We start from the raw sequence: 1,153,433 nt of genomic DNA, 5'->3' as shown, positions 1-1,153,433 counted from the left end.
TGACTGCTCTGAAGATCACCACTTCAATATTAATTGATTCCAATAAGAATGAACTGAGTAAAATACCAGACAATTGACTTGAAAAATGTAGAGGCGGATGTACAACCAAATCAAAGAAGACATGAATAAACTAAATGGATTTGAGAGTGCAAGCGGTTAAATGAAAGAAAAGAATTCAATATGTGATATGAAAAGGAAATTAAAGAGAAAATACTGAAAATTGAAACTTTGGAAACAAAAAGTTTAATTAATCAAAAATAGTGGAAAGTCTTTACCAATAAAATTGGTCAAGTAGAGGACAGAATATCAGAACTTGAGGACAAGGTGGATGAGTTTAAACATGGAGATAACTATTAACAGGAGTATGGACAGAACTTGAAAGATCTGTGAGACATCATTAAAAAGCCAAGTTTATGAGTCATGGGCATAGAAAAAGTGCAAGCTAAAAGCACAGAAAACATATTCAATTCAGATAATTTCCTAAGTTTAGGAAAGAGATGGCTGTCCAGATTTAGGAGGCCTTGAGAGTATCAAGCAGATGGGATCAGAAGAGAAACTACACCTCCAGTGCCATGCCTGTCTGTCTACTGCCATGCTCCCTGCCAGGATGGTTATGGACTTTAACCATCTGAAACTGCAAGCCCCAAATAAACTCTTTCTTCTATAAGTTGCCTTTGTCACGATATCTTATCAAAGCATTAGAAAAGTAACTAAGACATTTTGTCTGCTCTGCATACTTAACACTTTAACCTTAAAATAATCTGAGAAGTTTCTGTTCTGATCCTGTCTATTTGATGAGGCAGAAAGATGGAAATGGCCTGGGCTTTTGAAACCTCAAAGACTGCTCTCGGTGACACACCACCTCCAACAAGGCCAGGTCTCCTAACCCTTCCCAAACAGTTCCACCAACTGGGGCCCAAGTATTCAAATATACCAGCCTATGGAGGCCATTCTAATTCAGGTCAATACAGAAAAAAATACTGAGGTTGGAGAGATGGTTCAGCAGCTAAGAGCACTGGCTACTCTTCCAGAGGTCCTGAGTTCAATTCCTAGTACCCACATGGCAACTCACAACCTGATGCCTACTTCTGGTCTGCAGGCAATATATATATATATATATATATATATATATATATATATATATATGAGAAAGAATATTGGAAGTTGCAAGAGAGAAGCACCCTGAAACCCCATTGCCAACTCGAATTACTGCACCCAGAAAAGCTATTCTTTAAAATTGAAGGAGTGTGCCAACTAGGTTTATGTCAACTTAATACAAACTCGAGTCATGTTAAAGGAGGAACCTCAATTGAGAATACGCCTCCATAAAATCAAGCTATAGGGCATTTTCTTAATTGGTGACTGATGGGGGAGTCTATCCCATTATGTGTGTGCCACCCCTGGGCTGGTGGTCCTGGGTTCTATGAGGATTCAGACCAATCAAGCCATGATGAGCAATCCAGTAAGAAACAGCCCATCCATGACCTCTGTATCAGCTCCTGTCTCCAAGTTCCTGCCTTGTTTGAGTTCCTGTCCTGACTTCCTCCAATGATGGACTATGGATGTGGAAGCATAAGCTGAATAAACCTTTTCCTTTCCAATTTGTTTTTGTCATGATGCTTCATTGTAGCAATAATAACCCAAACTAAGATAGAAATTATTACCAAGAGTGGGGTATTGCTATGATAGACACAATCATACTGTTTTGGGGAAGGATTATTGAAGGACTTTTGAGCTTTGGGCTACAAAAGCCATTTAGTGTTGAGAACTCAGTGGGCTGTTCTTTAGGAATTTAAAGATAAGAGTGTTGATAGCAAAGCAGATGATAGAGGTCTGGCTTGTAAAGTTTAAGAGGGAAGCAAAGACTCTACTGGGCCATTTGTGTGAAGAATCTGTGGTTGTCTGCTCATCTGGAGCTGAAGAATTGGCTGTGATTCCCAAGAGACCAAAACCACTAAAGTAAAACCTTTGTTTTGCTGGGGCAAAGGATGCCGGTCAACAGGGACTGAAGAATCAGTCATGATTAAGAAGATGGCAGCGTCATTAAGGTGAAACATCCTGGAAAGTGTTTCCTCTCACAGAGTCCTCACATACAAGCTGTGCTCACAGAGTCCTCACACACAAGCTGTGCTCACAGAGTCCTCACATACAAGCTATGCTCAAAGGTGGCCAAGGTTGTACCTTGGGCTGTACAAAGCCAAACTTGGTCCTGTGTGAAGGTCTCTCAGGTGGTGCTGGTTTTGAAGGCACGAAGAGGTCACGGAGAGCAACTGAGGCTTGGCACTGTGAGAAGCCAGGCGAGGCCATTGGTAAAGGCACAGCCAGAGTAGCAGTGGAAAGTCTGGGATTGGAAGGGTCATGGAGAAAAGTTGAGGCTTTGTACCATGAAGAGAGCACACAAAAGACTATTGGGGAAAATGCAGCCCAGTTGTAGTAGAAGACCAGAATTTTGGAGAAGCCGTCACCCTGGGAGGACAACCAAGAACAGCAGCAGTGGTAGAATGAAGACAGCTGGAGCTTAGAAGACAAGGTGTGATGCCGGGCATTGGTGACACACGCCTTTAATCCCAGCACTTGGGAGGCAGAGGCAGGCGGATCTCTGTGAGTTCAAGGCCAGCCTGGTCTACAGAGAGAGTGCCAGAATAGGCTCCAAAGCTACACAGAGAAACCCTGTCTCGAAAAAAGAAAAGAAAAGAAAAAACAGAAGAAGACAAGGTGTGTGTGCTGCAGAGGGCAGAGTCAGAAAAGTGACCAAAGTCCCTTGGAGAATCCCAGAAGGTCGTTAGTGATCCCAGACATTGGACACTGAGTGACTTACACTGTTGGGGTATGGCTTTGTTTTATTCAGATTGAGACTCTGCTTTGGTTCTTCCCTCTTGAAGTAAGAATATTTTTAGTTTATTTTTAAAGGAACCCACAGTTGAGAGAGTTCAAACTTTTAAAGAAATTTTGGGATTTTTAAAGACTGGATTTTTAAAGAGACTGAATTTTTAAATGTTTGAATTTTTAAAGACTGGGTAGTATTTTTAAAATTTGGAGTGTTTATAATGTAAGGTTATGACTTAACAGTGAAATGTTGGTGTGTCAATCTGAAAAAGGGTCAATTGTAGTGGCTAGTTTTATTTCAACTTGACACAAGCTAGAGTCATCTGAAAAGAAGTAACCTCAGTTGAGAAAAAGGCTACAGTGCCAAATAATCCCTTTCCTCCACAACTTGATTTTGGTCATGGTATTTATCATAGCAATTAATAACCCAAACTAAGACAAAAAGAAAGAAAAAATTTCATGTTACAAATTAAAGGAATCCATGACCAATGAGCAAGTACAATAGAAGATACTTCAAAGACGTCTACTTACTGAGAAGAGAGAGAAACTCATCCATGAGGTCATAGGAATGACTAAACTACTCTAGAACAGTAGGTAAGTAAGTGGAGATTATGAAAATATCAAACATTATAGAAAGAACAAAATGAGGGGTATTAACACATATCTTTCAATAGCAAATAACTCTAGGCCCAGTGAGATGGTTCAGCAGGTATTGGGCATTTACAACCAAGCCTGGTGACCTGAGTTTGACCTCCAGCACACATTAAGGAAGGAATGAACCAACACTCAGAAATTATCCTCTGACTTCCACATGCATACCAAGGCACATATGCAACAACACCATAATGCGCGCGCGCGCACACACACACACACACACACACACACACACACACACACACTATTAAAATATTAAAATTACAAATTATAATTATAAAATTAAAAATATTTAAAAATTCTGAATGCTTACAGTCTTAATTGTCCAATCAAAAGACACAGGCTATCTAGTTAGACTAAAAACATATTGAACCCTTTGTTGCCTGTAAGAAACATACCTCACAAGCAAAGACACGCATGGCTTATGGGAAAATGATGGGAAAAGGCTTCTAAGCAAAATGAACTCTAAAAGAAGCAGGTGTGTTGAAATAATACAAATTAGAATTTGAACCAAAATGAGCCAAAATAGATTTTTTAAAAAGAAGAGCTCACTTTATATGAATTAAAGGAGCAATCCATCACGATGATATATCAACTGTAAACATATGCATTGAACGTCAGAAGCATCTAGCTTCATAAAACAAACACTACTGGATATGAAGGCTCAGGCTGACCTCAACACACTAATGTTGTATGACTTCAGCATGTCACTCTTTCTATAGACAAATAATCCAGACAAAAATTAAATAAAAAACACAAAAGTTATATGACACTACAGATCAAATGGGCTTAACAGTCATCTACAGAATTTTCTATTAAGACTGTGGAATACACATTCTTCTCATAAACGATGAAACATTCTCTAAAATAGACCTTATTCAAAAACTGGTTTAAGCAAATCTTAGCATATATAAGAAATAATAGTTAATCATAGTGGTTAAAACTAGAAATAACAGCAAACTTAAAAAATATACAAACTCAAAGACAGCACAACACACTGTTGGAACAATGAGTGGGCCATTAAAGAAATTAGAAGAGGGATTTTAAGTTCCTAGGGTTGAATAGTGAAAATACAACATGCAAGGACCTGTGAGATGGAATGAAAGCTATTCTAAGATGGAAAATTATAACGATAAATGTTTTCATTCAAAAAAAATGAGTGAGGCCCCCCAAACCTGCCAGAAGCCACACTCATGGCAGTTGTTGATGAGTCCCACTCGGTCCCTTGATATGTGCTGCCCCTCCCCCCAACTCAGGCCCAACAAAAGCCCACATTTTGAAGCGTCCTTGGTGTGTCCTCTGAGTCTCCTACCAACATGTCACCTTCACACACTGACTCAGGCAGGCCCAGAAAAGAGCCACACTTGTTAGCCTGAGTCTTTTTAGTCCCCCTCTCTGAACCTTGTACTAGCAGCCATCAATGAGGCTTTTTGGTAAGTCCCATTTATCTCCCCATCCCTAAACCTTGCCCAAACACTGACCCTGTACCACTCCTATCCCAGGACCTCACCCAAGCAATCACACACTGCCACTGAGATCACAGTGACACTGCTGAACTGGAATCACCTCTATAATAAGAAATAAACACTGAGTATCTAAAGCTTCTGTACCTAATCTGAAACCAACCCAGGTTTGGATAATAGCAAAAACAGGCACAATCTCCCTCTCAGCATAGGTGAATAAGAAACTTCTATCAGATACACAACCAGTGGTCTAACTCCACATGCCCAGGTCCCATTGCAAAAACACAAATAAATGAAAGACCAAGTCAATATGCCCTCCCACCCCTAGTAATCCCAGTCCTATAAAAATGTTCTTCATGGAAATTACCAAAATGAACCTTGGGACACAGAATTTTTTAAAAGAGCAGTTATGGGCTGGGTGTGGTTGCACACATCTTTAATCCATTACTCTGAAGGAAGACAGAGTTCTCAGGTCAACTGGCGCTACATTGTGAGACCGTCTTCAACCAAAATCAAATGAAAGAACCATTACAAACATGATCAAATAATTCAAAGAATTTAAAGAGGACATAAATACCTGAGTGAACTTAAAGAGGATGGGAATAAACTCCTGATTGAAATCCAAAGAAACAGATGGCTGTAGCAGGCTTTTTTCTTTTAGGCCACGAACCAGCTCCCAAATCATGACACAGAGACTTATTAGTTATGAATGCTTGGCCTTAGCTTTTTTAACTTTAACTTAAATAACCCATTTCTCGTCATCTACATTTTGCCTCAACGCTTTTTATCTTTTCTTTCTGCATGCCTTACTCTGTCTAGCTGGCTGGAAGCTGCCTGCTTGGCTGGCCTTGGGCATCTCTCTCTTTCCCCCTCATTCTCTTCTTCTCTTTCTCTAGATTTCTCCTATTTATTCTCTCTGCCTGCCAGCCCTGCCTATCCCTTTCCTGCTTAGCTATTGGCTGTTCAGCTTTTTATTAGACCAATCAGGTGCCTTAGGCAGGCAAAGTGAAACAAATGCAACCCATCTTTACTTAATTAAACAAATGCAGCACAACCAAATGTAATACACATTTCCATAGTTAACAAAGGCAGCAGAAGCAAATGTAACACACCTTCACATAGTTAAAGTAATATTCTGCAGCATAAGCAAATGTAACACATCTTTACATCATTAAATATTCCACAACAGATGGCTGAACAAAACAATGAAGACAATCAGGATTTTAAAAAGTGAATTCAATAAAGAGAAACTGTGAAGAAAACTCAAGGTGAAGTGAAGACGGAGAAGGAAAGCTCAATAATCCAATTAAAAATGTCCAGTGGAAACCTTTCCAATTGGAGTAGATCAAGGAGAACACAGAATATCAGGACTCGAGGACAAAAGTGGCCTGCACAGTCAAAGAAAATGGTGATTTAAAAAATGGATGGAAAGAAAATGCAGGAACTCCTGGACATCATGAAAAGACAAATTAATGAGTTTAAGTCACAGAAAAAGGAGAAGAATCCCAAGTCAACGGAATAGACTAGATCTCAATAGACTCAAAGAAAATCTCCTCACTAAGAAATGACACACCCATTCATCCACAGAACACAAAACAGAGAGAACCAGGAAATAATACACATAAGGTAATAAATAAATTGAACAATTACTTTCCACAACCCACATCTCCTCCCACATTCTCCTTATGGGACAAAGTCCTCTGAGGACTCTGGTCATTTGTTTTAAGTTCCCAATACAGCTATCTCCTCTGGCATAGATGGCTGGCTCTCTTTGAGAATCTTCTGGCACTGTGACCTCTGTCTACTCCCTTGGGGACACCAGCACTTTGGTTGTGCGAACTCCAGCATTATGAATTGTGCTTCTCTGTGAGAGATGGATTGGATGGGGAACAGTCACACACCAGGTGGCTCCATGCTCACCACCAGTAGCCCTGTGCCAAAACTGGCCCCAGAAAATCATGTCACTATACCGATGTTACCTTGTGCTGCTCAGCCCCCAGCTGTAGGTCATAGCATAGGCTGATGGCCAGACTGAAGGCAGCCAGTAACGACTCATGTACACGTGTTTGGGCTTTATATTGTGTCTGAGTTTCTTGCTACAAAGACGTTCTCTGTCTGGTGAAGAATCAGCCTCTCTGTGCTCAGAGGCCAGTGTCCTTTGGGTGGGCTCAACACTGACAACGTGGAGGACAACTGCAAGGCTCATCTGAATCCTCCTTCCCTGCTGTCCACCCCCACCCCCATGCAAGCATGCCCAGTGCTGAGTCATCAACCAGAGGATTCTTTGGGTTTGATGTGTTCCATTTTTTCCAAACTTACCTGCTTTCAGGGCCTTTGTTTTCTTCTGTGTGCTTGTGTGAGCTGTGTGTGTGTGTTCACAGGAGTGTGGGTACATGTGTGCATGTGTGATCTGAAGTTGATGTCTGGTGTCTTCCTCAATTGCTCTCCACTTTATTTACTGAGGCATGGTCCCTAGCTGAACGCAGAGCTCATCAATTCTGGCTAGTCTTGACAACCAGCTTGCTCTGGGGATCATCTATTTCTTCCTCCTAAGTGTTTTCATTACAGGCTCCTATCACCCTCAGTCCCCACAGCAACTGTGTCCCTGGTCCAGTTCCCCAGCCAGCCTCTGGTTCTCCTGTCAGCCCTCCTGTCTGTCCCTCTCTGTTGCAGCCCCGTCCCTTCTTGCCTGAGCACTCCCAACAGACTCATAACATTTGCAGCCTGGGGCCCTGTGTATTTCAGCCCTATCCAGATGTAGACTGGACCCCTCCAATCACCAAAATCTTAGATACAGCTGGTCAGCTCCCTGGGCTAAAATGAGCTCCACTACACACCCCTGAAAGCCCAGCTTGTCTTCCGATCCAGCCTGCATAGCACAGATTTTCTTGGGTAGGCTCTCCAGCCATCAGCCTCCAAGGATCTTCCTCTCCTCCCCATGCTTCCAAGAATCTTCTTGAAACACACTCTGCAAAGCACCCAGATCCTACCATGTTGTTCTATCAGGTGTGTGAGCATGTTTGTCATCATCTGAGCACCACCTGTGCTCCTGGACTCTCTTCTTACGCTACACTCCCATCTTCCATACAGGGAACCAACTACCCACAAAGGCTAGGATTAATCATGGGGTTTTCAATGCTAAAATGAAGGTGGCCCCAATAGAGAAGAGATAAATTATATCCCTGTGCCCCTGATCTGTGTACATCATTGCCTTCTCAGCATCAATAGTCCATTTTTGACTCAAAGATGACCCACCCATTCCAAGTTCCCCTTAAAGAGCCTGTTGAGCCTTCACAAAAAATTGCCATGTGCTCTCTTTTAATTAATGTCCTTACCTGCTCACTAAACTACAGTAAGCTTGGCTCCTACAGAGGGACTACAGACTTGAAGGCTGCATCTCCTATCCAGTTGATGGCTGCACTTTCTATCCAGTTGATGGCTGTATCTCCTATCCAGTAGGAGCTTATGTTCCAGGAAGATATCCACATTTCCAATAAGCATGAAAGGTGGACTTTCTGTTTCCAACCACACACTATTTCTCTCTTGGGGCAGGAAAAGCATGAAAAAGAGGCTCAGAGGGAGACCTATAGAAGAATGTCTACCCACCCACAGACCCAAGAGAGCTGAGGACAGGAGAGAAATCCCGAAGCTCTAAATCCCTGAGGATGGTGTGGGGACAAGCATTCTGTATGATGCACACACAGAAAATGACAGGCCAGCTGCTTCTCTAGGGATCCCACAGCACTTGGTGACATCACTCCATGATGGCATCTAGAACTCCAGGAGGTGTGAGAGGGAGCTCTCATCTATTTACATAAACAATCCAGAGTGGAACTTGTCCTCTGTCCTGCCCTTAGCCATGCTGCTGACAGGTCTGAATGGAAGCTACAGTCAGGGTAAGGACCCTTAACTGCTGCAGGAAGCAAGCACATACTATAGATTCTGCAGTCAGTCCTTCAGCACCAGTCACCAACTTAGTCCACATTAGTGCTCCATGGGAGGGGCTGCCTCCCGAAGCCAAGCAGTAAGCGTCAGTGAGGAGAACAAAGGAAGACATAGGTGGCCTGTTAATAGGATATTAAGATATGTTATATTTGTTTATGCTGTGAAACATTTGTTTAATGATGCAAAGATGTGTTGCATTCTTTTATGTTGTATTTGTTTAACTCTGTGAAGCTGCATTACTTTGTCTAAAACACTTAATTGGTCTAATAAAGAACTGAACAACCAATAGGAGGGCAGGAGAAAGGATAGGCAGGGCAGGGCAGGCAGGCAGGGAGAATCAATAAAAGGAGAAAAAGGGAAAAAGATAAAGAAGCAAAAGGAGGACAAAAGGACATCAGGGGTCAGCCACCCAGTTGCACAGCAAGTTATGGAGAAAGAAGTAAAGAAAGACATACAGAAATAGAGAAAGGTAAAAAGCCCAGAAGCAAAAAATAGATGGGGTAATTTAAGAAATCGTGGCTAGAAACAAGGCAAGCTAAGGCCAGACATACATAAGAAAGAATAAGACTCCATGTGATTTATTTGGGAGCTAGGTGGCAGCCCTCCCCCACCAACAAAGAGTCAAAGAGTAAAAACCAACCAACTGTATAGTGGCCGGTGAGCCTTGTGGGACCACAGAGCTGACCATGGACTCTGTGAGCAAGAAGAACACACAATGTCATTCAGATGATTGTAGGGCATGGTAAGACTCATTGGCTGAGGCCATGAACGGCTCACCAGGTCATGAGTGTAGCAATACTCTTGACTACTGAATGCCAGCCAAACCACAAAGACATTACACACACAGGAAGTAAGAGGGAGGGTGCAGGCCCATCCGAGAGAAGGTGGTGTTCTCATGTAGAGAGAACGGGAGGCACTCAAGTAGAGCAGCCAGGAGCAGGTTACACTGTGGACCTTAGAGTCCACAAACAAGAGTCCAAACCCTATAATGAGCAGAGCTGCCGCCCTGGCTTTCATGGCCACACAGAAGATGGAAACAAGCCCAGCCCGAGATGCAGTATCTGCCCAGATGAGCGGCTGCCCTGTCTGCAGGGCCCTTCCAGCCCCAGCTGGTACCTCTCTATGTCTTCTGTTCTATGGACTTGGTGAGCCTCGGAGGTAAGGTGGGAGAAACTGATATGGCCAGGGTCTTGCCCAGGAAACCCAGGTGAGGGGAGGCTACCCTTGGTCCCTCGAGCCACAACCATGCTATCCTGCCTGCACATTCTTGTTGCCTGCTGTCACTACCTGCCGCTCTGAGGAACATGCAGCCAGGAAGGCCAACGTGGACCTGGTGGTCAGCATTTGTGGGATGAACAAAAAGCAAGGATGAGCACACCTACAGACTTCCTATTCCATTCCAAAGATGTCAAAGACTTTCTTCTGTTTTGTTTTCATCACTGGCTGGGCAGTGTCGAGCATCATCAGAGCCACACTGATCACAGTTCCCCAGAGGAACTGAGCCAATAGGAGATGTATATGTGTATTCAAATTTTAGGAGATGCATATTAAAATTTGTATTGTTGGAACTTCTCACATGTTGATAGGGGCAGAAAAGTCTGCAGACTGAACACCTAGGGCAGTAGGCGGCACAGGGTCAGCAGCAGGACAGCTGATGTTATCTCGTAAATCTTAGTCCCTAGGCAGAAGAGCTATGCTGAGGCCCAAGTGGCCAGGATGCGAGACAATTCCCTTCCCTCTTCTTCTCTAAGGAGGCCCTCGACAGATTGCAGGGGCCTTGCTGAAACCCCTCACAGACAAATTCACAACACTGGTGAACCTAAGTGTCACATGGTGCAATGCTGTTGGCATGGACAGTCAACCACCTCAGTGTTACACCTCATGCTTGGTCTCATCTGCATTGATCAGGTTAGCTGCTGAGACTGGCCACCCCCTTATCAGGTCCACTAAGGCCCAAAAGACCCTCACCCATGGAGGGTGAGCACAGCCCCTCATATTCCTGGCTCACAGGGCCCTGAGTGGACAGGCTGAAGAAGACAAGACTCACAACTAGCAAGAGAGAAACTGAGACTTAAACCCAGCGTCAGTAGCCTCAAAGCTCCCAGCCACTAGCTGCAGGCTCTCTGGGGGAACTCATCTATAGCTCCATTGCCTTCTGACATGGACAAGGACAGCACCATGCTTGGTATACTCAGTCCTGAAACAGACCACACATCCTAGGGGGCTCTAACACGCCTGCTGGAACCCTGCAGTGAAGGGTTTATATTTATACCCTCATTTATCTGGAAGAATTTGTGGCAATTCACAACATAACACAAGCACAACTGAATACCCTCGCAGCAGCTAGTCAGTGATGGTTGGTCTACAGAACGGTATCACACCAGTACTCGGAGGGTTGTGAGTGTCTAACACACACACACACACACACACACACACACACACACACACACACACACACACAGTCCACTCAGACTGCTACACAGAAGGGAGAGTCTTAGGCAAGTGGTGTCGGCGTCCACCTCACTTTACAGTTGGAGACTGGATTTTATGGGAAGGCTGAGGAAGACAGCAGCATCGGGCTCAATGATTTCTTAAGGACGAGTCTCTAAATGATTTAATCTCTTCCTGAGACACTGCCCATGAATTGATGACCTTTGCTTTCCTCTCTCTTGTCTGATGAGCAATGGCTCTTCTGACAAGCCAGTAAATTTTTCCAATTGCTTCTGCTAAGATTTTTTTTTAAGATGATGAAGTGAAAGTGCTTTATTGGAAGCACTCTGCACCCACCCCCTCACTGAGCTGCTGGGGAAGGAAGGACAGGCTGGTGGTGATGACTGGGGCTGAATGGGACACTGTTAAATTCAAGAAATGCAGGTATACTCCAGATGGTGACTCATGCGCAAACGAGGCTGGAGTCAGGAGAGAGAGCTGGTCACCTTCGTAAGCTTTGTGAGGCTCTGCAGTGATGGGGCTAGAAGCAGGGCCCCTACCCCAAACACTCCTAATTGGCCATCTAGAGGGCAATCCCAGAAGGCTTTGTAGAAACCTGGGTGAGATCTAACCATCTGTTGAACAGCCGCAACCACCTACTGTGGCTCTGCAGACCAGGCACACAGCAAACACACACCTGCCAGGCTCCTGCCTAGGACATCTGGGACACTCAACAGATATTATTGTGCTGTAGAAACCAATGACTAACGACAGCAGCCATTGGTGGTGGTGACAGGACAGGTGCAACATCAGAGGGACTGTGACAGGGGCAAATAAACCTAAGGGGACAGCAAAGAGGGTGAAGGACATGGTGGGTGGTAGGTTTTAGGGAACCCGAGGGGTCGTCATTGGCTGCTGAAGTCTCCTGGCCATGCATGCAAGCCCACCCTTTGTGGATTCTGCAGCTGCATGACACCCCCTGCTGGCATACTCCTCCTGCTCCCCCATCCTCAGTTCAACCAGTAGGCACAGGATGCTGACCTTGGCAGTGCAGGATGCTGGTGCCCCAAGCTCTTCACATCTAGAATAAAGCAGTCTGAATGAGAATGAAGCACAGTACAGCATCCAGGTGCTGGCCACAAATGCATGAGGCACGCCCCCAAGACCACTCCCATCTAGGTCTGACAGCACCAAGGGTGGCCTCTCAATCTGAGTGGGGTGCCAAGATGACACTGTGAGTGTATCCTTCTTGGCATGGCTTCGTGGTCACCCGTGCAAGGGAAACAGGGTCACCCCTCTTCCTTTAGAATTATCATAACCTCAGCAGGCACTGCCACACCCTATCATTGTTTACTCAATATGCTGAAATCTATTGTTTTATTTACATTGATATGTGTGTGTGTGTGTGTGTGAGAGAGAGAGAGAGAGAGAGAGAGAGAGAGAGAGAGAGAGAGAGAGAGAGAGACATATGGCAGTCAAAGAACAACTTTCAGAAGCTGGTGGTTTTCAACTCCTATGACCACCAGGAGTCAGCTGACCAGGCTTGTTGGGAAGTGCCATTGCCCACCGAGCCATCTTAATAGCCATGTCTACTTGTTCTTTATGTCCAGCTTCTCTCCAGAAATGATGTCCTGAAATTGTCAGTCATGGTGTACAAAAATTGAACAAAAGGCTCCTTCAATGAAAATCCAAGAGCGAACATAGGTTACCACAAATGGAACAAATCTGGAACTGGCCTAAAACAATCTTGAGCTTCCTAGATGCCAAAGCAAAAAGGAAATCCATGACCTGCAGCCACAGTCACATGCTGAGAAAAGCTGCTGCTACCTAACCCTGCCAGGGTACATTATCGTTGTTGGAGCTTGGGAAGACATATTATGTGACCTCATCATTCTGACCTCATCAAAACCCCATGTTAAGTTCTGGTTCACTGACACATTTTATTACTTAGTAGCTAACTCCAGCTTAAGTTTTGTCAGAAATGTATAAAGTCACCATCACAACTGGTGGTTCCCCAGGCCAGGGTTAGCTTTCATCCCATGATGGGCACAGACAGGAGGTAGGAGTGTGGCAAGAAATGAAGGCAGTTAGCAGCTCCCCTTCCCTGTAAGAGGGGGTGGTGATGTCCACTGCCTGCTCAAATGTCCACATTCTGTGCAAAGACACAAAGGATACAGGCAGGTGGCAAAGAGGAAGAGGGTCACCAGCCTTGAAAACTCCCTTGTGAGCCATCAGCCAGAGGCATGGCTGAACACAGATCTCAAGGTGTTCACTCTGTCCTTCACCAACTCCCTATCTTTGTCTCCTGGGACAAGGCATCTGGAGCAGGCGACCCAGCATGGACTACTGCATCCTGAAGCTAAGCTACCCTCCAGTTACCCAGGGTTAATGGAGCCTAAGTGGCAAGATCATCCTAGGGGCCCAGCGATAGGTAAAAGGTCTAGATACAAAAAGCTCAGGGGTGGCTGTGTTTCCTAGTTGCTTAGGTTGAATCTTAACCTGCCCTTCCTCCCAGGCCTGGAGTCTCCAAAGCATTCATCAGAAAAGCCTAAGAAGTGAGACTCAGAGGGACTGTTGAGAGGGTAGGTTGGAGAAAACTAGTAGGGACGTGGACAGTACATTTTATGATCCTACACACACACACACACACACACACACACACACACACACACACACACAATCTTCACCATTTCCTCTGCCAAACTGCCCATCATGTGAGCAGCAGATAATCGGTGTGGTCAGAGTCTGGGACCATGGGATGGGATTCTGCTGAGACCAGTGAGCATAAGCCCCAAGAAGGCCTGCAGGGACCAGAGGACATCCATGGGCATCCTCTTGTCTTTGCTGTACTCATAAGAGCCCACAGGGAAACATCAGGTAGCATAGGCAGTAAAGAGGCCCAAGCTTTCCTGTCCAGCCCCTCCAGAGGGAGGAACACTGTAAGCAGATGGCACAGTGACCACACCCAGCCACTAGGATGTAGATGGAGAAGCATCATTGTCTCTAAGGTCCTTCTGCTGTCTTCTGTGTGGTACTGCCAGTGCCTCTCTGCTCCTCTCTCCCAGGGCCTGCCTGCAGGAGATGATTTGAGGACCAACTTCCATCAGTCTTGCTGGGAAAACTTAGACTCACACTCTGGCAGCTGTCAGCACTGCTCCTTTGCCCTGCTGAGTTGTCCATCTGTCCCTCTGCCTGCTGTTGCAAATGAAGCTGTCATTTCTAAGGTCAGTCGGGAGCCGACTGGGTCCTGGGTGGAGAAACTTGAGAAGCAGGTGTCCCTTCACTCATCCCCTGGAATGCTCCTGCCTCCCCCACTTGCTCCCACCTGCTTTTGCTGCCTCTTGCTGCCCTGGACAATCCTGGGGAGAAATCCTGGGAATTAACGCAACCCTCAGAGTCTAGTTACGGCTCATTACCCTAATGGAGAGAATTTCTGGACATTTCCCAAGTTTCTTCTCTTAAAATGTTCCATTAAGGACCTAACCTTAATAGAAAATGACCACTTTCTGGAGAATTCTCCAAAGTACTGATTCTTGTTCAGTGGTGTGTGTGTGTGTGTGTGTGTGTGTGTGTGTGTGTGTGTGTGTGTGTGTGTGTGTGTGTGTTCCTAAACTGATGAAACTCAATCATTCCAAATAAAAACAGAGCCAAAGAAGAGAGGTGAACAGACAAGCAAGACTGGTGGAGGCAGCCTGGGCTCTTCCCATCTTGTATCCAGCTGGTCCCTGGAGGTGCTGGGCTTCCTGTCCAGAGAAAAGCTGTGAGCACAGAGAAGTGTGCACGCCCTGGGAGCCGGCCAGGCTGCCAGCAAGGCAGCTGAAGTCTTGAGAAAACTTCCTGATTGCATTAACAAGGTCACACCACCAGGACCTAATCAAATCCCCCTAGAGAAGGCGGCTTCTGGAAAGGCTGCTGCTCACACATGGCAGAACAAGGGGCCACCAGGGCCAGACAAAACAGGAGGACCTGTCCTGGGACCCACGGTAGAAAGGCACAAGTCTTACTGCCTCACGCAGGCTGAAGGGGTACACAACCCAGGAGGTGGTGTGGGTTTGGTGGGCCAGGACCTTCCCCTCCCAGAGGGTATGTGGGGTCACTTGTTAAGCCAGGTCCCCAGTGACCATGTCCTAGGCCCTCCTGTACAGATCGGGGTGGGGGGTGGGGGGTGTTGAAAAGCTATGGGGCTGCAGAGGGCAGGATCTGAGACTGGCCTGCAGCAGCTCCTGCCCAGCCACACTTGTCCTGTTTAGGAAGAGCACCATCTAGAACAGCAGTTCTCAATGTGGGTCGCAACACCAACATGGGTTGAACACCAGACACCCTGCATATGAGATATTTACATTACGATTCATAACAGTAGCAAAATGACAGTTACAAAGTAGCCATGAAATAATGTTATGGTTGGGGGTCACTGCAACATGAAGAACTGTATTAGAGGGGTACAGTGTTAGGAAGTTGAGAACCATTGGGCTAGGACCCTTGTCTTAGCCTGAGGCCATCTGCACCTCCACCCAACAGAAGAAAGGCTGTGAGAACCCATGAGGCATCCACCTTGCTTCTCTTGGGCTCCGTTCCTTTAGCTGTGAAATGAACAAAATGTTGATGTTCAAAATAAAGGGCCTGTCAATCGAACCTTCAGCTAGTACAAAAAAAGCTTCAGGAGGTGATAGGAGGCACCTGAACTCAATTAGCACCGAAGAGAACAACCAATCGGCTTTTACCCTTTGCAGAACCAGAATACTTGAGAATGACTCCTACTAACCCATTCCACAAGACCAAGGGACAAACCCAAGGTATATCCCGTACTAATCCATCTATGTTTCTTCTCTAAGAACTTTTTTTTCTGAAAAGTTCCCAGGAGACTGTTTATCTTAGGCACCCACTGTATACAGGAAATGTATTAGTGACAGTACGAATACGGGGCGAATGCAGACACAGCGGATTGGTTGCTCTCTAATGCTCTTGAGGTCAGCTTGTTGTGGGCCCCCAGCAGACTCCCTCAGCTAGGCCTGAGCTGGGACCTTAGCTTTGCTAGTTCATGCCATGCTCCACTGGATTTTTCTGCCTCTTGGGACTCCTGGAATCCTTCATTGGCAGGCAGCGCCTTGTTGCCTTGAAGGTCTGGGCCTATTTCCCTTCCCCAAACCGGTGTTGCGTGGCCCTTTGTGTCCAGGAAAGGGTTCCAGTGGCTGCTTTGCCTATGCATCCCTCTTTCCTGGTTCAGGTCCTGAGACCTTAGGCCAGCAGCAGTTCACCCTTCTGTGTCCACTACCCCAGCTTCCTGTGACTGGCTCAAATTAACTGCCTTACAAAATGTGCTGAGAATTGAATCCAGGGCCTGACATACGCCATGCAAGTGCTGTCCCACTGAGCTACTCTCTTCATTGTTCATTAATGTATTTATTTATCTCACTTACAATTTTAATCTACATGGGTTTATTTTAAGACATAGCACAGAGTGTGACACTGGGACTCTTTAGTGGAGCACTGTAGCTAGTCTCAGCACTAGTTGTCGAACACCAGTGTTTCCTGTCTTCGGGATACCATGGACCAGAACATGGTCATGTGTTTGACTGGTGATCCAGCCCCACTTCCAGGGTTCAATCCTACAGTGGCCTCTTCCCAAAGGAAGGACCTCCACCCAGAAACCCAGCTGCCCTCTCTGAGGCGAAACCCTCTCTGTGCCTCTGGTTCCTGCTTTGTCTGCTTTCTCCAGCTCAGCTGTGCTTCCCTCTCCCTCCCCCAAAGCATGGGATGAAGCCCCCTCTCTCCCTGCCTTGCACCCCCAAAACAGGACCCTTAGGCTGCATCTAGGAGGAGCCTTCTGTCCTTGACAAACAAATTCGTTTTCTACCACCTTCAGTGTATTTTCTCTCAACTCTTCAACGCGCTCTCCCTCCTTCCCTTCATCCCTCCCCACTCCCAGCATTAACCTACATTGCAAGCACCGGGACCAAAGGCAACTTGGGGAGAAAAGAGTCATTTTACTCATCCTTCCACGTCACTGTCCATCATAGAAGCCAGGGCAGGACCCCAAGCAGGGCAGGAACCTGGAAGCAGGAGCTGAAGCAGAACCATGGAGGAAAACAGCTCACTGGCTTGTTCCTCGTGGTTTTCTCAGCCTGCTTTTTTTTTTTTTTTTTTTTTTTTTTTTTTTTTTTTTGGTTTTTGGTTTTTCAAGACATGGTTTGTCCTGGAACTCACTCTGGAGACCAGGCTGGTCTTGAACTCACAGAGATCTGCCTGTCTCTGCCTCCTGAGTGCTGGGACTAAAGGCTTGTGCCACCAGAGCCCTTCCTCTGCCTGCTTTCTTAAACTACAAGGGACCACACTCAGGGTCAACACTGCCTGCAGCAAGCTGGTCCAATCCACATCAACTGTTAATCAAAACGCACTACATTCTTGTCTACAGGCAGATCTTATGGGCATCCCTCTCCCGAGTGATTCTACCTTGTGTCAGGTTGCCATAAAACTAACCGGGACACTCCCACTCAGATACACACGTGTGCAGAGATGCAGACACACACATGCATCCCCACAGGCATTAGTGCACATGATAGTACTCAGATACACACATGTGCAGAGATGCAGACACACACATGCATCCCCACAGGCATGAGTGCACATGATAGCACTCAGATACACACGTGTGCAGAGATGCAGACACACACATGCATTCCCCACAGGCATGAGTGCACATGATAGCACTCAGATACACACGTGTGCAGAGATGCAGACACACACATGCATTCCCCACAGGCATGAGTGCACATGATAGCACTCAGATACACACCTGTGCAGAGATGCAGACACACACATGCATTCCCCACAGGCATGAGTGCACATGATAGCACTCAGATACACACATGTGCAGAGATGCAGACACACACATGCATTCCCACAGCATAGGTGCACACATGATACCCATGCGTACTCATGCACATTTATGCTAAAATTGATTTTATATGAAAGACTATACATGATAGACTCAAAGATGTCCAAAGTCACATAGCTACTGACTGGCAACATTAAATGCTTCTGTACTTTTAGCTCAACACTGGATGTTTTAAATGATACTCTTTCTTTCTTAAACAGCAACAAACAAAGAAGCAAACATGCAAAGTTCCAGATTAAAAATGAGCAAACTCATGTTATGCAGTCAGCCCTGGGAATATAAGCACTAAATAATTTTAAGTGCTCCAACTAGCAATTATTCTTGTGGTCACTGCTCATTGTAGGCGTGGGTCAGCCTCCCAGGGCTGGCTGCAACCATCAGCTTTCAGTCTAAGGGGGCATCTGAGGCTGAAGCGCCCCTCCCGGCCCTCTCGGTCAGGCTGTTCTTCCTCTTGCAGCACTTGCCTATGGCGCCACCTCGTGGCCGCTGCCGTAACTCCCAACGAAGAGGCCCTGATGGGGGTTTCTTAGACTGAGTGGAAAGAGCAGCATGTGGCCTCTCTAGAACCACAGCAGCTGCAGACAATCTCCCATGGAGCAGGGAAGGGGACTCGCGCTCATTCCTTAATCCTCTAGGATCATAGAGGGGAGGAAAGTCCTCTGAGTGTGTTTACAGCTGTACACATACAATGCGGCACACACACACACACACACACACACACACACACACACACACACACACACACGTCACTCCTTCCCTCCCACTCACCCCCAGTGGAAGTACAGTGGCTCACATGGGGAATCGATGCTGCTTCCAGTCACAAAGGCAGATTTCGGAGCCACAGCGTATCCCTGGCTCAGAGTATCATACAGATAGGAAAACCGAGGCTCCTCCGTGTGCATGCCTAGCACCCGCTGTCCTGCATGGCCTTCGTGGAGGGCCCTGGGTGAGCTCCAGGCCTGGAAAGCCAACCCAAGGGAACAGTCACCATCTCTGCTCTCAGTAGCCTGGCGGCAGCAGAGCCTCAGAAGGTACCCTACCACAGCAGGTCAGCCTTCCGGTCCTGGAATGTTTCAGCAAACAGATGTAAATAAAGTTATGGGATGGCATGGAGGCCCAGGGAACAGACAGACTCAGGAGCCAGGACCAGAGCAAGGAACTCCCAAGTAGAGGTGAATCTAAAGCAGTGCAGGACAAGTTGGGCACAGAACCAAGAGAGATGCTAGGACTATACAGGAAAGGCGGGGCAGCTGTCAAAATGCTCCTGGAAGACAGTAGGTAAGATTGGGTTCTGAGGACAAACTTAGCTCACTTCCTACCTTCCCACAAACACCACAGGAATATTAATTTTACAGTTTTTATGGTCTTACTATATGCCAGTTCCCAATCTTTTAGCATCCTGGATGCTGACATCCTAACTGCTCCAGAGGAATTTTTTACCCAGAAGCCCTCAAAAGTATTTGGGTACACATCAGCCCTTGTGGCCCATGAGTCTCATTGAGAGGGATTCTCACAAACCCATCCCTTCTTGTAGACATGGAGGGGGAGCACTTACCTACTCAAATTTTTAGACTTTCATAAAGTCTCCAGACTAGGCCAACTGCTCACAGCCTGTAGCAAACCTGCCAGTTCACTCTAGCAGTGGTTTCACTGAAAGAAGAAGGAAGAAGGAAGAAAGAAAGAGAGAAGAAGAAGAAGAAGAAGAAGAAGAAGAAGAAGAAGAAGAAGAAGAAGAAGAAGAAGAAGAAGAAGACGACGACCAGCTCAGAAACCCAGAAAATATATTTAAGATGATAGTGTATATAAGTAACCCCCAAAACTCTACCAGGGAACTCCTACAGCTGGTAAACATCTTTAGTCAAGTGGCTGGATACAAAATTAACTTTAAAAAAATCAATAGCCTTCCTATAAACAAACAATGAACAGGCTGAGAAAGAAATCAGAGAATCAACACCCTTTACAATAACCTTAAATAATATAAAATATCTTGGTGTAATTCTAACCAAACAAGTGTCTTTAAAAAAAGAAATTGAAGAAGATATCGGAAGATGGAATGCTCTGCCATGCTCATGGATCTGTAGGATTAACACAGTAAAAAAATAGCCATCCTACAAAAACCAACCTACAGATAAATGAAATCACCATTAAAATCCTAACAAATTCTTTACAAACCTTGAAAGAACAAAATTCAACTTCATATGGAAAAAAAAAAAAGCATAGCTCAAATAATCCTGTACAATAGAAAAACTTCCAGAGGTAACACCATCCCCGATTTCAAGTTTTACTACAGCTATAATAAAAACAGATAGGTGGATCAATGGAATCAAATCATAAATTCACATACCTTTAGACACCCGATTTTCCACAAAGAATCCAAAATTATACAATGGAAAAAAGAAAACATCCTCAACAAATGGTGCTGGTCTAACTGTATGTCAGCATGTAGAAGAATGCAAATTGATCCCTATCTATCACCCTGCACAAAACTCAAGTCCAAGTGGACCAAAGACCTAAACATAAATACAGATACACTGAACCTGAAAGAAGAGAAAGTAGGAAATAATCTCAAATGCACTGGCACAGGAGACAGCCTCCTGAGCAGAACACCAATAGCATAGGCACTAAGACCAACAATAAATGGGACCTCAAGAAATTGAAGTTTCTGTAAGGCAAAGGACACTGTCAATAGGACAAAACTGCAGCCTACAAAATGGGAAAAGATCTTCACCAACCCACATCTGACAAGAGGGATGACTCTTAAAAATACATAAAGAACTCAAGAAATCAACAAACCAAATAATTCAATTTATAAAGGGGGTACAGATCTAAACAGAGAATTCTCAACAGAAGAATCTCAAATGGCAGATAAACCCATAAAGAGATGTTCAACATCCTTAGCCTTCAGGGAAATGAAAATCAAAACAACTCTCGAGTTTCCACCTTACACCTGACAGAATGGCTAAGATCAAAGACACAGCAACAGCTCATGCTGGAGAGGATGTGGAGCAAGGGAACACTCCTCCATTGATGATGGGAGTGAAAACTTGTACAGCCACTTTGAAGTTAGTGTAGTGGTTTCTCAGAAAACTGGAAATCAATCTACCACAAGACCCAGCTATACCACTCCTGGGCATATACCCAAAGGATGCTCGCTCATCCCACAAGGACGCTCGCTCAACAATGTTCATAGCAGCATTACCTGTAATAGCCAGAACGTGGACACAACCTCAACTGAGGAATGGATAAAGAAAATGTGGTACATTCACACAATGGAGTGTTACTCAGCTGCTAAAAACAAGGACCCCAGGAAATTTGAAGGCAAATAGAACTAGAAAGAAAAAAAAAATCATCCTGAGTGAGGTAACCCAGACCTAAAAAGACAAACATGATATGTACTCACTCCTAAGTACATATTAGCTACAATCTAAAGGATAACTATGCTACAGTCCACAGACCCAGAGAGACCAGGTAACAAGGACAGTTCCTGAGGGAACACCCAGATCTCCCAGGGAAAGAGAAATAGAAGAGATTTCGTGAATGGACCAAGGGCAGGTAAGGATGGGAACATGAGTGGCCAGGTTGGGTGGGAGAGTACTGAAAGACATTACTGGAAGGGGAGGGTGCATCTTGGAGTCAGGTAAAAACCTGGCACAAGGGAATATCCCAGGAATCTACAAGGAAGACCCCAGCTAAGACTCCTAGCAACAATGGATATGAATGTAGCCTGAACTGGCCATCTCCTATGACCAGACTGATGCCTAGCCCAATTGTCATCAGAGGTGTCATCTAGCAACTGGTGGAAAAAGATGCAGAGATCCACAGCCAAACATTAGGCGGAATTTGGGGAATCCTGCAGAAGAGCAGAAAAGACAGTAGGAGCCAGAGGAATCAAGGACACCACAAGAAAACTCACAGAATCAACTAACCTGGGCTCATAGGGTCTCACAGAGACCCAACTGACAACCAGGTAGCTCACATGGGACTGACTTAGGCCCTCTGCATATATGCTATAGTTGTGTAGCTTGGTCCTCCTTTGGGATGCTAACAGTGAGAACAGGGGTTGTATCCTACTCTTTTACAGGCTTTTAGGACCCTACTCCTCATACTGGGCCACCATGCCCAGCCTTAATACACGGGGAGGTGCTTAGACTTACTACAACCTGATATATCATGTTTTGTTGATACTTGCAGGAGATCTGCCCTTTCCTAAACAGAAACAGAGGAGGAGAGGGCTGGGAGGTGGAAACAGAGAGGGACAGGGAAGAGGAAGTAGAAGAGGAGGGAGGGAGAAGAAACTGCAGCAGGAATGTAAAATAAAATAAATTTATTTTTTTTTAAAAAGAGCCAAATATATATAGTCAAGTATAATGCATGAGGATCATCCAAGCCAGGACCGCAGTCCCCTGGTTTAAAGATTTTTAAAAGCATTTACTTTAGGCCAAGCATGGTGGCGCCAACCTTTAATCCCAGTTCTCAGGACGCAGAGGCAGGTGGTGGATCTCTGTGAGTTCAAGGATGGCCTGGTCTTCACAGTGACTTCCAGGACAACCAGAGCTACACAGAGAGACTCTGTCTCAAAAACAAAACAAAAGGAACTTACTTTACCTAGTCATTGTATTAATCCCTGAAATATATGAAATAAGACATGAAATACCCACTAGGAACAGTGATGAAAGAGTTTAAAAGAAATCAAGAAAAGACTGTTACAACAATGCACCCTTCACACAAAAATCCAAAAGCTTGATTTAATATGTTTTTTCTTCCTGGGAACCTCATGAGACAGTAGACTTAAGTATTTATTTATTATGTATACATTGCTCTGCCTGCTTGTATGCTTGCATGCCAGCAGAGGGCACCAGATCTCATTATAGATGGTTGTGAGCCACCATGTGGTTGCTGGGAATTGAACTCAGGACCTCTGGAAGAGCAGTCAGTGCTCTTAACCTCTGAGCCTCCTCTCCAGTCCCAAAAGCAGTTATTTATAAGCACACCATCACATATTTACCCCCAAATAAATCACTAAACCAAAATTAATGGGAAAATAGTTTAATACTTTTATATCACAAAATAAACTGAGACAGGGAGAAGCAATGAGCTGTTCCTCAAACCCTCGGTCACCCTGTCATGACCCGTCTCATCTGAGAACAAGCACACATTCCAGTGGGTTCTACAGTTCCTCCTCAAGGCACAGTCTGGAGAACACATCCCAGTCTCCTCAGGCTCTCACCCTGACATGTCATAAGCACTGCAGCCACGTGGCTGCAGCTCTAGAGGCCGGCCCCTCTGTTCTGGAGACACGTCAGCTCTCCTTAGACCCTCTCAGACTGGACTTCTGACTTCGTTTCTCCTTCTGACCCTGGATCCGGAAGAGCTTCTTCCTCAGGTCCTTCTGCCGCTTCAGCTTCTCCTCCTCCTCCTTCTGCTTCATCTTCACGTGTTCCTTGTTGTGCAGGTGTCTCTGCTCTTTGGCCTTTTTCATTTTATGACTGTGTATTGTGCTCAGAGCATCTAGCAGAGCCAGGACCTGACAAGACAAAAGGTGGTGAGCACAACAAGCCAGCTGGAGCCCGACTGTCACCTACACCTACGTAATCAGGACCTCAGCAGACCGACTGCTGTATCAAATGAAATTCAATACCAAGCGGAAATTAATTGAGTGAAAATTCACCACAATCTGCATGGGGATGAGGTCTGTGTGCATTTCACCTTTATGTTAAAACCACCCACACTGATCACTGGAACCATACACAGCTAGCCAAGTGGTTCACCAGACAGGTGTCCCTTACACCCTATTCAGACATAGGTGGAAAATGGCTAACCAAGGTCGTCAAACAGCCTCTGGTTTTTCCTCCAATTTCCAATTCAAGGGCCCTGCACAAGTCTGGCCCTTATGCTTTCCTAGTGAAGTCTCAGAATACAGCAGAAATGACAGTGTGCTACTGAAAGTACTATTTTCACATCTAAATGCAATGAGAAATAAGCCACACACAGACAGTACCTTCCTCTCATGAGGTTCACGTATGACAGCCGGTCTCTGTCTATCCCTTGGCACTTTGCCTGCCTTTGCTTGGGTCTTGGGTTTGTTCTTAAATGGCAGAGCCTTCTGCAAGGCTTTTGGAATGTGCAGTGAATTGAAATGTTTCTTTTGTCTCAGGATTGGCTGAAAAGGAAAAAATAAAAGAAAGATTATATTTAAAGTAAAACCTATATGTACTTAAAACTATTAGATAAGATCATTGACTTTTCGACAAACTCAGTCACACTAGCATCTGCTAACTACCAGAAATCAGAATTCAATCACCCATGCAATGCGGTGATCTACACAGCAAGGCAAAGCGAAGAGTGCATACCTAACATTCACGGTCTTCTGGAAAATCAGCTGGGCCTACTTGAACAGAAGAGGTTCAAAGTATCTCGGTAGAGAACTTGGGTTTCTCTAGGACTCTGAGTGGTCGTCTTCTAGCATAACAAGGATAATCTAGCGTCTCATTGACTTGTCAACCTCTCTTCCTCAGCAGTCAAAGTTTAATTCTGATTCTGACTAAGATTTAGCCAGCACATACAGCACAATCCAGACACCGAATTCTATGTTCAAATTAAATAGTCTGACCTGGATATTAACCACAGCAGAGATTTCTGTAAACAGAGTTCTGCAGGAGCCAACCAAAGATGAGAAGCAAGTGCATGGAGAACGTCTCTGCGAGCTTCTATTTCTCCCAAGACATCGCCCACAGTGTCTTTCAGAATCTTGGTTAGAGTTCAGATAAAAATCTTCCAAAAAGGAGGCAGAGCCTCACTGGAAGTGGGTCACTGGAGACAGGTCTTGAGGGCCTATAGCTTGGCCCCACTTTCTATACACTCTGCTTCCTGACTGTGGATACAATGTGATGAGCCATCTCTTGGTCTTACGACCAAGTCCTCCCCAGCATGATGACTCCATCTCTTCTTAAAATGTGAACAAGCCCAACCCTTCCCCCCTAAGCTGTTTCTTATCAGGTATGTGGTCACAGTAATGAGTTAAGTAAATAATGGACTCTGCTAATAACTTCAGGACACACTAGGGATCCTACACTAGAACTGAGTACATGTGCAACCTGGAGACCACACTGTACCTGTCCAACTTTACAACATTCCAGGTACCCAAAAAAGAAACAAATTAAAACAAACAAACAAACAAACAAAAAACAAATGGGAGATTAAAAAGCAGTTAACAAAAATAGCAGAAAACAAATCTTCCTTTAATGTACACAGAGTAGCTAAGTGAATTTTTAAAAAGACAGATCCTATTACATGCTGCCTATCAGAAATACAATTTGTTGCTAAGAACACCTAAGTTAAAAATGAAGGGACAGAAGATATTCAATGCCATGAGTAACACAAAACTAACAAAACCCATACTCCTTCCAGGCTCCGGACCCATTATCTACAGCCTGACCAATAAACAAGATAATTTAAAAAATAGGAAACAAGAAAAACTCTCCCATTTACCTCATCTCTGCTCATTTCTTATAGGCTTCCACTCAAAAGAACTGGGTGTCGAAGCCACTAATACATCCTGAGCCATCACCTGAGCCCCTTTAATTACATTAGTCACTGCATCCCTAGTAGCTGTCTACAACACCTACATTATCTTTTATCTGCTTACATCACAGAGAACAAATTAAGTCAAAAACTATTACAAGAGGGCTGGAGAGATGGCTCAATGGATAAGAGCACTTGCTGCTTTTCAAAAAGACCCGGGTTCAGTTACCAACTACAACAACCTATAACTCCAGTTCCAGGAAGTTCATTGTCCTCTTCTGGCCTCTGCAGGCATGCATAGGCAAAACACCATACACACAAAAATAATAAAGTAATTTTAAAGGAAAAAAAACTGTTACAAGAGACAAAGATATGAATGATAAAAGTGCAACTGACTGCGATGGCATAACTGTAAACATACATATGCATCCCACATATATGTACTTAAATGCATGCATGCGTTACAGACAATAAAGATGGGGCAAAGTTCTTAGCCTAACACCTGAAACTCTGAAGCAGCTACAGGGAAGCAGCAGGAGGATCTTCAACACACTGGCACAGGCAAGTTAGTCAGGAAATAAGAACAGTAACTGACAAGTGGACCTTATGAGATTCAAAGAAAACTGCTAACCAAATGAAAAGACAGGCTATAGAATGGAAGAAAATCTTTGCCATCTATACACCTGGCAGATGACTAAATAAAGAATAAAGAAGCCCAAAAACACTAAACAAGAAAGCAAACAACCCCACCCAATGAAAAGAAGCTGAATATAGACTCCTCAAAGAAAGAAATACAATGGCTAATAAATTATTTTTAAAACTATTCAACATCCTTGACTATCAGGGAAATGCAAATTAAAACTACTCTGAGATTCCATCCCACCCCATTCAGAATGCTATTATCAGGATGACAAATGACAGCAAAAGATGGAAAGTGTATGTAGAAAGAGGAAGATTTATTTACTCATGACAGAGTGTAAACTTTTCTGCCATTATAGAAATCAGTGTGAAATATTTCAAAAAGTTAAAAAATAGGTATTCCATATATATGACCCAACTGTACCATTCAAGGACAAATACTCAAAGAGATCTACATCAAACTACAAAGGTACTTGTGTTCATGTTTACTGTAGATCTCTTCAGAACAGAAGAAACGAAAACCATAGGAAAACTTCTATGATGAAAACATAGGACATCATCTATGATGGACACTGATATGAATTCTCACAAGTATTAGAGGAATTGGCATCCAAACTAAAAAGAATTTATCCCTAGAATGCAAGGAAAATCAAACAGATACAAATCAATTAATATGATTGGTTTTGTTTCCTCTTAGAGTGATTTTTTTTTTAAGCTACTTATAGAAAAAACTTTATTTGGCTCCAAATTATTGTGGGGATAGCAAGGTGGTAGGAACTTCAAAGAGCCACTACCCAGTCAAAAGCAGAGAGCAATGCAATACAGTACAGTGTTCAGCTGGCTTTTCCCATTCTATTCAGGAAGCCCGATCCATGGAAAGGTACCAGCCACAGTGGGCAGCTCTTTCAACCAAATCAACATAAACGAGACATATCCCACAGGCCAGCCTGACCTAGGCAATTCTTCACTGAGACTCTTCCCAGGCAACTCTGAGATCATGTCAGGCTGACAATTAAAACTGACTACCACAGTGGCATACAGCATTAACAAAATATAAGGTAAATATCATATGGCCACCTCAACTAATCAAAACAAACCTGACCAAGTCTAGCACCCTTTCTTAATAAGAACTTTAAACAATTTAGATACAGAACAAAGTTCTTCAGTGTAACACATACTATATAAATATATAACATCATGATCAACAGTGAGAAATTTGAAGTTTTGCCTTTAATATTCAGTTTTAGGCAAGGATACTGGCTATTGTATTCAATATAATACTGGAGGTACTTGTAAAAGTAACCAGATACAAAAACAAAAAACATCTGAATTAGAAAAAATAAAATATTCTCTATTTTTGGATAGGATTCACTGTAGAAAACCTCAAAGATTTTCCTCCCTCTAAAATAGAATAAAATTAATATTGCATAATACAAAAAACCCAGCATATAAAAATACACAGTATTTGTAAAGGACCATACTGAAATTAAAACAATCCTATATATGATGCCACAAAAAAAAAAAAGCCACATATACACACTTAGGAATAAACTTGCCAAAGTGATAGTATAAACCACTGTAGAAGAAACTGAAGACATGTGAAAGATAATCTTGCCAATGAGTTGGGAGAATACTGTTATATGTGCACCTAAAGCAATTTACAGATTTGATGCAAAGCCTATCAAAATTTCATAATATAAAAACAACCCAAAAATGTATATGTAAATATAAAAAACAAAACAATAACAAAAACCAAATACCCAAGGCAATATTAAGGAAAGTAGAAAAAGGTTAAAGATATCACATTTCCTGATCTAGGGAGGAGCACTGTGAAATGTATCTTCTGGACTCATGAGCCTACAGTGGCTGTGGTCATCTGCACAGACCTGCACAGGAGCAAGCCAGTCAACATCCCAGCACTGGGGGTGGGGGAGGGAGATGACAAGAGGCCCCACCTCAGCTGAGGAGCTACTGGTATTCCATGACTACTGGAGAGAGAAAGTAATTGTTCTGGGGGTACAGCCTATTGCCTAGACCCACATGGATTCAGTAGGTTGTTCTTTAAAAATAAAGAGGCCAGGGGTTGGTGGTGCACGCCTTTAACCCCAGCACTCAGGAGGCAGAGGCAGGCGGATCTCTGTGAGTTTGAGGCCAGCCTGGTCTCCAGAGCGAGTGCCAGGATAGGCTCCAAAGCTACACAGAGAAACCCTGTCTCGAAAAAAATAAACAGAAAAAAGGAAGGAAGGAAGGGAGGGAGGGAGGGAGGGGAGGAGGGAGGGAGGGAGGGAGGGAAGGAAGGAAGGAAGGAAGGAAGGAAGGAAGGAAGGAAGGAAGGAAGGAAGGGGACATGAAGGTGTAAGGGGGAACTCAGAGGAAGTCCAGGGGTATCTGGAGATGGATATGACCAAGATACACACATACACATATATGCATACTGTTGAGGAATATTTAACTATGCAAAGATATGTTGCAGTTCTTTAGCTATGTAAAGATGTGTTGCTGTTTTACCTTGCTTGCCTAAGGCACCTGATTGGCCTAATAAAAAGCTGAACAACAAATCACAAGTGAGGAGGTATAGGTGGGACTTCCAGGCAGGGAGAGTAAGTAGGAAGAGAAATTTAGGCTTGGGGAAGAAAGAAAAAGAGATGCCAGGGAGATGCCAGGAACCAGTCAGCCAGACTTGTAGGAAGCAGGAAAGTAGGACATACAGAATGAAAGAAAGGTAAAATGCCTCACAGCAAAACATAGATGAATAAAAAAAAAAAAAAAAAAGGTTACACTAAGTTAAAAGAGCTAATAGGAGAAGCCTAAGCTAAGGCCAAGCATTCATAATTAGTAATAAATCTGAGTCTTTTTGTTTGTTTGTTTGTTTGTTTGTTTGTTTGTTTGTTTGTTTTTTGAGACAGGGTTTCTCTGTGGCTTTGGAGCCTGTCCTGGAACTAGCTCTTGTAGACCAGGCTGGTCTTGAACTCACAGAGATCCGCCTGCCTCTGCCTCCCGAGTGCTGGGATTAAAGGCGTGCGCCACCAACACCTGCAATAAGTCTGTGTCTTAAGAAAACAATATGAGTGATGAGAACAGGGAGATGGAGGTCAAAAGATAACTGAATGGCAGAAATGCAGGATGAGTGTGACAATACCCAGAGAAAAGAACTGTAATTTATATTAATGTCTTGTGTCTGGGATTTTTTAAGTAGATTTTTGAGTGAGGGGTTGAAATGGCAGAAACGCTCATCTGCTTCACCCACAGTATGTAACCACCTTGCCAAATCCATATCTCACAATGTCATTAGTAATTCTCAAATAAAATACTATGATTTTACAAAATGTTTTAACTTCATTTCCAATTCTGAGAAAACCACTGCCACTATTTTTGTATTCCTTCTCCAAAACAGCAAACAAATATACAACTGTGCAAATTGAATTTACCATCAGACTTTATACTTGAAAATACAAGTCATAAGTAAGACATTACAAGGTTGGTTACCTCAGAGGTAGAGCACTTGCTTAACATATGCAAAGCACTGGGTTTGAACTCTAGTGCCATAATAACTAAAAATATTACAAATCCATGTGATGCTGTCTATAAACACAGACACACAAGACCTTTACCTTATACAAGGAGTCCTTGTTTGGCTTTAGTTTGATGCCATGGGCAAGCCTCAGTTGATGTGTTGTCCGCATTCCTGACCAGGTATCTTTTTCTCCCACTGGTTTCAACAAAGATGTTACGGGGTTATAGAAGGCCGGGATGGAGACAGGATACCAAGTTCTTATGAAAACAATATCTACAAGAGGAGGTTTCAAAAGGAGGTTTGTATCCATCTCAAGCAACACACACGTTTGCACACCCCAAGTCACCCTTGGAAAAAGAACTTAACCAATTAACTACTGCTAACTATCACAAAGCTCTGGGTGTGAGCCCAGCAGGTACAAACACAGTGTGAATCAGTGAAGTACAGATTACTCCACTGGACAGAGCTGGAGCTGACCTTCCTTCTGAAGACCAAAACTCCTAATCAACAACAGCTAGAACCAGTAACAAACGGTAGCACAGTGTTCTCAACACACACAAAGGATTCTTACCACTCATGAGCAACTTGTCCTCAAAGGTGGCCCTGAATGCTCCTTCTGGAGCCCGGAGTGCTTTCTTGATTTGTCCCCTTATTCCACTGACAGTTCGAATGACAGCACCTTCAAATTTGGCTACTTCCAAGGCAGAAGTAAACATTCCCTACAGGCAACAAAACAAAACACTCCCATACATACCTTGCCACTTACAGCATAGGTTAAAAAACAAAAAGCAACTTCACTAGAAGTGAAATTACTAACATCAAAAGTATACCACTCAACTTTACTTTCACTGAAATAACTTTACAATGGCAAAGAGGTATTTATGGGTGTGAACTGGCCTAGACAGCTCTGGCATCCTCATTTTTGCAGTGCTGAGACCAACTGTAGGCTTTGTAAGCACTCTATTGCTAATACCTTACCTCTGTATACAAGCACTCTATTACTAAGTACTTCCCTCCAAATACAAGGCTTACTCTATTACTAAGTACTAAGCACCTCCCATACAAGCACTCTATCAGGGAGTTCCACCTCCTGTCCTTATGATCTTAGCTCTGTGTCTTTAATAGAGACTCCTTCCCAAATGAAACTTTCAAACTACCCTCTCTAAACACTGTGAAGCTGAGTGTACAGTCTGCTGAAATGTTGTTTACTGCAAACTGCATTGTCTACTTTCTACTCAACAATCAGACAAATTTAGGATTTTTTTCCTTACCAACATAGCTTTAAAGCAGTAAAACCAGTGGGTAAGTCTGTGTTGACTCTGGGACAGACTTACACAGAAGTCATAGCTGTAGTTACTAAGTACAGTACAAATCAATATAAATACTTTTCTAAAAATTCTAAACTTGTACTTTAGAAGTACAGGAAAATCTGCTCTCTAACCCCATTTGATGATTCCCAGTCAAAAGAAAGGCACACTTGGAACACTGTGTAACAAGACCTTCATGTGTAGTAATCTAACAAATAAAGCTTGTCTGAAAATCAGAATGCAGAGCTAAGCCAATAGTTAACAACATACCTAGTTAAGAGCTAAGCCACTAGCTAGCTACACACATACCTAAGCCACTAATTAGCCGTAGAGGTCAGGCAGTGGTAGCCACACCTTTAATCCCAGCAGCTACACTAGCTAGCCACAGAAGCCGGGTAGTGGTGGTACACGCCTTCAATCCCAGCACTAGGGTGGCGGCAAGAGTGCAGGGTATTCAGTCTGCAGTCTCGGTGCAGTCAGGAGCAGCTGAGGTTCGTGGATCGCCCCTAAGGTCTGAGCACTGGTAGAGGTAAAAACTTTCCAGTGGCTGGCTGGTCTGCTTCTCTGATCTTCAGCTTTAACCCCAATATCTGTCTCTGGGTTTTCATTATTTGTGCTACATCATGCTTGTGGATAATGTGTATATGACACACAGATGAACTTGTGGTTGGACTTAAGTTTCCTTTCCAAAGATAGCCCTTTGCAAACATAAAAATATTTCAAAACCTGAGATGAAAATCCACACTGGGAATATTGTTAGCTCTAAACATTTCCTTAACAATATATAATTTATAACATATGAATATATGGATATACAGACCTTAATAAATGAAGTATTCTTGAATATTTTAAAAGGAAAGCCAGTTAGCTTTAATTTCTTCACAATTTTTATAGATTTATCCAGGTCAAGAACAACTCCAGTGGCAGCAATCCGAAATTCAGGCTGAAAGGAACCACCAAAATTTGAAAATAATAATAGCAGAAAAGAAAAGTGACAATTTTCTGTGACATAATAATGCCAAAATTCCATTCACTTAAACAGTTAGCTACAAAAGACAGAAGTTCATTTCTGTCTAGGTGCTTCCTTAAGAGTTTTGTTTGCTTGAGAAATGGTGTAATGTAGCCTGGCTCACAGACTAGGCGGCAGAGGATGTCCCAGAGCTCTGCCTCCACCTTCCTGGTTGTAAACCAGGATTTTAAATTTACTAAGCCACTGCTGCTGACTGGAACATTCTCCTGAGAGTCATTTCCTGGTAACAGGTTCACAACAACGATCAATTCAGAACCAAAGGAAAAGGAAAAGGCAATTGCAACATTTAAACATGAGATTTTTGGACCTCTATTTATTATTCTTCTTTCTCATGTTATGTAGAGCCAATAAATGAAGCTTGCTCTGCCCAGTCAAAGACAACTGTGAACATACTTTGCCTAAAGAATGTATCACTAAAGGGTTATGTATCACTCCTAAAGAATGTATCATCTAAAGGGTTATGACAGTACTATGATAATTAGCATCAAGTGAAGGCTGATTAAATACTATTTAAGTAAGTCCAAACAAGGCACAAAAATATACAACATCATCAGTGCCATTGTAATTCTCCTCACACACTACTCTGGGAAGCCAGGCAGGAATTCTGACATTCAGATGGCTGAGGCAGGAAGATTGTGAGTTCTAGGCCAGCCTGGGTTACACACATCAAAACCTTGTTAGAAAAAAAAAAGGGGGTGGGGAGGAAGGCAGGAAGGCAGGAAGGCAGGAAGGCAGACAGGCAGGCAGGCAGGCAGGCAGGAAGGAAACAGAGGTGGGGGGGGGACAGGCAAAGGCTGCAGGAAGATACAAAGCAAGGAGAAACTAAGTATTACATATTCAAAGTAGCTGATTTTCAACTTAGCTTCATGAATTCAATTCAGTCTCTAATTCATTTGAATAATTGATAAAGAATGTATCTCTGATTTTTACCATTACACCACTGACAGACTGTATCGCCAAAAATCCAGTTCCTTGTGGGGTGATCGGACCTTAAAGAAAACAAAAAAGAAAAAATAGTAAACCACATTATTTTACTCCAACCCTCTTTCTCAAAGGAACAAATATTTAAGTTGGGGTTTCATGGCAGGAAAAGAACAAAACTATAATGATATAAGCCTAAATGGTATAAACTGATCTTATAATTATTATAATCACAATTTACCCCAAAAAGTTGCTCCACAATGCATGTGCTGTGGGGTGTACTTTAGAAGCCTTTGTCGGCCATTGTGGTCTTCAATATAATACAGTGGAATGGTCTGAAATCTCCTCCATCCTACAGAAAAAATAATTGGGTCTCGAGACTTGAGGATTTTCTTATACCAACGATGTTTCTTGAGGCGCATCTGGAGACATAAACATTCGATAAAACAGAGTGTACAACCAAATGACCTGTCTCCAAGCATGCAGCAAAGGGTACCTACCTGCACATATCCCACAGTGCCCTCACTATTGCCCAAACCACCCAGAATAATTGGGTAGTGTGGGTCAAAGTTCTGCACAAATTCACAGGGGATGTTTTCAATCTCGATTCGGACATACATTCCAGGTCGAAAACCCTCATACTCAACTCTGGCTTCATCATCTTCATCTCCAAATTCAGCATGGTTAAGCTACAGAAGAGACAGGGGGACAAAAACAGAAGCACAATAAACCCACACCACCAGTATTCTCAATATTAAAATTAAGTTAAAAAAATACAAAGGATCCATGGACACCACAATTTAGGTTTTATTGTAATAAAGGTATATCCACTTAACCTCTACACTTTAAGACATGTACCAACTGTGTTTTCTGTTGCTCAGGTCACAGCCACTGCCTCCAAAGGGATCTCTGAATGCTGCTCAGCAATGCTTCCCTGGCTATACACTAACTCTCCCAACTCTGTCAATCATTTTATGTAACTCTGCTCATTATCGGTTGTAGACCAGCCAATCCATCCTGCTTTATCCTCACTCCTGGCTGATAGCTGTTTCTCCCTCCAGTCAGTTGTGTTCTGGTCTTTGTACCCACACAGCCCTTTACTATAGCTCTGCACTGTGGATAAGGACAAGTAGCTACTTGGTAAAAACGTTTTTTGGACACAAGATCTATGTAACCCAGGCTAGCCTTGAGCTTCGAATCTTCCTGCCTCAGTCTCATGAGTGCATGAGTCACAGTTACATGCCACCATGCCAACCATAAATTCAGATTAAATAACATTTACAATACAGCTTTTCGGGCTGGAGAGATGTCTCAGGTGTTAAAGGCTAGGCTCACAACAATACAGCTCTTCAGTTGCACTTGTATGTGGCAGGTGGCTGTGATGCTGGACACCACAAGAGGCAATCTACAGACTACTTAACCACACCTCTATTCAATGCCAAACTTTTGGCTCCCCAAAAAAGTAACCCTTCTGTTACTTTTCTCATCTTTTCAAAACCTTTTGAGTCTGTTTCTTCACCAACTACCGTTCCCTTTCTGCTTCACTCTGATCACACCTCCAGTCTCTAGACCATCAGCTGCTTGTCTCACCTGCTATTGCGTGGAAGCGCTTGCCGGTCACCGCAGACCTTCACCATGCCTTAGTCCAGTGGTTGTTACCTCCCCTAGCATAGCTCCTATAGCAGGAAGGGCTGAAGGATATCCTAACTGCGGGTTTCTGGCACACCTGCTCTTTAAAATGTCTGTCTCGTGGCCACTCTTGGCCCTACTCCCCACCTCTACTCACACACATATTCCTGTTCTCCCTCTCTGCTACCTTATGGCTTCAAGGAGCCTAACCCTGCGCACCAAGGCCCTGATCAAACTTTTAACAATACTTGTCTGAGTATCATCACTAACCTAACCAGCTCAAACAAAGCTACACTACCTAGAGCTTTCCTACCCTACCATAACTGACGACCCTTTCACACTCTACCCCTACATATAGTCCACCAGAAAACCTACTGATCCATCCTTTGAAAAGAAAATTACATCTAGACCTCACCTATACTGCCACCTCCACCCCACCTGAGCTACCTTATTAATCTCCACATCACTTACAGGAAAACATGAACTTTCCACAAGATTTTAAATTTTAAATGGCTTGAAATAGAGATTACAAAGATTACCTCTGTGTTTTTAGTCACTCCTGTCAAAAGTCAATACAGACTGGAAGCCACTAATTCATGACTACTCAGAGACACTTCTTCACACTGGAGCCATGCTGACCTCTATCCTTCCAGTCTTAGCATGTGCTGAGGCCAGCAAAGGAGACACTTCTGACTGCATGAAGGTCTAGTCGAGCAAAGCTTGCCAACCACATTTTCAAGTTCAAAGGAATTCTCAGTGCTTCCACCAGCAGAGTGCAACCCAAACCCTCCCCATCCACTGTGTATGCAGCTTTGTATCTGCTTCTGGTGAAATCGTCACCTCAGGCAGGAGCGCCCCCCCCCCATCTCCTGCACACTCCTTACCCATCTGCATCTGACTTTGCATGTAACCCCTGTCTGAACAACCAAGATGTGTCAAAACTCTCCTGGAAAGAACTTTGTGCACATAAGCCACACGAGCCATGCAGCAACTCTACTCATTCAAAGCAGCAAGTGATCAGAATTTGAATTTACACTTGTACTGGCTCAAATCAATGTCAGTGCCAAGAGATGCAGCCCAGCATTGCTGCTAGTAGCCATTCCTTTTTAAGGGTTAAGCCAGACCATTAAGAACTTGAGGGCAATTAGAGAGAGGTTAAGTTAAAGAGTTTATTAGCTATTAAGAGAGATAAGCAGTGTGCAGCCACAAGTCAGGGTGTAGACTTGTTGAGTGAGTCCTATTTAGCTATCCTTATAATGGTAGATAACTTTCTGAATCTTTGTAAGTTACATTTGTTTTTCAAAGTATGTAATTTACAAAGTAGCAAGATTAAAAACTAAAGTTTATTTAAGTGAAAATATATACAAGCTGGTTTACTTATCTATAAGCTCCTTCTATAGTGGGCTGGGGAAATGGCTCAGTAAGAGTGCTTGCTATGCAGCCATGAGGACCTCAGTTTGGACCCCCAGAAAACACATAAAAGTAAGGAATGGCCACGCATGCTACAACCTCAACTCTGTGGAGGGTGGAGAAGGGAGGATTGATGGGACTTGGGGGACAGCAGCAGAGCTTCAGCAGGGTTCAGCAAGAGATGGGTCTCAAAGGACTACGGCAGACAGTAACAGAGGATGGCAGATGTTCTCTTCCAGCTGTGCACATGCACACACATGTGATCAATTGCATGCACATACACAGAAAACAATTTTCCTTTGTGAATAAAATTTTAAGGTGGTTTTAAGTGATGTGCTGTTTAAATAGGTATGAGCTCAGAGGGGAGTGCTAACACATCTAAACTCAAGGCCAAAACATTCTGGCCTGAAATAAACATAGTTTGAGGATTTTTAACATTCTTGAGGCGTTATCTACGTAGGCAATTCTGATTTTTTTCCATTGTGTTGATGTTTCTTGATTCATACAAGATGTAAACTAGATCCCAGGACAAGGGACTTCTCTTCCCACATTCCCTTAACTTTTCTGTGTTTCTATCATGTCCTATCATGCAAGGTCTGAAGAATCCCACCACACATTGTCAACCTGGGCAGGCAAAGGCAAACGGGGAGCAGGCCAGCAGGTGGCGCTGCCTCGGCAGGCAGGTGGTCAAGAACTGCTTTCTTACCTGCGCCTGTCTCTGCATTTCACCCTTAAGATCATCAAAATATGTGCTTTCTCCTTCTCCTCCATCGTACTCTGCGTCAAATAGCTCCTTCAACTTTCTCTTCTTATTCAGATGTTTGGTCTTGGCACTTTCCTCTTCAGTTGGGTCAGTTTCTTCCTTAATGTCTTCTTCTGTATCTTCAATCTTAAATTTCCAGAATAAAAAAATATTAAGAAGCAGATTTTCACAGTGTTTGAGTGTAAAAATTCTTTGTTACAATTATCATGAACAGACAGACTTTGGTACTACACCACTTCTTCATCTGTCTGAGTGTGGCAAGATGCACGAAGCAAGTGTCTCCTAGCTAGATGCTCCAAGACACTGTTCAAAGTACTGTCAGGAAGACTAAGGAATCTTTTTTTATGGTGTTTTTAAATTTCATCATTGAATGTTGGCAAAAGAAAGACAAATAAAAAGCATGAACTTGACAAATGACTACAGGAGGAAGGGAGGGAGGGTAGGTAACATCCATAAGCTGTACAAATGAACCGTTTGTTCATCTGCTGCCACTCTTAAGGAAGCTATCTGTCCAGGGACGTCAAGAGCTCCATTTCCCAAAGCAGATGTCTCAGGATCAAGCTGGCAGAGCAACATCAAAGCCATACCTGAGTATCCGGGTCCGGTTTTCCCTTGTGCACATCCCCTGTTTCAAGGTCTTCAAAGTCACCATAGAGCTCCTCTGAAAAAGAGCATTTACATGTCTGATCTATGACACTAGCACTGCCCAGCCTGGCTGACCCTGTGCTCTGCATTCATCTCTGTTGTTTCCATCACTATACATGCCAAGAGTCCTAAACTTACATAGCTTTAAAAAAAAAAAAAAAAAAAAAAAAAGCATTTCACTATTTGCTTAGGAAAAGTAAATGAACCCAAGACTTGAAACCTCACTATCTTTCACATCTAAATAATGGACACTGTATAAACGACACAAAGCAGCCTTAAAGGTCAAGTCCAAAACAACATTTCAAAGGATAAGTGAAAAGCCACAGCCTGACAACAGCCCACATAAAGTGTCAACACAACACATTGTGTACTGTGCCTTGGGGAAAGCTAAGACTATATAAGTATAGAACCTGGAACAAAATTAGGGCTCAAAACAATGCTGAGCTCATAGGAAGAGTTCATTAATTCATCTACTTGTTCATTGTTAGAGCTCTGGGTTCAGTTACAGGCGGTCCTCTTTAAAATAGACAAGAATGGCTTTGGGATGGCAACACTTACTATAATTAAGATATATTCATATAACAAACAGGAAGCTCTTATTTATAATAAAAACTATAAAATTAAGTATATAACTAGAACTGTTGGAAATTTACACACTAAAAAATAAATAAATAAAATATAACAGAGCTAGTGACACAGCTCAGTAAGTAGAGGGGCCTGCTGCCAAGCCTGAGGACCTGAGGTCAATTTCCAGGACCCACCAACTCCTGCAGGCTGTCTTCTGTCCTCCACACACATGCTAGCCATGCAGGAGCTTTATTTATGTTACGAGGGGGATAACAAGGGACATCATCGGACACTGCTTTCATAACAGCATTCTGTAACACCAGGTCCAGAGCATCTGACATACTCTACTGGCCTGCAGCGGAACCCAGCACACACATGGTACACATATATACATGCAGGCAAAGTATGTATACAAGGAAAACTAAAAATACATTTACAAAAATTGTTAAATAAAACCTAAACCCCAACCCAAAGCTTATACATAATACTCAATGCTGAATGAAAGCAATAAAGTCGATGCTAAGTCCCCCTGCTTATGAGCACACACACAAAATAACCTTCAGAAAAAAAAAAAAAAAAAAAAACTTGGTAATTGTGAACTACAAAAGGTGATCCAAGAGTTATCAGAAAGTCGTGTGTTGTGTGTGTGTGTGTGTGTGTGTGTGTGTGTGTGTGTGTGTGTGTGTGTGTGTGTGTGTGCGCATTCGTGCATTATACCAGGAATGAACTCAAGGCCCCTGTATATGTTAGATGAGTACTCTATTGCTGAGATGCATTCCTTCTACATAACAGTGCTCTGTAACACAGACAAAATACAAAATTGCTTAAGAGGTATCGTATCCAGCTAATAAAAACAAAATCTTTGAAGCAAATTAACGCTATATTTAAAAATATGATTACAGGTATCCTGACTAATTTTGTAAACTTGACACAAGCTTAGAGTCATTTTGGAAAAGGGAAGGAACCTCAATTGAGAAACTGTCCCACTAGATTGGCCTGTGGGCGAGCACATGAAGCATTTTCCTGATTGATAATTGTTGTGGGACTTATCAGCTCACTGTGGCAGTAGCACCTGTAGGCAAGTGGTCCTGGATGCTATAATAAAGAAGGCTGAGCAAGCTAGTAAGCAGCACTCCTCCATGGCCTCTGCATTTCCTGTCTCCAGGTCCCTGACTTGAGTTCCTGCCCTGACTTCCCTGGATGATGGACTACAAGCTGTAAGCTAAAATGAACCCTTTCCTCCCTAAGCTGCTTTTTGGTCATGGTGTTTCATCCCAGCAGGGGAACCCTAAGACAACAAAACTTCATACACACAGTTTTAAATGAGTAGGAGGAAAGACCTCAAAATGTTACAGGTCTTCTATGTGTAGTAGAATTTTAGTATTATATGTACTTTCTAAAATTTCCTGCTATTGATATGTATCTTTTATTTTAAATCTTCCATGACTATTACTTTTACACATGTTGAAGACAGCCCCCACCCCCACACATACAATATCTATTTACAACAAAACCTATAGGTTTCTCACTTTCCTTTAAAGTCCCTATATAGCAAATAGGTCAGCCAAGGACAGAAAACAGGATATTATCTGTCAATTCCCCCCAGCATTCACAACTGACCAATCTTCAACCTGACTGTAAGACAGTAAAGAAAATATGAAGGGTATGAGAATGTCTGTTAGTAAAGTGCTTGTACTTGCAAGCTCAAAGACCTAAGTTTTCTCCCTAGAATTCAGGTAAACAAGAGCTAAGTGGGTTACAATCCCGATTAGGGAGGTGGATCCCTGGGTCTTGCTGGGCAACCAGCCTACCATACTCAGTGAGATCAGGGAAATAAGAGATCAGGCCAAAAATTTTAAAAAATGGATAGGCAGTGTCTAAGGAAGGAATATCACTTGAGAAATGATACCTAGGCTGTCTGTCCCTTGCTTCCAGAGGCATGTGCGCACTCAAACACACAAAGAAAATATGTAGTCCTTACTTACCATCTTCTGCTAAGACCTTGGCTGCATCTTTATCATCTTCCCACTTCCCCGTCACAAAGCAATCTCTGATACTGTTCATAACCTTACACAGAAAATCCAACACTTAGTTTATTTACACAAAACAACTATTTCTGAGAAATGTTTGCAGACAACAATTTGCTTCTAAATATTTCTCAGAACACTTCAAACTGTCTCTGTAATCCTAGCATGCAACTATCATCCTAGTGCTAGGTTTGTTGAGGCAGGAAAATATTGAAGTTCAGTCTGGACCACACAGTGAGCTCTTGGCAACCTCAGAATACATAAGAGACTGTAACAAACATTTAGTAAGAAAGTAAACACACACCTCTGTGGATACATTCATTCCACCTAAGTGTGTGAGATAATTCCTACAGAATTGCAGAAAAATATCTGCAAATCATGTATAGAACAGACATGTACCCAGACTTTATAAACTGATAAGGGACATGTTCTCAGAAAATATAAACAACTCTTATAACTAAATGTCCACATTTTTAAAATAGGAGAACAGTATGAGCAGGTATATAGACAAATAGATAGCAAGTACCTGAAACGATGCTTGACAACATTAGCTATCTGAGAAATACAAATCAACATCACAATATAACATATTTCACACCTTCTAGTATAGATAAAATGAAAAAAGATACACAAAAATAACTCTTGAAGATGTAAATAAACTAGAACCCACAAATACTGCTGGTGGGAGTGAAAAATTGCACAGAGAAAAAAATACAAGTCACATATACAGGAAAATCCTTCAGAGTTAATACCTGATTTCCCAGGAATGATTTCTCAGAAATGACTTCTCATTTCTTGGGTAAAAACACTCTAAATCCTAAAGCCACACTACCAACCTAGCCTACCATACTCAAGCAAACTATCTGCTACAGTAAAGAAAGAAAAAGATTTTCCATGATCCAAACAACCTAAAATATTTCACTTCCAACAACAACAAAATGCTCAACAGAATAATGGATGCAATCCTCCAAACTGAAGGAACAAACACAGCCAAGAGACTTAGGAAGAAAACAAAGCTAAAATTTAATGAAATGCAAAGCACAACAAAGAACACAAATTAGCAGGAAAAATAAAGCAATAAATTGACTGCAAGTTATACACACCTTTTTTAAAAAAAGATTTTTACTTATTTATTATGTATACAGTCTTGTGCCTGCAATGCCAGCAGAGGGCACCAGATCTCATTCAAGGTGGTTGTGAGCCACCATGTGGTTGCTGGGAATTGAACTCAGGGCCTCTGGAACAATAGTCAGTGCTCTTAACCGCTGAGCCAGCCATCTCTCCAGCCCCTATATACACACCTTTTTTTTATAATAACTCTATTCAATTTCTTGAACTCTCCAACCAAGACATATGTTAGCTGAAAGCATTAAGAAACAAAACCTGCCAGGCAGTGGTAGCGCACTCCTTTAATCCTAGCACTTTGGAGGCAGAGGCAGGCGGATCTCAGTGAGTTCAAGGCCAGCCTGGTCTTCAAAGAGAGTTAAGTTCTAGGACAGCCAGGACTGTTACACAGTAAAACCATGTCTTGAAAAACAAAACAAAACAAAATAAAACAAAACCCAGGGGGCTGGAGAGATGCTTCATTGGTTAAGAGCACTGGCTACTCCTCTAGAGGACCTGGATTCAATTTTCAGCATCCATATGGCAGCTCACAGCTGTCTCTGTCTCTAGTTCCAGGGCATCTGACACCCTCACCCAGACATACATGCAGGCAAAACATTAATGCACATAAAATAACGTTAAAAAAAAAAAGAAAACAAAATCCATTATCTATCATCTACAAGAAACTCATCTTAGCTTTAAAGACAACCACCTTGAAGTGAAAGAATGGAAAGAAATATTCCAAGAAAATGGGATCAAAAAGCAAATAGGCACGGCCATCCTAATATCTGACAAAATAGAAGTCAAACTAGTCAGAATAGACAAAGAACAGTACTTCATTCTCATCAAGGGATCAGTTAATCAGGAAAGTATCACATGCACCAAACTCTGCTGCGCCCAATTTGGCTCAGCAGCCGAAGTGACAAGCATTGACTGGTCTTCTAGAGGACCTGGGTTCGATTCCTAACACCCACATTGTGCCTCACAACTGTCTGTAACTCCAGTCTCATGGGATCTGATGTCTGCTCCACGGGCAACACACACACACACACACACACACACACACACACACACACACACACACACACACGGACAAAACATCCACACATACAATTTTTTTAAGTCTTAAAGGAAAAAAAACACACTAATGGACACAGATTAACACAAATCCAATTATTGTAGGTGATTTCAACACCCCACTTTCTCTCATAGACCAAAAAAAAAGAGAGAGAGAGAGAAACCTCAGAATTAAATGACATCAAACACATCTAACAGATATACAGAATGTTCCACCCAAATACCAAACACACACTCTACCCAGCAGCACACAGAAGCATTTCTACAAGAGACCACATACTTGTCACAAAACAGACCTTAACAAAAATACATAAAAACTGAAGTAACTCTATGTATCCTATCCAATATTATACGATAAAAGTTGATAGCAAAGAAAACTCCAGTAAATGTATAAATTCTAAAGTCATGGAGATTAAACAACCCACCACTGAATGATGGATATGTCAAAGAAGAAACCAAGAAAGAAACAAAAACATTTATGGAACAGAATGAAAATGAAAAAACAACACAACAAAACCTCTGGGACACATTAAAAGCAGCTCTAAGAGCAAAGTTTAGAGCCCTGAGAACCCATTATGTCAGAAAGAGCACAAATAAATGACTTAATGATGTAACTCAAGAAAAACAAACCAAACCCAAACCCAGCAGATGGCAGGCAAGAAATAATAAAAATCAAAGTAGCAATTAGTGAAATGGAAACAAAGAAAACAACACAAAGGATCAATGGCCCTAAGTCTGGTTCTCTGAGAAAAGCAAGGACAACATATTCTTGGCCCAACTAACCAAAGGAAAGAAAAATGAGACCCAAACTAACAAAATTAGAGATAAACAGCGAAACACTACAACAGACAACAAACAAATTTAGAATATTCTAAGGGAGTACTTTAAAAATCTGTGCTGTTAAGATGGAAAACTTGAAAGAAATGGATGACATTCTTGATCCATCCAAAGGATCAAAGTTAAATCAAAAGGAGGGAAACAAAGAAAAAGTATAATCAGTCCTTACTTAGCAATCTTAAATTCTTAAAAAATGAAAACAGAATGATCACTCCCAAACTCATTCTAAGATGCCAACAGTATCACTCTAGTATCAAAACAAGGCAAATGCCAGATGGTAGTGGTGCACGCCTTTAATCCTAGCACTGAGAGGCCAGCCTTGTCTACAAAGCCAGTTCCAGGATAGATAGCCAGCAATGTTACACAGAGAAACACTGTCTCAAAAAATCAAAAACAACAACAACAACAAAACCAAACAGGCAAAGACAACAAAACTACAGACCAATATCCCCGATATACATAGATGTAAACATCCTCAATAAAATACTATCAAAACTAAATCTAAGGTGAAAAACAGTGAGATCTAATCAGGTTTAAGAAAATTTCATCGATCATAAATTAATCGTATAAAATACTCTTTTCTTCTTAGAAGTGATGTGTTTTATGATATCTGTGCAAAGCCACTTTACATCCTCTCAATGATTCCTTAAGATGCAGTCTGGGTATTGCAACTCAACAGTGACCCAGTCCAGCTGGTGAAGACTCAGTTAAGGGACTACAATGCTTATCCAATGTTCAACACAGCTCTCATAAGGAGTAATACTACTTTATGTTCAAAAGGCTCACATTATGGAGAGTTTTAAAAAAGAATAGCCTATAAATTATGACTGTACTGATTTGAGATCAAGCCAGTAGAGGCTAGATTTTAAAATGTACTGTATTCTATAACTCATTCCCTGTTAATTTGTGTACCACAAAATTATAAGTCAGGCAGCCAAAATGCCAGTGTGAATGATGGAGAGGCCAAAATACAGCATCCTTTGCTGAGTCACTATTTGCAGTTTGTGGCTGCTATGAGAGGAAGGGTCCATTTTCTTCAGGAGTGGAGCCCCTCTGCATAGACAGTGGCCTATCCATGGGTGTATAATAGTATTAATTGGACTTAGTTATTAAAATAAAGGAAACATGAATTTTGAATGGGGACATTGTTGAGGGAGAATCTTAGTGCTTGAAGAAGTTGGGGACTTAAGTTGGTTATAATTAAGATACATTGTATACATGTATATAATTTTCAAAGAATAAATAAAAATATATTTGAAAATTAAAAAAATACTAGCAAAACAAATAAAAGCACATAAGAAGATCATCTACCATGATCAACTAAGTTAGCTTTACCCCAGAAATGCAGGTAAGTCAGTAAATAAAATCATATAAATGGACTTAAAGACAAAAATCACATGATCATCAATAGATGCAGAAAAGGAGGCCTCTGGCAAAATCCAGCATGCTTTCATGATAAAAGTCCTAGAGAGGAGGACTGGAGGGACACATCTCAACATAATAAAGGTCAAAAACAAACCCACAGCCAACACTATCCTAAGGGGAGAAAAACTTGAAGCAATTCTATTAAAATCAGGAATGAGACAGAGCTGCCTGTTCAGTTGAAACCCCTGTTGGCCCCTGCACAAGCTGGGAAACCCCGTCTGCCCTACTTCCCCCAACCTCCCTGTACTGAAAAAAACTCTGAACAAAGTAGTCAATCACCAAAAGCCCAAATGCAACCCGCCTTTCTGACATGGCCAGCCCAGCCAAGTGCAGCCCAGGGGCTTAGCTTTTGACCATACTTGGTCATAGTCCCAGCACGTCATCACCCCTCACCTAAGGTCTATAAAACCTCACTGATCTAGGCTGGGTGCCACTTGTCTGGCCCCATTCTTTCGGACCATCCAACAAATTCAATTTGTTGTATTTATCTGTTTTCAATCTAGCCTGCTCTGGCCTTTTGCCTTGGCAGAAACCTATCACTGCCCACCAGCCCCACTCCTCTTCAATATGGTACCTAAAGCACTAGCCGGAGCTGTAAAACAGGAGGAGGAAATTAAAGGGTACAAATAGGAAAAAAAAGCCAAAAGATGCTTATTTGCAAATGACATGAGATCCCAAAAATTCCACCAGAAAACTTCTAGAAACAACAATTTCAGCAAAGTGGAAGAGCAGAAAAAAAAAAAAAAAAAAAAAAAAAAAAGAATCAGAAGTCTGTCTATACACCACCAACAAACACACTGACAAAGACATGGTCACACTCCCATTAACCATAGCATCAGAGATAATAAAATATCTTGGAATAAATAAACCTAACCAAGGAGACAAAAGACCTCTACAATGAAAACTTCAAATCTCTGAAGAAAGAGACTAGAAAGTGAAAAGACACCACATGTTATGAATTCAATGAATTAATACTGTGAAAATGGCCATCCTACCAAAGGCTATTCACAGATTCAATGAAAGAAATTCCAATGAAAATAAATACAACATTCTTCACAGAAATAGAACTAAAATGTTAAAATTCATATGGAACCAAAGAGGATCCCAGGGAGTCAAAGCAATCCTGAGCTTAAAAAAAAAGGGCAGTGATGCTTTCACACCAGTTGCTGAGAACTGAGTATTTGCTTTCCACCACAACACACCTACGGAGTCCAGTTAAATTCGGCACTTGTTACTGCTTATGTGCCAGAAACACTGATAGGGGAAAATGATCCGTTACAGAAATAAGAAGCCAGTGACGAATAGGCAACACTGAATCACAACATGTTCTTTAATTACTTGACGGCACTGAATGTGTGTGTGAGGGACGTGAGGTGTGGTAGGGACTGGATGTCTACAGGCTAGGTGAGCACTCTGCCACTTGTATACTTCCAGCCCCAATTCTTCCCAAAGCAAACACTCAGCATTACCTCCTCTAAATCCCAATCGTGAGGAGCCTCCACAAGAAACCTAGAACAGTCCAGAGAGTCAGCCTTGTGCTTACACTCTCTATCCGGCTGGCTGACACGGAACAGTCCTCCAAGCTCTTCTCCGGTGTCTCCATCTTCATCTTCATTATCCTCTGTCACTAAAGAGACCACCATAAAAGAAAGGTGAAAATAAAACTTCAATCCTAGAAAACCCCTTGCCCTGAACTAGTTAAACCACACATCTTAGAACTGAAGAACTGTGGGGTTCCTGCTCATTATAGACCACAAAGAGCCAAAAGGCCAAAAAGCTACCACTTAATGTGTCTGAAGATGTATCCTCTTGCAAAGCAGCAGCAAGAGAACTGGGGAGTGAAATACTGGAGGTTGGGGAAGGGAAGGCATTTAAAGGAAAAGATCTTAAAGAACTATGCAAAGTTCCCTTAGAACTTCCTGTCACTAAAAATCTGGAGGCAAAATCTAAATGAAAATCAATTTTCTTATCACAAGCAACTTATTTCTGCATTCTCCCAAAAAGAACTGATAAACAAGTTTAATAAACTATAAAAATTAATGAACCTGGGCAAAGAGAACACAGGGCTCTCATTCTCACAAGGGGGGAGGCAACTTTCATAGGCAGAAATATACTCCTAACATTAAATTTAACAAAACAAATCTCATGAAGAACTTTGTAAAATGATATAATGGACAATATTCTCATTAAAACTTTCATGACAACTGAGCAATATAAGACCAATTTATGGCTGGGTGGTGGTGGTGCATGCCTTTAATCCCAGCACTCGGGAGGCAGGGGTAGGAGGATCTCCATGAGTTCAAAAGCCAGCCTGGTCTACAGAGCAAGTTCCAGGACAGTCAGGGCTACACAGAGAAGCCCTAGCTTGAAAAACAACAACAACAAAAGGACAATTTATGGTCCTTATGACATGATTATAAACTTCTGCCAAGGCCAGCAAAAGCTTGGCGGGTGAAGATGCTTGACATGCAAGTCTGGTGACCTGAGGAAACCCATAAAAGGGTGGAAAGAGAAAACCAACTCCACCCATTTGTCCTCTAACCTCCATACATATCCTTGGCATCAGTACTCCCCCATACCATAAATGTACACACACACAGAGTAAGTACATTTAAAATCTGTTTTCAAAATGTCTGATAAATACAAAAAAGCTGATAGCCAGAAATGATGGGTGTCAAAAGTATAGCCCCAATCTTTTTGTCAATCTCATTTCTTTTTCAGGAAACAATCTAAGAACCAAAAACATGTTGAGTTCTTTACCTGTTCCATAAATCAGCTTTCGAAGATTTGGAGCTGCTTGCTGCTGCCTCAGAAACGCCTCTGCTGCCTTCCGGGAAAGGTCTTCCTTCCACTTGAGGGCACCTAAAAGACCAACACCCAGTAACACCTGCTCACTGGCTTCTGCCTCAAACTCCAAAGTTCACGCATCCGAAAACATACTCATGACATACAAATCCAGAGAGCAAACTCAAAAATGTAAACATCCTATTGATAATAGTTTGAGGATGCCTGGCATTTCTGTGACATATTTACCTGACGTTTCCATGGAGCTGCTATTCTCTTCCTTGTGATCTTCATCCTCTTTGAGTAAGTTTTCAATGTCACTGGTCTCATCAACCTCATTCTCTGACTCAAGTTTCTGCCCACTGCCCCCCTGAGGACTTGTGAGCTTTCCCCTGCCAGCCCCTCTGTGTTCTGAGTCTCCCTCCTCTGAACTGAGCTCGCAGTCTTCAGACTCATCTTCAGATGGAAACGCCTCTTCGGCGGTACAGTGACCAGAATCAGAAGTGGTGAGGGCTGCTTTCCTCACTGGGGAAGGCTTCTCTACATCCAGACGGTCCTTCCACTGATGAGCTGCTGACAGTCTTGGCCCACTGTCTCTCTCTCCTGCAGTACACTCGCCATCTTCACTGCTTTCCTCTGCTTCCTCTGCCTCCTCCTCTTCACCAGAGCTCCTCTCAAGATCGTCATCGCTATCAGCAAACGCTGGCAAGTCCGCCTCACTGTCTTCTTCCTGCTCCTCGAGTTTTGGTCGTTTGCTTCCCCTCACAGTCATGTATTTACAGCTGGTGGTTTTAGCGCCTTCCTCTTCCTCTTCGGCCTCCTCATCACTAGAGTCATTTTCCATTCCGTCACCTTCAGACATTTCTTCATCATCTTCAGAGTCTTCATCTCCAGACTCATCCTCTGTGTCTTCAAAGACAGCTTTCCGACGTACTCGACCAGTGTTCACGTCCACTTGCTTCTCCTCTTTCGGCATCCACAGCCTGTATTTCAAATAAATAAAAACGAATTCAAACTGTACAGGACTTAGCTCTTCTAGAAATGTCAACCCACTATGCAAAGAAATGGGAGGCTGAGTAAGGAGCTCTCAGTAAGGTAAGATTACATGGGCAGCATCCTGCGCCCAAATAGAAATTTAAAGAAAAATGGATTGGGGTAGAGTTTGTTAGTAGAACTCTGGCCCAACCTGGGCAGAGTCTTGTGTTCACTCCTTAGCATTACTAAAGAAACAGCACCATTACAAAATGACAGCACAAAAGAATGATGACAAACAAATAATTAATAAGCAAACTCATACAGCTACCTAATGACACGCTTGCAAAGCACTAACAGAACAAACAAAACAATTTATATTTTAGGAAAACTATTCAAAGGGTGAGTTAGTATTTAGTACATCTTCAAAACCTGACTTCAGGTCCAAAGGACAACGTCAACCTGGGACACCCTATTGTGTCAGAAAACACCAGGCCTATGCTCACAGATGAATGGGGGTGTGCCTTGAAAACACGACACTCAACACTGAGGGTCTCACCTGGGACTATGCAGGCATCAGAGTAAAACGACAGTAATGGGATGGCAACACACAAAATAAAACCAAAGTCCAGACTAAGCAGTGACACAGAAAGCAAATCGGGAGGGGGAAGCTCATGGTGACAGAACACCAGCTGGTCAGAGTCCTTTCTCAACAGCGCTCTATGAGTGGGCTGACTCATTTTTTGGGTGTTGCTGAGTTTGTAGAGTAGAATGACATGGGCTGAGGAGATGCCTCAGCAATTCAGAGCACTCACTGATCTTAGAGAAGACCTGGGTTCCATTAATTGGCACAGAATTATTGAGATGGTAAAGCTAAAATTAAAACTAAATAAAGCTACTCAATGTAGTACTACATATGAAACTGTGAAACCATGAATTACAAAAAACTATAGTATACCGTAAAACAGTTCCTAAGTCAGAAACACAAACTAAAAAAAAAAAAAATGGCTATATAAAGAAAATGCTCGGGATATTTAAATTATAAAGTTATTAATTATGTGTATGTATGTGTGTGCCTATAGAGTTTATGTGTACAATGAGCAAGTAGGTACCAAGGCAGTCAGAGTCCCTGGAACTGGAGTCACAGGCATTTGTGAAGCAATAGATGTAGGTGCTAGGCACTGACCCAGAGTCCTCTACGGAAGTAGGATATGCTCTTAACCACTGAGCAATCTCTCAAGCCCCAGGAATAATGACTCTTAAATAAACCCTTTAATTTGTCAAGTCACCATGCTAAGCAGTAATGTACTACCTAATAAATAATACTGTACATAATCTATCATTTTTGGAATGATGATGAGTAAAACAAAAACCAATGTTTAGCAAGCACCCACTAAGTACAATGGCACCTAAGTAGACAAGTTCCAATCCAGCTGAAACATGAGCCACGTTACTGGAATCTACCATGGTAAGAAATCACACAGGGCAGACTTTCAGAGACAAGGTGTGTGCCTTGGGACAGGACCTCAATAAGCAGCTACACACTATTCCAGAATTTTGGTCACTAGAAAACATCCAAATGGCCTCCTAAATAACTGAAAGCAGTACACAGAAAAGTTTATGTAGTATTTGGGCAATATTCTGAATACTTCTGTTGAAAGCAAGACTTGTATTTACTGTGAGAAAATTCCATGCTATGTACTGTGACATAAGTGAAAAACCGTCAAGAACCACATAGACACAATAAACCAAAAAACCTGGAGTCAATTTCTTATCAAAATAAAAACTGTGATGGTAGAATGGTAGGTAATATAATTTTTACTTTAACTTTTTAAAATTAAAAATTAGGAAAGAGCCAGTAACATGGGTCACTGGATAAAGGCGTTCACCGCCAAGCCTGACTTTCTGAGTTCAATTCCTAGAACTGACACAGTGACCAAAGAGCCAATTCTAACAATCTATATGCACACACGCATACACAAGAACACACAAAATAAATGTAAAAAAAAAAAATTAAAAAAATTAAATAAGAAACTTAGAAAATGGTAGACTTACCCTTGATTATCTATATCTTCTGACCCCAGAGGTTTGGAATCAGAAAAAAGTGTCACTCTGCTTGAAGCCATCTTGGCATCGATACTGGCATGGGTGGAGATGAGGCTCTGGACCAGTTCGTGTGTGGGGCCTGTTTCCTCCTGTCAAGGCCAGGAAAAGATGTGCAAGTGAGGAAAGCACGATGATTCTGGAGACATGCTGGTTTCATCATTTCTCAAAGCACCCTAAACACAGATGGGCTAGAGACAGCTCAGCAGTTCTGACTGCTCTGCTCTCGCAGAAGACCCATGAAGTCAGTTTCCAGCACAGCGCCCACACCAGGAGGCTCACAGCTGCCTCTAACCCCAACACCATAAAGATCTGACATCTCTGCTTCTGTGCCCACCTGGACACACACACGCATGCATGTATTCAGACGGACAGACAGACACACACAAGTAATAAAAACTTTTAAAAATTACCTTATAATTCTAAAAACCTTTCTCAATGTCGCAAGAAAGAGAGAAGAAACTTCTTGCAACATAGCTTAGACCTGACTCCCAACCCTGTAAACACCTCTCAATTCACACAGTCCATCAGTCTGTTAGCCCAAGCCCTTAGCTAGGAAAACGCCAGGTCTCAGCACTACAGTCAAGAATGATTTTAACCTAGTAAGATTACATTTCAAAAAACGAACAAAAATCTAAGTCCCAACACTGCCAAGGCTCAGGGAACACCCTGGAATATCAGGGAAAGAACATAAGCAAGAGAACAGGAATAATGCTCTGTAACTCTGTCCTCTGCGTGCGGCATGGCCACTGTACTCATGAACTGACAGCAGGTGTGCTGAGATCACAGGGGAGTATGTCAACATTCGCACCTCGGTCGGGGAGGGGTTCATGAGGCTCCATCCCTCCCTGAGGAGCAACTGATAGTTAATGGCTGCTGAGGGGGATTTGTTGTTGCCGTGTTTTAACGTGTAGCATGTAAGGGTGTTTTGCCTGCATACCCTCATCTGTGCACCACTTGCATACCTTTATGCCTGCAGAGGCCACAAGAGGGTGTCAGTTTCCCTGGAAGTAGAGGAAAAGTCAGTTGTGAGCCACCATGTAGGTGCTGGAAAGGTCCCAGGTCCTCAGGAAGAGCAGGTAATGCTCTTAACCTCTGTAATACGCATCCAGTAAATAACTCCAAACCTACTGTCATGTAAAGACCCTAATTAAACTCAGTGGGTCATTATAAAAATGACATACATGCTGAGAAGAGCTTCAGCAGGAAGGGAGGAGAGGGGAAACAAGAGGGGGAAGCAAGTGTGAAAACTGCTAAATGTTGGAACTAGTTTGAAGGGAAGACTTCCTGAGGTGTCCAGTAGGAGCATGAAGGAATGAGAGGGTAACCAGGGTTGACAATGACCAAAACATAATATACACATATATAAAACTGCCAAAGACAGTTTTCAAAATAATAAAAGTACCTTAAATTTCTTACACTTGAACACACACCTGGCTCTAGCCGAGGTAAGAGAAAGTTCAACAGGAAAAGGAGGGAAGACAAATAACACAGAATTTTTAATAAAACCTCAAGAAATCATTTTTTTATATTTACATAAAATTATATAATACATACAAGTACATGTGTACATACCTTATACACACACACACACACACACGCACGCACGCACGCACGCGCGCGCACACGCGCGCGCGCGGTGAAAGATCTTAAATGAAGTTTGCCACTTAGACCGACAATGTTCTTCACAAGAGCCACAGAGTAACAAAAACCCCAGCACCCAGTATGAAAAACTTCCCTGTGAGTGTGGTTCGTCAGGGGAGTCCAGGTGACTCCCAAACAATCCAAGCTATTGCTGTTGTCCTTGGTTGCCTCTCAGAGGTTGAAGTGTTTTGTTTTGTTTTTTAACATTTTTAGGTTTATTTGTTTATTATGTATACAGCATCTGTTTGTATGCCTGCAGGCCAGAAGAGGGCACCAGATCTCATTACAGATGGTTGTGAGCCACCATGTGGTTGCTGGGAATTGAACTCAGGTCCTCCTGGAAGAACAGCCAATGCTCATAACCTTTAGCCATCTCTCCAGCCCATGAAGGAACGTTCTTATGGCTGAAGACACCACTACTTAGGACACAGAACCTAGAGGATTCAAATTAGATCCCACCTGGAAGCTCCTTCCTGAGGTCTAGCCATCACAGTATTAGAAAACACTAAGCAAGCCACTGAGGGAAAGAAACAATGAATAGTCCGACCCAGCTGTGATGCCTATGAACCACACTGACTGTGGATGACTATGAACAAAGACTGCCATGGCAAGATGTTCCTAAAGGTATAATACTGGCACTCATATCTGGGTGATAACCAACAGCTGTCTAATTTTACTTAAGGCCTGATCAGCAGGAAGGTAACCATCCTTAGTATTGGAAAGCCAACCAACTAGGGGCTAGTGAAGTCATGGATCTTAGGGGACTTACTACCCCCACTTTACTAGACCAGCATAATTCCCAACTGCACTCCAAACATATCCATATAGCCACAGATAAGTGTAGCTGTCACCCCTCATTGAAGGAGCTTCTCTTTCTAGCAAACAGAGACCATTACAGGAAACCACACCTGGTCACAATGCAGAGATCAACAGATGGTGGGGAGCCCAGTCTCGATGGAGAAAGACAGCCACAACTCCTGACGTAAGGTTCAGAAAACATCAAAGAGGGGGCAGAAAGACTGTGAGAGCCAGAGGAGCAGGAGTTCTGTGGTTAAGATTATGTTTACTAGAAATGACAGGGAAACTACACTCCTGATACCTCAACAGTATGGCTACCTAAACAAGACTTAAACAATGACATCACGGATAGTCATGCCAATTGGATAGGGGAAACTTCACAAGATCCCAAAGGAACTGCAGACAAATAATGACTGCTGAGGGAAAGAGAATTAGACTTCCCCAGGGATGAGTCCCCTGATGAATTATCCAATACAGTGGTCAGCCCTGAAATTAAATATATACAAATACCATCAAATAGACTCACAGTTATATATTTATATTTACACACATGAATATACTTATAAATAACAATAATAAAGAAAAAGAGGCCATCAACTTGAGGGGGAGTCATAGAAGGGGTTGAAGGAAAGGGGAAATGTGATTTAATTAATTTTGATTTTAGATGTTGTAAATTAGAATAAAAATAACACCAATTACACACACACACACACCAGCCAGGGCTATGTAGACAGATTGTCTCAAAAAAAGAAAGAAAGAAAGAAAGAAAGGAAGGAAGGAAGGAAGGAAGGAAGGAAGGAAGGAAGGAAGGGAAGGAAGGAAGACATTCTAGACCTAGAAAACATTAGTTTTCTAGAAAATGAGCAGGCAGTGGTGCTAACAACTGGGAACTTCATATCTGAAGAGTATGAAAGATAGTATTTTGATTTTCAGCTTGATACAATGAAAAGCATCCTTTATGATCAATTCTTTTTATCACAACTTGGATTAAAGGGAAAAAGCTTTAATAACTGGAAGATGAGCATGATACCTGACAAAGATTTGCAAAGAGTAATTCAGAAGAGACCCCTTCTTACCATTGCCTGAAAGCCATGGCTACCACCGAGGTCGACATAGACAGCATCTTTGTCATACAGCACACCCCCAACTCCAGAGAGAGGTGCATAGACCAGCTTCTCCTTCTCATTCAAACAGCGCTTCTTTTGCTGTTCCGGAAGAGCACAGGGGTCGGGGAGAAAACTGACATCGCTGACAACAAAATCTCCTACGCCTAGAACACAGAACACAGGAAGTCAAGCATTCACAAAACAAGTGTCAACTGTTGGAAAAAACATTCCTGCATCTGAAGGCTTAGGGCATGACGCGGAAAGGCACCACAGATAGCTAGACAGTATCTGCAGCCACTCAACACTTTTGGCAGATGATACATAACTGGGTTATTTCTAAAACCTACAAAACATGGCTCTGCCTTGTTTGGTAATTTTTTAATGCCGCAGAGGAACAAAAACATCTCAAGAGGTCAATAAATACAGCTTGCTTTACAGTAAGAGAATACCTGGCATGTGAATCTGACTGTTATTTTTCAAGTAGGCTCCTCGTAAATAACCATATAGAGACACCTTTCGGTCACACTTGACATTTGTGCGGATGTCCTCGGGGTTTGTCAGATCTTCCATCCTAGAAAAATAAAATACAATCACATGGCAGGAAGGAATATAAAAAGTACTTCCACTGCTTGTCATGTGGTGACCACTCTTGTCCATGGGCTGGGAGCTCAGTCTCAGGCACCACAAGAACAAGACGTGCTCCTTAAGCACAACATTTATAAAAGTATGAAAAACAGAAATAAGGAAGCATGGTTCACCGTGTTCCAGGGGACACTGAGCAAAACCATGACTGCTTCCAACTGGCTCCATAGGAAAATACACTCCACAAGAAGGGAAATGATATCCTTTTTGGGTCAGGAAAGAGCACAAAACATGAGTTAAGATTAACCTCCTGGCTGAGCTTCTCTGGTTTAGCCTAGATTCCTCTAAGGAAGGTATTCTAGGCTGAGAAAACAAAACACAAGTAAAACAAAGGTATTGAGTGACTGGTTCTCTGGGCACAAGAACATCACCTCTGATACCTCAAAATTTTTCCATTTTTCTGTTATCCAGTTAGTTTGGTTTTGTTATTGTTTGTTATTTCTGTTTTTTGAGACAGGGTCTTTCTGTGTGTAACTCTAGTTGTCCTGAATTCACTCTGTAGACCAGGTGGCTTCGAACTCAGAACTCAAGAGATCCACCCGCCTCTGCCTTCTGAGTGCTGGGATTAAAGGTGTGTGCCACCAACACCTGGCTTTGTTTTGTTTATAAAAAAATAAGAAGTAAGGAAAGGAGGGAAGGAGGGAGGGAGGAAAAGAGAGGGGGAGGGAGGGGTAGAGAGGGAGGAAGGGAGGGAGGGAGGGAGGGAGGGAGGAAGGAAGGAAGGAAGGAAGGAAGGAAGGAAGGAAGTCAGGCACTGGTGATGCAAGCCTTTAATCCCTGAGCTCCAACACAGATGTAGGTGGATCTGAGTTCATGGCCAGGCAGGTCTACAGAAAGAGTTTCAGGATAGCCAGAGCTAAACAGAAACCCTGTCTCCAAAAACAAACAAACAAACAAACAAAAAAGAAAGAAAAGAAAATGCTGGGAATCAGTCAGAGGCTTTGTGCAAGCCCTCTATGCACTGAGCTATACCCTAGCCCTTAGCTTCACTGTAAATATTTTATAATTATTCACCCTGGAAAGCACAGCATCTTCCAGTGACTATACATAATAGGCACTATCACTGATCTTTCTCAAACCTAAAACATTTGAAAAGAAATACACAGACCAGGAAGAAAAGACTCTCACACTTATATTTTACCTGTCTGCCAGGATGTAAGGATGAGAAGTTTGCCATGTGAGAGGCCTAAACTTCATAACTGTAATAAATCGGCCCAAGTTATGAATCTCTTGGTTCTGATACTCTCCATGTACCATTCCAGAAAGGTAGAACAGCTTGGCACCCTAAACATCAAAAAGAAAAAAAGTAAAAGTCAACATCAATTAAACACCTGGCTGCCTTCATCAAGACTTGTCATGTGAGGGTCTCACCAAGGCAAAACCCCTCTCAGTTAACACTGGCATCTGTGGATCCTGAGCAGAGAAAGGACTTTATGACCAATGGGCCACAGCAGTACCAGAAGGAGAAACAGCAGGCCCTGGACTAGCAGAAAATTCTGAGGCATTAAACCATGACCAACAGAGGGTACACTGTCTCAAATATGTGTACAGAAGCAAATAAGATACACCAAGAGACCCAGATAAAGCCCAGATGGAGGAAACAGGCCAAGGACTAGAACACATGCATACAGGAAAACCCTAGAGATGTAATGAAGAGCTCTTCATTCTGGCTACATTAAAGGATTACAAGTAACAGGACTCAATAATAATTTTTCTTCCTACCGGGTATACTTCAGTCCAGAATCTATGCTTTAACCGCTTCTTTGTCTTCTTGAGTTGCTTGTTATGCTTGAAGGAGTCTAGATGAGTGAGAACTCCCATAATTTTAGGAAAGCCATGTACTTGACAGATGTTTAGAAACTCAAATGTCTCCATTTCAAACCCAAAGCTGGCATCTATAAGCATTAGCACCTAAAAACAGAACACAATTTCTCACAGAAGGCATGAAAATACTCCACCCAGACCAAGAGTAAGCAAGTTATGGCCCATGGGTCAAATCAAGACACACACATTTGCTTAAATATTCAAAAGAATGCCACACACATCTCCATTAATATTCATGCTCTCAAAACTACAAAACCATTAGTATTTCAGTCATTTTAAAAACATAAGGCTTAGCAAGCTTATATTAAGTTGTACTAAAAGTAATACTTCATTAATAAGCCCCAAATTTAACAATATGTCTTTAATATCAGTAATATTAATATCAGTAATATAAGTTTGTTGGGACTACAGAGAGAGATGGCTCAACAGTTGGAGCACTTGTCCTTGCAGAGGACCCAGGTTAAATTCCCAGCACCACATGGTAGCTCACAACCATCTATAACTCCAGTTCTGGGTATCAGACAACCTCTTCTGACTTCCGCAGGCACAAGCATGCACATGGTACACAGACTCATTCATATGCAAGCAAACCATTCGTTTACATATGCTAAAACAGATAAATCTTTAAAAAAATGTAATCAGGACAGGCTGATAACTTTTATATCTTTGGATTGTTTCTGGTCCAAAGGACAAAAATCTGTAGCTCTTTGACATCTAGTTAAATTAAATACACACACAGACAGACACATAATCCAGGATATCTGTTATCCAGTCATGCTAGGTTAAGAGACAGCTAAAAAAAAAAAAAAAAAAAAAAAAAAAAAAGTAATGACCACCACCAGTTCCCAAACTCAATTCAGGCTCCATGTTTTTCTTGTGCTTAGTACTATATAGGTTACCATGGACAAACCCTGACCGCTTCACCTATCATAATGATGAAGAATGGAATTTTGTGAAATTTACAAACTGCTTGGAATGGGAGGGGTCATCAAGTGTCTTACCCAGCTATGAACCCCACGAGCCACAAGGACGACCTGCCAGTCAAGTTATGTTCACCACTCAAATGACCATTACAGTGGTAACCAACTGCTTTCTGATTGAATCAGAGGCTTGTTCCACAGAACTCCTGCCTAACATTGTAAACCTGGTCAAGAGCCTGTGGCTGGGGAGGTCATAGCTCTAAAGGAATCTACTACTGGCGTTTTGCTAAAAGAAGTGTCAGACTGCCTTCCTTCTAAATGATTATGTTTAGCCAGGCATGGTAATGAACACCTTTAATCCAAGACCTGGGAGACAGAGACTGGCAGATCTCTGAGTTTGAGGCTAGACTGGTTTACACAGGCTAGCACACAGGGCTCATAGTGAGACCCTGTATCAGAAGTCAAAAACAAAACAAATTCTTGAGATTCTTTTTGCAATGGGTGGTAGTTATTACAGATTCACTGCTAGTCAAAGTGCTAAGAATAATGACTGTAGAGTGCTTGGCCCTAAACAGGACATTGGTACCACTGTATGACCCTCTCCATGACTCGGCAATACTGCAGAAGACAGGGTGAAATGAATGTCAAAAGCCAGAAGACGGGGAAGAGTGCACTCAAGAGCTCACTGTATCTGTGACTACCCGGACAAGATTGAGTCTATCACCATTCTCTCATGCATGGGGTTCCACCCCACACTGAGGCTCTGCAGTTAATGGATACTGGGAGGGGCATCAGTGATAAATTGCCAGTGTTCCAATATATAATCAAACTCACATAAGCAGTCATAATTAAACACAGTGAGTCAAATAAATCACTAACTAGATAAATATAAGGACATCAGCCAAGCATGGTAGAGCACACCTTTAATCCTAGCACTCAGGACACACACAGGCAGGTGGATTTCTGAGTTTAAGGCCAAGTTGGTGTACAGGGAGAGTTTCAGGACAGCCAGAGCTACATAGAGAAATCTTGTCTCAGAGAGAGAGAGAGAGAGAGAGAGACAGAGAGAGACAGAGAGAGAGAGAGAGAGAGAGAGAGTGAGAGTGAGTGAGTTCACTCCAAGATAAATGAGTTAGCTGATGGGAATCTCGATTTCATCTTATGTAAAGTACACGTAATACCTGAATGAGCACATTGGTGGTTATGTGAGCTAAACTCAGAAAAAGCTACTTATGTATAGTGCCTAGAAAGACTTCAAGAAATGGCAGGCATTGTGCAAGCAAACATGCATATGCATGCATGTATTGATATAATCATGCAGTGTGTATTCATATATTAATTTTGTCCATTATTTTCTCGACCCTATGGTTTTATCTAGGTTTTACAATGTGCTCATCATGCACATTCATTTTTAGGATGCTAACAGTATCATCATTTCAACCACTTCTACTCTATCTTTCCTTAATAATCACAGTGTTTCCCTGCAAGTGAAATAAACAACCCATCCCACCGTCACACTCTCACTCTCCATTGTGACCCCAGGCCACCCTCACTACTTACCAGATCTGCTACTTTAGCTAGATCAATCATTACATTGATGTCACAACCACATTCAATAATGGTAAGTCTGCGCTTTTTACCTGTAAGTACAAAGATGAAAATTTTACCTTTTAAAAATCTTGAAAATGCTCTATTGTTAACTCTGTAATGATCATGTTTTTACCTTCACTCATACACCTCTATAAAAATGTAACAGTTCAAATTTTTGTGGCCTAAACTATCAAACTAGTATCAATTCCATCCTGGTTTCCTTGCATTGGTCTCTCCTAAATTTTAAAATACACCAACTGCACCCAGATAAATAAGTGTGTTAAAAAATGTACAATCCTAGATGGAATTTATAATGACCATGATCCCGCTGAGCCACAAGCCACTCTCTTTATCTCCATCAAATTGTTCTATACTCTCAATACGGCTAAAACATCATCAAACCTCATCATCAAACAGGATGTTCATGGGATAGTCATATGTTTACTACTATAAACATTAATAAACCAAAATGTTCGTGGAACAGTAACTTTCCCAGTTAAGGATAAGGATAATGGTTAAGGATATCCCAAAAATAAAGCAATGTCCTACCCCATCACTATTGTAACAGGGCCCTTCCATCTCTACCATTACCATTTGGGGAACTGACTTTATTTTCCCTCACTTAAGCACAGAAATCCTAATCCCAGCACTCAGGAGCCGGAGACAGGTGCATCTCTTTGAGTTCAAGGTCAGCCTGGCCTATATAGCATGTTCCAGGGGAGCCAGGGGTATACAGAGAGACCCTGCTTCAAAAACAGAAACAAAACGTACAAATTCTCCTAAGAGTAGCTTAGAGAAGAAAAGCAGATGTGCGTGGTACACGGGAGCTAACTTACTGTGAAATGAATGTGCTCACAATGACGAGACCAGTGCTAAGCCATTCCAAGAAACACACTTGGCAAAGTCAACCAGTCAGACTAAGGTGGTATACATCAACATTGTTATGTCTAAGAAGTTACCTTTGAAGTTACAGGCAACTCAGTAAAAGCAATTATAATTGGCAATACAATGAAACATGTTGGTATTATATTTTCTGTTTGAGCAAACAAAACTCAGGTATGTTATCCTTCAGGCGACAATACTTGACAAACCAGCTCCAAGGCAGCACTCCTTACCTGACACAATTGTCACAGGGCCTCTGATCTCAGTCAACTTCTGTCTGGTAAAATTCCGAATGAGGCACCTTATCAAAGTGCTCTTTCCAACTTTTGGAGGCCCCATCACCACCACCACTATTGGTGGGGGTTCTAGCGGAGTTCGATCAACCACTGGGATGTGATGCTTTTTTGTCTTTAAATCCTGAGTCCTATTTAAAAAAAAAAAAAGTTTACTTCCAGAACACAAAAGACCTTAACATATTAAAGTTAGATTTTATAGAGAATAGTTAATACAAGGATACAATTAACTTTAATTGGTTAACTTCTAACTGCCCCCTAGTCCAAAATCTATTCTTCAGTAAAGATAAAACAGATGACTAAAAAATAAAGCTGTTAATCAAACACATCATAAATCAAACTGATTTGACCTTAAGAGAATAAAAAACAAAGATACAGACAGTATATAATACAGGTAGAGGTATAGACAATAAAGTAAATGTTCTATCAATCAACTGGCTATTTAATTTGTGCCTTGGACCTGTTTTCTTATCCACAGAATTGGATAAGAATAACTCCTAACCTCCCAATGCTGTTGAAAGAATTTAATTCAAACTGGGCAATGGTAGCACACGCCTTTATTCCCAGCACTTGGGAAATGGGCAGGTGAATCGCTGTGAGTTTGAGGTCAGCCTGGACTACATAGTGGGTTCCAAGAAAGTCAGGACTACACAGAGAAACCCTGTCTTGAAAGCAAAACAAACAAAAAACTTAATTCAGTAATATTTAAAGGAAACTGCTGGATAGATAAAATGTCTCCCTAAATACAGCTATTTTAGCACTTTACATTAAATGAGGAATATGGGGGCACCACCACACATACTGCCCTGGAGATATTTAAAATTTACACATTTTTTTCTGTGAACTGATATAAATTCTTTTCCCTTGGGGAGGAGGGGGACAAACAAAGGGCAGATTTTGGAGGCAAAATCCTTCTTTGGCTGGAGTTCTAAAATGTTAGGAAAAGCACTATGGCACGCCTAGGTCCTTCAGATCTGAATTAGACTCACAAAACCAAATGCCATCTGAGAGAGGCTCCTACCACTCAACAAAACGGAAGAACCACCAACCCCAGCTAACCACACCTGTGAAAGGACCGAGCCATCCGCACAGCAGACTGCACTGCAAAAGCTTTAGGGTTTCTCTTTCGGGCATCCTCTTCATCTCCGCGCTGTAGATCCTGCAGGTAGCGTTTCTTTTTCTTCTCAGCTTTAGGCCCACTGTGCTTCTTTCTGTGTTTCTTGTGGTCCTTGGCTTCCATGGTGGCTATTTATCGACTATAAATAAGTCTTAACCTATATGGAACAGGGTGGCATGGCGTGGGAAATATTATAATCGGGGCAACATGGGGGGGCAGTAAATTTCATTTGTTTATGAAGTAATGATATCTTTGCTCTCTGTATAGAGGTAGAAGCTGCTTAACCATCTTCTTCAAATTCATTTCCTTCTTATGCCATAAAGTAGAAGAGTTACCGGCAACGATATTATCCTTTTTATTATGTTTTATGTATCTTAAAACCATCGGCAGTGTTCACTTTTGTGATGACTGAAATATACCCTATCTATGGTTCTCAATACAGTAATCATCAACTACACGTGGTTACAGAGAAATTCAAACGCACCTTGAGAAACTGAAAAGCAACCTTAAATTTTAATTAATTTTTAAACAGTCATATGTGGCAAGTGCCTACTATTCCGAACAACTCAAGCCTAGCCATTCACTGAACTAAGTGGCTTTCTAATTTAAACGAAAACGAATATAAAAGTTTAAAGCACCACGACAGTGCTGGACAGACCCGTCTCGCAGCAACCGGAGGAAGCACATTTTTTCCCCTCACTTGTGCTCTCCTCTTTTTGCTCGGAAAAGCAAACCCAACAACAGAGCAGGGTAGGACCTAGGTCTCCTGCTGGGAGGACCCCTCCCGCCACATCTCCTCCGGGTCCGGCACGCCCCGCACTCCCCCGAGCACCTCTCCGGCGGCCGGGAAACTTGCCTTCCAGCCCAGATGCGCGGCTGGGGAACTGCCTGCCAGAGGCTTGAGCACCGACCTCGCGGGGAACCAGACTGACGGCGGAGGACCGCGGTGCTAGCAGGGTCGCCAAACCCCACAGCCACAACTGCTCCGGCCGGCAAGCACGACACCGGAAGCGGAAGCTGTCCTTTGCACACACTCGCCGGAGGGAAACAAACAGAAGAGAAAGAGAGATCCGCAGAGGGACGACTTTCAGGGGAAAGCCGGAAATAGGCTCTTGATTGGCTGAGGGTGTGCGCAGGTGCAGCTGCAGGTTTCGCGCTGGCTCCGCGCTCCTACAAGTTTCTCGGGTAAATCTTCCCCGCTCCTGCCGCAGATAGTGTCGAACCCGGATCCTCACCCGGAGCGACCCAGCTGCAGGACTCTGGCAGAGGAGAGCTGCGCACGCTGACTCACGCCAGGGGTCCGGGCGGCTTGAGAACTAGAGGAAAGCCAGAGGGCCCTGGACTCACCGCCAGTCCCAACTTGAAAGCTCAGATCCCCACTGCCCAGGGCTGGTCCAACAGGCTAGGGCTCAGTTATAAAATCAGCACTGAGCGTGCTTAGATTCCTCAGCTCTCTAGTGCTCTGGCGTGCCAAGACCGACCAGGAACAAACCGTGCTTCTCCATGCTCCTGGACAGGGCTTTTTATAAAGAAACACAGCCTTTTTTTTTACATTCTCTTTGTGCCCAGCCTTGTAATCCCAGGACACCTTCCAGCCCCCCTGAAGAAAAGCCCATGAACCCCCCAGTCGCAGGTAATTACTATAACTATGCCGGACCCAAAACGCAGCTCCTATCTCAAGAAGAATAAGAAATACTGCGCCAAGCATGAGTGGCTGTGGCCTGGGAATATTGATTTAGGTCCCCAACAAATAACATGTCCACACAAAACACAGCTCTCACCTCAAGGGCAACAAGAGCTTATTGCTCAACCGAATAGTGACAATGGGCTACGAACATGGATTCAAGTTGCCTCAAAATACCACGTTTTTGTACCTTTACATAGCATTAGCAACACAAAACATACTTAAAGGTTCATATGGAAATCATGAAACAAAATCAAAGATTTAACGATTTACAGTCTGTAAGGTTTGCACTTTCTGATCCTTTGACCACTATCAAGCAGCAATGCCCCGATTTCAGCAGGAAGTAGTTATAGGAAAGATTCTCTTGAGTTCCAGATCAGCCTGGTCCACAGAGCAAGTTCAGGACAGCCAGGGCTACATAAAGAAATCCTGTCTCGAAAAACCAAAAACCAAACAAACAAAAAGAGCAAAACAAACAAAAAACCTCTGGACACTTTATCTTCTCGTTTTGCAAATCCTTTTAAAAGTCATTGTGCACTAAAAATTATGACTTATCCATACTCTTCCCAGGACTTTTTTTTTTTTTAATCATGAATAGACTTTAGATTTTGTCAAAGGCTTTTTTGGTATCAGCCAAGACAATCGTGTTATTTCTGTCTTTGGGAACATTTATGTGGGGTATTACATTATCAGTTTGTGTATAGTGAACCGTCTCAGCGTCAGCCAAATAAAACCAACTTGTTGATAGTGAATGATCTGGTTTGGGGAGGTGGTCTGTGTCTGTGTAACTTTTGGTGATTTCCTATTTGTATACAATGTACTCTGATTATGTACACCAACCCCGTGATGTTCTAATGCCCCCTTCCCCTCCTACTGAATCCTTTCTTCCTCACAACCCCTCCTCCTTTTATGCTGTGTTTTTGCAGGACCTACAAAGGTGGTCACAGTTTCCATGCATTTATCCTTCTCTTTGGTCCATTGTATTCCTTCCCATATCTTCTGTAGGAACCGCTGCTGATTATATGATTAAAGCAGTGGAGGAAGGTTCATCCCAAGCTGGCAGCCAATCCTCCTCCCGTACTTTGGAGGCATGAAGGGTGCAATGGTGGCAAGGCTGTGGATTCTTGCTCTAGAGGAGCCACTCAGGTGAGGCAATGCGTGGCAGAGTTAAGACTCCCTGCAAGGGGCACTGAGAGACCACTGCGTGAAGGAGGTAAAGCTGGATCACAGTGGAGACTCCAAGATGGGACATGTCAAAGCACAGAGGCATCTGCCAAGGAGAACAGGAAATGCAGCCAGCCCAAGAGAAAGAGATAATGTTGAAAGCAACAAAGCAAGAGTGGCAAAGCTATCCGAATCCTTTAAAATTGAAGTCCCAGATACTGGACACACAGAGCTATAGGATTTGGGGTTTGCCCTACTTGTTTTGGTTTTGCTTCAGTCTAGTATTTCCTCATTATGTGCCCATTTCTCACTTCTGAAAGGGAATGTATATTCTGTGTCATTATAGGTTGGAAGTATGGGATTTGGTCTGTTTTAGTTTTTAATCTATAGGGCGGTCACACATAAGAGATTGCCTTAAGTCTCAAAAGAAACTTTGCCTATTTGAATCGTGTGGTTGTTAAAGACTATGGGGTCTTTTGAAATTAGACAGAATGCATTTTGTAACATCATGAAATAGCCAAATGCCTATAGGATCTAAGAGCCAAACATGCTCATGTGTTTGAACAGTTGGTCCACAGTTGGTTCAGTTTGGGTTGTCCAGGCACAGAAAATGAAACACCATGTTCTCTCCTATGTGGGCCATAGCTTCAAAACTTCTGTTATATGTATTTAATTTGAAGTATATGTTGTGGTGATAAATTGTTTATGGTTTAATAAAGCTACTGAAGATCAGAGAAGCAAAGCAGCAAGCCACTAGCTCTTACCTCTGCCTCGGGCCGAAAAGGCTGCCCTGTCCCCAGTGTGGCTAGAGAATAAATCTCTGAGACTGAATACTTGAATGCCCCACTACTGCCTTATATACCTCTCTAGAGCTGGGACTAAAGGAGTGGGATGCCAAGTGCTGAGATCTCTTTTGTGTGAGCTCTGTTTTAAGATTGATTCACTCCAATGCAACCCTGAGTGGCTCTGAACTCCTCACAGAATCCATATGACTTTGTCTCCTGAATCCTGGGATTAAAGCTGTGTGCCACCACTGCCCAGCTTTTATAGCTAGTGTGGCTGGTGGAATTAAAAGTGTGTATCACCATTGCCTGGCTTTATGGCTGTGGCTAGCTTTGCATTTTGATCTCTAGTGGCTTTGATAAATCATAAACAATATATCACTACAACACATGAAAGCCAGGAATCTACTCATAGGCCATAGTAAGATTAGATCCTTAATGTACAGGGGGTACATAGATGTATTACTTAATATATGTATAATAGCTATACTACTTAATTTTCTATTGTTATGCTGAAATTCCATGACCAGAGGCAACTTAAAAAGATTTTACTTTGGCTTGTAGCTGCAGGAGACTAGGATCCACAGTAACCAGGAAATCATGCTGGTAGGAACAGTGGTTAAGAGATCACATCTTCTGCACACAGGAAACAAAGACCAGTTAGTGGGGCACTGTAGTAAGTCTTTCTCTGTACCGCCAGCTGTAGGAAGCCGGTTCCTGCATTATCCATTACTATAATAGGTGCCGGAAGACACCAAGTTGTAAATTACTTCACAGGCGCTGGGTAATCTCCTTTCCTTTGATCTCTGCCTATCCCGTGGCTCATTTTTGCCTGAGGAGCTGAAGCCATTCATAGGGTAACACGTCCCAGGCGGCTGGTCAGCCTTTATAAGGGATGGTTTTCTTGGTTTTAGTGTCTCCGCTCAGTCTCTGCTCTGGGAAGCTTATGCTCTCCTCTCAAGATGCATTAAAGCTTGTCTGCAGAAGGATCCGAGTGTCCCGTGCATGATTTCTTGCTGGCGAGAAATACAGAGCATGCGCGGGACATATGGTGCCGAAACCCGGGAACATATGAACATCTCCAGCACCGCGGAGATTACCCAGCGCCTGTGAAGTAATTTACAACTTGGTGTCTTCCGGCACCTATTATAGTAATGGATAATGCAGGAACCGGCTTCCTACATATCCCCCTTTTTTTATTAATTAATGAAAAGGCTTTATATTATAACAAGCAAATAGGTCACCCATATGTTGAGGGATAGAGGCAGGGGTTGTACCTTCCCAAAATCAAACATTAAGACTGTGTACGGGAGTCACCATCAGGCTGTTAGCTTGACCCGAAGTACTCTCGACCTGTCCTCTGCCGTTTTTCTGGGAAAGGGATTCTCGGGGCAGGTAACCCTTATGCAGGTCAACGTACCTCCCAGAGAAGCCTGCATAATAGGCAACTCTGTGCGATGCCTTTGCTCAGCATCCCTCATTGGGGCTGCACAAACCAGACACTCTACCCTGTGCAATGAGCCTAGGCTCCGGGTGTGCAAGAGCTGTCTGGCCGGCGGCCTATTGCTTAGCCAAAATATAAGCGCTTGGGTGATCTCTTGGTTTGAGCCCTGGAGCTTACATGCCAGTCAAAAGTAACAGCAATCCACAAGCGGCTGCATCAAACAATTTCACCCCCACCCCTTTTCTCACAGACCAGCCAAAAATAACAGCAATCCGCAAACGGCTGCATCAAACAATAACACCCCCACCCCTTAAGCAGTGACAATCTCTCCGCCAAGGGCAGGAGTTAATCTGGATAACAATAGCGGCTCTCAATTCCCGGGGGGAGGGTGGAGTTCCGACTTTTGAAGGTCCCAAGAGGCTCTTCAGGTTGAGTCTTTCTGGGATCCACAGGGGATTTTCTTCATCCTGTGAGAAAACACAATATCGCTCCCCTGGATCTTATGAGAATAGGATACGGGCCTTTCCAAAGATCAGTTAAGATATCTTTCCATTTTACCATTTTCTTTTGGCCTTTTAGTTTTTGAGGTGAGACGCTTGGCCTCGGTATGGCCCCCAGCGTTAATGTTAATGAGGCTTTAAAGCCCCAGGCATTCCAGGCCTTTAAGAAGTGTTGAATAGCAGGCATGGCCTTTTCCCCTATCAAAGACTGGGAAAGCCATCTGTAATTTTCTCCGCTCCTCTGATGGTAAAAAGGAGTCGGTACCAAATAGTGGGGGTGCTGATGGAAGCACACCCGCTGGCATTTTTGGCAGCCGATATCTATCGGGGTGGTATCGAGCTGCTTTTTTCTCTAGCTCTGCTTCCTTGCTAGAGTCTAAAATCTCAGGAGCTGCTCAGCTCCAAGGCTTCCAGTTTCGTTGCAGGGCAGAGGCTAGGTTTTGAGTCCTCATCTCTCCTAAATTTACCGGGGTGTGACCGGTTATCTCCTATTTTCTCTCCCTCCATTTTTGTTTCTTTTTCATCTAGCTGAGCTGTTTCCTCTAAAACTTTATCTCTTGAGCTTTTTGTTGTAGTTTCTCTTCTTATATACACTCCCTTGTCACTAGACACCCCGGGAGGTCCTTTTTTCTTATACGTTGCAGTTTCTCTTCTTACACACACTCCCATGTCACTAGACATCCCGGGAGGTCCTTTTTTCTTATATTTTATTGTTAGGCGCGCCCCATCTCTCACCACATTCGGTTTCTGATATGTAATTCTGGACTTCTTTAAGATTGCTACAACAGTGAGAAAAGTTAAAATAGCTCCTAGCAAAAGCATAGAAGCCTCTATATTAACCTCCCACAATAGAAAAGTCAAAATAGCTCCTAGTCCTCTATATTAACCTCCCACAATAGCAACATTCCTAAGCCAAAGTCCAGAAAAAACATACCTCTCCGAATTTACCATCCTGCAGTTCTGAATCCGCCTTGTAGCCAAGGGGTCTCCGCGGTGCTGGAGATGTTCATATGTTCCCGGGTTTCGGCACCATATGTCCCGCGCATGCTCTGTATTTCTCGCCAGCAAGAAATCATGCACGGGACACTCGGATCCTTCTGCAGACAAGCTTTAATGCATCTTGAGAGGAGAGCATAAGCTTCCCAGAGCAGAGACTGAGCGGAGACACTAAAACCAAGAAAACCATCCCTTATAAAGGCTGACCAGCCGCCTGGGACGTGTTACCCTATGAATGGCTTCAGCTCCTCAGGCAAAAATGAGCCACGGGATAGGCAGAGATCAAAGGAAAGGAGATTACCCAGCGCCTGTGAAGTAATTTACAACTTGGTGTCTTCCGGCACCTATTATAGTAATGGATAATGCAGGAACCGGCTTCCTACAGCCAGCCAGCTCCAAAATAATGACACACAGACTTACTATTTATGAAAACTCAGTCTATAGCTAAGGCTTCTCCCTAACTAGGTCTTATAATTTAAATCAATCCATTTATAACAGTCCACATTCTATCACGTAGTGTCTCCTCTCATTCATCTTTGCCTCCTCGTTGCTCTCTTTTGTTTCTCTCGGCTCTCCTACATTCTTCTTCCCAGCCAGGCATTGGTGGCGCTCGCCTTTAATCCCAGCATTTGGGAGGCAGAGGCTCCAAACTCTGTGAGTTCAAAGCCAGCCTGGTCTACAGAGTGAGTTCCCCGACCGGCTCCAAAGCTACACAGAGAAACCCTGTCTCGAAAAAACAAAAACAAAAACAAAAAATCATTCTTCCCAAAGTTCTCTCTATCCCCAGAAACCCCGCCTAACCTCTTCCTGCCTGGCTATTGGCCATTCTGCTCTTTATTAAACCAATCAGAAGGTGCCTTGGCAAAGACACATCTTCACAGTGTAAACAAGTATTCTGAAACATTTCCCCGTTTTTGTCTAAATAAAAAGGAAAGGGTTTTACTCTAACACAGTAAAACAATATACAATAAGAAAAATTATCAGGTAAGAATTATATTTACAATATCTAATCCATTTGTACCTGGCAAATTCAGAGAAATTGCTTCGTTATCAATCCTATTTTAGTGAGTCCAAAGTTTTATACTTAAATCATTTTCTATCATAACATGTTCTACTATCCTAAAAATATCTTTTTGGACCTAAAAACATCTTTTTAGATAAACAGCTTAAGGTTTTATGTTTCTAAACCTTATGCACTTTATATATCTTATTTAAGTTTCTTTTCTGAATTTGGTAACAATGAAACTGTAATTATAACTGTCTAGTCTTCAACCCTATCACTGATCCAAGAAGGATAAGCTATTACCTGAGTAAACAGAAGTGAAGAGCAAGCAACTTCTAAAACTAAGAAATGACAGAGAATCTGGCTGCCTGGACAGTCACCCCAAGGTTCCATTGCAACATTGGGATATCCATCCTTGGCCCATGGAACTAGAATTTCTGACAGACATTTTTGTGAAGCAGGAATTTTGAAGGACTGTCCTACTTTGCCCTGGCGAAGTTTGGCAGTTGCTTTCTTTTGTATCCTGCTTGTACAATTTGGACAGGTCAGCAGTTGAGGCAAGGGCAGTTTCTTTGCCCAGTAGATAACCTTACCACAAATGAAAGCAAATTTCATAGGGAGGTTCTTCAATGCCCATCATTTTCTTTTGAAGTAAATTGATGCTGCCAGAAGCAGATGAGTCTCACTGTCATGAAAAGCGTAATGCTATTAGAACATCTTAAATGTCATATTCTGTAGGTCTCTGAAGTGTTTGAAGACCATCTATCTACCTAAAATAAGTCTTTGTTTGACCTTGAAAACATACCTAACATGACTACTGAAAGGGGAAAACTAAACTAAAAGGCTTCACTTCTAGGAATGGAGGGACCAGACCCTCACTCAGCCCCTGCTGTAGCAGCCATGACAGGCTACAGAAAAGACACATAGGCCTCTGACACAAGGAAACTCCAGATCCTCTGCCCTCCAGGAGCCTAGGGCCAAAACTGAATACAAACTCCAGACACACACACACACACCAGCCTCCTAGGCACTTGGTTCCTGGGAACTGTTTGGCAGCAAAAGAAACTCCAGGGGAGACCAAAGCCTCCCCTATAGTCTTCAGGATACAGTTCTGAAAACTGTTGTGTCTATGAACAACAGGCCACCTGCAAGTAACAAGACAAAGCCATAGAAACCACAGAATGTTCCCTCTCAGCACTGACAAATGAGAATACCTGGTACACAGGTATTTCATGCCAAAATATGACTTGAGAAATTTTCCTGATTGTTCCCAAATGTCAACCAATCAGAAACCAGCCTTACCTACTGATGTAATCCTGTAAGTTTTGTCTTTAAAACCTAGCAGTAGACAGGAAACTTCACCCCCTCTAGAGGCTGCTGCATCAGCTTGCTAGACCGGGTCCCTCCCGAAAAGGATAGACAATTTAATAAACCTTGTGTATTTGCATCGGTGGTCTGTCTCCCTGGGGTCTCTTTGGGGATCTTTGTAACTCAGGCACAACAACTACAAATCGGATTATCATAAACAACTAACTCCTAATCTGCATTTTTAATTATTCTAAATAGTTTATAATAATAGCTTTCAAAGACTATCATTTTATATTACATTTTAAATGAACTGCATAGATACAATAGCTTATAATATAAAAATAACCTTAAATTTGTATCAATATCCAAAAATACCTTAAACAAAAGTAGAAACATATATACAGTATTGTGGGAAGCTGTCTTTTTGGGGCTGCAGTCTGAGCCAGCCAGGCAGCCCACAGTTAGTACCTGAGAGGGCGAGTGTGGACTGAAGAAAGGCTAGCTAAAGACATTAAAGGAAAGACAGAGACTCAGGAGGGCAAATCAGTCAATAATGAAATGCCACGAGTTTATTTTTCACCACTCTTATATACCTTAACCAAAAAGGGGAACATGCTATTATGTATACTGAGCAAACAGACTTTTCTTCCTCATATCTCCAAGGATTCAGTAACCACAATTTAGATTCAACTTCACTGGGGGGTGGGATTTTCTGAATTATAGTCATGCCCTATTGTGGAATATTTGTTTACACTGTGAAGATGTATCTTAACCATGACACCTTCCGATTGGTTTAATAAAGAGCCAATAGCTAGGCAAGAAGAGGTTAGGCAGGGTTTCTGGGGATAGAGAGGACTTTGGGAAGAAGTGTATGTGTTTTGTCATCTTTGTCAAATACCAGATATCTGTACTTAAGTATACTTGTATCTGTGTCTTCTATTTTGTTCCGTTGGTTTACATGTCTGTTTTGTGCCAGTTCCATAATTTTTGTATTACTACAGCTCTGTAATATATCTTGAAATCTGGGGTAGTAATCCTTCCAGTGTTGTGCTTTTCCTCAGAATTCCTTTGGTTATGTAGGTTGGGTCTTTTCTGCTTCCATGTGAATTTTAGGATTTTTTTTCCTCCATTTTTTTGAAGAATGCTGTGGGAATTTTGATTGGAATTCTACTGAATCCGTAAATTGTTTTTGGTAGGATGATCATTTTATATTATTATATATAATTATTAATTACTCAAAATATTAATTATACCAATCCATGAACATGGGAGGCTTTTCATGTAGTGTCTTACTCAATCTCTTCACAGACTTCAAGTTTTCATTATAAAGGACTTTTACCTACTTGGCTAGATTTTATTTTCTTTGAGGCTGCTATAAATATCTCTTTCTCTGCATGTCTGTTGTTGGTATATAGAAAGGATATTGATTTTTATAAGTTTATTATAATCCAACACTTTGCTGAAGTTGTTGACCATTTCTAGAAGTTTCCAGGTGGAAATTTTGTAACCTTTTCTGTAAATCATATCATCCAGAATTAGGGAAAAGTTATTTCCTTTTTTTCTGTTTGTATTCTTTAGTTTCCTTCTCTTTCCTTGTTCACCCGGATAGTGCTTCAAGCCAAATATTGAAAAGATGTGGGGATAGAAGACAGCCCTGCCTTCCTCCTGATTCTAATGAGATTGCTTTTCATTTCCCCTCACTTAGGATGACTTTGGCTGTGGATTTCTCATATATAGCCTTTAGTATGTTGAGGTATGTTCACTCTAGTACTACTGTCTAGGACTTTTATCATGAGGCATGTTGGATTTCATCAAAGGCTTTTTCTGCATCCACTGAGATGATTATGTCATTTTGTAGGTCTATTTATTTGATGTATTACATTTATTGGCATGTATGTCAACCATCCGTGCATTCTAGAACAAAACCAATCTGTTTGCAAATGTTTTTCTTTATTTTTAACATAATTTTTATTGATTCTTTGGGAATTTTACATCATGTACTCCAATCCCACTCATTTCCCAATCCTTCCATGTCTGCCTTCCACCCTTGTAGCCTCCCCGAAAAAAGAAAGAAAAAGAAAAAAATGTCGCTTCTCCATCTTTCTCACCTCTCCATCATATATTCTTTTGTCACAGTGACATCAGGAGCTGTGGTGTGTCATGCAGTATACCCTTTTGCCCAAACAGCTTTACTTGCAAAAGTTCTTTGCAATTAGTTGTTGGTCTGGTTCAAGGCCCCTGACTTCTGGTACACCATCAATACTAGCGACTCACTGAAACTTCTCTTGGGTATCCTGCTGTTGCCCCAGTCATAGAGATCCTGTGGTTATGGTTCCTCAGGACCAGTCCTTCACATGATCCAGCAGGTGGGCCAACTCAAAGCTCTGGATGTGGCTGAGTTGGTTGGTTTGGGGATACACCAGGACCACCCCCTCACCCCGACCCCCGCCTCAAGCAAGGGTCAGAGCCGGCTCTCCCTCTTGCATGCAACAGGAGTCAGCTCTGAGTATGGGGCTAGTTCTCACATTGCAGCTGCCTGCAGGGGCGGGGGAGGGGGGTAGTTCTCCTAGGTCTGTAAAAGTTTTGGGCCAGCTCTCCTGTGTCTACATCACTGGGACCAGCTTAGGGAAGGGGGGTCAGCTATCTCACTGAGGTGACCAGTGAGGGGCAGGGCTACTGGGTCCAGCTCTGCCATGGCCCCCAGTGGTAACATGGGCCATAGACATCAACACAGGCCCAGTCTGTGGTAGACCATGGACCCAGACATCACCATGGCCCTGGGTGGCTGCACAGGTCATCAGATCAATATGGCCACCGGTGACAGCCTGGACCTCAGAAACCAACGTGACCTCAGGTGGCAGTCCAGACCCTGGACATTCACATGGCATTTGGCGCTAACACAGTCCAGGAACATCAACAAGGCCATGGAACCAGACATGGCACAGGGGCATCACACACCCAGACATCACATGGCCCCTGGAGGCAGCATAGGCCACCTATATCAGCCTGTTTCTTCTCTCCACAGTGAAGAACCACTCTGCTTCTCCTTCTCTCCCATTTCTCCACCATATACCTATTAGTCATGGTGGTACCCACCAGGCTGGGCATATAGCTATCTTCCTGCCCACCTGGGCTCATGGAGCACCTGGCAGTCCTCTCTGTTTGAAAGTATTTTATTGAAGATTTTAGAATTCACGATTTTCAGGGATATTGGCCTTAGTTTTTCTTTTTGTTTGTATCTTTTCCTTGTTTGGGGTATTAGAGTAATACTGGCTTCATAGAATGAATTTGGGGATGCTCCTTCTATTTCTGCTTTTTTAAAAATAATATACTTAATTAAGTGTTAGCTATAGATCTTCCAAGAAAGTCTGGCAGAGTTCTAGTGTGAAGCCATTTTAGGCCTGGGATTCTTTTACTCAGAAGGCCTCCCATTACTGTTTCAGTCTCATTGTATTCTGGGGTCTGTTGAGGTTGTTGATCACCTCTTGGGTTACCTTTGGTGGTTTTGATGAACCTAGAAATTTATCGGTTTCTTTTAGATGTTCCAATATAATGGAGTACACATTTTCCTAGTGTTAATTTATGATACGATGAATTTCTTTGGAGTCTGTTGTAATGTTTCCCTATTCTTTTCTGATTGTTAATTTGGGTCATCTCTTTCTTTTGGTTAAAACAGTCAAAATTCTATTGATCTTGTTCATCATCTCAATGAACCAGCTCTTGAACTTGTTAATTCTTTGTATTTGGAGATGGGTTTGAGAAAGGGTTTCTCTGTGCAGAACTAAAGCTGTTCTGAAACTTGCTCTGTAGACTAAGCTGGCCTCTAGCCCACAGAGATCTGCCTGCCTCTGCCTCCTGAGTGCTGAGTGCACCACCACTACCCAGCAATTCTTCATATGTTTTGTTTCTTTTTCATTAACTTCTGCATTTAAAAAATATGGTCTCACTATGTAACACTGACTGGCCTTAGAACCCTCAATGTGGACCAAGTTTTCCTCAAAATCACAGAGATCTGCCTGTCTCTGCCTTCCAAGTGCTGGGATTAAAGTTGTGTACCACCATGTCTGGCTCTGCTCTGATTTTTATTATTGGTCTTGCTGTCTACTGAATTTGGGTTTGTTCTTGTTTTTCAAATCTTTTGAGTGTATCATTAAATCACTTGTTTGATTTGTTCTCTTTCTGAATTCTTAATATAGGCACTTTGAGCAATAAATTTCCCTTGCAGGACTGTTTTTAATGTGTCCCAGAGGTTTTGTTGCATTTTGTTCTTACTTTCATCTAGTTCCATTGTTCTCTTTTTTTTTGGGGGGGGGGGTTCGAGACAGGGTTTCTCTGTGTAGCTTTGGAGCCTATATTGGCAGTCACTCTGTAGTCCAGGCTAGCCTCGAACTCACAGAGATCTGCCTGCCTCTGCCTCTGCCTCCCAAGTGCTGGGATTAAAGGCATGCTCCACCAATGCCCGGCTCCATTGTTCTTATTTCTTAATTTCTTTTTCACTCCATTCACCATTCAATAGAGTTGTTTAATCTCCATGGAGATTTGTTTGCTGTAAATTTTAAGCGTTACTGCATTATGGACATAGAGGATGCATGAAGTTACTTCAAATTTTCTGAATTTGCTAACCTTTATTTTGTATTTCATAATGTTGTCCATTTTAAAGAGGCTTCCATGGGCTTCTCAGTGGAATACATATTATTTGGTATTTGGGAGGAATATTCTGTAGATGTCTGTTAAGTCCATTTGACACATAACGCCATTTAGTTCTGATGTTTCTATGTTTATATTTTATCCAGATATTCTGCCTATTGGAGAAAGTGGGGGTTCTGAAATCACTTACTACTAATGGGTTAAGGTTACCTACTTTTCCTCATCCTTCAATGAAGCCTTTTCAATGAGGTTCATTTCTTTTTCCCAAGATCAAAACATCCTTCTCATAACTCTTCCTATTTTAATTTTTCTTTAACATTTGAAATCAACATATCCTTTGGTTTTATATTGCATGTGTGGAGAGCTGACTTTGAGTAGACCGAAGTACAAAAGCATTTTCTTGACACAACTCGTGGAAGAAACACCATAAACTGTCTGATCCACTGAGACCACTCCAAGGCTTCTATGTTCTAACTGGGTTACTTTGGAATAAACGATCACTCTAATGCTTCCAGTTGTGAGAAAGGCCTACTCTGTGATCACAGGGATAGAATCTGTTAGTGTTCAGGCATCTGTACTAGCCTACCCTTGGGGTTCTAACATGATGAGCCCTCAGCTGCAGCCACTAACAGAAACACCTGGGCATGTTCACTATGTTCTCCTTTAGAAGGGTCCTGACCACATCCCATCCTGCTCTCTTTCCCTCTCTGTTTCTCTCTCTCTGCCTCTTTTTCCACTCTCCCACTGCTCCTGTTCCTGGAGGCCAGTTTCTCCCATCCCCTTTCCCCTTTTTATGATCCCCCCCAATAAAACCCATCCACTTGACCTCTGTGGCATGGCATCTTTCTCACTCTGCTTTTCTTAAATTCCGACAGAATCTATAACTAATGTGCTAATTATTTGGAGGGTTGGACAACTTGATAAAAGCTAGAGTAATCTGGGAAGAGAGAACTTCAACTGAGAAAATGCCTCCATCAAACGATAGGGAAGTCTGTGGGGCATTTTCTTGGTTAATGATTGATGTGGGAGGGTCCAGCCCACTGTGAGTGATGCCAAGCCTAGTTATACGGCCCAGGGGTATATAAGAAAGCATGCTGAGAAAGCCATGGAGAGCAAGCCAGTAATCAGCATCCCTCCTCTATGGCCTCTGCTTTAGTTCCTGCCTCAACTTCCTGATCTGACTTCCCTTGTCCAAGTAATTGGACTTTGAGTCAAACAAACCCTTTCCTACCCAAAATGCTTCTTGTCATAGTATTTTATCACAGCAATAGAAAGCAAACAAGGACAAAGATGTTGAAAAGTTGCATTGAACATAAAAAAGCAATAGCAACAACACATTATGTCTGAGAACATGACGACGATGCGATAGCTAACCCAAAAGAAAAAGGGTGAATTAGTTAAAAAGTGCAGAGATATATCACCGATTTATAGGGGAAAATGCAAAGGGACTTGCTTACGCAGCCTATAACAATCGAAGAGATATTGTAAATAATGAACTTTAACATAAATATATGCTTCGGATGTGTCAAAAGACAGGCATACCTGCTATAGAACTCAATTTTCCAAAGGAATTTATTCATTTTTAACTTTACTCATATGAAAGCACAACACAAGAGAAAATAACTCTTTCAGTTAGTACAGTAAGTTTATTCACAATACTAAAGCTTAGGAATTTACAGAAACGAAAACCACTAAGCTGCTTATTCTACATTTTTGCTACCTAGACTCTCCCTCCACCTTCTCTGGGCTCCCCTGCAGTTGCACTTGGTTAGATCCTTCAAAATAAGGTGCTTAAAATTTGGTGCTGTAATTTTGGTAGTGACAGTTTCTTCCCAATGACATCAGCTTGAACTGGGATATGCTAACCTAATTTACATCTTTGTCAGAATGAAAATGGCTCCCTGTAGGCACTAGTCTCTGTGTGTTTCCACATCCCTTGTTCCTGACCACATTACTTGTGTTAGTCTACCATTAAAACCTTTTTATTTGAGGCATTCTGTTTTCCACCAGAAAGAACTGTAGCTTGAAAAAGCATCCATCCCTACATCAAACTATTAAAAAGGAATTTTCCCCACAAACCACTGTATGGAATGCCAGCACTTGGAAAAGTGATCTGTTATTAGCTGGGATGCCCTAATAATCAGCAAGTAACAAAGTCCCAGAAGAAGGTAGCATAGAGGGCTAAACAGCTCAGTGACATCATACCTGAGTCAGCTTTTTGTACTGTGTGCACTGTCATCTTCGGGTCATTGCCCTTCCGGCCCACAGACTATATGTCAGCATCATATACAGGTGTCAATAATTGCATCTAATGAAGGAAGCCAAATGGGGTCACATTTGGTTTATTAACAGACAAATCAGAATCAAGTACCACACTTACAGAACGAAGCTGCTGCCGCTACGAGTCCAGTGTAGCCGACTCATACACTGTCACTGTTTCCTCTGCTGTTCGTTCCAAAAGGGGATGAGAACTAATCCTCCAGCCACACAAGCTCCTGTGGCTCACTGTCAGCTTGCCTACACCCAAGAGAGCGTCCTTCACCTCGCCCTTTTACTGGGGTATTTGGGTCACATACCCTCTACTGAAAACTCCGCCCTTAGGGCCAAGCCACTCCTTATCATTGGCTAACAGACTGATGACAAAATTCCTGCAACACAAATCCCAAAAGTTATGATCTCTTTTCATGTCTCTATGTTGTCTCTTGCTATGACAACTTCACAACTAAGATCTATCCCAGTATTACATAGCATTCTCTAACTTCAACAAAATTGTCAGAATGGAGTTGCCATGATTTACTTTGACAAATCTGGACTCATTCCCCAAACAATCTGGGGAAGAGAAGAAAGATAAAACTTAACTCAGCAAAGGTGACCAGCATCTTTTAAACTAATAATCAGTGTGTTTCCAGGAGGTATTGGGAATAGAACAAGGAGGTAGAGACACTATGCAGGTATATAGTTACAGAAAGACACAGAACTATGGTTACATGCAACCATGCCTAAATAGATACACAATGAAATACCAAGGGTATAAAATGAACATTTTATTATACACTACCATATTTAATTTTCAGAGTGCAGTATTTCCATTTACAACTCATGTTAAGTCATGTAAATACCATTTTTTTTTATTAACAGCATTTATATGATTGACACAGAGGTAGCTAAAAAAAAACCCTCAGAAATATAGTTTGGTTTCTTCACCAAATGGGTAGTTTGGTAATAATGGCCATACTTATTCACAGTCTGAAACAGTGAAAAGTATGTGATAATGTTTTGTGTGTGTGAAGTAATCTCATGTAAAACATGTACTGGCCAACCTGTCAAGAGAATTACCTGTAGTGTTTAGAACTGGATAATTCTGAGGAAATTAAAAGGCTCTAAACATCTTTTGGCTTCTTTACTATAGAGGCAGTTTGTAATGATGGATATAGCCATTTGTTTGTTTTAGGAATAGAAAGAAAGATGGTGGTTTATACTTTAAATCTATCTGCCATGTGGTTCATATACACACAGCTTCTCTGAGAAAGACGCATGGACTGTCAGTTCCACCGTGTAAATCCTCTAAGACCAGGCTGCTACCAACATGAGAGTAAGGATGGCATGTGGTGGAGTCTGGAAGAGATATACAACAGTACCCCATCCTACAGCACTCTCAGTATGTAGACCAATGGTATGCAGCAACGGCTAACAGTGAAAGACAGGAAAATGATAGGAATGATGAGTGCTATTTATTTCCTTTGCTCTCAATACAATTTAATTGTAACTTCATGTAACTGTAAACAATTGATTCACAAAGTTCCTGAAATTTTACAATTATCAGCACTTTGAAGTTGGTGTGAGCTGCCTTTTTATGACATCACCATTTGAGTATAGGTGACGGGGGATGTCCTTCTGTAAGCTGTGAATATATGCTTCTCTTACTGGTTGATGAATAAAGCTGTTTTGGCCAATGGACAGGCAGGATGTAGCCAGTCAGGAAGTATAGGCTAGGCTTCCAGACTAGAAGGCTGGGAAGAGGAATGCAGGGAGTGAGTCAAGGGAGAGACGCCAGGTAGCTGCAAGGAAGCAAGAGACTTGGGCATTCTCTGGTAAACCAAGACCACATGGAAATACAGAGATTAATAGAAATGGGTTAATAATTAAGAGAGAGCTAGCCATTAAGAAGCCTAAGCCAAGCCAGGCATTGGTGGCACATGCCTTTAATCCCAGCACTTGGGAGGCAGAGGCAGGCGGATCTCTGTGAGTTCCAGGCCAGCCTGGTCTACTGAGTGAGTTCCAGGATAGGCTCCAAAGCCACAGAGAAACCCTGTCTTGAAAAAACAAAACAAAACAAAACAAAAAAAAGAAGCCTAACCCATTGGCCAAAGATTTTATAATTAATATATGCCTTTGTGTGTTTATTAGGGACTAAATGGAAACAGGACCAGGTGGGACAGAAATTTGGTCCACATGTGGAGCCCAACGTGAGGCAAGAATTTCCACATGAAATATAGGTTCATGCATATAAATATATTTACATATACACACATACAGGCCCACATTCACACATATGCTCATAAACATACATAATCTTATCAGCCTACAATGACACTGGTGGTACTTAGTATGGAAAGTATACCATAACAGTTATTACACTAGTTCATATTTTTTTCCTCACATCCTTATTGGGTTCCAATACATAAATCAAACACTTCCTAAATGACATAAATATTACATTTATACTCACACAAGGTCTTAAAATGTCACATGTCCTTTACACATATGTTTAATGCTATTGTCACTCGCCCTTATGAATACAAGAAAAATTAATGTTATCCATTCTATTTAAAATAAAATTTTGAAACACATTTGGAAGACATTACACAATTTAAACTCTATAGGCTTTTTTAAAAAACCATATTGTTTATATGAATGATTTCCCTTCAATACAATCTTTCTTAATCAAGGTTTTTATTTTCTTGAAAGCTTTCATGTATTTCAACAAAATGGCATTTTCTAGTACTCTGTGGTATTCTTTGGCAGTCTCTAAGCTCATTTTTAAAACTGTACAACCAACTTGGCAGGCATAAGAAAGGTGAAGAACATTCAGGATGCTGCAAGGGCCTTCATCCTTGCGTGAATTCTCTGGTGTTTGGTGAGCACTGACCGCTGACTGAAGGTCTTCCCACACACATTACACTCGTAGGGCTTCTCCCCGGTGTGAGTCCTCTGGTGTTTAGTAAGAGCTGATTTCTCACAGAAGGTTTTCCCACATTCGTTACACTTGTAGGGTTTCTCCCCTGTGTGAGTTCGCTGATGCACAATCAGGTTTGACTTCACACAAAATGACTTCCCACACTCACCGCATATAAACGGTTTCTCCCCTGTGTGTGTTCTCTGGTGGACAGTGAGGGCTGACCTGTGGCAGAAGGATTTCCTACACGCATTACATTCATAGGGTTTCTCCCCCGTGTGTGTTCTCTGATGTTCGGTAAGGTTGGATTTGACACAGAACGTTTTTCCGCACTGCTTGCATTCATAGGGTTTTTCTCCTGTGTGTGTTCGTTGGTGGTTGGTAAGGTGTGGTTTCTGGCAAAAGGCTTTCCCACACTCGCTACATTCATAGGGTTTCTCTCCTGTGTGTGTTCTCTGGTGCTGGGTGAGGTTTGATTTCTCCCAAAACATTTTACCACACTCACCACATTCAAAGGTTTTCTCTCCCAAGTGAGCTCTTCGAGACTGGGTGGGATGTGATTTCTTGCTGAAAATTTTCCCATTTTCATGGTATTCATAGGGTTTCCCTGCCATCTGTACTATCTGGTGTTTAAAGAGAGCTGACTTTCCCCAAGTTTTGCTACTCGCTTTATATTCTTGGGCAATCTTTCTTGTGTAAGCTTCCTGATGAACAATGAAAGCTGAACCATCACAGAAGATTTTCTCATATTCACTACGCTCATAAGGACTGTTTCCTGGAAGAGCTCTCTGATGTCCAAACTGTAAATCCACATAAAGGGACTTTCTACAAATACTGCATTCATGTGGCTCCATATGCAAATGAGTTTTCTGAGACACACTGAGCTTCATAGTGTCAACGAAAGTTCTTCCACAGCCAGTATGTTTATAGAGCATCTCCCTGAGCTCAGAGTACTGATTCGGACAAAGAGCCACTTCCTCGTGGATGCCTTGTCCGTTTTCATTATACTCCAAGGGCTGATAAGAAATTGGCTGAGTGAGATCCTGGCAAAGGCTGAGGCCACCCCTTTTCTCATTATATTTACATGATTTTGCTCCTATAGGAATTTTCTCATGTCGACTATTAGGGAGTGGTTTCTCACCTATATTAAACTCATTAAGCTTCTTTCTGGAACAGTTCTTTTTACTAATAATTACACCTGAAATATTCTTTAAATTCATGTCACACGAGTCACATATTTTGAGCAGCAAACTTCTTGAAACGGGGTCCATTTCTAGACTGGAAGTTTTTCTTGTGCTACCGCCACCCTCTACATGTATGATCTTGTTGGTGAGCATGAATTGCCAAAAATGTTCATCTTGGTTTTCCTGGCTGCTCTCCAACAGGTCATCCGCTTTCCATTTGCTTTCTACAAATGAGAAAAACAGATCACCACACCCTATGAATCTCAATACTTGTCTTCCTTTTAAGAAAGTTTTTTACAAGGGATGAGGAAACACAGAGAAAAAGGCCCTCCCCAGAGCGGAGGAGGGACTTGGGAAGCTAAAACACCTTAAAACATTTCTAACGCATGTGGGAACTTTTACAGAAATTCTCCACTCTGTGGTTAATGCTTTGGTTTTAGATTCAGTTTCCTGGTACAAACTGAATCCAACATATTCCCTTTAGCCTCCTGGTTTGAGGAGAAAAAAAAGTATGCAGCTGTAGAAGCAGGAATGGGGAACTGGTTATAATATTTAAAACATTATAAACTTCAAAAGTAGACACAAAATGATGGGGAAAAATAAAATTCTTAGGAAACTGAAGAGGCTAATTGAGAAGTCACAATATTCAAAATGGTAAGGTGAGCCCAACAAACAATGAAAACCAGCACAGTGGCAGCAAAGATCAACAGCCAAGAGGTTTTAGAGGGTGAACTGCACCCGGTGGGAACACAACACAGCGAGCCTCATGCCTCACACACAGCCCTGGAGGGGGTCCCCATCAGACGCCATGCTTTCCTGTACTATACATGATACACACATTAGAGTTCTGGAAACACCTGCTTCTTCAGGTGAAACGACAGTATGCAAGTCCAGGCCTAGAGGTTCTTTTCTTTACCTTTATTTGCAGGAATAGTTTTCTGAAATGCTACTAGAAAAGGTCCAAACCCGGTCTATACCAAGCGCATCTTATATTCTGCCTCATACTCTACCTGTTCACATCCTGGTTACTCTGAAACCCTCATTAGTTTTCTATACTGGGTGTTTGAGCCTCTAGGTTTTCATTTCCATGTAACATCTAGCGTCACCTGTGTTTTATTTACATGCGGGACCCCTAACCATCTGTATCTGTTACTGAAACTTTCAGTACACTTAATCATAAAAACCTTGGCTATCCTTAACTGTTGGTACTCAATGCAAGAATGTTAATCCTATGCTTAATTTTTAAAAACCTGTAGTGTCAGTCTACTGTCCTAAAGACCAACAAAGTTATAGTCCTAGCAAAAATAATTCAAAGCAAAATAAGCAAATGAATAAAACTTTGTCAATGGACTCACATTAAATGTTTAAATCAACATTCAACACACCCATTAAAAATATGTCCATGGAGGGATGAAAAACAAGCTCTCTGCAGTGCTAGCTCCATAGCAGACACGTAACTGCTCATCACCAGCCATGTTCCTCCCCCAGCTAAGTTCACTTCAGCCCTGGTTCTCCTAGAACCTACACAGCTTTCAATAAAATGCTTTTAGTTGAAAAGTGATGAAAAACAACATGCACAATACCATCTAAAATTGATGCCTTCAAATAGATACATCTAGGGATGGAGAGATGGCTCATCAGCTAAGAGCACCAGCTTCTTTTTTCAAAGGTCCTGAGTTCAATTCCCAGCAACCACATGGTGGCTCACAACCATCCGTTATGAGATCTGGCGCCCTCTGCTGGCATAAAGTTGTACATGCAGATAGAGCATGTATATTCATAAAATACATAAATAAATCTTTTTTTAAAAAAGGAAAAAATAGATTCATTTAGTTCCAGCGTCAGCTAGGCATTCCATTCTTGGATAACTCCAACCTTAAAGTGAACTCACAGGCCAGATTTGAACAGTTACCTCCAACTTTTCCCATTTAAAACTGAATTTGTAATGATCCCTTCCCAATCGTGTTTGTTCTGTGTTTTCTGTTTCAGCAAGTGGCTTCCTAACTTGTCTAGTTGCTTGAGATAAAGAATTCAAGTCATGTTTGACTCCTCTTGTACTCTTCATCCAACAGCTATCTTTGTGGCTCTATCTTCAAGATATCTGTACAAACCCAGCACTTCTCAGTGCCTCTGAGATGGTCTTGGCTAATACCCTTTCTTCTGGAATACATAGGAGTTTCTTAGCTGGTGCCCCTTCCTAGCTCATGTCCACTCACTGAACAAAACTACTGCACAAGCCAGACAATCCTTAGAAGCTGAAAATAAGTCTGATGATTCAGTCTAATCTACATTAACTCAAAGCAGGGTTTCTTACATCCCTCAAGATAAAATTACTGCATCTTCCATGAACCAAGGGGATACTACTCACAACATCATTCCACTAGCCTTGCCCATATACCTTACTTCCCAGCCACAAAGGGCCCTCCGCTACTGTTCAAACAAGTTCTCTCTGTCTAGAATGCTTTTGGTCCACGCAGTTTATTCTTACTCCCTTAAAGTATTTATATATAACACAGGCCTCATTTAAGTTTTCTCTGACCTCTGCCAAATAGCAAGCATCATCATGCTTTAGTCTCCTTTGCCCTGTATGAGCTCACTTTATCATACTTACCATCAACGGACACTGTGTATACAAATACGTATGTACTCAAGTATATATGAAAATAAACAATTGTATCTACATGATTTTGCTCTTCACTGTAGTATATATTCTATAACATCTGGTATATTACTCTTTTAATTACCTAGAACATGACTGCAGCACAGTAAATGTTCACCATTGTTCATCTGTTAAGTGGAATACATGAAGTACATGGGTATATGCTAGCTAATGAAATGTGTCCAAAGAAAATAGAGAGAAGGTGCATAATTTGTAAAGACAGAGAAATTAACCAAGAAAAAAAATCTAAGAGGAAGCCAACTGGCTTTGGATGTGTAGGTAAAAATTAAACGCTCCAAAATGTCCAAGCAAAAGAAAAAGTGTTTATGAATAAGAGACAGATGGAGGCGTCATTAAGGCAACAGGGTGTGGGAAGCTGTTCTTGGTCATTTCCAAAGGTCTGGAGTAAAACAGGAAATTTCTGAAAAAATATACCAAAGGTAACTGTGGTGGTTTGAATAGGAATGGCCCCCCCATAGGTTCATAGAGTTGGATGTTTGGTTACTAGGGAGTAGAACTACTTGAGAGGGATTAGGGGGTATGGCCTTGTTAGAGGAAGTGTGTCACTGGGGAGTGGGCTTTGAAGTTTCAGAAGCTCAAACCAGGCCTACTGGCTGTCTCTTCTTGCTGCCTTCGAATCCAGCTACCTCTCCAGCACAATGTCCGCCTGCACGCCGCCAAGCTTCCCACCATGATGATGATGGACTAAACCTATGAACAGTAAGCAACCCCCAACTTTTCCTTTATAAGAGTTTCCGTGGTCATGGTGTCTCTTCGAAGCAATAGAAACCCCAAGCCAGTAACCTACCTTACCCAGTGACACAAGGTGACTTTCCCTTGCCAGTGAACTCACTACTGTACCTGGGTGACATTGAAATCCGTTTTCTGGTATCCAGGGATCTTCTCCTTGCTCTATCTTGAAGATCACATCTGGCTTAGTAACACAATACCCTGTTAAGACAAAATAACACAGGGTGGACGCTCAATAGCTTAGCTTTATGAACTGAAAAAAAATGAAGGAAAAGAATGGTAAAGAGTCAGCTATGGTTCAGGGAAAGTGCTCAACATTCTGCAGAGAGGTGAGAATATATCATTGTCAGAACAAAAATGGATCAGTCATCTCAAACCCTCAAGTTTTAAGACTCCTAAGCCTCAAAGTGGAAATCACAAACATTCCCTCCCAACCTTGGAAATGTATGTGACTGGTAGCCACTGAGGGAAAACCCTTACCTACTGAGACAAAGTTGCTATAGTTCTCCAGGGTCACATCTCTGTAAAGCCCTTTCTGAGCAGGGTCCAGCAAATACCACTCTTCCTTGGTGAAATCCACACACACATCCTTGAATGACACTTGCTCCTGTAACAAAATATTTTTCTGAATGAAGTCATTAGGACTTGTCAATATAGAGAAGATTTAGCAGAATGAGTTTCTTTAGAGTTTATTGAAAAATAATAAACAGGATACCCCCTTTTTTTGCTACACTATGTAGAATAAAAGAAAAATATCTTGTATAAATTGAGATTCACCTAAAGGTCTAGGAGTGTTTTAGCTGCTATGAATATTGTTGAGGCAAACAAAAACACAGTTCCTATTTTCAAACTGCCTATGTGTCCTGCTAAGGACATGTATATGTGCATTTATTAAACATACATTTCAAACCTGGGGGTAGATTTTACTTTTTTATTAGGAAGCAAATTTGAAATTCTTAAATAAATAATGATATGGATAAACAAGGGACAGGCTCCCACTAGAAAAAGTCCCTAACTGATTAAGTGCTTGCCCTGGAGTCTAACATCCACAGGACAGGATCAAGCCTCTCTGATTGAGGAGATCATTTTCTGGAGTCTCATAGATTTTTTTTTTTTTTTTTTGGTTTTTCAAGACAGGGTTTCTCTGTGTAGCTTTGGAGCCTATCCTGGCACTCGCTCTGTAGACCAGGCTGGCCTTGAACTCATAGAGATCCACCTGCCTCTGCCTCCCGAGTGCTGGGATTAAAGGCGTGTGCCACCAACGCCCGGCTTCAGTTTCCCAATATTAATACTATCGGTACATGAAGGTGCCAGGTTTCCCCACCTTCCTGCATCTTCATTAATTTCTTTCTTCAGCATCTTAACATTTTCATTGTACACATCTTCCAATTTCTTAGTTGGATTTACCCTTTTAAAAAAGTTTTTGAGGTTACTGAGAATAGGATCATTCCTCCACACGATCATCGTTGCCATATAACAAGGCTACTGACTCTTTGTGTGCTATGCTCTATCCTGCTACTTTGATTTTTTATCAGCTTTAGGGGACTTCTGGGGGAGTTTCAGAGTCTTTTATGTATAGAATTGTATGTCATCTGCAAATATTGGTACTTTTGAGTTTGTCCTTTCCTATTTGTATTCCTTTTGTGTCCTCCTGCTCTAGATAAGACTTAAAGTACTATGTTGGACAGGAGTGGACAAAGTGGACATCTTTGTCTTAAACCTGACATAAGCAGAAATGCTTCAGTTTTCCCCCCACTTAGCATAGTGATGGCTCTGGGCTTACTGTATATTTTCTTTATGTTAGGGTATGTCCCTTAGATTCTCCAGGACTTTTCTCATCAAACAATGCTGGATTTTATCAAAGGCTTTTTCTGCACCTAATGAGATGACCATTTGGTTTCTGGCCTTGTAATTTTTATGTAGTAGATTATATTTATTGATTTACACACGTTGAACCATCTCTCTATCACTGAGATGAAGCCAACTTGATCATGGTAGACAATCTTTTTAAGATGTTCTTGAATTTGGTTTGTAAGTTCTTCATTGAAAACTCTTTTGTGTCTGTGTACACCAGATTGGCCCTATAATTTCCTTTGTTGGGTCTTTGCCTGGTTTTGTTATCACAACAATACTGGCTTCACAAAAAGAATTTAGGCAAAGCACAGTGGTATACACCTTTAATCCCAGAACTTGGAAGCAGAGACAGGTGGGTGGGTCTCTGTGAGTTTGAGGTCAGCCTGGGCTACATAGAGAATTTCAGGACAGCAAAGATGACAGAGTAAGAACTTATCTCAAAATAATAATAATTGGAAGTGTGTCATCCTTTTTATTTATGGAATAATTTGACATTAATTTTCTTCTTTGAAAATCTGTCAGAACTCAGCTCTGAACCTATCTGGACCTGTTTTCAGTTGGAGAGCTTGCTTCCACCTCTTTGGTTGTTAGGGTCTATTATTATTTACCTCATTCTGATTCAATTTAGTGGATCATACACATTTAGAAATTCATCCACTTCTTTTAGACTTTCAAGCTTAGTGGAGTATAAGTTTTTTAAGTATATTCTTAATGAATCTCTCAAATTCCTCAGTATCTGTTTTGAAGTTCTCCCCTTTCATCTCTACTTTTATTAATGAGTCTTTTCTTTTGGAGGGAGGTTTAATTTGTTTAATAGCTTTTCAATCATCAATTCTTTTTCAAAGAATCAACTCTTGCTGGAGAGATGCCTCAGAGGTTAAGAGCAAGACTACTCTTCCAGAGGTCCTGAGTTCAATTCCCAGCAACCACATGGTGGCTCACAGCCATTCGTTATGAGATCTTGTGCCCTCTGCTGGCCTGCAAGTGTAAATGCAGAGCATTCACATACATAAAATATAAATATAATAAAATAAAATCTTTAGAGCCAGGCGTTGGTGGCGCACGCCTTTAATCCCAGCACTCGGGAGGCAGAGGCAGGCAGATCTCTGTGAGTTCCAGACCAGCCTGATTTAAAAAAATAAAAAGAATCAACTCTTTATTTTCTGCTTGTTTGTACTTTTGTTTCTATTTTATTAGTTTCAGCCCTGGTTACAATTACCTCTTCCTTTATAGTGTTTGGGAAGTTATTCTTATTTTCTCCAAGGTTTGTAGGTGCATCAAGTTATTGACTTTGATGATCCCCCATGGGAGGCCTCACCCTCTCTGAGGCGTGGATGAGGGTTGGGTTGGAAGATGGGAGGGAGAGGGAACTGGGATTGGTATGTAAAATAAGATTGTTTAAAAATAAAAATACTAATTAAAAAGTTGTTATTGAACAATGTATATTAATGTCTGCCATATTGTCAGGGTATTTTTAGGCCTCATTTCTTCTTTTTGATCAACTGTTCTGAAACTGTTCCAGGTGAACTCTTTGGTGTGTTTATCATTTCCAGAATCATTTTAGTTTGGGTTTTCTTCAGCAATCTATCTTCATGACTGGTTTCCTTTTCATCCATCGTTTTAGTTTCTGGAATATACCCATGTCCTCTTTGAATTGTTTGGGCTTATAACTGTTGTTTGAACCCACTTGTTATTGTTTTTAATTGTCTGAAAATTCTCCCAAGTCATTTTCATGGTGTCCCAATGCTTTCCCTATGCTTGCTAGTTTTTATGTCAAGTTGACACAGGCTGGAGGAGAAAATTGGCTGAGAAAATGCCTCCATAAGATCAGGCAAGCTGGTTCTGCAAATGGTGGGTGGGGGGGTCATCCCCCAGCAGGTGGTCCTGGGTGCCTTAAGAAAGCAAGCTCAGCAAGTCACAAGGAGCAAGTCAGTAAGCAGCACTCCACCATGGCCTCTGCTTCAATTCCCACCTCTGGGTTCCTACCTTGAGTACCTGCCCTGACTTCTTTTTGATGATGGTGGACTATGGTTTAGAAATGTAAGAGAAATAAACCCTTTCTTCCTCAACTTGGTTTTAGTCATCATAGCTATAGAAACCCAAACTAAGACAGCACCAATTTAGGATTACTTATTTGTTAAGGAGATGTGTTTTGTTGGTATTTTATGTTGTTTTGGTTTCTGTGCTGGGATTTGTGCATATGGAGTTTGATTGTTAGTTGAGTATTTTTTTTTAAAATTTAAGGCATCTTTCTTTCAGCAGTGGTTGTCTCCAGTGTTCAGGAGAGGAGTAAGTCCTAGTAGGGTTGAGATATCATTTTCCTTGTACGTCTGGTATTTAGGGCTGGAAGTTCTATCCTAAATATTCCTCTAAGGGTCAAGTATTGTCCTGTGACAGCTAAGGCTTCCTGCATGGATCTTCAGCTTCAACTGGGAGTTGTTTAACTCTCTGTGGGCCTCACCCAGGGTCAAGTCTGGTCCCTCCCTGGGTCTGAAGTTTCACCTGAAGCCACCGGGGGAGGTGTGGAACTTCAAATAAGCCTGTGGGCAGAATTAAATCCTGTTCCCCATCCTACAACCACAGTTTCCTCTGAAGCCACTGAGAGATATGGAATCTGATTAGCACCAATAGTCAGTTCGGGACTTATCCCCTTGTAGTCTAACCCAGAGTCAGATCTGCTCTCTATGCCAGGTCTATGCCTTCTCCTGAAGCCTCTGGAAGGTGTGGAACTCCCTGAGCACCAACAGGCCAAACACTGGTTCAGGACTGGTCCACACACTGAATTGGCTGGGAGAAATTCTTTTTCTATACCTCTGACAGAGAATTAGCATCTAGAATATACAAGGAACCAAAAACTAGACATCAAGAAAAGAAATTACCCAACTAAAAGATGTGTGTGGAACTGAACAAAATTCACAAAAGAATATAAATAGCTAGTAAACATTAACACACACACACACACACACACACACACACACACACACACGAAATAAATTTTTTAAAATACAACTAATACTGACCCAACTATACCATTTCTGAGTATACACCCCAAAGAGCTCTATGTTGGTTAGGGTTTTTTTTTTTTTCAACTTGACACAGCCAGGGTCATCTAGATAAAGGGAACCTCAATTGAGAAAATGCCCCCATCAGACTGGCCTGTAGGCAACCCTGGGATGGGTCTTGATTAGTGATTGATGAAGAAGGGCACAGTTCATGGTGGATCGTGCTACCACTGGGCAGGTGGTCCGGGGGTGTGTAAGAAGGCAGCTGAGGAAGCTGTGGAGACTGAGACACTAACCAGTCCCTGGTCTCTGCTTTACTTCCTGCATCCAGGTTCCTGTGCTGCTTTGAGTTCCTACTTTGACTAACTTCATTGATCGACTATGATTGGGACATGCAAACAAATAAACACGCTCCTCCCCAAATGGCTTTTTGTCACGGTCTTTATCACAACAGAGAGGAAATTAATACAGGCTTTAATTCCAGAGACCACAGAAATATTTCCACATTTATATGTACTATAGTATTATCAAAAGAGCCAAGTTATAGATTACAATCTAGGTGTCCATCGACAGATGAATTCAGGAAGAGAATTATATATGCACAGTGAAATTTTATTCACCCTTAAAAGAGGATGAAATTATGTTGTTGGCTGAAAAATGGGTGCAACATCAGATCACTATAATAAACCAGACTCAGAAGATAAATACCAGTTTTCTCTCACTAATGGATCTTATATTCTTTAGATAATGTCTTTTGTTCCTTTGATATTAACTTTTATTGGCTGTACTCAGCCTAACACACACAGTCTACTGGATAAAGCCACACTTATACATGTGACATATGACATAAAAGTAGAAGGGTGACTGGGGGATGGCAGGCCATCAGAGGCGGCCGGGAGGATAGATTGGAAGAAATGGTGAGCATGCTCAAAGCACATCATCAATGCAAAGGAAATGACCTATATGAAATCCAACACAACAGTCAATAACTCTACAGCAGCAAGCATGTTAAACAATAAAACAGGATATGTGAAAGGGCTGGCAATGTTGAAAAGACACTCTAGAGAATCCTAGTATACCACTCTGGGGCATATACCCAAATGGTACTTCATCCTACCACAAGAACACTTGCTCAACCATGTTCACTGCTGTTCTATTCATAATAGCCAGAAACTGGAAACAACCTAGATGTCCCTCAACAGAAGAATGGAAAAAGAAAATGTACAGTTACACGAGTATCACTCAGCTGTTAAAAAATAATAACATCATGAAATTTGCAGGCAAATGGATGGAACTAGAAAAAAAATCATCCTGAGTGAGATACTGTGAAGTGAAAAGGGAGTGGCAAATATAATATATGGGCTTGCCATGCCAAATGTGGTCCCCTGAATGGCAGAACAGGCTTTGCTGTGAGCTCATTAGAAATTCAGAATTCAGAGGGAGCAACTCAGTGGTGAAGCCTTTGACTGTACAGATTCACAATCCAGCATTAGGATAACAGAGGCAGGTCATGAGCTATCGGCCTTTCTGGACTACACAGCAAGACCCTGCCTTAAAAACTCAGGGGCTGGAAAAAAACAACAACAAAACAACAACAACAACAACAACAACAAAAACCTCAGGAGCTGGGGGTGTGCCTCAGAGCAGAGTACCTATTGAGTGTATTCAAGGCTCTGGAGATAATCTCCAAGAGAAAAAAGAAAAGGAGAGGAAGGAAGATGGGAGAGAGAGAGAGAGAGAGAGGAAGGGAAGGAGAGAGGGAGGAAAGGGAGAAAGAGAAAAGGGAGGAAGAGGGGAAGGAAAGAAAGGAGGGAGAGAGAAAGGGAAGGGAAGAAGGTAGAGAAAGAGAGGAAGGAATGGTAGAAAAAGCGAAGGAGGGAAATTCAGGGCTCCCCCTACCTCTGCTATCTTAGAACACACACTAAAATGAAGTTACAGGGGGCTGGAGAGATGGCGCAGAGGTTAAGAGCACTGGCTGCTCTTCCAGAGGTCCTGAGTTCAATTCCCAGCAACCACATGGTGGCTCACAACCATCCGCTATGAGATCTGGTGCCCTCTTCTGGTGTGGAGATATGCATGGAAGCAGAATGTTGTGTACATAATAAATAAATAAATAAAATATTTAAAAAGAAAATGAAGGTACAGACTCACTGGTGCATCTGAGTCTGAGAAGCCCCAAGATCAGGCTTGTAAATAGAAAGGGAAGGGCTACATAAAATAGCTATGCATATGTTTTAATTGAATTAACACTAACATTTTCTAACAGTATTACAAAATGGTTAACTATGGTGGGATGACCATACATTTATATCTAGAATTGCCCCAAAATTTGCAAACTGACCTAGCCTAATTATTTATAGAATCTGTTTCATGCTCAGTGAAAATGTCTCAAGAGGATAAACATCACCCCGTGTACATGGTACAGAAAGATATTTCTGTATCTTTTGTATTAGTGCTCACCCCCACCTCAGATTTTTAAATTTTATTAGCACACTATCCTAAATGTTAACATATTACTAATTCAAAAACATTAAGAAAAAAACAAGACACATGAAACCCATCAGTAAAACAAAGTGTGTGTGGGGGGGGTCAGGTATGAAAGCAATGTCTGGAGCAAAAAGAAAAGATGCCGTCATAAGAGTTTGTGGGAAACCAGTCAGGAATGAGAGTTTAGAGCATGGTGTCCCAACAACAGAGAGCACTTTCAACATAGTCTCTGTGCATGCATGCATGCGCGCATGTGTGTTTTAGCTTGTCTGCTTCGATTTTTGTTTTTCTCTTAAGTTTGGGGGACAGGGGAGAAAGAACATGAAATTGGGTGGGGAGAATATGGAAGGAGCTGAGGGAGGGGAAAGAATATAATAGAAATACATTGTGTGAAAAACATTTTTTGAATGAAGAAAAATTTAAACAGCCCATTGACGAAACTACCAAATGCTGCTGACAGTCAAGAAAGGCAAAGACTATTCCCTGGCTGGCCTTGAGGATGACTTGGTGGCCCTTTGCAGGACTGACCCAGGTGAGTGGTGGTAAGGGACAAAGCCTTCTTTTTCAAGTTGAATGTAAATGAGAGATGTAGAAACATAAGCTTCCTGCATGCACAAATGAGCTGGCTAGACACTCAGGGGAGCTGCACTGGGCATACATGGGATGGCGATCCTTCCACCTCCATTAGCATTGGCTGGTGAACAAAACAGGAGCCCCTGAGCAGTCTACTCCAGCCTCAGTGTTGGGATCGACCCCCCCCACACACACACACACAGCCTCTGCTCTCGCACTTACAAGAAACATGACATTCACCTCCATCTAATTCTGTCAACTGTCCGAATTCAAATTTTTACTGTGACTGTAAAATTTTGCCTATTTTGATTTGTTCTTTAAAAAACAAAAACAAAAACAAATTCTCAAAACAAAATGGGAATGAATAAAACAAAAACTCACCTGGGACTTGTTCATTTTCTGTTGAGTGGAGGAGGGAAGAGCTGAGGGGAAAGAGGAAGAGCGTCAGGAGAGAGCGGGCCTGCCCTGCAGTCCTGGACTCAACTGCGCATGCAGTTCCACGCAGGTGTTTACTGCAAATGTGCCCCTAATACACGCCGAGTTTAGATACGTCTCGCTGACTGAATACAAACACCTGTTTCTTATTATCACCCAACTTATAGAAAAAAAATAAAAAGATGAGAAGATCTTTTTAATTCACTAAATAATAATCTAAAGGGAGAAATGGCATGGCTTTGTCCTGACTGATAATCAAAGGACAAGGGGAGAAATAGGGACGTATTGTTTATCTGATACCATTAATCCCCTGAAGTCAGATAATTCAAGAAAACTTGAGAAAAACGAATGCGTGCTTCTAAGGCAAGATATGGCAAAAATGTATCCCAAGTTTCTTGCTTACAACTCTCTTGACATCTCTTGATAAGAGACTTTGGGCAAAAACTGACAAATGTACAACCATCTGCAGGCCTTGGCTGTGTCACTAAAAACTTGCGAGATAATCTTAGGTTCTCAAGCTTAATGTAAAAACAAAAAACAAAACTGAAACTGATTAACCCAAGGAGCCACCTCCACTGCCCAGTGGACATTTATGGTCAAAAAAGCAGGGCCCATAGCATTTCCCTTCGTGACACCTTTGTAGGAGCCAGAGACTGCCCCCTCATAGACAACAAAGTAGGAAGGGTGCATGGGACGTTTGGGAAAGAGGGTGACAGCAATTCTGGACCTGTGGCTGGTGATCCTTTCACCCCTAATCGGTTCCCAAAGAAGTAGCATTCCCTGTGCAACTAGGTGCACCCATCACTCTCAACTCCAGCTCACCTCTCTCTCCTTAAACTTGTCCCAGACTTTCGGCGGGCACACAGTCTTCCATGGTTTCAAGATATTGTGTCATTGCACACAACAAATGAGCGAGTATCAAATTCAGAACGGGGATCCCGAGTGTGTGAGGGGCAGAAGGCTCGGTGGCTAGCTAGGCCGGCTCTTTCCTCTTCCTCTCCAAACACTGCGCCCTAGGAACCAGTCCAAAGGCCCGAGGCAAAGGTGGGCTCTCTGAGACCCTCGCAGGATATTCCCTGCACAAGAAGCATTAGCAGCTTAAGCAAACAAACAACCAAACAAAGGCACCAAGTATTCGTAATAGTCACATTGTGCAGAAAAGGAAACCGAGTCTCGAGTGGGTTATTCTGTCCCAGTAATTCATTCACTCGGGACCAGGACTGCGCGCTCGCCCCCCACATCCCAGCATCTGGCCCCAGCAGCCAGAGAACGCACGCGTCACAGCGTCACTCTCATGCCACGCATGCGTAACTCCTCAGGGTCCCACCCTACAACCCCGCTTCGTCCCCTCCTAGTGCACAAAAAGGCGCACGCGCGGCACAAGCTAGCGGCCCTAGGTTTGCTTTGCAGAGGTGCAGGACCATCTGGACCTCGGCAGCCGAATGCCGGCGTCCGAACGCACCCCAGTACTTGCTCAGACGGGTCCCCCGCGGGCCCCTGTTCGCTGCCTACCGCTGTCCGGATGGCCCCGAGTTCCCAGAACCCTTCGCCCTTGCCACCATCTAGGGCTCACCCGCCGCTCCCGCAATGCACGGAGCCGAAGGCCAGGAATTGTTTCCCAGGAGGGGCGCGAGGCCAGGGAAGGAGCAGGAATGCAGCAATACCGTGTGCGCATGCGCGGGGGAAGGGGCGGTGCGCCCATCTGTGCTGGGAGTGGGGTCCCTAAGTCCAGGGTTGGAAGGAGTGGTAGTTCCTGGAGAATGGAGTCAGCTCTTGTCTCACCCTCTATTGTAAAATGATGCTCTTGACAGTGTCTATAAACCAAGCTTTCCAGAACTAAAGACGTTTACAGTGAAAACACAACCTTGTCAGACTCATTTCTCAGGACCGGGCTTTCTGGTACACCATGCAGTTTCTGTATCTTTACTACTCCTATCTAGAGCCAACATTCTGTCAGAACCCTAGGGGTTGGGGATCAAATCAGTATATTCTTTACGCTTCAAAAGAAGGAAAGTTGTGCTTAAAGTTATGGTGGAATGTCAACTAGTGTTGGAATTGTTTTGTTTGTGTCGAGATTTCATGGGTGTAGCTTCCCTGTCATAACTAGATGGCACAGACTCACAACAGACTTCAGGTCCTCTGGCCCTAAAAATCTCTGCCAGGTCTTCTGCAGTGTTGCCTGAGCCTTAGGTGCAGGGGTCATGTTGTATCGGTTGGGGCTGAGAACTCCACCTTCAGTTGCTCTCTGTGTTTTGGTAAGATGTGGCCTTTGGTAATGGGCCCCTGCCTCTGTAGAAGCCCTTTTGATAAGGGGTGAGGTCTACACTTACCTGTTCCTTGTTCTCAAAAACTCACTGGCATGTTTGAGGTTTTAGAGACTTTTTGTATTTGTGAAGACTTGTTGGTATAAGACAACATGTTTTTCTTTTAGCATACCTCGAGCTTGAGCAGTGGTTAGTAAATCTAGGGTTCTAGACTATAACCATTGCATGCCAATTTTATGCTCCTATATTATCAAAGGACTGTGAGTTGGTGTAGCTAGTTGTGAGTTCTATGGATAGTTTCTGGGTAGTGAAAACAGAATCCATAAGACCCTCCCTTAACTCTTATACCTATGGTAACAGTAATTTACTTTGGACCAGAGAGATATATTAAGGTAGAAAGGAGTACGCACTTCTCGTTAAATATGACTTTTGGAAGAGTATGTGCAGGATATGTAATTCTAATCAGTTGATTGGAAGGCAAAGCTAGGCTTGCCAAGGTTATATAAGCAAAGTGTGTGAGCTCACTGGGATTCAAGTGGTCGGTTAAGGAAAGAGTGAACTTTGGAATGGTTCCAATAGTACACACACAAAATAGAGGTCATGGACACACAAGTTAGTGGGATAGGGCACCCTGTACCAAAGGAAAGTATAGGCAAGGACGGGGGTGAAAGAGGAGGTTCTGGGGTGGACTTTGGGGCTGAGGAAGAGGGACCAGGTAGAGCAAAGAGACAAAGAAGGCAATGGCGGGAAGACTGAGTGGTCAGGAGTATGAGGAAAGTCGGAGTGAAGAAATATGGCTCAGAGGGGTGCGTTGCGACCAAGGATGAGCGATTAGGTGTGCTAAGAGAAGAGGGGGCGAGAGACAGAGATAGAAGGAAGTCTCAGATGAAGTTTGATAAGGAAGTGGCTCGTCTGCCGAATCAGAATCTGAGAGACAGTCCAGGAGATTAGGGCTAAGAGTTCAAGCTCGTAGGGGCTGGCATGCAGAAAGGGAGGGAAGAGAAGGGATAGGAGTGAGGATAGCAGAAGGATTGGGGGCTGGAGAGATGGCTCAGTGGTTAAGAGCACTGACTGCTCTTCCAGAGGTCCTGGGTTCAATTCCCAGCAACCACACCATGGCTCACAACCGCTTTGAATGAGACCTGGTGCCCTCTGCTGGCCTGCAGGCAGAAGACTATATACATAATAAATAATCTCTAACCACGTTCCATCTCATCTCATTGGAGGAGGTTGTTGAGGTCCTCCCACCAGATGGCAGGGTTGAATGTGCCAAATTCAGGCCACCAGTTTTGTTTGTTGAGGGCAAATTGGAGCCAGATCTGAACAGAAAGTCAGATGAGGCAGGGGACTTTCAGATTCCATTGAGGCCTAATTGATTGTTTTTGTTGTTTGTTTGTTTGTTTGTTTGTTTTTTAACCCTGTCTCACCGTGTAGATCTGGCTGTCCTGGACTTTGCTATGTGCACACCATACCCTGTTTGTTTGAATTTTTAAAATGAGATGTATTTTACGTGTATGAGTGTTTTCCCTGCATGTATGTGCATCCTGTGTGTGCCTGTGGAGGTAACAAGAGGGCATCAGATCTCCTGGAAGTGGAGTTACAGATGGCCGTGATCCACCATGTGGGGCCAGGGAACTGGATCCGGGTCCTCTGGAAGAGCGGCCAGTGCTCTCAAACACGGAGCCATCTTTCCAGCCCCTTGTTTGAAAGTTTTTAGGAGGAAAACTGTCTTACTTAGTTTTCTATTGCTGTGATAAAACACCATGACCAGGGCTTTTTTTTTATTTCCTTGTAGAAAAAAGGGTTTAATTGTGTGTACAGTTTCAGAGTGTTAGAGTCCGAAATGGTAGAGCAGAGGCGTGGCAGCAGGAACGGCTGACCCACAAGGAGGAGGCAGAGACACACAATGGGAATGGTGCCAGCCTCTTGAAACCCCAAGCCCACCCCCAGTGACACAGCTCCCCCAGCAAGATCTTGCCAAAGGTTGAATCTTTTAGATAAAATCCACCCCAGGTCTTATTTTTATTAATTGTTTAAAATTTTGATACCTATAAACAACATACCTTTTTCATATATACCTCACTCCCTTCCTCCAACTCTCCCTGCCTCTGTCCAACACGTATCCCTCCCAACGTTTTAATTATTTCTGACAAGAATCCGATGAACCTAGTTAGTGTTTCCCATGTGCAGATGGTGTGGGAACATCCCTTGGGACATAGGCTGCCCCCCCAAAATAAAAGTAATTCTCCCTCCCCAATATTTACTTTAAAACTCTGGACATTTGGAGGGTTTGTTTTTGCTATAAAATTTCAAGATCTAGATATAGGCAGGGGTGATAAACTAACTTGGATAATATTGCTTTTCATTCATGAGGTTACACTTGGGCAAGCTCTTCTTATAATTCAACAGTTGGCATAAATGCTAATAAATTCCTGAGTGCCACAGATACCATCCCTATGAAGCCAGAGACTAGCCATGGCATAAATGGGGGCAAATTCCTGAGGGCCACAGATACCCCACACCACCCAGAGACTAGTCATCCAACGAAAATGTGATTCACAACCTCCTCGGTGGTTCAGTTCCACATACTCAAAACTTAATAATTTAAATAGCATAAACGAGCTATTTCTTCCATGGGCCCTGGCACTGGCCAGGGTCTGTCAGTCGGCTGGCTTCATCCAGGCAGTAGTGGGCAGAGTTGACTGGGCTAAGAAATCTCACATACACAAAAAGACACCTACACATAAACACACAAATACTAATAATAAATGATGTAGATGGCATGTTATTATGGAACAGAAAATTATAAATGATAAAAGAAAAACTAGTCATTGACTTGGAAGAAAATAGATGCATAGCATGGGAAAAGATCGATTGAAAATTCAATGCAATTTAATTGAGGCAAAGTTTATTTCATATATTTGTTACATTCCACCGGGAAATTTATTTTAATGTAACAATTCAGTAAATACAAAAAGAAAAAAAACACATTCCTTTGGGAAAAATACTTCGAAGCCTAGGCTTTTCCCACATATAAATACAATGAACAAAATAAATATACTACACAGAAATCACTCATCCACATACTGCTGCATCATGTTTCATAAACGGAACATTTATAGGAGTGGGCTCAGGACCGGCTGCGGTGTGGGCAGCTCTGAGTAACAGAAACCTATGTGATAAAGTGCTGAGTCGTCAATATCTTAGGCTCTTTTAGCCATGTGGTTTGCCTCTATCAGCTTTGCCGGCGCAGTGTGAGGGCAGCCACAGGCAGAGTGTAAGCAAATGGGTTTGTATTCGTGTTCTCAAAGTGCTTCATTTAAAGACACTGGAATTTTGTTTCCTACAACCTTCGTGTGTCACAAAATATTTAATTCTTGCAATAACTGAGTCATATAAAACTAATCTCAGCTTAGAGGCTACAAAAATGGGCTGTGGATCTATCTGGCAGAAGGACGGTGGTTCACTAATCCCTGGCCTTGCCTACTCAGGATCTGCTCCTGAGCCACTGTGGGTAGATACACAACCAAATCAAATCAAGGCACTAACAGCAATAAGGTGGGAGATATGTAGTGGGTTGCCAACCTTTTCACTGTATGAGTCAGGAAATACAAATTAATGAGAATCATATCTAATGTCAAGTTTTTATGTATTACAGACGCTGTTCTAAGTGTTTTAAAATATCAATCTATGTCAACCTCAAGGCAATTTTAGGATGCCCCTATCATTGCTCTCACAGGAAGGGAAACGGAGGCACAGTGAAGTTTCATGGCATGCCCATGCTGGTGTCTGGGTCAAGACATTAAGAGCCTAGAATCTCACTTTTAGCCATTGGCCATGTTGCCTCCCGCTACCCAGAAAAGGAAGGGAAAACCATGAGGTATTTTTCATACAAAATACAAAGACACATACTACTGCTACACAACATCTACAGTAAGAGAAGTAAATACGGCTGCCTTAGAAGCAGCTGAGACTGCTACAAATCCATCTCCAACCCAAAGTTCCGCTGATCATGATATAGCTGATAAAATTACAAAAACATTTATGTTTCTTCTGAGGGGTCCTTTAGTAGCAATGTCTGAACCCATTTGTAAGCGCCAGGGAGTAGATGAAAAGATACACGATATTTTTAAAGTATACACCAACACGTGTTACAGTAACAACACTATCAGTGGAAATCACTGTTGATGTGATGGGTGCAGGTGTTCTCACACATGACAGCTACTGAATGACAGATGGCTTCCACAAGCACATCGCACACCTATAAATTTGTTTTGTAGATACACACCTACACCCTAACATATCAAAAACACATCTTTGTTTAACGGTGTTTCCTCATTATTTTTGCTCTTTAAATAGCTTGATATATGTGATATCTGTTGGTTTTTGGTTTTGTTGCTTGCTTCTTTAGGAAGGAAAAAATCAATCTTGGAACTAGCAACATGACTTACAGTGTGGCTGCCGCCTTCAAGATAAATTCCTTTAATTTTTCTTAAAAATATTTCAAATATTGAAAATGCCTACATAGGTACGATTAAAGTATTAATATAATTAACATTCAGTGATGGATGTGTTCTTAATAAGGCTTAGTAATATCTGTTGCAATCTGTACACTAATTCCCCTCAATCTTTTTAACACAAGTGCAACTGTGTGAAGAGGCTTTTGAGTGCTCGGATACCCATGGGAGGTCCTCACTGTGGACTTTGGATGGTGGTACTAGATGCTATGACAGAAACTTCTGGAAATTCACTTACTGGATTTCTGCCCCATGTCATCTTTCATGTTTTACAATTTTCACAGTTTATGCCACCTGATATTTATAAAAGTTGGCCATACTGTAAAGTTCTTCCTAATAACATCCCAGAATTTCCTTCTGTACATGTGCTGATAATTCTGTAAGGGAAAAACATGGCCAACAATGTTTTTCTCGATACTTAGAAGATTCTCCTTCTGTGTGGATTATACGAGAAGGATGAATTATGGGGGAGATTCTGAATTCACACTATTTGTTAGCTTTCCCCTTCTTGGCATGTGTCTTCTGGTGCGCATTGAGTTGTGACTTCTGGACAAAATTTTGCCCACACTCCTGGCACTCATAGGGCTTCTCCCCAGTATGTTTTCTCTGGTGTATGACAAAATGTGACTTCTGGGAAAAGGATTTCCCACATATGTCACACTCATAGGGCTTCTCTCCCGTGTGAGTCCTTTCATGTAATCTGAGGACTGAGTTCACAGAGAAAGACTTGCCACACTCTGTACATTCATAGGGCTTCTCCCCGGTATGCTTTCTCTCGTGTTTGGTGAGGTCTGATTTATAGTAAAAGGTTTTCCCACACTTACTACATTTGAAAGGTTTCTCCCCAGTGTGGGTTCGCTGGTGCACAGTGAGGGCTGACTTCTGGTAGAAGCAGTTTCCACATTCCTTACATTTATAAGGTTTCTCTCCTGTGTGGGTTCTCTGGTGGGTTTTGAGGTGTGAATTCCTAGAGAAGAGTTTCCCGCATTCCTTACATTTATAGGGTTTCTCCCCTGTGTGTGTTCTCTGATGGACTGTGAGGTGTGACTTTTGGGAAAAGAATTTGCCACATTCCTTACACTGAAAAGGTTTCTCCCCTGTGTGTGTCTTTTGGTGCACCAGGAGGTATGCCTTCACATAGAAGAACTTCCCACACTCCTTACACTCAAAAGGCTTCTCCCCTGTGTGTGTTTTCTGATGTTCTGTGAGGTGTGGCTTCTGGTAGAATGATTTGTCACACTGGCTACATGCGTAGGGTTTCTCCCCTGCATGGATTCTCAGATGCCTAGTGAGGGATGACAGGTGGTAGAAAATTTTGTTACATTCTTTACATGGGTAGGTTTTTTCTCTGGTGTGAACTTTCTGATGTATTGTAAGCTCTTCGTTTGTATAGAAAGACTGACCACATTTTTCACACCTATGGGACTTCTTGGTATGTGTTTCCTGGTGCACGGTGAGGGAAGACTTCTGGCAGAAGGACTTTCCACATTCACTACAGTCATAGCTTTCATGCTGGGTGGGAGTTTTCCGACGTTTGCTGAGTTCTCCTTTCCTAGAAAGAAAGTTCCCAACTCATTAATAGGACTTTCAGAGCTTTTGGGGGTCTGTGCATTCTCTGAATAACTTTGATGGTGACTTCAATAAAGCTGTGCATTGGGTTCATAGGGCTTCTCCAGTGTGAGCACTGATCTACAGTGTGACTTAACACTGTACCGGATGAGGCTTCTCCTGAAATCTCAGAGTTTCTTAATGCCCACATTGTACTTTCTGGAATAAAGTCTCCCTTACTGCAAAATTCAGAAAAAAAAAGGAAAAGATAGCTACAAAGTTTGACTCCCTTGATCCTAAATCATGCTCCTCAGGAAGGCATGCCTGTTTGGGTCACATTCTTTGGGATTTATTCCAGTGCCAGTTTAATCATATTTCATATTAATCAACAATTTCTTTCCCACTTCCAGCATTTCAAACAAGACTATTCTTCCTCAGAAAGCTTCTATCCTACCCATTAATTATTGAACTTGCCTTGCATTTCCAGCCTGACGTTCCTGGTGTTTGGTTTTGGGGTCAGAAGCATTCCGTTGTTTGTCTACAAAGGAATCAAGATTTTAACACACCATTATGGTCAAAGGTTGATTCTTAGTCTTTAGGTAAGTCTGTCAAGATGAAAGCACTCTCAAATGAAAAGTTCCTCTATACCATTTGTGACAGTTTTCATTGTTACCCCAGAGAGTCTCAAGGGGAATCATCTAGATTTGTGGGCATGCATTGATTATGTTAATTGATGTGGGCAGAATCAGTCTAAAGGTGGGAGGCATTGCTCCCTGGGTCAGGTCTCCCCCGACACCAGTAATTCCTAGCCACAGGTGCCCACTATTATTTCTTATCCAGCTTACTGTTCACTGTCCTTAATGAGCTAGCATCGTTCTTTGATTCCCACATTCCTAATCAGCAACGTATTTTGTTCTCTGATCCATGTTCTTTCTCTTTTGTCTCAACTTTCACCTCTGGGTTCTTAGAGTTACGTTGACAGAGATGTCAGAGGTGTTTGGGTTTATAATCAGGTTCCTTCAGAGCCTGCTAAGTGAGTTTCAGGCTTTTTTTTTTTTAAGATTTACTCATTTTGTGTGCATTGGTGTTTTGCCTGCATGGGTGTCTGTGTGTGGGTGTCAGATCTGGAACTGGAGTTACAGACAGCTGTGAGCTGCCATGTGGGTTCTGGAAATTGAACTCAGGTCCTCTGGAAGAGCAGCCAGTGCTCTTAACTGATGAGCCATCTCTCCAGGCCCTAGACTTTTGTTTTTGACATAGGAATGTCCTAGTTTCATTTCTGCTTCAGTCATAAAAATAACCTAACAAAAGCACTTTAAGGGGGTCAGGGCTTATTCCATTTACAATTCGGGGTTAGAGTCCATCACTGCAGGAGAGTCAAGGCAGAAACCTGAAGCAGTTAGTGACATCCACAGTCAAGAGTAGAGAGTAATTGGATGAAGGAATCAATTGACTCATATACAGGTCTTTACACCTGCAAACATAGATTACTGTTTAATAATATTCCTAGTGAAAGCTTGAAACTACAGATAGCCCTGTACTATACATCCTATGGCTTTCACCCCCCCCCCCAATTTATTTTTTTTCATTTTTTTCTTTGAATTAGAAACACAATTGTTTTACATGTCAATCTCAGTTCCCTCTCCCTCCCCCGCCCCAATTTCTTATGATATACTTTCTTCCTTATTAGTAAAAAGAAGTACTTAAAGGCTTCACTTTGGCATAACTGAATTTTTAGGATTTCTACTCTTGTGCTTTTCGACTTTTAATAAGAAAAAAAAAAGAAAAAAGAATCATTTGAGCACAAGCACTATGGTCCTTCCACAATTGGTCTGAAAACCAAGATGGCTACCAAGTGACTAATGCAAGCAACACACGTCGTGGCTGGAGTAGAGAAAAAGACTATTCATGCTAATGACTAACAGCAGGACTACCCAAGAATTCATCATGCTGCTCAGAATAGCATGTGGTTTAAACTCTATGAATTGTTGACTTTCCACTTAATATCTGCAGACTGCAGTCGGCCATGCATAACAGAAACCACAAATGAAACTTCAGGTGGACTAGGATTACTGTAGTTAGCAGACACACACTTGTATTGTACTTCTTCATCTGTCCAGGGCAATGTGGACATCAACAATAAAGTGAATTTCTCAGACTACCAATCTTCTCATATGGTGAGAAGTATCACTGTTGTTTAGGCATTTACTTTTCAGACAGTTGGCTTAATTTTTACCTGAACACGAGGACCTAGGAACACATACATTGGAAAGGAAGGACAAAAGGGAAATCAGGGGACAAACTATCTATATAGAAGGGTAAATTCCTAGTTGTCAAATTAGAGATTGCCAATCCTGATCATATCCTGACCACCAAATCCTGTGTTTCCAAGGCACTATTACCCATGATTCAGTAAAAGTCATGGGTCTTGTTTTTATATTTTAGCTCCCGTAGCTCTCCTTCCAACTTACTACAAGATCCTTAAAAAATTATTCCACAGGAAACAAAGGGTGACATATTTAAGGTCAACCTGAGACCCAGTCTTGGTGTTTTTTAACTCTAAGGGGAAAAAAAAGGAGTAAGAAAGTAAAATGTGACACCAAATAGGACAAAGATATCAGAGTCAGTTCTCAGTGTAAAATTGCATGCTTTGGTTTTTGAAATGGGAAGCCCTGGGAGGACTTTTATAAAGCAGAAAGTAGGCAGTATCTCTTGTTTCTAAACATTTGTACTCCCAACAAATGTCTAGCAAACAAGTAGTGTATATAAAGCATTGCCAATCAGCACACAAGTCAGAAGGCAGATGGAGATCACTACTGGATGGGGTTAGAGTAACTTGGTGTTATACCTCTGCAAATAACGTGCAGAGTTGCATGCTAAGAGCAAACCCAAGCAGAAACATCAGTTCTCCTGAAAGAAATATGACCGGCAAGCAACATCATGACTTAGAATCAGAATTCAGAGCTTAAAGACAGACTAGGAAATTAAAACTGGTGCTAAGAATAACATATTTTGTTGTTAATAGAGAAAAAGTGAGGGATAGCCTGTGAAAACATCTTTAAGGTTATGTTCCATGCTCTAACAGTAGGGGAAAATTGGACATTTGAAAACGAAAGATAAAACTCTGAGCTAAGACAGCATAGGAATTCTATTTTCCACCAAGAAAAGAGATGTAAACCTGTTTTTAAGAATGTCTAATAAAAGAGGGATTTCCACTGGGCAGTGGTGGCACACACCTTTGATCCCAGCGCTTGGGAAGCAGAGGTGGGTAGCTCTCTGAGTTTGAGGCCAGCCTGGTCTATAGAACAAGTTCCAGGAAAGCCAGGGATAACACAGAGAAACCCTGTCTTGGGGAAAAAAAAAGAAAGAAAGAAAGAAAGAAAAAAGTGTAGCTGGGGGGATTTCTATGGAGAGAAGAAAAATTGGTGTGATGTAGGATTCAAACGTATGTAGACAGTATTTTCAATCATTTCTAGAACTCTAGAGGACTTAGGGAGATTCTTGAAAAACTATTTCAAAAGGCATTCATGACAAGTATTTCAAAGGTCACATGCAACACGAATTTTTTCAAACATACCAGCACGTCTCCGATTTGGCAGTTCTTTTTCTGATACCCACGGCTCTTTTCCTTTCTTCAACTTGGAGATCACACTCCGATTAACCACACGGTAACCTGTTAAAGATAAAGGGGATGACACAGATTTCTTTGGAAGTGAGGTACAATTTCAGGAAAACAGTGGGGATCTCACCTGTGCTTCACAAGTTTATTCTTTAAATGAAGAGGTAGAAACACACATAGGTTTTCAGGTATTCCCAAACAGATTGACTTGGAATCATGGAACAACATACCACTTGACATTACAGAGACCTTACATGTCCCATTGAATGGGAGAAGAAATGGAAACAACTGGATTCATAGATGAGGAAAATTCTCTCACCCACAGCAAGCAGGTGACGATAATTCTCCAGCATTACATTCTTGTAAAGGGCCTTCTGGGCAGGGGTCAGTAACTCCCATTCTGCCTTGGTGAATTCCACAGTAACATCCCTTAGTGTCACGGGTCCCTGAAACAACAATTTCAGTTCAGTCTGAGTGACGACAGGAAAACACAAGGGTTAGGAGGTAGAACAACAGCAGGGTGCCTGATTAGCATTTGCAAGGCCCTGAGTTCAATCCAGGGGCAAAGGAGGAAAAAAGAAAAAAAGAAAAGAAGAAAAGGCTAGTTCATTAAATTAGCTCTGAGTTGCTTCATTATAGTCATGCTGGCTGGCTACAATAAAGCAATCACGCATTTTGACAAGGAATTTCTCTTTGACAAGAGGTAAAGATGTAGCTCCTTAATGGTTGCATTGCAGCAGACGCTATGGCAGAAGTATGTTCGGGATACAAGGTGTTCAGATGGTGACAGTTATTTGCATTGTGTAGCAGCTGTTAGATTTTATAAGGTGGTCAAACCATCTAATATAAACTAGAAATAAAGAGGTCATAGTTGGCAATGATATGGAAGTGTGAGGAACAAAAGCTGTAGGAAAATGTAAACGACACAGAATGAGAACAGGGTGTAGAACTGAATTAATTCACTTGCAAAGTCAGGTAAGAGAACACAAAGAATGTTTGGTGCTTTTTCTTTGTCCCCACAAAACATATTCTGCACATACATGGAACAGACCTCATGCCATATGTATTTGCATCTGTTGCATGAACTTTTCTGGGGGAGACACTAACAAATGTCTCCTCTCTAAAGATACGGCACCAATGACAGACCAAAGTACAGTTCTAACAAAGTCCAACGTGGTGAACCAAAGCGTCTATATTATTTTTCAAAATTAAGTTTATTTAAGAGGAAAAACGCAAGTAGATGTTCCTCAATTTTACACTATGCGACTGCCTTAGACATTTTGATAATGCTCACCCACTTTTGCAGATGCAAATGCAGACAACTAGGGGCCACTGATGAGACAGAAGTGAGCAGTGACGTTATAGGAGTGGATTAGTGACCACAGAGAAAACTAAACCAGACAGGGCACATGGCACATGACAGAGACATGAGCAATACACACAGTATCGCAGACACAGAGAAACCAAGAAGTATAATACAGCTTTTGTGTTCATGTGTTTGTGTGTGGTGGTATGTGTGCACATGTGTGCGCAAATGTGGAGATCAGAGGCTAAAACTGTCTCTTTCTCTATTATCCTCCTTGTGGCGGATTGAAGAAGAATGTCCTCCACAGGCTCTAGCATTGGAATACTTGGTCGCCAGTTGGTGGTGCTGGTTAGGGAAGGCTAGGACGCGTGGCCTTGCTGGAGGAGGTATGACACTGGGTTAGGCTTTATAGGTTCATATGCACATGTGTCCATCTTGTTTGTGTTGTACTTTGAGGTTTTTTTGGGGGGGGAGGCATGGGGTTCACTGAATGTGGCTTCCAGTTGGTGGCGCTGTTTGGGGAGGTTAGGTTTAGGTGGTGTGGTACTCCTGAAGGAAGCTCTTGCTTCATGCTTGTGTTTAATGGTGGGAACTCTCAGCACCCTGCTTTCACCACCATGCATGCTGCCTGCTCACACGCCTCTGCACCTCTGTAGCCACACGTCCAAATAAACTCTTCAGTAGGCTGCTTTTGGTCATGGTGTTGTATTATAGCAACAGAAAAGTTACTATGCTTTTTACGTGGGTGCTAGGGTTCAAAGTTCTAATACTTGCTTGGCAAGCCCTTTACCAAGTAAACTATTGTCCTGGCTTTTAGGAATTTGTTTTATTCGTGATCAAATCACAATCAAAGTTGACTTTTATTATGATGAGGTATGAGACTATTGCTCCAAGTGTTGTTTCAAAGGTCTATTGTTCTGTTAACAAAGTATGTTATATACTCCTAAAAGTCTCTGAGATGGTGGTCCTAGGGTGTATAAGAAGGCAAACTGACCAGGCAAGGAAGAGGAAGCCAGTAAGCTGTGGTCTCCCAGGCCTCTGTTTCAGTTTGGGCTTCTAGGTTCCTGGTTCAGTTCCTGGGCTGACTTCCCTCAATGGTGGACTGCAGCATGGAAGTGTAAGCCAAATAAACCCTTTCCTCTTCAAGTTTGTCCTGGTCAGTGTTTTTACCACAACAATAGAAAACAAGCTATGACATTAGCTTACAGTATTGAAACATTTGTACGTGAGCAAGAGTGCAGGTGTAGACCATAAAGCTAGAAAAGAGACTAAGCAAAGGAGAGGAAGTGTTTAGAAGAGGAGAGACCAGGACACACACCCTGAGAACACAAAGGAAGCTATGGAGTAGGGTGGAGGGGTGTAAAGTCATAGGGAATGGGGGGGGGGGAACAGGGAGTCAGGGGATCCACCTAACAATTTTTGCTTACTGTATATATTTTTCAAAATTTAAAAACAAGCAACATAGACTTCACTGGAGAAGATAAACATCAGATTTGAGCAGGCCGAATACAGAGTCTGTCAAGTTGACAGGGTCCTAGCACAGCAAAACTGGTTCAGCACTCTAGTGTCCGTATAATGCATTGCCTGTTACTACAAACTCAAAAAGAAAAGTGACACTGTCATCTCAAAAGATCCCAGCACTCGGGAGGCAGAGGCAGAGGCAGGCAGATCTCTGTGAAGTCGCGGCCAGCCTGGTCTACAGAGTGAGTTCCAGAACAGCCAGGGCTAAACAGAGAAACCCTGTCTTGAAAACAAAAGCAAAATAAACAAAAAAAACCTGTTCATAATGAAAAATGTAAACTGTTCAAACTAGAAGAAGGTGCCAAGGTTTGGTTTCTCAGTGTCCTTCAAAAGTCCATGCACTTAAGGCTTGTTGGGAAGCTGACAGAATCCTTAGAGGAGCTAGACAGATGTAGTCGGGTCACTGAGGTGTGCCATTGAAGAGCACTGTGGAACCCTGGTCCCTTTGTAGTCATAGTTATAAGAAGCCCCACCCCCTATGACTCCCACCATGAAGTAGTGGTTTCTCACCAGCATAAATGCAAGTGAGCCTACTGAGCATAGCCTAGAACCTCTGAAACCACTGGCCAAAACAATGCATTTCTCCTGATATAGTGACAGTAAACTGACACAGGGGACATCCATTGACCAAATATGTTTCTATATGATCTGCACCTACTGTAATACACAGTGAATAAATAAATTTGCTCTCCTTAACTTAAAGGGGGAAAATCAAATTGTCTGCTCGGAGCATTCCTATCCCAACATCATCCTAGATAGAAATCCTAGCCAGTGCTATAAATAACAGAAAATATAGACTATAAAAAGATACATAAATCTATTTTTCTTTGTAGATAATATTTATTTTTGTGGACAACTTCAAAGAATCATCAAAACATTTTATATGACTAATAATTGAGTAACTAAGGTCAATATTATTTAAATATATATTTCTATATATAGTACCATTAAATAGTTAAGTATTAACCCAACCAAACATGTGCATGGCCTGTATAAAGAAAAACATATAACAATGAAGAAAGAGCTCAAAGGCCTGCACTTGGAAGACTACTGTGTCAATCTCAGACCAATCAGCATATTTAATGTAATTTCAATCCAGTTTTAACACAGCATTTTTGTCAAAGCTAATTATAAAATGTATGTGGTTCTGCCAGCACTCAGAGAGAGTGAGCTGAAGATCTTGCTAAACAGTGAGGGGTGAGCTCACTCTCTCTTGCTCTACCCCATGGGAGCTCACAGCTTCCAGGAAAAGATGCAAAAATCTCCCGCAGATCTGCTGCACCCTGATTCTGAAATCTTAGCTAACAGAGCAGTGAGGAAGTCAGTTTCTGTTCTGTGTAAGTTAACCTCTTTCAGCTCTTTTGTCATAACATCACAAACAGACCTGAGACGGTCCTTATATATGTATTACTCAGTTTGTTTCCCTTGGCATGATGTTTTTAATATTAACTAAATTCCATTTTACCTTAATGCCTCCACCCCAAATACATCAAAAAGGAGTGGGATTATGATGGCTAAAACAATTTTGAAAAACAAAAAATTCATGCTATCTAGTTTCAAGTTTTAAGTTTGTCACATCTATGACAATCTTTCCTTGATTTTCAGTTGTTTAATTTTTACTTAGTTTTGAAACGTTGAAGGGGGACACGGAACCTTACACGGCTACATAAGCACTGGATCTCTGCCACAGCCCCTTTCTTGACTTTGATAACAATTCTCACGAGTATTCATCAGAACTGCATTAGTTACTTTGCCGTGATAAAAATATCTGAAAAAAGAAACTCAATGAAGGAAGAGTTTACTGTGGTGTGGTGATAATATTACTTATGATTTATTAAAGCTTGCCTGAGGGTTCAGAATGCAAAGCTAGCCACAAGCCATAGAGGTCAGACAGTGGTGATATACACCTTTAATCCCAGCAGCCATACTAGCTAGCCATAGAGCCAGGTAGTGGTGGTACGCACCTTTAATCCCAGGACTCAAGAGACAGGAAGACGGGTCTCTCTGAGTTCAAGGCCACCCTGGCCTACACAAGAGTGAAGAGTAAGTAACAGGGCTCACAACTTTGATCTCAGCATTTAGGATCCCACGCCTTTAATCCCAGCACTAGGGAGGTATAAAAGAAAGAAGCAAAGGGTCTCATGTGTAGATTTAGTTTCCAGACAGGAAGAGCTATTGTCCCTGAGGATTCATGGAAACAGAATTTCACTCTGAGGATCCATGAAGCCAGGATCACCCTTTCAGTCTGAGGTAGAGATAAGAGCTAGTGGCTGGCTGCTTTGCTTATCTTGAACCCCTATACCTTTCTCTGGGTTTTTATTTTTCATGTTACACTATGGCTCAAGGTTTGAGGGTGCAAGTTTGAGCTGCCTGAGCAGCTGCTCACACTGTCTACAGTCCAGAAGCAGAGAATAATGGAATCTCATGTTCACTTTCTTGTTTTCATTTTGCCCAAGGCTGAAGCCCATGGGGTAGTGCCACCCACAATTACAGTCAGTCTTCCCTCTGTAATTAGCCTGATCTTAAAGTCCTTCAGACACGAGTGGAAGCACATTTCCATGGTAGTTATAAGTCCCACCAAGTTGGCAATATTAAACATTACAACATCATCCCTTGTGAACTTGACATTCAAACATATCATTTTAAATGATATAAAACTCATAACCTTGTGATCTTAGAACGCAAAATGCATCCAGTCCAAATTCAAAAGTCCCCATAGTCTTTAACAGTCTCAGCAATATTCAAAAGTTCAAAGTTTCCCCTGAGACGCAAGCTAATCCTACCTGTGAGTCCTTACAACACCTAAAATGAGTACATACTTCCAACACACAATGGTACAGGCTAAACATTCCTATTCCAAAGTGTAGGGAGGAAAGTATAGCAAGGAAAGCAGATGGAAGCAAGAGAGAAACCTAGCCAGAAAAACATTGAATCCTTCAGCTCCATGTCCAGGATCTAGGATGCATGAAGGACTCGAATGGGCTCCCAAAGACTTGAGTAGCTTTCAGCTCTGCTGCCTGAAGCACACATAAATCCTCTCTTGAGTTGGCTCCAATATACACTTATAGTTCTTCTCAGCAGACATCCTACAGCCCTAGCATCTCCAATATCCATGGTCGCCATTACAACTTGGGCTTCACCGTCATAGCTTCATGGGTTTAGAGAAGAATCCCCTTTTCATCACAATATTACCGGAGATACAAATGCAATTTACTCATTAATAGTATGACCTTCGACATTACTGGATCCCCCGAAAGAGTTGGAGGGCACTTGGGGCTCTGCAGACCGTACTTTGAGAGCTACTGTTTTATTTAATCCTGAAGGTGATTTTAAGCCAGTTATACTTTCCTAGTTCAATATAGAGATTTTTTTATCTTTTAGATTTATTTTATTTTATGTGTATGAGTGTTTTGCCTGAGTGTGTGTGTGTGTGTGTGTGTGTGTGTGTGTGTGTGTGTGTGTGTGCACCATGTAAATAGCTGGTACCTGTGGAGGTCAGAAGAGGGCATCGAATCCTCTGGAACTGGAGTTACAGATGGTTTTGAGACACCGAGTGGGTGCTGGGAATCAAACCTGGGTCCTCTATAAGAGCAACAACTGCTCTTAACCACTGAGTCAATTCTCCAACCCCATAGATTCTCTTTCCAAAACCCTCACTGAACATGTATGTGAATACACAGAATTAAACAAATTAAGTTACTCACCTTGAACTTGTTCATTTTCTGTTATGTTTTTAGAAAGGGCTTCTCTACCCTTTAAAGTTGTGAGAGTGAAGTCATAAGAAACGGTATGCCACAGCGCCTGTGAGAAATTTATATACATTTTAGCACTCTGAGAAATTTGTATACATTTTAGCACTATCTATGGAGTATCCTTTTGATCCAATCAGAAGGTCTACAATGAAATAATTCTCACTTATCTGTTGATAGTGTTCTAACGTAATTTGGATGAGCCTGAGACATTTTTTCTTTTATTAAATATAAATGTTTCAACTGTCTGTTTGAAAGCCCGTGTTTGCTTACTGACTAACACAAAAGAACTGAACACTTAAACACTGAATAATAAATTAGTTTCAAAGGTGGCATAACATATGAAAACTGAGAACTTTGTGTTTATATTGGTGATACCATTTTTTCTGTTAGTACTACAACTCCTCAAAAGTTAGAAAGTCATTTAAAAGCTTTCAAACATGAGACACATCTTTTCCCTAAATTACACTGTCTTGAGGCAAAAAGAAAACAAAACACTTCTTCAAGAACCTTACAAATGATACATTTTCATTTACATATGATATACATTTTGTCTTTGGTTCTGTTGGAGGAACTTAGTTTCAATGTTATTATCTTTAAAATGAAAGGAATTAGACAATTGTGATTAACCCTTCATGCAGCCTGTCCTCAAGTCTTGACATAGGAACACAACAAATCTAGATCCCTGTATAACTACCCTCTCAAAACAGGCTAAATCTGGGGTAAATTTTAATTAAGTCTTAATGAACTTTGACACGACTCTCAAATCTAGTTTTTAAACAAATCTATCCCAAAATATCAATTTGAAGCCAGATGTGGTGATGCATGCCTTTAACCCCAGCCCTGGAAAACCTGGGTCAGGAGGACAGCAAGATCAAGGCCAGCTTAAGCTACACAGTGAGTGCTAGACCAGCTTGTAATACATAGTAGACCTTGTTTAAAAAAAAAAAAGTCATTAGACAACAGTTTTAGTTCCATATGCATATCGTGTATACAGTTAAAAGAACCAAATGCTCAAATCCAGTCAGCAGGGTGCTTTCAAAATGCCTAATATATACGTAACAAGGCCATATACAAATGAGCCAATCATCAGCATTAGGAAATCGCCTTCATAACAGAGAACATAAATGAACTATAGTTTTCATCCTTGAAAGAAGGAAATCTGTCTCTGCTAGACTTGATGGCACACACCTGTAAACCCAGCATTCCCCAGGATGAGGCACGAGGGTCAACAGTTCCAAACTAGTCTGGAGCTACAAGACCAGATCGCGCACCCCTCCCCCACCCAATCTGTCTCATACTATTCCCTCTGAGGATGGATACGATATTCATCTTCTCGGTAAAATTTAATATCGGAAGGTATTTTAAGAAGCAATACTGTTCATCCAAATAACTGCCCAACAGTCTGACAAAGGATGGTTGAGGGATGTAGGGAGAGCCTTAATTAATTGCTCACACCAAGGGATCGAGAGAAGGCTCGAGAATTTTTAGAAATAAAAAAACTCCAGGTATGATCAAGCATGCTTCACCGCTACGTTTTCAGCCGCTGCGCAGAAAACAAACGCAGACAGAACCGCCAGGGACTGGCAGTAACCGCAGAGTAAAACAAAAGAGGATTAAGGCCACCCGTAGGTACTGGGTAAATCAAAAAGCCTCCAGTGAAGGCGCCTGGAGGGCCGAGATGAAAGGACCCAGCACGGGTAATCGGGAAGCATCGCGCTCTGCAGGTTCCTAAGCACCCTGCACGACTGCCCTGCTCCGTGCGCCCGGGGCGAGTCTCACCTCGGTGACAGCGGCGTCAGGGATCCCACGGTCTCCGCTGCAGACGCTCGGGGGTGGCTGAGCAGCGGGCGGACGCCAACGTGGCGGGCGGACGAGGAAGCGATGAATGGGCGCTACGTCACCCGGGCGGAGGCTCAGACCGACCTCCCCGCCGCTCCCCTTCCCTCCCCTCCCCTCCCCAGTTCGCCCCGAGCCCCTCCTGCCACCGCCCCCCCGGGGGGGGGTCCTGCGCTCGCCCACTGTGCCCGTCGCACTCCGAGGCCCCCAGGTCCGGGGATGTCGCGGTGCTCAGCCACCCCCCCCCACACACACTCCTCAGCCTCCCAGTCCCCTAGCCCCCCCCCCCCATTCCCCCTCTAGGCAAAGCATAAAACTTCCGCGGGTGACAGAAAAGGTCTCCGCCCATGCGCCGAACGACACTCTGCGGGGAACTACGCTTTCCAGGAGCCTCCGCGACAACTCCATTTTGGATCACGTTATGAAGTTTGGCGCTCAGTGCATCACTGCTGTGTGCTGTCCACATCTCCGCAGGCCTGGTCTATGCGGATGATTGAGCGAGCAGTGGACACCCCTGGGCGGGAAGACAGAGGCTGAGGTCGTGCAGTGTGTACTAGTGGTAGCTTAAGGCTTAATTACTTGGACCCAAGTGCGATCTTACACCCAAAGATTTCAGTTTTATCCCAGGGTTGCTAGCTTTCGAAGCTATGTAAATGAAAACACGAAACGTGAGAAACAAAACGAAACAAAACAAAAGTGTAGTATATATAAACCAAAGGAGCAGACACCAAATGAAGCGTCATACATGTTACTTCCCAAAGAGTTTCTTTAAAGAGTTATCCAACCGATAACAGATGTCATTGGTACCATCTCACGAAGAATGATATACTGAATATGTAAAACAGCCTGTGTATGTCCCTGTCGACAACTTCAGTTTGCAATGTACTAACTTTAGAAATATGGAAACATTAAATCTTTCACAAGAAAATTACAATTAATACACATGAAATGTGCACATTATATGTATGTATGGTGTCAGAGCTTTTAGGATCAAAGGATCAAAAGAAGCCAGACTCATCCATTGGTCCACAAAGGGCCAACTTAAGAGACAGTGCTTTTGCCAGGCAGCAATGGTCCTTTAATTCCAGCACAGAAAGGCAGACGTCTGAGTTTGAGGCCAGCCTGGTCTCCAGAGCAAGTCCCAGGACAGCCAGGGCTCCACAGAGAAACCCTGTCTTGAAAAACCAAAAACCAAAAACCAAACAAACAAACAAACAAAAAGAGATAATGGTACCATGGGAACAAACAGTCCATAATATTCATGGTAAAAATATTGTTGACAGAAACACAGCTCTCACCTCAAAGGGGATAAGAAAAATTTATTTTGGAACCAAATTTAGTGATCATGGTCCTGGAACTTGGATTTAGGGTACCCCACCATCATATTCCAACATGGAAGCAGCTTCGTGGAGCTATTTTATTTTATCTTTATAGGTACCTTTCCAGGTGTCAGGTGTTGGGAAAATAATTAAAAATAAAGCTCCCTGCCTGCCAACCACAGATGGCCAAAGTTCATACAACTTTATTTTTGGAAAAAGAAAAAGCATTATCCATATGAGTTACAGGTCATCCATTGATGAGTTTGCAAAGGCACAGCTTCACATCGACACGCACCATCCGTCACATGTTCTCAAGACAAAAGAGAAACCCTCAAATGAAAGTATGTAAGGGTAGCTGAACCTATTTGCTACACCTAGTTTGTGTTGAATCTTCCTCAGGTGTCTCTGTTAATTTACAGCCTTGCCCAACCAAAAAGCGCTGTTTCTTATATTTCATGTGACTGGTGTCGACAGCAACGGGGCACAGGCCTCAGACACAGCTCTCTCTAATTTGTTGGCATCAGCTTTGGATTCAGATTGGGCTTGTTTCAAATGCAGATTCTGAAGCACTACGCCAACCGGAAGAGAGAAGTTAGGAGACTCACCAGTCTCTTCTACAAGGAGTCTGTGTGATGCTGAGAGCCACTATATTTAGTAAAAGGGAACAATGTTTCTAAGTGTGTATGCTGACACAAAGTAAGTTACTACTTTGCACTGGGTGGTCTGGCCGAGGAAGAGCACCCTGCAAAGGAAACACACCTTTAGAATGAAGGCATCTGCTTTACTGGGTTCTTCACTCATCGTTGTTGGTTTCTAGCTGATTTGAAAGTGGCTGGGAATCAAGAGGTCATTGGGAAACCCAAGCACATTATAGAAAATGTTCCCAGCTAAGCACTGTGTTTAAAATTTACATTTTAAATCCCTCTTTACCAGACACTAATGTAAAAACACATCTTTCTGGATTATAAACATGTAATGGGTCCAGAGTTTATAGTTGATGTTAAAAAAAAGCCAAAACTGGAATGTGCAGAAATAGGATTCGGTTTATTTGTGAATTCACTTTTTTTTTCTTTAACTTAAAGATTCCTGGAGTAGACTGGTTATCTTCTGTTAAAAGACTTACAGTGATCCATTTGCTTACACTGTTGCATCACAAGGGATTTACCCAGGGACCATGACCTGCTGGTGTGTGTATGTATTTGCAAAAAAAAAAAAAAAAAAAAAAAAAAAGCAAAAACATCCCACCCAAATCACCCATCGGGATATAAAGTAGCAATCACAAACTAAAGAGTACTTCAGCTTGTTGAGGTGCAATACCCTGACTCTCAGTTATTTACAGTGGGTCTTGATTGTTTTTGTGACAGAAGGATTTATTCAGACTGCTGTACTCTTCATTTCATGTAACAAAATGCTGTTATCTAAATATTTGTAAACAAAGTACCTGTATCTAGATTTAAAAAAAAGAATCTCTTACTTCCCCCCCCAATCTTCTTCTTTTTTGTTAATTTTTTATTTGAATTAGAAACAAGATTGTTTTACATGAAAATCCCAGTTCCCTTCTCCCTCCAGTCCTCCCCTGCCACCCCCCAACTAAAACCCTACCTATCACATATCCTTTCTGCTCCCCCTGGATGGTGAGGCCTTCCATAGGGTGTTAGCACAATGGGAACATGCTTCCATTATTATTTTCCTTTCCCCATAAAATACAAAATGAATCAACTATTCTAAAACCATCTTGATGAGATGTAAGTAATAATCACAGTCAAGACTCATGACACACATCTTTTTTCATAACACCTAATTTTAACTATTTCAGATGGAAGTGAAATTCCAGGGACTGGTATCATTAAAGATGTAACTGTGGGCTTCAGCCAAGAGGAACGGTACCTGGACCCGGGCCAGCGGTCCCTGTACAGGGGTGTGATGCTGGAGAACTATAGCTGCGTTGTCTCTATGGGTAAAGCTACTTTCTGTGTAATGCACAATTGTGAAGCATCTGGGCACTTTGTAAAGTTTAATGATATTTCAATCAAGACAATCTTGGTCAATGTTGAGTATCAGAAGATTGTGGAGTATGTGTGTGTTTGTGTGTGTGTGTGTGTGTGTGTGTGTGTGTGTGTGTGCACATTCGTGTGTGACAGTCATATGACATAATGTGTGTGTGGAAGTCAGAGGACAACCTTGAGTGACAGCCCTGGCCTTTCATCTTGTTTGGGATCCACCAGGCTAGCTGGCCTGCAATTGTCCAAGGATTCTCCTGTCTCTGTTTCTCATTTCTCCGTAGTAGTTCTAGTCTGGGATTACAGTTGCTCACACCACACACCCGAGGGTTGTGAGGATTCAAACCTGGGTCCTCAGGCTTGTCCACCCCTGATAATTTCTCTATTCATTTCTCTATTGCGATGTTCCAGGGGTCTCATGTTTCTTTTTTAAATTAATTTTATTTAAATTAAAAACTATCTTATTTTACATGCCAATCACAGTTCCCTCTCCCTCCCATATTCCCGAGCCCCCTGCCAACCTCTCATCCCACCCCCATCCACTCCTCAGGGAGGGTGAGACTATCCATAGGGAATCATCAAAGTCTGTCACATCATTTGGGGCAGGACCTAGGCCCTCCCCCATGTATCTAGGCTGAGAGACTATCCCTCCATAGGGAATCGGCTCCATAAAAGCCTGGGAACAGACCTTAATTTACATTAAGTGGCATGCTCCTGTCATATAGCTGGATTAGTGGAAGCATGGCCCTATCAAAATGACTAAAGCATTAAGCTAATTATCATGTGGGCATCACGGGGAGAGTGTTTGCAGGCAACTATGTCAAGGTGCCTTGAGATAAGCCAGTCACCCAGGCCTAGAGACATCCTCCAGGTAAGGTCAGGTAGAGAGCAGGAAGCCTGGCTGGGGAGGGAGTCCTCCATGTTGCTGAACTTGGAGAAAGCTGCCAGGCCGTGGTAAACTGCAACAACATCAGGCCAGCAGGGCCTCCCGACATAGACATTTCTCAAAAAATTAAAAAGAACAGCAAAACATCCTAATGAATTTAATACCTGTGGAAAATTATTACTCAACATTAAATGTGAGAAAATTCTTACTAGAGAGAAAAGTGTAGTTTTAAAAACAAGGCTACAACCAATGGTCATGAAATTCCTTTGCAACATGAAAAGGTCCAAGCTACAGATCATTTTTCTTAATATAATGTATGTCTAGATGCCATCCTGGAAAAAAGATGAGTAATCCACAGAACAGTGAGAGCACAGAGCACACTGGCTGTGAATGCAATAATTATGGGAGACTGCTTTCTGATAACTCACCACTTTTGTTCCCTCAGACATCTTTCTCTGAAGATAATCATTGTGAATTTGATAATTTGATTGTGATAGTGACTGTGATAAATTGCGTATGGAGTGCACTGCTCCAAACACGATGATACGCATATGAAACACTGTGACCATCATGAAATTGGAAAAAAATAGGAGCAAATCATGTCTCTCACAATTTCAGAAAACTCATAAAAGTGAGAAATGCTTTGGGTGCAATGAATGTAGCAAAGCTTTGTGGAAGAAATCACATCTCACCTGGCATCAGAGAGTCCATGCAGGGAAGAAAGAGAAGCTTCTAGTGTAATGACTCTGGGAAAACCTGGGAGAAGTCAAACCTCAAAGAACACCCGAGATCACATACAGGAGAAACCATGTGAATGCAGCCAATGTGGGAAAGCCTTCAACTGTGAGTCAGCCCTCATACAACTCCAGAGATCACATACAGGTGAGAAACCCTGTGAATGCAGCCAATGTGGGAAAGCCTTCAGCTGCAAATCAGCCCTCATACAACTCCAGAGATCACATACAGGTGAGAAACCCTGTGAATGCAGCCAATGTGGGAAAGCCTTCAGCTGTGAGTCAGCCCTCATACAACACCAGAGATCACATACAAGAGAGAAACCCTACCAGTGTGCTACATGTGAGAAATCTTTTACCAGAGTCAGATACCACAAACATCAGAGAACACACAGAGGGCTGAACCCCAATGAATGTTATGAATGCTGAAAATTGTTTTGTATGAATTCACACCTTAGAGCGCATCAAAAGACAGGCACAGGGTTGGGAGATGCTTTATATGTCCAGATTGTGGGAAATCCTTTTGTCAAAAAGCACATCTTACACAGCACTCAAGAGTTCATAGAGGAAACAAACCCTCTGTTTGTAATGTATGTGGGAAAAGTTGCTACCATGAATCAGTACTTACCAGGTATCAGGTAATTCACACAGGATTGAAACCTTACAGATGTTATGACTGTGGGAAGACCTGCTAAAGTCAGACCCCCACAGTACATGGGAGAACTCACACAGGGCAGAGATGCTTTATGTGTCCAGAATGTGGGAAATTCTTCAGCCATACATCAACCCTCTCTCAACTTTTAAGAACACACACAGGGGAGAAGCCATATGAGTCTCACGAATGTGGAAAACTATTTTACAATAAATCACACCTGAGTAAACATAGTAGGGCCCACACAGGGGAGAAGCCATATGGATGCAGTGAGTTTGGGACAACCTTCTGCCAGAAGTCACAGCTCACACATCATCAGAGAATTCACACAGGGGAGAAGCCCCATGAATGTTTTCAATGTAGAAGAGCAGTCTGCCATAAGTCAGCTCTAATTGTACAACAGAGAATCCACACAGAAGAAAAGCCCAACAGATGTAACGAATGTGGAAAATATTTGTGTGTGAAGTCAGGACCTATTTTACATTGGAGAAAATACACAGGGAGAGACCGTGTGAATGTAATGAATGTGGTAAATCCTGTAGTCACAAATCATCCCCCACAGTACATCATAGGGCTCACACAGGGGAGAAATCTTGCCAGTGTAATGTTGTGGAAAAATCTTTTACTGTAAATCAGACCTTGCTAAACATCAGCAATCACACAAGGAGAAAAGCCATATGAATGTAAAATATGTGGAAAAATTTCTCCTCAAAAACCAAACCTCAAGCCAGGAGGTGGTGGCTTTAATCCCAGCACACAGAAACAGGCAGGTGGATCTCTGTGAGTTTGAGGCCATCGTGGTCCACAAAGTGAGTTCCAGGACAGCCAGGACTGTTACACAGAATAATCCTGTCTCAAAAATTTGAAAAAACAAACAAACAAACAAACCTTACTGTACATCAGAAGTCATATGTAAGAAGAAAGTAAGAATGAAATATTATGAATGTTTATGACATGTCAGTCTACCCTACACTTCAGAGTCCACACACTGGGGAAAAAAATAACACATTTCTACAACCTTAACCCTGGAAATAATTTGAGTTTTAGAAACATAGATAACTGAATAATGCAATAGCCTTAAACATCTATGGGAGTCAGGTGATGGTGGTGCACACCTTTAATCCCAATACCCAGGAGGCAGAGGCAGGCGAATCTCTATGAGTTCAAGGCCAGCCTGGTATATAGAATGAGTTCCAGGACAGGCTCCAAAGCTACACAGAGAAACCCTGTCTAAAAAAAAAGAAAAACCCAAAACAAACAAACAAAAAACATCTGGGTGAATAATGGAATAGGAAGTGTTAAATTAGGGTGGGGATTGGAAAACAGGTAGAGGATGGAATATGGGGAGGGATAACTAACACTAAGGTCTTTTGAAAAAGCCACATGGAAGCCCACTACTGTCTGAGCTACCTAAAACCATGCTAGCAAATAAAATCTCCAGTACCAGCAAGGGTTACCTCTTTTGAGCTGTTGACCAATGATGGGCCATATAGACTCACTGGGCAAGCATCACGGGCTTCTGCTGACACTCTCGGCTATCCTCCAGAACTTGACAGTAAGACCCTGTTGCTGAAGACAGCACATATTTGAAGCACTGGACGGGAGGAAATCAAGTTGTTACTCTCTTCTGCAAGGTTCATCCTTGACGACTAGAAGCTGCTATGTCTTCTACCGGAGGAGAAAAGTAACTACAACTACAACGACTGGACTGGCAAGGCATGCTCACTGGTGCAAGACTGGCACACATGTTACGTGAGTAAATCAGCCACTTTCTGATTGGATCTAAGGCCCACTGCATGGGAGAGAACCCATACCCGGCACTGTTAGAGGCCCAAAACCTGCAACAAGGTAGGTCATAGGGCCTAGGGGAGAACCAAATCTCTCAACCCTCGCCAGAGAAGCTTCTCTTTTCGATAGATCTAACAATTAACACAGAAACCCTCAGCTGGTCAATGTGCAGATAATACTGAATGTGGAGTGCTAAGTCCTAAGTGGGGCAGTGATCTTCATGGAAGAAGGGGCAGAAAGACTGACTATAAGAGGTAGAGATGATGGATAACACCAAAAAAGGGTTTCCCCAACACAACAGGGCAATTGAACATGTGAATTCATAGCAACCGTGCTAGCGTGCTACAAGACCTTTGCAAGCTCAAGCCAGACAATAATCACAGCACAGAGAGAAGTTGGGCACAAAAATCCCATTCTGATTTTTCTGACTATAAAAAAAGACATATTGAGATAACTGTTAAAATTGAAATAAAGCTTGCAGATTAAATACTGAACTTCCTGACTCTGATTATTCCACCATAGGTATGTATGACCAACCACTCCTGTTTTTAAAAGACTATTTGGGAATAAATGTGTTACGTCTGCAACTCCCAAGAGAGAAATGCTCTTTTATGTCCCCTTATTTGCATTTACTTTGTAAGAGGAAGAGAAAGGGAAGGATAAAAACAAGTGTTAACATTTGGGAAACAAATGGTAATAACCAAGGTTTCTTGGTACTATTCTTAAAAAAAGTTTTGATAGTGCATCAGTTACAAAATAGGACATTTATGAGCTCCTGAACACATAGACAAAGGAATAATACTAAGTGGACTCAATAGGACGTGGGTGGCACATTTATACATGTGTATACGTATATAAAAAATAACAAAGGGGCCATGAATTTGAGAGGGAGCTGGAAGGGACATAGGAGGGGTTGGGGGGAGAGGGGGAGTGGAAATGAGATAAATATAGCACTCATATATAAAATTCTCAAATTTTCATTTATTAAAATATAAAAATAATTTAAAATGTTATCAACCACTTTTAAATCATTAAGTAAAATTTAGAACCATTAATCCACAAGGATACTAGTAAATGAATACATTGTAAGTTTGATGAGAAACAGATATTTACAGTCACAAATTATCTTCCCACAAAATAATTATTACAAAACAAAAGTAAATATACAGAGGAAAAACATAGCACATAATTGTTCTTATGATCAATATCAACATCATAATAATAGGGAAAAATCTAACTTAGAGATGACATAATAGGATCAATTACATCTGTAATATTCTTGCCAAAAAAAATGCATTATTTACTCATAATGAAACAGAAAAGTCAATTCAAGGACACTACATGAATTCTACCCTGGAGATTTAAGGTCATGAAAACCAAGGAAAGTGTGAGCAATGCTCCAGACTGAAGCAGTCTAAGAAATGTAAGTGACTGGAATCTATGAGTCTGACACTGTAGGCAAGAAGGCAAACTGGAAAGAATCTGAGGATTAAATGCCAGGGTGTATTAGTGTTAGCCTTCTCATTACAAAGGTGACACCACAGTTACTCAGGGCGCCGTCAAGTACCAAAAATACAATAGTCAAGAATGGTGGCAAGACTGTTGAAAATAACTTCAAAGATGAACAAGCAAGTGAATAAACACAACGGGTAAAAAGCCTTAGGTAACTGTGCTTTTCTGTAGGATCAAGAACTACAAATCAGTGCTTTAAAGTCAGGCCTGATGGCGATACTGTGGCTGCAACACATTACAATGTTGACAATGGCTACAGCAGCCGCACACTGAAGTGATGTCTGGCTAGATCTTTTGGCTCATATGTAGTGATAACAGAAGTATAAATACAAAGATGATATTTCATCCCACCAAAGTACTTATGAGAAACAGGCTTAGGTGTTTTCATATGTAAAACTTGGTAATACTGGTTTAATAATACTTGAAGCCACCAAAAAACCCCCAGGTAAACATATTAATTTTTTAACACATATGACAAACAAGTTTTCTTCACTTCTGTTTTCAAGTCATACATTTAGCAGTAAACAAAATATATAAAGTCTAAAAAATACAATATATTTTAGACACATATATTAATATATATTATTTGTGCAAAATAGTAAGTTTCATAATGACTTCCTTTTTCTGTGTGAGACATGTAGCCCTGGCTGTCCTTGAACTTGGGAGATCTACCTGCCTCTGCTTCTCAAGTGCTGGGGTTGAAGCTGTGTGCCCCCACATCCGTTTCACTGAGACACACACACACAGTGCCTGCCCCTTTATCTTCTCTGGTCCTCTCTTCCTCTGGTTCTTCTCCCAAACAGTCCTACTCCTATTGGCATGTCTTTCCTTTCTTCCTTCATTTTTTAAATTCAGCAGATTGTGTATTTTTTCTTTAAAATGTCTATATATTCTTGCGATGCTTCTGAGAGTAGATCTTGACTTGGTTTAGTAGCAGATCCAAGGGGAGAAACTCTGCAGAACTCAGATTCCAGTTCAGCGGCAGCTGGAAAGAAACAGTGATGCAGATGCATATATATATATATAAAATCATATAAATATATTTACATATGTATGCATATATGTATGTGGGTGTGTGTATGATATATATTTGTATATATCTCAAAGACTTCACAGTTAACTAAGCACATGTGAGCAGAAGAGTTGAAACTGAACTGGTAATGTATGTGTAACTACAGCGCACAATCAACTAAACTTAACTTGCTCTCAGGTGCATACTTAATTATCAATGTGAATACCAAAGTGTCTGGGTTGATTTATTTACTCAGCAATCATGTGCTAAGCTACTGTAACAAGCACAGTAATGACCAGATGAGATGACTGGTTCACTTCCAACAATCACGTACATTACATCACAGACCCATGTGCTGAAAACAGCCTGGCACAGCACACAGATGGGCATGGAGAGACCAGAGCAGCAGAAGGCCACTGGAACCATGGCGTAAGGCCACATATTTACAGCTGTCTGATACTTGACAAGATTCCCAAACTATACATTGGAGGAAAGAAAACATCTTTAACAAATGGTGCTGGGAAACTGGATGTCCGCATGTAGAAGAATGAAATTGGACCATTCTCTATCACCATGCACAACAACAATTCCAAATGGGTAAAAGACTTTGATGTAAACCTGAAACTGCTGGAAGAAAACAGAGGCAGTACTCTACAAGATACACACATGCAGGTACTATAGAAGCTTCCAAGGGAGAAAGCTGTCAAGATCTCCACTTGGCTGTAAAACCCAGAACCACGATGGCACAGGCACGGTACCCTAACAGTGCGACAGTGGCCCTTGTATCTAGGGGGCGGGGGAGGGAGAGAAAGGGGGGTGTTCACCAACAGTGTCGAATTGAACCTAAAGCCCACTCAATTGGAGGGAATTCATGCCTGGTACTGTAAACCTGGTACTGTAAACCTGTAGCTGGACAGGTCACAGACCTTAGGGGAGAATCCTTTACTATCATGCTATTAAAGTAATACAGTTTCCAAGTGCCTTGTGAACTTCTAACTCCTTATATCCATAGACATGTGTAGCTCCCCTCTTTGCATCATAAGGAGGCTATCACAGTGACCCACACCTGGTCAAAATGCAAAGACCAAGTGACTATGTGGTGCCTTATCCCCAAATGGAACATTTATCTAATAACTCCTACCCCTAGCGCACAGGGATGATCAAGGAGGAGAAGGTGGAAAGAAGGTAAACCCTGAGGTTCTGACATCTGCTGTGACACAATGTCTTCTGGACAGGGTGAGGATGCTGTATCCATAAACTCCCAACAATATAGTTATCTCCACAGCATCTGTAAGACTCCATCAGTTGGCATGCCTACAAGGATGGAGGAAAAAAATTCACAAAGCCCCAGTCTTTGTTTTTTTTTTTTTTTTCTGGTCAACTTGACACAATTTATCTGGGAAAAGGGAACTTCGGTTGAGAAAATGCCCCACCAGACTGCTGGTAGGTGAATCTGTGGGACACTTTTCTTGATTAATGGCTGATGTGGGAGGAGCCACCCTTGGGCAAGTGGCTCTGAGTTGTACAAGAAAGAAGGATGGTCAGAAGCCGGGCGTTAGTGGCGCACACCTTCAATCCCAGCACTCGGGAGGCAGAGGCAGGCAGATCTCCGTGAGTTCGAGGCCAGCCTGGTGTCCAGAGTGAGTGCCAGGATAGGCTCCAAAGCTACACAGAGAAACTCTGTCTTGAAAAACCAAAAAAAAAAAAAAAAAGAAGGATGCTCAGTAAGCAGCCTCCCCCCACGGCTTCTGATTCAGTTTCTGACTTGCCTCAGTGATGGAAGTGAAAAAAACCCTTTCCTCCCCAAGTTGCTTTTGGTCATAGTCTTTATCACAGCAATAAAAACTCTATCTAAGACAGCCTTATCCTGAGATGAAGCGCTACAGGCAGACACTGGCTGCTCATAAAGGGAAAACCAGTCTTTTTCAAAGATGAGACCTCATTCCTAAGTGGTTAGTCCTAGAAACAGGCAAATAAGGGCAACACTAATTGGGCCTATAGGTTGAATATATTAGAAGAGGTCATGAGTTTGAGAAATGGGGGAGGGGACACGGGTGGAGTTAGAGTGGAGGGAGAGGTGGAAATGATACTAATACAGTGTACTTATGAACGTCTCAAAAATATGAGAGATAAACATTTGCTACATTAAACATGAAAGAAATATCTTCACATCTTTAATTCTGTGTAAGACAATGATTAACTAAAAATCTATTCAACAAACAAGAAAAATGATGTCACTTAATAGTTATAATTTATTTCATATATTAGTCAATCTAAATGTAATTCATAAATTTTGGTACATACCTTCTTTAAGTTCTCTATTTATACTTTTTTCCAACTCCTGATGCATCTGAAATGAGTTAAATATTTATAATGTTTAAGAAAGTAGAACTTTTTAACTTAGAAATGAATCTTCTGCAATGTAATACATGTATTTAATTAATATGTCATATCTGCACCGGATCCCTCTAACTCAAAAATATCCATATGTAGGTATTTGCATGTCACCCATTCTCTCGTCATTTGAATGGAAAACTTAACCCTGCAGGAAAATTGCCATTAGAAGGTGTATGGTAACATTTCAAGCTACACCTGTAGTCACGACTACATTTAATTTCCCAAATCTAACTTAAGCATAACTTTTAGAGAAATGTAGTGGCTTAACTATATTCACTGAACCAAGTAATAGTGAGCACCTGTTGAAATGAGAACTCTAGGAACTTTAATAACTTTTCTCCTTTAGCGTAAATTACTATCACACTAGTATGCACAGGCCAACCAAACAACTCAGTATTCATGTATTAAAAGTGAGAATTTTGTCAGAAACTTGAAACCAAAAGGAAAAAGAGAAATATACTAACCTTGGTCAGGTAGATTTCCATTCTTTTATTTGACGGCTGTAGGCTTGAGGTAGGAATCACTATGTTTTCTCTTGGAATAAGAGCTCTGTTGAATACTAAACTATTATGAAGACTTCCAACGCAAGGACACTCTACAACAGGCCTTGTACTAAGAGAGCTTAGCAAGGATCTATTCTGCTGTTCCTCCAGGTGAAGCTTAGTGCTGGCCTCCTCCAGCCTCTCATTAGTCCTGTGAAGACCACAAAAGGCAAATACTCAGTGTCTCAAGGTCCCGAGAAAGGGCTGTTTAAAAGCCTGCCATGTGAATACATAGAATATACAACTCAACAGTGACTTAGCATGGAAAACCTGTCAGAATGTAACTACTGAGTATTACAGCTTTGTAATTATTCTAAAAAGTACAAGTATTTTTAGAGGGACTCCAAAGTAACTAATAAGTAATTCCAACAAAGCAGGAGGAAGAGTCATGGCTGTTGAGATGTGCGGCTTAACCACTGACAGCACTGTCTTCTGGAAGGCCTCTGCTTCCTGGCTTCCTGAGGGTGACATCAGAAACACTGCGTTAAGCACTAACTGGGGGACGACTGGTGGACTGATTTGTTTCACTACAACAGATATGTCCCTGGGTATAATTAAAACATGTTTCACCCCCTTAGGAGATCTGTAAGTGGAAACTTCCCTCAAGAGAAGTGTAATTTGCTCCCATTATTCAGGATAAACCAATCACCTGACACCAAGGACTAATGCAGAGCAACCCCAGGAATGAGGCGCTGGGCTGGCGCTTCCGTCCTACATTAACACTTCCCTGCCTCCCGTGTAAACTTTACACAGACTAGAAAATCTGTCCATTATAGTTTGTTTATAGGGACCTCTAAGAGAAATACTAAAGACGACAATCAATGAAAGTTAAAATACCAAATGCTCATAGTGCCCAGAGGAGTATCAGCAGAACCTGATCCTTGGGACTTAGTTGTCTTCTTCCCAACACAAATGCAGTCAAGCTGCTAACACACTCCTATTTAATGGAATGTGGACAAGCAACTGTACAACAATATAACTGTCTTCACTATAAAGCTTCAAAAGTATCTATCTGAAAGCCCAACAGACCACATTAACTAAGACAAAATGGCAAAAAGAATATGAACTATCCCCAAATAACATTCTGAGGGTCACTTACAACATTGTTTCCAATATAGCTAGCCTTCATAGCCTTCTGGTCTCACTGAAAATGCTGCTGTGGAGATAAAGCTCGTTTTTTTGAGAGTCAATGTCGTGACTTACTTGCTTAGTTTACTCGACAACAATTTTCTAACTTGGAATTCTTCTTGGTAGAGTTGCTTATATTTTTCTAGTTCTATTTTATCAAAGTCTTCCTGAGTTTTCATCCTGGAGAGCTGGGATTCCAGGTCTTTAATCCGGAGCTCCATCTGAGTCCTCACTGAAGCATTACTGTTCTCTCTCAATTGCTCCAGGTTTTCCTGAGATGCTGCCTGTGCCTACAGCAAATAGGAAGAATATACTTTAGGAGTAATTACAAGCCAGTCACTATTCATGTGAAAAGATGCTTATGCTGGGATTTTAAACACCTATCAACTATATCAGATGTGAATTAAAAGAACTGAATCTTCTTCATCTTTTGTTGTTTATTTTAGTCCTGGGAATCAAATCCAGGGCCTGGTGCATGCTAACTGAACACGTCACCACTGCAGGGTATCCCTAGTTCTGAATGACTTCTGTGTTAGAAACTCTGATATTTCAAAGAACAAAAGAGTCAGCTCAAAAGTTTAAAAAGTTGAACTAGATGACTTAAGAATAACTCAAGAGTTTGGCAAACTTTCTACATAAATTTGTTTTCCTTCTAGCAATCTTATTTTATGCAAACCAGCTTTAAGAGTCAGATGATTCATCCCTAATGGAAGATGAAGTGTTATAACAAAGAAGAACTCGGGACCACAGGAAGAGGCATACGCCTGCCCCGCTCTAAACCCCTAGGAAACAAACCAGAGCAATCACACCCTGTGATGCGCGCAGCCAGGGCCCATCGGCAGCGAGGCCAACCGCGTGCGCCACAGGAACAGAACGAACCTGCAGGAAGAGGTTGACCTGCTTTAGCTTTTCCACCAGGTCCTGCCTCGCCCGCTCCTCGACCTCGCGCTGGTACTGCTGCAGCTGACTGTGCTCCACCATATGCTTTTCCATGTGACTTCTGAGCCGGTCCACTTCCTCTTCCAGTCTCTTCTTATGCTTCTCTAGTTTCACACACTTCTTTTGTATACTTTTCATCAGCAGCAACTCCTGCTGAAGAACCTGATTTTTTTTACCCAGATGTAGACATTTTGAAGATGCAGATTCCAGTTTTGTTGTAAGATCATCAATCTGCAGGAATAAGATGCTACAGTCAGGTATGAGGAAGGCTGAGAACAGAGCAGCATAAAACCAATCACAAACCTAAGTTCAGTTATAATTAAATATAGCCTGAAGTGAGTCTAATAAGGAGGTTCCTTTTTTTCTTTTTGGTCTTTGGAGACACGGTTTCTCTGTGTAGCCCTGGTTATCTTGGAACTCCCTCTGTAGACCAGGCTGGACTCAAACTCAGAGATCTGCCTGGCTCTGTCTCCCAAGAGCTGAGATTAAAGGCATGTGCCACCATGCCCAGTCATAATGAGGTTTCTAATTACTCAGAAAATAAAGTCAAAAGTATTAGCAGTCATAAAACATCCTCTTTATGATCATTATTTGTTACACACCAGAGCCTTCATGTTAAGATTTGTTTTTATGGGACTGTCTCCTATCTTTCCTTCTCAAAATGACTCTAAGTCATTTTGGAAAATCTGCACGGTGGCACACTCCTTTAATCCCGAACTCACTTGGGAGGCAGAGACAGATGGATCTCTGTGAGCTCAAGGACTACCTAGGGCAGTCAGGGCTATGAAGAGAAACCTTGTCTCAAAAAACTCAAACAAAAAAATCTGTAGCCATTTCCCCCATCATCATGTTTCACAATTTCTAGAGACGTTTTAAGGATATACTGAGTTACTCAGGCACCTACAGCTTCAGTGACTCTGGGTGAAGAGCAGTGACATCTTATAGTATAAATTTATCAACATGGCCCACCCTTTTCTTCAACAAAACCCATCACACACTAAACGATAACTAGGATTGTCATAGACTTGATTATTTAGGGAAGCCTTCTGTAGGAGGTACGGCTGACTATCCTGCCTAAAGCTCCAAAGGTCAGCTTAAGTTGGCAGCCACAAGAATCAAGTGTCCTTCATACTGGTCCCCAGCTTCAAGTCATCCAGATGACGCCAAATGGTGGAGAAATGATTGATTCAATGAGTCTTATCTAAACCAAACACATGTTGCTTTGAGATGCTACAATTGAAGTGGCTTATTATATATCACTAAGTGTAATTGATAATGACACTAAATATCTTTTTAAAAACCCTCAAAGATGTAGGGTCCTTTAGATCAGATAGGAAGGAGCCGTGGAAAGGACCTAGAAAAAGAAACCCAAAGGACTACAAGGGAGTTTTGGGGAGCCTGCTGTTGCTCATGGAGACTGACAAGAAGGGCTTCAAGGCCTGTGAAGAAAATGACACCATAACCTGGAGAACTCCTGTCCTAAGGCAAGTGATAAAATTGACAAGAGCCACCCAAGTACACATGGCAGGGGTGGGTGGGTTAGTTAACAAAGAAACCAAGATTTACTGAGTTCAATGTCTTTTACTCAACTGTAGCCTTTTTACACATCAATCTGCCAAAAGATGTTAAAATAAGTTTCTGAGCTAAGAAATCCAGACACATGTGGTCTGAAAGTAGAGCCAAGACGATGATGACTGTAAAACCATTTGTCAAGACTTTGGAATGATGCAGGGCAGAGCCTCAAATTCCCTTACGTGAAGGTCACTGTCTCAGAACAGCTTGTCTTAAAGATCTGTAGAAGTGGTTCTTCTACTGAAGGACACTCAACGGAACACACAGGGGTCTCAGGGTTCTTGGGAGAAACACAGAAATACAAACAATTCGCAAACAGAGACAAAGACCAGGACAGTAAAACTGAAAAGTGGTCCCTAGACCCTAGATAATCTAAGAAAAGGGTATACCATAATCCTTCTCTGTACTGGCTCTGAAATGAATTTAAACATATATATATATATATATATATATATATATATATGTATATATATACATATATATATAAAATATATAGTATATATTTACTATATTTATTTAGTGTGTGTGCAGACTAAAATATAACTGTGAAGTAGCCTCTCTTTATGGATTCTGAGATCTCACTGGTCCTCAGGTTTGGCAGCAAGAGCCTTTTACCAGAAAGCCACTCGGGTGACTTGGAACTTTAAATGACTACTCTGAAGTCTGTCTTTGGTGAGCCGCTTGAACATACGTGCTGTGCTCCTGAAAACTGTTACTTTGTATGGCATCCATGAAACCTAGTGTTTGTTTGTTTGTTTATTGGTTTTTCAAGACAGAATTTCTCTGTGTAGCCCTGGCTGTCCTGGAACTCCCTCTGTAGACCAAGTGGCCTTGAACTCAGAGATTTACCCTCTTCTGCCTTCCAAAGTGCTGGGATTAAAGGTATGTGCTGCCACCACATGGCCTATATTTTTATTTTTTAGAGACAATGTTTTGTAAGGTAGTTCAGGCTGGCTTTGAACTGCAATTCTCCTGCCTCAGCTTCCTTAAGCACTGGGACCAGTGGTCTATTACAGTGCCAGGCTCCTGCATTCTACTAAGCTATGAAGCTTTAGTTTGTTTTCTGTACCAAAAAAAAAAAAAAAAAAAAAAAGATGAGCTCTATTGCTTTTCTTAAGAATCACATCCCAGGCTGAGAGAGGATTAGCTGGGACTGGTGGTACACACAAGTTGTTCCAGGGCTCGGGAGACCGAGGAAGGAGGACCTTGAGTTCAAGGCTAGCTTGGGCTCTATCGCAAGCTCCTAAAAGGAAAGATGAAAGGAAGGAAGGAAAGAAACAGAAAGAATTCAAATCTGAACTCTAAAATCAGCTTCATTTCCAATGAGAAAAGCCAGAAGCCCATACTTAATCTTCTTTCTAGTAGGCAGAGATCCTCAGATGATCTTATAAACTGTAATGAATTAATGGGATACAGTGCAGTAAATACAAATATGCTGAGTTAGCAGGTTGTGTGCCCTAGATTGGAGACAAGTATAAGTGAAAAGAGAAACACTGGGAAAGAAATCAAAAGTTTAAATTAAGAAAGAGACAATGAATGGGCTCTATCTTTACAAGACTACCCTCACATGTGTCACGGAATCAACAAGGCCGGAAATGGCCACAGGCTTCTTCTAGCTGCAAAACAATGTTTTCACAGGCATGAAATTGAAGGGCTTCTACTGTGCTGTGCTTTATCATTACCTAAGGCATGTAGCAATATGCAACAAGACTGGAAAGTTCTCCCTTAAGAACCCAACTTGATTTGGTACTGGCCTGGGGAGGGAGAGACATGTAAAACAATGGGAAAGAAGTGTTACCAAGGCCACAGAGAAATTGTCAACCCCAACAGTGGTGGGGACAGGGTGCAGCCACTCTGGAAGTACACTGGCAGTGGCAGCTGCTTAAGTCTAGCAGTTTCCACATGACTCACTCTGCAGTTCCTAAGTACGCAAGGAAAAATGAAAACAGATGCAAGCTATACTTGTCCATAGCAAGGTTACTAGTACCTGGCCAAAGTGGAAGCAATAAGTGATAAAAGAGCTAAATCTAATGTGTGTTCTACCATAGGACAGGGCATTACTCAGCAACAAGAAGACATCTTGATACAGCCAGCACAGATGGACCCTGAACACAGTGTTAAGTGAAAGGAGCCAGCACACACACTGTGATTCCACTGACAGGTAACACCAGAACAGGGAGTTATAGGGACGAAGCAGACTCAGTGGGTCCTTAAGGCTGTGCTGAGAAGGAGAACACATGATAATTAAAAGGCATTGTTTTAGAGTAGCAAGAAATATTCTGAAGTGGTAGAGACTGCACTATTCTATAACTGTAATATGGGATGTGCTAACTATATCCCAATAAAGCTGCTACCAATAAATAAATCAGCAAAAAGACTTGGGACTCATAATTTAGTATCATATAATGATGAATTGCAGCCTGGGTTCAAGATGTAAGATCAACAGTATGACTTTCTACTAGAAAATAATACAATTTTTATTGACATCAAGTCCATAAAATAAAACAATATAAAAACTTCAATGAATCCAGATTTAGATTATTTAAAAGTATATTTTGGGGCCCCAAAACTGATTAAAAATTACCTTGTTTATTAGCATATTAACTGAGATATCCATTTCAAATTGACTGTTTTTACTATCTTGATTGTGATTAAGTTCTCTGTTTTCATGTTCATTTAATTCCTTTTTGGTCATTTGTAAGAGTTCCTTAAATCTGCAAAAGTGCATAGAATAAGTCAAGACTTTAAAAAGTACATTCAATAGTTATTTAAACATACTACATTCTATTGTATAAAAGAGATACATTTGTGCCAGGCGTTGGTGGCATACGCCTTTAATCCCAGCACTGGGAAGGCAGAGGCAGGCAGATCTCTGTGAGTTTGAGGCCAGCCTGGTCTCCAGAGTGAGTGCCAGGATAGGCTCCAAAGATACACAGAGAAACCCTGTCTCGAAAAGAAAAAAAAAACAAAACTAAACAAAAAAAATACATTTGTAAATTGTGACCCGATCTCATTTGTACACCTAAAATTTAGAAGCATTCTAATGAAATTAAAATCTTAGGTAAACAATGTAAAGAAAAATTGATGCTATGTATGGAGATAGAGCTAATATGGTAACTATGTACAGAATACCTGTAATTATTTATATCCATTTTAGTATATTAATATAAAACACTTCCATATTAGCTATAACCCAGACAACAGTAATCAGGGAGAAGACATATGAATTCTCTTTATTGCCTGTTGGCACTCTTTTCCAAGACAAAGCACAAACAAACCAGCATTGAGGATACAGCAGAGAAGGAATGCTTAGCATTCAGTCCCAAAAGTATCAAGATTATCCAAAGAAGAAAAAGGGAAAAGGAAAAACAAGTGCTTGCAGTTTGAGTGGAAGGGAAAACAAAATAGAACTTGGAAAGAAATGAAAAAGAGAAATAGCATACAAAGACTTAGAGAGAGAAAAAGAAATCTAGAAGTCTTTGATAGGAATATCAACAAAGTCCAAAAGATGTAAAACTGCATTTAGAGCACAGGGCTGCATACGTCACTCAGTGGGAGAACTCTTCTAGTGTATGCAAGGCCCTGGGTTCCCTCTCTAGCACAGCACATCCTTCCACACAATGGATGCACATAGGACAGTTAAGTAAGAAAAAAGCACTGATTAGAATCATAGAGAAAACACAACATCTCAGCAACAAACAGAAAAGCAGTCATGTGGGGGGCTGCGAACACTGGAGAATATTCCACTTTAAAAGACTGGTGCCATAGGGACTGAGGCAGCAAGCAGGGGGCCTGCATGGCTCTGCACCAGGTCCTCTGCATAAATATTACAGCTTTCAGTTTAAATTCTTCATGGGACCCCTGAGTGTGTGAAAAAGTGCGTCTCTGATTCTTGTGCCTTCTCTTGGGGTCTTGTCCAACATCGATGTTGCTTTATCTTGTTATAGCTTATTTTGTTATGTTTGTTATTTCTTAGAAGCCTGTTCCTTTATAATGAGAGACAAAAATGGAGTGGATTGGGACGGGAGGGGAAGGTGGGGAGAAGCTGAGAGGAGCAGAGGGAGGGGAAACTGTAATCAGGATATAGGATAAGAGTAAAGAATCTATCCCCCACCCCCACGCCCAGCAAGGTTTCTTTATAGAACAGTCCTGGCTGTCCTGGAACTCACTCTGTAGCTCAGGCTGCCCTCAAACTCACACAGATCCACCTGCTGCTGCCTCTGCCTCCCTAGTGCTGGGATTAAAGATGTGTGCCAATACTGCCAGGCAAGAATCTATTTTCATTAAAGGGAGGGCTGGTGACAGAAATGCAAATGCTCACTTCACTGTACTTAAGTAGTTTGTGTATGTTTGTATGCATGAGACATGCACTCAACTCTCTGTACTTGTGGATTCCACTTTTAAATAACTTTGCATTAAAAATACTGAAAAAGGAAAAACTGCACTTGCACTGAACACAACAATTTACACTTTATTTGGAATTTTAAGTAACTAGAGGGGAGAGACAGTATATTGGAGGTTGAGAATAGGTTAAATGCAAATAGTACACTATTTTAGTTAAGGGGCCCAAGAATCCATGGATTTTGCTATCTGCAGGGAGTGCTAGATCCAATCTCCTGCACGTGGCATAAGCAGAGACTGACTGGTTTTACTGAAAGTCCCACCTCATTTATGCCATGGATGTCCAGCGGGAAACTCAAAGCACTTAAAAGCTTGTTCTTCATTTTTAATCCCTTTTTTGACCCTGAAATGTGGGTCACTTTCTTGTCCAAATCCACAGATATATTAGTCATTTAAGGAGAGTTTATCTACAGCTAGCTGGCAATCCTCCTTCTAAAGACAAGATATAAGTAATAAGATATTTTTAAGATGTTTGGGGAAAAGATAATCAACAGACTGTCAAATACCAACTTTTATAATATCACATTCCAGGCCCCTGGTGTGACACCCAGAAATTTCGAGTCATTACTCGAAACCCAAGGGAACTGATTCCGTCTTCCCTTTCAGGCTTGACCTTTTCTCTGATTCACCTTGTGACTTTTGATTCACTGTAGTGACCCTGGATTCTAGGAATAGTAGACATTATCTATAAACATGTTGAGGCAACAGTTAAAGCTATTTCTAGACAGCATCTACCTTACTGCTAAGATTTCCCAAGGGCATCCTCAGAAAATGATGGACTGGATACCATTCTGACACAAGCATACTTTTCTCTCATCTCCAACCTTTCTCTAAAATAATCCTGATGCTCTTTGCAGAGCCCTGATGGCAGGGGACCCCAATTTCTTCCCAACAAATTTATTCCAAACAAATTCCTGCCCCGTGTTGCTGTTCTTTTTACCATTTGGTCAGCTGGAAAGAGAGGCTAAACTGGCCTCTTGGGGACCCTCAGAGTCAGGCTCTGTCTAGAGTCTGGTAAGAGTACTAAGGGATGAAAATATAGTACATATGTATGTATGAATATATATTTAAATTTTTTCAAATAAAGGTTCAACATCATGTAAACCTCATGTACACATGGGAGATGCCCATGGAACACTAGTTTGTCTCCATGATAAATTTTTGTAACTAAAAAGAGAAAGAAAATATGTTATATAATTTCTGATATAATTAAAGAAAAACACAAATAGGTTTTTAAGATATCAAAATGCCTAAATGATGACGGGAAGGATACTGTAAAAGAAGGAAAAAGATCAAAAGTGTGTTAAAAAATGAAACTTCAGTTGGGCAGTGGTGGCTCATGCCTTTAATCCCAGGACTGGGGAGGCAGATGCAGGCAGAACTCTGTGAGTTCAAGGCCAGCCTGGTCGGCAGAGGGAGTTCCAGGACAACCAGAGCTACACAGAGAAACCCTGTCTCGGAATACAAAGAGAAAAAAAAAGAAACTTCAAAGTTGATGAAGAGTTCAGTTGATATCGTATGCCAAAGGCATTACCATTATCTTAAGGAACTTTAAAGAGTAAAAGCAATGTTTTAGCAATCAAAAAACTTTAGTCTTTAATGCAAGTTTCTGAAGTAAATTTTAAAGTAATTATGAAAATGCAGACAGGAAATGAATTTGCTATTTAGGCTTTAGTTAAGTCAATTAAGAATGGCTGAGGAGCAGATGGAGGGAGTCGGGGGAGACAGAGGAGGAATGGGGAACTGGGATTGGAATGTAAAAAATAAATTAGTAAAAGAATGGCTGAAGAGATTGAAATATTAAAACCTTACTCTGTCAGTTCTTTTTCTAATGCATCGTTTTTCTTCTGTTCTTGGTCCAAAGTATATTCCAGAGATTCTTTTAACTCAGCAAGTTTCTTCAGTTTTTCTTTGTCCTCTTCAGACTTTAAAATAATTTTTAAAGAAAGTAATTATTATTAAAAAAATATTTCTTTTGTGTATCTGTTGGGGTGGGTGTGTGTGTGTGTGTGTGTGTGTGTGTGTGTGCGCACAGCTTTCAGGAGTTAGTTCTCACTTTTTACCATACAGATTCCAGGGAGCAAACTTAGGTCAGGCTTGATGGCAAGAGCTTTTATGTGTCTGATCCATCATGCCAGTACTTAGGTTTTGTTTGGTGGTGGCTGTTTTGCTTTGCTTTGCTTTGTTTTAAAGTTTTTCAGCAAAATCAACTGTTACCCCAGGCTAGTTTGAAACTGACTATGCAGCCCAAGCTGGCCTTAAATTTTTGGCAATCTTCTACCTTCAATCTCCCAAATTCTGGGATTACATATCTTTCCCTCCCTAAAAGGAAATAAAGAAAGCATAACTCAGGTATAGTGGCGCACAACTTTAATCCCAGCAGTTGATAGGCAGAGGCAGGCGGGATCTCTGTGATTTCAAGACCAGGCTGGTCTACATAGTGAGTTCCAGGACAGCCAGAGTTACATAGTGAGGCCCTGTCTCAAAAAAAAAAAAAAAAAACATAACAAGCCAGGCAGTGGTGGCCCATGTCTTTAATCCCAGTACTCGGGAGGCAGAGACAGGATTCAGAGATATCTGAGTTCAAGGCCAGCCTGGTCTACAGAGCTAGTTCCAGGACAGCCAGGGATACACAGAGAAACCCTGTCTCAAAAAAAAAAAAAAAAAAAAAAAAAAAAAGGGAGGGGGGGAGATAGAAAGAAAACTCACAAAATCACAAAATGTAAATTTAAATTTATAATCTTAATACATTCTTTTAAGACTACTCACCAACATATTATCATGTTAGGAAATATCAAATCAGGAAATAAAATTAGATAGCCTGTATGAAATCTATAGAAACTACCCTTCAGTGGCCACAGGAAAGAATAATCAACATAAGTATTCTAGACTACCCAGCATATGTGCCTTTGGGATGGACCACAAAGGGTCACTTTGGTGGCTGAAGTCGGCAGTGAGAACAACTCTGATTGGTATCCAATGCATCTATCTTGTGATATTTTCCACCATTAATTCTGCTTTTGTCTTGTTTTAATTCAAAGTTGAAAAATAGCTCAGCAGAGGGAAAACACTTATGATTTGGTATCCATTCTTGACAAATACAAATTATAAGCAATCTACTCTCAAAATCTCAGTGAAAGTCTTTGATTACTAGAAAAATTCAGAGGTCCTGATCAAATAACTTAAATTTCTTAGAATTTAAAAATTACGGGCTGGAGAGATGGCTCAGGGGTTGAGGGCACTGACTGCTCTTCCACAGTTCCTGAGTTCAGTTCCCAGCACCCACATGGTGGCTCCCAACCATCCGTTGTGAGATCTGGTGCCGTCTTCTGGTGTGCAGATGTACATGGAGGCAGAATGTTGTATACATAACAAATAAATAAAATCTTAAAAAAATTACTGTAATGTACTAGTGGGGCAATATTGTCCAATATCCATAGTAACTTTACATCTATTAACTAAAAGGCAAAGGTAACACACAAGTCCACCAGTGGACGCAAGTGTAAACAAGATGTGGTATGTACAAATCACTAGACTATCACAGTCCTTTTATTAAAATGTTAGTACTGAAATCATTAATTTATGAACTCAGCCAACTTCTCTATAGAGAGAAGGTCTTGTACTGTGAGGAGCAAACAGTGTGAACAGAACACAACACGGAGACTTTGCACATGTCCACCATGCTCTGTATCACCACAGGACTGCCGGCTGTGTTCCCACAGTACAACTCTAGGCAGACACGCCCTCTCAGCATCAAAGGATCCAGGAAGGGGACCACTTACCAAATTCACACTTGATAGGTTTTCCTGAAGTTGCTCAATTTCCTCCGTTTGCTTTTGTATTGTAATTTTAAAGTTGGAGTTTTCAAGTTCAAGCCTAAAATTATATTTACAAAGCAATTTTAAAAAAATCTCATTTTCTGAAAATCAACTACATACTATGTACAGCCTCTCTGTGTTGACCCTGTGCTTCTTCCAACTGGAATAAAGATTAAAACAAACCTTTACTAATGATCTATTCTAAAGCTGCACTACATACATTCTTTTTTCTTTTTTCTTTTTTCTTTTTTTTTGATGCAAACAGCATGAGGCTTTATCATAGTTGTTAACGAGCTAACCCCATGTTAGCTCGGGTCTTTCACCTACCCGCCATGGCGGATGGCTAGCAAAGACAGCTTGAAGCGTCTGCATAGTGATCTTATAGGGCAGCGTAAAGGGAGTGTCTAGGGGTACACACAGGCTCAGGATTGGCGTGCCTCCAGGCTTGGAGGGCTTGCCCTGTGTTGACTGGTCAACTGGTTGTTATGGCCCATAGGCCATATACATTCTTAAGGGTCTGAAATGCAGATGATTGGGTAACTATAATTTATTTCCATATGTTTTGTGGAACAGGAGTCAAAGCCAGATCTTCATGCACAGGCGACACCCCTAACTGCATATCCCTATTCAAAGGTATGCATTTGAAGAAACTCAGAGGTGAGACTCTGCCCTGGCTTCAGAGAGACTGCTATCAGAACTGACACAGATGCCACACTGCATTGCTTATTTATTTGCTTTATAAACACTGGAGTTATACTGTTTAAACTGTACTTTTGTAGGTGGTCTTGCGTCTTCTCAGCACGCTGCACAGCCTCTCTGTGTTGATCCTGTGCTTCTTGCAACTGGAAGAAAGAATAAAACAAACCTTTACTAATAATCTGTTCTAAAGCTGCAACCTCATTTGCTGACCTGCAGTCAGTGTTCATGTGCACTTCTCTGCAGCAAAAGCAAATTAAAGTGAGTTGCTGCCAACAGGGATCTTACTCTCTCAAAAACTAAACCTGGCCCTTTACAGAAAAGTTTACCAATGTCTGCTCTATGACTAACAGTCCATTTGTAAATCATAATCTACTACTGCCTGGCTAGCTCAGCCATCGAAGTCTTTAATTGTAACCTACCAGTTAAGCAAACTGATAACACTGGTGAAACTTGGAAAAGAGGGAATTTCTGATAGTGTTTGTATTTCTGTATTCCAACCACCATCTTGTCAACTGCCATTTTAAAAGTTCTTACGCATATGTGTTATGTATCTGCATATCTATAAATTGCCACAGCTCTGCCAGTTATGATGAGCATGGTGTTTTAATGATAGCTGGTTGTCTTATGAAATAGTTTCAGTGGAGGTATATCCACACAGAAGCCAGAACATTGTTGTAGGATATTTGATCACACTGTGAACCCCCAGATAGAGTTATTTACTGGAAAACCCTTTTTCTAGCTGTGGTGTGGCTCAGTCCTAGTACACCTTTAATCCAGGAGTTTTCTGCTTGAATACTGTAAACAGGATTAAATAAAGTCAACCATAGGCCAAAAGGAGAGCAAGCAACAGGAAGTGAGGACAGGATTAGTAAGAAAAAACAAGAGAGAGTAAGAGGTACTTAGGCAGAAAGGGAGACAGAGACGCACGGGAAGTATAAGGGAGGGACAATGAGTTTCAGGGGTTTTTGTTGTTATTGTTGAGACATCAGAAGAGAAATAGGGTCTTTTCCATGGATGTCAGACGAGGAGGAAGGTCAGCTGGATGCTTTCTCTGCCTCTCTGAGCTAGCAGGCTTTCACCCCAGCATCTGGCTCCTGAGTCTTTATTGGTAAAATCCACTGATTGAGATTTTGGCAAAAACAACAGAATGCTTGGGTCCAAACGCCCCCTCCTCCAGCTGCTAGATATATAGATTCTGAGCAAATGAACTTTTTGTATCTTAGTTTCTTCATCTCCAAAATGGAAATAATCCTATCCACATTAATGGACTACTGAAAGATTAATTAGGGAATATAAATAAAGTACTTGAACTGCAGTGAGTGAGATTTTAGGCAGATGCTATGGCAACCATAGATGATGTCCTTTATGCAAACTGTAATTGCTCATTCCCTATGTAACGGAATGTGGCAGGAAATGGGGAGAGTGAGGCCCATACTATATCCCTAGTACTTCATGCAACTTCCAGAAATTTCACTGGCCACCAGTAACTTTGTCCATGTGGAATACTTTTTAGCTTCTTTTTATTTCATACTACTTGGCTGGCTAGAATCGTATAGTGTAATGTAAACAGTGTTTCCTGGTGTAAGTAGTAAATGGTGTGATAATCAGAGGCTGAAAATATGGGGCTCTGTTGACAAACTGAGGTTCCTAAATTGACTCACTCCCCCAAAGTATGTTGGGTTGCTTTATCCAGGACTCAGTATGGAATACCAGAAAAGCTGTAGACAGAGCTTTGCAGTTGGCCAGCTTCTATAGACTTTGCAGTTGGCCAACTCTGGCTATATAATGAAAGAATGCTTTCCATTTCATATGCAATTCCTTAAAATATAATAAGAGCTTTATTATAGGGGCTAGACAGATAGATAACTGAGCTGGTAAATGCTTGCCTGGTATGAATGAAGTCCTGGGTTAGAGCATTAGCAATACATAAACCAAGCATGGTGGCATTTGTCTATAACTGTAGCATTTGGGGGATGGAGGCAGGAGGATCAGAAGTTCAAAGCCATCCTAGGACACATTTGGCCACGTCTCAAAAAAAAAAAAAAAAAAAAGAAAGTCTTATCACCTTAGTGCCTCAAAAGGAAATGGTATGAAATACTTAATTTTATTCTAATGATTACTAAGCAAAAACATTTTCAATTTATTCAAGGACATATGCATACTAGACATCAACCCTTTAGGTAAATTCATATCCCAATAAAATTATCTCTTATACAAATAACAAACATGAAAGAAACTAACCAAAGAAGCAAAACCCAATTAAGAGTAATAGAAACTAGGATGTTAAAGTGAGACAAACTGAGTCAGGAGTCAGGGAAGGCTTCATGAAAATGTTAACTGTGAGTCAGCTCCAAATTAAAGGAGGCGAAGAGAAAAGCTTCTGAGAAGATAAAAAGGTGGTGCAGTCAGGCTCGTTAACTAAGATGATTAAATGGTAAAGTACCCTGTAAACAACAGTTCACTAGCAGATGGTATAGCAACAGCAAATGACTCGACAACAGGAAGATACGAAGGGCTGACAACATCATGCTGAGAGCCATTCAAAAGAACTAAACACCACATTATATAAAATGCTCAAAAAAAAAAGTTATATATAGACATAGATTGATGTGTCTTGGGAAGATGGAAGGACTAGGGGTGACAACAAGAGACAAGAGACTCGTGGTTTATTCAAGATCATGAAAATGTTCTAATTGACTGTGGTGACTATGCAACTCTGTGAATACCCTAAGAGATGCTGATTTTTACTTAAGTAGTGTGCTATGTATTTCATTATAGATCAATAGTGTTCTTCTGTTAAAAAAAATTCAAAGGCAAGCCAGGTGTGCTGGGGCCCACTTATAACCTCAGCGCTTGAAAGGAGGAGTCAGGGGGATGGCTGCAAACTACAGGACAGCCTGCTGTACTCAGTTACTTCTAGACCAGCTGGAGCTACAGAGATTCTAAAACAAACAAAACACACAGAAAACATATGGCAGAACCTAGACACTGTTTTTCATTCTGTTTTTGGATATGAGCACTATATATGATCTGGATATTTCCATGTGGTTTTATTTCTAAATGAAAGAAATGCTTAGCTTTGGAGACAGTTTCAAATACCCTAAAACACTTGCTTTTTGTTTGTTTCCGGCATAAGGGATGGAGCAAACATTCTTTCTGTCCCCTGAGTATACTCCTCAGCCCTTTTAGAAGTTTTTCAGGTTGGCCCCAAATTCTTGCCTTGGTCTCCCAAGTAGCTTAGATTATAGGTAGTATACATATGGCCTTTCTGTACAAGCTATCTTGAAATCCATTAAATAAATACCAAAGATGCTGTTTCCACTCACAAAAGTGACGATAATAAGGAAGCTGATTTTCTGAACTTTCCATAAACACCATCTCTGGTTTAACCTACTGTGCCTCAACTGCAATAGAAATATCTCTGAGGAAAGATATATAGTTCTCAATTTTCTCAGGGATGAGGGATGAATTTTTTTTTTAAGGCTTACAAAATTGTACGGAAAAAAAAAATGGGGCTAACGAGATGGCTCTGGGGGTATGAAGGCACTGGTGGCCAACCTGATGATCTAAGCTGGGTCTCCGGGACACACACACACACACACACACACACACACACACACACACACACGCCTGTGACCTCCACTGGAATGACTCAGCATGCTTGGCCTGTTCCCTCACAAGAAATAAATGCATTTTTAAAAGTCAAATTAAAAATAAATAGCAGAATAAAACTGGAATTTAAGAAATAAGTTCATTATAAAGGTAATGGCAAGTTACAATGAAAATATAAAAGAAAGCCATCTACTGGATTTATCCTAAAACTATATTATTTAATAAGTTGTACATGAGCAGTTGATATACTACATTTCACACATACTTGATTTCTGATTTGACCTAATTTCTTCTTTAGATCTCGTGCCTCGTCTTCTAAATTACTGCGGTAACGTGAGGAAACTTCTAGGGAAGCCTCTGACATTGACTGCTTTTTTAGGGTGTCGGCCAGTTCCTGTTGAAGTTGCCTCACAATGACCTGGGAAGATATTAGTTACCAATTTTATATATTATATCACAACATATATTGTACCAGCTAGCGCTTCCGTATACTCCAAAGAATATCACTGCATATAATAGTGTGTGTATCAATTTGGTGGGGGCAAATTCTATATTCTATACTTAATTTTAATTTTCTCATATTTTATATCTTCATTCTTAACTGACATGTAAAGACATAAAATTGCACATATTAGCAAGGTTCCACATGATATTTTGATACATGTACACATTAACGCTTAAATCAAGTTAGACACAATTATGGTTCCTAACACTGATCATTTCTTCATGGTGAAATCCTGTTTTCTAGCTGTGTGAAATATACAGTATATTACTATTCGGCAGCTCCATGTTTCCTGCTCTTAACTGTAATTGAGCACCGACTGGCAGACTGCCTCCCATCACTCTGCTCTCTTCTTGAAATGGAAACAATAGCATGCTACTCATTAAAATATGGAAAACCTACAAACGCTGATATGAGAGTATTAACATACTTTTAACTTTGTTAAAGTTCACACACATCTGTCCTAACTTAGGATGTAATAGAAGCAGATGCTTTTGGAGTTATAGTCATAAGATATATAATTTGGGACATTTATTATCTGATTTAAATTCCAGTAACACAGGACAAAATTATACCAACAGGAATATATACAAAGCTACTGAAGGGGAAAAAAAATCACTACAAAATATAGTATCTATATTCTCATTCCCTGATGAAATCGAGAATGAACAACTGAAGCCAACTATTTCATGGAATCACAACTGCAAGCTATTAATATTCATCATGAAAGTTTCCACTTACCTGCTTCATTATGGTCCTAAAACTTGGCAACATAAAAGCATTTAGATTATTTCATGGCTGGGGTGTGTAGGTAGTAGTATATATATAGTATGTGCAAGGCCTACAGTGTTCAGTTCCCAGCATCAAAAATCACAATTTAAAAGCTCATGCCCTCCCATTTATTATTTCAGCAGCATAAAACCATTATTGTTAATATCAGTATATAGCTAGTAAAATATGTAACTTAATCACAATTCCTAAGGTTATACAATGTGTTTACTCAAAGTAACACACCTGTCAAGTCTAATAAAAAAAAAAACAAAAACAAAACAAAACAAAAAAGAATTGTCCCTTCTTTTTGGATTTCAAATTCAGTGCTATGTATGTAATTATGACTCTTTCAAAAATTTAAACATAATAATGGTGCATGTTTTTAGGTACAGTGTGATAATTCAAAGCAAGTATACAACATGTAACAAACAGTCAATTCTGAGTAACGGATACAAACCACATCAAATATGGATTACCTTTGTTTTGAGAATAAGATCTAAGTTGTATTTGCTGACACAGGTTTGTTTCTAAGGTAATATCACAAATATGATCAATAGATTCAAGCTAGATTCGACACTTAATACTAATGAACAGTATTTTGAATTTTCCTGTGGGATGTTTTAAAAACGTTTATCTTTCTTGGGGCTGGAGAGATGGCTTGGTGGTTAAGAGCAATGGCTGCTCTTCTAGAGGACCTGGAATTCCTAGCACCCACATGGCGGCTCACAACCATCTATAACTCCCATTCCAGGGGATCTGATGCCTCTGTAAACACCAGGCATGCGCATGGTGCAGAGTCAGACACACAGGCATACACCCATGCACTTGATAGAAGTAAGTTTAAATTCTACTTATCTTTTTGGATACTCACTTCTCTTTCTGCTTTCTCGTTTTCATACTGACACATTCTCTCTTTTAAGTGACTGCACTCACTGACTAACTCCTTATTTCTGTCTTCCAGCAGCAGCCTGTGCTTCTGGCTCTCAGCTTGGAGTCTGCTTAGCATATCATGGAACTGGTCTTGGATATCAACTATTGTCTTGTCTTTGCTGTCAGCTTTGTTGGAAGCATCATCTAACTGCTGTCGGAGCAACATGTTTTCACTCTGCAGCTGAGACAGCCTCTCCTCTATGGATTCTTGCTTCCCCATGTATTTATTCACCTTCCCTTGCTCATCCTGATACATATGCTCAACTTCCTTCATTTGGCACTGTGTCTGGTTGAGGTCTCTTTGTACGTGTTTCAAAGCCAAAGTCTTTTCTCTAAGTGCATCTTTTGTATGATGAAACTCAATTTCTAGGCTATTCAATTTTTTTTCAGTTTTAGAAAGTTGTTGGGAGAGAATCTCATTGTTATCTCTGAGGTTAGACATATCAAAGTTCATCTTGTCTTGCAAACGAACCCACTCATCTCTTGCCCTCTGGAAAGCAATTTCTAGGTCTCTTTTTGATGTCTGAATTTCAGCATGGTCATGCATAGCAGAAGCCAGTCTAGATCGGAATGATTCGATGTCTGTTTCCAGTCTTTCTTTATTTTGTTTTTCATTCTCCAGCTTAGAACTCAGCATTGTGTTCTCAGTTGTAAGATTGTTAATCTGTCCATTGTACTGGAATATTGTCTTTGTAAATGTTTCTTCATTCAGCTTTATCATCCTTTGAAGCTTATCACTTTTTTCATTTGCAGTCTTAATATCCTCCAGGTACTTCTTCTCCTTCTCCTGGCTGTGGGTCTTCACTGTGTCCATCTCCAGTCTTAGCATGGCAATTTCATCCTGCAACCGTTGGTTTTTATGCAATAGATCTTTCTCTTTTTCTTGACTAACAGATACCTAAGTAAGGAAATAAACATTTAGCTAGCACAATTTCTTACAGAATTCAAGGATAGCATGTGAAGTTCTACAATCTAAGAATTGAAATATATAGATGCAACTAAAAATAAAAAAATCAAATTTCGGAGCTTACAGAAATACAAATTCCCAAACTTTCATAAGCATAATCAAAGACAAAGACTTTACGAAAAAGTAATGCTACTTTTTAAGAAACTCAGCACTGGAAAAGTCTTTCTCTGGATTATAACAGGCTTAAGGCACAGAGTAAAGATTCCTAAACTGGTTCACATTCCACATCAGGAGACAGCTTAGTGCAAGTGAGAGGACCAGAATATGGCTCCCCAGTACCCATGTCAAATCTGGGGCATGTGCAGCCCACCTGCAGTCCCAGCACATGAGAAACAGAGATGGGAGATCCCCGGGGGCAAGCTGACTAGCTGGACCAGCCACGTCAGTTCTGTGAGAGTCTCTGCATCAATACCTGAAGTGCAGAGTGATCAAAAAGATACCTAACATAAACCTCTGGCCTCTACATGCATGCACATACGTGTGCTCCCAAACAGATATGAACACACACACACACACACACACACACACACACACACACACACAGACACACACATACACACTTTAATATCTAACATATACAACTGGTCCAAAGTAAGAGCCTTAGTTCTTTCGTTTGGAAAGAAGAAATTTCCCAAAATTCTTTTAATTCCTTTTTTTTTTTCCAGAAACTTTCTCTAACATTTTTTTTTATTTGTCATAGGAACTCCATTTATTGGTAAAATGTTTAAAATAAGCGCTATACAAATAAGTACGTTTGCACACATGAGTGGCCTAGTCACCACCATTCTGAAAAGGAGAGATTAAAAATGTAACAAGCTGCAGAATTCCCAGGTCCCCTGACCCTGCTGCGAGTGTTCCTTCACTAAAGCACTTACTCTACTTTAGACAGTAGGAGGATACTTCTGCCATCTACTCCTGAAACATGTGTATTATGTATACACACAGATGGCTCAAAATCCTCTATATTTTCCATGGAGCATAAGGTTGGTTCTGAAAATATGTAAATATATAAATACACATATATTTAGAAAACTAAAGAAAATACCTCAGAAGTCATTTTCTTCTGTGCCATTTCTATCTCCTTTTGTTTGGAAAGGTGATTTGCAAGAATTCCATCTTGTAACATTCTGGCATTCTGTTCTCGGGAAAGCTGCCTCTGAATCTCATTTCGTTCCTCTAAAACCTAGAGATACATTTCATAAAGCTTTCAGTCTCATACTATTGTGCTGCTGTGGACAGGCACCTAAAAGCTTTAAGAATAGAACATTAGAAACAATCTAGAAGCAGCTTATGAAAACATGTGGACTCTACCCCACAAGTAACACTTAAATTTGCACTGAATATAATAGTTACACTGCTTAAAAAGCAAGAACAGTTCTTTTAGACAGAAAGAGTATTGTAAACTACTTTGTTACAAACATTTTAGTTTTAACATAGTTTCAGTTAGTCTTTATCTTAAGAGAGCCAGACCAACACGTCTTTAGTACCTATTAGTTTCCAAGAGTCATAATAAATACTTCAGCTATCTATGTTTAAATTTATTCTTAGCACAAGGCACCATCGGTCAACAGTGGGCTGCATATATCCTGGTGGCCCCACACAAGGACATCAATTTGTGATGAGGCTGATGTCTGACATGCTCATGACATGTGCATAGTAATGAAACAGATATTTTCATTAAGTGGGGCACAGAGATATGTATGTGACATGTGTATAAATATAATATGTAATTAAACTGGCATTAAAAGTAGTGATAAAGGCACTTTAGTAAGTAAAAATTTAGTAAGAAATTTTTATCATCCAGGAACACTTTTTTTTTTTTTTTGGTATTTCAAGACAAGGTTTCTCTGTGTAGCTTTGGAGCCTATTCTGGCACTCTCTCTGGAGACCAGGCTGGCCTCGAACTCCCACCAACTCCCTGCCCAGGTACACCTTTAATCCCAGCACTTGGGAGGCAGAGGCAGGCAGATTTCTAAGTTCAAGGTCAGCCTGCTCTTCATAATGAGTTTCAAGACAGCTAAGGTTATGCAGAGAAACCCTGTCTCAACCCCCCCCCAAAAAAAAAACTCAACCAAACCAAAAGAAAGAAAGAAACAAAGGAAAAAAAGAAAGAACGAGAGAGAAAGAGAGAGAGAGAGAGAGAGAGAGAGAGAGAGAGAGAGAGAGGAAGGAAGGAAGGAAGGAAGGAAGGAAGGAAGGAAGGAAGGAAGGAAGGAAGGAAGGAACAAATAAACCCCAAAGACATTTTTTGAGAAGATTAACTTACCTGGTTCAAATGATTTCTTACTGTCTTCAACTCCATATCCAATGTTCTGAGAGAGACTTCAAGCTGTTGCTTCTCGTCAACCTCATTCTGATATTGCTCATCTTTCCTCCTAAGCTGGTCCATAGTTTTCTCAGAAAGCTGATCGGCACTTCTCCGCTTCTCTTCCTCTTGTTTCAGTGCAAATCTGAAATTATGTGTTTATCATAAAATTAACCTGCTTATACAAAATGAAGTTCAAGATAGTGACGGGCTGTCCTAATAAGATCTCCATTGTTAAATAATTGTTTCTCAGCCAGGTGGTGGTAGCGCATGCCTTAAATCTCAGCACTCAGGAGGCAGAGGCAGGCAGATCTCCATGAGTTCCAGGACAGCCAGGGCTACACAGAGATACCCAGTCTTGAAAAACTAACAAACAAAAAAAATTGTTCCTCTTTATGACTCATGGGTTTAATTTCTCATTTCAATCTCTTCTAAAGCTCATATACTCTTGATAATAACAAGAATGGGGAAAAAAAAGGCAATCTAAAGATTTAATGCAACCTCTCCAAATTCCAATGCAATTCACAGAAAATGGGAAAAAAAAAAAAAAAAAAGCTTAAGAACTTAACCCTCACACAGAAACACGAAAGACCTGGATAAATACTTGCACTGTTCCTGCTTTAAGCCACACCACAGAGTCATAGCAGACAAACACACTGATAATGGAGCAGAAATGAGGCCCACACTCCTATGCTACCTGACTTTTCACAAAGATGTCAGAAAACACAATGGAGAACTAACAGCACCATCAACAAATGCTGCTGGTCAAACTGGACACCTACACACAGAAAAACCTAGATCCTTCTCTCTTATCCTACACAAAACTCAATTCCCAATTGGTCAGGAACCTCAACATGAATCTGGACCTGGCACCTGAATTAGACAGAGTAGAAAATCAGGAGCACGGTTCTCTGATCTGTGGACTGAGTGGACTGAGACTTTGGGAAACCTAGGGCTTGAAGGTCCACATGGGTTGTGGGCTCTTGTCCAGCAGGAGGGTGTTTCACCAAGGTGGTGAGTGAGACAGCAGAGTTATGATGGCTGGGGTAACGGAGATGTGGCCTTGTATTGGTGAAGCTGGGAGGGTCCTAATGTGTGGTGGTTTGATTCCAGTGGGCAGGGCTGTGCCCTCCCATCTCGGGGGTGATTAGCAAATGTCATGATTGACAGGCTTAAGTAAGGTATGAGGGATCTTAAGCAAGATGCTGGGCGAAGCCTATCTTCTGTGGCATAAACCAATGCTCCTTGAAGGTCTTCAGGTGGCAAGATTAGCACACCAGACAAAGGAGGAGTGAAGGTTTTACATCTGGAGAAAGCAGGTACTCAGCCTCAGATGGTAGAGATGGGGTTCTGAAGAGCCGGATAAGTGGAGACTTATTTGTAAGCAAGAGCTGCAAAGGGGTCCTGGGATGGCAAGCTCTGAGTGCCAGAGGGCACAGTGGGCAATCTTCCTGCAGAGCAAGCAGGAAGAATATATAGATCTTCAGATGCCGGAAGTGGAATACCCAGGGATCAGGGATCAAACTACCAAGCAAGAGGTAAAGTCCTGCAAAGAAAGTGGCAGGAGCCCAAGAATGGTGGGTTTATAGCACAAAGGTAAGGAGAGGGTGAAAACTGCAAAGCAGATTAGGACTATCTGCAGCGTGGGTGACCGGAGTCCTGGGAGGTGGGGCTGTGATGTCACAGACTGGAGAGCAGGTCTTACAGGTAGTGAGTCAGGCACAGGTCCCGACTGGGGGCCGAGGGGAGAGAGGAAAGTGGCCCTTGCTAGCAGCATGTATGGAGGGAGTCCTGGAAGGGGACGGGAGTTTGAAGTGGCCAAGGGATGATAAAAGGAATACCATTAATGGTAATGTATGGGCCATGGGTCCTGGGGAGGCGGTGGCGTTGGGGTACCCAGAAGAGGAAGGAAGGCCCTTTCTGGAAACATGTGGAAGGGGTTCTGGGAAGGCTGAGTGTTTGGGGTGGCTGAGGGAAATGGATAATAAGCCGATGCTGGCACCTTATATGGCAATGGGGATACCTGGGGAGGTGGTGGGGGCTTAGGGTGGCCGTGAGAGGAGGAAAGACCCTTAGGAGAAATATGTGTAGCAGGAGCCTGGGGAGATTTCAGGGATCTGGGGTAGTTATGGGAGGAGAGCAGGCTCTGAAAGGCAAGGTATGTGGTGTTGGTTCTGGGAAGGCTGCAGGGTTTGGGGTAGCTGAGGGAGAAGCTCAACCAGACAACCCTAATTCCTGATACACTGTATACGAAACATCTAAAACCCAGCAGTCTATCTATATACCAGTAATGACTTCCTGAGAAAGAAATTGGGGAAATCCCATTCACAATAGCTTAAAACCAAAATAAAAGAGCGTGATACAACTTGGGAATAAAATTAGTCACAAGGTAAAAGACATCTACAATGAAAACTTTACAACACTGAAGGAGATACTAGAAGGTAAAGACCTCCCATGCTCATGAACTGACAGAATTAATTTAGCAGAAACTACCAAAAGCTAACTATAGATTAAACACAATATTCAAAGCATCAAACATACACTTATTTCCCCTCCCTCTCTCTATAATTTCCATGTAAATATTACATAGAAATCATGAGGCTGTGTGATGAGCTGGAGTGTTCATATTATATATTGGAAATTTAAGTAAATAATTATATAGAAAGAAACTTACATCAGTACTCTAATATAAAATAAATTTTAAAAGACATTTGATCAGCTGGGCAGTGGTGGAGCACGCCTTTAATCCCAGCACTTGGGAGGCAGAGGCAGGTGGATCTCTGTGAGTTCTTCTAGATCAGCCTGGTCTGCAAAGTACATTCTAGGACAGTCAGGGCAATATAGAGAAACCCTGTCTCAAAAAACAAACAAACAAACAAAAACATGAATCTCCCCACAAAAGGTTATTTAATTAATAGAGATTTTTTTTGTTTTTTGGTTTTTTTTTTTGGCTGCTTTTATATAGCTATTAAAGCCATGATTGTAGTGGAATCTATGGAAGAGTATCTGTTTAATTTTTAGAATAATTCATAGTTGAGTTTGCTATATTATTTACAAGAATTTCACATTTCAGAAGACCAGGAAATATTCTCTCTTGAAAACTCCAGGGCATGTCAACAAAGGCCAAAATTCAAGTACATCTCTATATTATAAACAGTGGAAACATTCTTTTAAAGCTAGGCTAACATGGCTGGGGAAATGGCTTGGTGGGCTGGATCTTGGGGACCCACATGGTGGAAGGAGACTGACTCTCCCAAGTCAGCACCCGACTTCCACATGCCAAGGCATGCGCTAAGTATGAGCACACTCACATGTAAGTAAGTGAATGTAATAGGACATTAAAATTTGATGAAATAAAACCAAGACAGCATACCTCAGATTGGAGAGCTCTTGTTCCCATTCTACCTTTTCATGCTCTAACTGTGATCTCACTTCTTTTGTTTCTGATATTTCCTTCTGTGATTCCTTAAATTTATTTTCCATTCTTTTAAGTTTTCCTGTAAGTAGTTCACAGTGGCTTTTTTTAAATTCTATTAATCTTTTATATGAATAAACTGCATCCCGGATTTTCAATAGACTAACAATATCTGAATCAGGGGGAAAATAAGAGACAAATAAAATGAGTGAGCATATTAAAAGAAAAGACTGAATTTTTATATTCATTTACTTACACACTGAGGAATGTACAGTAAGTGCTTACAGTGTGGAACACAGTATACTAAGCTCCGCAAATAACATAGGCAAGACCCTTGCTCTTTTTCAGCTTAAAAAGAAAATATAGAATTATACACCTGGATTTTTTCATATGAAACTGTATAGAACTGGAGATCTTCATGTTAAACAAATTAAGCTAGACTCACCAAATACTCCATGTTTGATTTAAAGCAGAAAACAAAACATTCAGTGAGCCTCTCTTTCAGTCTGCTTTTAGCCAAGATGAGGTGACAGCTATGGAGCCATGTTCCCACTCAAAACAAGCCAGATGAACACAGTTAAAATATCTCAATAATTCTCAAGACAAGGATCCTTAACAGACAGGGAATAAATGAACTCTACAAATATCCCAGGTCTCTGACTCTCTCACAAGAGAAAGAAGTGAAATAGAGCTCCCTACACTTGCTGTCCCTAGACAGCATGAGATCACAGGACAGAGCAGAGAGAGCAACGCAGAGGAAGACCCTGCAGGTCTGTAGAGGGTCCCTGGATTACTTAGCCAAGTACTGAACAACAGTCATATAGGAAGAAACTACGTGAACAAAGCATAAAACATCTGAAAAGGTTAGATGAAATCTCACCCATTTCTCCTACAGGACCAAGAATATCTATTCTGCGTAGTCAGGCTGGACAAACATGATTTCCAAGATGATGGATACGGATCAGAAAGGAGTCCATCAGAGCAAAGAAATAGAAATCCATGAAAAATGCTGAACATTTATAGGCAGTGTGAGGCACATTAAGACCATAACAATATCCATACCACACACCTATAAGAAAGCTAAGATTTAAAACACTGATGAGCAGTGTTTGTGAAGACAGAGCCACTGGATCTCTCCTGTCCTGTGGACTGGAAAATGGAATGGGGAGCTACATGGGAGGACTGGGAGGAGGCTTTTGTGATGGATTTGTTTACTATCCTGATATGTGTTTAATACATATGTTGAAACTAACCAAATAACCCTTTATATAGCAATATGCCTTGCTGACGCCGTGTAAAACAAAATACTCTACCGCAAGAACAAACTTCTAAGACAACAACTGGGAAATGGAAAAGCAGGAGAAAACTAAAGGATTGAAAAACTTAACCTCATAGCAAAGGATTAATATGATCAGATCTGAATCTTTGCAACTACACAATTACAGTTAAAAAGAGAGAGAGAGAGAGAGAGAGAGAGAGAGAGAGAGAGAGAGAGAGAGAGAGACCATGTTTGCAGGAAGTGGGCTAACAGGGAAAGAGTTCTCTAGTTTTACAGTGTTTTACACAGAGACCAAGGTGTCTTAGGGGTACTACTGTTATGATGCAACATCAAAGCAACTTGGGGAGAAAAGGGTTTATTTGGTTCATGCTTCTGCATCACTGTTCATCATCAAAGGAGTCAGGCCAGGAACACAAAGAGGGAAGGAACCTGGAGGAAAGAACTGATGCAGAGTCCACGGAGGGGTGCTACTTACTGCTCCTCATGATTTGCTCAGCACAGAACACCAGCCCAGGGTGGTACTACCCACAGTAGTCTGGACCCTCCCCCATCAATCACTAATTAAGAAAATGTCCTATAGGCTTCCTACAGCTGGATCTTGTGGAGGCATTTTCTCAATTGAGGCTCCCTCCTCTCTGATGACTCTAGCTAATGTCAAGTTGACATATAACTAGCCAGCCCACCAGGCAACCTCATCTGCTGACAGTAAGGCACAGAAGAAAAGCAAGATCAACAAAAAGACTGGCTGTGTCAGTCCCACGAAGTCCAGTGAGAATAACTATAGTGCGTTGTCTGATGTTATAAACAAACAGCTCTCATAGTATTGTAATATAAATCACACTTCTGCATGGACAGCACTGCCACACCTCGGTGTTCTAGGGTCAATGCTACATTACCGTATGTGGGAAGGCGGTCTGTTTATACAATGATCTTACCTCTACATTCCATTCTGAGATGCTCAATTTCACACAAAACGCTCTCATAATCGGGGCACTGTAGCTCACAGTCCTCAGAGGCTGTTTCAGACGACTCATTCAAGTCATCCAGGTCATCCACAGCAGCTACCTGTTTTCTGACCTATAAAATAAACACTATTTAAAATGTTTCCCTAGTGTTTACATTACACATGAAATAATGTGTTATACAAGCAGAAACAGACACTTCTTAAAGGATCAGATGGCTGGCAGGAGGACGCCTTTATCAACAGCTATTATTTCTTCCTTTTGTCTTTCCATAACAAGCTTCTCTATTTTTTCACTTTATCTTTCTTATCTTTTAACATCACTACCTTTATAATGTAATTTAAAACAAAATACCAGTTTTTATTATTTTTACATTACCTTGTTATTTTTATTAGATGTTTTCTTTATGGGCCTAAAATAAAAAACAAATCCATAAAAATCCTTTAGGACTAATATTATGTGAAATACAAAGAATATCCAAGATTATTGACTTCTATACAAAACCTCTACATTTGAAATTTATTTCTCTTACTAACAAAGTTTACAGGCTATTTAAAATATATTTTTCTATAAGGGGATTTGATTATAAACAGTAAAAGATAAAACAATTAATATAAGAAGGAATTAGAACATATGTAATTTTTTTTTTATTTAGCTGAGGGTGACCTTGAGCCTCCTCTCTTGACCACCAGGGCTGAGGATTTAAGCATGTGTCACCAATGCCCACAGTGGGTTACTAGGCAAGCACTCTACCAACTGAGCCAAATCCTCAGGACCAAAAGAATAAACATAGATCTAAGTACTGATGCTAAAAGTAAAAGGAAAAACATGCTTTCTTTACTTGATAGAAAGAAATATACCATTAAGAAAAGTTTTATGTTTCTTTTTAGTATATGTGTATACATGTGCATACACACATGTGTTATAGTGCGAGTGAAGAGCCTAGAGAACATGTATGAGCTGGTTCTCTCCTTTGCTCATGTGCGTTCTGAGTTATCAAGTTGAGGTCCTCTGGCATGGTGGCAAATGCTTTCATCTTTTGGCTCCTGTTTGTTGTTCCTGTCATTTGCAATAAAACAATGTTTTGTGGGCACTACAACCTATCTGGGAAGTACTTCTGAAGTCCTTACACAAGGAAAACTTTTTTTTTTTTAATCATTTTTTTTTTTATTTGAGTTAGAAACAAGATAGATAAGGTCTAACTCTGTAGCCTAGAAAAGCCTGGAATTCAGTATGTGATCCAAGCTGGCCATGAACTCATCAAGAATCTCTTGTCTCAGCCTTCTAAGTTTTGACTTACAGGAATAAACTACCAGGCCTGGACTGGAAGCATTCTTTTTGTTTGTTTGTTTGTTTGTTTTTTGTTTTTTGAGACAGGGTTTCTCTGTGGCTTTGGAGGTTGTCCTGGAACTAGCTCTTGTAGACCAGGTCGGTTCGAACTCACAGAGACCCACCTGCTTCTGCCTCCTGAGCCCAGGGACAAAGGGTGAGTGCTACCATGCCCAGATGAAAATAATGCATCTTAAAAATTTTTGAGTGGAAATTCCGAGGGAAATTAACAATACATCTTCAGAGAAAATGTCAAGTTTAATACCTTGGATATACACAGCAAAACAGCAAGTAAACATACACTTCTCTGCTGGATCCTGATATCATGCAACATATTCTAAATACCTCTTTTAAAGAAGATTCTTAAATGACACATTTTTTTTCCAGTTTTCTATTATCATTCCCTGCATAAAAATCTGAGGAGTTCGTCATCACTTCGGTATTGCAGTCAGACTTCTGTGGGAACCCTTTATAAACTACACTTGTTGAAGTCACTCGCCCTGTCTTCCCCTTTCAGAGAGACTGGTACAGGTTAGTTCTTTGCCTGGAGACTACAACATTCTGTTTTATTTCCAAAACTAAGTATTCACAGCAAATATTCCTACATAGGGAATAAAGAACTCCTACTTTACCTCATTTCACTGTGGTCTGTGTCACTTAGACTGGAACCGTCCTGCATTTGTGATGAACCACCAGGTGGTGAGCCGGCTTCTTCAGTCACTGGCATCAGAACAGATTCTCTGGGTACCCGTTTTTCACTTTCCTTTTTCTTCACTTCCTTCATAAGCAAGGCAGGACCACTACTTAAAAACAATCTGTTAAAAATGCCAGCGTTTTAAAAGTAATTCTACTGACAAAAGATTAAAGAAAAGTAATTTTGGTGAAATTCTTATTTTTTCACCTTAACTTACTAAAAACAAAAAAGCCAATTAAACACTAGCTGAACATATGCTCAGCAAATGCACAAATGTCCACCGATGGTGCAGGTGATGTATCAGAGCTGCCACAGGAGAAGCACTTATCTGGGCATAAGGAAAGCTTTTCTGAAGAGGTCAAACTAAGCCTGTTCCCACCCTGTAAATGTTCCCAGGTAGGCCCTGCCCCTCCCAACTCCACAGGCCACCTGACTACACATCCGTTATTAACATGTGTGAGAATGCCTTTACTTTGGCCAATCCTAGTTATTTTTTTAAACAAAATATTATTAATGTAACTGGGAAAATAGGTTCTTTTATGTTTTTCTAACAATCATGTAAATCTGAATATGTCTAATCTCTGCCTAACATTTATTTGATAATGAATAATAGCCCAAATTAGAATTGGCTTTATAGGACAATAACAACTACACATACACTGTTAAATAATGCCACAATCTCACCTATCACGTTCTTCATGCCTCTTCAGAGGAAGCTGCTGATTGTCAGTTTTTCCACTCTGCTGATTTACTCCATTACCAACACTGTCAACGGAACCATCGCATAGACTTCCTGACACTTTGGCTTCACTAGTTTTGTAGTTTCTTTTTTCTTCAACCTTTAATAAAAAGTTGACACTATGGATAACCTATTTTTTGTGGGGGCACTGAAGAAATGGCTCCACGGTTAAGAGTACTGATTTGGTTCCCAGCGCTCACATGGCAGCTCACAACCATCTGTAACTCATGCTCCAAGCCATCCAATGCACACTTCTGACCTCTCCATGCACTAAGCATGCACACAGCACACATATGCACATGTACATACCCATACATAAAATAAAAATAAACCTTAAGAAAATAAAAGCCGCTGGGCGTTGGTGGCGCACGCCTTTAATCCCACCACTCAGGAGGCTGAGGCAGGGGGATCTCTGTGAGTTCGAGGCCAGCCTGGTCTCCAGAGCAAGTGCCAGGATAGGCTCCAAAGCCACAGAGAAATCCTGTCTTGAAAAACCAAAAAAAAAAAAAAAAAAAAAGAAAGAAAGAAAGAAAAGAAAAGCCATTATTCAATCTTTTTAAAAGTCCTTAGTTTTCATTGATTTTTACCACTTGACAGCTTAACCATGACTTAGATTTGACACCCAAGATCTGTGTTTTTTACACTGAGATGTGCAGAATTTTATTTTCAAGAGTTCTTCCTTAAAAAAAAAACAAACTTTATTTTTTAAATACTAAGAGTATATATAAAGAAAATGTTTTAGCTATTTCTAAATCACATCTATAACTAAAGTAAAAACTAATTTCCCTCACTCTAAATTGGATATTATGAACCAGTAGACTGAATACGTCTATTGTTTGTCTGCACTACACTTCTGTGCTACACTTACGAAAAACAAGTTAGAAGGCTGCTTGTTTTTGTTTTAGTATTACAAAGCTTACCATATCACACATTAAAGAGTACATTAGTCCTTTTTCTAAAGATCACTGAGTGGGGAGGAGGCACGCTATTAACTGACAAAGTCATTAATACCAGTTAGAGAGAAGAGCAACGTCAATTCCAATTATAAACTATGCTGGTGTATTCATTTCTTTTAGGTCCAGTTCTAATACAGTCTCTACTTGGTAAGCACAGTGGGAAGAAAGCACTTAGAGTACCTACCAGTTTCTTACAATTATATACAGTTAGAAATAGAAAGTCAATGCATTTACCCCCGTACCACAGCCTCCCTCCAGAGGTATGCTTCTCTTTACAGGCAACAGAGGTTATTTTATGTGCTGGTTCAGAGAGCAGTTAAAGTTATTTTGAGGGAACTAAGGGCAGAGTGAATGATGCATGTATGTGATTCACCTGTGAGCGCATGAGTGTGTACATGAGTGTGAGTCCTGAGGCCGGAGGAAAATGTTGGTGTTGGCTCTAATACTCTGCCTTACTCTACTGACACAGGCCTTTCACTGAAGCTAAAGAGTTTCATTTTGGTGCTGGCTACTGAGCTCCCAGAATCAGCTATCGCTGTCCCCAGTGCTGGGGTTACCAACACACATGTCCATATTAGGCTTTTTTTACATGGGTTGGGAATCTGAACTCAGAACTATAGATTTTTATACAGTAGGCAATCTTACCTAAGGAGGACTCCCCCTAGCCTTATTTTAAATGATATAACTAGCTAAAATGATTTTAAAATGAAGTATTAGGGGCTGGAGAGATGGTTCAGTGGTTAGGACCTGAACTGGGTCTCCGACTGTTGACCTGGTATCTGTGCGTAACTCCAGCTGCAAGGGTTCCTATACCCTCGTCGTCTGCCCTCTGCAGGCACCTGCACACACGTGCACTTGCCCCACTACACATACATGTAATAAACACAGTCCTTTTAAAATGAAGTATTAAATCATACTATACTGATCCTAAAAGGCTATCTGAATGAATTCATCCAACATGCTGCATCACTACAGCCACGAGCACGCTGTACCAGGGTTAAGCTCTCACGTACCTGTCGCTGGCTGTCTTCACTGCTACTGAGCCTTCTCTGCTCTTCTCTTGGTACTATTTCTATGTCTGGTTCTGCAGACAAAAGCACATATTCAGTTAAAATAAATTTAGTTAGATAAAATCTTTATAAACACAGAACAAACAAGTAATAATTTGGTTTTTCACCTAAGAGTTTAAGTTTAATCATTGGCGACAAAGGTAAATATTTACCACCTTAGGAAATACCTCCAATTATCCCAAACACATCATTCAGAGACACCACATGGCTAAGGACAAAATACTGGGGTCCACCCTAGAAGCCACATCCATACTTGCACGTGTCGTGGACTTTCCCTGAGTGGCTCTCTTTGAGCTCCTCTGCTTAGAGGCTGTGTTAAAAAGTTCTTTAAATAAATTACAGCTCACTGAGAGATGCACACCCATAATCAAATATGCTTTTATTCATTTCCTGAATGTTTTTCTCTCTACTTTCAATGAAAACCCCAATTCTGCTTCACCCTGGCTACTCCTAAAATGCTTTTCTGTGTCAAAACCACTAACTCAAAAGAGTTTGACTCAGCTGAAGCCCCGCAGTGATTAAGGAGTCCCCTCCGGCTTCAGAGGGTGACAGTACAGAACTGAGTTCCTTTTTCCTCACCACTGATGGATACCAACAGCAATGTCCCATTATTTATTTCAAAGCTTTCCAGAAAAACTTTGGGAGTAAAATGTGTTTAGGAACCAGAAAAAGAGCATTTACAATATTTCATGTGCCTTCCCCTAGAATATTACACAATTTACCTGACTTGAACGTTGGTACATCCTTCATTCCTACTGTTTTGTACAGAACAGGATCCATCCTTTTGATGGTAGGCTGGATAGGTTTGGGAACAATAAAACTGTTTTATTTAACAATAAAACAAATGTAAATTTTATAACACGTAGTTAAAATTCATGATGAAAATATTATCATACCTCCATGACTGGATATTTCCTGAGGGCCTCTAAAAAGCAAAAGGGAAGTTACATATAACTTATATATTTTATATATAAATATGGTAAACCAACCGTATTTACTATGGAGCCAAACCCTCATGCTATATTTGAAAATCATCAGTTTTGCCACCCTCCCCTGCTTAGGCAAGCAACATACCAGAAATACACTCAATAAAGAACAAGAGGGTAAGCTTGACAAAACATGCAGTTAGGACTCAAAGTTAAGTAATGACGGTAACTAAAATGGAAATGTGACGTGTATTTGCCAATGAAAACATGCTGATGAACAGACAGAAACGTGACCGTTAGTTAAAAGAACACGTTACGACCGAGAAGATACATTTCAGAGACGATGGTAGAAGCGTGTCTTTAATGCAGCGCACCAGAATGGTTTATTACATTATACTACAAGCATTTATCACCTCCTTCAAGTTACCCTATAATTTAGAAAAAATAAAGATGGAATAATAGTTCAGTTGAGTGTACAATTCACTTCTCACCAGAGAAGATTTTCTAAACTGAGTAGGTTGGATATACACTTGTAGAATAATAGCTCATAAAAATACCAGTTTGGTTTTTTTTTTTTTTCATACCCTTGTGGGCTACTGGAATGCCTACATTTCTTGACTCCTCTAGTTTAGCCATCTTAAAGTTTCTTGATCCACTCATGCAAGAAGGTATATAACTCACATCTAAGAAATAATATTCACATTTTTAATATTCAATGATTATCAAAAGGAAAAAGTTAACTGAGTTGTCAGATATTAGAATAGGTATTAATAAACTTTTATTTAAAAATTGGTTTTAAGATTTTATTTAAAATAACAACTAAGAAATGAACCATATAGCCAGGCAGTGGTGGCGCACTCCTTTAATCTCAGCACTCAGGAGGCAGAAGCAAGCAGAGCTCTGCGAGTTCGAGGCCAACCTGGTCTGCAGATTGAGTTCCAGGATAGCCAGGGCTATACAGAGAAACCCTGTCTTGAAAAATCAAAAGAAGAAATGAACCATAACACCGTGCTTTAAAATCGGTTTGATTTAGCTGTTCATCATGTTAGTGTTTAATAAATTTTCATGAAACAACTACTTTATCAGAAAATTAGCTATCTCCAAAGACAGCAAAGGTCTGAATATGTAATTAATTATCTAAGTAATACATTAATGAGACCTGATGCTTGCTAGTGATTCAGAGGACAGCTGTGTGTCTGTGGTAAATCAAATTCTAACAGCACTTCCTAATCCCAGTAACATCTGAAGCAGCAATAACCCAATGTGAATGCAGATGTACTGAGGGCGTCATGAGTTCCCTAGCATCCCCTCTTCATCAACTCCAACAGAACCTAGATTCCGCTCCTTCTTCCAGTTCCAGGGGATCTGACACCCTCACACAGACATGCCTACAGGCAAAACACCAATGCACATAAAAAAATTCCTAAGGTCAAAATTCAGTATGTTGATACAACATGGAACCTGATTCTCTGGTATTAACAATATGATTTACTCTTAGTAACATTTATAGAAAACTGGATACATTTACTGACTGAGTCATTTAGGACTCAGTGATTCAATTTAATCCAAATACTAAATTTAGTTGTTTTCTCACTAGATGAAGCCTTTAGATGTTGGACAGTGACCAACATAACAGTAGGGAAAATTCTATTAAGAATTATCTATGGGCTATCTGCTTACTGTGATAACAGATTCTCTTGCTGTGCAGAAACTTGACTTACCGCAGCTCCTCTGTTGGTATATGGGGCTTCCTATGCTATTGAAGTCCTACTCAGAAACTTCTTACTCAATGTCTTGAAAAGTATTCCCTGTGTTTTGTTTCTTTGCTTGGATGTATTTTTTGTTTTGTTTTGTTTTTCAGAAGAAGGTCTTACTGTTCTGGAATTCACCACGTAGATCAGACTGGCCTCAAACTCTTAGAATCTGCCTGCTTCTGCCTCTGAGTACTAGGACTAAAGGCATCAGCCATCATGCCTGGCTTCCCTTGTGTTTCCTTCTAGAAATTTTAGCATTTTATGGCTTATTTTAAGGTCTTTGATACTCATTTCAAATTGAATTTTGTACAAGGAGAGACATGAATCTAATTTTACTCCTGTACAGGTAGATTTCTAGTTTTATCAACACCATTTGTTAAAGTCTTTTTTTCCATTGCATGACTTAGCTTTTGTGAAAGATTAGGTGGCCACAGTCTTGCTGGTCTAATCAGGGTCTTCTATTTGGCTTCAGTGGTCTCAGGTCTGTTTTCATGCCAGAAGGTCTGCCTTGAGCATTCTAGCTCTATAGTATATAATCTGAGGTCAGTTGTGATACCTCCAGCTGCATTCTGATTCCTCCAGGCATGTCTTGGCTATTGGTGTCTTTTATGATTCCTTAGGAATTCCAAAGATTTTTTTCTTAGTGAAATATGTCATGGGGATTTTGATGGGGATTGCATTAATGTGTAGGTTAATTTTGGTCATATTGCCATTTTCACAGTATTAATATTGTCAATTCAGGAGCATGGAAATTCTTTCCATCATCTAGCATCTTCTAGGATTTCCTTTTTCAAAGTCTTGACATTCTCATTGGAAAGGCCAAATCCAGGAGAGGGAGGAGCAAGGGAGGTCAAGTTCATGATGGAGAAATCTACAGAGACAGCTGAACCAAGCTTATAGAAAGTCATGAACTGTTGAGTGGAGACTCCAGGGGACCAAACTAGGCCTTCTGTATGTGGAAGACAGTTTTGAAGCTTGGACTAGCTGAGGGGCCCCTGGCAGTAGGGCCATGATACAAACCTGGTATATGAGCTCGCTTGTTTTAGTCCATTCCCATGTTCAGTCTTAATGCATGGGAGAGGGGCCTGGCCCTGCCGCAATCTATTGTGTCAGACTATATTGACTCCTCATGAGAGCCCTTCCCGTGAGGAAGAGAAGACTGGGGGTGGGCTGGGGGGTAGATGAGAAGGAGGTGTGGGAGGGATAACTGTGGTTGGAATGTAAAATGAAATAAAAGAAAATGGCAAAAAATAAGAAGGCCTGTCTCCTTTACCTCAGGATTTACTTTTTTAGGCCATACTACGTTCTGTTTTGTAAGTTTTAACTTTAGGGATAATATTCCTACTATATTTATATGTCACGTGGACGTGTTTTATAAGATACAGATGACAATAAATAAAACTCAGATCGTAATGGCTTATACCTGATAGGATTCAGGACTTCTCCTAGGGCTCTACCCAATTTCTCCTGAAGATGCTTTCCTGATATCCATCCTTAATCAAATTCTAGAAGTGAGTCTTCCCAGGACCACAGGACATCAAAGTATTATTGACTTTACATGCAGAAAATGAGAGGCTTGGCCAGCTAGGAGAACTGTCAACTAATGTTCTAAGGCGGAAAAGCCAGATGTGTGTTAAAGACTTCAGGGGCTGAAAGCCACAACTCCTGTGATTGCAGAGTGTCAGAACATTGCAGGTCCATAACCAAATTACCTTGATTTATCTTTAGCACTCTTAGTAGCTATTCAAATCTCACCTCGGGATCTGACCTGAGCCTTTGGTCAACACAGGAAAGTACAAATTGAAGTTTATAGAAAAAGAAAAGCCATAGCTATGTTAAATATTCCACAAGGCTGACTAAAATGTCAATAATTATAGAGAATTAGAATGATGCAGGTCCAGAGCCAAATCACTTTGAGCCCAAGGTCAGCTGACTATTGTCCATTTCTGTATTTGGCCACCACCCTTGTGACTGCCAAGGATACTCCTTTTTGAATGTACAGAACCCATAGATTCTACCAACTCAAAGGCTGAGGACATTATTAAATATAATCTGATGTCTGGAGCAGAGACTTTCTGCAACCCATTCTCCTAATGTCTACCCATTTATTATGGAGGGTGGATCTGGTAATATGGCGTGCATTGCATGTGTGTGTTATGTGTGTTGTGTGTGTGTTGTATGTGGTGTGTGTGTGTGTGTGTGTGTGTGTGTGTGTGTGTGTGTGTGTGATGTAGCTGGAGGGAAGAGAAGACTGAGTCCATGTGCCCGCAGGTACACAGAGGCCATGGCAGCCCAGACACTGTCCATTGTCCTTATGCTTTTTGGTTTTGTTGGTGTTGGTTCTTGGTGTTTTTGAGACAGAATCTCTCATTGGCCTAGTACTTGCTGAGCAGGGTACACTGGCTGGAGGGCAAACCCTGGTGACCTCTCTGTCTTTGCCTTCCCAGTCCTGAAGAACAAGCAAATGCTGCCTGTTTTGTTTTTTACAAGGGGGTTACTTTATTAATGTGTATTATGGAGAATTAAATGCAGGTCCTCAAGCTTGCATAGCAAACACAGAAACAGAGGTAGCTTCCATCATGTATTTTTAAGACAAGTTGATTTATGATTTTTTTTTGTTTTGGTATAAAAACTCCATGAAACTGTTATTAAATTGGAACATGAATAGGTTATCAACAGTCCTATTTGTCTCCAGAACAATGTTCTATTTCTTTGGAAGTGAGTGTTATATTTTTGTCAACACCAGCAATTGATTCATTAAACTCAGAGAAACTGCTCTGTGAGGAGTCTAATTCCAAATTCCCATCATTCTATGCACTTCTGGAAATGAACCTCAAGTTCCTATCGTTCCCCAGAGAGGGCAGAGTTCACCCTTCTTGTGGACTTTTGCAGGACATGGCCTTCCTGAGCTCTGTTTTCTTTCTATTGTTTTGGTCTATAGAAAAAATTTTCTGTAAAGTAATAACATTTTAGAGGACAACAAATTATACCTCCACATGTACATGTGGCTAGAGTCTGAGAAGGCCACAGAAGCTCGTGAGCTGCACTTGGTCCCCAGCTGGCAGTGCTGTTCCTAAAGGTTGTAAAAGCTTTAGCAGGTGGAGCTTTGCTAGAGGGAGCAGGTCGTGAGTGGGTCCTGGGGTTTTAATGCCTAGAGCACCCCTCCCCTCCCCTCCCCACCCCAGCTTCCTGCCCAGTCTTTACTTCCTACCTCAGACACTAGGTGACCAGCTATCTGCACTCTCCCACCATGCCACCCTGAAAAAGACTGTATCCCCCCGCTTAGCTGTAAACCCAAATACACCCTAATCTCTTTCATGTCAGTCACTTGGTCAGGAGACAAGAAAGTAAGCGATACACAGGTGCATGTTTGCTAGAGGAAACAGCTATAGCTCTGCATGACCAGGCATTCTGACGCTGGTCTTCTCACCAGCCAGAAAACAGGAGAGGCGCTCACTTGCTTCTCCCGCACTAGGTAATGAAGCATTCTTCATAGCTCCTGGGTCTCTATGCCGTGTTCTTATCCACACACAGGCTTACTGTACTTTCCCACCCGTCACGATACGAATCCCCTTCTTGCCCATCATCTTCCTCTGCACTCTCTGTCATTCTTATCTTTAGTACCCTTTCCCTCAAGCTCCAGAACAGCTTCCAATGAACAGTGCAGCTCTTAGCAACACTCCCAGTTTACTCTGTTGCTGAACCCTGGGAATTCATATACAACTTACCACTGCTTACTTCTACGAACTCAGCTGACAACATATTAATTCTAAATAGAGATCTGTCAAATGACTTTTTAAAAATAACACAGTTCTTACCTTCATCTTGTCCATGTACTTTAGTCTCTCCTGTTTGATCTGCAGTCCCAGATAAATGACCCACACCTTTCAGTGAAACACTGTCAGAGATACTCTGTTGAAGCAGACATCAAAATGAGTTACATAAGGACTTCTCAATTGTTTTCTAAAATATTTCAATTTCCTGTTTTAAACAGTCAGAAAAACAGACAAGCATGCACTGAAAAGAAACATGTCAATAAAGAAACTTATATGTGCTCTCTAGATCAAATCTATTTTTGCTCTGCATCTGGTTACCAAGTATGAAGGGAAGCATGGAAGATCAGAAGATCATAATCATTAAAAAAATTAATTTATTTTCATGTTTCAGCAAGCAACTAAGCTCAAAACACTTACCATTACTTCCTTATTCTCCATGCAATGTAAGAGGACAACTAAAAAAAACAGATACTGCTCTGTGGGATATCCTGGCCTGGGGACTTCGGGCAGGTCGATTTGCCCCTGGCAGACCAAACCATCCAGAGTCTGCTGACATCACTGTACCAGTCCCACCCCCATTCAGGAGAGAGGTGATCATGGGCCCCGGTCTCAGGCCTGACTTCTACTTGCCCTCTTTGGGATCTCCTGGCCTAGAGACTGGGGGCAGGTCGACCTGCCCCAGGTGGATCAAGCCATCCAGAGTCTGCTGACATCGAGGTGCTAGTCCCAACTCCACCAACTGGAAGAGGGAGTGTCTCAGACCTGCCTGCACCTACTGTGAGACCCATCGGAGTATTAGACTTGCTTGCACCCACTGGAAGAGAGCCATGGACCTGAACCCACCAGAAGAGGAAGAGACCCCATCTGCACCCACTGGAAGAAGGGAAGGGAAGATGACAACATAAGAACACATTTGGTAGTGAATCAGTATTTATCCCTGGCGTAAGAAAGGACTTTGGGAGCTCATTCCATGTGGAGGGATGATCTCTCAGCCTGGACACATGGGCGATGGCCTAGGCCCTGCCCAGAATGATATGACAGACATTGGGGATCCCCTAGGGAGGATAAGGAGAGAATACGGTGGGGGGTTGGTGGGAGGTGGGGGAGGGAGAGGGAGAAAGAGAAAGGATTGACATGTGAAGCAGGCATGTTTCTAATTTGAACTAATAAAAAAATAATTTCTTGGAAAAAAAAGATTTAATGTTTGGAAAACTTAAACTAATCATAAACAGCTAGAAGACACACGAAGTTTTGAATCAAAAAGAAAAAAAAGAGCACATTCAACAACAGAAAATCCAATATGACACCACCATAGTCTAGGGAAATCACATCAGCAAGACTTGAACATCCCAACACAGATGAAGCAGAAGAGAATGACTTTAAAAACAAAAGCATGAAGATGACAGAGACCCTAAAAGAGGAAATGAGAAAATCCTTTAAAGAAATGGAAGAAAAAAAACAACAAAAAATTCAAGAAATGGAGGAAAAGACAAACCAAAAATAGCAAAAGAAAAACAAAAACAAAAACAAAAACCTCCAATTCGAGCAGTTCAAGGTTTGAAAGCTGAAACAGAGACAATAGAAAAACAAAACAAAACAACAAACACAGTCTGAGGGAATGCTGGAAATAGAAAAGCTGAGTAAACAATCAGGAATTACAGATGAAAGCATAACCAACAGACTATAAGAGACGGAGGAGAGAATCTCAGGCACTGAAAATACACTAGGAGAAATAGATTCATCAACCAAAGAAAATCTCAAGTCTAACAAATCCTTAACACAAAATATCCAGGAAATATGGGACACCATGAAAAGGCTGAATCTAAGAATAATAGCTATAGAAGAAGATGAAGAAGCCCAACTCAAAGCTGCAGAAAACATATTCAACATAATCATGGAAGAAAACTTTCCCAACCTAAAGAAAGACATGCCAACGAAAGTGCAAGGACCTGACAGAACACTACATAGAGTGGACCACCCCCAGAAAAGTCCCCTTGCCACATCATAATCAAAACACCAAACATACGGAATAAAAAAAGAATATTAAGAGCAGCAAAGGAAAAAGGCCAAGAAACATATAAAGGCAAACCTATCAGAATTACACCTGACTTCTCCATAGAAACTCTGAAATCCAAAAGGTCCTGAACAGATATTCTACAAACACTAAGAGACCACGGATTCCATCCCAGACAAGAAACATACCTCAACTTCAAAGACAGAGTAAAGGGTTGGGAAAAGATTTTCCAATCAAATAGACCCAAGAAACAAGCGGGTGTAGCTACCCTAATATCTAGCAAATTAGACTTCAAACTAAAATCAATCAAAAGAGATGAAGGTCATTTCATAGTCATTACAGGAAAAATTCATCAGAATTAACAGCACAACTGAAAGCTCTAGAACAAGAAGAAGCAAACTCGTACCAGAGGAGCAGACGCCAGGAAATAATCAAATTGAGGGCTGAAATCAATAAAGTAGAAGCAAAGAAAACAATACAAAGAATCAATGAAACACAGAGTTGGTTCTTCGAGAAAATCAACATGACAGACAAACCTTTATTCAAACTAACCAAAAGGTAGACAGAGAGACAGAGAGAGAGAGAGAGAGAGAGAGAGAGAGAGAGAGAGAGAGAGAGAGAGAAATGCAAATTAACAAAATCAGAAATGAAAAGGGGGACATAACAATGGACACTGAGGAAATCCAGAGAATCTTCAGGTCATACTTTGAAAACCTGTACTCCATAAAATTGGAAAATTTAAAGGAAATGGACAATTTTCTGGACAGATATCACTTACCAAAACTGAATCAAGAACAGATAAGCAATTTAAATAGACCTATAACCCCTAATGAAATAGAAGCAGCCATCAAAAGGCTTCCAACCAAAAAAAGCCCAGAGCCAGATGGTTTCAGTGCAGAATTCTACCAGAAATTCAAAGAACTGCTAATACCAACACTTCTCAAAGTGTTCCACACAACAGAAGCAGAAGGTTCATTGCCAAACTGTTTTTATGAGGCTACAATTACCTTGGTACCCAAGCCACACAGAGACACAAATAAGAAAGAGAACTACAGACCAAAATCCCCCATGAACATTGATGAAAAAAATACTCAATAAAATACTGGCAAGTTGAATCCAAGAACATATCAGAGAAATCATCCACCATAATCAAGTAGGCCTCATTCCAGGGATGCAAGGATGGTTCAACATACGAAAATCCATCAATGTAATCCACCATATAAACAAACTGAAAAAGAAAAATCACATGATCATCTCACTAGATGCTGAAAAAGCCTCTGAAAAAAATCCAACACCCCTTCATGATAAAGGTCTTGGAGAGATCAGGGATAACAGGAACATACCTGAACACAATAAAAGCAATATACAGTAAACCAACAGTCAACATCAAACTAAATAAAGAGAAACTCAACTCAATTCTTCTAAAATCAGGAACAACACAAGGCTATCCACTCTCTCCATATCTCTTCAATATTATACTTGAAGTTCTAGCTAGAGCAATAGGACAACAAAAGGAGATCAAGGAGATACAAATTGGAAAGGAAGAAATCAAACTTTCACTATTTGCAGATGATATGATAGTCTACGTAAGTGACCCAAAAAACTCTACCAGGGAACTCCCAAGATTGTTTCTAATATAAATAAGAAAAACTGAAAAAAAAAAAACAGATATCTTAAGAAATTCTTATAAGTGCGCTTTGATACAGCATAAAACATTTAAAATATGCCCAGTGATAGAAATTTAAAGTCAAAATAAGAATCCTGGCCGGGCGTTGGTGGCGCACACCTTTAATCCCAGCACTTGGGAGGCAGAGGCAGGCAGATCTCTGGGAGTTCGAGGCCAGCATGGTCTCCAGAGCGAGTGACAGGACAGGCTCCAAAGCTACACAGAGAAACCCTGTCTCAAAAAACCAAAACCAAAACAAAACAAAACAAAACAAACAAACAAACAAACAAAAACAACAAAAAGAATCCTGGTATGTATGGTAAGAAACTAGAGTGTGTTACACTGGTTACACATAAAGCAATGTAAAAGTTCCTATATTCAGGTAAACTAAGGTTTAGAAAAATCAAAGTATTTTTGTGTAAAATTTTTACTGCCAGCAAAAATGGCTGAATAAAAATGATAAAACCTTTTCTGATTGTATAGATAAAAGCACACAAAAATAAATGTAGAACGTGACCCCTTCCCAATCAAAAAGAACTTCTAAAATATGCAATAACCTTTGATAAGAAAGGATGCAAAAATACTTAAAATATTTAAAATGTGCTAGGGAATTATTTTGTATATAGTATATCATCCATCTATAAATGAATATATTCATTCAACTTCGTGTTTCTGAATAAACTCAGGACATATAGATCAAAACGATGAACAAATGTGATTCTCTGTTCTTTGGAATGTTCTCCACTCTCAGGGGCTAGTTGATGCTGCCATCTTTTAATTGGGAGTTTAAATGTCATTCTCAGAAAGTACCCTAGTAACGGCACCTCCACTCCATTTGAAATCCAAACCCCCTCCAATTTTCTTTATATGAAGCAGTTAGACTGACTTACAATACATTGCTTGGTCTTCTGTTCATTATTACTCTAACACTGAGCCCTCATTTGTACTATTCAGCATCTAACCGCCTCAGACGTAATGGTAACTCAGTCACAGAAATCTACTCAGGGGCAAAGCATTTAGACTCTCATTAGAAAGACCTTATGCACCGAATAACTATTCTTCTAGGTCATCTTAATCAATGGTTTATTGAGTCTTACCATTTCCAAACTGGAAATCTGTACGCCCCTTCCACCTTCCCATTCTTTTCTTGACACTACTTCTCTACTGTATGAAACGGGTCTTCAATGTTCATTTTGTTTTGAAGAACACTAGGATCTGGCTGCCACATATTTGCAGACACATGTTATACCTCACAAAATATTTTTTATTCCCTTGTCACACTTGTGCATCACATATCTTTATGGTACAACAAAGTCACTGATGATCAGATAGATTAATTTCCCCCAAAATTCTATAAATATTAAATGCCAGAACTAAGTATGAGCATGCCCTTTGGCTGTAGGGGTTCCAGTATGTACAGTTGCTACACTTCCAAGCCATTCTTTCTACATTGGTATCATTAAAACTGGTCATCATTATTGGTATTTAAGTTACTTCAAGCATGAATCTTACACAGGTACTGAATGTATTTCATTTCTGAAAATGATTTAAATCTATTAAAGAAATTAAATTAAGACAAATGTAAACAAAATTGCTATAACCCCACAAAGTTACATTCATTCTTTTCTTTCTCCTGACATTTCCCTGGAAGATTTATACTTTATAACCCAGAGAGAATGACAGTTTCAAGTCTCATTTGTTGCCTTATCAGGTTTCAGATGTAAAAGATTACAGCTCACATTTTCCCTCTGAATCCCATAGGGCTTGCACACACCCACATCTGTCACAGAACCTTTCAGGTTCAGGTCACAGGTTGAAATGATTTTTTTAATTTACTTAAATTTAATTCAAAGTTGTTCCTTCTGACTTCTACATTATTAAATAAATCACACAAATTAGCAGAACTGTACTATGAGCAGCAAGTACTTGGTAGGTAACTACTATTTATAGGTTAAAAATGTGAGGAAAGAGTCCCCCCCAAGGCTTTATGTGGGTGAGAAAGTAAGCACCTTCATTTATGTTTTTTGTCAGTACCTCAGAATCCCAAGGCGATTCTTCCTCTTCATCTTCTCCTAATCCTAACGCAGACATCATTTCTGTAAAATGTAGTTATACACACACACTAATGAGAATGTTTACCACTGAATTTTAAACACATGTATGTTTATCTACATTTACAAAATTACAGTAAAGATAATAGCAAAAAAGGAATTTCACTGGGTTGAAGCAGTTTCAGAAAGAACTGGAAGCAACAAAACAGAGCAAGAGAAAAAATACTTAGGAGAAACAGACACTATATCTGATTTAGAGCTTCAGCTTTTTGTAACAGTATAGATCATGGAAAGTGTTTAAGTATTCACTAACTCACCACTTTTATTACTTCTGTGCCAACCGCCAGCACAGGTTAAGTTGTCACCATTTGGCTGCTCTTGTGAAGCCCTTTCAACAGCATCAGCACCGTTTTCTTGTGAAACGTTTTCAACAGCATCAGCACCATTTTCTTCTCTTCCAGTTGCAGGCTCAGTTGCTCCTTCCTATGGGAAAGCATCGACTTCAGTATTTCAGTGCAATTTACAGGGGTTATTTACTGTTTAGTGAAAATGGCTAACAGTAGATCACAGTAGGACAGAAGTCAGTGCCTGCAGTCTGAGAAGTACCACACGGAGTATAGAGGACCCAAAAGGCAGACCTGAAGAGTGTGTTTTTTTTTTTTTAATTTTTTTCTTTTTTTTTTAATATTTTATTTATAACATATACAACATTCTGCTTCCATATATATCTGCACACCAGAAGAAGGCACCAGATCTCATTACAGATGGTTGTGAGCCACCATGTGGTTGCTGGAAATTGAACTCAGGACCTCAGGAAGAGCAGTCGGTGCTCTTAACCTCTGAACCATCTCTCCAGCCCCCTGAAGAGTGCTTTAAGAGTAATATATTGGTTGGGCGGTGGTGGCAAGGCAGAGGCAGGCGGATCTCTGTTCAAGACCAGCCTGGTCTACAGAGCTAGTTTCAGGACAGCCTCCAAAGCCACAGAGAAACCCTGTCTTCAAAACAAAACAAAAGAGTAATATATTGGGTGGGAAGATGGCTCAGCAGTTAAGAGCACTTGCGGTGTTTCAGAGGACACAGCTGCAATTCTCAGCACCCACACCATAGGTCAGCATCATATGCAGGCCCAGTTCCAGCGCATCTGATGCCTCTGGCATACATGCATACATACATGCAGCAAAATACTCATATAAATAAACCTTAAAATAATAAAAAGAGTATGATCCCATAGTTATATGAAAAGAGAAAAGAAACCCATCTAATCAAAAGGGATTCCTGAGCTTTCAAGATAAAAGAATTTACATACCATTGGGTCAGGTGACTGACATGACAGAGAAGAGGTCTGGACTCTGGCTGATGTTCCAGGACCGATTTCAACTGCATCTTCAATTTCACTATTGGAATTACTATTGTCAAACAGGATCCTATTTTCTAGGTTCTCAAAGCCACATTTTGTTTCTATTACCAAAAAAAAAAAAAAAAAAAAGAAAAGAAAAGAAAAAAAATATGAGAAAATATTTGTTTGAATCAATGAATAGCGCAAGAAAACACCACTTTCAAATGACTTACGGTTTTTCTTGGACTGCTGAGCAGCTGCCCACAGCTCTGTTAAGTTAATTTTGGGGACATTCTAAAAAAAAAAAACCAAAACAAAACAAAAATAACTTCTAAAATAACATATAATAAAAATAAAACAATTATAATATTCACTCTTACTATCTGATCTAATACAAAGTTGGGGAGGAGAGGGTTTATTTGGCTTACACTTCCATATTGCTGTTCATCATCAAAGGAAGTCAGGACAGGAACTCAAACAGGCCAGGAGCCTAGAGGCAGGAGCTGATGCTGAAGTCATGTATGGATGCTGCTTACTGGCTTGCTCAGCCTGCTTTCTTATAGAACCCAGGACCAGGAGCCCAGGGATGGCACCACGAACAATAGGTTGAGCCCTCCCCCATCAATCACTAATTAAGAAAATATGTCATAGCCTGATCTTATGGAGGCATTTTCCCAATTGAGGTTTTCTCCTTTCAGATAACTCTAGCTGACATAACTATCTAGCCCAACACTGAAGCCTAAGATTTGTAAAGAAATGTGAGAGCCTTGATTCACAGTACATCCCTAATAATGACTTGTAGTTACATTTTGTAGATATTACTATAATGAAAAGTTTAATTCTACACTATAAAATAGTGCTTTATTAGTTAATCGTGGCTATCTACCATCATCTGAGAGATATAACATCATTACCAGATAAAGAATACATTGTAAAGAACAATATTCCATAATGTCCTCCTTGGAGAAAGATTTGCTAATCAAAATTCTATGGGTAATATATAGCTTCAAAAATATGTTATTTAATCCAATATGGGGTGGCTCTCAAAATAAGCTTAAGATATTTTAAAAATCTCATTCATAATCAAAATCCACAGTTTCAGGGCAGTAGACATACACTGGTGTCTTCTTCCTTTTAATGATACTTCTCTAATCTGTTCTTGGCTTTTTTGTTTGTTTATTTACATAACATTTCCTCAGTGTAGCTCACATGAGTTTACATCTAAACATCAAAAGGGACTATAAAGGTAAGCATGTTTTAAGAATTTCAATAGACTTTATGTTTTTAATATATGACATTTCTTCAACACAATGCACCTGAGTTTATATTAAAGGGAATATAAAGGTAAGCCATATTTCTAGAAATTCAATAGACATTATTTGTGGCAGAACATCTACCAGGGTAATGAAGTAGGAAAATCCTTTCGACATAACTGTAATAAACAGATTTAAATTAGTATATTTTTATAATTTCTGGTATTATGGTAATTTATATGCACACTAAGGGTAGTAATAGAGAAAGCTTACCTAAAAACTATATCATACAGCAGGGCAATGGTGGCTCATGACTTTAATACCAGCCCTCGGGAAGCAGAGACAGGAAGATCTCTGTGAGTTCAAGGCCAACCTGGTCTACAGAGTGAATTCCAGGACAGCCAGGGAAACACAGAGAAACCGTGTCTCGGAAAACAAATAAAAACTGTATCATACTAAGAGGTGTCCAAGAAAAAAACGAAACAGAAACTGCATGCTGTATGTTTACAGTTTTGAAATTAAAGGCACCATGAAAACTCCATGATTTACTATACTAACTGGGCCCATCAGAGATTAATTTGAGTATATAATAAAACTCATATTCATATAATTTACAAGTGCTAATAAGGTACATTTATTGAAGTAATTTTTGATTCAATCTCATTTTTCTGTATTGTAGGAAGTTTTCCTTGATGAAATTTTCCAGTCACTGTGGATTTTCCAGCCTCTACCTCCCCAAGGAATCAGTCTTTGATATTCATTGAAATAAAAAAATAGTAGTTAGTCACTGTTCTGTGAAATGGTTTTCTCTGATCAATACTCCGCATAGAACATTGACAGACCACCACTAAATTCAAGAGCAAACACTCAACACAACAAAGCTATTGTTTTCACAAAACTGCATTTTACCTTGCTATCAAAATTGTATTCATCCTCATCCGACGTTGGCCAGGAGTCAGCAGGATCAGGTGTGTTAGAAGACCTTAGGAAAATATCCAACAAAAAATCTAAGCCGAGTTCTTAAAAGAAATCTAGGAATAAATCAGTGACCTCATCAATATCTAATGTCACTTTTGTCTCCAGAACTGAAGAGAATCTGATAACCTACAGCATGGGACAAACCCTGTCTACCCTGCTCAAACACTCAGCAACAGACTAAGGAATGACAGCCTTGTACTCAGCCTGGAAACCACCTAATAAGGACCCCTCAAGCCAGGTCTGATGGCACATGACTACAATCACAAAGTGGTTCAGACTGTCGTGAGATGAAGGCCAGTCTGGTTTACATGGAATGTTGCAGGCTAGGGAGGGTATGTAGTCAAACCTAGGACCCTATAGCTTCCAGGTACCATAAAACAGTATAGGGGAACCCATGAAATATTTAGTAACCGAAACTGTGTGGTGATATTTTGTTTATGGTCTAACAAACAAAGCTTGCCTGAAGATCAGAGTACAAAGCTAGATACACTAGTTAGCCATAGAGGCCAGACAGTGATGGCACACACCTTTAATCCCAGCACCTGGGAGACAGAGGCAGATGGATCTCTGTTATTTCAAGGTCGGCCTGGGCTATACAAAATTGATCCAGTCTAAAAGAGAAACAGAGTTCAATTAAAGGTGATTCCAGCATTTGGAGTGACATGCCCTTAATCAGAGCAGTAAGGAAATGGAGACAGGAGACAGGAGTGGTATAGCTGGGCAAAGAGGAATATAAGGCTGGAGGAGATAGGAGGGAGATGTAGTCTAAGCAATCTGAGGACAGGATTGCCCCTTTGGTCTGAGTATTAGTAGAGGTAAGAACTCTATGGTGGCTGGCCACTTTGCTTCTCTGATCTTCAGCATTAGCCCCAATATCTGACTCTGAGTTTTTATTATTAAAAACAATTAGAAATTGTGCTACAAACATCTCTGTCTCTCTCACACAGGGAAATCTGTAGTTTGAAAAATCAATTTAAAACATCCTTTGGGACTGAGGATTTATGGAGTGCTTGTCTAGCATGCACAGAGCCCTGGATTCATGTGATTCATGCCTATAATTCCAGTACTCGGGAGTTGCAGGCAGCAAGATCAGAAGTTGAAAGACATCCTCGACTACAAAAAAAGTTTGAGGCCAACCTGGACTATATGAGACTCATTTCAAATAAATAAAATATTTTTAAAGTCCTATAAATAGACCCAAATGTAATTAATACAATTTAGTCTGCATACTATTCTTTCTTCCAGTCTAACAGCTCCTCTCCAGGGCTTGCCCAATTTGGAATGTCTGTGGTCACACAGCCATAGCTGGGTAAGATGTGTCCTAAAATCTTTGATGATTGAAAACAAAGCACAGCTTGCCACTGCAACTGTCAACTCTAGGAATATAACTGCTTCCAAGGAAGACTTAGATCAAAGCTAACATTAACTGAATTTGACTTTCTAAATTGTCCTGTCCTAAATCTTATCCCAGTGCTGCCACAGGCCCTTATCAATCTATAGAGAGGGGCAGCAGACTGGATTTGGGGGTTGAAGAGATGGCTCAGCAGTTAAGAGCACTGGATGCTCCTCCAAGGAACCCAAGTTTGGTTTCCAGCACCCACACCAGCAGCTCACAACCACCTGGAACTCCAGTTCCAGGGAATCTGATCCCCTCTTCTGGTCTCCATGGGCACCAAGCACACACATGGGGCACAGACCTACATGCAGGCAAAACACTCATAAACATAAAATAATAATTAAAAAATTAGCATAAATAAAAAACCTTCTTTAAAAAAGACAGTCAAATCATAGATAAGACACCAATTAACCATGGAATCATAGGCTAATTAACCTTTCTGAGTGACTGCCGCCTAATGAGTCAGAAGGAAAGCAGAAGGTGGGTAGGCGGGTTAACAGCAGATACTTCGAAGAGCTCTTGTAACTGCTGGAAGGAATAAATGTGAATCACAGTACACAACATAGCTGTCTAGCTCACAGAAGAACACTTAATAAATCTTTTTTTTTCCCTAAAGATTTTATTTATTTATTTATTTATTATGTATACAACATTCTGCTTCCATGTATATCTGCACACCAGAAGAGGGCATCAGATCTCATTACAGATGGTTGTGAGCCACCATGTGGTTGCTGGGAACCGAACTCAGGTGCTCTGGAAGAGCAGTGGGTGCTCTTAACCTCTGAGTCATCTCTCCAGCCCCCACTTAATAAATCTTAGTCTCTATTCCCTCCATTCTCTAATCAGCTAACATTTACTTTAACAATGTTATATATTCCTACCCACCTGGTTAAAGATTCATCTTCAGAACCATTATCCACTGTTAAAGAAAAACATAAAGTACATTTAAAATTAACAATAGAACAATGTAAAATAATGTTGTTATAATTATTAATGCTTTCTCTTTGGTACCACACCTAGAGGCTATCCTAGAATGAACACTAATAATGCTGATTAGGTAATTAATTCACTAAGATTCACCTGTCCCTCCTTCTTTATATTTATCAAACCCAAGAAAGAATAGGATGTATAAAAATCTGATACCTAAAGTACAATGGCCACAGTCCTAATTGAACATTATCAGAGCATATCAGTAGATGGCACAATTAGCAGATTCCATATCATAGCAGGATTCTTCTGTACTAACAGCACTGGGAACAATTACAGGAGTACACTTATTTTGTTATGATACAATATGGCTTTCCCAGGTTTTCAGTCAATACTTAGTTGGGGATTAAAAAGAAAACAAAAAAAACCTGCCATAAGTAGGCACAATCTAGGAGTGCTGTGCAATTTCTAGTAAGTATCTGATCTTTTAAAATTTTTTTTATTTAAAAATAATCTTATTTTACATACCAATCCCAGTTCCCTCTCCCTCCTGTCCTCCAACTCTCCCCCCCACCATCTCCCTATTTTCGGAGAGGGTAAGGCCTCCCATGGGGGAATCATCAAAGTCTATCACATCATTTGGGGCAGGACCAAGGCCTTACCCCCTGTATCTGGGCTGAGAAAGTAACCCTCGATAGGGAATGGGCTCCAAAAACCAGTTCATGCACAAGGGATAAATACTGGTTACACTGCCAGCGGCCCCATGCTACCCAAGCACCACAACTGACACCCACGTTCAGGGGGCTTAGCTGGGTTTTATGCAGGTTCCCCAGCTGTCAGTCTGGAGTCTGTGGGCTCCTGCTTTATCAGGTCAGCTGTTTCTGTGGGTTTCCCCGGCATGGTCTTGACCCCTTTGCTCATCACTCCTCCTTCTCTGAAACTGATCTTTTCTTTAATGTATAAAAATAAGACTATTAACTCAAGCTTTCAGAATGAGACAACAGTTGGCTTTCCTTGGTAAAAGAAAAAAATCTCTCTCGTTCCATGCAAAGTATGAATTAAACAAACTAATCAGTGTCTTGGCATTTCCCATGATGCTACTCATGATAAGTCTGAGGTTTGTTGAGTGGTGGAGCACCTGTACTACAAACAGAACAGAACAAAATGGGCCTGGCAGTATGGTGGAAGCAAGGACACCTTAAAAGACTATATTCAATTACCTTGGTACTGAATCTAATGTTTCAAACACTGGAAAACACACTCACTGTATCATTCCAACTACATGACTACTCAGGAAAAAGCAAAATTCTTAAGACAGTAAAAAGAGCACTGGCTGCCAGGGGTGGGGGTCTGGGAAACAGAAATAGGTGGAGTCCAGGGAATATTTAGAACAATGGAATTATTCTAATTACGATATTCCAAAGGTAGCTACAAGTCATACACTGGCCTAAAGCCATAGAATGTACCAGACTGCAAGTGAAGCCTCATGTAAGGTCACATGTTGGAGTAACAATGATGTAACAATGTAGGGGTAACAGTTTTAGCAGGGAGAGGGTAAGACAATGTGAGAAGTTATGTATGCTTGGGAGTCACAGGGTGTATGGAAAATTCTGTTCCTTACTGTTAATTTTGCTGAGAACCTAAAACTTACCTAAAAACAAAGGTTACACACACAGAGAAACAAGAAAAAGAAAAAAATTACTTATTGTTTGAAATATGTATTTAGTAAGCCTACTATGAAAGTTCAAAGGAACAATACTGGTATCTTCTCCTGAACAGAAGACTCTGAAAACACACACAACAATTTTAATTCTATACCTAGGGAAGAAATTGATAAAAATTAGTGAAAAAATGTGCCTACTTTAGTTGCAATACTTTATTAGTAACTCCAACAACTATAATGGCATTCTCTTAATAAGTGTAACCTATTTGCTGTACTATCCATTATTATGCTAAGTGTATCCTTCTGTAACGTGGACAGAGGAAACAGAAAGCATAATAACTGAAAATCATTTTCCTAATGGATTTCAGGGGTCAAAATTAAATGCTTTTTTTTTTCAGGAATACTGTTTTAGTTGGCAAATTTCTTTTAACTAATTTCTTAAATAATCCTCATTTCCAGACTGAAAATAAGGAAAAAAGTACGAATATCACTTACATAATGATTTTTGTTTTATATTGTTCTTCTGTGACCAAAACTTTCCTAACTTTACATGTTTACCCAGGGAAGGCCCACAAAGAGTGATTTTTCATGAGGAATCTTACCTGGATTGCTATTTTCAGAACTTTTTAGTCTCCTCCCATCATATTCAAATATTTGTCTGTTGCTATGTTAAAAAATGACAAACATTACCAATTTAATTCTCATAAGCAAAATGATTACTAACTATATTAATTAAACTCACAACAGTATTACAAACAAAAATCAGAGATAATATCAGAATCACATCCCACATGAGTCAAGCATACAAGCTCTCCAAGCTTTTGAGTGTCCTAAAGAAAGAGAAACAGGAAAATGGTGAAGAACTGCAGGCAGCCGATTAAATTAGCATGGCTGGGCAGGATGGAAGGTGCCCTCGCACAGCCCCAGCCCTGCAGGTGATGGCTTTACTCTTAGGCAACTTGTTTCCCTTAGGCTGAATGCTTTCTTTCAAAAATCATGGATTTTAGTACTCTCGGTTACTAAATTCCTCTGAAGATCCATAGAGAAAATATAAATGCATGCTAAGCTATTTTGGAGTTCCAAGCAGAATCCAAATGAGTGTATATTTGTTTACAGATTCTAACACTGCTACAGTTAGTTACAAAATACTGAGGTTTACCTTGATTATTGGTGCTTCAATTCTTTGTGGCTATTTGACCCTAACTAGCTACAGTAATTTGAACTAAATGTATTGGCAAACATCTCATTAAATTAGGTAACTGCCTCCTATGCTATGACTGAACTAATCAATGACACCAAGGGCAGAAAACATAAAGATTAAGACTTGGCTTGGGCACTATTGCTTGTCTATCTATTCCAGCTCTGAAACCAGTAGTTTTCTCTTTAAACAATGCTTAATTTCTACGTTTACCTCTGACTGGCGTGGAAGACAAATTGCTCTGTTATACGTGGTTGGTCATGATGAGGACCTACATCTTGCAGGAGTGTAATCTTCCTTGACTTAGAGATGTCTGCTGAAAAGCTTCCTTGTCAATCCAAATTTCAAATACTCTGAAAAGCTAAGGCAGATCCGGGGAGCTTGCTGGCCAGCCTGCGTAGCTCAAAATGTGAGTTTCTGGTTTACCACTCTTTACCCTACTCCTTTAAAACAGGCTCTTTCACCAAACCAGAAGTGCTTTTGGCTGACTAGCCAAAACCCTTTAGGCTAGGCAGGGTGGCCAAGAGGCCCCAGGATCTGCCTGCCTGTCTCTGCCCCCTCAATGCTAGGGTTATAGACACACACAGCCTCACCCGGCTATTTACACAGGAGCTGGGGATCCTAACTAAGACGCTGTGGCTTGCACAGCAAGCAACTCTCACCCACTGAGCCACTTCCTCCAGCCTAGTATAACCCAAAGGATATACTATCCTCCCTTTCATATGAGGAAGCCAGGAGTTAAGCTCAGCAATATGTGAATCTAAAACTGTTTCTTTCCCCATTATTATCCACTGAAGGAAAAGATTAGCCATTTCAGGCTATCCCTTTCCCTCTTCTCAAGCTAATTAAAAAATGTTAGACTATCAGAAGCAAAACAGGAAAAAAAATGAACAGTATGTAATGATGATTATACATGTGACAACCTAACATCAACACTCTTCACAAAAGTAATTTACGACAAAAAAAAAAAATGGGAAGAAAGAAAAATTTGCAACTTCTACTTAGGTTCAATTTCTACTTAAAAGGAATATATAAGTGGTACCATATATAAAATGGTACAAAATAATTAAGGATTCAATGTTGAGTCAGAAAGCAAACTAAAGGTTTATAGAACGAATGTAAAATTGGTATAGCTAATATAAGATCTTAGATCAGGCTACAAACCTCACTCGTTAAAAGGGAATATGAATCCAAGTATATGTTGTGTTGCCCAGTCTGAATAACTGCTTGTCTACCTAACTAATGTAGGTATTGATGTTTTTCAACATCTTAGTAATTAAGTTAATCTTAATTTATATTTCTGAGTAGTTGTTAACACATTATAAAACTAGTTTTTGCCTGTTTGTTTAGTGTGTGTGTGATGTGTGGTGTATGTGTACATGTGTATGGTGCATACATACTTGTGTGGTGTATGGTATATGCATATGTGTGAGGCACACGGTATATGTGTGTGTTATGTGTAGTGTATGCATATATGTGTGTGATATATGTGGTGTCTGTGTATGGTGTGTGCGCTCGTGTGTGTGGTGCATGGTATAGGAGTATGTGTGTGTGGTATATGGTGTATAGGTATGTGTGTGCTGTACGCGCTTGTGTGTGTGGTGTATGCATACATGTGTGTGTGTTGTGTGTATAAGTGTGTGTTATATGTATATGTGTGTGTGTGATATGTGGTGCATACACACAAGTGCAGAGGAGGACTTTAGGTGTATTCCTCTATCATACCCCGTGTGTACTGAGACAAGGCTTCTCAATAAATCTGAAATCCCCCAATCCATTGGCAAGCTTCTCTCCATACTCCATCATGTTGGTTCTAAGCATGCACAGCATGACTGGCTTTACATGAGTGTTAGAGAATTAAACACACAGCAAGCACTCTTGCCCACAGTCATTCCCCAGTCCCAGCTGTCTCCTGAAACAACAAACTACTATACCTTCCAAGCTGATCAACTGCATGAATACTTGCTTTTTTCTTTACTAAAAATTCTACAATATGCTGTTTCTTTTCCTTTACAGCAAGCAACAGAGGTGTGAGGTCATCCTGTAAGACATTAAAAGCAATCTGTAATTCACAAATTGCTGACTTGTCAACTGAACTGTACTTAGGAATTACAGGAGTGCAATCCAGCCAGTCCAGCATCGCTTGAAGGAACTTTTGTTTCAGTAGGTCTAAAAGAGCTACAAATTTTAAATGACCTATTGAATTAATGAACAAAATTACCATTTAATAAACCAAACAATGGTGTAGGAAGTCTCTAACTTTAATCAATCTTTATTGAAAATCCTTTTTGTGGCAAACATTAACACTGAAGGAGTACGTTTCAGGGAATGAGTTGGAAAGCTTTGTAAGAGTGTGGCGGTTCCCGCTAAGCCAGTGGTTCTCAACCTTGGGTCATGACCCCTTTGGGGTTGCATATCAGATATTTACATGATGATCCAGAACAGTAGCAAAAATATAGCTATGAAGTAGCAATGAAATAATCTTATGGGTGGGGTCACCACACATGTGGAACTGTCACAGCATTAGGAAGGTTGAGAACCTCTGCTCTGGATTATGCAAACATGAAGGAAACAGACAGACAGATGGATGACAAATAAATAAATAAATGAGCAAGCAAAAGCAATAAAAAGAAAGTAAGGCAAAGGTTTAACCAGTGAGTTTCTGATACTGATGTACAGGTTCTTTTTGTCACAATGAATGCAACTTTAAAGGGCAATTATATTCAAACTTAGACTCCACCAATGGGTAAAACACTGATTAGATGGAATCCTCATGACCATTTCTGAAAATATCCTCACAATCACAAAACACAGAAGTGGTGTCGTCCGTCGTCGTGTCGTCGTCGTCGTCCCCCCCCCCCCCCCCCCCCCCCCCCCCGCCGATCATGGTGACAACCACCATCACAATATGTCACTGATAAATGTACTTTCGGTGACAATATGTCACTGATAAATGTACTTTCGGTGATTAGGAAATAAAGTCATTATACCTTGTTTTTGGCTTCCGTATTGGCATTGTGTGCAAGCAGTCTGGCTGCTATGGATGTGTTCTCACTGCAGACAGCATAGTGGAGGGCGGTGTTGCCACTGCTGTCCATTACATTCGGATCGGCACCATGCTCCAACAGTATAGTTGCACATTCTTCCTCCTGGCACTGGACAGCCTGCCGTTATTGCATCAAGAAACAGATAATTAGTTTAGGAGTTCAACATAAGCACATTTTAGGTTTTACTTACTACTACATTTAAATGAAATTGATTTCTTTTTTTCCCTAAGTATTTAAATCAAATCCATTTCAGCTGGAACTGCTGGCGCTATGTACCTTAATGAGAGCTGTGCTGTTCTCGCCGTCACGGGCATCAATCTCACATTTTCTCTCTACTAAGAGAGTCACCACTTCTGGATGGCCATAAGCACAGGCAAGATGTAGCGCAGTTCTGTGAAAATGAGAGTGCCTTTTAGTAAATTACAGAGCATCATCTAAAAACGTATTTCCTGTAATGTAAACACTAGACAGTATGGAATGTCTCCTCTTTCCCAACAACTATTTTTCTTCTGGCATCTGAACATTCACGGACAACCTACTAGATTTGTGTGTGTGATACTGCAGTGAAGCCCTGAAACTTGTGTTAAGTAAACAATTACTGAGCTAGAGTCCTAGCCCAGAGCAGCCAATGTGCAAAGTAGCCTTTGGATTTAGCTTGACTTGGGTATCAATGCTCTTTAAGGTCCTGCTAGTTATTAGCCTCACTTAGCCTTTTTCTGCCTCAGTTTTCTCACCCATGAAATGGACAAAGGCATTTGCCACAAAAGCTCCATGACCTGAGTACACTCCATAAATCCCACGTAGATCAGGCTGGCCTCGAACTCACAGAGCTCCATCTGCCTCTGCCTCTCATGTGCTGGGATTAAAGGTGAGTGCCATGACCACCCAGAGACACAGTGGTTTTGTAGTCATTCTTAGTCTTATTTGTCTTGGTACTTTTCTCATTATTTTTTTTAATGTTTAAATTATAATCTATCAGGAATTTATTTTAGTGACATTAAAACTGTAGCTTGTTTCCTCCAAACAAGTTAACAAGCATTTTATTCATGAATGCCATGTTTCCCATTAATAGGGGTGTTACCAGAATCAATTTCTAAATTCTTACATATATTTGATTGGGTATTTCTGGGTTTTCTATTCTGCTTTAGTCACTGATGTGTCTCTTGGCTGCTAGTAAATGACTGATGTGTGAAAACTAATATTATACTTTTTTTTGATACTTTAGAAAAGCTTTTTCCAAGTGTCATCACAAAATCTAAGGCAACACTGAGAAACTCAGAATTGTTAAAATGGCGATATTCTTATTTGGTCTAGGTAAATTGGTAAGAATATGGAGTTCACATTCTGGGAATTATCCATAATTCTATTGGAGAACACGGAACTATTTTCCCACTTCAAAATGCAGCACAAAACATATTCACACAGGTGTATGTTGATATATTATTGGATATTACTGGAAGAACTTTAAACCTTGAACAGAAATAATTCTCCCGTTATATATTTTACAATTTTTAAATGTGTGCAAAACTTTCAATTGTTTCGTTAACTCACTTTACACAGCCAATAAAGGGAACTGTAAGGGGATCAGGAGCCAGCTAGAGTGTTTTCTGTTGCTGTCTCTGCTGCTCATACGGGGCGGGGCTCGAGACCCCACCAAGGCTTAGGCATCAATGTGCAAGGTGGAAGGAGCCAAGCTTCCTTAGTGAGTGCCATCCTCTGGCCCGGCCTTCCAACCCCTAAGCCAGACAAGGTGCATGCACACCAGCCACGTCCCGCCCCGCTAGCTCGCTGGCCCCATGTACACCTACCTGTCCTTCTTGTCTCTGTCGTTCACGCCACTTTTCCCAAGGATAAGGATGTGCTGTACTTTGGCTACATCACCGGCGCTTGCAGCCTTGTGGATCTTGCCCATATCCTTGTCGTGAATGTGGTACCTGGGCGTGAGGGAGCCACTAGCACCCTCACGCCCGAAGCCCACGCAGTTGCTCCGCGGGCGGGCAGAGGGGCCTAACGGCGACGGGCCCTTACTCCTGAAGCCAAAAATCTTCTTCATGGCCGGAGGGTACGCCCCCCACAAGGCACCTTGTCCCTGGCGTGGCGTCGGCTGCCTCCACAACGCAGCCCTAGCGCCTGCTGAAAAGCCAGCCTAGTTCCACAAGGTCCCAACGAGAAAGTCGCTGCATGGCTCCGCAGGATTTTAAAGCTCGATAATCGCCAAGCAAAGCTGCAAACTAGCAACCCGCGCCTTCTAGTCCCCGCGCATGCGCGCAAAGGCTCGGGGAGCAAACGGGGCCCAGCACGCATGCGCAGGGCCAGGCTCCGCCCTCTATGCTATTCGCGGATGTGAAGCGGCTGCCAAGCTGGTTCTCTAGCCTAGGGCTTTGGCGCGAGGTGGGAGGTCGCTTTCCAGAGGCGCAGGTCCACCCTCAGCTAGTGTGGGGCGCGGGCTAGCCTCGGCTTCCGGGGATCGCTGCAGGACTCCATCGGGGACGGAGCGCTCGCCGCGGTGGAGTCAGGACCCAGCATGTCGGGACCGCGGGCTTCTCGGCGCCTGCTTGGCTGTGGCCTTGTATTTCAGGGGCAGCGTATAAGGTCCTGTGGAGCAAACCTGTTAGCCTCCAGACAGGCGACTCCTTTAACTCAACCTGGGCCGTAATCCAAAATTGGACCACATTATAGACAGCATGGACGGGATTGTGGCATGGGAGACTAAGGAAGGAGATTTGTTTTTTGTCCAGCTAATCCGTGTAGTAGTTTGGGAATTAGTGAAATAAATGGTTGTGTTTCATAGCCTAAAGAGTCAGTGTATGAATTAATTATACAAGTTGATGGAAGGTGAAGATGTCTGCATTTGGGGTCTGAATGAAACAATGCGACCTTAAATTTTGGGTTTGGACGTGGAAAAAGTAATTCGTAATAAATAGTTTTCCTAGTGAAAGTATCTGCTTTGATGTTTTACATTCTTAATTATTTTGTCAGTCTAGAAACACAACTCACCTCAACAAAGGGTGTGCTGACTCCTCTTATGTCAGTTTGACACACAAACTAGAGTTTTTGTAAAGAAGGGAACCTCAATTGAGAAAATGCCTCCATAAGATCCGACTGTAAGGCATTTTCTTATTTAGTGATTGATGGAGGAGGGCCCAGCCCATTGTGGGTAATGCCATCCCTGGTGTAGATTCTATAAGAAAGCAGGTTGAGCAAGCCAGTAAGTAGTACCCCTCCATGGCCTGCATCAGTTCCTGCATCTAGGTTCCTGGCCTGTTTTTACTGTCCTGACTTCCTTCGATGATGAACAGCAATGTGCAAGTGTAAGACAAATAAACCCTCTCCTCCCCAATTTGATTTTTGGTCATGATGTTTCATCACAGCAATAGAAAACTAAGGCAAAGGGAATAAAATACCATTTATTTTGGAGCCAAATATGGCTGCCCAAGTCCCAGGAACACGGGTTCAGGTTACCTCAGATTCCATCCCATATTCCAATTTTAAGAAGTTGTACAGAAACAGAACAACAAATCCACACACTTCTCAAATGCATTGGTGGGCACATCAGTTAGATAGGTTTTTAGCAACACTGGAGGTGGGGGTGACTGCTACACTCCTCAGATGCCATTTGATGGATTTCTTAGCCCTTTTGATCTATGGAAACTAGGAGGCTGATTGAATATTCCAAAGATTTTACCTAACAGTAACAAAGAGGTTAGGTCACATGCACAGGAGAACAAGATGGTCTCAACATAGTTTGGCTACAGATTTACAACATTCAAAACTCATAATTTTGATTTGTGGTCACTGCTTCTTTCTGGGAATTCTACTGCACAGTGTCGGTCTATTTCATATGATGAACACTGTGAATAATGATTTTGACTATTGTAGGTTTACTTTTTTGAAATAAAAATTGAAATAAGTTCTTTTACTGCTTATCTTTTGTGTAGGGGGGTGGTGTCTCACTCACTCTGGCGTGAAGCTATAGTGATTCTCCGGTCTCTACCCGGGAATGTTGGTGTGAGCGTGTAAACCACTGCTCCTGCCTTCTATTACTCTATCACACTTGTCTGGACTTTGCTCTGACTCTTTTACTGTCTGCTAGTGGTACTCTGCTTTTTGACCAGTTTCGGGATCTCTGTAATGACCTCCATCTGCTGCACAAAGAAGGTTCTTTGAGAAGTGAGAGTTACACTCATCTCTGGGAATGAGGTAATTATTTAGAATGCAGAGGGAGGTGGGGAAGAGATATGGCTCAGCCAGTAAGAGCACTGACCACTCTTCCAGAGGACCTGAGTAGAGCTGTCAGCACCCACATGGTGATGGTTAGCAATGGTCTGTAATGCCATTTCCAGGGGATCTGGTACCCTCTTCTGCCTCCCATGGGCACTGCACAGACATACCTGCAAACAAAACATATAAAAATAAATCTCAAATACAAAAGTTAAGTTAGAAATAATGCTAGTTAAGAAAATAACAATAGAAGACCATAGGGTGCCCAACCCCCAACTGATACATCTTCAACAAAACCCCTACACGTAAGTCTCAGAGAACAGCTTGGAAGAGGGGGGTGGAAATGACTGTTAGAACAAGAGGTCCAGCACACCTGATGCTAGTGTCCTCTGTCTATGAGATGGAAGCTGCACCCATAAAATCTCATCAAGGTAGTCTAGACAAGAACTGCATAAAGACACCACCAATCAATATGCCAGTGGGGCAGGGAAGTCCCACAAGACCCCACCCCTAGAGAACAACTACAGGCAATTAATGGCTGCAGAGACAGGGAGAACCAGTCTCTGAGGATAGCTTATCTAATCTCAAGTGGTTAGCCCTAAATACAAGCAGCACCAACTCAGCAGGAGGCATATATGCAAACATACATATATACATGTGTGTAACAGTAAAGTAGACAAGGTCATGAATTTGAAAGAGATGGAGGAGGAACTGGGGTGGGGATGAGGTAGAAATGGTGTAATACAGTACAGTAGGAAAGTCTCAAGAAATGATTTCCAAGGATAGACTAGTTTGCTACTCACTAGATTTGTATTGAAGTGCAATGTTCACTTGTTGTTGTTGTTGTTGTTAGGTAGATTCTGCTACCCCAGGCTGGCCTTTTAACTAGCTCGGTAACAGAATTACCTTGAACTTGCTGTGATCCTCCTGCCTGTACCTCCCCAGTGCTAGAATTTTAGGCATGCATTACCATGTCCCATGTTAATGTTATGCTTGGGGGTGGAAGTCAGGACAAGCACTTTACCAACTCAACGACATCCACAATCCCCAGAGTACAACTTTTTTCAAGCCATCAAGTCTTATCCAGGAACAGTATATTTTTCTATTTGTTGAGAGCTTGATTTTTGTTTTCATACTTGTATTTCTTCTAGATATTGTTTTTACCATTGTTAATGAACCTCTTAATTTTTACTAAACTTATTTCTTTATTTTCTGAACTCAGATCATTAAGCTTAGCAGCAAACACCTTTACCCATTAAGCCATCTCATCAACCCTTGATTCCCTTTTCTAAGAAATTTTACTAATGGGAATAAAACTATTAATTTTATCTTTTATCTATGTGGCATTGTAAATTAAGAATTTGGGGTGCTGGAGAGATGGCTCAGAGGTTAAAAGCACGGACTGCTCTTCCAGAGGTCCTGAGTTCAATTCCCAGCAACTACATGGTGGCTCACAACCATCCATTATGAGATCTCGTGCCCTCTTCTGGTGTGCAGATATGCATGGAAGCAGAATGTATAATACATAATAAATAAATAAATAATCTTAAAAAAAGAATTTGGTAATAATTTTATAGTAATCTTGAGTTTTCTAGGTGAATAATTGCATAATTAAGGATAGTAGTTTTGCCAGGTAGTAGTGGCACAAGCAGAGGCAGGTGGCTCTCTGTGAGTTCAAAGCCAGCCTGGTTCTACAGATTGAGTTCCTGGACAGCCAAGGAGGCTCTTCAGAGAAACCCTGTCTTTGAAAAAAAAATAGTAGTTTTATAAATTCTTCAACTGTGTATGCTATTAATGGCCTTACTTAATAAGCTTAACTACTATTTAAACAAATTAAAATTATTTATATTTACTTAATTTTGTATATTGATTAGAATAATTGTCAAGCTTTTCTTTCCTGATTTTTAAATGAAATGCTATTTATGTTTTGGCATTTAAAAGTGATTTCCATTGTTTTCTTAGATATGGTATTTGATATGTTTGTGTCTTAGGGTTTCTGTTGCTATCATGAAACACCATGATCAAATGCAACTTGGGAGGAAAGGGTTTATTTAGCTTACAGATTGGAGTCCATTATCTAGGGAAGCCACAGAGGGAGCTCAAGGCAGGAACCTGGAGGCAGGAGCTGAAGCAGAAGCCATGGAGGAGAGCTGCTTATTGGCTTGAGTTTCAGGGCTTGCTCAGCCCGCCTTCTTACACACCCCAGCACCATCTGCCCTCCCACATCAGCCAACAAGCTAGAGAATGTCCCCACAGACATGCCACAGTCCAGTCTGATGGCAGTAGTTCCTCAGTTGAGATTTCCTCTACCCTAGTACTTATAGGGTAGAGTTGTGTCAAGTTGGCAAATGCTGTAACATCCAATCCTTTGTCAGATTTGATGTGAACACATCGTTTGACGCCAATCCCTTTTTATTATTGTCACTGAGATCTAACATTAACGTTACAATATAAGACACACTCCAACTTTTAAAAGTCCCACAGTCCTCAAAAATGCCAGCACTTAAGTGTCCTAAAGGAAATAGAAAAAGAAAGGTTACATACTTTCTTATTCTGAGAAGGAAGAACCAGGACACAGTTAAAATTGAATCATCACAGAAACAGAAAGCTAACTAGAATATCAGCTATGAAAACATGTCCTGTAGCTATGCTTTAAATACAATTTGTCTGTTCAAATAAGACATGAGTTATTTTCATTCGCATTACATTTTATTGAAATATATATAGTCCTTTCTCTTAGGCCTTACATGAGTTGCCACATTCTCTTACAATTGTTTTCATTAAATGCCTTCCCTATTTGTAGGTATTTTTGTTTCTTCTTGCTATTATTATAATTTCCCTTGGCACCTTTTCCTTTATTGATATCCAGAGTAATTTATTTCATTTTATTCTCAACCAGTTTTTGAGGTTTTTCTCACAGATTTTCCCATTTAATTTTTCAATGTTAATGATTTAATTTTTTAATTTTATGTGTACGATGCCTGCAGAGGCCAAAAGAGGATGTTGAGTTCCTCTAGAATTAGAGTTACAGATGGTTGTGAGCTCTCACGTGGGTGCTGGGACTCAAACCCTGGTCTCTGGAAGATCAAGCGGTGTCCTTAACCTCTGAGCCATCTCTCCAACCCTCTTAATGATATGTTTAAGACTGGGGTGTTGTGTAACTCTTTGCTTATTTCTTGACTACTGTGATGTGTTAGTGTGGTCCTGTGGTGGAGTAGCAGCAGTAGCTTGTGCTGTAGCAGTACTCCTCTGTTTCTCTTCTGCTTTGACCCGAAGTGTTAGAAGTTAAGTTTTGCTGTTCTCCTGCACAGTTGGGTATGGGGGGGTGCTCTCCAAGTTTACTGGGGTTGCAACTTTAGACTTATGCTTATAATTTTCTAGTTAAGAACTATGCCCACTTTTCAGAAGCTCAGAGTCGCTCGCTTGCTACCCCCAGTACTGCATGGCTCTTAGAACTCACTCAGATAAAAGACACATCACTATCCCTCATCTGGATACTCTCATGAGGAATTTCCAGAGTTGAAAATTGGAAGACATATCTGCTTTTCTTTAAAAAGCCACAACTTTCTCTTTAGCTTATCAAATTTTAAATATCAATGCTCTGAGAACAAGGTAAGAGCTTCCATTTGTGAAAGAGGGCATAGACCATGAAGGCAAGTTTAGAAAGAATTCCCTTCAAGTAATGGTCAGACTGCTTCTATCCAATTTGTAAGACTGAATTTTGTAGAGTACTTTAAAATTAGCTATGGATACCCATATCATAAAATTCTTTGTTTATGTGCATCGATGTTTTGACTATAATGTGTGAGGGTGTCCTCTAGAACTGGAGTTGCAGACAGTTGTGAGCTGCCATCGTAAAAATTCTCCTGTCAATCCCATCAATTGAGAATAAGACCACTACCACAATTTAAAGCCAAATTTGAAGCAAGCTTTAGTTAAATACTGGACAGGTGCATGGACTCTGGCCAGGCCCATACTCCGGATCCTGGGAAATGTCCCAGAATCAAGTGTGGCAAGGATTTAAGAAGGAAAACTCATAATTCATTTCATTTCCCATCAGGTCCGATCGGGGCAAGCATGCATCCTGAAGTACCTCCAGCCTGTGAACCTCCTGCCCACATGTGATCAAGCACGTCTGGTGCAGAGGGCCAAACAAACTTGTTTAGGGGAGTGAAAACACATGGCTTGATCTCCCATAAACAACAGCCTCCAGCATTTCAGGGACTCTCTGTCCTTGGGCAAGGGGCTTACAGATTAGAGGCATTTTTGTTTCATGGATCTCTAAGGCATAGTAATTAAAACTTAAATGTAACTTTGGCTCTCATACTTGATCCAGTATTTTTAATCTTTTCATCAGCAGTCATTAACATTTATTTCTGACAAGAAAAGGAAAAACATTATATGCTCAGTGAGGAAACTGGTTATTTTTAACACCTTACCCCAGCAGTTGGCTGAGCCTGCATCAGAGTTCAATTTTAATCTGTGGGACTCCTCTTTCCCTGATTCGTATTTTCCCAAGTGTTGATACTAGGAAAGCAGCCACAGACTCCTAAAAGCTGTGGATGTTCCTTTATTTGTGTGCCTTTCAATGCCTTGTGATAAGTATGTTTGAATCCCTGGCAAAGGGTATCTCCACTGATGCAGGCCGAATTAAAAGTCTAGATTTAATAAGGAAAGTACCCCTAGGTGATTGGGGGGGATCACATCGCGCTGCTCCCAAGAAGAGGGCCTTAAATACCCTGCAGGCTGGTCTTTGGTCTTTGAGCAGCTCCAGGGAAGGAGCTGCAAAGGGCATCATTGGGAATTGGGGAGTGAGACTGGAGTGGAGATTCCCAACACCTTGGTCTGAGAGAGCCTGCTCAGCCTTCCCAGGAATGCGCCCTGGATGCCATGTTCCTCTCTTCCTAAACATCCAGATGCGATCTGTGGCATCTTATCCCCACTGAATAAAAGGCTATTGGATCTGAGTGTCAGGCAGACACACCCAACAGCACATTCTCTGACCTGGAATCTCTGGTTAGCACTCCATTTAAACCTTGCAGGATATGGTGCTGTCTCCCACTCTCCTTGGTCTTACTCCTTAAGAACCATACACACATCTGATGGGGGAGGTCCTTCTGTGTATATGATTATCTTATTGGTTGATAAATAAAGTAATATTGGCCAACAGGAAAACAAGATAGGTGGGTCTAGGAGTCAAGGAGGATTCTGGGAAAGGTAGGAGAAAGCAGAGTCACCATGTGAGCCTGGGAAGATAGGACACTTGCCACTGGCATCCAACAAGATAAGTCTTATAAAATATATAGATTTATGATAATTAAGACTGAGCTAGCAGATGAGAAATCCTAGTCATTGGCCAAGCAGCATTTGTACCTAATAGAAGTCTCTGTGTGTTACTTGGGACCTTAATGTGGCAGCGGGTGGAACTTAGGTGGCCTGGCAGAAAGCACCCACATGGCAGCAGGACTCTGGTGGCTTGGTGGAAAGACTTATTGTTACACACATGCTTATGTTTCTGCCAATACGTATTTTAAAAAGTCTAAAATCTTGCAGTAATTGTACTGATTAAAATGTATCCTCTTGGGCCAGACTGTGTGCCTGACATTTGAGTCAAGATGCAGGTTAGGGCAACAGAAACTTAATAACTATGGGGGCCTCTTTTTCTAGGCTTCAATAGTATTAATACACTCATAGTCTTTACAATCATCACCAAGTCTTGTTCAGAAATTCACAGCTCACAAAACAGAACCTTCATACCTATCACACAGAAATCCTCCCCTTGCCTTCTTTTCAGCTCCTGGCAGCCATCACTGCCTGCCTCTGACTTTTAGCCACACGCAAGCACAGCATAGAAGTGGAACCATAGCGTGTGCCTAATGAAGGCTTATGTCACTTAGCCTCATGCCCTCGAGGTTCTTCTGTTCTGCAGCATGGATCAGAATGTCCCTTCTTTCTAAGGCCAAGTGATGTGAGGCTTTATGCAGGCACTGGATTTTATGCTTCCATTCTTCAGAAGGTCTCTTCCTTGTTTTAACTATTATGAACAACTGAGAATCTGCTTTCAATGATTTGAATGTATCTAGAAATGGAATCAGTTGGTCACACGGCAACTTTGTGTTTAACGGCCCGAGAAACTGTCATTTTCCACTGTGGTTGTACCATTTCACATTTTCCTCACCAGTGACATTTGTCCCAGTTTCTCCACATCCCAGTCAACGCTCCTCCTGTCCCTTCTCCTCCTCCACTGCCGCCTTCTAGCCATCCTAATGGGTCGCTTTAGGTTGTCTTTTAAAAAATGACTAGCAAATTGGGTTATTTTCTTTTGTGCTTATTGAAAACACACATAAATTTGGAAAAAAATTTACACGAGTTCTTTGCCAACGTTTATCATTTTTATCAGTTATTTGTTTTTTGGTTGTTGAATATTAGCTCCCTCAATGTTCTGAATATTAATAACTTATCATTTATTTATTTATTTAGAGACGGGGTGTTTCTCTACAGCCTTGGCTGTCCTGGAACTCACTCTGTAGAACAGGCTGGCCTCAAACTCAGAAATCTGCCTGCCTCTGCCTCCCGAGTGCTGGAATTCCAGGTGTACACCACTGCCCAGCTTATTAATTACTTACCAAATATGTGATTTTCAAATATTTTTTCCACTCTCTAGGTTTCCTTTTAAAGTTTTTTTGGGCAAGACCTCACATGTATCCTTCTGGCTTTAGACATGGAATTCTGCTACCCCAGCCTTCTGAATGCGGAACTCACAGACAGGAACCCCCAACACATGGCAAGGCACCTTTGTTTTAAGCTTTCTTGAAGTCCAATTAGTAGGCAACTTTTTAATTTTTTTTTTTTACCAATTCCTTTGGTGTCACATCAAAAAGAATCATTGCCTAATCCACTGTCATAATTATGTTTATGTTTGATTCTAAAATATTCTATAATTTTAGCTCCTACATTTATGCTCTTGATTCAGCTTTGGTCTATCGTATTAACTAAGGATATAACTTCATTCTTTTTCACATGGACATCTGATTTTCTAAGATCCATCAGTTGATAACAGGACCTTTCCTTCAACTAATGGTCTTCAGTGCCACTCAAGCTGACTTGCCACGTGTGTGAGGGATTATTTCTGCAATCTGTATACCACCCCATTGATCCAGGACTTAATTAGGGTTTCTATTGCTTTGACAAAACACCATGACCAAAAAGCAAGTTGGGGAGGAAAGGGTTTATCAGGCTTACACATCAGCATTGCCATCCATCACTGAAGGAAGTCAGGACAGGAACTCAAGCAGGGCAGGATCCTGGAGGCAGGAGCTGATGCAGAGGCCATGGAAGGGAGGTGCTTCCTGGCTCGATCCCCTGGCTTGTTCAGCTTGCTTTCTTGTAGAACCCAGGACCAGCAGTTCAAGGGTGGCACCACCCACCATGGGCTGTGTCTTCCCACATTGATCACTAATTGAGAAAATGCCTTACAGCTGGATCTCATGGAGACATTTCCTCAGCTGAGGCTCCTTCCTCTGATGACTCTAGCTTGTGTCAAGTTGACACACAAAACCAGCCAGTGCAGTTTTTATGTCTGTGTTTAACCTAGTATTCTAAAACCTTACTGTTTTCTAGGTTTTGAAGTAAAAAAAGCATAAAGCTGCAGCTTTGCTCTTACTTTTCAGGATTGTTTTGAGTATTTGGATTTCTTTATAGTTTCCTATGAATTTTAGAGTGGATTTTCTATTTTGGCAGAAAGTGTGATTGAGAGTTTGATAGGAACTGTATGGAGTTTTATGACTGTTTTGAGTAGTTTTGACATCTTATCTATGAATGTGAAATGTGTTTCGTTTTATGCTTTTTCATTTGGAAATACTTTGTAGTTTCTCTTGTATAAATTTATTTTTAACCTCCTTGGTTAAATTAATTCCTAAGCATTTCATTCTTTTTGATACCATGATTTATTAAAGCTTGCCTGAGCATTCAGAAAGCAAAGTCAGCCACAAGTCATCAAGGCCAGGCATACACCTTTAGTCCCAGCAGTCAGAAGCTAGGGACCCCAGCCCTGTTAGAGATAAGAGCTCTCTGGTAGATTGGCTGCTTTGCTTCCCTGATCTTCATCTTGGACCCCAATATCTGTCTCTGGGTCTTTTATTTTATCGTGCAACACTTTTCATAACTTTGTTTTTATATTGTTCATTGTTAGTTTGTACAAGTGTAACTAATGTGGGAATGTAGTTCAGCCATCCAGCACTTGCCTGGTATGTATAAAGCTGTGGATTTTCTACTCCCAACATCAAGGAAACAAAGAAATGCATCTGAGTTTTGTGGGTTTTGTTTTCTGCTATTTTGCTAAACTCATTTATTAGTCTAGCTTTCTTTGTGTGTGGAATCTTTAGGGTTCCTACATGTCCCATGAAAAGAAACGATTTTTATGTCATACTCTGTTACTTGATGCTTTGTTTTTTGTCCTCTTGCTCTGCCTGGAACTTACAGTACTGTTTTGAGTAGATGTGGCAATTGTGGGCATCCTTGCCTGCGTCCTTGCCTTGCTCCTGATCTTAAAGTATTAACCTTTGCCATTGAGTGTGCAATGTGCACTATGGGCTTTTTGTGCAAGGCTTTCTATTATATCAAGGTAGTCTGTTTTAATAATGTAGTGCTTTTAATAGTTCTTTGAGAATTCCATGCATTCATATGATGACTTTTGGTCAGATTTACCCTCATTCCTCCCCATAACTCTTTCCCGTATATGGGGTTAACAGTTTTTAAATTTCACTGATGTCCTCAGAGAAACATGGTTCAGCTTCATTTATCATCTTTTCTTTCTTTTTTTTTGAGACTGGGTTTCACTTTATAGCTCTGGATGTCTTGGAACTCTAAGAAATATGTCTGCTTTTGCCTCCTGAGTGCTGGGATTAAAGGTGTGCAGCATCATGCCCAGCTTAAATTTTTAAACTTAGTATACACGATTACAGGCGTCATTTGTTTCTGTTGTTTCTTCCATCCCATAGTTTTTCCTATGCCTTCACTCTCCCTTGATCACACATCCTCAGTAGCCTCCATTCTGCTTTTGGAATACAGATTTCCTGTTGCACACTCTCTCCAAGACCTTTTTTCTCTTGTATGTTTTCCTTACTAGTTTCATAGCCTACACCTGCACTCACCCCTGCCCTCCATACAAGTATAATAGACATTACAGGTTAGGACAGTGGTTCTCAACCTGGGGTTGAATGACCTTTTCCCAGGGATCGATCACTTATGACCACCAGAAAACACAGATATTTAACTACAATTCACGACAATAGCAAATTACAGTTATGAAGGAGCAATGAGGGTAATCTTATGGTTGGGGGTCACTACAACATGAGGAACTGTATTAAAGGGTCATAACATTAGGAAGGTTAAGAACCATCGAGCTAGGACCTGCACAGACAGACACATGGTTTTATTGTTGTTTTGTGTTTTTGAGTAATATAAGACTTTCCAGATGCATCCATTTCATTGAAATTTTCATATTTTTATTTTTATTTACAGTTGAATAAATTCCATTGAGTGCATATGTATCACATTTTCATTACTATTCATGGGCATTTAGGTTGATTTCATTTCCTCTTCTATTGTGAATAGTGTAGCAATAAACATGGATATGCTAGTATCTGCATGGTAAGATAGACTCATTTTGACATATGCCCAGGAGTTGTGTAGCTGGATCATGTGGAAGTCCGTTTTTAAGTTTTTGAGAAACTTCCATATCAGGAGGCCCTGCTGGCCTGATGTTGTTGCAGTTTACCACGGCCTGGCCACTTTCTCCAAGTTCAGCAACATGGAGGACTCCCTCCCCAGCCAGGCTCCTGCTCTCTACCTGACCTTACCTGGAGGATGTCTCTAGGCCTGGGTGCCTGGCTTATCTCAAGGCACCTTGACATAGTTGCCTGCAAACACTCTCCCCCTGATGCCCATATGATAATTAGCTTAATGCTTTAGTCATTTTGATAGGGCCATGCTTCCACTAATCCAGCTATATGACAGGAGCATGCCACTTAATGCAAGCCTGTTCCCAGGCTTCCCAATCCTGCATATTTCCTATACTCTGAAATAAAGTTGAGTTGTCTCACTGAAGCCATCTCCTGGAGGGTCATCTGAACCCCATTCCCTACTTCAGCTCCCTCCATCCTTGTGGACACAAGGAAGAAGGAGACCCACACCTCCATAGTGGCTGCATTAGTTTACACTCCTGACAGCAGAGATTAAATGGCCATCTGTCCCTACATCCAGTTCAGCATTTTTTTCTTGTTAGGGATGGGGTGGAATCCCAATGTAGTTTAATTTGCATTTCCTGGATAGCTAAGGACATTGTATACTTTAAAAACATCTATCTGCAGAAAGTGACTTACACCTTTCATCCTAGTAGGAGGTACAGGAGGCAAAGGCAGGCTGATAACTGTAAAATTCATGCCAACCAGGGATATATAGACAGATCCAGTCTCAAAACCAAAAAAAAGAAGACAAAACATCATCCAAAATTGTTTTTCAAGCAAAATGTTATTTGCCATCTGTTTTTCTGCATTAGAGAACTGTCTGTTCATTTCACTACTATATTTATTGATTGGCAGCTTTGGTGTTTTGGAGTGTTTAATTTTTTAAATTCTTTGTATATTCTAAATATTAACCCCCTGTCTGAAAAAGAGTTTCTCTTACTCCATGGACTATCTATTCAGTCTGCTGATAGTTTCCTTTGCTGTGCAGAAACTTTTTATTTCGTGTGATTCCAATCGTCAGTTCTTGGAATTTTCCCATGCAGAATCTTGTTCAGAAAATTCTTGCTTTTATCTATTTTTGGAATGTATTACCTGTATTTTCCTTTAGGAGTTTCAGATTTTAAATTATTTTTGTGATGGGATCCAACTTGGTATTTCTGCAAGTGGATATCTGTTTTGCCAGCATTGAATGGCTTTTTTTTTTTTTTTTTTTTTGAGACAGAATCTCTCTACGGAGCCCTGGCTGTCCTGAAACTCATCATGTAGATCAGACTGGCCTTGAACTCACAGAGATCTGTGTACAGAAGTTTCTGTCCTGCCCAGTCCCACTGCCGTTCAGTCCCAAAATAAACAAACAGAGGCTTATATTAATTATAAACTGTTTGGCTATGGCTTGGGCTTCTTATTGGCTAGCCCTTTCTTAATTATTAATCAATTTTTATTAATCTATGTATTTCCACATGGTCTTGGCTTACTGGAGAATGTCCAGATGTCCTGTCTTCCTGGTAGCTAAAAGGACGTCTCTCTCTAGAGACTGCTTCTCTGCCTTTTCTATTCCCAGCTTCTAGTCTGGTATCCCCACCTATACTTCCTGCCTGGCTACTGGCCAATCACCATTTATTTATCAACCAATAAGAGAAACCTATATTTACAGCATATAGAAAGGCCTCCTCCATCAGAGAACCGACTGCCTCTGCCTCCTAAGTGTTGGGATTAAAGGAGTGTGCCACCACAGCCAGCTGTGCTCTTTCTTCTAAGGATTGCTTTGACTATTTGTGGTCTTTTGTGTTTTCATATGAAGTTTTGAATTATTTTTCCAAGTTCTATGAAGAATGTCAGTGTAATTTTGAAGGCAATTTTACTGATCATTTTTGGTAATATAACCATTTTCACAGTATAAATCCTGCCAATTTGGGATCACATAAGGTTTCTTTCATTAACTAGTATCTTCTTTAATTTCTCTTCTTAGGGTCTTCAAGTTTTCATTTTAAAAGGATTTACATGTCAGCTACAAGGATTATTCCTTGGTACCTTATTTTGCAGGGGGCTATTGTAAATGGAATGGTGTGTGTGTGTGTGTGTGTGTGTGTGTGTGTGTGTGTGTGTGTGTTGCAGGGTGTGTGTTTCTGAGTAGCCTTGGCTGTCCTGGAATTCACTTTGTAGATCATGCTGGCCTCTGCCTCAAGTGCTGGGATCAAAGGTGTGCACCACCATGCCTAGTGGTTGGAATGTTTTTCAATTTGTTTTTGGTATATGCGAATGCTATACCAGTTTTGTGTGTTATTTTTGTATTTTGAAAATTTACTGAAACTATTTATTAAATCTAAAAGATTTCTGGTGGAGTCTGTAGGGTCTTTTAAGTATAGAATCAAAATGTCATTTTCAAATAAGGATAATTCAACTCCTTCTTTTCCCAATTTTATCCCTTTTATCTTTTTGCTTGGCCTAACACTTCATGAACTATATTAAATATGTGTGGAGAGAGTAGACACCCTTGTCTCCCTCCACATTTTAGGGGAAATGCCCTCTGTTTCCCCATCTTACTTTCTTAATTTCTCCAAGTCCTTTGTCATGTCTGCATGATAAACTTTGTCAAAAGTTTGCTCTTCATCTATTAGAGAATCATGTGACTTCTTTCCTTAAGACTGGATCTTTAAGACTTAAGCTTTTAAAGAGACTTCAGTGAGACAGTATACAGTAGGCTTCTTATTTTCTGAAACAAAATGAAAAGCCAAACTGTTCTGGCAATTCCTGTCTGTAGTGATATATTATTTATGATTTATTAAAGCTTGCCTGAGAATTCAGAAAGCAAAATCTGCCACAAGTCATAGAAGCCAGGCACACACCTATAATCCCAGCAGTCAGAAGCTAGGAGGTGGTGGTACACACCTTTAATCCTAGAACTCAGGATTAAAAGGTATACAGATTTCTGTGAGTCCAAGGCCACCCAGATCTACACAAGATTGAATCCGTCTAAAAGAGAATTATAGCTCATACCTTTAATCTCAGGACTCATGAGAGGTATATAAGTCAGTATCAGGATTCAGTAGAGCATTCCCTCTCCAGCTACGATGAGGAGAGACAAGGTGAAGAGCTCATGCATGGATCAGTCTTTTCAGCCTAAGCTGATCTTCAGCTTGAACCCCAATATCCATCTTTGGATCTTTTATTCTTTTGTGTTACACCTGTCTTTGAATTGGAAGTTTTAATTCACTTAATTTTAAAATAGCTATTCATTAAGATAGACTACTGTTAATCTGCTGTGCACTTGCTATGCCATTTAACACCCTGTGCTTGTGTGTATGTATGCACATAGTGTGTATGTATGTGTCTCACTGACCCTGGAGCTGACCTATGGGTTAGCCTAGCTGATCGGCAAGCTCCTGGGGCCCTCTTGTCTCTAGTTCCAGCACCAGGATTACAAACTTGCTGTTCTATTTGTATATCATTTTCTTGACTTCCTCTACATTTTTCTGTAGTTTTGAGATCGTCAAGAAAGTTAGAGCCCTGGAAGGAGGGAACTGGTTCCTGAAAGTTGCCCTCTGACCTCCACACGTGTGCTACGGTACTGTACACCCTGCATCCCCAGACAAATAAATGTAATTATAAAAGAGAGTAATATTTGCTTAGTATTTTTCCAGGTCTTATTCAGAGATGGTCTGTTGAATCTTTTTCTTTTGAATGAGTCATTCTTTGTATGTTTTGTGATTTCTTGTTGCACAATGGACAGTTGAATCTAAAAATGTAGTGACTCTGGAAATCAGGTGTGTCCCCCTCCCCACATTTCTTATGGTTGGGTGCTCTTTCATTGTGAGGTCTGGGTGGCAAGGTCTCTCTATCACTTATGCTGGGCTGGAACTCACAATGTTGGCCAGGCTAGCCTCAAACTCACAGTCACCCTCCTGCCTCAGCCTCCCTCTGTGTTGGGATTATAAGTCTTTAAGGAAGCAGGGTAAGCTCCATACCCAGGGCCAGTTTTGATGAGCACAATGTATGAACTTAGGCTTTCTTGCATCTTTTCTGAGGCCAGCCTTTCCCTGGATATGGGCAATCACTTTCCAATGTCCTTCATCTAAATAGTTACTTTTGGATGATTAGTCTTTAATGTCTAGTTTCCAAAAGGAGAAAAAAGGGAAAGAAGGATGGAAGAGGGTGCCAGCCCTTTAAATCTAGGAAGTCACTTCAGCTGCGTGGGGAAGCAGCTCCCAGTGATAGGGGTACAAGGATGATTTCCTGCTTCTGTGTTTGCACATCTGTGGTTAGAAGCAGCAATCTCTGCTGAGTACAGATTTTTGATGTTCAAGACAATTTGCTTTTCCATCTGCTGTGGTCCCCACAGGCTCCATCCATGCCAGCTGCTCTGGATGAAGGTTCAGTTGCTGTGCCGGGCTGAGTGGGGCATGTGACTGCTGCTGGGATGAAAGCTGAACCTGTCCAAGTTAAGACAAGTTGACTGTCCAGGAATTCCTCTTTGGGGTTTCCTGAGGAGTTACAAGAAGCCAGAGACCAGTAGAGCAGTCCCTTTCTAGGCAGGAAACAGGTTCCTGAGCCTCCTGGAATCCCTGCAACAATCTGTTTTTCATGGAGATTATTCTGCAAGCTTTGTGTGAGCCAGTTTACATCATCATGGTAACCACAGAACCTTGCATATGATAGCTGCAAAGCCCTGCACATCCTACTTTCTCTCTCCTTCCCTAGTGTACACCCCTCCCCCACTTATCCAAAACCAATTATTTAGGGGACAGTACTTCTATTTTCTGAGCTAATCACTTCATTTCTCTTATTCTGCTTCCTTATTCGCCTGTGGTCATTTTTGTCGACTCTTTCATAAATGGAAGGACATCTATTTGAGGTCCACTGTGGTCATGAAGTTAGGGATTATGCTGGAGTCACATCCCCCATCTTCCCCCACTTTAAAGGATCCATTGCAAGTGAAACACTGAGGGTGAAATCTATTTCTGTGGCCTGAAGAAACAGGAGAAAAAGGACAGGTGTGGAGAGGGGAGATACTGATTAGACCAAGATTGGCATTGTTAAGAAATTTATTTGCAATTCTTTTTTGCGTTTTTTGTTTGTTTTTTAAATAACATCATTCCTTAGATAAAAATGCAATCTTACAGGAATATACAGTAGCGTCTCACACAGAGATGGACCCTGAAGCTCTCCTTGAAGGTTTTCCCTTCTAGATTCCCTGGCCTTGCTCGAGGGGGAGAAGGCGCAGCAGGCAGGGCCTTTGACAACAGGATTATTTGATGATTACAAACTGTACAACAATATTTACAACAGTCAGACTGTGGTGTCGTGGAGCCTGGAGGGGCAGGGTGTGGGATGGGCAGGAGTATATGAGTCACACAGAAGCCTGTTCATCTCTTCATGCCTCTGTGGGAACAGGCATGGCACATGACACAGGCTTTCTCGGGAACATAAAAATGGACTGAGCAGACACATGGAGAGGTGGGGGTGGCATCTGCTTTATGTGGACCCTTTACATGAAGGGACGTTTTCCTTAGCAACACTGGCAGATTAAAGTGGAATGGTAGTGTTATGAGAGAGGCAGACATTGCAGCGTTCACTCCTGGGGATCTGCCACCCCGTTTCTCACTGACTTCTTTCCCCACAGGTTGTTCTTAACTGCTACCGCCACAGAGTGTGTAAACCCTGTTGTTCCCCTGCCGCTCAGGCTTTGTTATGGGCAGTGAGCGGGAAACACATGTCCAAGCAGGGCAGGGCAGATGGGTGTATGGTCTGGTAGGAAGGCTGAGGGGTGGATTTCAAGTCTAGGGGCTGGGATGCAGATGTGGAAATGTGCTGTGTGGTGAACAGAAAGGTGCCCATAGCTCATGGCTCACTGTGATGCCTTCTAAAGGGCCCTCCCTCTGCAGGGATTGCTTGCTTACGAATCACCTGTCGTCAATTCCCAAGAGTTCTCTCCTCCTTTTACCCTTGGTGTAGTTCTCCATGCTGGGAAGTCTTAGCAGGCAGAGGCTGTTTCAAAATAAAAGCTAAAGCACTTGTCCAGCATGCACAAGGAAGGTCCTTGGTTCAACCTCCCGGTACCTTCACACTGCTCCCCCAAAATGGAAAATGGAATCCCCCTCTGACTCCCTACAGCCTCTGCCTCCCCAAACTGTCTCTGTAGTGACCCTGCTGAGTGGTACACAAGGGAAATTTTAGGTGGCAAATTTGCAATAATTGACTCATTTCTGCTGGAGTGAGTGGCATGTCACCTGTTCTGTAGCCTTCATACATTTAGATTCTGGGAAATTGGGGTGCATAGGATTTCCCATGGGGATGAGGGGTTACATCTCCAAAGCAGTGAGCACCTGAGGCAGTTTGGCTCTGGTGATATGACATTTCACATTTCCATTGTATTTTTTCTGGCCTTGTCTTCCTTATAGCTAGCAGAGACCTGAGAGAAACACAACAGGAAAATCTCAATTCAGACTTTACTCTCTGTATTGAATTAATTTGCAATGCTTGATATATCCAGCTACATTCTCCAACTCCCTTTCAGAGACAGGTTAGCAGGTCTTCCTCACATAACCAGGAAGATCAGGTTCTTATCATATATTATATGGAACCAAACCTCTTAAGATGGTTGGAGGAAAAGGGTGAGTTTAAGAGTGGTAGTATTACTCATTGTAGATGAATAAAACTGTCACCATTTTCACCCATGGAAATTGTTCTAGTTTCTTCCACGTGTTCCTCTTCAAAGGTGTTCACTGTTTTTCCATTATAATAAGACATCATCTACAAATGTGCTGGGTCACTTCACCTCTGTTCTGGGACACAGAGTCATAGACTCAATAGGTTGAACACACCTACCATGGTCCTCCTTTTCTTTGGGGGGGAAAAAAAAACACAATGTGGCCATCACCTCAGCACTTGTGCCTTAGGGTGTGTGTGTGTGTGTGTGTGTGTGTGTGTGTGTGTGTGTGTGAACTGCCTCTCTAACAAGGTGAGATATGGCATTAAAAACAAAAACAAAAACAAACACTAAGAATCTGCAAATGGTTCCTTCCACCTCTGTGTTCCATTCACTGGGTTTGCAGAGGAGGGGAAGGGCAAGTGGAGGACAGGGAAGGAGGAGGGAAAGGAGGGGGAGGAGGAGGAAGAGGAGTGAAATGCTAAAGGCAGGAAGGGGCCTGTCACTACATCATAGGTAGGGGGCTTTTCTCCTCACAGCCTTCCAGGACGCCTTTCCACACGGCAGCTGCTGTAGAACATGGACTTTGGTGAGTGAGACCCAAGCTCCCCCAACGACTTTCCCACTGGCAAATTCTTTGGCCCGATGCCGTGGAGGGGCCTCACTTGTCCAGGTAAGGACAACATCTCTCTAGCTAGGCTGATTTAGCTGGAAAAACACCTAGGGTAGGAATTTATTTTTCACAAAGCAGATTATGGCGCCATCAGCCTTTGCCAAGGCTGGATCACACAGAAGCCGCTTTCCATATGATGACAAAGATGGGGTCAGGATATGCCCTTTCCTCACCCCACACCCTCTAGTTCTCTCTGTGCTGACACCTGCTTCAGAGCCAGGGCTTTGTTGAAGAACAGATTCAGCCAGGACACTTACAACAAGTTTTAGCTTCTCTGGGCTCTGAGTAGCTCTTCTGAAAGCCAAACAATCCTTCCTCAGGTCCTACTCAATTGTTTCTAGCTCCCGAGTGAGGGCATTTCAGTCACTCAAGGTCCCAGGATGGAGGGGCCATCCTTCCCCTCTTGGAGACATTTGAAATGTGGTATGGGAAGGCTAAAAGCCCTGATGACCAGATTTGACTCGATGCTTGACCTGGATTCTTGCTCTCTTGGCCTGCCCTCACGAGCTGTGGAATGTGTCTCCTGGCCTCTGTACAATAGACACTTTCCTTCTGCTGACTTCAAGTGTTCTCAGAAATGTGCTGATTTGGGCAAAGGAAGCGCTGCCTGCTGTTAGGGTCTCTGGAGCTCTGGATGGCTGAGAACTGTGAGAAAGAAACAGACCTTCAGTTCACAGTACCCAGAATTTTAAACCAGGGTACTAGAGGAAGGTAAAAGGCAGATTCCTAGGGCCTTGGATTCCTAGACAGGTTAAGAAAGATGGGAACCATGATTAATAGGGAAGACATTTACAAATCAACTAGGACTAGGAAAGTGTCTCTCTTTTAACCTGAAGATATGAAGAACCTTCTAGGACCAGGCAGAAAGGAACCAACTGGACTTTGTATAATATGGCCTCACACATGAAAAGATTGGAAATGAAAGAGAAAGCTAGTCATAGGACAGATGTAAGCACATGGTCTATGCTCCTTCATGTACCTTTGGTCCCCAGCTGCAGCCTAATTCCCCTGCCATTCAGGGACTCTCAGGCTTGCAGAAGACCTGATAATCATGTTCAAAACAGTCACTGGGGAAATTCCATGTTGGGTGGAGAGTAGATAGTCTGGCCTGGATGTTCACTGGCTTTCCTACACACTGTTCCCGTCTGTCCTGGTGGCAGGCAGCATGTGTCAAACTTATTCAGGTAGTCATTAAGCCAAGCATGAAAGACCCACTGGCGGCTGAATCTCCTTTCCCTCTAGCAACCAAGGGCAAGGGGCCCATCGTCCCTGATGCTGCTATTCTTGCAGGGTGCAGTGTATGAGTGAAAGGCTACTCTGGTCTTCTTGGCCATCAGGGAGAAGGCAGCCTGTGGATATGACTGGTGTAGGGAGGGTTTGGAAACCACACTGGACAGAGTCCTGACAGGAGCTGCAGGAGCTTGGCCTGTAGCTTATGCCATTGGTCAGTAGAATCTGACAATGCAGATTTCCAGAGGAAATCAAGGCAGCATGAGGAGACTGAGCATGCAGAGCATGCATGTCTGTGTGTAGGAGCAATCAAAACACCACACTTCCCCAGGGTCAGATGTATGCAAGAAACAGACAGCCAATCAGAGGGCTCCCCTCTTCATCGTCACTACAGTGATATCAACACAGTCGTAGAACTTTGTGGAAACAAGACAAAGGATGCCATCTACTCTACATTCTAGAAGCCATTACTGGTATTGCAAAGGGTGCATAAACGCCTGGTCAACAGCACATGGAAATCCTAGGAGACACCTGTTTCTAGACTTTGGTTGACCTGTGGACACTGGGTACCTATATGCATTTTCATGAAACAGCCTGCAAGAGTAGATTCATCTTCAATGAAGAATATCCTTGCTGGAATTTCTAGCAGATTCTCACATAATCTCCCCAAAAGACTGTTAGGACAGTGGGATGGGAAGATATTCCGTACCTAGGTAAATTCTGGGTGAATGGTCAAGTCTTATTTTCCCTAGTCCTTCCTTTTCAACCATTCCTGTTAAGACACAACTGAAGGACCTGGTGCTGATTGTAAGGGTTGCTGAAGGCAGACAAGACACGGAGGAGCCCGAATAAAAGCCCCACACAAACTGCTCCTTTCATCCCTATATGAGAGCCCAATGTCCCGCCCTCTTCTCTGACTCCCTGCTTTGGAAGAAGGAAAGGATGAGTAGTTTCTAGAAGGACCACTGTTCCATCCCATCACCTTTCTCTAGGCATGGCTATGGCTATCTGTGTTTGGGTAGATCACTGTGTCAAAGATGAATCTGTCTTACACTGCCCCAGTCTGATCATCTGTCACCTCATCCTCTCAGTTGGGACGTGTGCTGCGGGAGCACTTTGGAAAGCCAGCCACCTCCACAGGAGCATCCTGGACAAGTTTCCACAGAGAACAGCAGAAGGCAGAAAGTGAAGACCTGGATGAAACATGTGCTGACCTTGCAAAGCAAGATGTAGCAATGGACTGTCTTACCACCTGGTTTGGGAAAGATATTGAGGGAAATGGAAACAAAACACAGGATATGCAAAATGGTACCTCCCAGACCTGCCAGTGGAGAGCAGAGTGAGGAGTGACACCAGGGTTACCTTTGTTCACTTTGCAAATGAAAGAAAACCATCTCCTCCCCAACCACATGTAGAAAAAGCACTTCAGAGTTCAAAGGTAAAGCTTGTCACACTCCAAATACAAAATGATTTACTTTACATGCAGCAAAATATACAAGAAGTGAATTTTAAAACAAACTTAAGTCATTGTATTTGCTTGGCACAATTGCAATTCAGTTTTTAAAAAAATATTTGAAAAATACTGAAACTGACCTGAATTCAAGTATAACAGTTTCTTCAACAGAAACATTATCAATGCAATAAAACATTACACAGAATATATCGAAGCAAAATGTCTTCTTGAGTTTTTCCCTTAAATTTTGTGTTTTTTTAAAATAGAATTTTAATGCTGACACAACTCACAATCGTATTTTAAAATGGATATTATTGCATTGCTTTTGCATATCTCGTGGGACAGGAAATGCAGTTACCGAGTCTCGTTTCAGAAGCAGAAGCGGAGACAGTGATTTGTTTTTGCTTTCTAACAGCCCCGGATTCAGAGCTCCCTGCAGTCAAACCGGAACGGGGATCTACGGACTTTTGTGCAGGGGTGGGGGTGGGGGGTGGATGGGGTGCGCACGCACCATGTGGGTGCACACACGCACAGACGACCCACTATGGACACACGTGTGACACACAGATGCTCATACATCCTCTCTCTTGAATCTATCCATACGCCCAGCTTAGAACGGAGCCCAGCTCAACCGCCCAGGCGCGCAACACCTAATCTAACTGCCTGTTACCTGCAGATTGTGACGCTCAACCCAACCAGAAAGAAAGGGGGGGGGGAGAGGCGCTGTTACTTAAGGAAATTGTAACAGGTTACTGGGCATACACAGAGCAGGTAAACCTTCCTGTGGTGATATTGAGCCCTCGCTCCATGGGTGGAAAAGGAGGGGTGGGGGAGAAAACCGCACCATTTAAAGAATATAATAAAACCAAATCCGACTTAAATAACGCAAATATGGAAACAGTGAGTGAGGCTGCGCAACTGTAAACGCTCTTCTTCCTCCCTTTCCCGTGGAAAAGCACAGCAAATAAAAAATAAAGAAACCAAAACCCAGAAAACCGCAACATGCTAACAAGGACCATCAAACCATGAAACCGCGATTACTAGGCAGCAGCCTGCACCCCCCTGGCCTGGCTAGCTGAGGGCGGGTGGTGTGGTCTGCACTGGCTCTAGCCACCTGCACCTCAGCTCCTGCAGGGGAAGGATCCCTGAAGGGACCAGGCCTGCACTGCTGGGAACCTTGCAGCCACCTCCCCAGCCCCTACACGGGGCGCTGGCCTACTCCCGCCATAGATCCCTGGGTCCCTGCTCCATTGAGACGGCCAGGCTCAGACAGAACAAGTGCAAATGACTGTTTTTACAAGCAAGGGGAAAACACCCTTTTGCTTAGGGGGGTGGGGTCCTTTGGGCGGTGCTGCCGCGGGAAGGTGCTGGAGCCCTGCACCACGGCCTTGGCCTTCTCTCCCCTGAAAAGCCGACTCCGCACACCGCCCAGCTCTGAGGCTTGTCCCGACAGCAGTGAATGAAGACGCTGTTCCGGTTACCTCCAGGTCACGAGAACAGTGAGGCACTTCTGAAACGAACCCATTAGGAACATTGAAACGAATAAAAAACACCCGCGTCTCGCCAGCCCCGTGGACTACAGGTTGCTGACGTAGGCCCTGCTGTCCGGGAGCGCCTCCTCGCTCCGGCCTCGCCCCAGGGCATATGCGCAGCTCTCGTCCTCTGGGACCACAGCCCTGTCCTGCCCCGGGTCCCTGCAGTTCACAAAAGGTAAGAGGGTGCCGTTGGGGCTCTGCTGGGCGCCCCCACTGAGGATGTTGTCTGCCGCATTCTCCATCTCCTCTATCGTCATGTCACAGGCGTCGGCCAACTCCTGGGTGGTGACCTCGATGAACTTGGGATCTTGAGCAAACTGTCCCAGTCCTTCTGAAATCAAGACCTGAAAAGGCGGGGCAAGAAGACAGAAGAGGGGCGTGGTCACTGGAGTTCAAAGTTCCCTAAGGATGAAGCGGCAGGCTGCTGAGAAGCAAAGCATCTGTGTGTGTACATAACATGTGCCGTGTGTGTGTGTGTGTACGGATGCATGGATGCATGCATGTGTGTATGTGGGGGGTGTGTATGCGTGTTTGTGTGTCTGTATTTGTGTGCTAAGAGGGACACTCACTGGAGAGTAGAGATGGGGTATGGATCAAAGGAAGTGGGCGTGCACAGATCAGAGGAGGGAGCTTTAGGCAGGCGGGTTCAAACAAAACGAGGAGGAACTTGCAGAGGAGCTGTGTGCGGACTCCCCTCTGCTTTTCCGCAGGCAGATCACAGCCTGCCTCCTTTTCTTTTCTCCTCTCTGGCCCCCAAGCCATCTTTCACGTTGTCGTTTCCAAGAAGCCTTCACTTTCATTTGGTGATAACCACTGCCCCCACCCCGGCCAGCTGTCTGCAACTCCAGGGCTCCTTGTGTCGGATGCATGGTCTGCTTTTGTTTGGGAGCATGTGCCCACCCTTCCTGCTGGCTGCTTTAGCGACTGCTGAAGGAAGACTCCGAAGTCTCTGAGCTAAGGGGTAGAATATGGCAGGCAGGGCGGGTCTTTTTCTCCCTCGCCCCTGTTCCTCCCCCTCTGCCCGAGTCACTCTCTCCTCACCTTGCCTGACTTTTCTACTGCTACCCCGCCTGTTCCAGCCCTAGCATGCTTATTTTTTCACCTGTTTGCCCTCACCACCACAGTGGGAGCTCACAGAGAGCTAAAACCCATTTTCCCAGAGGTCTCACTACACCTGAGTCTCTGCACCTAGTAAGAGTCTCTGGGACTTGAGATGAGCAAGAACAAGCAAGCTCAAGCGAAGACTTAGCCTTTCCGAGTTGGAAGGACCAGAGTTACTTGACTGAACTCCACTCCCAGGTCCATCTGACCACAGGACAGACGCAGCCACAGCTTGATGGCAGAGACTGACTCCCTTACAGTCCTCTTAGTGGGGACAGCTGTGTTGGCAAGGTCTCCCCTCCACCGGTTCTCCTAGGAGATGGTTTCTAAGGACCTTGCCACACTCGTTGGGGTTTGTTTCAGTTTGTCAAAGGCTCCAAAAATGAGATGCTAGGGTTGGAATCGATGCTCCTCGGGGCAGAGGACTTGTGACACTGAACTCTCTAAAGGAGGAACAGAAGCCAAGGAGAAAAAAATTCCATCTTATACTTGGCCACTCATGCGTTAGAGTCACTGGGAGCCCTGACAACGCCTGTTTCCTCTGGCAAGCTTCTAAAGCTCTGGGGAGCTGTTCTCCTGAGCAGTGAGAGTTGAGCACACTGAACCCTGGCCCTCTTTGTAGGAACAAGTCCCAGCATGCGTGAACACTGGGAGGCAGCAGGGCCTTTCTTGGGTTCACTGGCCCCGTGCTTTACTAAGGACTTTCTCCCTGTTCATTACACCCAGTGGCTATCAACTTGTATAGTCATGGTTGTGATTTTCTGCAGGCCAGGCCTTCCTTCAGCAGTTCCCTAGTTTACACACTTGACACCTAGTCTACTTGGGAAGGAGCCAGGATTCCACATCTGCACAAAAGTCTCTTGTTTTCTGGAGTCTCTCCCTCCCCAGGAGTTCAAATTCACATACCGCTTCCACCAGGCTGCTGGCACTGCCATGGAACTGTCTCCCCGGAGCTCCAGCCTGGCTGGGCACGGTGAGGGAGACAGGCCGGGCTCTCCGAGCCATGCTGCTGCCCCCACTACAGGCAGTGGTCTCGTCAGACCAGGAGCTGCAGGGGATGGATGGGAAGCTGCTGTTGAGTTTCTCGCTGGACTCAGCCCCCTCCAGTCGTAGGGTGGGGATGGGCTGTAGGGGCCTGCCCCGGCTGCCAGGGGTGACAGGGGGTGTGGGGCATGCCCTGGGGATCTTGGTAGGAGAATGGCTTCTCTGCAGGAGGGGACTCAAACCTGCCACTGCCAATGCCTGTGGACACAAGAAAAGGAGTTACTAGGAGGGTCAGCCCTCTGCCTTCGGAGTAACTTTGAAGCTAATATTTCCCAGTGAGTTCTGTCTAAAATTCTCGAAGCTCAAATCCCGTCTACCTCACTGAGACTTGGTATAGGAAATATTTTAGTGAGCGTTTCCTTTGACATGATGCATTTCCCTCTAGCTTCAGGACCTTACAACTGAGTGCAATCCTGATCATCCACTGTGTAGACTCTGCCACCCATATTCTCTGGATTCAGTCACTCTGGCTTTCCCATTAGAGCAGAGAGGACAATGATGATGTGTTCTTCACAGAGCCAGAATTCGCCAGTGCCCTCTCAATGCACCGACCTAAAGGCCAGTGTGAAATAAGGTTTTTGAGGTATAGTGTCTATCATTAAGACCTAGACAAAACCAGTAGTCATAACATCATTATTTGAACTTTTACCATGAAATAGGCCCACTGATAACGCCCTGTCAATCTCAAGCAGGGTGTTTTGACTCCTGTTTAACATTAGACTGATTAACGATTCCCATGTCTGTCTTCTCCATCCCCAAATGCTCCAGAGAATCCTGAGGGTAACCCTGCATCCCCACTGTCACTGTGACTCTCTGGCACTGTCCACTGCTCAGATGGGATGTGTTTGTTGAAAAGAATGACACTGTGTGGTGGGACTGTTCATCTCTGGGAGACAGAGAGAACAGGTTGGAGGTGGCAGAAGGACACAAAGAGAAACCTCATTTTCCACCAATGGGCACAAGGGCACATGGACAAAACCAACTTGGAGGAAGCTTTTAAAATAGACCATATAGTGTCCCTATATCCTGCTTTCCTTCCCTCTCCCCAACTCATGGAGTCCCCAGCTTCTGGGCACCTGGAAATGTAAGGGAAGCATAAAGCTATGTTCATTATGTTGGAACAATGACAGTATCATGACAGTAATCCCCATTTAGACAGGGTTTTGGCCTTTGAGTTAAAGTTGTATCAGTTTATAAAACACATTTGTATGCTTGTGCTCACACACACAAACACATGCACACAAGTACTAACATACCCACACATATGTATACACACATATAATCACATGCACACACACACACACACACACACACACACACACACACACACACGTGCACATATACACACTGATAGCATAGGTCCAAAGGGAGTTTGTAATCACAAAGGTAAACTGGGGAGCTGAGGTTTAGATCCCTATTTGCTGTAGCCTGAAGTTTCTCCTTGTTCTACATCACCAAGAGTGTGTGTGACATTGGTGTTTTCACTTTCTCAGCTGTGCCATGATAGGATAGATTTTATCTAACTCGTCTCCCAGGCCTTGTCTCCTTGGAGACCATTCCCCACTCTTTTTTTTTTTTTTTTTTTGCCTGTCCAGCCTAGTCTTAAACTTTCCATCCTCTTGCTTGCTGTGACTGGAAGCATGGCCACCATGCCCAGCATTCCCTACTCTTAACCATGATGCCATCATTTCTGCAGTGCAGTGGATGGACAGACAGCTGCGAAGTTCAGCTTCCAGGTCCCCAAAACCCTAGGTCTGACTGTATCTGCTTCAGAGAGTGCAGCATAAGGCAGTATGTCAGGGAGGGATATCTGAGTGCTGAAGGAGAAGGCTTGAGAGTCCCAAAGCTTCCAGTTAGCATCACAAAAGGAAGCCTCACTAGGATGTCATGGGGACCTGCTTTTCAGAGTCACTGTGGTATCTGCCCTACCCAGTGGATGGTCCTACTCAGGGGGCTGACGCACAGCCATCTGAGAAGGGAAGACAGAAGGGTTTCTGGGATCTGCTGTCATCCTAGAGAGGTGTGGCTTGTGGCCTGTGCACAGGTGTAAATACCTGATGATGAACCAGATGCAAGGGCAAGGCTGTTTTCTGAGATATGTCTCCCCCTTGATCCTTTTGTCTCTTCAGACATTCCAGGTGGAAGGAGGCCCTTCGACCTGCAAAAGCAGCAGAAGAACTAGAATCAGGACATAGGTGATGGTACCGGTCTGTGACAGCTCTGCTACAGTTAGATCCACAACATCTACCTAGGACCATGTAGTAAAGGCTTAGTCCCCAGTTGGTACAGCTGAAAGGTTGGTTTAATATTTGAAAGGTGGAACCTCATGGGAGCTTTCCGCCTCTGGTCATGTGTCTTTGGAGGAGATCATGGGACACTGGTCTCTTTCCCTCCTTTATCTTCCTGGCCAGGAGGCAAAGGGCACATTTCCCATCATGATGCACTATTGTGCCACAGACTCCAAAGTAATGAGCAGAGCTTCCAAAACTGTGAGCCCCAATTCATCTTTTTTGTTTTTAAGCTGATCATCTCAGGTGTTTTATTATGGTGACAGAGCTGACTGAAAGAGGCTCATTCTCAGGTAAGGCTATCAGTCCCAAGCTCATTTTATGCCTCAGCTTTTCTCCGAGGCATCTGAGTAGCCAATGTCTAAGTCCCATTCCAACAAACTCAGTCTTTGGAGAGCTATCTTGTGGAATAATCTTTTTGTACATTGTGAAGATGTGTCTTTGCCAAGGCACCTTCTGATTGGTTTAATAAAGAGCTGAATGGCCAATAGCTAGGCAGGAAGAGGTTAGGAAGGACTTCCAGTCAGAGAGAGAGGAAAGGAAATGAATCTAGGAGTCCGGGAGACTCCAGAGGAGATGGGAGGGAGCAGGACATTCAGGAGGAGAATTAAAAGCCATGAGTCACATGACAGCATGTAGATGAACAGAAATGGGTTAATTTAAGTTATAAGAGCTAGTTAGAAACAAGCTTAGGCTAAGGCCAAGCTTTCATAATTGATAAGAAGTCTCTGTGTTATGATTTTGGGGCTGATGGTCCAAGAAAGCCTGCTACATTATGTTGTCACTCTGCATGCCTACCAGCCCATCTCTAGAGACTGCTTAAGTGAGGCTTAAACAGTTTCTCAGTTGTCCCTTGGTATCTGACCACTGCCATCTTTGGATGTGACTACTGTCTACATTTCCAGAGAAACATGTGAGTTTACCTAGAGAGGCAGAGCGGAGGAAACTCCTCTTTGGAGATTGCTGGATCTCCCTCCTATCCTCTGGAGATGTCAGTTGTCTGTTTTCATCATCCTGGTAGGAGAGTCTGGAACAGAGAACGTTTGGTGCTTGTTCCTGAAGACTGAGAGGCGCCACCCACCAGGACAGGTGCTATTCCCAGAAAGCAGTTTCCTTTTTCCTTAGTGAAGGCAATGCCTGCCTGTGCACCTACCCTATAGGTATGGGGGACAGGTAGCAGAGTGTGCTAAGAAACCTCGGTCTGCTCTCAGGCATTGTAGTTGTTTCATAGGCCTTCTTGTGGGGGTCCTGGCTCTTGATACATACCCTGTACAGGAGCCTTGTAGTTGATTTTTCTTTATTTTTTCCATTTTTTAGATGCTTGCTTGACTTTACATAGTAGGTCTATGCTGTTTACTATGGTCATTCTCAATGCTCCCACACTACCGCTACCCCTCCAATTCTTCCCTGCCCGACCATCCCTTCCCTATCAAAAGCACACAAGTCACCTCCTGTAGCAATCCTGCAATCAAACAGTCAGCAGATAGCAGGACAGTGGCGGCAATTAGTGCAGTGCTTCCTAGTTAGCTTCCGAATGCTGAGACCCTTTAATACAGTTCCTCATGTTGTGGTGACCCCCAACCATAAAATTACTTTCATCGCCACTTCAAAATTATAATTTTACTACTGTTATGAATCATAATGTAAATATCTATGTTTTCAAATGGTCTTAGGTGAATCCCAAAGGGACCCGTAACCCACGGGTTGAAAACAACTGCCTTAGGGCCTATAGCTGATGACTTATAGACTTTGATGGTGCCTCACAATGAAAACTATATTGTACATATCCCCAGTATCATAGACACACCGAGCCATAGGAGACATCCCACTTTTTGCATGTACCACTCTCTGACTATTTCTATACTAATTTAGTTGGTATTATTTTTTTCAATGACTGTTGGCTATTACCCACTGAGGTAACTTCATGACCCTCCACTGGTCAGTCTTCATTTGGAGAAGCACAGTTGTATCCAGCCCTCAGTGATGTGGATTAGATTTCAGACTGCTACTACTAAAACTCTTTCGTTAAGTATGCTTTTTCATTTTCTTGCAGCACTGAGGATGGGACTCAGAACCATGAGCATGCCATGAAAGCACTCTACCACTGAGCTAGGCTTGAAGCCTGTTTCCTCTGACTCCACCCCTGCAACCAAGTACAGTGATTCTAAGAATGTATGTATGGGCAGGGGAGTTTGGGACATGAGAATCTCATATTCTTACTCTGCCAAGCCTTGCTTCCATCCCCAACTAGAGAAGTCCTCTTCCCAGCCCCGAACATCTTATTCTTGCTCCATTGTCCCCACTCTTGCAGACCTGACTTCTGCTTGGCCTGGTACACAACTCCAGCTACGTGCTGCTGGGTTGTTTTGCATGTCTGTGCCCCTTGGCACTGGTACCACTCCATGGGCAGTTGGTTAGGAAGGTCCCCATTTTCTCCCTCTTCTGTGATCTCTTCCTAAATACTTAGCAGAATCTCCTGGATGTAAAGCTGACTTTTTGGAGTTAGACAAGCATTCAATAAGAACAAGATTCTCTTCTTCTGGGCCTTTAACTTTAGGGCCCAAGAAGCTGGTGCACAGCAAAGCACTTTCTGGAACGTGAAGGGTGTCCGCAGCAGTCATTAACATCTTACAAGGAGCCTAGAGAGCTTAAGCACACACTTCAGAAACGATATTTGTTTTTGCAGTAACTTTCTGTCATCTTCTGCTGCTGTGTTTTATCTATTTGTATCAATTATTATCAACTGAACTGCACATTTATGAGGCATGGCGTGACCATTTGGCATATGTAGATAATGTGGAATGACTAAGTCTGGGCAGTTAATGTCCATTTCCTTGGACAGTAAAGTTTGTTGACTGATACATAATAGCACAGTATTATCAGGTGCACTGTGATAATTCAACAGGTATGGACAATATGTAATGAATGCCTCCATGTTTTTATATTACTTTGTATTCAACACTTTTGAGGTCCTTCTTTTCTAGTTATTCATAAAATATATGCTGGTTCAATTCTTAAGAGCTCTGGTCCTAATCGGGTGGTGGCAGCGTAAGCCTTTAATCCCAGCATTTGGGAGGCAGAGGCAGGTGGACTCTCCGAGTTCGAGGCCTGTCTGGTCTACAAAGCAAGTTCCAGGACAGCCAGGGTTACAGAGCAACCCTGTCTTGAAAGAACCAAAAATCAAATCAAATCAAACCAAACCAAACCAAAAAGCATTGGTCCTTGTCACCAGATGGACATTATAGCCACCCAGTAGATCTAGGTGGAAGCTAAATATTCCTAAGAGGACTGAGCTAGCATCCCTAGGTGTGCTGACTGTGCCTCTCCAAGGCAGACTTAAAAGAAGCGGTCCCATGCATGTTTATTTAAGCATCATATATGTTTACTGACTCACTCTAAGAAATACACCCATGACTTAATCACAGCCTCATAGTTTAAAAGATTTCCTGAAAGTGTCTGCAGCGAGGCAACTTGGCCAAGCTGCACAGGGAATCCTGGGAAGGTGCTACTGACATGCCATTGTCTGGTCCGGAGGAGGGGGTCCCCTCCCTTTTCTAGACTTAGGATCGCCTGGACAGGAGGCTTACATATCTGTGGAGAGCAGGCTGGGCTCACTGCAGTACTCAGCGTCCTCACTCATTCTCACACTGCAGGTCTCTTCTGGAAACATCTCTTGACTCACCGAGGCCCCCTGGCTCTCTCGGGAGTGGCACCTGCAGCATCCAGAGCAGAGAAAGATATCAGCGTCTTCCAGCCCTCTTGCCTCTTCCTCAGAAAGGAAGATGACACTGGGCACATGTAGAGACACAGTCCCACAGCTTGTGACGAAGCTGCAGAGCCATAGAGGTCACAGCTGAGTCAGGGCTCTGTGTGGTAGATTCAAAGAGGTCTGGATTCTGTCCCCAGATCACTTACTCTATGGCCAAGACCTTTAGCTAACCCACTGCCTCAGTTTTCTCCTCTCTAACACTAGCATAACACATTCCCTGTCTGATGCAGAGGCTTAGTCAGTAAAGTAACTGTCACCCAGCATGAGGATCTGAATGCAATCCCTAGTACCCACATAGAGAAGCTGGCACAACTAGCTGAACTGGTGAGCTCCAAGTTCAACGAGAGATCCTGTCTCAGTGGAAAGCAATTGAGGAAGACCTCTGACGTCAATCTCTGTCCTCTAAACACATGCACACATGAGTGCATGCACACCCCACAGTCCTCAACATGCACAAAGACAAAAGTGGGGAAGACGTAGTTTCGAAGCAGAGTCCTGGACTGTGCAATCAGTACGGAGTACCACAGGATAGCTGTGGATGGCTGAGCCTTTAGGTGGCTGTTTGAAACATCTGACAAGTTCCTGGAATCATATTCAATATGCCTTTGCTCTGATCCTGAAGTGAAGGCACAGGGAAGGAACTTCACATGGAGGGCTTGTTCTAAGCAGGCAGAATAAGCTCGAGTCTATGCTGTGCCTGGATACTTCCTGAGCTAAAGTAAAGAACCCGCCACACCTGGATGTGCCTCCGAGTAGAATGCTGTCCCTCCTGGGACAGGGCCTCCTGCCCACTCCGTCATTTCTTCTCTCCCTCTCCCTTGTGTGGCCCAGTGCTTCTCTGCAGCACAGCTCTTATGGGCTCAGCATGTCAGTGCCTTAGGCCTACAGGAACCCACTAGGGCTGTTTTACTACATGGATGTGCAGTCAAAATGCCTCCTGAGTATTTATATTTGTACCCATAGAATAGTGCTCCGATCAGCCTTGGTCAGAGATGCTTCTTTCAGCTATGAGATGCAGAGACTCACATGTGGTCCAAGTGCTGAGAATAATTTACTGTTGAGAGAGCTTAGTCCTAAACAAGACATCTGCATCACTCTTTCCAAGGCTCAAGGACTATTTGGGGAGAGGGGGCAGGAAGCTGGAGGACTCCACTGTTTGCTGCCTTCTCACAAGACTGGGCCTATCAACATGGCATCACAGAGTGGGCAGGGCTCAAGAGGTTCCACCCCTCCATAAGGAGCTATTGGATCTGGGAGGAGAATGGGGGCTCATCTCCAATGTGTAACCCTCTACTCATTCTTACCCAAGCAACCCTAAGTAAACTTAGTGGACCACTTAAAAAAGAAAGGCATAATGGTAGGAAGGAGACTAGCAGGAGAGGAAGGAGATAAGAGAGGGTGATGGGGTATGAATATGATGAAAATACATTATATATGTGTGTGTACGAAACTGTCAAGGAAAAAACCACACAAACCCAAAGTCTGAAAAAGAAAGTGAGGGGTTTTCACAAGGCAAAGGAGGGAAGAGCTGGTACTAGGATTGAATCCTCAAAGGTTGTGGGACTCATGCAAGTGTTGCAGAAAAGGGTGGGGCCACCAAACAGGCATGGGACAATTGTCTCATCTTAATAAATCTCCTAGGTGGAACCAGCTGTCAGAGCAGCACACACACCCTGTGTGGAGATCTCCTGGGTCCAAGGGCTCAGCCAGCACTGCTGTTGGGTGGTTAAAGCAGTTAGTGGCCCAGAGCATATAGTAGGGAGGATGGATGCCATGGCAACGGCATTCGAATGCATGGGCCATGCAGACCTGCATATAGCCACCTGGAAATGGGATTGTGTGAAAACCAGTGAGCAGGTATGTTGCTCCGTGGATAGCAGATCAGGACACCTGGGATTCAGAAGAGATGCCTGAAGTTCTTGATTATATTCTAGGCCAGAGGGCAAGAAAAGGGGCAGTCACACTGAGAACCAGTGGACTGGAAGGGCAGCTAGTTAAGGGTGATGAACAAGATGCAGAGGGTATCCGTTCCCACCCTGGCTCAGTAGCCTACAGCTGATGAAGCAGACAAAGAAGTACCTGCCGCAGCCCAGAGCATGCCTCCTTAAGGCCTAGAGCAGTTATAGCATCCACCACACCTGCACTTCATGAGGTGTGTCCTACAGCACAGGCAGTGAGGAAAAGGGTGAGCCAGCCATGGGAGACATGGTCAAGACCCCAGGGCCATTCTGCACTACTGCTACGGAGGTGGATACACTGCCCAATCTCAACTGGATAAGATGCCAGGCTTAGGGCCTTGGGAAAGGGCAAGGGCTGGTTTTGTTGACTGGCCCAAGTCACACATCTTGGAGGGCCACAGGTTAACATGTTGAGGAGGGATGGGAGGGGAGAGGACTGTCAGAAGTATGGGATCTCAGAAGACATCTGGGAAACAGCGTAATGTCCTCACTGACATTGCCATGTGTGAGCAGGAGCAGATGTGTGTGGCAAGCTGACTCCAACCTCTAGTTCAGGGCAGTAGCCTTCACTGGAGACTGGAGGCTGCACAGAAGGCCGAGGTGTCTGGGTCTGTCTTTCTTGGTGTTATCTGGCTAGGGTGTGTGAGCCTGCATGCCTAGGCTTACCGTCCCACTTACCTCTTAGAGCTGAGCTTCCATGCTGCCTCCTGTACCCGGATAGCAGGGGACAAGGGAGGCCCATGGCCCTCCACAGTGCTGACTGTGCTGGAGTAGCCAGTGGGATGGGGGAAGCGGCCCAGGGCAGTGTTGTTGGCATTGTTGATGTTGGCATTGGAACCTGTGGATGAGTAGCTGCTGGGGGTGAAAGTGGAGTCCACTAGCTTCTCATGGGATGGTGACTCGGTGTCACCTTGGTTGTTTCCCGTCTTGTTGATATGCAGTGGGCGCTGGGTAGTGAAGGTCTGAGGAAAGTTGCTCCTGCTGTCACTTTGATAGTAGCTGACATGGTTGCCAAACAGGCCTCCAGCTCTCTGTAGACAAGACAGAGGGGTAGGTAGAGAAGACTTTTCTGCCTTCTCTCTCCTCCCTCCTGCATCCCCTGCTTGTCTTGTATGGAAGTGGTTAAGGAGCAGAGGCCACAGGAAGCCATCTAGCCCTCCAGAGAGGCACACACTCTGGGCACATGGTGGAGAGAGGGACTTAGATGCTCAAGGTTCTCCAATTCCCCTACATGTAGCGCTGGGACAGGAATTCCCTCATGGGCTGGGCAGGCAGGAGGTTGCTGGTCTAGAAGCTTCCCTGGAAGTTTGTTCCTAAAGCAGCACCAGAGACTGAGATTGGGTTTCAAGGACAAGTCCTAGATGGCTGTCCTTCATAGAAGCCAGCTGTTTAGCTTGGTGGAGCTTGCTGTGAGTGTTGAGGGGTGAGGAGAAGGAATGGAAGATGCGAACCAGATTGTTTTAGTGGAAATACAACTGGCTCGTGGAGCTACAAGGTGTATTGGCCAAATTGAAACTAAGAGTAAAGAGTCTACTATATTGATTATATCACTGCTTCCTTTCCTGTAGGGATTCTTTGAGATTTGAAGTCAGGGACAAGTATTTTTCTTCAATATTCTTTCTTTGTCCCGGAGCGAGGGGTGGGAGGGGTAGTGGTTAGGGGTTGGGGAAGCAGTGGTTTGCAATGTTTGTCTAATTTGGTATCTGAAGGTCCTTAGGAGCCAGACCTGGGGACTGGGAGTGAGGGGAAGTAGAAGGGAAGGAGCCAGATTGGAGACTGCTGGCTTATGGCACAGCAGGGTGTGATTTTTCTCACTGCCTTAATATTACTCCAGGAAAGGAGGAGCAGGCCTAGAGGGTACCACAGTGACTTGGATATCATGTATTCCATCTTAACAAGGCAACCCCTGCTTGTCTAGCTGTCACATAAGAAGCCACACAAAATGTGGCCACTTAACCTGATCTTCTTCTCCAAGAAAAGCCAGAAGTTTGTGTTTTTAATTAGATATGCCAGGTATTAAAACAGTGGTAAATAAAACAGGTTTTCATATTAGATGAAGGCCAGGAGTTCCTACTCCACACCTGATGAGCAAATTCTCCAGGAAAATTTCTTTACAGAAATAGGGCTCCCTGTTCTCTGAGAACAGGTCATATTTTTGTTTTGAGCTGCTGTGTCCTAGGAGGATGGCATGGCGCAGAGTTGGCTTGGAAAGGAGACAGGAATAAGGAGACATCTGACTAGGAAGAATATGTCACCCCTCAGAGAGATCAGGCAAACACCAACTTAGTATACCATTGCTCCAAACTGAACTTCGTAAAGACACTAATCACAGCACTTACCCTGAAGATGTCGTCTTCAGAGGCAGCAGACACAGCCTCCTTCATAGCCTTGTCCAACTCCTCCTCAGCGGTAAGATCCCCAGAGATGGCCCGTCGGATCTCAGGCCCAATATCATGCAATGTGCGTAATCCAGCCTGGAACCCAGAGGGACTTGTAAAGACCCAGGTCATTTCTACTGATCTTAGTCGGCCAGAACCCCGTTGCTCCTTCCCAAGCCCCTGCCTCCCAGCTTGTCTGCCAGGCAGCTGGACGTCCACACCAGGAGATGGGCTTCCCTGGAAACCCTCCCACCCCAACCACCCTAGAGTACAAGAACCTTCTCATCTATTTAGGAGGAATGAAGGCATATTACAGGACCACCCAAAATCTGCTGTCTCAGGAGCAGAGGTGCAAATAGGACTGGGGGCTGGGAAAGCTGGCAGGATGGTTGAGGGAAATATATGGGCAAGAATGGAAGAGACAAAGAGAGCACATTGCCTTCTCATAGCCATCTTCAGGAAGGCTTAAAGTGCTCACAAGTTTTCTTGGGATGGGACTTGGCCTCTAAGCAGCCAGTGAGACTTGGATCCTGGCTAGGGTCAGAGGGAAGTGACCAGGACCTGAGTATGAGCACCTCCCTCCAGGCCCTCACCTGCAGGGACAGTGCATTCCTCTGTGAAGGCTTTCCCACCAAACCTTGCTCTTTTCGCTTCTTGAATTTTCGGAAGTACTCTTGGATCAGGAAGGTGGCGTAGAACTTGCCTACTGTGACCTCATCATCTAAGGCACACAGAGAGGAGAAAAGGGTGAGCGATTCCACCAGAACTCCAAAAACTTCTTCAACATATTAGCTTTAATTGTTTGATACAAAAGAAAACATGTAGTTTTCCCTGGTGTAAGAAGGGACTTTGAGAGCCCATCCCACGTGAAGGGAGGCACTCTTGCCCTGGACACATGGAGAAGGGCCTAGGCCCAGCCTAGGATGATGTGATAGACTTTGTGGAGCCCCTGTCGAGGGCCCTGCCCTGTCTGGGGTGTGGAAGGAGGATGGGGTGGGAGTTAGGTTGGGGGGTGGGGGGGAGGGGAGGGAGAGGGAGAGGGAAAGGGAGAAGGGATTGACATGTGAAACAAGCTTGTTCCTAATTTGAACTAATAAGAAAATTAAAAATAAACATGTAAAAAGGCATATGCTTAAAAAGTCACCATATTCCTGTCTGCTTGTTCTTGTTCTCCTGTTTTCAAATGTATTCTTCCCTCATATATTACATCATGACCTCCATTTCCCCTCCCTCTTTTTCTCTCATCCCTTACTTCCTTTTTCTCCTAGATTCACTCCTCTTCCAGTTCCCTTCAGAAAAGGACAGGCCTCTCAGGGATATCAACTGAATATAGCATAGCAAGTTACAATAAGACTAGGTACATACTCTCATATCAAGGCTGGATGAGGTAACCCAGTAGGAGGAAAAGGGTCCCAAGAGCAGGCCAAAGAATCAGAGACAGCCCTGCTCCAGCTGTTAGGAGTCCAACAAGAACACCAAGCTACACGATCATAACATATATGAAGAGGACCTAACTCAAACCCATACAGGCTCCCTGATTGTGGCTTCAGTCTCTGAGCCCCTATGAGCCCTGCTTAGCTGATCCTGTAGGCAGCGTTCCTGTGGTGTTCTTTGGCTCCTATTGTCCTTGCCACTTCCTTTTTAATTGAGACAAGCTCTGCCTATCTTATCCAGGTGTCCTCCTGTAGTGATATATTATTTACAATTTTTTAAAGCTTGACTGAGGATTCAGAAAAGCAAAATCTTCCTCAAGCTATAGAGATCAGGCAGTGGTGATACACACCTTTAATCCCAGCAGTCAGAAGCTAGGAGGTGGTGGTGTAAAACTTTAAATTTAGGACTCAGGATTAAGAGGTAGATGAATCTCTGTGAATCCAAGGCTACCCAGATCTACACAAGATTGAATCAGTCTAAAAGATAATTATAGTTCACACCTTTAATCCCAGCACTAGATGGGTATAAAAGATAGAAGCAGGGACTTCAGTATGAGGCTTTCATTCTCCAGCCACCTGAGGAGACGTTACGGTCTGAGGCTTGGTGAGAGCTCATGGAGACAGGATCTCAGCCCACTCAGCCTGAAGTAGAGGTAAGAAGCTAGTGGCCAGATGCTTTGCTTTTCTGATATTCAGCTTGAAGTTTGAACCCCAATATCAGTCTCGGGGGTCATTTACTTTTTGTGTTATAGCCTCTAATTTCTGGGATCAAGTGACAATTCCCTCCTGAGTAGCTGGGACCACAAGCATATGCTGATGTGTATGCCTTGGTGTTTTTTTTTTTTTCCTCATTTTTTTTTTCCCTCACAGAAAAGGTAGGATATTATCATGGTTACTTTCCACCTTGTTTTTTTTCCACCCTCCTGAATGGACATTACTAAGTCTTGTTTGTTTCTACTTGCCATCAAATGATCAGTCTCTTAATTGTCACCACAATTCTAGTTGGGTGACAGGGGCTAGTGGCAGGGGACCTTCCTTATTTAAGGTCGGTGATTTCCCTTCCAGTCAGTTAGACTGGCTTAGACCATGTTTCCTTGATGGGCTGGGCACACAAGACCACACATGACATAGTCTTGGTCTTAGAAGTGAGCTGAATGGTGGGAAAGCTCTAAGTCCCAGGGGGAGTGTTTCATGCCAAGTAAGTGGTCCCTTTGTCTTGTCCCCTTTTTGGTGTGAGAAGGACAGATGGTTGGGCTGGGCCTCAGGAACTGCGATGGCTTTCCTCATTGTTCCTTCAGAGTAGCCTACAGAAGTTCTGGGTTTACCATAAGGGCTCATTGCCACATGAAGGGAAAACCCTGGAGATCCCTGATAAGGGAAGCTGGGAATGAACTTGGAGTCCTAGGTTCCTTCAGGCCTGAGTTGGATGCCTCGGTCTACACTGTACTCACTGGGAAATCTGCATGGTTGGGAATGTCACTGCCTGGAGTGAACTTCATAGAGACGCTGTGGGCATCAGATACAATTAAGAAGCAAAGCATTAGGTGGTACATGGCAACTCCCAGCATGCCTTGCTTCACCCATTGGAAGTGGGTCTCAAACAGGAAGTCTCACCTCTTAAGGATGTTTCTGGAATGTGTGGACTCAACTAACATGCTAACACAATATACATGACACATGAAAAGTGTTGACAGTATTTAATGCTATCTTGTTTACTTTCAACAGTTACTCAGTCTAAGTGTTTGCATGTGAGGATTCCATCAGTTATTACAGCTTTTTGTATAGGTGTACTGAGCATTTTATATTGAATGCATTTGCTTTTAACATACCTCATTTTAAACATTCTATCAGTGCTGTGGAAATTACAAGTGCAGGCAGGTTATCTATGATTCTGACTTGGGATTATCAACGGGGTGGTATGAAGGAAGTACTTGCTATGAAAAGGGGCTTGTGGTTTCACAGGCATGACAAATGCTATTCGAAAAACAAAATGAGCCTTATAAAAAGACGTGATGAATCTCAGGCAACTTTGCTTCCAGAGCTCCAGAGCAACTCTAGAGTAGTCAATCCGATGGCTTATGGGTAAATCTATACCCATATATTGTAGAGCTCCCACTAAAGTTCTGCCAAACCCGTAAGCACGGAAGGCCTCGCTTGTTCCCATGTGTGAATGTGGGATTACAGCAGGTTTCTAACAGGAGAGGTTGCATCCAAGTTAGTGCAGGACATCACAACAATGGGGCCTCTGATCCCTTGGAAGGGCCCAGAGAAAGAAGGATCAAGGATCGGACACAGTGGACTCAAGCATGGAAGTCTCAAGGGGAAGAATCCCACATGGTGAACTCAAGCATGGATGTCTCAAGGGCTGTGTCTGAAGTGCTGATAATGGCACAGCTGGAAGACAGGAAGGTGGAGAAACCCTACTGGCTGGGCCAGTAACCCTGGCCTGGGAATGCAGAGAACACTCACCACCTGCAGGGGGCACCACTTGGTCCAACAGCTTCATGCTGGTCCTCTTCCAGATTTTCTTGATGATGGCCCGCAGCTCCTCATTGGCTTGTTCTAAGTTCCCTGATGGAAGGAAGTGCAGACTGGAAACATCCCCCATGTGCTGGGAAGCCCCACAGGTCACCCTGAGTTACCACATTCTGCTCCCCCATCTCCTATTCTCTAGTTCCTTCCATTTGCTCTTTCCCTCTCTCTCTTTACTTCCTGTCTTGTGACTGTCCTCTCTTGCCCTGTCCAATGCCATTCTCTTCCTTTCCTATTCCATTGTAAGCCAGCCCAAAGTCCCCCCACCCAAGTCCCTTCTGGCTCCAGCTGGAGAGCGTGATGGTGCCTGCAGACATTCACGTCTCAGCTCTGATATTGTTTGCCATGGAGGGCAGCATCCAGGCTGATCCTGATACTGACATTTCACAATGACCTCTGTGGTGGCTTGAAGGAAAATGGCCCCCAAAGGGAGTGGCACTATTAAGAGGTGTGGCCTTGTTGGAGGAAGTGTGTCACTGAGGGGGCGGGCTCTAAGGTCTTTTTCTCAAGCTTCACTGAGCGTGACAGTCGGCTGACTTCCTGTTGCCTGCAAGATGCAGTACTCTCAGCTTCTGTACCACATCTGCCTGCACGCCACCAAGCTTCCTATCATGATCATAATAGCCTGAACCTCTGAAACCATAAGCGAGCTACCCTCAAATAATGTTTTTCCTTTATAAGAGTTGTTGCGGTCATGGAGTCTCTTCTCAGCAATAGTAAATCCTAACTAACACAACCTCTGTGTACAGCTGCAGGAAATGGAGATGTTTTTGGGGGAGAACAATCCACTCCTCCCACACATATACACAACATAGGGGGCACACATGTGTCCAAAAGATCTGTGCTGAGTAACCCAGGGAAGGAAGTGGAGAAATCTTAACAATGGAGGCAGAAACCTGAAGGCCTATGCTGTGGTAGTTTGGACTTCATTAGATGCATGCTGCCTGAGACACCAGTCTCATGCTGGTGGAGAAGCAAAGCAAAAAAGCAATTGTAAGAGGGGATTGTTAGAAAGGATTTGAGGATCCACCCAAGGAAGCCTGCCCCTCGCTACCAGTGTGCATGCACTGTGCAATCACACGGAGTGAGAGTGTGCTACACGATATTCCTGTGATTAGATTATGTCACACAGCACCTATTACCTGACCAAAGGGAAATGATGTCCATGACCTACTCACAGAATTCATATGTACATATAACTATATTTTGTTCATTGTATATTTACTAAAAAGGTTATTTTAAAAGAAGTCTAGTGCCTTCTCAGGCTGGGAGCAGGAGAGTAAGTAGGACATGTGGGCCCTGATAGGCCCAGATGAACGAATACTGTGCACTGAGCAAAGGAAGCAGCTTGCAGGGAAGGAGGGACCGCACACCAACAGTAGTGGGAGAAGAATTTCAGTCCCAGTATGAATGTGCTTGGCTTAATTAGTGTACTGTTTTTTCTGTCTTGAGAGTCCCTGAGCAGAGTGCCCCACTTCTCAAGTCTGGACTTCTGATAGAACTGTGAGCTAGTCACTGGGTGTTCGTGGAAGCTGTGAAGTTTACGGGGTTTGCTGCATAGCACTGGGAAGAGGATATGGCTGGTAGTAACATTCACCATATGGAAGGTGATGGAGAATTGTGTGATCTATGGGGTCAGACTGCCTGAGTTCAAACCCAGCTCTGGAATGGTATGTGGGAGAAAGCAGAGATGCTCATGAGGACTGAGTGATGGTTCCTGAACATGTAGAACATCAAATTCAAACTGCAGCTGAAGCCAGAACACCTCCTGGGCATTCCAACATGCCTTCAGTTCCCTTCACTGGAGGTGATTTATGGCTTTGTTTGTTTGTTTTCTGAAACAAGAGCCTATTATGTATCCCCGATTTACCTCAAACTCATAATCCTCCTGCCTTGGGCATTCAAATGCTGGAACTACAGGTATGTGCCTCCATTCTGGACTTAGTGGTTTCTGACACATGCAGTGAAAGAATCCTGATATAACAATGTGCAAATGAATTCATCTTTTATTGGGTTGAAAGAAGTAATCCAAAACTTATGTCTACATGAAAAATCAGAATGTGAATTTATCTTGTGTGGTCGTTTGAGTGTAATTGGCCCCCATAAGCTCATAGGGAGTGGCACTATTAGTAGGTGTGGCTTTGTTGGAGGAAGTGTGTCACTGTGGGGGTGGGCATTGAGGTCTCCTATGCTCAAGCTACACTCAGGTCACTTCCTGTTGCCTTCAGATCAAGATGTAGAGTTCTCAGCTCCTTCTCCAGCACCATGTCTACCTGCATGCCACCATGTTGCACCATGATCATAGTAGACTAAACCTCTGAAACTGGAAGCCATCACCTCAACTAAATGTTTTCTTTGTAAGAGTTGCTGTGGTCATGGTGTCTCTTCACAGCAATAGAAACCCTAACTAAGACAGAAGGTACTGGGAGTGGAGTATTGTTGTGATAGGCCTGATCACGCTTTTGTTTGAAGGAATATGGACCTTGGGACTGTGGATTAGAAAAGGCAGTTGAATGTTTAAGTGCTACTTAATGGTCCATATTAGTAGGAGCATGGAGAACAATAATGCTGAATAAGATTTGATGAACTGTGGAGGCCTGATTCAAGAGGTTTGAGAGGATAAGAATTTTAGTATATTGGCTAGAGATTGTTCTTATGATATTTTGGTGAAGAATGTGGCTGCTTTTTGCCTTTGTCCAAAAAATCTTCCCGCAGATAAATTGAAGAGTTTTTGATTAATTCTCTTGGAAGAGAAAAATCTCAAAACAGCTTAGTATAGGCTCTGTTATATGGTTATTAGTGTTAACTATAGTGAAGATTTATAATGAAAAGGAGCAAGGTGAGAAAGTAAAAATACAAAATGTACAATTTGAGGAGAAAAAGAGCATCAGGAAGTGGAATGGAGCTAAGTCTTATGTTTAAGAAGAAAAACAAATTAACAAATGGAATAAAGAGAGTAGTGATCGCAGGGTAAGGTCCCACCCAGCTAAGTTTATTTATAAAAAGGAATTAAAAGAAAGTTTAGAGCTAGGTATGGTGGTGTCCACTTTTAATGCCAGTACTCAGAAGGCAGAGGCTAGCAGATCTCTGAGTTTGAGGCCAGCCTGGTTTACAGAGCAAGTTCCAGAACATCCAAGCTTAGGCAGTCAAGGAAACCATGGAAAACGGAAAGCTGGTGAAGATGTAATTGAACAAGGGAGTCAACGTTCCAGCCCAAGAAAGCAGCAGAACTTGGCAGCTTCAGTCACATGGTTCATATTTAGAGTCAAGGAACAACTAAGGAAAGCCACAGAGGTCAGGCATGTGTCAGGGGTGTGTGTCCCTGAATGGAGGCCAAGAGAGGCCATTGTGTGAAGCTGTGAAGTTTACGTCTGGATTGCCTTGGAGACCCCAAGATGTTAGAGATGCCACAGGCATGGAATACCTGCCGAGGAAAGCTGCTAACAGGGAGTGGAACCAGCCAAAGAGAAAGAAGTGTGTTGCAGACAACAAAATTGAAAGGAGTTGGGTAACTGAAGAGTGCTTTGATATCAGACATGGAGGTGCAAAGTTTGGAGTCTGACTGGCTGGTTTTTGGTCTTGCTTTGGTCCAGTATTTCCTACCTATGCTCCCTTCCATACGTTTTGGAATTGCAATGTATATCCTGTATCATTATGGTGGAAGTAATGTGATCTGTTATTTTTATTTTTATTTTTATTACAGTTAAGCAAATGCATGAATCTTAGAAGAGACTTTGAACTTTGGACTTGAAAACGTTGTTTAGACTGTGATTATACTATGGGGACTTTTGAAGTTGGACTAAATGCATATTGCATTATGTTTATGGGGCCAGGGAGTGGAATGTGGTAGCTTGAATATAATTGCCCCCATATACTCATAGGGAGTGGGACTATTAGTAGGTGTGGTCTCGTTGGAGGAAGTGTGTCACTGTGGGGGTGGGCTTTGAGGTCTTCTCCTTTGCTCAAGCTTTGCTCAGTGTACACTCAGTCTACTTCTTGTTACCTTTAGATCAAGATGTAGAATTCTCAGCTCCTTCTCCAGCACCATGTCTGCCTGTCCACTGCCATGTCCCACCATGATTATAACAGACTGAACCTCTGAACTGTAAGTCACTCCAATTAAATGTTTATAAGAGTTGCCATGGTCAATAGAAACCCTAACTATGACATCTAGAAACAGGGTCTTCATAGAGGTAACTAGTGAAGTCATGATATGTTAGGGTAGACTACCCACTCAATGTGATTGGTGCCATTGGAGCAAGAAGAAAAGACCAGTGGCACACAGACTAGGTCATACTGTGAAGAGGGTGGTAGAGACTGAGGAATGCAGCCATGTACCTGAGACCACATGAAGCCAGAGAGAGACATGGAGCCCATTCTCCCCCAAGACCTCTGGAAAGAACCAGTCTGCCAACACCTCACTTTGGGCGGTTAAATTGTGAGAGGAACCAAGTTTGTGATCATTTAGTCAGACCTAAGGAAGAAATGTATCTTCCAAAGGATCCTACACATTTTTAGGCTTTCATTTATTTCTATAACAACCCAATGTAGCCATGAAATTCCACCAATAATTGTTTCATAATATATATGTTTTATTTTTATTGTTCTGTTTTCAGTGCTGGGGGCTGAATCTTGGACCTTGTGCATGTTAGGAACCTGCTGTAGGGTTGAGCTACACTCCAAGCCTAATTTAAATACCTTTAAATACCTTCTTCCTTTAGTGTTCCGATGGAAATTCTTATTCAGCTTGATACTTGGCTTGGGGTAAGGTTTCTGGTTCTTAAAGTACAAGTTAATTTTTTTTCTAGTTACTTCCACTTCTTATAAATGCCTGAAGGGTGAATGAAGATTGATTTGTCTTATCCCTATAAATGTTGGTGTTTCCTCGAATTTCTTGTCTGAGTGGTGTGTTGACTCCCAGTCTTATGTAACAAGTTCATAGAAGGCCTGTTTTAGATGAAGGCTCGGCCTCGAATACTGAGGTATTACATGCCCCTGGTGGCTATCCCCAAGAGCCTTTATATTTAAGTGTTTATCTTTAATTCTTAATTAACTGTATGTCTCACTGGCTGGCTTCTCTCCTCAGGAATTCCCATTTCCTAACAATGGTTATATGTGATTGAGTATTTGGCAGCCCCTTAGGTACTGGCATTATTTCATGGAGATCTGGTTTGCCTGTGCAGTGCATCACTAAGCCTTGGCTTCTGTGCACAAGTGCTTTTTATTCCTTCCTGGAGCCAAAACCTGCATTATTAATTTGTTCCAAGCTTTAAGTATCACAACACATTCTTTCTAGTAGTCATTCTGTCTTTTCTCCTTGGAGAAGGAAGCCCTTCCCTTGGAATGGAAAGGAAATAATAATCACTGTTGAAAACTTGGAAAGATGGAGTTGAAAGAAGGTTCCACTACACAGTGAAATCAATATTAATATAACAGCAGACATCCTTCCAGTTTTGTCTGTTATATACATGTGTGCATTAAGTGTGTATCGAATTTTCTCATCAGGCCCATTTACACCTACCCCAGATTGAAGTTTTGCACTACTAATGACATTTTTTTTTTTTTTTGCCTTTGCTTTCTTTTTAGTTTGCCAGGAGAATTTGATCCATTTTTATTTTTTGAAGGTTGGCTCATTATCCTGACATGTATCTTGCAGGATTGGTTCTTGGTTCCCTTGTGTCTGTTACTCTCTGGAAGAGTGAAACTAAAGAAGGCACCTCTCTGGGTGACTCTGTGAAATAAATGCCAAATGCCACCGCCTTTCATTATTTCACAATACGGAAACTGAAGCAAGACAGTGAGTAGTTACGCCCATGCTGTGCTCTGTTGTGATGCCCAATGCCCTTCCACTGCACTAATGACACTGGCTAGAAGCCAGGGACTCTCAGGGTGCACCAGCGGTGCCAAACTCTAGTTCATACAAGAGAAATCTGTGCAGTTCTCACTAAATGCAGGTTCCCAAGCTTCTGCAGTCAATGACTTCTATTTACCATAGTCACTGCTCGTCAATGTCACCTTTCTAATATAGGTCCTTTAAATTTCAAAAGAGAATCGAATGTTTGGGAGACATGCCTGTCTCTAATAAAAGTCCATCGGTAAGGGGCTTGGTCCTGCTTTGCAACACAACCACCTCTTCCATGTTTTGCACTAAACCTTCAGTCCTCAGGAGGTTACCCGGGCAATTTCTAGGGTTTGATGGAAAAGAATAGTTCAAAATAAATAAGCTATGGCAAGGGGGCCATTTAGGAACCAGAGAGAATGTAAGCGTGATGCCCCTCTTGGAGAGCCAGAGTGCAGGCTAGGTAGGCAGGAACATTTTTCTGACTCTCCTAAGCACCCTCCTACCAGTGGTACCAGTGATCCACGGGAGCCATTACCTTCCGTTTTGATCCTCAGGGCTGTCCTGACTAGGGCAAACAGGGTAGCATTGAACATGACTGTCCCATCGCTGTTCAGAGGCATGTTCATAGACACCAGGCGCTGGAGGGAAAGGAGGCTAAGTCAGTGACAAGGACAGGCAGTCCTAAAGGCTCTGTGCAATTATTGTGGCACGGAGGTTGGCAGCCCTGGAAACTGGGATGGGTGCTGTCGGGAGTGGGAGGGGTATGCATGTGGTCACCACAGTGTTTCCACAGCTTTTCCAGGGAGAAACAAGGCTTTGTGGTAAGGATTCTTGTGTTTCCACATCCCTTAGCCCTTGCTTCCACAAAGCACCCTTCCCTACTCTGTGCTCAGGCCGATAGACACAATTAAGCTATCCACTAGCAGCAAGACAGTTCCAACTTCAAAGAAAAGGAATATGAGATGGCTCTGGGGGGACCCTTTTCTGTACATAGACACAGTTATCTCTACTTCAGTCCTGGCACTAAAATCACTCACCCAAACAGGATTTTGTTGCTCTCCAACCCCAAAACATGCTCCCTTGGCCTCCTCCTCCCTTGGGGAGTCAGCAGCATACAGGGATCATTGGGAGAAGGATGTGCATTGTGGAGAGCACTGATGTCATACTGATCACATACTGATGTGATATTTTGCCAAGGGTTGTATTTTTCCCGGGTGAATGCATCATTTTGAATCTCTTAGACACTAACTTCAGTCCCAGCTCTTGGCCCTAACAGGCCCATGTTAAGGTCATGACCTGTACACTCCAGTTCCCTCTGGGTTGTCTGATCTTACATTTTATTGGTACTTCTTTCAGCTTGAATCCTAAATGTCACCCAAAGGCCATGCCATAAAAGCTCAGTTCCCAGGCTCAGTACTCTTGGGAAGTAGTGGACCTTTCAGGAGGTAGGGTCTAGTGGGAAGAAATTACAGGAAACCACACCCTTGAGGAGGGTATTAGGATCTTGGTCTCTCTTTTTCCCTCTCAGCTTCTGAGGTGAAGAGATCCTGAGGTGAGTGGGCCTCTTCCTCAACTGTAATGTTCTGAAGCTGCCATAGACCCAAAGCATAGGCCCAGTGATCACAGCCTCCAAAACTGTGAGCCAAAAGAAACCTTTTTACAGGTTAAGCAACTCAGGTACTTGTCACAGCCCCAGAAAGCAGAATGATAGAAGGCTCCTGTTTCTCGTATTTTCAGGACCCTTGGAAATCTCCTGAAGTTCCTTTTGAAATAAAGTGGGGGTATTGATAAGGGAAATCAGACTACCACAGAGCATAAGTAAAAGTTCCATGCTTCCTAAACTCTGCTTTCCCAACTCTTTCCAAGGTCACCAGGGTTCTCACCAGAAGCACAGAATGGGGAGAACGGAGGCAGATGGTGACTGAATGAGGGGATGCTCCTCAGCAGTCCCTGGGCCATGTGGCAGGGTCTACAGTAGGCTTAAGGGTTCCTATCCTCAAGGTCAGCGAGTGGCTGTGTTTATCAGAGCCTGATGTGTTTGTCCCAGCCAGTTTTGAATCACAGATTTGCTTAGGAATTTGATAAAAATGGCAGGTTCCTGTCTGGGTAAAGTTTGTATTTTGTGATGAGACATAACTTGTGACCTCTCTAACTGTTTTCTGACTTCAGGTCAAAGTTCCTAACCCCTCTTCCTAGGTGAGGAGAGTCACCTGATGCCCAGGTCATGCAGCCTGATGGGCTGTATAAACCCTTTCTTCAGATAGGATATCTGCTTCCCTCACTGGGAAACAAGGCATTTGCTGTGACGGTTGTTCTTTTAAAGTCTTGGGACTTTAGATCTGGAAGGTCCTTAAAATAGACTCCAGCTCACATTTGTTTCTCTAAATACCTACAATATCTTTATTCCCTTAATAATCACAAAGGCAGTAGGTATCTAGCCTCCTGCATTTGTCCTTTCCCTTCAGGAACCCAGGTCATTTCTTACTTTGCAGGCCACACGGTGAGGACACAACTTCCCAAAACCCAAGGGGGGCTGAATTCGACGGAGGAGGGTCACCACATCCAAGTGTTTTATCCGACCCCTAGAGAAGAAGAAGAGAAGGAAAGGAGGTCAGAAGGTCAGGGCTCACCTCCTGCGGGGGTGGGGGGATGGGGATGGGGACCAGATGCAGGGCATTCCCTGCAGGGCTACCTGAAGGCCTTGAGCAGGGCAAAGACACATGACAGAACTGCAATCCCAGCACACATGTTAGTTTCATCACAGAAGTCTGTTAGGGCTGTGCTCCAGGGAGAAGGTATTCTAGTAGTGCAATTAAATCCCACTATATATGTGGTGCTCAATCATTTGGCCAGAATTGAGGGATGGTCATTTAACAGTCATGGGTACTCTGATGACCCCCCTCTGGAAGGCCTCACCCTCCAGGGGAGCAGAAAGGATATGGGATAGGTAGGGTTTTAGTTGGGAGGAGTGGTAGGGGTGGAGGGGAGGGAGAGGGAACTGGTATTGACATGTAAAACAATCTTGTTTCTAATTCAAATAAAAAAATCTGAAAAAAAAAAAGATATTCCCTGCATGGCACAAGGCTGATTCAGCTCCAGCCAAAGAACCATAAACAGTTCCAAGGAGCACCCATCCTGGTCAAAATGACCCCATCCGGATGGTCAGGCAATGACTAATTTTGATAAACAGCATCTTCTCGTCACAATTGTTTTTGCGGGCAACTGTTAGTAACAATTTTGAAATTCCCCTAACCCCCAGGTCAATGAATCCAAAGGTCACCTACTCTTACCCAATCCTGAACAGCCAAGGCATGGCCATTCTGATTGTGTTTTTTTTTTTCTCTTTCCTTTATAAACCCCTTGCAATTGAAGCCAGGCACACTTTTCCTGCAGCTGCTGTGCCAGCTTGCTGGACAGTGTCCCTGCTGAGCCTTGTAACTTAACATTAAGCCTTATGCGTTTGCATCAGTGAGTCGGCTCCTTGGTGGTCTCTTTTTGGGGTCTCACAAACTTGGCATAACAGTCATAAGGTTCCTTATAAAGCCAGTTATTTGGCTGTTGTGCATATGTATGCATGGTTTATGTTTTTGTTTTACTGATTTGCATTTACCTATTAATGTAATGTAAATATTATCTGGGAATATTTACAGGAAATAAATTGCAATTCTTTAAAAGACAAAAAAAAAAAAAACAGTTATGGGTTAATGAGTTTCCATAAACCTGAGGTCAAGATGGGGCTGGAGTCTACCTAACCCCAAATGACTAGTGTTGCTAGTTTCATCTGACACTAGAGTCTTTTATTTTCCCATTCAACTGATATGTTCCCCAGCTTTGTGAATGGCACCTGGCCTCCTCTTGCTGGCCCTTGACCCTCCACTCTGGTCTGATACATTTCAGGGTTTTCAGTTAGTACACCCAATGTTGACCTCTCTTGGATCTCTTCTGCAGGTCACTCAACCCCCTCTCAGCTTGGTGGGTCGGAGTTTCCCTCTAGGAACTTACTTGGCTTCAGGGTCATACTCGGCCCAGATCCTTTTGAATTCATCCAGATGATGGGGACCAAGGATAGACCAATCCCTTGTCAGGTAGTCAAAATTGTCCATGATAACGGCTACGAAGAGGTTGATGATCTGTAGGGAACAGTTGGTACACTAAGGGGTTTGCCAAGATTTACACATTTGCTACCTAAGCCCACTTCAGCAGCCAGGGCCCAGGCAAGTCTGAAACCAAGGTATCTAAGTATCAGAAATATGCTACCATTTAGGATGCCAATTTGAGTCTCTTGGGCATGAGCTCAACACTATTCCCCTGAGCATCATGAGGGATGAATCCTACACATAGACCAGTTTCCTTTGTACCAAGATACCAGGGACAGAGAAGGGCTTTGTCTGGTCACCTTTCCCTCACTCCTGAGCAAGGTATTAGGGACATACAAGTTCATGCAGAGCTTCCACATGTCTTAGTCTTTTAGAACAATGCTACTGTAAGAGCCGTGAATGGACAAGATGGAGTTTGGTTGAGTCTCTCTGGGCCAAGGCTTCTGGCCCTTCTCAGGGGTGAGACAGCTCTACTAATTCAGTCTTCCCAAGACAGCTCTCTTGCTGGGATTGCCCTGACCCCACGCTGTGCTGAAACTGCCCACCCCCCATCTCAATGCTGTTGAAGAATTCCACCTCAGCTTACCAGGAAGGCACAGAGCATGTAGAAGCTGATGAAGTAGAAGACAGCAAAGCTGCTGCCACAGGGGGTCTCCCCTTCCGTGCTGTTGCTGGGCTCAGACTCTGGGGCGCACTTCTTGCCCGGCATACAGGCCAGCATGATATCCTGCCAGGCTTCCCCAGTGGCACACCTAGACAAGAGAGGCGAGAGTGTCAGCTGACCACTCACTCACCCATGCAAGGCTCCCTGAGCTCACCTTCCAGGAGGAGTTGCTGAAAGGAATTGAGCATTCAGTGTTCACTGGACGTTGATTGTGTTCATTAAATATGGAAATATAAAGCATTGTTTTGAATATTGTAAAAATTGAAACACACAGGAAGTCTCTGAAAACTTGCTCTTTTATCTATGTGAATATTTTAGATGCAGCCAGATAGACATATTGTAGCTGTAGTTTGTTTTCACTGCTACAAAGGAGCACCTTCCATGAGTACATTAAAAAATCCACCCTTGCTATGCGAGTGGCTTTTTCAGAAAGATTCTTTTTTGCTGTCACAGTTAACACTGTAGTAAGTATGCTGGCCCATGTCTTGGGTGTCTGCTTAGGATTGGAACTACCAAGTCTTCATTTTTACCGGATAGCACTTGTCTGGTTTAGACTAGGGTCATCAGTGTCATTGCAGACACATCAGCTCTTGGTGTTAGTAAGTTTTAATCCTCAGATGATGGTGTGGAATGATATTTCACTGCTAGTTGGCTTTTCTAGGCCAGCCTGGGCTTCATGAGGTCCTATCTTGAAGAGAAATAAAACAATTATCTTTTTAAAAAATGGCTTTGAAATGATTAGTAGGTTGCCAGTTTTGATTGTGTGTCTTCTTGAATGCATGCTCATGGCATTGCTCCTTTGACTTAATGGGCTAGGTATCTTCTTGTTTAGTCAAAAAGTCCTTGGCATTTCTGTATTAATTCCTATGTTAGTTACATTCACTAAAAATGTCTCATTCCAGATACAGCTTGTCTCTAGCTTAACGTCACACTTGCCAAGGCTCTAAACTCAAGGTCTCCATGCTCTCAAAGCAGGGACCTTACCCACTGAGCCATCACCCCAGGTCATCCTGTTCATGTTATTGCACTGGATAGAACGTTCAACATAACATGGACTAGAAAAAGTGATAGCATAATATGTCTGTTGTATTTACTAATTGGTTATCACAAGCTGGTAATTTTCTTGGTGGCTCTCCCACCTCACTGATCCTACCCACTGTTATAAAATTGGTTTGCTTGCATTTTCTACCTGAATTAGCCTTTGTCTTCAGATGGTAGTATCCCATGCTGTAGTGTTTGTAACTTCTTGCTTCTCTTTAAAAAGGAAAATAGGTGGGGGAGTGGGAGAGGTTCCTGCCTCTTTCTATTTCTGAGAGTTTGGATGACTTGGAATTATTTAGTCCTCGACCACAGATGAAAACACATCAGCGTGGGACTTGTAAAGGCTGTGATTTTTGACAACCTTTTCGATATCTACTGTAGCTAATGTTACTCATTTGTTGAGAGCATTTCACTGTTTAAATTAGCACTAATCTGCACCTGGCAGGAAAGGCTGCTCCTTCTGATAAGCCGGAACTAAATGGCTGTGCTCACTTTGATTTATGTAAGTGGCAGTCCAGAAAACTATACACGGGGACATTTTTTCAAAGAATAATTTGTTCTTTAAATTTGTAGTTTCTTGATTTATCAGTGATCTTCCAGTTAATACTTTATTTTTTCTTAAAAAATACTATCTAGATCAATTTATTGCTGTCCAAATATTCTTGGATGTGTGGTCTTCCACTGGAGTGACATTTTTCTCCTTAACAAAATCTTTGTTTGTGGGCCTCTTCACAGAATATTGGGGAAGATAATCTTAAAGAGATTGAAAAGTTAGTGCATCTTGCACCCTTTGGGAGGGGGGGTGTCCAACAAATCAGTCAGCGATACCCTTCCACCTTTTCCCCAAAGTAACCAAATGCTAAGATACAAGCAACCTGGAGAAGGATTTGCATATTTTTCTGCAGTGTACACTGGTCCACAAGAACAGGAAGGCCCAGGCTTCAGGGGAGGAAACAGCCCTGCTTCACTATGCCATTCTTGCATTTATTCCGTGCACATAGCCCTCCCAGCCTTCCCCTGAGTGCCAGAGGCCACTTCTGTGGCCACATGCTTCTTGTAGGAGTTACCAAGTTTGTGTCCACTGCCTGCTTTAAAGACCTTCTGGCAGCCAGTGGCAAGAAAGACGTGTAGCGTCATTCTAAAGTAGCTGATCCCCTCGGTGATGAGGCATGAAATTCACTCGCTGTTCTAAAAATCATCTCCATATCCATAATTTTTTAAAAGATTTTTGAGACAGGTTTCTCTGTGTAGCTTTGTAGACCAGGCTGGCCTTGAACTCACAAGAGATCCGCCTGCCTCTGCCTCCCAAGTGCTGGGATTAAAGGCATGCGCCACCACCGCCTAGCTCCCACATCCATAATTATGCAACATTCCCATGCTTGGTGTTGTGTTTTTGTTTTATTGTGCTTATATTTAATAAATACATATTTACTTATTGGCATTTAAGGAATCACCTTCTAAGGATTAAAAATCAAGCTTTGTTTATTTTGGCAATTTACACTTTTATTTTTATGAGTGAACTCTTTCATAATTTGGGATTATTTTGATGTTCATTTGCCTATCTGTTTATTTCATATAATCTACTAAAGAAGGATGCTTGAGTCGTGTGTTGGTTGCGCATGCCTTTAATCCCAGCATTTGGGAGGCAGAGACAGGCGGATCTCTGTGAGTTCAAGGCCAGCCTGCAGAGAGAGTCCCAGGACAGGCTCCAAAGCAATACAGAGAAACCCTGTCTCAAAAAACCAAAAAGAAAAGAAGAAGAAGAAGGAGGAGGAGGAGGAGGAGAAGGAGGAGGAGGAGGAGAAGGAGGAGGAGGAGGAAGAGGAGGACGATGACGACGCTTGAGCTCTTATTTTTCTTTGGCATTGACCAGTCATCTCACCTTGGTTCCCAATACTGAGAAGCTCAACTCAAGCGAATAGTGAAATGTCTTAACATTTTACGTGGGTAGATTTTAAAGGGGCTTATTTTTGTGCATAATTTCTAGCTTGCTGTATTGATGTTGGAGAAGCTTTAGAGCTTGTTAATGAACTTATCACTTAAGTTGTGGCTACTTTGTGGATGTTTCTGAGTGCTCAAAGAGAATGTGTCTTTTTTGCCATTTATTGAGGACAGGTCTATAGGTGACATTTCTTAATTGTGTAATTTAGATGGTCTTTCACCTATGCCAATCTATAATTTTTTTATGATCTATACATTTAGCCATTCAGCGTTATGTGTTTGTTTTCTCCTTGAGTTCTATTACTATATATATTTCCAAACAATATTGTTAAGCTTCTATTGTTTGTAATAAACCTTTTATCAGCATCAAATCCTCCTCTTTGTTTGGTTTAATGCTTCTTACCTGGAGTTTGACTTCTATGGACGCTGTGACTGCTGCATACACATGGCAAGCACTGCTGGTGTTTCCATTTCCCATCTCTTTATCCTCACTCTCTTTGGGTCACTTGGTTTTACCATCTCTATTACACATATTCTGGAGTTAGAGTTCTTCTTCTTTTTCTTTTTTGTTTTTGTTTTTTGAGACAGGGTTACTCTGTGTAGTTCTAGATGTCCTGGAACTTACTATGTAGATCAGGCTGGCTTGAAACTCACACAGATTTGACTGCCTCTGCCTCCCAAGTGCTGGTTCCATGCCTGGCTAAAATTTTATGCATGTATCATATCTGATCTTTATTATTAAAGAATTTAAAATTATTTTTGAGTGTGGGTATGTGTCAGTGTACATGTGTGGTGGTCAAAGAACAACTTGCAGGACTCAATTTTTCCCTTCTACTGCGTGGGTCTTGGGGAACTGAACTCAGGTTGTCAGTCTAGCCAGAAAGCACCTTTACCTATTGAGCTATACTGCTGGTCCTAATGCTTGAATTTTTAATGAAAATTTTAAACAAGCTTAATTTTAATATCTTTGTATTATCTTTTTTCTTGCTTTTAGCTTTATTTTTCTAGTTTTTTATTTATTTAAGTGCCACTTTTGCCCTTCTTTTGATAAACCATTGAAGTTTCCCTTGACCAGTGTTTTGACCAGTGGCTTACTTTCAGGCGGGGCTGGGAATCCAACCAAGGGCCTTGGGTTTGTCAGACAAACAATGCACCACTGAGCTACATATACACTCTCCTCCCCCTGCTTTGGAATGTACACATTCAATCTCTATGTATCCAGTTGTTGACTTTCAATATTTAACATATACATTTGCAAGCACTTTACTCCAGTCATATAGACGAGTCACACTGTGAGTCTCATCTACTGAGATGGCCACATGGTTTTTGTCCTTCTTTCTGTCAATGTGCTGTGTCACTTCTTGATTTGCATAGGGAGGACCACACTTACATTCCAGGCTTGAATTCCACCTGTACACAATGACTGATGCTTGCATTGTACTGTTCAATGAAGTCTGCTGGTATTCTGTTGAGGATTCTTTTGTATTTACATTCATTAAAGATATTGGTCTATGCAGTGGTTCTCAACCTGTGGGTCACAACCTCCCTGGGGTTTTTAAGACCATCAGAAAACACAGATACTTACATTATAATTCCTAACAGTAGCAAAAGTACAGTTTTGAAGTAGCAGCGAAAGTAAAATTATGGTTGGGAGTCACTACAACATGAGGAATTGAATTAAAGGGTCACTGCATTAGGAAAGTTGAAATCACTGGTCTATAGTTTCCTTTTCTTGTATTGTCTTTGTACAGCTGGCCTAAACAAACAAAAACAGCTTGAAAGAATTTTCCCTTTCTTCAGCATTTTGGGGTTTTATACTTTGGAAACCTTTAAGATCTTTTTTCTTATTGTTGGCATTCTAAAAAGCCAGCCTGAACTAACAGTTAAGGCTATTTGGAGGTAAAATTGAGAGAGGATACTGCCATGGAATCCCAACTAGCTTTACTCATGACCCCTCTGCTCCAGCCTTCTGAGTTCTGAGTGCATAGGCATGAGCCACCACCTCTGGGAGGTCAAAGATTTTTCTGTTAATCTAGTCTTCACTTAGTAAGTCATTTCAATCTGAAGGCTTACTTCTGTCTTGAAATTTTATTGGATCAGCCCAGTGTTTTACTCTCTTCATTTCCTCTGTTCTTGTCTGGAATTTCTATTCCATGGTAGGATTTTCCTATCTTTTTTATCTTAAGCTTTACTTCATACTTTATTTTTCTTTGCACTTTGGTTATACAGTAAGTGAACCTCAGTTGATATTTCAGCTCATCAATACATTTTTAGATGTATCCTTTCTGCTAAACAAATATTTAAAAATAAGTTAGAAAGGAAAATAACAATATTTAATCTTTGTATTTTGTCTTCATTTAGATTGGAGAAGCTCCAGGTTGTTCTCACCCTCCCTGGTCTCAAACTGTCTGGAAATGTGCTACTCTCGTCTCACTCTTTTGTGAACGGAACCTCGTCTCCTTTCTTCCATTTAGAAGTTCCTCAACACTTCCAGTCCACCCGTAGCACTCTCTCATCTGTTTCTTCTTCATCTCCAGCAGTGTTATGGGTTTGTTCTTTGAAAAGGTATTTTCTGCCATTAAGAACTTTAGAAGAGAGAGAGAGAACTCAGTGGCCAGTTTGAGGTCTGTGACCATCTCCTGCATTTGAGTGTGGCACAAGCTTGTGCTGTGACATGGCAGATTTACAATAAATAGCCTTGCATTCTGGTGGTGTGTGATTTGGGAGGCAGTGACGCCAGGCTGATGTTAAGGAGACCCATCATTTTGATAAATGCATTTTGAGCAGTAATAAACATGGGTGTGGGATCAGGTTCTGTAGGAGATGGTGGAGGTGGCATCAGATGACCAGGAGCTTTTCTCCTCATATGCCTGGAAAAGGGCCTCGAGGACCTGGAAAGCATATCCCTTGGAGACAAGAGAAATATTCTCATCTACCAGCCAGGGACTAGATGGAGTCTCAGGGTGTGACATCATGCAAAGCAGGAAGTTGAGAAGATGGAAGCAGATAAGGGGATCACGGTGAACCAAGAGAACAAGGTGATGAGGTGGTGTAAGAGATGAACTCTGGGCAGTGTGAGAAAACTCCCTCTCCGCCACACCCCTGGAGGCAGATTTCCAAGAAGTATGGAGTCTAAAGGATGACTTGCTAAACATATTGTCAGAGAAGGTAGAACAGTTGTTCATGGTCAGTGTGTCGAGGGTTGCCTATGCCCCAGTTCAGATGCCAAACCGCCATCTGGGAGTCCCCTGACCCACTGGCTGGGTCAGGGGACTCCCCAGATGATGGGTGTAGTGCTTGTGGCTGCACATGGAAAGTTGGTGTAAATGACATTGCGACTCCCTGGCTAAGAGGGGAGAAGAGACCATTCTTTTCCTGTTCCCTTGGCTCTTCCAGGGAAGGGCTATTGTCCTGTAAGTGTGCATGTGTGCACCTACATCATCAGAGACCAACCTCAAGGGCAGTGGCCCTGCAAGTGTGTGTGTGTGTGTGCGCACATGTGTGCACCTATGTCACCAGAGACCCACCTGAAGAGCAGTAGTACAGCCTGTGGGAACGTCTGGAAGTTGTTGTTCCGATTGATCTCTGTGGTGTCATTCAAGGCGATCTTCCCAAACACCTGAAGAAAGAGGAATTCAGGGACCAGAGAAGGACAGCATGCTCATCTCCTTTCACTGTCTAACAGCCTCTCTGGGATTATCAGGCCAAGCAGTCTCTGATATGACTCAGCAGACATCTGCTGTCCCCTGATTCCTGGACCTCTTCCCAGCATGGAAAACTTGAGGGAGAAATATGCCCTCAGCCCACAGGAAATGTCTCCCACCCAGGGGAAGCTGGGGCAGAGGTCAGGGTGCTCAGTGCAGGAACCAGGGCTCACTGCCTTTCGCCTTTGCATCTCCAGGCACCCAAATACACAGTTGATGCTTGGATTTTACAGTGATATGGAATGGGCAGCCCAGATCTTGGACAAGCTTCATTCATTCCTGATGTCAGGGGCCTGCTTGTGTTTTCTCTGACCTTCTGAAGCTAGGCTTCTCTGAGAAGCTTCCAGTGCTATATCCCTGTATATGATGTCAAGGTAGATCTTTTTCTTTCAAAGTGCAGAAGATTTTTTCCCCCCTCAGGAACTTTTAGGGATTTTATACAGGGAGATATTAAGTGAAGATCCTGGCTCATATATACATGCTTGGCTGGGGACGCACTACCCCACAGAACCTGGAAAGACTCAGCTGGAGCCCTGAAGGGATGGAGAGACTCTGGGTGAGGGAACAGAGAAAGTGCAGCAGGCCCCTGGGAAGGAAGTCCCTGAAAATGGCTGCATGTTTGAGGGGCAGTGTTCTTTCTTCTTTTCTCACTCCAAATTGGGCACAGCAAATGTGAACAAAGCAGAGGACACTGGTGGGACACACCCACTTTCTGCTGTCTCTCCATAAGGCTGTTCTCTCCTGAGGCCCACTGCTTAATTTATGAGGGTGCTCCCATTGCAGAACCCAAGAAAGCAGGGGTCCTTGTGCTGTCTCTCGCCCACGGCCTATAGCACGTCCTATTGGGGAAGTTCCAGGTCTTTGAAGGTTGAGTGACAGTGACAGGTAGGAACACAAGCCAGGAGAGAGGGAGGAATATGGCTCTGGGGGCTGCGAAGAGACCAAGGAGGCAGAGTTTCTCATACCTGCATCCCAATCACTGCATAGATGAAAAACAGCATCACAATCAGAAGGGCCACATAGGGCAGGGCCTAGAAGGAAGCACAGAGGGGCCATGAGACCCAGGGCCACAGGCCAGTAGGGTTCTTTCCAAGAAAGCATTGCAGTCCCAGCCACAGCATTCACTGGTGTTTGGCTTAGAGGGACTGAGCACCAGGGAGAGGACCTGAGAGGTGAGCTCTGGCTTCCCATATCAGCAGTCTATCTGTCTATTATCTATCTATCTATCTATCTATCTATCTATCTATCTATCTATCTATCTTCTGTCATTATCTATCTATATCTGTCATTATCTATCTATCTATCTATCTATCTATCATCTATCTGCAATCATCTATCTGTATCTGTCTTCATCTATTTGTCATTATCTGTCTATTATCTATCTCTATCATATATCTGCCATCTATCACTTGTTATTATCTATTTATCATCTGTTATTATCTATCAGTAATCATATCTATCTATCTATCTATCTATCTATCTATCTATCTATCTACCCACCCATCTCCTAGGAATGGAGCTGAGGGCCTCTACCATTGAGCCCTGGTCCCAGTCCATAGTTTGATTTTAAAAGCATGCTTCAGAGTGATGGAGGAGGCATCATATTGTTTATTGAGAACAATCAAGGAGCAGCCCTCCTCAGACTATAGTTACATATTTGCACAAAGAAGGAAAGAGTGATGGAAATTACCCAACAAGACCACTGTAGTCACCAGGGAAAAGTGGGAAGGAGGCAGTTTATACCCTGTCTTTATGCAGTTACTTTCATACAAATGAGCAGTCAGCACTATTGCTATGAAAACAGTTAATAAGGAGAAATGTAAGAACAATCATGGGCTGTCATGTTGCTGTCCTCACTTTCCAGCTCTGGAGCATGGACAGGTTAATTAACTTCTCTGGACCTGTTTCCTGATCTGAATGATGAGGATGATCGCATTTAAACCTGGCAAGGACTGTGACATTTAAAGGATCTAAGGCTTGTGAGATACACGATACAATAGCATATACAAAATTAGGTTCCACAAACTTTACTCCTTCAGTATACCTCCTACACAGAGCCACGGACAATTCGGAGGAGGCACTGGGTATCACCACCTTTGTGAGATCATGGAAACCTAGCTTTCTGGCTTAGGAAAGATGTAGCCCATGTACCACTAGATGGCACCAAGAGATCACCCAATCTTTTCATGGATGGTGGGCTCTCTTGCTCCCCGATTAAGTCCCATTCTTCAAGGTCACCCTAGCCACTTCCCATTACAAGGAAACGTTGGGGTGTCTCAGGGGTCAAGGCAGGACCAGCCTAGAAACCTCCCTTCATTTCTACCAGAGAAGGGTCTTGAGGTGGGGGTGGGGGAGCCGCAGCTTCTCATTAGGGGCCAAGAGGCCAGCAGGGTGGGACATTACTAGAAGAACACTGGATCTGTGTGCAGCTGGAATGGACCTTGAGGTCATCCATCAGAGAGCTTTGGGTGGCAGTGTCCACAGAGCCGTGAGTTTGGAAGAGGACTCCAAACAGGGCAGGCAAGTCACCACCATAAGACAACTGTCCACTGGGTACAATCACCACTATGAGCACATCTGGATGGAGACAGACTCCATGCCCTATTTGAACTTGGCGCTGTCCAGGGCAGGGGACATGAAGGCCTAGATGCAGGGTCTAGGGAAGGCTAAGAGTGGATGTGTGGGAAGAGAAGCTGGCTTTTGTGTGGTGTCTTGGAAGCACAGTTAGGAATTTCTACAGACCTTTCCCAGGAGTCCAAGTGCCTCAACGACTTAGCTTCTCATAAACTTTACACCTACACAGCACTCCTCAGGACTGGTCTTACAACCCCTTTTTCTAGTAAATTCTTTGGAAAGTGTTGAGCCCTGGATTTTGGAATCACAGGTCTACTCGTATCCTTTCTCCCTTCAGAATGAGAAAGCCGGGTGTGATCACATTGCAATCACACACTCACACAGTCACTTAGAACAGCATGAGAGCCAGCTCCAGCCAGACCGGGGCCTTGAATGCTGTGCTGGAGCTGTTTCTTTCCCAGTCTGCCCTTTGTGGGGGGCCCTAGAGAAAGCCACAGTGGAGCACTAGGTCATTCCACTTGCTGGAGCAGTGGAGGTTGTCTCTCTACCAGCTTTACAAGGTGGGGAGAGTGGCATGGCTACCTGGAAAGACTTGATGAAGGTCCACAGCAGGGTCCGGATGCCTTCCCCACGGCTCAGCAGCTTCACCAGGCGCATGACCCGGAAGAGGCGGAAGAAGGTGATGGAGATGCGGGAGTTCTCCTCTGCGCTCTAGAACCCGTTGGCAATAGGGGGTGCAGTTAACACAGCAAGAAGGCGGGGCAGGAAGGGATCCTCTGAGAAACAGCCATTGGTTGAGAGGAGGCAGGCCAGGGTGGGGCCAGCTGCACTAGACTCTTTCCTTAGGCCCCAACTCCCTGTTTCCGAGGTGGGAGGCCAGCGCATTTCTTCCCAGGTCGGCAACCTATCCCAAGGTGTCTGCTAGATACAGCCCTGGGCCCATGCCTTGTTTTTCCTATCCTCTCCTTTCCCATAATTCCTAGCTCTTCAACTTTTACAAGCTGTGGAACCTGGGCCCAGAGCCACTGCCCTAGAGGCTCATGCCCTCCTGTGGTGGGAGAAAGCAGCCCAGCAGCTCCTATCTCTTCAGCGGGGAGTACTGCCTTGTGAGAGGAACTCTGCTCAACCGGGAGGAGGCAGGGATGGTGAGGGCTTCCCGCCCACCTGTCTGAAATAGCCTCTGAGCATGCCTTGTATGCTCACTTCTCCCTGTCGCCACTTTCTTCTTCCTAAATGGCTGCCGGGAACGGTGGTAGTGGTTTGCTGTGTTATAATGGGGGAGCCACAGTCCCATGCCTCACTGCATGGAGTTGCTGCCCTTTCATGGTCCTCAAGGCATGGCCTGGGAGGTTGTGACCTTCCCAAGAGGTCCGCGGTCTAGAGGGACTGACGACAACAGCAGGAACAAGGCAGGAGAGTCATTCTGTGCATTGAGCCCTAGACAAGGCTGAGCCTGGTATGTGACCACTATGGGTGCCACTCAGGGTTATCTGTGGTATGGCCTCTGGCAGAGAAAGAGAAAGAGGCAGCCTTGAGGTCGGGGAGGCTGAGGTGAGATTAGAATTCCTGGGCTGCTGGTAATCTATGGCCAAATGTTCACCACTGGCATCTTAGTCGGGAGGAGCCCGAGGGTGTGGACACCTGCCTAGCCAGGTCTTTGGGGCAGGAGTGTCTCTTTTTGCCCCTATACATGAGCAAAAAAAACCCAAAAAACCTGACCGTACCCTTGGCCCTCCTGCTCATGTGAGCAACTGGCTGTGTTCCAAAGCTTCAAGAGCTGCTGGGAGCCCTTCTGCCTTCCCCAAAGCTAGTGCAGCCTACCCAGCCCTGCTGGTAGCGGCACCAGGAGAGAAAGGACCCCAGAACTTCCTGTTACGGCTCCCATCCCAGGCACCCCTTGAAGGAGGGGGTCTTATATTGCTTGATCTCCTGTTTCTTGCTATACTTGGCAGTGTTTCTAGCTCAGGCCCGCTCTGACAGCACCATGACAATCTATACCCTTGAATACTCCTTAGCACTAAAGCTCTGGGGCTCCACAAGCCCTTCAGTTCTTTTTCTATGGCCGCTGAACCATCCCTGAAGGTGGCATGGCTTTATCTCAGTTCTATCGGGAATTGTATATGAAATGAACTTTAGGAATATGCAAGGGGCAACAGGCTGGAGCAATGGGATATTCCATCACCATGTCAATGACCACCTCCTAACGGAGGCAGGATAGTTTGGGGCAGATTTTCCAGATCAGCCCCCCTCCCCCATACTGGGAGGGTTCTGAAGAAAGCAAGCCAAGAGGGTTCTGGTTTTCAGACCCTCCAGATAGGACAAGAGTCAAAACATTTCTTACATTTTTGAAATTGGAGCTACCCCAATTGCTTTAAGACTCTTAACCCTGCCCAGGCAGTAGACAGACTCATAGGTACCAGGAACTCCTAAGGCTTGCAATGTGGGCTGCTGGTCCTACCCAGGAAGTCTTTGACTCCCTTACCATCAGCATCTGTTTGCCTCCTCTAAGTTCTATTTTCTGTCCTTAGAGGAAGGTTTGCTCCTCAGAGGACTGTACAGGGAGCTCAGAGCTTCTTGCTACCTGCCAGTCCTACCATGTTCAAGCAAGGAAAAGAATATCCACAACTAAACAAAACAAACTTAAGTGGAAGGACTTCCACTGTGAGTGTCAAGCATTTGTGAAGCTGGGACATCTAGGTCTGATGAGTTAAAAAAACAAAACAAAACAAAAATTTTCTAGGCAGTCTTTTGGCCAGCATTGGCTGCTATGGGGATCACAACTACATCTCTCAATCTAACTTTCAGGGGTTTGGGGAATCATTAGCCTGGATTGAAAGGGGGAAGCTATTCCAAGGAGCTTAAAGGTCATATGGTAAGGCATGTCTACCACTCAGACAAAAGAAATGTATATAACTCCTCCATCTGGAGTGGTCCAGTTGGTTTGCTTTCCTGCTTCCCACATGTTACAGAAAAGTGGTTCTAGTGCAAATGTAATGGACTTGAGGAACCAGGAAAGATGCGATACTAAGGTTCAGGGCTACAGTAGAGAGATTATCGGGCCACCCCTGTGCCATAGCAAATGCCAGCTTGTGCCTCTCATACAGCCTTCCACACGAAGCCCAGGAGAAGCTGGTAGTTACAGAGCTGGTTAGAACTGCCTTCTCTTCTAGCTGGACCTCACCCCTGCTTTTGTCTTTTCTCTGGAGCCCTAATCACAGTTCTCCAAAGTATCCTTCACAAATTCCCACATTAGATGAAACACAAAGTCCTTGGGATGTTTAACAGGAAATAGCATGGGTCCAGTTCTCTCCCAGTGGATCACGGTGACTCACCACCCAAAGGAAGCTTGGGGAAGTAGAGGAACACCACTGTACACACACCCTTGCACAGCTCGCGTGAGCACAGGCAGGTAAGGCACACAATGGACATGGTGGCCACATGCAGTGGGAGCTGGGCTGAGCTCCCAGGGCTCTGGAAGTCGGGGTGGATAAGTGGTGGCGGCTAGAGGGGACCACAGAAGCTGGGAATGTGGTCTGGAGGGTTGTTCTTACCATAGAGGGAGAGCATTGAGTATGTTCAGCTGGCTTTAAAGAAAGGCAGACAGAGATAAGCTGTAATGAGTCTCCAACGAAGAGCCTGGTATTCTAGGTCTTGGCTAACAGAGGAACAACACAGTGGTAGGAGAGGGCATAAGGAAACAAGTGAAAGAAATACACAAGCGTGGGCCTGGCAGGGTGAGGGACACCAGTGAGAACATGGGCTGTGTTAGTAGACCATATGGCCAACAATGACCAATAAGCTTCTCCTATCCTATTCAGTGACTGCCTCTGGCTATGAGTGAAATAACTCAGCCCCGACACAGAGGAGGAAAGGAGGTCTTCCAGAATTGTAGATAGAGCTCAGTTTTTGTTTATTGTTTGTTTTCAGTTGGTCTGTTTCAAGCTAACCATTTAGGGCTTCCACTTTCTGCACTCTAGCCTTCTCTATGAAGTGCTGGGCCAAAGGACAAACCGTGGTTTGAGTGTGCCCATCACTGTCCACACAGAGACAATTAAACAAAAGAGCTCCAGGGTGGCAGCCCCTCAGGTTAGAGAAGGCTGAATTCTAATTCTGACTAAAGGAGACGTGAGGTGGTAGCCTGCACCTTGGTCTTTCTTTAAAAGACCAAGCTCAGGTTGGACATGGCCTTGCTTAGAGAGCTCAGATTAGTGAGGTGGGGGCCCCTTGGCCATTGATGTGGGAGTAGATTGGACTGCTTTTAAATCCTGAAGGCCTTGTATACAATTTAGGATATCATCAACAGTGTCCCAAGAAGTTGTTTTCCAGGGTTAGACTGTTGAACTTGTTTGGGGACAAGAGCTCACAGGAGCACCTCAAGACCCCTCCTCTCCCAGTTTCCCTAGTAATTTTTCCCAGGAACAGCCACGCACTGGGCTCTAACATACAGCAGCCACATCTGACTGTTCTCACCCACTGGTGCTGCAGCCGAGGCCTGCACTGGCTACTTTCAGGTGTTGCCCCTGTGCTTGTTTTTAAGGTGCAAACGAGGAAACACCTAATGGGATTTTTGAAGGAAAGAACTGTTCATAATTAGATGTTTTCTTGAAGTCTGAAAATAACTTCTTGGTTACATAGTTCTTAATTAATTAAAAAATTCCCATAGAGAGTTGGTTTTGATGGTTTTTGGGGATGGTAGAGAGAGTGAGTCCGGGAGGAGGATGGAAGGGTCTTCTCTAGTCATTTATAGAACTCATTCTATGTTTGTGAGGAGTGCCAGCTGCCCCGCCAGTCTACATGTCTGGAGGGGATGGCTCAGTAGGATTGGCTTCTGGGTTGATAGGAAACATAGAAACAGATGGACGGACGGACGGACGGACGGACACACACACACACACACACACACACACACACACACACACACACACACACACTCACACTCACTCAGGACATTTCTTGTCCAAGCACCCAAGTTCCTTTTCCACCAGCACGAGGCAGATGCCATGATGGTCAAGCCTGTCTCTTAGTGTATCTCCCCACTCCCCCCAGCTGGTCCAGGGCTTTTGCCCATAGATTGTTAAAGAGTTCAGTGTTTCCGGAGATTTGGCAGTGGAATGGGAGAACCATGTGGAGGCCATCTGCTCTGTAGACATAGGGGCTCTGAAGTGAGGTTTTGGGTTGTTGCTTTGCTGTGAGAAACACCCTAATGCCATCCCAGCTACCCATCACTTTCAAGTAACTTGAGTCAGCCCTTAAAGGACTTCTGGACAAATCTCATCCTAAATAAGACCAAAAATGGAGGCACTTTAGAAAATTCACTAGCTCAGTTGGCCCCACTAAACCAGCTTCTAGCCATTACTAAAATATAAAGTAGTTTATTTTACCACTTGAACACTGGGGATCCTTCATTGGAGGACTTTAAAGATTCAATTGGCCATGACTGTCTTCCCTCCTGATGCTATTTTACTTGGCCATTTGTTGCTTGGATTAAGATATCATCTACTTAAGTTATGTTTTACTTCAAAAGTTATGCTTAGGTCTGATTACTTCTCTGGTATTTTACTGTTTTAGTATCATGCTCTAGCTTGGAAGTCCTTAGATGGTGTTTTCACAGCAGAAGACAAGATTTCAGAGCAGCTTGGGGATGAGGGCTCTCTGAGATTTGTGTCTTAGGCTTCCCAGCCCAGGTGATGAAAACTTTGCAAAAAGGCTGAGAAACTCTGGGGTAACTTTTTCTTGAGCCTTAAAGCCATACTACCCAGACAGCTTTTGTTTGGCTCGAGTTTTGTCTTCCTAGCATCTCCCACACACTGTGCTTACATGATCTCAGAAATATCCATTCACAACAGAGTCAGGCCGTAATCACGGAGTAGGTTCTGTGTGGGAAGTAGCCTAGGCAGGCCAGATGCTGATCCCCAGACAACCTCATGAGATCATCTGGGTCTTCAGTACCTTTCTAGCTGCAAGTGAAACTCCCCTGGTGTGCTACATAGGGGGCCTGGAACCACTGACATTGGATGCCCATGATGCCCTAAGCTAAGCAGTTTAAGCCTATGGTCATATGTCTTGTTTGCTACTTTCTGAGTTCCTCATATTTGTAGCAGTGGACACATAGTAGGCAGCAGTCTCCATGCCCAGGCTTTTCTCCATTGTAGATCGGAACTGGAGGCAGGGAAGGAGCCAGCAGGCTTCATTATCAGGGAACCAGTAAGTTGTGCCTGTGGTCTGTGCCAGAAAGATGCCGAGGGGGGAAAGACAGAATCAAGGATGGCAGTGAGGGAGACCTGGAGCTAGCACCATAACCCATCCTTTCCTGAAACTAACCCCAACCTCTGTGTCCTCCTCCTGTTTTTTCTCCTTGTCTCTTGTCCCTGTTGATTTGGGCAATGGACATAATGTGCATTAAATCTCCGTATCTGCTCTCCCTAGAGTCTCTCCCCTGCTTCTGCCCCTGTGAGGTCCCCACACAAGGCTGTGTGTGAGCATTCTAGGAGTAGCCAGCATCTCTTGGCTAAGCATCAGCACAGGGAACCTGGTAAGCATGTCTATATAGGTCAGTTTCAGAAAGTACCAGATGAGGGAGGGCCCTTGAGCAGCAGAAGCCATCACCCCCTACTCTCAGTGATGCTGTGCTGACGACGTCTCAGTACATGGTCTCAGTACATGGCTGTAGCTCTGTGGGAGTGTAAAAGTTGATTGATAGGGATGGCTTGAATCACAGACTTGTCACCAGTTATCTGTAAGATTTTAGAAGACTGCTTGCCTTGCCTAGATTTCACATGTGAGGCGGGGGGGGGGGGGGAGGGGATCCTGAGGTCTTGATTCAATCATGAGTCATGTAATTATCCTGATGACTGACACAGTCAAGGATTAGATCTCATGTCATCCCTTTTTCCTTTTCCTCCTAATAAGTCAAGGCCACAGGAAGTGACATCAATCCTTAGTTTATTTTCCTGCTCTGGTCATTTCTGTGGTTCAACACATTGTGCCTAGTAACTCTTCCTGAACTTGACTAGAATCCCCCAAGGGTTGGAGTTCTTTCCCCAATGGTATCCCAGTGCCTGCAACTCTCCCTAGAGTTTCTTCCCTGCTTCTGCCCCTGTGAGGACCCCACAAAAGGCTCTGTGTGAGCATTCCAGGAGTAGTGGTATGGTCTCTCTTGCCCCTGCCTCTGTATAAGACCCCACACAAGCCACACTGGAGCCTAGTAGGGCTGAAGAAACTGAGGACCTCAGAGCCCTAGGAGAGCAACAAGGAACTCTTACTTCACCAGACTGTAATTAGAGAGGAGTTTCAAGAGACTCTCTGCCCTCCCCATTTAACTCCCACCACATTCAAATAAATTGAGGCCCTGGGACCTGGACTAATTGCCCTGAGGCACCTGGTTCCTGGTGCCGAGGCTGGGAGCGTAATCATGGCTTCCTAACGTACAATTTGAAAATGGTTCTCCACATCCATAATGTAAGAAATGAAGTCTTCCAGCACTTTCTGTTGTTCAAAATCTTTTCATAGGCATCACGAAAAAGTGCTCAGGAAGGCTGTTGATCACACCCCCAAACTGATTCCCATTTGGGAGACCAGAGAACACTCTGGGGTGGGGGTGGGTGCTGTCAGAAGTCCGTGGACAACCATGGAACACATCTAGAAGGTATGATTCCATACTCTAGGACTGGAGAAGATGCAAGGCTCCACCAGAGTGGAGTAATGCTACACTTTGACCCCACAGGGCTCACGAAGGAAGAACAGGGCAGATTTAGACAAGGTGATGCACTAGAGAGAAGGGCAGAAGCCTTCGTCTGAGACATCCGTATGAGACAGAGAGGGGGCTTAGAGTGGTACTTGTAAATAGACTGCCACTGTTGGGGGGGGGGAAAGAAGATGCCATTCTGAATCTCCAGAGTTCAAAACTGAGGAGAAAAAGGAATATAAATACAAAGTGGCTCTGAACATAAGTGTCCCCACCTGTTTATGCCTGGTGCCCCTGACCAGCCCTCTTTGAACCTCCTTGTCCTTATTCTCTGTACTTAATGCTTCCTCATTAGAATGCAAACCCATGAATGTAGAGTCTTTTTGGACACAGATATATCCCAGGTGGCTAAGGAAGTGCCTAGCCATAGAAAGAGACTATGAGCATACAGAGTTGAATGGGTACTGACCCCTAGAATTGATGAAAAGTACATTTCCTGGGAGGGAAGGGCACTCACCTGGGGAAAGCAAGATGGAAAAGTAGGTGGATTTAAATATGCAAAATACTTGTAAGGACATTAGGGTGAATAAGGGAGTCTGTGAGTGGACAAGAGCCAGCCATGTCCCAGAGGAGCCTGAGGAGATGGGTTACAGGTGAAAAGCCATCTTGGATAGCTTCTGGATAGAACAAGTTTTCTTGGAATCTACGCTTGTGATGACACTGTGTGTCTAGAGAAATATGGGACAGCCTGGAGTGTAGTGGCATCTTGCTTTGCCAGTGCACTTGTGGTGGTGGCCATGTCCTAGAAGTGTGGCTTCAGGTATGCAGACGTGACCCATTATAAGAAAGAGGAGGGGCTGGCTTACTCTCTTGGGTTGTGGTCAGAGCATCCGAAGGGCAGAGACTGCACCTCATGGGAGGCAGTCAGTAAGCAATGTATGTTTTTGAGCGTTACAGATCATAGTTACCCATGCCTCCTATACCTAATGATGTTAGTCAGGTTCTCTATGTGTTCAGAGATGTACCCAACATAGATATTTGATCTTCAAACACTTCAAAGATCTACAGAATATGGCATTTAAATGTTTTAATAATTTAGAACTCCACTGACACGAGACACAATTGCTCCCGACAGCACCGACCTATTTCCGAGAGTATGATGGGCACCGATGACACTCCATTTAGAGTTATTTTTCTTCTTGGCAATACTGGCCTTTTGAACAAAGAACTGCCCCTGCCTCAACATCTGACATTGGACATGCTGTCCTAACTGGGTAAGCCAGAGATAAACATAGAGACTGCTGAACCTTGCCAAGTCAGGGTAGGACAGTCTTTCAAATTTTCCTGCTTCTGAGATGGTCTGTCAGATATCCTAATACTTAGCCAAAGTTGTTTACCCTGACAATACTGTGAGACCTTGGGTGACTGTCCAGGTAGCCTGCTGTTTCTGTTATTTCTTGCACCTTTAGGAAGTCGCCTGTTTATACTTTCTGCTCACCCTAGTAACGTTATTTTCCTTCTCAGGTCTTTTGATGAGGTTGAAGACTAGATAGTCACAGCTAATATCCTCTCTTATCTTAGATAGAACATATTAGGTATAAGAATTACACTTTTTAGAATAGGACAGCTATCAGAGTAATCTCTGTTAATGCCATTACCCTGGGTCTGGACATTTAGTATGTGTTTCTTGCTTAATGCTGTTCTTGCTGGTTGTAGCTTTAAATTTGTGTATGTTTTTACCTTTCTTTCTCTTGGACTATGCTTGATATTTGTTATCATTGTATATAATTTTTGTATCAGGCTTAAAACCCTCTTATTTAGACAAAAGGGGAAATGTAATGGCTTCTTGCTTTGCCAGTGATGCTGTGATGCTGGACACATCCTACAGGCATGATTTCAGGTGTGCAGACATGACCCCTTATAAGGAAGAGGAGGGGCTGGCTCCCTCTCTTGGGTTGTGGTCAGAGCATTGGAAGGGCAGAGACTGCATCTTCAGGAGCAGGAAGACCACAGCAGTTATTTACTAGTATTTGCGTAAGTGCTTCCCTAATAAATACCTGTTTATCATTTATCTTGGGTCTGGTGGACTCATTTAAACCCCACCTCCACTGGAGAAGGTGTTAGGGATGCAGGATTTCCTGAATTTTCCCATGGGATCCTAAGAAAATCCTGACACTGTCCTTGCAGCTGCTCATCACCGAAAGGCAGAGGAACACAAGCAGGGTGTTCTTATGCAGCTCTCCTACTGGCTGCTGTTGGATAACATGTGTGGCCAAAGGCCTGCCAAGGCTCTGGTTATGTGACTGTTGATGCCCTGCACTTTCTCTGGTGGCTGTACCTGCTGGTCCACTCCATGAGCCTCATTAATAACATCTGGAAAGGGGGGGCACTCCTGGTGTGTGGGGGTTACAAGTTACGGGTATACCAAGGAGATGGTCTTGTGAGGCAGGCGTTTTGATGTGATTTGCTTGAATGCTTTCAGTTTTACTTCATAGACCTTTACAGTTGACATAGGGCTTTTAAATTGGTGCTTTTATGTGAGCAAACATCTATACACACATTTATTTTATATAGGGAACTGTGTATTTGCTTTGCCTTTGTTTTCACTGAAAACAGAAACAGAGAAGTTATGGCAGGATGAGAGCTATTGCTTTTGCTAGCAGTACAAGAACCTCAGAGGAACTTCTGGGGGCTACAATGGGTCTTCTGCCATCATGGGAAGCAGCCAGCGTCCTTCCCTGTGTTTTCCTACTGCAGATCTCTGCATTGATTTCTGTACAAGTCTTCACTACTGTCTACATACAGATGGCAAAGTCCATGCCTCAGTCTTTAACTGCTCTCCTGCAGGACCCTCAGAACAGCAAAGCACATGACATCTGTGCTAAGTGTAGAGTCTGGCCTTTAAGTTCCGAGACTTAAATAACAACAGGAATATAACTTAGGGTTCACACAGACTGCATGCTGGGAGTCTACTCAGAAAGGAAGCTAGCAGCAGTTGTGGAAGACTGATTTTGGTTTTTAGTTATCTGAGGGTTTACTGGAAGGAATCAAGCCTAAGGGCTTACATGCAAGTACACACACACACACACACACACACACACACACACACACACTGAGACAAAGACAAACCCTTTGAGACAGAGGGGCAATTGAGGCTAGAGCTATAGGATAAGCAAGGGCATAGGCAAGGGGACAAAGGAAGGGACATATGTAGAATGTAAGCTCCTCCTTCTTAAGCACAGTGTCTACACAGAGGAGAATCAAACTAGTAAAAGAACATGTCAGTTCAATGTCTTGGGAATGGGCCAGGCTGCATGGAGGTAGTGGGATGTGTGGAGGGCAGCAAGAGAATTCCAAACATCTATGATCATGTCCCAGAACTGGGTGCTCTGTGCTGTTATTCGATGGTTCTACCCGCCAAAGGTTTACGCAAACATTATCAAATCTCTTACTTATGGAAAAATAATGACAGAAAGTAAACAATACATGTTAAGGACTAATAGCAAGAAGACTTGCTTATAGATAAAGAGAGGATACTCAAACATGCCAGGTAACAAAAAGACATGTGCAAGAACCGTATAGAAGGAGGCAGCTCTGGGGAGGAGAGGGCAACAGGGCTATGGCTGTGGGGCCTGCCTGTGGCCAGTGAGCCAGGGGCAGGTTATGAGGGGTGAGGGAGGGAGAGCAGATGGGTGCACAGTCTACTCTCCATGATGAGTTCATATGGATATGAGGCTCTTACATGGATCCTGTTTCTATGGCAATGGAAAGACAAAACCCACCCGGAAAGCTCTCAGTAAATCACCCAGCCACCAGGCTCTTTACTGTTCCCAGAGATAGAGAACAAGCAAATCCCAAACACCATCAGTACTTCTCTCCCTGAAAGTGTCCGCATGGGATACTGATGTTTAGTCAAAGTAGACAGAGTTTGTTCAATGGGAAGACAATTAAAGTACTTTATGGGAGAGGGTGGGCCATGGTTGACAATGAAGGCAAATTCCTAGCCTCAACTCTGGATGTTCTGTTTTGAGGGCACGCCTTTTTAGGATGTTATGGGGATGGAAAACCAACAGGAGGAGAGGCAGTATCTGGAGGTGAAGCTTTGGGTTAGGAGAGGTTTGGGTCCCAGCTCCAGTGGTTGTCCAGAACTTGTAAAGAACCCTTCGTTTTCTCACTCCGTAATTCACATAGCTGCACCCTCCTATACAGTGTGAGTCATGCCAGGCTGATTATAAAGGGAGAGAGAAAAAGATGCAGCAACCAACACTTAAAAGGAAGTCTTAGTGCGTTCCAAAGATTAAAAAAATTAAAAAATCTCCAAACAAAGCAATAAGAAAAAAATAATTTGAACCAAATTTTTAAAATTTAAACAAATTTTAAAAAATGAAATAAAAATAAGGAGGTGGGGCAGCACAGAAAATAAAAATGAAAGACAAAAATAAAGCAGGGAGAAACAAATGGATGTTAGAGCAGGCGGGGTCAGCTGGGTCACAGACACCATGTACTTACGTGTACCTCGGTGATTGCTATATCAACAATGCTACCCACAACAATCAAGGCATCAAATGTATTCCATGCATCACAGAAATAGTGCTGCATGGGGCAGAAAAGCCAGGAAAGAGAGAAGGGAACAAACCAACAAAAGAGGAGAAAACAAAACAAAGGGAGGGAAATGAAAAAAAAAGAGGCATGAAAGAAAGGAGAGAAGAGAAAAAAATGAGAAAAGAAAGAGGTTACGTGGGTATATTAAATACTCTTACCACTCTATAGTTCTGGCAGCTCAAACCTGGGCAACCTGGTTTTCGCAGGATCGAGAGGCCTGACAAAAGCTAGGTTAGTTCCGAGGTGGGTGGGCGACAGCCACCTGGAAGGCAGCCAGTGTTGGCCCAACCAATGTGCAGCCTGTCCCCTCCGCTCAGCTCTGCGCCCTTGGGCCCAGCGCAGCCAGGACAAGTGGGAAAAAAAGGAGAACAGATTTCTGCTTTTTTTCCCCTACAAGACGACGGCAGGTTCAATAAAAAGCATGACTGGAGGTGGGTAAAATCAGAAATTAAAAAAAAACATAAAAAGAGGTAAACAAAGAGTGAGCGAGAGAGGAGAGAGAGTGGAGGAGGCGAAGAGGCGGAAGGAGTAGGGTCCCTGGGGAGGGCAGAGTGATACTCACATTAGTTTCACTGAGAATGACATCAATTATGCTCCCAATCACGATGAGGAAGTCAAAAACATTCCAGGGATCACTAAAGTAACCCTACATGAGGGAGGGGCAGGCAGGATGGGGATTAAAAAGGAATATTAGACAGACAAGAACAGAGCAACATCACCATTAGAATCACTGTCCAGGCACCTGAGTGTTGCTGTTGGGAGTTCCAAATGTCAGCGTCTGCCAGGAGCCTGATTGGGTATGAGCAGCAGAGAGGCATTCAGTTCAGCCCTCCTGTCCTGCCTTTCATGGGTCACGTGATTTGCATTCTCTCTACCTCCTCCACAGGGGACCCTTCCCCTTCCTCAGGGCAGAAGTGCCCATGGGCATAGGGACAAGTGTAAGACACAGTGGTTCAGGGTGTGGCTGGATTCTATCGTTTATGTGGCATCTCCTCTAGTACATAGTACATAGTTAGTATATAGTATCTAGATCTAGCATCTAACATATAGTAAAGGACCCGTACCCTCAGCTCTCTCTACCAGAAGGACCTATCAGGAGGGATGGAAGTCAGTGGCTGATGTCTTGTGGTTGACAGGACTGGAATGCAAGCTCAGAGACAGCCAAAGGACCAAATCACTCCAGCAGTGTCCACAGTGAGTTAGACCCTGTATAGACAGAATGGGGTTTAGCCTCTTTCCTGCAATGGACATGCCCGTCTGTCTCAGGGCAAGTTTGCCTTGTAAAAACTTTCCTAATGGGATTGAAGTGTCTCCTGGTCTAGGAGGCCTTTCTAGACAGTACCCTCAGGGGTTTCTCTCAAGTACAATCCCAGGCCCCTTGACATAAAGTCTCAGTAAAATGAAAATGCTCCCAAAAGTGATGGGCATTATCAAGGACTTAAAGACTTCCCTGGGCTGGGCTGGTGGAGGTGGGATTGACTAGTGGGTGGGGTTACTGCCTTCTTAGAAAGAGAATAAAGGTAGGAGAGCCTTGTGGAAGAGAGAGTCTCAGAAGGGGAAGACTAGGTTCCCAACTTTATTATTGTCACCTGTATACATGGTTTAATTGACGTTCCACTTATTCACAAGAGGGAAGAGATGAGCTGCCATTGAAGACTTTTTGAAGGACATGGACAATTGTGTGGCCAGGTATCTAGAATGTCCAGAGGGCTGGGTAGACTCCTGGGTGGGCAGCCGCCTTACAAAGAGCAAGTGGCATTCTCAGGTCTTTATTATTGCCTCTGTAGGAGTGTGGCAGCTTAAAGGGTCATGTCCCAAGTCTCTACAGAGCATAGAGCCACAGCCCAGGAAACCCCAATAACAGGACAGTTGTGTGCCCCTCAGTGGAATGTAGAGTATCTAGGGCCAGGAGATCTATCTTCTTAAAAAAAAATGACATTTGCTCCATTTTTTTCCAGGTAATGCTCTCCAAAGGGGACAGATTAGCATTGCCCTTGTTTGCTTGGCAAGGTCACTGCTCCCATGCCCGGAGCTCTCTGCAGACGGATGTCTGAGGTTGGCAAGAGGCTTTGGAAACAGGAAGAGTGTGCAGGGAGCTTCTCAGCTCTCTAAGACGGCCACTCTCTTGCATTCTTTTACTCACAAGAGCTGAGCCTATGTTCTTCCATCCTCCTTGCTCTACCCAGCCCCCTAAATTGCCTGGCTTCCCAGACATCTCCTTCCATAGTAAACTACAAGATGGGCTGGCCTAAGGCTATTATTCTTAGAAGAGGTCAGGCCCCAAGGAAAAGGGACTCTAAGTTCCCAGGCATTTCTGCCCAAAGAAAACCTCTGTTGCCCCAGGAGGCTTTGGGCAGCCAGACTGGGGCTGAAGTTGTCTAGGTCACAGGTCAGATGAGGGTCAGCCTGCGCCAGGGCTCTCTTGCTGGCTTCCTAGAGCAACACCCTGACTATCTCAGGCAGAGACTTCCCTCTTCCATTTAAGTCACACACAATCTTAACAGGAAATAACCAATGTACCCCCAGGTTCTTAGACACCACTCAGGGTAGGAAGGGGACATTGATTTGGGGGAGGGAATCTCTCAAATGAATCCTACATATGTGAATGCTTAAAAACTTGATCTTGGAAAATGCTGGAGGCTGTCTTTAAATGTGAGTTGTTTGTCTGGAATAGAGCTATTTCAGAAGAAATATTGAAGAGAAGTCAAAGAAGAGAAGGGAGAGAAACCGGTCCAAAAATGACACTGTAGGATGTTGAGCACCAACCTAGAAAACGTGGCAAGCAAACATTATTGGGGCATGGAACAGGAGGAGAGAGGAGGGCGGGAGTTTCAGTTTTCACACAAGGCAGTGAAGCTGGAGTCTCCTCATCCATCAAAGACCTGAAACCAATGGGTAAATCGGCCATGTCTGCAATACCTCTGAGTGGGGAGAGAGGAGAAGGAAGAAAGTGAAGAGTGGGCTACACGGTGAAGAGAGATACACACACAGTTAATTTGCTAGTATGCAGCAGGGGAAGGGGCTGAGATTTAAAGGGACTCTGTCAACCTCCAGCTGTGCATCTCTGCTCGCCCCTTCTCTTGGATGTATTTTTTTTTGTGTGTGTGTAGAGAGAAAGAAATGACTGCCAGTCGTCACCCTCCTCCAGCCATAGCTGCATATCATTGGACTGCCTAGGCCTGTGGGGATTAATCACACCTGGTTGCCCATCAGCTGGGGCTTTTGCTTGGTTTCTCTGTCCTCTGGAAAATTACCTTGTGGAAACCATTGGGTGCAGAAACCAATTAGTTCCCTTGTTGCCAAAGGCTCTGGTGGACCCAGTCCTGGCAGACACATGCACAGCTGGAATGCAGAGGTGTCAGAGCAGGAGGGTGGAGAGTCCCTTGAAGAGGCAGCTTTTCACCATGACCTATATACCCACAATCCCAACCCTCTGTCCCTTGGCCCATTAGTCCTCCCCACTGGACCCCGAGGATGGCTTCTGAGTCAGCTTCCAGGTTTCCAACCCCTTAGTTGGTTTCTTCTTCCCACTGTTTCAAGAACCATGGCCTCCCACTTGCCCCACACCAGTTCCAGAAACAAAGCCCATGTCCAATTTGGTAGTAAATGGGTTGTCCAAGGAGACACCTGGCCAAGTCCTTATATAAGGGGCCTAGAAGACGGTTTCTTCTATTAGCTCTGGTGTGTACAGTCTTTCATACACACACATGTATGCACATGTACCTACTTCCCCACCATTCATTTTTCCACAAGTAATGGGGGCTTGTGGACGTAACAGAGAGGAAGGTGGGAAAGTCACATTTTCTTTTATAAAATCCATTTGACCAGGACCAGCTTATACTTGCCACCATTTTTTTTTCTGTTGAGTGGGTTCCCTATAGGTGGAAAATCAGGGCCAGAGAGCATTGTGTAGGCTCTTTTAGAAGTGGCAAACCAAACCTCTGTGTGCCCAGCTCCTCAGAGCCAGGGAAGGTGGTGCATACAGAAAAGATGGTGCAAGTACAACTATAAGACTTCTCTTGCTACCTGCAACATCCTCCACGCTGAGTGGTCTCCCCTTTTCAAATTACCAGCATCTTGGAATGAAGTCAGAATAGGGGCCTCTCCTCTGGCCTAGCTGCGGAAGGTCAGCATGGCCCCTGGAGACACAGTCTGATTATCATCACTCCTTAACCTCCTCCCGCTGGGAGAGGTTGCTGAGTAATGGACAGCTAATTAGCATTTGCTTCACCCAATCATTTTCAGGAAGGAAAAATGATGACAAAAGTTTCATGCTACACATTTCACATGCACAAGATTTTGGATTTCCTTCTCTTTTGGATTAGCTGTATCTCTATTCATCAATGTCATGGGAGACCTACCCTTTTGACAGAGGCAGTGGTAGTAACAGTATGATCTCTGAAGATAGTTGGTTTAAATCTTATTCTGCCACTTACTAACTAGGGAAACTGTGTATGTCAGTTTTCCATTATCATGACAAAATATATTTGGGAATCAGTAAGAGAGAAAATTGATTTTGGTCATGTTTTTAGGTAACGGGGCACTGTTTCTACTGCTTTGGGTCTCTCGTGAGGTCGTGGATGGTGGCAGAAATAGGTCTGTTCATTCCATGGTGGTTGTGGAGGTTTGAAAGAAAATGGTCCCCAGAGGGAATGGTGCTATTGGGAGGCATGTCTTTGTTGGAGTAGGAATGGCCTTGCTATAGGAAGCATGTCACTGTGAAGATAGGCTTTGAAGTCTCAGATATGCTCAAGCTTCACTCAGTGTGATACCAGATTACTTCCTGTTGCCTGCAAGATGTAGGACTCTCAGCTATTTCTTCAGCCCCATGTCTGTCTGCACACCACCATGTCCCACCATGATGATAATGGACTGAACCTCTGAACTGTAAGTGAGCCACCCCAATGGAATGCTATCCTTTAAGAGTTGTCATGGTAATGGTGTCTCTTCACAGCAATAGAAACCCTAACTAAGACATTGGTCAAGCAAAGGAAAACAGAAAGGGTTTCTACACTTCAAAGACATTCCTTCGAGGACCTACCTTCCACCAGGTCCCTACTTCTAAATGTCCAACTCACACATACACAATACTTTAGACCTGCGCCTAATCTGGAGGGAGCTCTAAATTCCTATTAGCAACGGTCATCATTAGCTAGAGTCAATGTGCTCACCTCATTGTTAAGCAGCATCTACAGCTCAGGTTTCTTGTGGGACTGAACAAAGGGAAAATCAAAACCAGGCACTGAGAAGCAAAGCATGGAGCAGAGGAGGAAAGAAGATGAAGATTCTTGGGCTTGCCAAGGCCCTTTCTGCTAGTCTTTAGATGCTCTTGAGTGTAATCAGGCTGGCACTGTTGACACCATGACAGCATACAGCTTGTCATGGTTTAATTTCCATCAGACTCTAGTTCATATAGATAGTTCACTGTTAAATGTTTAAAAAGCAACTATTCAAACCAGAGGAGACATGGTCTTCCTTGGGCTAGAAGGCTGGGTGAAAGGAGTGCTGTGCTGGGGGTGGGCCTTCATCTCTGACGCAGAGAGTAAGATCACTGCAGAAGAGGTTGTAGGGACACACCTTTGCAGGATTCTGGATTCTGTTTCTCTTCTACCCAGAGCAGAAGCCTCCTCTGCCAGGAGCACCAATCTGCCAGGAGCACCACATCAGGTGGTGGAATGTAGGAAGCCACAAAAGCTCTATACATACTTTCATTGGTATGCCAGGGTTATGTTACTCATCCTTAGGAATTTTAAGGTAAAAATTATGTCCTTTCTATTCTTTGTTATTTTTGTCTTCTATGTTCCTTCCTGCCCACCCTCATCATTTACCTTATATGGGTCTGGCAAAGCCAAGCGAAGAAGCAAAGAGGAAGCCAGGACCTTCTTGCTACCTGCCATGAAAGGGGATGACACAGTGTCTCTTCAGGGACACTGACCCAGGACTGCTCCCTTCCAGGCCACTAGAGCACAGGAGAGCTTTGGGAGATCTGAGCTGAGATTAGAAGTGAGACTGTTGACACAGAGAGGTGAAAAGTTAAAAAAAGAAACTACAAAAAAAAAAAACCACCAAAAACCCTCAAACAAAAACAGAGAAGGGAGGACTCAATGCCATGGAATGGAGATGGTAGAAATAATGTGAAAAGCAAGAGCTGGAGCTGCTGTAAGTGAAAACGGTCACTTAAGGTAGGTGGGGGAAGGGAGACTATGCAGGGCGGGGAGATACACAACACATGGATGGCAGGAAACGGGGGTGCCGAGAACAGGGAAAAGGAAAAAGAGAAAGGAGGAAAAAGGAAGAGGAAGAGGAGGGAGAGGCCTGGATGTGAAGTAGCCAAAATATAGAACTCTGGACTGGCCACACAATTCTGGCAGGGAAAAGACACATGAGTCAACATGAAACCAGTGGGAGTGGTCAAACCCTCCGTGCAGAGCAGGGTTTAAAGGGAGAGAGACCAAAGTGGCCTATACCCAGTCTAGAGCATGGGGTCCCAAACAGTGGAGAGTCCTGGTTTGGGGGAGCAAATGTCTGAAGAAAGCTGTCAGACATGAGGTTGACCAGCAGCACAGGCTGTGAGTTGGTGTGGAGGGGACAGGCATGACGGAATGCTGAACCTAGTTCCTGGAAGGAATGGTTTTTCTGGGTCCTGAGCTGTGGAGTTGAGAGGTAACAAACTAGATGAACTTGGGGGAGGTGCTGAATCCAGCCAGACACGGCAGTGACCGTGGCGAAGCCTCACTGTGTCTGTGAAGAGATGATATTATGGAATATCATGGAATCAATGGTTAACTGACACCAAGCAGAGATAATATAAATCGCATTACATTAGGGTGCCACTTAGATATAACTAATCACGGAGATTAGTGGCGTCTAGTGGCGAAGGCGTAACAGAGCACACAGCTGCTCATGGCCTACAGCCTGAGAGGCAGTGAGGATTTCAGCTTTTTTGTCAGGCCTGTTCTGTAGCCTGCTAATTCAGAAGCTCTGGACAGCTTCCCACAGAAAGCTGGCTACTGGAGGCCAATGGGCAAGAGCAGGCCAGGGTTGGGACGTTGCCCTGAAGATGTCCTCACTGGGACGCTGATGTGGTACTCCAAGGATGGCTGGAGGAATACAGACCTGGGGATGTATGCTTTTCATAGACACCTTCTGCTCTGGAGTTCCACTGGAACAAATTGAAGGCATTCATTCATTTATCTCATCAACATGCAATGGGGGCTACCGGGAGCATAGAAGTATGCAAGGCTGGATCTAGTCCGTGGACCTAAATCGAGTCTACCTCCTGAAGCAGGTAGAATTGGGAACTATGACCTAAGTTCCTTTTGGGGTCTCAGGAGATTTTTCTGCCTTAGTTGCCTTAGTTGTACTAGGTAGACTGGGTGATCCCATAGCTGCATCTCCCTGCAATACTACAATAGATGAACAGATTGATGCAAAAGACTCCTCTCAGGTTAGGGTGCTAGAGGCTGTATCCCTGGAGCCAGGCATGGCAAACAGCTTCAGGGTTGAGCTCACAATGCCCTATAGCCCATGACTAAGAGGACCTGGCAGCAATGGGAGTGGCCTAACAAGGAAGAGCAGGCTGCCTTTTCTGAGAGGGAGGGAAAGAGCCTGGTCCTGCTGCAGCTCTCTAAACAGTGTGATGGCAAGGCTCTGGGGAAGCTTTCAAAACCTGGCCATGACGTGCTTCTTCCTGCTTAATACCCTTCTCCGCTCCCCAGCCCCACCTACTGTCCGTTGGTCCCAGGCCCCGAGTCTGCCTGATTTTACAGGTATGATTCAATAGAGGTTATTTGATTCAGTCACCTGCCTCACATTTGTAATAAGACACAAATGAAATGGTGGGCCACTTTCACTCTCAGAGGCGACTCTGGACAGCCGTGAGCAAGCTGTCTAGCCTCTGTGGCTCAGCTTCCTTACGTGGCAATAACAACTGCACATTGTCTCTGTGGGTATGTGCAGTTTGTGCGGTGTTATGCACGGGAAGTACCTGCAAGGTCTGGTTCTGAGGAAGTGCTCAATGCCCACTTTCCTGCCATTACTGCCTCACTTCCTGGTGGCTCCAGCATTATAGAAGGCCCTTCCTGCCCAGGAGAATACGGTAGTCTGTGGCCACCCAGGCAGGTTTTGTGTAGGTTGACTTCAAGCCTCAGCACCTCCTAGGCTTGGGAATCCCTCTACTCGTGTGTTCAGTTTCTTTTCCAGTGGCAGGATCAGAGACAGGGAACCACAGTGTACTTTCCCACTGGGCTTTTACACAGTGTGAATACTTCTCCACATTAAATAATTAAATGTAATAGCTAATACTTCCCTTCCCACACTAAGGCTTTATGTAAGTCATATAATTACTTTTTATCATTCATGGTGAAAGCACCATGCAGGAAAGAAACCTGTCACAATGTTGCAACAATATGCAAATCTCTGGGTACAAGAGCTGTGGCGAGGAGGTCCCTCCAGAGGAGGCCATTTGTGCCTGTCTGCTGGGCACTGTGCACACCAGGTGTCCGTGGGCACACGTAAATAAACAATAATCAGGGGAATGCCTTCTTACCAATCAGCTGCTAGAAAGCAAGCAGGGGCTGGCTGCACACCCACAGGTCCCTGGGCTCTCCTAATGAGGCCAGGGGGAGTGGGAGGGGTGGTGGCTTGTCATATACAGTGCCCTCCTCCCTCCACCTTTCTATTTCTATTCCTTTAAGTGACATGTGTGGCGAGTCTGTGGGCCCATTGGTTCCACTGACAGCGAAAGACATTGTGATTTTTAGTAACTGGGTGAACAGATTTCAACTAAATTCAGTTAAGAGGCTGAATTTAGTTGCTCTTTGTCCCACTCATTGGCCTCCAGGGGGCACTGTGGAAACGGGTAGAGCTACAGAGTGGGTCCTGGAAGCCAGGTCAGCTTTTTGGATTTAGCGGGTGGGAACAGGGACACCAAATATCCTGATGTGTGGGACAGCTGAGCCTTACTAGTGATATAGCCACAGGACTTCCCAGAGGCACATGCAACTTCAGTTTTTACTCTAAGGTCCTAAGCCTTTGCTCTTCTGTTGTCTTCAGCTTTTGAGGGGAATGAATCTTTTACCACACACAACCTTTTCACTTGCGTTATGGCTAAGAGATTGTGTATTTTCAACATTTTTATGAATAGTGTGAATGTTTGCGAATTAAAAAGACATTACAGGATATTTATCATGAAATGGGGGCTTGTGGGTCTAGAAAGGATCCAAGACCTAAAAAGGATGGCTAACTTTCTGTACAAGTTTCTTTCTTTCTTTCTTTGTTTCTTTCTTTCTTTGTTTCTTTCTTTGTTTGTTTGTTTCTTTCTTTCTTTCTTTCTTTTTGGTTTTTCAAGACAGGGTTTCTATTTGTAGCTTTGTTGATCAGGCTGGCCTCGAACTCACAGAGATCCGCCTGCCTCTGCCTCCCAAGTGCTGGGATCAAAGGGCGTGTGCCACCTCTGTCCAGCTTCCATACAAGTTTTAAGAGGAAATATTTTTACTTACTCCTGAAGTTATTTAAATTGTATTTTCTAGATCAATGTGACTTTGAAGGAATACAGTCCTCTGCATCACTCACAGAGGGGGACTAGTACATCTAGGATCCCCTTCTGCTCCCCTGGATTAGCAGGGCAGCCACCAGGCTCTCTGTTCATCCTCCCTTTCTTCTCTGTAGCTGGCTCACTCACACAGCCCATTAGCCTGAGAGACGGTGGCTCTCCCAGCTCTTAGCCTCCAGACCCCCTCTCCCCTTTCATTCTCCCTTTTTCTCTCCCCCTCACCTGTTTGTGAGCTTAGCATCCACATTCTGGGACGAGGAGGCTCCAGGACAGCTCTCTTGGAACTTCTACTTAGGCAGGCCATATGTAGTACTGACTCCTAAAATAGATCTCTTGCCCAGACTGCCTGTTCCAGATTTTTAACAGCTTTTAAAACCCAATACATCTCCAGATCCCCTTCAGGCTGGCTTCTCCCTGCTCTCCTCAATTTCAGTGAACTGTAGCACCAGTCCATTCCCGGAGGGACAGGCCAGGACACTTTGAGCCATCTTTCATTCGTTGTCTTCATCCTCACAGCTGATTCACTGTCAGATGATATCAGCACAGTGCTGACACCACTCTGTACTGCTGGGCTCTGGCAGACAACTCATGCTCTGAGCCCTCACCAGGCTATTCCTCACTAACTAATCAACACACCAGTCTCAGAACCCCCTACTCAGTGCCCCGGGGCTTCCCAGGAGAAAACAGCCCCCACCGGAATGCCTCTAGTCATGGAGGGTAAAGTGAGTTTCAGTCTTACTGAGAAAACTATGAAGCAGAGAGGTTAAACACCTCCCATTAGGGACAGCCTTGACCCCTGATGTCCTAGACCTACTGTGCTGGGAGGAGTGTGCAGCCCCAGACTCATCAACTCTTCATTTTGTTGTTCTCGATAAACCTTTGTTGACAGCAAAGCCTAGGGATTTAAGTGATGACATTATCTAAGACAATAGTCCTCTTGCTAAGAGTGCCATGTCTGTGGTTACACCACCCTTCAGCAGGCCCTGTGTTGCCCTCCACAGTCAGGTCAGAGCTGCCAACATGAACAGAACCCTTGAACTCCAAGGCTCATCCTAACAACTCCCTGGAGTCTGTTGTGTGGCTCCCTCACTTCTGCTTCTCTTGTTGGGGAAGGGCTCCTTAGGAATTTTAATTGGGCTTGTGCTGAATATAGGGACCAAGTTGAGAAGAAATAATGTTTTAGCAATGGAGACTTTCCAGTCTGAGAATTCATCTCTTCAGTTATTAGCTTCTCTTTAATCCTTGCTATAAAATTTTAGTTTTCTTTTTGTTATATTTATTTTTAGACACTGGACATTTTTAGCATCTATCATAAAAGTTTTCTTATTTTTTTCTGTAATTATTGACATATTTCAGGTCATGATAGAAATACAATCTATCATATAATTAAACAACTATTTAGTTAACCTCTGGACATTCCAACCAAACCTTTCCTCCAAGTTGCATCTGCATATTCATGTAGAACCAAGGATCATCCAGGTTTCTTTAGCCTGTTTTCCCTACACCATAGGACAGGATTCCTTTGGCATTCACCTATCCTTTCCCTAGATCACTTCTGCTTTCTCTAGGTTGTTTGAGAAACAGAAGGTCTTTAAACTTGTTTATATTAATATCTCATATTTCTGTGAATTTTTTGTATGAACGAAGTATGGATTTAGGGAGTTGGGCAGTTGGATTCAGGCAGAGATTTTCTTGAGGAAACTTATTCCATATTGAGTAGTGAAGAAAACAGATATGAATGAAAAGCTCATAAGCATCCATCACTGTAGAGACAATGGAAAAAAGAAACAGAGCCGAACTGATAGATCAGTCAACCAATCAGATATGGCAAGGAAGACTAAATCTGGGACACCTCCAGATGATATAGCCCTGACTATGGGTAATGCCAATGCTGTGGTTTGGATGTTAAGTGTCCAAAGGATCATGTGTTAAAAGCTTGGTCCTTGGACTGGTGTTATTGGGGGAAGGGAGGAACTTTCAGAAAATGGAGCCTAGTGGAAGGAAGGAAGGAAGGAAGGAAGGAAGGAAGGAAGGAAGGAAAAAAGGAAGGGAAGGGAAGGAAGGAAGGGAAGGGAAGGAAGGAAGAGAAGGGAAGTCACTGAGGGTCTGCTCTTTGAGGATTGTAGGATTCTAGCTTGCACATTTGCTCTGATTCCTGGTTACAAATGTGACTGAATTGCTCCTATACACAACCCTGTTATGATGTGCCACTACCTACCACCTTCCCTGGAATGTGTTGATGGAAGCACCTTGCACTCAAATCTTCAAAACTATAAATGCTGCAGGCATTTTACAATTATAATGCCAGGATGGCTAACACATCCACCTTCTACATTCTTGCTAACTGTTCTTTCACAGGGAACTCATACCATACATGAGCAACTGGTGAAAATAAAGTCCAGAAGCCATCAGTATTGCAGGTCTGTTAGAAGCTACTCCACTGTTCGTGGGTAAACTCCAGGTAGATATTTCTACCAGAATTATGAGGGTTTCTGCCTGGTATTCTGTCTGAAAATTTCAAGGGACATTTTTCTAGTCTGTTTGTCAGTGAAGAATACAGTTAATGAGGCTGTAGAGGGACCAGTCACCCCTTCATCTTCTTCTCAATTCACTAGTCAACAGCCTTTGGTCACCCTCATGAATAGTCTTCACTCTTCTATTGTCAGGTGTCCCTTTTGAGAAATTAATAGACGAGATGCCCTTGCCATCCTCTGAAGACAAAGAGTGACTCTTGCTATGTGAGATGCCCCTCTTCTATACCCAGGAAAAGTTTCTCATATTTTACCCCATGTTCTCATTACAGAAAACCAGGTAGTGAAGAAAGTAGGAAACCCTTTATGGTTTAGGTCATCCTGGTTGGTTATGTCTTATGAACATGCTTGCTTTTCATCTGTAGGATATACCTAATGTATGTTTCAGTTCAAGGTACCAGAAGATGCCAATCTCATGGGCTTCACAGGGCAGATGGCTTAATGTTAGAGAGACATGGGTCAGCAGGGCTCTGAGATGGCCTCAGACACAAGGAACATGGCTGATTCCACTGTGGGGTGATTGAAGACTAAATATTTAAGTCGTGTGTTGAAAACTGAGGGTAAAGCCCAGCAATCCTGCTCTCCTGGCTTGGCTAAGGATGCTCTGGTGATGCTTTTGTATTCTAAGGCATGGAACCTGGAATAGGGCAACATGTGGGTGGCAATGCTTGTGGGCCCCAGAGAAGGGAGTCACAACAAAACTTGGTAGTCTTTTTTAGGCCAAGACATCAATTATCCCTTAATGGGTCTAAACTTGGAAAGAAATATGACAAAATACGTATTTCCTTCTTGGAGGCAGGGAAACACCATTATTATGGCTGCACCAAATGAGGCTCATTAGGAGTCTTAGTATTCAAGGTCCCTAGGTGTCCTGTGGTTGAAAAGAAGAGGCAGTGTTTATGAATACTGAATGTACTATCCCTAAGTGACTCAAAGTGTCTCTGCTCTCTCTGAAAAGTATCCAGCAGAGCTCTTGCCAAGGACACACCCTTGTGAACAGCTCCATGTGACAGAGAGCACACTAGCTCCTTCCCTTAATAATTGTGTAGTTGGTTCTGGGTACGTTGTCAAAATTTAAACATGATATAGCTGAAGACTTGTCTTTTTGTCCTGATTTTTTGACTTGACCCCTGCTGTTCTGTGTTGTACCTGGTAAAGTTGCTGCTGCTGGTGGTGTTGATGGTGGTGGGGAAGCTTGGAAAATTGGTTAATGTTTCAAATCTCTAAATGTAATTCTCCAGCCATGTACTTTTCACCACTCTCCAAGACATGTTAGGGTGGCCACAGTAGTTATTGAGCTGCTGTTATAGCTGCCCTCTAAAGCAGCTGCCAGTCACGGGTCAGTGAATATCAGAGACTCTGGACTTTTGTGAAGGTCAAGGACTACAGGCACTACTTCTTCAAGCCTGCTCTGGTGTCACCTGGGACAATGGGCGGGGCTGGTAGGAGAATGACAGGCAGTCAGCTTTGTCAGCCCCACCTCATTCAGACAGTGCTAGCCCTTCTTTTTTGATGAGATGCTGTTTGCAAGAAGTGACAGGAAAATATGCAGGCAACTGCTCTTCCTGTGCTGGAGGACAAAGGGAGCAATGGCAATGTCTCTGAGCATGCGTGCATGGCATGGGGTGCTGGGCCCTGAGCAAAAGTAGCCCAGCCTGGCCTTCTCACAATCACTTCTGCATGACACATGGAATGGAAGAGGGGCATGTCGGGGACCTTCCTAGATCTGAGGGGCTGTGCCAGGAGAAGTTTGGCTTGCCAGGTTGTGGGGAATGGGAGGGGAAGGGTTGTAGTTTAGCTCATGGAAAGACCTCAGCTCAGCTACTTTCTGTTCATCCCAGTCATGGACAAGACTACAAGGTAAGTTTATATTTCAAGGAGTTGGCCTGGTTCACCTCTTGGCCAGTGTAGCTTTTACAGCGCTCTTCAGAGAAGGGATGACCCTTCACTGGCAAGTTCTCCCTTCACATCCCTTATCCCATGGACACATACCCTCCCCTATCCCATCAGACAGCTTGTTCTCAGAGGCCTACCTTGGGTTTGAAGGCAATGAGCTTCAGGATCATCTCCACCGTGAAGAGGCCAGTGAAAAGCATGTTGAGTATATTCATGGCAATTTTGAAGAGGCAGCTCTGGCCATAATGCTAAGTGGAGGGAAGGGGAAGACCATGAACATGAGGCTGAAGTCCTCTGGCTCAGCTTTTTCCAGCTTTCTCATATGCCCCATGTCTAGAGAGATCTTCCTTGAGCCATCCTCAGAAGGTTGCCCACTATGCCTTGGGCAGGCAGGTGGACTCTGGCCATACTGCAAGCTCTTGCCTTTCCTACCATCTCTGATAACTGGGGAGGCAGAGATCTGACTTCGTGATGATCGGGCATGATGACTTCTGGATGTTTCTGGTACTTGAGAGCACTGGGACAAACTGACTTCCTTGGAGGTAGGGGTGTTGAGTCCACCTCCACATCCCATGCTTAAGACGATGACTCCAGGGTTATTTTCTCGGTTCCCTACCTCCTCTATTCTGTTATAAATCCAGGGCCCCAGGGATTCTTCCATTAGGTTTCAGAGGAACCCCATCCCTGAGAAGGGATACTTGTCTTTCTCTTACTCTTCTGTCTCTCTGACTTTCCCAGCCACAGGCATGTGACCACTTGACCTGGCCTTGTGGTTCCTTCTATCTACTACGTCCTTCCCCAGCATTTCCCCTAGTCCAGCACCCCAGTCATAGACTGACCTGCATGGCCAGGCAGATGGTGTTGAGCAGGATAAGGACGAACATCAGATACTCGAAGTAGGTAGAGTTGACCACGTACCACACTTTATACTGGTGCTGGTTCTTGGGGATGTACCTTCGTAAAGGTCGGGCCTTGAGGGCATATTCTACACATTGTCTCTGGAAGGGAAGAAGGAGGAGTGAAGGCTCATGGAGGAAGAGTGGGGATGATGTAGTGTGTGTGACAATAAAAGGTAGGATGCATGTGAAACTGTGTCCTCGGGCTCTACTCACAGCTGTGGCATCTAATGTGAAGAATGCTTCTGATTTTTCTGGCATCCCTATCAAGGACAGAGGCTCAAGGACAGAGGCCCCTTCCATCAAATCTTATCCAGATTGCAAGCAATGAGCTCAGTTGCTTTTCTCCAACTGGTAATGATTGGTGCATTGCTCAGCAAGTGCTTGGCACCTCATAAATACTGACTGGCTCATTGGTTATACCCCACACCAGATTCTTCATGGGACATCTCTTGCCTAATTTGTTTTTTTCTATCCTAAATCCTTTTCCTTATTGTTGAGTATCTACCAGATTGTAAGACAAAGAACTATCAAGAAAGGAACTCTTGTTCTAACTAGAATCTTGGGAATACAGAAAATGTCAGGCAGTCTCTATGCACAGCACCCAAATCTCTAAATCAGGAAGCAGAAAGCCACTCCAGCCTGTTTGACCCTTGGCCTCCATGCTTAGTCCCCAAGCCTTGCCAATCTGACCTCCTGCTTTTACATCATTACCACAATTCACTGCTGTTAGGTCAGGTTCTCAATATGCCTCATCTGCACTTGCCAGTTGGCTTCCCTCCCTGTCTTTCTTGCAACACAAAGTAGCCCAAATGTTGAATCTAAATGTTGATATCTGTTAAGTAGCAGATATCAAAGCTGACAAGGGGTCCAGCTTTCCTGCCATGCACAGAGCTGGGCACCCTGGGCTGTGTCTCCATGAGGTGGCTTTATTCAGAACATGTTTCCACTGGGAGTGCAAAGGGAGCTGAGTTTCCACACCGATGTCCATCCCTGACAGTGCATTATTCGCTGAGGGAGTGGCTAGCCCTTTCCCATAAGCTAACAGAACATACTCTAGACCTTGGTGTCACCATGTCATTCCCCATTAAGATTCTCTTCTCTCAACCCCTGCTCAGACCTCTGTTTTGCTTGAAAAGCCATCTAAGAGTTTTCCTAAGTCTGTCCTCTTGGCCATCCCAAGCTCTCTCTTTCCCACATTGTCTGGTTTCTCTCTCCTTTGTCAATGGTCCCATCACACCTGAGCATAGAATAACTTCCCGATTTTTGGATAGGACATAAATTAAATATTTGCTGATTGAGCACATTTTCCAGACCTGGGATTTGTGAGGACTTAATATCTGTCAGGTCTGAGGAATGTGAGATCCACATTTCTGCCACAGAAAGCTGGGACAAAAACCCTGTTCTGTTGGATGACAGAGGACAGAGGACCTTGGCATCCACACACATCTCTCTAAATACCCTAGGCTCTCTTCTGAGTGGGTCTAGGACAGCCACCTTCTGCCCTTCCTTATGTGGGTCCTGCTTTCCTCCTCTCCTTCCCAGAAAGCTACCTGGTTCTTGTCCAGCTCACAGTTCTTGTACTCTTGCTCCCCCTGCTCCTGGAAGGTGACAATGACGAAACCCACGAAGATGTTCATCATGAAGAAGGCAATGATGATGATGTAGATGATGAAGAAGATGGAGATCTCCACGCGGTAGTTGTAGATGGGGCCCTTGTCTTCTGTGTGGGAGTCGATGGAGCGGTACAGCAGCCTACAGGAGGAGACAGGCTCACAGAGTGAACTGGAGAAGCAGTGTCACCGCCATGAGATGATGGCACCACTGCTCCCAGGGGTCCCTGCAATCAAAGGAAACAGCTCCAGGCTGGGGCCAGAGGGACAGGGCTCAAGTCCCATCCAGGCAAACCAATGAATCTCTTTGGCACTGAGTCCACAACTGTCGAGTGGAAACGGTAATTCTCTACTCTCCTATCTTACAGAGCAGCTGATATAATATATACACAGTGTTTGGAAACTGTCAAGAGCTGTTGAGCTGCAACATTCACCGTTGACATCAATTTCAAATACAGAAATATTGGTAAATATTGAAACAGCTTTGTGAACTGGCATGGACCAAAGGAGGTGAGGCCAAAGAAAAAGTAAATCGGAGAGATAAAAACATTCATTTAGATAAAGTAAAAGTGGCATGACTCTAGATTAGCCACATCATCTACAGTGGTTTAGATCACACACACACACACACACACACACACACACACACACACACACATATATATATATATATATATGTGCCATTCATTTCAGTTTGGGCTATGGGACCAACTGAGCTTGTTCTTCATGGACCAGGATGATTCCTTCTTCTTCTCGTGTAATTTCCCCAGCATATGGCTATTCTCATATATATATGTTCTCTCATTATATATCACTTATAGATTGTCATATAATAATGACAAATCCTATCTATGCACCGTTAGATGGGGACATAGATGTTTAAACCAAGATACAAAGAATACTAGATGGACCAGCCTGCTACAAGCAATGCTGTGTGAGGACCAATGAGCTGGTCTAGTAGGGAAAATATCACATCTGCAGAAGGATTGGGCTCCTGGCTTTTGTCTCTTTTTTATTTGACAGTATCAATTTTAAGGCTTTCTCCAAGGAGACTAGTTCAGGGTCTAACTAGACAGACATGTTGGCTACCTTCACCCGTGTCAGCTGCATGTGGGGAGTGGTACACTGGAACTCCGTGGTAATCAAAGGTTTACACCAGAGAAATTCTCTCTGTATTTGACTCTGAAATGCCATAAAGAAAATGCAGGGATTCCCAATCTTGTGACTCACACTGAGCTTGGGGAAAGGAGTTAAAAGGTATCCATTTTTGGTTGGGGTTTCTAAAATGCTGCAGGTGTACTGAGTGGAACAGCACTTGTACATAACATGCACAAGGCCCTCAGTGAAATCCTCAGAATCTTTCTTCCCCAATAATATCTCTTATAAGAGTTTGTTTTTGTTTTTAAGACAGGGTCTCACTATGTAGTTTTGGCTGGTCTGGAACTCACTACATAGACTAGGCTAGCCTCAGACTCACAAATATCTGCCCACTTCTGGCTCCCCAGTTCTGGGATTAAAGGTGTGCACCACAATGCCCAGCTAAAAGTCTGTGTTCCTGTAGTGATCAAGTTCTACAGAAGTTCTAGAAACATTCTCACTGCTTGGGGACAACACAGCTCTGACCTCTGGGAAGAATTCAGGAAAGGTATAAGACCTTGGATAATAACTGGACAGCCAGTGTCTCGACTCTCTAGTGTCAGGTTGATATTCATACTCACTCTGGCCACCCCTCAAAGGTGGAGACGGTGAAAAGGGCCATCATGGCTGCCAGAACATTGTCAAAGTCAAACTTGCTGTTCTCCCAGCTTCGAGGTTGGATAATGGGGTGGTCAACCTCTCCATCTTTGTATGTGATATAGTTACCCCTGAGAAAGGAAGAGAAAGGTAACCACAGGATGTCCCTTAGCTCTACCACCAATAATTCCTGGCATGCTGGGTAGTAAGTATACAACCACATTATCCCAGCCATCAGAAGAATCAGTGGCTTGAACTCTGAGGAATAACATCACATGTCACAAAACTAAGGTCAGGTAATGAGATGGGCGAGAGGACACATGCCACTTCTTTCTAACCCAGCCACCACCTCCCCAGAGTTAACCAGCCCTGGCTCTGGGAGCCTGCTAGCTTGAACTCACTTGCATTCTGCCTCGGTCTGTTTGGAACTATCCGAACAGGTATAGAGCTTTCCCTAGAAGAGAAGAAGGAAGTGATTAGAGACGCTCCTCAAGGGTGGATCCGGCAGAAGAGGATCAATGACTATGTCTGGAGCGCAGTCCTGAGTTTGAGCCTCGGGAATAACAGGTGAAAGATGGACAGAGTCCAGATGCAGAGGACATGACTCACAGTCAGAGCCGAGAGTGCTCAAATTCAAAAGCAGGGAGCATCAGCCTTTGAAGGCTCTGCTCTCTAGGAAGGTCTCGAGGGTAAGAAAGAAGGGGATCTGTGCTTGGAGGGAGTTTATGGGAGGAAATTTAAACAGCAGGGTGGGGGGTGAGGGAAAGAGAAAGAGTGCTTCCTGTGACAGAAGAGCAGAACTAAAGAGATGGTAACAGAAAAAGAAGAAACCAGCCAGGCCTCTGGCCTCCAGCTGGGTGGTGTAATGTTGGCATGGTACTGTTACTAGTTAGTAACTGCTGTGAGCTTTAAGCCAAGGACTGACAGAGAGGTACCAGAGGGTAAAAGTCATCTGGGAAGAAGGGCAGCTAACTGAAGGGTGACACAGAGGCTTTTAGCTGGGAGAGGCAGAGCCGATTTTCCTCTACTCTTTTGGTCAGGAAAGCTCAAGTCAGTTGTGGTCAGAGGTCACACTGCCTCAGGTCTGATAGGTTGTAGTCTGAGGTCACACTGCCTCAGGTCTGATAGGCTGTGGTCAGAGGTCACACTATTCTGTACACCTGACGGAGACTGCTGTCCCCTCTTGGATCTGCTGGCTCCCTTCCCTGGGATTGCTGACGAGAGAGGAAGGAGGCAGGACTTTACCTTGAAGAGCTGGACCCCAATGCAGGCGAACATGAACTGCAGCAGGGTGGTGACAATCACAATGTTCCCTATGGTCCGGATGGCCACAAACACACACTGAACTACATGCTGCAATGGGAAGAAGGAATGGGAAGGGGGTCAGGTTTCAGTCTAAGCAGCCTTGAGCCATTCCCTGGATCCCCACACACAAGCAGAGTGGGCAGATCCCATGCAGGCTTCCAGAGCCCAGCTGACTTTCCAGAGTCACGTTGATGGATCTCAGAATACCAAGGGCTCCTAGGACTCTCTGATGACAGAGATACAAGCCCCTTCAAACTCCTATCTGGATGGTGGAAAGACCAAGCAATGTTACCTCAGAAAAATGGCTTCTTCCTTGCCTTAACCCTACCTTTGAATCACACCCATTTTTATCTTTCCTTTAGGTGATGATTAATGTGGACTATCACTTCACAGGATCTGAAATCACCTAGGAGACATCCTCTGGGCGCACTTATGAGGGATTATTTAGCTTCTGGGCATGCCTGTGAGAGGTTATACTGATTAGGTTGATAGAGGTGGGAAACCCTACACTAACATTTGGGCAGCAACGTTCCCTGGGCTTGGGTAGATCTGCACAGAAAGGAGACAGCTAGCTGAACACAAGCATTCTTCACTCTCTGATTTCTTACTGTCATGTGACCAACAGCTTCAAGCTCTTGCTGGTTGACTTTGCTGCCAGTACAGAACTTGTTCACAGTTCAAGTACTGTACCCTTGAACTGTGAACTGAAGTAAATCATTTATCCCTCGATCTACTCTGGTCAGTGTACTTATGTCTTTGAGATATAAATTTCTTATCTGGTTTCTACTAAAAAGCACACCTGGCTGTGTTGTGTTTGTTTATGGTAATTATTTTCTTGCAATTGTCTTTATGTGTCACAAGAAAAGAAAACTGAACAAAATCTGTGGCTACTTCATTTATATAGCTTTCAAGAAGTTAGAAAGTGCTATTCTTGGTATATGCTTAGTTTTAAGACTTGTATGTATAGAAATGTGGACATTTTAAAAATATTTTTAACTGCTGTTGTCACTTGAAAAACATAATTCAAGGCCCTTATCTAGCCATGCCTAGGTATGAGACAACACTAAAACTATGAAGAACAAAACAAAACAAAACTGTCACTTAAAAAACTGATTAACCTACTTAAAGGTAGACAATGGCATCTTAAGATTTACAGATGATCCTAATATGTTCCATTGCAACATAAATATAATTTTTCTTTTGCATTATATTACTATGACTCCTGGTTTAAAGAAGGAGAAAATACAAAAAAGGAGAAAACACTTTAAATAAAACACTTGTTAAGTGATTAAAATCTTTACTGCAAAGGTAAGCAAATGATATAAAGTAAAAGTGATAAAAAGGATGGAGACAAAATGCCTCACTATGATGCTGCCTTCCAGTTGCCATGCAGACCTAAATGACAAGCCAATGCTTTTTAGGCAGAGACAATTTCTAAAAGCTTATTATAAGAAGGCTTAAATCTTTAACAAATAATTTCAGTTTTTTGAGGAAAATATCTCCAGAACCGTTCACACGTGTTTCAACTTCCTGTGTTTTCCTTTAAATTTTCATATAAATTGAGGCATATTCAAGCACATTGGTGAAAACATCAAGTAGGTGGGTTATAGCCAAGTGGGAAAACCTCTGTCTTTGCTGTCACCTGATGGCATTCTTAGCCATGGGTTTGTGACAGTTTGGGATCTGTTGTTGCTTGCCAAAAGGGTTTATCTAATAATCAGGGGATGTTAGATTACATTCTTTGATGTGAAGAGACTAGCAGTGTTCCCTTCTCTGCAGATGACAAAGGTGAAGGGTTGTTTTGTTTTTGGTTGGCTGATTCCAGTGACATTCATGTCACTATTTGCACCAGTGGGCTAATGCTGCCAGGACAGCCATTATTTTATCTCATAGTGGGTCACAGCTTGGAAAGATCAGTGATTACTTCTCTCCTCTGGTAGCATGTACAGCACTTTCCAGAACCATGAAAGCTAGCCAGTAGGGACAAAGCTTCCAGGTCAGTTTGATTTCTCCAGGTTCTATGACTTAAGTATGTGGTACCTTCAGCAGTAGGGTCTTACCATCAAGTTCTGAAGGGTAACTAAGAATAATGGCAATAATGGCAATGTTTGGGGGTTTATGGGACCCCGTTGGCCAACAGGTCCAAAAGAGGTAACCTATTCCTGGTACTAGATTCTTAATTTGGTATGTTGCGGTGTCTAGTAGGAGCATTGTTCCTGCTATAGGGTAACTCCATTTAAACTATTCCCACATGTGCATATTATGTATTTAAGAATCTTCTACCGCCAGGAGTTTCCATATGACCTTTTCAAAAGGCCTTTAGTGTTAATTCTCCCCTCCCCACAATCCCCCCTCGACCCTGCAAATGCCTCTACACCATTTAATTACTCCTATTTCATAACACATACTTTCCAAAGCTCAGGAATAAACCTAGAAGAGGGGCAGAAAAATTAAGAGTGAGAGGCAGTGGATGACCTCAATGAAACTGTTTTATGGACACAACAGGACAGTTGCATATATTAACTTAAAGCAGTTGTGACAACATGCCCAAGACCTGCAGAAGTTCAAGCCAGAAAAACTCCAGCATGGAGAAGAGAGTTTGGCACAAGTTTCTACCTCTAGCTGAGGAACTGTTAGCAGCTGATAGCTGATGGTGGGAGAGTCCATTTTCTTTAAGGGTATGATTCCTCTAAGTCAACCATGGTCCAGGGGATGACCTCACACCCAAGAATATTTGGGCAGCACAAATTAGACTCAATGGGTTAAAAAAGAGGACATGAAGTTTGGTTGGGCAGGGACCTGGGGTGGACCTAGGAGAAATAAGGGGAGCAAGGGTGACTAGGATCAAAATATTTTGCATAAGATTCTCAAAGATTTAATAAAAATATTATTAAAATATTTTCAATAAAAAGGTTGTAAAGCTTTAAACTTAAAAAAGAAATGACACTGGTATGGCTAAATTGGCTATAATGAAAGATTATTAGAAATTCTTAAGGTCAAAATTCAATACCCTGAGTTAAAACTGATGGCTGAGTAGAATTAAAAAAGACAAGGCCCAGAGAACAAAGATATTCTATTTTATCATTTTATAAAATAAACTTTAAACTTAGTGATTAAAACTTAGTGATTGTATTTCATACAAATGTTAATATACTAAGACTGTGTGTTTAACAATGGGGCAAAGCCTTCTTTAGTGGGATGGCCACCACCTCCACAGCAGGAAAAATTGTATTAAAAAGAATTACTTGTAAAAATTATTCATACTTGGAGGACATGCCTGTTAAATCACATAATAATTACAAAACTTATTTTAGTAGACAATATTTAAATCTATTTTAAAAGTTTGATCTATTGTACAAAATTCCATCCCCCTGCCTGTGATCTTCAATTTTCTAGCTTGGTAGGTAAGTAGCCGTGTTGCACTAGCTGTTAAAAACTAAAGCTTTTGCTTTCTTAGCCTATGACATTCTTCTTGCCTCTTTGAAATATAAGATATACTTATTTTCTTGGAAAATATTTATTATCTCTTTATAAAATAATTATTGGGTTCTCATTAAAATTAAGTTAATCAATGCACCATCTTGTACTGTTTTTTTTTTCTTTCCAGCTTGACCCAAGCTAGCGTTACCTGGAAAGGGGACCCTCAACTGAGAAAATGTTTCCATCAGATTGCTTATAGTGTGGGATTAATGATTAATGTGGGTAGGCCCAGCCCACTGGGGGCGGTGACACCTGCAGACAGTCCTGAGTTGTGTAAGAAAGCAGGCTGAGCAAGCCATGAAAAACAAGCTAATAAGCAGCTCTCCTCCACGGCGTCTGCTTCAGTTCCTGCCTTCTGGTTCCTGCCCTGACTTCCCTTTATGATGAACTACAAATATAAGCTGAAATAACCCACGTTGTTTTTGGTGATTTTTGACAGCTAATTTTGGTTGTCAACTTGACTATATCTGGAATCAATTAAGACCCAAGTAAACCTCAGTATGCCAATGAAGGATTTTCTTGATTGGATCATTAGAAGTGGGAAGATCTCCCTAAATCTGGGCCACACCTTCTGGTGGCAGCCTATATAAAAGGAAAAGGAAAGGATGCTTTTGCTCTTTGCCTGCTTCTACCCTCTTTCATGGGCAAGTGCATCTACCCTGTGACTGAGGCATGCCTTGGCTCGTGACAGAACCTATTTCTTTGAGATTCCAATGTAAAATGAAGAGCAGAAGCTCTCTAGCACCTCCATGGGACTCCATCATGAGACTGGGACTGCTGAGATGTTCAGTCTCCTGGACTTAACAACTACAGAATCATTGGCCTTTACAATGTAAGACAGCTATTTTTGAACTGCTTGGACTGCAGCCCCTAAGCCACTCTAGTAAATTCCACATATATAACTCGACCATTTCTGTTCCTTTAGAGAACCTTGACTAATACAGTCATGGTGTTTATCACAGCAATAGAAACCTAAGAAAGACAAACATTTTTGCCAGGTTCATGGGCTATTGTGACGACCTGACCATGTTGTTTTTGTGAGTATTGTAGAAAGGTTTTGAAACTTTGGACTGGAAAAACCATTTAGTGCTCATAGCTTTACTGGGTTGTTACAGGAACTTGGGTGACAGGAATGATGAAAGGGATGCAGATGATGGAAAGGTCTGGCTTATGATGTTTCAAAGGGAAGCAAAGACTATCAGGGATGTTTGAGTGACACTTTGAATCAAGAATCTGGGATTCTGGTCAACTGGAGATGAAGAATCAGGTGTGATTAACAAAAGACCAGCGTCATTAAAGTGAAACCTTTGTATTGATGGGACAATTGATGCTGGTTATCTGGAGCTGAGAAACTGGCAGTGCTTAAGAAGAGACTGGCATAATGGAGGTGAATCTTCTGGGAATATTTTCTCAGGGTCAGCAGACAGAAGCTATGGTCCAGAGAGGGCCAAGGCTGCATCCCAGGTTAGCAGCTGAAGGTAGTACTAGTTTTGAAGGCATAAAGGAGTCATGGAAAGTAGCTGAGGCTTGGCACTGGGTAGAAGGGCTGGAGTCCCTAAAGACAGGTCTGGGGAGGCCATTGGTGAAGGTGCAGCTTTAGTTGTAGTGGAGGCCCCAGAATACTGGAGACAGCAATACCATGGGGTGACTGCCGAGGACCAGTCTAAGCCTATCAGATGTGCTGGAGAAGGGAAGTTGTCCAGGCCCTTTGGAGCTCAGAGGATCATGAGTGAGGCCCACATTCAAACAATGAACTTTGTACACTGCTTACTTTTGGTTTTGCTGTTATTTGATTGTGACTGTACCCTGGTTCTTCCCTCTTGGAAAATGAAAGTATTTAGCTTAGTTTGAATTTTATAGGAGTGCACAGTTAAAAAATGGAACTTTTAAAGAAACACTGGATTTTAAAAGAGACTTTGGACTTTAAATATTATGGGACTTATAAAGTTATACTATGTTTAACAGTATGATATTAATATTAACATGACATCTTGGAGATAAATGAGAACAGAAACTTCACGGTTCAATAGCATTATGTTTGTGGGTCAAATAACAAGGGGCCAGTTGTCCTGGGGTGGGGGACTTGTCAACTAGACACAAGCTAGAGTTATCTGGGAAGATGAACTTCAATTGAGAAAATGCTTCCATCATATTTCTGTAAGCAAGTCTATGGGGCATTTTCTTGATTAATGACTGATATAGGATGGCGCAGCCCACTGGGGAGAGTGCCACCTATGAGCAGACATCTCAGTTGAATAAGAAAGCAGGTTGAGCAAGCCATGAAGTACAAGCCAGTAGGCAGAACTCCTCCATGGTTTCTGCTTCAGTTCCTGTCTTGAGTTCCTACTCTGACTTTTCTTCATGATGGGCAACAACTGGAAGCTGAAATAAACTCTTTCTTCCTCAAGTTGCCTTTGGTCATGGTGCTCATCATAGCAAAGGAAACCCAACTAAGATTCATGTTTGTTAAAGAGAGACATACTGTAAAGACAAAGAAATTATAAAGTTCATAGAAAAAACAGATGGATCTGGAAAGCAATATATAAAATGAGGTAACACCAACTCAGAAAGACAAAAATTGTGTATTTTCTCTCATATGTTGGTTGTTAGCTTCAAATATTGTATTTTGTGTATTTATCCTGGAGTACATATGGAAGTCTGGGAACTAGCAATGGGCTAGTGGATGGGGAATGCACTTACAAAGAGGGGATAGATTACAGAATTAAAGTAGAGAAGGAAAATACTGGCCACAGAAAAGTTTAAGTAGATATTGCAGCCATGGGGCTGAAGGAACAAGGACTGGGGGAAAGGGTTAAGCAAAATGAAGTGTGCATGAAGAAGCTACATGGGAACTAAAGCATACATTCTAATAAAATGGGAGAGTAGCACACATGAGAAAGAATGGGGCCACGGAGCCAGGCGTTGGTGGTGCACGCCTTTAATCTCAGCACTCGGGAGGCAGAGGCAGGCGGATCTCTGTGAGTTCGAGGCCAGCCTGGTCTCCAGAGCGAGTGCCAGGATAGGCTCCAAAGCTACACAGAGAAACCCTGTTTCGAAAAACAAAAAAACAAAAAAACAAAAAACAAAAACAAACAAACAAACAAACAAAAAGAATGGGGCCATGGATCCTGAGAGCTAAAGGTTTACATGGAGATGGGAGCAAGGAGGTTGGGAAAATCAGAGGTAGCGTGTGGGCTAACCAAAATTAAGGATATATGAAGAAGTCTTATGAAATCCCACTCGTTTTATCAAATAGTTAAGAATTCCAGCACGGAGGGGGAGGGGCTCCTAATAGATAACCCTAGCTGAGGAGCCCAGGGCACGTGGTGATTGCTGAGGGACCGGCTGGAGAGTCATTTTCCTTTGAAGGGTGGGGTGGCTATTGGGTGATTGCCAATGCCCTAGTAGATGCCCCTCCCTCACAGCCATATGAGAAGCACCAATTGGACTTTGTGAGTTATCTAAGAAGAAGACTAGAAGTTTGGAGGGAGATGGGAGATGTTGGTAGGGAGAAGTGGGCTGGGGGAGGAAAGGAAGGTGATAGATAAGACTGGATATATTACACACACACACACACACACACACACACACACACACACAATTTTCAAAAGAAAACAACTGGTAGCACATGAAAACGTGGTCTTTGCTGGTGAGTGGATAATGAAAATGTGTTGCATATATACACTGGAGTTTTTTTCACCATAAAGAAAAGTTAATGAAATTTGTAAGAAAATGAATGGAACTGGAGAACACTGTATTATGTAAGGTAAAAACAGGCACAGAAGACAATAACTGCAAGTTCTTAATTTGGACCTTGGCTTCTAATTAAGTGTGTGTATTTAGGTGGGAGCAAATGTGGGTAATCTCCAGGAAACAAGAAAGGGGATAATGAGATGGGAAAAAGAGGCTTCAAGGAAAGGGGAGAGTAGAACAGGTGAGATAGGGAAGGCGTGATGAGGAGAGCAGAACAGGTGAGCTAGGGAAGGTGTGAAGGGGAGAAGTGAGGAGATGGGAGATAACCAATGAGAGTGAAACATGAAAATTCCATAAGGGAAAACGTGTTATGCTGTGAGACAAGTAAAATAATAAATGAGTAACTAATTAACAATAAAAACACGGTATTTGTTGCAGCGGGTTGAGTACTCATATTTGGCCCCAAAATAAATAAATTTTTATTTTCTTTAAGGGAAAAATCTGTGGTTTGTTTGTTTATTCGTTGCCTTGACAGGGGTTTGGAAGACCAATTGGTATGACAGTTAGCTCAAAAAACGGCTTCTCCCTTGTCTTAGTCCTACCTATCTGAATGTTATCTAAGTGGAAGAGTACTGTGTGTGCTTTGTGAGTTGAGCCAGGTAAGGAACAAATGAGGGAATTTCAATTGCTCTGGAGGCCACTCCCTGGAGCCAGCTCTGTTAGTGCCCTGTAGATTCCTTCCAGGAAGCATCTAGGAAGAACCATTCAATACTACATGAACGCTAGATCCTGACAAGGGAGGGCCACCAACTTCCTATTGTCTTGGCCACTCTCCATCAGTATCAAGTCAGTAACCTTCTTTGCTTATTCTATCTTGATGCAAATTAGTGCTTCTGGGACCCCAGCCTCAGTGTCTACCTTGCCAAGATTCGGGTACACAGAGACTGGCACACCACCTGAAGTATCTGTGTGGGGAGGGTGACCCTTTGAAACATTTTGCTTAAGAGAGTGACTCTACCATGGTTGACACTTGTCTATCCATCTGGTAGCCTGTCTGTCACCTCAGCTTCCTCCAGCCAGAGGGATAGTTAATGTTTATTGCTTTGATGGCTGCTCACCCAGACCCTCTTACTTTACCTTTAGCCCCTTGGCCCTGTTGATGGCCCTCAGGGGCCTGAGGACCCGCAGCACTCGTAAAATCTTCACAACATTGATTGCACTGGACCTGGGAGAGAAGCAGGGCGGGTGGTCAGTTCCAATACAGCAGAAAATGGCCTGTGCAGATGCTGTTCTGACTGGTCTTAGATGGACAATGGATGAATGGATGGATGAATGGGCAGACAGATGGACAGATAGATAGATGATGTAGACTCTGTTTTGGGGACTGAGAACTTCTATCACTCACTGCTAAGAATCTGGGACTTTCCTGATAGTAAAGGGCAGTGGGGACACAGCTCAGGGTGAAGGCTTGCCTGGCATGCTTGAGGCCTTCTTTTGATCTCCTGGTGTAGGGAGGGTTGGGGCACAAAACCCAAATCATTAGCAATAAAATATGCTAAGTAAGAGGTATCTACAGTGTCAAAAATATGACAATGAAAGCAAGCCAGACCTGCATTAGTTCCCATTGCTGTGACCTGCCCATTGAATCACCCAGGACACATTTCTTAATTTTGTGTGCCCCCGTTTTTCATCTGGAAAATGGGGCAGTAATTAGCTCCAAGGATTGTTTCAGAGATTGAAGGAGAATTTGTGGACATTAGGTAGTAGGAAATTGGCACATATTACAAATCTAGCAAACAAATGGCAGTTTTCATTATCTTGTCTGCTGAAGACATCATTACACTACACCCCAAATGTATGGTGAAACTTCAGGCCTTGTGGTTGGAGGTGGTAGGCATGGGGAAGGAATTCTGCAACATTTCCAAACACAATGCCTGGGTCACTGCCCACTACAGTATATACATTTTACTGTGTTTCAGGACATGCTCAGACACCAATGAGGCAACAACAGTGTGCCAGTAAAAATGTTCAAAGAAAAAGTGATGTCCCAAGAAACATGGAATGTCAACGTCATGCCAGCATATCTCGGTGCCTTGGGCTATGGGTACTTCCTGGTGGAGAGTAGAGACAGGTACCCACATGCCCTTCATAGAGATGGCTAGATGGTTTCCATCTGTCATTAATGACACTCAGTGGTTTAGCAGCCTCTGAAGTGACCTCTGACCTGAGGTGCTGTCTAATTAAGGAGTGTGCTTCAGCATGTGACAAGAGGACTCAAACTTGCCTAAGAAACAAAAAGAAGGGGTCTGATGTGTTAGCAAGTATTGATTTTATCCTTCCTATGTCAAGAGGGAGCTAATACAAAAATCCAATTTCTCTGGTTCATAGATCTTTCTTTCAAAAGACAAAGGACATTCCTCTCCATCAACGCTCCCATAGCATCTCTGGAAGGTGGCAGTTTGCACTGCATCACAATGGAAAGAATTTAAAGGACAGATTAGAAAACAAAACAAAAATGAAAACAACCAACAGGAATTGTTGGTTCAACGTGAACCAGTGACTATAGTAGTGCTGAGGTGGGAATCTTGATGTCCAGGCTCTCAGAGAGAAATTTTAGGTAACATAATTGATAACCAAAGAGAAGGGTTTTACTTCCATGGCCCCCATATCACCATGGAGGCTAACTATGAACCAACCTTGGGAAGACAGACCCAAGATGCCTGGGATACAAGTCTTGGTCACTGGTATAACCTTGGATAAATCTCCTAATGTACTAAACACCAAATTTTATAGTAGCATTTCCTTGCCTACCTTATAGGTGTGTGTGTGTGTGTGTGTGTGTGTGTGTGTGTGTGTGTGTGTGTGTGTGTGTGTGTGTGTGTGATGGAAGAACAGGTATGTGAAAATGTTTTAAAACTCAAAGCGTAGGATTAATAAGCACAGCTGTTAAAATAGGTAGAAACTCGGAATCAAATTTCTTTAAAACCTGAGCAAGGTTTAAACTTGACCTTAGAGGGAACCAGGCTACAGAGTTTTACAACTCATACCTGGTCCTGTGCATCCGAACCTCCAGGGGTGGGACCCAGGAAAAAGGCATTCTTTTTAACTTACCCTAGAAGGGTTCCTCTGTGGAGCTAAGATTAAGGATCAGTGCTCCCCACCCTCCTCCTCAATCTCTCTCTTCCTCCTTCTCTTTCTGTAACAGAAGTGCATACATACTCCCCTCTGTGTATACACACACACACACACACACACACACACACACACACACACACACACACACACACACACACACACACACACACACACACACACACACACACACACACACACACACACACACACACACACACACACCACACACACACACACACACACACACACACACACACACACACACACACACACACACACACACACACACACACACACACACACACACACACACACACACACACACACACACACACACACACACACACACGGCTTTGATTGAGGACACAAGTGGGGATCAGACAAAGAGTGTGAGCTAGGTCAGGATAGGTCACAGGTCATAGCCATGGTAGGTTTGGACAGCTCTAGGACAGTCCCAGGCCTTAAACACAGTGAAAGAGACTCAGGCAGAAGAAGGTACCATAGATGTCTGTTTGTTTATCATGGGGCCTGAACCTACCATGACAAAAATGTAGACATTTTAACAGATTCTCATGGATCAATATACCCCAAGTGTCAGATCATGGAAGACAAAGATACAAGAAATTTAGTAGGACTTGGTGGTGTAGGTCTATAATTTTCACTACTCAGGAGGCTAGAGCAAGCCTGGGGAGCAAATAAAAAGTAAAAAGAGCGGTAGCTGTTGCTTAGTGGTAGAGCACTTGCCTAGCAAGTTAGGCCCTGTGTTCAATCCCAGGTACCCAAGGAAGAGAGGTGGGAGAGGAGGAGGAAGGGGAGGAGGGGGAGGAGAAAGAATCAAAGCAAACATTGTGTGCCACTTTAGGTCCCATCCCATTCCAATCATAGTCACACTGTGTGAGTCCAGTCAGAAGGCTCCCCAGGGCTTGGCTGACTTCTTTGACACCCACTTGTAGCTGCCCGAACCCATCTTGAGTTGAGGGACTCACTGGATGCCAAAGGAGATGAGGGACACGCTAACCACCAGCAGGTCCAAGATATTGAAGTAATTTCGGCAGAAAGAGCCCTTGTGCAGGAAAGCCCCGTAAGCAGTCATCTGCAGGGAGGGAGAGAACATGAGTGAGCGACCCGTCCAGGCTTCAGAGGCAACATTTAGACACCACGCTTCCTGTCTAGGCCATCAGCATCCCCAGGGAAGAGCCCAAGCACTGCACAGGGACAGCAGGAAGGATCAAAGGTAACACAGTGCCAAGAAGCTCCTCTGCCATCCATTCCACCACTAAAGAACTTCCCCAGCTCAGGACATTAAGTAGTTCCGACAAGTGTCAGGGTCTTCAATCCAAAACCCTTTCAGGTTGGCACCATGACACTTCTCTACCGTTCCACCGTCCTTCATCCCCAAGCCAACACGGCTGCACCCTGCAGGGCCCTTTGCTGCTTCTGCATAGGTTATGTTACCACTGTGTGCACGCCTCCTAAGTTCTTTTCTGCATCTCACTCTCAGGGCCAGCTGAGACACTAGGCATCAATGAAAGAATGAGACACACCTAGATGGGTGTCTCACCATCCTGATTTGTATAGGACTTATTAAAAAATAATCTCATGCCCTAGAAGATCTCTGTTGTACCAATAACTGCAGTTAGTGTCTCCCTACATGCTGGTCTTAGTAGTGCTTAGGACCTCCATCAAATGCATAAGCTGGACGTCACTGTCTGTCTTCTAGTTTATATCTGGGGTCTTTTTAAGAGTAGGAGCTATGTTCAGAGGGGCAAAGTGGTACAGTGGTATAAAGTACAAGCTCTGAAGCCAGATGACCTGGATTCAAAGCTCAACTTTGCTATATTTCATGTGCCTCATGCAAAAAATTAACTTTTTTGTGATCCACACATTAGGACAATGGCAATACTTGGTCCATGGGTTGTGAGCATCAGTGGAGTAATACATAAAGCACTTAGGACATGTTTCTGCACGACAAGCTCCACTTATGTGTTGTCTTTCACTGTAACTTGGTTTTGAGCTCTATATTCTTCCTGTACAGTGGAATATCTATAAAGTGTGAGTGATGTTTTTTCTGCAGGTCAGACAGCAAAGCAAAGGGAGAGCTCTCTGAAACTGTTCAAAAACAAGAACATGTAAGGTGATGACTGTTATTTTAGGATCTGACTAACATTGCCTCCTGTGTTAGCATTGCTTGTGGAAAAGTGCACCCTGTATACTCACACTTTGCTGCCTGCAGTAAAGGCTCACAGATACCCAGGAGGAGCCAGTACAATGTTGCAGGTCATGAAGGATCTGCCCAAGAAAAAATTTGGAACTGATGGCTGAGAGACCAAGAGCAGCTTCCTGGTCATCTACAGCCCAGTTTTTCTCTTTGGAATCAGAGCATGTCCAGGGTGGTACACCCAAAGACCAATACAAAAGCCAACATGGGGAAATTGGCAAAAATAGCTCTTGCGACCTAATTCTTTCCATTTATCTCCTGCAGCAGGATACCACAGGGGACTGGGGAATCTGTGCTCTGCAGCAGTTTTTAGAAGTGGGGAGATTACATAAAAGGTTATAGGCTAATATGGCTACAGATCGCTTTCAAAGACTACAATCTGGTGGGCTCACTGTCCTACGACTCTGTGAAGACCTGGACCCCAGACAGTAAAGTGGCTGCCACAGTTTATATTCACCAGAAAGTTTTGGTCAGTGGGACAATGTGGCTCATAGCACAACTTCTGTCTCTTGACTTTGGACTTGTTTTGTCGGGGACACTAGAAGTAGGGCAGCCCTTTAGAATGCATGACAATGTGGGGTGGGAGCAATGGACATGTGCCCAGGCAGGATCAGAGTAAGGACGGGGTGAGAAAGGGCAAGCAGGTACTTGGAAGAGAGAACATATATTGGGAGTCTATGTGCATTCATGGCACCAGAAAAAGCCATGTTCAGATACCTGTACAAGTGACCTTCTTCTCCCCTGTGCTACTTACTGCTTGTCACCTATCTGGTCCCTGCTTCCTGAAAACTTGAAGCCATTTCCCAGGAAAGGCCTGGGACTAAGCATCTGTATCCTGAGAAAGGAATGGAATGAGACAGAAGCTTCCGAGTTCTTTGAGCTGGAGGTGAAGTTGTCTCCTGCCACCCAACCCAGACAATCACCTTTCTTCAGGTCTAGCTCTAGGGACAAATCACCCCATCACTTGTGTCATGTCCTTGGCTGGTTCTGATTCTACGTTCACTTTCTTCTACAGAACAGTCCTTTCCATTATTCAGAATAACTAGTATGCTCCTATCTGCCCTGTCCTTTTAAAGACAAATGCCCCCAGACCCTTCAACGGTCTCTTAGAGCAAATGAGGCTCCGGGCACCATCACAATTAGAGCCTTGGCATGATACAGGACCTCCCAGCTGGGCAGACAAACCCAAGTGTGGGTGGTGTGGCAAGTGGACTGGGAATGCGGGGAGGAGTATTCAGAAGCACAGTGAGCGAAAAGAGACCGGAAGCCGAAGGAAGAAGTGGGGGAAGGGCTTGCCATGGCAATGCTTGCAGAGACTTTCATTTCCGCTTGCATGGCAATCTTAAGGAGAAAGCACCATTGAAATCCTCAACTGAAGCTTGGCACGGGGTCCTGAGAACTGGGCCTCAGAGATTTTCTTGTCCTAGGAAAGATCTTCCAGGACCTGTTTTCGATCTTGAGTTTAGGGTGCAGCAGCCAAGCGGCTCGCCATGGAAAGGGAGTCCTTTCCAGGAGGAATTTGAATGTAGGCTCTGGGTACCCACTTCCAGGAATCTGTTCCCCATCTACTCTCTCTGAGCAGGAAAGAAAAATCTGAGCTACACAGCTGGTGAGCAAGGGAAGCTAAGGGTCAGTACCACTGAGCCTCTGAGGCACAAGGACATCCTGGGAGGCACACAGAAATTGCCCACCTCAAGTTGTATCTGGATGACACAGAAATGTCAAGCCCACTAAAAGGCTGGGCGTGATCTGAGGGTTTCATCAGGAAAAGAAAGTAGCTGGCACTGGTGCACACTCAGAGTGGACAGCAGCTTGTATCTACCCCAAGGATGGGCTGAAGAGAGGCCTGAGCTTTTTGGGAGAGGGCGTCGTCCCAGGAAGATGCTTAAGCTGAGGCCTGTGCTCAGAGACTACAACTCCTCTGTTCTGCTCAAGGGTAAAATCTCCCCCTTGCTCAGAGAGAAGCCAATAATACCCAAGGTCCTACAGCCCAGGTAGACCATCAAGGCCATGCATTGATTTACAGGTTCAGACATACATGTAACAACCTGTAAAAAGACCTCTCTCATAGAGCAGCAGGTCACCAAGGGGTTAGAAACAACCTCTAGTTGTCTGCTATATGACCCAGTTGGGACGCTGGCTCCCAATCCCACCATTACTATTACCCAGCCCCAACTTCTGCTTAGCTATTATGTTAGCCTTAGTACTGAGGGAGGTATTGATGACAAGCCTCCAAAGAGAGGAGCCAAAGTGACTCCTTCAGGCGCCAGAGGTTTTGCTTTTCTAGAGCCTGTGTGGCATTTCCTCTATGCAGGAGGAGGGAGAGAGAATTTCAAGTAGGGCTCAGCCATCGACTGATTGGAGAAGGTACATGCGCACACGGGTACTGAGCACACAGAAATTGTGCTCAGTACCACATTGACAGCCACCATGCTCAGCCAGTGGGATGGGACAGCGCCCATGGTGACACAGCCTGTGCGTGACTTTTCTGGGCCTAGAACTGCTGCTGAGTGAGCAGAAGGGAGAGGTGTGGTAGGGCAGGTTTCTCCTGGCGTCTGAGCTGGGGTGAAGTGCTAGCATGAAGTGAGGACACAAGAGTCAGAGAGTGGAGGGAACAGAAGAGTCACCAGACAGAGCAGAGACACAGAGAGACAGAGACACATGGCTCGGGGGGCATTACCTTAAGGATAATTTCTAATGTAAAGATACTAGTGAAGACATAGTCTGCATTGCCTAGGATCTGAAAAATAAGCAGAATTGGATTAGTGGCTCTGAGAGTGCACCCAACACCAACAGGAGCATGTGTTAGCAACAAGACAGACAGCAGCAGAGAGCTGGGACTGGCAGAGAGAGGAAGGAAGATAGAGGGAGGCGGGGCTTTACCTTCAGAGCAATTTCAATGGTGAAAATGGTAGTGAAAACAATGTCAAAATAAAACAGAATCTGCAAAACAAAAACAAATAGGATGGGGGAGGGGGTGGGGCAGGACACAAGCAGGAAAGGGAGAGGTCAGTGGATGTTCACCAGAAAAGGAAAAGCACTTCAAAACAAGGTGCAACCCCGTACACTGCCAGAGCCTTTCCACATGGAGACAGGCGAGCAGACAGGGAGGAAGGACTTCCCCAAGTCAGTTCCTACTCAGGGCTAGCACAGGTGGCTCTGGCTCCGCATGGCATCTGCAGGCAGGTAGGGGGAGCTTCCAGGGCAGGCCTCAATGGGAACCAGGTCTAAAGAGCATCCGTCTGGATGCTTCTGTCATCCACCCAATTTAGTTACAAACCCAGAATAGACCATGGAATGTTGGTCAAGAGAGCAGAATGGGCTTGTGTTTGCAGGGCCACTCAAATGCTCAGCCCTCACATGGGTGTGGTACCCTGTGTCAGAGGAGGACACTTACATTGCTTTCATGGGCTTGGGCTCTAGGAAGGAAGTCCTCCAGGTCAGCCCAGGCTGAGGACGAGCCATAGCATTGACATTTGATTTCATCTTGAGAGGTGGATCAGGTCTGAGGCTACTCCTAGTGACCTCAGCAAAAGCCTGGAGCAGGCAGAACCCCAAAGCTGAGAACTTTGTTTATAGACATGACTTTGGAGAGTGGTTCTTTTCTTCATGCCTGCGTGGCTGAGGTTTAATAAAGCTTTGGGGTTTTGAAGTACAGCAATCCTTATTTTAGTATTTAAAGTTGGTCACTAGAACCTTGGGTAGCTCCAAACAGATTAACTTGAAGATCATCACAGGGTTTTTGTTTTTTCCTTATACGGTCAGCCTTACCATTGGCACCTAATTGCCAATGCTCCTCCTTAGTCAGAGGGAATGGGAGCAGGGCATGAAACCAGTGGCCACATTGCTGACTTACAGGCAACTTGAGCTTCCTGGGGAACATCCACAGGCAACAAGATGCCTGGCTGCTGTCCATTATCAACTAGCCAGATGCATTTGGGTACATGCTCACTTGCTCAGTGAAAACTTCCAGTCTGGGTTTTCTATCAAAGTCCTAATCTCTTAAAGGACTCTTTATTGTGTACAGATTGTGAGGTCTGGATCAGGCCTCCTAAACTGAGCGTGACGCCAGCAGCAGAAGCTGTGGGCCCGTCCCATTCTCAGAAGGACAGGGTGCAGAAACAACATAGAGTGCATACATGGTTCCTGAAGGAGGTGTGCTGGACTGGGTCCTCAGCAGCCAGAGAGATGCTGCTGAGCAGGATGAAGAAGAGGATCAGGTTGGTGAAGATGGTGTCGTTGACGATTCGGTGGCACTGGAGGCGGAACCTGTGTGAGAAGGAGGGAGAGAGATGACAGGAAAGGTGAGGCTTAGCCTGAGCCGTCCCCTCGGTCCTTGTAATATACCTCAGGAGCCTGCCCCTTTGGTCCTTGTAATATACCTCAGGAGCCTGTCCCCTTGGTCCTTGTAATATACCTCAGGAGCCTGCCCCCTTGGTCCTTGTAATATACCTCAGGAACCTGCCCCCTTGGTCCTTGTAACATACCTCAGGAGCCTGCCCCCTTGGTCCTTGTAATATACCTCAGGAGCCTGTCCCCTTGGTCCTTGTAATATACCTCAGGAGCCTGCCCCTTTGGTCCTTGTAATATACCTCAGGAGCCTGCCCCCTTGGTCCTTGTAATATACCTCAGGAGCCTGCCCCCTTGGTCCTTGTAACATACCTCAGGAGCCTGCCCCCTCGGTCCTTGTAATATACCTCAGGAGTCTGCCCCTTTCATCCTTGTAATATACCTCAGGAGCCTGTCCCCTTGGTCCTTGTAATATACCTCAGGAGCCTGCCCCCTTGGTCCTTGTAATATACCTCAGGAGCCTGCCCCCTTGGTCCTTGTAACATACCTCAGGAGCCTGCCCCCTTGGTCCTTGTAACATACCTCAGGAGCCTGCCCCCTCGGTCCTTGTAATATACCTCAGGAGTCTGCCCCTTTCATCCTTGTAATATACCTCAGGAGCCTGCCCCCTTGGTCCTTGTAATATACCTCAGGAGTCTGCCCCTTTCATCCTTGTAATATACCTCAGGAGCCTGCCCCCTTGGTCCTTGTAACATACCTCAGGAGCCTGCCCCCTCGGTCCTTGTAATATACCTCAGGAGTCTGCCCCTTTCATCCTTGTAATATACCCCAGGAGCCTGTCCCCTTAGTCCTAATATACAGGCAGGACATTTTCAGTACTGGTGAGCCTCTGTGTCTTAAGGTAGAGGGACTTAGTGAAGTAGCAGAGGTAACCACTGGTGGACTAGGAATACTTCACACATGAGAATCCTGGGGAGGGAAGTAATGGCAGACTAACTGGTTAACACTCCAGGGCTCTCCTAATTGGTGTCTCCACATATGTTGTGGGGAGCCAGGAACACCCAGTCTCCTCCTGTAAGTTGGATACAGTCTTGTGCTAGGTTTGGTTCTAGGAGGAAGCAGTTTTCTTTCCTTGCCATTCTTACACACCTGTTGTTCGGGCTGAAGATGAAAAACGCACTGGCTTCTGGCATGGGCACTGCCTTTTCCTTCAGGTGTAGCTCAGACAGGGGCCGGGGGCGTGGCCCTACAGGCATCTCAGGCTCCTCCTCGTCCTCTTCCCCTGTAAGAAAGAGCAAAAAGCTCCATTCTCAACTCCATCACTCAGTCTCACCTCTGTGCCTCCTTCCAGACACAACCTATTGCAGGACCAAGAAACCACTGGTGCCTCTGAGCTGAGGAACGTTAATCCAGGCAGATGTTCTGCTCCACCCCATGGGGCTGTCAGAGGCTTTGCTAGGAGTATATAATACTAGGGGCTATAGGATGAACAATACGTTTGTCCAAACTGCTAAGGTTTTAAAACTGAAAATCCTGTATGCTGGAAAACCCACTAATACTGAGAAAAAGAGACAATTGGTTACCCTGGTTGAAAGGTGTTAGAGAGCAGGCTGGGATAAGCCCAGGCGCTGCCAGGTGTCACCCATTCATCTTAGCTGAGGTGAGAAAAGAGGATGGCTCACGTGACTTGTGCAATCCCTTCTGGCCAAGTCTATTCTTGAAACTCCCCTTCATCAAATGAGGGGACTTACTATTGCTTTGTATCTGAATTGACATGGCCACAAATTGCCTTCTGAATATTTATCTTTATGGCCACAGAAAATGCTACTTTCAGCTGTAATCAAGAATCTTCCGGTCACAATGGATGGTAGTTAACACAGAGACTCAGGGTTGCTGTTGATGCCAAGAATAAGTGACAGTTGCATGCTCCAGTCCCAAATAGGACACTTATATCTAAGACTCAGGGAACATGACAAAACTTGTAAGCCCGAAGACAGGAATGAGGGCTGCAGAATGCGACCTTCTGGGTATGACAGCCATTGCAGGCATGATTCCACAGCAGCTGAGGTGGCCTCTACTGGGTCTGCACAAAACTGGGCCTGTCAGTAGTCAGTCATGGACAGTAAGAAGAGACTCACAGGGCCCCACCTTTCCATGCTGAACTACTGACTTCACTGGATTCTGGAGGGGCAGGCATTGTCATTGGCTGAATACACAAGGAAGAGCCAGCCAACCAGGCTGCAATGGACAATTCCAATACCCACAGCCATACAGGCAGTTCTGATTAATCTCAGTGAGTCACAGAACCACTAAAAAAGACACAAAATGTAGGGAAGGGGGTGTGTATGACAGGGGTTGAAGGGAGATGGGAGAGGTAGGGTGTGGCCACAGGAGTAACCAGAATGTTGTAAATATATGAGATTGTCAAAGAACTAATGTAATTAAAATTCATTTTTAAAAACTGACCAAATTAACTTCAAAATCCCCGTATTTTTCTATGATCTCCCAGAAAATGAGGCAGGAATAGTAGAGCCCAAGCAATGACAAGAGGCCTTTGACCATGATGTTGGACAATGACATCAAGTGGAGGGGTCCTCTGCTCTTCTGGCCAGTGGCCAGAGCTTAGGGAAACTAAAGTCAAACAGTTCCTACTTAGCTTGCCTCATGGCATCTGTGGGGAAGGCACTACATGTGCTTCTGGTCAAATATTCTTAGAAATGCACAGCCTGGGAAGGGTAGCTTGCAGTGGCTGTCATACACAGAAATGCTCCAGGAAATGCCTTCATCTAAGTCATGACTCTGGTGCTTTCTGAATATGGCTTTTACATTTAGTCTCTCCGTGCTCAGCTCTTATGATGGCATAGTAGTGAGAGTACACAGACATTTCAGAACAGTCTGGCATGGAGCTGCAACTGTGGGAGTGGCAGCTCTCACACTGCCATCTCTACCCAGAGGACAGATACAGAGCATGTGAAATTAGTGGTCAACATCTTTCTCAGTCTCCTCCTTGCCTGCTCTGAATTCCTAACAAACTATCTACTCAAGTCCAATCATTTTCTGGCTAGTAACTTCCGTGAGTTGACCCAGAATTTCAGCGCACGGCCTTAGAAACAGGGTCTTTGCAGATGTAATTAGTTATGATGGACCATGTTGGCACATACATGTAATGATTGTTGCTCATGCAAGGTCTAAAGGCACACTCGGGTTAGAAGGTCATGTAAAGAAGACAGAGCTAGAGATTAGCATGGTAGGTCTACAAGTTGAGTGTTTCAGGCTACCAAAGGAATCAGGCAAGCAAGGACTTTTTCCTTGCAGAAGGAGACTGGTTCTGCTAACACTTTGATGTCAGACATATGTAAAAGTGTGATAGTGTCAACTTCGCTTATTTTAAGGCACCTGATGTGTGGTTATTTCTTAGGTCCCAGGAAACTGCAATGCTATGTGCTTTCGCCGAGGCTAATGCCCTCTCTCTCTTTGTGCTTCCCTGCAGTGCCTTCTCTGCAGGGCTGCCGAAAATGTCAGTGCAGAGACATGCATGTGAGAAAGGGACACATAGGGAAAGCGGGAGGAGACCCACAGGGGTAGGAGGGAAGTAGGAGAGGGTAGGGAGGTGAGAGTAACCAGAATGCATTATATATCTATGCAACTATCAAGGAATAAATTTAATAAGAATATTCCTTTAAATTAACAAATTATACTTACAACTAAAAACAAAAACAAAAACCAAACACCTCCTAGCACACAGGAGGCAGAGACAGATTGATTTCTGTTTGAGACCAGTCTGGTTTACACACTAAGTTTCAGGCCAGCCAGAATTTTGCAGTTAAACCCTGTCTCAAAACAAAAGCAGAAAACAACAACAACAACAAAAAATTCACCAAAATTCTAACCAACTAAACAAAAACCCCAAACCAACCAACCAACCAAACAAACAAACAAACAGAACCACACCTATATTTTCCCATTTGAATCCCTGAAACATATGCTGTGGAGAGAGTAGCCTTCCCTCCAGTGTCCTGAGTACCTGGGCTTCAAGGAATGACCTCCCCAGCTCCCCTCTGTTATATCTCCCAAGTGCTGTGGGTTGCATATGTGTGTTACACATGTTTTATGTGGTGCCCATGTGGTCGGTGGATAGAAAGCAGGGCTTTGTGATTGCAGACAGGCACTCTACTTGCTGATCGACACCCCCAGCCCAGGAGTCCTTAGTTTCGATGATGATTAAACTTCCACACTTTCTTAAGAAACAGAACTACACACACATACCCTTGACCCATGGAGCCTTGCCAAAGGCCTGAGTGACTTCGTCAAATACCATGGACTTTGACCTCTGAAACTGAGTGAGTCAGAGCCCTTCATCCTTACAGAGTCACTATTTCTGGTATTTCATCACTGACAGGAAGCTGACCAACATAAGAATTAAGGGGGTGAAAGGACCAAGAAAAATGAAGGCAAGTGTCTATCAAAGGCTAAGAAAAGGTTAACACTCTATATTCTACTTAGACCAATACAGCTCAAGATCATAGCCACAGACATGGGAGGTCTGGTGGGCGTTCAAGCTTGGCTTAGCTGAGTATATGTGTGAAAGGGTGCAAATACAGTCCACAGTGTACACAGGGCTGCCTCCTACAGGCCACACTAGCCTGAGATGGGCTCTTCTTGGGGCCCAGAGTGGTGTATTCTTTTTACTGTAATTTTACTTCAATGTTTACAAACATACACAGGAGTAGAGAGACTTGTAGAGTGGCTTTCTATATCTGCTTTCGACATCTACTGACATTTGCTGATGTAGTTTTACTTATCTTTTCTGCTCTCACGTTAGTAGACTGTTGAAATGTTTTTACAGCAACTTCTAAACACTTCAGACTCTAGATATAAACACTGTAGTATTTTAGAAACAGAATTACCACATTATTATACTAACACAATTAACAAAAATCTACTTAAAATAATTTAGTCCCCAGTCCATATTCAATTTTCTCCCAATTATCTCAAAAACATCATTTTAAAATAGAATTTATTTATTGGGGACACAGACAAGACCTTTCCACTGCATTGAGTCATTGCTCCTAGCAAGCCTTTAATATTCTGTGAAGCCTTCCCCATAAACCCAGAGGATTTTGAGACATCAAAACATGGACACACTCTGCTCTTCTTGTGTGAGCCACAGACACCAAACCTACTTCCCTTCCAGGGAAAAGGGAGTGAAGGTGGAGGAGAAAGAGAGCTGCTTCCAGGGAGGAGGTCTGTAGCACCTTTGCAGACCCAGTAGAGAACCAGTGAAGGAAAAGCAACATGGAGACATATAGCTTTGCTTAAAAACATGGCTTCCTGTCACCTCCCTGGTTACCAGCCCAATGCAGTCTAACCTGGTCAGAGAAGAAAGGTCACTACAATCTAGAGTCATTTGCTGTGTGTTGGCTTCAAGCTTGGAGTTTGTGACAAATTAGCAGCTTAAGGAAGCGAGCCTAAGGCTCATGTTGTGACTGGGCTTCCAGAAGCTGGGGTGTATACTGTGGAGGGTCAGCCAGGGCCTCCGACCTTAAAACCCTCTGAAAGGAGGCTGTTAAGTCATGCATCAGACAGATGCACAGAAACTTGTCACAAGAGTTCCCTTTGCAACGAGAGACCTGAATCATTTCATGGAGCCACACACGGGACATCTGTGATGGCAGCTGTCCTCATAGTGAGCAATGCCTCCTAAGTAATGACAAGATGGATCTTGGATTGACTATTATTAGGTGAGCATAACGCAGCAACATATGCTATACTAATAAAATATGTAAGTTGACAGTGACAGGAACGCACTGTAATGAAACCTTAAACACAACAGTGGTGAACACATCTTAAACTATGGGTCATGGCAACTAAATATGGGGGTTATAAAAACTTTGCCCATAGTGAGAGGTTTATGAATGTGTAACCACCAAATTTAATTCAAAAGCAAGGGTGAGATGGATCAACGGTGCTTCTGCCAGCACCTGCTCATGTTTCCCGCAGCTTCATTGCAGCCTTGGTTCTGAACACCCAGCAGGAACTTCCACTGTGCGTGCTGCCTCCCCATGCTATGCCAGCAGACACGGCCCCAGACATCACAATTCAGATCTAAAACCATTGCAAATCACAAAGCACAATTGGAATCTTCTGCTGTGGTAGATCCATAATGGTTTAATTGTGGGAAGTAGGCAATATTTTACTATCATTCCTCTAATGTAAGAGTCAAATGATCTCTAGATATTAAAAATTGCTGTTTGAGCTGCTGTCATTAAGAAAAATCATTAAATGAATGTTGGCTTGGGATTAGGATGCCATTTCTAACAATTTCTGGCCCTAAACATAGGTCCATTATTTACTGCTGTTGATGTGAGATAGTATTCTTAGCACTGACACTTATAAAATAAAAATATTGACCAAGTATCTAACATGTTAAGATGTTCTGTGTCCTGCAACATCAAATATCCAGCCAAGATTTGTCTTTATATATAAAACAAGCCTATCTGTCTAATTAGTATGAAAATTGCATTAGTCTTTAATAGCTGATAAAATGATATGTATATGGAAGAATTATTTTTAGGATAAATTTCTTTGTGAAATTTACTATTATTAGAAAATATTTAATTTGTATCCTGCATATGTTGTTCTCCCTTTTCTTAAACAAAAAAACAGTAATTTTAAAAAGACTGAGTCAAAGTAATTATAATTCAAAGTCTTCTTCAAATATGCTATTATCTCAATCTTACTAAGAGGATGCCAGGAAGAGCATCTCTCCCAGACGACAACTGGAAACACTTAAATCCAGATATGAGATGCTTAGTGGTGAAGGTGCTCGTAGTGGAAACTAGTCCCATGGTCCCAGTGCTGGGTCACTCCCACATAGCTGAGTCTACCCACAGCCTTTCAGTCTCAGAGTCAGGTAGTACAATGGTACCTGCAGTGTCTGGGTTGGAGTGGGGACTCTTATCTTCATTTTCACTGGGCTGGAGGTCATCCATGTTGATCTAGGCAGCCAAGGGAAGGAAGAAGAATTCAGTTAGATGAGTGCTGAAGTTCTTGGACAGAGAGGAGCCTTGGAATTACACCATAGTCAGGTTCTGCAAAAATGCATCCTTGTCCCTGTGGCTTTCAGCTCCCCTGGGAACTCAGGAAGGCTGAGGTCCACCAGTGTGTCTTTTCTTCCCTCTCAGTTCCATCTGTCACTCTCTTCCGCCCTCACCCTTCCCTTCTTTCCCTTTCCTTCAGGTAAAGAACAGGAACCCCCCCCCCACATACTTAGTGGTAGTCCCTGAGCTTCTAAAGAAGCCCCTCACCTTGGTAGTGGGTGGGGACTCTCCATCTGCAGTAATGGACTTCAGCTCAATTTTCTCCTCTTTGGTCTCCTCCACTGCTGGCTTCTCCATCACCTCCTGTTTCTTTTCTGGGCTGGCAGTCCTGGCCGGTCAGCAGGAAAAAAACCCAGAAATGGATGTTTACTGGAATGATAGTGGACAGTGTAGACAGCTTTGTGGTCTTCTGGGGGCAGCAAGATCAGTCTTGGGTCTACACACATTGTCTCTATTGCAGGGAACATCACACTTGCAGCTCCATTGTAAGTACCATAGGGCTAGGGCACCCCTGGCTCTGTCTGGTACATCTCCGGCCTCTTCCAGATTCTTAGTGGCTCCCCCTTTTAAATCATAGGATTCTGGGTCTCACTTAGGATTCCTAGAGGATATCTACCTGGTGTCCAGCAGAGGCATGCATATGACAGTCCTAGCTAGATAATTATGGGATGGAATGTAGAACCTTATGTTGTCTTCCTAACACACCAATGGCACAAACATAGCGAGAAAACATCATTTTCTGAGCTGAGTTGTGTTTTCTTCTGAAGGCAGCTTCCCCCTATCTTCTCCTTGTGTTTCCATGGCTCCTCCTCCCAAAGGATGGCCTCTTACTTCCTGTACTGGCAGAGGAAATGCAACACCTCTGCAGAGACTACAGCAATGATTAGGAGCTACGGGGGAGCCACATTGTTATAGAGGCTTCACTCCAGTCCATTTCAACCAAGATGCCACTGGACGAGCAGCACCAGCCCCTTCTCCCACCTGGGATGACATTCTAAGCTTAGAGGGTTACCTGGCCAGCTTCTTTCTCTCCTTCTCTTCTTCTTCTTCTTTTTGGGCAGAGGTGAGGCTCTCGGCATCAGCTAGGTTGTCCACCGCAATGGCCAAGAACACATTCAGTAGGATATCTGTTTGTGTCCATTCTTAAAGAAAACGACCCTTGGTTTGGGGAAACATGACATCCACAGGGGATAGGGAGAGTATAAAGCATGCAGAAGTAAGAGTTCCCCAGGAGAAGCCCACTCTGGGGGGTAGAGACCAGTCATGTACCTTCTCTTTTTCCCCCATCAGCATGCTTAGTGTTCAGAGCTTTCTAAGTGGTTGAGATCAGGTGGGCTTTGCAGACATGAGCAGGGCAGGTCTGAAACAGCAGTCCCTGCCTTGCTCTTTAGTTGCTAGGTTTCATTTTTCATTTTACCACGGAAATGTCTGGCTTTGATAGGCAGCCCCGTCTCTAGCAGATTCTCTTAAGACCCATTCACGCGTAACAGGGCACTGAAGAGGTGGCTTGGAATCCCTGTCGGTCTGTATACGTAAACACCCTTAGCAGGTCTGACTAGAGCTGAACAGACTTGAGAATTCTTACTGAAGCAGTCATCTGCCTTTGTACCCCTGCCCCTCCTGCTTTTCCACCAACAGAAACACTATGGACCAGAGAACCATAGAACCAAGAAAGTACAGCTGGAAGGGTCTTAAGTTTGTTAAACCTACTGCCCTGTCCTGGGCACCTTATATTCACACCACTCCCCACAAAGAGGGGAGCATAGGGCCCTTGTGTGCATCTTTCCAACCAGTTCAAAGAGACCCTTCAAGCAGTACTCCTTATTACTCACTGCAAGCTCAGGAGTTCTTATCAGACCACTTGCAGCAAGATCTGCATTTCAATTTATTGTTCAAATTTTGAAATACACATGAGGGAATTTACCTTGGGGATAGGGCCCAAAAGACATTTGCATATATATATATATATATATATATATATATATATATATATATATATAATATCTTACACACTTTGACATCAACTTTATACAAACCTTTAATTATTTTGTACACAAGATGCTCATGTGGTCTTCTACCTAATGCAACCTGTAGGCACTAGAAAGCTTCCAGATATTGGGTTATTGAGCAGGGATTCTCAGCCTGTCTTGCACTGTAGATACACTGAGGAAGAAGGCTGTTGATGTGCCAAAGGCCATTCAGCTGATGGAATGCCAATTTTGTCTGCAAGTGGCATAGTGTTCTTGATTTCTGAACAACTCAAACAAAGGTTTTACTCAAGTTTTGGGGCTAGAGGTGTTTCTATTTTATCACCCAGCTCTAGATTCCATTCTCACAGGCTCAACCAGTTCGAGAGAAGACAAGCCTAAGGCTTCAGACCCGGGGTCCTGTCCCTGCCTCTGACTGGCTATCAGGAAGGGCTTGCAATTTGTTCAACTCTGCCTATGACTTTAGCCCCAAGAACAGCTTCAAAGGGAGGAAACGAATCAACACACAGGGTGGAGCTATCAGTAGGTACAGTGGCTTCAGAGTGGCCAGGACACACATCTCCAGATATATTGCATCCTAGTCTGTGTGAGATTGGCTGCACAGGCCACACTGCTTGGGGCCTGATCCACCTAGTCTGTGACCAGAGCACACCTCATAGAGAGGGTACCCTAAAGTGTAAGTGAGTTCAGGAGTGTGGGGTGCACTGTCTCCTGAGTCCCAGCTGCAGCATGTACCCAGACTGGTACCATGGCTGAAGCAGTTCTAGGCCAGGACACATTTCCTTACAAGAGTGGTCTTGCCCAGCTAGCTTGTGGCTGGGCAGCCACAACACAGAGCCCCAGCCAGCGCCTGGGAGCACATATATGGCACTGTGCAAAAGGCTGAGTGGGATAGCAGGGTTGGGGCAGCATCAGCATCAAAGGATACAATTTCCACAGATGAAGAGGATGATGAAGTAAATACAGACTAACATCCCTGGAAAAGAGGGGCCGCCATAAGCCATGATCCCATCATACATCACCGAATTCCAGTCCTCCCCGGTCAGGATCTGAATGACACATTCCCACCAATAAGGGACACAGCGTTAGACCAACAGCAAACCCCCAAACTCCCCTGCCCTGCCCTGCCTGCCCTTCCCTGCCCTGTCCCACTTTGTTAACAGAAATGTCCCAAATCTCATTTCAACTTTGTTCCCTTGTTCTGACTCCCAATTATTCTTGGGGACTACAGGCCTGGGCAAGTTAACCCCTACACACACACAAAGTGCATGGCCACTAGCATATAAAAAAGATTTGTGATCAGTACATTATGTTGCTCTTAACATATAGTATAAGGGATGGCCGCCATTAGTTCCCTTGGTGGCAGTACCAGGCAAATATGATCATGAGGACAGTGACTGGCTATATCCACATCTGTTAAATATAATAATTTGGTACCATCATTAAGATTTTAGCAACATAAAATATACATAGATTGTTCCTCTTTGTCTATAAATAAGCCTATTTTGAAACTCAAATGTATGTTATTCTAGCTGTCATATGCCTAAACATTCATGAAAGCACAACTCTGAACCATCTGTAATTCTTCCAGTGGCAAGGACACTGGAGCAAGGATGCTAGAAAGTAAAGACAGGTCCTCTATTTCCCAACAATATCAGTCTACTTTTCTTTCTGTATTGTCTGTCCATACAGGCTTTGTTTGTTTGCTTTGGCTAATGGGCGCCAAGGCCACACAAAACATTTTAAAACTGATCAGTTAGATTGTTGTATCATTCGTCTACCCACCTATGCAGCTCTGTGGAAGGCTGAGAGACAAGAAACAATAGAAAGACCTTCCATGGATGACCCAGGCCGGCATTACACCCAGTGAGAGGGTGCTGCTTTCACCACCCCACCTTTCCAAGGCTTCTTCTCGCCCGTCTCCCATTCACTACTGAGCTACCCTCCCAGTGAGCACGGCAGCATCGAGTCCATACCTGAAACACAGTGAGGAGCGACTGTGGGAAGTTATCAAACGTGCTCCTACGGGTCTGCATCTCATCAAAGTTGAACTTCCCGCCAAACAGCTGCATCCCCAGGAGGGAGAAGATGATGATGAACAGGAAGAGAAGCAGCAGCAGGGAGGCGATGGAGCGCACTGAGTTCAGCAAGGACGCCACAAGGTTGCTCAAGGAGTTCCAGTACCTGGGGACACACAGGGGGTTCAGGTGCCTGTCCATCAGCCCTCAGCCGTGTGCCCCTGCTGGCTCTAACACAAAAGCTCCATTCTCTGCTATTCCCTCCATTCCCCTTTCCGGGTTGGGTAGTGGCGTGAATGGACTCACAATTAAGATGTGGAGCTATAAATTCAGCATCAGCAAGGAGAGAGGGCTCAGGGGCCAGGCATTCCCACCCGCTCCACCAGCTGCTGATGTCCTGGCACAAGACATTTACCCTCAGCCCTTTCCTGCCTTCCTGTCTGGAAAGAAATGAAGATAACAGGAGTGTATACCTCATTAGGTAACCTGGAAGATAATTCTCTCCCTTTCCTCAAGACAGTGCCCAGTTTCCTGTCTGTCACACAGTTAATTTAAGTTTATAATTATCACGGACACTTCTGGTTTTTAGCAGAGAAAACACACTCCCTTCTCCAAGAATGCCAGTCTGAGCAGACTGCATCACCTGGGGAGATAGGAAGGGTGTTACTCACGGGAAAGAGTGGGCAGAGCTTAGCAATGGCCCCAACGTCCCTGTCACGGCGGTCAATTGTTAAAAGCCATTCCTTTGGAAATTCTGACCCTGTGTCTGAGCCCAGAGATCTGCAGTTTCAGTAAGAATCCAAAGGATTCAGATAATTTTAGATTACAACTAACCCATCACGCTTCTGGGGACAGCTCAGGCAAGAGTCCTCCAAGGAGTCCTACGGGTCTCTGTTTTCAGTTTATTAGTTCAGTGAGCACAAGGAGTAAACATTTCTTCAAGAGCCCACCAGAGCGACACTTTTTGTAGCAGAGCTCCTCACAGACAACCCAAATTATTGATTCAACTTCACATGGCCATGGCCACCTTGAGTCTTACCCATCATAATTCCCCCAGAGTAAGCCTTGTCATTTCTTTTTCTCTTGCATAATTTGGTGGTAAATTACAGATATAAAACCATTAGAATGGCATGCAGGGCTTTACAATCAGACCCTGGCTCTGGAGATGCTCCCAACTCTTTGACACTGTCTTAAGGTAACAGGTCTGTTGTGGTGAGGATATAGTAACTTTGGTCCTAATCAGGAAACTCATCCTTTTTCTGAATCAAATTATAGGATCCAACTGGCCTGGCTCCCTTCCAGGCCACCCTTCCATCAGCAAATCACCGCCAAAATTGAACTGTATGTAACCACAATCTGCTTCCTGCATTTTCCTCCGTCTCACAGTACCTTGGTGCCAGCTCTCACATGCTAGGATTGGTTGCTCTGAAAAGCCCTGATGTGTGCTAGGTTCCCTGGAGTCCCTATAGGTCAGAGTTGGGAATGATCCACTTAATGCAAGAAGTTAGAGAGAGATTTGGGTTTGGAACACCTTTCCCTATTACACTGCTGGAGAGCAGAAGCTGCTCAGATGTTAACCATGTCCTAAATGCTGCTTCTCAGGTCCCACAGGAAGCATGAAGTCACACTCTCTGATGCTGGAGCTTGAGGGATTCATAAGCAGTCAATGCAGTGCTTGCCAACAAACTGGTGTTCAGAAGCCAGAGCATATTAAATGTCCAATTATACAAAGTGGGAAGCAACTGCATGTAGACTGGGTTCAACTGTCATGGAAGGTCGTAATGGCCAAGGAAAGTCATGAAGTACACAGCGTGAGGGGAATAGCAACCTGGACTTGAACTGAGGTTCAGCTATATCTGGGAGCCATGGGATCAATCAGAGGAGTTAGCCAAAGAGGCTCGGGACTCCAGAGGGTAAGTCACTCCAGAGACCAGGTGAGGAGGCAGAAGAAACAAGGCAGGACAGAGATCATTCTTGATCCAGGGTCTCCCGAGGCCTGAAGCTCTAGGGACGTGGAGTCTAACGTGAAGGAGTGAGGCATGGGGCAAAGCAGAGCTTTTTGGGGTGAGAGCTGGATGAAGATCAAGGGGCTGGCCAAGGGGAAGTTAAAGTATAACCCTTTCCCCCACCACGCCCCACATCCCAACCACAAGTGCTATCCTGGTTAGTTAGTCTAGGCTTCAGGAAGTAAGGAAGCTGTGCCACATGAGCTGTGAGGTTTCCTGACCACTTTCTTTCTCATGTCAGGAAATAAGAACAGCAGGGGACAACCTGCATGTTCTTTACCTCACAGTAGTAAGTCCCATCCCATCTTCAAAACAATCTTGAGGTTGGCCACCTCCTACTGCATCCATCACCTTGGCCTAGGCACCAGCCTCTCTCACTGGGATTTTGGAACAGCCTCCTACCTAGTTTCCCTGTCATGACTTGGGCTCCCCATAGCAATTCTCCACACCAGAGAAGTAAGGCCTTTATAATGGGAGCCACGTCCAGCCCCTGCCGTCCCTGGTACCCAGAAGAAAACCCTGAACCCTCGTAACCTCTGGCCTGGCTCTATGCTCTCTCTCCCTCTTTCACTCCAGCCATGTGAACCTTGCTTCTCTTCCCATTTCAAGATGCATTCTGCCGAATAGGTCCCTATTCTACCAATGGCCTACCCAGTTCTTCCAGAAGTTAGTGGAGGGTCCTAGGCCTCTGACTTCAGAGCAAGCTCCTCTGACCTGTAATTTAGCCACTTATTCTATATTATCTCTTAAAATTTAAATCATTTTATTATTATGTGGTGGTGGTGGTGGTGGTGGTGTGTGTGTGTGTGTAAGTGTATGACAGCATACATATGGAGGTCACAGGATGACTTTTTGTAGTCATCCTGTCTTACCTCTGCATGGGTTCTGGGATTGAATTCAGGTTGTCAGACTTGCACAGCAAGAACTTTATTCAATGATCCATTTGAACAACAACTGTTCTATTTTTAAAGAAAATACAAGCAGCAGACAGGTGTCTATTTCTTTGATTAGTGTTTCTTTCCACTGCCAGAATTGAGGTCCACGGGGGACAGGAGTCACACGTGCTGCTTGGTTCCCCCATTCTCTCTCTTAATGGATTCTTTGGGAATTTCACACCATGTACCCCAATCCCATTCACCTCCCTCTCCTTCAATATCTGTCCCTCACCCCTGCAGCATGGCCCTCCAAAACATTAAAAACAAAACAAGTAAACAACAACAACAACAACAAAAACCAAAACCATCTTTCCAACACATCTTTTGTCCCATCAGCCCCACCCGAAAAAAAATGTTCATTGCAATGAGTTATTGGTCTGGTTCAAGGTCTCTGGCACACCATCATCACTGGACCCTCACCAAACTCCTCTTGGGTATCCTGCTTGCCCCACAGAAGGTGATCATGAGTATTTTATTGAATGAATGGATGAATGAATTCAGCTATAAATTAGCACATTTGTACCTGAGGGATAGGCAGTGTTTGCTTTTGTGTACATGCTGTGAGGTGGTGGCAGGGGTAAGGGTAGAAGGATATGAAGCTGGAAGCAGGGAGGGCTGGGAAGAGGATCTGAGGGGTGTTAGAGGATGAGGAGGTAATTATGAACCAAATAACATTCGATACATGTATGAAATCCTCAAAGAATCAATAAAACATTACCTTAAAATAAAATTAAAATGTGATTTTAAAAAACAGAACACTAGTGTGGTTCTGAGGTGAGGGAGCTGGCTGTTTGAGCCCAGCATGCCACAGTTGGCAGTGGGGGTGGTTTCCACCATGTGCAATAAGTGACATCTGTAGGTACTCAGCCAGTAGCGTTGGCAGTACTGGTGACACCCTCAGGTCTGCAAACCCTCTCCATCTAGTCTCAAGGCTATTGCTGCTAAACACAGGACCACAGCCCCCTCCCCAGAACCACTGTCCTTTTCTGGAAGCTAGCTGGTGCTAAGCCTGAAGGTTTCATAACATCAGTCTTTATCCTAACTGATCAATGCCATGAACTACACAGCCTCACACACCAACAAAGAGAGCTTTGGAGAACAAATCCTCAGGCCTCCAGCTGCAGACCTCATAGAAAACCTGGGAGACCTAAATATCTGTGGTCAGAACAGGAGTCCACATAGCACAGCTGGGACCTCCATGCTGCCCCACCACTGGATATCTGTGTTTCTCCTACTGCACCATCCTCTCCAATGTGTGTTTCTGCCTACCTGTCCCTATCCCTATCCACAGCTTCATTGTTTTTTCCTGAGCTGTGGTACACTTGAGGGGGGCTGACCCGGTTGAGTTCCCTTCTATCTAAGCCCTCCCCTCCCCCTCCTCTCTGCTCTGCCTCATTGTTCTTCTTCAGTTTTTTCACTCACTGACCATCCATTCTTTTCCCCTCAGTCTCCTGGGTTGATTCAACACCCTCTGTTCAGGGACACTTTGACACCGTCTCTTTTCCCTCTGTACATCCGTTTTGGGATCAGGGCCTCTGTAGAATTTATTTCTCTCTCTTTTTAATGATCTGAGACTTGCAGAACCTTTCAGTCCAGAAATCTTTTGCTTCAAAGAGCTTAGGGCCAGCCCTTTACCTTCGTGCTGGCGTACTATAAATAAAAGATGGTGGAAACAACAAGACTGACTGCTGAGGATGCTTCAAAGTGCTCCGTCCTGTTCCTGTGTACCATCATGTTCCTATGTTCCAGAGAGGGCCATCACTGAAGGTGCCTCTGCCAACCGTTCTTATACTGGGTGGTGGAAATGCTCTCTTGGTTTTGGTGGGAAGTTATCTGTTGCTGGAAGAGTGTTTATAAACGGATTTTCACAAGTAAGTTTGTGGACTATGCTGCTTTGTGGCAGAAGAACAGAAAAAGAAGGGACGGGAATCAAGTAAGGCAATGGGGGCAGAATATATACAGTGAGCAAGCTCAGCCCTTCTCTTTCCTGTCCTTGGACCTGCCGCAGGGACCCCAGCAGTGGACATCCTTGGACCAAAACAGCAACTTGAGCTTGGTCCTGGGGGGTATGACAAGAGTATAAAGTGCCATGTAGTTGGTCAGAAGGAGCCATAAGGAATTCCAGACTGTCTTGGTTAGGAGCTAGGATAGTTTGGGCCCAGAGCACAGTACCTGCTAATACCTGCCTGTCCTCTCCATCCTGTATGGAGAATAAGACTTGGTCAAGACACCAAGACTGCTTGGTTTTGACCTTGGGATGGCTTTGGGAAGGTGCTTCTTTGAGATTCTAGACCAGAGGTGCTCAGAATTAGCTAACTATCCCCCCAAATCATAAATTGATGGGGTCTGAGAGGAGGCACAGCATCTTAAGCTCCTGTAGGTGACAGTTGCCCCCCATGGAGTAACTTCCCTTCCCACCCAAAGGACGGCATGTGGCTCCTGGGTCTGAGCATCTTCTCCATAGACTCTTACCTGGGAACGTCACAAATACCAGACTCCTGTTTATTGCTGGCCTTAAGGGAGGTAAGAGGCTCCATGGGCTTCTGAGCAGAGGGCTTTAGAAGGCAGTAAGGAAAGCTGGGAGGGTTGTGGGTGGAGGTTGGGCAGGACTCTGGGCAAGGAATTGGAGATCTTTGCAGCCTGGAAGATTTGCAAGCGGCACTCACATAGAGCTTTGGGCATCCCACTGGTGGTTGTGATTTAGGGTGAATGTGTCTTCCTAAGTCAGCCTAATGGCACATTTGAGAGCATGGGATGCAGCTGTAGGGGAGGAACAGAGGACTACAAGGGTATTTTGGTTTGTAACAAATGCAGTAGAAACACTAGTAATAATAGATGCTAGCATGCACTAAGGCACACCGTGTGTTGGATAATAGCGAGTCCCAATGCTGACATCTCTTAGAGCAACTCAGCCTCAATGATCTCAAAGGATGAGAAGAGAAATGATTACAGATGAGATGACTGCATATGGAGAGGTCGGTCATTTGCCCAAGGCCACACTGCTTAGGTATCACACTGGTGACAGCAAACAGCAGGTCTGTCTCTCAGACCATCCTTTGGACCACAGTGAGCTGCAGAGCTGATAGTCCAGGCTATCTTGTTGTCCAAGTCCCAAGATAGGACCTAAAGGATGGTGTTCATACTGCCTCTTATTAGATAACTGCTGACCGCATTTCCTTTTCCCGGGGTCTGATAAACACTACCTTTAGCTTTCCAGTTTTCACTGCCTCTTAAATAATTCTCACATGGCCCATGTTTGAGGTCTGCATTTTGTTTTTTCCCTTTCATTTAGAAAAGGAACTTCACAGCTAGATATTGTTATAACATCTTGGAGCAACTGCCCATTGATTCCCTTTTAACTGTTTTGTGTATTCTCACTGTGAAAATATTGACAAGAAACAACTTTTTAAAATTTGGCTTGACCAGAGGGCATCCCATAGTCCCCATGCAAAAAGAACTAACAGTATTTCCAGGACTCAAAAAACCCAGAAGCAGAGTGATTCCACTGTCTAACCTGAGGCTACTTCTTCAGGTCTCCAATCATCTGGAAATGCGTATGCATTCAGATGTGCACGTGTGAACAATGGTAGGGTAATGGAAAGTGGTTATTTGTGTAGAGTGCCGTCTGCTGGGAGGCACCTACTTCCTGTGAGCCTCTCTCCTACCTTACATTTGAAATGCTTACAACATGGGCTGGGTGGGGGCACTGAGATCTTGGAGACGGGGTACTTATGTGCGGTCCTTTTGTTAAGCAAGTGTATTTCTCCTCAAATCTCTTGGAGGATACCTCACAAAGTATTGATACTAGTCACACACTCTTTGTAATAGTGCAGTATGAGCAGTGTCTGTGGTTTCTGAGCTGCTGAAATCCTTAGGGAACTCACTGAGAGCTCCGCCTCTCAGAATGGCCAGAGTTCCTGGTCCATGCTTGAGGTCGCATGACCTCACCGTCCCCCCCTAACAGCAGTAAGAGCACTGACTGCGCTGAACACATAAAAGCCTCTGGCTGCTGTCAATGAACTTAAATTCAAGTGCCTCTCCCTGGAGTCTCAACAATACTGTGCCTTCAGATGGCTGCCCAGAGAATTGTGACAAGAATAGTGACAGTTAGGATGCCTCATAGGGCCTGGTGACTCACACAGAGGAACACCCTGTGTGAGTTGTGACACACTTGTCCTTGACCTGGAGGCATAAGTCTCTATTCTTGTTTCTTAACACAACCCAAGTTAGGGGTTTACTGCTCCTATGTCCAAGGATTGCCCAGAAATGAGCTTCCTAAGGGATCTGGGGACTTGTATCTGGAGAAGGGTTGAAAGACTCCCTCCAGCTGGTCCTGCACAAACACGTTTTGGTAAGTTGGCCACAGCGCACTTCACACATATGTATTACACTGACAACCAGGATGCTATCACAAAGGTTCTTATGAAATGATGCTCATGGGGTTGGGAGGTCCGTAGATGTTTGTCCAGTCAATCTCATTCTTTCAGTAAATGCAATGGTCAAAACCAGGAAGAAAGGAAACTGTCATTTGCAGTATCATGGAGGGAGCTGGAGGATATTATAGTCTGTGTGGCGTAGAATAAAAGTGTCACGTGGTTCACTTATAGGTGGGGCCTAAAACATTGATCTCAAAGACACAAAGAACAATGAGGTAGTAGCCGGGGTAGAAGGGAAGTTGAGGGGAGGACCTATCACAGACGGTAATGGAAGGTACAGTCACCTCTGATGCTCTAACACACGGGAGAATAACTGCCAACCACAGTGAACTGAACATTTCAAAGTATTTAGTAGCAAGGATTTTGAGTGTTTTTATTAGAAAGTTATAAGAATTTAAAGTAAGATGATTCGTTCCATTTCATCATCCAATCATTACGTGTTGTGCACACATACTGAAACGTTACTCTGTGCTCCATAAATATGTAAACTACCATCTGTCATTTAAGAAGAAAATAGGTAAAGAAAGAAAAAAAACAAATAAACCAAAAGGAACACCAAACAAACAAGTGAATAGAGAACAATTAGTATGAGGAGTGGTGAAACTGGAACCCTTAAATTGTACATCACTGGTAAGAATGTAAAATGGTCTGGTCTCTTTGAAAAAAAATACAATTTTATCATTTCTCAACATCTTAAAATGTCTATTGAATAACCAAGAGGTTGTATTCTTAGATATATAGCCAAAAGAAATGAAAATCATATATCTCTGTAAAAACGTGGACACAAATGTTAAGATAGGGATAAAGCAGCTAAACTCAATGTCCATCACTGAGGAATGACTCTGATGAGTGTGATAACCACGCAGTGGATATTATTCACCGAGAATAGGTATGAAGTTCTGATCCACGCTAAAACCTGGAAGTAACTTGAAGACACTAAACTAAGTGAAAGAAACTGGACACAAAGGACCACATTTTTCATTGTTACATTCAGAATGCAATAATGTCCACAATGGGCTATTGTTTCCCTGATTTCTTTCTCAGGACATTTGTCACAATAGACAAATCTAAACAACAACGAGTGGTTACCTAGGCCTAGCATGGGGTCAGGAGTTAGTGGGGAGAAATGTATATAAAGTTTCTTTAGGGAATGATGACAATGTTCCGAAACCAGAATGTGGTAATGGTTGCAAAACTGAATCTACACACACAGAAACGAAGTGTGCTCTCTAAAGTGGTGAGTATATGGCATGAAAGTTAAATCTCAACCAAATGGTTTAAAATGATGATGTGAGACTGTACATTGATTCCAGCAGCCCAGGGGGAGCACTGACCGGGAGCAGGCTGCCTGCTCCCTGGATTCCTGCTGGACCCCCATCCTGACGCTCTGACTGCCCTGTAGCAAGGATGAACAGTCTGTGGATGGGCCAGTGGACAGACAGATGGACAAGTGTGTGTGTGTGTGTGTGTGTGTGTGTGTGTGTGTGTGTGTGTGTGTGTGTGTGAAAGGCCAGATCAAAGTCCCCTGAAGTATAATTCCTACTATCTTGACTCAGAGTTGGCCATCTCTGCTCCATTTGTAGCGACCCAAGCCTGTCAGCTTTTCCTAACAGCAAGAACAGCCGAGACCAGAAAAGAGCTTGAGGAGATTTCTGGAAGAGAATTTTTCCATTTTAAAAATGATCTGTCTTTATTTATTTTGTAGTGGGGAAGGCGAGCATGATGCAGTCAGAGGACAACCCGCCAGGGGTTGGCTCTCTTCCTCCACCACGTGGTTTATAAGGGTCAAATTCAGGGCTTCAGGTTTGGTGCAGGCCTTTGCCTTCTGGATGATCTTGTGGCCCTTAAGACTTAACTAATAACTGAATTGCTTATTTAGAGAGAGCAAGTACACCTGTATGGAAGCTAGGGGAGTCAGTTCTCTACTCTGCCACTTGGGTCTCAGGGCTTGAACTCAGGCTGTCAGAGCAAGCACCTTTGCTCATTGGGCCATCTTAGCAGTCCATTTCCCTCCATATTTTTATGGTGTTAAAACACATATAACATAAAATTATAGTCTCACTCACTTTAAAACTTACAGTTCAAAGATACTAAATATATTAATAGTGCAAACATCCATTTCTATGGTTCTTTACATCTTATAAAACTGAAACTCTTGTCTTTAAATAGTATCTCCCTTTCTCCCTACCCTCTCCTCTTAAGCCACTGTCCTGTTTTTTTTTTTGCCTCTGTGATTCTGACACTATGATAAAGAACTTGAAATAAGTACAACTAAACAGTGTTTGTCTTTTGTCACTGGCTTATTTCACTCCGCATAATGTCCCCAAAGTTCATTCATGTGGTACCATGCATACAAACTTTCTTTTAAAAGCTTAGTAATATTCTGTTGTACATACTACCTTTACTTCATCCATACCCATGACACTTGGGGCACTTCTACATTCTGGCTCTTGCAAATACTGTCACTCTAAACGTGAGTGTACAAACATTACGACAAGACCTGGCTTTTAGTGCTGCGTGTAAATACCCAGAAGTAAAGTTTTGGGTAATTTGGGTAATCACTTGGTAATTCTATTCTTAATTAATTAAGAAACGGCAGCTCCGTTTTTCACAGCAACTGTATCATTCACTTCCCATTTGTACCACAAGTTGGTTAGTCTTGACTGCCAACTTGGTGGAAATTTAGAATTACTTAGGATACACAAACCTCTGGCATATCTATGAGGGGGAGGAGTCACCTTGAATGTGGGCAGCACCGCTTTACACACTGCAGTTACCCAGAGAAGATTAAGGAGAAAGTGAGCTGAGCACAGCGGCTGTCCTGTTCCTCTGTACTTGCTGATTGCAGATGCACCGTGCCTGGCCACCTCACACTCTGGGTACCACACTTTACTCCTGGTGGACTCTGAGCCAAAATGAAGCCTTCCTTCCTTGTGCTGCTCTTGTCAGATATTTGGTCACAGGTTTGAGAGAAGTCACTAATACACACCGAAAGTGTCAGGGGACCCAGCCAGGGTCCCCAGCTTTCTACATCCTCCCTCACATTTGTTGCTTTGTTGCCCTGTTTGGTTGCTAATAGCATCTCTAACCCGGGGTCTGCCTGGGATTTTAGTGGAGCAAAGAAGCAGACTAAGCTCTTTATTGCTTTTCTAGAATTGATAATACCTCAATGTCCAGAAGCCATCTTGTACCCTACAGTTCAATCAACACCAATGCTGGTCAAGTCAAGGACAGGAATTGACCTAGTCCCCGATGGTGGCTACCCACCTCTGCACTCCTAGTCATACAGCAGAATGAGTGCAGCCAAGTCGAACAACAGCAGTCTGCAGCTGAGGGCGTTTCCGAGGGGCATACCACCCAAATGAACCACAACTCCCCTTGTTGCATACGATCAGAGGCTAGACCTCTCCAGAAACTGCAGCATGCTGGGCGGTGGTGGTGCACGCCTTTAATCCCAACACTCGGGAGGCAGAGGCAGGCGGATCTCTGTGAGATCGAGACCAGCCTGGTCTACAAAACCTAGTTCCAGGAAAGGCTCCAAAGCCACAGAGAAACCCTGTCTCGAAAAACACGAATAAGACAAAAAGCAACTACAGCTCTTCCCTCACCCAGGCTCCCCCCTCTGGCCTGGAATCCTGTGCCCAAAGGGAAAAGAGGAGGCGCATACGCACCTGGTGATCTTAAAGATTCTGAGCAGCCGCACACATCTCAGCACAGAGATGCCCAGGGGGGACATGATCTTCGTCTCCACCAGGATGGTCTCCAGGATGCCCCCACACACGATGAAACAGTCAAAGCGGTTGAAGAGAGATACAAAATAGGCCTGCAGACCTAGGCTGTACATCTTCAGGAGCATTTCTGCAGTGAAAAGGGCCAGCAGTGCCTTGTTGGCTGTGTCTGGCGGGTGTAGGAACCGGTGGGATTCAATCAAGGAACGGAGAAGAGCAAAGAGAAAGGGGAGGAAAAAAATAGAACAGTCACTGTCATAGCTGGAGAAAAAGACCTATCCCTTCCTCCCTTATTCTTCCTTTCCTCCCTCCCTCCTCCTCCCCTCCCTCCTCCTCCCTCCTCCCTCCCTCCCTCCCTCCCTCCCCTCCCTCCCTCCCTCCCTCCATTCCTCCCCCTCTCCCTCCCTCTGTCCAATGAGACCTCTCCCAGCTACTTCTTAGAGAACAATTAAGTCCAGTTCCCATCATTATAACCATGCGCTGAACATCCACCATGCATTAGGGGCTTAGCATATGCTCTCCTCCTTATTCCCCATAGAAACTCGAGAGGTTTGGTGATGTTCTCATTAAACCCAGTCTTTAGAGATGAGACAGGAGGGGCAGAAGGGTCAATGACCCGTACAAGTCAACAGCCAAAGTTGAGAGCAGGCTATGTGCGCTGTGCCTTGTTACCACTAGATAATCTCCTCCCAGGATCCCCACAGCCTGGGCCGTATCTGCCTCACTCCCCAGAGATGTTTAGGCATGGGTTGCGGATATGTTCATAGGGGTCCAGGCACAACAAGGGGGTCTTAGCTCTGTTTGCTTCTTGCCTATTTTCTTGTATTTGGGGAAAAGACCAGAAGAACTGAAAATGGCTTCTGGGAAGTTGGCAGCAGGGGTCTGAAACAGCCAGATAAGCTACAGCTCCTGTTCTGCTACTTGGACTCAATGATGACTATGGCTGTAGGGGAACGGTGGGAGGGACATCAGTGTTTGAAGGGCCACATCTGTTCATAACAAAGGCATGGATTTTAACATGGGGTTCGCAAGCTTCCAGGCCCTTGGGCTTTCCAGGATGGCACCAGACAAGCAGTGGTCACTGGCTGCTTTCCTGTCAATCTCCCACCAATAACTCATCCTTCCCCAGGACCAGGGCTGAGTTATCAAGAGTGAATAGTCCAAAGGCAGGGGCTTCTCACCTTGGACTTCTGTGAGCCAGTGGGGCTGGTTGTAGTGCTCTGAGGCAATGGTGAGCGTGTTGAGGAACACCAGGAAGATCACAAGCCAGTAGAAGATGTTGGACTTAACTGCCGCACGGCACTTCCTTCTGCAGAATCTATTCCACCTGCGCCAGTAGCGGCTGAGAAGGGGTAAGGAGGAAAAAAACACTGGGTTGGCTGGGAGATCTAGACTTCTGCCAACCCAAAGCTCATGAGGTAACATCTCACCCATCACCGACTTGGCCTTACTGTACAACCTGGTCATGGAGTGGTCAGACTTTTCCCAAGCTAACTAGGCTCTACTGTTTAGCTATCCACGTGGTCTTGAGGGTCTATCTATCCTCCATCGCTAAAGCTTCGGTTAGAAATGAGAACAGGGATAATTTCACAGGATTCTTGTAGACATGCCTAAAATGCCGTGTAAGCCATTCTGGTATGAAGCTGAAGTTGCCCAACAACTGGGGCTGTTTTTATTTTCTCAGCTGGGGATATACCTCAGTGGTAAAGCCAAGCACGAATATGCCTTGGTTTCAATTGCCAGTGCTGAAAGAGAAAGGAGTTTCCAACTGTTTTAAATTTATTTAAATGGCATTTAATGGCAGAAATAGTGTGGCAAGTATAGAGGGAAATTAGTCGTTATGCTGGTGGCAGTGACAGGACTAGTAAATGGTTGCTATGAATAAAGCCTTCTGTGGGCTTGGTATTTTAGGAATGTCTTAGGGTTTCTCCAAGTCTTTAAGTCAAGCATGTGTTAGCCTGATATCGAGGAGGAAACTAAGGACCATTGGGGTTCAGTGGGAGAGGCAGGATGATGCTCTCCCCAGCCCTGCGCCTTCCACTGGACCCGTATCACCTCCCCATGCAGAAGAAGAGGCTGCTTTACAGCAGAGGTTCTTTACACTCATGGGGTCCTATGATCTCTTGAGAACTCAATGAACCTTTAGATTTTGTTTAGAAAAGTGGGTACACCCCTACATGCACACAGAGAACCCCTAAAGCTCAGCTACAGTCATATAGCATTCCCCAGCGCTCTTGGTCAAGGGCTCTGCTGGTGGTTTTCAAGTGTAGCTATGTTTAGAGTGACTTGAGAAAGCTTTCACAACCACCTAGCCACTATTCCCCTGGCACCTCACCTCAGTGCCAAATCAATCTGATTGAAAACTGATTAACTGGGTGCTGGGTACATTCAAATACCCCAAAGATAGCACTGGTACTTTTGAACTTCCTCCAGCTGGCTCCAATGTTAATTATGGCTGAGAACCATTAAGCTGGATGATCCCAAAGAAACATTCCCATTTTATGACTCTATGATAGAGGGTTTCACTGCTCCCCTCCCTCACCCCACCCCCGCTATCACAACATACACAACACACAGCTCTGTTGGGGATTCAGGAGAGGAAGTATTTAACAGCTGCCTGCAATGGAATGGAGAAGTGTGGAGAATCAGACAGACAATAGACAGCCAGGCCAAGGCACACCATAGGAAGACCCACACAATCAGATTTTAGTTCAGAAAAGCAGACAACAGACACAGACATGTGGTGAGCTTCTAGATCTAAGTAGAACCGGGAAGACAGCCCTAGCTGTCTGGATTAGCAATGATGTAAGAAAAACTTTATTAACGGCACAAAGGACACTGAGGACACAGCAGATTGGGTGCAAAGTCAATGGGGGACTAGAATTCAAGAGGAGAGAAAGGCACTAAGAGGGGCACCAAAATGCCTGCCTGGTGGTCTGGGGGTGTGACACCCACAACCAACCAAAAGCCAGAGAGGGGTGTTCTGGGAAGGGAGAGCAGCTGGGAGAAGGGCAATGCATTTAGCTTGGAATGTGGTTCAGAGTGGTGGCTGAGCATGCACGCAGAAAGATCACTAGGCAGGCAAAGTCCCTGCTGCCTGCTGGGGTGGTAAAGAAGGCAGGAGGAGGTGAGACAATGCCCTGGTACAACAATCACAGGTATCTGCACTTTACATGCGATCATTTCTGTTTGTCCCTTTCTAGTCTAGGTTTCTAAGCAAGAATGTAAAACCTGTTTGCAACAGAGACTTGCAAACCTCATTCTGCAGCCCATGAGTGGATGGAACATCTATTTGATAGGCCATGATTGGCACTGAGAAAAGAACAGCATGAAAATATCATAGCATGACTCAAAATAGTAGTAAGATATATTGAATAAAATCCTTAGTGTGGATGTGTGTGTGTGTGTGTGTGTGTGTGTGTGTGTGTGTGTGTGTGTGTGTGTGTGTGTGGTCCTGGGCCAAGATACAAAAACTAGCCTCCTAATTTAGAGCAATGAAATTGACCTGTGGTGCAACATTCTGAACAAGTCTATGTCATTAGTCCAGTCTTCTAGGCAGAGACAATCACAGAAAAATGTAGTCATTTCTCTGTAGAGTTACTGGTGTTGCATCAGTTGAAGAATCATGAATGGTCCTCAGTGTCACATAGCACCATATGCAAGCATGCCAGAAGTGGGGCACTGAAATGGCTGTATATGTTACATCCTCTGTCCCCAAACTCAGCTTTCTAGTCCTTAAGGGAAACCTTTTCAACATCACAAGCTCCATGCCAAGGATAGACTGTATTTTATGATCCCAGAGACAGACCTCTATATGAATAGTTTCTTCCACTTGCTCACATTTCCTTTTGGGATATTGAATGGTTCCTTCCACTTATCCACATTGTCTTTTGGGATATTGAATGCTTCTCTTCACTTACCCATATTGCTTTTTGGGATAGTTTGGCTTCGTCTATGTCTCTAACACTGTCATTTCTCTCCCAATTGTTCCCATTACCAAGGCTTAACTGAATTCTCTGGTAAGAATGGAAGAGCCAGGGGCAATCTAAGCATTTGCACTCTTCCCTTAAAACTACCAAGGGGAACTTGGGTTTGGGCCTGCGAGGTGAATAACAGATAGATTAATCTCAGTGTTCTGACCTGACCCATCCTTCACTGAATGCCCCAGATTTGCAGGGACACTCAGCTTAGCTGGTGCTTTGGAAATTTACTATGCACAGAAGAGACACCATGCAATTCAGACATTAGTCTGCAAGTGCCCTTCAGGGTGTTTGAAACATCGAGTCATGCTATATGCAAGTGTGAGGATATGTGGAGAGGGACAAGTGGCTGGGACAATGAGTCCCAGGTATTTATAATGAGAGATGGCCTTTTGCATTTGCCAGAACTGGATACTGCATAGTTCAACGTTATCAGAACACATCTCTACTTCTTCCTATGATTATTAATACTATAGGATTTCAAAAACATATTAATTGCAAAGATAATGATTTAAAATAGACCCAATCCCATACTGTAGAAACCACTGATAATTGTCATGCAGACTACAAAACAATCAAGGTTGCTTTTACTCACAGTAGGTAGAAACTGACTTGGAGTCCATTTAATACTGAGAATTTGACCATGGCCATTTCTGTCATGTTTACAAGTGGGTGAACATGGGTTGTTGTAAAGTCAGGCCCATCACATGGGTCTACAATAGCTTTCTGCCAGCTCTGTTAAATGTGGTTGCTACTGCACAGAGCCACTCTGGAAAGTCACATGGAATTTGGGTTGTGGTGGGGATGGGAGTAATTACTATCCAGGGAAAGTATTTAAAGATAATTGTACATCTCCTACTTTTCAAACAGTTTTGCTTGACAGCTGGTTTCCCAGCAACACTTCCTACTATATAATAAATGTAATAGTTTATTAGAATGTGTAAATTTATTTGTGTGTTTACATATGCACAGAGGATATAGAAATTAAATGATAAAACAGGGAGGAGCAATTTGCCTGCTATTCATGTTTTCTTTGCATTAGCTGGAAGCCATTTACTAGAAATACAGAAACAGGAGAGAAGGATAGAAGTGAACGTGTCTACTGTACTTAATTATCTGTAGCACTGTGCTCTGCTCCCTCTGTCTTGGCTCATGTTATCATCACCCCTTCCCCCTGCACAGAGCTTTGTACCTTTTTTTTTTTTTTTTTTTTTGCAACACAGAAGCCAACTATGAAGGCTTCCATCTTCTAGTCCTATCTTCTAGGTCCTGCTTATCCCTAGGGCCCAATTCAAACCCCAGCTTCTCTGCAGTAGACTTTCTACTCTTCTAGCCCTGGCATCCCTGAAGAGCCTACCTATGTTACTACACAATTGTTGGTGCAGTCAAGAAACACTTATTTAAGGCCTACTATGGGCAAGATAAGATATCAACAGTTAATAGACACAGTCCTTCTCAGCACAAAGCCCAGCTAAGGCACAGCAATAGGTGAACATGTCACGTGCTGGGGGACTCTGTAATAGTGTCCCTAGATTCCATCTTAGGCCGTCATGGAGGCCTCCAGAGAGCTTTCCCCCAGCAGAGGACTTCCATTGCCTGGTATTAGCAGTTAACTTTCAATGTATGGCTCCCGACTCTTTACTGAGATAATCAGATCCACAAGAGGCAGGGGCCATGTCTTCTCTTTTGTTATAGATCTGTAGAATTAAGCACACTCCTTCTCACACAGTAAGATGCTGGCTCATAGGCTGTGTGAGACATGATCCAGAGACATACTCCGGGTCTAACTCCCTGAAAAAGGCAAGGCTTAAAAACCTTCAGCCTTGGGAAGGGGAAAGGGCAACACGCCTAAACTGCTTTTCTCGACATGCAAAGGCTGACAAGCCTGAGACATGGAAACAGTGGACATAGAAGGCTGTCTAGTGGCTGTAGTAAGTTTCCATCTTAAACGGAACCTGGAACAAACAGAAGAGAAAATCGCTAAATTTAACTCTTTTATGAATAAGTAGTCTAAAAATGGGCTGTAGAGACTGGGGCAGACTTGTGTTTATGACTAGTTGTTTATGGCATAGCAGAAATGCAGTGATGTGCCAGGCAGTTCTTCTGAAGACTAAGCCAGACAGTCCTCACATTTTGGAACCCCATAATATTTGCTCTGAATTCTGCATAGTTGTGTTAGGAAAAACTCCAACCGGTCCCTGGACCAATGATGCTTAGTAGGTCTCAAATATAGCCAATTCTTCATTTTCCTTTACATGAAAACCTGAATTATCAAAGTACCCAAGTATTATCTAATTTGTCTCATTTTTTTCCTGCATGCTCTATTCCACTATTCTTTCAAAATTAACTATGACTTTGTATCATCCAGTCCTGCACCGAAAATAGGCCAATTTGAAGCTCAAATTCTATTGCTGTCATTATTAAATTGTTTCCCCAACTGAGAGAACTATTTGGAAAATGTTGATAATTCTGTGAGCATTTTCAATCCATTACCAGCCTTAGCTATTCCCCAACCAGACACCACCAGTGGGCTGAAGGATCTAGGTTAGTCAGCTGCTTGTGATATTGCTTAGAACCAGGGTCCCCTTGTCTGGGTGGCAGCCACTAGCAACATGTGGCCAATCTAAACTACGATACATAGTAAATGTAAGGGACATGCTAAGTTGCAAAAACTCTTGATGCAACAAAGAACACAAACTACTTCACTAAAATGTGTTACATTAATTCCTGTTGAAATGACAAAGTTTTCATTACCCTGCTTTAAATAAAAAGGTTTCATTTCCTGCTGCTCTTCTGCACTTCCTTGCCATGGACACTACAATAATCTCCAAAGCATGTGCGAAACAGGTTCATTATACCAGCCAGGACTTGACCAATAGGATGGCCGAGGCTAGTCCCCCTCTGTGACTCTGGGCTTCCTTAAGCCTCAGGGATCATCTACAGGTGTTTTTAATAATGGTGCCAATCCACCGACAAGAAGCCATTTATGAATACATGGTTTTTTCTGTGCTTCCCTTAAACTGGAAGTACAGATAGAGAAGCATCCCCTCCCCAAAGTAAGCAATTAGAGCCCTGTGGCTGGGAGATGCAGAGTGGACAAAGTCCCAAGGATAAAAAGATTGTAATTCTTCAAGAACTTACTTGACATGATGGATTACCCAATTCAAAAGGAAGGTCTCCTGATAACTCACTAGGGTCCGCCAAGTATGGGATCATCTCCACAAGTCTCCAGATTATGCTTATCCATTCATTCATCTATGATTTCCTCATTTGCATGTAGCAAGAATAAAATTTGGGAAATATTTTCAATGTAAAATTTAATCTCTTTACTGTGGGGGGCTGTGGAACTGTTCAGAGTAACATGTACTTGTCAAATATGACATTGTCTTATCAAGACCAGGTGATCCATCCATCCATCCATCCATCCATCCATCCATCCATCCATTATTACTAAACTCTTATCACACACCAGCTAGTTCTTCACATGCAGAAGCTAAAGAAAATATCTAGAGGGCATTCTTTTGTTTTTAATGCTTTCTTTCATGTAATAAAAGCCAGCACTGGTAGGTCTGATCCTCTATTTTTCATACTAAGGATGCCTTGGTTTGAAAGAACAATAAGGGGGAAGGGAGTCTGCATTTTCCAGTCCCAGTAGAACACGGGAGAAAGAGGGCACCAGAACTGGAGCAGTGTCAAATAACAGAGTCCTCACTTAATCTTAATGCTTGGGTGTTGAATGCCATGAGATTAGAGGGACTTTCTTATAAACACTTGGATGTCAATAGAGAGGGGCTGAGGGAGTTGGGGCTTGTAGATAGGCTCTGCAGGCCCTTCCAGGAACACTAATAATTAGCCTATCACTCTGTGCGGCTGGTTCTCAGACTGAGTTGGATGCAGGTAGGTAGAGGATGTGCGCTGGGGCTCCTAGTTCCAGAGCTCAGTGATGGATGACGAGAGATGTGGAAGTATGGAGTGAGGGGATCACAGAGCTTGGGAGTCAGAGAACAGATTTCAAGGCTGGAGGAATGCAGCTCAGGGGACATGACACGGCCTGTGGTGGTGGATGTCCAAACCGCACAGACCCATGTGTCAGAGCTGGCAGGAGCCAAGAGAATCTGGAGAACTTCGGGACCTCATTCTTTAAGCTGATTCGGGGATCGTGACATTCTTCTCCCATTGTATCCAAATCCACCTTAGACAGGAGCTGGGGAAGACGAACTCAAGCGACTGCACGTGTGGCCTCCAGGAACTGCTTAAAACATCCTGTTGTAAACACCTGGCTTAGTATGACTTATACTCCTGCTACATATATGATGAGGTTTGGAAGGCATGACTATGCTATGAAAAATAAATGGCCAATAGTTTTGGTGTCTAAGGTTTTTGGAATTAAGTTTACATTCCCATCTTCCATATATAACCAGTCAAGCACTCAGGGAGCTTGAAGAGTCAACCCGTGGGGTAGCTAGTTAGGCACTGAGCAGACTCCAGTGTGCAGACAAAATTCAATGGAGGCAACAGGCTTTGAGTATTGCAATAGGTAGACTATACTATGGTAAGTACTAGGACAAGCATGTAGGAATGGAGGATGACGGGAAGACCATTTTAATCTCATTGGGAGTGTGTTGTGCCAACGGTGCCACAGATGCTCTAACCTTTGAGTTGATTGCCAAGTCTGACATTTCTAGATAGAGACATAGATGGTGATTTCGGTGGAGCAAAAGCCCCACAAAAAGTCTTAGTGCGCAAGAAAATAGAGAACATTTGGGGATCTGTAAGGAGTTTCATGTAGTGGGAAGAAAGTATTTGTGCAGACGTGTAGAAGGAAAAGCCAGAGACAAGTCACAGGGTGGATATTCTAGGAGCTTCTGTCACCTTCTCAAAGCAGTGGCAGAATTGACATTCTGTCTGTAACCCTCAAAGTTGTGAAGCATACCAAGTAGTAACAAATGTTCACACATTTATTTGAACTGACTTTATCTTACACAGGAAGTAGATATGTTTGTTTCTAACCATGCAGGAACTACCCAAGAGAACCCAAGTCTCAACCCTTGAGCTAATTCCCTTAATCAAACTGTGAACCCCCATACAAAAGGAAACAGTTAGAGCCCCAGAAGGATCCTAGCTGATAGGAATTACCTTGGTCATTTGACACAGTAGCTGGGGATCAAGCTAGAGAGGCAGAAGGGAAGGGGAGCAATTTGCATCTCACTCACCTGAACTTGGATTTGGAGATCCGGTGGCTGAAAGAGTAAAAGGAAACATTAGCAAGGACAATGCACTCACTTTCTTCAACATAAAGAGTGTTTAACCACCCCCAACCCCAGGAATTTGGTGTTCTCCAGGACTATATGTGGACATTGGAAGGATTTGTGGGGGTACGTTATAATGCCACAGAGAAAGAACACTTTGTGTATTTGAATGTGGCTGGCCCAGCTGACATCTACAAGTCTAGTATCTTCTAAGCGTGGGTGATCCTTACAGGAAAGGGGTGCACATAGTCTTGAAGGATAAGTATCTGCCCACGAACTCCATGAAGGGCTAAGCACAACACTCCTTGAGGAAAAAGCCATGTCGAATAGAAACCTTTCCTGCAACAGAAGGACCCGAGCAACAGGGAACTCTCAGCGCTGAGCTCACTGTGGTCTGCCACAATCTCTGCCAGAGCTGGGTTAGGAAGCCACTTGATTCAGCTGGAAATGGGAAGGGCCATCACTTCCCTAGCTCAGAGCTGCTCACTAGATATGAACACATAGCCTCGGGCTCTAAAGGACATTGTGTGTGCTGAAGTCAGGTGCGGCCCTGGAGATCTACCACAACAGGTAGGGTGTCCCGATGACAGCTGCACAGGATCGTTGCATAGGAAGGGTCCTGAAAGGTAGCACCCCCAGGGAGGCCTTGAGACTGTCAAGTTCATCCAGGACAGAGTCCAGGAAAGTTACATGGAGTTAGTGGGTGGAGAGAGGTCAGGAGAGAGGCTTGTTAATGAGAAGTACAGGAAAGGGACGGAGGAAACGAGAAAGGGGGGAAAGAGGGAAGAGAAAGGTAAGGGGGGGGAGGATGCAAGCAATTGAGACAAAACATTTTGGAAAAAAACGCCAAACATTTGAAGGTACATGTCAGCCTAGCTTTGATGCTAAGGGAACAGTGAATACAGGCAAAATAGCAGGTTGAGTGAGACTGCTCAAACGGCCACAAGCAAGACCTGCAAAATGACAGCACCAGGGTCCCACCCTTAGATGAAGAATTACAGGCAATCAACACTACCAAGAGAGGGTGAATCCATCTTTCCAGGGATGAGGTCCCTGAAAGGTTATCCAATTCCCAGTGGTCAGCTCTAAACACATTATATATGAGCAATGCTAAATGGACTCAGTGGATTATATATTTATAGTTATATACCAGGGATATTTAAAGAGAAAGAGGTCATGAAATTGAGAAGAAGAGGGGGCATATGGAAGGTGTTGAAAGGGGAGAAGGGGTGGGGATGATGTAAATACAGTACTCATTTATGAAATTCTCAAATGAAATAGTTTATATTGAAACATGGACACAAACAATAGAATCCAAATGAGAAATGACAGTTATCAGAGACGCTTGTAGAAACGTTGGAAGGTGATTGTTTAAAGCCATGTTGTCAGGCAAAAAGCAAGCTATGTCATGTAGCACGAAAACATCAACCCTTCTCGTTATTATTATTTTATTTTTAAAAAAGCAGATGTGACAGGTGGCAAAGCCATCGTGCATGAGATAATTATATCTCCAGGGCACTGAGTAGCTGAGCCAAGTGTCTTTATTGCTCTGAACTGTTAGCTAACAACCCTTTTCCACCCCCAAGACTGCCTGCTAGGCTGCAGGGTTTAATCACATGTTAACTGAGCATGTGGGAGGGGGACCTAGAGCCCAGGGCAGCATCTTTTATCTAGAGCCGTTTAATAGGGGATGAAATGTTTGTTAGCTGCTAGGGAGGTAGGCTACTCTCTGCAGCGAGGACATGCTGAGCTCAGGATCTTGAAGCATACTGAGTTGGCTCCAGGCTTTCTTGCAGAGGGTCTCAGTGGTTTCTGGCTCATCTTAGACCCTTTGCCTACTGCAAGTCTCACTTTCAGTCTAATTAAGTCATAAGCAAAAGTGAGACCATAGAAATTCCCCAACGAGGAACTAGGGACTTCTCTTAAAGAAATAAATCTGTGATATGGGATAAGGGGAGCTCAATGCTGAGTGAATATTTGTCCTTGTTCCCATGTGGCCACCGTTCGGTGTCCTTGTACTCTTGGGCCAAAGGAAATGGCTCTGATGTGTAAGCCTGTACAACTCACATGAAGAAGGCTTGTTGCTAGCAGAAGCATGTGAGCATTACTTCAGGTTCTCTGTATCCAAAATATCCATTTGTTTTTTAATATAAGCACATTTCTGCAGCCCTCAGCAGCACTACTTGGTATTGCAAATCGGAAAAGAGTGTGTCACTCAAGTGGGTCCTAGAAGAGCTGGGCTTAGATCTTTTTATAAGATGAAAGGCTTTGGTTCCTTGGCACTCCCTGTATGCAGAGGCAGTTAGCTACAGGACTTCACAAAATAGAAGGACACTACTGCTCACAGCCCACCGTCTCCTGGCAGTAACGACAGAGTCCATGTTTGGATAGCTGTTTCCATTGTGGAGAAAGGAGCCAGAGAGCACTGAACACCTTACCACACATGCCTCCTACTGATGTTTGAAGTCTATGCAGACCGTAAAGTCCTGAAAATAGCAGAAGCCTCCAGTGTACCCAAACCCCAATGGGCATGATTAGCTTGCTCCAAAGTTTCTGGACTTTTCCATCATTCACAGTAAGTGCAACACCATCCTTACTTCATGTCTCAGGCAGATTTAGAGCAAGGATACAAGGGGGTTAATGACTAGTAAGTACACGAGACCCCCAGAATACACCACTGGGTGGGGACTGAAATCTGTTTATCCCCAGGAACTCACCTGGACCTCTAGAATCAACCTGGAAGACCAAGATTTTCCTCCCTGATTTTGACATTCAAAATTAGACACAGACCCCAAATCATTTTACCTCTTAGCTACCCGCCTGTATTTATCATTATCTGACAAACATTTGAAAGTCTTGGGAATTGTTTATACTTTCAGCTTTTCCTTCCTTCTTTGAGTGATAAGTACTGTACACTTACTACCTGCTGTGGAAGAGGTTTCTTGAATTGTCCTCATTTTGCCTTCAGCACAGTCAGAAAGATTGCTAACTAAGCTTCTCTGACTCCATGGAGCTTGATCATGACCCCAGCTGTTACGATGAGAAGGGACATATCCTGGAGTCTGCCCAAGCTGAATATGGCTCCAGATATTAGATGCTAAACCCAGCTGCTCCCTGTCTGTAGCCTGAGCCTCCTTCCTGGAACCCAGGCTTTGCCTGCAGTCTTCTCAATCACTCTGCCTCTTCCAAGGCTCCCAGGCAAACAATAGACTTGGCTTCTAGTGTTCAGCTTGACCTTCAGTGATGTCAATGTGACCCTTGACATTAGGCAGATTACCCACTTGGCCTTTAGCTGGGTCACTGTGGCTAATCCCCACCCAGATTCACAGAATTATTTTTTTAGTCTTTTAGGCCATAAAAAGTACCAAAAATACATTTAAAGATGCCTAGTCTATATCAACAGTGTAACTCTCCAGAATGTCCAGAGATGCACATCTAGTGGTCCCTTGGTGGTCTTCCCATTTGTATCTTCCAGGTTATCCTTCTACAGTAGCCGGCCCCCACCCTGAGAAAGATGATGGGTCTTAGAATGATTCCCATCCCTGCCCAGTGTGCTCCTGACTCCACTTCACATTCTCTGCAGAACTACAGGCCCTCAGAGGGGGAAGGAACCCTTCCTGTCACGTGGGTATCTGCTCTGTGATTTCTCAAGCTGTAGAATGCCTTATTCATTGGTGTATCACATGGAAACACATATGCCAGCAAGATGGCATATTTCAGTCCCCTGGAAGGCAGTGTCCAGTCTCGGCTTCTGCTGGAACTAATGGTTCATCCCGTCCCTTTCTTGGGAGGAAGGAGCTGTACCATAGAGAGGGTGATTGCTTGAGGTCTCATGTCAGGTTCCTTAAATTTTCTAAGGCAGAGGAAATGTACTTCCTGTACTCAATCCCTTTGTGGTTTCCTTCCTTCCTTCCTTCCTTCCTTCCTTTTGCAATTTTCATTTTTTAAAATTTTTTTAGAAACAATCTTATTTTACATATCAATCCCCCCATTCCCTTGCCCTCCACAACCCACTCCCACCCACTCCACAAGGATAGTGAAGTCTTTCATGGGGGATCATCAAAGTCTGTCACATCATTTGGGGGAGGGCCTAGACCCTCTTCTGTGTATCTGGGCTGCAATAGCATCCGTCGATAGGGAATGAGCTCCCAAAGTCCATTTATGTCCTAGGGATAAACATTGGCTCCATTGTTAGAGGTCCCATAGACTGCTCAGGCCTCCTAGCTGGCACCCACATTTAGAGGGCTTGGTTTGGTCCAATACTGGTTCTCCAGCTTTATGACTGGGGTCCTTGTGCTCTCACTAGATCAGGTCAAATGTTTCTGTGGGTTTCTCCAGCACAGTCTTTGGCTCCTTTGCTCTTCCCTCCTCCCTACTGCAACTGGATTCTGGGAGTATGGCTCAGTGCTTAGCTGTGGGTGTTTGCTTCTGCATCAATCAGCTACTGGATGAAGGCTCTAGGATGGCAATTAAGGTAGTCATCAATCTCATTATAGGGGAAGGGCATCAAAGGCAGCCTCTCCACTACTGCCTAGATTCTTAGTTGGGATCATCCTTGTGGATCTCTGAACATTTCCCTAGTGCCAGATTTCTCTTTAAACCTATACTGGCTCACTCTATTAAGGTATCTCTTTTCTTGCTCTCCTCTATTCTTCCCCTGTCTCAGGCTTTGTGATCCCTCTTGATTTCTTCCCCCTCCGCTTCTCCCCTTCTCTTTTTTCCTACCTCTCTCCTCTCTCCCCCTGCTCCCAATTTGCTCAGGGGTTCTTGTCCCTTTACCCTTCTTTGGGGGACCATGTGTTTTTCTCTTAGGGTCCTCCTTGTTTCCTAGTTTCTCTGGTGATGTGGATTGAAGGCTGGTAATCCTTTGCTCTATGTCTAATATCCATATATGAATGAGTACATACCATGCTTGTCTTTCTGTGACTGGGTTACCTCACTCAGGATGGATTCTTCCAGTTCCATCCATTTGCCTGCAAATTTCAAGATTTCATCATTTTTTCCCCTGCTGAGTAGTACTCCATTGTGTAAATGTACCACATTTTCTCCATCCATTCTTTGGTTGAGGGGCATCTTGGTTGCTTCCAGGTTCTGGCTATTACAAACAATGCTGCTATGAACATAGTTGAACAGATGTCCTTGTTGTATGAATGTGCATTCTTTGGGTATATACCCAAGAGTGGAATTTCTGGATCTTGAGGTAGACTGATTGCTATTCCTGAGAAACCAACATACTGATTTCCAAAGTATTCGCACAAGTTTGCACTCCCACCAGAAATGGAGAAGTATTTCCCTTTCTCCACATCCTCTCAGACATAAACTGTCACTGGTATTTTTGATTTTAGTCATTCTGGACAGTATAAGATGGTATCTCAGAGTTGTTTTGAGTTGCATTTACCTGATGGCTAAGGATGTTGAACAGTTTCTTAATTATCTTTCAGCCATTTTAGATTCCTCTATTGAGAATTCTCTATTTAGTTCTGCACCCCACTTTTTAATTGGATCGTTGGTGTTTTGGTGGCTAGCTTCTTGAGTTCTTTGTATACTTTGGAAATCAGCCCTCTGTCAGATGTGGGATTGGTGAAGATCTTTTCCCATTCTGGGGGCTGCCATTTTGTCTTGTTGAGTGTGTCCTTTGCCTTACAGAAGCTTCTCAGTTTCAGGAGGTCCCATTTATTAATTGTTGATCTCTGTCTGTGCTACTGGTGTTATGTTCAGGAAGCGGTCTCCTGTACCAATTTGTTCAAGGGTACCTTCCATTTTCTCTTCAAGAGGTTCAGTGAGGTTGGATTTATGTTGAGGTCTTTGATCCATTTGGACTTAAGTTTTGTGCATGGCAATAGACAGGGATCTATCTGCAATCTTCTCCACATCAGCATCCAGTTATGCCAGCACCATTTGTTGAAGATACTTTCTTTTTTCCATTATATAATTTTAGCTTCTTTGTCAAAAATCAGGTGTTTGTACATGTGTGTTAATATTAGGGTTCTCAATTCAATTCCATTGGTCTATCTATTTTTGTGCCAGTACCAAGCAGTTTTCAGGACTGTAGCTCTATAATAGAGCTTGAAGTCAGGGATGGTGATGCCTCTGGAAGTTCCTTTATTGTACAGTGTTGTTTTAGCTATCCTGGGTTTTTTGTTTTTCCATATAAAGTTGAGTGTTGTTCTTTCAAGGTCTGTGAAGAATTGTGTTGGGATTTTGGTGGGGATTGCATTGAATCTGTGATTGCTTAGGGAAAGATTGCCATTTTTACTATGCTGATCCTACCTATCCAAGAACATGAGAGATCTTTCCATTTTCTGGTATCTTATCTTCTTTCTTTCCTTCAAGACACAAAGTTCTTGTTAAACAGGTCTTTCACTTGTTTGGTTAGCATTACCCAAAGATATTTTATGTTATTTGTGGCTATTGTAAAGGGTGATGTTTCTCTCAATATTTTCAGCCCATTTATCCTCTCTATATAGTAGGGTTACTGATATTTCTGAGTTAATCATGTATTCTGCCACTTTGCTGAAGGTGTTTATCAGCTGTGGGAGTTCCCTGGTAGAGTTTTTCGGGTCACTTATGTAAACTATCATATCATCTGCAAATAGTGAAAGTTTGACTTTTTCCTTTCCAATATGTATCTCCTTGATCTCTTTTTGTTGTCTTATTGCTCTAGCTAGAACTTCAAGGACAATATTGAAGAGATCTTGTCATGTTCTTGACTTTAGAAAAATCACGTTGAGTTTCTCTCCATTTAGTTTTATGTTGGCTGCTGGTTTACTGTATATTACTTTTATAATGTTTAGGTATGTTCCTGTTATCCCTGATCTCTCCAAGACATTTATCATGAAGGGGTGTTGGATTTTGTCAAAGGCTTTTTCAGCAGCTAGAGATGATCATGTGGTTTTTCTTTTTCAGTTTATTTATATGGTGGATTACATTGATGGATTTTCATCCCTGGGATGAAGTCTACTTGATCATGGTGGCTGATTTTTCTGATGTGTTCTTGGATTCTATTTGTCAGTATTTTATTGAGTGTTTTTGCATCAATGCTCATGAGGGATATTGGTCTGTAGTTCTCTTTCTTTTTTTTATTCTTTTATTAGTTCAAATTAGGAACAAGTTTGCTTCACATGTCAGTCCCTTCTCCTTCTCCTCCCCCCAACATCCCACCTGCCCCTAGCCATCCCCCTTCCACTCCCCAGGCAGGGTAAGGCCCTCAAAAGGGGCTCCCCAAAGTCTACCACATCATCCTGGGCCAGGCCTAGGTCCTTCCCCATGTGTTCAGGCCAAGAGAGCATCCCTTCATATGGGATGGGCTCTCAAAATCTCTTTGTAGTTCTCTTTCTTAGTTGTGTCTTTGATACCAAGGTAATTGTAGCCTCATAAAGAGAGCTTGGCAATGTCCCTTCTGCTTCTATTGTGTGGAACAGTTTGAGGAGTACTGGTATTAGCTCTTTGAATTTCTGGTAGAATTCTGCACTGTAACCATCTGGCCCTGGGCTTTTTATGGTTGGGAGACTTTTGATGACTGTTTCTTTTCATTAGGGGTTATAGGTCTATTTAAATTGCTTATCTGTTCTTGATTTAATTTTGGTAAGTGATATCTATCCAGAAAATAGTTCATTTCCTTTAAATTTTCAAATTTTGTGGAGTACAGGTTTTCAAAGTATGACCTGATGATTCTCTGGATTTCCTCAGTGTCTATTGTTTTGTCCCCCTTTTCATTTGGGATTTTGTTAATTAACATGCTCCTTCTCTGCCTTTTGGTTAGTTTGGATAAAGGTTTGTCTATATTGTTGATTTTCTCGAAGAACAAACTCATTGTTTCATTGATTCTTTGTATTGTTTTCTTTGTTTCTACTTATTGATTTTAGCCCTCAATTTGATTATTTCCTGGCGTCTGCTCCTCTGGGGTGAGGTTGTTTCTTTTTTTCTAGAGCTCTCAGTTGTGCTGTTAATTCTCTAGTGTGACTATTCCCCACTTTCTTCATGTGGGCATTTAGTGCTATGAACTTTCCTTTTAGTTCTGCTTTTAAAGTGTCCCATAAGTTTGGGTATGTTGTGTCTTCATTCTCATTGAATTCTTGGAAGTTTTTAATTTCCTTTTTTAAAAATTTCTCCCTTGACCCAGGAATGGTGCAGTTGTGCATTGGTCAATTTCCATGAATTTGTAGGGTTTCTGCAATTTGTGTTGTTGAATTCTAACTTTAAACCATGGCGATACAATAGGATACAGGAGCTTATTCCAGTTTTTGTATCTGTTGAGATTTGCTATGTTGCCGAGTATGTGGTTGATTTTAGAGAAGGTTCCATGTGGCGCTGAGAAGAAGGTATAATCTTTTGTGTTTGGATGGAATGTTCTATAGAAGTCTGTTAATCCCAGTTGGGTCATAACTTTTGTTAGTTCTTTTGTTTCTTTGTTAAGTTTCAGTCTGGTGGTCCTTCTAGTGGTGAGGGAGGGTGTTGAAGTCTCCCACTATAAGTGTGTGAGGTATTTATTTATTTATTTATTTATTTATTTATTTATTTATTATGTGTACAGTGTTCATTAGAGATGGTTGTGAGCCACCATGTGGTTGCTGGGAATTGAACTCAGGACCTTTGAAAGAGCAGGCAGTGCTCTTAACCGCTGAGCCATCTCTCCAGCCCCGTGTGTAAGGTTTTATGTGTGATTTGAGCTTTAGTAATGTTTCTTTTATGAATGTGGTTGCCTTTGTATTTGGGGCATAGATATTCAGAATTGAGACTTCATCTTGATGGACTTTTCCTGTGATGAATGACCTTCTTCATTTTTTTTTATTGATTTCACTTTAAAGTCTAATTTGTTAAATATTAGGATAGCTACACCTATCCTAGGATAGCTTGTTTTTTGGGAAAAATCATTTCCCAATCCTTTATTCTGAGGTACTGTCTGCCCTTGAAGTTGAGGTATGTTTCTTGTATTCAGTAGAAGGATGGATTCTGTCTTCATATCCATTCTGTTAGCCTGTGTCTTTTTATAGGTAAGTTAAGACCATTGACACTGAGGGATATTAATGACCACTGATTGTTAATTCTTGTTCATTTCTGATTTGTTGTTGTTGTTGGTATTGTGTATGGATTCCCCCTTTTTTGTATTTGGTAAAGTGAGATTATCTATTGCCTATGTTTTTATGAGTGTAGTTATCTTCCTTGGGTTGGAGTTTTCCTTCCAGTACTTTCTGTAGGGCTGGATTTGTGGATATGTATTGTGTAATCTAGTTTTGTCTTCCAGTGGACGTAGGAGGGCCAAGACTCAAGTGGAGGGTGGAGGGTAGAGGGCGGAGGGGGGGCTAAGACTCAAGTGGAGGGTGGAGGGTAGAGGGTGGAGGGGGGTGCTTAGACTGAGGTGTGGCCAGACTCAGAGTGGTCCATTCTGCTGGGGCAGTTCTACCACATGTGGAGTGGACCCAGGATGTTCCTAGGAGGGGATGTGGGGAGTTGGGCCCGAGCAGAACCTACACTCACCTCAAGCAGAGGGCAGAGGGTGTCCCTTTGCAGTTTCTTTAGCCTCTTGATTTTCACTGGCTTCTCAGTGTCTCGAATACCACCCGGATGGCAGTGAAAGCCACCCCTTCATTACTGTGCCACCTCCTTCCCCTATCCCATTTTTCTCTCCCTTTGAATGGCCCCATTGTTTTAGTGGGTGCCCTCACTGGCACATTTCCACCCTCCCCTTGCTAAGACTGGTTCCCAGGGTCAGTATACCTCTAAAACCCCTTAGAGCAGAGAGCTCCAGGACTTACTGACAATCGCCCATTCTTTCTGTCCCCACATTACAACTCTACCCGAGGCTGCCATTAACCCACAAATGAGCAGCCACAGCGGGTGCTTCATGAATATGTCACCCTCTTTCCTAATTGTTCCTAATGTCAAAATGATCCTCCAAAAGTACAGATTGATAAAACTGCCCCCCTCACAGCACTGAATTCTTAAAACCCTTCAGTAACTTCACACACTCTTATAACAAAGACCAAGTTCATTGTGGGGCCTACCAGTCCTTGCCTTGAACCTGATCCACCGTCCCTCACACACATGCTGGCCCCTGGCACTTAGTATTTATATCCATTATTAGTTTTCAGCTTAAATTTTAATCCCTCAGTGAATTTTTCTAACCTGCCACTCCAAACCAGGATTCTCCACTATTGAGGGCACTTATGCATCATAATACCCCAATTTCTAGTCTTCTGCCCTAGACTGTCAGCTCTGCAGGGTCAGTGCCATTTTTTTCTGGATGACTACTATCTCTACCACCCAGCATAGGCTGTGACCACCATGAAGGTTGGCACAGAGAGGGCTTTCCTGACATCTCCCTCCCACATCTTCCAGTGTAACTGTCTGTTTACTTGCGTCTTTCTGTCCTGTGTGTCCGTTTCCCCAAAGTTTGGTTCAGGTGTCCAGCTTACTACACCTCTCTTAACAAACTCTATCCTGTGACCTTATCAATGGCCTCAGATGCCAGAATTAAACCTCAGAGCTCCTCAGCCTGCTGTCCACACAGTACTTACATATCATTTAGGCTGGACCTCCTCGTCCAGTTTTGCTACAGGCTTGTTATCAATTTCTCTTTCAAATTTTGGTGAATCCTTCCTTTATATCTCTCTTTGTCACTGAACTTCATCACATTGCAGTTTTTTTTACACCCCTCTCCCACCCACGCAACATCTTTACCCCAGCCTTCTCCTTGACGACCTCTCACTCTGCCCTCAGCCTGCTTTTATTCTCAAGTCGATTCGCTGATAAGAACAGTGGCAATCTTGGCCCATCACTATCTTGCAGGGAGAGGGTGAAAGAAAGAAGATGATGGAGTGTATAATTACAATTCAATTCTGGCACCACAATTTTATATTCTGTATGCAGCACAGATATGTATCAACCTGGGTATGTGTAGGAACAAGAGTAACCATTTCTGCATAACTCTTGAAGCAGAGCACATCCTCCTAGGAGGTGACAGATAGACCAGCAATGCCAGTTTCCTTCCACAGGGGATAATCATGTTTGCTTTGCAACCCAGCATCATGTTCTCTGAATCTGTAATGTTAAGTGAGTTCCCAGTGCCAGCTCCCTGGCCCTCCTGGTTTATACCTTGGGCCACACCCCAAAGCCAGCCTTGTAATAACCTTGATAATCTGTTCTCCAAACTTCCCATCCTTGATGTCAAGCAAGCAGAAATGCCTAGAACTTATGGGCCAGAGAGGTCCCAGATGCCCGGCCCTATCATTGCTATTTGGGGCCACCTCTAGAAACTCAAGTGCTTATTCTGTAAAATTCCAAAAGAGAAAAGAAGAACAAAGACTGGGAGAGCTGCTTACAGATGTAATTAGCACCATATTTTAACAACATTTTGACAATAATTGCTTCTCCACAATGCTGAGAAATCTGCAGGGCAGACTCCCTGGTGCCACTGTCAGAGTGAGTGATGCCACAGCCCTGTGTACCCTGGAACCTGCCTGCAATGCTCCTCAGTCTTGCTCACCTCCCTCTTCTGGCTCACTCACAGGCACACTCAGATGTGCCTGCAGCTACTGTCGTGAGAAGGCTGGGTCTGCGTGGCAGTGAGTCATGCTACAGGGGAAGGTGTTGTTCTACTCATGGAGCATTTGGAGACACATTTTGTTTGGGCTACTCCTACTCAGAGCTTTCTGTTTGCAGTTCCTTCCAGTGGTCAAGACAAGGTCACAGGTGACATGCTCATGGCCATAGAAAAACCAGTTATTGCCTCCAAAGTGAAGCCTGGGCGTGGCTATCTAGTGGCATAGCCCTTTTTCCCCCCACAGCTCTGCTTTCTGTGACACTAGTAATCAAATTGGTTTTACCAGTTTTAGTAATGAAACCATTTCTCCCTTCATTTAGGGAGCAAGGGTCATTGACATGAATGATGCGATTAACATGGGTGACTTGATTCTGTGTTCAAGACTGTCATAATCTATTCATGCACTGCTCTCATGGACAACAGCTCCTGCTCTCTCATCTGGCTAAGTCCCAGGTCAGATCCCCTGGGAACCAGGAACTGGGAGGAAGGCTTAGTTGCGAAGGACTGCAGCCTCCTAGGCTAAGGACATCTAGGTGGTACCCCAGGCAATGTCTCTCTCCATTCTAAGGGCTGCACAGGACCAGAGGGTCATCCCCTGGTAGTGGAGTTTCTCAGCTGGTGATTTTCCTTGAGGCCATTTTTGCCAGGGACCCTGACCTACTAGCTCTTATGGAAAAAATAAATGAAAGGGAATAAGAAAAAAAAAAAAACCAGACATCAGAGCACCCCTACTTCTGTACTTCTACAGTGGGGTGAAAGGGTCCAGCATCCAAGTTTTGTGGCCCTAACAGAAGTGCTGAAGATGGACTTGAAGTTAAAGAACCCACTGCCACTTACAAGGCCATACTTCACCTCAGGCCTCTTTTCACTCCACACACAGGGCACAGGTTGTCACCCAAGATTCTGATTGTGCCCATGCAGTGAGGACCCATCACACTCGCCACCATGAGCCATGGCCCCAGAAGAACTCAGCGCTAGGTTTTCTGTGGGTACTCACGCAAGCCTGGCTCCACAGTTCTCGCCCTCGATGTCACCTCCAGCCACATTTTCAGTGTTGACAGACTCAGTCTCACTTGTGGGCATGCTCACTGTGAGTGAAAGGGAGACATTGAGGGTAGGGAGAGAAAGGAAGGAGAAGAACATTAGTGTACAATATACCATCTAGCCCAGAGCTGGCTGGGCACCACCTGCTGACCTGTCTGTGGGGGCCTGGTCCTGGCACTGTCCTCATCAGGCTGGGCAAGTCAGCTGCCAGGACATTGCAATTGAGTAGAATGTTGCAGGGACTCTGGTGATCAGACCATTTACCTTATGGGACACAGCTGGGCAAGGATGATGGTCGCATCTTTCCTCTGCCCTCAACTTCGTAGCCTCAGAAAGGTGGTAAAGTTTTCCACTTGCATTGTCAACTTACCATGGGGAAAGACACTCTTAAAACAAGACTCTACCACCTTCTTTCTTTCCTTACCAGCTCTAACCCAACACTGGAGTCTAGCTTGTTTTTAGGAAGGGCAATTTTGCTACTCAAATTTCTTGGTAGATTTGAGGACACTATTTCCTGTAGTGCACTGTGTTATAAAACAAAGACACTTAGGACTACACCTGAGGTGGTGGGCTTGAGGTAACTGGCAACTGACAATCTCACCTGTTTGGCCTCACACAACATGGCAGAGACAAGGATTGGAGGTGTCTAGTTGCAGGATCCACAAATTATGCTTAAATGTGGGTCAAAGAGAGCCTGCAGGGATACCATCTCTCTTCCCATAAGTCCTGGCGCACCCTTCCAAAAGAGATACTAGCTACCTGGTTCTCCTGGAGTCAGTCTGTCCAAGCAACACTCAACATCTTACACTATGGCAGCAGCAGGCTAGATTTCTAGAAGGGAGTTTTCTAGCTTAGACTAAGCACGGTGGCTTAGAAGATACCATTTCTTTTAGCATTATTTATTCTATGAAATTAAAGTTTAGGTCAAAGAGTTCTTCAGAACTGCCATCATCCTTTATAATGTAATATGAATCTCTCTCTCTCTCATATATATATATATATATATATATATATATATATATATATACTTTTAAAAAAAAGAATATATGTTTTTGATATATTCCAAGCTGTCCTCAAACTTGCATCCCCCCCCAGCCTCAGCCTCTAGAGTGCTGGCATTAGTAGTGTGTACCACAACTCCCAGGGAGTTATTTGATTTTACTAATATTACTTTAGAGCAATGTGGACCATCACTCCTTCCAGAATAAACCTCATTTAGTAAGAAATGACTAGCCTTAGGCAGCCACAGTGTCTACAACTAGTGACAAGTCTCCATGGTCTACCACAGCTCAGGGGAGGACTTTCACTGCTTACATGGTAATGTTGATGGAAGTGAACTTCCCCAGTTTCTTTTCTTCTGGTTTAAGACATGCCAGGTGGATGGAAACAGACTCATTCCCCAAACGGAAGACACAAACAGGAAACCCACGACTTACTGTTTTGAATGTCACATGGAGTAGTTCTCTTTGTCTTAGGATTATGTCTCAAAAATGTTGAGGAAAGATAATCTAGACATCATCTCATAGATATTAAGGGATGGAGGAAACTATAGAAATTACCCAGCTCTAACATGTTCCCCTTACGTCACAGGAAAGTAAGGCTTAGAGAATGGGTATGATGGTCTAGGTCACATGGTATACCTAGAGAGGACTAGTAACTGGGCACTGTCCCTGTCCCATGTTTACCTTGACAACTCCAGTGTAGACGAAGTCTCTTCTCTACATCTAGGGTAAGTCAATGACTGGGAAGTGGACTCAGGCCCTGGGCACACCACTGGATGGCACAGAATAGCCCAGCAATGCTGTTCAGTTTTATAGTATTGACATTGACATGCCAGCCTAGGTCTTTGGGTGGGACTAGTCTGCCAGGTGGCTTAGCATTGGGGACTAGAATAGGGGCCTTTGGCAGTTCCCATGGGCTTTGGACAATCCATATTAATAAGGAGCTGTAAAAGTGATTGGCGTTTTGCCTTTCAGTTCATTTATCTTTAGCCACCCCAGACTCAGGCCCCTTTAACTCTCCAGGTATCACGCTTGGGATGTGTGAGCCATATATAGAAAGCCACCTGACTTTGTGATACTTGGCTCTCAGAGAACCTCTCGTATGTGAGTAAAGTGGTGTGAAAATAGTAGTGCTAGGCTTGGAAAGACACCAAAATCCAGAAGAAGTGGCCTGGGCCTCAGGAGTAAGCCTATCCTCTAAAGTCAAGACACTTCCAGCCCTGGGGCTCATTCTGCATTTACAGTGACTGGTTCTAGCTGTCACTATCCAAAGGAAGGACTCCAACTTCTATCAGGGAACTGGTGCTGCTGGTTGTCAAACTCACTGACTCTGTCCAGTGGAGGAAATGAGGTCAGCAGTCTTCCTCTCATAAACACACACACTCTCTCCTCTCCTCTCTCTCTCTCTCTCTCTCTCTCTCTCTCTCTCTCTCTCTCTCTCTCTCTCTCTCTCTCTCTCTCTCTCTCCAGACATCAAGAACAACATTCTCCCATGCAATCTGTATGGACCAACATACATTTACACACAGAGAGCATAGGAGACATTACCATGGGTTTCTGTAGAGTGACTAAACCAAGCAAACTTCCCTTTCTTCTGATCAAGCAAGCCCGCTGCAGCGCCTCCTTTCACAGACAGGATGACCAGTGTCAACACCAGGGACAAGACATCAACAGAGAACATGCAATCAGCACAGGCAAAAGAAACAACCCAGTTCTTACATAGAACACTTTTGTCTCCCCAAATTAATGAAAACAATGAAAAGCATAAACCAAGACATGTAAGAAAACATAACAAAATCTGCTCAAACTCCTTAAGTCACATGAATTAACAACATAAAACGAATGACAGACCCTTAGTAAAGCAAACGGCAGACTCTAGAAGAGGTTCCCAATCACACTGACACGTGTAACTGGAAACTGCCTGGTATTTGTGGCACCTGAGTCGGGTGTTCCTTGTACAGATTTAAGTAGGTAACTGCTAAGATCATGCGTGCCTGAATTTCTCCATCTCACTGCTGAGGTGGTTCAAGCTTCGTCCTCACAGGAACCATAAATGCCAGCTTCAGTGACCACCAACACTTCCTTCCCACTTGTCCTGGAGTGGAGACACTTGTCACTTGTCTTTTGATCTACTTTTCCCTTGTTTAGCTTGTCATTGTTTCATTTAATAAGATGCGATCCAATGCCTCAGTCTTGGTTTCATCCAAAGTACATATGCATCCTCTTTATTTGGATTTCAAATGCTTAATTTGTTTAATTTTGCATACACTATGCATGTAACTCATATATAGTATATTTCACACTCTGTTTTCTTTTGAAGAGGAATAACCCGAGAGTCTGGATTGAGTACAGAATAACTAAGCTGTCTTGGGAATTGACTTTTCATCAGAATTAAGTTTCCTGTGCACAGAAAGCCTTAGGCTCTGCTCATGTCTGGGCTTAACTGAAGAGGAAGGAGCTAAAGGACAGGGCAGTCTGTGCTATGCGACTACCTCAAGCCCTGAGAACCAATGCTTTAGCTAACTCCCCTGAAAGGGTGTTTCTCTTGATAACACTCATACTTGTGTGCTTCTGTGAAGCCCCAGAGCAGCTGTAGGAAATCAGCAATGGACATGAACTGACCTCAGCTTATTAAGGAGGAGCAGCAGGGGACAGTGGTAGGAAGTTACCAGACAGTCCTACAAGAATGGATGTGCTCTGATGAGGACAGGCAAGTGGCCCCGTGTGCTCTAGGGAAGGCTGTGCAGGGAACTCACCCTAGTCTCCTGCAACTCAGATTATAGCTAATGAGCTGTCTTGTTAGTGGGGATTCAGAAGTCTGGCTCCTCTTAGAGAGGGGTCAAACTTTTTGCCAACCTACAGGAAGGTCCATGTCTCCAGCGTACAAAACACGGGGTAGAATTAAGAGCAACTCTCAAATCAGCTCTGGGGCTTCTCTTTCTTCTCAAAAATCCCACCAGAATCAAGCATTAGAAGTGAGTTAGCTCATATCTCCCTTCTAGAAAGGTATGTTTTAGAAGTAGAACAAGAACTAAAGCAAGAATGAGAGCCTTTGAGGACCATGCTTTCTGTGGATGTTAGAAATGCAAACAGAAGACTGCCTATTGCCAAGCTCCTGCAGCTGGTGTGAGAGAACATGGGTTCCAGTCAGTGTCACAAAGCTCAGAGACCTGTTAACCAGCAGCATTATCTAGCATTATGCTTGATAAAAAGTGTGCCCCATCTTGTCTGATTCTGGAAACAATCTTAGGGTAACTTTAAAAGCCATAAGAAGAACCTGACAAATATATGGTGTTCAGCTGTACCCACATGTGGTCAGGATACCCATGGTGGGGTTTGGCAGAACTTCTGGCTCAGTTCCCTATGTGGCCTGCATGGTCTCCACTCAATCTCCTCTGTGGGTCTAGTTACAGCTCTAAAGGTTCCTAGTTGAAATGAGCATCTCTAACCAGAAAGGCACATTCATGACCGTTTATCCCATAAACATCTGGGAGATAAAACAGCTGGAAATGAAGCCGTCAGTAAAGGATCACACAAGAAGCATGGCAGCTGTTTTTTAAGGGAGACTTCTGGGGAACTATGTGCTCGGATTGTTTAGGTCTAGAATCACAGATGTGAGTCAGAAAGCTTGACCACCTATGGTTGCTTAGCTAAGGTAATTGGCTGAAAGACGGGTCAGAGGACACCCCATTCCAATGTGATTATGTGATTGCCTGTATCTCTCCAGTCAGGTGAGGATATATCCTTTGTAAAATGCAGCCTGTGTACATGTGCATGTGTGTGCATGTGTGCACAAATGCTCAGGGTAAACACTCATTTTCTGACTTTACTGCTAACAGGCACTATCACCAAATGCGGATCTCTGGGGTTTGGGGAGGAAGATTCTAAGACAAAACAAAACAAAAAAAACCCAAAGATTTCTTGAGAAAGCAATCCACAGTTGTCGTTGCAACTGACAGGTGACATCATTGTTTCTTAGTTTGGGTAGCAATAGCTAAAATGTTGTATAGACTCTACTCTTTCTATTTTATTTAACACACGGGGTCCTGTGATGATACTAGGATGCTTGAACTCCTTAACTTAAAGAGTCCTTCTTCTGCCTCCCAGCTAGCTAGGAGCCACCACGCCCACTTAGGCAATGGCTTGCCAATAGCTCGTTTCATCCCTGAATTAGTATGTCCTACCCTTCCATCCCTCTAAACACCTACTCTCAGTAGCCACTCTTGCTTGAGTGGCACTTGGTAGTCTGTTTTTGTGTCTCAGGAGAGGTACAGCTAGTGCCTCTCCTCAGCTTGCTTGGAAAATGACGGGGTAGATGCCATGGAAATTGTAATGAATTATAACGATCTCCACATATAATTTCTCCATGAGACAATGTGGAGACCACATGATAACACACCTCAGGGGAGGTATGTCAGATCTAAGCTGTTGTTCAGACAGGTGTTTCCTGGCATGTGTGGGTCTATAAACGCTCTGAAATCTTAGCTGCTGAGCTCTGGGACTCCACCATGAGACATCACATGGTGTAAAATAATTCTCAGAAGGGGTTTGACAAAGGCTTGAGAGTCAAAGCAATTTGTGTTTTGGTAAAGGAAAATGTTAGCATGGTCACTTAATAGGGAAATGGAAAGATTGTTGGTGTTCCCTTTCTTTTCTCTTTTTTCCCCCGTATTTCCCAACCTCAAGGCTTGGAAGACATACAGGGAAAAACAATCACATATAAGACACCTAGGCTGACCTGCTCTCAGAATTCCCTTTGTGCTCTTACCACCTAAGAGGTACCAGAGAATGTGAAATGAATCTGGGAAGAAAGATGAAATATGCTGAGTTTTGAAACTTTTGGGTTCTCAAACAGCCTTGACTTTGTCCCAGGTGTGGGGTTTTCTAAGGTCATCATTTGACTTCAGTGGGGATAGCCAGTTTCTCCTGAGACTTAAAAAAATATTGTCTTCATTTTGCAATGTAGCTGTTAAGCCATTATACAAACTCAGAGAACTTACCTGCTACTTTCAAACCCCTGCCTTCCCCCATTGAGAAAGTTACCACACCAGCATAGACATTACTGGCAGTGACTGAAGGTGTTTCCCCACGAGGCAGAATTCTGGCAGGAGTCCCAGGGTGACTCTTGGCATCCAGCCTGCTGGGCTGCAATGGCTAGGCCCATTCACTCCTATATGGAGCCTTGCCATTTACTTGTCTAGATGTCCATTTTATTACATTTTTATATTAAAAATGGGAATAACTAGCATTTATTTCCTCAAAGTATGGCTAGCAAACAAAAGAGTTCCTAGTGCCTTGCCTTGTAGGCTATACTCCCTTTAACTTGGGCATCTCACTTGCTATGGGTTGGATTTTGCCCCCTAGAAACCCATATGTTGATGTCTTAAACCCTCTTAACTAGAATGGACTGTTTTAGGAGACAGTGCCTTTAAATATATTATATAATTAAATGAGGTCACAACCTAACATGACTTGTACCCCAGTGAAAAGACATTTGGACAGAGACAGAGGAGAGATCACAGAAAGATACAGGGTGAAGACAGTGCTTCTAAGCCAAAGAGAGGGGCCTACACAGACTTCTCCCTCACAACCTCCATGGATCCAGTCTGGCCTACACCTTGATCTCAGATTCTGGCCTCCAGAATCAGGAAGACAATCCATTTCTGTCACTCAAGTCTGTGGTACTTTATTAGGCAGCCAAAGCTATGATGGTAGCTGTCTCCATCCTTCCTGAAGAATTCTCCGCACAAACTGAACTGCCTTACCACTGTCCCTTGATGCACTCACTGTCTCTCAGGCGCTGTCTACATGGCATCACATAGCATCCATCCCTCCTCAGGGGAGGATCTGGTCCCTCCATCTCATATCCTGCATGCCTATAAACTGCTGCTTTAAAGCCAAGTCTAGACTGCCACTTATTCCTGTGAATAAAGTTTTTGCAGTGACCCTCTCCTGATGCTGTGATTGGCCATTTTACTTTAGAGAGTGGAGCTGAAGACCTGTACAAAACACTGCAGGGCCTCCAAAGCCAGGGGCATACACTGGTTGGGCCATCCCAGGCAGTGTGGATCCCCTATGCACTCATTCATTCTTAGGGATCAAGTTCTAGCCTCTGGTGGCTTCTAGAATCATCCACTGCTCAGAGTCTTTCCTCCTCATCTCCTAGAGCGCTTGTGTTGCTTATAATATTAAGTAAAAATCTGTATGACAGTTTGTGACCCACCCTATACCAACCTCATGACTTCAGGTAAGCCACTCAACTCTTCTGGACACGCATTTCCTCCTCCACAGAAAGATCATGGTATTATTTAGTCAAAGACCTTTGGTATGGGTTAAGTGAAATAATATTTGTGAAAAGAATTTTGTAAAATGGTAACTGACATAAACACTCGGTAGTATTATCAACTAATGTTAAACTGTTTTTCTTAAAGTTTGTTATTTCTGAAGTAAATCCAAACTTTCTCAAGGCTAGGGACATCATCTTAGAATTCTCTGACTCCATAGTCAGACTCTATGCAGCAGCAGCAGCAGCAGCAGTAGCAGCAGCAGCAGCAATGTTTTGTATTGCCATAGATGTCAGAATACTTCTGTGTGTTATCTGTATGCCCACCGTGCTACAGACTCCAGGAGGCTGACTTTGTAAACCATATCAAAAGTTCTCTTTCTGAGGCTGGCCAGTGAAGAGCACTAGCCAGGGGGTAGGTAGGTCAGAGGAGAAGGGGCTCAGGTCCTTACTCTGCAATTTCTGGGCATAGGGCATACTGGCTGCATCTTGATGCCAAAGGCCATGGGTCTGGCCATGTGGTCCTCTCCACACAGCTGCTCTGTCCTTCGTAACTGCAGGCAGACCCATAGATAAAGTTCCCCTACTGCTAGTTTAGGGCGCTGTTCTGACTTCCTGAATCCCCTGCCCAACTTTCTTGAACCCCGACTCCATCTTCATCAAAATCTCCTTAAACCACCTGCCTAAAAGCACTCTCTGTGAGGACCTGACAGATGTGCTCCTAGGGTGCCATGCAAGGACACGAATCCCCAGTGACAATCCTATGGGAGATAGGTTGTTGAGGGGAAAGCTGGCACATGTCAGAGAATGGATGGCCATGAGTCCAGGGTTTATCACCACCACAGGTAATGCCTGGACAGCGTGTTCAAGTCTACACCATGAAGGGTGAAAGATAACTGGTGTCTCACTATGGCGCAGGGGAGACACATCCCAGCCAGGAAGGAGGTGGATGTCCTAGCTATAGCTGCTACTCTAGTGACTCTTGGGAGGAGGAATGGCATATACCCACGTGATGGTCTTTTCTCTTGCAGAAGAGATACTTGAGTTCATCATTTTTCTGTGATTGACACATCAAACATACAGCCACAGATCTCTCACTGTGCAGGCTTGTGTTCGACTTGAAATTCAGGATCTGCCACCCCCCAGTCCCATTAGTCTAGGACACATCAAGGTACTCCTGGCCTTGGACACTAAATAGCTCCAGAGTACTGATGCATTCCATGACAAGTTGAAGTCCTGTGCACTTCATCTCTTACGTGGGTAGGCTCATCTACATGATTGGTGAAAGGCTTTCTTAGGAAAAGTGTGGATAGGAGGAACCCAAGGCTAAGGAGAAAGAGGGCAGAGACAGTGAGAGAGAAGAAACAAAGGGGTACCAGGTGACAGCAGTCTGCCCGAGTAGGAAGGTCACAGGAAAAGGTACCAACACTTTCAGAACCTTCTGAATCACTTCCTGTCAGCCCAGCCCAGCTTGGCTTCCTCCACTTAATAAGCAATTAAGTCCAGGCTAATTCTAAGCCAACAAGGTAAATATAAAAACAAGATCGAATATTAAGAATCCAAACAGAGGCCTTACTTATTAAAAAGGAGCAATACAGGTGTGGCGTGCCATCATCATAATTATCATTGTGGCTGCTAACTGGGAGGAGGTATAAATGGCTGCTCTGGGTCTGCTATAACCCTAAGAAGAAAACCAAGGTCGCTGCAACCGCAGCAGGCTATAAGCATCCAGCACTCCAAGCAGAAAATCCCTTTCCAGCAGGATGGCACTGGGTCTGCGGGAGGGCAGGAGGGCGGGAGGGTGGGTAGAACTGGAGGAGGTGGGGAGGGAGTTCAGCTGCACCAGACAAGCTGCTGAGTGTGGGTGCACATCTCTCCTTTCCTTCTTCACAATGCCTGCCTTCATTAAGAGTGACAGGGACAGGTACAGCTCCACTGCAGCCCAAAGGGACGCGGCACAGACCCTCTGCACACATTTGAATGGCTCACATTTTTGTAGGGCTCCTCTGTGAACCAGGTATTTTAAGCATAAAGCTCTTCCTAGGTTACAGGGGTGTTTTTCTAGTTAGCCAGGCTTAGAAGAATGTGTCATCTATCTGGCATGTTATGAAAGAAAAGAAAAAAGATGTGTGTCCCTGATCTCTTTCTAGCTTGGCTCTGGGGTATTTCATGTCATGTCACATGTCTGTTTTAGGTTGTGTCCCCCAGCGGTATATATAATGTTATCTTCTGTCATAATCCTAATAGTCCTGTTTTTAAGAATTTGCTATATGCTAGCCTTCCTTTTGTGTTTCACAAGTATGAACTGAGAACACCATGAGTGAGGTATTATAGGAGCCCATTTTATAGAAGAGGAAACTGAGGCTTGGAATTTAATCACTTGTTCAAAGCGAGCAGCTAGCTAATAGGACCCAGGAATTCAAAGCCAGGTAGATCTGGTGCCAAGCCTCCTCTTAGCCACTGTGTAAACTAGATGGACTTGTTTTTTGTAATCATGAAAAAGGGTGAGGGTACTGTAGGTGCCCAGGTCACTGAGGGAGAAGCCTCTTAACTTATGATCCTGCCACAGCCTCAATGTTAGCAGCTCCGAGCCAAGAGTTAAGAAAGGAATCAGAGCACCGTGAACTTTGGAGCTAAATGTCTGTTTCTGTGACTAAAATTGTTCAGGCAAAGCCACCCCAGGGTAGAGTCCTGGTCATGATGGGTGGGACTAAGAAGGGCTCTTTGAGGAAGGAAGAGGACAGCCAGTCTTGTGGACTGTGGGGCATGTGGATGTTTGTCAATGTGTAAGAGGACCAGGGCCCCTCGGGTAAATTCAATCAGCTCTGTTGCTGTTGCCTCTTGCATTGTGGGGTGATAACTGTAAGAATAACTGGGTGAAAGAGAGCAAAGATGTGAGCTTCGGGCATAGAGAGACTGACTGATTGGACAACAGTGGGAAGGGGTGGGGGAAAGGCTGGCCCAGCACTCTCCAGCCACAGCAGGAACTTGAAGCTGCAGTGGCAACATCAGGAGCCTCACTGAGGTGTGGTATTGCGATAGCCTAGTGCTTCCAAGAGCCGCTGGGGGAACTGACTAGTCGGGGGAGGCAGGAGATACTTTTAGAAGTATAACCACCTGTGGGAACGTGAGGCAGATGAGAAGGCAGAGAGAAAGCAAAGCAATTAGAGTAACTAACCATTCAAAGATAATTAACAGTGCCATCAACAGTGTTGCACCCACAGCACCTCAGACCGATATAGGAAAACTTCATAGCTACAGTTGTCAGCTGAGGTGAAGAGACATGCCCTAAGTTCTTTAGCAGCAAGCACTTTCCTCTGCAGCCCCCTGGCACCCACTCAGAATGGGGACAGTGATCCTCTACAAAGAAGCACTGTCTCCTCGGTGGGCCAGGCACACATCCATTCTGGAACAGGGGATTCAAAGACAGCGCCAGAGTGGTGATCAACAGGGGTTGAAAGCCCAAGGGTGTACAGGGTTGAGCCAATCTGTATATTATTTTACAGAGCAGGAAATTGAGGCTCAGGGAGGAAGGTGTTGTCTGAGGACACTGAGCTAATTTAGATTGAAGCCGAGACCAGGAACCAGGGCTCCCGACTTGCTCTCTAGGACTTTTCTCTAACCATCTTTTCCAATGGGCCTCCTTGATCTGTCACACCTGGATGAGATATGGAGAACAGATTTTAGGGTACAAGGATATATATGTATGAATGTATGCATGTATGTATGTATGTATGTATGTACGTACGTATACACCTTGGGGAGAGCCAGCATGTGCCTCCTGCTATGTAGTCATCCATTCTCAAGCAAATGATCTTAACCTGACCTTTTCTTCTGGAAATGGAGACATAATCCCACCACTCTGGGAGGGTTTGGTGAGGATTAAAGACAATACAACTAAGATGAGGAATTAATTGTGGCTGTCAGTCACAATACTAAAAAAAAACAATATAGCATGTGTATGGAGAACACTGGACACTATGTCTACTGGGCAATGCAAAAACGAAGTGTAGGCTGACACAAGGAACTTCAGAGTCGCACACACACCCTGTGTCTCAAAGGCAGCAGGAATCTCAGCACTTAGTGGCAACAGCTGTTTCAGGGTCAGTCCCTAAGAATGGCAGCAGCTGCCTGGTCCCTTGGTGGCTGGCTGCTTCTCAGACACCTCCATCCCTGCTGTCTTCCTAGCATGAAATATTTAAGAAGCCCCTGTTGCTTGCTTGCAGAAACTAACCCACGGAATGGCCTCATCTGGGGAAAAGACTGAAAAGTCTCAAACTTCACTAACAGGAAGATTTTCCCACCAGAAAAAAGAGAGATTCTTTAACTCCCCATTGTGCCTCCTGAATTTGTTTCTTTAGAGACAAGGTCTGTCTATAGCTTCAAACTCTCAATCCTCCTGTATCAGCCTCCCAAGTGAGCTACCACATTGGGCTTGGATTATTATTAGTTTTTTAACCTTAAGCTGAACCAAGGCTGTACCAGAGACAGTGTTCTGCTCTTTTAGCCTGATCTCCAACATGTCAAAGAAGTTATTTGTGACCACCATCTGGGCTCTGCGGTGGGCCATCTGGCTTTGCCAGCTAATCAGTGAGGTCAAGCTGACATCTTGGAAGACTACTACCATGGATTTCTGTGTTTTAACTAGAAAGAGATTTAGATTCTATGAACCAACGAGACCAGGAACAGGGCAATGCTCAGCTTTGGCTCCAGTTTGATTTTAAGTAGATTATAGTCTAAGCATATTTTTCAATATGCAACAATTGGGTTAGTCTAATGACAAATGTCATTCCCAACTATTGCCAGAGCAATATGCCATTTCCATTAGGAGTGAAGTTTCCTGGCCAGATTAAGACATGGAAAATAATTTTTGGAGATCAACAATTCCCTTCAGTCTCACTGATCAGATTAGGCCTAGCTACGGAAAGAGGACTTTACAAATTAGATGCTGTCCTCTATTTATTACCAAAATGGTCGCTTTCCACTCCATCCAAGAGGTATAGCAGAGATCTCATTAGGTCTCAGCTGGTGCTAACACTCACTCCATAAATCAATCTCCTTTGCAAGCCAGTGGATGGAGTGAGAATTATGCTGAAGACCACACAGCGATGAAAGCAAACCTCCTCACCCCTCGAAGGAAGTGAGATCAGCCTTTTTAACCTTAAAAGCCTTCAGTGTTGTGGACCCAAAGAAGCCACGGGGCATCTAGCCTTACTTGCCCCTTAACAATTTGCTGACTGCTATTCTTGGCTGGCTCGCTGTGAAAATCAAGAGATATCCAGAGTTCAACCTTCACATATTTGAAGAAGAAAGGGAGAAAAGAGAAACACATGAAGAAAAGCATTATGGGATAGCCTTGCCCTCCCTGAGAAGTGAAAAAAGAAAGGCTGCTGGATTAAAACAACAACAAAAACCCCAGAGATGGAAAGCTAATTTACATATCTGATTCATTTACATTCTCAGCTGGACCAAATCTGACCCACTCTGGTGTCAGATCTGACAGTGACAAGATGGGCCTAAGTCCCTATTCTTCCTCCCCCCCCAACCCCCCGATTTTTAACCGATATGTACTGTCCACCCATGCTCTCCCAGGCTATGCTAGTGCTGGGAGGACAGAGGTGCTGCTTCTAAGAATGGACAACCCAGCACAGCATTGGATAAGCTAGCAAAAAGACACAAGTCGCGTTTAGGAAGTGCTGTGCAGCAGGCTGGTGAGCATGTTGTCTCAGTAAGGGGAACAGAAGTCCTTCAGGGGATGGGCAGAGAGCAGAGCTGCTAAGAACAGCAGGAGAGGAGAAGAAGGTTTAACGTTAAATGGTGGGTCAGGCTTTCCATGCAGAGAAGTTAGGGTGCTTGGGGGGGGTCTTTGGAAGAAAAACCAAGGTTGTTTTGGGGACACAGACTGTTGTGTAGGGATCCCACGTCACCCCAGAAGTCTAGGGGTGGCAAGATCCTAGACTTCTAGAATGCCTCACATCTGATAGACTAGAACAAGCACTCCAGATCTGACCTAAAGCTATTACATATCATCCAAGTGCCATGGGAACAGCTCACCATAGCTAGAAGGTTTGTTTGTTTTTAACAGCCAATCTTCCCCCTCATTGTACCACCAAGGAAGTGTGGAGAGGCAAGTTGCAGATTAATTATTGAGTGTGGCCTGAAGCTTCCAGTTTTCTCAGCCACCTACAAGTTTTAGTCTAATGCAGTATTGGGACCCCAAACTCCAATAATCCTGATATATATATATATATATATATATATATATATATATATATATATAATTTTATTATTCTTGAAGTTTTCATACTTGCATATAATAATACATGACCATACCTATCCCACCATTTTCTTCCCTCTAAATCCCACCAACATGACCCCCTTCCAATTTCATGTCTTATTTTTGGGTAACCCATTAAGTCCAATTAGTGTTGCCCATATGTGTACAGGTGCAGGGTCATCCACTGGAACATGGGGAACTTAGCAATGGCTGCACACTAGAAAAAGAATGTTTTGCACCCAGCAACTATCAACTGTCAATAGCTCTTGAGTGAGGGATGGGCCCTGGAGAGCACCTTCCCAGGATGGGGGCTATTCTTGATTGGATGAAATTTCAACTTCTCTAGTCAGCGGGAAAGGACTCGAATTCACAGGACAAGTGAAGGAATTATGGGAATCATAGGTAGATACAAATGATTTTACACCCTCTATATAGGCTCCACACAAAGTGCTACAGCTTTCAATAAAGCTTGGGATCTTTCTGGGGAAACACAGTCACTATGCCTCACCATTAGCACTGGATGCTTAAGTTCCTTATCCATGCAGAAGGGCAGAGTAAGCTGGGCACCTGGCCGCAGGGACCCTCTGCCACCAACTGTCTTTCATGCCTAGCACCTGGCCAGCCTCTGCCTCTGCTGGGCACAGGAAGACATCACAAGCTTCTACTCAAGCAGGATCCAGCTGACCTCAGTGAAAACTAATAGAGGGAGACACTAATGAACACTCCAACAAGAAATGGACCTTTGATTTCTCTCCCTTCTGTGCCGTGTGTGTGTGTGTGTGTGTGTGTGTGTGTGTGTGTGTGTGTGTGTGTGTGTGTGTTTGCTCATGCGCACATGCACACATGTTCGTGAGAATTTTAGAGGGCTTTGTTACCATGATAGTTGGACACCACAGTCAAATCTCATGAATCATGTGACTTGCTTATTGGATGAATGGACCTGCTGATCTTAGGATGGAGGAGGGAAACAAGCTTTTCCCCTAGTGCCAGTCTGACAGGCATGAAAGCGTGTCTCTTCACTTCAAGAATAATCAATTTGGACAGCTCTAGTCTATCATTCCTAAGCAAAGTTCAGCAGCAAACCTAGGTGGTTGAAGTAACTTCCTGGCCTCCAACATGGGCTGCCTATATTTCTAACCTTGGGAGTCCTCGGAGTGATGTCTGGGGCATATTAGTTAAACTCAGTCTGGACGACTATTTTTCTTCTATTATTATTAGTTAAATTTGTTATTTGACAATTGTATGCAATACATTCTGGATACTCTCACTCCCCAACTTCTCTTTTCTCCCTCCTGATCCTACCAACCTTCATTCCCCACAGTTCCTTTCCTGTGTCTGTGTCTTTTTGTTTTGTGATCCACTGAATTCAACTAGGGCATTCCTTTGAGTGACCACGGCTATGGCACAATCCAACGGACCCTGGTGGGCTCACCAGTGGGTACACACACATCTGAATATAATAATACCACCCTCCAGATTCCATCATCAGACAATCATTCATTAGGGAAGGGTCAGAGTCCCAAGAGCCCCACCTGATTCCTGACTGGCTATAGACTGACCGAGTGCAAGAGAAGAACATCACTGAGTTTATGATTACAAAGGCCATGCCATACCCTTGATGACGTATCTTTAGTGAATGATTTAAGGGCCAGCCAGAAATCCTATGTCCAGAAACTTAACATCCTCTTTCTCTCTCTCTCTCTCTCTCTCTCTCTCTCTCTCTCTCTCTCTCTCTCTTTCTCTCTCTCTGTGTATGTGTGTGTGTGTGTGTGTAAAATAATCAAAACCAAAGAAACTTATCAGAATTTAAATATATGTTTTTAGAAATGAGAGACATTTAACCTAATCAAAGTTTATCTAAGCTGGGCACAGTGGCATATGCCTGCAATCTCAGTACTTGGGAGATAGAGGCAGACGGATCAGGAGTTCAAAGCCAGTCTGGACTAAAGGAGCCACCATCTCAACTCAAATCCCACCCCTCAAAGAAAGCCCACCTATTCATTATCCACCTGGTGAGTCCTGAAGATCTTTGGTGAGAGTAGTTTCTGTCAGTCTGAGGAGTGCCTGTTAATGAGTCTAAATTGCAGTAAATGCTTGTTTATTTGTAATGGAACAGAAGGCTAACACTGAGGTTTACATTTTCCTCCATAGGGTGACTGGACAAATTCTTTGGTTTTGGTCTACCCCGATGACCTCGCCAGAGCCCATCCATGCACTTGGGTGTTTGGGACTCAGTCAGAAAGCTGACTTTTCTAGTAATTAGTACAGGAAGTGGTCTCCCATCTGCAGCTGCCAGTTGATTACCCAATTCTGAAGGCAACTTTTCAGAGTCTAAGGGTCTCATTAGAATTGTTGGGGCCAGAGGACCTGTATCTGGCTCGATGGCCTCTGTCTCCTGGGAGCAGTGTGAGGTCAGCGTGGCCTCTGGGGCATGCTGACTTCAGAGTGCTCAGTCAAGAGAACCAAGGAAAACAATGGATGTAGAATGTCTCCTGAAATATGAGCAGATCCTTCACGGACCTCTGTTACTGGTAAAGACACATGACTGCTTCTGGCCAGAAGTAGATCCAGGGAAATGCTGACTACACCTGTCTTAAAAAATTGTTTTAATATCAAACAACTATGTTCATGTCCTTGACCCATATCTAATGTAAATCAATGATATTCAGATTATGCTTACAAACCACATGGGGCTTTTTGTAGACAACCTGCATCTCCCCTAGGCCCTCAAATTTCTGTATTTCAATAATGCATTATCCTGAGTCCTGCAGGGTACACAGAAGGCATATGCTTCTGTTGGTTAATGATGATTGCAAAAGTGACTCTACAGAGTCATGTTACCAACCAGCACTTGTGCAAATATTTAATCTTCCTTATCTGTGTATAAACTCCACTTTCGGTTCTACTGCATTCCATCTTTATCTGCTCATCCAAGTAATTACGTGTCTTACAGTAAGTTTCAGAAGGCTGTGTCTGTACTTAAGTTGTCTTACTGATATGAGAGGGAGATTCCAATATGAGTATACATTTAACAGATGCATTTACTTTTTACCTTCAAGAGAAGAAATTCCCATCTTGCTCTTTTTAAAAATTGCATTTATTAGTCTGTATGTGGGGTACATGTGTGTAGAGGTCAGAGAACAACTTTTGGGGTTGCTTTTTCTCCTTCCAAACCAATATGTGGGTTTCAGACATAGAACACAGGTTGCCAGGTGTGCACAGCAAGTACTTTCACCTGCTGAGACATATTGCTGGCTCCCTATCTCTTTATACCCAGCTTCTCCCTCTAATGCCTTCTATCAAAACAGAGAATGGACCTGAAAAGTGGACTATGTCCTTAGAGCAGGGCATCTCCACCAATGACAATGAGCTGTATGCATCAGCAATAGTCTTCAATGGATACTTAGAAAGGGGTGCTCACTGAAGCCCAGAGGAAGGCTAGAAGCAGCCAATGGCGTGGTGAGGTCTCATTGTTGTCCTAGTCTTTACCAAGACCACTCCCCCACATGGAAGCTACACATGCCCATTTCTTGTGTCTTGGGATGCATGGTGGTGGGATGGCTCTTGAGTATCTCTCATGTCTTTCTTTGTCGAGGCTATCTATGAGCAGTTGCTGTGGCAGAGTCTGGTGCTGACATGACTATGGATGGGGACACAATTAAAGACTGGGATCTAGCTATGGTCTTGTTTGGGCTACAGATATATTGGATTGATTGAGTGAGTATCTTCCTCCCTCCTTTATGGTATCATGAGAGACTGAGTCCTTACATCTCCAGCCGCTGAACCATACCAGCTGAAGAGGAGGACTGCAATCATGCGTGGGGCCACCCTAAGACCGAGAGCCTGAGTGACTGAAGAAAAGAATGAGTAGCCCCAGGCTTCAGCCAGTGTTCCCGCCAGTGTTTCCTCATCCCACTGGCCTTCAGCAGCATTGCCACTCCTCCTCTGGCTTCCTGCTACTTCTCTGGTCTCATTTTGCAAATTTTTGTTTCAGGCAGGTTCTTTTTTATTAACCAGTTTCCAAACCTCGGTCTCAGTTCTTGGCTTTACTTCATCTCTAGTGACTCTTTCCCTAGTGATCTCACTCAGACAGTGTGTTTCAGTGCCTTCTCTATGTTGCTGACCTCCCAAACTACAGCTCAGTGTCAAAGCTTTCTCTTGAAATCAGTCATTGCCAGTCACCTACTTAACATTTCCTTTTGCACATTTTGTAGGCATTTAAACTGACAGGTCTGAGTTGCCTTTATTCATATTCTTGCCCCATTTGGCTCTGCTTTCCTTATGTCAGTAAATGGCAACCCCATTCTTACACTGACTGGGAATGTCATCGACTTTTCTCTCTCATGTCCCATATTTTATCTGTCAGCAAATGATGTAATCTTGAATTCTGACTTTATTGCCTCTGTTATTGCCAAGCTAAGATACCATCGTCTCCCAGGGAATCTCCTCTCAGCTAGCCTCTACCCTAGTGGCCTCCAATTCACTCTACACATAGTGGCCGCAGGGATCCTGTTAAATGCATGTCAGATTGCATCACTTCTCTTCTCAAAACCTCCAGTGGCTTCCTGGCTTACTTCCAGCTAAAATCCAGGTCCTCATGTCAACAAATTACACAATCTTCTCCCAGCTTCCCTCTGCATCTTCCCCACCACTTTCGGCCTCGCTTCTGCCCAAGACCCAACTCCATGAGCCTCTTTTCTGCTCTCATATGCAGTAGTCCTGCTCCTTCCCTTCACGTCACCCTTCCCTTTCCCAGGAACGATCTCTTCTCAAATACCTGTGTGCTTCCTTTTTAGTCTTCAAATCTTTAGATACTGCCTTTCTCAGTAGTGTGCCATGACCACCTCATCTAACGCCACAAACTCTCAATACTTATCTCTCTGACATATGATTTAATCTGTTCTCCACCCATTAGAAAAGAACCTCTCCAAGGCAAGGGGTGTTAACTACTTTGTTCACTGTTATATCACCTCAGTGCTAACAACAGTTCCTGCAAGAATAGACCTTTATTTTACAGCTAGATGGATGGATGGCAAGAGTAACTGGAGCCTGTGTTTATATACAGTTAACTGCTTATATATAGCTTACATAATTTTCTCTAATCTTTTAAGGGAAAATCTCCCAACTAAATGCTTTTTTCTTTGTTATCTTCCAACCTCTGGTTCTTCTATCTCTCAGTGGCTTTGCAACTTTTCTTATGAAAGTTGACTAACAGGTCCACTTATGCTTGTTCAGCTACAGCACAATGATGTGACACTGAGTTGTCCCCACAACGCAGTTAGCATTGCTTCCAAGTGACTTGTACTAGTAGCCTCTGGTCTGTGCTGATAGGGATGCTGGCTGGGGCAGAAGCAGAGTTACCAGAACTGTGAAGAAGTAGTCACACCTCTTCTCTCTACTTTGTGAGCTGGGTGATCACAGCTCAGTTAGTAAAATTCTTGCTGCACAGGCATAAGGACCTGAGTTCCATTCCTGGAGTCCATGCAAACACCAGGCAGAAAAGCAAGCACTTACAGTCCTATTGATGAGGAAGTGGAGACAGTCAGATCCCTACAGCTTTCTGGCCAACCAACCTAACCAACCAGCCCCAGGTCCCAGTGAAAGATCCTGTCTAAGAAAGCAAGGTGGATTGGTCCTTAGGAATGACACCTGAGACTGATCCCTGCCCTGCCTGTCGTTCACATGTATGTGAAGGTGTGTGCATGCATCCACACACAGGGATACACACACTTTTCACACATGTGCATGCACAGACACATACACAGTATTTTCTCTCTCTCTCTCTCTCTCTCTCTCTCTCTCTCTCTCTCTCTCTCTCTCACACACACACACACACACACACACACACACACACACACCACACAATTTTATTTCTGAGCTGAAAAGAACTGGAAAAAATCCCATAGTGTAATCTTTTAGACATTTCAAAAACCAGAGCTACACTAATTAAAACACAAGCATTTCTCCACTTGTATTTATTTCAAAGAACAAATCATGAAACCCTAAAGAGAAGAATATAGTTTTCAAGCCACAGAATTGCTCTTTCTGCAAGTAAACTATATCTAAACAGTAAACTGTCTATAAATATAGCATCTAGCTCATCTCTTCACCTATCCACGAATGAACTAAAGGTCTACTCTTTACCAGGTCTTCCTTGAATCCAATCATTAAACTACATTCACTCCACATTTATTGGAAATCCTACAAACTCATTCCAGCTTTGTTCTGGAGTCTCACATTCCCTTTTTAACATATGTAACTACTGTACTTTCCATTTCTTGCTTATTTGGATCTTTGTTCCCCTGACTCCCCGACCCCACCCCAGGAACAGTCCCTCCATCTTCCTATTTATATAGGATTTAGAATCCCACTCCAGTTTTCCTAGGACAGGGCTGACCAGGGACAAGAAGCATACTCCAAATGTTCCTCCAGCCATAAGGAAGCAGTATGGGGGAGAGGTAAATTTTTGGAGTCTAACCCTATCAATTCTTGGGCTTAGGAAAACTTAGCAGTGACCAGCTACTCAACAAGCCTGTTAGTACAATCTGCTTTTACAGCAAGGTATGCTCCATGCCTGGAACTCTCCTTGGAACTCACCCTTATAAAGGGCACTTTGGAGAAGCAGTGTGTGTCTTTTGGAAGCTCTTAATTTAACAGGAGACAACACAACTACGTGTCTCTGTGAATGGCAACTGGCTGTGAAGCAAGTTGTAAGTATTGCCCATTTCTATGTGACACATCCTAATAAAACATTTATCCTGATTAATCCTGAGCAAGGACAGAAAGAGAGCCAAGACATCGACCCTCTGTAAGCTCCCCTGTGACTCACAGGCCAACTTTGTACTAGTCCACTCAATGCCACAAACTAATCAACTGCCCTGTGGTTCCATCAACAATGTAACAGAGGCTGCCATGCCATTTTTCCAGAAAAACCATCAGTGGCATCATTGCTCATTGTAATCATCTATCAAAGGCCCCATCTTCCAGCTTACCACACTACTTAGCAGAGCATAAAGGCTTCCTTGGGTTGTTAAATTAGGTTGTTACCAGTCCCTTGCTGTTTCTGTGTTTTAGTTGTGTCTTTGTACCTTGAGCAGGGTTATTGGGAAAGGAGTAGTTGATAGGTTTATTACAGCAGTTGTTGGAGCGAGAGAGCTGTCTTCTGCCTCCTCCCGTTCTTCCTGAGGCCCTCTCTGCTTAGAGACAGATTTTGTCTTGTTACCCTCACCTGCACAGCTCTGTGCTCCAGATGCCCAATGTTTAAGGAAATTTGTCTTTAAATCATGTTGCTTGAAAGGACAGAAATGCAACTATTCAAGCATATAAAATGCAAGAGAAATGCTGAGCACAGAAGATGCAGAGTATTAGGTCCACAAAGGTCAAGGCCACAGGAAGCATGCACTGTTGGAATAATCTTTTTATATATCATGTAAAGATGTGTCTGTGTTTTACCTCACCTGCCTAAGGTACCTTCTGATTAGTTTAATAGAGAGTTGAATGGCCAATAGCTAGGCAGGAAGAGGATAGGCGGGACTTCCAGGCAGAGATGGGAACTCTGGGAAAGAATCTGAGGCAGGAGATTCACCAGTCAGAAGTTGAGGAAGTCGGACATATGGTACTGAAGAGAGGTAACAAGCCACATGGCCAGCTGTAGATTAATATACAGTTGTATATTATAGTAAATATTTTATAATTAATTTTTAATTATATTAATTAATATAAAAGTAGGTTAAATTAAGTTTTAAGAGCTAGTTGGGAACAAGCCTAAGCTAAGGCCATGCTTTCATAATTAATAAAAAGTCTCCATGTTATTATTCAGGAGCTAGTGATCCAAAGAAAAATCCATTATAATGTACAGTAGTTAGAGCTAACCTAAAATGTTCTAAGACTTACCATGCATCACAATCTTTGGTTAACTTGCCCTGGGGTTCCTTAGTGGGTTTGGGCAGGATCCCATGGGTTTGCATTCCTACTAAGTTCCAGATGCCCCCATTGAAATAGGGAATCCCACTTTGAAAACTACTGGGCTAATCAGATTTAAGTTTGAATTTTCATGATTTGTTATCTTAAATATTTACAGTCATCTATTGTTCCCATTTTTATTCCTCTGTAGGTTTTCCAGCAATCTGCCACGAGAAAATCCAGTGAAAGAGATTTGGCTCTGTGTCTATAATCTAAATGGATTCTGTGGAATTCCTCTGCATTTCCTCCAACCTTCTCAGAAGCATTTCATTGGATCCTTGACTATAACTTACCAACTCAAAGAGAGTGTTCATTCTGTTCCTCCAGAGAAATCTGGGGGGATCCCAGAAGTCCTCTGCCAGTGCAGAGAGAATCCTGACCAGGTACACCTTTCCAAGCAGCTGGCTAGTAGAAACTGTTCCTGAGGAACAGGAACAGGATGTCTGCCCCCACCTTAAGGGACAGAGCCCACAGGAGAGGCATGTTTCACTCACCTTAGCACAAACTCAACTGTGTTTTCAGGGCAAAGCTTCTAAATGGAGTATGAGGTTTTCTACATTAATGGCAGTGGTTTCCCTTCTGACTAATGAGTAGCAAAAGACAGCAACCATTGAGAGGAAAGTTCCTCATCAGTTATGGGCTAGAAAGAAAGGTTGGTGGGAACCACCATCTACTGCCTCACTGCTCTTCCCATCTCCCAGACCCCAGTCAAAGAAAAGACAGCTGCTCACTGTTTCGGGGTTTGTCTTCGTCCATGCCCTCATCTTCATTCTCAGGGTCAATGTCTTCCGCTTGGGTGATCCAATCCAGGTAGCCTTTGAGATCTTCTTCTAGCTGCTGCTTCTCTCGAAGCTTTTGGAAATCCCCCCGAGCTTTGGCTTTCTCCCTTTCTTTGGAAAACTCTCTGGTGTGAGAGAGAGGGGAGCGGGTGGGTAGGGCAGAACATCCGGGAAGGGCCATCCGGGAAGAAAGACAGAGAGAAGGGGAGACAAGGCAGGTATTAATTGCTTTGTGAGGAGAACCCTGTCCAAATCACCCCCATTTCTACAGACAACTATCTCCAGCACCCAGTTCTGTCTTCACTCCCACAAGAAGCAGAAGCACTGAGAGCGTGCTCTTGACACAGGCCAGGAAAATCTAAGGGGATGAGGGCTGTCCATTCACTTTCTAGATCACAATAGATGTTGTCTGTGGATAACAGCTGTTCTCCAAAGATAGGGAGAACAGTCTGTAATGTCCCTCTACAACAAGGAAATGTGTCACCCACTATTAGGTCACACCTTTTTTTTTTTAATGGCAAAGCATCTTCAAATGACACAGATTATTAGGACCCAGTGATGAAGAGTCCACTTACTTGTACTGGGTCTCAGAGCCAACAATGCCTTCTTTTCCCAACTCTGGTTTCAGTGATGTCTCCTTGATAGTATGATAACAACTAAGTTTGGAATATTTACACCATGAAAACTAGCCAATGCAATTAATTGTTCAGGGCATTTCCCCATGGAAAGTAGTACCCCGTTGTCTAGGGGCCCAGTAGGTTTGATCTTTTCAATCTCCATTCTCATCGCTACAGTCCATGCTACTGTTCTTAGCATGCCTGGAGGGGAGTACAACGCACATGGATACCCAAAGGATTCCAAACACAAGAAAATACCCTGGGGCCTGCCATTTGGGTTAAAGAAATCTATCCAGGATAGGAAAATACATAAAATGAAGATGGTATTAAAGTTAATGCTTCAGTTTAAAGCAATGATCAGCAGAAATTGTAGTTTGCCTGGGACTTGCTGGGAGAAGGAACTATATAGGACAGTCTCTTCTCAGTTGTCTCGGATGAAGTCCTTCTTTTCTCTAACTCTGAATTCACTTTAAGCAAGGCTAAGGCTTAGAGCAGAGGCAACGACAGACAAGCTAGTTCCTAAGTGCCACAGCAGGTGCGAACCTTTTCTTTCTATGGGTGGCGGAAGAATTTACTTTGTTTGGATTTCTGATCTATTGAAATGGAGTCCTTGGTGGTAGGATGGGGGTAGGAGTGTACATGTGAATCCTCTGGTGTCTTGACTAATCGCTGGGCCACGGTTCCTGCCTTTCTTCTCAGTAAGGGCCCAGATTCAGGACAACCGGCTATGGAACCATCAACAGAGCTTCGTGCACAGGCTTGGGGCTGCAGGGGAAAGGCACTGTGGAGGTGATCATGTCACCAACAAACCTTGGAGAACAAAAGGCTCAGTGGAGCCTGGTATCCTATACTGGAGGCTCTATCACCACATATCACCCACCTTGTGTTTATATTTTGTCTGTGGCATTTGGCAGAGCTCAGCTTTAGCACTCTCACCACTGTGGTGAAATGGGGTTGAGCCCCGGGAGGAGCCTAGGGAATGCTTTGATTGGGAGAATGGGGGCTCTCAAGCTAACGAGTCTTCTTCAGCTACCTCCTTCACAAGGTTCTGGTTTGGATTGAATTTTCTTTTTAAATCTGATTGAATCCAATTATAATCGGATTGCACTTGCTATTTCTTGGGCTTCTTGCCAACCAGTGAGTACTTTTATTTCCTTCCCAGAAAGTCGTATGCCAGGGAAGAGGCGCTAGATTGACAGATCACGGCAAAGGTAGGATCTGGCTTGGCTTTGCTCATCCTGCTTCTGTTGTTGGGGTGGCCATGGAAAGATGCCAACCTCTCCTTGCTTCCCCCCTCTTACATATGGCATAGCCTCCCCTGCCTTAATCTCACTCTCTACAGACAATAGATTCGGGGTACACGCTCTCCTTATGTAAATAAACTAAAAAACCTGGCATGTTGAGTTGAGGATCTTCTCCTGAAATCTTTCTGCTGCACCCAAGTGCTCTTTTTTTTTTTTTTCTTCCCTTGCGCTGGAGTGGCTTTGAGTGAGTTTCTAAGGGATAAAGTTGCTAAGAGAGTGCTTTAGTTCTGGATGATTTTGGAGAGTTCAAGCTCTGGTTTTAAGATGCCCACCATCCCTCTGGGTGTTGGAAGAACAGGCCCAGATTCAGGCTGGCGTTAGGAAGTGGCCCCAGTCCTGTTTTACAGCATCTGTCTTGGAGTGGAAGCTCACTGGCCACACCTGCAGATCCATGGGAAACCTAGATAAACAGCCACGGGGAATACAGGGGAACAGGGTGGCTGCACGCTTCTGTGAGATTTGCCTGCTTCTGCTCCTGTACAGGAAGTAAGGGCCTACTGTGTTAGAAGGGAGTGAAGATGTGGCCTGAGCAACAAGGCAGCATGGGGCTTTGATGGTCCCACGGGCAGGGATGCAACCAGAGTGTGGCTCCATGGAACTTCAGGCTGCACATGGTAGTGATGCACTGATTGACAGCCCCTGGGTCTCTTTCCTCTCCTGGATGCCAGCCATGTGACAGTGATGCACTGATTGACAGCCCCTGGGTCTCTTTCCTATCCTGGATACTAGCCATGTGCCTGCTCTGGAGTCTGAGCTGATGAAGACATAAAAATACAGCCTGACAGGCTGTGCCCAGCCTAGGGGCCAAAGCCGGCAAGACTATCAGTTACTACTGTGGCATTTGTCACAAGGCAGGAGTGCATCTGTCACTAGCAATGGCCAACATAAAATATGGGAAGAGGGGTGGTCAGTTCTCAAGTAAAGCATGCAACAGGGGGTATGGTTGGGGCTAGTCACATGGGACACTAGGTTCTCTGAGAATCAATACTGAGTAGATAAACAGTAACTCTGATATTTCAGGGTTTTCTAAAATTTGTTCGCAACCCCCTAATCAATGTTCATGGCACTTTCAATCATGTGTAGATATGCATGTAATGGCAAAAAAGTCACATGCTCCCTGCTGAGGTCAGACAAGGTAAGATGCTTTCAGGTGCTCTCCCTAATTCAGCTGCCATAATGTAAGCAAATACCTTTCTTGAGGGCCTGTGTATTCAGTACCATGTCTTTTGTTGTTGCTGTGTTTTTGAACTGTTTACTAGAGATTTTGCTGTTTAAAAGGTCCCAAGCACACTTCTAATGAGAGAAGGCTGTGATGTGTCTTACAGAGAAAATGTGTGTTAGATAAGTTCATTCAGGCACGAGTTCCAGTGCTATGTGTCCAGAGTTAACAAATGGGTGACAGTTACTAAATAAGTTGTGGACAGAAACACACACAGGGCTATGTTTTACTGGGTTACCAAATGTGACCAGAGACTCAATGACAGGAACCTAACTCTTTACTTTGCATTGGTGGCCCAGTATTCACCGGTGCATTGTCCATCGTGAGTTGGCAGAACATAACCACTGAACAATGAGAATCCATTCTGGGTGGCCACCTCTCCTGCTCCCGCCATAGCGCATGCAGGCCTTCTCACTCTTGATGTCCTGTCTTAACAGTGGCATCATAGTCCAAGTATACTCTCAGGCTGTCACTCTCCCACCCAGCAGGGACTCTGCTTTTTCTGGCAGCAAACATGCCTGTCTCCGATGTGGAAAAGGATGGGGCAGTTACTCAGATGAGAGATCCTAGGTACAGACACATCCAAAGGCCCGGGTTTCAGAGTGCAGGCTTCCACTCCCTCAGCCACAGCTTCAGATGCAATTTCAAAAGTCTCACTGACACTGTTGTTTTGATTCTAGTATGTTGGAGACTGGGATTTGGGGAGGAGAAAGCATCAGTTCTTATCCAATTGTTACCTGTACTGACGCCAGTCCTGTGCCTTGCATAGGGTAGATATGAGGATCACTACATAGCACAGAAGATTTCTGAAGAGACTCCAGGAGCTACATGTTCTTCACACTATGTGGCCTCATCAGAAAGAAGGCTTTCTGGATATGTGAGGGTTGCAGATAAAGGATGCAGAACCCTCAGGTAACCAAAATCTTGGAATTTCTACCTTTGCCATAGAAACTGTATGGAATGCCATCCTACTCTGAGCAGAACACATAAGGCGTATCTTAGCCTTTCCTTGCTGGCTAAAGGATACAGTTTATGAGGGTGAGTTACTTAATTGGGCTGTAAAAGAGTATTATTAATTGGTGGACATAGGGTTCACACCCCAACCCTTCAGCCACAGTTGCCTCTGCTCTCAGAGCCCACCAAGTTCTTCAGAGTTTCCAATCTGAACACCGGACCGACTGGGACATCCAGGTAGCTTGGACCTTTTTGTCCTCCAGCTGTGTCCAGAAGCCTGCTTCTACTACATCTCTCCTTTACACTTTCACCTTTAGAGAGTCTGATCTTTCCACCCCACTTTTTCCTGCAACGGGTTAGTGCAGGAGTAGTATGGAAGTTATAGGAAGAAGTTGTGGACTGACGACATTCTGGTCCAGCTCTCCATCCTCTAGTTTTTTCCCATTAGAATGGATGTGGCTTCCTCATCTAAATCTGTTTCTTTTCTTCTGTGAAATAAAAACACAGTAGCATCCAGTTCATGGAATTGTCCTGAATACTAAATAATGTCCTGAATACTAATATATGAGATACGCAGAGCACAGGCCTTGGCACAGTATGGGGAGACTGTTAGTGCTATCCTTGGGATAGTGCATTTCATGGGCTCTAAGACTTTCTGAATATTCTGGAATGTTGGTCTAATAAAAGTCTAGCTGATGAATGAGTGGGTGTTTTCCCACATACTTGTGGTTAACTATTAAAATGTTGTCCGGATTAATCAAGATGCCAACTTCAAACCATCACAAGTGTGGTCAACCAGCAGGAGCCTGTTTCCAGGTTTGTCACTGCACAGGTTAGAGGCAACACATTCAGAGAAACTGGCCCTTGACAAAAAGCCAGAAGGGGTAGACAACTGCTGGACAAAGGTCCATTAATCTTTGTGGAGCAGCCAGAAGCATGACTGCAACTTTGAAAATGGTCAGGTACTAGAAGGCTCCAGAGCAGACAAGTTGAACTCTGGAGCATAGATGCAAAGATTAAATTGCCTCTATATCCCTGTCCCATGTCAATTAAATTTCCTGAAAACCATTAAGCATCAGAATTGTGGATTCTGTAATCCATCCTCATTTTATCTAAATGAGACCAAGGGGTGATTTCAAAATGACCTCCCCTTCAGCATCAGCAGCAGCTCCTTTAAATTCTCTGATCTGACACCAGTAAGTGGGTCATTCTTCTGGGGGATAAGGGTCCCAATGGCTGTGAGCCAAAGAAGGGGCCTTTGGAATCTAGTCCTCATTCTCCATATTGGATTCCTGGAAGAATTTTACATGCTAAGATTTGGTCCCTAACATCTGAGGTAAGAAAATGGAATTTAGGTTGTTTTTGTTTCTTTGTTTTGGCTTACCGCTCTGTCTGGACTATGCTAAAACTAAGCTTATTCAATATAGATCTAGCAGGCAATCACAAGAAAACAGGGGCCAAACTAAGACTCCAGGCCCAGATCTGCTGATTGCCAGAAAAGTGACATCTCTTGGCTCATGTTACTCATCTCAAAAGAAAAGTCAAAGTAATCATTGCAGTTTCAGCCACGCCACTGCCACTGACCACATACTAGTCCTTGTTCATTCTACAATGACAGCCACCTATGAGCTGATGTTAGCTTCATTTTTTTGACATGGAAAACGAAGGTTTAAAAAGATGAAGTTGCCAGATATTATGCAGCCAGTAAATACAGAGCTACGATAGCCAAATTTCTGTCTTCAAAGGGGATAATGTGTTTGATTTTTTTCCCAATGCTGTCTGTGAGACTCATCTATAAACAACGGGCCATTTTCTTGTGTTGGAAGATAAAAAACGGATCCCCTGCCCCCTCCAGGCAGCTAACTAGGAGCTTATATATTGCTCCACCTCCCTTTCATCTCGCTCTCTCGTATGGGTCTCACCTTGGCAAAAGGCAAGGTGCCATCCAGGGCCGTGGGAGGGGTAAGGAAGGAGTAGGTTATTTTCTTCACTCCATTCTAGACTGAACCCTGTGCCCTGGGTACGGTGGGAGGCAGAGCACTGCCTGTTCTGCAATGACAGGAAGTCCCTAGGTGCCTGAGAAGATTATGAAAGCAGTTGGCCTATCCAAGCAGAGCAGAAACAGATCCCCCGCCTGCCTCCCGCATTAACAAAGTCAGTAGGTAGGTCCCCTATTAGAGGGCCAGAGGGTCACCAGGAGCATTTAGGTGTCAGGTCTTGGCATGGCTGGCATGAGCTAGTAAACAATAGATGGCGGAGGAAACACCCCAGGTCTACATGATGAAGGGACACTTGGTGCCCTAGCCGTGAGTCATTCTTTCACTTCTAATTGCATTTGAGCAATTAGAAGGGCTGAAAACAGGTAGGTTTGTATCTGTGGCCATCTAGCTAGATTTAAAGGAAAATAAACTATGCCTCATCCATAACCTCATAGTAACTTGTGGCTTTAAACAGTTACATGTCCTTTGCATTCAGAAAAGTAAACATCAGTGATGGGCTATATGGCCTTGAAATAAGAATTACTATTTGTTTGCACACACACACACACACACAGTCACAGTTTTGGCTGTTTTTGCTTTTGACAATGCTGGGTCAAAACCCAAACTTCCTTCTCTGGCCTGTTCACTCAATAAAAGTGATTTAAAGTCTGTGTTATTTGCCTGAAGATGATAACTGGCTCATGAAATCAGGCCAGTATTTAGTTTCAAGGGCACTGTGAGTGGTGTGTGTGTGTGTGTGTGTGTGTGTGTGTGTGTGTGTGTGTGTGTGTGAACCTTCTTACAGATTCCTGCTGGGAAGTCCTTTCTACTCAAGGGTCTTTCTGTGCCGCTCCTCAGGCTGAGTGAGTAGGCCACAAGGGGAAAACATCCTGACTACCTGAGCAGCTCCTGGGGCTGGGAAGGCTTGGTGTGTGTGTGTTGGGAAAGGGGTGGAACTGGGTGTCTCTTCTCTAGGGTCCACCACCTGGACCAATGAGTTAATTCACAGTCAGGCCAAAGACCTTCACTTCAAGGCTCTTGAGTGACCCTTTATCCCAGGTTCATCAGAGCCAGAAACAGAATAGTGCCAGGAATAGCGGAAAGAATAAATAAAAATGAATGGAAAAATCAAGACCATTTCCTTGGTCCTGCTTACCCGCTAAGAACACCGAGAACCAAGTTAAGTACAAAAAATGACCCTATGATGATTAGTGTAACAAAATAGATCCAGGGCCAGTCCCTTCCTACGGCATCATTGACCTGGAAGAATGGAATGATAGTTAGTCAGGCACACACAGCAACCGAGCACGGCCAAGCGCCAGCCACCGGCTCCCCAGCGCTGATCTGAGCAGCGTGGGACCCGGGATCCTCAATGTGCAACTCAGAGGCCAAACCGCCTGTGCAGCCAATGGTCAGAATCTGTGCTTGCATGGAGAATTTTTTTGTCCCATTTTCCTGGGCCTGTTAGGGTCCTGTCTCTGAGGATTCTGCATTGAACGCAGTGGAACCTGGGACCTTGCTCGGCTGCATTGTTAAAGAGGACACAGAAATGGTCAGCTTACCCGCTCAAAACACCGAGAACCAGATTTAGAACGAAAAAGGATCCAAAGATGACCAGACTGACAAAATACACCCAGGGCAACTCATAGCCCATAGCGTCTTGCATCTGGAAAGACGAAGGAGAGTTAGGACAGAGCAAGCAAAGTAGAGGGCAAGACAGACAGGCAGGGAGTGAGAACAGATCCACAGGAAGAAAGGGACTGAACTTGGGTTTTGGTAACTGGATCAGGATCTGCCATTATATTTGGCTTCATCCCTATTCAAATTCCTTCCCTACAACCCTGACCTGAGCTATAAGGACCTATGCAGGGTCTCCTGGAGGTGGGGGAAATCTTGTCTGACTTCCAGATATTTTATTTTTTGGAAAAGAAATGGTTCCCCCAGTGCCTTTTCTACTTGGTTGTCTAGGAAGGTGGGTCACTTCACAAAACATTTTTTTTTTCCATCCTAGAATGGGCTTAGCTCATTTGGGCTTCTGTGGCCACTACATCTCCCATCAGCTGTTCTCTGAGGAGGGCTGACTTTGGGGTGTGACAAGGACCAGCTTTACTGACAGGGCTGGAGACTGAAGCTTCCATGACACAAGACAGTGATCCTACCTCCTGGACTCAGGCAACAGAGGGCTCAGCCTCACTGCTTCATAGGCAAATGGGCCAGAAAAGGGGGTGCTCTCCCTGGCTTATATGTCAGAAAAGGGGCTTGGTCTCTGACCCCACGGCCTAGATGAAAGAGTTATCTAGCCTGTAACTGATGGACTGATGGGGACACTCTTTGGCAAGTCACAAACGCCTGCAGGAATTGGAGGCAATGGGAGCCAGAACTGGCTCCTTTGAGCTGAGGGGAATTTGCTGTGAGAATCTCTTCAGAACTCCCTGTCTACTGACTTTCACCTTTTCCCTACAGCTCCTTGATGTGGTTGTCAGGTGTGTCATATACTTCTGGTGGGAGGGGGTGTGAAGACAAGTCTTAGGACAGAGTTTCTATCAAAGAGGAAATATATTCAGACTCGGCTTCTCAAATCTATTTCTTCTGATGTTTTCCAAGCATTAAACACACTTTATTTCTGGTTTGCTAAAAAACTAGCCCCACGGTTGTCTTTTGTGAACCTAGATTATAAAACTCTAGGTTCTAAGGTACCAGCTTCCTGACTGACTTCCATGTGCAGTTCTCAAAGTGTAGTCTTAAGTACCAGCACCATTAGGGCCTCATTTAGAAGTGCTCACACTCCATCTCACCATGGAGCTCTGGGGGAGCAATCTACTCATACAAGCACTACAGATTAACTGGATGTGGGATACATGACAGAGCTTGTGGAGCCCTGACCGACAGCACTGTCTTCGTGCTACCAATTACACATGGAAGGCCATAATTGTGCATCTCCACTACATTGGGCCCTGAGATAGGACAGTTTGGGACAATCAACAAAAGTAGGTTCCTGGATCTTGCCTCATAGCCTAGGAGTTCAGTATAGTTAGTAATCTGGATTATGACTGTATCCCAAGTGATCTTCCTAAGGAATATGAAAATTAGATTTCTACCTTTGTGCCTCAATTGAGTTACAGATGTGCCATTCTCTGTGTGATAGCACCAAAGATGGAGAGGCGCTCAGAGACCTGCTTGCTCCAAATGGCTTGCTGTTCTGTCGTTAGAGATACCGTGTAAAAAATGCACCTGTGGCTCATTGACTTGAGCTGAGTCAGTGAAGAGTTCCCCATGAATGTCCACATCACAGTGAAATTCAATTTAACAATTTGTTGAGCAGCTCCATCCCCACCTGCCTTGCTCTATTTTTCCATAGCATTTATCACTTTATGACTGCGTGGGCTCCTTGTGAGTCATGTTGGGCATTCATTGTCTTATAAGCTATAGTGTAGGTTTCATGAGCACAGGTGGTTTTGGCTTGTTTAGGTCACTAGTGAATCCCAAGTGCCAGGAGCAGTGCCTTGCTTTTGATAGGTACTCAGGGAATGTCTGAGTGGGATTCATGAACATAAGACCTGCCAGGCTTTGCCCCTCAATAGCTGGGGACATATACATAAAAAGCAACGATAAAGACATGGTAGGAGACGCAGTTGTAGGAGGAAATAAGAAGCAGAGAGTGGGAAGTAGAGAAGACTGCTGGATGAGACTGCAGAAACAAGGTCAGATTAGACAGGACCGTGTGGACTTTGCACAGTGGCACCAATGACAGCAGAGGGAGCTATGGCGCAGGAAGGAAGAGTGTGTGTGTGTGTGTGTGTGTGTGTGTGTGTGTGTGTGTGTGTGTGTGTGTGTGTGGAGGGGGGTTGTCAAATGACCCTGTGGTAGCAGCAAATAACCCCACCCCCCACCTGGGGTCTTGGCTATTGTTAGAACCATGGACACAGACAGCTCTAAAGCCTTACTGGCCATGGAATGGCTGTGAAGGAAAGAGTGACTTATTCAGGAAAGCAGCAGTGGCTAGCAGGGGTGGGGCAGTCAGTCTTAGTATGGATGCTGTTCCCTGGCCCCTTCCTTGACCAGTAGGAATCTGCTGAGCTAAGAGTGCAAAGGATCCCTTCTCCCTCTCTTCAATTGAACTCCATGAGCTCGGCCCAGTGCTTGGTTGTGACTCACTGCACCTACGTCCACCAGTTACTAGATGTAGGTTCTATGAGGACAACTAGGGTAGTCACTACTCATATGAACAAGGCAGGTCAAGAGCATGAAGGGGAAAACCACAGAGATAGCTCACCCGAGCTAGTGGGAGCTCATACACTATGGACTGACAGCTGGGGAACTGGCATGGGACCAAACTAGACCCTCTGAATGTGGGTGACTGTTATGTGGCTTGATTTGTTGGGGGAGGGGGCTCTTGGCAGTGGCATCAGGACCTATCCCAGACGCATGAACTGGTTTTTGGAGCCCATTCCCTATGGTGGGATACCTTGCTCAGCCTTGATAAAGGGGCTTGGTCCTGCCACAACTTGGTATGCCAGACTTTACTGACTCACCAAAGAAGGCCTTACCCCCTCAGAGGAGTGGATGGAGGGGGGAGGTGGGGGACAGGGAAGGGGAGGGGGAATTGGGGTTGGTATGCAAAATGAAAAATAATTTTTTTAATTAAAAAAAAAAGTGCAAAGGAAACCAGACTAGAGGAACTAGAAGTTCAGCATGCCTTTGTGATAAGAGGAGGAGAGTAAAAGCAGTCGACACAAGCAGGGAAGACGAAATAGTACTAGGGAGAGAAAGGCCAAGAGAGCCAGGAGGCTTTGCCGTGGCTAGGGCCCCGAACATGCCACTGGTACATGGTGCCTTCGCAGGAGCCTGTTGCCTGCTCACACAGCTGTCACATTTATTCACCAAGTGCTTGCTGTGGGATGTGCAGGAGGTAGGTGTTGCATTGAACTTGAGGTTGTCGGGTGAGTGGGGAGAGCAGGAAAAGCTCGAGAGAATAGACACACCAGAAAACAGGCAAACAGACACAGCGCTCCCACAGTGTGCTTTCCCTCTGGAGCCCATACCCAGCTTCTGTGTTACCAACCTGCTCGAAGGAAGCTGGAAGAAGCCGCCAGCCCTACCCCTGGGTCCCCCTCCCCAACCAGTCCTCCAGACTACACAAGCCCTTTTTTGCCTTAGAGGTTGCCATGGGTTCTTGGTTAGTCTTGGGGTCTCTTTCCCCTGGGCCAACAAGACAAGGTAGCTTAACTTTATCAAGGGCCACAGTGGGAAGCGCCCGCCCGTGGCTGTTCGCTTTGTTCTAGGTCACACACTTTTGCGCTGACTGGGTGGAGAGAATATAAAGGTGGCTGTCTCTTAAGTGGGTGATGCTGGCTGGAGTGACATGATCATTATCTCCAATCTGGGAACAGATCTTCTCAGAAGAAAAGAAATATAAAGCCACATCGCAAAGGGACTCAGCTCTCTGTCACCCCTATCTGGCAAGTCAAATAGGCTGATCTTGGGTCTGTAACAGCGGGAGCTCTGCTGCCGCTTTCCTAAACAAAGTGAGACACATCCTGGCTCGTCCTGCCCAAAGTCAAGCAGTTTTCAGGAACCCCAGACCTGAGATGGCTCTTCACTGGGTGAAACAAACACAGAGTTTTCCTAGTCAACCCAGACCAAACAAAGGGAACACTAAAAGGAAACTATCAGAGGCCTTGCTGAAACTAGCATCTAACTGGGTGAAAGGACCCCTGCTTTGTACCTTCACACCTACCACTAACTCTTCCTTAGGGGGAAAAATAGGAGAGGCAGTACCTTCACCATGAACTTCTCAAGGCATCTCTGATCCAAGCTGATTTCCACATCTGGTGTACCTTCTCCTCAGCACAAGCACTGTGGATCTAGAGATTAAATGGTTTCCACAAGTACCTAGAGAGGCCATTTTCCATCAACGAGCAGGTGCAAGTCATAAAAGCCACAGTGCTTTCCACTCAGTGTCTCTGATGTCAATGAATGTCCTCAGAGCAACAGCTCAATGTGTGGTTGCTCTTTATGACCTATGTTGTCTGGGACGTAGTGTCCATCACATGGGTCACAGAGTAAGAAACAAGTCTAATACCTCCCCAGCCCTATGTACCTACTCATTGTTTGCTGGAAACTCCCCCAGGCAGCTGAAACACTAAGAGCCTTATTCAAGTAGAAAAAAAAAAAAACAAAAACAGATCTCAACACCAGGCAAGCCAGCAAGACCAAACTGTGTGCATTCAACCTCTGAAAGCAATGGGCTGGTGTCCCGACCTCATAAGGAGCATATGAGCAGAGAGAGTGATATCCTAGTCCATGGTGGGAATAGCTGACTTAGGGCTGCTAGCAGGTGTATGGTGCTCAATAATGCCTGGAACTATACCCCACAGCCACAAGACACAGTGAGCAAGGACACTCTGGGTGCCATAGTGGTTTCTTTGCCAACACTAAAACACACTTAACTCCAATATCCAAAGCTACTAATGAATGCTTTTCAAAAGTATGGGCATCTGCTGTCTGATTTCTTGGTCCAACCTCAGGACCAAAATTCCCATGTCCCTAAAAGTGGTCTACCTTCTGAAGAGCCCTACTGTTCTATCAGGGAGCCATTCTCCTTTGTGAATGCCCTATATTCTGAACTCCTGGAAGGCTGGTCTTATTCTTCTCTGTTCCCAACCCCATGCCATTCCTACTTCTGGGAATATAAGAAATGCTCAATAAATATATGTTAAATTGAATTATTGAACAGCAAGAATTCATGTAACACTGGTAAATGAGTGGAGAGAAACTGAATGGGTGAATGGATGATGAATGTACAAGGGAGCAAGTAGACAAAGGCTTTGAGAGATGCTAATTCTCTCATTACTGTGTTTGTAACTCACTGGCATACTGTTTGGGTAGCAGTTCTCTGTGTTAGGTAGCAATTTGGCTTAAATTAAAAAAATCCCACATCTGAAAAAATGTAAGAAAATCAATGGAGATGCTGTTTGACTCTAGATTCTTGCTTCTCTTGGTGCTTTATTTTTATTTATTTATTTATTTTTACACTTAGGCATTCTGGGAGTACATGGAAAGGCTTTGGTTTAAAGAGTCATTTCCTGAGAAAAGTACATGGAAGCCTGAGTTTTGGTTTAGTTTCTTTTCCCTAGAAACATCTATTCAGCTGTTTGGGTATTTAAAGAGAACCCAGTTCTGGGGGTTCCATTCATTGCTACACACGGGAGTCTTCACTGCTTCTCTCCGGGCCCTCTAGACTTGTACTTTACACTTGAAGGGAAATGTATTCTTCTGAGTGGAAGACCCACATGCCCATGTTTCCTGGGAACTAGCTCCAGACTGGCTCACATCCAGCAGTATCCTAGGAGCACTGTGGAGATTGAGCTGCTCCTATTTCTAGAGCTTCAAATTCAAACTCGCACCATAACGGCTTGGAGAACTTTCTCTTTGGACACTACGTTCCTAACAGGAACTAGTGGAGGCAGTTCTGAGGATTTTTATATTTAGAAAGCACTGTGTGTTGATGCTAAAACATGTTCAGATTTGAGTCTCTGGGTTAGTGATACAAACCTAGAGTTGAGGAGAGGGCTGCCTAAGGGGAAGAAAGAAGGAGAGAGAAAGAGAATAGAAAACGGAATGGCTAGAGAAAGTTCAAAGCAATTAGAGGGATTGTCTGACAGCAGGAGCACCAAGCTAGGAGATGTCTTTGTCGTGAATGACCAACAGGGAACACAGTCTCAATGTGTTTATGTGTGCTCACATGCACACACAACTCACATACGCACACGTGTGCACACCCATGATCTGATTGTTTTGGAAAGATGCTGGGAATGCCAAAGTGAGACACATCCCAGACCCTGGAGCTCCTTCACCTCTGACAATTTTTTTGTCCTCAGCCTGAGCTCCATCACACCCCCGGGAGAGAAGGTACAACACAGCTGCTGAAAATTGGTAGTTACTGTTGCATGCTTCTTCACAGTCCCCACTCTGGCTGTCACTGTGACAGCATCTTAGGGTCACATCTGGCTGGTATGGTATCAAAGACTTGCAGTCAGGGAGAGGGAGGGAGTGATAAAGGAAGATCAGAAAAGTACACCAGGGCCATCAGCAAAGTAGATTGTACTTGTTACCCCTGCCTGCACCTGCACCTGATGCTACAGCCAGCTTTTCAACAGCTACTGAAAGCATGGGCTGAGACTCCCATGATGAGATGCTGGAGCCCAGCACCATACAGTCATATGGTCTACAGCCCAGAGGTGGAAATTTGCAAAGAGACCTTCCTGTCCGAGGCTCATCAGGACAGGAAGTAAAAGGTCCTTTGTGCAAAGTAGAAGGGATAGTTAGGGCTACTAAGGAAGTTGACTTGCTCTAGCAAGTAAAAGAATTTGCCTAACTATAGAAAACCCAACTTCCATCTCATTGTCTTTAAGTTATACAAAACCAGGTTCTTATTGAGACCAAGGCTGGAAATGTTTCCCAACGTTTCATTTTAGTTTGAGGTTAGACATGGCTGACAACCAGTGTTGTCTCCTGACAGCACATCAACAGTCTGCTGTGTTTCTCAGCTCAGAGTCTCATCTATCCTATAGACAGAGCTACTTTGGCTGAACTGTATCTTATTCATTACCAAATCCTCAGTGCCTAGAACACCCTGGCTCACAAGGACACGCAGCAAACATTTGCTGGGAACAAGGTACAGGCAAACTGCAAGTCCCTTAGAGAGAGGTACACACTTCACAGCAACACTGGGCTCTGACATGCTAACAGTGATGTCAAGGCTGGGAAAGAAGGCTTTTGTATTTACAGGAGATGGTGCACGTGAAAACAGCGGGAAGCTACATCTCCGTGCAGCTACAAAACTGCCTTGGGTTCTGGGACAAGTCAGCACTTCTCTTGGCCTTGCTTCTCTTTCTGGCAACTGAACACGGGATGTTCCCTTGCTTCCATCCCACTCTCCTTGCTCTAGTTTGCAGACAGGAGTACACAGCCTCTTAGATGTTTTCACCAGGGCTAAATGGATTTGACTATCTGAGAAACTTGGGAAAGATGATATTTTCAAGACTGGCAGCATGCTTTATCCACCCAACTTCTGAAAAGCAATGCTGGATTCTGGCAAGTTATTTCTCATGCTGAAGTGGAAACACCACAAAGATGATATTTTCTATTTTTTTCAAATAATGGACTCCATTCTGCCAGAATGAAGACAGCTCAAATATGGTATGTGTATTTACTGGCACTTACTCAAAGATGGGTGAAGCAGGGTGGCTAGTTAGATCTTATGAAGGGCATCTTTAAAGTTAAAGCAAATATACTTAGGATGGGGTGGCCCTCAGAACATGTATTTCTAAATATGCATTGCACATCAAGCAGTCTTTGGCTGACAGTGAGAGGGACTTTGATGGAGTAGTCTAATATGTTAAAACTAACATGAGAATCAAAATATAACAGCATGCCAAAAGGCTACACCATTCAATACAAATACCAGTTTTCTTTATGGTGTTTCCTTTTAGGTCAGAACTGACTTTTCTCTGAGAGTTCTGCCTGTAGCTCCCTTTAAGGTAAGAGACAGGAAAAAGTTAAAAGGAGAAGGAATTACAGAGAAGGAAGAGGAGCTGGATTGAGCCACACCAGCGGTCTGGACCACAGTTGTCAAGCTAAAGATGACCCTCGCTAAGGCGGGTAGTGGGGGAAACCTTACAAAAGTGGACATATTATACTTTGCTTCTTAGGAACGTACTGAAACAAATCAAAGACACTCATCAACCACCCCCTCAGCTTGCGGGTGCATGTGTGACCCAATAAAATTGGTAGGAAGATGAGATGTCAAGAGAGCCTCGGGCCCTCCACACGCCCACCCTCTAAGTGCCCCATCTGCGTACCCAATACAGCACGTCCGTCCAGCCCTCCATGGTGATACACTGGAACACTGTCAGCATGGCGAAGGCGAAGTTGTCGAAGTTGGTGATGCCATGTTTGGGCCCATCCCACCCGGGCTTGCACACGGTGCCGTTCTGACACTGCCGCCCATGGCCTGTCTCCAAAGCACAAGGGGAAGGGTCCTCTTCTGCTGGAACATCTCCACCACCAAGGAAATATGAGACAGCAGGAGAATGGAAGGAGGGACAATGATGGGCAGAAAATGAAGAAAAGAAGTTAGAGAGAAAAATAACAGGATGGGGCTGATGAGTAACCATAGCAGCAACCACACATTTTGTTTAGTGCCCTCACGTGAGGAATTAAAAACACATTCATTTCAGGGGCACAATGACATAGGTCAGTATTTTCAAGCAAGTGTTGGGAACTGCATTTTAACCACAATTGATTTCACGGACACCAAGGTATATTGTCTATTTTGTCATAACGTGGCATCATGTCCAAGGGGCCAATCAGAAAGTAATAATGATGTATCCATCTCAAGTGTAAGTTGTTCTGGAAAACAGAAGACAAAGCAAGGAATTCAGAGTTTGCAAAACTGAGGGTTTTATCTTGCAGCTATAGCAATAACAAACAGAAGACCCGAGTTTGAACAAACAATTGCCTCTGACAATGACTAAAATGCAACTCCAGAGAGCGAATTTGCCTGTGGTTCTTCATTTAGAGATAATAAGATACCCAGAATCTTCTCTTCTTTTATAAGGATCCAAACCATCACAGTGTGATTATTTTGCCCATGGGACACAGGCTCTTTATGGAAGATGACTGGCTGGATGGCTGTTGATGTCTGTGGCTTCTAATTGAAACTGTTTACTCTCAAGAAAAAGAGAAGCAGAGAAATGTTAACCCTTAACTGTGAAAGGATTCTTAGGAGAATGGAGGTGGGTGCTGTGGTTCAAAGGGTGTGCCAGTATCTTCCTGGGGACAGTAGTAGTTTCTATCATTTCCTCTTCTATGCCATTCCCAACTACTCCCATCCTTGTTTGTAGTTCATTCTTGCTTCTGTCCCCAACTCCTAACAAGCTGATTTGTTTTCTTTTAGCTTGCCTTTCCTTTGAGTTTCACATAAATACAACCATAAGAGGCTCTTTGTACCCCTTCCCTTCTTTAGCACGGGGCTTCTGAGTTCAAGCACACTGCCCATTTCAGTCTCGCCTGTTCCTTTGTATTGCTGAGCAGTGTAGTTCCCTGCATTCTCCAGGTGATGGGCACCTGGCACACTCCCAGGATTGGGCTGTTCAGAATAAAGCTGCTTCCTGGCTGATTCTCTCCTGGTGAGACAGTCAGTGACCAAGGGCACAGGTCTATGTTACTGATCTCTGAGCTTCTGAGGGTAGCAAGTGTCTGTACCATTTCCGTATCCACAGTCTGGCTTCCAGAGGCTACATATTAAGGAAACTGAACTGAACTACCTCTAGTTACAACATTTCATGACTTTTAAGATTGTCAAATCTTTAGAGATGAGGATTTAAAGCTGTTGGAAGCAGAGAAATGAAAGTTATTTTCAAACCTAAATAATACGCTAAAAATAGCAAAGCAATGCACCTAAAAAATGAGAGTTGAAAAATGGGAAAACCCAGAAGCAAACGTCATTAATTCCATTCTCATTCTGGAACCAGCTTTCTAGAGGCAGAGGGGACAAATGAGATAGGGGAAAGATAAAGCGAAACTTGATTTTGCTTGTGTTTATTTGTTGCATAAAGATGTCGGTCATCTATTCCTAATGTGGCTCCTAGGCCGACAGTCTGTCCTGGATCTTCAGTTCCTAAAACAGTAGAAATAGGGAAGGGGGGCGGGGTACTGCCAAAGCCAGTTCTGAGAGTTCACGGGGAGGAAAACATGTTTGGTGAATTTACAAATATATGTTAGAAGAAAATGGCACTAAGGGCCATCAATCGCACAGATAGAGAGAGGAAAGGAAAGGGCCTTGGGAAGATTTACAGGCTCAAGGGTTGCCATGCTATTTAAAATCTTCCCTGAACAATAAAAAAAAAATCACAGAACAATTAAGAAGCAGCGATGATCCAGTAAAAATAGGTATCTATAAAAAGGAACATTTGAAAAATGTGAACATACAGTCAGCAGGTCCTAGTGACATACACGCCAGGGTGAAGGAAGTCAGCTTAACCATAGGATGTGCTGGTTTTCTTCTGCAGGGCCATGACGTCCGGGTAGGGAGATATGAGAAATAAAGTCATGTGGGCTATACATTTCAGAATGGAATCGAAGAGTAGTCAGTGTGCAAAGATCAAATGAAGTCTTTGGTAAAATAAAGGAGATTTTAGAAATGGAATCAACTTCAACAAGGACAGAATCCTGGGGGAGCTTTCGGCCGTGTTCCAAAGAAAAACCACCAAGACAACAGCAATTACATTTTTTAGGTTGCAACTTAAAGGACAAAATAGAATGGTAGTGATTTCATTGCTAGGTTTAGCCAACAAATTCTGTGCCAGTCTCAGAGGTAATTATCGTGCTGGGGAGAGCTACTGAGTGCTCTGGCTCCCAATCCACTGGACAGATGGGACACCAGAAACAAAAGGTATCGGCATATGGCGACATATCTGCTGAGCAATCAGGAGGGTGCCTTGCAGTCGCTGGAGAGACTGGGAGAAAACAGCCTCTTTTGAGACCATCACCATTGGACACTGGACATAGAAAGAGAAGCCTGAAGGCAGAACAATAGCTCCATGGCAGGCTCCAAAGCTTCCTTGCAGGGATCTTACAAGAAACATGGGTTAGAAAAGTTAGAAGAATATAAAATCCAGCCTGTGAAATAATATCAGAGTTTAAAAGGAAATACATATATTCCATTAAAATTATAACAAAGACTCACTAAGCCTTTTGTAAAATCTAAATATGACAGAAACATGTTAATTAATATCTAAAACACAACAAAACCAAAACCAAATGAAAACAAAAACCCCAAGCAAACAAACCATTCCAAAGGTTCTATAAAATTCAGATACACACTGATGCTGGCTCTGCAGGGTTTTGGACTTCCTAGTCTACAGATATGAATGTGACAAGATCCCTATAGGTTCTGTCTCTTCCTCATTGGGGGAACCATATGGTGGCTTTGTTGCTGTTGTGGTTTTGAGAAGCTAGAAGACTCTGTGCTGTGGGCAGACGTTGTGAAGAGGAAGAAACAACTGCTTTGTTCCAAAAGTAATGCTGCCTCAGCCAGGAATCTTTGGCCTCTTCCCCAATTATGGCTCTGGCTCCTACTGGAGCCTCATGGCACCTTTCTGAGGGACATTACTCTCATTCCCCTGACACCCTGGATCATTTGGTTTCCACCCAGCAGACAACTGGCCTCTGAAGTTGCTGGATCAGGACTAAGCCCATCACAAAATGATGTCATGCGTGTTTAGGAAGGATGCATGAGGTAGTGCAGGTGGTTTTTCTGTGTACTATCAAGGCCAGTATGACCTTAAGTGGACACCTCCAAAAGTTGAAGCCCAGTGTGCTCTTCTTTCTAAGGGCAGACAGAGAAGGTTTTTGGTGCTGGAGATGGTTTTCCACAGGGCTTCCGGCTATACGCTAGGAAGAGGGTGTCATCTTGTTTTCTTTGACTATGATACCATTTTCTTGCCATTTGAGGTCACTGGGGCCTGGTAACTTGCAGGTCCCTCACCAGCAGAAGACCTACTTTTGCCTCTTTCTTTTAAGATGGCAGAGATGGCTGGAGGTTTTAAGCAGCTCTCCATGGCTTTGTGGTGCACCACATCAATGTTTGATGGCTTGGTACAGTCACTGTCTTTGGTTCTATGACAAAATCTCTCCCTATTTCATTGGTGAGTGTCCCACCATCGGTCATTGCCAAATTGAAGGGGAGTCATTGAGATTCTGCACCTCTGTGATAGTCTGGCAAATCTGGGTCCAGTGGGTCACTGATCATGTAGTGTAACTGCATACATTTACTCATGCTGCAGTTTGTCCTTAAGGAGCTCCAACCAAGCTGCACCATTCACATAAATTACTGGTTCGGGGTTAGCTACAGATCAGTTAGGTAAGTTACTGGTTCAGGGCTAGCTATACATCAACTGAGAAAAAGGAAGGATTTGAATAAAAAAGAGGCAGTGATCATTATGTTGGTTGGTATTCTCTAAGTGAGGTTAAATGTCTCGGAATTTTAGCTGAATACAGGAACTTGCTCTTCCAGTTAAAATTATATACCAGCTAACATGTTTTAAATTGTCACCAATTTCACACAATTACAACTCAAATAATGTGGAGATTCTCTTGAGAGTGAATAATTTATCTTACACAGAATCTTTTTAAAGTAAAAAATAAGTGGATTCTGTAAGTATAGATTTATATGTGTTGTTTGCCTTTCTGTGACCTCTAGATAATGGAGCAACTCTGAAGATGCCTAAGCTAGTCTACCTAATCACAAACCCCTTTGCACACCACGTAACAGCATCAGCTTCTGGGTGTGCTTTTCATCTCACTCTGTCATACAGGTTGGCACCATCACCCACCAGCCCTGTGTGCAGCTCGCGCTGGATGGGAGTAAGAGGGTAGAGCAGAAGGAAGCCTCCAGTTTTATTAGAGCACAGGCTCCAGACGTTCGTATACATTTTAGACTATTTTATATGTCTGTTCAAAGCCTTATCAATTTCTGTTTTTTTTAAGCAAGAGGAGGGTTAATATATTCTTTTCTTTTATGTATTTGATATGTATTATGTATTTATGTATTCTGCTCCCATGTATGTCTGTGTCCCATCTGTGTGTTTGGTGCCTTCAGAAGCAGAAGAGGGTGCACAGTCCCAGGAACCGGAGTTATAGAAGGTTGTGAGCCACCATGTGGGTGCTGGCAATTGAACCCAGGTCTTTGGAAAGACTCAGGGCTCTTCACCGCTGAGCCACCTCCATAGCCCCCTGTTTAATTTTGATAAAGGTCAAGTGAAAATATTAGTCACTTAAGAGAGCAGTCTATAGCTTATCCTGCCAGCTAAAATCCTGGTGCCATTTAAAGTGCTTAATGAGCCAGCACTGCTTGTTAAATTCATTGATTTATGGAAGGCACACAAAGAGGGGAGGCTCAGAAAGGTAGGGTTGATGGTGTGTCATGGAGCTGAACCTTTTCCTCAAGGAACACAGATTCCACTGCTGGCAACGGAGTGTTCAGTGGCAGCCTCTTGGTCAACTCTGGGATAGGGATAGGGAGGGAACCTGGGGGTTCTGCCTTTGCATGGGGAAGAAAATGGTAGCTGCAAAGGAGCCAGGGCCAGCTCTAAGAGGGTATAGTGATGGGGGTGGTGGAGCAGGCTCCCTGAAGGGCTTGGATGCCGAACCACACTGGCGTACTGCTGTGCACACATGCTCATCAGTTGGCAGTGGCAGCTCACACACTCAGAATCTGCTTCAGGAGCAAGAAACTGATGAAAGATGGGCGCTTAATCTTTAATTACCTCTCCAATTGTGTAAACCCTTTACAGTGTGTGTAGCAGTTCTGGACAAAGCACACACCTGCTGTTTGAACAGAGATCTGCAGTAGTGGAAGCAGAAACTGGAAACGAGAGGGGCAAATGCCCACCCTGCCTTTCATTGTGGTGTGAAGTATGGGAAATTGAATGTCTCATCCAGTTCCGTAGCACAGGTGGATGCAGCAATCCACTCCGGGGGAAGCGGCTATGAGGACAGCAGCGTCCTCCTGGGTGCCTGCTGCCCAGAGCCCACCTCTTACCTATTACTCCCTCCTGGTTGTAGCAGGTCTTGTGCATCTTCCCCATGAAGAGCTCCAGGCCGATAATGGCATAAATGATGATGACGAACAGCACAAGTAGGGCAATGTGCAGTAGGGGCACCATGGCCTTGATGATGGAGTTCAGGACCACCTGGAGACCTGCGCAACAAAATCATCAAAAGTAGCAGCAACAGTAACTCCGCCTCCTTTTTGGCGCCAAGGCCGCCTTAGATACCATACTAACACGACCTCCTTCGATCTTCTTAACAACTCGAGTGGCAGTCTCGAGTCCCATGTTTTAGATGAGGAAACCGGCTTAAGGTCAATGAATGAAAGAGCAAGAATCTAAACTCAGGTTGGCTTGACTCCAAATCTGTCCTGGAGGCACATCCAAATAAAAAGATCGGCAGACGCTGCACTACCCAGGGGAGAACATGTTTTCATCTGTAACCATCAAGACTTTAAATAGCCCATCTCAGAGACAGTGTGTTTCCTCTAAGAGCTCAGCACAGCGGAGAACTCACTGTGACTACCCACAACCACACGTGACTTAGTCATCTCCCAGGCTTCTCTGTGGTGGATTACTAGAGCCTAGCATCAGCCCGCCTGCTCTAAAACATACATCAGCCTGATGGGAAGGAATCCAGGAGGGTGTGATTTCTAGTGGAGGAGCTACCTTACCAGCAGGATACATCTGAGAACCACTGTATCAGGGCCAACAGTGTACCTCTAAAGGTACATTTTTAGTAGTAAATAAGGGGACAACTGTGTAGTACACAGATCTACCAGGGGCCACATCATCTGAATGTCATTCTCACAAGCTCCATAGAAAGAGACGTCTTATTTAACAGCATAGAATTAAGTTCTGCAGATTAGATGACACTGGCACAAATATACAGAGTGGCCCCAAGCCACACTCATAAAAGGAGCTGAAACAGCAAACTTGGCCTTGTACTTATCACCAAGAAAAAACTAAGAGTACCCAGATACCACCAGGAGGAAAAGGAGCGAATGGATAGCCCTGTGGCGAACACTCGCTTATCAGGGTACCTCAGAGTTGGCTTTTTCTGCTGTTCTAGGGGAGAGGGATGGGCATTTAGTAACTGCACCAAGGATGCTCACAGGAATGCTACCAGAAAGGGACTGTGGCAGGATGATGAGTGATAACAACAGGTTACTCTGAAGCCTATGGCAGTTCCTTTGAGCTTCCATGAGCAGCAAGTTACACCAGGTCTCCGCATTAGAGTAGGGTGAAGACAGCTGCACAGAACATCATTCTGAGGGTGCATCCGGAACCCACAGGAGAGCAAAGCCCCTGCAAGTCACACGTGGGGCTGGTATGTTTGTAGCATCTTTGCAGGACTTGTCACCTTTCCTTTATCCTCTCAGACACTAAGGTCTTTCAGTTCTGTTCTTTGGCACTTATCTGTGGCCATATAACCCCGGATAACCACAGCAGGCCACATTTCTCAAGGCCCAAAGTAGTCACTAAAGCTCTGAGCTGTGGCCAGTGGTTTCCACAAGACTAATGAGAAGAACTCTTCCCAGTTATTAAGCCAAGTTGAGGAAAAGGAAAAAAATAAAAAGAAAGCTAGAATAATTTTACCTGTGAATTAATGTGAGCACTTTGCAGGCTCCCATTAGAGCAAGATGTTTTCAGATCCAAACGATCCCATTAATTAGCAAGTTGTACACACATTAGCATTAAAGTCTGCTAAGCCAAGAGGGAAGTTGAGTTGCAAGGCAACTTAACTTCCAGGAGAAGCGAATAGGTGTGGAAGAGCCTTCAAAGTGTCCATCACAGAAGCTAGGAACCCCATCTTGGCTGCCAGGCCACCAGGGAAGGTTATCAGGCCTCTAGCACCAGCCTCAAGTGCCAAGAAACAGACAGGTGACAGACGTAGAGAGAGCTGTAATCTGGGTGGAAGCCAGGCAGGCCATGCAAAAGGCCACTCCAGAACCTTTAATGCCTCTTAGAAGGAAGACCAGGATTTCCCAGAGTTCTGCAAGGTACTGTATGGTCCAGCCAATCCCTCTCTCCTGCCCTGCCTATCCCCCTCTCTGGATTTCAGTCAAGCAGAATTTCTCTTAGATTCAAAGATGTCTCAGTCATGTGCCACAAAACGTGGCACACAAGGACTAAAGTGGAGCTAACATGCCTATTGCTTACTGACATGATTATGATGTCATAACACTGACCAAGACACACATACTTCACGTGACTGTGGTGCTTCCTATGATAATCAAAACACGACACATGCAGTTTTAAAGATGATAGTAGATGGCTGTGTGATTTCTAAATGTATTTACTGTCAGCGTTTGATCCCTGGGAGTCACATGGTGGAAGGAAAGAGCTGATACTCACAAGTTGCTCTCTGATTCCACATGTGTGCGATGGCACACACACACACACACACACACACACACACACACACACACACCAACAAATACATGAAATAATGTGTTTAATTGTTTTTGAAATGCTCATGATAGAAGGTATGGTGACAGCAATTTGCACTCGTTCCATCTCCGAATCAAGAGGCCACCTCCAGCAACTGACCTGTACTAAGAAGGTCTGTGTAAGTGCACTGTAGGACATTCTCTCGATGCTGGAATCGCCCGGTGTACACTTCTTAGATAGAACATCATTAAGTATGGTACAGCTGAACTCCCGCCCCACAGCAGACACAGAATGATTCTTTCCCCTCAGAATGTCTTATCTGAATTTCCTCCAGCTCTCAGTCCAAGAGGCTCCCTCCCCAAGAATCCTCCAAACCCCTAACAGAGCCATTTCCTCTCATATATGCCCTCTTAGAATCATTTGCTTTCCTTTGTAACATTCCATTTGAATTGTATGCCTTGAATGCTATGTGTGTTAAAGGGATTAAAAAACATTTTTGTCTGTCTTTCCAGTTAGGTGGCATTTTGTGAAGATGGGCTGTGCCTGTTCTTTCCATCACCAAGGCCTGCCTGTGAAGAGCATCCCCTGGACACTGGGTAAATATTTACTGACAACATGAGAAGTATGTTCTCTGAGTGACTGCAACACAGGACCAGGTTCTACAGGACTACCGTCAGTTGTCCAGCTGGTGTAGGATGGACAGGTGACCTCAGGAACCATGAGGAGCCATTAGGAAAATACCAACTGGAAGTCATGGCAGTCCATGTGCTGCACTCACCGGTCAACAATGTCAACGAGTTATATGTTCTGTTCCGTGTGCCCCCACCTCTTTGGTGGACACACCACCCACTTGTTCATCTGCCCAAGAGGTGCAGTCCCCAGACTATCTTGCCCACCAGATTCTGAATCCTGCTAGTTTGATTTTCAACTATAAATAGACAGTCATAAATTATTTTACTACATAGATAATACATGACAATTACAACGAAAACAGAAAATGCTTATGAAAGAGAAATTATAAAGCATAGTTGGGGGAGATACAATTGTTTACTTTCTCAACTTCACAGAGATACCATCAGTTAGCATTTCACGTCCTTTCGGGGGACTTCAGTCCATGACTCCCCCCCCACACACACTATTGTCTCAGAGTATAGTTAACCAGCCTTCCAACTCCCATGTCTTCCCTGTCATCATTCAGCAGTTAGCTTGTTCTTATCAAAGGACACACTGAATCGTGTCACTTTTGAAAGTGACCATCATCGATCCCTGTCATTTAGAGAGGCAAGTTCACCTCTTCTTTGCTGTTTTGGCTCCTATGGTTCCTAGTTTCTCCTTACACTTCAGCAGCATGCCCAGCATCTGGAGGTCCCTGGCTTCCTGCCAACCTATGACAGTGTACGCTGCTCCCTCTCTGCCCCATCCAGATCTCCTTGAGTCTTCATCTTGTTTTCTCATCTTTGTATTCAGGCATGTAGCAGAACTCTTGGAGTGAAATAGCACTAAGCACAGGTGTCTCCAGAAAGCACAGCAACCTGGGATCTACAAGTACACCAGCAAGAAAAGCAATCACTCAGAAAACCTATCAGGGGATAAGATCCATGGGATGGGACAAGGACAGAGGTGACCAGGCTTGTTGTTATCAGTGATCTTCCCATGACTTAAGTTGCTGTTTTGAGGACAGTGGGGATTATTATTTTGGTATGACCACAGGATGGAAGGAGGACTAACTAGGAGGTACCCAGGAACAAACAGAATCTGCCCAAGAACATACCTGTGTGCAGCAGGCATGGGGTAACTTAAAAGGTAGTGTATCACGATCCTCAGGGCAACGTACTGGCTGACTAAATGAGCTCTTCTGAAAGGGGTTGGGAGATTGCAAAGACTGGGTGAAAGATTCCTCTGGCACATCAAAGCCCTGTAGCCTCATAAATCATGTCCTGAGGACACCCCAGCTGAGGTGCAGCTGTCATTATTCTACTTGAATCATTCTGTTTCCTTCTGGCCACACCTTTGAGAACTAGATGCTATAAACCATAGCTGAAAGAGGAAATGACCAGATTACAGGGCACAGCTAGTGGATGGCAGCCCTGGGAACAGAAGACAATTCTGATTCAGTTTGTCTGGGGTGGGATGTAAGCTTGCATTTCTAACCAAGTTCCAAAAAATACTATTGCTACTTGCTGGTCCAGCCACCACAATGCAAGGCAAGACCCCAGAGCACCTGGTCAACCAGGAGCCATGGCAACTGCATCCAAAGCCTTCCTGAGAGTTCTGGAACAGTTCAAATACTGTGGTAGGTATGAGGTGATTCTAGTAATATCACACCTTCAGGTGATTTGTAATTAGTAAAACATGGAATGTCTATGGTAGGTTCTGAGAAACACTCAGGTGCCAGCCTGACTACACTACAGACTTACTTAACATGTTTTTGTTTACTTAGTTTTAAATATATGAGCACTGAAGAGGATGACATATTCCTATACCCTTCAACCCAGGAGCATAAATGATAGGCACTGGGGCCACTACTTCCAGCAGCAGTAATAGCCATTCAGCAGAGTTATGGGAGAGACCAATGACTGCACCCAATACTACAGTATGAAATGCATGAGCTGAGCATTTTTTTTTTTGACAGTGGCCTCTACCAATATCACTCTTGCCTAGACAGCATCCTCAGGGCTGCTCGCCAACTCCAGCAGCCAGTCTAGGCCTATGCCTCCACCACTCTTTTCTTGTCTATTTGTCCATGATTATATCTTCTTTTAAAAACGCTTCTTGTCCTGTCTCTACAATTGTAGTTTTAGTTCCTTTTACTCGGATAATTAATTCTTTTCCTTTACTTCCTCCTTCCAGGACCCTTTTGAGTGTAGACTATGTCAGAAGCACAAAGATGCAGGCCTGGCCAGCTAGATAGGGAGAGTTATGTGACCAGGTGTTTACAAAGCCAGCTAACTATAGTCCCAAGAATTATAGCAGAGTGGAAGTGATGCAGGTACTCACGTATGAAATTCTCAAATTAAAAATAAACCTATAGCCAAAGACTTACTTATCACTGTAGAAGCTTCTTAAAACATATACACACATACAAAAGTTTAAACGGAATTAACCTTTGACAGGGGCACAATACCCCAACTAGACATCACATGCTAACAAATAAAAACCCCAGTATCAGGGAATGAGTTTTATCTTTTAAATTATTTGTCAGTGGAGTCCCAAAACATTACAGGTTATTGCCACTGTTCTTAATTATCCCCCCATAATTTGATGGTAAGACCCCATTGCTGAAAATACACTATAAACTCAAGTCATAGAACATGGAGACTCAAGTAGGTATTGACCTGGAAGCCCCATCCCTACTAGTTAGCTTTCGTAGTGCTGGGAGTGCCATGTATACTACCAAAGGAAAAAAATAATCATCAATCTTACCCAGTGGCAAACCCTATGAGCTACAACAATGACTGCTCTAGCATGATATGCCCACTGGTGTAACTGTGGCGTGAAAGTGAGTCACCAATCCTTTCTGATTGGACTGAAGGCCTGATTCACAAGCTGGAATCCATACATGGCACCACTGTTCAGGAAAAAAAAAAAAGAAAAACAACAACAACAAAAAAAACCTGTGGCTAGGCAGTTATAGGCTCCTGGAAGAATGTACTACTATCATTTGCCAAATGAACATATTTAAATAAACCAAGTCTGTAGTGAGAGATCTATCAGATGCACCATTTGGGTGTGGTCACAGGTGAGTACAGGTGAGTATCCTATCCAACTTTGGATAGGAGCATTAGGAATTGGTCTGCAGTGAGGGATAGGCTTGTTCTCTCTCTGAGTTCCGGTTGGGTCATGGAGTGCAGCTGAGCTTGGATCCTCGGAGTGTTGATCCTGGGCTATTGTTTTCTCATGTAAATGATTTCTCCCCAATAAAATTAACCTATTTCATCCCAGTCCCATGTATCAAAATTTGTACAACCACACAAATCCTAATGACTTACACTTATATCTGAAGATTGGTGGACCTCTCAACCCACATCAGAGAAGTTTCTTCTTGCAGTAGATGGTAATGAACACAGAGATCCACAGCTGGTCAATATGCAGAGAATAAGAGACTAGAACACTCAACCTTAAATGTGATATTCATGTGACACCCTCCAAGTCTCAGGGATCTCCATAGAAGAGGGGGAATGAAATCGTAAGAACCAAAAGCAAATAGTGTTTTTCTGAGCACAACAGTGCAGTGGCATATGAACTCATGGCAGCTATGACAGTATGCACAAGCCTTGCTCAAGTTTAAGTCAGATAAAATATCACCACACAGTGGGGAGGTGAGCATGAAGTCCCACCCCTAGACCATGACCTATTGGCATTTAATAGCTACTAGAGAGGAAGGGTAAGCTTTCTTTAAGGGTATGACTCTTGACAGATTGACCACATTCCAGGGAAGGCCCTATAGTAAAGAGTGTTTGGGCAACACAAACTGGTCATAGTGGGGAGGGAGGAGGAGTAAAGGAAGGAAGGGAAGAAGGATGGAAGGAAGGAAGGAAGGAAGGAAGGAAGGAAGGAAGGAAGGAAGGAAAAGAAGAGCCCAAAGTTGGATAGGAGTTGTAGGAGGTAAATATGGGCAAAATATATTGTATGAAATTCTCAAAGAACTAATAAACATATTTAAAAAATAGTTCAGCGGTCAAAGTCAAAATCTACACCAATATTTTCTTTGCCTTCTCTTGTAACTTTAAATCATGCTTTTCCTACCATAGCCTACCATCCCATCATATTCACAGACCTAAATGAGTTCATCTTCTTAAAAACTAGTCCCAACAAATATGAAAATGTGCAGTGACTTAGACCCATGCCTGCTTCTTTTTTGTTTATTTTTTTCTTTGTTCTTTTTTTTTTTTTTTTTGATACAGGGTTTTTATGTGCAACAGCTCAGGCTGTCCTGGAACTCTCTCTGGAGACCAGGCTGGTCTTGAACTCAGAGAGATCTGCCTGTCTCTGCCTCCTGAGTGCTGGTGGGATTAAAGGCGTGTGCCACCACTGCCTACCTTAGGCCTGCTTCTTAAACATAATATCTATCATTACCATGGTTTCCACTGCAGCCACTGTTCTGTCCCCAGCCTGGATTGGAACACAGGACATTCTCTCTAATTTATACCCTGACCCATTCTGCAGCCTCACCCATGATTTGTCCCTAAATGCTGCTTCCATCATATCATGACCCAGACCTGCAACCTGCAGAAGTTCTCCACCAAGATGGCATCTACCATATCTTCTTTCTATAGGATTTACACACTGAAAACTTCTTTTGAGAAAGTCTTAATCTCAGGACAGTAGGTCCCTGCAAGAAATGGGAAGCACACCCAGATCAGGATCATCCCCAGTGCTCCTTTCCTATGTAGATAAAGGGTAAAGGACAACAAGCATAGTAATATCCTGGGGGAGGCAGCAATAACCCCCATCCTGAAGGGGTGACTGAGCAAAGACGCAAAGACGCAAAGACGCAAAGAGGCAAAGACGACTCGGTGATGCTCCTCAGGAAAGGATCGGAGGGGGGGGGTGGGAATCAACAATACCCTCTTCCCTCCTTCTGCGTTCCCACTTGCTTCTCCATCCATTGAACCCAACCGGAAGCTGGAAGGAAGGGCAGCTTTCTAAGATGGAGCCTTTGGCTGGCATACCTGCCAGACAGCAGAGTGGGGAGGCATGGAGAGCCAATAAGGTGAAGCAAAGATGACCTAGAATAGGGGGCAAAGTGTCAGACACTTTATGTGGCACCATCACACATCCATTAAAGCCAGCAGGAGGTTCTCTATTTGGAATCCTGCTAAGCTTTGTGAGTCAACAGATTCCCTCTGAAGGAATGATAATACAAGTAACCTTTGACCCTAACTCACCAGTCAACTCTAGGTTTTCATCCCCAACTTGTACCTAACCCAGTGTAGAGCACATCAGCTCCCAGCACCCCGGGGGTGTGCTCGTCATGACCCCCGAGAATTCTGACCACTGACTCGTGCTTGCTTCTGATCTGTAGGCACCTGTTTATACTCACTAGAAATTAGAGACATGATGAATCTCACAGAATTGAAGTCTGTGATTTCCTTTAGCTAATGAGACAATAGACACTTTTAAATAGTCTCATAAGCCTAATGGCTTTTGAGAGAAAATAGGTCTGAAGCTAGGAAGAGAGGCTAATAGCTCATTCTTAGGTTAAGGAGTAATGGCTGTACTGAGCTTAGGGATGCTAGCAGATTCTCTTTCTGGAAGAGTCTTCCTATTGCCAAGGGAGGAGTTCTTGCCAGTATAGTTTCCTGGAGTCCCACATTTTAGGAGTTTTACATGCTGTCTTTTATTCTCAGTGTGCATGTGCATTTATTTTCAGTTTAATCCTTCCATTCAAATATATTCCTGTACCCAACACAGATTTGCTAAACACTAAGAGACAGCTGTGTCCCCGGGAAAGACTGTGGTCACTCTGCTGCCTAATGACTTAGAAACATAAGAAATCATTAAAGCAGTCACCTTCAGTGGGCTTTTATATTTTTATATTGGCAGTCTGGGTTCAAGAGAGAGGCTCAGAGAAAAGGACATAAGAGAAATCCTAAAATCAGAAGAAAATTGAATCTGGAAGAATGGAGAAAGCTGGCCTGCAGCTAGCTATACTCCCTGACGATTCGGCACATGCTAGGCATGGTGCTGGGGTGATCTGTACATCACTCTACTGAATTTCCCCACAAGCCTCCTAAATAGAAATGAACCAAGGTCTGGATTAATAAATAACTGGACCAAGTCTATGTAACTGCTCAATGGTAAAGCTGAAACAAATTGCACATAAACCCCACCCACTCTGCCATGTCAGATGAAGAAGATCCATGTCCTCTGGTCCTCAGGGAGGCCTCACAGCTCTTAACAGCACATCTCCCATGACAAGTCTAATCCACCAGAAGACCCCCCCATCACAATGTGCCATCCTTTCCCTCCTTCTGCTGCTTGCAAACTGCCTCTTTCTGACACACACTAAGCCGAAGCAAATCCCCTTGGGCAACTTCCAGGGGCTCCAAGGCATCAGTTCCTACTATTTCTTATTCTCTTTTAAAGGCTGCAGAAAGTGAAGGCATTACGCAAAGTGACTTATCCCAGGCCAACTGCCACCCAGGATAGAAGAGACCGTTCCTAGCTCTGTAGATATCCTATGTCCTTCTCAATCAGCATCCCTCATTATGTCAGGATAGTCACTGCACTGACAAGTTAGGATGCAATTAATCATATCTTAACAACTGTGAATAAATGTAGAAGAAACATTTGAAAAAATTCAGTATTCACTTACTCTTTAGTCTTACACTTCTCTGGATTTCTCATTTTTTCCCTTGTTGAATCTTCTTTCTCTGTTCTCTCTACAGCTCAATAACTGTTTTCAGCTGTGTCAACATTGATTTTGAATTTTTTTTTATTTTAGCTCTTGTATTCTTTGCTTCTAAACTTGCAGCTGGTTGTTTCCCACATTTTCTGGTTCTCTGGGAAACTACTGACCTTATCTTTGATGTCTTTAAATATAGTAAACAACATTCCACATCCTGTAGCTGGCTGGTATCAGTACCTGGGTCTACTTGCATCTCTTTCTATTGTCTATAGTCTTTGCTCATTTTCATTTATTTACTTTGTTTCCCTGTGTACCTAGCTATTTTGTATAATGAGTTAGACATTATTTTCAAAAAACTGCTTTTCAAAATAATTTGACAGCTTTGACGGTGTTGTATTTCTCCAGAGACTTTTCAACGTTTGTACTGTCAAACATCTTTTCCTAGTGATACACAATTTAGAAGATTTTCCCAGCGTATCAAATGCTATATTCATCGGGACAGTTGATCCAAATTACCTCACCTAACATTTTCTTTTTTTTCTTTCAGATTTTTTAATTTGAATTAGAAACAAGATTGTTTTACATGACAATCCCCGTTCCCTTCTCCCTCCTGCCCTCCCCTACCACCACCCCCCAACTAAAACCCTACCTATCCCATATCCTTTCTGCTCCCCCTGGATGGTGAGGCCTTCCATAGGGTGTCATCAGAGTCTATCATATCCTTTGGGATAGGGCCTAGGCCCACTCCCGTGTCTCTGGGCTCAGGGAGTATTCCTCTATGTGGAATGGGCTCCCAAAGTCCACAACTATGCTAGGCATAAGTACTGAACTACTACAGGAGGTCCTGTATATTTCTGAGGTTTCCTCAATGAAATCCATGTTCCTGGGGTCTAGATCAGTCCCATGCTGGTATCCCAGCCATCAGTCTGGGGAGCAAGAGTTCCCCGATGTTGAGGTCAGCTGTTTCTGTGGGTTTCACCAGCCTGGTCTGGACCCCTTTGCTCTTCACTCGTCCTTCTCTGCATCTGTATTCCAGTTCAGTTCAGTGATTAGTTGTGGGTGTCTGTTTCTACTTCCACCAGCTGCTGGATGAGGGCTATCGGGTGGCATATAAGTCAGTCATCAATCTCATTTATCAGGGGAGGGCATTTAAGGTAGCCTGTCCTCTGTTGCTTAGATTGTTAGCTGGTTTCATCTTTGTAGATCTCCAGACATTTCCCTAGTGCCTGATTTCTCTGTAAACCCAAAATGTCTCCCTCTATTATGGTATCTCCATTCTTCTTATCTTTTATTCTTTGCCTTTGCTCAGGGGATCTTGACCCTTTCCTCTTCTCCAGGGAACCATGTATGTCTCTCTTAGGGTCCTCCTAGTTTACTAGATTCTCTGGCAGTGTGGATTGTAGGCTGGTAATCTTTTACTCTATGTCTAAAATCCACATATGAGTGAGTACATATCATGTTTGTCTTTTTGTGATTGGGTTACCTCGCTCAGAATGATTTCTTCTAGTTCCATCCATTTTCCTGAAAATTTCAAGATTCCATTGTTTTTTTTCCACTGAATAGTACTCCATTGTGTAAATGTACCACATTTTCTCTATCCATTCTTTGGTTGAGGGGCATCTAGGCTGCTTCCAGTTTCTGGCTATTACAAATAGTGCTGCTATGAACATCGTTGAACAGATGTCCTTGTTGTATGAATGTGCTTCTTTTGGGTATATGCCTAAGAGTGGAACTGCTCGATCTTGTGGTAGACTGATTCCCATTTTCTTGAGGAGTCGCCATACTGATTTCCAAAGTGGCTGTACAAGTTGGCACTCCCACCAGCAGTGGAGAAATGTTCCCCTTTCTCCACATCCTCTCCAGCATAAACTGTCATTGGTGTTTTTGATTTTGGCCATTCTGACAGGAGTAAGATGGTATCTCAGAGTTGTTTGGGTTTGCATTCCCTGATTGCTAAGGATGTTGAACATTTTCTTATGTGTCTTTCAGCCATTTTAGATTCCTCTATTGAGAATTGTCTATTTAGTTTGGTACCCCACTTTTTAATTGGATTGTTTGGGGTTTTGGAGACTAGCTTCCTGAGTTCTTTGTATATTTTGGAGATCATCCATCCTATGTCAGATGTGGGGTTGGTGAATATCTTTTCCCAGTCTGTGGGCTGCCATTTTTTCTTGCTGACTGTGTCCTTTGCCTTACAGAAGCTTCTCAGTTTTAAGGTCCCATTTATCAATTGTTGATCTCAGTGTCTGTGCTACTGGTGTAATGTTCAGGAAGTGATCTCCTGTACCGATTAATTCAAGGGTATCCCACTTTGTCTTCTAATAGGCTTAGTGTGGCTGGGTTTATGTTGAGGTCTTTGATCCATTTTGACTTAAGATTTGTGCATGGTGATAGGCTTGGGTCTATCTATAGTCTTCTACATGTCTGCATCCAGTTATGCCAGCACCATTTGTTGAAGATGTTCTCTTTGTTCCAGTGTATAAGTTTGGATTATTTGTCAAAAATCAGTTGTTCATAGGTGTGTAGGTTAATATCTGGGTTTTCAACTCCATTGCATTAATCTACTTGTCTATTTTTGTGTCAATACCAAGCAGTTTTCAGGACTATAGGTCTGTAATAGAGCTTGAAGTCAGGGATAGTGATGACTCCAGAAGTTCCTTTATTGTACAGGGTTGTTTTGGCTCTCCTGGGTCTTTTGTTTCTCCATATAAAGTTGAGAATTGTTCTTTCAAGATCTGTGAAGAATTGTGTTGGGATTTTGATGCGGATTGCATTGAATCTGTAGATTGCTTTTGGCAAGATTGCTATTTTTACTATGTTGATCCTACCTATCCAAAAGCATGGGAGATCTTTCCATTTTCAGGTATCTACTTTAATTTCTTTCTTTAGAGACTCAAAATTCTTACAGTACAGGTCTTTCACTTTTTTTGGTTAGTGCTACCTCAAGATATTTTATGTTGTTTGTGGCAATTGTAAAGGGTGATGTTTCTCTGATTTCTTTCTCCACCAATGTGTCATCGGTAAATAGTAGGGCTACAGATTTTTTTGAGTTAATCTTGTATCCTGCCACTTTTCTGAAGGTGTTTATCAGCTGTAGGAGTTCCCTGGTAGAGTTTTTTGGGTCACTTATGTAGACTATCATATCATCTGCAAATAGTGAGAGTTTGACTTCTTCCTTTCCGATTTGTATTCCCTTGATCTCCTTTTGTTGTCTTATTGTTTTAGCTAGAACTTCAAAGACAATATTGAAAAGGTATGGAGAGAGTGGACAGGCTTGTCTTGTCCCTGATTTTAGAGGAATTGCATTGAGTTTCTCTCCATTTAATTTGATGTTGGCTGTTGGCTTGCTGTATATTGCTTTTATTATGTTGAGGTATGTTCCTGTTATCCCTGATTTCTCCAAGACTTTATCATGAAGGGGTGTCGGATTTTCTCAAAGGCTTTTTCTGCATCTAGTGAGATGATCATGTGTTTTTTTTCCTCAGTCTGTTTATATGGTGGATTACATTGATGGGTTTAGGTATATTGAACTATCCTTGCATCCCTGGGATGAAGCCTACTTGATCATGGTGGATGATTTCTCTGATGTGTTCTTGGATTCGATTTACCAGTATTTTATTGAGAATTTTTGCATCAATGTTCATGAGGGATATTGGTCTATAGTTCTCTTTCTTAATTGTTTCTTTGTGTGGCTTGGGTATCAAGGTTATTGAAGCCTCAAAAGAAGAGTCTGGCAATGATCCTTCTGCTTCTATTGTGTGGAATACTTTGAGGAGAATTGGTATTAGCTGTTCCTTGAATTTCTGGTAGAATTCTGCACTGAAGCCATCTGGCCCTGGGCTTTTTTTTGGTTGGGAGACTTCTGATGACTGCTTCTATTTCATTGGGGGTTGTAGGTCTGTTTAAGTTGCTTATCTGTTCTTGATTCAATTTTGGTAAGTGAAATCTGTCCAGAAAATTGTCCATTTCCTTTAGATTTTTGAATTTTGAGGAATATAGGTTTCCGAAGTATGACCTGATGATTCTCTGGATTTCCTCTGTGTGTGTTGTTAGGCCCCCCTTTTCATTCCTGATTTTATTAATTTGCATGTTCACTCTCTGCTGTTTGGTAAGTTTGGATAAAGGTTTGTCTATCTTGTTGATTTTCTCGAAGAACCAACTCTTCGTTGTATTGATTCTTTGTATTGATCTTCTAGTTTCCATTTTATTGATTTCAGCCATCAATTTGATTATTTCCTGGCGTCTGCTCCTCCAGGGTGTATTGGCTTCTTTGTGTTCTAAATCTTTCAGTTGTGCTGTTAATTCTCTAGTGTGATTATTCTCCTGTTTCTTCATGTGGGCACTTAGTGCTATGAACTTTCCTCTTAGCACTGCTTTCAGAGTGTCCCATAGGTTTGGGTATGTTGTGTTTGCATTATCATTGAATTCTAAGAAATCTTTAATTTCTTTCTTTCTTTCTTCCTTGAACCAGGAATGGTGAAATTGGGTGTTACTTAATTTCCACGAGTTTGTAGGTTTTCTGTAATTGGTTTTGTTGTTGAATTCTAACTTTAAAGCATGGTGGTCTGATAAGTTACAGGGGGTATTTCAATTTTGTTTTTACCTGTTGAGGTTTGCTATGTTGCCAAGTATGTGGTCGATTTTAGAGAAGGTTCCATGTGGCGCTGAGAAGAAGGTAAATTGTTTTATATTTAGATGGAATGTTCGATAGATATCTTTTAAGTCCAATTGCACCATAACTTCTATTAGTTCCTTTGTTTCTTTGTTAAATTTCTGTCTGGTCTTCCTGTCCAGTGGTAAGAGTGGGGTGTTGAAGTCTCCCATTATAAGTGTGTGTGGTTTTATGTGTGATTTGTGTTTTAGTAATGTTTTTTTCACAAACGTGGATGCCTTTGTATTGGGGGCATAAATGTTCAGAATTGAGACTTCATCCTGATGGATTTCTCCTGTGATGAGTAGGAAGTGACCTCTTTCATCTCTTTTGATTGATTTTAGTTTAAAGTCCAATTTGTTGGATATTAGGATTGCTACCCCCGCTTGTTTCTTGGGTCCATTTGATTGGAAAATCTTTTCCCAACCTTTAATTCTTAGGTACCATCTGTCTTTGAAGTTGAGATGTGTTTCTTGTATGCAGCAGGAGGTTGGATTCTGTCTTCTTATCCATTCTGCTAATCTGTGTCTTTTTTTATAGGTGAGTTAAGACCATTAATGTTGATGGATATTAATGTCCACTGATTGCTCATTCTTGTTTGTTTTTGATTTGGTGATGGTGGCAAAATTATGTGCGGGATTCTATCCCTTTTTCCTTTTGGCTGTTGGTAAAGTGGGATTATCTATTGCCTATATTTTTCTGTTTGTAGTTAACTTCCTTGGGTTTCTGTTTTCCTTCCAGAACTTTCTATAGGGCTGGATTGGTGGATATGTGTTTTTTTGAATCTGGTTTTGTCATGGAGTATCTTTTTTTCTCCATCTATATTGATTGAAAGCTTTGCTGGGTATAGTAGTCTGGGCTGGTCTCTTAGTGCAGGTGGAATATCTATCCAGGACCTTCTGGCTTTCAGAGTTTCCATGGAAAAGTCAGGTGTAATTCTGATAGGTTTGCCTTTATAAGTTACTTGACCTTTTTCCTTTGCTGCTCTAAATATTTTCTCTTTATTCTGTATGTTTGGTGTTTTGATTATTATGTGGTGAGGAGACTTTTTTTTGGTTCAGTCCATTTGGTGTTCTGCAGGCTTCTTGTATTTTCATTGGCATGTCTTTCTTTAGGTTGGGAAAGTTTTCTTCTATGATTTTGTTGAATACGTTTTCTGTGCCTTTGAGTTGGATTTCCTCACTTTCTTCTATACCTATTATTCTTATGTTTCGTCTTTTCATGGTATCCCATATTTCCTGGATATTTTGTGTTAGGGATTTTTTGGACTTAAGATTTTCTTTGGTTGATGAGTCTATTTCTGCTAGTGTGTCTTCAACTCCTTAGATTCTCTCTTCCATCTCTTGTATTCTGTTGGTTATGCTTGCATCTGTAGTTCCTGATCGTTTACCCAGCTTTTCTATGTCCAGCATTCCCTCAGATTGTACTTTCTTTATTGTCTCTATTTCAGTTTTTAGGTCTTGAACTGTTTCCTTGAGAGATTTGTTGATATCTTGTATTTTTTGGTTTGTTTTTTTCTTCCATTTCTTTAAGGGATTTTCTCATGTCCTCTTTGAGGCCCTCTATCATTTTCATGAAGATGTTTTTCAGGTCATTCTCTTCTGGGTCATCTGCATTGTGATGTTCAGGTCTTGCTGGTGTATGGTTCCTAGTCTCTGGTGGTGTCATATTGGGTTTTCTGTTGTTGAATATGCTTTTATATTGTTCTCTTCTCATCCTTTCTTATGGTGGATGTAGCAGGAGTCTCTTCCTCTCCTGGTGGGTATGGGACCAAGGTTCCCTTTTGGTAGATGCAAACAGATCCAATACTCTTGATGTCTGTCCTCTTCTCGTGGATCGAGGTGGCACTGTTACCGGGGCTTTGGCAGTGTCCAGGTGTGCTGGATCCCGCTTCAGAGTTCGGATCCACTGAGCAGATCCCTGGCGTCAGATGTCTCTGAGCAGGGTCGGCTCTCACCTAACATTTTCAAAAGCAAGAGTAGCCTGCACTTCTGAAGAGCAACATCACGTGGGGAAATCTCCCCACTGTTTTCCTGCAGACATCATGCTCAGAACTAGAGACCCTGTCTGAATGCCTGTATAGATTCTAGAAGTTTCTCTCAGGGCTACACCTTGGCTACTTTTAGAATAAAATTTCTAGGGACTGGCTATCTTCAGAGTGATCATTTATGATAAGGCTGGATGCAGGGGCAGGCAAAATGGTCTGGTCACACTTATCTCAGGTTCTTACTCCTCTTTTAAAACGTGAATAGAAAGTACAGGTTTGGGGGGGAAATGATGAATTTCCACATGGGGTTGGCGGCAAATCACTCCCTACAGTGTTACCAAATTGAGTGACCAAGCTAGAACTTTACTTCTTTATACCTATTTCTGCAACAAATACTTTTCTATGCAAACAATTCACAACTTTCTCTCCTGGCTGAGGTGTCGTGAAAACAAGAACCATGTTTTTGTTGCTATCTGCTCACGGTGATCCCGCACCATGTGTTCATCCTCCTATTTGGTTTAAACAAAATGCTCACCACCTCTCCATTTTAACACATCAATAGAAACTCTGCCACTGATAATTTTTATCGAAGGGACACCTTCAAACTTAAAAAAAGTCACATATTAAAAAAAAAAACCTATATATTTTCAGGTTGGGATGATGGATCAGTGGATGGAATTTTAGGCTTAGGGGCTTGGATTTTCACTTGATCCACACCAACAAGAATAAAACCAAGTCTACACAAGCTCAGAACCCAAGCTGCTTGCCCAAGAATTAAAAAGCTTAGGAAGATGGTAGATTCCAGAGTCTCTGTAGCGTATTACCCATGATTCCAGTGCTCATAAAAATCACCAGATACACAAAGAAATGGGAATGCGTGATATATGTCCAACAAAAAATGAGACTGTCTAGATGTTAGACTTAACAGACAAGTATTTTTTAAACAGTTGTTATATGCATGCATATACACACACATACATATGCACACACACAGGAAAACATATCTAGTTCAACAAGTATATTGTATTAAAGAGGGAATGGAAGCATGCCATAGGTAGTTGGGAGCTATATTAAAGGGAACCAAATTAAAACTCTAAATTTAAAAACCAACTGAGCAGAAGACTAAAATAAAAAAAAATCACAGAATAATCTCAGTGAAGATAGAGACAGCAGAAGAAGAACAAACAAAAATAAGTGAACTGGAATGGTAAATTATCCTATCTGTGGAAGACAGACCAAAAAGAAGTTAGAAAACAATGAACAAATCTTTAAGGACAAACAGACTAATATGTGATGGCTAAACGTGTGTACTTAGAGTCCTGGAATAAGGGTGACAGAGAAGCAGGAAACAGTCTCTGAAGATGTCACAACCCACTTATACAGTAGGAGACCCAGAAATGGCAGGTAAGCAGACACATAAAAGACTGTTTGAGTTTCTTCCATAATTTACTTAAGCCATCTGATTGTTTACTGTGAAACAGTAACATGGGGTATGGTTATAAAATATGTATAGCCAACAGGACAAAAGGTTGTAATGAAACTATGCTATCATGTAAGATCTTCTAGTTTCATTGACTATAATCTGTACCTCTGCAAAGCTGTTACAGTCTGGATCCTGACTACATCCCAAAGGTCTATGCATTAAAGGTGTGGTCCCTGGGATGGCATTATTGAGAGGTGGCAGACCCTTCAGAGGTGGGACCTAGTGCAAGTCTTTGGGTCACTAGAGGTGTGTGGTGTCACTCTGAGGGAGATTCGAGACTCTAGTCTTTTCCTCTTTCTCGTTTTCTGGTCATGAACTGAGATTTTGCCCTGCTGTGTGCACCTCCCCATTATGGCCCGTCCACCACAGGCTCAAGAGCTACTGCACCAATCACTCACAGACCAGACTCTCTGAAACCACAAGCCGAAACGAGGCCCCTCCTTATAAGTTTATTTTCTCAGCTTCTGTTGTGGCAACAGAAAGCTGAATGACATGAATGTCATTTTAGAAGTCAAGTATAGGAGTCTGTCTTTCCTAACTAACCAACTTGGAACCTATGTAAGTAGATAGGAAGTTGAAGTCATAGGGATGCAGACAACCAATATTTGTAGAAAGCTTCCAATGCATTGAATGCGACCTTGACTGTCTCAACAACATTTGCTTGTTGAATCCTCAAAATTTCCATGAGATAGATGCAATTTTAGCCCCCATCTTATGGACTAAGGAACTGGGGAACATGTCCAGTACTTGGTGATTCTGGGAATGTGGGCCTCAGCGGTGGTGCCGCTGTCATTCAGCTAGTAACTGCATAAGTCAGCATGAGAATGTGAGCATAAGAAAGGCATGGAGCTCGTGCTGGGCACATTGATCACTTAATGGGATCCTGAACTCCCTGTGTTTCCTTTTCCTTTCCAGCACTTAGTATGGATCACTAACAAGTCTAAGTGGACTTTATCATTAGCAGTAGTTCTAATTAAGTGCTAGTCACCTTGCTATTAGCTGCTTTTGCATGGTTGAGATTTCCAAGAAAGGGCGAGGCACAGAAATGTCTGTTGACATATTGCCTGGTATACTGGCCACCTCTGAACATGCCTGTTGACTTCTCATGTGACATACTTCCCATCACTGATGACACCTGTTGACTTACCACATGACATACCTCCCACCTCTGATCATAACTGCTGACTTATCACATGACAAACTTCCCACCTCTGGACTGTCTGGCCACTACTATCTCAGGAGCTAATGACTGGAGGGATTTGCATGAGGTCACAACTTGCCAACAACTACAAAGTTCTAAAATTAGTGTCTCAAAAAGAATTCTTAGGTCCCTGTTACTCTCTATTTTCAAAATACAGAATGACAATGATCAGGAATATAATTCGAAACTGTTTAACCCTCTCATTTCACAGTTAAGAAAACTGAAGTCTCCTGGACAAATGAAAGTCAAGCAGCTGGTCCAATGCCGGCACAGATCCATGCTCTGCTCACCTGCAGGCCAACTTCCCCACTGAATCCAGAGGTGGCAATAGAGCTATTTCTCATCATCCCTGGTAGACCAAGGGGTTCATGAATTCTTGAAAGGTGAGTGTGCCCATACCCCGACTATCAGCTACCTCATTCTCTCCAGCTAGTCCTCTCTGTGGGGCAGCCCTGCCATCCTTCTGGACTGCATTCTTTATCTCCCTTCATTCCTGCGAGTGAAGCGTCGGAGGCTGTCCTTCCTGTCTATAAATCCAGAATGATATCCCTGCTTCCTGGATCACTGGTCCAGTTAATCACTTAATCAAGCTCCCAGAATGGAATCTCCCCTTGAGGCTGTCCACTGCCTTGAATGGGCCACGTCCTGTTGTCCTCCTACCTGTGTTGTCAAGTGAAAAGGTGTGTTTTCACTACTGAACGAGGATTGAAGTCCACAGTACATTTCACTTTGCTGTTGGTGGCGTGTATTTTTTTGCCAGTGATATTTTCTTTACCCTGCTCTACCCAATAATGTGATTTCTCTGGTTAAGTCACATACTGTTAGTTATTTATCATAAAACTCCATGATAGCAGAGCTGAGAAAGCATGAGGTGATCATTGCATGGATCCACTGACTTTGTGACCTTTGGGGTCATTTTCTCTTACAACTGCTGTGGTTTGTCCAGGGTTGGACATAAAAGACTTTATTGCTGGAAGGGAGCAGGGCTCTATCAGGAAAAGGCTTGTTCTTATCTGTGGTGTGCACATTATTAATCACAGTTTGTATACAGAGAAACTGGGGCAAAGCAGGAAACAGAAATTGTAGGCAGCAGATATACACTAGAGCTGGAAGGGAGAAAGATGAGGGCTGCTTAGCCGAGGAAAGAACAGGAAAGGGCTGTCTGTAGTCAGGTGAGGAGAAAGGTTGGGCTCATTTCCTCCCTGCAGCCATGTTTCTGCTGATTCTGGTAGGCAAGCCATACCCGAATCAGGACCTTCACAAGCTCCTTGGAACAGAGCAGGCCAGGGGATGTGCACAGGAGCTTGTCTGGGAAGCCACCTCTGTGGAGTGTGGAAAAAAAATGCTGTTCACAGCTGCCCTTTGGAGTACCTTGAGGACAACAGTCCTGGGCAGACTGGTACAGAATAGTGCGTTGTGTGCGCAAGCATGCTTGCATAAATGTGTGTTAGAGGTTCAGTGGGTACCATAGCTCATCATGTTCCCTGGAAGTCTTGCAGGAAACACAGGAATCTGAGTCCCATTTGGTGCTATCAAAGAGCTCTATGATATTGGGAGCCTTGGAATTTGCTGGCTAAAGCACCCCATTTTGATAGCGGTCGGCTAGATAGCCATGGCTGATTCTCAGTCACACATTTTGACTTTCGAAGAGGGCAGAAGGTTAATTCTTATGACAAGGTGTGGTTACTCTCCCTACTTCCCGGGATCAAGGGGTAGAGATGTAGACTGGGCTATGCTGTGAAGTTGATTCTGAGTAGGAGACAGGAGGCCTAGTAGTCTCAGAAGTAGAATGGGGGAGGGCCAGTGGGTGATTACCTGTGTTCTCATAAACAGCTCTGTAAGAGAGCCTTCACATTGATAAATCTATGTGGCATACAGAATCTTTCAGGAAGAACTGACAGAAAAGCAGAGGAAGCAAGGCAGAGAGTGAGAAGGAAAAGAGAAGAAAAGATCAGCAAGGGAGAGGCAGGAAACTCAGCAGGAAGCAGGAGTGTGGACAGGTTCGAGGCTGAGTGCTGAAGGAAGATGGTGGTACAGGGCCAGACCACGTCCTTCAAGGTGGAGGATCAGGACAGAAGTCAGAACTCACTACCAGGGTCCGCCAGGCAGGAGTCAGCAGGGACTGATGGAGTCCTGTCTTCTGCTCACTACCTGCACTCTCATGCACAGCCTGTCACCACCCAAGGGGCTATGTAATGTTCACCGGAATTAAAGGGCCAGAAGACAGTTACAGGCAGTTGAAAAGCAAGAGATGGGAATGGAGCATTGGAGTTGAGCCTCTGCTCTGACATGGATATCTTTTCTGAGACTCAGTTTCCTTAAAAGATGCCAATTAAAGGTTCAGAGTCCTAGTTTCATTTCTGTTGCTGTGACAGAATACCCCACCTAAAATAAACTTAGAGGGGAAGGGTGTGCTTGCCTCACAACTCCAAGTTACTGGTTATCATTTCAGGGAAATCAAGGCAGGAACTCCATGCAACTAGACACATCACATTCAAGAGCGGAGAGAAAATAAATTCATGCACACTTGTTAGTGTTCAGATTGTTCCCTATACTTATATGGTCCAAAATCCCTTGCCTGGGGAATGGTGCCACCCACAGTGGCCAGGTCTTCTTAGATCATCTAATCAAGACAACCCCCCCTAGGCATAGCCACAGGCCAACCTGATCTAGACACTCCCTCATTAAGACTCTTCTAAGACTCTTCTAGGTTGCGCTTAATTGACAGTTAAAACAACCAACACAGCCAAGTCACATGATTTTGGGAATCTAGGCAGACTGGACCTCGAAACATCTGGAATCATGAGGTATTACCTAAACACTAGGACACACACACACACACACACACACACACACACACACACACACACACACACACACACACACACACACCTACGTCACTGTTTGGTAGGATCTATGAAAGCCTAGGCTTCCTCCTCTCTACTAGAGTAAAGTGAGTGCCCTTGGGTATAGAAAACTGTGTGGGAGCAATGACAGTGGTTTGAATCACGACTTTTCTAGACCATGAAGGTGTGAAGACAGAAGATATTCCCAACATGATGATCATGAGGAGCAGTGGCTCACTCATCAGTATGGCCACCCTATGGTCACTGATCCCCAGGAGGGGAAGAGGAGAAGTAACAGGGAACAGATTGAGGTGGGCACTAGGCACCATATTCACAGACAGGTGCAGGCTAAGTGTGCCTCACCTTGGGAACCGAGCACACAGATTAAGTTACTCCTTTTTGTGCCAGTCATCTTACATACTTTTGTTTATGACTTATTTATTTTCTTCCGTAAGTATCAGTGTTTTACTCACATGAATATATGTACATCACCTATGTGCTTGGTGCCCGAGGAGGCCAGAGAAGGTATAGGATCCCCTGGAACTGGAGTTAAGGATAGTTGTCAGACACCACATGGGTGCTGGGGATGGAACCCAGTCTGGTACAAGAGCAACAAGTGAGCCACTCTCTAGCCCCTCTAGCAGGCATTTTTAAGTTAAAGATTCTGTTAGTCACTTTCTGTTGCTATGACAAAATGCCTGAGATGATCAACTTAAGGAAGTAATGTTTATTTTGGCTCAAGGTTTCAGGGGTTTGCTCTGTGGCCACTTGGCTCTGTTGATTTTAGTCTGTAGTGGCACAGTGTATCACAGTGGGAGAGCAAAAGGGAGGAAGCCTAGCCACTTTGTGGTGCTGTCCAGTTCAAGGCATGTCCCCAACAGCATAACTTCTTTCTGTCAGGCCCTGCCTCCAAAATGGCCTGTTATTTTCAAATAGTGCCATAGGCTGAGCTCTAGTCTTTAGCACGTTGGTTTTGGGGGAACTTTTAAGATCTAAGCCATAATTAACAGTTTCTTTCTTTCAACAACAAGAAAAAGGAATTTTGGTGTCTTGCACCAGTCTGCTTTGGTCTGAGTCTGGCAGCTGAGTCCTGAGTAGGTTCATGACCATCCCTGCAGTTCAAGAACCACCATGAGTGCTTACATCCTTGTGACTGCCCCAGTTGTCACTTTGTACAGTGCAGTCTTTGGAGCTTTACTAGTACAGAGGACAGCAGTGCTCTTAGAGACTTGCCTATAGCCATGGTACTCTCTGTCCACATTAGTCTTCCCTGTTCACTCCTGACCAGGTACTCATTACTTCTTTCTTGAGGGTGGCACTGAGCCACACATGGATTTATGAGCTGGCTAGGGCTGGTCTGCCTTGGTAGCACAAACATATAGGGACCCTTAAAGTCCATCCCTATCTTTTTTGGAATAAACTACAAGGCTCATCATCTCTAGTGTATCACACTAGTGTTGTGGATGGCTCCCAGATGACCATGGGGAGAGGGCATGGCTGGTGTCCCCTTGAATGGAGACAGCCTTTCAATTCCTGTTTCCATCAGAGCAAGAGTGCTCCAAGTTTTCATAAAAGGCCTCATGAACCTAAAGGATGATTTCGTACTTGCATCTGTTGCCTTCCTTGATTCAGTTCACCCTTGGAAGGTCGTCTCCAGAAGGACACGTGAGGGACACATAGTGAGGGGCTTGCTTATTGTTCTATAAGTGAGCATACCCACTGCATATACATTTTAATTTTGGATCACAGCTCTCAGTGCTCACTGTTCACACATGTTGTGTCATGCTTCTTGCTATGAATGGCTTTATCCTTCTTTCTACTCATCATGTGTGCCTCACATCCCATTCTGGGAAAGAGTAGAGGTCTTACAAGAAGAGGGACTTTATTATGGAAAAGTCTCTACAGAGCAAAGCAAATCAGACAGTCTGTTTTTTGTTTTTGTTTTTTTTTTTGCTATAATTAGCTCTTAATTCCTCCTGTGTACATCTCCAGGACCACACTGCTCTTTCTTTTTGTAGTGTTCTTCCTTATTTGTCCACTGAGATCCATTCCAAATTCTACCTCCTCTAGGAGGCTTTCTGATGCTCAGTCCCCACTGCTGCAACTATGGTATCCCCAAAGCTTACTCATCATGGCACTTCTTACTCCTTCCCTAAACATTTTTTTTTGAATCTCTAGTTTTTATTCTACGTATCATTTTTATGAGTATTTTTTCCTACTACAAAACCTTTGAGAACACACTTAGCATAGATTCATGTCTGTATCTTGGCCAGCAACTTCTCCCATAAGGTAAGATCTGGAAGAGGCTGGTGATGACTCACAGGCCTATACTCTCAGAGTCATCCCTCTCTGTGCATAATCTTCCATCAACATTCCAGTGACATTCAGTACATATATTTAAAAATTATGAGCAGCTTTTGGGGCCCTTCCCCCATGGAGTTCAGAGTTGCAAGTTTAATAAACCACAGAATTAACCTTTGTTTCTAAGGAACTTGCTCCCTAGACATCACATACCACATACGTCTATGACTATAGTTTATACAATTTCCATGGAGAGCTAGTGCAATAGCAGAGTTCAGACTCTGGACTGGTAAGTGCCCCACAGCATTTGTACCATGCGGGGAGCTAGGCAGTCCTATCTGCCATACTGGATGGCACTCAGCAGGAGGCTCTTCTACAACATCCATCTACCGCTGTGGATACCAAAATATGGCTGTGAACAAAGATACTGTAAACTGAGACCCTGGCTATAATGGATAACTGTAGGGGAAGCTGCTCGCTTAAGGGGTGTGCCTGACCGTGCCTGCGAGGGCGTGGTCAGGGTGACGTAGAATGAGAGTTTCAGGTGGCTGGGTTTTGCTTTCGGTTTTACCCTTTCAGCTTGCTGTACAGGCTGCTGCCACGCTGGCTGGCTAGGTTGCTCTGTAAGTAAGGCTTTTTCCCTATTAAAATCCCTCATATTTCTACCTGACTCCGTATTGGTAATTTCCCATTTTAGATAACAAATGAATAAAATCATAATTGGCATGGGAAAAGTGGCAAGTGATGTGAGACACTTAAGACAATAATTTGCTATGGGACACAGAAGTTAAAGATAACGCTTGACACAGGGCGTCAGTGATAAGATAGAAGGAGATGATATATTGGCAGAGACTAGAGGAGGTGAGCAGGCATGTGAGTCAAGGCCACAGCTGGAAGAGGTCATTGTACCTGTCTTGGCAGAGAGTTCAGGGTTCTACAGGGATGGCGAGAAGGCTGGTGAAACCAGGAGTTTGGGGAAGGGTAGAGGGAGGTGAGACAACATGGATTCCAACTTCTACTTTGGGTGGCTTAGGGAAGCCTTGGAGGGTTCTTAGTGGGCAAGGACATGGTATGGCTTAAATTTCAAGAGAGCCATATAGTCTACTGCATCCAGCTTAGGCTCTATGTGATAGCAAATATTGGCTGTCCATCTTGCTATATCTGGAATGAACTAAAACTTAAGCAGCTGGGTACAACCGAGGGACATTTTTCTCAGTTGTATTATTTTAGGTGGAAGACTCACCCTAAATGTAGATCCTTGGCCTTTCTATCAGGAGACAGATATTGTTGTACAATTTGACCACAGCCTAAAGACCACTCTAGTAATTTCCCTTTTAATATAAACACACACACACACACACACACACACACACACACACACACACACAAACACTCACACCCTAACTAATACACTTTGATGAAGGATATAGGTGGAGGCAGAGAATTCTGTCCAGATAAGAGATGATGGTGGCAGGAAAGGAAGAGAATGTGAAGACAACAAGAAACACTCTTCACATATTTTGAAGGTAAAGTTGATAGAATCTTCTGGTGGATTTGATACAAAGAATGAAAAAAAAAAAAACCAAAAACCAGAAGTAAGTCAGAGATGTTTGACCCCAAAAGCAAAGCTGGAAAGTGTGTTAACATCTACTAAGGTGAAAAAGAATCTGGGAGCTGGGGTGTGGTCATTTGTGATGCTCACTGGACATCTGATGAGAGAAATGGAGCTGCTACTGGGTGTGTGATATTTGATACTATGAACCTGGATAATACAGGACAACTGGGGAATGAGTGCAGATGGAGAAGAGGCACAAAGATTGCACCAGGAGCATTCCAGTGATACAAAGGGTGAAAATGAGAAACCACAAAGAATTGCAAGAAAAACAAGAGCAGGACTAGGAGAGAATAGTGTCTTAGATGCCAAGTGATGAGAGGCTCAAGGACAAAGGAAGGTCAGCTATGCAGAACTACCCAGTGCACAGAGAGATAAAGGCTAATGGACCAGAGAAGAGGACCTTGGAGTCACTACTGTAAGGGGAGGAGAAAGCCTGGGTGAGTGTGTGTAACACAGTGGGAGAATAAGAAGTGGTGACAGCTTGGAAAGGCGACTCCAATGAAGAGTGTGCCGGCTAGCTTATGTCAACTTGATGTAAGCTAGACTTATCCGAAAGGAGGGAACCTCAGTTGAGAAAATGCCTCCATAAGATCCAGCTGTAAGGGTATTTTACTAATTAGTGATTAGTGGAGGAGGGCCCAGCCCATTATGGATGGAGCTGTCCTGGGCTGGCCCTGGGCTCTATAAGAAGGCAGGCTGAGCAAGCCAGTAAGCAGCTCCCCTCCATGTTCTTTGTATCAGCTCCTGCTTCCAGGTTCTTGATTTATTTGACTTCCTTCAATGATGAACAGCAATATGCAAGTGTAAGCCAAACAAACCCTTTCCTTCCCAACTTAATTTTGGTCAGTGTTTCATTGCATGAATAGAAACACAAACTGAGACAAAGAGTTTTGCTAAGGCTTTGAGAAAATGGGGTGGTGTTAATCCACTGCACGTGGTCATTGTGACCTCATATTTCACTGTTTCAAATACTGAACAGAAACTAAGACAGCATAAAAGGTCGGGCCAAGCACTTTCTTGAAGCTCAGAGAAGAGCCATTCTCTGTGTATTTGTGATTCACCAAATCAGCATTTGATTGAAATCTCTGATGAGGGGCCACAATGTGGAAGGCTGACTACACACTTCTGTCCCATCATCTTTGAGGTTAGTTATATGAGCTGCTTTGGCCAATGGAATGCGAGCAAGCACAGCCTGGGACTATTTGTGTTCTAACTCCAGGCCATCTTCTCCAATGGTCTGCTTCTTCCATGAAGACAGCAGGTCACTGCTGCTGAAGCTGAGGCTCTGGAATTGGACACCATGTGGAGTCTGTCTATCCCAGAGAGATGCTCAGGCCAGAAGGCTATAGCTATTCCTCTCCATCATGCATCGTGAACCAGATATTCTGTGTCCACTTGCAGGTTATGTGGCACTTGGGATCACCTGTTCTTGTGGCAAAGGCCGAGTGATGTGCTCTTTCCCTGCACTGCCCCTTTCCTCCAGGGCAATAGGCCCTGACATCCCTCACAATTCGGTAAGATCCCAAGCCCCTAATGAATACGTAAGTAACAGGGTGAGAGTTCAGCCTTTCTATGGTAACTTTGTGGTAGAAGTCTAGGGTTAGCTCACAGTTCCTCTCTCTTGCACACTGGCTGTATTTCCAAAATCTCCTTTAATGTTGTGTTGACAGTTACTCCTGCCTCCCATCTTTCTCCCCAATGCCACTCTATGGAGTTATGAAGGAATAATCAAGAACACTAAGTCATTAGGTATTACAAAAGTGGTGTTAGCCATCATATAAACCATAAATAACATGAAATGGTTGAGGTCAAGTAGATAATAGCAGTTTTAATTGTGTTACTTTTAACAGGGTTAGCTGTGTTACTTTTCAGTCTGAGATGCTCTATAACCTCTGCCCCAAGAGTCTCCAGGGCAAGTGAACAACCACTGTCCTTCTCTGGCTTGTTACCTTGACTCAAGCTAGAGTCATCTGGGAAGAAAAACCTTGATGCGGAAATGTTTCCATCTAATTGCCCAAAAGTGAGTCTGTGGAGCAGTTTCATGATCAATGATTGACGTGGGTGTGTCCATGGGATGTGCTAGCCCTGGGTATGTGGTCCTGAGTTGTATAAGAAAGCAGGTTGAGCAAGTCATGAGCAGCAAGCCAGTAAGCAGTATTCCCTGCAGCTTCTGCTTTAGTTCCTGCCCCTAAGTTCCTGTCTTGAGTTCCTGTTCTGACTTCCACCACTGAGAGTGTGACCTGAGAGTTGTAAGCTAAAATAAACCCTTTCATCCACAACTTGCTTTTAGTCATGGTAGTTGATCGCAGTAATAGGAGCACCCTAAACAAGGCACCACTTCCTGCTTTTGCCTACTCAGCAAGTTCCCCCACCTGGGCTAGACATAAGTCTAACCACTGAACAGAGATCATGGAGAATAAAGGGCATAACTCTGGGTGTTACTGCAGTTGAAGAGACATGAATACATGCAAACATCGAAGACAACCAAGAACGATAGCTTGAATTCTTCAAAGATGATGTGGTACAGCAGAAAGGGCAGTTGGGAGACCAGGTCTAGCCCTGACTCTGCTACTAGTTAATTAAGATCCCCCTCCCATTCTACACGCATACTAGAAGGGGAGAGCCACAGGCAGTTTCCTGAGCTTTATGAATCTAAGATGTTATCAACACCAAGAATGCACTCAGGTTCTTAGTATAGAGCAGATAGGAGGGCTATTTCTCAAAAGACAGTCTGTTTCCCTATTTCTCAGGCTGGTGTACTGACCTGAGACATACAATCTCAGCCAACAAACCCAGATTTCTTTCCTGATTCACAGACTGAACAGGATGAGAGAAAAGAACTCTATAGACTCTATGGTACAAAGGCTGCTTCCCCAGAGCAGGTTGCTCAGGGGTTGCTGCAGCCAAGAGGTGCCTGAAGCTCCTGAGCTCAGAGGGAGGGTCCATGAGGATGATATCTTGGAGGGCAGCAAGTCTCTCCATTCTCACTCCCTGGCAGAAACCTGTTTTCTGGATAGCAGGTATCAGGTCTCTGTGTGCAGCTGAGGATGCCCCATGAATGTGAAAAGAGGAAATGGCTGGGGACTGAGCTTTCAGAAGTCCAGTGATGCTTTCTTAACTTTCTTTTGGAAAATACAGAGAGCAGAATTAATCTCATGAGCTAAGGCAGACTAGGGGTTAGCCTTCTGTGACCCAGGCTCCTCTGCTGTAAATGTGTTTATTCTTATCTTGGCATGCAAGATGCACATGGCCTGAGGAGCCCTGTCTCTATGCAGGCTGTCTTCTTTGGCTGTGTGACTAGTGGAAGTATTCTCAGGGTTTCTACAGAAGCTGGGCCTCCTCATGTGTTTTGTGCATTTGCACCAGAACTTCAATTTTAAAACAGAGATTTGTCTATAAGAAACTTTCCATTCATAGAAACCAGGTTCCTTCACAAAATGCTCCTGGCAGTTCAGCAAAGGGAAGAGGGCAGTTATGAAAAGAACACTGTTGAGAGTTGTGGGGCTTTACTTACTTGGGACTCCAGACACCAGCCGCAGGGGACGAAGCACACGGAAAGCCCTCAGCGCCTTCACATCGAATCCAGCTCCTTTCCCTCCTAGAGCATTGGCCCCATCAGCTTTGGTTGCTTGTTCTAAAATTGCACTAAAAAGCCTAGAAGAGAGGGGAGAGAGGAGCCATCAGGACCTCAGCTGGTTGCTCAGCTGGGCTCCAATCCAAGCACACAGCCTAGACTGCTGGGGTCTGCCACACGTGTGGCCACTGGAGGCCCATAAAAGGCTACAAGTTGACATTCTATCAGCCAGTGTATCACACACATGGAGAGGGGACACTTCCCGCAGAGACGCTGGGATCTTAACTGTCAGGGTGTGTTGGTGTACTTGGTTTGGGTGAGCTAGGGTCCTGGCACAGCTGCCAAGGCACAGGGATAAAGCAGGGAAGTCTACCCTCTCTCTTGGGTGCTGTCATCACTGCTGTGGAGTCCAGCTTCCCAGTTTCCCTGCCATTAGTGCTGGGAACCACCAACTCCCTGCCTGATCCTCCATCCTGGTGACCACCCTGGTGTGATTTGTTTCAGGGGGGAAAAAAACCTTAGAAATCACCCCACTTGTGCACATAGCTGCCACTGAGGAGCTACAAATGAATGGATGGCTAAAGGGGTCATCGGGAGAGCTTCAAGCAGTACCCACCAACATGTGAAGGCACCGTGTTAAAACGCACAGACTTCTGCTCTGACAATGTGTCTGTGAGCACACATCTCTAATAAACACAAGCACCTACTGTGTGCCGGCGCTGTGCTAGATTTCTCCTCTAAAAATGTGTCTGTGAGCACACATCTCTAACAAACACAAGCACCTACTGTGTGCAGGCACTGTGCTAGATACTTAGGTTGGAGCAGAAGAGATGTTTACATCTCTAGGGGCAGTCAGGATCTGAGCTGTCAGTAAGGAGACGTTGCAGAGTATGTCACTTGGGGAAAAGAGGGGTCTGTAGTGACAATGGTGAGAGACCAGCTTTTGCATAGGGGACAGCTCAGAAAAAAATCACTGCTCTGGTGACATTTTACAAGAGGCTGAAAGAAAGTGAGTGTGTGGCCTGGCAGCTGTCTGGGAACCAGGAGGCGAAGTGGTTGGGACAGTGACCCTGGGAGATGCAAGGTGAGATGTCAGGGGCCAACAAACTGCCAGGACAACTAGGACAGAGAAGACAGAAGGAAGCTGAAATTGGATAGGAAGGAGGGCCCACAGGAACGTGGGCAGGAAAGGGACCCAGTCTGACTGAAATCTAGCTAAGTCCAGTGGTGTCAGTGCCCAGTGACAGAGGCTGGGGCTCAGGCCAGGTGGTAATTTTGGAGATGGCGAGCATCAGATACTGGGTTTATTTTTAAGATGGAGCTAGTAGGTCTGGCTGTTGGACTAGTTGGGAAGTGTGAAGTGACAGGAACAAGATGTGACTCAAACAGCTGGGCTGGAGCAATAGGAAGGACGGGATGTGGTGGTACAGGCATCCACATTCCACTGCCACCTTCTCCAAGTCTGGGCTGACCGGGGTATGTCTGATGGTCTTCTGAGAGGGTGTTATGTGTCTGGAGGTCAGAAGAAGGTCTAGGAAAGAGACAAAACTGTTTTCTGAACACATGTATTTATGGTTGGACACTATGAGGTCTGTTTGGAAGCTGCATGTGAAAGGACTGGACCACAGGGTCCTCCCACACTATGCAGGCAATCGGAGAACAAATCAAAGGAGAGCAAAGAGGAGGGGGTTTGTGGGCAGGAGACTTGGTGCTCCACAGAGACGGTGGAAAGCAGGGTGGCCATGGTCAACTGTCAAGAGCTGAAGACACGTATGGGAAAGTACTACTTCATTTAGCACAACCAAGGCCACTGAAACATAGAAAACAGCTGATGTGGGGAGTAGTGGGAGATGGCCTAGTAGAGAGGCCCTGGAGAGAGTGGCAAAAGCTGGAGCCAGAGAGGACAGCAAGCCCTGCCTGAAAGAAACACAAGCAAGTCCAATGTGAGCCAAGTGAGCAACCTTCCAGGTAACCATGATAATAAAGTAAAAGAAGGTGAAACTAACTATGGAGACATATTTCATCTGAACCAACACCATCAAAACACAGCATCTAAACATGGAGTGAAAACAATGAGATATTTGTCATCCTTTGTTTTATATTCAATTTTTAAAATATGTTACATGTTTTTACATGTACAGTACCCCTCAGAGTAGGGACATGAGGAAGGATTTTTGGGTGTCACCAAAGGCCAATTTGGCCATGGTGGTCATGAGTGGAACTGTCCTTAGTTTTATGTATTTCTGTTCAGGTGCCAAAATTTCCATGTAGTTGGATGGGATCTGGGGAGGTGTTTTCTCCAGGTGAACAAGTTAGACAAAGACAAGAGTGAGTAAGCCAAGGGTCCATGCTAGTGTGGTTGTAATGATGGAGAGTGGCCCTAAGTTGATTGGCAGGTGAAAGGGACAGGTGTGGAGGAGGAAAGGGTACATAAAGACGGCAGCGGGGTGAAGTCACGGTACTTGAGGGCAGAAGCTGCAGGGAGAAGGTGACGTTAGGAGAAGCATGCGAGGTGACACTCTAACATGGGGAGGGTATTTTATTAGTCACGACAGAGAAACTAGCTATAGACAGAGCATAGGGTGGGCATCAGGATCCCTGAGGAAGACAGTCCCCAGAAGTTGACAAGTGAGAGGCATGATGGCAAGTGAGTATTAAGGAGAACTAGTGTGGCCTGTGCCTTCTTAGACAAAGAAGAGGGACTCACAGGTGAGAAGAGGTTTGCAACAAGGAGAGGGTGCAGAGTCTGATGACACAAATAACAAAAGATAAGAAGGCATAATCTGAAGGTAGAAACAAGAACTCCCTCCTAAACCTCCCGTAGAGTGAAGTCTCTGCCCCCTGAGGGACTATGGGGAGGCAGTGCACTGGGGAGATCCAGATAGGCAAGGAGGCAATCAGACAGAAAGCTGAGGGTTCAGAGCATGGGTGGCCTCCTGCTGGCACATGAAGTTGAACAGAAATGCAGTTCTACTCTCATTTACACACTGCCAGTCTTCTAGTTCAGACAGACCTGAGCAGTGAGGACAGACACTACATAGCTCTCATGATAACCCTTGCCATCTGGCCCTTTCTAGACGATGTCTGCAGACCCCTGGGCTAGGTGGGTGTGTGGTAGAATAGGTGGTCTCAGCAGAATGGGGCTGAAAGGAAGGACTTAGCTAAGAGAATACCTGATTAGGGATGGCCCAGAGTGCTAGGTATTTGGTGTCACTGGAAAGAAATAGGAAGAACAGCTTGTGTGACTCCTTCATGCCTAGAAAAGCTATACCAATCACTGTTAGCAATGTGTGCTGGATGATGTGTCTACATTAATGAGGCTGGGGTTACTGGAGAAGCCCTGTGTTAGATTACAGTCTGCTATCACAGTCAGCCAAGTGATGGCCAGGGAAACTTTGGATCTTGAGTAGTAAGCTCCTTAAATGACTCATGTACCAAGGAACCAGTCCTGGGAAAGGGCCAGGTGTAGTTAGAGGCTTAGCTTTGCAGAAGTTCAAGGCCAGGCAGGGCCAGGCAAAACAGGGGTCACGGTCTGGATAAAGAGTTTTCAGAGTATCTTCCATGGAAATCCTCAGGGACAGAGACAACTCTGACAGCAGGGCCATGTCTGAATGTCCTAGGCTCTGAGCTACGCACCTCTTGGGGCGCCTTGAGATAAAACTTTGATAAAGGTTTGGCTAAAAGAACCAGTTCTATAGCCAGGCATTAGAAATTTTAAGAGAGAAAAATAAAATTCGAGAGCCCTGAGAATCAGAGACACAGAACCATCATCCTGAAAGGGTGCTGGGGATACAGCAGAGGGCTTTGAGGCTGGCTAGCATCTCTTGAATGGGGACCCTTATTTCTTGGGTTGTGCAGGAGCAGGTGGTTCACAGAAAAGGCTCTGAACGAAGTCCCCTCTATAATCATTCAGTCACCCCTTCTTCTCATCAGACCAAGGAGACCACTCCACTTTGGGAAGGAAATACCTTTTATCTCATGCCCACCAGAATGGCAATCAGACATACAAAGGGCACTTGGCTGTCATCAGAGTCCCTCTGATTTGTAGGATGTCTCAAGAAACCTGCCCAGAGGTAGCCTCAGAGGAAGGTACAGGAGGAAAGATTTCTCAAAAGACAGAGAGGCAAAGGAGAATCCACTTACTACTGTAAAGGGGGTAAAATGAGACATGGTTAGAGAGAAGTGGTGACTGACATCTTTTGGGGGCAGGTAATGTTAGAAAGATAAGCTAGGAATTAGACTTGAAGTAAAACTCATAGGGCTAATACCCCTGATAGCAGAAATCCAGTAGCTAAATATGGCTTCACATGAGATCAATGAGGGATACCCCAAAGGTCATAGTAGACCGTAAAGATGAGCAGGGATTATTTGAAGGAATCCCAGGTCTGGATACTTCACATCTCAGCCCAGACTCTAGGAAGGGAGTAGAATATGGGCTGACCCCGTGAAAAGTTGGTTGAGTTATAGCAATAAGAAGCCACATTCTAAGGGATGAAGCAGGGACCAACAGTGTACAAATAAACTATTGGCTAATGATGCACTACCACCTGTGGCCTAGGCAGGAAAGTGCTGAATCCCACCTCTGAGGCTCCTGTTTGAGATCCCTCACTAGACTTGTCTACAATTCCTATGCTCCAGCGAAGGCCATGAATGGGCAGGGCACATCTAATGACGCTCAGCACTGTTGTGGAATAACTTTTTGTACACTGTAAAGATGTGTCTCTGTCACGGCGCCTTCTGATTGATTTAATAAAGAGCCGAATGGTCAATAGCTAGGCAGGAAGAGGTTAGGTGGGACTTTCAGGCAGACGGAGATAGAGAAGGAGATAAATCTAGGTGAGGGAGAAATGAAAGAGAACACAGAAAGGAAACAGGAGATGCAAGATGGGAGAAAGGTAAAATGCCACAAGGCAAAATGTAGATTAATATAAATGGGTTAATTTAAGTTATAAGAGCTACTGGGGTGAGCCTAAGCTATAGGCCAAGCTTTCATAATTAATAATAACTCTCTGTATTTGTGTGTGTGTGTGTGTGTATGTGTGTGTGTGTGTGTGTGTGTGAGAGAGAGAGAGAGAGAGAGAGAGAGAGAGAGAGAGAGAGAGAGAGAGAGAGAGAAAGAGAGAGAGAGAGAGCTGGCAGCCCAAAGAAAAATCCCTCTACACAGCACCTTTGATAAGCATTGGAATGCAGTGTCTACCTAAAGCAAAGGGTCCCTGCAGGTTCCAGAGCCTCCACTGTGCCCCCAAACATTGGTTCCTTTCTGCTTGTGTCATGGGATCCCAAGACACTTGGACCTTGAAAAAGATGCAAAGTTTCCAAAAGGTTTAGAGGTTTGAGAATAACTCACCTTTGAGATAGCTGCTAAGGTGTTCTCAGCTCAGTCAGGCCTTAGTTTACTTTGGCAAGAGTCAAAAAATGCATCCTTCCCCAATCTTTGAACCAGATCTAGACCTGGCTAATGACTAATGACCTCAGTGCTCCTTGTTTCTCTTGAGTTTACCCAATGTTCATGTGGCTAAAGTACATCATTCACTAACCAAACCATGTGAGACAGACAGAAAGAAAATCTCAACCTTTAGGAGCTGTCTGGATGGCCAAGGACAAGGAAATCAACAGGAAGACCGCCTTTGCTCCTGTGTTATTTTCTGCACTGACAAACAATTAGATGCTCCTGAAAATAATGAGCAACAGGTGCTCTGGGGAAGCCACCATGGCCTGGTTCTCCACAAGGACAGCACGAAGGATTCACCAAAAATAAGCTCCAGGGATAAGAGCCTCCTGACATCCTGCACTTGGCACCAGAGCCTGCCAGACTCGGGAAAAATAATTGGCAGAGTGGCTGCCCTGGAAGTGACTGCCAGGCTTCCAGTGGTGCCAGCTCACAGGAGCTGGCATGTGGTTGGGGTGGGAGCTGCTGTAAAGGTAGCTCCATTCTCAAAATACTCAAGTATGGCTGGATCCACCACTCATATATGTAGGCCCATTAGGAGCAGGTATTTTATGGAGAATCTTTTGGGGAAATTTTCTAACTTCTCTATTTTTTAAGTGTCTGAACAAGGCAACACTTCACTCCTGGTCAAGAGGGTGAGCTCTGAAAAGCAAAACACAGGGAGAGAGAGAGATGGGAGGGACACTTGGTATTCATGCTAATGTAGGTGGTGACTGTGTCTTTTCCCATTGTTTGGGGACTGACCTCAGTGAGAGGGGCGGGTCTTAAAAGAAGGAGGTGCACAGGAAATAAATCGGGGAGGGGTCAGACTTTTTAATCAAGAATGTAGCAGGTTTTTGTGTAAACAAAGGCTGGGGGGCGGGTGGGATGAAACCATTTGCCTAAAAGTTTTACAACTTGGGGAAGATTTTGAAAAATCTGAATTCCTTACCACAAAACACAAGTATTTGATAGAAAAAACTCAGAGTAGACATTTCTTACAAATCCCTCTTCTCATTTTGGGACATTGTTCTTCTTCAAAGTAATTAAGATGGCACTATTTTTTTTCTAGCCTATCTTGTAGAAAGAAACTGCAATAGCGAGGGGGAGTGCCTGTTTAGTAATGGTTGACTCAGCATGCCTGAGTTAGTCCTTCAGCACAAGGAATTAATTATTCCAACTATTTCACCAGCATGGTTTAAAGTGAGCCTGCCTCCCAGGGGTGGTCCCTTGGCCACAGCATTGGCCTGATCCCATTGGAATGTTCAGTCTCCACTCATGCCAAGGTGAGTTTTCTCTTAACAGGCCTTCATTACCACTTTCACATTGCACCTTCCTAAAGGGGTGACCCTAGTGTAGGGGATCCTGTAGCCACGCCTGCTTAGGAGCTGCCTACAGGTCTGTCTGACCACACCTTCGAGGGCGTGGTCAGGGTGATGTAGAGTAAGAGTTTGAGTTGGCTGAGTTTTGATTTCAGTTTTCAGCCCTTTCAGCTTGCATACAGACTGGTGCCACGCCGGCTGGCTAGGTCGCTCTGTAAGTAAGGCTTTTCCCTATTAAATACCCTTATATTTCTACTTGGCTCCATATTGGTAATTTCCCACTTTACCCTAGAATCTTTTAGGAACCAGCTAGAGATCAGAGCTCCCCAAACACACTCAGCATCATCATCTTCTGGCACTGATGAAGCCAGAAAGAATACCGAGGACATTTCTGGCATTTAGTCAGGAGAGACACTGGTCGTTTCTGTCTGGAGAATTTAATAATCATGCTTCCAATTTTTAAAACTTAGAACAATGTGAGCTTTTGTTTTTTTATTTTTATAATTTTAATTTTTGAGAATTTCATACATATATACAATGACATATAATTATACATGTCCCTGCTTTACTCTTCCAGCTCTCCCATATTCCTCCAATATATTTCCCTCTTAACTTTATGTATTTTCATTTATAAATCACTGAGTCCAGTTAGTACTACCCATATGTGTAGGAGTGTAGGTCTATCCACCGGAGCATGGAAAACTTACAGTGCCCACATCCTCAAAAAAGAATAATTGTCCTTCTCCCATCAGCTATTAACTGCTCAGTAAGGCATGGGACCTGGAGGTCACTGGCCCCATCTACGCTGGTATTTGCTTGTTCTTGTGCAGGTAATGATAGTTGCCATGAGTTCATGAGTGGTACAGCCATGTCATATCCACAGGACAGTAAACTACAGCACTCCCCCTCTTCCTCTAACTCTTACATTCATTCTTCCCCCCTTGACAATGTTCCTTAAATCATGGTGGCAGTGGCGGTGGTGTTGGTGGTGGGTGTTGTTGTTGGTTATGGGGTTGATCTAGATATCCCGTTTAGGACTGAGCTCTCAGTTTCTTATTCTCAGTGATTTCCAATTTTTGTTTAGATTCCCAACACACTGTTGCAGAGAGGCACGTTTGGGGAAGGGTGTATCTGGCCTTGGTTTGGTTATCCATTACCTCCACCTTTCAGACTTCCCTGTACAGTGCTTTGCACCCAGTTATCTCCGGTTTTCTGGAGCTGCAGCACAAAGCCTTCTGTGGAGGTGAGGATGGGTGGTACGCATGTGTGTCCTCCACAGTCTGGCAGCAGAGTGCATGCTCCCAACATGTCCCCAACTCACTCATAGACTGCATGTACTAGCAGGCTAAGTAGTGGCTCAGGAATATAGCAGAGAAATGGTCAGATATGGGTTGAAAGGTGAATAAAAGTCCTTAAACATAAAGGCTCTCCTCATCTGCAGAGTGCTGATCCTGAACACGCAGAGTCATGTATGTGCATGTGCGTGTATGCAAATGCACACTTTTCTGTCTTCATGTGTATACACATGGGTGTCTCTGCATAAGCACACAAAAGTGACCTGTGGGAGAGGTTTTAAGTTTATAATTTCTCTCTTGGGAGACAGTCTGAATTCAAAGTGATTTTGAACAGATCCTTCACTGTGCCTGAAGGCACGTTCAGTTAGATCAAATCAGAAGTAGGAATAGATAGAGAAAGAGGCATGGGGGGGGCAGGGTAAAGTTAGGAAAAGGAACAAAATTTCTTCACTTACCCTACAACCACAATTATAAAATCTAGTAAATTCCAACCATTTCGGAGGTAAGCATTGGGGTGAAAGAGAAGTCCATAGGCAATTACTTTTAAAAATGCTTCCACGGTAAAAATGATGAGAAAGAGATATTCCACTCGTTCCTAGGAAACAAAATAGAAAAGAGAGAAAAATAAGTCATCAACTTCGGGATCTGGGAAGGAAGTTCAGAAGCAGCAGAGTTCACAGCTACACTCAGCTTCAGCCTGCTATACACAGAGTGCTCAGTGTGGTCCCAACAGAGCACATGGCCTGTAATCTCACAGGTGTCATTGTAAAAGTACACTGTGATGTTTGCTTAGTGACAAAATGGCCTGGTGATATGCTTCCCAGAATGCAATGCTGTGGCCAGCAATGGTGAGCACAGGTGGGAGAGGGCTGGACATGCAGCCTGCAAGCTGAGGAAATCCACAGCCCGCTCCAACAACAGAGCTCCAGCTCATGGAGCATGAAGAGTTTTGTTGTTTTCAAATGCCACTACTGTTAAAATATAAATTAAGGCAATGCAAAAATTCACATTGGTCTTCTACCTCCAAAGTCTCATTTAACCAGCTAACATTTTGCTGTGCCTTCTAAAGTGAGAACTCATATAGTTTTGATCTCCAGGGGAATAATACGAGGACAGCAGGGCTGCTGAGAAGCGGGTGAGCTGAGTCCTAGCCCCAAGGGCAGCAGGCTGACTTTGGTGAGGGGACTAGGTGACATCCAAAATAAAAACAAAAACACTGCCCCAAAGACATTGAGGGTGTCAATAGTAGTCCCAAGAGAGGTAATATGTGGTTCCAGACATTTGAGATCTCTCTTGTGGGAAAATAGCTCTCTGTCCAAGGACACATTGTAGGTGAACAGAAGAAAGCAACCTACGAGGAGTTGAGCAGGCACTAGGTAGTGAATATAAAAGCTTGCTTTTTTTTCCTCAAGGGGCAGAACTGCCTTTTCTCCTCTAACACCTAGAAAGAAGATTGGTGCTTAGCATGCAGCTCTTATCCTAACCACACTCAATGGAGCCGACTCCTGGTGCTCACATGTCTTCCTTCTTACCCACTGTTTCCCTCTCCCTACCCTAGTACACTGGTGGCAGTACCTGCTAGAGACTGCTTGGATGCCTTAATGCCCCACTGCTCATCCTTGCAGGAGCCTCGGGCTGCCTCCTCCTGGAGCCAAAAGACACCAGTAACAGTCTGCCCCAAGTCACAAAGCAGGCCAGGCCAGTTCACAGCCTCCAGGAGGCACACAGCTCAGGATCCTATTACCCATTTCCCCCTCCTCTACTAGGCTAAGGAGAGTTCACTGAAGACCTCCGGGACCACACACATACAAGCCACATACCAGAGAGGACCACTGCCCATGAAGGCCTGCCACCTCCCATGAAGGCCTTATGTGGGGGGTACTCTGAGCCAGGGGCTCTGGGGCCAGTGGAAAACTAGACCAGAACAGAAGGCCAGTGCATCTTGTTACTGTTCTCATCCCTATACATTCAGGGAGCATCAGGCTCACCGTGAGTAGTCCTGGGCAAAACAATTTGAGGCTTCAATGTTAAAAATCATAGATCCTAGGCCCCACCCAGACCTGCTTAAAGTAGGCATCTGGCTACAGTACCTAGGAATGTGTGATCTACACAATTCCAGGGGTGTCTAAGACACTCTAAAGTCTAAGAACTACCAACCCTGAAGCCCTCAAGCAGGCAGTGATAATGGGGAGGGTGTGGATGGGTCAGTCAGGTTTAATCAACACCTCAGGTCCTTTACTTCCTACTCATTTTAGCACCAGAAAGTTGTCCTGCAGATGTGACTGCCCTGTTCTAGGGAGCAGTACCACTCTACCCTGAATGGTAGTGTCACCATCTTCCTATCAGATGGTTCTGGGTTAGAACAGAGGTCTGACTGAATGTTGAAGGGAAAAGCAGGTTACAGAGGGCGCTACTATAGCTTGAAGATGGTGGGAGAAGCAGCTGTCAGTCACTCAGTCCATCTCCACACTCCACCCCAGAGTAGCTCAGAGCTGCATTTCAGCACTGGGTGATCATTCCATGCTCATCCAATGCTCCCCCAAACCTCTACAACTCCACTCCCATCCATACTCCCTCACCCTCCACAGAATCTCACTCAGTTGGAGGTGTGATGAAGAGAAAATGAAAGGGGACCAATCCAAGTTGGGTAGGTACCACTAGGTTTCATGTGTTTCCATATACTCATAAATACTCATTGCTTTTGTTTTTATCACTTGCCCGCCCACATATCCAACTACTATGCATGCACGTGCCTTTCTTCCCACTCGTCCACGTATGAGTCTACCCATCTGCCCAATGAGCGCAATATCCCCACTTCACACAGCATGCCGCGTTCTAGATCACTTCATAACATAAGCACCATTCACCCCGACCTCTAAGTCTTACAGTCTTCTGTCTATTCTCCAGCCGAGAGACCAAGAGGTGGAACGCTTTAGTTCCATGCTCTATGGGTCTTCTCTCATACATTCCTTCTATGTCACTAAACCTTTCCTGAGGTCTGCTCTGCCTGACACTGCATGGCTGCTTTCTCAGGACATTGATGGGCTTGTGGAATATAAGAAACCAGAAGAATTAGGGCCCACATGCCTACTGCTCTCTGGACAGCAGAGAAGACCCCATATAGGTGAGTATTTAGTTCAGATAAAGAGCCACATTGCAACTGTTGCTGTCCGCACATTGACTGAAAGAAGCCCTGAGTTACTGTGCCCATTGGTATATGAAGAGCCACTTCCAAGCATGGTTAGCAAAGTGGGAAGCACAGACACTACAGTGAAATCCACACCTCATTCGGGGGGTCGCCACTGGTGCCTGAAGTGCAGGAAGAAAAAGCTTTTCTTCCCTGGCCAGAGCAAGGAATAAACAGAAGATGGAAATGAACATGATGGAATATCATCTATGTATAAAGGGAATGAAGCTTTCATATATGCCACAACAAGGGAATCATTCAACTTCTAAGAAGCTAATCACAAGAGAGCAAAGATCGCGTGGTCCTACTTATACAAAACACCCCCACTAACAAATTCACAGGCACAGAGAGCACGTCAAAAAACTGGGGGCTGGGAAAGAAGATGAGTCCATGTTTAACGGGTGTAAAGTTTCAGCTTTTGGCAAGGATGACTCTTGGGGTGTACCTAACACCACAGAGTCAGACATTTATCTGTGGTCAGAACAGCAAGTCTTATGTTATGTCTTTTTGTCACCATGAAAATGGAAAGAAACATCCTTCGGGACACCAAGCGCTTCCCAGCTCTAGTCCTCTAAAGTCCTGAGGTAAGAATTAATGTGTTCCATCTTCACAGGGGTGGATTCCTCAGAGGAGGATTAGGAGTCTGTCTGGATGTGGGTGGGGAGTCCACATTTCAAAGAATGAAAGCGGGGAGATTCAAGGGCAAGCCTCATTCAGAAGTCACATTTAGAAAGTGTGTGAGGGTTTCTAACAGTTTGGATTTCCCAGGACATTACTGTAAAGGGCAAAGGGATAAGAAAAACAAACAAACAAAACACTTAATGATCCAAGAGTAAGAAGCAGACATGAAAAGAAAAATACTATTTATTAAAGGCAAGAGGCAGGAGTAGCTGGATGAGTTGAACAGTATGCTAGCTCCACGAGCTTTAGAGTAGTTATACACACCCTCACATCCTACATAGTGTATTGCTCTGTGCTTGCCTATTGGACAAAGCTTCGTGGTTACCACTTTCCTTCATGTACATCTCTTTCCCAAAGCTAGTCTTACTTCAGTGCCCAGGAATAGCAGGAAGCACAGGGGCTCAAATCAGAGTGTGGGGCAGGAGACCTGCTCACCAACCCCCAATCCCACCTTACCTTGGGCCTGTGTTCTCCTTGAGCACATGGTTTTCTAAGCGTAAAGCCCTGCCAGGAGGCAGACTCCTCCAATCCTGCTTGGTGTCCAGCATTTGAACCATTGACCTCTACACATTATTGCCTTTGTCTTGGAGACAAAAGGAAATCTGAACATAGTCTCCTCCCTCCATACTCAGAGACACTGATATCATAGGAATCTTCTGAAATCCTTTACTCTCTTAGGTGAAAAAGAAATGATCCTTTCTTCAGGACAGTGGGTGACAAATATTGCCCATCAGGACTGGATCACATTGGCTTAGTGAGTGTGGGCTGGTGGGTAATTTTCCAAATTGGAGGAGTATGCAGCCAAAGCCTTTAGTGCTCTTCTATCTGCCTACCTTCACTTGAGGTGAGCAAGACCTGGCCCGGGGAATAGGACTATTCTCTGCCGATCCCACTGCTACCTCCAATCTGGGCCCAGTCAATGACTATTTAGATACTACTGTCTTAGGGTTTTTATTTTTGTGAAGAGACACAATGACCACAGAAACTCTTATAAAGAAAACATTTAATTGGGGTGGCTTGCTTATAGTTTCAGAGGTTCAATCCATTATCATTATGACAGGGAACATGGAAACATGCAGGCGGACACAGTGCTGGAGAAATAGCTGAGAGTCTTACATCTTGCGGACAACAGGAAGTCGACTGACATACTTCACAGTATCCTGAGTATAGGAAACCTCAAAGCCCGCCCCCACAACAGCACACTTCCTTCAGCAAGGCCACACCTCCTATTAGTGCCACTCCCTATGAGATTATGGGGGCCAATTTCATTCGAACCACCAAAGACACTAAAGCAGGGTTTTGCTTGGTCTATGGCTATCTAGGCAAGTGCTCACACACCTTCAGTAGTTTCCTTCCAGTGACTCCAACTTTGTGAGTGTGGCTCCAGGATTCATCACAATCTGGCCACATCCCTGACCACCACTCATTGCTCCAGCCAACCCCAAAGCTCATGATCCCTAGGCAAGATTGGCTAGTTGTGAAAGGCCCCTTTCCGTTCCTCCATACTCCTTCACCACCTGCAGGCTCTTCCTCATCCTGGGGTCTAGCTCAATGGCCCCCACCTGCCATCTTGGGCCTGCAGCACCATTTGCACACAGTGCCATCACAGCACACTTTGGGGTGCACGTGGTTTCTGTGTTCTTTTCCCCTCCATGGAATCAGCATCTTCAGGGCATATGGGTATCCTTGTCACCCACGGCTCAGAGGTGACTTTACATGAAAGGCAAAGGATCAGAGGAGAATGGCTCTGGATTCATACATTTCTGGAATCAAACCACAAGCTACATAAATCGTTTAAGGTCCAGCTTCTTTGCTAGTGACATGGGAATAATTATACATGCCCTTGGGTCACCTTGAGAATGAGAAATAAGAGCTGTCACTTTGAGTGGTAATTGCTGTCTTGCATACTTTCATTTATGGTAGCTGACATATAGAAAGTGTACAACATACCTTTGTTGAGTGGACCCATCATTTCTGTTCTAATGGTTCTGAGTATCCTCCTGGAGGCCCTGGCCCTTTCTTCACCTTTGGGCCTCTGCTGAGGGCATTAGTCAGCAACACTGCCTGATGCATCCATCTCTCTTCCTCCCTGCTCACATCAGCTGTCCTCTCTTCTGAGTGGTAGCATATTTCTGGTCCTCTTTTGATTGTCTTTATTTCAACAAAAACAGGAGGCACAGGGCCCCACATCTGCTTTCTATCATCAAAGCCACATGAAGACAATATCAAAACAAAATCACCCTGTATTCTGTTTGCTAAGTTCTATTTATTCTGAACCCTGAAGTGCATAGCTCTCCTCAGCCCTTTGATCCACAGGAATAGGTGCCATTCTGGTTTCACAGACTCCCAACTCATAGCTGTGTGCATTTTCCTGTATCTGTCGAAACCCATTGTCCCTTGGTATGAATGAGGGGACTGAGGAAGGTCTTAAAGGTGGAGGACTCATGTCTTTAAGAGGTTTGATAACCACATGATCATCACCACAGTGGGAGCTCACCGGGCAGAACCTCCCAGTCAGTACTTTGCATCCATTTGTAAGTATGTTGAGACTCACATCCCCACGTTGAAAAGGAAGAACTTTTCTCCTCTTCCTTTTCCTCTTTATATCGCATTCCCACCATCTCCACATCGCTACCATGATACATCATCACCGTTATCCTCTCCATCTTCATCTCCATCACTGCCGATATCATCATCAGCTCACGACCCGGCGGGATCACTGCCGCCATTACCACCATCTTCATCCCATCCTTGGTGGAAACGTTTCTTCCATCCGCACTACAATTAGCGATAGTCTGAGGCCAGACTCTTTAATACCATTCCTAATAACAATGCTGCCCAAGGCATGTTAACATCAACTCTGTGATTACATAAGCAAGCTCTTCAAAGGGGGTTAGAGGCTCTTCAAAACACGACGTAGCTAGTGAGAGGTAGAGCTGGGACATTTGACTTTCTTTCCATTTTGAGGGTTAATAGAGAAAGCTGACCCCTAGTAGCTTTCTCCTCTACTACCCTAGGGCTCTAGCTCTTGTGTCAGAATGAGGATGTGTTCTGGGGTGGAATGACTGGTTTCTGTGTGACATTCGGCAATGTAAGCAAGCTGAGACAGAGTCCCCTAGCCCAGGGCACTCAGTCCATGGATGGTGTTTGGACAAAGGACAGCAGAAGTCACCACAGCTGTTGTACAGAACCCATTGTCTTTCCCCACAGCTGATTGAATCCACCACCCTGTGTGGCATACAGCTAGCTACAAGCCAACCACTGGCCTCATTTCTCATGGGAGTCCATTCCTTGTCACCACCCACTGTGGTATGTGCCCCAACCTAGCAAATGTGGTGGGAAGGAAAGTTTTCTGATTGATGATCTGGTGCTGCTCACACTCATGTATGCATGAAAAGTTGGGACACAAGTGGGACCGAGATGGGTAGACGGTGAAGGCAGGAGCAGTGGGCTGAGGTTGACAAGAACACAGGGTAGAAAGGCCTCAAGTGGTGAGTTAATTCTGATGCTGCCCTAGTTTGGAGGTCCTTTACCAAGACCCTGTCCTCACTGGGAGCTGATCTCGACCTATATTTTCCACCTCCGTCCCATACAGTCCACTTTATGTTCAAATTCCGCTCATTCTCACACCAGAAGAAAGCAAGATTCCATATGCCTGGCACGAGAAGAGTACCTAGGATCATGCTCTGACTAGACCTCCAGTGTGGCCCAGACGGCCATGAGTGGGTAGCCTACAGTACTCCAAGCTCTGCCCTCATTGCAGCATATGACTGACAGTGGGGGACACCCTGTGTGTGGGGGGGGCAGGCACTCACACTGCAGTCCTCTAAGGAGTGAGGCTGGGCCGCAGAGGCCCTCTCTAACTCCACCATCAGACACTCAGGGATGAAGAATGCAGGGACACAGACCTTGCCCTCCCCTATCTTCTCTGAGAATTTCTTTACCTTCAAAGGATGAAGGGACTTTTGAGCACAGAATGTCCCATCATTTCACACTGAAAGCAGTACTTTTTAACAGAGATCTCTAGTTCTGACTCACCAGGCCCCTCTTCTCTTTCCTCTCTACCTGCTGTCCTTTGTCAACTTCCAGTGCCACAACACCAGCTAAGAGGCTTACTTCTACCTTCCTGCTCCCACTAAGGCCACGGGACCTCTGGCTTGTGAGGCATTCACTCTCCTGGGAGCCAACTGTATTCACCCCTTAGGAGAGGACTGTTCTGCCTTCTCCAGGCCTAGTGACCTCCTCCTGTGCACACGATAGCCACTGGCCAGTCTGCCTGTTTGCTTATTTAGCACATTACTATCTGGCTCTATAGCCTGTGTGACAAGCTTTCTGAGTGTAGATAATGGCTTGAACCCAGCTCGCTCTAGGAACTGAGTACTCTGGAGTTACGTTACGGCATATTCTGTCCCACAGACTTTGTGCAGGGCCAGGAACACACACAACTCCCCAACATGAAGGACGGCAAGAGTTACCATGGTTGATGTCCCAGCCCTGGCCTTCTTCTCATACCCAAAGCTACTCTCAGCAGACAGCATGCTTTCCTGTCCTAAGCTGTTTCTCTTAGCACTTGGTGTGCAACTCCAGGCACAGAGAAAGATGGCCCCCTTCTTACACAACCCTTCTCCACCACTACCATGTGACCTAAACAAGGAGTCCCATCATTGTCAATATGGGGAACAAGGACTGGGGATCCTCCACCCCAAAGGCATAGAAACAAAGGATTACACTTGTAAGCACTGTATGTCCTCACTCACATGTAGAGACCAAGAAGGTTGATCCTGGAGAAAAGACTAGAATAATCACCAGAGACAGGTGTTGGAGGCATAGACTGTGGCCTGGTAATAAGCACTGACACATAATAATATAGGAACAACTAGTTCTGGTATTCTACAGCATACCACAGTGACTATGCTCTATAACTCTGCACACTACAGTCACTAAAAGCACAGTACAGTGACCATGGTCCGCAGCCATGTGCAATATAGCCACTAAAAGCAGTGACTAGGGGTTCCTGACTCACCCAAGGAAAAAGCATTTGGAGAGGTAAAAAAGCTAATTACACTTAGTTGGTCATTATGCCTTATAGACATGCTCACAATCCCCTATTGCAGCCCATAAATACACACAGATATCACATATCAATTAGGAAATTAAAGAGTAGAAGATGCTACCTCTGCCCTGTGGCCTCACAGTCAGTAGAAGGCGGGGTGGTATGCATCATGCAGACAAATTATCAAGCAGGACCACATGTGGTCAGCCCTTCAGTGATCGCCAGACACCTGACGTGCAGGACAGGAGAAAGGATAGATTTGCTAGGGCTGGTGGCTGGGGTGTATGACGTTAAACACCCGAGTCTTCGTCACATGAGAAAATGCACATGTGGGCACTGAGGTTTCCCAGAAGACTCAAAAGGCAGAGCTTTTCTGCCTTAGTTTTTACCGTAGAACAAAATGGTAGATGTATCTGGTTAAGAATACATGAGTATGTGAAGATATGGTGATCATGACAGTGTTTGCTGCAATAATGAAACAGCTACTGATGTTTTGTACTTATTATAACCTAGAATATATGCTAACTAATGCCAGGTAGAAAGAGAAGGATTATATTATGGCAGGTTTTGACTGATAGCACAGAGTCCACATTTTATACTAATGATATTGCAGCTGGGGTTAAGACCCTTGGTGAAGGGCTCAGGCTGTGACTCAGTGTGGTGGAGGCCCTGTGTTCAAGTCTCAGTGAGGAGAGAGAGAGAGAGAGAGAGAGAGAGAGAGAGAGAGAGAGAGAGAGAGAGAGAGAGAGAGAATACAGTAATGAAGTGATGATGGTTTGGGACTGAAGGATAATAAGTATTTTAGGAAGATAATAGGTAAAACAATGTTTGGATGCCCTCAACTGAACAGGGAGACACCTACAGGGTTCCAAGAATGGAATATTGACGGTTGACTAGAGAGGCTGGGACAGCAGGCATGCTGTGCACAGTCTACAGGCCACAGAGGAGCCATGGCTAGATGGCTGCCTGGCTATCCCGAAGGCAATCTAATTTTAAAAGTGTTTCTTGTGAGCTATAAACAGTCATAATTTTGGCTTTCTGTTGGTGTCTCCTTTTTCTTGTATAAATGGGCCTGTACATCTTACTGATCAGTTCAATTATGGTGATATAAAACAGAAAGCAGAAAACCATGGGGACATGCCCTAAAATGGGGTATTTAGTAAAGGTGACTCATGATCTCATCCTTCGAGGACCTCAGCCGAGGGAGGTGAGCTTTGGGTTGTCTCCCCAGGGGAAGATGAAATCAATGGAGGGAAATCTTAGGGCATGGAACTCCAGGGGCTGTGGTCAAAGATCTCTGCAATTACCCTGATGTTTTCTAAGCCCAGTGTCACAGGGTCTTCATTGTAAAGCAGCAGAATGGCCACCACAGTTTGTTGGCTATGGCTTCCTTGGTCACTGTCATTGTGGGGAGGTGAGCATTGAGCCAAAATGGGGCTCAGCCAAGCTGAACTCCTAGCTCCTGGTTCATGCTTCATGACAGGCCCTGGCCCAGTGTTTTACATATATCTTTACATACATATCTTTGCTCCCAGGGAGGCATACTGACAGTCACATTTTACAGGATCAGAAGCTGAGCCTGCTCGGTCCACCATGCTGCACTGACCCTTACAGCACAGCAGAACACACTGCATTGCTGGGGCCCATATGGCCTCTGACTGTTTCTTCCCCTGGAAACACGGCAAGGCAACAGTGAGGCTATAGCAGTAACAGCATTGTTCCCAAAGTTAGAACCCTGGGTTCTAATTTTAGTCTCAGTGGTGTCGCCTGGTGACCTGGGAGAGGTCACCAGACTCTGTGGATCTGATTTTTCTCATCTATGAAATGAAAAGGCTGATTTATCTGCAGCGCCTAAACTTGGCTCTCTCAGACACCTAGACATGCTCCGGGCCTCCATCCAAGATCTGTTGAGCCAGAGTCTTCGGATTTGGCTATCAGAACTTCTGGCAGGCTCCCCAGATTGAAGAATGTAAATAATCTCCATGGCTACTTTCAGTCACAGAATTCTCTTAGGCCCACATGCATTCCTCACCCATAGCCCTCTTGTCACCTGGGTGGAAGAGAGCTCTGCAAACAATCAGGCTGGCATCCATGTATGGGTGTGAAGAAAGGGCTGCCCACAGAGTGGCAGTGTGGGGCTGGTGCCCTGCATAGACAGGATCGGTGTCAAGCAGCCTACAGGTAAGAGTCTCTGGTAGGTCAGCAGCCAGCAAGGGCAGCATGCTGACTATGCTCCATGTACAGAGCTTCGTGTTGAGAGGGTCATGAGGAACACACAGAAAGGTCTGTCTGTACTCCCAGGGCCTGACACCCATACAATGTGAACGCTACAGACCCAGGAATATACAAGTAGCAAGTACTGACTGAAGAGCAGCCTGGGGCTGCTCAAATGTAAGCAAATAGTGTTTACATATACGACAGTCCAACAGTGGTCCCATGCCTTCCTGGCTCCCCTGGACTGGACATCCAGATGAGCTAACTCATTTCTGATCCTTATGTAAGACATTTCACGTCTTTGTCTCCCAGTTAGGAATAATCTTTCCTGCCCACTCAGGATGAACGTTAACAGCAGATCTACGACAGGTTAGGAACACTACTCGTTACTGTCTGAGTGTTTTTTTGGCTGCCCCACTCCCAGTTCATATGCTGAATTCTAAACACCAGGCTAATGGCATGGCTCAGATCTCAGGTCTTCGTAGGAATGCCACTACCATCCACTACCTAGGATGGGCTAAGGTGGGTATATGTGGTACCTGACAGTGAGCAAAGGGCGTGAGTTCCATCAAATGGCACCTGCAATCTCCTGTAAGTATCTCAACTTGATACACAGAGCCTCTGCCTGTAAATGGGGAGCACAGGATGATCCAGAATTTGGGTGCCACTTGGAGGCTGGTGGGGGGCTTTTATGTGCATGGGTATTTTTCATCACTCTTACTCCTGCAAGGAGGGAAAGAGGATCCAATATGAGAGAGGAAGAAGCTGAAGCAGGCTTCGCTGCTCCATGGTAGAGAGGTGTATACCCAAGTTCTCTGATTCCAAGCTTTGTCTCCAAAGCAGCCTGATGGGCGCTGAGTGGCTACAGGGCTCAGCTTTGCTCTAACAGTTGAGCAGGCACAGTTCCTTCCTAGTCTCTTGTCCAGAATCCAGACCTCTTGTAGGTTGGGGTAGTGTCCCCCCTTCCTCAGAGTATCAAGATGAAACCTTATCTGGAAACAGCCTCTGCCGATAGAACTGGACAGTGTGAGGCCATGCTAGAAGACAAGCCTGCGAAGCCATATGCCGGCAGAGACAGAGCCTGTCAGTCTGATGCTTCCAAAGGAAAGCCAAGGTTTCTGGCCATAACCAAAGCTAAGAGAAAGCTCTGGACAGCTTTCCTGGAGAGCAGCCCTACCTATATCTTAACCCAAGACTCTGGCCTCCAGATAGAAAAGAATACTTTGTCTTAAGCACTCCTCTCTATGGTACTTTGTTACAGTACCCCTAAGAAACAAACATGAAGCTACTGCCCGTGGAGCTCCCGTCAGTCTGCTCCAGTCCCTCTACAGTATAGAGTTTACACAGTCCACAGAGGGGGCATGGGAGAAACACTCCTCGTCTCCCACTTCAAAGTTACCATCACTGCAGGCTGGGGACACCTCTGATTTTAAGGAGGTATTCATGTCCTGCCACTTGGGGTTACACCATTGGGACCCATATTAGAGCACAGACAGGAAGGCAGCACATGTACACACACACTTACACACACACACACACACACACACACAGGCACACACACACACACACACACACACACACAGGCACGCACGCACGCACGCACGCACGCACGCACGCACGCAGGCTGGCCGGCTGGCCCTCAGGCTGGGGCTTCTGCTACATCGTGGAGAGCTGGGCTCCCCTCTGAAACAGTCTCGTGTCTGGATGGATGACTACTGTGCGTGTGTCTCGCCAGATGCCTGTGGCACTTGGATGTCACCTCAGAGTCTCTAAGGAGGTGCATGCTGTCGGGAGCACAGCTCTCTGACATTGCGGGGAGAGTATAATCAATATCTCTAAAAATACAGCAAAACAAGGCTAGGGAGATATTTTGGTGGCTAAAGGGCTTGATGTGCAAATCTGAGGGCCTGGGCTCAGATCCTCGGCGCCCACAGGAGGCTGGACACAGAGCACATGTATTGCTACAGTCCTACCATGAGATGGTAGGCAGAGAGAGAACAGGAGCTCCCAGGCCAGAGAGGGTGATGTACACAGTGACAGACAACAGGCAGCCCTGTCTGAAACAAGATGGGAGCCAGGGACAGACATGAGAGGTTGTCCTTTGGTCTTCAATATGCACACCATGTCACACAAGTGTCCCTCAAACAGACAGGCATGCGCGTGTGTGCGTGCGCGCGCGCGCGCACACACACACACACACACACACACACACACACACACACACACACACACACACACACACACACCACAGGAAAAGAGAAAGGAAGAAAGGAGAAAGAACAAACTAAATACTACATAGGTGCCTCCACAGTGGAAGCAGGCAGTGGTTGCCTGGAGGAGGTGGCGGAGGAACAGAGCAGTGGAAAGACGACAAAATTGAGGGTCAGAAGACAAGTTCACCCAAATGTGGATGTTAAAGCTGCCTGATGGATGGGTTTTCTTTGAAAATGACAATGGTAAATTTTATATGAAGACAATTCTGTGACAAACCTCCTAGGGAAGAAAGAACAATGTTCCCTTACCATGGCTATGATTCCAGTATGTATGATTAATTTATTTTTGTGTATGTATGTTGTTTCAAAATTGTTATCATACCTTCTGCACACAATGTTTAAATGTCCTGCACCTTTCTTCGGCTTTTTCTGTGACATACACAGTAATCCTGCAACATCAGAGCAGCATGGGAAGGGCATATGTGTGTATGTTTGCGTGGTGTCTGCTTGTGTGAGACCAGTCTCTGCTCTAGGCCTGTGGTTTCCCCCAACCTTTTTTCCAGGCCTTTTCCTTACAGGGAATGTCTGCTGCCACACTGGCCCTGTTCTGATCTGCCTCCAGCTTAAGCTCTGCCCCTGCCCCATGCAGCACCCTCAGCTAAGCAGTTTTTCCCATCAGCTCAGAGGAGAATGAAGGGAAATACACGGCAGGATGTAGTTTGAAAATGAGGAACTCGAGACAGCTTTTCCTGCAACTTCTGCAGGGTTTTCTTGGCTCAACAACAGAGGCAGCTCAGCTTAAAGAAGCACCAACTCTTGATTAGAACCACAATGTAACCCAGGTTGACCTTGAACCTGTAATCCTCCTGCTGGGACACTCCTTGCTAGATCAGGGCCTGAAGTATAAAACTGATAATTCACCCCCAGATCTTTGGGTTTTTAGGACCTCAGTGTTTGAAGGCATCAGCGTCAGATAAAACTATACCAAATAAAATTATTGTGCTTTAAAATGTAAGAGGATCTGGATCTACTTGTGGGACCCTTAGTAGTGGAAGCAGGGCCTGTCCCTAAGGCTTTGGATGGCTTCCAGGAACCTGTTCCTCATACTGGGTTGCCTTGCCCAGCATTAATACAAGGGGAGGAGCTTAGTCCTATCTCAACTTGATTTGTCATGCTTTGCTGACACCCATTAGGCCTCTCCCTTTCTGAACAGAAACAAAAGAGGAGTGAATTGGGGGAAGGGATGGGAGAAGAGGAGGGAGGAAAAACTGGGGTCTGGATGTAAAATAAATGAATACATTTAATTAATAATAATAATAATAATAATAATAATAATAATAAAAGAATTGCTAAAAAAAAGTCACATCTCATAAAATGCTAGTCCAGCTGAGACTGGAGTAGCTGGGCAGCCTTTCTGACTGCAAAAATCAGCAGTAGGATAGTTGTCATTTCTGGAAATCCTTGGTTTCAGTAATCCAGTGATTCCCAGGCTCTTGTCAAGATTTCAGAGATCAACAAAACAGCAAAGGAAGCATCAAAGACACAAAGCTGCCAACTCATCATTCTGCCAAGCAGAAATGTTTTTAAAAACCAGTCACCACCTATAATCCTAGAATAAAGACCAGCAACCTCCACTAACTGTCCGATCACCATCACACACATGCCATGCCACACTCTTCCTATTCTTGTCAGCATGTGATAGAATGACCAACTTTCTCTGCAAATGACACAGGCCACAGATGGCCATGCTCTCTGGCTCAATTGGTACTTCCTGTGTCCTTCCCACGAAGGTCTCCTTTGGCATGGAATTCAACCACCCTGATGGAAGTTGGCCAAAACAGCTGCAGTACAAGTTGAGCACTGTGGTGAGCACCTTTAATAGCAGCACTCCAGAACCCGAGGCAGGAGGATTACAGGTTCAAGGTCAGCCTGGGCTGAATAGTGACTCTCATCAGGAGTAATGTTTTTTTCCTCGAGTCTTTAAGCTGAGTGCCTCTGTCACTTGTTTGATCAAGAGAACTCTGCAGAAATTACAATGTGTGTCTAAGTCTTGGGTTCTCAAGGTTCTGTCACATGTCACTGTAGGAACAAGCTTCCGACAGACTCTAAAATCATCTAATCATGCCTGGGCCAGCTCCATCCAGCAGCCCACCAGCTCACAGTAGACATCTGATGAATGATACGGCTAAGACCCTTATGCCACATCCGAGGCCAGCAAAGCTACACAACTGAGCCCAATCTTAATGACCAACTTAGGCATGCGCTAAATAGAGAGTTGTCTGAAGTCACTATGTATATGAGAGGAGGTGACACCACCTTTCTAGCTAGAATTCGCATAGATCTTCTGCTCTTTCCCTTTCAAACAGAAGCAGGGCTTCCCAGTGCCTAGGGCTTTACCTAAATTATCCCCCCTCTGACTTCAGGCCTATAATATATGCTGTTTCTAGCCCGAGACTTTATCCATTCTTAAAGATTCAACATTCCTTATCGCTTGTTGGCCTGGAATGCATACTGATCACCTTGTGTTATTTCTTGCTATTGTTTTGTTGCTTCATAATGCTAAACTTACACTTTATTACATGTTGCCTTCTGAAATTAGTTGCCGTCTTCCAAGGGCAAAGGCTCGTCTTACATTCAGGCTCCACTTCACAGGGCTGGTATATTTTTTTCTTACTGGTGCGATCTGACAACCCCACAGAGACCTGAACACAAGGCTCCTGGGTCGCTCACTTCTCCCCAGTGTCCTATCCATTTCTGAGCTGCATTCTGCTTCCTGCAAAGCTTCTCTACCAGGTCTCCTATCAAGGTCTCACCACAAAGGAGTTTGAAAACATGGGGAATGGTCACTGTTGTAGCTTCATTTCTGAGGCTATGATAAAATATCCTGACAAAAAGCAATGTAGAGGAGGGAAAGGTTCATTTGGGTTACAATTCCAGGCCAGAGCCTATCATTTCAGTGAAGTCAAAGCAGTCACTTCAGTGAGTAGTCACATCACACCCTGGAAACAAATATACCCTGGCTTCCCCCTTGCTTTCTCCTGTCTCATAATCCAGGAGCCACAGCCTAGGAAACAGTACCACCCACAATGGGCAGGGTCTTCCTACATTATTCAACAATTAAGTCAGTCACCGGTAGGCATGCCCACACACCAACCTGATTCCTTATTAAGACTCCTCAGTAAGCTGGAGGGATAGCTCAGTGGTTAAGAGTGCTTACTACTCTTGCAGAGGACCTGAGTTTGGTGTCCAGCACCTATGTGGTGGCTCACAACTACCTGAACTTCAGTTCCAGGAATCTGATGCCTCTGTGGGCTACTGCACACTCAGAGTGCACATAAATTCATGAAGACTCATACATATACACATAAACTGAATATTAAAAAAAAAAGACTCTTGGGGCTGGACAAATGGTTCAGCAGTTAAGAGCCCTTGCTCTTCTTAGAGAGAATTCTGGCTCGGTTTCCAGCACGCACGGCAGTTCACAACCATCTCTAACTTCAGTCCCAGGGAATCTGACCCCCTCTTCTGATCTCCTCAGGTACTGCATACATGTGCTGCACAGATATGCATGTAGGTAAAACATCCACATATATGAAATAAAAATAAACAAATCTTTCAAAAGGGAAAAGAAGAGCCTCTTCTCAGATGAGCCTAGGCTATGGTTGATAACCATCACAGAACACCCCCACCTCACACCTTGTGAATACCCCAGAAAACCAGAGAACACACCAGCCCAAAGCAAGCAAAACCTCACTTGCAAAACTATTGGTTTCTCAAATCTGTTAGGGATTTCTTGAACTCTCTGGAAATGTCCCCCTTTTATTCTGGTGACTTCCATTTGTCCCAGGTACTGGCCTTGGCTAAGGCAGGCTCCCAGTGCCTTTCAGTCCTCACTAAGGTCTTTTAAGTTAACTACAGAGCTTTGAGTGGAAGGCAGATAAAAAGCTTAGCATTGCAAATGAGGAGAGCAGAGCCAGTGCTGAGAGAAAGGAAGGCATTAAAGCAGGCCCAAGGAAGCCAGCTGCTAAGGTTACTGGTAGAGGGAAAAGGCGGAGGCCCTGCTGGTCTCACCCCTGGCCTGACTTTTCTTATGTGGCCAAGAATAAATGAGGGTCAGGTGTTTTGCTGGCCTTCCCTCTACTCTCCATTTTGAGCTCTGTCCTAACCAAGTAGCACCCTCAGCTTAGCAGGTTTTCCTATGGGCTTGTGAGGTGTGTGTGTGTGTGTGTGTGTGTGTGTGTGTGTGTGTGTGTGTGTGTTGCTCTTGTTTTTTGTGATGATAATACTAGGTAACTCTGAGACAGAACCTCCTGAAAAAGAAGAACGAGCAATGTTCTGTTGTCAAGGCTAGCATTCTGGTATATATGGTAATTTCTTTTGTGATCTCGTTTTTTTCCCCCAAAAATATGATCATACCTTCTTCACATGGTGTTTAAACATCTTGTACATTTCTTCAGCTTTTCTAGGTCAATTCTCATGATAATTCTCCAGAATCAGAGCAGCATGGGAAGGTAAACATACAGTGTGTGTGTGTGTGTGTGTGTGTGTGTGTGTGTGTGTGTGTGTGTTTGTGTGTATGTGTCTCTCTCTGTGTGTCTGTGTGTATGTGTCTGTGTCTGTGTGTATATGTCTGTGTGTATGTGCTCTCTGTGTGTGTCTATGTGTGTGTGTGTGTATCTGTGTTACTCTGGGACTGAGGTTTCCATCAGTCTCATGACTCTAGGCCTGTCTCTTGCAGGGGAGCTCTGATACTTGACCCTAGCTGGGACTCTGTCCTTCCTACTCAGTTTCCCAGGTAACGGGCCATGCATTCTCTTGGGGTGCAGTTTAACTACAAAGATCCAGCAGAGGGCTTCCATCTACCACATTGCCAAGACCCTTTACCAGTGTGAGTACTCTCTCCTCCCTGTGCTTCAGCCTCTAAACCATGGCCTCTGCCAGCTCTCTCACCGATAAAGTTGCCTTGTTGCCTCGAACCTTGATACTCCACAATCCAGCAGAAGAGGCAGGCCAGCTGGGGGGCTCAGAACCCTGGATCTTCATGACACGTTAGTACTAGACTGCACATACTCTCGGGGCTCTACTCTCAGAAGATATGAGACTTGCCCCATTCACAGATGAGCCATTCTGAAAAATGTTACACTGCTTTTTGTTTGGCTGGAACCTCCTGCTCTCTCTACACTGTTTGGGAAGCCCCGTTCCTGTGTCTTTCTCTCTCCAAATCCTGCCAGCTAAGATAGTCTCTGAAAAAGGAACCAAAAAGCCCAGTTCTGAAGTCTTGGTGGCTACTGCAGTTTCCTTCTCTAAAGCTGTCAGCAGCCCAAGTCCCTTGCCAAGTAAGTCCCTTACTTGGGCACAAACCCAGCTTGTGGTGGATGTGTGTCATCACCCCTCACTTACAACCCATAAAATCTCCCAGCTTTTATCTGTGGCCGCTATTTCACTGGCCTCAATCTCTGGGACTGGATATCTGCCTGAGAGTTGCTCTGCTCAAATATAACTGTTGTTATACTTTTTCAATTTGGTTTGATCTGGCTTAACTGTGTCATCGGAGAAACTCCCCCCCCTCTCTCTCTCTGTGTGTGTGTGTGTGTGTGTGTGTGTGTGTATGCACGCGTGTGAAAACCTATTGCTTTTCATCTCCTAGTCCTTTGACACCACTCAGCTGACCTACTTTTTAGACAAGGCAGCAAACATTGAGGAGTCTGAGGCATGCCGTATGAAGACAATCCCACTCTCATGTCTGGATAACTTTAGTTTCCCTTCCTTTCCATGTATCCTTTCCTCATCCTCTTGACCCTTCTAGTCTTTTCCTTTCCTAACTATTCCTTCTGTCTCCTTTGACCATCTCATATTCACCCTTTCTCCAGCGAGGGATGGACATCCTGTCTCTATGAACCCAGCTAATTGAGATATTTCTTGTTTAAAAAAATGGACTAAAATTCGAGCAGACAATGGAGATGCTTAACAGTCTGGCCTTGGCCTATGGCACTGGCTATTGCTACTGAGGGACTGAGGGAAACTTCTGACTAAGAACTATATAATGAGCAAGAGTCAGTAAAGGAACAGGGACTGCTTTTTGGTGGCATCTGAGAGAAGGAGGGAGCAAGACAAGTATGAGCTTGATCCACCCACCCAACCACAGCCCCCAAGCACAGTGGCCCAGATACTTTGCTGCTGATGTTACTGGAATGAAGAAGGAGATTTAGCCTTCAATCCAACATCCTTTCAATGCCTACTGTCAGCTTTCTGGCACTATAATGAAATATCTGAGCTAGTCGAATTATAAAGAGAAAAGGGTCATTTTGACTTACAGTTTTAGAGGTTCTGCTCCATGGCCAGGAAACCCACTGCTTTGGTCTCTCATGTGAGGTACTAGAGGTAAATGGCAGGGAGCACGTGGTACAACAATCTAACATCCTGACCCCCACCCCAATGACAGGAAGCAAAAGAGGAAAAGGAAGGTGTTGGGGTTCCATAAGCTCCTTGGAGCCCTCCTGACTCTTACAATGATCTCAAGGCTCCCTGCAAGGGCTCCCTTTTGGAATTTTGCCACCTCACCCTTTAACACTGGAGCCTGTGATGGGCACTCAACACAAGACCCTGGCAGGAATAGGTGAGGAAGTCCCTCCTTAGGCATTGTCTTTGTTTTTCTCAGGAGACCAGCAGCTTGTGACTTGTCTACACAAACACCTTTCAGACAAGATGCCTTAAGTCTGGTGCCACAGTGTCTAAGAAGAGTCACAGCGAGGCCATTTCCCTGTTGGGTCTACCAATCACCATATACTCACTACAACCATCTCTGTCAACTCATCCTACAGCTCTGCCAGTATCGCCAGAACACTAATTATTTCACTTAGGCCTCACAACAGAATCACCAGCCCCATTTTTCTTCCACAGGTCCTGGGTTTGGTTCCCATAACCACCTGTAATTCTAGTTCCAAGGATATAATACTCTCTTCTGGCCTCTGTAGGTTCCTGCACACATACAGAGCACACAAATTCATGAAGGCTTACACATATACATATGAATTATTTATTTTTTTAAAAGACACCGTTCTCAGGTGATTCTAGGATGTGGCAATCTGGAAAATGAAAACTAGCCATCAGTCACTGTTCCCTGATCCATGTGTGAATACTCTAGAAAACCAAACAAACATTCAAACCCAAAGCAAGTAGGTATATCACTCCTGCCCCAGAGATGAGGAAATGAGTTAGTACAACACAAAGCTAACATGCTCAGACCACACAGATTATAATTACGAGGACAAACATACATTTCTGGCAACTAGCTAAGTTCTATAATTTAATCTTAGCTTTAATTTCATCTATAAAATGAAAACAACAAAAACAAAGCTTGAATCACACAACTGGGGCTACATACAGAAAAGTGCTTTGTAAACTGTGAAGTGTGTTATGTAAATACCAGGTGGCATCTGTCCCAAAGCAGACCTCCACTTTGTGGCCAAGAGGATTGGGAGGGGGCTCAGATGTCACATCATACAATTTCCCACAAGGTCCAAGATTAGATTAGAATCATGAAATTGAAAGAGATTTAAAAATAGCCTGGTCCCATGTCAGACTGGGGCAATGACCACCCAAGATGAGACGGAAAAGGAGGAACAGTGCTTAACCCAACTAGGAGATGACCCAGTAATCTAGCTTTACCTGCTGAGCTATGACAAGACCTCAGACTTCCTTTTACCATCCCACCAACACTGATGGAAGTTAATGTCCCTTTGTTCTCCAAATCTTATGAATCCAGTCACACAATTAATCATTCAAATAAGAACCTTTTAGAGAATGAAAAAGGAGCTCTATTAACAATGGTGGGACACAGATAAAAGTAGGCAAACTGGAAAATATGGCCAACGATTAAGACAGGTCTTGGTTCTTCTAAGGTAGAAATGCCATGAACCTGATTTGAAAACATCCATACAGGTAGTGGTGGGTCAAGGGAAAGAACCAAAAGTCTCTGATAAGAAAAGATGAAGGCACACCCCTGGCTTGTAGGTGTTCTGCGGAAGCAGAAAGCTGTCAGGCTGGGATGCCCAGCACCTTCCCACCGGGAAGCCATGCAGGTCTGCTCTGACGCCTGCCTTCTTTTCTGATCTCTTTCTTCATGCTGAATGATTGGCTCTGTATTTATTTAATAAGCCAATTATGAATATGTTCTGGTATCTTATAGAGGAAAAGTCACTTTGTTTACCCAATAATTAAATAGGCTGCTTTAGATTTCTGGTTCTGAAATTTTACAGTCTCTTCATTTCTAGAGGGCAAGATTTAAAAACGAAGGTCTCAATATGGCAGAGTTCCAAGAGCAGAGGAATTGAGAGGGGCACACTCTGTTACAGGTGAAGCTCACCATGCTATCACACACTGCCAAGAATCATGATCGAAATCATGTCAGACGAAGCCAGGAATGTGGCTCAAAGAATAAGTGAAATACATAGTAGCAGTGTCTCTCGGCCTCTGTGTCATGGTATTGAGCTGTCCTGACCACTGTCTTCCAACTTGGAGGTCCTTCAGATGGTTGTTTTCTATGAAAAATCCCATGGGTTCCTTGAAACAAAGAGATTTAGCCAACAGTCTGCAAGGCCGAGTATAGAAAGCTCTGACCGGTATTGCTTCTGATTTCTTTTTGTTTTTCTCATTTACTTTTGTCACTGGGGATCAGACTCACCACCTCACACCTTATCTGAGGTACACACACTGAGATAGCTCCACAGCCCTTCTAATTCTCTTTCATTTTCTTTGAGCTATCACGAATGCAGTGCTGAGGACTGTGCACGCTAGGCAAGGGCTCTACTGCTGAACTCGCCCTCAACCCTCGCTCCACTTTTCACCGTAAGAAAGTGTCTTGCTAAGTTTCCCCACTGGCCTAGAATGTGCGAGCCTCCTGCCCCAGCTCTCCGATAGCTTGACCTCAGGCTACTGGATACGTCTGTCTGCCTTTCTTTTCCTTTGCCCTTTTGTTTTCTCATCAATGAAACATTTTCAGAAGTTATCTAACTGTTGAGCAAACTGAACAGTAAAAATGGCTGCAATACCAATCAGCATTGAAAATCAATAACAACATGCTTTTTTTTTGTTCCCTTTAAATTTTCTTATTCTCTGGATTGGGAGTATGAGAACTGTATAAATGACCACTCACGACTACTGGACCAGCCATGACACGTCTTACTGCCTATTTGTATGTCAACTCTATTGGCCACCTTATTTCTGTGGCCATTTACAAACATACCCACCAGACCTGGCTTCAGGAAGCTCAGTTTCTGGAGGGAAGAGAGGCAGGGCAGCTACTGGGACATCCAGAACTACACAAAGAACATCAAATGCAGAGTACTGTTTAGTTCTTACAACTTCTGTAGGAAATAGACGTGTGCTCTCTACATAGGGAAACTAGGCTCGGAGAGGTGAAGTCACTGGAAGAGAGGGAGAGAGAGGCAGGATTGGAAGCCAGCTCAGGCCTCTCTTCAGCTGTTCTGCCATCTCCCGGGCATCTGAAGTGCGCTAAGTATGTCTGCCCATCAGTATGACATGGTCCAAGATTTCAAACTACCTGCTTATGGAGTCACCGTGACCAAGACAAACTTCAATCTTATTTTTCACTCACAGGACATACTTACAGGGACTTAAGCACATTGGTCCCAGTTACCTGATTCAGGACTGAGGTACCCAGCCCCTGTGTGAGAGAAGAGCCCACAATCAGGCAGAGCACAACCCACCAAGGTCTAGTGTCCCTTTATCAGGACACCAGCACTAAAGGTCACCATCAGCCCTCCTACCCCTTCCACTGCCTCCAGTATCACAGCTGGGGCAAAGGACAGGCTGGGCCTCCCTTGGCCAATCTCTCACATAAATTAACAGCGGCAACTGATGAGGGAAAAAGATGTCACAGAAGGAGGGCAGAGAAGCCCTCTTGGGAGAGAGAAGGAGGAGGTAATTGGAATAGTGGAGCTTCCAGCTCAAGTCCCTTTGTGGCTCTTTAGTTTTTCCTCTTCTGATACTCATACTCCCCATCAAGTGACACCCACACATTTTGCCTAGCACAAGGTACTATGTCAGCTATATTATCTTGACACATAGAAGTACAAAGCTACAGCCAAAATGACCCCGTAGGATGAGCTGGGCAGCATCCAGAACAAGGCTCAAGTACAGGCCAAGCTGGAGCCTGTGGGAGACCCAGAGGTGTTCAGGAAGTGAGTCTTACACAGATATGCCCTGGCATCCACTGTGTCCATCCATCCATCCACCCATCCATCCATCCATACATCCATTGATCAGTTGGCAGACATATATAAATATATCCATACTATTTGTTTCTTTAGAGAGCCCTGACTAATATAGGTCAGCAGGCTACTGGCTCGGATTTCCTAACATGCACAACCCATCCCTCATCTTTGCCCAGGGCTGATGCTATGCTCTAAAAGTCTATACCAGTGTTTGTATCTGAGAGTTTGTAGGTACGCTTCCACCAGGGCCCAAGTGGAGAATCCCTCTAAGTCCCTTTCTGTGGTTGGAACTGGGTAATTAGCATGTTCCCTCTGTGGTAAACAGGGGAGAGCCCCTAAGAGCAAAGCTTTACAACATCAGGTAGAAGAACCCCCACTGCCCCTGCTACCCAGTTGGCCAGCTGCTCAGGGCATCAGCTCCTTGAAGTTTGTGGTAACTTCGGAGGACGGGGTCTCCTTGTAGATCACTTTACTTCTGGGAGGAATCCTGTTCCCTTCTGGGATGGTCTTGTGTCCAGGAAGCTGTTTTTTTCCCTTCCCACAGTCCTTCTCTCTCAACCTAAGTAATCAGATTCTGGCCGCCTCCACAAAGTTCTGGTCTAGCAGGGCAAAGGCAATGCAGGGAGAGCTTTTTTGCCAGGGCTCCCTGGCCTTCTGCTAGCACCACCTCCATCAAGTTCTCTCAAAACCTGCTCTCATCTTGGACCAAGTTAGTCACATCCACCTAACAGCCAAAATGACCCTGGAGGTCCCTTTCTGAACTAACATTCATCCATCTTTGTACCATTTGAAATAGGGAAAAGCAGAAAGGTGCTAGCATCATGCAGCAGCCACACACAATCCTTTGGGAACTTTATTATAAGAAGCTCCAAAGATCAAGGGACACATCTAATCCTAGCAAAACCTCCTTGACATTAGGGCTCCATGTCGCAAGAAGCTGATGGGATCACACACTCAGGAAAGAGGCAGTTCTTTAGTAGAGTGGTGGTGAAAATAATTATTCCAACATCTACTTCCTCACTGCCTACAAGTGCAAGGAGGCAGGATATTCCCTGTGCAGATCACGCTGGAGACGCCGCAGCAGGTCAGCCTACCCCAGGGTAGCCTTCCCAGGTCTGAGTATGCCAGAAAAAAGCCCACCAGTCTTGAAGCCTGAGTTGCAAGCAGGAAAGAAAGGGGGACATTTACAGCAAAAGCCGGGTGTAGTGACAAGTCTGCTCAAAATAACTCTCCAGTCGGTTTCTGGAGTCCTCGACATTGACACCACTCCCTTCTCAAGGGCTCTCTCAAGGAGAAGTGATTTGTAACCGAATTAGACTCCTGGGAGGGAGTGTGCGTTGCACCTCTCTGATTAAGAGTACCCTCTCCTTCCCCTTCTCATCTGATGGAGTACCTCACAGCCACCGTACATGCCACGAAGACAGGGGCACGGAAATTCAGGGCTCCTTGCTGTGAGAGGCTGGAAGAGGCCATCAGTGCTGACCTCCTGGGGAAGAGAGTGCCAGGTCTGTCCCAGGGATGGCATTAACTGGGGGGAGGGCATCGTTTTAAAAGCACGCCACAAGACTGTAATGGCAGTCAAGGAGGAAACCTCCGGCCCAGACACGGGTATTTAAAGCACTTCCACCAGGGGCCTGGAGGCCAAGGTCAACAACAATGAGTGGGTCAGGTTTTGATGTTTGACAGGTACAGAGTACTGGGTACAAGGAGGGTCACTCCTGAAGGAAGTTCCATTTAGTTCCACATCAGAATAGTTTTGAGCTACCTCCTTGCCTGAGGGCTTCATGTCCAACATTCTGTAAGATGACCTCAGCACCACACTAACCATCTAAAAACCATGTTTGTGTGATGTGCATATGGACAGGTTTTCAGAAGGAAAAGGGACTCATAAGTCAAAAGGGGTATCCACGGCAGGCGGCTTACAGCGGTGGGTCCTGAAGGGCGCACAGTACCAGCCCCCAGGCTCCCTACCTCTGAGTACTCATTTGTAAAGGCTCCTGACAGAGGCATCTTTGTCAGAGGTGTGTGATACTAATGGAATATTATACACGATGGTGAGTTCTGCAGTTGGTGCCAAGTGCTTAGTAACTGCCCTCCTCCTATGGGGTCTCCCCTGGTCCAGGGGTTTGGCTCTCAGTTGCCACTGGCAGGACTCCAGGCTAGGATGGATCACAACACAGCACTTGGGAGCCTGGTCTCCACAGAGAAAGACTGTGTGCCCCCTTATTGGCACGTCAACAGGGGCAAGTTGTATCAATACCATGCCCTAAGCTTATTTATCCAGCAGATGTGGCAGAAGCCAGCTCGTGTGGCTGTTAGGAAGATACCAAGGGTTAGAACTTGTGACTCTTACAGCTGATCCCATCTCTCCACCCTTTCCTCTGACCTTTCCCTGTGGAACTTCGACAGCGTGCTTCATGCCTTCTCAGCTCTGGGGCACAGTGATAAGCAAGAGAAGGGAGAGTGAGCAAGCAGCCAAAGGTCTTGCTCTTATTAAGCTTGGACTCAGCAAGAAGAACTGGGCGTGAAGTGAGAGGGCAAACGAGTATTTTCAAAAATAGCAGTGGGCGGTAACAAGCTCAGTGGTGTTCAAAGGCAATCTGTGCACTAGGACCAAAGCGGAGGGGTGGAGGGGAGGTCTCCATTGAGTCCTCTATGTGCACCTGGGGATGCCCTCCTTCCTGCAAGTCCTCTGTATGTAAGCTGGCTCTCACTCCTCTGAGAGGTCAGGAAGAGAAGGGCATCATGGGCATGAGGATCACTAAGATCACCAGGGGAGGGTGGCTGGTGGGTGAGGGGGTCTGAGGAAGAGACTGTGGGAACTCTGCAGGCTGACTAAGAATGACATGCAAGAGAGGTCTATTGGATAGAAAGTGAAGGAGAAAACCATGGTAGTGGTGGGTGTGTGGAGTACTGCCAGCAAGCGACTGTGCCCCAGCAAGACCAAGCATTACCACCCAGACTATGGAAGGTGAGTGTGGAAGAGGCCCCTGAGCCACAGGTCTGTACCCTGTCCTGCTGACCACCGTGCAACATGCCATCAAGTCAAGGTTGCTGTTGCTGCTCATTTTCCTCTCCCTGGGCTGGATTAGGGTAACTTTCCACATGGAAGAAAGGTGACTGTCCCCCTATAATGAAGAAAAGTCCACCCTAGGGATGCTGAAGGGTCATAACAAGGGCCAGGGCCACACTGGGAACCTGAACAGCAAGATGGAGATATAGCTTTGGGACCAAAGTGAGCAACTCTCATCTAAGAAGAAGAAACAAGATAAAAGACAAGTAAAATCTCTAAGGGAAATCTGAAATGCAAAGGAGAATAAAAAGGTAAAACAGACAGGAAGAGAAATCATAAGAGAACAAGCAGAAAATGCAACCATGGCTGGGCACTTGCAGTTCAAGTCACCACATTCACAATGCCCTGGGACCCACCCAAAGAGCCGGTGTAGCTGGGTAAGAGGAGTCGATGGTAAACTCAGTTGTGATTTCCAAATCCATGGCACCTCATGCTCTGTGGCAACAGCCTGGTGGGCACGAATTCAGCATAGCACTGGGCAATATTTGACTCTAGGAGCCCAGAAGGCAACGCCAGGTGATGAATTCTATACTGATGTCTCTGAGAAATAAACTGGCCTTGGGAGAAAGTAAGTCTGTGACCAGAAACCAGATTCACTCCTGGATTCAGACCTCTCTCTGGCTTGAGGTCACATCTGTCACTCAAGTCTGCCCACATTCAGTAAAATGTAAAATATGTTTGGGAAATGCCAGCTTCTAAGAATATAAAAAGTGTCTGCTACAAGACTTCTCAGAGCCTCTGGACACCCACATGCCCTGTGACGGTCAGAGGAATAGCCTGGGGTATAAGCATCAGGACATCCCAAGTTTTATCTCAGAATAACTATTTCTGGATTTCCCAAGACCAGTGGCTGGGAGGCCTGGCCTATGTATAACGACACCAGTGCAACCTGGTACTGCCCACTAAACACAAGTGATTAAAATCTGTCCATCCCAGGGAGCTGGTGCCCTGCCAACGGCTCCTGACACATACCTTTAGATCACTGCAGTAAAACTCTCACTGTCAAGCTCAGAACTGTGAAGGACCTCAAAGGAGGCCATGCTGTATAGGCGGTGAGCCTTTTAAGAGAAATACTCAAAGTGGCAAGAACCCAGGAGGATCAAAGTAGCCAAACAACTGCCAAGCAATTGGGTAATTCTCATAGCTCAGGTGACAGTGTTGGCCCCATTTCACTGGCAAGGAAAGTGAGGTTCAGAGAAGCCAAGAATCTTACCTCAGGCCCTATGGCTAGCCCAGGTTGGAGCTGGGATGTCAGTGTGGGATGGCCTCACTCTGAGTTCCATGCTCTTGTTACTACTTCATGCTAGGTGCTACTGTGAGTGAGGAGATATGTGGGAGAAGATATTTGAAAACTCAAGAGTCTTAGTTTGGGAGGCCTTTATAGTTCTACTATAGAAGCTTGTCCACAAATATTGGGCAGACAAAATGGTGCCTGAGACACAGGGAGAGAAGCAGGTTTCCACTAAGGAGGGGACAGACACATGGAGGACCCATATTTATGCTGAACCTCAGTGTACAACAGGGTCCATACATAAGATAGCCGGGAGGGCTTTCTGTATGAAAGGATCATGGTGAACACAAAACTGGGAAGGTCCGGGTAGCTTTGGGGACCTGTGTGGCCATGTGGAGTTGAGGAAGAAACAGTAGGGTTTGCAAGACCAGGGTGGGGCATCCAGCTAAAGCCACCATGAACTTTAGCATTAAGATTTGATAGTAGTAGGACAAGTGGTCTCAAGACAACTGGGCTTGGGAGTGGTATGTCAACTGGCAATGAATTGGCACCTTGCTGGCAATGAATTGGTGCAATAAACTAATCCTACAATTATAGCATACTTTTTTTTTTCAGAAGCAACTATTGGCATGGCAATTTCCACCGAATTGGGGGAAGAACTTTGGAGGGCAGTTGGGGTCCAGGGATCACGGACACATTGAGCTCCATCTAAGAGCTCATTGATCTGATGATCATATTTCTGCTAGCTCGGGTATCATTTCACCTGCATTCCTTGTGGCAGGCTTGACCAAGGGGGCCTGCCTTCCACGCTTTTCTGTAGGTGCAGCCTCTTGCTTATTCCTGAAGAGCAGCATTGGCACCCCCCTCAACAAGAGATCCCAGGGCTCTGGAGCTGGATTTCTCTCTGATCCCATGTCCTCCTTTAGGTCCCTGCAGCTTGCAAATGTATCAAATCCATTTTATAGGCACCTGTTAAATAGCTCTTTTACATATCCCTCCAGATAGTCATTCTCTGGTTGAAATGATTTGTTGAGACTTCTATGAGCACTGAAAATGGTCAGACTATGCTGGACAAATATGATCCAGGCAGAATTGGAGTCCCTTTATCTACACCTTACTGCTCCCTCTTCCAAGTCTCTAAGCAGAGTGTGCTGCTAGGCCTGTGGCTGGAAGGCGTGCAGTTAGAGAGCTTGATTCGTGGCAGACCCTTATTGTTCACATCTCATCTTCCTGGAGAGCGCGGTGTGAGCAACCACAGCTGCAAGGACTCAGAGAAACAGCACACAGTAGCGCATCACACACCCCAGCACCTGACCTAGTTCTTCAAGAGCCTGGCACGAGACACTTGCTCACAGTACAGGAACCCTCTAGACACATGCCTTAGAGAGACCAACACCCATCACACTCCACAGTCCTTTGGGTGTCTGCCTGCATGGACCCTCACAAGTTCCACCTTCCAGAGTATTTTCCCAGGTCGTCATCAGGAATGAGGCTAACAGAACCTCTGCCTTGTTGGCCCTGCTGGCCCCACTGAGAAACATCGCTTAAGTATCCAAGGACAAATGTCAGGGAGGCCAGTGTTTGTTATTTTTTGCAAGTAGCAGCTGGTGATGAGACTAGCCAGCTGTACAAACCTGTAACAATGATCACAAAAGGTCCGTGTTGATACTTAGTTAGCATGACTGGGTAAGCTCGACAGGTAACAACACTGCCAGGCTGGTGTTTACTGGAGCCACAGCATGGGCACCAGCTGGTTTCATTTGCTACCTGTCTGGCTGGGCAGTAGAATCCCATACTTGTGATCTGTTTTATTATCACTCCCCAAACATAAGAAACACACAGCCTAGCACGTGGGTGCAAGCATTGGCTACTGCTACAAAAAAAGAGAGTTAGGGTGCACAGGTTTATGACAAGGGCGACGCCAATCAGAACATCATCAAGAGGGAGCCCAATCCCTTGGCAGCTATCTCCTACCCTGATCATTTCCAAGAATCAGTCTGGGTTGTTCTATTCCTTGCTCAGTTGATAAACATAGGTGTTCAAGGCCTCCCAATCACCCACAAAGCCCGGCTCAGGGGCAGAGTGAGTCACAGGTTACACACAGGCCTGGGCTACCATTTGAGTTCTTAGGAGCTTACAGGTTTTCTCTTTGCCTTCCAGCAGGACTAAGGGAAACCTGCAGGAAGAGAGGCTGCCTGTCTGGTTGCGGTAGCATGCGGCACGCTCTCCCTGAAGAGCCTCTGGCCTGCAGTACCAGTCATCACTGAAGGGGAACTAGGGCTGCAGCGTGGACACCTCAGCCATGAATCAGGACTAAGCTGCAAGGAGAAGGCAGATCTGGAATCTAGAAAAGACTTTTCCTGGCTCCCAATGAGACCCTGCCTGTGGAGGACTGCGGACCCAGACAAGACCCCTCCCTAGGCTTTCTTTCCATCTCCTGATGAAGGAAAACAGACACAGCAGTTCCTTCCCTGCCCCAGGCTTTCTTGTTGAGGGGAGATTCAGAGACAGAGAAACCAATTACAAGAGGGGCTAGGAGGAATTGCTCACTAGGTTAATGCCCCCGCCATTGTCAAGGGCTCTGCAATCTTATTCTCACTAGAATTCTCTTCAGTGTGTTCAGGGACTTCTAGGGCAGCAATTTGAGAAGAAGAAGACATGGTTGCCTCTTGAAGCAGCCAGAAGGCCCCTCCAGAGACTGCTGAGTCAGGGAAGCATAGCAAATGTTTTAGTACCCCGGGGCCCCATTTGGCTTTCGGTTATGCACACCCCCCCCTTAAAATACTGCATCTGGCATCCAAGTCCCTCGGCCTGCACATGCCATGCACACATCCCTCTCCACACAATGTATCCTGGGTCCACAGAGCAGCCCCCTCCCAACCCACACCTGCAGTGGCCTACGCACTTTTCCACTCCTCAACAATTGAATAAGTTCCTCCAGCCTTGGTCACAATTGAATTTAGACAGTTTTTATTCAAGCGTATTCCCCATGTATCCAGGTACGAAGGAAAGAACTGATCTGGCTTGAACTAGTTTTGGATGCATGCACAGCAAGACAAAACTAGTAACCTTTTAGGGAGAATCTTCTCTTTACCATCTTATGTCTATATATAATTGGATATGCATATGATTAAAATCAGTTGCATTATGGGAAAGGACACGGGCAGAACAGAATTGATTAAATAACCTAATCTATCAATACACACTCATAGATACACACATACCTATGCATACACACACACACTCATGTAATTAATATACACACATATACAGACACTCATATTCACACATACACTCACACACCATCCCACTCATACTCACACACTCTCACACACATGATCCACATGCTTTTCACTCAGGGCATAATTTTGCCGGCTCACTTTAAATATTTGGCTTTGGCTTCCTTTGCACAAAAGGATTCACGGAAATCATGGCCCTTTAGCAACAACAGCTATATTGCACACTTCCTCGTTAAGGTCCGTATCTTGAAGACCTCTTACTATAAGTGATTCCAGAAGTGGAGCATGGCAGGCTTGGTGTGTAGCCCCGAGATGAAGGACCTAACTTCAAATGGAAATGTACCTGGATAACTTCTGTGGTTCTCTAAGCACAACTGCCAAAGAGAATTAAAAATTAGGGGCAAAACCTGAAATGGGCGTCTTAATAAAACTCTACACATCCTGCCACACGCTATCGTGAATATTCGTCAGCAGGCTTCTCTAGGGAGCCCAACCACAGTGCCACTTTTGTTTTAATCTCATGCTCTGGTTGTCTTTGACTTCACTAGAGCTCATCAGCCTGAGAGCCCTGGTGTCTGCAAGAGGAGGCCAGACAGCAGAGAAAATGTAGTCTCACTTCTATGAGGGGCTCTGAGGCTTATCGGGCCTGAGAATGAACTTTGTCACCAAATAGGTACTTGAAACCAAATATTCCACCAGACTGTCATCCAAGGAGCATTTTTAAAAGTCAGATGTAACCATGAAAACCAGATAGAGTCAACACGACGACTATTTGATCGCATGTAATAATGCGACGGAAGGCAACGGACTGTGGGACTGTGGTCAGGAGCTGAAGAAACTAATGTTTAGGTTAAGAAGAAACGGGACAGCATAAGTAGAATACACTGGCCCATGATGGACAATGGGCACAAGCTAAAGCCACCTGGGGCCAGCATGGCTCACACACAGTCAAGACAGGTGCTAAGCAATGCCATGTGTTGGTGGATGAAAATATGCAACTTATCTGACACTACAACTGCTGCCCCAGAAACGTTAACAGAAGACTTCAGCAGTCGAATCTCTAAGAAAAATGAGATTTTTTTCAAGGGTAAAGTGGAATGAATGAGACTTTGTTACCTACCAAAGGAGGAGGAGGAGGAAGAGACGGTGACAACAGAATTCTTCATAGAAAATAGAGCAGCCTGGGAAACTACTTCTGAAAATATGCATAGACATATTTTCCTCATGTCTCCACTAAGTGCAACTAAAACACAACCAGATGGGGCGTGGCTCAATGGCAGAGTACTCGCCTCGCACAAGTAAGGCACCATGTTCCGTTCCCGGTACAAAACAGTACAAGTGAAAGGCTCTAAATGCTGGCAAGAAATCTGACTGGCTAGGAGGCACAGGCCCTGTGGAATGATACCACACCAATTTCTTGATCAAACCAGAAATACAGTGAGTGCACAGAAGACAAGCCCAAAGAATCATGAAAGAAAACACCTATCAAGAGAAATATTTTCTTAAATGTGTCATAAAACAACAAAATTCACTGCTGTGGTTTGACTTATTCTTTGGTCATCTTCTTTCTTTCCAGATAGACTCTCCTTATGTAGCTCAGCCTCCAACTTGTGATCCTGCTGCCTTTGCCTTCCAAATACAGGGTTACAGTAGGTGTCACCATGCGCAGAAGTTTTATTTTGTTTATTCATCTTTGGCTTCATATTCATATTTGTACTTCTAGAGTTTGAATCTTGACTGTCCCCCAAGGGCCCACTGGAAGTTTGGTCTCTATCCCATGGTATTTGCTAGGGGGTGAGACTTTTATTAGAGGGTGGGCACTAGGAGAAGTAAGTTAGCTCATGTGATGGAGGGGATGTCTTTGAAGGGGATAATGGCACCCTGTCTCCTTTCTGACATTCTCTCTCTGCTTTCTGATTGCCAAAGGGTGAACAGGCCTCTTAGGGGCTCCCCCACCATAATGTACTACAATGTATTAGACCTGAAACATGGAGCTAAACAAACCTTTCTCTTGATACATTATCTCAAACAATGTGTCATGATAACTGAAGGTTAACCTATTTTAACCAGTTTTAAGTGTCTGGCTCTATAACTTTATATAATTTGCATTGTTGTGCTGCTATCATTGTTATCTTTAGGGCTCCTTCATTCCAAACTAAGGCTTGGAACCTCTGAAAGGATTGCATCCCATTTCTGTCACTATGAGTTTGATTACTCTGGGCACCTCCGGTAGGTAGAATCACACACCCTTTAAACATTTGTGACTGGCTTATTTCACTCAGCACAATGTTTCCAAGATCCATTTATCCATATTGTAACAGAAGCTAGAATCTCCTTCCTTTGAAGGCTAAATCATACTGTACTATTTACAGCTACCATTTTTGCTTGTCACCCATCACTGGTATTGCTGGGCACTGTGGCTACTATTTGGATGCTGCAGGTAACACTGCTATGAACATAGGTGTGTAACCATCTTCTCAACCTGCATTTAGTTCTTTTGAGTATACACCTAGAAGTAAAGTTAATTCTGTGGGCTAAGGCAATATTAATCATACATCTTCTGTTTTCCATGGGGCCCAAACTCCTACATGGTTCTACTAGTAATGAACAACAGCTCTAGTTTCTGCACATCACTTCTGGTGTTGCTTATTTTCTTTCCATTGTAGCTGTCTTAATGGGTGTAAGGTGATGTTTTACTGTGGTTTTTGAGTGGCATCTCTTCATGGCCTCTTGGCCATTTGCTCATTTTCTTTGGAAATGGACCTCTTTATGTCCTCGACTTTATTTTTATTGTTAGTTTTCAAATTTCGTTGGTACTGAAAATTAAATCCAGGGTTTCATGCATGCTAGGCAGGTGTTCTACCACTGAACTATACCCTGTATCTTCACACTTTTAAATTAAGACAGAAAAGTTTAGATAATAGTCATTCTAATCCCGCCATTTACCAAGTGGCTCCACTCCCATCCCCCTCAGCACAGGCTGAGTATTCTGGACTTTTGACATAGCCAAGCTATCATGAAGCACTTATCAGGGAGCTAGGGTGTTCTTTCCTAGATCTCGGGAGGCTTTGCAAAGAAACAGAACTTCTATCCTGAGAGGAGTAAGACGTTTCTACTTGTCCAGTGGCAATGAGACCCCTGCAATGTGGAGTAGTGGGATTTCCTCTCTCTTCTTCTTTCAGGGTGATCCCAGCAGAGGCCAGTGGGATATGGGCATGAAGAAAAGCAGTAATGAGGAGTAGTCCGTGTCGGTGGTGTCATGTGTCCCATCCCCACTGAATATGAGCAGACACCAAATGGGAAACAGGGCTTCCATCTCCACTTGGCAATAACAAGATGGAAATATGCTTCTTCCCCCCTGTGTCAAGGGTCAAAGGAATCAGCTGTAACTGGTTTAAAATAATAACCAGATAAAATAATACCTGCTGTAACTGGTTTAAAATAATAACTAGATAAAATAATACCTAAGATTCAGAATATCCAGATTTAAATAAAAACCATCCATTGCACCAGGAGTCTGGAAACTGTTCATCTGATTGAGAAAGGTGATCAACAGCTCCAGCATGAAGTGACCCAAGCAGTTCAGTTATCCAACAAGGATAAACTCAGCAGCTATCACAAAAATACACTGGCACACAAATACTAGCACACTTAAAACAGCGACACAGTGAAACGGTGATTCTCAGAAAAGAAATAGTCTCTAAAAAGAAAACAGGGAGTTTCAATGCTGAAAAACACAACACAGGACATGAGAAGACACAAAGGACAGGCTCAGAGGGGAAGCAGAGGCTCACAGAGGAAGGAGTCTGTGAGCATGGAGATAGAATGACAGAATGACCCACTGGGAAGTGTGCTACTTGATTAATTGAGATCACCTGGGAGATGGGCCTCAGGCATATCTTTGGAAACTGGGTGGATGACATTAACTGACGTGGGAAGACCCATCTTAATTTTGGATGGGAGCTGGGCTGTATAAATGAGATCACGAGCTGAGCATTAGCAGGCAAGAATCATTTCTTCTGACTGCAGGTAAGTCTGTGACCAACCACTGCCTCAGGTTTCCGCTGCTGGGGACTTGCCCTCCCTGGTGGACTGTGACCTGGAACTTTGAGCTAAACAGACCCTTTTCCCCCTTAAGCTTCTTTTGTCACATTATTACAGCAGCAGGAAACAAAACAGAAAACCCTACAACAGCAACATAGGGAAAACATACTTTAAAAGTTAACTGGGTTCAAGAGACCTACAAGATTGTAATGGAAGACATACCATCCTAGTCCCAGAAGTAGAGAAAGAGGATAAAACTATTCAAATAAATAATGGCTGAAAATGTCTTACATCTAACAAAACTTGAACTTACACAGTCAAGCAGTTGAGTAAACTTGAAACAGGATAAACCCAAAGGAAATCTGCATTGGGACGAATCGTACTGAAACACTTGATAATTAAAGCCAGTGAAAAAGCCTTAAAGATAGAGTTCTTAGGGGAAACGGCACCTTGCCTAGCTAGGGAAATGAGATGAATGGCAGCAGATTCCTTATTAGAAGCCATGGCTGTCAGAGGAAGTGGCACAGCATTTTTCAAGTACTAAATGAAAAGAGCCATCCACTAGAGTGCTATACCCAGTGCGAATATTTTTCATAAACAAAGGAGAAATAAGGCTAAAAGTGCTTACACAGATGAAAGAAGACTCGGTAAATCTATCACCCACAGACCAACCTTAAAAGAACAGCTAAGTGGAAGAAGATAATTCATTTAAACAAAAAAATGCATTAAATACCTTCTTAGTCCCCCTTGAATTTTCTAAATTGAGTGTAGTGATTGAAGCAAAAGCCACAAGTCTGATGTGTTTTTCATGCATGTGGAGGAGCCATCTAAGGGAATTATATTATAAATGAAGGAGGGTAAAGAGATAATAAAATAGCTGCACTTCATCTGAGTGGGGAGAAGTAATACCACTATACCAATAAATATGACAGAGTTTGCATATATAATTTTAGAGCTATGTACAGAGGTACTAGATATAAATAAAAATGGGGTTCTGGAAAATGTTCCCGTAATCCTTAGGAAGGAAAAGAGGCCATTTATACAACATTGATAAAATGACAAAATTATAGAGATGGGGTACAAACCACTCTCTGCCAAGGGCTTGGGATGGGGAGGAGTGCATATGAGTGACAAGGCACAAGCCAGTCCCAGAGCAATGGGACAGGCTGCATCACGATTGGGAGAAATAACCACACACAGAGACAGCATTGGCTTTCTGGCTTTCATCTTACACCTTAGCTATGCCAGAAGTGCCTATTGGGGAAAGTCAGGAAAGGGCAGGCACAAGGGACCTTTCTGTCCTCCTAAAACTTTGTATGGATCCATAATTAAAATCCAAAATGACTTGAATCAGTAGAATCCAGCTGGATACCTTCCCCAACTCTTCCTGATTTCTCACACCTCCAAAGAATCATCCAGAAAGCCTTGTTTGTCAGGTGGGGAAACAGAGGCAGGGTGCTTCTCAGTTAGAAATGGAGCAGTCACCCAATCTAATCTATGTCCTCAGCACTGTGCCAGGATATCCCTTAAACATCCTAAAGCTCTCTCTTTCCCCAAGCCTCTCCAGTCACTGATGCTTGGCCTTCCTCAAGCAGAGCTGTGCAGCCAGAGCCACAAGAGTGGCCAGAGGGAATCTCAAATGACTGTTTGCTCACACTTTAACAAGCTCCCAGAAGTCAGTCTGTCTCCAAAACCTGTCTCCATATCTCTCTGCTCCATCTTCAGGAAGCCAACCCAATCCATCCAGTAGGCTGCCCCCTGTTCATATGTCCTAGCTCTGGGCTGGGTGTATGCTAGGAGGGGCAAGTGATACTAACCAGGGTTCTACAAAAACAGAATTTCTGCTCCAATGAACAGGACAGTGCACTGTGTCACTGCCCTAATCTTGCCTTAAAAGTGATGATGGCACATACCCTGGGTGCGACACCCCATGCTTGCTAAGTGGGTCATTTGTGACTTGGCTGGGGAGCTCTAGAGAAGAGAGACACAAAGAAGGTTAGTCTGTAGCAGGAGAACATGGGGTATGTGTTTCTCTCAAAAAGTGTTAGTGGGGTGTCACAGTCTTATTCATCTTTCTGGAGGAAACATGTTTTCTCTATATCCTGCTCTCAAGACTAGCTTCCTGTGTGTCCTCTAGCGCTCCTCTCTGCATCACAAGGGACCCACTCACTCATCAGGCACAACTTAAGGTGTCCACCATGTATATGTAATAATCACTTTCAGGGAAAGATTATGCCAGTGACACTGAACATAGACCTGTTCGATGGAGGGGAAATTCTTTGTCCTCATTGAGCACTGGATAATGGCACATGAAAATCCCATGGCCCAGTAGGCAGAATGGAGTCCTCCTCAGGGAGGAATCTTTGGGACACTGCAAATGTCCGAGTGCCATGGCAGTGCCTATAAGCAATCATCTCTGCTGTGTGGGAGCAGGGGGAGACACCTGCTGTTGTGTTCCTGAGAAGCCAGCACAAGTCCACCTGCAGCTCTCTTGGGATCTGCGGGACAGAGGTGGGAGGGGAGGAGGTGGGCCTTTCAGATTGCCAGAGTCGTCTTCTTGTCTGTTATTTACCACTGCCTTCTTAATCATATAGTGCCAATACAGCTATAAATTATCTTGTCTCTCAGCAGCTGCCAAGAATGATGAAAGCTGTCACCTCATCAAGAAAGTTTAATTAAAGAGAGAAAAAAAAAGGCAGAGAGGGAAAAGCAGCCTTGGGATGGTAGCCCAGACCTTGAGTCTCAGAGGCAGAGGCAATGGCAGTGTGAGGTTCTACACCTTCAGTCCTGTCTCTAGAAACCACTGCACACTCAGCATGTCTCCGCCCTCCACCTGTAGCTGGCCCATGCAATGGCATAGGACTAGTTAGCCATCAGGCAAAGGCTACGGTCAGAAACAAACGCAGTCAGGGTTTTCCGAGCTGGATCTCCTCTGCCTTCACTTTGGAGGAAGGACTGACCTGGGGGAATCCTGGGAAGTTTGTCCTTCACTTTCCAGGCCTTTATGTCAGCTCCATATACCTCTGAGCTGCCACCCACATACCCAACTGCCCCTCCCCCTCTCAACGATGACATCCTAAGTCCTTTCAGGATGTGGCTAAATTTTTTAACTCTCACCTCAAAAAACGAAACTGAAGAAAGCCTTGCTCCTTGCACAGGTTCACGTGGGGGAGGCAACTGATAACTCTATTGCCCATAAGGTCTTATCACTGACAATGGCCTTCCCCAAGAATAACCTCAAAGAGACAAAGATGTCCTGGTGGCTACAGTCCTAAGCCTTCCTGTGACAGGGAACTGGGAGGCTGGACTGGGGAGGCTCCTGCTGGCACTAGGATGCCCCAAGGTGGCTCTCAGCACAAGAACAAGAAAGCTGGGCACACCTTGCTGCTGGCTAGTGAAGTCCTTGCTAGTATCCTGCTGCCTGTCTCCACGGGCACCTTAAGGTCTATAAATGCATTTCACATGGGAAGTCAGCAGGGCCAGCATAACAATTCTCACCGTGTAGATACCCATAGAGGGTGAATGTCTTGCTTAGGATTACACAGCAGCTAGTGACAGAGAGAGACTAGAGATCTCCTGCCCTTTACTTTCCATATTCACTCAGTCTATAGTGTTCCCTGCATCCATCTCCAAGGTACCACCTCTAGCAACCAGAGCGCCACATAGACCTATACAAGCACAGAGTTGCCTCTTCAAACTGATGCTCCCTGCCAGCCACATGGCACGAAACACTCAATTCTTACTTCTTTAGCATCCTCAGAGTGCCAGAAACAGGACAGGCTTTACCTGAAAAGCCTGGAGCATTTTTTAAAGCAAAGATTCAGAGTGATCACACAACAGGCACATAAGTTGTTTGTAGACATTAACTCAGTGAATCCTTACAATGAAGCAAAATGAGCATCACACCCTTTCTATGATGGGAACACACACACACACACACACACACACACACACACACACACACACACACACACACACACGAAGCAATTAGCTTTGGAGACACAACAGAGCAAGGGGAATGACCAGGATTCACTCTCTAACTCGTAGGGCTGTGCTTTCCTGTCATACAGTAGTCATCACTCCCTACCCTCACTCCCACCCCCACCGCCTCACCCAGGGACATAGGATGCCCTCCTGTCCATATGTCTCAGTGTGCTTTGCTCTCCTGTCTCATGATTTCTGGTGCTCTGTTCTCCCATCTGCTGGACCCTTAGCTTCACCGTCTTTACCACCGTTTGCTCAGTAGCTCACAGGGAGGACCATCCTACCATCCACTGACTGGTTGGTATGGCCCTGGACTTGGTACCTTAAGACAATCAAAGTAACAAAATTGCCAGTATTTGCCCTCTGCTGGTCGGCAAGTCTATCACCAAGGTTGTAATGCACTGGCCAGGTGCCAAGAAGGCTCTGAAAACTGTCTTACAGAGGCTGCGGTAGGGGCCTGGTCCTTTGCATGGCCGCTTTATCCCCCACCTTGGCACCATGAGGTGGAGAGCATTAGGTCCCCTTCACCATAATGGGAAGTGAGGCTCCAGAAGTTAAAATTTGCTTGCAAGATGGGTCATGTGGGATTCAAATATGGCCTTGCATCCCGAGTGATGGGTCATTGTTGCAATCCGGAGAGGGCCAGCCTGGGCATTGTCCTTAGGTCATTGAGAGAGGGGAATAGCAGACATACAGAGGGAGGAGCTCATGGGATGAGCAGCATGCTGTGGAGTACAGAGTGGGAGAGCACAAACTAGCCCAGGTGATCAGAGACCGCTGGGCCAAGCAGTTTATCTGCACCATGCAGTTCAGTTTCACAGCAGTGCTGGGAAGGCTACCGGGTTACAGATGAGAACATGACCCTCAGGAAGGCCAAATCAAACAGAAGGTACAGTGAGTAGTGGCGCCAGCTTCAAGCCCAGTCCCAGTGACTCCAGATCGAGCGTGTTTGACCCTGCAGCAGAGCAGAGCAGAGGTCTATTGTGGGCCACACACCACGTGCTGCATAGGTGCCATCTGAGATTGGTGGCTTGCTTTGCTGTTCTCAGAGCTGAATTCCTCATTGGATGTTAGCCTGTACCACAGGAGAATGGCGATGGAACACAAAGGGATGGTCTCTTTTCTGGAGCTAAGCAAAGCAACACTTGGGCTCTATGGTCAAATGGTTTAACCTCAGCTCTCTACTGGGTAAAAAGACTCAAAGCAAACTCAGGGCCCTTCCCCCACCTCCGTCCTGATACTCACCTCTAGGAAGGGTGTTTTGTTGTTATTATTATTTTTTTTAATGGGCTGTGACTGCTACAAGACTATCTAAATCTCTTAAATCCCTGACTAAGTGGGGAACTGAACCCCTGGTGCATAAAAACAGATGCTAGCATTAAATCCAAACATCCAGGAGACAGGGCTCGGCTAGCAAAGAACAGCCTATTCTGAGCAATTACGGAGCTGCGGGTGCTGCACAGCAGCTCTTCAGTGACACAGAAGAAGCTGTGGAGAAAGGAGCTGAAGACACAGAAGCTGCCGTTCTCTCAGGTCTGTGACAGTGACAGCAGCCTGGGCCCTGTGACAGCACCTCCGTTGCTACTGACACGGGGGTATCTCGGACCTTTTTGGCTCCCTAGACTCCTCTGTCCTCTCTAGAGCCTGTGCTTGTTTTTGAGCTATGGCTGGATGAATGAGTTCCTGGCGAGTGATAAAGAGAATCCAGGGAGGCACAGAGTGGGTCCTGGAGGTCCTATGGAGGAACCATAGGGGAAGTGAGGCTGGGCAGCCCCTGACCTACCTCGGGCCCTTGTTTGTTTTCAGTAACGTGGGCTTATTGACGATCAACTCTGAATCATATGGGAAGTTCTAGAAGCTCTGGGGCTTTTAAGATAGAGAGGGATGAAGATTTTGCTGTTAAGCCTGGCCATTGATCAGGAAGGAATGCAGTCAGGTAGGGCAAGAAGTCCTTCTGGAACACGCTGCCAGCTCCTGGCAAATACTCCACCCTTCTCAGAGCACTTGAACACATATTTCCCTTGTCTTCCCAACAGTCCCTGCATTAGACTCTCCTTAGTAAAAAACAAAGGTCAGAAAGGTTAAGTGATGTATTCAAATATGTCAAATAGTGGCCCCTTGGGCTCTCAGTTAAGGAGCTGTCTGATCCTCATATAGCCTGTGGCCATAGACAGAGGCCTGGCTCTACCTGGGAAAGCAGCAGGATGTCTGTGTTTAGCAAGGCAGCCACTCCTGGGCAAAGGCACCTTTCCCTGCACAGTTGTAGGTGCTCCCAGATCACCACTCCAGTGCCTGTCAGGGCCCTGCCAAGTGAGCTTAATCCCTAGTCTAATCGGTTTTCAAGGTGATGTGACTGGCCTCCCTCTGGGTGCCAGGATAACATGTCCAGTATTGCTCATAACAATTCTGTTATGTACACAGAAGTGGCAAGATACAATACAGTCCTCTCATTTCCCCAAGACATTTTCACTCGCAGCCTGTCCCTTGCCCATTTCCTTTATTTTCAGATTCTGTCCTTCAACAGATCCTGGAGCCAGCAGCTCCTATACATGCTGGAAGGATTGGATATAGTCTTTAAGATACTTCCAGCTCTAGATGGAGCTAGGAGTCACACCTGTGATGAAAGCTCTCAGAGAGTCTGCCCAAGACCTTGGAGACCTAGCCGGGAGTCATAAGAGTTCTTTGGGTATGCTGTTAAGACTCTAGTGTGACTATTCTCCAGTTTCTTTATGTAGGCACTTATTGCTATCAACTTTCCTCTTAGCACTGCTTTCAAAGTGTCTCATAAGTTTGGGTATGCTGTGCCTTCATTTCCAATGAATTCTAGGAATTCATTCTTTATTTCTTCCTTGACACAGGAGTGATACAATTGAGCATTGTTCAATTTCCATGAGTTTTTAGGCTTTCTGCAATTTGTAGTGTTATTGAATTCTAACTTTAAACTATGGTGATCCAATAAGATACAGGGGGTTATTCCAATTTTTTGTATCTGTTGAGGTTTGCTATGTTGCCGAGTATGTGGTTAACCTTAGAGAAGGTTCCATGTGGTGCTGAGAAGAAGGTATATTCTTTTGTGTTTGCATGGAATGTTCTATAGATGTCTGTTAAACCCAATTGAGTCATAACTTCTGTTAGATCCTTTATTTCTTTGTTAAGTTTCTGTCTGGTAGACCCGTCCAGTGGAGGGAGTGGGGTGTTGAAGTATCCAACTATAAGTGTGTGCGATTTTATGTGTGATTTGAGTTTTAGTAATGTTTCTTTTATGAATGTGGGTGCCTTTGTATTTGGAGCACAGATGTTCAGAACTGAGACTTCATCTTGATGGATTTACCCTGTAACCAAGAATGAAATGACCTTCTTTACCTCTTTTGATTAATTTTAGTTTGAAGTCTAGTATGTTAGACATTAGGATAGCTACACCAGCTTGTTTCTTAGGTCCATTTGATTGGAAAATCTTTTTCTAACACTTTTTTCTGAGATAACGTCTGTCTTTGAAGTTGAGGTGTGTTTCTTGTATGCAGCAGAAGGATGGATTCTATCTTTGTATCCATTCTGTTAGCCTGTGTCTTTTTTATAGGCAAATTAAGACCATTGATATTAAGGGATATTAATGATCATTGGCTGTTGATTCTTGTTAGTTTTGGATTTGTTGTTGTTGTTGGTATTGTATGTGTTTCCCTTTTCTTGACATTTGGTTATGTGGGATTATCTACTGCCTATGTTTTTGTGAGTGTAGCTAACTTCCTTGGGTTGGAGTTTTCCTTCCAGTACTTCCTATAGGACTGGATTTGTGAATATGTATTGTTTAAATCTGGTTTTGTCATGGAATATCTTGTTTTCTCCATCTATAGAGATTGAAAGCTTTGCTGGGTATAGTAGTCTGGCCTGGCATCCATGGTCTCTTAGTCAACCATGTTCATAGCAGCATTATTTATAATAGCCAGAACCTGGAAGCAACCTAGATGGCTCTCAACTGAAGAATGGATAAAGAAAATGTGGTACATTTACACAATGGAGTACTACTAAGCAGAAAAAAATGACATCTTGAAATTTGCAGGCAAATGGATGGAAGTAGAAGAAACCATCCTGAGTGAGATAACCCAGATACAGAGAGAAAAACATGGTATATACTCATTCATAAGTGGCTATTAGACATAGATCAAAGGATAGCTGGCTTACAATCCACAGCCTCAGAGAATCTAGGAAACAAGGAGGATCCTAAGAGAGACATACATGGTCACCCGAAAAGGGGAAAGGGACAGGATTTCCTTAGTAAATTGTGAGCATAGGAGGAGGGGGAGGGAGGGAGGAGAAGGAAGAGGGGAGAAGGGGAGGGGAGAGAAGAACATGAGGGATCAGGAAGGTCGAGTTGGGGGAGGAACAGAGAAGGAGAGCAAGAAAAGAAATACCTTGATAGAGGGAGCCATTATGAACCAGAAATCTGGCACTAAGGGAATGTCCAGGGATCCACAAGGATGACCCCAACCAAGAATTTAAGCAATAGTGGAGAGGTTACCTTAACTGCCTTTCCACTATAATATGATTGATGACTACCTTTAATGCCATCATAGAGCCTACACCCAGCAGCTGATAGAAGCAGAAGCAGAGACTAACAGGTAAGCACTGAGCCCTTCTCCTGGAATCCAGTTGCAGAGTGATGAGCAAAGGGGTCAAGACCATGCTGGGGAAACCCACAGAAACAGCTGACCTGAGCAAGTGGGAGCTCACAGACCCCAGTCTAACAGCTGGGGAACCAGCTTAAGACTGAACCAGTCCCACTGAACATGGGTGTTAGTTAAAGGGGGGGCAGGGCAGTCTATGGGGCCTCTGGTAGTGGAACCAGTATTTATTCCTAGTGCATGAATGGACTTTGGGAGCCCATTCCCTATGAAGGAATACTCTCTCAGCCTACATACATGGGGAGGGCCTAATCCTGCCCCAAATGATGTGACCCTCCTGGAGCAGTGGATAGGGGTGGGATGGGGAGTTGGTGGGAGGACAGAAGGGAGAGGGAACAGGGATTGGCATGTAAAATAAGATTGTTTTTAATTTAAATAAAAATTAATTACAAAATGAGTTTTTTGGGTGAGTTGTACCAGGTTCTTGCCCCCACATAGTCCCTCATGCCCAGGCCCAGCTGGCAGTCACATCCATGTACCTGTTGTTTTGTTGAGTCACCCCAAATCCATGCCCAGTCCTGTCCCTCTGCACCCAAGCACAGCCATGAGCCCAATCTGTGACCATATGTTCTGGGGAATCTGCCCTTAGGTCCTGCAGGCAGAATCAAGAATACTACCAGTGTGCTCTCTCTCCATAAGGTTGCCCTGGCTCTAGCAACACAGACTGTACCTCCATGACCAAGCCCAGCCAGGGGTCACATTGTATTTTCTACTTGAGTTTATCATAAGTCCCTTGCCTTTGGCTGTTTTTTCAACACCCAGAGCCAGCTAGGAGCTGCATTCATGTACCTTCTGGGTTGGAACCACCCCAGTATCTCCAATGAAAACCAACACCCAATATCCGAAGGACTGAGCTACACACTCTTTCTATTTGCTCCGAAATCAACCATGCTTGGGCAACAGCAAAAACAGAACCAATCTTCCATTCTACATGGGCAGACACACAATTAATAAAATAAATCCATATACCTAGTTCCCATGGAAAAATAAAAACAATATGAGAGGCCAAGAAAATATGTCCTTTCCCAAAGACCACTATCTTACAGAAAAATTACCTAGGTGAGCCTCAAAACAGAATTTAAAAGAACAATCATACACATGATTGAACAATTCAGGGAGCTTAAAGAGGACAAGAACAAACACCTGAATGAACTTCAAAGAGGCAGGAATGAACTGACTGCAGTGCAAAGAAACACAAATTACATACAGGAAATAATGAAGACAATCCAAGCTGTGAGAAGATTGAGACTTCAATAAAGAAATTGAAATGCTAAAGAAAACTTAACTGAAATGAAGATGGAGTTGAAAGGTTAAATATAACACAGATAGGAAACTCAGGGGAAAGTCTTACTGGTAGAATGGATCAAGTAGAAAACAGAATGTTAAGATGCAAAGGTAAGGTAAAGGGATTAGACCGCACAATCACATAATATGATGATATATTAAAGCGCTCTCTCTCTCTCTCTCTCTCTCTCTCTCTCTCTCTCTCTCTCTCACACACACACACACACACACACACACACACACACACACACACAGGAATTTTGTGACACTGTGAAATACCAAATCTATGAATTACAGGCAGTCGTAGAAGAAGAATTCCAAGCCATTGGCATTGAACAGATCTTCAATAGGATCACAGGAGAAAACTTCCCCAAAATGAAGGAAAGACACACCCATACAGATACAAGAAGTTCACAGAACACCAAACAAACAAACAGGACCAGAAAAGAAACGTCACACATCACATTACAAATAAAACAGTAAACATACAGAACAATGAAAGGGTACCTAAAGCTGCAAGACAAGAAAGTCATAAGTCACATATGAAGCCAAGACCATCAGAATAACACATCCTAACACTGCCTTCCTTCCAAGGTCTCCCCTTCTCCTAAATCCTGAGCTCCAGGCTCAGAAACCAGCAGGACAGCTCCTGCCAACACTTACAGTGGTGTGTATCCACTCTCAGTGGTCTTATAACTCCTATGTCTACCAACCCTCACTGCTTAGTTTATTGAGCCCCTATTCATGCCAAGTACTTTGTACACCTGAAATTTCAGTATCCAAAGCTACAGACTCTAGACTTGCCAAGCACTATGGGGATCAATCAATAGCAATGAGCATTTAAATTCAGATTTATCCCCTCCAAAGTTTGTGAGTTCCCCTCCATGCTGCCGGTGGCACTAGTCCAAAACCACTCCCAGGCCCTGCTGCAACTAACCTGATTCATCCCTAAACTCAAAATGCCTTCATCTCTGCACAGCTGCTCTGGAGCGACTGTGGTTGGAGTAGACCTGTTATGACCGAGTTCATACATACACCCATTAAATCTGAAGTGAGTGTAGTGATCTTTCCCCCATTGTACAACTCACAGACTTCTAGATTCTAAACAAATAAACTCCGAAAGCAGAAAAACCCAGTCTAATTTTGCTGTTCTTGCTGGTAACATTCCACATCTCCATGTCTAAGTCTGGAAGAAACTATGGGTTAACATCCATCAGGTTCTCATCCCAGAGCTTTTGCTAACCCTAGAAGTTGGCTTGTGACTGACTTGCAGTTTCAAGCCCAGACTTATATGTTATATGCATGTGCACAGCTATGTTATTCTATGGAGAGTCCAAAGCTTGCATCAGATATTCAGAGAGGCTCACTGTCCTAATTAGGGTTACTATTGCTGTGATAAAACACCATAACCAAAACAAGTTGGGGAGGAAGGGGTTTACTGGCTTATGCTTCCACATCACAGTTCATCACTGAAGGGAGTCAGGACAGGAACTCAAATAGGGCAGGACCCGATGCAGAGATCCTGGCGGTTGAGCTGCTTACTAGCTTTGTTCTGCATTGCTTGCCCAACCTGCTTTCTTACAGAATCCAGGACCACCAGCCCAGAGGCAGCCCTACGTGTGATTGGCTGGATCCTCCACCATCAATCACTAAGAAGATACCCTACAGGCTTCCCTACAGCGCCATCCCATGGAAGCATTTTCTCAGTTGAGGTGTTCCCATCTCCCAAGTAACTCTAGCCTATGTTAAGTAGACATAAAACTAGCCAGCATACTCAATAGATACAAAAATAGTTATGAAATACCACTCAGCCAGACAGCTGTGTGACACAAAAGTGCCCTGCTGGGAAGGGGGCTGAGACATTGTAGCAGTCTTCCCCGGCCTCCAGCTGGGACTTCTAAAGGACCAGATTCCTGGGATGGCGATCCTTCAACACTTTGTTTTTATGAAGTGTTCCTGTGCTTCTGAATGGAAGGGTTCAGCCAAGCTTGGACTTGTGCCTTCAGAAAACCACTAATGAAACACTAAATAGTCGGGGAGGCCCAGTTCATGCCAGAGCTCTGGGTCAGCAGGAGGCTGGGGTGGTTAGGTCCCTAGAAAATTTAATAGGTGGTGACAGGGCTAGTCCTGGTGGCAACAACCCATCAGGCTCATAGGAGCTCTAGGTTTTGGGAGCTATGTCTTAAGAGGCCCATGAGCCTCAGGAAGCAAGCCACAGTTCAGCTGACTCCAAGCCCAGAACATTTCCCAGGCCAGAGACCCCATTGGTCCTGTACAAGTCACTGGTTCCTCTGGATGGTCTTTCTGTTCCCAAACCACAGAAAGAGAGAAATAATCCTCCCTCTTGTTGAACAGATATCCACATCTTCAGACTCCGAAGCTTTGGTGGGTTACATGCAAGAATAATTTGGCTGCCCATATTTCAGTATTTCCCATTATTTCTTTCTGTCACTCTGAGTCTCAAAACCCTGGGAACACAGACACTGAGGCATGCACAGCTCAACAACGACAGAACCCCAGGAAGCAGCCCTGACTCAGCCCTAGGGTCCCTATGTTTTCAAGTGGGATATCGGACTCAAAGGTAAAAACTGTATAGAAGTTATTACTAATATACCTTCAACTGGCCAGCCTGTATAGGGCTGAGGTTCAGTGTCAGGAGAACAGACCACCATGAGGCCAGGCTCCCGGGCTCTATTGAGAAACAATATACTCATTATAGACCTTGACACATAAGTCTCTGTACCCTAACACAGACTGAGGTATGTGTGCCATGCACACTGTAAGCTCTGTGAGGCAGATGTTGGCAGCAGAGCTGCCTGAGGCTCAGGCCTGTATTAATGTAAACGCTGAGGAGAATGTGGAGTTAGCACCCTACTCACGGCCTGCCTTTTCCAAATCATAGGTCTCATGAAGGTGCCCCAGAAATACAGGGGCGGTTTCAGGTGACATGAAAGACACAGCTCATCCTAGATTAAGTCTCACCTTCATTGTAACTACAACTTGAGTCCATTAAGGGCACAGTGATTCCTGCTGTCTTCAATGCTTGTGAATAAAAAGTCCCTTTCCCTTTACTGAGCTCAACAAAGCTGGAAATTTTCACATGAAAATGTCACTAGGGTACCAAGAAAACAGAAAATGATACAAAATGCACAGAATGAGGTGAGTTGGCAATGTGGGACGCTTGACAGGCTGGCCTTGCACTGGGGCTAAGGGCACAGACAACCCCCACCCTTCTCACCAGCAGCAGGCTGGCCTTGCACTGGGGGCTAAGGTCGCAGACTAGATGCAGAGGGCACCCCCACCCTTCTCACCAGCAGCAGGCTGGCCTTGCACTGGGGGCTAAGGTCGCAGACTAGATGCAGAGGGCACCCCCACCCTTCTCACCAGTGGCAGGCTGGCTGGTGCTGTTTCATGTGCTCTTCTCCCCTTCTGCAGCCCTTCCTCCCGGGCTCTGTTCACTCCCCTTCAGGGCATCTCTGAACTTCAGAGGAGAACCCTCCAGAACCCATGGTGACCCAGCATTGAAAACTCTTCAATTTACCCATCCAGTAAATGGGATGACACCAGTGTTGCCAAGGAGAGAAAATGCTTATTCTCTCTAGGCATCAGGAGGCTTTCTGTAAGTTTTAAATCAAAGGTTTACAGTTTAAAGGACTTCCCGGAGCATCTCACATTCATCCTGCCTCTTCCCTAAGCATCAAGAATGGAGAACTTTTTCTTTTATTAGCCACAATTACTTTTTCATAGGTAGACCTTAGACTCTAATGTGGTATTTATCATGGCCAATTCCAGGCTTTTCTCGTGAGATGGGAGGTGGTACCTGTGTTCACACCACAGCAGCCTCATCAGGAGTAGGGACATGTTAAGACTGGACTGCAGGGCCCCAGCTTCCAACCTGGACCACTACTGACTGGCCCTTGAATTCTTGGAGAATTGTATAGCTTCTCTCCTTGTCTCCCTTCCCAGCCACTCTCCAAAGGGCTGGACAACGTGAAATCATCTGCCCTAGTAGGCAAGAAAATCAGTATTCAAAAGGATTTAAACATGAGAGAACAGGGAACTGAGTACCATTAGAGCATCTGCTCCAGGCATTTGACATGCATCACCGAATTCTGTAACAACCTTGAGAAATAGCTCCCCTCATCTCATACAGCCCAGAAACAGGCTCGCAGAAGTCCAGTGGTTTTCTCTAGACTGTGTAAGGTGTGTGGGCGAAATCTGGGCTCTTCCCACTCACAGCCTGTTCAAGATTTTGCAGCTGGTTGAAAGCAGTGCAGAAACATAAGCAGTTCAGGGCACTTGTCCCTGTACACAAGCTAACTGCTGGGTACATGGCCTTCTCTGGAGGAGACACAGAGGGGCCAGTCTGGCTGAAGACAGGCCCATTGTCCACATCCAGAGCTAGCAATCACTCCATGCTGCTTGTCCCTCCTCATCTCAGCCAGTGTCCACTTAAAGAAGCTTCCTCAGCCAGGCTGGATTTCCACTGTCTACCAGGCAGCAGCATAGCAGTGTTTGGGGCCCTTGCTGTTCCCAATAAGTCCAGGTTTCCATGGATGCTGAAGTTGCAGTCTGAGTTTCTGGCTATGATTTGGGGCACTGAATTGCATGAACTGTTAATGCAGAAGCAGCTATTGGGGTTAGCTTTGGCTGAGAGCTAGGTATTGGTCAGTGCCTGAAGAGTAGGAAGCAGTCCATTTGCATTACCAAAGTGCTTATGGAAGCCAATGCCACAGATTCTTAACAATGAGGATTGTCTCAGGAATCTAAGTAACACAACAAAGGCCGGATGTGTAGATTATTGCGTGCTGTGTGCGCTCAAAGATGATCCGTAGTCCGTAAGGCTAAGATTTCTTTACTCAGATAAACACCAGCCCAAACACAAGCCAGAGCATGCCAGGGGCAGCAAGGCAGCCAGGCCAGAGAGAAGGGGCTATTCACGTGTGCCCGGTCCCTTAAGAACCCCCCTGAACACCCCTTAACCACGCCCTGACAGGTGTGGTTAAGTACACCTGTAGCCGGCCCTCAGGAGGTGTGGTTACGGTGTCTCCCTACACGGATGTACCTTAAGAAACTCCCTCTAGCTGCCACACTGTACTGAATGTTTCCATACATCAAACAACCCCTAATACATTCGGCCAGTGTGCTCACAGGTAAGGGCTGGTACCCAAGCAGAAGGCAGAAGGTTGCCCAAGTGCCTGCTCCGGTGAACATTAGATACTTATGTAAAAGAACAATGCATAAAAGACTAAAAACTTAAAAACATAAATCTCTAAGAGACATAAAACCACCTTAAGACAAATTCCCAGTGAGGGATGACTGGGAATGCTGGATTAGGAAGGAATGAAAAGTATGCTCTTGGCCAACAAGTGGTCTCTCAGAAATCTACTGCCAACAAATGGACACATCCAAGGTCCTGGGAAACTGGATACTTTTCTTCCTACTGATAACAAGACCTCCTTAAATGGGTCCAGACAGCTGGGAAGCTAGCAGGCCTCTGTAGCTTCCTAGAAGAGACTGAACTACAATTGCCAAATTTTCCTAATGAACACACAGCTTTAAAAATAGAGAAATTAAGTTATATGGATACACAAAGGCTTAATTATCCAATGGAAAACGTTACTGTATTAAGTTTAAAAAGACTGTATTAGTCAGAACTAATTCATGGATTTCTGTTGCTCTTTTTCCTTTATCACGGACACTTTAATATAAGCCAGCATCTGGGGAAATGTTGGCTTTAAGATGGTTACAGTTCTTCAGCCAATCTGATAAAAATATCCTCTGGCTCTCTTCACTTTAGAATTGAACTTGAAAACAAGGATAGCAAGCTCAGTTCTAAATGAAGGGTGAGAAGCTGGTGGGGTATACTGGGGTCTTGAGCAAGGAGAGCCAGCAAAGCTTCTTGAGGCCACGAAGGCACTAGCCAATCTGGCAGCCACTGGCCAGAAGGCAACCAAGCACCTGTTGGTTGGTGGTAGCACTACTGAATAACTGATTTTTAACGTGTATTTCATTTTAATTAATCTGAACTTAAACAGTTACACATATGTAGTGGTATGTTCCGTATGCTGACAGAGTAGCTACATATTTTTTTATGGTAAAAAAGGGACTTTCTTCAAATTTCATTAGCATCAAAAAGAGATTCTTTTTATTAATCTGAGCTCACGTTTATTTTTAATTCCCTCCTTTGCCGTAACTTCAAATTCTTGAAAGGGACACCCACACACCAATGTTTCCTAAAACGCATCCCGACCACCCTTTAGTCATGCCTCCTGCCCAATCCTATTGAACTATTTTTATAAGACACCAAGTGACTGCCCAGTCTGAGACCCCACAGCTCTTCCAAGCCACCTCTGGTGTCACTGAGCATCCTCCTCTTGCTTGCTCCTAACTTGGCCTCTGCAGACTCTCCTTGGTTTTCTGTCTCTCTGTGGTGCTGGGATCAACATTGGGTCCCCGAGTTTTCTCACTCCACACTTGTTCCCCCACCACCTCTCAAGAACACCAAAGACAGGAAGTCTCTGGGGCTACCTCCAACCCACAGCATTCTTCAAAGCCTCGCTTTCATGGCGCCTCCTCTGCTCCTGAGCCCTGCCAATCCAGCCCCTTCTGCTTTGTTCCTAGGATGGCTAACCTTGGTTGTCATCCTGACACCCCTAGAAGTGGGAAACCTCGACTGAAGACTTTCCTCCATCGGACTGGCTTGTGGGCATGTTCGTGTGGCATTTTTCTTGATTGCTTACTAATGTTGGAGGGTCCAGCCCACTGCAGGAGGTACCAGTGCTAGGCAGGTGACCCTCAGCTATATAAGAAAGGTAGCTGAAAGCCAGCCTGGAAGCAAGCCAGTAAGCAGCACTCCTGTGTGGTCTCTCCTTCAGTTTCTGCCTATAGGTTTCTGTTTGTGCTCCTACCCTGACTTCCCTCAATGACAGGTTGTGACCTGGAAGTCTAAGCCAAATAAACCTGTGTCTCTCCCATTTGCTCTGGTCATGTTTACCACAGCACCAGAAAGTGAACTAGAGAAGTTCCCAGTACATCTTTTTTCCTCACAAAGCCTATCAAAGTGTATCAAACTTAATTATGGAAATTTTATCTTTCTTCCTCAACAAACCTTTAAGACAAGTGATGCATCTCACTCATCTTTGGTCTCAGTAAGTAGACCAATTCTAATCCACGAGGAGTGCTCCATTATTAGCCCCAAACTCAAACATCAGCCAAAATGGTCACAGAGGACATCCATCATAGGCAGGGTGATCGTATGACCCTGCTAGCTCAGGATAGTCCCCAGATACATCAGTTGTTCTTACTGTTCTACTTAATTCTTACAAGTATCCCCATTTAAGAGCTAAATTATATAGTTGCTTTAGTGATAAGGCTTGGGTCTGAGGAGTCTTTCCTGAAAAAAACTTATGATCCATTGATGATAAATAGATTAAAAATAGATCTGCCCGGAAGTACAGAAAGGGACAGATGACCTTTCATCTTCTCTAACCATGATCTTCCAACAGTCTATGGTTTTTTTAGAAGTCTTTTAAAGAGAATTTTTAAAAAATCAGCTATTTTTTTAACTTCCTCAGCCTGGGAACAGGAGGCACTGGAGGCAGTTTTCTGTTCCTGCTGATAAATGAGAAATAAAAGAAAGAACTATACACAAATTAGAGCTTGCCCAGCAAAGACAGAAGGAACAGAATGACTCGGGTCCATAAGAGTTAAAATGATGGTTGATTGCCAGAGACGCCCAAACAGGAGTGAACACACAGAGCATACTGCCTCCCAGAGGCTGGTGACCTGGAGATGTTTTTTTTAACCTGTCAATGAAAAGAAAAACAAAGGTCCAAAGTGTGGACAGCTAACCAGCAGTCTGCAGAAGCATTTATCAACAAAATGAGGCAAAGCAAGGAAACATTTGTGACAACCCTAAACATTTATCAGGTTAAACACAGGGGGTTATAGAATGAAATATGGCATTGATTATTTCAAAAGGTCATTCTCCTTCATTCATAGAGGGCAAGCTAACAATCTCTCTCTTTACTCAAAATGTGGACAATTTGCTTCTCCTACTAAAAACCAAAGAAGACAACAAAGTAGAAAACAGTCTTTGACCTCAAAACTCTTCTCACTCACCTCTGCTTCCCAGTCAGGAAGGAGCCTGGATGATTGTGTCCACAACCCCTTCTCTATCCACACAGAAACACCATTTCCATACCCCCCCTTTGTGTGTCCATTGGCATCCTGGCATACTTGCATCCTGGGCCTACTGTGTTTGATATAGTAGCCAAGGTCTTACCTTCTGCTATGGAATAATCCTGTATACTGTGTAAATAGATGTTGCTATGATTGGGTTTAATAAATAAGCTGACTGGCCAATAGCTGAACAAAATAAGGTTAGGCAGGAAAGCCAAACTGGTAATTCTGAGAAGGAGAAAGGTGGAGTTGAGTGGAGTCACCAACCAGATGCAGAACAAGTCGGACACACAAAATGGGATAGAGGTAAAAGTCAAGAGCCTTAGGTAGCACACAGATGAATAGAAATGGTCAAGTTTTAAAAGCTAGTTAGTAACAAGCCTAAGCTATTGGCTGAGCATTTATAAGTAATCTAAAGTCTCCATGTTGGTTATGTGTGAGCAGGTGGTCTGGACAGGAAAGCTTCACCTACAACCTTCTTTCTCTGCTTTGCACAAGAACAGGAGAGTTTGTTTGTTACTGGCTAATCTCATACTATTGTCCTTGGAGCTTCTATGACTCCATAAATCTGCTTTTCTTCCTTTTTTTTTTTACCACTCCATTTGTAGGTCTCTCCCAACACTGGCATTTATTAAATGTGATGCCCCAGGAAGTCCAAACTCTGCACATTCTAGTCATTCTTTCCAGATAATGAATAGTCATTATTACTATGGCTTCAGAAGCTGGTGATCCTGTGGCTATGTTTCTCTATTATACCTCTCCCATCTGAGTTTACATCCAAAAACCTGCTATACTTGGCTGTGTAATAGACACAGACAACTTCACTAACCCAAAGATGAGCCATGAAACCATCCACAGATATCTTAGATACAGCCAACATGATGGACCCAAAGATGAACAATGAAACTCCTCAACTGCTCTTGAAGACATCATAGACATGGCAAATCTACCAACTCAAAGATGGATCATGAACCAGTCAGCTCTCCCTGTCTCTTCTACGTTCTTCATTCTTCTCTCATCTTCACCACCAAACCTAAGTATCATGCTCCATGATTCTGCTTCTTATGTCTCCAACTTTTTGGAGGTCTGGTTAATACTATATATGACTAAGGTGTATATCTTGATATTTTGATAGCATATACATTATGAGGCAATTTTCACAATCAAGCTACTTCTCATATCTACCACTCACATAGCTTTACCTTTGTGTGTATGGGAGAGACAGAATTTACTTGCAGAAATATATGCTTTTATTAACCATAGTTGCCATTCTATGTATTTGTTTTCTAGAACGTACCCATCTTATAATTGAAGATGTATAACCTGGATGACCTGAAACATACCATATAGACCAGACTACTCTCAAACTCACAGAGATATGCCTCCTTCTGCTCCAAAGTGCTGGGATTAATTGTGCATTCCAGCTCTAGGTGAGGTCTAATAAGATATGGTTTATATCATAGTAGTATCTCACCGCTCCAAGGATACAGACCAGACTCCTGAAGATGACCCTCTTGTCCTGGCCCCTGACTGACTCTCTAGGTCAGCTGTCCTTGCCTTCCAAAGGCTATCATCAGTTCATTTTAGATCCTTAAGTTGCTGGTCTCCCTGGCCCTAGAACCCTCAAACAGGATTGTCCAGGTACAACCTTTCTCTCTGCCTTAGGAGCCACCTCTAGGATTTGCCTACATTGAAAGCCTTCACGGAGGAGGAGGAGGCAGTAGGTAGAGCCTCACATAGGTTAGGTTGGTTGTTTGGTTAAGGTTGAAAGATTACCAGGAACTTACCATGAAAATAATGAGGCAGTGAGAGTTCCAGACAGAAGAATCCACATGTTGTGGAGTAAAAATACATTAACAAGTAAAATGATGCATCTGAGCCACTACAGGTAGTTGTGGGTCACTGGATAGAAGAAAGATGGGTTTCCAAGAGATATGGGAAGAAGGCAGGAGCCAGACTCTGACTGGAGCCTCTTAACACTGCTCTGGCTGTTCATTAGAGTCAATTTGGGAAATTTAAAAAAAATTATCTCAAGCTCTATCTCCACAGTCAGGGGTGTGCGTGTGTGTGTGTGTGTGTGTGTGTGTGTGTGTGTGTGTGTGTATGTGTGTGTGTATGTGTGTGTGTATGCGTGTGTGTGTGTGTGTGTGTGTGTGTGTATGTGTGTGTGTATGTGTGTGTGTGTGTGTGTGTGTGTGTGTGTGTGTGTGTGTGTGCGTGCGTGCAGTTGGTGCAAAGTGCTATAGGTGCATATGTTATGTGTGTGCACATGGTACACGCATGTTTGTAGATGTTCACTAGGGTAGTATCTTCCAGTTTCTATGGTATGAATACTTCTATCACGGTCAGCTTCAAGCTACCAATGATCTGTTACTGAGGGAGAGCCAAGATGGATGTGCAGTAGTAGCACACTATAATATTCCCACCTGACAGATTCAAGTCAATCTAAATAACCATAGCAGCATAGTCAATAAGAAAATATAGTAAAATAATTAGGTAATAGTGACTTCTGAATATTATTACCTTTAAAAATATTATCTGTTAGACTGTACATTTATATCATTTATGTGTCTTTGTGTAAAATTTTACTAAATGTGTTTACATATTTTAACATCCAGATTCTAGCTATAGTTGCCAGGGAGACCGTGTTATGCTATAAGGACTGGCTGAGGCATGGCAGGCAGCTTTGATTTTGGTTCTGAAATGGGAGTGGTGGGCAGGATCTCATCTTTGGTTTCTATGATGTTCAAGTGGTATGGGAAGGGCTTCTTCAGGCCAGTCTTACTATGTGGGTCCCAGAGCATATGTGGATCCCCTGAACACCTTATCTGAGCAGGATATTGTGTATGCAGCATTATTATAGTAGTGATCACCAAGCTATCTATGTGGATTCAGCCATCAGTCCTTAGAGTTTCCCAGATGCAACAACCTTTTAGACCTTGGATGAACTCACCATGATAACCATAACACACCATAGCAGTCTCTCTGCACAGCAGACCAGCCTAGTCACAGAGACCTCTTGTAGTTACTCCCAAGCTCTACTTAGAAAATAAACCACTTGTGGTCTACCTCAATCAATTCCCTGATCCACCAACCCATCTCACCAAGAACATTCTGTTTCTTAGTCCTAAGATGATGATTTCTGTCCCAGTCATTACTGTACGTCAGACTTCACCTCCAGAGTATACATCTGCAGCTGGCTCCTGTGTAAGAAACTCATCTAGTCAGCTTTGGAGATGCCATTAGCAAACAATTTCCTCTTCTTGGAAATTTGCATCACCATCTTGCCACTGTACACTGCCAAAAGGAAAGCTATATAATTTAATTTTAACAATGGCTGGATTTAACAACTCACTTGCATGAATCCTGAAACTTTAATCATTGGCTGTCATGGTCCATTCAGGGATAGTTCCACTGTGTATATTACACACTGTGAGCTCAAACCCATTGTAACTATGTGGGACCAGAAGGGGTTAGGCAAGGCACTGGTAATTTTTAAAAGATCCCCAGGTGACTGAAATGTGCACTAGGGGCCAGCACCACTGATGCATAAAGCCCCACTAAGAAGCTGGATAGACACAGAAGGGGCAGTTGACGTTGCCAACAGATATAAGACTTCAAGAGCAGCACGCTTGTCCAGCATTCGCTTTAGAAGAGTGGAGCCCTAAGTTCTCTGACATTTTGGTTGACTGGTGGGGCAGGGAGACTAGTCCAGTCCGAAGCAGTTGTGCAGGCAGAGGAGGTCCAGGACTTAAGTTGGACATTCCAGGGAGGGTGGAGAAGAAGGGAGGGGAAGACAGACATACTGTTGGACAAATGAAAGGCTGCCGGCACTGATTTCTCTGTTGGCGACCACTGAGAAGATAGAGGAAGGTGGTTTCTGAAGCCATGTCCTCTGACACCCCTTCTGAAATAAATCGCGAAGTTTGCTAAGAGAGGGAGCAAGGAACTAGGATGGGGCACTGGAGGACAGCGATGCTTTGCCCCTGCCTCCTATGAGCAGCCAGTTTGAACCTGCGCAGACTACTTTCCCATCCACAGAGTAAAGCGGTTCAGCAGAGTCCTGGATCCTTTTCCAGCCTGGAGTCTTGTTTCCTCAGCCTCGTTCTTGCTAATGTTTCCTTTTCTTTTTTCCTCCCCTCTTGTCCTCATCCTTAGTGATTCACTTCACACACTGCTGCAGGTTGGAAGGCTCCCTTGCCCCAGGAATCCACACTACATTTGTGTGTTTTCAGACACAGGAAACAATTTCTCTCATTGAAGGTGGAGCTGTTTCTCCATCTTTCTTTGCCTAGGGAGTTGGCTCCTAAACATTTTCAGCCCCTTCCCAAATGGGACGAAGAAGGTCCCATTAAAGCTTCATGGGACACAGACATACCTTGCAGGTTATCACTCTTGCTATAAATTCCCCAAACTGAACGGGATTTGCTAAGCCCAGCAATGGATTCCGTTCAAATCTAGAGATCTCAGAAATGCTGCTGTCATATGGTGTTGTTTGTCCTTTGGTGGCTCCTGTTGACAAGGGTGATAGTCCATCCTGCTTACCCTCCCTGGGTTTTCCTTCTGCCCAGGGAAGGAAAACTGCACAACTGAGAACCAGGAAAAAAACAAAACAAAAACCAATTATGTTTGGTTCAGCAGCACACACACTAATATTGGAACAAGACTCAGGTATACACAAGCTTGTGCAGTAGTCTATATTCTTATGCTAGTACTTACAAAAATGTTGTAGGGGCCCGAAGGTCTTTTTGGAGATCCATCTTAAGTACTGAGCAAAATACAGAAGATGCTGAGAAAAAGCAACAGATGGCTCAAGATCACAGTAACTTGAGACTACTGGAGGTATTTGCAATGATGTACTGTCTCCCTGGAAAAATCCCTAGTGTTTCTATCAGAAAATAAAGGGAGGTGACTGTCATTATTGCCAATTATTGTCAATATTATCATTATTGAGGTTTCTGCTGGAGATGAGGAGAAAGGATTTGTGGGTAAGATGGAACAAGTATACCAACTAGTTTTTGGAACAGCAAAGAGGATGTACAGCTCATCCTATCAGGCTGGGAATAGCCCTGTAGCATTTCTTCATCCAGATAAGGCTTGTTCTCTTGTAAAGCCAGATTTTGATGTAGCCATTGCTGAACTTGGTACATCAAGTGAAGAGTCATACCAAAACAGCAGAGAAGAACACAGTTACTAACGGGTAACGTGATGTAGCCATTGGATACCCACAGAGGTGAACACAGTTACTAAAAGGTAATGTGACATAGACATTGGATACCCACAGAGGTGAAATGTAAAGTAGGGAAACAAGAAGACGTCAACCAACCTTCCACCTTTTGTCTGGTTCATTCTAAAATTCACACAGCTGAATGTCGTCTGGGCTTTCCCACAAATAGTCTTTGTTTATCACTTATGACAATTACTTTTTATGATTTATGACAGATTCCATTACTTCTATTTAAGTTTCTATATTTCTCATGAGGTTTTCATGCTTAACATTAGGGGAGTGGAACCAGTTAACATTTAGGAAGTTAATGTTTCCAACTTGAAATACCCAGTCTGGGTATGTGGAATTTTTATGCAAGTTATAAATATTTGGCATAGCACTTTTTTTTTCTTGACATAGGGTCTCACTATGCAGTCCTGGCTGGTCTGGAACTTACTTTGTAGACTAGATTGGCTTGGAAATCACAGAGATCTGTCTGTCTAGGTTTCCCTAGTACTTGTATTAAAGAACTGTGCCTCCATGCAGCTAGTATAATACTTTTGATATGCACAAGGGTCTATATTTTTGTTTGATCTAATAGGGAATAAAAGCACCGATTGGCTCTGGCCACAGGTATAGTTACTGCAGATACTTTAAGGTTTGGAGTATCTACAGGGTTGTGGTATAAACAAATACCCCAAAGACCCAGGTAGGAATCTTGTGTTTCTGTGAACAGTCTGTCTCAGTGTATACTTTACCCACAGCTGCAGAAGTGATCTTTCAGAAAAGGCTGTGACCCTGGCAGTGGAACCAGGATCTGTCCCCGGTGCCTGAGATTTTTTTTAGAGCCCACTCCCTATGGTGGGATGTCTTGCTCAGCCTCAGCCTAGATTCAGAGGGGAGGGGCTTGGTCCTGCCTCAACTGAATGTGCTAGGTTTTGTTGACTTCCCATGGGAGGCCTTACCCTTTCTGAGGAGGGGAGAGAGAGGGAGAGGAGGGGAAGGAAGGGTAACTGTAGTTGTTATGTAAAATGAATAATTTTTTTTTTTTTAAAAAAAAAAGACATGAAGAAAATGTTGTGACCCATTTACTCTGGACCAAGGCAGTTCACATTACATTGTTTGTAGAGTTACCTGCTGTTTATTTTTGCTACATGCTTTATATATATTTAAATATTTCAAACAACCTGAGAACAAACAAAAAGTAGAGATTTGGTAAGAATGAACTGCTTGATTATTTCATGACCCAAGCACAGCAGTAAAACGTGAATTAAATCCCAGGTGTTTGTATTCTTTTAGCTCTTTCTGTTGCGTTACTTTTTTTATACTTACTTAACATGCATGTTCTATTAAAACATGTAGCAGATATGAAACAGTGGTTTCTGGTTATAACATGTCCACTGCACATGAACTCAGAGAGGCTGTTGTTTCCCACAAGATGGAGCCAGTCAAACCCCAGCATGGATGGGGGAAGGGGAGGAGCTACTGGCAGTTGATGGCTGCTGGGGGAGGAGTCAGTTTTCTTCAGAGATCTGGCCCCAGGTAAACTTCCATCCTCCAGTGGATGACTTAGACCAGTGCACACAAAACAGCACCAACCGTAATCGGTGGGGCAAAAAGGACATGAGGGAGACATGAGAGGATCATGCAAGAGGTGGAAAGGGAGGTGAAGGTAAATACAATAAAAAGACATTATATAAATGTATGAACAGTCTCGACAAATTTAAAGCGCATGTTAAAATAAATAAAAATTTTAAAACAGAAAAAGGTTGCTGAATTGTTTAGTTGTCAAATAGCATCTTGGAGCAGTACAGTTTTATTTCTAAAATATTATATGTTTTCCTTAGAATGCCATATTTCATTGAAAAATTATTTCATAAATTACAAGTGAAAAATATTTAGCAAGGAAATCATGAGAGACGATGGCTAATTTTGTTTAGTGTTTTATGAAGTTTTCATGAATAATCCAAGGCTAATTGTTAAGAACGTGTGTATTAAATTTATGTAAGTGTAATAAAATTCTTATGGATGTACTTTTCAACTACTTTCTTTACAGCTTTTCATGTAAATTAGTGTTTTGGTTTCGAGACTTCTCTAGAGGAAATTGTACATTCTTGGAAATTGATTCCTTATTCCCTCTTGGCAGCTAATGGGTTCTTAGCAAGTTTAAATGCAAATTGTATCATAACAACAGACGATACTAACATAACTACCATTCTCAACCATGTCATATATTCCCCCTTCTCACCATCCCCCCAAAATGCAGTCACTTTTATTGCTTTTTCTGGTGGAAGGGAAACTGAGTGGCATGACATGATGTTCCACTTAAAACTTTGGTCTATAGAATTTCCTAACACAGGAAGCCACAACATCCTTGGCTCATTTCGACATTGGGCAATATTAACTTTTATGCTCCTGAGTCATTCCTGCTTTTTAAAGAACTTCTTTATTATTTCTAGATTTTCAGGTGCACAAGACTGTCTTCCTTCTTAGCCATCTGTCTTGTTACCAGCCATTTCTGTTTGGTGGCAGTGCTCTTGGGAAAAGACCACGTGATCCTCCTGGCTCTGCTCAGTGTTTACGATACCTGCTTCCTCTGCTTGCATCCCACAAACTTTCCTTCATCCTCTTCCCTGGTGCACATCTCTCCTCGGATGAGACTGTGTTATCTCCCTGGAAACTTTAGCCATCCTAATGATCTGTCTCTGTCTGCCTTTAAAATTCTTCCCCTTTCTCTCTAGGAGCTGAGTTATACCCAAAGCCCACACACTACTCGATATTTCCCCAGTACGTTACAGAAAACCCCAGACAAAAATGACGTTTGATATGTGTTGCCCCCCCCTTTTAGAATGTAATCTTGAAAGCAGCAATGATGCTTTTTGCATGATCTATTGTGCCTGGTAACTTTAAATACTCATAAATATTGATAATGAGGTAAAGTGCACGTGTACAAACCTATAGAGCCTGGCTGAGAAAACAGCTGTGCATTGCAGAGGACAACTACCTGCTTTTGTTAAAGACAAAGGTAACAGGGTAGAGTGTTAGGGAGACATCCAATTATAACTATGTTTGCTAAGTCCCTTCATGGAATCTATGCTCAGTTCCAGGATCCACAAGCAAAGTAGGAGCAGTAGGACCTGGAGAACTCAGCACAACATTGCAAGATGACATGGACCAGAAAGAACACAGCAGTGGTTTGAAACAAAAAGGGCCCCCAAAAGGGAGTAGCACCATTAGGAGGTGTGGCCTTGTTGGAGTAGGGTATGGTCTTGCTGGAAGAGGTATGTCACTGTGGAGGCAGGCTCTGAGGTCTCATATAGGCTCAAAATAATGTCCAGTATCTCAGACCACTTCCTGTTGCCTGCAAGATATAGAACTCTCAGCTACCTCTTCTGCAAGTCACCATGTCACACCATAATGATAATAGACTGAACCTCTGACCTGTAAGTAAGCCACCCCCAATTAAATGTTTTCCTTTATAAGAGCTGCCATGGTCATGGTGTCTCATCACAGCAATAGACACCCTAACTAAGACAAACAAATTGGCAGAAAGGGTGGAAGATTCACACTAAGCAAGCAAGTTGAGAACAGAGTGGAATGATGAACACTGAACATCTTTGAAAAGATACCTCTCAGAGTATCGGTGTCACACAATTGCCTAGACAGAAACCTGCAGAGACCTTGGTCTGGGTGAAGGAAGTGTGGCGGAACAGCTGCCTTGTGTGATGTGGCATCAATGGAGGCACACAGCTTGCTTGTCTAGAGACATGGCACCTGTGTGAGCGCTTGTGATCCTCACTTCTGAAGGATGCTGACTTCCCTGCTCATCAGGCCCTCTGGCGGGACATGGGACTGGGAGGTGAAAAGCTGTTCATTCAACAGCTCTGCTTAGTGACTAAAGCAGAAAGCGAAGCCTAACATATCCAGGCCTGGCTGCCCCTCCTCCCACTCCTAGCCCATTCTCCCCTGGTATGTCCTGTGAAGGCCACTGGGGTAAAGGGCATGTGACTGGCCTTATTTCCTTCAGTTTTTAAAGTCTGGGTCTCTGTTTTCCCAAGAGGTCAAGAAGAGGCTCCCCACCGGGGCTGACTCTGAAATGGACGCCTTTCTGGGGAGCAGTGAAATTCCTCAACTTACCCTGCTGACTCCTTGGACCCACCTCCTCCAGGTGTGGTTTGACCCTTCTATTTATAACCAGCACGACTACTCCAGAGTCAAAACTGACCCCTCACTCAACCAGATATCAAGATACTACTGCTTAGAGACTGAGGTGGAAGGGCAGAGCCCTCCCACCCCCTCAGAGTTCTTCTACATCACTGCTCTTGTCAGCCAGGAGCTGGTGATCCGATGACGGCAGCAGCGGCAGACAGAAGGGAAACTCCAGGCTTCTGACTCACGGCCGCCTCAAGACTCCACGCTTCAGTGCCAACGCTCCTCTCACAGTTCTCACCTTCAACATTCTCCAGAGCTCCTTGTGTTGTTACAGACTTGGTCCCCAGCCTGTGGGGCAATTGAGAGGCAGTGGAACCTTGGACAGGTGGGACTTGGCATAATTAAATTAGGTCACTGGCAGCATGCCTTTGAAAGGGATACCGGGACCCCGCCCTCCTATCCCTTTGTCTCCTGGCCACAATAAGATGAACAAGCCTCCTCCACCACTAGCTCCCTCCAGGAGAAGCGACAGAGAAGGAAAGGGCCAAGTGCTCATGCTCTGAAACCAGTAGAAACACTTCTTCTCAGCTGATTGTCCCAGGTATTTACCACATCACAGTAAGCTCCTTCTCCCTGAGTTTTCCAACTACTGCAAAGGCTATCAGCCCCGGGGGGAGGGATGGGGGGGAGACAGCAATAGTTCCTGTTTGGTACTTAGGATTACCCAGTCCAAAAGGTAGAGCACCCCATTTAATGAGGAGAAAGCTAACCCACACAACACACAAGCTGTTACAGTTGTTCAAAAGCAGGGTTGTTGACATTAGAATGCATGATTCCAGCCCTCTCACTTCCGGGGGAGGGAGAGGGGGAAGGGGGGAGGGGGCTGGAGTTAAGTGGCTTCTTATTCTGATCACCCTGCCCATTCCTACAGAACTCAAAAGAGCTGTTGAAAGAGAACCTAGCAAATAAACTGACCCCCAGATTTCTGAGGAGCTCTGTTCGAAGTCTGTATGTCCCATGCTGATTCAAGTTCCCTTCCACACTCGTGGGTTATTTTCTGATTTAATGATCCGATAAAGGGGTACCCAGGGCAAAACAGCTCCAGAATTTGACAAATTAAGCCTTTCTTCATGACTTGTCTAAACTCCTAGCACACACAACAGTGTCTCTAACATCCCTTAGTTCACATCCCTGATACTCTTGTGAGTCCAAGTTCCACCCCTTGTGTGATTCAGGTACAAGCAGGTGAGTAACAGTGAGTGAGGTGACCTGGATCCCTTTGGCACTATGAGATGCTGTAGATCTTTCTCAGAGTTATATTTAAAATGCAATAAAGGAATGCAAACAAAACCAACTTAAATAGAGTAAAGGACCACAATAGAAACAAACCATATTGAACTATAGTTATCAAAATACTTATAAACTAAGAATGCATGTGCTTCTTCCTTAAGGCAGTCAACACTAAAATTGAATGGATTCTCAACATTTCCAAGTAGTAATATACTTTTGAGATGTCTTCACCCAACTCAATGTGATTTAAAGATAGTCATGGTTTCTAGCACTGGACAAAGTTGTGGAAAACGCTAATGCTGAGTTTGCTGCCTCTATTCATAAAGAAAACACATGAGGAATATTAGCTAGGAGTCTGAAAGTAAAGCTCTAGCTATTTCCCATCCTAGTTCAGGGATACTCTGGAATTCCACCTAGAGACCTCCTAGACTGTGGTTAAGAACTGGCGATCAGAGCAGAGAGAAACTGTTGCTGGATGGAGGGGGTTCTACCAACTTGGAAGCAGTTAGTAGTAGTCCCTGGGAATAAGTCTCTCCAATTAGTCTCCCCGATTCTGCTGGAAGTCTTCAAAGGCAATTGTTTAGATTGCCTCACAGCATCCTTCCAAGTGCTCATGGTGAGTTTCTCCAGCATTCCTAACAGTCAATCCATTTATTACTAATTATTTATTGTAAAACTGCCAGTGAGAAATGCTGCCCACCTCAGTCCCACTCCATGAGTGCAAACGGTAGAGTGTATATCTTAGTTATAGCTTGGGCCCCCAGGCAGCAAGCTTGGAAGACCATCTTAGTTCACTGTCACAAACCAGGCTGCCCAACAGTAAAAATGCTCCCCAAATGTGGTAGATATCACACAAAGGACAGACAACCTGGGAAGGTTCTCAGAGCTGGTGTTGAGGAGGTAGGAAAGCTACGGCAACCCTGACAGAAACACTGATGGAGCCTAGTAGGACAATTATTTAAAGCAGCTAATGTATAGGGTGTTCCTAACCCAAGGCTCCTTCACCTGTCCCCACAGACTCATTGCTGACAGTGACTTAGCTGACAAAATGCATCAGGTCTGATGGCTCTAAAGTCACCAACTGACAGAACATGATGGCCCTTCGGGACCATCTCATTCATGACCTTAACCCTGAGTTCAAAGACCCTTTAAAATCAGCTGTTAGCAGTGGACATTTAGCTCCTGCCAAAGTGGCAAAGCTTGTTCCATATGTATATAATTTCAGGAGCTTCAAGGACCTTTTGAAGTATGTCCTGGTCAAAACCAGTTGGTTTCATTTCCTCCCTGCCTTTCTTTATTCATAAATGATAAGGCAGGAACCAAGGAAGTAAGGAACCTTCTCACATCAAAGGCAGCCAAGCTGAACACCACTGTTCACAGCAGCCCATGAAGGCAGATGCTAAGGGCTTGAGCCTGATAAGAGGCCAGGCCACTAGAAATTGTTTCTCTTAGTCCCCATACCTTGGTCCCTGTCCCTGCCTGACATGGTGCCAACAGAAAGCCTCCCGTCTGACCCAGAAGGAGGCTGCACCTGCTGCACGTTTTCCTCGGTATGTGCCCTGGTCTCAGAACACCATCCATCTCACTTGCTGTAATGAGGACAGTCCCTTACCCCAAGTGGGGCTCCCAAAGAGGCTGGCCCTGTTATTTAAGGCTTTGTCTCCCTACAAATAATAAATGCAGAGAGCACAGGCCTGCGAAAGTTAATTAGTATTATTATGTCTGTAATTCTAATGTTGCTCACTGGCAGAGCTCTTTCGTGCCAGCTTTCAGCCCAGAACAGACTTTTGTGATATGTACTGGGATAAGCCCTGCTGAAGCTGGGCTTTTCTTGTGTCTAGAATGGGTAGTGCCTCTGCTTAGGGTTGAGGAGCCTAGAGGATGAAGCTGTTGGGGGAGAATTACTCGGTGTGGACCCCCCCCCACACACATACACAGTATCTCAGTCCCCAGAAAAAAAGAGTCAAAGTTACTAAGAATGCAAATGTTATGGTCATCTTATTAGGATAGGATAACAAGGTAGATGCTGCCTCAAATGCCTTGTGTATTCATTCTTCAGGGGGAAAGAGGCTTGAAGAACTATCTAGGATCTCACCAATCCATTAAGGGCCCAGTTTCTAAGAGAAAGTAGAAGGCTCTAAAGGAGCTGAAACTCTGTTAAGTACCCAGATAGAGAGCAGTGACACTCAACACTGTGACACATCCAAACACACAGATTAAATGCTTGACTGCCTTCTCATCATCATCAGAGGCTATATTTATATCAGTCCATTGTCTAGAGGCAGGGGGTGTGGGTCAGGTGGTAGAATGCTGATGTTGCATGCATGAGTCCCAGGGTTTGATCCCCAGCTCCACATAAACAGGAATGGTGCCACATAAACTATAATCCCAGCATTTATAGGATGGAGGCAGGAAAGCCAAGCAAGGTCAGCTTGGGATACATTACACCCTGTCTCATAACAAAACAAAAGCAAACACCATTGTCTAGATATTGCTTTTTTTGTTGCCCAAATCACAAGCATTCTCCCTATAAAGAAACAGTCTACTTTACATGTTAAAGCAGCAAAAACAAGTCCAGAAAGTGACACCAAGGTGGCAGAGTCTGTTCTGCATGAAGCAGATTTGCAGCACACACACCACCCAAAGTGGTTAACCCTGGGATGTTAACCCAGGGACAGCATCTCTCTTCAAGAGTGAATGCTCAACTAGCAATGCTTCTGACCCAGAAGAGGCCCAGGGGGACACCCCAAATACTGGGCTGTGCTGGATACATGTTGAAACTGATATGATCATTCTAAGGATGGCAGTGGGAATCAGGGGATCCAAAACTAAGAACAACATTCCAACACTGTGGTCAGCTCTCTGTGACAGGCAAGATTAGCTCAATGCCACTTCCCCATGCCTCTGACATATAGTAATTTGTTCAAGTTCACATGGCACATACATGTCAGAGGCATGGGGGCTTGAACAAATTACTTCTATTTCTTGGCATCACGTCTTCTCACCCGGGAATGGGAACTGGATGGGATCACTTCTAAGACTTGGAAAGACTTACAGCTTACGGGAAAGGCAAGAAAAAAAAAGCCATTTTGGTTGGATCTGTCACTGGCTTCATATTTCCTTTACACTTTTAACAACAACACATCCCCATCTTCAGCCCAAGCCTTGGGTGAGTAAAATTTCTCAAGGTTAAAAACTGGTTCTACTTATGCTAAAATGTGAAAGAGAAAACCAATAAAGGGATGCAAATGGTTACTTACAATTTCTCTAAAAGACTGAAGGAGCTAAATAAAGGGTTCGTGACTATTAGTCCGGGACAACCTATCATCACTGTTGCACGGACAAATTGTATTGCATGTCAGATGCACAGAAGACGCACGATAATTTATCAGTCAGGACCTAGAAAATTGTACAGTACATGAGCCTCTGCAGCCCCACGCATCCCTGCACGCCGTCCTCCCTGCTCTGTTAAAGGGACACTGCCAAGAAAGGCCCCGATTTAGGCCTTGGTTTAAAAAAAGCATTTCACTAAAACACAAAATGAATAGAAATATTTCCATGACATTTATCAGGAAACAACAGAAAGAAGAAAACAGTGTTTTTCTCACTTGTTCTCCTTCCCTCCCGTGGTTTTTACCATTCTCTAGGTAGTTTCCTAAACACAGTTATAAAAAAGAAAATTAAACTCGTGTTGTAAACATGGAATTGGCTAGGAAGACAGATGAGACAAACCATCCATGGGGGCCTGTTTTTTTTTTTTTTTTTTTTTTTTTAAAAAAAAAAACAACAGAAAAGGGGATAAAAGAAAAGGAAAGGAGGGAAGAGAAAATGAGGACAGAAACCCAAGAGAAAACAAGTCAAGTACACAGTGGCCAGGGACAGAGACGTACTTAGTCGATATCCAGTGTAAGAGGCATTCCTCCCAATGGAGAGGCATATTTTATCACTGACCATTTTTGGAACTTACAGGATGCAATGACAATTTCTTAAACGACCCCAATTTTGTTAGTTTTATTAGTTTTAAAGTCCTCATAGACAACAAGTCCCTAGAGACCACAGGGCAGATGGCTCCCATCAACCCATCCTTGGAAGGCCCTTGAACTCATTGATTGGCTTAAAGGTGTTAGGCTGGACCACTGGAGGGATCTGATGCCTGAGGATGGATTTATGAGAGAATCCTCTGGCCCTGGGATAGTGTGATGTAAAAGCGAGATTTTAAGGACTGCAGACTAAAGAGGCCAGAGAGAGGCTGCCAAACCTGTCTATACATTAAGGCATTTAGCCCACCCCAACAGAAGGGCCTGTGGTCTGGGACACACACAGAACCGCTTGGAAGCTGCTCCTGTTTTTCCAACTTCTACTCCAGAGACATCTTGACCTTGGAAGCCCACTCCTAAGACCTGGTGCTCCACCTTCACCAGAGTCTTGCTGCATTGTGTCTAGGTTCCACCAGCATTAAAGCTGGAAGGCATGGAGGCTGAAGAAGGGCAATAATATCCATGATCTACAAGGGGTGTGTGTGCGTGCGTGCGTGCGTGCGTGCGTGCGTGCGTGCGTGCGTGCGTGTGTGTGTGTGTGTGTGTGTGTGTGTGTGTGTGTGTGTTGGGGAGTGCATGATAGCTCTGCAAAGCCATGTACCTAACCCAAACCTCCACATCCCCTCCACTGGGACCACTGGAAATCTATACCAGTCCACTCAGGTATTAGACTTGCTCCCCTGTATCCCTCTGGACCACATCCCACCCTGCCTTCCCATGTAAGAGATAGTGACTCTCCCATGTGACACAAGGAGACCTTGTACCTTAGTCTCAGGATGGCGCACAGAACCAGAAAGACCTCTGGGAGTCAGCGGCGATTTTTACATTACACATAGTGTGATTCTAAGTGAGCAGTGTCAGTTGCATGAACACAGATTTGTTGCCTTTGTGCAAATGGTCCATGGCTGCGGGAAGGAAGCAGAGGTACTTTTCTGAATTTCCTTACTGTCACCCCATAACGAAAAATGAGTTTGAAGGATGTCAATGATGAGTAAATGAAACCCTGCTCTCTCCTTGTGAGGGCCCTCCTGCACACCTATGAACCATGAGAACAACACACTTGAAGTCTGATAAAATAGGGACAACATTACTGTCCAAAAAGCCCAGTCTGGCTTCTGAGCTCCACCAGTGTGGTGCCCTATGTCAGTAGCCTGGATGAGCACACCCAGACCTCCAGAAAAACATGGAACTGAGAAGCAGAAGGCACCCCTGAGAGGGAGGGCACCAAACACTCACGAAAGCCTTGCTTCTGTGGAACCTACAGCGACTGCTGGAGCTGAAATGCTAACTATGGGTTCCTAGGCCAACCCCTTTAATTCCTCCTTTTGTTGGCTGGATCTCAGCCCTCCCTTCTCCTCCAGGCCCCTCCCCAAATATCTCACCAGCTGGGGAGTTGCCCCACCCCTAATTATTAGCCCAGGGCTGCCAAGATGCAGCTCCACCCCCGCAGAGGATGGCAACAGAGCACAGAATGTGACAATGGCAGCAGCAGGTGGCCCTTCAGAAAAGGCCAGATCCTCTCTCTGTGATTATGGTTATCCATCTGCAGCCGGCAAGCCTGGGCAGCTCTGCCCTTAGGGGTACTGTCCTCTCTCTGTGGACATAAGTGGAGGTATCTAGGCAGAAAGGTGAGCTAGGAACACACTCAGATGGTCGTAAGAGGGACTGTGCAGCCCAGGGTCACAGTATTCTGGTTAGAGCTCAGTGTCAGAGTCCTCCTAAAGTGAGCAGTTAAACCCTCCTCAGCACCCACAGTGCAGAGGACTCTAGCAACAGGAAGGGTCCCTAGTCTTGACAAAGGGGCAGAGCCTCCTGGCCTGTCAAAAAAGGCCAAGGCAACCTTTTAGAAGGAAGTGACAAGAATCTCTAGGAGCAACCCTGCATTCCTGTACATTTACTTGTCCCTCTGTCCCTGAGCTAGCCACCCAACAACTGCTTGCCTATTGTTTGTTGAGATCTTTGTATATCCCTGTGCTGTGCCATGTGTTGGAGTTATGAAGACAGAGAGGCCTTACCCCTTCAGCCCATCCCCTAGCACAGGTCTCCTCAGAGCGCCACACACACACACACACACACACACACACACACACACACACACACACACACACACGATTTTATGGCGACTTTTTCACAAGCCTGACAAGAAATACTTTACTCACAAGTGGGGCTCAAGCTTGCCCCAGTCACAAGGAGGTCCCAGACTTGGAGTCTGGCCTGGACTTCTGTTCCAGTGTGCTCTCTACTGTAGCTTTCTGTGGGTACACAGTTAGTGCTTGCCCAAATAACAGCCAGGGTCCGAGAAGAAGCTGTGACAGTGACTTCATTTTCTGCTACCCTGTGAACCATCTTGGCAATTCCTGCGACATTTATCAAACAGTCATTGGCAGAGAGCTCTGTGCTGGGGCAGGTGGTATAAGTGGCATGATGCCCTGGTTCCCTGCTCAGCCGGATTCTCCATCCTTCTAGCTTGTTTATTTGATTTTCCTCTAACAACTTTAGGTTGGTTTAATCTTTGTTCCCTCCAGGTGAGAAAGCCCCTGTCTGGCTTCATTCCTCTTGATCTGGTGGCCTGCACCAGCATTGTTTCTGCAGGATAGGCAGCCTGTGTCACCACTAAGCCCTGGCCAACACTGAGGCTGGGGGAATCTTGTTAATTACAGCTTCACTGGGCTGGTTAGATTTTTGTCAACTTGATACAAGCTAGGGTCATCTGTGAAAAGGAATTCTCAATTGAGAAAATGCCTCCATAAGACTTGGGTGTAAGCAAGTCTGTGTGGCTTTTTCGTATTTTCCCCTTCTTCCTCATGTTGCTTCTGGTTATGGTGTTTCTCGCAGCAACAGAAACCCAACCAAGGACAATCACTGAGAGAAAACCTCTGCCCCAGCCAGGTATATTAAAATGTATACATTCACCAGGCTGAAGGCTCACTTAGTATCAGCAACAGTGGCCACAATGAAAACCATCCTTAGGGTAATGTACAGAAAGGCGAGGCAAGTGGGGCCAAGAGAAACCACAAGCAACAGTTTCACATTAACTACAGACAAGGAGTGGGAAATACTTCCAAAAGGAAATCTGCACTCATCTATAATGAGTTGTCAAATCTAAGAAAGTGTCAGTGTCTGTGGCCTTGAGCACTGTGGCCTTTCACTCTGTGGTGAGTCAGCTAAGCCCGGCCAGTGTATGACAAAAGACTTGGTCATGGTTTCATAGGAGCACAGAAAATGCACCTCTTGACCTTGGTGAAGGCTTGCGTGGCTGAGGTGGGCACTGCCTGCGCCTTACACATCATAGCTCCGTTGCACATCTGGCATCTCTGCAGAATGCAGGATACCGTCTCAGCTGTACTCTCTCTTTGGTGCCAGTGAGCCACAGAAAGTGCTTTCCAGGGGAAACGGGAGCAGCCAAGAGATAAGCTTGGCCTTTTCTAGGCCACAGACCCCGGATGAATCTATCGTGCCTTGTCTTGGCTGTTTTCCCACCTGAAAGTCAAGTCAGCACTGACACCTACAAAGCTGAAAGCTACACACAGTGGGTAATATAGAGATTATAGGGATACCCAGCACTCACGAGCAAGAGGTAGAAAGTTTGAGCCCATTCTGGGCTACATAGTGACAAAACATCAAAGTCACAAAAATGTCTATGTGATGTTAGGCACCGGTGGACAACGGAAGCTCTTTATGATTGCTGCTAGCCAGGTCGCAGAGAAGGTTGCCAAACATGTAATTCTCCTGCCATAGATACTCATGTGGAGCCACGCAGCTTTCCAAAGAATCCAGGATCTAACAGTTGGTTGGGTGACTGCGGTCAAGCCTCCATCTCTGTGCTAGCTGGATTCAGTAGGGTTGTCAGGGACAGAAGCTGGTCTATTGTCACCTGATAGTGATGTATCATTCCTGCAGCTGTGGGTATTGTCTTAGATTCTGACTTCTAAATGAATGGTATATAGACCCCTCTGAAGGATGGAGGAGGGGTAGTACCACCATGGAAATGGGGACCTACACATGGGTGTGCACCAGAGAGACCTGGCCCTGCTGCCAAGACCCAGGAGTGAGAAAACCACTCCAAATTTCCACGCCATAGCCTGGCCACAGGAGGCAGCATGGTATAGGCTATAATACACCGTTTCACATGGCAAAGGATTGGCGGCTTTAACATGTTCAGGCTGCCTCACTGGCCCATCCCCCTAGAGAATAATGACTAACACATCCAGTTACAGGAACATTAGCAAGACTTAGGAGGTCAGGGAAGATGTAAGAAAGCCCAGAAGAGCCCCCTAAACACCACAAAACTAGAAAGAGTGAAGAAAGCAATAGCCACCACAATGTACACTTCAGTACAACCCAATGTAGCAGCCAAATTTTTCCACCTGTTGTAATTAACATTCCAATACTGGACCATTACAGCATACCAAAGAAGACAGCCAGGATTTTGTGAAGAGTGGGGAAGATTGATCAGGAAAGGAAGAGAAAATAAAAACAAACACTGTCAATAAAAGTGCCCATGGAAAGACCACTAGCTGTAAAACCCTGCCCAAGGAGGAACATTGTCCCCCAAGGAGCTCAGCGTCATCTTCTGAGAAACAGGTTGGAGTCCATGATCCTTCAGGGTGCAACTTGTTCTTGCATGTTACAGCTCTACTGACACCTCTGCAGAGTCTAGGGAAGAAAGACACTGTACCTTCTGCATTGTCTTAGCTGTGCTCTTTGCTTGGTGGCCACTGAGCCACAGCAAAGTGTTGTCCAGAGGGAAGGGAAGCAGGCAAGGGACCTAACCTACAGGTTAGGTAAGTCTGTGGAATTGCAATGCCCTTTGAAGGGCGGCGTGATAAAAAACCTACCAGTTGTAGGAGAAGAAAGTAGACCTCATTTACTAAGTCTAGAGAACAAGATAGGTGTGACTTACAAATTGTCCCCTGGCTTATAAAAGTACCCTAGTATCACCTCTGCTGCTGTGATAACATCCTAATTAAAACAGTATCGATGTTTATTTATCTTACAATTCCTGGTGATGCTTTATTATTGCAGGTAGGTCTAGGCAGGAATAAGGCATCAGAGAAGAGAGGGAGCAGACAGACACACGGATCCTTGTTTGCTGCCACTGCTCAGCTACTGTTCTCTAACCATCCAGGCCAGGGATAAGCGGGTGAAACCATTCAGAGTGCCTTTCCACCTCAATTAACAATCAGACAACCCTCCACAGACATGCACACAGGACAAACCACTCTAAATAACTCACTGAGCTCTGTCAGATCAACAGTTAAAACTAACCATCACAAAGCGGCAGCACATGGCTTTTCCTTCTCTTTCTTTTCCTTTTTTTTTTTTTTAAATAAATAGACTCTAACTTATTACATATTCCTTAAGAAATGATGGGGAGCTTCACCCATGATACTCCAACAATGTCTGCCTAAACAAGAACTGAGCAAGGGCAACATGAATAGATATGCTAAAGTAGAAAGGGGGGAATCTCATAGGGCCCCAGCCCTAACCAGAGAACTGTAGGCAACTAAGAACTGCTGACATCTGGAGAGTTAGTCTTCCTGGGGGATGAACCCCTAATCCCTGAAGTCATATACGTGCAAGCAACCTAAGCAGACTCAGCAGGCTGTTATTATATGTTTATGCATATATACGTATGTAATAACAACTAAATAAATGTGTTTTCTTAACTGTCACTGTCTTGTTCTGAATGCCTCTGAAACTATGGCTGGCATGCAAGCATTTGGAGACGACATCTGTGGGAGATAATTAGGATTAGGTGAGGTCATAGGGAAGGAACCTCCTCTTGAAGGATTTGGTGGCCTTATGAGAAGAGAGACCCAAGCGAACACACACTTGGCCTGCTTACAATTTGGTTTACTGTCATTGTAATGAAATACCTGGAACGAACCATTTACAGTTAGAAAGGGGGTCATGTGTTCCCATGGTTGGTTGGCCCCATTAATTTGGGCCCACAATGAGGTAGTGTATCATGGTGGAAGAGCATGGAGGAGCAAAGTTGCTCACCTCATGGCAGCCAGAAAGAAGAAAGACAAACAAAGGGTTGGGGTCTCCAAATCCCTTTCAGGGCACAGGCCCAGTGACCTAACTTTTTCTACTAGGCCCCTAGGCTCCACCTCCCAAAGGTCCCATCACCTCCCAACAGCACTATAGGCTATGGAGCAACCCTTTAACGCAGGGTCCTTTAGGTAACATTCAAGATTTAAACTCTTACTGTCTTTGCATGTAAAGTTCTTTGCCATGTTATGACGAAGCAAAAAAGGCTTTCACCAGATACCAAGCAATGTCTAACACTATGAACTAAACAGTCCTCTAGTTTTTACAAATTACCCAGTTACTCAGTTGTAGAATATAGAACACAATCACAAATGGAAAGGCAAATGGGAAACGAAGCAGGTGGGGCCATTTTACAAATATGACTCTCACCATTTCACTTCCCTTCTACACGGTCAATGGTCCCATGCAAGTTACTTGGGACTCATCTCTTCTCAAAGTGGGCAAGTGCTCCAGATATGCTTCCGAGCACCCTACCCACCCCTCTCCTAAGTGCAATGCTGAGCCCTGCCTTCACCTGCTGCCTGGGAAGTTCTTTCTACAAGTCACCACAGCTGCAGCTCTCCTCCTCCCTCAAGAGATCCTACAAGGCACTGAACAGCCAGGACAAGTGTGAGTGACTCTTCCTTCACCCAAGGTGTGTACAGACCAACCAGATTCCTTCCTATTATGATGGATTCTGGTTGTTATCCTTTGTTCAGCCAGATGCCTAGATCATAAACATGTCCTAAAGCCACAGGCCAGCTCTGTGCATAAAATGCACATGGGTGGAGACCCTCTGTTTTATCAGTGAGTTGAAAAGTTTCTGCAAAGTGGGTTGGTTGGCCTTTCCCAGGGTTGGTCCCACCCAGTGTATTAACACTGCTAAGGAGCCTCCAGAGAGAAGCTGCATGAAGCCCTAGCTCCCTCTGTCCTGATCAGAGAGCTGTTCCCACTCACGGGATCCTGGGCCTCTGACTGGACTTCCCAGCAACAGGCCAGTGCAGGGATTGGCCTTGGCATGGAGAGGGAGAGCTCCAAATGGCAATATGATGACAACATCAAAGTAATGCTTTGGCTTATTCTTGTGATTTACAAAAAAGAATGAGTGCAGGCAGGAAGGGGTGGATGGGTTGTGGGAAAACAGAGTACTTTTCAGTACACCATGTGCCATCAGTCCCAAACTACATGGGCTCACATAAGCTCCTGCCCGAGCTCTGCCAATGGTCTGAGGTGTATCAAGTCAACCTGATGTTGCTATGAGAACCAAATTCCTCCCCAGCACCATAGCAACAGACTCCAAAGTGTGTTAAGCACACAGTCTGCTCACACTTTACACCATAAGCTGGGAAAGAGAGCAGCAGGAGTTGTGGGGGTGTGCACATGGATATTTTCCTAAACCAATTAGCTGAAAACTCAAATACATGAGGTTCAGTTTGAATGGAGATGATCACAGGGGCCACACGTCTTCATTAAAATCCCTCAGAGTCACTGAGAATTACCCTGCCACCACCAAACTTCGGGGGCCTATCTGTGGCTTCCTACACCATGTCTACATCTGCTATAATGAGAACAAGGTGCTTTGGTGAGAACGGCTTCCTTCCCATGTCATGGAACACAGTCAACAATACACAGACAGCCATCCTAATGCTCTAGACCAAAACCAAAACCCTAGTTCTTCCTGCACTTCTTGGTGACAACACACTCCCCTACCATCAAAGAGCAGTTAACGGACCAGTAGATGGTGGTGCTTATTCCCATCCTAATGGTCGGTGCCTGGGGATAGGAACGTGTGGGAAGAATGGGCTGTTGTCCACTTTCCAAGAGTCAGAGCTAAGAAAGGAAGTGATCCTTCAGCATGAGCCCCCCAATGCCACAGTTTGTTGCTGGACTGTCTATACCAGTGAGCGCTAGTATATTTGTTGCAATTGGACTGAAGCAGTGGTTCCCAAAATGTGATTCTCAGGCAGTCACAGCATCAGAGAATTTATTCAAAATGCAAATCCAGACATCTCCCTCCAGCCCTGTGAATCAGAAACTCTGGGGTAGACCAAGCAGTCTGTATGAGTCACCATGGTAGGTGACTCTACCCCAAAGGTGAGTTGAGGCCCACAGGCTTAAACAATCTGTGCAGCCCTCCACATTCCCTCCTTCTCAACCTACTTGGCCATCAGGTCAACCATCGGTTAGGATCACAGGTTCTCACAGGTAGAAGAGGCATAAGACATCATCCCTTCCTCACGATGCTGCTGGGTACCACGTGCAGCCTTTTGCATGATGAACACTTGACTATACCATACAGAACATCTGTCCCTTTAATGCTGACCCAGAAAACTTGTTACCCTCTCTGCAACCACTTACAGTTTTCTTCCTTCATATACCAGCAGTCGGTGAAAATGTTGTTCCTTAATTTCCCTATCTCCAGGTTAACCATCCCTAAGTCCCTCTCTAGTCCCTGATATAACAAGGTTTCTAGTTGGTCCTGCAGGATCCCTCCCTGTCAGTGGTCAAGGTGAAATGAACAAGACTGCTGGAAACACGGAGGAAAATATCCCAGACATACCTGACTTACACAGAGCATGGGGACTGTGGCCCCCCTGCCTGGACAATAGGAACAGCACTCAAGGCCACCTTGCTTTGCTACAGTCACAAAACCTGGCCCATGCAGCAAAAACCTCTGTCTTTCTAATAATGCTGTAATTAAAGTCCTCTTCTATTTATATTTTGGAGCTTGTGCCTATAAATTTACATTTCTAATAATAAATTTATCTCCTAGTTCTGGTCTAGAATTTTTATTCATATAGCATTAAATTTATCATCATACCAAGTTGAAATATGATACTCTGCATAATTATTTTCTTTTTAAACTTTATGGCTGCACTCCATATGTTTTATATTTTACTATTAATATAAAAATGAGCATTTCAACTTGTCAGCTTTGAAACAATTTTTATTAGCTCATACAAATGATAACATTTATTGATTGATTTAAACATTCTCCTGATATGAAGCTCTTTCTTTTTTGGCTTTTATACATAAAGCTACAGTGAACAACATTTTACATAAAATACAAATATAGATTCGTAGCCCAGATTCCTGGAAGGAAAATGACTGATAAAGAGTAGAGACATTTCAAAGACCCTGATGCCTATTAGTGAACTGCTTTCTGAGGTTGTAGTTTCTCTCTCTGACCATTGTATTTGAGAGCCTACTCCATCACAGTTTTTGCTACTGTACAATGTTTTTGTTTTGTTTTGTTTTGTTTTGTTTTTTGTTGTTGTTGTTTTCCGAGGCAAGGTTTCTCTGTGTAGCTTTGGAGGCTGTCCTGGTACTTGCTCTGTAGACCAGGCTGGCCTTGAACTCACAGAGATCCACCTGCCTCTGTCTCCCAAATGCTGGGATTAAAGGCGTGCGCCACCAACACCCGGCACACAAAGTCAATTTAATACATTAGAAACAGAATCTTTGATTTTTTTTTTACTAGTACGTTAACTAAATATATACACATACATGTAATGATGTGTGAATGATGGCTTACAATCTGTGAGTCTTTTTGTGCCTCTTACCAAACAACGGGGCTGTTTTGCTTCTCATACTGTTTCTGGGGTCTCTGTCTCAGCAGCAGTGCTGGTCATTCATCTCTCTCCATCATGAGGAAGAGCACCTTCCTGCTTTGGACTTGCCCTTCATATCTGCCTGTGTTTTATATTTTAGGAGTCATATCTAGTTATGTCTGCCTTTATGTTTAAAAAGAACCTCCTAATGTGCAACCGGTTAGATATCCACCCCACCCTCCTTTCTCAGCTTTCGCATTTACAATACATTTTCATTTAGCTCCTTAATCCATCTGTGATTTGTTTTCGGTCAATGGACCAGATCAGCATAGAAGGTAATTTTCTTCCTAAATACTTTTCAGCACCCTCTCCTCGCCAACCCTGGATGGGTCCTGCCCCTCCCTTTATTGTAGCTTCTCACTAGTTATATGTGACCCTAAGAAGACACACCACGTCATGTTTTAGTTGTTTGTGGCATTCATCATCTGGAGGGAATTCAAACTGGTTCTTCCAGGGAGATCAACCTTGTGGGCTGGTGTGTCTCATGGGTGCTTTGCCTCTCAGGGGTGACATAGATTGACTGCTGGTGCCTCTGGCTCTCACTCTTAAAATGGTGCTGCACACCAAATTACACTGGGCACCTCCCTTTTTAAGAACTTAATTCTCTGGATGTAAGGTCATCTCTCCTGGGGTTTTGTTTTCCTTTGTGTTTTACCGAGCTGCCTGAAGGTTCTTTTTTTTTTTTCCCATACCACAATACACTCTCTCCCTGTGGGTGCATTCCTCACTATGGTATTCACGTATTTTCCTAGGTAAATTCTGTTTATTCTTCCATATAAACTATAAAACTTTTTGCAGGTACCCTTCTTCCCATATCCCACCAAAATCAGAAACCAATCAAGTAAGCAAACACTATGAATCAACCAATCAAAGAAAACACCCTAAACTACTGGTTATAACTTTTCAGCTAGAGTAAGTTGGGAATATCTGTCATCTCCATGAAGTCCAGTCTTTCTGGTACAAATATGTTTCTCTTTACTCAGACTGTTGGTCCTTTGGTTGAATTTATCATCATGTAGTCAGGTGTGTTTAAGACTATCCCATTTAAGGATGCACTAAAGTTTTGTGAATTCTATATATGGGAATCATTTTCCCTTCTATTTTCTAAATGGGTAATTTTGATTTCTAAAACATTATTGCTTTTAAAATATTTATGTCATATGCAACACCCTTCTGAATGTTTTTGTTAATCCTAACCATTTTTAGTTAGATTTTCTGGGACAATAATCATCTGTTTGCAAATATTGACAATTTTGTCTCTTCCTTTCCATTCCTGCATTACTGTATCCTCTAGACCTTCTATGCATTTACATGTGTGTATGTATGTGTGCATGTGTATAAATATGCATATATTTATAAGGAAGAATGGGCATACTATGGCACACATACGGAGGTCAGAGGACAACTTGGCAGTTGGATCCAGGGGACTGAATTCAGGTTGGCAAGCTTGACTGCTGGGCACCTTCCCCTACTAAGTCATCTCACTGGCCCCTCTAGACTCTTTAAAATACCAGCCAGCACTGGTATATTATACAAACCTTTTAGATCTTGATTTTAAAGCGAATGCTTCCAGGGTTTCATTACTAAATTTCTGTTCTTCATTTGAAATGGATTTTTTTTTTATAACAGAAAAAAGTTTTGAGCCCACTGAGCCCAATTAGTGCTGCCTATATACATAGGTGTCAGGCCATCCACTGTAGTTCATGTTGTGCAGGTCTTGTGAAGAAGGCAACTACATGTCTGGCCCAGCAGACTTGTCTGTCTGTGCTTGAAAGGAGGAGTGCAAGCTGAAGAAAGAAGAGACTACAGACAAAAGATAGAGTCGAAAGGGCATCCGGTGAATACTGTGATAGCCCCAAGTTCATTGCTCAAAGTTCTTACATTCTGTCATCAAAAAGGGGGGATAAGGCAAAAGACTTCCTTACCAAAGATATAAAGAACAAAAGGCATAATTATCTCTTCAATACCCTAAACAGCAAGTAACTGCACCTTGAAATAAGTATTCTATTGTTTAAGCAGGACAGCCAGTGACCACACGTTAGGCCTAACATCCTGTCATTTAACCTTGAAAGAGCAAGAGTAGGTTTAAACTCTGACCTTAAGCCAAGATGGAACAGAGTCAATTCTGTGGGATCTCACAACCACAGTTGCTGTGAATTCACACAGGCAGTAGCCACATCGTGTCCCAAGGGCAGTATTTCCCTGCCCACCCTCCTGCTGTTCTTTCTGGTCCTTTGTTCTAGATGTTTTGAGCATGTTTGTGGTACTAAGTATAAAACCCCTTCTGTGGAGCAGGTCTCATCCAATCAATCCAATCCAAACTACTGTGGATGGTTACCCTCATAAGAGTATTGCCAGTATTACACCAATAGGCACATCTTGCCTGGCAGTTCAGTATAGTTCAGCAACGGATAAAACCATTGATATCTCTTCTCCGCCAGCAGCAGGGATAGCACCTTCTAGCACTGAAATTTAGCCAGTATGGAAAGTTTCTTGGTCAGTCCCAGATTGATTTCCCTGTGTTCGGCAACTAAGTTATGGGGTGTCTTCAGCAACAGGGTCATGCTCTCTAGCTATGGTGGATAACCTAGAACAATGGCAACAGCCTGTAATTGATTTGGATGCCTCTGAGGCCTCTTTAACCAATACCTCATAGGGAGGTGATCCATGTGTGGCATTGAGAGTTTCATTTAGTAACTCTTGCCTTCTAGGATAAGCATTAGTCACCAGTGTGAGATATTTTTGTTCAAATTCTTTTTTTTTTTTTAAGAAAAATTTAGTTCTCAAATTCCTGGGGTATCATATGGCTTCTCCATATTATCCTTAGTTCTAGTTAACTCACCCTACTTTTCCTTTCCCCTACTCCCTGAAGAATCTTCGGCTCTCAGTTTTCTCCCCATTCTGTCATATGTTCTAATATCTCCTCTTATCCTATTTTTATATTTGGATTGCAGGATCATAGGTTTCCAAGATGGTTTTTACTGCACACATCACTTTGTTAATGTCTTCCTTACTCCCCACCCGGACTGCTCTCTTGGCAGCTTGACTCCTTTTCCTCCAGTGCCATTCCTCTCTACTTTCTCTCCACATATATTCTACCATCTCCCTAGCACATCCTTCCTGTCAATGGCCTGCTTCTTGTTCCTAGCTACTATCTGTCAAAACACTCCATGTTAAATACATGAAACTAAAGATCTGAAGCTAGGACCCTCGTATGAGATAAAAACACATAGTATTTCTCTTTTGACCTTACTTGGTATTGTGTGTGTGTGTGTGTGTGTGTGTGTGTGTGTTATGTGTGTATGTATACATATATATGATCTTACTTAATATTTTATATACATAAAAGGGTGACCTGAATATTATATATACAAAGGGAGAGCTTTCTCGATATTATATTTTTACAGTCTTAGTGTTTCTTTAGAAAAAAATTATTGCCTACTTTAGATATTTTTATGTGTGCCTGTGTGCTAGGTGAGCATGCATGTCTGTACATGGATGCATACCATGGTGCACAAGTGGAAATTGGAAGTCAGTTCCCCGTTCCACCATGTGGGTCCTTAGGATCTAACTCAGGCTTGAGAGCAGTCACTGTTATCTGTTGAGTTTCTATTCTTAATAGCATGTAAAATTACTAGCAATAATACTCTTAATCTTAAAATCTCATCAGTGGTGTTGCTGTTTCCTTGTTAATTTCCTTGTCCTCGATTATTTCTGAGTTCCCAAAGTAATCTAATTTATCTCATAGCACCAGCTCCTTGATACATTTATCAAATCTATTCTTAAGCTACTTCCTAAATAATTAATTTAATGTCAGGACTTCCTATATCACTTCATTTTTAAAAGGCTGTTTTTATTTTTAACTGTGTGTGTGTGTGTGTGTGTGTGTGTATTTACATAGGTATGTACATATGAGTGCAGGCACCCATGGAGGTTAGAAGAGCAGTAGTCGTGCCTAACCACTGAACCACCTCTCCAGCCTCCAAGTCACTTTATTTTTAGTGTGTCTCTTGTATAGAATATGGATGGATTTTATTTTTAACCTAATTCTTCAGTTCTTAGGGTTTTTTATTTTTGAGATTATAAAATTACATCATTTCTCCCTTCTCTTTCCCCCCACCAAAACCTCCCACATATTTTTCTCTGCTTGTTTTCAAAGTCATAGTCTCTTTTTTCTTTAATTGTTGCTACATTCCTGTGTGTATGTGTATATGCATATATATTCCAAAATACAACCTACTTGGTCTATAGAATATTATTTGTATGTGTGTTTTCAGGGCTGCCATTTGGTACTGGATAACCAATTGTCATGCCTTTCTCTAACAATGACAATTGTCTACTCTTCGAACCTACTTATATCACAATTAATATGCTGAGACCTTTCTTTACCACTTTTGCTATGCTTGCTGATACTTTTGTGCATTTATTTTGCATTTTTGTTTCATAGGGCTTTGTTCTCTTTTGGGCTTTTGATGGCTTTTGAAAGTTGAAACCTGATTTTTTAACCTTTACATTTGTTAAATATATACGCACCCTAAACCTCCAACTTTACAATGTTCAAAACAGCTGTAACTTATGGTTTCTTGCACCAAGACAAGCTGAATACATATAAAAATCTGATTTCCCCAGAATTTTGTACTTCTTTGACATTGTAAATTACCAGTGTATGTGTAGTTTCTATCATAAATTTTAATTATTCCTCAAGATGCCTTTTAGAATAAATTCTGAGTGGCAAGGAGTGAAAGCAGAATCCAGGGTCTCATACACACTAGGCAAGCACTGTTACCACCAAGTTACGCCCCAGCCCTCTAGTTTATATTCTGTAACTATAGCACAGTTATTTTATTAATAGTATTAATGTGTTGATACAAGTTGTAATGTATTGTGTGCTTTTTATCTTCTGTGTAATGCTCACAGAAGCTGTGCTTTCTTGATGAGGTTCACACGGGTTAAGTAAATTTTGTTCAATTCTAAATTCAGTAGCAACAGAGGCAAGGTTCATTTGCAGATGTCTGTTCTCTTGCCTGTTATGGCCTAACTCTGTTTATTACTGGCTTCAAGCTGACCTAATTCTTAAATACATTTTTTTACTTAGGCTTTGACAGCTTCATACAAGTATTTTGGCTATATGTACCCTCTCATTATTCCCTTATGTCCTCCCCTATTTATTGGATCATGGACAACTTATCAGTGGCTACACCCCTGGGGGAAATGATTCTCCCTGCCCCAGTAGCCACCAGCTGCTAACAGCTCTTCAAGTAGCAGTAGGTGCTTATCTTCTTCTTCCCAACTCATGCTGAAATGTTTACAGGCTTGGTTTTATACAAAGAACCACAGCTGCCGTGAGTTTAAGAACTCAATAGCTATAGTGTCCAGAAGACAGTATTTCACAGCCTTTTGCTGCCCACTACAAAAATAAGCCTCTTTAACCAAGAATGGGGGTAGGGATGGATATAAACACAAACATTTAGAATGCAGTTTGATAACATGTCCATTTAGTAAAATAAAAGCAGTAGGTTCCCCACTTTGGGCCTATGACCTCCCTATCCATGGGCTCTTGGTAAAGAGTGAATCTGCTCCCATGGAACAGACCTCAAATCCAATCAGAAAGCTGTTGGTTACCACCATAACTGCCACGCCATTATTATACCAGTGGGCACATCTTGCCTGGCAGGTGTTGTGGCATGCAGAACCCACCCCTGGGTAAGACTATGGGTGACCTCTCTCTCCTAGTGGTCTGCACAACAATTTCTAGTGCTTTAAAAGCTAGCCATCAGGAAACTTCTACTCAGTTTCAGCTTGATTTCTCTGTCCTGCAACCAAAACATGCAGTGTCTGTGGCAACAGGGTCTTACCATCTGGCTCTTGGTGGGCAAACAAGAGCAATGGTAAAGTCCCACACTGTTTTAATTGCTTCTAGGACAAATTTGTCTGTTTTGTACCATCGTGGGGACCTTGGTTTAGATTCACTTGAGTCACTTGGGTCATTAAGGACTAACTACCCCTGTCTTATGAGGAAGACATAAGCAGTTTATTTTCTGAGACCTTGTGCGATAGCTAGTTTTGGTTGTCAACTTGACTACACTTGGAATTAACTGAAACCCAAGAAGCTGGGCACACCTGTGAGGGATTTGTCTTGATTGGATAATTTGAGGTAGAAGACCCACCCTAAATTTGGGTTACACCTTCTGGTGGTGGCCCACAAGAATGGACATGGAAGAAGGAAGCGTTTGCTTTTAGCCATCTTGCTCTCACTCTCCTGCAAGTTCATCTACCCTGTTCCCACGATAGCACTTTTGCTCATGCTCTAATTTACTTCTTTGGGATTCCAGTATATACTGAAAATTGGCAGCTGTTAAGATGTCTCTGGGACTCCAGCACAAGACTGAGACTGCTGAGACATCCAATCTCCTGGACTAAGCAACCAGCAAATCATTGGCCTACAAGTACCAGGAGCTAGCCATTGTTGGACTACTCAAACTACAGCCTGTAAGCCTCTCTAATAAGTCTCTCTCCCTCCCTCTCTCCCTCCCTCCCTCCCTCCCTCCCTCCCTCCCTCCCTCCCTCCCTCCCTCTCTCTCTCTCTCTCTTCCCTCTGTTCCTTTAGAGAACCCTGATTAATACACATTGTGTATCTTCATGGCATTTCCCTATTTGAATTTTATGTCACCTGTCAAGTTTTAGGGAGCTATTAATGGCAGTCCTGAGAAGTACAGGCCAAGGCTGTGCCTCTCACTGCACACATCTGCCTTCTCTTTGGGGCATCCTTATACTGATGCTGATTTGCTGTGTGGTTTCTGGTTGCAAGCTTGCTGGCATATTTATAGTCCTTTATTTGGAAGTTCTTAGGAAGCATATCAAGCATGTCTGGTCTCCTGTCATGTTAAGTGGGAAGACAGCATAGATTTTGTAAACATACTTTTTCTATTTGTGCCATTGATCATTTCTCCCGTTTGTGTCCTCAACGAATATTAGTAACCTTCATGTTTATAGTTCTATGTAGCCTAGTGATAGACACGACAAGTAGGCCCGAGTATCACACAGTGAACTGTTAGTGTCTTCAGATTACCAACCAGCTGATCAACTACAAGCCCATTTCTCCCAAGAAACACTGAGAAGTGTTCTTCCTCAATACCTTCTTAAAGTCAGCTCCACCTTTGGTATTCTTTTGATGTAAGCACTAGTCACCTCCAAAGATAACTAGATAACATGATTTTGTGTTGCTAAATAAACTGATTTCTTCCTAGACTGTGCACACACTCATCATCACCTTTTAAGGAATACATCCTAAACAGTTGGGACTAGAACCTACAGACTCTCGGCCTTCTCTGTCCCAACCCAGATTCAGTGATTTCACCAGAGGAGGGTCAAAGCTCTGAGAAAACAGCCGGAGTATCCTCCAGTGGTTAGTGGACCCTCTGCTGCCAGGCAAATGTGACTCTAGCCAAAGACAGGACTATTTCTGAACCTATTTCATAAGCTGTATTGATACACCACCATTCTTATCTTATTTACACAGCCAAGCTAAATGTTCCTCTCACAAGAAGTCTCTGCACCAAGCTGCCACACTCAGGTGTGAGGGTTATGTAACGGTACAGACACTGGTGTAATAACTCACTCTCACCCTCCTCAGCTGGGGCTGGACCTTTCCAACAGGATAGCAAGCTCCTTTGTCACCACTGCTCAGTCCTGAGTTATGTGGTACCTCTCAGAAATGCCTGAAAAAATGGTGTTTTCCCTTTTACATTAACATCATAATGTCTTTCTGTTATCCTTCCATACATTTCCCATAGACCTTACAATCATACCAATTATTTGGCAGTGAGGGGAGTTGGGGAGATGGCTCAGTGTATATACAGTATGCACTGTGCTGTTCAAGTGTGAGGACATGGTGTTGGAGCCTCAGAACCCAGAAGACACAGTAGCTCAGATGTGTAATCGCAGAGCTCCTACTGCAAGATGGGAAAAGACAGGAGAGTCACACACTCGTGCATGTGAATGTATAACCACACACACACACACACACACACACACACACACACACAGCAGGTGAGAGAAAGAAAGCGCTAAAGAGCAAAGGTGCTGCCTTTCCCTCTGATCTCTCATTTAGAATTGAGGACTGCAGGGTCAGTAAGCCCTAGGGCTGGGGTGGATCACTTTGGAGGAGGCCTGCAGACATTACCACGCTCTTTTGAGCAGCAATTCAGCCTCCAGGTCATAGCCAGACACAATGGATTATCCACGATGTTGGCCTCACAGCTGCCAGGCCTGAAACACACCTTCATTATGCTCAGGTGACTGGATCACCATGTGAACACTCTTAGCCCCCTCTCTTCCAAAGGTCACATTAACTGTGTTTTCCTCCAGCCACACACATCCCTGCCTCCAACAGAGCCATAGCACACAAGACCACTGTTACCACAAATCTCCACAAGTTAGCTCCTGGAGACTGTAAGAGACCTTTCAGGCACTCTTCCTCCACCCACCACCCATACACATCCCGTCTCTGCTTCCACACAAACCACCACCAAAAGGAAGAAAGAACAGAATTCTGGCAAGTTCTGTAACATGGAGGAGGGCAAATGCAATCTCAATGCTAGGCATTTGGAGAACAGCATGCAAGATCCCCTCCCAGGGGAGCTGGAGCAGACTGGGGAAGAACTCACCAGAAAACTAGTGTTTGCAGACAGATAGATAGGTACGCACAGCCTCTGATAACAACTGAAGCTGCTTTTGTTAGTGTGGGTGACTGTGGTGTTAGGTGAGGCATAAGACTACATACATTTATATAAAGCAGTGGTTCTCAACTTTCCTAATTCTACGACCCTTTCTACAGTTCCTCATATTGTGGTGACCCTCAATCACAAAATTATTTCGTTACTACTTCATAACCATAATTTTGCTGCAGTTATGATACACATATATCATATATAATATAAAAAGTATTGTATAAAATCCAGAATATGGAAACCTATTAAAATAGGAAAATAGAAATGATAAAGAAAGGGAAATATTCTCATGACTTCCAAAATTTACCCAGTACATTCCCAGACTCCACAGGTGGGTTCTGGAGAACAGTGCTTGTCCGGAAGTGCCCCAGGCTGTCTTGTCCATAGCCTCACAGACAGCCTGGCTCCTGGGTTGGACTGTGGACCTCCAGAAAGCTGAGAGACAACACATGAGTCCCTCAGCATCACTTCTGGTAAGAGGAGATGCACATCCTTGCTGCCTGTCATCTGACCACCCTTGGAACCACTGCCATGGGACCTGACTGCCAGCCGGGTGCCATTACCAATAGGACTGTAATAACCTGACTGCCAGCCCGGCACAGTCACCAATAGGACTATAGTAAGGAGTCTGGCTAAAGGTTTGCTTAGGGTGAGACCAGCTCTTCTTGTGCTGTCCACAGCTAAGGAGAGGGCTGCATTCCTATGACTGTCAGAGCTGTAGTCACCAGCAAGAGTCTAGGCCAGGACCATGTGCACCTCAGCTATCCTTCACTGTCTCCTGCTTTCTGCCTCATTACATCTGACACCATAGACCAGTGGTCTGATCTACACTTGCCTAGAAAAAAGAAATTTAACCCAAGAAGGTCTACTTTCTCTCCAACAACACTGAGTCCTAACTATATATTCTGCACAAAGTGTATATACCTGCCTTTGCTTCCTAGTCCATGTGGAGAACACACACACACTCTCTCTCTCTCTCTCTCTCTCTCTCTCTCTCTCTCTCTCTCTCTCTCTCTCTCTCTCTCTCTCTCTCTCTCTCTCTCTCTCTCTCAAAGCAGTCCAGCCCTAAACTGCATGGTCTTCAAATAAACGAATTGAAATGTCGAGGACAGCTTGCATTGCAGGGCTCCACAGACGAAGATTTCATCATGGCCCCCAAAAATGAACAATAAAGCTGGATTCGGAGGAGCAAAGGGGGCCGTATCTCAGTAGCATCCCGGTTAAATGAGGTCCTCCAGTTACCTGCACCTGGCCTGCTCCTCACCCTTCCTCCAACACAGCGGCTGACAGTACATGCTATATGCTTGGCCTTGTCCCAGGGCCCTAAAATACTCCTAGCCCGTTGCAAGGTCCTGGAGAGTAGGAGCTGTTATGTTTATATATATCCCCAGAGCTCAGCATGAAAGAGGCATGCAGCTACACTCTGAAACACCTACTGTGTGGTAGGTACAAAGCAAGATACCTTATAGATGTGACAACTACTTTGAGTAGCCTATGTATTGGTTATTGCTATGATCAAAATGCCTGAAACTTCAAAGATTTACTTGAGCTCATGGTTTTAGAGAATTCGGTCCATGGGTGCTTCGCCCCTAGTACTTTGCCAGAAAATCATGGCAGCAGAAATTGGGGACGAGGAATGACACTTACTTCCTGCTGGACAGGAAGCAAAGAAGTATGTGTGTGTGGTGGGGAGGGGGTTGACCAGATAAAACCTCCAAGGCCTGCCTCCAGTGGTCTACTTTCTCCAGGTAGGCGCCACCCGTAAAGCTTCCAGAACCTCCCCAAATAGCACCACCATGTGGAGACCGAGGATTCAACACTTGTGCCAATGACGATTATTTCACATTCAAACCACACCAGATTGGGTGGGGGAGACTTTTATTCTAATTTACAAATGATGAGGACTGTTCTGCTTGATCAAGGTCATGGTAAATCTGAGGCAGTGCCGTATGTCACACCTTGTCCAGCTCAAAACCCTGTGCCCTCTCCCACGCTGTGCTGTAGCAAGTGCCTACTGCTCGAGGAATTCTGCTGAGGCTCTTCACCTTTTATCTTGGTTCTCACCAACTAAGGAATCCTCCCTGGAACCTACAGGATCTGCAAGGAATTAGTTCACTGCATAAATGAAAGCACAAGTAACCATGACGTTACTGTCTCTCAGAGAAAAGCTGCCCAAAGGGAGGCAGCACTGGCTGGGGTGGCAGCACCGTGGCTACTGAATTTCAGGCCCCTGACTTTTTTCTCTACACCACAGCATGCAACACGTGTGTGCACTCGAGGGTGTATCTCTCACTAGCAGAGAGGCACCTAAGCTTGAAGGAGCTCGAAAAATCTGGTGTTTCCATCTAAATAGTAATGTGATCCAAGAAGGTAACACTCCTGACTTGCAGGGTAGGAAGACAGCTAGGAATTTTTCTTATGCTACAATTTGGTTTTCCCCTCCATATATCAGAATGTGTCTAGTCCCCAGTGACCAGGAAGCAAAGTTAATAATCGCCATTGGTGCTTTTATTCCTCTTAAATGCTGCAGGCGTCTGTAACACTGGGGAAAATGCAAGCAAGGCCAGGATAACCTCAGGATTCCTATTGTCCCTCTGCATTGTATTCTTTGATCAAAATAAATACATTTAAAGCATACAGGCAACCGTCCCAAGGCCAAAGTACAGAATCCATATTCTGCCACTAAGTGATTAAAAAAAAAGCATATGCATGGGCCCATGCAGTAGACAGCAGGTTCTTAATAAGCCAGGTTAACTGTAGTGAGTATACAAGTTTAATCTTCCCATCCATACCAGCTTCTCCCAGACAAGCAATGTAAGAAGGGAACTGTCCACAGTTTTAAACGTCCCACTGAGCATGACACTAAACTGACTGCACCCTCCACAGAGTCTTTAAGGAGTTCTTTAGCCAGAGATGCAGACCTGGTAGCACTTACAAGATACCTGCTCCAGCCATCTTCTCTCCCAGAGGAAAGGAGCCATTGCAGCTGGAAAGGTAAAGTCCCTTGCTCAAGTTCTAAGGTGCCTCAGCCCTCAACTCCCAGGCTCTAGTCACCTAGCACTAATTACTCTTCATATCTGAAACTCCACAGTGCTTCTATGTTAGGCTTATGGTACTGCCCACAAAAATGTGGGAGTTTTTTTTTTTTTTTTCACAGCAGTTTTGTGTGCTCATGTCAAGGTGAGATATAAGGAGTCCTTAGAACCACAGGGAAGTTCTGGCTCATCTTGGATCCATTCCAGGATATTGACAGGGACAGTGGATATGGCCAATGGGGCTCCTATAGACTAGGTTCTTGGAGGAGCTTATGGGTGGTGAAGAACTTGCCAGATATGGGATGGGCAGCAAGAAGCATTTAGGGAGATGTTTCTCCCATCACATAGCTGGGCCCTTGGTTCTTGCATCAGTGAGTTTCCTATCACCACAACAAATACGGAATATGGTCAACTTTAAAAATAAAAGGTTTATTTGGGCCTCAATTTTGGAAGGGCTATTCCAAAATCTTTTGGTTGTGTAGCGAGACAATATACATTGCTAAGTATGAAGTGGTGCAAAATTTCTCATCTGGTGGACAGGAAACAAAATGGAGAAAGAAGAGACTAAAGTCCACAGTCCCCTTCAAGGACACATCCAATGACTTAACATTCCATAGGCCCCACTTCTCTATGGAGCAACCCTGAGTATCCAATACCAGGACCTGTGGAGGACCCTTAAGTTCCAAATTATGGCACTTCTCATTGGCTTAGATGTATCTGCTGGGAGAGGACTGGGCTTCCCTTTTAGGAATTGAAAACCAGGAAGCCAGAGCCAGGATCCTAAATGAAACTTCTCTAAAAAAAAAAAAAAAAGACACCACCTGGCTGAAACTTTTGGGCTTTTTGCAATCCTCCAGCCTCAGTCTCCTGAGTAGTGGTACTACAGGCATGTGCCAACACACCAGGCACTACTTTGCTGTGTACCCTAGGAAATGCTGATGTCGCTGTAGTTAGTGTGTGTGTGTGTGTGTGTGTGTGTGTGTGTGTGTGTGTGTGTGTGTGTGTGTGTGTGTGTGTGTGTCTTTCTGTCTGTCTGTGTGAATCTGTGTCTGTATGTAAACTGTTATGTGCTATTTATACTTGTTAAAAGTGGACTCTGGGAACAAGGACACCCTTCCTGTCTCCTCCAAACTCTCCTGTCCTGGATCAGGCTGGGTCCCTGGGTCTACAACAGGGAGAGGAAAAAAGAGCAAACAGCTAAGGGCATTGAGAACATTATTCCCTTGAGAGCACCTAGAAGGCAATGGAAGTTACTGTTGTCTTCCTTGTGGTAGAAAAATGTCTATGGCGGGAAGACAATTAGGAAGTTCATCTATGGAGAGCAAGCTCAATGTGGAACTGGACTTGACTGCCTCCACTTCCCCAGGCAGTTTCTGCTGCATATCTGTCTGTAAGTCCCGATTTGAGAACGACTTACTATCTATATGCTACTTCCTGTTTGTTCTTTTACTTGTGCTTGCTATCGTCTTAATCTGTTCACTCATTCAAAACTGCAAGTATGACTATCATGGCTCACCCTCCGGACCGTACACACCATTGCCAATGCCACTACAATGCGGACTTCATCCACCTAACCTCTGATGTAAAAACTCCTTCAACAGCCCAGGTCCTGTTCCTGCTCCAAGCCACTCTCCCTGTCAGAGTCAGGCTCCAGCCACATGGCCCCACCCTTCACAGGCCTGCAGTGATTTTCTGTTACCTGTTAGCTAGCCTCCTCAATCCCTCTGACCTCTCATCCAAGGGCCTGGCTTCTAACTCATCAATCATCTCTACGGTTTTCTTTAAATGCTCTCCAACGTCTCTCCAGGCCTGAGTTCTTTGTTCTCAATTCTTATCTTGAACAGTTTGTGTCTCTCAATATACAAAAAAAGAAAGAAAGAAAAAAGAAAAAGAAAAAAAAAGTCCCGCTTTGAAAGAATTCAAAAGCTATTTTGACAGGATTAATTTAAGAAACTTCCATGTAGCATCCCAGCAATCCAGGAAAGAGGGCAGGTTGCATAAGAATGCCTGAGAAAGGTACTAGATGATACCCCCCCATCATCTCCATGGCAACAGGCCCCCAAATTTTCCTGAGTGCTTGCTTAGGCAACAAGGACAGTTGCCAGGATGAAGGTCTAACCCACTGGCCACCAGAAAGCAGGCAGGACTGCTGAGGCCTCCAGAGACGTCAGGAGCAATGGCAGGGTGAGCTGGCACAGGACCAACCAATGAGACTTCGGAATATGGAAGGGAATACAGGACCTTGAGATCAAGGCAAAGAACAAGGAACAAGGAACAGGAGGAGAGACAATGGGTCATCATCGACTCCTGGTGACAGTGGCCTCAGTTAACCTTAAAGAAATGCACTTTGAAAACTTTTAAGAGATGCAAAAAGCCCTTCTCAAGGGAATGACATGAAAAGTCAGCCAAGCAGGTGGCATGAAGCAAGCAAGCAAGCAAAGCATCAGCAGAATACAAAAAGGACATAGTCCAGCAGCAGCTACAGAATTATTTTCTCTGAGGAGTGGGAAGAAGGGAGCAGGGGACAGCAAAGGAAGACGGTGGGAAGAAAGGGCAGGAAGGTGCAGGAGGCCTGGCCTGGCCAATGCAGCCTCCAGTGACCTGGGACAGTTACCAAGTATGGAGGCACTCTGGGCTTTGTGAGGGAAGTGAAACCAAGTGGCCCAGAACTCTAGACATTTGCTAGAGGTCAGCTTACAGAACAGCCCTGCGGACAGTGCACTACCCTGCCACCCCCACACTGCCCAGTCTCTGCTGGCTGGCTTGGATTGTGAAGCTTTGAGAAAGCCAAGTATAGCCAGTACCATGTAACTTAGCATTTTCCATTTTTCAAATCTCTTCTCTTAGGCTTCTTTTGTCTTCCAACAAAATGGGCATTTATTAGTCATCAGTGCCCAGGATTATGGGTACTGGATTTGGGTACCAGTTAGTCCCTAGACCTGATGGTTACTAGGTGCACCCCCCAAGCAAGTCTGTAAGCCCTAGTCCAGCAGATGGAAAGGGATGTAAGGAGGCCGAAAAGAAATGATGTAATCACATGGCAAAAAAAAAAATGTGAGCTGACTATGAATTCTGAATGCGGGGGAGGGGGCATGGACACAACCAAGAACCACTTCTTCTCCTGGAACCACCTGCTGTAATCTTTTCCCAAGTGCAGGAAATGCTGGCTATGAGCATTTCAGATGTGACTGCTAAATCAGCAGCACGGAAGTCTGGGGTTTTGTTGTGATTCTTTTTTGTAGGGAAAAATAAAACAAGCAGAAGTAGACGGAGACCTTTCCTCCCTTTGGTTCGCACAAACCCTGGTCCAATGGGTAATTTTGTTATTAGCCTCTTTCTTCACTAATTAGTCATTATGATCATCTGGAGAGGGATTACTCACCTTGGGAAGAAGGAACTTTGTGCCTGGAGACATGTCACTTAGGGAGAAACACAGAAACAAGATGAACTGAACAAAACAGGACTCCGAATTAGACACATCTTGACTAGGGCCATGAAAGGAAACAGCTTTATTTGCCTCCATCTAGCCAACATGCCACCCCCCTGGTTTCTGGGTAGTTTCACTCTCTAGTATTCGCTTCCATTGGGGCATAGAAATAGCAGCTGCCTTAAAGCAAGGTAACGTTTGTAATTTTAGACATGCTGGCAACTAGAGAGTCCAGCTGGGGGATGACAGGTTGTTCTGGATGGAACAGAAAAGCTAATCTTGAAAAGAAGGCAAGCCCAGTTCTAATCCCGTCTAGAACATGAAGCCTAGAACAACCCTGTGAATATTTGCAAGGATAGTTTCAAGCACCCAGGCAAAGCAAGAACCAGAGAGCACACAAAGCAGGACAGATGCTACACTTTGGAGGTAACAATGAAAAGGATGAAGCTGTGTTACACGAAGGCAATACACGAGTCCCACACCTGTGAGCAACACTCTTCTATGCCCTAGTCTACGAGTGGAAATGCTGCTGGGAATGAAGCCTCTAGAACACATCACGTATCTGGAGGAAGGCATGTCCCACAATCAAGTCCAGCTTCCTGCTTGCTTATGTAAGAACTGATTTTTCTCATTTGCAAATTAGGCCACTAATCCCACAGGTCAGAGTCAGACTGTTGGCCTTGGGGTAGGGGAGGTTAGCCAAAAACACAGGTCATTTGCTTCCCTGCTACATATTTCTCCTTCATCTGAGCTCCCCAAAGTGGGTGCCCTCAAGGCATGTCTGGTAAACCAGGTGTCTGCTCCTGTCAGCCTCAGGACAGAAGGATGGGGGCCCAGGGCTACAGAAACGCCCAGGTCATTGTCTGCTTCCCTCTGTCTCTAGCACAATTACAATTTGAATATTTTCTCTGTCCATTCACAGGTAAGAATGCTGGGACACTTTGCCCCTCACACTGCTCTTGAGGCCAATTCTGGACAGTTCCATTTTCTACCCTACTTTGAAGGAGAATTGGGCAGCTGTAGTTCTTAGTCTCATCTCCTCTGGTGACAATGAGGTTATGGATCTACTTTCTGAATCACAGAGGTGTGTGACAAATGAGGAGCCCCTTCACTACCCAAATCCACAGGCCTTTACAGTTGTCTCCTTTGTCCCTAAGCCTCTGCATCTACCTTCTTGGGTGGCCTTCTGCCCTGGGCAGGCCAGGTAGGCTGGAGCTAGGACCAGTGAACTCCTTGACAGGAATGAGAGGAATGGCTGGGCTTCTGCTGTGTAATTGGTGCATATGCCTAATGATCTGTGGGGCAACTTAGGTTCTATTCAATTTGATTCAATTTAACTAAATGAATTCAATTCCACCCTGTTTATTGAGTGTCCAGCTAAATGCAATGTCTTCCCCTGGCTGCTGAGGAGCGGTTTAGGGAGGAGTGGGTCAGTGGGTTAGAGAAAGGCACACTCAGGATGTTTTCCCTATCCTAGCTGCTTTGTTGCTTTGAAAACAACATCCCTTTCCCCAGGGTTTCTACAACGATTACACCCACCTAGGGGACCTGGCTTGCTCTGAGCCGCTCTGCTAGGGAAGGCACAAGTCTAAGCAATGACTGGAAAGTGGCCCTGAGACACACGAGGAAGCACAAAACTAGCCTCCTGGCCTGCTTTACCTGGGCTGGTGTAGAAGATGCAGGCAGGAAGGCAAGGATTGGGGACTCTGGCAATTTAACTATGTCACACAGACACAGAAGGAAGCCTTCCACAGCTCAAGAGTTTCTGGCAAACAGACTGCATTTAATCTTCCAGAAACTTCCACATTTCAGAAGCAAGTTTTACATCTCCTTTGTGACCACATCCATAGGTCCTATGGACTACAGAGCAATACCAAAACAACAACCTGACAAGAGCCAGAGGGGTAGCCATCTGCCATTCCCAGCCTTCTACCCCCACCCTGCAACCTGCTGCTGTCCATACAACCTATACCGCCCCACAGAGGAATGCAAACAAAACTCCCGGCAAAGGTCAGACCCAGGCCTCAGCTTCTCTCACATTAAAGATCCTCACAGATCGTGTGCATGGATGATGCATGGTTTCTACCACACCTCCTCAGCCAGCCCAGACTCTGAAGTACATTATCTCAACCTGAGGTGTTAAACAGATTTGAGAAAGGACAGAGGCTCTGGACTTGCCCCTCTGGGCAGCGTCTTGATCAAAGCAAACCCTTGGGGTTTTCTCCCTCTTTTCCCCCTGCTTTCAGTAGGATTTCCCCATCCAGAAAGGAGATGGACAGGGCATAAGTACTTGCCTACCCCACAATCTCTACGACAGTGGTTCTCAACCTTCTTATTGCTGCAACTCTTTAATTCAGTTCCTCATGTTGTGATGGACCCATGACCTTAAAACTGTTTTTGTTGCTACTTCGTAACTGTAATTTTTCTACTGTTATGAATTGTAATATAAATATCTGATATTCAGGTTATCTGATATTTGACCCCTGCGAAAGGGTTCGACCCCCAAGGAGTCACAACCCACAGGCTGAGAAGCACTGCTCTAAACTCTGTCCACCTACTTTGCCAGGACGCAGGCCACCCTACAGTACCACACGATGGAGCACCCAATCCACCTTTTCTTTCACAGTGACAATCCATCTATCTCCTGTGTGTGCTTTGCTAGTTGCAAATCCGTTTGTCTTGAAAAGTCTCATTTGACCCGGATCCAGTTTTCCGGATTGGCCAGGCTGAATGAGGTTCAGAGAGACTGCTTCTCCAGAGCTTGCCTCTTAAGCACAATGTAGGTCAAGGTGAATCAAGCTTGCTTCCCTGACTCTCACTGTCACCGCAGCATCCATATCCTCCAACAGGTACCCAGAGCTCATTCTGCTCAGTGGTCCTTAGCAAACCTCTCCCCTCACAGATTAAAAAAAAAATGAAGATGTTACCAGCAACGGTGGAGACAACAGCAGTAAGACAGGATTTGCGTGCTAGATCTCATCAAGGACCTCATGCCCTACCACATGTTGCCCCATCTTCCTGCAACCTGCACGCATCAGAGACGAGCATCTTACTCTGTGTAATTGATTATGACATTGCTAACATAACAATTTAATTATGGGGCAAATGCATTTCCAGATGGTCTGTCTATGGAGGTCCCACTATTTTGACCTCCCTTCCCGACACCCTTAAGGGGAAAGGAAGCCTTGTTCGTAGAGCAGGAGAGGGAGGGAAGATAACAGCTGCAAGGCAGCCTTTTTCCAGGGCATCTCTTGCCAAACTAAAGTGCCAAACACCAGACATAGGACATCAAGCCAGGGTCTAATGGCTGATACCCCAGGCTGTCCACCTTCTTGCCATACTGCTTTAAAGGAAACAGGAGCCCACAAAGAGGAAGCCTGGCCCTGGAGACATGGAGATTGTGTTGCACTGGAGTAAAGGCAGACACTACAGCCATCAGGCTCCTGAGTCAGGTCTCTGAGAGCAGGCAGTTACTCAGACCTTCTGGGCAGACAGAAAACATGGTGACACAGAATGTCCTAGCACCTGTTCTCAGGCCTTCCCTATAGCTAGGTCCTTGTTGGGACATTTCCAGGCCTGAGTACATATGTGGAGAGGCAGCAGGTGGTGTCACAAGGACAGTTCAAGTCATGCAAAACTGCAAACCACACATGGCAAGAAAGATGTTCCTGGGTCACCAAGCCAAGGAGAACTGCACATGCCATATGTGCTAACAATTGACTCTTGAGTGAATGGCTGTCATAGATACCAAGGACATGCACTGTAGGAAGCATCCTACACCCCACCCCCACCCCACCCATCTTCCCTCAACCTGCTTCCCACAACCTTTGAGATGAAAAGCAGTTGAGTCCAGGGAATAAGTGGCTCACCCAATACAGTCCAGCTTTCTTTCCAAAGAAACCAAGGGACCTCAGGGCCACTTGCTGCCTCTGGGCCACTTCAGCAGAGACCAGGCAAAGGAGGTTTCTATTAGCCAGAGGCTGTTAGAGGCTGGTTTGGGGTCTGTTCTTTGGACCAACAACTCAGCCAAAGGCAATTTGTTCTCTTTAACCCAAGGCTCACCTGGATGGAACTGTAGATTTTTGGTTGCTCACACTGGAGAAGGAAAGCTGCTTTGACATCAAATGGTCAGGAAATAAGGGATGCCACAGTGTTTAAGGCACTCCTGAAGACAGAGTTATACATCTCTAAGAGTCCCAGGACTGAGAGCACCCAAATCACTCTGCCTTCAAAATGGCTTTGGAAGGAACAGACCGGAGCTGAGGCAGTAGCTGGACCACTGTGAGGCGCTGTTCAAAACCATATGGGCCTGTGAAGCACCTCAATCATCTTAGGATGTTCCCAGATGACAGCGTGACTGCTGGGCTAGGGAGAACAGGAGAGTGAACTGCACTGCCCTTTCTAAGTCTAAAGACTAGGTGTGATGGTTATCAGGCTATGGGGCCACTGAAGAAAGAGAGGGAGGTGAGAGACACAGGAGCTGAGCTCAGCAGTGACTCAATGGTAAGGAAGACTGGGGATTCATTCGAGCCAATGAAAATGGAGCCTGAAGGGAGTGCATGTCACTCATTTAAAGAGGCATCCAGCTGTCCAACTTGGGCTTTTAGTTCACAGAAAACACAACAACAACAAACTGGCTATGCAACCCAGTCCCTTCCTCTGCTATTTAATACTATCACAGGGGTGTACAGACCGGGTTCATCCTTGATACTTCTCCTTTGGACTTGAGGTAGAGATGAGGGACACATAAAACCTGGCACACACTCCAGCACTGCTACTGAATGGTTATGTGAATGAGACAAGTTACAAGACTCCCGCAGAGCCTCAACATTCTCATTTGCAAACTGGGAGAACACCAGTGTCTTCCTCATGTGGTTGCCATGGAGCACACAGAACAGAGTCTGCTGTAAAATGAACTTTCAGTCTATTAGTTTTTTAATATTGCCATAGCCAACTGCTGACTGCAGAAGGACCAGTCTGGGGATCCTCTTGACTTTGGACCTCAACAGACCAAAGTGAACTGCGTGTCTAGCCTCCCATAGCATGGGAAAAGAAGGCATTTGAAGCAATAAAGAATTCCTTATAAGCCATCAAAAATATGTAAATGGGAGAAAGGAACCAACTTTTCACCGGAGTTTCTGAAAGAGGCCACTGACTGCATAAACACAATTCCCAAGGTGAATGTCATATATAATGACCCAAGAAGGAATTCCAAAGACTCGTAAATGTGGGGGCACCTCCGTTTCCTCACTACCTTTCTTCCCCTGGTCTTCTTTGGAACCATTGTGTTTATGGAAAGTTATCCTGCTATCCCCCTGAGTCCCAGTGAATCAGCCTTGTAAACTCCTGGTGAGAGAGTAGTATTTCCAGTGCACTAAGTCAGGCAGAACCCTTTCCAAGGGAGCTGGGGCCAAGCTCTGTGGGAGCCTCAGCTCCCAAGACGGTCTCCTAACCCTGTCCTATGATGAAGACCCAGAGGCCTAGAGAGCTAGAGGGGTTCAAGACTGCACAGCTCCAGAAGCACAGAGCTGAGATGGAAACGCAGCCCTGTGTGGGGCTGTGAGCTCTTCCACAGCCTCCTCCTTCAGTTGTTCAAGCTCTAGAGTTTCCATCCATGGTGAGGACAAGCATGGGGCTAGTCTTCCAGACAGGAGGTGGGCAGGGCAGAGAAATGGGAGCTCATAGCACACCCTGTTTTGAGTCCATGTGATCTCTTTCATTCTCCTCCTTAACTTAAAAAAATTATTATATTTGGCCCCATTCGGGGAGTCTTCAGATAACCTGTCACACTCTAGCTAGAGTTGAGCCCAAATTCCTACCATATCCTGTATATTCCAAGGACCACATCCTTCACAAGCCAGGCTGCAGTTCCTGCAGGATTAGGTCACATCCTGAGCCTGGCATCATTCTCACATGTACTCATAGTGGCACTGGTGCTGAATGGCACTGTAACCTCGAGTGTCACCATACTCTCCCCAGGCCTCAATTTTCCCATCTGAAAGATGAAGGGACTGGAAGAGGTTATATAGTTTTTTTTTCTGGGACCACCATTTTTCAATTTCCTGTGGATTTTAGTGTCCTGAGCTAACTGAACTCCAAAGTGTAAACCTGGAGGTAATGCCTAGCTCCAGGAGGCATTCCATTATCCACCCATTTAGGAACTGGGTCAACTTCAAAGCAAGGTTTTTCTGCAGGAATCAGAATGCTGACATTACTAGGTCACATCCATCCACATCCTATTCCTTTTTTTCTTTTTCTTTTTCTTTTCTTTCCTTTCTTTTTTTTTTTTTTTTTTTTTTTGTGCTGGGGATGGAACAAGCATGGGCCCAGCACGCACTTAACTGATGTTCCACCACTGAGCCATACCTATGGCCCACTTATTCTGAGGTATCCAGACAGGAGGAAGCTTGGCAGCTTCTTTCTCAGGGTTTCACAGGCCCTGGAAAGGCTCTTGTCCTCAAGACACTTCTAGCTCTTTCTGTAGGGAGCCCCCCCATTCTGGGTCCCTAAGGGACAAATCCTCTAAAGAGCATGGCAGGCAGTTTGTACTCAGCACACCAAATATTCTCTGAATTCCTCCTAAGCATAACCAGGTCTTAGTTCATCCTCCTTCTCATAATCCTTGTTCTCTAGGATCCTAAGCCCCATTCCCATGGGGAGACTATCCCTTCGAAAGAAGACATGGTAATTGCCCACAGAAAATGGTTTCTTCAACATGCCAATTATTTCCATGTCTGCACCATCTCACCGAGCTGCTGAGAAGTGATATGATGGAGTCATGGGCTGAAGGCCACCATGAGGCCCTTACATTCTAAAGCACAGTGTCTGGAGCCCAGTGACTAGGACTCAGAATGCTGGCCTGCATTGGGTGGCAGGGCAGCAATCCTCCATTGCTGCTGGCAAACAGACCTATGGGAGAGTCCAGCCACAGCTACCTAGGCTTCACTACCTAGGCCCATCATCCCTGGGAGTTAGCTCATGTTCCCACTCTCATAAGAGAGAAGGAGCACACAGACAGGGATAATTCATAATGACTGATCCCCCACTGTGGTCTCCAGGACATGCTTCTGTATATAAGCCTTCCTGAATACCTGGCTCGCCCAACAGCCACCAAAAGCTATTCCCAACAGCATAGTCTACACAGACACAGACAGCTCCACAGATACAGCTGCCAGCCTTCCTTGGCTTCCCCCATGGCTGGCCAGGTCATAGCCATTGTCCTACAGGAGAGCCAGAACATTGGACAGCTTTCAGAGAGCCTGAGCCTTACTGGTGTCTCTTGAGGTAGAAACAGGAGACATGCTGTGCCTCTTACGCATACTTTCAAATCCTCTGTTTATCTGCCACCATGTGGCTAAGATCCTTTTTGGATCAAGCTGGGTATCAAAGGCAACTAATGGGGAGTCAGTGTCACTGAGCAGGGTCCTGAACTAGTAGGTTGGTTTATACTTCTCTCCCTCCGAACCCCCCCTGGACTTTAGAATTTGCTTCATCAAAGAATGGAGAATTCTACAGAGTTCACCCAGTTCACACAGTTACACCCCATTCCTCATATGGCCTCAAGGACACAGGGCACTATATGAGCCAACAAGGCAATCACACCTTTATCTCTGTTTAGAAGTGAATTGTTTCTGGTGGTCAGTCTCTGTCACCTTCAGGGAAAGCAGTCGGCCATTTGAAGTCTTCAAGCTAAGCAGACTATTCCAGGATGCCTTGGCACTTTCTGGCCAGGATCTTAGGATGTTATTTAACAAGGCTTCATGGTTCAAATTCAACTCACACAGAAGACAGCAGCTATTCATAGACTCTAACCTCTAGAATTAAGTGTGAAGGTGGCTGAGTTAATACAAGTAATGAAGCACTTGGCACTTGACTGAACTATCATAACATTTCAGAATAGGATGGTGACCAATGTTCTGATCCACCAAGATGCTTCCTATGCCTTGGCCATTCTTCTAGGTCCCCAGAACTTCCCTGTGATACAGTTCCTAAGGATTGAGGGCCTAGGGTCAGGTAAAGCAAGCCTCCACTTGCAGTGGGAACTACGCCCAGCAATGTGATGTGTCTGAAATGTCACCCCTGCTCTCTAGACTTCCATAAACTCCCCTGTAACCTCTGTCCCCTCCAAAATACTTTAGATGGTGCCACACCCTTCTTCTGGACACTGAGCCTTTTACTGAGCACCAGAAGTTCCCACAATCCACCTGCTTAGCTTTCTTCTGGTTGTCTTTAGCACACCCTTCCTCTGCAGATTATTCAAACTAGAGACACATGGGCTCACAGCCAGACAACTTGACCTTACATGGCTTCCGGCATCATTTTTAGGCCAGAGATGTTCGGGAAAGGCTAGAATCTACGTCTACACTTTTTATGAAGCTTGGAAAACCCCAAAGCTAGTCCCTTGAGGCCACAGCACATACTCATAACAGTATTGAAGCCGGAATTGAATCCATCTAATTCCTTCTACCATTGGCAATCACAGTCTTGACCAAGCATGTAGCAAGGGTAGCATTTTAAAAAGAGGGGGTAGCCGGGCGTTGGTGGCACACGCCTTTAATCCCAGCACTTGGGAGGCAGAGGCAGGTGGATCTACAAGAGCTAGTTCCAGGACAGCCTCCAAAGCCACAGAGAAACCCTGTCTTGAAAAACAAACAAATAAATAAATAAATAAAAAGAGGGGGTGTGTCTGAGTCCCAACACCACCATTATCTGACTCAGAGACATGGGGCAAGTTCATGGAGACCCGCTTGAGATGAGGCAGAAGTTGGGAAGTTGAGCACTGCATCCCAGGGTGCTCAACTGAGAAACAGCTGCGTGGGGAGAGTTTAGACTGTGCCATCAACATGCGCCTCATGCATAATTAGCACTTGATGAAAGAAGTTGAATACACTTTTTTAAAAAGGACATTGTTTGGTTTGTAGATTTTAAAAATTTAATGCACTCCTTCTCCAAGAAAGAAGAGAGGTAATGCAAGGCTCAGACAAGGGCATGGAGCATGCCCCTACTTCCGAAGGCTGTAAGAGGGCCCAGGGCAATCTTCATTCTTCAGACACCCAAAAAAACAGAGGGAGCAATGCTTCCACACCTGAAACCTTTCTTTGCTGCACTCCCTTCATCTGAGGCATCCCAGACACATTTCCTACAGGCAGGGAAACTATCACCTTCCAAGCACTACTGGGAGAACTCACAAATACTTTCTTAGGGAAATACTGTTTCTTAGATTTCAAGAAACTCTAGATGTCCTAAAAATGTGGTCTGTAATATGATGTGACCAATGTTGAGTGGGTGCAGTGTACCTCCTAAGGAGCTCAAGGGTACAGATCCACCAGGGGCATGGCCTTCCCCATCTCCAGCACTGGCACTAAACACCCCCACATCATGGGGCAGGAGGCAACTTTGACCTGTTCATTAAAAACAAAACAAAACAAAACAAAAAAACCATACTCTTCAAAAGTATAAACTTGATGGACTTATGAAGAAGCCCTTTCTTGTTTCCTTTTAAAACACCTTACAATGTCTTTTCATTAATGCATATTAATAAAACCAATGAAGAGCGTTTGGTGTGATATTTCCATGCACACTCTCCCCAGTCTCCAGTAATCCCTGTCTATTTTCATGTTGCCTTGTTTTCTCTTCTGCCTATGACAAAGAATATGTGTGGTATGTGTCCTGTGTCTGGCTTATTTCACTTGACATGATGTTCTCTGGTTCCAACTATTTTGCTGCCAATGACAGGATTGTATTCTTCTGTGTGGCCTAATAATGCTTTATTGTATATACAGAGCACATTTTCTTTATTCATTTTAGCTATTGTGAATAGTGTCAAAACAGACGTGGCATTAAGGTATTTTGTTGGTCTGTTGAGTTATTCCCTTGAAGATAAAGTGGGATACCAGGAAGTGAGATAACTGGATCATGAGGTAGATTTGTTTTTACTACTTCGAAGAACCTCTACACTATTCTCCATAGTGACTGTACTAATAGCTCCTTCTCTAGCCAATTGCAAAAACAACCACCAAAGCGTTGGTGGAACATGCCTTTAATATCAGCATTCGGGAAGCAGAGTCAGGTGGCTCTCTGTGAGTATGAGGTCAGCCTGGTTTACAGAATGAGTCCCAGAATGGGCTCCAAAGCTACATAGAGAAACCCTGCCTCAAAAAAACCAACAACAACAAAAAACACCTAATGCCGTGTGAATCAGCTCTAGATCCATCTTTCCCAGGAAGCTTTATCCAATTAACAGGATAGACAGATTCTGCAATCCTCCAGCACAGTCCCAGCCCACACTCTCCCTCAAGTCACCTAAAGGAAATTTACAAAAATTCTGGACTGCTGGTTGAGCCAGAGTGTTGCCATTGGAGCCTCGGATAAAATGCCAGCTAGATATAGAGTTCAGGAAAAAAATTCATTTTTTATAAATATGTGCCAAATATCACATAAAATATACTAAAATTACTTGTTCTCTGAAATCCACATTTAATTGGGCATCTTGTGTTTGTTTTAGCTCTGTTGGTTGTTTTGTTTTATTTTTTTTAGGCGAAGCCTCACTATCCATCTGTTTTGTTTACACACGAGAAAAAAAAGAAGAAAAAGGTCTATGAAGTCCAAATAAAGAGAGGTGGCAAAGCCAAGGCATTAAACCTCTAGCACTCTAAAGATCCTTACAGATCGTCACTGGGACATTTAGACCCGTTCTTCATGACAGAGCCTCAGGACCAAGCTGTAAACAGTTGTGAAGGAAGAAGCATTCCGGCATAGAAATCCCAAGCTCAGAATCAGAAAACCTGACTCTTGGGCCATAGTACACTTCTGGTAATATTGCATCTGAGCACATTGCTCGGCTCTTGAAGTTTTAGCTCTTTCCTTTTATTCTTCCCCCTTTCTTTTAATCAACAGAATTGATAGAAAGATTAAATGAAATGATGCATACATACAGAAAGTGCTAAGTTAATGGAAGAGGCCTGTTAGCACAAGGAGATATGTAATAGGAAATTAGCACCCTCAGTTTCACAGTCAAAAAGAGTCAAAGTACAAAAAGCAAATACAGGTGCTTTTTTTGTTTTGTTTTGTTTTGTTTTGTTTTTTTCTCCATTTTTTAGTTTAAATTAGAAACAAGATTGTTTTACATGTCAATCCCAGTTCCCTCTCCCTCCCCTCCTCCCCTGATCCCCACTAACACCCTACCTATCCCATACCATTTCTGCTCCCAAGGGAGGGTGAGGTCTTCCATGGGGGGTCTTCAGAGTCTGTCAAATCCTTTGGGATAGGGCCTAGGTCCACCCCTGTGTGTCTAGGCTGAGGGAGTACCCCTTTATGTGGGATGGGCTCCCAGAGTCTATTCCTATGCTAGGGATAAGTACTGATCTACTACAAGAGGCCCCATATATTTCCAAGGCCTCCTCACTGACACCCACATTCATGGGGTCTGGATCAGTTCCATGCTGGTTTCCCAGCTATCAGTCTGGGGACCAAGAGCTCCCCCATGTTCAGGTGTTTTTCTTATCCCATATAAGAGCAAAGAACTCTGTGCACTCAACCTGATGGTGCATCATATAAGTCCTGGGAGCATGGACACTCACAACGACAGCCCCGTGTGTCATCACAAAAGATTGCAGGATACACACATTCTTTAAGGAGGCATGGAAAAGCTCCAATGAGACAAACCGATTAGGGCCCAAGGCCTCAGCAACTGACACAGTCTGAGGTGTGATTTCTAAAGTGTGTTCAGGACTCTGATGGGCCAGGAACTTAGAAAGTCTGTATTCACAATATTGAGTAGTATGCCACTGATAAATAGTATCCCACTGATAAATGAGCAAAACTATGGGTGAACAATTCCCCATGGAATTCCAAAGTGATGGAAATGTGAAAAGAACTCAGGATCTACTGGAGGCTTGATTAGCACCCTTTAGAAGTGACAGCACAGAGCAGGACAAAGAAAGGGTGCTGTTATGGTCCTAAATAGATGCAAGAATGCTGCTCCCTTGCTGAGGAAGACATGGAGTGACTTATGAGTAGGTCATATGGCAGCAAGTTAAGTGAGCAATTGGAGGGAGATTGCAACTCATCAGATGACACTCTTGTGTGGAACCAAGGTTCCTAAGATGATTTTCAAGTGGGTGATATTAATGAACCATCTCATTGCTCTCACATTTAGTGAATATAGATAATCTGGGTATCCCCCACCCCAGCAAATAGCTAGGCTCATCACAACTCTGATGTGAGAAGAAGGATAATCAGAAATTGACCTAAAGAGGATGAGATGGATATCCCTCCACTCAGGGTATTAGCCGGAGCTAAATTCAACTCTTCCGGAATGAGGATGTCAGGGGTCATGCTTGGCTAAAATAAACCAACAGTGAACAAGGGATCACAACCAGGCCAACAGGCTGGCCAAACAAAAGAGATGCTTCCCTACTCTAGCTTCTTGGCATTTAAGCAACTACTCCTGAATGCAGGCCCCATGGCACAGGCACAAACTGCTAAGAATCTCAGTTGAGGGTAGGGGAATGTCAAATGACAGAACAGACATAGCCTCGCCCACAGGAAATTCACTTTCTAAATTACTAGACAAAAATCATCAAGGCAAGACAACAAGCGCAGAACCACTTGCATCATCACCACAAGGAGCGTTGGACAGTCCACTTCTTTCAGAGGAGCCTCAAGGCCTGAGGCCATCTATGCAAAAGGCAAATCCAGAGAAGGCTGAGATTCCCTAGCTACTCCAAAATTGATTCTTGGAAAGGCAGGCCCTCCCAGGTCTGGTTTAGAACCACAGACCTACAAGGGTTCTTATAGATCCAATACAGGGATCCCTAGTTTGAACACATGAAAAGGGGGAGAGTGGCGGCTCTGTCCTGGACTCTCAAAATGTTATCTGAGCCCCAGTGACCCCATGAGGTGGACTACACACTCCGTTGCAGGTCACTCACCAGAGTGAAAGACTGGTAGGTCAGGATGGAACTCAGGATCATACCCAGTGTCCAGCTCTCTCCGACTGCTGTGAGAACAGAGGGGTTGTCCAGGTCACAAAGGGAGACATGGCACATCCAGACCTCATCCAGGCTGTTACTTGAGTACAACCTGCATCTCCTTCCTCTGTATCATTAAAAGTCCAAAGCAGACTGGGGAAGCAGGGCCACAGCCAGACTGCTAATTCTCTAAATTCTTCTGCATCTGGGGGCTGGGTCTGTTTTAAAGAAAGGTAGCCATGAGGATGGCCCCACTAGGGTCCAGTCAGATCTTGTCAGAGGCTTTATGGGAAGGTCTTGAATCATAATTTTCAAGGCAGAGGGTTGGTTCGGAAAGTATTTTTCAACATGGATTCCAGTTTGTTCATATTGTTTTTTCTTTTTCAGATCTCTGTAGGTGACGTCTAGCCAGCTGGCAAGGCTTTGGGGCCCCAGGGCTCACATTCTATAATGACAAATCTAGATTTGGGCACAAATGTATAGCAAGGGGTAGAACTTTCCACCTATAAAGCACACTAAACAGAACTTCAAAAAGAGTTGTATATGGAATAAAGGTGTGTGTGTGTGTGTGTGTGTGTGTGTGTGTGTGTGTGTGTGTGTGTGTGTGTGTGTGTGTGTTATTAAGTTATTAGTAAAAATGTAAGGTTTTTCTTAACAATGCTCTTGACAATAGTGAAATAGGTTAGATTCATTATGGTACCTTCATATAATTTGATTTTCACAAGTACTAAAACAATATTATAGATTTATCTTTAATGGTACAGAAGGATACTCATGGTATATCATTAAAGTAAAAAAAGCAATATTGCATAGTAGTTACATATAGCATGGTTTTTTAAAGTATACATGTTTCAGTGCTTGACTAGCACAGACTGGAAGAACATGACTGTTTCAAACATACAGTGTCTGTGGAACTGGAGAGATGCCCGGTGGTTAAGAGCACTGGTTTTTCTTCTAGAAGACCCATGTTTGATTCCCAGCACCCACATGGTGCTTCACAGCCATCTGTAACTCCAGTCCCAGGGGATCCGACACTTCCATCTAGCCTCCAAGAGCACAATGCACAAGTTGTGCACAGACAATCACTAAGGGCAAAATATCCAAATTCATAAAATAAATAGTAAAATTGAAATAAAATTAAAAAGGACAATAGTGTCCCTGAGGTCTGAGGCTTTTTTCTTACTTTTTAATTGTTTTTCAAATTTTCTATCATGATTATATATAAAAGGGGAATTATGACTTTAAACTATTCTTTAACTTAATACAAGTGATAGTGCTCATATCTAGGGGACAAGAAGGGGAGGAAAGTCTTTTCTCATAAAAGAATTTGTAAATCCTAGTGAGATTATCAGCCTAGCCCACAAAGCCTGTTAGAGGGTTCTGAGGCCTAAGGATGGTGTCTCATTTTGGGAATGGAGGGACGGGGACCACTTAGCTGGAAGAAGGGATGGGGCAGGGGTCCCTTCATTGCTTGATATCCTCTCTCACTTCCAGGCACCTTTCATGCCTCAGGATAGATTCTCTCATGCTTTCCAGGCTCTGCCCCATGCACAGCCACACTCACCGTTGTTCTCTTCTGCTAAAGAAGTCCAAAGTCCTTTTTCCAGTCCACACCCTATCTCCTCAGTCCTTCCCCAGTCCTGGGGCAAGGGCAACAGAATGAGCTCTTCCAGAACAGTATAGAGGAACCATCTGTGGTCAGTGTGGCAACTGGAGAGAAGCAACCCCTCCCACTATACCAACTGCCATGGCAGTTGGATGGGGACATTTCTTCATGAAGAACTCTCTCAATTTTAATACAAACAAAGTCATGTAGCCAGGACCTGTAGGCAAAGACTTCCCCAGTTTTAGCATCAGTGTCAAGCTCTTTATGGCCCACAGTGTCCATCTTGGTTTACAGATGCACATTTCACTGATTTAAAGGCTCTGACTTGCTGATTCAAAAGAGGGATGCTGTTAATTAATTGCCCTTTGCCACATGTGCAGCAGCCCCTCACCTACTTTGCACCTGGCCAGTTCAATGATCTAAGCAGACCATGACATGGTCCAACCAAGTCCATTCTGATGGAGAAAAGGGAATGTGCTGGTAGTTGTTGCAGGGCTGGGGGTGCATAGAGAAGACAACAGTACTGAGATCTTGGACCTAATCCTGGGATGGTCACTCTGAGTATTAAAGCAGAAAAGAGCACAGTTAAAGAGTCTGACCTGGGACCCACACGTAAGACACTGCAGGGTGTTGACATCAGAGGCAGAGAGCAAAACTGGATCTGAGATGATCAAAGCCTACAGAGGGGGTGGCTATGGGCAGCTTCGGGCTCTGGAGTCTGCATGTGACCTCGCTCATCTTCTGTCATCCTAGAATGAGCTCCCCAGGGTAGATAAAATCATGGGCAAATCACCCATGATAACCTGCCCTTGGGCCTCCATGGGCCACTGCAAAAAACTCGGGAGGCCGAGTGTGTTAAAGGTGATTTGTTAAACTGTAGAGTGCTGTTCAAATGTTAGCTATTATTATTAAATGGCTGAGACAGTATTTTGTCAGTAGCTTAGTTCTGCTTGGTTGAGCACTATGCTACAAACATTTTACCAAATACAAAACATGACTTTTTATTTAGGGAAGAGATTCAGGAGCTTTCATGGAACACTGGAAAACCAAAGCAGCAGCTAAAATCACAATGACTGAAGCTTCCAGATAAAAATCTTTATTCTGGTGGGCTTAAGAGAGGGAGTGTCAATCCCTAGACCCCTCAAGCCCACACTAAGGGAGGGTATCATCTCAGGTGGGGGCCTTCACCCTGAAAGGGGTCTCCAGGGAACAAAGGGTTACAAGGGAGCTCACATGAAAAAAAAATGATCCTGGCTTCATCTATTGAGGTTTATCTTATGGCTTACCCTGAAGGTCCATTTATATCAATGGGAGCAGAGCCTGTCAGAGAACACAAGGATTTTAAGTACACAAGTATTGACAACCTGGAATCATGAAACTTTAACCTTGGAAGGCATACTGCAGCAAGATTACCTCTGTACCAATTCTCCAACCAACTAGCAGGCTTCTCAGGTATGGGTGTTGTTCCCCTAGTACCTAGCAAAGAGCTTATAGTCAGATTTTCATATATAATATGTGGGAAGGATATCTGAATCAATTGTAGGTGTGTGTATATAGGATTGGAAAGACAGATGGGATGGATGGATGGATGGATGGATGGATGGATGTGTGTGGTAGATGGATAGACAACAGGAGGTTAGGTGGGAGAGTAAATGGTCATGTGGATGAATAAATGAGTACACTGTAGGTAAATATACTTTGGTGATGATTGAAAAGATTGATGGATGGGTAGGTAGATAGATGGATGAAAAGATAAAGGAGAGGGTAGGTGGTACACAGATGGGGGCTGGGTAGATGAGTGACAGGTGGATGGGAAGAGTATATGAAGGGATAGATGGACATTTAGATGGACAGATGAATAGCTGATGGGTTGGTAGATGACTGGAACAGTGAACAGCTGGATAGATGAATGGATAGTGAGTGTATGGATAGATGGAGAAATAGATGAATGGGCAGAAAGGTAGCTGGCTGGATGGACTGGAAGATATCTGGATGGGTGGATTGATAGATAAATGAACTATGATAGTTTCTTACCCAATATCTAATCTAGGAGATATCAACCTGTTTCTTTTCATCTTTTCAATAAATCTACCACTTCCTTCAGATTCTTGCCCCTAAAAAGATAAAATCTCAAGACTTCATGTGTCCCTTGCCTGCCCCCATATCTGCTCTTTGCTTCTTTGACCCACCATTTCTGACCATGAGGAGGTTGTTTTGTTAACTCCTAATGCTGATGTGACCCAGAAATCTCTCCCTCAGTTTGCCAGGAAGGATCCTGAGGTAGAGGAAATGGCTAATGAATTGGCCCTATTTCTAGGCCAGCAACTCAGGTTCCTCCCCGGGTAGAGGATGAAAACTTTCAGGGATGAGGGAAAAGAACCTTCCCAGAAGGGTAATAGATTTCTATTTAAACATCTGTTTTCATTTACGTTTTCCACTAAGCACAAAAGCTTTGCTTTAAACCCTCACCTCCTGGTGATTGGACTATTCTTGTCATCTGAGTCACATATCTCTGGGCAGCCAGACCTTCTGACTCACTGGGGGTTGAAGTCTGGGATTCACAATACCACAAAGCTGCTAAAAATAGGCGTCGTGTACCTGGGCGGCAAAATAGGACAGTGACAGACACAGCTCTGTATTAGAACCACTGCCCTGTCCAACACATAAAAATCAAAGGGGGCCTACCATTGACCTTGTTCGTGTTACCTTAAATTTAATAAGATCATCTCCAATCTTCTAGAAATCAGCAAAGCAGATGAGTAACACACAGAGTCAGAATAATTATCTCTAATGCATGCTGGATGTTTTCATTAGAAAACTCTGTATCTTACATTAGCAGAAGGGAGCATTTCTACACAGTAGTAGAGAAGCAAAACTTCTCCATCCATGCTTTACTGGTAGTTTTTTCCCTTGACAATCAATGTGGCTTAAAATAGTTTGTCAAGTTGTCACCGAGAAGCAAAGAGGATGTTTGGTGCTCTCTCCTCTCCTCTCCTCTCCTCTCCTCTCCTCTCCTCTCCTCTCTCCTCTCCTCTCCTCTCCTCTCCTCTCTCTACCCTCCTCCACCTCTCATTATTCGTAACTGCTTCAATACTAACGAATTATCTGTATTTGAGTAACACTGACCCTTGGTGGGGAACATACACATATTTCAGTAACAGCTCTGAGAGCTTACTCCTTTCTGAGTCTGTACTTCAGATCTCACCAAGAGACTTTACTTGTGATGTCTCACTTGATTCCAGTACAAGCTGCTGTGAAATAGGCAGAAATTGCCACCCTAAGCTTTCTGGGGAAATGCTGTGCTTAGGCTAAGTGCTTATACCAAGTTGGGTCCTGGCAGGCTTTCACACAATGTTTTACTCCTTAGTTGCAAAGCTCATGGTGAGCTAAGAAGTTCATTTGAAGGAAGTGGGCTGCTCTCTGGGAACAAAAAGCACCTGAGGCGTCACCTTGTAGGTGGCTACTTGCAGAAGAACCCTTCTGTCTTCCTGTGTAGTTGTACAACTTTCCATGACGTTTTGTCTAACAGGCTCAGCAGAGGAGATGACCCAAACATAGGGTATCCCTGGAGACTGTCTTCAAGAGGAAGGGAGTGGTGTGATAGAAAGAGTGCAGCTGTTGGATCTCACTATGCTTCTAATTCCCCATGTCTTCAGCAAGTGAGAAGGAGCAGGCCTATGGCATACGCCACTCATGGAAGCTACTTTGAGAACACAGCCCAAGACAAGGCTTCTAGGTGATGACAGGTAGTCAGTCACACTGACCAGCTAGAGTAAAGGGAAGTGGCATGGCTGGCATGCAGCTGAAACACTAGGACTGCCAAGCTCAGTTCACCTGCAGGATGATGGCGGGGCTCATCTGTGACTGCCATTCACTGGGAATGCATATAAGGATCTCTGAGTTGGATGTGTCAATCTTGGGGCATTTTCATAGGTCTGTGGAGGTGCATCATATCAGAAGTCCTGGAAACACAGCTTAAGATAATTAGTGCATACAAGGAATCACACAAACACTACATAACCATTTAACTAGGAGGGGCATGCAATCGGCAAGAGTCGGTTATGACAGGTCTTTGGTATTCGCCTTTTCATTTAAAGCTTGAGATGGTTTGTTACCTTTAACAATAAAAGCAACAGTTAAGAAATTTGTAGAGACAACACAGTTACGAAGAAGAAACGAAGTCCCAATCTACCGGAAATCAAAGCCCAGTCTTGTTTCACTATAACCCTATATCTCCCTGAAGAACTTTCTCTGATAACGAGGCAGGGGATAAGCTATATTAATGAAGCAACATAGTGTCAACCTCTGGCAAACATTTTCGTGCTTTTAGCTCATCTCAAAGCCTGCAGTGTCATTACTATGCTAAGTGCCAAATTGCAGTAACATAGTGGCACCTCATTATCAGGTGGAATAAGAATGGCCTAATGGGGGATTCCATCCTTTTCACTAGAAGTGGGCAACCCCAGGGAGAGAGGTTTACAACTAGGGAAAACCTATTAGATGTAACTTTGTCTTTCAAGGCAAGAGGCGGCATCAGAAGGGATGATACATATAAGTTGACTTGTCAGGGTCAGAGAAGATTGGGAGAACCAGATTTCACCTACTGCTCTCCTGAGCAGGAAGGTCAAGCAGGGCTGGAATTAGGAGTGCAGGCTGGAGTCACTGCTGTGGTTTAAATATGGAGTGCTTCCCAAAAGGCTCATGTGTTAGAGGCTCGGTTTCCTCTCTGTGAAGCTGAATGGGCTGTGTAATCATTAGGTAATAGGGCCAAATGGGAAAGAGTTGGGTCAGTGCAGCCATGTTTTTAAAGAAAACTGTAGGACTCCAGCCCCTCCCATTCTCTCTTGTCTTCCTGGCCATAAAGTAAGCAGTTTTTCTGTAACACATGCCTCCTGTCATTGTCGTCATCTGGAATGCCCACCTGACCCAAAGCATTGGGTGAGCCTGATCATACACTGGAACCAAAGCATACATTTCCCTTTTATGCTCTCAGGTGCTGCATTTTAGTCCAAGAAAGCCAACAGCACTGCCCAATGCCACCTGGAATCCCAGCTCCATCTCTAGTTACACATTGGCCTTGGTGTATCATTTTGTTTTCTAGTTCTATTTTCCTCATCTGCTGATGATTAAATGAGAGTCTGCAGTGCCTACCACAGCCCACCATGGCCCATCAAGGCTACACTCCATACTGTCTCCGTGACCTTAGAGCTAAATTGGATGTTTTCTTTGTATAGAAACTAAGCTAAAGGTAACAAGCTTTCCTAAGGTTCCCAATAGAAACTGTATTCCCAGAGAACTCTGGCCACAGCAATCCTGTTGACAGTCCTCAAGAGCACCTGCTTCACTGTCACACCCTGCTCCTTTCCTGCTGATCCTTGCACTTGTGCTTTTAATTTTTTATTTTGAAATTATTCAGATTTACAGAAAAGTTGCAAGGATGGTGAAAGACCCCACCTCCCTTTCAGCAAATTGTTAACATTTTTTTTTCATTTTTGCTCCATCTTTTCTGTAAGATATATATATATATATATATATATATATATATATAATGCATATATGTGCAACCTTGTATATACTACATAAAAACATGTAGATTTTCTGAATCATCTGAGACTAAGTTCTAAATATGATGCCTTTGTATGCCAGGATTCTCAAACGACATGATCAGAAAAATCAGAAAACTGAGATTGATGCAACATGGTACCTATCTTGCAAACCTCAAATTTTACTCCATATCTTTTATAGTTCAAAAAAAGAAAAAAAACTAATCCAGGAACCAATCCAAGATCATACTCTGCATTTAGCTGTTACATACAGAGGCTTCGTTAATATTCAATGGCTCCCCCAGGCTCTGCCTTTCATGACCATGGCATTTAGAAAAGGATACACAGGGATATTTGCAAACTATCCATCAGTTTGTATTGGCCTGCTATTTCTTCCTGATTAGATGAAGACTGTGTGTTCGGGGCAAGTCCACCACAGAAGTGACACTGTGCTCATCTCAACAAGTGAAATTAGGAGTGTGATGTTGGTGTGTCCAGTAGTGGTCAGGTTAACTTTAGTCATTAGGTTAAGGTGACGTCTAGTTTCTCTGCTGAAAGGTTACTGTTCAGTTACATCAATAATTTATACAAACATCATGCTCCTCATTCAAGGACCATCTGCTAGTTTTAGTGTACACTGATGACTCTTTAGACGCCATGGGATGGCGGCCAAGGGGTGGGTGACATTCTAATACCCCTGTTCCATTCACAGTTGTTAGTATGTTGTGACCCAAGGTGAAGTTTTCCTCATCTCCACCATTTATTTATTCCCTAACTTATTTATATAAGCACAGACTTGCGGATCCTGTTTTGTCTGTTAATATCATCGCTCCTCTCAGTGTGCTAAGTATCTTAGACCAGGCCTTCGCGCCCCATCCTTGTCCTCTTATCCTTCTCGGTACTTTCTCACACAAGACACTTCAGCAGGTTCTCTCATAAGAACTTTGATTTTGATTTCTTTTAGTGGAGAGCCAAGTCCTAGATGACAGATGTTATAGAGTGTGGTTGCTATTTAATTCTACACACATAATCACAAATGTATGTGTATGTATAGTGTGGATGTAAAAATATAATAATAGTATGGCATTTCTTTTTCTCTTTTTTGAGACAGGGTTTCTCGGTGTAGAATTTTAAAGTTACAACTAGGATACTGAATGGCTCACTTGCCCACTTATCTATCAGAGCCTTTGTATTTCTTATGACTTTAGGCATATTTTTAATATTAACTTAATACAAGAAAAATGTAATGTTTGTGGTAAGCACTCTCACAAATTTTCTGTTTGCTCCTTTATTTCTGGTGGAGATATTTCTAACCCTGTGACGCCGAAACTGTCATCAACATTTGTAATTTCTTCTATTGTCTGGAGCGATATAAAGTCTGATCGCCGGCAGAGATTTGATACTCACCCCTATTTTCTTCTTCTTTTCCCATTAATCTACTTAATTAACTTAGACTATGTTGTGGGAAACTGAATGAGATGGAGATCTAAACCTCTTTGATTTTTTTTAAGTAGCTAACTGATTGTCCTATCACCACTTATTATATAATCCTTCCCTTCATTGCTGATTTATCATTGTTGTTTTTAGAAATTGCTTTTGATATCTCCATCTGTCCAAGTGGTTTGTATAAAGGTTGCAGGGTAAAACTGTTATTCTCTCCTAATCTTACATAATTTAGAGCCTCGCAAAAAACCGCATGCTAGCTAAGCATTTTGGCCTCTGTACTCAAATACAAGCTCACGGCTCTCCTGCCAGCACAATGGGAACAACAGAAGCTTCTCCCCGGGGCGTCATAAGGATGTAAGGGGTCTCCACACTTAAAATGTTTGAAACAGCTTTTGGTCCACGGATGAGTATAATGAAAGTCAGCCCTTATTTTTGAGGGATCTTTGTGGTTTTTAATGCTAACCACTCTATTTCTAGGATGAGGCATTGAAACTTACAAACATGAGATGATTTTTTCCAAGACTATGCATTCCAGCCCTCTACACTGTACACCTCCCACAAGAAGGTGGGTCCCTCAGGCATCTCCTGCATTCCTATTACCTATGCTTTTATGCTATGCAAATTCCATTATCTCACCATGCTGGGTACGTCCCCAGTGTTTAAATGAATTGATTTGGTGGAATGCATGGACCCTTATGCTGAGCCCATTGAGACTCCATCTAAAACTCAAGTATTTGCTCATAACAACGACTGTAACGGCAATATCATAGCCTTCAAGTGCCACTCTTTTGGTTCTTATTATTTCTTGTGCCCTTCTGGCATGGTATTCCTCTGATAGTAACTTCATAAAGTATACATGAACCTGTGTCTTTTCCATACTTGAAAGTTTCTGTCATCACCACACAAGCAAACCACATCCACAGCTGGCCAGTGGAACTGTTTTTAATTTTTCCAAAATGATAAAAAATTAAATGGGTATTATTTGATGTAGCAGGACAACTTGAAGAATCTAAAGTGGCAAGCCAGGTTAGGTGACATGGAAAGTATATAACAGGACAGGCTTTCTTGATAGGAGGCATAAAGAAGCTGAGCCTGGCATGATGCTTCTTGCAGTGACAATATGCCATGGTGTAACAGGTACAGACACTACAGAGGAAGGAAGCAGTCCACACTTGGGTCTTGAGTATGGCAATGCAGCTCTTATTAAGACAGAGCTCCCAATCCTGCTTCAGAGTTCTGTGTTTGAAAACTATAACTAAACAGTAGCCCCTGCTGATGCTGACCCATTTATCAAAGTCATTCCAACATCAAGTACAAAAAAGGACACAGTTCTGGGAAAGAAAGTGTGTTAGGACTAAAAGTGGGCAATATTTAGTTAGTATCAAGCAAGGGACAGCATATCTGCATGTTCAGTGGTGGCCCAGTGACCAGGAGGACTACTCATTCATCCTGTCACTCAGGGGTCTTTAGTTCCCATCAGAGCCAGCTCTGTTAATGCTCATGAAGTTGTTGTTTCCATGGAACAAGTGACCCAGAGAGGTAAAAATAGACCAGAGATGACAATACATGGCACTTAATTTCACCCGACTCATACAGACAAGCTCCTCTTCATGTCACTTGCTCTTAGTCATTCTGTGGTGGCTAAGTGATCTTGTCTTACCTCTGCTGTCAAAATGCATGTTTCAGGTGATCAATGGCACAACAAAGATGCATCAACAATATTAGAAATGACTTTCTAATGGAAGATGACGCTGTGAAACCCCTATATCAAGTCATCAGCTTCAAGCCATACCAGCATAGTAAATAAATAGCCCAAGAACAGACCCTAGGAAAATTTGCTGATCCAGTACCCAGCTTTCACCAGAACCAATTCGTCAAGAAATATGGCCATCCACACTCCCACACTGGCTTGACGACTGTCAATCCACCAGTCTTCACATTTTTATTCAAAAAGCCTTTCCCAGGGGCAATGGGAAAGTGCAGGACTGACAATCTAGGCTGCATGTGTGGCTTGGCTTCATCCGTCCATTCCCACCTTCAGCTCACTTGCAGCATCCATTCTGGAGTCAGACTATGCGACTATGAACAAACTAAATAAAAACAAAGGGGGGAAATGCTAGCCTCCCAGTGAGTACTACGATGCTATTATCCTGAGAACTATGGTAAGCCACAGCCCAAAGGTCTACTAGACAGAAATAGTCCACCCATGGGAGATTCTATAGACCAGGACAAGAAGCAGTAGGAGACCACATTGCTTAGGAAACCCTTCAAAGTTCAGGGATTATTGAGGAGCAAGAAATCCCAGCCAATACCTTCTACTCAGTGCAACCAACATAGCAGCTGGAAGTCCTGATTCCAGATCAAGCTAACATGACTGCCCTGATCTCCGCCTGGTGCTGTAAACCTACAGACACAGCTACTTGGGGAGGCTGAGGCAAGAAGATTCAAGACCTGGTGGGATGCATCATAAGGGCTGCTCTTAAAATTCTACCCTGTCAAAGGCTAGGGATTTGGCTCAGTGGTTCACACTTGTCTAGTTAACATGAACACCCTGGATTCTATCCCCAGCATGAAAAGAGAGGAAGGAATATTATCCCTTGGGCTGAAGTTCTATCAAATCTTCTCTCTGCAAAGAACAGGTACCACATGCAGAGTGCCTACCACAGAGCCAATAATTCATTTGTAAATACTAATAACAAGGAGACTGAATTTTCATCTTCCATAATAATGTGGCATTCCAAGCTTGTTGTCTTGTTTCCAACTACACTATTGCATCATCCATCCCCAGCTCCATCCTTTTTCTGGTCATCCTTCAACCAGTACTGTCATAAAGTGAACTCAGCCAATCAGGTGCATACACGCTGAACTCCCACATGAACACCAATGCCTCCTAGAATTTTGGGCAGCTTCAGGGTCTGACAGAAGTGAATGGAGCATGGCGGCCATCCAGTCAAAAACTACCATTGCACTGTGGATCACAATGAAGTCAAAGCCACAGAGCTAGTTACTTGCAGAATAAGGTGCTTTTCCACCCACGAGAATGCTTGCTGGTAAATTGGACATGCCTAACAGTGTGTTTCTCTGTGTGGCTTTGCAAGGGAAACATCAGCATAATAGGTACTGCAGAGGATGTATAAAGCTACTGAAACCATAAAGGGATAAGAAACCTCACATCCAACACCTGAATCCCAAGGGGTAGTAGGTCTGGACTTCCTTTCTGTGAATTAAACAAAATAGAAGTGCATTTTTTTCATCTTGTGTGGAACTCTGGAGGGAAACTGTCTGCTCTGGACAGATTATAGAGACCAAGTACTTCCAGCTTACTGGACTATCATCTCCTACTGGTGGTCCCAGACAGCTACCATCCACCTTCCTAGCAGAAGAAAATGAAAAGAATGACGCCAGAAGGCAAGTATCTGTCATAGCACTATAGAGAAGATGTGGACTAAATCTCAAGCCCCCTGGCTCAAGGATATGTTTAGAAAGCTTCCTGCAGTTTTCTGAGATACATTCTAGTTAGGACAATTAGACTAGGTTAGCTCTCAGATACCTTCCAACCATGAGCCATTCTGAGTAAAAAGAACCGGAGAAATCAATGAAGCACAATGCTAAGTTTTGCTTCCAGCAATGAACCCAGTCCGCTGATCAGTGCAGCTAAGCCTAAAGACAGGTGGGATGTGGGCTGTGCCCTCCACTGCCAAAGACAGCGCTGAGATTTGCAGAGCTGTTCGCTAGGTGGATACAGCATATGGAGGGCTAAGAGGCAGGTCCTGATGAAATTGGTGAAACATAAGCCCTGTCATCTGAGGGCGACAGAGTAGTCCCCTCTACTGAGTTCGGGAGCTACTTGATCTACAAGAGAATGATAGACTGATTTCTCCTAGGAGAGGAAGGAGCCTGGAGGCGTTTTTTAAGCTGTGTGACTCAACCTCTTGGGTCAGTCATAGAACCTCCTTAGTGTTCTCATTTCTAAAATTAGATATAGCAATTCCCTCTTTGCAGGGTGGCAGGGAAGACTGGGTGACTACTATAAACATGCCCACTGTGCCTGGTGAACAGCTGAGACACACAAGTGCCTTCCTACCTGTGATCGCTGTGTGGAGAGCTGAGTCAGATACCTGCCACCTCCCCATCCCTTGAAGCCTTGCCAGAAAAGTGGTTTAGGGAGACTTGCTGATTTCTTTTGCATGTTTTTAACAATGGGAGGGCCCAACAGTAAGTCCTACCCATCTCCTCTGGCAGCCAGGCTCACAGAGAGAAGGGTACCCGATAGCCTCAGGGTCAGGCAAGCTGATTCCAGGCAGAGGCGGTGGAAGGGACATTTTCCTAGGAACACAAGCTGCAGGAGTGGCTAGGTGAGCTTCAGGAACACAGGGACTGGTCTTGGGTGAAGTGGAATGGGTCTAGGGTGTCCTCTGGGTACCTGCTCAGATGCCCTCAGGCAAAGTTTTCCAGCAGTCAATGCAGTAAGCCTTTCCTTGGGCTGGAAATAAGAGGTTAGGAAAAATCTAACTGCCTCCCAGGGGAAAAAGAGAATTGCATACGTTTAGGTTTTCTGTATACCTCCTGCCTAGGAAGTGCCTGGGCATCCAGTCCGCCCTCCTCCTGGGAAGGAAACAGGCTTGAGAGAGCTACTTTTAAGCCACAGAGTTGGGGCCTGACTCACATTTCCTGACTTGAAGGGAAGACTTGACAATCTTCTGGACATTCTGGACACGAGACTTATAGAGAGCCAGATGGCTTGTTCTCAAACAGGAAACATCCAGAGGACTCCATAACCCACTCACCAGATCAAGGGCAGCGCTGTCCTGGGAGTGGGAAGTGCAGCTCAGATCTCCTGCAACTGTCTACCATCAGCACCCCACACTACCAGCTCTGCTGGGGGAGATGGGGTCCTGTTCAGAGAGTCACAGAGGCCTTCCTGCCCATGCCATGCTCTAGAGACTCTCTGAAGGAAGACTCCAGAAACTCCAAATGACTTCCCACCATGTCCTCCCCAACACTCTAGTCCATCCACTGGTTCCCCTGAGCCGGCCTCAGCCCAGGGGAAAGACATGAGAGGACCCATTAGAATGCCACGAGTAATTAGGTAAGCTGGCATCTCTCACAGAAGGTAGACCTGTTGTTTTGAGGGCTGCCAGAGGACAGACAGGTCCAGTGCAGAATGTGAGACATGGAAGAGAACAGTAGGGGAATAGCTTAGCCAGTGGAGAGTCTTCCCTGATCAGGGTTGTGTCCAATTAAGGTCTGAGTGGCTGTGCTCCACACTTCTATTCAAGGTACCCCATTTTGCACCCTGAAATCTGTCATTACTGTCCTGTTCCATAGTAAACACACATTTATCTGACTCCAAGGAGAGGCCATCTCCCACACATTGCTGTCAAATAAGCTTGCTGCCCCCCACCCCCCCACCCCCGCTTTTTTTTTTTATTTTTTCATTTTATGGGTTGTAAGCTTCTTCTAACTTCACATTTACATAGAGATGTGACTTACCAGACTGAGACAAAAGGAAGAAGCCTGTTGAAAAGGCACAGCAACTGGGAATTTGTGGTGCTATCTGGAGAGCGAGGTGAGGGTGTGCCCACATTCCTGTACCCACATAGAGGAGAAAAGAGAAGGGGGAAGCAAGGGGAAGGGAATATGAGGTCATTGCATGCGGCTGAGGCTTTTAGCCCCACTCCTCTCATCCCATGGTTAGCTTAAGCATAACCGTGGTGCCACTGGTGGAAGAGATCCTTACTGCTTGACTCCACACTATCTGCGGAATCATGACTGCTCTGGCTACTAGGAACTTCTCAAAGTGAAAGGAAAGATACATAGTCCTGGGGTTGGTGCTTCCCCACCCCAGTTATCAGTCACTTTTTACTGTAAAGTCAAGAATATTATTACTATTTCAGTCAAAAAACAAAACAAAACACATTAATCCCCACCCAAGACTCCACCTGCTTGCAAGTGGCCCCATCCCAGGGTCTCAGTCACTGCCTCTGATTCATCATCAGAGTAGCTACCTATACCAGCACTGGAGATACCTTGCAAAGATTATGCACACACAGGTGAAAGGCAATGCCATCACCCAGAAGAACACCTTGAATTGATTTTTAAAACAACTTTTATTTATTTTCATGTGTGTGCCATGTGTATACATGTGTGTGCCATGTGTGTTTGGGTGCTCACAGGATCTAGAAAAGGGATTCAGATCTCCTGGAGCTGGAGCTACAGGCAGTTGTGAGCTACCCAGCATGGGGCACTGGGAACTAACTCAGGTCCTCTAGAAGAGCACAAACACTTTTAACTGCTGAGCCATTTTTCTAATCCCTAGAATTAATTTCTTAATAATATTCTATAAATAAATTAGCTTCGGTTACTAGAAAAAAATAAAAAGCCCTTGCAGGAGCTAATGAATCTGGCCATTGTAGGGGTCTTCCTAGAAATCCAGCCCAGATGACAAGTCACCTTGTCAATGAGCCCGTGACTCTGACACCAGATTAATCTCCTTTCTTCATCGTGTAGAACACCACCTCAAACTGCCCTATTTGTTTACCAGTCTATTTGTCTATTACCATTCTTCCACCTCCACCCCTTTGCACAGTGTGAGCCATGTCTAGGCACTGCTCTATTCCCAGAACCTATAGGAGTTCATATGGGACCCACATTTGGTGTTCAATAGTTCTTCCATCAGTAAGACTAATTACGTGATTGACCCATGCCAGCATAAGGTTGGACATCAATGCCTTTCACAATCCCAGCAGCCATACAAGAAGTTCCAAGTCTACCGGATACAGATGAGAAATTGGTCCTGCCTGATGCAACTTTCTAGGAAGGGACTCTGAAAACTGTCTTAGCTGAAGACAGAGAGCAGAGCCCATCAATAGCTGGTGAGCAGGTGGGCCAAGATGCACACACTCTCTGTTCCTTTCACAGCACCTCTGGAAGCCAGAAAGAGGCTCTTGGATGGACAGGCAGGATTCAAGGAACCCAAGAAGCTGCAGTAGCTGCTTGACAGGCAGACAGTCATAGCTGTAGGTGGCACCACAGCCACAGTGAAGCCTGAGTGATGGCTGCCCCTGTGGCTAGAGGAAGAGAGCAGGTCCCCCAGTTTCATCCTAGCATCATAGCAACTGTAAATATATGTTCACAGGCTGGAGGTCCAGCCATCCATGACCTTAAACCACCTGCTGCCACAATGTTCTGGTCCTTGAAACCCTTCATAGGATAAGGGCTACAGGGAGATGGCCAGGTTGGCGCTCACGTTGCTTAGGCACTTAGGATAGAGAGTGGCGAAGCACACAGGGTACAGATGGACTTTGGGTTCCAGGCACACTAGCACTTGCCTGCTCCTGACCCTGTGTTTCTGACCATGGCTACACCCGAGCTGCTGATTGCATGCAGTGCTTTTCTGGAGTCCTAGATGGGTAACAGAGGAGCAGGAACTGAGAGCCTCATGAGAGAATGTGATGGTGACATCTTTTCTGAAGAAGAACATTGCCTTGGAGTAAACATCTTCTTCCATAGCTGCTAGCCCCACAGTATCCATTAATCTACTGGCAAGGTAAACCAGAGGAGCTGGGCACAAAGGTGCACATCCCGCTAATTATGATAATTGCTATTTAATGATTTGTGTACATTTCTCAGACTGCAAGTCTTACACGGCTGCCTGATGGAGAAGAAATCGAGACTGGGGTTGCTGCTTTCATTTTTCTTTTTCACTAAAATGCACATTCATATATATGCACACATACATGCTCACGATCGACACACAAGTGGGAAACCAATAAAAGCAAGCCTAACCATCATCAGACAGCGGAACTGATCTCCAGGGTGTGAAGGACTGCCATTTGGAACCCATCCCCCAAAGGTCAGTAACAAAGTGACTTGTCCTCCAGCAGGGGATATCTCATAGCCCGAACAGGGGATCAGTTCAGAATAGAATTGGAGAGGTCCTCTGAAAGGGAAAGAAAAACTGTAAGACTAAAGAGACCAGCCTCTAGCAAAACCCCTAGGTCCAGAGACTTGAATACTACAGGGGTGGGAGCTGGTGTCGAGACCAGAATAGCTCATGGGAAGAAACAGTGCCTTCTGTGAAATGTCAAAATGACTAGGATATAAGGAAGGAGTTGGAGCCTCCTGTGACACAGGAAGCCCCAGCAGCATGCCACAGGTCCTGGCCCCTCCTCCTAGGCACTCCTACAGCCTTTCTTCTCCGGCAGGCATGGCCTGCCTCAGCCCAACACAGCCCCTATGGCCCCTAACACTTACAAACACCAATCAAACTCAAATGCACAGGGGCTGGAGAGACAGCTTACTACTCTCCCGAGAAGGCTCTGAGTTTGGTTCTCAGGACCCTCAACTGGTCCCTACTGCCTAGCTCCAGGGTATCCAACCTCCACCTCTGGCCTTTGTGGACACCCACGTAGGTGTGGGAAACATTCATACAGGCACATAAGAAAATTACAAATAAAATAAAATGCACAGAAGGAGGAAATCAAAGAGTAAAAGAAGTGTCTGCAAAATCGTCTGTGTGCAGAGGGAACAGAGCAGCTGCTCCCCTACTAAGTACCTGGCAGTGTGCCTACAGATAGTCAAAAAGCTGGCTAGTCAGTGTCCCCAAGCCCCCCAACCCTATGGATCCCCTCAGTCTGGGGTCCAGATCAGGCACATGGTTTGGGATGGGCCAGGAACAAAAGCAGCTCAGGAGGCCAGGGGATTGAGCAGCGGTTCTTTCCAAGTCTTCAGAGCTGTTTGTGTGTCTTTGCAAGCTTTTCCTAGGAATGTGAAGTCCCCTTCTTGTTCTGTGCCATGTTAAAAGCTCTGTCCTGGCCTGACAGGAGGAACAGGCCCATTCCCTTGTCCTAGCAATTTCCATGGTGTAATGTGATCTTCCTTGGGGCTAACAGAAGAGCCACTTCCCAAACTGGGTCTTCAATACAGTGTCACACAAGGAACTCAGTTCTGAATTACTCCATTCTGAGCCCCAGAGGAAGACTGACAGGCAGCTACTCCTGGCCTCCATCCCTCCCTTTACTTCCCAGCAAAGTCTGCTCTAGACAATGACCCTTGAGGAGGAGCCTCATGTTTATCCAGGTGTGTGCAGCCTGACCCTGGAACTATGCTTGACCCCGAAGCAGTGCTGAAGAAAGTGAGGATGGCTGGTGGGAGATGGGTAGGTGGCATTTTGATTTGCCCTGCCCCACACTCTAGGGATAAAAGCAATTGATCTCAGTGTCCTTGGATCTATCTACCTCTGATCTTCCTAGAAGGAAGTTGACTGCCCTGGAAGTGACCGTCTCTGAGGATTTGGTGCTGGTCATGTCTGGTCCATGAGCTTGAGAGAGTCCTCCACTGTCACCTTGCCTAAAATCATTGTTTCAGTGTCTACAGAGTAAGATGTTTCCTCTGACTTGCTGTCACCTGTCAGGTCTGTAATTATACTTCACAGTTCTAACAAAAGCATCGTGGGCTCTAGAAGGGTAAAGACAGGCAAAGGCTCTGCAGATTACCCTTTAACACTTTATGCTCTCCATCCAGAGAATGAGGAGTGAGCAATGCTGCACCTTCCCAACCACAGGGCAATTATTCTAAGTGGCTTCTATTTGTTGACACAGCCCCCGCCCCATGTGCCCCTGAGCTGTGCCCCAGAGCTCCTGCCACACACTCACTGTGCCGGCACAGCAGAGCAGGAGCATACATTTCCTCAGGCCACGTCCCTAGCCGCTCTCTGCTAATTAAAACAGGATGTCAGTACTCATTCCTTAGGATGAGTTGAAGCCACGGTGATAGCGCCTCTCTCAGGGCTGTTTCAATTTGATTATGAAACAAAAGTGATGTGTGCTATTCTCTGTGCTCCTGAAGTCTCTCCATGCTGTCTGGGTGAGCAAGGAACCTAGGGGTGGCAGCTGTCGCTGGGCAGGGTTCTCTCCTCCATAATTTCTCAAATCCATTTACTAGCCGGTCCTCCTGGTACAGCCTTGAACCACAGTTCTCATTCTCTCTGCCATGGTTTGTGTTTGGTTGGTCCTTCAAGGTTCCCATGTTAGAAGTTTTGTTCCCTGATCCTGGCGAGAGAAGATGCCTGCCACTGGCATCCGATCAGGTAAGTCTTTATAAAATATATAGATTAAAAAGTCATTGGCCAACAGCACTGTACCTAATATAAGTCTCTGTGTGTTATTTCAGGCGCCCACATGGTGGCAGGGCTCGGGTGGATGGCGTAAAGTCTTATCGTTACAGTCCCCAGTGTGGCATCATGAGTCATGATGGGATTTTTAAGAGGTGCTGGTGGGGAGTAATTAGGTCATGGGGATTCTGCCATTGGAAGGGACTGACAGATTTCATGGGAACCTGGTGAAGTCTCAGCAGACAAACCGTTGAACCCCCTTTCCCTGCCTGTTTTTGTCTCACAACATGTTGTCTCCTTCCCCAAACCACTCCTCCCAAGGTGATTCCCACAATACCCCCTCCCCGAAACCACTGTTCTACGTTTAGGTCCCCCTTCCCAAACCATGAGCTAATAAAAACTTTCAATTATGCATTATGCAGTCTCTTGTATTTTGTGATTGAAACAGAAAATGGACTATGGCATCAAGACATTTCTTTGATTCTATTAGTTGCTGCAATAGTTATTTTCCGGGATCTTTTATGTATACTTTAAAGCCATGGTAATACACACCATAAAACTTTTCTGTTGTGCTTATGTTTAAGTGTGTAAGCTCGGTAGTGTCAAGCACATTCGTATTATGGTGCAACCAGTGTCCAGAATTCTCCTAACCTCAAGAAACTGAAAGTCTGTCCTCATTAAACATGAACTCAGTGCTCACACTCTCTCCGTCTCTCTCCCCTTGTAGCCGCTATTCTATTTCTGTCTCTATGGAGTCGGCTACCTGGGGACTTTGTTCATTTAGCATAGAATCTCCTGGGTTCGTCACACCACACGCACTTATTTCTCTTTAGAGTCTGACTAATGCCCATTGTAGTGACACATTACGTGTTTACAATGCTTTGCTTGCCCATTTACTTGTCTGTGGACACTTGGAGCATTTCCACCTTTTTGTATGTTTTAAATGAGGAGGCTGTGACTGATGACGTACAAGTATCTCTTTGAAACCATACTTTCTATCATTTTAGCAATATATAGAGAATAAAAAAATCCTATTTTTATTGTATTTTTAAATCCATCACACTGTCTTTTGTAGTTGCAGTACCGTCTTACATTTCCACCAGAAATACAGGGGGAATCCAATTTCGCCATGTGTTAGCCACCTTCGTTTTCTATTTCTTGTTTGAGTTTGGTTTTTGAATGGTAGTCATCTCAGTAGATGTGAAAATGATCCTTTTTCTTTTAAGTTCTGAATACTATGCTGGGCATTTGGCTGAATAATTTCATTTAACCCACAAAACCAAATTGGCAGTCGGCTAGCCATGGTTACCGTCTCCCCTGTGACACTGGCTGTCTTTCTGTGCATCTTTCTATGCATATATGCTTTCTCCCGGAGAATACCAGCTTGCACAGCACACGTGTATAATGTATGTATACATACTCATATGGGGTACACTGAGGCTCTAACCTAGCAGGTGCATCACTTTCTGCCGGTGACCTAATGAGCTAAGGCATCTCTTTCAGGCCGGCGGGGGGGTCTCTAAAGCTTGGCAGTCACATAGTGCCACTCTCCCAAGCCTGAGGTTAAACCTCTTTACCCAAGAGCACCAAGGCTTTCTAAAGCAGACTCTTGAGCAGTGACCAGCCCTAACTGAAGTGGCACACACCTATGGTGCACAAAACAGATGTGCTGACTGGGCCTGTGTCTGCAAATAACAGATGCACTGCAAACATTTCCTACCTCTACAAGAATAGTCAAAGAGATCTCAACATTCACCACCTGCCCTACACACTGATTTCCTCTCAGAGAAGCCTGGTGGAAAAGATACATTTAGCCACAGTTTATGAATGAGGAAATGGAGACCTCAGAGTAGCACAACCCCTCCCCCCAGCCAACACCCCCCACCCCAGGACACACAGCTAAGTGGCATCAAAGATAGAAGTTGATTGTAAACTGTTCTTAACTGTTCTGTCCTACCATCACTTTAGATAGGCCGGCTTTAGATGTCTGCCCCACACTGGTAAACAACAACAACAAAAATGAACAGTACTGCCTTGGCACTGTGACGGTTATCCTGAGGGTTGAATATGGAAGGACCAGGAGAATCTCAGCAACCAAGCAACACAATACTGGCCTTTCTGTTGTCAATTTATCCCATGAGAATGGGATTTTCCTGGGATTTGGTGATACCAAGAGACTTTGGCAAACAGCCATGTCTCCTTGGTGTACTTTATTCTTGGGAGACCTAGGAAACATCCCCAAGGACTCTGCTTTGGAGAGAGAAGCAAGTCTCTATCGACTACAACTCAAACCTAATGACTTGAGCATGTCTTTGCTCAGTATCTGCACCTATAAAACAAAAGCTTGAAGTGGATCTTTATGCAATCAACGGTTTTTCTTCCTCTCTCAAGCTTCTTTCTCCAGGTCCATGCAGGAGGATGGAAGGGTGCCTGTTAGCTTTAGGTCCCATGCTAGAGGCACAGGGCACAAAGGCACATCTTCTTTTCTTTCCTTAACTATAGCCTGAAGGGCTTAGAGTGCTCATTGACAACCCCTCCTAACCAAGAAAGGCCAGATGCCAGAAGGAAAAGCAATCCACAAGTATGTGCCATGTTCCCCCAGGCACCCATCAGTCTAGCTGAGGGAGACTGGCCTTCTGTCATAAATTCCATCTTAAGTTCCCCTTTCTCCTTCCTGGGTTATCACATAGATAGGAAGCAGGCATTCTCTATCCTCCTGGGTTATCACATAGATAGGAAGCAGGCATTCTCTATCCTCCTGGGTTATCACATAGATAGAAAGCAGGCCTTCTCCATCCTCCTGGGTTATCACATAGATAGGAAGCAGGCCTTCTCTATCCTCCTGGGTTATCACATAGATAGGAAGCAGGCCTTCTCCATTCTCCTGGGTTATCACATAGATAGAAAGCAGGCCCTCTCCATTCTCCTGGGTTATCACATAGATAGGAAGCAGGCCTTCTCCATTCTCCTGGGTTATCACATAGATAGGAAGCAGGCCTTCTCTATCCTCCTGGGTTATCACATAGATAGGAAGCAGGCATTCTCTATCCTCCTGGGTTATCACATAGATAGGAAGCAGGCCTTCTCCATTCTCCTGGGTTATCACATAGATAGGAAGCAGGCCTTCTCCATTCTCCTGGGTTATCACATAGATAGGAAGCAGGCCTTCTCCATTCTCCTGGGTTATCACATAGATAGGAAGCAGGCCTTCTCTATCCTCCTGGGTTATCACATAGATAGGAAGCAGGCATTCTCTATCCTCCTGGGTTATCACATAGATAGAAAGCAGGCCTTCTCCATCCTCCTGGGTTATCACATAGATAGGAAGCAGGCCTTCTCCATTCTCCTGGGTTATCACATAGATAGGAAGCAGGCCTTCTCTATCCTCCTGGGTTATCACATAGATAGGAAGCAGGCATTCTCTATCCTCCTGGGTTATCACATAGATAGAAAGCAGGCCTTCTCCATCCTCCTGGGTTATCACATAGATAGGAAGCAGGCCTTCTCTATCCTCCTGGGTTATCACATAGATAGGAAGCAGGCCTTCTCCATTCTCCTGGGTTATCACATAGATAGGAAGCAGGCCTTCTCCATTCTCCTGGGTTATCACATAGATAGGAAGCAGGCCTTCTCTATCCTCCTGGGTTATCACATAGATAGGAAGCAGGCATTCTCTATCCTCCTGGGTTATCACATAGATAGGAAGCAGGCCTTCTCCATCCTCCTGGGTTATCACATAGATAGGAAGCAGGCATTCTCTATCCTCCTGGGTTATCACATAGATAGGAAGCAGGTATTCTCTATCCTCCTGGGTTATCACATAGATAGGAAGCAGGCATTCTCTATCCTCCTGGGTTATCACATAGATAGGAAGCAGGCCTTCTCCATTCTCCTGGGTTATCACATAGATAGGAAGCAGGCATTCTCTATCCTCCTGGGTTATCACATAGATAGGAAGCAGGCATTCTCTATCCTCCTGGGTTATCACATAGATAGGAAGCAGGCCTTCTCCATCCTCCTGGGTTATCACATAGATAGGAAGCAGGCCTTCTCTATCCTCCTGGGTTATCACATAGATAGGAAGCAGGCATTCTCTATCCTCCTGGGTTATCACATAGATAGGAAGCAGGCATTCTCTATCCTCCTGGGTTATCACATAGATAGGAAGCAGGCCTTCTCCATTCTCCTGGGTTATCACATAGATAGGAAGCAGGCATTCTCTATCCTCCTGGGTTATCACATAGATAGGAAGCAGGCCTTCTCCATTCTCCTGGGTTATCACATAGATAGGAAGCAGGCCTTCTCCATTCTCCTGGGTTATCACATAGATAGGAAGCAGGCCTTCTCTATCCTCCTGGGTTATCACATAGATAGGAAGCAGGCCCTCTCCACCAGGAGAGTACCAGAGAGTCACACTTCCTCAAGTCATCCAGACACAGAGGAAAGGTCATTCCTTCCCCACTTTGCACCTCAGCACTTCTAAGAAAGTTCTATGTGCATGAGATTGTGGAGGGTCTACATGCTCTCCTAAAATACCCTTCAGAATGAAGGGTCCTTAGGGGCTAAGGGGAAGGTGACAAGGCGAGGCATGAAGAACGAGACAGACCCTTGTGATCTTTGACAAGTCACAATCTCTGCATTTCTTCTAAAGACAAGATGGCAGGGCTTAAGGTAGGGTGGCTCTTCCTATACTCTTTCTAGGTGGGAAAAACAGTTTCTGACTGATAATATTATTGGAGGAGTGGTGTCACTTTCTATAACAATATAACCACAGGGGAACTAAGTGGGAGGAAGGTATTCATGGGGAAAGGAAGGAAATACCAGAGGGTAACTGGGCTGAATATCAGCCTAATACTTTGTACACATATATAAAACTGTCAAAAATGTAAGGTTTCTATTTTAAAATATCAAGTATCACATGACAGTAATCCCAGCACTTGTGGGAAGTGGAGGCGGGAGGACCAGCAGTTCAGGGCCAGCCTGGGCTACATGATAACCTGTTTTAAAAGAGAAGTAGGAGGGAGAAAGAGCTAAAGTTGTTAAGTTGAACTTGGTGTGTTTCCGACAGTCCCTTTGCTGTTTCTAAAATGCCCTGTCCTCATCATGGTGGACAGTGCTTTAGCTACTTATCACTGTGACGAAATACATGACTAAAACCAAGGGAGAGTTTTTCCCCCAGAGAAATGCATCTGTAGCGGTGGGGAAGGCATGGTGGCACCAACCAAGGAAATAGTCAAAGATGAAAGGCGGTGCTCACTGGCCTTCGCTTTCCCCTACCTTATACTCAGTGTGGGATGGCAGCCCACGGGACAGTGCCACCCATGTTCAGGCTTGGCCTTCCCTCCTCAGTTAATCCTTTCAGGAAATACCCTCGCAGACACACACACAGGTGTGTCTCCTAGGTGACTACAAATCCAGTCCAGCTGACGACGAATATTAACCACCACAGACAGTACCCATATAGTTTGATATAGTGTTGATATATAGCTGAATATAGTAACAGTGCTTCCAGGCCCAAAGACCAGAGTCAGTGGGACCACAGTCTCAGAAGATGCTGACTCCTTGGAGCAGGCAGAGGCAGGAGATGACATACCAGTGAGAATCTTCAACACCGGCAGATGTTTCCAAGGCATGGGAAGAGGAGAAAGAGGGATGGGGAGACAGTTCAGCAGTAGGACACCTGCCTAGCTAGCATGCACGAAAACTTGCTTTCAAACTAGTACCTGAAAGGCGGTGGTGGAGTAGAAAGACCAGGAGCCTGCAGAAAGTTGGTATCCATAGCTGTGAACCTGTGCTCACAGAACTGCGGCTGCAAGTGGAGAGTGATTGATTCTTCTCCACTTGCACAGCATGGGAAGAACATGTGATGTGTAATGGAGCTGCCCTGATGGCAATTATTTCCTTATCAGACAGGGAGGTGATAGATCATCTCAGAAGAGGCTCCTTAATTGAAAAAGTGCCAGGAGATAAAAAGCAGTAAGAACCTTTTCAGCCAAAAGTGCAGTTCCCTCAGCCCTGAGTGCTGCAGTCTTTCCCATCAGGCACCTCTCCTTCAGGAGGAGGGAGCCAGTACCTTTTCATAATTAGAGACAAAGAGCCTGCCTTCCTTAAAGTCAAGGAACACACTCCTCGGTGTACTAAGGAACCAATAAAAGCAAGTGTCACCCCAAACTGCCATATGTTTCACTTTTCCTGATTACAGGGGTGGTTTTTGGAGGGGAGAATTGTCCAGGCCCTTACTTCTCTGTCCAAAAACATCCAAGCTAGGTTCAGATGGCTCTGGGAGAGATCTAGCTCAAAGGCCTCAGTTTGTATTATGAGAGAGTAGTTCCTGGGTGGAGATATGATACTTGGATCACGACAGTGAGGTCTGGGGCAACCAGTGTCTTCACCGATGGCCACAGACCACAGAATGCCCACCACATGATGTCACTGACCAATATGCCCTTTGAAACTGTTCAATATTCTGTCCATTTATCTAGAAACAAGGCTGACAAACAACTAGGTGGAAGTTGGGGTTAACAGCTATCTTTTGGTACTACTGCCAACTAATGCCTTACCATGACATCAAAGGGAACCATCAGACTCCTGGTCCAATCCTGTCCAACACTACCACCAAACTATGAGAGATAGAACACTGTAACTTGGATGAAGATGAGGGATTAGGAATCAATATTATACTGATCCCAGCATAACCTGTCATAGTAAAGAGATGGTAAACTTCTGCATATAGGCTAAATTCTGAAATATAGGCTAATAAGAATTGAAACCCTTAATCAGGTTATTCATATAAAAACAACCAGAGGCTTAAAATGGTCACAGGCGCTTTGTTTTGTTTTTAAAAGACAAGAGTGATATTTTGGACATCAATGTTGGGCAACAGTGTGGGATATAAGAGGACAGAGCAGACAGAAGATTCCATTCTCCCCTCTAAGCAGACTACTATTTGTGCTGTGTTTGATGTTGGAGGTACCCTAAAATCTGCTGTGTATCAAGAGAAGATGCTGAGGATGAGAGGCCCAGGATGACAGTCACATGAAGATCATTGGAAGGGAGTGCATGAAGGTTCTCGCAGGAACAGAGACATTGTACAATAATGAAGGGTGGACAAGAATTGGCCCTTTATTCTGCATAACATCAGAAGGCAGAATGGATGTCAGTAAACAAAGTTTTTACTAAGGAAGAATCTTCAACAATTAGTTCTATCAATAGAAAAGTCGGGAGTTGGATTCACATCAACACTGAAGAATATGGGCTCCCTCTTCTCCTTCCAGAGCTGAGCTAAGTCATCTGACTCCCAGTGCCCTGTGGTTATAGTCAGTATTGATCACTACAATTTTTTTATCTGGAGTGTCCCCCAAAGGCCCATGTGTTGAGGCTTGATCCCCAAAGTGGGCCTATTAGGAGGTGTGATAGTTTAAATAAGAATGACCCTCATAGGCTCATATATTTGAAAGTTTAGTCTCCAGGGAGCGCCACTATTTGAGAAGGATTAGGAGGTGTGGCCTTATTGGAGAAAGTGTGTCACCGGAAAGTAGGCTTTGAAGTTTCTAAAGCTCATTTGAGGTCCAGAGTCTCTGTTTGTGGATCAGGATGTAGTTCTCAGCTACTACTAGAGAGCCTGCCTGCATGCTACCTTGCTCCCTGCCATAATGATAATAAACTAACCCTCTGAAACTATAAGCTAGCCCCAAATTAAATGCTTTGTTTTATAAGAGTTGCTGTGGTCATGGTGTCTCTTCACAGCAGTAGAGCAGTGACTAAGACAGGAGGAACGGATCCTTTAAGGTGGGACTTGATAACGAGTTAGGTCACTGGGGACTTGCTTTGAAGGGAATGCTGGAATCTCAATCTTTTTTTCTCCCTTTCTCTTTGTTTCCTAATTCATGAGATGATTTCTTTTCTTTGCTGCAGAATCTCTCAGATGTGATATTCTGCCAGAGGCCCAAGTAATTGGATGACTAAATAGTGGACCAGACCCTTCAAACTCTGGACCTTTTCTCTTTATAAGCCATTTGCTTCAGGCACTTTGTTATAGTGATAGAAAACTAACAAGGCGTATATCACCACATATTCAACTTTTCTTAGAGCTCCTGTAGAGTCACCACTCTAAAGACACAGGGGCATGTGGAGGGTTGTCCAGCTCTAAGGGTGTGGATTTCAGGTATCTTCCATACATGTTCCTGAAATACACCAGCATTGCATGGAACGGTTCCCAGGGAGCCAAGACTTCACCTTTTGACAGCATATGGGAGAAGAGGAATAGTCTAAAGATTCTGATAGTTTATATAATCCTAAAGAACATTTACTGCCTGAATATCCTGCCTTTTAGTTTAGTAGGCGAACTATATGTGACTTAAAATTAACCATGTTAACCATTTTTAAGTTTGCAGCTCAGTGACATTAAACACACTCACACTGTCACTTCTGAATGCCATCGTGAACTTAAAATTTACCTCCCAAAGCTATTTCTAGTTTTATCAGCCAAGTACTAGATGCCATGGTTTTCTTTCCCTGCCCACCACGGACAGTACTGCTCTTGCCCATGTGCACACTTGCATTCCTGGTTAAGTACTCTTCCAGCAAGTCTGTAGAGTGCTCTGGGCCCATGATTGGTTCCATATGAACATATGATGAATAGCCATGTTTCCTATGCACTGGCTGCTATGTGCCGTAGTAGGGGGCATTTTAGAACCCCTATTCGTAGGCTAGGACTGCTGACTACCTAGGTAAGTAGCTCAGCTATAGTCCTGTGACTATGTTTTTTTGTTTGTTTGTTTTGGAAGGTAAACGTGGGTGGTAGTGGTTATCAAAAATTCTTGTAGCCTCCAGTTGCTCTGCTCATCTTGGTGTTCATGCAAACAGTTCATTGGGGGCTTGCAAGCCTGGAGAATACAGGGCAGCTTTAATTAATTCTAGTACATGCCTTGCAATGTTTACATTCCAAATTACCTTCAAGTCAGAAGTATGCGGCCCAGAACCACAGTTTAGGGCAATAAAATTCCACTGGCCACTGCTTCCAGCATCTGGAAGTCATTAACTGAAAGAGCAAAGTTGCTGTTTGGTACAGTTAGCCTCACATCAGGATGGAGACTAGGTAGTATGGGCTCCCCCTGAGCTGCCATTTTGGCTGTCTCCTGAGCAATGCAGGTGTCCTGCATGCCAAGCAGAGAAACCTGGAGAAAACAACCACTGTGCTTGCAATTAGAATCAGTTTCCTTAAGTTTGACACTTTGCTCCAGACCCAGCCCTGAGTTCTACTGAAGAGGGATGGGGTGAGTTTTCCCCATCATCTCCCAAGCCTGCTGGGCCTGTTGTATATCTCACAGCCTCGAACAGGTTCACACTGAAAGAAAAGGAGATCTTGTGAGTACAAAGACCCCAAAGTCCACTCTGTCCATTCTGCTGCATTGGACGGAGCTACGAATCCCCACCCTAGGCTTCCAGTTGCCTTCTCTATCAGTTCCCTCTTCAAAGCTCAGGAAATCCAGGTTGGTAGGAAAAATACTTAACATAAGCTCCTTTGGAAGTCAAATTTCTAAATGACTCAACAATACTGGAGAGTTTACAACATCTCTGAACAAATCAAAACTCTATGAAAATCCCATTATTTGTCAATGTCATTTTCCTCCCACTCATTAAAAAGCCAGTTGTATTTGTTGATGATATATTTCAAGAATTCTATGTTCTCACAATCTGAGGGTGGGGACAGGGTGCCACCCTGCTTTCCAGTTAAAGAAACTGAGGGAAGAGAGTAAAGGTTCCCTTTTTAAGCAGACAAGGGTTGATGCCTACTTCTTAACTCATAAAATGATACTACCGCTTATCTGGTGGGTTGCCATCCCTGCGGGGGCCTCTGTATATCAGGTGCTCTACACACAGCAGCCAGACAGTGAGACACGTTGCTCTAGGAATCAAACAGCAAGAGTTGAATGCAGACATTATGGATGCCCAGGTCACCAGGTCTCAAATCATTGATACGCTAGATTTTCCAGAATGGCTCCTGCTGACACCTTAGAGAGAGTAGATACTCTGGGAAACTTGAAATGCTATTTGTGCTGTGTTTGATGCTGGAGGTACCTCAAAAATGTGCTGTATATCTAGAGAAGACGCTGAGGATGACAGGCCCAGCATGACAGTCACATGAAGATCATTGAAAGGGAGTACGTGAAGGTTCTCGCAGGAATAGAGACACTGTACAATACTGACAAGAATTGGCACTTTATTCTGGACCACCTGCATCTCCATCAGACTCATAGTTGTGCATGTCTCAAACATACACCCCAGGATGGGAGGAGACGAGAGAGGCCACGCTCTAGGGCAGGCGTGAAGGACTGCTGGCAGAAGGATGCTCCTAGGTTCAACTGAGTGCAGGGTGGCCAGGGCAGTCCAGACTGCCTCTAGAACTTTGGGAAACTCCAGAAGCTCATGAGGCACCTCAGCTGTCTATGGATCTCAGCTCTTCTCTCTATATGCTTCTACTATATTCTCCCAAGTCTCTTGCCACTGGTACCTCAAGCCACGGGTCCATCCTATGCTTCTCCAAGGTATGTTTAGAGTCCACATAAAAATACAGAGTTGAAATTTTGGTGCCTGGCTTACTTCATTTAACACAGTGTCCTCCAGGTTTGCCCATGTCACAAATGTCAGTATTTGCTTCTTTAAAGATGAACAATAACTGTTTTCTATCTATCTATCTATCTATCTATCTATCTATCTATCTATCTATCTATCTATATGTCAATCCTCTTCATCCATTCATCTCTTAACAGACTCAGTTCTATCTCCATACCTTGGCTATTGTGCTTCATGCTGCAATGAACACAGGAATCATGACATCTCTTGGTGATTCTGTCTTAATATCCTTTAGACATGTACCCAGACATAGGATTGTTGTGTCACATGGTACTTCAATTTTTAATTTTCTAGTTTTCAAATGCATTCCTGTAGTGTTTTCCATAATGGATTGCAAATTTAATTTCTAGCAAGATGCAAGGAGTCTATATTTATCACATTCTCACCAACATTTGTTAAGCTTTTCAGGTTTTTTTCCCTTGATAGTTGTTTTTGTGACTTTTTTGTTTAGTTTTTTTTATTGATTTTGGAAACAAGCACCCTAAGAAGCATGAAATGATAGCTCTATGGGATGGTGATTTGTGTTCTGTGGTGATCAACGATGGAGAGCACTGTTGGCTGTCCTCTTCCTGTTGGCTGTCTGCATACTTCACCAGGAAAATGGCCATTCAGGTCTGTCTTGGTTTCTTTTCCAAATGTCTCTTTGACATTTTATAAAGTTCAGGATCCCTACTGAGGGAATGGTACCACCCATAGTGATCAGGGTGGTGCCACTTAATACAATTGATTGTATCAATTCATATAATCAAAATAATCCCCAAAGCCATGCCCATCTCCCAGGTGATTCTAGGTTCTACCAAGTACACACCAATCATCTCAAGGCCTTTAGCCCATTTTTAATCTGATTATTAGCACAAATAGACAAAGCATTCTTTAAAAAGAACAAAGTTGGAGGTACCACTGTTCTTGACTTTTAACTATGTTGAAAGCCAAAGCAATCCAAACAGCACAGTGCTGGCATAGCAGACACACAGACCACAAAACAGTACAGAGTACAAAACTGCAACAGCTTGCTAATGTCTGACAGGAATGACAACAAAACACAGAGTGGAAAGGGTAGTCCCTTCCAGAAATGGCCATGGGAGTCTGGAGACCCACAGCCAAGAGAATGAAATAGGACACTTACATTACAGTCTTCAATGTAAGATAACAGCTCTAAAACTACTAGGAGGAAACATAAGAAAAGGCTCTTTGATGCTGGCCTTGGCAATGATCTCTTAGATATTGCTCTAAAATTAAAGGAAACCAAAGCAAAAATATACAAGGAAGATCAAATTGGCTTAGGGAAACCTTCCCTTTAGCTTCTTACCTGAAAGGTCAGTGTATGAAATGACAGAATATTTGCAGGGCACATATCTCACAAAGGATTAATATTCTAAATATGTGAGGAACTTCTAGAAATCAATAGCCAAAAACCAAATGAATGTTTTCAGTGATCATCAGAGTAATGCCTCTGTGCCACATGCCAACCTCATTTGACAAGTAAAACACCTTCTCTCTCTAGCCCCCTTGGGCAATCATGGCCTGAGTTTTCAGCCTCATATTCTAGCCGGTGGTGTCTAGTGGCTGATAAAATCACAAAGTCTGGGCATGGCAACTTCTTCCAGAGAGAAGCTGCATCAAAGCCACAGGACAGAAGGCTGGCAAGAGGGTGTGCTCATCACAGATGCAGATTCACAGGCCTCCTGGGATGAGTGGCAACCCTTGGAGACACAGTCAGGGTTCTTCTCTTGAAATAGACCCACTTGAATAAAGGAGTCTGTGCAGCTCCACAGCTTCTATTTCCAGACTTAACTTTTCAGAGTCTGCAACAGTGGGCAATATTGATCTTTCAGAATTAGAGCTTGCTACATAAAGTGAACTAAAGCAAGAGGGGTTTATACCTCTTGTCCTAGAAAGTACACTATGCATATTCATATACACTAGAGAGCTGGCAAAGCCCCTCAGGACTCCAGCTATAGCAGCTGTCATTTCAGAGCCACTAGAGGATGAATAATCATTCCCAGGTAATATCCCTGGGTCCACCCCACATGGTTCTGGTCCTTTGAGATGATGGTTCTATAATTTTTAGGAAGTACCCTTGTTGTTTCCTCTACACAGTAAACTCTATGACAAAGGAAGTTCAAAGCCACGCTCTCCCCCCAGAACCTCAGTGGAGGCAGAGCTCTGTAGCTAAAAGTCCCTCAAATGCCGGAAGGTGGGCAGCTGTGCCCAAACTCCAGCTCTGCATCTTTGAGAAGCTGTGGGTCCAGCACAAGTCTTTGAGCAGCCAAATGAAGGAATTATGCTAAGTCGGCAGCTTGAAGGTTTTCTTTTAGCAATCAAATCATTTCCCCAAAGAAACATACTCAGGACCTATGTGCAGGAAAGAGGTAGAGTAAAGCAGGCACTGGAAGAGCTTCTGTGGGTCATAAGGGTGAAAGGGCTTTCTCTGGACCACCTGTATCTCCATCAGACTCATAGCTGTGCATGTCCTGAACATACACCCCAGGATGGGAGGAGACGAAAGAGGCCACGCTCCAGGCAGACATGAAGGGCTGCTGGCAGAAGGATGCTCCTAGGTTCAACTGAGTGCAGGGTGGCCAGGGCAGTCCAGACTTCCTCTACATCTAGTCACTGGGCAACAGACACTATTTGGTTGCCCATCACTGTAGCAGTGCAAACAGACCTTGAAAACCCTTGTCACCGCATGAGAGATGAGGGGAAGGGCTTCTGCTTCATCAATCAAGCTTGGATTTGTTCTCCCACCACAGACATCTGTGTAGTAATGGCCCTGATAAGTCGGTGGCAGGCAAACCAGTGTTCAGCCTGGTTTTGAGTCAGCAAGCCTGCAATTACTTGTTTGTTTGCTTGTTTTTAGATGGGAAGACCCTTTCACAAGTAAAATTTACCCAGCATTCTGTGGGAGACCACATACAATATACAGATGTATAGTTTCAGATGTAGTGAGAAGGTGACTGTGGAGGGACCATGAGAATTTTGAGGGTTTAGAGGTAGGGAGAGCAACATGATTTGGGGGGGGGGGGGTTCCCTCCTTTCAGTTTTATATTCTGCAGGACCAAAGGTCACCAGGAGTTAACTTTTTCATTATGCAAATCCTGGGACTCAGGCTAGTTATTTATGAAGACTCTCCAGGATCTTTGGAGCCAGCAGGCACTGCTGTGGCAGCCAGCAGACCTTCCCATCATGCTGTCCTTCTGGGATGTCCACTGCCATCCCTGAGGGTGTCGTGCAGGCTGTAAGGGATTAGCATCTGCCCATTCAGAGCTTGCTTCTCTGAACCGGAAGCTGAGAAACAAGCACATCTCTGCAGAACGTACCCATGGCATCTGGTAGGTCTAAAGCCCAACTCAGCCTAGGCACCTGACATTCAGCACAATGAGTGGCACTGTGGGTCCTTTGTGGAAAGATACACACAATTAAGGACATGGACCTAGAATGAGACTGCCTGGGTCTAAGCCTAATTGCTGTGCTACCCAAGGTAATATAATTTCCAGAAACTTCCTTAACCTCTTGGTTCCTTGGTTTCTTCGACTGGAGAACAGGGAAGGACAATATGAGGAGTAAATTAGCTAGCATAAGCAACATGCTTAAAATAGTGCCTGGGGCATAACGAATGCTGAAAGACATCTGTATTATTAGCATTATCCCCAATCGTGCCTGCCAGCAGTTGCAGGGGGGGGGGTGTTCATAAGGGATGCAGATGGGCTGATGGAGTGTCTGAATCTCCATGGATGTGCCTAGGGGAGCAAGTGGTAGGATGATGGAGAGCATGTACGAGGTATATGCCCAGTTGGGGTTGGTGCTAATGGGGCACACTGCCTTAGGCAAAGGGAGATCTGCCAGGAGGTTAGAGACCTGAGCTCCATATCACATTACCATGAAACAAAGCAACCTTTGCTTCATGACCAGCGACAAGTCCCTGAGCCTTAGCTTCCTCCCGAGTAAAATGATGACGTTCATAAAGTGGCCTCCAAATCCCTCCAAAGCTGCTGGGCACAGGGGGTGCTGGAAAGGACCAGATTGAGCAGAGGAATATGCCTGGGGTGTGTATACTCGTGTGAGGTTAGGAAACCAAAAAGGTGGCTGTTCAGATGCCTCCTGGGGTGTCTCTGCCAAGCAATTCTCTAAGTAGCTCAGGGTGGTGCCAACACAGGGGCAGTTTTCCTGCAAACACAACACAGCTTCCATGTGTGTAGTGAATACCTGTTCAACTGGATAAGAGCTGCCTGTTCTACTTGAGAACAAGGCTCTGCAAAGGCAAGGCCCCTGGATGCAGTTACTTTTCTAGCTTAGCTTATTTGCTTGGACCAGGTGTTGTACTGTGCAAACTTCACCTTCACTCTGCATTTCAGGGTACAGGGCATCCTTAGAACTAGAAGTCAGTGCAGTGAAGAAGGCCCATTCTTAAGACACACTGGATGTGTCTGGAGCCCTCCAGGAACTTGCTGGGGGATTCGAACTCAATATGTCCTCTGTCCATTCACAAAGGGAGAGGCAGAACCTTGGTCACAAGAAATGGCATCGCCTCACCCACTTCCATGAACCCTGCCCGTGGGGTTGAACTGTCAGCACTCGGGACACTACATGGCACAGCCGTCAGGTAACTTGCTACTTGGGATCTTCCTGTAGTGCCAGGCCAATGTAATGAACATGGGGTTTGTTATTGCAAACTGCCACTTTACAAAGGGACAACCTGCTCATCCAGAGAGGTCTGTGGCTCCAGACTCTCCTGGACCAGGTCACTCTCCAGACATCTAGAGCTTTCTCAGTCTCCACCTCCATTTCATCCACACATGCATACAAGCACATGAATATACATGCCCTGGCTGGCAGCTCGGCGGGCCCACCCCTTCACTTTCCACTTCCCACTGGAGTTCTGAGCCCTTGCAGACATCACCTGTCCTTGTCTGAACCCTAAGAGCGCTCTGACAAAAGTGACAAACTACCTCCCCCTCCTGCTCCCTGGCAGTGAGGGAGGCCGAGCTACCCACCCCTACACCTCACCTTGCTGGCTTAGGAGACACCACATTTCCCTGGGTGGGGGAAGCGGCTCTGCAGAAAGCCCCCTCAATTCTATCCAGAGCTCAGGAAAAGTAGGAAGCAGGGAGAAGTAGGGGTGGTAGGGCCTATCTCTTTCCCACAGTGGCTCACTCCCCAAACTTGAGGGAATCACACTGGTATCCAAGGCCTCCTCTAGGTCACAGGTACCTAGGTAGGAATTAGACCTAGGTGCCTCTCCATGGTCTGGTCACCTAACCTGTGTGGAGACAGAAATAGGGACACCAACACCTTGCATTTACATCCTAAAGCCCCATTACCATGAGCTGTGACTTTACTTAGAAGCAAGGTTTATAGAGAGGTAATTAAGTTAAAATGAGGTCATTAGTCACTAATGTCCCTTTCAAAGAAGAGCTTAGATATTGACAGATACATAGAATGAAGGTGACATGAAGACACAAAGAGAGAAGCCTGAGAAGAAACCAACCCTGTCTTAGGTTCTGGTCTCTAGAGCTGTGGGAAAATCAACTTCAGTTAAGCGACATGATCTTTACTATGCTGTTCTAGCAGTCCCAAAAAACTAATTCTCAAGGCAATAGAATGCTAGTCCCAACGCTGAATCCTGTCACCTCTGAGGCAGACTGCAGTCCCCACCATTAATGCTCAAAATTCCCCACACCAGATGCCCGTCTCTATCCATGGCTAGATAAGGCTGAGAGAGATCAAAAGCAGGGCATCAAGCCCAGGCAGAAGGTTCTTGGAGATGGTTCCCACAGAGTGGTGTTCCCAGCACCAGACCTGTTGCTTTGTGGCATGAAAAACGAGCTCTGTGGCTTCATCTGTGGCTGTCCCTCTCTACATTATGATGGTGTTCTATGCCTTTGAAGTCCCTAGGGATCTGTGGAGGCACCAAAATCCACCCCAAGCACTTAGCCTGATTCCTGGCACCAAGGGAGAGCTGCTATGCCTGGAGACCCTAAATTAAAAGCAAAGGGCTGAGAAACCAAACAGACCAAAATACCATTCTTCTCACGAGGGAATATTTACTGAATAGTTTATATATACTGAATGAATCTTATGTAAGAGTCAACATGTTCAAAGCACTAAAAATAGCCCTGGATACATTCTGGGGAAGAAGCTAATGGTGTATTTAACCCTTCTAAAGAAAAAGTAGACATGCCAAGGGAAGGAAGTAGCCATTCCTCACCTGCATGCACTTTCCATCCCACCCTACCAACGGCTTGCTAGGGGACCTCAAAGGGTAGGGCAAAGGCACAGGAAGAGCAGTCACAGTCAGCAAGGCAGAAGTGTCCTCAGGCTTGCATGCGCTAGAGCCACTAGGGAGAAACTTCTAGGAATAAATAACTGGGAGAGGAAACAGAGAGTGTGTTTGGCCTTTGATTATCAGCAAGAGGGTAAACTAAACCTGGTGGATGGGAGGCCTTCAGAGAGGAGAAAAGGCTGAGTAGTCTCGGGGCTGTGCTGAGCCTCTAAGATATAAGACTCTCCACCATAAAACCCCATGATCTGGGGTTACCAGGACAGAGCCCAAGAAGGTGTTCTAGCAAAACAGTCAAAAAGAAGGTGCAGAGTAGCAACTCTGTGTGTACTCCCCAACTGCAGTGGCGGACAGATTTCAGTTCATAAACACTTAGCTGTGCTGGTTATTTATTGACAACTTGATATTCCAAGCAAGAAGAAATCACAACTGAGAAATTGTTTCCATCAGAGCAGCCTGTGAGTATGTCTGCCGGGCATTGTCTTGGCTGCTAATTGATAGGGGCGGGCCCAGGTGGTCTTGGACTGTATGAGGAAGCAGGGGCCAGGGAAAACAATTCAGAAAGCAGCATTCCTCCATGGTCTCTGCTTCAGATATTGCTTCCAGATTTCTGCTTGAGCCGTCCTGGCTTCTTCCCTTTATGATGGACTTCAAGCAGGAAGATGAACTAAACCATTTCTCCCCACGGTTGCTTTTGGTCATGGTGTTTGTCCCAGCAACAGAAAGCAAACTAGGATACTAGTCACTCACAAACATCGCCTAGCCCCCAAAGCAGGACCTTCTGACAGAAAACTAAACAAAACAGTAGACCAAAGTTTTCAAAAACTTTCCTAATAAATCCATTGGATTATACTCTGTTTGTAAAGCAATGGACCCCAAAACACAGCCACTCAGTCACTTCACTTATTTTATTGCAGTGCCTACCTACAGGACCCCCATTCATCCTAAATTTCAGCTGATGAACATCCAACCAATATGAAAGCAGACCTGGGACTCGGGCTCCTGAACATGCCCAGCACAGGCTGGCACACAGGGCCTGCACTCGACCAGTACAGGGTAGGTGATTCTGTACTCAACTTTATTCTGCAGGACCCTCTACTGCAATGGCTCAGAATGCACACTGGTGCTGAGGGGAATACAGTACCTTGATGAGACACAGGAGGGGTGGTGTGGGTGGGCCCTTTTCTGTGATTCTTCTCTCAATCTTTAGGCGCTTTGATCATCTCTGTGGCTCTCATGGAGAGAGAAGGGGTTGCAGCTTGTCTCTGGATCCTATGCACATAAGAACCTACCTATTTCCCAACCTGGAACAAATCATGGACCTGGAACTTCAGAAAATTCTGCTTTGGTCTCTGTTCAGCTGCTGACCCCAAATGAAGATCCTGCCTGATAATCAATCCTAAGGAATGAAGCCTAACAAGTTTCTAAGAATCTGAGGACCAGAAGGCTTTGAAGACCTACAGGATAAAGAGCTGGTCTTCTAGGAAACAGGATTTACCGATGCCTGAATGGTGACACAAAGGATGAAGGCCACCTGATCTTCTGTCCCCTATCCCAGCTGCCAGACCTAGATCTAAGCACCTCCCTGAGACAGTGTTCTTGAGAATGTTAGGTACCATAGTGTCTTGAATAGACCCAGCTAGAAACTTGCTCATAAAAGGAATAGATGCACACGACCCGTGGTAGCTGGCAGGAGACCACAGATCCAGATACCCCAGAACAAATGTTAGTGCAGCCCCAAGGTGATGGTAACCCATAGCGTCCTTCCCAGGTATCCTGGCTGCTCACTATTCCCCACAACTACTATTACTCTTGTCCCAGGCTACTACCTTGAGACCTCTCCTGTATTTCTGTACCCCCACTCCTCTCCAGAGGCCTTCTCTAACCATCTTCAGAGCTCAATTAGATCCCATCTTTAAATTCTTCAACTCAGGGTGGCCCCAGTGACATGCTAAACACTTAACTACACATCCTTCCCTTTCTCTCCTTTCTTCAGGGTGCTGACTGTGTTCCCAGATCAGACTGCCAAGGTCAGAAAGAACAGTTATCTGTGGTCCAAGTAGCTCAAATCTGTGTAAACAGTAGGCACTCAATATAAGACATGTTAACGGAACTGTCAAGATGGAGATCAGAACCTGGCGGTTTTCTCAAGAACGGCTTTAATTCCTAACAAGTATGTCTCCAGCCTGACACATACAATCTAAGTCCAGCTCTCCCTGTGGAAGTTTCTGGTTGAAATTCAAGTTAAAAAACAATTTATACCCCCCCATTTGCCTCTAGGTATGCCTCAGGCTTCAAGGCCAGAATTACTTATTCCAACTCTTAAACCCTGTACATTCCTCCTCTAGTGTGTCAATTCCATTTGAGTCACACTTTGGCTATGATGCGGAAATATGATACGGTGTACACATGGAATATATGTGATGTACGAACATCTTATGGGCCTTGCCTCCTTTACTTCTTGAAACCTTTTTGGGAGACAAGTACTACTTGAGGCATCTACTTAACGAAAGATGAGTCCAAAGTTCAAAGATGCTGTGCACTTTGCCCAGGTCCCAGTACTCACTGGCATGGACCTGATGGCCTCAGAACACATAAAATGTTTCTACCTGCAAATGAGGATGGTGTCTTCTCCTGTGTTCGGGAATCTGTGGCTTCTCCGAGAAGCTTTAGTATCACAATTCCAGCGATAGTGACAGTGGTCAACTTCTTCATGTCTACCTCGGGGTGGACCCAGGGGATCTTCCAAAGATCCCTGGGGGACTCTGATGGTCATTTGAGATCACAGAGATCTGACCCTGTGTGAAGTAGGTCATACCTGCATCGGACATGGGCTCTCAGTCAGTACTCACTGCACATGTCCCCACTAGGCAACAGGAAACCTTTGACTGGTGTGCCAGCTCTCCTTCCTCACTCCCCAGGGGCTGGATTCCTTTTAGCTCAGTAGAACTCTGCCCTGGCTGCACTTGAGAGACACTCCAAGGACTTTTAAAAGCAACAAATGATGATGATGATAACGATGATGATGATAATGATGATGATAGTAAAAATAAAACAAAATAAAATAAAGCTCTGTTATTGGGGGAAGGTGAGCAGAACAAAGAAGTGGGCCCTGGGTCACAACTTCTGTACTTTCAAAGGTCCACAGAGAGTTTATCTTAGAACCCTGTCCTTTTTAGGATGAAAGACTCTGGACATTCAGCCCCGGCCTTTGAAACTTCCTTTCCCACATAAACAAAGTGTACTCTCCTTGATAGCTCCGGCTAGTTTCAAAACTAAAATCTCTGAAGTCTCGGCTTCTTTAGGACAAGTATATGAAACAAGATTTACGGTCCAGCACCCCCAAACCTAGAAAGCAGAGTCTCTGGAAAATGGCCCATTCTTTAGGTGGCTGTCCCCCATGCTCATCTGAGGACAGACTAGGAGGGGCAGTTGGGATTGGGGACTCACTGATGAGTCATCTGTGGCTCAAAGAGGAAAGTTGAGTGTTTTTGGTCACACAAAGCCAGTGTTGACTAAAACTCAGTCCTGTGGCTGACAAATGGCACTGTCACCAGCATCGGTGGGTCTGAGGCTTTTAGATTCTGCTTTTTTGGTTTCCCAAAGCCAGGGAAAAAATGATTAATTTAATACTGGTCAGTGAAGCCTCTTTCATCTTAGGGACACTTAAATTTTAAACTCTGGCTCTCATCGTGGGAGGAGTCACTTGTTTCTTGCTAAAGGCCCTTGTGGCCCTTGCTGGTTGCTGGGCACTCATGGCTAGAAGGCAAGAGGCCAGGTCTTTCCAATGCTTCCCTTGATTCAAACATCACAACAGCCCAGTGAGCAGCAGGAGAGATTGGCTGTTTTCCTCGCATGAGGAAAAGGAGACTTTTGAGAGGTCAGGCTCCAACATTGCAACACATCTGAGTATTTGAGCAAGAGCGTCAGACTCAAAATAATTGTCTGCAAACACTCCCATTTCCCTTGTCCTCACTGATCATGCAGGAAGGGGACACATTATGAAAAGAACCAGTAAGGTATAAAATATTAAGAGGTAACTCCTTTAAGCTGTTTTGTCTTTCTTCTCATGTGTGTGTAGTGTGTTATGTATGGTGTTTCTTGGGAAAGGTTAGAATGTCAACACATATTTGTACATATCTATTGGTTAGACACAGATACAAATGGACGCACATTATATACACAGGCTGAGAAATATTCATTATAAAGAGTGCTGAGAAATATTCATATATGTGACACACAGGAATGCACATAACTATGTGTGTTCATATTTATACTATAAAAAAGAGAGGACCCAAGATTCCCAGGGATACACCTTGAGTGACTTAGATACTGCAATGCCACTCATAAACTTCACAAGCATGTAGTGATGGTGGAAAGAATACCCATCTGGGTGAAACAAACAACCTCATACACCACTCTTCTGTCTATGCATCCTTTTAGAAGGCAAGAATTGCAGCACATTTTCTCAGACATCCCATTGTCTCTGAAGAATTAAAGTAATAACCACAGTGACACACTAGAGGGCCAAGCTTATGCACTCATTCACTAAGGACAAACCTGTAACTCTACAGTGACTGTGTATCAGTCAGCATCTGAGAGCTCTCAAAGCCCACACCGTGCTAGGATGGAGCAATACCTCTCACCCATGCTACCTTCTTTCAGACTGTCCCTTGTGTCACATGCTTGTGTCCTGTCTCTAGAAAATAAATGTCAACAGAATTGAGGGGCCAAACTGAAAGGATAGCGTTCCAGATGGTATCAAACAGAGGTTTACTACGAAGTTCTTGCATCTTTTGTCATCTCATTGTAGGCATTCGACCGCCCACAAACAGGGCTCTTTCCCAAGGCTAAATGGCGAGGAAGACAAGCACTTTATTTTCAGAGCTGTTTGTGTATTTATGTGATCTGAGCTGAGATGGTTCTGATATAAGTTAATGGACATTTTCTCTTTCCCTGGAGGACTGGGAAGAACCGTTGCAGAGGAAAGCAATGCTGATGAGTTTCAAGCAGTGGCGCTTGAAACAAGGAAGACAAGTTTCTGCTCCTTGAACACACTTCCTACAGCTGGACCACATGATGCCCTCCCACCCTGGGAGTTCCACATTACCTTATGCTCGGCGTTATCCCGGCATCCCTCCTCTTCCCTTTTCCTCTATGGTAGCAAATCTGCAAGGTCTGCAGTGTTGTAAGGAATTTTAGACGGTGTGGGAACAGAGCACTCTGTGGAGTGGGGGAGTGGGGCAGGTGGTCTCGGTTAAGTGTATTTTGGGCTGACCTTGGCGTGGAAAGAAAAGCTGGGCCTGCATCACTTCTGACTCCAGTAATTTTCCTCCAGCCTCCCAATGGGTCTTGGGGGCAGTTCCACAAATGGTCTTGTACTTCCCAGAGAGCCACAGGCCAATGTCAAGGCTCAGTCTCCCTAAATGCCAAGCACCTTGTTGTCTGTGGCCTCCCTTTTGAAGCAGTGAGACTAGGCTGCTGAGGGGATGCTTCAGTCACTGCTTGCAGCCAAGGGTTCTACCTTCTTCCACCTCTGGGTTTTACAGCTGAGTAACTGTTCCTCGGGTCCATTAGAGCAGGGTGCCCATCATCTCCCCACTCCATTAGCATGGACAAACACTTGTGTTCACTTCCCATCTGTCAACATCCCTTCCCCACTCCCTTTTCATTTTCCTATCCCTAAGGCACAGGGAACAAATCATCCATTTTGATGACACCTGATGAGAAACCTCATTTTCCCAGCCACTCTGGCATGTGACATCTCTTCCATCCTCCTGGCTTTGGCAAAGGCTGCTCCCTATCACAGGGCTAAGGAGGTAGCAGGATCAGAAAAGAAATGAAGTCACCCTGTACTCTGATAGAGGACACATGCCCAGAGGTCAGGCTGTGTAGCCCCAGACAAGGTATATCACTTCTCAGTCACCTGCAACATGAACAATGCCAATCCACGTGTGGTCACATTACATCACACAATGGTCACAATGGGTCCAGTGCTGTGTCTGACCTGTCATGAGCAATGGCAGGTACCGTTATTAATCTGATCCCCTAAATTCTCTTAATACCATTTGTCCCCTATTATCTATTGGTGTCTCAAGTTGAGCCAGCATTCCCATCAGCAGCCATCCACTGAATGGTTACTATTTTAGGGAATTCTGCTAGACACCTGGAGTAAAGAGAAGTGCTAAAAAAAAAAAAAAAAAAAAAAACCCTCCCCTGTGCTAGGAAGAAAAGCAAGGACACACAGGAACACCAGCCAGGACCTAATGTATGAAAAGCATAGTAAGGGCCACGAGACCACAGGAAAGATGATGAGCCGAGAAGTGGCCATGGAAGCTTCCTGGAGGAAGAACTCTGAAAGAAACTTTTGAGAGGTACCGGGGAGGGGGTGCGAGCATGGCAAAGGGGAGATGCATGTCACATGAATTAAAGATGAATAATTTTACTGTGTTGGGAGATTGCTGGCAAAAAGTAATGAGAATAGGGTGGGGAGGACCTTTTAAGGAGGCTCTGAGAGACTGGGAAGGAGACTCAACCGGGCACCAATGAAAGACTGGTTAGGGGCTCCATGTTACATAATGTAAGGGACCTCTGAGTTTGCTGTGATAATCCTCAGAAGACATGATGGAGGGAGGGAGGGAGGGAGGAGGGAGGGAGGGAGGGAGGGAGGGAGGGAGGGAGGGGAGGGAGGGGCGGAGGGAGGGGAAGAAGAGGATGGAGAAGTAGCAGGGAGAATGGAGGGGTAGAGAGAGTAAGAGCCTGGAAAGGGAGTGGGGGTGAACTGAGGTAGAGGGGGAGAGAGAGCAGAGGAAAGGAGGAAACAAAGGAAGGGTGGAAGGGAGTGTGGGAGGAGAGGCAGGGGTTGGAAGGAGGAAATGGAAGGAAGTACAGGGTGTGGGGAAGGGGGAGACTTCTAGAGCCATTCTTCATTTGACTTGTGCATCACAGTCATGAGGTGAGGCCATCAGTTCCTTAGGAGCCCCTGCTGTATCTGGGACAGGAGAAGGGAAATGGGAAACTGCCTGGGCTATAGAAAGAAAGTGCTTCCGAATGCTGCCACAGGGGCTGGAGAGATGGCTCAGCCGTTAAAGGTTAGGCTCACAACAAAATGCTGCCACAGACTTTGTGTCCAGCTTTTATCCTTCCGCTCCCCACAGTGGGATGCTTCTGTGGTAAGATTTAACAAAAAATGTATTTACACCAATCACAAGACAAAACAAACATCTGATTTACACGCACCCCTATTTCAAGTAACCAAAAGGGTTGCAAACCACCCCCACGGTGTCCTCATACAGAAGGAGATTGCAGTCCCCAAAGGCCACCAGTAGGTGGTGCTGGCAAATTCCATGTGTGGGCTGCAAGGGGAGCCAAAGGCCCTTAGAAAAATCTGGTTCCATGTTGAATCCTAGGCTACTGTTCAGATCTTGAGACCCCCTCATCAAATAACTTCCGTTTCCAGACTTTTTTTTTTTCAAAGAAAGGACTTTTTAATATCCTTATTTTCACAAGGGCTATCTATCACTTAAGAGCTTCTTGTACCAGACACACTCCTAGGTACTTCAGACACTTCTGTGAAATCTGTGAAACAAGCCCATAATATACTCATTATTACCTCATAACACAAAGGAAACGAGAGTCACCCAGCTCCAATGCCTTGTGTGCGTGACTGGCAGACGGTCAAACTGGAGACTTAAATCCAGTCTCTAGAACATCCATGCAATCACCTCCCTGTTTTCACAAATAACTTTATTTATGAAAGCCCAAGAAGGCTCTCCTCTACGTGTCAGCAAGGCAGCCCTGCATCCCCGACACTGTCACCCAAGAGGACCATCCTGGGGTACTTCTTGGATCCCTGTAGCATGGGCAGCTGCTCCAGAAATCATCATCACAGCACATCATTCTGAGTCCTTGAATCTTCTCATTCCCCGTGTGACGCTAAGCAGAAGAGGCCTGAGTCAGACAGAAAGGATCCCGGGAGTGCAACCCTGAGCATGTTTCCTTAGTCAACTCAGACACACAAGCCCCTCTGGCCACTTTCCGCTGACGGTGCGATTAGCCACGCTGCCTCCAGAGCCTCCACACATCTCGCACTGCTTTGTGGTCATCTTCCTAGGTCTGTGCAGTTAGGCAAGCAAGTTCCTGGGCACAGCTCATCTCTGTGTCCCAAAGAGGGCATTTCCTCTGTCCCCATCAGGCTTTATCTTTCTGACCTTCTGAGGTATATGACCCAGGGTTTCCCCAGGGAATGCCTTACCATGGGACTTGCAGAAGACAACCCACGTAGAAGCCTGCAACTTCCCTGCTGTACCTGGAGACCCAAGGACAGTGCCATGGTATCTTTACCTCCACTTGGTCACAGTCAGCCCCCAGTCCCCAGTCGCTATGGCATCTGCTGAGGTAGCAGGTGCTGGCCAGAAGGTCCTCATCTGCTGCTGTTTCTCCACCTGTCCTCACTTACCCACCTGCAGACCTCAGCTCTGCTAGGCCAATTAAAATGTTAACTCTTCAGAGTGGGGGCATCTGGTCCTAAGTGCCCAGAAACTTCCTCCGAGCTAGCTCGATTTCTCTGGAGGTGGCAGAAAAGTCAGAGAAGTACTGAGAGGATCATCAGGAGAGCTGCTTTGCACCAGCGTTACCGCTGGTAGTCACACACATGTAGACTGGTTGCTTACCTTATCTAGATCTGGTACCTTCTTGCTCAAAGCAAATGGGCTGGATCGGGTGACCTCTAAATGCAAACATTTGGTGATTCTATGTACCTTGACAAATAAATGCCCTCCTATCAGTAAAAAGTTATGGGCTATGAGCATATAAAGTCAAAAGAGAAAAGCTGTTCTTCTGTCAACTGGGTATCTCGGCTAACCACTCAGATTCCTAAAATGTTATCTCATGTACTCGAGCACCTTGGACCATGACCCATATGGCCAAGTCAGTAGCCTCCATGAACACAGATGTCTCCCTAAGGGCAGGGGCTCACTGCTGTAGCTTCAGTGCTGAGCACTGCCAGCACATTGTACATAGTCAATACAGGTCTAATTTCCTAAACAGACTAAGGATGAGGCAAGCACACATTCACCAGATTTTTTTCAGTTCTTCTCTAACCCTATCCTGCAGATTTTCATAAGAATTTAGTTTCCAATAACTCCAATGTTGATTTTTGTCCAACAAAGCTGTGTCTGGAGGTAGCTGGCTTTCCCCTCCAGCTACACTATCACTGGGCAGTCAAGAAAATCCATAATGGCCACTAGGTTCAATGCTCTGACACATTCTCCTGAAGAGATACCACTTGCTGACCGCTGTGAGCACTACCTTCCAGATGCTCACACTCCCTCCAGTCTGTCTGCCACCAGAGACAGCAGGAGGGAGGCCCAGCTTTGGCCCCTGACCACTCTGCTCACTACCTAGGGCTTATCTCCCCATAGCAGACACACTGCACACATACTTAATGAAAGACATCAATCCAGTGAAGCCCTAATTCTTCCCATTGGTCTTTGATAATTCAGGGACCATTGAACACTCTCAGATGGTGAATTGAAATAGTTTTTATCTAGAGCTGGTCACTAGACGCACATGGGGAACTTGAAGAAACCCTGATGCCCTGATCTTGTCTGTGGAGATTTCATCTGAATGGCAGCAGTGGTTTTCCAAGTATGGTCTCCGTTCAGCAGCTCAGACTGACCACAAGCTGGTTAGAAATGCAGGCTCCCAGGCTATGCCCCAGAGCCACCAAGAACCTGTGCCCAACAAATCCTCCAGGTGACCTAAGACCAGATACTCTAAAATAGGCAGAGGATCTGGAAAGTCTTCTCCAAAGAGGCTGGATGGTTATAATGTCTGGCCACAGGTGAGAACTATTAATGTAAAAAGCAAAAACACAGGGTTGTTGCCAATGGCACCTGGCCCTCTCTGCCCAGAGTCATCAAGCTTTTCATGGACAAGACCGAAGGGGGACCATGTGGGCTGAAGCAGCTATGCAGGGTGTTCACTCTGACTCAACCTTCCTAAACCCCAGGGACGGAGAAGTCACATTCATTTCTATTACTGTTTCTGTGCAAGTACATTCTGTGCACAGCTGCCTTCATGGCAGCATGATGGTACACATGCTTAGATCATAGCCATAAGGGACAAGGATGACTGGGTTCTTGCCCCCCCCAGGAGGTTAAGTGAGAAATAAATCCATTCTCGGGCACTCCCCATCCTACAACACTATTTGGGAAGAAGGGAGAAAGTGGTTAAAAGTATGAGGAAACCAAGGCACCTATAATTCAATGCGTGTGTCCGCAGCTACTGGAGAAGTTGAGGCAGGAGGACTGCCACTAGGGGAGGTCCTGTGGCAGTTCCTGCATCTGAGCCTGGTACCCCCACTATATAAGGGTCAGCTTATATGAACCTTACCCCAAAATTTTGGAGTTTACTTCCAGAAAACAAGAATTTAAAATCTGCTTAAAGTTCCAGTGGGATTTTCAAGTGCTTGGAACAGAGGTATAAAGGAATGTCACTACCAACTTTTGTTCTGGCAAATGTCAGCCATGGTACATCCTTCTGGAACTAAGGAGAAATGTATTATCCTACCATGAGCATCCCTTAGTGACAGAAAGCATAACAAAGACATAAAGACCATCCCTGACAAGACTTCCAGAAAAGAGCTGCTTCAGGGACTCTTGAAGCTTAGGTAACACTGTAACTCACTTGTCACCTACCATTAGCCAGGGAGCTCAAAGGTTACCAACTGTGGCACCCCATTTCTACAATTCCAGATACGCTCTGACAAAATGCTCCTTGAAGTCGGAGAGCCAGCTGTGTGGATCGCCCCACGTCACTGGTGAAGTCTTTGCCCACAGAGGGGCCCTTCCTGTCTACATCCTGCTTCTATCATCTTTTCATTTGTTCAATTGAACCAAAATCATTCTGTTCCAGTTAGACCAGAATGTGGGGCAGCCCCTGAGCTTTACCAATGAGCAGGGGGTTCCTAGTTCCTTTCCCTCCCCCAAGCAAACAGCCATTCAAACCTGATGGTCTAGGTGAGCTCTGACTCTAGTTCTAAAGCAAAGATAGACATGCCAGTCTGGTCCCATGGCTTTTGGTGAGGACAAAGGACATACATGCAAAACACAGAAATGGCTGAGTACAAGTGTCAAGGGCCCAGCTCTTGGTAAATGTCCTTTCTTGCTCTAGCCTCCAGCAGGGATTCACCTGAGGAGACATTAACTTTAGGCACAATCCAGGCACTGAAAACTTCTGCAGGCCTCTTCCTTCTGGTTATAAAATGAGGTCACTGGAGCCCTAACAGGTGATGGTTTAAACACTCGAAAGCTTGAAATACTGTGTAGTTTCAACGCATTTCCCCATCCCCAGTGGGAAATACTGAATGCCCCCAGCCACCAATGTGGTATTCTTGCGACTCATAAGTTAACACTTTTCATCCTCCAAGAAAGGATTGCCTTGAAGGCACACACAAGCAACGGGTGGAGAAAAGGGCAGAAATAATGTCACATAAGAGATCCTAAACACAGAACAGGGAGAAGCAAGCTGGGAGGCAGTGTAGACAGTGGAAATCTCGTCTCTACCACAGCTCTCTCCTAGACCACAGCATCTCATGACCACAGCCTCTGCTAGAACTGGGTCAAGCCACATGGGGAAGGGAATTACCAGGAGACATCCAGGAGGCTCCTATGCACTGCCAGCACCGGCCTACGGAAAGATGGTGAAGGTTTCCTTGGGGCCAGGCCCTGGACCACCCTACCTTTCCCATCATAAGTGGGTCCAACCAGCCCTATGCTGGTAAATGTAACAACTGGCTTTGGGGATGGGTAAGAAAGCTCTGGGTGTAGCATTTGCCCATGTAACTCTTCCATGGTGGCTCCATCTTGGCTGACCACGTGGTGATACTGAATAAGAGGTTTAGGTTTGAATCATCCTAGCTCCCCTGATCTAAGGCTGAGAGCAAGTGCTACCAGCAATTGGTAGCTGTTGCTTTTCAAGGGGTCTAGAGAGAAGACAAGCTGGCAAGAGACGGGGTTCTGCAAAGCCCTAATCTGTGTCACTAAAGGAGGGCTCCCACTAGGGGAGTGTTTGGAAAACTCAGGAGACTATGCTGTGTTGTGGCTACAAGGAAGATAGCCAGGGAGAAGCTATGCCCTGAGAAAAAAATAAGTTGAGGGGATCACCCAAAGAATCTACTTATGGCCCAGCTTCAGAGTCACACTCAAGTTGAACTGAGGGCTGCATGTGGCTCAGGCAGGCAAATAAAACACGAACCCCCAGAGTGCAGAGCCCTGAATTACAGTCATTTACAAAGCAATGATAATGGCTTGCATGTGTACATGTTTGACACAAGCGAGCCTCACTTTAATGGATATTTTCAATTGTTTTTTCTTTTTATCCTGGGAAGGAAAATTGGTGCAACTAGAGCTCTCCCTGAATTATTGACAGTCCCAGGTTACAAATGGCAGTGTGCCCAACTGTTCCTCGCCACACCCTAGGGTCCTCATGCTGTCCTGCTGCCCCTTCTTTCAGCAGCTCTTCTCATTCATTCTATCTTGGCAGCAGCCTCTTGTGTAACTAAAACCACAAGAAACTTTTGTTTGGCTTCTAATTCAGAAGAAATTCCAGTAACTCCGTTCCTGATTTTTTTTTTAAAAAAAAAAGAATAGAGACAAATGCTTACCAAAAAATTCATTTTTGTCCCCCCTATGCAGACTGCTGGCCCCAATCACTACTCAAACAGCATAGTCCCTGGGTCCTCCAGCAATATTCGCTAAGGCCAGGGCTGAGGGCCTGTTCTAGAAGCCTAGCCCCTGAAAAGGTTGGGACCGATACCTGGTGGGCCTCTATTTCAAATGTTCCTTTTGGTAAGGCAACTGCTGAAGAAGTCAGGGGTGACAGGTCTTATCCCCATGCCATTCCCAACCATGGGGCACAGGTCTAAGGTCTGCAGGATGCTTAGCAACAGCTTCTTGCTTGACAGGATGGTCCTGGTGGACTTGGCGCTGTATGCCCTGGGACCTTTCCACTCAAAGTCAGAGCCAAGGTGGGTGACAGCAGCCTCCATTGGGAACTAGCTCCATATGTGACATCCTGGATCTCCACTCCTGATCTTATGAGCCAAACACACACACACACACACACACACACACACACACCCCAAGGCCTAAAAGGCAGACTTGAGGTCCTGAGACCAACCAACATCTATTGATTTCCTGCTGTGTATCAGGCTCTGTGGTTGATACTAATAAAATTCCCTAAGTAAGATTTCTGCTCCAATGACCATGTAAGGTAGACTGGCTTGTGTCACCAGAGGCTGGGTGGGACAGGATAAGGAGGAAAACTCTTTTTTTTCGACATTCCTTGTGAATTCCTATACCATGGTTTACACTAACACACTTTGACATATACCAGTTATTAAGGACACACATATGTATTCTAGTATGCCAGGTTTTGTGCCACCTTTATATATGAAAATTATAGGTGATCTTTCTACAACTTGTTGAAATAAATCATATATCTAAGATTCTTGGTTATTTTTTTCAATACTTCAAATGGGTGTTTTGTAAAGCTCATGGGGAGGAAAACTCTTAACTCTTCCGAGACCAACTTTTTGGCCTCCAGTGCCTTCGCAGTGTACTTCTGTGGTGAACCCTGACTTCCCACTGGGCTTTCTCATGGCTTTCTTTTTGCCCCACCACTAGCAAAGCAGAAAAGGGTAACTGCACACCCCCTTTGCAGCTGTTTGTTACGCTGAGTAAATTCCGGCCGAAAATCTTTGTAAGGACCTGCTGCTTGAAAGGGCCCAGCTTCCAGCAGTGCTACTTGTTATCTGCATTTAGTCAAAATGCAAGTTTCAGGCGCCACTGTACATCTGCTGTATCTAAACCTGCATTTTAACAAGGTCCTCCCAAGGGTACTGGGGTAACCTGAAGTTCAGGGCTTCTGGGAAAACAGGAAGCAGAGTGTTGCTGACACTACTTTGTTATTCCTGCCTTGAAAGAGGCTATGGTGTCTGGAACTACCGTCCACCTCCTTGCACCCAACGAAAGCAAGCATGGATATGGAGAGCCAACCGGGCAAGGATAAGTGAGCAGAAACAGATGAGAAGCCTTGATTCTCAGCAGCATCTCAAGCTGTTAGGTCCATTCCCAGGTTACTGCCACACTTAAGTACCCTGTGACTTGAATATACTCACATCCTTTAGCACAAGGAAGGGTCTCAAAGCAGATGACCAGGATGAAGAGAGCTAAATCCACTGAGACTTGTCACAGCCTGATAGTCGGTGTCTCTGTTCCTTCAAGGTAAAAGGGACGGGGTAGCAGCAAGCTCAGGGCACAGCTGGTTGACACACTGTGTACAGAGAGCACTTATATCCCTCCCCCTATGAACCTTGGACAGGAACAGCTATTGTTACTGGGTGATGGGAGAGAGTTCACAGTGATGTCCCCTAAAGTTGCAGCACAGACAGGGCTTTCTGGGCCACTGGTGGCCTGCTGTAATTAGACTACATTCCACTATCAGTTACTCTATATCAGAAAACATTTATGCAGGCAGTGTTTTGCCATGAGAGTCTAGGGTGGAGGATAACTGCATTCTGGGGTGGACAAGTGAACACCACACATTTGTCCAGTACCACCCATGCAGCAGAGACCAATAAATGACTTATTCCTGGGCACAGAAAGGGTACGGCCCTATACATTTATTGGGATTTTAATGTACAAAAATTATTAAAATCTTATCAAGGAAACTATGCCCAATAACATATTGACAAGACAGACCAAGAAAGGGTGTAATTCCTTCACATGCCTCCCCCATTAAGTGGTGGACATTTAACACTGTGATGGCAATGGCCCCACAGCAACATGTCATCTGATACTTGGTAAGTATGTTAAGGATCAATGGGCAAACTCCCAACTTCCCCTAAGACTTCAGCTAGGACAGCTCTCCAACTTTTGATGCAACTACTCAACTGATGTCTGTTTATCCACTCGCACCCCCACGTGGACCTGCAGCTGCTATTTCCTGCTCCCCACCCAGTCCCACCCTTTCATCTGTGCAGCTGATTAGTCTTAACTCTCAACACTGAGTTTTCTGCAGCCTGATTTCCACAGCAACAGCTTCTTCCCTAAGGTTTAGGTTCCTTATTTTTTCACTACAGACCTAATACATTTCCATAAGTCCACTACTGAGACCTCTTGAACTGTGCTGTTGCCTCTTTAACTTGTATTCATGTGTGTGTGTGTGTGTGTGTGTGTGTGTGTGTGTGTGTGTGTGTGTGTGTGTGTGTGTGTACTGATTTACTATGTGCACGTGCTACAGTGCTGGGCCTAGTACTCAACAGGAAAGTTCCAAGCTGTCATTTTCTAGCAACTTGTGATATGCTGAAAACTTACACCACACAGAGGTGTTAGGGTTTGCAGCCCTCAGATGGTTTCACTGCATGGCCACGTTTTAGAGATTTTCACTAGTCCTTCTGGTCTCCACCATCCTGGTTTGGGCACCGAGTTTGCACATAACTCTTGGGTTCTTTCTGCCCCCACCCATGCATACCTTAGCTGGACTTCCCTCTCTCGTGCTGTGAGTATTTACTGTCTCTTCAAGTCGTTCCCTAATCAGAAATGATTCTGCTGGGGGCCCCTTTCTACACAGTGCTGGTCTCTGCTTTTAGTTATTTTGCTAAGTACACACCACAGCACTAAAGCACAGATTCACCAGCCCTGGCTACAGTGTTTTCTTACCACATCCCACAGGGCTCTCGGGGTCCTAGACACATGCCAAGGGTCTTCTTGGGTAATCAGGAGAATTATGGCAGGTGGGTTCGGGGTCACCCTCTCCTCCGCATGCACTTGATCCAAAGAGTTTCCTGCACTTCTGAAGGTCTTATCAGAAGAGAAATATGATAGGCTGCTTCCTCTGGAATGGACTTGACCATTGCCACCTTACATCAGGGTGAGATATCTGGTAGGTATCTCATGGCCCATTGGCATTCCCTCAGAGGGAGAGGCTTACAGGTCCCTGACCTCCTCATGAGGTCCCTGAGGTTATTAGAGGTAAACAATAGACAGAATGGGATTCTTCAGAAATGATGCTGCCCTGAAGTTACCCAGAGGACTCCCCAGCAGTGTAGTTTGCCAACAAGCTACCCATGTAAGTAACTTCAGTAAACCCACTGGTTCGATAAGCTAGACTTGGGCAGTACCATTTTTTTTTTTTTTACTGTATTGGTGCCCTCAGTAGCTGGGGCAAATAGGAAAGGTCATGGTTCAATGGAAATCTTGGGTAATAAAATATTTGCTTGTCTGTGACCTTCTTCAAAACTATTTTTTTAAAAAAGTGAGACTCCTAGAGAAGCGCAGACCTGCAGTTCCAGCCCACACTCACTGTCTTCTAAGACAGAGAAGCAGATCGCCCTCCTTCAGAAAGGGTGCAGGAGCAGAGATCTAGTCCTTCCCACAGAGGATGCCAACTGTGTGTCCTGAGTACACCCCTGCTTTCTCCTTCAGACCCAAGCTTCCACTCTGGGAATGTAGCCACCGGAAGCTTCCTCTGGCTCCTAATATTCTGCTTTGCTTTGCTGAACATCCATTGTGGGTGACCCCTTAAGAGAAGGTCTGCGATAAACATGCATCTCTGGAAATACTGGGTCCCTCCACTTGCAGGGTCGGCTCCCTTCTCTGCACCGAGAATTCCCTGCAACAAGAGGGCTTCCTCCTCATCTCGCCCTGATCATGATAAAAGCCATTACACAGTCTGAGACTGATACCTTCTCTTGGAGGGTGATACCAGGATGTGTTAGTGCTGAAGTGGTCAGAGTCAGTCCCATGCTGTTCCATGGGTCCAGGCTTCTCATAAATACAGACAGGGGTGACGACAGGTCCTCAGTGAAAACCTGGTCTGTGTGAGGCAGTATTTTGTGGTACTTTTTCCTCTGGGCATAATAAGATGCCATCTTGGATTTTGTCCTAGTAGTCATGGCAACTAGAGTAGAAAAATACAATGATATCCAGGCCTATAGTAATAAAAGGAGTTATTGACACTCCCTAGAAGATGTAAGATGGAAAAGTCTTGAGACCTGCACTTGAAATTCTAGCCTTTATCCCCTCATGCAGCTGCAAAGTGATCTTGGAAGATGCTAGAGTATACTGGCTGTGAAGGTTAATTGACAGCAGGATGTTAGAATTCAACTTCATGAGGTCCTCATCTTGATGGGCTAGGTCTCTGCAGTGATGTACTATTTTGGAGTCACCCATGCTCCTGTGAGTTAACACCTCACCTGGTCTCTATAAGAAACTCCAATATACTGTTCTCACCAAGATTTTGGTGAAATCAAACTTTGTTGTGGTGCCCATCTGGGATAAGAGATGTTTGTTCTCATCTCCCCAGGAAAACTTAGCATGCCAGGCTGCAAGCTAGAACAGGGTCGGGGAGCCGCCTGTAGGTTGGATAGCAAGGAGGGATACCTACAGAGGCAGAGATGGAGGAATAGAAAGGGCTGGGCACATGAAGATGGGAGAGTCAGCTCAGAGCAACATAGTTCAGGTGGCATGTTCACCAGACACGGGAATGAGCCTTTCAACAGGCTCCATCTATAAGCCTGTTAAGGCATGATGAGGAGTCAGGGCAGACAGGCAGTCAGCAGACTCACAGAGCCTTACATAAACTGAGGAAAGGCAAGAAAGCCATGTGTTGCTGGGCTTACACTGAGCCTATGGCTGTGAGCTCACAGGACAGGGATTACATACTCAATGCACTGCAGCAACTAATCTCCAAGCAGATCAAAATAAATCAGAAAACAAAACCACCCTGACAGCAAAGAAATGTGGAGATGTGTTAAGAGATAATTGCAATCCTTTCCCCCATTTCACCACGTCTCTGCTGCCACCAGTGCCAGCGCTGAATCACAGTTGTCACTCCATCAAGAGGCCGTGTACACTGGAGGAAGGATGTAGAGTGTGCCAGCCAAGGATGCCACCACACTGGTCTGTGGGATAATCTACTGACAAGAATATTCATCCCATCCCCAAATCTTATAACTGGGGCCAGAGGGGATACCTCATAGCAGCTAGGGGCCACTGTGCCAGTCAATCCTTCTCCCCTCCATCTCCTGGGACTCCTTTAAGTAAGACTATTCTGTCTTCCATTCTGCAAAGGCTTAGCCTCATGCCCTACAACAGTACATCCTAGAGTTAGATGGGTCCAGTTCCATGGGCAACTAGTCAGGTGGCCTTGGGCAAGATCCCAGAGTTCTATAAGCCTCAGTTTCCTCATTAAAGAAAAACAGGCAAATTTCAATGCTGGAAAGTCACTGGGGGCACTAGAATGACACAAGGACAGCATCTGTAACTGGTAGAGTTTACAGTTAGACATCACAGCTATTGCCCTTACAAAGATGAACCAAGAGGCCACTAATTCCCAGATCCTTCAGACTACAGCCCTGCGCCTGCTTAGGAGCAAGCCTGGAGTAGCAAGACTGTCCTTGGACGTCTCTCAATGGCTAGAAGGGGAGCATCTTCCCTCTAGTACCCAAAGAAACGGGCGTGGCTTAGGAACATCAACAGATACTTCCAAATGAACAGATGAAGCACCCTGGCTTTTCTTGTTGAAACATCTCAGACATTTTCTCATCTTTTGAATTGATGTTGGTGGTCCTCAGGACTTCGTCAGGTGGCTGCTGGGTGCACAACTTGGAATAGGGTCCACAGCACAGTGACCCAAGGCCATGAAGGAGGAAAATATATAGGAAGCAACTTGATCCATGGGGGATGTTTGCTGCCTTAGTGGCCTCACCAGTTTCCCATCTCTCCACAGTCCTGTGAGGATGCTCTGATAAGTAAGAGCAAGCATGCAGATAGGACATTTATGCAAGAAGCACAGGTCCTCCGTACCCGACACTGAACATCCTTTAACTCTCTACATCTCCCCTCACACAGATATTACTCCTCTCCCTGTCTATAGGTTGAGAAATCAAAGGTCTTCGATGTTGAATAAATTACACCCAACCATTAAGTGGCTGCACCATGCCTGGCACTTCTCTTTGGCGTTTTCTCCGTGTCCTTCCCATGACAGGATCTGGTTAGACCAAAATGATAAATATCTGTCTGAGCATCACACCTTGAACTTAAGTCTACAGATATTTTTTTCCTATTTAATGCAAAAGTGAGGAAAAGTGGAAGAAAAACTTAATATACAATAGCTGGACTGGCAAGATATAAAGGGGATTCCACATGCCATGCTCCTGGCCCTTCTGTGCAGACTGACACGGTAGGAGTGGCTAACTCCTGAGTGACAAAGCCCACTCTGGACCTTGTGAAGCAAAGTGCCGCTGGACTTCACGACGGGAAGAGAAAAGGACATATGAAAGAACAGTGCCTGCTTCTCCCCTCAACAGCGGGCCCAGAGCCTGGAGAGAGAGCTATAAGTCACCAAGCCAGAAGTCTGGTCCTCACTGTCCAGCAACCACCACCCTCTGGCTATGTGACTCTCTCAAACATGCGAATACTTCACCTGTCCCTCTTGGTGCACTAAGGCTTTACCAGGAGAACACCCCCAGACCTGCAGAGTGACAATATGAGAGACCATGAAAGAAGCATTAGGAGACAAGGAATCCTACTTGATTCTGCATGCCTATGGCCCTCCTTAGCCCAAGGAAAGTCCAGTGACATGCTGATACCCTTGTTCTCCACTGTCCTCAGCCATGAGTCCTGCAGGGCTTTGGCCTTCCTGTATAGAACACTTCATCAGTTTTGAGTGTCCCTCCCTCATTTCCTCAGGCCCACTCCTTTTCTCTCACCAGAGACTCAGCTCATGTGACCATCTATGCTAATAAGCAAGCCTAAGGGCTGCCATGGAGGTCACAGAGCTCTGGCCCTAAGAACTATGAATCTATGGACACCACCGAAGCTAGTGGGGACACTTAAGGTCACTCATAAAAACTGGTAGTAAGTGGCTCTGTCCATGCTCTCAGAATACTGCTGTCTCTGGAATGCTGTGGGGACCTTTGGAAGGCCCAGTCAACTTGCTCGGTATGTTTTTCACGTAAGGTTTGAGGGCAGAATGATTTGAAAGTAGGGAGCACTCCATCTCAGGGTGCACTTTCTAGAAGAGTTTAAACTAAACCAACACACAATCTCTTACCCATGTGCCTCAACCCACTTGCCTCTTTCCCCCTCCTTGGCCTATAGTCTGCATCTGGGGTGGGGGGTTCCTTGGTATCTGGCTTCCAAGTTTGAGCAATGAGAAGCTATATAGTACATGACACCCTCTAAGTTGGTATTATGTTCTTAGCAACAATGAAAGTTTCCACCTTATGGTCCCTCCTTCCTATCTCGCTCCTTTGTGACACCAAAGTGATGATTTTTTTTGTCCTTGCACCTTTGGACATTGGGGTGGCAATGATGTCCATGCCAGCTGGCATGCTGACACCTCACTGCCTTTGTTGTTTTCTTTACTCTCTGCAAGGATGCCCTTTGATTTTTTTTCAGCTGAGCCATCTGTATAGACGATGCTTCTTATTGTGACACCAATCGAACACTTGATGCTCAATGTGACATTTAGTTAGTAGTCTATGTAGAAAGCACTGAGTAACTGACCCAGTCCTAAAAAGACAGCCCTGCTCTCACATCACAAAATGTCTGCACAACACCTTCTGTCCTAGAGGGTTGCATGCGCTTCCAAATCCAGGAACCAGGGACTCAGAATTGCTCTCCCCTCACCCACAGCTAGTGACTTCACTGGCACTGCCACCAGCAGCCTACCTCACTCCCGGGGCTCACATGTGGATGGCAGCATGCAGTAGGGCCAGCCTAGCTTACTTCTTGCAGCCAGTCTGTAAATCAAACCCTGGTCCCCACTGTTCCTCCCTGCTTTTGGATTAGCATCCCCTCCACCTCTACAGAATGTGCTTTGCATAGTGAAGTCATTTTGCTCATTGCTCACCCTTTCCTGAGTAGAGGTGGAGGCATTTTGTAACTGCCAGTGTTTTGATAAAGCCTAAGTATTTAATCATATGCCTATCACCCTTGCTCGGCACAGGGGCTTTTGGCACCTGCCACCTGGACAGCCAAGGAAAAACCAGGTCCTGGGACACCTAGACCATATACAAGAATCTCAAATCTGCCCAGCCAAAGTTTGGCCAGAACTCTCAGCACGAATGTGCAGTAAGATTGAGTGGGACAGCAAGGACCATTCCGTTCTTTCCCTTGCCTCTTCCGGAACTAAATCATCTTTAGCAGATGGTGTTTCTATCCACGGTCTCCCTGGGAAACCTCCTCACTGCCTAGCAACCTCCAGCCCCGGGAAGTCCTCACCGCAGCCTTCACTAGCTGCCCACGACTCTGCTGGCCCACTACCCAGGGCACTCACAGACAGGGGCCTTGGAGGAACCCACCCACGAATGTAGGTTATGAGTGTTCCCTCCTTGTAGTCCTTGATAATCCCCTCAAACACGAGGTGACCCCCCACATGTCTGGCCTACCCGGGGACATCTTCTTTGCAGCCATTCAGAGCTTCCTTTCTGAAAAAGAAACCATTGTTGAGGCCTAGGATGGGATTCCAAACAATTCTCTGGAACTAAGGTGACTTGGGCAGTCTGTGAGTGAATCAGAGTCAAGGCAGAGTGCTGACCCTTCTTCCAGAGTATGGGCCCTGCTAGAACCCCAGGCTTCCCAGCCTCCCCTGGGTTCTGCCTCCCTTCACCCTGCCATGTCCTTGAAAGCTGACCCATTCAGAAGAACCAAGCAACCTCCCCCCAGCAGCTTCTCCCTCCAGAAACCACCTGATTGAAATTTATAGGAGCAAGTCAAGGTTCAGTAACAGAGGGAAACAAACTGGTCCTAAGAAAACACAAAGGCTGTTCAGAAATGGAGGCCCATGTGGTTACCATTTGAGCAGAAAACCAAAGATCCTGAAAACCTGCTTCTTACACAATAGCAGCAACATGGGAGGGGGCACAGAAATCCCGTTTTCAAGCCCCTCTCTTCACTTTCGATGCAATCTTTCCCAGTGTCAGATGTCTGGCAGTGATCTGAGACCAAAGGAACAGTCTGTCAGAGAAGCAAGGCTAGGGACAGCAGCCATACTAGGATTTCCTTTGAACCACAGAGGGAACACTGCTCCTAGACATGCCCACTCTAAGAATCCCAAAGTTAAAGACATTCCAGCCCCCTCCCCCATTTCTCCTCCTCAGTGGGAGGAGGAGGGTGGAAGTGGGGACAGAGAAGACTCCAAGCCTTCTCTACAGATCCTGTTGTTGAACGAAAGAACTCCAAGACAATGGGTCTTCCCTTTTATGGTTCAAATTCTTTCCCCTGGACATAATCCCAAGTCTAAACCAATGCTGGGCATTCTTTCTGGTTCCTTTTCTCCCAAACCAAGACTCAGTTTCTCATCTGTACAATGGATATTGCAATGTCTGTCTGGGGGCTGTGTGGAGGGGGTTATACAATTCAGCTTATGAGTTTATGGAGCCAGCAAGTACCAGTCCTGCCTATGCTTATCACTAGCCCTTTCTGGTCTCCTTTCACTCTTATTTTACTGGGGATACAACCTACATTGTACATCCTGAATAAAAGTCTTGGAAACCTAAGATGCTCCAAAAGCCGATGTGTGTTTTGAGAACCAGCATAATGGATGACACAAGCAGAAGTTTCCACACCCGAACTGTGTGAACTCCTTGTCAGAAATGGAGTCATACCCCTCAAGATATCTTACTGCGCCTGTGCCAGTATTCAAAACCCCAGATCAGAAGCCCAAGAACTTTGGTATGAATACATGCAACCCATACCTAATGTTTCTTTTGTGGGAGTTAAAGGAGGGGAGGAAAGTGAGACAAACCTATAGGCCACTTCCCCCATAATTCCTTGTGTGTACCCACAAGACAGGTGACAGGCTGGGCTTCAGAGCACAGCACCAGACAATGCCCACGGAATTCCTGCTCTCATGGAACAATCAGGGAGATATTATACAAAAAAAAAGCAGGGAGAAAATTCATACAAAGCTACATAGTACTGAAGATTTTCCTCCACTCCCTGGAGGCTTCAAGAAGGAAAAGAACAAGGCTCATAGACCCTAATAAGAATCCAGAACTCACAGATGCTGTCACTACTGTTGCTAGTAACTGTCCCCATGTTTTTTATCCCTTAGCACATGGACGAGCAAAGAAAGACTAAGATCACAGAAACATGGTGTTCAAGTGGCATTGCCTGCAGGGAAGGAGAGACCCACGTCCAGACCTTCCCAGCTCAAAGTCCAGGCCCTTTCCCCAGCCTCCCATGCTCGGGTTTTAACACATAAACTCCAAGTTTTCCTAAAAGCTTCATATTGTCTTACTGGATCTTTATAATGTTCACTGAAGTGGGAAGATCTTGTTTTTTTTCTTTATGCCCCATCCCAGGCCCAAGTTTTCTCATTCAGCACAACAGAGCCAAGTCTGTTTTCACTACAAGACCATAATGGTTCCTGCTTCTCTCTGATCCCAATATGTCTTCCATAAATGGGGCAGGGACATAAAAAACATATTCAACTCTGGCAAGCACTGACCTCAAACCCCAAACTCCATCTAACAAGTGTGCCTGGAGTACAAGTGGGGTGGTGGAGGAGGAGGATGAGAGCAGGTGTCACAGGTTGGAGTGTGCCCAATGCCTCCCTCTGCCCTGGATCAATATGCCCAGTTTAATGACTCCGGACCCCTGCCAGTTGCTAATGCTCCAACCCATGCTCCCTGCAAGATAATGAGGCCATATGTTCCCACCACCAGCAGCCCAACAGCATCTCCAAAGAGCATGCCCAGGAGGTTCATTCAGAAGACAGACGAAAGGGAAAGTGAGGCCACTTTGGGAAAACTGGCTCCAAGGCCTCTGAAGCGCCCATTGCGCTCTCCTTCCTGCCCATTCCTCATGGCAGCCTGTTTTTCGGAGCTCTTTGATAGAAGAGCAGGAGGACTGACTTTGTCCAGAAAGCCCAAGGATGTGGCATTTAACTCCTCACACTTGCAAATATAGTGTGGGAGTCCTGATGCCATCACTGCACAGAGCAGGGTACAGAGAGGGGGCAGACACCAAGATAAACAGTGCGGGGCCTGTTGGAAATCCACAGGGAATCAGAAGGCCTCCGAGAAGCCCATCATGACCAAGCCCACCCACTTCTCCCCTCGGGTAGCAAACAGGACTGGAGTAGTGGCAGTGGTGAGGGAACCATGGGTAGCACAGGAAAAAAGCAGGGCAGAGACTGCAAAGCTCAGTCCTCCCTCCTCACTTCTGGATGCAACCCACTGCTGGCCTGCAGGGCTGCACTCTGGCATCTCCAGATGAGACAAAGCCGCATCAAAGCTGCCACACTATCTGCAAAGGAGATTGGCAAGGAGCTCTGCTGCCCAGCTTCCCTGGGATGAAAGAGGCTTGGTTACCTGTGTGGGAGGAAACGACAACTGGGGACAAGACTCCCTGGCCCTTACTAACAGTCTACCTCCCCCCTCCCACTATCTCCTGAGTTGAAAACAGGAAAAAGATGTAGACTTGGGGAAATTTCCCTTCTTTGATGTAGCCTCTACATCGTAGAGGGAAGCTCCAAGCACCTATGGGTTCAGAGGGACCCAGACTTGAACGTGTGTGTGTGTGTGTGTGTGTGTGTGTGTGTGTGTCTGAAATAGGAATGAGCAAGTGCCCCAGTTTGCTGGCTCCCAGCTCTGTAATCAAAAGTTGTTGGTTGGGAGCCAAGAGTAGAGATCTTTACCAAGACAGCCAGACCATGGTGGTCATTGGCAGTCCCCTCCTAAGGTCTGGACAGGTCAGTATGACTCTCCCTGCTTCAGAGGGATCAAGGCCTCCCACCACCATGCCAACAGAGATACCAATCTTTGGACTCACTGTCCTGGAATCTCTGCTATTGTTGACTAATTCTCCAGGTCACTTTCGGGCAAGAATGACCTCAGTTCTACAGGAAGGTACCCAATGGCCAATTTTAAGGAGAAATCCAGACCAATGACACAGTCTAGAAAGAGGTAGCTCAGGCTCCTGGCAGAAAAGAGGGGTTTGCAAAACAATAGACTGGTGTGGGATTGGCAATGCCAGAGGCAGCCTGTCAGAGCTGGGCAAAGTGGATGTGAACAAAGACAGAGACAGGCTTGATGCAAAGCTAACCACCGACACTGAGAATGTGCAGTCAAAGATGATACAATATTGAGGAAATATACCAGGCAGCTAGGCTACCAAAGGGGCTAGGTGACTTCAGGCCTCCCATTCATATCAAACTTGTTCTAGATGCAGGGAGTTTGGGAAAAGGAGGTCCAGGCTGAACACAGAGGAAATAAGAGTATACAGCCATGTCTAAGACTGTTCCTGCTGGGAAGTCCCAAAGACCCTCTGATTTGCCATATATCTTGAAGCTTCCAAGTAAGCAAGTTCCATCATCTCACAGTACTGAAAGGAGAGAAGGTTGGGTAGAATGCTCTCTGTGGTCCTTGTCAGTTGGGAGTTCATGGCCAGCCTGGTACTACATAGCAAAACCCTGTCTCAGAAACACAAAACCAGAAACCTCACAGAGATCCTTCTGCCTCTGCCTCTAGGGTTCTGGGACTAAAGGCACGTGTCACTCCACCTGGACTAGTCTTCTAAATCTTTATGTATCTCCCAGCCTCAGGAGCTTACTATTCTTTTAGACATAATCATATCATGCCCCTCCCTTTGCTAAAGCCCCTGTGAGCTTCCCATGCCACCACGAGGAAAGCCACATTCATCCCAATGACTTACTTGTAAAGCCTCAAGTGTTTTATTTTCCCCTCTACTGCTCATTGTCCTCATTTCATCTCAAAGGACTCCAGCCACACCTGCTTCCTCCCTTTTCCCCACATTCTCTTGGCACCTGCTGTTTCCTCAGCCCTTGAGTGTCCTTTCCCCAGATATGTACAGAACTTACTTAATCACCCCAAGCCAGTCTTCGCTCCAATATCTTCTTGATTGGACTTTCTCTGCGCCTTCTATTTGAAATTGCAGTCTCATCCTGACTCATCTACGTCCTTCCTTTCACTTATTCCCTCTCTCCGTCTAACACTACATATTTGCCTTTTCCCTTTCTTCCTTTATTTTCTTCCAGGAATGTATCAGTTCCAAATGGGCAAAAATGTTAGATTTGTTCACTGATGTAACTACTGACATACATGCGAAAATGCTGGCACATCAAAGTCACTTTCGAAATATGTGTTGAGTGAACAGTGGCTCCCTCTACCTACAGGGACCTGAACAGTTTACAAGATGGGATGGGGCTGGAGAGCTGACTCAGCAGTTAGGAGCACTTGTTGTTCCTGCAGAAGACCTGGGTTTAGTTCCTAGTAACTGTAACATGGCTCACAAATATCCGTAACTCCAGTTTCAGGAGATCTGACACCATCTTCTGACATCCATGGGTACCAGGCACACATAAGGTGCACATACATACATGCAAGAAAAACACATAAAATAAGAAGCAAATACACATAAAAACCAATACACATAAAATAAGAAGCAAATCTTTTTTAAAAGAATATGTTTAAGGAGGGCTGCAGGGTGACTTCCAGGACTTCTGCCTCTTGTCCTCATGTGTTTGCTTGTTACTCTTCATTATCACTAACTTGTGGACTCAGCGTTGTCCCACATTCTAGAGACCTACCTCAAACCTGCTGGCCTTTGGCTGCCACGTAGCTTCTTCCGGATCTGACTGGCTCTGACCCTAGCAAGCACAGATGTTACTCTGCTAGACTACAGCTACTGTCTCAAGTCAGGCTCCTGAGCTGGCTCCCTGTCCCCTGTCAGTCACCTATGACCACAGATCAATAACTAGTAAGGAGAAGAGACTGCCTTGTCACACTGGAAGGCAGAGTCCTTGTTCTCACTGGTCCAGGGTCTTTTTCCCCCCTTGGAAATGCGAGAGGAAACAGATTGAGACTCAAAACATACCAGGTGTTTAATGGAGGGCTAAGTGAAAAGGGCTTCCAAACTACATGCCAACACAGCAGCTTGCTGCAGTTTTCAGCCTATTGCCTACATTATGGTTTCTGGACTCCACAGGCAGAGGGGAAGGTGGCTGGGAGTTCCAGCTGATTGTCATATGGCTTTCAGATCTCCTGGTGGGAAGACAAAGTCTTGGACTCTACTGAGCTCTAGGCCCATCTTGGCCTCTCCTGAGCCCCGGAGCTCCTTGTTGTGCTACTAGACAAAACTCCCGCCAATACAAAGACACTTCTCCAGCTGCCTGCTCCCTGCTTACTGCTCTGAGACAAGAAACTCAGGTAAAGTTTAGATCTAATTGTGACACCCCCCACCCCCACCACTGACTTACCAAGTGACCATACCACATCTCTGCCTCTCAAAGACATCAAAGAGACAAAAAAGATGATGGCAAGGTGAGGCAAGCCTTTTGTCTCCTAGGAGCAAAGAGGACTGTTTGACATCTAATTAACATAACTTGCATATTAGTGCACAAGGATATAGCCTATGATAGCGTTGCAGACTGAGACACATGCAAAAAAACTTCAGGACTGCTGCTCACCATAGGAAAAGATAAGGGACCATCCTGCAGAAGCCACACAGGTATTTGCTGTTGCATAGGCTATAAGGGGATGCTTGTAGAGACTGACCCCATAGATGTGTAAGAAACTCCCCATGATGTTACGTCTGCTGGCTCGTGGTGGCATTTACAATATTCCTATTCAGTCATTACCACAAGCAAAGCATTATACTAAACACATGTCAGAAGGGCTTAATTCAGTGGCTCTTCAAAGCTTATTCAGGGAATCTAAGGGCCCCAGAGACCTGGGTAGCTCCTCTGTGAGTGTTCCTGGTAATTCTAAGAAGGGATTTCCCTTGTCCTCACAAATGTCCTTTCACAGAGGCTACCTGATGTGACACTGAAATACACTGAGTGGCAGTAATCACAAGGATCTAACTATTTGCATTAAGCAGGACTCCAAAGAAACACACAAAAACAGAGAGGTAAATCAGGGTCCTTCTCACTAAATTTTTTTTTCAGAAAAGTTTTCTGTTAAACATATTATTTATCTCTGTTGAGTTCACTATTTTTAGGAAGTAGAATTTCAGTTAATGGAATAATGAAACACCCATGTGTGTAAAAACTCCATGGAGTCCTTAGCCATTGTCGAAAGCATAAGGGAACCCTGTGAGCAAAGGGGCTGAGGGCTGCTGCATTCACTGCACCTGTCTCAGGACAATGTTCCTCGCTCCATCTCAGCCCTTGTCTGGCATAGTTTCTCCTCACCCCATCTGGTTACTGGGAGCCTCTCACCAACTCAACCAGCCTGTGCCATGCCTGGAGAGTAAAGTCAGGCAGGAAATGAAAACTTTAATGTAGCTGGTTCACATCATTTGTCCCCATGCCATAAGAAAAGGAAAATATAGGGGCTGGAGATACAGCTTCTATCCTAGAGTGACTGTTCCCCACGAGTGACACTCTGGGTTTGAGCCGCATTACTGCATAAACCAGGCTGGTGCTGCATGCCTGGAATCCTGGCACTCAGAAGGTAGATGTGCCAGGATTAAAAGCTGAAGGCCAATCTGCACAACCAGCAGGAGGTCAGCTTGGTGTACAGCAAAGGAAGAATGGGAGCAGAGCTGCTCCAGCAATCCAGATGTAGGAGGACGGGCTGCGCAAGCAGTTCTCTGTAGTTCATTCATACGATACCGATAAGCTCAGATTGACTGCTCACTCTCTGATGGAGAGCTGAGCAGTTCTCAATAGTATAGGGAAGAACTATAGAGACTGTTGAAGATTCCCCAGGCTAAGCCCTAATGGAGGCTAGGACAAGAGTTCTGAGGTATGCATGACCCACCTCCCCTGCTCCACCCACGACCCATGTGCAAGTGACATGGAACAGTAGGTTTGTAAATGTGACCTAAGTGAGGTGTCCAGGCCTACTCCGTTTGATATCACAGCCCTCCTGTTTCTGGCTCACCCTAACTACTGACCTCCCTTACAGACGATGTGTGCTGCGGGTGACCCTTTGCTCCTCTGAAGGCCACACTGTCACACTGTAGCCAGGAAGTGTCTTCCCAGGCTGCCTCAGGCCCATCTGCTCAGAGGTCTAAGCAAGGAGGCTGACCTCTTGATTGACACTTCCCTCTCACTCTGCCAGAGACCATCTGTAAGGGAACCAACCTGACAGCCCGGGCCAGCCGTCCTCCTGAAGGTGCAAATGGTCAACAGCAATGATAAACAGGCTGAGTCCCAGGAGTGAGAGCCCTTCCTCATCCCCCAACCCTGGTATGACCAGACCCAGGGGAGCACCTCCTTCTGCAGGAGAAGGTTCTTCTCACAGCAGGCTTTGTTCCTACAGCAGCATGCTGAGGCCTGGCCTCACTCCTTCCCATGCTTTCCAGGCCTCACAGTCTGCATCCAGGTCCTTTCTGCACATTCTGCAGATGGCAAACAGAAAGGAAAGCTGACTTATCCAAGGTTACACAGCATGTCAGCCAGGAAGGACATCCAAGCTCCCTGCGTGTGTTCACACAGCTAACCCTCCTTTGCACTTGTGGGGTACAGGACCACCGTAACCTAAGACTGTGCTCCGCCTGCCTTCCATCATAGGCCTCTTGCTCTCCAGGATAGAGGTGCAAGGCTAAGCTGAGCATCCCTTCATCCAGAGGTCCTCCAGAGCAACCATTCCTCAACTGCCAGGAAGTGTGAAGAAAAGGAAACAATGGACACCTTCTCCTAACAGCTTGCAAAGTGGGAGGGGCAAGTTAGCACACAGAGAGCCTTCAACCACATGTCTCCCTTTCTCCCCACCAACCACACTTCAACAGTCACCAAGGACAGTTGCTGAAATGGAGTTTCCCTTTTTCCTGATTCTCTGGGACACATACCACAGCAGAGCAGGGAGCCCTAACTCCAGACAATTGGTGTGGAAGGTGAGGAGCACAGTGCCCTCAGTTCAATGCAGCTTGCATGGGAAAGAGGCGAAGGAGCCAACAGACATAGCTTCAAGCTGTCTTCTTTTTTAATCAATTAATTAGTTAATTAATTAATTTTACATTCTGGCAGCAGTTTCCTCTCCCTCCTCTCCTACCAGTCCTGCCTCTATCCCCATCCCCCAATCAGCTCCTCCTCATTTCTCCTCAGGAAAGGGCAGGCCTCCCATGGATCAATAAAACATGGCATATCAAGTTGCAATAAGACTAAGCACCTCCCCATGTGCTAAGGTGACCAAAGGATACCCAATATGCGGAGTGGGGTCCCTAAAACCAGTAAAAGAGTCTGAGACGGTCCCTGCTCCCACTGTTAGGAGTCCCACAAGACCAAACTACACAACTATATATGTAGAGGGCCTAGGTCAGTCCTTAGGCAGGCTCCCTGGTTGTCGGTTCAGTCTCTGTGAGCACCTATGGGACCAGGTTAGTGGATTATGTAGAGGTTTCTTTGAACCCCAATCTCCACTTCTACACTAAAAGGCAATTCAGAAATAAAAAAAAAAAAAGATTGGTTGGGACTGGAGAGATGGCTCAGTGGTAAGAGCATTTGCTGCTTTTCCAAAAGAACCAATTTAGTTTCCCAGTACCTGTGTCCAGCAGCTCACAACAGTAACTCCAGCTCCAGGGGTACTGAATGTCTGTAGCTTACACAGAGACTTGCATTCTTGTATATAATACACACACACACACACACACACACACACACACACACACACACACACACAAAATCTTTAAAAATGTAGGGTTAGTGAGGTTCACACAGCGCTCAAGACAAAGAGAGGAGAAGAACAGGTTGTATGAGGAAGACATGGAAAGGCTTGTACATACCCATGAGCCCCAGCCTGAGTTGTCACCGCCTGGCACTCAGGGCTGTAGGGAAGAAGCTTCGTCCACAGAACACACAGCTTGGTGACTTTCTGACTCTGCTCATTTTCATCCTAAATGTGGTCCAGCTAACTCAGAGAGTGTCGGGGCGGGTCAGCCCAGGAGAGGCTCATCCATTCTGTGCCGATAGCACCGATAGCCATGTCAGGATCCCTTGGACCTGTACCCTCATCTCTCCTGCACTATGCTCTCAGCCTCACTTCCCATTTTCTGAATATTCTCACTGATTCTGTAGATCAAGCACATGATAGGAGGTTTCCTACTGTGTCTTAAGCTGATTCTAAAAGAAATGGTCATACATGCAGTTAGACAGGGATAGTTCAGACTTCAGAACAAACACCTGGCAACATGCACTACTAACACAGCCACGGGAATGAGGGGAGGGGTGGGGACCAGCAAGTTCTGAGGACCTACTATGGATTTCAGAGAAGCCTCAGTCAGGTGGCAGTAGTTCTGAAGAGCAAGCTATAGAAACGATGTTATCTTTTTCTGAAATAATGTCATTGCCCGACTGGAATGTCTGGTGCTCTGGGCACTGGGCAGTAAATAATAGTTTCTGTCCTTTTAAAGTTCAGAATAATAATAATAATAATAAATAATACATGGGAAGCATACAGATTAACCCTGAGTAGAGCTTTATTACAAACAAATTCTAAAGCCTAAGTCGCTTAGATCAACTTCAGGGGACCTGGTAAGTATTTCACCTAAAATTAAACCATTTACCCTGGAAAAAAGGAGGACTTTGAAGACTTTCCCTTACAGCAGGCCCCAGGAACTTAACAAACTCTTTGAGGATGAGTGAATTTAAAAGAAAGTCCTAGAGGGGCTAAGCTTGTAGGTAAATCAGGTTAAGTTCCTCCAGGCGCTGGTTAGCTACTGTCAACTTGACACACACCTTAGTTGCCAAGGAGGGACCCTGAATTGAGAAATCCCCTCCATCAAATTGATCTGTCTATGTAGTACTTTCTTTTTTAAATAAAATTTTGTTTAAATTAAAACCAATCTTATTTTACATACCAATCCCAGTTCCCTCTCCCTCCTGTCCTCCCATACCCCCACCAACCTCCATCCCATCCCTATCCACTCCCCAGGGAGGGTGAGGCCTCCCATGAGGGATCATCAAAGTCTGACATCATTTGGAACAGGACCTAGGCCCTCCCCTCTGTATCTAGGCTAAGAGAGTAGTTCTTTCTTAATGACTGATTTTGGAGAGCCTAGCCCGCTGTGGGCAGTGCCAACCCTAGGCAGGTGGTCCTGATTTATATAAGAAAGCAGGCTGAGCAAGCCATGGAGAACAGGCCAGTAACCAACATTCCTATGTTGTTTCTGCCTCAGATCCTGCCTTGAGTTCCTGCCTCAATGAAGGACCAAGATCAAGATGTATAATGCAAATAAACCCTTTCCTCCCCACAAGAATCCTTTCCCAACTCTCTTCCACTTCCCCCTCAGGATTTTCCCTCCCCACTTGCCCTCCTTCCAGACTGTCTTAAAACCCCAGAGACTTGTGTCTGGTATCACAGCGAAAGACTTGAAGAAGCCCTTGACTGCAGCCAGATCACAGAGGCCACGCTGTATAAACCAAGCCTTTTTTGGACTTTCTGTTTCAGGCACAGTGAGTATTTGCACACCGTGAACCCCATAAGGCCACCCTGTGTATAAAATCCATGCAAGCAGCCGTCTCTGGTAGAAAGACATCATTATTAATTGGGGTTCTAGTTCTCCCTGTAACTGCAGCAGGCACTGAGCTGACTTGATTTAATGGTATGCAGGCTCTTCCAGAACTCCAGTAGACACTTCACAAATAACGATACAAATTTTAACTGCAGAACGGACATGAACTCAGACAGTCTTCATCACCAGGCCCATGGACCTGAGCTGTTTTAAGTGGCCAGCCACTTGGCCCAGCCTGCCACAGAGTCAATTTTCATGGGGTGGAGTCACAGGGAGAGACAGGTTTTGTTAGCTCTTCCTCACCAATGCCAAAAACCGAGAGAATGGAAGTGACTGGGATCTATTGGATCTGGTGCCAGACATCCAGCTAAGCCCCGCCTCCTGCCAGTTCCCACTTGGACTTGGCTCTGATCCCCAAAGTGTTTTCGCTTTATGGAGACTAGGAAGATTCCATTCTCGGTAGTACTCCAGGGCAGCTGTTTCTAATTATTTGTCTAAGAGCAACACATAACCAAAGGGAATTTTGGTTACAAAGCAATTTCTTTTGCTACCCACCAGGAGTTATATACATTCATTCATACAGGACCAGCACTGGGCTTGGTTACACTAGCCTGGATCCAGATCAGGAAGGTTGGTAAAGGGAATACTCAAGTGTGGCAGTGTCACCCACGTAAGCACCAGGGGACCTGGCTCCTTCCTAGTGGCTCTGCTGAGTAAGTTCAAACTCCCCAACTCCATTACTGCTGCAAATCTTGATGCCATTTCTTGCCTCAAAGTAACCAACCATCATCCCAAGAGAGGATTCAACAAGGTCATTTTGGATGGAACTCCACTAGTCATCAGCTGTCTGCCCTTTGTCAAATGGCAGCCTTGGTAGGCCATCAGGTAAGCCATCTTCTCCTCTTAGTCTCACGCTCCTTCAGTCACAAGTATTTTGGTGCTTGTCTGGGCTCTTCATTCATTTAAGAGAGAGTTTTCATTCCCCCAAATAACCATGAGATAAGGACTAGATGACTACACACACACACACACACACACACACAGAGAGAGAGAGAGAGAGAGAGAGAGAGGAGTATATAAACACATAAAAGAGAGAGAGAATATATAAACACATAAAACCTGCCCACTCATGCCTCTTCCACCAAGTAGCTCACACTATAAAGTTGCTCACACCATCTTGTACCACAGGATCCTCAAAGTACAGGATCCACGATGTTATATGCAATGGTCTTTTTCACAGTAAAAACACAAGGACAGGAAAGCACCCCCCTCCCCGGGCTAGTTATAGATAGAAGATTTCAAGGTCAAAGATTAAAAAGTAGTTATATCAAGTATCTTGTCATCGTCATTGAGAACACAGCAAACGCCTACAGCATGCAGAACTCCCACCATAGCCGAGAGAAGTGAGAAGGTATTCTCACAAGGAGGATCACTGGCTGGTTCATGAAGTGCTTGAGGAACTTACTGTTGGTACCTCCATAATGCTCAGGCCTGGGATGAAACAGAGCATCTCTTTGAGTCTTCACTTCCCTGTGGTTAGCTACCTCAGCACACTATAAAAGACATGCAGCAACTACTAAATGAAACTAGGTATCAATCCAGTGCAACAGCAGTAGTTAGAGCCAAAATGCCTTGAGGCCTTTGGGTATTAAGCATTGAGTCAGAATGACCATTCTCCCAGCAGCTGCACAAGGTCTGTGGTAACGAGGTGCTCACTTCATTGGTGAAGAAACCAAGACTGATGGTTGATGCCACTTGTTTGAGTCCCAGAGCTGGTAAATATCAGAACCACAATTGTATTTATTTAGTTGGACAGGAAGATACAGAGAAGCCTATGGCTCACTTCTTCCCAGCATGTAATTAGACATTGCTCCCTTGTAGAGTTTATCCCTCCTGAGTCTTTGGGAGCATCTCTGTACTGCATTGAGGATAATCAGGCCTGCCTCAGCTCCAGAGAAAAGGGAGATCTATTTCTGCGCCCCAGTGGAAATCTTTACCACTTCTGTGTCATTTCTTATTTGGCTATGATGTCACCTGCAGCATATAGCATCTGTTAGCTTCTGTGACACTGGGCTTACCATCTCACCTATGAGCTGCTAACCTGAGAAACAGAGTGTGGTGTACAGAGATGGCCCAGCACCTTCCCCATGGGAAGGGATGTTTCCCTGAGTCACTGATCCACCCACAGTAAAGTTCTCCTTGAAAGGACACACGAGATTCCCAGCATTGTGGTACTGGCTCTTCAAACAGCCATTCCTCCTGGTAGCTAGTTAGGAATTGAGCATGGGACATTGAGTACCCATTGAATACTTTATAAAGAATAGTCCAGAAGCCAGGAACCGGCCACCACAGGGTTGTGTAATGTAAACATAGCCTAAAGGAAGCATTTGTCCTTGCTTCAGCTGACTTTTGACTACAACCTTTTGAGGTCATATAAGCTGTTGAGATGGTGGTGTTTCTCATACAGATACACACACACACACACACACACACACACACACACACAAAGGGGGATGCCTATGGGTTAAAAAAGTTTTGAGTATAAAAATATAACCAAAGTCCAGCTCACTTTTAGAATAACTTTTCTTGAGAATGGAAAAGGTTACCTCTGAGGTTACACAGCCCTTTTTTGAGTCAACAATGTTAGTTTAATGTGTGAGGGAACCTTGGTGGATTCCACAGCAGGCAAGGTTGACTGAGGCAGAGGGACAAACATGCCAGGCACACAGAGCTTAGGCAAGAAGTTTTATTAGAAAGGGAAGGAGGGGGAGAGAAAAGAGGTACAGAGTCATAGAGACAGAGAGAGGTCAGAAGAGAAAAGGGAGACAGGAAACGTCCTGTCTGCCCTAGGGGAACAGCAGGAAAGAGAGAGCAGAAAAAGAACCTAAGTGGGTTCTTTTAAAGGGGTCCTTTCTTTTAAAGGGGTCCTTTGTGCCTTCATGCAGACTATGCAACCATGGAACCCTGAACTGACCAGAGTACTGCCTGAGTGCATTCTTTCAGGTGACAGGGGCATGCCAGCATAATGCCTGAATCCTTAAACAGATCAGTAATTAATTCTTTAACACCTTTAGAACACCCGCCTTGAAGAGTGTACCCCTGCCTCCACACACTCACTGTGGGTTAGAAATGTAAGACCCTCACATCAGATAAACACAGCTTTAGTTCATATGAGCAAGTGTATGGCATAACACTAGTTATCAACAGTTATATATGAATATTCCTACTCAATAGCCTACAAAACACTAACAGCCTGCCCAAACAAGAGACCTCCTTCCATTGTATCCTAAAACAAAACACCAAATTCTCCAGACAAAATACCCTAATGCCAGGGTTAGCCCTACCACTAACAATCCATGTGACCTGTGTAAGTAAGTTCACCTCTTTCATCTTAACAGCAGCAATACTTTTCAATACTACCACACAGAAGTCTTTCATGCTCACATGAAAGCATTCTTGAAAGCCAGGTAACTGTGTTACACTGGTGGACGGACCAGTCATTGTTCCCATTTACAAATAAGGAAACTGAGGCCTGCCCCAGAACCAAGTGTAGGGTCTGTGGGTTCATGGCCTTTGACCAGGGCCTTTCCACTATACCGTGTATACCCATTCATGAGGACAAACAAAAGGAACCACTCAGGTCCTAGGGTAGAGCTCACCACAGGAAACCACAGGAGGCCAGAAGGCCACTGTGATACACAGCACAGGCAGCCACACTCACACAACAAAGCAAGCCCAGGTCCCACTCATTCTTCTCCTCCAGTCTTTGGATATCTTCAGGATTCAAACAGATGCTGTGGGCCCTGTCCTTCCTCTGACCTACTTTCCTAGGCTGTTCATGTCTGATGATTGATCACATATCTATTCCCTCACCAGAGCTCTCTCTCCTCATCACCCGCTCTCTGGAGTCAGCGTGTGGGTGGTGGGCAAAGGCAAGGAGAAGGGCAAAAATAAATAACACAAACATAATGGAAAGGTGTGGGACAGGGGCAGCTTTAACCTTAGCTTTTATAAGACTGAGGGCCAAATCTGCTTCATTATAAGCATTTGTTTTATCATATTTAAAAATGGGAACAATGATGTTTACCTCAAAGAATTGTTACGAGGGTGAAAGCACAATAAGCAAGTGCACAGAGCAGATCCACCCACCCCGAGGCCCAGTGAGTCTGTGGCAAACATTGTCTTCACTTTGCACCTTTGCTCCTTCACATGTGGAGGAGGCAAGCTTCTAGAACAAATCAAGTCAGAAACAAAGCTACCAGGAGCCTTTCAGAACAATGCCTCCCTCTCCCCCTGCCATGGCCTCCTGCTGTTCAAAAGGACACAGCACGGGCTGGTCATGCACACTATACCCCTCCTCTGAAGCATTATTTCAGAAACACTGGAGGTGTCCCCTGTGGACTGAGATACACATTTGCTATAAGCCATGCAACCATGATTGCCAGCGGGAACTCCATCTTGGTGGACGCGTGGGAAGATGGTGAGCTGAGAAACAGGAGGACCTGAGGCAGGTAGGCTGAGTGTTGATAGGATGAGGGACAATGCAAAGAAAATGGCCAAAGGATTGGTGGAAAAGAAGGGCGCGTGAGGCCAAGCATAACCTATTGTACCATGGTATGGGACAGGTGAGGATGAAGACACCACCTTGTGCCTTGGCCAATATCCAGCACATTTGCCATTTACAAAGTTCAGTGTGAGTAGCCTGCTGGACAGTGGGCCAAGCTTGGATGGTGCTCATGGAGATTTTAAAGAAAGTATTGCTCTTACAGTAGCTGTTCTAGCTCCATGGGACTCACCCTCCTGGTCTAGACTGTCCATAGCACTTCCAAAGCAGGTCCACCATTAAACCTGGATCATGTGGATGGCTTTGGGTTAGCTTCTGCTTACTTCAGGAAAGTGACAGACACTTCTCCATACATATGCACCTCATCAGAAGACTAGTAGCATGCAATCCAAATTCCTACTCTCTCCACTTCGTCATAGGATTGTTAGGGCCACATACTTTTAAAACCACATTATTCTAATTAACTCACAAATAAAAGCATCACACGAGCTGGTTTAAGGAAGCCACTCAAACACTTGCCCAGTCCCAAACGTCATACACCTCAGTGGACTTCTATACATTTAGAATGGCCATTCTGAAGCCATGGAGCTTTGCTCGGGATTTTACACCTGTCACTACCAACTACATCTTTATTCACTTACCTAACACACACACACACACACACACACACACACACACACACACACACACACACACACTCGGTTAAAAAACAAATAGCTTTATATTATCTTACACGGCTCGTATCCTTTTGCCTACATTCAAACCTTCCTCATTACTTAACAGTACACACTTTTTTTTTTAATTTCTAGAGAAAGAATTTGCACATCTACTCCATTCTTGTAATTCCTGTGAGGAAGGAGCAATAAAGCAGTTTGAGAGAAATTTAAATCTTCGCAAATCACTGTTTCAAACATTTCAGTTTTAATTTTAATCCACAATATCCTTCTCTTCCCCATATCCATGGAGGCCCCAGGACCCACTATGCTAAGCCTCACTGGTCACACTGTGGGTGGCCAGGTCCTCCCTGCCCCTTGTCTGCTCCCTGTCAGCTTACACCACCCCTGCGGATGCTCCAAGGCTCTGGCCAGAAACACAGATGGACACAGTTACTGAGCTGCAGTGGACGGCACCTGCATACTCAGACTCCGTGGAAACAGCCGGACAGGAGCCAATGAAGCATCCCAAAACCCTGCTCTGGGAATACCACTGGAATTGGAGAGGAGGCAGGGCATGCAGGGGGCAGAGCAGGAGGCTGGTGGAAGGGAAGAAGAAGACTCCAAAACAGACAGAGAAGAAGATGGAAGAAGATGGACTGGAGGTAGAAAAATCTACCAAAGGAAACATGAGCTTCCTGGGAGAGAAGTGAAAATGCCTGTGGCTGCTGAGAGGAACCCAGAAATGGCGTAGTATCAGGGACATCAGGGACTAAGAACTAAGAACACTCCAGAAACCTAGCTTCCAAAACCCTTCCATGAATAAATAAGCATGCATTCAAAAAACATGCCTTTAGTGTCAGCACCCCAGAAGCAGCATCAGGCAGATCTCAGTAAGTTCCAGGCCAACCATAAAAGGCCAGGGCTACATGGTAAGACCTTGTCCTTAAAAATTAAATAAATAGATGAAAATGCATAGAAGGAAAACCTTGGGGACTGGAAGCCAAAGCTCTGCTGTCACTCAGATAACTAGTGGAGCACACAGGGGGCAAAACACTTGCCTTCCAAACCTGAGAGCCTGAAAGTTCAGATTCCCAGAATCCACATAAATCCAGACATGGCAGCACACACCTGCAATCCCAATGTTCCTATGGTGATATGAGAACCAGGGACAGGAGACTCCCTGGAAGCTGGTGGGCCAGCAGCGTGGCATACAAAATCACAAGCTACATAAAACCTTGTCTCAAACAAGGTGGAATGTGAGGACCAACACCTGAGGTTGTCATCTGACCTCCACATTCTGGCCATGGCACATGCATGCTTACGTTTACATCCCCACACACACATACACATGCACACAGAGAGGGAAGTGGGGAGATAGAGAGAGGTAGGGAGGTTAAAAAGCACAAAAACCATCCGTGTATATAAGTGACTAAACTATTCACCGGACCAAGCAATTCAGATTCCCTCTCCTTCAAGATGGTGACCTCATGTCACAACCCCATCTGCACTTACCTGGGCTGTCAAAGACTTATTGGAGCCACTTCTTAGTTTTTCATCAGACAGGAGTCAGACTTCCCAAGGTCTCTTTAAGATGCCCCAGGGTCTTGGTGTAATTTCTCTTCAAACTCCCCAGTTCCCAAACCTTTTAGCCACTGCCACCATAATCATCAGACAGCAGAATGTGTGAAACTTCTAGGTCTGCAGCTCATACGCAAGGCAGGGGTGAGGAAATCTGATGCCTTTCTGGAATATTCCAGCTATTTCTAAATTCATTAAAGGCACTTTTGCTTACACCATATGTATATGGCTCAGCACCATTATTTCTGTAAGATGAGCATATCATCATCAACTAGCCATCTAGTACTCCTTCACAGGAACTTCTTGATCCATGTTGTACCGTACTACTTACACTGGTTAGTCTAGCAAAAAAAAAATCCTTATTAACAGCTTCCTAGTTTCCAGAGCTTGAGTCTTGATTCCAAACCAGACTGTCTTCCTTTGGTGACAGCTAGAACAAAGAGTCTGTGGAGCCAGCAGTATTTCATGGCTTTTGAATAAACTTAAAATACACACACACACACACACACACACACACACACACACACACACACACACAAACACACACACAATCAGTAAAAATGCATGTATTACTTTATATTTTGCATATTACAACCTATCATTGTCACCTTTGTGCCAGTGGAAATGTTCAGAAATGAGTATGTAATAGTAGAGATGGGGAAGGAAAAGGAAGGCATCTCAATTCAGCCTGGCAGTCAATTTGTTAATTAATATTCTATCAAAATATGTTCTTTCCCAAAGTTTTACTTAGCAGTGAAAAACAGCGTTGTTGGCTAGTTTGATGCACACACATATCTGTACTGTGCTTTGAGGCTTAGATGTAAAACTGAAGAGTGCGGTAGGATAAAAGGTATTGCATCTAGATATTTCTCAAGTCATTTCTTAAGGCAAAATGATGAAAAGATGAGGTTCCATAGGCAGCAGGGGAACTCATCTTTCCTTCCAGCTGGCAATAGCTCCAAGGAGGTCAAATGTTTACCCTCGGCAACAGAGTACTTGAGCCTTCTTAGATTTGATACAACCCTCTGCCACATTCCCATAAGAATGAGTCTGAGAGACATCAGGCCACCAGCTAATGCAACTGAGTCTGTCATTCCTTTAGTCAACAGCAGTAGAATCAACATTTACATGCCACTGGGTCTTGGGGTTCTTGTTCCTTGGCTCCATCCAACATTAGTCATCTTATGGGACTCGCTGGAGAGGAACAGAGTGCTTCTCTGATGATATCATCCAACTGAGATAGACAAAGTGGACCACTTTACCAGGCCCTGAGCAGGGCAGGCCACCAGAGGAAAGGGCAGAAAGGAGAGAGCACTCCAGATGAGAGAGATGTTTACATTAACACATCCAAAAGGCCACACCTTCTCTGATTCCAAGTATTAGCATCGATATTCACCACATGACACAGTCTAGTGACCCTTGGCCCACTAACTACTGGATTTGCCATATACCCCACACCACCAATAAGCAGATGAACCAAAATATTGATACATTAACACAGCAAGATTCAGAAGTGGTTATCCACCAGAACTCAAAGCAGAAGAACAAAAGTATCCCAAGGCACTGCAGCATCCTCATGGTGTTGGAAGATAAGGGTCAGAAAGGCCTTCTACAGAAGCGGACTTCAGGACTCCAAGGAAGAGATTTTGTGTGTGTGTCCTCTTCAGTTAGTAGAAGCTCCTGCAGCAGGGTGAAGCCGCCTCGTGCAGAGGGGCATAACACTCTTCTTCATTTTCAGAAGTTGGTTCGATTCACCTATCAGTTCTGTTTGGGTTGCTGGGCACACTCAAAAGCCAATAGTTGCCATGGTGATTCTGCTTTGTGATGGAATCTAACATTGTGTCTGATCTCTTGTACACTTCCAGGATGTATTTGGGAGAACTGTTTTTGGAGTAACTCAAAAGAAGACATGACTGAAAATAGCCCAGAAGTGTCAAGTTAAAACCAAGGGAATAACTACTACAAAAGCCCACTGGAGAAGATGCCAGAAAGCAGGCAGGGGTGAGGGCAGGGTGTGGTAATCTTTCTATTTTGCATTGAAGTCTCGAATGAGCCTACAAGCAAAGACTGATTATCCTCTATGGTTACAGTTCTCGTCTCCAGTAGAGCTCTAATAAATGTCTTAATGGTATTGCTCTATTGCTCATAGAATCCACTGTTAAGTGTGTGGCTAAGTATAATCTCGACAGTGGAATCCACAGATGAAATGGACTACGTTAACACCTCTTCCCTAGTCAGCCACACCGGCATCACAGGGTGCTGGATAGGGATGAGCGTCTTGGTCCCACCCCACACCTGTTGACTCAGCATCTGCATCTCACTACAATCCCCAGGTGATTCATGCCTACAGTGGGGGTGGAATGTCCTAAGACAACTGTGAGCTCTCATCTGAGAAGCCTCTGGGCTAGGAAAGTCTTGGTGGAATTACTTTGATACAGGATAGATTTTAAGGCCAAATTACTTGACATCATTCCCAGAGCAATTTCTGATATATGAAATCTTGAATAATTCAATATCCTTATGTGTAAAACAGTATCACCTGCCTCGTAGAGTCCAGTGAGCACCAAATGAGCTCATACATGCAAAGCACTTAGAACTGTGTCAGCCATGTTGTTGTCATCACAGTTGTCCTCAGCATCTGAGGGAGTACCGTTCTAGAACCCTTCAAGGATTTAAATCCACAGGTGCACTAGTCCCTCATTTTTAAAAATGCCATACTGTCTTCATTTGCATACCCTTATGCTCTGGTACATTTAAAAACATCTACATATAATATCTAACACTATGAATTGGTGTTATGCAATACTGTTAAGGTGAAAAAATGATCAAAGTCTGTGCATGTTCAGTAGAGATGAAATTTTCTTCAAATATTCTCTACTGATTGAATATGAGAATACCAAATATCCAGAAGCCAGATAAATGGAAAGATGGTTGTAAATGGGAACTGACTAACAGAAACAGAAGTGGTTTCCACACCTGGCTACTGCCATATAACCTGTCAGACAAATCCTTTGTGGGATGTATTCCATGACCAAAACCCCATGAGACACAGCCCTGTCAGGACCCTGTTCCCAAGGAAGCACACAGATAAACCCCACTGAGCTCTATACTCCACCCCATCACAACCCGAATAAACCTTGGGATGTCCAAGAGGAATGCTGTTCAGATTAGTAAAGGAGACCATGTCCCCATGGTTAACGGACACCTCCCTTCCTTCCCAGAACAACAAAGTTCTAAACATATAAGCAAATGAATTTATAAATGCAGCTGGCTGAGTCCATTTATTGTAACAATAACAACAGAAAAGAGGCCACAGATTTGAGAGGGAGTGGAAGGGGAACCTGAGAGGGGTCGGAGGGAGGGAGGGAGGAAGGAAGGAAAGAAATGACAGTTATTTTTAATTATTTACAGTTCAAAATAAGCCAGCAATTTAAGAATAAGCAGCCCATGGTTTTCTGCATTAATCAGTCAGTTCAAGTCTCTCCTATGGTTGGCAGCTCTGTCCTACAATGCCATGCTGGGGCAGTGACCAACTGCTAATCTGGCTGTGAAAAGGAGAAAATCCAGGCTGGGTAAAGGCCATATGGCTTTTCCGATGTGGTAGCTCTATATGTTGGCCTATTACTATAGAGCAACGGAGTTAATCATCAGTTCCTATGGAATTAAAACCTCTGGACACGGAGGAAAAATGGAAGTAAGAAATCAGACTGTATGGTGTACCTTGTCCATAGCTCCCCCAACCCCGCCAGGAACCTTTAGAGAATACAGCACAGAGACAGCTGGAAGGGGAAATGTGATGTTTAGAAAGTTAACGAACAGTGCTGCAGAATTCTCCCCTGAAGGGAGTTTCCATGGGGTCCCTAGCAAGATGACATCAAGAAGCTAACATTCCTAGGGATGTCAGCCATGGAAGGGAGTGAAGGCTTCAATGGCAACTAGTATAATTCTTTCCCAGAATTCCTTGTCGATCCCATTGTTTTGCATGAACCAATGCTCTTGAGAGGGAGCTTCTGCCCTGTCCTCAACCTCTTGCCAGTCTATAATGTCTGCTACTTTTCACTGAAATAAATTAAGTTATGTAGGTCAACTGTTTTAAAATCCTCAAGGGCAGGTAGTGCATTACAAACAAGAGGGGCATAACCATGCTATTTGTTGGGCTGCATATCATATATTAAAATGCAAACACACAGATGATTTCATCAGCATAAAAATGGAGAGCACTACCAAAGGGCCATTTCCAACCTTTGATCCCTGGAGATCAGTGACCTCCTCAGGGGCTCAGCTCTGCACTGCCCATGGCTCCAGACTAACAGACTGTCAGGTACCTGGGGCCTGTCTCACCTTTCAAGGCAAATGCAAAGTATTCCTATTATCCTCAGGAGGTGCAGCAACCGTCTTGACCACAGCCTGATGTTCCATGAGAGGCAATATCATGTGTGCATTTTTGCATGCTGAGAACACACATTCGCTCAGTGACACAAAAGAGATAATTTAACAGATACCAGAAAGGGACAGGAAGAGAGAACCAGTCTCAGCATGTGTGTGCAGCATCTCATCTCCCCTGAAAGGAAATAGGCAGCAGAGGCTTCCAGGCAACTACTCCATCTGAAAAAGCTGCATTGTTCACCCAGCAGGGTACCCTTGGAAGTCACACCTTTCTGAGCTTAGAAAGAAATCTCTATTCATTTATACTCAAAAATGTACAGGCAATGCTCATTAACTGACCAAGGAAAACACTAGAATAACACCATGAAAATAAGTCTGATGGGGAGTGGGAGTGGTGGGAACAAGGACAGTACACACTCAAATGACCTTTGCTGACATCACTCAGAAGTCCCTTCGGTCTGTACCAGCTTCAATCAGATGAGAAGGGGGTAGATTAAAGCCAGACTTCGTCCTCTGAAGTCACACTGCTGCTGAAGGGACCATCCTGGGGTCTGGGGGCCCCATGAGAGAGGGTGACACTGACAAGGTCAGTCAGAATGCAAACATGTATCTCCAGCCTTCTTGTAAGAGGCATAAAGAGGTCAACTTAACATTTCAGAACCATGATGTGGCCCAGAGTTTCCAATAGCTCCCATAGCATTGTGGTTCATATTCTAACAGCTTCTGGACCTGCCGCCAGAACTAACCCTGTCACCTCTGCCTGAATCCCCAGTTGTAGAATGCTCAATAATCTGAAGTGACTTCTCAAAATAGGCAGTGAACAAGAGAAGGAGCAACACCACCCAGATTTCCCAGACAGGGCTGTATTATAAATTGAGGGCAAAGCTTAAGTTACCAATGGAAAGAAACTCCCATCAGGAGCCCTAGAATAGTCTGCCCTCCACTAAGATGTGAGGTACACACTGGACAAAAGACAGTGCTGATTCATAATGGGAACTCGCATGTGAGTGGTGACAGGGCCGACTGTAAAGATCACTGAGACTCGAGATAGAAGAGTCACAAACCATTACCGATTCTAGATGAGATAAAAAGCCAGTGCCCTGAAGTTAATGTTCTGTCTTCAAGAAAGGAATGACACAAGAGTCCAGAGCAGTGAGCACAGGGGCATCCAAAACCACGCTCCAAAGACAGGAGCTGGGATGCCCTGGAGAAGCAGTAGATTCTAGGGATGAGAAGACCAAACATGAGGTGCCTGAAGGACCCTGGGGTTCAGGAGTAGAAAAGGATTGCTGGGTGTCAAAGAGCAGGAATGAGCTCTCAGAAGGCAAAGCTATGAGAATCTGAGCAAAACCAGCCCCTCTGAATTATCCCTCCCAAATAAACCAAATAACCACGATACTGACATAAATTAATACTGACCATATAGAAAGAGCAGCAGTTCTTCCTATTGAAAGACTCATTCATAAACACAGGGGGGAAGGAAACAACAGAAAAATCTTTCTCGGGCAGTAGCAGTGGCCACAGCTGTTGCAAGCAAGAGCCACTGATGAATTCTAAAATCATATGCAAAAGTTTGACAAGAGCCAGGATATTTTCAAAGCCCCATGCTCTCTCCTCTCGTATGTGTATTAGGGGGATGAGAAATAGCAGCATCACAGAGAAGGAAGACATCAGATACCAGCAGTCATTGAGTGATAATGAGCAACAACACAAAGGTATCATTTTTCCCACTGCTAAAACACACTGAAGGGCATATCACCTCTGTAATACCTGGAACTACATACAGGCTCAGTCTACAGAAATGCACATCCCCAATCTATTATATTAAAAAAACAAACCCAAACCAACAAACAAGATAATGGATCTGCAATCCTCAAAAGTCAAGACGCTATAAACAAAGGAAAAGTCTTGAACCAAGTGGGAGGTGACAGAGGAAGAGGGGGAAGCAAGAAGAGACAACTAAAGGCAATGTGAGATCCTGAACTGGAGCCAGCACCAAAAACAAGGACGTAACTGGAAAAACTAGCAGACTCACAAGTTCATCTAACAGACTTGTAAGCCACCATTAATGTCTTGGTTTTAATTATTTTAATGTGGTTCTGTAAGATGCTGAACTTCTAGGAGGTAGGCTGAAAAGGGGATGCAGGGACTCTGCATTTTGTATTTTATAATCTTCAATATAAAAATGGGGGGAGTCAGGCTGACTACACAGTGTGTTAATTAGCATAGTATATGTTCTGGAAAAGTCTTGGTCTTGTCAAAGACTAGCAACTGGTCAGGGATGCATACATTCAGTAGCACCACCATGCCAAATGGTTTGTATGTTACCAGAAAGAAAGGATATTCTCAGACCCTGGAGTCAAGCTCTGCCCTCAACAAGATTGCATGCTAATGTCACTTAAGCACCAAGAAATCAAACAAGTTCTAGTGTCTATTCTAACTTCACATTCAAACCCAAAAAGAGAGCCTATTTGTGACCTTGGGCAGCTCACCTACTGCCTTAAGTTGGAGAATAATGTGGGTGCTACCCCTTCACAAGGATTGTCTGAAAGATGAACTATGTGGGAAAGTTCATCTACTATGTTGAAGGCATTGGCTTAATGACTATGGTGAATATCAAAATGAATACGCATGAATGTGGATAAATGAGTTTCAGGCATTTGGAAAGTGAAGATGACCTGTACATCAATAAATGACAACGTAAAACAAGAAGTGAAATGGCCAGCTGCCTGGCGGGTATCCCACTGGACACATGAAAGAACTCAGGCTGGTTTTTCTTCATCATTCTGACCACACAGAACTTTGTGTTTATTTGTACACATTATTCCAAAAACTTCCTCACAAAATCCCACAGGGTAAATAAGAAAGAACTCCAAGTCTGACAAAGGAAAAGGGGATAAACCTCCTGAGTCAGCCACCTAGGACTGAGTAATAGCCCCACCACTCAAGCCCTCTGGCTCCTACGATCCTTCCTCCCCTTCTTCTGGGGGATGTTTGGCTGTGAGTCCCTGTATCTGCTCCCATCAGTTGCTGGAGGAAGTTTCTCTGATGATGACTGGGCTAGGCACCAATCTATGACTATAGCAGAATATCATCAGGAATCATTTCATAATTTTTTTTCATTTTTCTTTTTGCCTGTCATGTTTGGTTCTACCTTAGGTCTCTGAGTCATACAGCTTCAGGATCCTGGCCATCCTGGCAGTATCAGGCATGGGCTTCCTCTCATGACAGGCCTCAAGTTAGACCAGTCATTGGTTGGCCACTCCCATAAGCTCTGAGTACCATTGCCCTGGTGCATCGTGTAGGCAGAACAGGTTATAGGAGTGGGAAGGTCTCTGACTCTTTTGCCTGCTTTTGGGACCTTTTCCCTCCTACTGGGTTGCCTCATCCAGCCTTGATAAGAGAGTTTGTGTCTAGTCATATTGCATCTTGTTTGCTGTGTTCAATTAATATCCCTGTAAAGACTGCTCTTTAATGAAGGAAAATGGAGAAGCAGTGATCTAGGGGAGCGGGGAGATGAGAGGACTTGGGGAAGGAAGGAAGGGGAGGCTGTGGTTAGATTTTATTGTATGAAAGGAGAATAGAATTTTAAAAATAAGTAAATAAAAAATAGCCTCATCACTTATGAACAGTTGACTTCTGGGGCAAGTAAGGTCTTTGCCTCTGTAGTATTTCCCTGGAAAATGGAGATAAAAATGTACGCACCATACAGGCTTCTTCCAAAGACTGAAGCAGACAACAAAAAGTCAACTCAGTGTCTTGTACAAAACAAGAGCTGTGTAAATTACTTTTTCTTGTCTCGGATTAACTTTTTGTGACTTTGTTATTGACAGTGGAAAACACACACACACACACACACACACACACACAGAGAGAGAGAGAGAGAGAGAGAGAGAGAGAGAGAGAGAGACTGACAGACAGACAGACAGACAGACAGACAGAGACACAGAAACAGAGAATTCTAGAGGCAAATGCCTCTGCTTCAGAAAAAGCCAGTTCCCCTGACCCCAAGAAGGAAGAAAACAGATCAGCAATGGAGAATTAACTTTCCTCAAGGCTACTGAAGTGAACTTGAAAGTGGTTGTGGGTCTAGGTTTTCCAAGCCTGAGTCTTTGAGGTTGTATTCTCAGCTTTCAGGTCATGGGTTCTTCCAGAGGGACTGGGCAGACACACAACTAACTTCTTATCAATGGTAAAGGAGCTTTCAGATCCTGGCCACACACCTCCCAAAGAACCACCATGGCACCGTGGAATAAGCCAGAGCAAAAAACAAAGCAAAACAAACTAACACAGTAACTCACCCTCTGTCCTCAACACACACTTAGTCTCAGTCCCCAGGCTCTGCTCTTGTTTCTCACATGCACCAATGAAATGGGCCTTTCCCAGGTTCAACCACAATCTGGACATGGGACCTGGGCTGTAAGCAGCCCAGCAGCCCCTCACTTCCTGTACTATGTTCCAAGCCCACACTAATGGGAAACCATTCAGAACACGGACAAGGAAGAGCCAAACCCACAATGCAAACCATATTTCTCCAACGTCTTCCTCCTCCTACTGTCCACTTACATTTGGCCTTGAGACCAAAGATGATTATATCTCTGAACTATTGCACACGAGCACACACACACACACACACACACACACACACACACACACACACACACACACACACACACACACCACCCCCATGTGACTTCTCTCATAGTTATCAGTCACCCTCACAGCACGGTGGACCATGCCACCACTGACTCCTCAGCTCAGGCTTCCAATAGCTCCTGTCTTGTTCCAAGTGAAAGCTGATGAGGTCACAATGGCTTCTCATGTGGCCTGCCTGTCCACTGACAGCCCTTGCTCAGGCTACCCCTTAGGTTTCCTCCCTCATCACATCAGGAATACTGCCTCTGGATATTTGCTCTCAAAGTTCTCTCTACTTGGAATAAATTCTCTCAGTATCTATCTCACCAGACATCTCAGTCCCATAGGTCTCTGCCAATGCTCAAACAACCCCTGGGCAGCTTTGCCTTGTTGTTTTATTGAAATGTAACCCCCCAACATGTAACCACAGCCTACATACTCCTGCTTGCCTTCTTCTATAGCATTGATCCCATCCAACAAACTGCCTTATTTGTGTGCTTATTCACTATCTCTCTCCACTGGAACCTAAGTCTCCTGTGTAGGAATTTGGGGCTGTTCTACTGCTATATCTATGACATCTAGAGAAGATAATAAATACGCTGTCCACATACATGAGTACATGTGTATATGCTCCTACAAAGGCATATTAGGGAGCACTGCACTCTGAATGCTCAATGAATCTTTTCAGTGAGGCTGTGAAAAAACTATGCTACTCCAAATTTATAAGACAAAAAAGCTAAAGCTTGGGCTCAGGCTACTTGTTAAGTGAGCCAGTAAGGAAAAGAGATGTTGAGTGTGTTCTCCAGGACAGCAAGAGAACCTGTACCTTTCCTTCCAATCACTGTAACCTCTCAGTTCTTGCTTTCCCTGTAGCTGAGCCCTGTCCACTCTACCAGGCTGGCTAATCCCAAGCCATGCCCTTGTCATGGCTATGCTCTTGTCATCTGTGTCTCCAGGGTGTATGTTATCCATCAACAGGCAGATACAGATATGAAGACACATACACTCGCATAGGCATAGAGCACTCCCCTCTATCGTGGAGTGTACACACTAAGGTAGTTAGAGGGCATGGGGAAACGACATGGCACTGAACTCTACAGATTTGATTTTTCCTATAAGAACACTTACAGAGGAGGCAGAGTAAAGAAATTAACAGTAAACACAGAAGCATTATAACAATACACTGAAAGAAAATCACCTGCATCACCTGTCTTCCACTTTGGAGCTGTTGTTGAGCAGAGTGAGATGTTTTAAGCAAATCAGTGCAACATCATGATGGCTTCTTTGCAAGCAGGATGGCTATTGACTGACTAATGGGCAGGCACTGCATACTGAGTGGGTACTCCAGACAGGAGGAAGAGTCCCGTCCCAGGCAGAAACAGGATAGGGCAGCAAGCACAAAACTGTGTCATGTTACTCAGAAGACCACGAAAGTTAAAACTTATGAATTGCTTACTTATTTCCATAGTTTTCTATTTAATATTTTTAAATAGTGATTGATGTTCTGCAGAGAGCTGAAAGGGAGAGATGGGGTAGGTGGACATGGATGTGATATGTGACACTCGCTGTGATGTTCCTTTACCCAGCAATCAACTCACTACATGGCAGTACAAAGATAACACAGAATCCGGGGCCTGGGAAGAGATGGCACCCACAATTACCCAATCAGGGGAATTGTTTGCCAAATTTAAGAAAGTTAAAGTCATACTTTGAGAAACGATTAATGTATTTCTACTAAATCAAAGAAGCCCACCATAATATATATATATTTAATATATATTTAATATATATTTATAAGTGGAGAATAGTTCCTGCTACATAACCACCTCCCCCTCACCACTGAAAAAGCTGATTTCCCTCCACCTGAACTAACAGGCTATCAAGCACTTCCCCCTCTTTCCTGGCAACTGGGGCATATCTGATTCAAATCTTAAGGGAATGGAAATCACAGATGGGCAAAGTGGATCAGCCATAGTTGCCCCTACCATGCAACTATAGCGCTGGAGGAAACAAGATGGAAGGAGGCGGCTGGCAGAAAGGGAAAGCAGGGAAACTGACCCAGAGGCTCTGCACAAGGCCTGGTCTTCTTCTCCATTCTTCTAAATCTGTGACCTACACCTTGTGAGCTAGGTTTCTAAATCTGTGACCTGCCCCTTGTGAGCTAGGCTTCTAAATCTGTGACCTACCCCTTATGAGCTAGGCTTCTAAATCTGTGACCTACCCCCTGTGAGCTAGGTTTCTAAATCTGTGACCCACCCCTTGTGAGCTAGGTTCCTAGTAGACTGCAGATCCATGTAGTTGTGGCATTTGAGGATTCAAGGACCAGTCTGCTGACTCGAGCTGGGAATAAGCAATTGCATAGGGCAGTTCAGATCATAGAATCTGGGGCAGAAGAGATCTGAGTTCAATGTCTGGGCAAAACTCCAAAACCTAGGTTTCCTCATCAGTAAAATAAGAAAAAGAAGTATCTACTTCATGGAGTTACTGTGTTGCTTGCTTATATATACTCCAAGTGATTAACACAGCACCTGATATACAGTTCAATTGGCACTGAATTAATGTTTGTAAGAAAACCCAACCTAGGCTGGGCATGGGCACATGTCTTTAATTATAACTACAAGAGGAAGAAGTAGGTGCATCTCTGTAAGTCCATGGCCACCCTAATCTGCACAGTATGTTCCAGGCCACCAGGGCTACATAGTGAGATCCTATCCCAAAACAATAAATAAATAAATAAATAAATAAATAAATGGCCCACCCTCAATAAGCTGATGGGGAGTCTCCTGTATAAGGATTTACTAAGGCATCTTGGGACCAGGGAGGGAGAGGTACTACAGCCACCTGAACTCTAACACCAAAATACAATCCTGAGGGCCCATTGCTCCTTGTGTAAATGTTTTCCAAAGACCCAGAAGCTTTTCCTCTACTGTTCCTTTGTCCAGATGTCAGTGTGCCACATGGACACTAGGCAGGTGACAGAGAACAAGGAAGTAAGACATAGTTATTAGTTTTGAAACCATTAAAAAAGAAAAAAATTCTGTCACTTAAACTCCAGCCTGACATCCATTAGAAAAGGTATCCCGATGTTATAGAAATTAAATGTAGGGTGTTGTATGCCTTAGAGTCAACAGAATCAATAATACACAGTTTAGTTTGTTTAAGGCTGCACCTTAGTACAGTAGGCAATTCATCAGTCTCATTGTACAGGTAGAGAATCCCTTCCCAGAAATGCTCGAGATCAAGCGCCTTGGAGCACAGACTTTTTCCTTAGAGTCTGTGATATTTGTACATGCATAATGAGGTATCTTAGGGATGGAATTCAAGACAAAAAAAGGAAATTTGTTCATTTTTCATACCATGTAACCTGAAAGTCATTTTATACAATGTTTAGGGCATCTAGATTAGATTTTTACTGCAACTTGCCACATGGGGTATCATGATGCACTCAAAACATTTTGGATTAGGATGCTCAATTTGAACATCAATCTGTATGTCACACGAACACCAAATTGACACTTAACATCAGATAGGAGTGAAGTAAATGGCAAAGCCACCAGTAAGATGTCTCGTCCACAGGTCACCCATTGGCTTCCATCACAAGGTTCTATAAGAGGCTCTGTGAGCTCTTTAAAAGGGAAAGTGAGCGCAGAACCACAGTGGCTTCCATGAGCTAAGCATGTGCACCACCTCCCATGGCGGCACTCCATCTCACATGATGACATCACTGTCATCATTCTACAGACCCAGAAAGGTAAAGGATCATGCCAAAAGCTAGAAAAAGTAAAGCTGGGATTCAACTCCGGTCTCTGATCACAAAGCCAATGGCTGAGCCACTTGACTATGAGAAACCCCTGTCACCAGATAGGTTCCCAAACTTGACATTGAGGTACAAGAATCCTTTTCCCCTATAATGCTTTAAAAGATGAGGCTTAGTTGGAAGGCAGATCATTAAATATATGCCCTTAGGGAAGACTCTGAGATGCAGGTCTATTCTCTCTCTGGCTCCTAGCCATGATGTAAGCATTGTCCTCCATCATATGCCCCTGCCAAGATGTGCCTGACCACACGTCCTAAGCAACAGGGGCCAACTTAATCTGGACAACGTCCCAAATTGTGAGCCAAAGGGAACCTTTCCTCTTTAAGTTATCTCAATTTCTCTCTGGGCTCCACTTTCAAGTGTCTAGTTGATGAGAAAGCCATTTCCAACAGCTCAGTGGGAGCACTTGTGTCTTCCTGGCTGACTAGGGTTTCATCCAGGTCCAGCTCAATTTGTATCTCATTCTCATGAAGTCCTAATGGTCCATAAAGACCAGTAAATCTGTTGCCTGCTGTTACTGAGACATCCTTACAGCAGTCCTAAGCCACTGTTGTCTTGAGTCTCCGTAGAAGTTAAGGAGACTAAGTCAGCAACAGAAGCCACAACACCAGGATCCCTGGCAAAACTCTCCAAGGGCTCTCCCCTCCCCACTTCCTCCTCTGGGGTCTCTTTGCTCAAGTCTCAGTGAATAACATTTATCAATTTCATTTACATGAAACAGGATCCCTGTGTAACTTAGTTTTAGACACATAAGGACTTCTTAACCAGTTTTTCTGTGTACTCTCTGACAAGAGCAAATTCCTTGCAGTCTGAGTTCTGGTTAATAATTTATGCCGTCAGTTTTTGTGTAACATGAAACATAACATTTGAGTGATTGCTCACCTTAGGTCTTAGCTGTGCCTTTAAAGGAAGGCATGAGAACACAGTACTGTAGGCAAAGCAGGAATCCCAGGCTTTATACTTCTCTCTTATGTAACACACATAAGTGCTGAATAAATGCTTTCTAATGATGCAGCAGATGAAAGGGCTCCACACATTATCTTATTCATGTTGAAGAGATCCTGGCAAACCGAGCCATGTCTCACAGATGGAGAAACAAAGGAACAGAGGTGAAGTGACGCACATGAGATCAGAAAGCAAATCAGAAATGGAGCCTTGACAAGCTCACACTCTTCACTCCAGAGAGCTAATGTTTATTCATTCATTCCAAAAAGCCACAACCCCAAACATTCAAGTTCTCCAGTCCTGCAAAATTTGGGTGTGATAAAAAGCACTTTATAAATTGTGCTAGAAGAAAAATAGCCCTTAAAGTTGGCTCTAGTACATACTATTGCTTTCAACCAAACATCAGAAAACCACTTTGCAACAAGCAAACATTACATTTTCACCCCCTTGTGACAACACTGGCAATGGCAGGGCTGTGCTTACATGAGACCTCCCATCTTCACACCCCAAGGTACTTTATAATTTAATTACCTCCAGCTCTGAGTTGCATTCTTATAAGAAGGAAGCCAAGCTGTCCTTGTTTAATCCAAAACTGAATGGGAAAATATACAAGTGCCCAAGATGTCAGAGTGAGGCAGCATATGAACTCAGTCTCTAAAGTCACCTTTTAACACAAGGCAAAAGCCTATCACTCCATTTTCTCCTTGATACTTCTTATAGTGGAACTGACCACATCCTGCACCGCCATGAGAAGACAAGTACACAGAAGGCTGGGGAGTGGGGGCCCATGCAGATGGGAGAATGGCAGGGAGCATGGTGTGTTCTGAGATTTAATGGCAGATAATTATACTTAGATTCTTTGCCAGGTGCTCGAGACCTAGAATAAAGATACACGCATGTGACTTATTCACAGAGAAGTGATAATGAAGAGCTGGGAACCCTACTTTCTCACAGAGATCACTTGTAACCACCATGTTTGTTATGATAAGAGATTCCTTTCTGAGCTTGCAGTTGTGAACACTACAAAGCAGAACCACAACAAGGAAACAGGACAGGGCCACATAGGGAGGGTCAGGAGAAATCGTCCAGCAAGCAGGAGGCCAATCTGTACCCCAAAAGGCAATGTCAGAGAAATAGTCCTTACTGTCTACACTTGCCAAGGGAAACCTATTTCTTATTCTCTGGTTTCTCAGAGATACCCTCTCCCTTCTTTAAAATTCTAACGACTTCTTTGGACATTGGACTGGGGCTAGAGACAACTGACAACTATAATGTGTTTGCATATTATCACTCACTCAGAAATTATTTATTAACTCTTGCTATAGGCCTTAAAATCTGAAAATTATGTTTCTTGAGAGCAAAAACCACGTCATCCTCGTTTTTTAGCTGCTACTGGCTCAGCACACAGTTATACTGTGAGATACTCACGAAGTCTAATGCTGGAAAAGTGATTTAGTGTGAGACAGGAAAACAGAGGAGTTTAGGGCACACAGGTCTCAGAGGTAAAGAGATCTAGTCCCCAGCTCAGGACTGTTCATCTTTGTGACCTGGAGACAATTACTTTACCTGCTTCCTAATCTGTAGCATGGGACAGCAATGATGAGCCTTGCAAGGTTGCTACTACTAAAAGAGCTAATGCATGTAAGCCACTAGGCACAGTGCTCACCCAGAGAGCATGATGATCAACAAGTGCTACCCATGTCAGCATCCTTCTTGAACACCCTATCAAGGTGAGAGTCAAGAAGGCCATCAACTTCAGGAGGAGACTCCATCAGGGGTAACTGCACCACTGACCTTAATCAGTAGCTATCAGGATGCCAGTTCAAATGGCAAGTCAGTTTCTATTCAGGTTCAAAAGGCACTGGTGACCACTGGTACCACTCGCAGTCACAGCTGCCTGAAACTGGCCTGGAAGGTATTTTCCGTGCTTTGGTGGAGCAGTGATTCCCCGGAAAAATAAATCTCAAAGGTTGGTGAGGCATGGCTGCTCTGTCTTCCTCCACAGGAATCTCCAGCTGCCACGGCAGTCAAGCCTTCTGCCGTAGCTCTGGGTTTATTTTCTCTAGCGTCACTCTACAGTAGGACCCCTCCCTGAGACATCCTCATGTGGACACACTATCCAGGACACCCTGAGTCTTGTGGGCAAGCAGGATGTCCCCAGCACTGCACAACTCGAGTTTTTAAAGCTTGTGTGTCTGTTGAATTGTTCAGCATTTCTATGCATGTCCAGCCAAAGCTGTCAGGGTCATGACATTGCAGACTGCCGCATCCAGGGTCCACTGAGAGCAAATGCCTCCCTTAAAAGGAGAGCTCGGGCCTGTTTCCTTCACTCTTCCTCAGTCATCATCACCCCTCTCCACTCCACTCTGCACAGGTCTCTGGGAAAGCACAGCCCACAGAGGCTGGGCAGTTCAGATGGTGCAGAAAGGCCCTATCACAATTTTCAAAAATTAACACTTTTTTCCCTAGTTTTAGAAATGGGTATGGGTGCTCTGCCCATACATATGTTTATGCACCGTGTGTACCTCAAGCCTATGGGGGGTAGAAGAGGGTGCTAGATGCCCCAGAACTGGAGTTACAAATGGCTGTGAGCCACCGTGTGGGCACTGGAATACCAAACCCCCGCTATCTGGAAGAGCAGCCAGTGCTTGTAAACACGGAGTCATCTTTCCAGCCCTCCTCCCTTTTTCTTTTTATTTCAAATGTTTATTATAGAAATTTAGTAGAACCCAATAGAGAATAAAACAGTCTGTCCTTTTGTTTCTTGAATTCCAGCATATACCCTCTGGACTTCCTGAAATACTGTGTCTCTCATCTACACCCATACATGTCCTAAAATTACGATCATATTAATTAACATTCTGTAATCCGATGTTTTGTTTAGAAATCCAATTAAACATCTTCCTATGCCACTACATAACCTCCACATCAACATTTGAATGTGACGTGGTATTTCTTCATGTGGATGCATCCTGATTTAGTTAATTCCCAGAGGACTAACAAATACAAAAGAAAAATTAAATCGTCCAAAGTTTGGCACTATTATAAATGAGACTTTCAAAACATGCTGGAAAATGAAATTTCAGGTACTTCTGATTGGTGGTTGTTTGGTTTTGGTTTTGCTATCCAGGGGAGAAATTCAGTATTTTTTTTTTTTTTTTTTTTTTTTACTTTTTCAAAATCAAAATCTAATCACATCATCTCTCCCCTTTCTCTTCTCAATCTAACCCCTCTGATTGTTGTCATAGGGCAAAAATCTTATAGAATAGTTGAACCAAAATGGAAGGAACACTGTTAACTCTTCAGTATGTGTTGTCAAACTACCCTAAAAAGTAAGCTATTTACACTGTCATCAAGCAGGGGTGAGAATATCCAACTCACAATACCTTCATCCACATGCTCATCAGCGGTGCTCGTTCGGTGCCAACAGCCATCCTGCCTAGCACCTGGAGGCCTTCGGAAGCACCACAGACCAGCATGCCTTGGCAATCACCCTCCAGAGCACACGCAGGCCTCTTTCATATAATGGAAAAGCTATGGCCTCGTCCACTACCGGCGGCAGGAGCCAGCCCCTATGTCTTCCAAGCAGTTGGCCGACCATATGGCTTGTCACCCCCTGCCAAGCCTATCTCCCAATCCACAGGCGGAATGGACTTTTAAAGGAATTGAACATCCCACCATTCCACCTGCCAGGCTTCTTCCTCTACCTGCCTCCGGCATTGCTCACCGGTCACCCTCTCCACTGGCTGTGCCGCCCACCAACCTCGCTTCTCCTTTCTTCGGTAGACATTCTGATTTTTAACCGACACAGTAACTGTTGATATTTATGTGGATTCACTGTGACAATTCAGTATACATGTATAGTATGTGATGGTCAGATCAGGGTAACTGGTATGTCTACCATCTTAGATATAATGGGAACATTCCAAACAGCCTTCACTAGCTGCTTTGGAACATTCAATGAATCGTTGTCACCCCAGTTGTCCTGTGGTGGTATACAACATTAGGAGTTGTTGCAGCTGTGTCAGCTTTTCTCTCTCTCTGACATATGTCACAGTTGCTCTGCCTGGGCCTCTGCACTTTCTGTCCCTTCACTCAGAAGTCTCTTCTCTTTTTCACAAGATTAGTTCCTTCTTGTCTTCCAAGTCCCAGAAGGGTTCTTTTCTGGCCACTAATTTAAGTTCCCATGTTATCCTACCATTCTGTTCTGTTCCTCTGTGGTTTTTCATATGAATCAAACATCAAGATTTCTTATTCATTTATGCTCAGATCTCTATTTTCTGCCCTCCTCCCCAGGCAGAGAGAGACTATAAACCTCTGTTCCCTGCTATTACCAGTGCAGGTCCAGAAGCACAGCCCACAGCCTCCCTCAACACTGAATGAATGAATGAATGAATGCACACAGAGGAACAATATTGCCTTGCCAAGCACAATATTAAAGCTAAGTCTGATGTAAACACACGCTGACTACCTTCAGGATCAAGTGGAGAAGACAGGAAACATTAAACAGTCCAGAGCCCATTCTGATTGGGATCCCCAATAGCCTACATCTGCCAATACCAGCAATCTGTCAGAATCCAACCAAACATCACACTGCTATCCTTTAAACACCAAGAAGTAAGCTCCTGTAAGCAGACCCCAGGAGATGTGCCCTGTAGAAAAATGCATCAAGAAGAAATCACAGCATATTTGCAAATGGCTGAGAGCATCTTCTCAGTCATTTTCATATGAAAAATGATTTGTCTATGAATAGGCAGCATAGCTACCTTTCAGGGTTTCAAGAATCAATATATATTAAAAAGACAAAATTATAAAACATGTAAGTCACATCTTTAGTTTTCAAACAGAATAGAAGTGTGCATGCAGCCCTTTCAGCTGTACCAGCCACTCCACACCTGCGATCCCTCGACAAGCAGAGGCAAGGTCTTACCTATGCTATGCCAGCACTCTACATGGCACACAGAATTCACAACACTCTCAGCAATGCCCTTTCCTTACTCTTATAGATAAGGAAACAAAGGTTGGAAGTCAGGATTTCAGCATATCTAACTGCAAACAGTGGCCCTGGGAGCCCAACCACAGCATTAACAACTTGAGAGTGGTGTTCTAGGTCCTTGGAGTCCGGTCCATTTCCCCATCATGAACTGACTCTGAGGATACAGTACCACACTATAGTATATGACGGAGAAGCAGAGTCCTTTCTGTCACTGTGGAGCACATCTACCTGTTTAGACTCTCAGGACAGCCACAACATACGGGAGCTCGTCCAAGGTCAGAGAATGTTCTTCAAGGCCAGCTCCCTGGGTCTCCTTCGCCCTGTCAACAGGCACCAGGCACTAGACAATCCACCTCTCTTAGGTTCTTAGATCTAACCTTTGGAAGCCCTAGTCACATATAACAGTGTGAGAGAAGTTTCCAGGGATTCCAATACTCCATGGAGAAGTCCTCCTAGTCATTTAAGAGGAGCCCATCTCCACTCTATGTCATCACCCAAGGATAACGCTAAGCTGTAGGGTAACAGTCTGCAACTCCCTCAAACTGGACATGGGATAGATTGGACCAGTTCCATTTACAATTCAAGGAGATACGCTTAGCAACACTTGACTCTAGATTATTTTCTAGTTGAGCAGATCAGTAAGAAAGGAGAGATCTAGGGTGGACTTAGGGTCCTGTTTGTGAGTGTGATATAACTATTTCGGTCAGTTCAACTGGATTTGGAACCACCTAGGAGATATGGTCCTGGGTGTGTCTGTGAGGAAGTCTCCAGAGAAGCTTAATTGAGGTAAGAGATCTGCCCTGAATGTGGTGACACTGTCACATGGGGTGGGGTTCTGGAAAGACAGGAAGCTAGTTGAGTACCAGATATTCAGCTCTTCTGCCTCCTGGTTATGGACTCAATGTAACCAGTCCCCACCACCATTTGTTCTCTGGGTTGTGACAGGCTGAATCCCTTCAAACTGTAACCTGCAATAAACCCTTCCTTCCTTAAGTTGCTTTTGTCAAGTGTCCTGCCATGGCAATGAGAAAGGTAACCAAATGCAGTGGGTGCCTGCTTCATCAAGCCTCTGACTGGCAAAATAAAGGCAGTCAGAACTTTAACATCATGCTAAAAAGTAATAGTGGAGTCAGGAAGGAAACAGAAGATGGAAGAGACAGGCAATGTGGAAGTGAAGCTGCTTGGCGGGCTCCTTATCCAAGTTTTACACGGCCAACAGTCCACAAGCCCTGAAAGGGACAGGGTAGAGAGGACATACCTGTGCTTATGACAATCAACAAAGGGGCAATGGAAAAGAGACTCCTCTAGGCTTCCTCAGCTGTGTTGAATCTACTGAGCACAGGTTTCAACTGAACCTCTCCCCTCCAAACACAAGGCAAACAAACATGCAGTGTCCATTTTACACCTACAACTTCCCACCATTACATCCAATATCTTGTTCTTCCCAAATGGTGTTTTTTTGGGCCAGACTAATCACGACTCCCCTACGGGAGGGGGAGAGGGGCTGCTGCACACTGATCAGTGATCCCCTGGCAAGCAGGCACTGAATGACTAAAACTCTATTTGAAATGACCTGGATGCTCGGAGAAAACTACAGCAGACATGGGAACCCCACTCACACAAAGGCACACCTCTTTTTTTCTGTTCTAACACAACCAGTCTTAAATATATTTCATGTATTGCAATAGCTAGACGCTGTTTCCCAGAGTGAAATTAAACACAGCATTGTATTTGGAAAAGGCTGCCTGGCTCCATTTCCTTCCCAGCACTGCCAGACAACCCTTCCACTTGGCAGATGGAGAGATGGCTAGACTTGAGACTCCCTTCCATGTCCCTAAGGTCTACCAGCCTACTCTGCCCAGGTAAGTACCATGGGCACCATAAGAAAAGGTCTGCCCATAACACTGCACTGTCTGCAAGGAGAATACCCCTGTCCTCTCCCCAAACAAGACAACTCAGAGCATAGTCCTATGCACTGGCAATCCACTGCCTAAGATAAGGGAGTGGGTTTGCAAATGGAGCTGCTTTCTGTGGGGGATAAGGACACTGTCTAGGACAGGGTTGCATCTTTTAGGACATCACTGATGACCGACCACAGAAAAGCACCTGGGGAAGCTCCCTGCCAGTGAGTACCAAAGGGTATCTCAAGGAGTGGAAGGCAGTAAAGCAAAAGTGCCAGGGCAGGTTTGTGGAGGGAACCCAAGTTCCTAGCATCTAATGTAGATGCAGAAATCAAGACCCCAAAGTCACCTCACACACTCCCCTAATCCAACAAAGTCAGCAAGAAAAAAGTGTGACATCAAAGTGAGTCCAAGTGAAAACCCAGCCTCCAAGCACCAGATAAAGCAGAATCTGAAGTGTGGACTTCAACACACACACACACACACACACACACACACACACACACACACACACACACACACACTTGCTTAGTAATTGTGTCCAAAGCCGTGTGTGTGTGTGTGTGTGGGGGGTTATCACCAAAAGACTCTTATAAAGGCATATATATCCTCTTTACTTTGAGAGTTGCACCGTTATGCACAAAGCCTCAGTATGCCCAAATACTAAGGGGTTTTTTAATTTTCTCTAAAATCTTAAAAAAATCATTCTTGCTAATTTTAAGTTAATATTAGTTGTATTAAAATGCACACGACATAGAACCCACCCGGTTACCTATTCTTAAGTATTACACATTTCCCATTGCTGTCCACACTCATCACCGCCCACTACAGAATACTCTGGATACCCTGAAGAAGAAATCCTGCAATCAACTCCACATTCCCTCACCCTAGTCCCTTGTAGCCTCCATTCAACTTGGTGTCACCAGGACTTGGCCTCTTCTAGGAATTCATATACATGAAATCATTTTTCCTTTTGTGACTGGCTCATTTCTTTTAGCATATCCTCAGGTTCATCCCCATAACAGCATGTGTCAGCATGCCTCTTGTTTTAAGGCCAAACAATAAATATTCCATACCACATTTGCTTACCCTCAGATCTGTTAATGGAAACTTGGATTGCATCTACTTTGGGGCTATTATGAACATAGATATACAAATATTTTTGAGTGTCTAAGCTTTTAACATCCTGCAGTGTATTTCCAGACAGTGTTTCTGCACATTAAAACGGGGATGTGTCTTCCACTGTGTCTGTATGACAAGCAGAGCAAGTCCCCTGCTGAAGCTGGCATCTTTTTCCTCTTCTATTTCTCACCACTCCTACACTGGTGACTCTCATTCTATCTATGCATTAGAATCATCTCTGGTGCTCCTAAACCACACAGAAGCCACAACTCTGCAATGTCCTCTGACCCAAGTGCCTCTTGGTGGAGACAGAAGAAATGGGTGTTTTTTTAAAAAGTATTTTACTTGCATATGTGTGCCTGCAGGAGCCTAGGGAGATCAAAAGAGGGCATCAGATCCACGAGAACTGAAGCAACAGGCAGCCGTGAAATGTCATGTGGGTGCTGGGAACTGAACCTGGATCCTCTGTAAGGGCAGGAAGTATTCTATGGGTATTTTTTAGAGGCTGCCAAGACTGTTCTAGTGATGGGTAGAGTGAAGAACACCATTGTAAACCTTCCTGGGGCTCTAGATTTAGAAAATCTCTGGCCTGGAAGTTTGTGTCTTTTCTCATCAAAACCCAAAAAGGTCTGATATCCAAGCAGTTACCCCAGTGGCCTCACTGCATTTAAGCTGAGAACATTGTTTGTTGCTACCTCCTCGTTTAAGCCTCTTATTGTGCAAACATGTTTCTTGGAAGGAACACACTGATGAGCAAACAGGTAGGCAAGGATGTTTAGGCCTCATCAGTCCTCAGGTGACTTAATTTAATCATTAAGGCAGTGGGGGCAGCAAGAGCAAGAGGACAATATGACCAGAATGACTTGTATGCAGCTAAGATGCAGGTCCCTGGCCTGCTTGAAATGTACCAAGAACTGTGAGAACTCTCCCCACTGCACTCAGTCAGCCCTAAACACAATATGAACAATAAAAAGACTCAGCAGGCTGTGTGTGTGTGTGTGTGTGTGTGTGTGTGTGTGTGTGTATACATATATATAACAATAATTGAAGAACAAGAGGTCAGAAATTTGAAGGGGGAAAGGAGACACGGGGGAGTTGGAGGAAGGGAGGGAGAGGTGGAAATTACGCAAATACAATGTCCATACGTGAAATTCTCAAAAAAATTAATTTTAATTTTAAATGGCAAGAATCCTATATTATTGCCATTGTGGCGACAACTGCTTCTTATCAATAACTAGTCATTAGGTATTCTTAAGCTTACTCACAATCATTAGTACACTTGTTCTCCTTTACCAGGAGTAACAAAACGCTTCACCTGCTGAAAATGAATGGATCATCCACTGTGTATTAACATTGGGGCATTTCCACAGATGCACTGGCAAGTACTAGGGGGACCTGAACCTATGTAGAGCAGAAGACATAAAGAATCAATGTGTTCATAGCTCACTTGAGAAGTGTGTCTCCAGAGAGAAGTCCAGGGGGTTGGGTGAGGGGAGAAGGGCAGCATCTTACCAAATAACCTGTGTGGGTTTCATTTTATAGTGTACAGATGTGCTGCCTTCGAGCTCTATGAAAATGTAAATGATGAAGTTGTGGTACATTGCTGAGAACTTCCATGCACTGAGTCTCCAAGTATCAATACAGCTTCCTTGGTCAACACGGCAGCAATGTCAGGGAGTTCAGGTCTCATAAACAGGCTGAGCTCATGGGAAGGTGGCTGTTACAAGCTCCAGCTCCACTGCTCATTGCAGAGCCTTGCATTATCACCCTCAAGACAATCGTGACAGTTATGAGCCACCTCTCGGGAAGCAACACTTAGTCATGGTGGCAGCACGCCATGTTCACATAGCACCTTAAATCCACAGAGTACAAAGGGATTAGGCATGCTCCTGCAGCCCTGAGGCCATCTCCAGAAAGAGGGAACCTCTGGGGGGCCTGGAACCTGAGCCTGCAAGGCTCCTACACAGTGTGAAGGGACATGATATACCTAGGTTCTATGTCATGTTCTGTCCATCTTTCCCAGTGACCCTGGCAGTTGTTTAACCACTCTTTGTCAGAGTCTCCTTCCTTGTAATTCAGAATAATAACGATATTTCGTTCATAAAATTAGTTCAAACTAAGTAATACACTGACATAATAAGGGCTAATACTTGTAGAGCCATGATTTTATTCTAGATCCTGACTCTAGCATTAGACACACACTGCCTTGGTGAAGGGCTTGTAATAAGATTCAGAAGTCAATACCATTGCTATCCAGGATTTGTAGTGAAGAAACAAAGTTCCAGCAAGTCATCCACATCACAGAACTTCTAAAAAGCAAAACAAAACCAGTCAACAAACAAAAAACAGGAGGGCAGAGTACCTAACACACCACTGCAAGGCAGTAAGAGTCACCAAGAGTTTGGGTTACTGCTACTGGCAATGGGAAACTGAGGCACAAAGAAGCAGGAGCAGATGACTCTTCCCCCTCAAGGAGTCCTGCAAAGCAGCGAAAGACCGCAGATGACAGGCAAGAAAGGGGACAGGAGAGTAGGGTGGGCAACTGACTCTTGGCCTACATGGTACGGGTCATCGAGCTATGGGCACCAGCCTCTTAAATGGCAGCACCAGAGGACACAGGAGTCTTGTGACTAATTGCCATTAAAAATCAGCACAAGCTAAGGACCCCAAAAACATACACCAGATAAATCAGTTCCTATTCATTGGCCTGTGGCTGCCACTTAAGAATGTGACGGGGACAGGCTACTGGGAGGCAAGGTGTAGGAAGCTTGTGGGCACAGTAGTAAATGGGGACATGTAAATAGAGCCACAGGCTCCTTGTTGGCAATGGCTCCATTCCCTTCCTTTAGAACAGAGTCTAGGAGAACTGTGGAGGAGCAGGGGCTCTAGCGTTTGAGCCCTGCAGGACCAGAAAGATAGTTCTGCACCAAGTGTCTGTCACAGAGCACTGGGTAGGGCAGACACACGGGAGAGCTTCACTCATTAACATTGGTGTTGCCATGACAATAAGCTGTTGCCAGGTAGCAGCGAACTAGAAGAGTGAGAATTAGCAAAGCCTAAAAATAAAGCTGTTGTTTCTTCCCCATCTAGATGTCCATGGCTAACAGGCAGTAAGCCCGCCTCCTCCTTTGCACCCAGGCTCTCTCCAGCTAACCCCCACTGTGGCCTGACCCAGGAGCACACAAGACAGAGAGCACCCAGCTCAGAGAAAGAGCATCTGACACTGGGACAGATACAGACAGGGGCAAAGACCACACCCAAGCACTGAGCAAACCCAGAGGACTCTCTACTTCCCTCAGGCCTAGAGTGCTAACTTCAGTTCCTGGCTGAATCAGGAACAACTAACTCCTCAGTTGGGTGGGAAACAGCAAATGTTCTTGCCAGCACTAGACTTGCCTCTCCAAAAACGCTCAAATGGGTCCATGTCCCAAAGGCACCGGTGGAATCAGACGCCTGTGGCTTCTTTTATAACTACACTACCACCCAGAAGTTACTGTTGGAATAATGAAGAGGTGGCTGGTAAATATCTCTGAGGCACACCATCCTAAGTCTTCTGATTTGGTTTTGGTAGCAAAGACTCTTGGATCCAGCATGACCTTTGTCCACTGTCCCTCCCACCAGACTAAGTTCCAAGAGGGCAGACATTGCATTCAACTGGACACCTTTCTGGCCTCAGCATCTGGTGTTCGTCCGAGATGCATCATGGGAGCATAGTAAATATTCTGAAGCCAAGAGGGAGGGGGAGAGGTGCCTGACTAACATGGCAGGCACAAACATCAAGGCACAGCAACAGTGTCATCTTGCCTAAGGGAAGAACTTCTCTCTGGAATTCTAAGCTCTGTATGCAAAAAACCTAATCCCATTCCCTGCTCAGGTCTCTTGCCTCAGACAGCAAGTTACCACGTGTCTTACGTTAAATGTATCTGATAGATTAAAATCCAGAACTTTGGTGGCCACGGTTTCTCTTACAAGTAATATTAGTTAAGAGTTCCTCACACATAGGATCTGCCTAGCTTCTCTAATCTAAAACAACCATTTGCTCAATTTTGACGGGGGGTTGGGGGGGGTGAGGGGGTGATCACGTGACTGTACTCTGAGTGAAGCTAGCAGCAGCATTTGCTTTCCTGGTATCTTTCCCTGCAGCCTTGATCTCAGTCCTCTCCCCACCCCCACCACTACCGCTGGTGTCCTCAGCAAAAGCACAGCAAGCAGTGACGATTAACACCAGTGCAAGAAGGAAATGTAATCCCCCCTCATCCTACAAAACACACAACCTGAAGAAAGAGATAAACAATTTACTGGTTCTTTATTTTGGATCATCACAAGTTGTCTAAGTTTAAGCAAATGACTTAAAGGTAGGAGAGAAAATGACAGGTTAAAGAGGGAGCTAAACCACTGGGGATATGAGAGCAAGCCATTTTCACAATGTCTCCAAATCACTATCTCCAAGTAAGACCACACCTAAGAGTTATTTTCCATTCTTGGTGAGTGAAAAAATCAGCCCAACTGTCTAAGTTATGAAGATGGCAAGACTGCTGTCTGTAAGAAGTCTTCATGGTCACTCACAGCTTTACCATCTTTTTTTATTATTTATTTTACATCCCAACCAGTTTCCCCTCCCTCCTCTCCTCCTACCCTCTCTTCCCACCTCCCCTCTGCCAACCCCCGAACTTATACAGCAATGTCAGCTGCTAATAGCCCTGTCTCTAGAAAAGAGAGGGCCCCAGACTCTCTACCAAGGAGTACACTTGAGACGTGTGCTAGTGAGGCTATGTGTTCACAAAGCCAATGGTCCTGTACCCAGACTTGCCCACCAATCTGCCACCGCCACTGGCCTGTGACCACATGCTCAGAAAGGAAGTAGCATCTTGTAAACCACAAACTCCCTAATCATGCTGGCCTTGACTGAAGGCCCAGGAGGCCTGATGCAGTAGACTTGCTGATAGATGCTGTCCCTCTGGGGCTAGAGTACCTTCATGCCAACATCTGCCCTGGCCCACAGGTTTTCAGCAGGACATCCCTTGACTTCATAGCACAGGAAAGTGGGTCTGAGGCTGACCAGAGAAAAGGCCTCTCCTGGGTGGTTTGTGAGAAAATACACCACGACTTAAAGCTCTTCTTTAGGAAACAACTACCTTGGTGTTTCGGAGCCCAGCCTATCACCGCTCCCCAACAGCGTACTCCCCTTATTGATGGCAAAAGTTCCATTTACACCTGCAAGTTAAAACGCAAAGGAAATCTCAAATGTTATTCCCGTGATGTGCTGATAGGTGATAGCGAAATATGGGTTGAATAGATGAATGATGAGAACCCTACCCCAACCCTTACTTTCTTTGTCACATTGCCTTGGTCCTGACTCACAGCTCACCTGCACACAAGGTGGGTGCCAGCACAAGCACAGGGGAACTGGGCTCAACACTACTTGCAGTCTTTTTTGCCCCCCCCCACTACCAATTTCTCAGGCTTCAGGGTAGAGGTACTACCACCAACTCCAGGCTCCCCCACAGGAAAAGGAAACAAGGCAAGCCATTTGAACACTTTCAAAGAAAGAGATGTCACTCCAAAGCCAATATTCCCACAATAGTATTCACTATGCAGGGTCATTATGTCAGCCCAGCTTACCCTGAACTCCCCATGACATAATATGTTCCTATGTCCAGCCATGGCTCCCATGAAAACAAACACAGTGACCCTAAAGAAGTTATTGAAACAGCAGGTCCCAGGAGGACAAGGCTCCCTGCTTTTCCTGCCTTTCCTCTGCACACATAAAGTTGTTTTCTTACTCCGCATCTGCCACTTTTAGAAGGGTTTGGAGTAAAATTTAAATTTCCTCTGTCTTCCCCCTTCCTCTTTGGTGCCCTCCCCTCCACTCTTCTACCATGTGTCCCTGTATTTTATGTAGTGTGACTTGCTCATCACCAATACAACTGTCTTAGCAAACACACACATTTAAGAGTGTGTATCACTTAAAATAACTGGATTTTAAACCGTCTGGTTTCAGTTGAGAATTCGATTTGAGGACTAGAGAGATTTGGGCTCTTAAGAAAACAAAGAAATGGCTATTTTGAAGAAATGTGTAAGTGATTTTAAAGAAACTGGTGGCTGGAGGATAAAAGTGTCTGACTTGCTTTGTGCCCAGCAGATTCTCCTTTGGAAATACAAATATCCTTCCACACAGTTTTCTCAGTCACGGGGGAGTTTTCTGAAGCTCAAGACAGTAGCTTTAGACTCTACCTCCTTTCGCTGTAATCCTAAACTACAGTTTTTACCCTTAGCCAAACAAGTGCCAACAGGGCACTGTGTGAAGTGTAGTTACCAACCACCATAAGCCAGTTGCTAACCATACAAAGTGGCACACTGTCTGCAAAGAGGCCTCAATCTGCTACACACACACACACACACACACACACACACACACAGACACACACACCATGGAACGATTTGTCTTGGACAATCAAATCTCAGGCACATGACAGCCTTCCCTCGGTGAATTTCTTTTTTCTTTCTTTCTTTTTTTTTTTTTGTTTGTTTGTTTGTTTGTGGGGTTTTTTTTTTTTTTTTGGTTTTTTTGGTTTTTCGAGACAGGGTTTCTCTGTGTAGACCAGGCTGGCCTCGAACTCACAGAGATCCACCTGCCTCTACCTCCCGAGTGCTGGGATTAAAGGTGTGCGCCACCAACGCCCGGCTGAATTTCTTATTACTACAACCTTCAAACACACACTCCAGGCCTGCTGTGGAGAGACTCACTAGTGTCTGTTTAATTTTGGTTTGCTTTCCAACCACACAGGTTTATAGAAGGGATGCTTGCAAAAATCTTTGAGATATCTGATTACTGTTTTCCTGAATGATCATATGCATGTAACTGTGAGTGAGTCTTAAGACACTGGCATTGTTTGTCACTGACAAGGGAAGTAGGAGACCTAAAAACAAGGGGTAACGGTGTATAATACCCACTGTCAGATTATGTTGTGGCTGGCCCCTGTCCAGTGCACAACCTCTGTCTGATAAGCAAGGGGCAGGGGGAGCCACATGTGGCTTAGTAAGCATGTTCAGGTAGCGGGCTTCTCCAGGTAGGTGGAAGTGGATGACAACATACACTTGAGCTTTACTCAGCTGCCCACTGCAGCACTCAAAGGTGACTTTTATCTTAGCCATGTATAGAGTCAAGGTACTCTGGCCATTAAATAGTCATCTCTTCCATTTCCCTAACCCTCAAGGGCCCCCAGCCACCTGCCCCTAGGGCTGGCACTAATTGCATGTCTCCCCTTGAAGGTAGGGGATGGGGGTAGTGGGAGGGCTGCAGCACTGGGTGTCTCTGCATGGAGGGGGAGGGGCTCCAGAGGACCACTGTAGCACCAGGCATATTACATGGGACCTCATCAAGATCTTACCAAAGGCTATCTCAGTCAAAGCCGGGGCAGCCTCTCAGGAATACCCAGACTCTCATCTCCTCTTTTCTGACCCATGCTCTATCCAGCCACCCCCTCTTTCAGCAAGCTGTAACTTTTCTGCCTTTGATCAGTGTGTGTGTGTGTGTGTGTGTGTGTGTGTGTGTGTGTGTGTGTGTGTGTGTGTGTGTGTGTGTGTATTCCTTCATTCAATGTAGATTTAAAGAAAATGAGAGCAGGCACCCTACCGTGTTTTATGTTCCTTTACTTATCAGTTCAGAGCTCACAACAGAACATGGTGTACTTCAGAATACTCAGTGCAGGAAACGGCTAATGTCTGGAAATCAGCTAGCCATGGCATCCCACACTCTTCAGAACCCTGGCCTTCTAGGTCCAGTGAGGCTACTGCCTTCCACAATCCAACTAATCCCTCCTCTCTTGTGTCCTTGTCTAACTTCACAAACCAACAGACCACACTGTCTACTTTAACACCCTGACTGACTGAATCACCTTGTGTGATTTGTTAAGCCACTATGTAGAAAAGCTTGTCCTATCACGCTAACTCAACTCCTCATCTTTTAAAGATAGGGATATGGCACATCAACAACACCTTTCTGATGTTCTGGGAGATAATGGCCTATCTTATTATCTTAAATAGAAAAAACTATAAAGCACTATGTTTCGATCTCAAACCATTTCTTAAAGCATCAACAAAAACCATTTACAATGTATTTCCCAAAGTGTGACAGGCAAGCATCATGATGCCTGTTACATCGCATCCTGTAAACAATCATACGAAGGATCACACTGGATGTAAAGCACTCAGGGTGTGCTTGCTAACCCCTCAGTAAAATCCTTTCCCTTGGTTTCATTGGTCCTTCACAAGGACCCAAGAGGCAAGCTCTTTCTAGGAGAAGCAGCAAGCAGAAGGAAAAGGAAGAGAAGCTGTAAACATTGAGAGGTAGGCGCTTGCCAGCTTGGCAAACCCTCTGACCCTCATGACAAGGACCCCTAGTGCTGGGAAGGGTTTCCTAGATATCAGCCATAGCTGGGGAACACACCCACTATGTGTGCCCTGTTAACACAGCAGGTACATCTATAAGGGATCCTTCTGTCTTACCAATGTAATTTAAATACAACTTGAGATATATCTTTACAAATCTCTACATTGAGCTTTGGGGGCTATAATTTTAATTTTTCTAATAAAAGCATCAACTGGAGTAATTTTACTCAGAGATGCATATATATATATATATATATATATATATATATATATATATATGAGATTTAAAAGCAAGGTGTAGGAAACACATTGCAGTATAACCCTTTACTTCCATTACAAAAGGATGGGTGCCTTACATGTTCCCTACGGACTATGCAGGGAGGCTACATAACGATTGGCAGAATTAATCAGAGTAAGTCACAGAGCTTAAGACATGAGAAACTGGCCCTTCAAGAGAGTGAAGAGCTAGCAATGCTGGGCCTCTCTCTAGGGGGCACGGTTGTATATAAGAAAAGCCACAGGTCATCTCATTTCACATTTACATGAAGACACAATGAGGAGACAGCCTCTGGGATCCAGGAAACAATTCAAATCCTGCACCTTGATCTTGAACTTCCTGAGATCCAGAACTGTGAGCAACAAACTTCTGTTGTTTATGGGCCACCTGGTCTGCTGTGTTCCATCACAGGTGTCTTAACAGACTGAGAACTCCAAATCTGCTTCCTACTTCCTGTTACAAAAACACCAACCTAAGACAACCACCAGTTGTCCACTTAGCATCAATCGCTAGCACTGTGATAAGCATGTGGGAGACTGTGATGACCCTAACTTGTGCAGCTTACTGTTGATTGCGGCAGCAAGCATACAAATACCACAGATACAAACCCTTCTAAGTGCTGTGGGAGACCAGAGCACAACACAGCAAGATAAAGGGAACTCTGGTCAGAGCAGGAGCAGGGGAAAGCCTTTTCGTGAGAAGGGACCTGTACCTCGACTGAAAGAAACAGAACAGGAAGAGAGTAGGTGCCACTGGACAGCCCACCTCCTCCCTGTAACTCGGCTATCTGCCACTTCCCAAAGCCCTGCTCTACCAGTCTAGCGCCTATGTGGCAACGCAAGAATCTAGTGTGCAGGACACACCCACTACACTGCCCAAAGAACCTTCCCAGCCTAATGCACAAGAATCCTGCAGTGTGGTATTACCCCCATCTTTTAAAGGGCCGGAAGGGATAGATTTATTTAGGAAGCATGGCAGGCAGAAAGGAAGAAGAGAAGTCTTGCCGGGTGGGAAGGTACTCTAGTTTTACAATCTCCCAAAACATGTGGCTAAGACCCCTCTCCCCTGGGAAGGAATAAATGTTCTTTGGGGCAGAGTGTAAGTATGAGTGTGTGTTTTAAATAAGCATTCTGGGAGAAATGTAACTAGTCTGTTTCTGATTCATTCATAACTCACCAAATTATTGTTTTGCAATCACCATTTGATGTTCAAGAAACTGCCCAGCCTCCCTAACCCTGCTTCTCCCCTTTGAAGTGGCAGCTGTGTGGACGTCACGGAGCCTGCACTGTACTGAAGAACTGAGCCTGGGGCTCTGGCCCTGAGGTTTGACAAGAAGCAGACCCTTAAAGTCACAACATCCCATTCTACCCTTCTGGGCTTTGTTTAGCAAGATCTCTGGTGCAAAAAATGTTTCCCAATTACATATCCAAATAGACCACAGCATGAGGGGAGAAGAGGGAGAGAGACAGCTTATCCCAGTCCTGTCACTAACACACTGGAGGAAGCCCAGGCATGCTGGCAACTAGATGAACACAAGGGGGAGTGCCCCCAACATTTGCTACCTCCAAATCCTGAGACTTGGCGGAAGCAAGGAGGCCAGCTGAACACATGACAATGTGGCCTCCAGAACTATGACTCAGTTGGCTCTGTGTCTAACACATTCTCTATGGGAACTGTATGGTCCCCAGAGACAGCAAGAATCAAGAGGGGCCACTTCTGGTTGTCATGATATCTGGGTGGGGACTGAAAAAGAGGCCAACAAAACTCCATACCTGAGAAATACTGTACCATAACAGCACCCCAACTGAGAGACATCACACCCCAGAGAAACCCAACTGATAGATATGAATCTTTAACACATCACTTCAGCCTAGAAAGATTGAAGAAAGATTCATACCCGCACCTGCTTCCTGTGCACTAGAGGATGGCACTGAGCATGTAGAGCTGGACAGAGCCCTGTATCATTCCCCTGGCACTAGCTTGCTGCTTCCATGGCCTGGTAGTCCAAACACAAGTGCCTCACTTCAGACAAGGGACATATGGCCATAACCCCAAGGTGGAAATCAAGTTACTTTCTAGTGTTGCAGGAAATGCTGCTAGGATTCTATGATGATTCTGCTTCCAGCTACTTTCTTGGTCTGTTAAATGGCACCAGGCATTCCAGAAGCATGGTTCTCCTCAGGAACTGCACACTGCTTTGCCAGGCAGACACCTGACCCCCGGGGCTACAGCATCCTCAGGGCCTCACTTATTCCCTGTTCATGGCAAAGGAACAAAGCTTGGAATTTACACACAAAACACTTTCAAATTAAATGAAGGCTCCAGGGATCATGTCGGAGGGGATGCTTCCCTACTGTCAGCCATGACCCTCTCTGCCGGGTATTGTAGAAGGCTGGATAAGGTTAATCTTAGAGCAGGAAAAAGTACTGCCCAACTATGAAGACCCAATAAGAAAACTGAAGATCCCCTAGCCAGTGGTTCCCAACTTTCCTAATGCTGCAACCCTTTTACACAGTTCCTCATGTTGTGGGGACCCCCAGATTATTTTCACTGATACTTCATAACATAATTCACTACTGTTAGGAATCATAATGTAAATATCTGATATTCAACCCCTATGAAAGGGCCATTTGACCCCCAAGGGAGTTGCAACCCACAAGTTGAGAACCACTGCTCTTGACCAAAATAACTCCTATGAATGCTCATAAATGTGGGAACTGTCTTTCAATGAGCCACATGAAGACTTAAAATGTGAAATAACTAATATGCTGGACTAATATACTAAGCTATAAATGACTGTTCACTATCGTTATTTAGCTCTTGTGCATGTTTTAGCTCAGATAAAAATTTCAAAGTCCACAGCAGCATTGATTAGCTGAGGGAAAGGAATTGAGACTGTGGAAAGAGAAGGACGATGCCAACTGAGAGCCATGAGCATCAAGAGTGCTGCAGGCTTCAACGGCAGGCGAGGGGGCACTGAACAGGCTACCTAGCAGGCTGTGGCAGTGTCCCTGAGATGAAGCTGCATGTCACTAAGGCCTGTCTACTCTAAAACTCTAAATCAATGTGACCTATCGTCCTTATCAATGGGGGTGCGTGGCTCAAGGTCAGCGTTGTCACTCCTCTAACTACAACTCATAAAAGAACCCATCCATTTTTTGACTATGTGAGGAATGTTCTGAGTAAGTACTCTGAGGCCCGCCCCCATTCCAATAAGAAAAAATGAAATATTGGAAGCAAGCCTGCCATGAAACAATCGTACATTCTTCCTTGCTAAAGGGCCCAGATTCACATTCAGGTGTCTAACCCTTTTCCAGCACTGGAAATGAAATTCTAATGCAACCAAACCAAGAAAGACAACCTGTTCTCCTCGCCGGAGAGGTGTGTGGTAAGCCCTTAACAGACAAACCATGGTGTAGTCTGCTGCTGGCCACTTGGAAAGGCTTCCTACCTTCAAAGGCCACAAAAAAAAAGGTATATTTCTTTCTATTCCTCCCACTCTGTACTCTGACACTTCCAACCCAAGGTACTGCCGCAGACATCTGATTTCCAGGGCCACTTCCTGGGGTCTGAGCCTCCCCACACAGGGTGCAGAACACTAGCAGAAAGACAAGACCCTGCAGACGAAGTTGACCTGCAGCAAACCCTTCTTTTTTAACTTGCTGATACCTGACACATTGACACATTGCTAAGGAGGACAGGTGAAGCCACATACAGCATGGCCTCAGAGTAGACACCTCAAGAGCTTTGACCACACAACTGACCTGACTAATAAGTAGTAAAAAAATACTACATTTATATTTTTAAAAATGTGTAAACTCCAAGTATTTCTTTAAAGGCTGAATCCCTTTAACATTCCCAAGATTGGCAGCAAAGACGTATGTAGTCTTGTGTTAAGTATGGGAGAAGATGAAGGAAGAGGCAGAAAGTGCAGGTTATGAACCACTCACGGGGCACTTGGGGGAGCAGTGAGACCTCTCATGGACAGGCACTCATTGTATGACAATGGTACTGTGCTGCAGGAGCCAAGTAAACTCACAGCGAGCACCAAACTGCTATCAAGGAAATGGTGAAAACAACCACTCATCCTCTGTCACAGAAAACCCAATTAAGGCTCTATCTTCATCCACTGCCATAGCCCATAGACTATCCTGCCACAGCACCAGGGAAATGGAAATTTTAAAAAATCCTAACGTGGAAGGGACAGAGGCTGGATGAGTCTTGCGGCACATACCTATATCAGCAGCACTCAGGAGTCTAAAGCAATAAAATTGAGAGTTCAAGGCCAGCCTAGGCTACATAATGAGACCCTGTCACAAAAAAAAGGAAGGTGGTGGAGAAAGAGTGAGGAGGAGAGAGAAAGGGAAGAAGAGAAGGGAAAGAATGGAGAAGAAAAAGAACAAACAGAAATGGACATATTTGTTTAATGTTTGTTAACACCAGTTCCCCAACAGGAATGAAGCTTTGTTAGAGGAAGGGCCTTGTCCTTTCACTGTCACAGCCCTGTCTCCAGGACTTCTCAGCCTCCTACTAGGGATACTTCAGGCCAGATACCTCTTCATCACAGAGGCACCCTGGGCAGATCAGGGTGAACAGCAGCATCCGGACCTCTACCTAATTGATGCTGTTGGCAACCTGCCAGCCATGCTGACCATCAAAAGCACGTCTAGGCTCTGACAGTTCTCCCTTTTGGGTAAAACTTATCTCTGACACTCACTACTCTAAAATAGTGTCTGGAATTTTGTAGGTATACCACAAATGTCCACTAGAAGACTTACTCCTTCACAGAGTAAGATAGGCAGTGTGACAGTGTTAACTGACATTAGTCACCCCCAATAACTGGTTTCTAGACACCAGTAACCACCAAACCCCAGGGTTACTCATGTCCTGTCACCTTTGCATGTAACTGACACACATCGCTAATCCTCTCCAACTGACTTAAAACATGCTATTATGCAACTGGTGCATGGTCTTCATACTGCAGTTTCATACTGTACCTGTTGGTCACAGACCCAATTTTTTTTCCAGTCTGCAGTTGGCTGAATGTGAAAATTGCAAACCATACATAAAAAGGGCCAAAACACTCATAGAGAGGGTTTTGTAATGTGTTACCAGTCTTCTTTGTGGATATGCTGATACTTATCCTCTTGATGTGCACTGGATTTTTAAAATCAAACAAAGGGAAGACCTGAGCCCTGCATTCACCCAGCTTCACCCTACCTTTCTACAGGCACTGGGTGCTGGCCTATAGAACTGGTGGCAGCAGAAGACAATGACAAAGTAAGCAATTAAACCATCTCAGTTTTTCTAAGTGCCATCAGATGATAACTGAGTGACTCCCGTGAGTTAAGGAGCCAAGTAGGACAGCGGCCACTTCACACCAGTGACTGGAGAATGCCTTCGGGTGGTCACACTTGCACTGAGAGCCTACAGAGGAGACAAGTGGGCAACACCTGCGGTCTCTGGCAGGCGCAGTGTGTAAGCATGGAGAGCATCAATTGAGCTGAAGTGTAGTGGGGAAGGGTGGGGGAAGCAGGGAGCAAGGCCTGCTGTAGCAGATGCTGGAGAATCCTCCTAGCAGCCCATGGAGACACACTGCTCCTGCAGCATACTCAGAAAGGGCACACTTACAACACACCGGAACACCTCATTCAGGTAGCCAGTACACATACTACGCAGGCTAACATACATCAGGCAAAGTTTAGAAAAGAGGTTAGGGAAAGAGATCATAGTATTGGGTTAAAAATTATAAAATATTAAAATGCATCCTCACCATGAAAACATTTCTTAAAATAAAATGACAAAATATAAACACACATCTCTTAAAGCTTGTCACATCTCCATGAGCCTGTGACAACAAATGCCAGCCCCAACAGCCACTAGTGACTACACTTGCCCGGGACCACCGGCCCAGCCCTGCCGAGTTTTCACTTCTCCTGCCTCACCCTAGTAGAACCTGGAAGACACCAAGAAGAAAGCACAAGATTTCAAACCAAAGATGCTAATGAATTTGCCTTTTCCTGGTTCAAGTCTTTACAGTCTGGAAATGGAAAAGCTCATCTATGTCATGCAACACAGAGATCACACGCCCACAGATGTGCAGCCACTACATAATACATGGAACTGTAATTGATTTTTAAATGGAGAGTCATCTTTGAGGCTAAAGAACACATTTAAATAGCTCTAAGAGGTAGCTCCAGGGAGAAAGGAATTCTCCTGACCAGCAGACTCCTGAGAAGCAACCTCTCTTTAGGGAAGCATGGTTGGGGACACCAGTGCTGCAAGCCACAGGCCTTACTGTAGGGACCAGGCTGCCAGATATAAAAATGAAACACGGGGACAGGTACACAGTGGAGCACTGGCCTTTCCAGGACAGCTGTTGCCCCACCTCCACGGCTGATAGCCTTGGTAGGAGCCCTACCACTCTCCAAGCCTAGCCAACCCATTACTCTGAGGCTATCCCACTAAGATTGGAAGGTCTATTTCCAAACAAGGGCCTTTGGGTCATAAAAATTCATTAAAGATGAAATAAAGTTGAATCAAATTGACTAAATGTAAATCAAGGGCAGACTCCTAATGAACTGGCAACTCAGCTTGGGAGGTACCACAATGTTGCCAGTCCACACGCCAGGCTTTCTTGAACTGAACTGCTTTGCAGGACTTAGTTTAGAGAGGCTAATTTTTTTAAGCCATCCTCAACCTTCCAGATTTAGAAATTAATAAAATTCATTTCATTGTGGTACTTCTGATTAAAATTTACTATACCCCATTTGCCCTATTCAGTCATTGACTTAAACACAGGAAAATCTCACTTATCAAAATGTTTTGGGGAGTGGCAGATCTTATCTTGAAAAATTCCAAATTGCTGAATTTTGACAAAAACAAAGCCATGGTTTCAGTACCTGTATCAAACATATTGCAAGCTAAGACCTAAATGAACACTAATAAGTAAAATTAAATTAGTCACTGAAAATTGCTATCCATAATAGGTTTTTATTACATAATAAATAATTACATTATATCAGTGAGTCTTAATTCAATGGGAAACACACACTGTGACAGATTTCCTGGGGTATAATTTGGATTTAAACTGCAGAGCACTCTGGGTTTAATTGGCTGTTCTCAATGGCCCACGAGAGCTTCCAGTAGCACAAGGTACAGGAAGGCAGAAGGGGTGGGGCAGAGGACATGGTGGATCACCCAGAGCAGACAAATGTACTCTCAAGTGTGGCATCCCAGCCTCCATGGAGTCAGCAAGGCAGCCAGGGATTTCCATGTGTTCAGTGTGTGTTATGTGAGGCCCAAGCTGAGTCAAGCACCCTGGTGCATGCTCTTGGTTCTGACAGCTTGAGCCCCAGCCGTAGATGATAATGGTGGTAGCTGTACCCGGAGCCAGCTGTGCTGTGGAAAGCTCGCTGTGGAAGCAGTGCCAGGCATGGGATTACTGACCTGCAACAGGTGACAATGGCCTTTGCAGAGCAGCTTCTGACTATCCATTTTAGTAAAAGAGAAACTGCTAACATGTCCTCGCCTGCTTGAAACTGAAGATACCCTGATGGCCTTCTCTTCTTATCACCAGACCTGTCCAAACAGTAAGATGGAGCAGAGGGTGTGTGTGTGTGTGTGTGTGAGAGAGAGAGAGAGAGAGAGAGAAGAGAGAGAGAGGAGAGAGAGAGAGAGAGAGAGAGAGAGGAGAGAGAGAGAGGGAGTATATATATGAGTGTATGTGTATGAATGTGTGTGTGCATGTGTGTTTGTATGTATATGCATGCATGTGTGTGTGTGTGTGTGTGTGTGTGTGTGTGTGTGTGTGTGTGTGTGTACGCGCGCGCGCGCGCGCGCGCGCTTACGCTGTGGAAACAGACAGGTGGCAGCATTTCCAGGACACAAGAGTGTGCACAGCTCATGGTTCACATGGTCCTGACCTGCAAGAACTCTGACCCTCCTCTGACTGTACATCCTCCTGGTCCCTCCTCATACCTTCTAGCAGACTACAGATGACTAATGCAGTCTTCATCCTTTTCTGGAGATGTGCCTGTTTTCCAACAGGACTGCCGCCAGTCTTTCTTCTCAAGGTGGTTTAACACAGAGGGAGTTTGTAGCTGCAATTCCACATCATTCATTTGCAAAAAATATTGTCTTCCATTATGATTCATAGCAACTATATAATGTTTCAGCTAGGCAGGCCAGCCTGCAAAACTAAGTGCCAGTCACAGCTTTCTATATTACAAACATCAACTTAATCATGAATGAAAAAGCAGTTCAAAAGCTGAGGACTACATAAATTACTTTTATGTGTAAAAACTCAAAATATCTTAGCAATCAAACTCATTCAGATTTTCATCACACCTAAGCTGGGGAATCCTAACTGAATTTTATTATATCACCTGATGAGAAGCAAGGAATCCCAGGCCATTTCTCTTGCTAAGAAAGCTGTTAAATGTTAAGAGTGAGCTGTCAGCCAGGACGTGGTGGCACACACCTTTAATCCCAGCACTTTCAAGGCAGGGGCAGGTGGATCTCTGTGGGTTCCAGGCCAGCCTGGACTAAGTAGTAAGTTCTATGACAGAAAATTAAGACTCTATCTCAAAAAACAAACAAAAAAAAGGTGAGCTGGCAGATCACAGGGGCTCAGAGGAGACGGACAAGAACTCTTCCCAAAACTTCAGAAAGTCCTAGTCCAGATGCACTGCAGTAAATCAGCCTGCCCTGTCCATTTATAGCACAAAAGTGTCTCAAAACAAATTTCATCAAAACTTCTAAAGTCAAAGCTATTCCAAGAGGCCAAAAGGTTCCCCTAAGTTAGACACTCCCGAAGTAAGCCTTGCTCTGCCAAGACTAGCATCCAAAGACACAGCAAAGGCACTTGGTGGGCGTGGCCTCACAGTAGATGCTACAAGAGCTTTGAGCACACATACTAAGAAGTCTCTTTCTTCCCAGGATGGATCTTCCTGTGATGCATAACCAAGTGAAAGCACAGATGTGTAAGTCACTGAAGCCCCTTTCCAGGCCCGATACACAGATTCTGCTAGTGGGAAGACCCCCTTCCACAAATTTGGATATTCCCTGTCCTGAGCACACGGAGCAGGGTAAAGACTCAGAAGTGTATTATCCTGTATTGTACTAGGCTGTTATTATCATTTTTAAATACCACACCATAAACACACACACACACACACACACACACACACACACACACACACACACACACATCCTCTCTTCCATTCAGAGAAATATGTTTGCTTCATTTTAAAAACAGCATTAGAACATATTCTCTATTTTAGTAACTTGAAACTTTCTCCCAGATCCCATCAGAACCAAAAAGATATCCTAGTCAATGTTTGCTCTTGGGAAAAAAGTGTCCCCTGTGTCCTCAAAAGACCTTAGTTTGGACAACATTCCCATTTTCTCTGGTGATGGAATTTGCAAAGTCTCCAGTGTAAAAATAAGGCTGCAGGGTAAATCCTGACAAACATTGTTGGGGTGGGGGTGAACCCAGAAGTCCCTCCGTGAAGTTTTCCATGGCAGGTCAGGCCCCTGGGGGTGAATGTTTACATGGGACATTGTAGAAGAGCCAGATGGAACATCTGCTGGTGGTCAGTTCAAACCAATAAAGTCCCAATTTCTCTATTCACTGTGACACCGCGTTCACTTTGGGAGAGTACATGTGAACACTCCTAGAGAGGGTCAGAGACTATGAAATTACCAATAAAAACCACGGGGGGGGGGGACAGAGACAAGTGACTATGGAGTGCTCAGCCACAAATGGGACATTCATATCACACCTCATCCCCAGGGCTCAGAAACCCATTTGAGAGAGTAGGTGGAAAGACCATAGGAGCCAGAGGTAGGGAGGACAGGAGCAAAACTATGTCCTCTGGGCATAGAAGAACCATGGCACTCATGAACACACAACAGCTATGGCTGCCTACACAAGACCCACACAAGACCAAACCCGCCTACACCCAGCATGGAGTGGGAATGAGATCCTACTGAGCTAATCTATGGCTTCTGAGGAGGGAGACTCATCTTTTTTTTTCTTTAAGGATGTGACCCCTGACAAATTGATGGTGCTCTAGTGGGTAACCCCACACCCAGAAGCACAAATTAGAGAAGTTCAGGGGAAAAATTAGAAGTAAATATGATCCAAATACATTGTATAAGATTCTCAAAGAATTAATACAAATATTTCTAAAAATACATCCAGAAGAAGGACCAATCCAAGAGCAGAAAGGAATCAAACCTTTGGGGACAGTGAAGAAGACACAGGGTCTATGAAATTAAAGACTGGGTGTATGTCTGGCTGATTCAGGGTATAGCCAGAGACTCCTGGTGGCACTGTCAGGGATCAGGAAAGACATTCCCAGCTCAAAAGGGGATGTGGTCTCAGGGCTTAAGTAGACACCCGGCACTCCCCAGGCCAGGGCAAGGTTGTGCCATTACAAGCTGAGGACCAATACACAGTTCTTCTATATGAAGGCCCAATCCAAGCTATCCCTGCTTCTTTTGCTTGACCACTTTCCATCATCATGCACCTGGGACCCTGCTTCTTCCACAGGCAAGCTCTACCCAGCCCTCAGCAGTTACATGAGCCTTGAGTTTCTCCTGACCTCCCCAAGTGGGCAAATACCTTCTTGCTGTAGATATGCTACTGATATCCACCAAACATTCTGGGGTCACAGCTAGACTCCATTCCAGTCTCCTTGGGGAGGTATAGCATGGACTGACTTAGGAAGCCACAAGACTGTCCCCTAAAACTTGGTTTCAACTTCTCACACCCTATCTTGTTCCATGTCTATAAACTACAGAGCAGACTAAGCAGACAGCACAGTTGCAAGGCAGGAGCCTCAAACCCTGAGTTATTCTTCTGGCATCCCAATAATGCACCTGGGATGTGTGCATGGGAGCAATATATAAAACCTTTCTCCTGCAAAGTATTCAAGAGTTGGGGATATTTGTTTCTGCAGTGAGGCTCCCAAGGCTTTCATGGTCATCCACTCATCTCTTGCCCATCTATCTGCCTTGCCTATTGTCAACTTCAAAACAGAAGTGCCCAATTCCCATCAGATCACCTACTTCAGGGAGGGAATGGCATTGTCCTTGTTCTCCTTCCTTATGTGTGTGCCTCCCATCTGAAACACTTAGCATATGCTTTCATTACATGGATAATGAAACAAGAGCAGATGACAGAGACCAGCTGAGCCAACACAAGCAACCATACCTTAAAAATTAATATAACAAAACCAGCCACAACAGAAAGCCCAAGTCTAGAGTCTGCCCTGGAGAAATCTACGCCTCAGCTAGACATGCGGAAGGGTCTAGTCCACAGAGGAAAGAAGTCACTGTTGTATGGAGAGTTTCGTGGCTTCTTATTTGGGGACTGATGTGGGATTCTGTCATCTAAGCCAAGGAGATCATGTCTAGCTTTCAAAGGCTTCAAGATTAAGCACTGTTATCCATCTGCAAAATTGTCTGACATTGAGAAGAAACCAGTAGGGGAGAGGGAACATTTGGCTGGCCTCAGCCACAGTAACTCACCTGACATAAGAGAACTTCAAATAAAACGGCATGAGGTTGTGACATCCCCTGCTAATGTGGCATGCTCATTAAGGGCTCTGCTAATGACTAGTGTCCAAAGAAACAGAAGGGAAGAAGAAAAAGACCTCCTAAGAATACCAGGGACGACTCATTACAGGCAAGTCAGTGACCCTTGAAGTCACCAACAAGATAGCGGAGGTCCTGAATGGTCTCCTCCTGATCATGCTCAGACTGGGATTCTGAGCCCAGGCGTCAAGTCCAGGTGAAGGTCTTTTAGGTTATTCCACTAAGGGAATAGCATGCCCCATCAGAACTTACGCTGGCTGTTAGTGAAGTCAGATCTTCTTTTGCACTAAAAATGAGATGATGTGAATGAAACCCTTTAAAATGTACTTGAAAGGAGATCTTTCTTGAACAAAATACATTACCATACAACGCCTGACTCCTTATTGCCTCACTAGTAATATTGTACTTCCGTGTGAAATGTGGCATTAAACGTTGCCAACAGATTGAAACAAAAGACTTGAAAATAGTGTAAGATAGAGAACCATAAGGCACATCTGCCAGGAAGCATTCTCCTGAGTAAGGTTTGTTACTTGGAATGTGTCTGCTCAGTGAGAACTTGTACTTTTGAAAGAGAAAGGCTAACCCACTCCACATTGCCAACCTCCTGCGTTTTACAAACATTTTCATTCCCTCGAGTCAGGGTTTAACTAATCTTGAGTCCAGCCTTGGGCTTCCTGTTGTTGCTGGGTTTGTTCTATTAAATTTTAGGGTACAGTTGCTTGTGTTGGCTCAGCTGGACTCTGCCATCCACTCCTGTTTCATTTTCAGGTGATGAAAGTACCTGCTAGATGTTTTAAATGGGAGGTACACAGGATAAGGATAATACTGTCTCCCTTTAAGAGTAAGTGATCTGATGGAAAACGGGCATTTCCATTTTGAAACTGAAGGACAACTATGTAGACAAGGCAAACGGATGGGAGATGAGGAGATGACCATGGAAGCCTTGGTTGCAAACAGTGCATTAAAGAGGAACACGGCTGCAGCAGCTCTTGCATAAATCTTATCCCAAATTAGTTCATCCCCTGTCACCAGTGGTGCTCAACAGTTGCATCCCCTTTAAAAGGTGGCTCTGTCCTTACTGTATCTGAATGAGGCCCCTTTATGGGGCAAAGGTGAATCTTGCACCTCCTTCATGTCAACTCCAAGGGCTGAGGTGAACCATCCTCTCTCACGCACTACCATTCCTCATGCTTCTCTTCCAAAAGTCTGAGCCATTTGATAATTTCATGTATAGAATTTATACTTACCCTTCTTTTAATGGATATGAGGCAACTGATTTGGTATCACCTGTGTGGGATTCTTTGCAATTTTCCAAAGTCCTCAGAAATCACCTTTGAATTAGTTTGCTTTCTATTGCTATGACAAAATACCTGAACTCAACGATTTAAAGGGGTGATGCTTCCTTTGGGCTCATGGTTTCAGGGCACACACTTGCTGGGTCTGTGGTGAAACAGAACATCAGGGTAGAACAAGAGAACGTAGAAAAACAAGAAGAACCAGGAACCCAATAACTTAACTTCCTCCCACTCAACACTACATCCTTGAGCCAAACCCTCAAAACATGAGCCTCTGGTATCATTGCAGATCCAAACCATGACAGCCACTTACAGTCACAAATAAAACATCAAACATTATAGAACCTGTGAATATCTGGTATAATCTAGGCTAGGAACTGGGCAGTGAGTCACCAAAATAGAATCACTTTCTCCTCTTTTCTCTGGAGATAGGGATGAATGGGACAGACAAGATCTACTCCATCCAATGGATCCATTAGTGTAACAGGCTCTGTAACTCCAGTATTCACAAGCTTCTCACTGCCCTGTGAAACCCTTAAAAGCTGAAAACAAAACTAGACTGGCTCCAACATATAACACTGTAAAATCAAAATGAATGTTTAATTCAATATCTACAAACACTGTGTCAGTTAGGAAAATGCAGCTCAATTCACTGAGTTATCGATCAGTGTCATAGAGATTATGTTGAAAGACCAAATTGAGTGATTTATTCTTAGTAAAGCTCATTCATCTAAAATTTACAACAATGCCTTCTAATTTCATTACAGTCAACATATTCTCTTTGATATGAGCCATGGGTATGTTGTAATACGTTTGGTGTGCTACAGAATGTAGTTATCAAACACCAGGAGCTTTAAGCATTTATAGGCCTTAAACAATCAGGGAAAGTGGTGGGATCCATGCCTATAAGAAGCTGTTTTGTTTTGTTTGTTTTAACTCTAAGTGGAAAGACTTCCTTGCAAACCCCTATTCTTAAGGTACCAATTTCCTCTGACAGACAATCTTCTCTGACCTGAGCCAGGCTAGAAAGAGAGCAGTCCCAGTTGTTGTGGTCCTTCTACCAAAGCCAAGGTTCTATAGATACAACATATCAGGCCCTTTCTAGGGTCACAGACTTGACTTGTCTCTGATACCAGGAGAATGTGCAAGGGACTGTGGAGCCTCCTCTGCTTCAGGCATGAGGAATTCAGTGACCTGAGCAAGGGGCAGGACATCATTGCATCTGATCATCGTTTAAAGCAGAGACATGAACCCCATTCACCATATATTTGCCTATTGGGGCTTGGCCATTCCCATTCTCTAGAGTATCAGCAGACATGGCTATGCCCCATCCACCGGCTTATGGGAATTGACCCATGCCCTGAAAAAGATAAGCCTCACATTCCCTTATGAGAACCATCCTTCCACTGAGAACCGTCCTTCCACTTTGTGTGACCATGATATAGGAACTCCAAGGAAGGGACAAATACGGTCCTGGTCCAGATACTCAGCTTTGGGACGATGGAAGGTTCTATGTACTCCCTCTGCCACCTTGTCACTCTGTATGTAGATCATCAATATAGCTCAACTCCTCTGGCCTAAGGTAAGTAGCTGCCATGGAAAAGGCAGATTTCTTGGGGGAAAAAACTGTGCTGGACTTGAACTCTGTGACAGTGGGTCTTTTCCAAGCCCTACCATCTAGAAGCTGCATATAGCAATCTTAAATGATCATTTAACCTCTCCTAGTTCCTCATCCACAAGACGCAAAGAACAATATGCCTTCACAGAGGAATAGCAAGATTACTGTAAATACCATCTGGGAAAGGCTCTGGAAACAACAAACAGAATCTCAACATAGAATAAAAGTGTACCAAGACTTTATGTGCGTGGGTCTGCTAGCAACAGTAAAAGCACAAAGTAGTGGCAGGATACAGGCTGGTCAATGGTTGGATTATGCCCATAGCTGGTTTGGGGGACAGGGACTACAACTGAACATGGATAGTACCAAGAAGAGAACAAAGAAGTGCACTTAACATGACAAGCTTTGGGGTCACAGACTTGAATACAAAGTCCTAGTTCAGTGCCTTGACAGTCATGTGACTTACTCTGAGCCTTAATTTCCTGTTCACTGAAGTGAGGCTAATAAAAGCAACATCATAGGACTGTCAAGAGATTAAAGGTCATGTTTGTCAGTGCTTTGGCATAAAGCCTGGCACACAGCAGTGAACCAAGGAATCATATTATTAATTTATATCCAAATTAAATTCATGCTATGGAAATCTCTAAGTACTGACTTCCAGGCAGAAGTATGAACAAGTCAGGAACAAAACATCCACAGGCAATATGTACTTTGGGCTCTCTGCCTCCAATTTCTTTATCCTCCACTCTCTGTTCTCTCTGGCCATCTAACTTCCTGTTCTTTCTCTCCTATCTGTCTACCACCATCTTCTAGATCCCTGTAGGTTTCTTCTCTCTGACTCTGTCTCAACTTCAGCATCTCTTCCTCTTAGATTCTCATATCTTGAAACCCAGAGGGCTTTCTTTCCTCCTTTCATTTCTTTAAAATAAAAATTTAGGAGTTGTTGGTATGGCCCACCGGTAGAGTACATGTCTAGCATATGCTAGGACTTTGGTTCACCCTCAGTCACCACAAAAATAAAAATAAAAATAAGATCCAAATTCTTTGGGGCAGAGGACACAGTAACTACAAGGCACACTTTCCACTAATGGCAAGGTGTCTGGTTGCCACTCCTGGACCCCCTTGTTCTCCTCATGCCCCCACCCTCATCTAGCTGCCCTGGCCAAGACATAGGGACAAATTTTCCCTTTAGTCTATGAGGCAACAGAGGCTATGACTAGAAGGCTCAGAGGAAAACAGGCAAGGCTATATGCTCAGCACTCTTTAGAAAGAGAACTCAATTGTGACCACCAAGTTCTAACCAGTTCTTGGCTAGGCAGCTGTTTCATAAAAAGGTAAAGCCTTTAGAGCAGCTCGCCAGAAGCCACAGTCCCAGGCACACTAGGAACAGCTGTTGACACAAATTTCTTCACTGCTCCCTTAGAGCAGGGTCAAGGCAAGTGCTTAAAATGGAAGCCATATGTCCAGGGAATAACTGAACAGTCTGTCACTTGCATCAGCTCACAAGCATTTGTGGACACTCATCTCATTAAGACCAGAGTTTCCAATGCTACAGGATGACAGGCTAGTCCTTAAGCAGTATGCTGGAAGCCAACTAGACCAAGTTCATAGACATAAGAGAAGAGGCACTCTGCCAGGGCCACAAGTAGGGCCTGTGGTAATGCCCTGGTTACTTGTGACAAAGAATGGATTCAATTCCCAAAACAGATTTCCTTGCAGTTTGGAGGCTCAAGGTCTGAGGTCAAGATATGGGCAGGACTGACTATGTCTGAAGCTTCTTGCTTTGCTTTTTGAGGGATGTCTTCTCTCTGTATCCTAGCATGGTCTCTCTTCACATGTCCACGTCGTAGTCCTGTCTTCTCATAGGGACACTCACCACGCTGCATTACAGCAGATCCTAACAACCTCATTGTAACTTAATTACCTCTTTTAAACTCTGTCTCCAAATAATGTCACATTCTGAGTATCAGGGTTTAAGACATCAGTGTATGATTTTGGGGAGACAGAACTCACCCACGGAGCCATGCATGGCCATGCACAAGTGAGCTTCAGGGGCTCAGGCAGGCTCTATTACACAAGAAGAAGGGAAAGTGAAGGGGGAAAACTAGGGGAGGCACTACAGGCCCTATCTTGCCTTTGGATCCCTTGTCCTAGCTCTATCGTGTCTGCCAAACATTAGCACAGGGAGTAATTTTGGCCGTAACCAATAAGGTGTGAGTGACAAAACCAGAGAACTCAGTGAGAGGAAACCTGGAAGATAGCAGAAATGGTAACACTTGAATTTACTGCCTGGCAAGACACATTGAATGGTTTACAGTTCTGTTGGGTGATAAGTACAGCTGCCCAGGAGAAATGAAAGCCTGAGGCTTCTGCTAGAGTCGGGCTCCCTAAGGAAGCCTGCTTGGGACCCTCTCTTGAAAACCTGCATCCCAGCTGAAAAGCAGACACTTCTGGAGAAAGGGGGACATTCAGTTCTTAGTGCCTGATACTGAATCGTTTGGGGGATAAAGGATGAAGGAGAGTGAAGATACACAGGTGGCTTAAAAGGCAAGGCTCTCTCTCTGCACACTTCACCAAGTCACTTTATCCCTGACTTCCTCAACGGAATGGAAGCTCCAAGAGAGCAGGGTTTGGCTTTGCTTCCACCAGGCTTCCAGAGCCCGCAACTGTGCCTGATATTTGGGAAATGAGCAGGAAATACTTGCTACGCAAATAAAAACACATAGGAAGGTACTCAAGGCACACATTGGCTCTTCCACATTCTAGATGTAGCAGAGGCAAATTACAAACAGTGTGGTCTACAGTTAGCTCTGGCTACAAACAGCAAGGAATCTGTTTCCTTGAGTCCTAACCCAAGACCACAAACTTACACAAGGTTACTAGGAAGCAGTCATTCTGGGGCAGAGCAGTAGAGGCTGGAAATCTCTGCACCTTTTTCAGTTGGTCCCCAAGACCCTAGGAAGGAGAGGGGGAGTTCCTCTGACCCACCATGAGCATCTTGGGAGACATGCTAATGTCGAAACATCCAGGTCTCCCAGCTCAGGGGACCTGATGAAGAACCAGCTCTCTCAGCCACAGATATGGAGCCGGTGTCCTGCCCCTGCCTGCCCCTCACACACACCTGAAAATCCTTCAGAGCAGCCACATCCGCTCTGGCATTTGCAGTGCCAGGAAATCAGGAGCAGCTGGCAGTGGGGGACAGAGTGGAGAGGACATTCCTTTCAGATAAGGAATGAGCCAATTAGGAAAATTACAAAAGCTTTCAAAGCAGACACAGGCTGGCTCTCCTTTTCTGCCTCTTTTTCACTAGGACATAATTCATTAACAGTTTTAACATTCACCAGAAGCAGCCTGAAACATTTTCCATGTCAACTTTTCACACAAGTTACAACCAAGAATCCTATGAAACTCTGGGGCAGCTGATGACAGACCTCTATTTCCCTGGCTCCTGGCTAGAATTCCAACCTGGGGATGCCCTGGAGGCGGGACACATCATTTCATTTCCTAGACCCACAGCACAAAGATGCCTTTTACTATTTGTGGGGCCATAAAGAACTGATGGTCTGAGGAAAAATGGAAATTTGGAGAACTCTCTTTTTTAAAAAAAATGCACACAGACACAGGGTGGGTTTCACACACACACACACACACACACACACACACACACACACACACACACACACACACACACACGTAGTTCCCTACTTACAGTGCTTTGTGTTAGGATTCATAGTATACTTCTTAAAAGATTTGTTTTATTTTTACTCATGTGTATGTGTGCATGTGAGTAAAGGTGTCTGTGTAAGTGAGAAAATGTCAGAACCCCTGGAGTTAGAGACAAGGAGAGCTGTGAGGAGCTCAACGTGGGTGCTGGAAAACAAGCTCCTGTCCTCTGCAAAGTAACAGGCACTCTTAACTGCTGAACCACCTCTCCAGCCCTGATTCTTCAACCTGATGATGATGCGAAAACAAACTGTAGTTAGTAGAAACCACACTTCAAGCTTTTAATTTTTATCTTTTCCAGGTTAGTGAAACCTGGCCCAATCCACGAAGGGAAAAAAATGGTGTGTGTGCTGGGTGGCTGGCCGAGGTTTGGTCATCAGGGTTTATTCATGTGTTTCACCGGAGACACTCTGACTTCAACAGATTTGGGCAGAGCGACACAAGCTGAGGAGCACCCAGATATCTTTGGCATCTCTCCCAACCTGGCTGTGCAGCAGAATCATTTGCATAGCTTACCAAGACCCTACGAAGTCCCTACTCACAAGCCACCAACACATGGGACTTTGTAGTTCAGAAGCTTGTGGCTAGCTCCTGACAACTGAGCACCATCCTGAGACCAAGGCTTTAGGAACTTTGGGAACTCATGGACCTCAGAGGAAGCATCCCCACTTTCCTCCAAAGCTAGGAAGAGAGGGAATCCTGCCAAGTTTCTTTTGGTTAACTTGTTCAACCTGCTCCTCACAGGCATGTGAAGGGATATTTTCCCATTTAACATTTAACCAGTGAGTAGTGATAGCTACTCTGAGGATTTGTGTGCTTACCAGCATTTGGCAGTCTGAGGGGAGGACTGAGGATGGAACCAGGGAGACCTGATTACCAAGCCTATCCTTATATCCATAAAGTCCCACCCTGCTAGGCTTTGGGGCTTCTGGGTAAGTGGTCTCCTAAGCTGGCACAGGTCTTCATATGCCTTAGTCACAAGGCTCTCTGTACTGTGTCACCAAAGCCTCCTAATGTCCTCATGTTCCCTTGGAGTAGGGTCAGCTCCTGGCATAGCCTGCTCCACAATGGTGTCAGGACAAAGACTCCCTGGGCAAATGTGAGGCACAAGGTGGAGGAGCGTAGGGCTAAGCTGGCTACTTCCCCCTCTCTTCAGTTAGAGACACCATTTTCCCAGAATGAACTCAGGTTTTGTGACCTTGGCAATATAAGACATCAATGACATCATTATGCCTCACCAATATGCCAAAACTATAAATCTCCAGCTATTTGAGTCAATTTCAAGTTGTGGTGGCATAGGAGCGAGGAAATCCCAATAAGGAGAAAAACTACGAAAAGACACTGGGAAAGGACCCAGTGGAAGAAGCAAGGATACTATCAGTAAGAGCTCAGGACAGGACCTAATAGCATGCGGTGCTGACGCCAGGATCTGCTCAGCACCTCCTCACTAGCTCATATGATCTGAGGTGGGGTGGGCTTGTTATTGGGGATATTATGAAAGAAGACTATACAGCTTCAAGGCAGGCACAGTGATTTTTTTTTAATTGAAGCAATCTTTAGTGGAAGCTGTGTAGAAGATGCCTCTACTCCCGCATCTTCTCAACCGTTCCTTCCTTGTGTGTGCCCTTCTCCTTTCCTACTTGTCATGACGTGGCTTCCCTTTCCAGGATCCTTTAGTGGTCTTTGTTCAGCTTTAGCCTGGTGATACCATCTTGCTGGGGTGGATGTCCACATGGACAGATGTGCCATTAGCCTTTTCTCTCTGCACTCATTCAGTGTAGATGACATACTTCTTCATGTACCCTTGGGCCACTTTGCCAGTCTGCTGCCCATTGCAGTGTCCTCAGACAACCTGAACCTCATCATTCCTTCAAATGGGCATAGATCGAACATTGTACCTCTTTCTATCTCAGCTCTTTGGAATAAGGGGAAGGCATGGTCTTCTAAATGTGAGAAGGTGCATTGAAATGCCATTTGTGGTTCGTGCTTAGGTCAGAAGTCACAAAAGAGATTGACTTCATTCTGGCAGCTACCCTATCCTTTTTTTTTCAGAAACAAACTCACACATCAGCTGGTCGATTCCTTTATGCTATTAAATTTTCCTTTCTGATACCTCAGGCAGCCACCCAACCTCTATTTGAATGTCTTCAGGGGTGGACCACGCATGTTCTCTCTATATGATCCATTTCTGAACAGCCTCTCACTGAACTAACATGTAGCCTATATAGGTCAATTCTCCATCAACAATAACTCAGGCCCAGCTTACTCCCTCCCTACAGAGTCCTCTGGAAATGCTTCTTCTTGCCTGGATCCTTAGCTGTTCAACATGGGCCCTGAGCAATACATCCCTTAAGATGCATTTCTCATCTATAGAATGGTAACAACAATCGTATCTACTCCATGGGGCTGTGGTGGAGAAAGAAAACAAGCTGTAATTAAATGATACCATGTGTATCAGTCACTTATCCTATAACCACTTCAAGATGTTGGCTATTATTAATTACTTTCCTCTGTGGTCTATTCACTATTCATCTGTGGCTGCAGCTTGGGGTTGTACCATATTTTAGCACTGATCACAAGAATAAGATAAAATATGCATTCCTTTGTTTGTTTGTCCATGTGCTCATCTTCAAACTGATGGTCCTGTCATGAATTTGGGCAATAGAACCTTGGAACCTAACCATCGGTGCTCCAGTGCTCTACCGTGTCTCAGCTGGCTCAACAGTCTGCTGTGCTCATGTGTGACCTGTGGGCAACCAAGGTCTTAGTAATTCCATGGACAAGTCTGGAGACCGAAGACTTGAGACTCCCTCCCTCTTTGACATGATCTGGTTTCAGCTCCAAATTTTATAGAGAATGAAACTGATGCAAAGATATTTTCTTGATCCCAAAGGCTGGCACTCTGACATACCTAAACATGATCACATTCATTCTGCACTAGGATTGGTCACACACAATAGGCCTTCAGGAGATGTCTTCATTAAGCAAGTCTACAATCTCACTTGACAACCTCATGAAACACATCAACTGGTTTGAGGAAGTGCTGTGTTGGAATTCAGTCTGCAGCTCGACAAGCAGCCCCCTTCACTGTGGTTTGACTTTCTTCCCTACGTGTAGGATATTCTAGAAAGCATAACTCCAGATAGTGGTGGGGGACACTTTGAAATCAACCCAAGAAACTATACACAGAAGTCACACAACCCAACTTACATGTAGATCAGATCAATAAGAAGCAGCATAGTGAGGCCTAAATATCTTTGAGCAGAAAGATTCTAAGTTTCTCCTCCCAGTGATTCACTTCCTGGTTCCATTCTCTACTGACTCATCCTGCAGGGACAGCTGTCCCTGACAGGCAGAAGGGCTCTCTTGGCTTGCTATGACCAGGTCTTGCCTGGTTCTGAGTGGATACTGGTTCTGAGGGGGAACAAGAAATGGAGCTTCCATCCTGGTGTCTTCCTTATCCAGCCAGGAGGAGGTTTATGTTGCTCCAGGTTCTCTAATATCTGCAGCCACCAGAAAGGAGGAAGGACTCAGGGCCATCCCTCCTTCCTTCACCTACCACGCATTCAAACTCATGATGCATAGATACTAAGGGGGCCACAAGAAACTGAAAGACATGCCCCTATTCTAGCAGGTACCAGCAATGCCTGTTTAGGGGGCAGCAAGTAGATCTACCTGACCAAGGTAACAGTAGAGAACAAAGCCTAGGGCATTAAAAAGTAAGTTAAGAAGTTGTTATCTTTCTTCTGTCAGTATAAGCAAGATATAGCAAGGAACATGGGGGCGGGGAGCCAGCCCTTGGGCAGTCTAGCAGCAGTGGATCCAATCCTTTGAAGGTTAAACAAGCCAAAGGCAGGAAGCTAAGAGCTCTCTCAGAGGGAAGGCTAGAGCTTAATGCATGTAGACTAAGCCCTTTCTTAGTGGGCCACTCGTGCCCACTGCAGCCACTGTTCAGAGGCTCTGACTGCTCCCTAGCTCTCTTCATCCCTCACTTTCTCACTTCAGTCTCATCTCTTCCTTCCTCTGGGCACCCACATTGCTGAATCTCTTCTAATTTGTGCATTTGGGTCTAAAGCCGGTATTACAGGGGCAGTCCAACAATTCCAATCAAAGCCTTTAATTCAGGAACTCTAAAAGCACTCCATAAAGCAATAGGCTAGATAACCTCAAGGATATTTAAATCTTGTTCTGCACATTATGGGATATTGTGGTGCATACCTGTAGCTACTAGGGAACTAAGCTAGGAGTGTGAGGCCAGCCTGGGAAATAAAGTAGAAGTAAGGTCTTTGCTTACTTGTGTATCATGCCTACACTGCTGTAAAGTCAAGCACTGCCTGTGCTGAGGACTGTTTATGGTAGGCTGTTCTGCCCATAGAAAAGACGCTCATTTTCCTATCAGACCCCTTAGGGTTCACTGCTAGGACTCCTATGAAGACCTGGTCCCGAGTTCCTGCCTCAGAACCATCCATGAGTACTTGCCTTGCTGAGACCTAGGCCATAATGAATCTATACAATTTACCCGGGGATCAGAAAAGAAGAGATTTTCCCGAAAAAGAGATGCTAACAGGTTTTAAACCAGCCCCAGAGGGGACTAGTGGCTAGATCTTAGTGACCAGCTTACTAAATCCAGGCTTCTTGATGCTACAAGACCCATGCTTACATTCCAAGACTTTCTTAGAAATCCCTGGGCAGTATGAAGAGTGAAGAGCATGGTCTTATACTTACCACTGACTCTGAGCTAAGTTTACACCATGTGTAAGGATATTATATTTCCTATATGGCTAAGAAAAATAGTTGACAGCCCACATCCAGGGAACTCTAGTTCCCCTTTTCCCAACAGCAACAGGCTCTTCTAGCAGCTTCCTGCCATTTCTGCTAAGATAACAGTACAAGTGGCCACAAGAACTACAGTCTGACTAAAATGCTTGACAGTTCCCCTAGCAAGCAACTTTCCTTTAACAAGAGGTGAGGATCCAGGTCTAAGGCACAGTGTTCATGAACTAGGGAGTCTGTTTCCCTGGTTATATCTTTCCTTTATGTCCTCAGAGCCTGAATCTCAAGGAGATATGACCTCTTAGCCTCTCTCATGTCCCAGTCTCATGAAGGACTCAGGGGAAGCATCTAGAAGGATGCCAGAAAGGACCAGAAATAATGACAAGGAAAGACAAGAAGGGAGCTTGCAAGTTTTCTTTGAAGCAAACAACTTGAATTAGATTTAGATTAATGTTTTACTTTTAAAATCCTTCTCCTATTAAGAATGGTGCTTCTCTGACTGCTATGGCTGCATACAAACCCAGTAAGGAGAAAGTAGCAAGGGAGAACAGCTTATTGGCAGGGGGTCAAGGCTAGTAGCAGGCCCTCTCTTGGCAGCTAAGCACCAAAAACTTGTAAGCAGTCTGTGATGGGCAGGAGTTTCAAGCAAAGATAAATTCTCTCCCAGGAAAAGGTTCTCTGGGTGTTGAAAAGGCTGCCTAGACTAAAAGATATTTCACAAGCTCAATGGGATGTCCTGAAAATTAAGGAGATGGGACGTGGCTTGGTGCCTTACAGCATCAGGCACATTACAGGTAAGGTTAAACCATGGTTTTAACCTGGTTAAACCATGACCTTGTATGGATAAATGATTCATCCCATAACACTGCTTAGCTCTGAGACCATCAAGAACTCACCCTGGACTGGACAAGTTAGAAGTTTCACAAATGTAAATATATAAAAGGACCAGAGAAATGGTGGCATTTCCACCATGCACCACCCTCTTGAGAGAGGGGGATTCCATCCTAAGATTTTGTGTTGTGAAATGCTCAACAGTACCAAGAAGAATGCAATGCCTAGCATCATTAAAGGATGGAATCCAGAGGGGAATGCTGTCCAGCTTCTAGCTAGCTACAGAGTCCCTCACAAGCACTATGCCACCTTCATCCCCTTGCCAGGTACTCTGTGACAAGGAGGGAACCTTGACTATAAACTCCTCTCTGCCCTCACTGGCCTATATCCCCTTCCACAAGCAGCTAGAAGAATCCTTTAAAAACTGTTAAGTCTTGCACAAGTCTCACGCAGGCAACCAAAGCTGGTAAAAGTTCACCAGTGTGGCAATTGCCGTGTCCAGAAGCAACTATTTCAGTCTCATCCTCCCAAGGTCTTACAGTCTTTCTGCCCCCTCTTTCCACAGTGGTCTCTGAGCCCTAACCCCTAACTGTGGAGCTGTTGACAACTGATGGGCTTTTGGGAGAGGCAAAGTCAGTTTTCTTTATGGGCATGACGAGTGGTGATGGCAGGGTGACCACACTCCAGTGGGTAGCCACATACACATTAACAAACAGGCAGCACCAAAGAGAGGACTGCAAGTTGGGACTGAGGGCATCTGGGAAATAAGAGGTGGGTCAGGGAAGAGTTAGGGAGATAGATGGGTGATAAATATGATCAAAATACATTGTATAGATATATGAAATTCCAAAATATTTAACTAAGATTTTATATAAATTTTTTAGATGTTAAATCATAGCTTTATGTAAAATCCTCCAGTGGTTGCCCATGTTGTTAAGGGAAAAAAATCAAAGTCCTTAAAAATGGCCTATAACCCTCTCATGATTACACCCAGCCCCACCTCCCTGGCCACACCTTTACTAACTTCATTTTGCTCACCCCTTATCAGCCAGGATGGCCCCAATCGGTCCTCACACAAGCACACCCAGACATGCTCCCACTCCCAGCCACCTCTTGAAAGCTCTGCTCTAGCAGTTTTACGTGTGCTTCAGGAGGTGGGCTCCTCATGAGCCTTCCCACCCAGCTCAATATTGCCAGCCCAAATCCCATCATGTCCTGCAGTCCCTTCATCACTTTCTTTCCGAATTTTCTTCATAATCTTTGCCACCTCCTAACTCAGTTAGAAGCTCACTTGTATATTTCCCATCTTCCCCCACTAGAACACAAGTTTCAAGAAAGCAAGGGTTTCTGTCATTTTGCTGATGGCTGAACCATTGGGAATTAGAACAACGCCCAGCATACAGTCAGAATTCAATAAATAAAATCCTTACTCTTTGCTAGGAGACCAGCTCTTTGCTCTTAAACGGATAAACAACAGGGAGGCATTTGCCCTGCATTGTCTGTCGAACTGCAACACCGAGTTCCTCATAGCAGCCTTAGCTATTAAAGCAAAAGGAGTAAGAGAGCCAACATGCACTAACAAAATGATGGGCCTGCGTGATTGTCCTCTGCAGATGCAGGCAGTGACGGAAGAATACTCACAGATGAAGGACACTGACGATCCTGGGGCCCACTCTAGTCTACAAATGCTAACTAGGAGAGTGCCACCCAACCACAGCATCCTAAACCACCCCTCAGAACAAAGGAGCCTGCACCTAACTTCAGGGTGCAGAAAATATGGAAGACAAAGTAGCAAATTAAATGACAAAATGAAGAAGCAACCAACCAACTCAAAATGTGGGCAATTCTAACCAATATCTTCAACAAGCAAATGATATTCCTAGTAAGAGGTGGGGTTCATTACAGATCCAGAGAGATCTCCAAGACACATAACCTGACATCACATGATCATCCTGTTATCCCACCCCCCTACCCCAGCAGGCACCCCTTGGAAGCCTGCAAGCCAAGCCTGCCAGAGAGCAAGTAGGGCAGCAGAGCAGGTAGGCGAGCTTCAGCTCTTCACTCTCCCTCCTATGCTCCCTATCAAATCCCCATCTCATCCCCAGTCCCTAGCAGACTACCTATGTGGCCTCTCCTCACTCTCTGCCCCCATTCCCAGGGGACTATGCTACCAATACCCCTATGGGATATTGTCTTTGGCACAGGAAGGTACTCTGCATGCAACCGAAGAAGAAACATGAACTAACCCAACCCAGCTACAAACCCTGTGATCTACAGTGGTGTCCTGTCTGCAAGATATGCTGGAGCAATAGTGGTGCAAAGGTTGTAGGGTAACCAACCAATATCTAATTTAACTTAAGGCCCACTCCACAAGATGGAACCCCTACTCGATGTGACCAAGAACCTGAGACTAGATAGCCCAAGACCTAAGGTAAAACTAAATGCTACTATTCTACTAAAGTAACAGCAATAAAATGATTTCTAATGACATTCTACTATAATCATAAATCATTGCCTTGCTCAACCATCATCAGAGTAGTTTCCTCAGGCAGAAGATGGAAACAAATACAGATATCAACAGTCAGAGAATATGCAAAGAGTGAGAGACCTTGGAACACATAGCCCTAAATGGAATATCTCCACCAAATCCCTTCCTTCATGGCTCAGGGAACCCTACAGAATAGCAGGCAGAAACAGTGTAAGAGCCAGAAGGGATAGAGGACACCAGGAAACAAGACCCTCGGAAACAACAGGATCTATACACATATGAGCTCACAGAGACTGAGGCAGCATGCACCAGGTCTAGACAGGCCTGCATCTGATGGGGGCCTAGAGTTGAAAGGAGATGTGGACACATGCCCCTATCCCTAGCCCAGAAGCTATCTCCAACTGATAATCACTTGCAAATGAGAATTTACTTTTCTCCTAGGGGTCACACTGGGAAAACAAACTACTCGTAAGAGTAGGCTGCATGCCTAACAGCAGATGGCCAACAGAAAATGTACTCAACAGAATCTTCGGAGGTCCCTTGTCTCATAAAATTATTTTTATTTTTAATCCTACAGGTCCTGTGTGTGTGTGTGTGTGTGTGTGTGTGTGTGTGTGTGTGTGTGTGTGTGTGTGTGTGTGTGTGTGTGTGTGTGTGTGTGTATGCAGCCAGTGCTGCATTTTTATGGGATTCTTGAGTTTGAAAACAAGTGCATCTATGTTTATAGCTGTTTCTTGTGCCTTTTCTTGGGCTCTTTTCCTTCTGTTTGTTTTGTCCTATTCCACCGTGCTTGATTTCGTTTTATCTTATTATATTTTATGTTTATTATTATTCCTTAAAAGACTGTTGGTTTCCTAATGAGACAGAAAGGGGATGACTCCAGACCTCCAGACAGGAGGGGAGGTAGGAACTGGGAATTGTAGAGAGGGGAGAAACCATAACCAGCATATACTATATGAGAAAAAAAGGAATTTTCAGTAAAGAAAAAAGTAAATGTGCCTGAGTATCAAATGATATTAAGGATCTTGGCTGTTAACTGTTGTTTGGAGTAATAAAGACATTTTTAAAACAGCATTTGTCTACATACTAAAGTGCTTACAAGTGAAATTATATAATGGCTGGATTTGGCTCTCAAATATTCAAGGGAAAAAAGATCTGGGGGAAAATAGTTAAAACCAAATTGGCAAGTGTTGATAACCACTGAAGTAAGTAGAGACAAGGAGACCCTACATGTGAATCTCCATGCTTTAAATTATATTGGGAACCTTCCATTACAGAAACAGTTTTAAATGACTTCCTATTTTATAGAGAAACTTAATGAAAGAAATATTCAAAGGTACACAGAAGAGTTTTCAGTCTCCATTGTTTCTGGGTAAGATCTAATTCTAGAAGTGAAGATGCTGGCCACCTTATGAGCATGGATAGGTCCCAGAGCATCCCCTCCTTAGTTAGAAAAAGCCTATCTGGTCTGTGTCCACACCACCCTAAGCACACACCATCTAATCTGATCTTGGAGGCAAAGCAGGGTCAGGCCTGGTTAATAATTAGATGAGAAAGAAAACCCCTCTGCTTTTCATCCCAAAGAAAGGCCACCTGCTCTGGTGTGTCTGCCTGAGGGTACCAAGAAGTCTGGCTCTTTGTCATTCTGGGTCCCTGCTCCCCTTTCCCCATGTAAGGACACATATTGCTCTCATTTGCTTCCTTCCCCATGGGCAATTCCTCTGCCACTACGGGGAGGTATTCTACATCTAAATAAATTGTGCAGTAAATCTGTGAACTTGCATGGAAGGTATTAAATCCATCCTTTGATGTCTGGTGTTGAGTTTAGGGAAATGTCGGGGTAACTTTCATTGGATTCCAGGCCCTTAAAAGGCAGGTATTATTGTCCCTGCTTCCCAGATGAGGAAACAATGTTCAAGTTAGCAAGTCATTGAGAGACTCAGGCTGACAGCCAATGTGTACATGATGCTCATGTCAAGCACTGGTCTAACGAAAAGCCACAACCATTCATCTCAGCTTCACGCCAACTGTAAGAGAAAGACAATTGTGCACCCCGTTTAGTAGGAAACTGAGGCACACACCTGATCAGGTGGGGTTGGCAGGCTCTGTGACAAAGAGGATGTGTTCAGAAAGGAACGAAAGGGATCCCACTCTTGGCAGAAGGTGCCTGGTTATATAATATTCACTTCACAGTGTCTGCTTGCAAGTGGTGTGCTATGCAACTCAAGGATCATAAACAGGGTGACAAAGGTTTTGTCTTACCTGAGCCAGTGGGGGTACACCTGCTGTTCCCATATTGCTATTCACAGTATCTCAAATGAGAAAGGTAACACATTCTATGATGACCTTAATCACAAGCTCTAATGGAGGCAGACCAGCACTTAACAGCCAACTCACTAGCGCCAGAGGAATAAAAAGGTCTTTCTGGTTACACAGCTTTCTAGGAAGGGAGAGCTGACCAAGGCACTGTCTCCAGTTCTCTTAGGAACTGTGTGGAAGTCTGTGCCTGGCAGCTCTTTCCTTCAGCCCTCTGAAGCCCTCACATAAACTCTTACCTGCCTATGCAAGCCAGAAAGCCAGTACATCTGTCTGTTCGGTGAAAAAGCACACAGGGGACAACGTGATGAAGCATGGAGATGTTTGTACTTTCTGTTAATTGCTTCTAAGTAACCGTCCTGTGCAAAAAGCCCCCCACCTTCACCAGGGCAAGCTTCACTTGGGCAGCAGCCACCAAAACTTCAACCCAGACACCCTGCCATGCCCCCTTACTCGGACAACTGTCACCTTAGGCACCCATCACCCTATATTTCAACCCACTCTTTAGGTGAGCAGATTATCACCCTGCCTTTCACCTGTGTGTCCTGTCATCCCACCCTTCACTTGGTAATGTCACCCCACTCTAAACAGTCCTCAGATACATCCCTGTCTCTCTTAGATTAATGCCAGCCTCTTAACCAGAACCGGCCCCGCCACTCACAGTTTATGACTCCATGATGAATCCTCTCCCTGTCCACTCTGCCCTGCCAGCCCCTCCCCTCCCAGGCTGTGAGCCCCTAGAAGGACTTCCTCTCCTCTCCTTTCTCTTTCCACTGTGTCTTCACTCCAGACAAGGTTCACTAGTGCAAGTCTCTTCTGATTTTCTCCACTCTTGTCAGGCTGTGCAGGACAATTATCTTTAGTTTATTTGTGTCACATCCTCTCTGTGGCACTGATAAGCATGTGTCCCTAGTCCTGCCATTATTCTAATGTATTGCTATAAAAAAATAGCTATCTCTATATGGTTGGAGTTTTTAATGAAATAAAATACAGCAAAAGGAAGGATTTGAGCCTCTTTCTTTGAGTCTTAAGCTATTTCCCTGCCATCTCTGTGGGTATTCCTTTACCCCATATGTTAAACTGACAGAATGTTTAGACATTCATTCTTTTCTTGCAGGGCATTTTTCGAGACAGGGTTTCTCTGGGAGGCTTTGTAGACCAGGCTGGCCTCGAATTCACAGAGATCTGCCTGCCTCTGCCTCCTGAGTGCTGGGATTAAACTTGTGAGCCACCACCACCCGGCTTGGACATTCGTTCTTAATACTAGCATTCTGAGCTATTACAAAGAAAAAATAGACATAAAAATGTGAATTTTACTGTCATCAATACTAATATTAATTTTTACAGCTAAGATAATTTGGTCTTGATTCATTACAACCATATGGTACTTATTGAACAAGCACATTACTACTTAATTAGAGGACCAAGAGCTCCTGGTGACAACAATCTGGAAATGCTCCTCAGAGCTAACATTCCATGAGACAGGACCTCTGGCTCATAGCTAGAAGGGCTGAAATCCTTGCAACAATGAGCTTGGGTGGAGACGAGCACCCCTTTGGCTATTCTACCAGCTCCAGTGTGGAGGCAGCCATGGCACTTACTCTTCAGTGACAAAGTCCCCATATCTGCTTCAGATCTCCTGCACCATATACAGTGATTCATATGGTATCAGTTAGGGTGGTGCTAAATGCTAACAAACGAACCAACATTTATGTGGGTCAACACAACGAGAGCTTGCAAACATCAGCATTCTGACCACCGGCAAGTTGGTCTTGCTCACCTGGGGGTCATTGTCTGTGTCATTCATCCTACACTATGACCTTCTCCCAGGCTCATGAAGTCCGCACAGAATTCCCTCGGGGAGGTCTCCATCGTTTGTGGTCCAGGGTACTCACACACCTACGTATGTCCAACTATCTTCTTCAGGGCACTTATAAAGGCGTATTTGAAGTTGTCTTACTTAATTAGGATGTTTGCTTCACCTCTCTTTTTCTTCATATTAAATATCTACCTTCTTTATATTGTTTCCCACTGCATTTCTAGCACTTACATCCCAACAAGCATTCAAAGATATCCCCAGGAGGAAGGGAAAAAAGGAGGAGAGGGGAGAGAAGGTCAAGGAATTTTAGTGATATTCCTATGGTCGGTCACCTACTCCAAAAGTGACAGAAAAGGGCCCCGTGTGAGATTTTCCACTAGAGAATCCTGCACACTCTTTCCTTAGACGAGGTCACTCACCCAAGTCAGACACTCTAGAGAGCACATGCCTATGACTTGCTCAAGCTGTGGCGGTGGTATGTTGTCAGCCTGCCTATTCCATTTGCTATCTGGCTGGAGGCAATTGGTGAGGAGAGGGGTCCCAGGCTTGGTCTCTCTGGGCCAGAGTTCATGATTCTAAAGTAAGATCTGTTCCAACAGATCTACATCTGACTTTAGCCAGACAGGAGCCGACTTATGACCCTATCAGGTCACCCTACACCCAGCTAGCCTTTGGAGAAGAGGCCAACTAGTTTTCCAGACCCAAGCCAATTGACCCACTTACGATATACCAGGGAAAGCTGTGTGATATAAACTTGGCCCCAAGGCCAAGGGCATCTGTCCTTACCAGATAGGACTGTCCACGACACAGAGCGTACCCAGCCTTTCTCCCTGTACCCGAGCTGGAGCTGGTGTCACTCTGGCTAGAAAGAGTCCAGTAAATACTCCCCAGAAGCCCCTGCAGGCCTAGCAAGCAGTGCCAAGCTTTCTTTATGCCAGACTACCCACCTGCATCCAGGTCAACCATTCTAGTCCCTGGACCTTGGATGGTGCACCAAGTCCCTCATCTCCCTTTCCACTGGATATGGGAAGACAGAATGTCAAAAGCAGGCAGAGTGGGGCTCGAATCAGCCTCCAGTATCCACAGCTAGTAGGCTTCTCAGACACACTTGGCATCCCTAGGGAATAGGAGGCAGGAGTCTTCTATCTCAACCCCCTAGCTTTCCAACCAGAACATGATGTCTTTAAATGGTGACTCATGTTTGCAGTGAAAACTGACTAATTATTTTGATCTTCTTGAAGTCACTTGCCTCATTAGTGGATACTCTCCATCCTGGGCCAAGACCCAGCACTGAAGCAAGCTTGGCTTACTTAACGGAACATGAGGAGGGGCAGCCAAGCCTGTCCTCTCTTTAAGTTGTGCTTCAATCCCAAGCTCTCTATCTAAAGTGAGTGTTTCTCCTTTGGGGCTTGTCCCCATGTGAAGAAGACAACCTTCCCCACAAAGCCCTTTTTCTGAAGCCACATTCTTAAGAATGTGACTGAGAAAACTTTCCAGATCCAAAACACAAAGAATCCTGAAATGATACAGCCTTGCACAAACAAAAGTCATGGCAGAATCACAGACCTAACTGCCAGTCACAGCTGGGCCGGGGCTTTCATCTCCTAAGCATCTACTCTACCCAAACATAATGCTAAGTGCTTGAGACAAAGGGCGAAAAAAGCAGGCCCCAAATCTACAAAAGCCTGGATGGGAGAGTGCCTGCTCCCTCCCTCCTGTATTCCTCTGACCTTTCTCCCTGCCCCCCCCCCAGTGACTCACACACATGGAGCAACATGAGCAAGTGGCTATGTTTCCATACTCCTCTTCTTCCAGTTGTCAATAGGTAAAGCCAGGAAGCATCGCCTGGATCCATATAAGCTGCTGCAGTAGAAGAGACTTCAGGCAAAGGCAAGAGACCAAGAGCCCAACTCAGAAGAGGCCTTGGAGTGCAATCAAAGAAACAGTGGTCTGAGCAGAGGCCCGATTCGTACAGAACCAATAGGTTATCAATTGTGTGGTGTGATCTACCTTGAACATCCTATGCCACAGACACATTCTCCCACTTCTTGGTGTTTTCATAAATGCTAAGAAAATGGTCAATATGGAAAAGTGTGTCTAGAAGCTCAGCATACAGTGCATACAGACCCAGACTTCCCACAGTGGCATTTGTGGAAATAAAAACACAAAAAGGCAGTTCACAGGTCACCACCCTGGCCTTGCATTTTGAGGAGGAAAACCTTGGCTTATGTGTGTGCAAACAGCAGCTCAAAAGAATTGTGTTGCTGCCTCCACAGCCTCAAGGAAGTCTTGAGCTGCTAGTTTCCAAAGCAGCATTCTAATTCCTTAAGCACCCCAAACCTGAACTCCCACCAAGGTGGAGCAGGCCAGGGTGTTAAAGGCAGCTGCTGGACCCAAGCCATCCTTCCCCCAAAACAATGCTTATAGATTATCAGTTTACCCCACTCTGAATCAGCAAGGCCTAAGTGCTCTACTCTCCAGGAAACCTACACACCATCAGGGGTTGCGGGGATAGGCAAATCTACTTTTCTATTGATTCAATTTCCTATTGATTTAGAACCAACAAATTGATATGCCTTCCTACTGCCATGAGTACCGCCTGGGATTCTCGGGGGATCAGAAGGGAATGCATCCCCGCCCTCTCCAATTCCAGTACTTGGTATAAAGAATCATTACTGTGTACTCCAAGTTCTGACAGGCCCATATCCTCTCATAGGACTGAAGGGGGCAGATAACAGCAGTCATGACACAATCAGACACCAACAGTGATACCAGCAGCATGAAGCAAAAGCCTGTTAACCACCTGTAGTGAATTTATATGTGTTGTCTTTTGCCTACTTCCTGAATCTGTTCATAAACCGTCAAAATACCAACAAGCATTTTTGTTGTCGGTGTGCTGTTAATGGCATCAGTTAACGATTAGGCTGAAAGATCTGCGTATAGGGTTCTGCAAAAGATAGCCTTGCAAGACCTCTATGATCCAGGAAAGCCAACAGATTCAAGACATAACAGACATTAAGTCATCAGCTCACAGAGCATAAATGTGCACTCTGCTTTATATATGGATTTCCAACCATCTTTCATCTTTTCTAGCTCATCCTTTAGACAGCTACCAAGCAAAGACTCCGAGACACAGTTCTGATTATTTTACTGTTGTGATTGGCATTCTCCATCACAGCACTCCAGATGAAGTTCAGCTTGCTATAACACACAGGGCTCTGGACCTGACCTCTACCCTCCTCTAAGCCATGTGTCCTTCCAGTCCCCCTGCAATATATTGTTTCCAATGTCATAAAGTAGCTTGTTTGACCTGCCCCCGCTGCATGTAATAATAACCAGCTAAATCTCTCTCTCTCTCTCTCTCTCTCTCTCTCTCTCTCACACACACACACACACACACACAGAGAGAGAGAGAGAGAGAGAGAGAGAGAGAGAGAGAGAAAGAGAGAGAGAGAGAGAGAGAGGTTACAAATACCTCCTCATTGCAATACAGAGCAAAACCTGGGAGAAGAGAACACTGAGTAAATTTTCCAGGTTTCAGAGATGTTTTTTCCCTTAAGAACAGGTAGCAACCATCACTATATGAAAAGGCTGAAACTATACAGAAATCTGCAAAATCAACAAATAAAATTTGGGGCAGCTGAAAAATAAGAAGTGTACCAAAGAGCAGAGAGAAAGGGAGTTCAAATTTTGCATATAAGCAGCATCCACATTTCTGGCTAACTCTGGAGCTACATACAAATGCATGAGGCACACTCCAAGCAACACAGCTAAGATTAGCAGAATTCAGAGCTGGAAAGCGGCTCAGCTGGTAAAGGTCTTTGCCACTAAGCTGACAACCTGAGCTTGGTCCTCAGAACCCATATGGGAGAAAGAGAGAACCCTGACTCTCACTGGAGGTCCTCTAACTTCCACTCTAACTTATTGACATTTGTGTGAACACACACACACACACACACACACACACACACACACACAAACACACACACACACACACACACTCATATACACACAGCAGATAGATAGATAGATAGATAGATAGATAGATAGATAGATAGATAGATAGATAGATAGATGAATTTTTTAAGTTTGCAGCTACTGCTGATTGCATGGTACACAGATTTGGGGTTTCAGTTCAGTGAAATCAGATGTCTACTAAAATAAAAAATTAACACTCTCCAGAGGAATGAAACAGAATTCATAAACTCTTCTATGTATCATTGGCAATGTCCACAATATAATCCAAAACCATTAGACATGTAAAAATATATCATATGTGTAAGAGACTGGGTAATATAGAGCAAGCCTGCGACGGCTCAGTGTGGACTTAGCAGAGAGGATTTGTCATTCACACCTTTGCACATGAAGCAGCAGCTTTTGGGACCCCTTCGTCCCCTCACTGGCTACCTCTTACTCATCTCATCTCAGCATTGGCTCCCCGGAAGCCTTCCAAGGCCTTCCCTGTTCTGATCACTCAGGAACTTCCTGTTTAATGCCTCGTCAGCTTCCTACACCTCTTTACTTTTCTTAAGGGCAGGGGGTAGATGACTTTTATTCATAGTGTCAACATACAACACAAGATTAATGGGAAATGTTGGTTGAAAAGAAAACAGCAATATGTAACCGGTAATGACATACAAAGTTTGAGTGCCACTGCCTCCAGTAGTGCCCCTGTACTGTTCTCACAGTTGAAAATGCCCACACTGTGACAAAGAGGATGGAGATACTCTTCGTCTGCTTACAACCCATCTATTCTCAAAATCAGAAATGACTGACCTCACCTGTGCACTACTGATCTCTTCTACACACCCCTGTTCCCGAGATGAATCTGACTTTTATCATCACCTCCTAATGCCTTACTGACCCTCCCCACAGACTAGTAAATGTTAGATAACCTTTCCTGATTACCATCTTAGGCACAGTGCTCTTAGTATTTAACAATACTAAGTCATTTGATTTTTTCCTAACAACCCTGAGGAAGGCATTATTATTACTGACACTTTACATATAAAAAACTAAGACTAAGATGGGTTGTAGCTCAGTGGTATGGTACTTGCAGAGCACGAACAATGCCCTGGGTTTATCTCCAACACTGCCCCAACACACACACACACACACACACACACACACGGAGAGAGAGAGAGAGAGAGAGAGAGAGAGAGAGAGAGAGAGAGAGAGAGGCTGTTGGTAGGGTTATTCTCAAGATTGGTAATTGGGGGAGAAATAGATGAAGAGGGGAAGGATTAAAAGACAAAGCTCAAGAGCAGCTTCTTTTCCCTTTCCTTTTAACCCACCATGTGTACTTCTAAAGAGTCAATTTAGGTGGGAACAATGTGTCAAACAGAAGAAGCCACACGAAGAACTGGTCAGGCACCTAAAGACAAGCTGAGCCCACACTGTCTTCTCATTCTGTTTCTCTCACCCACAGAGAGTGCAAGTGAGCACCCCAAAGACTGACCACATTGAAGTGCAGATACCCCCCTGTTCCTGAATGGGGTAAGGAAGGAAAGAAGCTACAGGAAGGCTGCATCACTCATTGGTGCAAAATGTGTGCTGGCCTCACAGTAAAAGTGCCTATGTGACACATTTATTTCCCAGTTTGGGGTCTCTGAGAAATCACTGGAGGGGCTGGAGAGATGGCTCAGTGGTCAAGAGCACAGGCTGCTCTTCCAGAGCACAGGAGTTGGATTCCCAGGACCCAACATGGTGGTTCACAATACATATGATACACAGACATATATGTAGGCAAAACATCTACACATATCAAATAATAAAAAATCACTAGAGCCCTGAGAGGATTGGTGGGTAAAAGAAACTTACTTTAAGTTTCATCCTGCCCTGCTTGGTTGGTTGGCTGGTTGGCTGGTTGGTTGGCTGGTTGGTTGGTTGGTTGGTTGGTTGGTTGGTTGGTTGGTTGGTTGGTTGAAGACATGGTCTAACAAGGCATAGGCTGGTCTTTAACTCTCACTCCCCAGCCCCAACCAAGGATGACCCTGAACCTCTAGCTCTCCAGCTTTTAGCCCTGAATACAGGCATTACAGGTATACATCATCATTCTAGGTTTATGCAGTGCTGGAGATGGAACCTGGAGCTTCATGCACGCTAGTCAAGTACTCTACAAACTCAGAGGCATCCTCAGCACTCCCTCCTCCCTGCTCTATCAAAACTCATTTCTTCACTAGCTATGTATCCTCTGATTAGAGGCCAATTCCATTCAGTTTTCTTGCTCTCTCTCTCTCTCAACTTATTCTGGACCTCATTTTCTAGTACCATTCTTTCTGACTCTTAAGAGTCAACGATAAACTTACCACTTGTCAAGATAAAAGACGGGAGACCTAGAAGTCCTTCTAAGTGTAATTCACCTATCACCAGCAAAAAGCACAAGTATTATCAGATCTCCTTCTCTGTATAATGAGGACACTGTGCACCGAAACATTTCTAAGTACTTGAACTCCCAGTGCAATCACACACACACACACACACACACACACACCACCACCACCACCACCACCACACACACACACACACACACACACACACACACACACACACACACAAACATACACACTCTGGAGTCTGTCCAGAAGGCAACACTCACCAAACATATAATTTTTTCATTCAAACAGAGAAAAGCTCATTCAAAGTGTCGGTTCCTTGCTAAAGCCAGATTGTGTTCATCCTGTTCTCAAGGTATCAAGTTCAGTAACATCTCCATCATCTCAGAGCAAGGCAGCTGCTCAAATTCTGTCTCTTTCTTCCTAACTGCTTCTATCACTGAGCTGTCCTCCCACATTAACACTTGATGGTCTCTGGACACATCAACGCAGAGCTTCCAGAGAAGCCAAGGCAAAGATAATACTATCTGAGAGCAGACTGGCGAAACCCTGCTCAGCAGACACCTGAAGAGTGCTGTGCCTCATTAAAGCACTTCCTTGTCATAGAGTCGGTTCCATTTTTCTCTGTTTGATAAGAAGCTAAGGCTTGAGTGTAGTTTATTTGTGCTGGCAGGAAGCACAAGTGACTGTTTGAATCACTCGCTGGTAATCCAAGGCTCTAGAGAGTCAACCCATGTTTATCTCTCCCAATTCCATAAATCGTAGCATTCTATTAAAACGCTATCATGTGCATAATTAGCAATGTTCGTGTTCTTATTAGAACTGAAATCATTTTCTCAAATCATTAATTGCTTGTTGAAATGGTAAAGGCATTGCCTTATAACACAGTGTACAAATCAGAAAATGCTCCAGGGAGGATTAGAAGACACGCCTCTATGCTTCCTGCCCCTTTTCCAGGTGTGATCATTGTGACTGCCACTACCTGTGAGCCCTTACACTATGTGTGCACTATACATGCGTTACCACACTTAGCCCTTGTCTTAAGAGACTGGTGTTAACTCCCTATCTCTAATGAAAAGAGGGGTGATAAAAAGAAAATTTGGTCAGGATGGCGCAATTACATGGTAGGACTTAAGACATAACCCGGGGCTTGTCTGACTCCCGAGTCTCTAAATTTAAACACTCCTCAATTCTTGCTCAATATCTTCTGTGGCTTCCATCTGGTAACACAGATATTTGGGTTTTATTGTTTATTTGTTTTATGTTCCATAAAGCCAAGATCATGGAAGCAGATGAGAAGACAAGGATAGCTTATGTGGGGTAGCATACAAAGAGGCAAGGGCAGTGAAGATTCCTGATTAATCTATAATTAGTCTTAGCATTTAAATTTGGAGTGGACCCCAGAGATCATCCCATTTCACTTCTTTCTCCTTCTTCTTAAGACATGGTATCACTATGCAGCCCCAGTTGGACAGTAACTCACTATGGAGACAAGGCCAGCCTCAAACTCAGAGATCCACCTGCTCCTCCCTCCCAAGCTCTGGGAATAAAGGCATTCAACACCATACCAGGCCACCTCTTTCTTTTTACAAGTAAGGGCTATCTAGCCAAGCAAAGGGAAGGGATTGGCCTTAGGTAACAAAGTCAGACCTCTGGGTTTCCAGCCATTGTTTACCCATAAAAAAAAAGGTGTCCAAAGAAAGTAGCCAGGGTTACTATTGTAACCTGTCACAAAACAGTTTTACCAAAGAACTAACAGGACGATGAAGCAGAAGTCCCACTGAATGTCTATGGACGAAGCAAGGTCCTTCCAAGCAAGTAGGGCTATGAAAACCAAACAGCTTGATGGAACTCAGTACGGCAGTAGACACTTTGCTTTTCCAATTACTCAGACAAACACAGAGAAAGAGATGCTGTTCTTGATATCCACCACATATGGTAGATGTCACTTCACTTTGTTCCACCCTTGGACTAAGGTGGCGCCAGTTATGTTTGAGATCAGCCACAAATAGCCTGTGCTTGCACTGGGGCCATGACCCTGACAAGCCATCATCATCACTATGGTATTCTGAGGCCAAGCGAAACACACAGCCATCAGAGTCCTTGCAAACTAATCTAACTCCAAACAATGGGGAGGAAAGCCAGCCCCAACCATGGTAAACATGTCCAACAAACTCTCCTTGCACCTGAGCAGGTTTAAAAACATTTCTGGGTCCCAAATTCTCTGTGAACCTACACTACAAACTAAAAGCCATTTTCTTTACTGTCTGAGAAAACAGAAAGGGGATACATCTGATGTGATGTCGCCCATCAAGGAGTGATGAGGATTGTAACATGACTATTTCTAGGTTGTCAACAATAGTGACAAAGTAGCACAACAATAAAGAAGCACTAGATGTGGAGTTCAGCCCGCCCAAGCCATCTACTTCTTGAACTTGACATGACACCTCTGACACCTTTTCCTTGAAAGAGATCCTCCACCAACCTGTCACACAGGCCTGCCATTTGGCTTATGAGGAAGTTGACGATCAGTTTTAAAGATAATATAAATTTGAGTCATCCTGATTTTAAATTGTGGAAACATAACCATAAGTCTTCTATGTGCAGAGACTTAGGACTTATGGCTGGCAGCAATTGTTCTACTTAATTCATGGAGATCTTCAAGAAGGCCATGGTTTTGTATTGGCTTCCCATGAAGGAGGCCATAAGAGCATAAGACAATTATCTTTCACTGCACACTCATCAATGCTGAAGACCATGAGCCCATGGGTAGTGACAACTGCCCTCTAGGAAGCCCCCCTCGAGGGCAGGCAGCATGCTAGGAGTCCTCTGTGTGCTATCTCTAACTTTCCCACAAAGAAGGCAAGTCCCCCTCAGACTCCTGTCACCCACTAATGGAGGGTAGGTACAGCCACCTGCTCCACACCCTTTCGCCAGGACTCCATACATAGAGAGTAGCTCTTGCTTTTTTAACTCCCATGATGTTCACTGTACAGGTCAGCAAAGGTGTCTCAAGCTGGGTTGCTCCCCCTTTTACTGTTTTGTCTGGATTTTCTTTTGTAAATAACAAAAGATAATGGACCATATCCTCTGTAATGGCCTGCTTCCAGTCTCTTTATGGAAACCAAACTGGCAGGGCCTATTTCCCCACAGAGGCAAAAATTAGCATCTTCATCCAGGTTGAACCAAAGGGTGAACCACCCCTGTCTATGTTTGCTGGGACTCAGTGGCCTAACATGGAAAGTGGTGGGTGTATCCCTATGAACATGACAGCTGGCATGGTAGAACATACCTCTAACCCCAGCACTCAGAAGGAAGAAGCAGGCATATCTATAAGATTGAACACAGCAAGTTTGAGGCTAGCCAGAACTACATAATGAGACCCTATCTCAAAAAATGAAGAACAAAACCATGACCACCCCTTTCCTGTTTAGGTATTTGCTGAATAATGTTCTTTGGAAGAAAGTTCTGTTCCCAAGAACCTTGGAAGATGGGGGTGGGGAAATTTACAACCACAATTAAACCCCCTAACTCTAACACTCACAGCAAACCTACAAAATAGACATTTTATACTGATTTGACAGATGAGAAAACTGGCGTGCTTGAAAAACAAAAAAACCTGACATCAATGACCTCACAATCTGGTTGGCAACAAATTTAGAACATACCAAACAAACTGAGAAAAGCTGAGTATCAAAGCCCTCGGTAGAGGCTGCAAATGGTCTTGGAGGCTGGGTTACTAATTGAGTACTTCTTCATTTAATAATCAACAACACAAAACATAAGTTCCAAGTTCCTCTCTCAGCAACCCAGGAGGCAAATGGCTCACAAAGTCATACACAGTTTGCAGCTCCGTTCTTTGTTGTTAGTGCTCAGAAGCTGAACCAGAGAGAGCCCTTTGTTTTCCAAACAGCATTCTTACACATCCTTCTACAGGGCAAGCAATGTCCCAGAAAAGTGCAAGTGACTTTTACAAAGGAAAAAAGTAGGCTATAATCTCTATCATTTTTCATGGTTTGAGGCTTCAATTCCCCGTGGGTTCATTTGCCTTGCTGGAGCATTTATCTTTGCTGCCAGGCAGCTCCATGGCAGAATCTGGATTGCATACAGCGACATAGAAACGCTGGCACCTCAGGACATCCCTGAGCAGGGATGAAATGATGAAGCAGGTCAATGAAACTGATCTTTGAAGCCCTTATACAGCTTTGTGCACCCCTTGATCTGTACCCCTGGTCTTGGCATCCCTTCTCAGACATCTGTCTGCAGCACAACAGGGTTGAGTGAGTAGCCTACAGGGTTCCATATCTATTCACTTTCAAAGGCCCTTTTCATGGACCATCATATCAACAATGCAATTCATAAGATGCTGTCAGCTAACTAAACCACAGAAGATGATGACCTGCCCTGTCCTTGTATTTGTCAGAGATAGATGGCCACCAGGAGAGCATCCCATCAGCACAGGTAAAGCTACCACACAAAGTCAACAGGGAAACACATTCTCAGCTGGAAGCAAAGGAACATGACAGGGCAGTTACTCTTTGCAGCCTTACCTGGAATAAACGGGCAATTTCCACTTAGGTAGCTTGAAATATTAAAAAGAGTTCTCTTGCCACCATTCTGACCTTTATGAGACACAGGGGTATGGGAACTCCAGGTTGGAAATTATTATAATGATGCATAGTAGGTTTCCTCTTGGAGGCATTTGCACTTTCTTAAAATTCAAAATATCCTTTAAGACTCAAAGTATTAAATCTCAATAATTATATCCCAGTAGAAAATAAAACTATATTTAGGGAACAGGAAAGGTTTTTGGAATCTGGTGGACTCCCCAGTGGGTACACAACAAAAGATCTTGACTCCCCATTTCCCAGAATCTATCTGTGGCCGATAGTTTGGTAGGGAGGATAGGGACTCATGAGCTCCCCCATCCCTGTCTGAAACCCATTCTGCCTAATATCAGAACCACTCTAAGGATACAGGAGAGTTGATGGCTGGTCCACTTAAAGAAAACAATCCTGAATTGTGCTAGCATGCTCATTCATCTGATGGGTATTTGCTATATGTGAACCATTGTGCTTAGCAAATAAACCATATTCTGTGCTTCCTGGAAGATTAGGGGCCAGGTGTACTTCTCCATACTTAAAAGAAAAGGAAAATGCATCACTCCTGACCATCTGCTGCTGGAGAAGTAGCACACACAAGACTTGTCAAAACATTAGAGCCAACGTCACGTCCAGCAGAAATTGAGAAATAAGAGTGTGGGACGGATAGGCTCTACCAGAGACTTACTACCATTGTTTAGTTAAATTGACAGTGTCCTGGTGCCTTCTAAATATCTCCGTTTATACCCACAGACAAAAGTCTAACTCTCTTTGTAGTGAACTACAGTGAACTGTAGTGAACTACATGGATGTTCAAGATACTGAAAATAGTTTAGTGTTCAGTCTTAAATAAAACATTTATACCACTGCCTCTCAAGCTCAGGGAACATCTCGGGAGAGAGGTCAGAAGAAATGTAAAGGTCAGAAGACAGGGAGAAGAGCTAGGAAATGCCATCTCCTTGGCATGATGCAGCCATTGCAATCTTGAACTCATAGCAACTGCAGTCATCCAAACTGTGTCTGAACAAGACTGGCCCTGTCAATCAGCAGACAGGGATGGTAGAGCTCATGAGTCCCTCCCCTCCCCACCAAACTATTTGCTACAGATGGATTCTGAAAAATCTGTTGTGTATCCATCGGGGGGTCTACGAGATTCCAAAGGACAGTTCCAAACCCGTGGTCCTACAGATGGCCCTGGATAAACTCAAGAGGTCACAAAACAAAAGACATGAATGTAAGACAGGGATTTCTAAGGAAGAGGAGTTGTTGACAGAGGTGCTGATAATTCAAGCATATTTTACATATATATGAAAATGTCCAAGAACCAATTTAATAAAATAGGAAAACTAAATAATACTTATACTAGAGTGATGTAATTGTTTTTTAAAATCAAATTATAGTGATTTTTGGTTCTGCTGATAAACTAAAAAGTCACTGAAATTTTATACTTAAAGCAAGTAAATTTCATTGCATATGTATTATATACTGTTAGACCCCCGAAAACTCAAGTATCCGGGGTCTCAGGCCAGGTTCGCGGTCACCCCAATCACCAGGCGGATTCGAGAGCTTGCTGCAAACTGCACGAGGCTTTATTGTAATTTAACGAACTAACCCCATGTTAGCTCGGGTCTTTCACCCACCCGCCATGGCAGACGGCTAGAAAAAGACGGCTCCTAAGGTCTCCCCAAAGATCTTATAGGGCAGCGTAAGGGGAGTGTCTAGGGGTACGCACAGGCTCAGGATTGGTGTGCTTCCAGGCTTGGAGGGCTTGCCCTGTGTTGATTGGTCAACTGGTTGTTATGGCCCATAGGCCCTCCCAGGGTGGTTGCTATGCTCTCTACGTCATTGCTGTGCGCTTGTCCGTAAAGCACACCCAGGGTCGTAAAGCATAGCGCCACCAGCTAACTTCCGATTGGTTCCTTGTCACGAGACAGGCATCTGACCTCTACGTGACCAAGGTAGGTTTATGGCAAGCACGTGTTCGGCTGTTATGGCTGCCAAAAGGGAAGCCGGTTCCTTCAATACCTAATACCGATTAAGTGAGTTTTTATAAAATGTATTATACTATACATAAATACATGATAAAATAAAGATATCCATTCTTTTAAAATATGAGTATTAAAGAAAAGTGTAGGATAGGAAGTCAGTAGTTTCTTAAACTTAAGATCCCAGCACATTGGTCTAACAAAGAAGCAATGCAAAGAAAGGGACAGTGGGGAGATGGCTTAGCAGGTAAGGTGCTTGCCATACAAACAGGAGCACCTGGGTTCAAATCCTCAGCATCCACACAAGACTGGGCATGGCTGCACCCGAACCGGGGAGTGGAACGGTACAGAAGCAGGAGTGTCACTGAGGCTTGCTAGATGCCAGCCTAGCTAAGGAGGAAGAAGACAGATAGGCTCCCTGTTCAGGTAAAGAATAAAGTGATGACACACAACATCTCCCTATATGTGTACAGACATACATGTGTACATGCATATCACACACACAGTTAACAAGGAAAATAACAGGAAATACTGAAAAAAGAAGTTGCTACAATGCACATAATATACACTAAAGGAAGAAAGATTTGTGGAATAAATGAACAACACAGACTTATTTGATTTATGTAAAATAATTCCAAAGGACATAGAAATTTATCAGCCATAACCTATCGGCTTTTTCCAGTCGTTTGCATTTTTTTTTGTTCCCCCATGAGACATAAAAGTCAAATAGGTGTGAAAGGTTCATTGCAAAAAAAGAAGGAAGAGGAAGAAAGAAGGAAAGAAAAAGAACAAAAACAAAAAAGAACTAGAGTTGTTTTCCATAAGTGTTACTCTTCTTTGTAGCTAAGAATCACCATGTAAACAAATCTCTGGGCCTGTATCAGAGTGTCTCCAGTTTAACTGAGGTGGGAAAATCAGCCCTGAATGTAAGCTGGGCCTTCCACGGGCTGAAGCACTGGCCAGTATAAGAAGAATAAAGGAAGCAGAATACCAGCATCCTTTCTTCTGCTTCCTGACCAGTGATGCAGTGTAAATATAGCTTCACACTCCTGATGCCATGCCTCCCTGCCATGCCTCCTCTACCACAATAGACTGTGCAGTCAAACCATGAGCCAAAATGAGGCCCTCTTCCCTTAAGGGCTTCTTGCCCTGCACATGTCACAAGAACAACAAGAAAAACACTAATACATCTTTCTTACTCACTTTCAATTCCTCTCCCTGACAACCTTCTCTTAACCCCTTAGCTATATCTTTTGGTATTCAATTACATATTTAAAGTAACATGGCTCTCAGTGCTTTTTTCACTTATTCCCTATTATTTAAGGTGAGAACTGAGTTTTTTTCTCATTTCTTGCCCAGGGTCCCACAAGCTATAGCATGTGTACATCATGCCAATGTACTGTGTTCTCATTGCCATGACGAGAGAATTTCTTTTCACAGATTTGATTTCCCCTGTGCTGGAACCTAACTTCCTGAACTCAGTACTGCCCTTGGTTTGATCTCTCCTCGAAGTTACCTCCTCAAGTAACTATATTTGCTACAGACTTGTAACAATCTGAAATGTTTTTGTTGTACTTTCTTGATGGAGTGATAGTTAGGTTGGGTATAAAATTCTCAACTAGAAATCATTTTCTTCCAGAATTTTTAGAACACTGCTCCACTGTCTTCTAGCTCCCCAGGCTCCTGTGAAATCTAGCTGATTCCTAAGCTCTTGCAACACAGTTTTCTTATTTTTAGACACTATAATGCAACAATTCCCCCTACTTTTCTCAAACTCTGCAATTATGTACCATCATGTTCATTTGTATGAACACACAGGGAGCCCTTCAACAAGGGAATACATGTCTTTCTGTTCCAGATGTCACTAGCATTTCTCCACTCTGCTCTTTTATTTATCCCTTTCTGGAATTCCTAGCATTCAGATGTGAGACTTCTCACTCTTACTGTCTTCTTGTTTTTGTTCTTCTAGTTTCATTCTCTGACTTTGATTTGCTCTTTCCTAGAGATTCTTAAGTTTTGATTTACAACTATTTGTAGCCCTTAGTAATAATATCATTTTATTTTCTAAAATACCACATTTTCTGAGCATTTCTTCTTTAGAGTAATTGGCTCCCATTTCTATCTTTCTAAATATGGGATTAAAGGAGGTATCTACTTCCTTTGTTTGTTTGTTTCTTCCCTAAGATTCTGCTTTAAATAGATATTTAACTTCTGTTTCTAATTTAATTTTAAAGGCTTTCTCAGATATTTAATGATCTTTGTATTTAGAGTGAAATATCAAAGACTTAGAACAATATCAACTTAGGACAATGAATGGCAGGTGGGACTCATTTCCTAGGTTTCACTGTGGATGGCTTTGCCAGGTAGACTTTTCTGTACCTCTGGGGCCTCCTTCTACAGGCTGGGATTCTCTAGTCAAAGAGGAGTTCAAACCTTCTGCCTAAAGGTTATAGGTTTGTATTCTGTCACCTGGAAAGGCAGCTAGAAAAGGCACCTCTGTTGGGCCCCACTCATATCCTACCCAGTCCAGAGAGCTCCTGCTCTATGCTCACTGGAGAACAGCCTTCCAGTATCCAGCTAATGTAAAGAAAGGAACTGGCTATGTACCTAGTGTTTAATTATTTCTTACACCAATTCTCCAATTTTAGCACCATTTTAAACCATTTCCAACACCGTCTAATGACACTAATTCCCAAATTTGAAGAAGTGATTAGTTACATTTAAACATCTGAATTTTCCCTCTTTGCAGCCTAGGATTCAGTTACCTTATATATGGATAGCCAGTTGCTACTTTTCCATCAACTCTCCAGCTCTTAAAACACTGTTGCTCTCTTTCTCTGCTGTTGCTGCAGGCAAATAGAGGAGAATCTCCCTGGTGAGTTCAAGATCAGCTCTAACCTTAACTTGACATCAAAAGAAGGCATTGTTGTGGAGCAAAACAGACACAAACATGGATGAAGTACTGGAGACCAACCTCCTCCACACAGTCTGGTCTGTGGACCTCCTGTACACATGAGTGTATGTAGAAAAACCTGAGTGCCAAAAACCAAACTGACTTACGAAAGTCAGTCAAAACAAAAGTTAGAAGATTTGTAGTCTTCTGTGAAATAAACAAAAAAGCAATTCCCTATAAAGCAGTGGATACAACTGTTTGGTTGTTAGATATCATCACAAAAAAATTTCAGGCAAAATATGCTATCAACAAATATTTTGGGGATCATCAAAATGGCTTCAGTGAGAGAACACACTTGACACCAAGTCTGAATTCAATCTCTGAGACCCACATGGTGAAAAGAGAGAACCAATTTGCAAGCTCATCTATACATGCCATGGTACCCACCCACTCACATATACACAGACAAATAGATATAGAAAGAAAATATAATGAAAATTATAAATGAATACTTCAGATACCAAAAAGTGACTACCAGGTGAAAAAGTACACAAGTGAAAAAGCAAGCTCTGCAGAGAATTGTGTGAGTGTGTATGTGTGTGTGTCGGTGTGTGTGTGTGTGTGTGTGTGTGTGTGTGTGTGTCGGGGTGTGTGTGTGTGTGTGTGTGTGTGTCGGTGTGTGTGTGTGTGTGTGTGTGGGTGTGTTGTGTGTGTGTGTGTGTGGTGTGTGTGTGTGTGTGTGTGTGTGTGTGTGTGTCTGGGGTGTGTGTGTGTGTGTGTGTGTGTGTGTGTGTGTGTGTGTGTCTCGGGGTGTGTGTGTGTGTGTGTGTGTGTGCATGTGTCTCTGTGTGCATGCATGCGTGGGAGGGCATGCATGAGCACGTGAAAGTAAGGCTGCAAATGTGTTCTTTGCCCTGCATTTTTGTGTCTGTGGTTTAATCATTTTTAAAGACTTATTTACCATCATTCTAATATGGTTTGGAAAAGAAATATTTATCTGCATTTCTTAAATACTGAGACTATTGTTTCTGATTTCTGAATCACTTTATTATTTCTACAAAATATACCACACATTTAGAACAAAAGATAAAACATTTTACAGTTAAATAAATAATGATAGATAAAGCCTCAATCCAAACCCCACCCTGATCCAGGAATATAATATTGCCAACATCCAAGGAGCCCATTTCTGTATGCCCTTCTCCATGACAACCAAATTGTCCTTCCAGCCAATGCCACCACCCTTTACAATAATCAATTGGGGATAGTTCTAAGGATCTGGGACCTCCTACATGCTATGCAAGTGCACTACCCCTGAGCTGTATCCCCAGTCTTTTTATTTATTTATTTCATTTTGAGTTATAGCTCACTAAGTTGCTTAGGCTAACCTTGAACTCACTCTGAAGTTCAGGAAGTCCTTGACCTTGCAATGCCCCTGCCTCCATCTCCTAAGTTGCTGGGATGCAGGCCTGTGCTCTAACCATGTCTGACTTTACAGTTCTCCTGTTTTCATATGACATGGAATCCTCCTGGACATACTCTTTTGTCTTCTGTCACTTTTCTGTATGTTAGTCAAAATTATTAATGTTACATGTAAGCTTTGAGAATTTTCCATGTTAAGGGAAACATTTTACAACATTAATAATAAAAATGAAAGGTCTGGAAGCTATAGAGGATATGTGTGAAAAAAATAAAAATACAATTTGCTCAAAGTTTGAGAGAGAAAAATCCAATTTTCAATTTTTCTCTCTTAAGTGTGAAACATAATTTCACATTTCAAAGCAACAGAAAAGTTCCTACCCAATGGCTTTCCAGAGAAGTCTGGCTCATTCCCCCACCAAAGCTTGTCCACACCCCCTAAACTAAACATCATATTCCCAGCCTTGCTAGGAGACAGTACATGCTGGTTCCAGTTGATAACGCCTCCCAAAGTGGCCATATTTTTCTCCCAGCATTCATATATAACACTCTTCAGTGAGCCAGAGTCCCACAACATTAGTCTCCTCAGAGGATTAACTCATTCTATGAGAAAATTAGATTGAGGTCAGAATCTCCTCAACAAACAATCTAATCATTCTAGACAGTTCTACAAACACCTAAGATTAACAGAAAAAAATAAGAATGGTCATAAAAAAATCATTGAGTGGGGACTAGGAAGATAGCACATTCAGCGAAGAAGTGCTTGTCCTATAAGCATCAAGACCTGAGGTCAATAACCAGCACCCATGTAAAGACCAGCACAGTAACACTAGCTTGTAATCCCAGTGCTGTGGACCTCTGGGAATTGCTGCCTGCCAATGTTACTTACTTTGAAAGCTCCAGACCCATGAGAGATCCTGTCTCAAAAAAACCAGGCACATGGCACTTGTGGAATGACACCTGGGGTTGCATGTACGCATGGGCTTGCAAACACACACACACACACACACACACACACACACACACACACAAATTGTACAAGTCATAAAGCTAGTTGGTTCCAGGCTCCTCATCTATGGGGGAATGGTACCATGATACCAACAGTCACAAACAATACTGATACCTTAACTCCTGCTAGCTATAGGCCAATCACTCTAATCATGGGAATGTCTGCCACAGAATATGGACCTCTGATCTCTGATTTTTTTTCCCCTGAAGCACCAATACTGGATGTGTATTCCATAACACCACCATGAGAAAAACATTACTCTCCTGGTACCCATAGGCAGAGATGACACCTACATGCCGGGGAGCCAGGTGCATTGTCAGAGGACATGGAGCCTATTGCTTAACCAACAGAGGACATCTGCAATGAGAAGCAAAGTCCTTCTGTTTGCTTGATTTTAAAAGAACTTCAACACAGAATATTAGGAGCCAGGGGAAGAATGGGAACAAGAAACAAGAAAAGCACCAAAGATTGCTGATAATGCAATTAACCTAGAACCTGGGGGCCAGGGTGGATCACAGGGTCATCACTGCCATCATCATTTTTTCAGTGTTGTGTGGTGAACCCAGGTCTCCCAGATGCCAGAGAATGCTTCACTACTAACTATACCCCAAAGACCTGAAGAGCACATGCCGGCTAATTTATTCAGGATCTACGCCACATCTCCCAGTAATAAAAGTTAAAAGTTGAAGTGGCAGATAGCAATTTGACACCAGATAGCTGCATCTTACCTGGAGGAAAATTCAGAACTCCGATATGAGTTTCTGACATTCCTGGTCATCATGGACCCTGTCTCCTTCTGAATAGCAAGGAATTCATCAACCTCCGCTCACAAAAACGCTGCATGACTCCTCTAACATGAGGCGCTAGCATGCCACATTCAAAAAGAATGAAAGCACAATGGTGTTTGAGGTAGAGGGGAGCTGTTGCTTAATGGATACCAGAATTCTGTTTTACAAGATGAACAGTTCTGCAGATGGGATCTGATAATAGTTATACAACAGCGAATATATGCTTATGTCATTAAATACATATCCCCAAATGCTTAAAACAGCAAGTTTTACCAAAAGCAGCCTCCATCCTAAAATGAAGAGTTGCATAAGGACCATATGACTGTGAAACTCTGAAGACCAGATCAGACAACTTACAATGGCTCTTTTATCAACTTCAGACTCAAGAATTGAAGGACTAAAGCAACCATTGCATTGACTCTCAGACACTAGACCTAATGATTAAAGTCAATCAGATCTAAGACCTTCTCCTAACCCTATAGTCTGCTAATCTTACTACCCTAGCAACATACTGATTGACAGCTAGTTATCCAACACTGTTTAGTTTATGTCGTTTCTGAAACTAATTCCTCAGCTTCTATTTCCACCTGCAATCTCTAAGAGAATCAAGTCATGGAATTACCTAATACAAAAGTCCACTGGACACTCATTAACAGTGGAATCTATATATTTCCTAGGAGCACACAAGTCCTGGTGTATGAAATAGAAGCCAGAAAAGAGGGCTTCCTAGAATCAGGATGCTCCCATTCTCTGGTCTGGTTTCCCGTCTTCCCTGTCTCCTGAATTTACCATCACATCCAATTTTGTCTTGTTTTATTTTTCTAAAGTTAAAAGTTCCCAATAAATCATGTATAACCTAAGTCATAAATTGAGCTGTAGTTGATAGAGACCAAAATGATTGACCTGACATGGGAGAATCACATGAAATCTCTCCACTAGTGGTCAGTGTCCCAAGTCTCTTCTGCGTTATTGCTCTATATCCCAGGGTGCTGCTTTATTCTACATGATCTGACACAGCTCATGGTGTGTCTGCATTCGTGCAAGAATGAAAGAAAAAAGCTCATGGCTTCCTTTCAAGGGAACAACCAAGAACTTAAGCATATCACTCCTACTGATTTGCCATCAGGTAGGTCTTGGTTATACAACAGCACTCAACTATAAAGGAGGATTAGAACTGCAGCACTTTATTCTAAATAATCATAAGTTCAACTGAAACAGCTGTTACTGTGAAAGATTATAGAGACAAGATTCTTAATAACCAGAGTGTGCTCTTTTGCATGAACAACCCCACCATAAGATATGTATCATAACAGGGCCCATGGGTGTGGTGGTTTGAATAAGAACGGCACCCACAGACTCATGTGTTTGAATGCTTGGCTTATAGGAAGTGGCACTATTAATAAGTGTGGCCTTTTGGAGTGGGTATAGCCTTGTTGGAGCAAGTATGTCACTGTAGGGGAAGGCTTTGAGGTCTTATATGCTCAAGCCATGCCCAGTGTGGGACAGTTGCTTTGCTGCTTACAGATCAAGATGTAGAACTCTCAGCTCCAACTCCAGCACCACGTCTGCCTGCATGCCATCCTGAAGATAATGGACTAAATCTCTGAAACTGTAAGCCAGCCCAAGTTAAGTGTTTTCCTTTATAAGAGTTGTCATGGTCATGGTGTCTGTTCACAGCAATAGAAACCCTATGAAAATGGGCACATGATTCCCTAGAGAGCTACATAGCTGATGCTATTTTCAGACATCACCACAGTTATCAAAGAAAGACTAAGTTCTCACATGCAATAGAGCACTGAGTACACTAGGTTCAAAGTCTATGCAGGAAGGGTCATTGTAAGCCACTTAGGCATTCCCAAGTCCCTGCTGCTTTCAGATTTCTGTGAGGCATACTACAACCCTAGGCAGCACAGGTTAGGTTAGCTGACAGATAACAAGCCATTGAAATGGACCTCTGCCCAAACTTTGGCCCACACCCTCTACAGCAAGGCAAAAATCAGTGATGAATGTTACCTCTGGGCAGGTGCCAAGGGCCCGAGTCCAGCTTGTCTTCTTACATCCTGTATGCTTTCTTTGTGTTGGTAACATCGCTCTTTTTGTCAGAGAGTCACTCTCTGTGTATTTAGAGTAGAAGGAAATAAGCTTAATGGCTCTCCCAGAGTGGCCTGGTGTCATCTCTACTTTGCTGTAGCTGGCAGTCTCATGATGGAGGTCAAGACAAAGCACAAATCTCCCTTCTTCATCAATACAAAGCCACTTATGCAAACCTGGCTCTTCGCCCAACTACACGACTCAATCTATGACAAGTGTTTGTTCTCTGCCTGGGACATACCCAGCTTCAGGGACAGATCCCTTGGTCTGGCTACTGCAATGGATATGACAGGGACCTAGTCCAAAGCCAGTGAGTCTTTTATGCAGAGTTGCTCCGGAAAGAGGAAAATCTATTTTGGGTTCTGCTACTCTATGCCTATGCAAATGTCCCAAGAGTGATGAATGTAGCTTTCAACTACAAAAAAAAAAAATGATACTCAGAAATCCCAAACTCCACTTTCTATCTCCTACCAGTCAGCTAGAAGGACACACAGAGTACACTGGTCACAGTAAATGTGGCTTCAGCTTTAGCTGGACTTGAGCAAAATTAACCTAGCCTCAGTTTCCTCATTCTGTACAGTCAAGAAATAAATTGGACCATTATCTTTTTTTTTTCTTGGCTTGAACTATCCATGAACTTTGATCTGTCACAGTTGAAATTGGCCGTGATCAAAGGAGCCCACACCACTGGTAGTTTGTTGTGAATACAGCACAAGAATTTTCTCACAAAATCTTTGAGTTTTCTCATCCTTCTCCATAACTGTCAAAAACTGACATAGTGAAGCCAGCCAGAAGAACCAGTCAGCCCAAAGGAAGCACACAGGATCCAAGAAAGCAAGCTGCCCTCAGGCCCTTGGCACCTGCCAGAGGTAACATTTGCCACTGCATTTTACACATCATCCTACCAAGATGTTTACCCAAGTGCTCTGTACTTCAAGCCACACTGTGCAAATACTGTCTTAAGAGATTGATCCAACAGGCAACAAGCAGGAAAGAGAGTTGTTACCTCCACTCCTCAAAAGAACTGAAAACTTAAGTTGGTGAGATCAGTTTCCTGTGGGTTTTGTTTTATTTGATTTGCTGTGTGTGTGTGTGTGTGTGTGTGTGAGAGAGAGAGAGAGAGAGAGAGAGAGAGAGACAGAGAGAGACAGAGAGAGACAGAGAGAGAGAAAGACAGAGAGAGAGAAAGACAGAGAGAGAGAAAGACAGAGAGAGACAGAGAGAGAGAGACAGAGACAGAGACAGAGACAGAGAGAGAATATACAGCCTTGGCTATTCGTAAATTATGCTAGACTCAAACTCACAGAGATCTGCCTGTCTCCATCTTACAAGTGCTGGGATTAAAGGTGGGCACCAGTACACCCAGCAGTATCACTTTAAAATCATCCATTTAAATAAGTATCTACTCCAGGTCAGCTCCCCAGGATTTTCCCTAAATCTCTTTCCATCAAGATTTAGAGCAAATGAAACTGACCTTGTCTAAGTCTCCTAAAGAGAGAAATGAATAACTACTTCTCTTTAATACTCCAGCCCACCCTGCCCTACCTTAACCTGCAAGCTTCAATCTGACCCAAACCAGGACTGAATCCCAACCTTACAAATATAAAAAGAACCCAGGCTGATGAACAAGACTGCCAGCCCCTTCCTGAGGGCTGGGACCCTCACAGAGTCCATGAGAAATATGACTGCTCTGTGGCCTGGGCTTCTTGCTGGACCTCTCGATCATTCTCATACAGTCTCTGTTCCTGGTTATGTCACTGGGTCACATCTGGGTCCTTACCTTGCTTCCTGCTCCATACCTTGACCCCACTCATAAAACCAGCTTACTTTTAAGCCCTGCCTGCTGTCCACATTCCTGAGCCTCTGGCTTGCTGGCACTCCAGTCAGCAGCCTCTGACTCCTTGGCAGCCCTACTTTGGTGTTTTCATCAGCCTGGGCACATGCCTATGAAGAAGTTCCCTCTCTAATCAAGACAGCTCTCAGATGTCCTGTTGTCTGGTCCCATTTGCTGCTCTGAGCTGAAGGACAATTTCCTCCCATATGTTCCAGGTACCATCTCTTCTCAAAGACAATCCTGCTCTAAAACATTCTGATGAAGTAGTTAATAAGCAATTGGGGAAACTAACATTTTCTTTGTGTTCTCTTTCTGTCACTACAACAAACAAAGAAGATAACCAATATACAAAAGGCAGCAGGTTCACTTCACCTCATGATTTTGGAGGCTCCAATCCATAATGTGTTAGCTGCATCACTTTGGGATGTAGTCAGCAACATGTAGTAATGTTAAATATGAAAAACAAAATCACACCAAAAAAAGAGGTCTCAGCATCAAGGACATGCTCTCAAAGACGTCAAGGCCTCTCACTAAGCCTTACTTCTTAAAGGCCCCAATACTTTCCAGAAGAGCCACCCTGGGGCCAATCCTTTAACACTTGGACATTTGGGAGCATTTAAGGTCAAGGCTATAGCACTATGAAAACCTGAAAAGGCAGAAGCCTGCTGCATGCAACTGACAATTCCTACAGCCAGGATCTTCCTAGATTCCAGCTTCCCAAAACACTATTAATAGAAATGTCTTGAAATCAAAAGTAAATGGGTCTTGGGCTTTTTAAGTGAGTCCAGAAGGGACCATGACATTTCCCATGATATTTTGCCAAGTCTTTCTCATTCCGTTGGCTTTGAGCCTGGGATGGATGAATACCCAGCCTGATTCTTCACTGGTCTGAACATGAACATCGATCTGCATTTCTACAGGATCAAGAGAATAAAGCACAAAATCTCAAAGCAGTTTAGCTATCCTTTCACCCTCAATCCCAGACATCCAAGTACCTTTTACGAGTCCTAAAATGAAGCAAGTTCAACAGGTTTCTAAGGAATCCAACACTACCCCCAAATGTTATCTTATAAGTGATCTGGCTGCTGCTTAGGTGACCCCCAAGCCAAAAAGACCTCATCTTCCCAAATACAAAATAGCACTTCCCAAGTTCTTACAGATAACCTCAGGAAAAACTGAATTCTATAGAAAATATCACCAGAAAGGCAAAAACGGGGGAGAAGAGAAGGAAGAAGGGGAAGAAGGGAGGGAGGAAGAAAGAAACCATTATGGCTGATCTAGACCTGATGCAAAGTGCAAAGCAAGGGTCCTAGGGATACCGGCAACCCACCTTGAGTGTTGTCCAGGACCAGAAGGCACAGTTACTACGGCACATCCTGTCCCTACTCACTCTTGCAATCCCAGACACCAAAACACCCATCCATCTTCTTCAAACCCTTCTTACTCCATTATCTGCAGTAGCCATGGAAGCAAAGGTTCCATACATTAGAGAATAATCCCTGTGTGGTTTGAGTAACACAGAATTTGGTTCAATTCTTGGCTCCTCCAACTCCTAATTGTGTGGTCCTAGCTGGGTCACTTTGCCTCTGAATTGCTTCTTTGCTGAATGACAGCTGAAAACATCTCCCTTGCAAAATTAAAGGTTACAAAATTACAAATCGAAAAGTTCCTGGCAAACACTATATGCTCTAGAAGATGCTAGAGGGTGATATTTGTGTAACCAGGGGTAATTGGGAACTAAAGAGAAGATGTGACACAGAACCCAAGACTGTAATGGAGTCCTCAAAATCAGGAGCCTGGGCTGGCTGTGGAGGGGGCTTAGCGGAATACACAAAATGATAACGTGCAGTTGTTGAGAGGTGGCTGGAAGGCAAGTCCAAATGTTGCTTTGTCAGTGCATGAGGTGAGTCTTAAAATCAAAAGGTGTTTCTTTATATGGGTCTTCCCAATGCCATATTTTAATATGTAACGCACTGTCAGGCTCGGGTCACCAAAGACTCACGGGATTTCTGCAGTCATGCAAATGATTGATTGTTGCAATTGGGCTTTTCTCCCCACCTTCATATGTGTCAATTCAGTGTCCTTCTTATTTGCAGGACTCCATTGGTGTTATAAAAATGTGTGCGCGCACGCATGTGTGTCTGTTTGCCTGTCTGAGCATAACTGTGTCTGTATATGCATATAAGCATACAAACAACAATGGTCTCCAAAGTTGCATGAATTCACCATTCTTGACATTATTCTAACTCTTGCCAGATGTGCCTAGACATACTGTTTCCCAGTGTGACTCTGCACACTGGCAGTGCTAATTCCAAGATTAGGGATAAAGAACATGAAAACACAAGCATTAGGGAGGAACTTTCCCAAATGATTCACCTGGGAGGACACCTTCAGGCTATTTGATTATCAAAAATAAGCCTGTGTACAACCAGAGATGGTAGGAATTGGCCTCCTTTTACCATGTTGGATAGAGTAGTTTCATTGGTTTCCTTATGCACATTGTTGTCCAGGGGCATGTGTTTCTTCTTTTCCTTCTCATCCCCATTTCTCCAGTGAAGTCTGGGGTTATCGCTACCAACCACCACTTTAAGTAGATAAAGAGTAACTGGTTTCATGCCCTAAAACGGTATGACTAGCCCTTGGGAAGTATTTAGTAGAAGAGCATTCTGGCGATACCCCAAAGCAATAAAGCCAAGAGTCTGCTTTGCTGGAATTAGCATGTTGTTGCCTAAAGCCACTGTCAATATTCCTTCCATTGTATTAAGGTCACACAAAAGCAGGCTGGTTAGAGGGCACCCTGGCCTGGCTCAAGGGCAGGATTTACATCCACTTTCCTCTCCTCAGCAGTGCCCTGTCTCTAACTCTCCTCTCTTGTCTGCCTGGCTTCCTGAAAGTTAGCTGGATCCTTTTGAAGTCTCTAAAACATTAAACAAGCAGGCCATAGCACTCCAGGGATTGTCACGAAGCTGTGCTATATGTTGTCATTTCCCACTGCTGTCTTCAGCCTGAAGCCTTGTGCTTTACAGATCTAGGGTGAGGAACAGGGACACATCCGGGACAGAGCTGTGACTTCCGCAGAACCAACCTGTGATAACGGGAAGGCCCCAAAGATCCCAGGGAATGTGGTGTCTCTTCCTAAACATCTCTCTCTCCACCACTTTCCAGTTTTCATCCTTACTCCTCTTCCTCCACCTTTGGTCTTGGTTTGGATCACAAACCCTGATACATGTACCCTGAATGAGTCAGGACCTCTAAAATTCACAGCCTGCAATGCCTTTCAACCAAAACAAGGGAATAGTGGGGAGGCTGCAAAGGTCTTCATGATCCTTCCACTGAGCAGGTAGACAGGAAGGACTGAAGATGGGAAGCAAATGTTTCAACCCTATTAGGAATAGGCTGTGAATAAAGGCTAACTACCAGCAAAAGCCTAGAGGGTGTTTCTGATGGGACATCCTGTCTTCTGAACCTTTCCCATGGAATCTCAGGCCTAAACAAGGTACCTCTTCTGGCTCTCACAGTATCTAGCGCTTCCACACTCTGTCCCCAAGAAGAAATACTGAACCCGTGTTTATCTTTTCACAGGAAGTACTTGATTCCCCAACCAAAATGTATTTACATGTCTCCCAATGCGCACTGCTTGCAACCCAATAAATATTCATTTGATTCATGATAGTCTCAAGGTGATTCTTAGTCTCCTGTTAGTGACAGCTAAGTTCACGTGTCTCTTTCCCAGGGAAGCCTTTCATGACAGTAGCCAGAGAATGTGGGAGCATGAAAGATCCACAGCCTCTCAGTGACTTATTCATAGCTCCCTCTGCACTGCTTGGCTCCCTGTCTGTCCATGAATTAATTCTTCCATGGATTATCCATGGTTTCTCTGCATGGCCCTTCCATCCAAACACATCCCAGTACCCATCTGTGCAGAGCACTGGTGATAACAATGGCCTTTTCTTTCTTCACCACCTCTGGTGCTGAATTAGTAGCACTCAATAATAAAAATAACAATGCTTACCATTTGAAAAAGCTACACAAAATTTCAAAGCACTTTTAAGAACATTATCTCTAATGAGATAATGCTTCTCGCAAAAGTCGGTAGTTAAGTAGGTGTAATTAGCCCTAAGTAACAGATGGAAACTGAGGCTCAGAAGGTTAAGAGCCCTGCCCTGGGGCACACAGCCAGGTCAGCACTTCTGTTCCTGTTAGCACTTTCCTTTGCAATTTGGGGCCTCTCCAGACTCCTCAAAGCACCATTAGCAAGAAATGATCATTAAGCAAATTGAGACAAGAAAGAGAAATGCCAGGAAAATGCACACTTTCCACCAAACCACAAGCTTGGAGATACCTGACCTCCACAATGATTGGGGGTGAATCTCCAATTGTCCTAAGAACACTGGGAACCACACAGGCCAGTAGATACTATATCTTTTATAACTGGATGTCCCTTGCCCAGGGACTAGAACAAAACAGATGCCTAGTGAATGCCCAGTGAATTGGCCAGGTAATGCTGAAAAGCAAATAAGATGCAAACAAATAGACCTGAAATAAAAGGTATGTTGTGGCCATAGCTATAACAGAGGAGATTTCAAATCTAAAGCAGTCCACTAGTTTAAACACCTAGTTTTAATTTATCTAATTATAAATAGATGGCAGAGAAAGAGTGAAGGTAAGAATTCTCTCACTCCCCAACCAGGTAGATGGTGACCAAGTGCTTCCAGACACACAGAAACCTGGAGGCTCCCTTGCTAATCAGGCAAATGAGGTCTAGGTCACCAAAACCCAGTATACAGAAAGTGGAAAATCCCTTCCCAAGAGCCCACCTCCGTGTGCCTCTCCATTGGGCACACTTCCTAAGACTATCTTCCCTTCTAGAAAGGGCAGCTTGCACCTTCCAGGGCACTCTCTCAGTGAGATCAGCTCAGGCCCACAGGCAGCCACAGAAGCGCTCTCTAAAGCTAAGGGTCCTGCAGTCATTCAGTTTCCCAAGCTCCTCCTTTTAATCCAGTCAGGACACTTGGTCTTTTGGAGGCTGACAGCAGATAAATAACCACCATCCCCACCCTTGGGACAAACCCCAAGTGGGTCCACGGTACCTCTGTCCAATCTCACACCCTCCCTCACCCTACTCTAGGTGCAGCAAACACGCCGAGTTCCTCCTACCATCAAGCCCTTGCCCTGCTGTGCTATACATGCAGCATTCTCCACAGCTTGTTGCTCATTTGGTCCCTCTCATTCATGTATCTCTGTTGCTGTTTGGGTACCACATACTCAGACAGCCCATCCATGTTTACCTACCCACTATCAATGCCACACGTTTACCTTCTTCTCTGTGGCATTTATGATGCCCTGCCTGACCTTACTTTGTTTACTACTCTGCCTACTGGCAATATCGCTGGCTCCACCATAAGGATACTAAACACAGGCTCCCTAAGAACAGAACCTTGTGTTAGGCAGGTGGTTAGCTTCCAGAAGAACTATCCAACAGGCCTCCCAAAAAAGGACTACAAAAAACAGGGTGTAAGAGACAATGAGTGGTCCATAATAGCTAGGTCAGATTAAAGCAACTTCAAGACTTCCTAGCCAAAGGGATACAGAGAATGCCACTGCCCTTTCCCCAAGTGAGCATTTCAACTTTAAGAGTGCTTAAGCCCATATATACATTCTTGCATCTTTATATATTTACTTACAGAATTCTGTGTAAAATGGGTTTCCCAGAAAAAACAAAAAAGTTCTTTTCCTGGAAGTGCCTACGCTGAAAGAGGCACAAGGGACAAGCAGGATAATAGGAAGAGAGAAATGCACCATGCCAAGATAGGGGCTGAAGCTGCTCAATTCAGCCCACTCTACCTAAAGAGCACATCGATGCTTGTTCTAATTGCTCTTGGCTGCTTACTCTGCTACTGTGTCTCTTCTGAAGTCTCATCTCTCAGGAGCACAGGGGCCAAGAGACCAGAGGAAATGAGAGACCTGCCCGCGAAGCTGGCCAACCTTTGTGCAGCTTTGTATTTCCAACACACTCCCAGAACACCTGCCATCCAGTACGTCTCTGAGCCAATGTGTACACGGACATCGAGTCAGCAGGCTTATTCATCAGGAAAGGAGGCACAGACATCTAAGAAGCACCTGACCATACTCTCTTCTGGACAAACAGAAGGCAAGTGCTAGCCTGAGGTCACTCAGCAAGTTGAGGAACAAGGAAGGAGTCCAGAGATAAGTGATACTGATGCTAAATGAGTCAGGCCCATCAGACCTATGCTCCCAGGAGAGTTGCGCTCACAATCCTCACTGTCCCAACACCAGCACAGCCAAGGCTGGGCAGTCATTCCTGAGGTTCCCACAAGCTGCCAGGCACTGCACCAGGTACTGTTCACATGTGATCCCTACTCCCACTGGCTGTGAGCGGTTGCTAAACTGTGTCCTTCAGAAAGGTCTATTTATGATCTCACTGTCAAGCCTGGGAGTGTGACTTTATTAGAAAATCATCTTTCCAGATGGTCAGGATTAAAACCAAGTTGTCACAGTGTAGTGAGCCTATCCGGAGCCAATGGGTGACAGAAAGGGAAGCTGGACCCAGAAGAATTAAGAAGTTTATTAAATGAGTCCTCCAGCCATGGAGTGAGGGGCAGTCACTCCAGCCTGAGCACATACAAAAGTACTTTCCCGACTACAGCGGTCCAGCCAGCACTCCAGCAAGCAGGTGACAGCCACACCGCTCTCCATCCATCTTAGAAAGGTCAGAAACTAAATTTGGAACTTGGCTTTTACTTCTTTTACATCTCTAAGTTATCTTGAGGCTAAGGGAAAAGGTTCACAGAGGAATGTGCCAGAAACACAGAATAAACATTCCAGACACGGAATATCCATGTAGCTCTAGCGGCAGCAGTAAGCACAGTTGTGGGCATTTTGCATGTTTCCCAGCATTCCTATGCATCTTCTCCCAGATCACTGTATTATTATCTGTATTTCACAACTAAGCAGTCTCAAGTCCAAGGCAGTACGGTGGCAAGACCTCACTGGTAGTCAGTGACAGAGGTGGAACAGACCCCAGGACCACAACAGCCAGTTCAACTTCCTCTTTGTGCAGGACACAGCCTGTGGAAATACCACAAAACTGGGGCTGCTCAAACCTCGCCAGGGAAGCCTTACTGCATATGAGAGCTGCAGAGGAGCCCTCTTACATCCTGACAGGTAGAGGAAGGATGCCTTCAGGATGGGTGCCCACAGCTGGATGCCTTGCAGTCCCCCACCTGATGCTCCCAGCTTCACACCACACCAGTACTGACAGGTCCCAAGGACGCCTGGAGCTCACATGCAGCTTTCAGAGCTCTCTCTTTCTGGCTGTAAACCTGTCTCAAGACACGTGCCCCTCACTCCAATTCACAATCTTTCCTCTACTTAGGAAAAGGCCCAGAGCCCTGTGTGATTGAAGATCTCAGGTAACGTGAGTCACTGGTCCACGGGAAAGCCAGGTGCCATAGCCAAGTTCACTTGTCAGGAGCCAGTGGATGATCCGTGCCCTCCACCGGTGGACAAGTGGACCCTAGGACACTCAGAGACACAGCACACCCTAAGGAGCTCCACTCCTGATGTGGGCTACAGCTTCTGCTTTGGCACCCCTGGTGAAAGACAACCATGGACATGGTACACACACTAGTTATAGGCCAAATAAAGCACCACTTTCCAAGGAGATCCACTCCCTCCCACACCTCAAGGAGGTCATGCCACACAGCAGTTACAGGTACAGACTCAGGGGCCACCTGCTCAGATAGGACTCAGAACTGCTGCTTTGAGTCCCAGCCTGTGACCTCACGCACTCATCTTTAAAAGGGGATGCCTATGGTAAATATGTACACTTACTGTTATGTCAGCAAAAATATAAATAAATAAGTGAAGGGATGATTGTAATTATAACAGAAGTCTGATGGAGTTGTTGAAAAGACTAAATGAGTTAACACATGTCGTGTACTTAAAACAGTGCCAGCAGTGTAAGTGCTGACATTAAAGTTGTCAGAAGGCGCAGATCCAAGTGCCTCAATCACACAGGAACTAGTGAGAACAGAGGGAGGAATGGGGGAAAGGCACTGAGAAGCCAAAATCAGTGCTACTGAAGCTCCAGAGCTAACGCATCTCATCCATATGTAAGCTGGTCATCAAAACCTACCTTCCTTTACTTTGCATATCGCTAGCTGGACCAAGAAAGAACTTCCTAAGTCCACAGGAGAGGAGCAGGAAGGGAATCTGGCTGGCAGGAACTGGAGCAGTGGACCCAAAACCTTTTCCACCAGGACACTCTTCACAGGCACACTGCAAGCTGCTCTGTCCCAATGGCATCACAGTATTACTGCAGCTCTAAAAGCTGAGATCCCGAGTGATGATACAGTCCCCGACAGAGAATGAAATATGGTCACTATCCTTGTTTTTTAAGGATCCAGGGATCTCTGTTTTATATTCTAGAAGGCTTTCTTCAAATATATGTGAGTGCCAAGGTACCTGTTGTTCCACTACACGAGGAGTCAACAACTTGATGTAGTATTTCCCCTAGAATAAATAAGGCTCGGTGAAAACAGAGCAAGAGGGGCCATCATATTTAGACTTCAAAGTATCCTCTCCTGTGCTCCAAGGGCAAATACAAAGCAGATCCTGTCTGCTCCCTCTGAAATATTTAATGTGGAAACACAGAGTCAAACAATAACCTAGGCACCCTGAAGGTTGATTAACAATGCAACTCCTGAAGACCTTGCCATCCCACCTGAACTGTCATGCTCTCAAGCAGCAATCTAAGGCTCTCTGCTTTCCCCCCAGGCTTGTCTTACCAGGTCCTAGCCTGAACCCAGCTCCATCCTTCCTCTGATGCACAGCCTTTGGGGTAAGCCCCAAAGATGTAGTGTAAGCTTCTCTGCTTCAACAGGACAAAATTACCACAAAGTTTTCTGAGGAATATGACCCTCCTCAAGCTGTGGTGACAGCAGGAGCTCACACCTCCTCTGCCTGGTCCAGAAATGGGGGCACCAGAAGACAAGGAGGGGGGAGTCAGACACCTGTGGCCTGGTGGATAAGAACAAACCAGCAGACACAGCATCTACATATCTATCATTTCGTACTAACCTTCCATGGGCAAATAGTTTATAGTCTCTGAGCTTTGGTGGTCACATCAATAAAACAGAGCAATAATCATATCCAGCCCATATCACCACTATTGTGTCTTAACACATTTGTACCAAAAGAACATAGGACAGCAACTGCACATATAAATGTCACAGGAGCACTGGAGGCCTATTGAGGGAAAGCTGTTTCTTCCTAGGCAGGAGAACAGAATCTGCCTGAATGGAAACTCAACTTTCCAAGCTACACAAAGCAAAGGGTTAATCTTGTGTGACTGGTCAATGACCTGGGAAAGTGGATTCATCTAAAAAGGTAGAGGAATAATTATTATCTTAATGAAATAACATGCTTTTTCTTCCCAGAATCCTTGCTCTCTGCATAGTCACTATGACGTTGCCTTGAGCTCTGTTAGGTCTGCCCTCCTTTCTGAGTCTACACGAAGACCTTTTCCTTTTTCTCCTGTTCTGTCTCTTTCTTTTGGGTGCTGTCTAGAGCCTAAGTATGCTTTCTCTATAACTGGGGCTTTAGAGAAAGCCCCACTCTTGCTCTAAACCTAACCCCACCCCTTTGCCATGTGGCTGCTTGCTGAACCTCCTCGTGAACTCAGAAGCTCATGGCTTTTTTTCTCCTCCTCCTCTGGACAGCTGCCAAGATTTACAGCTCTCCTGGCCTGTGGTTTCCTTTTAAACACTAATAAAATTGTCTTCAATCTTCCTTCTGAGACGTCCTCAAATTCTCTAATTGAGGAGACTAAAAACCCTAAGAGGGGATCCCAATTTCCCTGGTAGCATGTGGCACACACATGCAGCACCGCAAAATTTCTGTTAACACAGATTCATTAGCTGTATTTGTCACTATTTTATTAAAGCCAAGAGACAGGGTCAGGACTGGGCTCAGGTAGACAGCATGTGTCTAACAGGAGTATCACCCTGTGTTCCATTCCCAGCATCACAATCCCCCCCAAAAAAAGTGTTTAGGTAGGCCCAGAGAAATCTTAGAATAATCTGTTTAACTTCATTTAACTTCAAATGTATAGAGTTTGCTTTTGAAAAGGAACAAGTTTGATCTTGATTTGGTTTGGTTGGCTTTTTCAAAATATCTGCCAATACTGTCACAGTATCGTCTCTGAAACATTTCCACAAAGAGCGGAGTAAAGGACCCATGCAATATTTTATTCCGGCTTTAGCTCCAATTCTTTCTGCCTCTTGTTCACCAAGTCTCTCTACTTCAATAAGCCTTCATTTCCTCATCAGCACACACAAAGAAAGAGCAAAACCTGGCAGCATCCAGTCATTTGTCTAACCATTGACTCTGCAATTATTTATCAAGAACCAGGCAGGGGCCAGTCACTGAAGATCCAGTCTTGATCAAGATGAACTAAATCCCTACTTTGAGGAGACAAATAAATAAAAATGGTCAAGTGTCACCTAGGGACTATAAATAGTATATGCAAATCCCCAGTACCTGGAGGAGTCGAAGTAAAGGTGCCAGAAAAGATACAACCGAAGTTAAGTACTTGACCTCAGGCCACAGTGCAGGTCTCTCCCAGGGCAGTGCCTGTAAGCCCTGACTCCTGACAGCACAGCTCTTAGGACAGTCCCCTTCTGATTCTACTCACACCCACCCATTGATATTTTTTGTTAAGGAGGCCCTTGCTTTATAAAAGCCCTTTTGTATGTATTGGCCTAGGCTTTCTCTCATCTTAGAAGCAGGTTGCCTTCTGCAGCCTTGTGCCACCTCTTATGTGAATGAAGAGGTATGCAGACACAAGCAGGTGGCACAGCTCATGACTGCGGTTATGCAGTATGTATGTTACAGCCCTTGTATACTTACGAAGTATGTCTGCTGAATTAGGCTGACACACAGACGGCAGCATGAAAATTCACTTGTCATGCCATTGTTGTAGCTGTACAAACCAGAGAAAGACAGCTCACTCCCAGGCAAAACTTACTATGCCGATCACTGAGAGGAACGTGGAGAAACACACACAGGCATTGCCGGTCATTCCTCAGACCTGGCCAGCAGGATTCACCTCAGAACTTACAACAGTCAAAATGCAGGCCAGTCTTCATCCTAGTGATGTCCAAGAATGGGGACACACTGAGTCCTTGAGCTCACTGACTAGTGGCAGGGGGAGGAGAGTTGAAGTCCACAGGATTCTTCCTCCCAGGTTTCCCCCACCCCGCCATGCATCAGCATACTCAGGTTAGAGCCCCAGCCACACAGCCATCCTGTTGCATTAGAGTGGCCTAAAAGCAGCCTTCTGATCTCCTCTATACCCTTCTGAATCAAAGGCCATCCTGGGGCACTGCAGATCCTAGCACACTCCCAGACATCTGGGTGAAGGTCTTTAGTTCTAAAGGACAGAAGCGTTTGCTGGCCCAGAGCACCAGGGCATAGCTCCATGCATCTCACAACCACCTCATTTAACCTTCACAACAGGTAAGGGTGCAATTTAATTGCCCTCATTTTACAACCGTGCATGGGAATGCAATGTTCCAAGCTTGTCAGTCCAAACTCTGAAGAGAAAAAAGGCCAGGCTCATATAATTCTCCTTCTTGCTCTGCCTTCCTCTCTAATGACACTTGGAGCCTGGCTTTTGCTTAGAAAGTAAATGGTACATGTTCTCCACAAAACATCAAATGCCATCATACCCTCTTACCATTCAACTCCAGCCAAGTCTTTGTGAACTTCGTGGTTTACAAAGAGCCCGTCATTCTGCACACACAATAGGTTCTCTCAGCTGGTAGAGGCTATTCACCAGGCACTGCAGAATTTACCTACAGAGTAACAGTTGTCGGCAGGTGGGGCTCACAGTGGCCGTGCTATTAATGATGTACTTCATGGTGGTTGACATGGTCAACAACAGGACAATGATTAGTAGAGAAGGAAATGTCATGCCACTGCCCAGGTCAGCCTCACTGTGCTTTACTAGTCCCATGAAAAGGTAACCAAGATGATGTGAGTGCAAAAATGTATGCTAGATGCAGCGTATGCTGCATAAACTACCTTAAAATAAAAATACAGCTCTACTCTGAACTGTTCATCTGTTAGCAAAAGTAAGCAAAGCGTTAGAAATGGGGATGGGTGGAAGCTGGTAGAGTTCTAAGAGAAACCAAGAATAGGAGCAGGCACACATGTGAGTTTACAAGCTCTGTACTGGGACGAGCATGCCTTGCTAAATAAACTGCTCTTGCACCCAGCAGAGTGGGAAACCTCTCAGCAGTTGACATGTGTCATCTCTCTGTTTGGATCCTAGAGAGAGCTGTGGGTAGACAGAACCCGACTGTGTAGGGAGCTGAAGGTGGAGTCGCTCACAATAGAGAACATTCTGGATCACTTTTCACAAAGAGCAATGCATGCCCCTTGCTTCAGAAGCAATAGGGAAAACTGCTAAAAACACAGAGTACACGGACCCCACTCCAGACTCAGAATCAGGGCAGGTCTGGGGACATGAATGCCCCAGAGGTCGTACAATTCTCAAGCCAGGGAGTTTGAGAACCACAGCTTCAGACACAGCTCTGTCTCTCCTCTGCTGTGGCTCAAGTCAGGACTCTGAAATGGCGAGTCTCTATTAAGACAAACAAACTAGCTATTAACCTGCTGGGGGAATTCTCAAGCTTCATTCCAGGGTCAGTGAATAATTTTGCCAGGGGACTATTTTGGCCAGAGAGCCTCAGTGAGCAGTTGTGATACATCCACTGTGTCGAGCAGGTGAAGCACACATTCAGACTAATGTCCTCTTCTCCTTGTAGCCTAAGTTCACCTCAGCAAGTCCTTTTCTGACTTGCCTTCCTCCACTACTCTGCAAACAGCAATGCTCACAGACTCTAACATGGGCCTTCTGTTCCTGGTGCTCTTTGTCCTGTGGACCCTTCCTCTCCCTCTTCTCCTTAACCTGTTGTTCCCAGCCCTCCCATCACCCACAAGTGTCTCCATTCACATTTTCCACAGAGCCTCACTAGGCCGGTCCCCCACGCACCTTACATGTGACCCTCCTGAAGGTTTACACATGGTTTACATATCAACATCCCAAGACCATAGCACACATGTGGTCATAAAAGTTTGTCTTCTGATTCCACCACCCCATCTGCAGGCCTACTGTCACTGTCAGTTGGACCTTGTAACATTTTGTTCCCTCTTCACAAACACTAGCCATCTCATTCGTCCTGCAATAATCTCTCCTATTCTCAAAGACTCTGGACTCCTCGTTGCCTGCAGTTAAGTCAAACTGTTGGCATAAGCTAAATCTCCTGTCAACTGGCTCTTCTCATTCACTCAAAACTAGTACTGTACCATAAAAAGTATGACCAGAGGGCTTTACACATGGGGTCCAGCTCCAAATACCTATTTTGACCTTGAAATCACCTCTCATAAGACCTATCACTATGCAGACATCTATGCATGCATCGATTTCCCTATTAGTCATGGGTTCTGTCTTTTACGGTATCCCAAATGCAGCACCTGACTCCTGGTGTGAATATTGACCAAATGACTACCTGAGCCCACTGCAAGAAGAGCCTGGAGAGAGGATGCAAGAAAAAAGTGGCCATGAAAGTCTAGGGAAAACAGCGGTGCTCACCTGGGAAGGATGAGAAGAACAGTGATAACAACAGCAACAGTAACAACATTGTGAAGTAATGGGCAATTACATGATGGGGAATGCCCCATCTTCATCCCTGCCCTTCAGCACTCTCGGAAGAACTGCTACAATCTGACTCAGTCAACACCCCAAGCTCATGATATAGACACTATGTGGCTACTGTTCCCACTTTAGAGATGAAGAATCTAAGGCACAGAAAATTTAAACAAATGACTTTGAATTGGAAGGGGCTCAACATGGTCTATGCACAATTAATGTCTCCAGACAGGCAGGCATAGGAGGAGTTGCAAAGCCCATGAGCCTCCAATACAGGAAGTACTGCCCTGGTGCCGAAGGCTCTAGAGCTGGAGAAGCAAGTCCTAGGAGTCACTTCCTAAGGAAAAGGCTTTCCTTCCGTGCTAGGGGACAGAAATGAGAATGGAGGGTGTCCAGGATGGATCACTGGCAACGCCCTGTATATGGAGTAAAATAATCCAAGAGCACTGAGAGGAAGATGTGTGAAGACTGTCAAGGTAAAATGTATTAAAGGAGGAAGAGCAGAGGCCAGGCCACCGCACGCCCAGTGTATCTCCACAGCAGAACACGTCTGCCCACAAGTGGGGTGGGGCTTGGTTGTTTGGTCTGTAGGGTCCTCAATTCCATCCTTGGTTCCTACCTCCTGCACTGGCCAGTTGGTTACATGCCTCATCTCCAGGGAAGAGAATGGGAATGAGAGCCATAGAGATTATCAGAGAGTCATTTACTTGCCACAAATCTACCCATTGTTGAGTATCCAACTTGATTTTTTTTTTGGTAAGTTCTAGTTTTAGAGCATTTCATCAGTCTGTTGTGGCTAGAAACAAACTGCCACCCCTCCAGCATGTCCTGTGTCTAGCCACAAGTTCAACATGGACTCCTTGTTATCACCTACTAGGCCTCCATCCCACACAGAGAAAGGCTGAGGGTTTTAGCCAGCCAAAGACGCATTAGCCTGAGAACAGATCTGAATTCTGTTTCTAACCAGAGCTGCTTTTAAAGCTCCTTCAGGTTAAATGACAAGACAAGAGCTCCCAGGAAGGGCAGCAAAGGAGAGAGGCAAACACTTCAAAGAGCTAGAATCAATGGAAGGTGCTCCTGCTTTGGGATGACACTTTAGCTCGAACTATCTTGGCATGGGAAAGATTTCTTTATTTTAAGAAACAAGGTCATACCTCTACTGGCTGCATGAACTGCAGCAAGCATATTCTGCCTAATGACTCTAGCCATGCCATCACTCCATACTTGGTACCTGTCTCTGGGACCTTAGGAAGCTATCCTTAGTACATGGCCCCATACTAGCCATGAGACACAGAAGGACCCCAACCCATACACACATGGCAGAACACAGTCCCCAGTACAGGTCTATAGTTAATTGCAAAACCTGAGGAAATTGAAGAGAACTCTAAAATGTGCATCTAAGCCAGTGGTTCTCAACCTTCCTAATGCTGTGACCTTTTAATGCATGTGGTGACCACCAACAAAAAATTATTTCATAACTATTTCATAACTGTAAATTTGCTACTGTAATGAATCATAATATAAATATCTAATATGCAGGGTATCTTATATGTGACCCTCCAAGGGTCAAGACGCACAAGCTGAGAGATTTAGTATCTTTGGAAATGTCAAAGGTTCTGAGAGAAAAGGGATCCCCCTTTACAGCATCACCAGCCACAACTACAGGGAGGAGAATCCCATAACATTCCTGTTTCTCCTAAACCGACCTCAGGCAAGAGTCCAATCTCAGCTAACTAGAAGGCAGCAATGACAGGAAAGATGGTGGCTTTGGTGACCAAACATGCTTTGGGAAAATCACATGAAGACTACCAATGTCTTGGCACGGGGAGGAGAAAGTCGAGATTTCTCTGTAGGCTTTTGCTGGAGCTCTCCAGGCAGCCCCAGCTCTGCCAAGTGCATTCCAGAGCTTGCCTCACATGCCCAGACCAGCAAAGGTCTTTGCATTTGCAATGACTTCACACTCAGCCAAAAGTAAACACGCTCTCCACTTTTTCCATGGACAAATACTAACCCCAAATTGCCAGTGTTGGCCTCTATGCAATCCAAATTGAAAACCGCCTTTCCCAAGTAAATCAAGCCATTTTAACTCAATGATACCTCTTGGCCGCAAAAGGAAACTTTGCTAAAGTCTTCCTAGAAATTATTTATCATGCAATCATGCAGGATGATATGATCACATGAACAAAGCCTGACAAAGGAACAGTGGCACTCAAAATACTCACAACTGACAATCCAAGAACGCTCGCTCCAGCACCTGCACTCAAGAATTAAGCAGTACATTTATAACACACACAAGACCCACTACTCTCACACATATACATGTACACAACTGATTGGAATATTCTTTCTGGGAGCAGACTGTGATAAGGCAGGTACTGACTGGGGAAAAAAAGGAAGAAACATGGCCCAAAGATCTGAGCTGCGTCAAATGTTGGCACCTGTCAAGCATACATCTCATTTCTCTCCCACCTTGCACTCAGAATCCATGTGGTCTAAGCTCAGCTGCTTCACAAGTAGTAAGAAACAGAGAAGCGCCAGACTTACCAGGTTGGAGTTGGTGGCGTTGGAGTCATCTTCTGGAAAGGGGATATAGATCGCTAAGGCCACACAATTGGCAAAAATAGTCAGTAAAATAATTATTTCAAATGGTCTGAGAAAGGAGTTAAGGAAATCAATGCCACTGTTAACACAAGTGAAACAAACATACATCTATCTATATTTTTTTAATGAATCAAAGACTCATAAGAATTCTGTTTAAACAATGCATTCCAAGCCCCTTGTATTCTGAAGAGAAACATATGCCTTTTAAGTGCTTCTAGTGGACCCCCGCCAAAATTTTTTCCTAATATGTCAAGAGCAGTGGAGGCCAGTCGCGTGCCAGAGTAAACACAGGTTTCTAAATACTTCTTCCCCTCTTTTGTTTATTTAGATTACATTTGATTTCATTTTCCTCATGTGAGCTTGGGGTAAAGAGACCTGTCTGCCCCAGGAAGGATTCCCCACAGGACCCCATTTCATGGCTCACAAACTATCACCATGGACCCATGCATGCATGGTAAGGGAAAGCATCGGAGTGGGGTTTTAAACAAAGCAGCTCTTCATGGAAATCTACAGATTCTGCTTTTAGTTTTTGAAAGCAAAGTTGGGAGTGTTCTACCTCCCTAGGGCTAAGGGCTGCCCAAAATCAAGCAGGATATACACTGTGGGTTCAGAGGTGGAGGCCCTGTCTTTAGTGTACAAGGCTCAACTAACTGGAACTGGTCCTCTTACCACAAGTAGTGATAGCCTGGGCTATAGAGCATTAACCCAGGGTCTACTCACTAGTAACAGCATACTCTGATGTTCTCTCACCATGGAAGCATCAGTGCAGGACACAGAAAGTCCCAATCTGTGTTCCCACAACTAAGTTCCTAGCCTCTTTCACAGAGCCTCTTCTGATTGGCTTCCTATTGCAATGATAAAACTTTATGACCAAAAACAACGTGGGGAGGAGAGAGTATATTACAGTTTATAGTTAATAGCTATCAGGAAGGGAAGTCTGGGCAGGAACTCAAGCCAGGAACTTAGAAGCAGGAACTTAAGCACAGAGCACAGAGGGTGATGTTTACTGGCTTGTTCCTCATGGCTTGCTCAGCCAGCTTTCTTCTCAGGGGTGGCACTGCCACCCTGATTAATCATTAATCATTAATCAGGAAAATGTTTCACAGACTTGCCTGCAGGCCAATCTGATGGAAGCATCTTCTTAATTGAGGTTCCCTTTTCCCACATGACCAGGGCTTGTGCCAAATTGGCAAAAATACTAACTGGCACAGATCCCAACGAGAGGAAAGGAATGGATGAAAATTGCAGGGTAGAGGATGATGGGAATGTTCTTCTGTGTATATGTTTCTCTTATTGGTTAATGAATAAAACACTGATTGGCTGATTGGCCAGACAGGAAGTGACGTAGCTGGGAAGAATCAGAATATAAAAAGGGACAAACAGGAAATTGCTCTCTTCTCTGTGGAGACACTGAGCAGTCATCATGTAACAGGAAAAGGAGTTGCAAGTCCATCATTCCCCAGTAATATAAGACTATGAGGAAATACATAGATTAATAGAAATGGGTTAATAATTAAGACAGAGCTAGACAATGAGAATCGCAAGCCAACAGCCAATGGCTTTATAACTAATACAGCATTTGTGTGTTCATATGGGGCTGATGCAGCAGTGGGCCCAGGCAGGTGGGAAGAATGTTCGTAACAAAAGGAGCCAACTAAACTCTCATAGATGTAACAGATCTTGAAGCGGGAAGAGACCCTAGTGATGATCTGTTCCAAACCTTTGAGGCCCATGGTGAGTGGCCATGAAGCCCTGGAACCGGATTTCCTGCCACCATGTCCAGTGTCACCTCATGCCACAGCATTCAAGCTTGGATTCACAGGCCTGCTAGGCTAGGACACAGAGTTCTGCACTCAGGAGGAATCTAAATGACAGCCTTCATGATGGATCGATCCCCAGCAGCCCCATGGCAGAGCTGAGGGTGCCTCATAAGATGTGCCATTGTCCACGTGAGGAGGACCTGACCAATCTCCCCTCTACAGACATGGCCATCATCACAGCTGCCCACGATCCCCAGAAGTCAAGGAGCAGAGCCAGGCTCAGAGCCAAGTCATAACAATAGGTTCGTTCTTTACAGCCTGCAGCCCTGAGGTGGCCAGGATCCAACAGCAATGGAGACAGGAGCTAGTGTTAGGCAGGTGACAGCAAGGACAGGATCCAGCACTCCTCCAGAGCCTTCATGTAATGACTGCCCCAACCCCTGCTGCCAAACACCTGGAGAGAGACAGTAATCTCTACTGCTAATGGAGGAAACTGAAGCTTACAAAGGTTGGATTGTACCTGAAGTCATCAAGTTAGCAGCTAGAACGGGACCCAGACCCAGAAAGTAGGTTGCTGAGTCAGTTTTGAGACCACTTTGTGCTGATCTGCCTTGGGATGGCCCTGAGGGCATTTCAGAAAACCAGCTCTTCTGGCCCTCATACTGCATCCCCCTCTTCCTAACCACGCCCCAACCTGCTCAGGACTATGACTGTCAGACCTGGCTGCAAGGTTCCATTCTCATTGTCTGCTGCCCTAGCAGGAAGGGACAGAGGAAGGCAAACGAGCCAGGCCCCATGAATATCTACTCATCAGATGTCCTCACTGCCTCTACAGGTCAGGGAGCCAAGCTTGAGGTGTTTCAAGTGCTGCCCCCACCTTCCCTGCTACATGCACACACACACACACACACACACACACACAGAAGCACCCCACCCATCACCACACACTAAAGCTCCAGGCTGATGCAGGAGGATACAGTATGTCAAGAGGACCAACAGGCAGACGGGGAGAGCTGCAGCAGAGATGGAAAGAGCGCCTACAGAGCCTGATGTACTCATGCCACCCTCCAAGAACCAAATCATTGTTTAAACTGCCCATCTGATGAAAGCACCAGGACCCACCTTTTCAAGAGCCTTTGAGTACATGAGGCTCTCTCCCTGTCTGTCCTAGGCAGTCTGGAACTTTCACACAGCTAATACTGTGTGCTGCATCCCCTTCCTCTCCCAAGGAGAGAAAGCACCTTCTCTCAGGAGGGTCAGCCACACTATTCATCCAGTGAGGGCTGCAGATTCAGGTCCCTGTAGGCCTGGAGTGCATGCACTTCCTGAGTATCAAGCTGATGGCCATCTATTCCCACCCAGTAACTACTTTCATCTAGTAACCATTTCTACCTAGTAACTATGTATTCCCACCTAGTTACTATCTAGTCCCACCTAGTAATTCACAATCTAGTACCAGCAAGTAACTATGTAGTCCTGTCTGATACCCATCTTGTTCAACTAGCAACTGGTCCCACCTAGTAACTAACTATTACCACTTCGTTACTATCCAGCCTTGCCTAGTCCTTGGGTACACTATTCAGTACTATAGTACAGGGAGTCTGGGAAGTGCATGGATTTAAATGTGGGGAATTTGGATTTAAAACCAACTTTGTCATCACCTGCTATAAAACTTAAGAAAAGTTTTTTGGATCTCAGGGTCTACCTGCTCTCCCTTCATAGCGGTTATCTGCAGGGTCCCAGTTCTCTTAACTCCATGACTCTGAAGGCAGCCTGTCGAAACTGACCAAGCCCAATTTCTCACCCATTAATGGACTACGTGTGGCTTAGCAGACAGGACAATTCAGCAACAGCTGTTGCTTAGAACTGCATCCTGTTATAGTTACCTTGGAAAGGAATTCAAATATTCCAAGGAGGAGTGATGTTTGCTCCATTGAACTATATTTTCACCCCAGGTCATCTTTTACCTTCCAACCACTACCCAAGGTTTTTAAATCTTACCCTAGAACCTCACAAACAAAACTGAGCACTCCATCCATACAGAAGGAATATGAGTTAAATTTTTTTGAATTAGACTTTTTAAACTCAAATTTGAATTTGAGTTAAAAAAAAAATACCCAGCACTAAGCCACAGGGTTCTAACACTGTCTACTCCTGGTCATGTAACCTGGAGAGTTTCATGTTGTTTATTCCATCCCTGGTGGTAGTCAGGGCTGAGCTTTGAGGTCTTTTCCACTGTAATTCAATACTCAGACATTAAGACTTGTGTCCGTGGTGACAGTGCAGCGCTTCAAAGACATGTTTTCTAAAGGCCCCTCTAATCCTTTCTGTGTGTTCAAAGTAGATACACATTATTACAGATAGTGCTTTCAACTTTGGCTATACCACAGCCTTGCCTGGAGAACTCTGTAGACTGTCTGGGGACTACTGGGTCCTGTGGCACCTAGAATTTGATAGACCTTTCTAGCTGATTCCAATGCAGAGCCCAGGATGAGAACCCCTGCTGCCAAGCCCTATGCCAACAACTAGAGCACTGACCTCCATGCTCTCATGCATCTCCTGGCCCCTTCACACGAGGAAGAGGTCAGGTGGTGAGCCACCCCAGCACCATGCCATAGGAAAGAACGTTATGGAGAAGCATGCAACCATGATGAACAGCTACATGAGCAGGCAGCTTGGCTTCAAGTTCATATTCCACATCGACTATTCACAAGTTTCCTCTGACGTTACTTGTGACAGATTGAGTGTCCCTTCTCTCAAATGCTTGGGACTGAAAGTGTTGTGTGCTTAAGATTTGTTTGGATTTTGGAATCTCTTCAGATTCATAATGAGAAATCTTGGGGATGGGACCCAAGTCTGAACTTGAAATTCACTTATGTTCTATACACACCTTATACATACAGACAACACAAATTTTTAGCGCCTGCATTTTGACTGCAACCTGTCACATAAGATCAAGTGGACAATTTTCTATTTATGCCATCATGTCGATATTTAGGTTTGAGGAAAATTAAGATTTTGGATGTTTGGTTTAGGGGTGCTTGTAATACCCACAAATTCTGGGACCTTGTCCTCTGAGATAATGACTCATGGAGTCTAGCAGGGAGGTCTAGATTTCTAACTTTCATCTCTGAGGCAGCAAATACAAGATTGACCTAACATCACCAGCCCAAGTCTATTCCTGGTATCCCAGAGGGCCAGTTGGCCCCTCGGTGCAGGTCCAAAGAACACCTTGGCCAGCCCAGAGCATAAAGGATATTTCCATTCAACAATGCTTATGCATGCCCTCCGGATGGGGTTCTTCAGAGTCAGGCAGAGCAGAGCACGGGGTGGCCGTGTGGCAGTCGTACCACCCTGCTTCTTGGGTTTCCCGTACTGCTGCCGCTTCCGCTGTGTGGAACTGACGGTAGAGATGGTTGCGTTGCCAGCACTGCCCATTAGCTTGGCCTGCCGGGCAGCATCAATGGCTGCCTGCCAGGACAGTGCTGCCCCCGGAGTAGGGATGTGCTCAGGGGCGAGCCCTGCAGCTGCATTGGCATTCATGTTGGCGTGAGCTGGGCGTGGGCTCCCATAGTTGGAACCTGCAATGAAAGAAAAGACAACAGTTACTATGATGAAAATGGGAGCACTGGGGACACACTTTGAATTCCAGACACAAGTTTTGAAAAACAAAGAAAAAAATCTTTTTTCAAGCTGTTGCAGGAACTTGGGAGGTGACATACAAAAACACCAATATGTATGCTGAGAAATACAGCCAGGAAATCTATTCTAGGCCTTGCTTGACCTAGTTCAACTGGATGACCTTGGACATGTCATTCTCCTCTCTGGCCTCACTGCCTTGACTTAGACAGACAAGAGTTGAGACTGTGCTTTCATAGTACTGAGATAGTGAGAAAAAGTACAGGGCAAGGTGAAATCAATACTGCAACATATGGGCCTTAAAATACTTGTTTATAAGAACACACCAATAGGAGGAAGCTAAGGATGCAGAGGCCATGAGGAAGCAGAAAGGTTAAGTCAGGTGTAGATTAGAAGAAAGGACATATGATAGGTAGGGTTATAGTTGGGGGATTGGTAGAGGAGGAAGGGAGGGAGAAGGGAACTGGGATCGTCATGTAATTCAATCTTGTTTGTAATTCAAATATATAAAAAAAAATTTAAAAAGAAAAAAGAACACACCAATAAATGGTTCTTTTGGTAACCGTTTTTATCTAAAACCATTTAGATAAAAATGGTTACTTGAAGAAGGAAAGGGAGAAGATGCAGGTAAGACATAGAATTAGGAAGAAGGAAAAATAAGTGAATGAGTAGGCATACCAGCACAGGAACTGGTGATGCAAATACACAGTACAATGAAGAGTGTGATACTCTCAACTCTGACTGGTGCTCCAAGAGCAAAGATAAACACAAGGCAGTGAGGGGGCTAGGCTAAAGTAAGCTCATATCCAGTGAAGTGATCTGGATGTGCTCCCAGGGAGGCACTGTTGGGAGGTGCTGGGGCCTTTGTGCTAGGATCTTCCCCAAGCCACTTTCTTCCATCACTGAGACGATTAAGTTACTTTAGTAACTTAGATGTTGCTCAGTTAAGATGAGTCAGTTATCTGTCTCATGCAATCAAAAGAGAGGCAACCAACATGCTTGCACAGTGCTCAACACACTTGCTGGGTTCCAAAGTCTATGTCTTCCCCATCACAACAGCCACAGGCAATAAATTTCAACTGGAAGCCAAATGATTGACATCAGATTCCACAATGCTGCTGAAAGGGTGCTGAGACTCTTCTGGGCATGAGAGGAAAGCTTATCGTAACAGATTATCATTACCTGCCGTGGACAGAGGGAAGGGGTGGGAAATGCACAGATGCCATCTACTTATCATCCACCGGATATCAAGACAAGCACATCAGGCCTTCCTTGGTACCAGCTGTCATCAGCCACCTGCACAGCTGTTGTCTGATTTCTGTAGCATCAGACTTTAACCTTAATCCATAGACCCTGGTAAAGTGTCTCCATTGTACCCACTTCCCTGGTATACTCATCTCACCACACAGTCCCCTCACTCTCCTCCCTTCCTCTGCCCAGCGGCTCCAGGCAGCTGCTCCAGGGTACAGTATATTTACCAGAATATCAGGCCTGTGGCGAACAGACCTTTCCTAGACTGAGAAGCCCCCTCTGTCACAACTTGTCATTTCCTGCCCTGCTCTCAATACACAGATGCTGAGTATAAAGTAAGGAAGGCCCCGGGAAGCGGGAACTTGGGTTTTCTTATTAAGACCCCAGAGCAGAAAACTGAGAGCATGGGTTTGGATTAGTCAAGACAGCTGAAGCAGAGCTGTTCTCCTGAGCTGCAAGATAAGTGTCTTTATTCAACACACAAGAAAACAAAGGAGCGCGTGACTCATTAAAGGTCACAAAATGAGACAGTGGAAGACTCTGCTGCACTCGGAACTCACAGTGAACTGCCACACTATACTCCTTCCTTGGCTCTTCCAACACTCCACACTCATGCACATGTGTGTGCACACAGGACAGGAATGCATACACACCTCCTCCTGAACTTTCTGGGCTGAGGAGAAAGCGGTGAATATCTATATTTAAAGAATAGCATCTCCAATATTAACGCCTGATGACTTTCAAGGGTACCTCCCTGGTGACTGAGAGTGGAAAATATCCCTGTTTCTTTTTTTCACACTGGTGTGACCAATTCCAAAGCAGCCCTGTATCCCATCTTGGTTTGCCAAACTGGGCTGTAACTTAATTTTTCCTTGCTTTGTTCTGTCTGTGCCATTCAATTTTGACTTTGTAGACTCTATTTGGCACTGACAAAATTTAGTGGATGATATTTTAGCCCCTGGCTTTATCTTCCCCTACATCTATAAAGCAGTGACATTTGCCTGTCAGCTTTGCACACCATTGCCCTACTCGTGTCAATGTGTTTCAACTGCCCTTAGTCAATCACCTCCATTGATCTCTTACCAGTTGACTCAATCACAAACCAAGCAGTGCTAGGGATTTGGGATGACTCTTAAGAAAAAGGTGGAAAGCACTAGTGTAAAAACCAGCAAGGGTCCAGGGCACCTTGAGCAAAAGGCAGGATCTCCCTGAGCAAGCCAGAGGCAATGTCCAGGCCTCCTGAATGGACTTCTGAGCACCCATAGGGTTCCTTATTTATATTGAGACCCATTTCCAGAACACCAGGACACCTCTGGAACATAAATATGGGGAAAGCACATGCTCAGAAGCCTCAGAGTGCAGGGGAATGGAATATCAACTTCTCCCTGGTCAGAGGACAAGAATACAGCTATCCAAGAATACTGCTATAGCCTTTGAGTGATGCAGGACACTCCCACCATAAATGGCCACATGCAGGAAAGAAAGAAGTGTATTCTCCAAAGTCAGTCCCCATGAGGGGACCTTTGCCTCTCCAAAGGATGGTCACTTTCCCATCCAGACCTGAGGTTCTAGGAGTGTCTCGAGGACACTCACAATGAGAAGTACAGGAGTCCGGGGAGTGGGGAACTTCATCTCTGTAACAGCAATGATTCTGAGTCCAGAGTAACGCCATGAAGGTAGAACAGCCCACATTGTTTCTCTGATGTTTTTTGTTAGGACAAAATCACCACCCAATGCAAAGACCAATTTTCAAATTATAAGGCTGATTCAAAGCTTTGCCTCCTGGCTGCCAGCTGAACCGATGCCACCAGCTAAGTCTGATCTTGCTCCAGCCTTAATGGGCTATCCACTGATGCACTGGTGCCCAAGAAAATCCCAGAATAGCAGCTCAGCAGACCAGACCACATGGAAACAGGTAAGGGCTCTATGGTATCAACCACTTCCAGACATAAGAATAACGATGATTTCTGTTTGTTCGATGATGGGGCTCCCTTGAAAATAGCAGCATCCATGCCTAATACATGCAGGTGCTGCCTCTTCTCAGAAGGGCAAAGACACGAGCAGGACCCCAGAACAGACCCCCTAGCCTCATACCTCCCTGCCCAGAGATGTTTCAGTCAGGGAATGGACACATGCTTCCTCACTTCCTCCCAGTCAGGAATATGTCGAGCGATGCAACAGTGAGGGGTTAACTCATTCCCCATTCCAGAAGATGCTCAACATCTATTGCTAGTGACTATATAATAATGTTATTGATAAGCAAGAACATTGTTGTGGATTGTATCATAAGTATCCCCTAAAAATTCATATGCTTCAGCCTCATTACCCGAAGGTGACAAATCTTCAAGAGGAGAGGGACTTGACTCAGGATATGTCCCAAGGGAATATAATCATCCACCCCTTCCTGTTCTTCTGCATCCCAGCCACCATGAGGTGAAAGGTCTATTCAAGTCACACTCCCTGGCCATGATCTAAAGCAGTGAGACAATGGGCCATAGACTGAATCTTCTAAAACTGTGAGTCAAAGTAAGCCGTTCCTCTCTCTATGCTGTGGCCTCTGGTAGTTTCATAGTGACAGAGAGCTAACTGGCATAAAATAAGACCACAGGCAAACATTAGAAGTCTGCTTGATAGAATCCATCAGTCTAAACATTGAGCACTGCATCCTTACACTTGCTCCATGGACAGGGGAGGAGCTCTGAGGAAAGAGAGGAGACAAATGATTTGTGCCTCCTATACCATCACTCTAGTCCAGGCCACCATTCATTTCCTGCCCAGAAATCCCTGACATTTCCAGGCTTCCCCATCTCTAACCCAAGCCTCACTCGTAACTGGTCACCATGATCTTTTGGGAAATACAAATACTAAATCAGGCCCTATCATACTCCTACTTCAATCATTTTCAAACCCAAACTCTTTGTTGTGTTTCTTGAAGTCTGTGCATGCTGGCCCAACTTCCCTGAACTTATTCCATACTGACCTCCTTTCATCCCTCAAGCATGTCCAGTTCTTGTCTGCCACAGTGCATTTACATGTACTTAGAATGTTCTTCCCTCTGCTTTTTGCTTAGTGGTTCCTTTTCATACTCCAGATCCGGCTTTAAGCATTTCTGACTTAAAACCTCTAATCCAAGGAAGCAGAACCCAACCAGTAGCTTCCAGTATTCCTGCCCCTTCCTTCCTCCATGCTACCCTTGATAAAGATGCCCAGATCCCTGGGCAACATAAAAGGATCCCCAATGAGCCAAAGATGTGGAAAAGGTATGGGCTTCAACAGCATAGTCTCCTTCAGTGATCATGTGCCTTCTGCCACAAATAGAGCTGGTGACTCCTGAAGAATACCTAATGACTTACAGATCAGAGGCAGTTCACTCCAGGAAGGAAAGGGCTGCAAACTGATGTCCTGCTTGAGTCCTGGTCACTTGAGAGTCTCTGAGTACACAGCAAAGGCCTTCTTTGGGGCCACATATCACCTAAGACCTTTGCAGCCATCTATCTGAATTTTACATATTTCGATCCCCCTTGATGGCAAGGGCCCCATATTCCCCTAAACGCAGAGTAGCCATCCTCAAACCAGAGCTGCACCAGCTTGAACCATGCAAACCTAGTGACAGGAAAGCAAGAGGACCCTGGCTCCTGGTCTTGAATCAGCCGAGATTTGTCCATCACCAGTTCAGGGGAGCACATCCACAGATGAATCCCATGGGCCTTCAAGGCTCACATTGTGGCATAGAGTGACAGGCAGAAGGACATCTTGGCTGATCTTCCAACTCCTTTCTACTGCCTTCCTGGAGTACAGAGGCAAAGAGCTGAGACAAGGCTCAGTCTCTCTGAAACCAGAATTCCTAACTCAGCTTTGTGAATGAACAACCAAGACCCAGAGTGAAACATTCAAAGGCAATTCTCCAGCCCCAGCCACCCAAATGCTGGGATTACAGGTGTGGGCCATCATTCCCATGTCCAATTATAACATTTAAAGTAGTGAAGATGGAATGCCATTTGAAGCTATCCAGTATGGTAGCTATGAGTCAAAACCACATGAGACAGGAATATGCTCACTGGTAAGTGTGTCAGGGTCCTTCCAACAGCTTCCTAATCTCACAAGGGCACAGTAGACTGTGACTTCCCAGCTCCCTAACCAAATGCAGTCCCCTTGACCTGCTCCACAGTGCTGCTTGGATGTCACTCCTAAAAAACCCATCCCCAACCCCTTCCAGCTTACTCCGAATTCTTCAATTCCTGTATCAAGTACTTTTCTTCCTAAAATGTCCACAGCAGCTCAGGGCATGTCATCTTACAGCAACATGCTATTCAGTTCAGCTTTGTTGCTGTTGTTTGGGTTTGGGGGTTTGCTTTTTGTTTTCTGAGACAGACTCTCACTCTATAGCCCTGGCAGAGCCCGGAACTCACTGTACATCCCATTCTGGTCTCAAAGGCAATTCTCCAGCCCCAGCCACCCAAATGCTGGGATTACAGGTATGGGCCACCATTCCCAGGTCCAATTATAACATTTAAAGTAGTGAAGATGGAATGTCATCTTGAGCTATCCAGTATGGTAGCTATGAGTCAAATGTGTCTGTGGAGCACATGAAATAGCTCTGGTACAACTGAGGTAGCACATTGTAAGTTCTATTTCATTTCAGTGAATTTCCACCTGAGTAGACACATGAGTCTAGAGACTACCATGACAGTGCTCCTGTGCACTCAGGGAAGTGAACAGTGAAGACTGGGGTGGGTGTGGGGTAGAAAAGGGAGATAAGAAAGTACTTGGTTCTAAGACGGGGAGGGAGCAACCAAAAACAGGTCTGATGTGATAAATGGGTAGCTTTTGCCATCTTCAAATAACCACTGCCTGCAAAAAGACCTACCAAAGCATACGGGCTCTCAGCTCCAACAGACAACAAGGCTATGACTATATCTATCTGACGCTCAAAAAATAAGTGTGGAAACAATTTTCCTCAATATGCAGAGAGAAACCTGGTAATGCCCCTCAAGCTGGGAGGGGAGGTTGAAAGGAAACCCTCCCTTGAGTGTGTCAGCCTTGGAGCTGTGCACCCAAACTGCATGAACGCAATACAGCAGCATCCCAACTCTTCTGTCTTTTCACAAGAGATGAGGTGCAGAGCATAGCCCCATGCCCACAGCCATCACATCTGCTCCATAATGAAGGGACAGCAAGGGGCAAGGACATCTGCAGCATCTCACCAACTCAGCAGATCAGGGCTGCCCTAAATAGAGCACCTTCCTCTGATGACCCGCCAAAGGCAGGGGTGGGAGGAGCAGGTGGAGAACCTGAGCATTCCCAAGGCCACACTAACCAGAAGGTGGTCATGCCAACAGCACCCAAACCTTCTCAGACACAGCATAGAAACCCCCTCCCTATTCTCTTTACAGCATAGCAAGTCAAGAAGGTGACAGAGAGGAAGGAACCCCCAAAGAGAGTCCCACGGAGGAAAGCCATCTGCTCCTGGTCACGGTTAACCTTTCCTCACTATACACTAATCATAATGTCACTTCATCCTTGGTGTCAGCAGGCATGAAGGGGGAAAACTCATAGATGCATGCAGCTAAATCTCAGGCTTCAATCACCCAGGGCAAACTACAATAATAGTAAGATGCTCCTTCATGTCTTCCCTGGCACGGAGGAACGGGAGACCTCCATTTCTGCTGTTTACCACCACGATTTAGTGACAGCACACCTAAATTCAGTGAATATAGTGAATCTATTGAAAGTCAACATCTCAGACTCTGTAGGCAAGTAATAGACTTAGCTCTGACTGAGGACAGACATCATGATGGACAAACAGGAAGTCTTGGGGTAGCTGATGTCTAGGGATAGAGTCATAGCAGCTTGGCAAAACCCTGTCAAAATGGATGAGAGTTCAACCCTTATGACCTTTATGTTTTACTACATTTTCCAAATTCTGTATACTAAATGATTCTTTTGGTAAGGGAGGAGAGGTCTGATTTTGTTTTATAGATTACACAATTCACCAGAATTACCACAGCCAAACCAGTGGCAGATTTCTGTCCCACTGTCAAAAGCACCCTCTAGAAGGGGCACAGTTCCACCTAGCAAACTCCTGCCTGCTGTGGCAGAGAGGAGCAGGGAGTTTCATACACCCTCTACATGAACTCTTGGTGACTTTGTGCCACCTGCAGCCAAGGCTCTAGACACACAGCCAGGGGTTTCCAGCAGTGGTTCTCCAGAACAGAACTAAGTGGGCTGAAGGTGTCCCAGGTTGAGAGGTAGCTGGAAAGAGGCCAGATCTCTTTCTATGTGGTTCAGAGACAATTTTGCTCCTACGCTGATACATTTCCATGAAAAAGATCAGTATGTCACATCAGAAGTGAAACATGCTCCTATATCTGTCAGGATACCTAGTTGAACCAGATCTCAAATGGATTGTCTATCCAACCACAAAATTTGAAAGAAGTCCAAGCAGAACCAGACATCAGAGAGGGTGTATGTCTTTCCACAAGCTGCACAGCTATGTGGCCTCATATACTACTGTGTAACATTTTCCTAAAGATGAAAATACTCCATCCTGCAGAAGACTCTTTAAGCAGAAAGGTAAACAACTCAAAATAGCTTCAGGAAGTCCCTGAAACTGAGCAGATTCACCTGGCCCCTCTCTGCCAGAGTAAGCAATAAAAACTTAGAATCCCACAAGGGAAGCTGGGTTACAAAGAGTCTGAAAAGAGAAAAACTGCGAAGACTCTGAGAGCAGACCAGCTGCCTGGAAGAAGCAGAAACAGGCAAGCTGCCTAGAGAACTTTAGATCTGGGGCACCTGGAAAGGACACTGGGCTGCCTACAGGATGTGCACAGTGCTCCCGGTTTCACTTTGTGAGCTGTCGCCTATGCTGGGGTCAGCTTTGGCAATGAAGCTGTCCTTGAGTCATTTTCTGCTCCTGCAAGAAACCCCTCACCCATACTCCTGTGAGTAACCTCAATAAAACACACTGGTTCACCAAATTGGACTTTGGTGATGTATTTTCCTTGGCCTGCTGTGGGTTCCCTATCTGGGTGGGTAATCATGTGTGTTGCATCTCTCCAGGGAAAGGTTTGTCACACAGCATGCACCCAGGCCCCTGGTTCTATAAAATACCAAGTAAATAGACATTTCTCTGGGCCTCAGTCAACTGCTCTGAAAATAGAACTAACAACTCATTCCTTGCAGAACAACTGAGAATACTGAATGAGACTGTGTATCTGAAAGTTCTACCCAAAGAGCAATAGGAACTAATAAGAACTTTCCAGATACCCACACAGAGAGCCTCAGGGCACAGACTAAGACTACCTTCTTTCAATGAAGAGAAACATGAAAAGTATTTTATTATGTTTTAAATATTTCCCTACATACATCCGTTGGCTTAGCACCATCTCTTTAAAACTGTTGCATCCTATACATACAAGTGTCAGTTTGTGAGAGGAAGCTGCAAGTCCAGAGACATCCAGAGACCCCGCAAAATGCGGCTCCTTTTCCAAGGAGTCCATCCAGGAAAGGCCCTGAGATTGCCCCACTATTGGGGTTGCAGAGAGGAGGGGTGCTATCCTTCACATTCACACACTGAAAAACAATATATGTACAGAAACAGAGTCACACGGACCTGCTCATCTTACCCCTAGATGTCTCTCATCCTCACTAAGGTGGGAGAAAGAAACATCATTCCCTTGTTGTTTCTCATTCCCAGTACATTTAATAATGATGCTATGTGCATTTCATTTACAATTGTTACACCCTCTTGTCTTGTTAATCCCCAAACCTCTGCCAACAGGCAGACAAGGGGAAAGACAACAACAGAAACAACAGCAATAAACTCACAGGTAACAACAAGCTCCACACTGACATAGAGCTGTCTAGATCTAGACTGTCCCCATGTTTGGTGGGGAAGAGTAAGATCAAAAGCACAGAGCTCTGAACTCTCCTCTCAGCTTCTTCCTTTCTTCTCTGTGCTCACTCCTGCAAGTCCTCTCCTTAGCTCTCCTCTTCCTTGACTTCAGAATGAAATCCTAAACACTGTAAGAAGTCCTCTGTCTCAGTAATCAGGCCCCAGCACTCTGGACCAGGCATCACATGGCTCTCCCATTCTTGCCAACTAGCCTGACCCTACCAAGGCTTCTCCTGCCCATTACTTGAGCTAAGTGTCCCAGCAACCCCTCCCTCAAAAAACAGTTGGACTCTTTCCAATAGAGAAGCAGTACCCAGTACTACTCACTGCCTCCTGTTAACCTATGCATAGGAACTCACAACCTCCTGAAAGCCTATGCCTAAGAGCCAAGGGCATTCATCTGGGAAGGGTAGCAAGGAAGACCCCATCCTGGGCTCAACACAGTTTACATGGAAGTCCACAAAGCCAGAGAGGCACTGTACCACAACTAGTATGTCTATGATCAATAGAAAGTAGTAGGTGTTGATAAAAATACAAAAAAGTGGCAACTACCACACAAGTCTTGTTGGCAGTGTGAAATGCTGCAAGCCCCTGGAGAGCAAGATGGAAGTTCCTCAAAAAAATAAACGTTCAATTATCACATGACCCAGCAATGCTACTAGTAGGCATACACCCAACATTATTTAAAAGTAAATGCTCCAACAGGTATTTGCAGACCAGGATTCATAGCAGCATGATTCACAAGAAATAACAGACAGAAGCAACACAAGTGTTCACCAATGGATGGGTGAGTTATCAAAATGTGTTCTACATTGGAATATCATTAAGCCCCAGATAGGATATTCTCACATATGCTTCAACACGAAGGAAAATATTATGATACATGAAATAAGTCAGATAAAACAGGATTTCATTCCTGAGCATTATACAGGACCATTCTCTGAATCAAACTGTCTCCATCTTCATCACACCAGGTGTACGCATTTGCAAAAGATCATCACAGCTGGACTGAGGACTACTGACACTCCATCAGAGAAGGAGGAAGCAGGAGTGGTCATTGGACATTCAGTTGTGTATCCAGCCACTCATCCTAACCAGTTGTGTGAGATTCTGCCCTAATTGCTCATGGTATTTTAGGGAGGTGCTAGAGTAAATAGACTGGGAAGACAAGCATGGGGACATCCATCTGTGCAGCCTGGGAAAACCATCACCCATGCTAGGTACAGACTCTCCAGTTTTCTGTTTTGAGGTCATCCAAATTCCTGCTGTAGCCCTCACCAATACTCTGCAAGTAAGTCCAAAAAACTCTTATAACTCAATCAGAAGGTAGAAGCTTGCACTCTAGGATACCCAAGCCATCCCTCCAGCAGGAATGACAAGAGAATTTGGACCAGTACTGAAGGGAGCCCAGGCCCTGCCCTCTACAAGCTTTCAGCATTGACACGGGACCAGGGAAGGATTCAAAGAATCTTGGTTATAAATTACTTTCAAATATCAAATAAATCATAAATGCAGATGCACAAACATGCCTTCACAAGTGATCCAAACCAGACGCCTGTCTAAATACATCTCAAGCACCACTAAATACCAGACGTCAGAGTCTTGGCTGGGTACTGTCCCAGCTTTTAGTCTTGCCCACACCACCTACAAGGCAGACCACAGCACAGGCACTATGCCCCTCTGATACCTCTTCTGGAGCTGGCCCACACTGAGAAAAAAAAAAAGTTGAAAGGAAAGTACTGGCCCAGGACCCCCAAGACCAAGTTCTCAACACAAAGATTTATTTGCCCCAGAAGGACAGAAGGCCGGAAATAAGAGGCAAACACAGAAGATGGAGTACAAGGAAGAAGGGGAAGGGAACAAGGGGAAAGGGGCAGAGATATTTGTCCTGGAGGGGAACAAAGGACTGCCTCTTTATAGGGGAAGACAGTCACGGCACATGGGAAAATGGGGATTTATAAAGGTACAAGGGGGAACACGTGTTAGGATGAGGTGTTTAATTTTAATTGGGCATGCTGATTAGGTGGACCAAAGGGGGCTTTTGATTGCTGGACTTCAATACTTTGATAGCTGGACCTTGGTAGTCAACCACCTCAGGAGGAGGAAGTGGCCAAATAAGGGAACAAACCTTGGTGGCTAGCTTTAGGAATGTGCTGTAACGGTTTTGAGCAAGGCAGAGAAGGACAAGGCCCGTCAGAGCCATGCTCGACACACTCAAGCTGGTCGGAGTCCTTTCAAAGGTGATGGGTGAAGGAATGCCTTTCAGCTCTATACCCTGACAACTGCAAGTCTGGAGACTGTAATCATGGTTACCATTGCTGCAGTCCACTGAAAGCAGACAGATACGTGTGGCCCTGTCCAGTGAGACCCAGGTTAGGATTGACTTATCTGCCATCAATCCTCCAACTCCTTTGCACCTTAAGCCCACCCTGGCAATCCCATGTACTCAGAAAATTCCTGAATGCTCTCTCCACAAGCATCTCTCCCATCCTGCCTGTGCTTCCAGCCGCCCTCTTCCTTCTACTCAAATTTTTCTGATGCTTTCTGAACCCAGTCATATTAGGGGTCCCTCTACTTCAACATCCCTTTTCCCTTTAGGACAGAGGAGGAATTTGATGCCTTCATCTTTGGGTGTGGCCAAGGCTTTGAGCAATGGATACCACCAAGCAGAGTTCCTTGGAGACCCTAGTCCCCTACTTAGGCCTTGAGCACTTAACCTGGTGTAGCATCTTCCAAGGTCACTATGACACTGTTGGCATTATTTTGTGATTATAAAGGCTTCTGAGGCTCAGGGCTACAGAAATTAAAGAAGATTTGGGGAAGAAGCCTGGGAAGGCTCAAGAAATGTACTTATCCAGTGTCTGCAACTCATACCCATACTTCCACCGAGGTAGACATGATCCCAGCCATTCCCACTTCCTGGAGAGCACTCTCTCTTGAGTCCATTTTTCTTTACAATAGCTGGATACCTGGATCTCATTTTCCCTCTTCTAGTAAGTCCCCTGAACAAGTACATAAGATGCCTGAGCAAGATCACCTCCCTCCTGTGTGTAGTCACTCTGTGGCAAATAAAAGTTCACCAAATGATCTCTAAGGTCCTGCATGTTTTCCTGACACTCATAGATTCTAGAATTCTTGTGTGGGTGGTAGAGGAATTGACTGTTTGGAACATGCTGTCAAAAGGACTCAGCTTCCCAGATGGATCTGGAGGCCCCTACACACCCACACCTACCCCTGAAGGCCCTCCTTGAATGATGGCATAAACTTGACTGCAAAGTCTCTGATATGTCAGGCAGACACTTCCTAGGGTGTTCCCCAATCTCTAAGGCAGGATTCTGAGAATGGAGAGCAACACCTATATCCCTACCCACCCAGCTTTAAATGGCACTGGAACTGATTTACCTACCCTCCTTGGTAGATTCCTCAGGAGCAGGATGAAGCAGAATAAAGACCATCCACTCTACAGTCAATGGTTGAAGGAACCCCCACATCTAGCATGAAGCATAGAGGTCCACAGAGCTTTGGTTCCTGTGCTCCTTGCTGCAGACTATACCTTAAGCACTGTGGCAAAAACATGGGGTGCTTTATAAAACTATAGATGGGGTTCATATTCAAGATGGTAAGTGTTTGGCCCAACTTCCTTGAGATGTCAAGGAATTATGAAACTCAACCCTCAGACTTCATGGCAGGGACCACACAGCTGGGTAAAGGTATCCCTGTGGGGAGTGTGCAGCTCCTTTATACTCAAGAAAGGGGGCAACGAGGCAAGGCCCTTCCATGACCACAGACTTGCTCTTGAGTATGTGTCTTCATAAGCAGTTATGCACACATAGACACATGTCACCAATGAAGGATCGGGAGGCACAGAGCATTGCCATGGGCATCTGTGTAGCTCATGGCCTTTGCCACACTTTCTGCATGTCTACCAAGTACATTTGCAGCCTCCACCCCTACTCAGGTATGACCTACAGTAGAGCCCAGCCCCCTCCCAGTTTGTAGTCTCACAGACGAAGTACAGGGTAAGGAAACCGGAAATGTGTGTGTGACTCCCGGGATCCCCTCACAGCAGGATCTGTGGATGACACAGTTATACAAAACAGTATCTGCTCAGAGAGCGACAACCTCCTGTGAAAGACCAACCACAACTACACAGTCACCTATCCAGACACAGTCACACACACACACACACACACACACACACACACACACACACACACACACACACACACAGACAGGTGACTGCCCATCTAAGGACATTTCTCTTTCAGTCTGTGACTTAATTTGGACAGGAAGCCAAAGCAGCCAAGGCCAGATAAGCCTGAAGGTTAGCTACAGGCAGAATTTCTGAAATGTGGCTGGCCTTAGTTTGAGGCCATCCATTCTCCAGACTGTGACTTAGTGTGAGTGACAGCTGTTCCTTTCTCTTTGTTCATGGCTCCTATATCCCATACCCAAAAGCCCTGACTCGGATAAGGGAATAATTCGGGAAATGCAATTGCCATTAGTAGAAAGACATGTATGGGAATTGGGCATTTACTTAGATTCAACTCAGTATGAGTCTCAACTCTCTACAACTGCAGCATATCCCCTAAATTAATTTAACCTCTTAGACCCTGAACATTGTTATCAGTAAAACGGAACAACATAATATAATATGATATAATATTAAACAAATATGGAGCATTAGTGTTCATGCCTGCTTATTGAAGGATGACTATTCCACAGCAACATTGTCCCAAGCTGACAATGGTAAATATGCAGTCGTGTCCTCCTTCCCAGACACTACAGGATGCCAGCTGACCTGCAGCCACTCCTCACAGCCCTTACACAGCAGGGTCAGACTATCTGTTCCAAATAGAATGAAGAGCATCTCGGGAGATTGTCCTTTCAACGACACACCCTGGGCTACAAGACGTACCCCTAGAGCAGCAGCCCATCTTAGTCCCCAGACATTATTCATTACAGACCATCCCAGGCACAGAGAGGCATACTTGCAATATTTTGCCATATCAGATATAAACTGGAGCATAACTGAAGTTTCACATGAGCTACTGCACAAATTACACATAACCCACAAGTACATGTCAGTTTCATTCATTTGACCCAAGGAAAATGACGCAGGAACTGGAGGAAGTGGACAGGCAGCAGAGTGGTGCCTTTCTGTCTTTCATTTCCACTACTCTTGTCTCCCTTTTAATTAACTGGTACCCAGGAGCCATGCTCCCAAAGCCCCATCTTCTTTTTTAACATGCTCTGGGCAGCTTCACTGCTCCATGAGCTGAGGAGAGAAAGCATAATGAAGATACCAGATGAGACATGGAAGCTAGGGGGACTGGGGGCCGACTCAACATGGCAGAACTTTGAGGGCCCCAGAGAGCACCTGCCCTCGCCACCATCTCCCATGTTTGGTATAGAGAAAGTAAGCTCCAGTTAGGCCAAGGGAAATCCACACTCAAACCCAGGACTCCAGATCCATGGATGCCATTCCATTAACTCAGGGTGAAGTCTGAGGCTAGAAGGCACAAAATTAGACACCTTACTATCAAACTGCCTCAAGCTGGCCAAGGCCCATTGTTATATTGAATAGAAGCTCCCAGTTTCAAAGGAGTCCATGTCCAACTTGCTGTCCTGATTATCCAAACGGATCTGATGTAACCACCTACATCTTTACCAGGGGCCAAGAGAAAAGGAAGCAGATGCTATTGTGCTAGCCTGGCAGAGAGCTTCCAGAAGCTAATAAAAAAAAAACAGAAAATGAACTCACCCCTACAGCAACCTGAGGGGCCTAGGGTCTTTGGACCCATGTGAGACATCTGTCCTCCAGAAGTGAAAGATGGTAAATCAGTGCTATTAACTAAGTCTGCCCTAATTGGTTGCAGCAGACACACCCTGCGCCTCTCGGTGTAAAGTCTGTAAACTGAAAAGCAGCAGGGCAGATGGAGTCATGTTTCCAAGAGGGGCTGGGTTTTCGGCCAGAGAGAAGGAGTACCTCAAACTCCGGTTTCAAACAGGAAGCACTCACTCTCCATTTCTGCTGGGGCAGAGCTGGGCCAGCCAGCCTTGCAGTAAACAATCCCCAGAGTCTTTGAAAATGTGGACCAGAAACAAGAGCCTCCCAGTATTGATTTAAAATGAACCAAGGAGACCGGGTAAAGCTCAATAGTAGAGCACACATGAGCATACAGAAAACCCTAGGCCATCCCATGACTGAAAAACAAAACAAAACCACTAACTTAGTTTACATTTGTTTGTTTGTTTCTTGAGAGAGAGAAAGGAGGTCAGAGAGAAAGGAGAAACTTGCAGGAGCCGGTTCTCCCCTTCCACCATATTCGTTCCAGAGACTTGGTGGCAGGCATTTTTTTCTGCTAAGCCATTTCACAGGCCCCAAAATGTTTTCTTTTAAAAAGGCATTTCTTAAAATATGATAGAAAATACCCAGCATTACAAAATATCGAAGAATTACACTACAGTAAGCTACTACCTCACACCCATTAAGGTGGCTGCTATTATCCAAAGACAGAAAACAAGTGTTGGGAGGCTATGGAGAAGTTGGAACCCTTGTGCAGTGTTGATGGGAATGTGAATTGGTACAACACTGCTGTGGAAAATATATGGCAGTTCCTCAAAAACATAAAAATAGAACTACGCTAGGATCCAGCAAATACACTGCTGGATACGAATCCAAAGGAACTGAAGGCAAAAACTCAAAGAGATGTTTCACCCCCATGTCCACATGATAGTGAGGGGGTGAAAATAATCCAACTGTCTGTCAATAAAAGAACGAGCCACACCCTATGATTCTATGCACAGGAGGGGATATCGCTCTACCTTAAGAGCAATGGAATACCACACATGAGGTGAACTAAAGTAACGACAGGAGGTGAAACATGCCAGTCAGCAAAAGACAAGACTGAGATGCCGGCAGGGGTCGCACTCCTAGAAGCTCAAGTAACTGCAGTTTCCAGGGCTGGAGAGAGTGAGTTCAGGTTTACAAGATTAAAATTTTCTGGTGATGTTTTCCACAACACTGTGAATATACTTAACACTACTAAACTGTATACTTGACTATCCAGATGGTGAAGTTCACGCTACCGGCTCTTTAGAGAAAAATGAAATTGTATTATATCTCTAGACTAAAACACTCAGCCCAGTAGTACCAGAGACTCCAAGACTCTTAAAGTGCAGCCAGCCCCTGTGTCTGTACCTCTGTGCTCAAAGGTACCATCACCTGTTTTATATAAGTGTCACCTCCCAAAAGCAGCCAAGAGCTACACTAGTACTGGAACTAGGTGTCATTCCAAGTACCTCATACTGGTGCCCAGCTGTATATGTGGCAGGGCCCAATAAACATCTGTTGATTCAGTTTTTCAAGACTATGACCTTTGCTTCCTACTAACAAACCTATTCCTCCAAAAGGGCACTTGATCCACCACCAACCCTTGCCTTGGCTAACCCCAGGCCAGGAAGACCAAGAGAGGCCAGGGACATACAGAAGTAACTGCTGGTACTGTGTGTGCCCTATCATCCAGCATCCAGCCTTTGCCCAGTAGGAGGAAAAGCTTCAGTCTATCTCAACCCTAAAGCAAAATCTCAGCCCAGCAGACCCTAGAGAAGCAACAACAATGGTCTGGAGTGCAGGCTTTGCACTTATCTCATCCTGACTCACTAACTAGCAGAACACCAGCCCCAGGTCTACCTGGCTCCGTGAAGACCCTGAGGAACCCCTCCACTGCAACTACACAGAACAAACACCTCAACTAAATGCTACCAACTGGAATGTTGACTTCCCCTAAGGCAGTTCAACCAACTTGAGGACAGTGAAGGGTTCTGCTCCTCAAGTCTGCAGCAGCCTTGAAATACCAGGAGAGGCTGCTTGCCTAGCAGGCAACACCTGAGACAGGGCATCTCTCTGAAGTACTTGGTAAGAATACCAGTCGATACAGACATTAGCTATGAGCCAGACATTTTCCCACAATTGAGCATATGTCCATCTACTTGATCCTCATACCATCCCCTGAGATGGGTGTTATTATTATACCATTTCACAGATGAGAAGCCCAAGGCAGAGAGAGATTAACTGACTTGCTCCCAGGGTGAACCAAGCAGCCTGGCAATGGAAGATATGCTTGAACTTCACTCATGGCTTTAGCTTTCCCTACCTTACAGATGGGGGCTTCTGGTGTCCTCCCTGCTCCAGCCCCCAATATCCTCATATATATAAAGATCAGAGAGCCCCTTCAGGCTTGTCTTCTTCGAGGCAAAATGGTGCTGACTCTTCTGCCTTCTCAAAGGTTATCACTGCAACTCTACTCCCTTAACTGTTACATTAACACAGAGTTTGAGTCCAGGCCCAGGAGCTGATGTAGAGTCAAATCCAGGCAAGCAAAGGGGAGGTGGGTACCAACCAAGGTGGGGAAGGGTTAAGAAGCAAAGAACCCGTGGAATTCAGCCTGGGAGTCAGTCCCCTTTGCTTTGCCCACATCACAGAATGGGCTACCAGGTCACTGGAATCTGATTGTCATGTGTGCTGCTGGAGTGACAGCCCACTCAGTTCCAAGCATGATGGAGAATCCTTTCACTTTGTCCAGCACCCATAGAGTCCTGGGCCTAGATTTGAACTCTGCTGATATAACAAAAATGAGAGGCCGGGAAGCCGGGAACCCACCTAGGAAACAACAGGCCACAGCTAGGGCACTGCAACACAACAGCAGGTTGCTGGTGCTACTTCATATTCATGTTTCAGGATTTCTGCTGCCCCACATGTCCAGTTTCTGAGTAGCTAGATGTGCTCATGTGGCAGCATTCTAGCTAACAACATGTAAGAACTTATGATATAATATCCCGGTGAGGCCCAGGCTCTCCCATAACCATCCCTGCACCTGCTCACCTATAATATTTCCCTTCTCATAACATCTTAGCCAGCAAGGAAGACTGAACTTAGATCTAAGATGGAAGAACTGCAGACAAAAGTAACCAAGGTCACTGAGCCCCCATATGGAAGGTCAAAAGATGAGGAATTCCAGTCCCAGACTGTAACATGCTAAAAATAATAATAACATTAATTGTGTGGAGCTAATGAGATCTAACTAAGGGCTGCTTGTTACAGCTCATAGCCTTTCTTAAGTAGTACAGGGTAAGAGAGACATACCTAAGCAATTACAGTGAAGTCAAAAAAACCAAGGATGGCTTAAGAAACAGATGCTCTGCAATGCCCAGGAGGGGTAAAGCCTAGTCAATGTCAAAGTATCTCTTTGCCTTTACTAACTAGGTGCCAAAGCCAGTAAACCAAACTTTACCAGAGGCACGGAGTCATGTCATATCACTGGGAAGAGAAACTGATGAGCACTCAATCTAATTTAATTGGGAAAAGAGTTTAAGTGCCCCTTCAAATTGTGAGCACTCAGGATGGGCTAAACGTTCCTGCTAGCCGGGCATTGGTGGTGCACGCCTTTAATCCCAGCATTCAGGAAGCAGAGGCAGGAAGATCTCTGTGAGTTCGAGGCCAGCCTGGTCTCCAGAGAGAGTGCCAGGATAGGCTCCAAAGATACACAGAGAAACCCTGTCTCGGAAAAAAAAAAAAAAAAAAAAAAAAAAAAAAAAAAAAAAAAAGTTCCTGCTAAATGACCAACCTGGCACTGCTGTCCTAGAAAGCCCTCCAACAACAGGAAGTACTGACAGCCGTCACTCTGCCACGAGCAAGTTATCTAACAGACAGCTGAGTGAAGGACACCTAATGTGGTCTGGAGCTGGGAAAGGAATCATAAAAGAGTCAACAAACATGGCACTCCTGAAGAAAAAGCAGAAGTCAACTGACTGGGAAAGGGGGAAATGTGTCCCCAAGTAAAGGGAATGACACAAACAAGGTATGAGTCAATATCGCCTACCTGAGAGTTAGCTGCCAACAGGACACTTAGAGGGTAGGGCTGGTAGGAAGAACAGTAAGAAATTAGGTTGGCAGAGCAACCCAATCATGGAGGCCCAGCCATCAAGGACAGTGGGCAAGAAGCCAGGAAAGTACTTGGTATGGTACCAGTGATGAGATCTGCTGTGTGCTTTTGCTTTCTGGTGACGTAGTAAATAACAAACTAGAAGACGCAGGACCAAGAAAAAAAAGACTGTAGCCAGAGGCTGTTACAGCCATGTAGACATATCAAATCCAAGCCTGCAGGTGGTTTATGTGGCTCTAGGTGGGCAAAAGTCTAATGTCAGACCAAACTACCTGCACAATGAGATGAAAACAAAAATGTGAGAATGTCTACTGGGAGCCTGGCTTGGTCATCTTGGTGACACAGAAGAAGAGATCTCCAGGGTGGAGAGACTGATCAGAACATCCTGGGCTAATTAGTAACCAGCAAAATGAGGTGAACTGGAGACAGATACCTGGGCTAGGACAGTGAGAGCCCTCACCATACCACCAGAGTTCAACAATTGGCATAGCTGCCACCACTGGGCAGAACACATCAAGCACAGAAAGGCCAGCACCAGCAAGGACAAGATACTCAGGTAACTGAAACTTAGAAGGTCTCTACTGATGTGACCAAAAGCTCTTCCTTTAGCACTCATTTTTTTAAACACTAAATTAAGATATTCAGAGAAAAATATTAACTGTGTCGTTGACACAAGTAAATCAAGGAGTTAACAGCTAATGCTAGAAGGTTGAGTTAGGATTCAATGACCTCGACATGCTAAAGACCCAGCCCAAACTGACAAGATGAAGGAGACTAGGCATACACTGTCAAGGCCTGTGCTTACATGAGAAAGGCACACTGCCTAAGCAAAGGGTAGGAGGAATGCTAGCTTCATAGTCATGGATCCAACAAGGACTCTGAGAGTTAGAAGACTCAAACTCAATGAGTCAGTAGTATAACTCATCTGCCAAAAAGGCAAATACTGTCTTTGCTTCCTCTTAGTTTGTTCAAAGATCAGAAAAAGGGAAAGAGCAGACTGAACCCGTGGCACAAAACAGCTCATGCTAAAGCCTGGCACCTCACAGGCAGTACTATCCAACAGGAGCACTGGCTAAGCAGAAGGGACAGAGGAGGAGGGATGGGAGACTGAAGGGTGAAGACACCATGAGGATAAGGACATGAAGGAGACTGGGTAAAGAAAGGGGCATGGAAACTGGAAATGCACTGAGACAGAACATGAGGGGCTGGGGATGTTGTTCAGTTGGTTAAGCATTTGCCACACAAGGCCCTGAATTTGTATTCATGGCACCCATGTAAAAGCTGGCTAAGTATATAGGCCTACTGTAACCCTGGCACTCAAAAGGCAGAGACAGCAGGGACAGGGAATCCCTGCAGACTGGCTAGCCAGAGTAGCCACAACAGGTAAATTCCAGTTTCAGTGAGAGACCATGCCTCAGTGAATAAGACGGGGAGCAATAAAGGGAACAACCAAGGCCAACTCCTGGCCTCCACATACACACAAGTGCATATATACCCACATACACACATGCGCGCATACACATGCAAACAAGCGTATACATGTGCCTACATACAAAATAAGGAAGGAGAGGCAGGTGTATAGGAGCTTCTCTAAGGAGCAACAGCTCCCGTCCACTCCAAATGGAGAAGGAAGAACTGATAGGCAGAAACACTGGGATGGAAGAGTTTTGCTCAAGATAAGAAAGAATATTCCAAAGATGAATGCTATTGAAAACTGGGTTGACTGCTTTCAAAAGACAATGGGATCCTCAACTGGATGCCCTGTGTATAATGCCAAGCCAAGGCCAAGTCTACACTACAAAGGAGGCTAGGCTAGATCAGCAGCTTCTCAGCTTCAGTATTTCAAAGACCAGTAACACGTCTTCTTACTTGCACTATAAAGTTCTCAAAGATCAACTGCCATCAACCATCACCATCACACATTTTTTTCACCAAAGAGCAGGGCACAGAAACTACCAATAGGAAGAACAATTCCTTCTACTGAGCAAACTGAACTTTATGAAAACTAGCTATGGCTTCCAACCCCATAGAGCTAGGGGAAACATTAATCACAGTCACACCTGTCTTATTCACTGCTGTATTCCCAGGATCCAGCATTTAGTAGACACTCAATAAACATTTGCCCCATGAATGACAAATGACTGCATGCACTTAATTTACAAAGCACTGGCTTCCACAGAGTCAGACAGCTTCTCTGCCACATCATTAATGGATAGTTATTGACAGCTTTGGCTGTTCCTGGCACTGAAACACGGCACAGTAAGAGCCATTAACTTCCCACAATCCATCCTCTAAGAGCTGAGAGAAACAATGTCTTGTGTCTTTACTGTCTTGAGGTTTGCAAAACTTTTCTCCTGCACCCTCTCACAAAGTTCTCTTTACAATGAAGCAGTAGATACTATCATCGCCAACTGGAGGAGCCAAGGACCAACAGCCTTATCAATGCCACACCAGCAATGACTGGTTAGGGAACAACAGACCTAGCTTTCCACTGCCTGATGAAGGCTGCTACCACTCACCTCAGCTGCCTCCCGGGAAAGGGGGGATACAACTGGGTCCTCTACCACACTCCCAGGAAGTCAGAAAGCTCTGCTGAGCCACGGAACCAAACACACAGGCCTCCACAGCACGGGCTGCTATAGCGATGCTAGGATTTGCAGACAAGGCCTTTGTGGGGAAAGCAGAGATTGGAGATGCCCACGGCTTCCGTTAGCAGCAAGCCAAGAGCCTTTGTTTGCCTTTACCACACCATCTGTCCCCAGGCCCACTAGTGCCGGTGATTTTAATTAGCAGCCCCACTGGTATGAATTTGGTCTCAGGTCTGCCCAAATGCACTACGAAAAATCCTCAGAGGAATGATGACAGTGCACAGGAAATCATAACAGGAGCTCTCCTTTCATTCTGCTTTTGAACCGGGTCACCTGGGGCCACCAGTTAACTATTTCAGCCTGAAACTAACTCACAATTCAGAAAACTAAACAGTACATGAGTAAGCAAACTGAAAGGACAAAAGTCAAGAAACAGCAAAATCTACTTTCACAGTAGATTCACCCAATCAATTCAGTAGGTGTGTGTGTATGTATTTATGTATGTATATGTGTACGTATGTGCATTTGTATGAGAATATACACACTTAGTGTGTAATTACAGATAATACACATTTCAAGGGGTATAAAGTAGACTTGAGTGCTCTTGACACCTCTTTTCCAGTGTATGACTAGAACAGGGTCCATGGTGCTTAGCAACCCCCAGCACTGGATCTGTGTCACTAATAGTGTTGTGTCCACAGAAAGCCAAATTAATATCCACAGTCCAAAGCACATAGAGTATCTCTGCACGGCAGGGTCAAGGTGCCAGAAGCATCCCTAGCAGATGGCAAAGGCAGGTGTGTATGGGCGGGAAGAGAGGATGATCCAGCATCATGATCATTACCACATTTCCTAGCAACACCATGCTGGAGATATTGTCTCAGTGCCACACAGAAACTCAGGAGACAGCAAGCCCAGGCTTGTTCAAATCAAAACAAAGATTGAGGAGACCCAGCTGGTCCACACAACACATGGAACAACACAGCATTGGATCTGAATAAGACAAGTTCCACACACTCAAGAATTGAGGTTTGGGGGGGGAGGTAGCATTCCATGTACAGGAGTACAAGGCCAATGTCTGACTTTTTCAGAAAGGCATTTGCCCAGAGACAGGAACAGTGAAGGGCAGAGCCCTGCTGAGAGCATAGCAGCAACTTTGAAGTTATACAAGCTTAAATCAGAACATCATGCTATCACTCTACCAAGATGAGACCTGGGCAATGCACTGTATTTTAACCTCAGCTCAACTTGGTTCACCTACATTTCATTGCTGATCATTATTTTGAGCATTAGATACAAAGTCAAATAGGCTGTTTCATACCTCTCAAAGCAAGGGCTTTGCCTTTTCTATATGGTCTCTGTGAGACCAGGTAAAATGACATCAGTGAGACATCCTGCACTCAGTAAGAACTCAGTGCATGTTAGTTGTTACCCCACTGATAATGATGGTGTCCAGAGGTCAAAGTATAGATTCTTTTTTTCTTTTGAATTTTGAGATGTTTTCAATAGTAGCTCATTATCCCTCTGGAAAATACCAAGGCTTTGGAATACATTCAGTTCTGATCTTTGTACCCAGCCCATCTCACGTCATCCACCTTGTTGTTCATATTTAAACCACCTTAGTTTTAAAACACTCTGCACCTTATTCTTCTTTAAAAGAAGATTAAGGCATCTTTACAAGGCATGTCCCTTGGTAGCAATTTCAATGAGAACTGGCTGAGAAGTAAATTCCTGCATTTGCTCTTTATGTAAAAAGTGTCTTTTCATCCTAACTCGTAAATGATGTGCTAGCTATACTCAGAACTCAAGTTTAAAATTCACTTGAGCACTTTAAATACAGTGCCCTGACCTATGACCTCTGCTTTCCTGGGAAAGGTTTGTTGTCCTTGGGGAGAGAATCCACCTCCCCTACTGCTTTATTATGTCTTCTTAATGTCTGAGTTGTTTCCCACACCAGTAGATATACTGTTAATTATCCACTCCATAGTGCACTGTTACAATATAAAAATTGGTACTTTTCCTAAATTTTGAAATATTTTTGGCATCAGCCTTTAAAGTAATGCCTTTATATCACTCCCACTACTGTTTAGAAGCCCATGAAAAGACACAATGAATCTTTTCTCTCTTTCCTTAAATTTCTTTTCCACAAATAAAGTATTTTATCTCTTTGCTTTTTTCTGGACAATTTCCTCAGATCTATCTTCCAATACACTGATTTTATCTTCTGCTATGTTTAACCCAGCCATTAAGTTATTTACTGCAACATGTTCAGTTCTTGAAGTATATATACCTGGGTTCTTTTTCAAATCTTCTCCTTTTTAGGTTTTTGTTTGGGGTTTTTTATTTTCATTTTTATTAAATTTGTTCTCGGACAATATTGCAAATGTATACAATGTGCACCAGCCACTCTCCTCTTCCATCCTGCTGCAGCTCCCCCCACCCACTTGTCATCTTCCCCCCAGACTCTCTATAATCATAGCTATCTGTTTTGGTTTTTTGATCCACTGAGTTTAGATATTTGATGCCAATTATAAGGTCATCACTCTTACCATAAAAGGCTATGTGTTATTTTTCTCATCACTGTAACCAAATACATGACAAAAATCAACTTAAGTTAATTATGGCTAACAGTTCAGAGGAAGACAGAGTGTCCTGGTGGAGAGGATATGGTGACAGAAGCAGTAGGGTCCATGGCGTCAACCAGAAAGTAGAGACAGGGGACTTCCAGTGCCCATCATCTCCTTCTTCTCTCTACCTTTTTATTCATTCTGAGACTCTAACCAATAGGTCCATGGTCAAGGCTAGTCTTCCCTATTAAGTTAAGGTCCTCAAAGACTTGCTTAAATATGTATCTCCTAGGTGATTCAAAATCCAGTCAAGTTGACAATGAAGACCAACCAAAACAAGACCTCCTTCTTATTGTCTGATACAAACCTAATTACCTTCCCAAAGTCCCATCCCCAAATGCTAGTACACATGAGCTAGGGTTCCTGTACAGGAATTTGAAAAGACATAATTCAGCCCACAGTAATATGCATATATTCAATTTTCTTTATTCACTCACTGACATCCTACATTGCTTCCTGCAAAGTGCAAGTCCAGTCATGCCCTGAGAACTGCAATGACAGGTGATTTCATCACTGTGAAAAATCACAGTGTGTTTACACAAGCTTGGCCATGTCAATAGGCCACACAATCTAGGAGTCATCCTGTACTGACCAAAATGTGGTGGGTGTCAACAAATTCAAATGCTACACCTGTAAGTGGCATTAGCCTAAGGTTTCTCTTTCTTATGGGTGATTTACAAGCCTCCAAGTACTAGGGAAGTAGAAAGCTTTTCTCTTCTCACCTTCTTGTTTTATGTTGTTAACATAATTTCTTTTTTGAACCTTTGGGAGTTTCACATCATGCACCCCAATTCTGCTCACCTCCCAGTGTCTCCATAGCCTCCCCTTCCCCTGCAGCACCCCCCAAATGAAAATTTAAAAAAATAACCAAAACAAAACACAAAAACAAAACAAACAAAAACCTCTTTGCTCCTCCGTCTTTCCCACCTCTCCACCTCTCCAACACCTCTTTATTCCTTCTGGTGGCATTGGGAGCCATAGTGTGTCACACAGTAGTCACACAGCATAAATGAGTTGCTGGTCTGGTTCAAGGCCTCTGGTTTCTGGTACACCTCATCATTCCTCCAACCTCAGAGGCCTGATGCCATGATTTACTCACTTGCAAGTTTCAAGACACATAACCTATACCTCATATCCAGATCCACACCACTGTGATCACCAAAGCTCTGGCACTTGCTACTTTTGCCTAGTCTTTCCTATGTTCAGAATAGATATATGCACATACACATACAACATGGACTGTTATTGGAATTAAATGACAGAACTCACACAAAATTCTTAATTAAGACATAGCATATAATATCAAATGGCTGTTCTGATTTCCAAATTTCAACTCATCCCAGTCTATCCAATGTTATTTTCCTTCTTCCTAAAGTAACAATAAGTGAAGCTGTAAAATATAACATTTCATATTATGATCTAGCCATATATTAAAGGTTCCCTTTCTCTTGAAAAAGACAAAACCAACTGCAACATCCAAATAGTATCATTTTAGTATGTAAGATATCTTAGTATCAAACTCTTGCTTTGGTCAGCTAATAACCCAAATTAAACACATGAAGTTCTCAGCAATCTACCACTCAAAAAGTCACACCATAGCTATTTGTTGTCCCTAAATTAAACTTTCCAACTGTCCATTCATCTCTCCAGCAAGTAACATGGTAGATTTTGACTAAGCATAAGATACAGCTGCTAGCATCACCCAGAAGAACCATGGTCCAGCTAAGTCCTAACCCTGAATGTGACAGGTTTTCCTGCCCCAGCTGCTCCCTCATCCTTCTCCCAGTTGCAAGGACATTTGATTCCAGTTCCACTTTCAATGCCCTTTTTGGAGCACAGAGCAGCCTGCACAGCAGAACCAGGCATCCTCCAAATATAAGCCACTGCGCATACAACGGGCAGGAGCTGCTCTAAGCCTTCCACCCAGGGTAAAAAGTCACATTATACAAAGCAAGAATCACTTTAACTGGGTCACCTCATGGGAAATAGCAAGAGTCCAATACAAATGTAGTTGACTCCAGGATAAATGGTAACCAGCTTGGAAGAAAGCTGGAAGCAAATGACTGCAAGCCCATAATACCTAGTGCTGGTGAGGTCTCTGTGCCCCTTCCCCATTTCATTAGACAGAAACTGTCTAATGAGTGACAATATAATTTGCTTATTGAAAGGATGAAATATAAGAAGGGAAAAAGGGAGGAGAGGGGAAAGAAATGGGTTTCCTTCAAGCAGCTGGCTCCATATTAATAACGCAGCCAGCCATTAAGAGAGCTGGGTGTGGTGTTTTTGTTTTTGTTTTTTATGTATCTTGTCCTCTTGGAATACATTCAAAGCATGAACATTAGACATATGTAACATCCAGCCATGAAAACAGACCCTCTTGGCATTGTTCTTCTGCTCTCAAATAGACAGTGAATCAGAAGGTCACGTCTGTAGGTGGGCTGGAGAGCTAAAGAGAGCTGAAACGTGAGTACATTGGGGAAAGACTGCGAGGTAAAGCCAGCCTGCCAACATGATCTTTTCATACTATCAGGAAAGGCTGATGGGGCTAGTCTCTTACTGCAGAAGAGACAATGACAATTCCCAACTGATAAAGGAAGACCCTAAAATAGGCTCTGTGTCTCAGGCTGCCCTATGTCCCTGAGAAAGAGCCATATGTCAACTGGATGTCAACCCAGGCATTTTCTTCCTGACCCCTCCCTGACTTTGATCTCCGAGCATGCAGATAAACACATATGACAGTCTCTGGAGACTGTGTCTAAATATACCCAACCCTGTTTATACCAAAACAGATTCCCTGGCTATTCGTGGTGCAGGCAGGCTCGAATACAAGCCCCTAGCACACCAGCTTCCCAGAGGAACCCAGGGAAGTGGGAGACTAAAACTCTGGGCCCCAGACTAGCTGTGAGTAGGGCCAGAATGAATCCATCATTTTTTATGCAAGCACACATTCCTAACAGAACTTCCCAGAAAAAGTTCTAAGTCCACAGCATCTATAGGTTTCTTCTGCTCACTTAAACAACAACAACAACAACAGCAACAGGGGGTAAAAGTCCCCAAAGCCCAACACAAGTTATCCAAAAAGAGAGAGGATATAATCACAGAAAGAAATCAGACCCTCTGGGAGTCCGGCTCCAACTCTGCTGTTTGTTAGCTATGTGACCAATGCAAATTACTTAGGCTCTTAGAACCTCTGATCTCTGCTTTGTAAAAAGGGGCTCACAGTAGGTCTCACCCCATAAATAAGAGGTGAGGCTTACATGAGGAAAGGTGTGAAGCACTTAGCCAAGAGTTGCTGAGAGTCAGGGCAGGGCTCATGCTGTGTCTGTCCCCATGAGCATCTACCCCACACACAAGGAGTGTGGGATGGAATCCAAAAACCTTATTCTTCAGAATGACCCCCTCGCCATGCCTTACAATCACAGACTCCCAGCTGTAGAAACAATTCCAAATGAAGGCCCAGGCTAAAGAGAGCAGTGAGAGATTGCTGGCTGACATGACTCCAAACTGTTTAGAACCAAAGGAATGCATTAAGGCGCTTGCACCCTGAGAGCTGATTTATGTTAAGTAAATGGCCCCAAGTCAGTGGCAGCCTCCACTTGAGCTCTCTTCGAACTCTTGCCATTTAAATGCATGGCCTACTCCCGTCATTGCACTTGGGTGTTGGCAGGTTGAAAGGCACTTCCATAGCTAAGCGTTTGAGAAAGCCAAATATGGCCAAACTCAGACCACTCTAGGTGGACTACAGAGAGGCCCCCCACGGGTGCCAGAGACGGTGAGGGGTGACTCACAGCATTAGCTGCCGACTTCGAGGCATGAGTGGCTATGGGCTGTTTTCATTTCCAAGCAAAAATTTCCATCCCATAAACCCCAAAGTATTTTATCGAGGCAGTGGGGTCTAACTCATCAGTTTGCTATAAAAAGGGCAGCCTCGTACGCAAGGAATAGACAGCTATTTTGAGTCACAGCCCTAGTTAGTGTACAGCCCTGCCTGAGAGAGCACCTCAACCACCAATGGATGGAATTTTCCACCCCTCAAGGAGATCCCAGGGAGGTCCCTGAGAATTCTTAGCAAGCAAGAAGACCAGGGTCACTGTCACCTACTACTGCCACACCAGAAACAAAGCTGTCATAAGTATCAAGTGAGAATAAAATATATTGAGATATTCTGAAAAATACTGAGAGAGAAAGTACACTAGAACTATAAATAACTGCCAGCAGATATTAGAAGCTCTTGGATATAATTCACCTTTAAAAGTGTGTCTATATTTATCACTTAACTGAATAAAAGGTTAAAGAGAGACTTTTTATTCTATGTTATACCAAACATATTTCAACTGATTTTTATTCTAATTGAATTGGCTACTTGTTTGACAGACATGACTGACTCAACCAACTATACAAAATACAGTATAAGCACCTCTAACTCTATGTGGAATAGTCAAAATATTAGACATACTATCGGTCTTGCCTTACCACCACTCTGCCTGCTATCACTAGTCGATGGCCAAAATATCAGACAGGCTTCCTATCTTGTTATCTCTACCCTGCCTCTAGCAGACATCACTAATCAGTCACTGAGAGCTTTCCTATGAATTTAGCTAGCAGCTCTAAGTCCTTTTCAGCACAGCAGTCCAGGGAGCCATAACCAGTTACAAACCTGAAACCTTCTCGCCACCTTAGATATTTCTTCTGCCTGACTAATTTTGAAACCCTGGCTCAGTAGGATCCTCCCCAGCCTGGTTTTTAGTGTTATTAATTCTCCCCAAACTTATTTGCTGATGCCAGAATTTCCTGGTTAGCAGACAGAATCTTTCATTTCATAATTAGAGAAAAGGCTGAACATGCAACACTTCAGAGAGAAAATAAAATGGTAAATTTATATAAAATGTAAATAGATGATTCCAGCCTTCCTCTGAGCAGGGCCCAGGTGGCCCAGCCTTTCCCAGTGGAGTCTTAGCCACTTCCTTAAAAGGACAGGTCTCCTCTGAATGCCTCTTCCCTACACAGTGGACCTCCGGGGACAGCCAAGCTCATCCAAGACACACCCAGGACTGCCAGGGGGAGGAATCCCACTGCTATGAGGCCTTTGTGCTGTGGGAAAAGGGCGGTAACGGGTAAGAGCCCTAGGTTCCTCAGGGTGAGATGAGAAAGTCTCACAGCAACTGGAAGCACACAGGCAGGAAAGGTAAGAAGCAAAGGGTGAACTACGTCAGCCCCCAGACAACCCCCAACATCACAGAATGTCATCCCCACTGTGCCAAGAGCTGCTGAAGCACTGAGCATTTGCAGAGTTGGTGCTTGACAGGCTCACAGTATCAGAATGGTGCTCTGAGCCTTACAAGAACTTCAGAGTGCAGAGGTCCACTCGTTTCTAACAATGCAGCTACAATAAGGGACACCAGTGTCCTCCGAAACTCTAGTGTGGCAGGTGTCCGTCTACTTTACCCATCAATGTGCACAACACTTCATCTATCTAGTAGCTGTTGGTTCATAATTCTGAACTGTCAAAACTAGTCATGCATGAATATACCTTCACCAGGGCTACTCAGATTCACTGGAAGCACACAGGCAACACGGGTGAATGATTGAAAGTTGACACTTGCTAGAATATCCTGGCTTTGGTTCCCTTGGTGAAGACACAGAATAAGCTGACCTAATATTATACCTACCTGGTGTATGATATATACCTGACATGAACAACTTATCTAATGCTATAGCTTAGCTTGGCTCTGGAATGTTCCCCCAAAGGCCCAGGTGTTGAAGGCTTCTTCTCCACCTTGATGCTATAAGGAGGTGGAAGAAACCTTGAGGCAAGGTCTAGCAGGAGAGCTTAGGTCATTAGAAACAAGCCCTTGAAAGGGACACTGGTTCCCAGCATCTCTTTTCATCCTCTCTTTAATCCTCCTCCTCTACTCCACCCCCTCTCTCTCCTGACCATGAAGTGAGCAGTTTTGCTCTAATATGAACTCTCATAATAAACTAAATCACCAAAGGTTTCGATAGAAGCAGGGCCAGTGAGTCACAGAACCAGCTGGACTTCAAACTATAATCAAAATAACCCCTTTTTCTTTATAGATGTATCATCTCAGATATTTGTGACTAATAAAAAGCTGATGAACACACCTAATATATTAAATACATATTTTCATGTAGACCTAGGGTGTGCCTTTTTTATCAAATGATTTGGAACAAAACAACAATGAACATAAAAGATTTAAAATCTATAAACAAGGAATTTCTATTGGGCAGGCCAGAACTCACTGGGTTTGAGCTAGTGTCAAGGAAGTAAACTACTAAATAATGGATCTCATTGGTCTCTGAGGTTTCTCCTTACAAACACGGTCTATAAAATCCAATCTTTGGGAGAACTGCTTAACAAACTAAGTGAGGTAGTTCCCAAAATCTCATCCCATTAATGTATCAGTGCTTTCACAGTATAACCACTCTCTGTCTTGCTGTCTTCTCAACATCCTTATGATGGAATCACAAGTACTGCTAGTGGCCCATAGAATGCAGATCCAAATTTCCAGTCCTAACACTGTGGTAGTCCATGCTCACACTTAACACATGCCAGCAAAGAATGGAGGACTTACTGCTTTCATACTGAAGACAAATGCTGAGCAATTTGAGCTGAGCACAAAGAAAAGGGAATTCTTCTATTCCAGAAGGAGAGAAGGCAAACTCAAGCGATAAGCTGCGGTGACACAGCCGAGAAAGCGTGGGTCATAGGCCCAAGGGCTAGGGCTTGGCTAGAGGCTCTACATGGGACAGGAGATATAGCTGTGAGAGACCACAGAGCATAGAGACAGAACTGAGCTCTGGCATAAATCCCAGGCCTAAAGCAACTTCTCTTCAGTAAAAGGGGGTCTAAGCCTTCTACCTGCCTACCCCCACACTCACAAAAATAACAGGAAATATGGAAAAACAGGTATCAGCTTGGACTTTGTCCTGCTATCTCAGAATGCTAGCTGGAGTCCCAAACCTAAGACCCATCAATCACATGTTCCTCACACAACACAAACATGGGCTGGATAGCTTGTTGTGGGACTAGAGAAGCTGAAATGGCCCTAAGACTACCCCTCGACCAGCCGTACAATCTATATAAGCACAGAGTTAGAAACGTGCAACCTAGCAAGCATGAGGTATGAACTCACACAGCCATCTCCTGCCGCTGTCCAAGAAAAGGATGTGGGCCTGAAGGCAGGCATCTTGGGAGCATAGGATGACATGAAACAGAGGCCAGCCTCTCAGGCCCTGCATGACACCTACAAGAACCAGAACCTGTAACCTCACATGTAACAGAGCGGAGCGCATTCCTGGAGTGCCCCTGTCTTGCTTGTTGTGTCTGGGGGATGCATCTAAACCAAAATGGTACTGATTTTCTACCTAGAGAATCTCCAGGGGGGTTCTGGCAAAGCAAGGAGAATGGGTAACAATGGGAAGCAGCGTGACTCCGAATTCTAACTAAATATGGTGTCCTCCACCAGACTGACTGGATGATACAGAAGCAGCTGGCGTCAAGCCACTAGAAAGTGTTCTGCCCAAGAAGGCTGTCTCTCAGGAAGAGGTTGCAAAAGTGAACCACGGTCTGGCAGAGACCGCATCACCATCACCGGTGCGGGGCTCTCGGCAGGAGTTCAGGAGGAGCCTTCGGAGAACCCACAAAGGTGCCCAAGGAAGTGCTAGTGTGGGCAAAGACAGATGGCGGTCAGCCAATGTCGGGCAAAAACAGCACCAAGGGAAAACACTTTGGCCCTGGTTCTTCTAAGTCTTCCCCCTCTCCCTAAGCCTGGAAGCCTCAGCACAAGAAAGAGAAGAAGGGAAATAGCCCTGATCCTCCACCTCTAGCAGACTAGTAGACTGTTAAGTACTATAAAATGAGTCCCAGTTATTGGTATGAGACTGTTCCAACAACTGGATGAGACTAGGAAGTGAAGACAGCAAGGATCATAGCAAAGACCAGGAGCCGGGAGTCCTACTGAGTTAATGTGAACACCAGCAGTCAAAACCTCAGCGACTCCCTGACATACGCTGATCTCAGTTGTTCTCCACATATGCAGTCCTAGTCAGACTGGGATTCTGTGTGTGAAAGTGTTTTCTGATGAGACTCACAGCACCAGAGTGCTGTAGCACTCCAAATCGAGAAGTAAACTTTTAAAACAGTTTCCAGACAAAGAGCGAGACCAAAAACACCCACTGGAGCCCAGTGCAAAGCAGCAATGGCACAACAAGCCAACATTCAAAGTGTTCCGGTCTCTACGGGACAGAAATCACAGGACAGGAAGGACCCCATCGACATGGTCATATCACATAAAGGAACAAGGCATAATCTACACATCTGTGGACCCAACAGAGCCAGAGCCCGCAAAACATTGTTGTAAACCTGAAATGTGGAATGAAAGCATTAAGGGGAAATACTATTTGGAAAATATCAAAATCTCATTGAAAACAAAAACTTAAAGTAGGAAAAATCTGGCAAACACAAGGACAGAGGAGAAATGGTCCAGATTGTGAAATACAGAACATGAAAGAGCATTTAAGACAAAGGGAAAGATAAACATGTTCAATGTATACTTTGTTTTTTTCTTGGTTTTGTATTTTTGTGGGTTTAGGGGAGAGATTCTGGGGCAGGGATTTTATTTTGAGAGAGGTCTTGCTATTTAATCCAGACTGGCCTCCAATTTATAATCCTCCCGCTCCTCCTCCAGAGCCCTGGAAATAGAGCTTCAGGAGAATAAAATCAACTAAGGGCAGGCAATGATTGATAAAATAATGACTGAACCCAATTTAACCGTTACATGATATATCTAGTATTGATACAATGTATTTTACCTACTAATATGTATAATTTTGTAAGAAAAATAGATAATGGTAGAACTTTCCAGAGTTGAACAATACAAGTTTGCAGACTGAAGTTTCTCACCAAGTCCAAGCAAACTTTCAACAACGTCTATGTACTTAACACAACACTGTAAACTGTAAGGACAAAAACAGTATCTTGTAAAATTTCAGAATAGCGCCAACAGCAGATGTTTCATGGAAACAACAGGATCCAGAAAACATTGGAATATCTTTAAATTGATGTAGAATAATTGTTGACAAAGTTCTACACCTGTCTAAATCATCATTCCAGAGTAAAGAAGCCCCTGGGCCTGGTATTACAGGCCTGTGATCTCAGCTACTAAAGAGGCTAAGAAAGGAGGAACTCGGGTCCAAGTTCAAAGCTAGACTGTATAATCTAATAACCCAGTCTCAAAAAAAAAAAAAAAAAAAAGAGGGATTGGGGGCATGCTGGGGATACAGCTCAGTGATAGCCACACACACATATGCACACACATGTACCTCTATATATACAAGCCCTCATATAGTGAGTGTGTGTGTGTGTGCTTGTGCGTGCGTGGGTGCGTGCGTGCGTGCGTGCGTGCGTGTGTGTGTGTGTGTGTGTGTGTGTGTGTGTGTGTTAAGAGGGATCCAAAAGGAAGAAATGCAAGATGCAGGCAGTTACCCTCCCTAAGACTTTCTAAGAAGTGGGCGTGATTTCTTAGTCACCACTACTGCATACAAGACAAAGCAACTCTGAATCAATGTCCCTCAGTAGTTTCATACGCGAAGCAACGATAAGTCAGGGGGATAGGGAGAGGGCTCCAGAGTAAAGAGCTTGCTGTACAAGCTTAAGGAAGTGAAGCTGAATCCCCAGCACCCACGTAAACAGTTGGGGATGGCTGCCCATGTCTCTAACCTCAGCATCCTGGGCAGAGACAGGCGGTGTAGGGAGAAATCAAGACAGAGTGGTGAGCTTCTGATTCAACAGGAGACCTTGTCTTAAAGAAGGCAGAGAGCGAAGGTCCTATGCCTTTAAAACTCCAAACACTCTGGTACTGTTCTACAAGTTGGAGAGGGGTGTTTCTTCTTGCTCAGCCTCAAAACATTTGTTCATAGTGTAAACTCAGCTCCAGAGTATTCTTTTGGCATCATAGCCCATTTTAAAATTTCCCAATGCAGCTGACAACACAAAAGGAACCAGACACAAGCAATCCATCCCTCTGCCATTCTCAAATGACCATTTATAAATAGGGTTAAAAGAATAAAGGTTCTTAAACAAATGGGGGGCAGGGCAAAGAGGGTTCAGAACCACTGACAGGAAAAATATCAAACACCAAAAAAACCAAATATACCAAAACCCACAACACCAAAACAGAAGTGAATGTCCCTCCAAACATCAATGACCTTATTTCCAGACATGGTTACACATGCAACAACGTGCTTTCTGAGATTGCAAGCTAAGCCGCACTCTTTTCTCACATACACTTCGCAAGCCTCAGCCATAAACGATGCACATGCACCATGTACACGCATACGCACACTCCTGCACATAGATCAAAGAAGTTGTAAAGGTGGGGCGAGTTTAGAAGCTGTCCCTCAGAGTTCTGGGTTTAGAATTTCTGTTGGAGTTCTTGCAGGCCTGGGAGACAAATTAAATAACCTTCATCATAGTCGTTTTCTACTCTCATTTTCTCATCTTCTTCTTCCTCTTCCTCCTCCTCCTCCTTCTTTTTTTGCTTATATGCTTGCTTGCTTGCTTGTTAAGCCAGGCTATCCCTTGATAGTTCAGACTAGTTTTGTTTAAGACAGATTCTCCCTCAGTAGGCCAGTCTTAGGACTCTTGGTTCTCCTGTCTTGGATAATCAAATGCTGAGGTTACAGGCCTAAGTCACCATACCTGGCTTATCCCCTCTCAAACCAATCTTGAACTAAACATAACCACTTAGCCAGTGTTATCTGTGTCGGTCAACAAACGGACCAAACCGAGGAGTGCTTGGAATGCCCCCTGGCTCTCTGAAACAATCAAGATATGTCTGCAGTGATCCAGCCAACCCTCTGCTTCTCCCCACAGCAGAAACCCAGACCATCTCTCTGCTTCTCACCCCTGCAGAGACACAGCCCATCCCTCTGTCCCCCCCCCACACACACACACTTCTGGGCCCATGCCCATGCTTCTGCTTCCCCCAGCTGCAGGGACCCAGCCCACCTCTCTGTCCCACCCCTGCCTCTTGCTAGGACCCAGCCCATGCCTCCGCTTCTCCCCATCTTCTGAGATTCAGTACACCTCTCTTCTTCTCCCCATACAAGTACAAACTTCTTCGGATCACTGTCTTCTGCATTTCATTTTTCCTTTGTCTCATAAAAACCAAACTCCAAAGAAATGCCAAAGCCAGTTGTCCACAGTGTGACAGCAGCTGAAAAGGAGACAACCTGTCCATCTGGACCCTGAGTTCATTCCACAACTGACACTCTTGGATAAAAACACTTGATTCTGCCCAAGTTCCCCAAAGCATTTCACTGCCCAGACCCAGCACAAGATAGAGTTGGGTCAGCACTGCCCTTGAGGGTCACCAGAATAAGGTAAAATTCTCCAAGTAAAATTCTAGATGAAGCCCACCCAACACGATGAGATGGTGACTGCCCAGGGACCATGCAGTTCCCGGGAGGACTGCCAAGCAAGGCTGTGGCACAAGTCTGTCTACTGTCTACAAGAAAGACAAGAAAAGGCAAGGCTCTGAGACTAGTGGACTATGGGTGCCTCTCACCATGGTTGGCACTCCAAACATGTGGATTGGCTTCTGGAGTGAGACAACATTTCTCATCATATGAGGACAAATCTGCCCTCCATTCAACCCAGAGGCACTGGCCAGTGCAGAGAACTTGATGCCTGTGTGGGCACCAGCCCCCCGCAACCCACCAATTCAGAGGTATCAGCGTTGGGAGTTACCGTCCTTCTTGCCACTTCTGGGAAAGCTCTCCTCCTATCCACTAATGATGTTGGCCAGACTCCTCCTCAATCCAGATCCCTGCACTCATTTCAGAGATAGGGTCAGGACCTTAAGGGTACCTCCTGACCACTAACTCCCTCCTACACAAGAGTAAACCCAGAGCTATCCAGCATAATATATTTCCATGGCATCCAAAGAGTTCTAATATTGTCTTTGGCATCTAAAACTCATGCTTTTTCATGAAATACTCCAGACATACTTTTCTCAATTACAGGAAAATACAAGTGTTGCAAAGCTTAAGGGATCCAATTGAGATTTTCCCATGGTCATAACATCTTGGTTGCAGTGTTATAAGGTGGTAAGGATAAAAAAAAAAGAAACAAAATGTTCTATTTTAGGCTTTTGATATTTTCTATAATTATAAGGATATAAAATCACAGGGCTTAAATACCACATGGGCTAGCAGGTTCTTTGGAAAGCCAATATTTCAGGCTGAAATCTAGGACAGTGTAGATGGGGAACATGGGAGCTCCAGGGTAGAAGATGGAGGTAAGTGGTCTCCACGTGAAGTTCCTAAAGATGGGACACCCATGTGCCTTGCTGGGACATTATTCTCTCCTGTCACACGGGACTCCTGAGACTGAGGCCAGCAGAACAATGTCTGTGTCCACATTCCCAAGATACCCCATTGGTTAGTGCTTCCACACCATGTGACTGGAGTTTGACATACACCTCCGGCAGTCCTCAAGTTACCTGCTTCCTCCCATCCGCACACTGAACATGCCTTAGATCTCTAAGCCATACACTCTACCTTGCTCTCAGCGTCTAGAAGATAATGGGGAGGCCAAAGTGGGAGACCAATGAAGTCCATCTTCATGTGTTTGTGCTTACATATGTACGCACACCTATACAAGCATCTTACCTCACCACTGAGCACACAGCTGGACAGCTGTGCCAGGAACAAATAGTTAACCAACTGACAAAAAGAAAAAGGTTCTTTTGGTTGACAGGTGTGAAGAGGTTTCAGCCTATGATGGTTGGTTGGTGCATTAATTTTGATCAGTGTCAGAAGTGGATGGCAGCGCAAATCCACTCACCTGATAACCAAGAGGTCAAAAAGGAGCTGGGGCCAGGGGCCCAGCACTCCCATGGAGAGCACTCCTCCAATGGCCCAAAGACCTCCCATGAGGCCTCACCTTAATGGCACTACCACCTCCCTAAAGCACCAGCAGAGAGCAGCCTTTAACACATGGACCTTTGGAGGACAGACAGTTAAGATTCCTGAAACTGCAGCCCCCGCCCCCTGCTATCCAGGCTTGTCATCTTGTGTTCTGTGTTTCCCAGTAAAAACTTTCCTATCCTGGATGTTTACTCAGAGAATGTCGGTGGGCTACCTGACCAAGGGAACAGAGGCAGGCTGTGTAGCCCAAACTCCCAAACCTCTGCCAGCACTGTCTGTTCTGTGACCCTCCACCCCAGCAGCCACCTCACCTGTACAGAGCCATCCAAATTCTCCTACGCTGACTCTAGCGTCCGTGTCTCCTGGAAGGGCCAGAGTCTTCTGCCCATTTGGCCTGGCTAGCACTTGTCTCATTTGGCCACACAGTACTGGGAAGCCTTTCTCTAGAAACGCTGGCCTCTAGAACAAGCCAGCTCTCTCGGGGAAGCCTTGGTGATTTCTCTGGATGTCCCTAAAAGTCCCTCTGGCTGTTGCCTGTTTCATTTTCCTCAGCCTCAGCCTGCACTCCATCCCCCACATGCAGCACTCCTCCTGAGGGCCCTGAGGAGCAAGCTTCAGCTCTCTCTGCGACATCACTCTGTATTTCATCACCTTTTGATGGCTCATACCTGTGTTTGAACACAGACCCCTTTCTGCTTTCTTGGGGGTTAAGGTTCCACTCCTGTCCATAACTGCTGTCGACGTTCTTCATCAACAGGTCCTTTCCACCCATCCTATGACTTCTCACTAACACCCAAAACCCTTGAAAGATAGGTCCTAGAGTTCCATCCCACATCTCTGCAGTGTGAAATTAAACTGGACAGCATCTGCACTCTAAGGTGACTGACGACCAAATGATACCCAAATCATAAAATCTAGGGAGTTTTCCCACCACCCTTCCTTTCCACCCCCTTTATCCAACACAGACAGTGGATTGGTGCCTGAAATATCATCCCATCTTGACCCTGCAGGAGGAAGGCTATTTCCTGCCCCATAGCCACTGCCACCATCTCTGCCACTGTTCCTTCTTCCTAGCCTGCAACAACAAGGGCTACAGCTCAACCCTGCATCGTTCTTCCTTTCTTCTCTCCCTAGAGATTTTTAGCATTTCCATTGCTTTGACTGTCACCTTCTCGTGTGTGTGTGTGTGTGTGTGTGTGTGTGTGTGTGTGTGTGTGTGTGTATGGTATGTGTACACTGGCACACCTGTGAGTGTGCTGTTAGTGCACCTGTGGAGAGAGAGGGCTAACTCAGATGCCACTCTCCACTTTACTCTCTGTAACAAGGGTTTCTCACTCATCCTGGAGCTCACCCATTGGCTAAACTATCCAGGATGCCTAGCTAAACGTGAGATTCTCATGTCTACCTCCCCCAAGTGCCGGGTTACAGTTACTCACCCCCATACTTAGTATTTTATATGCCTGTTGGGGCCTAACTCAGATGCTCATGTTTGTATAGCAAGCACTTCACCTACTAAGTCATCTCTCCAGCCTTCCAACTTATTGTCTGAGACCAAGTCTCACACTTAACCTAGAACTCACTGATTCAGCTGACTCTAGGGATCAATGGGCTCTAAGGGTCCACCTCTCTAAGCTACTTGTCCCCTTCACTGAGGTTACAAACACATATTCCTACACCTGGTTTGTACATGGATGCTGGGGATGCAAACGCGAGTCCTCACCCTTACACAGCAAGCACTTTACTGACTGAGCCTTCACCCCAGGCCCACCAACCATCACCTCTTAAAAAGAATTCTACTCTGCACACGTGCTGGGTTCCGTCCATGAAGGGGCTCCTCTGGCTGTGCATTGGGAAACTTCTCCTTTTGGTCCTGCCCGGACAATGCCAAGAGCCAGAACTGGACTGCCCCCGCCCCCGCCTTGTCTAGCCTGCCTCACTTTCAGTCATGCCAATCCCTCTCTACATCTTTCTATTGTCTACCAAATGGGAGCAAACGCCCCAGCCTGAGACAAGGGCCCTCCGCAGCCATTCTCTCTTGTTCTCCCCAACTTCTTTCCCATCGGGTGTACACAGCCCCGCATAGCCCCTAAATTTAAAATTCAATGTTTGTGCCCCAGACACATTAACACATTAGTGCTCTTTATGTCAGGATGTCTGCCTCTCATCTCTGCCACATTCTGTCCAACTGATCAAGGCTCCCATCACCAATCATCCCAACTGGCCAGATCGGATCCTTCTTTTTATTAAATAAGTGTTTGGATATCTCATACATGCATATAATGCATTCCGACCAAAGCTACCACCCTGTTGTGGAATATTAGTTTAAGATGTGCTGCAGGTGATCATCCTGGGGAATACTTAATGATGAAAAGCTGTGCTGCGGTCATTTATGTTACATCTATTTAACTCTGTGAAGCTGTGTTACTTTGCCTGTCTAAAACATCCGATTGCTCTAATAAAGAGCTGAATAGCCAATAGCTAGACAGTAGAGAGAAATAGGTGTGGCTGTCAGGCAGACAGAATAAACAGGAGGAGAACTCCAGGGAAGAGGTCGAGGAGCAAGAAAAGGAGAAGGACATCAGGGGCCAGCCATGAAGTCAGAAGGAAATAAAGATATATAGAATAAAGAAAGGTAAAAAGCCCAGAGGCAAAACCTAGTTAAAGAGAAATGTGATAACTTAAGTTAGGAAAGCTGGCTAGAAACAAGGCAAACCAAGGCCCTTCAATCATAAGTAAAAATAAGTCTCGGCGTATTTATTTGGGACCTAGGTGGAGGTCCCAAATAGTAAAGAGTAAAATAATAAAAAAAAAAAACTACACTATGCCATTTCCTCCCCTCCAACAGTTCCTCTACTCCCTACCACTATTTTTCATTCCCAACTTAATACACTTTTTAAAATTCAATCCATTAAGTCTATTTAGCACTGCCTATATGTTCATGGGTATAGGACCATCCTATGAAGCATGGATATCCTCTCAGGGACCAAATCCTTGAAGAAAACTGACACACCCTCCCCACCCCACCCCCCACCCCCCTACCCCCCACCCCCCCAGCAGCTGTAATTACTAATGGCTCCTCAGCTAAGGGTGGAACTTCATGAGTACTTCCTCCAGCCTTACACGGACATCATGTATAGGTCTTGTGCATGTAGTCCCAGCAGTTGCAAGTTCATGTGTGTAATGGTGCTGCCACGTCTGGCAATACTATGTCACTGAAGATGTCAACTACCTCTGGCTATTACAATCTTTGTACCCCCTCTTCCTCAATGATTCCTGAACTTCAGGAGGAAGAGTTACGATACAGATGTCCACTTTAGAACTGAGCACTCCACAGTCTCTTATTCTCTGCAGGCTGACCAGTTACATTAATTGTCAGATACCTATAAAAAGAAGATTCTTGGATGAGGGCTAAGAGGTAACACTAATCTATGGGAATAAAAATAAGAACTAAGGGAGCAGCTTATTGCTATGCCATTGGACCCTTTTTAAGAGCCCTTTACCTTCCTGTAACTTCAAGCCTAGTTTGTATTTTCATACAGCTGTGAAGTATGTGTGTCTGTGTATGTGGGTAGATGTCTTATCTCTGTTGGTAGAAGGGATGTCTACAGCCCATGAAGCCTGAGACCCTGTAAACAAACTGCCTTGCAAGAAGCAGATGCCCTGTAACTTTTTGCTAATGACTAACTATCCCATCCTACGAGAAGCTTGGAGAATTGTTTAGGGTTGTCTTCACCACAGCTGGTCTGAGATACCTCATTTTCAGAAACATTTCACAGGCAGTTTATCCTCAAAAGGTTTATCTCCTGCTCTTAAAGACAGTAGGGCATAGGTCAAAAGTTTTGTCTTTTAAATATTTGAAAACCAAAGTGTAAGATCCTGTCCAATGTAGACCAAACATGATTTCTGAATCACTGTAATCCACTTGGGTCCCTAGGGTATCTCCTAAAGCTAGACAGAACAACCAGAACATCAACCTAGAAAAACCCAAGTAACACTGCAACCACATTCCAACACCGAACAGGGCCAGATGCACATACTCACGAGCAGGGAGGGAAGTGAAGGCAGAGACCCCCAAACACAAAACCTACTAGTGTGGGGGTCAAACCATAAGCACAGGTCTTCACACACCCCTACACATAGGGACATAGCCAAGGCAGCAATGAGTACTTACTTACTTCCTTGTCATCCAAGTCCAGCACACTAAGGCTAAAGAGCAATAAGTATATTTTTACTTTCAAGTAAAATGATTACTCTTAATCATTTTAATGATTAATCAACTGACCCATTTAATGATTACCCCAAGTTTGGAAAGTGACTTTCAGAGTCACTTGCTCATCACCCCATAGTACACACCACTATTTCCCTTGGTCTGTCAGCCCTGCTCTCTCCTTTTATGCCTTCCTCTTTTCATGACCCACTATACAAACACACACACACACACACACACACACACACACACAGAGAGAGAGAGAGAGAGAGAGAGAGAGAGAGAGAGAGGAAGAAATAGAATGTGTGTGTTGTGTCTTCCTTGCCCAATTCTTAGCTGACATGCACAACATAAGAGCCCTGAGAAGTTATTCTCCCCAAAGGCAGCGTTATGGCTAGCGGCCGCAAGCATCGTGAACCAGGCCACATGACACTGCTCAGCCAACACTGATGCACACAACTCACTGAGACTGTAAGAGAGCAGAAACAGATCAAATAGCTTTGTCTTGCCAACACCCATTTCCTGTTGAGTTACAGAGCCCAGTGCGCAGGGAAGTGAGAGTTGAACTCCAGGTGAGATCTCCATTATTTGGGGATTTGGGCAGAGATAGCCTGTCTTCAACAGAAAGCAGCTGCTCAACTGTCAGACACTCAATGTCGAATCTCAGCTATAGGAGTGGGTCACCCAGTGGCAAACTGGACCCTCTCTCCTGAAACAGTGGCATTTCCTAAGGCCATATTCTCACCCAAAGGGAATCAAACTCATTAAGCCACATAAGGAGATGGCCAACACAATGTTTACAGTTCAGACCCAAGGGAAATCAAGTATGTGTCTGTGTTTCAACCTACAGCCTGGCATTATAGCAACAGCCACAAGTGGAAACGCCTAAGTAACCAACAGAAGAAGAGTTAAAGAAACTGGAATGGACTTAGGAAGGAGTATTCAGCAAAAAGAAAGGATGGAGTCTGGCACACATCACACATGGTTGAACCTTGAAGACACTTTGCTAAGCACGCCAGCCAGATACAAAACAAACTTACAGGAAATATCTAGAGGAGGCAAATCCATATAGACAAAAAGTTGCTTAAATGTCATCAGACTAAAAGAAGGAGTAGGGGCATAGAGAGATATGTCTGATGAAGACTTTTAGAATAGTGATGGGCTATACAACATTGTGAATATAGTTAATGCTGCTGGGTTACATTGTACATTCGCTTGCACACCAGAACGGACTTTACATTGTACATTTTAAAAGAACATAGTAATCTGTAAGTCTCATAGACCTAGCATTTTGACACACAAAAAAATATTTTAAACTATTTTCTTTGCAATTTTTAATTTTTTGTTACTTTTTTTTTCACTGAACATATTTTGGTCATATTCTTTCCCCATTCCCTACTCCTTCTGAATCCTCCCCACCTCTCGACCTACCAAACTTCTCTCTCTTTCTCAAAACAAAAAATGAAAATCAAAAATAAACAACAACCAAAATAAAAACCCTCAAAAAAATAACACTAAGCCAACTCAAAACAAAAGCACATTCTCTCTCTCTCTCTCTCTCTCTCTCTCTCTCTCTCTCTCTCTCACACACACACACACACACACACACACACACACACACACACACGACAACATGTCTATTTTACACTGGCCAACTACTCCTGGGCATGGGGCCTGCCCTGGAGTATAGTTGATATACCCAGTGACACTTCATTGGAAAAAAAATGGATCTTTGCTTTCCTGGAAGGTATAAACTGAAGTAGCTTCTTGTTATGGTTGGGAGTTTGTTTCCATTTCCCTTTTCCATGCTGGGATTGTGTCTGTGAATCCCATTCCAAAATGACCTAGACTCTACCTTTTAACTCATATAGATTATCACAAACATTCCAATATTTCTATGTATTTATTGTGTATCATCTACATGGAGAGCTCAACTTGTAGAATTATTATTGCTGTCAATAGAGCAGAAAAAGCCACAGAAACAAAAGTAAATTCTTGAGTGCCAAGGTCTAGATCAGGAATGAAGTGTGTCCACCAGAGGGTATACAGAACTTCCTTTTGAGATAGATGACACTGCTTGGGAACTAGATAGTGAAGATGCTTTACAAACTGTAAATACTCTAAAAGCCATGTTAAATGAATATATGTTATATCATGTGAATTATATCTCAACAAAGCTGCTATTTAAAAATAAACAGCCAGGCATAGTGGCACACATGCCTGTAATCCTCCCATTTGGAAGATACAGACAGAAGGATCCAGAGTTTAAGACTAGCCTCATCCACATAGCAAGTCTAGGCCAGCCTGTCTCAAAAAAATAAAAAGAAAGAAAAGAAAAGAAGAAATTAAGTAAGTAAATATATATAATTCATGATGTTGGGAGCTCATGGGAAGGACAAGCAAAAGTACCAGAAGGCTAGTAGAGAGTAAAGAGTGCCTATTTCCCCAGAGGGTCACCAAGAACAGGCTAGAATAAGGCCACACTTCCACAGGGCTTAGAACTAATCCCAACTAAACTGAAGGACTCAAAGGGGACTGGCAGGAACTGTGGACTAGGTCATTAGCCAGGACACGGATAAAGGGAGACGAGGCCAGAGAAAGGCTCCATATCCAGTTACAGAAGACCCAACCTTCAGTTCTCCATCCACAACACCGTCACAGCAGAAACAAAAGCAAATCTGAGGGCAGCTCTATGAGGCTACAGATGTTTTCCCAATGTGAGGAGCAGATTTCTCTTTCAATTCTTCCCCACATGGAGTGCTATAGTTTCCATGTGAAATGTCCCCAAAAGCCTTGGTGTTGAAGGCTTGCTTATCAGCCTTCAGCCATACTTGAAGGTACCAACCCTTTAGGAGGTGGGGCCTAGTGGGGGGATGTTAGGTCATTGAAAGCTTGCCCTTGAAGGGGATATTGGGACTCTAGCACCTTTTTTTCTCTTTGCTTCCCATGGCCATGATGTAAGTAGTTTTGGTCCTACCCATACTCTCCACCAGATGTCCTGTTTTACCACAGCCCCAGTGCCACTGAGCCAACAGACCACAGAGAAAACAGAAACTCTGAAACGTGCAGCAATAAACCTTCCCTCTTTATAAGTTGGTTATTGCAAATATTTTGTAACTGAGAGCTGACTGACAATGGAGAAGTAATAGAACAAACCTTATCTGTTCTATTTTAAAGTCCCAACAGGCACAGTTTTCAACTTCTTGGAAAATGCTGTGAATATCCACCTCATTATAAAGATGAACTATACAAAGCACAAGCCTGTGACACACCAAGAATTATACCTGGGACATGCTGGCTGTTCATTAACTGTTAGGTAATACTCCTGACCCTTTCTAAAATATAAAAGGGTTGATATGCTTCAGTACAGGCATTCCCCTTATATAAAAATAAAAGATGAATGGCTCTGCAGATCCTGAGACCAGAGGCAGGAAATGCAAGGTGCAAAGTTTATGCAAAAGTTTCCCAGCATACTTTCTGATGATGATATTATTTTAGGAAATTAAAAAGTTAATCCTGCAACTTAAAAGGGACACTTAGGTCCTTTTCTATTTGGTAAGTGCCTTAAAGCAGCATATGAGGCTATTGCCTCTCTTTATCTACAAATAACCAGAACTTTTGCCATAGAAAAAAATAGTCCATTTTCCAAAAGCAAGGGGTATTTTTCAAGCAAAGTTTTTCTTTCCAGGCAGTCTGTCCTTCTGTACAGGACAGTGGTGAAGACATCTGGGAAACTGAACATTGGAGCACATCAACAAGCAGCATCCATTCCACTTTTATCTATTCATAGCCTTGCATCAAAAGACTGACCCATTTGGCTTTGGATTTGAAACTGAAGGCAGGGAACCAGGCAATGTGACAGGTGACAGCATAACAGCTGGCCCCATAAGATAACCTTACCCCCACCCCAAGTCCTGCCCTCAAGTTGGAATAGCAGTACCAATGGAGCCTTAGCCCTAGGATCTTACTGCCCTACAGTGACTGACAGCTGTCAAGAAGTGCTCTCAGTGTCAAAACACATGACCAATCTTAACTAGCTTTTCATTTCTTCCTTTATTATTCAGGAATAGGTCAGTCTAACTCAGCCTCTCGTTTGTTCTTATGCTTTCATCTTTAAAATTATGGAGTAACTCAGTCCCTCAGTAACACTCATGGAATGCTGTCAGCATTGCTCCGATGTGTTGCTTTCTCAAACTCTGATACTCTGTACCTCTCCAACCCAATGGGAGTCAACAAACAAAAAACGCTTGAAGGGGGCGCAAAATCCTGAATTCCGTGTTTCTGTGGACACATATGGATTTCCACTCTCAAGTTTAAGAACTTATTTTTAAACCTTTCCAATGATAGATAGCTCCCACCCCCTCTCAACTCTGTTCCCAACATCTAATGGCTCAGGTATTAATTTAAGTCAGTTCCTAAGTGGAGGGAGAGGTAGAGATTCACTGCACAAAGCCCAACCTGAAGCCCTACACAGCAGGCTCAGGCTTCCCCCCACCCTCAGAGTGGTCAGAAAATGAAGGGAATAGAGCCTATCACAGTTTCTAGTCACATCCATCCCAAATGACCCCTTTGGAGCCTCTATTTTCTCAAATGAAAATGGGAATTTTCCTGAGGTTCCTTTACCCATCAAATACTTTGAGCCTCGGAAGTGAACTCTGAAGAGGCATCATATTTATTCCATGCTTGACAGGCCCTTCTAAGAGCATGAATACAGAAATTCTACCTCCTGCCTCTGTATACGCACGCACGCACGCACGCACGCACGCACGCACGCACGCACGCATGCCCAGGCACACAGCATAGGACCATCTAGCAGTTAATGTAGCATGGTGATTTTGTGGGGTGTTGGAAGGGTAAAGACAGAGGGGCCAAGAAACCCCTACTTTCTTTAATCTCTGCCCAAAGCTGACATAACTATTGCTTTGGTTCCCTGGGGAAGAAAGGGTCTATTTTCAACCTTCATTTGATGCTCAGCTGCTGAGGTCCAGACTTGCTCCTTACGGAACCTTGACTCCCATCTTAAGTTGATTCCGAGGAGTCCACACGTAGCAACTGTATCCCCTATGACTTCCCCAAGTTCCCCACAGACAGCACGGTCAGCAAGGCATCTTACTAGTCACCTTCTGTCATAATTTGGGACCTTGACTTTCTAAAGTACCAGTCTTTTCACAACTGCACACTGTGTGAGGTGACCCTGGACCCCTCAGTCAGGCTCCTGGGATCCCTGTCCTACAGAACACACATTGAGAACATAAGCAAAGCCAGGGAGCCCATACTCGGCAGAAAATGGGGACAACACAGAGACAGCTCCACTTTACTTGTTGCCATGACAAGCAACTACCTCCAAGACTTTCCAAACTATGGAAGTAGCTCTGGTCTGCTGAGGCACCCTGCCCTGCATCTACAGGGAATCAGCAAAGCCTAGGCATGGGCAACCTGCAGCCAACTGTCAATCAGACACACCGGTTTCAGTTCCACAGATCTATGTCCGCCCTCTGTTTTGCTCGTGTACACGGGACCAGGCTCACATGCGAGTACACGCCTCAGCACTGGGCTTTGAAATGGCATTGAAAACATCTCATTTTCCCTGAGGGATTCTGTCACTGTCCTGGCACTACTTATTTTATTCACTACCTAACCTTGAAGAACAGTAAACAAGTGTTTACTAAATTATTTTAATGCTGATAGCCATGAATCCAAATGTCATTTCATTAGCAGAATGTTTAGCATGTTGCTAAGTATTTAGCACCTGATATTTTGCTAAACAATTCCCCATGCCTTTTTAAAAAAAAAAATCAGTTATGCTATCCTCTCCAGTGCCCAACATTAATTTAAATAGCAGAAAAGACAGAATCTAAAATCAGACTAAACTGATTATTTTGCTAATCAGTCTTGTTGCTAGTGTCTTCAGGACATGTTTCCCCAGCAGGCTGTGGGTTTTCGTTAGTGGGCACTAGAGTAGAGTCAAGTTCACTTTTTAGGAGACAGCAAGAAAGAACTGCTATGGCTGGCTGCTGACCAGTAATCCCTGCATCCCCCAAGGCTGGAACACCAGGCAAGCAGGATGACTGTAAAAGGAAGAGAGCACCACTAGCCGCTCTCATGCCCTCTTAGCCAGGCTCCTCAGGCCTCAGAGAATCTGCCAGAACAATTCAAAAAGCCAGGGGCAGCAGAAATAGAGAAGGGAACATCAAGAATAGTACTGGGCATCAGAATGGACCTCAGGGACTTTCTACCTGGGTCTCCAGATCCCTCCTGACACCACCTAACAGGAGACAGCTGAGGCAGAAATCAACTATGAAATGTGCCCTCAGCTGTCTTAGTTCCCCCCACCCCTGACAAAGTTAAGAAAATGCTGTGGAGCCACTGGTGAACAGGTCAGCATCCCCAGGTTCCCAACTTCAGGTTGCCTCAGGCTTGTCTATCTTGGGGACATTGGACCTACTAGCTTTTAGACTGTCCCTTTCAAATCATGAAGGAAATCATCATGTGGCCATGATTTTCAGCTGCCTATCCAAAGTCTCCCTCAAGGCTGTATGGGACTCTGTCTATATCCTGGGTAAACAGGAGTCTGAGGTAATAAAGTGCAATGTAGCCAAGCAATCCAAAGAGGAAGATCCACGGAGGGCCTTGGCCCCCCCCCCTTCATTCTGGAAGGCCTCCGGTAAATAGTGCCATGGAGACACATGCTGGTCTTTAAGGTCCTCTGCACCAGGCCATGAGGGAACAGGTTCTCCATCTTCCCAATGTCTTTCCTCATCTCCATGGCCCTGGAGACCATGGCCTGACTCCTAAGCCCTGTAGCGCCACCTACTGGGGGAGGCAGAAGTCAGATCTACTGCTGGTCCTGAAGAGTCTGTTCCCACAAGATTACGCATCCAAGCCCTTGCAATGAGCTTCTACTTATACTATGAAGTATATCCCAGGATCAGCAAGGCCTCAAAAACCTCTATTTGGTATCCCCTTGGGCTCATTTAGTATATTCTATTCAAAGACAAGCCCACCCAAAGAAGTTTTGGGTAGAAGAGGCAATTTAAGGAATCTTAAATCTTTTCCAAGACTCTAAGAGAAGTGCACAGGGGTGGGTCCTAGTGGCTCACCACTGTGTTGACAAAGCACCGTTATGCTTGTGGCATCTGGTCTCGCAGAATGAATCTCTACTTAATAGGATATTTAAATGGGGGGGGCAACCCCATAAACCATTTTAGAAGACTGTATAGTAACATTCCTTTGCATAACACCCAGGGTGAGATACATTAAGTCCTATGTGATCTGCTAACCGTCATTACATGTATTCTATGGAAATAAATAATTATTGACTCTCTTCCAGTGTGTTGGTATGCTGAAAAGCCATTCCCAGGAACAGCATCTGGAACTCAGAAAGCCCCCTTCCTCCAGCTTCCTCCATGTAACTTTCAGAGACGAAGAAACTGATGTCAAACCTTCTTCTAACCTTCTCAAGCTAAGGAGCAAGCCATGCAGCTCTCAGACCACTTGAAAAGAGTTAATGGTGGTCACTGTGTTATTACTTTATCTTAAATAGTTACTATTCACTGTGTGGCTGAGTAGTTTCAAGAAAAGCACAATGTGTTTTCCCCCCTCCTCTTTGCCTTATCTCCAGCAGATAGGGGACATTCTGATGTTTTCATGTTAAATGGTCGAATATTAAGACATTCACTTGCTAGCTGGCGCCTACACTGGTTAATCAGTCCAGAATAGTGGAAGGCTGGAATGGGACCAGTGCTGATGGGGCACCAGAAGTGAGGCTCAGCTTGGGTATATAACCTCCAGCCTGAAGTCTGAGGACAGAGCCCTTCCCTCCCTCAACTTCCAGGTTGTTTCAAGGTACTGGCCTCTGACCGCCACAGTCTGAACCTCAGCACACACACACACACCACTGAAAAGCTGTGGGAAGGAGATGCATTCAGTCCCTTCAAGCCTGTCAGGAGAGAAGAAAACAGCCACCTGGCAACTCATTTGCTTCTCCACTCTGATTGGTCACCACTGCTGTTCTGAGGTCATCATTTGGCTCCTCTTCTCTCTGCCTTCTGAAACTCTAGCCCCCAACTATGTTTCATCATGAGTTACTAAGCCAGCTACTGCTTTCTTGTAAATATTCACACTCCTCCAGGTCTGTCCTTCCCACCTCTGCCACCTTCCCCAACCCTCCTCAGAAGTCCAGCCAATCAACGAAGAGAAGGTGGGAGGCAGAGGGGGACAAGGACCCTGGTGCTCTTTTACCTAAGAACCAACCGCATCTAGGGATGGAGGCGAAAGTGCTCCTGAGAATTATGTAACCACTGCAGCTCTGAGGGAGAGTACCATCCAGGTTGCTATAGTGTTTGCTGGCTTTCTGCTCTCCATAGGTAGAGTTCCTGGCCACTGCTCCCTCTTCTTTCCCTACATCCTTCACCAGAACCTGTGGGGTTGCTGCTCCTGCATTTAATGTCTGCTCCCTGCAAGGGGCCTGGGGATGATGTTGAGAAGCAAAGTGGCAAAAGAAAAGAAGCAGAGTAAGGAAGTAAGCTAAGAAGGGGTTTCTCTTACACTACTAGGAGACCTTTCAAACTATGGGCATATCTGTTTTATAAGCATGTCTCACCCTCTGTAGTAAGAGCTAGGACAACACTACTGAGTTCTCTGCCAAGTTGCTTAGACTGAGGACATGGGCAGAACCTGAGAGATCTAGCCCACCCCCACTCTTCAAAAAATATCACCCTTTCTTTTGTGTCTCATTCTCTCCTCCTCCTAATCCATCCAGAACTCCATCAGCTAGGAAAAGGATCCGAGGACAGATGAAGGAGGAAGGGTAGGTAACTCAGAGACAGGGGCTGCCCTTATGGCATGACAGACCAGTATCCACGACCCTTGAAAAGTCTTTCTCCTGAAGGATAAGGCCAAAACCCCAACGCTGCCACCCAAGATGGGAAGCAGAAAGGCGGCGGGCCCCAAATCAGCTTCTGGATGAAGACCAGGCAGTAAAGCAGCACCCCAGCAGCCTAATCCGCAAAGGCAATGGCCCTGTCCCCAAATGGTGATGATGGGGCTGGATACCGGGCCTGGAGACTATCTCTACAAGGCTGGCCTATGGAGAGTCGCTAGGAAGTACCCTGGCAAGGCAAGGGAAGACACAATGTACAAGAGCGATGGTAGTTGCTGAGGGCGAAAAAAGGAAGAGAACGGTAAAGGGGGCAGAAAGGCTGAGGAAAGGGCATCTTGAGACTACAAGACACTTCAGCTTGAACACCTTAATCACTGAGCAATGTCAAAATAATAACTTGTCGGTGGGGACTGAGGAGGAGAGGGAGAAAGTTTCCAGGAAGTGGGGAGTTACCTGAAAGCCTTTCACCATCAGAGGGGGAGCTGGAGACACTTGATGCCCAGCATGGAGATGCTTAGAGAACACTAAGTATGGAGCCTCAGAGCTAGTCACACCCTTTCATGAATCTCTGAAACCATGAAAAAGCGAAGCCCCACACACCACCGGGTTTCTAGCCGCTTCCATCCTCAGGTGCGAGTCCACACAGGAGTGCCAACAATCACACACTTGGCCGGCGTGGGCTCGCTCGGGGTCAACGGCAATGGAGAGGTGGGCGGCGTTGAGGAGATGGAGAGAGAGGAGGCGCGCCGAGAAGCACAGCTGCAGCCCCCGCCCCCACCCCCACCCGCGACCTGGAGCGCACTGCCTGAGGAAGTGGCGCCGGCAAGAGTGGACGCGGGGCAGCCTGGGGGGGCCCCCGGCGTTCGGGGCTGGTCTCCGCGGGGTGCGCGCCCGCGCGCGTTCCCTGCCGCGCCCCGACAGAGCGAGGGACCCCGGGAGCCGCCGCTCCCCAGCTGGCCGGGGCCGGGCCGGCCGGCTTTCGAGGCAAAGGCGAGAAACGCAGGCAGCGCCGACACTTGGGGAACTTTCCCCCTCGCCCGGGATTTCATGGGAACCACATGCTCCGAAGAAGCCCGGCCGCGGAGGGGGAGGGGCGGGAATTTTCCGCTCCGGCTCGCACGGCGGCTCGGCCGGCTCCCGCGGGCTCCCGCGCGCGGCGTTGGCGCCCCTCGCGCACGCGGCGCGGGCCGCTCCACAGGGACCCGCCGTGGGCAGCACGGGCGAGCCGGGTGCGGCGATGGGGTCCCGCTTACCTTGGTGGTTTTCCTCTGGAACGTACATCCTCGTGTTTTCATTGACCATTGGCCAAAAACTGCTTGGAAAGGAGAAGCCACAAAGAGGAAGAAATGCAGCAACAGCCGCGAGCGGGTCTGGCTGAATCCCTCCTCCGAGGCCGCCGGCGGCTTTCGCGCAAATCGAGGAAGCCGTGGATCCGCAGTGTTTCTCGCTCCCTCCGGGTGATTACCTGATCCCCATTATTGCACCAAACACCAAAAACTGCTGCTTTCCACTACCGCCTCCTTTCGTGAGATTGTAATGCATCCTCAGTACATCCGGGCCCCTTCCAAGAATTTAGCACCGCACCTCTGGCGGCTACACCATTGGGGGGGAAAAATAATAATAATAATAATAAATGGAGAGGCAGAGCGAGAAGAGGCGCAAAGGCGAGGCGAGGGAGAGCGGCGGGCCCGCGGCGCAGGGTGGACCCCGAGCCGCCAGGGGGCCAAGGCGTCTCCGGCCCGCCCAGGGCGATCGCCGAGAGGCCCCGAGCCGCGTTCTTCGGCGACAGCAGCCGCGAACACCTGAGGGCGAGCCCTCGGGAAGCGCCGCCGCCGCCGCTGCCGCCGCCGCCGCTCCGGGCCGCGCCGCGCCGAGCGCCGTTCTGGCAGGGAGCTGTTTCTGCAGAGGCAGCGAGAGGGAGACACCGGGCGCGAGAGCGCGGGCGCGCCTCCTCCTCCCTCCAGCCCCCGCGCGCCCGCGCCCGCCCCTGCCCGCGCCCGCCCGCTCGCCCCCGCCCGCCCGCCCGCGCCCGGCGCGCCGGAGCAGACGCGCTGAACGCTTCCAGATGTGGCGGCGGCGCGCGGCGGGGACCGGAGCCCGAGTGGAGCGGCGGCGCACGCGAGAAGAAGACGGCGGGGAGCGAGCCCGGGCGCGGACACACCTCCAGGCGCCCGGCCTCGGCCTGCAGACCCCCCCCCACCCACCCTCTCGAGGCCCCCGCGGCTCCGCGCGTCCCGGGGTGGGGTGGTGGTGGCGGGGGAGCGGGAGGAGGGGGGGGGCACCGCCACGCCAGCAAGGCCTGGGAAGGGAATCCCGGGACCACGGACTACAATGTGCCCAACTCCCCGGCCTCTTTTCACATCGACCGAACGGAACAGCAAAAGGAGCCGGGATTCTGTTGATCAATTACAATCGGAGCGGTTGTAGAAGTGACACACACGGGCGAGGATGGGCAGATGGGCGGGGAGAGAGAAAGAGCCCAAGAGGCGGAGCCTCGGGGGCCGGGCAGCGGTGGTGCCCAGATGTCTGAACAGATTAATACCGGCAGGTTTGCTCCCTCCTTTGGGGCAGGCGAGCACGTGTTCTGCCAGTGTACCTTTACCTACGTCTCTTAATAATTTCTGCCACCCTGGCGGGGAGCTATGAAGCACTTCTCTCCGACACCCGCCGCCACAGTTTATCCAAAGCACCTCCTGCAGGCACGACCCTCTAGATGGGGCTGGTGAGCCCATTCTGGGAGGGCCTACCACTGGGAAACCCGGTCTAGATAGCAGCCCTGAGACTGCCTCACTCCCTGGCTCCAGGTTCCCTAAGTGGCCCTATGGTCTGTCCACATGGCTTTAAGTAAGGGGCTCTGTCAGCTGTAAATCTTCAATCTAGACCTTTTTCTGAACCAGACGCCAGCCAACTTGCCCTGTCTATTTGAGAATGAAACCTCGGATAGCCAGGCCTGCTCCTCGCACAGCCTTTCCCCAACTCAGCTGACCCCTCTAGCCGCTCATGTAAGAACCCTGGAGTCATCTTGACTTGATTTCTCTCACAGGCGCACATCAGTGTATCGTGGAATTCACGTTAGACAAAAGGCAGTGTGACCTTCCCCTTACTTATTCTGCTGCCCGCTTCCGGGGCTGATCCAGTAACTGCTGGTTCTCTCTGGTCACCCTCCTCTCCTCAGGTACGTTCTCCACACAGCAGTTGGAACAGCCCACTTAAAATGGTGCTGTTCTAACCCAGACCATCCAGTGGCCTCTTTGTCACTTCAGTAAAAGTCACAAAAACCTACAAGGACTGCATGGATGTCTATGCCCGACCTCCAGCTCCGTTTCCCTTGCGGCTTCTCCAAGCACATCGGAAATGATCCCCTCGCCCTGCTCAGACTTGTCCCTACTTCCTGCAGTGTTCCTGCCTTAGACATCTTCTTTAGAAGATGCTTTCACTCCTTGGAGACCTTGCTCAGAGTTCACCTCAGTGACCCCCCGAGTAAACACTGCAGACTGACAACCCTCACCAGCCGTTCCCATTTTCCTATACTTTTCTTCTGACATAGTACTTCTTCCCTGGATAACAGTGTATAGTTCAGTTTGTTACTTTGTTTTCTCCACCACCCCCCTTCTCTGTCTCCCCCATACCCCCACCCCCACCCCTGCCCACAGAGTTGCTAAAGGCAGATAGATGTCTTGTCCATTTTGTTCAGCAGTATGTATGGCAGGTAACAGGTACCTAATACATTCACGTTAAGTGAATGGATGAGTGAATGAATGCCCCAGGAGCTTCAGGAGTACCACTGGCTACATCATCTCAAATTGCCTCCCTGGCCACAGCTTAAGACCTAAAAACCTTACCACTCCTCATTTTCCTTTGTTCAGTTGGTTCCTTTGGCACAAAATTAAAATGCAAGACCTCCCCCATCCCCAGAAAGTATTAAACTCTATCATCTTGAGTCTATGTCAATAGTGATCTAATTGTTTGTTGTTGCTGTTATTGTTATAAGGGGTGTACCTTTGCCCTCCTGGTATGCGATTACCCAACTTTCAACCTCCAGTCTGAGAAAGAGAATTAGAAATTACGCAGCCCCATTTGGGGAGATTATTGGACTGCATTTCAAGGCCGAGTGTAGCTGATTGCATAAGCCAATAATAAAATCGGTTTGCATTCCCATTGCATCCTGTGGCACAAGAAGAGCGATGCTAATGTCACATACCCTGTGCTAGCCATGGAGTAATGCCCTAGAGGCATTGCCTTGCTGAATGCTCACTGCTACATCATAAGGTAGGAATTATTGTCTCTATTTTACAGACAAGGGAAACTAAAACTCATGTTCCATGGCCAGGGGCACCCAACTGGGACTTAGTCCAGGAGAACCTGACACCAAATTCATGTTTCTTGTATTATCCTGCTCTCTGCTGAGAAGATGGCCAGGGGTGACATGGCAGGGGGTAGAGTTTCAAGAACTGACTGCAAAATATATTTCACAAAATGCTGTGGACTTGAGAACCAAGCACTTGTGTGGGGGGGAGGGGAATCACAGGTTTGATTGACAGCCTGACTTTTCTATAAGAAGGCAGTGTAGAAACCTAACGGGCAAACATTAGCTCCGTGCTGCTTCACTTCCATTTTTCATTTCTCAGCTGTTAATGTGTTCTTTCCTTCCCAGAAAAGGTTATTTCCTAAATATTTGGTCTCCAAAGTACGCCCATATCCCGCTTTCTAACTTTGGAACCCAGCCCTGAGTGTTCTTCTGCAAGGTAACAAGTTCTCCACCCACCAGAGACCATTTAGAATTGTGATGTGGGAATGTGGGAGGTGGCAGGAGCAGAAGCAGCAGCCTGCCTCTCCTTCGCTGACAGCTTTGACCCTAGCTACAAGTCTTGTCTCTTCTCCTCCTGCTCCCCAACTCTTTCCCTGTGCCAAGCCTGCCACACAGCATTGGACCTGTGTGCATGCCACACACACTTCTTACATCGTAAGAAAGTGAACAGTTGCTTTGTGTATATGGACACTCAAAGTCTACTAAGATGTGGCTTACTCTGGATAAGATTCTACTCCGTGAGCACAAATACTTCCTTTGCAAACAAGAACTGCCGTGTATTTATGTGACTGGAAAAAAATGAAAACAATCTAAATAACAACGTGTTGGTTAAATAATAATATTTCAAAATTGTTTGTGTCTTTGTGTCTCATACATGTAAAGTTGCTTGCTCTTTAGCTCAGCCCTGTGAAGTGTTTCTGTTCCCATATTACAAGGGAGAAAAATATAGACAGAATGTACTGTTTACTTGCTCATGTTTTCCCAGGCAGTAAGTGTGGGACTTGAACCCCAGAAGTCAGGCTTCTACCTGTCTCTTAGCCATTCCACATATAAACTAGGGCAGATCAACATAAGAAAATCCAACTGGCATAAATGATGCTACAGAGAAATATTAATGATGAGAAAAAAGTTACAAAATATCATATAATGTATGGTTCTCTCTTTTTTTTAAGATGTGATTCTTGAATTAGGAAAAAGACAATAGAGGGTCCCACCAAAATGCTGGCAGTAACTCCTTTGGGCAGCTAGAGAAATAGGTAAGTTTTTCTTCATCTTTCTTCTTGTCTGACCATAAATATGGGAGCCAGGCTACCACGCAAGCACTCTAGTTTGTAAGCAGCTTCATCCCAGTCATAGGAACCTGGACCCCATTGCCTTGCCATGGAGGACTTAAGCTCAGCCCCAAGGTGCACTCTACCCACCTGACAACCAACTGAGCCCTCACGTTACCACCCACCTGCAGAAATTCCCTTGGATGGGAATTTTGTCAACTTGACAGAAGTTGATCACATAGGACATTATCCTCTACACAGGCCTGTGAGGGATTGACTCAATTAGGTTAACTGATGTGGGAAAGACCCATCTCAAGTGTGGACCTCACCATTCCGTGGGCTGGGGACCCTAAGTGAGTAAAAAGGAGAAGGCTAGAGGAGCAGGGTTCCTCACTCTGCTCCCTGACTGCTGATGCTGTGATTGGCAGCCTCAAGCTCCTGCAGCCATGCCTCACCTGCCGTGATGGACTGTGCACTCAGACTGTAAATCAAAATTAATCTCCCCTTCCTTAAATTGCCTTTGCCAGATGTTTCGTCACAGCAACAAGACCAACAAAATCCTGAAACATTCCCTGAACAGTGATTCAAGCCGACATGTACTGTTATGTCCTCACTCACCCAAAGTGCCTGGCTGAAGCACCAGTCACTCTGCTTGTGTCAGAATGCTACTGGCAAGGAGGTAGTGGGTACAATCTAACACCAACCTTCTCAGACAACATCTTTCTATTGAATCCATAGTTCGTGACAGTCTGTGTATAAGAGTGGGCATTTGAAACTAGGTAACAAGTGAAAGAAGGAAGACTCAGAAGGGTTCATGGGCTGCTTTCTTCTGGCAAGGGTCCATAGAGCATGCTCTGTCAGAGGCCAAAACCTGGAAGCAGCACTGTGTAGTTGTCTTGCACTGGTCAACTTAGCTGCCAGGGCCTTCATTTTCAGAATTAGCTTCTTCACATGGCCCCAGGTCACAGATGACTACAACAGATCTCTGGGGAAATTTATACAGTGGAGGCAAAACAGCAGCTTTTATGCTGTGAAGTCCGTGTACACAGTCATAGATAAACCAATGCATCCTTCTCAAGGAACCATGACTCCTCCTGATCCCATTCCCTCCCCACTTTTGCCTCCTCCTGGGAAAAACTTGTAGCCATCTTTGCAGGAAGATCCCAGTTTTGTTTCAGAGTAAAGTCACAAGTAGCAAGTAACAAATAGGGATTCTAGTTTCTTCTTGTTTGGTCCATTTTGACCATGATCGCTCCCACCTCTCATTGGCTTTGTTCACATTTCTGGTCATGCTGGTCTACATAACTTCAGACCCATCATTAGTTACAGAGAGAGCAGCTTTCTGCTGGTTCTTCCCTAGCTTCCCAGGTGTACTGGCAAGGTCCAAGCTCGGTATAATCTATATATACTCAATCCCCTGCTCCAGGTTATATATAATAGGACTCCTTCCTCCATCAACCCTTAAATAATGTGTCAGGGCAATGAATCACCTTTTTGCCAGGCTACTCGGTGTTGAATTACTGAGTATCATCATTTTATAGCACCTAGAAATAAAGAGGAAGCCATTCCTGTGTGAACTCATTCCCCAGGGCTTTTATACCAAGTTGTCACTAACCAGGGGGTTCAAACAACAGTAATGTATTGGTGTAAGGATGTCTTTATTTAGATAAACACAGGCCAGAGAGAGTGCCCTCAGGCAGCAGGCTTGGGAGCCCAGAAAAGAGACGGCTCTCACGTCTGTCTTCTCCTTAAGAATTCTCCACCCTACAGTAATGTGTTCTTCCTTCTTTGGTGATGACAACTTCAAAACCAGGTAGGGTCATGTGTCCTGCCTGGGCTCAAGGAAAGACGCACTCTTCCCTTCTTCTAGCTTCTGGTGTTCAGCATTATTCCTCGGCTTGTGGCCACATGACTCTGTGGTCACATTGTGTCTCCCTTAACTGCCAAATCTCCTTCTGCTGTACTCTAATAAAGACATTTGCCATTGGATTTAAGTAAGAGTCATTGGATGACTCCAGTTGATTTCCTCACCTCAAGATCCTTTGCAGCTACATCTGCAAAGACCCCTTTTCCAAGTTACACGGCATGTTCTGTGGATTAGGATATAGGCTTGCGTTTGGGCAGGCATCACTCAACTAGCACATGCTCCGACCTATGCTAATAGCTCTTCACTCTCATTCCTCTGCAGCTCACATCTAATTACATATATACATTGTGACTTAATTGAGTTGTCAATAGAGCCATCGTACTCACTCATGCTTGTTGAACTTCTGTAATCATTTTTGCAATTAATATAACTTTATTGAATGATTACTAAACAATTCTTAGTGATCATTTCCCCCTAAGTTAACCAATGCCATTTATAAAATGCCACTCGGTGCACTTCCCAACTACTCTACCTTTGGATACATCTTTTGGACAAGTTCTGACTAATAAAATGTCAGTAGAAGTGACAGGTGTCACTTCCAGTACAATTATTTTTAAAGGTTTTATTTATTTTTTAAATTTTTGAGATTTAAAAAAAAATTGTATGTGTCTGGATGTCTTGCCTCTGTGTGTGTGTGTGTGTGTGTGTGTGTGTGTGTGTGTGTGTGTGTGGTGCTCTCGGGCACACACACACACACACACAGTGCCTGTGGATACCAGAAGAGAGTGATGGGGCCCCTAGAACTGGAATTACAGATGGTCGTTAGCTGCTATGTGGGTTCTGGGAATTGAACCCAGGTCCTGTGCAGTTAGTGCTCTTAACTGATGAGCCATCTCTCCAGCCCCAAGGTTGCATTTTGTTTGTTTGCTTTTGGTTTTTTGTTTTGTTTTGAGACAGGGTTTCTCTGTATTGCTTTGAAGCCTGTCCTGGAACTCGCTCTGTAGACCAAGCTGGCTTCGAACTCACAGAGATCCACCTGCCTCTGCCTCTGCCACCCAAGAGCTGGGATTAAAGGCGTGCACCACCAAAGCCCGGCCAAGGTTGCTTTTTTAAAATGCAATCCTACTGTCTCTTCTTCTGCCATGTTCAAATGATATAGCTGCAAAATACAGAAGCATCCATCAATCTGGAACCCTGCGGTGATTTTATGAACCGATCACTAGCTGGTTCTGGATGTGGAGTGTAATTGTAGGATGCAAATGCTGGGGGGGGGGGATGCTTTATACAGGGTGGGTAAAGGAATGGAGCGATAACACTAGGAATGTTTGAAAAAATCAGAAGGAAACATATGCTTACTAAAAATACATATGTAATATGTATCACTCAAATGTGAAATTCTCAAAACAATAAAAATTTAAAAAGTTTCAAAGTCACAATTATTATATGAAGCCCCAGGAATCTGGAAGTCATTGTCATAGTATAGCATTGCCCTTTTTGACCAGCAGACTGGAATAAAACAATAGCTCTCTCTGTGTGACCTGCATGCAATGAGGATTTGCGACGTTGCCCTTGTTAAATTGACTTCCATTCCAATCAGTGAAGTGCCAGTCAACTGGTCCTCAGAAAGGACGGGTTGTAACCCTACAATCTTGTGATAGTGGCACATACAGAATATTCATCTAATTTTCAGCATGTGAGTTTTTATTTGTTTTAGGTAAATAAGTAGCAATATCCATTACAATTTATTCTACAGTATAAAAATAAAAAAGCAAAATGCTTTTACCTCTTAAAATCTGCTGATAACACAGACACACTTAGGTCTCTGTTTCTGTGAAGTAGCTATGCCAACTACTCTCAAGTGGAAGAATCAAGAGTATGTCTCCCATGTGAGCCTGCATAGTTGGGTGGTTTAGAGCCCCTTGGAGCTGTTTATGAAGTAGCCCCCTTGACATATGTTGAATCCATTTGCAGACACAAGCATTTATATGTATTCCATCTTAGTCCAGAGAGGACAACCAGAGGAGGCCAGAACCCTCTTGCTGCCTCTCCGTTCTCTCACGGGCATGTCTCTGCTACTGCCTTTTACCAGCATCCTCCTGGAGATGGACACCCACCGGGAATGCACTGACATGGGGATCCAGAAAGCCTCTGTAACCAGACACCACACTCCTCCAATTATCTGTCTTTCCAAAGGGTGTATTTCCAATATGATTTTAATTACTTTTAAAAGCTCATAATGGGAGTACATTGTTTTGCTCAATTATACATTAATAATTCCTGTAATGAGACAGTGGTCACTAGAGATTAAGAAGGGGAGAGGGAGGAAAGAGAAGGAAGGTCAAATAAGAGGTACCAAGATGCAGGTAGGTAGATGAATGGAATTGGTTCTAATGCTGTAAAGCACAGTAATGTAATTAACAGTCTAGAATTAATAACATATCCCAAAATAACCAGAAGAGTTCAGAGGTATCCAACACATGGAAATTATAAGTGTTGGAGGAAATAGAAATGTTAATTGCCATGACCATTAGATACACATACATGTTTTTAATCCATGTATTCTTTTTATATTTTTTTTCAAAACAGGGTTTCTCTATGTAGCCTTAGCTGTACTGGAACTTACTCTAAAGATCAGGCTGGCCTCAAACAAGAGATCGGCTTGCCTCTGCCTTCCAAGTGCTGGGATTAAAAATGTACACTACCACCACCCAGATTACATTCTAATTTTTAAGTATAAAAAATATTGAAAGAATATTGAATGAAAAAACTATAACAGGGAGCCTTATGGTCACAGAAAGACAGTTAATTTCAATTTCTCTGCCTCTTGTTGATGCAATATGATGTCATGGTCAATGAAAGATTTTCAACCACACACACACACGCACACACACACACACACACACACACACACACACACACACACACACACTAATAGTAAAGTTATTTTTAAGGAAGAAGTGAAGTGCATCTCCAAGGAGAAAAGAAAATGATGCAACAGCTTTGACTACCAAACACAGGGCTTTATGTATTTCTGAAAGGATGACAAACGGTATGTTAGTTACTTTTCTGTTGCAGTGATAATGCACCATGACCAAAAGCAACTCGGGAGGAAGAGGTTTTATTTTGGATTATGGTTCCAGAGGAATAGGAGTCCACCATGGTGGGAAAGCATGGCAGCAAGCAGCAGGCTTCGGGATGGGAACAGGAAGCTGAGAGATTGCATCTTTAGCAGCAAGCACTAAGCAGAAAGAACAAATGGGAAGGAGAGCTGTGTGCTGTCAAAGCAGGGTCCCCAGTAACATACGTCCCCAAACAAGGTCACACCTCCTAAAACTTCCCAAGTGATGCCACCAACTGAGGACTAAGTGCTCAGCTTCCTGAACTGATAGAGGACATTCTCAATTCAAACTGCCACCAAGTGCTATCATGCAGCTATGGGGCTACATTGCATTGGAAACTTTTGACAAATGATACGACATTACCTTAAACTGTCAAAGCATTGGAAATTGCATCATTTATAAGCATTTATAATTTCAAATGCTAAGCACATACTTTCTCAAAATTGAGAAACTGAGTAAGAGAAAGGAAGGCTCAGTGGAGACCTCGGAAGGCCCACTCCCAGCTGCAGGCTACAGCTAATGCTGCCAGCAAACACCACACAGGATGCTATGCTGGAGGGACAAAGATGAGTGTCAAAGACCTTGACTTGTGAGTGAATGCTCATGAAACAAACACCTCTGGGTCTTCATTCTCACTCTGTCTTCTATCCCCAACCTGACCTAAAGCAATTTACCTCCCTTGTCAGGGACTTTTATCTCCTTCATATCCTTGCAGAACAAAGTACCAAGAAACACACTATTCATTATCCTCAGGATACTGCCACCCTTGAACTCCTGAACAGCTTTTTAACCCCGGGTTGCTTCTATTTTATACCATGAGAAAATCATTCCATTTTACAATACAGTTTTCATCCTGAAAGGACAAACAGAGCTAACACTGGATGTCCCTGTCGACTCTTCCAAAGGTTTAAGTCTCAGCTGCCTAAGCAGTTCTTTGAGTCTATCCTTCTGTGTGGATTATTGGAGAAATCTGGATGCACTATGTTTTTTGTTTATGGTGGAGAAGCCAAAGGTCACACAGTAAAATGAGCTCTAACATCAAAGCGCTGGCTATTGCTGTCTGCCTTTAACTATAAAATTGGAGAACTCCCGCTGGGCATTGGTGGCAAACGCCTTTAATCCCAGCACTCAGGAGGCAGGCGGATCTCTGTGAGTTTGAGGCCAGCCTGGTCTCCAGAACAAGTGCCAGGATAGGCTCCAACGCTACACAGAGAAACCCTGTCTCGAAAAACAAAAAACAAACAAAAATAATAATAATAATTGGAGAACTCCCAAGAACAGGGTTTGGTTGCAAAATAAAGTATTAGTATGAAAATGCTTGGTAAAAAAGTTTAGAAATAGCAAGTTGTTTACTACCAGGAAGATGAATGTCCCATGTCTCTGACAGTTTATCCCAGCGCCAAGTAATTGCTCCTGGTCCCACCTAAATATCATTGCCACGATTCCAGCCCTCTTGGTTTGCTCTCTTTTCCTTGGAAAAAGAGAACAACTAGTGACCTTTTTCAAAAATAATAGAAATACTAGAAAGGGCCAGTTTATTCAGAAGTGAAGGGCTGGATGGAGTGGGTTAGTGATCCAGGAAAGAGCATACACTCAAAAAGCACTGGGTAGTCTCCTGAGGCTTGATAGGTCATGACACAGTACCTATCTTCTTCCGTATTTGCATACCAGCAGCTTTTTTCCCTCACACTTTCTCTGTGTCATGTAGCCTAGGTGTGGAAGGCATTCCAGTTTTCTTTTTTTCTGTCTGGTTTCTTTTTTTTAATTTTTAATTTTTATATGTATGGGTGTTTTGCTGTTATGTCTTGCACCACAGGCATTCAGTATCCACGGGGTCCAGAAGAGGGCATTGAATGTCATTGCTACATTGGAACTAGAGTTACAGATCACTAATAGGAAGGTGCTGGGATTCGAATCCAGGTCTTCTGGAAGAGCATCCAGTGCTTTTAACCCCTGAGCCATCTCTCCAGCCCCAACAGACTGCTTTTATATGTAAACCTCTCTCTCTCTCTCTCTCTCTCTCTCTCTCTCTCTCTCTCTCTCTCTCTCTCTCTCTCTCCCAACTCCCCTGGCACAATTCCTCCCTGAGAGCTATAGTCTCAAGAATCTTTTGGGGTATCAGGATAATAATCTATCAGTCCCCTGTAACTTCTCCCATGCTGGTGAGGGACAGCATCCATGCCAAAGAGGTACCACAAAATTTTCTCCCTGTTTTACCTCTAAGTTAGTTAGAGAGGAGGCTTTGGATTTCCAGTGATAGAAGTTGGCTGGAAACAGCTTCATAAGGAACTTAATCTGAACTGGACATTATGGGTCATTGTTTTTTTTAACATAAGCCTGCACTGTTTGGGCTGAGAACTGGCTCTGTTGGTCAGAGCACTTGCTGTGTAAGCATAATGACCCAAGTTCGAATCCCTAGCACCTGTGCAAAAAGCTGAACATGGTCATGAATATATGCCTGTAACTCTGGGTCTGTGGGTAGCAAGAGAGTGAAACAGAGAGATCACTGGGACTTGCTGGCCACCAGCCCAGATCCAGATTTAATGAGAGACCTTTTCTCAAGAAAACGAGATGGAACATTATAAAACAGAACACATAGTATCTTCCTCTGGCCTCCACACTAGTGCACAAGCACACACCCCATATGTGCACAGACAGATAGAGAGAAAATGGGAGAGAGACAGACAGACAGAAACAGAGACAGAGTTATAAAAGAAGCCAGGGCTGGCAAGATGGTTCATTAGGTAAAGGCTACCAGGGCCCACATGATAGAAGGAAAGAGCTGACTTGTCCTCTGAGCTCCACACATGTACTGTGGAACACACTCACACACATATATGCACAAGTATACACACAAAAGATGTAATCAATTGGTTTTTTTAAGAACTCACTATTTGCAGAGAGAGTGTATGGAACCAATCTTTATAAATGAAAATCAAGGGTATTTGATACTTCCCCAGTGCCCAGCCAATTGCTTACACTTCCCCAGTGCCCAGCCAACTGCTGAGAGAGATTTTCATAACCAAATTCTGCCAAATTTTTCAAAAAGCCAAATTAAATTTCAATTATTTTGTCCAAGTAACCAATTTGATCTTGAAATTTTCCCTTAAAGCTCTGAAAGCAATCCAGGGGTGGGGCTGGGTGCTTGGGTTAATACCCACTTCCACATCTCAGCAGCTGGCAAAGGCTCCACTCTGGCAATGTTCTGAGACAAGAGATCAGCAAGCTCTCTACTCTGGGGCTCACTGATGCTGCCAAGGCTTGGGGGCATGGGGCTAAAATTATTTCCCATCATACATGGGCCTTGCTTGAGCTATCTTTCATAGTTTTGAAATGCCCAAATCATGAATATTAAAAACAAAGCAGATCCATGTCCATCCTCAAGATCTCTTGGTATGGCTCACACTGGCAAAGTTAACAGCTGTGCTCCTCCCCGGCACTGTTTGCAAGGTGATTGGAGAGGTGCTTTTGGGGGAAAAAGAAAACAAGCTGATTTCTCCATGCATTCGCCGGTATTCCGGGAGATGAACTGCTCCACCCTGCTTCCTCTTCAAATGCTCTCCACCCCAAGTCTTCAAAAAACACTCTACGCACACATTGGCATCCAGCACTAATATAGGGGTCCAGGAAACTCTAGTCCCAAAGGCATCACTCATTCCTTCTCGCTCACACTTGAACTGCCAGCTTTCATCCTTTGTATCTTATCATTTAAGGCCTACTCCAAAAGTCATGGCTTGGACTCCTCTTCCTCTGCACTCAAACAGCTGTACCCTTACCCCCACTAAAATATTGGTCACACTGCTGTGAGCATTTATCTCCTTGAACTCCAGCTAGAGTTTGAGCAGTCCAAGGGCAAGAACCCTGTCCTACTTACCTTTGAAGCAGAAAGTGTTTGATAAACATTTGATGGATGAACGAATGAATGAGTGAATCATTTCTTTGTCACTGAAATTGGTAGAGGGTTAATTCAAAGCAATAGATTGCTAATGGTGCAATTTCAGACTGATAAAGGAAAAATTTGAGGACCAAGAGACCTGCCCTACTTCCTTCAATCGCTTCACAGAAGTTTCTACATGAAAGACTGGCCTTGAGCGGCTAGATAATGTTCCTGAAAAATCTCCCTGGGAGGTTACCAGGGAGATCACTTCAAAAGGAGGTTGTCCTCTCATCATTGTTCTGTGAGTTACTTAGCTGAACGGACCCTTTACTTGGGGGCTGGGACTCTACATGAACACTTGGGCCCTTTATCTTGCCACTAAGAGGCCTGCCTTATGTTCATGAAGGCCTCTCGGACCATCAAACACAGTCTCTGTCTTTTGCAATTCTTACCCACAAAAGGTGTGTTTACTTTCATAACACTTACAGATGGGACTTACCCATTTTTCTTTCCTTGTATCTGTCTCTTATAAGCTCTGTTTGGACAAAAGTCGAATACAAAAGAATGGACCGCTAAACACCTGGACCCGAGCAGCCACAACACTGCTGTGGAAGTGGATTGAACCCCTGGAAAATGACTTGAATGAGCAAAAAATCAGTTCAGACAATAAAAAAGAAATGTCCTGGACGTCAGACCTGTCCCTACAATGACTGGAAATAGACAAGTCAAACTGTCTGAGCAGTCATTGTGATTCCCAGTTGCCAGGCACAAACCCAGTGCACTATTAAAACTAGGACCAAAAACATAACCTAGGTCCAAGTCATCTCCAGGAATAGGTTCATAGGTTCTGAATCACAGCTCAACACTCCTATCTTTTTGTGGTTCTTTGGCTTATAAAAAACTTGCCTTAAATATGTTGATTAGTTGAAAAACAAACTTCATATTTTTTAAATTATGTGCATGGGTGGGGGGGGGGTATGTGCTCAAGAGCACAGTTGACTCCAGAAGCAAGAAGAAGGCATCAGGTTCCCTGGTGCTAGAGTTATGGGTGGTTTTGAAGCACCCAACACAGGTGCTGGGAATTAAACTCAGGTCCTAGACAGGAACAGTATGTGCTTTTAACTGCTTGGCCATCTCTTCAGCCCCATGAACTTTGCATCTTAAGTGGCTTAGTGTATCAGCAAAGGTAAGAAAGCAATTACTCAGGAAGCAGCCAGCAGAACTAACTAACTACAAGCAATAAGGAGGCCTCCTAAGCTGAAAAGTTGGGGTCACCCTTTCAGTGAAGGTCTGCTGTTATGATGTTGGGTTAAATGGCTACCCACACAATGCCATGCTCATGAAGAAGGAAGTCGAAGTATCCCCAGGGAATCCAGTCTCCATCAGAGTGTCATAGTGACTCAAATTCCTTGAATGGGAATGTAATCTTTAGGTTAAACTGTGATTCATTAAGTATCCTGTTTTAAAGTGTGATGCCTCATCAAGAAAGAATTCTTCCTGTTTTAAGTCACCACAGCTCAATAGATTCCTACCCTCTCAAGATTCTCAACTCCAGTAGACCAGGGTCTTGGGTCATGCTAAGTGTTGTAATTTGTCTGTGTTTGGGGGGCTGGGAAGTGGTGTGCTGGTTAGCTTATTTGTCAACTTGACACAAGCTAGGGTCATCTGGGAAAAGAAAAGCCTCAACTGAGAAAATGCCTTCATCAGACTGGCCTGTGGGCAAGCCTGTGGGGGCATTTTTTTAAATTAATGATTGTTGTGGTAGGGCCCAGCTCACTGTGGGCAATGTCACCCTTGGGCAGGTGGTCCTAGGTTGTATATGAAAGCATGCCGAGCAAGTCATGAGGAGCAAGCTAGTAAGCAGCATCCCTCCATGGCCTCTGCTTCAGTTCCTGGCTCCATGTTTGTACCTGCTTGAGTTTCTGCCCTGACTTCCCTCAGTAATGGACTGTGATAGGGATGTATACACCAAATACCTTTACTTCCAAAAGTTTTTTTGTCGTGGTGTTTAACACAGCAACAGAGAGCAAACTAGGAAAAGGGAGGGTATAGGAGTAGAGTAGGAGGGAAACACAGATGCAAGGGGGCAAACAAGAAGGGTTGTTGGTTCCAAGAAAACTACTACAGTCAACAGAGTGCCTTTGATTGCATACACACACACACACACACACACACACACACACACACACACACACTATATATATATATCCTCTCCAATATATATATATATATATATATATATATATAGTTCTAGTGGGTTAGTGTCGCTCATGCTCACTCAAATTTTAATATGTATTCTAGTCAAGTAAGATTCTTACCAAAGTCCCGCTCTGACTCAGTGATTTGGATGGGACCTAGATTTCTTGCAGTTAATGTGACGCAGCTGATCACCTCAACTATACATCAGTAAACAGGAGAGTGTGGTGTAGTGGCTAATTCTGACATTCAACTTGGTTGGATCTAGAAATGTCTAAAGGGTGTCCTACAACAGTGCAATCTGTGGACAAGATAGGACCCAGGTGGAAGCTCATAAGCACACACAGAATCAGTGGATGCTATACACTCAGGGTAAAGACTGATCTGACCCAGAGTGAAGCCCACAAGCACAGGGAGTTCCCCAATTCCCTGTGCACAGTGAAGCTGCAGACATGAAACCACAGCTGACACTGGGTAGATCTGACACTCAGATGAAGACTAGAGGCAGGCTTCTCACCCTAGAGATCAACTCCACAGAGAAAACAATTCCTCTCCAATAGCTTAGCCTTCTTCTGAGCATTGTCCAAGTGTCTCCACTCAAAGAAGAAAAGATACTAGAACTTAAAACTAAAAAGAAAAAAACGTAAGAAAGATATTAACAAACTCCAGATGTGCAAGTCTTAGCATATAAACAAGAACAACAAGAAAATCCAAGATAACATGTCCTCCTCCAAAATTATTAACCCCAGAGTAATGGCTCCTAATGAGAACAAATTGGAAAAACTTCTAGATAAATAATATTAAACAATAATTATACTTATGTTCAAACAATGTAAAGAAGCCACAAATGCACAAGAGTGCAAAGGCAAAGAGCTGAACAAAATAAGGAAGTCATTCCAAGACATGAAAAGTGAATTGACGAAGAAAACACAAACTAAAATGATACTGGAAGTCAATAAGCAAAATAAAATCTCAGTGGAAAGTTTCACCAATAAAATGGATCATGTAGAAAACAGTGACATGGCTAGAAAATGGAGTGGAGGAATTAGATCATTTTGTAAAAGATCAATGATAGAAGAGCTCTGAGACACCATGGAAAGATAAAGTTATGAGCAGAGAAGGAGAATACCACAGCAGAGGCATAAAAGAGATTTCAATAAATCGTAGAAAAAAAACTCAAACATTATAGAAAAGATATTGTCCATGTACAAGAAACCTGAAGAATACCAAGTAGAGAAGACCAGAATAGAAAATTCTCCACAGCAAATTGCAGTTAAAACACTAAAAACATAAGCTAAAGAACACACATTGGAAACTGCAAAAAAGAAAGGTCTAGTTGCCTATAAAGGTGATCCACTAGAGTAACACCTGATTATTTGTCAGAAACTTTTAGAGCCATAAGGGTCCAGAAAGCTATATTCCAAGCACAAGTGCCAACCCAGGGTAGTACAGCCAGCAAAACTATCTTTTAAGATAGTAAAAGAATAAAAATGGTCCATGATAAGAATAGACAAAGGAAATATATGACCAGTAAGCCAGATTTACAGAGGCTACTAGACAGAATAGTTTCATCTGAAGACAAGGATACACAACAAAGATGCCACAGGGATAAATAAACGATACTAGGATAAGGCATCAAAAGAGATCTAGGAAAATGCTACAAAGTCAACAAAATGAGAGAAATTGACACTCATCTTTCAGTAATAACACTGAATATCAATGATCTCCTCAATAGTGAATGGGGTTTAAGTGGAAAGAGAGTTGAGAAGATAGGGTGGAGGAGGAGCCATGATAAAGTATAATTAGCAATAAAGATGTTTGCAAAAATCTATATGGGAACTTTACTACTTTATATGGGATTACCCTACACAGGGGATAATGCTCCTCCCCGTACCCAAAGGTTACCAAATAAAAAAATCAATACCAGATGTAGGATAGATATATCTCCTCAAATTATTGATAAGGAATGTCCTGGAGACTCCCAAAACAATACAGAATATTGTCATTGTTCTTTATTGTCCACCAGAACTTGATTGCAAGACTCAATTGCTGATGATACAACACACTTTGTCACGGGACAAGGATAAAGCAAGTTAGTAATGATCAGGAAGCCTCCTCTGGGATAGCTAACTTTCACCGTACTGGAAAGTGCTATGCAGGCTTGTGGGGGGGGGAGATACTGGGGCCATAAACAGTCTTAAACTGAAGTCTGTGACCTACAGTAAAGATTGATGTGTCAATATATGCCCATGGGTGCAATTGTGGCTTGAATGTTATATGGGTAACCAACTGCTTTCTGATCATATTAAACCAACACACACACACACAGACACACACACACACACACAGAGAGAGAGAGAGAGAGAGAGAGAGAGAGAGAGAGATCTGGTACTGTAAATCTGGCCAAGAACCTATTGTTTGTGGAGCACATAGGTCCCATGGATGAACTAACTACTATTATTTCGCTAAACAGACACAGTATCAAACTGCCCTCTAAGTTGTATCTCTATACCCATATATTAGTGCAGCCCTCAGACCTCATCACAGAAGTATCTCTTTGCCATGCACAGCAGAAACTCAGTATAGAGAATGTATGTCTTTGGAGTGCTCAGCCAAAAATTGGACATCTATATCAGTATGTCCCACCAAAGTTCAGAGACCTTCACAGGGGAGAGGGTAGAAAGATTGTAAGAACCGGAGGTTGGGGAAGACCAGAATGAAACGACGTCTTTGGGATATGACAGGACTGATGCACTCATGGACTCAGCTGTTGTGTTGTGGTTGCCTTCACAAGACCCTCACAAGAACAAGCCAGTAAAATATTCCATCATGGAGAGGGAATGGGCTCAAGATACCCTCATACTTCTATCTGAGGAGCTACTGACAGCTGATAGCTTCTGGGGGAGGGGAGAACTAATCCTCTTTATTGGTATGGCCCTTGGTAGGTCAACTGTGCTCCAGGGGATGACCCCCATTCATGAGTATATAAGCAGAATAAATTGCACCTGGTGGGTTAAAAAAGAGAACACGAAGTTGGGATGGGTGGCGTGGAATCCGGGATGAGTGAGGGGGAGAAGTAGAGGGTGAGTATAGTCAAAATACTCTAGATATGTGTATAAATGTCTCAAGTACTTAATAAATAGATTTTTAAAGCTGAAGCTCACTCACAACCCAATTTTTAAGATATAATTGAAATGATAGTAGAATATATGAGAGGATGTGGAAAGAAATGAAACAATAGGGAAAAGTCCTGGGGATAATGGATTAAGTGGGGATGGGTTCAGGAAGATGAGAGAGGAGTAGTGGGTGGGTAAACCAAAACTAAGAATGCATGAAAACTCACTAGGTAGGAAGCTAATTTCAAAACACAATTTTAAAATAGAGTTCAAATGGATTTCATCTGCGTAGGTGGACAGTGCCACTCCCAGAAGACTAGGGTTATTGAGTGAAAACCACAATGCAAAGCATGGCATCCTTTCTAGGAGTTATTGGTCAGGGATGCTCCAGAGTTCTCCAAAGAAGGACAGGCTATTGTGGATGCCTTTGCTTAGCACCAAAACTACATGGTAAGACCCTGTTGCTGAAGATACCACACATTTTGGCTATAGGACACAGAGAAAACAATCTCACTCTGACCAGGAAACTTCCTCCTTACTGACTAGCTTTCATGGAACCAGAAGGTGCTATGTAAGCAGCCGGAGAAGAAAGTTACCCAGGACTGGATGCTGCATGCTGCAATACTGACCTACCAGGCAAGATGTGCCCGCTAGAACAATAGTGATACGACCATCATGGAGTAACTAACTGGATTCTAACTGGGTTTGAGGACTGCTCCTCATTTCATGACTGTCACTGTTACTGTTTTCCTCAATTGTCACGTTGTAAAAGTGACTCCTGAATATTTATGTTTATATCCATAGACTTTGGCTGCTCTCGCCCTTTGTCCAGGGGTCTTTTTCATGGTGGGCAGCAGTCAATGCTGAGATGTACAACTGGTAGGAGACTGGGTGCTCAGTGTTAAATGCGACACCTGTCTCAACACCCCCACCCCACCATCACCAAGGCTCAGGGAAGAGGAGGCAGAAGGAAGGTAAGATCCAGATGGGGGAGGAAATGCTGTGAAATGCAAACTTCTAGGCTTGACATGGATACTGCATTCAAGAATCCATAACACTGGGCTTACCAGCATAAGACCTGCACAAGATCAAGCCAGTCAAGACACTGCACATATGGAGGAGGTGCTCTCTAGGCCCCAGCACCTTGTTGAGGAGTTGTTGGCAGTTACTACCTGCTGAAGAGGAGAGAATCATCTCTGCTGTTTTCTTCTTAGTGTACTGGTAGGCTTCTCATGCTCCAGTAGATGCCCAAGTCCATACACATATAATCAGCACTAATTAGACTTAATGGATTGTATTAAAAATAGGATGTGAAGTTGGGCAAGGACAGCGTTGAAAGTGGAAATGGTAAGCGAATATATTATATATATATATATATATATATATATATATATATATCAGTGTATATATATAAACAGTACTTCATATATATATATATATATATATATATGAAATACCCAAGATAAAGAAAAATTAATACTAAAAAAGAAACGCCAGGAATTCGTGAAGCATACCTTTAGGTTGTGTCCATGTTACGATTTTCAGAGATGAGTAGATCATAAGAACTCTGACCTAGCCAGTGGATGGCCTCTGTAGAGACGCCATTGTTGGGAAGTAGGTGAAGGGACACGGTGGGACCTAGGTGAATGAAGTGGGTCACTAGGGGCCTGACCCTAGGGCCGTATCTCTTATAGGTCCCTTCTGGTATCCTTGTCTTTGTTTCCCATCTATTACGAAGAGAGCAACAGGGATAGCAATATAGCTCAGCAGGTGAAGGTACATGCTGCCAAGCCTGACGACCTGAATTCTATCCTTAGGACCCACATGGTTGAAGAAGGGAACTAACTTCTTCAAATTGTTCTCTCTCTCCCTCTCTCTCTCTCTCTCTCTCTCTCTCTCTCTCTCTCTCTCTCTCTCACACACACACACACACACACACACACACATTTTAAAGTGAACAGTAGGTTCCGCCACACACTCCTGCTACTGTGGTTCTCTGTCCAAGAATGTGGGCCAAACCTGTATACACCAAATCTTTTAAATTGTTCTGTTGGATAAAGGGCATGGATCTGGATGGGAGGGGGATGGGGAGAAACTGGGAGGAATAGGGGGAGGGGAAATGTAACTAGAAAGTATTGTATAAAAATTCTATTTTCAATAAAAGAAATAAAACATTCTATCAGGCACTTGGGGACCAGAAAAACTAACCCTTTGAGAGGAAACACAAACCTCAAGCATTTCCAGACTTTGTTCTATTCATCTAGTGGAGCATAATTACAATCTGGAGCCACAGTAGATCCCTCCCAGCTGCCATCCAGGCAAGGAGCAGTTCTTTAGTGTACCCCTACCCAAAGTGGAGAAGTCTGTCCCTTCCCAGGAGAGCCACATCTGGGTGGAAATTGTCCGATTTCCTCATTGCATCTCCAGAAGCCCAAGGTCATTTTGGTGTAACCCAATGCCTTTTAAGGAACAGTTTCAAGACTCAGTTGGGTCAGAGGCACTGTAACCTTCAGTTGACTCTGAAATACCATGAGAATTTTCTGTCAGTGATAGCACACCAGGACAGTAGAAATTCTGCTGCCTTCTGCTGCCATGTGCAGGAGATTAACATTCCTGGCCAGCCTACTCAACAAGAAAGTCTTTCTCCTCTCTCCCTTTAGAGAGCTTGAGGAGGTAAGAGTATACCACAACTGACAGATTAATGTACCTCATGATGGGATGGGTCATTGGCAGACTGGTATCTGTCCCTGCCTACAACAAGGCCCAGGGCTTGGGAGCTTCAGCTGGTGAAATTTTGCCCAGGACAAACAAACACCATTCCCATAAACAAAGCAACCAAATGCTGTGTACAGCAAGTCATGGCTCTCAGAACACACATGCCAGAATGTTTTTGGACTAGCAGGAAATGGGTTAGCTGTCTTAAGCACCCTCCTGCTCCCTGAGAGAGCCTGCCCCTAGCATGTCTGCCTCCCATGAGCTCCGGGAATCCCACTGTGCGAGACCCTGCTGTCTGTAGACCAAGAAATGCCTCTATGGCCTGCTTCCTTTCTCCTACTACAGAGTTGCCTGGCCTCTAGAAGATTATCTGCTAATGATTGGTGGTGTTACCCTCCCCGAGCATTTGCTCTTCAAAGCTATCGAGGCAGAGAGGACTAAATCTAACCAGCTAATCAAATGTTCTTTGGAGCCAGAAGCAGGGCAGCACCTTCAAAACATGCTGTCCTTACCCTGCCAACCAGCACACTGCTAGGTGACCTCAGAGAGACCTAAATAGAGTGCCCCTGCCCCTCGATGTCCGCTCCTATGCAGCTCTACTATCTCCACAGGAGAGGGGCTTCATGAACTGTATGTCATTGCATCACAGAAAGTACAAGCTTTCACCGCCAAGCCTTGTTACTTCCACAAAGTGGTAAATTGCACATGACCACGAGGCAGCAATTTAACTTGAGAACTCACAGCTTTTGGAGTAGAAGAGTTCTGGAGAACCATTCAAACTCAACCCCCTGTTTACCAACAATGAGAATAAGCTCCAAAGGATGTGTAAATGAATGAGTCCTAAGACAGCAAAATTAAAAACATAATCTGCCTCCTCCCCTAAAGCCAAAGATCCATAGTGTCTCCCCCCACCCCCCGGAAAAAAGGTTTAAATCACAGCCAAAGAGATTTAGAATGGGCATGAAGAACTCACTGGCAATAAAGATGATTAAATACTAGAACAGACAGCCACAGGGAATTTTGAAATCACCCTCCCTGGAGACCTGTTAAAATAGGACAGTTAACCATCTGTCTGAGATGATTTAAGTACAGTCCTGCCTCGGAGGTAGGAAAACAATGAGCCGAGTCCCTCACCTGCCTCGTTCTGGCTTCTATACTCACACCTGGGTGTAGACGCATATGCTATGGGGATCTCAGGTTGAATCTGGTTGTGTCCCCCCTGGAATTCATAAGTCCATTCTGGTGAGAGGACAGGAGGCCAACGGGACTCTATTTGGCTGAGGTTGGAAGGTACCTGCAATGGAAAACTCCATGCTGGGGCTTTTGGGGGTGGCAGAGGGGGGAAAGGGATAGAAAATGGAGATGTCTATTTTTCACTAGCCAGGGATATCTTGTAACACCTTGCTTCCCAACTCCGGCCATGTGACAACAGACTGCAGCTAATGTGGGCAGTTTTCAAGGCACACAGGCTAACATACCAACTCAGAAGGAGTCAAGAAAAACTTCCCAATCCCCCCACTTTTTAATGCAGAATATCTCTGGCTAAGTGAAAATTTCAAAGAGACAGCTCCTTCTCAGGACTTTGAAGCTAGAGCAACAAGAGACTGTCTTGGAACAGCCACCAGCATCCTGGATGTGGCACAGGCAAACTCTGCCCCTGGGGCATGTATGTGTAGACAGTTCAATCTAAAATGTCCTTCCTCCCCCATTACCCTCTCTCTTCCGCCCTCTCCTTCCCCCTCACAGTCCTCCTTGAATTTTCCTGTCATATGCATGTGGGTATATGTGTGTATGTGTGTGTGCACGTGAATTTAAATATGTATTTTTGCACATGACAAACATGCTGTTTGCCTGAGTCTGGCGTATTTCTCTTAGCATGGTGATCTCCAGTTCCAGCCACCAGGCAGAGCTCTTCATATTCACATTGCTAGTTCCTAAATCTCCTTTCCCACCAAGTTGGATTAAGTTTCTCACATTTACACCTTGCAAATTAAGTTTATACACAGCATTAAAAACACCTGTTTACCAGACTCTCAGCTCTTACACTCCAAGCTTCCCTCACCCAACCCCAGCGCTCAGGGTGGAATCCAGGACTTGGTGCATTAGAGGCAAGCACTCGACCACAGAGATACATTCCAGGAGCACTCCATAGATTCTCTGAAGACAGGGACTGTTATCAAACACTGATGTCCAGAACCTAATGAATAGGAAGTGCTTGGAAAAATATTTATTAATAAGTGGTTAGATGAATGAATGAATGAATGAATGAATGAATGAATGAATGCAAGACTATGAACTTGACTAACACTAGGTAACATTATTTCCAACCAATCAGAAGCTGTTACAATAAACCACACTGACTCCTTTGTGTTTGTGTGTTTAGGGTTTACTTTAATGAAAAAAAGGGAGGATCATTATAACACATATATAAACTATATGATACAGCATATTAATGTACTGTATCAGTTTTCTCTGCTGCCCTCGCCATGTCCCCAATCCTGGCCTGTGCCTTGGAAGTCTTCCATGTGATTCTCATTGGCTCCCTGGCATTGCACACAGAAAGTGTTCTCTCTCTTCCACATTCCAGGAAGACACAGAATGAGCATAGCCTTTGGTGTGGACATTAACTTTGGCACTTATAGGAGAGTTTAGGCAAGTCATGAAGTCTGCCCCTACCTTGGTACCATCATCTATGCAATGGGAATTCAGCTGGAAACAGATTGAGCCCGACAAGCCCTGGGAGGTCCTGTACACACATCCTTCAGGTTTCTCTTTCAGTGGAGAATGGGGAGCCCAACCATATCATACATGAGCACCTTGAGTTTGGATCCCCAAATACCCACATAGAAGCTGGGTGTGGTGGTTTGGGTCTGTAATTCTGCCACCAGGAGGCAGGAAAGGGAGTATCCTCAGAAATTACTAGGCAGCCAGTCTAGCCAACCAGTAATCTTCCAGAGTCTGCAGGAGACCCTGCCTCAAAAAATGAAGTGGAGAGCAATCAAGGAAGAAACCCAGTGTCAACCTCTGGCCTTCACATACACACAAATCTTAATGCATGTGTGTGTGCGCACACACACACACACACACACACACACACACACACACACACACACACACACATAAAAATAGAAAGAAAAGAAAATCAAGTGATCAGGCTGGCAAACCTACCTTTTCACCAAAAAGCACCCCAAAGAGATCTAAGCCCCTGCAGGGTGTATTTTATAGAGTGAAAGATTCTCCCTTCCTGACTTGTATTATTTCCAACACAATGGCTTTAGAAATTGTTCAATCAGACTAGATTCTATAAATATTTCTAATGTGAAAAGCCACATTCACATCTTCTACTTAATCCAGGCCCGAGATGGCAGCATCACCTCAAAGATAGAGAAAAGGAAGAAACCATAGCACAATTATTTACACCAGCCCCAATGTTCTGAGCCACTCGTCCATAACTCAGAGGACACGACAAGGTCGCTAATAAACACTACTGAACTGTGTCTTGGGTTCTGCATAAAAATATTGCTGCCCCAATGAATACCAAACAAGTGTAATGGATTGGTTTAATTCACAAACACAGTCTCCTGACAACATTGCTGTTTTCAGCCAGGTTTTACACTTGCCAGTCATTCTGGAACATCAACTGTCTCACTTGAACTTTAGCGTCAGTACAACGCAGTGGAGGCAAAAGCAGATGCTAATTTTGTCTTCAAATCTTTTTTGTCAAGAGCAAAGGAGGCCATTCTTAACATGCATATCTTCAAGCATGCAGGTGAGCCTGCAGGCTGGCTATGCCCGATTCCCCAGGGCCACTCAAAAATCAGTAGATGGCAGGGGAATTACTGCGCATTTAGGGCTTGTCTTTGACACTTAGGCTGACATATCATACTGCTGTATGCACATGTGTAAAGCCTAAAAGGAAATAACTTAAGCAGATATGGAGGGTGTTGGGATTGAAGAATTTTCTCTAGGTTGTATCCAAAACATGTCCCTATCTCCAGTTACTTTGACTCAGGCTGGCAGTGCCTACCAAGGTCACCTGGGTCAGCTCTGCTTAGCTTGGCAGCATGAAGAGTTTCAGATGGGAGTGTCTGGTTATATCTTTCATCCCAAGCCACACACTGACACACATGGGGGCACACATGTAGGCACACACATACTATACCACACATATGCCACACATGTGCACACACACCATACACTTTACATACTGCACATTCATACCATATATACACACACCACACACTGCATACATACCACATATACCACACATGCACACCACACATACATATACACCACATATAACAACGTGCCATTTGCATGTCCAGGTAGCACATGCATACATAGCACGCTATGCACACACAATTACTGCATGCATAACACATATACCACCCAGGCATACATACATCATACATATACCACACACATGTGTCACATACACATATGATATACCATATAACATACATGTACACACACCACATAACATACCCCATACACTGCATGCATACCACATACCACATATCACACACACAGAGAGAAAGAGAGAAAGAGAGAGAGAGAGAGAGAGAGTACACTACATTTTTGTCCCAATATGGAGAGATGGCAAAGATGGATCATCATGCTTATAGGAGGATTGACTAGAAACAGCCCCTGCTGCTCTCTCACTTCTGTAAACCAGCTGCTCCTGCAGAAGCTGGGATTCTTCAAGCATCTTGGAAAAGATTGTGTGGAACTAGGAAAATTCTTTACAAAAACTTGTAACTCCAAAGGCCCTAAAGCAGTGGTTCTCAACCTTCCTAATACTGCACCCTTTAATACAAGTTCCTCATGCTGTGGTGACCCCCAAACATAATTTTTTTGTTGCTACTTCATAGCTGTAATTTTGCTACTGTTATGAATGGTAATGTAAATATCTGTTATACAGGATATCTGATATGTGTCCCCCAAAGGGGTGGCCACCCACATTTTGAGGACCACGGCCCTAAAGGAAGTCACAGATCCATTTACTCCAAAACTGGTATCAACAGTGCACTGAAATCTAGTGATTTCTTGGCTTGGGGTATAGTTTAGGCAGCAAGATCTTAAAATTTCCCCCAGTGAATCTACTTTGCATTCGGAACCTTTGTTGTGGGGTAGAGAAAGTAAGTGATGAGAAGGGATAGAACCCAGACAGTCTATGGTAAAGCTTTCCTTCCACCATAAAGACGAGGAAAATACAAATAATCTCTGTCTTCAACCTTCTTTTATCCTGAAGTCATGGGGACAGAAGCAGAGAGAGCAGACAGGAGTTGTCTTCTGGGAAGGCAGCAAGACTTTTCAGCTAAAATACAAGAGAGGACAAAGCTGACCTTTGCCAGATGACAACATGTTTTAATGGTCCCCACCCTGTTGCTTCCCTCTGGTATCTATATACTTGATCCTTTCTTCCTCACTTAGGTTCCCTGAGTTCAAGTCTGGACCAACAGCATTACTCAGCCCTTCAGCCCCACATGGGCACATGACTCTGCTCATTAGGTGACTGGCTGAGGTCCCAGGCCCTTTCAGTCAACTCTGCCCTGCTGGGGCTTAGAGTTCATACCTGAACTCTAGAAAGATAAATATAATTAATACCATCAGCAAGACGGACAGACACCTGCACCAGAGCCACAGATCCAGGACAGAGGTCCTATGTGTAGACTAAGTGCATCCAAGGCAGGGGACTCATGGAGACCATTGGAATCATAGCTTCCCAGTGAAGGTCAGATCAACACAGCTGGTAAGTGTGGCTCTGAATTGTGCCACTGGCAAAATTTATCTATGACATTCTTGGTTTATGAGAGTAAGAAAAAAAAACACAACACTATGCTGCAAAAATTATGTCTTGACTATATTCCTTTAAGAGATGTAAATGTGAAGAAATTTACTGCAGCCAATTCTGAGGAAGAATGCTGGGATTCCTCCGTCTTACCACTCATGCTAAAAAGAGATTATTGGGCCTTATTCAGACTCCAATACTACTGTTTTTAAATATGTCCTCTCCCATTCAAGTGTCCATCTTTAGCAGTAAAGATTCTCCTTATGAACAAAGGAGATGCTCCAACTTCTCCAAAACATGTAGTGCTTTGGTGACCTGCATTGTGACCTTGTCACCAAGACCCTGTAGACCCATATGACGGCAAAGTTTCCATTTCATTTCAGTGTGTGGCCACTGTCAGAGTTAATATCAATAAAGAGAGAGCCGTTCTACTACCATATGGACTCTGCACAAACCCAGGTGTCTTTTGACAGTAAGTCTTCCACCCCCTGGTACCCCTTTCTTCTCAGGCTGTAGCCACAGATGACTGAGCACAAGAGCAATCTGGCTATCAAGCAGAGAGGAACATAAATAGGCTCCCAGGAACAACAGGTGACTGGCCTGAAATACTGAGGATGAGTTTGTGACAAGACATGGAGTCACACTCTTATTATCAGTCCTGAAGTGGAATCGGAAGAGGACCCAGAAACAGGGCAACAGAATCCAATTAGAATTAGCTTCACTTCAAGGAGTAATGGTACACATTGGAGAACAACAGACGATAGCCAACACTCAACACCAAGCCACAAAAAAGATGAGGTTCGTCGCTCATCTGGAGGAGACAGTGCTCAACCTTCATCAGCTAAGCTTCCTCCCACATTAGATGGGAATTAACACGGTGACTCACAACTGGAAAACGTTCGGAGTGGGAGACTTCGGAGCACTCAGTCTTAAATGGGATGCCTTCATCAAAACTCTCCTCCCATGGTTCGGGAACATGCAGAAGAGGAGACAGAACGAGTCTAAGAGCTGGAGGTGATGAGCGACTGCTAGGAACGTGTCTACCAGATACGACAGGACTGGGGCACATGGGCACTCACAGAGGCTGTGGCAGCATGCACAGTCAACAAAGTCTGGCATACCAAGGTGAGGCAGGGTCAAGCACCTCCCCCCTGTATCAAGGCTGAGCAAGGTATCCCACCATAGGGAAGGGCTCCAAAAAGCTAGTTTATGGACCTAGATAGGTCCTGGTCCCACTGCCAGCCGCTGCCCCAACAGATCAAGCCACATAACTGTCACCCACATTCAGAGAGCCTAGAGAAACCTGAAATTCCAGCGCCGATTCTATGTCATCCTTTCACACTGGAAAGACCAATACTGTCCCCATTACTTTGCACATAGAGACTTGACAGATTGGTGGATTTAAGTGGCACAGGTAAGTGAGGTCCTAGATAAAATGCATAGGTGACTCCAAACCTTCCCAGAGCTGGTCACCCCTCTGAACTGCACCAGGATACAAGCTCACTTGGGCCTGCTTTGGAGAAAGGCTCTTCAGCTTTTCATATCTCTAAAGTCAATAAGCTAGGTTACTTATCACATCACATACATGTGTACACCCACCAAGGCAGTGCCACGTAATTCTTCACAAAACTTGATGCTGGTGCCTTACATGGTCTCCTCAATTAGATGTAGCTAACAAGTCACTCAGATAAGGAGCATCAGGAGTGTCAGAGCTAGTCTGATTTTTCTAGAGATAACAGAGAAGGGTCTCTTGTTTTCAATGTCCACACATTCAAGCCCCCCCCCGCCCCCACTTTCTCCCCTCTCACTCCGCAGATGTTGCTACACTGAAGTTACCGCAATGCTGGAGGTTACACAATTGCCATGATGCAATGCTCTGGGCAGAGGGCTACTCATAACTCAGGCGAAGACAAACAGGAATATATTAATAGCAGCCTTAACAAAAAGAGAATTTATTTTCAGTCTTTGGTAGCTGAGAAGACCAGCAGATAGACTGTTGAGCAGTTAGGAACTAAAGAAGGGGAGCCAAACACATAGGGGCAGAGAGAAATGGAGAGAAGAAAGATGGATTACAATGCGACAACTGAACCAATTAACTAAAAAAGCAATCCTGTAGTGTGGGCAATGCCGGGCAAGAAGGAAAAGACATTCTTCCAAGCCCCACTGTCTGCCCTTTTGGTGACATATCCCATGCAAAAAACAAACAAACAAAAAACACTTTTTCAGTACAAGAAGACTAAATCAGGAAGTATTTTCCTTTTCCTTGTGACACTTCCCACCCCCGCATTGTTTATATTACCGGACCATAAGTAGCAGTAAACAACACAGACAACAGATTGGATTTAGTGAAATATTACAGCACCTTTCTTGGAGAAGTGACAAGAAAGGGCTACAAAGGACATTCTTTTAAACCAATAAACCCAAAAGAAAAGCATCCTTTGCAATGTTTATTCTTTTAAAACATGGCAGCATGAGCATTTTGACTGTGTTCTTCCAGAACTCCAAAATAGCCCACATACCACTGGTGAGAAGCTACCTCCCACCAACTAGACTGACCAGCACTGCACAAGCTTGCAGCTCCACGGTAAACTCTGAAGGATGTCTCAATAATCAGCTTGTAAATGAATAGTCACCTGCTTTTAGGGGTTTGCATGAAAAACAACGCATTCACAAAAATACACATTTATATGCAATGTTTTAAAATCCACCAGAGCCTGGTCCTGCCAAGTGAGATACAGCCTTGGTGGCATCTGTACTTGCCTTCATTCGGGCTCCCTCCACCTCTCATCCTTGGCCACTGTCAACATCTGGCAGGGATTGTGTCTAACTAACTGCTTGTCACCAGGCTCAGCTCCCAGCCTCCATCATTCCAAATCTAGCGTCATTCTTCTAAAACAATATGGGACCCCCGAAGGACTCTCCAACCTCCCTGATACCCAAAGGGTAGTTCAAAACTTTACCGGAGCCCAGTTCTTTACCAGCTCACCCCTGTTCAGCCTCTTCTTTCATATCCCTTTCCCAACACCAACACTCATATTCCATCATCACTCCCCTGCCGGACCAATGGTTACCCTCCATTCCCTGCAGCCAGCAACCTCTCCCACCCTGTTTGCTGCCTTACAGCCCTTAGAAATATCGTATATCTGTACCATTGAGAAAAGGGAGTTTCTTCCCTATTGTTTCCCAGGTTTGCATCTTCTCCCTTCTCCTGGCCAGGAAGTGAAAGTGTATTCGGTGCCCAGGACAGTGCCCCCGCAACAAAAGTGACCAATAAAGGGATAGGCCAAAAATTCATATACTTATAACCTGAACAAAGATGTAAACACACAACGCTGAGTGTCGGGCAACAGAGATAAGAGGAAGAATCAACAGGAGCCATCACATTCCAGGGAGATGTTTGCAGACAAGCTCCTCCAGAAGGTCTTTGAGTGACAGTCAAAGTCACAGATGGAACAGCATTCCAGAAAGAATGTGGGTGGTACCATCCATAGGCATGGCCCCTGACGGAGCACAAGGAGGAAGCCTGAGACTCCAGGGTTTCTTTCTTCGGTTCCTGATCCTGAACACAGTAAACAGAAGTGGGAAAGCTCAAAGCGTGGAGCTTTGGACACAAAAAGCATAGCAAAGCAGAACCACCTTTGGAAACTAGGAGTAGCCTGGTTCCCAACATATTCACACCCATACTCACCGCCATATTCACACACACAGCACCTGTGTGGCTGGCCGTGTTGGTCAAACTTTCCTCAGGTACTGTGACAAGTACCTGAGGAAAAAACTTGAAACAAAGAAATATTTATTTAGTTTAGAATCCCAGAGACTTTTAAGTCCAGTGGTTCTCAACCTTCCTAAGGCTATGACCCTTTAAAACAGCTTCTCACATTGTGGCAATCTCCAACCATAAAATTATTTTGTTGCTACTTCATAACTGCAATTTCGCTACTGTTATGAATCATATATAAATATCTGAAATGCAGGGTATCTGATATGCAACCCCCCAATGGGGTATCCACCCTCAGGTTGAGAACTGCTGCTTTAGTCCTTGGTCCCAGAGTCCTGTCACTTTGTTTTTATTTTTTTATTTTTTTTGTTTTTCGAGACAGGATTTCTCTGTAGCTTTGGAGCCTATCCTAGAACTCACTCTCATTTGGTTCTATGCATAATGGCAGCAGAAACATGAGCAGAGGGGACTGGTCATTTCATGGTGATCAGGAACCAAAGAAAGAACGCCTGGAGTCTCAGGCTCCCTCCTTGTGCTCCATCCGGGGCCATGCCTATGGATGGTACCACTCACATTTAAGGTCAGTCTTCCCTCGAAGTTAGTCATGTCTGGAAACACCCAGAGATGTGTTTTACTAATTACGTAAGCTCTTCTCAGTCTAATCAAGTTGTCAATCAAAATCAACCTTCATAAGTCTGTCCTTTGGCAACTCAGCACTCAAACACAACTCCTTACACCATACTTTATCTCCAAGCAAAGACAATAACAAAATCATAATTCTGCATGGCATGACCATTCTGTACAACCAAACATGGACAGCTTTCTTCTCCCAGAGCCTCAACAGTTTTAGTATTGTTCAAAAATCCAAAACACCTTGAGACTCAGAGAAAACTCTTAGCTATGAGTCTGTTTAAAAAAAAAACAAAACAACAAATCATAAGACAGTTTATACACTGCCAACTCAAAGACACAGAAGAAGCATTCCCATATCCAAAAGGATGAATAGGAGAATAGTAAGGAAATATCAGACAAATGCAAGACCCAAACCCACCAAGGTGAGCAATAAATCCTACAGGTCCATCCAAGACACACGTTGGCATGGTACCAGCTCCCAGGGACTACCTATCCTTGTACCTATGGCCTTGTCACTTGCAGCCCATGTGCCTTACCCCTGACCTGTCTCTACTTACTAGCTGTAGCCTTTGTCAGCACATATTCCTTGCTCTCAGTATCTCTAACTTACTGGGGTCTTGTATCAGTTACTTTTTGTTGCTGTCATAAAACAGCAGGACCAAAAGCAATTTATGGAATGGAGCGCTTTATTTGGCTTACGGTTCCCAAGGGAGAATCCATAATAGTGAAGGAGTCATGACAGCAGATGCAGAGTAGAAAGCTGTTAGATCACATCTTCAACCACAGAAGATGAGAGCAGAAAGCAGAGAGCACAAACTGGAAATGGGGAAGGCTATGAATTTCCGAAGCCAGCCCCCAGCGATGTACTTCCTCTAGCAAGGCTCCATGTTCTCAACATTCGGCAGCCTTCTCTAACAGTACTGTCAGCTAGGGACCAAGTGTTCAAGTGCCTGAGCCTATGGGGGACATTTTTCCTTAAATTAACCCCTGCAGGTCTCCACTGCAACGTAGCCTTGTTCTCATAGCTTCACACCTTTGCACTCTTGGGGGCTGCCTACATGAATTCTAACCCTGCCACACATTTCCTGCCACACCCCCTAGGCCTCCTGTAGACATGGCCATTCTACAAAGTCTATCATCACATTGATGATGCCAGCAACTGTTCGGGAAGCACTTGGGCTGTTACTCTTAGACCAGGACTACATCATTGGCCCCGCTCCTTCAGAGCTTCTAGCTTCTTAGATTGAGAAGCTATCAGGTTCTTCAGCTCTCCAGCTGGCAAGTTAGCCTATGCTGAAATACTCTTCAGTCAATTCCTCCAGATGTTGCAAGGAACATAGAACCATGGAACATGTTTCTGAACAGCTGAAGGTCTGTTTCCCTCTCTGAATCTAAATAAGAAGTGATTCTTCCCATCAAAATGGACTCCCTTTTTTTTAAGTCCACAAAATACATGAATAGAACATAGTTTAGATGATTTGGTTTGGATCTGGAACACACAGCATAACTCTTTTGGGCAACGCTAGATACTTTAAGGGAGCAATGAGGGGTTTTTAGGTCACCGGGGATATGACTTTGAAAGTGTTGCTTGGCATCCTAGCCCCTTCCTCTCTGTTTCACTTTCTCTCCATGAGAGTATGATCTATCACACACTCTCACCATGATGTGTACAATCCGCAAAGGGATGGAACCAATTAATCTCATTTTCTTTTTCTTTTATTTAAATTGGAAATGAGATTGTTTTACATGTCAATACCAGTTCCCTCTTCCTCCCCTCATCCCCTACCCACCACTAACCCCCTACCCCACCCCCTTTCTGCTCCCCATGGAGGGTGAGGCCTTCCATGGGGGATCTTCAAAGTCTGTCATATCATTTGGAGCAGAGCCTAGGTCCTCCCATGTGTCTAGGATGAGAGAGTATCCCTCTGTGTGCAATGGGCTCCCAAAGTCCATTCTTATACTAGGGATAAATACTGATCCACTACCAGAGGCCCCATAGATTGCCCAGGCCTCCTAACGGACACCCACATTCAAGGGGTCTGGATCGGTCCTATGCTGGTTTCCCAGCTATCAGTCTGGGGTCCATAAGCTCCCCCTTGTTCAGGTCAGCTGTTTCTGTGGGTTTCTCCAGCCTGGTCTTGACCCCTTTGCTCATCACTCCTCCTTTTCTGTAACTGGATTCCAGGAGTTTTACTCAGTGCTTAGCTGTGAGTCTCTGCTTCTGCTTCCATCAGCTACTGGATAAAGGCTCTAGGATGGCATATAAGGTAGTCATCAAACTCATTATTGGGGAAGGGCATTTAAGGTAGCCTCTCCACTATTGCTTAAATCGTTACTTGGGGTCATCCTTGTAGATCTCTGGACATTTATTTCCCTAGTGCCAGATTTCTCTTTCAACTTATGGAGTACTACTCAGCAGAAAAAAATGGACTCTTGAAATTCATAGGCAAATGGATGGAACTAGAAGAAACCATCCTGAATGAGGTAACCCAGTCACGAAAAGACAAACATGGTATGTACTCACTCATATATGAGTTTTAGACATAGAGCAAAGGATTATCAGCCTACCATCCACACCTCCAGAGAAGCTAGGAAACAAGGAGGACGCTAAGAGAGACATACATGGTCCCCCAGAGAAGGGCAAAGGGACAAGATCTCCTGAGCTAACTGGGAGCATGGGGGGAGGAGAGAGGGAGTTAGGAGAAAGAGAAGGGGAGAAAAGGAGGGGAGAGGAGGATATGAGGGAGCAGGAAGATTGAGTCGGGGGAACCAAGAAAAGGGAACCAATTAATCTTATGTTAGGATCTCAAAACAGTGAGCCAAATGTTCTATGCTGAATATCTCAGACAGGCAGTTATTTATAGCAACAAAAAGCTGACTAGTCCACTCTTATGGCAGCTGAATCTGTATCCCCCATCTAAGGACATCATAGACAGATGCCTGGACCAAGTTGATATTGCCTGGAAAAGAGATTGCCATGGGTGCTAAGTGAAAATTGGGAGATCGGCTCATTTTCAGTTTCCTCATAATGAGCCTCCAGTTGCCTGGATAGGCCACGTATCATTCTGACATAGTGTTCACAATGTAGTAAATTAAAAGACCTCAGCAAATACATCCTGGCTGATTGAGAGCCTGTTTACTTTGAGACAAGAGAAGTAAGCCTAAATTCAACATCTCTCCATTCCCTACCACAAAACCTCACAAACTCCTGTGCTGGATACTCAGAGCAGGCCTTGGCCATTGCCTATTTGACCTCTTCATCCACTCTGGAAAGATCAATAAGGATAGAAATCCATATTTCCTGCCCATCCCAGTGCTGTCTCCCTGACACTTTGAAGGGATTTGTAATCAAGGTGACACCGAGCCAGCAGTAGTAGTGTCAGTCACTGGCACTGTGAAGGACTAGGTGGATGAGTGCTCTTGTCATGAGCAGAGTACACTGACCAAACTGAGCCTACAGGGATGCCTGGAAGCAGGGTGCCCTTCAGAGAGAGCCAGAGACAGAGAGCAAGATACAGAGAAAGACAGACAGACAGAGAGAGGGAGGGAGGGAGGGAGGGAGGGAGAGAGGGAGGGAGGGAGGGAGAGAGACCAATGAGGAATCTCTCACTCAGCAGATAGAGACCTCTCCTGGGGAAAATCTTAGGCTCTCAATTCCTATTCTGCATCCACAAATTTTGTTTGACAAGAGAGATGATGTTAAAGAAGTAGAAAGAGACAAAACAAAAACATGGAAGTTTTCTTCCCAGAACTCCACCTGTCCCAAGGCATGGGATTGAGGCTACAAGGAAGAAAAAGCCTTGCTGCTCCATGCTCCAATCCCACAGCACCCCATCCCAGGATTTCCTTGGGGGTAGAAGTAAGAGCTGCTGTATGAGGCGTGGGTTTTAAAGATGACTCACATACATTAACCTGCAGAACACTAGACACACTGCACTGCCAAAAGAGGGGCTATTTATCAGTTTGATTGCTTTTTTTCCTTTTCTTTTCCACAGTAGACTAAGAACAGGTAATAATTTTGAATCTCGGCGCAAAATGAAAATTCAGGGCTTCCTGTTCAAAATATACTAAGAATTTCAAGACTGGGGCAACAGAGTATGAAGTCAAGCACAAAGCCCTTCCCAGAGGGGGGCTGAACAAGCTGCAAGTGCTAGGTAGATCTTACTTTCCAGAGTGTTCTCTTTTGTGCTAGGTGTAATTTATTTTTAGGTATTCGCTATGGGCTGAATGTGCTCCCAAAACTGATGTGTTGGAAAGTTACTCCTCCAAATGTGTTGATGGAACATTTGGGTCTTGAAAATGACACCCACTGATGGACTATGGTCACCATGGGAAATGCTATGGAGTAGGTTTGCACTCTCTCCCTAGCACCTTACGTGATATATATGTGATAAGAAGGCCCACCACACCCTATGGCACCTCAGTGTTGGATTTCTTGCCCTCCGGAACTAGTAGAATAAATTTGTGTCCTTTTGTAAACTACTATTTTGTGTCCTTTTGTAGTGACACAAAACAACCAGAAGATGAACCTGCCTGTACACAACCCCAGACAGCTACAAGTGCAAGGGCTCTGGGTGACCCTGAGCAAGCTTCCACATGGTAGTGCAGAAATGATGACTGTATGCAAGCTGTGCTGGCTGGCATAGGCATAGATTCTCAGCAGAGGGGCTGGGACAGGAGCATCACCTTTTTTTAAGGTCTGTCTGGGCTACAGAGTGAGTTCAAGGTCAGTCTTGGATTTTGTCTTTTAAAACCTTCATATGAATTAAAATTCTATCCTAAAATTAAAAAAAAATGGAAAGGGGGTTGGTGGATGCAGCTCTATCATGATACTACATGCCTTAGTTTCAATCATCAATATTGAGAAAATAAATTATACAAAGCCACCTACATGAAGCACACAAAATCAGCCTTACAAGCTGTTATTTTAACTAGTATGAATAAAGAGATGTCCTGGGTGCCTGTTGGTGAGTAGTAAGCCAGGTGCACATGGGTTATCTGGTCCCAGGGACTACTCTGTGAACGGCCCAAGAACTTGTTTCTGGCCAGAGTAGAAATCACTAGTTGGCAAATTGAGGTTCCACGTGGAGAAGAATTTTCTGTCGTGCCATCTGTGGAAAGAAGCTAATGAGTTCTCCATTTCCAAGGACATCCAAGGAGGTTGAGCCACCACCTTGTCAATATGCAGAGCAAATTTATGTATTAGGCAGATGGCACTCAAGTTTTCTCCCATCCTGAGACTCTATAGGTTCCGTGTAGTTTCAGGGCTTCTATTCTGTAGCTACAGTGACTAATTTTATTCCTTCCATGGCCCTCCACCAAATCAGCCTTCTGTCTTCCCTCCTTTCCCGCTCAACCACTCCATTGCAGCCAAGCACACACACCCAGTCTCAGGAAGCCTGCGGTTTTCCTCTCCTGTCACGCTCTACGCAACCGAGAGCAGTCCACCTGTGCCTGGCACTCAAACCTCCTCCCAGCTTCCCCTCAGGAAACCTATTCTGCCTAGCACCTTCAGTAAGGAAGGAGCTCACATCATGATGCAGTAGAGAGACAAGCAGCCCCGGCACCCAAGTCAGTCCCCACCTAGGGCATGTGACCCTGGGCAGTTTCATCTGTGCTTCAGTTATCGTACCAGCTCGATAATGTCAGTACCTGATTTATGGAATTATTCTGAGGACATTTTCTGGTGGGATCCTAGTCCTGAATTTTGTTTGTCTTTTAAGATGTGTGTGTGGTATGGGGTTGGGTTGGAGGGGGGGGCTTTGAAAAAATCCTACCCCCTTCTATGTTTGTGTTCAGCACTATTGTGAAGCTCACTCTCCATGTTTGCATCACAATGCTTCCTTAGGAAGTAATAAGAGAAAGTGCATACATGGCTTCTCTCTGCAGAAGTGTAAGGATTTAAGACACAAAGAGAAACATGGGTTGGGAGATGGCCCAGTGAGGGACAGTGCTTGCTGTGCAAGTGTGAGGACCTGGGTTCAGATCCCCAAGACCCACCAAGCCTGATGCAGTAGTGTGTGTGTCTGTAATGCCAGGATTCATCTAGTGAGGTGAGGTGGAGAGATAGAAATATCCCAGAAGCTCACAGGCCAGCCAGCCTGGCAAACAGACTCTCAAACCAATTGGAGGGTGAGGATTGACACCCAAGATTGTCCTCTGCATACACGCTAAAGCATACAAACACCTGCATTTATACACATAAGAACACACATACATCATACACACACAACAAAGAAAGACATTTAAAGATTTGCTTTTGTAAAGAAATAAAAACATAAAACCATCCTACCACAGACATCTTAAAGATGCTATGACGTGGTAAATGTTAAACATATTTAACGTACATATTTCCTACCAAAAAAACACTTAGCACATCCCGAGTACTGTACACATTAGTCTGTGAGAAAATTAAATGAATTCCATTTCTGACCTTCAGCCATGGTGACCCCTGTTTTCCCCTTTCCTGTACCCAACCACCAATTATTCCATCCCATACCAGCCAGGGCCTTAGAAGACTTAGTGACTCAAGAATCACCCAGTTTGGTTCCTACTTCCCTCTGCCCTCATCAATAGCACCCATGGGAATTCTATTTGACCAGTAAAGAGGTAGGCTATTCCCTTGTTGGCTGTGTTTAAAGGAGGGTCTGACTCTGTAAAAACAAAGACAACAAACCATGTTTAAGGCTCGATCAGGCCACTGCTTTGGCTGGTTCCATTAGTTTGCCTGTTTGTAGAAAAGCCAGGTTAGGAAGGAAATGCGGCCTCAAGATTTAACTGTGAAAGCCCCATAGATACATGTGTTTGAACGATTGGTCCCAAAGTGGTAGCACTTTGGGGGGAAGGTGTTGAATCTTTAGCACTGGAGCCTTGCTGGAAGAAGTGGGTCACTGGGGGTAGACCTTGTCATCTTATATTCTGGTCCCACTTCGTCATAACAAGGGTAACTCTAAGGATTCAAGCTCTGGCCAATGAGATAATTTAGTGGGTAAAGTCTCTTACACCAATCATGACGACTTGAGTTTGATCCATAGAAATCACATATAGAAAGAACAAATTCCTGAAAGCTGTCCTCTGACCTCCACTAACAGGCTGTGGCTTGTATATTGCATCCTCTTATACACATAAATACATAATGAACATAAAAACACCTTCCCTAGGCGGCCTGGCTACCTGGTTCCTTGAACCCCAAGGCCACCAGACTTCATGATTGGCTTCTTCTCTCTGCAGAAGTGTAAGGATTTAAGACACAAAGAGAAACATGGGTTGGGAGATGGCCCAGTGAGGGACAGTGCTTGCTGTGCAAGTGTGAGGACCTGGGTTCAGATCCCCAAGACCCACCAAGCCTGATGCAGTAGTGTGTGTGTCTGTAATGCCAGGATTCATCTAGTGAGGTGAGGTGGAGAGATAGAAATATCCCAGAAGCTCACAGGCCAGCCAGCCTGGCAAACAGACTCTCAAACCAATTGGAGGGTGAGGATTGACACCCAAGATTGTCCTCTGCATACACGCTAAAGCATACAAACACCTGCATTTATACACATAAGAACACACATACATCATACACACACAACAAAGAAAGACATTTAAAGATTTGCTTTTGTAAAGAAATAAAAACATAAAACCATCCTACCACAGACATCTTAAAGATGCTATGACGTGGTAAATGTTAAACATATTTAACGTACATATTTCCTACCAAAAAAACACTTAGCACATCCCGAGTACTGTACACATTAGTCTGTGAGAAAATTAAATGAATTCCATTTCTGACCTTCAGCCATGGTGACCCCTGTTTTCCCCTTTCCTGTACCCAACCACCAATTATTCCATCCCATACCAGCCAGGGCCTTAGAAGACTTAGTGACTCAAGAATCACCCAGTTTGGTTCCTACTTCCCTCTGCCCTCATCAATAGCACCCATGGGAATTCTAGACTTCATGATTGGCTTCTCCAGAGTCTTACTTCTCTGTACCACCAAGCCATCTAGCTCCTTTGGCGTTTTGTGTTCCCATGCATCCAGATTAGACCCTCTCTTTCCCACTCCATAAGCCACCAAGCACCTCCATTATTTAATTTCCCTGATCTGCCAAGGTACCCTACTCCTCCCAAATCACACACTCCCATGCCACCAGCTAGGCCCCACTCCTTTCTACACCATATCCAGATCTTCTAAGTTCCCCTTTCCCTGCACCATGAGGTAATTCTCACCCCTTTTCACCCCATAGGGCACCTAGCTCCTCCAGGAATTTATGCCCCATTCTGCTAGAGTAATCCTTGTTATTCCCTACTCCATAGGCCTTCCAACTCCACACACGACTTCCCAGGAGTTTTATACCCCTAAACTCCAGTTGATCAGAGCTGACTCAAGGTAGGGTATCCAGGTAGGGAAAGCCACCTGGTGGCAGAGGACAAGACTAGCAAGTGGCGTGCTGACCCTTGGCTGGTGATTGTTAATACAAACAACATTCTCTCTCTCTCTTTCTCTCTCTCTCTCTCTCTCTCTCTCTCTCTCTCTCTCTCTCTCTCTCTCATTCTCTCATTCCCTTTTTATTTATTTGCCTCTCATATAATACATCCCTCCCTCTACTCCTCCCAGTTATCCCTCCCTCTTCTCCATCACCCAGATTCACTGCTCCTCTATTTCTCTTCAGAAAAGAGCAGGCCTCCCAGGGATATCAACCAAACATGGCATAACAACATACAATAGGACTAGGTACAACCCTCAATTCAAGGCTGGATGAGACAACCCAGTAACAGGAAAAGTGTCCCAAGAGCAGGCAACAGTCTGAGATGCCCCTACTTCCACTGTTAGGAGTTCAATAAAAACCCCAAGCTAAACAACCACAGCATGTTTGCAGAGGACCTAGTGCAGACCAAGGCAGACTCTATGATTGCTGCTACGGTCTCTATGAGCCCTTACGAACCCTGCCATGTTCTCCTGGTGTCCTGAACTCCTCTGGCTCCTACAATCCTTCCCACCCCCCTCTGCTGCAGGGTTCCCTGAGCTCTACCTAATGTTTGACTTGGGTCTCTGCATCTACTCCTATCAGCTGTTGGAGGAAGCCTCTCTGATGACAATTGACCTAGGCACCAATCTATGAATATAGTAGAATATCATTAGGAATCAATTCATTGACTTTTGTTTTGTTTTGATTGGGGGGAGGCAGATTTTTGTTTGTTTGTTTCCTTGGCTGGTCATGTTTGGTTCTACCCTAGGTCCCTGAGCTATCCAGATTATGGTTCCTGGCAGTGTCAGGCAGGGGTTGTATCTCACAGTGTTGGTTCTTAAAACAAGACTATGGACAGAACTCACATGCCTCAAATATCAATCCTGTGAAGAAAACAATGTCTCACCCTCTTACAACTTTTCCTCCTGCACATTAGGTATAACTACAGTAAAGGTGACTTTAAAAAAAGAAAGAAAGAAAGAAAGGAGGCTTCCTTCCCCCTCCACCGCCCTGACCTCTCCTGAGCCCTACTCCTGCCCAAGGCCCTCATCATCCCAGGATCTCTCTGGGCCTGTGCCTGGATAGAGTGGACCGGCCAAGACAGGGAGAACCTCTGTGAGTCTGGAAATACCTCACTCTTCCTTCCCCCTCTGCCACCCCAACCTCTTCTGAGTGAGGAGACTGCCAGAAAAGGCAAGACCATCCACAGCTGCAGACATTGAAGTCTTGGCCCACACACACCACCAAGTGACAAGAGGAGATAGAGAGACCCCACCTGCACCCACTAGAAGAAGAGATGGGAAGAAAGCAGAATAAGAACACACTCAACAGAAAGACCAATATGACACCACCAGAATCTAGGGACTCCACTCCAGCAAGATCTGAAAAGCACAACACAGGAAGAAGAAGAGACATACCAAAAAATCTAATTTATGAAGATGTTCGAGACCCTTAAAGAGGAAACAAGAAAATCTCTTAAAGAAATAGAAGAAAAAACAAACAAAAAAATTCAAGACATAAGTAATTCTCTTAAAGAATCTAAAGAAAAAACAACCAAACTAGTGAAGGAAGCACTGGAAACAGTTCAAGGCATGAAAGCTGAAATAGAAACAATAAAGAAAATGCAGAATGAGGGATGCTGGAAATACAAAGGCTGGATAAACGATCCGGACCTAAGGATGTGAGTATAACAAATAGAATACAAGAGATGGAAGAGAGAATCTCAGTTATTGAAGACTCGCTAGAGGATATACAGTCATCAACCAAAGAAAATCTCAAGTACAACAAATCTCTAACACAAAATATCCAGGAAATATGTGACACTGTGAAAAGGCTGAATCTAAGAATAATAGGTGTAGAAGAAGGTGAAGAAATACAGCTCAAAGGTACAGAAAACATATTCAACAGAATCATAGAAGATAACTTCCCCAACCTACGGAAGGATATGCTTATGAAACTACAAGAAGCTTTTACAACACCAAATAGACTGGACCACAAAAGAAATCCCCTCACCAAATAATAATCAAAGCATCGAACTTACAGAATAAAGAGAAAATATTAAGAGCAGCAAAGGAAAAAGGTCAAGTAACAAAAAAAGGCAGACCTATCAGAATCACTCTCGACTTCTCCAAGGAAACTTTGAAAGCCAGAAGGTCCTAGATAGATATCCTACAAACACTAAGGGAGCATGGATGCCAACCCAGACTGCTGTACCCAGCAAAACTTTCAGTCACTATAGATGGAGAAAACAAGATGCTCCATAACAAAACCAGATTTAAACAATACATATCCACAAAACCAGCACTACAGAAAGTCCTAGAGGGAAAATTCCAACCCAACGAAGATAACTACACTCACAAAAACATAGGGAATAGATAATCCAACTTTACCAAACAGGAAAAGAAATAGGAGGGCGAAATCCACACACAATGACACCACCAACAATAAATCCAAAACAAACAAGAACCAACAATCTATGGATATTAATATCCCTCAATGTCAATGGTCTTAACCTGCCTATAAAAAGATACAGGTTAACAGAATGGATACAAAGACAGAATCCATCCTTCTGCTGTATACAAGAAAGACACCTCAACTTCAGAGTAAAGAGTTAGGAAAAGATTTTCCAATCAAATGGACCCAACAAACAAGCTGGTGTATCAATCCTAATATCTAACAAATTAGACTTCAAACTAAAATCAATCAAAAGAGATGAAGAAGGGCGTTTCATACTCATCACAGGAAAAGTCCATCAAGATGAAGTCTCAATCCTGAATACGAAGGCACCCACATTTGTAAAAGAAACATTACTAAAGCTCATACAATACATAAAACCACATACACTTATACTAGGAGACTTCAACACCCCCCTTTCACCACTAAACAGGACCACCAAACAGAAACTTAACAAAGAAACGAAGGATCTAACACAAGTTATGACCAAATTGGGATTAACAGACATCTATAGAACATTCTATCCAAACACAAAAGAATATACCTTCTTCTCAGCGCCACATGGAACCTTCTCTAAAATTGACCACATACTTGGCAAAATAGCAAACCTCCACAGATACAAAAAAATTGAAATAACCCCCTGTATCTTATCAGACCACCACGCTTTAAGATTAGAATTCAACAGCAACATAAATTGCAGAAAATATACAAACTCATGGAAACTGAATAACACCCAATTGCACCATTCCTGGGTCCAGGAAGAAATGAAAAATGAAATTAAAGACTTCCTAGAATTTAATGAGAATGTAGATACAACATACCCAAACTTATGGGCCACTCTGAAAGCAGTGCTAAGAGGAAAGTTCATAGCACTAAGTGCCCACATGAAGAAACTGGAGGAAAGTCACTCTTGAGAATTGAAAGTACAAGTGAAAGCTTTAGAACAAAAAGAAGCAAACTCACCTGGGAGGAGTAGACACCAGAAAATAATCAAACTGAGGGCTGAAATCTATAAAGTAGAAACTAGGAAAACGTTACAAAGAATCAATGAAACAAAGAGTTGGTTCTTTGAGAAGATCAAAAAGATAGACAAATCTCTATCCAAACTAACCAAAAGGCAGAGATAGAGCATGCTAATTAACAAAATCAGAAATGAAAGGGGGATATAACAACGGACACTGAGGAAACCCAGAGAATCATCAGGTCATACTTTGAAAACCTGTACTCCACAAAATTCAAAAATCCAAAGGAAATGGACAATTTTCTGTATAGATATCACTTGCCAAAATTAAACCAAGAACAGATAAGCAGTTTAAATCGAACTATAACACCTAATGAAATAGAAGCAGTCCTCAAAAGCCTTCCAACCAAAAAAAGCCCAGGACCAGATGGCTTCACTGCAGAATTCTACCAGAAAGTCAAACAAGAGCTAATACCAGTACTCCTCAAATTGTTCCACACAATAGAAGCAGGAGGGACATTGCCAAACTCTTTTTACGAGGCTGCAATTACTTTGATACTCAAGCCACACAAAGATACAACTAAAAAAAGAGAACTACAGACCAATATTCCTCATGAACATCGATGCAATAATACTCAACAAAATATTGGTGAATCGAATCCGAGAACATATCAGAAAAATCATCCACCATAATCAAGTAGGCTTCATCCCAGGGATGCAAGGATGGTTCAACATACGAAAATCCATCAATGTAATCCGCCATATAAACAAACTGAAAAAGAAAAACCACATGATCATCTCACTAGATGCTGAAAAAGCCTTTGACAAAATCCATCATTCCTTCATGATAAAGATCTTGGAGAGAACAGGAATAACAGGAACATATCTAAACATGATAAAAGCAATATACACCAAACCAACAGCCAACATCAAACTAAATGGAGAGAAACTCAAAGAGATTAGTCTAAAATCAGGAACAAGACAAGGCTGTCCTCTCTCTTCATATCTCTTCAATATTGTACTTGAAGTCCTAGCTAGAGCAATAAGACAACAAAAGGAGATCAAGGGGATACAAATTGAAAAGGAGGAAGTCAAACTCTCACTATTTGCAGATGATATGATAGTTTACATAAGTGACCCGAAAAACTCTACCAGGGAACTCCTACATCTGATAAACACCTTCAGCAAAGTATCAGGATACAAAATTAACTCAAAAAATCAGTAGCCCTACTATATACAGATGATAAACAGAATGAGAAAGAAATCAGAGAAACATCACCCTTCACAATATCCACAAAGAACATAAAATATCTTGGGGTAACGCTAACCAAAAAAGTGAAAGACCTGTACAGCAAGAACTCTGAGTCTTTAAAGAAAGAAATTAAAAAAGATACCAGAAAATGGAAAGATCCCCCATGCTCTTGGATAGGTAGAATCAACATAGTAAAAATGGCAATCTTGCCAAAAGCAATCTATAGATTCAATGCAATCCCCAGCAAAATCCCAACACATTTCTTCACAGACCTTGAAAGAACAATACTCAACTTATATGGAAAAACAAAAAACCTAGGATAGACAAAACAACCCTGTACAATAAAGGAAACTCTGGAAGCCACCAAAACACCAATCAATGAAATTAAAAAGTGGGGTGCAAAACTAAATAAAGAATTCTCAACAGAGGAATCTAAAATGGCTGAAAGACACTTAAGAAAGTACTCAAAATCCTTAGCCATCAGAGAAATGAAACTCAAAACAACTCTGAGATACTATCTTACACCGGCCAGAATAGCTAAAGTCAAAAACACTAATGACAATCTATGCTGGAGAGGATGTGAAGGAAAAGGAACACTCCTCCATTGCTGGTGGGAGTGCAAACTTGCAAAACCACTCTGGAAATCAGTATGGTAATTGTTCAAGAAAATGGGAATCAGTCTACCTCAAGATCCAGCAATTCCTCTCTTGGGCATATACTCAAATAATGCACGTTCATACAACAAGGACATACGTTCAACCATGTTCATATCAGCGTTGTTTGTAATAGCCAGAACCTGGAAGCAACCTAGATGCCCCTCAGCTGAAGAATGAATAGAGAAAATGTGGTACATTTACACAATGGAGTACTATTCAGCAGGAAAAAGCAACAGAATCTTAAAATTCGCAGGCAAATGGATGGAACTAGAAGAAACCATTCCAAGTGAGGAAACCCAGTCACAAAAAGACAAACATGGTATGTACTCCCTCATATATGAATTTTAGACATAGAACAAAGGATTACCAGCCTACAATCCTCTTCACCAAAGGAACTAGGAAACAAGAAGGACTCTAAGAGAAAAATGCATGGCCCCCGGAGAATGGGAAGGGCCAGGATCTCCTAAGCTAATTGGGAATATGAGGGTAGGGGAGAGGGAGCTGGCAGAATGTGAAAAGGAGAAGAGGAGGGGAGAGGAGGAAATGGAGGAGCAGAAAGGTTGAGTTAGGGAGAGAATAGAGGAGAGAAGGATGAGAGATACCATATCAGAGGGAGCCATTATAGACTGATGACTACTTGATATGCCATCCTAGAGCCCTCATCCAGTGGCTGATGGAAGCAGAGGCAGACACCCACAGCTATACACTGAACTGAACTCTGGAACCCAGGTGCAGAGAGGGAGGAATAAAGATCAAGGGGGTCAGGACCAGGCTGGTGAAACCCACAGAAACAGCTGACCTGAACAAGGGGGAGCACATGGACCCCAGACTGTCTGGGAGGCCATCATAGTACTGTTCCAGACCCCTGATGCAAGAAGGGACTTTGAGAGCCCATCCCACGTGAAGGGATGCTCTCTTAGCCTAGACACATGGGGGAGGGCCTAGGCCCAGCCCAGGATGATGTTGTGTAATTTGGGGAGCCCCTGTGGAGGGCCCTACCATCCATGGGGAGTGGAGGGGGGAGAGGGGTGGGGGGTAGGGAGGTTGGGTGGAGGGGGAAGAGGGAGAAGAGATTGAATGTGAAATTATAATTTTGTAAAAATTAAATAAAAAAGAAATTAAAAAAGAAAGGAGAAAGAAAAAATAGAAAGACATACTTAACCAGCAACAACTCAAGATATTCAAGTCTTAACATAGAAACAAAGACAGCATAAAAATCCACAAAAACTTAGTCCTTTCAAAAATTTCTAATTCTATAGTCATAGCCCTCAGTGAGAATGAGCTAGAAGAAATTCTAGACAAAATTCATAAAAATTATTGTAACTGTGTTCAAATAACTTGAAGTATAATCACAGAAGAAAATTTCCCAAACCCAGAGAAAAACAAATATGCAGCTACAAGAGGCCTGCAGAACACCAAACTGGCAAAGTAACTCTCCACAACCTACTATAGTTGATACTAAAAACGCAGAATAAAGAATGGGTATTGAAATCTAAGAGAAATGTCAAGTCATCTATAAATGAAAGCCTATGAGAATAACACCTGATTATTTGATGAAAACTTTTAAATCCAGAAGGATCTGGAAAGATATATTCCAAGCCCTGGAAGACCACAACTGCCAACCCAGAGTATGAGAGCCAGCAAAAGTATTTATTAAAATAGAATTATAAATAAAAATAATTTTATGGTTAAAAATAAGCTAAAGGAATTTATGACAAATAAGCCAGTCTAGAAGGATCTGGGAGAAATACTTTGGTCTGAAGACAAAGATACACAACAAAGATGTAACAGGGATAAACACTAAAAAGTCAACAAAATGAGAATTGTATCTTCCAATCATAACTCTGACTATCAATGGTCTCAATGGGGAAGGAGATTTAGTGGGGCCAGAATGGGAGAGAAGGGTGGAGGATGGAGTGGAACAACTAATATAAAGATGCTTGAAAAAGCCATATGGAACCTGCTACTTTGTAAGTTTCATATTCATATAAAGGGAGGCATTACAACAGATTCCAATGAAGTTCAAAAAATCACAAGAACATTCCACTAAACTCAAAAATCGAATAGAAATTGATGCATTTCTAGTTGCATATGACACACCAAAATCAAACCAGAAAGAAATGTTATTTAAACAGTTCCATAAGCAGCAATGGGATTGAACCAGTAATTATAAAAACAAAGCTCCCAACTATAAAAGCCCAATACCAGATGGATTCACTACAGAATTCTACCAGAACTTCAAAGTATTAACACAAATACCACTTAAAGTATGCCATGAGATAGAAAGGAGGGAAGGCTTCCAAATACTTTACAAAGTCAGTATTTCCCATTGCCCAAACAAAATAAAGACACAACAAAAAATAAATATTACAGACTGATCTCCCTGCTGAATGTAGATAGAAAAATTCTCAATAAAATACTAGCACAACTAACTCAAGATCATATCAAGAAGGTCGTACATCATAACAAAGTTCATTTTATTCCAGAGATATAAGATAGGTTCAATGTATGTAAATCAATAACTGTTATCCATTACATATGTAGACAAAAGACATCTCAATAGGTGCAGAAAAGGCCTTGGGCAGTTTCCGACATTACTTCATGGTGAGGCTGGGGATGATGGGAACATAGCTCAGCATAAAGGTTTTACACTACAAACCTTATCCAACATCATGCTAAATGGAGAAAAACTCAAAGCATTCCTAGTAAGATAAGGAGCTAGACAAGGTGCTCACCCTCCCCTCTTCCGTTCCACAAAGTGTTTGTAGGCTTAGTAAGAGCAATAAAATGAGAGAAGGGAATAAAGTAGATACAAGGGCAGGGAGTCAAAGTATCCTTATTTACAGACAGTATGATTCTATACAAAAGAGACCTGAAAGACTCAGTCAAAACATTCCTAGAAGGGCTGGAGAGTTTGTTCAGCAGTCCAGAGCACCTGTTATTCTTGCAGTGGAGTTGTGTTTAGTGCTCAGTCTGGTGGCTCGAAACCATTTATAACTCCAGTCCCAAAGTGATCTGACACCCTCTTCTGATATCCTCCAGCACTCAACACACATATGTTAGACACACACACACACCACTCATACACATAAAATATACAAATCTTAAAACATATTTTTTAAAACTCTTAGAGATGATAAATGCTTTCAGCAAAGTGTCGAGATACTAAATTAGCACATGCAAATCGGTAGCTTTCTTATATACAAACAACAAACATCTGAAAAGAAATCAGAACTCAGGGAACTAATCACCAAAATACCAAATGATCCAATTTAAAAATGGGGTACAGTTCTAAATAGAGAATTGTCAACAGAGGAATCTCAAATGGCCGAAAGGCACTTAAGGAATTGTTCAACATCCTTATCCATCAGGGAAAGGCAAATCAAGACAACTCTGAGATACCATCTTACTCCTGTCAGAATGGCTAAAATCAAAAACACCAATGACAATTTATGCTGGAGAGGATGTGGAGAAAGGGGAACACTCCTCCATTGCTGGTGGGAATGCAAACTTGTACAGCCACTTTGGATGTCAGTATGGCGGTTTCTCAGAAAAATGGCAATTGATCTACCCCAAAACCCAGCAATTCCACTCTTAGGCATATACTCAAAGGGTGTACACTCATACCACAAGGACATCTGTTCAACTATGTTCATAGCAGCATTATTTGTAATAGCCAGAAACTGGAAGCAACCTGGATGCCCCTCAACCAAAGAAAGGATAAAGAAAATGTGGTACATATACACAATGGACTACTATTCAGTGGAAAAAATAAAAAACCAATGACATCTTAAAATTCACAGGCAAATGGATAGAACTAGAAGAAACCATTCTGAGTGAAATAGCCGAGACACAGAAAGACAAACATGGTATGAACTCACTCATAAGTGGATATTACACATAGATCAAAGGATAACCAGCCTACCATCCACGACCCCAGAGAAGCTAGGAAACGAGAACCCTAAGAGAGACATACATGGACCCCCCAAGAAGGGGAAAGGGACAAGGCCTCCTGAGTAAATTGGGAGCATGGAGGAGGGGGGGAGGTAGAAGAAAGAGAATTGGGGAAGGGGACAGGGGAGAAAGGTTGAGTTGGGGAAGGACAGAGAAGGAGAGCAAGGAAAGAGATACCATTGATAGAGAGAGCCATTATGGGCTTAATAAGAAACCTAGAACTAAGGAAATTCCCAGGAATCCACAAGGATGATGCCAACTAAGAATCTAAGCTATAGTGGAGAGGCTACCTTAAATGCCCTTCCCCTATAATGAGATTGATGACTACCTTAAATGCCATCACAGAGCTTTCATCCAGTAGCTGATGGAAGCAGAAGCAGACACCTACAGCTAAGCAGTGAGTCGAACTCCTGGAATCCAGTTGTAGAGAGGGAGGAGTGATGAGCAAAGGGGTCAAGACATTGTTGGGGAAACCCACAGAAACAGCTGACCTGAGCAAGTGGGAGCTCCTAGACTCTAGACTGACAGCTGGGGAACCTGCATTAAGACCGAATCAGGCCCCCTGAATGTGGTTATCAGTTGGGGGACCTGGGCAGTCTATGGGGCCACTGGAGTGTAACCAGTATTTATCCCTAGTGCATGAACTGGCTTTGGGAGCCCATTGGCTATGGAGGGATATTCTCTCAGTCTAGATACAGGGGCAGGGCCTCAGTCCTGCCAAAAATGATGTGACAGACTTCGATGATCCCCTCTCTGAGGAGTGGATGCGGGTGGGATGGGGAGATTGTGAGGGAAGAGGGAGAACAGAGGGAGAGGGAACTGAAATTGGTGTGTAAAATAAGACTGTTTTTTAATTTAAATAAAAAATAATTTTTAAAAAATCAAAGAAAAAATTCTATTCACAAAGTCACAAGAAAGATAAAATGCCTTGTAATAAACCTAGCCAAAGAAACAAAAGGCTTCTACAGTGAAAACCTGAAGACCACAAAGAAAGAAATTGAGGAAGACACTACATGACAGAATAACCTTCTGTGCTCATGTATTGGAAGAACTAACATTGTTAAAATGACCAGCCCATGAGAAGCAATCTGTAGAGTCCGTGAAATCTCAATTAAAATTCCAGGACCATTCTTCATAGTCTCAGCGGGGGTCGGGGGGGGGGCTCAAAATTTATATGGCCAAACAAACAAAGATAGCTAAAGTAATCTTGAACAAAAAAAAAAAAAAACCCACTACAGAGCCAGGTATGTGGCCCATGCCTTTAATGCCAGCACTAGGGAGGCAGAAGCAGGTGGTCCCATGTGAGTTTGAGGCCAGTCTGGTTTACATAGTGAGTTCCAGGATAGCTACACACACACACACACACACACACACACACACACACACACACACACACACACACAATTAATTATATGGTGTGTTATCCTATATAACTTCAAATCATACTACAGAGCTATTATATTAATAACAGGGTATAACTGACACAAAAACAGATGCTCAGATCAATGGAATGGAAGAAAGGACCCATATATATTCCATGTAGTAACGTACATGATTTTTTTAAACTTTTTATTTATTCTTTGCGGCTTTCACATCATGCATCCTGATCCCATTCATCTCCCTGCCCCTTCATATCCACTCTCTGCCCTTATAACCTCCCCTCCAAAGTAAAATAAAATTTAAGAGAGATTAAAAAAGAAAGATCTCGTCATGGAAGCTGTAGTGTGACAAGGTGAGTCACGCAGTAAAACCTTTAGTCCATATATCTTCACTTGCAAGTGTTCATTGCAAAGAGTCATTGATCTGGTTCAAGGCCTTTGGGTCCTGCTACACTATGGATACTGAGCCTTCACTGGGACTCCTCTTGGATATCCTGTTGTTGCCCTGTGTCATGGAGATCCTACAGCTTTGGGTCTACAGAGCAGGTCCCTTCACATGCTCCAGAAGATCACAGATGGGGTGGATGTTGGGGTGGGCCAACTCATAGCCCGTGCTCTGGGCTTGGGTGGTTGCAGGGTTGGTCAACCTGCCAGCTATCCCCTATCCTCAACACCAATTTTTATGGAGTCCAACCCCTAGACAAAGAATTACAGTCACCTAATGACTGCTGGGAGAATAATTGGCCACTCCCAGGGGTGAGCTCACTTAATGGGTACTCAATACAGAGTGGTCAGCCCTGAAACCATATACATACAAACAACAGAAACAGACGCAGCAGGTTGTATTCATATACAGCTGTATATACATATGCAACATTGATAATCAAGAAAAAGAGGTTATTAGTTTGGAGGAGGTGTGGGAGGGGCAGGAGGGGGAAATGGAGAGAATGAGATATAATTATATTTCAATTTAAAACATATTTTAAAAATAACAATAAAGTACAGAATATATATTTTAAGGTGTTAAGATGGAGCTGTTGTGCATTGGGGAGCAAGGCTGCTCCCAGAAAGATGTAGGTTATCAAGTGAAAAATCTCATTGCTGGGCAGAGGACATCTATGAGTTATTGGGCAGTCGTACCTCAGAAGTACCTAAAACAATCCAAAGTATTACCATTGCTCTTGATTAACGCCATAACTATAAGGTAGGAAGACCCTATTGCTGGAGATACCACACACTTTAAGCAAATGGCATAAAGAAATCAACCTTGACTGACCTGGAAGTTCTCTCCCAGCTGGCTAACCTACATACTATCAAAGAATGCTATAGATAGGCTGCTAGGGTTAGGGGAGAGACACCAATGACCTTATCCAGCACTGAACCCTGCATGCTACAATACCAACCTTCCTGTCAAGCTATTCCCATCTGTGCAATAATGGCATGGAGGGGTAATCACCCACTTTCTCATTGAATATGAGACATGCTCCACAGGAAAAAAAAATGACATGTTTGGTACTGTAAACCTGGTCAAAAGCCCATGACTGGTGTGTTTGCTTATAAACCCACAGAGGTGGGAGAGTTGGGGTGAACATCATTGTTAATTTTTTTTATGTATATGACCTCAAACTGCCTTCTAAATATTAGTGTTTATACCCATAGATTTATATTGTTCCCGATTCTGGTCAAAAGAGCTTCTTTTTTGCAGTGATGAATACAGAGCCATAACTGGTCAAAGTACTGAGTATAGGTAACTGCATGCTGAGCTGTGGGTGTGACATCCATATCCAGCCCTGCCCCATCCAACGCTCAGGGAACATCACAGAAGGGTGGTAGAAAGCATGCAGAATCTGGCAGATGTGGTGGGGGGGGAGCTGTGAGACGCTGACCTCTGTATACTCATGGCTATTACACACATCAAGTAACAGGAGCTGTGGTCACCACACAGGATCAAACCAGTGCCTGGACACGGGAGGGGACTCTGAGGCTCTACCCTCGGCAGAGGAGCTATCAGCAGCTGATGGTTGCTGAAAAAGGCAGAGTCTCTTTCTTTTGGGGTCATGGCTGTTGGGAGGTTGCCATATCCAAGTGGGTGGCTCACATCTGTACACATGTGGGCATCACTAATTGAACTCAGAAGGTTCAACAAAAACAGGACATGGAATTGGGAGGAAGGCAGTGTGGGGGGCATGATATGAGTTAGTGAGAAGTAGCAGTGGCTAAATATGATCAAAATACATCATATAAATGCATAAAATCTTCAAAGAATAATTTAACAATAGATAAATAAATAAAATGTTAACAAAAGAACCCTATGAGAAAACTCTACACATCTGGACTTGACTTACCACACTGATTGCTTAGACTAGGGGGTCTGCAAACTTTGCCAATATCCTGTTTTTGCATGACCCATGCATGAGAGCTAAGAAGAGTTTTTCTACTTTAATTCTTTATTTGATTATGTTCCTTGTTTGATTATATTATTTATCTAATTGCATTAATTTGTTTTTTTTATTTTATATGTCTGCATTCCACAGCATGCATGTAGAGTCAGAAGACAATTTGTAGGACTCCTCTCCTTCCATCATATAGGTCTTGGGAATCACACTCCTATCAGCAGGCTTGGAGGCAGACACCTAAACCTGCTGAAACAACTGACTGTCCCTGGTTTTTGTACTTAAAAAGATTATTTTTTAGGCTAAAAGACACAGAAGAAAGTGTTCAACATCCTTAGCCATCAGGGAAATGCAAATCAAAACAACTCTGAGATGCTATCTTACTCCAGTCAGAATGGCTAAAATCAAATGGCAGTTTATGCTGGAGGGGATGTGGAGAAAGGGGAACACTCCACTGCTGGTGGGAGTGCCAACTTGTACAGTCACTTTAGAAATCAGTATGGTGATTCCTCAGGAAAATGGGAATCAGTCTACCACAAGATGCAGCAATTCCATTTTTTAGGCATATACCCAAAAGAAGCACATTCATACAACAAGGACGTCTGTTCAACGATGTTCATAGCAGCACTATTTGTAATAGCTAGAATCTGGAAGCATCCTAGATGCCCCTCAACTGAAGAATGGATAGAGAAAATGTGGTAAATTTACACAATGGAGTACTACTCAGCAGAAAAAAAAAAACAATGGAATCTTGAAATTCGCAGGCAAATGGATGGAACTAGAAGAAACCATTCTGAGTGAGGTAACCCAGTCACAAAAAGACAAACATGGTATGCACTCACTCATATATGGATTTTTAGATACAGAGCAAAGGATTACCAGCCCACAGTCCACACTGCCAGTGAAGCTAGGAAACAAGAAGGACCCTAAGAGAGACACACATGGTCCCCCGGAGAAGGGGAAAGGGACAAGATCTCCTGAGCAAATTGGGAGCATGGGGGGAGGGGAGAGGGAGCTAGGAGAATGAGAAGGAGAGAAGAGGTGGGGTAAGGAGCACATGAGGGTGCAGGAAGGTTGAGTTGGGGGAAGAATAGAGGAGAGCAAGATAAGAGATACCATAATAGAGGGAGACATTATAGGTTTAAAGATAAATCAGACACTAGGGAAATGTCTGGAAATCTACAAACATGACACCAACTAACAATCTAAGCAACAGAGGAGAGGCTACCTTAAATGCCCTCCCCTGATAATGAGAATGATGACTGTCTTATATGCCATCCTAGAGCCTTCATCCAGCAGCTGCTGGAAGTAGAAGCAGACACCCACAGCTAAACATTGAACTGAACTGGAATCCAGTTGCAGAGAAGGACGAGTGATGAGCAAAGGGGTCCAGACCAGGCTGGTGAAACCCACAGAAACAGCTGACCTGAACAAGGGGGAGCTCTTGGTCCCCACACTGATAACTGGGAAACCAGCATAGAACTGATCCAGACCCCATTAACGTGGGTGTCAGTGAGGAGACCTCGGAAGTCTATGGGGCCTCTTATAGTAGATCAGTACTTATCCCTAGCATAGGAATGGACTTTGGAGCCCATTCCACATAGAGGGATACTTCCTGAGCCTAGACACATGGGGGTGGGACTAGGTCCTATCCCAAAGGAAATGACAGACTTTGAAACCCCCCCTGGGGGCTGGAGAGATGGCTCAGAGGTTAAGAGCACCGACTGTTCTTCCAGAGGTCCTGAGTTCAATTCCCAGCAACCACATGGTGGCTCACAACCATCCCCTATGAGATCTGGTGCCCTCTTCTGATGTGTAGATATACATGGAATCAGAATGTTGTATACATAATAAATAAATAAAATCTTAAAAAAATAAAACCCCTATGGAAGGCCTCACTCTCCCTGGGGAGCAGAAAGGGTATGGGATAGGTAGGGTGTTAGTGGGGGAGGAGGGGGGGTGGGGAGGGAGAGGAAACTGAGATTGACATGTGAAACAATCTTGTTTCTAATTCAAATAAAAATGGAGAAAAAATAAATAAAATATTGTTTTTAAAAATCTTCTTATGTTGGTACAGAGTGTAATATTGTGTTGAGTCAGTTTAGAAGGTAAATCATGATTTTTCTAATTGGTTGAGCTATGCCTGCAAGCAAACCTGTGGGCCACCAGCTGACTCTTTTTGTCTTCTAGCCCTTACTGGTGTGTCTATGGTTTGGCTAAACACTAGCAGCTGCTCTTAGCAGAACACATAGCAAATAGAATCCAATCATCTCATCACCAGAGGCATATAGCACCACAGAAATGATAACAGTAAAAAGGTCTTAATTGGTAAAAGCACTAGATGAAAGGTAGAAAAAACATTAAAAAGATATATTGACTAAAGCCATCTTTACATCACAACTTTAATTGGATATTTGGCAATTATCCAAGTAATCGGATCAATTTAAAGTAGCCAGAGTACTCGTGTTTTCTCCCTCCTGGTGAAAAATCCATGTGGAGCTTAATGATCTATATTGCCAAGATTAACTGGGTTGTTAGGAAGCTAACTGTATCCTTCCACTTTTAAGGGATGGCTATTCATGTCTGTGCCACTCTGAAACCAAAAATGTGTGAGTTTTTGAGGGGTGTTCTTATTTAATGTCCACCTATAAGAATCACCAGAGTTCTTTAAATGCTTGCCAAAAAGGCAACAAAGAAATATCACAACTGGAAACAAGATAAAGAACAGATTTCAGCTAGACGGTGATAATGCACACATTTAGTTCAAAGCACTCAGGAAGCAGAGGCAGGCGGATCTCTGAGTCTGAGGCCAGCCTGGTCTCCAGAGCAAGTTCCAGGACAACCAAAGCTACACAGAGAGAAACCCTGTCCTGAAAAATAAAACAAAACAAAAAAGAACATATTTTATTCCCTTTCTTTTACCATATGCCGGTACCACTCCCTTCACTTGATGTCAGAGTCTAAGTTAAGCCCTTGTAGTTACCACTCCCTCCTACCTGATCTCCCTGTCTCTGGCCTCGCTCTTTTTTTACTTATGCCAGAAGTATTTTTCTGAAGCTTAGCTATCATGCACCTCCTGAAACTGTCTGAGGCTGGAGATATAGATCAGTTGGTGGGGTACTTACCTAATATGCATAAAGCCTTGGATTCCATCACCACCACCTGATACCCAGCATGTTGGTGCATGCCTGTAATCCCTATACTTGGAGGTGGAAGGTAGGTAAATAAGAAGTTCTAGGCCATTGTTTGCTGTACAGAGAATTTGAATTCCTCCTGGTCTAAAATGAAATCATGCCTCAGAAAAACAAAAAAACACCAAACACAGTAAAAGATTTGGGGATTTCAAGTCGTTAGATGGGGTGAATATAACAAAGTTCATGATACCTGTACAAAAATGCCATAACAAAAAAAAAAATCCTCCATCACACTCTCCATTGTCTAGAGAATGTATTCCTAATTCCCAACATCCAAGGCAGGACCAAGAAGACTCCTAACCTTCCAGCCCCAGGATTAGCTGAGCCCTTAATGAATGCAAAGTTTCTAAATCACTGGTTCTGACTTTAGTACACAGCATAATCTTTTGGGAGCTTTCAAAAAAATCTTCATGCCCAAGTCGTGCATATTACTTAAATCAGAACATCAGAAGGTAAGGCATCACTTAGCAATGAGGTAACTTCAAAATCCATAATGACACCACCCACCATGTCACCCTAGCTCCCCATGGCATCCTATAATCCTGACGCCGGGAAGAGACTCTCCAAAGTAAGTCCCACTCACCTGCCTGCCAATCATCCTACCTACTCTGTCAGCCAGGGACCACACGGCAACCTGGGATCCAGACCCAAGCCCAGGCTCAACTCTTGCAATTACCACATCAAGAAAGTACTATCCACTCCCACTGTGACCCCAGCCCCTGAAACCCAAAGATCTGTAGAACCCAGGAAGCCCTCCACAAACTCTTGAAGATCAGCAGCAAGGATCTTCTAATGCCACAGAAGGTTTTCTCCCATGATAAGGAGTCTCATTTATCCCTAGCTAATCTGGGAACACATATGACATCCTATTCACATGTGAACACAGAATTGTGCTAAGATTGAACCTAAGCATAATTCACCTGGTCCACAAATACACAAGGTGAAACAACAGCAAGCAAAGATCCAAACACTCACCTAACTCCAGATGCCTAGGTCCCATCACAAACACACACACATGAATAACCAAGACAACATAATGTCTCCTTCAAAGACTAGTGTCTCCACAGTATGTTCCCTGAAGAAAGCAACTTCTTTGATGACTAAGACAATGATTTCAAAATAGCCATTTATAAATACATTCAAGGAACTAAAAGACGCTATGCACAAATTCTGCAATGAAGACTAGAAAACATGAACAATCAAATAAAATAATGAAAACATCTTGCAATATGAAAATAAAATGTAAAGAAGATATAATTTTAAAGAAAATTCAATTTCTGAAGAAAAACCAAGCTGAAATAAAACTTGTAATAAAAAATTCAGTCAGCAGTGAAATGGAAAATAAATCAATAGAAAGCCTCACTCATAGGATCAATCAAATGGGAAAAAAGGGCTATCAGGAACTGAAGGCAGCAGAGGAATTTGACTACTTAGTCAAAGACAGTGTTAAACCTAAACAAACAAACAAAATAAGCCACCCAGGAAAGGAGGATGCAGGAAGTCTGGTAAACCATTGAAAGACCAAGCCTATGAATGGCAGTTACTGAATAAGAAACCCTGGTAAAATGCATAAAAAAAAAACATTTTCAGCAAAATTGAAAAAGAAAACCCCCAAATCTAAGGAAACAGATGTCCATCAAGGTGCAAGAGGCATAGGACACAGAACAAGTTTCCACAGATATATGAAAATTGAAACATCTTGCATTCTGTCTGACCAGGATAGAATAAAGCTGAATATCAACACCAATAAGAACTACATACAGTATACAAACCCATAAAAACTAAACAACAAAGAACTGATACTTGGATCAAGGGAAAAACCAGAGGAAATTTAAAGATCCCTAGAATTAAATAAAAATAAAACTACAACATCCAGAAACTATGGGACACAATGAAAGTGGTTCTGAGAGGAAAGTTTATGGCTCTAAATTCCTACATCAAAACATTTGAGAGATCTCAAATTAATAACTTAAGGATGCATATAAAGGACTTGAAAAACCAAGAATAAACAGCATCCCACCCCCCAAAAACTAACTAAATGGGAAGAGATAATCAAATTCAGGACTAAAATTAATGAAATAAAAAATGAAAAAATAAAATGATTCAATGAAACAAAGAGTTGGTTCCTTTAAAAGATTAACAAAATTAATAAACTTTTAGCTAGATTAATAAAAAGAAAAAGGGAGGATACAAATTAATAAAATTAAAGATCTAAGAGATGCAACAGCCTCAAGAAATTCAGAGAATCATGAGGATAAACTTTATAATCTCTATTCCAGGAAGCTGGAAAATTAAAAGAAATGAATGGATATATATATATATATATATATATATATTATATATATATATCCCACCAAAATTAAACCAAGATGAAGTAAATAATTTAAATAGAACAATAATACCCTATGATATTTAGTAATTAAAAATCTCGCAATTAAAAGAGCCCAGGACCAGAGCAAAATTCTATCAGACCTTCAAAAAACAATTAGTACCAATATTCCTCAAATTATTTTATAAAATAGAAAAGAGCATTTCCAAATTCTTTTTAGAAATCCTTTATTACCCTGATTTCAAAGCCAAAGTTCTAATATAACTATATATGCGTATATATATATATGCCTCCCATAATTAACATATATATACATACATATATATGTATATATATCCTAATTACCTCCCATGATTTAGTTGCCTTCATCCCAGTATTACAGGGATTAATAAATTAATATTTATTAATATTAACATAAATTAATAAATATGATCTACCACATAAATAGAATCAAGGACAGAAATCATAATTAGATGTGGGACCTTTGACAAAAATCCAACACTCCTTCATCATTATATTCCTGAAGAATCTAGGGATTTGTGAGACATATCTCAACATAATAAAGGCACATACTCTAAGACTACAGCCAACACCATGGCAAACATAGTAGAACTCAGACCATTTCCACTAAAATTAGGAACAAGACAAGGATGACACTCTCCCCACCTATTAAATACAGTACTTGAAATTTCAGTTAAGCCAAATGAAGACAAGGTGAGTACAAATAGGAAAGAAGCCAAAGTGTCCTTATTTGCAAATGATACTGTTCTATATAAAAGTCCCTAAGGAGTCCACCACAAAATCCCTTCAACAGATAAATATTCTATGAGGTGAGAGACCTGTACAAGGAAAATGTTAAGATACTGAAAAAAGAAATTGAAGATGATACCAGAAGATGGAAAAGCCTCCCTGATAATGGATTTGTTGATCGGGAATATCCTTCTGTATGCTGTGAATATATGTTTCTTTTATTGGTTGATGAATAAAGCTGTTTCGGGATAATGGACAGACAGGATTTAGCTAGGTGGGAAATCCAAACAGGGAGAGAGAAAGTTAGGAGGTGGAATCAGAGAGACGCCATGTAGCTATGGGAAGATAGAACACCCAGGCATTCTCCAGTAAGCCAAGACCACATAGAGATACATAGATTAATAGAAATGGGTTAATAATTAAGAAAGAGCTAGCCAATAAGAAGCTTGAGCCATCAGCCAAAGTATTTATAATAAATATTAGTGTCTGTGTGTTTATTTGGGACTAAACTGCTGCTGGACTGGGTGAGACAAAAACTTCCATCTATACACACAGAGAGAGAGAGAGACGTGGGGAGCTCAGAGAGATGAGGGGGGATGGTCAAAGCATTCCTGAATGATCAAAACAAAAAAAACATTGGAGATATCACCATCTCATATTTCAAGTTATACTACAGAGCTACAGTAATAAAAATAATATGGCACTGATTTTTATAAAGTATTTTTATAAACAGACACATTGAACAATGGACTAGAATGGAAGACCCACATATGAGCAAACAGTCTTACAGTCATCTGATTTTTGACAAAGAGACCAACAATACACATTGGAGAATAGACAGAAACTCAAAAAAAAAGAAAAAGAAAAAAGAGTGCTGTTCAAACTGAATAGCTACATATAGAAGAATTAAACTAGATCCTTATTTATCACCTTTCACAAAATTCAATTCCAAATGAATCAAAGGCTAGCTTTTCGTCAACTTGACATGTTGGAGTCATTTGGGAAGAGGGAAATTCAATTGAGAAAATGTCCCCACCAGACTGGCCTGTGGGGTTATTGATGTGGGAGGGCCCAAGTGACTGTGGGCGGTGCCACCCCTGAGCTGATGATCCTGGGTGCTATAAGAAGGCAGGCAGAACTATGGGGTTAGTGAGAAACCTGGTGCCAGAGAAACTCCCAGGAATCCACAAGGATGACCCCAGGTAAGACTCCTAGCAATAGAGGAGAGGGTGCCTGAACTGGCCTTCTCCTATGATCAGATTGGTGATCACCCTAATTGTCATCATAGAACCTTCTTCCAGTAACTGATGGAGGCAGAGGCAGGGATCCACAGCCAAACACTGGACTGAGCTCTTGGAGTCCAGTTGAAGAGAGGGAGGAGGGATTTTGTAAGCAAGGGGGGTCAAGATCATGACAGGGAAATCCACAGAGACAGCTGACCAGAGCTCCTGGGAGCTCATGGACTCTAAAGGAGCCTGCATGGGACTGACTTAGTCCCTCTGTGTGTGGTGACAGTTGTATAGTTTGGCCTATTTGTGGGGCCCCTAGCAGTGGGACCAGGACCTGTCCCTTGTGCATGAGATGGCTTTGGGGAACCTATTCCCTATGGTGTGGTGCAGCGGGGAGGAGGAGCTTGGTCCTGTCTTAATTTGATGTGCCGTGCTTTGTTGACTCCCATGGGAGGTCTTACCCCTTCTGAGGAGTGGATGGGGGTGGGATAGAAAGGAGGCAGGGAGGGGAGAGAATGGGTGGAGAGGAGAAAGGGAAAACTGTGGTTGGTATGTAAAATAAATTTAAAAATTTAATAAAAACTAAATGAAAAAGAAAGGAAAGAAAGAAAGAAAGCAGGCTGAGCAAGCCATGGAGAGCAAGCCAGTAAGCAGTGTTTCTCCATGGTTTCTATTTCAGTTCCCATCTCCAGGTTTCTGACTTGAGTTTCTGCCCCAACTTCTTTCAATAATGGCCTATGATGTGGAAGTATTAGCAAAACAAACCCTTTCTTTACTCCACAAGCTGCTTTTGATCATTCCGTTATTACATCAATAGAACTAAGGCAGACCTCCATAAAAGATTTGATACTCTGACTCTGATAGAGGAGAAAGTAGGAAATACACCTGAATTGAGAGACACAGGAAATGAGTTTTTGGACAGGACCCTGGTAGCACAAGCATCAAGGACAAGTGACAAATAGAACCTCATGAAACTAAAATGCTTCTCTACAGCAAAGGACGCCATCATTTGAGTGAAGAAGAAGCCTACAGAATGGGGAAAAATATTTACCAGCTATGCATCTGACAGAAAGCTAGTATCTAGAATATATAAAGAGCTAAAAACAACTCAATTAAAAAATGGGGCATGGAACTAAACGGAGTTTGTTCTCAAATGATGGGATGCATATGGTGAGAAATACTTTTATAAATGTTTAACATACTTAGCCATCAGGGAAATGTAAATTAAAACTAGTTGGAGAGGAAATCTTACCCTAGTTAGAATGGCTAAGATAAACCGAAAAGACAACAAATGTTGGCATGTATATGGGAAAAGGGAAACAATTATTCACTGCTGGTAGGAGTGCAAACTGGTGCAGCCACTCTGGAAAACCTAAAAGAAAAAAATGAAGGCTAGAAATAGATCTACCACAGAATCTCACATATACCACTCTTGGGCATCATGTTGGCTAGTTTTATGTCGACACAAGGTTGAGTCTTTTGGAGAGAATCTTAATCAAGAAAATATCTCCACAGAATTAACTGTCGACAAGTCTATAGGGAATTTTCTTGATTAATGATTGATGTAGGAGGTGCCAGCCCATTGTGGGTAGGGCCACCCCTGGGTGGGTGGGTGGTCCTAGAGGGTAAGTAGGTAGCATTCCTCCATGTCTTCGCTCTGCCTTGAGTTTCTGCTCTGTCTCCCCGCCTCCATGATTGGGCTGAAAATGTAAGCTGAAATAAATATTTTCCTCTCCAACTTGCTTTTGGTAAAAGCATTATATCACAGCAACAGAAACCCAAGTAAGACAGACATATACCCAAAGGACTCTCTATCCTACTACAAAGATACATGCTCATCCGAGTACCTTGCTGCTCTGTTCATAATAAGCCAGTAAATGGAAACAAGTTACCATTGTGTCCATCAATGGGCACATGGACAGTTTAAATGTGGTACATTTACACAATGGAATATTAATTAGCTCTTAAGAAAAATGAGATGAACAGGTAAATAGATGGAGTTGGAAACAGTCATTCTGAAGAAGGCAGCCCAGATCTGGAAAGACAAATACAATGTGTTTTCTCGCATATATAGATGTTAAACGTGAATCTTTAGATATGGACGTATGTATGGTGGTTTGAATGAGAAATATGCCATATAGACTCGGGCATTTCAACTCCTGGTCCTCAGTTTGTGGCACTGCTTAGGGATGTTATGGCAGGTGTCACCATGCTGGAGGAAGTATGTCACTGGAGGTGGGCTTTGAGAGTATGTAGTCTTTCCCTACTTCCATTTCCTCTCTCTACTTCATGTTAAAAGATGTGAGGGTGTCTTGTCCCTGCCACAATATCTGCTGGCTGCCACCATGGCTCTCTGCCATGGTGGACTCTTACCCTTTGGAATTGTGAATCAAAATAAACTCTTTGTTCCATAAGACACGGTGCTTTGCTACAGCAACAGAAAAGTAACTGATGCAATGTGATCCCTGTGGAATATTCATAGAGATCAGGAAATCAGTAAGGGAGCATAATGAGATGGGTGTTTCCAAGGGAGGGGACCTAGAACACAGTGATATAAAGGGGTAATGTAAAATAATGGAACAGGAAGGGTTGGATGAGGTGAGGAAGGGTAGGGCAGAGTAGAGAAGAGAATATGGGAAGGATTACTAACAATAAGGACCTTTTGAAAAAAAATCACATGGAAACCTACTACTGTAGAAGCTTCCTAATGTATAAAATGAGTTTGAGTTGAGTTATCCCATAATGAGGCAACAATGCCCTACTAGACACCACCGGAGGTTAACAAAGGATCAGCACCAGGAATGGTTTTCCCTTTTGGAGTTGTTGGCCAATCAGATCCAATAGACACACAAACCTTATAGGCTGTTGCCATTCTTTCTGGGCTAATCTTCAAGCTAACCTATAACTGAATACAAAACATGCTTGAGTAATAGACTATGGAGAGATCAAGCTGGCACTCACATGGGAACTTCATCCCTACTAGCTAGCATCCATAGTGTATGGGAGGTGCTATGCACAATACTGGAGGAGAAAAATAATTCTCAATCTCACCCAGCTGTGAAATCTGTGAACTACAACACTGACCGGCCTGGCAAGATATGCCCAGTAGTGCAACCAACCACCTTCTGATTGTATTTAAGGCCTGATCCACAAGATGAAATTCATACCTGGCACCAATATCAGAGCCAAGAACCTTTTACCTGTGGTAAAAGGCAGGTCATAGGCCCTAAGGGAGAACCTACTACTATTCTACTAAATGGGCATAATATTAAACCCACTTCTAATGACTTATTGCTATACCCATAGATAAGTGATGCTCTTAATCCTCATCACAGAAATGTCTTATTGTAGTAGACTGGAATTAATACAGAGACCCACATCTGGTCAAGATGTACATAGAGAATAAGAGACCGTGGAATGTCAGCCCTAAATGGGACATCTATATCACACCCTTCCTCCAAAGGCTCAGGGATTGGTGTAGGAGAGTTGGCAGAAAGATTTTTATGAGCCAGAGGAAGTAGATGGTCATAAGAAAAGAGTGTTTTCCAGCCAGAGGACAGTTGTACACATGAATTCATAGCAGTTGTAATAGCATGGACAAGACCAGCTCAAGCTAAACAAAATTCCAGCGTAGAAAGGGAGGCAGGCATGAAGTCCCACCTCCAGCTGGAGAACTATTGTCAATTGATAGCTTCTGGGAGAGAGAGGATCAGCTTTCTTTAAGGGTATGATCCTTGGAGTCAACCACACTTCAGTAGGTACCCACACACCCAAGAATATCTGGACATCACAAATTGAACTCAATGTTTTGTTTTGTTTTTTTTTAATGACGTAAAGTTGGGTGGGGAGGGAGGTGGTGGGTTTGGGAGGTGTTGGAAGAGAGAAGATTGAATATGATCAAAATACATTATACAAGATTCTTTATCACTTCTATGGTTATTTTTTTAAGATTTACTTATTATGTATACAGCATTTTGTCTGCATGTACGCCTGCAGGCCAGAAAAGGGCACCAGATCTCATTACAGATGGTTGTGAGCTACCATCTGTGAGCTGGGAATTGAACTCAGGACCTCTGGAAGAGCAGCCAGTGCTCTTAACCACTGAGATATCTCTCCATTCCTCTTTATTACTTCTAAAATAAGGTCATGAGACTAGCGAGTTAGCATAGTGGTGAAGAGCACCTGGCCTTGCAGAGGATCCAAATTCAGTTCCCTGCACCCACATCTGAAGGTTTATAACCCTGTTACTCCAGCTCAAGGACATCCAATCTCTTTCTTCTGGCTTCCTAGGAAACCCACAGACCCCCGGCAGACACAGAGACACACACACATAAACATAAATAAAAAGAAGCCTTAAAAAGGATATAAAGTCATTCATTTCTATTTTTAAAAAAACACAAAGGGTAACCTTTTAAAGGAAGTACTCCATCTTCCACTGAGCCAAGGGCCTTGATGGATGATATTGGTGGAAAGACCTTTTCCAGGAGGACAGGATATGTGAAACCCAATCCTATATGCCATTGCCAAGTAACAACCGCCAGTCACTTGTTTGCATAAAGGGCCTGCTGTGTCCCATGTGCTTTACTGGCAATCTTTTGTTTGACCTTCCATAATCACTCAGTGGACATTATTAACTTCATCTGATGGAGAAGGAAGTAGCAGTTTGCACAGACACCTGGATTGCTCCAGTTCCATTAGCAGACCTGCATCTAAAACCAGCCAGGAAGTTTGTTCTTGACCCTGAGGCTGACATACGTGCTGTCCAGTGGATTCTTCCTCCAGGCTGCACACAGCTAAAATCCCACTGAAATTTGCCAACCTCAGAGTCTGACTGACTTGTCTGTGTGAGCTCTGGTCCCTGGTACTTCTTTGTAAAAGCCTTCCAGCAACTCCAGAATGCAGCCAGAGATGAGAACCTTGGCTCCTAATTTTTCTATTCTAACCTAGTGGGACCACTCAAAAGCCCAGCACTCTGAGTGTTGGTTTCCTCTGTGCAAAGAAAGGCTGAACCACTTAGTTTGGTCATAATTCTAGCCTGAGTGCCTGGAAATCATTCCCATTCCTCTTCTGCCCCAGCATCAGGTCCAAGAAGATAGGTGGCCCCTGGAGCCCCATATGTGGCTCAGCCAGCATTTTCCTGGACTTTACAGACTCTAGGAAGAGAACTTGCGCTGTGAGAAGCTAACACTGCCTCATTTTGTGAGGTTTTGATGCTACTGGAAGCAAAAGCCTCATCACTCCTTTGGTAGCAAACAACTAAGTATGGCTCCACAGACAGTGTTGGTTCTATTGGATGGTGATTTTTCATCTTAAAGTAAGGGGACAGAGCATGCCAGATGCAGCTGGCCCTTCCTAGACTGACCGAAGCTTCTACTCACTGCCTTGGAGTGGCAGGTGTGATGAACTGGACAGTCCAGTCTGTTCTCTTAGGAAAGGAACAAGAGAAAGCCAAGCAAGTAAGACTACAGTAGTTCAGACAAGTACTTTTCATGTAGGGAGACACTGGATCTCTGAGAAGATCACCCTAATTCTAGATGCTTTTGAAACATCCTTTCCTAGGCTAATATGCCCCCACACCAGTGGGAACCAAGGTGGCTTTAAGATGACACCTATGACATTATTCAGACCAGTCTCTAGATTCTCTATGAGGCCTATGCCCCAAACCAGATGAGAAGAGTTTCATGTCCTGTAACCAGGGCCAGCCTGTAGCTATGAGGACCACTCTAGTCTGGTCTGGAAACAAAGACAGGATGCAGTGTCTTCATTTTGTTACTTGGAGATTCATTTTGAGTAACTAAAGCCTCTTGTGTGCTTCTGCTCTTCTTCCAGGATACCCCAAACTTTTGACAAAGCCCCCACCTCAACTTTATCATTTTGTTAATTTGTGAGTGTCTAAAGAGGTGCTGAGTTAAGAGGGTGGGGTGTACTTATGTCACTCACAGATGTATTCCCCATTCCCAGCCTAGCATCCTCTCCAACATAAAGCCATAGTAAGTATGCATGGGGACAAGCAGGTAATTAAACATAAAGGTTTTCTGGCATACAAGTAACACAGAACCACGTCCTCTTTCACAGGGGAATGATCAGGATAAGTTTCTCTCTCGATTTAGATTAAACGTGGCTCATTTGTAAGCATAAAAAAGTATGCTTGCCTTTCTGACAGCTCCTTGTCCTCATTTATAAGTCCATGCTATTCTTAAGAAAAGCAAATAAACCCAAATGGCGGTGTTTGAGATTTTTAATGGGCACACTAAAGTGGAGGTCTTAAATAGCCCTGCCAGTATCCTGGGCCATGGGGTGGAGTTCCAGTCACCACTCTTGGGAGTCTCCATTACACAGCCAGGGTCAAGGCACCCACTGGAAGAGAACTTCTTTATTATCACTGGGAAACAAGGAAACGCTCTGCCCTTTCATCTTCAAACCACGTCAAAGAAAACAAAGAACAGTACTACACGTGAGACGATATCTGTAGAGAAAACTCAACTGCCTCTGGACTCTCAGACCCTGCTTTGAAAGCCTCATATTTTATGATTATATCAAAACACTTAAAGTATGTCAAAGAGCTCTTTCAGCAATTCTCACAATTGCCACAAAAATAGTTATCTTCTTATCACTGATAAGAACTTGGTGTGGTTTCTGCGTTCCTCCCAGGACAGCAGAGACAAAAACTCCGAGGCTGCCCCCCCACCAGCCATACCTCCAAATTCAGCCACCACCATTTCTGAAAATGCCAGAGTCCTGCAGCAACTTATTCATGCACGTCGTTATTTACACTTTTTGTGTGATACTCCCTGACCCAAGGTACCTAAGGACATCGGAGACACAGCAGAGCCTGGAAATGGTGATCATAAAAAATCAAAACCATTAGTAAACTATAAGAATGAGGAACCATGCCTCTGCACATTACTTTTGTATATTTTGAATACTGTCAATGAGCTGCTAATTTTTGTTCTTGATATAAACCTTTTCATTACTGAGGCCAATGGTCAACAGCTTAATGTGTGTGGAGACCTAGCTTTGTAATGGGTTTTTTATATTCTAAACACTTCCCAGACATTGTGCCTCTTAGTTCTCATAACAGCTCATGAAGTTGGCACTATGAAAAGCTCTGTTTCAGACTGAAGAAACTGAGGGCCAGTGATTGCAGAGGCCTCCCAAGGTTACACAACTAGGAGATAGAGCCAAGATTAAGACCTGGGTCCCTTAAGGTACAAAGATTGCTTGTGGAGATTGTCTCCAAAGAAGATATTAATCTCTATGAGTAAATTCTCTGTAGTTTGAGGAGATTGAAGGAATTCCAAATCCCAGAACAATCAGTCAACTGATATTACCCAGAAATATTTCTGGTCAGTAAGGTATCTCCTAATCACAAGACCAAAAATAGCAGTGACTTAAATAGCACTGGAGTAGAGATACAGGACAGACAAATCAATCCCAGCATCTCTCCAGGGAGGACTTAGACTCTTCTTGTCCTGGAACTTCATCACACCAAATACAACCTTCCCTTACCACCAGTGATGTCTCTGGCCCCCTCCCTCCTCTCCAAATTCTGGTACTTGCCTATGTATCAAGCTAAGTTTATAATTATATATTGTGGGGTTTGTTTGTTTGTTTGTTTTATATGTGTGCTAGTCTTTGTCAACTCAGCTAGATTTTAAATTCTTTGGGAATAGAAACTGGGAAGTTATTTTGTCACCCTTTCCAATCTATTATTTGTTCACAATACACACAAATTGTATGTCTACTGGGAAGGTACAATCTTATCAGTGTAACGTCTTCATTGATTTGTTTAAATGATAAGGACCAAAACATTCTTCCGTAAAAGCCCAGAGAGCAAGCACTGTAGGCGTAGCATATCCTATGGTTTCTGTTCTCCATGCCATTGTTGAGGGTTGAGCAATGTTATGATCTATGGGTATAGGGATGTGTCATTTTTATTGTTATGTTTCTTTAGCAGAATAGTAATAGTAGGTTTTCTCTTAGGCCCATGGCCCATCGAGTTTCAGGTTTTCAACTACTTTAGCAGCGTCAGGTATGGGGCCTATCTGATAAAGTGCACCTTAGATCCCATCAAAAGCAGTTGGTTACTTCTATAAAATCTCTGCCACTATTGCACCAGTGTTCCTTGCAGGCAGGTCTCTGTTGTAGGTCACAGTGTTTGTATGTGAAAGAGGAGGCAGGAAGATTGTAAGAGCTAGAGGTAGTAGATGACTCCAAGTAAACCATGTCTTCCAGACAAAACAGCACTGATACGCATATGAACTCACACAGACTGTGACAGAGAGAACAAGATCTGTACAGGTTCAAAACAGACAAAATCCCAGCACCAAGAAGTAAACACAAAATCCCTAATCAATAAGCTATTTGCAATTGATATATACTGGGGGGAAAAAACAGTTTTCTCCAATAGAGTGTCACTGTGTATCAACCACACTCCGGGTACCCTGTGCCCGGGAGTAGTTGGCCAACACAAAACAAAACTCCACACTCTTTGTGGTGTTTTTCCTTGTTATTGTGTGTGTGTGTGTGTGTGTTTTCTTTTGATTTGGTATTTTTGTCTTATTGATCTTCTTCATGTTTTTTGTCTGCTTTGATTTTATTTTTGTTGTTGTTTTTTTCTTTTTTGAAAGAGAGAACACAAAGTTGGTGGGTGAGGAGGTGGGAAAGATCTAGGGGGAGTTGGGGGCGGGATTATATTATAAAAACAATTGTATTATGAAGATATAATCAAAATATGTGAAGAAAATTTAAATAAAAATGTTTTTGAAACCAGTTCAGTACATACGATACTGCAAGTTCCATTTCCTTCTGTCTTTACACTCCATTTTAAAAAGAGAGAAATTAAGCCTACCACAGTAGGCTGTTACTGCATGTGGTAATTAGGAAACTTGCCCACAGTCTCTGATACTCCTTCCTAATGTTCTTACAGACTGCAAGCCAGTTGGAATATGTGCTCACCTGCATTGACCATCTGGAGAGAAGGTGGGTCTCCTGGTAGTCAGCCACTCAGTGCATGGCAAAAGTAAACATTCCTTCATCTCCACAGCAGCTGCTTTCCTTGAGCATAAGGGAACACAGAAAGTGAAAGAAGAGTGTCTCTTCTCGTCCAAAGTTCACAGCCTCAGTTCTGGACGGCTGGAGACCTCTTTAACAGGTTGCCGCCCTAACCTAATTTCACTGTGATGGTTCTGTGAGCAGATTGTTTAGCCTTTGTTTCTAGACTTAGCTACATGTCTGTAAAAATTTGATATGTATTTCATACACTCAGAAGGCATGTAATAGGAAACCACAAAATTGGAAGCAAGGAAGCAGACATCAAACTCCCTTATTCCACACAGAAGCAAGCTGGCATGCCCAGAACTGTATTTGCTCAAACCAGATAATCTTTTGAAGATCCCTACAAGGTGCTATGATAACAAGTCAATGTGAAGAACAATCTAGGAACAATTCCCACCCTCCCCTCCATCCAGGACAAGACACTGACATGCAAAGCCAGCCACATTAAATAACATCCTCAATGACATGGCACATGTGATTTCCCAGGCACTGTGGGCTACCTGGAGACATATTCCGTTGGCCCTTCCATGGTACATTAAGCATAGAGCAGGAAGACTTGTCTCCCACAGTCTCAACCCACCCTTTCCACACCATTTCCTCCTTCCTGGTAATCAAGTAGCTAGTCAACTGTAACCAAAATCGAGGGTATGAATTGCCACCATTAGGTCTTAGCATTTTAAGCCACTTATCTCTCCATATAGAATTAAAGGCACTCCCTCACACCTCAGAACCCAAAGGATGCTATGATAGATAATCTGTATACACATTAAATCTTCACTTTACTCCCTAAAAATGACATCAAAATTATTGGAGTTTATGAGGCTGGTGAAGAGAGGTCAAGGGATATCAAAACAGAGTCTGTGAGCAGCAAGATGGATCAGCAAGGAGAGGGGCTTGTGTGTAAGTTTGACTGCAGGTGTCCAAGATGGATCTCAGATCTCACAGTAGTATAAAAGAATGGATGCCCAGGAGTTGTCCCCTGACCTTCACCCTGCTTATAAGTTCCATACTACAGAGACACACACACAGAGAGAGAGAGAGAGAGAGAGAGAGAGAGAGAGAGAGAGAGAGAGAGAGAGAGAGATATCTTGGGGGGATAAACATAAATAAATAAGTAAATTTTAAAAAGTGAGCATGTGTGTCTGGTTTCTCCACAGCTTACATTATCAAGCCTTCTCTGGGTTAGGCTAGCAGAGGTCTAGTCTAGAGAGCTGCTGCTGAGACAAACTAAACAAGTTCTGGCCTTTGCACAGGTTACCTTCTACCCTGGCCAAAGACCACCTAGCAAGTCTCTTGCTTCTTCACATCCCTAGTTTTCACCTCACTTGTGCCTCTCTTATCTGATGTACTTCCCAAATGGCTCACTCAATCTTAACCCCCCTCACATTAAGTTTCTGATTCAACATGCTTAAGTTTGCATCTTCTACCTCACAGAAGTGTGGAAAATAAGCTGCCTCGGGAATCAATGTGTTTCTTGTCACATATAATTTTTTAGATGACTTGGGCATCAGTTTCTTCCTGATGTGTACTTGAAATAATAACATGATATACAAATTATATCACAATAATTAATGTCACTTTCAAATAGAAGTACTAACAGGGATGAAACTGGTGATGGCAATGGTACCAATGCTACTAACACTAATGATGTCTCTTCCCTTGAAGAAAATGCTAAGATAGCAGAGTTTTTTCAGGCACATTTCCCCATTTGATCTCATGTATCCTTTGAAAGGATCCCTGTGTAAAAAGTGAGGTTACTCACTGCAGATCACATAGATAGTAATCATTCACAGTTGCTAGGAAATGGAAACACCCTGAATTCCTTCAACTGATGAACGGATAATGAAAATAGTGGACATGTGCACTATGGAATACTGTTTAGCTGTGAAGAAAAATAAAACCATGAAATTTGCAGGTAAATGGATGGAACTAGAAAAGATTGTATTAAATGAGGTAACCCAGACCCAGAAAGACAAATGTTGCATGTTCACTCTCACCCGAGGCTCCTGGCTCCAAATCTTCAGGTGTGAGTACATAACTTGGAGTAACTGTAGAAACTAGGATCATTAAGAGGGACCATTGAGGGGAGGGAAGGGCAGTAGAGAAGGGGATAGAAAGGCATCTAACATGACCTAGAAGGGGAGATGGGAAGATGGAGGGATTTTAATTAAGAAGGGAGAGAAATAAATACATATGCAGGAGGAAAATAGCAGTGTCTGAAAAGTCATAAGGAATCATGCTGTTATCTACCTACCTAAAATACACAAAAATAGGAATATACATATACATAACATGCATACACAGTTTAAATGAAATTTTTCCAATCTGAGCTAGCAATGCTCTCCTCAAAAGCCATAGACCATCTAACAAAAATCTCAACACCAGTTATAAAAGCCCTTTTGAAAGTTGCTGGTCGAGATTTTCTAAAAGATTCCCAAAACATTGTAAGCTATTGCCATTGCTCTTGGTCGCCTTCCAGTATGGAAGACAAGTCCCTATTGCTGAAGACACCATGCACTTCAGATACAGGACCCAGAAGACCTGAGCTGGACCCGACCTGAAAGCCTTCTCCCTGAGAGCTAGCTCTCATAGTATCATGATACACCACACAAACTTTCAAAGGAGAGAAGCCACCAAGTGTCCTTACCAGCTACGATGCTTATAAACCACAACAATGAACAGTGTGGGGTGATAGACCTAACGGTGAAATCATGGCATACATACCTCAGCAGCAACCAACAGCTCTCTAATTAGACTCAAGACCCACCCAACATGAGCGAAATCATGCCTAGTACTGGGAACCTAGCCAACTACTTGGGGCTAGTGAAGTCATGGACCTACAACTGCCACGTTACTTAACTAGCACAGTCCCTAACTACACTCTAAATATTTATCCTGTGCCCACAGAGAAGTGTAGTCCTCACTTCTCATCAAGGAAACTTCTTTTTACAACAGATAGAGACCATTACAGAAAAACCCTAACCAATCCAAATGCAGAGTTGTGGAGCCCATTCCCAATGGATGTATCTACAAAGCAACTCCCGCACCTAGTGCCCAGGGATCACTGCAGAAGAGGGGATGGAAAGAGTCTAAGAGCCACAGGGAGTTTGTTGTGCGATGGTGTCTCCTGGAAATGCCATGTAAGTTGCACCCATGAAACCTCACCAGCATGGCTGCCTAAACAAGATCTGGACAAGGATGACACCAATGGACATGCTGCCGTGGAAACAGGAAAGCCTGTGGGACCTCAACCTAAGACATGGAACTGCGGGCAACTAAGAAATGCGGAGAGCAGGAGAAATTGTCTTCCCCAGGGAAGAGCACACCACCGGTTATCCGGTACCAAATAGTCAGCCCTGAAAACATGTACATACTAGGAACACCATACAGACTACAGGCTACACAGGTTGTACTTGTATAACTAGGATAGATACATATATCAGCAATTAAAGAAAAAGTAGCCATGAACTTGAGAGAGAAAGGGGGTATGTGGGAGGTGAAATCATGGCATACATACCTCAGCAGCAACCAACAGCTCTCTAATTAGACTCAAGACCCACCCAACAAGAGAGAAATCACGCCTAGTACGTGGGAGGGGTTGGGGAAAGTAAAGGGAAGGTGAGAAATGATCTAATTATATTATAATCTCAAATTTTTAAATAATAGGAACAGATTAAACTGTGTTTTCTCTTGAAGGGTGGGCTGCTTTCTACTGTGCTCAGTTGCCTAAGAAATAAGTGAGCCACGTATTGAAAACAACCAATGACACTTCTTCAAAGTGTTTCTCTACTAGCGGAGCAGTGATAAACTAGTTCTAAGCACACAGTTATTCAAACAGAAATATACAGACTCCTGGCACCACCCTAGGGGACCAGACTTTGGGCATCTAGGGGAAACAAAGAGAAAGAGTGATGCTGTGTGGGCCAGAAAGATGAGCAACCTGCCAATGCTGAAGTCATTTCTACATCACTTGTGCTTTTCTTTTACCAAGTGTGCCTTCTGAGACTTAGGGCTTAAAGACAATTTGAAAAAGTATAAATAATATAAATAAAAACACTTTCCATCTCTCCCTATATCCCTTATAATTTAACGTTGAAAGATCAGAATTCACTGCTGTGTGCTCCTTTACCTCAGCTTGGATTTCAATATTCTGTAAATCCAGGGCTCTTTAAAAACAGATGCTTAATGTAGAAAGTCAACTAGTTCAGGGTTTTTTTTTTAATAGAGTGAGCATTTCTAAATTTCCATTATGCACAAGGCTTGGACCAAGTGGTACAGAGACAACAAAGGGCATAAAAAATAAACACATGAAATAAAATGTTATTGCATAAAACTAGTAGTTATTTGCTCCATCTGCCTATTTGTAAAAACAACTCTAAGCTAGGTTTATGCAGGTGCAAAATCTGTTTTTAGGCTTTCTGTAACAATTCTCTTTTATCATGGTAGTTCCTATTTTATCCTTTTTAGAATATATATATATATATATATATATATATATATATATATATATATGGTCATATAAATACATTAATAGCTCTAATTCGGGGACTGCTAAGTTAGGTGCCACAAGAAAAATGGCAATGGAGTACCTGAAGCAGAGAAGTAGGCAGTGAGTGAGCATTCTGGGAAAAGGTCATTCAAGGGGAAGGCGAGGAACACAGATGGCAATGTGTGAGGTACTCGGGTGAAAACTGCCAAGCACAGGATGGTTGAACAGAGATGGGGTGCCTCCTCATTAATCCCAGCACCAGACAAAGACAAGAATCAAATCCTTTATGAGATTTACCTGAACGACTCTTTAAGCAGGTGGCAGGATGCTCTTTTTATTTCTTGTGAGGTCAGGCCTGGGAACCGCATGTGTTGAACAGGTCATGGAGAAGGGGTGAATAGATTTCGTGCAGTGTGCTCTCTGTAGGAGCCCTGTGACTGCGGCCACATTGGTCACTCGGGTAATAAGGCCTGGATGTTCTTATGAATATTTCTGGTATGATAATACAGTTACTCGCAACCTGTGGGTCATGACTCTCTAGTGGTCGAACCTCCCTTTCACAGGGGTTGCCTAAGACCACCAGAAAACACATGTTTACATCACACTTCATAACAGTAACAAAATTACAGTTATGAAGTAGCAGTGAAATAATTTTATCTTTGGGGGTCCCCACAACATGAGGAATACTGAGAACCGCTGCTGTAATGACTCCTGCATTGCCTGACTTCTCTATTGAGCTCAGGGCAATCTGTTCTTTGGAAAGCAGGATCTGCTCATCTCACTTGAAACATGGAAAGACTGAAAATGTCAGAGAAAAATGATCTGTGGAAACGATGGGGGAAAGCTAAAGAAAGAGGAAAGAGTGCCCCACTGCCCTCAGTGTGGAAACACAATAGAATCTGTGCACTCCTCCAGGGGAACAGAAGCAGAAGCGCTGAGGAAGGGCTCCAGGGATAACCAGAAGACTCCGCTTTGCCCATGTGACAAGTTAAACTTGGTTGCACAGTGCTATCCTCCAAGCAAAACAACCACTGTTTTCAAGGGCTTGGGTGTGCCTACTTGTGAGAGTCCATCCTGGTGGGCCTGTGGATTATTGACATTCCCTCCAGGTAGAAGGATCAGGGGAGGTCACTGGCCCTTCATTGACCAGCATTCAGCCATTCCTCTCAATCATTTACATGCAATTTTGTCCTAATGCATATGGCCTTAGGGTCCCATGAAGGAACTAGAGCGTACAGACTAGGGAAGAATAAAATAAGAGGGCTTCATCTAGGTGACTATGAGGATGCCCCAACATCATCAAGGCTGGCTAACAACTTTGCAATGCTACTGCTTCAGGGTCACCCACGATCCTGCCAGTGACACCTTACCCATGTTCTGTAAGTAAGCCTACTAAATTCATTGGTTCTTCAAGGTGAACTTTGACAGAATCAAATGTTGGCCTATCATTGGGACCTTATGAGTAGGGTGTAGATGTTGTTTGTCTCCAAGGGGGAGGAATTTTAGCAACAAGCTTACTTTTACAAGTATGTGACCAGAAGCACAGAACTTAGTAGAATCTGCAGTAAGTTAATGAGCTAACCTGGGACAGTGATTAGTCAGCTTTGTATGGCTGTTGAAAGGGAACAGAAGGCCATAAGGACCAAATAATATGTAGACAGCATGGTTTCATTCTGTTTTTCAAACTGCAAGTCACATTCCTCCAGCAGATCATGAAATCAACTTTTCAGAGTCACAGCCAACATTTTTAAATGAAAACAGTGTGTGTGTGTGTGTGTGTGTGTGTGTGTGTGTGTGTGTGTGTGTGTGTCCAGCTAGCCACCTATCTATGTATTTATTTCTTTTTTGTTTGTTTTTGGGGGGTTATATTTATTTCTAACGGTTAATATTAGTGATGTTTGGTTTTAATGTTAATTTGCCACAAATTGCAATCATCTGAGTAGGGAGCCTCACTTGAAGAACTTTCCTGATTGCTTTGATTGATTGATTGACTGATTGGGAAAGACCTACCCCAAGTGTGGGTAGCACCTTTTACATGCAGCCCAGATAAAAGAGGTTGTGGCAGAAGGGATATTATTCCTTTTGATTGCTGGCCTTCCCTGTTTCCACAGAGATGACTTGCTGCTGGTAGTGACATGAAACCAGTGTTTCCAGGATTCCATTGTTGAGTAAGGAACAGCCGCTGCCCAGGTACGCAGGTACTCAGTGCCATGTTGGGACTCTTGAGGCACTGAGCTACAAGCACTGAGCAACTACCAGGTTCTCAGCCTTCCAATGTGAGGTAACTGTTATTACTGTTTTCATGTAAGCTGACATAATAAGTCATACACACACATGTACACACACATGGTCTGTGCATGGGTGCAAAGGAGCACTCATCCTATCCTGTCAGTTCTCTCCCTCTAGAGAACCTTGACTAATAGAATATTATTTCATGACATTTTTAGTTAATATCAGATACCAGTCATCTCGGTTTCCTTTTCTGTGACTGAGACAAAAGGAACTCAAGGGGTATAGGGTTAAGTTCATCTCACAATTCAAGGATAAGTGGTGGAGAAATCAAGGCACCAGGAGTCTGGAGTAGCCAGTCATATCTCATATAAAATCAGGGAGCGGAGAGAAATGAAGGTCTGGATCACCTTCTCCATCTTCTGCAGCTCAGGATCTCGGCCCAGGAAATGGTAGCACCTGACTGCTGCTCATCTCACCCCATCTGACCTCATCAAGATAATTCCCCACAAGCGTGCCCAGAGACTACCCTAGCTAACACTGCACAGGTGTGCTGAGAAGTGTCTCTCTTGGGTGATTCTAGAGCCTGTCAAGTTGACAATTAACCCTAACAATTGCACTAACATATGAATGCATGTCTATCCGGCCAATGGGCCTCAAGCCCGGTTTTAAAGCTTCTGGAAGGTCCTGCTGTACTCTCCTGTACTGGGAGGCTAAACTTATATTGGATAGGACTGACAATTCGAAATGGAGTTTAACCATGAACGTCAATAAAAAGAAAATTGTAACTATAAAAATTCTATTGTCATTTATTGCTTTGAGAGGCCACTTAAGCTCCTATTTCTGCCAATTAGGTCAGAATTCATAAATGTGGGCTTAGGGTTTCTTACTGCAAAGCAAATGGTTGTCTACCTTTTAGTCGCAAGACTTTATACTTTATAATTTATTAAGAATCCTCTCAAAGAAGTTTCATTTATGTGAGTTATGCCATTGTACTGTAATTAAAGCTGATAACTACAACGAATTCATTCATTTATAATAATGTAGAATGGTTGGCCAGACGGTTCGGTGGAAAAAGTGTTTATCACACAACTTAGAGGACCTGAAATCAGATCCCATGAACCCCTGGGTGTGCAAGTCCCTCTCTGTAATCCCAGACTCTGATGGTGAGATGGGAAGCAGAGGCAGAAAAATCCTTGTAACTTGTGGGCAAGCTAGCCTGGCGTATACAGTGGTGAGCAAGAAATCTTGCCTCAAACACTCTAAAAGTCAAGGAGTGCCACTGAGGTTATCCTTTCATCTATCCACGAAGGCCATGCACAGTCGAGTGTCTGTGCTCACACACACACTTACACATGTAAACAGACACACATATACACTACACACATACCATATACACAAAGAGATGATTTTTTAAATGATTTCTTTTTAATTTTCGCGGATTTGCTTTTTTGCCTGTGTGTATGTGTGTTCACTGCACACCTGGTGCTTGGAGGCCAGAAGTGGGCTTGAGATTCCCCTGCAATTAAAGATACAGATGGCTGTGAGCCTCCAAATGTGGGTGCTTGGTTTCAAATCCAGGTCCTCTGCAAAAGCAAAAGTGCTCTTAACTGCTAAGCCAGCCCCCATGCCTTCATTTGTCTCTGCATCCCAAGCACTTGTATTAAAAGCATTGCTATAATTTTTTAAAAATATAAGAGCGCTAGTTCAGAGAGAGACCCCATCTCAAAAGACAAGGTGGCAAGCAACCAAGGAAGGTGCCCAATGTCAACCTTTTCCTTTCCCACACATCCATATGTACCGGCACACACATATGAATACATATACATGAATACATAATCACACATAAACAAGTAAATGAAAAATAGTAAGCTGGAAGTGGTTGCAAGTTGGAGGCAGAGGACCAAGAATGCAAGGTCAACCTTGACTATATCGTGAGTCTTAGATTAGCATTGGCTATGTAAGACCATCTCAAAACAAAAACCCACAAAATAAAACAAGCATAAAGCTATTAAATATAGATATGATTCATGAGAAATAGCTGTCTTCTCATAACAAAGTGAGAAAATAGTATACATTTAAAAAGCATCTTTCATGTATGGCTTAGTAGACAATGAGATTATTTTTGGCTCTACCTACAATCTCCTGCCATTATTATCTCCTGTCACATCTGTGAACAAGCCCTGGCCTCAGAGACAATGTAAGTGTACAAGGGATACCTCTTTAATGCCCTTTTCAGGTAGCTATGAATATTCTTTGGTGATTGACTTAGTTTGGATTTCTATTGCCATGAAGAGACACCATGATCACCACAACTCTTATAAAGAAAAATATTTAATTGTGGTGGCTCTCTTATATTGTCATCATGGCAGGAAGCATCAAGGCACAATGCAGGCAGACATGGTGCTGGAGCTGAGAGTCCTTATTTACATTTTGATCCAAAGACAACAAGAAGTGGACTGAGATACTGGGCAGTAACTTGAGCATATATGAGACCTCAAAGCCTGCCTCCACAATGACACACTTCCTCCAACAAGGCCACACCTACTCAACAAAGCCACACTTTCTAATAGTGCCACTTCCTTTGGTGGCCATTTTCTTTCAAACCACCACAACAATATATCAAAAATTAACAAATTTCAGTTTCATAAAGGTTAGTTATCTGGAATCCTATCTATCAACTTTTCATATTTTGTGGCAATTGAAGTCTGTTGGTTCACCTTGTCCTTGAATGGATCTCTTACCAATACATGATTTTGTGATACCATTTTATTATCTGAAAAACATTGAGTCACTGAGAGATATCTTTCAAATGTCGACAGTTTCCATTAGACATTAATGTTTTTAAAGTGCACTCATCAATATCACCACTGATCTCATCAGAAAAGATTTAAGTATTGAGACACTGTAAAGATCTTGGCCAATTTCTTAAAAATTAATCTCAAAAATTATCATTGGCAACAATAAGTATCCCTTGTTCTTGGAAGTGACAGGAAAATCTGTTTTTGAAAAAGTCTGTCCAGAGCCAGGTGGCACATTGCTTTTAATCCCAGCATTTGGGAGGCAGAAGCAGGGCAGATCTCTGAGTTTGAGGCCAGCTCCGTCTGCAGATTGAGTTCCAGGACAGCCAGGGCTACTCAGAGAAACCTTGTCTTGAAAAAATAAAATAAATAATTTTTAAAAAGAAAAAGCCTGTCTATCTGAATAACCATAATGAGCCCATCTTCTTTCGTGCTAAACTAATGTTCTGTGGAAGTAAAAACAAAACCCTTGGTCTGGGTGGTGGCACACCGGTAATTCTAGTTACTGGAGACCCCAAGGCAGGAGTGGGGGTAGATGGAAGCCCTCCATGACTACATAGCTAGACTCTGCCTCAAGAAACAAGGCCCCAAATCAACAAAAACCAACAATAAAACCACAAATCCAGCCCAAGTCAAGCACAGAACATTTTTCCTAGAGTCAAATACGGCGTGCAACAGCTCTGCTTTATCCATACTTTCTATTTTTCCCACATTGTTTTAAAAAGTATATCCAGGGTTGAATTTTAACAAAATTGGGAATTTTATCGAGTGACACCTGGCTTCAGCTTCTTGTCATTTTCCAGTGAATGCACAGCAGCAAAAATACCCTGACCAGTGGTACAGTTTGGGGCCTGCCTTGGGTCAGTATCAGTGCACCGGCCCTCAGTGTGCACACAACACACGTGTCTCAGCATTGTCGTCGACGGTCTTAACATTGCAGCCTTCACGGATTTTGGGGTGCACCCTTTAAGAATCTCCAGAATTGTTCCTTTTTGGCGTTATTATATTTGATTGGGTTTGGCATCGGAAAGCCAAAGAAGAGCTATGCCAAGGGGTGGGCCACATCCAAGAAGGAAATACATGCACACGGCTTGGAGGCTCCTGAAGGAAGAAACAGCAGAAAAAAACCGGCTTCGGAAAGCAAGCCTGGGCTTCTCGTTGCCAGGGCGACGATCCTCCGCGAGAGGGCCCGGCCGTCGATTGGCGGAGCCTAGCCTGGGTCCCCAAGAGCCGGAAGGTCGCCCAGCTGCGGTCCCTCGCTCGGCGGTCGATTGAGGGGGCCTTCCTGGAAGCCGGGCAAGAGGGCGGGTGGGAAGATGGCGGCCGCGGCGGCCAGTGGGCTGCCGGGCAAGGGGCATGATATCAGCCTGGCTGCCCTGCGGCGCCACGACCCCTACATCAGTCGCATCGTGGACGTGGCCAGCCAGGTGGCTCTGTACACTTTCTTCCATCGGGCCAACAAGTGGGTGCGTGCGGACGGCGGGCCGGGGCGGGGGCGGGCGTGCTGGGCCGCTGGGGCGGGCGAGCGGGGGCGGGCGGGGACCCGATCCTGGAGGAGGGCGGGCTGCGCGACCCACCCCACCCGCAGGTGGGGAAGATGGATCGGAAGGTGTGGCCCGCGCCGCCGCGAGCCCCGCACAGGCCTCGAGGCCGGAAGACAAGCGCTCCGGCTGGGCTGCGGAGGGCAGAGCAGAGCCCCTCGCTTAGATGGGTGCAGGGAAACCCAGCCTCGCCGAGGGGGAGAAGCCAGAGTCCAACATTCCACCCAAGAGCGAGCTTGGGGGAATAAAGAGGAGAGAAGTGGGTATGTGTGGGACGTCCCAGACTTTGTGTAGGAGTCCAGGGTTCGTAGCCTAACCATTTCAGCGAATTTCACAAGACCGAACCCCAGCCTACAGTAACTGGATGAAGTTTAGTTTCCCTCACAACTAGAATGGAATTGGCACGGGAGACAAACTAGTTCTGGCCTAGGTATTGACTCACATCACTTATAAACCATACCTTTGGATATAAGCGTGGCAGTTCCCCCCTCCTTTGTGACTTTTGTACCAAATACCATTCACCTGTATAAACCATCGGTCTTCATACATACAGTTCAGTGGGGTATGAAGAACAGCTTGCAAGTATCCAAATGATTTCTTTCTTTCTTTCTTTCTTTCTTTCTTTCTTTCTTTCTTTCTTTCTTTCTTTCTTTGCTGTGTTCGCCAAGTCCGAAACAAACATCAAAATCTATGCAAGGAAAACTTTCATTATTTAGCAAATTCAGTAGGCTGTAGTAAAAACGACCCGGGAACCATGGACACAAAAAGAATAACGAAGGAAGTGGAGATGAAGCCTGAGTCAGGCTCCAGGTTCCATCCCCGGCACTCGTGAAAAAAAGACCAGGAATTATTAGGATAGTTGCAAAGAATTTATGTCTGTCCTCCTAGTAGCCAAACCCGAAGGGGAAATGTGCAGAGTTCTAATGTCCAGGGTTCTGCATAGTCCTGGCTCGATTAACGGAGGCTGTTTTTCATGGTCACCAGAGGAAATTACCATTTGGGTCTTTATGTGAAGGGAGTTCCTTCACGGAAACATGTGTGTTTACGTGAAGATAATCTACGTGTAGGTGCTTTACTTCTCTCCAGAGCATCCGTTCTCAACCTGCCCATTGCCACGCCCCTTTAATACAGTTCTTCATGTTGTGGTGACCACCCCCCACACACACAATAAAATTATTTTTGTTGCTACTTCATAACTATAATTTTGATACGGTTATGATCGTAGTGAAGATATTTTTGCAGATAGAGGTTTGTAGGGGGGTCGCAACCCTGCGATTGAGAACCACTGCTCTAGAGACCCATAATGTAGTTGGAAGTAATTCTGTAGTATTGAGTAGGACCCAATAAAAGTTAGTGGTGTAAGTTGACTCAGTGGGAGGCTCAGAAGCTGTTGAATGTACAGGGGAGCATCCCCCTTCGGTAGCAGGTTTCTAAAGCCTCTTCCCAGCCCTATGTGACAGAGACCTTACAGAAGCCTCACAGAGGTGTACCAGATACCCAGTGAAGCCCAGCAACCAATGCTACATAGAAGCTGTCACAATGCATTATTTACAGGAGTTTTGTTTTCCTGCTTTCTGGATTTGTTTTCTCCAGACAGGGCATAATTCATTCAGTAAAAGGTCATTCTTTCCAAGTACTAATCTTCCAGACTGTGGTCGCCTGGCAGAGGAGAGGGACCTAGTTCAACAACAGAGTAGTCAGTGGGGGCAATCAAATTGTCACTGCTGTCCCCCTGTGCTATCACTCAGATCTCCGGATGAGAGCCTTTCAGACATAAAGTTAATCAGAAGTATAAAGAATGGAAGAGAAAATATTTGCAAAAGGTTGGGTCTGAGTAGAGGAGTCCTTATTACATTGGAAATTAACATCAAGTATTCAGACACGGAATGACGGGTACAGAGGATGAGTCCCTGTAAAAAAGACCAAGGGATTGCAGATAGAGTGAAGTGGTAGAGCATTGCTTAGCAGGTATAACATGTGCACAGCTCCAGCCTAATTCCCAGGGCAGACACAAGTTCACAAAGGGATTAAGAAGAATTTTTCGGTGACTAGAATAGGAATTTTAGAACCACATCTACTCCTTTTTGCCAAGAAAGACTCCTTCCCCAAAATACCCTATGTACCAATGAAAGACTATTGCTGGTATTGTTTCTTACTTTGCACTCAGACCACTTGTTCTCAACTGGATTTGATTTCCTCCCACCCACTCCCCAGTGGCATTTGACAGTATCAGGAAACTTTGAGGATGAGGGAGTTGGTAACATCTGCAGAGTAGAAGCAGAGGTGTTGCCAAATGCCCTGCAGTGAGCAAGCATCGATATAGCTAGTCCAGAACATGAACGATGTGAGGCTGGAGGCGAGCCTGAGAACCACAGGTGTCCCTTATTTCTGGTTAACAGTCCTGAGTTCCCTGTGCATCAGAGTAACTGAGTTGAGAGGTGCAGTGGGTCAGACCAGAACTCTGGATGAGACAGCTGTGAAAGAGACAAAACTGCAAGGTGGCTTGACTACCTCATGTGTGATAGAGGCAGCTTCAAGTGGATCCACTTTTTATTATCTTAGAATATTCAGTGCAATTGCTTTCAATTGTTCAAGATGTATCAGTGTATTTACTTCTAATAACTTTTGAAACAGCATTATCTATACTCTTGATTATTTTGAGCCCCAAACTTGGGTGGGTGGTGGGTGGGTGGTGTGTGTGTTGTGTGTGTGTGTGTGTGTGTGTCCTTTATTTTCAGAATTTAGGCTAAAATACTCCAGAACTGAGATCTTACAAAGTTATTTCCACCACCTTACTTGGAGGATTTGAGGAGAACTAGTTAAAATCCCATTTTAACTATTGCCACACCCTAAATTCACTGATTGTACAGAAAAAAAAAAAAAAAAACTGACTGCCTTTGAAAATCAGTTTGAGCCAGCACAGCTCTACCACCAAAATACATTTCCAGAGCTCCTTTTAGCCAAGTAAGAGCTCTTAAATTTTTTTTCCCATTAAAAGATGTGATTGTGTAAGTTACCTTTTCGGTGGAGAAGGTGACACAGAACAGTAAATGAATTATCCTGGTGTGATCTGGCAGAAACCTCACTCTAGGCTCACATTGTAATTACTGAGTCATAAGTCCTTCCCATGAGCAACTCTAAACAAGACTCCAATTTGAGAATTGTTTTTGTGATTTATAGCTAATTCTGATTTTAGATTACTCTAAGGGACTAAATTTTTTTTTTTTTTTTTTTGGTTTTGAAGTAAAGAGAATTTTTTTGTTGCAAGCAAAAGGGAGATCAGTTGAAAGCAATTAGTTTATGTGTGCTGAAAATCTGAAAGGTCTGATTGCATTCCAAAGAGAACAGACCAATACTGCAGAGTAGGAAACTGCTTTGGTCTTATAGCCAAGGAGCCCGACAGTGTGTGCACATAGGTTTCTACACCGGTCTCAACTTCAGTTCCCTTCAGTGTAACTCAAAGTACCAAATACTGGACTTTCACAGTTTCCTTCTAAAGCCGATGTATATTGCCTAAACACTTGCCAGCTGTGTCAGTTCAGCTCTAAAGGGGGCCTGAGAATGTGCATTTCTAAGGGGCTCCCAGGTGATGATGCTGCTTCTCATCTGGAGTCACTCTCCAAACCCCCTGCACTAAGTCTCTGAGAAAACAGCTGTAATCAAGTAGATTACTTGAAAAGATCATGCTTTTGATTCTGTGCCTTTAAAACCATTATTCTAATGTTACATCTTTTCCTTGAGAGCTTATTTGGAGGTTCTAGCAGGGGAACGCAGATACTCCTTGACCAAAGACCAGTCCTCTATTGGGAAAGGTCGTCCTCTTTGACCAAGCGCGCAGCAGCTTCAGGAGGGCCACACATGGAGCGGTGAGGGAGGAAGGGGACACCCGCCTAGCCAGCCAGATCAGCCGAATCAACCCTGGTGATCAATGGGGTGACAGATGTCACAGCCAGATCACCCTCACATCCATTACATCTTGTTCTTAAAGTGTATGTCTTGCATCTGAATTATAAAGTACTTAGGGTTAAATGATTTGGGTAATAAATACTATAAAATACTGGAGCCTTAAGTAGGATAATTGAATGCTGAAATTAATTGATGTGAATACCAAAAGCACACATTAAATTCTGAGTTACAATAGTCTGATTACAGGTGAGAAAAGAACTGCAGTGTGCTGTGTTGGTGAACAGGATCCCTCCTGTCTTGGAGACGTGGAAGGGACGCCAGAGAACTCAAAATCGCCCTATAACTTGACCACCTCCCCCAGATTTTCTCTGGCAGTTCTTGAGTCCAAACTTGGTAATATTTCTGGGTAATGTTGTTTCAAGTCTTTGGCCAAAGTGACTCTGCAGTATTTCATGCCAACAAGACTCTAGCATAATCCTTGTCTGTCTAGCTGTCAGAGCACAGTTACTGACAGATCATCTGTTCTCCTAGTGACAGGATATGGCAGTGAACACACAGTATAGTGAAGGGTAATGAGGTGCAGATAACAGTTAATCTGACAGCTTGCTGGGCGTTCAGTTAGGTGGGTAGCGGAGAAAGCTGCACACTTACCATCTATCTCTTTCTGATGAAGTCTGAAACACACTCTCTGCTCCAGCCAGGAGGGCCACTCAGCAGGCCCTGGTCACGTCAAAGTCCGTGACTTCCCCTTTCTGGTAGCCCCTCTGTTCTATATTGTCACTTTGCCTACTTGAAATTGCGTGTGGTTCCCTGGTGTTCTGTAAGAAGTTCGTGTTTTCTGCCATAGAATGAAGAGAACATACATATGGTATGTGTTTGCTTTATTTTAGGAGAAGACTGATGTGGAGGGAACCTTATTTGTTTATACAAGGTAAGAGTATTCTATTTTTAGAAAAGCAATTTTTTAAATAATATTTTAGCTTAGTTTTGTCATGTCTTGAAGAGCAGTTTTATTTCAAAGAAGTACAACAAGCAAATTCATCTGAAATCACTAGTTGGCAAGAGGGATAAAACAGCACATCAATGTGACCTGGTACATTCTGATGGTACTGATTCAGGATATAATTCCAACTTAAATCTTAGTATTTGGTTTAGCAGTACATATTCATCATCTGATTCCAGTGAATTGCACAGTTTGTGAACACTATGCACTGCCAAGAGATTAGAGGTACACTGTTAGCTAAATTAGGCAGTGCTTGGAAAGGACTTTGTGACTCACCTTCCCAACCCTTAACTGCTTAAAAAAACATGCCCCAGGATTGAATCTGTCTCTCAGTCTTCCAGGGTCTAGTTAATAATGTTTCAGGATTAATTTAGTTAATAAGCTCATGTTTTTAATCATTTCTTTTTATCACATACTGTTAATATCTTTCACACATGCACACAGACACACAGTATGTATATTGTCTTAATGACTACATTTTATTATGAAATGCAAAACTAATATAAACCCTGATTGATGTAACAATCTTACTGGAGGAATAAGTATACCAGTATATTTACCCATACTCAAGTTTAAGATAAACACAATACAGGATACGCCATCCCAAGACCTGGTTGTTATAAAAGCTGCAGTAGGCTCTGTGGTTGTCTGGGGCATTATAGAATGACCAGTCTTGGTTTGGGCTTCAGGAAAGGACGTCTCACCAGAAAGAAAGGCAAAAGTAGAGACACAGCCTCCTGTTTAAAGGGACAGTAGGGATTCATTCTGGTGCAGAGGGTCTATATTAGCCTGAGTGATGCCATTAACATAGAATGGCAGACTAAGGATTCTGAAGTTTATTTTTCTAGCAGTAGGGAGTAACTGGAGGCTTATGAACACGAGGATGCTTAATAAGCTGTGAGAAAATGCATGGGGACTCAATGTGTTAGCATCATGAGGAGACACTTGTTCTAAAAGAAACTGGAGTTGGGCGGGATGTTAAGAGAGTGACTGCCATGAAGTAGACAGGAGATGATAGAGTTGGGACCAGAATAACTGAGGCTGAAATGAAAGTGCACCAATAGAGATCACAGTGACATTGAGACCTGAAGCCTGTAGGTAAATGGTGGTGTTTGAACTGAATGATACTGAAGCTCAAGTGGCTGGGGGAGAGGGGAATCAAGGATTTGGGGCTAAGTTTCAGTTCACTCCCCACCCAGGCCTTTGGTCTTCAGGGTTTTGAAGTAATACTTATGCAGTGGTCTCCATGGGTTCCAATTAAGGAATCCAGGCTCTTGGTCATCGCTGTCTAAGAGGAGTATCAAAGGGAAATGGGTGTGAATTGATGGTTAAATTTATGGCCAATAGGGACATAGAAAGTAGAACTAGACTAGCCTTAAGAGGCCAGTTGGGAGCCCAGGAACAATGTGGGGAGGTGTCAGCTTCCCTGTCATCCAGGGAGAGGAAATTGAAAGGAAGGAATGACTAGCCAAGCCTCAGGCTGGGCTGCAAGTAAGTCAGGAGTTTAGGGGTTGTGAATATTTGAGAATTATTAGCATGTTAGTCCATGTTATATTCCAGAACATTCCAGAAGTACTAAGTGGATTTGTTCAGCATGAGTATTTGAGAATGTAAAATATAAAGAAAAAAAATAAAGCATAGTGTGTATTCTTTCTTATTTCTAAGAAGTATTATTTTGATGAGAGAGATGTATTAATATATATTAATGATGGTTCTAAGGACTTTTCTGCTGAATTATACAATTGCTTTTTTTTTTTATACCCAAACCAAATATAGCATTGTATTTCCAGGTATTTTACCTTATTTCTGAGATAGAGTCTTATGTAGACTAAGTTGACCTCAAACTAACCATGTAGCAAAGGATAGCTTTTAACTTCTGTTCCTCCCAAGTACTGGAATGACAGCCATGGGCCAGTTTTATGCAATACTGGAGATGGAACCCAGGACTTTGTGCATGCTAGGCCACTACTCTCCAACTGAACTGCAGTCAACACTTCTTAATATACTCCACGTTGCTAATGGAATGATCAGTTACACTATTAAACTGAGAAAACTAATCCTTCCCTGTTTCTTAATCCCATTTCTCCAAACTATCTCATTGAGCTGGCATCTGCTGCTTCCGCCCCTTCCCACATAGACAAGTGTGCTTGGTCTGGTGAGGTCTTTTTCTCAGTGTTGAATGATAGCGTTTAAGTTAAAGTAATAGGGCTGTCTATGGTACACCTTTACCTCTCTTTCAGAAGTGTTTTAGTGCACCTGGAATCTTTGTTTCTGGGCCTGTTGTATAAACTGGTATAGTGCCATGCCATTTATGCCATAAGATGTTATTGCTATTGAAATGCATGAAGATATCCCATCCTGTGTCAAGAATTATTTCTTCTGCCTTCCCATGTCTTCCCATTTGTGGTAGAGTTAATGGAGACACAGTCAGTGGCATTTCTGAATGTAATGTCCAGGGCCCCCTGTCAGGCTTAGGAGTGTCTTTTCTTCTCTTGGGTTTAAGTAGAAAAGACTGTTTTGGGAATTGAGGCTATGCCTGTTAGTGTTTACCTCTTTGTGGAATAAGCCCATCAAAGATTGCCTTCCATCAATTAGAAGGTTGGGGCTTTAAAAACAAAATCCTTTAAGTGGCAAAGTAGCAGTATTGTACTTTATCAGTATACAGTTAAGAGTAAAATGCAAGTAATTTTCTTCCTGTTTGTTATTGATAACCCCAGCAGCCTAGCTTAACTTGAATGAATGAATGAATGCTGCTCACTTCTGTTAAATGTGGATGTACTTATGTGTCACTGGAAGTTATTGGTTGAATTATGATGTGGCTGTCACCTCAGCACAGGCAAATGTACACATGATTGTTAGTTTACACTGTATATAATGTGGGTCCCTGAGCCTGACGGATGGGGCATTCAAGATTTATTGAATGGAATGAAAAATGAAACTCACTAAAGGTCACTTTTGCTGAGAGAAGTTTTAGAGTAGCTTGTCCAGAAAGCGGTTTGCTTGATTTTGAAGAGACCGAAGCATCTGCCCTCCAGGCTATTGTTATAAAACCTTAGTTTTTACCTCATCTTACAGGTTCATTGACAGAGTTGCCTCATTTTCCTGAAATTCCCAGTTTCAAACTAACATTTACACTGCCAGTGAAAATTATCTTTTTTAATGATGTATACACTTTTAACTTTGAAACCTTTTCAAAGTATCTGCCAGTATGATTTTTTTAAAGATTTATTTATTCATGTATTTTATATATTTGAGTGCTCTGACTTCATGCACACCAGAAGAGAGAATTAGATCCCCTTACGGATGGTTGTGAGCCACCTTGTGGTTTCTGGGAATTGAACTCAGGACCTCTGAAGAGCAGTCAGTGCTCTTAACCTCTAAGCCACCTCTTCAGCCCCTGCCAGTAAGATTTCTTTAAAGCCGTTACCATCTTTGCCTTAAAGGAATGTACAACATAGGCAGGGAGATAAGATAAACACACAAGATACGCACAGCCCCACATACAGTTTTAAAAACAGTGACCCTAAGGGCAGTCTGTGCTGCATAGATGTTAGTAGAAGGTGTCAGGAATAAAGAAATGTTGCTTCCTATGTGTACAGACTGCTTGTAGGAAAATGAAAGTACACAGTTTAGTTAATAGACAGGACAGAATGTGGCTACACTGCAGGTATGCTATGCTTAGCAATGTGTCTTTCCCCTGCTCCATAATTTCCAGGTCTGCCTCTCCAAAGCACGGATTCACCATTATGAATAGGCTCAGCATGGAAAACAGAACAGAACCCATTACTAAAGACCTGGACTTCCAGCTCCAGGACCCTTTCCTTCTCTACAGAAATGCCACATGTGAGTCTCTTAATACAGTGGTGGTCATACTTCTGCTGTTTGGCCAAATGTCGAAAGTTGCAGTGTCCTCCCTGTGTTCTGTGTTTAGTATCAACAACTAGGGTTTCAGCATTCATTATCTTGGAAGTGGCTCTTTTCCTAGAAGTTCAAGTGAGAATTTCCTTAAGCCTTGTTGTGAGTAGCTCTTCTGCCTGTGGAATGAACCAGTCATTGACTTTAATCCTAAGCAGGAATGGGGGAGGTGAGTACTTGGTCAGGAGACAGGAGAGGGACACATGGGTGGCGTCACTGAACACATAATTCATGATTTGGTTAGTGGCAGTTTTCCCTCATGTATCACCTCTGACCAAGCACAGTGAAGAATGATTGAGGGAGAGGGTCTATGTTTTTGAATATGTAATCTTCATAAAGTCCAAACAATTTTGGCCTTTTTGAGTCTTTCAACCGTTTGTAATGGTGAGATTACAGTAGGTCCTTGGTATACTTGAGATGAAGTAGCAGGTGCTTGTATGGTATTCTGTCCTCATTTCAGTCTTGTGTCTCATCTGACACCTGTGTTTAACCAAAGAAAGACTAATGAAGCTGTCAGCTTCAAGGGCATCTTCACCATAGGACCATACTGCTTGAAAGGTAAGTATGTGTGTGCTCTTTGGCTTGGTGGGTAACTTTCAAAGAGACTTTACAATCTAATTAATGGTTTCTACTCTTTGAGTTTAAGATATAGGAAGTTGGTACTAGGGAAATGGTTCAATAGGTAAAGAGCTTGTGACATGAGGACCTGAGTTTCACACTCCAGTACACACACACACACACACACACACACACACACACACACACACACACACACAAAGCAGGGATAGGAGGCTCCCTGGAGCTCACTGGCCAACCAACCTATGAGCTCCAAGCCAGTGAGACTGTCTCAAAACAAAAGGTGGACAGCACCTTAGAGAGAATGACACTAGTTCCAGGACAGTCTGGGGTACACAGAGAAACCGTGTTTGTGTCTGTGTCTGTGTCTGTGTGTGTGTGTGGGGGGGGGGTTGACACTAAAAGCAGATGTCTGGCTCATGCACACAAAAAATACTGTTCTGTATCAAATTAACATATTCAAATGCTAATAAAGAAGCCATAAAAATGAATATAGAATAGATGGCTCAGCAATTAAGAGCATTGCCTGCTTTTTAGAAGTCCTAGGTTCACTTCCCAGCACCCACATGGCAGCTTACAACTGTCTATAACTGTAGTTTCAGGGGACCCAACACCCTCTTCTGGCCTTCATATGCACCAGACATGAAATGGTGTGTGTGTGTGTGTGTGTGTGTGTGTGTGTACACATAGACACACACACACACACACACACACACACACACACACACACACACATATATATATATATATATATATTATATAATATATATATATATGTCTTTAAAAGTGAATATAGAATAAATGAATACTAGTGACCTATCATAATCATTCCTGGTCACTCATATTTTGGACAAATAATTGATCTAGTCACTCCAGATATTTTGAATTCTTATATATTGCATTATGTCATATACTATACCAAAACTATATATTTTTTTAATACATTGTCTTAAAAAATACCTTTCCTATGTCTCCCAGGGCCTATCTGACAGAAAATGCTGTGTGGAGTTAGTGAGCACACAGGAAGCCTCATTCACTGTCTCTAGGTATGTCCAAGACGGTGTGAGCAGCCACATGGGACTGTTGACCTTGAAGTGTGGCCTGTCTGAGGAAACAGGACTGTGTGTTTAAAACATGCAACATTTTTCAGAGTCTCAGCAAAAAGAGAGAGAGAGAGAGAGAGAGAGAGAGAGAGAGAGAGAGAGAGAGAGGGAGAAAGAGAGAGAGAGGGAGAGAGAGAGAGAGAGAGAGAGAGAGAATTTTAAGAAATCGTATACTTTTATATTGGTTAACATTGAAATAACATTTTGGATAATAGGGCTAAAGAAAGTATGTTATTAAATTTACTTTTACTTTACCTGCATTGTTATTTCTAATTTAAAATATCAGGCACGGTTCATACCTTTGGGTCTTCTATTGACAAGCTTTTTTTTTTTTTTTGGCTTTTAAGACAGGGTTTCTCTGTGTAGTTTTGGAGCCTATCCTGGCACTCGCTCTGAAGACCAGGCTGGCCTCGAACTCACAGAGATGCGCCTGCCTCTGCCTCCCAAGTGCTGGGATTAAAGGTGTGCGCCACCGACACCCAGCTATTGACAAGCATTTTACAGATGAGAAAAGCAAGGCTTGGGGAGGTGCAAGCCCAGCATGTGTGCCTACAGTCCTGACCCTGGGTGCTGTTCTGTACCCCTGCACTGCCCCCTCGGCAGTTATGCATGACTACAAATGGAAGTCATCTTTGGGATTATGTGTGCTTTTTTCTAATGAGTCCCTATATAGAAAATGCAGTCAGTTCAACAGAGACATGAAGGCAATGTCTTTTCACTCTTGTGTTCATTTTGCTCCATTTTGTTCTCCTTAACACCAGATGCCAATTGCCTTTAAAGCCCATTGTTTGGCCTTAGTTTATTTGTTAGAGTTTTTCAGTCTTTGACACGGAGGTCCACAGGAGGTTTATCACGCAGGCCGTCAGGGTCTGGGTACTCTCTCATGTTCCTTAGAGCTCAGATGTTTATATAACAGTTGCATATGGCTTTCTTATCCTCTGATAATGACCCTTTGAGCAGGCTTTGTACAAGGTTGTTTTCATGGTCGCTGTCCCTTGGGGTCCATACAGGCCTCCAGAGACCCTTGGCCTTTTGCTTGCCACACAGTTCGTGAGTCCTGTCTGCCACCGAAGTAGGATAGGGCTGGAACTACTTCACAGTGAGTTTTCTCAGAGAATTTTTTAGACTCATTGGAGGAAGAAAAAAGTCAATTAGGTGAATCTTGAAGAGTGAAATAAGAAAGCAGAAAAAAATTCCAAATTCTTCATTTAATTAGTAAAGAAAAAAAACCATTTTGTAAGTAATTTTGAATTTTAATCAAACACAAAATAGGTTACTTTATTGTAGAAAAGGGTTTATAGTCTGAGCTTTATTGGAGTTTATTGAAATGGCATTTGACCTAAGTGAGCTGTCTTTTATTTACATTTATTTATTTATTTATTTATTTATTTATTTATTCAGAGTGTGTGTGTGTGTGTGTGTGTGTGTGTGTGTGTGTGTGTGTGTGTGTGTGTGCATGCATGCGCATACATGTGAAGAGACACCATGACCATGGCAACTCTTATAAAGGAAAACATTTAATTGAAGTGGCTGCTTACAGTTCAGAGGTTCAGTCCTTTATCGTCATGGCAGGGAGCATGGTAGACATGGTGCCAGAGAAGTAGCTAAGAGTCCTACATCTTGCTGTCAACAGGAAGCCAACTGAGACACTGGGTGGTATCCTGAGCATAGGAAACCTCAAAGCCTGCCCTACAGTGACACACTTCCTCTAACAAGGCCATACATACAAACATACCGTACCAACAAAGCCACACCTCCTAATAGTGCCACTCCCTTTGGAGGCCATTTTCTTTCAAACCACCACTGTGTGTGTGTGTGTGTGTGTGTGTGTGTGTGAGAGAGAGAGAGAGAGAGAGAGAGAGAGAGAGAGAGAGAGAGAGAGAGAGAGATCCGGATGTACAGGGATGTGCACCTGTGAGTGTGTGCAGAGACCAGAAGAAGGTGTCAGAAATCCTTCCCTATTTGTTTCCTGCCCTCTTTGAGACAGGGTCCCTCACTGTACTGGAAGCATTCTAGAAGTTTTCTCTAGAATGACTAGCCTTCTCTCTCCCTCTGATCCCTTCTGCCTTCTCCCCTCTCTTTCTCCTTCTTCCCCTTCTTCTTCTCTTCTTCCCCTCCCATAAACCCCAGGGCCTTGGATATGATAGACAAGCACTGTAACACTTAGCCACACCCCAGAACCCTGTTGGAGGTCTCTTGTATTAATTGCCTAGTACATGTGAGTTACATGCTAGGATTAGAAAGTTCAAGTGCTGGCGAGACCCATGTCTCCCCTTACCATCTTCAGGAATTCTTTGTCACAAAACTCGCTTTTTTAAACAGCCCATTTTCTAGCAGAGATGTAGTTTTCTAACATCTTTTCTGCAATCCTTTCCCCAAAACAGTATATAACAAGTAATCGATAGTTTTAAAACATAATTTTAAGCATTTTCTTGATGGCTGTTATAAAGAACATACTTTAGCTAAATTGCACCTGTATATATACCCACAATAAATAACAGCAGTAAGAAAGTCAAACTTACAAATAAAAGTTGGACATGATTTGGAAGGAGCATTGTTCACTATACTTAGAATATGTTCGGAAACACTACCATGAATCAATAAGGAGTAAATTTCAGGTCCCTTGTGGACAGAGACTGTATCTTATATTTTAATTGTGTCCTGTGATTCCATATGGGCCAGAAAATAAATGGATCAGGATAAGAAATAGGCATGCACAGTAGACTAGAAGTGATGCCCAAATCATTTGTACCAACTCCAAAACTGGTTGGGGTGTGTGTGTGTGTGTGTGTGTGTGTGTGTGTGTGTGTGTGTGTGTGTGTGTGTTATGTGTGTAAGAGAGGGCGTAGGGAGAGATGTCGAATGATTTTGCCTTCAATTCTAATCCTCAGGGTGTTTAAGACAAGCCATTGAAGATACTCTTCTTGGAGTGATTGATTTACAATTTACAATGGTCACAGGGTTGCCCAGCTTTCAGAATTCTTCCCTATTCCCCACCTCATGGTCAATGTGACAGTCCTGGGACTTGCTATATAGGCCATGCTGGCCTGGAACTAACAGAGATCTACCTTCCTCTGCCTCTCAGATGGGATTTAGGCTTTTTAAGCCTTGTAGATTTCAAGATATTTAGAGGAATAAAAGTATTCCAGCTCAGCAGGTTCTAAGGCCCTGAGATTTGTAACCTCTAACCTTAGAATCAGATGGTTGACATAAAAGCAGCTGAAAGGCTAAGAGCCTTTAAAACACTGCAGAGAAGATGAGCTTCATCCTCTGAATGTCTCTGCATACCATTTTACAAACCTAAATTCTAGGAATACAGTTGAGCTCCTAGGCCATCTAAGGTCAGCACACATCTTTAACATAATCAGACAGCTAAAAGTCTTTGACATCCTTTTTAGACAGAAACTTGGTATGTGCAAGAATAACAACAGCATGCTTTTCTCTCTTGGATCTGCCCAGTAATATAAGATCCTCATAGGGAACTTGCCCAAGTCACAGATAATGTGGAGCAAAAGACCTTGACTTTTCATATGTAGTCAGAATAGAAACCTATACAAATTGAGGCTCTTAATGTATGTGGTAGGTGTGAGTGATGCCCTTAATAACCTTCAAGAAGTCTAGTGTGCTTCTTAACAGGAGAGGAAGAAGGTCCCTGAAAGTTTGAACTTCTTATGTGCTTAGTGTCTTAAGGTTTTTATTGCTGTGAAGACACACCAGGACCATGGCAGCTCTTGTAAAGGAAAACATTTCATTGGTGCTGACTCAATTACAGTTCAGAGATTCAGTCCATTATCATGTGTGCAGGCAGATGTGTGCTGAAGAGGTAGCTGAGAGTCCTACATCTGGCAAGCAACAGGAAGTGGACTGTCAGACTGGGTGGTATATTGAGTATATATGAGACTCCAAAGCCTCCTTCTACAATGACACACTTTCTCCAACAAGACCATGCCTCCCAATAGTGCCACTCCCTTTGGGTACCATTTTCTTTCAAACCACCATACTCAGTCTTTAAGCCACTATTTCCATTCCAGGTGAAAAGCTGGCCTGTTTATTATAGCCTTTTGCACAGAGAGCCAACACGCTATAACAAGTGATTAAGCATTGCACTCCTCCTACCCTACTACTTGAGTGATGAAACTTGTCAGTCCAGCCTTAAATCCAGAATTACCGTTTGTTCTGTCAGTACTCTGCTCACACTGAAAGTATCTCAACTCCAAAGGAGACAATTTATGTAAAAAACTGGCATTCTGTCAATTACAGCAAGCCCCAGAAGATGTCAAGTAAGGCAGTATTTCACTTTTGAGAACTAGGTGTCATAATTTTGGTTCCATGCATCATAGTTCCTGAAACGGGTTCCTGTCAGCACGCACCATCACCTGGGCAAGCCATACTCCTTACCCAGAGCATCCAGCATCAGGACTCTGCACTTCCACTGTGGAATGTTAGGGGACTCATGGGTGGGACTTAACATGAATTTGAGTGCACTCAGTGGAATAATATCGGTGTGCTTGGGTGAGGAGGAATCTGTGAGGCAAAGTGATACATTACAGGTAATGTGCAGCTACTGTGGAGTAAAATCCAAATGAAGTCACCTCTACTTTGTCCTCAGCCGTGCAGATGCAAGATTCTTGGCATTAAAGGAAATAAGCATTCACATGGCAATGGTGCTCCCATTCACATGGCGACGATGCTCCCATTCACATGCTGCATTTGTGGCTTGTAGTTGTGCCATCTTTTAGATTTTGTTTGAGAGAGCCAAATTTGCTATGATAAAAGCCTAAATCTTGGCAGAGAAACTGTATTCCAAAATGTTCCCCTTTGCTTTCTGAGGGAAGCATCCTTCACTCTGCCTGCCTCAGCATACAGGGAGTGGACAGTATGGCTGCACAGTGTTGCTGTACATTTTGCATTCTATTTTTACATTGCTGATTTTTGTTCAGAAATCACCAGATAATTTCACATAACCAGGTTGATTCCAAAAGGAATCTTATATTTATTCTACATTCTTAAGATCCAGAAGAAAGAAATCAGTTAAGCTATGAGCTTGTGTTGGAATCATCCCATAGACAACCCCTAGTTCTTCTCTCAGAACAGAGCTGAAACATGACTTGTTTTCAAAATAAAGGGCTTTGGGAACACTTGGTATCTCTTGTGTCCTCGTAGATAAAGGTCGGAGTGACAGGAGTACAGAGCCTCTGATTCATTCCTCCCCTCACTGGCTGCAGAGCCTCCATGCCAAACCTTAGCAGTCCTTCAGTGATCTGATGACGGTTTCTAGTTAAACTGCTTCAGCAAAACTGTACTGTCTTCATCAAACACTGGGTTAAATCCTCTGACTCAAATATGAGGAAGTCTGTGCTTTGGGGATTTTTGTTTTGAGGAGAAAATTTTAGACATATAAAAATGTTTTATGTTTAGCTTTAAGCATCACAAACTCTAATTATGAGACAGGATTTATTTCCCTTTGTTGATACTCATTTATGATAATAGCATTTCAGAGTGTTATTGGAATAATCAAGGTAACTTAGGTGCTTGTATGCTCAAGGTTACTGTTACCTCATGTGACCAGCATGTGAGTATTGTAGTTGTTTGCTGCACCCCATCCTGGTGACCATCTATAAGGAAGAGAAATGTGTTCTTTGTCTCCCAGTTGCCAGTGGCAGTAGTAGGCAAGCAGGAAGAATGACTGGGGGAGAACTGTTGCAATTGCAAACACACATAAAATAAGGACATAAGCACCAAGTCAGCGGAATATGTCGTTTCTGGAAACTCACATCTGGATGGCAGTCCTGTCACTGAGACTTATACCTAAGTATGTGAAGTGCTTGAAGCAAAGTCAACTCTCAGCAACTTTAGAATATCTGGGCCTTAGACTCTAGTAGAGTGGATCATTTGGCAGAGGACTCCAGCCTGTCTGGTCCATGATGGTTAATTAAGCCAGAACTGATATTAAGGTGGCAAAGGTTACCGGTAATAAAGTCTTTGGCAGACACCTGTTGACTGACTGCACATGCTGCTGTCTGTGCTTTGTCTGACCTGGGTGGGTTGTGTGGGGGGGTGTAAAAAGCTTAAGTAGGATGGACTTAGGAGAAGGGTACACAAAAGACTGGGACCAAAGAAAACCACTGGGAGTTTATCCCTGGAGGAGTGAAGAAATGAGGTTTTCAGGGGTAAATAGGGGCTCAAAGACATAGAGAAATGTTTTAGTGAATCCATTTGGTATTTGTGGACCAGATTTTGAAATTTACAAGCAAAATTATGAATAAAATGGTGATAAACAAGTGGTCAACAAAACAGAGTAAATTGTTCCTATTTTTATTACTGTTAATCTGAGGGTTTTCCTGAGTCTTAATTTTTTTAGGCATTTTTTTACTCTATTAAACTTCTTAGAGTAAATAAAGTAACTTTCCCCTGAGAGAAATAAAATGAGGAATTTAGTGTGTGGTGAAGATTGCTCTGACCTTGACAGGATGTCCAGTTTCCCTGGTGAGGAGGACAGTGGCTCTGAGGAGATTAGGAAGTCTAATGACACTTGTAATCTTTGTTATAAAATGAAACTTTCTAAAACCTAAATACATCTTTTACTTTTAAAGTAACAAGTTCTTACTGATGGTTGGAAATGCATATTGACTCAAATTAACATAATGCTTTGGGTGTGAGGTTTTGAACGATTTAGTTTTACTAGCATTAACATTCTAAAACAGTTCCTTTATTTGGAATGGGGAGTTTGTTTTTACTACTCAAGTTTTCTACTGTTTGCTCCCATTGCTCAATGCTATTAGTTGCCATTAAATAGCAGCAGCTTCTCGTGGGCTGTGAACCTTCCAGTATCCCAAGATCATGGGATCAGGACTGCTGATTTGTGAGCTGCAGTAAAACTATGTCATATGAAAAGAACCAGACCCAGGGCCAAAGATAACAATGCTATGTAGCTGCACTGGGCCAGTGAGGATTTTGTTTTACAAGATGTGTCCGTGTTTGGTCAGTAAAGCCAGAGCGGAAGGTGAATGAAAGAACATTACCTTAAAGGCATTAAAGAGCACGCCAAAGGGAAGCGGGGTTTTGCACAGGCATTCCAGATGATAGGAGTGTCAGAAGGACAGGACTGACGCAGAGCCAGCCAGCCACAGCCTCGCTTCCCCATCTACAAAGCCAGGACACAGCCCTCAGGTGCCACTCGAGAGCATCCTACTGTAAACGTCCCTCCCTCCCTCCCTCCTTCTCTCCTTCCCACCTTCTCTCCTTCCCTCCCTCTTTTCCTCCCTCCCTCAGACTCTCATTTCCTCCCTTATTCTGAAAGTCCTGGCCAACTCTGGTTTAAAAACTGCAAATGACTGATAACCCATGAAGTAAGGTTACTATGAGGTCAAGGCTAACCTGGGCTACATAGTGAGTAGCTTTCCAACATAGGCTACAAAGCAAAACCCTGTCTCAGAGCAAAGGGCGGCGAGATGGCTCAGTAGGTAAAGGTGCTGCTGTCGAGGTTGCTGACCTGGTTGAAGGAGAAAACTGACTCTGGCTAATTGTCCTCTGACCTCCATGGGCACACGGAAGCACCTTTGTGCCCACACACTTGTACACGTAAATAAGCCAAATGTGATCAAGTCAACACAAACCCACACACATGTACATATAAATAAATAAAATGGCATCAAATCAACACAAACCCAAACACAGAGATATCAAATCAAAGTGTGTAAATGGTTTTTGAAACCATATATCAAATTGTATATTGTGTATGTCAGGGGCATAGTTTACAGAAATAAGTAAGACTGGGAAAGTCCTGTGTCTGGTTCATGGAGCTTTATGTGGGCACAGAGACGCCTGTGAGGGGGGGGTCCCTGAGCCGCATACTCCTAGTGACCGCAGCACCTTCATGACTGACTTTCTCCTTCTCTAAAGTGTGCTAAGACCGAAGCACCTTCATGACTGACTTTCTCCTTCTCTAAAGCGTGCTAAGACTTTCAGAAGGGTGGGTGCTATGCATGTGCTTCCACCAGCCTCCCGGAAGTAGACATCTTCACCATGGCCAAACAGATGACAGCTTGAACTGGGCAATTGGAACAGTAAATTAAAAAAAAAAAAAAGATACTGTTTGAATAAAGCCCACCAAATCAATGTACACTGATTATACACTGAGTTAGAGATTATTATTCCATTCATTTGAGGAAGACCAGAACATATGTGGGGTCTAAGAGACTTACACTTTTTTAGTTACTCTCAAATGCCTGTAGCTTGCAGAACTGACTTCTGCCAGGTTCCCATTAAAGAGAGAGCTGAGAGCTTCTGAAGGCAAACGAATGGTCTGACCCTTTTTCAGGAGTAGGTGAATCGGGGGAGAAGAAAGGGAGGGAGGGAGGGAGGGAGGGAGGGGGAGGGAGGGAGGGAGGGTGGGAGGGAGGGAGGGAGGGAGGGAAAGGAGGAGGGTTGCAAACGAGAAAGCATAATCAAACCACAACTCCCATTTAAAGTTTGCTGTACACCCTTAACATATGTGTATGCCACTTACTAACTATATAGGTATATGCTTGTTTTGAAAATGTTAGCCCTAATTCTTATGAAATGGTTTTGAGTTGAAAAGTACCTGGCATAGAATAGAGAACAAATGGCCAATGTCTCCAAAGGTCATATTAAATAAAAGCATCTATTAGGAACATAAACAGGATGAGGCGGGTCCTGAAATCATTCATCCAAAATGAACTACTGTGCTATACTAATGGCAGTCAGTGTGTGCAAGTGAAAAAGCACATTTAAGTGACATCCGATGCTGCCTCTAATGACCACTTAATTGGCCCATTGAAATTTGATTGGCTTTCAGGTTTCCTACTGAAGAAACTAAAGAATTGATGCCATTATCAAGCACAGTCAGCTTGCTCACCCTTGTCTGTATGTGCCCACAAAACTCAGACCTGGAGTATAATGTGGAAATTTTGCACTCCTCAGTCTCTCTTAAGGGATTGAAAGGACAATGGGAGGCAGGTGTCTTACCACTGAAAGGCTGTTTTCTATGGGGAATTGACCAAGCATGACATCCGGGAAAGGGCAGTGCCAAGTAGAACTTCACCATAATGTGGTGAGTAGTCCCAGTTAAACACAAGGGATTATGCAGACATACATGAGCACATGCTGGGGAACCTTCTAGAATCCTGCTTCTAGGGGAGCTCTCAACACACTTAACTTTTCTTACCTCCAGGAGAGATGTAGAAACAGTTGAGTTGAGCTTCATGTATCACCTTGCCCTTGAACTTCCCCTCTGATTCCTCAGAGAGGTGACTGGAAAGCGGCTGGTATGGAGGGGTGGACGGCTGAACGAAGGCTCGAATCATTGTGACTTCCAGTTGGGTGCTAACAACTAATTTCACAACTAAACAATTATCCCACTTGTAATTTTCTCTTGTACTCTTTAAAAACTCAGAACCTATTTCTATGGCCACCTTTGAGGGCTGTAAAAGCTCATGTGACCCTAACGCTCTGCTGTGAATTCAGGCTGTTACTTCCAGGTTAGAATTCTGAAAGCACACCTCCTTTCTTGGCTCTTTGCTGTTGCGTTCAGACCTGTGCAGAGACAAGCCCTTCCCCAGTGGAGCCCTTGAATGGGAATGTGAAGCAAATGGCTTCTGTCAGCCTGTCAGCTCATCACCTCCTGAAGGCCTGATGAGTCCTGGTCTTTGTATGTCACCACGAGCTGTCTGGCACAGCCTCTTGTGTGGAAGGGTGATAGGCCTGGTGAGGGTGGAGGCCTGGGCCCACGACACGGAGAACTTGAGCTGGAATGTGCACTTCCATGGATTCACGATGCGATGCCGCTGAGCTACAAAACTATTTTAAGGAGAAGAAAGCACAGGGCCAGTCCTCTATCTTGGTGCTCCTTTTAGTAGTCAGGAATTCTGGGAAATTTGTGTTTTATCTTCCCTTCCCCTTGCCTATTTAAACCTGTGTTCAAGCTAAATACTAACCGGGTAAAGAGAGTCATTTCAAATGATCCTATTTGAATGTTAAAAAACCATGTTACCTCCTAAATAAATCTCCATGAAGTACTAAATAATGACAAACCCAGTATTTCCTTCATTCTGCTTTAACATTGGAGGGTTTTCTGTTGTTTTTCTGCCCAAAACCTGTGTGTCAGCATCTTGTGGTAATGAAGATGTCAGAGGCCTTTGTTCGTGCCAACAGTTTCCTTGGCATCCTGCCCTTATCCAACTGTAGTTCTGTATGTCACATGTCACACAGGAGGAGGGATGGCCCCTGGAGTGCTTGTTAGTATGGTCTACTGGTAAGACACCATTGCCACCTTCTCTGCCACTGGGTTTTAGTTTCTGGTTGCCCTGTGAGTTCCTGACTTACCATTTTGGAAAACTTAGTCTCCAAAAAAGGAAAGATTTCACTGTAGTCAAACCGTTCAAACAGTCCATAGCACCTATTGTAACTGAGACAAAGAAGTCAGACTCATGGAGCTGAGTGTTAGTGATCTGAGTAGATTCCTCATGGACTGAGTGCTAGTGAGCCGTGGAGATTCTAGTGATCTGTGTAGATTCCTCATGGTACTGAGTGTTAGTGATCCGTGGAGATTCTAGCGATCCATGTAGATTCCTCATGGTACTGAGTGCTAGCGATCTGTGTAGATTCCTCACGGGCTGAGTGCTAGTGATCCAGCCTGACCTTACAAAAATAAAAGGACAGATGTCTAGGGATTCTGAGTGGGGAGTGACTTCTGGTAGATGGGAAGTAACCTTAAATCCCAGTTTCCGGAAACACATTTAATCTTGATGCACAGGTCTTATTTTGATGAGAAAGTAATCACAGCACACTGACTGGAGGATACCAGTGTTCTCATATTTCCTAGAGTTGCCATAGCGCTGCAGACGGATATGTGTGTGTTTCTATCTCAGATTGTAACATGGTTGAAAAAACCTGGGGCTTCATCTCCCTTTGCCCCTTCCATATGTAGGTGTCTGAGGTAAAGGTTCTGCATACATGGACTGGAAAGAGGACTCAAGGATAAGAGCATTTTCTGTTTTTCCAGAGGACCAGATGTGGTTCCCATTACCCACATCTGGAAACTCAGCTACCTGCAATTCCAGTTCCAACGAATCTGACACCCTTTCTGGCCCATACACACACACACACACACACACACACACACACACACACAGCAATAAATCTTTTTTTTAATATTCTGCATATACTTGATCAGTACGAAAATGAAGTTTCAAGTCTCAGTGATGACTTTTGGCAAGTTGGTGATCTGGATTCATAAAGCCTCTTATTGATACCTGCTTAAAATAGCATTAAAAAGACATTTCCTGGGGCTGGAGAGATGGCTCAGAGGTTAAGAGCACTGGCTGTTCTTCCAGAGGTCCTGGAGTTCAATTCCCAGCAACCACACAACCATTCATTATGAGATCTGGTGCCCTCTTCTGGTGTGCAGATATACATGGAAGCAGAATGTTGTATGCATAATAAATAAATAAAATCTTTAAAAAAAAAAAAAGACATTTCCTGTGCCTTTGGAAATTTATATCAGTGGTGTCCTGACACAGAAAGTTCCCATCTGGGCACTGGTGAGATGAATGAGCAGAAAAGGGTGTTCTTAGACTACCATAATTATCTTCATACAAAATAATTAAATACTTTGAAAGTTTAAATTTTTTGTTTGCCTTTCAAATACTTTTTGCTAACTTTTATTGCTCTATCATAATATTACTGCTGTTTTCAGAAGTTGTGGAGGGTTGGTTTTTTGGGGGGGTGGTGTTTCGAGACTTGTTTCTCTGTGGCTTTGGAGGCTGTCCTGGAACTAGCTCTTGTAGACCAGGCTGGTCAATGAAGTTAGTTCATGTATTATTTATATGACTATTTGCATATAAGACCAGGACCTCAACTAGATATTTACAAGTGTATCCTGTGATTGTTTTAGCCTTTAGAAGTTATGGAGCTAGATATATGCTAAATTTAATAGACAACTTACTTAAAAAATTATTAAATGAATCAATCACAACTATAGTACATTTCTGTTCGTTGCTAAATGGTCACACAATAGTCATGCCTAACCTTCCAACATTTGTAAACTTCCTGTATGGACATTTTTAGATGAAATTTATTTTTAAAAATATATTTTTTCTAGTTCTCAACCCTAATAACTCACTGCCAATTTTTCAGTTAACATATCCTTTGGAGACGGAGAGGGAAGGAGGTTTCTAGGCATAAATTGAGCATCAGGTTTCTGAATATTTAAAAATAAAGATGAAATGTGTTTGTGAAATGTGCAAATGGCATATAGAAACAATGAAATCGCAAAGCCAAGAAGTTTAGAAATCCTGATCTCATTTTCAGTCTGTAGCCACTTGTGTAAGAAGCATTTACCAACTGCCTGTTGAGCTAGAGACCGCACTTCCCAAGGAAGCAGACTGCAGTGTGCACAGACTCATCAACACTTCTGGCATAGATGCTTTTCTTTTTGACATGTAACTCCAATGACTGCGTTCATTTATTTAATCATTAATTGAATGAATTCCTTTCATAATTAATTATTATATATTTTCCTCTCAGACAAAAAGGGAATTTCTTTCACTGTGTGACTTTGAAGATGCTTATGACTTGTTTGATGTGTTTTTTCCCCAGTGTCCATTTATGGAATTTGGTTTTATGATAAGGAAGAGTGCCAAAGAATTGCAAAACTGATGAAAAAGTAAGTAGTAAAAGGCCAAGTGTTTCCGAGTACCCGGTGCTTTGACTCATATTTCTAAGTGTGTGAAGCAACACTAACTTTACCAGGAATTGTTTCTCAGCCGTCATCTTCAACATGATCTGAAAACACTGGACACTGCTTACCAGATGAAAAAGGAGTAAGAAGCGGCTTGCTGTGCTTTCTCTAGATCCACAGTCTGAATAACGTGCCTTGTTGTTCTGCCTCACGTGCAGTGAGTGGTTCAGTTCCATGGGGAGGTTTTCTTTGGTATTTTCTTCATTTGTAAATAAGTAGTATTTTCTCTGGATGTGTCCATCAGTTTAAAAAAAAAAAAAATGCGGAGTCATTCTGAAAGGCTACCCCTGAGCCTGGGAAAGTCACAATCCTTTTAGTTTAGCTATCAGTGCACAATCTCTCTCTCTCTCTCTCTCTCTCTCTCTCTCTCTCTCTCTCTCTCTCTCTCTCTCTCTCTTTATCTCTTTCTCACATGCTAGTTCTGAACTGCTTCTACATTGCTATCTGACTTTCCTACTCTTAGCTTCCCTGGTTTGCACCAAAAGGAGGTCCAGGTGAGATTGGTGGACTGCCCAGTTATGGATTTGGATGCTCAGTTTTGCTGCTGTTCATGCAAATGGCCAAGAGCCTCAGAATGAAGTGAGTTTATGAAGCTGGGTCTCTGCCTAGGCTAACTGAACCCCATATGGATGAGATGCTCTGTCTGCAAGAGCCAGTATTCAGTTCTAAATCCAGGGCCACTGAGATGAAACAGTGACACCCCCTCCCCAGGAAATGGAAACCAGGGAACACATTTTTATAAATAAAATTGACTCCTGAAATCTCACTTGTGAAAGCTAATTTTAGACAACCAGCTCAAGTCACAGATGGTGATTAAGTGTGTTCAAACTGGTATTTACCACCATAACAACTAGTTCCTTAAACATTTCATGTTGTACATTGTTCAAGGGATAATAATAGCAGGATCTCATATGGATTAAAAAATACCCTGTCCCTCAGCCAAGAGGTCATGGTAAAGTTGGTGGCATTCTGCGGTGACTGCCTAATAGCTCAGGCAGGAAAATGAGTGATTATTACTAGCAGTGAGCAGTTGATTTGTGTGGATTCAGATCCCTCTAGTTAGAATTAAGTCTCTCGTGACTTCACCAATCTTACTTTACCATTAACTTCATGGCTTTTACAAAAGAATTAGAACTGAAAGTTAAAGCAAACAAAGAAGTATTTCCTGATGTTTCCCTGCAGCATCTAAGACCATGTGGTCAGTGTTAGGATGCGACCTTTGTGGTACCTCCAAATTGCCAGAAAACTGCAAGATCTGAGGTTGTCCAGTCCACCTTGCCGGTCATCCCTGTTGAATGTTTGTCTTTGTAAGGTTTCCTCCATGTTCCTCAACAGTTCTGCCACTACAATGTAAAAGCAGCTGTGACTGATGTGTCCAACAATGAGCAGTCTATGTTTATTTTTCTCTTTACAAAAACAGGTGGGGCGGGTTGTCACCCACAGTCATAGCTTGCTGGCTCCTACCCTGGATTTGCATATGTGGCCAATTAGCTCAAGACCTCATCTCTCATTTTCTGTTTCAAATGCCTGAGCATCTTTCTAAGATGGCTCTAATGGGATGGAAACACTTGGGAGATGACTGGAGCAATAGCATTGGTTTTGACTTTAGTTTCCTGATACTCATTTCCCTTGTTTTTCTAGCCTCACTCAGTGCGAACAGTTGAAAGCCTGTCATGGATCTGGAGCAGAATCCTCCCCAGGGACCCTGAGTTCAGGAGAGGGCAGAGAAGTAGATATCTTACAGATGCTCACTAAGGCCAAAGATGAGTACACCAAGGTGAGTCTCTGTTCTTCCTTCTGATCATACTTACCCACAGTGACAAGATTGTCTCTGAGAAAGACTCAAGGCTCTTCAAAGTCCAGCTGGGGGAAATCAAGGTCTGCTTGCTTGTAGTAGGCTATAGACTGTTTTCTACAGGAAATTAAAAGATAGCCTAAGAAATCAACACCCTTCGTACAAACAAATCGTATTTAGTTAGAGGACTTACTACATTTACAGTGGTAACATGTAAATAAATCATGTCTTCAGTTGTGGGGCAGGCCTGTAATCCCAGAATTTAGAAACTGAAGCAGGAGGCTGGTGCGTTTCAGACCATCCTGGATTAAGTAGTAAGACTTATCTCAAAAACACAAAGCATGAGCCCCAACAACACAGCTCAGTGGGTAAGGGCACCTGCCACCAAGCCTCATGACCTGAGTTTGATCCTTGGAACCCATATGGTGGAAGGACAGAACCGACTTTCACAAGTTGTCCTCTTCTGACCTTCACATATGTGCTGTGGTACCCCTCCCCAATGAATAAATAAAAGGTAATAAAAATTGTAAGCCAAAACAAAAAGCATAAAAGTAGACTTGAACAAACCTAAGTATATGCCCTGTTCTTAGCTAAAGACTAAGAAGACTGAATGTAAAGTTGTCAGTTCTCCTTTAGTCTATAAGTCCGAGGTTATTTCTAAATAAATACTGCTGTTTTCTTTTCTTCTCCTTTTCCAGGAACAGACAAGCTGATTTTAAGGGGAAGATGGGCTTTAGAGTGTTGGGGAATGGGGGTTGGGGAGGGGCACTGTAAAAACAAGCCCAGTGTGGACTCAAGATGACAACCCTAATCACAGGGAAATGCTAATCAAAGTTACAGCGAGACCCCATTTCATTCCAGGTAGAATGTGCAAGCTCTAAAAGGCAAAAGAGGGGCTGGAGAGATGGTTCAGAGATTAAAAGCACTTGTTGGTCTCACAGAGGCCATAGGTTTGGTTCCCAGCACTCACAACCATCCATAACCCCAGTTCCAGGAGATCCGATGCCCTCTTTTGACTTCTATGAGCACCAGGCACACACATGGTGCATACACATAAAATAAAAATACTTTTTAAAAAGTCAAAAGATAATGAAGTGTTGGTGTAGCTGTGGAGCAAAGTGAATCTAGGTATATAGTATTGCTAGCAATCTGTGAAGAACATAGTACCAAAGTCCCGCCCCCCCCCAAAAAAAAACCTACCAAAAAATGGAACCACCAGAAGACCTACTAGTCCCACTTCTGGGCACACAACTAAAGAGTATGAAACCATAATGTCCAAGAGATATCCATACTTCCATGTTCATTGCAGCACCATTTATAACAGCCAAGACATGGATCAGTTAAATATGTGCTAACAGATTGATGGATAAATAAAATCACACACACACACACACACACACACTATATTCAATTTTCAAAAAGGAAAAAAGCAGTCTTGCCATCTGTGATCACATGGATAAAACACAAAAAGATGACAAATACCACATAACATCACTTCCATGAGGAATCTGGAAAAGCAGAACTCACAAGGGCAGAGACCGGTGGCTCTTAAAGGCTAGGGTACAGGCTATGGTGTGCTGGATACGACACCATAGAGGAGGGGAAATCCAAAGGGGCCACTGCACACTGCAGTGACCACAGCTGATAACAGCATATGCAAATGGTGCTGAGAGTAGATTTTTAAGTGTTCTCATCACAAAAATGCTATGTATGTAAGGTAATACGTATATTAATTAGCTTGATTTAGCATTCCACAATGTATATATAGGTATCAAAACATCATATTATATGCCTTAATTTATACAAATTTAACTTTATAATTCAATTTAAAAAATTAATTAAAAAATAAGGCTGAATTCCCCACCAAATTCCAGAGACAGACGGGATCTCAGAAGTTTTCATTTAATCCTTATCAAGAGACATGAAATTCTTTCATAACATCTCCACTATGTCTACTTAAACATGTCCAAAAATGGAGATACACTTCACAAGAAGAATTCTGAGGGGAAAATCCTGTGTTCTTTATTACTTTGTCCATTTCCCACTTTTTCATGCCAGGCCCATTTCACTGATGGCCTGTACGTTATCTGTCTGTCTAATGTGTCTATGTCTATGTCTATGAGTATATGAGAGGCGACAGCACAGACGGGAGAAGGTGTCTGTAACTACCGATGCTAATGGGAGAATCAGCTACATCTAGCTGGGGAGGCAGGACTGGAGATGGACCTGGAGTCTGATCTTGTTTGGGTGGGTGGGGAAAAGGAGGAGAAACAGGAAGGCGCTTCTAGGAAGTAGATGTCAGTTTCAAATGCTTACAGAATACCACGAAGACCATGTTATGGAAAGCGCAAAGAGTCCAAGAGTTCACATAACAATATTGTAGACAGAATGTCACCAGTGTGAGGCCTATGAGATGGCTGGTGAGAAAAAGGGGCCTGGAACCTGAATTTAATTCCTGGATTGTCAAAGACCTGTTTGTTCCTGGAACCCACAGCCTATGTGACAGAAAGAGGGAACTGACTCCTGAAAACTGCCCTCTGATCTCCACGTGTGAACTGTGGCTTGTTTGTGATTGTACACATGCATCTGAACACACACACACACACACACACACACACACACACGCGTGCACACACATGCACATACGCTCTATTATCAGTGTCTGAGTACTCTCCAAGGAAAGACAGTAATAGCTTTGTTTTGGTTGAATTTGGTCCACGCTTTCTCTCCCACTCATCACCATTATCCACAGTCATTATACAAGATTGCATGTCCAGCACTCAGTCCCCATTTGCCCTGCAATCAGGAACTTCTTCAAAGGGCTCTGACACTTTTTAGGGCTGTCAATCATTTATGAGTCTTTTCAGGGAGCCAGGAGCTTGCAGTTTTGTTTCCATAGTTAAGAAACAAAACGAACTAATTTTGATGTCTCCACTTACTACTTAAGATGCAACTTTAACTTAGATTTTCATCTCTTATATCAAGGTTTGTAATTTCTCATTTATTGTATCTGTAATGGATGAAAAATTATAAGGCCAATATTCCTACTAATAATAAGACCACTGAATTAAGTTTCTAATTTGTTGTTCTTTTCACCCTTAAAGTATAATCTACCGAGACTTTTCAGCTCAAACATTTTGGCTTGAAGTCATGATTTTCTTAATGATGTCATAATGTAAAACTCAGTTACATTTTCTTAATTTTCCGTACCCATTTTCCAAATTCTAAATTATTTTTTCTTTATTTTACTTTGCCCATTTCTCTAGAGAGTGTCAATCTTTTTTTTTAAAGAGTGTTAATCTTTTATATTTCAATTTTTGGGGGACACCTAGTTTTTAGGTGTGAATATTTCTTCTCAGCTGTTACATTTCATGTTGTTTGTTTGTTTTGGTTTGGGAGACAGGGTTTCTTTGTCTAACAGCTCTGGCTGTTCTCCAACTCACTTTGTAGATCAGGCTGGCCTAGAACTCAGAGACATTACTTGTCTCTGTCTCCGGAGTGCTGGGGTTAAAGGCATGTGTCACTACTGGCCAGCTTTTTGTTTTGTTTTGTTGTTTTTATATTTTTTTAAAATTTGCAAATGTTAATTTTTTTATATAGTTGAAATTAATTGGTTTTGAGTTTTAAGGCATAGTTAAGAATTCTTTTTTCCTAGATTGCAAAGTAGGTTTTCTTTTGGAACCTGAATTTTCTAACACATTTGAGATTTATCCTGGGATGTGGCTTGAGGCACAGTTTGGATTCTGTACTTTTCTAAATGGTACCAGTTGCCTCAACACTGTTTACTTAAGAACCCATTCATATAACTGATCTGAAACAGTTCTTTATCATATCATAAACTTGACCTATAATTGCATCTAAATCCAGCTTTCGCTATCCTGTTGGCCTGTCTGGTTACTATGTATGAATACCAACAATCTATAGCATCCTGCATAAACATGACCCATACTTGCATCTAAATCTGGCTTCTGCTATCCTGTTGGCCTGTCTGGTTACTATGTATGAATACCAATAATCTACAGTACCCTGCATGTTCACATCCAATTTTAACAACCCAGAGTACCCTTAATTTTCATAACCATTTTTTTAGCATCAAGTAAAGCCTGCTTCATGGCTCTCTACTCTACCTCTGGCCAATATTGCTTGTTTTTACAGTGCCCCTCCCCAACCCCCATTCCCCAACACTCTAAAGCCCATCTTCCCCTTAAAATCAGCTTCTCTGTTCCTGGAAAAGGAGAAGAAAAGAAAACAGCAGTATTTATTTAGAAATAACCTCGGACTTATAGACTAAAGGAGAACTGACAACTTTACATTCAGTCTTCTTAGTCTTTAGCTAAGAACAGGGCATACACTTAGGTTTGTTCAAGTCTACTTTTATGCTTTTTGTTTTGGCTTACAATTTTTATTACCTTTTATTTATTCATTGGGGAGGGGTACCACAGCACATATGTGAAGGTCAGAAGAGGACAACTTGTGAAAGTCGGTTCTGTCCTTCCACCATATGGGTTCCAAGGATCAAACTCAGGTCATGAGGCTTGGTGGCAGGTGCCCTTACCCACTGAGCTGTGTTGTTGGGGCTCATGCTTTGTGTTTTTGAGATAAGTCTTACTACTTAATCCAGGATGGTCTGAAACCTGTCTAAAAAAGAAAAGGGAAAAAAATATCTAAGGAGTGATGTATAATAGGAGGCAAAGCTACCTCAAAGCATAGGAAAGGTGGGGGAATGTCAGTTTTCTTTGTTTAAAAGAAAATCATTCTGTAGAATTAACACCACCTCCTTGTAAGTGGCAACAGGGGCTAACAACTCCTCTAGCCATCACTTTATAAGTCAGGGTCTTATGTGTTTTTGCCTTGCCTTGCCTTACCTTGCCTTGCCTTGCCTTGTCTGCCCTGCTGTAAGGAAGACAGCAGTCAACCCATGCAGTGACACTACCCATTACTGTCACTCACTTGATATGAACACAAAAATAACATTTTATGACTGAAAAGCAATTCCACACACTATTCAGTACTAATGCCTAATGGCCAAAGAATTGACAGAACTCTTGGAAAATACAGTTAGACTTTTGTGTGGTTGATCTAAAAGACAGGTGCACACAGTGACAACCAACCCAAAGCCCATGTGCTAGAATAAGAGAATATGCCCCAGTAGCTGGAAAACCCCTTGAGAACTTTGGGGTTGCAGAGATGAGATGGTGCCTGTCACTCGTGCCTTGTCAGATGTGGTGACTGTTTTCAGGCATGAGGCATTAGCTGGGCAGCTGAAGCAAATGCTCCAAAAGAGTCTGCAGCCTGGAAGGTCCTGTTGTATTGTTTTCTTTGATGTTTTAACAAAATAAATCACAGCATTATTGTCAGGCGCTTTTGTTATGAATCCTACTGTTAGCAATTGCATGGTTGGTTAGATTAACAGGTGATAATGAGTCAGTATTTGAAATGATGAGGCTTGCTTCGTCTGTTTATGAAATTCTAATTTGTTGTAAGTGGCTCAGAACACTTCATTTAAATTATCCTGTTTATGCAAGAAGTCATCTATTAATAAAAATGGTGTTAGCAATTTTTAAATCAGTGGTTTGAGACAGCATTACTTTTTAGTTTGTGGGCCAAATTTGGGTTAAATATTTTTAGCAGCTCCCAGTACTCTACTCTATATTATTTCTGTGATTGTTTACCATTGAAACTTATTAGATTGGTTGTTTTAAACGGTTTCTTCTTAAGTAAATGCATACATAGCCTTCCAAGTATCCAAGAGCATGTGGGTCCTTGGGGCTAGCTGATGTTAGGTAGTAATATTTTAGGGTACTGAGTTACACACACAAAAAAATAAGTTTGTAGTTGACTTCTACCCAAATGCAGTTCCTATCAGAAAAGTAGAAGAGATTATCCTTCATGCATAAAAACTTATTTTAAAAATAGCCAATTTTTAAAATTGCTTGCTTATCTACCAATTAGATAAGCAAGAAGGGGTATAAAAACACTCAAGCTTCTTTTATTTCCATCAAAAACGAAGTATCTGTGTTTTTTCCATTCCAGTGTAAAACCTGTTCTGAGCCAAAACAGATAACCAGTTCTTCCGCCATTTGTGACAACCCTAAGCTTATCAAACCTGTCCCGGTGAGACCCAGTAGTAGCCACAGGCTACAAGAACCCCCGCCCAACAAGGTATGCGTCTTCTGCCTTTTTGTTTTGTTTTTAAAAGAAAAAACATATTTTTCAGGTTTTGGAATTAAAATGTAATTACAATGTCTCCCCCTTTCCTCCCGCCAACCCTTCCCTTGTAAATTCCCTTTGCCTTCTCTCAAATTAATGACCTCCATTTCTTTAATTCCTAGATATTACATATCCCTAACTATATTAATACAACCTGTTCAGTCCAGGTTATTTGTCATATATATGTGTACAGTGTTACTCGTATGTACATGTTTCTAGTGCTGACCATTTGGTATTGGATAGGCAGTTAGTGTGCTCTTTGGTGGGGGAGACAGTGTCTCCAACTCTCAGCTTTCCTTAACTGACTGGAGTTCTTTGTCTAGGAGTGAGGCCGCATGAGGTCGCCCCTTTCAGGTCAGCTTGCCTTCGGTTGGTGTCATGCCACGCTATTCACAATAGCTAGGAAATAGAAACATCCTAAATGTCCTTCAGCTCATGGGTGGGTATGAAAATGTGGTGCACATATGCAATGGAATACTGTCCAGCTGTAAAGAGAACTGAAATCATGAAAATTTGAAGTAAATGTGTAAACCTAGAAAAGATAATATTGAAGTGAGGTAACTCAGACTCAGAAAGACAAATGTCGTATGTTCTCTCTCATCTGAGGCTCCTGGCTCCAGATCTCCCAATCTGAGTATATAACCTGGAGTAATTACAGAAACCGGGGGATTTTTATCTGTGGCCTCTCTGGGATTCTCAAAGAGCTTGACCCACGTACTGCAGGAGAAGGCCTGGCATTGCTGAGGGACACGGAAGATCAGTGGAGAAAGGCAGGGTCTTGTTGCTCTGTGCATGAACTAACTATGCAGCACCGGTGCCCTTCCTCGGGGACTGTTGGATTTACCACATGATGGGCTCGTGGCTCGTGAGCTGAGACCCCTTAGAAGATCGTATATTGTTAAAACAGCAGGTGTCAGGCAAGGCAGAAGCATAAACCTCTGGGTCCGTATTCTTCTGGGATAGGTGGCTTCTCAGGCCACTGGCGGAGCAGTCACCATGGCAGCACAATAAAATGTAACATTTCTGAGCACCACCCTATACTAAGCCTATACTATGCCAGGCACTGGGTGTGCAGCATGGAGTCCCTGCTGTGGATTAGCTTTGGGCCAGAGAGTAGTCAAAGCCCCACAGACCTGGGGCGGTATGTGTGTTGTGTGCTATTCAGAACAGTACAGCAGAGACAAAATTTGCTAATTAGCAAGGCCCATTGTTGATTGTAAGGGAACATGTCTGTTCCTTCATCAGAGTTATTATTCCTAAGTAAAGAGGTGGCTTTCAAGGAATTAGTTTAAATCAGTTCTGAAAGTGAGCATGAGCCAAAGACATAAAATGACTTGACTAATGAAAGTCTTGTTTTGAATTTTTCAAAAAAAGAAATGTTTTCTAAGTTATTTTAGCTTTTCGTATTTTCCATGAGAATCTATTTCATTTCAGTAGATAAACCAAGACACATTGACGTTAGAATGGAGCTTATGTTTTCAAGCAGAAGGTGGGGAAAGAGGGCTGGCTCAGGGGCAAGGAGGGCAGGAGTGGTGTAGTGGCCAGGCCACGGCATCATATACACCTGGTCTTTGCATGCTAGATTAAAATACTTATTTCTTTCTAGCCTTAGCTCTCTACAATGCCGTGAAAGCTGCCAGGAACCTGGAGCTCTTACATCCTGCTTATTTCTAGTACATTCTAGTTGTTCTCAGCAACCCTAGATGGGCCCTGGCTATAGAGATGGGTTACCATGAAGTACCGGCCATTTTATACTATAGAGTGTAGTTTTGTCCCCTAATCTGTGAGCTGCAGACCCCTCAAGGATTACATTCAAATATCAAATGACCAGATACTGTGGTCTAACAAAAGCCTTGGGGACAGAGAGGGGAGAATGCTGTAAAGATATTAGACATTTCAGAGGTATCGAACTTTTCGAGTTAATAAATTTCACCTCGGTCATTGATCCTTTGTAAACAGAGGAAACCAACAGTTAGCTGAGTTATGCTTCACAGCCTCTCCCTCCCATAACCAAACTATGTGAACCTATTTTTGGATATCTTTTTCCACCCCCAGACCTCGGACCCTGAGCCCCAACACTTATCTTTGACAGCTCTATTTGGGAAACAAGACAAAGCTCCATGTCATGAAACTCTGAAACCCTCTGGGACATTCACCCACCACCATCACCACCACCACCACCACCACCAACAGCAAGAGCAGCTTCCCATTCATCAAGGAGTTGCATGCCCCCTGTCCTATGACAATCCCAGAAGGCTCTCACTCCCCGTGGAGAAGCAACTATGTCCAGCCATTCAGAAACTCATGGTCGGGAGCACGGGGCTGCACCCGCTGCCACAGCACCCTCAACAGTGGCCCTGTGAAAGTGGCAGCCCCAGTCATGCAAGGGGAGTTCTCCCTGGTCCTGTCCACCTGGGGTCACCCTGGAACGGTGGGACTGCACACTGTGCACAGAGCACTTGCAGAAGCCACAAGCTGCTAGAGCAACTTCAAGGTGCTTCTGGGGCAGCACATAAGTTTAAGCCCTGTGCACCTGCCAGCCCAGCTGTGGCCACTCAGCTGGCTCCGTGCCAAAGCGTGGCTCACTCACAGCTGGTGTATTTCAGTGGCCCCCTTCCTCCTCCCACACCAGGACATCAGACTCTCAGGAAGGAGCAGTGTGCACTGCCAGCACAAGCGCTGTCCCTCTCCAGCCACCAGGAGAGCAGCCCCAGTGTGCTTCCTACTCAGGAGCTGCTGAGAAAGCTCCAGGTAGTACATCAGGGGCAGCAGCTGCAGGCGGCCCCACGGCCAGCCTTAGCAGCCAGGTTCCCCGTGTCAGCCCATGGCTCGGGGACAGAAAAGCCCTTGGAAGCCTGGGCCAACAAGACAGCCAGCATGGAGAAACAAGCTCCTCTTCCTCAGGTAAATATATACTGGGAGATGGCTGCTATCGTAATGCAGTGGGATTGGCTCTGCTACCGGGAACCTGTGTCACGTGGGTTTCCACTTAGACCAGCCACCCAAACCCCCCCCCCCAGTGTGTCTCTTTGTCTTTCACCTTGCCTTTCTGCCTAGAAAGAGAAGCTCCTGTCTGCTTACAGTCTGATGTCCTCTGCCAGTTAGAGGTGGTTTGTAAAGTTAAATCTTTACCATGTCCTAAGGCCCGAAGACCAGCCCAGATGTGGAAAAACAACTAGTCTTTGACTCTGAAGACCCATGGCAGTTTTGGGATGGAAACATCTGGCAGATTCTTGGCTTTCATCCTATGGTTGATTATTGCTTGTTCGTTGGCTCCACGTATGACTTTGAGTGCTTCCTACATGTTAGTAGCCACTTTACACAGTTGTGGAGAAAGCAGACTCTGCATCTCGCAGCCAACAACCCTGTAGGTTCCTAAAGTAAACAGACACGGCAGTAAAGATGCTGCTGTTTTTATTGCCTTCTAGGTGATCAGTATTGTGAAAATCCATCAGACACAAGTGTACCACCCACAAACTGCCAGAGCAGGGAACGGAGTGTCAGTTCTAGAAATAACGGATCTTTCTTGAAGGATAGGTGTCTGTACCCATCAGCAACTGGGTCGTCAGAAGCCAGGGATAGATAGATAGATAGATAGATAGATAGATAGATAGATAGATAGATAGATAGATAGATTATATATATATATATATATATATATATATATATATATGTTGGTCTTTTTGACATGTTTTATCACATAGTAGCTCCTCAGAAATTGTTCACATTTTTAAAACAAAGGCCCAGGGCACAAACCTTGATGTTTAGGTGTGTGGACCAAGTCAAGGTGTTTGTTTTTATTAAATCACAACTGCAGGTGCTTCCTGTTGCAAACAGAGGCTTTGTCCTCACTCTCACTGCAGTGCAGAGTACTGGCCCCTTACTAAATGTCTGCTTTCATTTGTCTTTGATGGTTTAGAATAAGAAAATCAGGGCTAATAATCAGACTCAGATCTCTGCATATACAATTCTCTTTGTTTTTAGTTCTCACAAATGTCAGGAACCAAATAAGGAACGTGTACCCATCAGCCCACGTGTGCTCCCCCATGATGCTGTGACTCCTCCCTTTGGGAGCATCAGCTCTCAACTCCTCTCTTTGGGCTGGCAAATAGGGAAAGCTAAACGAAACAAGATCCTGTCTCCCTGTAGGCCACTTTCTGCCCCCAAAGATGCCAAGGGAGTGATGATAAAATTACAGCCATGCCTAAATTGCTGTTTCTCAGCTTCCTTCTCATGAGTGCTGGAACACTCTGAGGCTGAGAAGTAAGGTACCTTCATCATCTGAGTTAGAGACACATGGTAGCTGTAGGAGTCAGTCAGACCCGGTTCAGAATGTCACTTGCATAATTGGGAAAGCCATTGAAAACTTGGTTTTAGACCTGCCAGTCAAGGGAATTAGACTTGGCAGACAGATAGTGATGGTGCTCCAGGATCCTGTGTCCATTCCTTGTTCTTCATCCCATTATCTGCCCATCATCCTCATGGTCACCCTGTCCCCACCCCCACACCAGCCAGGAGAAGCAGGAGGCATGCTTGTAGATAAACAAAGAAGGACCAGAGGGGGCAAATCTACAAATAACTGCTCCTCCTAGTCACAGGAGAGGTGTCTCCTTGAAGAGCCAGGGCTGGGAGCTGTGTGAGCATCTGACGAGCATATCCTGCCACTCCCACCAGTGACAGGACCTCAGGGCAGGGCAGTGGACAGCTAGTGCTGAGTAATCCAGCAATCCTAAATGCATGTTGCCTGAAAACTAAACTCACCAGCGGTCTAGCTTCATACACAGAGGTCATGGCATCACAGATGGTTCCAGAGCTGTGTAGTACCCCCACCCCCAAGAGTGGAACAGGAACAGACCTGTCAGCCGTTCCCACCCACTGAGCCGGGGTGATTCCCACTGAGCCCCTCTACCACCATTGTGAACAGGGCCTTGAATCTCTGGAGCTCTGTCGTGGGTTGTTTCCTTACCCTGCCTTGTGTGCGTGTCTTTGCTGTGAGCAGATCACCTCATCTCAGTGTGTCCCTGCTCCAGTGGCTTCTCTGCTGATGCCCCCTGTGGTTTTCACACAGTTCACCTGTGCCCCACTGAGGGAGACTGATAATGGGCTCATGCCCCTAGGAGGCCAAGAACTTGCTGCTGCCTCCTCCAGCCTTCTTCTGCCCCTGCAGAACTGGGAATCCTCCACCATGGCCAGCAGGCCCCTCACCAGGCTGCAGCTCCAGGAAGCACTGCTGAACCTCATCCAGGTAAGACTGTCGACCTACTGGTGGGCACCATGGCAGACTATATTTGCTGATGCCTTCTTTGGATGCCATAAGAGTAACCCCCACCTCCAATAGCTTCTAAATACAATTAACTGTGTGATATTTAGAATACTACTATGGCCTGAGATATCTCAGGCCTTCAAGAGATTTGTGCCAGCTGCAGGAAAGGGAGTGTGTGATGGTTGGCTAGTCAAGGCACTCCGGGAGCTCACTGTTGGGAGCAGTCACAGAGCCAGCCATCTTGGGCAAGCTACAGTTGTAGGCCGCACCGGCTGTGACTGCTATGAACATAGTTCAGCTATGGTTTTGAAACCTACTGTTCAGGAGAGGGTGGAATGATAGGGCGCCTTGTCAGCCCTGCCTTGAGTGTCTCGGCTATACTGTGGTAGTAGCGCCTACCGTACAGTGTGCCATGCACTGTTTAATAATTCATTCAGTGCCTATAGGAAAACCTATTAATATGAGCCAATGAAATCAGGTAAAGGGGCTTGCCACCAAGCCTGATGCCCCAGTCTTCTGACCACGTGTGTGTTGTGGCATATCCATACCTACACACACATCTACACACACATACACACACACACACACACACACACACACACACACACACACACACACACACACACGTATAAAAACAATTAGAGCCTTGTATTTGTCTGATTCTACAGGGAAATTGAGGCTTGTGTTGGTCTGGTGTTACACTGAGCCTGGTTGCAGTGTTCATGTCTCCTGTTGTGTGGACCATGTAGATTAATGTGTCAAGACTAGAGCACCATGTATCTGAGCACACTCCCAAGTGAGTGACAAGCCCTGGAAAGGGTAGTGCTTGAAACCACACAGAAGCAGACACCTCCACTAACGTGTTCAGGAATCTTCTTGAAAGTGTTTGTAGCACTCTGTTCCTCCCCGGACCCAGCAGCAGGAGAGCAGGCCAGCCTCTGTGGTTGTCTGGTTCTTCTGCCGATGTCTAGTCCCTATTAGTGAAAACATTTCTAAGATAAAGTTGTCTTAGAGAGAATGAAAAGGATGGGACTGACAGCAAACATCTGAATGGCAGTCCAGGATGTGGAGCCTTCCTGTTTTAATTATGTCACTAATCTTAAATATATGCACCATGATAGAAATATAGCCCACCTGCTCCCAATGAGTTTGTGAGAATTTAAAACAAATATCTGCACATTTATTTACCAGAACAATGAAGAAAAAACTAAACCTAAGTTTAGATTTTTAAAGATGCTTGCTTTTTATGGCTCATTCCAATTCTCATCACATTACCCTAAGGGTATATGTTGTGACTTAGATGGTTCACACTTCTACGTGTTGTGGATTTCATCTTCCTGATATATTTGCTAAAAGTCACTTGGGCATCTTTGTAGGAAAAGCAGAAATAACATCTCTTTCTTCGTGGCGTGAGAATGGCGCTAACTGTGGTATGGGGAGGGAGTAAATCAGGAAGGTGAAATGTAGTGACTACAGAAACTGTTGGATTTGAGTGGGAGGGGAATGCCTCTAGCATTAATCAAGAGAACTACTGCTTAGACCCAGAGTTCTCTCCCCTCCTTAGTGAGACAGAGGCTCAGAGACTACCTATCTACCACTGTACATTTGCCAAAACCAGAGACTTCCCACAGGTCATGGGAACAACCATGCTGCCTTTGTGAAGGTACCAATAAGCCAATCTGTGGGTAAAATCCCTGTGAATGCCCCCAACAGTGCAGACATTGTGGGCAACCTGGAGGATTTTTAGGAAGGACCAGCCAACTCCTAGGCTGTTGCCAAGGGACTGTGACTCATACCTTCTGGCCCATCCGGCACACAGCACAGCTGGCTTCCGCGTGGCGGGGTTGCTATCTGTGTCGGGTGCTATGAGCACATGGTCTTCACATACAGACTGTTAAATCCAGCAGCTCTGTCCCAACCTTGCCTCCAGCCCCTTTACGTCCACACACACCGGCCAACCCTGCTGTCAGCACAGACAGCAAAGTTAAGGCACTGAACCCAAGGTCAGCTCAGTCCAGGCAGGAAGCCTTGACTTCTGCTACTCAAGTGACGGTCCCCTGGGCCTGTTGGCTTTGTTTTCCAGAATGATGACAGCTTCTTAAGCATAATCTATGAAGCCTATCTCTTCAGTGTGACACAAGCAGCCATGAGAAAAGCCACTTAACCAACTACGTGAGAACAAAGACTGAGAATTGATTTTCCAGGTCCTTCCTGTGAACTGTGTGACCAAACACATTCCTGCCTTTTTAACAAAGTATAATAATACAAAGTAAAGTGGTTTTGTACTGTCCAATATCTTGGGGTTTTGTTGTTGTTCTTGTTCTTGTTTTTGAAGAATCAAATTCTCCTGCATACTAATTGAGTGGGTAGATGGTTTGCGTTCAGGTCATATAAAATTAAATTTTTCCTACATTTATAAGGCCATTTTAAGAATTGGGCTCTTCATAGGAGGGGATGTTCTCAGAGCTGTTTATTAATAGCTCAAGCTAAAGAGAGCAATTTCCTAGTGTTGGGCTCTGTGCGCCATGGTGCTTGATAACCACCAGGGGGCAATGTTACCCCACAAGTTACCTACTAAAGGTTTCCTGAGCTCTTGGAAGCAATGGTGATTGTTAACAAAGTCAGACTTTCATTTGTAAAGCTCCATTTGGCATGTTTGATCTGAGCCTCTGGGGAGAGAATCTTTCTGAAGGTATATCTAGCCAGTTTCTATCTAGAAGGTGTCAACAGTGGCCCAAGACTTGCAGCAACACTCACATTCCCTAATTCAGGTTACTTCTTGGGACACACACACAGTAGGACCAGCCTGGTCTTGCTTTCAACAGACACTCACATTTAGAAAATATGCTGAAGGGGAGGTAGCATGAGACTAGGTAGTGGCTATTCAGGGGCAGAAGTTCAAAGATTCTCCAGGCCCTGCAGCAGTCCTGTTGCTGGGCCATGTGCAAAGAGACCTGGAGCATAAACCTAGAGGGAGGCAGAAGAGCCTTGCAGTCCCCAAAGGGCACACATGGAAATTGACCCTGCTGCGTGCGGATGCGCAAAGAATAAAGCTTCATGATTTTAGCGTCTTAGTAATTCCTGAATCATAAAAGGGTCTTTGGCCTAGAGCTTTCTAGAAGAATCTTATTCTTTTTAAGGAGAATTTAAAATGGAGGCCCAGGTGGGATGGGATTTCCTTACAGCTTTGGGCTCTGCCCATCCATCGCAGCAGCAGGAGGAGCACCACCTGACCTGTATGAGGACAGGTGTGCTTTCCCCTGAGGCAGAACGGAGGGCTGAAGAGGAACTGAGCTCTGCTCGTCCGTCCTCACTGTGCCCTGTGCCTTGCCCTGCATCTACTGTATCAGCCTCTGGAAGGGATGTCTCCCATACCACCCAACTCTGCTATGAGCCCATATAAGTCTCTCAAATATTCAACAGTAATTATACACATCTCTGTAGTCTTACAAGGAGAATGAAGCAAGAGAGACATCCATGGTTCTATGGTCCTAAATCAGTAAAAACAGCATCACGCTGGTAACATGTCTATTAAAATTGGAGCAATATTAGATTGGCAATGTACCTCCCTGATAGGGCACTTGCCTATATAAGGTTCTGGGTCAAATGCCTAGCACTTAAAAAATGTTATTTAGCCAGTGACCAGTTTTTTAAAATGTGGTTTGGTGATAAATAAAATAAAATAGTGGAAGACATTTAAAAGCTCTCTAACTGCATGTTTAAAGATGCATCTGTAGCCAGGGCAAGATGAATTCCATTCTTAACGTTTCTCATATGTTTGTTTCAATGAATAGCTTTATTTCATAAAATAGTTTCCCTTTCTTCACATGAATAAGCAAAACTGTAGCAGTAGCAGCAGCAGCTGCCGCCCAACAGAGCAAGGCAGGATGGGAGGTCAGAGGACATGCAGCCTTTTTAGGCCAATGCTACAGTGATCTGTTTTGACAGAATGGCAGGTTCTCCATTGTCCACTGTAGTAAACAACAAGTCGATTCCTTTAGACCAAAGATGCCACCTGCAGGACAGTCAGGATGGGTGCTTACCTCCTTACCTCAGCAGGTGAGGGTTGCCTTCTACAGAGCTTTGAGGACACATGGACACAGGAGGGATCAGAAGGGTTTTCTAGGCACCCAGGACTGAACTTCCTATGTGAATTAGCATTTCCTCTTCCCATGATCCTCCTGAACTCACATTCAGCTTCCATTTCAAGATCTCTGCCCCAGCAGCAGTTTAGCCTGGAATTTCAGGTAGAGCCTGGAGTACTGTGCCTAAAGGCAGCTTCATCCAGGGTGGTGAGTGTCACCTTGCAGAGCCAAGGGAATCAGGTGGATGGGAGTAGAAGGTGGAGCATGAGTGGAGTCTCCTGGCCCTGCCTTCAGCCCTTGGACAAGTCTCTTTATGAGACACCTTATTATGAATTGAGAGACCTCACAGAGTCCAGAAGACTAAACTGTTATGGTCCAGGACTGCCTGCCAGCCATTGGGAATGAGCCACAGCTTCTGGGGTGGGAGGCTTCCAGCCAGTGCCCTGACAGTATATGCCTGAGGGCCACCTTGCTATGCACCCCCTACTTTATGGATGCAGTGGAAGCAGCCATGCCCCTTCTTTATGAAGGAATTCATGGGCTGCCACAGTGATGTCACTGTAATCCTGTGCCTGCCCCTGACTTGCAGGTAAAGTTCTATGTTAAGTTCCCATCGTTGTGACAACAACCCTGTGATGAATCCGCTCAATGAATAAATGTTTTACTTTGGTACAGATCCCAAGGATTTTTAGTGTGTGGTCGGCTGGCTTTATTAATGTGGGATCTGTTTATGTGAGGCAGAAAGCCATGGTGGAACAAAGCTGTTTGTCTTGTGGCAGCCAGGAAGCAAAGAGGAAGAAAAAGGAGGTCTGTGCTGGTTGGATTTATGTCAACTTGACACAAACTGGAGTCATTGGAGAAGAGGAAACCTCAATTGAGAAAATGTCTCCGTAAGATAGGGTTATAGGCAAACCTGTAGAGCATTTTCTTATTAGTGATTGATGGAGGAGAGCCCAGCCCATTGTGGGTGGTGCCATCTCTGGGCTGGTGGTTCTGGGTTCTGTAAGGAAGCAGGCTGAGTAAGCCATGGGGAACAAGCCAGTTAGTAGCACCCCCCATGGCCTCTGCATCAGATCCGGCCCCATATTCTTGCCCTGCTTGAGTTGCTGTCTTGTCTTTCTTCAGTGATGAACTATATGATATGGAAATGTACGCCAATTAAACTGGTTCCTCCCAACTTGCTTGTGGTCATGGTGTTTCATCATAGCAATAGTAACCTTAACTGGAACAGGGTCCCAGCATTCCCTTCAAGGGTCTGCTTCCAAAGGCCTCGCTTCCTTCACACTGTCCACTACCTCCCAGTAACATCACATATTGGGGACCAAAGCCTTTAATACATAGGTCTTTGGGGGACATTTCAAATCAAAACCACAGCAAGCAGCTGTAGGTCAGAGAAGGCAGATGTAGGTCCCAAACATTCTGAAGACAGGCCACCCCATCTCCCCACTTAAACTAGACAAGATGGCCACTGCAGTGGGAGAGAACCTGTGTTTGCATCTTCAAGAACTGTCTAGCATGACAGCCAGCCCTACTGCTACTTAGCCACTTGCAACCGGCTGTTTCCAGCCCTTTCAAAAGCCAGGCCTATATGTAGCTCCAGACAAGACATACCATCACCCATAAAGCTCAAGGGACATGTGGAAGAGAGGGTAGAAGTATGTAAGGGCCAAAAAATAGAGTAAAAGGCAACAAAATGCCACTATTTGGATTGATGACAATTGCGGTCATTCAGTCACAGCTGTAGGTACCCATACTGGCCCACACAAGACTTCCCTATCAACAAGTCAAAGAGGGGAGCTCACAAGGACCTCCGCTTTACCTCTGAAATACCAGCTGTGATTGGTAGACTGGGAGAGGGATACCACATTAGTTATTTTTAGATGTGTACCCATTGCTGAGCCCACCGGATTCTAACAGGTAGTTCCAGATCCATGGGCACATCACTGACATCCCAGATGGCCCTGGGATGTCAGTGAGTCACAAAGCAAAACAAATAAACCGGAACACAGATTAGAGGCGGGGGGGGGGGGAATGTTGACAGGGATGATAAGAATTGTCTAAAAACAAATTTAATTCATAAAAAGAAAAATACAGCACACAAAGTACAGACAATACAGCATTAAAAAAGAGAGAAAGGCCCAGGGCAAAGCTGGAGTTCCCTAAAGGCATAAGTTGTTGGTGTCATTCTGCTTTCAGGCCCTGTTTCCTCTTGAGCAAGGTTGGTACAAATGGGAAACAGAACATCTCTCCTCAAGAAACCCCAGCACTGAGCGTCTAAGCATGCCCTGTTCTCTCTCATAGGTGTTAAAGAGAAACCACCAGTTTCGTATGGCAGGCCACTTCCCTGAGCCCCGAATGTGGTGCTAAGGATGGCTAGCGTACATAAGAAATGAGCACTCGGCCCCAGGTCCTGTTGTCTTCAGCCATGAGCCAGCCGGAGTGCAGAGAAGACAAGCCTGACAGGAGTGCTAGGGTGACCCCAGAATGGGGTCTGCAGGCCATGAGGACAAACCTGCTGCTCATTCCTACTTGCAGCAAAGAACCCGTTCCCCCTTCAAATAACGTCTGCTTCATCTAGACATGGCCTCTTTCCCTGTTTTCGGAGGAGTCGGTTTGCTTCCCAGCTTTGGAGGATTGAGTCATTGTTAAGGTTAATTTGTCATTTGCAGCCAGCTGGTTGTAGCCATGCTTTGTCATGTGACATTGGCTGGCTGCACATATTGGTAAGCCTCTCTCCAGTGCAGTGGGGAGTACTTGACTTGCAGATTGCAAATGCTTGGCACCCCAACCCTCTTACAATTAGGGAGCTAGAGGGGCGGTTACAGACTCTCGGTGTGTTTAACCCAACCTTGCTTATCCAGACAGATTTTCACCAAATTTAGTTCTGAGTAATGTCTTCCAACAGCTTAGGGCTCCAAGAAAAGTACACAAATAAAAACCGTGTGTGCAGACTGTGGTCTTAAACACCAACAGGGAGGGGAAAGCACATCGCTGTAGGTAATGAATGGTCTCCAAGGGCCAGGAAGGCAGCATGGCGGGGCAGGGCGTGTGCTGAGCTAGCTCTGAATGCAGCTGAGTCCCGGAGCTACTGGAGATAGAAATGAATGGAACTCAATGCCTGGCAACTTGACTAGGGACATGGCAGAGCGGAAGTAAGGGGTGTTCTAAATAGGCAAGAGAAGGGGTTGTGAGCCAATCTGACAGTTTTCCTCAGAAGTGTGAGGACCAAGGGCACAGTCCTAATTATTCGTGAAGAAGCCAAAGTGGATCTCCCCTCTATGCTCCCACCCCCGCTCCCATACAGGGAGAGTCGGGTAACACTGGAGGTAATGAGAGCCCAGCTTTACAGACACTGAGCAACACAAATCCAGGCCTTCTCTGTGGCCTGCCTAGCGACTGTGTACACCTACCAGCCACCCAACAGGTCCAGTTCCTTTGGGAGAGCTTTCCTTTCTTCCCACCATCTGTCTGGTGTACACAGCACATTGACACCTATGCCATTCCAGGGCTTGAGACCAAGGTGTCAGGCCCAAGATCTGGGCTTTCATGAGCTCCTTATCCCAAGGGAATTTATGCCAAGAGCTTCGCTGAGTGAGAATGACCTGGATTCCAGTCCCATCCCATCTCCTTCACCACATGAGCACTGGAATTACTGTCTGGAGGGTTTTCATAAGCCTAGAGTTGACACTTAGCTCGGATCACACATGTTTTGCAACAGTGATCCCACTCACAGCAGTTCTGGAGAACGTGTTCCACTCAGCCTCAAAAGGGAGGCATGGCCCAGCTTCTCTTTATTGCCACCCAGAGTCCTCTCTTAAATAGCCTAAGTGACAGTTTTGCATATTCTGCCCACGACACTTTTCCAGGTTCATGGGTTTCTTAAGTTTATTCCCCCACTATGTTCTTCCATGCTTCTAGAGACAGAGGAAGGAGCCTCATGCAACATCCATAGATAATGAACCCCCCACCTGAAAGGATAAGGGGCTTTGTTCTGTGGCAAGTGTCCTCAGGCTTATTGTCATACCCCATCAGGGGCTGCATCTTCCCTAGATCAGCCAGCCATGTTAGCTGAGAAGCAGCCATTCCTGGCTTCCCATCCTCCTCAGTGCCTCTCCCAATCCTCCACTCTTTACACAAAAGGAATGTGCCTGTACAGCCACAGATACCCAGAGAACACGTCTGTCTTCCTGTCTACTGAAAACAGGCTGTCTCCCAAGCTCCTGATCACACAGAGTTGGGAACCACACCACTTGCTTGTGGTATCCATATGCACCAAGCCCGCTGTGCACAGGCTGTGGATGGCACTGGAGATACCTCACAGTCCAGGATGGAGTAAGGTTAATTATAAAACAATATCACCAGGGTAATCATTATTGGGCCTGCGATATTGTGAGGAACGTGAAGCAAATAGGAGGCTGGGCCAAAGGGTTCCAGGTGGAGGTAATAACTGAGCAGCAGAAGTTGGTGTTCAAGGCACAAACCACAGAGGCAGGGAGCAGCCGCCGCCCTGTTTGGTGTGGGCAGGAAACAGAGGTAAAGTACAGACCAATGCGCTGGGAATCAGAAGAGGAGGTGTGACTGAAGGAAGCTTTCAGGACCTGGAGACAATGAGATCATGTGTGGATTCTAGCAGAAAAGGTTGTTCAGATCCTCCTCTTCCCTCAGCTCCCCGGCAGCTGAGGAGAGGGCAAGCACAAGAGCGCATGAGCGTTTGTGGCAGTTGGACATCCATCTGTGAGGATGCATCCAAGTAAATCAGCTTTGTGGGAGGCAGCGGAGACAAACCTAAAGCTCCCACCATGGTGGCTGCATGGGGTAGAGGGAGTTGCTCATTTCATGACAGCTGGGGGACAGAGATGCCCAGGAAAGACGCGGGGATCCCAATATCCCCTTGAAAGATATACCCCAAGAACCTAACTTCCTCCAACTAGGCCCCTATCCTCCTAAAGGTTCCCTTATCTCCCATGAGCATCATGAGAGGTGGAACAAAGCCTTTAGTGATGGCCTTTTGGAGACCTAGCTAAACCCATAGCAGCAGTAGAGACCCCACTGGAAGGCTGGGGCCCCTTCAGTAGGCTAGATAACAAAGGATAATGGTAGTTGGGGAGTTGGTGTGTTTGTTTTCAGAGGTGCAATTTTAAGGTTTAGAAAACAATGCTGGTGCGGTTTCACTCTAGATCATCTGTGGATGGTGAGGGAGAGGCAAGGACACCCACCAGGTGCCCTGCCTCAATGTCTGGGTTCACCATAAGGAGACGCAATGAAGAAATGCTGGCTAGAGCTAATGATAACAGTAGCAGACACCGGCATCAGGCACTGTTCTCAGACCTCGGTAGGCCACTGACAATCGCTGAAGCCCCGCAGGTGCATTGTCTCTCTCATTTGATAGCTGAGGAACTTGAAGTCCAAAGTCAACTTCTCCTCTGTGGACCATTTCCCTCCACCTCTGTAGATGCAGTGCTGCTGTTCTTCCCGTGGTGCCAGTTGTCATGGGGTGGAAACAGGAGGCGAGGTTAGCCTGGACTTGAGTAAGTAGAGGCCACACAAGTGTCACCAAGACCCAGAGCTGATGATGGCAGAACAAGGTGGGTCACAGGAGCAAGGGGGCTGGGTTTCCAGGCCAGGCCCACACAGACAACCTCCCAGTGTCTGGTCCTAACATCCAGTGGGCACATGACTGCTCTGTGCTTGGGGGCCGTGTGCTGGTCCCACTACTCAGTAAGCTCTTTCTGAAAGCCTTCTGCTTCCTCAAATGAGGGCCTGCACATTTCTCCATTTACCAGAAGGCATTGCTACAGCCCTGTAGCCCCTCTACCTGCCCCAGCTACAACTTCCGCCATTATTCTTTGTCTTGGGACCTGGAGAGGGGAATCTAGGAGCTGATGACACCTCTACCCATCCCTGCCTGTTCCTAGTAAGGCCTTGACCTGGCTTCATGTGAACAGTCAGGCAAATAGGCAGCTTCTTGTGGAGGGGGCATGAGGACCACAGATGTGGATTCTTCCTTTTTTTTTTCTTGCTGATAACCAGCTTCCTGACCTTTTTACACAAACACACACACACACACACACACACACACACACACACACACACACACCTCAGTTTCTCCATTTGAAACATAAGGTAGATGTGTTACATTAGTTTATGCTGTGGAACATTTGTTTAATGATGCAAAGATGTGTTGCATTATTTTGTGTTGCATTTGTTTAACTCTGTATAGCTGTGTTACTTTGCCTGCCTAAAACACCTAATTGGTCTAATAAAGAGCTGAATGGCCAATAGCTAGGCAGGAGAAAGCATAGGCAGGGCTGCCAAGCATAGAGAATAAATAGGAGGAGAAATCTAGGCTTGGAAGGAAAACAAAGAGCAAGGAGGAGGATCAAGACAAGGAAGGAAAGGAGCCAGCCACATAGCCACACAGCCACACAGCCACACAGCCACACAGCCACACAACCACACAGCCACACAGCCACACAACCACACAACCACACAGCCACACAGCCAGCTACAGAGTAAGAAGGAAAGAAAGGAACATATAATAGAGAAAGGTAAAAGTCCAGAGGCAAAAGATAGACAGGATAATTTAAGTTAAGAAAATCTGGCTATAGATTGGGCATTGTTGTCACATGCCTTTAATCCCAGCACTCAGAAGGCAGAAGCAAGCAGATCTCTATGAGTTCTAGGCCAGTCTGGTCTATGGAGAGAGTTCCAGATCAGGCTCCAAAGCAATACAGAGAAACCCTGCCCCAAGAGAAAAAAAAAAAAAAAAAAAGCTGGCTTAAAACAAGACAAGCTAAGGCTGGGCATTCATTAAGTAAGAATAAGCCTCTGTGTGTTTATTTGGGAGCTGGGTGGTGGGCACCCAAAGAGTAAAACAACAAAACAACAACAACAACAAAACACAACTACATGTAGAAGACTTGATAATAAAGATGACTCTATAGTCTGAAACTCCAAAGAGTCATGAACTAGGTAATCCAATACTTCATGGATAGTGACATTAGACAATTGTTGGAGCCAGGGATGTGGTCCCGGTCTTAAGAACAACACAGAGTGTCCTCCAGCTTGCTCACCACCCTACTCTGATGAAGAGAGGAGTGACTTCCCCATGGCATGGCTCCTAGTGAGGCCTGCAGTACACATTGGGAAATTTTCCCATGGACTGAGAGAGGTACTACAAGTAAAGGATGCTGGAGAATGAAGCCCTCTTTCTTCTTGGGTACCATCCTGCTGTCTACCAGAAGAGCAAACACATAACTCATCCTAACTGGGATGCTTCTAACTGTCAACCATTGGTATTGACACTAGATATAACCTTGAACTGTCCTTGGAAAACAAGAACAAATGGTTATTGCATACACCACCATGGACATCCAGCCCTGGGGACTGCGTTTCTCAGTCTTAGACCAACTGCAAGAACGACACCAGGCTCAGAGCCTGACTTCTGGCCAGGCTCTGCTTTAATGCCTGTGATGAAAAGCCAAGTGGTGCAGATGCTGGGCGGCACTTTCCTCTGCTGAAGAAAAGCTTGAACCATGAGTGATATTTTCCAGTCTCCACATCTAGGCTCTCTCTGTTGGGGCCCATCCTTGTGGTTAAGATTTAAGGTTACAAACGTCACTGCCAGCAGTGGCCTTCAGTCCCCAGTGGACAATGGCCATCACTCTCTCCACAGCAGCCCACAGAGGGACCCCTGGGAGTTGAGTGGGTGAGCTCCCGGTCTCACCCAGCTCTGCCATCTGCTGGATCTGAGGACTTTGCTTTCCTGAGCCTCCCTTGGAGAGCCCAGCGTGGGTCCTCCCTGAACAGGTTGTGTGGGGGTGGTTCTAAGCCAGTATAGCGCATCTGCACATGGGAGCAGCTGAACAGCCCCTGCCCACTTCTCTCAGATGACACTTCTCTTATGCTCAGCTTGGGCACAACCTTGGGCATAGGTGCTGGGCAGGATGAGTTCAAGGAAGAATCTCACAGGCACCAGCTCAGAGGCGAGTTGTAAGCTGCCCGGTTGGGGTGCAGAAACAGGCCCTTGATGAGCCTTCAGCCCTCAGCAGCCTCCCTTGGGCTGGATCCTTCCCCAACACCACACACCTTTCTCCTCCAGCTAAGGACTCAGGCGTTAGTCAACTCTTAGAAGTCTGGGGTTGTCCATGAAGCTGCTGCTTCTCTTGTGGCATCTAAACACTCCCTACAGTTATTAATTCAGGAAGCAAGCCCGGTGGGGGGTGGAGGAGAGTGGGGATTTTTTAAAGGGCCAGTTATTCAGGTTGGCCCCTCCCCTGGCTTTTTCTTTAATCTCTCAACGTCTCCAGAGCACAAATAGACAAAAATGATGGCTCATACATTTGGGCCCATTCACACATGCATACACATGCACATTTACCCAAGCACGTGTGTGTGCACGCACGCGCGCGCGCACACACACACACACACACACACACACACACACACACACACACACACACACGCGCTTCTTCGGGCTGTTTCCAGCATCCTTCACAAAACCTCTACCACCTTCATTCTATGCTTTCGTAGCTTTACCATTGGTGGGATGCCACCTACCAGCTATTCCTGGTGGACGCCCAATCAGAGGGAGGCAGTCACCTGGCATGGCCCTGCCCCTCCTCTAAAACTTCCTTTTCCGAATGCCCTGTACACTCCAGCCAGAGTTATCTCCTGACTGTGAAGAAGCGACCCTTCACAGGAAAATGGGATGGATGTACAAAGGACGGCTAGGGCCAAGGAAGGTGATTCAGGATTCAGGATCTGTTAGAACTCGGCCTCTCTTTCTGGGACTTCCTACATGCCATTGTTTGGGACCCTTTATCAATAGAAACTTACTGTCCCACAGCTCCAGAGCCCAGAAATCCAGGCCAAAGTGTCATCAGGGCTGATTCTCTCCAAGGCCAGGGAGAAAACTGCTCCGTGCCAGCTGACAGCTGACAGCTGGTAACTTTGCTTGGAAAAGCATCACATTGTCCCTGCCTCCATGGACACACATTGTTCTCCTTGCTGTGTCCCAATCTCCCCCTCTCCTTTCTGTAAGGACATCAGCTGTGTTGGATTGGGATCCACTTTACTCCAACAAGACCTTGCCTTGGCCGATGACCATGGTCCTGTGTCCAAATAAGGACATAGTCTAGGGTACTGGAAGCCAGGACTTCAACATGTGCATCCAAGAGGGAACAAGATTCAACTCAAAGCAGCCATGCTTCTGGAGTTTCACAAAGCAGGGGCCCTTCCTGCATTGACAGGTGACCTTCAGGGACTCACTGGTGGCCCATTGACTATGCTAATTGTATTTTCAGCTGGAGAGCTCAGCCCAGACTTGAAGTGCAAGTTTCCCCAAGCATGTCATGGAAGGTCCTGGGCCTTCCCAGCATGAGCTACTACTGTCCTAACACCTGCTGTCACCAATGCTTTTATTGAAGTTCATATAGATGTGATTAAGAAATGTTATTCTTTATTATCTGACGTCTTCCCTCATCACCATGTTTATTTGCTTTGCTGTGTAGTATTCAGCTGTATGAATGTTGGATCTTGATAAACCTTAGGTTTTTCCAGACTTTTGACTTTTTTTTAGATTTATTTATTTATTATGTATGCAATGTTCTGTCTGCATGTGTCCCTGCAGGCCAGAAGAGGGTACCAGATCTCATTATAGATGGTTGTGAGCCACCATGTGGTTGCTGGGAATTGAACTCAGGACCTCTGGAAGAGCAGCCAGTGCTCTTAACCTCTGAGCCATCTCTCCAGCCCCCAGACTTTTGACTTTTATGAGTAAAGCAATGAACACTTTTTACACAGAACTTGTACCAGTCCTCTCAACTTAGTTATTCCCAAGGGTAGAGCTATGGGACATAGAGTTGTAGATGTTCCCCTGCCCCAAGACTCTTCCTTGGGCCACATATGAATTCCAGTGGCTACACATCCACGTCACAGCGGCATATTGCTCACCCTTCCAGCCAGTCTTGTGGGAGATGGCTCATGCTCTGTAGCCCTGCAGCAGATGAATGACTGTAGATGAGTTCATGGGAAAAACTTGAGCAACCTATGTGCCCATTCACCCAGGGGCTATTTGGTTTTCTGTGTTGCTTGTAATTCTTCATAAATTCTCACATGACTCATCTGTTGCAGGACAGAAACACTTTCCCATCTGTTGTTTGCCTTTACCCTCTTAGTGTTTCTGGACATAGTACACATGCTCGTAATTTTAATGAAATACGTTATTATTTTTCTATCAGTGATGTTTGCAATATGAGAAATCTTTCCCTGTATTTTTTTTCATTTCTGTCAATGCTATTGTGTCATGAACTTGATTCTGTTTACCCACCAAATGTGGCATCACTACCTTCTTTCCTTGTTGCCATGTATGTATCTAATCAACCGCTTCTCACCACTGTGTTCTACAATGCTCTTTTCACACCAAACATGCAGTTTCCGTTATGACTTTGCCTCCACAGCCAGTGTCCTGTTTTGAATCTACTGTACGGGTGGCAAGAGGATGCTCAGCCCAGCCAACCCAAAAGCATTTGAAGACCTTCATTTCTACAATTGATGACATCCTGGTACAGCCCAGGCTCTCACCACCTACCTCACCCTTCGCAGTGTTTCTCTTCAGTGTACCTAACTCTAGGCAGAGCACTTTGAACCCATGTAAGAAGCCAGGAGACTGGCTTCCAGCCATTGGCCAGCACCAAAGACACCAGAATGCCCACACCTTGGAGGTTACACTTAGCAGGACTAGCTTGTCCCTGGAGCTCCAGTGGCTATATCCCTAAGGCCTAGCTAAAGAAGAAGGCTAATGTATACACTGTGAGCACCCTTATGAGGTGAGTGTCAGGCAGCTGTCCTTCCCTACCATGTTTCCATTCTAGCAGACCCTAGATTTTCTGGAATTGCCTGTGTGGCTACATTCTTTTTTGGGGGGGTGGCCCCAGCCCCATCCAGGAGGGAACTGTGATGGCTCTAACCTAGACATAGTGTCCTATTCTATGCCTAGCTCCAGCCATAAAGGAGTGGAGAATGCTGTCTAGCCAAAGACAAGCAAACAAAAGTCTGCTGGAAAGTTTTGGCAGTATTTTTTAACCAAGCACAAGAGATCTACAGAAAAATTAGTCACTCTCCTCCATCAAGAATATATCATGTGTGCAGTGCCTAGAACAATGGCAACATCTAGACAATTCAAAATTCAGAGAATGACAGTGCAAAGAACTTGGATCCTTGGTAACATAGTTGACCTGCATTAACCAGTTCTGAGACCATCTGCCTCTAGCCTTCTGGCAAGATATTGAATTTTCATTATTTCAGTAACCTTAGCCATGATGTTTTATCACAACTGTTGTGATGTTTTATCACAACAGAAAAGTCGCTAATGCTGTGCATATATATATATATATATATATATATATATATATATATATATCCATGTATGTGATGACTGATCAGATCATCAGATTTCAAATTTCAAATTCCTGACTAGGGACATTGAACTAGTAAAACCACTGCAAATACACACAAATTGGTAAAGAAAAGTTACCTCTACAGAAGAGGTGAGCACAAAGCCCTGGCTCTAACCAACAAGCTGTTTGCTATTGGCACCTGCTGAGATAAGGAAACCAGTTTTCTCCAATGGGATGTTACTAAGCATATTGACCATACTCCAGGGCAGGCCCTGTGCCCAGGAATGGTTATCTAGTCAATACCGAATGGATTCCATGGAGAGAGAGAGAGAGAGAGAGTGTGTGTGTGTGTGTGTGTGTGTGTGTGTGTGTGTGTGTGTGTGTGTGTGTGTGTGTTTCTCGTTTTGTTTTTGGTAACTTTTTGTCTGTGAGCCCCACCTCTCTTTGACATCTTATCGTGAAAGAGGCAGCACAGTTCCTCACCAGGCTCCAGCATCCTGCTTCCGGGCATCCTGACTCCAGGACCATGGACAGAAACCAGAGGCTCCATTTCACATCCGCTGTCACAGTAACAGAAAGCAAACTGCAAGGCCCAGCTTAATGACACTTGACCCAAGTGAGGGGGCCATCCATAGGAGGGGGAGGGTGCCATTGCAGGCAAAGCCCCTGAGGGGGCCACAGACTCCATAGTGGAGGCCCGGAAGCAGAACACACCCAGTGTGCCTAAGCAACGACAGGGACCAGAGCAGGGAGGGAGCCAGGCCCAATGGGCATTGAACCTTGTGACCTGCAGTTAAAAACCTCTTTAAGTCAGGAGGTAGCCACAGGGTCCCCTGAGCAGAGCAAAGACATAGGCCTTACATTTCCAAAGAGTCCCTGAGTTTTTTTAAAATACGGGTTGATGTGGGGTGGGGCCAGGGCTAAGGAGACCAGCTGTCAGACAAGAGCCTTAGGAAGTACAAGGACTTAGTAGGACTACCCAAGCATGGCTGACTGACAGTAGTTCTTGGTGAGGTCAGATGCAAGAAATGCAAAAGAGGTATGAAGTAACCAAAGGACATCTGCTGAAGCTGACAGGGAAGTAATGGGAGGTGCCCTCCCAAGGGCTGAGGCTGCAGGGTGGAAGAACAACTATATTGAAGGACAACTATGTGTCAGATTTCTGCCCAGATTACTGATAAGGATCCCTGCAGATGGGTCCAGGGATGGAAAAGAGCACTAGACTCCAAGGGGTGCTCATGCCAATGAGCCTCCAGAGTAGTACATGAGGGGCAAGCAGAAAAACCTCAAGGTTAGGCCATACAGAATGACTGGTTGTGATTTGTTGGTGAGGGGAACAGAATTTTTCTGAATGTGATGGTTGACGAGATGTCCACTGAGGGCTGAATAGACGAGCAAAGCATACAAACTCATGATGGAGTATTACAGCCTTGAAAAGAAAGTGCTCTGGTACCTATGGCATGTGTAGACTAAGGTCACTATGCTGAGTAAGGTAAGGCAGTGATAAAAGGATAAAAATGACATGATTTACTAAAATGAGGCAGTCAAAATCAGAGGCAGAAAGTAGAGTGGTGACTTATCTAAGGGAGAGGGGGATGTGGAACCTTTGTCTAATAGGTTTTCCTTCAAGCAGGTCAAAACTGGAGTGAGTAGCATTGTTTACCTAGGTGTGTGTGTGTATATGTGTGTGTGTGTGTGTGTGTGTTGTGTGTGTGTGTTTTGTGTGTGTGTGTGTGTGTGTGTGTGCGCGCGCGCGCGCGCACAACATGTAAGGTTAGAGTCCAGGTTGTCAAGTACACTGTTAGATAGGAGGGATGCATACTCCCCAGGCAAGTGAACCTTCAGGTTGCTAAGTTATTCCCTGTGTTTGTCTCCCTCAATTGGCTGGCCCCAAAGCTCCAGGCCTAGAAACATAAGCCATACCACCTCCTTCCCTCTCTCCCTCTCAGCACCCACAGAGCCTAATCCCATAAAGTAGGTTCGCCATGCCCTCCTAGGAATGCTCAGAGGGTTGTGAGGGCCCTTCATCGTCTGCTCCAGCACAACTCTGAACAAACTCAACTACTAGAGTGGGGCATCCTCATTCCATCGAGTCCAGAAGCTGTTCTGTGGACATGGGATGGCCTCTCTGAAGCAGAAGGACATGCTAGCCCAGCTGCTCAGAGCTGGAATCAGGGTAATCCTGCTGAGGTCACCCCACTCCTGCACCAGCCCTTCCTCTGGCAACAAGAAGAGATTAGAGGAGAGGCCAAGGGATTAGAGGGAGGTGCTTGTTCACTGCCTCTCCCTCTGACCACCTGGGGCTGCCCCTCTGCTAGCTGCAGCTGGAGGCAGAGCCTTTTGCTTGGGACTGGCCAGCAGACAGACTGCTTCCATGAGCAGGGGTCCAGGTGGCAGCAAATGCACTCACAGAAGGGGCTCTGCCTCCCCCTTCCCCATCGCCAGTGGAGGAACCATGCCAAGGTGCTCTATTCTGCCCTCCAGCCACAAATGGGACCACTATGGACAGTGGCCAACAGCCTGGACCATCCTGAGGAAAATGCCAGTCATCCTGTGGTTGCTGCTGTTGGACACTTCGCTGCCTACTGTGAGGGGCCAGACCAAAATTCCTCTGGAAACGTGAGCCTCCAGTTTGATCCTACCCTGAAGGCCCTTCTCATAGCTCCCTCCCTCTGACCAACTGTCCTGCCTCTGAGAGACCCTTCCCTTCCTGCCTCCTGTCCTCCTCAGATCCTTGCTGATTTTGGAGTCCACCTGCCCCTACCTTCTGGCTTTGTGTGGTTGATGTCAGGGCTAGATGAGGGTGCAGGCATCCAACAAGGAGGATAACTACAAGAGAGAGTGGGATTGGGCTGCAGTGATTCTTAGAAGTGACTATTGTGGCCCCTGAGGACTCATTGGGTGATCTGTGCTTAGACACCAAGAAATGGCAGAGCTGCTGGAAATGGACAGGCAGGATGGTGCCTACAAACACCAGGGCCCTGTCTAGGAACTCAGTTCGGATGGGTTCCAATGGCCTGGATCTTTGTATACCTCCCTCCTCCTTCAAGGCTTTGATTATACACCCCACCACTGCTGGTGTTTAGAAAAACTTGATCTGATACAATCTCTCTGGGTGTTTGTTCTTTAGTCTGGAACATTCTGGATACTAAAGGGAGCTGAGCATCCTAGACTGACCCTTCACAGTTCACATCTGAGCCTAACTGCTAGGACCTGGATGTCAGGACAGGGGCTCATACAAGCAGTTTTTGTGATTTGGAAAGAGTGGGCTTCCATGACACTGGGTGACCGACCCCTCCTTGCTCTGCTCAGCACTGTACCAGTGCTGCCTTCCCTCAGTGAGGGAGGTAATGCCATCCTCCAAGCAGACAGGACCACAGATGAAAGGGCTGGAATCCAGGCTGCTGAGCCAGCCTGGCTTTTGAGACAGCCCCTGCAGCCTTGCATAAGCTGAGCAGTCTTTATCTCAGAAGGCAATTTCCAAAATGGCAGGAGGCCAAGAGAAGATGGCTGGCATCCAGGGAGGCCGTGCACACAGAAACCTCGAGAGCAGCATGGGATAGCCACCTCCACAAAGCTCTGCTGCTGCTTTCCTGTCCCAGGAAGACAGAGCTCTGCACCCGCTCTCCTCCCTCTCTCCCTCCTTGCAGTCCTCCACCTCTGTCCTGCTGAGCCTCCTGCTCAGCCTTCAGCCGCTTGCTCCTCCACAGCTACAGTATACACAGATGCCAAAAGCCTCCTGGTGACTGATCCTGGAGACTGCGGCCCCCACACCTTGCTGCGTCTGGTGCTCCCCTTTTCTTTTGATACCCCACACCTTGATTCCTAGAGCACAGTGACTGGTTTCCCATGGGCTTCTGGGTGATTTCTCTGCCACCTTCAAGAGAACCTTGCCATCTGCATGTCTCTGAAACATGTCCCACTGCCTGTCATCACCACACACTCACCTTGCCAAGAGTCCATTTGCCCACAATCCTGTTCGTGCCCTAATGGCGCCATCCAGCCTCCTACCTGTCAGACTCCCATGCTCAATGCCTATGCACACTTCTTCCTGAGCGTCACGGGAGCTTGTCACGGGTGCAGGTTTTTCCGGCTCCTAAAGTTATGGAGTGTGCAGCTGACCCAATGACACTCGCTGGCTTTGTGTCAGGAGGCTCACATTCGACATGGCCCAAGCTACATGCATCGCCTTCTTCTCTCCTTGATTCACTCAGGCCACCTTCCTTACATTCTCAGCAATGGTCAACAAGCCAAGCTGGAGGTCTTGAAGTCATTTTCCACTCCTCCAAGCTCTCTACCAAGAATTCTTTTCTGAATCTCCTCACCAGGCTAACCTCCTCCTCCCTGTAGATGCTGAGCTCAGATCCCGCCTCCTCCACTTCTTCCCTCTCCATCATTACCATCCTCCTCCAAAGGAGTACCACTCTCCTCCATGGGAAGGTGTGTCCCTAACAGTGCATGGCTTCTGTGGAGATAGTGTGACATGCAGTCAGTAAGTGCCAGTGCAAATGGATGCTGCTGCCCTTAAAGGAGCCATACTTGCTTTGGCTGCATGGCCCCAACAGGACCTGGGAGTTTACCTTCTAGGGAGGAAGGAGGGGTCAGTGCTCCAACCAGGTTACCTCCTAGCCTGCCTTACTCCAGACAAGCACTTGGAGTCATTCCTCCCTGCCCCCACTGTCTGAGGGTTCAAGAGGTCAGTGTCTTTTGGCCTTGAGTAGACACATAGGAATGGACTCATCATTGAGATGTGCAGATTGGCTTAGGACAGGTTCAGGGCCTTTCCCCTCTGGTCTGGACCTCCAAAGACTCTCCCTCCTCCTTCCTTTCTCACTGAAAGGTCCTTGAGACCATGGGATTAGAATCTACTCTGAGCCCATCAGCTCTGTGGCCCTCTGAAGCCAGGCAGAGTGTGTGTACCACACCCTGGAGCAGCCACAGAGTTTCTCATCCTGGCCAGGCTGCAATTTCGGGGGATAGGAGCTGTCCTAGTTTACTTACTCTCTGTCACTGTAATAAACACCCTGACAAAAACAACTTAAGGTAGAAAAGGGTAGTTCACAATTCCATATTACAGTCCACCATAGCTGGGAAGGAAAGGTATCAGAAACTGAAAACAGCTAATTATAGCACATCCATAGTTAAGAAAAGAGAGAAGTGAATGTAAGCATGCTTCCTTGCTTGTGCATTTGTGCTCTGCTTAATTTCTCTGGTGTTATACAGTTCAGGACTGGCGACTAGAGAATGGTGCCACCCACAGTGGGCTGAATCTTCCAAGATCAATTAATTAAGGCAGTCCCCCAACAGACATACCCTCAGCCCAACCCAATGTAGACAGTCCCTCATTGAGACTTTCTTCCTGGATGGATTTAGGTTGTGTCAAGATGACAAAGCTCACCATCACAGGAATACTGCTCTCTCTCTCTCTCTCTCTCTCTCTCTCTTCTCTCTCTCTCTCTCTCTCTCTCTCTCTCTGTGTGTGTGTGTGTGTGTGTGTGTGTGTGTGTGTGTGTGTGTGTGTGTTCATGCATGTGGATGTCTGTGGGTTACAAGCGTGTCTATGTGTGAGATTGTGAGATGCCTGTTTTGCATGAACATGATTCATCTGTCACCTCTGAGGATCTGACATCCAATCACTATGAGAACATGCATATGATAGGTTTTCCTGTCCTGCAGAGTGAAGCTGTGGGCTGACACCTTCGGCAGGAACCTGTACAACACAGTGACCAGATACTCAGGCTCTCTCTTGCTGCAGAAGGTCAGTGACCTCTCCCAGGGAGCTCCAGCATGGTCAGAGGGCCTTTTCCCACGGAGGGATAGAACTCCCAACATCAGAGCTGTAAAGGGCCCCATAGACCATCACTGTCAATCTTCTCATACTCAGATGGGGCCACAGGAGGTTCCACTCCTAGGTCAAACCAGTGTGGACAGTGAGATTAAGAACATTGTGTCAGTTCAGATCTTGGGAAGCCAAGGACAAGATTAGACCTGCAAGGGGTTTATTGGGTGAGTAGTTGAGGCTTGATGTGGATGTCTGGGAAGGAGCCAGAGAGAAGATCAAAGTATGGAGGTGGGGACAGAAGGGACAGCAGGCAGTCTAGGCATGCCAGCTACAAGCATCAGGTGTCAATTTCCTGCTTCAGGGAGAGAGGTTCCAGTGAACCCCAGAACCTGGCTGTGCCCAGGGCTGCTACATCCCATGCACCCTGGCAAGCTGAGCCCATGCCTGGTTCCCAGAAGAAGTGGACCTGGCAGAAGGGCAACCCTGCTGCCTTTTTAATTAAGTGTCCAAGTGCAGATCCATGCCTGACTGCTCAGCCATCTCACGAGCTGGTGTCTTTTTCTGTGACTTGACTCCCTGGATATGTTCAAGGGGCTTGCCTTCCATTAGTACCATAACCTAAGAAATGATGGCTTTAATTCAAGTTACCACAACCCAAGAGGCATCTTCTCATATTGCAAATGATGGGATTCTCTGCTTTTATGCGGGCCATGAGCACACTGCCCCCTCTCTCATCCATTTTGTGCTGAAGAAAGTGGGAGGGGCCAGGGTGGACCCTAGGGGCTCTCCCAGGCTTAAGACGCCAAGAGCCATCACAGCACCCATTTCTGTTGTGAGCAGCAGCTTGTTTGATTTTCCTGTTTGAAACCTGCAGTCCCAGGTAGGAAGACAAGGGATTGTGGAAGTGTTCTCCAGAGTCTATGTAGTCTACAGCACTGTCAAAAGCTGTAGCTGCATCATATCTTACAGAGGAGGAATCTGAGTTCCTTGCCTAAGATCACAGGGACAGCAGATTACAGGGCTGGTCAGGAGTCATTGGTGACTCGTTGAGGATTGTCCCTGGGCAGACAGGAGTTTGAAGCCACTTCCTAGGCTCCACCAGACTCACCAGCATGGCTCCTGGAACTGCTGCTCTGGGTCCCTCAATAGGATGCAGGCCCAAGATGGGATGTGTTGCTCTTGAGAACTGGGCAAAGGTGACCTGACACTGCGGCTGCTTCTCAGTCTCTGTCATAGTAGGTGTCAGGGAAGTTGTGGACCACAAAGAGTAAGGACAGGGACTACTGGTACTCTGTCTACCCCAGTGTCCAAGGTGCCTGGCTCACTGGCTGTGACTGGTGTCAAGTTTAATTGCTGTCCAAGTGTCCATCAGCTCCCATAGAGGATAAAAACTTCCATGTGTCTGGAGTCCTGAACAGAGAACATTTGAAGACAGGCAGCTTAACACTAAGATTAAGAAGTCACGGGGTGGCTACTGTAGGGGAGCTGGTAAGGGACAAGAATGGTCCTGGTGCACTCAGGTATACTTCTTACCACTTTGCCCTGCCCAGAAGTACAAAGACGCAGAATCCAGTCTGAAGATCCAGGAGGTGGATGGCTTGGAGCTGGTGAAGAAGTTCTCAGAGGACATGGAGACCATGCTTAGGAGAAAAGTCGAGGCTGTTAAGGTACCCCTGCCCATCCCCCAACACCGGCCTAGTGGACCCTTTCAGGGACTCCACTGATTGTAGCTGATCCTCTCTTGGCTGGATGGAGTGCAGAGTGGTTATACTAACCAGTCTAACTACAGGCATGTCATACAAGGAAGGGGACACTGGTGCCCAGCAAGGCTTTGTAGATGTTCAGGGATGAGGTCACCTGAGCACCTCAGAGGAACCATGGAGGGTGGGACCTTGTGGCTGAAAAGGCAAGAGAAGAAAGCAGAGGGTTGAAGAAGGAGGAGAATGGCAGAGAGCTAGGGCTGGGGTGGCAGAGGAGAACTGGTGTAACTCTCCCTTCCCTTCATGCTCCCTCCCTCAGAACCTGGTGGAGGCCGCTGAGGAGGCTGACCTGAATCATGAGTTCAATGCATCTCTGGTGGTGAGTCCTCTTGGGAGTGGATGCAAGGCTGCCTGGCTCTGCCCCACCCCCATGGCAGCTGGAGGGCCAGCTGTGACGGGAGCTGAGAGGCAGCCACTCATCCCATGTCCCAGTGCCAATCTGTGCCCTGGCTTTGTCAGTGAGGTCTTCTCTCCACTTCCTGAGGCTCTCAGAGAAGGTATAGAACAAGCATGTGTGGTGGGCCATCGAGCACTAGGAAGCAGTCTGCTGTCTCTAACTTGTGACTTCCCCACACACACTAAGCCAACTGGAGAATCAAAGCAATGATTGGGCCAATTTGACCCCACCCAGCCAGTGAGCTCTCAGATCCAACTATCTTGATGTTGTGTTGTGACCTCATTGCCCCATCTTTGCCTGAATTTTCCACCAAACCCCGCATAACTGGGCTCCACCAACCCTTTCCACCCAGCCTGGCCTTATGTTCGGTTCCTCTAGCCCTTGTTACTCCCCTCCCTCTCTTCCGCTTTCCTTCTCTCTCTAACTCCCTCTTCTTCCGTGTGACTGGGCTGTCTCTTCTGGACCTGTTCCCCTCTTTTCCCAGTTTAACTACTACAACTCGGTACTAATCAATGAGAAGGACGAGAAGGGCAACTATGTGGAGCTGGGAGCCGAGTTTCTTCTGGAATCGGATGCACACTTCAGCAACCAGAGGGTGAATGTCTCCATGAGCAGTGTGCAGCTGCCTACCAACGTGTACAACAAAGGTGATGTGCCCTCACCATTGGGTTGTCTAGGGGACAGGATGAGGATCCTGGAGGGTTTTAAATATTTTGTGTCCGTTTTTCCAAGAATCCCTACAGGGCATTGGCTCTCTCTCCAACCTCCTTGATAGGATGAGAAAAGAAAGTATTCCATACGTGCATGGAGTATTCTGTTTTCTGTTGCTATGACAAAATGCCCGTAGCTGAATAACATAGGTGAAGTTTCCCTAGCTCAAGGTCTGGGAAGCTGAGTCCAGCCAGCACTGCACTGCTTTGGTGGGGTCTCCGGCTGCGTCCCACTGTAGCAGAGGGTGTCGTGCTGGGGGTCTGTGCAAGGGGGCACAGCCATGCAGGGAAGGAGGAAGCTAGAGAGTGGGAAAGCCAATCTCTCTCTTCCATAGCAACCCTTTCAAGACACCTCAGCAGAGTCCATAGAATTTTTAATAACCCTGCCCTAGGGCAGCACCCACCATGGTTCAGTCACTTCCCCCTATACTCCATCCTTTCTCATTGGACTGTACGGAGCACCGCACACCCAAACACAAACCCTGGGAACACACCCACATACTACATCCAAACCTCAGCCATGGGCTGGGAGAGGTGATGCTTCTGGGTTAGTGTCCATGGGCTGCATTTGAGCCTGACGCAACCCTAAGGGGAGCAGGAGGAACTTACCCACGTCTACATGTGTAGCCTGAGTCACCAGCATCTAATGTCACCCTCCCCCCTGAAGTTCCTTCCGTGATCTCACTTTCAGACCCAGACATTTTAAATGGAGTCTATATGTCCGAGGCCCTGAACCCTGTGTTTGTGGAGAACTTCCAGAGAGACCCTACACTGACCTGGCAGTATTTTGGCAGTTCAACTGGGTTCTTCAGGATCTATCCAGGTGAGGACATTGGGCAGCAGCTCTGTCACCTCTCTTCTCTAAGAATAAAGTATGAAGACATGCCCTAGCATTCAAGGGCCCTCATAGCCAAGGCATTTTCCACCCACACTTGGTCTTCTTAAAGCCTACTGTGACACAGTCAGTAGGAGCTGCTGGGTGAATGCCTGAGTAACTTCACTAAGCATCACAGTAATTGTCACCAACACTGAGTGAGCACCTGTCCTGAAAGTCTGTGGACAATGCCAGGGAGGATCCTGAAATCCCTCACCTTAAGGGATCTCCTGAGCTAGAGAGCAGAGTGCACTGTCCTCATACAGAATGGGGAGAGTTCTCTCAGTCACGCAGAAACAGAAAGGGGGTGAGGAACAGTAAAGGGTTTGCCACACAAGCATGAAGACCTGAGTTCAGATCCCCAAAACCCATGTGAAAAACTGAGCATGGTGCACACCTGTAATCCCAGCACTGCAGGGGTAGAGATGGGGACCCTGGGAAATCACTAGGCACCCACTCTGGTGGAATTGGTGAGCTCTGCAGATTCAAATAATAATGTCTCAGATAATAAGTGGGGGGGAGGGTGCAACAAGAAGACACTGTTGGTCTTTTGCCTCTACAAGTGCACACACTCCTATACACATATGTACACAGCTCTCTCTCTCTTTCTCTCTTTCTCTCTCTCTCTCTCTCTCTCTCTCTCTCTCTCTCTCTCTCTCTCTCTCTCTCTCTCACACACACACACACACACACATACCACATACCTCAAAAAAATGAATAGAAAAAAAAAACACCAGCCAGTTTTTTTGTTTGTTTGTTTTTATTTTTTGTTTTGTTTTGGGTCTTTTCTGGTTTCTTGCCTCTTAGAAAACTTCACCTTCACATCTCATGTTTCTATGTCCAGAATGACTTTCAGGGTCCCGTTTTCTGGGAAGACACTGGAATGATAAAAAATGGTCCTCTCTCTGTCTCCAGACTGGGAAGTCAACTCCTCTCATGGGGTGCAAAGAACAGGTGTGACTCCCATCACTAGCGTAATCCCTGCAGTCTTTGACATATACATGCCCAATTAGCTGTGGGTGTCTCCTTCAGTGCCTAGGTCCCTTAGTCCTCCCTGATACAGAGGCCCTAATGAGCTAGTTCATCTTGTCCTCAGAGTAGAATTCCTGTGAAGAGTTTTCTGGGTCCATTTTTAATGGATTTTTTTGTTCTTCTTGTTGAGCCTCAGGAGTTCTCCGGATATTCTGAGTATTAATTGCCTGTTGGCTTAATGATTTATAAATATTTCCTCCCATTTTGTGGGCTGCCTTTTTAATTTGTTGATGTTGTATTGTAGTCTTTTAATGGATAACATTTAAATTAGCCCACCTTTCTTTCTTCCATCTATGCCTTTGGTGTTATGGCCAAGAAATCGTTGCCAACTCCAATGTCATAGGAATTTTCCACTGTGCTCTAGTAAGAATTTTGCAGTTGTGAGTCGTATGCTTAAGCTTTTGCTCATTTTGAGTTACTTTAGTATACTGTGTTAGTAAGGCTTCAACTTCTTTCTCTCATGTATGGCTACCCACTTTTCTCAACACTGCTTGTTTACAGACTGCCGTTTGCTCTCCAATACACTTGGCATGCCTGTCGGCAGTGATTTGATCATGATATGAGTTTTTTTTTCCCCAGTGTCTCTCATCTAGTCATGGGCCCCTGTGTCCATATGCATGTCAAAACCACACTATTTTCATCACCATAGCTTTGCAGTAAGTGTTAGAATCAGAAGATGTGACTCATTAGAGGGTCACTCACTTTTGCATCATGACAAAACATCCATCCAGACAGCTTATGGGAAGAAAGGTGTATTTTCCATGGCTTCAGAGGGTCTCAGTCCACTAAGGAAGGAAGATACAGCAGTGGCCAAGGCCCCTCACCTTCCAGAAGACCAATGGCAGAAAAAGCATCAGAACTGGAGGCCAGACTATATGACTTTATCTTTATGACTGTGTGCCTGCACAGATGCATGTGCACCGCATGGGTGCAGTGCCCATGGAGGCCAGAAGAGGGCATTGGATTTCTTGGAACTAGAGTTAACAGATGATGGTGGGTGCCAGGAACTGAACTCGGTCTTTTGTAACCACTCTTAACCACTGAGCCATTTCTTCAGACCTCCAAAAGTTTATAGTTTTTAATTATGCAAAGTTGTTATGGAATACTTAACTGTGTAAAGGTGTGTTACATTTGTTTAATGATGTAAGGATGTGTGAACAATTATGAAAAGATGTGTTGCCTGCCTAAGTCATCTGATTGGTCTAATAAAAAGCTGAATAGCCAATAGCTAGGCAGGAGAAGGATAGCTGGTGGGCAGAGAGGGAGGAGAATCTGAGGCTCGAAAAAGAACGAGAGGATAAGGGCCATCAGGTCCTGGGCAAGAAGCTAGTCAGCCAAACACGAGAAGCAGTGAAAATAAGATATACAGAAGGAGGGGGCTGGAGAGATGGCTCAGAGATTAAGAGCACAGGCTGCTCTTCCAGAGGTCCTGAGTTCAATTCCCAGCAACCACATCATCCATCCGTTATGAGATCTGGTGCCCTCTTCTGGTATGCAGATAGATATACATGGAAGTGATTGTTGTATACATAATAAATAAATAAAATCTTTGAAAAAATTTTTAAAAGATATATAGAAGGAAAGAAAAGTAAAAAGCCCCATGGCAAATGGTAGATAAAGAGAAACAGGTTAATTTTATGTTAAAAGAGCTAGCCAGAAATGAACCTAAACTAGGCCGAGCATTCATAACTAATTAAGAAGTCTCCATATCATGATTTGGGACATTGGTGACCTCAAAGAAAAAGCCTGGTACACAACATCTTTTGTGATGTTATTGAAAATTGAATCATTTTGGTAACCTTCTCTTCAGTTTGTTCATAGCAACTGATTTTGCCTGCTATGTTGCTGAATTTGTTTATGAGGCCTAACACCTGCTTTATGGGGCTTCCCACAAATCAGTGTGAGCATTGACATCTCCCTTCTTCCCTTCACCTTTGCCTTTTTTTCTTTTTTCCAGCCTAATTGCTCTGACTAGAACTACTAGTGCTGGTTTAAATGCAGCAAGTTTAAAATGACTCTGTTCTATGACTACTAAGAGCAAGTGCCTTCAACCTTATGCTGTGGATTTTTCCATTTGTGGCTTTTGTTATTTTGGAGTGGATTTCATCTGTTCCTAATTTGTAGAATCTTTTTGTTATGAAAGTGAGTTGGATTTTTTGAACTTTGTTTTCTGCCTCATTTGGAGTCATCATGCTGGTTTTTGCTCTTTCTGTTGGGGTGATGTTTTATGTTGGTCAGTTTTCATGGGTCGGAAATCCTTACATTCTAGGAATAATGTATTGCCCTTTTAATTTGCTACTAGACTTACTTTGCTGGGCTTTGTTGAGGAATTATGCATCAATGTTCTTTGGGGAATATTATGTTTTCTTGTAGCGTCCTCCTGCAGCATCAGGGTAATGCCAGCCTCACGGACTAAGTTAAGAAGTAGTGTCTCCTCTTCAATTTTTCAGAAAATTTTGAGGATTTGTATGAAGTTTTTATGTGTTTGGTACTGTTCATCTGGAAGCCATTGGGATCTGGACTTCACTTTGTTGGGAGAGTTTTTTTATTAATTTATTTTTACATTCCAATCCCAGTTCCCGCTCCCTCCTCTCCTCCCACTCCCCCCCTTATCTGTTCCTCAGAGAGGGTAAGGCCTCTCCTAGGAAGTTTACTAAGTCTATCTCACCATCTTGTTGGGAGATTTTTTATATTTATTTTTTTATTAGTTCAAATTAGGAACAAGCTTGCTTCAAATATCAATCCCTTCTCCCTCTCCCTCTGCTCCCCCCAGCCCTCCACCAGTCCCCCACCTTATCCTCCCCCTCCATTCCCCAGCGAGGGTAGGGCCCTCCACGTGGGCTCCCCAAAGTCCACCACGTCACCTTAGGCCAGGCCTGGACCCTCTCCCATGTGTCTAGGCCGAGAGAGCATCCTTCATGTGGGATGGGCTCTCAAAGTCCCTTCTTACACCAGGGAAAAATACTGCTTCACTACCAGACAGCCCATAGAGTGCCAAGGCCTGCTCATTGACATCCATGTTCAGGGGTCTGGATCATTCCTGTGCTGGCCACCCAGACAGGAGTCTGGGGTCCATGTGCTCCCCCTTGTTCAAGTTAGCTGTTTCTGTGGGATTCACAGGCAATTTGACTTCTTTCCTTCCTAATTCTATCCCTTTTATGCCTTGCTCCTGTCTGATTGCTATAGATAACACCTAAAGCACTATATTGAATAAGAGAGAGGAGAGAGGGCATCCTTGCTTCATTCCTGATTTTAGAGGAAATGCTCTCTCTTTGTATCTGTTTAATATGTTGGTATAGGTTTGTTTTAATCACCTTTATTTTTTGGAGGTCTGTTTCATCTACTCCCTATGTCTCCAGGACTTTCATTTTGAGGACATGTTGAGCTTTGTCAAATGCCTTTGTGGTATCAATTGAGATGATTTTGTGGGTTTTGCCCTTAATTTTGTTTATATAGTATATTATATTTACTGATTTACATGTGTTAAGATAGTCTGGCATCATTTGGGCATGATGTATGATCTTCTTTATGTGTGCCTGAATTTGGTTTCCAAGTATGTTGTTAAGAATTTTTTAGCTGGGCCTGATGGGGCATGCCTTTAATCCTCGCACTTAGGAGGCAGAGGCAGGAGGATTGTAACGGTAACTTTCCACCAGCTGCCTGAGTTCCGCCGCAACATTAGGGACCCCAAATAACACAGAGAGACTTATATTAGGTACAATGCTGCTGGCCAATGACTAGGATTTCTTATTTGCTAGCTCTGTCTTAAGCATCAACCATAACTATAAATCTATATTTTTATAAGGACTTATCTCTCTTCCCAGGATCACATGGAATGCTCCTCTTTACTACATTTCCCAGAATCCTCCTCAACTCCTAGTCCTGCCTAACTTGCTTCCCTATTGGCCAATAGTGCTTTACTTATCAACCAATAAGACAAACATATACACAGAAGGACCTCCCCTCAGAGGATCTCTGTGAGTTCAAGCCCAGCCTCCTCTACATAGGGAGTTCCAGGATAGCCAGGACTACAATTAGAGACCCTATCTCAAAACACCAAAACCAAAACCAAAACAAGAATTTCTGCATCTATGTTCATCAGAAAAATTAGTCTGCAATTATCTTTTCTTCTTCCTTTTTTGCCTTTACCTATTTGGGTACCAAGATAACACTGGCTTTGTAGAACAAGTTTGGTAACATTCCCTCCCTTCTGCTTTGTGGGATAAAATAAGAAGAGTTGGTGGTAAGCCTCGAGCTTTTGATTGAGTCCAGCAGTGAATCCATCTGGTCCTGGGCTCTTCTTTCCAGGATGATGTCTAATTACAGTTTTGATCTCTTTGCCTGTAATGGGGATCTTCAAGCTATTTGTATATTTTGGCTTTAATTTTGGTAGGTCACATGCATTTAGAGATGCATCAATTTCTTCTAGGCTTTCCTGCTTTGGGATTGTAAGTTACCACAGTGTTCTCTTGTCATGTGCTGGATGTATTTTATTGGAGACTGGTATTATAGTGGGAAATTACCAATATGGAGTCAGGTAGAAATATAAGGGTATTTAATAGGGAAAAGCCTTACTTACAGAGCAACCTAGCCAGCCGGCGTGGCAGCAGTCTGTACAGCAAGTACCAAAGTGAAACCAAAAGAGAAAACGCAGTCACACTAGTCAATCTGACCACGCCCTCACAAGCGTGGTCAGGCACACCTGTAGCCAGCCCCTAAGTAGGCGTGGCTACAGCTTCCCCTACATGGTATAGCAACTTTTCCTTTCTAATTTTGTTGACTTGGGTCTTCTCCCTCTTTTTTTTTTGTCAAGTTGGATAATGGATTGCCAATTAGACTAACATTTTCAAAGAACAAACTCTCGGTTCCTTTAGTTACTGTTTTATTTATTTCATCTCTATTATTGTTATTCTTTCTATTTGCTAGTTTTAGAAGTGGCTATTGTTGTTTCACAAGTCTTGAGATGCTCATTAGATTATTTGTGCTCTCTCAAGGCTGTTATGTGTGTCTGTGTCTATGTGTTCGTGTGAATGTAGTCCATATGTACACGGATGCCCATGGTGGCCAAAAGAGAATGCTGGATTCCTTTAAGCTGGATTTATAGGCAATTTTTAATCACATGATATGTGTTACAGATCTGTTTAAATTATTTATCCTACCTGGTTCATTTAGTTGGTCCTAAAATCACCAATTTCTTTTAGATTTTCCATTCAATGTAATAAATGTTTTTAAGGTGTAATAAATTGTTTTCTGAATTTCATTGGTATCTGTCACAATGGCCCCCTTTTTATATCTAACTTTACTAATTTGGGTCTTTTATCTCTTTTTTATTTACATTGGTTAAGGGTTTCTCAATCTTGTTTATCCTTCAAAAAATTTTTTTTTGTTGTGTGGCCTTCCACTGGAGCATAGTCAGCCCACCAGGGGGTACACCCTTAAAGAAAACAGTCTTTCCCTCTCCTGGTAGATACCAGTTGTAGGCAGGTAAAATGGAGGTTTCTCATCCAGCCTGCCAGTTCCCAAATAACCACTCTAAGGCTTGATATTAATTACAAGTGTCTGGCCAATGGCTCAGGCATATTACTAACTAGTTCTCACAATAAATTAACCCATTTCCATTAGTCTATATTTTACCATGAGGCCTGTGGCTTGTTACCCCACATCTTGCTTCTCATGGCATGATTTCATGGCATCTCCCTGACTCCACCTTCTTCCTCTCCACACTTTTGTTTGGACTTCCCACCTGGTTCTATTCTGCCTGGCCATTGGCCAAATTAACATCTTTATTAACCAATGGTAATAAAACATTCACAGCTACAGAAGGGCATCCCACATTAATAGGCAGAGTGTCTCTGTGTCCCAGCAGCCACTTTCCAGTATAAAGATAAATGTTTAGAATGCAATTGAGAATCATGCTGGTTTAATAAAGTGGTGGTAGAAGGTTCTCCTCTGATACCCATGGCCTCACTAGCCTCCAGAAAACCACATAGGTCCCCAGGACCAGACATGATTTGCCCCTATTGAAAGGGTCTTAAGTCCAACTGGACAGCTGCTGGTTACCGCCAAGACATGAGTGCCATTATTGCACCCTTTGGGATATCTTGCCATACTGGCCATTATTATGGATCATGAGCATCACAGCTGGGTAGGATTATTGGTAGCTTCTCTCCCCTGGCATTTTTTAAACTAATCCTCAGGAAGGAGGATTTCAGGTCAGATCCAGCTCAGATCTGATTCGTCTGAATATGATGTCTTCAGCAATAAGGACTATTGGAAAGTAACCAAGGCCAAGAACAATAGCTTATACTGTTTGAGAGTCTCTTAGAACTACTGACCAACAACTTAAAAGGGAGTTTCTCATGCATGGTACTGGGATTTTTGTTATGGCTCATGGGAAAAGCATGGTCAGCCCAAGTGGCATAAATTCATTTACATATATGTGCATGATTTATAAACATGTATATGCACATATATACTTATTATATATTATATGTAACTCTAGGAAAATAAAATATTATAATTCCTTATGGTTTTTTTTAAACATCCTTAGTGTTATCTTCCTCTCTTTCTTTCCTCTCTTTCTATATTGAGAAGTTTGGGGCTATTATTTCTTCAAACAGCCCCTCTTTCTCTTTGTCTCTCTCTTCTTTCTCTGGAACTCCTCTGACGCATTGGTGGTCAGCCCAATGGTATCCCACAGATCCTGTAGAGTTCCTACACTCTTTGCCAAACTTTGTTCTTTATTCCCTCACACTCAATAATCCCCATTGCCCTGCCTCCACTTTCACTGACTATCTTCAGTCTGCCAAAATCTCCATGTGAAACTGTGTAGCCAGTTTTTCATTTTAGTTGTGGCATTGGCAGCTCCAAACTTTCCTTCTTATTTCTGTTTAACTTTTTCTTTGTTGATATGTCCTTTTGTTCATATATTGTTGCTTGACTTTCTTCATACCTTCCCTTGGTCCTTTGGATGTCTTGAAGACTGCTGCAAACCCTTTTTCAGATATATCTGGCATACGGTGCTTTCAAAGGTAGTTTCTCTCAATTCCTTTTGCCCCTCCCTCTTGAATGGGTCATTCTTTCCTATTCCTTTGTATTCCTTCTGTTTTTGTTTTTGTTTTAATTTAAAGATGAGCATTTTAACCTAATACTCTAGCAAATCCAGAAATCAGATTTCTTTCACCATGGTTTCCTATTGTCTTGTCTCTTTTTTTTATTGTTTTAAGCTGTCTCTGTATTGAGAGATCAGTCTGAAGTATAGTTTAAGGCTCAGATCTTTCTGATCACATGTATCGCTTTATAATTCTCTTTATATCTGTAGTTGTTTTTAAAAATGTTCTTCCCTTTAATGCGTGGCTCCAAAAAGAGCAAAATAAATTGATAAGAAGGGAAATAGTTGGTCTTAAAATTCCCTAACAGTAACTTGGGTCAGGAAGAGGGACTCACAGAGAAGTGGGAAGCACAGCAAAGATGGCCAGAGGTTCTCTCCCAAGCATCACATAATAAGATGCAGCAACCAGAGCACGGATCCTCTATTTGTGGAAAGCAGGGTCTTTGGGGTCAAACCTGACTCCTGTAAGCTGTGTGTTAGCTGCTCTAAGAATACATACACAGCTGCCTGCCACAGGGCTGACACGGGAGGTGGGCAGCTACTATGCTAAGAGCTGAAACTGATAGACACTAACTGCAATTTACCATTAGAGAATTCTCCCGAAAGTTGAAAGCCTTTAATAGACTCCAAAGTTCCAAAATAGTGATATCAGATATATTCAAACCATGCAATTATTGTCTAGGTGGGCAGGCCCCCAGTGCCTCCCACTCTGCGATCTTATCTTCAAGAATACTTTCTCTGCTTCACTTGTTTTTAAAATTTATAAAGCTGGCAGAGTATATGTGCTTTGGGGACTTGCTTTTCCATTCAGTTTGATACCACCAGTCTCTCCTCTCTCTCTCTCTCTCTCTCTCTCTCTCTCTCTCTCTCTCTCTCTCTCTCTCGTGTGTGTGTGTGTGTGTGTGTGTGTGTGTGTGTGTGTGTGTGTGTGTGTGTGTGTGTGTGTGTGTTGATGCTGTGAGTGACAAGGAGGATCTCCAGCATGCTAGGCAAGTGTTTTGCCTCTGAACTCTGTCCCCGCCCCATGAATATTCTTAGACATGTTTTGTTTTTAGACACATTTCAGGAGTTTCTCTTGAGTCTGTATCTAGGAATAAATTTTCTAGGTCTTAAGATATCCAGATATTCAATTTGGGCAAGAAAATCACAATTCTTTCCAAAAACACTTGTGTCAGTTATAGTCCCTTAAAGTGAGGAGTAAGATGTTCTACTGATTCACATTTTCTTTAGCTGAGTATTGTTAAGCTTTGAAATTCTCTGTTAGTCTATGATGGTATCTCACTGGGGTCTGAAATCACATTTCCTTGATCTTTCAGTAAGAGTAGCACCCTTCCATTCATTATTAGCTGTATGTATTCCCTCCCTGTGAAAGTCATATTGCATTTTTCCCACTCAACTCTTGGATTTTCTGATGTTAACCCATCTTTAAATCTCTATTAATACCATGACTTAATTTTAGCAAATCTTTTCATGCATTGCTACATTGGACTCAGTAATATCTTGTTTAGGAATTTTGCATTTGTATTTGTAAGAAAAGTGGTCAGCCGTGCGTTGATGAAGCACGCCTTTAATCCCAGCACTCAGGAGGCAGAGGCAGGCGGATCTCTGTGAGTTCGAGGCCAGCCTGGTCTCCAGAGCGAGTGCCAGGATAGGCTCCAAAGCTACACAGAGAAACCCTGTCTCGAAACAAAAAGAAAAAAGAAAAAAAGAAAAGAAGAGAAAAAGAAAAATGGTCATGTAAATTTCCTTTCTCGACAGACATGGTAGCTCACACCTGTAATACCAAGACTGGTGGGGGGGGGGCGGCTAGGCAAGAGAATGAATACAAAATGAAGCCCAACCTGAGCTACATACTGAGTTCCAGGCCAGACAGAGAGAAGGAAAGTGGGGTGGAAATTGTAATCCCAACATGTCAACATAAACATAAAAAGTTAGAACTAAAATGGATGAAATAGGAAACTAAGAAATAAAGACAAAGGATGATTTCTGAAGGTCTGGAGTGTAGCCCAGTGGAAGAGCGTTTGTCTAAAATGCTCAGGGTTGGTACAAAATACAGAAATCTTACAACATAATCCACCATATAAGCAAACTGAAAGAAAAAAAACACATGATCATCTCATTAGATACTGAAAAAGTCTTCAACACAGTTCAACACCACTTCATGATAAACTCTCTGGAGAAACACAAGGAGCATACCTAAACATAATAAAGAAAATAGACAGCAAGCCAACAGCCAACATCAAACTAAATGGAGAGAAACTCAAAGAAGTTAGAGAAATCTCACACCACCAAATTAACAAAACACCTGGAAGCTCTAGAACAAAAAAGAAGCAAACTCACCCAGGAGGAGTAGATGATAGGAAATAATCAAATTGAGGACTGAAATCAATAAAAATAGAAACAGAAAGGTAGAAAGAATCAATAAAACAAAGAGTTGGATCTTTGAGAAAATCAACAAGACAGACAAACCCTTATCCAAATTAACCAAAAGGCAGAGAGAGAATATCCAAATTAACAAAATCAGAAATGAAAAGGGAGACATAACAATGGACACTGACGAAACCCAGATAATCATCAGGTGGAGCACATCTTTAATCCCAGCACTCCAGAGGCAGAGGCAGGAAGAGTTCAAGTCCAGCCTAGTCTACATGAAGAGTTCTAGGCCTGCCTACACAGTGAGATCCTGTATTTTTTTTTTTGGTCCAGTCTATTTGGTGTCCTGTAGGCTTCTTGTACTTTCATTGGCATGTCTTTCTTTAGGTTGGGAAAGTTTTCTTGTTTGATTTTGTTGAATATGTTTTCTGTGCCTTTGATTTGGATTTCTTCACCTTCTTCTATACCTATTATTCTTAGGTTTGGTCTTTTCACGGCATCCCATATTTCTTGGATATTTTGTGTTAGGGATTTGTTGGACTTGATTTTCTTTGGTTGATTAGTCTATTTCTCCTAGTGTATCTTGAACTCCTGAGATTCTCTCTTCCATCTCTTGTATTCTGTTGGTTATGCTTGCATCTGTAGTTCCTGATCATTTACCCAGCTTTTCTATTTCCAGCATTGCCTCAGATTGTGCTTTCTTTATTGTCTCTATTTCAGTTTTTAGATCTTGAACTGTTTCCTTGAAAGATTTGTTGATATCTTACATATTTTTTGGTTTGTTTTTTCTTCCATTTCTTTAAGGGATTTTGTCATATGCTCTTTGAGGCCCTCTATCATTTTCATGAAGATGTTTTTAAGGTCATTCTCTTCTGCTTCATCTGCATTGTGATGTTCAGGTCTTGCTGGTGTGTGGTCCCTAGTCTCCGGTGGTGTCATATTGGTTTTTCTGTTGTTGAATGTGCTTTTATATTGTCTTCTTCCCATCCTTTCTTCTGGTGGGTGTAGCAGGAGTCTCTTCCTCTCCTGGTGGGTATGGGACCAAGGTTCCCTTCTGGTTGATGCAAACAGTTCCAATACTCTGATGCCTGTCCTCTTCTTATGGGTGCAGGCAGGACTGTTACCAGGGTCTTGGCAGTCACTGGATGTCTTGGTTCCCACCGAGTTCAGATCCCGTGAGCAGACCCCTGGCATCAGGTGTCCCCTGTATTTTTTTAAAGGAGAGAAAAAGAAAAGAAGATGAAAAACAGACATATTAGTGTCATGTTAAACAATGGTTCTATGTTTTTGAAAATGACTAATCAAACTTTCAAAAGGATGACCACTCTAGTCTTATTCAAATATTTCCAGAAACCATAAAAGGAGAAATTACTTCCAAATCTAGTCTAGGAAGCTGGTAAATTTTTGAAGATCCAGTAAGGACAGTACAAGAAGTATTTTTTTTAAGAGACAGATAGACTGACAGATACACACACAGAGAAGAGAAAGAGAGTCAGGGAGAATAAATATCAGTCTATAGTCCAGGTTGGTCTCACACTGTCTATGTAGCTAGGAATGAGTTTGAATTCTTTTGCAAAATGTATTCTTGTACTACACTTGTTTATTTATTTGGCTGGCACACACATCATAGCATGAGTGTGAAGGTCAGAGGACAACTTGCAGGAATCACTTTTCTCATTCACTGTGTGGGCCCCAGGGATTGAACTCAGGCCGTGAGCCTTGGCAGCATGCACCTCTATCCAGCGGGCCATCTTGCAGCCTAACCTTGGACCCTGGATCCTCCTATCTCTATCTCCCTAGTGCTACAATTACAGGCATGTGCCATCATGCCTGCTTTATGTGGTACTGAAACCTGAACCAGGGCTCTGTGCATTCTAGACAAACACTCTCCCAACTCTGCTACACCCCAGGCCAACTTTCCTGTGATTTTGTCAGCAATGTTTTAGTTGTTCGAGGTATAAGTTTTAATTTCCAAACATACACAAGTTGCAAGTTATTTCTTCACTATCCATTCCTCACCCCGGGCTGGAGATACAGCTCAATGGGTAAGAGTGACATTGCCCTTGAAGAGGATCCAAGTTCAGTTCCTGGCAGTCATGTCAGGGCGGCTCAAGACTGCCTGTAATTCCAGCTCTGGGAGAATCCTGCACCTTTGGCCTCCTTGGACACTGGTAACCATGTGCATTTATCCACACACAGGGACCCACATGCATGTATCTAATTAGAAATAATGAAATAAATTTCCATCTCAGTTGTTCTGTGATTTGTGTGGTAATAAAGGAAGTTAATTGAGATCCATTTTAATGGCCTGATACATCTGCAGCTTTAGCATCTGGTGAGGCTGCATGAGATCATTCTGCCAGAAGAAACCCGGAGCCTTTGGCTCTGTCATACTGATTGCTTTGCCTCCATTTTCCAGGTTCCTGATGCTTTGTGTGCTTATGGTGTTTGACTTTTAATTAGCCCCATGACACTTCATTTTAAATTTCTTTCTTGGATGTCATAGAGTGATATATGACATATTTTTCATCCCTTTTTTGCCTTTTAATGTCATTTTATCCTAACCATGTCTCTTAAAAATACTTTATAGCTCTTAAAATTTTACCCAAATAGACAATCTTTTGTTCTCACTGACAAGTGAATGGCGTTTGCATTTTTGTGCATGTTGGTGAGTGTGTTCTTATTAAGTTCTTTACTTGTCCCAATATTTTATGCTTTCTTTTTCTTTTTAAATGGTTGCCCTTTTGGTAAATCTCCCTTGCCCAGTGTCTTCTCCCCGTCTGTGTACCCATTTCGAAATAAGCACCGACCTGCTCTGATCCTTCTGGTAATTGCTTTACAATCTCATCCCACGTATTCAACACAGCGGAACATTACAAATACATATGACTGTCTTCCCTCTTCCAAGAAAGGCCTTGGGAAATCACTGTGCTCCTCACCCCTTCTCTGTCCTGACTTTCACTCTACCATCGACTAACGTTTCAACATTTCCATCCCCATAGATGGTTATTGTGACTTGACTTAAACATCTCTGCATCTGTTCACCACCCTTTGAGCATCCTGGGCTGTTTTCTCCAGGTTACTTTCACTCTCTCAGAAGTAAACTGTCTGAAGACTCCTCTGTGAGGATAAACTGCCTCCAGGCGTGTCTATCTGTGAGTGTTCCTCTGCTCTCATTCTCCAGTGACATTCCTAATGAGCAGTGATTCTAAAGCAATAGCGCCTTCCTCTCAGCATAAAGAATGATTTCCCCTCCTCGTTCCCATGGATGTTGAGGAACTCTGCTCCCAGCTTGGCTAGTGTTCTCCAGGTGTTTCTGAGATGTCACTGCTTTCCCTGCAAAGTTCTGCAACTTTATGCATCTGCATGGGGACATATTAGCTGGACTGGGACACTTCTGCACACTTAACTTGGGATATCTATTCTAGAACACTTGCCAGCATCTTTTTTTTTTATTGTTTCGTGTGTGTGTGTGTGTGTGTGTGTGTGTGTGTGTGTGTGTGTGTGTGTGTGTGTGTGCAAGCATGTGCTTGTGATCATGCACGTAGGGGTTAGAGGTTAACACATAGTGTCTTCCTCAGTCATCTCCATTTTATTTGGGGACATTGTCTCCCCTGTCACTGAACCCGGAACCTGCTGATTTGGCTAGACTAGCTGGCCAGCAGGCTCCCAGGACCCTCCCGTCTCCGCACACACCCAGCACTGGGATTATAGGCACAGGAAATTGCAGCGGTGTTTTTCAATGGGGCTGGATATCCTAACCCATATCTCCTTGACAGACTGAGTCATCTCCCCGCACCACAACATCTCTTTAATCATTGTCTCCCCACAGCTCGCCCTTCTTCCCCCTGTACTTCCAGCAGGGTATTTACTAGAGCTCCTCATTCTAGAATCAACCACACTCTGGCCAATCTTTCAAATGTTGAGTTTCCTCTTTCCCTATTTAATTTTCTCATCCGGATATTTCTTTGAATCTGAACTTTTTCATTTTTAAAAGTTCCATAATTTTAAAACCATTTCTCCTTCTTCTTCCTCCTCTTCCTCTTCTTCACAGGGTCTCACCGTGGAGCCCTGGCTGTCTGGCCTCAACTCATAGAGCTCCCCCAATGACCTAACTTCCGCCCATCAAGCCCCCACTTCAAGATTCCCCTCAGGACACCACGAGCTAGGGACCAGGCCCTTAGTACAGGAGCACTTGGGGACATTTCAGATCTGCATGATGTCACATACCCAGTCTGTATTGTGTATTTGGTGGTTCCACCCTCTATAACTCTTGGGAACATAAGTCCAGTGGCCTTGATCTCACCACCACTCACACTTGCCTCTTGTAGCTTTGGTCATCTTCACCAGAGCTGCTTGTATTCTGAGGTAACCCTATAGGCGTGAAACCATGAGGGAAGGAGGCATAGAGTTGGGGGGGGGGGTGGGAGCTGAGAGAAGAGGGTGGGGGAGGAGAGGGAGGGAATTTCCCTTTGTATTTAAACTTGAAGGAAAGGCATCCAGGCCTGCTAAAGCCCTCTTCTGAGGTTTTAATTCAGGCCAAGAACACCAGCTTTGCTCCTCCTCTTCACTCTTCTGAGATCAAGCTTCCCGCAACCTGGCTACTGTCAGTGCGGCCTCAGAAAGGCTATACTCTTCCAGTCACCTGCAGGCTAGGTCAAAGCCTGGCTACACAATTCCCACTGCATCAAGCCTGCCCTTTGGCCCTGTCCTGCTTCCCTTCAAGACCTCAGCTTCGGGCTGCTCCATTCCAGCCCTCACCCTTAGGACTCCATTCTCACTTAGTGAGTCGGGGGTGGGGGGGGAGTGACCCCGAGGCCTCAGCCTCCCCCATCCCACCTGCTCTCAAACCAGAAGCCGCTAGACTGCTGGATTCTTCCACAGAGCTTTGTCTAGCCCCAGCATAGCATATATTACAATCCCATCTGTTCTTTTCACTCATTTTGAACCCATTATTCCTGATTACCAAGGTCTTTCTCTGCAGAGGATTTGTGGGTCACACTGGTTTTCTGTGCCTTTATCCCAACTAATGGGGTACTGGAGAGTACTGGACCACATTTGCTAGGGTTCAAGCGAGGTCTCTTGGGCCTCTTAGTTCATTCAGGAGACGGCTGTTGAACACCTACTGTGCTTGGTGCCAGGAGTTCCGGACATCAAATTATTTAGTAGCATTTCTTTTCTCAGCCCAGAAGTGACCACACATGCAAATGAGCCACCTGAGGGGTGAGAGCAGGTCAGAGCCCTGGCTCTGGCTGCTATGCCCATGGCCAGATGGCTTCCACAGCTCTTCCTCCACTGATATGGACTTTAGCCTCACAAGTGAGTCCCACCATATGGGGGGGGGGGGTGTCTCTATCCAGGATCTGACAGTTTGGATGGTAAGTTTCTCTCTGTAGAAGTGGCCTCCATCCTTGCCAGCTGCCTCAGTTTACAAGGTATACTTTAGTGTCTTCACCATGTTCTCTGTATTGGAAGCAGAACCTATCCTGGGGGTCATGATCATTCTGGGAACCAGCAGTAGCCAGGACCCCAGACAGCTCACCTAGCTGGTGAGAGATGCAGCCTTTGTTTCCCCAGGAATAAAGTGGAAACCTGATGAAAATGGGGTCATCACCTTCGACTGCAGAAACCGTGGTTGGTAAGTTCTCCCAGCGGAGGGGTACCCCAGCATTTATCTTCCAGCCTGTGGGCTTTGCCTGGCTTTCTTGCCCCCTCCTCTACCCAAGGCTTAGGGAGGGACTTCAGTGGCTTAATCCAACCCAGGAATAGGAAGACTTGCTAGCTACACTCCTCATTCCCTCCCCACCGTCCAGATCAGCCTGTCCCCAGCTCTGCTCTTGGTAGAAAAGCAGTGTATCCGAGCCTTCTCCTCTCCTCCTTCCTGTTGCCAGGCCCTCTGGGATCCTGACTGCCCTCTGTCAGAAAGAATGAGGCTTACTTCCAATATCACCACCCCAGTAACCTCTGTGCCCGGGAGTTTCAGCACACAATGAAATCTAGGACTAAAGGGACATTGGCCTAAACTTGGGGGAACCCATGGGCCAGACCAAATAAATTCAACTGGAGGCTCTCAGCCAGGTGGCAGTCCCAGCCGTGGCCTCCCTCCCGTTTACCTCTCTTTCTGCTCAAGGTACATACAAGCGGCCACCTCTCCCAAAGACATAGTGATTCTGGTGGACATGAGTGGGAGCATGAAGGGGCTGAGGATGGCTATCGCCAAGCACACCATCACAACCATTTTGGACACCTTGGGGGAAAATGACTTCGTGAATATCATTGCGGTAATGGTGATTTTCTGTTCTGTGGCTGCTCTCACCTGCTCTGGGAAAAATATTCTTTTCCTGAACCAGAAGGGCTTTGTTTCCAGCCATGGGTGCTTCCCACCACAGAGGGGACACTTTCCTCCACTTTGGGGACTCCTGAACTAGCATCCGTGGTCTGCCTGGGGGTGGCTTTACGAGGTCCCTCAAAACACCTAAAATAATATGTGGACGTGCACACCCTCGCTGAAGCCACATTCTCCATCAGTGTCTGACACAGGCCCCAGCAGTGTGGCCATCCCCTCCATGGGCTCCTGGCAGCCTCACTGCTGGCAGCCTCCCCATCCACAGGAGGTCAGATGGGATCTTGGGCCCTTGATGTTACGATTCTAGTCCTCTCACTTTCCTCATCCCATAAGCCTGGACACAGAGGCAGAATGGAGGTAAAGAGGAGAAAGGGGAGGGCACTTAAAACCCCAACCAACAGCGGGGGGGGGGGGGAGTTGGTGGCACACACCTTTAATCCCAGCACTCGGGAGGCAGAGGCAGGTGGATCTCTGTGAGTTCGAGGCCAGCCTGGTCTTCAGAGTGAGTGCCAGGATAGGCTCCAAAGCTACACAGAGAAACCCTGTCTTGAAAAACCAAAATAAATAAATAAATAAATAAATAAATAAATAAATAAATAAATAAAAATAACCCAACCAACCAACAGGCAATGAGTGCAACTCCATGGAAGCAGAGTTGACAGCCAACCTGGGGTGTCATTTTGAAGGCTGTTTGATCCAAAATTTTTTATCAGTCTGCATAGTCGCTGCCATTTCTAGCTGTTAGTGGAGTTTTTGTAGCATGGAGACACGCTTTAGGCAAAGGTTTCTTGCTTCAGAGTGATCATGCTGGGGGATCCGGACCCAGAGTTGCTACCCAAGGCTCAGCTTACCCCTGGCACAGTCCTAACCATCACACTCCCCTATATTGACTCCACTCTCATCCCAGGGCCCGTGCCAACAAGATGGCCATAGAAACAGGTTCCATACTCTACTGGGGAAGGGAAGTGCACTATCCCTCAAAGCCTGCAGCTCTGCCTGCACACTCTGCCCCACTTCCCCAGAGAAACTTCTAGGAAGAAGCCCGAATCCTGCATTCCCAATATGCCCAAAGCTCTTCCTTGTCATAGCTACTGTATCCTCTGTCTTCCCTCTTGCTTAAGTAGAAGGTAGATTAGGGACCCTGAAAATTTGTGTTCTAACTACCAGGAAGATTAAGAAAAGGGGGGTCAGTAATAATTTGTGTTTCTCACTAGACCCACCCCTATGGATAGCTGGATGACCATGTATGCAAAGAGCAAGGGTACATTTGTAGCCTGGTGGCCCACACCTATTATCTCAGCATTCTAGACATTGAGCCAAGAGATTTCAATTCCAGGCCAGCCTGGGCTACATAATGAAACCCGTTATCAAATAAACAATAAAAAGTGGTTTGGAATTCCCTACCCAGGCTGGGGAGGGGCCTCTGCAAGGAAAGCTCTGGGATTGGTAGATTGGCTTGGCTGGTCTGAGTGCCCCAAGGAATTCCCTCGGGGTGTCAGTTCTCAGCACACCCCAGAAGGTTCACCTTACTTCAGAACCAGGATTTGGGGAGCAGTTTTAGAGTCGAGATCCTCTACTTGATTCGTTCAGACACCCCAAGACAGTACTGCCAAGCTGCCCAGGTGAGACATCTGTTTTCTCTCTATCTTCTTTACTGTGGCTTTCAGTACAATGACTACGTCCACTACATTGAGCCCTGCTTCAAAGGCATCCTCGTCCAAGCAGACCGAGACAACCGAGAGGTGAGTGTTCACCACAGCCGAAGCTCGCCTGGCGGGACAGGGTGGGGGTCTGTGAAGATTCTATACAGTACTCTGCCAGCCACATGGCCCCTGGCAAGAGCAAAGCAAGTCACTCTTTGCATACATGTAGATGGTCATTCTGCTATTCATAGGGGTGGTACCAGGTTATCCTTGACTGTCCACCTTCTGGTTAACCTCATCCTTGGCCCTGCCTTCTAGGAGGAGACATAGATTGGTACCAAGCCATTCACACTTAGCTTCTCTTTGGGCATTTGAGAAACACGGACTCAAGTGATGCGACTGGCTGCCCTGTGGAGCTGGGGTCTTGCAGCCAGGCACCAAGGCCACTTCTAAGCACTCTCCCCAGTTAGGATTCCTGGGTCCACTTGACCCTCTAAGCCTCATCTCATGTTTACCCTGACAGCATTTCAAGCAGTTGGTGGATGAACTGATGGTCAAAGGCGTGGGTGTTGTGAGTCAAGCCCTAATTGAGGCTTTTGAAATCCTGAATCAGGTACCGACTGCTGGCGAAGCCTGGGAAGGGGGAGGGAGGGGGAGGCCATGTTACAACTTCAGGTTGTATCTATAGTGACAGCTTCGCTCCTGCTCCCTCAGTTCCAAGAGTCCAGACAAGGAAGTCTCTGCAACCAGGCCATCATGCTTATCACCGATGGGGCTGTGGAAGACTATGAGCCTGTGTTTGAAAAGTATAACTGGCCAGACCGCAAGGTAACTGCCACTGCTGCAAGGCAGGGGAAAGGGGGCCTCACCTGACACTAAGGGAGAGTTCTCCTAAACCGTGGTAGTCTTGCATGCAGTACTGCCCCATCTTCAGAGGTCTTTCCCATTAGACCTCTTCACCAGTTCAGGTATATTCTAACTGGCTGTCTGAAAGCTACAGCAACCTGGGCCCAGGGGAAGGATGCATGAGGCTTCAAGGCAAAGGACCAGCATGGTTTTGAGATATAAGAACTGTTCCATGCTCACCAGGACCCTGGCAGTTCATGTTCTCACCAGAGCCTCCAGGTTTTCTCTGACCCAAGAGGGTGCAACTGGAGAACCCACAAGAGAGACATGCCTGGCCCTAGATCTAAGCCCATCACAAATGGCAAGGATGCGGCCTGCGGCTGCTGAGGCCATCTCTTGTGACAGGTCCGAGTTTTCACTTACCTTATTGGAAGAGAAGTGACTTTTGCTGACCGCTTGAAGTGGATTGCCTGCAACAACAAAGGTAACTGACTGTAGGAGAGCGCGAGAGCGCCCCGCGGTCCACACTGCATCAGTGGGGTATCAGTACTTCAGGGCAGGTCTCTGGCCACAGGCCTCTTGAAGGAGCAATACACTGTTTAAAAGTCTGGCCCCCATGCCAACTTGTTAGGAGAAAGCAAGAGCAGGTTTCTCTGAAGCTGGAGGAGACTGCCTGTCACCCCTGCAGGGACTCTAGGCTTATAGTCATCTGAAACGCAAACCAAAGGTCACTTGCCCAGAGTGTACACAAGAAAACTATCTCCTCAAATAAAGCTGTGTACAAATACACAACACAGAAGACAGAGCAGGAGGCAAGAAGGGACCCACGTTTTCAACGTCAGCTCTCTTTTGCCCCGCCTTCATTCTTACTGTGGCAAATTAAGTCACTGACTCTGTTCAAAGACAAAAGCAGAGGGAAGAGAGCCATTTTTTTTTTTTTGCACACACTGGGGAAATGCATGCATGCATGTGTGCACATGTGTGGAGGCCAGAGGACTTCAGGAGGGGTTTTTTGAAACAGGGTTTCTCTTACCAGCTGAGCTAGACAGGCTGTCTGGAGAGCCTCAGGGATCCACCCATCTCCACCTCCCCAGTGTTGGCATTACAAGGGCAGGCTACCACACACCGCTTTTTTACCTGGGTTCTGGAGATGAGAGTTGTGTCTTCTTGGCAAGTGTTTTACTGACTGAGTTCTTTCCAGCCCCCTTTTTTTCTTTTTTTCCCCTATTTATTTATTAGTTGATTTTTCTGAGGGATATTAAATTTTTATTTTACATCTGTGTATTTATTTAGGGTGTGTGTGTGCACATGCGCATATGTGCTTGCCCCTCTCTGCATGCATGTGATGGGGGTCAGAGGACAACCTGTGGAAGTCAGTTCTCTCCTTTGAACATGCGGGGTCCAGTGACTGAACCTGTTAGGTTGTCAGATTTCTTGGCAAATGCCCCTACTCAGTGAGCTAGCTTATCAACCCCATTTGTTAGTGTTATGAGACAGGCTGTCTCTGTATATGTCAACCTGACCTCAAGTCTTAGTGACCCTCCAACCTCAGCCTCCCAAGTGCTGGGATTTCACATAGAGGTTACCACACCCAGCAGGTCAGCATTTTCTCTGGAATGTTTTGTGTACCCAACAGCTCTCCTCTATGTGGGATCAGAACCCAAGACCTGGGCTTGCAATGTGATTCTGTTTATTCAACAGAAATTTACTGAGCATGTACTTTGCACCCGGTGCTGCTTGAAGGCTGTGGATCAAGGGTGATGGGCTAAATGGGCTCAGTCTTGATCTTGGCATAGCTAGCACTTCAGTTGCAATAGGATGGGATTGTGTTGCGACGGCACCGAGGCATGGGGCAGGCAGGGTGTGGGGGAACAGTGGGAAAGATACTTTCCAGCTTGGGGATTATGAGGAAAGGTCTTGCTCATGGAGGAAATAGCATTCTCCAGGAGGCTGAGGCAAGAGGCGTGGAAGGAAGGAAGCTGTCGCATTTCACTGGCTTATGGAAGGAATGGCCTGGGAAGGTGGTGGACAATGAGACCAGAAGTTATTAAACCATTCACAGCCTCATTAGCCAGGTGCCCTTTCCAAAAGCAGAGAGACTATCCTGAAGACAATAAAGCAACCTGCTCCGTCGCCTGAGGGAGAATAGTGATGAGGGAAACCAAGAGCTTTGGACACAGGAGGACAGGAGTCACCATCTTGCTAGGGTCTCTGAACAGATTCTCAGAGAGCATGCAAGTGGGGACATGTTGGTGAGCACCACTGCTGAAACTGAGACCCCAGCTAGGAGCACCCAGCAGCTGGAAGTATGCATAGGCCCTACGCAGAAACCAAGGGGAGACTCTCCTTCGCATCCTCTGATCACACAGCCTTGCCCTCTCCAGGCTACTACACACAGATCTCTACACTGGCCGATGCCCAGGAGAATGTGATGGAGTATCTACATGTGCTCAGCCGCCCCATGGTCATCAACCACGACCATGACATCATCTGGACAGAGGCTTATATGGACAGCAGGGTGAGCATGATGGCTCCGGTGGGCAGAGTTAAGGGGAGGAGCAAGAGGAGACTTCTGGGTCAGGAAAGGCCAATATCATGTCTCCACAGGAGGACTCATGAGGGTGGTGAAAGCTGCCCATGCCCTCCCTCCCCTAGCAGACCTCATCCCACTACCAGCTTTGTGCCCAACTGCCCCCAGAGGCCTAAATACCTGCCCAAAATATGCCCACCCCTGTGTTCACTCTGCATTACTCCCCTTATTGTCCTCTCCTACCTGCCATGGGAAGAAAAGGTTCACACCAGTGATTTGCCATCCTGCAGCTCCATCCTGGTGCTTCCTGCATTGTAGAGTCTGGAAGAAGCAATGCCTTACACAGAGGGAGACATATCAAAGACAGGAGGTCAAAGAAGGTGTTTGGATGAGGGAGACATTTCTGCTTCCTCCCAAAAATCACATCCCATATGGAGCCACCTGCCTTTATGATACATACAGACTAGCATTAGCGCCTGACAACAGTGACTTAGATAAGACAAAAGTGAAGAAGATGCTTAGATGTTGTGTGGTGGGCATCTCAGAGCTGATGAGGCTCCTGCACACAGGGAGCCAGGCCCCTTCCTGCTGCCATTTTCACTCCCCAGACATTAGCGCCAGAAGGAGGCTTCTGGTTCCAGGGGCTGATGGTACAAGGCCATGCTTAGCTGTTTAAAAAGGACTGCTCAGGGGTCATCCTGGCTCATGCACTTACTTACCTCTTATTGACCAGAACTCAATCCTATGCTGGTTTCCAAGAAGCAGAGGTGGCTGAGGAGGCACACGTTCAGCTTTTCTTCTTCTGTTCTGAGTCTAAGGACAGGGGCACACTTACTCTAGCATATAGCAGTGGATATAAACCATCTTGCCAAGCTGGGAACAAAAGCCTCAGAAGTCCATCCTAAAGTCCCTTCATGGGAAGAGGGGCAGTTGACCAGCTCTAGTGGGCTCTTCCCTGAGGTACTGCCCAGGAGATGTCATCTGTCCCACACTGATAGCCACTCCTTGAGCTGAGGCCACAGGGCAGAACCTTGTCCATCTAGGTAGGTGACCCTCTATTGTCCAGTGGCCACTGGCCATCTGTCCCAGAATGCAAAAGTAGAAAGAGGGGCAAAAAGAAGGCAAGAAAAGAGAGGCTAAGTTCTGCTTTGATGTTGTCTTGACTTCCCCACATTGCAAGCTTACACTCGTCCCTTCTTGCTTGTTGCTCTTCCATCCATCCATGGACTCCACCCCCAGCCCGCCATGTGCTCCCTGTACCTCTTACACATGGGAGTATTAATTAAGGTCATGCTGAGGACCCGGCAGAAGGAAGTCTAGAACTTGAAATTCAGTGAAAGGAAGCTGGGCCTCGGATAGTGGTGGTCAGACATGAGTCTGGTGGAGGGCTGGGAAGGAGAGGACAGTGGCAGAGACAAAGCCTCGCTTCGTTAAGCCACTGTGCAAAGGATTTTTGCCCACCTGGGCTCACTCCTCTTCTGATATCTGCCCTTTCTTCCCAGCAGCTCTTCACCTCAGAAGCCCAAAGCCTGATGCTCCTCACCACGGTGGCCATGCCAGTCTTCAGCAAAAAGAACGAGACGGTGAGTGGCTGCTTCCCATGCATCAATCAGCACATAGGTTAAATCCCAGGCCTGAGCTTCACAGCCGGCTGCCAGGGTGGGATGCAGATTCCCAAGCCCAGTCCTGGGCCAGCCTTGCAAGGACCTCCTGGTGGGGCTGAGGGTCCCTGCCTTCCCAAAGCTCCCAGCCTGGGGGGGATGTGGTGCTGCCCGCTGCTCTGTTCTTAAGACAGAAGGCTGTGGGATCTTCTGCTGGCTTTCCAGATTAATCACACTTAAATAGGCAGAGTGGGTAGACTCTGGCTTGTACATGAAGGCCTCTAGTGAAGGGATTTCCAGAGCTTCCCATAGTCTGCTTGGTCAGAAAATACTTCCTTATGAGTCACTTATGCTAGAGAGGCTACATAAGTTATGGTCCTTCTGTTTCACCCTCTGGTATGAACATTAATATTTCACTTAGCTTTGTATTTCATTTAAATGTTACTACTTAAATATTAATACAGGGCATTAATCTTCCTAACAGCTCAGCTTGCCCCTGGGGCCTCCTCTGACAGTCTACAGTTTTGTTTGGGGGACTCAGCCTACAACCTAACTACAAAGGAAGATCAGTAATGTTTCCTCTCCCAGGCTCTGGGGAGCCCTAGAGTCTAGTGTGAGAAGCCCAGTTTCCCTGAGCCTTGCATTTTTCCTTCTAGCGATCCCATGGCATTCTCCTGGGTGTAGTGGGCTCTGACGTGACCCTAAGAGAGCTCATGAAGCTGGCACCCCGATACAAGGTGAGCCTGAGTGGGATCCCTGGGTGGCGGGGGTGGGGGTGGGGTGGATGGGTAAACCACAGCTTTCCATTGTTGTGATAAAATATCTGGAAAAATCAGCTTAAAGGAAGGAGAGATTTGCTTGAGCTTGTCATTTCTGTGGCTTCAGTCATGGTTGTTTGACTGGAGACCAGTAGGGGGAAGCATGACAGTGGCTCGGTATGATTTGTATGTAACCCACTGATAGGAGCTATGTCTTCAATCATACTGTCCCCAACCCCTTCCCTACCTCGCCATCTAACACAGCTAATGCCTCAACTCTTTACTTTGGCAGCTTGGGGTACATGGATATGCCTTTTTGAACACAAACAACGGCTACATCCTCTCTCATCCTGACCTCCGACCTTTGGTAGGTACAGATCTTTGCCTTGAGAGCCTAACAATATGACATTTGGGGACAGTTCACAAAAATGGTTAAAATTCATTAGACGGTACAAGAGAAAAATGGACATCATTATACCTGTTTTCTAACTAATTATTATCTAGCAGGATGTACATGGAAAAACCCATGAAACCACACCAGAGAGTAGGTAATGCAGGCTGGGGCTGTGAGAATGGAGCCCTGCAGGACAGTCTGCTTTCCATTACTGTAATGAACATCTGAGATCACCGTCTCATAAAGAAAGAATTATATCAATCGATGGCTGGTTGTGCCTATTGCTTTATACCGTGGTGGGGTACATGTGGCGTAGCATGATGGGAACATGTGACAGGGTGACCCTGTTGCCCCAGGCAGTAAAGTGAGACAGAAACTCTAGTCCCATAAACCTCTTTAGGGATGTTAAACCTCTCACTAAGTTTCGTCTCCAAACTCCACCATTTTCCAACCATGCCATGCTAGCACCCAGCCTTCCACATAGAGGCCTTGGAGAGCTGTTTGAGAGTCAAACAATGACGGAGAGATGGCTCCGCAGTTAAGAGTACCTAGGATCAGTTCCCAAAACCCTTTTCAGCCAGTTTATAACCCCCTGTAACTCCAGTCCAGAGGGTTGACACCTCTAGCCTTCATAGACACCTGCATTCACATGTACATAACCATACCCAAACACACACACACACACACACACACACACACACACACACACACACACACAGTTAGAAATAAATCATTTTAAAAGCCTAATCACCGCAGACATTCATCACAGGCCTTCTGTCCCAGTGACTCTGTCCCTCCTACAATCTGACAGATGGCCCAGCAGAACCCCCAGAGGGCCACAATGAGAATGTGAGCAATGAGTTCACAACAAAAATAGCAAGGCCCTCTCACAAGGACAGTGAATGGCCCCCTGAGCTCGATTTTGATGCTGCCCAGGGTCCCTGTCACCCTCTGACTTTGTCCAGGGGCTGTGGGCATTTTTACATGAGTCTCCTGAGCACCTGGTATCTGAAAACTCTGCCTCCAGGCCATCAACACTGTCCATAGCAGCAGTGGCCACACAGCTGGTATGATGGCTAGAGAGGTAGGAGGAGCTAAAGTCCTGGAGGCAGCTTAAACCTACTCCTCTTCAATCCTCCAAGGAACCCAAGACAAACTTGAATAGCAGAATTTACGAAGGTGCTTCTCTGCCCCAGGACTCATTTGAGGAGACCAGCTGAAGCAAGGCACATGCCAATCAGCTCAAGTGATACTGAATATCCCGAAGACATGTGACCAAGCCACTTAAGGCAAATTGTGAGGTTCAGAATTCACGTTGCTCTATCCCCTTTGTCTTCCCAATTCAGATTCGGCAGGGCATGTATCTGAACCCGTAACGGGTGGTCTTAACTAACAGGGTCTTGGGGGACTGACACTAACAAACTTACTGTGAGGGAGCACGCAGGTTGATCCCAGTGTTGACATATAGAATGAAGTGGCATGGACCACAAGCCCGCCTGTCAGCATCCATCTAGACAACTCACAGGAATAACTCACCAGCCAGTTCTTGCTGTGGACCTACTGTGTGCCTAATATCACCCTACTGGTAAGAGTGCCGTAAACACAAGGGCCTATCTAATTTAGAAAAGAAAATGCACAAAGGCACATGGCAGGCAATTGCTTACCAAAGGACACAGTAAGGCTAGTGCCACATACTATGTAGGGAAAGTGCTACCAGGAAAACAAAAGGCATGATTTCAGAAATCAAAATAATAGTGGATACTCCTAGCAATGGAAGTTTTAAAAAAAAAAAAGGTCTAGAGGCATGCTGGGGGCCTTTCTGTGTCAATGCCCTAACCAAATGAAATTACACGTTTATTCTGAGAGGCTAAGGTCTGGCTACAATCCATTGGGTATAGTCAGGACTTAGGAAATGGCACTGCGATGTTGCCAGAGAGACACTCGGGTATGGGAGGTCAGGGAAGCACTGTCTGGAGAGTGTGGACATCGGGAAGGCTGACAACAGAGCATTGTGTGGGCCATGGGCAAGAAGACAAGGGGCATAGGGTCAGTGTTGTGACAGTCATACTATAATCAGGCCAGAAGAAAATAAAGCACAAGTAAATGAAACAACTAGCAGAATACATGCAACAGCAGTGACTCCAGTCACCCAAACATCTCCTGGGGACCCCGCTTTCCTTTACCGATGGCTTTACTAAATTAAACCAGGGAAGTACCACGGGTGTCATTATAGATAACGATGGTATCTGTCAGGAGAGGGAGAGACAGACAGACAGACAGAGACAGTGACAGAGACAGAGACAGAGAGACAGAGAGAGACAGAGAGAGAATAAAACCTGTGAGAGGGAGAAATAACAAGAGAATAATGCCTCTGGGAGAACTGGCTCATGGATCTGTGTCAAATTTTGGACCAGGTGATTATTAAGTACTGTTAATCTGCCCTTGGATCTGACCAATTAAACAATCCATCAAGATGAAATGTTTCTGCAGATGCCTTAAAATCTGGAAGAGAAAATGATTGCTCAGAAAGTATTCTAAAATGATCATCAGAGATTAACAAGATGAAATGTATGAGAAATAGGTGGGTGCTCTGCAAACTGAGCACCCACGTGTGGGAGTGTGCCACATGAGAACGCCGAGGGGATTTGCCGGGCTAATGGTGCCATCTGGGCTGCAAGCTGGCCTGGCTGTCCATGCAGCCAACAGAAACAGTCAGAGCTGCACTGTGCTTCAGTCCACAGAACACACCTCTCACCACCTGGCTAGCCTCCGTGTGCAATACTGAACTCTTCCCTGGCAGCTCCATTTGCGGGGTGACATTGACAGAGTTGAGCATCTTCAGAGGGCTGAGTTATTTTCAGACTGGAGATGTTTAGCTGGAGACAGTCAAGTCTTAGGAGTGACAAGATGGAACATCCCAAGCCTTGTCAGGAGGCGCATATTCTGGATGGTTCCAGAAGAAAACCGACAACAATAAGTAAAAGTTAGAAGACAGGTTTGAACTCCACGGGAGGGAGAACTTCCTAGTAATAAGAGCTGTCCAAAAACTGACAGGCTGTCTCACAAAATAGGGAGATCCCTGGCATGAGACGTGTGCAACCCTCAGGAGGCCATCTGTGGCACACATTGGGCACGGCAGGTTTGCACTGAGTAAAAGTTTGGCCTGGGTTATCCTGGGAGATCACGGGATGCTTTAACTTTATGATGGTATTTGAAAGATTTTAGAGTAGAGGGAATAGGGTGGATGCTAACCCCACCTTTTCATCCTGTCTGGCCCACTCCAGTACAGAGACGGCAGGAAGCTGAAACCCAAGCCCAACTACAACAGTGTGGACCTCTCAGAAGTAGAGTGGGACGACCAAGCTGAAGCTGTGAGTAGAGAGGCAAGGAGAATGAGAAGCTACTCACCTACTCAGCCCTGTAGCCAGCAGGCTAGCCCAGGGTGCACAGGGAATGCTGGGGCTGTTGGACAGCTCTGGGCCCTTCGATTCTTTCTGCAAGTATGGATATCCAGCCGTGACCCTTGACTCGCATGGGAGACTGAGCCAGGCTGAAATTGTGCTTACCAGCCCAGCATGGTCTCAGTGTTGTACTTAGTTTCCAAATTCCATATCACATCCTAGAGGAAATTATGTCTCAGCAACACAACACTGTATCCCAGAGCAGCCATCCCCTCAGAACACTGCCTCAGTGAAAGCCCAGAACTGAGAGCCAGCAGTACCTAGACCCAGGTCCATCTTTCCTCCTAGAGTTCTCTGCTCAGAGGAAAAGGGAAGCGCCAGTGATCCTAAGACATGGTCAAAGCCCCAAATGTCCCTGCTCCAGGTGAACAGACACCAACTCCCCCTTTTTTCTTCTTAAAGCTGAGAACTGCCATGATCAACGGGGAAACAGGTTCTCACTCCATGGACGTGAAGGTGCCACTGGACAAAGGGGTAAGGAAGCAGAGACAGTGCCCATGAGGTCCCAGCAGACAGCACTGAGCCTGGGCTTGGATTTTACTGTGGCCTTGGGAGTGTGAGGAGAGAGGAAAGGTGGTGAGGGGTAGGAACTGTGCTGTTGATCTCATTGATACTCTATTCTTTTTTGGTTGGTTGGTTGGTTTTGGGTTTGGGTTTTTTGGAACAGGGTTTCTCTGTGTAGCCCTGGCTGTCCTGGAACTCACTCTATAGACCAGGCTGGCTTCAAACTCACAGAGTTCTGCCTGTGATGCTCTGCATGTAGAGACCCCGGAGTAGGGAGGTTGCCCCAGTCACTCCAGGTTCTTCTGTCCTCCTTCCACCGCCTGCTATTTGGCCCTTTGGTTGTTTGTGATAAAAAGGGAGAAGGTGACAGTTAATTTTGCAAACTGCCGGCAGCTCTGCTAAAACGTGTCACATGGGGAAAGGTTGGAAATACTCATTACTCCCTATCTCTGATTTTTATTCAAACACAGAGAATGGAAGCAAATACCCTTACTATAGAGAATCAAAACCAGAAACCCCCACTATCTGTTCAGACCTGTGTGTCATCTGAAAAGGCCATTTCATCTTCTCACTTAAAAGATCCTGATGAGTCCTCTGAAGTCACATCATCTGTTGACATATTAACAAATGTCACTTCCTCCCATACAACCACCCCTACACATCCTTCATTACCCACCTGTCTCTGCTCAAAGAACATAGCATCTGTCTGTAGCAACTAGACCTGAGTCCTTCCCTACACACAACTCTCCACAGAGGCCAAACTGAGAGGCGCTGGCCAGTGTCCCTTCTAGACAGGAAACTGGTCTCCACTAGGACTGCTGTGGGACTTCTGCCTCATCAGACACACTGGGAATGTCAGTAATGTCAGGTCACCTGAGATAACTCATACCAAAAGAGTCATGGTCCCTTCCCTGTGCCTTCAACATGCCCTATGGCTTCTGTCAAGGTATACAGTGTGACAGGACATTGAACTTAGCATGAAAAGCCTAATGTGCACATGCCCACTTAACAGCCAGAAAATCTGTGCTATGTCCAACACACTAACCCACCCAGTGGGTGGAGTGTCTGTTTACCCTTTTCTCCCAGGGTCCAGGGTTATCTCAAGGCATCTCCATCCTTCTCAAAGCTACCAGGCAGAATCCTAACCAGAAACAACAGTCTGAGCTTCTATGGATACTTCCTGCCTGAGAAATTTGCTCATTGCTACCTGAAACATGCGCGCATCAGAGAAGCAGGATGGTGGTGGTGGTGCTGGTAACTGTGATGCTTGCTTCTTAGGACACAGCTACCCTGTCTTCCTCCTGCTAACACCACCGATAATGGCAGTCCAGATTTATCAGAAGAGAGACTGGCCACAGCACAGATGCCCATTTATTCAGCCACCCTATGGAGGCAGGTTTCTTCTTATCTACATCTTACAGATGGAGACATCAGAGAAGCCAGAAACTAGCCTAGGATCATGGAAAATCACAAATTCTAGACTCCAGGCCTTTGAGCCCTGGGTGCTTAGAGTGCCAATCTCAAAGACCTTCCCAATGTCTGGAAAAACATATCTTTTTTATAAAATTAGATTATTGAGTATCAGGCTTCCTCTAATGTAGGCATTTCCTACATTGTTTTAATTAGTCCTCCCCACTCTCCCTCCCCCATCCTCCTGCCCCCATCCATGGTTCCTTCCACTTTTGTATCCATTGCCCTATTACCCTCTCTACCTCTCTCCTGAAAGTCTCCTTTCCCCTTTCATGTGCCCCTTTCTGGTTTCCTAGACTCTATACACACTTGCTCTCTCATAGATGCACACATATGTGTGTGTTATACATTATTATATAGTTTTATATCATACGTGTGTAATGTAATTATATATGTATATACACATATAAATCATATGCATACACACACATATATATGCATATATATAATTAGAAGCTAGGATACACATGTGAGAGAAAACACACACTATTATTTTTCTTTCTGGGCCTGGGCTACCTCACTCAGTATAATATTTTCTGGTTCCATCCTGCCCTTTCTGGCTCGTTCCATTCCTTGCCCGTGACCCTGCCCATCTGCTCCATATCACATGTATTCCATGATCCTCTTTTCCCTCCCTCCTCTACCATGCTGCCCATCCCCTCAGGCTTCCCTTTCAAGTTTCATAACCTTCGCACACAGACACATAAATATACACATTTATATAGACACCCACGTGTCATTTTAAATCTAGATCCCACATGAGTGAAAACAGAATATTTGTCTTTCTTAGTCTGACTTATTTCACTTAGCATGATCTCCAGTTCCATTCATCATGATTTCACTTTTCTTTAAGGAGTTCCAAAATTCCCGTGTGCGTGCGTGCGTGCGTGCGTGCGTGCGTGCGTGCGTGCATGCGTGCGTGCGTGTGTGTGTGTGTGTGTGTGTGTTTAAGTCAATCATCTGTTGATAGAAATCTGGGCTGGTTCATTTCTTAGCTACTGTGAACAATAAACAAAGAAGGACAGGTACCCTTGTGGTGCATTGACTTAGATTCCTCAGGCACACACCCAAGGGTGGTATGGCTTGGTCATATGGCAGTCCTATGTTTAGTGTTTTGAGAAATTGCCATACCAGTCTCCATAGTGACAAGACAAGTTTACATTCCCACTGGTGGTGTATACTGATTCCAGTGTTTGGGTTTGTGTTTCTTTTTCTTGGAGAGAGGTGGTTCTTTACATGGTCTAGATATTAATTCCCTGACTAATTTGTAATTGGCAAAGATTTGTCCTCATTCTGTGGACTGTCTCTTCCTGCTGGAGATGGCTCACTCTGCTGTGTAAGTCTTTTAATCCATGTGGTCCATTTGTTAGTGTTTAGGGTACTTTTCTATGCCATTGGAGTTCTTTTTAGAAAGTTCTCCCTGTGTCTGTATCCTGAAGTGTTTCCCTGATGTGTCCTCCAGCAGTTTCTAAGTTTTAGATCCTACATTAAAAGTTCTGATTTGTTTTGCATTGACTTTTGAGCAGAGAGAGCTACACAAACCTAATTCCATTAACTTGCATATAGAAACCCGGTTTCCCCAGTACCCTTTGCTAAAGTCTGTCCAATGTATGTTTTGATGCCTTTGTCAAACATTATGTAGCTGTGTGGACTGATCTCTAGATTCTCTCTTCTGCTCCATTGGCCCTCATGTCTGTGTTTGTGCTGCTAACCATGGTGCCTTTGTTACTATAGCTGTAATGTAAGTTGTGATACCTCCAGCATTGTTCTTTCTGTTGATGATTGTTTGAAATAATCAAGTCTATACCATTGTGGTGGTTAGAATAGGCATAGCCCCACAGACGCATGTGTTTGAGTGCTTGGCTTATAGGGAGTGGCACTATTAGGAGGTGTGGCCTCATTGGAGTAGGTGTAGCCTTGTGAAGTGTGTCACTGTGGAGGTGGGCTTTGAGGTCTTACATGCTCAAGCTACGCCTAGTGTAATACACAGTCTCCTTCTGTTACCTGCAGATCAAAATGTAGTACTCTTAGCTACCTCTTCAGCACCATGTCTGCCTGCATGGTGCCATGTTTCCACCATGATGATAATGGACTAAACCTCTGAAACTGTAAGCCAGCCTCTATTAAATGTTTTCCTTTGTAAGAGTTTGATCTGAACTGGAGATAATATATAAAATGAAGAATTCAGAATAAATATGCTGCATCAAGAAAAATTCTCTCACAATAAATAAATGTAAATAAAACAAAAAAAAGTTGCTGTGATCATGCTGTCTCTTCACAGCAATAGAAACCCAAACTAAGACAATCAGTTAAGGTTCTCCAATGGAACAGAATTGATAAAATGAATCTATATTATGAAAGGAAATTTATTAGATTGTCTTACATAATAGAAGACAGGTAGCCCAACACTGGCTAAAACACTGAGAACCCAGTCCATAAGACTGGCTGCCCCAGCAGTTCCAATCAGATGATGAAGGCTGGGAGGCCAAAGATACTGGTTTCTGGTGTCAGGAAAGGATGGTGGCAGCAGCAACAACAGAGTAGATGCACACATAAGCAAGGAGAAAATGTGGGCAGGCAAAGTACAGAGCTGCTTCTCCCTCAAACCTCCTTTATATCTGAGCTGCTGACAAAAGGTGCTGCCCCCTTCAGGGCAAACTCTTCCACTCTCAGATAATCCTTCCTGGAAATACCCTCACACACACACACACACACACACACACACACACACACCTAGAGGTACATCTCTTGGTTGACTCCAGATCTTATCAAGTTGACAACCACATTTCACCATCAAAGGGTCTTGTTCACATCTTTGTACATTGTAGGATTGCTTTCCTAGTTCTATAAAGAACATAATTAGCATTTTTTAAGGTTGATTGACTGTGTGTGTTTGTGTGAAAAAATTCTCAACAACAAACCAAAATCAGGAACATATTAAGATCACAGACTGCAGCAAAGTTGCTTTCATCCTAGGAATGCAAATCTGGTTCAGCATACATAAATCAATAAATGCAATACATTATATAAATGAGCTTAAGGATAGAAATTATATGACCATCTAGATAGATGCAGAAAAAGCATTTGACAGAGTTCACCATAGCTTCATAATAAGGGTATTTGGGTGATCTGAATGAGAATGGCCCCATAGGTTCATATGCTTGAATTCTTGGTCTCCAGTTAGTGGAGCTGTTTGAGAAAGATTAGGCCTTGTTGGAGGAGGTATGTCAGGATGTAGCTCTTAGTTATGCTGCTCTAGCATCATACATGCCTACCCATGTGCCGCTATATTCCGCATCATGCTGATAATAGAATAACCCTCTTAAGCTGTGGGCAAGTTCCCAACTAAATGCTTTCTTTCATAAGAGTTGCCTTGGTCGTGGTGTCTCTTCACAGTCATAGAACAGTGACTAAGACAGTACTGAAGAATTGGGGACAGATGGAGTGCTTACAAATTATAAAGGCCAAATATGGCCAACCTATAACCAGTATTATATTAAGTGGGTAGAAACTAAAGGCCTTTCCTCTGGATTCTGAAATGAAACAAGGATCACAAGCTCTCTGCCTTTATCCAATATAGTCCCCAAAATTTTAGAGCAATAAGATATGAGAAAGAGAAAAGGAAGGAAAATAGGGAAGGAAGAAATCAAATTACCTCTATATGCCGACAGCATAATTACATGCTTAAAAGACACTATAGACATCACCAGAAGGTTCTTTGATCTAATAAACACTTTCATTAATGTTCCTAGATGCAAACTCAACATACAAAAATCAGTAGCTTTCTTATATGCCAATAATGAGCTTTCAGTCTGGTGTCTTTGCCAGTGAGGTGTGTGTCTCTTAGAAACAACAGAAAAATCAGATAAAGATTTTTAATACACTCAGCAGTTTGAGTATTTTGTTTTTGTTTATTTTGTTTTGCTGAGTGGAGGCCATGCACATTTAAGGTTACTATTGAAAGATGCTTACTAATTCCTGTAATTTTTACCAATTGTTTTTCTTGTTATTTGTCTTTATTTTCTTCCCTATTGGTAGAGGTTTGCTGGTTTACTGTGCTGGATTTGTGGGGTTTTTCCTAGTTCTTCCTTATTTTATCTATTCCTTTCAGGAAACATTCTTTCCTATACCCCCACTGCTGAGACAGTCTCTCCCCTTCCTCTTTTCTATAATATTCTCCTAAGTATTTCCTGCATCGCTGGCTTGGTGCCATGAACTATTCACGTTTGCATTTGTCTTGAAATGCCCTTACTTTTAAAGATATCTGAGCCGGGCACAGCGATCTTAGTCAGAAGTTACTTACTTTCAGGACTTGAAATGCATTATTCCATCTTTTCCTGGAATTAAATGCTGCTAAAAAATATGGCTGATGTTTCTTTCTTTGTTAATGTGTTAGATTTTTTCCTCTTGCCAATTTTATTTAGTTTACTTTATCTTTAATTGTGTGTATATGTTTGGGTATGTACACAGAAGAGCACAGGCCCTAGGAAACCCAAAAGAGAGTTTTGGATCCCCTGGAGCTAAAGTTACAGAAGATTGTGAGCCACCACATGGGTGCTAAGAATCAAACCCATGTCGTCTGCAAGAGCAGTAAGAACTCTTGACCACTGAACCATCTCTCTACCACCCCCCATAGCTCTTAATATTGTTTTCGTGGTCATTTGAATGTAATTGGCCCCCATAATCTCATAAGGAGTTGCACTATTAGGCAGTATGGCCTTCTTGGAGGAAGTGCATCACTGTGGAGTAGGCCTTGAAGTTTTCTATGCTCAGGATACTGCCCAGTGTCTCAGTCTACTTCCTATTGCCTGCAAGACTGTAAGGCTCTCAGCTATTTCTCCAGCACCACATCTGTCTGCATGCTGCCATGCTCGCTGCATGGATGATAATGGACTGAACTTCTGAAACTGTAAGTCAGCCCCAGCTAATGTTTTCCTTTATAAGAGTTGCCATGATCATGGTGTCTCTTCACAGCAATAAAAACCCTAAGACAGCTTCTTTGCTTTTTATTTTTGTCTTCCTGTCTATAATATATCATAGTGAAGCTCTTCTCTGGTCATGTCTATTTGGGGTTGCAAAGGCCTGTTGCATTTGTGTGTCTATTTCTTTAACTCTTGGTTGGGGAAGTTCTGCTGTAATTCATGGAATATATTATCTACGCCTTCAGTGTTTAGTCTCAGCTTTTGTTCTCCTGGAGATTTCAAGTTTGGTCTTTTGAATATATCACAGAGTTCTTGGAAGTTGTGATCGTGTTCATTTTTATCCTTAGTAGTGTCTCAATGTAGTGGTTCGTTAACCTCATCCTGCACTCCTGCTTGGTTTTTTTTTTCTTCTGTGTGTCTATTGCTGATGTTTTCCACTGTGGTTTTTTTATTTGATTCTTTAGGTTCTTAGTTTCCAACTTCTCTAATTTCTTGTAAGTCCCAGTTTCCTTACTGAGTTTTTCTCTTCCATGCTGCTGACTTTGTCATGCATGTCTTCTGGCTTTTCTCTCTATGTTGGCATGTATGTCATGTCTATGTTGTCAAGTCTATGTATGTCATGTCTATGTTGGCATGCATGTCTTCTGGCTTTTCCCTCTATGTTGGCATGTATGTCATGTCTATGTTGTCATGCATGTCTTCTGGCTTTTCCCTCTATGTTGCTCTCTTTTCTCTCCAGGTCCAGAACCAAATTGATTTGATTATTCATGGTCTATTTCAGGACACTGGCCAATGCTTATTAATTTACATTGTTGACAGTTTTATTCTGGTCACATTCATCTCTCCATCCTATCTTTCTTCTACCCTCACCACCATTCTCCCTCATGTAAAGTTTCCTATTACACTTTCATGAATTTTTGCTTTTGCTTGTGACCCATTGGACTTATCCAGAGCCACTCATGTAGGCATAGATCCCCTGGGAAATGAGTAACTCTCCAGTGGCTGTATCACTTGTCTGTCCCCATCAGTCACTGGCTGCCATTGGTTCTCCTGGGTGAGATAGGGATGAGTGAGTCCTGTCCCCTCTGTGAACGCCTGAGTCTAGTCTTGTGCCGGTTCCACATAGGCAACCACACAGTTCTATGAGTGGCAGAGCAAATCATGTTCTATTTTTTTAACCTGTTAAATTTTCAGGTTTATTTTCTGCCAAGTTTTATAACTCTTCCTGTCTTTTGATGGAACTGTGTGTCACACTAGACAACAAACCCACATACACAGTCTTATTGTCAAAAGGGGAATAAAAACCTGCATCTCAGTGAAATTTTACAGTTCAGTGAGTTATGAAGCAGTGACATCCCAGCCCTGTCAGTGTGGGAACAGGAACATTGACTGGCAGAAAGTCAGGCTACTGTTGGGAAAGGGCTTGGTGCTCAAGGCCAGCTGGGCTCCTCGCTTCCTCTCTGAGATGAGACAGACACATGGACACAGTCAGATGCCAGTCGCAGAACTAGACGTCAAGAGCTGCAGAAGTCACAGTTTAGGACAATCCTGTAAGCCTCAGTCCCACCCAAGACAGCAGTCTCATTGGTTCCTGAAGAGTCCATAATGGCAGGAAGGCATGGCAGCAGGCAAGGATAGGCATGGCAGTTGGAACAGGAAATGATTGGTCGCATTTTGTCTGCCCACAGAAGCAGAGAGTCTCTACATGCCCTTAAGATGGCCCTCCTCTCCGTTGTTCTTTCTGCCCTTCTTCAGTAGTGTTCTCTTGGAGGAGGAGATGGGAGTGTTCTGCTTAAAGCTCTGCTGCTGCTTGCTCTTGGCACCTTGACCATGAGCCCCTGCACTTACCGCCACTCTTTGTAAAGAGAGGTGTCTTTGATCAAGGCTGAGGTCAGCACTACTGTCTGGGATTGCCACTATCCACCTATCTATGGCACCTCTATTCAGAATTTCTTTTGGTTTATTTTTAAATTAGCTAATGAAGGAGTGGGTCTTCATATGACTTCTTACATCCTTCATTTTGGTAACTCAGTTGTCAATTTGCAATATTCTAGAGTCACCTGGGAAGAGAGGCTCTAAGCAAGACTGTCTAGATCAGGTTTTCTTATGGACACATTGGTGTGGGGTTGTCCTGATCACATAGGTGGGAAACCCAATCCTAAAAGTGGGGCGAACTCCCCACCCCCGCTGAGTTTGAGCTCTAGACTCTAAGAGGAGAGGAGAAGGTGGCCTGAACACAAGCATGCATGCATTCTCTCTCTCTCTCTCTCTCTCTCTCTCTCTCTCTCTCTCTCTCTGTCTCTCTCTCTCTCTCTTTCCTGCTGCTGTCTGGATATGACTAGCTGTTTCAAGTACCTGCCACCTCAACTTCCCCTAAAAATGGTGGACTGGAACCTGACATTGTGAGCTTAACTAAACCATTTCTCCCCCCGTGGCATTTTTCACGGTATTTTATCACATAAGCATAAATGAAACTAGGACATCATATTGTCCCCCAGGCCACACCCTCTCCCTGTTTTAATCTTGCCATCCTTAGTATTCCCTCTATTTTCATATCACATGGGCTCTGCCACCTGCATCCTCCTGGGTATTTTTTTTTAAGTTGGAAGAATTTTTTATCGCTGTTCCAGCCTTGTTGCTGGCTATGGATCTGTTTAAATTATTTATCTCATCTTGGTTTAATTTTGGTTGGTCATATGCATCTAGAAACTCATCCATTTGTTTCAGATTTCCCAATTGTCTAGAATATGTGTTTGTAAGGTTTGCTCTTAGGGTTTTCTGAATTCCATTTGGTGTCTGCTGCTATGTCTCCCCTTTCATTTCTAATTTTTTAATGGGGGGTATTCTCTTTCATTCTTCCTTGTAGATAATTTGTCTAAGGACTTGGCAGACCTGTTTATCTTTTTGATGAACCAACTCTTCATTTCATTGACTCCTTGTTTTGTTCTTATTGTTCCTTCTATTTCATTTAATTTCTGCCCTGATCATAATTCTTTCTCCCCACTTATTGCTTTGGAGTTTGGTTTGCTATTTTTCTTTCTTTTCTCTTGTTTGTTGTTGTTGTTTGAGACAGGGTTTCTCTATGCAGCCCTGACTATCCTGGAACTCACTTTGTAGACCAGGCTGGCCTTGAACTCACAGAGATCTGCCTGCCTCTGCCTCTTGAGTGTTGAGATTAAAAGCATGTGCCACCGCCTGATTGTTCCTGCTTTTCTAAGTCCTTAAAGTAGGTCATTATGTTATTTGAGTTCTCTGTTCTGGATGTAGGTTCTTTGCTTTTAGGATGGCCTTCATGGTGTCCCATAGATTTCTGCATGTGTGCTCCCCTTGTTATTTCATTCTAGGATACTGTAACTTCTCACAGGATTTCTCCAGTGATCTGTTCATTATTCAATAGTGTGTTGTTTCATATCCACGAGTTGTGAACTTCCTACAGTTTATGTTGTTGTTGTTATCTGGCTTTATTTCATTGCCATAGAGGCTGTGATCTTGTTGTGGGACCTGTGGGCTTGCCATGGGGGCTGTGGGCTTGCCATGGGGGCTGTGGGCTTGCCATGGGGGCTGTGGGCTTGCCATGGGGGCTGGGGCTATGGGGGCTGTGGGTTTCTATGGGGGCTGTGGGTTTCTGTGGTTTCTATGGGGGCTGTGGGCTTGCCATGGGGCTGTGGGGTTTCTATGGGGGCTGTGAGGTTTCTATGGGGGCTGTGGGGTTTCTATGGGGGCTGTGGGTTTCTATGGGGGCTGTGGTTTCTATGGGGGCTGTGGGCTTGCCATGGGGGCTGTGGGCTTGCTATGGGGGCTGTGGGGTTTCTATGGGGGCTGTGGGCTTGCTATGGGGGCCGTGGAATTGTTGTGGGGGCTGTAGGCTTACTGTGGGGGCAGTGCGTTTATCATGGTGTCAGGGCTGCTGACTTTCCTCAGGCTGGCCTCCAGCTGTGAATTTTGCCCCACCCCCAACCCCCCCAAAGCCCCACTACCACCCCACACCCCCACATCCCTATACCCCCACACCCCTGTGAGCTGCAAGGCTGAGGCTGAGTCCTGCTGACTCCCATCCTTCTTCTTTACTGGTTTCTGAAACTCTGCTTCTCATTCACTCTTTGGAATAACATCTTTTTTTTTTCTAGCAGTTTTTCTAGAAGTTAAAGAGATAGGATCAGGGCAGCAGTGTCCCACTCTCCTCCGGGAAGATGTTAGTCAAGTGTACGCATCCCCAGCTCTAGATGTTTCTAGCCACAGTGTCCCCTCACTGTCCTGAAGGAAGCCTAGACTCTCACTGCCTGTGGAGTCCAACATGGCAGCCACATGGATAATCTAAGTTACATTGATGTTGGTTAAAATCAATTAAGATATTTCAAGTGCTGAGCTGGCCACATAGACTGGGCAAGCCTAGGGCTTAAAGAAAGAACCCAAAAAGCCAGGTTGCTGAACTGTGAGCTGTGTCTGCCCGTAGGTGTCAATAAAAGGGGCTGTGATGGTTGATGGGTGAGACATGAGGGAGGAACAGCAAGATGACAAGCAGCCAAGGGTGTGGATGAGGGGGGCAGGTGGCCAGCACCACTCTGTCACCTAGCTGGGACACTTTCTTTTGCTTTCAGAAACGTGTTCTATTCCTGACTAATGACTATTTCTTCACGGACATCAGTGATACACCCTTCAGGTGAGGGGATAATGCCACACGAGCCAGGGATTTGAGACAGTAGAAATACTACCAACTCATGATAGAACTTTCAGATTTGAGAGATGGTTCTTTCTTACCAAGTTAGCGATTTTGTGCTATTAGCAAAAGATCCTGGCCAGCTAGCATTCAGGAAATGAGATCCATATAGGCTTTGTCAGTGTGGCTAAATGTCCAGTTCTGCAGCCAAACTCTTATTTTTGAATCCCAGCTCCAACACTTATAGGCTTTATGACCTGAGCCAAGACACTTAACATCTCTGTGCCTCAAAAGTGTCATCTGTGACATGTGAATGATAATAATAGGTCTACATAGATACTGGCTCAGGGTGCTAGGATGAGAAGATCAAAGTCGAATAGCGCTAAGGTTCCCTCCATCATTTTCCCTGTGGAGCTCAGGTTCTCTGCCCTGACCACCCACTAGAATACCTGACAACGTCTCAAGATTGCCAATTCCTTGGCCCATGCAAACCAGCTGTGTCAGAGCCTGGGCGCTACACCCTTTGATGTATTCAAATCTAATGTGCTACCAAGAGATGGGTAGGGAAAGAACCTCCTAGGGAGATCATGAGAGCCCTGAACATTTCAGGTGGCCCCTGGAAGTCAAATACTTATTACTCCTTAAGTAACCCAGGAGCTCAGGAATCATGGTCTGTGGCATTTCCAGGGCCCTTTTGGGAAAGAATGACTGATAAACTATCTATGCCTTCCTGACTCTGGGAGGCCAGCTAGAGGAGAGCTAGAAAGGCATGCCATGGCCCTGTGTCCAAAAGCTCCTTGCTTGGTGAGCTAGAGTGGTTGTGACTCCTGTGTGCCAACTGCCTTCTCTTCTGTCTAGCTTGGGAGTGGTGCTGACCAGGGGCCATGGAGAATACATCCTCCTAGGAAATACATCTGTGGAGGAAGGTAGGTCAAGCTGTGTGCTGACTGTGATGCGGTGTGTGGTAGGGGATTTACTCTCCCAGGTTGCTGAGCAGGGTCAATCCTGGGTGGAATCAGGGTGAGCATTTTCCCACCAGGTAGGGTGGAAGAGAAAGACCTCACCCCTGTCCCAGCTGCCCATGACCCCAACTGCCTATGACCCCAGCTATCTTGGGCACCCTGAGAGGGTTAGGATGTCTCTGAGAGCCCCGAAAGATGGGACACTACTATGTCTGTCCATTCTTCTTTCTCATTCCTGGGGTTCATCTCATCACCCCATCACCTTACCATTTATCTAGTCATAGTCCTAGACAACCACAAATCCTGCCTCTGTCTCTGACTTCATCCAAAGAATCTTTCTAGAAAAGCCTTCTCTCCTGGTGGTTTCCTGCCATCTCTCCCAGGCTCACTCTCCTAAGCTTCCTCCCCTTCAAAAGATGTGCTGACGATCTGACTCTTGAAAGCTGTGGAAGTGACCTTCTCCTGGGTAGGGTGTTGGCAGATGTAGTCAAGCCAAGATGGAATCATTAGGATGGCCACACTTGTAAAATGGTTCTCCTTAGAAGAAACGGACAGCTGAGGACAAGAGTAGTGGCTCAGCAATCGAGGGCACTGCTGCTCTTGCAAAGGACCTGGGTTCCATTCCTAGCACCCATGTGGCAGCTCACGATTATCTGGAACTCTAATTCCAGGGGATCTGATACCCTCTTCTCACCTTGGACATATGGTACATAGACATACATGGAGGCAAAACACCCAGACACATAAAGTAATAACAATAAATTTTGCTCTGTTAAGATGAAGTACACAGCAGAGTGGGGAATGGGGGCAGGGAGCTGGCTAACTGGAAGCTGGGAGAGGCTTCCCTGAAAAAGCTCTCCATTTGGCCCCTCCCCCCAGCTCACCCTGGCCCTCCAGGGTGCCAGTCTAGATGACACTGCCCTCTCCAGTTTCCCAGGGTGGCCCTGCCCTGCCAAGGTGGTGTATTGACACCTACAACGTCCTTCTACAGCAAGAGGCCCTGCTCCTGGAGCTCCCTCCCTCTGTCCTCAGTCACCAAACCATTATGTTCCCTAGGCCTTCAGTGTGCCTCTTCATCCCTCCACTTTCCTGCCCAATTAGTCCCTCTCACATTACTCCAAGGTGCAGAGGGAGCTGTCTGTCGCTCACTCGTGAAGCCATGCAGTCTCTGAGCCCACTTACCCCCGTTGTTTGCCCACTGTCTCTGCCTACAGTTTCCCAAAGCTTCATTGAGCACCTACTTATCTGTGAGCACTGAGCTACCAAGAACTCATTCACTCATTCCATCAGCAAGTGTACTGAGTGTGTAGTCAGATAGGCTAAGAGCCCAGTGAGGCTCCAGAGCTCATTCGGCAGGCACAGCCCACCCCAGGCTCATCCCTGGCTGGCCAGTGAAGCAGCAGTGTGTGATAAAACCAGGGAAGACAAAAATCACTGCTTTCAAAGTGTTAGCTCCTCGGAGGGAGGTGTTAAGAGGGTGGAGCTTGAAAGACACTGGTATCTAAAGAGGTTTAAGACTGCAGCCACTAAAACCTGTAGCAAGATGCTGAAGGAGTGGTCATGAAAACCCTTGCTACAAAGGGGTTTGCAGACCTGGGGTGTGTGCCCACAGCCACAGGGTATCAGCCTGAGTCTGGACTCTGCTTTCAGGCCTGCATGACTTGCTTCATCCGGATCTGACCCTGGCCAGCGACTGGTAGGCAAGGAGGTAAGGGTGGGAGGGAGAATGGGGAGATTTGAGGTAACACGAGTTCCTTGGACTTCCAGGATCTATTGTATCACAGATATCGACCCAGACCACCGGAAACTCAGCCAACTGGAAGCTGTGGTCCGCTTCTTGACAGGGATGGATCCAGGCCTGGAGTGTGAGTCCCCTAACCTATGTCTCTGAACTTGTTCTCTGGGCCCCAGCAGCTCAGGGCTTTCCAAGGTGGAGAGTGCCATCAACCCATCCTGGGATCACAAGGACCCCAAAGAAACAGGCATAGCTGGCTGGGACAGTAGGTGGGGTGTTCTAGGAACTGGAGGCCTGCACCAGGGATCCTCATATCAGAGGCCAGGATCTTCTTTAGCCCCCTTCAACTCTCCTGCTTGTCCAGTCTATCCCCATCACCTTCAAGCAGGCAAGGATCGGACACTGTCTTGAAGTCCTCAGTTCTGTCAAGCACAGCAGTCAGGCAGTCTCTTCAACTCTTCCGTCTAGAAGGATTTGCCAAGTCTAGGCACTCAGGCCTCTGGCCAGCTCACTTGACCATGACCCTCAGCAAGCCCCTTCCTCCTCTTCAGTTGTCCTGCGACATAAATGTTCTCCCCATAAAAAGACAATCTCCTGAACCAACCTACCAGGGCATCCTTCTATCTCCCCATCAGTCAGTCAACAAGGCTGGAGTGAGCATGTGCTTGCACCAGGCCTGGGGCAAGGACTGAGATACAGACAACCCAGCCAAGGCCTGGCACTTTATGGAACTGGAAATCTGGGGGAGAAGCCAGATAGTGATCAAAGCTACATACATAAGAAGGGTTACAGTCATGACAGGTGCTGTGGATGGAGTACTGGGGACAGGGGTGGAGGCAGGAGAGCAGGATTACTGAGGATGAAGAAGAGCCCCGGGTATCTGGAACCTTTTTTGAAGGCAATAAAGATATTCTGGAAGCAGATGGGGTGGGTTATACAGTGATGAACATAGAGCCGTTAAGTTGAATACTATAAGTTAGTATTGTGGAATGTAAATTTCACTTCGATAAAAAAATTAAAACAATTCTAAGAGAGGGCAGAGAGTGTAGAGTGGGAGAAAGGCAGCCAGGCCGGGGAAGCAGCAGGCACTGGGGTAATGAGACAGGGCAACACTGAGCCAGGCCAGGCCCGCAGCACCCACTGCCACCAGCATGTCCTACATCAGAGAGTAGAGAGGGTGGGAGCTGTCACAGGATGGGCAGGCCCTGGCTGGATCAAGAGACTATCCAGACTCCACAGTGTTGAACTGGAAGGGCCTTCAATGTCAACTCACATCTATTCTGTGGTTGAGAACTTGAAGGCAGAACAAGGAGGGTTGTTATGTTATTGATATCTTTATGGCCACTCAGATGATGGCTTGAATATCCAGAGATACCAGCAAGGATCCTGACTTCGATAGGGTGGGAAGCTGTGCTGTAGGCATTGTTGTTGTTGTTGTTGTTGGACCAAGTCTTGCTCTGTAGCCAAAGATGACCTCCAACTTCTGAGCCTGTACTCCAAGAGCTGGGATTCCAGGCTTGCACCACCACAACTGAGCTACACCCCCAGCTTCTAGGAGCTATGCTGTTCATAATGGGGTGGGGACTGGGCAATAGATGACATGTGGCTGGTTCCTATGACCTCCAGGTGACGAGGAGCTGGTACGGGAGGTGCTGTTTGACGCAGTGGTGACAGCCCCCATGGAAGCCTACTGGACAGCACTGGCACTCAACATCTCTGAGTATGTACAAGGAGGGGCGATGGCTTTGGGAGAGCAGGTGGCACAGTCAGGCATATTCCATCTCTGAGCGAGTCAGGCCCCTTGGAAAGACACAACCCCTTCTGAGGGTCCCACAATGAGGACAGGGACACGGGGATATGGTGGAATGGCAGTGAGACTAGCCTTCACCCCCTCCTGTGGAGCAGGCTCCCATCCTGCAGCTCCTCACTCAAATACATCAAGTGCAGCCACAAGCCATAGTCCCACTGCAGCCCAGACCAACACTGGGGCTGAATGTGTTCTCTCGGTTGGTCTCCCACTACCCAAGAAGTGCCCCCGGAAGCACAAGACAGACAATAAAGACTTACTTCTGGTTTTGAAGGAAGGCTACCACTGGCTTGACCTCGGTGCTTCCCAGACTCTGAGATTTCCCTCATTCTCCTGCTGGCTTTTTCTTGGTGACACTGTGTTTCATGACTAGACAGAAAAATGAGCACTGTGTATGAGACATAAAAGGGAGCCAATCGAGGTGACATTAATGAGGTAAGGGCAATAGCGCTTGTTTCTGAAAAAGAAGATTCAAGATCATAGATGTCAAACCTCCCTAACACTCAAGTTCACTGCCAGTCCTCTAACAAAGCAGTCTCCTGTTTTTAAAAGCACGTGTACGACCTTCTCAAGAGAGGGGCCAGAACACAGTGTTTGTGTGCATATACACCACGTGTGCATCTGATTTCCATGGAAGGCTGTTCAGCAGAGGTTCTCAGGGCTTGCTTCTCTCTGGTTAGAAAAGTAGGTTGCTGAAACAGGACTTGCACTGCATACATTTTGATGCAACTTTGAGCCATATAAATGTAGGCATACAAATAAACCTAAAATAAAGACAACCTATAGGGCCAGATACTAGCACACAATGTACTAAGGGGCAAATGTTCGTCGCTAGCTTCTACACTACCAAAAGAATGGTCTGGTGGGGGCTGGGAAGATGGCTCAATGGAGTGTTTGCCACACAAGTGTGAGGACCTAAGTGTGGACTCCCAGAACCTGCGTAAAAAGCCAGGCATGGGTTCCCACTTCAGTGTCCCCATCCTTAGAGTTAGTAGCCATCCAACCCAGCCCTATCCGTGATCTCCAGGGTCAGTGACTGACCTTTGTCCAAAATAAATAAGATAGAGAGGAACAGAAGGAGACACACGCCATCAGCCTCTGACCTCCAAATGCATGCGTCCACACGTGCACATGCTCACACAGACACATGTACACACATACAACACACACAAAACATTGAAAGCCAGGATGTTGTGCAGGTTGGAGGCTCTCCCTCTAAAGATGTGGACAAGCACGCCCCGTCCTACTCCTATACAGAAAGGTCAGAAAGCACCAAAGCAGCTAGACAAGAGAAAGCACTTCTAGCCAAGGAGAACTGGAGAAAGAAAACCGTCTCTGGTCAAAGATGACATGAGCAGGGAGCAGAGGGTGAGGAGGGGGTGACTCCATGGTAGAGCACCTGCCTAGCATGTATGAGGCCCCAGGCTCTACCCAGCACTGCAAAATAAATATTATATACAAGGAAACTTCAAAATAAGTGGAAAATCATTATAGCCAATAAGAGAATTTAGTAAAGTGGAAGGTTATAATATCAATGTTCAAAAATTAATAATACCTGGGGCTAGAGAGATGGATTAGTGGTTAAAAGCACATATTGCTGTTACAAAGGACCTGAGTTTACTTCCCAGCACACACGCTCAGTGCATCACAGCTACCTATAACTCCAGCTCCTGGGGAACTGATGCCATCTTCTGGCTTGCATAGACACCTGCACCCACATGCATATAACCACACAGAGACATACTCATGTATGTCATTAAAAATAAAAAATCTTATTTAAAAAATAATAATATTTATGCATATAAATAAGCCCCCAAAAGAGATACAATGTGAAAAGACTTTAGGATAAGAAATAAAAATATTGTTCTAACACATTGAGCATATGGTGCGAGAACTGTTAAAACAGATCTGAAACACTGGGCTGTGCTTCCAAGTACCCAGAGAACTGAGGCAGGGGGATTGAAGGTTCCAGGCCTGCCAGGGCTACAGGGTTAGACACTGTCTCAAAAAGTAATACAGAATACAGCTCAGTAGTAGCAGACGTGAAGCCCGAGGTTTAATCTTGAGGTTTGTGGGGGGGGGGTGGGGGGTAGGAAACAATCCTCTAAGACAAAGAAGTAGGCCTGAACACATGGAAAGACTCATGGTGTCTCAGAGTGGAAAGACAAACAACATGAAGCTCCTCCCTAGTGTAGACTCAAAGGGCATGCCTTGGAGACTGTCTCTCTGTATCCAGCTGACTGCTTGTAAAGTTCATTAAAAGATCAATGAACCCAGGGGATGGTCCTACCTAGATGTAAAGACATTATCAAACCTCTGACCACTCTGAGTTGTGGTACCCAAGAGAGCAGCCAGGCCCAAGGGGCATGCATGTGGATTTGGGGTGCCTCCCAAGGCACTGTGTCATGTTAATGAGGGGGAGGTGGCCTCAATATTGGTTCAGGGCCAGTGGGACTAGCACCATTGAGTGAGGGCACACACCTGGATGAAGTGACTCACATTCAAACACACAGGAAAGAAGTCGTGTAAGTACTAACTGATACTGTGATCCAGCTGAAATCAGGGCGTCAGCAAGCTTTCTAATGCTGAGTCAAAGCTCGGAAGCAATGCAAGAATGACTGGCAAACTCAACAACCCGGAAATGTCCTTATGAGCAAAGAAGAGATGAGCTGGGAAGCTGTGGCCATGAGCAGGTGGAGGTACCATCTCTGCAGCTCCAGTGTGAATGGCAAAGAGCTTCAGGAACAGACAAGCAGAAGCACGGAACCACACAGGGACAACAGCCGAAAGAAAGGATCAGTCCTTAAATGTGTGTTGACCAGATCTGAATAAAAGAAATGCAAATAAAAACCACTCAAGATGGCACCCCTTGCAACTGAATTTGGCAGTATACACGGATGCTTAGCAAAAGTATGTATGCTGTGAGCAGAAACTGATAAAGTCGTGTGGGGTCCGTGCTTGGTAACCACATTGCTGGAAAGGATGCTGGTGTGCATGCCGTGGCTTAGGTCACCCTATGTTAGCATCATTAGGAGCCTAACCCTTCAAGGACATCACCATCCCTCACTTCTCAAAGGCACTATAGCCTACTGATAGGACCATCCAGGGAACAAGCCTTCCATAACTGGGACTTTGAATAGCATTCACCCAAACCACAGAAAGTAAAAGTTCATAGCTGGATACAATCAGGCTGAGAGGTCTAAGAGGCAATTTACAAGAAATACAAGGGACAAAAAAAAAAAGTGTGCTAAACAATACTTTAGCAATTGACCTCACCCAGACTGGGGGTCTGGTGTACGCAGGAAATGGTCTGCAAGGAGAAGGGAAGTTAAGATAGGAGACCCAGAGCCAGGTTTAAAAGGCTAATAATTGCCATGGGCATGGAGTTTCCTTCAGGGGTGACTATAAACGGTCTGAAGTCACAGTGTCAATGGCTGTGCCATTTGATGGGTGCACTAAAGAAATGCACTTTGGATGGGGAAATTATATGGTTCATGAGTTGTAGCTCAAAACAGGAGACCGGCTTACTAAGCTGCTGTACTGAACAGACCACAGAAAGAGTCTGATTCACCCAAGTTAAACTCATGAGACACTGCCCTATCTGGGGGCATTGGGCGTCATGGATCTTTTGGAAAGGTACAACTGTGGCACTGGGCGTGTTTTTCTGTTTGTTTTCGTTCCTTATATTCTGATATAAATTAAAATACTTACTGATTAAATACCTGGAGTTTGCTTGAGAATATCCAGTTGCTGTGGTGTCTTAGAAAGCCTGGGTTGGTGTTTGCAAAGTTAGATTATGGGAGAGGTCAGTAGACTACAGGAGTAAACTGGACCGGTGCTTTACAGAGATGACGACCCCAAGGTCTGACTCAGTGCAGATGATCCAGGTTGTTGTTACCTATGACTCTTAAACCCTGAGTGACACAGGCACCCAGCTGCAGGGGCCCTATCTCTCTAGGCCTCTGTCTTCAGGGGCTCTACAGACATCTAACCAACTGAGTTACCCCAGGCCTAGTGCTGTACCTGGATACTGCCAGTGTAGACCATCCCATAGCCTCTGGGTCCTGGCAATACTTTCCATATTGCCTTGTGCCCTCATGGAGCCCACAGACCCAGGTACGAGAAGAGACAGTTTACATGTTGTCACTGCTTTGCCTTGCAGAGCATCAGAGCCTGGCGTGGATGTGGCCTTTCTGGGGACCCGGGCTGGTCTCCTGAGACAAAGCTTGTTTGTGGGCTCTGAGAAAATCTCTGACAGGTAAGTCCTGGGAATCCTGGAGCCTCTGGAAAGGAGGAACATGGCACAAGTCTTGAGTCCTCTTGAGGCATGTCGAGCAAAGACAGTTTCAGTATGCTGTGCACTGTGAATCCATGCAGGACAGGAGACTGGGTTTCAAAGACCAGAACAATAAGAGGAGCAGTGGCCCACTTGGCTTAGTATGTCCTGGAGACTACAGGGCCTATGAGTCGGGAAGGGTAGGACAGACATTTTACTTTCAGGTACTGCAAAGGGAAGCAGGGATTGTGTCTGTTATGTGTTCTAGTTATCCATCCTCCTCTGTGGCTTCTTTCTCCACCCTGGTAAGGGCTGTCCTCGGAGTCCTCACTGCACACAGATAAGAGTGAGGGTCAGATTTGCTATTGCACAGTCCCCAAATTACAGACCCACTGCAGCTAATGGCTCCCGAGACTTGGGATTTGCTCCCCACCATTGCAAGTTGTGGAAGGCAGAGGCTCCGCGTGAGCAGTTCTCAGCTACTGGGTGTTTTGTACGTGACAATGTCCAGAGATGATCTGGGTTACCACACTTAGTGGAGAGTGACTATGATGGTGAGGAGCCAGAGGTGCTGTTGGGTGTCCATGTTACTCAGGACAGCCCCTGAAGCAATCATCCAGACCCACAAATCCTTCTCCAAGAGAAGTACAGATTGTGGGAAAACCCTGCTAGGGGGCCCACATACTGCTCAGTCCTCCACCCCACCCCGGCAGTTGCTGTCTTCTAGATGATGCTGCATGGGAGGTGGGAGCCCGGAAGAGGGCAGGGTGGTCCCACCTGCTGTCCTAAAATTCAGAAGGCTCAGGGAAGCAAAGCCTCACCTGGAGAATGGTGTCAACTGAGCCAATGGGTGACTTCATATACCCTTCTTCCCTCCCACGCACTCACTGGCCCCCTCACTGGGTCCCAGCACAATTAGCCAGTCTCAGTGAAGAGCACACACATGCTAAGCAAGGTTGGAGGCTTTCTAGGAAACAAATTTGCTGATAGCCCCCCCTCCCCCGCTTTCTTCTTTCCCTTCCCTAATCCCTAGAGAGGTGGAGAGGGGAAAACGGCACCATCCTAAAAGGGCTCCTAAGAATAGTAACACAAATGGGCCTTCCTTGAGTGATCAAAGACTCTGGGAAGCTGGGAAGCCAGCTGCCTAAAGGGCCACAGGTGCACTGTGTGCGCCAGAGAACTCCCTTTGCCTGGACTGTGATGCAATAGGCAATCTGGGGACTGTGAAACAGCAAATCTGCTTCCAGAGCAGGCAAGCCACTCACTCGAGTGTCAGTCCTCCACCTGTGAATTGCCCACAGGTGCCATTTAATCATGCACCCCACCCAGCTTCGCCCACTTCCCAGCCAGCTTCTGGACCAGCCTCCCTCTGTAGGCTTGTGTGTGTTCAGGGAAAGCAAACCCACAATTAGCAAGGAAAAGGAGACGCATGTTGCACACAAAGCCTTTCAAAGTAACCATGCAGGGCAATCCGTGCCTCTTTGCTGCAGTCACAGAATCAACTGTATGACTTCCCCGGATCTGCCAGTGAGCCAGAGCAAAGGAAATCGCCCACAGCCAAGGGAAGTATACTTTGTTGGTGACACACCTGTCTATGCCTGCTCTGCTGGCCTGCCCTTCCACCAGATGTTGTAGCGTTTGTTTTGCTTCTGGAAGAGGCAGGAGCTACCTGGAGCAATGCATACTTGGGAGCTGAGGACACTTTTCATGCTTTTTTGTTGGGAGGTCCTGAGATGGGTCTTGCCGTGTAGCCAACATAACTGAAAACTGTGGACATCCTCCTTAGTCCTCAGAGTTCTGGGATACAGTGCTTGCCTGTGCTGGGGGTGGGGGTGTTTCCTACCCGCAACTGCGCCAGCACAGAGGGGAGTCTTGGTCTTAGTCCAGCCAGGATGGTCGTGGATGACACAGGGAAAAAGGAACAAGTGTCTTCCCAGATTTGAGGAGATACCGGTCCTCTTCTCTCAGGAAGTTCCTGACACCTGAAGATGAAGCCAGCATTTTTACCATGGACCACTTCCCGCTGTGGTATCGTCAGGCCTCTGAGCAGCCCCCAGGCAGCTTTGTCTTCAATCTTCGCTGGGAAGAGGGGCCAGGTAACCTTCACCTCTGTGCTCTTCCCAAGCATGGGAAACAAGAGTGGGCTGATGCGGAGGGCTCCCGGGGCTCCTTCCCTGCCTTTCCTTCCTGACGCTGCAGCTTAGGAAATGCCCGGTGTTGCACACAGAATATAGGACTGTGTGTTCTCATTCCCATCCAGCACTCAGGCTCCAGCATGGAGCAAAGGAAAGAGATCTGACCCAAAAGCTAAACAAACTGACTCCTGGCCCACATTCCCAGTGCGAGGTCAGCAGGGTTGATCTTGATCACCAAGAGGCTTCCATTTCTGAGAACATGAGTGGGTTTAAAGGTTCGACAGCTGCCCAGATGAAAGTCCCAGACTCTGCCTCAGCCGTCTTAGGCATGTGGCTCTTCCCATCTCCACACCTCTCGGGTTACCCACAATGCAACTCCCAGAGCATACGAGAGACAGCCAGGGCCAGCCAGCAGATCCCCCAGACCCTGGCAACTGGACAGGGAGGAGAGGTGACACCAAGCTGAGGACTCCCACTCCCAGCCCTGTTCACTTTGGAGGATGGCAGGAAAAGAACACCAGACCTTCACTGGGTGTGAGGGAAATCAGACTTCTGAGAACCCAGGGAGCCTAAGGCTCAGTGCAGCCTTACTTTCTTAGTTTCCTTGGAGGAAATGGTGGCCCCAGGAGGCTGAGAAGCAACAAGTATCCACCAGGATGCCACAAGCCGGCTGAGTCCGATCCAGAGGGGCTGGGACTTGGACAGTACCCACTAGTGAAATGGGTGAATGGGGTAGACAAGGGGCCAAGAGGGCAAGAGCACCTCAGAGATGACAGCTCTCTCTCTCTCTCTCTCTCTCTCTCTCTCTCTCTCTCTCTCTCTCTGTGTGTGTGTGTGTGTGTGTGTGTGTGTGTACTTTAATTGAGAAGGGTGTGCAGGAAGTGATGGCCTGCAGAAGAACACCTCTGTGTATGTGTGCACACACACACACATAGGGACTAGGGGCACACACACCAGGGAGAGCCGTCCTGGGGCTGTCAGCTTCAGGAACCCAGACTTTCCAGGGTTCCCCCTCTAGGCTGAAGACAGCAAGGGTGAATTCTTCTCTACAACCCCAAAGCTTCCTCAGTACCCACTGAGCCTGTCATTCCATCCTGTGTCATTCTCTCCACCCACATACCAGTGTCTAGTGTGCTTTACAAACATTTCCCTGCTAAACCCCATGAAATAAGTGTTGTTGATACTATCTCCTGGGGAGAATCGAAGACTCAGAAGAACATTGTGACTTGTTCAAGTTACTTGACACAGGAGTAGTTTATACAGCAAGCTAGAGCCAGCAAGCTACAGCCAGGTCACAAAAGTCCAGGTTCTTTTGACGCCCTAGATAGAGGGCAGAAGGCAGATAGAGAAATGAGGGGCTTTCATTCCCTGGGACCCACAAAGGACACTCTTAAAGTCAAGCTGAAAGTCTTCCCATGTTGTTCACCTGAGGCAGAGAGGCAGCTCCTCCCATCATATGAAGGGTTCCCCTCAGGAAAGACACCCACAGACTCCACAGATGTTCCCTGGTGAGACCCTGGGCCCCACCCAGCCAGGGTGACAGGCTCACTCCTGCCTGCACTGTCACCAGGACTGCCTGCTGGCTGCTCAGGGAAGCTTTATGTGTCCACGAGGTAGGAGGGCAGGTGGGTGGGGGAACTGAGCTGCCAGGAGAAGGGAGAGAAGCTGGCAACCCAAAAGGGGACTGCTGAGGAGGGAGGCAGGAGCTCGCTCCCTTCCTACGCCATTGCGCACTTGCTAAGCCCAAGCACACGCTTAAAGCCACGTGGACACTTCTAGGCTCCCATCCTCCCCAAGAGAAAGAAAGTCATTTCATTTCAATAGGTGTGGGGGGGTTCCGGGGAGGCAGACACAGAGTGGGGCAGCCTCCTGGCTGGTCTGGGGTCTGGGTAGATTGAGTGCTGCCCCCTTGAGTTGTCCCTGTAGCTTGTGCCTATGCCACCTGCCAGCATCTGCAATCCGCCAGCACCAAGGGCCTGGGCTCCGGACTCCACACACATCCCTTCTCTTCCTGAGCTTGTTCACACAGGTTCTGGGCCACGTGACCATTGACACTAACATTGACATTCCCAAGGTCTTCAGAGATTAACTGAATATTCCCCACGAGCCTGTGCTTGCTGGAAGGCAGGTCACAGAGCCAAGGCTACAGAGCCAAGGATTCCTGCAGGGGCCCCTCATTCATGTCTTATAGGTATTTCCAAAAAAAGTAAGGGGTCTTGTGTCTGTTTCTACTCTGGTTCCTTTGGCTTTGCCATGGGAAACTTCTAGAATCAAGGACAGCTCAAGTGTCACAGGTTCCCAGAGTCCAGGTGAGTTAGATTCTTGAGATGTGTTGAAGATAGCAAGGTATTGGGAGAACTATGACACAGCATGTGTGTGACCATGCTTGGCCTCATTACAGAGACTCCACTGTTCAGCAATCTCCATGAGGCTCTGAGAACTGGTTAGCATAGGCAGTGTGCACTAGGATGTTTGACAGACAGGACAGAACAAGATCTTGGACTATGTGATGGAGTCTGACCTATAGACTATAAGAGGCCTTTGGAAAGATGGCCCAAGGACATGGAAGGTCAGAGGTCAGAGGTCGCACCACAGCCAGTCATAAGGCTCTGAAACCACCCTCTGAATCTTGCCCCCAGGATGGCCTGGTTCTCCTAAAAGAAGTGAGAGGCAACCCAGGCCTCCAGGAACCTGGCCGAAAGTTCTAGAAGGGCAGCAATGGTAAGGGAGTCACTGTGGTGGTGAGCTGGGTGCCAGAGACTAGGATCCATGAAGCCTCACATGTGTTAGATACCATCCTGGCTGCTGAGGCGGGACAACCATCACTGTCACCTCTCTGTGACTCATAAAGGCAAGGCAGGGTCACCCACCACTCAGGCCTGGGATGCTTACAACCCACCCCTCAATGTGGGGTGCATGTTTGGCTCCTGTACAGGTAGATTTTATTGTCGACTTGACTGCATTCAGTCAGCTAGCAAGAAGACAGGGAACCGCAACTCAAGAGTTGCCTTGATCAGATTGGGCTGTGGCACAATCTTGATAGTTAACTGTAGAAGGGCCTAGACCACTGTGGATGCCGCCATCCCCAGACAGGAGGGCCTGAGTCGTGCAGGAAAGCAGGCTGGGCACAACCCAGGGGGAGAGCAAGCCACGTAGTCAGCACTACTCCGTTAATTTCTGCTTCCTGCTCCTACCTTGACTGCCTGCCTGACTTCCCTCAATAATGGGGTGTGACCTGAAGGTATAAGATGAAATAAACCCTTTCCTCCCCAGGTTGCTTTTGGTTGTGGTGTTTATCACAGCAACAGAAAAACAAAGATAAGACAATGAATGGGAAGACAGGCTGCCGCAGGGTCCTGCAACAATTGCAAGAGAACTAAACAGGACCAGCAAGCAGACGGGTTTGTTGCTGGAAATGGAGCAAAGTCAGTCTGGCAGAGGTTAAGGACTGATCCTGCGAGTTCTGATTTGTCCAGATGTGGGGACAGCAAGGGACCTCTATACCACTGTTGAAAGATAGGTGGTGGACAGCAACAACCCATGACAGCAACAGGATACTTTCCCCACCACGCCTATTTCAGGGATAGCTTCTCCTACTTGTCTCCTATTCCAAGAAAGAGATAGGCTCACCCCCTAACGCCCTCTGCAAGGCACCAGGAATAATGATAATTCTCATTTTTCCAGATAGCCCGGGCAAGCCAGTGGCAATAAGGGCCAGCACTTCGATAACTGTGACAGTGGATGGGAAGACAGCCATTGCAGCAGGTAGGCACTACCCTGAACCACTGTGGTGGGAGCTACAAGGCAATGTCAAGGTGAGGGCTGGCAGGGAGGGGCTGACTCAGCTAGAGCACCTGTCTAGTTGGCCTGAGGCCATTTCCATCCCTGGCACCACACACACGGGAAGAAAGAATAAGATGCCCTGGATATAGGGATTCTAAATTTTCCCAGGAGAAATGCTAGAGAAAGGAAGTAGATGCTTATGTCATTTTGTTTATAAAACCATAAAACCAAAAAGATTCATGGAGTAAAAAGAAGCTCAGAGAGGCTAAGAGACCTGCTCAAGGTCACACAGGGCAGAGACAATCCAGGCCTCCATCCTATCACTGGGACACTGCTTTCCTAAGACATTACCTTGAACTCTAGACCTGGGCTCACGACTTTGCACTTTCCACCTGGAATTCAGGGTGCCTACGGAGGCCATATTACAGACAAAGAAACTAAGGCATGGAGAAGTTATTTATCCACAGCTAGTAATAAAGCTAGAACCTGGACTCAGAACACCTCTTTGGGACCCAGAGTTTGCCTCCACTTCTAAAAGGAAAGCACCCAGTGGCCCTCATAAGCTTGACCTGACTTTGCAGTTTCTTGGTGACTAGGACAGTCCTTGGCATCGGTGCCTTGCTAGCTCTTTGAGCCCCTGGAATCATGCCCTCCACGTTCTTCAAGAAGCTGTGCAATCCATGGTCACTCATCCTGGTGGAGCTGGGGTACCAGGCTCTTGTGGGAGAGTCTAGTGGGGGGAACAGGAGGGGCAGGCCTGAGTTTCCTTAAGCAGCCCTTGCTACCCAGAGTCAGGGTTCCTGTGTATTCCCTTCTGGGCCGAGATAGGGGAAGGTGACTCGGTGACATGTCCACCCTAGTATCCCCGGCAGTCTGTAAGATGCCTCCAACCCTGTGAAGAGAATATATTACATCCCAGCAGCTCATCACCAGGGCACAATTCTTCCAGAGCCCATGGCCAGATGTCAAGTCACCTTATCTCCTTAAAACCCTCCTGTGGTTTAGTCCCAACAGACCCATGGCTACCTTGTTCTGCCTGGAGGTGGCCTTCTTGGCCCCTCTACCTGAAGACCTTGGGAAGGAGAGAAGGGATATGAGGCCAAGCTGCTGGCTGTGCTTCCTCACACTCCCCAATTATCTGATTTAATTTTTAACTCAGAGCTGAGTTAGAGCCAGGAGGGGTTGCCATAGAAACCGTGTCCCAGTGCCTCAAGTTGAACTCCTTCAGACAGTCCCTGTGACGCTCAGGGTGCACAGCTGTGACAGAAAAAGCATGAGGCGTTAGAGACCTGACACTGTGAGTTCACCTGCATCTCATTCTGTATTTCCCTTTGCCTGGTCCCTGACACAACCTCCCTGATCCTGGGACCAGCTGGGACTTTCAGCATAAGGAGGGGTAGGTGGCGTGTCTGTTGTCCCTGGAAGCTGGGGCCTTGGGTGCTCTCCAGAATGGGCTGGCGTGCTGCATGGTGTGTCTGAGACCTGCCCTGCTGTCTAGAGAGGCTTGGGTCACCTTAAGCGTTTGGATAGGTCTGACGGCTGCCCTCTGTACATCTATCTCCCTCAATGAATTCGGCTTTGGTAGCAATGTGTGCTGTGCTGTGCTGTGCTGTCCTGCTCCTGCAGGGGGCTCAGAGGAGACCAGATTTGGCTCTGGTATAGAAGGACTAGAGGAGGGTGACCTGGCTCTGACCACACCTAGGAAGAAAGTCTCTCTGGCTACAAGGCTTTGTGTACCCTGGGGGGTTCACGTCTCACTGAGGTCTGTTCCTGACTTAGTGGGTTGTCGGTGCGAAACAGCTCCCAGGGTTCCATGCGAGTCGCTAAAGATAGAGTTCAGAACCACTAGTCTAGAGGCCAGTCCTGCCCTGGGGGGTGACAGGGCCACAGGGAGCAGGCCAAGCTTTTCCTCCAGGGCTGGACCAGCAATCCCAGAGGCCATGCTTTCTTGCTGCTCCCCTCTTCAATGCTGTACTCCCAGCTTTCCAGTCCCTAATTCTAGCTCCCCGCTAGAGGAGCAGGGCAGATTCATAAGCCTAGGTGCGGGGTGCTTATGTAGACTAAAGTGGCATTTGTGAAACTCCAGAAAACCTCCACGGACCCCAGGTGAGGCTAATAAAACCTAGGTGACAGGGCAGCTGCCCTTAACTAGTCTCCCCACCTCCTGGTAAGACAAGGGTCCTCAGGCGACCACAGGCCATCTTCTATGCAAATGCAAGCCTCATGCCACATGGGTCATCGTCACCTGCCCTTGACTGCCAGGACAGATTGGTCAGGGGTTGAATGGATGCCCAAGCACAAGGTCTGCTCACCTCGGCTCCACAAGCTTCACTCTTCCCTGGGACTCACGTTTGTTACTGCCAGCCTGAAGCATGGCTAGGTTGGAAATCCCAGCTCAGCCAGAGCTTGTCACCTTGTCCTGGGTCAAATCCTACCCAAGATGCTGTCTTCACACCCTCCCAGCCCTGAGGTCCTGGATACTGAGTAGGGAGCCCGTCTGTCACATAGAGCTCTCTACATCAGGGTGACATTCCCCTACAAATGGCTGGGCTGTCTGTCGAAGCAGGGAGACAGGGCACCATTCTCCCAATGCCCACATCCCCTCCCACCCAATGAAGCCAGGAAATACATAGGAAAATAGTCTTTATTGGTCTTCTGAAACAACAAACCAGAAATATAATTTTGCCTTTAAAAATCTTCTGTCTCAGGCTAAAGATATCACCACTGACAACACCCTCCCTCCCCCAGGCCCTTAGAAAATCCCAGCTCTGGGATTGGCCCACCAGCCAAGAGGAAGGAAGGCTGTGGCCGGGCCTAGAGGATCCTGTGATCCTGTATAGCAGCCTGTGCTCTCTGTCTACTGGCCAGAGAACCACCGTGAAAGCTCTCCGGAGACTTGCAGTGCACCCCCCTGCTAGTAGAGCAGGTGGTAGAAGAAAAAGAGAAGGACTGCCAGGCTATCCCAATGCCCCTGTAGACACATCCTCAGTGCCTCAGTGTCTAGCTGGTCTCTTTCTGGCTACCACCTAGACCCTTCTCAAGGCAAGGTATCAGCCTGGCATCTCCTACAGAGGAATACCACTCTCTAAGGAGGGGACAGCGGAGAACAGCAGACAGCAACCCTGAATATGTGCACGGCCCAGGGGGCAAGAGTCTCCATCCCAGATAGGGCTGCAGCCACTTTTTAGCTTGGACCAGCTCAGGTGCAATTGCACGCTCCCAGGAAACCAGGCAGAGCCCCTGAACCCCTGGGGAAAGGAAGCCCGGTCACTGAGGACTCTGAACAGAATATAGCCATCCTGTTCCTGTTCCTGCAGTCTGTTGGGAATGTATTGAAGGCAGCCAGCCTCATCGAGGACCCACAGCCTGACATCTGCTCTCCTTAAGGTGAACCCCCCAAATCAGAGTACAGCCCAGAACCAGACCTTGCCTTGAGGTCACAAACAAATGATGCAGATGACAGAGGAGGCAGGAGAAGCAGAGGAACAGAAGTGAGACTTCAGGCTGTAGCAGTGGAAACTGCTGGGTGTGCCTGGGACCTGGCAGGATGGAAGATCCCAGGCATAGCCAGAGGTCTGCAACTGAGTTCTCAGGAGCCTGGAACCTGTCGTGTGTGTGTGTGTGTGTGTGTGTGTGTGTGTGTGTGTGTGTGTGTGTGTGTGTGTGTGTGTGTGTACATACACACACAGCTCCTGCATCTCTGGTAAACCTAGCAGGAGAGGTGCTAGGGTTGCCATGGCAATGGGCAATCCCTCCAGCAGCATGCTGTGGCCCACTTTAGAGGGTCTCAAAGGGTCTCTGTGTTATTGTCCAGGACCTAACCCAGATGACATGGGAAGACTGTAGTCAGGAAGACGGACTATGGCCTCCAGGCTGAGGGGACAGTGGGCCTCGGCCCCAAGTTCTCATGGCCTTTGTTCCCCACCTGGTGTGTGTGTGTGTGTGTGTGTGTGTGTGTGTGTGTGAGAGAGAGAGAGAGAGAGAGAGAGAGAGAGAGAGAGAGAGAGAGAGAGACTTTGACCCGAGGGACTATGATAGCAATTCCCTGTGTGAGACAGTGAATTAGTGTATAGAGTAAAACCCTGTCTCAAAACCCTACACTAAAACAAAAATATAAAATTAATAAACCCAGAGCAATGTAGTCAGAGGAGTCTATAGCAGATAAAGGAACATAATGGCATCCACCCAAGGAAGACATTATAGTCACTTTGGTTTTTCTAAGCACAGGACCCAGATCACAGGGCTGGGGGAGTGTTTGCACATTAGCACCAGCCACTGAGAGCCGGATGAGCTTCACACTGCAAGGACCTAAGAATATCTTTCTGGCTTCAAAAGGAGTCACAGAAATCTACCCCTGCTCCCCTGTCCCTCCCTCTCAGGCCCTAATGCAGACTGAAGTGGGGATGAGCAAGAGGGGGTAGGGAGGGTCTCCAGCTGTGCTGGTCCTGGGCAGGAGGGAGGTGTTCGGCATTTGTGGTGTAGGTTATTCCCTGCGGCCAGAGCCTACAGGAACGCTCAGGTGTTCCAAAGACCAGGGGCCCAGAGAGGGCCTTTCACGGGAACCTTTGGCCAAGGGAAACTTGGAAAGAGACTGGGAGGCTGCTCTACTGGAGGGCAGACAAGGGCCGGGTTGCTGAGGGAGGCAGTTGCAGTGTCAGGCTGAGGCAGGGCCTGTGATGGAGGGAAGGGCAGCCCTTTTGGTAGCAGTCTCGTGGAGTCTCCTTGCTGTCCTACCTGGGCCTAACAGACAGCTCTCATGCCACAGAAGAGATCTGTTTCTGATCCTCATGCTCACCCTCTGGGTCCCCCATCAGCGGCTGGCGCTTCTTGAGCTCCCGGTGGTACTTGGCCATGAGGGAGGCATAGATGCAGCCGTAAGCAGCAGCCACCACCATCATGATGCAGACAATGCCACATACGACACCCGCAATGATCACCGTGCCGATGGCTCGCCGAACACTCACGGGCCGGTACCTCTGCTTTTGAGGGCAGGCAGTGCTGGGCTCAGGCTCAGGCTCAGGCCCGGGCTTAGGTTTAGCAGGCTCTGGGCTGGCTTTGGTGCAGGGTGGCCCTGGAGCATCCATCCCAGCAGAGTTGTTCTCATCCTCTAGCTGGGAACAGTAGTTAAACATCTCCATGGGTACCGCACGCATGTCCTTCCCTCTTAGCTCCTTGGGAAGGGTGCAGGCAAGCTGGTCTAGGCGACCCCCTGCATCCAGGAAAAAAAGAGGTGCTGAGCAGGCATCTGGAACTGGGGTGCTCTCCCCTCCTCCCAGACCTCCAAATGGGAAGGCCCAAAAATACGGCCCCGCCAGTAATGTAGTCAGTTCTGATAACAGAAGAGGAAGTCGTACCAATGGGCCAAGGGCCTGCTGCCAAAGTCATTGAAAATGGACATTACCATTCCTTTTATTTCATAGAGAAACTCACATCCATCTCATTCAAGCCTGTCCCTCCAAGGTCACACTGGCCTGCAGGAGGACAGCAGTCCCAGTTGGGGGCCTGCTCAGGACAGGACTTTGGTACAGCAAACCACGTCCCTGCCCAGATTGTACATCTGCTTCTCTGCCCAGGTGCTTGCTGATGTCTGTGAACCCTTGCCACTGTTTTCAATGCAGTGCCTTGGCCTGTGCTCCTTCTCACAAAGAGAACAAAAGTCAGAGCCACTACCTCATCTCCTCCACACAGAGCCCTGATGGCCTGAGAACACCAAGGAGAGGGCATGGCGTCTGTCGGGTTTAGTCAGATTTGCAATAGCACAGAGGTATCTAGGGAGGAGATCCTGGAGACACAGGAGACTGGAGCTGAAAAGTCTGACCCCGGGGAGGCCAGACAGGGCAGAAAAAGAATATCAGTGCCTAACTGGGTAGGATAAGCAAGCAGGAACTAAGGACTGTAACATGGACAGACACCCCCTGGGGAAGTTGGAGCTGGAGCCTTCTTTCAGCTTCTAGAGAGACTCAGCTATATCATCACTTCCAGCTACCTCTCCCAACGCAGCCACCTCGAGTCTAATCTCACAAGAGACACCCAGCTTAACCCAGGGTGCTCAGGGTGCAGGTGCAAACACTGAGGTGTTTGTTTTGTTTTTTAAGGAGTGCAAGGCTGAAGACAAGGTCTGGGAAAGTGACTCCAGCCTACTGGTTAAGGGCAAGGATATGCCTGCCCTAAGGCCAGCACCAGGTCTTTAATACCACCTGGGTAGCACTGGACAGGCTGAAATAAAGTGAGCGTGTAACCAAGGTCACCTTGGTTAGAATGACAGAGAGCCATTATGGGAGTGAGAAGGGAGTGACCTCATTTTCTTGCACCAGAGACCCGGGCAGGACTGAATCCTGGCTGTGTTGTCACCTGGAAAGTATTTAACTTACTTAATTATGCCCAAATCTTAGTATTCTTAGCTGTGAAATAAGGATATCTGCCTCAATTAGCTGCTCAAGAGATTAAAATAGATAATGTGCACAAAAAGGTATTTGTAAACTGGGAACTAGACAACAGCAGCATTAATCATTTCTCCAAGTACAAAAACAGAATTATCATAGTGACTAATAGCTCAAAGTACTTTACAGTTTGTAAAGTGCTTTAATTAATGCATCCAAGTAGCATGGAAATATTGAGTTAGTGGCTGGATAGGAAATGATCGGGGGTAAGAGTAAGGGAACGCACTGTGTTATTTGCAGAATTTCAGCACTGATTTGTTAATGTCACATACACCAAGTAGCTGCCTTGTGCTGGGCACTGACTGTGTCTTACTGTGTGCAGTTGATTTTATGAATACCACTAGCAAATGAGCAAGTGAGTGAGTGTTCCACTGAGCACTTCCTTCATGCTGGGTACTTTTCAAAAGACCTCATATGCACTGCCCTATTTAATTCTCACAATCCACCTTTCTCCCCTTTTACAGATATGCCACAGAGATTTAATTAACTTCTCAAAATCACACAGCTAGTAGGTGGCAGGGACAAAATTCAAACAAGGGCTGTACACTTTCCCATTCCATCCCTGGTCTACCTCCCAAGTGCTGGGATTTTCATTATAGAACTTCCTCAGGCTAAAGAAATGGGAGAGGGGTCTAGAGAGATGCTTAGCAGATAAGAGCACTTGCTGCTCTTGTAGAGGACCCAGGTTCAGTTTCCAGAACCCAGATTGAGTTGCTCATAACTGCCTATAACTCTAGTTCCAGGGAATGCCCTCTTCTGGCTTCGGAGGGCACTGCATGCACAGACACACACACACACACACACACACACACACACACACACACACACACACACACTCACTCACTCACTCTCTCTCTCTTTCTCTCTCTCTCTCTCTCTCTCTCTCTCTCTCTCTCTCTCTCACACACACACACACACACACACACACACACACACACACACACAAAGTAAATAAATAAAACTTTCTCTAAGTTGTGGGAGAAACCAAGAGTGTTGCCTGGCAAGTTTAGGTTCATCCTGGAATACATAGTGAGTCCCAAGCCTGGGCCAAGAGTCAGGCTCTGACTTAACAACAAAGAGCTGTCAAGATAGCTCAGTGAATAGGATCACTTACTGACCAGCCTGCTGCCCTGCATTAGATCCCTGAAACCTACATGATGGAGAGAGAGAGCCAACTCCTAAAGCTACCCTCTGACTTCCACATGTGTTCTGGGGCATACGTGCACACACACACACATGTGCAAATAAATAATAAGTTTTTTAAAGGAGGAGGGAGGTAAAGGAAGTAAAACTACCCCCCCCCAGCTGCTTATTAAGTTTCTTGTCAAAACTTCTTGGGACAGGAAGCTGGCACCACCTTCATAGGAAAATGGTTATGTCTGTGGGTTTTGGTTACATTCTGCCCTCATGTAAGAGGCAGGAGGCCTTATTATGCCCAGGAAAGATGATTGTTCCTCTTCCTGTCCTGCAGGGAAGCCCCAGAGGCATACTAGTGGGATAGAGAACACAGAAAAAAAGGCACCATGTGTCCTTAAGTCCCCATGGGAAACCTAAGAAAGGGAGGCAAAGGTACAGTGTGCCCTTAATGAGCCTTAATGAGCAGAGAGGAGCGGTGCCTGGCCCCTGCTGCCTGCAGGGAGGTTATGATATTTAGGGGGGGGTAGCTCTTCCTTCCTCTGACCTTATCCCAGCTCCCCTCACACCTGGGGGGGGGGGGGAACTGGTAGAGCTCACCTCTGTAGGAGAACCACTCCAGCCAGTGTTTGAACTCTCGAAGGTTACAGTCACACTCCCATGGGTTGTCCCCAACCTGAAGCAGCTGCAGGCTTGCCAGGGGTTCAAAGGTCAGCCGGTCCAGGCTCTGCAGACGATTAGAGCGAAGGGACAAGGATCGCAGAGCCAGGAGCCCGTCAAAAAGCCCTGGGGGCAGCTGGGCCAGGCCGTTGATGGACAAATCCAGATGGCGAAGCAGCGGGGCGTGCTGGAGCAGGTCTCTGTCCAGGGTCCTGATGCTGTTGTTCCTCAATTGGAGCTCTGTCAGATTGACCAGGTCCTGGAAAATGGACCGAGGTAGCTGGTCCAGGAAGTTGTTAGACAGGTCCAGCCGCTGCAGGTTGGACAGGTTGGCGAATGCCCAGCTGGGCAGGGCACTCAGTTTATTGTTCAAGAGCAGAAGGCTTTGGGTGGCAGCGGGCACATCCGGGGGCACAGTGGTGAGGCCCAGGCCACTGCAGTCCACCTCCAAGCTTCGACTGTCACATATGCAGGAGAAAGGGCAGGCAGGGAGCACCTCCACAGCACACAGGGCAATCCAGCAGGTGATCCCTAAGGGAGGAGTCAAGAAAAGAAAGTAACAGGCATGGGTTTTCCAGCCTCAGTTTCCCCACCCCAGCTCATGCCTTAGTACTTTCTTGGCCTCATCTGTTTTGACACAAGTATTTACTGACCACACAGGAAAGTTCTTGGGAACCTGAAACATCCATGCTAAATGACATCACACTGTGACCAAAAAAAAAAAAGTCATGTTTATTAGTGGAGTGGCCTAGAGGACAAGCCATACAGTTTGTCAGTTAATGTTCATGGCCTCCACCGCTAAGTGTCTCCAAACTTAGATGTCCTGATGCTCCAAATGTTTACAAAATGTAAGATTTTAGACTACCAGGGAAACTGTTCAAAGTCAGGGTCCTTCCTGTGGGAACCTCATCCCCACCTGAAGCCGCATCTCACTGGTATATGCTTTGCACATGAAAAGGGGAGTCCGGGATATATATATGCCCTACAGCATCTACAATACTATCCCATTTACCTGATTCTCATGTCTAAGGTAGGCCCAGCCCAGCATCAGGGCACTGTGACAACAGCAGAGTAAACCAGCAGCTTCCAATTCTAGAAGTCTGTTCAGGAATGCTTGGTCTACATTTGGACTCTGAAGCTGCCAGGCCCATCTTATACTTCTAGCCTTAGGGTGCAAGGTAGCATTTCCAAGTGGCTCAAGTAACAGGATTCTTGCCATGTCTTGTTTTGGCCCAAGACCCTTCTGAGTAGAGTATGTGGGTCCAGCCCATGAACACCTGCTGGAAGTGAGCCCCCGTAGTCAGCCCCCTCTGGTGGTGACCCTGTAGTCAGCCCCACTGCTCCAAGTGCCAGAGGAGCCTGCCTTCCTGGGAACCTGGGAAAAGAGCTCACACAGTTCTGTCTCCACTGAATCAACTCGACCTTGAGTCCTGAGAAAAGCCTCCAGATGGAGAACTGATGAAGTTCAAAGCCAGCCACCACCCAGCTGGCCCTACTTGGATGGCCAGCAGCCAACCCAACCAGGGCACCTAGATGAGACAGTCTCCAGTCTGTCTGGGGGGGGGGTGTCTAGTCATCTTAAGTCCCAAAGGGTAGAGCGTGAGGAGACAAGATGACACTCTCCCTGCCCTTTCTTGTGGGATTAATGACAGTGAAGGATACACCATGAGGCTGACACATGAGCCCCTTTGTTCTTGATGGGAAATGAGCACAACTTAGCTGTTACAGTCAGCTGGAGACCTCTCCTTGCTACCTGAGGCCACCTGAAACGACCTCTACCTTTCTGAGGCAGCCTGCCCCATACCACACAATCACACGCACACACACACACACACACACACACACACACACACACACCATCTGAACAACAACACTCTTTATGTTTTACTTTCCAGGAGAAGCCAAGGGTGACACACACATCTGTATTCAGTATTTAGGAGGTTGAGGCAGAGAATCACAACTTTGAGATTAGCCTTGCTACATGAACTATCTAAAGAAAATAAAAGAAGGAATGGAGGGGGCATGGAAGGAGGAAGAGAAAGGGAAGAACTGAAAGAAATCAGAAAGAGGAGGAGAGGAGAGGAAAGGAGAGGAGAGGAGAGGAGAGGAGAGGAGAGGAGAGGAGAGGAGAGGAGAGGAGAGGAGAGGAGAGGAGAGGAGAGGAGAGGGACTCAAGGCATCAATACCCCTTGAGAAGGACAATCAGTATGTATCAGGGACAATCACTGTCAGGAGCCACGCTCCACACACTTTCTGGTAAATAAACTGGCAGCTGGACAGGGAGGAAATGGCTCCTTCCTCCCCCCCCCCCAATCGCACCCCATCTCTGCCAAAATTCAGAGTTGCAGCAAAGCTCTATGACAAGAAAACATAACCCTGTACCAGGAGGTGTCAGCATGATCCTAAGATGAAAGGGATCCGAGCCCCTCGGATAGCCATTCACCTGGTGAATAATTCAGGCCGCTCCATGCCAGGGCAACTGGACCGAAGGCCAGGGGAGGTCAGGCAGAGCAAGGTCCCTCTGGGCCATTTCTTTCTTCTTACTGCATAGCTGTGGGCAAACCAGCTATGGGGGACCTTATCCCTTTGAAGAGAATTTTCATGGACAAGGCTGCTCTCACTAGCATGTAACCTCAGTGTGCCGTGTGAACGAGGAGGAATGGACCCAGTCCCTGTGACCCCTTCTTCCACTCTGCACACCAAGAGCTCACTAGTGCTTCCACAGAGCTGGGAAGACTGCAGCGAACAGACCCTGCCGGGGTCTCTGGGTTCAGCAGGCAGATGAGACGGCTGAGGCCAAGTGGGAGGGACTTCGACCCAGGTGGAGCTGATTTCTGCCCCTGCACAACACACGCTACACACGCTACAGATCCCAGTTAGAAGTAGTGGAGCTGAACCACTCTCCAGCCGAACTCTTGGCGGTGACTGCCAGGGAATGAGAAGCATGAGGCAGAACCAGCTGTCCAGCCTCCATCTCCCAGCCTCAGGAAAGCACACATGGACTGTCTTTACTTAGCAAGGCCATGAGTCTGAGCCTCCAAAGGAAGGGCCTTCAGCACCCAAGAAGGTCAGACAACAAGCTGCTGCCCTGTTAGATACACACAGCCCAGCCCCATGCCAGGCCATACTCACAGGCGACCTGCCTCCACTGCAGGGCAAGCTTGCTCCTCTGCTCTGGGCCACTGCCTGGTGCCAGCATGGTGGAACCCACACTCTCTGCAGCTCTGGAGAGAGCCCCTCAGCATGCACAGACTGTCAGTCCTGAGAGAGAGAGAGAGAGAGAGAGAGAGAGAGAGAGAGAGAGAGAGAGAGAACAAAACATTTGGAGCCCGTTCCAGCCCAGGGGTTAGGGACAAGGCCCAGGTGTCTCTTTACATTTTCATCCCCTCTCCTGTTGCTCTCACTGTGATGCTCTGCAGGGAGGGGTTCAAATGGAGTAAGGTGTTTGCCTCCTAGGGCGCTGGAGGACAAAGGCACTGCCAGCTGAACTCCAGCTCAGCCCTCCCCTTCCCTCCCCCGTCTTTCCCTGACTCCCCAGGGGCCTCACTACCTTAAGCCTCTGGTGGGCTTTAAAAATGATTTCGCAGCAATCCTGCCTCCTCCACCCAGGCTCACCACGTCACAGGTGGGGAAATGAAGGTACATCTCTCCTCGGTAAATGAATGAGGCCCCAGCTCTCATTTCTCCACCTGGTTGCACCCTCTCCCGCACCCCCTCCCCAGCTTACCATAGCAGCGAGGAGGCAGAGTCCAGGCCTTTCCCTTCGGAGTGCCTGCTGACAGGATGTGAGGTGCTGTGCAGCCCCCAGCTTCTGATCCCACCGTCACCCTGAGGTGAATCACAGTGACCTGTCTTCTCCAGCTAGCTGATCTATAGCTGCTTCACCTCGGGGGTTCCTGCTCTTCAGCTGGCCACTGGCTCAGAAGAAACTGAGGCCCAGCGAGGGTGAAATGGCAGAGGGCTGGAAGTAGGATAGGTATAGGCAGCAGGTCACTCTTCCAGGGGACAAGTGGGCTTCTTAACCTTTCTAGGGCCCGCCACAACCCAGAGTCTTCTAAAGGGGACCCAGGCCTCCTTCGCACCCCAACTCCCTCCAGATGCGGTTAAGAACTATAAGATGGGAAGCCAGAGCCTGCACCCTAGCCCAGCGGTGGTGGCACACACCTTTAATCCCAGCACTCAGGAGGCAGAGGCAGGCAGATCTCTGTGAGTTCGAGACCAGCCTGGTCTACAAGAGCTAGTTCCAGGACAGCCTTCAAAGCCACAGAGAAACCCTGTCTCGAAAAAACAAAAACAAAAAACAAAACAAAACAAAAACAAAAACAAAAAACCAGAGCCTGCACCCTGCCATCTCCATCAGAGATGAAGCTAGCACCACTGCAAGGCACTAGGGATGGTGGGAGTCAGGAAAGGGTCAGATAGGGGAGGCTGTAATATATCCCAGGTTCCCTTTAGTGCCCAAGGGCACTGTTCTCTGGAAACATTCCTCTCAGGATAGCAGCAAGTTTGGCCTTCTTTGACTACCAAGTTCATGGACCCTGTATAGTTCCTCTTGCAGCCCTCATAGTTCTGTTTAGTCCTAGAGCTCCCAGGCAATGGCAGAATGGAGCTGACACTAAGGAGGTTGAGTGGAGCTGCCAGGATGCTCAGGCATTCTTTCTAGAAGCCGGAGCAGCCTGACCCAGGTTTCCCTCGGGTGTTTGGGAAATGCTCCATTGCATTCTCCCATCCTAACTCCATTTCATTGTTGTTTTATTTGTTGTTTGAGCCCAGACTGTCCTGGAACTTGTTATGTATTATTAGGCTGCCCTCAATTTCACAGAGATCCGCCTGCCTCTGCCTCCTTGCTGCTGGGATTAAAGGCGTGCACCACCACCGGCTAACCCCATTTTCTATTCTCTACCTCCACTCCATCCCACCCTAGTAATCTTCAGGAAGCCACCAAGGTGGCCTGTGCTGCTGTGACCTATGTAGCCCTCAGATACTCTGCTCTGCTCCCAGCAGGGGCAGCTTGCTCAATTCCTGTCTGCCAGCCTTGACTTCACCTCCCCGCTTCCCAGTTAGGAGGTAACAGCTTATGAAAGGTCCAGCAGGGGCTGCACACCAAAACCGAGCATGGCTTTAACTCAGCACAGCTCTCGGCTAAGGGCAGAAGCCCGGCCCTTGCTGCCATATGCATGGACCCAGGCACTCAGTGGTTACAGTGGCTTGACCTCAGTTCTAGTACCATCCTGGCTCAGGTTCACAGGCAGAGTCTGTGGGTTCAAATCCATGACCTTCCAACACACTGCTTAAACTCTGCCCCAGCTTTCCAACTCTAAAAGTGACAGTCTGATGCTCGGTGGGTGGAAACAGAGTACGTACATGTGAGGTACACATCACCTAAGGAATTCCCACCTCCCCTTGAGCCCATAAAGGGCGTCTTCATCACCAGGCGAGGCCAGTGTCACAGGCACCTGAGCCTGACTCAGGCCGTGGCCAGTCACAGGTGCCCATTCCATGTCTTGCTCACCTTATTCTGATTCAAGCTATTTCTGTCCCTCCCTAGCCCCTGCCTTCAAACATCAGTCACACCACAGGTCACAGCACCTGTTAAATAGCAGACAGGTTACAGCCACACAAATGCATAGCTATAACCAGCTTCCCAGGGTTACATGGTGAGGATGGGTTACAGGCTTCTGAGCCTGGCTGTTTGCCCACTTCCTGATGGCTATCAGCCTGCAAGGGCCCTAGTGGGAAAGACTTATGTGTGCACGGAGCTCTCCGACACAACCTTGGAGCACCGTATGCAGCTGAGTGAGGCGGGCACATAAGGAGAAATGTGTGGCTAAGTGTATCATAACACGTGTGCTTGCATACATGCACTCCCACACACAGGTACCAGATTTGTGAAGCCAGGCATGTACATAGGCACATGCGTGCACACCCACACACAGACACATGTCTTGCTGGCAGCATGCCAGCACGTCTTAGCTGTCATTCAGGCAGCAAAGGGATGCCTCACAATTCCAGCATACCCCCAGCAGGGGGACACAGGGACACTTCCAGGCTGGAAGGGAGATAGATCTGCTGACAATCCCACACAGCAGCCACGAAGCCAGGCCAGTTTTCTTGTTCAGGCCCAGGAAGGCTGAAGGCCCAGGCCAGCTCCTCCTCCCATTCCTGTGCCCTCCCCCAGGGGGACAGGCTTCGGAGGTTGACCTCCACCTGAGGGTCCATGAAGGTTCCTCCCACTCTGCCCTCTCAGTGCCACCCTGCTTACAATGCCGTGGGGGGGGGGGGAGGGCTCTGAATAATCGGCACAGACCGGGGTGTTGTCTACTGAGGTGGCAGAAAGGACTGTGGTGACTGGTGTCCCCTGGAGAAAAGAGGACACATCTAAGAGAAGATACCAGGCTCTCTCTAGCTAGCTGATGTGCCCCCTCTGGTTTGTGGCCTCTTGGTTGATGTCAGCGCCTTCCTGATTCTCGGAGAGACGTGGGGGAGGGGCAGCTCCTAGCCCTTCCACCCCAAGTCCACCCACACACCTCCCAGCGAAAGACCCTTCCACCCTGAAACAGCAGAGACACCTCAGGAAAGGGGTGACCTATATTGGGAAGCAGAGGCAGCTGCTGCTGCAGGCACTGGCCAACTGCTGGAATAAACTAGCACTCTGTGGGAGTGGGAGACACAATAGAGTTGGGGGTCCCGCCAGAGGACCCTCTGTCTGTCCACCTCACCCCCCCACACACACACACACCCTCATCTTGTAGCTCATGGGCACTGGATTCAGGACCTGCTCCAAAAACTAACCTGCGTTTGTCCTAGCCCTAGAAACAGAGAGCAGAGAGACCAGGCTGGGCCCAGCAGGGGGTCCCTGGACTCCACTGGGCTCCAGTTTGAAGAATGGACTGATAAAGTAGGAATGGCCAACCTTGGCACCTCCCAAACCAGAAACATGCAGTTTTGACTCTGATGTGCTAGAAAGGTCACATAGCTCGGAACCCTTGCAGAAATGCTGAATCTCAGGTCCCACCCAGACTAGCTAAGTGAAAATATGCCAGCTACCAAGATCGCAGACAATTCAGGGACATAGTCAAGACTGAGAAGTATAGACCAGCACTCTCAGGCAGGGCCTAACAGCTACCCATCTCTAGGCCAGGGAACTGGAGACATCATAGGCTGTATATAGTGAGCCTGGAGGAGATAGGACAGAAAATGGCAGATATAACGGAAAAATACATCTGGGACTCACCCAAAATCTTAAGTAACCCTGCCTAAGGCAGGACAACAAAAGGGCACTAATCTGAGGGCCTCCTACAAGCCTTTATGTGGGAATATGCTAATGGCCGCAGTCAAAGAACTACACAGTGTTCTTGGTATTCATACAGTTCAGTAAGATCAGAGTTACTATCAGCATCATAGACAAACAGGCGTGGAAAAGCTTAGGCAAATGGAAGAATGTAGATTGGACCTGAGTTACCTGGCCACAAAGCTGCCAACTCAGGCTCTCCTGCCTCAGCCCCAGCACTCAGATAAAGGCTGAGTCAGAAACAGGGACGGACAGCCCTCATTCATATAGAAATTTACCATTTATAAGGCATCTCCTCATCACCGTTTCACTGGAGCTGAGCAAACAGCCATTCCTGTTTCCATCCTACCCACAGGCTGAAAGATACCCAGAAAACCACTCCTGGGGGACGTGGTGGGGCAGTCAGGAAGTGGAGGATTGGAGCAGCCGGCAGGTGAGGCAGTAGCAGGGTGCAGGCAGAAGTTCTGTGTGTTCCTGCTAGCCCAATGGCTGCTGTATCCACTAGAGCGTGGGAGCTGTTGCCCTGGAACCCCAGCTGCCCCCTCCTGCAGCTTGGAGCAGCCATCCAGGCTTGCTCTGCAGAGCATCGAGGTTGGGATGACAGAGTCACCTGTCACCTGCCATCCCTCCAATTTCTCCCACAGATATAGGCCTACTCTCCCTGGGATGTAGGCTTACACTCAAAACCAAAAACACCCCACCCCAGGCCTGGGATCCACAGGATCCCTCAGAGTTCCTTCTGGGTACCCCTCAAATCAAGTGTCTACAACATGCAGACGATGAGCGCCCTGACACTGGGGGCTGTGCATATCCTCTCAGTTATTGCCCCAGGGTCACGGCTTCTGCACCACAGCCCGGCCCCATACACCAAGGGGGAAGCAGAAATGGAATGCGTGGTCTACTCCACCCTCTTTGTTCTTCAAGGAGGCTCTAGGCTGGTGGGTGGCTAAGCTAGGACAGTAAGCCTGCAAGTCATCCTGCCCCTTTCCCAGAGGATGTCCAGGGAGCCTGGACATCTGGAATTCCCTGTGGCCCAGAACACAGGAAACCGAAATGTCCCTTGGGTTGCTGTCACCTGTCTTGCCATGAGACCCTTCTAGGAAATACCCCACAAACGCCCCATCAGTCACCCCTAAGCGCACATTGCCCAGTGAAGCAGCTTCTAAACCCCTTCTAGATGTCTGCTTGGAGCAGCCATAGTCCTCCCCCCGGGTTCCTCTCAGTCCACTGTTTCCTCACTTTCAGCTTCTAGAGTCACATTTCCTTGTCAAGTCCTCCCTGTCGTTGACAGAACCCCTGGGAGGCAGAACAGGAAAGCCCCTGAGCCACCCAACACTCATCAGGGTTGCTGTGGGAAGCGAAGAGTTCATTGAGGACCCAGAAGGCTCCCACCATTCACTGCCTCCCTGGGCAGAAGCCAAGAAAGATCATCACCCCACGCCCAAGCTTCATCCTGACTACCTCCTCTTCCCAGCATTGCACGCGAGCACACACACACACACACACCAGCTCCCTCCCTCACCACCCACCTGGCCAAAGCAAGACCCTGGCTCTAGGTCTTGGCACTTGGAATGAGAATAGGTAAGATTGCCCTGCGAGCAGACACATCCTCTAGCCAAACCTCAAAGAACACAGCTAGGGGGCTTAAGAAGCCCGCCTCTTTGCCTGCCCCGCCTGGTTTTCCCCGGCTCCCTCTTCTGGCAGAGCCAGAGCCCTCCTGCAGTGGGAAGGTGGGGGTGGGAGCTCTGGGCTCTTCTTGGCAGCTTGGAAGCTGATGTTGGATTTCCCTACCAGCTGGACTTCCCCCGCCCAGTGCCACAAGCTGGCTCCTTCCCCTCCCCCCACCTGCTGTAGTTATCTAAGCTGTGGGCCTGTCAATCTGAGTCACACAAGGCAATGCCCAACAAACCCTGGCAGCCTGGTGCCAACATCCCCACCACCACCCTGGAATGCAGACAGCTGGGGGTGGGAGGCAGAGCAACCAATCAGAGCCCAGCCCCAGACCTGCCGGCCATACAGGAATTTGAACTGCAGATTCCTGGGCAGAATCCAGCGTTATGAAATGGGCCTGGGGCTCCTGAGAGCCAATGTCCTGCTCCGAGTCAGGCATCCAGGCCCATGAGAGTCAGGCAGCCAGGTGAATGTGACCTCGCTGTACACTGCCCCCTGCACTGAGTGCCCAGCACTCCAAAGTCATCTGGCCCACCTGCTGCAAAGGCCATTATGCAGTGGCGGGCCACCTCAGCATCTCATGTTCCTGGCTTGTCTAGCTAGCTCTCCAGTGTGCTAAAATCAAGGCTTGGGTTTGTAAGGAAGAACCACCAGACACCCCTCCTTCACTCCCAGCCACACCCCCACCAGGGAGGCTCCATCAAGACTGCAAAGACTGTTTCAACTAGCAAGGGCTCCTTTGCACCCTTGCCCAAGGACAGCTACCTGAAGGCCAGCAAACCCAGACGGAGCAACTGGTATAAAGGTCCAGCCCTTGCCTCACTCAGTGGGTCCTCCACCCTCTACCCCCACTCCAAGCCTCTCTGTATGCCAGCCTGTCTCCAACACCCAAGCTGTCTCCCCCTCCTCTGGCTTGCTGCTCCTCCTGCTGCAGGGACATTTCTATGCTACCCGGGGCCATCATGTGGCACCAGCACTGCTCTCCTCCCTGTCCCCTCCTCCCTACCCTCTCGTAAGCAGAAAGCACAGCTATGTCCACAGCACTGAGGGGTCAGAGTCCCGAGTGCTCTGTACCTTGGGTTGCCCAGGTGTTTGGTCCTAAGTGTCTGGTCCCCCACCCCACCCCACCCCAGCAACTGCCCTAGGAAGGAAGCCCTGCAGGAAGGAAGCCCTGCTAATCGTGCAGAGCCAGGTGGCCCAACGTAGATGGTCCCTAGTTCCCATACCCGAGCCATCCTCCTTTTGCGCGGACCCATTCTCTCCCAAAAGCTGCTCACAACTCACCTTTTTGCACTGAGACCTGATGCTCAGACCAGGTAGCTGGACATGGGCAGGTTGGCAGGCAGAACGCGGGGATGTCGGGTCTAGCTCAGGGCAGCGGGAGCCTGGGCAGTGCCTGCGAAGGAGGCGGACCCACAGGCTGAGCTGCCACTGCCGGGGAGGGGGCTGCGGGGTCAGCGACAAACTGAAGCGAAAGAGGGAGGGCGGGAGGAAGACAGACCGAAGAGGGGGAGAGGCAGAGGGAGCAGAGCGCGCGTGCTCAACAGCGAGCAAGCAGAGGGAGGAGAGCGCGCAGCGGAGTGACAGCTGGGGCTCATCTGCGATGGCGGGCGCGCATAGGTCGCTGAAGCTCTGTGGTAGCAGGACAGCGTTTATGGGTGATTCACTCCTGCCCCAGACCAGAGGTAACCGTGCCTCCTCTCACCTCCTCTGTCTGTTCCGAAAGCATGACCTTCCAAGCGGTACAGGACCTAGACTACAGGTCCAAGGACTGACTTGGATCCCAGACCTGCTGGGACACTGGGTCTGTCTCCTGTGTCCGAGCCCATCTGTGTGAAGAGCCCCCCCCCCCTCCTTAAAGGCTGAGTTCTCTTGCAAGAGGAGCACTGAGGGTCCTCAGAGATGCTGGGGGAACCGAGGGCCCTCTAGACAGGGGGCTGAGCCTGTGGATGTGACCACTCTTGAACAGACTATTTAGGAGAACAGTGTGTCAAAGCAGGCAGCTGCAGCCTGGAGGATCAGGTGCCCAGCAAGTCAGAGACCATGTGCCTCAGTGCCCACAGGGAACCCTGAAGGAGCCCACTCCTTGCTGGTCTAAAGGATGGGTCAGACACGTGAAGGGGAAAGCTGTAGCCATGAATGCAAAGGCCTCTATGAATCAAGGCAAAGCATGTCAAACAAACTTGTTCACTGGGATGGCAAGTGTTCCATCCAATGCTGAATTGAGCCAGGGGCTAAGACAGAAGAGAGCTAGCCTTCCCAGCCTGCAGCATGAAATGCCTCTCATTCCTTTCCCTCCTGGAAGTCTGCCTGTCACACAGCAGAGGGATGTGCCCCAGTGTCCTTCCTCCATGTTACAGTCAGGGCTGGGGCCAAAGGCTGGAGGCCTCTTCATTCGGGACTGCTATCCAGGAGAGCTGAGAGTCCCCATCTGCTCTGAAGTCCCCTGTGCCTACCCTTCCAACAAGGCAAGCTGCCACTGCTCTAACACACCTCCTGTCCCAGGAAATCAGACCCTTCAGGAGCACGGTACTCTCTGCCCATAGTGACCTACCCCAACTTAAAAACTCAGCTTCAGGATGGGAGATGGCTCTACTAGCAGGTTACAGTACTTGTCATCAAGCCTAATGACCTGAGTTTGACCCCCCAGAACCCACATGGTAGAAGAAGATAACAAACTCCCACAGGTTGTCCTTGGGAAGGATGCACACACACACACACACACACACACACACACACGAGTAAAGTTAACACCTCAACATCCCCTCTGCAGGGATGTTTTCTCTGGGCCATTTTATGGTTCCGATCACAAAGAAATTTGTGTGGTAGCTGTCTTGTGAGCTGTTTGTGGGTAACTGACCTTACCCTCACCCTCTCCCCCACAGCTCTAGGTCCTCTTGTTGGTTAAGTTTATACTTTTGCTAAGTAGCTGGTAACCTGGAGCCTTGCTGTGTTCTTGCTTTATAGAATAAGCAGGTAGATTGAGCTCTGCAGTTGCCTGCAGCCCCGGAATCCTATGACCCTAGTGCTCACTGGATACCTGCCGGATCCACAGCTAATGCTGCTGAAATCAGGCTTCTCCTGCACAGTCTCTTTTCAGCTACTCATAGGCCAAGAAGGATCAACACTGGTGCGGAGGCCAGCAGAGAAAGGATGGCACTCCAGAGGGTGTGTGTGTGTGTGTGTGTGTGTGTGTGTGTGTGTGTGTGTCTGTGTCTGTGTCTGTGTCTGTCTGTGTCTGTTTGTATGTACTTTGTTTTGCCATCCCTGGTAAAGCAAGGATATATGTTCCAATAAGGCTCCAAATGCCTGTGGTCTTACTAGGGTGCTCTGTTAGGTTATGGGCCCAGCTGAGAGGACATTAAAACATCGGGCTCTTAAAGGGAAACACAAGATCCCTGTGGAGAGACAGCTGGAGTGGAAGGCACAGGCAGCCTAGGGCAGGGAGACAGGGACAGGAGAAAGACCCAGGAAAACTATGGTAGGTAGAAAGATGTTTTGAGATTTACCCTTCCTCTATGGCAGGCCCATCACAAACTAAGGTCAGGGTATAAAACAGGGACCCATCGAACCCGACCTTAAGGGAAGATCTCTTAATTGCCCCCAGGGAAGCCACTCAGGAAGCCTTCCTACCCTGGCCTCTTTGCCTGTTTCTCCTCATCAAAAATTCTGGGCAGATGCAACCAGCCGCCCAGCAGGTAGCAAGAGGGGCCTCAGGAAGATGGTCCTTCTGCCTGCTCAGATAAATCTCCAGCCCAGCAGAACAGGGATACTAGGCCTGAAGGCTAAACTCATGTTCTGTGACACAATTAGAGCCTAGGAGTATGGGAGCAAGGGCCTCTGACAGGGCAGCTTCATTACCTAAGGCAATCTGTGCCACCCAATCCCCACTCCCTTTCAACTTCTGTGTCAGTGTCAGCAGCATCTTGCCCTTCTTACCAGAAGAAAGATCTGCCTTGTTTCTCACTTAAATCTCATTTCCCTGTGGGTTGCTAAGGGACTTGGGGCACACAGATAAATCTCTAAGTTGACGGGTCAGTGTGAGCGATGAAATGGAGCTCCGTGGGGGAAAGACTGTCTGGGAAGGTCTGAACCTTGGCAGTCAGGGAAGTGAGATCACCATAAACTTGCCCCGCCCCCCAGTCGGGGGCTGACACACATTTACTAAGAAACATTCATTGAACCCTGTTATGTGGCAGTGTGACTAAGAATCAGAGCCCAGTCCCTGCTTGCTCTCTGTGAGCCCCACTCCATGGGGCGAGATAAACAAATCATGTCACTTAGAAAATAAGACAGCCATGAGAGAGAGCAATAGTGAGGAGGAGGGGGGGGCTGCTTTATCGGGGGAGTGCAAGGAAGTCTCTGCCAGGTGATAAGGTTGAGTTGATGAGATCTGATTATATCACAGGTCATGAAGAGTTCTGGATAAGAACATTCCAGAAAGAGACAATTGATGAGAATATCCTGGTATAGGAAGGAGCTGACCCTGTTTGAGGAAGACAATGATTCCAAAACAATGAGGAAGCCAAAGACACCAGCAGGGCTGCCTCATGGGTCTGCAGGGATCCACATTTTGCACTAAATGGAAAGGTGGGGAGGGAGCCGAGCAAAGAAGTGATGGGTTTTGACCTTCTGGGAGATAACTGTGGTCATATGGAGAATGGATCATAGAGAGGCCAGAATGGGAAGCTGGGACCCTAAAGGCACAGGGTGAGAGAATGTTGGCTTGGCCGCAGTGGTCACAGCCGAAATAAGCAGTGCATACTCTCATTTCTGCATGGACTCCTGGAACCAGGCCTTCAGAAGCTATGCGGACATAGAGAAATGACAGCCAAAAGGGAAAGAATGAGTCTTGAAATACAGACTATGCAAGGAGATTGTGTTTCAGGTAGAGGGTTGGGTCAGCTTCTGAACGTGGAAATGCTTTTGGTTGCTCACAGTGACACAGTGGCTCTGGGAGCTACTGAGATATACCAAATTCTGCAAAGGATAGAGAGCTAGCCTTGTGGTGGAGCCACCACCAGCCTGCCCTTTACCAAGCCCTCATTTCTATCCAAGAAACCCTGAAGCCTGACTTTCACTAAGGCAGAGTCAAACTCTACCTTCTCCAGACTTCCCATATTAGAGCCACAGAGCCCCCTCCACCTTGGAAACTTCATGAGTCCGTGGGACACACCCTGAGCGACAGGAGAGAGAGGTAGAGTCCTGTTCTAGAAACAATCTGGGACCCTTTGATAGTGGAGCCAGGGATGAAGCTTCCTTACATCCCAAGGAGTTGACTTTCCTCAGCATCAGCACCACTGCCCTAGGAAAGTGCCTGGAAGCAGAGTTAGCCCTGTTTCTGCGGGTGAAGAAAATCTGTGTGCAATGAGCTCCAATGGTAACCCTCAATGAGAAAGGGTGGAGAGCAAAATGAGAGCCCCTGAACCCTCAGAGAAAAAAGTGAGAGGGGCGCCACCCTTGCTGAGACAGAGCATTTACCCACTTGGGATGGCATGTCATCTGTGTTTCTCATGGATCCACCTGCCTCCTCACCCCCACCTACCTATTTCAACCACCTGGACCTTTCAACCAGCTGTCCCAATCACAGAAGCTCCCAAACACACACAAAATCCCAAGACTATGAGGGAGATGAGGAGCCATTTAGGACCTCAGGGTTTTGTTTTGTTTTGTTTTGTTTTTTTAACTGCAAACACAGATTAGCTGTATAACTACTGTCCAACTATGGGGCTAGCCATGTTTACATTAAGATAAAATAATACTAAAAATTCAGGGCCTCGGGGCTAGAGAGATGGCTCAGAGATTAAGAGCACTGGCTGTTCTTCCAGAGGTCCTGAGTTCAATTCCCAGCAACCACATGGTGGCTCACAACCATCCGTTATGAGATCTGGTGCCCTCTTCTAGTGTGCAGATATACATGGAAGCAGAATGTTGTATACATAATAAATAAAATCTTAAAAAAAAAAATTCAGGCCCTCAATCTCAAGAGCCCATATGGAGTCCCTAGCAGTCATGGTGATTAATGACAGGTGTGGGACATCCCCATCATCTTGTAAAACTCATCTACATGGGGAGGCTTTGGGTCAGGGTCTCCAGAGACCTGCTTCAGCATTGCCTGTTGCCATGCGAATGCAGGTTCCCAGTCCTAGCTTGCCTCCTGCTGAGAACCTCTGGAGGGACTTTCAGCTGCTCTTCAGGAGGCTCTGGTCTAGAATCCAGACCTGGCAATCTTCTGTCCCCTGAGTCCCAACAGTGGTACAGGCCTGTACAAAAGCATCACAAGTTCAAGGCTAGCCTGGGCAACTCAGCAAGAATCCTGTTTCAAAATGAGAAACATCAAAAAGGCTTAGTCGCTCGCTGGAGTGAGTCAGGTCCAGATTGTGGCTATGGTTGCACTGCACTGACCGGAAGGAACCCTGCTGGCATGACTATTCCCTAATTGCTTTCCCCAGCAAACCTCCCCCACGCTCATGCTAGGCTGAATTCCCACTGTCTTTAAGAAAAGATACAGGACTACACCCTCGTGCCACACTGGGAAACAAGTGCACCGTGGATGAGCCACAGAGCACTCAAAATCAGATCCGGCATCCAGTGACTTTAGACTTTTTTTTTATTTTATTTTATTAGTTCTAGTTAGGGAACAAGCTTATTTCAAGTCCCTTCTCCCTCTCCCTCCCCTCCCCCACCCCCTCCCCCCCCCACCCCATCCCCCACCCCTCCCAGGCAGGGTAGGGCCCTCAACGGGGGCTCTGCAAAGTCCACCAAGTCTTCCTATGCTGGTCCTGGGCCCTTCCCCATGTGTCCAGGGCCAGAGTGTAACCCTTCACGTGGGATGGGCTCTCAAAGTCCCTTCTTGCACCAGGGAAAAATACTAATCCACCACCAGAGGCTCCCTGGAGTGCAGAGGCCTCCTTATTGACATCCATGTTCAGGGGTCTGGATCAGTCTTGTACTGGCCTCCCTGACAGCATCTGGGGTCGATGTGCTCTCCCTTGTTCAGGCCAACTGTTCCTGTGGGTTTCTCCAACCTGGTACAGACCCCTTCGTTCTTCATTCCTCCCTCTCTTCAATTAAATTCCAGATTTCAGCTCAATGTATATCTGTGGATGTCTGTCTCTGCTTCCTTCAGCCACTGGGTGAGGGCTCTAGGATGGCATAAAGAGAAGTCATCAATCTCATTTTAGGGGAAGGGCTTTTGGGTTATCCTCTCCATCACTGCCTGGATTGTCAGATCGTGTCATCCTTGTAGGTCTCTGGAGATCTCCCTGGTTCCAGATCTCTTCTTGGACCTATAGTGGCTCCCTCTGATATGGTATCTCTCATCCTGCTCTCTCTCCTCTATTCTTCCCCCAACTCAATGTTTCTGCCCCTCCATTTCCTCTCCTCTTCTCCTCTTCTCTTGCTCTTATTGTAGCAGCTCCTTCCCCCCCCTCATGCCCCCAATTAGTTCGGGAGTTCATGCCACTTCCATTCCTGGGGACCATTTATCCCTTAGAGTCCTTCATGTTTCCTAGTTTCTTTGGTGAAGAGGATTATAGACTGGTAATCCTTTGCTCTATGTCTAAAATTCATATATCAGTGAGTACATACCATGTTTGTCTTTTTGTGACTGGGTTACCTCACTCAGGATGGTTTCCTCTAGTTCCATCCATTTGCCTGCGAATTTCAAGATTCCATTGCTTTTTTCTGCTGAGTAGTACTCCACTGTATAGATGTACCACATTTTCTCAATCCATTCTTCAGTTGAGGGGCAGACTTTAGACTTTCTTAGTCAGGTGGCGTAATGACTGAGGACCCTGAGCTTCCCTGTGCTCAGTATGTATGAGAGTATGCAGTATACCAACAGGCTACAGGCCATTTTGCCTGCTCAGGCCTCCCATCCAGACACAGAGGGGAACTCAGAGCTATGCCTTAGAGGCTTGGCGCCCCAGACACAAGCTAAGTTTGTTACTTCCTGACTGGCAACTTAGCTGACCATGGAACCTCTGCTCAGTTCTGTTCCCTCAGCCCATGAAGTCTAAATGAGGCTAGTGCCAGTCTATGAAGGATTAAACACCCTTATGCCTGTAAAGGTGCCTAACTTACCCAAACAAAGCCCCCCAAAATGCCTTTAATATTATTCTGGACACTAAGAAGTTGGCCTACTTTGGACACTCTTTCTGTTCAGCATAGCCTGCCTTTTCTTTCTATTCTTTGGCCCCAAGTTCTCCTGTCGCTCTTTGTCCCAGATTCCTCTTAGTATGTGAATGCCCCCTTGGGTTCTCCAGACCTATTTGGGAATCAAAGAGACAGATGGCGCTTGTGTTGGGAGACATCAAAAGGGAAGCATTTGTGCATTGACGGTATTCCTGGTCTCCAGGAAATGGCCTTGCCAACTTGGGTGGTCCAGCTATGGCTTGGCCTTGTCGAGTCAGTTTTCTCTCCCTGTGTGCCGACAGAGACTGTGCCTACAGGGGCTGTTACACCAGGACTGAGATCCACGAGGCCTTTGAACCTCCAGACTCACAAATGCCTTCATTCTAGACTCGGTTTGCCACTTCTCACCCGTGACCTTGCACAGACAGTGCTCTCACTAGCCTCTCTTCACGTGTGTCAAGGGAGAAGAGCCACACAGCGAGTGGACCTTAAGCTCCCAGGGACAGAGAGGAAACCATCCTCGTAGTTCTCTGGCCTCAGAGCCTGAACTTTCTCGGGCATCTCTTGGTATTGCTTTTCCCACAGGGAGAATCCCCTAGCCTGGATCCCCTTCTCCAACCAGACTCGTGCTCCCGGAAGCCCTAGATCCCTTTGCCAACGACTAAGGCGCCATCACTTCCATGCATTCTCTCTTATTCAAGCCCCTGTGAATAAGCCTTCTCTAAGTGAGCTCTATTATTCTCTGTTTCCTCCTTCCCCAAATATTCGTTTGGCCTTGCCCTCCTCCTTCCTGCTCTCTGCAGCTGTGGGCATCCAGATGCAAGTGGACTACCTCCAGCGCCAGTTCTGGGCAGCCATGAAACAGGTAGGCAGCTAGGGGCCCAGAAGAGGATAGAGGACTCAAAAAGCCATCCATAGAGAAGGACTGTCCTCAGCCTGGCCCATCAGTCCCACAGGCGATACCTCCACTCTATTTCTGCCTTCTCCGACCTTCTCTGGACCCTGCATCTTGGGCCTCTTACCCCTCCTACTCCAGCGCTCTGTCACCTGATCAGACCCAGGACAAAGGCTAAAACAGGGCTACTGCTGTTGCCCCCAAATCACCCTAACCTTGCCTGCTACAGAGTAGGACTTCACTTGGCCCCTCCCTCCAAGGCCCAGGCCCTGTCTGCTGTCCAGGCTCCTAAGCACTTACCCCTACCCATCTTCTGCACACACACACACACACACACACACACACACACACACACACACACACACCAGGAGCCTACACTATCCTCTGCATGTCCTTCTAGCCTGAGTCATCCTCACAGTGAAAAGTCCCCTCTACTCCTTCACTCCAGGCTGCCAGGTCCCTGCCCTGGGCATAGGTAGTTGCACAAGGTAAAAGGGCCACAGAGGTGAAGGGAACCAATAAGAACCCACTCACCATATGAAAGCCTTAGTGCCAGGTGGCAGGTGGCCTGTGTTTGTCCTCAGGAGAGCACAGTCTGCTGCTCAGTGCCCTGCCTGCTGAGACACACCTACGTATGTACATGCCTGTTCTCATATACTCCGGGAACACAAGGCATGCCCACATAAACTCCATTTACCACAGGCAGATTCTCCACATACAATAGGCACTTTACAAACACACCACACAATGAGTCTATATAGACACACATACATGCACACACACACACACACACACACACACACACACACACACACCCCACAAACAGACAGACCTTCCTCGTACAAGACACAGTCCATATGTATTCACATACAAGCCATTCTTCATAACCATAGCGCACTGCACATATACAGATATACACAAGCACACAGAATATACATACCACACATAAAATGTGTCCAAACACTCCACATACACACCACACATAAACCTACCTTTAACACATACACATGGCGTACATATAGATACATATGTCACACGATGCAACACACAGGCACACACATAAACGTGTGCACTCGCACCCACGAAGGACACACCGTTCACAGTGTTCCCTCTTCCTTCCAGTGCAGCACTGAGGAGGGGCCATGCCCGAAGAGCTGTGAGGACACTGTAAGTTATCCCTGAAGGAGGACACAGGCAGATGTCCAGTGTCCTATGTCCCTACTTCCTTCCTTCCCGAATGCCTCCTTCCTGACCCTGCCTGCAGGGCCCAGCCCTCCTCAGCTCTTTGAGTGAGCAGGAGGACTAGAGTCAGCAATGGCCCTGGCCATTGACCTCCTGTCTCGGCCTCTCTCCCAGGATCTGGATTGCTTCATCATAGACAACAATGGCTTCATTCTGATCTCAGAGAGACCCCAAGAGGTAAGTGATTGAAGAGCTAGAACTCAGAGAGGAAGGCAGGAGCAAGCCAAGACCCTTAGCAGCTATATCTGCCATGCGGGCCAAAAGCTGGGGCCCTCGCCCCACTTTGGAGCAAATCTGGGTCGAAGAAAAGGAGTTATCCTCAATTCAAATCACGGAGCAAGACAGCAAACGTGGAACACGGCTCAAGTGCAGAAATACTCCTCCCTGTTAACTGTGACTAAGCTGACCTCTCTAAGAGGTGATGGGAGGAAGTGATGTGCCACACGTGGTGAGAGCCACCCAATAAGAACACTGCTCAGAGAGGGCCTGGCTGCACTGCCACCATGTCTCCTGTCCCTTCCCCCACACAACCATGAGGGACTTTTGCATCCTAAGTACCCCTGCTGCCTGTATCTTGCCCTCTTCTACCCATCCTCCACCCCTTTCTACCATCACGGTATCCAGGGGGACTGTTCCCACCCCTGTGCTCCTCTCCTTTCTGGAACTTCTTGTGGAAAATTTTACTGTAGCCAGCAAGCCAGCGTGCTACTAGGCAGGCAGGGCCACAGGGGCAACCCTTATTTTACCCAGCAGTCTGCCCTCCCTCCAGCCACCTACTCAGACAGAAAAGGAAGCCACAGTGGCAATTTTATATCTGCTCAGCCACAAATCAGACCCTAAAATTAGCCAGGGATTATACTTTAAATCACACTTTTTAAAAAGAAGCCTGTTCCACCCTGAGCCAAACCTGAACACAGACACCTGAACCAGTTCTTTGACACAAGCCCACAGCTGTGCATAACCCCCAAGAGGAACTTCATCGGAAGGCATGTGCTCAATTCGGCTAGCAGCTTCCGAGCCCCGGGCCTCCAGGTGCCTGGATTAGAGCTGACGCTGACCGGGGTCCTGGCCAAGGTAGTCTCTGCCCCCCAAAACCATACTGTGGCCTCCTCCAAGTGGGGCTGAGGGTCCATGGAAATTGTCAGAACATGACAGGAAGTAGAACCAGGGCATCAGGAGTCTGGGCACAGATAGAATGGAGAGAGAAGGGGACCAAAGGGCCATAGGACTGGTTCCCTGGGGACAGTTCTTAAATAGCCACTTAACATGCAGCAAGAGCTGAGACAGGAAAGCAGATTTCACTGTTTCCTCCTACTGGAAAGGCCTGGGCTGTCCATCAGGACACTGGCAAACTTGGGCCAATCATCAGTCCTCACACCTGGGTGTCTGGTTCTGTCTGCCTCCTTCCTTTTCCCTATTTTATCTCCCACGGCCCTTCTTCACACAGAGACAGTCCATTCTGCCAAAAAATGGATGAAAACAAAAGTTGACTCCATGGCTGAAGAGGCCTAAGGACAACAGTGTCTCAGTCACTCACACCCTGGTCCCTCTGCCATAGGACCGTGACTGGCGGTGCAGCCTGGTCTCCTGTGGGCCAGCTCAAGGGTTGGAAGATGGCCATGAGTGTAAGGAGTGGCAGAGGGTGCCAGGTGGCTTGATCAGGCAAGATAAGATTACAGACAGGCCCAAGAGTATGCCAGGACATGAGCCAGGGAGCCTACAGAGGGGCAGAGAGCATTTGGGGCATCAGCCTTGTGAGTCAGTGGTCTTTGGTAGTAACTGAGTGAGACAAAGGACACATGAGTGAGCAGGCACTGTTTCAACAGGACCTGCTACAGATACGGAGACATCTCATGTAATGTTCATGAGCTTGAAATATTAATGGCCTTGTGATTTTTTCCCTAACCATTTGAAAACAAAAAGGCTGTTCTTTGACCAGGAATCCACGCAAGTCCCCAATAGACAAATGCAGCTCTCATCCCTAGCTTGCCAATCCCCGCCCCAGCCCAGTCGACCTGCAACAAGCAGCAAAGGGCCACCTCAGTGAAGAAGACCCCAGGGCCCTTGGAAACACATTGGGTTGATTTGTTCCCGTTCTCCCTAGAGCATACCCACCCATATGCTCATGAACTGCGATCCTGAGACATCACAGAAACAGTCGGTTTGTTCTGAGATTTATATTTGATGTAACATACATTTTCATTCTCTATTTTAAGTACTTAGCTTATGTGCCTTCATCTTCTCAAGTGTTGTATTATCTTATGTTTTGCATAGGCTTACAAGCTGATCCAAATCCGTTATGAAATTAAATAAAGTATAAATGAAACAAGCTTCTAGAACAGCAGTTCTCAACCGGTGGGTGGGTCTCAACCCTTTAGGGGTCTTTCGACCCCTTCACAGGGATTGCCTGAGACCATCAGAAAACACAGATATTTGCATTATGCTTCGTAACTGTAACAAAATTACAATTATGAAATAACAACAAAACTAATTTTATGGTTGGGGTTACCACAACATGAGGCACTGTATCAAAGGGTTGAAGCATTAGAAAGGTTGAGAACCACTGGTCTAGAAGCTTCTGCCAGCTCCAGGACATGCCCCCAAACGTGCATGCGTGTGCACACACACATACACACACATACACAAGGTTGGTGAACTCGGACCACTTTGTCTAGGCAATCAAGGGTAGAGTACAAGTCCCTATCTGGTCTCCATCCTGCGTCCTTCATTGCCCTGTCCTGATCACTCAGTCTCAACTCAAAAGAGTTAGCTGGCTCTGATGCACTTAGATGCACTTGGCTGGGTCTCCTAGAATTACAGCCAATCCTGCAGGTCTTTGGAAGCCAAGGATTAGGAATACTACCCCCTGGGTTAGCTCTAGGGTTCATGTCAAGACTGGAACTGCAGCTCCTTGATGGGTTCAGTATCTCTTTCCTCATCTGGACATGCCTGGAGCAAGCTGTAAGCTGGGCTGTGCTAAGTCCTGAAGGTACCAGATCCACAGGCCTGGGCCTCAGACCAGTTTGAACACACAGACATGGATGGGTATTTGATGAGCAACACAGCAAGAAAGTTAGCCTGCACTGGAGCAACCATCCCACAGCAAGGATCAACTCACTCACTCTTAAATTCTCTTCTACCTAAGCCATCCACTGGACTCCAGGCTTGAGGGCAGACCTTGACTCCAACACAAACTCATACCAAACTAAATGCAGGCAACCCTAGGCCTTTGGGTCTTCCAGAGCTCTGCCAGCATATTGGTTATGCTATATAAGGATAATCTCCGGTGGAGGTGCTTTAGGAAGCCCCTTGCCAGCTGTGTTCCTGGTTTGGCCACATGTTAAAATCTGGATCCAAATTCCACATTGGAACCTTCCCTTTGCAGGTCCAGAATTCCAATCTGAGGCATTAATTCATTTAGACAAAAGCCAATAGTAGCTGTATCCATTTGGAAGTACATTCTCCCTGTTGTATTAGCCTAAGCAAACCACTGATTATTTCATAGATCAAAGCAGCCCAGGCTTAGCATGGCTTCCTGGAGGCACCAGTTACCCCTATCCTCACAGTGGCATCATAGCTAGGGGAACTCTTGCCTTCTAGTCCACTTGCCAAGTAGGAGGGCAACAGAGGAGTTTGGGTGTCCCAACATAGTCCTCATGCTTTAAGCAGATTCCCAGGTTTCATCTGGGCTTTGCTCCATGTCATTGGCCAGTCCTCAGTACAAGGGTTTCTGGGAAGTGTAGTCTTTTGTGGACTATCCTTGTTGCAGTTAAGCTGTCTTATTAAAAGAAGGGCAGTGGACATTTCCTGTTGAGTGACATGTCCAAGGACATGGAGTTTTGTTTGCAGAGGCAGAAGTGTTTCCTAACAGTCAGACTTCCGGCCTCAGAACTGAACATTTAAACAGCAGGACTGGTGATGAATAAGCCTACAATTAAGCAAGAAAACAGGATGAGCTTACAGGAATTTGGGTCAGCTGTCCATGGTCTGCACCCAGCTCCCCTGTCTTAAAGAGCACAAGTTTCAGGTTTTACACACACACACACACACACACACACACACACCTCCAACCACCATGAGCAGGGCCTGTGTGGTGCTATAGGGTAGAGACAAGTCTCTGAAGGGATCTTGCTACCTGGTGATGGAAGAGAAATGCATACATAGTCACTGGAATAGCAAAGAGTTAACCCAACTGAAAGGAATCGTGCAAGCACAGGGCAGGGAGAACCCCAGCTGCCTTGGGGGGTGCTGGGCAATAGTTGCAGGTGCCCCAGTACTGACTGATTAAATCATGAAGAGAGGAGTGGCAGTCCTGTGTTATTTTGGGGGGGGTACGTATGGGGGTGCATAACTTTCCCAAACCCAAGCTGTCTGAGATGATTTCAGCAACAAATCTAGAAGCAGGGAAAGGGTTGGGGAAGGAGGCAGTGATGGCCAAAGAAGGCCAGAACCCGAGTGAAAGACAAATACAATCCATCAGAGCAGGGAGGGACACGGAGGGCAATCCCAGGTCTCCTGTCCTCCTTGACTGGATGAAGAGCCCAGTACAGGCAAAGCCCAGGGCAGAACTTGCTGAGAGCTACCTTTGACAGCACACGACACCACCGCCACCAACACCATTACCACTCCACCATTGTCATCACTGCTTCCGAATATCAGATCACCACCACCACCACCACCACCACCACCACCCCACCCACACCACCATCCACCACCATCACCACACATCACCACCACCATCACCATCACCACCATCATCACCATCACCATCACCACCATCACCACCATCATCACCATCACCACCATCACCACCATCACCACCACCATCACCACCATCACCATCACCACCATCACCACCATCACCACCATCATCACCATCATCACCATCACCACCATCACCATCATCACCATCACCACCACCACCACCATCACCATCATCATCATCACCATCACCACCACCACCATCGCCATCATCATCATCACCATCACCATCACCACCATCACCACCACCACCATCACCATCACCACCACCATCACCACCACCATCACCACCACCACCATCGCCATCATCCCTGCTGTAAAGCAAATGCTCCACACAACGGCTGCATCATCACTTGCCGCTGCCAGGTGCAGGTGTGGCTCATTGCCACTGTAGTAACTCATAGTGACACATCACAGCTGGCTCTCTCCCTCTCTCTCTCTGTCTCTCTCTCTGTCTCTCTCTCTGTCTCTGTCTCTCTCTCTCTCTCTCTCTCTCTCTCTCTCTCTCTCTCTCTCTCTCTCATGTCCCCACTCCAAGATGGCCTTTCACTCACGCCCCCCTCACTAAACCTCTGGCATTAGATCTGTTGCATGGCGTGATCTCTTAGTAGCACACCTTGGCCCAGGACTGCCAAAAGTACATCCCCACTACTTTATCAGAATAATAACGACTACCCCTCCACCATCACACACACACACACACACACACACACACACACACACACACACACACACACACACTCACCCCACCACCACCAACAACAACAACATCACCACCCTGCCACATCCAACAAAATGTACATGCAACGAAGGTGGCCCACAAACTCATTTTCTGGAAAGCCCTGACTCCTGTGGATCGTTCTAAGGGACTCTGCACCCCTTGTCGAGAACCTACTGGGCTGATTTTGTAGCTAGCTGTGACTTAGAGTGCATTGCAACAAACAGGCCTTTGGGGACAGGGTGGGCTGCAGGGAAGAAGAAACTCTTCCTCGGAAGAGTATCTACAGGGACGGCCTGGTGGTAGCTGTGCCCCCTTCCCCTCCCCCTCCCCCTCCCCCTTCCCCACAGATGGGAAGGCTCCTGGGGGAAGTGGACAGTGCTCTCATGATACAGCTTCTCAGCACGGGGGTGTTCAGCCGGTAAGTGAAACGCACCCCTCCCTGGTCCTCAGACGGCCCTCAGGGTCTGACTTCAGATGCCCCCAGTGAGACCCCCAAAGATGCCTTTCTGGAGTCGGAGACTGAAGCCAAACTAGCTGGGTGTGAGGTTGTGGCTATCCCTCAGAGAGACTCTCCAGCCCCAGCTCAGGACTCAGAGGAAAGCACGGGCCAAAACAGCAAGCATGCTGTTCGTGTTCTTGCAGCCATCCAAGCATGGGAGTGCCATTTTGGCATGATCTGGCTTCTGCTCTGGCTCACCGTTCTAACTTGGCCCCCATAGGGACCCAAGTAAGCATAAAACCTGCTACCAAAGTCTTGGCTTTGACACAGTTGCTTCTACATTTCAGTGTGACCATGTATGACTACCAGGCCATGTGCAAGCCCCCAGACCATCACCACAGTGCAGCCCAGGCCCTGATCAGTGTGAGTGTCACCCCAGGCATTCCCTCTACTGGGACACATCCTCTTCCCTGTCCTTCAGGATATCACCTGGTCCCATTCTCATCCAGCCTCAGGCCTTCTGGCTTAGGCTATTTGGGATTGTTCTGATGTTCACCCCTTCTCCTGGGGTTGGGGGCTGTCTTGTCCTGGGGGGGTGCACATCCTCATCTCTCAGATTGACATTAAGATCTTCAGGGTTCCCCAGCACTGGTCTACAAGAGATGGGAAATGACCAGACTCCTGACTGGTTTGTCAAGTCTGCTCTGGCATTCCTGAGGGACAGGCAGGTCTGGTCTAGAGGGAGGCTTTTAAGGGACATCACCTGGTGTTTCCCTGAAATAGTTCTGCTCTTCCTCCAGCCTCTCTCTGCCTCCTTGATGGTGGTCAAGTGGCTACTACATGAATTCCTGCTGTGAGTAGGGGTTAGATAGAGAACCACCTCCAATGGGGGGTGGTAGTGCATGGTCAGGGGCCCTGCAGGGAGGGGAGGGCTCCCTGCACCAGGGAACTGGACCATGAGGCCAGGACCAAAGGAGAGGACTCCCTCTAGGTTGGGCATGAATCCTGGGTTGGGAGGCCAGGTGAAGAGAATTCCCTTTGCAGGAGGACTGGGTCATGATGGTGACAGGCAGGAGAGGATTCTTTGCATATAGGGACTGTAGTATGAGGATATCCTCAAGAGGGGCTATCTATGGCCCACAAGCTAGCTGGCTCCCTAGCCAAGGGAGAAGGGAAACATGCAACTCCAAACCACACCCTCCTTCACTCATGCCCTCAAGCAGAAAGATGGGTTCCTCCAGGTGTTGGCTAGAGGCAGCGGTACCCCTGAGAGCTACACATGCCAGTCCCCAAGACTGTGTTCTGTATCCTATAGGTTCCTGCTACATTGGAGTGCCTGGGGATCTTGGCATGACAAAGGGTCGGAGGGTAAGTGCTAGGAGGCAGCTGTGGGCAGCACTTTGGGAAGTTCACTGGATAGCTTTTGTCTGGGGTGGGTGACCGGGGTGGGGTGTCAAAGCCTTCGTGTTTATAATCTCATCTTGTCACCTTCCCCTCACCTCTGTGTGTGACGTCACATCACCTCTGAACACCTTCGCTCCATGTGACATCATCACTAACCTATGACATCTTGCCCTCGTGTGATGCTGTGTCTTTCCTGTGCCATGTCCAACCCCGTGGTGGGCTCGTGTCCTGGGCAGCCAAGGCTGTCTTTCATCACTGTAAGTAGTTCTGGCAGACAGAGCCTACCTTGCCCCAGTGCACGGGGGAGCTGCAAAGGGCTTGCCTTGAAGTCTGTGTCCTGGGAGTGAGCAGAGGCTGAGTTTCTAGGGCACTCCTTGATTGTGGGGCAGGGGTCCCCAAACCCTTCATCCACTTTACAGCACCATTTCTGGGAAGCAAGAAAACCCAGAACTCAGGCCACACATGGAAGCCCTGCCTTAGGAAACAGCCATCTCCTCTTGAGAGGTCCCAATGGCCAAAGGGAGATTATGGCCCATCACGAAGTTGAGATGCCACCAGGTCACCCCTGAGAAGAAAGCTGTGGTACCTGTGCCCAGTTATCTGCCAGCCTCAACAAGGCTCCAGGCTTGAGGGAGTGTCCTCTAGGATGACAGTCCTCCCATGAAACCCTGCCTAAGGACAGAGTCCCCAAAGACAATGACAAGCTGAGGCAGCCCTGACACAAAGCGAAGGACAAGCTTTGTCCTAGCTGATGTTAATTCTTGCTGCTAGCCTGGAAGGGGCGGGGGGGGGGTCACCTGATCTCTACCAGCCAAGAGACACTAGTGCACTTAGAGATGTGGGGCTTCCCAGGTCATGATGATGCCTGACTCCAGCCCACCCTGCTCAACTCTCTGGGCTCTGGACATCCAGTGGCTGAAAGGCTCCCACTGCCTTGTTTGGCTTCCTTATATAAACAATGTCCCCTCCTTGTCCTCTGCCTCCTCAGCTGCTACTGACCAGGACAGGTCCTTGGGCCCCTTCACAATTCCAAGCTGTGGTGTGAAGTCACCCCCAGCAGTTCTCACAGGTCCTGACTGGACAGTGACAGAAGCCGTGTGCTAGGGTTATGGGTTCAGAGTGCAGACAGACGCTCCTTCCAGCTGCACGCTCTCTGCTTCACTTCTTGGCAGCCAGAACACTCACTAGTGACCTCAGAGAAGCCACTAGGCCCTACCTCTAGTGACTATGATAGGTCCCAGCACTAGGATGACCTCTCACCCATGGCTCCAGTGACAGGAAAACAGCCCCTCTAGAAGCCTGAACCCCTGGGAGGATAAGAGTCGGTTGTGAGGCATCTGTCCTCTGACACAGAGTGACACCAAGGGCCAGGAGTAGGGGCACCCAGCAGCATGAACAGGAATGGAAGCCGGCTGGACTGTGGGGGCTTTTCCAGCCCACGAGGACTGTGTAGCCTGCAGTCTGCCTCCCCTCTTAGATTCACAGTCTTTGAGGGAAGCTTCCGGGTCCAGGCGTTGAGGAGACCCGTGACTCTTCTCGCTCCTTATGTGACCTTGAAAGAGCAATGCCTGTCTGCACCTCCATCTCCAGGGGTTCCCAGGCCACTGCTGCCTTCCCTATCTCCTTCACTGCTGGGCCGCAAGAAGCCAAGTGTGCTTTGGAACAGTAGTGCTGCACAGTGCCACAGGTGCTCTCCAGAAAGATCTCAGGGGTCCTGGCAAGGCCACGCAGCAGCTCAGTGAGGCCCCCAGGCTCCACTGCGGTCTTTTGCTGAGTGCCGGTCACTGTATCCTCGGCCCTTGTAGCAAACTAAAGGGTGTCACCCTTGCAAATGGGGTTCCTAAGACGCTTGTGATGTGTGGCAGCCCTCCTTCACACACATTCCTGTCACCCACAGCTCACAAGCATAAAAAGCAGGACCTGCTGCACCCCTGTGACACAGAATACCCCGTGTTTGTGCACCAGACAGCCATCCAGGAGGCCAATGGGATTATCGAGTGTGGGGCCTGCCAGAAGTAAGTCCCCGGGCAGTCACCAAGCCTAGCCAGGGTGCGGCATCATACCCCTGGCACCCAGACGAAGGTAGGAAAGGAGGACACTTCACAGTAGGACAGGAGTGACACTTCAGGAAAAGGTCTCCCTCCTCATCCCCCCACTCTGGCTGAAGCAGGAGAGGGGAGAGGGGTCACGAACAATTTGATGCTCTGCATTAAGGGACATGGGGACAAGGGGGTCCAGAGGTCACTCCCCATATCTGTTAGTCCCTCCAAGTCCAGTGTCACAGGGTTTCTCTTAGAACCCCCTTGCTTGCTTGCTTCCTTCTGCTCAGGCCAAACCAGCCATGTCACGCTGGTGCCAGGGCCTTGCACACTTACACCACAGGCCTGGAAAGAAGCAGAAGTTCTGCCCTGTACAAAACAGGAGCTGACTATGTGCAGGTCTGGGGTGTCCTCAGCAAATGCACAGGGTTGGAGGGCCTTGGCCCTGTATTTCTAGAGCGGTCATACCCTGGGACATCACCACCACAAGCCTAGAGTGTTTAAGCAGGACCCAGTGAGGCTAGCTCCTGGGTAGAAACCCCTAGCTCCATCCAGACCGACTGGCTGACTGACTTCCCACTCCAAACCCTGGAGGAACCAGCCCGGAGACTTCTGGCCTGGACAGTGCCTCTAGAGCGTTCCGTCAGCCAGTCTCACTGCTCACCAGCATGTCTGAGGGGCCCCAGACCCATGCCAACTATTCTGTACCTCCAGATTCTGACATCAGACAGATCTTGGTTTCTGTGTCTTTATCACATGTGACGGCTTATGTGGACACAGAGCAGCCTTCCTGGGACTGGCACTATCAGTGTGCTTACCTCAAGGCCTGAAGGAAATGTCAGGGGATGGCAGAGAATAAGGGCTTCCCAGCAGACACTCTTGACTCTTTAAGTCTGGCTCCACTCCTTTCTACCTCTAGTATACTCTAGTTTACTTCTAGCCTGTTTTGTCTGGGCAGCACGGGAACTATCACATAATGCTGTGGTGACCACATCTGTGAATGTATATGTGTGATTTATACCTGTGTGTGACATCACCTAACCCACATGAAATGCTTGGTGGCAGCCAGCACTGCTGTGTATGTAATGCCTAGGCATAAAGGCCTTTTCCCTACCCACCACCCTAAGCTGTGTCTAGGAGCATTGTGCCATCTTGTGGCCAAGCTCAGAACTGCAAGTTCTCCCACTCTGAAGCCGAGATAATAACCTGTTTGCTGGGAATGGGGCCACCCTGTATGTTAGTAACAGCTCCTTTGTCACCTTCTCAAGGCTATTGGGAAAGGGGGATGCCACTGTGAGGCTCGTGTAAAAGTACTGGGCAATTGGCTTCGGTCTGCCTGTGGCTACACGTCTTTCCCAGTGCCCCAAAAGGTCTGGAGTCCTTCTCCTGGGGCCACACCCTATTATTCAGAACCTACCACTCTCTCTGCTGCAGGACATTCGTGATGCAACAGATTCCCAGCAGCAACCTGCTCCTCCTAGTGACAGACTGTACCTGTGACTGCAGCAGCTACTCTCCCATTCTCCAGGAGGCCACAGAAGTCAAATATATCCTTCGCATCCTGGGGGGGGGGGGCTGAGAGATCACAGAGTTCAGATTTGGGGTACATAGTCCAGCCTGTCGCCCTATTCGCTTCCTTACAGCCTGACTTATAAGCTAGCCCCTCTGCCCAGGGGGTGGGGTGGGGTCCATCCTAACCCTGCTTGCAGAGCCACTGACCTCCCAGATCTTGACCCCCGAGATCTCTAGAACTGTGGAAAGTTGTGACCTTGACATTGAGCTCTGCACATAATGCCTCTGTCAAATGTGACAGGATGCGCTCCCAGAAGCCCCGGCGGCGACCAGGATCCTGCCATGCCTTCCATCCAGAGGTGTGGGCTTAGTCGTCACTCTCCAGTTTTGTCCTGTGTGGGACTCCCTGAGATATGAACGTTTCTGGACATTGATGACACAACTGTGTGTGTGCATCATACTGGGAGACCCTTGCCTTCACATTTATGTGGAGTGACAGAATATAGCCAGACCTATCAAACCAGCACTAGGGGGCAGAAGCAAGCAAGGGAGTTCCAGGTCAGCTTGTGTGGGACAGGGAGGGGAGGAGGGAGGAAGGAGAGACAAAGGAAGCAGAGAGGAAGAAAGGGAAGAGACTAGAACAAAGGACCCAAGGGAATCTATACTTCCTAGGGCCTGGGGCCCAGTAAGTTTCCCCTCACTGTCCTCACTCCTGCTACCTCAGCACTAGTCACCATTATGTGGCTTGTGACAATGGCAAGTAGTATTTATTATTAACACCTGAGCTGGGGGCCTTACTAGCCAGTCTCAGCTGGGTGTGGCTGCCACAAACCACCTCCCCTGGAGGCGAGGGCTACTCCACTCCTTTATGAAGAGAAGGTTCCAAAGACTAAGCATGCAGTCTTTACTGTCCCTAAAAGCTTGAAGAAAGGTAGGTTTCCTCTCTTCTTCGGAGCTTGCCCATCTCCCAGGTTCTTGGTTTGTCTGTCTAGCCACACTGTGCATGCTGGCCCTTGTGTTGGGAGGACTAGCCCTCTCCTAATGCCCCTTACCTCTTTGGCTTCACAGGAGAATGCCCAGGACTGTGGTGGCGCTTCGGACACTGTAGCTTCACTCCCTTTGCTCCTGCTACCACTGTGGGCCTGGCTGCTTCCATACCAGCTTCTGTGGTGACTCCATCCCATCCAACTTTCACAGAAGTGGACCCTTAAAGAGACATCCTAAAAAGTCACCAGCTGAAGAGAGCCCAATTCACAGCAGTTAGGGTGTCTCTTGGGTTTCAGTCCTGGGCTACCACCAGTTTCTGCCTCTTAGAGATTGTTGGAAGGATCCCCAAGGCTCTCCAGGGTGCTGGGTACTTCTACTTTTGTCTCTGCTTCAGGGCCCCCCCAACAAGAGTTCAACTGGAAGAACAGAAGTTCCTGTAAGTGGGAACCAGCCAAAGGGGAGAGGGTGTTTCACTGGCTGTTCTACTGCAGATCTGAGTTCTGGAGACCAGGATTGAGCAGTGAGGTCCTTGCAGAGGTTGTGGCAAGAGCACGGTCACCACAAACACCAGTCCTTAGGGAGTGCAAAGGAGGACAGGCAGAGGGAGAGACAGGAAGACTCGGACCAGGACAAGGAGGGAATTAATGGAAAAGAGATAATAGGACCAGAATCGCCACTAAGTCCTGTGAAGTGTCATCAGAATGCTACCACTGAAGAACTAATAACCAGAAGGGGGGGGGGGGTATGTGGGATCGTCTTGAGGGAGAAAAGGGAAGGGAAAAATGTTAAAAATCTAATCTCAAAAAGGGAAAAAGAAAAAGCTACTAGGCTGAGCCCTGCAGCTGCTGCACTGGACAACAGTGTGGTCCAGAGGAGGCACTGAGAAAAGCAGAGCCAGGCCGAGGTCCTCATGGACCTCACTAAGGTAGGGTGTGGGTGAGGAGGTCTCCAAGACCATAATGGGCTTTTTGTGTGGCTCATGCTCTACAAAAGTAACTACTTGACTGTCTCTGGGGAAAGCCCTTGAGGTTGGAAACACATATAATCCTTGCCACAATGCCCTGAAGTTCATCCTAGAATGTACCTGCCCTTGTGTGTCATGTGTGATGTATGAAACTGTGCATGTGTTTGTGGACCTGTTTGTGCACAGATGCAGAGCCCAGAGGATTGTGGTGGCTGTCCTCCTCACCTGCTCCCACCTTATTTCTTAAGATAGGGTCTCTCACTAAACCTGGGGTCCTCCAATTCAGCCACACGAGCTGGCCCTAGGGATCCTTCTGTCACCACCTCCCCAGTGCTGGGATTATAGTATGGCCCTGCTTTCCCCCCACTGTCTCAAGGGTTTGGGGATCTAACTTGGGTCCTCATACCTCACTAGCCAAGCCTCTCAGGCCCCATGATTTACCCATCTTTTAAATGAGGAAACTAAGCCCAGTACAGCAGCAAATACCTTTAGTCCTCAATAAAAAGCTTCAACACACCATTTCGTGACACTGAATGAAGTTTTGATTCAAGAGAACATGGGAGTGGATTTTTTTTTTTTTTTTTTTTTTTTTTTTTTTTTTTTTTTTTTTTGGTTTCTGTTCATCTAACTCACTTTGTAGACCAGGCTGGCCTTGAACTCACTGAGATCCGCCTGCCTCTGCCTTCCAAGTGCTGAGATTAAAGGTGTGCACCATCACCAGGCTGGGAGTGGACATCTTAAAGTCAGAAAAGTCTACAGCTAAGAGGGGCTCAAGTACAAACAAACAAAAACAAAACAAAAAAGCAAGGGATTGGCAGAAACCAAGCCAAGCTCAATGGCAATTTTAGAAATATTCTTTTTTACGGTGGACCATACATCAGGAAAACTGCCAAGGATACTTTTATTTTTAACAGGTAAGAGCACATGGGACCAGAGAAGGAATCAAATCATATCCCATGGCAAATAAAACACAGGGACCAATGTGCATGTGGACAGGTTCCCTCTGCTCTTACACCTCTATGGTCACTTCAACCAGGTGTAGAGAAAGCTCATCTTTTTAAGACAGGGTCTGTGTAGCCCAGGCTGGCCTTAAACTCATGCTCCTGCATCAACTTCCTGAAGGCAAGAAGTTTCTAAAAATTCCTTAAGCTTCCTGTCTAAATTAGGGTGCTAAGGATATCCCTAAAGTGAGGTAAGGTTTTTAAACGCAAAAAAGGAAAAGCAAACAAAAACACAACAAAGTTTATCTTCTGTTTGGCTTTTTTTATTAGAGAAATTAAGAAGACAGCAAGTAGGGAAATCCCATGGTGAATGGAACCATCACATAGATGCCTTTCTGGAACCCCAACCTTCTATGATCCCCAAAAGTGTGCTTTGTGACTTCGGCAACTTAGAAAGGGGAAATACTGAAAAAGGCCACTATTTACTGATGAAAGAATGAAGGTGTACAGGTTCCTAACTGGCCTAGGGCCAAGGAGAAAATGAAACACGTGCGCAGAGCAAGCCAGCCTCAGACTGCTGAAGGTAAGGCACTCAGGTGCCAACCTGACGAGCTCCCGGGGGTAGGGGTGGGGGGCACCAGGTCAAGTGCACATGGAGGCTGTTGTAGCGAGCTGCGCAGACACACACGGGCACACACGTGCCCACACACACCCAGAAGGGAAGTTACTGGACTACACACTGGCGGTGTTGATTCTTTTCCCTAAGAGTTTGTGCTATGGTGAACCAGACTCTTCCTGCTTGGGAGGAGGGATGGCTAGACCTAGCCTCTACTTCTGTAGGGCTGTGGGGTAGCATCTCATCTCTATCCCAAAGAACAGGACCAGAGAGCAAGTCTGGCTTCTGATATGTGCTGTTGTTACCACAAACCTAGGTGAGCTTCCTTCCAGATGGACATTGTCCTGCTAAACTGCTTGAGGAATTAACACTGTTCTTGACTCTGCCTGGCATAATGCTGTTCACCCAGAGTCTTCTGTTTGGTCTACCTAGGGCAGTGACCTTATCCACAACCAAACACTCCTAAGTTCTTCCCAGGTTTTACAATGGACTCCTTCCTGGGTCCCCAGCTGCAGCTGGAGATCTGAAGCTAAAGGAAGGACAACAATGACCAAGAAAACACTACTGAATAAATACGAGAACCTTCTCACATTCCTAAGCACCCCCTTTGAGATGCCAGAGGGCCCATGTTACACTGCAATATCCACCAGCCCTAGGATGTGATGCCTGCCTGAAGTCTTGGAAACTCAAATACCTGGTTTCTCACTTAGAAGCCAAGATCAGAATTCTCATCCCCACTCTCTAAAACCCATAACTTGGTGGCCCTGGAACAGAGAAATTATTTGTAACTCCTAGCAGCAATTCAAATTGTGGGCTTAAGTCTATCCAACTACCTGGCAATAACATACCACTTCCTTTTAAACTCTGTGACACACTCCTTGCAAATGGCATTCAGTGACTGCTAACAAACAACTCCACAGTAGATACTGCTGACGAAGAGCCTGTTCTGCCTCACCACAGTGACCAAGACAACACACCAGAGAAGAACACCAACATTCCTAGTAGGGCTGGCTCTCCACACCTGCCTATTTAACGTCATCAGAATTTCACTAGTGGCTGGCTTCATGCCAGGAGCTATGATGCCAGAGGGGGGCCGTGGGCAGTTTTTTATTTCCAGGAGAAAGGATAGTAGGGCAGTGATTCTCAGTAGAGCAAAGTTTGCAGAATGGCTCAGGGCTCCACAGAGAGGGGCTGGAAAATGGCCACACCTCTATTCAGGTAAGAACTACCACCTGATTAAATAGGACACCAGCGAAGAACTAGTCAAGGCCTGTACAGATGCTCCTTCTTCCCCTTCATCATCTCTTTAATACTTTGAGAGTAGGACGATGTGGCTCCACTCTTCAGAAAGGGCCTACACGACAGCCTCTCAAGTGATACTTTCTCTAGGGCCATTTTGACAACCTGTGCTGCTTCCTCAGAAAGCACACAGCACTTCCTTTACCTCCCTCCCCCTCTGAATGCCTAAAGCTCTCAGTCTTGAGAGTGGCCAGGAGTGGGCTGGGGCTGACCCCTCTGCCCCAGCAGGGTCCCAGTGTTATCGGCCTATGGAAGGCACCTTGGTGCACCAAGACATCGTGCATTCTGGGGCTACTGCTTCATCCTCCTTCCATCACTTTGTGCAAAATTGAAACAGTGTGTGGTACTTGCATGTTTCATTCTTTTAAAAAAGTCTCCCTCCCTCCCCTGCCCCTTTTTTAAATGTTTATATAAATTCTTATTTAAACAGTAAATTAGAAATCTTATTTACATTAATTTCTTTGTTCTCCCAAAAGAGTGCCTAAACTCACACTCCTACCCCTTGGCTGGATAGAAATGTTCACCTAAATTGGTTTTGATTATTGTTTTGAGGAGCTGCAGTGCACAGTCAGTCAGTGCACGGAACTCATGTATTACTGCTTTAAGGAGAGAGAGAGGGAGAAGAACCACCAACTAAACATTCCCGTCTTCTACAAATAAATACGATCACATCAGAAGCCAGTCTGTCAGGCAAAGGTCTTGCAGAGTTGCCCTCAATCAGCAGATCCCAAAAGGAAGTCAGAGGATGAGCCATTTCTCCTTTTTTCTCCAAATTGATGCACTCCATCCTTTGAGGTATGATTTATTTTTGTTTTTCTCTTCTTAGTCTTGTACCCCATGGAGCCCTTGGGCCATCACGAAGCCCATGAGGCTGTCCACGTGTGGGGGCTTCTCTGGCACTGGCACCGACAGCCAGTAAGCAGGCCTGTGGGAGCTGCAGGCCTGGGTTCAGGGTCACAGTCCCTGGCTCCTGTGGAGTTTCACAGTGCATCCTCTTCAGTGCAGCCCCCACCAACCATGAAACGGAATTCCTGCAGGTTTGAGACACCGTGGAAGTGGACAAAGGCACCAGCAACCACGAAGATGTGGAACAGCTGATGAGAGTGAAACTGGAGGGAGAAAAGGGTGGGAAACCCACTGTTACTAAGCCTGCTGCAGATGCCTCAAACACACACTGCTTCCCAGCTTGCACTGACACTGGGAATGCATATGACACAGTTCAAATTCAAGGTGGATACAAGAATATCCATTGGCGACCTCACATTCTACTGAGTCAAAAGCCAGCTCTCCCCTAGAGAAATAGCTACTGCCACTAACATAGTGAACTTAGGGGCAAATTCCATACAAACCTTTCAGTTACAACACCAAATCCCCAGGATCCCCCGACAACCAGCAGCAGGATATGATTTACTGACAGACACTTGAGAAATTACAACATATTCTCATGATCTTAAGATGAAAAGGCACAGTGCTATTTATTTATCAAGACACTGATATTTGAAGTATAAATGAACCAGGCCCTGGTGGCTCATGCCTTTAATCCCAGCATTCAGGAGGCAGAGGCAGTCAGATCTTTGTGAGTTTGAGGCCAGCTTGGTCTACAAAGCAAGTTCCAGGACAGCCAGGCTGCTACACAACAGAAAAACCCTGTCTCAGAAAACAAACAAATGCACGCACACACGCACGCACGCACGCAGTGTAACTAAGAAGGAATGAAAGGTAAATTAGCTAATCTGAAGCTCAGAAGACTGAGTTCAGGACCATCTTCATTTACCTTAAGGATATGGGTGGCCAGCTCAGCATGCAACTGTGAGCAACGATGAGGAGCAGAACCTGCACATCAGACCTCACTTCACGAGCACTCCAAATCTACTAAACTACTGAAAATGTCTCAGATCCTCTCTGGGTAGAAATGTCCATCTTTACTAGACCACCATTTTCTTCTCTCCCTTCTCCTCCCTCTTCTCTCATTATTCAGCCTAGTTACCTCCCTCTCCTCCCTTCCCCCACCAGATACAGATAGTCAACCTCCTATCAATATCACTGGGTTTGGGTACCAAAAAGGATCTTAGGAGCAGCAAGATGGCTCAACAGGTAAAAGCACTTGTTGCACAAAGCCTGGCAATCTGTGTTCAATCCCTGCAACCACTGTAGCAGAGGACAGTCAACTCCTGAAAGGTGTCCTTTGACCTCTACATGGGCACCACAGCGTGTGTGTGCCCGTTCTAACACACATCCATCAAATCCACACAATAACTAACTAAATTAGTAACTCCACCCACCCCTCTCTTGGTTTTCTGAGATAGGGTTTCTCTGTGTAACAGCCCTGGCTGTCCTGGAACTTGCTCTGTAAATCAGGTTGGCCTTGAACTCAAAGAGATCCATGTGCCTCTGCCTTCAGAGTGCTGAAACTAAAGGTGTGCACCAACACACCCAACTTCAGCCTTTTCTTTTTGAAAAATGATCTCAGTAGAAGACTGCCCTTCTTTCACAGTGAGAAACATGGTGGAAAACAAACAGCATGGCCCGTGAGTTCACTACAGTACAGCAAACGAGAGCACAGATGACACAAAAACCAGCTTGATTACTTTCCTATGTTTCCTACTTAATGGCCATTTGCTTTAGACAAGCTCTTGAGCCTTCCTGTGCCTTAGCTTCCTAATTGCTAAGTGAAAACGAGAATACGTATGCCTTACGGGACTGACACTCAAGGAGCTGCCTGCGTGTGCAGCACTCAGTATTAGCACCATGCTCACTGTCCAGAGAAACCAGACAAGGAACAGAGCTAAGACTGGAACACAAGTCTCTTAACTCCCAGTGTGCCATTAGCACACTAACACGAACATATACCTTATCGCCACTGACCACACTTACCCAGATGTCACATTTGCCAGGAAAGAAGCGTTCAGGGATGCGGGCAGCATAGAGGGCAGCTCCTGTGATATAGAGGCTAGCCATGAGCATTAGCCAGCCTATCTGCCCTATGGTGGCAGCCTTCAGGAAGCCTTCAGAGATGACATAGTGCAAGGTAGGGATGATTCCACTCAGGCCTAAGCCCACAAACACTCCTAAGACATCAGAAGAACAGAATAAAAAGAAAACACACAAGGAAAATAAGAAAGAAGTCAATATTATGACATAGTACTATTTACTCTGATCAACTTAAAATTTCAAAATATCATTCTTTTTGGGTTTTTTTTGTGTTTGTTTGTTTTTGTTTTCAAGACGGGGTTTCTCTGTGTAATAGCTCTAGCAGTCCTGATACTAGCTTTGTAGAACAGGCTGGCCTTGAAGTCACAGAGATCCATCTGCCTCTGCCTCCTGAGTGCTGGGATTAAAGGCATGCACCACCACTGCCTGTTTGTGCCACCTCTGATGGTGGTCATTTTTGCTTTAAAGAAAAAAGAAGGTCCTTCAAACTTTGAGACACCATCACATAATACAACATAGCTATGTTCTATTTACAGATATGAGAAGCCTCGCTGTAAACCAGGCTGTATAAGCAACTCTGAAGGTTAGTTAGAACCACACTGCCAAGAGCTTTAGGAATAGAAACCATGGGGAGTTTGCCTAAACTTCCTTGAATACCATCCTTTTACAGGCAGATTGCAACAGGCTGTACATGATGGAAGCTTTCCCCACAGACTCTAAAACTCAACCCAGCACCACCAGTAAGCTGTTGTGTGAGTGCCTCTAAGGCATTGCTATACTCCTGTTCTTTTCCTTTGCATATGAAAAAAGGCTGCTAATAGTGCATTTCACTCTCAAAGTCAAAGGCTCAAGACTTAACCTTCTGGAGTTTATAAATAGCAGACTGCTCAGCTCCACTCAGCAAAGATGTTCTAATCTCATGCACTCAAATAGGTTTAACACCACGGACCTAGTGACAACCACAGAGCTAGTGCTGGCTATTGTTTATTTGCTCATGTGGGTGTCTTAACAAGGAGAGCAGACTGCTATAATGTCATCAACATAAGATTAGTTCTGTGTCTAATATTCTAATTGCATGCAGATGAACAAGAAAAAAATATGTGTTGCAATAGCACTTGGGTGGCACTGGGTACTACTTTGGGGGAAGAAAACAGAAGATACAACTTCAGACAACAGAGTCTCAGTTCATAAAGATTTTGTCAGAATCACTCAGCATAGGCTACTGCTTTCAAAACTAAAGGCAATGTTTTTCAACCTTCTGATTCTGCAAATGCCACATTCAAAGGAGAAGACTGCCAATGTCACAGGGCACTCAGTAGGCATTACCTAAATACCAAAGGACCCGACATTAGAGAAGTATGGCATCTACTTTATTGGCACATAATCAGCAATGAACTCAGGTCTTATTTATCAAAGTGATTTAAATTAAAATATAAAATACTAAATAGAACACAAGAAGAATCAGTCACCACAAAGTACACTAAGCTGAAACAATGACAGAACTCATAATATTGTATTACTTCCTCAAATAAACATCTTAGCACTGCCCTTCAACCCTGCGTTTTCTAATAACCAGCTACCAGGTTAGAAGTCCCGCAAGAACGACAGTTACTTCATATCTGCACTGCAAAAACACAGCATCGGTTTGTTAACAGCACACCATAAATGACCTGTGAGAACTACACGTTCACATGCACTCACCTGCTCTGACTCCCCGATACTGAGGGGTGGCAAACATGTCCCACTGGGAGACGATAATGGCTGCAATACCCAGCACACAGATGACAATCAGGTAGATGAAGCAAGGTTGTGGGTTACAGTAGAAAGAATAATAAAGCCAAGGAACAAAACTTCCCATGATCAGAAGAGCAATACCAGAGTAATCCAATCTAGGATTGAAATTTAAAAGAACTCCATTTAATGCTAAAAATTATCATCTGTTATAGGCTCCAATTAATCCCCCATGACTTATAACATCAGCAGCAACTAAGAAGCAAATGTGTTGTTTGCATCAATTAAGGGAAGATGTTCCCATGGGATAACATCAAGACTCCTTCCTGCCAGCTCTGCCGGAGGTTGTTCCTGCCCCACTGACCCTAAAGCACACGATAATATGGACAGTATGGACAGTACGAATACTTACTTGGAGAAGAGTCGGGAAACCCCTTCTGAGTGGCAGTAGACTGTGTGGAAGAGCCATGAAAATGAAAGGCAGAGAATGGCGCCCAAGAAGAACAACCCGAAGACCACTTTCTCTTGCAGAGGGGCCACAAAGGATATATTTGGGCGAAACATATAAAAGATCCCCAGGCACAGGAAGAATACACAACCTAGGAAAGGAATGCGAGATATGGATGAAATTCGATCCGTGGTGTTGTGTGCTGGTTTCAATTTTTCCCAGTAGCAGTAATACCAGAACCACAAATTCTTTGAGAAAAGTTTTCAAAATAAAAAAGTTTATCCAAGATTTTAGTTTACTTCCAATACTGCTAGTGTCATATATACTTCTGCTTTATAAACTTTAAAGAATATAATGACTAGCTAAGGATGCAGCCAGTGGTGGTCCAGCATGCACAAAGCCCTGGTTCTATCTCTAGCACCACATACACCAGGTGTGGTGGCTCGCACCTTAATCCCAGCACCTGGGAGAAAGCAGCAGCAGGATTACAAATTCAAGGTCATCCTCAGTAGAGGGAATCTGAGGTAGCCTAGTTTATGTAAGACCCAGTCTTTTAAAAAGGGAAAAAATAAAGGAAAAAGATAATTTCTCATTCACCTAAGGACCACAATCCAAAAAGAAGCCAGAGTACGGCTACCTCTTAGACTTCAGCATGAATTATCAACTTATGCATTTTGACATGTGCTGCAGGTGCTTTCAAAGGTCTATTTTACATTTGCTTATAGATATTGAAGAGACCTGTGCTATTTCTCTGGTCCTCACTAGTGGACCAGGACATTAGTGTCAGAAACTGCCCACTTAATTGTCTGTTTTGTGTGAGACGGGGGTCTCACTACCATGTGGCTCTGGCTGGCCTAAAGCTCACTCTGTAGACCAGGCTGGTGTCAAGTATCTGCCCGCCTCTGCCTCCTGAAAGCAAGACTGAAGTTGTGTTGCTACCACCACAGGCTCACACCAAGATTTACTATTTGGTTGTTTTATGGTTTTGTGGAGGATTGAACTCAAGATCTCCTAACATGCTAGGCAAGCTCTTCACTGAGAAGTCCTCCTTAACTCTTTGTACTTTTTAAAAATGATTTCTCTATTGCTATGTGTATGGGTGTTTTGCCTACAAGTATGTCTGTGCACTGTGCCCATGGAGGCCAGAAAGAGTACTGGATTCTCTTGCTGGAGTCACAGGTGGTTTGTCAATGCCATTTGGGTGCTGAGGACCAAATTCAGGTCTTCTGCAAGAGCAGTAAGTGCTCTTAACCACTGAGCCATCTTTCCAGCCCCTTTTCAGTACTAATGTGTGTGCCATTTTACAGGCTGATTTTTCAACACTTTCACTACATTGCCCAGACACATTCTAACAGGGGCAGGCCTTGAACTTATGATCCTCCTGTCTCAGCTTCCCTTATAGCAGTGCCACTAGGTCTGGCTTACACTCAGTTCTTGAATTGTCTCCACAATAAGATACCATGTTCTTATTGTTTAATAGAGGGCTAAGGAAAGCACAAACAGGAGCTGGTAAATGATTGTGCTTTAACATTTTATTTCATTGACTTAGATGCTACCAACAAATTTGATTATTCTTACTATATTAGCAGGAAACTGGAGACACAGTAGAAAATAAACGTGAGGTAAGAAATGCAAGTCAAATGAAGTACATCCAGAAACTTGTACATTCTCAAGCCTGTACAGCCATTAGGACTAACTGCAAACCAGCTTCATCATGCCAAACAGAACCCTTGTACCTGTTGTCATCCAATGTCCTTTACGCCCTCCAGCACTAAACAGTAACTACTTTCTCTCTTTATGGATTTGCCTTTTCTGGACACTTCATGTACATGGAACCATACAATTAAGTAGCCTATTAAGTCTCTTCATTTAATGAGCTTAGCGGCTCACTCAGCATGTTGTATCAAACACCCAGTAATTCATCTTCTTACAGCTAAATTCTCTTTTTTTTAAAATCTTACTTTTACTTACTTGTTTGTGTGCATGTGTATGGAGGCTAGGGAACAACCTGTAAGAACCAATTTTCTCCTTCCACCATTTAAGTCCTGGGAATTGAACTCAGGTCATAAAATCTAGAGGCAACAAAAGCCTTTCCCCACTAACGACCTCACTGGAACCCAAACAATGTTCTATTGCATGGGTATATCACATTTGGTTTATCTATTCAGCGACAGATTGTCTGATAAAAATAAACCTTTTCCAAGTACATGTTTGTCATACAGAAAGGTCCACAGTACATGTTGGTCATCTGTGTACCTTCTCTATAGAAATGTCTACAGAGAAGCTTTACTGCTCCCTCAAAAGGGTGGGCTATTTATATTGTTGACTTGTAACAAGAGTCCTATAGTAGACCAGATATACTATGATATGTAAAGATTTTCTCACTCTGTGAGTTATCTTTTTAACTTGCTTGACAACATTCTGTGACATTTTTGTTTTGTTTTGACAAAATCCAACTTATTTTCTTTGGCTGTATATACTTTAGGTATCAATTCTAAGAAACTGTTATCTACCAGGTGGTGGTGGCATGCACCTTTGATCCTTGGGAGGTAGAAGCAGGCCAATCTGAGTTTGAGGCCAGTCTGGCTTACAGAGCAAGTTCCAGGACAGCCAGGACTACACAGAAAAACTCTGTCTCAAAAAAAAAAAAAAAAAAAAAAAAAAAAAAAAAAAAAAGAAAAAAAAATCCAAAACAAACAAAACCTGTTACCTAACTCAGGTTGAAGGGACCAGCTCCCCATTTTGGCAGAATGACAGTAACACATGCTTGCCCTGACCTTGCCTTGGTCACTAGGTCGTCAGATGCCTACCTCGTGGCAAGGAACCAATCAGAAGTTAGCTGGTGGTGCTATGCTTTACGGCTCTGAGAGTGCCTTACAGACAAGCGCACAGCAATGATGCACAGAGCATAGCAACCACCCTGGGAGGGCCTATGGGCCATAACAACCAGTTGACCAATCAACACAGGGCAAACCCTCCAAGCCTGGAGGCACACCAATCCTGAGCCTGTGCGTACCCCTAGATACTCCCCTTACACTGCCCTGTAAGATCTCTATGCAGCCCCTTCAAGCTGTCTTTGCTAGCCATCCATCATGGCGGGTGGATGAAAGGCCTGAGCTAACATGGGGTTAGCTTGTTAAACAATTATAATAAAACCTTGTGCAGTTTGCATCAAGCTTTCAACTCCTCCTGGTGATTGGGGTAACCACGTTCCTGGACCAAGATCCTGGGGGGCCTGAGCCTGGGGGGGGGTCTTTCAAGGTCACCAAGACTTATATCTGTTTTTCCTAAGGGTTTATAGTATTAGCTCCTGTATGAAGTTGGGACTGAACTTGATTTGGTTTCGGTTTCAAGACAGAATCTTACTATATAGCTCAGGTGATACTCATAATCCTGTCTCACTTCCTAGGTGCTGGAATTATAGGAGTATGCTACTGTGTATCATACTACTTCATTCTTCTTTATTCGATCGACTACCTCAGCTCTATTGTGCCTTTTACTGAAAAGATTATCCTTTCTCCCTTCTATATTCTTTAATAAAAAAAATGGAAAAATGTCTATTTCATATTCTATTTACATCAACTGAAAATAACCTAAACAATGACAGAAAAACATCTTACATTCTCATATATCTTTTCATTTCTTATTAAAATACTATTTTCTACAGCAATTCTTGCCTTGCCTCACTTGACACCACTGTCAAAAGGTCTAGGAAAGAAGGTAGGCATGAGGTGCACACAGGTTGTTAGACCCCCGGAAAAACTCAGGTATCCAGGGTCCCAGGCCACGACCACGGTCACCCCAATCACCAGGCAGAATTGAGGGCTTGATGCAAACTGCATGAGGCTTTTATTGTTTTTAACGAGCTAACCCCATGTTAGCTCGGGTCTTTCACCCACTCGCCATGGTGGATGGCTAGCAAAGACCCCTCAAACCGGCTGCCAATAGATCTTGTAGGGCAGCGTAAGGGGAGTGTCTAGGGGTACGCACAGGCTCAGGATTGGTGTGCCACCAGGCTTGGAGGGCTTGCCCTGTGTTGATTGGCCAACTGGTTGTTATGGCCCATAGGCCCTCCCAGGGTGGTTGCTATGCTCTGTGCATCATTGCTGTGTGCCTATCCGTAAAGTACACCCAGAGCCATAAAGCATAGCGCCACCAGCTAACTTCTGATTGGTTCATTGTCACGAGGCAGGCACCTAACCTCTAGTGTCTAAGGAAAGGTCATAGCGAGCACGTGTTACTGTCATGGCTGCCGAAATGGGTGGCTGGTTCCTTCATTCCTAGCAAAAACCACAGATCCGGGGGTCTAACAAGGTAATTGCAACACTCAAGAGGCTAAGGAGAGGCAGGCATTGGTGGCACACGTCTTTAATCCCAGCACTTGGGAGATAGAGGCAGGCGATCTTTGTGAGTTCAAGACCAGCCTGGTCCACAAAAGCTAGTTCCAGGACAACCTCCAAAGCCACAGAGAAACCCTGTCTTGAAAAACAAAAACAAAACAAAACGACAACAAAAAAAAGCTGTCGGGGCCCAAAAATTATTGATTATAAAGTATTGGGATCAAAACCTCTGCTCCATTTTCCAGGAGCCTGAATCTCCCATTGTCTTTCAGATGCTGGCTAAATTACCGCTGGATGGCTTGGCCTCAGTGAAAAATGTCTCCTTGTTTGCATAGCAACAGACTTAGGCCCTGGGTGTGCCAGCACCTGTCCAGAGGTTTTCGTCTAAGTGCCTAGGGACTGTTTAGGTGCCTCTTGAATTAAAAGCATTACTTGACATCAGCTATATACATGATAGTAGATGCCTCTGTATTCTTTAATTCAGCTGTGGTCATCCCCACTGTTGGAAAGCTATTTAGGAGGATGCTTGAATAAACCGGAGACTCCAGTTTCCAGCATGGACTGAGAGCCCTCCTGAAATGACAAGATGCCTGTGTCTCGCCTTTATTGCCCTTGGGTAGCTAGGAATTTCTCAGTCCAGCAACCCCCCACCCCACTCAGGGATGGAGTCGGAGCCACCCAGCTAGCTCTGATCTCAGCCCTAAGGACACCAGTCCAGAATAGACTCTGTAGTGTGGGACTGATACAAATTGGACCCCAGCAAAAGGCTAAGACCTCTCCAGACTAGCCTAGGATACACAGTGGGAGTCTGCCTCAAAACAAGAATCTAGGAAAAAAAAAGATGAGTTGGATGTAATAAAGTCACAGCACAAGTTGGGAAGAGCAAAGAGTAAACCAACGAGAAATTATCACTGAAAATCTAAGGGGAAAGAGGTAAATTCTATCATATTTTTTAAGAGCTGTACATACACTCAAAATACATTAAAATCAAAGAAAATGAAGTAAATCACTAATTTCATTATACCACTGACATTACATACCTAGGAGATGTGTCCAAATGTTGCCTGTCTCTGTGTGTATTCTGAAAATGCTCTTAAAACAGGCCCGGAAAGAAGGCATAGGAGGTCGGTGTCCATGGAGAAGGAAATCATTATCCTTAAGCCAATCTGGTAGCACATCATGAGGGATTACTCGCCATCGACCTTCCCAAACCTAGTTATTCATTGAAGAATGTTATCAAACATTTTGTTATCAAACAAACTTTTGTTGTCATTTAGCAACACTGTTCCCAAACAACTTTTACCATAATTTTATATTGGAGAAAATAAAGGACTTATAAAAAAATTGTATTTCTAAATGGTAGTCTTTGTTAGGAACAGGAAAGCACAAATAAAATACCAAATTATGTCCTAAAAGACCTTGGTTTTAGTCCAGCTAAGGGGAAGAGGAATTCAAAGCCCCAGCTACACAGACCTTCAATCATCGACAACAGACTTTACCTCAGAAAAATGTCATTAAATATGACCATTTTATACTTAATGCTCGTTGCTTCATTTCATGTCTTTTCCTAAAAAGTGTCCTCTCTGCTTTGTACTACAAGAAAACTGAGGTGTTAAATGGAAAAAGCACAAGGGTAAAGAGATTTGGGGTCTCTGCTGTTAACTAGTGTGAGTTTAACCAAAGGGGGTTAGAACCTTGATACTGCCTCCTGAGAAAGACGGTTCACCACCGCACCCTATTGATTTTAACCCTCCTGTCTTTCTGAAACCTTACACCATGATGATCTACTTCACCCAGGAGTCAGTAGCAAACAAGAGAGAAGAGTTTCTGCTACTGTGCTCTGCAGTGCTTCCATCTAACACACTATAAAGCTAATCAGGACTCAAAAGACGTCACCCCACTACCCCTGGAGATCTTAGAACAAAGCAAAGAGCTAAGCCACATAAACTGGGCTCTGAAAGGTTCAGGTATTATGCTGGCCTGCCTCTGTTACCTGTCGGAATCCGCTCTGGCAGTACCCTGGTCAGCCCAGGGTTCCATGGGAACTAAGTCTGCACGCAGGTGCAAAGGACCCCTTTAAAAGACAGATCCCTGCCCACTTACTCTCTCTCTATTCTCTCTTTACTCTCCTTCTCTGCTCTTCTTTCCTTCCTCCCTCCCTCCCTCCCTCCCTCCCTCCCTCCTCCCCCCCCCCTCTCTCTCTCTCTCTCTCGCCACCAGCCATGGCAGTCAGTCAGCCATTAACCCTGTTTCTCTTCTCCTTTAGTCTCCCTACCCTTCGGGGCCTATAATAAACTGGTTAATATGTCTAATAGTCTCCGGTCTCATCTTGCGCCTCCTCTTCTTCTTTATCTTTAATTTAAGCAAAATAATAACAGGCTCTCCTCCCCATTCTGTGGAAGATTGTCACTTGCCTGCTACTGTGCCCCTCCTTTCACTCCACAACCCATTTCCTGTTCTCTGCCCTCTTATTTCCTTACTGACAACTATAAAAAGAAGTGTTCCTCTGTGGGCACTTCTATTCTCCTAAGGGAAGTGCCAACTTCAGAACAGATGCAGCCCTATCTATTAAATCAGTCTTATCCCCTCCTTCCTCTCTCTTTATCTCTCTCACCTTCCAGTTCAAAACTCCGGGCCTATACTCACTGATGCTAACCTGGTCAATCTATGTATATCCCTAAAGTCAAATAAATAAAATGAGCCAAGATGACTCTCATCTTCACTGTTCCCTGCTAGTTCTTCAGTTGTCCCATGTAGCTACGAAGGACTGCTTCTAAGAACACCTGTTGACAGAAAATTCTGCAGATGCCTAACTCTTTAAATGACAGTGTAAGAAAAAACAACACCAACAACAAAAAACCCTTGTATACTTGTTTTTCTTAAATATTTTCGTTCTTCTTTTAAAATTCTATTTTCCTCAGATGGGGGTTTCACTATACTGCTTAAGCTGGCTGTGAATTCATACACTAAAGTGATCCTCTTGTCTCAAACTATCAAAAAAGCTGGAACTGGAAGCAATACAACAGCTATGAGGGAGAGAAAAGGAGACCACAATACATTTTTAATGCCAATCACCTGCCTCTCAAGATAAAACAAAAAACGAACTTACACACACACACTTGAGCTCACACACACAGGGGTGGGGGAGGAAGGCTTTTTCTGACATACCTACTTGTGATGGTTAGTTTTGATTGTTACCTTGATATAACCAAGAACAGACTCTCATTAAGTGATTACCTAGATCAGGTTGGCCTGTAGGCCTATTTGTGGGGAACTGTCTCGATTACATTAACCATATTGATTACATAACTTGGTTACATTAATTGAGAAGGCCTGTCCATCGTGGGAGGTACCATTCCCTGGGTTTAGGTGCTGAACTGAGTAGAGTAGAAAAAGCAAGCTGAGCTCAGGCAGGCATACATACACTCATTCTCTCTGCTCTAGACCATGGGTGTAACTGTTTCAAGTCCCTGATGCAAAGGATCCCCAAAGAATGATGGACTCTAACCTGGAACTGTGGGCCAAAATAACCCCTTTCTCTCCTAAGCTGTTCTGTGTCAGCATATTTCTTCCAGCAACAGAGACTGAGAATAGAAAGTTGTAACAGAAACTGGTACCAGAAGTGGGATCTGCTGTGATGAACCTAACTATATGATTTTTTTTTTTTTTTTTTTGGTTGGTTGGTTTGATTCTTGTTCCATTTGAGTCAGCTTTTGTAGGTTTTTACTGAAGTGTGGAAGAGTTTAGAACTTCAGGCCAGAAAAGCCATTGAATGCTGTAGAAAACACTTACAGGTTGTCCTTGTGGAAGCTTGGAAGAATGTTGAAAGAAATACAAACCAATGAAGGCTGAGCTCATGAGCTCTCAGAGGGGAACAAGGATTCTACCCAGTACCTGCACAGGGGCCATTAATGGGATATTTGGTCAAATATCTGGCTTCATTTTGCTCAGGTCCTGAGAACCTAAGTGAAGTTGATTTCCTTGTAACATTAAACTATATCCTGAAATTACAGGCTAAAATAGAATCTTTCTCCCTTAGGTTGCTTTTTGTCAGGGTATTTAATGACAGCAACATGAAAACTAGGACACTATCCTAGCCACTTGCTTATCTGATTAAAAAACCACTAGAATCTCTATATTTTTTTCAACAAGTAACTTCAATTCTAGCTATTATTTTTAAAAGGTAACTACAATTTTACCTTCATTTTAAGAAAACAAAGTAACTTTAATTCTATCATTTAAAAAAAAAGCACCTTCAATTCTAGCTATCATTTAAAAAAAAAAAAAACCTACAATGAGTCCTAGGGACTCAGACAATGGACTGAAAAAACACTTAAAAACCTAGCTGAACTTAATAAATGAACATGAAAATCTTGAAATGTCTACCACAGCAGTTTCATTGCCTGTGGAATCTCTAGAAACAACAACTACACTGTTCATATTAAACAGAAGAACGGGTTTTGTATGGCTTTTTAATAACTCTAATACAACCACTCCAAACTGTTTCATTCTGTCTTATCTAATCTACATTTACCCTGTTAACCTGTATCAGGAGAAATTCATATCCCAATTGGACATTCTGGTGACATAGAAACTTTATTTCTATGTTTTACAAATGTATCATCAACAGATTCAAACCAGAATTATTTGTCCCCCATCTTACAATGGATCCCCCTACTTGCCAAGCAGGACAAAAAGCAAAGGACTACCATCTTCTTTCACAATGTCTCCTTGCGAATGGCAATCTTACCTTACAAACAAACTCTTCCATTCTTTCCATAGCATGATGGGCTTGTAGGAGAGGAGACATGCCCATAAACCCTTCATCTTCCTGGGAATTGTCATCTTTGCACTCGAGTTCCTCAGAGCTCTGCAAAGACATCACAGCAAGAGTCAAAGACAGGTCCTTTGCAGATGCAAAGGTTTAAAGTCAAGCCTCAGTCAAGCATCAACAACAGTCAGTAGCAGTAAGTTCATTATAAACCTATTAGCATTAAAAATGAAGCCAAGCACTGTGCTGTACGCTTTCAATCCCAACAGAGATAGGCAGATCTCTGAGTTTCTAGCCAGCCAGGGCTACACAGTGAGACCAAAATAAGACAAAACAAATAAACAGAGTTTTCTCCTTTCTGAGGGATAAACAAATGCCTATTATAACAGCATCCCTATGCTCACTCCACAGTCTGTTTCTTGAGTAGCTTTATTAGTCTCCTTTGAGTTTTAAGAGTTACTTCTATAGGTCAGTGAGAGCTGGATAATGGGAATTTGATCCCTGGAAGCCACATAATGGTAGATAGGCTGTCTGCTGACCTCCACATGTGCACCCTGGCACATGGGCCCCACCCCTTTGTATCACGCACACACACACAAATATCTTCAAATCACCTTTGACAAAGTCCAACACCCCTTCATAATAAAGGCCTAGAAGAAACTAGAAGCTAAGACAGGATGATTATGAACGCCAGGCCAACTGAGCTACATAACTAGACCCTGGCTTAAAAAATAAAAAGGAAGGCCAGGAGGTGGTGGCACATGCCTTTAGTCCCAGCACTGGAGAGGCAGAGGCAGGTGGATCTCTGTGAGTTCGAGACCAGCCTGGACTACAAGAGCTAGTTCCAGGACAACCTCCAAAGCCACAGAGAAACCCATCTTGAAAAACCAAATAAATAAATAAATAAATAAATAAATAAATGGAAAAAGGAAGTTGGAAGGGAGGGAGGGTGGGAAAGGAGGGTAGGGCGGGAAGAAGTGAGAAAAGGAAGGGAGAGAAGGAAGAAGAGGAAGAAAAGTTTCTACTTCCAGACTTCAATATAGGGGCTCAGGAGACAGCTTATTCAAGACCAACCTGGACTGCATGAGACCCTGTCTCAAAACAAACACTAGTGACAACAGCAACCAGAAAGAACAAAACAAAACATACAATTACGACTATCAAGAAAGGAAAACATATGCCATGATCCTCATCTAATGGAAGTATTCTAACTGAATACTTCCATTAGATGAGGCTGAATACTTCTGAAATTTCAGAAGTATTCAGTACCCTGAATACTTCTGAAATTTCAGGCAGGATAAAAACAGAGGCAAGAGTGAGGCCTGTCTACACCGTGAGACCCTGTTTTGAATCCAACATACACACACACACACACACACACACACACACACACACACACACACATATTCTCTCTCTCCTCTCTCTCTCTCTCTCTCTCTCTCTCTCTCTCTCTCTCTCTCTCTCTCTCTCTCTCTCTCTCTCTCTCTCTCAATGAGAGGGGCTGAAATGATCAGTGCAGACAAGTGGAGACAGCTTGTGCAGATGTCAGTTCTTTCAAGGAGCTTCACAGAGCAGAATACAGCTAAGTAGGGTCACAGCAGAAAGAACTTGCTTCCAAGCTGAGAAGGGAAGACGCTGGGAGTTCACACAAATCCCTTCGAAGGCCTGGAGATGCACTCTGAATTCATTGAACAATAGCTTTCTCATATTTTTTTTTATTGCTCTCGAGACAGGGTCTCACTGTGTAGCTCTCTGGCTGTCCTGGAACGCTCCTTGTAGACCAGGCTGGCCTCAAACTCAGAGATCACCTGCCTCTGCCTCCCAAGTGCTGGGATTAAAGGCATGCACGCTTGGCTGAAAACTAGCTTTTCAAAGGATGAATATAGCCTCTCTGCTACTATAAGGAGCAAAGATGATAGAAACGGTGAAAGGAGATTTATGGAATTGGAAGGAATAGGGCAGGAGTCTTGGCCGGTGATTTCTGTACTTTGTTTTAAAGTAGGAGATGGGGAAAATGCATAGAAATGCAGAGACAGAGACTGGATGCTTAAGAATGAAAAAGGTGTTGTGGTAGTTTGAATCAGAAATAATATTTGGTACCTAGTTGATGGCAGTTTGGGGAGGTTTAAAGGGTACAGACTAGCTGCAAGAAGTATGTCAGTCACTAAGAATGGACTCTGAAATTAAAACCTGTACCATTTCCAGTTCAGTCTATCTGTGCTTGGGTAAAGGCTGTGCTCTCTGAGCCTGCTGTTCCTCTACCATGCCTGCTACTTGCTGCATGCTCTCCTGTCATGATACTCACATCCCTCTCCAACTGTAAGTACAAAATAGCTTTCTTCTCTAAGGTGCACTGGTTATGGTGTTTTATCACAGCAACAGAAAATTAGTACAGATACTAAAGCCACTGGAGAATATGATGATAGTTTCTTCCAAATTCAGATATTTGGGACCTTAAAACACAGGCACAGACCCAAGGGACAGATTTAGAGATGAATGGACCAGGGTCCTAGGCTCCTAAATCCATCTTTAAAAAAAAAAAAATCACTATTTTAGTTATACAAATGTTTTGGTTGTAAGTGTGAATGCGTACCATATACATGATCTGCTACCAGCCAAGGTCAGGTGTGGAATCTCCTGGGACTGGAGTTACAGACCATTTGTAAGCTGCTATGTGGATGCTGGGAATTGAGTTCAGGTCCTCTTCAAGAATAAGTATTCTTAACCACTGAACCAATTCTCCAACCCTACCAAAATCCATCCTTATAAACCATGGTCTGTGTATTTATTCCCTCATCTTGTTTTACATGTAATGATTGGCAGAGTCCAGAAAGACTGGCAGGTGGCTCAACAAATAGAGTAGCTCCCTGACAGATTCCAAAACAGTTAGCAGAGTAGCAGTTGGTAGGCAGGAGAGGTTCCCAATACAGGAGAGGGCTTCTGCAAGAGGCTAAGGGATTCAGCTGTCGCCCCAGGAGCAGCACAATCTAAGAAGTAAGTCTTTTAAGCAGAAATGATGTTTTCTTATCTGTAAACAGTATTATCTGTGCTCAGTTTGTAAGGCCAGTCTAAGGACTGAGTCCATCACTGTTCAGTTTGTAGGAAAGTGTCTGGCACCATCGTACTCAACGGGAGTGTTTCTCCTTGTCCCCATCTATCCCTTTGGCCCTTCTTGCTCATCTACTCACTTGACAGGACCATCAGCTAGTCTGGTGCCCGCCTGTCCTGCTGCCTGTGCATGAACTGCACCCGTTTCACCTGACACACAAGGAGTGATAATGTTCACACAGTACACCTATGAAATATTTTTTCAATTTTCTTTTTTTATTTTTCAGAGACAGTCTCATCACGATGTAGCTCAAAGCTGTCCTGGAGCTATTTAGCCCAGGTTGGCTTCAAACTTACTGTACCCCTTCCTCAGTGCTGGGATTACAAGGATGGGCTACCACGCTTGACTAGATTCTTTTTCTTCTCTCTGCCACAGCCAGTCACAGGACAACTTTATACAACTGGTTCTCTCCTTTCACTCAAGGTCAGGATTGCACAACAAGTACTCTAGGCACTGAGCCGCCTCACCATCAAGAGATTCTTAAGTGAAATTCTTACGTTTGATCTAGCATGGATAAACACCTATGATATCATGCTGAGTGAGATAAGCTCGTTACTGAAGGATGAACATTCTGTGATTTCACTTACCTGTCATCAAATTTGACTAGCAAAAAGCAAAATGATGGTTGTCAGGAATTAAGGAGCGTGGCAAAGGGCAGACAATCTTTAACAGACACAGAGTTTCAGTTTAACAAGGTGAAAAAGTTCTAGAAATGGAGGAAGTTTGTGGTTATGTACTTAACTACCACAAAAATGCACTTAAAAATCATTTAAATCCTGGACTTTACATCATGCACACCTTGCAACAATAAAAAAAAATATCTAATACATTTATTAACCACTTTAAACCTGAAATTAAATGAATGAGTTTTTGTTTGTTTGCTGTTTTTAAGAATACAGGTGGGGCTCCATAGTTAAGAGCCCTGGTTGCTCCTCCAGAGGACCAAGATTCAATTCCCAGCACCAATATGGTAGCTCACAACTGTATGTAATTCCAGTTCCAGGGGATCTGACCCCCTCAAACAGACATACATGCAGTTAAAACACCAATGCACATAACATAAGCAAGTAAATCATTATATAAAAATGCAGATAAGGTTTGCTACCTGTGGTGACACACGCCTTTAATCCCAGTACTCGGCAGGCAGAAGCAGGTGGATCTCTGTGAATTTGAGGCAGGTCCGACCTACAAAGAGTTTCAGGCCAGCTAGGACTACAAAAATATATGTAAAGGGCTGGAGCAGTGGCTCAGGGGTTAAGAACACTTGCTGGTCTTCAAGGACCACGATTCAATTCCCAGCACTGCCATGGCAGCTCACAACCATTTTTAACTCCAGTTCCTTCTGGAGTTAAAATGACACCTTCTTCTGGCCTCCTTGGGCACCAAGAATACATGTGGCACACAGACATACATACATGCAGGCTAAACACCCATATGCATAAATTAAAAATAAATATAAAACAGGACACATTAAAACAGAATAGTGAATAATGGTGCACAACTACAGCCCCAAAATTCAAGAGGATGAGAGGCAGAAAAATGGTTGAAAGTTCAAGGTCAGACTAGAATACACAGTGAGGCCCTGTGTCAAAACAAAAAAGGGAGAAGGGTGTAGCTCATCAGCAGATATTACCTTGTAAGCATGAGGTACCCCCACAACACACACATAAAAGAAGACAAACACAATGACCCAAAAATAAAAGAGCTTGAAAGACGACTGAAAAACAGTTTACCTTTCTATAATATATGTAGCCCACCAGCACAGGGCTCACTGAATGGGCAGGGTTACCACTATACAGTTAGGGAGACAGTTCGACCCAAGAGCTGCAGATGGAAGAAGTCATATACACTTTGTTCTTCTTAACAAGAAGGGAATGCTCTGGAGATTTCTTGGCAAAGGTCTACAGAGATTCTCATATGATAACCCACACTTGTCGACAGACTGAGAAACAATACACTGACTGACTTTTTTCCCTAAGGTGTTGGTGAATGAACCCAGGGCATTCTTCTCACTAGGTGGAAGGATGAATAGAAATAGCCAGACACAATGATAATTTTTAATGTTATTTGTGTCTTTCATTCTTCATTAATAAAATATAATTATGTCCACATTAACATTAACACTCTACTGCTGGATAACATGGACCATATAAACATGAAGGTCACACTTCATAACGTAACAACAAGAGATGAGATCTACACCCATGATTTTAATTTGGAAAGTTTGTTTGGTAGCAGGGGAGATGATCTCTGCTGTAGGCTGAACCAGAGAAGCAGGAAACATCCATGATAGAAGGTAATGCCTGCTTGTGTAGGGGAGCTGACAGCCAGGAAGCAGTGCTGAGAAATCAGAAATATATACAGGCCTCTTGGATGGGTTCAGATCACTCAGCAACTGCTCTCACTTTCTGATCTTGACTTCTTTTTGACCAGTTTTATGTGTGACATGTGGGGTAGGGGTGTGAATATGAATGAGAACTGGAGCAGGTGTATGCATGTGACAGCACACATATGAAGGTCAGAAGACAGCTTCACATGTAGGAAGGTCCTCACCTTCCACCGTGAGACAGTGTCTTTTTGTTGTTTTACTACTATGTAGGCACACTTCCAAGGAATCGCCTATCTCTACCTGCCATATCCTACAAGTGCTAGAGCTACAGACAATCCCGCTCCATTAGCCATTTATGTGCGTTCAGGGCACTCAAATTCAGGTCCTAACACTTATGTGGCATGCATTTTAACCCAGGGAATCGTCACCACAGCTTCTAATCCTGACTTCTTGCTCTGCTTTTCTTTCTAGGGGGCTGTAAAGTATCTGGCCTTTTCCTGAAAAATAGGAGAACATGACGGTAGAAGTGACAATTGCGATGATCCCTGTGTTGTACACAGTAGCAGGTGACAAATCTGGCTACTACATTGGGCGGACACTATGGTTTGGCCTCATCTATTTATACAGCATAGTGATGTATGTGGTCCAGTTGCCCTGGAACAAAATCCATGAAGAGTTCGACTGCCATGGAAATATCAGCCGCTGTTGTGTTGTGGAGTGTTTTGAACAACTATTTAGCATTCCTATCACAGGAATGTGGTACTACTTCTACTTCCTCTTCTTAGCCTTGTTCTTCCTCATGGAATTCTTCATGCTTCAGGTTCGGCATACTCACATCAAGGTAAAGGTGAAGTCCAAGCAGGAAACAGACAAAACAGTGGACATGGAGAAGGACTTCATGGAGGCATTCATGAAGCAGAGTCAACCCCAGAAGATACCCATCCTGAACTTCCACCAGAAGAAGACACTCTTATATCTGTATCTGTTCCACGCCCTCCTGCAGGTCAGCATCCAGACTGTGTTTCTATGCCTGCTCTTATTCAAACACCTGCCCATAGTGAGTCAGAGCAAAAGTCACTGCAACACCAACAGCTGCTCTACCCCCCTTCACTGCCTGCTCAGTAAAACCTCGGCAAAGAGGATGACCGTCTATGGCCTCATCACCTTGTCCATCACAAACATCGTCCTCGGGGCAAGCTTCTTCATCTACAGCATCTATCACTACCTACTGGAAGAGCATTCACCTTCCAAGATTCCAATTGACTGATTTTCTAAGAGATAGCACACTTCATAAAGTCCTTTCTCCTTCACTCAAAGAACTTTATGTTCTTCTAAATTTTGTTGTTTCAGAACAACAAATTCTTCCTTCTAACCTTCTTTGGGTCTTGATTCTAATAAACAAACATTTGCCAAGGATGGTGACACACACCTTTAATCACAGCACCAGGGAGGCAGAGCAATGTAGAATTCAAGGCCAGTCTGATCTACATGGTGAGTTCTAGGCTAGCTAGGGCTACTTAGTGAGATCCTACCTTAAAAATAAGACATAAATAAAATATGATTAAAAAAATTCACTGAGACTGGAGAGATGGCTCAGAGGTTAAGAGCACTGGCTGCTCTTCCAGAGGTCCTGAGTTCAATTCCCAGCAACCACATGGTAGCTCACATAATGAAATTTGGTGCCCTCTTCTGGCGTGTAGCCATATATGCCACAACACTGTATACATAATAAATAAATAAATAAATCTTTGAAAAGAAAGAAAGAAAAAAAAAAGAAACATTCACCATTTGTTTTTATCTCTAGTACTAAGCTGGGGTCATCTGACCCTGAGGCAAGAACATATCCACATAATGACCACCAGGCCTTGGTGCACACCAGCTCATTTCCTCGACATGGTCACCTGTAAGGTAACTTCAGTTCCTTTTTCTGAAGCACCAGAAGATAAGTAGTGAAGGCTGCTAGCAGGCAGCAAGGAAGCCACTTGAAACCTGGGTCTGTCACCTCTCAGACCTTCACTCCACAGGAGCCTTCAGAAGTCAGCTGCTCAGTGGGGTCAACTTTCCCTGTGGTAAAGATCAATTGTAGCTGAAAGCAGAACTGATTCTCACTTTCTGAGAAGGTCTGGTGGAAGATGAGAATAATGTCAACCAACAGGACAGTGTGGCAAAGTATGGTCACACCCTTCTCAGGCCAAGGTTGCATCACCTTCCTCTCCAGTTGGAGATGAAGAATCTGGGTGCCAGTTCCTACTTAGGTATCCATACCCAAGGGTGATTCTCTAGGAAACGTATCCAGGTGGTGGGGGAGGGGGTAAGACTTCTACTCACCCGTAAGCAACAAAACAGAGGATGTCAAGTTCCACTAATAGACAAAGGCTGGCTCCACAGGATGATCACACTTTCATTACCCAAAATGGACAGGGCTGGAGTGAGGGCCTGGTGCCAGGAGAGACCCAAATGCAGAAAGCAGGGGAAAGTGCAGGAACAAAGAGGTGGTCCTGGAAGCCACTTGGGTATAAAGTGATGTGGCAAGCCAGGGGCATGCTACCCTGCCAGCTCCTCCTACAAGCTTGAGGACGGGTGTGGTACTTACAGTCTTCACAACAACTTCCATAACTAGCGAGCTGCCCTAGGGCTGCTCTCCCACGATCATGTATCAGTATGAGCCACTAGTGGGCAGAGATGGCTCTGATAATCTCAGAAAGCAAACACTAGAGGGAGAGGGCAGTAAACGGCAGGAAAGGAGGCTAACCAACGACTCAGGAGTCACAAGCTGCTCAACCCCAGAATCAGCTCAGGGGAATCTTCTCAAGGGAAGGGCCACCCTTCTCCACACCAGCCAGACTAAAACAGAGGAAAAGTGGGAACAAAAATCTATGTAGAAATATCTGAGACTAGTTGCCAAGCAGCATAATCTAAGACTGACTAAACTGGTATCCCAAATTACGGCATTTTTATTAAGAAAATAGGCATGTGAAGGCATCACTCCTGATTTACACAAGTATCTTAAACAACAGAACTGTATCTAAGTTGAACAGCACTTAAACCTAGCATGTCCAAAGGCCTGGGTCTGACCCACAACACCTTAAAACCAAGCCAAATCAATCAATCAAATACAAAGTGGGTATTACCTTTTTTACTTAGAATGTATTAAGTATATTTTAAAAACCCAACTTTAATCAAGGCCCCCAACTTGATTCTGCTTCTAGCAGCATGCATTATTTACCACTGGTTTTGTCAAAAATTTTTTTCATTTCCTGTCCTGTGTGCATGTACAAACATGCATGCATGCACATACTACTACATGAGACTTAGCTTCACAAACCAAAAAAAAATTAAAAATATTATAGATATAACATATACACAAGCACATAAAACTAGTTTATCAAATCAAATGTATATTTTTAGTCTTTTTGAGACAGGGCTCACTATGTATTCCTGGATGGCCTGGAACTCCCTCTGAAGATCAGGATGGTCTAGAACTCAGGAGAATCGCCTGCCTCTGCCTCCTGAGTACTGGGATTAAAGGCGTGCACCACCACACCCAGTTTAACTATGGTTTTAGTTTAGTTTAAACATGTACTGCTTCATACATGCATCTCAATAATGTTGCTGTTGAGTATTTTTTGTTTTGTGCTTTTGGATGGGGTCTCACTATATAGCCCTGGATGGCATAACCAGCCTGTAATGTTTCATAATAGCAAGATTAAATCACTAACCACTCGGAAGCACAGACCTGCAGTAAGACATGCAATCTCCCAGCACCGCATCACTGAATGTGGACATAACATTCCACTGTATATGTCTACACACCTGTAACATTGTCTGATGCTGTTCACAACACATGTGCTACCATGATGAACTGCCTAAGTCTTCCCCTTTTGTCTGAAAAGCTAAATAAAACATTAAAATCTACCTTCTGTCCTCAAGATTCTACTGGCCCCAAAATAGGCACTGAAGATAAACAATTTGAGAAGTTGTACATAATTTCTCCAAAATATCAATGACAATGTTATAACTAAAACGTGACTGGTTCTGCGGCTGGAGAGATGACTCAGCAGTTCTTTCAAAGCACTTGGATTCAGATCCCAGCACCCACATGGAGTCTTACAACAGTCTGGTAGCTCCAGCCTCAGGGTCCTACACCTTCTTCCGGCCTCTGAAGCTACCAGGCACACAATGCACTCACAGATATTCAAGTAAAACACTCATAAGCACAAAAATAAGTAAATCTTTAAAAGCAAACATTCAGTCTCTCTTAAAGAAGACAAAACAGAGTGGCTATGATTTTAAGTGCCAGCAGAAAGGTGCAAATATGAAATCAAATAATATCTGAGCTCAGTAAGAAACCAAGTTTTGCCAGGCATGGTAGCGCATGCCTTCAATCCCAGCACTAGGAGGCAGAGGCAGAAGCCGGCAGATCTCTGTGAGTCTGAGGCCAGTGTGGTCTACAAAGTGAGTTCCAGGACAGCCAGTGCTACACAGAGAAACTGTCTTGAAAAAAAAAACCAAACAGCATTGATGTTGTTACAGAGAACCCAGGTTCAAGTTTCAGCACACCCATGGTGACTCATAACCATATGTATCTCCAGTTCTAGGGAATCTGGCACCCTCTTCTGGCCTTTACAGGTACAAAACACACATGTGGTACCATACATAAAATTTTAAAAAATACATTTTTACTAAGTCAACATCTCCACCTTTCCTCTAGAGAAATCACACATTATATATTATACATATGCATTCTTTTCAAATATCACCCTTCATGTCTGCTTTGTTTGCAACCCTCCAGACTTTTAACTTACGTTTTTATAATGGGAAGAGCAAACAGATGTCTCTAAAATGGGCTCCAAATCTCCTTGGTGGCTGTCATTATTACCTCCCTTTGTATCATCAAGTTGGTGCCCTTTTCTGAGCCTTATATCTGGCTCTGGAGTCCTGGTGCACCCCAATCGGTGTTCTGCTGGCTCGTTCATGGGATACCAAAGCCTTTCTTACAAAGTGATCTTTTGTTCTGTCCCTTCTTCTTGGGAGAATGATATTGAGTTGACCCTAAGGAGAGAAAAGTTATACACATGAGTGCTGGGAAAAACACATGAGCTACATTATTATACCCTCAGGGAATGGAAAATTTAACCAAAAAAAGAGCAAAATTCTCAAAAAGTTATACCCACTGCTAAAAGATTGCCAAAAATCTATCAACCAAAAAGGACATGTGTAATATTTTCACTTATATTAATTGTAAAATATGTGGTTCTATGAATTTATGCAATACAATTACTAGAAAGTATTCAAAACCATGCCCCTGGCATAGAAACACATAAAGAAGAACTAAGGATTTATCAAAAAGACTTATATGCTCTATCTATGCCTTTTTTTTAACCCTATCATTTTTTTTTCAGTTAAAAGCATGCCTAACTGAAGCTGGGCATAGTAGTGCAGTCCTTTAATCCCAGAACTCAGAAGACAGAGGCAGGGGAATCTCTGTGAGCTTGAGGCCAACTCTACAAAGCAAGTTCCAGGCCAGCTAGGGCTGCAAAGAAAGATCCAATCTCAAAAACAAAAAACCCTAAATGTAAAAAGAATACATGTAAGCTTATATATTATGCCATTTTACATATCCAATTTCATTTAAATAATTCCAGGATTTCATTTTATTAAATTTCAATTTGATTTTAACAAATCTCATTACATAATGACCAGGGTTATTTTTCTTTTATAATGAGAAAACCAAAACTCTGCACACACTTTTTATAAAATAGGCCAAAAATCTCTAAATTCATGCATATTTGTATATATTAATTAATAGTAACTAATTAATTCATGTGTATTACCAGAAACACTGTATATTCAATATGCCTAATATCTGACACTTGGTCACTCTGGTCTCTAATTAAAGACTACTATGAAAAGAAGAAACTTAGGACCAGAGCATATCCCTTTTATATCTGCAATCCCAGGAGATGCCATGCATATAATCTAAGAAGCAGATGAAAGGTATTTCAATGTTCTTGAGTGGTAAAAACTTCCATAGATCTTTCTCCTAACTAGTCTGTGATAATTTTATTCCCCAGAAGTTCTAGCTTTCCTGTTCTCATCTAACTCTTCATTCATAGCATGCAAATGTACTTTAGACAATCAGTTGAATAACAAAATAGATTACCAGAGTTAATCCACCTAGAAGGGAAGATTCAAGAATATACTGTGCACTAACTGCTAAGATACAACGTTCTTACTGGGGAAAGGAAAGAGAGGAACAAAGAAGGCCTAGAGTCCATAAAAACCAGGCAATGCTGTACTGTGTATGTGAGTCGGGTATGTAAGTACAAGTTATACTGATGTAGACACAAACTAAGAACTAGCCAAAAAATTAGTCTCTAATGACTTCAGCTTACTGCAGGATTTCTCTAGTTACTTTCAAAGTTTAGGAAGCAAGAAGCACAAGAAGCTAAAAAAATGGCTCAGCAATTAAGAGCTCTTACAGGAACCAGGTTCATTTCCCAGCACCTGGTGACTCATAGCAATCTGTAATGCCAGTTCCAGAGGATCTGAAGCCCTCTTGTGGCACCAGAGGTACCACACACATGCACATGGTGCACATACATACATGTAAGCAAAATACTCATATGCATAAATTGTTTTTAAGTAACGACGATTAACTTCCACCTAAGAGATGAACCCTAGACTACACTATAGACAAAGAGTAAGCCAAGAAAGACTACAACTTCATCTTGGTGGCTGGGATACAGTTAACTCTGTCACAGTACAACTACAAGCTGACCGTGTACATGTGAGAACATGGAGAGCTTGGCAAGGGAAGTAACACTGGTCAAGTGGCTAACAGTCAAGGTCAAGCTAGAGTGAGCCAGAGATGGACAGAAGGGTTTTGATCACCTCTAACCTGATAGGCAATGCATGAACAGTGGTATAATTATTTCCTTGGTTGAGCCTGTGATACAAGCACAGTGTGTGTGTGGGGGGGGGGGGAGATATGCTCCATTAATTCAGCCCAAGATATCTCGAAAAACTCAGCCTTTGTCCAGTTTCTCTATAAAACCCCTAAGTAAAGAATCTGAAAGATTTCCCCACCCCCTTGGGAACATCCTCCCTTCTAAGAAGTTTCCTTTTTAGGCAATGTTTTTTTTTTTCCCGGGGGGGGGGGGTGTGGTCAAGCAGGGTTTCTTTGTGTAGCCCTGGCTGTCCTAGAATAGATATACAGACCGGGCTGGTCTTGAACTCGGAGATCTGCCTGCCTCTGCCTCTCAACTAATAGACAGAATTAAAGGCATGTACCACCACAGCTGGCATCTGTGTGGAGTTCCAGGCCAATCAAGGCCATATAATGAGACCTTGTATCAAAATGAGGAAAAAAGAAAAAGGGGGGAGGCAGTTTAACCTCCAGGTTACCAAAAACTTAATAAAATGAAATCTCCTCATCTTAGAAGGTTCTAGAGAATCACATTTTACTATAGTCTGTCTATTTACACTCTACCTACTTGAAGCAAATGAATTCCTACTAGAGTGCAAGACCTTGAAACCAAAAGCAAACAAATCTAGTAAAGTAATAGATAAGAAAGGTTTCTTTTACCAACAATACAGTTTAATTCTGTCCTTGAGAATAAGTACCTAAATGAGAGGTAAATGAGGGATATAAAAATTGTTAAGGAGAGCCGGGCAGTAGTGGCTTACACCTTTAATCCCAGTGCTTGGGAGGCAGAGGCAGGCAATCTCCAAGTTTGAGGCCAGTCTGGTCTACAGATTGAGTTCAGGACAGCCAGAGCTATTCAAAGAAACCCTGTCTTGAAAAACCAAAAAAAAATTGTAAAGAGACAGAAAAATTTTCAGATTTACAATAGCCAGGACTGGAGAGGTGGCTGAGCTGTTAAAAGCACCCATAACGATCTGACTCCAGTTTCAGTGGTCCCTTCTTCGGGCCTCTGCAGACATCAAGTAGATGCACATGCATACTTGTGAGCAAGATACACATACACATGAAACAAAACAAATAAGCCTATGATAATCAAATGAACCATTATAAGTTAGAAAATTCATAATGTGATTGGAGCATAAAATGTATATATGGACAGCACAAGAGAAGAGAGCAGAAACAACCAGAGGAGACAGAAGAGAGAAACCATATTAGAACTGGGTGCTAGAGACAGTTCAATAAAAGTTGGCAGTACATACTGATCTTGCAAGGATCCAAATCTGGTTCTCACTTCCATGTCCAGCAGTCAACCCTCTGTTGACTCCAGCTTGGGGTGAGGGGTAAAGGGGGCACCTCTGGCCTCTGAAGGCATCTGCACTCATGTACAGACTCCACGCAGAAAAACTTGCATATACATAATTTAAAATAACAAAAATGAATTCTTAACAAGGATGAGTGCTGGGGCTGGATAGATAGCTCAGCAGTTAAGAACACTGGCTGCTCTTCCAAAGGAACCAGTTTCAATTCCCAGCACCCACGTGATGGCTCACAATCATCTGTAACTGGTCTCCAAGAGTATCAGGCATATATGAGGTACATAGACAAACATGCAGGCAAGCATCTATATACATAAAACAGTAATATACAATAATAATAATAATAATAATAAGTGCTATTTAAATTATTTGAGGTTTTCTTCCATACATACATTATATATACATATAGATATATATCCATATATATGTTAAAAAAATAAAACTCCCCTGACTCCAACACTCAGAAAGGATTCCTCCCCAAAGTAGGACATCAAGACTTCTTGTTCCCTAGCTACCTGTTTGCAGTTATCAAGCATAATTCAGAAATCAAATGCCTTTATCAGCTCTGCCCCCACTTGATGAAGTCCTATCTTAGGCAGGAAACACTTGAAAAAAAAAAAATCAGTCCTAAGAGTTCTTGAGGCAGCTTAAGAGGCAGTGGTTCCACACCAGAAAGGACACAGGCTACCCATCATCTGTGAGAAACGTTGTCATTTTTTGTTTTTGTTTTCTACAAGGCAGGATTTCTCTGTGTAGCCCTGCTGTCCTAGAACGTGCTTTGTAGACCAGGCCGGCCCCAAACTCAAGAGATCCACATGCCTCTGACTCCCAAGTACCAGGATTAAATGTGTGCATCATCACACTTGACTGAAAAGATTTTGTCCAGGGTGAGAAACAGAAAAACAATTTCAAAAACAGGTGAAGATGCCCAAGCCTAAAAAGAACAGAATATGCCAGGGACATAGCTCAGTGGTAGAACACTCACCCAAACACAGATTGGTCCCTAGCTCCAATCTCAAATATCCTACCCCAATAAAAAGAACAGTCTTTGGGAACAGAATCCAGATACAGGATAACTGGACTCAAGTTTGCAGGAGAAAATCAGGAAGATAGTTAGTAGGATTAGAACAAAAATTAAACACTGACCTCAAAAGTGATTCCTTCAAAGAAAACAGCATTTGGATCATTCTGCATAGCAATTTACAATTTAGACTAGGGTACTGGTTGAAATCAATAGAGCAATTGAACAGCAATTAGGAATTTAGCAACTTAATGTGATCCAGATTAAAAAAAAAAAAAAAAGCCCTGCATAAAAGCAAGCATATGGATCCCAGGGTAACTGAAGGCACATCCCTAACTCTAACTTCCTAAGGAAGACTACCAAAGGTTTGTGGGGATTAGAGGAAGCCCTGAGTGAATATGTATCATTAACAAGGACCCCAATGCTTCACACCATGGGAACTGGCAAAGCCTTCCCCAGGCCAGGGTTCAGGGAATGGGCAAAGCCTCCTTTGGGTTTAGCATCACCAGCATCCTGCAGCTTTCTCCTGCCAAGTGGCTGTACCCAAGACTGCCCCTCTACAAAGACCTCCTACTGAGGCAAGCCTTCCTGGGCTGTATGTAATAAAGAGGTTCGAGGCTGTGTTGTAGGATCAGAACAAGCACAGCCCATTCCCAGCTTTCTTGTACACATCTCTGTATCTGTCCTTGCTTCGTTCCCTAGCTGCCCCAGTCAGGTTTCCAGGATCAAGTGGTTCAGGACACAGAAGAGTTAAACAGACCTCATTAAAATAAGCCTGTTAATAACTAAGCAAATACACTAACCCTGAAGGAAGGTACAACAAGTAATAAGACCTGCCACAATGTCTTATCTAATGTCCAGTTTCCAACAAAAACTGCAAGGAATAGACAATAATTTACTATTACTATTGTAAGAATACACCTCTACAGAGGGTACAGCAACAAAGTGCCCTCTTGGAACCAGCAGTCCTCATCACACACCAAAGTTGTTAGTACCTGAATCTTGGGCTTCCTTGCCATGAGAAAATAAAATTCTATTCTTTACCCCATCTAAAGTACTTTGTCATAGCAACACAAAACAGATTAAGACACAAATTTAGTTTCAACTGCATTATAAACACTGCTACAAAGCTCCCCAACTTTCTCACTGCTTTATGCTTCTGAAGTAACAAATTATATCTCTGGGGCTAGGAACATAACTCAGTTGGCAAAGCGCTTGCCTAACATATACTAAGTCCTGGGCTCCACCTCTATCACACATAAATTGGGTGTAGTGACACATGTCTATAATCCCAGCACTTGGAAGGCAGAAGCAGGGTCAGAAATTCAGGTTCATCCTCAGCCACACAGCCTGGGCTACAAAACCTGTCTAAATAAACAAATACATGGATGAGTGGGTGTAAATTTATATCTCTTATTTTATTCCTTCATCTTGTAATCCTATAAAGCAGATGATTTATATAGAGATTAACTATTACATGCTGCTAAACTTCAGTGACTTCCTCAATTCTGTTATTGCATTGTTCAAATTTCCTTTGATACCTTTTTATGATTATTTCTTTGTTAAAATAGCCACACAGTTTACAATTAACATAGACCATTTTCTTTATGTAGTTCCAAGTTACCAGCCAGTGGCTCATTTCAACTAAAAGGGCTCTCCTTTGGCATTTCTTATAGAACAGGTCTCATGGTAATGAACTCTCAGCTTTTGTTTCTCTAGGAATGCCTTAATTTATTTTTGATAGTTTTGATAGATACAGAAATGCTCGGTAAATACATGTTTTGTTTTGCTTTTCAGTAATTCCAATGTTCAACCTACTTCTTTCTGGCTCTAGGGCTCCTCTTAAGAAATCTGCATTCAAGGGGGCTGGAGAGGTGGCTCAGAGGGGTTAAGAGCACTGGCTGCTCTTCCAGGGGTCCTGAATTCAATTCCCAGCAACCATATGGTGGCTCACAGGCATCTATAATGAGATCTGGTACCCTCTTCTGGTGTGAAAACATACATGCAGGCAGAACACTGTGTACATAATAAATAAGTAAATCTTTAAAAAACAACAACAACAAAAAGAAATCTGCATTCAGGGCTGAAGAGATGAATCAGCAGTTAAGAACACTAGCTGCTCTTCCCAGAAGACCTAGGTTCAATTCCCGACACCCACATGGCAGCTCACAACTGTCTATAACTTCAATTCCAGTGAATCCAACACTCCTATACAGACACACATGCAGGCAAAATGCCAAGACATATAAAATAAAAAAACATTACTTTTTGGAAGCCAGTCTGGCCCTAAATTTCCTATGTAGCTTTTGATCCTCATGCCTCTGTTCTCAGTGCCAGGGTTTCAGTCAGGCATTTGCCAACAGGATCAGCTCCCACACCAATCTTATCAGCTTCATGATTTAGAAACAGGCCTGGGCTTGTAAATAATTAGACCTTGCTTATCATTTACCTTTCAGGTAAAAGGTCTTTTGGGCAAAGGCTAACTTTTCCACTTTTACCTAAATACAGCATAGGTCACTCCTCCTAACAATTATACTAATACTTTATATGCTGTTTAATGTCTTCCTAGCTGTTAACTCTCTTCTGGGATTATTTGTTTAAGTTCTCTGGGTTTTCTTGAGATAGGGTCTCACAAAACCTAGCTAGCTCAAAACTTACCATGTTGCTGTGAATGACTCTGTTGTTGTTGGTTTGGTGTAATTTTTAATTAAACTTATTTATTTCGGTTGGTGGGGCACATACATGCCACCCTGTGGAAGTCAGAGGACAACTTGAGAGAAGTGGTTCTCTACAACGTCAGTACCAGGAAATTACACTCAAGCCAGCAGGCTTGGCAACAGGTGCTTTTACTTACTGAGCAACCTCACTGGCTCCCAAAAGTTAGTATTAAAGACTTGTACCATCAAGCCTGACTTTCCTGAGATTATTTTCCTATCTCCCTACTTCCCCAAACTATCAGCTCCTTTTGTGTCCAACAATCTTGATCATCATCCATAAACAGAACAGCATAAGCCAAGTTCCCACTAGAATTCCTTGGTTGTACAAAACCATATCCCTTCAAAACCCTTATGCTGAAACCCTAACCCCCAGTACCTTAGACCATAAGGTTTGATTTTATTTCTTTTATGTGGGTGTTTTGCCTGCAGGTATGTCTGTGCACCATATGTGTGCAGTGTCCAAGGAAGCCAGAAGAGGGCACTGGATCACTTGAGACTAAGAATCAAACCCAGTCCTCCAGAAGAGCATCAAGTACTCACTGCCTCTTTCTAGCTTCTATATTTAGACAAGGGGCCTTTAAAGTGGTAATTAAAACTAAATGTAGTAGTAAAAGCAGGCCCCTAGGCTGGGTGTGGTGGTAGCTAGATCTCTAATCCCAGTATTGAGGAGGCAGTTCGAAGCCAGCTTGGTCTACAGAGTGAATTCCAGACCAGCTTGAGCTATATAGCTGGAATCTGTTTCCAGGAAAAATCGGATACGGAGGGTGTAGGGGTGGGAGAGGGTGCCTGGCTCTAATTCAATCTGACTGATGTCTTTATAGGAGAAAGACACTAAGGATGCATGCCCAGAATAAAGACACTATTAGGGCAAGAGAAGCAGCCCATCTGCTGACATTTTAAACTTGGAATTCTGGACTCAAAAAACAAATTTGTTTTTTGAACCATTTAGAATATGGTTATTTCATTGGCAACCTAACAAAAAACATACCTGGCTTCTAACAGAACAACACACTGCTTAAATTTTTTCTTTCTTTCTTTCTTCCTCTTTTTTTTTTTTTTTTTTTGTTGTTGTTGTTGTTGTTGCTGCTGTTGTTTTTCGAGACAGGGTTTTTTCTGCGTAATCCTGACTACCCTGGAACTCACTTTGTAGACTGCCTGCCTCTGGCCCCCCACCCCCCGGATTAAATGTGTGGACCACCACACCTGACTCAAATATTTTCTCTATACTAGGGAGTGACCTAAATCCCCAACCCCAAGGACCTACTTTCTAACTTAGTAAGAATACATATGTATACATATATACATTTTGTCCAACCTACTACTTATGTTTTCTATTTTAAACCTTAAACTGACATAACCCCTAACGATTCCCCAACCACAACTTGTTAGCACTTGCAGGGAGGGCTACACTCGTCTTAGCACTCTGGTAGCAGAATTGAGGTTCAAAGTCAGTAAGATTACACACTGAGTTAAAGGCCAACCTGGAATACACAGCAGGACCCTTCGTCTCAGGAGGGAAAACATGCTAAGAGTGTAGGTACATGATCAGAGTACTTGCCTAGCTCACTGTGGCGAACGCCTCTAATCCCAGCACTCAGGAGGCAGAGGCAGGTGGATCTCTGTGAGTTCTAGGCCAGTCTGGCCTACAAAGCAAATTCCAGGACAGTAAGGGCTACACAGAGAAACCCTGTCTCCAAATACAAACAAAAAAGGGTGCTTGCCTGGCATGAATGAGGCCCTGAACTCAATTTCCAGCAACACACATACAATCACCAACAACAACCTGCCAAAGATCTTAAATACAAGACCAAGAAGTCCTGATGAGGAATGTTCAATATAATATTAGGGTTTTTTTTTAGTTTTGTTTTAAAATTTTTTTATTGCATTTATTTACTTGTGAGCGCATATGTGAACAGCTTGCAGGAGTCGGTTCTCTCCTTCCACCATGTCAGCCCTAGAGATCAAACTCAGGTCATCAGGCTTGGCAGCAAATGCCATGTTGCTGGCCCTAGTAGTGACATTATTACAGGGGAAAAAATGGAATCATTCTAATTGTTTTTGGTAGTACCGGTGATTGAATCTAGGGCCCCACATATACTAGGCAAGTTCTCTACCACTGAGTTATATTCCCAAAGCACTTTTTCTTTCTACTTTTTGAGTCAACTGCAATAAGGTATACAGTTAGGCCTTGAATGTCTCAGATTCCCAAGTAACTGGGATCACAGGCTTGTACCACTAGGTCTGATTTGGCAACAATCCAAATGCCTATCAAAACTAGAATAAATGTTAAATTACTAATGACTATATTCATACAGTATGACCAGCGGTGACCCAGATCTACAATGCCAATACTCTCTGGGGGCCAAGACAGTATTGTCATGAGTTCAAGGACAACCTCAGTTACATGGTAAGTTCTATGAAAATAATGCAGTATGGTACAGACCTGTATTCTCAGCACCCAGAGATGGAAACAATAAGATTGGGAGTTGCAGGATTATCCTTAGCCATATACTGAGCCACTCTGGGAAACAGGAGGCTGTCTCAAAATAAAACAAGCAAAAAAAACCAAAAAACAAAAAACCAGGAAAAAAAGCTGGGGGGGGGGGCAGTAATGCATGACACATGGTTGTAATTTCAGCTAAAATGGGAAAATCAAAAGCTGATGGCCAGGCCTAGGCTACACTGTAAGACCCCTGTGTCAAATAAGTAATGAAACACACACACCAGCAGCAGCAGAGCCCTGTGTTCAATTCCCAACAACACCAAAACAGCGAACAAATAAACAAAACGGGGTAGATGGCAATTTATTGACATAGGAAGAAACCCATAAACATTTACTGTAAGTCAGCATAACATAGCATCACCTGCCGAGCTCCTGAGTGCTAGTTCACATCCAGAAGCACAATTCCATGCCACAGCAAAGATGTGAGAAATTCAATGTGGAGGAACCAAGTTACAACCAAATAAACTCAGCAAAAAAAAAAAAAAAAAAAAAAAGAGCTACTGGTATTTACAGTTGGTTGGACACTGCTGCCCCAGATGATCTAGCTAACTTTCCTCAAGAGCTGGCCATCTGCTTTCCTACAATTAATGCCTGAAATATGGACCTTCTAGAAACATTTACAAAGCTATGATCTTAATGAAGAATACCACCAATAATCAAGTGCCCTAGGTGCCCTAATGATTTTGAAAGTTTTGTATATATTCTTATCATGACTGGTAAGAATAAAAGTGCAAAACATAACAAAATGGGTAAAAATGCAATTTCATGAATGCCATGATCTGATGTTAATGCAACTACAGACAAGATCTCTGGATAGGATGCCAAAACTGTGTTATCACAACTGCATGTTTCTCTGAAGTCACTAAGACAGTGGTTGCTGCCTTTAAATGAGACAGTCTTGCTACTTAGGCCAAGCTAGCCTAGAATTCTCAACTCATGGGCCTTAGCCTACAGAGTCCTGAGATCACAGGTAGGAAACACTACACAGAATTCACTGCTTAGATTTCTTCACAGAACAAGAGAAGAGAGAAACAGGACCGTGCCTCTGAAGCTAAGGCTAAAGGACCTTAGCATAATACACCATGAGGAAGAAGGTAAAAAGAGGAAGCGGAAAAGATTATGAGCATGTCGCAAATAAGGCAAAATGGCTTTAATTTTTCAACTAATCATATGATTTGCAATCTCCAAAGCTTCACCCAAAAGACACTAAAGCAAATAAAAAAGTCTCTAGAAAGATTTTTGTTTCTGTTTTTAAAGGATGTAAGGGTTTAGGAGGGTGCTTTGGAGGATAGTTTTATACTTTATTTTGTGAGTACACATGTGCATGTGTGCCATGGTGCACACGTGGGTCATAGGACAACTTGCAGAAGTGGGTTCTCTCCTTCCACCATCTCCCCGAACCAAAAACAAACTCATTTATTGCATGTTTTATGTGTATGTAGGTAGGTGCAGGAGTGTGAGAATCACATGCCAGAGGACAACCTCAGTGTCATTCCTTGAAAGTCTTCCATCTTGGTTTTGGAAACAGGTTTCTCACTTGGTACTTGACAACTATGCCAAGATGGACCCTAATCACCACACCCATCAACTACTTGATAAGGGTTCTAAAGATTGAATTCAGGCTCTTATGCTTGTATGGAAAGCACTTTACCCAGCTGAATCTCTAGAAACAGGCCATCAGACCATTTTTTGGTTTATGAGACATGCTCTCATAAATCCCAGATTGGCCTTATCATCCTACATAGCCAGAGGATGACTTCGAATTCCTGATCCCTGGCTTCTGCCTCCCAAGAGCTGGGACAGTAAGTACCACTACACTCAGTAGGGGTTTAAAATAAAGATAAAGCTCTGAGGAGCTCTTCACCAGATAGGTAGGAATTCATAAGCTTTCTAATTTTCTAAGTATATGGGCAAGTTTCTGCAAACAGAAAGAACAAAAATCCCTCTGTTTGCTGCATAAGCATTTCATCACCTAGTAGTTCCAACAATCAGTCACAGTTTATGACTGTGACCAACCATATTATAGACAAGAATTCTGTCATCTGGACACAGTGCCACACACCAATGATCCAAGCATTCAGGAGGGCCAGGTAGGATGATCAAGAGTCCAAAGGTTAGCTTGGGCTATACTTGGACTATATGGACAGACTCTGTCTCAGAAAAAGGGAGGAGGGCCAATCCTAACAGTAGTAATCAATGTCATATTTTTAAAAAATGGTAACAGGGCCAGCTCAGCAGTTACAGAGGCACTTACTTGGAGAGTAAGCCTGATGACCTGAGTTTGATCGCTGGAACCCAGATAAAAATAAAAAGACTGGACCCCAAAGTTGTCTTCTGATTTGCAAATGTGTGCCATGGCATGCATGCTTCCTAAGCAATAATGCATGTGCACCACACACACTTAAAAAAACAAAACAAAACAAAAAAACTGAAAGCCCAATGTTTCTAGCCAGGTCTGAAAGACTTGCTTAAGACTTAGCCTAGCACAAAACAAAGATTTAAAAAAGTGAAGGTGAGTGTAGTCCACACAGAACCCTCCTTATCCCTCTCCCCACCAGACACAGCCCCCAAAATGATGATGAATGCTATTATTTTGATACACTTCTTCTAAACCTTAAATGTTTGCCTTAGAAGTTTTAGGCAAGCTCACAGAAGTCTACATAAAATCAAAGATACAAATACATGGAGAGCTGAATGCTAAAGGTTGGACTCCAAGTTCTAAAGGCTGAGAAAAAGGATGAGAATGCCGATTAGGGAAGCACCATTCTGGTGAAGGACATCAAGGGTGAGTGGACTTCGAAGGACTGCTGTTTCAGGAAAACACAGAAAAAAATCTCCAAGAGCTGTGCAGTGGTGGCACGCACCTTTAATCCCAGCACTTGGGAGGCAGATCTCAGTGAGTTCAAGGCCAGCCTGGTCTACAAATCAAGTTCCAGGACAGCCAGGACTGTTACACACATACACAAAAAAAAAAAAAAAAAAAAAAAAAAAAAAAAAGAGGAGAAGGAGGAGAAGGAGGAGGAGGAGGAGGAGGAGGAGGAGGAAATCTCCAAGAAGCCAAACATGCCCAAGGAGAAAGACAGCAAAGCTGTAGGAACTTTCAGAAAAATCTACAAAGCATAACAAAGAAAGTAGCTGACCATCCAAGAAACCCCAAAGGAAAACAGACTAAAATAGAAACGAAGAACAACTAACTGTATGTGTGCACACATGCCCCACTTGTCAGGCAGGAAGGAATACATCATGCACACCATGGAGGACTTCAGGCATTCTGATCCAACACTCTTCACCTTATTCCTCAGAGACACTGTCTTCCACTCAACCTTGAGGTAGCCTAGCTGCCAGCAGCCCCAGCCAACCTCCTCTTTACCTCTATAGTACTGGAGTTAACAGGCCCATTTGCAGCTAGGCTTTTACATGGGTTCTGGGAATCCAAACTCAAGTCTTCCTGCCTATACAGCAAGTAATCTTACCCACTGAGCCATCTTTTAGCTCAACAGTTACTTCCGGCAATATCTATACCCCTCATTTAAAAAGAAAAGGGGGAAAAACCTAGTGAGATGGCTCAGTGAATAAAGGCTCTGACCACCAGACTTCCTGGTGGCCCTATTATCATCCCTGGGACCCAAGAGAATACAAAGCCAGCAGAATGGGGCTAGAAAGATGGCTCAGAGAAGACCCAAGTTCAGCTCCTAAAACCCATATCTAACTCTAGCTCTAGGGGATCTAATGCCTTCTTCGGGAGTTCATGGACATGGAAAAACAGAAAAACACACACACACCCTTTTAAGTAGAATACAAACCAACATTTTAACATGAGCCACTTAAACATAAAAATAATCACCAAGAGTGTCTATAAGGCTAATCACCAAAATAGCCTCTTAAATGACATAATTCTGAATAGTTTTTACTTTATATTTCCAGGCTCATTTTAGTTTTGTCACTGAATATACTTCCTCCTCACAACACTTCTTCCGAGACAGGGTCTCAATGTGTAGCCCATGCTGGTCTCAAACTCACAGGACTGCCTTGACAGAGCCAGCAGACACGACATACAGCAGACTTTTTTCTTTCTCTCTTGAGGGCTAGCTTACAGTCCATGAGTCTCTGTGACAAGTATGAAACAACTCAACTTTCTATCCCAACAGCAAGCACAACTGCATGTGCCTATATCCCAGTAAAACCTTATTTACAACAGGCAGCAGGCAGGACTTGACCCGAAGGCTGTAAAGTCTGTCAAACTCTGAAATAAAGGAAACGAAAGTACTTTCCTTTTTGAAAACAAAACACGACTTATACTAAGTCCACTACATAAACTGATAGTACTCATGGAAAAAAAAAAATCCATTTGGTTTTTAAGTTTACACAATGAGCACAAGGATGGAAAAACACAAACTCTGTAAGCTCTGGAAATCTTACTCTCATCCACAGAAGATAAAATCTGCCACTAAGTAGCCCAAAGCCTGAAATATAAACTGGTGAGTAGCCAGTTACAGATAGACGCTGGGAAGACACCTTCCATATTTAATTTGAACTTCTCAAACTTAATGATTTACCATCAATTTGCTGAAGCCTATGTGCGGAAGTCCCTGCTGCTAAAATAATCTCAGTTTACAGTTAATTCACAATCAGCACTGCTACATTCTACAAGCAGTGTAGAAGTGAGCTGGATATGTGATAAGACCTTAAGGTGGCCTCTGGTACAGACACTTGAGACTTTAAAACTCACAAATTTATAATTCCCCCCTTTAAATATTAAGGCTTTGAGTTTTATATTTTGAGTAGTAGTGATACAAACTTTTAATCCAACCACTTGGGAGATGGAAACAGGTGGATCTCTGAGTTCAAGGCCACCCTGGTCTACATAGTGAGCTCCAATGAAAACATATTTTTAAAAACAAAACAAAAAACCAAAAAGCTCTGAGTGAGCATTTGTCCATGATACCAGGAGGCAGGATTAACAATTTAAGACTTGCCTGAGCTACAAAGATACAGCTATTTCTCAAACACACACACACAAAGTTGAAGGAAGTTCTTTTTAACTTTTTCATTAGGCCCAACGAGGTAGATGATTCATTCTAGCACTCAGAAGGCTGAAGCAGGATTCTTGTTAGTTTGAGGCAACTGTTTGGGCTACAGAGTGAGATTCTACCACTCCCGCCCCAAAAAGAACCATTTAACTGGGAAGAGTTTTATGATCAAATAATTTTAAATATCATAAAAGACTTGGCAGTACTTTTAGCTTGTTTCTTGGGGAGAAGGGTAGGCAGTCTGCTTTAGGAAAATAAGAGTGAAGACAAAAACACAAGAATGAAAGATGGCAAGATAGCTAAGTGAGTAAAGGACGTTGCCATGCAAAATTTTAAGGCCTGGCCACCTGAGTTTGATTCCCAGAATCCACATAAATATAGACAAGAACCAACTCTAAAGTTGTCCTCTGGCCTCCACTAGTGTACCATGGACACACACACGTGCACATACAATAATAAACTGACGATTTTAAATTTTTCTAAAGTTTTTTTAAACGAGACATCTAGAGCAAAAAAAAAAAATAAAATAAAACTAAAAAAAAAAATCATTCTACTAAAATAGTAAAACCTCCAGTGAAACACTGTACCTATCAGATCCCAGCTGGACATGTAATCTTTCAACCAAAAAATTCACTGCTCAACCCTCTGACAGAAGTTTTCAAACTCCAAAAGCAAACGTTTAAATCAAGGCCAAGGAAGCCAGAAGAAGAAATGCATCGACTGTCTAAACAACAACGCTCTCTCACACCCTTCAAAACTTATTTTATAACCGTTACCAGCAATTCCCTAGCAAGCTAACTCTGGCAGGTATAAAACCCAATGGGGGCTGAGAACTGGGCCCAAGAACAACTATCCCGCAGGGACTGCCACCTAAGAAGAGGTGAGGGCAACCTTCCCATCCCAGCGGCTGGAAAAGTAGCTCCGAGCACAAATTTCCGAACGAAGCAAGCCTGGCCCGAGAAATCCCTGCAAGTGGCAGAAGACACCAACTAGACTTGGAGCGGGAGGATTCTCGGCGCGGGCCGTCACGGGTACACCCCCGCCCGGAAACCGAAGAGAGTCGGAGCGAGGGGCTTCGGACCCTCCGGCCAGCGGTGGCCAAAGGACAGGGGCGCCCGCGCCCGCAGCTGCACGGAGCGCGGCCCCCCCCCCCCCCCCCACCCCGCCCCGGCCGCCGCACGGGCCCCCGCAGCAGGCGCGCGCCGCGCCGGTCAGAGTTCCGGCCAAGCTCAGAGCCGGCCAGGCGCGCGCTCCCGGCCCGCGCCGGGGACACCTGTCAGCTCTCACCTCCCTCCGACCCCGCAATCTGCTGTGCCCGGGAAGCGCGCTCCACAGCCCTCACCCGAGTTGGCCGCCGCCTAGCGCGCGGCTCGGCGCCTCGGGAAGCAGCGCCTCGGGGAGGGGAGAGGGGCGGAGGGAGGGGGCCGCCCGCCGGAGCCGCCGCCGCCACCGCCGCCGCCACCGCGGTACCGCGTCGGGACTGTGCTCGCGCCGCCGCGACCGCCGCCGCCGCGTCTCCCCGCCCCCGCGCCCGCGCGTCGCCGTGACGCGCATCGCACGAGGCGGGTCGAGCCAGTAAGACCACACCCCGTGCGCAGCCGTGCTGGTTTAAACCGGAAGCCTCCCCTCCGGTGGCTTTGGAACCACGGTGCATCTTGGGAGTTGTAGTTCGGCCGGGAACACAATGTAAACAGTGCCGGCAGAATGTCCCCAGCCGAACTCACCCAGCTTCCTCGACGTTTCACGGAGAGATCAGAAGAGGAGGGGGCCGCCGCGGCCGGGGATGCTTCCCTCGATGTTCGTGGGTGCGAGCCAAAATTTAAAGATTCGGGCCGGAGCGTGCGTTTGTGTCAGCGGCCAACTTAATGCTAGGCGTCTCGTCTTGTGAAGGTTTCGGAATTCCGAAAGCGTTAGTCAACACTTCCTCAAACAGTAGGGCTTGTTTTTAATTACTATATTAACGTATGATGAATATGCCCTGCTACTTCTAGAAGATATATACGATCTCTTAAAATGTGTAATTCAAAATTATTTTAGATGGTCTTAAAGTAATGGTCGGTTATAAACGACTTAAGCTTTGTGTCTGTTTACACAGGAGTGATGAGCTTTCCTATTGAAATCTGCCTCATTAAGAACCAGAACAAGGAAATGTAGGAGCTGGTTTGCAGAGAAAAATGGTTTCTTCGTGTTCAGTTGTAAGAGGAATTTATCTTTCACACTCTTTAAGTCAAAACTTAATAGCCATGAAAAATAAACTCAGAAGCTTTAGTTTAGACTTTAGAGGAAGCCTGTGCCGGCAGCCTATTGTCCTTGCCATTGGACCACAATAAGTCTCATATCCAAGAAGCTGAAGTCTGATGATGGGGGATGGGGAGAAACAGACATGGAAAACTCTTCAGCCAGGAAAGGCACTAGAGAGGTTGAAGCACGAGGATCTTGCATGTTCCAGGTCAGCCTGATCTACACAGCAAGTTCCAAGCCAGACCCTGTCTCATCAAAAACAAAAAGACACAAAGGTTTGGAGACTAAGGTCAAGAAAGACAATTGTACCTTCCCACAATACATCAGAAACCAAATGCAGGCATTTCAGATTTACAAATTTGACCCATACCTCTAGCTATAGATCAATGGTAGCCCACTTGCCTTAACCCTCCGAAGGCCTGGATTCCATCACCAATTTAAGAAGGAAAGAAAAAAAAAGTTCACAATGCCAGTTTACATGGGGCAAAGATGAGAAGATTTTTCAGGCTTAATATAAAATATCCCCTAAGGACGACAGACTAGAGTCTTCCAAGATCTCAGTCTTGCCAGATGTCTGGGCTCACACCTTAACTCGCCACACTTGGGAAACTGATGAGGGTTGACTGCAGTGAATTCAAGGCCAACCTGGGCCTCAGAATGAGTTCCAAGTCAGCCAGGGCTAGAATGAGATCCTGGCTCCACAAAAGAAAACAAAATTCCTATCAAATCTTCCCTGCAGTTCTTCCTTTCTTTAGAGACTTCTTTGACCAAAGAACTTTACTCTAGGAACAGTCCACCTTGTGCTGAAACAGATTTCTAAGAGAACATCGCCATTCCCCTCTTACCTCCTACTTGGTCTCTGCTGAAGTGATCTCATTGTCAATCACTACATGCAATTCCTGATGTTTCTATAATGATGAAACAAACCACCTTATTTCCTCAAAATGCTCACACCTTCCCAGCTAATAAAGATCTTTGCTACTCTCCCTATCCCTAAGGGACATTCCTGAGTTCATTGCCATACTGGCTTCACCCTTGTCCCTACCTAAATGGCACCATCAGATATTCCAAAGCAGATTTTTTTTTCAGCTCTCTTTCCCTGACCATGACTTAGTTATTGATTTTTTTATGGGTTGCCTTCTGATTAGCTGTTCACACATCACAAAGAACTCAACAACATTCAATATCTTCCAGTATCAGCTATGGCTCTTCAGAATCTCTCTTCTTGTGTTCGTTTGTTCATTTGTTTTTGAAGCACTGGAGATTGAATTTAGGGCAGTGGTGAATGTTCAGGCAAGGGTCCTACTTTGGTACATCCTAAACCTTCTCTCCGTTTTTTGTTTTTTTTAATGGGTTCAGATGCCATAGACAGAGGACAACTTTGTGAAATCTGTTCTCTCTTTGCATCATGTGGGTCTGGGGGTTGGACTCAGATCATCAGGCTTGGGGGCAAGCCACTGACCCAGCTCACACGTCCAGTTTCTCCATTCTTAAGGTATTACATTTTCCCATAGTGGGTGGGTCCTGCATCTCAACATCAACAAAAAACACTTCCTTCTACCCTACCCCATACCAGTCACCATGACCCAACAGTGCCCTCCGGTACAGCCGGTTTGATATAGTCACCTCTGTAATTTGTTAACAAGGGGACAAAACACTGGTTGAGTAGCATTCATACTCCAGCTATAGCTTCAGTGACTTGTTGCTGGCATAATGACACTGAACTTGCTCCTAGGACAAACTTAGTCACCATTGTCCAAGTCAATTGCCAATGAAAATGGAAGAATTATCTAAAATTCTAAAGTCATAACCAAATGGTAGGGCAACTCTTAATTCAAAATAAAACAAAAATTCTAAATACCATTGTGAATTTTTAACTCATTTGAAATTGGTTTCAGTGCTTCTATTGGAAAAAAAAAAGTTGTTTTCTGCTCAGAACAACTGCTTTTTCTCAAAAATTTTAAGATTGATTTTTATGTTTGTGTAGATGTGTATACAGTGCCTACATATAACAGACAGAGCATTGGCTCCCTCATGTTTGTGCTGAGACTTGAACCCAGGTCCTCTTGACCACCGAGCCCTCTCTCCAGTCCCATAATTGTTATAATGAATAGAAAAAATTATTCTGCCATTGGAAACCAAATTAGTAAATAGTCTTGGGAAACCTGTATTGGTGGCTTAGAATTTACAAGCAGGGCATGGAAGTACATGCCTGTAATTCCAGGACTGGGAAGGCTAAGGCTATAGAGGGAGACCATATTTCAAAAAACCAAAAATAGATAATGCCATGACTGTGCTATGTCAGAAACATAGACAAACACATTTGTGTCTTTGCACATGTCAGAATTTATTGAGTGGCAACCAATTCACAAGGTATGGAGGTTCCAATGGCAGCAGTTTGCCCAGTGTTCCCACTTCCCACAATAGTGGAGATTAAGGCAAACAGATTAACTCTCAGATTGTATGTTATACACCATGCAGTAGGTGTGTATGTGTGAATACAGAATGGCTGTGAAGGGTTAAGAGGTCACAGAAGAGTTCAAAGGTTTTAGAAGTCTTAAGAAGCAGGGAAGCTGGGTGGGTGGAGGGCAGGGAGAGGGAGAAGGGATTGACATGTGAAGCAAGCTTGTTCCTAATTTGAACTAATAAAAAAAAAAGAAGCAGGGAAGCTAAGAGAGGTGCAGAAAGAGAGAGAGAGGGAGAGAGAGACAGAGAGAGAGAGTGTGTGTGTGTATGTGTGTCTATATGCAAAATCTAGACAATATAAATGGTGGGCCATAAAAAATAAACCTAGCAATAATTGAAAAACATAGAAATAAAAAAAATATACCTAAGGACCACAAGATGGCTCACAAGTAAGGTTTCACTGGGCCTGATGACCCAGGTTCAATCCTAGAATTCACATGGCAGAGGAAAGTTCTGATTCCCAAAAGTTGTCCTTGTCACACAAGCACTGCGGCAAACACACGAGCACAAAATAATAAATACATACATAGGTAATTTTAAGGGGCAAGAAATATCACATCAGTCCCTGTGACCGTCTCATACATAGATAAAATTATCAGGTCTAGCCAGTTAGCTAGAATGCCATGTGTTAACTGATTTGAAAATGTCTTTAGAAAATCTGTATTCTAGATGAATTTTATTATGTCCTGGGACTGTGGAGATCATTCAGTTATTAAACACTTGGGCATGCAAACATGAGGACCTGAGTTCTAATTCCAAGCATATATAAAAAGCCATCAAGGCACACACATGTAATCTCTACACAACAGGATCCCTCAGTGAGTTCTGAGAATCAAACCCAGGTCCTCTAGAAAAACAGTAAGTGCTCTTGACTACTGAACCATCTCTCCAGTCCCACAATTGCTATATTTAATATAAAAGTTTATTCTGCCATTGGAAACCAAAATTAGTCACTGGGACTTGCTGGCTAGCCAAGTTAGCCAAATCAGTGAGTTTCAAGTTCAGGGAGAGACCATTCCTCAAAAATAAGAAAGCTGTTGAAGAAGACACTTATTGTTGGCCTCTGTGTACACATACCAGACCCCAACCCCCCAAACACAGGCACTCACAAGTCCAAAACCACACACTACACAAACACACACACACACACACACACACACACACACACACACACACACACACACACGAACTGTACTCTGTGATACTTGCAATTACACTGATATCAGTCAAAAATCTAAACTATTTAAAAGCATGTTAACAAGCAATGTGTCTTCAAACTCTTGTAGAAATGTCATAACATACTAAATTCCCATTTGTGCCAAGTTGCCCCAATATTGAAAACCAAGAATTAAGATCAGTATAAACACTCTCATAATTACATAAATAACATTAGCAGCTCCTCTAACACAGGTAGTTAGTGTAGCCCTGGGGAAGGCAGAACATTGTTGCTGGCAATGCGGCTGACTGACTCATTGCTTAAGTGTGGCCTGCGCAGCCTTGTCAAACAGCAAACATGTCTTCATTGCTTAAGTGTGGCCTGTGCAGCCTTGACAAACAGCAAACATGTCTATGAGTACATGCAGCTTTTGTTGTTATTGGTCAACCCGGGGCCTCATGTGTACTGGGTAAGCACTCCACCACTAAGCTCAGGCCCAGCCCAAATGCATGCTTTAAATACACAAAAAGGACACAGACAACTTTATAAACACACTTGCCAGTGGGAAGGGGTGGAAAATAGGTGTGAGAACTAAGGAGAGGTAAAGAGTTATCTGTAATTCCCAGTTCTTCCCTATGAAAGAGAGACCAAGTAAATGACAAAATGTTTAACATTTAGCAATGCTTGATGATCTATACATGCAATGTAATAGAAGTGTCACAGAGATCCACCTGCCGCTGTCTCCTTGTGCTGGGATGTCCAACTAAAATCAGCTTATGAGCATCTGTGTTCCTAGCTCATTAGCCCACTTCCACCTTTGGGAGTACCTTTAAAACACGTCTTGATAAACTACCTCTGTTTCTGTCACTGAAAAGAAAAGGAAAGCATTATTCATCAGATACATTTGTAATCTCAAAGTGAGAGGGGTTTGGGTAGGAAGTCTGGAATTCAAAGCTAGCCTAGTCTACACAGTGAGTTTAAGGCTTACCTAGGATACAGGTTGAGACCTGTCTCAACAATCTCAAAAGTGGCCAGGCATGGTGGTGAGTGCCTGTGATCCCAACCCTTGGGAGGAAGAGGCAGGTGGATCTCTGTGAGTTCAAGGCCAACCTAGTCTACACAGAGAGTTCCAGAACAGCCAGAACTATGAAGAAGTACCCTGTCTTTAAAATCTCAAAAATGTAACTAGAGAGATGGGAAAGTGGATAAAGGCATTTGTCACTCGGCCTGACAACCTAAATCCAGTCCCCAGAACTCAGGGGATGGGGTGGGAGGAAAAAAATCTGACTGACAAAGTTGTCCTCTGGCTTTCACACATGTGTACATACACTCACGCACATATACACAGATATCAAAAATAAATAAACATAGTTTTTAAAAGAATCTAAAAACAAAATGAAACAAGCAAAAGTCTTCATTTGGTATGCCTTGCATACAATATGCAGCCCTCCATGAGTTGGTAACTTTCTTCCCAAGCCTGGCTGTAGGCAGTCTCTGATATTTTTTTAGTCATCATCCCAGCATTTGGGAAACTGAGGCAAGAGAAGTAGCATGTGTTGCAGGCTAGCCTCAGTTACAGAGTAAGACCCTTTCTTTAAAAAAAAATCCTATCAAGTTTTATTATTATTATTATTATTATTGAAAAAGTCAAGACATGTGTTCTACACAGTGACTGCTTAATCTGCCACCCACATGAAGTATTGTAGGGTAGGGGGCAGCAAACATTGTATTTGTTGTGCTGAACTCAACTATGTAGTGCAGGTTTGCTCTGAATTGCTCTTGCCACTAGAGTGCTAGCATTGTAGGCTCTGTCCACTATGCCCTGCTGTTGTTAAGCTAAAATTTAAAATTCGTCCTATCAAGAGGTCTCTTCTCCTTGAAGGAGTTTGATGAAAATGTGTGGCTACGCCAGGCGGTGGTGGAGCACACCTTTAATCCCAGCACTTGGGAGGCAGAGGCAGGTGGATCTCTGTGAGTTCAAGACCAGCCTGGTCTACAAGAGCTAGTTCCAGGACAGCCTCCAAAGCCACAGAGAAACCCTGTCTCAAAAGAAAGAAAGAAAGAAAGAAAGAAAGAAAGAAAGAAAGAAAGAAAATGTTTGGCTAAACCAGAACTTTGTTTTATAAGGGTTGTTGGGGGTTTCAGATTTGGATTTTTTGTTTGTTTGTTTGTACATTGGGATCAGGGATCAAGATCTTGCAAGACAGTCTAGACTGGCCTCAAATTCCCACATGACAGTCCTTCTACCTCAGCTCACCCAGTGCTGGAATACAGGCATGCACCTCCCAGCCAGGTTAAAACCCAGGTTTTTAGGATAATTTGATGAGAATTCTATCAAATTACTAAGTTGTCTTCATGCAATCTGGTGAGGAGTTGATTTACAGAAGTAGAAGCAAGAACTGGCAGGGCATTTGCTGAGAGAAAACAACTGATCTGGAACAGAGTTCAAAGACTAAGTGATCTCCCTGTGCAGGGCTGTGGGGCCGCTGCGGTCCTCAAAGCTGGTTCTCTGGTTACTTTTTGCTTTGCTGTTCAGGCTTAAATAAGAAGCAAAAAGCAAGGGCTGAAGAGATGGCTCAGCGGTTAAGAGCACTGCCTGCTCTTCCAAAGGTCCTGAATTCAATTCTGGCGGCTCACAACCATCTGTAATGAGAACCGGTGCCCTCCTCTGGCCTGCAGGCATACATGCAGGCAGAATGCTGTATACATAATAAATAGATCCTTGAAAAAAAAAAAACAAAAAAAGAAGCAAAAAGATATAATTCCTTCTGAAAAAAGTAAGGCAACCAGAAGTAAATCCTTCTTGAACTCTGTTTAATATGGTTGTGTGCCAGGGCTGTGGGGGTGGCTTAGTGGCAATGCTTGCCCAAGGCCATAGGTTCCTTATCTCTTGGCTGGTTCCTGCAGCAAGCCATACACAATGGATCACTAGCACTGCAAAATAGCAATTCATATGGCTTGCTACCAGGTAGCTTTGCTACCTCTAACCTTGACCCCAGACAATGGGAGGACAGAAAGGGGGAGGGAGGGAGACAGTATAGAACAGAAGAAAGGCTTGGTGTGTCTCCAGCTGCCACCTAGACTCCTTGCTAGGACTTTTGCTGGCACCTGCAAACCTGTCCCAGGACTAGCTCATCTCTGCAATGGCTTAAATTTCTTTACTTCAGGGAGCCTGCTCTCACGAATTTTGCTTTGGGGCTCAGGGTGGAACACCATGGTAGAGCACTTGCTTAGATGCATACAGCCCTGGGTTCAAATCCCCAGATTACACAAATTGGGGCGGAGAGGGGGTGACACATCTATTTTTTATAGTTCCACACACACCATCCTGCCAGAGACACATCTGTGCAAAGACAAATGCCAAGTCCAACAGTGAACTCACCCTTCCCCTCCCAGTAGACACACAGTGACACCAGGACCTCTCATGAGTCAGAGCTTTCCCCAGCTGGCAGGCACAGTGCCCTTCACCTCTGCCTTCATGGGGTTACCACACTTCCTTCCACCCCACTGCTCCCCACAACCCTTCCCATCTGCACTCTTGTCTGAATGCTGACTGAAAGGATGGCAGTGCTCATGGCCATAGCACACAGAAAGTGGCCTCCAAGTGGCAGGCACAATGACTGCTTTATCTCTTGGCTGGCTCCTGCAGCGTGCTATACACACTGGATAAAGGACTGGCATCACCTTCACCTTTACCTGCCCCAAGAGGTAGATAACTGATCGTTGATTTTTGTTTGTTTTTTTGTTTTAGATAATACTCTGTTATGTTATCTTGACTGGGCTGGCACTCGCTAAGTAACCCAGGCTCTCCTCAAACTCATAGCAACCCACCTACCCCAGCTACTCCAGGGTTAGGGTCACAGGCGTGTGCCACCATGCCTCTAAAATAACTGTGTTTTACAAATACAGAAACTGTTTCCCAAGATCATGTCGTTTGCAAAAGAAGAGCCAGGCACAGGTCCTCTGAATGAGCAGTATATGCTTTTAACCACTGAGCCATCTCTCCAGCCATGAGAAGTTTTTTCTTCTTTCTTGTTTTTGTTTTCTGAGACAGGGTTTTACTCTGTAGCTTTGGAGCCTGTCCTGGAACTTGCTGTGTAGACCAGACTGGCCTTGAACTCACAGAGTTGCCTGTGCCTCCTGAGTGCTGGGATTAAAGGCCTACACCACCACCTCCTGCCTCTTCTTTCTTCTTCCCATACAAATAAATAGGAGGTTGGAATTACTTGTACTGTTTGTTTGTTTGTTTGTTTGTTTGTTTTTGAGCTAGGCTCTCCCTATGTAGCCATGGCTGGCCTGGAACTATGTAGACTAGGTGGCCTCAAACTTATAATGATACCCCTGCTTCTGACTCCTGAGAGCTGGGATTGCAGACATCCACCACCACAGCTAGCCCAGAGTCTTAATCATTTATGTACAAAATCAACATCTGGAGAGCTTATTAAGAATGTTGACTCCCACCAGGCAGTGGTGGTGCATGCCATCAATCTCAGCACTCAGGAGACAGAAGCAGGCAGATCTCTGTGAGTTCAAGGTCAGTCTGGTCTACAGGAGCTAGTTCCAGAATAGCCAGGGCTGCACACAGAAACCCTGTCTCAAGAAAAAACAAAATGTTGATTTCCTTCTTGCTGTGAGCTGTTCGAGGTTGACCTGTGAAAATGACTCACTACTCTTTCAGAAACCCATATGAAGCCATATAAAACAAGAGATTCAAATATTCATACTCACTTTAAATTATCAGTGAAAATGCCCAGGCCATCAGGTATATATTGTCTGTAAAGCCAAGTATCTGAAAGGTATTGTGTACTACTCTGGCAGGATAATGATGGAGCTGGAAGACAAATGATGAAACTTGGCACAGGATTGGTGACCAAAAAGAGTGCTGAATTTATACTACACATGCTTCAAAATGCAGAGACTAGTGCTAAGCTTGAGGTCTCAGCCACAGATCCTCCAGTCATCAAATACACCCACGTGAACAAAGCACTCACGATGCATGACCACACGTATAGCGCTCATGCTCAGGGAAACCCATACCTGAACTGCCTATCAATAAAAAGAACAAACGCTCCCTAAGCCAGAAGAGGAGGCTGCACAGAAGAAAAAGACATCCCAGAAGAAACTAAACAAACAACAACTTAAAGCACAGGGTCAAATTCAGGATGAAGCACATACAAATAAAAGGTTTTGTAAATGTTAAGACTGGACATTTCAGAGGCAGAGGCAGAAGCAGGCAGCTCTTTGTGAATTGGAGGCCAGACTAGTGTACATAGCAAATTCTGGGCCAGCCTAGGGCTACAGAGTGAGACTCTGTTTCAAACTCGTTTCCACTAGACTGGTTAGCACAGGTCACTCAGGAGGCAGGGGCAGGATTATTGGACTACATAAAGAGGCTGTGTTCTGGTTTCCTTTCTGCTGCTATAATAAAACACACTGACCAAAAGCAACTTAAGGGAGGAAAGGGTTTATTTGGCTTACCCTTCTAGGAAATTCTGGGCAGAAACTCAAGCAAGAACTTGAAGCAAAACCATGGAAGAATGCTGCATACTGGCTGCCTCACAGACCCATGCTTAGGCAGCTCCCTTTCTTTTCTTCCTCTGCCCCCATGCAGGGTTTCTCTGTGTGACCCTGATTGTCCTGGAATTCACTCTCTAGAGCAGGCTGACCTCAAACTCAGAGATCCATCTGCCTCTGCCTCTGCCTCCTGGGTACCGGGATTTGGCAGCTTTCTTTTACAGGGAATGATGTTGCCCACAGTGGACTGGGTCTTGTACATCAATTAGCAATTGAGGCCTTCTCCCACAAACATGTCCACAGGCCACACGATGTAGGCAGTTCCTCAATCGAGGCTGTCCTCTCTGAGAACTCTGGGTCAAGTCTAAAGTCAATCCACAGAACTAGAACAGACCTTATCTCAGAAAAACAACATTGTCAGGGAGGTCTCTGAGGCCTCCTAAAACAGCATTGACCACTGCAACAGGAGTTGGTTGCCCACTAGAACTAGATGGTAAAACCCTGTTGCTGAAGGTAACACATGCCTTGTCTGTCTGAATAGAGAAATCAGGCTTGAGTTAGTCTAGTATCTTCTTCCCTCTGGGCTCTTGGCCTCTTAGCGCTGGAAGGTGCTATGTTGGGAGAAAATTGTCAGCAACAGTCTTACTCAGCTGTGGGTTCTATGTATTACAGTATCAACTGATCAGGCAGAATGAGGCCCCTCTGTGATAGTGGCAAGTCTGTTATGGGAGTGGCCAGCCGGTGAATATCCAACCCAGGGCCTTGTGTGTATAAGGCAAGCATTCCACCAGCTGAGCTACATCCCTGACCCCAGGATTGGGAATTTGAGGCCAACCTAAGCTACATAATCAAATTCTGTCTCAAATAAAATCAAATTCAATGAAGAAAAAAAAATCTCTCAGATTATTTTAGTGTTTGGTGGAATAAATGAAAGAAAAACTGTTTTTAGGAATTCAGTCAAAAGTTTCAAAAGTTAGGCCAGTGAAATGGCTCAGTGGGTGAAAATACTAGCCACACAAGTTTAAAGACCTGACTTTAATCCCTGAAACCCTTGTTAAAAAAGAAAAAAGCCTAGAAGGACAGGGTTGGCAGACACCTTTAATGCCAGCAGAGGCTGATGGATCTCTGTGAGTTCAAGGCCAGCCTGGTCTACAGAGTGAGTTCCAGGACAGCCAAAACTCTTACACAGAGAAACCCTGTCTCAAAAAACCCACAAATAAAATAATAATAATAATAATAATAATAATAACAAATAATAAATCTTATTTTGAAGAAAGAAACAGACTGAAGGTCCAGATCAACAATTTTAGATCTTGTTCACAGTAGAATGGGAAAAAAGCTTACCTTACCTTGACTAATGCTAGGAACTGCTGTTTATCCTCTATAGTTAGTGATCTGCTTTGCACAGATTTCCCTAGTTTATTTTTTTTATTTTTTATTTTTTTTAGATTTTAGAAAACAACTTAGTTGTATGTGATGTCAGTGTGGGGTATGCGCACATGCTGAGCCATCTCTACACCCCCCCCCCCAGTTCCCTATTGTTTTTTCACTGCCCTGATACAAGCTTTTCAAGTCCAGTATATTAGTCAGGGGTTCTCCTAATGAAACAGAACTGACAGAATGGAAATATATACATGGCTTACAGGATACTGTTGGAGAAGTCCAGCAATGGCTGTCTCACATTTGAGAGACCAAGAATGCAGTAGTTGTCCCGTCTATGAGGCTGGGCGTCTCTGCAGTCCCAATCTGACCCTGGAGGCCTGGAGGCTTCCTGGAGAGCATCTGGTCTTCAGTCTATCATGGAATCCCAAAGAAGCAGGCTCTAATTTCAGTGAAGGAATACAGGAGCAATAGGATAGATGGACTTGCCGGTAAGAGTAGCGGCAGCAGGCAGGAGCAGTTTTCTTCTTCCACGTCCTTTTACCTGGGATGCCACCAGAAGGTGCCACCCAGATTTACCTGCTTCAAATAACATGGTAAAGAAAATCTCTCCTGGGAGATCCAGCAGCTTGGGTTTTAGTTGTTGCCAGATGCAGTCAAGTTGACAGCCGAGATTAGCCATCAATCACATTCAGGTGCAGATCAAAGGCAGTTGCTGACTCTACAGGCCAATTAGCAGGCACTTTGTAAGTAGCATGTGACTCCATTAGGGACATCAGCACATCTTCAGGCATTTGCAGTGCTGCTCCTTTGGGAAACAGCTCTCCTCTGGAGAGAGTGTCAGTCTGCACATCATCTCTCAATCCCAGGTTCATCTATGATTACACTTGGGGCATTTCGACAGCTCTGAGACGTTGTACCTTACCACTGCTACGGGCTCAGGTTCCTTTCTGAACGACTACCGTAAATTCTCCATTGGTCTTCCTGTCATCAGTATCTCTACCATTCAAATGTGTTCTCTGAACTGCTGCCAATAAGCTATATTAAGTTCAAAAGCTCTTTGAAGGCTCTCAAAATTCAAATCTCCTTAAGCTGAACTCCAAGGCCCTCCACAATCTGTCCCTAATATGCCATTCCAAAAATTTACTCTGATTATTCCATGTACCAAGTGTTGTCTTCCAGCCAAACCAGCTACACCTACCACTTCTGATAGGGGAGAAACTGGAGCCCTTCATACTCTGTATTGTAAAAACACATTCATTGCTTCATTTTGTAAGAGGGATTCTGATTGTACACATTGGTAATAATGCAACATGTATACTCAGCTAATGGTTTGTTTGTTTGTTCCAAGTTAACCTTCAGACTGGATGTCATCCAAATGGAGACTTGGGAAGAATGCAAAACTGGGTGGCCTTAGTGTATTGAACCCTCTGAAACCAAACAGACAATTATGAAAGAAAAGTGGAATCTCAGAGTCAAGGCCAACTGCCACCAGAGGAACAACACGAACTAGACTTTGGATTGAATTATTGCCTCTGTTCTGACTCCCTGGAAAATATGCTAAGGGGAGATGGTTTGGGGAAGGCAAAGTCCCTCCCAGACTGCCAGCTCTCTGAGTAAAGTACTTCTTAAAGATTTGATTCCTGTTTTTTATTTTTTGTCAATCGGCAACAAGACTGAATTCCAATTTAATTCCTAGATCATGTCATTCATTTTCTCCTTATCCATTCTCTATCATTCATCCCAAAGAAACCCAGCCTGGTAGCTTACACTTCTAATTCCAGAGCCCTGAAGACTGAGGCAAGAGGATCACCAGGAGTCTGTGGCCAATCTAGGCTTCATAATGGGGTCCAGGCTAGCCTGGGCCCAGAAAGAAAGGGAGAGGGAGAGATAGGAAAATAATGAATGAATTGGGGCGGTTTGATCAGAAGATATGACTCCTGAGGAATAATAATATTCTATTTCCCATCTGGGTAGGTTTTGTTGCTGTTCTTTTAGTGGTGAGTGCTTGCCCTAGGTCAGGCATGGTCTGGTACTGTTGATACAGCATAACCATGTCATGAAATAGCCTCATGGAGGCTATTTCAGTATAAATTAAAGATTTACGAACTAGCCCTCAGTCAGCAGAGGGCTTACCTAGTAGAGACAGAGGCCTGAGTTCTGTTTCCAGTGCCACATAAACTAAGCATAGTAACCACATCTGTAATCCTAGTTCTCAAGCAGGAGGATCAGAAATTCAAGGTCATCCTTGGCTACATAATGAATTCAGGGCAGTAAAGATTTGGTCTGGGAACATGGCTTAGCAGGTAGAAGCACTTGTTGCACAAGGACCTGAGTTCAAATCTCCAGAAGCCGTGAAGAAAACAGAAGCATGGTTTCCTGTATGCCTGTAACACCAAGGCTGTGGAGGGGAAGAACAGGAGGATGGGGGAAGCTTGCTGACCTCAGATATTTCCAGGTTCAGTGGAAAGAGGTAGAGGACGCTTGACATCCTCTGGCCTCCCTGACCACGCCAGGCCAGGCCAGCACACCTGTACATGTGCACATGCACCAGAAACACATACATCTAAAACATTTTTTTAAATTTAGAAATCCCTTTTACCTTTGTGTAAACAAACAAATGGATTCTAAAACTCATAGGAAAACTGATAGGACTAGCCAAAACAATCTTGAGAAAGTGGGACAGTCAGATGGCTCATATCTCCTAATGCTAAAGAGACAAAGAAACGTGATCCCCAGCAGGAGGACACTCACACCTGCCATCCCAGCACACAGGGAGAAAGAGACAGAGGATCTGAAGTTCAAGGTCATCTTTGGCTTTATAGGGAGCTTTTGAGAACAGTCTGGGCTACAAGAGACTCTGCCTCAAAAAGCAAGAACAGTTAATCTCAGTATTCCAGAGGTGGAGACAGGAGGATCTCTGTGAGTTTGAGGCCAGCCTAGTGTACACATGCTCACACACACACACACACACACACAATCGTGCTTTCAGGAAGGAAGAAGCCCATTGTCACTGCTGGGCTGAGCTTTGGTACCAGGAAAAGCTTGTGATTTTCAGCACAAGGAAGAAGACACAGTGAAGACCTGTGGTTTGTGGGAGGCCGCACCTCAGCAACTGCTGTGACACACAACCCGTCACAGTTTATCTGAGGGACTATGAAAATGAAATCCTAATGTGTAAAGGATCCTAGTGGTAGCCCATGACTTCAGTCATCTCCCTCTCTCCGTTCCTCTTCTCCAATCACCCACAAGGCTGCAGCTTGCCAATCACAGCTCCCACGATCCTTTGAGGGACTGACTGCCTGCTTTAGGCAGAGTGTTCCTGTAAGCTGGGACTCAGTGTTTATGGAAGAGAAGAAGGAAGCAGTGAGAGAAGGAGGGAGGGAGGGAGGGAGGGAGGGAGGGAGGGAGGGAGGGGGAGGGGAGGGAGGGAGGAGGGAGGCAAACCAAGATTCACACCCGTGACCTCCAATTTTCTAACCCAACTTTCGGAAGCCCATTCTTATTTTCTCCATTTCCGTGGCAGCAAGAACCCTGGCTCCAGTGGGGAGTTTTCTCAGAGGTTGAGAAGTTTTCTAAGAAGCTGGGTATGGTGTCTCATGCCTACATCTAGGAGGCTGAGGCAGGAGGATTGCTGTAAGGCCAGTGGGCATTAAATAGTGAGATTCTGTCTCAAAAAAGGGGTGGGGGCAGTGAAGGTGTTTGCCACCAAGACTCATAACCTTGATTTGAAGAGAGAACCAACTCTCAAAGGTGGTCCTGTAGCTAGCTGAGTGTGGAAGAGCAAGCATTCCATCCTAGCGGAGGCAGGTATATCTACAGAGAGTTCCGGGACAGCCAGGTCTACACAGATATTCTCTGTCTCAAAATCAATCAATCAATCAATAAATTAATTTTTTACATTCCAATCCCAGCTCCCCCTCCCTCCTTTCCTCCCAAACCCTCCACTCCCCCCCCTCCCATCTGCTCCATGGAGGTAAGGCCTTCCCTAGGAAGTCTACTAAGTCTGTCCCATCATCTATCAACTAGCAATTTTTTTTCTTTTCTTTCTTTTTTTTTTTTTTTTGGTTTTTCGAGACAGGGTTTCTCTTTTGGAGGAGACAGGGTTTCAGCTTTGGAGGCTGTCCTGGAACTCGCACTGGAGACCAGGGTGGCCTCGAACTCAGAGATCCTCCTGCCTCTGCCTCCCGAGTGCTGGGATTAAAGGTGTGTGCCACCGATGCCTGGCTCAACTAGCAATTTTTAAGAAAATGCCCCATAGACAAGGCTCAATCTGATGGAACCAATTCCTCAACTGGGTTCCTACTCCCCTCTGTCTATGTTTTTGTCAAGCTAACAAAAAACTGTGACAATGAATAACTAAAAGAATCAAAAGGCTATCAATACAGGGAAAGATTATTGAACTTGCTGTCTGGAGGCTGAGGAAGAGGGAACTCAATCAAATTACGGACAAACCAGCCTAGGCCAGGTATGGTGGGTGGCTGCAATCCTAATACTCTGGAGGCTGAAACAGGAGGGTGGAGACTTCAAGGCCAGCATGAACTACGTAGCAATACCCCAGTCAAGCCAACCAACCAAACCTCAATAGTTGAGAAATCACACGAGAAACCCTTCACCCACATCTTCCCACCTACAGTTAAAGCCCAGGAAGGGTGGAGTTTCGTTGCATTGTGACCTTTTGAAAGGGATTCTGTCTGGAGATCTCAGTGGCAAGGAGAGGCTTACTTATTAGCCTTTGGACCTGGAGAAGAACTGGGGCAGAGGGAAGCTGATATCTGAAAGAGATACTCTTCTTGACTTTCTCCAGTCAAGACAGGTTTTGAAACTCTGCAGCCGTGACCCAATCCCCACTGGTCCCAGCTCAGATCAGTCCCTTTAGTCTCCCTTTTGAAACAGCCTGGGTGTAAGCCAACACATCTCATGGCTAAGTCATTCTCCTCAGTCTCTACCAATAAGCTCCAGAGGCCAACAACCTCTGGACCTAGCATGGACCCTATTAAGGCCCAGTGACTTGGAAGCAACTATGGACTCAGATGAGGGGAGCACTGAACTATCACTGGGGTGATAACCGGTTCAGTGATAGCATGCTCACTTAGCATGCATGATGCTCTGGGTTAAAGTTCTAGTATGGGGAAAACATTTAAAAATTAAATGTTGAGCAGTGGTTGTACACGCCTTTAATCCCAGCACTGGGGAGAGAGGTAGCTGGATCTCTGAGTTCAAGGCCAGCTGGTCTACAGAGTGAGTTCCAGTACAGCCAGGGTTACACAGAGAAACCCTGTCTTGAAGAAGAAAAGAAGAAGAAGCCTGGCTTAACTGGGTGTGGTCTTCCATTCTTGAGTCCCAACACTCTGGAGGCAGAGGTAGGTGGATCTCTCATGAGATCAAGGCCAGTCTGGACTGCAAAGTGAATTCCTAGCCGGCCAGGGCTATATAAATGATACCTTGTCTTGAGAACTAGTTGCCTAAGGCTGTAGAGACAGCTCAGTAATTAGAGCATACTATGGCTGTTCTTCCAGGGCACCCAGGTTTTGATCCCAGCACCCAAGTGGTGGCCAACAACCATCTGTAATTCCAGTTCCAAAGGATCCAATGCTCTTTTCTGGCCTCCTCAGGCACTCCATACATGTACACAGTGTACAGACATACATGCAGGCAAACACAAATACACATAAAATAAAATCAATAAAGCAAAACAAAGCAGAAGCCTCACTAAAGAATTCCAATGTGGTTTGGTTCTTGCCTAGAGACACTTCTTATGTCAATTGTATTTCTTCTGACTGGCAAGCAGGAGCTCTAATTGTGGCTGTGGTTACCTCTAACGCAGCACTGTGATGGCAAAGACAGGAGGGTCCTTGGGGCTTGCGGGCCAGCCAGTCTAGCGGAATTGTGAATTCTACATTCAATGAGAGACTCCGTCTCACAAAATAAGGTAGAGAGTAATTAAGGAAAATATCTGACATCAAACCGGCCTACGCATGCACACACATGCACATACATGTGCATGGATACCCACAAATACATACTTACATGTACACACATATATACAACATACACGTGCACACACACACACACACACACACACACACACACACACACACACACAACCAATACCAATCCATTCACTATGAAACTCTGTAGCCCAAGGTGACCTTGAACTTGCAGCAATCCTCCTGCCTAGACCTCCCAAGTGCTAGGATTAACATTTTTTTTGTAAGCCTAGTGGGAAAGGAGGACACTGAAGGCCATCCTGCCCATATAATCGCTGATTCCTTCACTCAGTGTCTCCTGGGCCTCCTGACCCTGTACCCAATTTTGATGTTTTGTTTTTGAGACAGTTCTGTAGTCCTGGGTGGCCTGGCACTCACTGTGTAGCTCAGTTTGGCCTCAAACTCAAAGTAATCCTTCTGTTTCAGCTTCCCAAGTGCTGGAGTTACAGCCATGTACCACTATGCCAGGCTTCCTGTACCATTTCCCAGACAAGGACCAGCAGAGTGTTGTTCCTGCTCCATAGATGACGGTATGGGAAGGTGATCCGGTGCTTTTCACATGGTCAGGGCTACCCTTTTTGGTACTTTGCTTCCTGCCTTTTCCATCACTGACAGATGTGCAGGGTGTAGGATGCAAAGGGGCTACCAGTACATGGCAGACTGCAGATCTGGCTTATGTTAGGACTCCCATATGGAAGGCTCTCAGAAGGAAAAGGACATGTTTGGAGGGAAAGAACTGACAGAAAATTATATTTTTCTGAATCAGCACCAAGTGGACTGTGTAACACAGGCCAAAGGAGCCAAAGAGGGGAAAGGAGCCCAGGCACAGAGCATCACCCAGATTGGGAACAAGTCCATGTGTGTGATTCTGTCAGCCAGCTGTGCTGTGGGAAAGAGGTGGAGAGAAGCCAAGCCAAAGGTTGGCCAAAGAGAAGATGCCATGGCTTCTGTAAGCCCAATGGTGTGCACAGATGCACAAGATCCCGTAGCTGCCCCATGGAGATGCAAGAGCTCTTAGAGGGCAAGCCCCAGTGAGGAAAAGGAAGGGTTCTGTGTTCCCAGTAACTGCCTATGACAAGTGCCACCTAAGAAAGCCACACAGCACAAGCTGAGGGCTGTTTCTCCAGCCAGGCGATCAGAGACAATGTGCAATTTGTGGACGCTGGTGACACAGGGAACATTGGGGTCTCCTGGAAGAGCTCTTAGGCTCATTAAACAATGGATTCAAATGGGACCATTTTATTAGTGTTTAAAGGAAAAACTGCAGGGCAGGCAAACTGTAAACATCAACTACTGCCCAGAGGAGAAGAGAGGAGAGGAGGGAAAACGGCCACGATGCCATGTAAGCTGGATTGGAACTCAGACACATGGCCAACAAAAAGCCACGGGATGGGGAGGGCAACTTTGGACAAAGAGTAAGGAAGCCAAATATCCTGCTTGGGTGGGGGGTGGTGATGGTGAAGGAAAACACCCTGAGAAAAGAGAAGGAAGAAAAAGAAAAGTTTCGCTTTGTAGAATAACTCAGAGACTAGGCTGACTTACAACCCTGTGTCTGTAAGCCCTTAAACTTCTTCACTAGGCACAGGGATTCTGCGAAGGAAAAGTACAGTATCTCATTTAAGGGCTACTTATTCCATCCATCTCTTTGGTACAACTTAAGGTGAACCAGCCTTCCTAGGGATGGTCCCTTAGCCAAAGTGATTGAACCAGCCCAACTGGAAGGTTAAGTCTCCACCCAGGCCAGGCAACCGAATCCCTAGCCTTCGTGGTGGTTTTTCTACTCTGGTATGGTGAGTTTTCTATGGCTGGGTGAGGCTGGACTGAGAAAGGAAAGAGAGGGGAAGGGAAGTGATGAGTCTGAATGCTGGTTTCGGTGGCTGTGATATGTTAGTTTTGGAGTTTTCTCAGAATAAAGAAATGATGGAGCTGGGTGTGGTGGTACACACCTGGATAGCTAATGAGACAGAGACATGGAATCGTGAGCTTCGAGCCTGGACTGTATAGTGTGACCCTGTCTAAAAACCTTGTTGGTACCAGAGCATTAAATTAAATGATTGAAGCCAAGTGCTGGCTAGTTTGTTTGTTTGTTTGTTTGTTTGTTTGTTTGTGTCAACTTGATACAAGCTAGGATGATTTGGGAAGACAGAATCTCGAGAAAATGACCCTACCAGATTAGCCTGTGGGCAAGCTTGTGGGGCAATGCCTTAATTATAGCTGATTGGTCATGACTTGCTCATCCTGCTTTCTCATACAATTCAGGACCACCTGTCCAGGGGTGACACACCCCTCACCTATCGGCTGCACAGTGGGTACTGAGGACTGTGTAAGCCAAATGGTATGTGCAGACTGGAGGAGCAAGCCAGTAAGCAGCATTCCTCCATGGTTTCTCCATCCGTCCTGTCTCCAAGTTTCTGCCCCGACTTCCTTCAGTGATGGATTGTGATATGGAAATGTAAGGGAAAGAAACCCTTTCCTGCTCCAGCTGCTTTTGTAATGGTGTTATATCACCACAGTAGAGACCCCAGCTAAGACAGCCCATCACAGTGGCAGCACAACTGTCAAGTCCCAGCGGCTCTAGAGGGTGAGGCAGGAGACTCTCTAACCCTTGAGCCCAGGAGTTGGAGGCTGACTTAGGCAACATAGAGAGATCTGTCATTACAAGCAGTCAGGTCTGGGCAGGGTGTTTTCAGGTTCTTGGCCTCTTATTCAATGAACTAAAATAATCGCACACAGACCTGCAAGGAAACTTTGTTCAAAGAAAAAGCTCAGAACAGACCCAAAAGGTGTGTGTTGTTCAGGGTGAGAACGGCTCATATGAGAGAATGCACTCAGGGGTCCAGGCACCATTTGGAGCTTTCTTTTATGGGGTACAAGAGGAGGCAGAGTTTGATTGCTAAGGGGCATAGTGTGAGCATTTCTCTGCTTTTATTAACAGAGTTAAATGATGTAAATCTACTCCTCACAGCACATGTCCTTTCCCATGAACCATCTGATTTCATCCATGTGCACACCCAATTCTGCATAGACAAAAGAGCAAATAGAGAATTCTCCCTGAAAGTTCCCCAAGAAGACATAGTGTGCAGAGAGAGATATTTTGCCTTATTAAACATTCACCCAAAAGCAGTGGAGGTTGGACTGCCCAGTGCCCTATAACTGTGTGGCAGGATGTTTTTAGGAATGGCTAAAGGGAACAACTTGTTTTTATTGCTTAAAACACATGTATACAGCTTGATGCAAGTGGAGGTCCTAACAGGTTACCAGGTGCATTGCACAGGGTGGGGGTTTTGTACGTAGTATGTCCAGGTGAGGTTGTGTGTAGTGTGTGCAGGTGAGGTTGTGTGTAGTGTGTCCAGGTGAGGTTGTGTGTAGTGTGTGCAGGTGAGGTTGTGTGTAGTGTGTCCAGGTGAGGTTGTGTGTAGTGTGTCCAGGTGAGGTTGTGTGTAGTGTGTGCAGGTGAGGTTGTGTGTAGTGTGTGCAGGTGAGGTTGTGTGTAGTATGTACAGGTGAGGTTGTGTGTAGTGTGTGCAGGTGAGGTTGTGTGTAGTGTGTCCAGGTGAGGCTGTGTGTAGTGTGTGCAGGTGAGGTTGTGTGTAGTGTGTCCAGGTGAGGTTGTGTGTAGTATGTACAGGTGAGGTTGTGTGTAGTATGTACAGGTGAGGTTGTGTGTAGTGTGTCCAGGTGAGGCTGTGTGTAGTGTGTCCAGGTGAGGCTGTGTGTAGTGTGTGCAGGTGAGGCTGTGTGTAGTGTGTGCAGGTGAGGTTGTGTGTAGTGTGTGCAGGTGAGGTTGTGTGTAGTGTGTCCAGGTGAGGTTGTGTGTAGTGTGTCCAGGTGAGGTTGTGTGTAGTGTGTCCAGGTGAGGTTGTGTGTAGTATGTACAGGTGAGGGTCTCAAGCTGCAAAGCCCTGTCTGAGCCAAGCAGATCACTAAACTATCCCATATGCTTCCTTGCCTCACCATGTCTTAAACAAGCCAAGCCCGATAACATTTCAAGGTAAAGCAAGATATAGGGGCAATATTTCAGAGAAAGTTGGTTGATTTTGCTGTTGTTTTATTGTTTTCTTAAGCAGGATAGAAAGACAGGAAAATTATAGGGACATGGGAAAGAAAATGAGTCTCTCACCCAGGGTCCAGTTAAAAACTTTTTTAAAATTTGTTTTTATTATTTGTGTATTGGTGTTTTGCTGACATGTATGTCTGTGTAAGGGTACAGGATCCCCTGGAACCAGCGTTATAGACAGTTGTGAGCGAATATGTGGGTGCTGGGAATTGAAGCCAGGTCCTCTGCAAGAGCAGCCAGTGCACTTAACCTGTGAGCCCTCTCTCCAGCCCTCAGTTAAAGGCTCTTCAGCTGAGAGGCTATATTAACACTTTCTGTAAAAGCTGCTAACATGGCAAGCATTAACATTTCTTTCACTTTAAGGCAGTGGTTCTCAAGCCCTTTGCAGCTGCACATCAGATTTTTCCATTCTGATTCATAACTAGCAAAAGTACGATGATGAAGCAGCAATGAAATAATTTTATGGTTGGGGATCACCGCAACTTGAGGAACTGTATTACAGGGTCGCAGCATTAAGAAGGTTGAAAAGCACTGAGGTAAAGCTATCTTACCGTAAAGTAGTTTGTAGCCTTGAGTACTGGCTCATTGCTTTTCCATGCATCACCTAAAACAAAGCTGTCAACTTTGCCTACTGTGACGATATTCTCCCTCTTCCCTCCCATCTACTCCCCTCTCTCCCTCCCTATGACAGAGTCTTTTATTCTGCCAAGTGACCTCAGGAACCTTCCAATAGCCTCCTTTAGGTTTCTTAGCTATTCTGGAGATATTCATATAATAACTTGAAAACTCACCCAAATCCTGTTAAGAGCTGTGGATCAGAGTCCAAGGGTACCTGCTGAGGTTCCCAGACTCTTGGTCACAGGGCAAAGACTTGCACTGGGGACGTGTGATAAAGTAATAGAAAAGTCTGCCAAGGAAGCAAAGGTCACTCCTTTGAATGGGAGTGGTCTAGTAAGCCAGGAAAGGGCGATTTACATAGCACCGGCCTCTCTTGTATTATAACGTGGGCTTTTCTCACAACTGCTGTCTGTTACCTGTAGCCCGGGTAGGGAAGGGTTTACAGTCTTTTTGGTCAGCTGGTTTCCTTCATATGCTTGTTGTTGTTTATTTGTTTTTGTTTTTCAAGACAGCGTTTCTCTGTGTAGCCCTGGCTGTCCTGGAACTGTGTAGACAGGCTGGTTCAAGCTCAGAGATCCACCTGTCTCTGCCTCCGGAGTGCTGGGATTAAAGGAATGCACCTGGATCATGTTTTCTAAAGCATTTTCTGCATGTGTATACATATATTTTCTGTATGTGTATATGTGTGTATGCATGTTCAAATATGTAGGGCACATGTGTGGGCAAGTGTGCCAGCATGTTTCTCCCCATCCCTGCTCTCCCACTGTGATTCCACAGGACTGTGAAAACCATACCTTAGGTGTGTCTCACTGTCTTCTGCCTGCCTCTCCTAACACTTGTGCTTGAGCCTATACTAAAATCTTTAGTAAACCCAACTCTGCTTCATAAAATGGCTCGACCTGAAATTATTTTCTGTCTCAAAGCTACTAATCCCAGTTTGGCCTGAGTCGAGGTCCCTAAAAGTCTGGGGGAAGAAGCTCTTCAGTCTGCTATGGCGGGAGTTGTGCTTCCCACCTCTGTCCAAAGATGCTGGTATTTCAAGACAGGCTCTCCTACAGACCAGGTTGGGGTTGAACTCACTGGGTAACCAAGGCTGGCCTTGAACTCCTGATCCTCCTGCCTCCCGCTGAGATTTTAGAAATCCACTATGCTCGCCTCCTAAGAGCTTCAAGAGCCTCTGTCTGGAACATTTACAGGTCAGGAGGATAAGAGTTCCTCACTGTCCTGTTTTCCATAGGAGCTGAACTGGTATTTTTGAAAGACAGGCAGCCATAGTGGCCAGTACTCTGTTGAGAGTGAGTCATTTTCTTAACATTTCTTGGCACGGATGGTATCTGAAATTGCATTACTGTGACCTTACTTGAGGACACAGTTGCTTAATATCATGAGGGAAAAGTTGTGTGAGATACTAGTAGGACATGTGACAGCCCTATGTGCCAGAGTATTCTGGAGCAGGTCAGAACCAGTCACCGGTGTGTGCCCATGGATTCTTGGCAAGCACTGGGACATGCACGTCCAAGTACTGGCCTATTTAGTAGCAGTGATACCAAATTCCCTCCTCCACACCCCCATCTCCCAAGGACTGTGAGTCCCTAGTCAGAAGCCACACGGACAAAATGTCCCAAACCGCTGAATAGCCATTGTTCTCAGAAAGAGAATTTGTAAGTTAATTGTGTAGCAACGGAAGGCATGTGCTCAGATAAATAAGGTCATGTGTAATCTTTGTTATTCAAGACAGCCCTAAAGAACCCCTTGTGTCCCTGTACAATGGTCACCAATTGGCCTCATACCTCCCAGCCCTGTAATGAAAGAGGCCTGTGCCCCAACCCTAGGCCCTTGATATGACTGTCCAGGCCTGGGTAGAGGCCAGAGGAAAAAAGAGGGTGGCCAGACCCTAAAGGAAGGCAAATCTGTTTCAGCCTTCAGTGGCCCCCAGTGTAGCCCTATTTCCCTTTAGTTTTTCTGTCCTTTTGAAGTTCCTAAGGTCTTTGTTCCAGAAAGACAATGGTAAACAGGCAGAAAAAAATAAAAAATAGGCTTCTGCTTTTTCAGTTCCTGGCTCCTAGAAAAGACCAAGGTCAACACCACGAAGAAAAGTGGATTTCTAGGGATGTAAAGAGCCAGACGTACCCAGAAACCTAGAACGACTGACTGTTAGTCCTCTCTTGGCTATGGGGAGCTGTTTCTTTTCCAAAGATTTTGCCCTTCTCTAAAAAACTAGATGATTGAAGCCACACTCTTTCCATCTGATTTTTATCAACTCACAACCTTACACGTGACTAATTTTTAAATTATTAATTATTATTATTATTTTCTTTGAGACAGAGTCTCATTCTGTAACCCAGTCCTGCCAAAAACTTGTGACAGCTCTTGTTAATCCCAGCAGCCAAGATAAGACCACTATCACAGTTTAAAGCCAAATCTGAAGCAAACTTTAATTAAATACTGGCCAGATGGATGGGCTCTCACCAGGTCCATGTCTGGGTTTCCAGAAAATGGCCCTGGTGTACAGTGGCTTAAGTATTTCCCAACAGGTCCAATCAGGGGCAAACATATTACCTGAGGTACCTCCAGCCTACATCCTGATGCATTTCCTGCCCACTTGTGATCAAGCACATCTGGTGCAGATGGGTCAAACAAACTTGTTTGGGGGAATGAAAACACATGGCTTGTTAGCTCCCATAAACAACAGCCTCCAGCATTTCAGGGACTCTCTGTCCTTGGGCAAGTGGCCTGCAAATCAGAGATATTTTTGTTTCATGAATCTCTTAGGCATAGCAATTAAAACTTAAAAAGTAACTTTGGCTCTCAGACTCCCCTGCCCCTGCTTTCTAATGAGATTACAGGCATGTACCACCACCACACCTGGCTTCAGTATTTTTTTTTTTTTGATTTTTCGAGACAGGGTTTCTTTCTCTAGCTTTGGAGCCTGTCTTGGAACTCACTCTGTAGACCAGGCTGGCGTTGAACTCACAGAGACCCACCTATCTCTGCCTCCTGAGTGCTGGGATTAAAGGCATGTACCACCACTGCATGGCTCTTATATTTTCTTGGCCTTTGTTGGGAATAAAGCACGTGGGGGACCTTGGAGGATTCCATGGCAGGCAAGGGACAAACACGCCAGGCAGACAGAACTTAAGTGAGAAGTTTTATTAGAAAGGGAAGGGAGGGGGAGGGAAAGAAGAGAAAGGGGACAGAGAGAGAGAAAAAGAAGAAGAGAGAGAAGAGGGAGGCAGGAAAAGACCTATCTGCCCTTCCGGGGAACAGTGGGAAAGAGAGGGGAAGTGGGTGGAGTTTTTTTTCTTAACGGGTCCTTTGCACCTGCGTGCAGACTACATAGTGACATAGCAGCCATGGACCCCTGGGCTGACCAGAGTACTGCCTGAGTGCATTCTGCCAGGTGACAGGGGTTAGGCCAGCATTATGCCTGAATCCTTACAACCGTGACAAAAGCTCAATACTTTGTCTTCCTCTTTCTCGTTTTTGTCTTATTTCTTATTTTTTGTTGTTCTAGGGAACAAAATTCAAGACTCAAGTACTCTTTACAAGTCCCCTACCTGAACTATATCCCAGTCAAGTATTTCCATTTTGAAAGGCTTATATTTGTAAAGGTGTCCACATCTTATTTGAGTCAGGATCACTTTGCAGAGTTTGGAAATTTGAAATATGTGCATCATACTATAGACACATTCTCAGGGTTCCAATGGGCTACTGCTCTTAACTCTGAAAAAGCTGATTCTGTTATTACACACCTGCTAGAGGTGATGGCAGTTATGGGTATACCTGCACAAATAAAAACTGACAATGCTCCAGCATATGTCTCTACAAAATTGGAACAATTTTTCAAATATTATAACATAAAGCATGTTACTGGTATACCACACAATCCTACAGGACAAGCAGTGGTTGAGAGATCTAATAGAACACTTAAGGAGATGCTCAACAAACAAGCTTGGAAGACTAAACCCCCCAAACATAGGTTGCATAATGCTTTATTAACACTAAACTTTCTTAATGCCTTTCTTAATGAAAAAGGACAAACAGCTGCAGAAAGACACTGGACTATGGAAAAAACTGCTGAACTGAATCAGCCGATATACTTCAAAGATGTACTAACTTCTGAATGGAAACCAGGACATGTGTTACGTTGGGGTCGGAGTTTTGCAATGGTTTCCACAGGAGAAGAAAAACTTTGGATACCATCAAAGTTGATCAAGATTCGAGTGGAAAAGGAAAAACCTCTCCACGAGGACAAATGACAGGTATTCTACTAAGGTATATCTTATAAACTAAATAGAAATCCCCCAAAGGAAAGGGAAGTGTTTTGCTTTTATCTTCACAGGAAAACTCATCTCCAGAAGGCAAAGGACACCGAATGGGTAGATGCTTAAGAAGAAAAGGTAGCTATAACCATCAAACAAAAGGAACGTGCCATATGGTAAACTTTACAGCTGTCTCTCAGAGAACTCTATCTCTCTTCATTTCCTAGTCCCTATTCAATTAAACCAATGCTGAATTTAGAGGTGGATTTGGCTTTCCTCCTCTAAAATCCAAGCATGTAATTTAACTAAACTTTAGTGTTTCTATATTGTATCAAGAAGCCAATTGATGTAATACAGAATAAAAGAAGAATTTGGGGACTGTCTTTGTCTTTTCTTGGATCTTTCTCTCAAGGTGTACACCCTCTCATAATTGTTATGCTCTCATGGTTGCATTCCCCAGCATGTGTACATACACAAACAAACATTTCTCTGCTAACTGTTTATGTTTGAGTCCCACACATCAAATGAAGACCTGCCTGACAGCAATCCCTGGACACCCTGGAAAGAAAATGGACCACACCTCCTGACTGCACTGAATCCAACTTGCTCCATTTCAACGGACACTCCAGCCAGAGGTTCGGGTACTGACTTCAATCAAGTTGAGGATTTCAAGCGAGATCTTCAATCAAGTGAATCCCATCTAACATAGACTGGATACTAACATTTTCCTTCCTACAGGACCTCACATGACTATCATCGTCCCATTTCAGCAGGAAGTAACTTGGAGAATGCTACGCCCCCTTTCCCCATTGTTGTCACTTAGGATAGTGTATATACCTAGTTAGGGATAGCTTCCTATTGTTTATGGTTGGGATTGGAAGGAGGTGTTCAGGCTTGGACACCTCTTTCAGATGACTTTAGGGTTTAGTTAAAATAGATAGTTAGGATGTGACATAAGCAGATTGTTGTATCTTCTTATATTTTACCTTTATGATTGTTAATTTTGGATACTTTAAACTGTTAAGTTTTAATCCTCTTTTAGACTAAAAGGGGAATTGTAGGGGAAGCTGTAGCCACGCCTACATAGGGGCTGGCTACAGGTGTGCCTGACCACGCTTGTGAGGGCGTGGTCAGAGTGACGTAGTGTGACTGCGTTTGCTCTTTCGGTTTCACTTTGCTTCTTGCTGTACAGACTGCTGCCACGCCGGCTGGCTAGGTCTCTCTGTAAGTAAGGCTTTTCCCTATTAAATACCCTTATATCTCTACCTGACTCCGTATTGGTAATTTCCCACTATATCTGGGTCCTGACAGGCTTGGAAGGCATTGAAGATGGACCCCTATCCCTCATCTTTGGACCCCATCTTCAGTTTTCTTAGTCAAACACCAATTTTTAAGGTCCTCAAAATGTAAACGACCTTATGAGGGCCAGTGAGACAGCTCAGTGGATAAAAGCACTTGCCAAGCAAGCTTAATGGCTTGAGTCTGGTCCTTGGAACTCACATAAAAGGAGAGAACTGACTACATGAATTGTCCTTTGACCTTCACATAAATAAAAAGCCATATGAACAGGAATAAGGTGAGCTTATTGATAGCATATATAGATGGCTCACACCTCTAATCCAGCATTCAGGAGGCAGAGACAGGCAGATTTCTATCCCTTCCAGGCTAGCCTAGTCTACTGTTAATCCCATCTGGAAAGAATTAAAAACACTCCCACAATTTTTGAGCCTAATTTGAAGTAAGCTTTATTAAATACTAACCAGGATGATGGACAGTGGCCAGGTCCATACTCAGGATTCCCAGAGAATGGCCACGAACCATGTTAGTCAGGTGTTTATTAGGTAAAACTCACAAGGCTATTTAATTTCTGCCTTAGTCCAATCAGGGACAAGCATACATCCTGATGTACTTCCTATATGTGTCAAGCACATCCTGTGCAGTTGGGGCAACCAACCTTGTTTACAGAAAACACACGGCTTGTTATCTTGCATGAACAATAACCCCCAGAATTCCAGAAAGTTATCTGTCCTTGGGTGAGTGGGGCTTAGAGCAGGTTAGAGAAGCTGTTCTCAACATGTGGGTCATGACCCCTTTTGAGGTGGGTTGGAGGATCCCCCAAAAGAAGTAGGAAACCTAGGGACAGAGAAGAATACACACACACACACACACACACACACACACACACACACACACACACACACACAATGTTTTTCAAGATAGGGTTTCTCTGTGTAAGAGTCCTTACTGTCCTGGAACTCACTCTGTAGACCAGGCTGGCCTGGAACTCATTGAGATCCACCTGCCTCTGCCTCCTGAGTGCTGGGATTAAAGGCATGCACCACCAGCACCCAGCAGAAGAATATATATATGAAATATCCAGGGGACATAAGAAGGGAAAAAGTGCTCCCTCACCTAGATCATCTTGGAGCAGCAGAAAAGCAAGAATTCCAGAAGAATTCACAATTGTTTAAAACATCTCCCCCAGCCCAGTTATAAACCTAAAATTTTCTATGGATTGCATCAGAATCCTCATTTACAGTAACAGCCATGTCCTAAACCCCTTGTATAACTTTAGTGGCTTCTGGTTTTAATTTATTAGAGTGTAATCCCATCCAAGATACCTCCAGAGTCCATTTGTAATCTCATGTATCAAAAAAGAAAACAGAGGCAAGGAAGGAAGCTGTGGGAGTTGAATGCAATTGACGCCCCACCCCCACCCCCGCCCGCCCCAGCTCAGACCCAGTGACACAATTAGGAGGTGTGGCCTTGTTGAAGTACATGTGGCATTGTTGGAGGAAGTGTGTCACTGCAGGAGTGGGCTTTGAGGTCTCCTCTGCTCAAGCTACAACTAGTTCAGTTCACTTCCTGTTTCCTATGAGTCAAGATGTAGGACTTTCACCACGCCTGCCTGCCCGACACCATTAGCCCCATGACGATAAGAGACGGAACCGCTGAACTATAAGCTGCCCCAATTGCATGTTTTCCCTTTATAAGAGTTGATGTGGTCATGGTGTCTCTTCACAGTAATAGAACCCCTATCTAAGACAGATGCGGTCCCCGGAAAGCCACTAAACAATGAGAGTCCAAAAAGCCTCTCAGAGCTCAGACATGCAGCCTCTACTAGCCCTGAAATGCCGCAGCTCCTTGAGAAGCCCACGCCCACGCTGCCTTATTTTCTTCTCAGCCCTTCTCTCTTAGCATGTGTATTTATGGATATATTAAAATATCATTAATAACGTTCTAAGCTCTGACTAGTCCATCCTGAATTCCCCTAGCATTAAAACGGCAAATCAGTTTCGCACTGAATTGGGTCCTTAAGTGTCGGGGAACTCCTGGAGGCACTGAAGGTGACAAGTGTGGAGCTGTGTCTCAGTCCCCTTCCTGAGGACAGTATCAGGGTTTTTTAAGGTCCTGAGGGACTGCTACTTCCTCCTTTTCAAAGGAGTATCCGACTCTGAGTGGAGACATGACATGCTAACCTGCCTAAAACATAAGATTACAAAGGTGTAGTACTATCCCTGCCTTATGAGTTAGTCCAACTGGACCTGTCAATCAACTAGACGGGAAACACCCACCCCTCAGGAAAGCTGAACCACTGAAAGCAAACTCTAATAAAATGGTCCTCAAGCTTCCTTCTGCGTCCTCTTAAACTATTTTGTTAAGGAGATTAAGAACCTGCAAAAGGGAGCCTGTGTTCCCTAGAAACAGGAGTCCGAATTTTGCTACCAAAACTATTATCGCTGTTGGGGTCAGAGACTGGGCCCTGGCAGCTCTAATGGACCAGGCCCAGCCAACTATCCTTAACAGGCCAAGACTTGAAGTAATAATAAAAATCTGAAAGAGGAGATTTATTCAATGGCACCACATTGAGACAAGAAACAAAGAGGTTCAGTGGTTCTCCCACCCAACAGTCTTGAAAATCCTAGTACTGGCTTCAATTTGAGTAGAAGGCCCCAAGGCAAGCATAACTAAGCAGCCCGGGCCAAGTTGGGACCTGCCTGTAACCAGTGACTCTCGGGCAAGTTGGGCCCTGGCCAAAGTGGAGCCTACCCATGACCAATGACTCTCAAGGAAGATGGATCCTGGCTGAGGTGAGACCCTGCCTGTGACCCTCCTGTAAGGTAATGAGACAGATTGTCTCTTTCCAGTGGGTAAGCTTCCTCTGCAGCTGGCACCAGGCTCCCAGCCTCTTCTTGTTTCCAACATGAAATTCCTGGGGGGAATATTCTGATGTCTTGGGGTCCATTGTTTTATCAGTCTGATAACCAAAGAGAGGGGTACATGTTGTGTGTTTATAACATCTTCATTCCTGCCAGAATGGTTCTGAAACTCAATGGCATTAGCTAGTTACTTGGGAAGCCAAATTTCTGCACCAAACTGTAGGCCCTTGCAGGAGCCATTAATTCCCTAATGGGATGCAGGACTCTCACAGTCCTGGAGCTAAAACGAGCCTCCAGAAAACATGTAGTTTTCCTTTTGGCTGTACACTTAGATTATCCTAGACAATGAAACACTTGTAATTTTTTAGGTTCCTCCAGGGAATGAAATCCGTGACTCAGTGACCTGTCTTGGTAAACAGATAGCCACTCTGTTGACAGCCATCCTTTATTTCCACCTTTGGATCTTTTGTTTAAAAAAAAAAAAATTGGAAAGAAAAAAAGGTGTTTTTCACTACTTTGCCAGATAAAGCAATAAAGAAAGGGGAGACGGAAAGAAAAGGGACTTGCTGGTGATTACTGGGTCAATTCACAACAGTCCATAGCAGAACTGACACTTTAAGCCTCCCAGGATGCAGAGGGCAGGCAGAGCCAGCATCAGCTCTAGGAAGGAACGCCCTTTAAACCCCCCCCCCTTTCTTCCAGGCTGTCCTGATGTGACAGCCACACCTTGGGGCCCATTACAAAGTCAGGTGACTTTCACAAATCAGCATGATCTTTGGGTGTGGCTTCTGTTTCTGTTTGGGTTTTTTATTGTGGTTTTTTTGCTCGTTTATTTTTAAGATCATTATTTAATAACATTTCTTCTTTCCCTTTCCTTCCCCGAAACTTTCCCATATACCTCTCCCCACGCTTTCAAATCCATGGCCTCTCTTTTCGTCAATTGCTATTACAAGCATATATGTATCTGTATACATCTATATATTCCTAAACATAACCTGTTGAGTCCACGTAATGTTATATGTATGTTTTCAGGGCTGACCATTTAGCACTGGGAAACCAGTTGGTGTGCTCTTCCCTGCCGCTCCTAACTTTACTTAGTTGCCTATAGCTCTTTGTGTGGAGTTGAGGCCTCGGTGCTCACCCATATTCCTTGGTGTCTTCCTTGTTCAGCTCACATTTGGGTGTAGCATGAATAATAAAAACCCAGAGACAAATATTGGGGTTCAAGCTGGAGATCAGACAAGCAAAACAGCCAAACCACTAGAGACTTCTTACTTTTACCAAGGCTGGGACGATCCGGTCCTCAGAGTGACTATAGTCTGCAATGCTCCCCACCAAACCTCAGACTGCCCTGAGACTGCACTGACCTCCTGCCTTATATTCCTCTCTAGTGCTGGGATTAAAGGCATGCCATCCCAAGAACTGATATCAAAGGTGTGAGCTCTGTTTCTCTCTGAGACTGATTCACTGTCTTGTAGCTCAGGGTGGCCTTGAACTCATAGGGATCCTTCTGCCTCTGTATCCCAAGTGCTGGGATTAAAGGTGTGACCACCACTGCCTGTCCTCTATGGCTAACTAGTGGCTAATCTCTTAAATAGGTGTGTGGTTAACTAGTGGTTTAGCTCTGCATTCTGATCTTCAGGCCAGCTTTATTTGTAGATTACAAAGAAAAATCTCACTACATTGAGGCTGTCATGTTGGTGAGACTTTATGGGTGTAACTTCTGATATTACTAGGAGACACAATCTCATAGCAAATTCCCTGGTCCTCTGGCTCTTACAGTTTTTCTGCCCCCTCTTCTACAATGTTTCTTAAGCCTTAGGTGTGAGAGTGTTTTATAGATGTATCTGTTGGGACAGGGCCCCACAATGCTGTGTTTTGATTGGTTGTGGGTTTCTGTGATGGTCTCCATCTATTGCAAACACAAGTTTCTTTGATGAGTGGTGAGGATTACCCTTATCTCTGGGTGTAAGGACAAATGTTTATAGATTGTTGTTAGGGACATGTTGCTGGTTTAGTAAATTAGCGGTTATAGATTCTCCTCCAATAACCAGGGTGTCACTAGCACTGAGTAGTTAGCTGGCTTCCCAGTATCGGGCATGGTTTCCCTCTTGTTAAGTGGGTCTTAAGTCCAAGTAGAGAGCAGTTGGTGACTGCGAAGGTGTGCATGCCACTACTGGACCCATAGGGTTACAGTGCCATGCTGATTGTTGATGCTATTTATTGGTATCCGTGCTGGGTAGGACAGTTTCCTTTGGAAACTTTCATGGCACTTCATGGCACTTACTGGTACCATAAAAGCTAATCCTCAGGGAGAGGACTTCAGGTCGGGTCAGGTCCAGCTCAGGGGTCTCTGGGCTCTGTTTCTGAAGTGCTTAGTAGCTTTAGCAATAGGGACATACCTTCTGCCTCTGGGGGTAACCAAGAGGCGGGCAACAGCAATAGGTTATATGTTTTGGGAGTCTCTTAAAGAGCCCTGGCCAACAACTCAAAAGAGGATCGTGTCTGATATTAGGGCTTTTGTTAGGTGGTGTTTGGCTCTTGGAGGGAGCACTGTCAGCCCAGGCCAGAAAAGCTCACTAGAGCTATGCGTGTATAGTCACACACTGAATTATGTGCATTATAGATTTTAAGGGAGCTAGCTAATAGTATGATTCTTTGTGTATTTTTCAGACATTCATACTGTTATTTTTTTCCACCTCCCTCCTCCTCCTGTATTTACTCCCCTCTTCTTTTCCTAAGGAGTGCCCCCGTTTGCATTTCCCTTACCAGGTCACTAGTATCCTGCTGTTTTGTTGTGCTTTAGATGGCATTGCTATGCAGTCTCAGCTGGCCTCAGACCTAGAGCAATCCTACTGCCTCAACCTCCCAGGTGCTGGGATTACAGGCATACAACACCACCCCTAGCCCTGGAGTTTGTTCAGTGCACAGTCCAGGTCTCCAAGTTCAGGGCTGTTGATGGCACAAACAGATCTCCTGGGAGATTTTCACAAGAGGGAACACAGAGCTCCCTTGCCTTTTGCCAGCAGAATATGCAGAATGACTGCCTTTGTTCTGCTGGGAGCCGGGACTGTGAGGCTCCCTTTGAGTTGTAGCCCTTCACATTATCCATTCTGTGTATTGCATGCTTTTTTGGGGGGTGGGGGTGTTGGGGAGAGGACCGGGCAAGGCTGAACTTTTTTCTGGGCTGTGTATTTTTCTAGAATTAGACAAGCCAGATCAAAAATGCAGGCTGTAAGAATTAGCCTGTGATGGTCCATCCTTTTTGTTGTTGTTGTTCTGTTGTTCATTTGTTTTTCAAGACAGGGTGACAGGGTTTCTCTATGGCTTTGGCAAGGCTGTCCTGGACCTAGTTCTTGTAGACCAGGCAGGCTGGTCTCAAACTCACAGAGATCTGCCTGCCTCTGCGCCACCACCGCCCAACCTGATGGTTCATTCTTACTATGAGATGGGCTTAGAGTTTATCAGGGCTGCAGATGAGCAGGGCACTAGATCCCTCCCTTCCCTAGCTGGCAGCTGATGCCCGTTTCTCAGAACTACAAGGGTTGGAAAGTTATAGGTAGTCTGCAGCATGACTGAGCCCACGATCAGAAATGGGGCAGTTTTTGTTCATTGATCATTATATAAAACTTTGTGTACTATACTAATAAGGTGAGGAACTAAAAGAGACAAGTGTCTGCCTTGGGAGATGGCAGGAATTCGGGGGGGGGGGGGCATTAAAAATCACTGTCTTGTGTCAAATCAGCCTTTTCTTTGCACTGTGTCCTTCTGTGGAATGGCATATTAAAACCTGCTCTAGGGGACTGGAGAGATGGCTCAGAGGTTAAGAGCACTGACTGTTCTTCCAGAGGTCCTGAGTTCAATTCCCAGCAACCACATGGTGGCTCACAACTAGCTATAATGAGATCTGGTGCCCTCTTCTGGTGTGCAGATATATATGGAAGAAGAATGTTGTATACATAATAAATAAATAAATCTTTAAAAAAAAAACAAAAACAAAAACAAAAAACAAAAAACCTTGCTCCAGCCAGGTGAGTGGTGCCACACACCTTTAATCCCAGAACTCAGGAGGTAGGGGTGGTGGATCTCTGTGAAATAAAGGCCAGCCTGGTCTACCTAGAAGTTCCAGGACAGCCAAGGCTTCATAGGGATACCTTGACTTGAACACACAAACCTGCTTCATTTTCATGGATCTCTTGAATTTGTTTTTATGTTATTTCCTAAGACTAAGCTTAAGACTCAGGTGTGCTCACCCCCCAAGTCTCCATTCTTAAATGATCCCTTGACATGGTCCCAGCCAAGTCCAGTGAGATTAAACTCTGTTCCAGAGACTCTTGAGACTTCGGCAGCTAATCCAGGACAAGTTGTGGTTCTCCCTTCCAGCAGACATTGGGAAAGAACTTTAGATCTCACCTCAGGTTTTTGATAATGGGAGATAGAGATTAGTGAGATAGGGCAGGGACTCCAGGGAGAATGCCCTGGTTTGAGGCCAGGGACACCAGGAGAGAAAGTTCTGGTTCCCGGTCCCTTATCTCCTACAAACTGAAATAAACTTGTCTCTAAAATTCACCCTCTGTGGTCCGTGAATTTTACCTTCAAATTCATGAGACAAGAACCTGAAAACCATGGATTCAGGATGACTTTCACGGCTGTTAAGTTTTCCAGGACTCTGGCTCCTTAAGCTAAGCTTACCGGGAGCAGGAAAAGGCTGGTACTCTCAAAGACAACACAAAATGTCTGGTATCAAGACCTGTTGCAGGATGCAGTTTGTAACAATAAGTCTTTCGCCAAGCCGCCCAAGCCCTGCTGCCATGTGGGTGCTTTCTGCCAGGCCACCCAAGTTCTGCCCTCCGCCACGTTAAGGTCCCAAGTAACACACAGAGACTTATATTAGGTACAAATGCTGCTTGGCCAATAACTAGAATTTCTCATCTGCTAGCTCAGTCTTAATTACCATAAATTTATATATTTTATAAGGCTTATCTTATCGGACGCCAGCGGCAAGCGTTCTGTCTTCCCAGGCTCACGTGGTGACTCTGCGCTTTCTCCTACCTTTCCCAGAATCCTCCTTGACTCCTAGTTCCACCTATCTTGTTTTCCTATTGGCCAGCAGTACTTTATTTATCAACTAATAAGACAATCATATACACAGAAGGACCTCCCCCATCAGCGGTTACTCTATGTATTTGAATGTATTGTTTTTCACTCACATGAATGTATGTGCACCAAGTATGTCCACCTTCATGCATGTCTGTGCACTATGTGCAGGCCTGGTGTCTGTGGAGGCTGGAAGAGGGCATCAGGGGCTGGAGAGATGGCTCAGAGGTTAAGAGCACTGGCTGCTCTTCCAGAGGTCCTGAGTTCAATTCCCAGCAACCACGTGGTGGCTCACAACCATCTGTAATGAGATCTGGTGCCCTCTTCTGGTGTGCTGGAATACATGCAAGCAAAAGGCTGTATATATAATAAATAAATCTAAAGAAGAAGAAGAAGAAGAAGAAGAAGAAGAAGAAGAAGAAGAAGAAGAAGAAGAAGAAGAGGGCATCAGATCCCCTCGACTGGAGTTACAGATGGTTGTGAGTTGCCATGCAGGTGCTAGGAATAGAATCCAGGCCCTCTGTAGGAGGGATTATAGGCCAGCTCACCATGCTTGGCTCCTCAGGAGATTTTAATCCAACCAGATCAGGGCAAGCCCTGAGGAGCCAATGTCTGAGATACCAGGATTCCTTCCTTCCAAGCTATAGTGGGAAATTACCAATACGGAGTCTGGTAGAAATATAAGGGTATTTAATAGGGAAAAGCCTTACTTACAGAGGGACCTAGCCAGCCGGCGTGGCAGCAGCCTGTATGCAAGCCGAAAAGACAAACCGAAAGCGCAAACGCAGTCACCCTACATCACTCTGACCACGCCCTCACAAGCGTGGTCAGGCACACCTGTAGCCAGCCCCTAAGTAGGCGTGGCTACAGCTTCCCCTACAACAAGCACCACTGTAGGGGAGAAAAACACATCTGCGCATTAGAACAGGACTTCCCAGACCCAGACCCAATGCAGTTCTGTAGTCCATTCCTCTCCCATTCCCCTGCCCACACTCCTTTCTTTTTCTGTGTATTTTTTTAAAATTGGTTTTATTGTTTAATTGTGTGTGAGTGTGTGGGTGGGGGAGTGCATTTGAGTGCAGGTGCCCAAGGACACAGATGAGAGCAAGAGGTGGCCTAGAGTTGGAATTACAGGTGGTTGTAAGCCACCTGATGTGGGTGCTGGTAACCGAACCGGGTCCTCTGCAAAAGTAGGATGCATGCGTAACCACTGAGCCAGCTCTCCACCCTGACCCCACTGTTTCTTTCTAAGCTGGTTGAGAGGGTGGGTGCAGAAGGGGAGGTCCTGTCTAAAAAAAACAAAACAAAAAACAAAACAAAAAAAAAAGTGACTTAGAAAAGTGATTTTGGATGACCTTTGGTGCAGAGTGAGGTCCTGGCACACGGACTAAGAGGCCAAAGAGCAAATTGCAAGAAAGATCTAGGAGCTCAAAAGCAAACACATGAAAGCATTGCTGTTTGATTTCATTTCACCTATTGTTGGTGTTAGGGAAAGAACACAGAGCTCCCTGAATGTTAGGCAAGTGCTCTACTACTGAATCACAACCCTACCAACACTTAGGAATTTTATTTATTTTTAATTTTTTTTTTCGAGACAGGGTTTCTCTGTGGCTTTGGAGGCTGTCCTGGAACTAGCTCTTGTAGACCAGGGTGGTCTTGAACTCACAGAGATCCGCCTGCCTCTGCCTCCCAAGTGCTGGGATTAAAGGCGTGAGCCACCACCAACCCCCTGGCTATTTTTAATTTTTAAAATTATCTTTTATGTGTATGGTGCTTTGTCCGAATGTAGGTCTGTGCACCATGTGTGTGCAGTGCCAGAGGTGGCCAGAAGAGGGCATTGGATCCTCTGGGACTAGAGCTATAGGTGATTGATTATGATCAATTCAAGCACAGGGAATTGAACCCAGATTCCCTGGAGGAGCAGTCACTGAGCCATCTCTCCAGCCTCCACTCCTAACACCCAAGGAAGACAATGGCAAGATAGATTCCTTCCTGTGAACTAGGGGAAAGTGGCCTCATGGAGTGTACCCATGGCCCTGGTATAAACTATCCCCTACAAGGCACTTTGTGCTGAAGGAGGGTCACCTATTGAGTATTTAGTGAGATACCTCTTGCCCTCCCTAGACATTGACTCTCCACGTTTAGCCTCTGATCATTCTCTTAGCTTCAGAATATAAATCAATATACTAACTCCAGTTTTGTTTTGTTTTGTTTTGTTTTGGTTCAATTTCACCTATCTAGCTACTTCAACCTTGGGCTCTCCAGTCCCTCTGGCCAGGTAATCCTATCAAGTGAACTTTCCCCATCACTCTTCCCTTTGGAAACCACGTTGGCAAGAAGGCAAGATGACAGAACCCAGCCAGAGAGATGTAGTAGAAAACAGGGGTCTGACTTCAGGTGGCTCCATCTTTAGTTACACAGAAACCCACTGAAGAACAGAGACTGGAGTCCACACTGGGGACTTTTTTGTGAGGCAAAAGCTGCTTAATCTGAGTTGGAGCTTGCCTGTGGGAAGTGTGTAGGTGATGGTGTTAGCAGCCCTTGCAGAAGTTATGCAAGATGTGCAAACAGCCACGGGCCTGGAGTGAGCACATGGTAAGGGATGGCTCCAATCTGCTTGCTTGCTGAAAGACAACCTCCAAGTCTACAAACTATCCAGATGCCTGGAGGAAGTGACTTAGGGGCAGGGAACAAGACCATCCATGGCTAAGCACACTCCTGGAACACAGCAACTTCACTGGCAGGTGATCCATTGTGACCTTTGTTAAAAACAAAACAAAATAGGTCTGTGAGATGGTCCAACTGGTAGAGGCACTTGCTGACAAGTTTGACAACCTGAGTTCCTCACAATCCACATAACAATCCTCACAATCCACATAACAAGTTACAGTCAATCCAGGACTGTACACAGCAAGACCCTGTCTGGAAAAAAAAAAAAAAAGTTAAACTTGTTCGATAATTCTATACATGTTTAAAATGCATCTTGGGGGTCTTTTGGGGACAGAGTTTCTCTGTATAGCCTTGGATGTTCTAGAACTCACTCTGTAGATCAGGCTGGCTTAAGACACTCAGAGATCCACTGGCCTCTGCCTCTCAGGTGCTGGGATTAAAGGCATGCACCACCACCAGACATAAAATGCATTCTTATTACTTTTACCCATATCCTCTCTTCTCCCTTTCACCCATCTACCTTCTCCATCCCCAATACAATCCATTTTCACATTCACATCTTTTGTTTTGTTGTGGGACCCACTGAGTTTATCCAAGGCCATCTGTGTGACCATGGGTTTGGAACTGTTCATTGGAGACTGGTCGGCTCCTCAGGAGGTACACATCAGAAGATATTGACTCTCCAACTTTCAGAGTCTAGCAATAGCCAGGAGACCCCATGAGCCTCTCCAGTATCCCAGACTGACTGTTGACAGGACTATTCTTATGCAGGCCTGGTGCAGGGAGATGCTGGGAATTTATGGTTGCAATGGCGGTGTCATGCCCAGAAGGTGGTATTTTGCAGCTCTTCTCCCTATATTCCCATTTTTACATTCTTTTCACCACCTGAACTTTACAGGGGAAGGCATAAATGTCTTACTTAGGGCTGGTCATTCCACTGTCACTTAGTCTAGGTACTTGAAACTGCTCAACTTTTGAACCAAGGTGTGAGTTATGAAGACTAGAACTGATGGCACAGCGACACTCCGTGGACATATAAAGAAGTGCATGCTAGTCCCACATGGGTATTGGGATGCCAGTCCTGAGCCATGCTGGAGCAGACAATGTTCCAAGGGCCCAGGTTCTCCGTTACCCAGTTAGGTCCACTCAAGCATTCCTTGAGTGTCAAGTCATGTCCTCCTGCCCACAGCCTAAGAGAGGAAACTTGGACATCTTGTACTCCTTAAAGGACAAAAGGATTGGGGATATAGTTATTTTAGTTCAGACTAGCATGTATGTGTCCCTAGGTTGGATTCTGACACCAGAATAAAAAAAGAAAAGAAAATGGACAAAAGAAGGCGAGCTAAGTTAAGTGTGGTGCCACAGGCCTTAATAAGGTTGGGTGGCAACAAGTTCAAGACCAGCCTGAGCCACAGATAATTCTGTCTCAAAGTAATAGAGAGCAGGGACAACTAGCCAAAGGGTGTCAGCAAGTTTTCACGTGCTCAGTATGGCTCCCTGGGCGTTGTGATTTGCAGAGAAATCTTAGCAATCTTTACTCATGCTAGGTATTTCTTCCCAGCAGATTCCGTAAAACTAGGAAAAATATTATATTATAGTTTGGATAGAGTGTCCCCACAGGCTCATTTGTTTGAGCCTTGGTCTCCAAGCTGCTGCTGGTGTTTAGGGAAGCTGTAAAAAACTCTGGGAGGTGGAGCCTTCCCAGAAGAGGCAGATATCTGTGGGGTAGGACTTGATGTTCATAGTTTAGTCTGCTTTTGTTCTCTCTGCTTCCTGGTCCATATCAACATGAACAAGCAGCCTTGCATGGCAGCTGCCACAGCCTCAAGCTGTTCCAAACAATGAGCCAGAACAAATCGTCCCTTAAAGGTTCACAACAAGAAAAGAATTCATACACTGCCAAAGAAAAATGGTCTTTCAAATAGAGTCCACAGGAAAAGTAATGCATTTGTAAGATCTTCCCATTCTCAGATTTCCTTTTTATTTTATTTGAGACAGGATCTACAGCCCAGGCTGGCCTTACTTGATCTCCTGTTCCAAATGCTGTGATTCGCCACTGCAGGCAGCAATACAGAGGAGGCTACAGAGAGCATCCTGCTGTTTGTGCTAGACCAAGGACCAGTGTACAATCAGCATTAAGCTGGGGCTGGAGGTGGCTGGGGCTGGAGGTGGCTGGGGGTGTGGCTCAGTGATGGAGCTCCTGTCTGGCACATGTCAGGCACTGGGTTCCATGCCTAGTATTAAAAAAAGAAGGACCAGTGAGATGGCTCAACAGGTAAAGGTACTTGCTGCCAGGCCTGAGGATCTTAGTTTCACACTGGACACATGGTAGAAGGAGGGAGTTGACTCCCGCAGTGATTCTTTGGCCTCCACATGTGCACCATGGTTACGCACAGAGAGACACAGACACAGACAGACAGACAGACAGACAGACAGACAGACAGACAGACAGACACACAAACATACACACACACAACCTACCTGTGGGAAAGTACTGCCTAGCATTTAGTGTAATGGCTAAAGAAACTCCATTTTATGCTAGGCATCCATCTTGGTACCCACTAGCTGTTTGCCTCTAACTCCAGTTCCTGGAAGATAAGCTCCCAGTAACCCTGGATCAGTGACTCCCACCCAAAAATATACAGCCATGACTCTGTAGTTGTTATAATATGACTAAACGCTTTTTTGGCTTCTGTAACTTGCTTATGTAGATACCCAGATTGTTTGGGGTCACTTAACTTGGCAGAACAGACCAGTTTTTGCTTGCTTGCACAGATGCTGGAAGTCTTCTTGTGGTTTTCCCCCTTAAAAATTCTTCCCTTGTTTCCCCTCTCACGGCAATCTCAAGTTTGACTCAGTGGTTATTTTTCCTGTTAGCAGCTAATCAGAATCTTTAACAATAAGGCTGGAGAGGTGGCTCAGTGGTTAAGAGTGCTGGCTGCTCTTCCAGAGGACTTGAGTTCAATTCCCAGCAACCACATCGTGGCTCACAACCATCTGTAATGAGATCTGGTGTCCCCTTTTGTTGTGTAGACCCCCAGGAAGACAGAGCTCTCATATACATAAATAAACAAATATTTTAAAAAAACTTTAATTATAATTGAATTGAGTCTATGATCTTTTCCAAGAGATCACAAATTCCATAACATTTGGAGGTCCCAGCAAGATCCCTGGGAGACTCAGGGCCGGGATAGGACCCTGAGGGAGCTAGTTCAAAGTGATCTTGATAGACCCTGGGGAGCCCAGACTGCAATGGCCCCAAATTTGCAAACTGAAAGTAAGAACTGGCAGCCAACATGCTTCTAAAGCTCTGCTCTGTTTGGAGTCAGGACATTTGGAGAGACAAAAGGAGAGATCTGATGAGATTGTAAACCCAGGCTCTGGGGCAGAGGGGATGCTCTACTGTCCTCCTGATTTTGGTGTATGAGTGAAGGTAGCCACCACATGTCTGAGTTCACCTGGTCTTCTCTGGCTGTGTTGTTGTACTGTCCTTTTCTATTGTTCTCTATTGTCTGTTGGATTTGTGATTTTAAGCTTTGTTGCAGAGATGGGAACTGAACTGAACATAAACAAATTGCCTCTGAACTGTACACTACATTTTCAGGATTTCCAAGAGGCAGACTGCTCCTGGCTGCCAGCTCCTCCTTGGACCTTGCTCCATCTAGCTTGTCTGTCTCTGTTCCCCTTGTTAGCTTGCTGAAGCCTGATGTTTAAGTCCTGCAGGTACAGGACTTGCTTCTCTATGCCCTCCTGTTTGCAATCTTTTCCCCTTGCTCTCCTTCTGGAAGACGTCTCTTTTTTCCTACTTATCCTGTCTCCCAGCTGGCTCCAATCTCTGACTATAGAGTTCTGGCTGCCATCGCTTGGTGTCTGTGCTGGCCTGGGGTGCACAGGCACTCCCAGTGCATAGCTCTCCCAGGCATCATAAGCCCCCTAGTCCACTGCCTGTTCCTATTGTGGTGCTGCAGCTAGCCCATACCCAGAAGCTCTGATCTCTAAGCCTTCTTTGTATTCTGCTTTCTCTGGTCTCTTCCTTTGATTATTGGATTCAATTTTGCAAGGACTCAGGTGTCTTTTGGGTAGGGATAATGTTATTAAAAAACCTGACTCTGGAGTTAGGATATGGCCTTCCTCCTCCAATCAAAGTATGATTGTTCAAATATTTCCTCCAAAATCTCTGTTCTAGGTCAGAAGGCCATCTGACTCTAGAACAAAGAGAAAAAAAAAAAACAGCCCAAGAAAAGATACGATGTGCTTTAAAATAGCTAAAATATAAATGTTCTGTACTTTAAGATTTGTAAGTTTATTGGACATGGTTAAAACATCTACAAAGCAAATCTGTAAAGAAAGCAAAAACAATCTGATGCCAACATTTTCTGAGTTCCTGTGAATATATTGTTTTTATAGTTTTCTGTTTAATGACCTCCAGGTTACAGATACTTATATTATTCTGCAACTGAATGACTTTATAAGAAAATATACTCACTAAGATTTTCAGGTTGTCTGCCTCCATCTGCAGACACACACAAACTGGTTATCAAGTAAAATAAAACCCTCTGTCTACAATCTCTTAGTAATAACTCCAGATATGCCTGCTTAAAATTATCAGACTAGGACTCACTTAAAGCTAATATTCCTTCTAAAAAGGAGATAGGCAAAGTCGCTGAACCTTCAATTGAGCATCTGGTCACTCCTTCCAAGCTGGTTCTATGCAATTAGGACATCACCATATGAGGCCTCAAAGTATTCTGGAGAAACTATGGTATATAGGCTAAAAACTAAGAATAAGGAGGGAGTCCACCCGTGCAACAATGAGAAAGACATTACATATACTGGGTAAAGGCTCCAGATTCCCTTAGGAAATATTTCTTACAACAAATGTTAAATTTGTTACTGTTATGTCTCATGTTATTTAAATCTTGTAATCAAAAAAGGATTCATACAAAATTAGGATGCTAAATGTAATTAACAATGTCTAGCTCTTTGACTTGTTCCTCCTTTCTTGGTTCTTGTTTACAAAAATGTTCCCCCATTCAAGGTCATAGATATTCAAAACTCTTGGGATCTGTAAAACCATTGCAGAGGGTGGGGGGAAGGGCCCAGGCAACTGTGAAATTCCAAGCCCCCCCCAATTAGTTTAAAACTTGTAACAAAAAGGTTAATAGTTGAAAATCTATACACAGGTCATCTTAATTTGCTATTGTGACACTTGGGAGAGCAGGCCCTGCACCTCACCTGGGCAACCCTGTCGGTGGAGGTGAGGGTGAGCCAGCCAACCCCCAAACTTGTGAGCGTGGGAGAGCTGTTCCCACTACTTGTCTGTCATGCAGCAGTGTGGGTGTGGGGGGGTTCCCCTTTTAACCCCTTCTGTCCCTCACAGACTGGAACAGCTAAGCAAATTGACCCTCCCCCCTTGCCAGCTGCAGCACTCAAGAAAGAAGGCCTTGCTCCTCCCTTAGGCCCTGTTGGTGGAGGTGTGGGTGAGCCAGCCCCAAGGTTGTGAGCAAGGGAGAGCTGTCCTTATTACTCAACTGACATGTGGTAGCATGGGTGGAGGAGAGATGCTCCCCCAGTCAATGCCCGAGACAGATGGAGGAGCTGGCCCTGGGGTCATAAGAGCAAGAGGGCTGTCCCAGCTGCAATATTCAGGAGAGTGGCCCCTGCACCTCACCTCACTTGGGTGACACAGTAGAGCCGGTCCTGGTTGTGTAGGTGCAGGGGAGCCGAACTGAGGGAAAGAAAGCAGGAGAACTAGACCCACCCCTCACTCATTACTCCAAGGGTGAATTAGCTGGGGCAATGCTGGAGAGCGCACCCTGGTGGTGAGGACAGGGAGAACTGACCAACCCAATAGCTGCCCAGGCCCAGAACCAGGGTTATGAATTGGCCTGCCCCAACATCCACCCCATCTATGGTTTACTGGAACATTTGAAGGGGCCAAACACACAGACCCCAAAGCTGCAAGTTCTCCATGACACAGGGCAACAACAGGATATCCAAGATCTCAGTGAGGGCCCAGCATTGATGGTGTGTCAGAAACCAGAGGCCTCAAACCCGACCAATGACTCTTTGCAATGCGCACTTGCAAGTAAAGATATATGGACAAAAAGGTTTATTATGTGACTCACTGTGCCACACTGCAGCTTCCATAATGAGATTTTTAATTTTTTCTTTTTTCTTTTTTTTATCTTAAATTTTGTCTTAGTTGGGGCGGCGGGGGGGTGGGGGGGTGGGGGTGGGGGTGGGGTGGGGTCAGGAACAGAGAGTTGAGTGAAGGGACCAGGATATGAATGGGATCAAGATGCATGATGTGAAAGACACATTGAATAAATGGAAAAAAGGTTTTTAAAAAATGTAGTTGGGTGTGGAGTCACATGCCTTTAATCCCAGCACTTGGGAGGCAGAGGCAGGCAGATCTCTGATTTTGAGGCCAGTTTGGTCTACAAACTGAGTTTCAGGACATCCAGGGCTATGATAGACAAAACTGTGAGCTGCCAGAACCCTAAAGTCTCCTCCAAATAAGACAACACAAATGACTCCATCTTAATTATAGTAATGCTAGCCACTGGCAAAGAACGGACACATGCCGCTGGACCCTACCCAAACTGTGGACAAGCAGGGCACTGGAGAACTGACTGTCCCTCTTGGCTTCCCAAGGCAAGCCAAGTTTTCAGTGTCTTCATCCACAAAAGCTCAGATCTTCTGGGTCTGGCAGCTGAAGGCTAAAGCTGACCTGTGTGGGAATGAAAGACTTCATGTTGTCCTGTGTGACTGCTGAAGACCAATGACCTCTGCCCCCAAGGCCACATGAAGGTAACCACCTAGGAAGTCTCTGTCATTTTAATTGATACAGAAGCCATATGGATTATACTCCTGCTCAAATTTATTTTTCTTAGATCTCTGATGATATTGATGGCTCATTGTAGCAATGCTGCTCTCAATAATCAACCACCCATATAATCATTGTAAATAATTAGGAAAAATGGAATTTATAAAGGTCTAGGAAAAGATTTAGGATGCAAGCTGTAAAGGTCTAAGGATAGAAAAGCTTAAATAAGTTATGAGGGTCTAAGGAAGTAATTTAAGGTATATAAAGGTCTGAGCATATGAAAGCTCAAATAAGCTGTGAGGGTCTGAGAAAGTGATTTAAGGTGTGTAAATGTAAGTTACAAAGGTCTAGGGGAATGATTCAAGGTATATATAAAACAATTAAAAATGTTTCAGATTCCTTCTCTCTTGCTAGGCAATTATTATATTAAGACTTCAAAAGTTCAGAGTTTTTACATTAATCAATGGAGTTAAGATTTCCCCCTAAGCTCCTTAACTTTGCCTTCTGTTTCTAGTCTATATTTGTCCCAACAGATTTCCAATCAACTAAAGACTACAAGCTGTTCCAGACACACCAGCCTCAGGTGGTCCTTTGAGACTGGCAAGCTGTGGACCAGCTGAAAGCTAATGTAAACCAGATGCTTCCGACAAAATTTCCTACAGCTTGAGCCCCAGCTTCAGACTAGCATTCCAGACTGCTCCAAAGCTACCTGCCTGTCGCTAGTCCCAGGTGGTCCACAGAACCTGGACAGCAAGCCAGATGTAACTTGTCCCTTCCTGGTCTTTGACTGACAGTCTAGCCTTCCTGGGCCCTGACAACAATGTCCTATTTCAGCTGAGAAGCAGTTACAGAAGAGACTATGTTGCCCCTTACCATTAACAAAAGGCTAAAAAGTTAGATCCAAAGAAACTACTTCCTTTCTACCAAAGGAGCCATTTTCCTGTCACTGTCAAAAATGACAAATAGTGGTGCCTCTTAACACACCAGAACATGCTGGCTCCAGGCTCCTTCAGTATTACACATACCTGTTAAAATCAGAGAGCTACAAGATGGGGGCTATCCATCTTGGTACCCACCAGCCATTTGTCTCTGACTTCAGTTCCTGGAAGATAATTTCCCAGTAACCTTGGCTGAGTGATCCCCACCCAAAAAATGTACAGCTGAGACTCTCTACTTGTTATGATATGGCTAAATGCCATTTTTGGCTTCTGTAACTTGCTTATGTAGATACCCAAAGATTGTTTAGGGTCACTTAACTTGGCAGAACAGATAAGTTTTTGCTTGCTTGCATAGATATTGAAAGTCTTCTTGTGGTTTTCCCCTTTAAAAATCCTTCCCTTCTCATGGCAATCTCAAATTTGGCTTGGGGATTATTAGTCCTGCTAGAAGCTAATAAATAATTATAATTGGATTGAGTCTATGGTCTTTTCCCAGGGATCACTAACCACATGACATCAAGATGCCCTGGGTTTTATCCGAAGAACCAAGAATAAAGTAAAATATCAAATGAGAATCATGAGAGGTCTTTGTGTGCCCAAATAAGGACAGGGAGAGAAACCTTGGTAAAAGATATTTAATGTCAGAGGGACACTGTACATCTGGGCAGAGATGACCTGCCAGCATGCCCTGCTGTTCATGAGGCCTCCCCGATAGAGGAGGTGGCAGCAGCAGCAACAGTTTCCTGCCCTGTGGCGAGATGGCAGTGCACAAGCCCTTTGTCCCCAGTCAGAGCCCAGGTTTGCTTCATGTCTTCCTTGGTGTAGCAGAGTAAGTGGCCATCTTTCTCTCGGCCCAGGAGCTTTGCAGCAGGAGCTGATGGCATCCTCATCAGAACACAGATCCAGAATCCAGAGAGGCACAGGTCCCTTACGGTCACCAGTCAGAGTGACTTGAGACCTCTCCCCACTACTGGGGAAGGAACCTTCCTTTCCTGCAGTTGCGCACTGGATGAGAAAAGAAGCAAGTACTGGGACTTTTACTAAAGCTGCCTCCATTCAGGAGAAGACCTAGGCCACCATTGGGGTTGTCAGGTCTTCACCTTCCACAGGGCCTCTGGGTCTCCTGGCCAGGGTCATAGACTGCAGATTTGAAACAAGCCCATCTCCTTCATCTAATCACTTCCTCTTTCCTGGAGGCTATGGCGCATGACACTCTCAAGCCTCTGTGTCCTGAGAGTCCTGGCCAGAAAGCATGGAAAAGCCCATTTCTCTCCACTGGCTGCAGGTTACCAGCAAAGCCCAGTCCTCACAGAGGGCCAGCATCTCTTAAGTCCTTCCTCTCCATTTTCTTCTCTTGCTTATTTACCATCCGTCCATTCATTTGTACAAATATAAAATATATTTAGATAGATTTATATAATACAGACTTTTGAGAGGCAGAGAGGAGTGGGCTGGAGGCATGGGTGCCATCATTTACAGACATACTGGTCCACAATCTCGGTGCATTTTTTGCACCTGACAAAGCAACACCAGTGGAACCTGCAGTGGCAACGCTCCACCTGGACGCTCTTGAAGCGGTCATAGCCGCGGCCACAGCACATGAGCTCACAGCCATCCGTGCCCTCTGAGGTCTTGTTGCAGAGGCGGCCCTGGGTGCCCAGTGAGCCTGTGGTCTCGTTGCGCAGGCAGTAGTCAGGGCTGGGGTCCACGTAGACCAGGTCCTCTGGCGTGGGCTGGTTGAAGCGGCTGTTAGCCAGCTCCAGCTTGCCCTGGCGGGTGATGCGCACGGCGGCAGCGCTGTCATACTTCTCTTTCAACCGGTCCCCTACCTTGCGGAACTCAGCCAGCTGGAGCCAGCAGGTCTTGAGGCTGCAGGACCCTGAGACTCCGTGACATTTGCAGGCGACATCAGCCATCTTATACACAGCCTGGGGGCAGGGGGAGAAAGATGAGTGAGAAGGAGAATCCTTCACAGACTGTTAAGAAGGCGACGAGGAGCCGGGCGTTGGTGGAGCATGCCTTTAATCCCAGCACTCAGGAGGCAGAGGCAGGCGGAACTCTGTGAGTTCGAGGCCAGCCTGGTCTCCAGAGCGAGTGCCAGGATAGGCTCAAAAGGTACACAGAGAAACCCTGTCTCGAAAAACCAAAAAAAAAAAAAAAAGAAGGTGGAGGAATGCTGCATGGAGCTTTTACATAGGCTCTGGAGACCCTAATGGGCTTACCAGACTTGGGGAGCAATTGCTTCTACCCACTGAACCATCTCCCCAGCCCTTACAGTTTTAAAAAAATAATTTATTTACATTGGGACAGACTCTCATGTAAACCAGGCTGGCCTCAAACTTGCTCCACAGCTGAAGATGACCTTGAACTTCTGACCCCTTGCACTTGGAACTCCTGAGTGTTGAGATTGTAGGCATGGGTCACGGTAACCAGTTTATATATTGCTGGGGATCAACCTCAGGGTCTCATGCTTGGTAGGCAATCATTCCACCAACTGAGCTAAATCCCCCACACCTCTCACCCCACCCTTGATTTTCTTTAAATGGAATCTTGTTATGTTGTTCAGGCTGTTCTCAAATGTGGGGGCTCAAGTGATCTTGCCAGTCTCCCTAGCAGCTGGAACTACAGATGTGAGCTGTTGCTCCTGGCTCAAACTTTCTATGTTGATTCAATTTTCAAAGAGATAAAACCCAACAAAATATGTTTAGCTTTTGCACAATATGGAGCACAAGTCAGAAAAGAAAGGATTCCGTTCTTTTACATGCCATCATGGCCTGGCTTGGCCCAAAGTCCTCCCACACTGTGTGGTTCCTGTTCTAGGGTTATGAGGAGCTTCCTGGGAGCCATCACATCTGTCAACAGGACCCTCAACCCACCCCTCACCCCTCTGGAAGAGGCCCAGAGTTTGGGGCAAGGGCAAACCTAGGCCCTTGGAAACAGGGTGGTGAGCCTGCTCACATGAGAGTTTGTTCCAGAACAAATTGACTTCTTTTTTTGTTTTGTTTTGTTTTTTTGAGATAGGGTTTCCCTGTAGCTTTGGAGTCTGTCCTGGAACTAGCTCTGTAGGCCAGGCTGGCCTTGAACTCAGATATTGGCCTGCCTCTGCCTCCTGAATGATTGAAGGCACTCGCAAACTGAAAGTCATGGAAGTCACTCAATCTTAACTTTGTGGAGTGGACTTGAACTTGGGCTATTCCAAAAATCAAAACTATAAAGCAGAGCAGCGCAGCACAGAGGAGAGAAGAGCTGCTCACTAAGTACTCTTTAACAAAGACCACTGCTGTCACAGCCCTGGCAGCTGTCTGTGCACAGGAGGCAGGGTGAGAATGCATCTCGGCCTCAGACGCTTTCCTGGCCACAGTGGTTGTCCCAACAGAGTCGGGGCTCATTTCTCTAGGGTTTCCCTTAGACTTCTTTTCAAGGGTTCCCAGATCCAATGCTAAGCAGAGATTATCACATGCGCCATTAGCAGCTCTTGGACTATTTGGAAGGTTGTTTTCCTAAGAGGAGTAGAGACACTGAAGCTCTGGAGTCTTGCGAAGCCATCAGGCCCATGCTAACATAACCATGTCTGAATTCCAATCTGGTGGCCCGTGTTGGCTTAGAGCAGGAAGGGAAGGAGGCCTTCCCCAAGGTTAAACCCTTGGCTTGGTAGCTACCAAGGACACCATCCCCTATCCCCATCAAGACCTTCACAGACAAGCTCTGCAGTCACCTTCAGGCCTGCAGCACAGGCCTGGGTTCTCGCCTGCCTCTCTGCAGAGTGGTCTTTGGCTTAGGGAGAGAGCAACATCTGGTGAGGTGGATGGGGAAGCATTAAGGGTCTGTGGCTGTGGATGGAGTGGCGGCTGCGCCACCAGAGAGCAGGATAAATGTCTCTAATGGGAGTAAATACTGGGAGACAGGAAGGAGGAACCAGCTCACAGATATGGACAGGATCCCCACGCAAGACTGAGGAAGAATGCAGTTTCCCTTTGCTATTTAAAGTCCATCTATCCTTGCTGTAGATGAAGACACTGCAGACATTGTAATATTTGCTCCTTTGTTTCACATTTTATTGCTGATACTTCTGTGAAGAGAGGGAAGGGAATGCTAGTGTGAGGCCCTTCACTAAAAAACTAATACAGTGTGTGTGTGTGGGGGGGGAACTGGAGATGTAGTTCAGGGTAGAGCATTTGCCTAGCACGTGTAAGACGCTCAGTTTGATCCCCAGAGTCACAAAAGGTGACAAAATGCTTTTTGAAAAAAATGTTTTAGTCCTAGTGAGTAGTGTGGTAGTCATACTTGGAATCCCAGCACTCTGAAAGGCTAAAGGAGAAGGACTGCCAAGAGTTTGTGGCTAGCCTTGGCTACATAGAGAGTCCTTGTGTCATTCTTAACACCTCCTCCCCAGTTTTTTAAGAGCTGGGCTTGGTGGCTAATGCCTGTAATATGAGCACTCAAAAGGCAGAGGCAGGGAGTCTGGAGAGATGGCTCAGAGGTTAAGAGCACTGCCTGTTTTTCCAGAAGTCCTGAGTTCAATTCCCAGCAACCACATGGTGGCTCACAACCATCAATAATGGGATCTGGTGTCCTCTTCTAGCATGCAGGCATATATGCAGGCAAAATACTGTATACATAATGAATAATTTTTTTAAAAAAGGCAGGGGCAAGATAACTGCTGTGAGTTCGAGGCCAGCCTGGGCTACCTAACCAGCTCCAGGCTTGCTGGCCTGGAACTCACAGCGATTGGCCTGACTCTGCTTTTGAGTGCTGGGATTAAAGCCGTGTGCTACCATTGCCCGCCGGGTCTTTTTATCTGCATAGACATCCTGCACAGTTGAGTAGCAACAGCTTGCTGCTCTTGCCCCTATGTCCAGAGGAAGCTGCCATAGTTGCTTATGGGCCCAGAGAAGCTTCTGCCAAAGCACATGGGACTTCTGCTGTTGGGCAAGATGGCAGATCATCTGTTGCTGTTCTTGCTTATTCTGGTCTTAAAGTACTAGTCTGGGCTCTTTTCAACCCTTCCATTGTACAATGCTCCTCGGAGAACTCTGTGTCCATATGAGGGGGTGGGAGCTAAGCATGATACCATTGTCCCAGCTGGTGATTGACAGTTGGAGTTACTTGGACAGTGATTAAAAAAAAAAAAAAAAATAGAGGGACTAGCATCCCTACCCAGGAGCAGCTTGTGACAGAGGAGAGATGAAGCTCTGAGGAAGACGTGTGCAGTGTGGGGGAAAGAGCTAAAGCCTGGGAACCAGACAGAGGAAAGCAGGAAAAGAGGTCATCAAGGGGCCAGACAGACAGAGGAAGCAGCAGAGAAGGGGCCAGCACAAACAAATGATTAAGGGCATTAAATGAGGAGCCAGCAAAAGTAGGGTCAAACTGTGAAGGGAAGGGAGGCGATGTCTCCCCTCTGCCTTCAGTACAGATCACAGACCAGCATGTTCCTGACATTGCCAGATATGAGCTCAAAGTAGGGCTGACACACAGCCCCTCTCCCTCGTTCTGTGAAGCAGGCCTCTTACTTAACCATTAGGAGGCAGCACAGAAACTGCTCTCGTAATCGTGCAAAGCCCAGTACAGGGTGTCACAAAGAACCATAGCCAGCACAGCAGACCTTCACCAGAGAAAAGGAGGATGAGAAATACCTCAAGAAAAGCAGGAAATGCTTCACTCGGGAGCAGGCGCAGGAGGCCTGTAGGGAGTGGGAAGGACGTTAAGGTCTGGGTGGCCTTTAAGCTCAGACCTATTTTATTTTGTTTTGAGGTCTGGTCTCACCCAACCTGGCCCTGAACTAGGCTCAAGCAATCCTCCTGCCTCTGCCTTCTTTGCACCTGAGATTATAGAGGACAGAAAGTGGGCATTCAAGAGCTTACGAGGTGAGCGATGGGCCACAGTGGGGCTACAGCGGGAACACAGTGGGGCAGCTGTTCTCAAAGGTGCCATTTCAGGAAGCTGCAAGGAGTAAAGGAGCAGAGCTGCCATCGTGCTGCCTCCAGAGGACAGTTGTGTTTCCTCATTCCCACGTCAGCCTGAAACCTCCTGGTGCGGAGTATGCAGCCTCCATGAACCCTAAGTGTGTGGGCTGTGGCTCTGTATCTGCTCATAGCAGCTCTTCAGAGTCAGCCCCAGGCTCACCTGATGCTGTAATAAACTGTAAATCCCAGGCTAGGTTTAATGGCCTAAGCATCCAATCGTCATGAGGAGGGTTGGCCAAGACCAAACACTGCACCTTATTCCTGGAGGAGCCGATGTCCCTCTGAAGTAATAAAGTTAGAAAAATGACACTCAGGAACCAGGTGCTATGATAGGCACCTGTAGTCCCAGCTCCTGGGAGGCTGAGGCAGAAGGATGTCTTGAGTCCAAGAATTGAGGTCAGACTGGGCAACAAATAAGACCTTGTTTTAAAAAAACAAATACAAGCCAGTCAGTGATGGCCTATGCCTTTAATCACAGCACTCAGAGGCAGAGGCAGGTGGATCTCCAAATTTCAGGCTAGCCTGATCTACAGAGCAAGTACCAAGACAGCCAGAGCTACACAGAGAAATCCTGTCTTGAAAAACCAGCCAACCAACCAACCAACCAAAACAAAAACAAAAACCCAGCACTCAGGAGGCAGACGTAGGTGGATCTCTTGAGTTTGAGGCCAGCCTGGTCTACATTGTGCATTCCAGGCCAGTGAGAGCTACAGAGTGAGATCCTATCCCAAAACAAACCATCACCAACCAACAAATAAAAACTGCTCCCCCACATCCCTAAAAAGAAAGACAATCACACTAGAAGTGGTGCACAAGGAAAGGGGCTAGCTCAGTGACAAGGATGTCGGTATACACCCTTAGCTCCTTGGCGGTAGTCAGGACAAGATGGCTTACCCGGCGGCCAGCCTCGTTGTTCTGTAGGTTCATGAGGGCTCGGCCCTGCTCCTCTGATCCCTTGACAAAGTTCTTCTCACGCTCTCGGGCATCTACAAACTCTTTGGCAAAGCGGTAGCCATACTCCACATTGTCCCCACAGCCACCCCACAGCCAGTCTCGTGGCAGGTCCTTGGGCCTGGCAGTCCGGCTGCAGCCACAGGTGGACAGCTCACCCTCTCGGCAAGCACGGCTGATGGCATTCACCACACCGGCAGCACTCACTGCATAGGTGAAGGCAGTCTCCCGGCTACCTGCAGCAGGGGACAATAGATAGTAATTAGGCCACTCTCCTCTGCTGATGGCCTCTCCTTCCCTCGTCTTGGCTGTGCCTTGCCCCCTGGGAACCAATGTTCCAGGGGATGCCTGCCCTTTCCACAGACACTCTGCAATGGGCTGACCTTGGCCCATTTTGACTTCTGCCTCTTGGCCCCAGCTCTACACTATGACACCCTCCATGCCTGGGTAATACTTAAGCCATTGTACTTTGTAGGACCCCACAGCCACTCCTGGGAGGAGCTGTAAGTAGAGGGAGAATGGGCTTCCTGCAACTTATGGGCCATTTGGGACTAACAGGATGAGATTAAAGAAGAAATTATGAGATTAGTAGAACAAGTCCGCACCCAAGCAAGAATGGCTGTTCCTTCAACACCATTTCTCTCCCACCCATAAGTTACACATCTGTGTGTCTGTCCTCTTCATGGCTGCCACTGTCTGGTGGGACCCTGGCAGAGGCCAGGAATAGAAAGTGAACTAGACAACAGTCCTCCATCCTCTCCGTCCCCACCCGCCCTTCCTTGGGCCTCATGATGCCTCCCAATTCAAGAGCATTTGGGAGCCATATTTGAAGTTTCAGTCCCTGGTCATTTTCTATAAAGAGTTCCAGTTATGCTCCTCTTTATGACTACAACAATCTACTTTAAAACTCCCATGGTGTGGATACTGGCCACCCATGCCTCTAATCCTAACACTTAGGAGGCAGAGTCAGGTGGATCTCTGTGAGTTTGAGGTCTGTCTACACAGTGAGTTTCAGGACAGCCAGAGCAACATAGTGAGACAAACAAACAAACCAATAGCCTCCCACGGAGCATGCTCTGTTGCAGTGTGGATGGGAATGTTAGCATCCTCCCACAGGGCATGCCGTGTTGCACTGGGGATGGGTATGTTAGCATCCTCCCACAGGGCATGCTCTATTGCAGTATGGCTGGGAATGTTAGCAGCCTCCCACGGTGCATGCCGTGTTGCAGTGTGGATGGGAATGTTAGCAGCCTCCCACGGAGCATGCCGTGTTGCACTGGGGTTGGAAATGTTATTGGGTGCAGATGGAAACCAGCCTGGCAGGAACTGAAAGGGTTAGCAGAGTTCCCAGATGACCCAGCAATTCCATTCCTAAAAATATGCCCAATGGAAACAAAGATACGTGTCCAAATGTTTCCCCATGGATGTTCATTGCAGCATGATTCATAATAGCCACACAAAAAAGGAAGAATAAGAAAAGAAGGAACGGAAGAACCCAATTATCTATCAATGGGTGGATAAACACAACATGCCATTAGCCATACAGGAATGAAGTACCGACAGATGCCACGACATGGATAAACCTCTAAATAATTGCATCAAGTGAAGAGGCTATGTATTGTTTGATCCTATTTATAGGGATGCCCAGAATGGGAAAAGATCCACAGAGATTACCTGTGGCCTAGGGCTGGGGGTGGGGGTTAGACAGTATCAGTTAAGGGTCGATACAAATGTTCTAGAATTAATGGTTACAATTTTACCTCTAGTAAATACACTGAAGACCACTAAACTGTGTACTTTTTTTTGTTTTTGTTTTTTGAGACAAGGTTTCTCTGTGTACTTTTGGAGCCTATTCTGGCACTTGCTCTGGAGACCAGCCTGGCCTCGAACTCACAGATCCGCCTGCCTCTGCCTCCCGAGAGCTGGGATTAAAGGCTTGAGCCACCAATGCCCAGCTGCTAAACTGTGCACTTTTAAATAGTGAATTGACATGAATGAATGATATCCCCTTAAAGCTATTTTAACAACAAATGACACTTGTGTGGGGTCAGATTCTGAGAAAAGCAGTTCTTGGCAGGTCACAGATTCCTCCTGGACTTTATTGTACCAGGTAGAAGGCTCTGTTCTCCTTTTGTGACTCTCTCAAGTCTCCATAATGGGAAGGAGACACCACAGTCCTATTCCAGAGCGTGAAGAGGCTGAAGCCTGCAGTCAGTTAAAAGGTACGAAGGCTGGGGAGATGGCTCCACTCAAGAATATCTGCTGCTCGGGCATAAGGCTGGAGTTTGGTTCCCAGCACCCGTGTCAGGTGGCTTTTGCCCCCCTATGACCCCAGATCCAGAGGCTCCAATGCCCTCCTCCGGCTTCTGTGTTCACATTCCTAGGTGCATTCACATCCATATAAATAAACAATAAAATGAATCTTAGAGGAAAGGTCTGGAGCGATCCCTGCTTCTTCTTTACCTCGGCACCACACAGTGGTGTCAGAAATCAGACCACACCGAGTGAATCAGGTTTTCACAATTAACAATGAACAGCTCTTGTCACTTATAAACAGGAACACCCGCGCCCCTCCCCAACCTCCACCTAATGGTAGAAGGCTCCACTTGTGACTGACACTTGTCCCAGTGCTGACTGGAGCAGTGAGTGCTGGGGTAGTAAGGTAATCCAAGAAGCTCTTTAAAAACAAAGTGGTTTTATTAAAAATTGTGTATGTGGCCAGTCGTTGGTGTCGCATGCCTTTAATCCCAGCACTCGGGAAGCAGAGGCAGGCAGATCTCTGTGAGTTCGAGGCCAGTCTGGTCTCCAGAGCAAGTTCTAGGACAGGCTCCAAAGCTACACAGAGAAACTCTGTTTCGAAAACAACAACAACAACGAAAGTTGTGTATATGTGTGTGTGTCTGTGGGAAAATGTCCACCGGAGTAGAGTACTTGTGGAAGCCAGAAGAGGGCGCTGGATCTTCTGGAGCTGGAGTGATAGGCAGTTAAGAGCAGTCTAATATAAGTACTGGGACCTGAACTTGGGTCCTCTGGAAAAGCATTATGTGCTCTTAACGAAGCAGGCTGGGCCCTGTTCTGAGTGAGCCATGCCTGCGAAATCTTCCAGAAATGTTCTCAACATCAGACATACCACCTAGAGCACGATAGAGCCTTAGACACCCCAGTACAAGGTCCCTCTTCAGTCTCCACAAACAGTAGCTTCCAGCATTCCTCAGAAAAGTAGCTGGCCTTTTAAGGCAACTTATTCATCTTTTTCCCCCCTTTCTCTTTAAAAATGATTCTATCACTAGAAAGTTCCTTTTCATATGAAACCAAAATACGCCTCCTTGTAATTTCTGCCTGCTGGAGTGGCACTGTCTAATCCTCTATCCATTTGACAGCTCCTCAGTGTTTGAAAACAAGAAACATGCCTTTTATGTGTTCCTTTCCCAGCTACATATGTCTGATTTCTTTTACCCTCCCTTGGCAAATATGCTTCTCAGAGTCCAATCGGCCCTTTCCAAATGTCTTCTGAACCCGTGTGCCCATCTCTGAATGTAATACACCAGGTGCCACAGACTTACTTCTGGTGACAGGATCTGAAAGTGTCCTTCAGCACACTGCCACTTTGGGAGGGGCGTGCCCAGATCCTGAGAGCATGTAGTATTAACTGCATGGGGCAGGACTTGAGTGTTGGGTAAGAGAGCATTGCATAGAAATCTCTTAAGAGAGGTTAGGTAAGCTGTGTGTGTGTGTGTGTGTGTGTGTGTGTGTGTGTGTGTTGTGTGTGTGTGTGTTATTGCATCATGCGGGGGGGGGAGTGGGGGGTGGGTATCTAGACAAGAAAAAGTCACTGATGAGAGTAAAACCAAACCATCTCAAAATACAAGCCTAGCATGCCATGGCCACAGAGCAACTGGAGAGATTCACACCTCCAGGCTCCTCGGAAAGGGAGCCTAGCCCTCCACCAGGCTTCCACAGCAATCCACCCCACTGCTCCCAGGCAGAGGCTATTGAAGCAAGGCTGCTCTTCTGAGCTGCTCTGCTGCCCTCTGGTGATGACTTTTGCTGTAGTTTCAAGAAGAGAGAAGCCTAGGGACACCTCCCAGGATCCTAGAAGGAGCTACCCTGGGGCACAGGAGGCAGGACAGATTCTCAGGCAAGGAAAATCTTGAGGGAGGCTACAAAAAAGTAGTTGATGGCACACACCTTTAATCCCAGCACTAGGGAGTTCTCCATGAGTTCAAGCCCAGCCTGGTCTACACAGAGTTCCAACCAGGGCTATGTAGAGAGATCCTGCCTCAAACAACCAACGCAATGAAAAAAGAAAAAACAAAAACAAAAAAAACAAAGAGTGGGTAAAAATCAGACAGACCAAAGTGCTCTTGCTGGTAACAGAAATGGATCAAGCAAGATGTGCTTCCTTTGTAAGGTCTGTCTGTCCTTCACAGGTCACCCTACTATGCAATCAGATCAGACTCCCAGTGTCTATTCCTGACCTGTGTGCATGTGCAGGTGTGTGCACTGTGTGTTGGTACCCGTCCTATTCTCCTGGCTTATTTCCAGGGCAATAAAAAGGTGTTAGTCTTGTCTTGGAATTCTCCCAGGGCAGCTCTCCATCATACTGCCTCACAATCTTGTTTGTTGTTTGTCAGGAACCACACACCTTGTTTTGTATAGACAAGAGCTCTCGCTAGGACCTAGGGCTCCCAGATTTGGCTAGGCTGGCTGCCAGCAAGCCCCAGGAGTCTACCTGTCCCTGCCTCCCCAGCACTGGGATTACAAGCATGCTACACTGCACCCTTCTTTCTATTTGAGCACTGGAGATTGAATTTGGGTCCTCGTGCCTTTTATGTGGATTGGATGCTGGAAATCTAATCAGGTCCTCAAGTTTGCAGGTCAAGGATGTATCCCCACTAGTCTCATGGTCGAGACACCCAAAACTGCTTAGGCAGGTCAGATACTGTGCCTAGGAGAGGGACTTGAGTGCCAAGAGGACTCCTCAAGAATCAGTAGGTAAACCCCATGAAAGCCAACTACTCAGCTTTCAGGGAAAACTGCCCCTCAGGCTATGTAGAACACAGGCACACTCCTTCTACATAGCCAGAGCTGATCCCAAAGGCAAAGGCAGTTCAGAGGCGACTTCCCTTGTTTTTACTTTTCAATTTGAGGCCCAGGAAAGAGGTCTGGAGTAAATGTGTGTGGCAGGGAGGTTCTTCCTAATAGAATACTTTAAAATTTCCACCCCCTCCCCCTAAACATCCTGCTGGAACCCTATTTTGGAAAGCCCCCCCCCCCCCCCCCCCGCCCCAGCAAACTCCAGAATGAGGTAGAGTGATAGGGAGCTGTCCAGAGAGAACGCAGGGACAAGGCTACCAACACCTTCCTTTTATGGCCCTGGAGATAAGACCCAGCAGAATAGGGCCTGGTTTCTCAAGGAGGTAAGGATTACATTTCAAAAGGACTTAAGACAATTAGACTCAAATCACACCTCCATTTGGGCAATAGGACAGCCGGGCTCTCACCAGCTGAGCTGCGGGACAGGGGAGGGGAAGGATCCTCTCACCTTCCTCTCCCACCACTTCCATATACACCCCCCTTTCAAAGGAGAAAGCCAGGGCCTGGGCCTGGGCCTGGTTAATGACAGCTATTACCAATCTGGCACCAAGTTTTCACCTTCTGCTCAAGGGCTCAAGTGGAAGAAGTGAAAATCTTAGATGTTAAACATGCAATTTGGGATTTTTCTCCCCTGAGACTGTGAAGACTTCTTAAAAGGCCCTTCTAGCACTGAGACAAAGGCAGCCAGGGCAGGCAGGTCTCTAATCCACTCCCCCCTTACTCAGACATTCCGTTCCCTCCCAGAGTGACTCACAGACAGCCCCAGGGTGAATCTGACTTAGAGGAACACAGGGTGATGCCGTGATTGCTATAATAACTTGTGGGGTTCCCTCTTCCTTCTAACACACTTCCAAGCCCAGAAAGTGCATCAGTCATTGGGGTGGAGATGTGCCCCCAGGCATGAAGACTCAGATCCTGTGACCAAGCCAAGCTCAAGTGGCCTCTTACCTATCTGCATGACTCTGCCGAAGACAGACGTGTTGTCCACAGTACTACAGTTCCAGCGCCTCTGCCGGAACTGGTGCTGGCACTCCCTGATGCCCGTCTTGGCTCCCTCCCCGATGTAGGACATGTGCTCCTGATACAACTGACACAGCTTTCTCTGGCCTGGGGAAAGCCCAGGAAGCTGGCTGCACACAGGCTGAGCACCAATGATGAACATCTCAGGTCTCTGCACCGGGTTCAGAGCTAGCGACCTACAATAGCAATGCAGAAAGGGAGAAGGCCCCCCGGAGTGAATGCTCTATGCCATCCACTAAATCCCCTCTCTGCAATATTCTCAACATACAAGGCTCTGGACTAAGGGTTCGGAAGGGAAGTTGAGCACAGAGTCCAAGTCGTCAAAGAACATTGGAGGGAAACTGAGGCATGGACACAAATGCTATGTGAGATACCATATGCCTCAGACAATTGGCTGCTAAGGCCTTTATAAAGAGATTGGTAGGGTGTGGTGGTGCACACCTTTAATCCCAGCAAGTGGGAGGCAGATGAAGGTAGATCTCTGTGAGTTCGAGGCCAGCCTGGTCTGTATGGTGAGTTCCAGGACAGCCACAGCTATATAGTGAGACCCTGTCTCAAAAAAATAACAACAACAAAAAAAAAACAACAAAAATTTGAACTGTCTTAAAGGATTAGGGTAGGTGGAACAGGCTGATCAGGGCAGCCATTCACTTCCGGGAGAGCAGAAAAAGTGGGACAGCACTGACCTCATTGAATGTAATGAGTTTAGCCAAGTGCAGGGTGCATGATGGACGTCAACCTACCCCTTTAATGCAGATTCCCTCAAGCCTTTTAGATCAAATCTACTTCACACACTTGGGCATGTACCCTAGTCATTATTCTTTCCCACCTCTCTGTGTTTCTCAGCCCTCTGCTGATCAGCTTGGGGGCTACTTTTGCTCATCACCTGGCACCTATCACAAATGAAGTACTAGATTAGATGAGGGACTTACAGATTTGCCAGCTGAATAAAAGCACGAGTTGGACACACCCTCTGCCATCTCCATGTCTACTTGGCAAATGCAGTGGCCTTACAAACACCAAAGAGCCTCCTTGGTTCTTTCTACAAAGCCCTCTTCTGGTCTTCAGACTGACCTAGTAGGAATTTTACTATATCTGCTTCTACCAGCAAAAAAACCCAAACACACAGAGAGTTAGCAACACCACACTATACATATTCATACATGCACACACACACACACACACAGACACACACACAAATATTTACACACCTTTTTTTGTGTGTGATGTGGGTCTCACTGTATTCTACAGGATGACCTTGAATTCTTGGGCTCAAGTGGTCTGTCCCTCAGACTTAATAATGTGTGTGTATTTCTAAGAGTGAATTTCAGGATCTCATTTATGCTATCAATATTTTTTGCTGTTGGATAAATAACAATAAAAGCTATTTGTAACAATTCACAGGGTGGGGACATTCAGGAAGGGTTTTAGACAAGATCTAAGGGGGGGAAACCCCACACAAATAAAACTTATATTCTTCTCCTCATGAAACCCTCCCCTCTGGAAGGTTGAGGGAGAAGATGAGCTCTCCCAGCCTGCCTGGGATGGAAGAGGCCCCTGGTATTCCTCAGATAAAGGTGTGACCACTCCCATGGGGCCCTGCTTCTCATCTTGATTACCCAAGAAGTCCTCTCACTCACCACCAGGAGCTGGCATCAGTCAGTAGCTGGGCCCAGCTGGAGAGCAGAGCTGCTGTGAACAACATCAGGCTGGGCATGGTGAACCTCAGCCCATCCCAGTGCCCTGGAACCAACATCTTCCAAAGCGGAGCTCCCTGGAGAGAGGGAAGAAAAGGAGAGTCAGAGTGCCATGTCACAGACATGGGGAGCCCAGGAGAGATGCAGACAGTGCGGAAAAGCTAAAGGATGAGCTGTGGGAGGGACCTGAATGACCCCCCCACCCCACCCCCACCCCAAGTTCAGCCCTCTTCAACCTCTCTTCCTGGGTAGCTGCTCACCACAGGGCCTTTGAGTCCCTTACATTACACTGTGGGACTCCTACTCAGGATCTAAGTCCGAAGCTAACAAGCTGTGAAGCCAGAAAAGCAAATGAAAACAGACCATTTCAAGAACAGTGTGCCTGGTGCAGCAATTAAGACACACACCTGCCCTTCTAGAGCCCAGGACAAGAGGACAGAGAAAAAGGGCCATCCTACCACTTACAAACAAACAAAAAACCCCTGCCACTCCAGTCTCTATCAGGCCCTTGTTTGTAGGGGCTAAGGGTTAAACACCTACAGAATTGAATTGGATATGACTACACCCCAATAGGCTGTACCCTTCCTGCTCTGAAGATTTCTGAACGCAAATTCTTGTTTACTCTTTAAGGAGTAATAGCAGGGAGAACATGAAAGCCCTTTTACTTCCCAGGCCATGCAGGAGCCTCCCAGGAGCAGGCTTTGGCGACCAGTCTCCTCCCACAACACTTTGGCCTTTGAAGGGCCACATGGAATGCAATTCCACCAGCTTGGGCCACTTCTCTGAAATCTCCCAGGAGGTCCTGCCCACTCCCTTGTTGCATTAGTGTTATTAGTGTTGCCACCTTTGCCTTGGTGAAACACACCCGTCTGGAAAAACCTTGGACATTTGGAAAATACAGCTTTGGCATCCCAGATCAATTGACCAAACGCCCACCTACATCTATGTTCTCTTCATTCCCAGTACACACACACACACACACACACACACACACACACACACACACACACACACCACACTCCCCTCTCCTCATTTCCAGTACACACACACACACACACACACACACACACACACACACACACACACACACACTCAGGCACAGCACAAGCATCCCACACCAGCTCACCATGCTGATGCTGACCTTCTGGGTCTCTAGACTCTCCGGGAGGGGGCAGCAGATGCTTTTTAGACCATCGGTCTAGGAAATATGTTTGACCTGGCCACTAAGGGAGGAAGATGGCAGGAGCAGGATTCAGAGTTGGGACATGCCTGTTCCCCACCCCTTTTGGTTTTCCTGCATGAGGTCTCAGCTGGGGCAGGGCACCAACAGGCAGGTGTGTGGGGCCGGCAAGGGGAAGATCAAAGAGAGATTTGCTCCTTAGCTTTTGTCATGTAGAGCCAGCTCGGAAATGATCCGGCCTTTAGCGGGGGCCACTAACAACTCCAACTTTCCTAACTGACTTCACTGCCTCCTCTAAGGGATGTCCCTCCCCCTCCCAAACCCCCCATAAATCCTCCTCCACCTCAAGATAGGAGGTCTGTAGAATTTAGGGAGATGGGGCAGAGATAAGGCTGGCTCCAGAAGCTAATGGCTTTATGGAGGGGAGGGTCCAGGCCCAGGACAGAGACGATACACAAGAGAAAAACTTCAAAGGGCGTCCTTGTTCAAACATCCCCAGCTTCTCTTCCCAGTCCTTCTTGGGGACCATTCAGCCTTCCCCTCTGACTGCCCTGGCCAAACCACCACAGACTGGAATACTCCCTACTCCCCACCAGCACCCGGCCACACTACCAAGTAGCACAGGGTTCTCCAAATGCATGGTACCAATGTCCCTGAGCCTCCTCACCCCAAGTTTCCCATCTCACAACCCCCTAACAGGCTCCTAGGAATCTTTCTGAGGTCCTAAGTTTAACCAAAGCCAAATTGGGAGTTGAGGAGGACGTCACTTCTGAGGCAGTCAATGCCTGCTAAAATCACTGTGTTTAATTGCCCGGGTCAGAGGCCCACAGGCCGTCTAGGGCCAGATTCACAGGGGTTGCAAATTCCACACCTTCCTGCCTCAAAAACAAAGGGAAAATGCAATGGTCCCCAGCAGCTCTCACCATCCTGTGCCCATCACAAGTGAAATTTTAAAAATGACCCCAAACCCAACCAACCAAAAACCCAAACAAACAAAAGCCTCTAGTATGTATGTGTGTTGTCCCAACTGCCTGCCAGACACGTGGCACATGAAACAAGGCACACACCAATGTCCTTAGCATCTCTGTCCTTGCCAGCAGTGGTCCAAGAACTGATGCTGGGCACCGCCTGCACTTCTGATGTGCTTGCAGGGTGTGTGGGGATAGACAGCGTGGAGACGACTGAGATGTTTTGGTCCCACTAGGTAAAAAGACCTCAAATCCAGACAAGACACAGATGTAGCCAGAGTCCAAGGAACAGCTAGCTGCTGCCCAGCTGTGGGACCCATAAGGCCTTGAAGGCATGTGGACAAGTCATGTGATGACTTATTCTGGTCCGATGGAAGTACTTTGGAAGGCTAGATGAGACACCATGGTAACAGAAGGCTTCAATCATTTCTAGACTTCTAGCTTATGAGCTTCAGGGAGTACTTCCACCACCTGGCCTCTAATCGCCCTGGAGCATTCAAAAGCAATTACCCAGGAAAATGTCCAGTCCTTCTGTTACCGAGTGCCACCCTTCTGACCATGAAGCCATGGTTGAGGGAATAAACCATTCCAGAGAGGGAGCGTGAGTGCAAAATAGCCAGGGTTTCCTTCCACCCTTGCCTGGGTCCTGTCCTCTACTTATCTCTTCCTGGATGTATGCCTGAAACCTCGCTGTCCTAGCTCCCTATCCAGTGTATCAAATCAACTGCCAAGGCCATTGACTGTGTCTTCAGAGTGCATTTAAAGCCTGTTCCCCACTCTCCACTCCTACAGTCCTGCTCTGAGAGACCAAAGAGCAGGCTAGCTGATCTCTGTTCTCTAAATTGTTTCATGGCTTCTTTATTAAGTTCTCTAGTTTTCAGCTTTCTACTTTTGTAAGCTCTAGGTTTCTCAAACAAGTGTAGACTGCAACAATTAGTATCAGCAGCACATGGAAATCCATTAGAAACACAAAGGCTCAAATTGCCAAGCTCCACCCAGAAAGTTTTGTGTCTAGCACTCTGTTATTGTTTTTAGTGCAATTCTTTTCATTAAGAATTTTATTAATTACATTTATTTATTTGTGTGAAGAGTTGGGGGTGGATCAAAGGACAGCTCCACGGAGTCAATTCTGATACCCGTGAGAGCCACTTTCATGCAGCCATCCTCAGTAACAGGCACTGAATTGATGCACCATGGTTCCAAAATAACACATTTGTATTAACAATAAACTTTTACTTGTTGGTACCTTAAACTAATCACTCTAGGGTGTTAAAGACCTCTCAGGGCCACGGAACTTTCAGCATAAGCAAACCAAGCCACAGCTCTAGCAAAAAATGTCCACTGGTTTTTACTCTGTTAGTCATGTGTGTGGACCCCTCAAGGAACACACTAACAACCACATTAATGATGATTGTGACTGCACGAGTCTGTGATTACACCAAGTATCACTGGACTGTACACTTTCGATGAGTGGACTAAACAGGACATGGCTTATATCTAAACGAAGCTGTTACCATCTAAAAATGTGTTCATGATGCTGCTGCTGGCCCCTCCCCTGTAGAGATTTATGCACCAGGAAGTACATCAATAGCAGTTTTAGGGCAGTGCCTGCCACCACGCCTGAGTTTGAACTTAGCATTCCCCAGCCCACGAGTTCTACTGTTAGCCAAATGTAAATATATAAATAAATAACAAGATAGCATCCCTGTGTCAGCCTCATGCCATCAAGAGTGTCCATCACAGTGAGATGGATGGGCTAGTTGAGATCTGTGGTTGCAATGAAATACGGTGCAGGAATAAAAAATGAACAAGCTACAGCCGCACAAAGCCACATCCTCAAGTCTTACCAACATAACGTAGAAAAGCAACCACAGAGAATACAGGTGTAAGCCATACGGAAAAGCAAGAAGCCGAATATCATGAACACCATGTGGAGGTTCCCTCCAGGATGGGAGAGGGGATGGACCACGATGAGGAAAAGACAGAGTTTCTGGGCGCCAGCACAAGTCTATGGCTAAACCAGGGTAAGGGATAATGCCTGTTCACTGGTGCCATTATTTGGCTATGCATATATAATGTGCACATCATGGCTCTCTGCCATTTCCTGAGTTCCTGTGTTGTACATTATACAATAGAAATGTTCAAAACTGAGAAAAGATCCCATTAGCATGGATGGAGGATCTCGGGGCATTCTCTGTCTCAAAGGGCACACTAAGATCCTTCCACATCCCCCTTTTCTCCTCACCAAAAAGAATATTGGAGCTCAAAAGTATTAAAAAATGTTCATTAATTTAGAGACAGCCCTGTGATGTTGGAGGGCTGGGCAGCTAAGGAACACAACAGCACATAGCCCCCAGCATCCTATCAGTGAGCCAGCAGTTTCCGTACCATGAGTCACTGCTGCATGGTTTCCTTTCACTGTGAGGAAACCAGGCTTTGGCCAAGCTACTGACTCTCTGTGTCATGTTTATTTATCTATTTGTTTGTTTATTTTTGCTGTGGTCGCTATTTAGTTCACCAGCCAGCTCTGTCTCTGGCGTAACTGTTTTCATAGACATCTTTCTTTTTTTAAAAGATATTTTTCTTAAAGTGACCAAAGATTAATGCAATCATGTAAGGAAGACTTTATCAGAAAATCCCAGTCTCATGAAGGAATCCCCAGATGCTCATCTTCTGCTCAGCTCAATTAACACAGCCTTTCCCTGCCAGCCTTAATTATTTCTCCCAAGGGGCTCTGCCTCTACCCTGCCCCCCATTCTTCCTTCCCGCTTTGCTCAGCGAATCCTCTTAGCCCTAAGGCACAGCATTCCTTTGTGTGATCTACCTCCTCGACAATTGGTGAAGATGAAAATTAAAATATCTATGGTGGGGTGGGAGGAAGGTGTACCAGCTCTACCACCTTTTGCAGCGGCCCCTGGAGAACTCACTCGTGGAGGGGTGGCTTAGGGAGAGGGTGGGTAGAAGAGAAGAGATTTAAATTCTGGCACTCTGATGAGAAGTTAAACTAGAACTGCATTTGGCATTCCCTGTGAGGAGGTGTGTGTGTGTGTGTGTGTGTGTGTGTGTGTGTGTGTGTGTGTGTGTGTGTGGTGAAGTAGAAGAGCTGGAGGTGTGGATCTCCATGTTTCCAGGAATAGGGAATCCCAGACCATCAGCCAGCTTCCAGAGCCCCAGGAAAAATAAGTAACCTACTCTCTATTGCACTGACTGTGAGAATAAATGCCACAAAGCCAACAGAGTCCCTAGATTCCAGGTCGTCCCGCTTCCGGACCCTGCATGCATGGTTTCCGGAAGTAGCAGGTCCCAGCTGAAGCCTTTTAATTGGGAAAGCACCGTTTTCTCCCCAATTGCCAAGCAAAAGTCCAAGCAAGTTTCATTCCGTGCAGAAGAAAGAATTTTCGTCCTCTTGCATCTTAATGTATTACAATCATTTTAAAAGATGCCAAGGAAGGCAGAAATGAGTGGCTGCTAAGTCACCGTGGTTTAGGAAATTATTCTGAGGAATAAATTCTGAGAGCCAAAGCTTTTCAAGGAATTGGAGGGTTGTGGAAACAGTGTTTAGATGCCCTCATCTTGCAAAGTAACCTATTTTGGTCGGCTGTGGAGTTCTGGGGTATGGGTTGCTTCCATACCCTGCAAATTCTGGAGTTCACAGGGAAGGAAGGGGTATGCAGTGCAGTTCTGGAGCCCCACCGAGGGCAACTGACAGCCTGACTATACCGGCTCACTGGAACAAGTGTATCTTGTGCTACCAACTCAGTGTACTTCTTTCTGACTTTGCAAACTGGAGCACAGTTTAAAAGGACTTGAAGAAAGACTGGCGATGTGATTCAGAAGGTAAAGTGTCTGGTGTGCAGCCTGAAGACTTGATCCTCAGGACCCACAGTGAGGAGGGAAGAGACTTACAAGTTGTGTTCTGACCTCCAAGCTAATGCCATGGCATGACATGCACACACACACACACATATACACACACACACACTCACTTAAAATGTAAAAGGTGTGGGGGGGGGGGCTGGAGAGATGGCTCAGTGGTTAAGAGCACTGATTGCTCTTCCAGAGGACCTGGGTTTAATTCCCAGCACCCACATGGCAGCTCACATCTGTCTGTAACTCCAGTTCCAGGGTACCTGACACCCTCACAGAGACATACATGCAAACAAAACACCAATGAACATAAAATAAAATAAATAAATTATTCTTAAAAATGTAAAAAATATTTCCCAAGACCTTGAGAAATCAAACTATTTAAAAAAGAGGAGACAGGCCTACACAACAGCACATGCCTATAATCCCATCACTTGGGAGGTGGAGGCACAAAAGAATCAGGAATTTAATGCCAGCCTCAGCCACATTGTGAGTTTGAGGTCAACCTAGACTACTTGAGACCCTGTCTCAAAAACAAACAAACAAACAAACAAATGACCGACAGACAGACCCGCTAATTGACAGGTGGCCAAATCTCTTCGATTAACAATGATTTAAATTTTTTGGAACATGAATACCCTAGTGGATAGGGGGGCACAGACTCATCTCCCCATGCCCACAGCTTCTGCCATAGTTCTTGCAGCTGCTCACACATCCCTTTGAATTCAGGTTCCCAAGGCTTTTGAGTTTGCCACTCTGTTCATTAAAGGAGCTTCAGTGCATGTATTTCGTATTAATATATGTATTATGGCCATATTGATCATTTTACTAAAGTCTCACTCCTGACTATACGTAAAGCTGGCTTTCACATGCAGTTTTCTGAAAGCAGTTGCTCTTTTTCCTAACAACTCTATAGTGTATATGTGTCTGTGTGTGTCTATGTGTCTATCTGTGTTTATCTGTATGTGTGTCAGTATGTGTGTCTGTCAGTGTGTATGTACCTGTATATCTATGTATGTGTCTCTGTGCATGCTTGTGTGTCTGTGTTGTGTCTCCAGTGTGTGTCTGTTGGTGTTTGTATCTGTGTGTGTGTGTGTCTGTATCTGTGTGTCTGTGTGTGTCTCAATGCGTGTCTATGTACTTGTGTGTCTGTGTAAGTTACAGATGGCTGTAAGCCACTATTTTGGTGCTGGGAATCAAACTCAGGCCCACTGCTAGAGCAGCAAGTGCTCTTAATCACTGGAAAAGTTCTCCAATCTTTGGTTAGTGTTTATCTCAGTAATGGGTAGCAAACTACAATGGGTACAATGTCAAAATCCAGAGACAAATAGAACTTATGTGTTCTTGGTGCAACAGAACCTGCACACTAAAGCCACTTTTGGGGGGTTCTAGGGACTGCCAAGGAGTCTGACTTTGTTCTGTGGTTTACAGAAACTGCTCCAGGCACCACATAGGTGGAAGCACCATCAGATTTCTTTTTAGAAAACACAGTGACTAGTGGTAATAATGACTGATGGGGTATAGAGAGTGAAGGGCTAAGCTGGGTTCCCAGCAGAGGGGACAGAAACTGTGGAAACCCAATAAAACATGATAAAGGCAGAAGGATAGCACAGAGGTCACATGAGAGGAAAGTAGGTGTAAAATGACAAGTTAACACTGAGAACCAACCAGGACAGGACTATATTGTCTACCAGTGTAGGACCTCAGATTTCAGACTGCTTACCCTTGGTCACCACTGAAGTTAAATAGGACACAAGACTGGTTTGCAACTCACTGGTACAACTCTTGTCTAGTATTTGTAAGGACTCAGGTTTTACCCCCCCACATACCCGGCAATGTAGAGAGAGAAAGAAGGACAGGGAAAGAAAAACAATTGTCTCCATCCACATATGGCCTTGGGGACAGCCCACCATATCAAAGGTCACATTAGATGGGTGAAGCACATTTGATTTCTGGGACTCTATCTACCTTACAAACCCACGACACTGATCAGAAGGGGTCACCATTCCTGAAAGTATATGTATCACTTAACAACAGTCATCTAAAGTTCCTCATTAAAATGAACAAACATTGGACCAGTAAGATGGCTGAGTAGGTAAAGGTGCTTGCCACACAAGTCTGGCAACTTGAGTTCCATCCTAAAACCCATGTGAAGATGGAAGGAACTCTACAAACTTGTCCTCTGGCCTACATACATACTACACAGTGGCATGTGCACTCGTGTGTATGTTCCGTGCACACACACAAATGCTACACAGCGCCAGGGATTGACATGGCTGGAGTGGCAAGGAAATGTGGTGGTTTGAATAGAAGTGGCCTATGTAGACTTATGTGAATGCTTGGCCATAGAAAGAGGGACTGACTATTAGGAGGTGTGGCCTTGTTGGAGGCACTGTGGGTGCAGATTTTGGGGTCTCATATATGCTCAAGTCAAGTGTGGGACACAGTCTCCTTCTGCTGCCTGTGGACCAAGATGCAGAACTCTCAGCTCCTTCTCCAGCACCAAATCTGCCTGCACGCCACCATGTCCTGCCATGGTGAAAATGGACTGAGCCACTGAAACAGTGAGCCAGCCCCAATTAAATGTTTTCTTTTGGAAGAGTTGGTGTAGTCATGGTGTCTCTTCACAGCAATTGAAACCCAATCTAAGACAGGAATGAAGTAATAAAGGACACATGGACACACAGAAAAGCTGGGATCGGGTGGACTGGGCTCTCTGATGGAGAAGCCTCAGCCCCTCAGAGGTGCAGTGTGTTTATTAAATACAGTTAAACAGGGAGGCAGTGCTTGTGGTGCACAGTAAACAGTCTATGTTGGGAAGCAGTCTTCAGTAAATACCTGGGGGGAGAAATCTACAGTAGACACACACGTGGCCATCCCTCTCATCTTCACCCATGGAAAACTTTGCCACTCACATGGGGCTGAGAGATTGGTCCTTGACATGGCTGTGTCCATGCCAACAGCCCACATTTACTCAGGACTTCATTCACTAAGGGCTTTCTCCACTTCTCACAGGCAAATGATGATATGATTTTTAAAAATTAAAAAGAAAACAACTTACAATTAGTCTAAGAAACTAACTTCTGCATCCTAGATTTGTACATATTTATCCAAGAAGTCACTTTGTTCTCTTATGACGTCTCTTCCTGCTCAGATCCTCTGGAGCCCTCTACAGTTACACAACTTGCATACAGTGTGACTGTATTTCTTGGCTTTTGTTGCTAAGATGCCCCAGTATTACTGAGATCTAGTGAGATGATAGAAGAAATGATTCCGTAGCTTCTGGGACTGGCCTACAAAAAGTGCTCCCTCAAGCAGTCCTCCAAGCTCCCACGAGCAGTCCTCCACACAAGCTCATCCCTTCTTTGATGAAGGTGAGCAGAGTAGCAGCTATATTTAGAACATGGTCCCTGTGTGAAAGGCTTTTCGTCTCTAGCCTGTGACACTATAGGGAGTTAGCACAACCGCTCTGAGATGCAGTCTAGCAGAAGGAAATTGGGTCACTGAGGTTGTACCCTTGAAGGGGAGATAGAGACCTAGGGTCTTCCCTGTCTGTCTCCTTAACATTTCATCCACGGAGTGAACAGTTTCCTCCACCCCAGGCTCCCACCATGTTGTTCCTACTCACCATAGGCCCAAAAGCAACATAGCCAAGAGTGACCCGAAACTCATTTTCTTCTTTATAAGTTGTCTATCTAACTGACTGAAAAAAACAGCCTCAAAGCCAGGGCCAAAGACAGAGTTCCAAGACAGAAAGCAGCCCAGGTCCCAAGACCAGTGGAGAACGTTCCATCAATTTGGGTTTGTTCATTTGTTTAGTTTTTCCAAACAGGGTTTCTCTGTGTAGCCCTGGCTGTCCTGGCACTCACTCTGTAGCCCAGGCTGACCTTGAACTCAGAGATTCACCTGCCTCTGCCTCCTGAGTGCTGGGATTAAAGGTATGTGCCACCACTGCCTGGGTTTTCACACAGGATAAAAGTAAACTAAGGCTTTTTAGAGCCAATGTATACCTTGGGGAAGGGGGGCTGTAACAGGGGGAACATAACCTCAACCAGGACAAAGCCTTATCTTAAGTCTACTTTGTATGAGACTCATCTGCACACTTTTCTGTTACTGCTGTTGCTGTGGACTGGACCCAGCCTTGGGCATGCTAGGCAAACACACTACCACTGAGCCAAATGCCTGCCCTTGGTTTATGACAGTATCCTGTAAGGCACTCAAGCCAAGGGCTTGGAAACTTGTGGTCCCTTTGTATCATATCAGCCTTCCATGTGTTGAGGATTGCATGTGTCTATTGGTGCATTTGGCAAGGGGTATTTGAAAACTGACCCTCTTAGAGCATACACTGGCCCACATTATGGGAATCAGCCTGGAGGTTTCTCAAAAAGCTAGGAAAAGAACTTCTGTAAGATTTAGTTGTATCATTTCTGAACACAGTCCCAAAGGAAACTGCGTCCTACTACAGAGATACTTGTTTATTCGTTATTATTGCGGCTTTATTCACAATAGGCAGGAAATGGAATCAGCCAAGATATTCATCAGCAGATGAATGGATAATGAAAACATAAATACAATGAGATTTTACAAGTAAAATCGTGCCATTTGCAGGAAAATGGATGGAACTGGAGCTGGGAAGCCATTTATTAAGTGAGGTAACCCAGGCTCAGGAAGACAAACCCCTCATGTGTACTCTCATATGTGGATCATATCATTTGTTTTGCTTGTTTGTTTTTGAAAGGGTCTCACTAGACAGCCTAGGTAGCCTGGAACTCTCCATGTAGACCAGGCTGGCCTCACTCATAAAGATCTGCCTGCCTCTGCCTCCTGAGTTCTGGGATTAAAAGCCTGAGTCATGACTGGCCCTGCTTCTGATTTTTTTTTTTTTAAAGATTTATTTATTTATTTCTTGAGCCTCTGTACATGCTCATGTGTGTACAGGGAAGTCAGGGTTCAGGTATCTCCTCTCTTTCTCTGCCTATTCCTTTGAGGCAGGTTTTCCCCTGAACACAGGGCTCATGTCTTTCCCACTAGCCAGCAAGCCCCAGGGTGCTACTCTCCCTCCTCTTCTGGGAGCTGGAACAACAGGCATCATGGTTCTGTAACCACTGCTCTTATCCTTGCATCCACCCCTCAACCCCTAATTTTTATATATGTGCATCCGTGTGGGAGTGAGAGAGCAAACGGATGTTAGAAGGCTAGAAAAGGACCGTAAAGGGGGAGAATACTTTCAGCAGAAAATGACCCTATAATTAAATCTCAGTAAATGTTACTTATGCTATATTTAAAAATCTATAAAGTCAAGATTAATTTGATTAATAGCTAACCATTTATATAAAAATAAATGCCTCCTTTAGAATTTAGAGGCTTTTGGGTTTTGTTGTTATTTTTGTGGTTTCTAGGGTTACCAGGGGCACTTTAACCCGTAGTTACTGTCCCCTTGAAAAAGACAAAGGTGTTCAGCCTCCTTCTCTAAGGGCAGACAGAGAATGCGGGAACAGGGAACAATACTCCAATCCCTATTCCTGAAGGCATATGGCATCTTGACGACCTGAAAACACAGCACTGTTGAGTTATTTTTAAAAAGCTGAATCTTCCATGCATTTGTTTCTGTGTGTGTGTGTGTGTGTGTGTGTGTACACGTACACATACCACAGCACATGTATGGAGGTCAGAGAACAACTGTGAGAGTCCGTTCTCTCCTACCTGTGGGTGCTGGGGATTGAATTCAGGCCCTGCAGTTTAGTAGCCAATGACTTTACCTACCTAGCCTCCTTACCAGCCCCGGGCATGAAGCTATTGACCACCCAGGCTCAAGGGCATCATAGTTTAATACATAGTTTCCTAATGGACTTCAGCCCTACACAGCTGTGGCCTTTGCCAAGCCCCACTTCTCCAGCTCTGTCCGTCTCTACTGGATGATGAGAGAGGCTGGGTGTGCAGCTCAGTGCTAAGGCACGTTCCCATCATGCTTGGGGGAGGGGAACATGAGAGCCAAAGCCACTCAATTTTGTTCCATTGTTAATACCCTTCAATTCTACTGAGCAGTGAACAGGTCTGGTTCAGCTGGATCACTAAGCTTACTGGGCAATTGAACTTTCAAGTAAGTTTATTTTTAGAATTTCCAACTTTTGGTGAAAGTAAAACTTAATAAAAAAAAAAGTAGGCTGACTTTTAGTATTCATACTAAGTTAGCACATTTTAAATTGCATTTCTCTGATGCTCGGTCAAAGGCATAGATATTTTACATGCCTATTAGCCATCTGCAATGCCTCTTTCATAGATCATTTATTTTTAAAATGAAGACACTTAGAGAAGGAGGCACCCTCCTGTGTCTGCTAGCAGGTGGCCGACTCTAGCTGTGGTATCTGAATCAGCTTAGCCCACTTGGTCCTCAAGTTGGTACAGCTCCATGCCTCCCAGAGTAAGCCTGCCTGTCTTTCATTGTGTGTGATGGAGGCCAAGCACTTCGAGCAGAGTGCTATGGGGCTCCGTGTTTATGCTTTCCATGACATCCATATCCAGCTTTCTCAGTTGAGGTCAAAGGGACTGCAAATCTCACCCAGGACCTGGAACTTGGCTGAGCTGGAGTTTCTGCTTCTCCATGAATATGGTTCTACAGAGGGTCCTTAAGCAAACAATGCTGCCAGTGACATCTTTCAACTCAGTTGGCTAGGGAGACACTGGCTTTGCCCAGCTAAATCAAGTTTAAAAAAAAAAAAATGTTTTTTTGCCAAGGAAATCCTGTAACTAGATACATGTTTCCATCTATCACACTGGGAGAGGAAGTGTTGAATCAGAGCGCCTTTCTCTCTCCCCACAAACTTTCCCTGGTTTTTGTTTGTCTATTTTTGTCCAGTCACTTTTCCAAACCCAACCATGCTCTGCAGCCACGAGGCTGTCCTGAAGTCACCCTCTGTGTCTAGATGACAAGGTGCTGGTAAAGTGACTCAAATGAGGAAAAACACCACCCCGCCCCTACCATCTGGGTTCCATCAGCAAAAGGAAATGGCATTTTTAACATCATTTAGAAACTAGTTTTAAAATACCTTTAAGAAACTAACAGAGGGACCAGCGAGATGACCCGACAGGTGAAGGTGTTTGCCACCAAACCTGACAACCTGAACGTAATCCCCGGGACTCACATGATACGAGATGAAAACCAACTCTCAAAGTTGTCCTCTGGCCTCCACACATGTGCCATATTGTGTGTGCGCTCATGCATATACATACAAACACAGAAGATTAATAAGTAAATAAAGGAATAATAATAATAATAAAAGAAACTGGCAGGAAAATTCTGAAATTCTGATGAATGTCCTCTGTAAAACAGTAGCAATGGTTCGTGCTCAAAGCTCCCATTCAGGGAAAGAGCAGGGAAGAGCCCAGTAGATCTGCACAGACAGGGAAAGAAATTCCTTCAGTTCCATATAGATGGGCCAGACCCCTGATCCTATCTAGGCTACAAAAATAAAAAATAAAAACAAACAACAACAACAAAACCAACTCTGAGGTCCACGGATGGAATATGTGCTAATGTGCCCAGTGTTGCCATCTCCTTGGTTGTCTACAAATAGCCTCTCTCTCCTTTTTTTCTTTTTTTGAGACAGGGTTTCTCTGTGTAACAGCCCTATGCTGTCCTGGAACTGGCTCTGTAGACCAAGACCAGGCTCACAGAGATCTGCCTGCCTCTGCCTCCCAAGTGCTGGGATCAAAGGTGTGTACCACCACCACTTGATAAATGGCTTCTTTTTGTTGTGTTTTGTTTTTAGAATTGATTTATAGATGTGTGTGTGTATATGTTTTAGTATATGCATACATGCATATACTCAAAAATGTACCTGCATGGGTCTCTGGGGGAGGGGCCAGAAGAGTGAGTAGGATTCTTGACATTTCTTTTTTTCCCCTTTTTTGCATGATGCCTGGATTATGCTGGTGCTGGCATCCAAACTCTGGTTCTCACGATTGTGCGGCAACTGCTCTCCATCTCACCAGTTCCAGCCTCCTTTTCTTCTGCTTGGATGAAGCCCATTTAGTACACCATAGGAAGCCTAGGCAATGGCAGAACCCAAAGAGGAGAGTAGGGAGGAGGATCTGAAATCACACGCTCACAGCCCTCCATCCTGAAACACTAGCACCCTAGGAAAACTTCCGTGGTAAGAAACGAGTCCATGTTTGTGTCAAGGGAAACCACAGGCCAAACACTAAAAGCCAATGTCAACACAGAAAGGCAATGGAAAATAGCCCAGTATCACACAAATGGAATACGACCAGATGTCCAGATGTGGTGTGGTGGTGTGTGTGTGGGGGGGGCAGCTTGGGATGGTGTGCAGCAAATAAAAAAATTACTGCATTTTTCCAACATTAAGAAAATACCATCAAAGACTGAGGCAAAAGCAGAGATGCCTGTGTAGTTTCTCTTGGCTTCCACTTGGCTCCAGGCAGTTCCCCTGACCCTATTTATTTAAAATCAACTTCCTTCTGCCATCTCTCTCACCCTAACTTCCCACCACTCCAATGCTTGCCCAGGGAAAAGTGATCAGAGTTCATGTCACTGTCCTACACCTTTTCTCTTCTTTGTAACATTTTTATTTACTTACTTACAAGTGTGCAGGCTTGTGGGAGCATATCAGAGGATAACTGGTGGGAACTGGCTCTCTCTATCCACCATGTGGCTCTCATGGACTGAACTCAGGTTCGTGGGCTTTAGAGACAAGTGTCTTTACTCATGGAGCCATCTTGCTAGCTCTTTTTTTTTTTTTTTTTTTTTTTTTTTTTTTTTTTTTTTTTTTCTTGAGACGGGGTTTGAGGCTAGCTCAGGAGTGTTGTTCAGACTAACCTCAAACTCCTGGGCTCAAGAGATCCTCCTATCTCCCCGAGTGGCTAAGACTATGAGGAGGTGGGGGAGACCCGTGGAATCCAGCTCAGAGTCACTGAACCGAATGCCCTGGGCCAGGGGCTGGAGATTTCTTGCCATGGTTTAACAGTGTGAGCAGGCAGCCAGAAATACCCAGTGAAGAGGCAGTAATCACAGGTGAGAGTCCTGGAGCCAGAGGCAGGGCTACACAACCTTCCTGCTTAGGTCAAGGCTGCCCAGGTTACAGAGCACACAGAACTTGGGATGGTCTGTATGCACAGAAATAAATTAACCCCCTGACATCATACACAGAAACAGCCTTTACATTATAAACTACACGTCTGGTTTATTTCCATTAGAAAAACACATCTGCATACAATTTTTAACTTTATTTTTACCCTTTGAGTATTTGAATTGCATTGTACATGTCTAACACAAGAGTTAGATATTATCCTTATTAGATTAATACCATTTAATTGAATTAAATGTATTAACTATTTCTCAGGGACAACTCATCTCTCCCATGATAACTCATCTTTTCCTTTAATTTTATATGTGTGACTATTGAGTCTTCACTCACATTTAACGACATAACTATAATTTATAACATCAGTACAGGGTTCATTAATCTTTAATCTATGCCAGATCTCCCTATGATATGGAATTTCCGTAGCTTCATATACTTTGGTCATATTTACACTTTAACATCAGTTGTAAAAACTAAGATGTTAATTTGAAGAATATGATGAAAATTCATGGGTAAACGACACTGTGGCTGCTTACTGAGATGCTGGAAAGCCATGGCTTTGGTCTCAGCAAAGCTTCCTTCCAGCAAGGTGGCACCTTAGCTAGCAGCTCCGAAAAGAGAATGCTCTGAAAGTCCTCTTGTAGGTATCTTCGGCAGCTTGCAGTTACATCAACCAGCAAAGCAAAGTTCTTTACACATTAATGGAAGTCCAGCCTGCAGTGTTCAGATTCTGGCCTTGTCTGAGAGAGCTTGCTACCTGTCCTGGCACAAGCTGTGCACCCAGGACCCATGCCTAGCCATTCTGATAACTGGTCCCGTCCACTACTACAGCTTAACTGTGGGGGCCCCATGGTCAGGTCCTTGGGGCTTCTTCGGTAATGACCACTTTTCCTACCAGGGCAACATGGTAATCTCTTGTAGACCTTACAGAAGTCAAACTTTTAAGAATGTATTTTTAAGTTTGCATATATGTGTATATACTATGTTAGGCATATTTCACCTCATACCCCCCTCCCTGCTCCTGTTAGCACCCTTTATCACCTTAGTCAGCTTTACTTCTATTTTCTTTTTTGATTTTTCGAGGTGGGTTTGTCTGTATAGTCCTGGCTGTCCTGGAATTCACTCTGTAGACCAGGCTGGTCTTGAACTCACAGAGATCTGCCTGCCTCTGCCTCCTAAGTGCTGGGATTAAAAGCGTGCACCATCACGGCTAACTTTTACTTCTATTTTCATTTCTCCCTGTGTACCTATGTAATCTAGAAACTACAAACAGAAAACATACAGTATTTGTCTTTCTGAGACTTAATTCACTTAATATGATATTATTTACAGCTACATATTATTTTCCTACAAATAGCACAGCTTTGTTCTTTTCTGTGCCTGGAAAAAAATTCCATTGCATGTACACAACACATTTTCCTAATTGGTTTCTGGATAGACAATTGGGTTGGTCCCGTAACCCGGCTATTGTGAAGACTGCTATAGTGTCTGCTATAGTGACTGCTAAGTGTCTCTGTGATGTACTGGCTGGGAGCCCTTTGGGAAACACTCAGGATAGGAACAGTTGGGTCACATAGAAGATTTACAGTTAGTTTTTTGAGAAACTTCCATACTGACTTCCACAGTGTCTGGTCTAAATTACACTTTCCCTAGCAATGTCTATGAGTTCCCCTTTATCCACATCCTTGAAAGCATGATGTAACATGAATAAAAGACCAGAGACAGACACTGTCAGAGAAGCAAAGTGGCCAGCCACTCGCTCTTACCTCTACCTCAGACCAAAATGGGTGATCCTGGCTCCACGATTCCTGAGTGCAATGCTGACTGCACTGCTCTCCACCAAGCCTCAGACTGCAGTCCCTGAGTTCCTGTCTCTTTCTGCCTTGTATTCCTCTCTCCACCCAGCTGTATCACTCCTGTCTCCACCCCTCTAGTGCTGGGATTAAAGGTGTGTGATCCTAAGTGCTGAGATCACCTTTGTGTGAGCTGCTTCTCTTCTAGACTGGATTACTTTTGTGTAGCCCAAGGTGGCCTTGAACTAACAGAGATCTGTCTGCCTCTGTCTCACAAGTCCTGGGACTAAAGGTGTGCGCCACCACTGCCTGGCTCTATGGCTGTGGCTAGCTTTGCATTTTGATCTCCTGTTGCTTTATTAGATCATAACCAATATGTCACCACAGTCTTACATTAACACCTTTGACCCATCTGACATTGACTTTTATGCAGGGTGAGATATAGGGGTCCACCCTTCTGTCTGTGGACACCCAATTTTCCCAACGCCGTTTGTTGAAGAAACTGTTTTTTTCTCTGCTGTGGATTTTTGGCTTCGTTGTCAGAAATCAAGTGACTCTGGCTGTGCAGGTTTGTATGTTGGTGGTCTTCCTTTCCATCAGTATGTGTCTGTTTTTGTGCCAGTGTCAAAACTCCGTATTTTTAAATTAGACTTTGTATATGACTTTTAGTCAGGGATAGTAATACCTTGAGCACTATTCTTTTTTCTCAGGGTTGCTTTGGTTACCCAAAGTCTTCTGTGTTCCCAAATTAAGATTTTTTTTTTCTATTTCTGTGAAGAGAAAAAAGCATTGCACTTTTAAAAATTAGGATTGCATTGAATCTGTAGATTGCTCTTAGTATAGCCATTTCACAATATTAATTCATCCAATCCACGAGCACAAGAGGTCTTTCTATCTTCTAATATCTTTTCCAATTTCTCCCTTTAATGCTTTAAAGTGATCACCATATAGGTCTTTCACTTCCTTTATTAGTTTTATTCTGAGGCTCAGGGGTTTTCGTCTCTTTTGTCTTTCCTTGCAGTTGTGAGTGGGACTGTTCCCTGATTTCTTTTTCAGCGTGTTTGTTACTAGGATATAGAAAGGCTACTGATATTTTGAATGGTAATTTTGTATCCTGCCACTTTGCTGACGGTATTTATCAGCTCTGTTTTCTTATGAAACAAAGAAACAAAAATCTTCTTAATGGAGTCTTTATAGGCCTCTTATGAGTAGAATCACACCATCTGCAAATAAAGATACTTTAACTTCTTTCCTGTCAAACAACTTTTTTTATTGAAACAGAACTAGCATAAAATGTAGACTGTTAAACACAAGGCTTGTTGTATTTTTCACCTCCACACACAACACAGGCAATCATCTCATCATGAGCAGCCATCCTGCTGCTGCAGCTAATGCATGGGCAGATTCCAGGAGCACCTCGGATGTGCTCTGCAAGGTATTTGAGGTTGGGGGTTTAGCTGAATGGTAGAGCATGTATGTATCTGACATGCACAAGGCCCTGGGTTTCATCTTCACTTCAAATTCTCCCCTAAACCTATAACTTGTTATTGTTGATCTGGTTCCCATATTTAGGAAACTTGTTCTCATTAGGAACTTGACAGGTTGGGTAGTCAACTTTAAAAATATAAGGGAAAAATTTTAATGTTTAAGGAAGCATTCCAATTTTTGGCGACTCCCACCACATATTTACATCATTTGGTTTTAGAAACAGGGTACTGTGTAGCAGTCTAACCGCCACCTGTAACCTGTCTTCAACTTGAGTTATTTGGCTTGGTGTGGTTTTACTGTGTTTTGAGGCAGAGGGTCCGTCTCTTGTATCCCAGCCTGGTCTTGCAACCCACTGAAGCTGATAACTTTGAAGTTCCCTTCCCTGTCTTCACCTCCCGTTGTCGTACTGTACCACGCCACCACTCCCCATGTGGTATGGTTTTTGCCTTTGTATGAGACATTTCTGCGGTGGAGCAGCAATGATTTACGATGTCATTTGGGTTTTTAATTCTCTCTTTTCCATATCTGTCTCAGAATCCAAACAGACAGGTTAGAACAAAACCCCCTGGAACATGACAAATGCATTGGAATTGGACAGATCTCTCCCAGGTCCTTGCATAACTTAAGATGATTTAATGTTGGCTCTTTAAGTCAAGGATTTTTAAAATGCTCACAATGAAAGCATTTCCTATGTAATACTATATAACAACGAGAAATGTAAACACTATTCATCAGCTTATGTAGCAATCAAAATCCTCTTGTTACACACTTTACAGGTGTGTGGTTTCCTCTTCTTCCACCTTTGAGACAGACTGGCCTTGAACTTGTTTTGTAGCTAAAACCCCAATTTACAGGGTTATTTTTAATGAATGACAGGCCCATCATGAAAATCCCAGTCTGAGAGTGATAAAGGGCTGGCCTGGTGCACATAAGGCCGTAGGCTGGATAACTAGCGCTGCTAGAAAGAAAAACAAAGGAGCAAGAGGAGCGGAGGGAGGAAGGCAGAGAGGAAATGACAGGCCAGGATACTAAAGGCAACATAAAGAGGCAAATATACATCAACTGTAGGAACATCCGCTGCGCCTTTCCCGTCAGGACCTATTACAAGATGTGGCACTGGTGAGGAAGCCACAAAGCCAGATAAGCCAATTTTAGCTCTGCCAGGAGTGCCAATTTGTTTTTTGTTTGTTTGTTTGTTTTGTTTTTTAGTCCACATAATGTTTTTTACATTATACCACACTTTTGTTTTGTTTTTTGATGCAAACAGCACGAGGCTTTATTATAGTTGATACCACACTTTTAAAACTTTATATGGACAGAAAAAACGGGGAACCAAGCTGAAAGAGGACTTCAAAGATGGTATTCTCCATTCCCTCAGACCCTCAACTGCCTGGAAGGTGAGTGGGGAGCAGACACACTTGCTCTTAGGATTTCTCATTTCTCTCCTTGACTGCATTTGTATCAGTGAGCCAACCTACTCACCTAGCAGGTGTGGGATCAGATATCTATATCTTTTGCCAGTGTCTATTTTTTTTTAACTTTTAAAAGATAGTTGACTTTTATTTTATGTGCATTGGTGTTTTGCCTGCATATATGTCTGTGAGGGTACTGGATCTTCTGGAACTAGAGCTACAGACAGCTGTGAGCTGCCAAGTGGGTGCTGGGAAGTATAGCAAGTACTTTTAACCAATGAGTCATTTCTCCAGCCCCTTGTCAATGCCTTGTTATTAAATCACACAGAACTACTCAAATATAGAGCACAGAGGTCAGGTGACCACAACACACATGCACCATTGGTGTGAGCTGGTGCTCTGAGGTTCAGAGGACAGATCGACCATAGCTACTCCCAGGACCCCAAAGAAGTAGGTTTTTATTCTGTGCCTTATCTTCAGCATTTAGAAAATAAGAACAGCAATACTGCCATTAAACTTCGACACAGGACATCCAGAGCCTTACCAGGTGCTACCAACTAATTACTATGATTTGTTATTCTGCCAGAAGTGGACAACACTAGTTTAGATTCCCTCAGCCAGTTACACCAAGGAATCCTCAGGCTGTAGGATTAGGTCACAAACACACAGGAGGCCTTGGGTTCTACCAGAAGTACTACAAACAGCAATAACAAAACTACAAAAACAGTAAGAACTTGTGAATGGTCACAATAGTAGCATCGACTACTTGAGTAAATTACTTGACTCTCTGCCTTTAACCAGGAAGTTTAAAATAAAGGCCAAACACAGTGGCACCAGGGAGGTGGAGAAAGGGTAGAGACCTAGTGCCAGGATGCCCTAGCCTATACAGTGAGACCTCACCACCAGCACCACCTCCAAAGATTAAAAAAAAAATCACACAGAATTATAGTAATCACTGACCTCTTGGCAACTAGCTGAGATTCAGAGAACCACAGTAGCACCTCCCAGCATGTGGGATGAAGAGAAGCAAAGCTGGGCCTTTCTTACCCTCCAGAGTCTGACTTTTGAACCCCCTCTTGGCAGAGAAGGGGACCTGGATGTGAACTCTCCAACAGGGCTGATCCCAAGACTCCTGTGGACATGACATTATGTAAGAGACACCAAGGTTCACCTACACAGGACTTTCTAGGAAGACCTGCTGTGCCCAGAACCCAGGGCAGCTGCTTTCAGAATAGCTCAGCCAGGCTCCAGACATGGAGGTCCCAGGACAGTCTGAGACAGGCTGAGCTGACCCTCCCTTCCCCCTTTAGCCTTCTGAAATATTTATCAGGATCTGATAATCTCAGTGGAGCCTGGTACAAATGACCTTTAGGACAAAGAGAACACAGCCTGAATGACGGAAGCAAGCAGGGTCAGAGATTTGAGTTGACTCACCCTGGCCTGCCTCCCTGGGAAAGCAGAACTGAAACTGGTTGGAAATGGTGCTTCTCCCTTCTCCACTCCGGCTTTAGCTCTCAGCCTTGGGGGTGGGCATATGGCCTTGGATGCAGTAACTATCCCAACACACAAAGATGAAGAGGCACTTGGTAAGAACGGACATCCAAGGGCTCACTGGGGACAAGACTGCTCAGCTGGTGTGAGGCCCTGAGTTCCATGGGGGGAGGGGGACAGAAATGGGGCTGTTTTGTGGGTTCAGGGCTAAGAGAGATATGGCCACTAGAGGGTGACAGATCACACACAAGCAATGTGAGGCATTTTATTCAAAGCCAGAGCTAGGCATAGATAGCCTGAAGGAATAAAAACTGTGCCAGCTTATCTCCCCAGAGGGCACTCAACACACACACACACACACACACACACACACACACACACACAGAGACCTGTTTGGTTAGCAAACTAACCATCACTTGTGGCCAGATCTGCTCACTGCACAGTTAATACCGCCAACAGTGGGTGCGCATGGCATCACATATTGACTGCATCACAGCAGGCAAGGCATGGTGGACTGGTCTGCAGTGTTCAAACTCCAGCACTCAGGAGAATGAGGTAGGAGGATCATGGTTTAAAGGCCAACATGCACTACAGAGACCCAGCAACAAAATCGGTTCTGCCAGCTGTTCGATTCTCTTAGTTTGGGAATGAAGACCAGCTGTCCTCAACTATGGCAAACATTAGGCCAACTTTGGAGGGAAGACAGAGGCTCCCTGTAGTGAGTCTGTGTTATGCCTGTGCCTACAAAACCCACCTTCTTTTCACTGTGCCACTTTGTTGGTACCAAAGGGAACATGATCTGTAAGATGAAGAGGGAAGGGGAGGGGCCATAGGCCCTTTCTATATTATTTTCATTTTGCTAAAAGGGGCAAGCCTTTAGAGACTCCAGGATCCCTGCACACTAAACACAAAGTCTACCAAGCAAATGCAATTTAGTAAACCTTTGAAAAACTTTTGATTGTGTGTGTGTGTGTGTGTGTGTGTGTATGTGTGTGAGTTTATGTGCATCACATGTGTGCAGGTGCCCAAGGGCTGGATAGTGTGGGATCCTCCAGGACCACAGTTATAGGAAGTTGTGAGCCACCATGTAGGTGATGGGAACCAAACCCAAGTCCCAGCCCCTGACTTATCTTTTAAAAGAGAACAAAAGCTCAGCTAGATGCCAGGGCTCTTACAATGGGGGCCACAGGTTAGGGAAGACATCCAGATATCAGGAGTCAGATCTTGGAGACAGAGTTGAGCATAACAGAAAGGCTGCAGGAAGAGAGGTCAGACCTGAGTCAACGGTACAGACCCTGGCTGTCCCTCAGAGGGAGGCTTCCTCACTGTCCTTTTGGGACAATGGAATAGGCCACTATTCTGGCTCAAAGTCACGTCTAGGTACAAGCCCTGCATCCTGCTGTGTTTCTGCTCCTCTAACCTTTCTGTTTCTCTAAAAACAGGAAACAGGGTCTAAAAGATTTAATAACCAGCCATGGTATAGCTGTATGACCCACATCTGTGGGAGATTTTATCCATTCATGGTACATTAACAAAAGACAGGAGCCAGGTAGTGGCAGTGGCTGTGCACTCAGGAGGCAGAGGCAGGCAGATCTCTGAGTCTGAGGCCAGCCTGGTCTACAGAGTGAATTCCAGGACATTCAGGACTACACAGAGAAACCCTGTCTCAAAAAACCAAACAAACAGAAAAGGAAGGCAGTAAGCTTGCTGTAAAATTCTTTTAAAAAATTATTTAACTTTGCTTTTTATGTGCATTGGCATCAGATTCCCTGGAACTGGAGTTACAGACAGTTGTGAGCTGCCGTGTGGATGCTGGGAATTGAACGCAGGTCCTCTGAAAGAGCAGTCAGTGCTCTTCACTGCTGGGCCATCTCTCCAGTCCCAACATTGTTTTTTATAGTTTAATGTAACTTAATAGCAAACTTACAGGAAGAGCACAGAAGACAGACAACATTAAAAACATCTACTTGCATGCAGGACAACTCAGAAAAGTATAGTGAATGGATGGAATCTATTGTATGATAAAAATGCTACAAACACCATTTAGTTGCCGTCAATAAGAAATTTGGATTTTAAAAAATCCAAATGCTGGCATTGTCCAGAAAATTTTAACAGATTTATAATTGTTATAAAGTTGAACTGTTGAAATGTGTTCACTGAACCATTTTGCTTGCATTAATACTTTACATCTTGCATTTATATTGAAAATTCACACACAAATGAAAATGGAAAAACTGCCAATACCTGATTTCTGTCCCCTATTTTTCCACTCGAAATCATATACTTAGGTACCTTTTGACCCCATGGAAAAAATAGCTAACATTCAGAACTACTGATAACAGGAAGAGGAAAAAAATTTTGAGAAGGAAATGTTTCCCCTCATAGTGGACTCTTAAGCACGTTCTCTGCATAATTGTTACATGTTTGGCATGGATAGCACACAGGTTGGTATCTTCAAAAAGGCTAACCAGATAGGCCTCACTTGCCTCCTGCAAAGCACCAATAGCTGCACTCTGGAAGCGCAGATCTGTTTTGAAGTCCTGAGCAATTTCTCGAACCAGACGCTGGAAGGGGAGCTTGCAAATCAGAAGTTCAGTGGATTTCTGATAGCGTCTGATTTCACATTAGTGCCACAGTACCAGACCTGTAACGATGAGGTTTTTTTCACCCCTCCAGTAGAGGGCACACTCTTGCGAGCGGCTTTTGTAGCCAGTTGTTTCCTGCGTGCTTTACCACAGGTGGATTTGCATTATGATGGTTAGTTTCAGTTGTTAGTGTGGCATAACCTAGGGAGTCTTGGTGGGGGGGTTGTCTACATGGGGTTGGCCAGTGCACATGTCTGTGAGGGACTGTCTTGATTGCCTTAGTTAATTTTGAGAAAACCTGGCCTGAAAGTGGGTGGCACCACTTCCTGGTTTAGGGTCCTGGGCTGTGTAAGAATAAAGAATGCTAGCTGAGCATTGAACAGGCAAACATTCCTTCTTTGCTCTCAACTATGGAAGTGAACAGTTATTTCTGGTTCCTGCCTTGACTTCACTGCAACGATGGGCTGTTAACCGGTAACGGGAATTATGAGCTAAAATAACCTTTTCTCTTCCAACTTGCTTTTTGTCAGGGTGCTCTCTCTCTCTCTCTCTCTCTCTCTCTCTCTCTCTCTCTCTCTCTCTCTCTCCTCCCCATTCTCACTCCATTCTTTCCTGTCTTTTTTTGTTTGTTTGTTTTCCAAAGACAGGGTTTCTCTGTGTAGCCCTGGCTGTCCTGGAACTTGCTCTGTAGACCAGGCTGGCCTTGAACTCATAGAGATCTGCCTGCCTCTGCCTCCAGAGTGTTGGGATTAAGGGTGTGGGCCACCACCACCAGGCTCTTTTGGGTATTTTATCACATCAATAGAATGAAACCAGGACATCAAAGATGTGGGGCCTTTGCTGTGATAAACCTGACTGTGCTTTTGAACCTGTTGGGGAGAAATGTGGAAGGGTTTGGTTTGTGGGGCTAGAAAAGCTGCTGAAGGCTGGATAATGGGCTGGATGGATAGTGGAAGTTCGGAAGGCAGTAATGCAGAGAGAAATGCAGACAGTGGAGGCTCAGCTTGTGAGGTTTCAGAGAGGCAAGGACTGTCAGGAACTGGGTAGGGGCCCATTCATGAGATATTTTGGCCAAGAATCTGGCTTTATGCTTCCTAGGTCCTGAAACTCTGAGTGAAGTTTGGTTTAAAGAAAATGGACTGGTTTGGCAGAGAAAATATCAGAATGAGAGCACTTCTCAGCCAATTTTAAAAGGCAGCTGTAATTAATAGAGACATCAGCACCTCTGACATGAAATTCCTGCACTGCACTGAGAGAATGGAAACATATCCTGAGGGCAAAACCCTGCCCTCAGAGGAGGCTTCATCTCTAAAGATTCAAATTCATTTCAAGGAAGAAAGCAGAAGTGGAAGGGTTCACTGTTTTCAGGAGCAACTGCTCATGAAAGCGTTCCCTACAGGCATCACGCAGACACTGATACAGCTGGGTCCAAGGCTGACTCGGATAAGCTGCCACTGTGTGCCAAATGTGCAAGCTGCTTGGAGTGATACTAAGCCCCCGATGTAGCACCATTCCCTCGGGATGATGAGCCAGCGACCACATCCATCAGGTAAGTGACAGTACTTTGCTCTTACTGGAATAGACACTTATTTTTGGTCATAGATTGGTCTTCCCTGCATGCAATGCTTCTGCCCAAATTGCCATACTTGGACTTACAGGATGCCGTAACCACTATCATGGTATTCCACGCAGCACTACTTCCGACCAAGAAACTCACTGCATAGCCTTGGAAGTAGGCCCATATTCATGGGACTCACTATTCCTTTTTTGTTTGTTTTTGTTTCTCTGTGTAGCAGTTCTGGTTGTACTGGAACTCGCTTTGTAGACCAGGCTGGCCTCAAATTCACTGAGATCCGCCTGCCTCTGCCTCCTGAGTGCTGGGATTAAAGGCGTGCACCACCACGGCCGGCCTGGAGTCACCATTCTTTTTTTTCTTTTCTTTTCTTTCCTCTTCTTCTTTTTTTTTTTTAAAGATTTATTTATTATGTATACAGCATTCTGTCTGCATATATGCATGCAGGCCAGAAGAGGGCACCAGATTTCATTACAGATGGTTGTGAGCCACCATATGGTTGCTGGGAATTGAACTCAGGACCTCTAGAAGAGCAGCCGGTGCTCTTAACCTCTGAGCCCATGTTTCCAGCCCCTCACCATTCTTAATATGGTTGCCACATACAGAAACAGCTTGCTTGATTGAACAGTGGAATCACTTTTTAAACAAACAGTTACAGGGCTAACTGGGTGGCAGTACCTTGGAGGGCTGGGGCAGAGTTCTCCATGAGGTTATACGTGCTTCGAGTTTTTCCTTCAGCCAGGACTCAGGACCATAATAATCAAGGGAGGAAAAGGGAATGGTTCCACTCACCATCACCCTTACTAGCCCACCAAGAACATTTTTGTTTTCTGTTCCCAGGACCTTATACTCTGCTGGCTTAGAAGTTATTGTTCCAGAGTGCTTCTGCCAGGAGATACAACAAACATTGCATTGAGCTAGACGCTAAGACACGCCCACCCCCCACAAGCTTATGTTGGGTTTCTGATGATCTTAACCCAACAGGCTAAAATAGGAGTAACAGTGTTAGAAGGGATGACTGATCCAGACTACCAGAGGCAAACTGGATTGCTTCTCCACAAGAAGATTGTCTGAAGTGTAGGAGGAGATCCTTTAGGGCAGTGCTTCTCAACCTTCCTGATGCTGCCGTCCTTTAATGCAAGTTCCTCATGTTGTGATAACCCCAACCAGAAAATTATGTTGTTGCTACTTCATAACTGCAGTTTTGCTGTTATGAATAGCAATGTGAATGTCTGACATGCAGAATATCTGATAGTCGACCCCCAAAGAGGTCAGGACCCCCACAGGCTGAGAACTGCTGCTTTAGGGCATCTCCTGGTGTTACCAGGCCATGTGATTGAGGTCAATGGGAAATTGCAACAATTCAATCCAGGCAAGGTGACGAATGACCTAGACCCCTCAGGGATGCATATATGGGTCACCCCTCCAGGACAGAATACAGAATGGGGAGTAGAGGAAGGTAGCTATAAATACCAGCCATGGCCATGCGACTAGTTTCAGAAATGAGGATTATAATTTAGCCTGTCCTTGAGGGAAGTCAAGGCAGGAATCTGGAGTCAGAAACTGAAGCAGAGGAAGAATGTTGCTTACATGACTCAGACTATTTCTTATACCTCCCAGGGTCACCTGCCCAGGGGTGGCACTGACTGCCAGGGGATGGCTCTGCTCACAAAGGCTGGGCCCTTCTTTCCACATTGGTCATTAACCAAGAAAATGGCTCACAGACCAAACTGATGGAGGCATTTTCTCCGTTGAGGTTCCCTCCTCCCAGATGACCTTAGCAAGTGTTAAGCTGAAAAAAAAAAAAAACTAACATACACAAACATATTTGTGCTTAATACACAAATGTTAAGCAGATATTTATGTTTTCTTGCCATATGGTGGTTCACAAATATCTGTAACTCCACTTCCAAGAGATCTGACACCTCTTCTGGCCTCCATGGGCACCAGGCATTCACATACAATGCACGGACATCTATGCAGGCAAACATGAATATACATAAAATAAAAAAATCTTTTAAAAATTTAAAAAGAAATGTTAGGGACAGGCTGGGGATGTAGCTCAATTCAAAGTGTTTGCCTAGCATGCCTAGCATGCATGTTTGATCCCCACACAGTACAGTCTAGATTGTCACAAATCTGTAATCCCAGCATTTAGCAAGTCGAAGCCACAAGATCAGGAGTTCAAGGTCATCTTCTGATACATAGTTACAGTTTGAGAACCCGTGTCTCGGAAAAACAAAGCTATCTAGCAACGGAGACCGGAGACCATCCTCTCTCAAGAGATCGTGACCTTGCTGGTGTGATGGCTCCACCAGAAAACATATTGTGTAAAGCCTGGGGATGGGAGTTCAACCTCTAGACCCACAGTGGAGGAAGAGAACCACTTCCAAAATATTATCTTCTTACCAATTTAAAAAGAGCATCTTGCCATGTAGCCAAGGCTGGCCTCAAATTTGCTTTGATCCTCCTGCCCAGCCTCCCTGAGTAGCTGAGAGTATAGCGGTGTACCACCAGGTCTGGTTCTGAAAATATTCATCTGAAGCCTGAACTTGAACCAATGCACTTTACAGAAATAAGCGGATATCCAGACTTGATCTGGACTGTGCTTAGAGTTACCATTGGGAGGCGCCTGAAGACTTCCGGGCCAGACACTAACTAGTGTTAGATAAAAAAACTGAGGCCCTGAAAGGGAAGTCATTTTCACAGCGCCAAAATAGCCACCAGTGACTCAGCACAGACTCATTTGTGCTGTGCTTTTTCTCTATTGGTGTTTATTCCCTGAAATGTTTCTTGCTGCTAATGAATGTGAAACTTATGTTTTATAATTGAATACCTTAAATGAAAAGCTGTGTATTGACAAAAATTCCAGGAGAATATTTTTTTTCTTTTTTGATTTTTCTAGAGATGGGGTTTCTCTGTGTATCCCTGGCTGTCCTGGAACTCCCTCTGTAGACTAGGCCTGCCTTGAACTCACAGGGATCTGCCTGCCTCTGCCTCCTGAGTGCTGGGATTAAAGGTGTGCGCCACCGAGAACGATCTTTCTAGATAAGGAAAAACCTCAAAGTGCATACTGTATAGGCTAGGCCTGGCACTTTGCTTTGTGTGAAGTAGGGTTATGGCACATTATGGTAGCTGGATATGGTGGCTCACACCTATCATTTCAGCATTTAGAAAGGTGAGGTAGGAGGATTGCCACTATTTCCAGGACAACTCTGGTTACACAGTGAGTTCCAGGGCAGCCAGGAAGAAAGAAAAAGAAAAGTGGGGGGGGGGTAGAGGGAGGTAAATGACGGTGCTTTGGAATAAACACAAAAACATCTACATTCAAGTACCAAAGATGTGACGAGGCTGGAGAGATGGCTCATCAGTAGGGGGACTTGCTGTTCTTCCAGAGGACCAGAGTTTGGTTCCCAGTACCTATGTATGTCAGGAGGTTCACGACTATAGCCGGAGCTTTTCTGTCCTGCCCGCCAGCCCCGCAGCTGCTTATGAAATAATCACTCAGAGGCTTAATAATAATTGCAATTGCTTGGCCAATGGCTCAGGCTTAATACTGACTAGCTCTTACATATAAATTAACCCATTTCTAATAATCTGTGTATCGACACGTTGGCTTTGTGGCGTTACCTGTTCTCTGGTACACACTTGTGCCAAATCTTTAAAAAAGCCGGGTATGGTGGTGCATGACTTTAATTCGAGTACTAGGGAGACAGAAGCAGATGGGTCACTGTGAGTTCCATGCCAGCCTGGTCTATATAGCAAGTTCCAGGCCAGTCAGGTCTTGTCTCAAAAACAAAAACAAAAACAAAAAAACCCCAAAAAAACCGAAAACCAAAAATGAGTTTCCACTGGTAATTTGTCCATGCTCCTGTAAACAGCACATTACAAAACAGCAGAGAAGCCACCAAAGAAGCAGGGGAATGTCTTGAGAGGAGTGGGAGAGGGGGACAGGATGGTAAAGGGCAACAAGGGGCAAAACAACCAAAAGCGTTTATGAAACTGCAAAGAGTAATCTTTGAAAAAAATTCTACATTCAGGGCAGCAAGATGGCTCCAGGGGTAAAGACACTTGCTTCCAAGTCTGAGGACTTGAGTTCCATTCCTGGGACGCACATGGTAGGAAATTGTTCTCTGACCTCCACATGGTGTCATGGGACTCACTCGTGTGTGCAAATACACACACACACACACACACACACACACACACACACACACACACTGAATAAAAAGTAATAAAAATCTGCTTGGGCTGGAGAGACGTTTCACAGGACGTCCTGACCCCCAGGACCCATCCCCAGGACCTTCCGTGTCATACTGTCTCGGCCCGTCCCATCTGTCCCTCCTTCCTTTGTGTCCCCCCCCTTTAAGCAGAAGATAAACAGATGACCCCAGAAGACAAGTACAAACTGAGGTATAGCCAGAAGTGTTAGTTACACTGTACATCAAGAATTATTTGATGACAAACAATGTAGTCTGTTTTAAGGAAGGTCTTAAAAGTCAATGGCCTCACAGTATTTGAAATGTGAGATAACAAGGCTGCAAGAATTTTAGACTCTGCATTTCCTGACTTAAGAAGATCTCCATGGCATTTACTGTTTATCATGCCTGTTAGTACTTCTGTATGTACCTGGGTCTAACAAATATCTGTTACTTAGGAAAAAGAGGAGTGCCTAAAGGCTTAGAAGATCATATTTCGAATTTGGAACACATCTAAAATCTTGTTCAGAGAGAGATTTCAGCAAGTAAGGTCACTACCACCAGGCCTCATGACCTGAGTTCCATCCTGGAATCCACACGGTAGGAGAACTGACTCCCTCAAGTTGTCCTCTGACCTCTATACACTGTCTGTAGAACTGTCCACTCTCCCCCATAAATACAATGTAACAAAAAAAAAAATGTATTGTTCAGGCTCCCAAAGAGTCAAGGAAACAGCTAAGTCAGATTGCTTTGTATCTAGATGTGTGAATTTGTCATTAACAACTCAGAGGATCCTTTTCTATGAACTAAAAACTCTTGACTCAGGCAGTAAAAAACAAAATCCTGAAACCTATCCTTCACGAGGACATTTAAGACCTGAGGCTACATTGTAGAATTGAGATCTGCCCTAGTTTCACAAAACACACATAAAGCACTAGGCTGGAGCGTCTTCAATCAAGCCAAGCAGCGTATGGTGGTGTGTCAGTACACAGAATGCATTAAGTATTCCTAGAGCTAGGCCACACAGTCTACAGTCTAACAGACTGACAAAACAGAAAGACAAAACAAGGTGTAGGTTAGACAGGAAGGCAGGGGGCAGAAGGGGTGAGAAGTTTTGACACATAAAGTTGAAAGGGAAAGGAACTCACATGGGTGTATGGAAACAACCAGATTGGAGGAGGAAGGCACACTGGATAACTCGAGAAATTTCTGCAACGAGGACTGTCAAACTACACTGACTAAAACCCAGGTTCTCCTCCAACTTAAGACTCAATACCGGAGAGAAAGGAACGGTGGGATGGCCGCCCGATGGGGGCAGTGGGTGTGGTGAGATGGTTAAAGGCGGTGCGGGGAGTAAAGCAGGCAAAAGTGGCCTTGAAAGTGTGCGGACGGGAGAGGGCGTGGGGTAAGTGTGGATATCGGAGGAGGGGGGGGAACACGGCCGTGGGCTCGCCGGCTCTCGCAGGGGCTGCGCGGTGCGGCGGGGTTGCCGGCCACCCCGGCGCGGATAGGGTTAAGCGTCCGCGGCAGAGGGCAGAGCCCGGTTGCCAGGGAAACGGCTCCGCCAGTTCCGGCGGCGCGGGCGCGTACCACTGCGCAGGGGAGCCGGCGCGGAGGACGCGGAGGGCGCAGCGCGGCCGGCAGACTCCTGGGGCGCGGGCCCGCTCACCCCGGCGACTTCGGTGCTTTCCGCTGCCCGCGGCCGGAAGCCGGACCCGCCCGGCCTCGGCGGGGGAAGAGGGGCGCACGACGGCCTCGGAGTCCCCCCCGCGCGGCGGCCGAGTGGCGGGCAGCCCGGGCTGGGCGGTTTGACCGCGGACGGCAGACAAAGGCAGCAGGAAGCCGTCCGTAGCCCGAGCGCCCGGCCCGGGCCTCGCCGGCGCGCGCAGCAGCGACGCGGCCGGGGCGGGATGCCGCAGGGCGCGGGGCGGCGGCGGCGCGCGGGCGCGGACGCGGCGCCGCCCCGGCCGGGATGTGAGGCCCGAGCGGCCCGCGGGGGCGGGAAGGGAGGCAGGAAGGAAGCGCCGCTCGGACGCGCCGGAGGAGGAGGGGCGGCGGCCGGCGGAAGGCGGGGAGGGGCGGCCGTTGGCCCGCGGCGGCCCCGCTCTCGGCGCCTCCCGGGCGGCGGCGGCGGCGGCAGCGGCGGCTGCGGCGGCTGCGGCGCCCGCGCCTCCTGCACCCGGCGCTACGGCGTAGCGGCGGAGGAAGATGGAGACCCACATCTCGTGCCTGTTCCCGGAGCTGCTGGCCATGATCTTCGGCTACCTGGACGTCCGAGACAAGGGTCGCGCGGCGCAGGTGTGCACGGCCTGGCGGGACGCCGCCTACCACAAGTCGGTGTGGCGGGGCGTGGAGGCCAAGCTGCACCTGCGCCGGGCGAACCCGTCGCTGTTCCCCAGCCTGCAGGCCCGGGGCATCCGCCGCGTGCAGATCCTCAGCCTCCGCCGCAGCCTCAGCTACGTGATCCAGGGCATGGCGAACATCGAGAGCCTCAACCTCAGCGGCTGCTACAACCTCACCGACAACGGCCTGGGCCACGCGTTCGTGCAGGAGATCGGCTCGCTGCGCGCTCTCAACTTGAGCCTCTGCAAGCAGATCACCGACAGCAGCCTGGGCCGCATCGCCCAGTACCTCAAGGGCCTGGAGGTGCTGGAGCTGGGGGGCTGCAGCAACATCACCAACACCGGCCTCCTGCTCATCGCCTGGGGGCTGCAGCGCCTCAAGAGCCTTAACCTCCGCAGCTGCCGCCACCTCTCGGACGTGGGCATCGGGCACCTGGCCGGCATGACGCGGAGTGCCGCCGAGGGCTGCCTGGGCCTGGAGCAGCTCACGCTGCAGGACTGCCAGAAACTCACGGATCTTTCTCTGAAGCACATCTCGCGAGGGCTGACGGGCCTCCGGCTCCTCAACCTCAGCTTCTGTGGCGGCATCTCGGACGCGGGCCTTCTCCACCTGTCGCACATGGGCAGCCTGCGCAGCCTCAACCTGCGCTCCTGCGACAACATCAGCGACACGGGCATCATGCACCTGGCCATGGGCAGCCTGCGCCTCTCCGGCCTGGATGTGTCCTTTTGTGACAAGGTGGGAGACCAGAGTCTGGCTTACATAGCCCAGGGACTGGACGGCCTCAAGTCCCTCTCCCTCTGCTCTTGCCACATCAGTGACGACGGCATCAACCGCATGGTGCGGCAGATGCACGGGCTGCGCACGCTCAACATCGGACAGTGTGTGCGCATCACGGACAAGGGGCTGGAGCTGATCGCTGAGCACCTGAGCCAGCTCACGGGCATAGACCTGTACGGCTGCACCAGGATCACCAAGCGCGGCCTGGAGCGCATCACGCAGCTGCCCTGCCTCAAGGTACTTAACCTGGGACTCTGGCAGATGACGGACAGTGAGAAGGTCAGGTGAGGGCGGCAGTTCCAGTGTCCCCTGCCCCGCCCTGTTCCTCCCACGACCGCCACTGTTCCCGCACACTCACGCGCGCACTTACACGTTCATGGCAGTGGCCGCGATGGGGCCGTGACGCGAAGCCCGGGCTCTTTTCTCCGAGTCCGGCGCCCCTCCCCACTGCGTCTGGGGTTCTTCTGCTCCCTCTACCCACTCTTCCTCTCCTCCTTTCCCAGTGGGTGGAGAGATGGACGCTGCTGCTGCTTCTCTGCCCACTCTTCTGCAGGGTATGGAGACTGATTCAGCCACCGCCAACTGTATCCCGGGGCACTGCATTTGGAAATGGGGTGGGGGTGGGGAGGGACTCGGCGTTTCACCCCCCCCCCCCAGGAGTTGAGGAAAGATGTCTGCCTTCACTTACACTTTATTTGGATACTGTGATCTGGTTTTTATTTCGAAATGTGTAGAAAGCAAGCCCGACTCCAACAGCCTTTTTTTCACCCACTTTGTAAACCAGTCTCTTCTCATCACTGCCCCTTCGGTACTCTGCCACTCACTTCGTTTCTGTCTGCTTTCCTTTTAGTTTTCAAAGAAATCTGAAGTCATTGTCCCCCCCCTTTTTTTTTCTGCTGAGTATATTCTATATATATATAATATATATATTATATATATATGTCTGGCTACCTCGTTTTAGTTTACTTTTTTCTTTTAAACCCTGGAATTCTACAAGAGAGATATTTTGAGACTGAAACATTTTTGTGCCTAAACTGGAAAGATGCCCACTGGGTTTGTGTGTCTTTTTTGTTTTGGCTTCTTCCCAACCTCCATCTACCCAGTGTGCCCCACTTCCGCATCCTGGCTGTGACTTTCCTTTTTTCCCTTGTCTATTTGGGCTTTGAAGACCCAACCATGTTTCTAAATCTTGATTTAATTTATAGCACAAATGTATGGGAGAAATGAGAGCAGAACTGCCTTTTTGTTCGCCGGAGATGCAGATTGAGTCTTGAAGAGGAGTATTATATATGCAAATTATGCCCCACCCCAACCCTCTTCCAAGTTTTCCCACAAAAAGGTTACATAGTGAGGCTTCCTGTCTGGAGTAGAGCTCAGCGTTGGCCTGCCGAGAACCTGGGGCTGCAATGTGAAAGGGGGGAGACTGAACTCCACGTCTCATCTGTGTTCTGTTCATAAAAGGGGAGCTTGTGGGTCTGAAAGCTTTTGTTCTGAATGGAGGAATAGATGGCTTTATTTTGGTGGGGGGTTGGGGCTGTGGCTTAAAAAAAAAAAAAAAACGCTTTTGAGTAGGATGTATATTTTTGTTGGATATTTTGTTTGTTTATTTTTTTAGAGTCCTCCACAGCAACATGAGAGACCATGGAGAAACCCAGAGACCTTTATCAATTAATTGTACTGTTTGTGAATTTGTATAAATGATAACAAAGATCCTCTTAAAACGTTTATATTCTTACAGTAAAAGGTTAAACTGATATTTATATAATAAAAGAGGAAATATGAAGTATGTTTTTGAAAAAAAAAAGCACAAAATTCCCCCTTGTATCTGTGAATTATTTTTAAGGCATTGTGTGTTGGGTATATGCTAACGTGGGAGGTGTTACATGTACACCCTAAAGGGAAGTACGGTCTAGAGTTCAGTTTGTTCATGTGGGATAAGTTCAGGGTTGAGAATTTCTTCTGTGTAAGATTAACCACTGACATCCAAATGTTCTGTTTCTAGAAATGTGACTAGACTGGAGATTTCTATAATTTTTGGTTTTAAATTGTCAACATAGAAAATGAACAAAATGAAACTTTTTTTTTTTTTTTTTAAAGAAACCAGACTCGGAAGAGTCAGTTTCCTAGAGTGGCCAGTTTCTTTTTATGGGGTTGGGAGAGTGATTGTGGAAGGGAGATCCAGGGGTAATCCTGAAGAAATGGGTCCTAACGAGCTCTGGAAGTGGGCAAGTGGGATGGGTGTCTTACCCTGAGAGCACAGTGTAAGGGGTGGAGGAGCCCAGCCATTGTTCAGGGCAAGTTGAAAGCGCTCTCAATCCATCCGGCTGGCCCAGCCATGCGTGCTGCTGTGTGTGTGCAGGTCCAGCGGAAAGGGGGCAGCACTGCTCCTCTTTAACATTCCCCTCCAGGCCTGGCTGCATGCAGCCACTTTCCTGGGGGGTAGGGAACTGGGCCAGAAGTTCTGGCAAATTTGCATCTGAAGCCATTCTGGTGCCCAGGCTGGCCACACAACCCCTGGTGAGGGTCTAGGCTGAATTCAGGGTGGATAAATAAATACCAACCATTTTAGCACAGTTCCCCAAAGTCAGTAGTATGACATCGGTTGGCTGGGGACAGAGACCCGTGAATGCTCAAACAGTAGAGTGGTTTATAGGTGGACTTTGTTTCAGAGGTCACTTTCTCAACTTTCCTAGATCAGCCATCTTTCCAGACAGAGGCCTAGAACCTAGGTTGCTGTGGCCTGCAGTGCTCTTACAAAATTTCCAAGCACTAAGCTCGAACATAGCACAAAAGCTGCATTGTTCCCTCTCTGGAGTCACCAAAATGGGGTCTAAGTGAGTGACATCAGATCTGTCTTCCCTTTCTTTAGGGAGGGTCAAGATTTCCCTTAATACTATTGCCTAAAGGCAAAACAACAACAACAACAAAAATGTATGACCCCCCCCCCCAGTGAGAAATGGTCTGAATTAGACCTGCTCCCTAGAGTCAACCCAGCCCCCAGGGCTCCACAGTCATAGCCTCCTGGCCTGTTTTTCAGTCAGTAAGAACTGGAAGCCTCCTAAGTCACACCATGCTAACATTCTCATCTAATGTACAAAATAATTCCACTACTAAGACTTTGGAACATTTTCTGTTTCCTGTTTAATGTGAGTTTGAGAGGATGGAGAGATGGCGCAGTGGTTAAGAGCACCCAAGTTCAGTTTCCAGCATCCATATCCCAGCCCCTAACCTCCTGTAACTCCATCTCCAGGGAGATTAATACCTCTGGCCTCTGGGCACCAGTACTTGTGTGCACAGACACAGATATGTAAGTTTAAAATAATAACGATTTAAAGGTTGGTAAATTAGCATTTGACAGTTAAGGTCATGTATCTGCTGCCCATGGCCTGAACGAGGCAAACATCCGGAGCTTCTCTGGAAAGCAAGGACCAAATGCTCATGTCTCACCCTTTTTGAATGGAAAAAAGATACATGTTGGGAATCCATGTGGTACTTTTAAATTTTAATCCTTCAAGCAACCTACTGAAACATCTCCCTGTTTACAGGGGGCGAGTAAGCTGCCTTAACATTGCCTAACCAGTGGAGGAGCCACGATTTGAACTAGTCCCCTTCTAAGGAAGATCTAGTATCTGATTCAACCTTGGTTTCCTGTGAGATGACCCTCAAGTGAGTGGGAGCTGGCTGTACTCCGTGTGGATAAGCCTGAGCCATAGACGCTGCTTCAAAGAGGAAGGGTACAGGGTTGATCCTCTCCTACATGGCAGAAGAGAGGCGGCTGTAGATCAGTGGTAAAGCACCTGTCTACACCAGGCCCTGGGTTGATCCCCAGCACTGCTAAATAACAAAAACAGGTAAAGAGAGTGAGTTCCTATACATTTTGTGAGTGGCACAAAAACTAAAGGGTACTTTGGATCAGTTTTTTAGGAAACAGAAAAGCCATGGCTCAAGGATTTGGTGAAACTCAAGAACTGAAAAGGCTGGATGGACATGGTAGCTCATGCCTATAACCCCAACAGTGGCTAAGGCAGAAGGATCGCTTTAAGTTCAAGGCCAGTTGTGAATTCCAGGTCAGTCAGGGTTACAGAGCTAAACCTTGGCTCACAGGAAAAAGAAAAAAGTCCCTGGGGTAGGTCATCGGGAGGTCATCGCCTTATCAACAGTAGCCTTCTCCATGAGTGTTTGTAATTGCAACTTTAAATGGGGGTTCGGACAGCTTCTACAGTGCTGTAGGGCTACAGTGGACCTCTGGCTACAAGCTAGGTGGTGGTGTAAATTCTCCCTCTTGCTGAATTCCTCAGGCATTGCTGGCAGGAGAAGGGGAAGTCTGCTTGATTTAACTCTGCCTGTGGTACTGCAAGAATACTGCCCACCTCACACTTAAGCTGGTGCCAGGACCCTTAAAGAGAAAACAGATTTTTTAAAAGGAAAATTCGAATCTATAATAAACATCTAAAAAAGTACATGTTCCTTTCATTGTAGTTTCCTTCTTAAGGCTGTGGGGGCTCGGGATGCCTCTTGCTTGGTGAAGTACTTGCCTAGCTCACATGAAGCCCTTCATTCCCCAACACCACATAAGCAGATGTGGTAGAGTACTCGGCTAATCCCAGTACTAGGAAGAACAGAACTTCAAGGTCATTCTTGGCTTGTTGGAAGCCAGCCTGAGCTCCATGAGAAACTATCCCACCTCACCCTAACCCCCCAGAAGAAGGGCATGTGGTCTGTCTCCCAAACCCTGGGGCTTCCCTGGAAGGGTGTTGATCTTGAGTTACATCCTTCATGGAGAACATTTGAAATTGGAGTCTCCCTCCCTCCCTGCCCTCCCCCTCCCCTCCCTCCCTCACTCCCTCCCTTTCTCTTTCTTTCTTAATTTAAATTTAGTTTTCTGTGTGAGGCTGTTGGGCCCCTGGAACTGGAGTTATACAGTTGTGAGCTGCCATGTGGGTGTTGTGAATTGAACCTTGGTCCTCTGGAAGAGCAGCCAGTGAGTGCTCTTAATTGCTGAGCCATTTCTCCAACCCCTCTCTTTTTGTGTGTTTTAAGGCAAGGTCTCCCAATGTAGTCCTGGCTAGCCTGGAACTCAAAATGTCTGGGTTAGCATTGAACCTGAACAGCTACCCTCCTGCCTCGGCCTCCCTAGTGTTGAGATTACAGACATAAACCACCAAGCCTAGCTTTGAACTCAGGTTTTCAAAAGCAAAGGAGAAAGTTGTAGCCTCAGGAAACAAGAGCCTGTTCATTAAGAGAGAAGGTCTGCAGAACAAAACCAAGACCTTATACAGCTGGCAACTGCCTTCCCAGCTCTGAAAGGAAAAGTCCTAGCTGCTGGTCCTCAGAGACAGGGAGGAGCTAGAGAAGTCATGCTGGGACCCTCCCTCTTCCCCACAGCAAACATCACCCCTTTAAAAAGCTAATCCTATCCCTTTAGTTGAAGGAAAGGCCTGCATTTTGTGCCATGACCAACCCCAGAGGAAGGTGTGAGGTTTTTGAATGAAACCAGCACCGGGTTAGAAACCAGCTACGTTCAAACCTGAGCTCAGGGCCACACAGGTCATTTTTGTCAATGTACTCATTCCAACACTAAGTGTATTTTTTAAAGCAAATGTCACAAAGTAGGTAAGAACTCTGGGTTTAAATCGGTATCGACTATTCATAAATATTTGGTTTTTCGAGACAGGGTTTCTCTGTGTAGCTTTGGAGCCTATCCTGGCACTCGCTCTGGAGACCAGGCTGGCCTCTAACTCACAGAGATCTGCCTGCCTCTGCCTCCCGAGTGCTGGGATTAAAAGTGTGTGCCATCAACGCCCCGAGACTATTCATAATTTATGGCTGGAGGGAGGTAAATACACAGCAGGCGGGTGTGTGTGTGTGTGTGTGTGTGTGTGTCTCAGGCTCTTGGGTACAAACATGTTTCTGTTCACTGAGATGTGCTGGAAACCTTCACAAATGACCAGTTTCAGCCTCTTCCTCTTTCCCAGGGATTGCTTGGATCTTGCCTGGTGGGGCTGTTGTTAGCAACCCAGCAGGCGTGGTACTCTGCAAAGATGGACAGGGAGGTGACCTGCCACGGTGATTCTGCACCTGAGGGGGCCACTCAACCCTAGTGCCAAGGAAACCGTGTGATTTCCAGTATCCTGGCTGCTGTAAGTTAGCTCCCAAAGTGTACTCACTTTCTCCAAACAAGGAAAGAATGTTTTCCTTTAGGTCTTGTTTTGCCCTCTGAGACAGGGTCTCACTCTGTAGCTCAGAGTGACCTGGATGGAATTCACTATGTGGCCCAGGCCGGCTTCAAACCTTCCTGGGATTATAACATGAACCACCATGCTCTGCATGGGCATAAGTTCTTATTATCTCACTACTCTTCTGCTTTTAATTGTTTAAGGAACAAACACCACATGTCTTAAAAAAAAAAAAAAAAAAAAAAAGCACTCTGAACGGGTGAACGGGGCCAAGGGCTCAGCTCAGTGATTGTGTACACGCCTAGCGTGCTTGAGGTCTTGAGTTCCTTTTCCAGCATTAAGTGAGAAAACAACTTACTAAGATTCTTGTATCTGTGACACTGGAAAATAAAGATGAGATCTGGTCTGTGGTGGCAGGAGAGGCATAGCAGCTCAATGAAACAGTATCACAAGGACCGGGGTGGCATGGTGAAGAGCTTGGCCAACAGCAGGCAGATGGGTTTTATATGGGGAAGAATTTTGATATGGTCAATAAGATGTTATGTAGGTGACAAGAGAGTTCTGCCTCCGTGTGGAACCTGGTACAGATTGTAACAAGCACACAGGAGGCCAATATGCGGCGGGTACTTAAGAAACCGCAGGGCATCACTTTGACCTCCTCAGAAAGGTCCTGCAGCGAAGCATCTTGGGAATACAAACACTAAAACCTCAGAATGCCCAAGGTTGTCCCTTTGTTTGATATGAATTACACTGTGCAAACTTAGATATGTTTTATGAACACGGAAGCTGAGAAGCGTTCAGGTTGCTAAATAGCTTACAGGGTGCTGAAGAAGCCAGTGGAGTTGGGTGTGCTGCCCACTATTCCCAGGGACCTGAGCCAGGTCCCACAGAGTTCCAAGTCATGTGGAGTCCAAATGCCGGAAGCCTGTGTTTGACAGCCTCAGAGCTAAGAATGTTGACACATCTGGCTTGTTATGCGCACATGCTTGCAGCCATCATAACTCAGGGTCCAGCTGTGGAACTCTGGCTATTCTTGTTCAAGGGTGAAAAGGCTCAACTCCACAGATATTTTCCTTATACCTCTCTATGGTCTACAAAGAGTAAAGGACTCTCATTTGTTACTATCAATCACCAGCTGGGCAGTGGGCAGTGGTGATGCACACCTTTAGTCCCAGCACTGAGGAGCCAGAGGCAAGAGAATCTCTGTGAGTTCAAGGCCAGCCTGGTCTATAGAGTTAAGTTCCTGGACATCAAGGGCGATCACACAGAGAAACCCTGTCTCAAGACAAACAAACAAAAATGTTATCTCATGCAGCCCAGACTATCCTCAAACTCATTTTATAGCCACAGCTGCTTTTGAATTCCAAGCAGTGGGATTACAAGTGTGCACACCTCACCTAGCTAAACTAGGCACTTCTGGAAGGACCAGGCATGCCATACATACTACCTGTCTGTAATGGCCACTCATGTCATGAACCCAGGATACTGCAATTGGAAGGCAAGGAAATAGTTCTTTAAGACCCAGTTACTATGCCTTAAGCAGGATGGGGTTATTCAGCATTGGCTTGGGAAACCGTTATTTCCTCATTTGAAAAATGGCACAAAATATTTACTACAAAGGCTAGCGATAATGTGTCTCCTGAAGAAATCTCTCCCCAAACTACCACTATTTACATATACATCTGTTTCTATTTTCCAGTCCAGGGCAAGGCTTTCTGAGACATGGTCTCTCATGATATATATCAAACAAACAAATAAACCCCCCACTTTAGACCTGATATTTCTTAGACTCTGGGAGAAAGTTACAGAGGCTAGAACTGAGCAGACAGATAAAGGGAGTTAATAGTTAAACCATTGGGCAAGCATGGTGGTGCACACCTTTAATCCCAGCACTGGCAGACGCAAGTGGATCTCTGAGTTCAAGGCCAGCCTGGTCTGCATAGTGAGTACCAGGCTAGCTAAGGCTACATAGTGGGACCCTGTCTTCAAACAAAGAAATGAGACAAATAATTCTTGTATTCTTAGATGAAAGACAGCTAGCCACAGCCTCCCATTTGACCTTCAGGATTTATTTTATTTTATTTATTTATTATGTATACAACATTCTGCTTCCATGTATATCTGCACACTAGAAAAGGGCACCAGCTCTCATAACGGATGGCTGTGAGCCACCATGTGGTTGCTGGGAATTGAACTCAGGTCCTCTGGAAGAGCAGTCAGTGCTCTTAATCTCTGAGCCATCTCTCCAGCCCCCGACTTTCAGGATTTTAAACCTCATTGCTTGGGACTACCTAGCCTCCAACAAGGTTGGCAACATTATGACTTAAACAGGCACAAAAATGACAAGTGTAGCTTTCCTACTCTATCTCAAGTGCACAGTTCAGCCAGCTTCAGGCATCTGTCAAAGCCAGGCTGTCTCACCCCTGTGCTCCATCAGGTTCATAGCTGGCCACCGCAGGGGCGGAGAGGGCTGTCAATCAAACTTCCAGAGCCCAGACTAGAAAGGGGAGTCCCCCCACCCCCCATGCTGACGTCTGTGCACTCAACACACATATCTTGTCGCTGTGTGTCAGATGGCAATAGCCAGAACCAGGCTACCCCCCAGGAGGGCAGCTAGCCCATCTTTTCCCTACACAGAAGATCCTGTTTGTCCAAAGAACCAAAAGGAATTACAGAAATGCATTAGCACTAAGATGAGAACTGTGTTGCCAATGATAACCATACACGAATCGTCAACACATGGCTTCGTTGTTGCTTGCTCTATAAATAAAGTCATGGTTTATTAGAAGACAGACAACAAGCACATTACTAACTACTCCTCAGCAGAGTGCCTGCTTAGTATTCACAAAGCCCGTGGTGTGCAAGCCTATAACCCCAGCATTCAGGAGGTAGAGGCAGGAGAAGCTGGTTCAAGGTACAGATGAAGTTCAAGGCCAGCCTGGGGTAAATATAACCCTATCTCAGCACAAAGAAAAAAAAAGGGAGGCATAGAAAACATTCCGTGTTTGTGTCCTGTTCTGTGTGACGCTCTTTGTTTTCCTAAAAAACAGGGCCATGTACACAGAATTCACCTTTCCCCGCTGTTACGAAGTCATGAACTGTGTGCAAACAGTTTCGGAGGTGGCAGAGAGGCAAACGTGTTTTCCCATGTTCTTACTTTATTAAAATGGTTTTGGACTCACTATAAAGCAGTAAAATAAAGTGTAGTTGACAGTTTGTTCTCTGGTGAAGATAGAAAGCAGAAGTCATCCCCCAAGTTTGCAATTACTGCCGCTCGTCAGCAGGTGGCAGCATTGTCTATGAGTTGGTGGCTGCTTAGCAAGAAAAACAGCCCTCCTGTCTAACAAATCCTCACTTCCCCACTCCTAAGAATTTTTTCAGGATCTGAGAGAGTTGGCAACTGGAACATCATTTCCTTCAAAAACTAGGTCTAGCTTTTAAAGAATTTACACAGAAGACTACTGGAGGTGGTCCTGATGCTGAACTCAAGTTGTGAGCAGCAAGCACCTTTTTCCCCACTGAGCCATCTCACCAGCCCAAGACTGGATTTTAAAGGACCAGTGAGGTGACTCCCAGGAGCTGTTGCCTGGCACTTTGTCTTTGAAGCGTGACTGTTTCATGCAGGCCCCTCAGTTCCAACAGCTCTGTTTTTGGTGGCCCTTGGGGGTGGGGTGGGGGTGGGAAAATATCAACTTCTGATTCCTCAAGACTTGTCAGCCTCACAAACTGTCAAGAGATCTATGTTTGTGAAGTTTGGCAAATGGGCACTAATGTTACAATCATATGCTAAGATAGAGCTAGCATCCAGTAATTGTCAAAGAAAACAAATTGTGAGTTTAAATTTTAGTTTTGATTCTTTTCTGTCATCAAAAGGAATGCAGTACGTTCACTGCCCAAATGAAGACATCTTTGTAAAAATCTAAAGGGGGTCTGTGAAACAAGACCCCTGTGAGTCCTAACAAAGAGGAAAGTTTTCTTGCATGATGTACATCCAGAATGTAGACAGATAAAGAAAGGTGGCTGAAGGCAAACACGAGCTGCCGAGCCACCGTGGCCAGATCCCACGGCATGCCACAGTGAAGGGCAGGCTGAGGGTGGAGAGGGCGGTCCTGTCCTCTTGACACTTTGAGGTCAGGGAACAGAGCGTGGGTCTGGGGCAGCTGATGGTGCTGAGGGATGAAGCAGTGGAGACGGCTACCTGACTGTGAGCCTGTGGTGAGCCCCGATTATTAGCTCACTAGTACAGAGCTCATTTTTTTTGTTCGAGGGTGAACAAGACAGACTTGTAGCACCCAGGGCTTAAGCATGGGGCACAATTACTATTCCCAGAACCACAAGAAACTTCTTAGAAAATCGGAAAATTTCCCGGGGGCACTTCATGGAAGCCATCTGCCTCTGAATGACTGTGGAAAACAGCAACAGATTCGGAAAGAACCATCCCAGTAAAGGAGGAGTCTGCAGAAGAGAAAGAGTTGTCCCCACACCACTGGGAGGACAAGCAGGCAAGCAGGCTGAGGAGGCTGGTGACAGCCTGGGCACACAGAGGGAAGGTGGCTTTGATATGTAACCTCTGACAACTGCACTCATGGCCTAGTGTAGGGTTTACTTTTATTTATTCCACACCCCCCCCCCCGACCCTCCCGTGTGTGTGTGTGTGTGTGTGTGTGTGTGTGTGTGTGTGTGTATGTGAGTGAGTGTGTGTGTGTGTGTGTGTGTATGTGAGTGAGTGTGAGTGTGTGTGTGTGTATGTGAGTGTGTGTGAGTGTGTGTGTGTGTATGTGTGTGTGTGTATGTGAGTGTGTGTGTGTGTATGTGAGTGAGTGTGTGTGTGTGTGTGTATGTGAGTGAGTGTGTGTGTGTGTGTGTGTGTGTGTGTGTGTTTTCTAGTGTAGGTTTTAAAGAACAGAGTTTTTCTGTGACTTTCACTTGAGGCAGAAATACTCATTAATATGGATTGAGCCTTCAGACCTTGACGTGATAGTACTTCATCCAGAGCCCCACAGCTGGTATTCCAAGGGCCTGCATGCAGCAGCAATGTCAGCACTGCTTTAATGCAGACAGGGAGAAGCCAGGAGCTTCCAGGGAAGTAGACAGCATCAGTCTCCTCATGGGCCCTCCAGGAGGCAGTTGGCTCCCACAGCCAGAAATTTCCCTCCTACCCTTCCCTCGGGCTTCTTGAGCCACTTCTTCAATGAAGGTGCAGCAGGCAGGGCTCTGGTGAGCCCACCATGACAAAAGCTTATATTTTAGATGACTTTCCCCAGACACTCACCCAAAGGATCCCACAATTCTAATAGCAGGACCACATGCTCTCTATCCCCCCGACCCCGTTCTCTAATCCCCCAGTACCTCCCTCAAACAGAGTCCATTGCCCTAAAAAGGGATCTAGCATGGGCCTTTCTTAATTTTTCCTTGTGCACTGTGGACTGTCACGGCAGAGATCTCCAGGTGAGGTGGATATAACGGTAAGCCAGCACCAGGCGCTACCTTGCACATTCTTGACACCACTTCCCCGCCCATTAGCCCCAGCAGCTTTGCTCATCTCACTCCCTCACTGCCAGGACCAAGAGAGAAATCAAGGTACTTGCAAGCAGGTCACTGCAAGCTCCTTCCCACCCTTCTACAGGCCTGCAGCGGGCTGCTACCGCTAATCTGCCCCTCGTTTGCTGCTCAGCAGCTTTTGTCCTCTAAGCCCCTGATAATGGTTTTACTAAAATCCCCTTTTGATGGAAAAAGTCCCAGCTGGACATTGCAGGACCCAGCATAATGTCCAAGTCTGCAGGCCCCTCTGCCTACCCCACAAAGGCCTCTAATCAAGTGGAAAATGTGCTGGAGGCCAGAGGTTTGGGGCTGCAATTATTTTTTAAGGGATTACTAGAGAAGAATAGAGGCAGCCGGGGCCTCCCCCACCTGCTTTCCACCCGGTACTGCTTCAGACACACCGAGTCCTGGCATGGCCCTGTTCTCAGAGACCAAAGCCTCGCTTTCCCCTTTTCCTATGGAGGGGCAGCCACCACTGAACACCATTGTTGCAGAAAGAGAGAGTTTGGGTACAACTTGCAAGTCCTATTTTGACCTCCTTTAAGATCTCATGTATAAAGCCACCGTCAAACAGGATCCCGAGTGCGGGGCGTGAACCCATTCATTAACCTCTAACCCCAGCTCTGTGTGCACAGGGAGAGTTCGCCCAGTGCCCATGCACTGCCAGGGTCTGGAGCACTCATGGGGCTTCCCAAGCTTTGGAGGGCAAAAGGTCATGTTCCCACCTTGCCTGTTACCCTCCTTCACCCGCACACACTGACCCTCCCTCAAGGCCAAGCAAATAAATATCCATGGCGCTCCAATGCTTGATGTCAGGGTAATTCATGAGTAAGACCCGGAATGTCAGTCACTGAGTACTACTGTCTCTGAGAATGCACGCCCCCAAGGGAGTTTATATCTTACAGGACCTTCTCCGGTGTCATTTATACATGAGAAATCATTGAGCACACATTATCGGCAAATTGGTGACAAGTCACAGCCTGCCCTAGAGTCTCTGTCTTTCTTACCATCCTAGATAGGTCTTGTCCTTCTAACCCTAGCTGTTGCTGATAAATGCAAAACTGATTACAGGTTTCTAACCCCATGTTGGATGATGAAGGAGTAGACTCTGAAGCTTAAAGGTCAGCATGTTTTCTACATTGAATGTTGAGCTGAGTGGCAACTCCCAGGTCCTTTCTCCAAACCTTTGATCAGAAACAAAACAATTATTGACTTAAAAAAAAAAAAACATACAAACTTCACTTGTTTTCATCAATGAATGTCTTATTGGCCAGCTGCGGGTGGCGCCACACACCTGTAATCCTAGCAATTGAGTAGAGGCAGGTGTATTGACCTGAGTTTGAGGACAGACTATTCTATAAAGTGAGTTCCAGGACAGCCAGGGCAATGTCTCGATAGCAACAACAAAAAGTGATCAAAACAGACTGTCATTAGATTTTGGTTTCGGTGCTGGGTGTGGAATTCAGGGCCTTGTGCATCTGAGGCCGTGTGCTCTCCTGCTGAACTATGTCCTGGTTTTATGTCAACTTGATATAGGCTATAGTCATCTGACAAGAGGGAACCTCAATAGAAAAAAAATGCCTCCATAAGCCTGTAGGGCATTTTCTTAACTAGCAATTGATGGGGGAGGGCCCATTCCATTATTGGTTGCTGCCATCCCTGGGCTGGTGGTCCCGGGTTCTGTAAGAAAACAGGCTGAAGCCTGGAGTCAGTTAAAAGGTACGAAGGCTGGGGAGATGGCTCCACTCAAGAATATCTGCGGCTCGGGCAGAAGGCTGGAGTTTGGTCCCCAGCACCCGTGTCAGGTGGCTCTTGCCCCCCTGTGACCCCAGATCCAGAGGCTCCAATGCCCTTCCTCTGGCTTCTGTGTTCACATTCCTAGGTGAATTCACATCCATATAAATAAACAATAAAATGAATCTTAGAGGAAAGGTCTGGAGCGATCCCTGCTTCTTGATTACCCCGGCACCACACAGTGGTGTCAGAAATCAGACCACACCGAGTGAATCAGGTTTTCACAATTAACAATGAACAGCTCTTGTCACTTATAAACAGGAACACCCGCGCCCCTCCCCAACCTCCACCTAATGGTAGAAGGCTCCACTTGTGACTGACACTTGTCCCAGTGCTGACTGGAGCAGTGAGTGCTGGGGTAGTAAGGTAATCCAAGAAGCTCTTTAAAAACAAAGTGGTTTTATTAAAAATTGTGTATGTGGCCAGTCGTTGGTAGCACATGCCTTTAATCCCAGCATTCGGGAGGCAGAGGCAGGCAGATCTCTGTGAGTTTGAGGCCAGCCTGGACTATAGGGCGAGTTCCAGGACAGGCTCTAAATCAATACAGGGAAATTCTGTCTCAAACAAAACAAAACAAAAACAAAAAGAAAGAAAGATAGAAAGGAAGGAAGGAAGAAAGCAGGCTGTGCAAGCCATGAGGAGCAAGCTGGTAAACAGCACCCATCCATGGCCTCTGCATCAGCTCCTGTCTCTAGATTTCTGCCCTGCCTGAGTTCCTGTCTTGACTTCCTTTGATGATGAACAGTGATGTAGAAGTATAAGTTGAGTAAACCTTTTCCTCCCCAAGTTGCTTTGGTCATGGTGTTTCGTCATAGCAACAGTAATCTGAACTAAGACATTGTAAGCCTGGAGCAGACTCTAAAAGCCACCTCCTTAAATAAGGGCAGTGCTGTTGAATCGCCTCTGTCTTTTGCAGAGGTGGATTGTCTCAATATGACTTTGGATGAAGATGAGCCACCTCAAAAAGAAGATGTGAAATGTTCATGAGTGTAATGGGTAGTTTTAAGTACTAACCTGACACAATTTGGAACTACCTGGGAAGAGAGTCTCTGTGAAGAATTGTCTATCAGATTGTCTTGACTACATTAATTGATGTAGGAGGAACCAGCCCACTGCAGACAGCATCATTCCCTAGATTTGGGTACTGGTCTGTATTGAGAGTAAAGAAAACAGGCTGTGTACTAAGCACATACTTCTCAGTGCTTTTGACTGATTTGATGTGGCTAGTTGTCTTAAGTCCCTGACTTCCCTGCTATGACAGACTGAGCTAAAAATCAACATCTTCTCCCCAAAGTTACTTTAAAATTTTTTTTTTCAAGACAGGTTTTCTCTGTGTAGCTTTGTAGTCCAGGCTGGCCTCGAACTCACAGAGATCTGCCTGCCTCTGCCTACTGAGTGCTGTTCGAGACAGGGTTTCTCTGTGTAGCTTTGCAGCCTATCCTGGCACTCGCTCTGGAGACCAGGCTGGCCTGGAACTCACAGAGATTCGCCTGCCTCTGCCTCCCGAGTGCTGTGATTAAAGGTGTGCACCACCAAAGCACGGCCACTTTGTATTTTTTTATTTACTCATCTTTGTTAATGTGCATGTGTGTGTCCTCAGAGGCCATAGGATTCCCTGCTACCCTACATGGATGTTGGGGACTGAACTTGGGTACTCTGGAAGAGCAGGCAGTGCTCTTAACCACTGAGACATCTCTCCAGCCCCAAACACTAATGTTTCAAAATGACATTTTAGGTAGGGGGTTGAGGTAGAGTGGTTAAGAGCACTTCCTTTTCTTCCAGAGGACCCAGGTTGGAGTCCCAGCACCCATATGGCAGCCCAACTACCTGAAACTCCAATACCAGTGGGTCAGGTGCTCTCTTTTGGCACCAAGCATATACATGGTGCACAGGCATACATGTACACAAAACACCCATACACATTCTTTAAAAAAAAAAATGTTACTTTTGGGTTGGCAAGATGGTTGAGCAGGTAAAGGCACTTGCTACTAGGCATGGTGACCTGAATCTCACCCCTGGCACCCACATGGTAGAAGGAGAGAGACCCAACTACTGCCAACTGTCCTCTGATCTCCAATGCACACCACGGTACACTCATGTTTACATCAATCAATGTAATGATTAAAAAAATAACTTCCTACCGACCCCAGTTTGGGAAAGAGGGAAATGGTACTTGGAAACACTGATTTTTTTTTCCCTTAGTTCTGGGCATCAAACCTGCGTCTCATGCATTGGAGGCAACACTGATGCCACATCTGAGCTGCACCCCCAGTCCGGCAAACACTAACTTGATACAATAGTGGCAACAATGTATCTAGGGGATAGGGGCTTTGCCATGGGTGACAAATGGACTAAACCAGCTCAGGCAATGTATCTCTTCAGATGGACAGTGGAAGTCTGGTGATGCTGAGGCTGGCTTCCTCAGGTACAGAGCCATGGCTGCTCTGCAGAGTCTGACACGCCCAGCAGGGCTGCCCCTTCATTACTAAGCATGCCGGTATTCTTTTTTTTTTTTTTTAAGATTTTATTTATTAATTATGTATACAACATTCTGCCTCCATGTATATCTGCACACCAGAAAAGGGCACCAGATCTCATAACGGATGGTTGTGAGCCACCATGTGGTTGCTGGGAATTGAACTCAGGACCTCTGGAAGAGCAGTCAGTGCTCTTAACCTCTGAGCCATCTCTCCAGCCCGAATGCCGGTATTCTTTACCAGCTAGCTATTCAAAATGCTGACGTTTATGAATAACTTTTAAAAATTACATTTTAGGGTTTCTGTTGCTGTGAAGAGACATCATGACCAAGGCAGCGCTTACAAAGGAAAACCTTTAATTGAGGGTGGCTCACAGTTTCAGAGGTTCAGTCCACTGTCATCATGGTGGGGCATGGTACCATGCAGGCAGACACGGTGCTGGAGAAGCAGCTGAGAGTTCTCCATCTTGATCCACAGGCAGCAGAAGTGAACTGTCCCACACTGGCCATAGCTTGAACATATATGAGATCTCAAAGCCTGCCCCGACAGTGACACACTTCCTCCAACAAGGCCACACCTCCCAACAGTGCCACTCCCTATGGGTCAAGCATTCAAACATGTGAGTCTATGGGGGTCATAGCTGTTCAAACCACCATGGTGTAGATTCAAGGCTACCTTTCACTTAGTATTTGGCTGCAATTACAGGTGAGTGAACTCCCAAGAACTTCAGAAAAGTGCCTCCTGCTCTCTGCTGCGAGCCAAGTTTGTCTTCTGCTATCAGAGAGACTGGGGCTATACTGGGAACTGCTCCAGGGCTGTGCTCTGATCTGGATACTTGGTGCCGCAACCCCCACCCCCCCATACATGCCCCTGTGTTTTTGTTTATTTGGCTTTGTTTGTTTCTTTTTTTTTTTGGTGGGGGGGCTGCTTGTATTTGAGGTTCTGAGGCAGGAAAGAGACAGCTATTGGTGGACAGAGGCAGAAGTGTCAATAGGCACACCCCATAGCATGCTAATGCTTCTCTTACTTCCTTTAACAGTAGCTTCAATGAAACAACAAACACGGGAGACTGGGGTCCTCACCAGGCTCCAGTGGATAATTTCAAACTCAAGTTCACCCAGATGGCCCTACCTAGACTTATGTGTGCGAGAGCGCTCGAGTAACACTCTCTCCCTCTCTCTCTTGTGTTGATAGCAGTGCACCAGATTAAAGGGTGTGTGTGTGTGTGTGTGTGTGTGTGTGTGTGTGTGTGTGTGTAAGTGACCAGAAGGCATTATATGTAGGAAACTGTCAAGAAACAAATTTAATAAAGGTGTTTTTTTTTGTTGTTGTTGTTGTTGTTTTTAAAGATACTGGAGAGAGAGGGACTAAACAAACACACCGTGCCTCTCCACCTCATCACTGGTCCTGCTAGGTTATTTTGGCACACCTGGCCTCTTCAAGAGGTTACCAGCTGGAAAGCTTTGGAGGCTGTGCTACCACAGGTCCTGGGTGTCAGTGGAGCTTTGTTCCAAGTGATTTTATTTCATTTTCGAGAAGAAAAGGCAAAGCTGTAGCTCTCGCCTGCTGCTCAGGGCCGCTTAGTTAGAAACAGAGAGATCTGCTGGGCTGCATGAAAGCCACGCATTCATTTTCTTAGGTGCCTCTGGACGCTGACACACACTGAGCACACAGGGAAGCTCTTGCAGCTTCGTCCACGGACAGGACCTTTCTGCCGAGGGTCTTGCCACAGGGAACAACCTGCACGCCACACTGTGATGGCTCTCTAGAAACCAAGCACAGACAGTTCCCTGGAGCTCACATCAGCTTCCAGCTGACATACATGTAAAGCAAATGCACCCCTCCACCCCTCATGTGCTAATCTCCCACTGAGAAACTGCCTCTTAAGAATTTGAGGGCAGTCTGCTCTACTTAGCAAGTTCCAGGCCAGCCAAGGCAACATAGTGAGACCCTGTCTCATTAAAACAAAACAACCCGCCTTCGAGAGTGCCTGCACCATCAGATGTAGATCACAACACACAGCACGGGCAGAAGGCAATGTGCCTGGCCCAGAGAGGACTGACTGGAGCCCAGGGGCCCTCTCGGGCCCCTGATGGGCACTTTCGAGGGTGGCATCAGCTGGAAGCTCTGGATTGGCCCTGACAGATGAGGAGCAGCACCTCCCAAGTGGCACTATACTGGTGTCCTCTCTCTTGCCATTAAGACCTACTCTGAGTGGTAGAGACACAGGGCAGATGTGCACGATCTCTTTTGTTCAATTCTTAGCAGCATTTTGAGATTTCAAAGCTAAATAAAGAAACCCCAGTGAGCAGAGGATGACACTACAGGAGATCTTTATTTTCATTTTCAACGAGGCTTTTTTTTTTCCCCCTCCCTTGGGGCTTTATCTGTCCATATATGTCCATACAAAAACATTATTCTTAGAGTCCAGTCTGTCCACATGTGTTTGCACAGACTTTTAAAGGCAAGCAGGGATACTCTGGAGATACACTGACGGCACATTTAGGTCTTTCCCAACTAGTTTAGGAGCGACTTGTTTATTCACTACTGGCCAAAAGAACTTTGGAAACACACTACTGAGTTATAAAAAGAGAAGAAATTCTCCTGGCTTTTCCAGTGTATTCCTACAAAACCTTCCCCCATAACCGGGCGAGAACTGTCTTATAACTGTTATGTTAAATAACCTCCAAAACACCCCGGCCTGAGCCTAGGCGGGGTTTCCAGGCAGGGCAAGGCAGGCTTCTGCTGACAGAGCTCTGGCAGGGCCATCTCCCCAAAGCTTCCTGCTTCCACCCAATTGTTCACGCAGGCACCAGGCAGGACCTCAAAGCTTTGTGTGGCGTTATGCTTTGTTTTTGAATCTCTGATGCTTTGGGAGCAGCTCTGAAAACTCCTTCAGCGTCTTAGCTGGGTGGCTGTGTTCTCTGTTCCCACATCCTCAGGACCTGTTCTGACATCAGCTTTTTTTTTTTTTTTAAGATTTTATTTATTTATTATGTATACAACATTCTGCTTCCATGTATATCTGCACACTAGACGAGGGCACCAGGTCTCATAACGGATGGTTGTGAACCACCATGTGGTTGCTGGGAATTGAACTCAGGACCTCTGGAAGAGCAGTCAGTGCTCTTAACCTCTGAGTCATCTCTCCAGCCCCTGACACCAGCTTTAACTTAGCACAGATTCTCCTCTGATCCACTGCTTTGCTAGGTGAGGTCTTTGAGTGACCCACATGAGAATCACCTACGTACTTGCCAGACGTGCATGGGGCACAGGGTTCACCACCCACTTATTCCTAGACATTACTTATTAAAAATGTAGTTGGATCACACGGCTAGCCTGCCTTAGAACTTCCATTTGCTGCCCGTTCATAAAGAGCAAAGTCCTAGGCCTTCATGACGGAGCTCCAAGCCTCCAGTGCACCAGAAACTACTGCCAGGTGCTAGCCTCCTAAATTCCGGCCTCTCACCAGGTCCCAAGCTCCTTCTCTCTCTCTCTCTCTCTCTCTCTCTCTCTCTCTCTCTCTCTCTCTCTCTCTCTCTCTCACACACACACACACACACACAAGTGCACATGTGTAAAAGCCAGAGGTTGACATTAATGTCTTCCTCTTACTCTTATATTGAGACAGGGTCTCATTATGCAGACCAGGCTGGCATCAAACTCACAGACATCCTCCTGCCTCAGTTTCCCAAGTGCTGAGGTTGAAGGCATGTCCACCACAACCTTATTTTTAAATTAATTGCTTATTTAATTTTGACATAAGATCTCTCACCAAGCTCACCGTGGCACCTGGACTGGCTGGCCAGCAAGCCTCCAGGATCTCCCTGCCTCTGCCTGCAGTGCTGGGGTACAGAGCAGGCTGCTGCACCCATCTTTCCTTACTTGGGTGCCAGCAGCCATAATTCAGGCCCTCCTGTTTGTATAGGAAGCGCTGTATCACTGACTCATCTTCCAGCCTCATGATGGGTATTTTGAAAAGACAAGTATCTTGCTCTAATGAAACCCAAATCAGTAGGCCCTCGTCTGATTCAGGTATTGGAGAACTCCCAGACAGAGGGAGGACCTGCCTTTGTGTCCCAGAATTGCTATTAGAAGGTTCTGGAACTATTACTTCAATATTTCTTTCTATTATTATTATTATTATTATTATTATTATTATTATTATTATTTGGCTTTTCAAGACAGGGTTTCCCAGTAGCTGTGGAGTCTTGGAACTCACTCTGTAGACCAGGCTGGCCTTGAACTAATAAAGATCCATCTGTCTCTGCTTCCCAAATGCTAGGATTAAAGGTGTATGCCACCACTCACTGCCTGGCTTCTTTTTATTATTTTTAATTACACATATTTGCGTGTGCCTGTGGGTAGGTATGTGTGTGTGTGAGTGCAGGTGCCTGAGGATGCCAGAGGTGTCGGATACCCCTGGAGCTGGAGTTACAAGCGGTCATGAGATGCTTGAAGTGGGTGCTGGGAACTAAACTTGGGTCTCTCTGCAAGAGCAGCAAGTGCTTTTAGCCCACGAACCATCTCTCCAGCCCCTGAATCTATTTTCTTAAGTGAAGTGTGCTAGTGAACAGTTCAGTCCAGATCTCTGGGTCTATACACCCAACCACTAGACATTTCCACTCACGGATTCCAGGCATCTCAATCCAACACATGCCCATTAAATATTTTTCCTTCCAAACCTTCACTCACCTGAATTTATAGTCTGCATAGAAGGCATTCCCCGGCTGGCTAAATCTGGGGTTTATGTATGACCCTTGCATCAGATCCAACCTTAAAGGATTTATCCAAAGTCAATATCACCCACCAGAGACAAACTCCTAGCACACACTCTTCAGGGGACACACTTAAACCACAGCACAGAGTTTCCCAAGCCTGCCACACATGACACCATGTAATGGAAACTGTATTTACAGCTGCTTCGCCATACAATTTTGAAAACAAAAGATTATTAGAATCAGAAATATTAATGATTCAAATATTGATTAAGGAAAAATAGTTTTGACTGCTATATATAGGAATTTTGTTTTATTTTTATATGAGACAGGGTCTCATGTAGCCTAGGCTAGCCTTGAACTCACTATGTAGCTAAGGGTGACCCTGATCCTCTTGTCTCTACTGCCCAAGTGTTAGGGTTACAGGTGGGCACCATTGTACCCAGCCCCACTGGAATTTTCAAATATAGTTTCAAATATGAGAGGGGGCAGGGAGAGAGAGAGAGAGAGAGAGAGAGAGAGAGAGAGAGAGAGAGAGAGAGACGTGATCTATGTGTACATGTGCAGGAATCTATGTACACCAAGTCAGAGAGGACACTGAGTGTCCTGTCCTGTATATCCCTCTCCACCTTATTCTCTTGAGACAAGGTCTCTGACTGAATCTGGAGAGGGAGGCTGACAGCTGCAAGTCCCAGAAATCCTCCACAGTGATAGCACTGGGGTAACATGCACATGTATCTTGTGTCACTGGGGTGACATATGTGTAACCATCTAGCTTTTCATTTAGGTGTTAGGATCTGAACTCAAGTCCTCATTATTATTATTATTATTATTATTATTATTATTTTTATTTTTTTTTTTTTTTGGTTTTCCAAGACAGGGTTTCTCTGTGGCTTTGGAGCCTGTCCTGAAACTAGCTCTTGTAGACCAGGCTGGTCTCGAACTCACAGAGATCAGCCTGTCTCTGTCTCCCAAGTGCTGGGATTAAAGGCGTGCGCCACCAACGCCCGGCTCAAGTCCTCATTATTACACAGCAAGTGTAATAAGTCATCTCTCCACTCCTCATGTTTTCTTTATCCTGGTGAGACAAGGTCTCACTAGAGGTCCCTGACTGGCTAGACTAGGCTGGTCTTGAACTTGCAAAGATCCACCTGTCTCTACCTCCTGAGTGCTGGGATTAAAGGTGTGAACCATGACCTCTGGCTAGATATATTTTCTTTAACAACAACAACAACAACTCAACTCATCTTGTGTGTTTGTATGTATGCGGGAATGGGTACCACCAAATATGTGTGGAAGCCAGAAGATGACTTGTAGGATTAATTCTCTGTATAGGTTTCAGAGATCAAATTCAGGTCATCAGGTTTGGTGGCAAGTGCCTTGACCTGCTTAGGATCTCTCAGACCCCAGCTCCTATGTTTTCTCAAAAGAACTATTATAGCTCATGCCTTTAATCCCAGCATTCTGGAGGCAGAGGCAGGCGGATCTCTTGATTTGAAGCCAGCATGGTCTACAAAGTGAATTCCAGGACAGCCAGAACTGTTAGAGAAACGCTGTCTTGAAAAATCAAATATATATTTCGGAACAAGCCCCGGAATGTCCCCTTTCAGTCACTTATCCCTTGGCTGCCTCCTCGTTCCATGGTAAGGGGCTGCAAACACTATAAGCAGCTTCTCATACCTGCCCTGCTCCCACTGCCAAAGACATAACCTACCCTCGGCATATCCACTTTGGACCCAATTCCCATGAGTGTTCTTTTCTAAGGTAAGGACGTAATTCTATCATCTCCTTGGTCTCAGTTCTCCAATGGTTTCTTCTTGCTTACAAGTTACAACCGGAATTGTAGTGTGCACTCAGAGGTCTTCACTATCTTTCACTTCACAACTTCTTGGCCTCTACTGGATGTTTGGCAACAAAGAGCTCCACAACTATGTGTCCTTCAGCGTGCCACGCCCTTTCAAAAATGTGGCAGGACTCTGTGCTTGATGGTCCAGTGGGAGGACTTCGTGATGTACCCTGAGAGTTATGTGTTAAGGTCAATGAGACTCATTTGGTAATCCAAAGGCCTACTGTATAACAAGCAGTGTTTTGATTCGGTCAAAATATTCTTGTGGGTCTAGGGTCCATAAAATACCTGCCACATTAGCATAAGAGCCTGAGTTTAGACCCCCAAAACCCACGTAAAAGGAAAAAAAAAAAGCTGGGCTCAGCATAGGAGAAAGAAAGGCAGGGGGGACCCTAAAGTTTCCAGTTCACTTAAAGACCAGAAGACCAAAAGTGGGGAGTGTCTAACTCTGGCCTCGACATTTATATACACACACGTACATATACACAGACCACACACAAACACAAACCAATAAGCAAAAGCTCCTCTGTTTGGAGAGGCGTACTCTTTGTATTGACACAGACCTGAATCAGATGGCAAAGGTTCAGAAGGGGACTTTAGCACAGAGAAATGTCCTGCATTGATTGTAATGGGTGACTTTACAAGGGATGCAGTGGGCTGAATATAATTTGTCTCCTATAAACTCACATTGAAATATGATCCCTGATGTGACTGTTGAGAGGTGGTGGGGTCTCTGGATGTTTGGATCAGGAAGACACTACCTTAGGAAGCAATGAAAGCCAGTCCCACAGGACTAACTGCCACAGAAGTGACTTCCTGAAGGACTCACAGGAGCAGGGGGCAGATCCGGGCTACTCAGCACACCAGGCTCCACCGATTCTCCCACGAGGAGGACAGAGCCCTTAGCAATGACTAACAGTGAGGCAGGGACAGTCTTACAGCAGTAACCTTACCAGCAAAAACAAACCTATTAACATCTCAGCGTTGAAAAAAAAAAACCTCAGCATTGACTCAAAAGTCACTCTGGGAACTCCCCTGTCCCAAAGTAATTGTGCATGTGGAGGCCAGAGGTCAATGGAGGTGTCTAAACTGCTCTCCTTGTTAGTTTTTAAATGGGGTCTTTCAATGAAACTGGAACTCACTGATTGGCTAGAATGGCTAGCAGGGATCCACA

At 44.7% G+C, this 1,153,433-nt stretch overlaps 12 protein-coding genes, 2 long non-coding RNA genes and 2 pseudogenes across 62 annotated transcripts; 7 read left to right on the top strand and 9 right to left on the bottom strand.

Annotated features, from left to right (window-relative positions):
- Positions 1-23,243: 23,243 nt before the first annotated feature.
- On the bottom strand, positions 23,244-62,324 carry Bms1 (BMS1 ribosome biogenesis factor). The gene is made up of 23 exons (XM_027429251.2): positions 62,161-62,324; positions 61,252-61,461; positions 60,128-60,318; positions 58,983-59,062; positions 56,401-56,589; positions 55,820-55,962; positions 54,486-54,607; positions 54,007-54,200; positions 50,441-50,580; positions 47,663-48,396; positions 47,390-47,491; positions 46,099-46,256; positions 40,145-40,226; positions 37,535-37,608; positions 36,891-37,073; positions 33,646-33,834; positions 33,387-33,567; positions 33,155-33,213; positions 32,015-32,137; positions 30,459-30,606; positions 29,985-30,160; positions 24,212-24,373; positions 23,244-23,737 (listed from the first exon to the last, which is right to left on the bottom strand). Exons 2-23 carry the CDS (start codon positions 61,425-61,427, stop codon positions 23,513-23,515), a joined length of 3,831 nt encoding a protein of 1,276 aa, XP_027285052.1. The 5' UTR covers positions 61,428-61,461; positions 62,161-62,324; the 3' UTR covers positions 23,244-23,512.
- Positions 62,325-79,172: 16,848 nt separating this feature from the next.
- Positions 79,173-94,615, bottom strand: Znf248 (zinc finger protein 248). Of its 3 annotated transcripts, none has more exons than XM_027429253.2 (6): positions 94,526-94,615; positions 93,775-94,028; positions 92,899-92,939; positions 85,082-85,208; positions 84,713-84,802; positions 79,173-81,416 (listed from the first exon to the last, which is right to left on the bottom strand). In XM_027429253.2, the coding sequence occupies exons 3-6, from the start codon at positions 92,911-92,913 to the stop codon at positions 79,921-79,923; spliced, it is 1,728 nt and encodes a 575-aa protein (XP_027285054.1). In that variant the 5' UTR covers positions 92,914-92,939; positions 93,775-94,028; positions 94,526-94,615; the 3' UTR covers positions 79,173-79,920. The 3 variants fall into 3 exon arrangements, with proteins under 3 accessions (XP_027285054.1, XP_027285053.1, XP_027285055.1); XM_027429252.2 differs by having other exon boundaries at positions 94,465-94,592; XM_027429254.2 differs by lacking the exons at positions 92,899-92,939; positions 93,775-94,028; positions 94,526-94,615 and having other exon boundaries at positions 85,086-85,211.
- Positions 94,616-98,102: 3,487 nt separating this feature from the next.
- On the bottom strand, positions 98,103-113,396 carry Znf25 (zinc finger protein 25). Its single transcript, XM_027429255.2, has 6 exons — positions 113,259-113,396; positions 111,432-111,528; positions 105,220-105,346; positions 104,859-104,954; positions 101,756-101,819; positions 98,103-101,285 (listed from the first exon to the last, which is right to left on the bottom strand). The coding sequence occupies exons 2-6, from the start codon at positions 111,444-111,446 to the stop codon at positions 100,220-100,222; spliced, it is 1,368 nt and encodes a 455-aa protein (XP_027285056.1). The 5' UTR covers positions 111,447-111,528; positions 113,259-113,396; the 3' UTR covers positions 98,103-100,219.
- LOC100772452 lies at positions 112,997-122,484 on the top strand (annotated as a pseudogene).
- On the bottom strand, positions 121,656-184,497 carry Ankrd30a (ankyrin repeat domain 30A). 5 transcript variants are annotated; one of them, XM_027429257.2, is made up of 35 exons: positions 184,039-184,497; positions 182,507-182,621; positions 182,174-182,347; positions 181,118-181,224; positions 178,588-178,649; positions 176,281-176,314; positions 173,931-174,003; positions 172,002-172,062; positions 171,739-171,890; positions 170,750-170,915; positions 170,416-170,477; positions 164,744-164,837; positions 159,756-159,854; positions 159,142-159,170; positions 158,968-159,040; positions 158,189-158,259; positions 156,165-156,319; positions 155,419-155,601; positions 153,836-153,869; positions 153,431-153,572; positions 151,175-151,388; positions 147,763-147,946; positions 146,542-146,679; positions 144,471-145,427; positions 142,592-142,744; positions 138,787-138,857; positions 137,980-138,073; positions 136,010-136,122; positions 132,381-132,510; positions 128,165-128,455; positions 127,361-127,575; positions 126,080-126,308; positions 125,523-125,568; positions 124,360-124,532; positions 123,073-123,191 (listed from the first exon to the last, which is right to left on the bottom strand). In XM_027429257.2, the coding sequence occupies exons 1-34, from the start codon at positions 184,281-184,283 to the stop codon at positions 124,492-124,494; spliced, it is 5,007 nt and encodes a 1,668-aa protein (XP_027285058.1). In that variant the 5' UTR covers positions 184,284-184,497; the 3' UTR covers positions 123,073-123,191; positions 124,360-124,491. The 5 variants fall into 5 exon arrangements, with proteins under 5 accessions (XP_027285057.1, XP_035304433.1, XP_027285059.1 ...); XM_027429256.2 differs by lacking the exon at positions 124,360-124,532 and having other exon boundaries at positions 121,656-123,191; XM_035448542.1 differs by lacking the exon at positions 124,360-124,532 and having other exon boundaries at positions 121,656-123,191; positions 155,419-155,586.
- A 16,728-nt stretch (positions 184,498-201,225) lies between these two features.
- On the bottom strand, positions 201,226-756,673 carry Cacna1c (calcium voltage-gated channel subunit alpha1 C). 33 transcript variants are annotated; one of them, XR_004771141.1, is made up of 51 exons: positions 756,135-756,673; positions 704,156-704,477; positions 699,080-699,185; positions 418,649-418,788; positions 410,089-410,228; positions 380,739-380,897; positions 374,995-375,191; positions 366,288-366,391; positions 359,011-359,183; positions 339,306-339,380; positions 336,710-336,800; positions 324,135-324,161; positions 316,123-316,283; positions 314,885-315,110; positions 303,795-304,002; positions 302,747-302,867; positions 300,843-300,957; positions 300,038-300,167; positions 299,659-299,728; positions 293,880-294,012; positions 292,580-292,709; positions 291,324-291,383; positions 291,121-291,180; positions 287,209-287,315; positions 284,225-284,312; positions 275,855-275,962; positions 275,011-275,063; positions 274,594-274,740; positions 272,816-273,017; positions 271,206-271,364; positions 270,504-270,614; positions 256,949-257,032; positions 256,294-256,377; positions 247,652-247,684; positions 244,683-244,811; positions 242,492-242,557; positions 241,350-241,441; positions 234,763-234,928; positions 234,082-234,209; positions 232,565-232,661; positions 230,615-230,717; positions 224,175-224,276; positions 220,866-220,993; positions 220,234-220,368; positions 218,573-218,925; positions 215,755-215,880; positions 213,091-213,194; positions 211,934-212,037; positions 209,742-210,077; positions 203,774-208,078; positions 201,226-202,606 (listed from the first exon to the last, which is right to left on the bottom strand). XR_004771141.1 is itself a non-coding variant. In XM_035448892.1 (50 exons), exons 1-50 carry the CDS (start codon positions 756,181-756,183, stop codon positions 207,776-207,778), a joined length of 6,645 nt encoding a protein of 2,214 aa, XP_035304783.1. In that variant the 5' UTR covers positions 756,184-756,673; the 3' UTR covers positions 201,226-207,775. The 33 variants fall into 33 exon arrangements, 31 of the variants coding, with proteins under 31 accessions (XP_035304783.1, XP_035304784.1, XP_035304785.1 ...); XR_004771142.1 differs by having other exon boundaries at positions 201,226-204,161; positions 205,799-208,078; XM_035448892.1 differs by having other exon boundaries at positions 201,226-208,078.
- LOC113837041 lies at positions 637,178-665,746 on the bottom strand (annotated as a pseudogene).
- Positions 756,674-836,358: 79,685 nt separating the features above from the next.
- Positions 836,359-875,437, top strand: Dcp1b (decapping mRNA 1B). Of its 5 annotated transcripts, none has more exons than XM_027429268.2 (9): positions 836,359-836,536; positions 841,408-841,448; positions 845,236-845,363; positions 859,733-859,799; positions 861,516-861,651; positions 867,703-867,831; positions 869,935-870,783; positions 872,948-873,124; positions 875,226-875,437. In XM_027429268.2, the coding sequence occupies exons 1-9, from the start codon at positions 836,387-836,389 to the stop codon at positions 875,304-875,306; spliced, it is 1,758 nt and encodes a 585-aa protein (XP_027285069.1). In that variant the 5' UTR covers positions 836,359-836,386; the 3' UTR covers positions 875,307-875,437. The 5 variants fall into 5 exon arrangements, with proteins under 5 accessions (XP_027285069.1, XP_027285070.1, XP_027285071.1 ...); XM_027429271.2 differs by lacking the exon at positions 836,359-836,536 and adding an exon at positions 836,659-836,874; XM_027429269.2 differs by lacking the exon at positions 845,236-845,363 and having other exon boundaries at positions 836,359-836,532.
- Positions 875,438-891,081: 15,644 nt separating this feature from the next.
- On the top strand, positions 891,082-993,307 carry Cacna2d4 (calcium voltage-gated channel auxiliary subunit alpha2delta 4). 3 transcript variants are annotated; one of them, XM_035448926.1, is made up of 38 exons: positions 891,082-891,245; positions 894,303-894,384; positions 895,959-896,075; positions 896,428-896,487; positions 897,050-897,212; positions 897,967-898,098; positions 914,243-914,303; positions 914,796-914,946; positions 916,679-916,753; positions 917,178-917,267; positions 917,369-917,482; positions 917,906-917,984; positions 919,885-920,018; positions 921,536-921,613; positions 922,288-922,368; positions 922,682-922,756; positions 926,068-926,154; positions 926,647-926,718; positions 937,739-937,800; positions 938,656-938,723; positions 940,410-940,455; positions 940,527-940,624; positions 942,121-942,214; positions 946,464-946,559; positions 948,546-948,673; positions 952,397-952,477; positions 978,631-978,692; positions 979,845-979,889; positions 980,079-980,141; positions 985,794-985,864; positions 986,233-986,308; positions 986,686-986,738; positions 987,201-987,253; positions 987,526-987,546; positions 989,187-989,304; positions 990,763-990,875; positions 991,117-991,199; positions 991,909-993,307. In XM_035448926.1, exons 1-38 carry the CDS (start codon positions 891,082-891,084, stop codon positions 992,011-992,013), a joined length of 3,351 nt encoding a protein of 1,116 aa, XP_035304817.1. In that variant the 3' UTR covers positions 992,014-993,307. The 3 variants fall into 3 exon arrangements, with proteins under 3 accessions (XP_035304817.1, XP_035304818.1, XP_027285075.1); XM_035448927.1 differs by lacking the exon at positions 922,682-922,756; XM_027429274.2 differs by lacking the exons at positions 891,082-891,245; positions 894,303-894,384; positions 895,959-896,075; ... (22 more) ...; positions 952,397-952,477; positions 987,526-987,546 and having other exon boundaries at positions 978,645-978,692.
- Lrtm2 (leucine rich repeats and transmembrane domains 2) lies at positions 957,219-963,928 on the bottom strand. The gene is made up of 3 exons (XM_035448928.1): positions 963,862-963,928; positions 960,670-961,260; positions 957,219-957,704 (listed from the first exon to the last, which is right to left on the bottom strand). The coding sequence occupies exons 1-3, from the start codon at positions 963,926-963,928 to the stop codon at positions 957,250-957,252; spliced, it is 1,113 nt and encodes a 370-aa protein (XP_035304819.1). The 3' UTR covers positions 957,219-957,249.
- A 726-nt stretch (positions 993,308-994,033) lies between the features above and the next one.
- Positions 994,034-1,036,307, bottom strand: Adipor2 (adiponectin receptor 2). 3 transcript variants are annotated; one of them, XM_027429276.1, is made up of 8 exons: positions 1,036,109-1,036,163; positions 1,020,112-1,020,358; positions 1,009,848-1,009,967; positions 1,006,138-1,006,309; positions 1,000,722-1,000,908; positions 1,000,280-1,000,467; positions 998,522-998,715; positions 994,034-996,756 (listed from the first exon to the last, which is right to left on the bottom strand). In XM_027429276.1, the coding sequence occupies exons 2-8, from the start codon at positions 1,020,280-1,020,282 to the stop codon at positions 996,628-996,630; spliced, it is 1,161 nt and encodes a 386-aa protein (XP_027285077.1). In that variant the 5' UTR covers positions 1,020,283-1,020,358; positions 1,036,109-1,036,163; the 3' UTR covers positions 994,034-996,627. The 3 variants fall into 3 exon arrangements, with proteins under 3 accessions (XP_027285077.1, XP_027285076.1, XP_035304344.1); XM_027429275.2 differs by lacking the exon at positions 1,036,109-1,036,163 and adding an exon at positions 1,036,164-1,036,307 and having other exon boundaries at positions 996,618-996,756; XM_035448453.1 differs by lacking the exons at positions 1,020,112-1,020,358; positions 1,036,109-1,036,163 and adding an exon at positions 1,013,565-1,013,589 and having other exon boundaries at positions 996,618-996,756.
- A 166-nt stretch (positions 1,036,308-1,036,473) lies between these two features.
- LOC113837043 lies at positions 1,036,474-1,049,218 on the top strand. The gene is made up of 2 exons (XR_003487644.2): positions 1,036,474-1,036,753; positions 1,048,930-1,049,218. It is a non-coding gene; the product is annotated as an uncharacterized LOC113837043 (long non-coding RNA).
- A 33,598-nt stretch (positions 1,049,219-1,082,816) lies between these two features.
- On the bottom strand, positions 1,082,817-1,118,293 carry Wnt5b (Wnt family member 5B). 2 transcript variants are annotated; one of them, XM_027429280.2, is made up of 5 exons: positions 1,118,171-1,118,293; positions 1,096,871-1,097,004; positions 1,095,159-1,095,406; positions 1,089,057-1,089,349; positions 1,082,817-1,084,127 (listed from the first exon to the last, which is right to left on the bottom strand). In XM_027429280.2, exons 2-5 carry the CDS (start codon positions 1,096,984-1,096,986, stop codon positions 1,083,669-1,083,671), a joined length of 1,116 nt encoding a protein of 371 aa, XP_027285081.1. In that variant the 5' UTR covers positions 1,096,987-1,097,004; positions 1,118,171-1,118,293; the 3' UTR covers positions 1,082,817-1,083,668. The 2 variants fall into 2 exon arrangements, with proteins under 2 accessions (XP_027285081.1, XP_035304447.1); XM_035448556.1 differs by lacking the exon at positions 1,118,171-1,118,293 and adding an exon at positions 1,098,054-1,098,125.
- LOC113837045 lies at positions 1,118,193-1,124,239 on the top strand. The gene is made up of 3 exons (XR_003487646.2): positions 1,118,193-1,118,322; positions 1,121,911-1,122,361; positions 1,123,226-1,124,239. It is a non-coding gene; the product is annotated as an uncharacterized LOC113837045 (long non-coding RNA).
- Positions 1,124,240-1,127,892: 3,653 nt separating this feature from the next.
- Positions 1,127,893-1,128,780, top strand: LOC113837054 (myristoylated alanine-rich C-kinase substrate-like). Its single transcript, XM_027429378.1, has 2 exons — positions 1,127,893-1,128,361; positions 1,128,410-1,128,780. Exons 1-2 carry the CDS (start codon positions 1,127,893-1,127,895, stop codon positions 1,128,778-1,128,780), a joined length of 840 nt encoding a protein of 279 aa, XP_027285179.1.
- Positions 1,128,706-1,134,169, top strand: Fbxl14 (F-box and leucine rich repeat protein 14). 2 transcript variants are annotated; one of them, XR_004770984.1, is made up of 3 exons: positions 1,128,706-1,129,944; positions 1,133,253-1,133,774; positions 1,134,006-1,134,169. XR_004770984.1 is itself a non-coding variant. In XM_027429277.2 (1 exon), the coding sequence occupies exon 1, from the start codon at positions 1,128,793-1,128,795 to the stop codon at positions 1,129,993-1,129,995; it is 1,203 nt and encodes a 400-aa protein (XP_027285078.1). In that variant the 5' UTR covers positions 1,128,707-1,128,792; the 3' UTR covers positions 1,129,996-1,131,522. The 2 variants fall into 2 exon arrangements, 1 of the variants encoding a protein (XP_027285078.1); XM_027429277.2 differs by lacking the exons at positions 1,133,253-1,133,774; positions 1,134,006-1,134,169 and having other exon boundaries at positions 1,128,707-1,131,522.
- Positions 1,134,170-1,153,433: the final 19,264 nt, after the last annotated feature.

The sequence above is a fragment of the Cricetulus griseus genome, chromosome 8 (assembly GCF_003668045.3).
Source record: "Cricetulus griseus strain 17A/GY chromosome 8, alternate assembly CriGri-PICRH-1.0, whole genome shotgun sequence".
In the NCBI taxonomy this organism is placed as follows: domain Eukaryota; kingdom Metazoa; phylum Chordata; class Mammalia; order Rodentia; family Cricetidae; genus Cricetulus; species Cricetulus griseus.
The sequence above is the reverse complement of the archived record's forward strand: the minus strand, read 5'-3'. Positions and strand labels throughout refer to the sequence as shown.

What these genes read in the sequence shown, in the direction of transcription:
- Lrtm2 (XM_035448928.1), bottom strand. Translation starts at nt 963,928, where the DNA reads ATGCTGGCACCAGGCAGTGGCCCAGAGCAGAGGAGCAAGCTTGCCCTG. An exon ending in GCAGTGGAGGCAGGTCGCCT is followed by an intron (nt 961,261 to 963,861) that starts GTGAGTATGGCC and finishes CTCCTCCCTTAG; the next exon opens with GGATCACCTGCTGGATTGCC. An exon ending in GGAGTGGTTCTCCTACAGAG is followed by an intron (nt 957,705 to 960,669) that starts GTGAGCTCTACC and finishes TCCTGGATGCAG; the next exon opens with GGGGTCGCCTAGACCAGCTT.
- Znf25 (XM_027429255.2), bottom strand. An exon ending in TCGTCACCTGCTTGCTGTGG is followed by an intron (nt 104,955 to 105,219) that starts GTGAGAGAATTT and finishes TATCTTTAACAG; the next exon opens with GTTACCGTGTGGTTAATCGG. An exon ending in GCCAAATCGGAGACGTGCTG is followed by an intron (nt 101,820 to 104,858) that starts GTATGTTTGAAA and finishes ATTCCTTTGTAG; the next exon opens with ACAAACAACGGAATGCTTCT.
- Wnt5b (XM_035448556.1), bottom strand. An exon ending in ACTGATGCCAGCTCCTGGTG is followed by an intron (nt 1,095,407 to 1,096,870) that starts GTGAGTGAGAGG and finishes TTGCTATTGTAG; the next exon opens with GTCGCTAGCTCTGAACCCGG. An exon ending in ACAACGAGGCTGGCCGCCGG is followed by an intron (nt 1,084,128 to 1,089,056) that starts GTAAGCCATCTT and finishes CCCTGCCCCCAG; the next exon opens with GCTGTGTATAAGATGGCTGA.
- Ankrd30a (XM_027429256.2), bottom strand. Translation starts at nt 184,283, where the DNA reads ATGAAGAAGATTTTTGGCTTCAGGAGTAAGGGCCCGTCGCCGTTAGGC. An exon ending in TGTACCAACGTTCAAGTCAG is followed by an intron (nt 158,260 to 158,967) that starts GTAAATTGTGTA and finishes TTTTGTCTGCAG; the next exon opens with AACCAGACATAGAAATAGTA. An exon ending in ACGCAAGACCACCTACAAAA is followed by an intron (nt 138,074 to 138,786) that starts GTACAGTTTAAA and finishes ATATAATTTTAG; the next exon opens with GCTTGAACTTGAAAACTCCA.
- Cacna2d4 (XM_035448926.1), top strand. Translation starts at nt 891,082, where the DNA reads ATGCCAAGGTGCTCTATTCTGCCCTCCAGCCACAAATGGGACCACTAT. An exon ending in ATCCTGACCTCCGACCTTTG is followed by an intron (nt 922,757 to 926,067) that starts GTAGGTACAGAT and finishes GGCCCACTCCAG; the next exon opens with TACAGAGACGGCAGGAAGCT. An exon ending in ATCAGTGATACACCCTTCAG is followed by an intron (nt 937,801 to 938,655) that starts GTGAGGGGATAA and finishes TCTTCTGTCTAG; the next exon opens with CTTGGGAGTGGTGCTGACCA.
- Dcp1b (XM_027429268.2), top strand. Translation starts at nt 836,387, where the DNA reads ATGGCGGCCGCGGCGGCCAGTGGGCTGCCGGGCAAGGGGCATGATATC. An exon ending in ATTGCAAAACTGATGAAAAA is followed by an intron (nt 859,800 to 861,515) that starts GTAAGTAGTAAA and finishes TTGTTTTTCTAG; the next exon opens with CCTCACTCAGTGCGAACAGT. An exon ending in CCAAAGATGAGTACACCAAG is followed by an intron (nt 861,652 to 867,702) that starts GTGAGTCTCTGT and finishes TTTCCATTCCAG; the next exon opens with TGTAAAACCTGTTCTGAGCC.
- Znf248 (XM_027429253.2), bottom strand. An exon ending in TAGCAACTTTGTCTCAGTAG is followed by an intron (nt 84,803 to 85,081) that starts GTAAGGGTTTTC and finishes TTGTCTTAACAG; the next exon opens with GGTATTGTGTTACTAAGCCA. An exon ending in CGGATTTCAATGTCACCCAG is followed by an intron (nt 81,417 to 84,712) that starts GTACAGTAGTGA and finishes TCTCATTTGTAG; the next exon opens with AAAGCAAATGGAAAGCGGAT.
- Adipor2 (XM_027429275.2), bottom strand. Translation starts at nt 1,020,282, where the DNA reads ATGAACGAGCCAGCAGAACACCGATTGGGGTGCACCAGGACTCCAGAG. An exon ending in GCTCTTCCCATTATAAAAAC is followed by an intron (nt 1,009,968 to 1,020,111) that starts GTAAGTTAAAAG and finishes ATGTCTTTGCAG; the next exon opens with AGCTCTGAGGAACTCGAGTG. An exon ending in GTATCGGGGAGTCAGAGCAG is followed by an intron (nt 998,716 to 1,000,279) that starts GTGAGTGCATGT and finishes CTGATGTCTTAG; the next exon opens with GAGTGTTTGTGGGCTTAGGC.
- Fbxl14 (XM_027429277.2), top strand. Translation starts at nt 1,128,793, where the DNA reads ATGGAGACCCACATCTCGTGCCTGTTCCCGGAGCTGCTGGCCATGATC.
- Cacna1c (XM_035448892.1), bottom strand. Translation starts at nt 756,183, where the DNA reads ATGGTCAATGAAAACACGAGGATGTACGTTCCAGAGGAAAACCACCAA. An exon ending in CTCATCTCCTTTGGCATCCA is followed by an intron (nt 284,313 to 287,208) that starts GTGAGTCCCTCA and finishes CTTCTCTCCCAG; the next exon opens with GTCCAGTGCAATCAATGTTG. An exon ending in TAGCAATCACCGAGGTACAC is followed by an intron (nt 247,685 to 256,293) that starts GTAAGTACATGG and finishes CTTTCTTTAAAG; the next exon opens with CCAGCTGAACATACTCAATG.
- Bms1 (XM_027429251.2), bottom strand. Translation starts at nt 61,427, where the DNA reads ATGGAAGCCAAGGACCACAAGAAACACAGAAAGAAGCACAGTGGGCCT. An exon ending in CAGTCAGATTCACATGCCAG is followed by an intron (nt 54,201 to 54,485) that starts GTATTCTCTTAC and finishes TCTGTGTTCTAG; the next exon opens with GCGTAGGAGATTTTGTTGTC. An exon ending in ACGATTGGGATTTAGAGGAG is followed by an intron (nt 40,227 to 46,098) that starts GTAATGCTGAGT and finishes TTTCTGTGTAAG; the next exon opens with GTTATGAACAGTATCAGAGA.
- LOC113837054 (XM_027429378.1), top strand. Translation starts at nt 1,127,893, where the DNA reads ATGGGGGCAGTGGGTGTGGTGAGATGGTTAAAGGCGGTGCGGGGAGTA. An exon ending in GGAGTCCCCCCCGCGCGGCG is followed by an intron (nt 1,128,362 to 1,128,409) that starts GCCGAGTGGCGG and finishes CGCGGACGGCAG; the next exon opens with ACAAAGGCAGCAGGAAGCCG.